Genomic DNA, 1,153,433 nt, shown 5'->3' on the forward strand with positions numbered 1-1,153,433 from the left:
AATGAAAGCCACTGACTACACTATGTCTACAAGTTACGTGGATCTTTCCTGAACCAGAATTAACTTTCATCGGCTGCGTCGAGCTGCGTCTGCGGAAATGCAACGCAAAAAACCAAAACAACTCAGGGTAAAATATACCAAAATACCGACACAATTTCATACATTTCTAGAAATATACTAACTGTAGCGCGTGGCGGTTACACTTCGAATTAAAAAAAAATTTTGTTTTTCAAATTATTTTTATTTGAGCAAATACATAAAAATAAACATAAAAAATTAAATAAAAATTTTTGTTTAAAAATTGTTTTCATTGAAAAAAAATTATTTTTTCACTTTGATACCCTTTAAAAAGGCGTATTTGTGGGCGTGGTACTTTATGCAGTACATATATATATTTTACAACAATTACCTGTCCAATGCCGTTTAAATTATTCGATTATCTTATTTGGTTCAAAAGATATGATTTTTGCAACGCTAATGCCCATATGATACACTAATGCAGTTTTCATTAATTAGCTACTTCATTAGAACCTTGAAAGAGACCACTATATGTGTAATTTTGTGTAATTTGGCTTGAATTTTGCTTGGATTATTTTGGTAATACGACTACGGTCACATCGTCCGTAAAAGGTAAACATAAAAACGGCCGCCATTCGCGGCGTATTACTATGAATTTCTGAATTCCTCGTCGAAGTATTCTTGCATAAATAAATGCAGAATCCTTTAAATTTATGTTTTTAACCTATAATGCTTAAAATTTTTTTAATTATTACCAAAAAAAAAATTTTAAATTAAATTTACAGCGCAAGAACCTTGCCACCGCAAAACATATTATTTTTCCTAATTTTCTAATATTTTTTCAGTTAAAAAAACCAGCGAAATTATATAAAAATAAATATCTCATTGTGAGACCATACTGTCAATGAGCTGGCTAATACATTTTTCAATTACAATTTTCTTCATTAAACCCGTATTTTGTTATCGAGTATCTAGTATATAATATGTAGATCTATCGATTATCGCTCCAATGAAGTAGCTAATGCATTATTCTAATGCATTAGAGCGCCATATAGTCGTCTTGCTCGCACTTGTGTAAAACGCTATAGCGCTGTCAAATCTTTAATGAAGTCTCTAATTAATGCGGCTGTGTCATATCAGCATAAATGAGAAAAGGCGCTACTGTGCGTCGCACCCACGCGACACACAGAATGTGCGAGCCGAGAAAATACACTGACAAAAACTTTTTGAGTAGATCAATATCTTCAGCAATTTTTGCGTGCATTTATGTCCGCCTAAGAAAAACGACTGCAAAAAAAATCCAAACTTTTTTCTTTAGTGCAGAAGTCAACGCTAGCCGCACAGTTCCCTTTAAAATTGTTCTTGTTTTTGGGACGATGTGCGAGTTCGGGTCGCTTGTGTTTTGTTGTTGCAAACTCGGGATCGCGGCGATGGGCTCGCTACCTGCGCCAAAGGTCAGTGTGGTTGTTTTTGTAAAATTTACAATGTAAATCTTCACGGTTCGCTGATCGCGAGCACTGCACTTGTGCGTCTGCAATTGTGCGACATGCTGGCGCCTCCGAAAAAAGATAACGGTTTGAGCAGCGTGAGCAAATTGAGCCACGGCGTGCCCATCGCTGGTCTATACCATATCCTTCAAAATGTTGTTATTATTTTTCTATACCAAGGATCGTAAATAAGAGTTGCTTGAGAGCGGGTATAATATTTGTATTTTAAGTTCGAGGATTTCTATTCACATTTTAAATTAAAAACAGTCTATTATGTCTCAAATGGCCCTTATTTGCTGTTAATGGTTGATGAAATCAAATATAACGATTTTTAGGCTCAAAATTTAACCAAATTTTCAGAAACAAGAAATTTTATCAATTTTAATTTTAAAAAATACCAAAAAAATCGATATATCGATATTTTTTTATGATATTTTTTAATATCATCGAGTTATATTTTTTTAACAGCAAATATCATCAATACGATATTTTTTTTAAAAACCAACAACCCTAAAGTGTTATTAATCCTAATGGCCCTATGATACTCTAATGCAGTTCTCATTAATCAGCTAGTTCATTATTTAAGAAGTGAATAGAAATCATCGAACTTAAAAAAACAAATATTATACCTGCTCTCAAGCAACTCTTATTTACGATCCTTGGTATAGAACAATAATAACAACATTATGAAGGATATGGTATAGACCAGTGAGTGGTTTTATTTAATACAAATCTATTTATAATGATTATAGAAAAACTCGTTCGGTTACATCCTGGTCTGTCATACGACTACGGGATTCACAAACAACACACTTTATAGCAGAAGCAAACACTTCAGATGAAACCGAACTACCAGGCGTGATCAGGCAACTTAATGCCACCTTCGCTAGCATGGGCATAGTTGACATTTGGGAGATCCAGAATTTCATAGGGCTTGTCTCGCAACTACAAAATGACATTTTAAAGAAAAGCTGCATTTCCTTTCTTTCGGAACTCTTGACTTCGAAGTTCTATAGTCTTGTTGTGCAGATATAGAAAACTTTCCTGTATGCTTAATGCGACCATGTCCTCTTCTCAGCTATCTATTTCTAGTTCAGACGAAGGCAGTGTTTCTGTTTGTTTATTTTCAACCATCTGCTTAATGATTTCATCGGAGACAATTTTCACGAGAAGAGACATATCGAAGTATTTTTTTTTTGAAACGATCAAGCATAGTAGCTTTCAACAGTAAGTTATTCTGCAGCAAACTGTTGGGATTTTCCCCCCAACGCAGGTGCATGAGTATCCGGATTAAATAAGTAGACTTTAGCCGTTTCGGATTAATACATATACATAAGTTTATTATATATTAAATGGAGAACAAAAGAATGGCACGCAAGATCGACTGCTCTTGAAACCACGCCGCGAAAGACTGAAATCAAAAGTGTGGCCAGTTGAGAATAATATGCTGGCCAAAACGGTCCTCAGATGGAGTTACCAGATTGGTACTTTGGATGAGGCGCTTAATTCGAACACATCCCCTCAAAGTAGCAATCCTATACTATATATTAGTTATGCCCAAAGAAAGAATACAATTATTATGCTTGCTACTGCATAATCCTTTGGTGAGGACATCAGCGGGCATCTTCTCAGTCGGCATGTACGCCACCGTGATATCCCCACTCTTCTCCTTCTCTTGTATAAAGTGGTGTCGGACATCAATGTGTTTAGTCCGAGGATGGAAGCCGAACCCCTTCACCAGTTGTTGTGCGCTCTGGTTGTCGTTAAAAATTCGGACAAAATCACAGGTCGATCCGATCCGGTTAAGGAGAGCCTTCAAATACAGCGCCTCCTTAACGGCTTCCGACATCGCCAAGTACTCTGACTCAGTACTCGACAAAGCCACGGTACGCTGCTTACGCGCCTCCCAGGATATGGAAGCGCCTGCCAGGATGAACGCTTGCCCTGAATAAGAGCGACGGTCGGATAGGTTGGACCCCCAATCCGCATCCACGAGGCCGTAAAGGTCATCTCCAGTCTTCTTGAAGAGTAACCCAAGCATCTTCGTACCCTTTAAGTATCGTAGGATACGCTTCGACGCCTTCCAGTGCTCGGCTGAGTAGTTGGAGTTGAACTGACTCAGGAAATTCACTGCGAACGCGATATCTGGTCGCGTAGAAACTGCAAGAAACATAAGAGAACCAATTAAGCTTTGATAAGGATACCGTTTCATCTCCTCCTCGTCTGGGTTCTCTGGTCGCTTCAGTGCTGATTTGGACTCGATCGGGGTGATAGCCGGCTTGCAGTCTTCCATGCCGTATTTTCGAAGGATAGCGTCGATGTACTTCTCTTGGCTCATGAAGACTGTCTGCTGCCTCGCATTATGTTTGAACTCGATGCCCAAGCACGTTTTGACTGGTCCAAAATCCTTCATCTTGAATGATGCTCCGAAGTGAGCTTTGGTTTCAAGCAGCCAATTAGGATAATTTGATGCCAAAAGCAAATCATCAACATATATGGTGACAAGTAGAAACTTTCCGTCTCTTGGATCTTGCTCAGTTGGGTTAAGTCCGATTTCCTTAAGCTTCTCTGTAAGCTTGCAATACCAACTGTTTAGGAGTGGGGTGGCTGCTCAATCCTCCGCAAAAGGATCAATAAAAGGTTATCCCACGAAGTAGAAAAAACGCAGAAAATTCGGGGGTCGAAAAGTGACAACGGCGGAGTGCCCGTAGCATACATATATTTTCGCATTCGATTCGGTACTGAACTTAGCTTAGCCTAAGGGCCCGCTGCCGGCCGAGAAGCCCAGCTTAACGGCGCGAGAGCGGGAGAACCGTGAACTAGAGCGGCGTAGCCGTCCCTAGAAGCGAGCGACGATCGGGAACACGGAGCGTGCGATCGGTAATACCGAGGAGCGGAGAGCGGGCGAGCTTTGCTAAGCTGGGAACGCTTAAGCTTTTGGACGCTCGGTGGCCAGAGGGGGAGCAGGGGCCTCCTGGCGTAAACACCAACGAAGTCCTGATTGACGAAGTCCGTAGAGTACCTTTCGTAGTAAACAAACTGGATCTCTCATTTGTTTTAAGGATTTTCTCCAAAAACATGCTGCCTTTCTAAAATCTGTCGATGCTAACTCCTGCTTTGATCCGATTTTCGCGTCTGATTCCAGCTGCTCCATGAACTCGCTGAAACCCTCAGGTATATCCATGAATACCTGCTCCTCTAGCTCACCGTTGAGGTAGGCAGTGACGACGTCCATTTGGTGAATTTCCATCTGAAATTCTGCTGATAGAGCAACCAATAGTCGCACTGATGTAAATCGCGCTACAGGTGAGTAGGACTCAAAGAAATCTTCTCCAGGTTTCTGAGCATATCCCTTGGCAACTAAACGGGCTTTCTTTCTTCCCAAAATGCTACCGTCGTCCTTGGTTTGGAAAACCATCTTGTTTCCAATCACTTTCCGATTGTTTGGGCGTTGTGTTATCTCCCAAGTTTTGTTGAGGACTTGGGCCATAAACTCGTCTTCCACTGCGCGCTTCCAATGAGCTGCCTCTTTGGATTTGAACGCTTCTTCCAGTGTCAAAGGATCCCCTGTTACTGCTAAGAATGCCAATTCGCAATCCTCAAATTCGTCATCAATCGATGTGTCATTTTCTGCGGGATCATTGTTGGGAGTTTCATCTTCCTGCCTCTGCTGATACAGTTTATGTGGCCTCCACGCTGTCCGGTTCTCAGCAATTTTGGGCGTCCTCTACACCGTCTCTCCACAACAGTCTCTTCTTCTACGTCGCTGCTGCTAGAAACTTCTACTTGTTCGTCCGGTAAATTATTTGTCATTTCAATAGACAATTCTCTCTCAGCTTCGTTCTCGTAAAATTCTTCATATTTACTCTTAAACCCTGATGTATTCATAAACTTTACATCATTGCTCACCACGATGGATCTTCTCTGAGGAGAATAAAGGCGATACGCTTTCGATTCTGCAGCGTATCCTACCAGTATGCATTCCTCAGATCGTGACTCAAACTTTCCCTTATTCGTGCCTTCTATTAATGCATACGCCTTTGTTCCAAATGTACGTAAATACATTACCGTGGGAACTTTACCTGTCCAATAGGTGTAGGGTAGCTCCCCAAATAGAGCCTTCGTTGGGCACCGGTTACGGAGATAGGAAGCCGTGCTAATAGCTTCTGCCCAAAATGACGGAGGAGCCCCCGCTTGCTTCATCATTCACCTGGCCATTTCTACCAAAGTGCGGTTCTGCCGCTCTGCCACGCCGTTTTGTTGAGGAGTATGTGGCGCTGACAGACGTCCACCAATTCCGCTTTGCCGCAGGAATTCGTCGGATTCCTTATTCAGGAATTCGGTTCCATTATCGCTCTGTAATTGTTTAATTTTGTTACCTGTTACATTTTCTGCTAAGGCTTTGAACGATTTAAACGCGTTTAATACGTCCGACTTTTGCTTTAAGAAATATACCGAGCTATATCGCGAATAGTAATCGATAAATGTAACGAAGTACTTGCATCCGCTTTTTGACTGTGTACGCATCGGTCCACACACGTCACTGTGCACAATTTCTAGAGTTTTCTGCGATCTCTTTTCCGTAGCACTTTTATACGTATTTACCGTTTGCTTTTCGCTGATGCAAATTTCACACTGCGGTAGTTTGTCATTTTCTTTTAGCTTCATTCCGTGAACTTTTCCATACAACGCCATTCTCTTTAAGGGGGGGGTAAGGTTAATTCGGTGCAAAAAAGGCCACTTTTCAAAAAATTATTGTGGCGGAACGGCTAAAGTTAGCTTAATGACTTAAATACTATATAATAACACAACATTTTAGTAATTTTTGATAAATTTTGTATTGAAAAATATTTAGAGGTATAGAAGTTATAGGGAATCTCCAGAGTCGCCTCCAAAAAAAGTTGTTTTGCGGTGTACATCCTAACAGTCCACAGGATCATCCGATCTAAAAAAATTATACCTCATTCGTTAAAGGATAAGTGTCCCGAGGTATTCACGAAGCGTTTTTTTTTTTTTAGTTTTTTTGTGATTTTTTAGGAAATTTGAAAGTCAAAAACCCGATTTTTGACTAAAAAAAAAACGTTATTTCTTAATTTAAAAATATATAAAAATTAAAAATTAAAAAAAGGCCGACGTGAATACCTGAGGAATTAGTTAAAGAATGTGTGTGCCAAATTTCAAATCGATCGGTCCAGTAGTTTTTCTGTAATCGTGTACACCGATTTGAAAAATTGAATTTTTCAGGAGAGCGCTTTAAACTTTGTGATTCTCATGCATTGAACACCAACCGACCTTCGTTCAGCTCCGCATAACTTCGTCAATTTCACTCTGATCGATGTAAAACTTGGACACAATATTCTTAAATTGTTAAACTTTAAAAATAAAAAATAAAAAAAAATTTACGAAAAAAAAAATTAAATACCTTACCCCCCCCTTAAGGGGGGACATCTGAGTAACTTTTTTTAAAAATCGAAAAATTTTTTTTTTGCTTAAAAAATACTTTAGGGTCTTAAAAATAACATATCAAAAGATAGAGTCCGGCAAAAGTTTCTAAGTGACATTTTCCATTCTGCGGCGATGCCTCACATGTAATCATATACGATTTTAAAACTTTAAACGCGTTTTTCTCAAAACCACTTTTTTTGAGTTGGCCGAAAACACAACTCGAACAAATCTTAACCGATTGTTCAAACATGAACACGGTTTTAGATAAGAAGCATCTGTTAGCGATTAAGTCCCAGCAGCAGAGCACGGCCTAGCACTTGTATGTGCATATCGATCTATTAATACAACCGCCACTTGAGCCTATGTAACAAGTAACCCGAAATATGACCTCCTGCGAGCGGTCTGGGTTTGTTTAAGATATGTTCTTTCGGGGTGACTGTTTGCACCCTTATCGTACTTAAAATATTTCTCACGATCGGGAACTGTCCGATGCGTGGGTCTAAAACTAAGATCTACAATGTACATTCTCATGTTAGCTATATAAGCTAGGGTTTGAATGGAATAAAATCAGTTTCTTACAAAAACTCAGCATATGAAGACTTCTAATTTATTTGGGGTTTTCATTTTGGTCCTTCGACCGCTCTGCAACTTTCCCCCCTGTGGTAAGAGGTTCAGAGTTATAAATCAGCACCTTAAAATATTAAGGCTGCAAAAATAATTATCTCTTGTTTCCCCCCACCCGTGGTAAGGAACAGAGAATAATATTATAAAACAAAAAGACACAAAAGAGTCTTTTATGTTTAAATTGAAGCACCATTTAGGCTTGACATAGCTAAAGGTTGCTGTAATACCATTGAAATATATGGTTTGGAGGCGTACTGAGGCCTTTTTATGAAAAAAATATAAAAAAACATCAGTACCATTGAAATATATGGTTTGGAGGCGTACTGAGGCCTTCTTTTCAAAAAAATAAAAGAAAACATCAGAAGTGAATAAAATACCATGGAAATATATGGTTTGGAGGCGTACTGAGGCCTTTTTTTCAAAAAAAAAATAAAAGAAAACATCAGTAGTGAATGTGCTAAGGAAAGAAAAGTGCATTAAATTGGAAAATAATAAATTAAATTATTTTGTGGCATTTGAAATTGCCAAAAGCAAAAGGATAAAAAAGAGTCCTTTTTGTTAAAAAAAAAAAAACAAAAAATTGTTCCACCTCCATTGGTTGGTTTTTTAAGAGAATAAAAATGAAAATTTTTTTATTGTCGAGTAATCGACAAAATACAAACAAATTTTGTGTGGAAGTTACCCAGCCCTTGACGGAGAATAAGGAGAAGGAGGGACGACCGCACGGCAGCAACTACAAATAAGTCTGCAACAACCACTACAGCCGCAGCGACGACAAGGCGGCAGCGACGACAGCAGAAGCGACGACAGCAGAAGCGACGACAGCAGCAGCGAGGATTCAGGCGGCACATCAACGCATCCAACGCTGACTGCAGCAGCATTCAGAAGGTTTGTCGCAAGAAAAGGAAAATGCGCTACTAATTATTCCGATAAGCGGAACAAATTTTGTAGGCGCAGCTAGAAAGTTGGCAAAGGCCATTAAAAGATAGAATTGAGTGCCATTTTATTCCGCCTATTCCGCCGGCAGGACCTCACTTTGGAGGTATCTGGGAGTACTAAAGGCACTACGCTAATAATAATAAAAAATTATTATAATTTCGTAAGCAGGCAATTACAAGCTGATGCTTTCGATGTCCATAAACAAAATCTTAAAATTTGTAATTCGTAAAAAATCGTTTTGAATTGTATTGTATTTGTTTGAGAAATTGATAAGCTAAAATTCTACAACTTGCTGGCCCTTAGCAGAATGTTCACACAGGAACATGAATTAAAAATTAAAATGAAATTGTAATTGTTTATCAAGCCATGATACAGAGGCGTTGTAAAATATTAGTTGCAAAATGAATTATATCGAATTAAACAAAATAAATACAGTCCACTTATTTTTAATTGCAACTAATTTAAATATACACCCACACCTTGCTGGCCCTTGGCAGAATGTTCAAACATGAACACGGTTTTAGATAAGAAGCATCTGTTAGCGATTAAGTCCCAGCAGCAGAGCACGGCCTAGCACTTGTATGTGCATATCGATCTATTAATACAACCGCCACTTGAGCCTATGTAACAAGTAACCCGAAATATGACCTCCTGCGAGCGGTCTGGGTTTGTTTAAGATATGTTCTTTCGGGGTGACTGTTTGCACCCTTATCGTACTTAAAATATTTCTCACGATCGGGAACTGTCCGATGCGTGGGTCTAAAACTAAGATCTACAATGTACATTCTCATGTTAGCTATATAAGCTAGGGTTTGAATGGAATAAAATCAGTTTCTTACAAAAACTCAGCATATGAAGACTTCTAATTTATTTGGGGTTTTCACCGATCGATCTGAAATTTTGACAGTACAATCCAGATACAGAAACTAACAAAATTTGATTTTTTGTTCTAGATCAAAAACTAAGGACGTTAGGTTTTCGGCCATGGACCCCTTTCAAAAAAATAGGGCCTACGAAGACAAGCTGCACAGCCGCCATTTTGTTTTCGATTTATAAAAAAAAAATTATTTTGTAGTTCACATCTAACATTATCAAACTTACTTTAAAATTTTTCGATTGGCTTTTTCATTTGGCCAAAAAAAATTCTAGAAAATGGGCTTTTTTTTTTGCCAGTTACTCAGATGTCCCCCCTTAAGTCTTTTTCGTTTAGATGGCCCAACCGGCGATGCCATGTTTCTATTTCGCTTTGTTCTTCGTTCACTTTGTTTGCTTCATTCTTTTCGGTATTCAAATAATAGAAATTTCCGTATTTCTTCGCTCGAAGCCAAACTTGATTTTTATTTTTCATAATTATCGCTTCTTCCTTACGAAAACGCACTTCGTAACCTTTTTCAGTTTATTTAGAAACAGAAAGCAAATTCTGACGAAGATCCGACACAAATAGCACTTCTTTAAGGGTGATCTTCTCATTCCCCTTTCCTTTAATGTCTATTAGAGGTCTGCATGGCCGCATTCAAGCATAAGCTTCACTGAGTACTTCTGAATGTTGTACTCATTTTTGAGTACAACGCATTCAGCTGATCGAGTTCGCATCTCATTTTGTACTCAATTCTGCGAAATTTTGAGTATTCATAACGCACTGAATTGAGTGAATGCGTGTGCAAAACAGAATGAATGAATGAAGGCAGCAAAGAATTCTTAGAATACTCAGAATACAACGACTGCGCAGTCATATTATTATTATAATATTATAATATATATAAGTACATAAGTAAGTTATAATATAAATAAACAAATACAAACACTAAAGAAAAAAGTTTAAATTAATGAAGTCAATTATATATCATCAAATTATGTTTCCCACTGGAAGCGCACGTAAACGAATACTCATTCTCTGTATTCGGCTCTGTCGGCATTCAATTCGCTCTCCCTATGTGTGAGTGTGTGTTGTGAGTACAACGACGGCGCACGCATTCACTCAAATTCAGTGGAATTCGCAGCCGAATTCATTCAATTCACTGAGATATGAATGTCTCATATGCCGTTTTGAATTAATTCATGCAGACCTCTAATGCGTACTAAGTAGGTTAAGATTGAAGTTTTTCAATGAAGGCAATATTTTTAAAATATTTTTTATTTAATTTTTTATCTTTATTTTTATGTATTTGCTCATATAAAAATAATTTTAAAACTGAAAAAAAAAATTTTTATTTCAAAGTGTAACCAGCCTGGTAAACCGGAGAACCTTGTTGAGTCATACCGACCGATAAGCTTACTACCCACCTTCTCTAAGATTTTCGAGAGAATATTCCTTACTAGAATAATGGGAGTAAGAAGCGTTCAGGAAGCCATTCCCGACCACCAGTTTGGTTTTAGGCAGCATCATGGGACCCCAGAGCAAGCACATCGAGTCGTCCAGCACATTTTAAATGCTTTTGAAAACAAGCAATACAGCTCTGCTATTTTTCTTGATGTCAAGGAAGCTTTTGATCGCGTGTGGCATGATGGCTTACTTTATAAGTTGAAGTCTCTACTACCGACTGGCCAATTCCTGCTTTTAAAGTCATACCTGCACGATCGTAGTTTTATGGTTGAGGTGAGAGGGGAAAGAGCAAGCATTCGTATGGTTCGTGCTGGCGTTCCGCAGGGAAGTGTCCTGGGCCCAGTACTGTACACTCTGTTCACTTCAGACCTACCAAGCCCTAATGGACCGGGCACACTTCTGGCCACCTATGCTGACGACACCGCGTTCCTTGTTAACTCCCCTTGTCGAAACGAAGCTTCAAGGATCACCCAGGAATTTCTGGACTCATACGGCAAGTGGACCAACAGGTGGAATATTTCTATAAATAATAGAAAGTCGCAGCACTGCAACTTCACCCTTAATGGAAAGATCCTCCCTAGGGTTGATCTCCATCACATCGCCATCCCACAAGCACCTCAGGCGCAGTACTTGGGTCTGATCCTGGACAAGCGGCTCACCTGGAAGCAACACACAACGAAGGTAGCAGCTTCCTGTCGTGCTAAACTTAAAAAGCTCAACTGGATGCTTAGACCAACGAGCAAGCTCAGCCTTGGCAACAAAATGTTGCTATTTAAGTCAATTGTTGTGCCTTCGATGACTTACTGCATCCAATTGTGGGGCATGGCTTCTGACTCGAACGTCATGAAGGTGCAAAGAGTCCAAAACCGGGCGCTGCGCTTGATTGCTAATGCCCCCTGGTACGTTAGAAATAAAGCCTTGGCAAGTGACCTCCACATTCCCTCTATCAGGGAGCAGATCAACCGGCATTCAAGTCGGTATAACGAACGTCTCACGGCTCACACCAATCGCCTAGCGGCTTCATTGGCCAACACGTCAGTCAGAAGAAGGCTCAAACGTAGACATCCCGCCGATCTCTGGACAAGAGGAAGACATATCTCGCGATATCTCTTAAAGCAGTAACTAGCATTTTCCACTTGTCATTAAAAATTTGTTAATTTGTTTCCGTTTCTGTTAAGTGCCATGTTATTGTTTTGTTCATATTTATAACCAACGTTTTATAGCCATTAGGTTGGTTGATCAACGTTAATAAAATTTTGTTTAATGTTATGCCAAAAAAAAAAAAAAAAAAAAAACATACCTTAAGCTTTAAGAAAATGGAGAACTTGTTTCAAAAAAGGTGAAATCTAATAAAATGTCGCAAATATAAAATAGAGTGCAGCAACCGAGGTATAAGCTCTGAAAAATAGTGTGCTACCATATGTTGACTTTGATTGTTAACAGCTGATCTATTTAATCGCTATGATCGGTTTAAGTATTTTTTTTTTGTATATATGATTATATTACTATCGATTGAAAATAAAACTTTTATTAATTTTAACAGTTGAAAATATTCTTAATCTGCCGCTAGAACTGCAAAATCGGCCACTGTGTACCGTGTTGAACATGGCGTAGAAATCCGGCCAATCGATGTATGCTCCGCCAAATCGCGGAAGTTGAAACTCCGGTAGCCTGGTGGGCCGCAAATTGCACTTGAAGGCGGCTGCGTGTCCACCGAGGATGCCATGCAACTCAGTTGAATTTGCCAACGACTTTCTCTTCTCACTATTGAGATGGCGGCAGATTTTTTCTTTCGTATCACAATATGCCGTGGTAAAGGTTAAGCGCGCATCTGACTCCAGCTCCTCAATTACAAGCTGTTCGAGGTTAAGTCGAGAGCTATCGAAGTCAGAGTACATGCGCTCGATTAAATCTAACCACACCTGCAACTCACTTTCGTCGAATTTGGACAACTGCTCCTCTGTCAGGAATAAATTTAAGGCCGCCAGCTGGCGTACCATAGAATCTGCCTTTGCCCGATACAACTTCTCACTGTTTGGTGCGTGAAGCGCGAGCTCAAGCTTTTTCGTATGTTTGGCTAGCATTTTTTAATTTTAATTTGCCGTTTGTAGGGTATACGAAAGTTACCGCACGAAATTTCCGCTGGACCTGCACTTGGGCCAGCGAAAACCAAAGAACGAATTTGAGGGTGATGAAGGAGCCGAAAACAAAGGGCAACGATCTCTGCCTGGCGAGCGAAGTTGTGTAACACCTTCCGGTATGCAAAAAGTTTAGACTGTACAGCAGCCGATTCTAACTGTACAATGTATGTATGTATGTAGGTATATGCGAATACCGTGCGAAGCGATGCGAAAAGGGTTTGTGTGAGTGTGGCCCTGCAGCGACACGTGCAAGGGTGCCTAAAATTATTAAAACGATATTTAATAATAATTGCTTAACTTTAACACACGTTCACGATCACTTCGGGGTCACCAAATGTTTAGAGGAGGCATTAATTTATGCCACATTTTTTTGCGAATGTTTAACGAGACAGAATTATGCGTGTGTCGGAACGGTGTTAAAAGAAAAGCCGAGAATGTGGTTCAATTTCAAATGATTTTATTGTGGTAGCGAGAGCCAGCGATCAAAAGCGAAAAGCGAAAAATTCTGGAATAATATAAGATGGCCATATCTCAAATTATGCAAAAATTTTGAAAAACAGACAAGTTAGAATTTTTTTTCTAAAAATGTATCGAGCATTTGTATGGCAACTATATGATATATTCGTCCGATCCGGCCCGTTCCGACATATATAGCTGTGATATAGGCTGTTGATGCTTATCAAGAATATCAACTTTATAGGGTCGGAAAGGTCTCCTTCACTGCTTTGCAAACTTCTGACTGAAAGTATAATACCCTGCAACTGTATAATAATTTCATGAAAATGATTAAACATCAAATTTTCCCCGAACATGAGAAATATCTGGAGGAGTCGCTCAAATATTTTTATAAAATGATGGCTGATACAGCGCTGGTTTCCAATATTCATGGACAACATTTCACATCTTGTTGTTGGGCACACGATAATGTCGAGAATGGAGTAGATACATGTGCTTGCCATTTCTTTACTGTACGTTCACAAAAATCATTAAAAATTATGTAAATGTATGTTAATTTGGAACATCACTTCTGATCATTATACTTGAAAAATAAAATTATATTTACGCAAAAATAAATATACATCATTTTTTAATGGTGGAAATGGGATATGTCTTTTGCAGCCTTCACTTTTTCAGATTGGGTGGATGGGGTGTTTCACTTTGCCCAGACTGTTGAGAAACCGTTACAAGTGCATCCTTCACCCATCCAGATTTTGGTGAGCTAATTTCTCACACAAATTCGAGGTGGAGTGGGTGAAGGAAAATCAGAGTCTGTCCTTACGAATGTACTTTGGCTTTTCCGTTATTGGCTTCTTCAATTGCATCCCCATACCGTTTTTAATTTGAAGGTCGTTGGTGAGCATCCTTTATCCGTATGTGCTTTGGATTTTCCGTTATGAGGCCTTCTTCAATTGCATTCCCATCCCTTTTTAAGTTTAAGGGTCGTGGGTGAACGTACATGTGTGGGTCAGGATCACTCCGGGCGAAGCAGGATCGCCGCCGTGCGCCCTTCATTGGGAAAACAAGTGACCTTTTTTCAAGTGAGGTATCTTACAGTGAAAATCACAGTCCAGGGTCGTGGGTGGGAACATGTTTCGACTCTGGCCCCCTTCTTCACTTACACCCCGTCCCTTTTTTAAGCGAGCATCGTGGGTGAACGTACATGTGATGCTCAGGATCATTCCGGTCGGAGCAGCATCGCCGCGGTGCGCCCTTTTTCAATTGCTTAACCCTCTCTTTTTTTAAGTAAGGGGTCGTCGGTGCACGTGCAACGCTCTGGAATCGCTACCGGGATCGCTCCGTTGCATTCGCACTCGTATCCATATCCCTGTGGGAACCCTTGAACACATGATCTCAAGTGTCCTTTTACATGCACTGACCTTAATTTATTCCATCTTTATTACCTCCTCTATTGACAGGTTGATATCTTCCCCTAATTAAGTGGATTTTTATTACGTAAACCACACAAATTTTGACAGCTAACCCATTAATTGCATTTTTATTACCCTTTTTACCGACATCAACCCGTTAGTCGGCTATTATAACTACTGCTAGTTTTCTTTAAAAAACTCTTCGACTTGTAATTTGTGTGTTAATTTTTCTTCTTTAAGACTGTTAACGTATTATAAATTTATTTTCATAATTACATAATATCAAAAATAAAATCTGTGTTCACAAGTAGTAATTACAAAGTACAATTTTTATTAAGCAAAATAAAATTTTAGAAATGGCATATATATGACCGTAAACGTAACTTTTTATTTGAATCGTTTTTGGTTGTTGCAGTCCTTCTCGTCGGCGGTTGGTCTCTTCAAAATGGTTTTACTAAAAAAAAAAAAAAAAACGATTAAAAATTTCTGAAAAAACGTGTTTTTTATTTAAATAAGATTATTGATTAAACAGAATAGAAGGTAACCTCATAATACCAAAGCTTGCCGGTTTACCCAACAAAAGTAGCTTATTGCACTATGCATGTACATATGTGTACCGTACATTTCAAGTGGAACTTGCGACACAAAGCACGTGCTTGTTCTGTTAGCAGTTAGTAGAAATAAATAGAAAAGGGTGCGATAAAACTACTACTGGCGTGCTGCCGGATTGGTTGCTTGCATGCGTACTAAGTGGGTTAAGTTTAAAGTTTTTAGTTTAGGGAGGCTATCAACATTAGATGTTATGGTGTACAAATCATTATAGTTTTGCACAGAGGACTCTAAAGAGTTTATGGAGTTTAAAGGATGTTCTACAGTGGGGCAATACTAATGGTAAAAAGGCTCCAGTGTTTCTTATTGGTACGTGAAAATTAAGATGACCCAGCAGTCAGCACTTTCCACGTCACCACGGATTAAGTTATATAAGAATGTAATACCTAGCATGGTCCTACAATTAGATAAAGAGGGTAAGTAAATTAGTAAGAGTCTAGTAGAATAAGACGGTAACCCAGTTTAAACCGCGTAAATGGGAGAGTAAAAAGTTCTTTTGAACCGATTCTAGGCGTTTACTGTGGGCTCCAAACGCAGGATCCATATTCTAAGTTGGATGAAAAAGTGAAGTATATAAAGAATTTGCAACATAGGGGTCATTGAATTCCTTCGACCACCATTTAATGAAACCAAGCACACCCCTGGCTTTATTCACCATGCACGAAATATGATCGATAAAGTCAAGTTTAGGATCTAGACGGACACCCAAATCATCAACTATATTAATTTTTTCCAAAGAGCAGCAGTTCAGCGTATAACTTTTAGGCTTTTAGTTTAATAAGTTCACGCGGCACCATGTTTAAAAATTGTTAAGATCTGTCTGTTAGTCTGACTGGCAAGAAGCGTCGACATGAGAATCGCTCGCCGCGGCGCTCGACTTGAAACACACGTTCACTAGTTTTATTATTATTTTTTTAATTGTATTGTTCGGCTAAAGGTTGAGGATACCAATTAGCACTCTAAGTAAATGACCAACCAACTCGCGGAGTAATGCGCGCCGATTTACATATGTATGTATTTATGTATGTCAAGACAGTTTTATTCTTTGATGTACGGCCGAATATAGGGACATATGTATGTATGTACGGAGAAATGCACAACGGGTCCGAAGAAGTGGAAGAAAAAACCCAAAAGAAACGGAGATAATTATGGTGCAGGAAAATAGATGTGGAGAAAATCGGATTTGGATATATGTAGATTTTTACGTTGTATAATTGCCGTGGTGTCGGAAATCTCGGTTGTCAAAAAATCGTACGCAGGTTGAGCGAAATTTAAATTTTGGACGACTACCGGCAATTAGACGGGAGGAAACGTTTTACTTTTTTTTTTTGCGGTAGCACCACCAAAGCTGCTGGGAAAAAAGGATTCCAGGACAATATCTTTATCCGGCGAAGGACTATGTTCAGGAGCGGGGTGGCCAGGAAATCCTCCGCAAAATGATTCAGTAGAAAATTTATCCCACAAAGCAGAAAAACCAGAAAATTCGGGGGTCAAAATTGACATTGGCATGGAGCGCCCGTTGCATATGTATTTACATTCGTTTTAGTACTAAACTTAACTTAGCCTAAGGGCCCTCTGCCGACCGAGAAGCCCAGTTTAACAGCGCGAGAGCGGGAGAACCGTGAATTGGAGCGGTGTAGCCGTCCCTAAGCTCGTCTAGGAGCGAGCGACGATCGGGAACACGGGTGCGTGCGATCATGAATTCCGAGGAACGGAGAGCGGGCGAGCGTTGCTAAGCTGGGAGCGCTTGAGCCTTTGGAAGCTTGGTGGGCAGAGGGGGGACAGAGACCTCCTGGCGTGAACATATTGCTCACAAACTTTGACGTCATCAGCGTACATAAGAACTCTGGAGCTGGTGAAAACTTCGGGCAGATCGTTGATAAATAATGTAATACCTTACTGAAATATATGTAGTATAGATTACATCTGTCTGAAAGTTATTTCGGTAGCCCTTTATAATAAAGGAAGTGCGCTCCAAAAGATTGGTTGTAATTGATCTTCGCTTAATAAAACCATGTTGACATGGAGAAATTATTGACCTACACAGGTGCTGCAAATGACATTTTAGAACAGTTTAGGGATGGCCCAAAACTTAGAGATTTCTCTGTAGTTGTTTGCCTCCAGTTTGCTACCTTTTTTTTTTGAGAGGAATAACGAATGATTCCTTTCAGATAAGGGTAAATTCGTAATTCGACGAGCTTTGAGTTGGACGTGCTTTACATCGCTCTACATTTATTCAAAGTTTTCTTAGTGAAATCCTATTTATAAAAGCCCAAATTTTCGGCAAGTGGTCGGTGTTTCCGTGAACTTCTTAATCAGTAAACAACCGGACCTTTTTAAATAAAGTCTGTGACTTTATCGTCGTAAAACAATTTCGGTTTTACAATTGCCTTGCCTTTCTATTCTTGTGCATTGTGTTTACCGCTTATCGCTGCATCGCCTTGTGTTGTTGTTGGCGCTAGCTAAATCAATAACACAAATTTCTTATTTTTCGGCGCTTAGACAAAAGCTTTTATTTTTGCGCTCTTCGCTTTTTGTTTTGATCGGTCTGTTCGCCGCGAAACTTAAACAATTTTTTTTTTCAAATAAACAATAGTATAATTTGTTTTGATCGGCCATTTCGTCGCGCATATAAATTAATCCAATTCGTGATTTACTTGGATAAAGTATTTTTTTATTCCAAAAATGGCTACGTGTTGTTTCTCTAAGTGCCCGAACGGCCAAAAAATTTTTTCGCGGCATGTCACTGTCTACTGCTGGCTCTGCGATAATATCGCTCACATTGGATGCGCCGATCTGGGGCAAAATGGATCGCGTATCACCGATCGCATTCGTGAAAATCCTGGATTGGACTGGACGTGCCCGAGCTGCCTGCATATCAAATCCGATATGCGGGTCTTCATGAGGCAGACTCACCTGGAGTTTCAGTCGTTGGCGGCCGGCTTTAAGGAGTTGTCAACTCGCTTCCAGAAGGCGGAACACCATTTCAAGTCGCTAAAACTGCTAAGTGACCCCGCAAACAAAAACAGGAGCAACCTGTCTGAAAAGTTCTTATCTCTTCCAGACCCTGAATGCCCCCTTATGCAGTTCACCCCACGTGCCAAGCCTGCAGCCGTGGATAACGGCTCTGGTGATGATGCAGCATCGATCAAAACTTCTATGGTTGAAGATCTTGTCAGGCCGTTGGCTCAGCAGCCTGTCAACGTTGTCCAGGCGTCCACGTTGCACGCTGCAGCCTCTGCTGAAGTTGCTGCACCAGTCCCCATTCTCGGAGGGGGCGAAGCCACCATGCTCCCGGTTCAGCAGCCTGTCTACACCGATCAGGCATCCACGTCGCGTGCTGCTGCCATCAACGACGCGTCGGTGGTATCAAATCCCAACCCAGTGGCTCCCCCGGTGGTCACTATCTCGGTGCCGGCCGTTACCAGAAGCGGCCCCCAACAGTCGACAATTTCTGGCGTTGCCAAACGCGGACCGGTGCCTTTGGCTGGTGTTGCTCCGAAAAAACAGATTTTTGTTTCCCGCCTCAATCCAGATGCTTCTGAGGGCGACGTTAAAACCCACTTGAGCAGCAAATTGAATGTTTCTGTTACTGAATTTAGTGTCTCCAAATTCAATTTTAAGGAAAGACGTGATATATCTTCGTTTAAAATTACAATTTCTGACCTACTATTTTCTAAGGCTCTTGATCCTTCTGTGTGGCCTAAGCATGCAATTGTTCATGAATTCGAACACAAAAGTACTCCTCGTGCTCGCGGGCCTCAAACTCCTTCAACTAGGCCTCCAAAAAACTAATAGACTCTTTTGTTCTTCACTATCAGAATGTTCGTAGTTTACTTGGCAAGCTCAGTAGGCTACACGTCAATAGTGTCTCTTTCGATGCCAATGTTATTGTCTTTACAGAAACATGGCTCAACTCCTCTGTGTCTGACTCTGAGATTTTTTCAGGGAACTATACCATCTTTAGACGTGATCGTCCTATACGGACAGGCGGTGGTGTTCTCATTGCGGTTAAATCCGATCTGGTTTCCAATATCATTTCTAAAACTGACACTGATATAGAGTTTGTGGCGGTTCGCATACAGGTTTACGATTATTCTATATACGTTTCATGCTCGTATATTCCACCTAGGTCTGACACTGATATTTATATGCAGCATTTATCCTTAATTCAAGAAATTCATTCTTCCCTTGGTATTAATGACCACCTTATCGTCACGGGTGATTTTAATCTACCCTCCATTTCCTGGATGCCCTTACCTGATTCAAATGTTCTTGTTCCCACCTCACCCCACGATTTAATTCATGGTCTCGTTGACCATTCATTGGGACAATTAAATTTTGTTAGGAACTGCAGTAATAACGTCTTAGACCTCATCTTTGTCTCTGAGTTTGCCAATGCCTACGTCACTAGAATTGACCCTCTTTCTAGTCCTGAGGACGCTTATCATCCCACTTTGGAGCTAACCCTCGAAGCCTCCACACCATTATTATTGTGTCCGGAAGCTGAGTCTGCAACGTTTCGTTGCTTTCGAAAAGCTAAGTTTACAGAAATGAACCACCACTTATCCTTAACGGATTGGACTTTCTTGAACTCCACAGAGGATCCCTCAGACATTGTTAAGCGTTTCTATGAAATAATGTACTCAGTTTTCGACATGTACATATGTCCCTTCATTTCCCTCACCAGAAGTTTCTCATAAGCCCCCTTGGTTTTCTCGTCGGCTTTCATATCTAAAAAATCTGAAATCCAGACTGTTTAAAAAGTACAGCAAATCTGGTCTTCAAGTCGACCATTCGAGATATTTAACTGCTCGTACAAATTTCCTAGCACACAATTCTGAATGCTACAGAAACCACTTAAATCGGTGCAAAATTGAGTTTCAGGCTAACCCGAAGCAATTTTACGCTTTTGTAAACTCGAAACGGAAATCTCAACAATTTCCTTCATGTCTTCATTTCGATAATGCCTCCGCTTCCAATGAGCCTGATATCGCGAACCTGTTCGCAAAGTTCTTCCAGACTACATACTCACAAACTAATTTCGATAATAACTCAGAGTATTCTTTTCCACTCCCGCATTCCAATTGCATTTTTATGCCTGTAATCAGCGAAGATGATGTTCTTCATAATCTTAGAACAATCAAACTTTCCTTTTCCTCTGGTCCAGATCTTGTACCTAGCTGTGTTCTGAGAAATTGTGCCAGCTCATTATGTAGACCATTGTCTAGACTTTTTCAGTTATCACTTCAGCATTCGTTTTTCCCCAAAGTTTGGAAAGAATCGTTTATCATTCCGCTTCATAAAAAGGGCAGTAAATCTAATATTGAACACTATAGAGGTATAGCAAAACTTAGTGCGATTCCCAAATTATTCGAATTTCTAATTACTACTCAGCTTCAGCACCAATGTAGCTCAATAATGTCCCCCTCACAGCATGGCTTCATGAAACGTAAATCAACGTCTACAAATCTCCTTGAGTTTGTTGCTGTCATTAGAAACGCATTTAAAAATAACACCCAAACCGATGTTATCTTTACAGATTTCAGCAAAGCTTTCGATTCGGTGAATCATCAAATACTGCTGAAGAAACTTTGTCTGTTGGGTTTTCCGGTTACGTTGATCAAGTGGATTTCTACTTATTTGTCGAACCGTACTCAAAGAGTTGCATTCAAGGGTTCATTCTCAAACCTTGTTCACGTGACTTCTGGTGGTCCTCAAGGGAGCCACCTCGGTCCTCTTCTATTTGGCATTTTTATAAATGATATGCCCCAAGTTATTCTCCACTCTTACGTCTTGATGTATGCTGATGACGTAAAACTATGTTTGCCTCTTGTGAATCCTGACTCTGCTCAGCTTTTGCAAGCTGATTTAAACATCATGATGTCCTGGTGCACTCACAATTTATTGTTTCTTAACAACTCCAAATGTAAATACGTCGTTTTACCGCAGAAATTGTTTCCAGGCTAACTATTCCTTAGGCACGAGTGTTCTTGAACGTATCCACTCTGTAACGGATCTTGGTGTTCTATTTACCCACAACTTGAGCTTCACCGATCACATCGGTATAATTGTTGGTAAAGCAAAGGGTGTTTTTGCTTTCGTAAAACGAAGGTCTAAGGGGATCGATGATTCCTACACTACAAAACTTTTATATATATCCCTGGTTCGGCCCATACTCGAATATTGTTCGTGCGTATGGTCCCCTCAATATGCAAAGTATCAGGATCTTATCGAATCGGTACAGAAACAATTCCTTTTGTTCGCTCTTCGGGGTTTAGACTGGGACCCACATCGCCACCTTCCTCCGTATGCCGACAGACTACGCCTTCTGGACCTGCCCTCTCTTAAGGATCGTCGGACCTGCCATGGCGTGATGTTCCTGCATAAATTAATAAATGGATATATTTTTTCCAGTAATCTTCTTAAACAAATACGCTTTTCAGTTCCTTCTAGGCCATCACGTTACTTTCGGCCTATAGCTTTGGATATTTGTAAAACTAATTTCGAGGCACACGATCCTTTTCGCGTTTTATGTTCGCTTTACAACGACATGTACTCTCTGTTATATTTTGAAATGTCATTAGACTTTAACAAAAATAATATCTTAAGACACCTATCCTTGCCTCTGACCACCTGATGTGAGTCGGAGCATATCATTAAAAAACACTCCTTATCCGGTCTGAGGTAAGGATATGGATTTAAAATGGCAAATATTTGCTATTCTTAATAAATAAATAAGGTAAACAATTTGGGGTTTTTTTTAAATTATTTTATTCTCGCCGGAAACGTTCAATGCCATTTGAACTTTACCTGGCGCTTAAAAGGTTTGGTAAATATGGTACAAATAGGTATGGGCCTAGACTATATACAGTTGTTTACAAAATTTTTACATATTTACAAAAAGTTTACAGTTACATATTAATGAACAAAACGGGAAGACAGATCGCTGGGGTGTAGTCTTTTAAGTCTCTTAAGAGATTGCGGGTCGGCCAGCCTTCTAGCCAGTGGATTTGGGTAAGCCATTAGCCTGTCCGTGTAGTGTCTGCTGTGATCGTTTAGGAGGTCGCCCACCGGAACAAGGCGTAGATCGTTCTGGATGGCCTGGTTTGTGACGTACCAGGGAAGCCCGGATGGCCGTGCACGTGCTTGAATGCAGTACCCCATATTTCGATCGCATACGTGCAGGTTGGCGTAAGGATTGCCTTGAGCAGCAAAACCTTCGTTGAAAGCTGGAGACTCTTGGAGCTCAGGATCCAATCGAGCTTCTTTAGTTTGCGAATGCACTTGGCTTTGATTGCCGTGATGTGGGTGTTCCAAATGAGGCGGTGATCCAAGTGTACACCAAAGTGGCAGTGAGGGTTGGCGTTTTTGATTGTGTCTCCATTGAAAATGTAGACGATGTCGATCACAAGCCTTAGAGAGAAAAAGACGCAAGCCGACTTGCTGCAGTTTATGGCAATGTTCCACTGCTTGGTCCAGTGCTCCATCGCACGCAGCCAGTCCTGAACTGCAGCCGAGGCTGCCAGCTGAGACGTGTGGGACGCAAGCAAGGCCGTGTCGTCAGCGTATGTAGCCAGAAGCATGCAAGCGTTTGTGGTGGGCGACGAAACTGTCATATCACTTGTGTACATGGTGTATAGGAACGGACCAAGTACACTTCCTTGGGGCACTCCTGCGTGAATGTGTGCCAAGCTGGATCGTGATTCCCTTACTGCTACCTCGAAGGTTCAATCGGCAATAAAAGACCTCAGGATGGCAAAATAGGGTGCAGGGAGAAGTTCCTTGATTTTGTAGAGGAAGCCCGCGTACTACACCTTGTCAAAGGCTTGTTTTACGTCCAGGAAGACACCTACAGTGTGCAGTTTGTGCTCGAGTCCGTGGGTGATGTGGTTGACCAGGCGATGGACTTGTTCTGGGCAGCCATGGGATTTTCTGAAGTCGAACTGGTGTTGAGCTATATGGCCTTCTACTTGGGGCAGTACCAACAGTCGACTGAGAAGAATCCGCTCGAACACTTTCGACAACGTAGATAGCAGGCTGATTGGGCGGTAGGAGTCTAATTGAGCTGGTGGCTTGTTTGGCTTTGGGATCATGATAATCCGGGCTTGCTTCCACTGTCTTGGAAAATGTCCCAGGCTTAGCATGGCGTTGAAAATTGTCACCAACGCTAGCACTCCTTTGGGTGGAAGAGCCTTTGCCTTTCGATTGTCGATGACATCGGGTCCAGGAGTCTTTTTTAGATTAAGCGCCTTTAATTGCAACGTGACTTCTTGCGGCGTGGTGTGTCTAATGGGGCGCGCTGACTGAATGGGAGCGCTTAAGAAGTTCGCAACCTCGTCGCGGTGTGAAGCGTCAGGAAGTTCAAGAGTGAAGGTAGCAGACATATGTTCAGCAAAAGCGTTAGCTTTGTCGGAGTTTTTTTTAAGCCATTGCCCACTGTGGTTCTGTATTGGGGATTGGACAACTGGCTGTCTTTTAATTCCTCTCGTTAGCTTCCATATCGAAAAATCGCTTGTTTTCGCTTGCAACCTGAGCAGCCTGTTAGTAACGCTGGATAGTAGCTGCTTAGTTGATCAAGCAGTGCCCTTGCCTCCGGAGTTAGTAAGGGCGCCCTAGTAGGTGGGACACCATATTGGCGCTGAGGTGGCGTAGCTCTCTGGGCGGCTTCAGTGAAAGGAAAGAGCGAGAGCCAAGAAGTACCGAAACTTCGAGAAGCGAAAAACGGTGTTACAAAACTTGCAAAGGCGAGTGCCAATTTTTCACTCTTGCGGACGTGACGAACTCGATCAGAAGTGCGAGTGGAAAAATATGTAAAACTTCGAGCCAGATTTTTGCGATTGCTGAGTGCGGTTTACAGTGAGCATCGAGTGATCCAACCCGAGACCAGCAGGCGGGTTCCCGACTAGGAAGTCCCAAGTGACCAAGGAGACCACCAGGAGGGATTCGCTGCAGCCAGTGGCCAGCGAGAGCCTTCGACGAGGGGGGCCAACAGCGGCGGAGAGCCCGCAAGCCAATTCCAGCCACCGGCTGACGACTTTTTGGAGGAGATCAACCAGGCGATCTCGGAGAGCGTGTGCCCGGCCCAGGACCAGCGGCGGAGCACCAGGAGATCACGCGTGTGTGTGTGCGTGAGAGCGAGATGGGAGAGTGATTAGAGTGAACGGCATTTTGGTCAGCGAGAATCACGTGCAATGAGAAATTTCTCGAAGGCCTCGATGCGGTGTCACCCAGAGTAGGCTAGATTTAAACCATTGAATAACCATGACCTAACCTAACATAACACTGCGAGAAACTTGAACCAAGAAATAAAATGAACAAAACGTAACCCAAAGCAAACTGAAAAACTTAATAAAACTATTTGTACATACATATCTGAACACAAACCTGCCGCTGCCATGTTTTTTTCCTTTGACTTCTTGGATTTTGAGAAAGGGGTGGACCAAATTCTTACGAAAACTATTGCTAATTAGGAAATAAATATTTTCTCACATGATTAAAAACACAACGCGCCATGTCTCCGCCCCAAATAAATTCGGGAAATATTTTACGGAAAATTTAGATCTTTTCTGCCACTGTCTGCCTAATCTGGGAAAAATAAAGCGCGTGCGAGAATGAAATAAATCAATAAAAATGCTCCAATAAATATATTTCTCGACTATTTTACTACAACTCATAGGAAAAGAATACAATCAAGCTGGCCACGCATAAATATAAATATTTCCAAAATGCCTAGATTTTAGGCCATAAATTCTGCCCTAGAAAAATGTGTTTCCCATAATCGATCCCCTCTCTCGGTCTCCTCGTAGCGAATGCTATGAGCCAGGCCCAATACGCGTTACCGCTAACCTTTTCCGCTCTTCTGCCAATACCGAATCAATCGCTTTTCTTACTCAGTATCCCGGTGGCTGACACCTTACATCTTCTCGTCAGCCTACCGAGCGTCAAAAGCCTTCTGTCCCAGATATTTTCGGTAAAGAGACCCTGGACGTGACTGAGTATATCCCAGCCGTCGAAACTTCTTTACACCCTTTAGATACTCTACTGTAAAAGTATATTCCTCTAGTTCAAGTCTCATTCGTGTAAGTTTGGAACTGGGGTTCACCATTGAAAATAGGTAGGTAAGTGCTCTGTGATCTGTTTTGACAGTGAAGTGTCTACCATAAATATATGGTCTGAAATGTGTTATTGCCTAATGAATAGCTGCTAGCTCTTGTTCTGTTGCGCTCTTGTTGCTTTCGCCTTTTGTAAAAGATCTTGATGCCACAGGAAGCTGTAGTCCATTTTTGTTTTGTGTAACGACTGCTCCACAAGCATGTTTGCTGGCATCTGTAAATATGCAAAATTCTTTGCTAAAGTCTGGATATTGTAACAGAGTTGGGTTTATTAACGCTGATTTCAGATGTTCGAAGACTTTTTGGCATTCTGTTGTCCATTCGAATTTTACATCTTTCTTGCATAATCTTGTTATGTGACGGGAATAATCAGCAAAGTTTCTTATAAACCGTCTGTAATAATTACAAAATGCAACAAATCTTCTAGCGCTGTCCGCGTCGTGCGTGACTGGATAATTTTGAAGAACGTCGTATTTTTTGTCGTCGGGAAAGATTCCTTTGTCTGTGTACTTATGCCCTAGAAAAGTGACTTCGTCCACAACAATTTCAGAAGCCAATTCGAAGTATTTTCGAAGATAGAGATGAAAGCAAAGGAGCGCCGAGCAGGTTTGCGAGCGTTTGGGCGAACTTTGAAGCGCGTTTTCTCCACTTTTCATTTTTACGATTCTTTTGAATTGGCGGGAAAGATAACAAAAAAACTTATTGACCGATTGAAACGAATAAAGGCTTATTCTCTTTAGAATTAACTTCTCTTCTAAATGAACTAAAACGGTTGTTGAAAACCACTTTTTTATATTTTTTACAGCATGTTAAAGTCAATATTATATCCCGAAAAATGCATTTTTTTTTTTAAACCTGAATAAAAGTTCCGATTTCACGATTTTCTCCGGATTTTCTTAGTTCAAATAGAAAATGCACTTATAAAAATTTAAAATTTTTTTGAATTTTTTGTTTCAGACAAGAATTACGAGCTGCACATTTCCCGCCAATTAGGGACTGCTGTGACGAGGCGCTTCAGTGAACTACATATAAGTCCGCCATTTTGAAATATTTTTTTTTTGTTTTAATTTATTTAAGCACTTTAAATATGTATAAAAATATACCAAAAATTGCAAAAAGCTTGGTCGTTTCTTTACCTTCCAAAACAAATCGCGAAAAACAACTAATTTTTGGCCTCCTAATTCAGGATACCCCCTTAAGTCATCCATATAAAGAAATGGTTGCGAAGGTTCTAATCGAGAAAAACCCATAGTCATAATTCTCTAAAAAGAATTTAGCGCTATTTTTAAGCCAAATGGTAATTGCGTGAAGCGATATGAACCATTGTTCATTGAAAGGGATGTGATATCCCGTGAACTTTTTTCGAGTTCAATTTGGTGAAAACCTGACATTAAATCAAGGCATGAAAAATATTTGGCTCTACCTAGTTGATCATGAATTCTAGTGAGTGGAAATTTATCAGACAAGAGTTTTTTATTGATTTGATGATAGTCAATTACTAATCTATATTTTTTCTTTTCCGAATTTGGAAGTGACTTTTTGGGTACTAGCAAAAGTTGGCTATTATAAGGCGATACAGAGGGTTCCACTATTTTATCATTGAGCTTTTGGACTTGTTTTTGGATCTCGTCTTGGTGACTATGAGGATTTCTATAATTTTTTATATATACCGGTTCGTCATCATTCAATCTCACTTTATGTTTATAAAAATTATTAGTAGTGATTGATTCGGTTTCTAGTCCGAATACATCGCTGTACTTGGTGCATAGTGTTGGTAATTGTTTATTAAATTGTAGCGGAAAGTTTTTTGAAAGTTGGGTTAATATTGTTGTTTCTCGGGTTTTTTAGTCTGTTTGAACTACATCATAGTTTGAAAGTGATTCATGTTGAATGTTTTTAATGTAAACTACCTGATCTGTTTTTGTTGTATTTAATAGTCTTATGCATTTTGGACTGTTGCTATGGGATTTGCAATATAAATACCTTGCTGGATTTTCTGATTCGGAATTAATATGTTGTTGGAATTATGGAATTATGGAGTTGTTGCCAGAACTGTATGTTATTGGAAAATAAATCGGATATTTTGATTATTTGGTCTAATTATAAGCCAGTCTTCAGACGGCTTGAAATCTAATTGACAGTTGTATTTTTTAATAAAGTTGATTCCTAGTATTCCATCACAAGGAATAGCGAATTGTAAATTTACGATATGGTTTGCATTTTAATGGAAGTTAATCCTTCGGATTTGGTAACCTCCTGACTGATACCCGGTATATTGATAATATCATTATTTTGGATGTTTTGGAAAATGTCGGAATTTTCCTTTAATAGGGATATTTCCGCACCTGTGTCTAGTAGAAAAACTACTTATTTTCCTGTTGCTACATTTATAAAAGTGACGAATGTGCTTTGACTGAGATTGATGGTGTGAATTTTAATGTTTTCTACTGCTGTGTATCTAAAGGTGCTTGGGAGTTTCCGGAAGGGGTCTGGGCTACTCTAACATTGTTGTTGGGATTATTGTTGTTGTTATTGTTTCCCCAGTGGTTGTTTCCAGCACGGTTGTTTCCAGTATAATTATTGTTGTTTGATCATTATAGTTTCGGTTGTAACCGTTATTTTGGTTATAGCCATTGTTTCGGTAGTTACCTCAGTTATTACCCCTACCGCGATAATTGTTTCTGTAGTTGTTACTGCGATAGTTGTTTAGTTAGCATTGCCCGTCATTTCAGTATTACATTGTATGGACTTAGTGACGGCTTCATTCATAGTTGAGAAATTGCCTGCTTCCAACCATGTTTCGCCGACTATAGTGTCTTGCAATTTCTTTATTATTGCATCTATAGTTATTTCGTTCTGCACTCTGTATAGTGTCGATCCTATAATTTTAGATTTAATGACATCTACAGCAATGTTTTCGAATGTGCCTTGCCTTTTGTCATGTTGACCAACCTCAAATCTGTTTTGAATCTTTGAAGGTGAAGTTTTTGCCCATTAAACTCCGGGATGGGATTCGAGATTTCTTTTATGGACTGAAAATTTGGTTCGATTTCGGGATGATGTAAGAATAAGTCCGATTTAAGTCTATTAAGTTGGAATAAGTAGGTTAAACAAGAAAGGAAGCTTACTTCGGCACGCCGAAGTTTGTATACCCTTGAAGATATTATTTCATTACATTTTACCTATATTATTATGTTAACAGTTTGACAGTTACAGTTTTGCATTCCCAGCTTTACATATTTTATACATTTACCGATCGCTTCTATGGCAGCTATATGATATAGTTGTCCGATTTTTATGAAATTTATACCAAAATTCTAGAATAATAAAAAAAGCGTATATCTCAGAGTAAATAAAAATACGCTGAAAAACAACGCAGCTATAATTTTTTTTCTATTAATTTCCCGATCGTTCCTATGGCAGCTATATCATATAGTCGTCCGATTTTTATAAAATTTTTACCAAAATTCAGAATTAATATAAAATGGCCATATCTTAAAAATGGTGTAAAAATGTTGAAAAACAGCAAAGTTATCATTTTTTTTCTAAAATTTATCGAACATTTGTATGGCAGCTATATGATATAGTCGTCCGATCCGGCCGACATATATAGCAGTGAGAATATATAGAAGACTATATACAAAGTTTTATTCAGATAGCTTTAAAACTGAGGGACTAGTTTGCGTAGAAACGGACAGACGGACAGACGGACATGGCTAGATCGACTCGGCTGTTGATGCTGATCAAGAATATATACTTTATAGGGTCGGAAACGTCTCCTTCACTGCGTTGCAAACTTCTGACTGAAATTATAATACCCTGCAAGGGTATAAAAAAACTGAGCAAATAGAGCGGCTATTGCCTGATCATTATCTGCTGTTGGAATTTTAAAAGAGAGCAAGGAAGGATGAGTAATGGCTTTACGTTTAGTCTTAACAAAATTATAAAACTGTTTTGGGTACTCAGAAAACTGGGACCTGCAACGAGTTAAATAATTGTTGTAACACTACGCGTTCTACAAAAAGACAAAAAGAAGTTGACCGAGCCTATAAATAGCTAGATAGGAAAGTATGAAAACTGGTGCTTATGTATACATACATATTAGATTTTTTATTTTGAGGCGGGTCAACTCTTTGGTAAGCCAAGGAGGCATTTGATGTTGACGAATAGTATAACGGAACACATTCAGTAAAAAATTAATTCCAAGCACTCCAAAAAATATCGACGGCGTCAGCGATGTCAGTGCATGTGTATAGGTCGGACCATTCATAACCTAATATATATAAATCACGTGTCATGATGTTTGTCCGCGATAAACTCCTAAACTATTTAACCGATTTTTAATTAAATTGGCACACCGTGTGCAGTTTGATGAAATTTAAATGATAGGATAGCTTACATCTTAATTTATTGGCGCATTATTATTTGATTGTAAATTATTTGACTATTTCGAATCGCTGTTATAACTTGACAACGGCTTTACCGAATTGGATGTTTTTTTTTAGTTAAATCTCAGAGCAGAGAAAAGTTACAGGCGCCATATGGGCGTAATCGTGTCTTATATCGCGAATAAAATTGTTTTTATAAATTGAGCTGCATCTCCAAAGAGTAAGTATAAGCAAAGAGTATAGAACTATAGTGAAAAGCCAATTTCCTTGACCTCCAATATTATGGAGTATTGGGAGGAAAAGAAATTGTAGTATCCAAACCTCTATCAGCTGGCCAAGGTGGTGCACTCGGTTCCTGCAACATAAGTGAGCGGTGAAAGGGCGTTTTCGAATTGGCAAATTACAGACGAACATTTTTCAGAATTAGTAGCGATTTCGGTTCGTTAATTTTGATTTTTTTTTATGACTAGAGTTATTATATGCAAGGATAAATATTGGAAAAAATATAAAAATGACTAAAAATTTCGAAATGCTGTAGGGTAGCTTTGCGGTCATTATACAAGAATATAAAATAATATCGCCGAAAAGTCTAACACGGAACCCGTGAAGTACGGTTGAGTTTTATTTTGATAAAAAGAACATAAAAATCATCAATAATCATTATTTTTGAAATTTATTTTTTTGATAAAAAAAAATTTTTATGAAATATTTTATTTTGACCTCTGCAACTCTTGTATGAGCTGCATTTTACAACGTTACCTGTAAAAAATTTCACAGCACTGCCTAAGAACAGCTGACCAGCACACGCAATTTAAATATCAACCATGTAAATAAAAATAACGCTCAAAAGTTTATTTAATTAACAATTTATTTTAGGAGGAATAACTGTCATCTCTTTATTTCGTTAGTCGCCAATATGTGCAGAGATATTTTTGTAAAATTGTAACGTGAAAATCTTTGAATTGGGACGGGCAAAACAGCTGACATCCGCATGAGTTTTCCAATACATTTTCTTATCGAACATTTTTAGTACTGCGCCAAAAACTGATGATTGAAATTTCCAATATTTCAAATTAACATTTAACGGCCAAAAATGCTTGTACCTTTATTTTTGCTGTAATCAACTAGTAACCCATTAACGTACTTAGGTTGGACACAAGAGCGGGCCAAAATCTAATTAGCCCTCTATTAACAAAACTCAGCCAAAAGTAAAGCGTTTGTGTATACCGGCCAGCTGATATTCCTTGGCAACAAATGGGACCAAAGGAAAAGTTAACAAACAGTTATAAATCAACAAGGAAAATTCTCTTATCTTAAAAGGGAATCCGCAAATATTATCAAATTCACTTCCGAGTGGCAACTAGAACAGGCCTGATAATGAATCAATAGTTCTATGTCGCCCCTTACAAAAATAGTATCAGACGCCAAGTCATCAAAAATCATAGTGGAATTGTTTTTAGCTTCCTGCTGTTGTCACAGCGTCACAGCGGTGTCATTTTCTGAATATGTATGATATCCCATTCCTCGTATCGACTTAAGAACTTTTTCCAAATACTCATATTTCGGTTGTCATAAACTCTTTGAAAACACATAAATATTTTTAATTTTAAGACCGTTTAGGTCCTCGATTAAGGTTATCATAACATTCGGCTTTCCAACAATTAATGCGCTAATTGTGTTTGGTAACATAGACCTGTGTCGCGGGTGTGTACTCTCACCATGACCGCCACTTTTAATGTTCTTTACTATGATCTTTTTATATACTTGAATACACTTACTGCGGACCTGGTACAAAGCTAGAGAAACGACCAGCACGCGGTAATCGGGGGATCAACGGTTTAGACGAAGCTTGTAGGGAATACGATATAGCATATTCAAATACAAAGGATTTGGGGGAGCGACATAAAGCAGGCTCGATTTCAATTGATAGGGCTTTGAATCGGGTGAAAGCAGCGAATAGCAGCAAGAGTGAGATAGCTGCATTATATTTTGCAGTGTTGGCAACTTTTCCTTAAAATAAAACGGTTTTTGACTGGAAGAACGATTAAAAAAAGAAAAAAAATTGGAAAAAGCTAAAAAATCTGTTTTTGAAAACTCTTATTTGTTGGTTTTAGTTCAACTAATTTTATTATATTTGTTTGATTATTGTATTATATCAATAATGTCATCGATTTGTGCTGTTTGTTCCCGGCTTTCATATCATAATCCTGTTTCAATCATTCGCAAATACTTGTTAGGTATAGGTGTAGCAGCACTTCTGCAGTCTGCTCAAGCCATATCTGTAAGTTCGCAATAAAACTTGATATTTATATTTAAAGTAAAAGTTAAGGCAATTACTTATATACAGTACACTATTAAGTGTAGAGAATTTCAATTTGTTTCGCACTTTTGACTTTACAAGATTAACTTGGCTAAATATGCGCTCCACTTCGGCGTTAGACCAAGGCAATGACAGAATATCCAACGCAACGTTGGCCAGCTTTGCAAATGTGTGGTTGCCTCCGGAGTCCTTATAGGTATTTACCTCAGTCCAGAATTTGGAAGTGCTTTCTATATTTTCCCATTTTACCAGTTTCTATTTTCTTGAATTGATTATCTATTTGGCCTATATTTTGGTAGTTGAGACCTTCCAATAAAGGTATGATGTCTTGTAGTAGCGAAAAGGCAGGTGCTCATTAGATACTGTGGGTTTTCTAGCGTAAAATTGGAGTGGTATTTCTGCACTTCTTGCTATGCTCGGTACAACGCTCGTCGGATATGGCGTGGGCTTTCCTCACCGATTTTATGTCACACCTTTACACTACAATAATAAAAGTTTAAGTGCACATTCTGAAAACTAAATGATTGGTGAACGGTTAAATTATTCGGACGCTCGGACGGACCCTAAAGAGTAGGTAATAGAGAGGAACGCGTCGTTCGCCCCCACGTCTTTACCCTGCCGTAGTAACTTCAGATAATTGGTCGTTATCCCTGTGACGGTCTGTCTGTCCTCGGGTAGCTTAGCGGGACGTCCAGGGTCCGATTCAGGAAATATTTATTTGATTCAGGTGTGGTTGCTGTAAGAGATTCCGACCCAGTAGAACGCTAGAGTATGCCCTAAAAATGTATCTTAATGTTTATTTACTTAAAAGGTACAATTCTTAATAATTTTATGCTGGGTCTCGATTCTGGGGTACTCTGCGGTTCCGATTCGTCCTCCTCTTCCCGATTGCGGCTGTCCGGTAGGGAGATGCCGATAGTTCCGCCACAGTATGGGTTATTTGGCCTTGAAAGCCACCCACAAGAGAATGCGTTCGGACTCGAAAGTCATCCACGAGAGAAGGCGTTCGGACTCGAAAGTCAGCTCAGAGAAGTTCGGACTCGAAATTCAGCAGAGATTCGGACTCGAAACTCAGCAGAGAGAATCGGACTCGGAAGTCGGCAGAGGTTCGGACTCGAAAGTCAACTAACTCAGAGAATCGGAATCGAAAGTCAACAGAGATTCCGACTCGAAAGTCGGCAGAGAGAATCGTTGTCGGACTTGAAAATCAGCAGAGATTCGGACTCGAAAGTCAACTCAGAGAATCGGACTCGAAAGTCAACAGAGATTCGGACTCGAAAGTCAGCAGAGAGAATCGTTGTCGGACTCGAAAGTCAACTCAGAGATTCGGACTCGAAAGTCAGCAGAGAGAATTGTCGGACTCGAAAGTCAACTCACGCCTCCATACGTAAAAGCTTTAAAGCTTGGCTTATGGCAAGTCTGAGAGACTTGCATGCCAAACGACTGGTTAAAAACCAGAAACAGAACTATTGCCGATTTTCAGGGTTTGCTTTTGCCTTTACATCGAAACTTACGATTCCCAACGAGTCTTAGCGAAGATTGAAGGTAAAGTACCAAGAAAATTAGCAATAGTCAGCAAGTGGTCTGATGAGTTTGGGTAGCTCCAACGAAACGATCGTCACCACAGCTGCTGCTTGTCTATTGACAAGTTCTTTTTGTTGTTTTTAACAAAAGCCGAGTCTTTGATTTTTATAAAATCGAAGCCGGCTATGACCTCAAGTCCTGCAATTACGAATGCATATCTGAAATAAATATTTTAAAACTAAAACCAAAAAGAACAAGAAAACTGCCTGAAACTTGAGATCTCGAAACTGAAAAAGAAGTGTCCGAATGACTACGAGGGACCAATGTGCTTACCTTACTGTGAATACACCTGTGCAGCCAGCACCGGTGCCCCAACATAGAAATAAACCTGTGCGATGACCGGCACTGGTCATAGCCCATAGGCCCAGGACATCAGCAGCTGAATCAACAAGTGTGAGGGGCAGGCCGTCCCTTATGCCAACGAAGGAGCGTCAGCAAAGCCAAGACCGGCGACGACCAGCTGACGCAAAAGATACTTACTACAATATATCCCATTAAAAATTGCACTTCGCTGCACATTTTTTTAATTGCATTGCATATTTTTATACCCTTGCAGGGTATTATAATTTCAGTCAGAAGTTTGCAACGCAGTGAAGGAGACCTTTGCGACCCTATAAAGTATATATATTCTTGATCAGCATCAACAGCCGAGTCGATCTAGCCGTGTCCGTCTGTCCGTCCGTCCGTCTGTCCGTCCGCCTGTCTGTCCGTCCGTCCGTCTGTCCGTCCGTTTCTACGCAAATTAGCCCCTCAGTTTTAAAGCTATCTGAATGAAACTTTGCATATAGTCTTATATATACCTACTCTCACTGCCATATATGTCGGAACGGACCGGATCGATTATATCATATAGCTCCCATACAAATGATCGATAAATTTTAAGAAAAAAAAATTATAACTTTGGTGTGTTTCAAAATTTTTGCACCATTTTGCACCAGAGGGTTCCACTATTTTATCATTGAGCTTTTTGACTTGTTTTTGGATCTCGTCTTGGTGACTATGAGGATTTCTATAATTTTTTATATATACCGGTTCGTCATCATTCAATCTCACTTTATGTTTATAAAAATTATTAGTAGTGATTGATTCGGTTTCTAGTCCGAATACATCGCTGTACTTGGTGCATAGTGTTGGTAATTGTTTATTAAATTGTAGCGGAAAGTTTTTTGAAAGTTGGGTTAATATTGTTGTTTCTCGGGTTTTTTAGTCTGTTTGAACTACATCATAGTTTGAAAGTGATTCATGTTGAATGTTTTTAATGTAAACTACCTGATCTGTTTTTGTTGTATTTAATAGTCTTATGCATTTTGGACTGTTGCTATGGGATTTGCAATATAAATACCTTGCTGGATTTTCTGATTCGGAATTAATATGTTGTTGGAATTATGGAATTATGGAGTTGTTGCCAGAACTGTATGTTATTGGAAAATAAATCGGATATTTTGATTATTTGGTCTAATTATAAGCCAGTCTTCAGACGGCTTGAAATCTAATTGACAGTTGTATTTTTTAATAAAGTTGATTCCTAGTATTCCATCACAAGGAATAGCGAATTGTAAATTTACGATATGGTTTGCATTTTAATGGAAGTTAATCCTTCGGATTTGGTAACCTCCTGACTGATACCCGGTATATTGATAATATCATTATTTTGGATGTTTTGGAAAATGTCGGAATTTTCCTTTAATAGGGATATTTCCGCACCTGTGTCTAGTAGAAAAACTACTTATTTTCCTGTTGCTACATTTATAAAAGTGACGAATGTGCTTTGACTGAGATTGATGGTGTGAATTTTAATGTTTTCTACTGCTGTGTATCTAAAGGTGCTTGGGAGTTTCCGGAAGGGGTCTGGGCTACTCTAACATTGTTGTTGGGATTATTGTTGTTGTTATTGTTTCCCCAGTGGTTGTTTCCAGCACGGTTGTTTCCAGTATAATTATTGTTGTTTGATCATTATAGTTTCGGTTGTAACCGTTCTTTTGGTTATAGCCATTGTTTCGGTAGTTACCTCAGTTATTACCCCTACCGCGATAATTGTTTCTGTAGTTGTTACTGCGATAGTTGTTTAGTTAGCATTGCCCGTCATTTCAGTATTACATTGTATGGACTTAGTGACGGCTTCATTCATAGTTGAGAAATTGCCTGCTTCCAACCATGTTTCGCCGACTATAGTGTCTTGCAATTTCTTTATTATTGCATCTATAGTTATTTCGTTCTGCACTCTGTATAGTGTCGATCCTATAATTTTAGATTTAATGACATCTACAGCAATGTTTTCGAATGTGCCTTGCCTTTTGTCATGTTGACCAACCTCAAATCTGTTTTGAATCTTTGAAGGTGAAGTTTTTGCCCATTAAACTCCGGGATGGGATTCGAGATTTCTTTTATGGACTGAAAATTTGGTTCGATTTCGGGATGATGTAAGAATAAGTCCGATTTAAGTCTATTAAGTTGGAATAAGTAGGTTAAACAAGAAAGGAAGCTAACTTCGGCACGCCGAAGTTTGTATACCCTTGAAGATATTATTTCATTACATTTTACCTATATTATTATGTTAACAGTTTGACAGTTACAGTTTTGCATTCCCAGCTTTACATATTTTATACATTTACCGATCGCTTCTATGGCAGCTATATGATATAGTTGTCCGATTTTTATGAAATTTATACCAAAATTCTAGAATAATAAAAAAAGCGTATATCTCAGAGTAAATAAAAATACGCTGAAAAACAACGCAGCTATAATTTTTTTTCTATTAATTTCCCGATCGTTCCTATGGCAGCTATATCATATAGTCGTCCGATTTTTATAAAATTTTTACCAAAATTCAGAATTAATATAAAATGGCCATATCTTAAAAATGGTGTAAAAATGTTGAAAAACAGCAAAGTTATCATTTTTTTTCTAAAATTTATCGAACATTTGTATGGCAGCTATATGATATAGTCGTCCGATCCGGCCGACATATATAGCAGTGAGAATATATAGAAGACTATATACAAAGTTTTATTCAGATAGCTTTAAAACTGAGGGACTAGTTTGGGTAGAAACGGACAGACGGACAGACGGACATGGCTAGATCGACTCGGCTGTTGATGCTGATCAAGAATATATACTTTATAGGGTCGGAAACGTCTCCTTCACTGCGTTGCAAACTTCTGACTGAAATTATAATACCCTGCAAGGGTATAAAAAAACTGAGCAAATAGAGCGGCTATTGCCTGATCATTATCTGCTGTTGGAATTTTAAAAGAGAGCAAGGAAGGATGAGTAATGGCTTTACGTTTAGTCTTAACAAAATTATAAAACTGTTTTGGGTACTCAGAAAACTGGGACCTGCAACGAGTTAAATAATTGTTGTAACACTACGCGTTCTACAAAAAGACAAAAAGAAGTTGACCGAGCCTATAAATAGCTAGATAGGAAAGTATGAAAACTGGTGCTTATGTATACATACATATTAGATTTTTTATTTTGAGGCGGGTCAACTCTTTGGTAAGCCAAGGAGGCATTTGATGTTGACGAATAGTATAACGGAACACATTCAGTAAAAAATTAATTCCAAGCACTCCAAAAAATATCGACGGCGTCAGCGATGTCAGTGCATGTGTATAGGTCGGACCATTCATAACCTAATATATATAAATCACGTGTCATGATGTTTGTCCGCGATAAACTCCTAAACTATTTAACCGATTTTTAATTAAATTGGCACACCGTGTGCAGTTTGATGAAATTTAAATGATAGGATAGCTTACATCTTAATTTATTGGCGCATTATTATTTGATTGTAAATTATTTGACTATTTCGAATCGCTGTTATAACTTGACAACGGCTTTACCGAATTGGATGTTTTTTTTTAGTTAAATCTCAGAGCAGAGAAAAGTTACAGGCGCCATATGGGCGTAATCGTGTCTTATATCGCGAATAAAATTGTTTTTATAAATTGAGCTGCATCTCCAAAGAGTAAGTATAAGCAAAGAGTATAGAACTATAGTGAAAAGCCAATTTCCTTGACCTCCAATATTATGGAGTATTGGGAGGAAAAGAAATTGTAGTATCCAAACCTCTATCAGCTGGCCAAGGTGGTGCACTCGGTTCCTGCAACATAAGTGAGCGGTGAAAGGGCGTTTTCGAATTGGCAAATTACAGACGAACATTTTTCAGAATTAGTAGCGATTTCGGTTCGTTAATTTTGATTTTTTTTTATGACTAGAGTTATTATATGCAAGGATAAATATTGGAAAAAATATAAAAATGACTAAAAATTTCGAAATGCTGTAGGGTAGCTTTGCGGTCATTATACAAGAATATAAAATAATATCGCCGAAAAGTCTAACACGGAACCCGTGAAGTACGGTTGAGTTTTATTTTGATAAAAAGAACATAAAAATCATCAATAATCATTATTTTTGAAATTTATTTTTTTGATAAAAAAAAATTTTTATGAAATATTTTATTTTGACCTCTGCAACTCTTGTATGAGCTGCATTTTACAACGTTACCTGTAAAAAATTTCACAGCACTGCCTAAGAACAGCTGACCAGCACACGCAATTTAAATATCAACCATGTAAATAAAAATAACGCTCAAAAGTTTATTTAATTAACAATTTATTTTAGGAGGAATAACTGTCATCTCTTTATTTCGTTAGTCGCCAATATGTGCAGAGATATTTTTGTAAAATTGTAACGTGAAAATCTTTGAATTGGGACGGGCAAAACAGCTGACATCCGCATGAGTTTTCCAATACATTTTCTTATCGAACATTTTTAGTACTGCGCCAAAAACTGATGATTGAAATTTCCAATATTTCAAATTAACATTTAACGGCCAAAAATGCTTGTACCTTTATTTTTGCTGTAATCAACTAGTAACCCATTAACGTACTTAGGTTGGACACAAGAGCGGGCCAAAATCTAATTAGCCCTCTATTAACAAAACTCAGCCAAAAGTAAAGCGTTTGTGTATACCGGCCAGCTGATATTCCTTGGCAACAAATGGGACCAAAGGAAAAGTTAACAAACAGTTATAAATCAACAAGGAAAATTCTCTTATCTTAAAAGGGAATCCGCAAATATTATCAAATTCACTTCCGAGTGGCAACTAGAACAGGCCTGATAATGAATCAATAGTTCTATGTCGCCCCTTACAAAAATAGTATCAGACGCCAAGTCATCAAAAATCATAGTGGAATTGTTTTTAGCTTCCTGCTGTTGTCACAGCGTCACAGCGGTGTCATTTTCTGAATATGTATGATATCCCATTCCTCGTATCGACTTAAGAACTTTTTCCAAATACTCATATTTCGGTTGTCATAAACTCTTTGAAAACACATAAATATTTTTAATTTTAAGACCGTTTAGGTCCTCGATTAAGGTTATCATAACATTCGGCTTTCCAACAATTAATGCGCTAATTGTGTTTGGTAACATAGACCTGTGTCGCGGGTGTGTACTCTCACCATGACCGCCACTTTTAATGTTCTTTACTATGATCTTTTTATATACTTGAATACACTTACTGCGGACCTGGTACAAAGCTAGAGAAACGACCAGCACGCGGTAATCGGGGGATCAACGGTTTAGACGAAGCTTGTAGGGAATACGATATAGCATATTCAAATACAAAGGATTTGGGGGAGCGACATAAAGCAGGCTCGATTTCAATTGATAGGGCTTTGAATCGGGTGAAAGCAGCGAATAGCAGCAAGAGTGAGATAGCTGCATTATATTTTGCAGTGTTGGCAACTTTTCCTTAAAATAAAACGGTTTTTGACTGGAAGAACGATTAAAAAAAGAAAAAAAATTGGAAAAAGCTAAAAAATCTGTTTTTGAAAACTCTTATTTGTTGGTTTTAGTTCAACTAATTTTATTATATTTGTTTGATTATTGTATTATATCAATAATGTCATCGATTTGTGCTGTTTGTTCCCGGCTTTCATATCATAATCCTGTTTCAATCATTCGCAAATACTTGTTAGGTATAGGTGTAGCAGCACTTCTGCAGTCTGCTCAAGCCATATCTGTAAGTTCGCAATAAAACTTGATATTTATATTTAAAGTAAAAGTTAAGGCAATTACTTATATACAGTACACTATTAAGTGTAGAGAATTTCAATTTGTTTCGCACTTTTGACTTTACAAGATTAACTTGGCTAAATATGCGCTCCACTTCGGCGTTAGACCAAGGCAATGACAGAATATCCAACGCAACGTTGGCCAGCTTTGCAAATGTGTGGTTGCCTCCGGAGTCCTTATAGGTATTTACCTCAGTCCAGAATTTGGAAGTGCTTTCTATATTTTCCCATTTTACCAGTTTCTATTTTCTTGAATTGATTATCTATTTGGCCTATATTTTGGTAGTTGAGACCTTCCAATAAAGGTATGATGTCTTGTAGTAGCGAAAAGGCAGGTGCTCATTAGATACTGTGGGTTTTCTAGCGTAAAATTGGAGTGGTATTTCTGCACTTCTTGCTATGCTCGGTACAACGCTCGTCGGATATGGCGTGGGCTTTCCTCACCGATTTTATGTCACACCTTTACACTACAATAATAAAAGTTTAAGTGCACATTCTGAAAACTAAATGATTGGTGAACGGTTAAATTATTCGGACGCTCGGACGGACCCTAAAGAGTAGGTAATAGAGAGGAACGCGTCGTTCGCCCCCACGTCTTTACCCTGCCGTAGTAACTTCAGATAATTGGTCGTTATCCCTGTGACGGTCTGTCTGTCCTCGGGTAGCTTAGCGGGACGTCCAGGGTCCGATTCAGGAAATATTTATTTGATTCAGGTGTGGTTGCTGTAAGAGATTCCGACCCAGTAGAACGCTAGAGTATGCCCTAAAAATGTATCTTAATGTTTATTTACTTAAAAGGTACAATTCTTAATAATTTTATGCTGGGTCTCGATTCTGGGGTACTCTGCGGTTCCGATTCGTCCTCCTCTTCCCGATTGCGGCTGTCCGGTAGGGAGATGCCGATAGTTCCGCCACAGTATGGGTTATTTGGCCTTGAAAGCCACCCACAAGAGAATGCGTTCGGACTCGAAAGTCATCCACGAGAGAAGGCGTTCGGACTCGAAAGTCAGCTCAGAGAAGTTCGGACTCGAAATTCAGCAGAGATTCGGACTCGAAACTCAGCAGAGAGAATCGGACTCGGAAGTCGGCAGAGGTTCGGACTCGAAAGTCAACTAACTCAGAGAATCGGAATCGAAAGTCAACAGAGATTCCGACTCGAAAGTCGGCAGAGAGAATCGTTGTCGGACTTGAAAATCAGCAGAGATTCGGACTCGAAAGTCAACTCAGAGAATCGGACTCGAAAGTCAACAGAGATTCGGACTCGAAAGTCAGCAGAGAGAATCGTTGTCGGACTCGAAAGTCAACTCAGAGATTCGGACTCGAAAGTCAGCAGAGAGAATTGTCGGACTCGAAAGTCAACTCACGCCTCCATACGTAAAAGCTTTAAAGCTTGGCTTATGGCAAGTCTGAGAGACTTGCATGCCAAACGACTGGTTAAAAACCAGAAACAGAACTATTGCCGATTTTCAGGGTTTGCTTTTGCCTTTACATCGAAACTTACGATTCCCAACGAGTCTAAGCGAAGATTGAAGGTAAAGTACCAAGAAAATTAGCAATAGTCAGCAAGTGGTCTGATGAGTTTGGGTAGCTCCAACGAAACGATCGTCACCACAGCTGCTGCTTGTCTATTGACAAGTTCTTTTTGTTGCTTTTAACAAAAAACCGAGTCTTTGATTTTTATAAAATCGAAGCCGGCTATGACCTCAAGTCCTGCAATTACGAATGCTAAACAAAAATAGGTCGATGTTACAAAACAAACTAAACCAAAGGGGAGATTCGCCCCAAAAAAGCCCACGTCACCATACGTAAAAGCTTTAAAGCTTGGCTTATGGCAAGTCTGATAGACTTGCATGCCAAACAACTGGTTAAAAACAACAAAAGGAACTATTGCCGATTTTCAGGGTTTGCTTTTGCCTTTACATCGAAACTTACGATTCCCAACGAGTCTTAGCGAAGATTGAAGGTAAAGTACCAAGAAAATTAGCAATAGTCAGCAAGTGGTCTGATGAGTTTGGGTAGCTCCAACGAAACGATCGTCACCACAGCTGCTGCTTGTCTATTGACAAGTTCTTTTTGTTGTTTTTAACAAAAGCCGAGTCTTTGATTTTTATAAAATCGAAGCCGGCTATGACCTCAAGTCCTGCAATTACGAATGCATATCTGAAATAAATATTTTAAAACTAAAACCAAAAAGAACAAGAAAACTGCCTGAAACTTGAGATCTCGAAACTGAAAAAGAAGTGTCCGAACGACTACGAGGGACCAATGTGCTTACCTTACTGTGAATACACCTGTGCAGCCAGCACCGGTGCCCCAACATAGAAATAAACCTGTGCGATGACCGGCACTGGTCATAGCCCATAGGCCCAGGACATCAGCAGCTGAATCAACAAGTGTGAGGGGCAGGCCGTCCCTTATGCCAACGAAGGAGCGTCAGCAAAGCCAAGACCGGCGACGACCAGCTGACGCAAAAGATACTTACTACAATATATCCCATTAAAAATTGCACTTCGCTGCACATTTTTTTAATTGCATTGCATATTTTTATACCCTTGCAGGGTATTATAATTTCAGTCAGAAGTTTGCAACGCAGTGAAGGAGACCTTTGCGACCCTATAAAGTATATATATTCTTGATCAGCATCAACAGCCGAGTCGATCTAGCCGTGTCCGTCTGTCCGTCCGTCCGTCTGTCCGTCCGCCTGTCTGTCCGTCCGTCCGTCTGTCCGTCCGTTTCTACGCAAATTAGCCCCTCAGTTTTAAAGCTATCTGAATGAAACTTTGCATATAGTCTTATATATACCTACTCTCACTGCCATATATGTCGGAACGGACCGGATCGACTATATCATATAGCTCCCATACAAATGATCGATAAATTTTAAGAAAAAAAAATTATAACTTTGGTGTGTTTCAAAATTTTTGCACCATTTTTTAGATATGGTATTTAGATATGATATTATATTTCAGAATTTCGATAAAAATTTCATGAAAATCGGACGACTATATCTTATAGCTGCCATAGGAATGATCGGGTAGATAATAGAAAACAAATTATAACTTCATTGTTTTTCAGCGTATTTTCATCTACAAAAAAACATTTTCGACCGTGAATCAATCTGTGAATCTTTGTTGCACCTTAATAAACTCGACTCATTTCTGGATCGGTTAGTAACTGGTGATGAAAAATGGATCACATATGACAACATAAAGCGTAAAAGATCCTGGTCGAAGCACGGTGAGTCGTCTCAAACGGTGGCAAAGCCAGGACTGACGGCTCAGAAGGTGTTGCTGAGTGTATGGTGGGAGTGTATGGTGCTGAGTGTATCGTGGGATTCACCAGCCATGGTTAATCGTAAGGGCGTTGTGTTCCATCATGACAACGACAGGCCCCATATATCTTTGGTGACGCGTCACAAGCTACGGGAAGTGTTAATGCATCCACCTTATAGTCCGGACATTGCCCCAAGCGATTACCATCTGTTTTTGGCCATACAACATTTTTTCAATGGACAAAAATTGAGTTCAGGGGAGGATCGCGAAAATCGAATCGCCGAGTTTTTTGCCAGTAGGGACAATGACTTCTTTAGGAGAGGCATATATAAGTTACCATCAAAATGGCAGAAAATCATCGAAGACAACGGTACATATAGCACTTAAATCGGACAATGCTAACTATGTTAAAATCATCGTCAAAAATCAATAAAGAAACCGGTATGTCATTACCAAACAACCTGATATTATAACATAAATTGTAAAATTGAGCGACATTAAAGTTGCCCAATTAGATTGTGGCCTGACAACCATACAAAAACTAGGCAGGTTATGATGTAATAACTTCTTTATATAAATATTTCACGACCCTTTATAGGCCACTAGGGCAAATTTATTAACGTATGAGCCAAACGGAATGGGAAATAAATATAAAATTAAAATACGAAATTAACGTAAATAAACACACGTATGAGAAAACACCCAAAATGGGTTTGTGGATGTCAAAGAAGTGGACTCTACTGCCAATGTCATAAACAAAATTGAATCTAAAAATATTAATAATGATTTAACAAACATCTTATTATCAATAATTGTTTGTATCATGAGCGCATTCATTTTGTATAAATTTTGTATGTTCCACAATAGGTGCATATCAAAGAGGGCTATAAATTAAGCTAGGCTAACGACATGGATAAAATATAAAAGCGCTAACAATAATTGTAAAAAGATGTTTTAAAATATTTTTTTTAAATACAAATATGTATATCAATACAAAAATGTATTAAGAACTAAAATGTAAAAAAAAAATAAAAATAAAAATTACCTATTATTATACGGGCTGACACTGCCGCATTAATTAGAGACTTCATTAAAGATTTGACAGCGCTATAGCGTTTTACACAAGTGCGAGCAAGACGACTATATGGCGCTCTAATGCATTAGAATAATGCATTAGCTACTTCATTGGCGCGATAATCGATAGATCTACATAAAAATACTAGATACTCGATAACAAAATACGGGTTTAATGAAGAAAATTGTAATTGAAAAATGTATTAGCCAGCTCATTGACAGTATGGTCTCACAGTGAGAATTTTATTTTTATAAAATTTCGCTGGTTTTTTTAACTGAAAAAATATTAGAAAATTAGGAAAAATAATATGTTTTGCGGTGGCAAGGTTCTTGCGGTGTAAAATTAATTAAAATTTTTTTTTGGTAATAATTTAAAAAAATTTAAGCATCATAGGTTAAAAACATAAATTTAAAGGATTCTGCATTTATTTATGCAAGAATACTTCGACGAGGAATTCAGAAATTCATAGTACAGTAGAGTCCGGTTATAGCGACTTTTAAGGGACCGACGATTTTACGTCGTTATACCCGGAAGACGCACTAACCGAAAGTAGCAAAAACAATTTTTTTGATTTTTTATTTTTGGTTGATATGATTGTAATAGGTTTCATCGAGTTCTTCCTTCGAAATCGGTAGCTGTTTTTTAGAGCTCTTGCCCAAACCGATAGAGGAATGTCATCCTCGATGTCAATATCGTTTGAGAATGAGCTGCTGGGACCATCTAAATTATCTCCGGCAAGCCCAGAATGCTTAAAGCAATTCGCAATTGTTAATGGCGAAAGTTGTTGCCAAGCATTATTTATCATTAAAATGGCATCAAGGACGGTAATATTCGGGTAATTTTCATCTTTGTTTTCATCCATATTGCTTTAAATTAAATTAAATTAAAAATTAAATTATTTCGCTGTATTTTTTTTTTTCGTCACGTCGCAAATCCGGTTGAATTGTGAAAAATTTCGTCGGTATAAGCGGCTTGTCGTTAAAAGCGAAGACGTTTTAAGCGGAGGCCCTTTCATATAAGTTTATATGGGGACCAACCAAGCCATCGAGTTTTCGTCGTAATAACCGGACGGACGCTATAAGCGAAGTCGTTATAGCCGGATTCTACTGTAATACGCCGCGAATGGAGGCCGTTTTTTTTTGTTTAACTTTTACGGTCGGTGTGACCGTAGTCGTATTACTAAAATAATCCAAGCAAAATCCAAGCCAAATTACACAAAATTACACATATAGTGGTCTCTTTCAAGGTTCTAATGAAGTAGCTAATTAATGGAAACTGCATTATCATATGGGCATTAGAAATAAAATAAATATAATAAAAAAAAACAAAAAACATTTGGAGCATGAATGCATAGTTAGGTGGAATTTAGTTTTTCTAACAGAACAGACAAAAATCAGCAAAATGTCTAATAGCGAGGCCGAGATTAAGAGTACCGACATGAGCGAGGAGATGCAGAAAAGCGCCATTGACTGCGCAACACAGTCAACAACAACATTGAACGGGATATTGCCAAATATGTATATTAAGACAGAGTTCGACACAAAATTTAAACTCAAATGGCACTGCATTGTCGGCAGTGACTTCGGATCGTACATATGTGTCACACGAACCGAACCATTTCATCTATTTCTATTTGGGCCAGTTAGCCATTTTATTGTTTAAGAGAGGTTAACAAAAATAACAATCCCACTTGCTTAATTTTTAAATATCTGAGATTGATTCTAGCGATGTTCTCAATAATATTCCATTAAATAATGGAACGGGATGAGTTAAATAAAGAATTACATAACTTAAAAGTTGATTTTGACAAATCCTATAAGTCATAAAGAACCCGGCTAGCACAGCAAAATACTGTAAATAAGCATGCCGAAATATTAGACAAAGCCCATTGGTCTCGAGTATCTAAGTTCTTGAACAAATTACGAGAGAACTTAATATACATAAAACAAAGGTATAATTTAGCCATTTCAGTGCCAACTATATTAAATACCCCATTGACAATCGAAACTAGCAACGAGTCAGAATTGTCAGATCTACCTGCACTTGAGCAGGGTGAGACAGATGATAAGGAAATAAAGGAAAAAGACATTAATAACCTCACTATTCCCGCAGTCCTTACTCAATCTGAATTGTCAGATCAGGACTTAACCGACTGTGATACATACGACAGCATTGTAGAACTAAAACCTACCACAATGGCTGACGAAACCATTGCCCAAAGGGCATACATAAAAGAAATCTCGAATGCCATCCCGGAGTTTAATGGGCAAAAACTTCACCTTCAAAGATTCAAAACAGCTTTGAGGTTGGTCAACATGACAAAAGGCACATTCGAAAACATTGCTGTAGATGTCATCTATTATATAAATAAGTCGAGTTTTCTGCGGGGATCCTATAACTCCTGAACGCACGAACCGATTTCCACGGTTTTGCATTCGTTGGAAAGGTCTCGGAATTTGTGATTTTTTGCAGTAAAGAAAATTCAGGAAAAATTGCAACAGAAAAGCGGGAAAGTCATTTTTGCATAAAGCGCCAACACTGACACATAACATGCCATAATTCTCTACTCAGTTTATTTTATGATAAACCGAAATTGTGTTCCATTTTGAGAAAAATAAGTTATTCGTTTCATATCAGTGCAATTGGAAACCAGCATTTGTATTTAGGGTGGTAAGTTGAACTGTGTAAATTATGTGGATTAGAGGTTAAATTAACCGCTCTGCCTATAGTCGAAAATGCCTAGAGCACGACGTGTGAACATCGGTCTCCGCACAAGGCATGCAATCCAGCAACAAGTGTATTCACAGAACTTAAGCGAGGAAAGACGAAATGAAAGAAGAGAATATGACCGATTAAGACGAAGCGTGAGCACACGAAGATTATTGGCATCATACAATCGCTTGGCATTTCAATATGATCCCTCTGCGAACTACAGAGATGATAGAAAATTAGATATTGGACCTATGACGACTATATGCCGATATTGCAATGCGTTAAAGTTTAAAAGAGAAACTGCTGGATTGTGCTGCGCAAGTGGAAAAGTCAAACTGGATCCATTACTTACACCACCACAGCCATTGAAAGCATTGTTCGATGGAAGTGATCCAGATTCCAGCCATTTTCTTCAACACATCCTTGAATACAATAACTGCTTTCGCATGACTTCCTTTGGTGCTAATATCATTCGAGAAGGCCTCATGCCGACTTGCAAGGTAAAAGTTACAATCCCTTACACAAATACAAAGAATTGCAACACATAATAACAACATATTCTCTTCGGACTACACCATCACACGATTCTTCAACAAATGATTGTTTGCAATTACAGATACAAGGGCAAATATATCATTTGCATGGTTCATTGGTACCAACAACAGAGGAACCGCATCAATTTCTGCAAATATATTTCATTTCGTCGATGGTGGATCAGCTGAATGTGCGTTGCAACATTCAGGGAACAGGACAGTTAAAGAGACGAATTATAGAACAGTTGCAAGCATTTTTTCACGCTAATAATGGTGTGGTTAATATGTTTAAATCGGCATTGGAACGAATGCCATCGGATACGCACAAATTTATCATAAGAGCGGATTGTACCCCAGCAGGTGAACATGTGCGAAGATTCAATGCACCCACCGTTAATGATGTTGCTGCAATTATTGTTGGCGATCCAACTAAATCGCGAGACATTATAATTCAGCGAAGAAGCAATATCATGCATCGAGTAAACGAGACACACCGTTTGTACGATGCGTTACAATATCCAATCATTTATTGGCAAGGGCAAGAAGGATACGACATCACGTTGAAGATGGTCGATCCAATTACAGGTACAATATTCTACTAATTATTTAAATTATTGTTATTGGTTTCCATTAACAATTCATTTAATTGTGCATTTTCAGGCGTATCAACGAATAAAAAAATAAGCGCAATGAATTACTATGCGTATCGTATGATGATTCGTACAAATGAGGAGAATGTCATTCTAAAGTGGCGTCGGCTGTTTCAGCAATTCGCTGTCGACATGTATGTCAAAGTCGAGACCGAACGTTTAGCGTTCATCCGATTCAATCAGGCAAAGTTACGATCTGAGGACTATATACACTTGCGTGATGCTATTCATTCAGATGGTGATGTTCAGTATATTGGACGCCTGACGATTCTTCCATCATCTTATATCGGAAGCCCACGCCACATGCAAGACGCTATGACGTACGTGCGAAATTATGGAACTCCAGATTTATTTATTACGTTTACATGCAATCCGAAGTGGACGGAAATTGAACGTGAGTTGGAACCGGGCCAAAAACCGCAGGATCGCCATGACATAATCGCCAGAGTATTTCACCAAAAACTCAAGGTTATGATGGATGTGCTTACTAAGTATCGAGTTTTTAGTGACACACGTTGTTTTATGTACTCGGTGAAATGGCATCTACACGACATTGTGACGACACAGATGGTGCATGGACCCTGCGGTGCATTAAATCCATTATCGCCTTGCATGGCTGATGGAAAATGCACAAAACGATATCCGCGACCGTTAGTTACTGCAACAGTCACAGGGAACGATGGATATCCAGTTTATCGTCGGCGTTCAAAAGAGGAAAATGGTCGAACTATCATAGTTAAAGTTCAAAATCAAGAGATTGAGATCGGAAATGAATTTATTGTACCATATTGCCCGCTGCTATCACGAATTTTCGAAACACATGCAAATGTTGAGAGTTGTCATTCGGCCAAATCAATCAAATATTTGTGCAAGTACGTCACCATATTTCCGCTATTCAGTTGGTCTCTAAAAGAATTTCGGATAGGGACCACTTAATTAGTAGTTCTTGGTGATTTTAACATCCCAGGGGCTATTTGGTCCCTAGATAATTCCAAAGAGCACCTTAATTAAACGGATAATTTGCCGAAGGTGGCGTAACGGAGTTCGCCGGGCTTACTAGTTAAATCTAAAATTATAGGATCGACACTATACAGAGTGCAGAACGAAACAACTATAGATGCAATAATAAAGAAATTGCAAGACACTATAGTCGGCGAAACATCCGACGTAGTTAAAGCCAAAATGGCAAAAACAATCCAGAATGGCAAAACAGGCGAAAAATTCACAACGGAAATAGATAACAAATTCAGCACAAAGGAAGCCATCACCACAATGGTTAAAAATTGTGAGCATGGCCGCCTTAAAACAATATTGGAAGAAGGCAATTTCTCAACTATGAATGAAGCCGTCACTAAGTCCATACAATGTAATACTGAAATGACGGGCAATGCTAAGTCAATATTGTACGCCCACAGAGGAAACAACTATCGCGGAAACAACTACAGAAACAATTATCGCGGTAGGGGTAATAACTGAGGTAACTACCGAAACAATGGCTATAACCAAAATAACGGTTATAACCGAAACTAGAATGATCAAAACAACAATAATTATACTGGAAACAACCGTGGTGGAAACAACCACTGGGGAAACAATAACAAAAACAATAATCCCAACAACAATGTTAGAGTAGACCCGGCCCCTTCCGGAAACTCCCAAGCACCTTTAGATACACAGCAGTAGAAAACATTAAAATTCACACCATCAATCTCAGTCAAAGCACATTCGTCACTTTTATAAATGTAGCAACAGGAAAATAAGTAGTTTTTCTACTAGACACAGGTGCGGAAATATCCCTATTAAAGGAAAATTTCGACATTTTCCAAAACATCCAAAATAATGATTGTTTAGGAGTGGGGTGGCTGCTAAATCCTCCGCAAAAGGATCAATAAAAGTTTATCCCACGAAGTAGCAAAACGTAGAAAAAAAGTCCAGAAAGTCGGGGGTCGAAAAATGACGTTGGCATGGAGCGCCCTTTGCATGCATTTATTGACATTCGTATTGGAACTAAACTTAGCTTAGCCTAAGGGCCCGCTGCCGGCCGAGAAGCCCCGCTTAACAGCGCGAGAGCGGGAGAGCGGGAGAACCGTGAATTGAAGCGGCTCGTCTAGAAGCGAGCGACGATCGGGAGCACGGGAGCGTGCGATCGGGAATACCGAGGAGCGGAGAGCGGGCGAGCGTTGCCAGAGGGGGAGCAGGGGCCTCCTGCCGTAAACATTCTCCCCCCCCTTGCAATCACTCGGGTTGCAATAAACCCGTACAGGACAATGGTATGGAGGGGCGTCAGAGCGCCGCGGAGATCGTTGATGCTGGAGCGACGAGTAGCGATGAAGGACGGATGAGTGCCAAGGAGAGGCGGATGATTGCCATGGAGAGGCGAAAACTTGTCGTAAGGAGCTTGCTGAACAAGGTGGAGGCGTCGAATGCCGTGAACAGGACGCATCACTGTGCGCTAGAAGACGTCGGACTTTCCGTAGCGGATGAACGTTGGCAGACTCGGCTACAGTAGGGTTACGTACCTCGGGTACGTCTGCTTTCCAGAGCGATCGCGGTGTATAGAAATGAAGCCTTCGTATGTGATCTGGATGAAAGAAAATGACATGGAGATGAGTGATGGTCAAGTAAATGCGAACTAGAAGTATGGGGGTGACCGATGCTGCGAGCGGAGTGGATGCTCTGGACGGTCATGCGGATGCAGGAGAGTGTGGTGGTGCTGATTGCACGTCTTGCATCGGTCACCGCTGCGGCAGGTTCCCTCGGAATGTTCGTGGGCCAAACAGTTAGAACAATAGCGGTGGTCGAGAACCGCACGGAGCCTCTTCTCAGCGCAGAGTTTCAGGAACTGTTGGCATTTCCGGAGCGGGTGGAATCCGCCGCAGACTCGGCAACGATAGGACTGCGTACCTTGGGTACGTCTGCTCTCCAGGCCAGCAGCACTGCGAGCGGCAAGGAATTTTTCCGGTGAACTTTTTGACGAAACGGAAATTCGTGTCGAGAAGACAGACACGCCGCCTGTAGCGGTTGTAGACACTGGGCCTGTGAGAACCCACCCGAAGACCGTCTCTTGGGCCAGGAGACAGCCGAAGATGTTATTTTTGGAACCGCCCAGAAGCACAGACGGAAGTATGTCAGCTCCAATTAGGACGTCGATATCAGAACTCTCGAAGAACGCTGGATCCGCTAAGGGGAGATCAGGAAGCTGCTTTAGGAAATTTCTCGGAACTGGATATGAGGGAAGTTTTCCAGCGAGTTGAGGAAGAACATAAGCTGTCGTTTGTAACTGCAGCCCGGGTCTGGAGGGAGCGCGAATTGAAAATTGCAGAGCTTTGTGGCTTGAGCGGCAACTGTATCGTTGAGACCGGAAACTTGGGTCTGCGTTGGCTGGGATGGAAGTTTTACGATATTGAGAAGCCTCTCAGTAATAAAGGTCGCTTCAGAACCTGAATCGATCAGGGCTCGCGCTTGGAAGGTGCGGCCAAGATGGCAGATGTCAATAATCGCCGTACCGAGCAGGACAGCCTTTGACCCTGACGCAAAGCAGACTTGCACATTAGAGTGGTCGTCGGAGGCTGCAGCGCTTCTCGCAATGGGTGCGGGTCGTGGACTAGATGGAGCGGAGGGTCTTGAAACGGTAGCCGCAGGGTTGTCGCGGTGCAGCAGAGTATGATGCCGGCTGTGGCACGTAAAGCAGGAATGGGCACTAGTACAGTCCCGTTGCTGGTGCCCTCGCGAAAAACAATTCAAGCAGAGTTGCTTTCTTCGGATGAAGTCCGTCCGCTCATTGACATTCATGTCTAGGAAACGCGGACATATACGGATAGAGTGGTTTTCCCTGGAGCAAAGATCGCACCCTCTTGGGGCTGGAGTCACTCGGGCCTCATACGAGTTGAGCCGGCGCGCAGGGGCGCTTGCAGGGGTCGATCGGGGGGGAACCTGCCCAGAACTGCTAGGCCTGATATCATCGATCGCCTCTAGAGTACGGTGACGCTCGGTCAAAAACGAGTTCAGCTCGTTCCAGGTCGGAATTTCGGCCTTGTTGTGGACGGATTGCTCCCACATGGACAGTGTGGTTTTGGGAAGTTTTGTGGAAACCATGTATACCAGGAGACAATCCCAGGCTTCGACTTGGATGGAGGACATAGATAAGGCTGTTAGGCAACTCTGGATAGTGCCTTGCAGCTCTTTCAGAGCGGCTCCTGACTCTTGGGGGACAGTGATGTCATTTTTTTTTAGCAAAAAAAGCTGGATTAACAAAAAAAAAAGCTGAAAAAAGCGGAATTCGATAAAGAAAAAACTAAGAAAAAAGCTGATTTTTTAAAAACCATTTTTTGTTTGTTTAGGCCTAATCTGACGACGAAAATCCGCTGTAACAATTGTGATAGCGGCCAAACACCATATAAAAAAACTCTGTGAAAAAAGGAAGAAAAAAAACTTTTTGCCTCGTCGATTTTGCCGGTACTCTGATGACGAAAATGATACCTGCGAAAATTGAATGGCGTTGCTAGATCAAGAGAGTAAACTGCTGATATGGTGCTATTGCAATAATTCATTTTATTTATTCTTACACTCCTAATGGAGGGAAAGTTCAAGGAAAAAAGTGGCATTGATAAGGGCTGTCAAGGCGAAGACCATTATATGGGATTTAACCCACAAAGGGCATTTTAATGCCATATTAATTAACAAATTCGTTTACAAACAGCTGTCCAGTGTGACCAAAGAAAAGTCCTAAACGGCATAAAAGGTACATTTTCATGACGTTTCATGGCCTTTCCTTAATTTTTTTGGTCACACTGGTTACAGAGCAAAATATTCAGCGATTCTGCTATAACACATGTTACAGCGGATTTTCGTCGTCAGAGTACTAGCCTAGTACTACAAGGCTTTAATTTGGCTGAAAACCCGAAAAACCTCGGCATTTGACCAGGGAAGGGTCAGCGTTTCTAACGCAACTAATGCCTGTCCCTTAAAACGTTTCCGCCACTGTCCTTGTAAGTTAGCACTTCATTCCAAAAGCTAACAGTGTCGTCGACATTTTGCATTGGGATTAGTTTTATGTCATCATAATGCCGTAACGGCATCATGGAAGACGCGCCAAATATAGGTGTGGACTTTTGGATGATGTTATTCGATATAAGTATATATAGATACTGTTGCAATATAAATTAAAAACAATAAACACATTTAAAACAGCACTTAAAATGTATTAAAATTAAAATTAAGAAAAAAGCATCTCAATTTTCTAAAAAAGCTGGAATTCCCGCTACCCGCTGTTTTACAAATTTTCCCGCAATCACACTTCAAAAACAGCTGAATTTGACGGGAAAAAAGCGGAAATGACATCACTGTTGGGGGACTGCTGGAAGGTTGAATAGGATCTTCAACTGGCTGTTGACGAGCAACCGCCGATTTTCGAACCGTTCGGTGAGGCTCTGCCATGCGGAGATGAACCCTTCGTTTGTAAGAGGGGCCTTTGACACAATGGCATGTGGTCGGAGGTCGGAGGTCGGAGCAGCTTTCATATCTTTTCTCCACCTTTTCCCACAGGGCCCGAATTTGGTCCCGGTGGATTTGGCACATGCCAGGGGGCAATCTGTCCGTGTCAGGGGCAGCCGGAGTGTGCAGGCTAGCCTCGAAGTGGCTAACACGGTCTGTTGTGGCAATAAATTTCTTGAGGGCAATATCTATCGCCTTTTGAGCCATCTTGGACACGGATCGAGTAACCTTTGGCGCTGGACCGGGGCAAAGGTTCACTGAATTGTCGCTTTTTGCCCTTGGGATGGCAATGGCTGCCTTCGACCTTAGAGAAGTTGAGCGCGGAGACGGGCGCGGAGATGCGGATCGGGATCTCTCCAAACGGATTGACGGGAGCACACGGAGCTTCTTGTCGTCACCTGTGGGCATTCTCGGACTCACAGACGGTCAAATTAATGCGCTCGGCACAATCTGGGTAGCTAACAACGTTATTTGTCGCCCAAGAAATACACACGAATTGCGAAGGAAAGACGACTCAACTCTGGTTCGCGTAACGCCAGTGGACACAGCAACAGCGACAAAAAAAATGTCAGCGGCAAGCGAAGAGAAAACCGGAGCAAATCCTCAGCGGAGAAGTTCGGCCACGAAACACAAATGATGGATGGGAAACGATTGCAGCGATTGCTGCTGCTGGCCGAATTAGTGCTGAATGTCGGACCCGGGCTCTGGATATTAGGAGCCAGTTGTATATTTATATATGTATATTCCGTAGTTCGGACGTGGAGCTTGTATGTATGAATTGGAAACTTTCTTTATTAATTATATTCCGTAATAAAGAGAAAAAAAATAATTAATTTTTAGTGTCGGAAAGAATGGATAAGAAGTATTTGATTATCGAAACGTAATTACAACGGCGCCGAAAAGGCTGAATTAAAAAAATAACCCTTGGCGATGACGTGGAAACCTCACTGTATTATGCCGTCGGCAAAGCAGTGCGCAAGCGAGGCGCTTACGAGAGATAAAGGCACAGAAAACCGAAACAACAACAACACCGGAAATCCGAAACTAACCGTAAATCGCAGTTTGGTTTTGCCGTCGGCAAAACACCGTATAAGCGAAGAGTTCAGGAGCGAGAACAAGGCGGAACACAAAAAACACAACAACAACACGTCTGCTGCGGCGGTTGTGCGGATCTTGGAGAAATAAACACTTGCACTTGAGTTTCTTATTTCGGTTATTTTCGTTTGTTGGTTTTATTGTAATTTAATTCCGGTATGGGCGGGCAGAAAAATATAATGACATATGTATGGAGTTGGATACGTCTGCAAAAATATATGTATGGTTATTTCCCGATATCGGGAACTGCAGCGACGTACAAAAATATATATTTGAGGCAGAAAATATTTACATATGGGCAATCAGAACGGGTTTGTGTGGGGGTATGTGTTGGATGTTTCGCCTTATGGTACAGTGGGAACACGAAGAGTGGACTGTATTTTGGAATTTGGCAGATAAATATGTGAAGGCCTGTGAACCTTGCGTGGAGAAAAAAAAACAAATGGCACACAACAAAAATATATATGTTGACACCGGCGTATATTAATTGAGCCCTTTTGTTTTATTTATTTAATTTGAGTTATTTATTTCACCACACAATTTCACTGTATTTCGGAGGTGACGGACTTGCACGGAAAATGTATGTGCATAAGTTATCACACGTATGTAGGTATGTATGTTGATGTACATATGCCTTGACCGTTGGCGAGTGGAGCGGAGAAGCGAAAGAACAAAAAAACGGCAGGCAATATGGCGATCACACAAAACGGAGACCGACTGAAAAAAACTGGGCGATGGAATTAGGGAGAAATGGATTTTTCCTTCAAACTGCCGTTGTGTCGGAAAACTCGGATCGGGAGTTGACACAAAAAATCGTACGTAGGTTGACCGAAATTTAAATTTCGGACAACTATTAACGACCGGCAATTAGAGACGGGAGGACACTTTTTACTTATCTTTTCTGCGGCGGCACCACCAAAGCTGCTGGGAGAAAAGGATTCCAGGACGATATCCTTATCCGGCTCGAAGGACCATGTTTAGGAGTGGGGTGGCTGGTAAATCCTCCGCAAAAGGATCAATAAAAGTTTATCCCACGAAGTAGAAAAACGTAGAAAAAAGGTCCAGAAATTCGGGGGTCGAAAATGACGTTGGCATGGAGCGCCCTTTGCATGCATTTATTGACATTCGTATTGGAACTAAACTTAGCTTAGCCTAAGGGCCCGCTGCCGGCCGAGAAGCCCCGCTTAACAGCGCGAGAGCGGGAGAACCGTGAATTGAAGCGGCTCGTCTAGAAGCGAGCGACGATCGGGAGCACGGGAGCACGGGAGCGTGCGATCGGGAATACCGAGGAGCGGAGAGCGGGCGAGCGTTGCTACGCTGGAAGCGCTTGAGCTTTTGGCACGCTCGGTGGGCAGAGGGGGAGCAGGGGCCTCCTGGCGTAAACAATGATATTATCAATATACCGGGTATCAGTCAGGAGGTTACCAAATTAGAAGGATTAACTTCCATTGAAATGCAAACCATATAGTAAATTTACAATTCGCTATTCCTTGTGATGGAATACTAGGAATCGACTTTATTAAAAAATACAACTGTCAATTAGATTTCAAGCCGTCTGAAGACTGGCTTATAATTAGACCAAATAATCAAAATTCCAACTCTATAATTCAGCCAGCAAGATCCCAAGTCGTCCGAAAAATTGAAATAAACTCAGAAGAAGACAGTGTATTAATTCCGAATCAGAAAATCCAGCATGGTATTTATATTGCAAATACCATAGCAACAGTCCAAAATGCATAAGACTATTAAATACAACAAAAACAGATCAGGTAGTTTACATTAACAACATTCAACATGAATCACTTTCAAACTATGATGTAGTTCAAACAGACTAAAAAACCCGAGAAACAACAATATTAACCCAACTTTCAAAAAACTTTCCGCTACAATTCAATAAACAATTACCAACACTATGCACCAAGTACAGCGATGTATTCGGACTAGAAACCGAATCAATCACTACTAATAATTTTTATAAACATAAAGTGAGATTGAATGATGATGAACCGGTATATATAAAAAATTATAGAAATCCTCATAGTCACCAAGACGAGATCCAAAAACAAGTCAAAAAGATCAATGATAAAATAGTGGAACCCTCTGTATCGCCTTATAATAGCCAACTTTTGCTAGTACCCAAAAAGTCACTTCCAAATTCGGAAAAGAAAAAATATAGATTAGTAATTGACTATCATCAAATCAATAAAAAACTATTGTCTGATAAATTTCCACTCACTAGAATTCATGATTAACTAGGTAGAGCCAAATATTTTTCATGCCTTAATTTAATGTCAGGTTTTCACCAAATTGAACTCGAAAAAAGTTCACGGGATATCACATCCCTTTCAATGAACAATGGTTCATATCGCTTCACGCAATTACCATTTGGCTTAAAAATAGCGCTAAATTCTTTTTAGAGAATTATGACTATGGGTTTTTCTCGATTAGAACCTTCGCAACCATTTCTTTATATGGATGACTTAAAGGAGTATCCTGAATTAGGAGGCCAAAAATTAGTTGTTTTTCGCGATTTGTTTTGGAAGGTAAAGAAACGACCAAGCTTCTTGCAATTTTTGGTATATTTTTATACATATTTAAAGTGCTTAAGGGGGGGGTAAGGTATTTAATTTTTTTTTTCGTAAATTTTTTTTTATTTTTTATTTTGAAAGTTCAACATCTTAAGAATATTATGTCCAAGTTTTACATCGATCATAGGAATATTGACAAAGTTATGCGGAGTTGAACGAAGGTCGGTTGGTGTTCAATGCATGAGAATCGCAAAGTTTAAAGCGCTCTCCTGAAAAATGCCATTTTGAAAATCGGTGTACACGATAACTCAAAATCTACTGAACCAATCGGTTTGAAATTTGGAACATAACTTCTTTGGATAATTCTACAGGTATTCACGTGGAGCTTTTTTTAATTTTTAATTTTCTTATATTTTTTATTTAACAAATTAACTTAATTTTTTTGTCAAAAATCGGGGTTTTGACTTCAAATTTTGATAAAAAATAGGGAAAAAATTTTAAAAATAAAAACCCTTCGTGAATACCTCGGGACACTTATCCTTTAACGAATGAGGTATAATTTTTTTAGATCGGATGATCCTGTGGACTGTTAGGATGTACACCGCAAAACAACTTTTTTTGGAGGCGACTCGGGAGATTCCCTATAACTTCTCTACCTCTAAATATTTTTCAATACAAAATTTATTAAAAATTATTCAAATGTTGTGTTATTATATGGTATTTAATTCATTAAGCTAACGTTAGCCATTCCGCCACAATAACTTTTTGAAAAGTGGCCTTTTTTGCACCGAATTAACCTTACCCCCCCCTTAAATAAATTAAAACAAAAAAAAAATATTTCAAAATGGCGGACTTATAAGTAGTTCACTGAAGCGCCTCGTCACAGCAGTCCCTAATTGGCAGGAAATGTGCAGCTCGTAATTCTTGTCTGAAACAAAAAATTCAAAAAAATTTTCAATTTTTATAAGTGTAAGTGTAAGTAAATAGAAAACTATTTGAACTAATAAAATCCGGAGAAAATCGTGAAATCGGAACTTTTATTCAGGTTTAAAAAAAAAAATGCATTTTTCGGGATATAATATTGACTTTAACATGCTGTAAAAAATATAAAAAAGTGGTTTACAACAACCGTTTTAGTTCATTTAGAAGAGAAGTTAATTCTAAAGAGAATAAGCCTTTATTCGTTTCAATCGGTCAATAAGTTTTTTTGTTATCTTTCCCGCCAATTCAAAAGAATCGTAAAAATGAAAAGTGGAGAAAACGCGCTTCAAAGTTCGCCCAAGCGCTCGCAAACCTGCTCGGCGCTCCTTTGCTTTCATCTCTATCTTCGAAAATACTTCGAATTGGCTTCTGAAATTGTTGTGGTATATTAGATAGTTTATCTATCGATTTAAGCAATAAAAAAAATCTATTTTTTTGACCTTTTAATTCAGGATACCCCCTTAATAGTCATAGTATGTTCCGAAAAACATATGCTCAAGAACTTAACTGAGAAATGTAGGCAACTTAACTTCGAGAAATGTAGGCAACATAACCTAAAGTTGCATCCTGAAAAATGTTCATTTTTTATGCACGAAGTCACTTTTCTAGGGCATAAGTACACAGACAAAGGAATCTTTCCCGACGACAAAAAATACGACGTTCTTCAAAATTATCCAGTCACGCACGACGCGGACAGCGCTAGAAGATTTGTTGCATTTTGTAATTATTACAGACGGTTTATAAGAAACTTTGCTGATTATTCCCGTCACATAACAAGATTATGCAAGAAAGATGTAAAATTCGAATGGACAACAGAATGCCAAAAAGTCTTCGAACATCTGAAATAAGCGTTAATAAACCCAACTCTGTTACAATATCCAGACTTTAGCAAAGAATTTTGCATATTTACAGATGCCAGCAAACATGCTTGTGGAGCAGTCGTTACACAAAACAAAAATGGACTACAGCTTCCAGTGGCTTACGCATCAAGATCTTTTACAAAAGGCGAAAGCAACAAGAGCGCAACAGAACAAGAGCTAGCAGCTATTCATTAGGCAATAACACATTTCAGACCATATATTTATGGTAGACACTTCACTGTCAAAACAGATCACAGAGCACTTACCTACCTATTTTCAATGGTGAACCCCAGTTCCAAACTTACACGAATGAGACTTGAACTAGAGGAATATACTTTTACAGTAGAGTATCTAAAGGGTGTAAAGAAGTTTCGACGGCTGGGATATACTCAGTCACGTCCAGGGTCTCTTTACCGAAAATATTTGTAAAGATCTGGGACAGAAGGCTTTTGACGCTCGGTAGGCTGACGAGAAGATGTAAGGTGTCAGCCACCGGGATACTGAGTAAGAAAAGCGATTGATTCGGTATTGGCAGACGAGCGGAAAAGGTTAGCGGTAACGCGTATTGGGCCTGGCTCATAGCATTCGCTACGAGGAGACCGAGAGAGGGGATCGATTATGGGAAACACATTTTTCTAGGGCAGAATTTATGGCCTAAAATCTAGGCATTTTGGAAAAATTTATATTTATGCGTGGCCAGCTTGATTGTATTCTTTTCCTATGAGTTGTAGTAAAATAGTCGAGAAATATATTTATTGGAGCATTTTTATTGATTTATTTCGTTCTCGCACGCGCTTTATTTTTCCCAGATTAGGCAGACAGTGGCAGAAAAGATCTAAATTTTCCGTAAAATATTTCCCGAATTTATTTGGGGCGGAGACATGGCGCGTTGTGTTTTTAATCATGTGAGAAAATATTTATTTCCTAATTAGCAATAGTTTTCGTAAGAATTTGGTCCACCCCTTTCTCAAAATCCAAGAAGTCAAAGGAAAAAAACATGGCAGCGGCAGGTTTGTGTTCAGATATGTATGTACAAATAGTTTTATTAAGTTTTTCAGTTTGCTTTGGGTTACGTTTTGTTCATTTTATTTCTTGGTTCAAGTTTCTCGCAGTGTTATGTTAGGTTAGGTCATGGTTATTCAATGGTTTAAATCTAGCCTACTCTGGGTGAAACCGCATCGAGGCCTTCGAGAAATTTCTCATTGCACGTGATTCTCGCTGACCAAAATGCCGTTCACTCTAATCACTCTCCCATCTCGCTCTCACGCACACACACACGCGTGATCTCCTGGTGCTCCGCCGCTGGTCCTGGGCCGGGCACACGCTCTCCGAGATCGCCTGGTTGATCTCCTCCAAAAAGTCGTCAGCCGGTGGCTGGAATTGGCTTGCGGGCTCTCCGCCGCTGTTGGCCCCCCTCGTCGAAGGCTCTCGCTGGCCACTGGCTGCAGCGAATCCCTCCTGGTGGTCTCCTTGGTCACTTGGGACTTCCTAGTCGGGAACCCGCCTGCTGGTCTCGGGTTGGATCACTCGATGCTCACTGTAAACCGCACTCAGCAATCGCAAAAATCTGGCTCGAAGTTTTACATATTTTTCCGCTCGCACTTCTGATCGAGTTCGTCACGTCCGCAAGAGTGAAAAATTGGCACTCGCCTTTGCAAGTTTTGTAACACCGTTTTTCGCTTCTCGAAGTTTCGGTACTTCTTGGCTCTCGCTCTTTCCTTTGGCGCGCGCCTATTTTCGGGGGTTGTTCCCTCTCGCTCGCACGTATGCGGCGTTGGGTCACGTGACCACTTTCTCGTGGTGAGTTTGTCGTCGCTGCGCTGGTGTGTGTGTGTGTGGCTGCTGGTGATGCGAGAACAGTGGGTGAAAGGTAAACAAAGACTAGCGCTTAAGCTAAGATAATTATTACTTCTAGCGCTTACATATAATTCTTACATCGCGTGACTAAGCTTACATATTAATGGAAATACAGAAATTTACTTTAGTTATTCGCGCGAGCTTTGCTTGGTTTCGGCTCTTGGCCGGCGCCGGTCGGTTTTGGTTTTGCGTTTTTCTGCTGCTGTTGTTGTTGTTCGGCTGCTGCTGTGGTTGTTGTGGCTTTCCATGAGCGTTGGCGGCGGTTGTTGTTGTTGCTTGGCCGCTGTTGTTGTTGGCTGGCGCTTATTTGTGGGGAGTCAAACGACTCCTCACAAGGGTAAAGATAATTACGTAGCTGATGCGTTATCAAGAATAACCATCAAGGAATTACAAAATATTACTGGAAATATAAATAAAGTCACTAAAAGATATCAAAGCTATACGAAATTGACATCCTCTTGTTGTCAGAAGTCCGGCTCTGCTCGCGGTCAACCTTCAGGATTCCTGGCTTCACCTTGCACAAAGCCGATCATTCGGACGACCGGAGACATGGGGGTGCAGCGATCCACGTCAAGTCGGGCATATCCCATCAACTCTCTCTCACTCTTTCGGAAGAGCACATTCAAGCCGTCTCAATTGAGATATCTTTAAGAAGAGGTAGGTTCAACATTGCTTCGGTGTATTGCCCTCCTGCTGTCAGGTGGACAGAAGCAGATTTCACGACGCTCCTCTCCAATCTCGGAGATTTCTTGCTGCAGGTGATTGGAACCCCAAACATAGATGGTGGGGCAACTACAGAATGTGTGCCAGGGGCCGGACCCTCAGCTTTGTCCTGGCCAATGTCAATGTTGATATTGTATTGCTACCCCTATCGTGCATACGCCACCCTCAGTTCAATAGACTTTGGCATCTCAAAAGGTTTCACCGAGCTATGTTCTGACCACCTTCCGTTGCTCTTGCTGTTAAATGAAGAAGCACAATTCCATAAAGGAGCCTCTAGAATCCTGCCGGCACATTCATACGTTGCCACTTTTAAGCCCTTCATCGATGCTCACACCGTGCTCAACACACCAATTACAACCAGCAGGCATCCGAATACATACGTTGATTCCTTCACTTCCACAATCACTGAAGCCGCCCAGAGAGCTACGCCACCTCAGCGCCAATATGGTGTCCCACCTACTAGGGCGCCCTTACTAACTCCGGAGGCAAGGGCACTGCTTGATCAACTAAGCAGCTACTATCCAGCGTTACTAACAGGCTGCTCAGGTTGCAAGCGAAAACAAGCGATTTTTCGATATGGAAGCTAACGAGAGGAATTAAAAGACAGCCAGTTGTCCAATCCCCAATACAGAACCACAGTGGGCAATGGCTTAAAAAAAACTCCCACAAAGCTAACGCTTTTGCTGAACATATGTCTGCTACCTTCACTCTTGAACTTCCTGACGCTTCACACCGCGACGAGGTTGCGAACTTCTTAAGCGCTCCCATTCAGTCAGCGCGCCCCATTAGACACACCACGCCGCAAGAAGTCACGTTGCAATTAAAGGCGCTTAATCTAAAAAAGACTCCTGGACCCGATGTCATCGACAATCGAGAGGCAAAGGCTCTTCCACCCAAAGGAGTGCTAGCGTTGGTGACAATTTTCAACGCCATGCTAAGCCTGGGACATGTTCCAAGACAGTGGAAGCAAGCCCGGATTATCATGATCCCAAAGCCAAACAAGCCACCAGCTCAAATAGACTCCTAGCGCCCAATCAGCCTGCTATCTACGTTGTCGAAAGTGTTCGAGCGGATTCTTCTCAGTCGACTGTTGGTACTGCCCCAAGTAAAGGCCATATACCTCAACACCAGTTCGACTTCAGAAAATCCCATGGCTGCCCAGAACAAGTCCATCGCCTGGTCAACCACATCACCCACGGACTCGAGCACAAACTGCACACTGTAGGTGTCTTCCTGGACGTAAAACAAGCCTTTGACAAGGTGTGGCACGAGGGCTTCCTCTACAAAATCAAGGAACTTCTCCCTGCACCCTATTTTGCCATCCTGAGGTCTTTTATTGCCGATTGAACCTTCGAGGTAGCAGTAAGGGAATCACGATCCAGCTTGGCACACATTCACGCAGGAGTGCCCCAAGGAAGTGTACTTGGTCCGTTCCTATACACCATGTACACAAGTGATATGCCAGTTTCGTCGCCCACCACAAACGCTTGCATGCTTCTGGCTACATACGCTGACGACACGGCCTTGCTTGCGTCCCACACGTCTCAGCTGGCAGCGTGCGATGGAGCACTGGACCAATCAGTGGAACATTGCCATTAACTGCAGCAAGTCGGCTTGCGTCACTTTCTCTCTAAGGCTTGTGATCGACATCGTCTACATTTTCAATGGAGACACAATCAAAAACGCCAACCCTCACTGCCACTTTGGTGTACACTTGGATCACCGCCTCATTTGGAACACCCACATCACGGCAATCAAAGCCAAGTGCATTCGCAAACTAAAGAAGCTCGATTGGCTCCTGAGCTCCAAGAGTCTCCAGCTTTCAACGAAGGTTTTGCTGCTCAAGGCAATCCTTACGCCAACCTGCACGTATGCGATCGAAATATGGGGTACTTCATTCAAGCACGTGCACGGTCTTCCGGGCTTCCCTGGTACGTCACAAACCAGGCCATCCAGAACGACCTACGCCTTGTTCCGGTGGGCGACCTCCTAAACGATCACAGCAGACACTACACGGACAGGCTAATGGCACACCCAAATCCACTGGCTAGAAGGCTGGCCGACCCGCAATCTCTTAAGAGACTTAAAAGACTACACCCCAGCGATCTGTCTTCCCGTTTTGTTCATTAATATGTAACTGTAAACTTTTTGTAAATATGTACCATATTTACCAAACCTTTTAAGCGCCAGGTAAAGTTCAAATGGCATTGAACGTTTCCGGCGAAAATAAAATAATTAAAAAAAACCCCAAATTGTTTACCTTATCCTTAGAAACCTCCCACTTTACCCTTATCTGAAAGGAATCATTCGTTATTCCACTCAAAAAAAAGGTAGCAAATTGGAGGCAAACAACTACAGAGGAATCTCTAAGTTTTGGGCCATCCCTAAACTTTTCTAAAATGTCAGTACTCTTCATTTGCAGCACCTGTGTAGGTCAATAATTTCTCCATGTCAACATGGTTTTATTAAGCGAAGATCAATTACAACCAATCTTTTGGAGCGCACTTCCTTTATTATAAAGGGCTACCGAAATAACTTTCAGACAGATGTAATCTATACTACATATATTTCAGTAAGGTATTACATTATTTATCAACGATCTGCCCGAAGTTTTCACCAGCTCCAGAGTTCTTATGTACGCTGATGACGTCAAAGTTTGTGTGCAATATGTTCACGCCAGGAGGCCTCTGTCCCCCCTCTGCCCACCAAGCTTCCAAAAGCTCAAGCGCTCCCAGCTTAGCAACGCTCTCCCGCTCTCCGTTCCTCGGAATTCATGATCGCACGCACCCGTGTTCCCGATCGTCGCTCGCTCCTAGACGAGCTTAGGGACGGCTACACCGCTCCAATTCACGGTTCTCCCGCTCTCGCGCCGTTAAACTGGGCTTCTCGGTCGGCAGAGGGCCCTTAGGCTAAGTTAAGTTTAGTACTAAAACGAATGTAAATACATATGCAACGGGCCCTCCATGCCAATGTCAATTTTGACCCCCGAATTTTCTGGTTTTTCTGCTTTGTGGGATAAAATTTCTACTGAATCCTTTTGCGGAGGATTTCCTGGCCACCCCGCTCCTGAACATGGTCCGCCGGATAAAGATATTGTCCTGGAATCCTTTTTTCCCAGCAGCTTTGGTGGTGCTACCGCAAAAAAAAAAGTATAACGTTTCCTCCCGTCTAATTGCCGGTAGTCGTCCAAAATTTAAATTTCGCTCAACCTGCGTACGATTTTTTGACAACCGAGATTTCCGACACCACGGCAATTATACAACGTAAAAATCTACATATATCCAAATCCGATTTTCTCCACATCTATTTTCCTGCACCATAATTATATCCGTTTCTTTTGGGTTTTTTCTTCCACTTCTTCGGACCCGTTGTGCATTTCTCCGTACATACATACATATGTCCCTATATTCGGCCGTACATCAAGGAATAAAACTGTCTTGACATACATAAATACATACATATGTAAATCGGCGCGCATTACTCCGCGAGTTGGTTGGTCATTTACTTAGAGTGCTAATTGGTATCCTCAACCTTTAGCCGAACAATTCAATTAAAAAAATAATAATAAAACTAGTGAACGTGTGTTTCAAGTCGAGCGCCGCGGCGAGCGATTTTCTTCTCATATCGACGCTTCTTGCCAGTCAGACTTACAGATAGATCTTAACAATTTTTAAACATGGTGCCGCATGAACTATTTAAACTTCAATGGCTCTAAATGCAAGCTAATGACATTCTCCCGTGTCGTTCCTAAGCTTGCTAATTATACGCTAAGCTGATGATCTTTAAAAAAAATTAATATAGTTGATGGACTTTAAACTTGACTTTATTGATAATATTTTGTGCATAATGAATAAAGCTAGGGGTGTGCTTGGTTTCATTAAACGGTGATCGAAGGAATTCAATGACCCCTATGTTACAAAATCCCTATATACTTCACTTGTTTGTCCTTATCTTATAATATGGGTCTTGCGTTTGGAGCCCTCAATATGGCGTCCATATTAGTTTTGCCCCACTGTAGGACATTCTTTGAACTTCATTGTCCTTTGTGCAAATTACAATGATTTGTAGACCATTACATCTAATGTAGATAACCTTCCTCTACTATAAACTATAATCTTAACCCACTTAGTACGCATGCAAGCAACCAATACGGCAGCACGCCTGTAGTAGTTTCCTAGCATCCTTTTCTGTTTATTTCCTTCACGAACAAACACGTTCTTGGCCGCAGCATTCATTTTTATACTTATAATAAAGATATGTTTTAAACTTTTATCTTACCGAATAAAGCGGGCATTCGATTCGTCAAAGCCTTGATGAAGATGTTCTGAGTGTTGGTTACTTTTGTTCTGTATTGCCTTTTCCTCATAATATTTGACTGGATCTGAGTCTCTACTTTTCTTTAGTAATGAATTAATAAATTCGTTCATATTTGGTTTGTCATTTTTTTTCCAACCTCCTGTAAGCGAAGACTTTTTTATAACAGTGGCTTTTGAGGGTACATTTTGGCGACATTCCATAGTGTGCAATTCTGAATGAGATGTTTCTTGATTTACGTTCTTAGAGATAGCTGAAGAAATCGACGTCAAAAATTCAAATTGACGGGAATCTTTCTGTATTTTAGTTAATTTTGTAGACGTTAATTTAGGACCAATAGATTTCTTAACCATCCTTTTAAGATGCATATTTTTTTCTGGGATTCGCGATTCAGTTTCAATTTGAACATTATTTGTATTATTATGATTAATAGTATCGATTGAAATAAGAGATATACTAGGTGTCCCATATAACTGCTTAGGAGTACTATTAGACACCGGTAGACGACTTTCCTTTGAAATAATGTTAGTACTAAAATATTTTTGTGTACTTATGTTTTCAGTAAGGGAATTATTATTTTCAACCGATAAGGTATTGTTTTCCTTTAGTTTACAAGTTTTATTTGTTATAGCCTTGTTAGTTAATTGAGCAGTTTCATTAGTTTCTTTACTTTGAATAGGCCGTTTTGAATCTGAAAATGAATGACAATCAACGGAATTTATAGATTGACTGACATTTGGTTGAGGATGTGCGACTACGTTTTGATTAAAGTAGTCGTCGCAAATATTAATATTGTGTTTTTCAATAGATGAACTTTCAATCTGTTTTTGTGATATCCCTTTTTTAGATACGTCGCTTTGATTTGGATAGTTAATAGTTGAATTGGATAGTTGATAGTTAAGCGAATTTCCCAACAAGAGCTGGTAATGTTCAAGTGTCGAAAGTGAATTGCCAGGGAAAGAAACACTGACTCCTGTCGATGAACTTATATTATGCAGGTTGTTTGTACGTAAATTTGATATCATTGAAGAGCTTGAATTATCAGGTAAGCTTTGGGTATTCGTAAAAATTGGATTTCCATAGGATGATGAATTAAGTATTTGATCCTTTAAATATAAGTCAATTTGATGGGGTGAGTATTTTTGGTAATATTTAAGGCCATCATAATAGTTTTGATTTAGAGAATAGTTGAATGAAGGCCCCAGGCTGTAGTTTAACAGAGTTTGCATCTGAAAAAAAAAATCATTAGAAGAAAAAATACTTATTTTTTGTTGACAGATTACTACATTACTTAAATTAAAATCCGTTTTTTCCATAGTTTGAAGCTCATCTCTGAGGGAAATATATGGTGGGAGTTTAAACTAATAGAATTAAAATGGAAGATGTCCGACAGCACACGGCAGGCTATGGCCGACTATATTGCGCTTTAGCAGTGACTTCTTTTGAGAACACTGTACAGTTAAGGCAATGGTTTTTTTTTTTATGTTTTTTGTACGGCTGGCAAAAATCCTCCTTCACGAGGGCGCCGGGCTGGGCAATACAGACCACTCTATTAAGCCGGTCACGCTCCTTGCTCTGTCCGCGATGAACCATTAGCAACGCTACTGTCACAATAACGATGCAGGGGAAGCTAAGCCCCTCACGTGCCATAGTTGATACAGACTCGGACCTTGAGAGCGTGCCGCTCTCCAAAAAGGAGGAGGAAGGCCTTCTCCGCTCGCCGAAACCAGGCACCAGCGTAGGGACGGGCTAAAAAAGAAAAAAGACGCCCTATCCCCAGCTGAGAAGGTAAAGCTCGCTAAACTCCCCTACTTAAACTCAACAGGCGGATTAACTAACAAGGTGGACGAGACGCTTGCCAACAAAAGGCAACGCTCAGCCGAGAGCGCTAGTAAGGACGCACCGGGGAGAAAGCGGCAATGCGGGCCTAAGGAGGCAGGCCCTCCTTAAAAAAGCGAAAAAGCCACACAAGACAGGAAAAGTCAGCGAGGTGACCAAACGACATTTGATCTTGGCACTCATTGACAGAAGCGATAAAGCCGGCAAGATGACCGAGGTGTGGTGGAAGTTGGTGCATACGCGGCTCGTTGAGTCATTGTTTGCACGGATGGAGGAAGATCCCGCCTTTGATGGTGCTGAGTGGATAAATGGGATAAAAATCCTGAAGTGCATGGATGACCCGACGAGAAAGTGGATGACGCAAGCGGTCGCCAGTTGGAGTTACTATGGGAGGGGGCTAAGCTGGAGGTGGTGGACAGGGAGCTAATCCCATTCATACCCAAGGCGAAGGTACTCTCCCCATAGCAATCCTAGGGGACCGGGCGCTGAAGCTGCTGCAGCGTCAGAATCCAGACATCCCAACCGTGGACTGAAAGGTTCTGTACGATGGACCCCATTACCCAAGTGCAGTCCTCCAGATAAACAAGGAGGCACAGCACATCCTCTATCCCAGATACGGGAAGATGGGTATTGGGTAGTGTATACCTGCGCCTCAAAAAATGTCATTCCGGGGATAAGAATGCTCACATCCTGAAGGAAGGCGAGGTGGAGAAGGACCTAGGTCTGGAAACCATCGTTGATACCCCCAGGGATTGACGCTGGACGAGTCCGACGAAGAAGCTCTCTTACAGCTCTGATGACCTAACTGTAGTGATGTAAGAGAGCGGAAAGAAGCGCCTCTTGGAAGCTTCCCGCAATATGGCAAACAACAGGAGGGCCTCACCAGAAGAACGTAGGAGCTTGGTAGAAGGAAGCCCAAAGGACCAGCAACTGCTTGAGGGTGCTGACGCCAACGAGCACCACAGGAAAAGTCCCTAGAGAACCTCTTCAAAAAACCTCACATCATGTCCAATATCGGACACGATAAAGGGACTCAGGCCACCCTGGCGGAAAAAGGATCTTTCACTTCAACGAAACAAATTCAAAGAATTCTTCAAATCGCCAAGCAGGCGAAAGATGATATCATCAATGAGGAATACAAAGTCCTGCAAAGGGGCTACAAGGCGGAAATAGCTACTATCGAAGCAGCCAACCATACAGAGTCAGCTCAAACGTGACGACGGACAGTGGACTGAGGGCAGCGAAGAGGCCCTAAGAGCACTAATGCAAGCTCATTTCCCAGGCTCCACTGAGGTATCCAATGTAAATAAGGACATACCTCAGGAACGATGAAGGGTTGGTACTGTCGACCAACCAGCATGCCTACACGAAGGAGAAATCAGTGAAGACGGCACTACATTCTTTGGTAGCCACCATTGAGAGAGCCTTAAACAATAAGTAATATGCACTCGTGGTGTTCGTGGACATATCCGAGGCATTCAACAACGTTAGCACGGACGCAATAATGGCCTAGATGCGCCCAACACGCCCCCCGCTATTAACTTGTGGATAAAAAATCTTTTAAGTTACCGGCGGGTTCAATCAGATTGGGGCACCGCTTCTATGGTGGAGAAGGAGCGAACCTATGGTGGCAGACGACCTAATCAAGAGAGTCGAGAGGAAAGCACCAAAGATAACAGCTTAAGCGAATGATATAAGCTTAATTATTACGGGAGTCTGTCCATCGACGCTCAGCTCGATCGTGGAAACAACGCTCAGGGAGATATGTGAGTCGGCGGAGAAGGTAGGACTCAATATTAATGCGGATAAGTCGGACCTCAATCTCTTCACCAAGAGATACAAGGTGCCGCAATGGATCCCCCAAAAATTAACAAAACTAGGCTGACCCCGAAAACACAATTCAAATACCTCGGCATTGTACTTGACAGCAAGCTGACGTGGAAGGCCAATGTAGTAGAGAGGGTGAAAAAGGCCACCATAGCGCTATATGCATCCAAGAAGATGCTTAACAGCACATGGGGCCTCTCACCCGCTCTAATGCATTGGGTCTACCTATCGGTGGTGCGTCCGACTCTGCTGTATGGAGTTTTAGTGTGGTGGCAAGCCATGAAGAAGAAAGTGTATAATAAGCTTATGGAGAGAACCCAGCGGCAGGCACTGCTCTGCATATCAGGGGCGCTAGGATCAACCCCTACCAAAGCCCCCCTAGATATCCAAGCGCAACTGACAGCAGGAAAGGCGGCACAACGTCAGGTTGCATCACGAAACTGGTCGCTACAAGGTTTCGGGCACAGTTCAATTGGTCGATATATGATCAGTACATCTGACTGCGTGATACCCAGAACGTGCCCGGGTGTAAACACAACAGTATTCATGGGACCAAATGACTGGAAGTCAGGCCAGGACCATGCTTAATACCTCAATATATACACCGACGGCTCCAAGATGGATGGAGGAGTTGGAGCGGGCATATACTTTTCAGACCCTGAAATAAGGCGGTCGTATAAGATACCAAGCCACTGCAGTATATTACAGGCGGAAGTATTCGCCATCAGGAAAAGCGACAGAGCCACTAGGGCATAGACAGTGAAGATATTGAGGACAAATTTGCAAAGGAAGGTGTCGGACTGGCGAGTGAAAGATCAGAAAACTTTCCTGTATTCCTAAAAACGCTCCAAAGGGAGCTAGAGAGAAGGGCTGAAGCAAGCGCAATAAGCAGGTGCAGAAGTAATTCCACAACCTGCAGAATATCAAAAATCAAGTGCAAAGAGCGCAACGAGAAACTCACTCACTATTTTAAAAGATCACTGCCTGTCCGCTGCACATGCAGTCAAGCTGGATATCACTGACAATGCAAAATGCCGGAAATGGGATGAATCCGAGACAACCGAAACCTTGGAGTATCTCATTTGCAAATGTCCGGCCCTAACGAGGGCAAGGATAAGATACCTAGGCTCTCTGGTTCTGGCATCGCTAAAAGATGCGTCAAGGAGGAAGCCAGGCGAACTCCTTGATCTTCAAGGACCTCGAAACCCAGAAATTTTCCAGAAAACTAAGGGCCACATTGCGCTATGCGTGGCCCCGTGAGGGCTGGCCGGTTTAACCTAACCCAACACCAGGAAGACGCGTCGGCACCAGGAAGGTCAGCTTCAGATGTTGTTGATTTTTAAGCGGTATCAAGCTTAATCAAATTTATATTTTGCAGCTCCATTAAAATTTGCTTAGAATTAGATCCTCTATAGTTAAGCGCAGTGAGTTTCGGGGTGTATGTCGTACTCCAGGTGCACCTGCCCTGCCCTACTGCTCCCTTATGTTGTAACCGAGCTATAGCTTTCAATTAACAACTCTACTTGCATCACTATAACCACCGACCTTTTTAAATAATTATATTCGAGCAAAAAAATTTTTCAGACGCGCAGCACATACCACTTTATCATTTCAAAGAATGTCTTCGTTTTTATTCTTTGTTTTTATACCCTTGCAGGGTATTATAATTTCAGTCAGAAGTTTGCGACGCAGTGAAGAAGACGTTTCCGACCCTATAAAGTATATATATTCTTGAACAGCATCAACAGCCGAGTCGATCTAGCCATGTCCGTCTGTCCGTCTGTCCGTCCGTCTGTTCGTTTCTACGCAAACTAGTCCCTCAGTTTTAAAGCTATCTGAATGAAACTTTGCATATAGTCTTCTATATACTTTCACTGCTATATATGTTGGAACGGGCCGGATCGGACGACTATATAATATAGCTTCCATACAAATGTTCAATAAATTTTTAGAAAAAAATATTATAACTTGGCTGTTTTTCAAAATTTTTTTATTTTTTAGATATGGCCATTTTATATTATTTCAGAATTTCGATAAAAATTTCATGAAAATCGGACAACTATATCATATAGCTACCATAGGAACAAATGGGAAATTAATAGGAAAAAAATTATAACGTCGTTGTTTTTCAACGTATTTTCATCTACTTTGAGACATGAGCTTTTGGTATTATTTCAGAATTTTGGTAACAATATTATGAAAATCGGACAACTATATCATACAGCTGCCATAGAAGCGATCCGTAGAGAAAATGTAAAGCTGGGAGTGTAAAACTGTAACTGTCAAACAGTAAACATAATAAGTATAGGTAAAATGTTATGAAACTCTGTTTAGTGTCTGTTTTCGGCATTATAATTTATAATATATATATATCAAAACCAATCTGCAAGGGTATACAAACTTCGGCGTGCCGCGCGTTTCCCCGAAGCTGGAAGCCATACGTCCATATCGGCTTTAGAGTGGAGTTGTAGAGCAGGACCTTGTAGTCCTAACACAGAGGCGATCGGGCGTTTAAAATCCAGTAAAAACTGCTGACTTTTAGGTATAGGTGACAAATTAAAATCTAAATCTAATAAATTTATTCAATGCTTGGGGCATGGATGCTATGATGATATAATATATGTGGAATTTAATAATGCCAATATTTTAGTATAAGTTAAAATTGCATTACCCCTCCTAGGTGTCAGCGACTTTTGTCGCTACTAGAGTTCGTTTCAGTTGGAATAATTTTTCATTTAATTCTGACAAGCGAAGCGAATGTCCGGCGCCAGATGTTTCTAGATTTGTTTGCGATTTTGAATTTTCAGAAGGAAAGTTAAGATGTGTTATTCTAATGCATATTGCTGATTTTCGTTAGGAAATCCATTCTGGGGCCAGAGATTTCGACGCATACACGATCTGATTTGCGAGACGAACTGAATTTTCAGAAGATGATTTTCCAAAACTTAGTCTTTTTACTGGTCTCGCATGCGTGAATCTTGTAGAAGGTTGAGATCTATTTATTATATGAATATTTTTTATATACGTTCAGTGATTGATTCTGTGCCGACGAAGGAAAGTTAAATCTGTTTCTTTTATGCGTCATTTTTACGACATTGATTTTGGGACCGCGATTGCGACGTATACGCTCTATGTTTTGCATTTTCAGAAGAGGATTCTCCATTACGTCGTACTTATTCTTATGTATAGGTGGTTGTTCTGCGCTGCTCGCGTATATTTATATTAACTATTGATGTAGTTGCCTCAGACAAAGGAGCATTGAACTGCCGCGCTTAAATGCTTTATTAGGCATTAAAAAAAAATAGTCAGGCCTGTTCTAGTTTCCACTTCCGCAAAATTTATTCGGATTTGGATTTCCCTGACCTGTTCTAGTGCTCACTTCCGAAAAATTTTTACGGATTCGTATTTCCCTCTGTTAAGTCTCTGTTAATTTGCAGACGAAACGCACGGAAACTTTCCGTGTGCCATTTGGCCGACGGATTCAAATCCGCAAAATCTGAAATTAATTATTTTAAAATACAATGCGATTATGTATATTACAAATGTTAATTGTAATCTATTCCTAGAGGTTTTGGGAACATTATTGCATAATTGAATTAGCTAATACTAAAGTACTTGATTTATAAATAATTTTTTTGTGGGTGCACCTTAAAATCGGTTCGATTCTAACCTTCAGCATTATTGCAAATCCGCTGCCGCTGTGTCGTATTTGAGAGGGACCATTTAAGGGTTGTCAGCATTTCAAAAAAAACGGCATATATTTAAGATTAATTTCGAACAATTACTTTTTATGTTGTTTTACAATTAAAATATCTGCACTTAGGTAAAGTATATGAAAAAGTGTTTTTCTTTAAAATACCAGCCAATTCAATCCACAAACTGAACTAAATTTTATGCGAAGGGAATTTTTGCTAAACCCTCGGCAACTCTACTTTCCAGCATTTTGCCACCAGAACAGCTGATTGCAATTACAAATATTTCTAAATGTTTATTTCCTGTCTTAATGCGTATTCCTTAGATTTTATTATTTAAATTAGTGCTTCATTACTATCTATGAGTTGGAGACTACAGCGGGCCAAAATTTGATCAGCCCCTTTTAGCAAATCTTAGACAAGGGAATCTCTTTTGTTGAAAGCGACCAGCTGATTTTGTTAGGGAATTTAAGGGAAATTAAAAAAAATTTCCTTAAATCACCAAGGGAAATTCGCTTATGTTAAAGGGAAATCCGCAAATGTTATCAAATTCACTTCCGAGTGGAAACTAGAACAGGCCTGAGTGAATTGTTGAAGTATCAGTATTTCACACATCAGGGGAGAGGGTAAAAGGGGAAGCGAGAGAAAGATGAAAGCGAGAAACAGTTTGTTTCGAATTTGAGCAACTCGCTGCGCATTTAATAATATAAACAATGCACTCAGTTGGACAAAGAGGGAAAGACTTCATCCACGGGAATACCTTAAAGTCTAGTTCATATTATACAAAGTGGTAAATAAATGTATGTCCTAAATTAAAAACATTAATTCGAACCCACTTAGTACGAATGCATTGATAATTTCGTAGCATTCTTTACATATATTTCTAATTATCGATCCCACTATCACATAACCCGAAAAGTAAAAAAAAGAAACAACGTACTAGTTCGATAACCAAAGAGGTCAATCTTCGCTCATTCTTGTATGTTTTTTAACATAATAACTCTACGCCACGATTAATTAAGGCGATATTAGGTAATATAACGTAAGATGTATGTAAAATATCTTACATACACCACTTTTTATACTTACACTAAAATTAGGAAAATTTGATGAGTATGATGACAATCCGGAAATCGAAATATTATTTTCCAACCTAGAAAAAAAAAATCTTACGATTATTTTTCAACTTTATTGCAACAACCTACTAACTTTTCCATATCCATGTTTCCCTTTTGTTCTGAAAGGAGAAAACAAAATATTTTAATAAAATATTATTTAAAAAAATAACATTATAAAAAGAAAAGACATAACTAGACTACACTATGGAATTTTAAGATAAATAAAAACGTATATAGCTTATTTAGGTGATTATTATTGTTCAGGTCAGGAGCTTTGGTTTCCCCCCCGCGCGACTCCGAAGCGCTCCCGCTTCTTCAAAGCTCCTCAGCGCGCTCTCGCTCTCAGCTTGCGCTCTCGCTCTCAGCTTGCGCTCTTGCACAGCTTGCGCTCTCGCTCTTCTAGCGGACGCTTTCGACTCTGGGCGATCGGCGGTTCTGATCTCTCACTCCCGCTTGTACATTTTTAAATACTATTATGAAATCGAATAAAGCGGACCAAGTCCTCGTTACCATTGAAACTAACCACGCCCCCCCCCCCCGGCCTACTACTTTTTCTTGCGGTATTCATTTTGGTGGTGATTTTTTCTTTGGTGTTCCGTGACTGCGGCGCGGGAAGTGTTTTTTTTTCCTACTTATTCTACGGAAGTGAATCGAGAAGTTTCCCCCCAGCCAAACATTTGGTCCTTCGAGCCGAATTTTGGATTTTTTGGATTTTTGGATTCCGGATTTTTCAACTCCACACCAGCAGTTCTCGGCGTTTCTTATTTCCCAAGATAAGTACGAACTATTCCGTCGCCCCCTCACTGCCGGTCTTCAGCAGTAGTCCGAACAATTAATTTCGGTCACTCTGCTGCAAGATTAATTTTCCGTGTCGACTCCAAGAGCGAGTTTTCCTGACAACGGCATTTTCCATTTCTTATTTTCCATTTCCTAAAACTTGCAAATTTTTTTTCAATCCGTCTCCGTTTTAAACGTCGCCATATTCTTTTTCGTCCGCTTTCCTCTATACATATTGGGATTTATCCGTACATCAATGTACAAAACGGTTCCGACACAAGAATAAAATTCATACATACATATGTCCATACATCGGTCTACATAAAGACATTGATTTTATTTCGCACAATAAAAAAAAAAATAATATGATTCCGATAATAAAAAATTACAAATAATAAATAATACAGTCCGCTGCTAACATATACATATATATATATATATGTATATATTATTATAATAAATCCATATATCATATTTCCGCCATATAAAACACATATTATTCCATATTATATTTTTTTCCCCATACACATACATTTACATACGACATTGAAAAAAAATATATATTAAACAAGAAAATCAAAATATAATATAATAAAGAACAAAATATTGAAACAAAACTTTGTAAGCCAGTGTCCGTCTTTTTTTCTGCATTTTATTGGTGCGCCTTACATAGTTCCGCTGCCGCCGCGACATCTACATACATACATAACCAAGAGCTTTTACATTGCCGGCAGCGCATCCCAACGAACATTGAGTTGAGAAGAAAGGTGTCAGGTGTTCCGATCCCACCATTCCGATATATTTTTTCCTTATACTTAATATTTTTGTTAATTAATAATTGATCATTAAATACTTTTTAAAGTTTTGCACTCGATTAAATATCCGCAATTGTCAAGGGTACTCCATATATATATTTTTTTTTCATTTATTGGTTTACTATTAAATACGAAAATAATAAACAACTCGGCATTTCCGTCCAGCAATTAGTTATTTGGTCAAATAAATTTAAATTCTCGTCGCATTTGCTCCAATTAATATTGGTTCCACTACAAATTTTTTCGATTCTCGTCGCATCTGCTCCAATTAATATTGAGTCCTCTACACATATTTTCGATTATCGTCGCTTCTACTTCAAGTAAATTTTTTCCAGTTTATTTACTTGCAATTCTGAGATTGGTTAATTCCACCATCCACCATCTACCATCCGAGTTCTACGGCATATTCTTGCCATCCATATCGTTTCGTTTTTACCGTCTCACATTTCTACTTCGTCGATTTAGTTGACGGTATTGGGAGCAAATAAGTCTAACATTCGAATTCTACGGCATATTCTTGCCAATCCAATCCAAAAAAAATGTCGGAAGGACAAGAATCAATTCCGCAAGACGCGAGTCAGAAGAGGGAGGGAGCGCAGTTAGCGCCTACAATAGATGGAAGTCAAAGGCGGGAACCGAGTCCGAGAAACACGGGCGCGGGACCGTCAAGTAATTTGAGATCCAAAGCCAAGAGCACTTTAGACGGTATTTTGCTTGAGTTCATAGCAACTAGCGACCGTCTTAGCAATTTTGAAAGCCAGATATTTACGGCATCCCCTTCCGAGCCTAGTTCATTTACCTTAAAGATCCGTCTGGATCAGATACAATCCTTATGGGAAAAGGTTGAACGGGAGTATGAAACCGCTTCCAAAGCAGCTCTTCGCGAGGGAGGTAGCGGAAATCTTCCGCTACTTCAAAATAAATATGAGCACTGCTATGCGGTGTACGAAAGATGTGCTTCGAAGCTAGATGAAGACATCGACCGTATGTCCGCCCCCACTTCACCGCCAAGAACAGCTCCGCCGACAGAGACATTCTCGAGGGGTTGCAGTCTCCCGCCATGCGATACAGAGATCTTTGACGGAGATTATCTGCGCTGGCCCACTTTTCGTGACCTGTTTACGGCCATTTATGTAAATAATTCCAGGTTAACTCCAGTGGAAAAGCTTTTCCACTTAAACGCCAAAACTAGCGGCGAAGCTCACGCCATTGTGGCCAAGTCTCCGCTGACTAATGATGGGTTCCAATCCGCGTGGTCAGCGCTTCAGAATCGCTTTGAAAATAAGCGATTGTTGGTAAACAGCCAACTAAAAATCCTGTTTAGTCTTCCGACCCTAAGCAGTGAATCAGGCACGGCCTTGAAAGATCTGCAGAGCACAATTCAAGGGTGCTTGATAGCCCTCGAGCATTCACAAATTTCCACGGAAAATTGGGACTGCCTTCTAATTTTTCTAATGTCCTCCAAGTTGCCGAAGGTCACTCTCTCGTTATGGGAGCAGTCCTTGACCAATAAGTCCGCGATCCCAGCCTGGGAAGAAATGAATTCCTTTCTCGAGGAGAGATATCGCACGTTGGAAGCAATTGAGGATGTTCGACCCAATTCTTCCAGCACACAGCATTCAAGGGAGCCCAGAAGTGCACAACCAAGGAGGGTAAATACCTTGGAGACACAAGTCGGGCCACGCGCACGATTTTGTGATCTCTGCTCCAGAGAGCCTCATCCAGTTCGGCTTTGTCCTCGTTTTCTCCAGATGACTCAACTACAAAGAGCATCATATATTAAACAAATGAGATTGTGCCTTAATTGCTTTGCAAGGGGACATAATCTTCGTGAATGCACGAGCAGGCATAGTTGCTTCACATGCAGGGGACGGCATAATACGCTCTTGCACAAAGATAATCCGTCTAATGCTGTTAGCACAGCGCCGGCTCACCCTCCTGAGCAGCCAATCTCAAACACGTCAGTTCATTTCGCCTCCAACCAACAAGGAGTACTTCTAGGTACGGCCATAGTTCATGTGTGCCACCGAGGAGAGAATTTTCCAGCACGTGCCCTGATAGATTCAGGCTCCGAAGGCACTGTCATTTCTGAGAGGCTTGCCAACCGGATTAGACTTCCATTTCAAGCCGTAACGACAAGAGTCACAGGGCTCAACCAAGCCAATTCCGGTGTCTCACAAAAAATGTGTCATTTCCAGATGGTCACTCCGGCCAAATCTATGCTCAAGATCGACACGACGGCGTTTGTGCTGCCGAACCTGTCCGTCAATCTTCCGACAAGCACAATTGATCGAAGCATTTTTGATAGGCTGCCCAATATGCCATTGGCAGATCCGTCGTTTTTCCAGCCGTCTCAGATAGACCTTCTTCTAGGTGCGGATATTCTTCCGTCTGTCCTGCTATCAGGCTGGAGGCCAAACGTATGGGGGTCTTTATTAGCGCAAGAGACCATTTTCGGGTGGATTTTGACCGGCCCAGTGTCTTCAACCACTAGTAGGGTTTCGTCTTTTACCACACAAATATCCATAGAGTCCGAAGCAACATGGAAACACTTCTCACAAAATTTTGGGAGGTGGAGGACCTTCCATGTAGACTGGTAAAGGAGACGGACAAGTTGTGTGAAGACTTTTTCGTCCGAACAACTACCAGATCCTGCGACGGGAAATATATAGTATCCCTGCCCTTCAAAGATTCAGAGCACATTGACTTGGGGCATTCGAGGAGTTCCGCACTCGCACAGTTTCTGAGGAATGAGACTCGCTTGAAGAAGGAGCCCGCTCTCAAAGACACTTATGACTCAGTGATCCAAGAATATATCGATCTTGGCCATATGAAGCCGGTGCCTCCGAATACCGACAAGATAAATTTCTATCTACCCCATCACGCAGTATTCAAGCCCGAAAGTGCGATCACGAAAGTTCGTGTAGTTTTCAACGCATCCAGTCCTTCTTCCAATGGGAACAGCCTTAATGACATTCTGTATCCAGGGCCAGTACTGCAGTCCGATCACTCTTCAAATCCTGAAGTGGCGGACGTTTAAATTCGTTTTCAATGCCGACATCACCAAGATGTATCGGCAAATTCTCCTAAACCAAGAGCACACTCCGTTTTAGAGGATTCTCTTTTGAAATGGCCAAGGGGATATATCCGACTTCGAGCTTCAGACGGTCACGTTTGGAGTGAATTGTGCCCCTTTCCTGGCCCTACGAACACTGCAACAATTGTCCGACGATGTCAACGCCCAATATCCACGGGCGTCGCATATAATCTCAAATTATATGTATGTCGACGATGTGCTAGCAGGAGCCCATACAGAAGCTGAAGCTATTTTAGCCATTCAGGAGCTGCAAGCAGCTCTGAACTCAGCTGGATTCCCTCTCCGCAAGTGGACATCGACTGAACGTGCACCCCTAAAGAGCATCTACTTTCGACTGATTTTCTTGATCTCGAAGAGGTCAGCACCACTAAGACATTGGGAGTACGGTGGAACGCTACGACGGATGAGTTCTACTTTGTCCCAACAGAGGTCACCATTCAGGCAAACTATTCGAAACGCGACATCTTATCCCAAATCGCGAAATTGTTCGACCCAGCTGGGTGGCTCTCCCCATTTGTGGTTCAGGCCAAAATCCTGATGCAGGATATCTGGTTAGCCAGCGTCGAATGGGATGAGTTTCTTCCTGCAGAACTACTACATCGCTGGCATGATTTCCTTCGGAGCTACAGTTTCCTCCACCAAGTTCGCATCCCGCGTTGGGTACATTTTCAACCAGGTGTACAAGTCCAAATCCATGGTTTCTGCGATGCTTCCCAAAAGGCTTATGGCGCAGCGATTTACGTTTGCATCCAGCGTGATGAAATCATTTCATCAAATCTTCTAACGTCAAAGACCAAAGTCGCTCCGGTAAAAACCGTCTCGCTCCCGCGTCTAGAACTGTGTGGAGCCGTCCTTCTGGCAGACTTGTGGACTGCAATTCTGCCTCAGATTCCTTTCGGTCGTATAGAATCTTTTCTATGGACTGATTCCACTATTGTGCTAGCATGGTTGAACAAGCCACCATGTCAGTGGACGACCTTCGTCGCAAATAGAGTCACTAAAATCGCTCAAAATACTGATGCCAGCCAGTGGTCTCACGTGCGTTCCGAGCACAACCTAGCAGATCTAGCCAGTCGTGGAGTAGCGGCTGAAGAGTTGGCTACCAGTGAGCTATGGTGGCATGGGCCTTCCTGGCTAGCTCAGCCACAAGACTCCTGGCCTGCACCTTATGAATCAGTTTCCGACATCGACATCGAGAAGCGACCCATACGTTGCCATTTAGCATGCCCGGAGCAGGACATCAGTGATGTCATTTCCGCTTTTTTCCCGTCAAATTCAGATGTTTTTGAAGTGTGATTGCGGGAAAATTTGTAAAACAGCGGGTAGCGGGAATTCCAGCTTTTTTAGAAAATTGAGATGCTTTTTTCTTAATTTTAATTTTAATACATTTTAAGTGCTGTTTTAAATGTGTTTATTGTTTTTAATTTATATTGCAACAGTATCTATATATACTTATATCGAAGACCATCATCCAAAAGTCCACACCTATATTTGGCGCGTCTTCCATGATGCCGTTACGGCATTATGATGACATAAAACTAATCCCAATGCAAAATGTCGACGACACTGTTAGCTTTTGGAATGAAGTGCTAACTTACAAGGACAGTGACGGAAACGTTTTAAGGGACAGGCATTAGTTGCGTTAGAAACGCTGACCCTTCCCTGGTCAAATGCCGAGGTTTTTCGGGTTTTCAGCCAAATTAAAGCCTTGTAGTACTAGGCTAGTACTCTGACGACGAAAATCCGCTGTAACATGTGTTATAGCAGAATCGCTGAATATTTTGCTCTGTAACCAGTGTGACCAAAAAAATTAAGGAAAGGCCATGAAACGTCATGAAAATGTACCTTTTATGGCGTTTAGGACTTTTCTTTGGTCACACTGGACAGCTGTTTGTAAACGAATTTGTTAATTAATATGGCATTAAAATGCCCTTTGTGGGTTAAATCCCATATAATGGTCTTCGCCTTGACAGCCCTTATCAATGCCACTTTTTTCCTTGAACTTTCCCTCCATTAGGAGTGTAAGAATAAATAAAATGAATTATTGCAATAGCACCATATCAGCTGTTTACTCTCTTGATCTAGCAACGCCATTCAATTTTCGCAGGTATCATTTTCGTCATTAGAGTCCCGCAAAATCGACGAGGCAAAAAGTTTTTTTTTCTTCCTTTTTTCACAGAGTTTTTTTATATGGTGTTTGGCCGCTATCACAATTGTTACAGCGGATTTTCGTCGTCAGATTAGGCCTAAACAAACAAAAAATGGTTTTTAAAAAATCAGCTTTTTTCTTAGTTTTTTCTTTATTGAATTCCGCTTTTTTCAGCTTTTTTTTTTGTTAATCCAGCTTTTTTTGCTAAAAAAAAAATGACATCACTGCAGGACATGCTTGAGCGGTTCTCCAAGCTCGACAAGGCACTACGAGTTTTCGAGTTCAGCGCTTCATCCAGCGCGCGCAAAAACGACCTATTCCAGGTGAGCTGCAGCTATCCAATACAGAGATTTCCACAGCTGAGCGACTCCTAATTTTCATGACCCAGCGCAGACACTTTGCGCTTGAATATGCCTGCCTGAGCCAAAAGCGGCCAATTCCAGCGTCCAGTTCTATTAAGAACATGAATCCTTTCCTTGATCCTCACGGCCTCATCAGGGCGTGTGGTCGGGTGACGACCTCCGAAGTCCTCTAATATGATGAACGGCATCCGATCTTTCTTCCATACAACTGTCAGTTGGCGCGTCTCCTTGTATCCTTTACGCATCGCATATCCTTGCACGGCGGTAATCAGCTAATGGTACGCCTGATCCGCTCAAAATTCTGGATACCAAGGGTCAAGAACTTAGTCAAGTCAGTAATTTTCTCCTGCAAAATATGTGTGATCCACAAAAAGAAGTTGCAGACTCAACTGATGGGCGAATTACCGAAGGAAAGAACGTCCTTTTCGCGGCCCTTTACGTACACAGGCATGGATTATGCCGGACCGTTTGACATAAAGAACTACACCGGGAGAGCCTGCCTGATTACCAAGGGCTATGTGCTGGTGTTTGTATGTTTCTCCACGAAGGCCATCCATTTAGAGCCTACTTCGGACCTCACAACAGAGAAATTTCTCGCAGCATTCGCCCGATTCGTTTCGCGAAGAGGGTGCCCTCGACAAGTTCAGTCGGACAATGGGAAGACCTTTGTTGGTGCAGCCGCAGTGCTGTCGCGTGAATTTCTGCAAGCTGTCAAGGAGTCCGTGACGAATGCTTATAGTCACCAGCAGGGATCGTAACAGTTATAATTTTTATAATACAAATTATGAAATAAGAGTTATTTTACAATTATATAGAAAAAATAGGAAATTAATTCTTATTATTCAAGTTTTATAAAAAAGTTGTAGAATAATTATTATTTTTCAATTTGTATATAAAAGTTGAGTTATAACAATTATTTGCAATTTTTAAAATAATAATTGAAAATTAAAATTATTTTCCAATTTTTATTTTAAAAATTGAAAATAATAATTATTCTCCAATTTTTATTTTAAAAATTGAAAATAAAAATTGAATCGCAATAACTTTCGAACGGAGCGGTATATCTTAAAGATTGGCATATATAATGATTCTACGCTTCAATACCTTTCGTTTGCTGTATATATTGTGGTTATTGCATGTGCACAAATATGTACATGAACATAAGTGCATATAATAAAAAATTCACCGTTTCACAAACAAACATGAATACTGAGATAATTACCCAGGAATTTCTTGACAGTTGGTCTTTAATCAATATGGGGTCGTAAACGATGAAGATGGTTATGAAGACCAACAAAATTATGACATTTTAAAAGGTCTAAAAGTATTCTCCATATGGCTAGAAACAAAACTCACTATACAAGCTAGGCATAAGCAATAACCACAATATATACATCAAACGAAAGGTATTGAAGCGTAGATTAATTATATATATAAATCTTTAAGATATACCGCTCCGTTGGAAAGTTATTGCGATTCAATTTTTATTTTCAATTTTTAAAATAAAAATTGGAGAATAATTATTATTTTCAATTTTTTTAAATAAAAATTGGAGAATAATTTTAATTTTCAATTATTATTTTAAAAATTGCAAATAATTGTTATAACTCAACTTTTATATACAAATTGAAAAATAATAATTATTCTACAACTTTATTCTTAATATTTAAAAATAAAAGTTAAAGCGCAATTAAAAAATAAAAGTTGGTTATAAAAGTTTATTTTATTTTTGATAACTCCTTCAAAAATTATGGTATACCTAAAAATTTCATCTTTCCAGCTCAATTTTTTGGTAGTAACTTTTATTTTACTCATAACTCTTATTTGCAATCCCTGGTCACCAGGAACTCCTGTGGCAATTCATACCCCCAGGAGCCCCGCACATGGGAGGATTGTGGGAAGCTGGACGCTGTTTTATAAATCCACAGCACACTCGAAAGTATACGTTCGAAGAACTTTCCACATTGCTGGCCAAGATTGAGGCCTGTCTAAACTCGCTTCCAATCGCCCCGATGCCCGAAGACCTCACAGACTTGTTAGCACTCACGCCAGGTCATTTTCTCGTAGGTGGACCCCTTCTCGCCACCGTCGAACCCGAAATTAAGGGTGCGTCCACTTCTATTATCAACCGGTGGCAGCACCTTAAGGCCCTTCATCAGCAATTCCGCCTGAGATGGAAGGTAGAGTACCTCAAGGAGCTCCACAAGCGAACAAAGTGGCAAGTCCCCACAAGAAATCTCGAGGTGGGCGAGATGGTTATAATCAAGGACGATAATCTGCCATCCAATGAGTGGCGGCTCGGCAGGATTGATTCCGTGTTTCCCGGACCCGATGGTCATGTCCGAGTAGTGAATATTTGTACTGCTCGGGGAATCGTTAAGCGCCCTGTCGCAAAAGTCGTATTGCTTCGGGGGGCGACCTCCGAAAAATCTCAATAACTAGCCGTATCCTTACTCCGTAGTTTGCTTCTTTCGCTAGTTCTAAGTCATATTTTCGACTCCATACTAATTCTTTCTTTTGTACCTACTCCAGATTATAACCAATGTTCCCACGTCTACGTAGCGCCGTCGAAATGGAGAGCAGAAGTACACGAGGTATAAATTCCTACCGTTGCCGAGTCTGCCACGGAGTCCACCCTCTACGGAAGTGCCGCAGATTCTTGCGGCTGAGCATCGAAAAGAGGCTCCGCGCGGTCCTCGCGAATCGCTATTGCGCCAACTGCTTGGCTCACGAGCATTCGGATGGAGCGTGCCACCGTGGCGATAGGTGCAAGATCTGCAACGGAGAGCACCACACACTGCTGCATATGCAGGAGCAGCCGCTGTATTTACGCCGTTCGCGTCAGTTGACGCCGCCCTCTCGTCGCGCTCCAGCTTCTGCTCACCACGCTTCGACCTCTCTTCACCACGCTTCGACCTCTCCTCGGCGCTCGGCGGCCTCTCTTCAACTCTCTTCGGCCTCTCCTCGGCATTCTTCGGCCTCTCCTCGGCATTCTTCGGCCTCTCCACGGCATTCGTCGGCCTCTCCACGAACCGCGGCATTCCATTCGCCACGCAGGGAGTTTCGACAGGGCCTTCACTGGTCACTTTGCTTCAGCGACACAGCGTGAACCTCCTCCCGACCGCGCTGGTGCGGATTGTCACCGGGATGCGAGTGTTCGACACAGCGGCGCTTATCGACCCATGCACGCCGATGAGCTGCATTGACGCGTCGCTGGCGACTTCTTTGCGACTTTGCAGTGATGCAGCCTGGGTTCCTGAAAATACAGGATGGATTGCCGGTGGCCCAAAGCACCGTATTTGGATGGGTCCTGTCCGGGGCCTGTCACACGCCGTAATGAGGAGCAGACTATGTTGCTACCCTAGTGATTGCAAGGGGGGCGGAATGTTCAGGTCAGGAGCTTTCCTTTCCCCCCAGCGCGACTCCTAAGCGCTCCCGCTTCTTCAAAGTTCCTCAGCGCGCTCTCGCTCTCAGCTTGCGCTCTCGCGCTTCTAGCGGACGCTTTCGACTCTGGGCGATCGGCGGTTCTGATCTCTCACTCCCGCTTGTACATTTTTAAATACTATTATGAAATCGAATAAAGCGGATCAAGTCCTCGTTACCATTGAAACTAACCACGCCCCCCCGGCCTACTACTTTTTCTTGCGGTATTCATTTTGGTGGTGATTTTTTCTTTGGTGTTCCGTGACTGCGGCGCGGGAAGTGTTTTTTTTTTCCTACTTATTCTACGGAAGTGAATCGAGAAGTTTCCCCCCAGCCGAACAATTATGTTAAAAAGTACAAAATGTATTACAATGACTATGTACTATGACATTTGAAGAAGATATGTAAATAATTTTTAAAAAGGTAACTGTAGGCAATTTTCGCAACATTGACAACTGATATCCGACTTTAGACGTCTTTCGTAGCTTTCGTTGACAATTATATAAAACCACTCCAGAAAATAGGAATGTAGGCGACTTTCGCAACTGATATTCAAATTTAGACGACTTTCGTAGCTTTCTTTGACAATTATATTAAACAACTCATGAAAATATGAATGTTTCGGTGAACTCTTTTTTCGACTTCCTTTCTTCTACAGCATCTCTTCGACCTTCGACCTTCATCGAGTGCAGACGTGCCTACGGACGACCGCTACGCGGGGTTTATTCTCGTAGTGTGTTTTCATGGTGAAAAAGTAAATTCGGAACTCTAAACTACGTACTGATAGTTAGGCCAAGCTGCAGAGTTCATTTAAATGGTGCCGCGCGTAACAAGCTCAAAAGAATGAGCGTATATGTTCTGTAAACCAAAGAAACGGTTGTTTCGCTTATTTCTCAACTCGCGATATCGAAGCAGAAAAAACGTCTACCAAGACCAACCCGGCTCTACTGACCGCCGATGGCAAGAGAGCGCACTCTTGCTCACCCGCCCACTCACTCCAACTCCTACATCTTGGAGCTATCATTGCCAAACCCAACCACCACCGGCTTCGATGGAACACTTCCGGACCGTGTCTAAATACCTGAAAGAATCAAAAAAGAACCTTTACACCTACCAACTAAAAAGCAGCACGGGACTGCAAGTAGTGCTAAAAGGAATTGAACCATAAGTCGCCCCCTCTTAGATACTAGAAGCCCTGAAAGGCAAGGGTTTCTTTGCCAAGAATGTTAGCAACATTATAAACAAAAACCACTTTTCAAAGTCCAACTTGAGCCAGATAGTAAAACCCTAAAGAAGAATGAAGTTCACCCGATCTACAAGTTGAAGTTCCTACTGCATCGTAGAATCACCGTTGAAGAACCGCACAAACGCAACGGTCCTGTGCAATGCACGAATTGCCATGAGTATGGACATACAAGGACATACTGCACCCTTCGGTCAGTCTGTGTAGTCTGTGGAGACTTCCACAACTCCGCACACTGCCCTGCGAACAAAGAAGACCCCAACACGAAAAAATGTGGAAACTGTGGAGGAAACCATACAGCTAACTACCGAGGCTGTGTGGTGTACAAGGAGCAGAAGAGTCACATGCGACGAGTGACAGCTACACGCCAACAAAATATACAAAATGTGTATTATTATTCAAAAACTACTCCACATGTATTTTTTGCCAAAGCAGCCAGATCTTCTTTTGGTCCGCTAAATGCCCCCACGGGCATCTCTTACGCCGAAGCTCTGCGGACAGATATGCAAAATCCACTCCCCTCAAACTCAGTAAATGCTCAGCAGGCCCCAGGGCAGCCACAAAACAACCTGGAATCCATGATGGTGACCAAGCAACAAGTATGAAAGTATGCGCCCGTAGCACAGTGGCCGATTTTGCTGTTCTAGCGGCAGATTAAGAATATTTTCAACTGTTAAAATTAATAAAAGTTTTATTTTCTATCGATAGTAATATAATCATATATACCACAAAAAATACTAAAACTGATCATAGCGATTAAATAGATCAGCTGTTAACAATCAAAGTCAACATATGGTAGCACACTATTTTTCAGAGCTTATACCTCGGTTGCTGCACTCTATTTTATATTTGCGACATTTTATTAGATTTCACCTTTTTTGAAACAAGTTCTCCATTTTCTTAAAGCTTAAGGTATGTAGAATAAGAAAATTAATGTTTTGTGACCTGTGAGTAGATGTTGTATTTGTAGTTTATGTTTAAAACCATCACTGTTTGTAGCCCCCTTTTTAAAAGCATGTTTCAGCTTCTGTAGACTAAATCTTTGTGAAGCTCGTCCCGGCCCGCAAAAACTGTATAATTTTGCTAAACTATGGTTCGTCTAGTGTGTAAATTAACCAAGATCAGCTGCCCTTACTTGCCCCTGCTAAAGTTTAGGATATTTTCAGCAAACATTACTTAAGAAATTTTTGGTTGAACCATACTCTCAAAAACTCTCGGTCTAACACAATGAAGGATCTTTTGCACTTATTGTTGGTATCGTCGGATCCACTAATAACAAGTTTAAACAAAAGTGCGGCTAATAGTTCGAGCAAAGCAGTTTATTTGACATTAAAGGTCAAAATCTACTTGTAGACTACATATGCAAGAAGAAAATTCCGATTCAGACTCGGAAAATTGAAATATATTTGTTTGTGGCTTTCTTTTAAATGACATCTTTGAAAACAAAATACAAACTCATTCAATATTTAAAAAAAGAAATAAAAAATAAAAAAAAAATTTTTAAGTTAAAAAAAAAATTTTAAATAAAAAATTATTTTAAATTAAAGGTGAAAAGTTTAATTTCTTTTTAGGTAAAGATTTGATAAAAATTTCATACTTGGTAAATTTATCGTTACTTTTTATGAAATTCCATTTCTGTCGCTAGAACAGCCAAATCGGCCACTGTGAGTAGGCCATAAATCGAAAAATTGACTTGAAAATAATTAGTCAAAATGTAAAGAATTTGTCTCTAAATTGTCTACATTTTGTTATTGCAAACTAGTTTTTTCTGGAATTCTAACGAGACATTCTAAAAATAGAATGCAAAGTGTGATCACGTGTTCAATTTTGCTGCTGCAGCTGCGTTTAGTGAGCTTTTCGTCAAAACAAAAGCGAAGTTCAAAGTGGTCGGACGTTCGAAAAAATTCTCCAAATTTAATTATTTAAAATGCATTTTAAAGTTGAAGGTATTAACTTTAATAAATTGGTTTTATGAAAGTTATCTGACTAATTAAATATTATTTGTGTATTTTATAGCGATTAACCCATTTTTGTCTATTTTGTTAACGTACTTTTTCATGTTTAGTTAAAGTTTTAGTTGTGATGCCACGAAATGCCACAAATAATATGTATGTTAATGTGTTCGTCTGACTTTTAGGGTACTGTGTGCCTAAAATCAGATGCAGAAATTTGCAGAGGTTAATATAATCGGAAAAATACTAACACAGGTGAGGGTAAGGTTTTAACTTTAAAATTTAATTTTACAGGTACTCACGTCAAGCTTTTTTAAATTTTAATGTTAATATATTTTTTTAACAAATTAACTTAGTTTTTTAGTCGAAAATCCGGCTTTTGACTTCCAATTTTGATAAAAAATCGGGAAAAAATTTTAAAAATAAAAACGTCTGCTAAGTACCTTGGGGCAATTATTCTTTAAGGAATACATTACATTTTTTTTATATCGGACGTTTTTGTGGACAGTTAGGTCAGGATGTACACCGAAAACCAACTTTTAGCAATATCGCGTAGGCCTGTAAATATTTTTTAATACAAAAATTAAAAAATAATTGTTCAAATATTTTGTTAATTGTATTTAATTCATTAAGCTAACTTTAGCCGTTTCGCCAAAACATTTTTTGAACAGTGGGCAGTTTTGCACCGAATTAACCTTACCCCCCTTAAGCTGTGTGCATTTGTTGCTAAATAAATAAAATACCCAATATATAAGTTAATAATTCTTTTTTTAATTTTTGGGCACTTATATTTCACCAACATTCTCATTGAGAGATCAAAAATTAATTTTAGCCCTTGAAAAAAATCATTTTATAAAAATGTTGTATGGGAGCTATAAGATAAAGATATCCGATTTTAACCAAACTTGGTAGGAATATATAAACCTGTACCAAACATATAATCTGTAAAATTGGTTACGATATTTTGAAAAACAAAAAAGTTTTTCATACTAAATATTGATTTTTAACAGATTGTTCCTATGGCAGCTATATGATATCGACGTGCTATAGGGCCAATTTTTTGTGCATATACTTAGAACATTTTTCTTGATTTTTGGTATTCATTTCGTAACGATACATCAACTAGAAGTATTTTTGGCCGCGGCTCCATACAAGCCCAACCACTGTGCACTGGCCGAAACCAGAATTTTCTATCAGAAAAAAAAAAAATTTTTTTTCTAGAAGGCAAAAGTAGGAAAAATTTTGTTTTCTAGAGGACAAGAATAGAAAAAATTTAATCTCAGGAAATATAGTTTATATATATATTTTTGGTCACATTCGTTTTTGCGAGTGTAGAATTTGTGTATAGAAACAAAAGGGGAAAGGGAATAGATAAATACTCGTAGAAAATTTTCCATTGGTGCATACGGCGCGTCGTCGCAAAAGCAAGCAGCAAAGTTACCGCCAAAAATCATAGTCAACGTCACTGCCAGCGTCAACGCCGGCAGAGGGACGCATCCAGAAACACACACACACACGTGGCCAACACACATCTCCAGTTCTGCTCTGCCCGTGGCAGCAGCGTCGGCTAGCTTAAGCATTAATATAAAACCGGGGACCCTCGCTAAGAGGAACACACTTCGGAAGATCAGCTCATTAAATACACATCGCTCTCAGACTTTACACTTTAAAAATGAACTCATCAAACTTATCGTCGTATCCTTGCCCACATCGGGAAGATTTTCAATAGCCTTCAACCACGTTAAGGACACCCGCGAACCCTCAAAGGACCCTGCGAGACCCTGCCGCCGAGAATAAAATAAAATAAAAATTATAAAATAATAAGGATTCAAATAAATAAATAATTCAAATAATAAACCGAAATAATAATTAATTAATAATTAAATAAGCCCAAATAAAATATCAGGTTGTTTGGTAATGACATACCGGTTTCTTTATTGATTTTTGACGACGATATTAACATAGTTAGCATTGTCCGATTTTAGTGCTTTATGTACCGTTGTCTTCGATGATTTTCTGCCATTTTGATGGTAACTTGTATATGCCTCTCCTAAAGAAGTCCTTGTCTTTACTGTCAAAAAACTCAGCGATTCGATTTTCACAATCCTCCCTTGAACTCAATTTTTGTCCATCGAAAAATTTTGCATGGCCAAAAACAGATGGTAATCGCTTGGGGTAATGTCCAGAATATAAGGTGGATGCATTAACACTTCCCAATCAAGCTCCCGTAGCTTGTGACGCGACACCAAAGATGTATGGGGCCTGGCGTTGTCATGATTGAACACAACGCCCTTACGATTCACCATGGCTGGCCGCTTCTGTTCAAGTGCAATCTTCAATCTCTCTAGTTGTTCACAGTACAGGTCAGAATTGATGGTTTGGCCATAGGGCAACACTTCATAATGGATAATTCCTCTGATATCCCACCATACACTCTGAGCCGTCAGTCCTGGCTTTGCCCCCGTTTGAGACGACTCACCGTGCTTCGACCAAGATTTTTTATGCTTTATGTTGTCATATGTGATCCATTTTTCATCACCAGTGACTAACCGATCCAGAAATGAGTCGACTTTATTACGGTGCAACAAAGATTCTCAGATTGATACACGGTTGAAAAAGGGTTTTTTGGGATAACTTATGAGGCATCTTTACATCGAGCTTTTTGTTAAATTTTTTGACTTTAAATGCCTATGGACTGTTTCTGTGCTTAGTTGCAGCTCCTCTGCGATGGTTCTAATAGTCACATGACGATCTCGATCCACTATTTCCATGATTTTATCCGTATCAACGGTCACTGGTCGTGGGTGTTTCGGTATCAAAATTGCCCCTATGGAATCGCCTAAACAACTGTTTGTTATCTCCTAAGACAGCAATAATCTGTCGGCGAGATTCCGCAGCAGTTTTTCCCTGTGCGAAATAAATTTTCAAAACTGCCCAAATTTCTGCGTTTGTGAACTCCATTTCAATCGATTGTAACTTTTTAACGTAGAAGCTCATGTAAACAATATATATATATCATTTTAAAGGTGATACCAATACCTTTCAAACGAGATACATTGCCATGTACGATTATATTTGACTTCACAAGCGAAGTGCGAAATTTGAATGTAAAAACTGGTATGTCATTACCAAACAACCTAATAATAAATTAAAGAAATCCAGATAACCTAAAACAATAAATTCGAGGAAAGGAATAATAGGATTTGAATAAAAGGAAATAACCGCCGAAGAAACGAATATACCAAGCGAATAAAATAAATACTAAAATCGAATAAATAATAATCGAAGAATAAATACATTAATTAAAGACTTTATTAAAGATTTGACAGCGCTACAGCGTTTTACACAAGTGCGAGCAAGACGACTATATGGCGCTCTAATGCATTAGAATAATGCATTAGCTACTTCATTGGCGCGATAATCGATAGATCTACATAAAAATACTAGATACTCGATAACAAAATACGGGTTTAATGAAGAAAATTGTAATTGAAAAATGTATTAGCCAGCTCATTGACAGTATGGTCTCACAATGAGAATTTTATTTTTATATCATTTCGCTGGTTTTTTGAACTGAAAAAATATTAGAAAATTAGGAAAAATAATGTTTTGCGGGGGCAAGGTTCTTGCGCTGTAAAATTAATTAAAATTTATAATAATAATAATAATTAAATAATTAAAAAAATTGTAAGCATCATAGGTTAAAAACATAAATTTAAAGGATTCTGCATTTATTTATGCAAGAATACTTCGACGAGGAATTCAGAAATTCATAGTAATACGCCGCGAATGGAGGCCGTTTTTTTTGTTTACCTTTTACGGTCGGTGTGACCGTAGTCGTATTACCAAAATAATCCAAGCAAAATCCAAGCCAAATTACAGATATAGTGGTTACTTTCAAGGTTCTAATGAAGTATCCCGCCATTTCCACTCACTCGAGCCCGTTTGTTATTTCTGATTCTTGTTCTCCGCGTATCCTGTGAACCATGGGCGTCACTTGGATAAGTTATCGTAAAAAGATGGAGGCGAGGATTGCTTCTAATCCTCGGCGAGTTCGGACTCGAACGAAGCGGCACTGTGGACGAGCAACGTGCGCGGTTCATAGCATTTTCGCGGCAGCCTAGCAATTCCGAGGAAATTCAGGATCGACTCGAGGAACTGGAACGCCGGTTCGGAAACGCACCCACGGGTGAAATGAAGTCGCCTATCCCGCTGGACCCGTCCCTCATATCGCCAGAACCGACCACGTTGGCATCGTTGGTACCACCTTCGCTTTTTCTACCACGTGGTACGTCACCAGCCACCGGGCGACGCCGGCTTGGGAGCAATCATGATCGACAGGATGACAAAGTGGGGCCTTTCGTTCGATGGAACGACGGATCCACTTGGGTTCATAGAACACATCGAGGAGCGTGCTGATACCTGCCGGATCGACCGGAGATATCTGGCTCAAGCCCTGGTGGTGCTGTTGACCGGCCGGGCCGAAAGTTGGTTCCGCACGAGCGGACTCCAACAAGCCAGCTGGGTCGAGGTTCGCCGACAATTCCTCGATTTCTTCTTGCCACTGCGATACTATCAGCGGTTGGAGGATGAGATAAGGACGCATTTCCAGAAGCCCAACGAACCATTTAAGGAATACCTTATCGACATTCGTTTGCAGATGCGCCGGGCCGGATTCTCCTCGGACAAGGAACTGGAGAGGATTTATGAGAACATGCTACCGGAATATCAACTCTACACACGGAGGCAGAATTTCCGTACGCTGACCGAACTAACGCAACTCGTGACCAACTACGAGGAGACACGCAGCCGAGGCGGGCGAACGCCCGAGAACCGTATCCCGACTCAACGCCAGGCCACAGGAGCCAGCTACGCAGCAGACGGGGACAGGATGCCCACTCGACGAGCTCAACAGGCGCCCTCTTCAGGCAACGCCCTCAACGGTTCCCTTAGCCGGAACGCTTGTACCAGCCAGAGCGTGGTATCACCACGACCGGAAGCAGTCAACGTTCGCGACGCCTGCCGGAATTGCGGCCAATCCGGACACTTCGAAGCCGAGTGTAGGAATCCACGGATTCTATTCTGCTGGGATTGCGGTCAACGAGGTCGCAGGACGATCGACTGTTTCCGCCAGCCATCGTCGGGAAACGGGCAAGGGCCTCGTGTGACCGGGAATCACCCGAGGAACCCTCCGTACCCACGAAGCCAAAAGGAGACACTCTCCATCAGTACCAGGGACGCATCCGCGCTACCATCCACATGGAGGGGCGACGGTTTATAGCTACCCTGGACACCGGAGCTACACATAGCTTCATCAGTGAAGGTCTGGCACAAATGCTGGACAACGGAAGGAACACACGGGACATCCGTACCCAGGTGAAACTCGCCGACGGAACATGCCGCGAGCTGACTAGAGCCCTGGCGGCAAATATCTACCTGGGGAGTTAACGGACTCCCACCATTCTCCTTGTGATGTCGGACGCACTGGACGACATACTCCTAGGATTGGATTTCCTCTGCGGGATCGGAGCAACTCTGCTGTGCGGCGGGCAGACCCTCCGACTACGACCGAACGACCACACCAAGCCACCCTGGGCTGCGGTAACCCGGAACGCTCTGACCAGCGGAGACCAACAACAGAGCCACGCTCTGATCACTGAAGGGAGCCACGCTCCAACCCACGGGACCAGCCCGCAGAGCCACGCTCTGACCAGCGAAGAACGACAAGGGAGCCACGCTCCAACCACGAACAGCCATCCAGGGCACATCACTCAGTGCCACGCTCTGATCAGCGAAACACGACAACGGAGTCACACTCCATCCACTTGGAACCACCGACGGCAGCCCAGGGAGAGCCACGCTCTACCCATCGAGGGCAATCAAGGGAGCCACGCTCCGAACACGAAGAGCAGCTAAGTACCTCGCCTCCAGCACAGTTTCGAGACACAGCTTCACCAGCTACGGAGAACCAGCCGCCCTTTTGGAGACAGGCTTTGCCCGTGGCAGACGCCACAGCCGCGCAACGGAATCCCTTCCGTGCCTCCATGAAACGTGTCCGCTTCCAGGATCACGTCGAGGAAACGCCGGAGCAGAGCCCGCCCCTATGCGGAACCGTCAATTCGGTGAGTCATCCCACAGAGGATCAAGTCTCATTCTAGACAGAGGAATCCGAGACGTAGGATTACCCCGAGCCTTGGGTGAAGGAGTTCCTGGACCAGGAACTGGCCAAGTTTGATACTCTTTCGGGGGTATCACACATCGCGGAGCATCGCATCTTCATGCGCACCGATCGACCCCTTAAACAGCGGTACTTTCCAAGGAATCCAGCCATGAGGGCCGTCATTGACAAGCAGATCAATGAACTCCTCCGAGACGGACGCATTGAACCCTCCAAAAGTCCGCACAGCGCGCCTATCGTAATCGCGGCCAAAAAGAATGGCGAAGTCCGCATGTGCGTGGACTATCGCCAACTCAACGAGAACTCCGTTCCGGACGCATATCCGCTTCCGAGGATCCATCAGATCTTGGAACGATTCCGGAACGCGAAGTTCATTTCGACATTGGACCTCGCCTCCAGCACAGTATTTGCCAATACCTCCCGGGTATTGGCAAATACTAGTGGCCCCGGACAGTCGGGATTGCACGGCATTTACCGTTCCTGGTAGAGGATTGTTTCATTGGCGAGTCATGCCTTTCGGTCTTCACTCCGCCCCCCGCCACGTTTCAACGATTCTTAGACACGGTCATCGGTCCGGATATGGAACCTCACGCGTTTGCATATCTAGACGACATCATTGTCATCGGTTCCACACTGGAGGAGCATGTCGTCAACCTAGGAGAGGTTTTCAGACGTCTCCGCCGCGCAAACCTGCGCCTCAACAGAGGGAAGTGCCATTTCTTTCAGTGTTACATCATGTACTTGGGCCATGTGATCAGCGAAGCCGGAATCCATACGGATCCGGACAAGGTCGCTGCGATCCGGGGACTCGCGCCACCGACGAACCTGAAGGAGCTGCGAAGGTGCCTGGGAATCGCTTCCTGGTACCGCCGCTTCGTGCCGAACTTCGCCGATGTTGTGGCACCCATGACATCGCTGCTGAAGAAGGGCCACAAGTGGGAATGGACGCAGAGACAAGACCACGCTTTCCAGGAGTTGAAGACGCTGCTGACCGAAGCTCCCATTCTAGCTTGCCCGGATTTTGGGGAGAAGTTTGTGCTGTAGACCGACGCCAGCGAGTACGGACAGACCATCGAGGGAAGCGAGAGGGTGATAGCGTACGCCAGCCGCCGGCTCAACACCGCTGAGAGGAACTTCTCGGTGACTGAGAAGGAGTGTCTTGCCATCGTCTGGGCAATTCGGAAGATGCGGTGTTACATCGAGGGATACCGCTTCGAAGTCCTCACCGATCACCACTCCCTGAGGTGGTTGAACTCCATCGACAATCCAACAGGCAGGATTGCCCGTTGGGCACTGGAGTTCCAACAATATCAGTATGATGTCCATTACCGGAAGGGGGCCCAGAACTTAGTGGCCGATGCTCATTCTCGCCAACCGTTGCCCATCGTGCAGCAAGCGGAGGTACAAGGAGTCAACAGTAAGTGGATTACGAGGATGCTTCAGAGGATTCGAGCTGAACCAGCAAAGTTCCCGGATTACCGAGAGGAGAGTGGTCAATTATATCGTCGAATTGGACTCCGACCTGAGGAGGAAGAGTACACGCCCTGGAAGCTGTGCGTAGGGTCAGACTATCGCCAGCGAGTACTCGAAGAATGCCACGATCACCCCACCGCCGGTCATCTAGGAGTCAGGAAAACCAGCATTCGTGTGGCCCAGCGCTATTACTGGCCTGGACTGTTTCGCGAAGTGGCTCGGTACGTTCGCCGTTGTCCCACTTGTCAGCGATACAAGGTGAGCCAAGAGAAACCTGCGGGTCAGATGTTTACTCGACAGGTCGAGGAACCGTTCCACATCCTCTGCGCAGATTTCGTCGGCTCACTTCCGCGGTCAAAAGAGGGCAATACGATGCTTCTGGTATTCTTGGACGCCTTCAGCAAGTGGGTAGAGCTAGTGTCACTTCAAAAAGCTGCCGCAACTCATCTGGAGCGATCCTTCAGAGAGCGGATTTTTAGCCGATTCGGCGTTCCCCAGACATTTGTCTGAGACAACGGTACACAGTTTACCGGTCGCTCGTTCCAGAAGTTCTGCCAGTCCCTGGGAATGGAGCTGCAGCACACGGCGCCCTACACTCCGAGGCAGAATCCCACTGAAAGGGCAAACCGAACGATCAAGACGATGATCGCCCAGTTCTTGGATGGAGGCCAGCAGAACGAATGGGACCAACTCCTGCCAGAGATATCACTGGCCATCAACAGTAGTGTCTCTGAAACTACCGGATTCAGCCCAGCATTCTTGGTACAAGGCCGAGAACCGCGACTGCCGAAGACGTTGTACGACGAGGTCACCCCCGGACGAGGCACCCCAGAGGTTACCCCGACAGAGCGAAGCGATCAACATTTTCGACGTCGTCCGAAACAACGCTGACCGCGCCGCCGCCGAACAGAGCCGTCACTACAACCTGAGCCGGAGAACATGGAGACCACCAGTCGGATTCATGGTACTGGTACGCCGACACGCCCTGTCCCACGCGGCCGAGGGTTTCGCTGCGAATCTAGCAGCAAAATACGAAGGACCCTTCCGGGTAGCAAAGTTCCCATCACCGAACATCGTGCAACTGCACGTGCCAGGAAGCCGACGCCGGCGGACCGCCAGCCTGAACCAGCTGTAGCCGTACCACCACGAAGAGGATGCCGACACCGAAGCCGGAACCCACCAGGGAGACACCGACGCCGAAGACACAACGCCCGAAGACGCCGATGACACCATCCTGGACGCACAGCCAGCAGCCAAGACCGAACGGCGCAGGGGACCCATCCCGCGCCGCCAACACTAGCGACGAGCGCCCATGTATGGGGAGATGACCATGTTTCGCAGGGGCCACTTGTTGACAGGCGCGCCTGTCCAACGTCCCAAACCCCCTAGTGGGGTGAACATGCGTCTCTTCCCAAAAGCCGTAGCCGTAGCCAGCCAACCCTAGCCCACTCCGTTAGGTAGGGCCCAGGGCAACTCACTAATGCAATCTCATCTGTCCTTACAGCAACAGTCCTCAGCCAGCCTACCGAGAGGCACGACGAGCCACGCGCCCCGCAGGCAAAGCACGCCTGACGACCTCATCTTCGCCAGACCCCTATCGCCACAAGGACGATAACTAGCCACTCAGGGTCATGGACGAGCTTGGTCGCCCATTGATCCCTGCTCCGTCACCGGAGGCCTCCCATTGGATGCACGGCGCGGCCGATGGCCGTGAGCTATCCGTGGAAATATCATAATTTGCGTCTACTTACGATAAAATACAATTTTATGAAGTTCAATGCCACTGGCGAAGCATGATAAAATTTTTCCAAGAAAACGTTAGGTCACAATTGAAGCTGCAAACGGCGAATACAAACTTCGATTAGCGATAAAAAACGACAACAATCGTTTGACGCGACTGTGAGCGGGTGTGAGGTTAGGATATCGACTAAGTAAGCAACACACATATAGATAGCACACAAAATCATGACAGAAGATGAAATATTTGTTGTGGTTCATCTATCCCCGTGGTTCACCTATCCCCACTCTCCCCTACGTGCCAATAGATTATAGGGAACGAGCAATTGAGTTGATAAGGAGACGCTAACAATACGCACAGGAACCCGCAAAAGACTACGTAAGGGAACTAAGGAAGATTATGTCTCACACCACACTTAGCGAAGAACAGAAGCTAGAGTGGACATATAGAAACAGCACCATGGAGTTCTAGAGATATGCCAAGCGTAGCGAAATACAATCGCTACAGGACTATCTGAGACTAACGGAAGAGTTCGAAGCCCTAGGAACACAATACCCACAACAGACACAAGCAAGAATGGCAGGAATAACCAACACGAGTAAACTGTGCCGACGGTGCAAACAACCAGGACACAGAGCACACCAGTGCAACCATCCGATGAGGCTGTTTTGCTGGGTATGTGGACGGGACAACATAAGAACAATCGACTGCTGCAGAAGGTACGAGGGAAACGGAAGAGGCGCTGGGAGGCAGGTGGGACAGCCAGTGACAACCCAGACATACCAGCAGAGACGATGATCAAGTTCGACGGCCTAAAGATCATCGCACAGTGTGACACGGCACTGCAATGCGGAGGTTTGACCACACAGATCAAGCCACAGATGGGAAAACGAAAGAAACGCCAGAGAGTAAGAATAGCGTCAGCAGAACCGACAGAGGCAGAAATCGAGGAGTTCCTCAGCAGGCAGCTAAAGCTGATGGGTGAAATTCACGGAACAAGTCACATTGCTAAGCACAAAATATATATGAAACATGACAGACCGCTTAAGCAAAGGTACTATCCAAAAAACCCAGCAATGCTAAAGATAATCCACGAACAGATTGAGGAACTCTTACAGCAAGACCTGATAGAACCTTCACACTCAGCCAGTAGTTCTCGTAAAAAAGAAGATCAATCAGTGGAGACTATGCATCGACTACCGACAGTTGAACACGCACTCGGAACGAGATGCACACCCGGTACCACGGATGGATCACATCCTGAACCAACTGAGAAAGGCAAGATACATCAGCACGCTGGATTTGAAGAACGGCTACTGGCAAATACCCATGGAAGAGCAAAGCAAGCAGTACACGGCATTTACAGTACCGGGACGAGGATTATTCCAATGGAAGGTCATGGCATTTGGTCTAGACACCGCGCCAGCAACGTTCCAAAGGGCACTAGATTAGGTTATAGGCCCAGAAATGGAACCATTCGCATTCGCCTACCTCGACGACATAGTAGTCATAGGCAGGAAAAGAAAGAACACCTGGAGGAACTCCAAGAGGTACTGGCAAGACTACGCAGAGCAAACCCACGAATCAACACGTAGAAATGCCAATTCTACCAAGACAAACTGAAATATCTGGGACACGTGGTGAGCGCACGAGGAATACACACAGACCCTGACAAAATAGCCGCGATCAGGGACCTGACAACCACGAAACAAGTTCACAGCTTCCTTGGAGTCGCCTTATGGTACCGAAGATTCGTACCCGGATTCACCGAAATCGCGAAGCCATTGTTTGATCCGATAAAGAAAAACGGGAAGTTCGAGTGGAAAGAAGAACACGAGAAAGCAGCAGAAGAACTAAAAAAAGCACTAACAGAAGCACCGGTACTCGCATGCCCGGACTTCACGAAGACATTTATACTCCTGACAGATGCAAACAACTGTGGATTGAGGGCTGTGCTCACCCAAGAAGTCGACGACGGAGAACACGTCATCTCATATGCGAGTCGCAAACTACGAAAAGAAAAAGAGTGCCTCGCGATACACTGGAGAATACACAAGATGAGGATGTATCTGGAAGGATACCACTTCGTGGTAATAACGGATCATCTAGCGCTAAAGTGGCTCAATTCTATAGAAAGTCCATCAGGACGAGTGGCAGATGGGCATCGAAAGGATAAGCTGAATGTAGTAGCCGACACACTGTCAAGACAACCCACCGAGGAAGTTCAAAGTGCCGAGGTAGCAGAAGACAAATGAATCAGGGAAAAATTGATAGACATTGAAAAGAACCCGAGTCGTTGGCCAGACTACTGCGTCGAAAACAATAAACTATATAGACACCTACCATCATGGGCAGCGGACGAAGACATTCAACGCTGGAAACTCTGCTTAGGCAAACACCAACGAGCGGGAGTACTAGAATCACAAAGCGGCAACTGCAGGACATCTGGGAATAAGAAAAACCAAGCACAGGATTGCTACCCGATACTACTGGCCAGGAATGCATCGGGAAGTCAAGAATTACATTGACCGATGCATAACGCCAACAGTTTAAGGTGTCACAACAGCAGGCGTCCGGAAGAATGCTCACGAAGATAGCGGAGGCACCAGGAAAGACACTATGCGTCGACTTCGTTGGTCCATTGCCAAGATCAAGCCACGGCAACAACATGTTGTTGGTATTCATTGAGAAGTTCTCAAAATGGGTAGAGCTGACCGCGATACGAAAAGTGACCACGGAAGCAGCCCTCAAACCTTATCGAGAAAAGATCTTGGCACTCACCGGCGCCCCGAAGGTGTTAATTTCCGACAACGGAGTCCAATTCACGAGCCACAAGTTCAGGATGCAGATGTCAAAGTGGGGAGTACACCAACTGTTCACGGCTCCATATACACCGCAAGAAAACCCGACGGAACGTGCGAACCGAACAATTAAAACGATGATCGCACAGTTCACGGGAGAAAAAAAACGACCGATGGGATGAAGTACTCCCAGAGCTGACACTAGCCTTCAACAGCGGCCGCTCAGAGTCAACTGGATACAGTCCGGCATACCTCACATACTAAAGGCTCGGCAATAAACGAAGAGACCTTGGCAGAACGAATAACGCGAATCAAGGAAACGTGCAAGCTAGCAAGAAAGAATATGAAAAAAGCAGAACAAATAACCTGAGGAGACGTGAATGGAAGACGAAAAAAGGGGATATGGTGTGGGTTCGACAACAGCCACAGTCAAAAGCATCCGACAAGTTCTCAGCCAAGCTCGCACCAAAGTTTGAGGGTCCATTCAGGGTTATAAAGCTAGAATAGGGTCCGGCAAGACACAAAGGGCGTATGTAAACAATATGAAAAAATACCTAGGAGAACAGGGAATAACACTCGACAACACCAAACCCAATGACACAAATTTACTCACACAGGAACACGAACATGGAAAAGTTCAAGACAACCTGCGAGAGGTTCCGGAAAAGAATGAAGGAACAGCGGAAAACTACGGCGATGATAGCGGCGCCACCGCTGCAGGCAAGGAGAACCACACGGGCAATGCCAGTAGCACGACAGACGCCGAGGCGCCCCGCGGAAGCAAAACCAATCCAGGCGGCACCGAAGCAACGAGCGGATGCAGACTGACGACGACACAAGCACGAACAAGGAACACGGAACGAGTAGACGTAGGAATGGCACATACACAGGAAAAGAGGATGGATAATCAGATTAATCTGATGAGATAAAACAGCCCCAATGTCGATGGTTACATCGAAAGTAGGATGATAGTGATCTTCGGGATGCGTCAGGGGCGCCACCCTAGCTAATCTAGCTCTTGCCGAATCAGAGACAAAACAAAGATCTAGCAAGCGCTCTAAGGAATTTCATACATGGTTGACCTGGGACAGCAAAATGTCAAACAAACCAGCATGATGTGCTGTTGTAAGAAGTGTATTAGTGAATTTATCTAGGGACCAGATAGCCCCTTGGATGTTAAAATAACCAAGAATAGAATTTAGGAAGCTTACTGCGTAAGCTTCTTGCATTCTGATAGGAGATACCGAGGGAGTTGGCTAGTTTTTTGGGACGGAATTGGAAGACGTAGAAGGCGCAGTTGTCAATAGGGCCTCTTTTTCTTATTCTTTGCTTCGAAACTCTTGACAATCACATGCCTTGGGCAGGTTTGGGGAGAGCATAGTTTGTCAAAGAATTCGTCAGGAACATTTATTTTGAAAGCCAAACTAAAATGTTAATTAAATTGGATTAGAAAACACAAATAGAAAATTTGGATGCACACGCGAAAATGAACGGGAACTATTAAAAACACTAAATATGAAATGTAATAAACCCCGGTGGTTTTTAAGCCAAATTCCACACAAATCGAGAGCGCAAGAAAAAAACACGTGCGTTTACTTTGATGGATGAATAGGTAAGGTGGTCTTTGTGTAGTAGTAGTGGGTAGTAGTAGGTGGTGCGACTCTGCAACGAGTGTGCAGTGCGTTGACTTGATGTTGCCCTGTTCGGGTGATGCGACTGTCTGTAGTCGGCTTATCGATGCGGTGAGTCGGCTTGATGCTACCCTGTTCGTGTGATGCGACTGTTTGTAGTGGGCTTGATAATACCCTGTTCGGGTGATGCGACTGTCTGTAGTCGGCTTGACTGCACTCTGGGTGAGTGATGCGACTCCACTACGAGTGTGCGGTGAGTCGGCTTGATGATACCCTGTTCGGGTGATGCGACTGTCTGTAGTCGGCTTGACTGTACTCTGGGTGAGTGATGCGACTCCGCTACGAGTGTGCGGTGAGTCGGCTTGACGATACCCTGTTCGGGTGATGCGACTGTCTGTAGTCGGCTTGACTGCACTCTGGGTGAGTGATGCGACTCCACTACGAGTGTGCGGTGAGTCGGTTGATGATACCCTGTTCGGGTGATGCGCGTAGGGTGCGTGACCGGTTGCGGGCTGGCCGCTGTCGTGGTCACGGTAGGTGGGTCCGGGTGACGTCCCTCGAAGTGAGCGACCGTCGTTGCCTAAGCTCGCACCGTCTCTAACGCTTTACTGCTATCCTGTAATTGTCAAGATCCGCCAGCAAGCGCCACCCTTGTCCCCTCTAATGCTTGCTTTGCGAATGTGGCGAACCTCACACTATTCGTGATCCGAAATCCAAGGGCCAGACCAGGACACAAGTCTTTACTACCTGTACGGCGTGGTCATACGGACCGCACTCGATACCCTGTTTCCGCGAGATCCGCCATCCAGAGCCAAACCTCGTCCCACACCTAACTAGCTATACGAAGCCCGTCAACCAGGGCCAAACTCCGCTTCTCCCGTCTACTTCGCTAGATCCGCCGACAAGGGCCAGACCTAGTCCTACTGCTACCTATACCTTTTCCTATATCTCTTTGCCGTTAGAGTTCGATGCCAGGGCCAAACCTTATTCTATTGCCTGATCTAGGGTTAGTATTATTTATTCACTCACCAGTTGTCTCCTCGGCTGCTCCGCAAAAGTGAAGTTGCACTGGTCGGTGCGTCGCTTTATATAGCCGGCCGCCAGCTGTTTTCCCCCGATCGATAATCGATAATTCTCCGATGGTTGATAGGCGGGGTGTTGCCAGATCGACCATATCTATTCGATTGTCGTCAGCTGTTCGGGATTGGACGCGCTATGTTTTTGCTGGCGTTGCCACCCGGTGACAGTGTGCCCGTACTTCCTATCTTTCCCGCGCCCGCCATAATTTGAATCTTGCCGTTGGTGTTTGTGTTTTTCTTTGTTTTTATTCTTAACCCTACGTTTTCATCTATATCTATATATATAAAAATGGAGACAAAAAATGTTAGCAATCACATCACAAGAGAACGGATGGGCCGATTTGGCGCAATTTTTTTTTCAGTTGTTTGTAATTGCCAGAAGAAGGTTATAGGATAAGAAAATTTTGGGAAAACCTTCTGAAAAAGTCCCTAGCGGCTCAACAGATATAAAATTCTGAAACACCCTACAAAGATCATAGCTGCATTGAGATTCTGTATCGATGAAATCGGTAAAAAAAAATATTGAAACAAAAAAATCGAGTTAACGAAGCATTACCAAAGTGAGCTTAAACAATTGGAAATAATGCCAGCTGTTAGACGATCAAGACTTGCAATAAGTAGTCAGAATTTCCGTAATAGCCGGACGCAAGAGGAACGTACAGAAAGAAACGCATCGATACGTGCCCAGATGGCACAGCATTGCGCTGCTCAAAGACCACCTCAATCCCGACAAAATAATAGAGGAAGACGAACTGCAAATGAAAACTTGAATCGCGCTGCATTCGCATACAATTCTGAAACACCCTACAAAGATCTTAGCTGCGTTGTTATTGATTCATTGTCTGTCGTATTTCAGCATTACAATGCACTGAAGTTTCGGTTGGATACCCCCGGCTTATGCTGTGCAGGTGGCAAAATTAAATTGCCCGTTTTGACTCATCCACCAGAGCCATTATATTCGCTACTATATGGATATTTCAGCCCAATCAAACAGTTTCCTAAAGCTTGCACAAAAATATAACAGATGCTTTCCAATTACGTCATTTGGAGTCGAGGTTGTTGATCAATCAGGCTACAATCCAAGTTATAAGGTAATGGCGTCTCTTTATTATCAAAATGAACAACTCACATTTTTTCGAAATTGCATTCCAACATTCAGATTCAAGGGCAAATTCACCACCGAGCGGTCGCTTTGTTATCACCACAAAACAAAGATCATAAATTCCTTCAGATCTATTTCATTGGTGATTCGGCAGTTGAACTAAATCACCGCTGTTCAATTTTTCCTGCAACTAAACGTAAAATTATCGAACAATTGCAAAATCTTCTCCATGAGCATAATGAATTGGTCAGATTGTTCAAAACCGCAGGCATTATGACGAACACAAAATTATTATCAGCGCTGACAAACCCACTGGTAGCCATGGAAGACAATTTAATGTTCCCACTATCAATGAAGTCACAGTGGTGATTGTTGGCGAAAATGTGGAATCACGCGATATTGTTCTTAAGCGTCGGGATAACGGCCAATTGCAGCCAGTTTATGAGACTCATCGGTCTTCAATACCCGTTGATGTGCTGTCGTGGAGAAGATGGGTATCACTTCAACATAAAGATGGTCAATCCAACGACAGGTTTGTTTACAAGCCATCACTTCTTTTTGAGTCATCAACTAAGTTTGAATGTTTTAACAGTACTATTTCGACATGTACGTCAAAGTAGAAACGGAACGTCTCAATTTCATTTGTTTTAATCAGTCGAATTTGGGGCGAGATAAAGTTCGCCGGGTCTGCTAGTTTATAATAACAAAGGAATGTATCTTCATGTTTTTTTGGTGTTGTTTACTAATAATAACAAAGGAATGTATTTCATGACGTGGGTCGTCGCACTCCCCCCTCCTTTGCCAGTCTTAATTTTTCGTTGTCGTGAACACTTCCTTTTGTCGTGATCCGTGCTTCGTGTATCGTCCCGTTAATTGTCATCCTTTTGGTCGTTTGTCCAATTTCCTTTTATCTCTGCCGCTAGTTCCGGCGGTATTTCGCTGTTGTCTGTTCCGGGGTCTGTTATATTATCGTCGTCGTCCGCGTGAATTACCAGTATATCCTCATTTACTGGTTCCCAATCTGTGATCTTTTGTGGCGTCTTCCATTGTGTTTGCTCGGTCTGTTCATCCCATAGATTTTCTCGTTTTGTCGTGCTCTTTTCCGTGTGTTTCGTAATGGTGTCTTTCTTTTGTTCTTTTGTTGTTGTCGCCGTGTTCCGTGGACTTTCCGTTGTGGTTTCGAGTTCCTTTATCAGATTCATTATTGGTGTTTGTCGTATGTCCTTTGTCGTTCCTCGTGTTGGTTCCCGGTTGTTTGTTGTCCGCGGGGCGCCCCGCGGAAGCAAAACCAATCCAGGCGGCACCGAAGCAACGAGCGGATGCAGACTGACGACGACACAAGCACGAACAAGGAACACGGAACGAGTAGACGTAGGAATGGCACATACACAGGAAAAGACCCAAGGACCGGCAATAACGAAGGACAAAGTAACAAAAACGGCGGCGACCAAGGAAGGAACGAAGAATGCTAAATAGACAACAAACAACCGGGAACCAACACGAGGAACGACAAAGGACATACGACAAACACCAATAATGAATCTGATAAAGGAACTCGAAACCACAACGGAAAGTCCACGGAACACGGCGACAACAACAAAAGAAAGACACCATTACGAAACACACGGAAAAGAGCACGAAAAAACGAGAAAATCTATGGGATGAACAGACCGAGCAAACACAATGGAAGACGCCACAAAAGATCACAGATTGGGAATCAGTAAATGAGGATATACTGGTAATTCACGCGGACGACGACGATAATATAACAGACCCCTGAACAGACAACAGCGAAATACCGCCGGAACTAGCGGCAGAGATAAAAGGAACGGATCACGACAAAAGGAAGTGTTCACGACAACGAAAAATTAAGACTGGCAAAGGAGGGGGGAGTGCGACGACCCACGTCATGAAATACATTCCTTTGTTATTATTAGTAAACAACACCAAAAAAACATGAAGATACATTCCTTTGTTATTATAAACTAGCAGACCCGGCGAACTTTATCTCGCCCCAAATTCGACTGATTAAAACAAATGAAATTGAGACGTTCCGTTTCTACTTTGACGTACATGTCGAAATAGTACTGTTAAAACATTCAAACTTAGTTGATGACTCAAAAAGAAGTGATGGCTTGTAAACAAACCTGTCGTTGGATTGACCATCTTTATGTTGAAGTGATACCCATCTTCTCCACGACAGCACATCAACGGGTATTGAAGACCGATGAGTCTCATAAACTGGCTGCAATTGGCCGTTATCCCGACGCTTAAGAACAATATCGCGTGATTCCACATTTTCGCCAACAATCACCACTGTGACTTCATTGATAGTGGGAACATTAAATTGTCTTCCATGGCTACCAGTGGGTTTGTCAGCGCTGATAATAATTTTGTGTTCGTCATAATGCCTGCGGTTTTGAACAATCTGACCAATTCATTATGCTCATGGAGAAGATTTTGCAATTGTTCGATAATTTTACGTTTAGTTGCAGGAAAAATTGAACAGCGGTGATTTAGTTCAACTGCCGAATCACCAATGAAATAGATCTGAAGGAATTTATGATCTTTGTTTTGTGGTGATAACAAAGCGACCGCTCGGTGGTGAATTTGCCCTTGAATCTGAATGTTGGAATGCAATTTCGAAAAAATGTGAGTTGTTCATTTTGATAATAAAGAGACGCCATTACCTTATAACTTGGATTGTAGCCTGATTGATCAACAACCTCGACTCCAAATGACGTAATTGGAAAGCATCTGTTATATTTTTGTGCAAGCTTTAGGAAACTGTTTGATTGGGCTGAAATATCCATATAGTAGCGAATATAATGGCTCTGGTGGATGAGTCAAAACGGGCAATTTAATTTTGCCACCTGCACAGCATAAGCCGGGGGTATCCAACCGAAACTTCAGTGCATTGTAATGCTGAAATACGACAGACAATGAATCAATAACAACGCAGCTAAGATCTTTGTAGGGTGTTTCAGAATTGTATGCGAATGCAGCGCGATTCAAGTTTTCATTTGCAGTTCGTCTTCCTCTATTATTTTGTCGGGATTGAGGTGGTCTTTGAGCAGCGCAATGCTGTGCCATCTGGGCACGTATCGATGCGTTTCTTTCTGTACGTTCCTCTTGCGTCCGGCTATTACGGAAATTCTGACTACTTATTGCAAGTCTTGATCGTCTAACAGCTGGCATTATTTCCAATTGTTTAAGCTCACTTTGGTAATGCTTCGTTAACTCGATTTTTTTGTTTCAATATTTTTTTTTACCGATTTCATCGATACAGAATCTCAATGCAGCTATGATCTTTGTAGGGTGTTTCAGAATTTTATATCTGTTGAGCCGCTAGGGACTTTTTCAGAAGGTTTTCCCAAAATTTTCTTATCCTATAACCTTCTTCTGGCAATTACAAACAACTGAAAAAAAAATTGCGCCAAATCGGCCCATCCGTTCTCTTGTGATGTGATTGCTAACATTTTTTGTCTCCATTTTTATATATATAGATATAGATGAAAACGTAGGGTTAAGAATAAAAACAAAGAAAAACACAAACACCAACGGCAAGATTCAAATTATGGCGGGCGCGGGAAAGATAGGAAGTACGGGCACACTGTCACCGGGTGGCAACGCCAGCAAAAACATAGCGCGTCCAATCCCGAACAGCTGACGACAATCGAATAGATATGGTCGATCTGGCAACACCCCGCCTATCAACCATCGGAGAATTATCGATTATCGATCGGGGGAAAACAGCTGGCGGCCGGCTATATAAAGCGACGCACCGACCAGTGCAACTTCACTTTTGCGGAGCAGCCGAGGAGACAACTGGTGAGTGAATAAATAATACTAACCCTAGATCAGGCAATAGAATAAGGTTTGGCCCTGGCATCGAACTCTAACGGCAAAGAGATATAGGAAAAGGTATAGGTAGCAGTAGGACTAGGTCTGGCCCTTGTCGGCGGATCTAGCGAAGTAGACGGGAGAAGCGGAGTTTGGCCCTGGTTGACGGGCTTCGTATAGCTAGTTAGGTGTGGGACGAGGTTTGGCTCTGGATGGCGGATCTCGCGGAAACAGGGTATCGAGTGCGGTCCGTATGACCACGCCGTACAGGTAGTAAAGACTTGTGTCCTGGTCTGGCCCTTGGATTTCGGATCACGAATAGTGTGAGGTTCGCCACATTCGCAAAGCAAGCATTAGAGGGGACAAGGGTGGCCCTTGCTGGCGGATCTTGACAATTACAGGATAGCAGTAAAGCGTTAGGGACGGTGCGAGCTTAGGCAACGACGGTCGCTCACTTCGAGGGACGTCACCCGGACCCACCTACCGTGACCACGACAGCGGCCAGCCCGCAACCGGTCACGCACCCTACGCGCATCACCCGAACAGGGTATCATCAACCGACTCACCGCACACTCGTAGTGGAGTCGCATCACTCACCCAGAGTGCAGTCAAGCCGACTACAGACAGTCGCATCACCCGAACAGGGTATCGTCAAGCCGACTCACCGCACACTCGTAGCGGAGTCGCATCACTCACCCAGAGTACAGTCAAGCCGACTACAGACAGTCGCATCACCCGAACAGGGTATCATCAAGCCGACTCACCGCACACTCGTAGCGGAGTCGCATCACTCACCCAGAGTGCAGTCAAGCCGACTACAGACAGTCGCATCACCCGAACAGGGTATTATCAAGCCCACTACAAACAGTCGCATCACACGAACAGGGTAGCATCAAGCCGACTCACCGCATCGATAAGCCGACTACAGACAGTCGCATCACCCGAACAGGGCAACATCAAGTCAACGCACTGCACACTCGTTGCAGAGTCGCACCACCTACTACTACCCACTACTACTACACAAAGACCACCTTACCTATTCATCCATCAAAGTAAACGCACGTGTTTTTTTCTTGCGCTCTCGATTTGTGTGGAATTTGGCTTAAAAACCACCGGGGTTTATTACATTTCATATTTAGTGTTTTTAATAGTTCCCGTTCATTTTCGCGTGTGCATCCAAATTTTCTATTTGTGTTTTCTAATCCAATTTAATTAACATTTTAGTTTGGCTTTCAAAATAAATGTTCCTGACGAATTCTTTGACAAACTATGCTCTCCCCAAACCTGCCCAAGGCATGTGATTGTCAAGAGTTTCGAAGCAAAGAATAAGAAAAAGAGGCCCTATTGACAACTGCGCCTTCTACGTCTTCCAATTCCGTCCCAAAAAACTAGCCAACTCCCTCGGTATCTCCTATCAGAATGCAAGAAGCTTACGCAGTAAGCTTCCTAAATTCTATTCTTGGTTATTTTAACATCCAAGGGGCTATCTGGTCCCTAGATAAATTCACTAATACACTTCTTACAACAGCACATCATGCTGGTTTGTTTGACATTTTGCTGTCCCAGGTCAACCATGTATGAAATTCCTTAGAGCGCTTGCTAGATCTTTGTTTTGTCTCTGATTCGGCAAGAGCTAGATTAGCTAGGGTGGCGCCCCTGACGCATCCCGAAGATCACTATCATCCTACTTTCGATGTAACCATCGACATTGGGGCTGTTTTATCTGATCAGATTAATCTGATTATCCATCCTCTGCTTCGGCAAGACGGACTTCGTAGGGCCGAATAATTTTATAATTGATTATGATTGGTCCGATCTATACATATGCACTGAAATGGCTGATACCGTGGATATTTTTTACAATGCTATGAACTCGTTTTTTAATGAATGCTTTCCGTTATACTATCCGTCAACATCAAATAAGCTTGCTAGGTTAACCAAAAAGTTGATGCACCTCAAAAACAAACAAGAAATGAAACAAACTCGGAAGTTTGTATACACTTGCAGATTGGTTGTTGATGTTTATATTATAAATTGAAATGGTGAAAATACACACAAAACAGAGTTTTATTACATTTTACCTATACTTATTATGTTTACAGTTTGGCAGTTATAGTTTTACATTCCCAGCCTTACATTTCCTCTACATTTACCGATCGCTTGTATGGAAGCTATATGATATAGTTGTCCGATTTTTATGAAATTTTTACCAAAATTCTATAATAATAAAATAAGCTCATATCTCAGAGTAGATGAAAATACATTGAAAAACAACGACGTTATCATTTTTTTTCTATTAATTTCCCGATTGTTCCTATGGTAGCTATATGATATAGTCGTCCGATTTTCATAAAATTAAAAAAAAAAATTCTAAAATAAAATAAAATGGCCATATTTCAAAAATGATGTAAAAATGTTGAAAAACAGCCAAGTTATGATTTTTTTTTCTAAAAATTTATCGAACATTTACATGGCAGCTATATGATTTAGTTTGATCCGGTCTGAGATATATAGCAGTGAGAGTATATAGAAAATTATTTTGTCATATATACCTAAATTCATTATTATTAAATGTAAATCATAAGTATATAAGCTTTCCTACCTATTGTAAGCTTTCTAAAAAAAACATAAGCTTGATCTGCGCTCAGTCGGATCACGGCTCAAGAACGACATATTACGAATGTATGTATACTTTGGAAATAACTTTATTCTATATAAATAAAGAACAAATAAATAAAAGTTGTAACTATAGTTATTCCCACAGGCGATAGCATAATTATATGCAAAGTTTCTTTCAGATAGCTTTAAAACGGAGGGACTAGTTTGCGTAGAAACGGACAGGCAGACATGGATAGATCGACCCGGCTGTTGATACTGATCAAGAATATATATACTTTATAGGGTCGGAAAGGTCTCCTTCACTGCGTTGCAAACTTCTGACTGAAATTATAATACTTTGCAAGGGTATAAAAATCTAATCAGGCAATTGCCGATCTATTTGCTCAGTTTTTTCAAACTACTTACTCCAACTTAATAGACTCATATCAGACTGACTTTTACATCATCCCCAAATCGAACCAAATTTTCAGTCCTACCTTAAACGAAAGCTCTCATCTTTTAGATCTTCATCGTGTTAAGCCAGTCTTTGTCCCGAAAAGGACGCAAAAGGTCCTCTTTTAAAAATGAACTTTCTTATGTTCTTAGGGTTACATCTGGAATCCCGCAAGGGACTCATTTGGATCCCCTGTTTTTTACCTTATTTATAAATGATCTGCCCAAAGTTTTGACTAACTCCAGAGTACTTATGTACGCTGACAATGTCTAACTTTGTGTGCAATATAAGAACGCTTCTTAAAAGTCAGATATACAGACAGATCTTAACAATTTTCAAACATGGTGCCGCGTGAACTTATTAAACTTAAATAGCTCTAAATGCAAGCTTATGTCATTCTCCCGTGTCTGAACTGCTCCTCTTTGAAAAGAATTAATATAGTTGATTATATGGGTGACCGACAGGACTCTAAACTTGACTTTATCGATCATATTTCGTGCATGGTGAACAAAGCCAGGGGTGTGCTTGGTTTCATTAAAAGGTGGTCGAAGGAATTCAATGTCCCCTATGTTAAAAAATCTTTATATACTACACTTGTTCGTCCTATTTTAGAATATGGATCCTGCGTTTGGAGCCCCCAGTACGGCGTCCACAGTAAACTCATAGAATCGGTTCAAAAGAACTTTTCGCTTTACGCGGCTTAAACTGGTATGCAAACCAGAGGTTACCGTAGTTTCCTCGCATTCTTTTCTATTAATTTCCCTCCCGCCTACTAACTGCTAACATTAACAATCACGTGCTTGGTGTCGCAAGTTCCACTTGTTATGTACTGTACATAGTGCTTCAACGTCTTGCAATACAATTAGCTTTGTCCCATTGTAGAACATCCTTTTGAATTCCATAAACCCCTTAGGAGTCCTCTGTGAAAATTATAATGATTTGTACATTATAACATATAATGTAGACAGCCTTCCTAAACTAAAAATTTTTATCTTAACCCACTTAGTACGCATGGAAGCAACCAATTTGTTAGCACGTCAGTAGTAGTTTCCTCGCATCCTTTTATATTTATTTCCTTCGCGTCTACTAGCACCTAACACGATCAAGCACATGTTTGGTGTTGCAAGTTCCACTTGATATGTACTGTACAAGTTAAGAACTAATTCCAAGCTTGGGATGAGCAGGCCAATTCATATTCTTTTTATTAATATTAATCATTTTATTATTAATCACTATTATTGGAGGGGGGCGGTTTTAACCTGAAATGCACTCGGATAAATAATAACACGTAAAACTTTCGGGTTTTTGCGCGACGTGGGTCGGATGTCTTTATTGAATAAGGAGTAAATTGGTACTACACAAAGAACAAAACTAAAGCTAGTGAGAGCGGATTAGAAGCTCTAGGACTGGAAGTCCGGAGGAGGAGGGAGAGAAAAGGAGAGCGTCCGGGATCACACTGCCTCCCGAAATTAAACGCCTTTCTGGCGTGAACAACTATTTTATTTTTTCTATCACTCATGCATGGTTCACCCCAATATTGGACCATCCTTATGGAAGAATAGAAGTTTTGCACCGAAAAACTATCACCTAACTATCCCCAATAGAAGGGTGTACAATGTAGATGCACAACGGATGCGGATACGGTATGGACCGGTTGTTCAACAGACGGGGGATATGTATCTGTATGAAGACCCCATTAAGGATAGAATCTGAAAGTTTGGTTAACATATGTATGTATCTTGAAAAACAAGAAAGTTACTCATATTAAATTCTTTTGTCCAGCCGATCGATTGTATGGCAGCTATATGATTTATTTTTCCGAGTTGAACTAGGTTTGGTAGACATACAAATGTCGCAGATTATTTTGTTAATTCAAATTATAACGATTTTTGTGGGTACACACTTTTTTAATTTATTATTGTTTCTCTGTTCTTTCGTGCGAGCCATACACCGTTTTGCCAACGTAGTATGGGCGTGGGTATGAAAGGGACGGATATTGTTTTCTGAGAACTCACCACACCTGCGTATGTGTTGGAAGGTAAAAAAGAATTAAAAAGGAATGACCCAGCGTTTTTGAGTCGCAAACAGGTTGGTTGTGAAATCCAGGAATCATGCCACGTGCCAGAAAACGATTCGCCGAAAGTCCAGTTGAGAACTCCGATGCTGGATCGTCGTCTTCTAACAATTCTGGAGCTGCAAAACCATAATTTCGTCGAGTTAATAAAACAAGTACAGTGCTCTCAAAATGAACCAAAAGACGCAAAAACCATTGTGCTGCCAAAATTCAACCCTGATCGCGCAGGATCAGACGCGCTGTCCTGGTGTTCAACAGTCAACTACATATTGTCTGAAAACCAGCTCATCGGCAGCGCTCTTGTAATGGCCCTCAGCAAATCATTGGAGGGCACCGCATCTCACTGGCTCTTGCAGACATGTTTTCCCGGCATTACATGAATCCAGTTTCGAGAATTATGAACTGTTATGAATTTGCTAAACGCACGCCCAAATGAAGGAGAGTGCTTGTCGTTATATGGGAGCAGAATGGTCACCTCACTAATGGCCCGCTGGAAGTCGCTCAGCGTCGAGCAGATTGCAGTATCCGTCACGTTGGCACATGCAGCTGGCATAGATAAACGGTTGCGCCGTTTGGTTTTTACGACGGAAATCAAAAGCCGTGTTTACGCCAGGAGGCCCCTGTTCCCCCTCTGCCCACCGAGCGTCTGAGCGTCCAAAAGCTCAAGCGCTCCCAGCGTAGCAACGCTCGCCCGCTCTCGCCCTCTTGATCTCCCGCGCTCGCTCTCCCGCAGCGCTAAGCGCTTTCGCACTCTCGAGCGCGGGCCTCGGGCTTCGTTGCCGAACACTCGGATCGGCCGCTGCCGCTCTCTCGCTCTCGCTTAGCGGAGTAAGCGGGCCGTTTGCTTAAGCTTAGAGTTAGTTCCATGTATGCAGCGAAATAAAGCTGATCTTGAATTTACCCACGACGCCCCCGCTACTTTTCATTTCGTCTCCGGAATATTTTTCGCTTGCGCCGTGGGAGTTCTTTTCATCATCATCCAGCCCATTTTTCCGAAGGAAGGAAGCGCCGCCCCCAACATTTTGGTCCTTCGAGCCGGATTTGTATTCCGGATTATTTTCAACTCCGCCCCACCAGCAGTCATCGGCGTTTTTTTCCAAAGATAAGTACGAGCATTCCGTCTCCCCTCTCTCTGCCGATCTTCAGCAGTGGTCCGAACATTGAATTTCGTTCACTCTGCTGCAAGATTTTCCGTGTCGACTCCAAGTCCGAGTTTTCCTGACACAACGGCAGTTGAGAAATTTCCATTCCTCCATTCTCGTCGTTTCGTGGAAATTTTCTATCCGCCTCCGCTTTGTGTGTGTCGCCATATTCCTGGCTTTTTTCGATTCTCCGTTCCTCCGTTGCTCCGGTGTACATACACACATACTCGCGCGCCAAATATCGGCAGCTCCGCGAAAATCAAAAGGCAAAGTGAAATTGTGTGGTGAAGAAAAAAAAGGCATAATTAATATTAGGCAGCCGGAAAGTAATTGTTTCGGGAGTTCCCTGTTCGCCGAACAGTTCGCCGCTGCCGCGATATTTTTTTTTGTGTGCAATTTTTTTTCTCCACATAATTTGTGCTATTCCGCCAATCCAAATACAGTCCACTTCTCGAAGCTCCACTGTGAAACACAAGCCTTACACATACACATATATTTCCATATGCATGCATGCCCATACAATATATTTTCCGCCTCCTACACAGGAACGACCAATAAATAAACATTTCAAAATTCAAATAAAATAAATTAAAATAAAATATAAAATATATTAAAATATATATATAAACCGCGACAAAACAACAAACGTTTAGGACAAAACGGCAAATCAATTCACGGGTGCGATTACGACTGTGTTTTTTTTCCGCCTTTTCCAAATTAACCTGTGTTTTTTATTGGGGTTGTTTTTGCCGGCGGCAGAACCCAGTGCCCGTGTTCTTCCAAACAAAAGCCAAGGTTTTAATTCCACCTTTCCGGCTCCGTAATAATTTTCCGAATTATTAATTAGTTATTTGCGGCCAATAATTTTTCGAATTCTTAGTGGAGTTTTTGCGGCCAATAATTTTCCGAATTATTAACTAATTATTTGCGGCCAATAATTTTTTTCGAATTATTGGTGGATTAATTCATTTATTGCGGGAAGAAACCAAACATTCGTGGGTCGCTGTTTAGTCCTGTTCTGAGCCGACCAAAGCCGGATACAACTTTCTCATCCGAGACACCTAAATATAGAATTTTTGTTCCTCGACATTCCGGTCGACGTTCGTTGTTTTATTTATTTCTGGTCCAAGTCGGCGCCCGACGCCCTTACTCGAGTGATTTCCGCCTTCCCGAGTTTTCGCCAATTCTTTTCTCGGTGGTGCCCGAGGCTCTCAGAACCTGAGCCCGGCATTTAATTCGTGAATTCACCCGCAGCATCCACTGGCAGTGTGACCGTAAGCGAGCACATGTCCTCCTCTCCGAGTGCGGAGAATTTTCTGGGATATTTTGTACTGCATAAGTTATACAATTCCGCGGCTTCTGGCAGTTCCTATTGCGCCCCTTTGCCAAAGTGACCCCAAGTCCCATTCCAAAACTTGTTTTCCGTCACGTTTTCGAACCATTGAGTTCGGGACTTGTCCGTTTCCTGCGGCGACCAACTGATTCGCGACCTTTCGACGTCAAGGATGCCCACGGGAGACGAGGAACAGACTCCCCTGATTCCGGCAATTACTCTGGAGGGGTCCCAGTCCGTATCTCCTCGGCCTGATCAAGTAAAGCCAAAGGCGACCACTGCCACTCCAAGGGCAAAAGGTCAAGAGGTACTCGACACTTCCCCCAGTACCTCATCCAGATCCACTCGGTCGGTAGCCAAGATGGCTCAATCCGCACTCGATATCGCCCTCCGCAAGTTCATTTCCACAACGGACCGTGTGAGCCATTTCGAGGCTGACATCAACACTCCGAGCGCCCCTGAAACCGATCGATTTCCCCCGCCATGTGCAAGGTTCATCGGGATCAGATTCGGGCCCTGTGGGATAAGGTGGAGCAGAGCTATGAAAACTGCTCCGACCTACTTTCCGTGTCCGCTGACAGCGCTGCCACCTCAGATGTGCTTGAATCCAAGTACAGTTATTGCTATTCCGTTTATTCGAGGTGTGTGGTCCTGTTACAAGAAATAATCGAAAAGGCCGCCGCCCAGTCCACTCCGGCTTCCGCCCCTATGCCCACACCCCCGTCCATGGGTTGTCGATTGCCACCAGTGGACACAGAAATTTTCGCTGGCGATTATCTGCGGTGGCCCACCTTCAGAGACCTTTTCACCGCGATATATATTCACAACTCGCGCCTCACACCGGTGGAAAAGTTGTTCCACTTGTTATCCAAAACAAGTGGCGATGCGCACGCCATCGTATCCAAAGCCCCTCTGACAAATGATGGCTTCATCTCCGCATGGCAAAGCCCCCCCGAGAATCGGCGGTTACTTGTCAACAGCCAGTTGAAAATCCTTTTCAACATTCAGGCTGTCCCCCAAGAGTCCGGAGCAGCTCTAAAAGAACTGCAAAGCACCGTCCAAAGTTGTCTGACAGCCTTAGAGATGTCCTCCATTCAAATCGAGGCGTGGGATTGTCTCTTAGTGTATATGGTTTCCTTAAAGCTTCCCAAAATCACACTTTCGATGTGGGAGCAATCCATACACAACAAGGCTGAAATTCCGACCTGGAACGAGTTAGATTCGTTCCTGACAGAGCGGCATCGCACTCTGGAAGCGATCGACGACATCAGGCCTAGCAATTCAGGGCAAGTTCCGCCAAGACCGACGGCTGCGAGCGCCCCAGTGCGCAGGCTGAATTCCTACGAGGCCAGAGTGGCTCCGGCCCCAAGAGGGTGCGATCTCTGTTCGAGGGAGAGCCATCCGATTCGCGTGTGCCCACGGTTCCTCGAGATGGACGTAAATAGTCGCTCCAGAAGAAAGCAGTTTTGCCTGAATTGCTTTGCAAGAGGGCACCAGCAGCGGGATTGCACTAGTGCCCATAGCTGCTTTACGTGCCGCAGTCGTCATCACACCCTTCTGCACCGCGATAATCCCTCCGCGACCGCACCAAGTCCGACGGCGCCACCCAGGCCTCGATCGGCGCCTACTCCACAGGGCACGAGCGCCGCTCAAGATCACACTGATGTGCAAGTGTGCTTCGCTTCCGGCTCAAGAGCCGTTCTACTGGGCACAGCCCTCATTAACATTTGCCATTTAGGCCGAGCCTTAATCGACTCTGGTTCCGAGGCAACCTTCATCACGGAGAGGTTGTTCCGTCAAATTAGCCCACCATTTACGCCAGTTCAGACCAGAGTGTCTGGGCTCAACGAGACAGTTGCCGCCCAATCCACCAAGCTCTGCACTCTCGCCATCCGAGCGCCTTCCAGACCCGGGCTGCAGCTGGAAACTGCAGCTTATGTTCTTCCGCAGTTAGCTGGGAAGCTCCCCTCGTATCCGATTCCACGAGACCTACTGAAGGAACTTCCTGACGTCCCGCTTGCTGATCCAACGTTCTCCGAGAGCTCCGAAATCGACGTCCTGATTGGAGCTGACATTCTTCCGTCCGTGCTTCTAGGCGGCTCCAAGAATAACATTTTCGGCTCTCTCCTGGCGCAAGAGACGATTTTCGGATGGGTGCTCTCAGGCCCAGTGTCTTCAGAGGCCACGAGCGGCGTGTCTGTGTTCTCGACACGAATTTCCGTCCAGTCAAACCGCTCGGTGGACAAATTCCGTCCCATTCGCAGTGCCGCTGTCTTGGAAAGCAGGCGTACCCAAAGCGCGCAGTCCTACCGTTGCCGAATCTGCAACGGGTTCCACCCGCTCAGGAAATGCCAACAGTTCCTGAAGCTCAGCGCTCATAAGAGGCTCCGTGCGGTTCTCGACAACCGCTATTGTTCAAACTGCTTGGCCCACGAACATTCTGAGGGAACCTGCCGCAGTGGTGACCAATGCAAGACGTGCAATCAGCACCACCACACACTCCTGCATAAGCATGACCATCCAGGGCATGCACCCCGTTCGCAGCAGCGGGCACCTTCATATGTCAAATTCGCACACCAACGACCATAGCGAAGGTCGTCCCTTTCCCGATGGAAGCGCCCGTCTGCCCGCAATTACCAGTCGCCTGTCACTCCGATGTTATATGTAACTGTGGTGTTGTAGCTCTATTCCGTGTTCCCAATCGCAAGGGTTCTATTACTAATTCCGATTTTTATCTCCGTCCTATTCCGCCAGTAATAGCCAATCACATACGAGGGCTTCATTTCCATACACCGCGATCGCTCTGGAAGGCAGATGTACCCGAGGTACTTAATCCTACCGTAGCCGAGTCTGCCAACGTTCATCCGCTACGGAAAGTTCAACGTCTTCTAGCGCGTCCTGTTCACGGCATTCGACGCCTCCGCCTTGTTCAGCAAGCTCCTTACGACAAGTTTTCGCCTCTCCATGGCAATCATCCGCCTCTCCTTGGCACTCATCCGTCCTTCATCGCTACTCGTCGCTCCAGCATCAACGATCTACGCAGCGCTCTGACGCCCCTCCATACCATCGTCCTGTACGGGTTTATTGCAACCCGAGTGATTGCAAGGGGGGGGAGAATGTTTACGCCAGGAGGCCCCTGTTCCCCCTCTGCCCACCGAGCGTCTGAGCGTCCAAAAGCTCAAGCGCTCCCAGCGTAGCAACGCTCGCCCGCTCTCGCCCTCTTGATCTCCCGCGCTCGCTCTCCCGCAGCGCTAAGCGCTTTCGCACTCTCGAGCGCGGGCCTCGGGCTTCGTTGCCGAACACTCGGATCGGCCGCTGCCGCTCTCTCGCTCTCGCTTAGCGGAGTAAGCGGGCCGTTTGCTTAAGCTTAGAGTTAGTTCCATGTATACAGCGAAATAAAGCTGATCTTGAATTTACCCACGACGCCCCCGCTACTTTTCATTTCGTCTCCGGAATATTTCATATGTAGTTCTACGTAGTTCATATCAAATACGACGCTCCGATTGGTTGCGAAATTTTGAGTAGGGGCATCGGCGTAACAATTAAATCAAGCGCACTTATGTTTAATGATAAATAGGAAGAGGACCGTTTTAAGTGACCGAAATATTAGGAGATTGTTATAGACTTGAGGAATTAAATAATAATTATTGAGACGTATGCCTGAGAAGAGGATTACCACGGTATTGGATGATGAAGGTGTTGATGAAGAGACCACGGAATTGGATGATGAAGGTGTTGATGAAGAGACCACGGAATTGGATGATGAAGGTGGTGATAAAGAGACCACGTGTGCATGCTACTTGTCTTTATTGTGTTATTTAATTTAATTTATTTGCATTTTAGTTTGGGCTGCTGCTCTTTGACCCCCCCCCCCGCTCTTCTAGTGCCCCTGCACTTATTCCCTTGCGTCCTCTCTTAAATAGTGACGGTACAGTGGTAAGTCCTCATAATGTCTCTTAACATGGTCTGCTTCTCTAAGAATTGTAAGAAAAATTGTGGTTTTAAAGAGCTATTATTGAGTTTTCGCAAAACTCAAGATATGTTCTTGGCGCTGGATACTCAATTTAATAGCCTCAAGCTGTTAAATGAGTCTCCTAGGCGCAAAAAAACCGCAACTGGTGTGCAGCATCTAGGCGGATCCCAGCCACCACTGATAGGCTCTTAACAGCAACCTCCCTCGACTCTGCCCCCGACCCCGGGACAAATTCCAAGAATCCTGAGATCGAGCGCTACAAAAGATTCGGTATCCGAATGCGTCGCGGGTGCGACCGTGTCCCCGGTGTTGCCCAGTTCCGTTTTGTCCACTGGGGGTCCCAACTGTTGTCTCAGCCCTCTCAGAGCCCTAATCCAAGTCCCTGCCAGGGTATCAGGCCCGGACTACCGGCCGAAAGTGGTATGGTGGGTCAGTCTGCCGTGCCAAAACCCCTTACGGCAATTCCACCAACAAAACAGTTATTTGTTTCGCGGCTTTCCCCTGATCAGACATCGGAAGATGTCATAGCTTTTATCCAAGGCAAAGTAAAAGTCGATAGAGAAAAAATTAAGGTGAACAAATTTTAATTTTCTTACCCTAGGAACATTTTGTCTTTCAAGATAAATGTTCCTGACGAAGTCTTTGGCACTCTATGCTCTGCCCAAACCTGGCCACAGTATGTGGTTGTCAAAGAGTTTGAAGGTACGAAAAAGAAAAAGCGGCCTGTAGGAATTACTCTTCCTAGGCCAGATTTGCCCAATGCTCCGTCTATGTCTTTCAATTCCGTCCCAAAAAACTAACCAGTTCCCTTGGTATTTCCTATCAGAATGCAAGAGGCTTACGCAGTAAGCTTCCTAAATTGTATTCCGACAGCGTCGCATTTGCTTCCCAAGTTATTGTGTTCACAGAAACCTGGTTAAAGCCGGAGATTCTGAACTCCGAAGTTTTTCCAGCTGCGTTCACAGTATACAGGCTAGATCGGCCTATCAGACGTGGGGGAGGTGTCCTTATAGCGGTCGACTCCACTCTCACGTCCGAATTAATAACTTTCGAGGAATCCAACAATGTTGAATTCTTTTGCGTGAAGCTATCAGTTAATGGTAGTTCCATTTTCGTTACATGTTCCTACATTCCTCCATTGTCGGAACTTCCTATTTATTGGAACCATCTTTTCGTTATATAGTTGGTTTCCAAAAGACTTTCGGATAGGGACCACTTAGTAGTTCTTGGTTATTTTAACATCCAAGGGGCTATTTGGTCCCTAGATAAATTCACTAATACACTTCTTACAACAACAGATCATGATTTTATTGCTGGCTTGTTTGACATTTCGCTGTCCCAAGTCAACCATGTACGAAATTGCTTAGAGCGCTTGCTTGATGTTTGTTTTGTCTCATATCCGGAAAGAGTTAGCTTAGCTAAGGTGGCGCCCCTGACGCAACCCGAAGATCTCTATCATCCCACTTTACCCCCCTACTGTTTACATTATTTATCAACGATCTGCCCTGCAACTTATACGCTATACGGCTGCTCTTCGGAAAAAATTAATATAATTGATGATTTAGATGTCCTAAACTCGACTTTATCGATCATATTTCGTGCATGGTGAATAAAGCCAGGGGTGTGCTTGGTTTCATTAAACGGTGGTCGAAGGAATTCAATGACCGCTATGTTACAAAAACTTTATATACTTTACTTGTTCGTCCTATCTTAGAATATGGATCCTGCGTTTGGAGCCCTCAGTTTGGCGTCCATAGTAAACGCATAGAATCGGTTCAAAAGAACTTCTTACTTTTCGCTTTACGCGGTTTAAACTGGGATGCAAACCAGAGGTTACCGTCTTATTCTAGTAGACTCTTACTAATTAACTTACCCTCCTTATCTAATCGTAGAACCATGCTAGGTATTACATTCATATACAACTTAATCCGTGGTGACGTGGAAAGTACTGACTTGGTCGGTCAGCTAAATTTTCACGTACCAATAAGAAACACTAGATCATTTTTACCATTAGTTTTGCCCCACTGTAGAACATTCTTTGAACTGCATGAACCCTTTTGTAGTGGCGCTTGGGTATGCAATAAACCACCCTTAGCCTAAAAGTCGACACTAAACTTTTATTTATGTTGCGATCGGCGAACAGCATAAATGTTCCCCGAAATGGTTGCAGCCTACTTTTGGTGTAACACAGCGCTTCCAGTAGCGATGCTCTGAAGATATCTGAAGATATCGGGAAGGATCGCTCCCGATATTGGAATACGCTTATGTCAAAAAGACTCGCTGTCCAGATTTCCGGGGCTAGGTTAACTATTTCCGCCCAAATCTAAGTTAACCCTTTTCGATCTGACCCCCGAACGAAGCGGACGTGCTCTGGAGAGCTTGGATTCAACATAAATTTTGGTTCCTTTTAAGCACTTTAAATATCAGTGCATAAATAAGAAAAAAATATTATTTGTATTTTTCTTATACTCCAGTCAGTCAGAATATATCTGCATAAAATCCCAAAACAATTAAATTGGTGCCAAGGTAATTATGCCAAAAGCTTCGGCACATAAGTGGCCCCATTAACCAATTTAATTCTCTCCATAGAATTGGCACCAAGTGCCAAACCAAGTGCTCATTGGTTTTCTTTTCCCGTAAAATTCGGTGGCCTACAAGCAATTTTCGTAGCCCGAATAAGCAGACGCATACACCCCCCTCTCGCCTCGAGACGCCCGAAGGCAGCAGCTTTTCTCAGCGATTGATCGTCGCCAAGCTCCAGCAACAACCCCAAAGCGTGCAGAGCGCAGAGAGAGTTAAGCCAGTGCAGTGCATATAATTGTGTTTTTTTTGGTCGGCTACCCATAACCTCTCGCCGAGCATCGAGAATAGAAAAATAATAACTAATAGTGTGTTAAATCGACCTAGAGCAGGCACCAGGAAAAAAAAAAAAAAAAACAGAATTTTTTTATGTGTTTTTAAAGGCCTCAGTCGACCTTAACCCCCCTCCGCGAGTGCTCACGTGCCCACGTGCAACAACAAAAACGACTACCATACGTTGATAATATAAATTAATTAGAGGCACAGCAGAGCACCTGTAAACCACCCCCAAAATGTAGCGAAAACGCTATATAATGTGTAATTTGTCATAATAGGCATAGGTTAAATTGTTTTTCTCTTAAGTTCAAGCAGATATAAAAGCTTTTCTTGTTTCGGTAAAAATTATTCGAAAATGTAAATTGGCAAAAATAAAAGACAAGAAAGAATAATCAGAAACCTGCAAAGAAAAGTGAAAAAGTGCATAAAAATATACCTAAATGAGCAAAAATAATTGAGAAAAAAAAAAAAAAAAAACAAGTGCATATAAATGAATAAATAAAACCCTGCCTTCAATAAAAACACATACACCCCCCCCTCGCCAAGAAATTGTTTCCAGCAACTCGCCGTCCAAAGATCTTTCGACGATGGAGCTGCAGAAAACCATGTAAGTGAAACAACATGCATTTTAATTAATTTTCTTCTTGTTTTGCTCGCGGCTAAGCTTTTTGCGCATTATTAATAAATACGTCACTGATAACGAAAATATGCAAAAGCTTAGCAAACATAAATGCATTTTTGCTCCGCTGCTTGATCGCTACACTGAGCGAAGAATTTTTGTGAAGTAACCTAAAAATAATATAATTTTTGATTTCTTTTATTTAATTTAATTACTTAATTTGCTCGGAATAAATATTATACCGTAAATATTAAAATCTAAATTTAAAATATTAAGTTCCTTAATTTCCCAGCTTATGTTCTGGCAGTGTATACCCATGATTAGAAAAAGCTCTCTTGTTAGAGTAAACTTTCCGTATGACAGTATACACTGTAAGAATTTTTTTTGTGTAACTAAAACATGGAAAATAATGGAATTAATTTAAATAAATTTTTTTTTCGATCATAATTTTGCTAATATTTTGCAAAGCTTTTAGCTGCTCTAAATAAAAGCCTTAATTAATAAATAATGGCAAAATTCTCTACTTTTAATTTATTAAATTAATTTATCATTTATTATTCGTTATAGTTTTTTTTTTCTCTTATTTTTCTCATTTATTAAAATATATTTTATTATGTAATATACGATATGAAGTACTATATTTTATACATTTAAATTCTTATATTTCTAATCCCTTTACTTTACAGCAGAGTTTTTCGTGAATTATTCTTTTCTTTGAAAAAGTCAAGCCAATTAGAATTAATGTAAAATAAATGAAGTTTTCTTAGATTTACTTTTGTTTTATCTACTGCGTTTAAAATTAGTTTAGTACAGAACAATTATGAATTTTAGAAATAAATTTGTTAATATGTTGGAAGTCGAGTAGAGTTTATTTTTTGTGGAAACCATGCCCTAGCCAAGGGATGTCCAGTGCCTTCTCTTTCCTTTCCCTTTCCTTTTTTTTTTTTCTTCGTTTCCCCTCCTTTCCTTCCCCAAGTACGCGAAAAATAAATAATTATTGTACGTAGAGAGCGTGTGAGTCCAGTACACCCCCCTTCCATACCCACTCCCTACTGCCGAACTAATTGTGAGCCGGATCCAGCGCGTACGTCCCACTGCCACTCACTCCCAACATCAGCTCTCCCCCAAAACCGTTACATGTTACACTTTAGAGTCCTCTGTGCAAATTATAACGATTTGTACACAATAATATCTAACGTTGATAGCCTCCCAAAACTAAAAACTTCAATCTTAACCTACTTACGCATGCAAGCAACCAATCCGGTAGTACGCCAGTAGTAGTCTCCCCGCATTCTTTCATATTTAATTCCTTCGCGCCTACTAACTGCTAACAGAACAAGCACGTGCTTGGTGTGGCAAGTTCCACTTGATACATACAAGTTCCACTGTATATAGTGCATCAACGTCTTGCAAAAAAAAAAAAAAAAAAAAAAAAGGTTGTGATGGAGAGACCACGGAATTGGATGATGAAGGTGCCACAGATCAAGCCGGTGAGGGCTGTGATTTGAAGTAGAATGAAGACGTGTCATGACACGCCCGAATCAGTTCCACGTTTCATGACTTTCTGTGCAGGTGGGTGCCCGAGTTATATGGTTCGCCATTTGCTGCAGGAAGGCTGAAACTTTGGTAACGTTCGATGAATTGTTATTTGGCCGGCCTGTGAACTAAATTGCGAGCTATTTAAGATGGCCGGTTTGTCTAGACATAAGCTGTGGTCTAAACTAACTCAATTATTGACTGGCCAGGTTATCTTGTGTATGACTGTGTGCTAGTGGTTGGCATGATGTTTAAAACGAATGAATTGTTTGGACTTAAGTTGGTGGTAATCCGGATCTCATGGCATAAGTTGTTTAAAAGTAAGAAATAAGAAGTCTAAGAGAAAACTTTGAAATAATTTTGTTCGATTCTGATTCTGAAATGATCTAAGAAAATTAAATGAAGAAAGAAGGTATTTTGCGAAACCCGCTTGAACTTGAATCTCTATAGAAAATAAGAGAATGAATTAAACCGTTATGTTATAGAATCACGAGGACTCGAGATACGTCAGGAAGGCCGTGTCGCAGATTATTTTGTTAATTCAAATTATAACGATTTTTGTACACACTTGTTTAATTTATTATTGCTTCACTGTTCTTTCGTGCGAGGCATACACCGTTTTACCAACGTAGTCTGGGCGTGTGTATGAAAGGGACGGATATTGTTTTCTGAGAACTCACCACACCTGCGTGTGTGTTGGAAGGCAAAAAGGAATTGAAAAGGAATGACACAGCGTTAGGTAAGGTATTTAATTTTTTTATTTCCGTAAATTTTTTTTATTTTTTACTTTAATGGCTCAATATCTTTTGTGTCCATTGTTTTACATCGATTATAGGAAAATTGACAAAGTTATGCAGAGTTGAACGAAGGCCGGTTAGTGTTCAATGCATGAGCATCACAAAGTTTAAAGCGCTCTCCTAAAAAATGCCATTTTGAAAATCGGTGTGCACGATAACTCAAAATCTACTGAACCGATCGCGATCGGTTTGAAATTTGGAACATAACTTCGTTAAGTAATTCTACAGGCACTAACGTTGAGCTTTTTTAAATATTTAATTTTATAACATTTATATTTAACAAATTAACTTAATTTTTTAGTCAAAAATCGGGGTTTTGACTTTCAATTTTGTTAGAAAATCGGGAAAAAAAATTTTTAAATAAAAACGCTTTGTGAATACCTCGGGACACTTATCCTTTAACGAATGAAATATAATTTTTTTAGATCAGATGATTCTGTGGACAGTCAGGATGTACACCGCAAACCAATTTTTCTTGGAGGCGACTCGGGAGATTCCCTGTAACTCCTCTACCTCTAAATATTTTTCAATACAAAATTTATCAAAAATTGTTCAAATATTGTGTTATTATATGGTTTTTATTTAAATAAAAAAACTTTACTAGACAACAATAATGCCGAGAGAAGACGAGCAATATTTAGCGAGTGAATACGACTACTCAACCAAAGACGAGATGACGACTTGAATTTTAACTTAATATTACTTTATTAATAAAATTTAAAACTATTAACCAATAAATATAAAATCCCCTTATAATAAATCATGCAAAATCATACCAAAATTTAAATGCAACTCCTTCTCGTATGTATCCCACGCATCCGATTTTTCTTGTTCACTTAACTCTTGCTCTACTTTATTTTCTAAAAGACTGTCATGCTCATGGTACTTGTAAACTAGGTCTGATTGCCGTAATAAATCAGCTAGTATGGTATCCTTTGGTAGCACAGGCACAGTTCTTTCAATCTTTTGAGGAATCGTTAATCTGAAAAAAAAATTGTTATTTGATATAAAGTTTTATAATTATACAAATATTTCAAATAAATATTAAACAATTTAATATTATAACAAAACGAGAAAGGGAGCTAACTTCGGCACGCCGAAGTTTGTATACCCTTGCAGATATTATTTCATTATATTTTACCTATACTTATTATGTTTACAGTTTGACAGTTACAGTTTTGCATTCCCAGCTTTACATTTTTACTACATTTACCGATCGTTTCTATGGCAGCTATATGATAGAGTTGTCCGATTTTTATGAAATTTATACCAAAATTCTAGAATAATAAAATAAGCTTATATCTCCGAGTAGATGAAAATACGTTGAAAAACAACGAAGTTATACAATTTTTTCCTATTAATTTCCCGATCGTTCCTATGGCAGCTATAAGATATAGTCGTCCGATTTTCATTTCACTGTTGAAAAACAGTCAAGTTATAATTTTTTTTCTAAAAATTTATCGATCATTTGTATGGGCGCTATATGATATAGTCGTCCGATCCGGCCCGTTCCGACATATATAGCAGTGAGAGTAGACTATATGCAAAGTTTCATTCAGTTTTCGTTCATTTTATTTTACCTATACTTATCAGAGAACGGCAAGGGTGCCTGTTTCGACAACTCTATTCACACTTGTCAAAATTTTGGTGCCGGTGTTTCTTACCACCGGCAAATAAAGTAAACGAGTCGCACACACATAAACTTGCACGAGTATAACTTATAAAAAGGTGGTGAAGCGCGTGAACGCCGGCAGCAAAGCCCCCTCGGACCCGGAGACCCTTGAAGGAATAGTCAGGGTGCTTTTCCCAACTGGACAGCCGCTGCACTATCCGGTGAGCAGTGACTCTTGGGAGATATGCCCGGTCTCGGAACAGGAGATTCTAGAGTCTGCGAGGACCCTGAATAATAAGAAGGCACCAGGTCCCGACTCGATACCTAACAGGGCGACCAAGATGCTGCTCTCCCTGCACCCCAATGTGATCGCCGAGATCTTCAACAAGTGCCTCTCGGAAGGCACGTTCCCAGAGCGATGGAAGCGGCAGAAGCTCCTTCTCCTGCCGAAGCCGGGGAAGCCCGCGGGGGAAGCGTCGTCGTACAGACCCATCTGCCTGCTGGACACGATCGGAAAAGTCTTTGAGAAGGTTATCGTGGCGAGGCTGGAGGCTGCTATAGAGCGCGCTGGTGGACTCTCGGAAAACCAGTTCGGCTTCCGGAAACGGAAATCTGCCCTGGACGCCATCGAAGTGGTCACCAACTTGGCCGCGAATGCCATCGCAGGCACTAGATGGAAAAACGGCGCTAAGGAGTACTGCCTAGTGGTAACGCTGGACATCCGGAACGCGTTCAACTCTGCGGACTGGAGGCGGACACTGGAGGCCCTCGAAGCCTTTAACATCCCCGGTTACTTACTAAGGATTATCCGCAGCTACTTCAGCGAGAGGACACTCATCCTGGAAACCACCATTGGCACCAGATCGCACGAGGTCTCAGCCGGAGTCCCGCAGGGCTCCGTCTTGGGGCCTCTGCTCTGGAATACTATGTATAACGGAGTACTAAACCTCCCGCTATCCGAAAATACCACCATAGTCGGCTTTGCCGACGACGTGGCGCTGGTGGTCGTAGCGAAGGAGCTGGCAGAGGCAGAGTCAATGGCAAACAGCGCAATCCGAGCGGTTGAGTCCTGGTTGGCAGTCGCTGGCCTTGAACTGGCCTCACAAAAGACGGAAGCAGTGCTGATATCTAGCAGAAAGCGCGTGGAAACGGCCGAGATTCGGGTTGGCGGCCTGCCAATTACCTCGCAGCGCGCGATAAGGTATCTGGGCGTCTACCTGGATACCCGCCTCTGCTATAGAGAACACTTGGAATATATCCACGGTAAGGCTAGCGGAACAGTAAAAGCCCTCTCCAGAATCCTGCTGAACACCAGAGGCCCCAAGCAGTGCAAGAGGAAGTTGCTCACGAGTGTCGTCACTTCCCAACTCCTCTATGCAGCCCCGGTTTGGGCGGAGGCCGCGAATGTTAAAAGCTACGTGAGGGGTGCGGAAGGTACCTACCGCCTGTGCGCCCTGAGAGTAGCGTGCGCCTTCAGGACGGTTTCCGACGAAGCGGCCCTGGTCATTGCAGGGCTGGTGCCGCTGGGAGAGCTAGTGCGAGAAGCTCAGGAAGCCCGTCTCTCACGCGAGCCGGACAACCCGTCGGAAAGGCGCGAGGCCAGGGTCAGTGCCAGGCGCAGGAGCATCGCCCGGTGGCAGTCCAGGTGGGACAATTCTACTAAGGGCCGATGGACTCACCGCCTGATTCCGGACGTCCAAAGCTGGGTAGGCCGAAAACACGGCGAGGTAGACTTCTACCTAACACAGGCACTTAGTGGACACGGTTGCTTTCGAAGCTACCTCAAAAGATTCGGCCACGACACAGAGGACCACTGCCCTGAATGCGGGACTGGAGTGGAGGAGAACGTGCACCACGTTCTCTTCGATTGCCATCGATTTCACCACGAGCGGCTAGCACTGGAGGAAGTCGTGGGCGCCGCCATCGGAGCTGATAACCTGGTCCCCATCATGCTTGCCAGCCAGAAGGCCTGGGACGCGACAGCCACGTTCGTGGCTAGCGTTATGAAAACGCAGAGGACCCTGGAGACGGAAAGAAGGATGCGAGCGGAGTAGGCGGCCTGTACCTCGCGCGAAGCAATGCTTAGCGGCGGTACCGCGCGACCATGGCCATCTACACCGTTAATATAGCACCCTTCTACCCAACAACCCGCAGTCTTCGCTCTTTTGTTGTTATTTGTTTATTTGTTGTTTAGTCAAATGTATGTATGTCTTAATAAATGGAATATAAAAAAAAAAAAAAACGAGTATAACGAGTGGCATGTCTACCGAGCACCCGATTACGTTTTCAGCGATTGTTTTTATTCATTTTACACCCGGTACTTTTCGTTGCTCGGTGCCGGTGGCACCCACACACATAACTAAACGAGCGAGTAGTTGAAGCACACATAAGTAAACGAGCGAGTGGGTAAAGCACACAAAAAATACTCGGGTGTTTTGAAGTCACCCGAGTAGTTTTTGTGTGCTTTACCCACTCGCTCGATTAGCATTCGGTTTTTTTACTATGTGTCAACGAAATATAGAATGAACTATGTACCATATATATGTTATTATTTTTGGTTAATTAAAAGAACAAGAAATCATGCTGATATGACACAGCCGCATTAATTAGAGACTTCATTAAAGATTTGACAGCGCTATAGCGTTTTACACAAGGGCGAGCAGGACGACTATATGGCGCTCTAATGCATTAGAATAATGCATTAGCTACTTCATTGCCGCGATAATCGATAGATCTACATAAAATATACTAGATACTCGATAACAAAATACGGGTTTAATGAAGAAAATTGTAATTGAAAAATGTATTAGCCAGCTCATTGACAGTATGGTCTCACAATGAGAATTTTATTTTTATATCATTTCGCTGGTTTTTTTAACCTGAAAAAATATTAGAAAATTAGGAAAAATAATATGTTTTGCGAGGGCAAGGTTCTTACGCTGTAAAATTAATTGAAAAATTTTTTTTGGTAATAATTTAAAAAAATTTAAGCATTATAGGTTAAAAACATAAATTTAAAGGATTCTGCATTTATTTATGCAAGAATACTTCGACGAGGAATTCAGAAATTCATAGTAATACGCCTGGAATGGCGGCCGTTTTTTTTGTTTACCTTTTACGGTCGGTGTGACCGTAGTCGTATTACCAAAATAATCCAAGCAAAATTCAAGCCAAATTACACAAAATTACACATATAGTGGTCTCTTTCAAGGTTCTAATGAAGTAGCTAATTAATGAAAACTGCATTAGTGTATCATATGGGCATCAGGAAATGTATACTGTTCTTTTAATTTACTTAAATGAATTTTGGTTGTACCAGATTGCAAAAGGAATCACAAAAATAAACGAGAGCATCTAGTCACCGGGTGTTGTTTTAGGCTCGAGTATTGTGTTCTCGCTTTTACTCACTTCTCTTTCGAGCATTTCTCGCTCAACTTCAACACACACACCGAATCAAAATAAGACTCGTAGACGAACTACGCTTGTGTGCACAAATATACGAGAATTATTGTCGAGTGTTTACTCGCACCCTATTCTCGTTGCCGAAAAATAACTCGGGTGTCAAAAATACTCGGTGTTTATCCGGTGGTCCGGTTGATCCGGCTGCCGCTCTCTGATACTTTTTATGTTTACAGTTTGACAGTTACAGATTTACATTCCTAGCTTTACATTTTCTCTTCATTTACCGATCGGCTCTATGGCAGCTATAAGATATAGCTGTCCGATTTTCATAAAATTTATACCAACATTCTGAATTAATAACAAAAGCTCATTTGTTAGCAGGTCAGTAGTAGTTTCCTCGCATCCTCGCACCTAACACGATCAAGCACATGTTTGGTGTCGCAAATTTCACTTGATATGTACAAGTTAAGAACTAATTCCAAGCTTGGGCTGAGCAGGCCAATTCATATTCTTTTTATTAATATTAATCATTTTATTATTAATCACTATTATTGGAGGGGAGTAAATTGGTACTAAACAAAGAACAAAACTAAAGGTAGTGAGAGCGGATTAGAAGCTCTATGACTGGGAGCCCGGAGGAAGAGGGAGAGAAAAGGAGAGCTTCCGGGATCACAATGCCTTCCGAAATTAAACGCCTTTCTGGCGTGAACAACTATTTTATTTTTTCTATCACTCATGCATGGTTCACCCCAATATTGGACCATCCTTATGGAAGAATAGAAGTTTTGCACCGAAAAACTATCACCTAACTATCCCCAACAGAAGGGTGTACAATTTAGATGCACAACGGATGCGGATACGGTATGTACCGGTTGTTCAACAGACGGGGGATACAGCTGCAAGCTCTGTATGAAGACCCCATTAAGGATAGAATCTGAAAGTTTGGTTAACATATGTATGTATTTTGAAAAACAAGAAAGTTACTCATATTAAATTCTTTTGTCCAGCCGATCGATTGTATGGCAGCTATATGACTTATTTTTCCGAGTTGAACTAGGTTTGGGTAGACATACATGTGAGATGGGTATTTACCCTCTTATGTTACGTTTTATTATGATAATTTTCGGATATTATATATGTTTCTAAAATTTGCGAATTTTTTTTCCTATTATCTGCTTTTTACGTTTTCTTTTCAACTTTAGTTACTTTCTCTGCTTCTATATCTGCTGAATTTCAACCGAACTGCTGAACTCTCCCTATTTGCTGCCGTCACTTCGAAGCTCTCCGCCTGCTTCGATCACTTCCCTTTTGACATTCGGCCATTCCTGACTACTCATCTGTACCAGATGACCACTCATCCTCGTTGTCCTGCACATATCGCCACAGCTTCATGTAGTCACAACTGGCCTTCCGAACTTCGTACCTGCCGTTCCTCTTCACTTTTGCAACCTCGTACGGTCCCATGTACTCTCCTGCCAACTTCTTTCCAGCTACAAACTGCGTCCGGCGTATAGCGACTAAGTCTCCAACTTTATAATCAACTTCCGGTTTTCGTTTTCGATCAAAGTTTCCCTTATACAATTCCTGTTCTCATTGAATCTCTATCTTTGTATCTTATCTTCGACTTTCCTGCTTCTTTTTTCAAAATTCTGCGGTCCTCTATGGCTGACTTTTGGGACTCACGCATCTTCATGTAGGCCAACTCCTGGCAGCGGGCGAAGATCTCATCGTGGGTCGACTTCTTCTGCAGCAGCTGGTACTTCTTTTTAGTCAGCGACTTCTCCTTCTTGGTGCCACCAATCTGGGCTTTGCGCAACTCAAGCAGTTTGTGGTTGCTGGCCAGATCTGATGTTATGCTTGCTCTTCTTCTATTTCGATCCGTTGGCGGCTTCTTCAGCACCTTCATCCGCATCTTGACTGGGACTTCTACGACTGTATTCACGGCCTTGTAGTTCTTGATCAGCTGCGACACTTCTTTATCATACTGATTTGACTTCTCACAAGCCTTCTCCTCCAGCTGGGAAGAAAACTTGTATCCATCGGCTGACATCGAAAATTCGAACTTCGAGATGAAATCGAAACCCAGCAGCGCATCATACTCAATGTCCGCATCCTCCACTACAACAAAGTTGTGTGTCGTCAACTCCTGATCTACTTCAACTTCAGCCAAAAAGTAGCCAACTGGGCACGTCATCCTCTTTTCAAGCCCACGCAGCTTTGACGCACATCTCCTCAAGATGATATTGGGTATTTTTTCAAAGACATACTACTTGCGCAAAATAGATACGTCGGCTCCCGTATCTACCAGACACTCCACTTCCACGTCGTTGATGGTAACCTTTTTAATGCGATTTGCACTGCGTACAACTTGAACATCTGCAGTTGATTCAGGGCAATCCCTCGACATGTGGCCCTCCTCGTTACATCTGAAGCATTTCACGGCAGCCTTGCAATCCTTGCGAAAATGATCTACAGATCTACAATTGAAGCAGTAACTCCTCCTGTGGTTGAACTCGCGCTGCATCCTATTGTCCGGCGTCGACCTCGGCATAGCGACATAAGTCCGCCGCCATAAGTTCGCCCAGTACATTTGGTCCGCGAAATTATGGCGTCTTTTTCCGGCGATCTTATGTCGCCGAAAAGCGTCATAAGTTCGCGCGAAATTATGGCGTTCAAAAATTACTTGCGGCGGACTTATGACGCTTCAAAGCGCCATAAGTTCGCCACAGAAAAAATGACTTCATTTCGCGGCTTGGATGTACGTATGTATGTATGTACGCTTTTCGGCGACATAAGATCGCGGCTGGCGAAATAATGTCGTTTTTCCTGCGGCGAACTTATGGCGTCCCCAAGCGTCATAAGATCGCGCGAATTTATGTCGTTTTAAAACGGCGAACTTATGGCGGCGGACTTATGTCGTTACCCCGTCGACCTCTCGTTGTTCGGCTTGAACGGCTTCTCGCCCAAGCGTTCGTACACCTCATACTGCTCCTGTAGCTCTTTGTACGTTTTGTCACATTAGAGAGAGTATCTAAAGTCACTCCTCATGCTTAGGCCGTCAAGAACATAACGGATTACTGAACGTACATCGATGTTGCCAAGTGACGCAATCTTTTTCATCTGCAGTAGGTATATATGAAATGATTCGTCCTTGCGTTTCTTCCGAGTACGGAGCTGCTCATGGACATCAGCACTGCACACATATTGACGACTAAACTCTGTCTCCATCAGCATACGCATTTCTGAGTATTGATGAACAAACGTAGACTCCAAAAATAATTTTGCAGTGTTCACCATTTTCGCCCTAGCCTGGACATACATTTGTTTTATGTTCAGCCCGTAGGCTACAGCATTCTGCTCAAAATTGTCAAACCAGTACTTTACTGGAATGGATTCTCCGTCAAACTCTGGAATAATTTTCGCGAAGCTTTCCGCTGTAATCGAGCATCCACTGTTTTGCTCCTCCGCTCCAAACTTTATGGCAAGCAGCTGCACAAGGTCTTTCAGCGTTCTTGTGTTTTCGTCGATCGAGCTGCTCTCAACTGCTATAACTGTATCATTCTGCCTTCCACTTGTTCCGACACGATTTTGCATGCTTCTTCTTGCAGCCTTTTGTTCTCCTCTTGATTCGGAAAGTTCATGCATGCTGTGGGAACCGGTGCGAGAGAGCGCCTCTGACTCCCCCACGAAGAGAGATGATGGTCCGTGCTCTGATGCAGATCACGCGGGAGAGCAGTGAGGAAGAAACAACAGCCGAGAGCGGACTTAATCGGATATTCTAATTTGTACAATAAGTTGAAAATACATAAATAAATATCGAAAGCAAAACTACAATTATACTGAGAGTTACTGGCGGATTAATACATTGGCGACGAGGTAAAAAAAAAATAAATAAAACTATAGCAAATAAAAACAAAAAGTGTTGTGCTAAAGAAAATTTTCTGCAGTAAAGCCTAAAGACACGCGGAGTGAACAGTTAACAGTTCCGTTAGTTTTGTTTCACATTCACTTTCGTCTGAAAAGAACGTAGAGAGCAACTCATTTGCAAATCAAAGAGAACGGAGTAACTGTTCTTGCCATCATTTTGTTGTTGCAGTTTGATGCTGTCTCAAAAAAAAAAAAAAAAGAAAAGAAGAAGAAGAGAGAAAAGGAAAAGAGCACTTCAAGTGTTTTAAGAGAAAATAAGCAACCAGAGTGTTGGGGCAGTACTAAGAGTACGTGCCGAAATAAATACATATGCATGTATGCATGAAGCTGACTTTGAGTCAGGGGCAGTACCAAGAGTACGTGTCGGAATAAAACGAGTGAAACTGGCTCTAAGTCAGAGGCTATACAAAGTATGAGCCGCAAGAGTTATTAAAGCTGACCGCGGGTCAGGAATTGTACACTAAAAACAATTGAATATTTAAAGCGATCTGACTGAGTCAGTGGCAGTTTGCCAAATAAAAAAAAAAATTATTTTCTCATTTCAGACATAACGAACGATAGTAATGGAAACCGTAATTAAGCCATTTCTCTGCGAAGCCATGGATAAGTCTCTTTTGCGCGTCGAGTGGGAGAAGTGGCTGAGAGCTTTTGAAATTTACCTTATAGCGGAAGAAATTGATACTCCCATACGGAAGAGAAGTAAATTATTACATTTCGGTGGGCCACAGCTCCAAACTGTGGCATTCTCCTTACCTGACGCTATTATAGATAATGTGGGGGATACAGATTTAGATATATATAAGGTACTGGTCGACAAATTAAATGTATATTTTTCACCAAAACAGAACTCAAGTTTTGAGAGGCATCTGTTCAAGAATATCTATCTAATAAGGAAAATCTCAGGAGGGCACGTGAACCCAAATAAGCCATTTGAATGTGGGAGATGTGGTCGTAAAGGCCACAATAACAACAGCCCATCATGTCCAGCCATAAATCAAAAGTGCAATAAGTGCACACGGATTGGCCATTTTGCAATTAAAGGCAGAACCAACCTAAAACGACAGCGACCCTTTAATCAACATGATACAGGAAAACGTCAACGCAGCGATGTACGTCTGGTAGAACGTTTGGTAGAAGAAGGGACTGAACGAAAACCTAAATTAAATTGTTTTAAAATCCAAAGCGATGATGAGGATGAGTTGATTCAATGTCGAGTTGGGGGGCGCGAACAGTCACTAGTAATTGACTCGGGATCTCGTTATAGGAGGACTGGTCATACCTCCAGTTGGGTAACGCAACTGTATTCAACGTTCGGCCAAATTCATCGAATCAGTTCAGAGGATATGCTTCACGCGAATTGCTGCAAGTAATTTGTGTTTTCGAAGCGCCTATATCAATTAATCAGAATCCTGAGGTGTTTGCTTCATTTTTCGTAATAAAAAACGGAACGCAATCACTACTCGGAAAGGACACAGCACTCAAACTAAAAGTTTTACGCCGCGGCCTCGAAGTCAAGCAAATAAATAAAGTAACGCCATTTCCAAAGTGGAAAGGATTACCAGTGAAGTTATCCATAAATCCAGACGTTAAACCAATTCAACAACCATTGAGGCGAATACCAATTGCACTGGAGGATAAAGTAACATCAAAATTGGAAGAAGCTCTGGCCCTTGATATCATTGAACGAGTAATAGGCCATTCTCCCTGGATATCACCCATGGTCATTGCTTTTAACCCTAGACGGTCATGCTTATTTTTCCTACGTTCAGGTTATGCTTCGTCGAATCGACGACGCCAATTTTAAAATAAGTATAATTGTTAAAAAACAAACAAATATTGTAAAAAAAAATTTTACATCGTTTAATTCAACATTTTAACTGTTCAAAATTAGAAATAATAATTCATTCTCATATTAAGAATATACTTAAAAATAAAAATAAAAAACGACCTTTTTTCCATTTTTCGATCTTTTGTGATTTTGCGTCGTCGAATCGACGAAGCATGACCGTCTAGGGTTAAAGAAAATGGCGACATCAAAATATGCATAGATATGAGGCTGGCAAATAAAGCAATTTTGAGGGAGAATTACCCACTACCAGTATTTGACACTTTTATGACCAAATTGAAGGGCGCAAAATATTTCACACGACTAGACCTAATGAGTGCATATCACCAGTTAGAGTTAGATGAGACCAGCAGGAGCATAACCACTTTCATTACCCCACTCGGGCTATTCAGATACAAACGACTTATGTTTGGCGTTAACTCTGCACCTGAAATTTTTCAACGAAGGCTTGAGGAACTTTTAGCGTCATGCAAGAATGTGATGAACTACATCGACGATATCATTATTTTCGGAACAAGTGAGAAGGACCACGACGAAGCAGTCCAGAAAGCCAAAGAGGTTGTTTGTATGAGTGTTTGTTAGTGTGAGTAGGCTTCGATGCCTGGCAAAATAGCACATAAACTAATTGCCTTGTTTGTGTCGCACCCAGCACTTGAACTAGGTGGACTGCAGTTGGCGGAGTAAAGATCTCTTTGAATTGCAGATGATTACTGACTTTATTGATTCAAACTTAACGATATTTATAGCTAACAAATGTGATTGCATTTACGAATATTAATGATAAAGAATAATGTAGGTTGCTAGTGCATGCGGAAACGAATATGCTTCTGGTTACAAATGTTGATGTGCAAGAATAATGTAGGTTGTAATGGTATATGCAGAATGAGGCTATTGCTCCATTCCACTTCATCGTCGTCAGCAGAATCTACATATGCGCTTGACCTGGTAATCTATACTTTATTTTGGCTGCATATGAGAGTGCTGTGACTGACGAATTACAGATTATGTAATGTTATGATTATGAATTATATATATATTGCAGCGACTGAACATTCTCCCGGCCGTTGAATGGGTGTTCAACCTTCAGTAATGTCGAACGAAAAACTCCGTGGGGTAGGTTCGGGTGCTGGCTGGTCACTTGTTGTCCGGGGATTGGGGCCGCATTGTGGTGTTCTCCAATTGCCTCGTCGATATCGTAGACTCAGGGTCACGATCAGTAGTATTGATATTGATAGTGCCACATAGGCGGCTACTTGATGATGGTGTACAATGCTGACTTGATTTTCGTACTTCGCATCCTTTAGTTTGGCCAGTTGTTGTTGTAGGGCATCTAATTCGCGTAATTCGGCGTCGGCTGTCTTGGTCGTCGATTCTACGCCTGGTTTCGGTGTCTCTTCTATGTTTATCTTGGTGATGTTGCCAAAACGAACATATGCTGCTTTTGTCTCGCTGCGGCTTGTGCTAAATGTACTAACACTGATTTTTGAGTTGCGTGCCGTGCAACCTGCGGCGAGTGATAGTAAGCCTGTTCCTTCCATTTGTACTGTGGAGGGAACTCCCTTGCATACAGCCTGCAGTTCGATCGGACTGTGGGTTGCAAACATCCATCTGTTTCGTTGATGTGTTGCTGACCATATTAAATCGGACTTCGATTTAGCAGTCTCACATTCCGTTTCAGTCTTGTTATTGAACAACTGAAATTCACATCGATTATCTACGCTAAACGTAGCTTGATGATTGACGCATATGTGTTCATCCTTTGGCAATTGTAGACATTGATCAAACTCGTCAGTAGTTAGTCCCATGAATTGATCTCTATGGGCATTGACAGTTATGATCCTTGTTTTGAGCTTGAATTCATGCCAGCTTCCTGCCTTCCATGCAGGGATGGGGATGACGCTGAAAACTTCTTGCTGCGCTGTGGATACTAATGGCAGCGTTATTTTGAAGATAACATGGTCAGTGGTTGTTGTTCCCTCGGCATGCGTGATTCGATAGAGTTGTATTACGTCATTTGAAGAGACTGGCAGCAGTGATGTCATTTCCGCTTTTTTCCCGTCAAATTCAGCTGTTTTTGAAGTGTGATTGCGGGAAAATTTTTAAAACAGCGGGCAGCGGGAATTCCAGCTTTTTTAGAAAATTGAGATGCTTTTTTCTTAATTTTAATTGTAATGCATTCTAAGTTCTGATTTAAATGTGTTTATTGTTTTTAATTTATATCGCAACAGTATCGATATATACTTATATCGAATAACATCATCCAAAAGTCCATACCTAAATTTGACGCGTCTTCCATCGCTAATATTGTGAAATTCGATTGTGGAGTTCAAAGAAATCACATAAATTAACGATGCCAAAAGAAAGTTATAAGCAAAAGGTCCGAGATGCCTGGCTTCAAAACACCGAATTTAAGGATTGGATTAGGAAGGATCCCACCGACTTGACCAGAGTGTTTTGCAGTTATTGCAAATGCAATATAACTGCTAAACTTTGCGATGTACGTGCACATGGTGCTACAAAAAAGCATACCAGTGCAATGGCGGGCTTTGTACAAAAAAATAAAATAAATTTTGTTCAATTGCCTACTAAAACATTTGAACAGGAGGCAGCGCTTTGCTTATTTGTTGCGCAGCATAGCGCAATCGTTTCTGTCAACCATTTAAGTGACCTTTGTCAAAAAAAAGTTTGACGACAGCAACAACGCGTCGAAAATTAGGCTGCACCGTACTAAATGCACTTATATTATTAAAAATGCATTGGCTCCCCATTTTAACGAGGAGCTATTTAAGGACATTGGCGGCTCAAAATTTAGCTTACTTTTGGACGAATCTACAGACGTAAGCGTCACAAAATTACTGGGTAAGATAATATACAGATTTTTATATATTATTTACAATAATTTTTATACATGTTCATTTATTCAAAATGTATGTTTAGGTGTTGTCATTAAATACTTTTCTGTAGAACGTGGAGTAGTAGTTTCTACTTTTTTAAGTTTAGTACAATTAGAAGGTGGGGATGCATTGTCCATCGCAGACGGTCTTAGACAAGAATTAAAACGTCTGAAACTCGACATCAACAAATTAATCGGCATTGGAACAGATAACGCAAGTGTGATGATTGGCTGCAAAAACAGCGTTTACACCCATTTGAAAAAGGATGCACCATCTCTTATACTTATCAAATGCGTTTGTCATTCAGTGCAATTAGCTGTAAATTACGCTTGTAAGCACTTCTTTCCAGACGATTTGGAGTTTTTAATTTACGAAACGTATAAATGGTTTTCAAAAAGCTCTATTCGGCAGTCGTTATATAAAAAAATGTATGAGTGTATTCATAACGAAAAGGTATATTGAGTACAAATATCTGTTTTATATGTGTATAGTCATTCCATTTATGTATTAATATTTTTAATAGTTTAGTTTCTACTAATGCCAAACTAATATTAACCTGTAGCAAGTGTTTAATGTATGTTGAAGTGATTGTCCCTAACATTGATTAATATTAAAAACATTAATTAGCTTATTTTTTACCATAAGGCTCCCCTTAAAATTCCAAGGGTATGTGACACTAGGTGGTTGTCCATCGAAATGGCAGTCACACGAATTTTAGATCAGTGGGATGAGCTGAAAACTCACTTCGGAATTGCTGCTCGGAATGAAAAATGCAAAACAGCTAACATTCTCTATGATTCGTTCTGTGACAAAAAAAAACACGCGTACCTGCTATTTTTGAAGCCCATATTGCAGGATATGCAAAAAATCAACAAATGTTTCCAGAGCGATTCGGCAAATGCGACTAAGCTTTTAAATGATCTTATATTCGCTATCAGCTCATTAAAACAACTAATTATTCCTCAAGATAGTGAGGTAGATATTATTAATGACGACGATTTTGAAAGACATGTCAAAAGCGATTTATATCTCGGGTATGACTTTGAGAAAGAAATAAAAGCCATGAAAATGAAGTCCTTAGAAGAAAAGCAAGTTAGAAAATGCTGTACAGGCTTTGTGGTAGAACTTGCAAAACAGCTAAAGCAAAGGTAAATATTTTCTTTTTTTATTTATTTGTCAAAATAAAACAATTTTTTAATTTTAATTTCAGGTTGCCAGACAATTTCAATATCTTAAAACAAATAGATGCTTTTTCTATAGAAAATATTTTGAATATTAAAAAAAAAAGCATTACTGAAGTCCTGGAGTATTTTGGTACACCCAATATTGACCAACTAGAACGCCAGTATAATGACATAAAATCAGTCCAATGGCAAAATGTCGACGACACCGTTAGCTTCTGGAATGAAGTGCTAACTTATAGGGACAGTGGCGGAAACTGCCGTTTTAGGGAACTGGCATTAGTTGCATTAGAAATGCTGACCCTTCCCTGGTCAAATGCCGAGGTTGAGCGGGTGTTCAGCCAAGTTAACTTAGTAAAAACAAAAATACGAAATAGACTAAGCGTCGAAACGTTAAACGCTATTCTAACCATAAGGTCCTTATTTAGATATATTTTTAAATTAGAAATTAATTTACTTAATATTTTAGGTATGGACTACGCCGAAGCAATAAATGCTGTTTTGACTACCAGCTACCAAGTAGCTGCGTTGAGAGACTCATCCAACGGGATTATTATCCGTCCGAAGATGATGAGCATTGCGATGATATATTAAATATAATTTAAATATAATTTCTTTATATATAATGTCAATGAAGTTCCTATAATTTTTGTTAATTAATTTTCCTTTTGTTAATATAAATTAAACAAACAAAAAGTGGTTTTTAAAAAATAAGCTTTTTTTTTAGCTTTTCCTTATGGAATTCCGCTTTTTTCAGCTTTTTTTTTTTGTTAATCCAGCTTTTTATGCTCAAAAAAAAATGACATCACTGACTGGCAGCTGTTGATCCGGTGGGATGTGCTCCCTAATCTGATCAAGTTGATCCCTTAATTGTTGGGGAGAAACTAGCATGGGGCTAATTGTTCGGTGGCGAATGTCGGTAAGAACGTTGGTTATCTCATTTTGCATTCGCTGCATTCCATTTGCCAGTAGAGTGAGCTGGGCTGTCAGGATCATGAATGCTTGTTGCAGATAGTTGCCTTGGTATTTTCCTCTGGTTCTCTGGTGAGAGCATCTATTTGTTGTTCTATGTTTCGTATGCGGTCGTTGGTAGCTGAATTGCTTTTCCTTACCACATTTATAGTTGAATCCAAGATTGATGTTTGGTTCTTCAATAGCATCATTAGTACGTCCTCGTTTGATTTGACATCGTTTATGACCTTGGACATATCTTCAGCATATTTGGAATCCAGCACGCCAAATAATGAGTTCGCCACATTACCGACTATATCTAGCGGTGATCTTCGCTGCCGTGAGTGGTTAATAAGCTCATTTCCGGCTTGCAATTCGGCATGTACGTGTTGAAAGTGTGCATATATAGAGTTACATGCATTGACGTTTTGTAATTCTGAACACTTGTGTTTGAGTTCAGTTATCCCGGCCGCCAATATTCTCATATCACTCCAGTAGGGTTGCAAGTCGTAGTATACGATGATGGTCCAATCTGAAATTGCCATTCTAGAGGTCCCGATTCTTTCATAGAATAGACCTGGCTGATTTGTGAAATGCGTGACCTTTGTCTGTTGTCCCATCGCTAGTGGCAGAATGAGCAACATTGCCAGCAATGTTAGAAGGATCGGGGTTGACACTTTCCTCCTCTGTGTTGGCATTTCATCCTTTGACGTTGTATCTTCGGTGGAACTGTGCGGACGTTTGATGGCTGTTTCTTCTTTTAACAGTGGCGCGAGACGAGTTACTGACCGTTTGAAGATCCCAGATGCAGTCTTTACATCTACTACTCGGACATGGTCGTCCTTACCGGGATATGTCTTCACTATTCGTCCCATTGGCCAACTCATCACAGGCACGTTGTCTTCCTTGACTAGCACAAGTAGTCCCTCCTTCACGTTTTGTGATGCGGTTTTCCACTTGTTGCGCATCTGAAGCTCTTGTAGATACTCCATAGACCATTGGTCCCAGAACATTTGCTTTAATCTGGACACTAACTCCCATCTTTTCAACAACGTTTTCCCTGGTGAGGCTAGATTTGCATCGGGAGCGGCGGTTAACGGTTCACCAATCAAAAAATGGCCAGAAGTCAGAGCTGATGTATCTGTTGGATCAGATGACATTGGTGTCAGTGGTCGGGAATTGAGGATTGCTTCGACTTCCACGATTACGGTATTAAGCTCCTCAAATGTTAATGAAGCTGTGGCTGTGACTGATATTAGCAGCCGCTTTGCAGATTTCACCGCAGCTTCCCAGAGTCCGCCAAACGATGGTGCTCGGGGCGGTATGAACTTAAACTCCACTTGCTTTTTATTGCAATGGTTTATAATCTGTTCTTGAGCTTTGTCGGTGAATATTGCTTCCTCTAAGGCCTTCAATTGATTGTTGGCACCGACAAAGTTTGTTGCGTTGTCACAGTGAATAGTCTGACATTTTCCGCGTCGACCCAAAAATCGTCGAAGAGCAGCTAAAAATGCATCTGTTGTCAAGTCACTTACTAACTCCAGATGAACTGCCTTTGTTGCAAAACAGCAGAAGACTGCAATGTATGCCTTATCAGGTCTTTTTCCACGTAGCTTGTGATGAATCCAAATCGGTCCACAGTAGTCAACACCAGAGTTAAAGAATGGCCGAGCTTGTGTTACTCGGTCAGCTGGTAGGTTGCCCATGATTTGTTGCATCAACTTGGGCCGTGCCTTTGTACATCTGACACAGCTGTGAATTATGCTTCTTGCCATTGTTTTATCATTGAGAATCCAATATTGTTGTCTGGCAATGGCTCTTAGAGCTTGAGCCGCGCAATGCATGTTCTCTTCATGCATCTCTCGCAGTAGCATTTTCACAAGTGGATCGTTGTATGGAAGCAAAATTTGATGCTTCGCGTTATATGGAAGGCTAGATTCTTCTAATCTACCTCCGACTCTGATCAGTCCGTCGTTCCGATTATAGGACATAGGGAGACAATCGAGCTCTTTTTGTCCAATGTTTTGTGGATTCGGAGTTGTTTGTATTCAGCACTAAAATCAATTTGCTGGATAGTTCGCAGGATGATGGTCCTTGCATTGGTTAACTCACCGACACACAATGTAGTTGTGGGTGATCTGTTTTTCTTGTTACAGAACCGCATCATATATGCTACAATACGTTGTAGCTTATTGAAGGAGTTGCTGTGGTTGCACTTGTAGAGTACACTGCCAATTTCATTTTGACATGTGGGCAAGCTTATGTGATTGAGCCTGCGTTCTAGATCGCTGGGGGTGGTAGTTGGTACCTGAGCCCACTTGTCGCGAGAGCCATGTAGAAATAGAGGTCCATATAGCCATAGATTGTGTTCTGCTAACCTGCTGGCGGCAATTCCTCTTGATAATACATCTGCTGGATTGTTAGCTGATGACACGTGACGCCACTGAGATTGGTCTGAAACAGCTTGGATTTTTGCGATTCGATTTGCCACAAACGTGTGATATGATGATGCTGATGCATTTATCCAGGACAGCACCACAGTCGAATCTGACCATAAGTATCCAGGTACCTTATCGGTTGGTGTACGTAAATCCTTCCTCACCCTGTGGGTTAGCTCTGCTCCCAAGACTGCGGCGCATAGTTCCAGGCGAGGCAGCGTCTCTTTTGCTGTCGGCGCTACTCTTGACTTTGAGCACAGTAGCCGAACAGACACTTGATTGTTCTTATATGTGGCTCGGACATAGATTGCTGCTCCGTATGCCCGCTCTGACGCATCGACAAACGTGTGAATTTCCTGATTAATGGGCACCTTTCCGTCAAAGATGTGCCGTGGAATTTGCAAATTGTTCAATGCTTGTAGATCAGCACGATAATTTTTCCACTCAGTTTGCAGAAGTTGAGGAAGCTCGTCGTCCCAGCCCATCTTCAGCTCCCACAGGCTTTGCATGAATATCTTAGCCTTTACCACAACAGGAGCGAATAGTCCTAGTGGATCGAAAATTTGTGATGCCTCCGAGCTCACCACTCGTTTGGTGATGGTTGACGCTTCACTTTTTTGGGATCGCCCACATAGCTGATCCTTATTTGGTACCCAGATCAAACCCAATGTTTTCACACTGTAGTGTTGAAGGGTTTCGTCTAATTTGACGTGGCTGACTACGTCTTCCTTTGGAATTTGTGCTAGAACTTCGTCATTGTTGGAGCACCACTTTCGGAGCTTGAATCCGGCTGGTAGCAGTATTTTGTTTAGCTCTTGTTGAATCTGAACTGCTTCTGGGATGCTATTTGCTCCTGTTAGACAGTCGTCTACATAAAAATCATGCTTGAGCACGGCTGCTCCAAGCGGTAAATTCTTTTTGGTTTTCTCAGCCAAGAAATCCAAGCATTTTGTAGCTAGGAATGGAGCTGATGTTGTACCGTATGTTACGGTTTTAAGTCGATAATACTTGAGTTCGTCTGATGGATTCTTTCGCCAGACGATTAATTGATAAAATTGATTATCAGGATGTATCCATACCTAGCGATACATTTTCTCTATATCGGCTGTGAACACGTATTTGTGAATGCGGAACCGTAGTAAAATTGCAAACAGTTCGCTCTGTACGGTGGGTCCAGCATACAATATATCATTTAACGACTTGTTGCTGGGGGTCTTGCAGGAAGCATCGAACACTACCTGAAGTTTTGTAGTGCTGCTCTCAGGTTTTAGCACACAGTGGTGCGGGATAAAGTAGTGATCCGTAGGTATCCTTGTGGGAGGCACTTCTTTCATGTGTCCAAGGCTTTCATACTCGTCCATAAAATCTACGAAACCTTTCCAGACTTCAGGTGATGTTCTGCGCTCTAGTGCCAGGAACCTGTTAGTTGCAGTTTTCTGCGATGCCCCCAGGGCTGATGATTGCTCAGAAAAGGGAAGCTTTACTATGAACCTTCCATCTGCTGCGAACTGGAGATTTCCTAGGAAGTGTCTTTCGCAATGAGCCTCTATCGGTGATTTTGGTTTCTCTTCCGTTTCTAGGTTTTCCAAAGTCCAGAAACGTTCCAAAAGCGTGTCGATTTGGTCCTCTGTGGTTACAGGCGCGCAAATTGCTGCTTGGTTGTTTTCTGCAGATACTTTCCCGGCGACAATCCAACCAAGTTTAGTATTCTGTAGGACCGGGCCGCCTGGTTTTAACATTATCTGGTTTGGCAGTAGTAACGAATAGTAGTGCTCAGCTCCGATAAGCATGTCAATTTTTCCTGGCTTATCAAAGTTTGCATCTGCCAGAGCGATGTTTTGAGGGAGTCGTAGATTTGTTGGATCTAGCTGATGAGCCGGTTGATCGGCTATAATTTGTGGTAACACGAAAGCCTCGACTTGCTGAGTAAAGTCGTTATGCATTGATTTCATTTGCACATTTACTCTAGCTCGACTAGTCTTAGGATTGCCTCCAATACCTTCGATACGTAATGAAGTACCGTGGAGCCTTAATGATAGCTTTGAAGCCATTCGTTCAGAGATCAAGTTTATTTGTGATCCTGAATCAAGCAGAGCTCTGAAAGTGGCCACCTGACCATTGCTTGCTTTTACTGATACCTTGACTGTGGCCAGCAGATTGTAACTCTTGTTACTTGCTGCCCCTACAGAAGGTGATTGTGGTTCAGTTGCTGCACCTGATGACGTTTCAAGATGCAGCAGTGTATGGTGTTTTTTATCGCATTTAAAACACAAACGGCCTCGGCATTCCTTTGCCTTGTGGTCGCTGCTGAAGCAGTTGACACACATTCGTTGTTTTTGTACCCAATTGAGTCGATCGGGTATTGGAATTGAATAAATCAAAAAACTGCGTCCATTTGAGTAGATCCCCATCGAATTTGGGGATGCTAACTCTGGGCAAGTGTACATCTTCATTGCTCGATGCATTAGTTTTTGCCCCTAACACCCTTTGGATATCCCTTTCCAGTCGGAGAAATGACTGCATGTCGTATCCTCCCCTGACCGGGTCTTCGTGTTCTTCATGAACAGCGAAGTGGATCTCCTGAACTTGTGACCATAGTGATTTTATCAAATCACTTGTAATGGTTTTTCCAGTCTCTGAAAATTCTTTCAGAGCCCGATGGATAGAGTCTGATATGGCTCTTTGTCGGCGACATGCCGACATGAGTTTGCCCACAGGCTGCTGTATGCTTGCAGCGTCTGCGTTTCCTTGGGCATGGCTCGTAGTTTGAGCCATTGCGTCAGTTATGGCGCTTCGATACTTGTCGCATGAGTCACGACAGTCTTTGTAAAAGTTTAGATATTCCGAGGTTCTATATTTCTCCAGAACATTACGGTCATTTTCCGCAAATCGATTCCACGCTTCATCGATTGCGGCCAACTTAGATTGAAAGTATGTTGGGTTTTGTTTCCTCTCCGCAGAATCTTTCTTGAAATTGCGGATCAGTTTTGAGATCTCTTGACTGATCTCTTCCTGCAAGTCTAACGCCTCTGTGGCTGCTCGCTCCTCCATACTAGTCATGTTGAAAAGTGCTATATTCTTGACCTGTTGGGAGTGTTTTATTCTCTTTTTAAGCTGGATACGCTCCTATTCGCAACCGTTTAGCGGTCTAAAAAATTAGCACTTGTTCAATTGACTTGGAGAACACACTAGACTCTAAGTTCTAGTGGAAGGATTTTCTCAAAGGATGCCCAGGATTGTTCCAAGAGTTGGGGAACTTGACTCGTGGGACTTGAATTGTCCTTAGGATTCGATCGTTAGGACGTTAGGCAGGACGTCGGGACGTGAATTGTCGGCAGGACGTGAACTGTCGGGGTCACCAAAATGTTTATATGAGTGTTTGTTAGTGTGAGTAGGCTTCGATGCCTGGCAAAATAGCACATAAACTAATTGCCTTGTTTGTGTCGCACCCAGCACTTGAACTAGGTGAACTGCAGTTGGAGGAGTAAAGATATCTTTGAGTTAAAGATGATTACTGACTTTATTGATTCAAACTTAACGATATTTATAGCTAACAAATGTGCTTGCATTTACGAATATTAATGATAAAGAATAATGTAGGTTGCTAGTGCATGCGGAAACAAATATGCTTACAAATGTTGATGTGCAAGAATAATGTAGGTTGTAATGGTATATGCAGAATGGGGCTATTGCTCCATCCAACTTCATCGCGTCAGCAGAATCTACATATGCGCTTGACCTGGTAATCTATACTTTATTTTGGCTGCATATGAGAGTGCTGTGACTGACGAATTACAGATTATGTAATGTTATGATTATGAATTATATATATATTGCAGCGACTGAACAGAGGTATTAAGGGAAAATAATGTTTTGTTGAACGAGGGAAAATGTGTTTGGAAAACACAAGAAGTCAAATTCTTAGGACATATATTGTCGCATAGAGGCATTGAAGTGGATCCTGAAAAGGTCCAAACGATCCTGTCATTCAGAAACCCCAAAAACAAGGAGGAGACCCGAAGTTTCTTAGGGCTTGTTACTTATGTTGGCAAATTTATTCCCGACCTGGCGAATTGCACGGAGCCGTTGAGACAACTGCTAAAAAAAGAGAGCAAATTCAATTGGGGCGAAATAGAAAACAAAGCTTTTGAAAATCTAAAACTACATTTGGCTAAAATACCCAGCTTTTCATATTTCGACCCAAACAATAAGACACGTTTGATAGCAGATGCCAGCCCTATTGCTCTGGGAGCAGTACTAATTCAATTCACCACATTCGGTGAACCAAAAATCATTTAATTTGCAAGTCGAAGCTTATCCGATGTAGAAAAACGGTACTCACAGACTGAAAAAGAAAGTCTCGCTTTAGTATGGGCGGTTGAAAAGTTCTATTTTTGTTTAGCCGGACTAGAATTCGAATTGGTGACTGATCACAAACCGTTAGAAACTATTTTTAAACCAACCTCAAAACCACCGGCACGAATTGAACGTTGGCTTTTACGCTTGCAAGCGTTCAAGTTTAAAGTGATTTATAAAACAGGCAAGGAAAATATTTCAGACAGCCTATCTCGATTATGCGAATTACCAGAAACAAATTCCAGCTGGAAAATAACGGAAAGCAACATATTTCAAGTTATTGAATATACCGTCCCTACGTCATTAAACATTTCGGAAATAGCACGGGAGAGCGGGGTTGATGAGGAAATTGTCGACGCGATGACCTGTTTGGATGCCAACTCGTGGGATAGCGCGTTATCCAACAGTTTTTATCCATTTCGGTACGAAATCTCGATGTTAGGAAAGATCCTGTTACGAGGAACACGACTGATTATTCCGAAAAGCCTGCGGAATAGAGTGCTAGAACTAGCTCACGAAGGGCACCCTGGTGAGTCGGCCATGAAGCGTCGATTAAGAGTAAAAATCTGGTGGCCACGCATCGATCGAGATGTGGAAAATTTTGTAAAGGCATGCAAGGATTGTATGCTAGTGTCTCAACCATCAAGGCCGGCCCCCATGCAGAGAACTGTTTTTCCAACAAGCCCGTGGAGCTCTATAGCGAGCGACCTTCTAGGCCCACTCCCAAACGGCAAATACGTCCTCGTGTTTATCGATTATTATTCCAGATATATGGAAATAAAATTTTTGCAGTCCATAGCATCGGAGGCAATTATAGGGGCCATGAAGGAAATATTTTGTTGATTGGGTTTCCCGAGATACTTACAAACGGATAACGGAAGACAATATGTAAGTTCGATATTCGAAAAATATTGCAATACAAATGGGATCACTTTAATAAGGACCCCACCATATTGGCCTCAGGCGAATGGTGAAGTCGAGAATATGAATCGGTCACTGATGAAGAGACTAAAAATAGCTCATCTGAACAAAGCTAAGTTTCAAGAAGACATTCAGGAATTTATTCTGATGCATAATGTTACCCCGCATAGTACAACTGGAACCTCCCCTTCGGAACTCATGTTTAATCGAATGATTAGGGACAAAATTCCAAACGTGCAAGACGTATTGGGTGAGATTCATGACTCTCAAGAGAAAGACAATGATTGCATACAAAAACATATAGGAAAAGTAGATGCAGATAGGAAAAGAGGGGCGAAAGAGATTAGCATTCAGGTGGGCGATCAGGTTCTTATGAAGAACGTAGTATTCCCCAACAAGCTGACACCAAACTTCGATACTACAACATATAAAGTTTTAGAGCGCGAAGGTAATATTGTAAAGCTGTCAGGGGGGGGAAAAACATTTATTAGGGATGCTAGCCATTTAAAAAGAATTCCAGCCGCTAGTACAGAAATGGACTCACTGGATCTAGGATCGACACCAGCGGATTCAGAGGAGAGACGTCAACACTCGTCGGTGGACACTCCCGAGCAGAGCAACACATCATCTGGGCTTGGTTTAAAACTCAAGCTGGTAAACAAAGGAGGGATGTGGGAACCGGTGCGAGAGAGCGCCTCTGACTCCCCCACGAAGAGAGATGATGGTCCGTGCTCTGATGCAGATCACGCGGGAGAGCAGTGAGGAAGAAACAACAGCCGAGAGCGGACGTAATCGGATATTCTAATTTGTACAATAAGTTGAAAATACATAAATAAATATCGAAAGCAAAACTACAATTATACTGAGAGTTACTGGCGGATTAATACACATGCTTTTAATTTCATCGTCATTCTCCTGTTCACCAGCTTTACCAAAGTTATCCATTCTGATACTTTTATCCGCTGCGACAGATCTAGTGTAATATGGCTTCACACTCATTCCCTTCCGCTATCCGCCTTTCAGACTTCTCAGGACTTGCAATTTAGGTTTGGACGAGCCCCCAAATGTGAGATGGGTGTTTACCCTCTTATGTTACGTTTTATTATGATAATTTTCGGATATTATATATGTTTCTAAAATTTGCGATTTTTTTTTCCTATTATCTGCTTCTTCCGTTTTCTTTTCAACTTTAGTTACTTTCTCTGCTTTTGTATCTGCTGAATTTCAACCGAACTGCTGAACTCCAAAAAACTCCATGAATCTTATTCTCCCTGTTCCTACTCTGCTGCCGTCACTTCGAAGCTATCCGCCTGCTTCGATCACTTCCCTTTTTACATACATATGTCACAGATTATTTTGTTAATGCAAATTATAACGATTTTTGTGGGTACACACTAGATATCTGCATGAATGGCAAAACAATCGCATTGAAATGCACAAAGCTCAAAATGAATTGAGTGAATATGAAGCAAATGCCAAACTGAATTGAATGAGTTGACTCGCTTACGTACGACTCAGCCGCACAAAGAAGAAACGAATGGAATAAAATGAGAACTCAGAAAACTGAGACGCTGTATTCGAATGATTCGAGTTGCAACTGTAAATAACACTACAGTACCAAATGTTTCAGAAAAAAAAGGTTTGGTATACCGCCACGTTTGGCTGTTGCCTAGTCTAAATTGAAACATAAGTAATTGATATGCGTTTTTACATTAATGTTTTTTTTTATTTAGCTTATTTCTAAAAAACAAGGCTTTTAAAATATAAAAAATTCATAATTTTATGGTTTTCTCTTGAAGTAATTTCTAAATTAACAATAACAAAAATAAATTAAAACATAAATTCACAGTTTTTTCTTAAACTAAAAAATTAAAAATTAATTAATTAAAAATTGCCTAACTTCGCTTCTTCCTCTCTTTTCTACCAAGGTGTACATGCCACTTTTAATCTCCTCTTTAACATCCGCATGTTAATATCTAAGCACGAAAAACAAACAAATTGTTATAATTATATTAAAATTAAGTTTAATTTAAAACAACAACATTAAACTAAAAACAATATACAAATACATACAGATTCGTCGGCTTCTTTTCCCGTCTTGGGTTCTTCCATGCTTCTCTGTCTTTCACCCGCGATCTCTGAAAATTCGAATCCGTGCACAACAACTCGAATCATTCGAATGTAACGCGCATTGCCAAATTGGTGGTTTCTTTTTTCGCGTCATTCGTTCTCTTTCATTTCGTTCAACGTCCCAAGCTATGAAGCAAAGCGAGAACGCATACCTCATACAATGTCGTTTCATTTCATGCATTCCACTTATTCCATTCTATTTCATTCGAATGTATTCAATGAAGCGTATTTTGTGAATGGTTTCATGCAGACGTCTAGTATACACTTGTTTAATTTATTATTGTTTCCCTGTTCTTTCGTGCGAGGCATACACCGTTTTGCCAACGTAGTCTGGGCGTGGCACAGTGGCCGTTTTTATCTGGAGAGAAGGGAAAAAAAGCTCAAAATCTTTTTAATTTTGTTATTAATAGGATATTTTGCAATTCGTCCAATTCATCGCGAGTATCATTAGTTTCGCTATCGTAACTCATGTTAGTTCAGATCATTCGAAGATAATTTAATGGCACTTCGTAGTCATAGCAGCATTTTCCCAGTCTTCGTAAACCATACCTGTATATTAAAATAAAATATATAAAAATTGGTTTCATCTTTTTACTTACAATAAAACATTACCTTATGCTAAGAATGCTATTAGTCGTGCTTACGCTGCAATAAACTCTGTTCTCGTCCGTATCATCCCTGCGAAGCCACTCCTTAAATTCGTAGCTCTTTAACCACACATCACGGCACTTTTGCTTGTATTCCTTGGCCATTTTTCACAATTTTGTGTAATTCACCACATACGCGAACTTTTTAAATTGTGATGGTAGTTTACATTAAATAGCGATGGTAGTATTGGAAAATATCGACAAGAACACATGATTATGTTGCCGCTTTTTCGTGTAGCCTTAAGAAAAAGCATCTTAAAAAATCCAGAATTCCCGCTTCCCGCAGTTCTCTAATTTCTCCCGCATCCGATCTTCCAATAAAGCCAGATTTGACGGGAAAAAAGCAAAGTTGGCAGCACTGAGGGGAGCACTCTGTCGCAGGGCATATGGCCCACCGGAGCACCCTTTCATAGGGCAGGCGTCCAGAGGAGCACCCTCGCACACACGGCAGAGGAGCACCTTCGCACACCTGGCAGAGGAGCATCCTTGCACCTTGGCCAGAGGAGCATCCTCGCACACACGGCTCAGGAGCACTCCGACACCTTGGCCATAGGAGCCACATAGCGGCCGCAGCAGCTCCCTCATCACAGATATATATATTTTTTTGTTTAATTAAAAGCATAGTCGAGTGATTAAATAAGTGCTAAATTTCGATGAGCCGTTAATTCAAGACAAGCGATAGGAAAACCCTAAACCACGTTGGGTTAGGTTAGGTTAGACCGGACGGCCCTTGAGGGGCCACACATAGGCCAATATGGCCCATAGCTATCCGGGGAAACTGCTTGATGGACCTAGAGACTATTTATGCGGGTTTCGAGATCCTTGAATATCAAGGTGTTTTTCGCAAAGGCAAGGAGTTCGCCTGGCTTTCTCCTGGAGGCATCTTCTAGCAATGCCAGAACTGGAGAGCCTAGGTATCTCATTCTTGCCCTCGTTAGGGCCGGACATTTGCAAATGAGATACTCCAAGGTTTCGATTGCCTCGGATTCATCACATTTCCGGCATTTGGCGTTGTCGGTAATACCCAGCTTGACTGCATGTGCAGCAGACAGGCAGCGACCTGTTAGAATACCCACTAACATTCTGCAGTCCTTCCGCGGAAGATGCAGCACGTAGTGGGTGAGTTTCTCGTTGTGCTTTTTACAAATGATTTTTGATATTCTGCAGGTTGCGGAATTACTCCTCCACCTGCTTTTTGCGCTTGCGTCAGCCCGTCTCTCTAGCTCGCTTTGGAGCGTTTTTAGGGAGATAGGGACGTTTTCTGTTCTTTCACTCGCCAGTCCAACGCCTTCCTTTGCAAGTTCGTCCGCGGTTTCGTTACCGTCTATGCCTTGGTGGCTGGGAACTCAGTAGATCCTCACTGACTTAGTTGTTCTCAGGCTATCTAGTTACTCCTTGCTTGCCGGTACATTTTTGAAACTGACCGCTGATGATTGCATGGATCCTATCGCCGCTTGACTGTCCACCCATCTTGGTCCTGGCCTGACTTCCAGTCATTTGGTCCCATTAATACTGTTGTGTTTACACCCGGGCACGTTCTGGGTATCACGCAGTCAGATGTACTGATCATATATCGACCAATTGAACTGTGCCCGAAACCTTGTAGCGACCTGTTTCCTGATGCAACCAGACGTTGTGCCGCCTTTCCTGCTGTCAGTTGCGCTTGGATATCTAGGGGATATATACCGATTATGGTTTCGAGTGCTTTGGTAGGGGTTGATCCTAGCGCCCCTGATATGCAGAGCAGTGCCTGCCGCTGGGTTCTCTCCATAAGCTTATTATACACTTTCTTCTTCATGGCTTGCCACCACACTAAAACTCCATACAGCAGAGTCGGACGCACCACCGATATGTAGACCCAATGCATTAGAGCGGTTGAGAGGCCCTATGTGCTGCTAAGCATCTTCTTGGATGCATATAGCGCTATGGTGGCATTTTTTACCCTCTCTACTACATTGGCCTTCCACGTCAGCTTGCTGTCAAGTACAATGCCGAGGTATTTGACTTGTGTTTTCGGGGTCAGCCTGGTTTTGTTAATTTTCGGGGGGATTCATTGCGACACCTTGCATCTCTTTGTGAAGAGAATAAGGTCCGTCTTATCCGCATTGATATTGAGTCCTACCTTCTCCGCCCACTCACATAACTTCCTGAGCGTTGTTTCCATGATCGAGCTGAGGGTCGATGCGTCCATTATTGCGTCCGTGCTAATGTTGTTGAATGCCCCGGATATGTCCACGAACACTCTAAGTGCATATTCCTTATTGTTTAGGGCTTTCTCAATGGTGGCTACCAACGAATGTAGTGCCGTCTCCACTGATTTCCCCTACGTCTAGGCGTACTGGTTGGTCGACAGTTGTCTCCCTACATCGTTCCTGATGTATAGGTCCAGCAGCTTTTCCAGCGTTTTAAGTAGGAATGAGGTGAGGCTTATCGGTCTGTAATCCTTGGGGCTCACGTGGCTGCACTTTCCTGCTTTGGGCAGGAAGACAATCCGAGAGGTCCTCCATTGGATAGGGATATAGCCCGTGCTTAAGGGGTTTCCTGAATTAGGAGGCAAAAAAAAAAAGATTTTTTTTTGTTGCTTAAATCGATAGATAAACTATCTAAGAATATTCCACAAAAATTTCAGAAGCCAATTCGAAGTATTTTCGAAGATACAGAGATGAAAGCAAAGGAGCGCCGAGCAGGGTTGCAGGCGCTTGGCGAACTTTGAAGCGCGTTTTCTCCACTTTTCATTTTTACGATTCTTTCGAATTGGCGGGAAAGATAACAAAAAAACGTATTGACCGATTGAAACGAATAAAGGCTTATTCTCTTTAGAATTAAATTCTCTTCTAAATGAACTAAGAAAAACCGGAAAAAATCGTGAAATCGGAACTTTTATTCAGGTTTAAAAACAAAAATGCATTTTTTGGGATAAAATATTGACTTTAACATGCTGTAAAAAATATAAAAAGCGGTTTTCAACAACCGTTTTAGTTCATTTAGAAGAGAAGTTAATTCTAAAGAGAATAAGCCTTTATTCGTTTCAATCGGTCAATAAGTTTTTTGGTTATCTTTCCCGACAATTCGAAAGAATCGTAAAAATGAAAAGTGGAGAAAACGCGCTTCAAAGTTCGCCAAGCGCCTGCAAACCTGCTCGGCGCTCCTTTGCTTTCATCTCTGTATCTTCGAAAATACTTCGAATTGGCTTCTGAAATTTTTGTGGTATATTCTTAGATAGTTTATCTATCGATTTAAGGGGGGACATCTGAGTAACTTTTTTTAAAAATCGAAAAAAATTTTTTTTGCTTAAAAAATTCTTTAGGGTCTTAAAAATAACATACCAAAAGATAGAGTCCGGCAAATGTGTCTAAGTATCGAAATTTTCCATTCTGCGGCGATGCCTCTCATGTAAATATATACGATTTTAAAACTTTAAACGCGTTTTTCTCAAAACCACTTTTTTTGAGTTGGCCGGAAACCTAACTCGAACAAATCTTAACCGATCGATCTGAAATTTTGACAGTATATTCCAAATACCTATGGCTATCGACACACGTAGGATTTTTTTTTTGTTTTTGCTTACTTTTTTTTTTATCAACAAATATGTGACGTTTTTTTTTCATGAAAATTGAACATTTTATTTAATCACTCACCATTTTGCTAAAAATCAAAATATCGAAAAAATCCTACGTGTGTCGATAGCTGTTGAGATACAGAAACTAACAAAATTTAATTTTTTGTTCTAGATCAAAAATTAAGGACGTTAGGTTTCCGGCCATGGACCCCTTTCAAAAAAATAGGGCCTACGAAGAAATGCTGCACAGCCGCCATTTTGTTTTCGATTAATTAAAAAAAAAATTATTTTGTAGTTCACATCTAACATTATAAAACATACTTTAAAATTTTTCGATTTGCTTTTTTATTTGGCCAAAAAAAAATTCTTGAAAATCGGCTTTACTCAGATGTCCCCCCTTAAGCAATAAAAAAAAAATCGATTTTTTTTTGCCTTCTAATTCAGGAAACCCCCTTAACCCTCTAATACCCAAGAGTGCCTCAAGGCACTTATTATATAATTTGTATTATCTAAAAAACGAGGAGCCTTTTAAATTTTTTAATTACACTAGTCAATTCACAATAAACATGTGAACTTATGACTAGAAGGTTTCAAAGCTCTCTTAAGCTTTATAACGGGACTTTTTTCGTGTTATTTACATGCATCATGCATTCGCGCGCAAAAATTTTTGTGTGCTTCATTTAGTGTTTTTTTGTCTATCAATAAAAATCTTCAAAATCAGCCAAATAAAAATTATTGTTCTAGAAGGTAAGATATTATATAATCCAAATCAAGTTGCATATTTGCAATTTTATAGAAATAGTGCGTTGCAACAGTGATTTACCTTATTTACCCCTGTTCGATTTACAGGTAAACTACAATTAGTACACACTTTTTGAGGTCATTTTTGAAATGAAAAGCTACCATTTACCCCAAAAAATATAATTCAACTTCGTTTTTTTTAATATTTCTCCGCTTGGGGCTTAGAGGGTTAAAAAAGCTGTATATATTGCGTAGAGCCATGGAGTGATCACTTCCCAGTACATCTAAAGCATGGCTGGGAATATTCCATATAGTCCTGGTGCTTTTATCCTCGCAAAGGAGTCTATGGCCCAGTGGATTCTACTAGAGAATATTAGATTTTTTTGGAGATGCTCTTCTCCAGTTGCTAGGTCCTGGCGCTTATTTGCATCGGGTACCTCAGTGCATCCTGGAAAATGCGCATGCATTAGTGCTGTTAGGGCCTCTTCGCTGCCCTCAGTCCACTGTCCGTCGTCGCGTTTGAGCTGACTCTGTATGGTTGGCTGCTTCGATAGCAGCTTCCGGAGTCTAGCCGTTTCCGGGGCAGTCTCTATATTGGAGAAGAAGTATCTCCATGAGTTTCTCTGCGCCTTGCGTATTTCCTTCTTGTAGTCCCTAAGTAGGACTTTTTATTCCTCATTGATGATGTCATCTTTCGCCTGCTTGGCGATTTTGAAGAATTCTTTGAGTTTGTTGCGTCGGAGTGAAAGGTCCTTATTCCACCAGGGTGGCCAGGTCCTCTTTCTCGTGTCCGATATAGGGCATGATGCGTGGTACGCTTGGTCTTCCGCGGATTCTACTATGCCCGGAGAGATCGCGCGCCGTGTCGCGATAGTCTCCTTGAACTTTCCCCAGTTAGTATTCCGGGGGTTCCTGAAGACCGATTGTTTTGGAGAGTGTTCGAATGCGTATTGGAACCGTATGTACTTATGATCTGAGAAGGATGGTCTCTCAAGGACTCTCCATTCTGATACCAAAGTGCCTTGTCCCCTTACATGAGTAAGATCAAGCACGTTTGAGGAGGTGGGACCTATAAAGGTGTGTTCCTCCCCCACGTTTGCTATACTCAGGTTGGTTGAGAGTATAAAGTCTAAGAGGGACTCACCTCTGTCCTTTATGTCGGGGCTTCCCCATACGCAGTGGTGCGCGTTGGCGTCTGCACCCACGAGCAGTTGCTGGTCCTTCGGGCTGGCTTCTACCAAGCTCATGAGTTCTTCTGGTGGGGCCGTCCTGTCGTGTGCCATGTAGCAGGAAGCTACCAAAAGTCGCTTTTTCCCGCTCTCTAGCATCACCACGGTCAGGTCATCAGAGCTGTAGTGAGACATAAGGTTAGCGTGTAGACACTTCCGTACAAGTACGGCGGTTCTATTCCTGCTTACCGTTGGTGGATGGAGCAAATTGTAATTTGCGGACTTCAGTCCGGCGATGGCATTGCCTGAGGCGATCCATGGCTCCTGGACCAAAGCTTTGTCGGCGGAGGAGTTCCGCCGACGCGACCTTGCTCTTATGGAGGTTGAGCTGCAGCTCCCTGAGTGTCATGGGTACTGGCCTCTACTCCATACGACGGGTTGACTGCTACGGTCAAGTCACCGTCCTCTCCATCGTCGGACTCATCCAGCGTCATTTCCCGGTCGGCATCCACGATGGTTTCCAGACCTAGGTCCTTCTCCACCACATCTGCCTTCAGGGTGTGAGCATCCTTATCCCCGAGGTGGCGCTTTTTGAGGCGCAGGTATACGCTACCCATGCCCCACGTCATCTTCCCGTATCTGGGATAAAGGATGTCCTCTGTCTCCTTGTTTATCTGGAGGACTGCACTTTGCCCCCCCTCCTTGGGTCATGGGGCCGCAACGTGCAGAACCTTCCAATCCGCGGTTGGGATATCAGGGTTCTGACGTTGCAGCAGCTTCAGCGCCCGGTCCGCTTAGATTGCGAAGGGGAAGAGTGCCTTCGCTTTTGGAGTGGATGGGATTAGCTCCCGGTCCACCACCTCTAGCTTGGCTCCCTCCCACAGCGCCTCCAACTGGCAGATACCTAAAAAATAATCTTTGTTTTGTTTTGTAGCATCGACCTGTTTTTTGTAAGTAAGTAGTCTGATGAGTTGGGTAGCGTCAACGAATCGATCGTCACCACAGCTGCTACTTGTCTATTGACAAGTTCTTTTTGTTGTTTTTAGCTAAAGACGAGAATTTGATTTTTATAAAATCGAAGCCGGCTATGACCTCAAGTCTGCAATTACGAATGCTTAAAAAATAATCTACAACCAAGAAGTGGAATACTCTTCGGATCTGTTTAAGGATTTCTGTAGGCAGTACGAAGTGGAACTGCATACAACTTTCTTTCAACAGTCATCAAGTAATTCCACGGCCGAAAGGCGGAATTTCACTATAACACAGATGGTATATATATTCTATATTTTATTAAGGACAATAAAATAAAACAAACTTCTATAACAAATGTTTATTTTTTTATAAGCGTTTTATAGTATATTTACACCGACCTGAGTTACCTATCGAAATCGAAATTAACGCAATAACGCAAGACGCTAGTTTATACTAGAAAACTTGCGTTATTGTGTTAGTTTTTGACAGCTTGTTTGAAATTATTTGAAACAAAAAAATATTACGAAAATAAACAACGACGAAAGCTTGATAATATCAGCAATAGAGCAACATAAAGATGAAGTTCATGGAATTGGCTCGGATGTCTCCAGCAACCTTCGAGGAGCTTCAAAATTCAGGGATTGCCCTGAACACCTTGGGATCCTCTGCGGAATACCCCACTATAGCGAGGTCCCTTGCAATATCCAGAGCAAAAGTGTGCAATAAGGGATGGACAACCCGATCAAGAAACTTGTATAGGAAATGCAAGCGAAAATGCTAAACGCATTAGGGAAGCGTTGGGCGTACATTTCCAAAAAATAATTTGCATATATGTACATTTTAAATTTATAAATTATTATTTTAATTGTTTATTTTAAGCTTGTTTCGTTTTTCATGATGAAGCAGAGTCCGCTTCTTTCCTTTTCTACCAGTTCTTCCAATTGGTCCCGAAAATTCTTTCGCTGGCCAGTCTCAGGAATGGACTACTGGCTAAGACATTTTCCGCCCAATCCCCTAGAAGTGCCCCCAACGGCAGCTCTTCTTCTTCAGACATTATGTACCGCACAAATCCATTTTCGGCCTTTTTTGAAATCAGATTGAATTATTTGAATTATCAATCGTCAGCTGCTTAATTTGATTTTCGATTTGGTGGTGGAACTTGTTCGATAGTCCGAATATCGAGTAGAAATCTAACAAATTTCTTGTAATCGACACGACAATCGAACAAATCTGTTGTTATCGATATGAACGCAACTTGGACGCAACTTAGACGCAACTTTTTCCCATCACTTAAAACTACTAGTAAAAAAAACTACGTTTACTGAGTTAACGCAATAACGCAGCCTGGTGTAAATAGGATTTTAACCTGGTTACGGGCTGCTTGCTCCGTTCGCGATTACACAGTGTCTAGCAAAGGGTACGGTTCAATTCCTTCTGCTCAAAAAGCCGGAAACAATGAACCATTAGCCATGGCTGCTGGAAGGCCTGACGGCTATCACCGGCGGGCACAGGGGGAGGAATCTCTCTGCGGGTCGCCTGCGTTATACCTCTGATATGACGGGAGCAGGTCATGTCAGTTGCAACGCTACTGCCACAAAAACGACGCAGGGGAAGCCGCTCAGGTGCCAAAGTCGATACAAACTAGGACCTTGAGAGCGTGCAGCTCTCCGCTCGCCGAAACCAGGCACCAGCTCCCACCGCAGCGACGGGCCAAAACGTCAAAGCAAAGGGATAAAAGCTAAGGCGCAGTACAAGGCTGGCCTCCCCATCCGGAGTCGGCTTCAGAAAAAACCGCAGTATCACCAGAGAAGAATGTAAAGCTTACCTGGGCCGAGGAGAGGATCGCTGAGGGCAAGCTTCTCTTCGGCAATCTTCCCCATATGATCTCAACGGGCGGATTCGCCAACAAGGTGGAGCAGGCGCTTGCCAAAAAGAGGCAACGCTGAGCCGAGAGCGCTTGTAAGGACTCACCGGGGAGCAAGCGGCAACGCGGGCCTAAGAAGACAGGCCCCTCCCCAAAAAAAAGACGAAGAAGCGAAGAACCAACAAGACCGCAAAAGTCAGTGAGGTGACCAAACGACATTTAATCGTGGCACTTATTGACCGCAGCGATGAAGCCGGCGAGATGACCGAGGAGCGGTGGAAGACGGTGCATGCGCGGCTCGTTGAGTCATTGTTTGCACAGATGGAGGAGACCTCGAAGCTCCATTGCCCACCTTTGATGGTGCTGGATGACCCAACGCGAAAGTGGCTTCCGAAAGCGGTCTGCCAGTTGGAGGCGTTGTGGGAGCCACTCTGGAGGTGGTGGTCAGGGAGCTAATCCCATCCATTCCTAAGGTGAAGGTACTCTTTCCCATCGCAATCCAAGAGGACCGTGCGCTGAAGCTGCTGCGGATCAACCCCCATAAGAGCAAGGTCGTGTCGGCGGAACTCCTCATAGCCATGAAGCAAGGATCCGCCGACATAGTTTTGGTCCAGGAGCCATGGATCGCTTCAGGCAATGCCATCGGACTAAAGTCCGCAAATTACAATTTGCTCCATCCACCAATGGTAAGCTGGAATAGAACCGCCGTACTTGTACGGAAGGGTCTACACGCTAACCTTATGTCTCATTACAGCTCTGATGACCTGACCGTGGTAATGCTGGAAAGCATGAAAAAGCGCAATCTGGCAGCTTCCTGCTGCATAGCTCACGACAGGACAGCCCCACCGAAGGTATTCGGGAGCATGATGGAAGCCGGCCTTGAAGAACAATAACTATTCATGGGTGCAGATGCCAACGCACACCGCAGCGTGGGCTGGGAACCCCGACATTAACGAAAGAGTCACTTTTAGACTTCATACTATGTAGTAACCTATACCTAACAAACGTGGGGACGGAGCACACCTTCGTAGAACCCATCTCATCAGTCCGGAAAAAGCCCCCCAGAGACCCAATCCAAGGAATAACTGGATGCACACTCTGAATCATGGCCGATATTCAAAACCAGGCCCACCTTGGTGGAATAAGGACCTCACGCTTCAACGCAAAAACCTCTGAGAATTTTAAAAAATCGCCAAGCAGGGAACAGATAATATCCTTGTTCGGAGCAGACCGCCAGCACCTAGTCACGCGCGCATAGGTGTACCACTGCAACTGCAGCGCTCTTTTGGTTTCTCTATCTACTCTTCCTTATCTCGCCTAAGCTGTCGCGTTATCTATCAGCCAAGCTACATTTGTACGCTCATAAACATGTATTTATTCCAAAGCCAAGCTTACATACACAGTCTGCAGCTCCGATTAAAAAGAGACACGAAAATTAAACACGGCTTATATTAAAATCCTATCGTGCGTTTTTATTATAAACTAAAGGGTGGCAAATTCGTTGTCTTCCCCACAAACAATCCTTAATGAGGAATATAAAATCCAGCTCAGGGACTGCAAGAAGGAAATGAGCAGGGCACAAAGAAGCTCAAGGAGAAACTTCTGCTCCAATATTGAGCACGACTAAATCAGTGAGGAACTTCTGGGTTCCCAGCCACCAAGGCATAGACGGTAACGAAACCGCGGACGAACTTGCAAAGGAAGGCGTCGGACTGGCGAGTGAAAGAACAGAAAACGTCCCTATCTCCCTAAGAACGCTCCAAAGCGAGCTAGAGAGACGGGCTGACGCAAGCGCAAAAAGCAGGTGAAGGAGTAATTCCGCAACCTGCAGAATATCAAAAATCATTTGTAAAAAGCGCAACGAGAAACTCACTCACTACGTGCTGCATCTTCCGCGGAAGGACTGCAGAATGTTAGTGGGTATTCTAACAGTTCACTGCCTGTCTGCTGCAAATGCATTCAAGCTGAGTATTACCGACAACGCCAAATGCCGGAAATGTGATGAATCCGAGGCAACCGAAACCTTGGAGCATCTCATTTGCAACTGTCCGGCCCTAACGAGGGCAAGGATGAGATACCTAGGCTCTCTGGTTCTGGCACCGCTGGAAGATTGCCTTTGCGAAAAACACCTTGATCTTCAAGGACCTCGAAACGCACATAGATAATCTCTGGGTCCATCCAGAAATGTCCCGGACAACTCAAGGCCATATTGTCCTATGCGTGGCCCCATAAGGGCCGTCCGGTTTAAAGTAACCTAATCTAACATATGTTTTTTTTATATTGATAAAAAAAAATGTAAAATATTTATTTCTTTAAATTTTAATATACAAGATGAGTTAAAACTGAAATATTAAATTTTTAAAATAATAATTGCAAAAAAAATTATTCTCCAATTTTTATTTAAGGGGTTATCCGGGTTTTGAAACTTCAAAAAATTCATTTTTTTCAAACATTTTTATATAATAGTACAAAGTGTCAGGAATCTTGTCCGAAAATTTCAAGCCGATCAAAGCAAAACTGTAGGAATGGGAGAAATTTAAAGCCCAGCGCGTCGTATGAGTCACAACTGGCAATTAAAACTTTAAACGCGTTTTTCTCAAAACTACTTTCTTGAAGTCGGTAGTCACGATTTCTCGAAAACTATTGCACCAAACTACTTCTACTTTTGCACACTTCTTCTATACATGTTTTTGTTGTCGTTGAACGAATGATTTTTTATATCTTCAATTAGAACAGATTTTATAACCAAAAATATGGCCAAAATTGACGTAAAATGTGACATTTTCATGAAAAACGCTACCAAATTTTTTTTTTTTTACAAAATCCTTCGTTCAAAGACAAGCCAGACACATAAGCTAACAGAAAAATTTTGGCTTTTTGAATTCCTATAAACATTGACGGAGATATCCTGCCTACCGCAAGGACATATTTTTTTGGGGTTAAGTTTAACGGCAGACAACGGCCCATTTTTTAATATTTGTTGTTTAAATTTTTACACAATTTAGTTCAAACCTTATACATTAATGTAGAATAAATGAAATTTGCAAAATTGTCATAGGATCTTTTAAAAAAATTCGGGAAAATAGACCTTTTTTGTGGTTTTAAACCCGGATAACACCTTAAAAAATTGAAAATAACATTTATTTGTCAATTATTATTTTGAAATTTGAAAATAAAAATTGAATAGTTGTGAGGAGTCAACCGACTCCCCACAAAGAAATATTAAAATAAGTATAGAATAAGCCGTATATGTATATGTCGGAGAAAACCGTTATTTCGTTCACCTGTAGTCGAGCCAGCGAATTCTGTTCGCCTTCGCTGTCTAATCCAATCTGTCCTCACGCCATTTTTGCTGTGGCCCTTTCACCTTTTCTTACTTTTCACTCAGACGTCAATCCTAGACAATCTCAAGCTGTCTCTCTCACTCTCTCCTATTGTTGCGACAGACGAACAGACCTCACTCAGTAACAGACAGTCTTCTGTCCTTGTCCTGTTACCGACTCAACTGTCATTGCGCCTGCGCGCCAGCGACACCTACAGGGCTACCAATACCTGAGCTGACAACAAGCATTCCAAATTTGCACTTAGCAACCAACTTTCCGACATATATTTAAGTTAGACATTCGATATTACCATTACCCACCCGTTCTCACATCACCAGCAGCTACGCACACACACACAGACCAGCAGAGCAACGAAATATTCACCACGAAAAGTGGTCACGTGACCGAGTAAGAGCGAGCGAGAGAGTACACGATCGTGCATACAAGCATCTCCCGCAAATTGGCACGCGCCCAATAGGAAGAGCGAGAGGAGGTGAGGACAGAAACTTCGAGAAGCCGAAAAACGGAGCAGCGAAAACTTCATAAAGCGCGTGACAAATTCACTTTCTGTGACGTGTGATTCTCGTGTGAGCAAAGGCGTTCACTCCACGTGCCGGTGTGAGGAACCAGAGGAACATCGGATTTTGGCCAAGAGATGCCATTCAAAGTGCCAGGAAAACTAGTGCAACGAAAGCCCAGACGAAACTCGAGGATTGTCTTGGCCCAAAGTGCCGACGTGTGGACCACATGACCCAGCGCCGCATAAGAGCGAGCGATAGGGAACATACAATCAAGCGGAGAAATAACCCCCGAAAATCGGCACGCGCCAAAGGAAAGAGCGAGAGCAAACGATTGCAGAAACTTCGAGAAGCGAAAAAACGGAGCTACAAAAACCTCAAAAAGCGCGTGACTTTTTCACTCTTGCGGACGTGGCGAAATTGAACGGAGGTGCGAGCGGAGTGTTTATTTTTTTGAGAAGACGTTTTTGCGATTAAAAGTACCAGAAAATCGAGTGAACAAAACCCGAGACCAACAGCCGGATCTCGACCATGATTGTTTTTGACCCAAAATACCAAGTGAGACGCGACGCAGCCCACCAGCGGCCGTCGAGAACCAGCAGTCGACGCGAGGCAAACTCGCAGCGGCGATCACCCGACCAGATTCCCAGCCGCCGGCTGACGCTAGACGCCAGTCAACCAGGAGACAAGAAGCAGCGTGTGCCGGCCCAGGACCAGCGGCGGAGCACCCTACGGATTCACGTGTGTGTGTGCGTGAGAGCGAGACGGGTGAGTGTACAGAGTGAAACCGCATTTTGGCCAGCGAGAATATCACGTTCACAGAGAAATTTCTCGAAGGCCTCGATGCTGCGTCACCAAAGAGTAGGCTAGACTTGAAACCTTAACCTGATCTAACCTGTTAACCACCTGAACACTGAGAGAAAACGCCTGAAATAAAATGAAAACAAAAACGATACAAATGAATTAAATAAAAGAATATTTTCTAAAACCATATGAACACAAATTCCGCCGCCATGATTCTTTTGATTTCTCTGCCGAGACACTGGGAGAAATGGGTGCTCCGAACTTTATGAAACACATTGCTAGTTAGGAAATAAATATTTCTCAAATATCAAAACGCAGTATTACTCGATGTTTTCTCCCCGGATATAATTCTGGAAATATTTTTATGGGAAAATACCAGATATTTTTCTGCCACTTCTAGCCGTATTAAGAAACTCGAGCCTGTCTACACTGAGAGAAAATAAAATAAACTCGGCTCCAAATAAAATAAATATATTTATGGAAAAATCCCTACATAAAATGCTAAAATAACTATTTCTCGGCTATTTTAACGCACCCATAGGAAAATATGACAAAAGCTGGCCGCGCATAAATCTATGTATTTCGAAAACCGACACTTGTTCAGGGCCAGGCTTAGCCGGCCGAATACTGCAGTGCTCTAGATTCTGCCTTAGATCCCCTCTCTCGGTCTCCTCGTGGCGAGTTCCATGAGCCAGGCCCAATACGCGTTACCGCTGACCCTTTTCGCTCTTCTGCAAATACCGAATCAATTACTTTTCTTACTCAGTTGTAACGACCCTCTTTTGGGGTGCTCGGCCTAGCTCGCCGGAGTCGGGGTTCGTACAGAAAATTTGTAATGTCCGAGTCCGAGGCAAGAGGAGAGAGGTAATTTTAATACTATCTTTATTGATCAAGATATAGTGAAACCTGTGGAAAGAATACAGTGGGGTTGCTGCTGTGGTGATGTCTTGTTGATACCCTGGTTGCGGGTAGATCCGTGTCCCGGTCTTCGATGGTGATCAGCCAGCTGGCTGACGATGATACCCGGGGGCGGGTGATGCGACACTGCGACTAGGGTCCAGTGGGTCGACTTGTTGTTACCCTTCTCGGGCGATGCGACTGCTGCTTGTCGGCGTGGCGATACCCTGTACCGGCGATGCGATCGTCGGTGATCGGCTTGTGAGTACCCTGTTCGGGTGATGCGACTGTCTCGTAGTCGGCTTGTGAATACCCTGTTCGGGAGATGCGACTGTATCGTAGTCGGCTTGTAAATACCCTGTCCGGGCGATGCGACTGTCTTGTAGTTGGCTTGTGAATACCCCGTTCGGGCGATGCGACTGTATCGTAGTCGGCTTGTAAATACCCTGTTCGGGCTATGCGACTGTATCGTAGTCGGCTTGTAAATACCCTGTTCGGGCGATGCGACTGTATCGTAGTCGGCTTGTAAATACCCTGTTCGGGCTATGCGACTGTATCGTAGTCGGCTTGTAAATACCCTGTTCGGGCGATGCGACTGTATCGTAGTCGGCTTGTAAATACCCTGTTCGGGCGACGCGATTAGGGTGCGTGACCGTTGCGGCTGGCCGCTGTCGTGGTCACGGTAGGTGGGTCCGGGTGAGATTCACTCTAGGTGAGCGATCGTTGTGCCTAAGCTCGCACCGTCCCTAACGCCTTTCTGCTACCCTGTAGCTATCAAGATCCGCCGGCAAGGGCCAGATCTTCTCCCCTCCTATGCTTGCTTGGCGAATGTGGCGAACCTCATTCGACGCCCTCCCCTATTCCTGATCTGCCATCCAAGGGTCAGGTCAGAACCCCAAGTCTATACTACCTGTACGGCGTGGTCATACGGACCGCGCTCGATACCCTGTTTCCGCGAGATCTGCCATGCAAGGGCCCGACCTCGTCCCACACCTGACTATCTGTGCGAAGTCCGCCAACAAGGGCCAAACTCCGCTCCTCCCAGCTACTTCGTTAGATCCGCCTGCAGGGGGCCAGATCTAGACCTAACGCTACCTTCACCTTTCCTACCTTCTTTTCTATTAAGGTCCGCCGCCAGGGCCAAACCTTATTCTAAGTCTAGGATTAGTACTACTTGTTAACTCACCAGTTGACTGCTCGGCTGCTCTGCAAAAGTGAAGCTGCACTGGCCGGTGCGCCGCTTTATATAGCCGGCTGACAGCTGTTCTCCCTTGATCGATAATCGATAATTCCCCGATGGCCGATAGGCAGGGCGTTGCCAGATCGATCGTATCCATTCGATTATCGTCAGCTGTTCAGGGCTGGACGCGCTATTCCTTGGCCGGCGTTGCCACTACTATTCTTAATCTTATTCGAAAGCTTAGTTCTACTTATGGATTATATTTGTTGTTGCGACGTGGGTCGTCGCACAGTATTCCGGTGGCTGACACTCTACATCTCACGTCAGCCCACCGTTTTCGTCAAAGACCTTTTTGTCCCAGATCTTTATAAATTTTGTCTGTAAAGAGACCCTAGCGTGACTGAGTATATCCTAGCCGTCGAAACTACTTTACATCGTAATAACTTTTCATCGGAGCCATATATAATACGCTTTAATACCTTTCGTTTGATGTATATATTGTGCAGCGCCCTTTGTTCGATTTGGTGGGAGGTGGGCGTAGGATTGCGCTCAAAAAAAATTAATTAATTAAAAAAATCGCACTATTAGATATAGACCAGGTGTGCCCAAACGTTGCTTATGGCAGAGCAACTCACCAATACACATAAACACAAATACATTTACGCAAACGTTTTTTTCTACTTCAAATTTCTGCACTGAAAAAAATGAAAGTAAATGATATGTTGTGAAATGCCTTTGAAAATTAAACTTCCTTTTATTTACTAATTCGTTAAAGCAAACAATGCATTGGGGCTCACCAAAGCAATTTTCATAAAAAAAGAAATTAGTTTCTGCAATATCAAACATCTTGCCTGCAACGCAAAATACAACTGATTTTTCGCGATGTACATTTTTCGATGATCCAACGGTAACGGTGAAGCCTATGAAAAGTCTTTTTGCCGAGATCAACGAAGACGCTGAGAATGAAGAGAATTCGCTAGTGTAATCTGCTTTGCTTATGGAGTGAGTCGTGCATGTATACGGCGATTGCTTTGCCTATGCCTAAGAGCAATTACAAAAACAATGCGAGCGGCAAGAGCTATGGGCTGGGCATGACTGATATAGACACTTAAAATATAAAGGTAAAGACGGGTAACACTGGACAGCGGAAGGCGCACTCTTGCAGTGTGACCAGGGTTTACAAAACCATTAAACGACACTGAACAGAGAGAGCGAGAGATGAGATGGCAGCGTAAAAGAAATGTTGGTCTCTCTAAGTCGTCGATCGTGAGAAGTTGCAGCAGAAACTTGGAAATTAAGTCGTCGCAGTTGTCTGCTTTTAAATATAATTTTCAATCATTGTGTAATATAATATAACTGAAAATATTTTTACTAATAAATACTGTACAAAAATATATAAGCTATTTCCTACGTTTTCTTAGCTTTTGTTTGCTTTGACGTAGCTATAATTAACGTAAATATATTATGATAAAGTTTGTTTACAAATAAAGTGGTGATAATAATTACGTGTAAAGTTCTGCTAACTCCGCCATATTGTAATGTCTGTCAATTTGTTGCTCATCAACAACTCGGAAGCTCATTGCTTGCTTTGTAACGGATCGGGAGTACACCTTTTCTTCCATTGTACCCTGAAAATGTTAAATATGTTATTATATGTATGGGAAATACGAATTTTCTTGAGTTTTGCAATTTAACTATTCGATTGTAATGGAAATCGACCAAAGAAACTTTAAATTATTAAGGACAAGAAAGAAAGTTTTTTAACACGCCGAAGTTTGTATACCCTTGCAGTTTTCAATTAGATCATTATTATATATTTATATTTTTACAGGTAAACAGTTACAATTGTGAATGTCTTACGGATTAAAATTTTTTTGTACATTTGCCGATCGTCCTTATGCTAATTATCCGACTAAAAAAAAAATTAAATTAAATTCTTAAATAATACAAAATGATCATATCTGAAGATAGATCTAAATATTTTGGAAAAAACTGTGAAGCTATAATTTTGTTCTACAAATTTTCAGATTTTTTTATGACAGCTATATAATATAGTTTTCGGATCTTATCCGTCCGACATACATATGTAAATAGCAGCAAAAATAGTAGCTTCGAAACTGAGGGTCTAGCTTGCATAGAATTTGACAGTTTTATAGACGGACATGGCTAAATAGGCTGTTGATGCTGAACCGTCGCACAGTAGCGCCTCTCGAAAAAAAGCCGTTGCAAAAATAGGAAAATTCATTATCGCAAAATCGTTTTTAACCATACAAGTCCGCCGGAGGCTTAGCCAAGGATTTTTGTGGAAGATATGAGCCTTCACAGTTGAAATGGTTTTCGGTGTAGGCGTCATACAACAAAAAAGGGAAAATTAGGTAGCTTCAGGTAATAGTACACAAAAACAACATAACTCAGGTACATTCATTAAGGGGAGGCTTTACTTCGCCAAACTTCCCCACATGAGATCACCGGGCAGATTCGCAAGCAAGGTGACGGAGACGCTTGGCAACAAAAGGCAACGCTCAGTCGATAGCGCCTGTAAGGCCTCACCGGGGAGCAAGCGGCAGAGCGTGCGTAAGAAGGAGGCCCCCCACCCAAAAAAAAAAGACGAAGAAGCGAAGAACCAACAAGACCGCAAAAGTCAGGGAGGTGACCAAACGACATTTAATCGTGGCACTCATTGACCGCAGCGATGAAGCCGGCGAGATGACCGAGGAGCGGTGGAAGACGGTGCATGCGCGGCTCGTTGAGTCATTGTTTGCACAGATGGAGGAGACCCCGAAGCTCCATTGCCCACCTTTGATGGTGCTGGATGACCCAACGAGAAAGTGGTTTCCGCAAGCGGTCTGTCAGTTGGAGGCGTTGTGGGAGCCAATCTGAAGGTGGTGGACAGGGAGCTAATCCCATCCATTCCTAAGGTAAAGGAAATCTTTCCCATCGCAATCCAAGAGGACCGTGCGCTAAAGCTGCTGCGGATCAACCTCCATAAGAGCAAGGTCGTGTCGGCGGAACTCCTCATAGCCATGGAGCAAGGATCCGCCGACAAAGCTTTGGTCCAGGAGCCATGGATCGCCTCAGGCAATGCCATCGCCGGACTAAAGTCCGCAAATTACAATTTGCTCCATCCACCAATGGTAAGCTGGAATAGAACCGCCGTACTTGTACGGAAGGGTCTACACGGTAACCTTATGTCTCACTACAGCTCTGATGACCTCACAGTAGTGATGTAAGAGAGCGGAAAGAAGCGCCTCTTGGAAGCTTCCTGCAATATGGCACACAGCAGGAGGGCCTCACCAGAAGAACGTAGGAGCTTGGTAGAAGGAAGCCCAAAGACGAGCTGCTTAAGGGTGCAGACGCCAACGCGCATCACTGCGTATGGTGGAGCCGCGACATAAGCGACAGAGGTGAGTCACTCTTAGACTCTCAACCAACCTAAGTATACCAAACGTGGGGAACCTTTGTAGTTTCTACCTGCTATAACGTGCTAAATCTTACTCTTGTAAGGGGACAAGGTACTTTGGAATCAATGGAGAGTCCTTGGGAGACCATCCTTCTCAGATCATAAGTACATACGGTTCCAATACGCATTCGAACACTCTCCAAAACAATCGGTCTTCAGGAATTCCCGGAATACTAGCTCGGGAAAGTTCGAGGAGACTATCGCGACACGGCTTGCGACCCCTTCGGGCATAGTAGAATCCACGGAAGACATAGAAAAGTCCCTAGACACCCTCTCCAAAGAACTGCTAGATGCATCATACCCAATATCGGACATGAGAAAGAGATCCAGGCCACGCTGATTGAATAAGGACCTTTCACTCCGACGAAACAAACTCAAAGAATTCTGCCAAAGCGCCAAGCAGGCGAAAAATGATATCATCAATGAGGAATATAAAGTCCTACTAAGGGACTACTAGAAGGAAATACGCAAGGCGCTGAGAAACTCGTGGAGAAACTTCTTCTGCAATATAGAGTCACCTTAAACGCCACCGCGGACAGTGTACTGAGGACAACTAAGAGGCCCTAACAGCACTAATGCATACGCATTTCCCAGGATGCACTGAGGTACCCGATGCAAATAAGTACCAGGACTTAGCAACTGGAGAAGAGCATCTCACAAAAGATCTTATATCCTCTTGTAGAATCTAATGGGCTATAGACTCCTTTGCGAGGATAAAAGCACAAGGACTAGATGGAATATTTCCAGCCATGCTGCAGATGACCAAGCAAGTGATCACCCAAGGGCTCTACGCAATATATACAGCAGTATATAGTGCAGCCATTTGAGCCCCAACGATTACAGACCGATAAGCTTCACCTCATTTCTACTTAAAACGCTGGAAAAGCTGCTGGACCTATACATCACGAAAGATGTCGGGAGACTACTGTCGACCAACCAGCACGCCTACACAAAGGGGAAATCAGTGGAGACGGCACTATATTCGTCGCTAGCTACTATTGAGAGAGCCCTTCACAATTAGGAATATGAGGTCGTAGTGTTCGTCGGTGGCCGTAGTGTTGGCCGGAGAAGGTGGGACTTAATATCAATGCGGATAAGACGGACCTCATTCTCTTCACCAAGAGATACAAGGTGCCGCAATGGATGCCCCCGAAAATTAACAGAACAGGCTGACCCCAAAAACACAAGTCAAATACCTCGGCATTGCTCTTGACAGCAAGCTGAAGTGGATGGCCAATGTAGAAGAGAGGGTGAAAAAGGCCACCATAGCGCTATATGCATCCAAAAAGATGCTTAACAGCACTTGGGTCTCTCACCCGCTCTAATGCATTGCTGTATGGAGTCTTAGTTTGCTGGCAAGCCATGGAGAAGAAAGCGTATAATAACCTTATGGAGAGAACCCAGCAGCAGGCACTGCTCTGCATATCAGGAGCGCTGAGGTCAACCCCCACCAAAGCACTCGAAAGCATAATATCATATATCCCCTAGATATCCAAGCGCAACTGACAGCAGGAAAGGCGGCACAACGTCTGGCTGCATAAGGAAACTGGTCGCTACAAGGGTTCGGGCACAGTTCAATTGGTCGAGACATGAGCAGTACATCTGACTACATGATACCCAGAACGTGCCCGAATATAAACACAACAGTATTAATGGGACCAAATGACTGGAAGTCAGGCCAGGACCATGCTCAAAACCTCAATATATACACCGATGGCTCCAAGATGAATGGAGGAGTGGGAGCGGGCATATACTGTTCAGACTCTGAATTGAGGCTGTCATATAAGTTACCAAGCTACTGCAGTATATTCCAGGCGGAAGTATTCGCCATCAGGAAAGTAGCAGAGCTTGCGCAGAGCATAGACCGTCCACATAAGGCGGTCAATTTGTTCGGAGACAGTCAAGCGACAATAAAATCCATTCAATCATCAGCGATCAGTTCCAAAAATGTACTGGCAAGCAGGGAGTCACTAGATAGCCCTAGCACGACTAAGTCAGTGAGGATCTACTGGGTTTCCAGCCACCAAGGCATAGACGGTAACGAGACCGCGGACGAACTTGCAAAGGAAGGCGTCGGACTGGCGAGTGAAAGAACAGAAAACGTCCCTATCTCCCTAAGAACGCTCCAAAGCGAGCTGGAGAGACGGGCTGACGCAAGCGCAAAAAGCAGGATTCGAGGTCGAGGGCTGTGTCGAGAGAGGCTGCTGTTGAGAGCCTGCCACTGGTGTTTGGGATCCTCCTAGATTCTGCACACCAGTTGCGGTTTTTATGCGCCTAGGAGACTCATTTAATGCCTAAGGCTATTAAATTATCCAGCGCCAAGAGCATATCTTGAATCTTTAAGACCGCCTTTGGTCTGCCGCATGAACGACATCATTTCCCTTTCCACGTAAGCCGATGTTTTTGGCCACGTCGTCGACTGTCCGTGCAACAACACCAATGCACTTGGCGTGCACTATGTAGTTTAATTCTGTTTTGAATAATAAACACTAAACATGTGTGATATATGATGGTGGGTGGCGATTGCTAATTCACCAATGACAATATGAGTTTCAACACAATTTTATTATACAAGCGGGGGACACTAGTTGCTTATTTCGGCGGTCCACCGTTGTTGATGTACTCCGCCTCCTCCGGGTCGATGGGCTTGCGTGCAAAGTGGGCCGGCAATTAGTAATCCTCGATGGCGGGACCGCCAACCAACTTTTTGCCTCCCGCTGGCTTGGAACTTGCCTGCTGGTTTGCGGACTGGGCGCCAGGCGCCGCTCCACCGCCGCCCTTGCGGAAGTGGATGAGGGGCACTCGCTTGGCCATATGCACGACGAGAGAGGGTCGAACCATTTCTTTAAAGCACAATTTAGTTACGATTCCAGTAAAAGTAAAAGTTACGTGAATAAAACAGCTGACTATAAACGTTGTCACACATTGTTTCTTATGTACCAAAAGGCATTAGCAATCATGAGCAGAGCTTGGTTTTGAAATCTTTTGACCTTCAAGACGTTCGAGTCAGAATCCATGCCCCACAATTGGAGTCAGTAAGTCATCGAAGGCACAACAGTTGACTTAAACAGCAACATTGCCAAGGCTGAGCTTGCTCGTTGGTCTAAGCAACCAGATAGCTTTTTAAGCTTAGCACGACAGGAAGCTGCTACCTTCGGTGTGTGTTGCTTCCAGGTGAGCCGCTCTTTCGCTCTTAATCAATTTTATCTTTTTCTCTTAGTTAAGTTATCATTAGAATTTTTTTATCGTTTGTTGTTTGTTTATACTTCTATGTTCCTAAATTGCTTTGCAGATATTGAGCTTGCATTCCAAACTTTAGCCAAATTTTCCAGTGCAGGATGAAGTAAGGCGTTCCATAACTAAAAGCCTGATAAAAGTTATTAGTAAACATAAAATCGGGCTCAAAGTTGTTCATCTAAATGCGCAAAGTCTATTGCGAAAAATGGATGAATTCCGGTTTCTTTTTACTAATTCCGATGTAGATGTAATTTGTGTGTCTGAGACGTGGTTCTCACTTAATGTTTGTGATGTACTATTGTCGTGTGATGGATATGCTGTGTATCGTTCGAATCGCGTCGGTCATGCGGGAGGGGTAGCTATTTTTGTTAAAACAACTCTTAAATGTACTGTTAAATGTAGACAGCCCAGTGATTGTCCATTAGAGTACTTGTTCTTGGATATATGTTGAAAAAATAATATAAATACGCTGATTGGCTGTATCTACCGACCCAACTCCACGACTAAATACGAGCCACTACTGACAACGATTGCCGACTTATCTATGGCGTACACAGACGTCATCTTAGCAGGGGACTTTAACAGTAATCTGTTAAAGGAAAGACACCTTATAGATAATTTTGAGTCCTTCGGCTTCTATCCAGTTAATGATACGACGCCAACGCATTTCAGCGGCACCTGTGATACCCTACTTGACCTATTTTTTATAAATGACCCCCCGATTTTAACTAATTTAATATTGGGCACTTTCGAATGGTTTACTAATACAAATTGTGCATCTGAGCCTTGGGAATTTGTAGCATTTGAGGCAAGCTTAGTGTCCTCTTCTTCTTCCTCATATATTTCAGCGTCTTTTTCAAGAATAATTGCAACAGAAAAGGTGGTGAGTTGAACTGTGTAAATTATGCGGATTTGAGGTTTAATTAACCACTCTGCCTATAGACCCATATCATATACATAACTCCAGAACGCAACAACCGATTTCCATGGTTTTGCAAAAAAAAAAAGTTATTCGTTTCCTAACATTTCAATTGAACACCAGCATTTGTCTTTAAGCTGGTAAGTTGAACTGTGAAAATTATGTGGATTTAAGGTTAAATTAACCACTTTGCCTATAGTTCAAAATGCCAAAAGCACGACGTTTGAACATCGGTCTCCGCACAAGGCATGCATGCCAGCAACAAGTGTGTTCACATAACTTAAGCGAGGAGAGACGAAATGTATTAAGGAAAAATGCCCGATTGAGACAACGCGTGAGCACACGAAGATCAACTGGTGTGCAGCATCTAAGAGGATCCCAAGCAGCATGGCAGGCTCCTAACAGCAGCCTCCCTAGACATAGCCATCGACCTCAGTACAAATTTCAAGAATCCTGAGATAGAGTGCTAGAAAAGATTCGTTATCCGAAGGTGTCGCAGGTGAGACCGTGCCCCCGGTGTTGCCCATATCCGTGTTGTCCACTGGAGGGCCCCAACAGTTGTCCTCTCAGAGCCCCAGTTCCCTACCCGGGTGTCAGGCCCGGACTACCGGCCGAAATTGGTAAGGCGGATAATCAGCCTGCCTTGAAAAAACCCCTTATGGCAATACCACCAACGAGACAGTTTCATCTTTTAAAATATATGTTCCTGAGGAATTCTTTGACAAACTATGCTCTGTCCAAAACTGACCAAAGCATGTGATTGTCAAGGAATTCGAAGCAAAGAAAGAGAAAAAAATGACAGTTGGAATTACTTTTCCTAGGCCCGATTTGACCAATGCGCCTTCAACGTCTTCCAATTCCGTCCCAAGAAACTAACAAACTTCTTTGGTATCTCCTATCAGAATGCTAGAGGCTTACTCAGTAAGCTTCCTAAATTGTACTCTAATAGTGTCACATTTGCTTCCCAAGTGTTGTGTTTACAAAAACCTGGTTAAAGCCGGAGATTCTGAGCTCCGAAGTTTTTCAAGCTGTGTTCACAGTATACCGGCTAGATCGGACTATCACACATGTTCCTACATTCCTCCATTGTCGGAACTTCCTATTTATTGAAACCATACTTCCGCTATTCAGTTGGTCTCTAAAAGAATTTCGGATAGGGACTACTTAGTTAGTAGTTCTTGGTGTTTTTAACATCCCAGAGGCTATTTGGTGCCTAGATAATTCCATTAACCACAACACATTACAAAAAATGTGGTTTTCCAAAGAGCACTTCAATTAAACGGATAATTTGCCGAAGGTGGCGTAACGGAGTTCGCCGGGCTTACTAGTTAGTTTATATATAAATTAAATGTACTAGGTATTAAGTAGAAATCCTGTCTAATTTTAACCCAAGTGACCAGGGCATTAATAATACGTATTGTATACTTGTAGCACTGGGCTAATAAATAAATGAAAATGAATGACTGCGCCTGGGGTGCTTGTGGGGTGGCGATGTCATGGAGATCAACCCTAGGGAGAATCTTTCCATTAAGAGTGAAGTTGCAGTGCAGGGCTTTCTATTATTTATAGCAATATTCCACCTGTTGGTCCACTTGCCGTATAAGTCCAGAAATTACTGGGTAATCCTTGAAGCTTCATTTCGACAGGAGGAGTTAACAAGAAATGCAGTGTCGTCAGAATAGGTGCCTAGAAGTGTGCCCGGTTCATTAGGACATGGTAGGTCTGAAGTGAACAGGGTGTACAGTACTGGACCCAGGACGCTTGCCTGCAGAACGCCAGCACGAACAATACGAATGCTTGATCTTTCCCCTCTTACCTCGACCATAAAACTACGATCGTGCAGATATGACTTTAATAGAAGGAATTGGGCAGTCGGGAGTAGGGACTTCAACTTATAAAGTTAGGCATCATGCCACACGCGGTCAAAAGCTTCCTTGACATCAAGGAAAATAGCAGAGCTGTATTGCTTGTTTTCGAAAGCATTTAAAATGTGCTGGACGACTCGATGTGCTTGCTCTGGGCCCTTGATGCTGCCTAAAACCAAATTGGTGGTCGGGTATGGCTTCTTACTCTCATTATTCTACTAAGGTATACCTATTCTCTCGAGTATTTTAGAGAAAGTGGGTAGTAAGCTTATCGGTCGGTATGAGTCAACAAGGCTCTCCGTTTTTCCTGGCTTTGGTATCATCGTTATCACAGCACACTTCCATTGAGAGGGGAAGTGGTGGATACGAAGCATGGAGTTAAAAAGGAGAACAAGGAACAAGATTCCCTTTTTAGGCAAAGCCTTGGCAATTCTGCTGTCAATGCCATCGAATCCCGTCGCTTTACTGGGATGTAGCTTTCAGATATTGCAAGACGTTGATGCACTATGTACAGTACATATCAAGTGGAACTTGCGACACCAAGCACGTGCTTGTTCTGTTAGTAATTAGTAAAACGCGAAGGACTAAAAAAAAAAAAGGATGCGGGGAGACTACTACTGGCGTACTGCCGGATTGGTTGCTTGCATGCGTAAGTAGGTTAAGATTGAAGTTTTTAGTTTTCGGAGGCTATCAACGTTAGATACTATTGTGTACAAATCGTTATAATTTGCACAGAGGACTCTAAAGGGTTCATGCAGTTGAAAGAATGTTCTACAGTGGGGCAAAACTAATGGTAAAAAGGATCTAGTGTTTCTTATTGGTACGTGAAAATTTAGCTGACCGAGCAAGTCAGTACTTTCCACGTCACCACGGATTAAGTTGTATATGAATGTAATACCTAGCATGGTTCTACGATTAGATAAGGAGGGTAAGTTAATTAGTAAGAGTCTACTAGAATAAGACGGTAACCTCTGGTTTGCATCCCAGTTTAAACCGCGTAAAGCGAAAAGTAAGAAGTTCTTTTGAGGGCTCCAAACGCAGGATCCATATTCTAAGATAGGACGAACAAGTGAAGTATATAACGTTTTTGTAACATAGGGGTCATTGAATTCCTTCGACCACCGTTTAATGAAACCAAGCACACCCCTGGCTTTATTCACCATGCACGAAATATGATCGATTAAGTCGAGTTTAGGATCCAGCCGGACACCTAAATCATCAACTATATTAATTTTTTCCAAAGAGCAGCCGTTTAGCGTATAAGTTGCAGGCTTAGGAGTGACACGGGAGAATGTCATTAGCTTGCACTTAGAGCCGTTTAAGTTTAATAGGTGCACGCAGCACCATGTTTGAAAATTGTTAAGATCTGTCTGTAAGTCTGATTGGCAAGTAGCATCATTATATTGCACACAAAGCTTGACGTCATCAGCATACATAAGTACTCTGGAGTTGGTCAAAACTTCGGGCAGATCGTTGATAAATAATGTAAACAGTAGGGGACCCAAATGACTCCCTTGTGGGACGCCAGATGTAACCCTAAGAACATTAGATAGTTTATTTTCGAAAAGGACCTTCTGCGTCCTGCCATTTAGATAACCTGAGATCCAATTAAGAAGATCAGTCGGGAATCCCATTAAATCGAGTTTCCGAACAAGAAGGGAATGGTTAACAGAGTCAAATGCTTTACTGAAATCAGTAAAGATTACATCTGTCTGAAAGTTATTTCGGTATCCCTTTATAATAAAGGAAGTAAGCTCCAACAGATTCGTTGTAATTGATCTTCGCCTAATAAAACCATGTTGACATGGAGAAATAATTGACCTACACAGGTGCTGCAGATGAGGAGTAATAACATTTTCGAACAGTTTAGGGATGGCCGACAACTTAGAGATACCTCTGTAATTGTTGGCATCCAATTTGCTACCTTTTTTGTGGAGAGGAATAACGAATGATTCCTTCCAAATAAGGGGAAAGTGGGAGGTTTCTAAGGATAAGGTAAACAATTTGAGAAGTGGATTGCACAGGGCTTCGGCACAATTCCTAAGCACACAGCCTGGTATTCCGTCGGGACCTGGTAAAAAAACTGGCTTAACACGATGAAGATCCCTAAGAAGAGAGCTTTCGTTAATGGTAGGACTGAAGATTTGGTTCGATTTGGGGATGATGTAAGGATAAGCCTGATTTGGGTCTATTGAGTTGGAGTAAGTGGTTTCAAAAAACTGAGCAAAAAGATCGGCTATTGCCTGATCATTATCTGCTGTTGAATTACCAAAAGAGAGCGAGGACGGACGAGTAATGGATTTACGTTTGGATTTAACAAAATTATAAAACTGTTTTGGGTCCTCAGAAAACTGGGACCTGCAACGAGTCAAATAATTATTGTAGCACTGCGCGTTACACACAGTAAAAGTGGATCGAGCTGATAAATAACTAGATAGGGCAATCGGAGAACGAGTACGTTGATATTTAGCATATAGATTTGATTTTCTAATTTTGAGGCGGGTCAACTCTTTGGTAAACCAAGGAGGCTTGTTTGATGTAGACGGACAGTATAACGGAACACAGTCAATAAAAAATGAGTTCATAGTGCGATAAAAAATACCCACGGCTTCCGCCATGTCAGTGCATGTGTATAGATCGGACCAGTTGTAATTAATTATGAAATTATTCAGCCGTACGAAATCTGTCTTGCTAAAGCAGAAGACTTCTTGGGCTGGACTATCAGATTTATTCCGTGAAACAGTCCCCATGTCGATAGTCACATTGAAAGTGGGATGATAGGGATCTTCGGGTTGCGTCAGGGGCGCCACCCTAGCTAAACTAACTCTTTCAGGATCTGAGACAAAACAAAGATCAAGCAAGCGCTCTAATTAATTTCGAACATGATTGACTTGGGACAGCGAAATGTCAAACAAGCCAGCAATAAAATCATGATGTGTTGTCGTAAGAAGTGTTAGTGGAATTATCTAGGGTCCAAATAGCCCCTGGGATGTTAAAATCACCAAGAACTACTAAATGGTCCCTATCCGAAAGTCTTTTGGAGACCAACTGAATAGCGGAAAGATGGTTCCAATAAATAGGAAGCTCCGACAATGGAGGAATGTAGGAACATGTAACAAAAATGGAACTACCATTAACTGATAGCTTCACGCAAAGGAATTCAACTTTGTTGGATTCCTCGAAAATTATTAATTCGGACGTAAGAGTGGAGTCGACCGCTATAAGGACACCTCCCCCACGTCTGATAGGCCGGTATACTGTGAACTCAGCTGGAAAAACTTCGGAGCTCAGAATCTCCGGCTTTAACCAGGTTTCTGTGAACACAATAACTTGGGAAGCAAATGCGACGCTGTCGGAATACAATTTAGGAAGCTTACTGCGTAAGCCTCTTGCATTCTGATAGGAAATACCAAGGGAACTGGTTAGTTTTTTGGGACGGAATTGGAAGACGTAGACGGAGCATTGGGCAAATCTGGCCTAGGAAGAGTAATTCCTACAGGCCGCTTTTTCTTTTTCGTACCTTCAAACTCTTTGACAACCACATACTGTGGCCAGGTTTCGGCAGAGCATAGAGTGCCAAAGACTTCGTCAGGAACATTTATCTTGAAAGACGAAATGTTCCTGGGGTAAGAAAATTTAAATTTTTCCACCTTAATTTTTCCTCTATCGACTTTTACTTTGCCTTGGATAAAAGCTATGACATCTTCCGATGTCTGATCAGGGGAAAGCCGAGAAACAAATAACTGTTTTGTTGGTGGAATTGCCGTAAGGGGTTTTGGCACGGCAGACTGAGCCGCCATACCACTTTCGGCCGGTAGTCCGGGCCTGATACCCTGGCAGGGACTGGGATTAGGGCTCTGAGAGGGCTGAGACAACAGTTGGGACCCCCCAGTGGACAAAACGGAACTGGGCAACACCGGGGGCACGGTCGCACCCGCGACGCATTCGGATACCGAATCTTTTTTAGCGCTCGATCTCAGGATTCTTGGAATTTGTCCCGGGGTCGGGGGCAGAGTCGAGGGAGGATGCTGAGCAGTGCCTATCACTGGTGGCTGAGATCCGCCAATATGCTGCCCACCAGTTGCGGTTTTTTTGCGCCTAGGAGCCTCATTTAACAGCTTGAGGCTATTAAATTGAGTATCAAGCGCCAAGAGCATATCTTGAGTTTTGCGAAAACTCAATAATAGCTCTTTAAAACCACCCCTGGTTTGCCGCATAAAAGACATCATTTCCCTCTCCACCTCGCGGCAGGCCGCACAGCAGTAACGTACGCCGATATTTTTGGCCACGTCATCTACTGTCCGTGCAACAACGCCAATGCACTTGGCATGTACTATGTTGTCACACAGCCAACAGGTTATGGTGAGTTCACCGTAAGTAATATTTTTCTTACAGTTTTTGGCGAAGCAGACCATATTATGGGACATTATAACGACTTACCACTGTACTTCGCTATTTAAGAGAGGGCGCAAGTGATTAAATGCAGCGGCACTTGATGAGCGGGGGGGCAACGAGCAGGAGAGTGAGAGATAAGCGCTGAGTAGAACCGTTTATAGCTGTCGCGGCAACGCAAACAACAACAAACGCTAAAGGCACAAAAGGGAATGCAAAAAGAGCAAAATGCAAAGCAACCGCAGCAGCCCAAACTAAAATGCAATTTAAATTGAATTAAATAGCACAAATTAAACAAGTAGCATGCACACGCGAAGTGAACGGGAATTATTTGAAACACCAAATATTAATTGTTAGTAAACCCCGGAGGTTTTTAGACAAATTCTACACAAATCGGGAGCGCAAGAAAAAAACACGTCCGTTCACTTTGAAGGAAGAATAAGGAAGATAAAAGATAAAAGGAAGAATAAAGAAGATAAACTTCTTCTGGGTTTACATGTTGGATCGGAACCGCTTCAGGGGAGGGGGCATTTATGAAGGCTAGTGTTTCTTCAATATCCTCGGGGTTCGCGAGGTCAACAGGCTGAAAGCGTTTCTCTAGTTCGTCCACAAAAGCTAGTGAAATCTCTGAATCAGACCTGAACCATGTATCGTCAGATTTCTTTGTGGTGATCTTTCGGATGGGCTGTCGTTTAATATTCCGATTACATTTCCAGAGGTTGAAGCCGTTCGATTTGGTGGGGTCAGCGTTGAGGAGCATCTCATCAAAATATTCGCGCTTTGTCTCATACAAAAGCTTTTTGAGATTGTTTTCAGCGTGCGATACGCAGCTTTGTCGAATGGGTCTTGGGGTCTCATATACCTGCGCCAAAGAGATCCTTTTTACCTTACTAATTCCATAACATCACGTTTTAAAAGACCCTGAGGTGGGTTAGATTGGTTTGGTACTTGTTAAGGAAACGGCAGGTTGAGGACTCGGCAGTGTAAAAATATTTCAGATAAGCATCTCGACAGCGTCGTTGATATTGACCGGAGAGTTAAACGCTTGGAAGCGTGGAAGATTCAAAAAGTTTTTCGAAGTCGATTGAAGCACATTGGAAGCTTGGTGGACAATATATGGACGCAATAGCTGTTTCGCCATGATCAGTTTTGACTTTAACTGCTACACATTGTAGGGTAAGGTGGGGTAAAGAAGACCTAGTAAATGGTTTTGGCTATAAAATGCTTATTTTACATCGGATCAAGTCGTTATATATACCAAATTAAAGGTTAGACTTTTGCGCAACTTTCTATGCATAGCATTTTATTCATACCTTTAAAAAGTTTTGAGATACAAGCGTTTTACAAAAAACTTTATTTTTGCTATGTTCAAAAATGATGGGGTAAACCCGACCGCCTATGTTTTTGGTTGATTTAGTACAGATATAACCTAAATATAGGTTTTGCAATGATAAATCAATGAATGTTATGTTATATAATGGTAATAAAAAAAGATAATAGAATTAAAAAAATGAAAATAGCAATAGTTTTTTGGTTCGAGTTGAACGTCTGGTTGGCTGCGATGTTGATGGTTTTGGTGTGATTGTTGTTTTTTTTTTTGCTTTTTTTTGCGACAGGATTTACCCCACTATTTAGAGGTCGGATTTGCCCCACCACGTAATTTTTCATAAAAACGCAATTAAAAAAAAGATATTATGAAACAAATGAACCAAACTTATATGCACTTTGTAGGACTTTATTCAAAGAATCTAAATCCACTTACCTTTTCATGCGATAACTTTGACAAAAAGAAATATCCTGCAGTTAATTATGCACAAAAATGAAAGTCAAAATTGTGAAAACAAACTTGTTGTCGTTTGACCATCTCAATGTTTACTAATAAAATGGTGTCATACCACCATTTTCAATGTATATAGTTTTCGTAGTGCTTCCGATTTTCGAAAACAGAGGGAGGTCGGGTTTACCCACACTGTCGGCTTTACCCCACCTTACCCTACATTTGGACTTTGCAGACTAAAGAACTGGTAACATTGAAGACAGGATTTTATAATAATTGCTGAGCCACCGCGTTTTCGATCGGCAGGATGAGTAGCTTGATGGATATCGTACCCGTGCAATTTGTAGAACGACCTTGAGCAAAAGTGTGTTTCAAACAAGCATCAATTCCCAGGTCCCAAGACAGAGCCATTTGGAGCCACGGCTGAGACACCGAGTACCTTGTCGCTAATATAACTGTGCGCTATGTTCAGCAGATACCCCGTTATGTCAAAGTTCTTCAGGGACTCGAGTGTAGGAGTCCAGTCTGCCGAGTTGAGGGCGTTCCTAATGTTCAGGGTAACCAACAGACACTGGAACTTTGTTCCCCTTTTTCATTTGGATGCGGAGGTAGCCTCTGCTGCCACATTAACGACCCAAATAATGGCATCCAGTGTTGATCTGCCCTTCCAGAAACCTTATTGCATTAATCGCTTCGCTCAGTCTTGGTGATATGACCCTCTAAAAACATTACCAATCGTGTCTAACAAGCAGATTGGCATGTTTGAGGAGTCATCACCTGGTGGTTTGCCAGGCTAGGCCAGCAGTAACAGCCACCAGTCGGGGAAATTACCCTCCTGTAGGCTTTTGTTAACCAGGCCGGCCAGTTCCGTTGGCTGCTACGCTAGTATCAGCTTCATTGCTCTATTCGGTATCGCATCCGGTTTTAGGTTTAAGTTTCCTGTTTGCCTGCAAAACCTCTGATTTGGTGTCCCAACTGATGTCACCAATCTAAGCGCTGACTATTCCTGTCACTGTGTTAGTTGGGGTCTTTTTGCTAACGTTAAGCCTTTTCACCACCATTTTGTAGGCTCCTCCCCAGGGATAGTCATCTGCGGCTTTGCACAGTTTGAGCAAACCTTTAGGCTTGATGTCATTGCGGTCTTAAGCTCCTTTTTAGCTACTTTATAGCGCTCGTTGCACGCAACTTGACGCGGAATGCCTCTGGTCCTCTGCAGCAGCCTTCTGGCGCGGTGGCATATGCGGCGTAACTCTACTATCTCGTGGCACTACTGCAAATCCGGGGAATGGTGCTTCCGCAACGTTCTTCTCTGGAGAATGCTCAGGTCGCATGCGGCCGCAAGCTTATTGCCATCCCGCTGGCTCCGTGTACCTCTCCTGCTGTAAAGCCCTCGACGGCATTGGCGAAGACCTTTGGCCACAAGGTGTCCTGTCGAAACGCCTTCCTGAGCATGTTGTTGGGGGCCTTTCGTATGGGTAACTGTGCCTATCGAATACTCTATTGCCTTGTGATCGCGGGCTAACGCGCTTCTGACGAATGTAACCGATCCCGCTGGCCCTGGCAAATGTTTGCCGGGAGCTCCTTATTAATGCCTCGCAGGTCGCAGCACACCTCGTCCATTATCACGGGCGTAGAATCATTAAATACTGCACATGTAAAATTTTACAATTTAAGTTGTAATGTTTTTAATAATTACCACAAAAAGTGATCGTTCTACAAACCTGGTTTCTACACCAAAGAACGAACATAAATAAACTACGCTACAACAGAGAAATGGTTATTACAGGTAGTCTAAGCTACAAAATAATAATCAAATATTCTGCTTCCTGGAAATGATTAAAAAGGAATTTTATTTCACTAATCGTGGTGCAAAATCAATTTTTTTCTTTGTATCTATTTTAATAAAAATTTCAATGAAAATTTAATTTAATTTCATTGGTGGCAACCATCCCAGCGAGATCCACACCTGTGTGAAAACGGAGCGCTTACCGCGCGCAGCGGGAAGCTGTGATTTCCCCTTTCTGCTGCTGAAAAAGTGCAGATCCCAGGGCAGCCCTATTTGGTGACCTCTTTTTCTCCTTCTTCGCTGCAAGCAATGACAAATTCATCGTGCATCCGATTCTTCTTTTTCTTTGCGCACATTTCGAATTGGAGATTTGTTTTTAATTCCTTTGTTCATGCCACCCACGCTTACGCTCCCGCTCTCTTGTTTTTTTTCGGTACTGCGCACAGTGGTTAAAGGTTTGTGAAAATGGTTTCAAATTTTATTTGCGATATTAAAGGCTGCCAAAAAGAGGTTTTGGCAGATCAGCCCAGCCTTCACTGCTGGCTTTGCGATGCGGTCGTTCACGCTAAGTGTCTAAGCTTAACGGGCCGTATCGCTGACGCAATTTCTGCCAAAAATGGCTTGCGCTATTGTTGCCATGCCTGTCGTGAGGTTGAGAAGGATATGTTATCCTTCATGCGGCAACCCAAAAGTGGATTTAATGAACTTAGGGTCAATTTTCGTAAAACAAACACACTCCCTCGGCACAGCCCCCGACACCGACACCAACTCCTATGGTGTTAAGATCGGGAACGGCTAAAGATTCGGCATTCGAAGGTGCCGGGGCAGAAATGGCAGCAGCTCCGCCAGTGTTAACAGTTGAGTCCGCTGCGGGGTCTCAATCTCTGACTCCGCAGACTTCAAAAAAAATCTCAGCTATCCCAAAGGGCAAAAATAGGGCTGAACCACTAGCAGAAGTCGGTAATGCTGCGTTACCAAAGACCCTCACCGCTATTCCACCATTAAAAACAATATTTGTTTCCCGACTTGCCCCTGATCTCGCATCGGAAGATGTACTAGCTCATATACGGAGCAAAACACAAGCCAAAAATGTGAAAGCGGAAAAATTCAATTTCTCATAACCCAGAGATATCTCATCTTTCAAGATAAGTGTCTCCCTCGATCTTTTTGACACAATTTGTTCTGGTGACTTCTGGCCCGAGCACGCTGTAGTCAAGGAGTACGAGGTAAAAATAAAGAAAAAACGGACTTCACGGCCGGCACAAACCACAGTGACTGCGGGCGTCACGGCAGTGCCAAAAAACTAAATACCTCCCTCCTACTTTCCTATCAGAATACTAGAGGCTTACGCAGCAAGCTCTCTAAATTATATTCTGATAGTTTTTCGTTTGCATCCCAGGTGATTGTGTTTACAGAAACCTGGTTAAAGCCGGAGATTCTCAGCTCCGAAATTTTCCCAGGTAAGTACACAACATATAGATTAGACCGTCTTTCCCAGCGAGGAGGTGGAGTTTTAATCGCCGTTGACTCCACCCTTAGTTCCGAACTGGTTCAAATTGACGATCTCACAGGTATTGAATTTATCTGTGTAAAACTATTATTTCCAGGTAGTTTTATCTATATAACTTGTTCTTACGTTCCTCCATCTGCTGAAGAGCCTATTTATTGGAAACACCTTTCGGCAATTCAGGCTGTTTCCAACATGCTTTCAGATAGAGACCAACTAATAACTCTAGGAGACTTCAATATACCTGGAGCTCGTTGGTCATCAGATGTACGTCTAATGTCCTCCAAACTGCGGCACAGCATGGCCTCATAGATGGATTTCTTGACATTTCGTTGTCCCAAGTTAACCATGTCGTAAATTCTTTAAATCGCCTACTAGATCTGTGTTTCGTCTCTGATCCTGTAGGTGTAAACAAGAGTCGATCCATTGACGCTTCCCGAAGACCCTTACCACACTACTTTCGAAGTGACCGTCGATTTGGGAACTGTCGTAAAGACCAAACCTGATCTGAGTCGCTCAGCCACTAAAGTTCGCTGCTTTCGTAAAGCAAACTTTCAAGGGATGGATATCTTGATTTCTGAGTTTAATTGGTCTGAACTTTACAGGTGCACTGACATGGCGTCCGCCGTGGATATTTTTTACAGTGCCATGAATGCATTCTTCGCATCGTGTGTTCCGTTAACCTATCCGTCGGTTTCCAGTAAACCACCTTGGTTCACTAAAGAGCTGACACGCCTAAAAAACGTTAAGTCTAGGCTTTATAATCGCTATAAACGCACCGGATCTCTCACTGTTCATTCAAGATATCTTAGTGCTCGGTCGGATTTCACCGTGCTTAACGCGCAGTGTTACAAAAGTTATTTAACTCGTTGTAGGGTTGAGTTCACGCAGGACCCGAAACAGTTTTATAACTTTGTTAACACTAAGCGAAAACCCAATTTACATCCTTCATCGCTTTCGTTCAACAACGCTACATCAAACTCTGATCAGGCCATTGCCGATCTCTTTGCCGAGTTTTTCAAAACTACGTATTGTTCCTCAAATAGCTTAGATCAGACTTACTCTTTTGATTTGCCCAAGTCGAACCTAATTTTCAGTCCTATTTTAACCGAAAGCTCCCTTAGTTCGGATCTTCATCGTGTAAAACCAGTTTACTCACCGAGTCCCGATGGAATACCAGGCTGCGTGCTCAGGTATTGTGCCGGAGCTCTGTGCAATCCCCTTCTGAAATTGCTTACCTTATCTTTAGAAACCTCAGAATTTCCCCTTATTTGGAAGGAATCATTTATCATTCCTCTCCACAAAAAAGGTAGCAAACCGGACGCCAGCAACTATAGAGGAATCTCTAAGTTGTCTGCAATTCCAAAGTTTTCGAGAATGTAATTACTCCCCACTTGCAGCATTTATGCAGATCCGTAATTTCACCATGTCAGCATGGTTTTATGAGGCGAAGATCGACCACTACAAATCTCCTGGAACTCACCTCTTTCGTTATTAGAGGTTTCCAACGTAACTTTTAAACCGACGTAATTTACACAGACTTCAGTAAAGCTTTTGACTCGGTTAATCACTCTCTTCTTGTAAGGAAGCTTGACTTAATCGGGTTTCCTGTCGATCTTCTAAAATGTATTTTGAGCTATTTGAGTGACAGAACTCAAAAGGTTCTCTTTAAAAATGCTCTATCCAAATTCCTCAGAGTCACTTCTGGCGTCCCACAGGGTAGCCACCTCGGCCCGCTGCTATTTACATTGTTTATCAATGACCTCCCGCTGGTTCTAACGAATTCTGGAGTACTTATGTACGCTGATGACGTTAAGCTATGCTTGCAGTATAAGGACAGCTCTTGCCAGTCAGAGCTGCAATCGGATCTAAATAACTTTCAAGCATGGTGTCGTTCTAATTTATTACAACAGCTCTAAATGCAAGCTGATGACATTTTCACATGTCACTCCCCAGTTTGCCACTTATATGCTAAAAGATTGCGCTCTTGAAAGAATATCTCTTGTTGATGATTTAGGCGTTCGCTTAGACCCTAAACTTTCGTTCTCTGAACATATTTCGTGCATGGTTAATAAAGCCAAGGGCATGCTCGGTTTTATTAAGAGGTGGTCGAAGGAATTCGATTCCCCTTATATAACGAAGACTCTTTTTACTTCGTTAGTTCGCCCTATATTGGAGTATGGTTCATGCGTCTGGAGTCCTCAATTCGGAGTCCATATTAACCGTATAGAATCTGTACAAAAGAACTTTTTACTTTTCGCCCTCCGTGGCCTACCTTGGGATGCTGATGAGAGGCTACCGTCCTATTCAAGTAGACTCCTATTAATTAACTTACCCTCCCTAGCTAACCGTAGAACGATGCTTGGTGTCGTATTCCTTCATAACCTAATAAACGGTGTTGTTGAGAGCCCCTTTCTTTTAGGGCAGCTTAACTTCCACGTTCCCCGACTAACATCTAGAACCCTTATCCCTTTAGTAGTAAATCACGGGGGCGGGAGTTTGAAGTACATGAACCCTTTAGGGTTTTATGTACGGATTACAACCGCCTCTCTGACATTATAATTCGTAGCGATAACCCTTCTATATTAAAAACTTTAATACTTGTAGAGTTAGCTCGTAGTGTAGCACCGTAGTCTAATTTTGCATGCGTTTTTACTTTTTATTTTACCTATTTATTTATTTTTGCATGACTTGTAGTAGTTATATCGTAGAGTAGCACTAATTTTGCATGCGTTTTTATTTTTTATATTTTGTTTATTTATTTATTTATTTATATGGTTATATATTTTTATTATAATTTCATTATTTTGCATGCGTTTTTATTTATTTATATATTTATAGTTTATTATATTTATATTATATTATATTTTGTACTCTCCTAATGTTTCCTCGTTCATTTCGTCTTTCCTTCTAATGCGTTTATCTAGTTCGCGATTCGTGCCGTACGTCACACGGCTGCGCCCCTCGGTCGGTTGGGCGGGAGGTGGAAGCGGGACCCCGCGCGAAAGGCGCTTAATTTTGGGAGGCAGTGCGATCCCGCTACCAAGTTCTAATGATCCCGAACGCTCTCTCTTTCTCTCCCTCTCCCTTCGGACTTCCAGTACACTCATAAAAATATTTTTCTAGATTTAAGAAAAATCGCCATAAAAAAAAATCGCCCTTAAACTGAGAAAATTTTTCTGGAATTAAGAAAAGGTTTTCATAAATTTAAGACAGGGCACCGTAAAATTAAGAAAGGCCGCCATAAATACACCTTTTTAGGGTTAATTTACATATTTTCCTCAAATGTAGGGCAAAATTTTCGGATTTGCTTCGTTCATTTTCTTTCTTTAATTACGGGCGAATTTTCTTAGATTACGGGAGAATTTTCTTTGTTTTGCTGGTCAACTTTTCGTAAAACTATGGCGAATTCTTTTGGCAAATTCCACACGCGTGCACATACAATTCCCAACTGGATCAAACGTCTCTGGCATGAGGTGACGGTGGCCGGCCAACACTTAGTAAGAGCAAGTCTCTTTTGCAACACCAAAATTGTTAGCATTTGGCCGCCTTTGTTAATAAACAATAATAACATTGTTTTTGTTGTAATACAACAACAAAAAATATTATTATTAATATTTATTAACAACATTTTTACAACAAAAATAATATTTTTGCTTATTTATTAACAATATTTTTTACAACGAAAATAATATTATTGCTTATTTACAAATACAGCAGCAGCAACAACAAACAATTGCAACTTACCTTCAATTTTTCTACATTCAAGAAAAATCTTTCTAAATGTAAGAAAAAATTCACCTTCAATTTGAGGAAAATTTTTCCCATATTTAGGACAAATCACCTTATAAACAAGACAATGTTTCTTCATTTAAGAAAAATCGCCCTAGATTTAGGAAAGATTCTTTCCTCAAATTTAGGGCAAATTTTCTCAAATCTAGAGCGACTCGCCTTTGGAACCGTTTCTATGGCGAATTTCTAAATACACGGGCGAAAAGCGGCTTTTCTAGGGCGATTTTAGGCAAACATTTTTATGAGTGTATATAGAGCTTTGACGTACATGTACTGTTGAAACATCATACATCGATACGCATAAAAATTCATAGAGCTGATTGATAGTGGGAGCATTAAATTGTCTTGCATGACTACCAGTGGGTCTTTTGTCAGCGCTGATAATGATTTTGTGGTCGTCATAATGCATTATATCCAATGCGGTTTTGAACAATCTGACCAATTCATTATGCTCATGGAGAAAATTTTGCAATTGTTCGATAATTTTACGTTTTGTTGCAAGAAAAATTGAACAGCGGTGATTTAGTTCAACTGCCGAATCACCAATGAAATAGATCTGAAGGAATATATGATCTTTGGTTTATGGTGGAATCTGAATGTTGGGATGCAATTTCAAAAAAAATGTGAGTTGTTCATTTTGATAATAAAGAGACGCCATTATCTTATAACTTAGATTATAACCTGATTGATCAGCAACCTCGGCTCCAAATGAGGTCTGTTCAGTTTTGCTGCGTGTCCCACTGTGCGGGAGAGTGACGATCAGCCGATCGCTCGCTCGTCGCTGGACAGTGCATACGATGCGGGAAGAAGAGAATGGAAGAGAGGGGAAAAATCAGTCTGATTTTGCAAACGCCGCTAAACGCACGCCGCCGGTCTGACGTCTGATCTATTGCGAATGCACACCCATCTATACATATATGTATATACATATAGTTTAAAGTAAAGCAGTGAATAATAATTATAACGTTGAAAATTGACCCGATTGGTGTTTGCTCTTGTCTGGGAACCCCTCCTACAATGACCTCTTGTTAGTGACACACATACAAGGGGACACAACTATACAAGATCATTTGAAAGCATCCGTTATATTTTTGTGCAAGCTTTAGGAAACTGTTTTATTGGGCTGAATTTCCATATAGTAGCGAATACAATGGCTCTGGTGGATAAGCCGGGGGTTTCCAACCGAGACTTCAGTGCATTGCAATACTGACATACGTCAGACAATGAACCAATAACAACGCAGCTAAGATCTTTGTAGGGTGTTTCAGAATTGTGTGCGAATGCAGCGCGATTCAAGTCTTCATTTGCGGTTCGTCTTCCTGTATTATGCATGCATTTCTTTCTGTAAATTCCTCTTGCGTCCGACTATTACGAAAATTATGACTACTTATTGCATTGCTTGAACGCCGTCCAAGTCTTGATCGTCTAACAGCAGGCATTATTTCCAATTGTTTAAGCTCACTTTGGTAATGCTTCGTTAACTCGATTCTTTTGTTTCAATATTTTTCCCAAAATTTGCTTAAGCTATAACCATCTTCTGGCCATTACAAACAACTGAAAAAAAATTGAGACAAATCGGCCAAGCCGTTCTCTTGTGATGTGATTGCTAACATTTTTTGTCTCCACTTATATATATATATATAGATAAGGGTTACAAATTATACAAAATTATGGGGCAACATATTACATTTCTGGAGTTGAATTCCGCTAACATATATTACGAAGCACTTTTTAAATGAGATTGCATCAAAAAATTTGCATTTTATTTAGATTTTTTACATTTTTGTAGCATTTAAAATCTGCAGAATAAAGACGCGATTTAACAGCGATCGCTTCTCGTTGCATTAACAGCTAACTTTAACAGCGAATAACTTAACATAGCGCGTCAATGTTAAACTTTTCTGTATGTAACATTTCAGATTAATGTTATAAGAATACATTCCGGTTAAAAAAAAGTATTTTAACAACTTTTAAAAAATGGGTTTATGCCAGAAAAGGTGGTCGTTCGCCCCATAGTGCGCTATTGCTGCCGGTCATACAGTTAGGTTTTGCAATTGATTCCACACTTCGGCAGCATAATAACTCTCGAATCCAATTTTAAGCGTGTGTTAGGCATAAATGCCTAAGCCACAGTGAAACTTTCAGTTTCGAATTTCTCTTCGTTCATTGTGTTCTGCATGCATTTATTTACAAAAACATATTCATACATATCACGCGTTGTCTGATTTGGTTATTTCCCTTAGGGTAAGGTGGGGTAAAGCCGACCTAGTAAATGGTTTTGGCTATAAAATGCTTATTTTACATCGGATCAAGTCGTTATAAATACCAAATTAAAGGTTAGACTTTTGCGCAACTTTCTATGCATAGCATTTTATTCATACCGTTGAAAAGTTTTGAGATACAAGCGTTTTACGAAAAAGTTCATTTTTGCTATGTTCAAAAATGATGGGGTAAACCCGACCGCCTATGTTTTTGGTTGATTTAGTACAGATATAACCTAAATATAGGTTTTGCAATGATAAATCAATCAATGTTATGTTATATAATGGTAATAAAAGATAAAAGAATTAAAAAAATTAAAATAGCAAAATAATTAATCTGTATCATCTGATTCGCTGCTCAAATAGCTTGCTGGCGTTTTTTGGTTCGAGTTGAACGTCTGGTTGGCTGCGATGTTGATGGTTTTGGTGTGATTGTTGTTTTTTTTGGATTTTTTACGGCAGGATTTACCCCACTATTTAGAGGTCGGATTTGCCCCACCACGTAATTTTTCATAAAAACGCAATTAAAAAAGAAATTATGAAAAAAAATGAACCATACTTATATGCACTTTATAGGACTTTATTCAAAGAATCTAAATCCACTTACCTTTTCATGCGATAACTTTGACAAAAAGAAATATCCTGCAGTTAATTATGCACAAAAATGAAATTCAAAAATGTGAAAACTAACTTGTTGTCGTTTGACCATCTCAATGTTGACTAATAAAATGCTGTCATACCACCATTTACATTGTTTTCGATGCTCTACACGACAACACTAATATTATTTTGCGTAGTGCTTCCGATTTTCGAAAACAGAGGGAGGTTGGGTTTACCCACACTGTCGGCTTTACCCCACCTTACCCTACTATATTTTGTTTTTCCTCACTTAAGTTTTGTGAATACTGTAATGTGTAACGTCGGGCTGCGGTGCTGTGACTCCGAGAATCGATACTTGCGGGGGGCACGCTTTAGAATCCGGCCTTGCTCGTCGGCTTGGGGGGTGTTGTTCTTTCTTGTATCGACTCCAGCAATGGCTACCCTTTTATTAATAAAAAGATCGAATTGAGCGACGACGGCGAAAGAAATGAGCAAAACAGAACCGGTGTAGAGAATAGAAAATCGCGGAGAAAAAATAAAAACAGAAGAGATGTCGAGATATTCAGGATGCGAACCCACGGCGTTTATTGTGGTCGCGACTCGCCCTTTGAAATTTCCTACGCACGCGCACACATCAGCAGAGTTCAGTTAAGTTCCAATTCAGAAATACATGGTTTTATTGCCCTTATTTATCGATTTTTCAATATTTAGTATTGCTTAAAAATATTAACAACGAGAGAGAGAAGGGTAACTTAAGCCTAGACATTTCAAATTGATCCAACTTAATATAATATGGAGATAAATTTTGTTCATTTTATAGGAATACTTCAATTTCTTTTCATTCACGGTTACTTTTAGACTAAATTGGCTAATGACTAGGAACCTTAAACAAACAAAAAATTCAATTAAATGGTATGAACTTCATTAAATTTCTTCAAGTGTGACGAGAATCTTAAGCATATTTGGTTTACTGTAGACAATGGAATTAAGCTTTACTTTACTTTTATCAACCTCTCGAGAAATACGAATGAAAACTTTTACCAGTTGTTTATAACTCACTTAATGTTTCCTCCCGCGATGAAGATCGATCTTCCGAAGGGGTTATCTGTAAAGAAAATCAAGCGAGGCATCTTCTCGGCTTAAGGAGTCAAATTTTGAGGAAATCTCACTAGTAAATCTCGCTGGTGCAGTCGCATGTTCTTATCTTCCGTTTTCCTACAGCTCACTGACTTTCTGAGTTAAGCTCTAACCTTAAGCCAATTTTAACTAAATTTTACAATAAAATTTATACTTTAAATTAAATTCGGCCCTTTAGCCTTAATATTCAATACTGTAGATCAATTCCTATTAGACATCCTTTAAGGCTTCGGCTCAATAGCAATAATCTTCGAGATTGGCATGCCTAAGGCGTTGGCAGTCCTTGGAGAGGCAACAACGATCCTCCAAAAGCGCTAGGATCAGCGAGCGAAGAGTGAGGTTACAGAAGCAGGCCGTACGCCATGAGGACTAGCCTCTGAGTAGACTGAAGTGAGGTTATGGCACTGTGCCGAGGCTAACAAACGAAGGTTAACCCAAAAATCAATCACTTTTGACCTGCAAACAGTTAAACATTAAACTCATTTCCCAGACTGTCTTGCCAATTGTTATTTTAGGCTTTGACTATCCAATTTTCACTCCGACTACGAGAGCTTCCGCCGCTGCTGCTCGCGAACAAACTTTGGCGATCACGCGGACTCGGGGCAAAACCCAGTCAAGGCGAGACGTTCTCCAAAGCACAAAGTTCCCTTTTTGAGTCGGGATTATTTGCTCCTTAAGCACACGCACGTCTAGCTGCCTGTCTGTCGCTCGAAAAATAGGCCGAGAAAAAAAATTATGGCTGAAATTGGCCACTGACGTTTGACAGGAGTGGCGATTAGCAACTCTATTTGCTATCAGCTGAGTCTCGATAACTAACTACACTAGGTGGCAACGTTATCACGAACTCCCCTAGTTTTTTTATCGATCTCCGTTGGCGGGCAATTAAAATGTTCGCTTCAGGCCGTTACAATACACTTGTTGCTGGCTTGCATGCCTTATGCGGCGGCCGATGTTCGAAGGTCATTGGCATGATCCCACTGCAAACTACAGTGATTATAAAAATTTAGATATTAGACATATGACGACTATATGCCGATATTGGAATGCGTTAAAGTTCAAAAGATTGATCAACAGCCGAAGCGTTGATGATTCATCGATGAATCGCCATACAAATTATTGATGAATTTAACATGGGCATGTCATAGGCTGTCAACAGCAATTCATCAACATTTCATCATCATTTCATTGATGAACTGTTGATGAAAGGCTGATGAAATGTTGATGAATTGTTGATGAAATGTTGATGATTCATGGATGAACATTTCATCAGCCTTTCATCAACAATTCATCATCATTTCATCAACATTTCATCCACATTTCATCAACAATTCATCAACATTTCATAAACATTTGATCGATGAAATGATGATGATTCATCGATGAATTGTAGATGATTTTTTTTTTTCATATATAAAATTAAATTCTTGAAATTTTATTAATATTATTTATTCTTACTAATTCTATACCAACACAATAACACATAAATATAAACAATTAACATTAAAATTATATATTGAAAGGCCTCAAGGTCTGTTTGCTCCTCGGTTTTCCGCTTTTAATTGACGTAGGCCAAGCGTCATAAGATCGCGCGAAATTATGTCGTTTTAAAACGCCGAAATTATGGCGGCGGACTTATGTCGTCCGCTCTTATGACAAATTTGTAGGTATTCGATGGCATTCGTTTGCTGTTTTGAACATATTAACCACAGCATTATTATCGTGAAAAAATGCTTGAACTTTTCAGTAATTTGTCTCTTTAACTGTTGTGCACCGCAGATTGAGTTGATCCACCATCGACGAAATGAAATTTATTTGCAGAAATAGATGCGGGTTATCTGGTGTTGGCACCATTGAACCATGCAAATTATATATTTGTCCTTGTATCTGTAATTGCAAACAATCATTTGTTGAAGAATCGTGTGATGGTGTAGTCCGCGGTGTATATGTTGTTATTATGTGTTGCAATTCTTTGTATTTGTGTAAGTGATTGTAACTTTTACCTTGCAAGTCGGCATGAGGCCTTCTCGAATGATATTAGCACCAAAGGAAGTCATGCGAAAGCAGTTATTGTATTTGTTTACGCCAGGAGGCCCCTGATCCCCCTCTGCCCACCGAGCGTCCAAAAGCTTAAGCGCTTCCAGCTTAGCAACGCTCGCCCGCTCTCCGCTCCTCGGTATTCCCGATCGCACGCTCCCGTGTTCCCGATCGTCGCTCGCTTCTAGGGATGGCTACGCCGCTCCCATTCCCGGTTCTCCCGCTCTCCCGCTCTCGCGCCGTTAAGCTGGGCTTCTCGGCCGGCAGCGGGCCCTTAGGCTAAGCTAAGTTTAGTTCCAATACGACTGTCAAGAAATGCATGCAAAGGGCGCTCCATGCCAACGTCATTTTTCGACCCCCTAATTTCTGAACTTTTTTCTGCGTTTCTTCTTCGTGGGACGGATTTCTCTACTGATCCTTTTGCGAAGAATATCCTAGCCACCCCACTCCTAAACATGGTCCTTCGAGCCGGATAAGGATAACGTCCTGGAATCCTTTTTTCCCAGCAGCTTTGGTGGTGCCGCCGCAGAAAAGATAAGTAAAAAGTTTCCTCCCGTCTCTAATTGCCGGTCGTCAACAGTTGTCCGAAATTTAAATTTCGCTCAACCTGCGGACGATTTTTTGTCAACTCCTCGTCCGAGTTTTCCGACACCACGGCAATTAGACAACTTAAAAATCATTTCCAAAGCCAATTTTTTCCACTTCCATTTGCCTGCACTTCGTTCTGCAACGGCATAATTATCGCCGCTTTTTTCTTCCACTTCTTCGGACCCGTTGTACATTTCTCCGTACATACATACATACGTATGTAAATCGGCGCGCATTACTCCGCGAGTTGGTTGGTCAGTTACTTAGAGTGGTAATTGACATCCTCAACCTTCAACCGGACAATATATTTAAAAAAAATATATATATAATAATCAAACCAGTAAAAGTGTGGTTCATGTCGAACGCCGTCACAGTGAAAAGTGTACAGTGAACAGTTCGTGTTGCCGCATTCGGCCCCCTACCCGAGATCTCCTTCTCATATTTTCGTTCACTGTATTTTTCCCGCGGCCTCGATATGCTTCTGTGAAACAATTCCTTCAACTTCAAGAAAATACAGTCCAGTCCTCTACGCTCTACTGTACGTATTATACATGCCAATATATGAATATATTTTCGGCCTCTAATATTTTTTTTGTACGCCCTCACAACTCCAGTCCAGTTATCGGGTTTCCACTGTACAAAATATATTTTCTGCCTCCAATACTTTTCGTACGCCCTTACAACCACAGTCCGGCTATCGGGTTTCCACTGTCCAAAATAAAGACAACTCATCCATACATATTTTGCATGCTTATCCAACTACATACATATGTATTTATATTCGCTGGCCGTCCATACAGGAATTAAATTACAACCAAACAATAACAAACAAAATAACCAAGATTAAATATTCAAGTGCAAGTGTTTATTTCTCCAAATCTGCACAACCGCCGCAGCAGACGTGTTGTTTGTGTCGCAGTTCCTTGGGTTACGCTTTGTTCTTTCTCCTGAGCTCTTCACTTATGCACTGCTTTGCCGACGGTATAGCCCAGTGAGTTTTTCCCAAGTCAAAGCCAAGGTTTATTTTTAATTCCGCCTTTCCGGCTCCCTATTAATTACGTGCAAATACTTAAATAAGCTACATTGATTATTTCCGACATTAATAATTAATTAATAATTTTTGTTATCACGGATTATAATTAATAAATTAATTTTCCAATTTAGACAAGCTCCACTTCCGAGCCACGGAATATATATAGACAACTCTGCTTTCCACTTCGAATCAGGCATCCTTCGCTCAGGTCAGTCGACAACCGCTGATCCGCCGAGTCCCAAATTGAGTTTGTCTACGGGGAACAACAAAAAGCCACTGCCAACCCAAGGGCAAAAAGCGACAAGTCCGTCGATTCTGGTCCCGTTCCTTCGCCAAGACTCACTCAGTCGGTTTCCAAAATGGCTCAAAATGCCCTAGACATCGCCCTGCGAAAGTTCATTTCGACGACAGCCCGTGTTAGCCAATTCGAAGCTAACATCCACATTCCGAGCGCTCCTGACACGGAGAGGTTTTCCCCCGCCATGTGCCGGGTCCATCGGGACCAAATTCGGGCCCTGTGGGACAAGGTGGAGAAAAGCTATGAAAGCTGCTCCGATCTTCTTTCCGTGTCCTCCGACAGTACAGCCACCGCCACTGAGCTTGAATCCAAGTACAGTGAGTGCTACTCCGTATATTCGAGGTGTCTTGTACAGCTGCAGGAAATTATCGACAAGGCAGCCTCCCAGTCCACTCAGGCTTCCGTCAGTGTCCAACCACTTCTTTCTACGGGGTGTCGCCTGCCACCAGTGGACACCGAGGTCTTCACAGGCGATTATCTTCGGTGGCCCACCTTCCGGGACCTCTTCACGGCGATTTACATTAATAATTCCCGACTTACGCCTGTGGCGATGCGCATGCAATCGTTTCAAAGGCCCCTCTGACCAACGAGGGTTTTGTCTCAGCATGGAGAAGCCTTTCCGACCGCTTTGAAAATAAGCGATTGTTAGTCAACAGTCAGTTAAAGATTCTTTTTAACATCCAGGCTATTCCTCAAGAATCCGGAGTCGCTCTAAGAGAGCTGCAAGGCACAATTCAAAGTTGTTTGACCGCCTTACAAATGTCCTCCATTGAAGTCGAGGCGTGGGACTGCCTTCTTGTGTTTATGGTCTCCTCAAAGCTTCCCAAAATTACGCTTTCCTTGTGGGAGCAATTAATTCGCAATAAAGCCGAAATTCCAACCTGGAAGGAGTTGGACGCATTTCTGACTGAGCGCCATCGCACTTTGGAGGCCATCGACGACGTCAGGCCTAGCGGCTCTGGGCATCTTCCGCCAAAGTCAACAAATGCCAATCCCCCGGTGCGCAGGCTCAATTCATACGAAGATAGGGTGGCTCCAACACCGAGACGGTGTAATCTATGTTCCAGAGAGGACCACCCTATCCGTATATGTCCGTTTTTCCTGGACATGAATGTCAATGAGCGGACAGACTTCATCCGAAGAAAGCAACTCTGCTTAAATTGTTTTTCGCGAGGGCACCAGCAACGGGACTGTACTAGTGCCCATTCCTGCTTTACGTGCCACAGCCGGCATCACACTCTGCTGCACCGCGACAATCCTACTACTAATGTTCCAAGACCCTCCGCTCCATCTAGTCCTCGACCTGCACCCATTCAAAGAATTTCCTCGTTCTCCACACGAGTGACCACTTCTGCCGATTCCTCCAATTACTGGGTTCCGTACGACGACAGCAAGAGCAGACGTTCCCGAGGTATTTTATCCTACCAATGCCGAGTCTGCCCAGGGAACCATCCGCTCCGGAAGTGCCAACAGTTCCTCAAACTCTGCGCTGAGAAGAGGCTCCGAGCGGTTCTCGACCACCGTTATTGTTCCAACTGTTTGGCCCACGAGCATTCCGAGGGAACCTGCCTCAGCGGTGACCGATGCAAGACGTGCAATCAGCACCACCACACTCTCCTGCATCCGCATGACCGTCCAGAGCATCCACTCCGCTCGCAGCATCGGTCACCCCCATACTTCTAGTTCGCATTTACGACCATTACTCATCTCTATGTCATCTTCTTTCATCCAGATCACATACGAGGGTTTCATTTCCATACACCGCGATCGCTCTGGAAAGCAGACGTACCCGAGGTACTTAGTCCCACCGTAGCCGAGTCTGCCAACGTTCATCCGCTACGGAAAGTTCGACGTCTTCTAGCGCACAGTGATGCGTCCTGTTCACGGCATTCGACGCCTCCGCCTTGTTCAGCAAGCTCCTTACGACAAGCTTTCGCCTCTCCTTGGCACTCATCCGTCCTTCATCGCTACTCGTCGCTCCAGCATCAACGATCTACGCAGCGCTCTGACGCCCCTCCATACCATCGTCCTGTACGGGTTTATTGCAACCCGAGTGATTGCAAGGGGGGGAGAATGTTTACGCCAGGAGGCCCCTGATCCCCCTCTGCCCACCGAGCGTCCAAAAGCTTAAGCGCTTCCAGCTTAGCAACGCTCGCCCGCTCTCCGCTCCTCGGTATTCCCGATCGCACGCTCCCGTGTTCCCGATCGCCGCTCCCATTCCCGGTTCTCCCGCTCTCCCGCTCTCCCGCTCTCGCGCCGTTAAGCTGGGCTTCTCGGCCGGCAGCGGGCCCTTAGGCTAAGCTAAGTTTAGTTCCAATACGACTGTCAAGAAATGCATGCAAAGGGCGCTCCATGCCAACGTCATTTTTCGACCCCCTAATTTCTGGACTTTTTTCTGCGTTTCTTCTTCGTGGGACGGATTTCTCTACTGATCCTTTTGCGGAGGATATCCTAGCCACCCCACTCCTAAACATAGTCGGCTCGAAGGACCATGTTTAGGAGTGAACATTACACAGTTCAACTTACCACCCTAAATACAAATGCTGGTTTTCAATTGAAATGTTAGGAAACGAAACTTATATTGAACAAAATTTCGGTTTGTCTCATGAAATAAACTGAGGAATTATGGCATGCTATGTATCAGTGATGGCGCTTTATGCAAAAAAGACTTTCCCGCTTTTCTGTTGCAATTTTTTCTGAATTTTCTTTACTGCATACCTATACAATGAATTCCGTGACCTTTCCAACGAATGGAAAACCGTGGAAATCGGTTCGTGCGTTCTGGAGTAGTATGATCAGGATGGAAAACCCGACTTATTTTTATATAATAGATCTTATTTGCTTCAAAAGTTATAATATATGCAACGCAAAATAAGAAAAGGAGCTACTGTGCCTAGGGCTGGCGAGTAACAGAACGGAAAACGAGCCTATACCTCTTACGTTTGACAGCAAGCTACAGTAACAAGCAGACGCACGAGCAAAAAGCAAATGGAAGAGAAAATCCATGACGTTCAAGATTTAAAAAATCATGTACCCTACACGCAATGGCAGACTCAGCCACTACGTGCTGCAGCTACCACGGAAAGACTGCAGGCTGTTAGTGGGAAATCTCTTAAATCTCTCTAGCTGCGACGCACAGTAGCGCCTCTCGAACAATTAGCGTTGCAAAAATAGAATATATCATGCAATAAAATCTATTTTAAGATTTTTTTTTTTAAGATATGAGCATTCAAATTTGAACTTTCTTTCGTTTTTTGCATCATACCAAAAAATGAGTAAATTTGCCGACTTTCAGGTAATATTACACAAAAACCATAAAACCAATGGTTATGGTTTTTACTTTAAATGATAGATACATTCATAAACTATTAAAGAACCGAAAAAAACGGCACTTTGGTTTGGGCTTGTATAGGTATCCATTATTTCCACAATTTTCTGCCTAAAGTAGTCTATAACTACTGAAGCCGATGAAAGCCATCGACTACAATATGCCTATAAATTACGTGGATCTTTCCTGGATCAGGGTTAACTTTCATCGTCTGCATCTGCGGAAATGCAACGGCATAAACCAAAACTACTCAGGGTTAAATATACCAAAATACCGGCACAATTTCATACATTCCAAGAAATATACTAACTGTAGCGCGTGGCGGTTACACTTTGAATTAAAAAAAATATATTTTGTTCAGTTTTTCAATTATTATTATTATTTGAGCAAATACATAAAAATAACCATAAAAAATTAAATAAAAGATATTTTAAAAAAATTGTTTTCATTACTTTGATACCCTTTGTGGGCGTGGTACATTATGTTGTAGATATATACATTTTACAACAATTACCTGTCCAAGGCCGTTTAAATTATTCGATTACCTTATTTGGTTCAAAAGATATGATTTTTGCAACGCTTAATGAGAAAAGGCGCTACTGTGCGACGCATGCACTCAAACTAGGCATCATCTTTATTCTTTGATGTCGATAATTATTTCTATTATTTATCTTACCCCTTATAAATATATATATTTTTTTTTTGCGCGGTACAAATGTTTTCCTCTTATTTCTCATGGACAACTTTTGATAGAAAGCTATTCGCAGTTTTATTTAAAGAGCTCTGAAATTGAGGATCTAGCTGTGTAGAAATGTAGACATGTTTTGATCGAATCTGATGTTAATGCTAATCAGATATATAATTGCATTAAATATAAAATTATAGTATACTTCATAAAATTATAATAACCTGCAAGACTATCAAAATTATTATTGAAATTTTGTCATTGAAGTACTTACCATCGCAATTAGGCGGTATACATAACAATTTTTTTTTTGACCTAAACGAAAAATCCGAAAAATGTTTTGTTGATCATTAGAAGGATTCCAAGAAGTATCTAAAATTATGACTCTGTTTGCTCCTATTAAATTAATGCCTTGACCTCCAGCCCTAGATGATATTAAAAATACACGAGCTCGTCTGTTGGTTTCACAGTTGAATCGCTTTATCATTTCATGTCGAATATTTTTTGGGGTTTTTCCATCTAATCTGTAGTAATCTTGACCACTAATCCATTTATTTGAAGTTTTATGATTTGCTGATGTATCTAGAAATAAAAAAAAGTACGATTTATGGTGACTAATAATATAAATGTAAGTAACAAATTGATTGCGGCAGGGTGGCAATGCCCTCTTCTATATCCGATTCATTGAAGTGCTCTTTGGTAAACTACATGGTACATTGTTTGTGATGTGTTGTGGTAAGAAGTGTATTAGTGGAATTATCTAGGGACGAAATAGCCCCTGGGATGTTAAAAACACCAAGAACTACTTACTAAGTGGACCCTATCAGAAAGTCTTTTAGAGGTTTCTGTGAACACAATACTGGGGAAGCAAATGTGACACTATTAGAGTACAATTTAGGTTAGGTTTAGTTGGGTATTTTTTTTTTTTTTTTTGAATGAACTGGAAGACGTAGAAGGCGCAGAAATGGTCAAATCAAGCCTAGGAAGAGTAATTCCTACTGTCCTCTTTTTCTCCTGCATCGAACTACTTGACAATCACATGCTTTGACCAGGGGGGACAGATTTTTTGATTTGCAATTTTTTTTTTAACCGCTGAAATATATGAGGTTAAGTCCGAAGAAGAGGACACTAAGCTTGCCTCAAATGCTACAAATTCCCAAGGCTCAGATTCACCATTTGCTTTACTAAACCATTCGAAAGTGCCCAATATTATATTAATTAAATAAAAAATTCACACAGCTTACCATCTTAACTTAATTCCAATTGAAATGTTAGGAAACAAATAATACATTTTTTTTACTTTTTTCACAATTTCACAATATTGAACAAAAGTTCGGTTTGTCTCATGAAATAAACTGAGGAATTATGGCATGCTATGTATCAGTGATGGCGATGTATGCAAAAATGACTTTCCCGCTTTTCTGTTGCAATTTTTCCTGCATTTTCTTTGCTGCATATATCACGAAGCCCGAGACATTTCCACGAATGCAAAACCGTCGAAATTGGTTCGTGCGTTCTGGAGTTATAGGATCAGGAAGGAAAGCCCGACATATTATAATAGATAAAAGATTATTAACAAGAAAGGAAGCTAACTTCGGCACGCCGAAGTTTGTATACCCTTGCAGATATTATTTCATTACATTTTACCTATATTATTATGTTTACAGTTTGACAGTTACAGTTTTCCATTCTCAGCTTTACATTTTCTCTACAACTACCGATCGGTTTATATGGCAGCTATATGATATAGTTGTTTTTATGAAATTTATACCAAAATAGAATAATAAAATAGGCTTATATCCCGGAGTAGATGAAAAAACGTTAAAAAACAACGAAGTTATATATCGTTCCTATGGCAGCTATATGATGTAGTCGTCCGATTTTCAAAAAATTAAAACCGAAATTCTGAAATAATGGCCATATCTCAAAAATTATGCAAAAATGTTGTTTTTTCTACAAATTTATCCAACATTTGTATGGCAGCTATATGATATAGTCGTCCGATCCGGCCCGTTCCGACATATATAGCAGTGAGAGTATATAGAAGACTATATGCAAAGTTTCATTCAGATAGCTTTAAAACTGAGGGACTAGTTTGCGTAGAAATGGAGAGACGGACGGACAGACGGACGGACAGACGGACATGGCTAGATCGACTCGGCTGTTGATGCTGATCAAGAATATATATACTTTATAGGGTCGGAAACGTCTCCTTCACTGCGTTGCAAACTTCTGACTGAAATTATAATACCCTGCAAGGGTATAAAAAGACGGGAGAAGAATTGGAATAAGTAGCCAAAAAGAGACGAGCTGCTGGAAAAACTTCGAGAGCACTTTGTGACTGTTTGTCGTTTCCGGTGGCTCAGGAATGGCCAGGGCATGATACAATTATACAATTGTATCATGGGCCACGGTTCGTCTTAGAAATTTGTATATTTAGCCAGACGTGGTTGCTAAAAGAGATGTCGACTGGGTCCCAGAGTAGAACGTCAAAAAATATGCAGTAACTATAATTATCAGGCCTGCTCCGGTAATCGTAAAATTTTTTCGTTTTCGTTTTGGGCGAAAACGAACCGTTTTCGTTTTTAGCTGCTCCGGTTTTCGAAAAATTTTTGGTATCGGAATGTTTCGTTTTTCATCGTTTCTTATTTCTCAAGCACTTGACTTGTTCTTTTGGTAAAAAGCAAACAACGTGAAGAACTGCCTTTTATATTTATAATTGCTTATTTTGAAGCCGGGAAAAGGCAAAACATTATGGAGTTAAAGAAATCTAGGCATTTAAGATGCTGCCACATTTTTCACAGTTTTAATTCCGGTGGTCTCAATTAATTATTTGGTCAACTTTGACAATTAAGCAATTAAATTAAATAGCATTATTTATAAAGAACAATTTTGGCTCTCCTTATAGTTATTAATGTATTCATTTATATTTTATAAGTATTTTGAACTGGCTGTTTCGTTCCACCAACAATATGGCAACCTTGGCGATAACTTTTTGAGGTGAACTTTTCGAACTATCGCAAAAACGAGAAAACTGGTTGAACACGACAAAAATTTTGTTGTCAAATCTGAGGTGGGGTCAGAAATAATTTTTTTTTAAATAACTACCTGCCAGAATGATCTTATAGTGGTGTGGAATAAACATCAATAGACCACTGAGTAAACTATTTTTTTCCTTTTGTAAATAAGATCTGATTTCATATAAAAAAAGCCATTTACTTTTCATTCCGGCCAGAAAAAGGTTCCCGTTTTTCAAATCAAAAAAATCTTTCGTTTTCGATTACCGGAGCACCAATTTCTCATTTTCAAAAACGAAAACGAAACAAAACTTGCCGTTTTCGATTACCGGAGCAGGCCTGTATATGTTTATTGTCTCGAATATTCCAACTGTTTAGAAAGATTTGGTTTAGTCTGCTGCCGCCGGTAGACGCTCTGGAAGGCTGCACTCCAGTATCAGGTACATCCTTCTCGCTCGGGTCGACAGTGTCGGTGAAACGACCCTGCGCAGAAGCCGCTCAGATCTCGTAGATTGAGAACGACTTGTGGAGGCCCTGAGGTCTACCAGCTAGCGGAGACCCTGAGATCTACCAGTAAGTGGAGGTCCTCAGGTCTGCCAGTTAGTGGAGGCCTTAAGGTCTACCAATATAGAGAAGTTTGTGGAGGCCCTAAGGTCTTCCAATATCGAGAAGTTTGTGGACGCCCTAAGGCCCTACAAAAATTGTTAAATTGGTCAACTTTCATGTAATATTAAACAAAATCCATATATTATTACACAAAAACCATATAACCAATGGTCATGGTTTTTGCTTTAAATGATAAATACATTCATAAACTGTTAACGAAACTAGTTAACAGATTGGTTTGGGCTTGTTTAGGTAAATCGCTACCTGTCAGGTGTACATTTCTAACAGCCCGTTCTGGCTAATGTAGTCTATTCAACATGCTATCTGCATCATCTGACCCGTATTGTATATAATCGTGAGTATAGTCCGGGAACGATGGCTCTTGCCTCACCGCTGATGAAACAGCTTCTCCACCGGTGTCCCCCTGGGGTTGTTGACATATACTGCTATGAATAGGCCTCGAAAAATGGGTCATCGAAGATAGTCTCCATCGAAAAATTCCTTATCGCAAGGAGATGAGCGCAACCGGGCGAAATTAACGGCTGCGCTGAAGCCTAAACGGATTGAGTCATGCGCATGACTCGTATACGGAAAAGCAGTAGTCGTATTTTTTGAACTAAAGCATAGGTAATCTGCTAAGGGATCCTTCTACGGCAATTATATCGGAGCACGTTTCATACTTTTTTCCACTTTGTCCCATAAGGCTCGCACTTGTTGCAGACGGACTTGCAGCTTATGTAGGGACGGAGAAGCTTGGCCAGGAGTGGGCCATAAGCAATACGGGATACAAACCTACGGGATACAAAACTGTAGCTGGCTACCACTTTCAATGCTGCAAGGAAGAGTGCTGGAGTTGAATACCAAGGCCTGATAGGTTCGCTCATGTATTTGGCGATAGCAACCAGGCCAGATATACTCCATTCTGTGGCGAAGCTTGCTCAACGGTACAAAGACATTCCAGGTAAACTATCAGCGAACATAATAGGTTGCCTGTTGTTATATGGACGGCGACTGGACTGGAGACGACAGCGAGATCCGTCACCGGCTGGATATTTTGGTAGCAAATGCAGCGATCAGCTGGGAGCCCAAAAAACAAGCCGTGGTAGCTCTCAGCACAACAGAAGCCGGGTATATAGCACATTCTTCAGCTGCAGAGGAGGCAGCTTTGGAGCGAGATGGGTCTTGGTAAAGTCCCACCGATTATAACACACCGCGTTAATCAAAGCTCGCAGAAATTAGTAAAGAATCCTGTAAAATGACAAACACTGTTGAGAAGGAGTGTTAGAAATCAATCATCATCATTATAATCATCATCAATCGTCTTTGACTTTTAGCGAATGGTCGTGTTTTTGCTTTGCGCTCCGAATTTTTGTATTTACTTTGTTCTTAAAACCACCGGGGTCCAGCATTTTCTTGTCCCCTTTTTTTGTTGTCGCGTTTATTTTTCACCGTTACTTACAGCTGGACTTAAGTGGTTCTAAGCTTTCCTTGTTTTCTGCTCTCCCATACTTATTTTCCCGCTCTTCCATCATGGTCGAAAGTTTGTTGACAATGAGGTCATAGTGCTTGTTCAGGTCAAGAGCTTATGTTCCCGCCCCCCGCGACTCCGAAGCGCTCCCGCTTCTTCAAAGCTCCTCAGCTCGCTCTCTCGCTCCCGCTCTTCTAGCGGATGCTTCGGCTCTGGCCGATCGTCGCATCGCTGAGCGGCCGCTCCCGCTCTCCTAGTTGTTTGAACCCCCACTCCAGCTTGTATTTTTAATTCCTATACTAAAGCCAAATAAAGAGGACCACGTCCACGGTCGTTAACATTAGAAAATAACCACGCCCCCGGGCCTCCTACTTTCTTACTTCTATTCATTTTGGTGGTGACTTTTCTTTGGTGTTTACGACTGCGGCGCGGGAGTGAATTCTGTAATAATAATTCGTGCTCATCCTACGGAACGAAACCAGCAATTTTCCCCCCAGCCGAACATTTTGGTCCTTCAGAGCCGGATTTGTGGATTTTGGATTTCCGGATTTTATTGGATTTTGGATTTTGGATTCCGGATTTTTTCTACAACTCCGCTTCACCAGCAGTTCTCGGCGTTTCTCTGCTTCCAAGATAAGTACTCCGAATTCCGTCGCCCCCCTCTCTGCCGATCTTCAGCAGTAGTCCGAACAATTAATTTCGGTCACTCTGCTGCAAGATTAATTTTCCGTGTCGACTCCAAGTGCGAGTTTTCCTGACAACGGCAGTTGAGGAATTTTCCATTTCCTACAATTTGCAAATTTTTAATCCGTCTCCGTTTTGAACGTCGCCATATTCTTGTTATTCCGCTTTCCTCTAAACATATTGGCATTTATCCGTACATCAATGTACAAAACGGTTCCTACATAAGAATAAAATTAAATACATACGTCCATACATATCGGCTTACATAAAGACATTGATTTTTATGAAGCACGATAGAAAATAAAAATCCAATAATAAAAAATTAATCGAAATACAGTCCGCTAACATCCATATATATACATATACATATATTATTATATTATAAATCCATATATTTTCTCCATATAAAACATATATGGAGTTAAAGAAATCTAGGCATTTAAGATGCTGCCACATTTTTCACAGTTTTAATTCCGGTGGTCTCAATTAATTATTTGGTCAACTTTGACCATTAAGCAATTAAATTAAATAGCATTATTTATAAAGAACAATTTTGGCTCTCCTTATAGTTATTAATGTATTCATTTATATTTTATAAGTATTTTGAACTGGCTGTTTCGTTCCACCAACAATATGGCAACCTTGGCGATAAATTTTGAGGTGAACTTTTCGAACTATCGCAAAAACGAGAAAACTGGTTGAACACGACAAAAATTTTGTTGTCAAATCTGAGGTGGGGTCAGAAATAATTTTTTTTTAAATAACTACCTGCCAGAATGATCTTATAGTGGTGTGGAATAAACATCAATAGACCACTGAGTAAACTATTTTTTTCCTTTTGTAAATAAGATCTGATTTCAATTAAAAAATGCCATTTACTTTTCATTCCGGCCAGAAAAAGGTTCCCGTTTTTCAAATCAAAAAAATCTTTCGTTTTCGATTACCGGAGCACCAATTTCTCATTTTCAAAAACGAAAACGAAAAAAAACTTGCCGTTTTCGATTACCGGAGCAGGCCTGTATATGTTTATTGTCTCGAATATTCCAACTGTTTAGAAAGATTTGGTTTAGTCTGCTGCCGCCGGTAGACGCTCTGGAAGGCTGCACTCCAGTATCAGGTACATCCTTCTCGCTCGGGTCGACAGTGTCGGTGAAACGACCCTGCGCAGAAGCCGCTCAGATCTCGTAGATTGAGAACGACTTGTGGAGGCCCTGAGGTCTACCAGCTAGCGGAGACCCTGAGATCTACCAGTAAGTGGAGGTCCTCAGGTCTGCCAGTTAGTGGAGGCCTTAAGGTCTACCAATATAGAGAAGTTTGTGGAGGCCCTAAGGTCTTCCAATATCGAGAAGTTTGTGGACGCCCTAAGGCCCTACAAAAATTGTTAAATTGGTCAACTTTCATGTAATATTAAACAAAATCCATATATTATTACACAAAAACCATATAACCAATGGTCATGGTTTTTGCTTTAAATGATAAATACATTCATAAACTGTTAACGAAACTAGTTAACAGATTGGTTTGGGCTTGTTTAGGTAAATCGCTACCTGTCAGGTGTACATTTCTAACAGCCCGTTCTGGCTAATGTAGTCTATTCAACATGCTATCTGCATCATCTGACCCGTATTGTATATAATCGTGAGTATAGTCCGGGAACGATGGCTCTTGCCTCACCGCTGATGAAAAAGCTTCTCAACCGGTGTCCCCCTGGGGTTGTTGACATATACTGCTATGAATAGGCCTCGAAAAATGGGTCATCGAAGATAGTCTCCATCGAAAAATTCCTTATCGCAAGGAGATGAGCGCAACCGGGCGAAATTAACGGCTGCGCTGAAGCCTAAACGGATTGAGTCATGCGCATGACTCGTATACGGAAAAGCAGTAGTCGTATTTTTTGAACTAAAGCATAGGTAATCTGCTAAGGGATCCTTCTACGGCAATTATATCGGAGCACGTTTCATACTTTTTTCCACTTTGTCCCATAAGGCTCGCACTTGTTGCAGACGGACTTGCAGCTTATGTAGGGACGGAGAAGCTTGGCCAGGAGTGGGCCATAAGCAATACGGGATACAAACCTACGGGATACAAAACTGTAGCTGGCTACCACTTTCAATGCTGCAAGGAAGAGTGCTGGAGTTGAATACCAAGGCCTGATAGGTTCGCTCATGTATTTGGCGATAGCAACCAGGCCAGATATACTCCATTCTGTGGCGAAGCTTGCTCAACGGTACAAAGACATTCCAGGTAAACTATCAGCGAACATAATAGGTTGCCTGTTGTTATATGGACGGCGACTGGACTGGAGACGACAGCGAGATCCGTCACCGGCTGGATATTTTGGTAGCAAATGCAGCGATCAGCTGGGAGCCCAAAAAACAAGCCGTGGTAGCTCTCAGCACAACAGAAGCCGGGTATATAGCACATTCTTCAGCTGCAAAGGAGGCAGCTTTGGAGCGAGATGGGTCTTGGTAAAGTCCCACCGATTATAACACACCGCGTTAATCAAAGCTCGCAGAAATTAGTAAAGAATCCTGTAAAATGACAAACACTGTTGAGAAGGAGTGTTAGAAATCAATCATCATCATTATAATCATCATCAATCGTCTTTGACTTTTAGCGAATGGTCGTGTTTTTGCTTTGCGCTCCGAATTTTTGTATTTACTTTGTTCTTAAAACCACCGGGGTCCAGCATTTTCTTGTCCCCTTTTTTTGTTGTCGCGTTTATTTTTCACCGTTACTTACAGCTGGACTTAAGTGGTTCTAAGCTTTCCTTGTTTTCTGCTCTCCCATACTTATTTTCCCGCTCTTCCATCATGGTCGAAAGTTTGTTGACAATGAGGTCATAGTGCTTGTTCAGGTCAGGAGCTTATGTTCCCGCCCCCCGCGACTCCGAAGCGCTCCCGCTTCTTCAAAGCTCCTCAGCTCGCTCTCTCGCTCCCGCTCTTCTAGCGGATGCTTCGGCTCTGGCCGATCGTCGCATCGCTGAGCGGCCGCTCCCGCTCTCCTAGTTGTTTGATCTCCCACTCCAGCTTGTATTTTTAATTCCTATACTAAAGCCAAATAAAGAGGACCACGTCCACGGTCGTTAACATTAGAAAATAACCACGCCTCCGGGCCTCCTACTTTCTTACTTCTATTCATTTTGGTGGTGACTTTTCTTTGGTGTTTACGACTGCGGCGCGGGAGTGAATTCTGTAATAATAATTCGTGCTCATCCTACGGAACGAAACCAGCAAGTTTTCCCCCAGCCGAACAGTGCTGACAATATGCGCTATCAAACGCTGCAAAAAAAAAATGTTTTGGGAGATCAGCGTATCCTTTATTACTGGCTCCGCGATGCGGTCGTACACGCCAAGTGTCTCGACTTAATGGGCCGTATCGCTGATGTAATCTCCAGTAAAAATGGAAAAAAGTTGTATCACTGCACAGGGTAAAAAAGGGCCGGAGCACCGGCTGAAGTTGGTAATGCTGCGTTACCAAAGACCCTTTCCGCTGTTCCTCAACTAAAAACAAAATATGTTTCGGAGACGTACTTATTATAACATTCTTATTTTTATCATTAACCATATTCACTATTGCCCATATTGTTAGGGTACCTAGCGCGAGAAGTAGCAAAAGACCAAATATTCTTGCTGGGCCGAAATGAAATGATCGCACACATGTACCCGTGTACGTGAATGCATGAACACGCATACATATAAAGAAGAATTCAATCGCACCTTCTGAAGATGCGCCACTCTGCGACTGAACTCTCGCAACCAGTGTGCGAGCATAAGAATGAGAGAGCGAAAAACCCGAGCGCACACGAAGCTACAGGGCCTGTCGCTTCGGGCGCACACGAAATCTCGGGGCCCGTCGCGAACAGCTCTGGGGCCTGTCGCTAAGAAATTTTTGGTTCCATTTTCGTTGTATGAAATGACCAGTCATATCAATTCTTCCATCAAAATGAACGGACGTGTTTTTTTCTTGCGCTCCCGATTTGTGTAAAAACCTCCGGGGTTTATTAATGTTGAAAATAAATATTTTCCCTAAGCAATGCATGTTCGTTCTCTAACCCATACTTGCGTTTGTGCATATATCTATGATCGCGAGTCAGTCGCAAATAAACTCTCAAGCTGAGCAGACCACTTCGTGCCTATTCTCTTCCTGTGCGGGTAACGGTTTTCCCCCTCAATAGGTTATGGGCCCAGACCCCGCCTAAAACCATTGTGCGGCTTCAAGAAATAATTGCGCGGATAAGTAAAAGACTTAAATGTAGCTTGAGTGTTCGGCTCGTTTGTTTTTCTAACTCCGGAGATCGACAGCAGCGATATGAGCGGGATGTACCAAATCGAGAAGCTCGATGAAAGGAATTACGATTCGTGGTGTGTCCAAATGCGTAGCGTTTTGGTGCACGCAGAGCTGTGGAAAGTCGCATCAGGGGAGCTAAAACAAGAGGCAGTTCCAGAAGGAGTGGACTGGACAGGATTGGACCAGAAGGCCTTGGCAACGATCATCCTAAGCATAAAACCCTCACAGTTGGGATATGTCAAGCACTGTGGACACGCGTTTGAAGCGTGGACGAAACTTAAAGAAGTTCACCAACCCAGCGGACCGGTACGCAAAGTTTCGCTTTACAAAAGATTATTGAGCCTTAGGATGGCGGACGGCCAGAGCATGACCAGTTACATCAATATGTTTGTCGAAATTTTGGATCAGCTTGCAAGTGTTGGAATCGATTTAAATGAAGAGCTAAGAGCAATCATTCTACTCTCCAGCCTTCCAAAAGATTACGAAAGCTTTGTTGTTGCTATTGAAACGCGTGACAATTTACCGGCATTCGAGAATCTGTGCATAAATTTGAAGGAAGAAGGAGAAAGGAGAGACGGCGAGAACACGACGAGCGAGCAAGCGTTGGTTGCTAGGCAACGGCCGAGAAAAGGCAAAGGAACGGTAAAGTGCTACAGATGTGGTGAATTCGGCCACATACAGAAAAACTGTCGAAGTAACGGACGGACAGTCGAGAGCAAAGAGCGAGCAAAAACTATGAACTGTTCTCTCTTAGGCGCGCTAAACAGTGTTTCTCTTGATCTAGGGACTTGGTGTCTCGACAGCGGCGCGACCAGCCACATGTGCTGCAACAAAAACAAATTTGCGAAATTTGAAGACCACACCAAAATGATCGGACTCGCAGACGACGGCCTGTTAAGAGCGGAAGGAAAGGGTGAAGTCAACCTGAAAATCGGAATGTGTGAGCTGAAGTTGAACAATGTTCTTTATGTGCCGAAATTAAAGAGTAATTTTATGTCCGTGAGCCACGCGGTAAACAAAGACTGTGTGGTCACTTTTGGAAAAAAAAAGCGCGAGCGTCGTGCAGAACGGTGACGGCCGGATAACTGTAAACAGAGTTGGCAATTTGTATTTGTTTACCGAATCGCAGAACAAATGTTATGCTGCACATGAGTCTGAAGCTGTTTTGTGGCATAAAAGATTTGGTCATCTGAATTACGCAAGTCTCATGGAAATCGCCAAACGACAAATGGTGAGCGGTCTGGAAAAGGCTGATTTTTCGAGGAAGTCTCCGTGCAATACGTGCATGGTGAGCAAAGTGCATGGAAAGTCTTTCCCATCTCAGACGGAGAATCGATCGGAGGAGCTGTTGCAGTTGGTGCATTCAGATGTGTGCGGACCGTTTGGAACAAGTTCGATTGGAGGATCGAAGTATTTCCTTACATTTGTTGACGACAAATCCAGACGTGTGTTCGTCTATTTTCTGAAGCGCAAAGATGAAGTTTTTGATAAATTTGTGGAGTTCAAAAACATGGCCGAGCGACAAACTGGGAAGAAATTAATTTGCTTGCGGAGCGATAACGGTCGCGAGTATGTGAACCGAGCATTTTATGCATTTCTACGAGCAAATGGAATTACGAGGCAGCTCATAGTTGCCTACACACCGCAACAAAATGGTGTTGCAGAGCGTTTCAATCGGACATTGGTTGAGATGTCAAGATGTTTACTCGTGCAGTCTGGACTTTGTGAAGCATTGTGGGCAGAGGCGGTATATACGGCAGTGTATCTACGAAATCCATCACCTACAGGTGCATTGAGCCCTCGATCAGTCATCTCAAAGTTTTTGGTTCCATTGCAGTGGCGCTTGACAAAGGTGTCCAGAGTAGTAAATTCCAACCAAAGGGCACAGAATACCGAATGGTAGGGTATTCGAGGACAGCTAAAGCTTACCGGCTGTATGATTCTAAGAAGCGGCAAGTGGTCGAGAAGAGAGACGTCCTTTTCGATGAGAGGGAAAGCGAAGCGAAACATGCTGGAAACGAGACTATTTCGTTTGAATGGCAGTCGACCGAGGAAACAAGCGAAGATGATCAGAAAAAATTTTCCGAACTGGCTGATGGCATCGTTGATGGAGACGGCATCAAGGATGAAAGCGGCAGCGAAAGTGAGGAGAAGGACAGCGACGGCGTGGACACCGAATGTGAGGACGACGTGAAGGAGCAGCGTGTTGGCCCCGGCAGACCCAGAATTTTACGTACGGGCAGACCCGGTCGCCCAAAGAAGCAGTTCAATATACTTGGAACTTTGGCTGGAAGAGATGTACAAATTCTTTCGACGTACGGTGAGGCGATCAGTGGCGAGTTTTCTACACAATGGCGAGAAGCGATGCGTTCTGAATATGATGCCTTGATTACGAATCAGACATGGGAAGTCACAGATTTACCTAGCAGCCAGAAGCCCATCGGCTGTAAGTGGGTATACAGTGTGAAGCGTGATGAAAACGGAAAGGTGGAGAGGTTTAAGGCTCGACTTGTGGCGAAAGGATGTTCTCAACGTTACGGCGTAAACTACAGCGAAACGTTTGCACCAGTTTGCCGATTGGAGAGCATGCGTTTATTATTGGCCATGGCGGCAGAAATGGAACTCTACTTACACCAGATGGACGTATGTACGGCATACCTCAACAGCGACTTGGAGGACACCGTGTACATGCACCAACCCGAAGGTTATGCAGAAGGTGACAAAGCAGGAAGAGTGCTTTTACTGAAGAAGGCCATGTATGGATTGAAGCAGGCTGGTAGACAGTGGAACATCAAACTGGATGGTGTTCTGAAGGGCATTGGCTTCCATCCGTTGCAGAATGAGCCGTGCTTGTATAAGCGTGCGGATGATGGTAATATAGCATTAATCCTTGTTTATGTTGATGATCTCATTATAGCATGCCAGAAGAAAACAGACTTACTCAACATTAAGACATCGATGTCAGCGGCGTTCGAATGTGTTGATAAAGGATCGTTACGGCTGTTTCTAGGCATGGAGATAGAGCGCAAGGGTGAACTTGGAGAGATAACCCTAGCGCAGACCCAGTATATCCAGGACCTGCTGCATCGACATCAAGTCGAGAGTTGCAGACCTGCGTCTACACCTTTGGATCCAGGGTATCAGGTTGCGTGTAATGAGCAATGCGCAAAGGTGGACGAGACGGAATACCGGACAGTAGTTGGCGAGCTGATGTGGTTGGCGTTTACGACCCGACCGGATATTCTTCATTCCGTTGCGAAATTGGCACAGCGGAATAAGGAACCGCATAGCGAGCATCTAGCAGGCGTTAAGCATGTAATGCGTTACCTGGCGTCTACATTGGAATACAAGCTGCACTACAAGAAGACGGGACAGGCGTTTGCTGGCTACGTCGACGCCGATTGGGGTGGCGCGACAGGCTTGATCGAAAATCGTATACAGGATACGTGTTCTTTTTGGCTGGTGGTCCGACATCGTGGAAGTCGGAGAAGCAGCACAGCGTAGCACTCAGCAGTACCGAGGCTGAGTACATGGCGTTGTCGACGGCGTGCAAGGAGGCAGTTGCTATGAGGCGGCTGATCATCGAACTTGGCTGCGGGGACGCAGAAACCCCGACGATCGTTTTTGGAGACAACTTGTGACGCGCAGACGCGCACAAAGATATATATAAAATATAAAATAAGGATGATAATGGATTATACAATAGAAAACTATGAAATGGAATATGGAATAAATTTGAATTAAATACGCGCGCGCGCCATGATCGGGCGCAAAGGGTCACACTGGCCCAAATGAGGATCTGGCCACACTCTTAATGGCAAATTTCTCCGGGCGCGTCGGTCACAATCGGCCGTACCGAAGCCCTATATAAGGCGAGCTTCAGCCCTTGGAAGGATTCAGTTTTCGGCCAGCGATCGGCCAAGTCCTCTAACAGGAGCTAAGGGGAAGCCAGCAGCAAGGAGTCACCCAAGGGGCACGGTTAAGTAAGGTATAGTGGTAAGCGGTAACCCATAGTCGGGATCCCGACCATATCTTACGTCTATAACTTGTGGAAGACCTTAGGGCCTCTCTGTACGTCTCAATATTGGAAGACCTAAGGGCCTCCCTATAAGTCTCTATATATCTCGGTAGACCTTAGGGCCTCCGTGCACGTCTCAAACTTAGAAGACCTGAGGGCCTCTAACAACTTCTCAATCTTAGAAGACCTAAGGGCCTCTAACAACTTCTCAAACTTAGAACACCTGAGGGCCTCTAACAACTTCTCAATCTTAGAAGACCTAAGGGCCTCTAACAACTTCTCAATCTTAGAAGACCTAAGGGCCTCTAACAACTTCTCAATCTTAGAAGACCTGAGGGCCTCTAACCACTTCTCTCATTTAGAAGACCTTAGGGCCTCTACAAACTTAGAAGACCTTAGGGCCTCTACAAACTTAGAAGACCTTAGGGCCTCTACAAACTTCTCATCTTAGAAGACCTTAGGGCCTCTACAAACTTCTCATCTTAGAAGACCTTAGGGCCTCTACAAAATTCTCCATCTTAGAAGACCTTAGGGCCTCTACAAACTTCTAAAGATTGGAAGACCTTATGGACTCCACAAATCTGCTCGCTAACTGGAAGATCTCAGGGTCTCCGCTAACAAGTTAGTCCACTAACTGGCAGACCTGAGGGCCTCCACCAGCTTATTCTCACTCTAGGAGATCTGAGGGGCATCCGCGCATCGGCGTTTCACCGACACTGTCGACCCGAGCGGGAGGGATGTACCTGACCCTGAAGTGCGGCGTTCCAGAGCGACTACCCACGGCAGCAGACTAAATCCAATCTTTTAAACAGTTGTAATGTTCGAGGCAATAAACAAATAATAATAGTTACGGCATATTTCTCGGCGTTCTCCTCTGGGACCGGGTCGGCATCTCTTTCAGCAACCACCTCAGACAACAAATAAATTTCTGAGACGAACCCTGGCCATCCTTGAGCCCCGAGGAATGACCTAACCGTCACAAACTTAAGTGCACAACAACTAGCCAAGAACCCAGTGCATCATGCTAGGACAAAGCATGTAGATATAAGATATCACTTCATTCGTCAGATTGTAAATGATGGTCAGATAGTTTTGAAATATGCTTCTACAAATGTAATGATTGCAGATATACTGACAAAGAACCTGGCGAAAAAGAAACACAATGAATTTGTTAAAATGTTAAACTTGTATTAGTAACATTAATAACGTACTTGCATTGAGGAAGGGTGTTGAAGATAAATATTTTCCCTAAGCAATGCATGTTCGTTCTCTAACCCATACTTGCGTTTGTGCATATACCTATGAACGCGAGTCAGTCGCAAATAAACTCTCAAGCTAAGCAGATCACTTCCTGCCTATTCTCTTCTTGTGCGGGTAACAGTTTTCCCCCTCAATAATTAACATTTATTATTTGGTGTTTCTAATAATTCCCCTTCACTTCGCGTGTGCATGCTACTTGTCTATTTTGTGCTATTTAAATCAATTTAAATTGCATTTTAGTTTGGGCTGCTGCGGTTGCTTTGCATTTTGCTCTTTTTGCATTCCCTTTTGTGCCTTTTGCGTTTGTTGTTGTTTGCGTCGTCGCGACAGCTATAAACGGTTTTAGTCAGTGCTTATCTCACGCTCTCCCGCTCTTTGCCCTTCCGTTCTTCCAGTGTCGCTGCATTTCATCCCTTGCGCCCTCTCTTAAATAGCGAAGGTACAGTGGTAAGTCTTTAAAATGTCTCTTAATATGGTCTGCTTCTCAAAAAATTGTAAAAACAAGAAAAGAAGCTAACTTCGGCACGCCGAAGTGTGTATACCCTTGCAGATTGGTTTCGATGTTTATATTATAGATTTAAATGCTGAAAACACTCACAAAACAGAGTTTCATTACATTTTACCTTTACTTATTATGTTTACAGTTTGACAGTTACAGTTTTACAATCCCAGCCTCACATATTCTCTACATCTACTGATCGCTACTATGGCAGCTATATGATATAGTTGTCCGATTTTTATGAAATTTATACCATAATTCTAGAATAATAAAAAAATCTTATATCTCAGAGTAGATAAACATACGTTAAAAAACAACGAAGCTATAATTTTTTTTCCTATTTATTTCTCGATCGTTCCTAGGGCAGCTATATCATATAGTCGTCCGATTTTCAAAAATTTTTACCAAAATTCTGAAATAATATAAAATGGCCATATCTAAAAAATGGTACAAAAATGTTGAAAAACTGCAAAGTTATAATTTTTTTTTACAAATATATGGAACATTTGTATGGCAGCTATATGATATATCCGTCCGATCTGGCCCGTTCCGACATATATAGCAGTGAGAGCATATAGAAGACTACATGCAAAGTTTCATTCAGATAGCTTTAAAACTGAGGGACTAGATTGCGTAGAAACAGACAGACAGACAGACGGACAGACAGACAGACGGACAGACGGACAGACGGACATGGCTAGATCGACTCGGCTTTTGATGCTGATCAAGAATATATACTTCTGACTGAAATTATAATACCCTGCAAGGGTATAAAAATCTTACTTACGGTGATCTCACCATCACCTGCTGGCTGTGTGATCACATAGTGCATGCCAAGTGCATTGGTGTTGTTGCACGGACAGTAGACGACGTGGCCAAAAATAATGCTGTGAGGCCTGCCGCGAGGTGGAGAGGGTAGTGATGTCTTTCATGCGGCAAACCACGGGCGGTTTTAAAGAGCTGTTATTGAGTTGTCGCAAAACTCAAGATATGCTCTTGGCGCTGGACACTCAGTTTAATAGTCTCAAGCTATTAAACGAGTCTCCTAGGCGCAAAAAAAACCGCAACTGGTGTACAGCATCCAAGCGGATCCCAACCACCAGTGACAGGCCCTCAACAGCAGCCTTCCTCGACACAACCCTCGACCTCTGGACGAACTCCAAGAATCCTGAGATCAAGTGCTAGAAAAGACTCGGTATCCGAATGTGTCGCGGGTGAGACCGTGCCCCATTTCCGTGTTGTCCCCTGGGGGGTCCCAACAGTTGTCCTCTCAGAGCCCTAGTCTAAATCCCTGCCAGGGTGTCAGGCCCGGGCTATCGGCCGAAATTGGTAAGGTGGGTCAGTCTGCCTTGCCAAAACCCCTTATGGCAATTTCACCAACGAAACAGTTATTTGTTTCGCGGTTTTCCCCTGATCAGACATCGGAAGATGTCAAAGCTTTTATCCAGAGCAAAGTAAAAGCCGATAGAGAAAAAATTAAGGTGGAAAAATTTAAATTTTCTTATCCTAGGAACATTTCTTCTTTCAAGATAAATGTTCCTGACGAACTAAGAGTCAACCGGCTAAGAGAATTAAGCCAGCGACATGCAAGAAACAAAGACAGCCCCGTGGTCGAGGTGAATTGGGATGTGATCACAGCAATGCTGCAAGCGGAAATAGAGAAGAAACCGCCAAAGAACGCAGAAACTGAAAGAGACTGGGAGGAAACAAGCTCCGAAAGAACTCGAGAGCTCCCCAAAGCCAGAACGCAAAAAGAACGGCCAATAAACACAATTCGAGGATGATGAGGTGAAACGTTCGACGGGACAGGAGACGCGTTGGAATTCGTAACACGAATGGAAGAACTAGCAGCGGCCTACGACATAGGGTTGGAACACATAACAGCAGCAGCGGTAGACATACTGAAAGGTGCAGCCCTAGACTGGTGACGGACAAACCCGGAAAAAGAGCACGATTGGGCAGACTTCAAGGAACAAGTCGCGCGTTATTAGGGGAGAGTGGGGATATGTGAACGACTTTTTTTATTAACATTATTATGTCTGAACAATTCGACGTAAGGGTCTGCTGTATATATAAATCTAAAAGAGCCCACATTTCTTGGAATATTAAGTATTATGCAAAAATACTATATTTTGTTTTGTAAAGTTTATTTGCTTTCCAAATTTTTGTCTCAAATGGTTTCGGTATCCCCACCCGTGGGGATAGTTGAACCACCTATCAGGATAGCACAAAAACTACAATTGTATAAAAAAAAGTGTAATTTATTTCTTTGTGCATGCCTTCTTTCAGTTCGAATATAAACATTGCACCTTTACAGCATGAAATCAAACATTACAATATTGCTATTTATTCTAATTTTTGTTTTTATTCTTTCTTATTTCGAAGGTTTCTTGAGTTTTCTGATTGTGTTTTTCCTTGATCAATTTTTCTGCGGTGAGTCTGTAGCAACGATACTCCTTCCTCGTTTTCTTCCCCGAGTCGTCTGTTTTCGTGGCTTAGCCTTTGGGTACCTTCGTAAGTCCTGGTGGTTCATGTATCCCCACAAGTCATTAGCCAATTAGAAGTGATTTGAAGAAAACATGAAATATTTAAACTGCGTGAGCTATCCGTGGAAATATCATAATACGAAATACGATAAAATATAATTTTATGAAGTTCAATGCCACTGGCGAAGCACGATAAAATTTTTCCAGGAAAACGTTAGGTCACAATTGAAGCTGCAAACGGCGAATACAAACTTCGATTAGCGATAAAAACGACAACAATCGTTTGACGCGACTGTACGCGGGTGTAAGGTTAGGATATCGACTAAGTAAGCAACACACATATAGATGGCACACAAAATCATGACAGAAGGTGAAATATTTGTAGTGGTTCATCTATCCCCGTGGTTCACCTATCCCCAGTCTCCCCTACGTGCCAATAGATTATAGGGAACGAGCAATTGAGTTGATAAAGAGACGCCAACAATACGCACAGGAACCCGCAAAAGACTACGTAAGGGAACTAAGGAAGATTATGTCTCACACCACACTTAGCGAAGAACAGAAGCTAGAGTGGACATATAGAAACAGCACCATGGAGTTCTAGAGATATGCCAAGCGTAGCGAAATACAATCGCTACAGGACTATCTGAGACTAACGGAAGAGTTCGAAGCCCTAGGAACACAATACCCACTACAGACACAAGCAAGAATGGCAGGAATAACCAACACGAGTAAACTGTGCCGACGGTGCAAACAACCAGGACACAGAGCACACCAGTGCAACCACCCGATGAGGCTGTTTTGCTGGGTATGTGGACGGGACAACATAAGAACAATCGACTGCTGCAGAAGGTACGAGGGAAACGGAAGAGGCGCTGGGAGGCAGGTGGGACAGCCAGTGACAACCCAGACATACCAGCAGAGACGATGATCAAGTTCGACGGCCTAAAGATCATCGCCCAAGTCAGAGTGGCAGACAAAACTGGCAGACAAACTCCGAAAATATGGCGAAATCCAACCAACAGACGAGGTGATCAATCTAGCGGAAGAAACTACAACGGTGGCCACAGAAGAATTACGTCTACAGATTGAACTCGGGAAAGGCAAAGCAGATATAACGCTGCTAATACTAGACGAAGTCATCGGAGGTGCACTACTGGGGATAGATTTCTTGGCACAGTGTGACACGACACTGCAATGCGGAGGTTTGACCACACAGATCAAGCCACAGATGGGAAAACGAAAGAAAAGCCAGAGAGTAAGAATAGCGTCAGCAGAACCGACAGAGGCAGAAATCGAGGAGTTCCTCAGCAGGCAGCTAAAGCTGATGGGTGAAATTCACGGAACAAGTCACATTGCTAAGCACAAAATATATATGAAACATGACAGACCGCTTAAGCAAAGGTACTATCAAAAAAACCCAGCAATGCTAAAGATAACCCACGAACAGATTGAGGAACTCCTACAGCAAGACCTGATAGAACCTTCACACTCAGACTACAGTTCGCCAGTAGTTCTCGTAAAAAAGAAGATCAATCAGTGGAGACTATGCATCGACTACCGACAGTTGAACACGCACTCGGAACGAGATGCACACCCGGTACCACGGATGGATCACATCCTGAACCAACTGAGAAAGGCAAGATACATCAGCACGCTGGATTTGAAGAACGGCTACTGGCAAATACCCATGGAAGAGCAAAGCAAGCAGTACACGGCATTTACAGTACCGGGACGAGGATTATTCCAATGGAAGGTCATGACATTTGGTCTAGACACCGCGGCAGCAACTTTCCAAAGGGCACTAGATTAGGTTATAGGCCCAGAAATGGAACCATTCGCATTCGCCTACCTCGACGACATAGTAGTCATAGGCAGGAAAAGAAAGAACACCTGGAGGAACTCCAAGAGGTACTGGCAAGACTACGCAGAGCAAACCCACGAATCAACCCGTAGAAATGCCAATTCTACCAAGACAAACTGAAATATCTGGGACACGTGGTGAGCGCACGAGGAATACACACAGACCCTGACAAAATAGCCGCGATCAGGGACCTGACAACCACGAAACAAGTTCACAGCTTCCTTGGAGTCGCCTTATGGTACCGAAGATTCGTACCCGGATTCACCGAAATCGGAAAGAAGAACACGAGAAAGCAGCAGAAGAACTAAAAAAAGCACTAACAGAAGCACCGGTACTCGCATGCCCGGACTTCACAAACACATTTATACTCCAGACAGATGCAAACAACTGTGGATTAAGGGCTGTGCTCACCCAAGAAGTGGACGACGGGGAACACGTCATCTCATATGCGAGTCACAAACTACGAAAAGAAAAAGAGTGCCTCGCGATACACTGGGGAATACACAAGATGAGGATGTATCTGGAAGGATACCACTTCGTGGTAATAACGGATCATCTAGCGCTAAAGTGGCTCAATTCTATAGAAAGTCCATCAGGACGAGTGGCGAGATGGGCATCGAAAGGATAAGCTGAATGTAGTAGCCGACACACTGTCAAGACAACCCACCGAGGAAGTTCAAAGTGCCGAGGTAGCAGAAGACAAATGAATCAGAGAAAAATTGATAGACATTGAAAAAAACCCGAGTCGTTGGCCAGACTACTGCGTTGAAAACAACAAACTATATAGACACCTACCATCATGGGCAGCGGACGAAGACATTCAACGCTGGAAACTCTGCGTAGGCAAACACCAACGAGCGGGAGTACTAGAATCACAAAGCGGCAACTGCAGGACATCTGGGAGTAAGAAAAACCAAGCACAGGATTGCTAACCGATACTACTGGCCAGGAATGCATCGGGAAGTCAAGAATTACATTGACCGATGCATAACATGCCAACAGTTTAAGGTGTCACAACAGCAGGCGTCCGGAAGAATGCTCACGAAGATAGCGGAGGCACCAGGAAAGACACTATGCGTCGACTTCGTTGGTCCATTGCCAAGATCAAGCCACGGCAACAACATGTTGTTGGTATTCATTGAGAAGTTCTCAAAATGGGTAGAGCTGACCGCGATACGAAAAGTGACCACGGAAGCAGCCCTCAAACCTTATCGAGAAAAGATCTTGGCACTCACCGGCGCCCCGAAGGTGTTAATTTCCGACAACGGAGTCCAATTCACGAGCCACAAGTTCAGGATGCAGATGTCAAAGTGGGGAGTACACCAACAGTTCACGGCTCCATATACACCGCAAGAAAACCCGACGGAACGCGCGAACCGAACAATAAAAACGATGATCGAACAGTTCACGGGAGAAAAAAAACGACCGATGGGATGAAGTACTCCCAGAGCTGACACTAGCCTTTAACAGCGGCCGTTCAGAATCAACTGGATACAGTCCGGCATACCTCACATACGGGAGAGAGCCGACTAGCGGGAAGTCTGTTTGATGAAGCAACTAAAGGCTCGGCAATAAACGAAGAGACCTTGGTAGAACGAATAACGCGAATCAAGGAAACGTGCGAGCTAGCAAGAAAGAATATGGAAAAAGCAGCACAAGACCAAGCCAGAACATATAACCTGAGGAGACGTGAATGGAAGACGAAAAAAGGGGATATGGTGTGGGTTCGACAACAGCCACTGTCAAAGGCATCCGACAAGTTCTCAGCCAAGCTCGCACCAAAGTTTGAGGGTCCATTCAGGGTTATACAGCTAGAATCGCCAGTAATAGCGGTAGTAAACGATATAGAGTCCGGCAAGACGCAAAGGGCGTATGTAAACAATATGAAAAAATACATAGGCGACCAGGGAATAACACTCGACAACACCGAACCTAATGACACAAATTTACTCACACAGGAACAAGAACAACATGGATAAGTTCAAGACAACCTGCGAGAGGTTCTGTCCAAACCGACAAAATCCATCGTGGCACCGCGAGTACTAAAGTCCTTTAGTACGCGGATTGTTCGCATCCAAAAGATGCGATTTCTGTTCTGCAGAGAACCATCCAGTGCGTTTGTTTCCACGCTTCCTTCAGATGACGATAGTCGATCGATCATCCTACATCCAAAAAAAGCAGTTGTGCTTAAATTGCTTTGCAAGTGGTCATCCACTCCGTAATTGCACAAGCGCTCACAACTGTCTTACTTGCCTCGGTCGGCATCACACATTGTTCATCCAGTGTTCCGAATCCTCGGGATGACGCACCACAAATTCCTGCACCCATCCAAAGGATTTCCTCGTTCTCCACACGACTGACCACTTCTGCCGATTCCTCCAATTACTGGGTTCCGTACGACGACAGCAAGAGCAGACGTTCCCGAGGTATTTTGTCCTACCAATGCCGAGTCTGCCAAGGGAACCGTGCCACCGTTTTCTCCTGCTTGATGCGAAAAAACGGCTCCTGGCAGTCATTGAAAAGCAATACTGCGTCAACTGCCTGGCCCACCACCATTCCAAAGGAACTTGTCGAAGTAACGACCGATGCCAGTCGTGTGGACAGGATCACCACATTCTTCTCCATACCAACGAGTGCTCAGCGTTATCCTACGCTTTCCTTCCTGGTACTTTTGCTGCGTATCCTCGCAAGGGGGGGGGGGGGGGGGGGGGGAATGAATTAGTAGATCTTGGCTTGAGTACTCGACGAACGGAGATAATAATAATTTAAGTGACCATGTTTATGTTCATGAGAGTACAAATAGGCTTTATTTTACTGTCATAGTACCTTCACTGACAACTAACAGCTGTATTTACATTAAACATTAATTCAATAAGAAGTAATTTTTGGCATGGAATCAATTTTGTCAATAACTAAGTACGAGTATGTAATTAATTGGGCGGAATATCTCGTCTCAAATCATCTTATATAAGTTAACACAATTGTTTAAAAAATATAAAATACAGTCGTAAGATCGGAGCTTTGAGATAAGAACATCATTGGTAGTTGATAGAGCTTTTAATATAAGAAACCTTGCTGTACTTAGACCAGACGATTTTTGGATATTATACGCGTCGGTCATCACCACGCTCATTTAAGACACACGTCACAACTCAATCCATGTTTCAATTATATAGTAAGCCAAACCTGCTAGACAGCGGTCGAAATAAATAATTATAATATAATAAATACTATTACGCAATTACAAACCAAAAACTTTTAATTTATATACATATTATAATCATATACGCATATAAACACTTATACCCACAGTAGCTATTACTCTCACCGATGTATCATTGGGCCCAAGATGACTCCGATGTAGTCACTGAATAATTAGGAATTTAGGTTATATATATATAGAGAGAAAGATATTTCAAAACTTCCCAATTTCATATTGCTTAGTCTTACATATTAATTTTCTTTAAGTAATTTATGCATTAGTTCATAGTTAAGGAAAAGAAACAAATTTTGATACAAAACAGAATCTTCTAATTAATCTTCTTAGGATTTCATATTGAATCTAACAAGAACAAAACAAAAAGAATATATATAATTAAATACTTGGACATTCATAAGTTAAAAAAAATACAAACTTTATTTAACTGAATATTGGTTATACAAGTTATTTATGTGAAGAACACCGACCGAATAGTTTCAAGTTTTAAACTGCACTCAGCTTATTGATCTGGATTGATTGACGTCTTAAGTTTTCAAATATTGAGTTAAACTTTAGAAGTTCTGAAGAAAATTTGAAGAGAGCTTGGAGTTAATGATTAATCTTCTCTAGGATTCAAGTGCATTCGCTCTTTTGATTTTACGATCTTGTTATCGAAATCTAATATCTTGTTTTCGTCTTGGCGAGTCCGAACTTTGAACGTGGGGACGTGACAATTGGGTGATGGCTTGAGTCATAGATGTTTAGTCTACTTGGAGGGACTGTCTGGAGTTTCAGATTGCATCCTTTGTGGAGCCTGGGTTTATTCCACTGGCCTTGGCTAACGGATTCATGTAGCCGCCTGGTTGCTATCTGGTGTGTACTGGATGACTATGGGTAGCAAAGGTGTATTGGGCATGTGTGGTTGTGTTACAGAGTATTACAATAATGTGTGTTTGTGTACGGACTTATTGTATGTACTTATAGTAGGCTTAGTCAGAGTTCGTAGGACAATGGGTATGTCACTATATATATTTAATTCACGTGGTCGAAGCAATCACATGGCACGTCCGCCGTAGTGCGTTTTACTCACTCATTTGTTCTTTCTTCAGCTCTTATGCCTCCAAAACTCCTTCACAATTATTTGACTGGTGCAATATGAATGGGTTTTTGGGGTTAGTTACGTAACACTGGGGCATCTGCTCGCCGTTTAAGCTGGTATCGTGGTCTAAATTCCATTTGAGCTGAATCCCACCGATCTTTTCAGCCTCCCAGACCCTTTTTTCAAGGGGTAGGTTAGGAGCGGCTGCCTCGGCTCTTTGAGCGAGATCTTGGTTACGTAAGTGTCGGCACCCCCTTTTTGTCAGAGTTGACAGAGAGCGCTGTTTAAGCCCTTTGGCCTAAACTAACGGCCGATGCCTGCATAAAATCAGATTAGAATTCGAACTGCACCTGTTTCGGAGACATAGCTTCGGCGCAGCAACTAACACTTTTCACTTTGATAGTTCTAATATGTAGTTCCTTTTATTTATCAGCTTATGGTATATACTTTCATATAATATACCTAATATAATTAAAAGTCAGTCACACGTGTAAGTAAGGTGGAAAACACTCCACGCACGTGAGTGCACGTGAACTTTTTATTTTATGCCTAAACTCCCTAAAAATGCGGTCTTAACTAAAAGCTTTAACATAGCGATGAAATCGGGTGATCTTCTTGCATTCTTTCATTCCACCAGTTACAAGTGCATGTGCCTTTGCGAGGGCGGTTATCAATAACCGCTACCTAAATTTTTGTTTTTCCGAAAGGGTGGATACTACAAGTTTCAGTTGTTGGCGGCCGACTTCAAGCAGTTGTCAACTCGTTTCCAGAAGGCGGAACACCACTTTAAGTCGCTAAAACTGCTAAGTGACTCCGCAAACAAAAATATGAGCAACCTGTCTGATAAGTTCTTTTCTCTTTCAGACCCTGCAAGCCCCCTTATGCAGTTCAGCCCACGTGCCAAGCCCGTAGCCGTAGATAACGGCTCTGGTGAAGATGCTGCAGCGGTCCCAACTTCTGTGCTTGAAGATCTCGCCATGCTGTTGGATCAGCAGCCTGTCAACGTTGACCAGGCATCCACGTTACATGCTGCTGCCTCTGCTGAAGTTGTTGCACCGGTCCCCATTTTAGGACTGGGCGACTTAGCTATGCCCCCGGTTCAGCAGTCCGTCTACACCGACCAGGCATCCACGTCGCATGCTGCTGCCATCAACGACGCGTCGGTGGTGTCGAATGCCCACCCAGTGGTTCCCCCGGTGGTCACTATCTTAGCGCCGGCCGTTACCAGAAATGGCCCCCAACAGTCGACAATTTCTGGCGTTGCCAAACGTGGACCGGTGCCTTTGGCTGGTGTTGCTCCGAAAAACCAGATTTTTGTTTCCCGCCTCAATCCAGATGCTTCTGAGGGCGACGTTAAGACCCACTTGAGCAGCAAATTGAATGTTTCTGTTACTGAGTTTAGTGTCTCCAAGTTCAATTTTAAGCAATGACGTGATATATCTTCGTTTAAAATTTCACTTTCTGACCTACTATTTTCTAAGGCTCTTGATCCTTCTGTGTGGCCTGAGCATGCAATTGTTCACGAACTCCAAAACAAAAGTAATCCTCGTGCTCGCGGGCCTCAAACTCCTTTAACTAGGCCTCCAAAAAACTAATTGATTCTTTTGTTCTCCACTATCAGAATGTTCGTAGTTTACTTGGCAAGCTCAGTAGGCTGCACGTCAATAATGTCTCTTTCGATGCCAATTTTATTGTCTTTACAGAAACATGGCTCAACTACTCTGTGTCTGACTTTGAAATTTTTTTAGGGAACTATACCATCTTTAGACGTGAACGTCCAATAAGGACAGGCGGTGGTGTTCTCATCGTGGTTAAATCCGATCTGGTTTCTAAAATCATTTCTAAAACTGACACTGATCTAGAGTTTGTGGCGGTTCGTATTACGATTATTTACGATTATTCTATCTACGTTTTGTGGCCGTATGTTATTTTAATTAATCTCTTTTATTTATTCTTATATTATAGTATTATATGTTGCTTATATTATTTTACACGTTTCTTTCTTGTCTTTTTGTTCACCAACTACGTCTTCTCTTTTTAACTTCTCCAAAAACAGTGATCTCTCACTCTCAGGCCGCGTGCCTTCCAACCCCCGAAATCCATAAGCAGCGTTCTCTGAGAGAGAGAGTAACCTCTCTCTCAGAGAGCGTAGCCCAACAATCGTGTGACCAGATCATAATACAATCAACTGGCCTGCTACAGTTTCATGTTCGTATATTCCAGACCCAGGTCCGATACTGATATATATATGCAGCATTTATCCTTAATTCAAGAAATTCATTCTTCCCTTGGGGTTAATGACCACCTTATCGTCACGGGTGATTTCAATCTGCCTTCCATTTCCTGGATGCCTTTACCTGATTCAAATGTTCTTATTTCCACCTCACCCCACGATTTAATTCATGGTCTCATTGACCACTCATTATATTGCAATACGTTGATGCACTATGTACAGTACATATCAAGTGGAACTTGCGACACCAAGCACGTACTTGTTCTGTTAGTAATTAGTAAAACGCGAAGGACTAAAAAAAAAAAAGGATGCGGGGAGACTACTACTGGCGTACTGTCGGATTGGTTGCTTGCATGCGTAAGTAGGTTAAGATTGAAGTTTTTAGTTTTGGGAGGCTATCAACGATAGATATTATTATGTACAAATCGTTATAATTTGCACAGAGGACTCTAAAGGGTTCATGCAGTTCAAAGGATGTTCTACAGTGGGGCAAAACTAATGGTAAAAAGGATCTAGTGTTTCTTATTGGTACGTGAAAATTTAGCTGACCGAGCAAGTCAGTACTTTCCACGTCACCACGGATTAAGTTGTATATGAATGTAATACCTAGCATGGTGCTACGATTAGATAAGGAGGGTAAGTTAATTAGTAAGAGTCTACTAGAATAAGACGGTAACCTCTGGTTTGCATCCCAGTTTAAACCGCGTAAAGCGAAAAGTAAGAAGTTCTTTTGAACCGATTCTATGCGTTTACTATGGACGCCATACTGAGGGCTCCAAACGCAGGATCCATATTCTAAGATAGGACGAACAAGTGAAGTATATAACGTTTTTGTAACATAGGGGTCATTGAATTCCTTCGACCACCGTTTAATGAAACCAAGCACACCCCTGGCTTTATTCACCATGCACGAAATATGATCGATAAAGTCGAGTTTAGGATCCAGCCGGACACCTAAATCATCAACTATATTAATTTTTTCCAAAGAGCAGCCGTTTAGCGTATAAGTTGCAGGCTTAGGAGTGACACGGGAGAATGTCATTAGCTTGCACTTAGAGCCGTTTAAGTTTAATAGGTTCACGCAGCACCATGTTTGAAAATTGTTAAGATCTGTCTGTAAGTCTGATTGGCAAGTAGCATCATTATATTGCACACAAAGCTTGACGTCATCAGCATACATAAGTACTCTGGAGTTGGTCAAAACTTCGGGCAGATCGTTGATAAATAATGTAAACAGTAGGGGACCCAAATGACTCCCTTGCGGGACGCCAGATGTAACCCTAAGAACATTAGATAGTTTATTTTCGAAAAGGACCTTCTGCGTCCTGCCATTTAGATAACCTGAGATCCAATTAAGAAGATCAGTCGGGAATCCCATTAAATCGAGTTTCCGAACAAGAAGGGAATGGTTAACAGAGTCAAATGCTTTACTGAAATCAGTATAGATTACATCTGTCTGAAAGTTATTTCGGTATCCCTTTATAATAAAGGAAGTAAGCTCCAACAGATTCGTTGTAATTGATCTTCGCCTAATAAAACCATGTTGACATGGAGAAATAATTGACCTACACAGGTGCTGCAGATGAGGAGTAATAACATTTTCGAACAGTTTAGGGATGGCCGACAACTTAGAGATACCTCTGTAATTGTTGGCATCCAATTTGCTACCTTTTTTGTGGAGAGGAATAACGAATGATTCCTTCCAAATAAGGGGAAAGTGGGAGGTTTCTAAGGATAAGGTAAACAATTTGAGAAGTGGATTGCACAGGGCTTCGGCACAATTCCTAAGCACACAGCCTGGTATTCCGTCGGGACCTGGTAAAAAAACTGGCTTAACACGATGAAGATCCCTAAGAAGAGAGCTTTTGTTAATGGTAGGACTGAAGATTTGGTTCGATTTGGGGATGATGTAAGGATAAGCCTGATTTGGGTCTATTGAGTTGGAGTAAGTGGTTTCAAAAAACTGAGCAAAAAGATCGGCTATTGCCTGATCATTATCTGCTGTTGAATTACGAAAAGAGAGCGAGGACGGACGAGTAATGGATTTACGCTTGGATTTAACAAAATTATAAAACTGTTTTGGGTCCTCAGAAAACTGGGACCTGCAACGAGTCAAATAATTATTGTAGCACTGTGCGTTACACACAGTAAAAGTGGATCGAGCTGATAAATAACTAGATAGGGCAATCGGAGAACGAGTACGTTGATATTTAGCATATAGATTTGATTTTCTATTTTTGAGGCGGGTCAACTCTTTGGTAAACCAAGGAGGCTTGTTTGATGTAGACGGACAGTATAACGGAACACAGTCAATAAAAAATGAGTTCATAACGCGATAAAAAATACCCACGGCTTCCGCCATGTCAGTGCATGTGTATAGATCGGACCAGTTGTAATTAATTATGAAATTATTCAGCCGTACGAAATCTGTCTTGCTAAAGCAGAAGACTTCTTGGGCTGGACTATCAGATTTATTCCGTGAAACAGTCCCCATGTCGATAGTCACATCGAAAGTGGGATGATAGGGATCTTCGGGTTGCGTCAGGGGCGCCACCCTAGCTAAACTAACTCTTTCAGGATCTGAGACAAAACAAAGATCAAGCAAGCGCTCTAAGGAATTTCGAACATGATTGACTTGGGACAGCGAAATGTCAAACAAGCCAGCAATAAAATCATGATGTGTTGTCGTAAGAAGTGTTAGTGGAATTATCTAGGGTCCAAATAGCCCCTGGGATGTTGAAATCACCAAGAACTACTAAATGGTCCCTATCCGAAAGTCTTTTGGAGACCAACTGAATAGCGGAAAGATGGTTCCAATAGGAAGTTCCGACAATGGAGGAATGTAGGAACATGTAACAAAAATGGAACTACCATTAACTGATAGCTTCACGCAAAGGAATTCAACATTGTTGGATTCCTCGAAAATTATTAATTCGGACGTAAGAGTGGAGTCGACCGCTATAAGGACACCTCCCCCACGTCTGATAGGCCGATCTAGCCGGTATACTGTGAACGCAGCTGGAAAAACTTCGGAGCTCAGAATCTCCGGCTTTAACCAGGTTTCTGTGAACACAATAACTTGGGAAGCAAATGCGACGCTGTCGGAATACAATTTAGGAAGCTTACTGCGTAAGCCTCTTGCATTCTGATAGGAAATACCAAGGGAACTGGTTAGTTTTTTGGGACGGAATTGGAAGACGTAGACGGAGCATTGGGCAAATCTGGCCTAGGAAGAGTAATTCCTACAGGCCGCTTTTTCTTTTTCGTACCTTCAAACTCTTTGACAACCACATACTGTGGCCAGGTTTCGGCAGAGCATAGAGTGCCAAAGACTTCGTCAGGAACATTTATCTTGAAAGACGAAATGTTCCTGGGGTAAGAAAATTTAAATTTTTCCACCTTAATTTTTCCTCTATCGACTTTTACTTTGCCTTGGATAAAAGCTATGACATCTTCCGATGTCTGATCAGGGGAAAGCCGAGAAACAAATAACTGTTTTGTTGGTGGAATTGCCGTAAGGGGTTTTGGCACGGCAGACTGAGCCGCCATACCACTTTCGGCCGGTAGTCCGGGCCTGATACCCTGGCAGGGACTGGGATTAGGGCTCTGAGAGGGCTGAGACAACAGTTGGGACCCCCCAGTGGACAAAACGGAACTGGGCAACACCGGGGGCACGGTCGCACCCGCGACGCATTCGGATACCGAATCTTTTTTAGCGCTCGATCTCAGGATTCTTGGAATTTGTCCCGGGGTCGGGGGCAGAGTCGAGGGAGGCTGCTGTGCAGTGCCTATCACTGGTGGCTGAGATCCGTCAATATGCTGCCCACCAGTTGCGGATTTTTTGCGCCTAGGAGATTCATTTAACAGCTTGAGGCTATTAAATTGAGTATCCAGCGCCAAGAGCATATCTTGAGTTTTGCGAAAACTCAATAATAGCTCTTTAAAACTGGTTTGCCGCATAAAAGACATCATTTCCCTCTCCACCTCGCGGCAGGCCTCACAGCAGTAACGTACGCCGATATTTTTGGCCACGTCATCTACTGTCCGTGCAACAACGCCAATGCACTTGGCATGTACTATGTTGTCACACAGCCAACAGGTGATGGTGAGTTCACCGTAAGTAATATTTTTCTTACAGTTTTTGGCAAAGCAGACCATATTATGGGACATTATAACGACTTACCACTGTACTTCGCTATTTAAGAGAGGGCGCAAGGGATTAAATGCAGCGGCACTTGATGAGCGGGGGGGCAACGAGCAGGAGAGTGAGAGATAAGCGCTGAGTAGAACCGTTTATAGCTGTCGCGGCAACGCAAACAACAACAAACGCTAAAGGCACAAAAGGGAATGCAAAAAGAGAAAAATGCAAAGCAACCGCAGCAGCCCAAACTAAAATGCAATTTACACGCGAAGTGAACGGGCATTATTTGAAACACCAAATATTAATTGTTAGTAAACCCCGGAGGTTTTTAGACAAATTCTACACAAATCGGGAGCGCAAGAAAAAAACACGCCCGTTAACTTTGAAGGAAGAATAAGAATTGAATTAGGACAATTAAATTTCGTTAGGAACTGCAGTAATAACGTCTTAGACCTCATTCCTGTCTCTGAGTTTGGTCTGACACTGATATTTATATGCAGTATTTTATCCTTAATTCAAGAAATTCATTCTTCTTTTGGTGTTAATGACCACCTTATCGTCACGGGTGATTTCAATCTGCCCTCCATTTCCTGGATGCCCTTACCTGATTCAAATGTTCTTGTTCCCACCTCACCCCACGATTTAATTCATGGTTCCATTGACCACTCATTGGGACAATTAAACTTCGTACGTCACTAGAATTGACCCTCTTTCTAGTCCCGAGGACGCTTATCATCCCACTTTGGAGCTAACCTTTGAAGGCTCCACTCCATTACTATTGTGTCCGGAAGCTGAGCCTGCAACGTTTCGTTGCTTTCGAAAAGCTAAGTTTACAGAAATGAACCACCACTTATCCTTAACGGATTGGACTTTCTTGAACTCTACAGAGGATACCTCAGACATTGTTAAGCGTTTCTATGAAATAATGTACGTAGTTTTCGAAATGTATGTCCCTTCATTTCCCTCACCAGAAGTTTCTCATAAGCCCCATTGGTTTTCTCGTCGGCTTTCTTATCTAATAAATCTGAAATCCAGACTGTTAAAAAGGATAGCAAATCTGGTCTCCAAGTCGACCATTCGAGATTTAACTGCTCGTACAAATTTCCTAGCACGAAATTCTGAATGCTACAGAAACCACTTAAATCGGTGCAAAATCGAGTTTCAGGCTAACCCTAATAAATTTTACGCTTTCCTAAACTCGAAACGGAAATCTCAACAATTAGTTTCGAAAATAACTCAGAGTATTCTTTTCCACTTCCGCACTCCAATTGCATTTGTATGCCAGTAATCAGCGAAGATGATGTTCTTCATAATCTCAGAACAATCAAACTTTCCTTCTCCTCTGGTCCAGATCTTGTACCTAGCTGCGTTCTGAGAAATTGTGCCAGCTCATTATGTAGACCACTGTCTAAACTTTTTCAGTTATCACTTCAGCATTCGTTTTTCCCCGAAGTTTGGAAAGAATCTTTTATCATTCCGCTTCATAAAAAGGGCAATAAATCAAATATTGAACACTTCATATTAGGGATGTCGGAAATATATCAAAATATCGATATTTTTTCTCTTAAAAAAAATATTATCATCGCGATATTTTTTGGGCAAAAATAGGCGATAATGATATTTTTTTGAGATGATATTTCCGATATTTTTATATTTGGTCACTCTTAAGCCAAACATGAAAAAAGAGACGCGTGTGATTATGAGTGCGGCAAAAGAATTTTATTCTGAATTCAATGGAATTACAGCGAAATGCACATTGTGCTTAAAGAGGGAATTCTTCGCACTTACTTTCCCACCTGAAAAACAAGCACCAAGATGCTTTTTTAAAATGCTCAAAATGCAATGTGCTGGGATGTACATACATATGTACATAAATTTCTGTGCGTGTGCGTTCTTTTCCGCGAAATTTACCGGTGTATGTCGTTTTACACATGTATGTATGCAAGGTTGTGCGTTTTTCAGAATTTTTAAAATCAAAATGCGCAGGCATATGGACATACATACATACATACATACAGCGTGTGCGTTCTTTTCCGCGAAATTTACCGGTGTATTTACAGATGTATGTATGCAAGTTTGTGCGTGTTTTCCAGATCTTTTAAAATCAAAATGCGCAGGCATATAGACATGTCTATACACGCACAAACTTGCATACATAAATGTGTAAACAGACATATAATGTACATTTTCGCGGGAAAGAATGCACACACACAGAAATTTATGTATGTACATCCTAGTTTATACATACATTAGTTACAACTTAATTTTTGTTATGACAGACCAGCATGTAACCGAACAAGTTTTTCTTAAATCATTAAAAACAGATTTGTATTAAATAAAACCACTCAATGGTCTATACCATATCCTTCAAAATGTTGTTATTATTTTTCTATACCAAGGATCGTAAATAAGAGTTGCTTGAGAGCGGGTATAATATTTGTATTTTAAGTTCCAGGATTTTTATTCACAATTTAAATTAAAAACAGTCTATTATGTCTCAAATGGCCCTTATTTTATGTTAATGGTTGATGAAATCAAATATAACGATTTTTAGGCTCAAAATCTACCCAAATTTTCAGAAATAGGAGATCTTTATCCAAGTTTTGCTAAAAATTAAAAAATATCAAAAAAATCAATATATCGATATTTTTTTATGATATTTTCAAATATCATCGAGTGATATTTTTTTAACAGCAAATATCATCAATACGATATTTTTTTAAAAAACAACAACCCTACTTCATATAGAGGTGTAGCAAAACTTAGTGCGTTCTCAAACCTTGTTCACGTGACTTCTGGTGTTCCTCAAGGGAGCCACCTCGGTCCTCTTGTATTTGGAATTTTTATAAATGATCTGCCCCAAGTTATTTTCCACTCTTACGTCATGATGTACGCTGATGACGTTAAACTATGTTTGCCTCTTGTGAATCCTAACTCTCCTCAGCTTTTGCAAGCTGATTTAAACAACATTTTGTCCTTGTGCACTCACAATTTGTTGTTGTTTTTTAACAACTCTAAATGTAAATACATGTCGTTTTACCCGAGAAATTGTTTGCATGTTAACTATTCGTTCGGCACGAGTGTTCTTGAACGTATCCATTCTGTAACGGATCTTGGAGTTCTATTTACCACAACTTAAGCTTCACAGATCACATCGGAATAATTGGTAAAGCAAAAGGTTTTCTTTGCTTTCGTAAAACGATGGTCTAAGGAATTCCATGATCTCTACACCACAAAACTTTTATATATATCTCTGGTTCGGTACATTCTCGAATATTGTTCGTGTGTATGGTCCCCTCAATATACAAAGTATCAGGACCTTATCGAATCGGTACAGAAACAATTCCTTTTGGTTGCTCTTTGCGGCTTAGACTCGGACCCACTTCGTCGCCTTCCTTCTTATGCCGATAGACTACGCCCTTAGGATCTGCCCTCTCTTTAGGATCGTCGGACCTGCCATTGCGTGATTCATAAACTTCATAAACTAATCAATGGACATATTTTTTCCAGTCAGCTTCTGAGTCAAATTCGTTTCTCAGTTCCTTCAAGGCCATCACGTTACTTTCGGCCATATCATATGCAGTAACAACAGATACACCTGGCCCTCGCTTAACACGGGGGTTACGTTCGTAAAAAACCTCGTGTTAAGCGAGGTTTTTAGCGTGTTAAAAGAGGTCTGGGAGCAAATTTGAAACCGTGTAAGACCGAGTCGTGCTAAAAGAGGCCGTGTTAAGCGAGGGCCACGTGTACTAATAATTTTAAATATCCTACCCCCATACTCATCAGTACTTTCAGCTGAAATAATAGCCATCCTAATAGCGATCGACCAAGTCAAAAGCACAAGGGGAAAATTCATGATCTGCTCTGACTCTCTCTCAGCACTTGACGCCATAACAAACACTAATAACAACTTTTACTCTAACATAATCAGATCACTTCTAACAAAACTAGCCCCAAAAATCAAAATATTGTGGATCCCTGGTCATGTCACCCCGCAAAATTAACAAGCAATATGCCCCTTATTTACACCCCAAACATTAATTTATAAAACATTAACAAACACTTTAAACTAGTATTTCTCACAAGAAAAAGACTAAACATAGAACACCGTAATCATTGGTTTAAAACCATTAACCAAGACAGACAAAAATCAACAAATATTGCAAATCCTTCCATCCCAAATCAAGCAGACTCGATCAAATTAAAATAATACGCCTTAGAAAGGCCACACAAAACTTACACACGAGCACTACTTTAATCAAAACCAAACTTCACTTTGCCCCTTGCCAAGGCGACAATACCATACCCAACCTATTAAACTCATGCCCATCACTCTTCCCCACAAAACTATTCTTTTCAAAAACACAAACCCAATAAACCTCCTCAGCGAACTCAACCCAGATAATTTAGAAAAAATCTTAATGTTCTTAAGAGCTTTAAATATATACCACAAAATATAAAACATACCCAAAATGTACATAAATAAAAAGTACCAACTAAGTAGCCAACTACAACGTACAATATGTAATTAAATTAATAAACCGTATTATAAACCTTAAAAGCCGAAGGCCTTGTTGCCAGCGCTTTACCAACTTAGTTAATCTAGTTTTGTAAACTTCTCTATCTTCAATAATCTATTATATAAAAATAAGTCGGGTGTTCCTTCCTAATCCTACTACTCCAGAACGCACGAACCAATTTCCACGATTTTGCATTCGTTGAAAAGGTCTCGGGCTTTGTGAGATTTGCAGCAAAGAAAATTCTGGAATGCTATTATTCTGTGCTTAGTTTATTTCATATGACACCGAAATTGTGTTCAATTGTGTGAAATTGTGAAAATGAGTCAAAAAACAAGAAAAGAAGCTAACTTCGGCACGCCGAAGTGTGTATACCCTTGCAGATTGGTTTCGATGTTATATTATAGATTTAAATGCTGAAAACACTCACAAAACAGAGTTTCAATACATTTTACCTTTACTTATTATGTTTACAGTTTGACAGTTACAGTTTTACAATCCCAGCCTTACATTTTCTCTACATCTACTGATCGCTAATATGGCAGCTATATGATATAGTTGTCCGATTTTTATGAAATTTATACCATAATTCTAGAATAATAAAAAAAGCTTATATCTCAGAGTAGATAAACATACGTTGAAAAACAACGAAGCTATAATTTTTTTCCTATTTATTTCTCGATCGTTCCTATGGCAGCTATATCATATAGTCGTCCGATTTTCATAAAATTTTTACCAAAATTCTAAAATAATATAAAATGGCCATATCTAAAAAATGGTGCAAAAATGTTGAAAAACAGAAAATTTAATTTTTTTTTAAAAAAAATATATCGAACATTTGTATGGCAGCTATATGATATAGTCGTCCGATCCGGCCCGTTCCGGCATATATAGCAGTGAGAGCATATAGAAGACTACATGCAAAGTTTCATTCAGATAGCTTTAAAACTGAGGGACTAGTTTGCGTAGAAACAGACAGACAGACAGACGGACAGACAGACAGACGGACAGACGGACATGGCTAGATCGACTCGGCTGTTGATGCTGATCAAGAATATATATACTTTATAGGGTCGGAAACGTCTCCTTCACTGCGTTGCAAACTTCTGACTGAAATTATAATACCCTGCAAGGGTATAAAAATATGTTTCGCTCTGCCTATAGTCCAAAATGCCTAGAGCACGACGTTCAAACATCGGCCGCCGCACAAGGCATGCAAGCCAGCAACAAGTGTACAAGAATTTAAGCGATGAAAGACAAGATGTAGTAAGGGAATATAACCAATTGAGGCAACACGTAAGCACACGAAGATCATTGGCATCATACAATCGCTTGGCTTTTCTATATTACCCCAATGCAAAGTAGAGTGATGATGAAAATTTAGATATTGGACCTATGACGACTATACCCCCATATGGCAATGCGTTAAAGTTCTAAAAAGAAACTGCTAGACTGTGCTGCGCAAGTGGTAAAATCAAACTGGATCCATTACTTACACCACCACAGTCACTGAAACCATTGTTCGATGGAAGTGATCCAGACTCCAGCCATTTTCAACACATCCTTTAATACATACGCATGACTTCCTTTGAAACTAATATCATTCGAGAAGGCGGCTTCATGCTAGAGGTTTACGCCGATGGTTAAAGGCATCGGCGGCGGCGTAGAGGTCAAAATGACTCGGCGGCGGCGGCGTAGTAGTCAGAAAGAACCGGCGGCGGCGGCGCGTCAAATAAGGCAAAAAGGCCATTTTAATGAGTTATTTTTTTTTTTTTAAGTTTTATAAAGAACAATGACACTGAAGGCCGCGCTGAAGCTGCGCCGATGCCGCACCAGCGGCGCGCCGCGGCGCGCCGTTATTTTCATAATTTGGCGGCGGCGCGTCAAATAAGGCAAAAATCGGCGGCGGCGGCGGCGTGGCGCGGCGGCGTATATGTCTACTTCATGCCGACTTGCAAGGTAAAAGATACAACAGACATAACCAATCACAATAAATTGCAACACATAACAAGAAAGGAAGCTAACTTCGGCACGCCGAAGTTTGTATACCCTTGCAGATATTATTTCATTAAATTTTACCTATACTTATTGTTTAGAGTTTGACAGTTACAGTTTTACATTCCCAGCTTTACATTTTCTCTACATCTACCGATCGGTTTATATGGCAGCTATATGATATAGTTGTCCGATTTTCATAAAATTTATACCAACATTTTAAACTAATAAAATAAGCTTATATCTCAGAGTAGATAAAAATAGGTTGAAAAACAACGAAGTTATAATGTTTTTTCTATTAATTTCCCGATCGTTTCTATAGCAGCTATAAGATATAGTCGTTCGATTTTCATGAAATTTTTACGGAAATTCTGAAATAATAATATAATAATAAAAATTTATCGAACATTTGTATGACAGCTATATGATATAGTCGTCCGATCCGGCCCGTTCCGACATATATAGCAGTGAGAGTATATAGAAGACTATATGCAAAGTTTCATTCAGATAGCTTCAAAACTGAGGGACTAGTTTGCGTAGAAACGGACAGACGGACAGACGGACGGACAGACGGACAGGCGGACGGACGGACAGACGGACATGGCTAGATCGACTCGGCTGTTGATGCTGATCAAGAATATATATACTTTATAAGGTCGGAAAGGTCTCCTTCACTGCGTTGCAAACTTCTGACTGAAATTATAATACCCTGCAAGGGTATAACAACTACATATACATCACACGATCCTTCAACAAATGATTGTTTGCAATTACAGATACAACGACAAATATATCTTTTGCGTGGTTCAATAATGCCAAGACCAGATGAGCCGCATAAATTTCTGCAAATATATTTATTTGGTTTAATTTGTTAAATGCGATTTCAAAAAGTAACACGAACAATGGAGATATTTGTGGTATTCCCTTATATACTTGTTAAAAGTTGGAGAACGATCTGATACCTAAGACTGTGATTTTTATACTGGTGAGGAAGTCTATTATGTAATTTGAGATCAGTGAGCCTTTTTTTCAAGCATTAAGTGCGTCTATGATACAGTGGATGCCTATCCTGTGTAGAGAAATTTTAACAACGGTCTATATAGACAATCCGGCGCTGACCCCTGTTGACAAACTGTTCTACCAAAATGCAAAGACAAGTGGTGAAACTCATTCAATTGTTTCCAAATCGCCACTCACTAACGATGGTTTTCGCTCAGCTTGGAAAAATCTAACTGAGCGTTCCGAAACGATCGCTGGTGAAATGCCAACAAAATTACTGAACATGCAATCCATCGTACACGAATCTTCGGCGGCCTTGAAAGCAGCTGCAAAATACAATTCAAAATGGCCGCATGTCACGCCTTTCCACTGAGAATTGGGACTGCCCCCTCGGAGTAACCCATTCCAAATAAAACCGAAATTCCTACGTGGCTAGACCTGAATTCTTTCCTGACGGAGAGCCATAGAACTCTAAAGTCTGTAGATTCTATCCAACAGCCTACGTTACGACTCCGTTCGTCAAAACCGACGATTTCCAAAGTGTCACCACGAGTACTAAAATCCTTAAAAAGATATTCGTTCAGGGGAGAACCATCCAGCGCGATCCATCCACGATTGTACCTTTTACATTTTTTTTTTTTTTTTTTTTTTTTTTAGGCTTTGCTTTTATTTATTGAATCTTCTCATTTATGAGACTAACAATAAGTGTATCAAATCTTACAATACTACCTAACTAGCAGTCATGAGACTGGTACAGAGTAAATGGCCCTGAATAATTATGGCTGGGTTGGATGGTCGTTACGTAGTAGGCGGCTTCTTCTGGAAACTTTTATCAAGTCCCTTGCTAAAGGATTTGGATGGGTGGAGAGTTTTTCCTTGTAGGACGCTTTTTGTTTTTCTATTTCGTTCTTAACTGCAGGAATGCCGAGATCCCTGTGGATGTTTTCGTTGCGAATATACCATGGTGCCCCAGTGATAGTTCTCAGGATTTTTGATTGGGCGCGCTGTATGATGTCTAGATTGGTACTGCACGCGTTCCCCCAGAGCTGGGAGCCATACGTCCATTTTGGCTTTAGTGTGGAGTTGTAGAGCAGGACCTTGTAGTCCAGACACAGGGGCGATCGGGAGTTTATGAGCCAGTGGAGGCTGCTGGCTTTTAGTTTTAGATGAAGTTTCTTGCATTCAATATGTCTTCGCCATGTTAGGCGTCTGTCCAGGTGGACGCCCAGGTACGTTACCACGTTGACTTCGGGGATCAGTGTGCTGTTCAGGTTATGTTAGCTGGTCGCTTGTGGGGATATCCGCTGTGTATAGAACAAATAGGGTAGGCCCAAGTGCACTTCCTTGTGGGACTCCAGCTTCGATTGAATAGGTGCCGGATGTTGTTGCGTTGCACCTCACTGCGAAGACTCTGTTGTAGAGATACGACTCAAGTAATTTGTGTGTGTATACCGGCAAGAGTGTTTTTATTTTGTGCATGAGGCCGTTGAGCCAGACGCGGTTGAATGCTTGAGAAACGTCGAGAAATATCGCGCTGCAATATTCTCGATGCTCGAAGGCTGTGCGAATTTCTGATGTTATTCTGTTAACTTGCTCGATAGTTCCATGTTTTTCTCTGAAGCCAAATTGGTGAGCTGGGATAATGTTGTGAGCTCCCAGATAAGGGATTATGCGCTTTAGTACGCATTTTTCAAATAATTTGGACAAGCATGATAGTAGACTTATTGGTCGGTAAGATGACGGAATCGTGTGGTCTTTTCCTGGCTTCGGTATCATTATAATTATAGATTTTTTCCATTTTGTTGGGTAATGGCCGAGACTTATGATCCCATTGAAGATTTTACAGATGACCTCAATAGCACAATTCGGAAGTTCAATTATCATTTTTTGAGTTATTAGGTCAACGCCGGGAGCCTTTTTCGGCTTCAGTTCCCTGATGACCTTCGTTATCTCGTTCGGACGAAATGATGCTGGAGTAGATTCCGTTTCAGTGTGGATTTGCGGTAGATCAAATGGATTTGCAGCAGGGTTCGGCTGGAAAACGCCCTGGAGATGTGAGGCAAAAGTTTCGGCTCTGTCTTTGTCGCTGCGGGCCCAGCAACCAGATGACATTCTTATCGGGGTGATGGTTTCAGCCGGTGAGCTTAAATTTGGGTGAGCTCTCCATAAGGGATGCTTTGTGCTGGTTGGCGAGAGTTTTTCAATATATCTTAATTGTGCTTTTTCGGCATCTTGCTTCAGGGCCCGGCTTAGTTTGCGTGTGGCTTCATTTAGACGTTGCTTTGTGCATGGCGATCTATTGGTTTGCCACGCCCGTCGCAGACGCCTCTTTTCTTGGATAAGCTGTTCAATTTGCTGGTTCGTTTTGAATTTGATTTTTTGCACATCCGTCTGTTGTGGTGTTGAGATTCTGGCTGCAGTCACAAGTACCTCTTCCAGTGCGGAGGTGGAGGAGTCGATGTCGGTTTCAGTATTGAGCTGGGGGGCTAGCTCAATGTGGGAACTCACATACTTTTTGTATTTCATCCAATTGGTTCTGTGCGACGTCAGCCTATAGGGGCGATCCGTAGTTTCTGGGCTTTGAAGGAGGGTTATCAACAGCGGCGAGTGATCTGAAGAAAGGTCTGGAAGGGCCTTGGCGTTTATTAAATTTCGTGGGATGTTTTTTGTCACCGCGAAGTCAATTAGGTCGGGTATCTTTTTGGGGTCTGCTGGCCAATATGTGGGGCTACCAGGGGAAACGTCGTCCAGCTTATTTCTCACATTGATGAGAGCGTTGTACAGTTATCTTCCCTTGGGGGTCACGAGGCGGGATCCCCAATGCGTATGCTTGGCGTTGTAATCTCCTGCAGCTATGAATCGATCTCCAAGTGAGTTGTAAAAATCCATGAATTGACCTTCAGAGATTGCAAAGCGAGGTGGGCAGTAGACAGCAGCAATGCAAAGGTTGCCGTTACCTGACTGCACTTTTATGGACGTAGCTTGCAGGTAATTTGTTGCAAACCTTTGGTGGAAGTGGTGTTTGATGCGTTCTCTGATAAGGATGCCGGTCCCGCCGTGGGCTTTACCATCTGGATGATCTGTGCGGTAGAAGGTATAACCTCTTATATGAAAGTTGTATCTGCTTGTGAGGTGCGTTTCAACCAGTAGCATGGCGTCGATGTGGTTTTCGTTTGGAAATTGTGTTAGTTCAAGTTTATGCCGTGAGACGCCATTGGCATTCCACGTGGATATACGTAGATTGGACATTGATTACACAGGTACACAGCCAAAAATTTCCACGAACCATTTCAAGTTTTCCATGATATTTGGGTGCTCCTGAGTAAAAGTCCCATACAAAATTATTTTCCATCACCTACAGGTTCCGCGGTATACCTAAAAATACAAAAAACCTATGTTTGCCGACATTTTGAATTACGTGGCCTATATAATTGGACTTACCTTTATTATTTTTGGTAGGACCTACTCTCAATACATCACGGCACTACTAAAAAATAGTCCCAATCGTGAACCATTGCCCATGTCTTTGGAATTCGACGCCAAAGTTGAAACTCCCAAAATTTTCAGCATTTCTGTGATGAAAAATCAATTCTGAGAATTAAATCTTATATGGAACTAATTTTAAATATTCATTGAATCTATTGTTCATTGTATTCTTTAATTTCGGTTTAATGCGTTTTCATGAGGACATTTTATTGGATTTATTAAACGAATAAAACAGCTTTTTTGGTTTTATTATCTACTCCTATTTGCTGTCAAATTTTAAATAAGTCAAGGCAACCTATAAAATAGTAGTAGATATGTTTCTTTTTATATATAATATACATTTTTTCTTTTTGACTAAACTTAAATATGTAAGGATTATCGCTGGCTACTAAGCTGTCTTAAAAATGTTATGTTCGGAATACATTTTTATTTAATATAAAACTAAATTTATATTATATATAAAAAGAAACATATCTACTACTATTTTATAGGTTGCCTTGACTTATTTAAAATTTGACAGCAAATAGGAGTAGATAATAAAACCAAAAAAGCTGTTTTATTCGTTTATAAATCCAATAAAATGTCCTCATGAAAACGCTTTAAACCGAAATTAAAGAATACAATGAACAATAGATTCAATGAATATTTAAAATTAGTTCCATATAAGATTTTATTCTCAGAATTGATTTTTCATCACAGAAATGCTGAAAATTTTGGGAGTTTCAACTTTGGCGTCGAATTCCAAAGACATGGGCAATGGTTCACGATTGGGACTATTTTTTAGTAGTGCCGTGATGTATTGAGAGTAGGTCCTACCAAAAATAATAAAGGTAAGTCCAATTATATAGGCCACGTAATTCAAAATGTCGGCAAACATAGGTTTTTTGTATTTTTAGGTATACCGCGGAACCTGTAGGTGATGGAAAATAATTTTGTATGGGACTTTTACTCAGGAGCACCCAAATATCATGGAAAACTTGAAATGGTTCGTGGAAATTTCACAAAGTTTAATTTTGTGTTCCTGTGTTATTTTGACTGTTGTGCTACGAGCAGCTGTATCACCATATTCTGATTCTGGACGAGCGTTTGCATGGTCGTTTTCATAAATGACATGAGTTCCATCATGCTTTGTTGCATGGTCACCATCATAGATTCCATGTTGTTTCGTGGCTGCTCTGGGGCCTGCTGAGCATTTACTGAGTTTGAGGGGAGTGGATTTTGCATACCTGTCCGTAGAGCTTCGGCGTAGGAGATGCCCGTGGGGGCATTTAGCGGACCAAAAGAAGATCTGGCTGCTTTGGCAAAAAATACATCTGGAGTAGTTTTTGAATTAAAATACATATTTTGTGTATTTTGTTGGCGTGTAGCTGTCGCCCTTCGCATGCGACTCTTCAGCTCCTTGTAGACCTCACAGCCTCTGTAGTTAGCTGTATGGTTTCCTCCGCAGTTTCCACATTTTTTCGTGTTGGGGTCTTCTTTGTTCGCAGGGCAGTGTGCGGAGTTGTGGAAGTCTCCACAGACTACGCAGACTGACCGAAGGGTGCAGTATGTCGTTGTATGACCATACTCCTGGCAATTTGTGCATTGCACAGGACCGTTGCGTTTGTGAGGTTCTTCCACGGTGATTCTTCGATGCAGTAGGAACTGCAACTTGTAGATCGGGTGAACTTCATTCTTCTTTAGGGCTTTACTGTCTGGCTCAAGTTCGACTTTGAAAAGAGGTTGCGGCTTTTTGTTTTTGTTGATAATGTTGCTAACATTCTTGGCAAAGAAACCCTTGCCTTTCAGGGCTTCTAGTATCTCGGAGGGGGCGACATCTGATTCAATTCCTTTCAGCACTACTTGCAGTCCCTTGCTGCTTTTTAGTTGGTAGGTGTAAAAGCTCTTTTTTGCTTCCTGCAGGTAATTAGACACAGCTCGAAAGTGTTCTTCTGTTTTGGTTTGAACTTTGGTTTCGCAGATGTTCCCTTTAATAATTGGAACAACATGAAAGTTTCCGTCCCCGACCGCCGCAACAATTTTGTTGACCAGGGCGTTTGAACTTTTCTCCCTTATATATATAGGTGGGGGCTTTGGCTGTTTTTGAGTCTCCTGCTCCAGCTCTGCTTCATTATTCTCACCAGCTGCTAGCGGAGAAAATTTGTTGGTGTTGTTTGGGTCGTAGCTTTTGGTGACACGGTTGATCTTTGGCTTGTTACCAACCGTGTTATGGGGGCTAAGCTTACGCTTAATTTGGATGTAGCGATCCATGCCAGTCTGTATGGCCGGAAACGCTTGTTGCTTATCGGAGCTCACGGTTTTTGTTACCATTGTATTTTGCGCTGCGGCCGTTGGCACCAATTTCGCAATATTGGTATTTGGTTTAGTTGTTGCTGTTGCTTTTGATGCGTTTGCAGAAATGGCAGCTCTGCTTGTTGTTGGTGCGTCTTCCATCGAAGCCGCTGGTGGTGGGGTTTGGCATTGGGAGCTCCAAGATGTAGGAGCTGGAATAAGTAGGGCGGGAGAGCAAGAGCGCGCTCTCGTGCCGTCGGCGGTCAGTAGAGTCGGGTTGGGCTTGGTAGACGTTTTTTCTGCTTCGATATCGCGAGTTGAGAAATAAGAGAAAACACCGTTTCTTTGGTTTACAGAGGTTCTACGCTCATTCTTTTGATCGCCGCTCATTATTTTGAGCTTGTTACGCGTGGCACCATATAAATGAACTTTGCAGCTCAAAAACACGTCTCACGCACTAGTGTCCGTATGTCATACGCACTGTAGGGCTTGGCCTAGCTGACAGTACGTAGTTTAGAGTTCCGAAATTACTTTTTCACCATGAAAAAACACTTCGAGAATAAACCCCGCGTAGCGGTCGTCCGTTAGCACGTCTGCACTCGATGAAGGTCGAATGCGGTATGCATTTTACATAAAGAAAAGCAATTGCGCTCAAATTGCTCAGTCAGTTTCACTCCGTGATTACACAAGTTCCAACAGCTGTTACACCTCCAGTGTTTCGATTTCTCGTGAGACTGTTATCTCCGCCGCACTATGGTCCAGCCGACCACTTTTTTTGTCTAAAATTAATACCTCCATCAATTTAAGATATATCAACTTGAAACTTTACCAATCGTTATATTATACTTATATGATTATACTGAATCAAAATTATACGGATCAGGAAACTATATCCTATAGCTTTCATACGAACGACTTAGAAATTTTTAATAAAAATTTATAAAACTTCTTTTACTTTAAGATTAAGTCATTTTAACTAAATTTTAAAGATTTTATAGGAATCGGATGACAAATTCCTATAGTTTACATAGAAAGAATCGGAAAATAGTGCTGTTTTCCTAATAATTGCATGAAAAGTTTTTTTACATTGTATTTTATTACAATAACTATATTTGATCAATTTTATTGGATACTTATTAGTTTGCATGAGTATAAAGGCGTTACTTCAGCGTTTTAATTGGCATTTTCATACAAAATATAGGCATATTTTATTGCACATTTAAAGAAATGTGGTCAAATGTGTAATTTCTCACTATATGCAATTAAACAAAAATTAATTACTTTACAACACACCATTGGTTTCAAGGTTGGACTAGGTTGGACTCATATATACCTTTTATATACCTTTTTATAAATTACATTTGAAATAAAATGTTAATATTTTAGACGATAGACTTTAACACCAAACTAAAAAGACATCACAACGACTTAAAACATTTCATTATATAAAACATTTAGTACAAATCCCACTGATTCAAATTCAAGTTTAACAATTTAACAATTTAACAAGTCTTGTTTTTTCCATTACTTTTCTTAATTTAAAACTTGTATTAATTTTCTCGCTTTAAGTCTGGCCGTTCGCTCGTGTGCAATCAGCTGATTTTGGAAGACTCTTGTGCGAGAGTGGCGCTACCTGGGAAGATTTCGAGAATGGCACGTTGATGGTCACTCTATTTCTAACTAATCGAGACCAAATTAACTTTATTTGGTAAACTTTCAAAAAATGGGTTTTGGCCAAATAAAAAGGTCGACTGGACCATAGTGCACCGGTCTAAAGGATTTCCTCGTTCTCCACACAAGTGACAACTTCTCCAGATTCCTTCAATTACTGGGTTCCCTAGTAGAGGTCTGCATGAATTAATTCAAAACGGCATATGAGACATTCATATCTCAGTGAATTGAATGAATTCGGCTGCGAATTCCACTGAATTTGAGTGAATGCGTGCGCCGTCGTTGTACTCACAACACACACTCACACATAGGGAGAGCGAATTGAATGCCGACAGAGCCGAATACAGAGAATGAGTATTCGTTTACGTGCGCTTCCAGTGGGAAACATAATTTGATGACATATAATTGACTTCATTAATTTAAACTTTTTTCTTTAGTGTTTGTATTTGTTTATTTATATTATAACTTACTTATGTACTTATATATATTATAATATTATAATAATAATATGACTGCGCAGTCGTTGTATTCTGAGTATTCTAAGAATTCTTTGCTGCCTTCATTCATTCATTCTGTTTTGCACACGCATTCACTCAATTCAGTGCGTTATGAATACTCAAAATTTCGCAGAATTGAGTACAAAATGAGATGCGAACTCGATCAGCTGAATGCGTTGTACTCAAAAATGAGTACAACATTCAGAAGTACTCAGTGAAGCTTATGCTTGAATGCGGCCATGCACACTGTGGACAGGATCACCACACACTTCTACATGACCCCGAGCGTTAAGCGTATCCATCCAACGCTTTCCCTAGCTATAGGTAAAATTACATGTAATCAGTACCAATTTATATTTGCAGAAATACTGCTTTTATTCCACTTATTTCGAGTGTATTTCAGGCTAAATCCCCACCACTCCAAACAGTAACCTTTTAATTCACATAAATAGTATGATTAACACTTAAAAAAATAATTTTAGTTAAAGCGCAATCTAATTTGGCTTAAACCAAATACTAATTGATGTAAGCCAGTGATATGTTTTTCAAAGCCGAAAAGCTTAATTTTAGACACAAACAAAGACAATGTGCCTAAGTTAAGAGCTTTTAAATCTAAACCGAAGTTGCCTAATATATTTAATGTTTTTAGCCATTTGTGGGACTAGGATAAACAGATTTTTTGGATAGACAAAATGAATTAGTAGTTCTAGTTCTGTAGTTCTGTATTTCATCACAAATGAAGAGTATTGTTGAAGGCCGATGCGTAGATTGTTGCCATCTCATTCCAAATCGATTTCTGCTGCCATTTCTATTTTTTCCATGATCATTCAAACTATTTTAAAAGTCGCTGCATAAATTTGAACGAAGTCGGTCGTGTGTTAACATTTAGTGCAAAAGTTGTCATATAATAAAAAAATCTATTGAGCATTACGCAAATTCAATATACATCCCACTGTAGAACATCCTTTGAACTGTATAAACCTTTAAGAGTCCTTTGTGCAAATTACAATAACTTCTAATGTTGATAGCCTTCCAAAACTAAAAACTTTAATTTAAACTATTTTTCTATTTATTTCCTTGACGCCTAATAACACCTAACACGAGCTTGTATTATACAGTCCATAAGTGCATCAACGTCTTGCAATAAATTTGTATCATCCCTACACATATGTATATATAACAGACTTACGAGCAAGGTGGACCATTTCAGCATTAGACTCCGAAACTTTTTTGAAGAAGTATTCCACAACATTAAGCACAGCTACAAACGCAGAGAAAATTAAGCTGAAAATATACAATAAAATTTTATTATAACATGTTTTTCAATTTAAATATATTTCTAAGGGTATAAGGGACAATATAAGTTGAAAAAACAAGGGACCTAACTTTGACACGCCGAAGTTTGTATACCATTGCCTTTAGGTCAACTGAAAAAAAAAAAACAAGGAAGGAAGCTAACTTCGGCACGCCGAAGTTTGTATACCCTTGCAGATATTATTTCATTACAATTTACCTATACTTATTATGTTTACAGTTTGACAGTTACAGTTATACATTCCCAGCTTTACATTTTCTCTACATCTGCGGATCGCTTCTATGGCAGCTATATGATATAGTTGTCCGATTTTCATGAAATTTTTATCGAAAATCGGAAATAATATAGAATGGCCTAATATCTAAAAAATTTTTTTCAAGTCCCGCAATTACGAATGCTAAACAAAAATAGGTCGATGTTACAAAACAAACTAAATTTTTTTCCGTCCGATCCGTCCTGTTCCGACATATATAGGAGTGAGAGTATATAGAAGACTATATGCAAAGTTTCATTCAGATAGCTTTAAAACTGAGGGACTAGTTTGCGTAGAAACGGACAGACGGACGGACAGACGGACGGACAGACGGACATGGTTAGATCAACTCGGCTGTTGATGCTGATCAAGAATATATCTACTTTATAGGGTCGGAAAGGTCTCCTTCACTGCGTTGCAAACTTCTGACTGAAATGATAATACCCTGCAAAGGTATAAAAAAGATGATATTCGCTGCTAAGATTGAAGGTAAAGTACCAAGAAAATTAGCAATAGTCAGCAAGTGGTATGATGAGTTGGGTAGCGCCAACGAAACGATCGTCACCACAGCTTCTGCTTGTCTATTGACAAGTTCTTTTTGTTGTTTTTAGCTAAAGCCGAGTCTTTGATTTTTATAAAATCGAAGCCGGCTATGACCTCAAGTCTGCAATTACGAATGCTAACTGTTTACGCCAGGAGGCCCCTGCTTCCCCTCTGCCCACCGAGCGTCCAAAAGCTCAAGCGCTTCCAGCTTAGCAACGCTCGCCCGCTCTCCGCTCCTCGGTATTCCCGATCGCACGCTCCCGTGTTCCCGATCGTCGCTCGCTTCTAGGGACGGCTGCGCCGCTCCAATTCCCAGTTCTCCCGCTCTCGCGCCGTTAAGCTGGGCTTCTCGGTCGACAGCGGGCCTTAGGCTAAGCTCAAGTTTTAGTTCCAAAACGAATGTCAATAAATGCATGCAAAGGGCGCTCCATGCCAACGTCATTTTTTCGACCCCCGAATTTCTGGACCTTTTTACTACGTTTCTTCTTCGTGGGACGGATTTTTCTACTAATCCTTTTGCGGAGGATTTACCAGCCACCCCACTCCTAAACATGGTCCTTCGAACCGGATAAGGATATCGTCCTGGAATCCTTTTCTACCAGCAGCTTTGGTGGTGCCGCCGCAGAAAAGATAAGTAAAAAGTGTCCTCCCGTCTCTAAGTGCCGGTCGTTAATAGTTGTTCGAAATTTAAATTTCGGTCAACCTACGTACGATTTTTTGTGTCAACTCCCGATCCGAGTTTTCCGACACAACGGCAGTTTGAAGGAAAAATCCATTTCTCCCTAATTCCATCGCCCAGTTTCTTCAATCCATCTCCGTTTCGTGTGATCGCCATATTGCCTGCCGTTTTTTTGTTCTTTCGCTTCTCCGCTCCACTCGCCAACGGTCAAGGCATATGTACATCAACATACATACCTACATACGTATGATAACTTATGCACATACATTTTCCGTGCAAGTCCGCCTCCGCCGAAATACAGTGAAATTGTGTGGTGAAATAAATAACTCAAATTAAATAAATAAAACAAAAGGGCTCAATTAATATACGCCGGTGTCAACATATATATTTTTGTTGTGTGCCATTTGTTTTTTTTCTCCACGCAAGGTTCACAGGCCTTCACAGATTTATCTGCCAAATTCCAAAATACAGTCCACTCTTCGTGTTCCCACTGTACCATAAGGCGAAAACATCCAACACATACCCCCAGACAAACCCGTTCTGATTGCCCATATGTAAATATTTTCTGCCTCAAATATATATTTTTGTACGTCGCTGCAGTTCCCGATATCGGTGTTCCACTGTGCAAATAACCATACATATATTTTTGCAGGCGTATCCAACTCCATACATATGTCATTATATTTTTCTGCCCGCCCATACAGGAATTAAATTACAATAAAACCAACAAACGAAAATAACCGAAATAAGAAACTCAAGTGCAAGTGTTTATTTCTCCAAGATCCGCACAACCGCCGCAGCAGACGTGTTGTTGTTGTGTTTTTTGTGTTCCGCCTTGTTCTCGCTCCTGAACTCTTCGCTTATACGGTGTTTTGCCGACGGCAAAACCAAACTGCGATTTACGTTTAGTTTCGGATTCCCGCGCTGACCGCCGCATCAGCCGCGCTGGTGTTGTTGTTGTTTCGGTTTTCTGGGCCTTTATCTCTCGTAAGCGCCTCGCTTGCGCACTGCTTTGCCGACGGCATAATACAGTGAGGTTTCCACGTCATCGCCAAGGGTTATTTTTTTTAATTCAGCCTTTTCGGCGCCGTGGTAATTACGTGTCGATAATTAAATACTTCTTATCCATTATTTCCGACACTAAAAATTATTTTTTTTTTTTTCTCTTCATTACGGAATATAATTAATAAAGAAAGTTTCCAATTCATACATACAAGCTCCACGTCCGAACCACGGAATATACATATATAAATATACAATGGGCTCCTAATATCCAGAGCCCGGGTTCGACATTCAGCACTAATACGGCCAGCAGCAGCAATCGCTGCAATCGCTTCCCATCCATCATTTGTGTTTCGTGGCCGAACTTCTCCGCTGAGGATTTGCTCCGGTTTTCTCTTCGCTTGCCGCTGACATTTTTTTTTGTCGCTGGTGCTGTGTCCACTGGCGTTACGCGAACCAGAATTGAGTCGTCTTTCCTTCGCAATTCGTGTGTATTTCTTGGGCGACAAGTAACGTTGTTAGCGACCCAGATTGTGCCGAGCGCATTAATTTGACCGTCTGTGAGTCCGAGAATGCCCACAGGTGACGACAAGAAGCTCCGTGTGCTCCCGTCAATCCGTTTGGAGAGATCCCGATCCGCATCTCCGCGCCCGTCTCCGCGCTCAACTCCTCTAAGGTCGAAGGCAGCCATTGCCATCCCAAGGGCAAAAAGCGACAATTCAGTGAACCTTTGCCCCGGTCCAGCGCCAAAGGTTACGCGATCCGTGTCCAACATGGCTTAAAAGGCGATAGATATCGCCCTCAAAAAATTCATTGCCGCAACAGACCGTGTTACCCAATTCGAGGCTAACCTGCACACTCCGGCTGCCCCTGACACGGACAGATTGCCCCCTGGCATGTGCCAAATCCATCGGGACCAAATTAGGGCCCTGTGGGAAAAGGTGGAGAAAAGCTATGAAAGCTGCTCCGACCTCCTTGCCGAAGCCGACGATCCTCCGACCATTGCATTAGAGCTAGAATCGAAGTATAGTTACTGCTATTCTGTGTTTTCGAAGTGTGTGTTTCAGCTGCAGGGCGTAATTGACAGGGCCGCCTTCCAACCCACACAGGCTTCCGCCAGTAGTCAACCACCCCCTTCTACGGGTTGTCGTCTGCCACCAGTGGACACAGAAGTCTTCACTGGGGACTATATTCGGTGGCCAACGTTCCGAGACCTTTTTACGGCGATCTATATCCAGAATTCGCGTCTCACACCGGTGGAAAAGCTGTTCCACCTGTTGTCAAAGACAAGTGGCGATGCACATGCCATTGTGTCGAAGGCCCCTCTTACAAACGAAGGGTTCATCTCCGCATGGCAGAGCCTCACCGAACGGTTCGAAAATCGGCGGTTGCTCGTCAACAGCCAGTTGAAGATCCTATTCAACCTTCCAGCAGTCCCCCAAGAGTCAGGAGCCGCTCTGAAAGAGCTGCAAGGCACTATCCAGAGTTGCCTAACAGCCTTATCTATGTCCTCCATCCAAGTCGAAGCCTGGGATTGTCTCCTGGTATACATGGTTTCCACAAAACTTCCCAAAACCACACTGTCCATGTGGGAGCAATCCGTCCACAACAAGGCCGAAATTCCGACCTGGAACGAGCTGAACTCGTTTTTGACCGAGCGTCACCGTACTCTAGAGGCGATCGATGATATCAGGCCTAGCAGTTCTGGGCAGTTTCCCCCCCGATCGACCCCTGCAAGCGCCCCTGCGCGCCGGCTCAACTCGTATGAGGCCCGAGAGACTCCAGCCCCAAGAGGGTGCGATCTTTGCTCCAGGGAAAACCACCCTATCCGAATATGTCCGCGTTTCCTAGACATGAATGTCAATGAGCGGACAGACTTCATCCGAAGAAAGCAACTCTGCTTGAATTGTTTTTCGCGAGGGCACCAGCAACGGGACTGTACTAGTGCCCATTCCTGCTTTACGTGCCACAGCCGGCATCATACTCTGCTGCACCGCGACAACCCTGCGGCTACCGTTTCAAGACCCTCCGCTCCATCTAGTCCACGACCCGCACCCATGGCGAGAAGCGCTGCAGCCTCCGACGACCACTCTAATGTGCAAGTCTGCTTTGCGTCAGGATCAAAGGCTGTCCTGCTCGGTACGGCGATTATTGACATCTGCCATCTTGGCCGCACCTTCCAAGCGCGAGCCCTGATCGATTCAGGTTCTGAAGCGACCTTTATTACTGAGAGGCTTCTCAATATCGTAAAACTTCCATCCCAGCCAACGCAGACCCAAGTTTCCGGTCTCAACGATACAGTTGCCGCTCAAGCCACAAAGCTCTGCAAATTTTCAATTCGCGCTCCCTCCAGACCCGGGCTGCAGTTACAAACGACAGCTTATGTTCTTCCTCAACTCGCTGGAAAACTTCCCTCATATCCAGTTCCGAGAGATTTCCTAAAGCAGCTTCATGATCTCCCCTTAGCGGATCCAGCGTTCTTCGAGAGTTCTGATATCGACGTCCTAATTGGAGCTGACATACTTCCGTCTGTGCTTCTGGGCGGTTCCAAAAATAACATCTTCGGCTCTCTCCTGGCCCAAGAGACGATCTTCGGCTGGGTTCTCACAGGCCCAGTGTCTACAACCGCTACCGGCGGCGTGTCTGTCTTCTCGACACGAATTTCCGTTTCGTCAAAAAGTTCACCGGTAAAATTCCTTGCCGCTCGCAGTGCTGCTGGCCTGGAGAGCAGACGTACCCGAGGTACGCAGTCCTACCGTTGCCGAGTCTGCAGCGGATTCCACCCGCTCCGGAAATGCCAACAGTTCCTGAAACTCTGCGCTGAGAAGAGGCTCCGTGCGGTTCTCGACCACCGCTATTGTTCTAACTGTTTGGCCCACGAACATTCCGAGGGAACCTGCCGCAGCGGTGACCGATGCAAGACGTGCAATCAGCACCACCACACTCTCCTGCATCCGCATGACCGTCCAGAGCATCCACTCCGCTCGCAGCGTCGGTCACCCCCATACTTCCAGTTCGCACATTATTGACCATTACTCATCTCCATGTCATCCCTTTTCATCCAGGTCACTTACGAGGGCTTCACTTCCACACACCGCGATCGCTCGATCTCAGCAAGCTCCTTGCGACAAGCTCCCGCCTCTCCATGGCAATCAGCCGCCTCTCCTTGGCACTCATCCGTCCTTCATCGCTACTCGTCGCTCCAGGATCAACGATCTACGCAGCGCTCTGACGCCCCTCCATACCATCGTCCTGTACGGGTTTATTGCAACCCGAGTGATTGCAAGGGGGGGGAGAATGTTTACGCCAGGAGGCCCCTGCTTCCCCTCTGCCCACCGAGCGTCCAAAAGCTCAAGCGCTTCCAGCTTAGCAACGCACAGTGGTTGGGCTTGTATGGAGACGCGGCCAAAAATAGTTCTAGTTGATGTATCGTTACGAAATTAATACCAAAAATCAAGAAAAATGTTTTAAGTATGTGTTCAAAAAATTGGCCATGTAGCACGTCTATATCATATAGGTGCCATAGGAACAATCTGTTAAAAATCAACATTTAGTATGAAAAACTTTTTTGTTTTTCAAAATATCTTAACCAATTTCACAGATAATATGTTTGAAACAGGTTTATGCATTCTTACCAAATTTGGTTAAAATCGGATGTCTATATCTTATAGCTCCCATACAAAATTTTTATAAAATTATTTTTTTTCCAAGAGCTAAAATTAATTTTTTATCTCTTAATGAGAATGTTGGTGAAATATAAGTGTCCAAAAGTAAAAAAAAAATTATTAACTTATATATTGTGTATTTTATTTGTTTAGCAACAAATGCACACAGCTTAAGGGGGGTAAGGCTAATTTGGTGCAAAACTGCCCACTGTTCAAAAAAATGTTTTGGCGAAACGTCTAAAGTTAACTTAATGATTTAAATACCATAAATTAACAAAACATTTGAGCTTTTTTTTTTTTTAATTTTTGTATTAAAAAATATTTACAGGCCTACGCTATATTGCTAATCTCCTGAGTCCCCACAGATAAAAGTTGGTTTCCGGTGTACATCCTAACTGTCCACAAAAACGTCCGATATCAAAAAAATGTATTGCATTCCTTAAAGAATTAGTGCCCCAAGGTACTTAATAGACGTTTTTATTTTAAAAAATTTTTCCCGATTTTTTATCAAAATTGGAAGTCAAAACCCCGATTTTCGACTAAAAAAATAAGTTAATTTAAAAAAATATATATATTAACATTAAAAATTTAAAAAAGCTTTACGTGAGTACATGTACAATTAAATTTCAAAGTTATGTTCAAAATTTCAAACCGATTGGTTAAGTAGTTTTTGAGTTATAGAGTACACCGATTTTCAAAATGGCATTTTTCAGGAGAACGCTTTAAACTTTGTGATTTTCATACATCGAACACCAAACGACTTCCGTTCAACTACCCATAACTTCGTCAATGTTGTAATAATCGATGTAAAACTTTTACACAATATTTTAAGGATATTAAACCTTTATTTAACAAAAAAAAAAAAAAAATACCAAAAAAAAATTTAAAAGCCTTACCCTAACCTGTGTTAATATTTTTAAGATTATAGGCACATAGGCAAATTTCGGCAAAATTTTTTTTACGATTTGTCATCTTAAAAGCGCGACAAACACATTGGCATACATATGAACTGTAGATTATTGTGGGGTCACAACTCTAACTTTAGCTAAACATAAAAAATACGTTTAAAATATAGGCCAGAAACATGATTATTTCACATGAATATAATGAAAACAATAATTATTTTTAATATATTAAATTATATCTCATTTTATAGAAAATACCTTGAACTTCAAAATCCATTACAAAAAATATTAATTTGGACACGTAATATTAATTCGGACCACTTCAAAGTTCGGTTTGGTTGTGAAACACTCGCGATGCGCGTAGCTACGCCTTGCAAATGAATACATCTTCACATCTTTAATTTAATTTTTAGAAAGTCCTGTTAGATTTAAAAAAAATCTGGTATGCCACAAAGAAGTTTGGATATTTAAGAGACGATCTGTTTACTTTTCGTACATTTTTGTTGTAATAAATTTTTTTATTTTTGGCCTATGGGCGCAACCACTGTGCAACGCTCGCCCGCTCTCCGCTCCTCGGTATTCCCGATCGCACGCTCCCGTGTTCCCGATCGTCGCTCGCTTCTAGGGACGGCTGTGCCGCTCCAATTCCCGGTTCTCCCGCTCTCCCGCTCTCGCGCCGTTAAGCTGGGCTTCTCGGTCGACAGCGGGCCTTAGGCTAAGCTCAAGTTTTAGTTCCAAAACGAATGTCAATAAATGCATGCAAAGGGCGCTCCATGCCAACGTCATTTTTTCGACCCCCGAATTTCTGGACCTTTTTACTACGTTTCTTCTTCGTGGGACGGATTTTTCTACTAATCCTTTTGCGGAGGATTTACCAGCCACCCCACTCCTAAACACTAACAAATATAGGTCGATGCTAATAAAAACAAACTAAACCAAAGGGGAGATTCGCCCCAAAAAAGCCCACGTCACCATACGTAAAAGCTTTAAAGCTTGGCTTATGACAAGTCTGATAGACTTGAATGCCAAACAACTGGTTAAAAACAACAAAAAGAACTATTGCCGATTTTCAGGGTTTGCTTTTGCCTTTACATCGAAACTTACGATTCCCAACGGGTCTAAGCGAAGATTGAAGGTAAAGTACCAAGAAAATTAGCAATAGTCAGCAAGTGGTCTGATGAGTTTGGGTAGCTCCAACGAAACGATCGTCACCACAGCTGCTGTCTATTGACAAGTTCTTTTTGTTGTTTTTAACAAAAGCCGAGTCTTTGATTTTTATAAAATCGAAGCCGGCTATGACCTCAAGTCCTGCAATTACGAATGCATATCTGAAATAAATATTTTAAAACTAAAACCAAAAAGAACAAGAAAACTGCCTGAAACTTGAAATCTCGAAACTGAAAAAGAAGTGTCCGAACGACTACGAGGGACCAATGTGCTTACCTTACTGTGAATACACCTGTGCAGCCAGCACCGGTGCCCCAACATAGAAATAAACCTGTGCGATGACCGGCACTGGTCATAGCCCATAGGCCCAGGACATCAGCAGCTGAATCAACAAGTGTGAGGGGCAGGCCGTCCCTTATGCCAACGAAGGAGCGTCAGCAAAGCCAAGACCGGCGACGACCAGGTGACGCAAAAGATACTTACTACAATATATCCCATTAAAAATTGCACTTCGCTGCACATTTTTCTAATTGCATTGCGATGCATATTTTTATACCCTTGCAGGGTATTATAATTTCAGTCAGAAGTTTGCAACGCAGTGAAGGAGACCTTTGCGACCCTATAAAGTATATATATTCTTGATCAGCATCAACAGCCGAGTCGATCTAGCCATGTCCGTCTGTCCGTCCGTCCGTCCGCCTGTCTGTCCGTCCGTCCGTCTGTCCGTCCGTCCGTCCGTTTGTCCGTTTCTACGCAAATTAGCCCCTCAGTTTTAAAGCTATCTGAATGAAACTTTGCATATAGTATTATATATACCTACTCTCACTGCCATATATGTCGGAACGGACCGGATCGACTATATCATATAGCTCCCATACAAATGATCGATAAATTTTTAGAAAAAAAAATTATAACTTTGGTGTTTTTCAAAATTTTTGCACCATTTTTTAGATATGGTATTTAGATATGATATTATATTATTTCAGAATTTCGATAAAAATTTCATGAAAATCGGACGACTATATCTTATAGCTGCCATAGGAATGATCGGGTAGATAATAGAAAACAAATTATAACTTCATTGTTTTTCAGCGTATTTTCATCTACAAAAAAACATTTTCGACCGTGAATCAATCTGTGAATCTTTGTTGCACCTTAATAAACTCGACTCATTTCTGGATCGTTTAGTAACTGGTGATGAAAAATGGATCACATATGACAACATAAAGCGTAAAAGATCCTGGTCGAAGCACGGTGAGTCGTCTCAAATGGTGGCAAAGCCAGGACTGACGGCTCAGAAGGTGTTGCTGAGTGTATGGTGGGAGTGTATGGTGCTGAGTGTATCGTGGGATTCACCAGCCATGGTGAATCGTAAGGGCGTTGTGTTCCATCATGACAACGACAGGCCCCATACATCTTTGGTGACGCGTCACAAGCTACGGGAAGTGTTAATGCATCCACCTTATAGTCCGGACATTGCCCCAAGCGATTACCATCTGTTTTTGGCCATACAAAATTTTTTCAATGGACAAAAATTGAGTTCAGGGGAGGATCGCGAAAATCGAATCGCCGAGTTTTTTGCCAGTATGGACAATGACTTCTTTAGGAGAGGCATATATAAGTTACCATCAAAATGGCAGAAAATCATCGAAGACAACGGTACATATAGCACTTAAATCGGACAATGCTAACTATGTTAAAATCATCGTCAAAAATCAATAAAGAAACCGGTATGTCGTTACCAAACAACCAGATATTATAACATAAATTGTAAAATTGAGCGACATTAAAGTTGCCCAATTAGATTGTGGCCTGACAACCATACAAAAACTAGGCAGGTTATGATGTAATAACTTCTTTATATAAATATTTCACGACCCTTTATAGGCCACTAGGGCAAATTTATTAACGTATGAGCCAAACGGAATGGGAAATAAATATAAAATTAAAATACGAAATTAACGTAAATAAACACACGTATGAGAAAACACCCAAAATGGATTTGTGGATGTCAAAGAAGTGGACTCTACTGCCAATGTCATAAACAAAATTAAATCTAAAACAAGAAAGGAAGCTAACTTCGGCACGCCGAAGTTTGTATACCCTTGCAGATATTATTTCATTGCATTTTACCTATACTTATTATGTTGAGAGTTTGACAGTTACAGTTTTACATTTCCAGTTTTACATTTTCCGTACACCTACCGATCGGTTTATATGGCAGCTATATTATATAGTTGTCCGATTTTCATAAAATTTATACCAAAATTCTGAACTAATAAAATAAGCTTATACCTCAGAGTAGATAAAAATAGTTTGAAAAACAACGAAGTTATAATTTTTTTTTCTATTAATTTCCTGATCGTTCCTATGACAGCTATATGATATAGTCGTCCGATTTTCATAAAATTTTTACCAAAACTCAGAAATAATATAAAATGGTCATATGTAAAAAATAGTGCACATATGTTGAAAAACAGCTAAGTTATACTTTTTTTTCTAAAAATTTATCGAACATTTGTATGGCAGCTATATGATATAGTCGTCCGATCCGGCCCGTTCCGACATATATAGCAGTGAGAGCATATAGAAGACTATATGCAAAGTTTCATTCAGATAGCTTTAAAACTGAGGGACTAGTTTGCGTAGAAACAGACAGACAGACAGACAGACAGACGGACATACGGACAGACGGACAGACAGACAGACGGACAGACGGACATGGCTAGATCGACTCGGCTGTTGATGCTGATCAAGAATATATATACTTTATAGGGTCGGAAACGCCTCCTTCACTGCGTTGCAAACTTCTGACTGAAATTATAATACCCTGCAAGGGTATAAATATTAATAATGATTTAACAAACATCTTATTATCAATAATTGTTTGTATCATGAGCGCATTCATTTTGTATAAATTTTGTATGTTCCACAATAGGTGCATATCAAAGAGGGCTATAAATTAAGCTAGGCTAACGACATGGATAAAATATAAAAGCGCTAACAATAATTGTAAAAAGATGTTTTAAAATATTTTTTTAAATACAAATATGTATATCAATACAAAAATGTATTAAGAACTAAAATGTAAAAAAAAAATAAAAATAAAAATTACCTATTATTATACGGGCTGACACTGCCGCATTAATTAGAGACTTCATTAAAGATTTGACAGCGCTATAGCGTTTTACACAAGTGCGAGCAAGACGACTATATGGCGCTCTAATGCATTAGAATAATGCATTAGCTACTTCATTGGCGCGATAATCGATAGATCTACATAAAAATACTAGATACTCGATAACAAAATACGGGTTTAATGAAGAAAATTGTAATTGAAAAATGTATTAGCCAGCTCATTGACAGTATGGTCTCACAGTGAGAATTTTATTTTTATAAAATTTCGCTGGTTTTTTTAACTGAAAAAATATTAGAAAATTAGGAAAAATAATATGTTTTGCGGTGGCAAGGTTCTTGCGGTGTAAAATTAATTAAAATTTTTTTTTTGGTAATAATTTAAAAAAATTTAAGCATCATAGGTTAAAAACATAAATTTAAAGGATTCTGCATTTATTTATGCAAGAATACTTCGACGAGGAATTCAGAAATTCATAGTACAGTAGAGTCCGGTTATAGCGACTTTTAAGGGACCGACGATTTTACGTCGTTATACCCGGAAGACGCACTAACCGAAAGTAGCAAAAACAATTTTTTTGTTTTTTATTTTTGGTTGATATGATTGTAATAGGTTTTTAAAATAAAACAAATTAATTTTTTAAATCAAAACAAAACAAATTTAATTCCATAACATAAACTTCAAAATAAGTCGTATACAGACATAATGCATATTCATAGACATAAAGTATTAATCTTATTTCTATATTATTATCTATTTCTTTTTATACCCTTGCAGGGTATTATAATTTCAGTCAGAAGTTTGCAACGCAGTGAAGGAGACCTTTCCGACCCTATAAAGTATATATATTCTTGATCAGCATCAACAGCCGAGTCGATCTAGCCATGTCCGTCTGTCCGTCTGTCCGTCTGTCCGTCTGTCCATCTGTCCGTCTGTCTGTTTCTACGCAAACTAGTCCCTCAGTTTTAAAGCTATCTGAATGAAACTTTGCATATAGTCTTCTATATGCTCTCACTGCTATATATGTCGGAACGGGCCGGATCGGACGACTATATCATATAGCTGCCATACAAATGTTCGATATATTTTTAGAAAAAAAATTATAACTTTGCTGTTTTTCAACATTTTTGCACCATTTTTTAGATATGGCCACTCTATATTATTTAAGAATTTTGGTAAAAATTTTATGAAAATCGGACGACTATATCTTATAGCTGCCATAGGAACGATCAGGAAATTAATTGAAAAAAAATTATAACTTCGTTGTTTTTCAACGTATTTTCATCTACTTTAAGTTATAAGCTTTTTTTATTATTCTAGAATTTTGGTATAAATTTTATAAAAATCGGACAACTATATCATATAGCTGCCATAGAAGCGATCGGCAAATGTATAAAATATGTAAAGCTGGGAATGTAAAACTGTAACTGTCAAACTGTAAACATAATAAGTATAGGTAAAATGTAATGAAACTCTGTTTTGTGAGTGTTTTCAGCATTTAAATCTATAATATAAACATCGAAACCAATCTGCAAGGGTATAAAAACTTCGGCGTGCCGAAGTTAGCATCCTTTCTTGTTATACTTAATTTAAATAATCAGTGATTTTTGATTGTGTTGTTTTTGACTTATAAAAAGAGTCGCGCACAGCATTATTTAGGCGAGAAATGCTGTGAGTTAACGTCTCGTCATTAAAATTGGAATGGACAAATTTATTCAAAATTTCAGCGGCCTTGAGTGCCTCCAAAACGCTAGGCGCTGACACATCTTCATTTTGGTCTTCCACGTTGTCGTCGCTGTCCTGTTCGTCATCTAATGTTCTTAACAATACTCTCTTCAGATGGTTTCTTGCAAATCGCCACACCATTGTCTATAAGAACAAATTCATCGAGTTCTTCCTTCGAAATCGGTAGCTGTTTTTTAGAGCTCTTGCCCAAACCGATAGAGGAATGTCATCCTCGATGTCAATATCGTTTGAGAATGAGCTGCTGGGACCATCTAAATTATCTCCGGCAAGCCCAGAATGCTTAAAGCAATTCGCAATTGTTAATGGCGAAAGTTGTTGCCATGCATTATTTATCATTAAAATGGCATCAAGGACGGTAATATTCGGGTAATTTTCATCTTTGTTTTCATCCATATTGCTTTAAATTAAATTAAATTAAAAATTAAATTATTTCGCTGTATTTTTTTTTTCGTCACGTCGCAAATCCGGTTGAATTGTGAAAAATTTCGTCGGTATAAGCGGCTTGTCGTTAAAAGCGAAGACGTTTTAAGCGGAGGCCCTTTCATATAAGTTTATATGGGGACCAACCAAGCCATCGAGTTTTCGTCGTAATAACCGGACGGACGCTATAAGCGAAGTCGTTATAGCCGGATTCTACTGTAATACGCCGCGAATGGAGGCCGTTTTTTTTTGTTTAACTTTTACGGTCGGTGTGACCGTAGTCGTATTACCAAAATAATCCAAGCAAAATCCAAGCCAAATTACACAAAATTACACATATAGTGGTCTCTTTCAAGGTTCTAATGAAGTAGCTAATTAATGAAAACTGCATTATCATATGGGCATTAGAAATAAAATAAATATAATAAAAAAAAACAAAAAACATTTGGAGCATGAATGCATAGTTAGGTGGAATTTAGTTTTTCTAACAGAACAGACAAAAATCAGCAAAATGTCTAATAGCGAGGCCGAGATTAAGAGTACCGACATGAGCGAGGAGATGCAGAAAAGCGCCATTGACTGCGCAACACAGTCAACAACAACATTGAACGGGATATTGCCAAATATGTATATTAAGACAGAGTTCGACACAAAATTTAAACTCAAATGGCACTGCATTGTCGGCAGTGACTTCGGATCGTACATATGTGTCACACGAACCGAACCATTTCATCTATTTCTATTTGGGCCAGTTAGCCATTTTATTGTTTAAGAGAGGTTAACAAAAATAACAATCCCACTTGCTTAATTTTTTAATATCTGAGATTGATTCTAGCGATGTTCTCAATAATATTCCATTAAATAATGGAACGGGATGAGTTAAATAAAGAATTACATAACTTAAAAGTTGATTTTGACAAATCCTATAAGTCATAAAGAACCCGGCTAGCACAGCAAAATACTGTAAATAAGCATGCCGAAATATTAGACAAAGCCCATTGGTCTCGAGTATCTAAGTTCTTGAACAAATTACGAGAGATTTTAATATACATAAAACAAAGGTATAATTTAGCCATTTCAGTGCCAACTATATTAAATACCCCATTGACAATCGAAACTAGCAACGAGTCAGAATTGTCAGATCTACCTGCACTTGAGCAGGGTGAGACAGATGATAAGGAAATAAAGGAAAAAGACATTAATAACCTCACTATTCCCGCAGTCCTTACTCAATCTGAATTGTCAGATCAGGACTTAACCGACTGTGATACATACGACAGCATTGTAGAACTAAAACCTACCACAATGGCTGACGAAACCATTGCCCAAAGGGCATTCATAAAAGAAATCTCGAATGCCATCCCGGAGTTTAATGGGCAAAAACTTCACCTTCAAAGATTCAAAACAGCTTTGAGGTTGGTCAACATGACAAAAGGCACATTCGAAAACATTGCTGTAGATGTCATCTATTATATAAATAAGTCGAGTTTTCTGCCGGGATCCTATAACTCCTGAACGCACGAACCGATTTCCACGGTTTTGCATTCGTTGGAAAGGTCTCGGAATTTGTGATTTTTTGCAGTAAAGAAAATTCAGGAAAAATTGCAACAGAAAAGCGGGAAAGTCATTTTTGCATAAAGCGCCAACACTGACACATAACATGCCATAATTCTCTACTCAGTTTATTTTATGATAAACCGAAATTGTGTTCCATTTTGAGAAAAATAAGTTATTCGTTTCATATCAGTGCAATTGGAAACCAGCATTTGTATTTAGGGTGGTAAGTTGAACTGTGTAAATTATGTGGATTAGAGGTTAAATTAACCGCTCTGCCTATAGTCGAAAATGCCTAGAGCATGACGTGTGAACATCGGTCTCCGCACAAGGCATGCAATCCAGCAACAAGTGTATTCACAGAACTTAAGCGAGGAAAGACGAAATGAAAGAAGAGAATATGACCGATTAAGACGAAGCGTGAGCACACGAAGATTATTGGCATCATACAATCGCTTGGCATTTCAATATGATCCCTCTGCGAACTACAGAGATGATAGAAAATTAGATATTGGACCTATGACGACTATATGCCGATATTGCAATGCGTTAAAGTTTAAAAGAGAAACTGCTGGATTGTGCTGCGCAAGTGGAAAAGTCAAACTGGATCCATTACTTACACCACCACAGCCACTGAAAGCATTGTTCGATGGAAGTGATCCAGATTCCAGCCATTTTCTTCAACACATCCTTGAATACAATAACTGCTTTCGCATGACTTCCTTTGGTGCTAATATCATTCGAGAAGGCCTCATGCCGACTTGCAAGGTAAAAGTTACAATCACTTACACAAATACAAATAATTGCAACACATAATAACAACATATACACCGCGGACTACACCATCACACGATTCTTCAACAAATGATTGTTTGCAATTACAGATACAAGGACAAATATATAATTTGCATGGTTCAATGGTGCCAACACCAGATAACCCGCATCTATTTCTGCAAATATATTTCATTTCGTCGATGGTGGATCAACTGAATGTGCGGTGCACAACAGTTAAAGAGACAAATTACTGAAAAGTTCAAGCATTTTTTCACGCTAATAATGCTGTGGTTAATATGTTCAAAACAGCAAACGAATGCCATCGGATACCTACAAATTTGTCATAAGAGCGGATTGTACCCCAGCAGGTGAAGGGGTAACGACATAAGTCCGCCGCCATAATTTCGGCGTTTTAAAACGACATAATTTCGCGCGATCTTATGACGCTTGGCCTACGTCAATAAAAAGCGGAAAACCGAGGAGCAAACAGACCTTGAGGCCTTTCAATATATAATTTTAATGTTAATTGTTTATATTTATGTGTTATAGTGTTGGTATAGAATTAGTAAGAATAAATAATATTAATAAAATTTCAAGAATTTAATTTTATATATGAAAAAAAAAAATCATCTACAATTCATCGATGAATCATCATCATTTCATCGATCAAATGTTTATGAAATGTTGATGAATTGTTGATGAAATTTGGATGAAATGATGAAATGATGATGAATTGTTGATGAAAGGCTGATGAAATTTTGATGATTCGTCGATGAAATGTTCATCGATGAATCATCAACATTTCATCAACAATTCATCAACATTTCATCAGCCTTTCATCAACAGTTCATCAATGAAATGATGATGAAATGTTGATGAATTGCTGTTGACAGCCTATGACATGCCCATGTTAAATTCATCAATGATTTGTATGGCGATTCATCGATGAATCATCAACGCTTCGGCTGTTGATCAATCTTTTGAACTTTAACGCATTCCAATATCGGCATATAGTCGTCATATGTCTAATATCTAAATTTTCATAATCAATGTAGTTTCCAGTGGGATCATATTGGAAAGCCAATGATCTTCGAACATCGGCTGCCGCACAAGGCATGCAAGCCAGCAACAAGTGTATTGTAACGGCCTGAAGCGAACATTTTAATTGCCCGCCAACGGAGATCGATAAAAAAACTAGGGGAGTTAGTGATAACGTTGCCACCTAGTGTAGTTAGTTATCGAGACTCAGCTGATAGCAAATATAGTTGCTAATCGCCACTCCTGTCAAACGTCAGTGGCCAATTTCAGCCATATTTTTTTTCTCGGCCTATTTTTCGAGCGACAGACCGGCAGCTAGACGTGCGTGTGCTTAAGGAGCAAATAATCCCGACTCAAAAAGGGAACTTTGTGCTTTGGAGAACGTCTCGCCTTGACTGGGTTTTGCCCCGAGTCCGCGTGATCGCCAAAGTTTGTTCGCGAGCAGCAGCGGCGGAAGCTCTCGTAGTCGGAGTGAAAATTGGATAGTCAAAGCCTAAAATAACAATTGGCAAGACAGTCTGGGAAATGAGTTTAATGTTTAACTGTTTGCAGGTCAAAAGTCATTGATTTTTGGGTTGACCTTCGTTTGTTAGCCTCGGCACAGTGCCATAACCTCACTTCAGTCTACTCAGAGGCTAGTCCTCATGGCGTACGGCCTGCTTCTGTAACCTCACTCTTCGCTCGCTGATCCTAGCGCTTTTGGAGGATCGTTGTTGCCTCTCCAAGGACTGCCAACGCCTTAGGCATGCCAATCTCGAAGATTATTGCTATTGAGCCGAAGCCTTAAAGGATGTCTAATAGGAATTGATCTACAGTATTGAATATTAAGGCTAAAGGGCCGAATTTAATTTAAAGTATAAATTTTATTGTAAAATTTAGTTAAAATTGGCTTAAGGTTAGAGCTTAACTCAGAAAGTCAGTGAGCTGTAGGAAAACGGAAGATAAGAACATGCGACTGCACCAGCGAGATTTACTAGTGAGATTTCCTCAAAATTTGACTCCTTAAGCCGAGAAGATGCCTCGCTTGATTTTCTTTACAGATAACCCCTTCGGAAGATCGATCTTCATCGCGGGAGGAAACATTAAGTGAGTTATAAACAACTGGTAAAAGTTTTCATTCGTATTTCTCGAGAGGTTGATAAAAGTAAAGTAAAGCTTAATTCCATTGTCTACAGTAAACCAAATATGCTTAAGATTCTCGTCACACTTGAAGAAATTTAATGAAGTTCATACCATTTAATTGAATTTTTTGTTTGTTTAAGGTTCCTAGTCATTAGCCAATTTAGTCTAAAAGTAACCGTGAATGAAAAGAAATTGAAGTATTCGTATAAAATGAACAAAATTTATCTCCATATTATATTAAGTTGGATCAATTTGAAATGTCTAGGCTTAAGTTAAATGATCGATTGAGACACTGCGTGAGCACACGAAGATCATTGGCATCATACAATCGCTTGGTATTATGATAAAATTTTATATTGGACCAAAGACGACTGTATGCCGATATTGCAATACGTTAAAGTTCAAAAAAGAAACTGCTTCCATTGTTCGATGGAAGTGATGCAGATTCCAGCCATTTTCTTCAACACATGCTTAAATACATACGCATGATTTCCTTTAGAGCAAATATCATTCGATAGGCGGCTTCATGCCGATTTTCAAGGTAAAAGATAAAAAATCGTGTAAACGAGACACATCGTTTGTACGATGCGTGACAATATCCAATCTTTATAGTTTGTGTTAACGTCAGACCAAAAAAACAAAAAATGTGGCTTACCTATAAGAACTTCAAAGAAACGGATAATTTGCCGAAGGTGGCAAAACGGAGATCGCTGGGGTCGCTAGATATATGTCGGAGAAACCGTCATTTCATTCAGCCGTGGTCAAGCTAGCAAGTTCTGTTCGCCTGCGCAGTCTTAAATTGAATGCAGCATCTCCCCACTTTTCCTTTCACCCCTTTTTCACTTTCACTCAAACGACAATCCTAGACAATATCAAGCTGTCTCTGTTTCTGTTTCCTATTGTTGCGACAGACGAACAGTCCTCACTCGGTAACAGACTGTCTTCTGTCCACGTCCTGATACCCGTTCAACCCGTTCAAAGCGACACCTCAAGGCTACAGATACCTGGGCATGCCGAATAATTCTGTTGCCTTGGCAACAAGCATATACATATGTCGGCGAGTTGATTGCTAAGTGCAAATTTGGAAAGCTTGTTGCTATGGCAACAGAATTATTCGGCATGTTCAGGTATTGGTAGCCTGCAGGTGTCGCTGGCGCGCAGGCGCAATGACAGTTGAGTCGGTAACAGGAAAAGGACAGTAGACTGTCTGTTACTGAGTGAGGTCTGTTCGTCTGTCGCAACAATAGGAAAGAGTGAGAGAGACAGCTAGAGATTGTCTAGGATTGACGTTTGAGTGAAAAGTAAGAAAATGTGGAAAGGGTAATGGAAAAGTGACGTGATGACAGATACGTTTTGAGTGCGCAGGCGGACAGAACTCGCTGGCTCGACTACGGTTAAATTAAATAACGGTTATCTCCGAGATCAGAAGTGGGATTCACCATAGCCTCGCGGGCATTCTGATAAAGTGATTTTCGGTCGATATTAAATTCAGTAGCGCATCGAAAGCTTGCGCAGCCGCGTGGTGCGAGACACCGGAGTCGTGATAGGCAGTCAAATGCACTGGTCGCGTGTTGAGCCGGACGGTTGCAAGTGTCATCATTGTCGGCCAGAAAATTTGGGGAAGAATGGAAGACAACAACAACAGCACACTGGCGGAACTGCGGCTGAAGTGCGGAGAGCTGGAGTGACGCACTTCAGGCGTGATAACGGTGGTCACATTGCATCTGTGTGCACGAGATGGGTATCAGCGGCTGCGAGCGGCAGCGGCAGCTGCATGTAGAAGCGAGTTGATTTGTGTGATTCAACAGTGACAGTATCGGGTGAGCCCTTTCCAATTATTCTTTGATTTGGGAGCTGAATTGGCTAAAAGATGGGAATAGAGATGTGTTTGATTGCAGTGTTGTTTGCCCATCTGCCTTCCCATTGGCGAGCCCTGTGCTACGATAGGTTGTGCTTAGACTATCGGAAGCAATATTCGAAAATGGTTTCGGACAGTGGCCTTTGCCGCTTATGTCAGACCCTGTGAAGGAAAAATGTTTCTGTTGAAAAATAATTAATTAAAGAATTACGAGTTGCCGTCTGTTTGGTCTGCCGTGCCGTTTGGTTTGTAGAGTGCATCTTCTACCTTCATCATGCAATTGTTAAGGCGTTTGGAATTTATCATGATTATTTGCGATAGTTTACATAGATGACGTGTTAATCATGGCAAACTCGGAAGAAAAGGCTTTCCGAAGGCTGAAGGTTGTATTAAATGTGTTGACTGTACCAGGGTTGCCATTTAACGTTACCAAATGTGGGTTTCTTGAACCTACTACGCAGTATCTGAGCTATGAGGTGTGCGGTGGAGAAATCAGACCCAATTCCTAGAAAATCCTTACGTTAAAGGTCCGTCCTTTTAATCGGTGCAATTAAGAGACCGTCGTAAGACCATTTATTGAATTGGTGCCTTATTTTCAAAAACGTGTGCCTCGATTTTCTCAGATCATGAGACATATTCTTCGGCTTCAAGTATCTTTAAGTGAAATGACGATATTCAGAAATTGGAACGAACGCTTTTAATATTATTACAAGTGAGCCTGTAATCGTTATTTGTTGGTTCGCAACATCCGATAAAATTTGAAACAGATATAAGCTCTTGTGGATATATTGGTAGAATTATGTGTCTTGATATCTATCTCTATATGAATTGGAAATATTGGTTGGCGTGCAATTATTCTGATATTTTTGGCATTATTTGCTCAGATGATTGCAAATGTAATCATTTCAAAAAAAAAAAATTAACTGAAGTGCATCATAGAGTAGAGGAAGAGAAAGCGCAAGGCAAATGTGGAGTTCTTTTTGTGTCCAGAATTCACATGACTGATTTCAACTCCGATAAATAAAAATAAATTGACAGAAAAACGTCTGAACTTAGAATGGAAATCTAATAACTGAATGATCAGAGTCAGGATTCAGGATTGATTGATATAGTTTATAAACAACTCAAAATAATTGAAATTAAATTGAGCTATGAAGGGGGGTTCTTAAAAATACACAGAGGTGTGAGGTAATGTTGTCTGCCAGTAGTGTCCCTTAAATTTTGTTGGATAGTTATTAATCAAGGTTATAAATCCGTTATGTATTTGGGTTGGAAAAAATAGACTCAGCAATATTTATCAGAATTGTTGGAAATGACTAAGTTTAAAGATTGTTGAAAATTGTATCATGTGTAAAGCTGTAAAGTAGTCATCTGGCTGGATACCAGGACCGCAGAGGTGATGGCAAGATGCTCTTGGCGGGGTGCAACTTGCGGCGAACTGCACAGTTAGTAGTGCAACCAATGCGAGCCCTTAAGAGATGCCAATCGGACCCACCCTTTGGGCTTGATACCACCACATGACACAGAGAAAAGTATAAAGAAAGAGAAGTTTAAAGTTACGTTATGCTGGTTCGGAAGAGCACTAATTTTGATAAGGCAAGATTAATTTAAAATGAAAAATGAAAATGGAAAATATGTTAAGAATGAGAGAGAAAAGAGAAGAACGGCACCAAACAGAGTTTATAGAAAAGCTTGATGGTGGCTGATATGTTTTGAGATATCTGTCAAGTAAGCGAACTTTTATAAGTATGCGCATGAGTTTTTGAGGGCATAGCCAAATAGACAAAATAAGCAATGACGTTGATTGATTAAAGATTAAAGTTGATTAAAGATTTAGACGACTCAAGTGGAGATGCGTCTGATTCCCATGTGGGGAATGATGATATGGATGGCACGGTTGATGCCTTGGAATCCCAAGAGGGGATATAATGACCGCACCATAACAGAAGAAATTGTTATGGCGGGGGTCAGTGGAGACCGCACCATAACAGAAGGAATTGTTATGGCGGGGGTCAGTGGAGACCGCACCATAACAGAAGGAATTGTTATGGCGGGGGTCAGTATGTGGGTGTAAAAGGAAATACACCAGTTGATAAAGCTATGTAATTAGAGAAGTCTGAATTGTAAATTATGATTAAAATGAAGATGTAATTTGTTATGTTATCATGTTATCATGAAACCAAGATGCTTATTTTGTCTAAATGCCTCAATACTTATGTTTAGAAAATTAATGAAATGTTTGTTAACAATAAAATGTAACGAGTACTGAAATTTGAGAATACTGTGATTTAAAGTTAACACACGAGGACGTGTTATTTGTCAGGAAGGCCGTGTCGGATCACATGAAACAGGGCCTACTTTATTCCTATGGTCAGAATATGTGAAGCAGGGCCTTTTGAAATATGGAGCAGGGCCTTTCTGAATTGGTAAGAATTGAGTGAAACAATTAAAATGAAATGTTAAGTTGAGACAAAAGAGAGAAACAAGAGAGAAAAATAAATGAAAATTACTGTTATGTTTAGAGCTATTAGAAGACACGTAACGCGAGGACGCGTGAAATGTCAGGATGGCCGTGTCGGCGAGTTGGTTGCTAAGTGCAAATTTGGAAAGCTTGTTGCTATGGCAACAGAATTATTCGGCATGCTCAGGTATTGGTAGCCTGTATGTGTCGCTGGCGCGCAGGCGCAATGACAGTTGAGTCGGTAACAGGAAAAGGACAGTAGACTGTCTGTTACTGAGTGAGGTCTGTTCGTCTGTCGCAACAATAGGAAAGAGTGAGAGAGACAGCTAGAGATTGTCAAGGATTGACGTTTGAGCGAAAAGTAAGAAAATGTGGAAGGCTAAAGGAAAAGTGACGTGATGACAGATACGTTTTGAGTGCGCAGGCGGACAGAACTCGCTGGCTCGACTACGGTTAAATTAAATAACGGTTATCTCCGACATATATATAATAATATATATATAAAACTGTACAGTTACGAGTGTTGTTGTTTCAGACCAAGGCAAGATTAGTATAGTTTTTCTATTCCCTGACTTTACTAGTGCACCAAGTCGACTCGTAGGAAAATCATCAATTTGATACACCACTATCTCTTCAAAGTGAAACCTCCGCGTGGTACCCCTTGTACCCCCGTACCCCCTGTACAGCGAACGACAGTTTCACGAGACTTGGCAGGTCCATTAAGCGACCAGTGCCCTCTGATTATACGGCTCGCAACTGAGGGGTTAACCCAGCTTCGTTCTTACTGAGCTCTCCCAGGGCTGGGCAACCATGGGTCGGACGTTGCCTTGCCGTGTCTTTGAGGCGAAGTCATGGTCAACCTTCTTCAATGCCCCAAACCCCTCGGCCCCACCGCGCTCGCCTCGTCAAGCGACGCATATGAAAGGATAAGCAGTAAGCTCGTTGAAAGACCGCCCGAATTAGAGGACGTCTTCATTTGTTGAGTTTTTGTAAGAAACTGATTTTATTCCATTCAAACCCTAGCTTATATAGCTAACATGAGAATGTACATTTAGATATTAGTTCTAGACCCACGCAGCGGACAGTTCCCGATCGTGGGAAATATTTTAAGTACGATAAGGGTGCACATGTCAACCCGATCGTAAATATCCTAAACAAACCCAGACCGCTCACAGGAGGTCATATTTCGGGTTACTTGTTACCTAGGCTCAAGTGGCGGTTTCAAATAGCTATGCACACAAGTGCTAGACAGTGCACTGTGGCCGGGACTTAATCGCTAACAGATGCGTTCTTATTTATAACCGTGTTCATGTTTGAACATTCTGCCAAGGGCCAGCAAGGTGTGGGTGTATATTTAAATTAGTTGCAATTAAAAATAAGTGGACTTTATTTTTTTTGTTTAACTCGATATAATTCATTTTGCAACTAATATTTTACAACGCCTCTGTATCATGGCTTAATAAACAATTACAATTTCATTTTAATTTTTAATTCATGTTCCTGTGTGAACATTCTGCTAAGGGCCAGCAAGCTGTAGAATTTTAGCTTATCAATTTCTCAAACAAATACAATACAATTCAAAACGATTTTTTACGAATTACAAATTTTAAGATTTTGTTTACGGACATCGAAAGCATCAGCTTGTAATTGCCTGCTTACGAAATTATAATAACTTTTTATTATTATTAGCGGAGTGCCTTTAGTACTCCCAGATACCTCCAAAGTGAGGTCCTGATAGCGGAATAGGTGGAATAAAATGCCACTCAATTCCTTCTTTTAATGGCATTTGCCAACTTTCTAGCTGCGCCTACAAAATTTGTTCCGTTTATCGGAATAAATAGTAGCGCATTTTCCTCTTCTTGCGACAAACCTTCTGAGTGCTGCTGCAGTCAGTGTTGGATGCGTTGAGGTGCCGCCTGAATCCTCGCTGCTGCTGTCGTCGCTGCTGCTGTCGTCGCTGCTGCTGTCGTCGCTGCTGCTGTCGTCGCTGCTGCTGTCGTCGCTGCCGCCTTGTCGTCGCTGCGGCTGTAGTGGTTGTTGCAGACTTATTTGTAGTTGCTGCCGTGCGGTCGTCCCTCCTTCTCCTTATTCTCCGTCAAGGGCTGGGTAACTTCCACACAAAATTTGTTTATATTTTGTCGATTACTCGACAATAAAAAATTTTTCATTTTTATTCTCTTAAAAAACCAACCAATGGAGGTGGAACAATTTTTTGTTTTTTTTTTTTTTTAACAAAAAGGACTCTTTTTTATCCTTTTGCTTTTGGCAATTTCAAATGCCACAAAATAATTTAATTTATTATTTTCCAATTTAATGCACTTTTCTTTCCTTAGCACATTCACTACTGATGTTTTCTTTTATTTTTTTCAAAAGAAGGCCTCAGTACGCCTCCAAACCATATATTTCCATGGTATCTTATTCACTTCTGATGTTTTTTTATATTTTTTTCATAAAAAGGCCTCAGTACGCCTCCAAACCATATATTTCAATGGTATTACAGCAACCTTTAGCTATGTCAAGCCTAAATGGTGCTTCAATTTAAACATAAAAGACTCTTTTGTGTCTTTTTGTTTTATAATATTATTCTCTGTTCCTTACCACGGGTGGGGGGAAACAAGAGATAATTATTTTTGCAGCCTTAACATTTTAAGGTGCTGATTTAAAACTCTGAACCTCTTACCACAAGGGGGAAGTTACAGAGCGGTCGAAGGACCAAAATGAAAGACCGCCCGAATTAGAGGACGTCTTCATACGGAGTTATTGTTTCAAACTGATTTTATTCCATTCAAACCCTAGCTTATATAGCTAACATGAGAATGTACATTTAGATATTAGTTCTAGACCCACGCATCGGACAGTTCCCGATCGTGGGAAATATTTTAAGTACGATAAGGGTGCACATGTCAACCCGATCGTAAATATCCTAAACAAACCCAGACCGCTCACTGGAGGTCATATTTCGGGTTACTTGTTACCTAGGCTCAAGTGGCGGTTTCAAATAGCTATGCACACAAGTGCTAGACAGTGCACTGTGGCCGGGACTTAATCGCTAACAGATGCGTTCTTATTTATAACCGTGTTCATGTTTAAACACACGTCTTCGCTAAGGAAATGTCGGGAAGGTCCAGATCTCGCATTTGGTTACCCAAGAGGCATGTCAGGGTGCTGAAGACTCTGCGAGTTCAGTACCAATGTGTTAATATGGACAGGGCCATTCTAAAGACAAAACAGGAGATAAGAACAAAAGAACCATTTTTGCGCGTCATCAACCAGCGATGCCTAGGACAAATAAAAAAATCCGACCAAAAGGTCCGGAAGGGCAACAGGAAGGCCAAGATTAAGGTCTTTCTAGCCGAGTCGGACGATGTCGACGACACCAATAAGCTGTTAGACGACTTAGTCATTGACGACGACACTATCCCGCGATATTGCTTAACGTCATGGAGAGGGCGTTTCTGCCTTATCGACCAGCCTGTTGAAAGCTAGCGGCTCAGACACGCGGTCTGCTGGAATCGGCGAACTGCCTTACCGGGATGGAGCGGCCGGGGCAGCCCAGGTTATAAGTATGGCAGACGACTATGCGGGACCGGCTGCGTGTTGCGGATGCCCGGGAAAGGAACAGCCCCGGTCACGTACTCCTAGCGACGCACAGTAGCTCCTTTTCTCATTTAGCGTTGCAAAAATCATATCTTTTGAACCAAATAAGATAAAAGAATAATTTTAACAGCATTTAACGACAGGTAATTGTTATAAAACTACATAATGTACCACGGCTAAAAATTTACAGGGTATCAAATTGAAAAAACAATTTCTTTTTTCAAGGAAAACAAATTATTAACAAGAAAGGAAGCTAACTTCGGCACGCCGAAGTTTGTATACCCTTGCAGATTGGTTTCGATGTTTATATTATAGATTTAAATGCTGAAAACACTCACAAAACAGAGTTTCATTAAATTTTACCTATACTTATTATGTTTAAAGTTTGACAGTTACAGTTTTACATTCCCAGTTTTACATTTTCTCCACATCTACCGATCGGTTTATATGGCAGCTATATGATATAGTTGTCCGATTTTTATGAAATTTATACCATAATTCAAAAATAATAAAAAAAGCTTATATCTCAGAGTAGATAAACATACGTTGAAAAACAACGAAACTATAATTTTTTTTCCTATTTATTTCTCGACCGTTCCTATGGCAGCTATATCATATAGTCGTCCGATTTTGATAAAATGTATACCAAAATTCTAAAATAATATAGAATGGCCATATCTAAAAAATGGTGCAAAAATGTTGAAAAACATCAAAGTTCTAATTTTTTTTCTACAAATATATCGAACATTTGTATGGCAGCTATATGATATAGTCGTCCGATCCGGCCCGTTCCGACATATATAGCAGTGAGAGCATATAGAAGACTATATGCAAAGTTTCATTCAGATAGCTTTAAAACTGAGGGACTAGTTTGCGTAGAAACAGACAGACAGACAGACGGACAGACGGACAGACGGACAGACGGACAGACAGACGGACAGACAGACAGACGGACATACGGACATGGCTAGATCGACTCGGCTATTGATGCTGATCAGGAATATATATACTTTATAGGGTCGGAAACGTCTCCTTACCTGCGTTGCAAACTTCTGACTGAAATTATAATACCCTGCAAGGGTATAAAAATATGTTTTATTTAAATTTTGGACTCTATTATACTGCTATTATGTCGGAACGAGCAGGATCTGACGACTTGTGGGGTTGAAATGCAGTTTATGTTAAAATATTCAACAGTTCCATATTATTCATTCGCGGTCCATACCAACAAAATTGGACGCGACTGTAAACTGTAAGTAAAAGCTTAAATTAAGAGCTTAGCTTAGATAAAGCTCATTATCTATGCAATATATATCGATGCTCATAGATAGCAGCTGATCGATGCATCTAGTTGACAACTCTAATTAGCTGTCATCTAGCTGTCATGCACTTGTCATGCACCTGTCAAATCGAGCTTAGTTTTTATGCCCTCGTTTCCGTTTTGGCCCTTCTCTCGTTCTCTTGAGATCTGTGCCCAGCGAAACATCGTGATTACTATATCACAGAAAATATATATATTCACGTGCAGGAAAATTCATTTCAACCTTGCCGAACTATTAATTGTGCTTCGCCACACAAGTCAGCGATCAACGTTTTCCGCCCCGTTCCGCCTTCTGGCCGGCCACGGCCGCTGGCCCACCTTACGCCGTTTATATATATATTTGGAGGCTAAAGGAGACATTAAGACACCAAGAAGGGGGTCGTTTTTTTTTGTTGTGGATCTACCCCTCAGCTTTTCACCAGCTATATCGGCGGACCCCCCCCCCCAAAAGGGCGCTGCGCCATCTATTTCTGTGCACTTAATCAACTGCAGGATTATTTGTATCGCCTGCGTTATATTATTTTGTTAATTTTAGTTTATATTTTTTAAAGAGAATTTGTACTTATATCTGAATTTGATTTCATGTGCTGCTGACGAGTTTGGTTTTTCATATATGACTTTAATTTCCACATTTATCAGCCAAGGTCACCGTGAGGTCAACGGGCCCGTCGACATCGAGGGACTGGGCCGTAAGTACGGCATAGCCGATATAAAAATTTATGAGAAGCCAAGACCAGCACACAGGTTCTTCAGATCGCTCTAAATAGCGTTTTTTTTTTTTTCTTTGTTAAATATTAGGACCTAAGTATGAAAACGACTCTTTTTGAATTTTTATATACCATTATAGAATTAATTGCACATTATATTTTGAGTATAAACTTTATGAAACTATAACGAAATTGAAATTATGAATTATTAGAGTTTTATTTAGGCACCTTAAGGGTTAACACCTCAGAGGAATTCAATTCGCTAGGAGATAAATAACACCTCACTTCTCTTACAAAAATAGTTCAAGTCGTAGTTACAAGTTTTTCGGGTTTCCGTATTTCCTCCCGATACTCTGTCTACATTTAATTCGAGTAATGGGAATGTCCCAAGAGGAACAAGAACCACGCCATTTTCCCTGAGCACGGCCGGTCCCCTTTTCGTAGACAGAGCGTTCCTCGAAGGACATATACCGTCCGTCACAGAATTTGGCGCCCAACGTGGGGCACGATTAGGTTTTAATGTAAAACCATATGGAAAACTTAAATATACACATTGCTTAATGTATTTAGGTTCCAGTACCCTGCTTTCCAAAATACTTCCCTAAAATCCCCCCGTTAACCTAAATCCATCCAAACATTTTGTAGTAAATTCCGAAATAATTGCAGTCTATAAATCTAGGAATTGTCATTAAATTAAAACGTCAACCAGAAATATAAACTGTAAGAAATGACATATTTATATTTAAATTTGAATCTGGTTAGAATGAAGTGTTTGTCATCGAGCAGACAGCACACCACCAAGAAACAGTTTAATAGCGTATTTAATCTGTGTAAAATTGAGAAGTTCATGCTAGATTACCTTGTAGGGCATGATCCTCTTTTACTATGATTAGAATTCCCTTTAATTTTGTATTTAAATCAGATTTGCGACATGAACTAAACAGAAGAAAACATATATAAAATATAGAATACTCTGAGGTGAAGATACTTAAGGATAAGTCCTAATTCAGTCATATATAAAAAAAATATACATATACATTTCATATACATACCCTTATTTGATTTAATTCTAAAAAAAAATATAACTCAGTAAGGAAACCACCTTCTTCTTCTTTAAACCAATAGTTATAAAATAAATAAAACATAGTTAAATTGATAAATATTCAAATGATGAAAACCTTGCAGCCATACCACCTGCCGGTGAAGGTTTCTTTTGTACAATTTGTAATGTAGTCACTGAGGGCGAAATACTTACCACACCTTGTAGACATCAATTTCATAGAGAGTGTCTATTAACTTGGTTAGACAGCAATGAGACTTGTCCTTTGTGCCGACAGCACCTAACTCGATCAGATATAAATCTAGAATCGGTGGAAGCAAGAGCTCAGGCTTTGCAGGCACCAAGCGCAGCAACAGCAGCCAGTTCAAGATCTGGAGCAATACCCAGAACTCGACTCGAATTTGGAATTTCAGTTTCGATTACAAGTCATATTAATGAACTTCAGGTAGATCCGTTAGAACATTCCGATAAATTGAACCTTAGTAAATCGGAATTAACGAGATTGAAGTCTACTATTAATCTGTTTCCTTCCTTTGAAAAAGACGGACTTGGAAAAACACTGTTAGTCGAACATTCGATCGATACGGCAAATGCTAAACCTATAAAACAGAGATTTTATCCCTTATCTCCGGCGAGAGAAAAATTACTTTGCAACGATATCGACCAAATGATATCCCAAGATGTCATAGAAGAAGCTCCAGCTTCACCATGGTCCTCTCCAGTGACCCTAATTTTAAAACCCGGACGCACGAAAGTTAAACTCAGTCACAATAAAAGACGCTTACCCAATGCCATTATAAGATGGATTAATAAGTCGTCTCCCTCCTGTTCACTGTATTTCAAAAATTGATTTAAAAGATGCATTTTGGCAAATCGCTTTAGATCAGCAATCGCAGGCCAAAACCGCATTCACGGTACCCAACCGCCCACTGTATCAATTTAAGAGGATGCCGTTTGGGTTAACCAATGCTCCACAAACCTTATGTCGTCTTATGGACTTAGTATTTCCATTTAAGCTCAAATCTCATGTTTAAGTATATCTGGATGACTTGTTAGTCTTGTCCTCCAGTTTCGAAGATCATTTATTGCATCTTGCAGAGGTAGCAACTCAGCTTCGAAAAGCTGGGCTGACTATAAATGTATCCAAAAGCCAATTTTGTTTGAAGCAGGTCGAATCTTGGATATATAGTTGGAGAAGGAACCCTGCAAATAAATCCCGAAAAAGTTCGAGCAGTATCCGAATTTCCAGCTCCGAAAACCCAACGACAACTTCGAAGGTTTTTAGGAATGACGGGCTGGTATCAGCGATATATAGCACAGTATTCCACAGTGATCTTTCACTTGACAGAACTCCTAGGAAAGAAACCATTCGAGTGGAATGAGGACGCTGAAGCAGCATTTCAAGAAATAAAGTCAAGACTTTGCTCAGCTCCTTTACTGGTACATCCTAATTATACCAAAGCGTTTATCATACAATGCGACGCCTCTCTACATGGAGTTGGTGTCGTTTTATCGCAGTGTGACGAATCAGGGATTGAAAGACCCATTGCATACATGTCAAAGAAATTAAATTAAGCGCAAAGAAACTACACAGTAACAGAACTAGAATGCCTTGCCGTTATTTTAGCTGTGAAAGAGTTTCGAATGTATGTAGAGGGTCACCCGTTTAAGATCGTAACTGATCATGCGAGCCTTCGCTGGTTGATGAACCAATCGGACCTCAGTGGCCGACTGGCCAGATGGGCCATCAAGCTCCAAAGATTTACGTTTGACATAGAGCATCGCAAAGGATGTGAAAACGTAGTTCCAGACGCATTATCGCGATCCTTTGAAGACGAAGAGCCTATCGCCTCGATAGAATTCGAAACCCTGCCTAGAATTGATTTAGAATCCAAAGCTTTTCAATCCGATGAGTATTCTTCACTCAAAGAAAAGTTTAAGGTTGCGAATTTACCAGATTTTCAAGTAATTGACAACTATCTATACCATCGGACTTGTTTTCCCTCTTTAGAAAACCAAGATGAGGATTGGAAATTATTCGTCCCATCAGAGCTTAGGGATGAAGTGATTCGCTCCAATCATGACCAACCATCGTCTGCTCATTGTGGAGTCGCTAAGTGCTTAGAAAGAATTCGACGTAGCTTCTACTGGCCACGACTGGCTACAGACGTGCGGGAATATATAGCTCGATGTGAATTATGTCGAACTTCTAAACATCCGACAGTTGGCCTCAAACCGCCAATGGGAAGCCAAGCGACTAGCGAAAGACCATTCCAGCGTCTTTATGTCGATTTCTTAGGACCCTTTCCACGAACCAAGAAAGGCAACATCGGCATCTTTATTATACTAGACCATTTTTCAAAGTTTACGTTTTTAAAACCAGTGCGGAAGTTTACTTTCAATGTCATAATCGAGTACTTGAGAGAAGAACTTTTCCCTTCCTATGGCGTTCCGGAAACCATTGTTAGCGACAATGGAAAACAATTTAAGAGCCACGACTTTGAAGAATTTATTTCTAAATACGGAGTTAAACATTTGTGTACAGGTGCCTATGCTCCCCAATCAAATGCTGCCGAAAGAGTTAACCGCTCCATTAATGCTGCTCTTCGATCATATGTGCGGAAAGATCAGCGGGAATGGGACACCTATCTTAGTGCAATCAATTGTGCCCTTCGGAACTCTATCCACCAGTTAGTTGGAGCTGTTCCTTATTTGGTTGTGTTTGGACAACACATGATTACTCACGGCGAAGACTATAAGCTGCTTAAAAATCTTGAATTACTAACAGAAAGCAGTGCCAGAATAACTCGCGAAGACGAATTTTCAAGAAGTAGGTCAGATATATGCAAGAATTTGGAGAAAGCATATACTAAAAATCAACGAGCGTATAATTTGAGAAAACAACCGCGCTCCTTTGAAATAGGTGATAAAGTTATTAAAAGGAATTTTCAACTTAGTAATATGGCTTCTCATTTTAACGCTAAACTAGCACCCGTAGGAATAAAAGCTAGAATTAGACAAAAATTAGGTACAAATATATATAAGTTAGAAGTGGCTATCTGACTGGCGTATCAAAATAAATGAACAAAAGTGTAAGCACATAACGTTTACTTTCAACAGACAAACATGCCCTACGTAGCACGCAGATCCCAGAAGTCAACGTGGTAACGTTTCTGGGCGTCCACCTGGATAGACGCCTAACATGGCGAAGACATATTGAATGCAAGAAACTTCATCTAAAACTAAAAGACAGCTGCCTCCACTGGCTCATAAACTCCCGATCGCCACTGTGTCTGGACTACAAGGTCCTGCTCTACAACTCCACACTAAAGCCTATATGGACGTATGGCTCCCAGCTTTGGGGGAACGCGTGCAGCACCAATCTAGACATCATACAGCGCGCCCAATCAAAAATCCTAAGAACTATCACTGACAGAAGCCGTCTACTATGTAACGACCTTCCAACCCAGCCAAGGCCATTTACTCTGTACCAGTCTACATGACTGCTAGTTAGGTAGTATTGTAAGATTTAATACACTTATTGTTAGTCTAATAAATGAGAAGATTCAATAAATAAAATAAAAGCCAACCCTAAAAAAAAAACAAGCGCAGAAGATATTGCTGCCATATTCGCTAGACATTGGTCATCTCGTTCAGAGGCAATTTATTCCAGGCGTTCTTAGATGCCAAACAAAAAATTTACAGACAAGACAATAATGAATACACACATAAGGCAGCTGATTTTATGAAAAAACAAATTGAATATCTACAATTCTGCCTAGCTCTAAACTGCCTAAAAGGACACAGCCCTGGAAATGACAAAATCAACGACAACACCAACAGCAGCGGTCAACGACAACAACTACAGCAGCGGCCAACGGCAACAATAACAACAGCCGCCAACGCTCATGGAGAGCCACAATAACAACAGCCGCCAACGCTCATGGAGAGTCACAACCACTAACGCTAACGGATAGCGAACAACAGCAGCAGCACCAGAAACAAAAACAAAAACAAACGGCGGCGGCCAAGAGCCGAAATAAAAACAAAACTCGCGCGAATAACTATTGTAAATTTCTTTATTTCCATTAATATGTAAGCTTAGCCACTCGATGTAAGAATTATATTTAAGCTTAAGAAATAATAATTATCTTAGCTTAAGCTTAAGCGAAAGTCGTTGTTTATCTTTTCCCCTCCATTCTCGCATCACCAGCAGCCACATACCAACACAGCGGCCGACACCTGAATCACTGCAGAGCCGCGCAGGATCTTCTGACGCAGACGGTGCGCGAACGCGGCTCAGAGGTAGACTTCCTCAGCGAGTGATACAGGATAGGAAACAGTCGAGACTGGGCCACGGACCGTACTGGCAAAGCGGCCCTGTGGAGGAGTGGGCGCGCAGCAGATGTGCGACATCAAGCGGCTGACGGCTTCGTCAGAGCAAATGTTGGCGGTACGTGGCTATACAGCTGCTACCTGGCGCCCAGCCTTTCGCTGGAGTCCTTTGGTCGAATCCTGGATGAGTTGAGCATCGACTTCCGGGGACATAGCAACGCCGTGGTCGGTGGCGACTTTAACGCCTGGGCTATCGAATGGGGATCTTCCCGGACAAACGCAAGAGGCCGCGCGGTGCTGAAAACCTAGCGTTGCTGACGGAGCAAGTGGCCGGGCTTTTTAACAAATACTTCCAGGAAGGTACGTTCCCCGTAAGGTAGAAACGGCAACGGCTGTTAGTGTTGGCCAAGCCAGAAAAGCCGCCAGGAGAAGCATCCTCCTACAGGCCAATCTGCCTGCTGGACATAATAGGCAAAGTCTTCGAGATGGTGATCGCAACCAGGATGACAGAAGCCATCGAAGCAGCGGGCAGCCTATCCCCTGAGCAATACGGCTTCAGGAAGGGAAGGTCTACCATTGACGCCATCGTGAAGGTGGTTAAGGTGGCTAGGGAAGCCATCGCTGGTTCCAGGTGAAGAGGAGGAACGAAATCCTACTGTCTAGTGGTTACCCTGGACATTAGAAACGCGTTCAACACGGCTGACTGGGGGCGGACACTGGAGTCCCTGAGGATGTTTAACATCCCTAGCTACCTGCTGAATATAGCGCTAAGCTACTTTAGCAACAGAGTGCTCACGATGGACACATGCCTGGGTTCCAGAGCATACAAAGTCTCAGCCAGAGAGCCCTGCGGGAGGCTCCGTTTTGGGACCCCTGCTCTGGAACGCCATGTACGACGGAGTTCTGAGAATTCCAATGCCAGTGGACACCAGCCTGGTTGGTTTTGCCGATGACGTCGCCATAGTGGTGGTAGCCAAGGAGCTAGCTACGGTTGAGGCCCACGCCGACGCAGCGGTGCAGGTTGTTGAGTCTTGGCTAGCGAACGCAGGACTGCAGCTGGCGGCCCACAAGACGGAGGCGGTGCTTGTCTCAAGTCGGAAAGCGGTGGAGACAGCTAGCGTGAGCGTCGGTGGAACCATGATACGGTCCCAAAGGGCAATCCAGTACCTTGGCGTCCTTCTCGACACGCGCCTGTGTTTCAAGGAGCACCTGGACTTTGTCCACAAGAAGGCCAGCGGAACGGCAGGAGCGCTATCCAGGATGCTTCTAAACACTAGAGGGCCGAAGCAGGCAACCAGGAAATTGCTCACGACTGTTGTGACGTCGCAGATGCTGTATGCAGCGCCAGTGTGGGCGGAAGCCGCTAAGGCATCGTGCGCCGTCAGCATCGCGTGCGCCTTCATCGCCGGACAAGTCCCGGAGCTCATTCAGGAGAGGGCGGAGAACTACGCAGTCGCGCAGGACAGGGAAGCAACCCTGCAGACTAGAGCAGAGTCGAAGGTTACCGCCAAAAGGAGGAGCTTCGAGAACTGGCAAAATCGCTGGGACTCCTCGCAAAAGGACGCTGGACGCACACGCTCATCCCGAACCTATCGAGCTCGGTAGAGAGGTCGCATGGGCAGGTAGATTTCTACCTCACCCAGGTGATTAGCGGACATGGCTGTTTCCGCAGCTACTTAAAGCGATTCGGCCACGAGACGGAGGACTGTTGCCCAGAGTTTGGCTCCGGCGTCGTCGAGGACGCTCAGCACGTGCTGTTCGAGTGCCACCGATTTGACCACGAGCGACATGAGCTGGAGGCGGTAGCAGGGTCCAGAATCTTGGTTGTGCTGATGATGCTGGCAGACCAGCGAGTGTGGGAGGCTCCAGCGACATTCGCCGCGGAAGTTATGAAGTCTCTCAGGGAGTTGGAGCGAAGGCGAAAGGAGCAGACGGAGTAGGAGTCACCGCGCCCGCGAAGCAATGCCAAGCGGCGGTACCGCTGGGCGTCCGATTCGTATTCTTCTGTTAACTGTTAAGCCATCCATGTGTATGTGTAGTGTATGTACCCGGACAAATTTTGAAGCAATCGATTATAAATGTGTTATGATGCAGCCGTTAAATAAATGCATTTATAGATAGCTTGTACTTTTCTGAAACAAATTGTTCAGTCGCTGCAATATATATAATTCATAATCATAACATTACATAATCTGTAATTCGTCAGTCGCAGCACTCTCATATGCGGCCAAAATAAAGTATAGATTACCAGGTCAAGCGCATATGTAGATTCTGCTGACGCGATGAAGTTGGATGGAGCAATAGCCCCATTCTGCATATACCATTACAACCTACATTATTCTTGCACATCAACATTTGTAAGCATATTTGTTTCCGCATGCACTAGCAACCTACATTATTCTTTATCATTAATATTCGTAAATGCAAGCACATTTGTTAGCTATAAATATCGTTAAGTTTGAATCAATAAAGTCAGGAATCATCTTTAACTCAAAGAGATCTTTACTCCTCCAACTGCAGTTCACCTAGTTCAAGTGCTGGGTGCGACACAAACAAGGCAATTAGTTTATGTGCTATTTTGCCAGGCATCGAAGCCTACTCACACAAACAAACACTCATATAAACATTTTGGTGACCCCGACAGTTCACGTCCTGCCGACAATTCACGTCCTGACGTCCTGCCTAACGTCCTAACGATCGAATCCTAAGGAAAATTCAGGTCCTGACGATCAAGTCCTGACGACAATTCAGGCCTGACGATCAAGTCCTAAGGACAATTCAAGTGCCACGAGTCAAGTTCCCCAACTCTTGGAACAATCCTGGGCATCCTTTGAAAAAATCCTTCCACTAGAACTTAGAATCTAGTGTGTTCTCCAAGTCAAGTGAACAAGTGCTAATTCTTTAGACCGCTAAACGGTTGCGAATAGGAGCGTATCCAGCTTAAAAAGCGAATAAAACAATCCCAACGGGTCAAGAATATAGCACTTTTCAACATGACTACCATGGAGGAGCGAGCAGCCACAGAGGCGTTAGACTTGCAGGAAGAGATCAGTCAAGAGATCTCAAAACTGATCCGCAATTTCAAGAAAGATTCTGCGAGCAGGAAACAAAACCCAACATACTTTCAATCTAAGTTGGCCGCAATCGATGAAGCGTGGAATCGATTTGCGGAAAATGACCGTAATGTTCTGGAGAAATATAGAACCTCGGAATATGTAAGGTTTTACAAAGACTGTCGTGACTCATACGACAAGTATCGAAGCGCCATAACTGACGCAATGGCTCAAACTACGAGCCATGCCCAAGGAAACGCAGACGCTGCAAGCATACAGCAGCCTGTGGGCAAACTCATGTCAACATGCCGACAGTACGGAAAATGTGGTATCTAAAAACCACCGTAACTGGAGAGGCAGAGAGATTGATAAGACACATCGATCTAAAAGAAGAAAATTACACAAGCGCATGGGGCATATTGGTTGACGAATACAACAATCCCCGACACGTAGCCGACACGATTCTTAATCGTCTCTTGCAATACCACACAAGGAGCATCATCGTCCTCGCCCCCTTCATCGTCGTTCTCGTCATCATCATCATCAGCCGCAGCAGAGATTTTTCTTTTGGTTGGAATTAACGCTTAGCCGCAGCCGCAGAGTTTTTTTTTTGTTTTTTTTTAGGGATCGTAACAGTTATAATTTTTATAATACAAATTATGAAATAAGAGTTATTTTACAATTATATAGAAAAAATAGGAAATTAATTCTTATTATTCAAGTTTTATAAAAAAGTTGTAGAATAATTATTATTTTTCAATTTGTATATAAAAGTTGAGTTATAACAGTTATTTTCAATTTTTAAAATAATAATTGAAAATTAAAATTATTTTCCAATTTTTATTTTAAAAATTGAAAATAATAATTATTCTCCAATTTTTATTTTAAAAATTGAAAATAAAAATTGAATCGCAATTGATGTATATATTGTGGTTATTGCTTATGCATAAAAATATGCGTATACGTAATGCTTATTACATTCCCCAAACAAACAAGGATACTAAAATACCTTTTACAAATGGCAAGCCCAAAATGCAGATAACGAAAATATATATAATAAATTGTCACCTTTTTATTTAAATATTATTACCTGTAGCTGGGTAATTATCTCAGTATTCATGTTTGTTTGTGAAACGGTGAATTTTTTATTATATGCACTTATGTTCATGTACATATTTGTGTACATGCAATAACCACAATATATACATCAAACGAAAGGTATTGAAGCGTAGAATCATTATATATGCCAATCTTTAAGATATACCGCTCCGTTGGAAAGTTATTGCGATTCAATTTTTATTTTCAATTTTTAAAATAAAAATTGGAGAATAATTATTATTTTGAATTTTTAAAATAAAAATTGGAGAATAATTATTATTTTGAATTTTTAAAATAAAAATTGGAAAATAATTTTAATTTTTAATTTTTTAAAATAAAAATTGGAAAATAATTTTAAATTTCAATTATTATTTTAAAAATTGAAAATAACTGTTATAACTCAACTTTTATATACAAATTGAAAAATAATAATTATTCTACAACTTTTTTATTAATATTTAAAAATAAGAGTTAAAGCGCAATTAAAAAATAAAAATTGGTTATAAAAGTTTATTTTATTTTTGAGAACTCCTTCAAAAATTATGGTATACCTAAATATTTCATCTTTCCAGCTCAATTTTTTGGTAATAACTTTTATTTTACTCATAACTCTTATTTGCAATCCCTGGTTTTTTTTTGTGCGAGAAATGTGCGTGTACACGGGAAATAAATTACTACCGAGTACTCGGCCATACAAACGCGAGAAATTTAATGCTCATGCCCTGAGCGCTGTGAACTTTCGTGGTGGTGAAAATTCCTAGTGACGTCAGAGAAATTGCCTAATTAATAAAGTGACAAGAAAAATGAGAAATAGGAAATTGAGTGAAGTTAAGAAAATAATACAGAATGGCCGAAACGGAAATTTAACGCCAGCAATCTAGTTTGCTATTTTTACTATAACATTTCCTATGGGAATCTCAACTATAGATTTTTTTTAAGTGCTGAAAATTAGCCCAGTAAAAGAAATTAAATCATAAATGGAGTTTATGTACTGAAATCTTGATTTGAAGTCTGCAGATTACCTGCAAAGAAACTATCTAATATATATACCTCTAATTTTAATTTATTTCGAAAATTAATGAAAAATAATTGTTCGAAGTGTACCGAGTGAAAAATATGAAGACAGTGCGAATGATCATAATCAAAACAAAACCCGAAAACCGCAATCAAGCAGAGTAAAAGCTTTAGTGTTTTCGTTACCGACGTTTAGATTTCTTTTCAGCAAACATAAACGCCTCTTGCAGCTCTCGGCGAAAGATCTTTCTACGTGGGAATTGCAGAAATGTGAGTTAATTGGTTGTCCAAATGCAAGATTTTCTTTTGGTGTAAGATCAAAAACGAAAGCTTTTCGTAATGCCAAGCTTTAAAGTTCGAGTGAATAAGAATTAGAAGCTCGGTAATGCAGACATTGCGATCCGTTAATTATTTTTTAATTTTACATTACACTGCCTACCAAGTATTTTCGTATGCCTATATTATGAGCTCTAGTATTACACTTTAAATTTCTTTATATTGTATAGTATAACTACCTTTTTTGAAAAATGAATAGGTTAAAGCTATATTTGTTAAAACTATATTGTTAATATCTTATGCCATATAAAACAGCACAAATTTATGGAAATGAAGCTGAACCAATTTTTGATTATTTTTATTTATAGAATAAATATTATTTACTTGAAGATGCACTAAATGAATATAATGTTTGAATCCAGTCGTGTTGGAATGTCATGGCCCAGTAGAGGTTAACCTTTCAAGGGATTTCTGATTAATTTCGGTCGATTCAGAGATCAAGGTAGGGTGGGCGATTTTCGCAGCTATGTGAAAACCAGTAGGAAGGTTTCCCATTGCTGTTTACTTTTTGTTCCCTTATAGCGCCGGTCCTTCATGAAGCTGACGAGAATAGTAGTGACGACACTCCTCCTTTATAATCCTTTTTGTACGCGAATTCATTTTAAATAATTATTGCTAACGCAGGAGAGCAGAGCTAAGCGGAAACCTATCTTACCCCCCCCCCCCCCCCAGCCGGAAATGCAAGCGCGTACTCTGCCTTAGTTTAAACCACCATCCGCTCTCTCTATCACCACAGCAACGTTATATGTTACAAAATTTAAAAAAAACAGTCAAGTTATAATTTTTTTCCTAAAAATTTATCGAACATTTGTATGGCAGCTATATGATATAGTCGTCCGATCCGGCCTGTTCCGACATATATAGCAGTGAGAGTATATAGAAGACTATATGCAAAGTTTCATTTAGATAGCTTTAAAACTGAGGGACTAGTTTGCGTAGAAACGGACAGTCGGACGGACAGACGGACGGACGGACAGACGGACAGACGGACAGACGGACGGAGTGACAGACGGACTCGGCTGTTGATGCTGATCAAGAATATATATACTTTATAGGGTCGGAAAGGTCTCCTTCACTGCGTTGCAAACTTCTGACTGAAATTATAATACCCTGCAAGGGTATAAAAAGGTGAAAAAAATGGAAACCTGGCAGGTAGCGATTTAGTTGTACAAGCACAAACCAATGTTCCGTTTTTTTAGGTTCTTTAACAGTTTATGAATGTATCTATCATTTAAAGTAAAAACCATGAGCATTGGTTTTATATTTTTTGTCTACAATGACTTGAAAGTCGACCAATTTACCCATTTTGTTTTGTATGATGCAAAAAGCGAAAAAAAGTTAAACTTCGAATGCTTATATCTTCAACAAAAAAATCTTAAAATTGATTTTAGTGCAGACTCTAAGACCTTGAAAAACTTTCGGTCGAATAAGTATGGTTAGAATCGTTTTTGCGATCATGTCTTTTTCGATTTTTTGAACGCTAATTGTTTAAGAGGCGCTCCTGTGCGGCGGCTCAAAGTGTGGTGAGACTTAATGCAAGTAATTGGAAAACACAGCTAGTGGGCAGAATGAAAGGATGCCTTACATAAATTATAACTAGGAAACAAAACAGCTCTATGGCCCAAGGGAGGGAAAGGGCCTCTCCACCTATGCCTACCTACAATTTGAAAATTCTAAGCTGATTTTGTATTCTAGTTGGTTGCCTTGCGCTCACTTATGGTCACTACCGAAAAGGTGCGATACACACAGTTGGTTGAGGTTGTGTTTCTGGCCACGCTCCGTCTGATATTATTTTTTTTTTTTTGGTCGGTGCCGGTGTGTATTTAGCCTGAAAGTAGTCGAAAGTGCAGTGCGACACTTCTTGTACCCTGGTACGTACCTTGTACTGCTCCTGGATCGGCCCCTGCAGTTTTCCCCAGTTGCCCAATCAACATGGGCACTTGATCCACCGGAGGGACCCGAGGTAAGGGGAGGGGGTGACTCTCACCTCTTCTCCGCACAAACGCTTTTCTGCTCTCACTTTTACTTTTTTCCACACACCACAATCCATTTCCCCCGCGTTTTCTTCCAAAACGTAAACACAGCTGATCGCTTCTGGACCCTAGTGTTGTAAAACGTCAGTGGAGGAGCTTTTACAGCCGTACTTAAGGAGCAGCAAGCTCTCCCGATCGCCCATTGCGCCGGAAACTCTAGAAGCTCTACGCTGCCCCCCAAGAGGACGCGGTATCCTGCGAGCCCGACCAGCTCGCACAGAACTACGCCGGCGAAGAGGAGCAAGGCGTCAGAGGAGGCAGCCAGTCTGCAGGATCTCCAGGAGCTGGGGAAACTACTGCAGGAAGTCTCCACGAAAATGATGGACAAGACGACGCGTCACATCACTGTCTCCACGAGGGAGCTGTTTGTCAAAATGACGCCTGTCCCTACACCAACCAGCGCAGCGCAACAGGGAAGCGTGAAGGGGCCCAGGACACCCCGAAGAAAGACTCAAGGAGCCCATTCGGAACCCGCAAAACCACTGGCGAATGGATGGTAGTCGCTAAGAAGCCGAGGGCAGCGCTGTCATCGTGCAAGCAAACGGCAAGTCCTACAGCGAGGTACTAGCCATGGTTTCCTGGAGGGACGACAAGCAGTTGTCGGACCTGGGTGCTTGTATCTCCAAGGTTCGGCGCACCAACAACGGCAACCTGCTCCTAAAGGTGGCCAAAGGGAGCGGTGAGAGCGCCGAGACCATGAAGGAGAGTTCTGGAGGTACGGAACATCGACTCCATCACCTCGAAGAAGGAAGTCTGCGCCGCCAATTTAATTTCTAGGCAGAACGGGTAAGAGTCCGGAGCATGCGCCGTGGCGGCTCAGAGACGCAGCTGGTGGTAGTCAGCCTTTCCGTTCCACTGGGCAAGGCAATTCTGCAGCGTGGAGAGGTGCGAATCGGATGGTCAACCTGTAGGATCAGGGAAAGATCCGGTGCTTCAGATGCCTAGAAACCGGGCCCATTGCGATTCACTGCAAGAACCCGGTGGATAGGAATGCCTACTGCTTCAAATGCGGAGAGTCGGGACACAAGGAAGCCGGATGTTCCAAGCAGCCAATATGTTTCCTTTGCAAGGCGGCTGGTAGCAAGGAGACGAGGCACGATGGCGGCATGGGCTGCCCAGCCTCGAACAGCGGGAACGGGAACCGTATGCCTGCATGCAGTTGATTCAACTTAATTTGGCGCAGGACCTGCTACTGCAAACAGTAAGTGAGGTAAGCGGCGGACGTTGCTATACTTAGGCGAGGGAGGGAGGAGCATGGGCGAAGGCCCGCTCCGGCAAGGCGGCCTTTTGGCTCTGTGGCGACGGACAGCGGCGGATGTCCAACATCCTGGCAGCCGATGGATTTGTGCATGCGGAAGTCAGCGGCTTTTGCATATACAGCTGCTACTTGGCCCCCAGTCTCCCGCTGGAGGCATTCAGCAGGATCCTTGACAACCTATGCAGCGATATGCGTGGCAGGGCCAAGGTTGTAGTCGGAGGCGATCTCAACTCCTGGGCCCTCGAGTGGGGATCCGTCTCCACTAACGCCAGGGGATGCGCGGTGCTGGAGGCATTTGCCTCGACGGACGTAGGTATCCTCAACGACGGGGTGAGGCACACGTTTGCTAGAACAGGAGCCGCCTCAATAATAGCTGGAGAGTCAGCGACGCTTACACTGGTAGCGACTACGAGGCGATTCTGTGTACTGGGTGTACCGGAGTGGAACACCCGCACGCTGCCGCGGCCCAGAAAAGCCTACCGGCCGGACACGCTGTGCACCCAGCCATTAGCTATCGCGCTGGACGGCATGTCAGCCGAGGCGCTGGAAGAAGCGGTGAAAAGGCGGCTGGAAAAATTACTGCCTAGTGGTAACGCTGGACGTAAGGAACGCCTTAAACACTGCCGACTGGAACCGGAAGCTGGAGTCCCTTGCTGGCCTGAACATCCCAGGGTACCTACTGGAGATAGCGAGGAGCTACTTCAGCGAGAGGGTGCTTATTGTGGACACGGATGTGGGTTCCAGAGTATACGAAGAGTAGTTGCAAAGGAGCGCACGGCTGCAGAAGATAAGGCGAATGCTGCTATCAAGGCGATCGAATCGTGGCTCTCGAGCTCTGGTCTGGAGCAAGCGGCGCACACGACTGAGGCGGTCCTTATTTCGAGCCGGAAAAAAGTGGAAACGACCGAGATCCAGGTCGGCCGTAATCCAGTCGCAGAGGGCAGTAAAGTACCTTGGTGTTCTTCTCGACACTAGGCTATGCTTCAAGGAGCAACTCCAGTACGCTCAGAAGAAGGCCAGTGGAACAGCAGGCGCACTCGCCCGGATGCTGCTAAACACACGAGGACCCAAGCAGAACACCAGAAGGCTGCTGGTAAGCCTTGTCACCTCCCAACTTCTGTATGCGGCGCTGGTGTGGGCTGAGGCGGCAAACAAGAAGTCCTAAATGCGGGGAGTCGAGTCAACCTATAGACTCTGTGCCATCCGAGTGTCGTACGATTTCGGACGACGCGGTTCTGGTGCTAGCCGGCCTAGTTCCACTGAAGGAGCTGGTCCGCGAGAAGGCGGACATTCGTGCTACGTTGCATAGTCAGCATGGACCCGACAGAGCCACGACTGCCGAGCTGAAAAGCGCGGCCAGGGCAAGGAGCTATAGGAACTGGCAGGCCAGGTGGGATGCCTCGCCTAAGGGACGATGGACGCATAGGCTCATCCCCAGCATCAAGGCCTGAATGGAGCGGAATCATGGGAAGGTAGATTTTTACCTAACCCAGGTTCTAAGCGGGCATGGCTGCTTCCGCAGCTACTTGAAAAGGTTCGACCACGAGACGGAGGACGGATGACCGGAGTGCCGTTCCGGAATAATCAAGGATGCGGGCCACATCATCTTCGAATGTCGCCGATTCGACGAGGAGGGGAACGAGCTTGAGGCGGTAGCAGGGTCAGTGATCAGGGTTGACACGCTGATGTCGTTGATGCTGTCAGACCAAAGGACGTGGGATGCGGTGGCGGAATTCTCCGCTAAGTTGATGAAATCCATCAAGTCGCTGGAAAGAGGGAGGAACGAGCATTGCTTTGCGGCCGCACAATGCGGACCCTTTGCCCCGTCAATGTCGTACATATGTATGTGGTTGTTTTATAGTATTGTTAAGTGTAGATAATAATAATAATAAGAATAAGAATATGAGTATAAAGAAAACAGAGATAAAAGGTATTCAAAGTTGGTTCTCGATGCAGTACTTACCATTTTTCTCCTTTTTCTGCACACATATGAAGAATTGAAAACATCACACGCAGTTTATTACTTGGAACGATAGTTTCCAAGTCTTGTTTCACAAGATATTTTCGCCACCAATCATTAGTTACAGACATTACACCTGTTTGACTGTCATAAATGTCATCTGGCTGATCTTCATCGGAATTGGGACAAGATATTTTTAGTTTATCCTTTTTACCTTTTTGCTGAAAGAAAAGTGGTTAAAACGTTAAAATAAATAGTTAATCATTTTTAACCAAACTTATGTACATATATTATTAAGAAACACAACTTGTTCAATTTGAGTGACAAGAAATATTTTCTTCCTTATACATTCGGAGTAGTATGAGAACTTAATTACCAGGCCATCTTATCGCTAATTATGGTTTATTAATTAGATAAATAGGGTCACCTGTCACACCTTAAAAGGTTTTGGTACAACAAATTAATTAGGTTCATTGATTGAGTGGTGTGAGGACACGTAAGAAAGCGGTACCGCCACGCAGGCGTACTTGTTTTTGTAATATTTTTTTTTTATCATAAGAATATTGTGTCCAAGTTTTACATCGATCATAGCAAAAGTAACGAAGTTATGTCATCCATAGTTTAACGGAGGTCGTTAGGTATTCAACATAGCTCGCAAATAACGGTTGACAGATTCGAGCGATCTCAAAAAAACTGTTTTTTTCCTAGCATTAGAGCGAAGATCCTAAGAGCAACCAATCGAATTGGTTTTATACAAAGTTTGCTCACGATCAGCTGACCAACAGTTTTTTCTGTTCTCTTTTGCTGTGCCCATTCACGGTACGTTTGCTCTTGAGCGAAGAGTCAAAAAGCCTTTTGCGCATGTATGTGTGTATGAAAAGTTTCATTCGAAAGCGCACATGCGTATGCGAAGTTTTATAGATTCTTCGCGTCACTTTGATTTATAAATTTATAAATTAAGTGAAAGACGTAGTTCAATTAATTCTGACAACCTAAACGCATTGTTAATTTTTCAACTTAATTCTGAATAAATGAATTAAAAGAACACTTAATAAATTTTTTTTATTCTGGTTAAAAATTTCAAGAAGATCTAACGTCAAAAAAAAACATATTCCCGTAAAAGATCATTTGCGCCGACCTTTTCAGTGAATCGGTCTTTTAAAAATCGCTCTGAGTGAGCGTCAGTCGCATCAGTCCTCGGTAAAAGAGCGGTAGAAGAGCGCGCCATACGAACAGCTAACGTAAAGCAATAAACTGAAAACCAAAGCAAAGAGAGACGACGTCGGCTGTTAAGAGCGAGAGTGAAGATTCATAATTTTTTCTGTTTTTCGCATGAGTAGAGCGTAGGGGAAAAAACTGTTAACAATTATTTGCAAGCTATGGTATTCAATGTATGAGTATCTCAATTTTTAATGCGCTCTCCTAAAAAAACGTCATTTTGAAATTCGGTGTCTAATTAACAAACCGGTTTGAAATTTGAAACATAACTTCTTTAACTAATTTAATTTTAAATTTTATTATATTTTTTATTAAACAAATTAATTTAATTGTTATTCAAAAATCGTGGTTTTGAATTGTCAATTTTGGTTAAAAAAATAGTAAAAAATTGTACAAATAAAAACGCCACATGAGTACCTCGGGACACTTATCCTTTAACTAATAAACTCTAGTTTTTTGATGTCGGATGTTTTTGTGGACAGTTAGAATGTACTCGGTGTACCAACCAATTTTTTTTTTATGGGACTCAGGAGATTTCCTATTACTTGTAGAATATACTTATTCTATTCCTCTATTCTGTAGTTGCTTTGTTTCGGTAATTTAGCATCTGGTTTGAGCTTCCTGCCCAGCTCCATTCTGACAGTGCAGCCTTTGAAACTAGATATATGGTAATTTTAAGTGCTTCAACGACAATTCGAAACGCTCCATCCTCCCTCAATTGGTGATGCCAAAACTCGCACTTTTGTTCTGTGAGCAGTTTTACTATTTGTCGAAATGCAGTTGAATTTTTTGCGCAGATTCTCGATACTCCAAATCTTGAAGTGCGTATGTCAAAATCGTCATCTTTAACAATAGTATATAGCGGGTCTTCCAGCTTGCGCATTTTGGCAACATACGGCACGCAGATAGCTGGTGGCTTACATAGGTGTTGTTTTACCAGGTTGTTCGCTGACAGCTAAACTTTTATGAGGCGCATTTTTTATGCGCGGCTTTAACTTGGTCATCCAGATCCATTATTGCATCAACTTCTTCAGCAAACTCGGCGAAGCGATTATTTTGAAGTGCAGCTAAGGAGGTAGTAGCTGATGAACTGTTTTGGCGTCCCTTGGTTTGGTCATATGGTATATATTTTTTTTTTTTTCGCGCGGGGTCCCGCTTCCACCTCCCGCCCAACCGACCGAGGGGCGCAGCCGTGTGACGTACGGCACGAATCGCGAACTAGATAGACGCGTTAGAAGGACAGACGAAATGTACGAGGAAACATTAGGAGATAATATAATAAACTATAAATATATAAATAAATAAAAACACATGCAAAATAATGATCTAATAATAAAAATATATAACCATAACCATAATTTAATAAATAAACAAAATATAAAAAATAAAAAAAAAATAAAATAAATAAAAAGAAAAACGCATGCAAAATAAGTGCTACTCTACGAGATAACTACTACAAGTCATGCAAGAATAAATAAATAGGTAAAATAAAAAGAAACGCATGCAAAATTAGACTACGGTGCTACACTACGAGCTAACTCTACAAGTATTAAGGTTTTTAATATAGAAGGGTTATCGCTACGAATTATAATATCAGAGAGGCGGTTGTAATCCGTACATAAAACCCTAAAGGGTTCATGTACTTCAAACTCCCGCCTACAGTGATTTACTACTAAAGGGATAAGGGTTCTAGATGTTAGTCGGGGAACGTGGAAGTTAAGCTGCCCTAAAAGAAAGGGGCTCTCAACCACACCATTTATAAGGTTATGAAGGAATACGACACCAAGCATTGTTCTACGGTTAGCTAGGGAGGGTAAGTTAATTAATAGGAGTCTACTTGTATAGGACGGTAGCCTCTCATCAGCATCCCAAGGTAGGCCACGGAGGGCGAAAAGTAAAAAGTTCTTTTGTACAGATTCAATACGGTTAATATGGATTCCGAATTGAGGACTCCAGACGCATGAACCATACTCCAATATAGGGCGAACTAATGAAGTAAAAAGGGTCTTCGTTATATAAGGGGAATCGAATTCCTTCGACCACCTCTTAATAAAACCTAGCATGCCTCTGGCCTTATTAACCGTGCACGAAATATGTTCAGAGAACGAAAGTTTAGGGTCTAAGCGAACGCCTAAATCATCAACAAGAGATATTCTTTCAAGAGCACAATCATTTAGCATATAAGTGGCAAACTGGGGAGTGACACGTGAAAATGTCATCAGCTTGCATTTAGAGCTGTTGAGATGTAATAAATTAGCACGACACCATGCTTGAAAGTTATTAAGATCCGATTGCAGGTCTGACTGGCAAGAGCTGTCCTTATACTGCAAGCATAGCTTAACGTCATCAGCGTACATAAGTACTCTAGAATTCGTTAGAACCAGCGGGAGGTCATTGATAAACAATGTAAATAGCAGCGGGCCGAGGTGGCTACCCTGCGGGACGCCAGAAGTGACTCTGAGGAATTTGGATAGAGCATTTTTAAACAGAACCTTTTGAGTTCTGTCACTCAAATAGCTCAAAATCCATTTAAGTAGATCGACAGGAAACCCGATTAAGTCAAGCTTCCTTACAAGAAGAGAGTGATTAACCGAGTCAAAGGCTTTACTGAAGTCTGTGTAAATCACGTCGGTTTGAAAGTTACGTTGGAAACCTCTAATAACGAAAGAGGTGAGTTCCAGAAGATTTGTAGTGGTCGATCTTCGCCTCATAAAACCATGCTGACATGGTGAAATTACGGATCTGCATAAATGCTGCAAGTGGGGAGTAATTACATTCTCGAAAAGTTTTGGAATTGCCGACAACTTAGAGATTCCTCTATAGTTGCTGGCGTCCGATTTGCTACCTTTTTTGTGGAGAGGAATGATAAATGATTCCTTCCAAATAAGGGGAAATTCTGAGGTTTCTAAAGATAAGGTAAACAATTTCAAAAGGGGATTGCACAGAGCTCCGGCACAATACTTGAGCACGCAGCCTGGTATTCCATCGGGACCCGGTGAGTAAACTGGTTTTACACGATGAAGATCCGAACTAAGGGAGCTTTCGGTTAAAATGGGACTGAAAATTAGGTTCGACTTGGGCAAATCAAAAGAGTAAGTCGGATCTGAGCTATTCGAGGAACAATACGTAGTTTTGAAAAACTCGGCAAAGAGATCGGCGATGGCCTGATCAGAGTTTGCTGTAGCGTTTCTGAACGAAAGCGATGAAGGATGTAAATTGGGTTTTCGCTTAGTGTTAACAAAGTTATAAAACTGTTTCGGGTCCTGCGTGAACTGAACCCTACAGCGAGTTAAATAACTTTTATAACATTGCGCATTTAGCACGGTGAAATTCGACCGAGCACTAAGATATCTTGAATGAACAGTGGGAGATCCGGTGCGTTTATAGCGATTATAAAGCCTAGACTTAACGTTTTTTAGGCGTGTCAGCTCTTTGGTGAACCAAGGTGGTTTACTAGAAACCGACGGATAGGCTAAAGGAACACACAATGCAAAGAACGAATTCATGGCACTGTAAAAAATATCCACGGCGGACGCCATGTCAGTACATCTGTAAAGTTCAGACCAATTAAATTGGGAAATCAAGATATCTAGCCTTTGAAAATTTGCTTTACGGAAGCAGCGAACTTTAGTTGCTGAGCAACTCAAATCAGGTTTAGTCTTTACGACAGTCCCCAAATCGATGGTCACTTCGAAAGTAGGATGGTAAGGGTCTTCGGGAAGCGTCAATGGATCGACTCTTGTTAAGTTTACACCTACAGGATCAGAGACGAAACACAGATCTAGTAGGCGATTTAAAGAATTTACGACATGGTTAACTTGGGACAACGAAATGTCAAGCAAACCATCTATGAGGTCATGCTGCACCGCAGTTTGGAGGACATTTGACGTACCATCTGATGACCAACGAGCTCCAGGTATATTGAAGTCTCCTAGAGTTATTAGTTGGTCTCTATCTGAAAGCCTGTTGGCAACAGCCTGAATTGCCGAAAGGTGTTTCCAATAAATGGGCTCTTCAGCAGATGGAGGAACGTAAGAACAGGTTATATAGATAAAACTACCTGGAAATGATAGTTTTACACAGATAAATTCAATACCTGTGAGATCATCTATTTGAACCAGTTCGGAACTAAGGGTGGAGTCAACGGCGATCAAAACTCCACCTCCTCGCTGGGAAAGACGGTCTACTCTATAAGTTGTGTACTTACCTGGGAAAATTTCGGAGCTGAAAATCTCCGGCTTTAACCAGGTTTCGGTAAACACAATCACCTGGGATGCAAACGAAAGACTATCAGAATACAATTTAGAGAGCTTGCTGCGTAAGCCTCTAGTATTCTGATAGGAAAGTAGGAGGGAGGTATTTAGTTTTTTGGCACTGCCGTGACGCCCGCGGTCGCTGTGGTTTGTGCCGGCCGTGAAGGCCGTTTTTTCTTTATTTTTACCTCGTACTCCTTGACTACAGCGTGCTCAGGCCAGAAGTCACCCGAACAAATTGTGTCAAAAAGATCGAAGGAGACACTTATCTTGAAAGATGAGATGTCTCTGGGGTATGAAAAGTTGAATTTTTCTATTTTCACATTATTGGCTTGTATTTTGCTCTGTATATGAGCTTGTACATCTTCAGATGCGAGGTCAGGGGCAAGCCGAGAAACAAATATTGTTTTTAATGGTGGAATAGCGGTGAGGGTTTTTGGTAAAGGAACATTACCGACTTCAGCCATTTGAACGGCTCTTTTTTTGCCCTGTGGGATAGCTGAGATTTTTTTTGAAGTCTGCGGTGTCAGTGATTGAGACTCCGCAGCGGACTCAACTAATAAAACGGGCGGAGCTGCTGCCATTTCATTCCCGGCACGTTCGATTGCCGAATCTTTCGCCGTTCCCGATCTCAACACCATTGGAGTTGGTGTCGGTGCCGGGGGCTGGGCCGAGGGGGTATGCCAGATCGTAGGTTGCTGGGGCTCACCCAATTGCTGCCGACCAGAAGCTGATTTTTTGCGCTTTGGCGACTCACTTAACAGCTTCATCCCGTTAAATTGAGCGTCCAGCGCTGTGAACAGGTCGTTCGCTTTGCGAAAATTGACCCTAAGTTCATTAAATCCGCCCCTGGTCTGCCGCATGAAGGATAACATTTCCTTCTCAACCTCCCGGCAGGCATGGCAACAGTAACGTATGCCTTTATTGGCAGAAATTACGTCGGCGATACGGCCCGTTAAGTCGAGACACTTAGCGTGTACGACCGCATCGCAAAGCCAGCAAAAAAGGCTGGGCTGTTCTGCCAAAACTTCTTTTTGGCAGCCTTTAATAGCACAAACAGTATTCGACACCATTTTACACAACCTACAACCACGGTGCACCGATAAGCAGAGCCGAAACGAGAACAAAAAAACAAGAGAGCGGGAGCGTAAGCGTGGGTGAGCAGAGACACAACGAAAGCTTCGAACCGCCTAAGTGCAGCTAGACGCAGATAAACGGGACTACACAAAGAGGAGGCAGGAAAACGCAAAAAACTAAAAGTGATTAAATGAGATATATGTATATATTAAATAAACACTTAAAGACACATGCACATGCACTCGCGTAGCAAAACGGCAAAGTTATATATTGTAATTTAACAAGTTAAAATCTGGACCCCGGTGGTTTTAAATGCAAAACAACACAAAAGTTCGGAGCGCAAAACAAAAACACGACCGTTCGCTATGAAAGTTCACGACTATTGATGATTTGTCTACTCTCTTTTTATTTTTTAGGAGGGAGATCCTTGGCATTTGGAATGAGCAATTCATATCCTGCATTAAATTTTCAGCTTCGCATTCTTTACTAGCTATTGGGCTGCTTGTTATGGAGGATACACTATTAGTTAACGTCGCCGCAACTGTGTTAAATATATTGCTTTTCCATGAGTAAATGACAAGGTGCTCGTCATAGTTGAAGTTATCTTTGCAATATAGCTTTTAATATAACTGCTAGAATTAATAGCATTTGTATCGAATCTCTCCGGCCGGGTTAGATCCCAGTCGTGACCAGGGATCCTCTACAAGAAATTTGTATAGAGGGGACGGGAATATTGGTAGGAAATTATTATAAGCAGCGTATGGGGCCCGGGACGCTAGCTTGCGCACCCCTATTGTTGTGGTTATTGGCGGATGGCCGACAGTAGCCGACCCGGTCGACCGCGTGGTCAGGATTCTGGCGCGGCACGCTCTCTGCTGGCTGCAGACTACTCTGGTAAACTGCTTGTGCGCACTGCTTTGGTACCCTGCTTTTGCGCACTGCTTCTGCGCCCTGCTTGTGCACACTTGTGCGTACTGCTTGTTATGTTGACCGAGTGGCAACTCTGTCGGGTTCCTGGCGGAATTTGTAGATGTAGGCCAAGGGGGTCAGAGAGGCGTCGCCTAACTATGACTCGACTCCGGTTGGTCGCGGAGGCGGGCTGCGGGTCGGGAGAAGGACGCACTCGCAGTCGCGGCGATGCAAGGTGCACGGAAGAGCCAGTGCAGGTGGGTCGCTGCGGCTGTAGGTGCCGAAGAGTCCCTAATCTCGCAGTGGACAATGGAGCGGATGTACTCTCGGTCCCAGCGACGCGCCGTGCACGGGAAGCCAGTGCGGTCGGGTCGCTGCGGCGGCTGGTGTAGAAAAATTCTTACGACGGGCTTGGGCAGAGGAGTGGGTGTGCTCTTAGTCGCGGCGGCACGCTGTGCGCGGAAAAGGCAGTGCTGGCGTGAAGCTGCGGCTGCGGGCACGGAAAGGATCCCTAATCTGGGCGTGGACGGAGGAGTAGGTGTACTCCCAGTCGTGGCGGCGCGCTGTGCATGGAAAAACCTGTGCTAGCGTGACGCTGCGGCTGCGGGCACAAAAGGGGGCACGTAGGAACGAAGGAAGACTGGACGACAGCAAATACGTGCGGATGGAAGTTCCGAAACGCAATATTTGTGGCGTCAGCGTGGCAGGGAACAGGGGAACCTGAAACAGGGTCCAGACTACACGAGGAATACGACCAAGGGCGGATTTGGTTGTTAGTTTTATTACTTGTTTGGTTATTCTGAGCCCTACTACTGCCTTACAGAAAGTGAGAAGCCTGCAACTTACGGTTATGGCCCACGTGTCGAGGGGCGTGAAGCGTCGGATGGCGTTTCTTTGCTTCCAAAAATCAGCGCGTGGGTTCGGGATTTCTTGTCGCTAGCTCAAAGGGATCGGCGCGATCGTTGGCGTGGGTGCGTTGTCAAACTTATTCGCGGAGCACGGCGTTGGGCACGTCTAACAGAGACGAAAGTTGCAAGCGGTAGAGATCGAGTCCCGGAAAACGCGTGCTGTCATAGCTTTCGTGAACTTTGGTTCGAACCAGTTCACCGCGATCCGAACTAGTTCGGACTAGTTCGACTATTCGATTGTTTTCCCGGTTCGGCGAATTCTAGGGTGCCGAACTTAGCTTATGGTTTTAAATTATTTATTTTTACATTAAGGATACTACAAATCTTCGTCTGGTAAGGCTTCATTGCCGACTTAGTTTTAATTTATTAAAATATCTACACGGCTCCAGTGCCGACTTAACTCTACTGCTTAGTCTATAATGTAGTGATAATGGACTTATTATTTTAGTTCTTAATTTTAAGTAGATGTTGTGCGCCTTTCCGAATAAAGGCGTCACACATTACTTAAATCTTTTTCAAGGTTGGCACGCAGCTCTGCCGGTGTACGAGCGATTTTTTTCATCATACCATAAGAACGCCGCTCGTTACCAAGCTGGCTTTGATCAAATGAGTCCATCCATCCATTCTTCAGCAAGTATCTGCTTACGTAGATTTAAATGGTAACACGCTTTTGGTTACGCGATTAGTTTTGATTAATAACGCTTTATTAGTTATCCGATGATGCGTTATTGAAACGCGTTATTTGGGATTTTCACAGCACAATAATGAAGTTTTTCATTTCTGCACAATGTTTACAAATAGTTCTGCAGCTATTGAGCCACTATGAAGATCCAATGTGATCAGCGGAGCACAGGAGATTTGTTTTTTACCTGAACTTGCAGGACTTGTCCAATTCTAACACGCGAACTGTGACCTGCCACCTGCCCTGCAACTTTTGCCGGGGCACGTAAGAGCAGCTGATCTTGGTTAATTTACACACTAGACGAACCAGAGTTTACCACAGTTATACACTTTTTGCGGCCGGAACGAGCTTCACAAAGATTTACTCTAAAGAAGCTGAAACATGCTTTCAAAAAGGGGGCTACAAACATTTATGGTTTTGCACATATATTACAAATACAACATCTACTCACAGGTCCTTAAAGTGGTCAACTCCACTCTCAAGTCCGAATTAATAACTGTCGAGGAGTGCTTGAGTGTCCTTGAGTGTGGAAGTCCTTTGCGTAAAGCTACCAGTTAATGGTAGTTCCATTTTTATTACATATTCCTACATTCTTCTATTGTCGGAATTTCCTATTTATTGAAACCATCTTTCTAAAAGACTTTCGGAAAGGGACCACTTAGTTAGAAGTTCTTGATGATCTTGATTCGGTCACTAGATAAGCCCACTAATACACTTCTTACCCCAACACATCACAAAAAATGTCGTTTACCAAAGAGCACTTCAATGAAACGGATATATTGCCGAAGGTAGCGAAACGGAGTTCGCCGGGCCTACTAGTTTGAATATATTACTATCGATAGAAAACAACAGTTGAAAATATTCTTAATTTGCAGCAACGTTTTGTTGCTTTCGAAAAGCTTTACAGAAATGAACCACCAATTATCTTTAACGGATTGGACTTTCTTGACCTCCACAAAGGATCCCTCAGATATCGTTAAGCGTTAATACGACATAATGTACACAGTTTTCAACATGTATGTCCCTTCATTTCCCTCACCAGAAGTTTCTCATAAGCCCCATTGGTTTTCTCGTCGGCTTTTTTTATTCAAAAAATCTGAAGTCCAGACTGGTCTTACAAGTCGACCATTCGAGATATTTAACTGCTCGTACAAATTTCCTAGCACACAATTCTGAATGCTACAGAAACCACTTATATCGGTGCAAAATGGAGTTTCAGGCTAACCCGAAGCAATTTTACGCTTTCGTAAACTCGAAACGGAAATCTCAACAATTTCCATCATGTCTTCATTTCGATAATTCCTCCGCTTCCAATGAGCCTGATATCGCGAACCTGTTCGCAAAATTCTTCCAGACTACATACTCACAAATTAATTTCGATAATAACTCAGAGTATTCTTTTCCACTCCCCCACTCCAATTGCATTTTTATACCCTTGCAGGGTATTATAATTTCAGTCAGAAGTTTGCAACGCAGGACGCGTTTCCGACCCTATAAAGTATATATATTCTCGATCAGCACCAATAGCCGAATCGATCTAGCCATGTCCGTCTGTCCGTCCGTCTGTCCGTCTGTCCGTTTCTACGCAAACTAGTCCCTCAGTTTTAAAGCTATCTAAATGAAACTTTGCATATAGTCTTCTATATACTCTCACTGCTATATATGTCGGATCGGACGACTATATCATATAGCTGCCATACAAATGTTCGATACAACGGGCCGAATCGGACGACTATATAATATAGCTGCCATACAAATGTTCGATACATTTTTAGAAAAAAAATTATAAATTAGCTGTTTTTTAATATTATTACATACTTTTTGAGATATAGCCATTTTATATTATTCCAGAATTTTGGTAAAAATTTTATGAAAATCGGACCACTATATATTATAGGTGCCATAGGAACGATCGGGAAATTTATCGAAAAAAAATTATAACTTCGTTGTTTTTCAACGTATTTTCATCTACTCTGAGATATGAGCTTTACTTATTATTATAGAATTTTGGTATAAATTTTATGAAAATCGGACAACTATATCATATAGCTGCCATAAAAGCGATCCGTAGATGTAGGAGAAAATGTAAAGCTGGGAATGTATAACTGTAACTGTCAAACTGTAAACATAATAAGTATAGTTAAAATGTTATGAAACTCTGTTAATTGTCTGTTTTCGGCATTATAATTTATAATATAAATATGAAAACCAATCTGCAAGGGTATACAAACTTCGGCGTGCTGAAGTTAGCTTCCTTTCTTGTTATGCCTGTAATCAGCGAAGATGATGTTATTCATAATCTCAGAACAATCAAACTTTCCTTCTCCTCTGGTCCAGATCTTGTACCTAGCTGCGTTCTGAGAAATTGTGCCAGCTCATTATGTAGACCACTGTCTAAACTTTTTCAGTTATCACTTCAGCATTAGTTTTTCCCCGAAGTTTGAAAAGAATCTTATATCATTCCGCTTCATAAAAAGGGAAGTAAATCTAATATTGAACACTAGAGAGGAATAGCAAAACTTAGTGCGATTCCCAAATTATTCGAATTTCTAATTACTACTCAGCTTCAGCACCAATGTAGCTCAATAATGTCCCCCTCACAGCATGGCTTCATGAAACGTAAATCAACGTCTACAAATCTCCTTGAGTTTGTTGCTGTCATTAGAAACGCGTTTAAAAATAACACCCAAACCAATGTTATCTTCACAGATTTCAGCAAAGCCTTCGATTTGGTGAATCATCAGTTACTGCTGAAGAAACTTTGTCTTTTGGGTTTTCCGGTTACGTTGATCAAGTGGATTTCTACTTATTTGTCGAACCGTACTCAAAGAGTTGCATTCAAGGGTTCATTCTCAAACCTTGTTCACGTGACTTCTGGTGTTCCTCAAGGGAGCCACCTCGGTCCTCTTCTATTTGGCATTTTTATAAATGATCTGCCCCAAGTTATTCTCCACTCTTACGTGATGATGTACGCTGATGACGTTAAACTATGTTTGCCTCTTGTAAATCTTGACTCTTCTCAGCTTTTGCAAGCTGATTTAAACAACATGTTGTCCTGGTGCACTCACAATTTGTTGTTTCTTAACAACTCTAAATGTAAATACATGTCGTTTTACCGCAGAAATTGTTTCCATGCTATTTCTTAGGCACGAGTGTTCTTGAACGTATCCACTCTGTAACGGATCTTGGTGTTCTATTTACCCACGACTTGAGCTTCACCGATCACATCGGTATAATTGTTGGTAAAGCATAGAGTGACTTTGCTTTCGCAAAACGATGGTCTAAGGAATTCGATGATCCCTACACTACAAAACTCTTATATATATCTGGTTCGGCACATACTTGAATATTGTTCATGTGTATGGTCCCCTCAATATACAAAGTATCAGGACCTTATTGAATCGGTACAGAAACAATTCCTTTTATTCGCTCTTCGGGGTTTAGACTGGGACCCACATCGCCGCCTTCCCCCTTATGCTGACAGACTACGCCTTCTGGACTTGCCCTCTCTTAAGGATCGTCGGACCTGCCACGGCGTGATGTTCCTTTATAAATTAATAAATGGACATATTTTTTCCAGTAAGCTTCTTAATCAAATACGTTTTTCAGTTCCTTCTAGGCCATCACGTTACTTTCGGCCTATAACTTTGGATATTTGTAAAACTAATTTCGAGGCACACGATCCTGTTCGCGTTTTATGTTCGCTTTACAACGACTTGTACTCTTTGTTATTTTTTGAAATGTCATTAGACTTTAACAAAAATAATATTTTAAGACACCTCTCCTTGCCTCTGACCACCTGATGTGGATCGGAGCATATCATTAAAAAACACTCCTTATCCGGTCTGAGGTAAGGATATGGATTTAAAATGACAGATATTTGCTATTCTTAATAAATAAGTAAATAAAAAATAATAAATAAAAAAGCGCCAACCCGGGAATAAGGATGCTCACACCCTGAAGGCAGGCGTGGTGGAGAAGGACCAAGGTCTGGAAACCATCGTGGATGCCGTGCAGGACCTAGCAACTGGAGCAGAGCATCTCCCAAAAGATCTAATATCCTCTAGAAGAATCCACAGGGCTATAGACTCCTTTGCGAGGATATAAGCACCAGGACCAGAAGGAATATTTCCAGCCATGCTGCAGGTGACCAAGGAAGGGATCACCCCATGGCTCTACGCAATATAAAGAGCTTGTTTAAGCACGGGCTATATATCTAACCAATGGAGGATCGTCCTCCTGCCCAAAGAAGGAAAGTGCAGCCATGTGAGTCCTAAGGATTGCAGACCGGTAAGTCTCACCTCATTTTTTACTTAAAATGCTGGAAAAGCTGCTGGACTTATACATCAGAAGGTAGAACTCAATATCAATGCAGATAAGACGGACCTCATTCTCTTCACCAAGAGATACAAGGTGCCACAATTGATCCTCAAAAAATTAAAAAAAAACAAGCTGACCCCGAAAACACAATTCTAATACCTCGGCGTTGTTCTTGACATCAAGCTGACGTAATAAGCTTATGGAGAGATCCCAGCGGCAGGCACTGCTCTGCATATCAGGGGCGCTGAGGTCAACCCCCACCAAAGCACTCGAAACCATAATCGGTATATATCCCCTAGATATCCAAGCGCAACTGACAGCAGGAAAGGCGGCACAACGTCTGGTTGCATCAGGAAACTGGTCGCTACAAGGTTTCGGGCACAGTTCAATTGGTCGAGACATGAGCAGTACATCTGACTACATGATACCCAGAACGTGCCCGGATAAAAACACAACAGTATTCATGGGACCAAATGACTGGAAGTCAGGCCAGAACCATGCTCAATACTTCAATGTATACACCGATGGCTCCAAGATGGGTGGACAGTCAAGCGGCGATAAGATCCATCATCAGCGGTCAGTTTCAAAAATGTACCGGCAAGCAAGGAGTAACTAGATAGCCTGAGAACAACTAAGTAAGTGAGGATCTACTCAATTCGCATTCTACCTTCATCGAGTGCACACGTGCTTACGGACGACCGCTACGCGGGGTTTATTCTCGAAGTGTTTTTTCATGGTGAAAAAGTAATTTCGGAACTCTAAACTACGTACTGTCAGCTAGGCCAAGCCCTGCAGTGCGTATGACATACGGACACTAGTGCGTGAGACGTGTTTTTGAGCTGCAAAGTTCATTTATATGGTGCCACGCGTAACAAGCTCAAAATAATGAGCGGCGATCAAAAGAATGAGCGTAGAACCTCTGTAAACCAAAGAAACGGCTGTTTCACTTTTTTCTCAACTCGCGATATCGAAGCAGAAAAAACGTCTACAAAGCCCAACCCGGCTCTACTGACCGCCGACGGCACGAGAGCGCGCTCTTGCTCACCCGCCCTACTCATTCCAGCTCCTACATCTTGGAGCTCCCAATGCTAAACCCCACCACCACCGGCTTCGATGGAAGACGCACCAACAACAAGCAGAGCTGCAATTTCTGCAAACGTAGCAAAAGCAACAGCAACAACTAAATCAACGACCAATATTGCGAAATCGGTGCCAACGGCCGCATCGCCAAATTCAATGGTAACAAAAACCGTGAACTCCGAAAAGCAACAAGCGGTTCCGGCCATACAGACTGGCATGGATCGCTACATCCAAATTAAGCGTAAGCTTAGCCCACATAACACGGTTGGTAACAAGCCTAAGATCAACCGTGTCACCAAAAGCTACGACCCAAACAACTCCAACAAATTTTCTCCGCTAGCAGCTGATGAGAATAACCAAGCAGAGCCGGAGCAGGAGACCCAAAAACAGCCAAAGCCCCCACCCATTTATATTAGGGAGAAAAGCTCAAACTCCCTGGTCAACAAAATTGTTGCGCTGGTCGGGGACGGAAACTTTCATGTTGTTCCGCTTATTAAAGGGAACATTTGCGAAACAAAAATTCAAACCAAAACAGAAGAACACTTCCGGGCTGTGTCTAAATACCTGGAAGAATCCAAAAAGAATTTTTACACCTACCAACTAAAAAGCAGCAAGGGACTGCAAGTCGTGTTAAAAGGAATTGAACCAGACGTCGCCCCCTCTGAGATAGTGGAAGCCCTGAAAGGCAAGGGTTTCCTTGCCAAGAATGTCAGCAACATTATAAATAAAAACAAAAAGCCGCAACCACTCTTCAAAGTCGAACTGGAGCCAGAAAGTAAAACCATGAAGAAGAATGAAGTTCACCCGATCTACAAGTTGCAGTTCCTATTGCATCGAAGAATCACCGTGGAAGAACCGCACAAACGCAACGGTCCTGTGCAATGCACAAATTGCCAGGAGTATGGACATACAAGGACATACTGCACCCTTCGGTCAGTCTGCGTAGTCTGTGGAGACTTCCACAATTCCGCACACTGCCCTGCGAACAAAGAAGACCCAAACAAGAAAAAATGCGGAAACTGTGGAGGAAATCACACAGCTGACTACAGAGGCTGCGTGGTCTACAAGGAGCTGAAGAGTCGCATGCGACGAGCAACAGCTACACGCCAACAAAATACACAAAATGTGTATTATAATTCAAAAACTACTCCAGAAGTATTTTTTGCCAAAGCAGCCAGATCCTCTTTTGGTCCGCTAAGTGCCCCCACGGGCATCTCCTACGCTGAAGCTCTTCGAACAGGTATGCAAAACCCTCCCCCCTCAAACTCGGTAAACGCTCAGCAGGCCCCAGGGCAGTCACAAAACAACCTGGAATCCATGATGGTGACCATGCAACAAAGTATGATGGAACTCATGTCATTTATGAAAACGACCATGCAAACGCTTGTCCAGAATCAGAATATGGTGATACAGTTGCTTGTAGCACAACAGTCGAAATAATCAATGTCTAATCTACGTATATCCACGTGGAATGCCAATGGCGTCTCACGGCATAAACTTGAACTAACACAATTCCTAAATCAAAATCACATCGACGCCATGCTACTGGTTGAAACGCACCTCACAAGCAGATACAACTTTCATATAAGAGGTTATACCTTCCACCGCACAGATCATCCAGATGGTAAAGCCCACGGCGGGACCGGCATCCTCATCAGAGAACGCATCAAACACCATTTTCACCAAAGGTTTGCAACAAATTACTTGCAAGCTACGTCCATAAAAGTGCAGTCAGGTAACGGCAACCTTTGCATTGCTGCTGTCTACTGCCCACCTCGCTTTACAATATCTGAAGGTCAATTCTTGGATTTTTACAACTCTCTTGGAGATCGATTTATAGCTGCAGGAGATTAGAACGCCAAGCACACGCATTGGGGATCCCGCCTCGTGACCCCCAAGGGAAGACAACTGTATAACGCTCTCATCAATGTGAGAAATAAGCTGGACTACGTTTCCCCTGGTAGCCCCACTTATTGGCCCGCAGACCCCAGAAAGATACCCGATCTAATTGAATTCGCGGTGAAAAAAAACATCCCACGCAATTTAATAAACGCCAAGGCCCTTCCAGACCTTTCTTCAGATCACTCGCCGCTGTTGACAACCCTCCTTCAAAGCCCAGAAACTACGGATCGCCCCGATAGGCTGACGTCGCACAAAACCAATTGGATGAAATACAAAAAGTATGTGAGTTCCCACATTGAGCTAGCCCCCCAGCTCAATACTGAAACCGACATCGACTCCTCCACCTCCGCACTGGAAAAGGTACTTGTGACTGCAGCCAGAATCTCAACACCACAACAGACGGATGTGCAAAAAAACAAATTCAAAACGAACCAGCAAATTGAACAGCTTATCCAAGAAAAGAGGCGTCTGCGACGGGCAAACCAATAGATCGCCATGCTCAAAGCAACGTCTAAATGAAGCCACACGCAAACTAAGCCGGGCCCTGAAGCAAGATGCCGAAAAAGCACAATTAAGATATATTGAAAAACTCTCGCCAACCAGCACAAAACATCCCTTATGGAGAGCTCACCCAAATTTAAGCTCACCGGCTGAAACCATCACCCCGATAAGAAAGTCATCTGGTTGCTGGGCCCGCAGCGACAAAGACAGAGCCGAAACTTTTGCCTCACATCTCCAGGGCGTTTTCCAGCCGAACCCTGCTGCAAATCCATTTGAACTGCCGCAAATCCACACCGAAACGGAATCTACTCCAGCATCATTTCGTCCGAACCAAATAACGAAGGTCATCAGGGAACTGAAGCCGAAAAAGGCTCCCGGCGATGACCTAATAACTCAAAAAATGATAATTGAACTTCCGAATTGTGCTATTGAGGTTATCTGTAAAATCTTCAATGGGATCATAAGACTCGGCCATTACCCAACAAAATGGAAAAAATCTATAATTATAATGATACCGAAGCCCGGAAAATACCACACGATTCCGTCATCTTACCGACCAATAAGTCTATTATCATGCTTGTCCAAGTTATTTGAAAAATGCCTACTAAAGCGCATAATTCCTTATCTGGGAGCTCACAACATCATCCCAGCCCATCAATTTGGCTTCAGAGAAAAACATGGAACTATCGAGCAAGTTAACAGAATAACATCAGAAATTCGCACAGCCTTCGAGAATCTAGAATATTGCAGCGCGATATTTCTCGACGTTTCTCAAGCATTCGACCGCGTCTGGCTCAACGGCCTCATGCACAAAATAAAAACACTTTTGCCGGTATACACACACAAATTACTTGAGTCGTATCTCTACAACAGAGTCTTCGCAGTGAGGTGCAACGCAACAACATCCGGCACCTATGCAATCGAAGCTGGAGTTCCACAAGGAAGCGCACTTGGGCCAACCCTATTTGTCCTATACACAGCGGATATCCCCACAAGCGACCAGCTAACACTATCCACTTTCGCTGACGACACTGCGATCCTCAGCCGTTCCAGATGTCCAGTCCGGGCAACAACCCAGCTCGCCAACCACCTCAAGGTAGTCGAGAAGTGGCTATCTGACTGGCGTATTAAAATAAATGAACAAAAGTGTAAGCACATAACGTTCACTCTCAACAGACAAACATGCCCCCCGCTCTACCTGAACAGCACACTGATCCCCGAAGTCAACGTGGTAACGTACCTGGGCGTCCACCTGGACAGACGCCTAACATGGCGAAGACATATTGAATGCAAGAAACTTCATCTAAAACTAAAAGCCAGCAGCCTCCACTGGCTCATAAACTCCCGATCGCCACTGTGTCTGGACTACAAGGTCCTGCTCTACAACTCCACACTAAAGCCAATATGGACGTATGGCTCCCAGCTCTGGGGGAACGCGTGCAGTACCAATCTAGACATTATACAGCTCGCCCAATCAAAAATCCTGAGAACCATCACTGGGGCACCATGGTATATTCGCAACGAACACATCCACAGGGATCTCGGCATTCCTGCAGTTAAGAACGAAATATAAAAACAAAAAGCGTCCTACAAGGAAAAACTCTCCACCCATCCAAATCCTTTAGCAAGGGACTTGATAGGAGTTTCCAGAAGAAGCCGCCTACTATGTAACGACCATCCAACCCAGCCATAATTAGTCAGGGCCATTTACTCTGTACCAGTCTCATGACTGCTAGTTAGGTAGTATTGTAAGATTTGATACACTTATTGTTAGTCTCATAAATGAGAAGATTCAATAAATAAAAGCAAAGCCTAAAAAAAAAAAAAAAAAAAAAAAAAAAAAAAAAAAAAAAAAAAAGTGAGGATCTATTGAGTTTCCAGCCACCAAGGCATAGACGGTAACGTGACCGGGGACGAACTTGTAAAGGAAGGCGTTGGACTGGCGACTGAAAGAGCAGAAAATGTCCCTGTCTCCCTAAGAACGCTCCAAAGCGAGCTGGAGAGACGGGCTGACGCAAGGGCAAAGAGCAGGTGGAAGAGTAATTCCGCAACCTGCAGAATATCGAAAATCATGTACAAAAAGCACAACTCACCCACTACGCTCTGCATCTTCCGTGAAAGGACTGCAGAATGTTAGTGGGTATTCTAACAGATCGCTGCACATGCAGTCAAGCTGGGTATTACCGACAACGCCAAATGCCGGAAATGTGAGAGAATGTATATTTAGTACCGATTTACTTCTTAAATAAACATCCCGACGCACGTCGCGTAAAAACCCGAAAGTCCACGTGTCTTTTCTTATCGAGTGCATTTCAGCTTAAAGCTACCTTCTTCAAACAGCCTATAATTACTATTCTTTATAATACATAAATAAATAACTTACTATTTATTAACACCCAACGATGTATAAATAAATATACCAGAAATTAAATAAATATATGTGCAACAATTTGTTAAATAAATATGATCGTGAATAAATATATAAATATGCAATAAATAAATAAATACGCAACAAATAAATAATTAAATAAATATACCATACATGCTACAGATAAATAAACAATTTTCCATACATAACTAAATATTCAGTTAATTTATTACTTTATTTTCTGTCTAATTTTCAGAGGGAGATGGTGTGACCCATGCCGCGCAAAATAGGAATAAAAATAGAAATAAGGAGTAGAAACCACGCGAAATAAATGAAGAAAACAAGGGATAAGGGAAAATAGACTACGATAATGGATAAGGATAAACAAGGAAAGGTAATGAACAAACAAAAGAAGAGAAGCGAACGATTAAATTCAAATTCAAAAGTCCGCGCGCGCGCTCCATCTCGCACGGGCATACTGGACCGCGCCAGAGCCGGCCACAATAAGCCGGGCAAATCCAGCATAGGCGATTGGACGCACTGGACCACGCCACGGCCTATATAAAGCGGGTCACAGCCCAGAGAAATCACTTAGCAGTCGATTGCGTTCGGGTCGAGTTAAGCCCTCCAGTAATCAACCGCAAAGTCACTTTTTCGCGAACAAGTTAACCCAGGTACATTGTAGTTAGTCCCCGTAGTTTCCCCGCTAACACCTCTAACCATAAACCGATAACCCTGAATGTAACCATTACGTTGAATAAAGGATTTCGCCTCCAAGATGATTCCAAAAGCCACCTTCACCAGGAAAACCCAATGATCTGCACAAAACTACTTTGACAACATGAAAACGACAGACTATTTTAATAAAATTTGTATTTCCATGTGTTCTTCTTGTAATCCTTGCACGGATTGGTGACTAAAATGGTGCCAATCCGCCATTTCCACAACCAGATGCCACCACCTCGCCACCGCAGAACCACTGTGAAATGTGTTCGGCAGCCATTGTTCGCCTTCCTGCGGAACAAGCCTCCCATCATGACAAAAAAACCAATATACAACAAATACCTATGCCTTGACCAACCCCCAGGTCATAGGTGGAGTTGCAGACCGTACAATAGGCCTCGCAAGCCACCGTTCGTGGGGGCTGGATGGCCTGACAAGCCGTTGTTTTCCCTCTAGTCTTATTTGTTTTGTTGGGCGCCATATTGTAACGGAACTACATTCTACTCCTGGGCAACGCTGGGCTAGCTCAGGATGCCCAGGGCGGGTTCGACCCGATGCCCACAGTCCGCACAATTTGATACCGAAAATATTGGACGTCTCGGAACTATCACCACTATCAAAAACTCACATCACTAAGAAGCAAAACAAAAATAAACAATCAAAACGATTTTGAGAAAACATTTTTGGGACGGAATTGTTGGCTTTGATGGATCCGCCATGACGCACCAACCCCCAAGTACCCCTTTCCTACCTCGGGTCCCTGCTGGAGCTCCAATATGTTAGAAACCACATGGGTGGGTCAATTCGATGTTTTAATCTTGTTCGGAAAATTTACAGCACTTGTGTTGTTCTAATCTCGGACCTGTTTTCGGATACGCGGAAGACAAGACTTACTTGCAGGAGAAGCGGCGCTGTTTTGATCGCGGCCAGTATGGGCGACAGCGCGGCGGCTGACTGCTACAGCCAGTTTTAGGTGGCTGCTGGCTTTTGTGCCTACCAAGGCGGCGGCGAGTGCCAAGGAAATAAAATAATGGTCACTTAGGTTAAGGCCGGCCGGTTTACGGCGGCGGTCTCCCGGAACGGACTCGCCAGCTTTCCGTAGTCCTCCCGGTAGATATCAGCCCGTTGGCGGCTGGCGACGGCACGGTGGCTTCCAGATTGAGTTAAAACACCTATACAACAATAATATATATATATATATTGTGTCCAATGATTATGTCCCGGTCACGCAGGAAGGAAACTTTCTTGAGCAACTTTTTTTTCTTGTTTTATTTTACTTCTCAGGTTTTTCTTTCTTTTTTCCTTTCCCAGATTTTTTGTGCTGCTGACCGCCTTGCTTCTCGCTAACCTTTTGCCATGCCTCCCTTCTGCCTCCCTGTACAATCTCGGTCCGTTGCCCGAGTTCCCACTTCGGTAAGCCGTTCTTTGGCGCTCAGGGCAACAGTCGAGTCCAACGGTAAAAACCCTGTTTCCTGTTCGCTTAATTTAAAACGGCAGTGAAGTTAGCAAAAGTTTAAATATTTTGGCTTTTTACAACTTAAACTTCGAACGACTTTTTGAAAAGAACAATGGATTCCGCATTTCCTTCTAAACAAATCAGAAGTCGCAGTCAACCATATTCTTAAATCAAAAAGTAAAAAAATTAAAAATAAATTAGTCGCCTTTTTTCCATTTTTTGTCATGCAGAAAATTGTGGAAAAAATGGATACCTGACAGCGATTTACCTATACAAGCCCAAACCAAAGTGCCGTTTTTTTCGGTTCTTTAATAGTTTATGAATGTATCTGTAGCAAGCAGCCCCACTAACCATATTCTTAAATCAAAAAGTAAAAAAATTAAAAATAAATTAGTCGCCTTTTTTCCATTTTTTGTCATGCAGAAAATTGTGGAAAAAATGGATACCTGACAGCAATTTACCTATACAAGCCCAAACCAAAGTGCCGTTTTTTTCGGTTCTTTAATTGTTTATGAATGTATCTGTAGCAAGCAGCCACACTAACCGATGTAGCAAGCAGCCACACTAACCGATTGTAGAAGACAGTCACACTACCCTATACATTGACACATTTATTGTACACATACACACTTAGTTATAAGCATACACCAATACACTCAAGAAATAGGCCAAGGAGAGAATGGAAGACTGAATAAAGAACACTTCGTTTGCGACCACTGAAGAGAACAGTAACGTGCCTCCTACATAGTATCTATCATTTAAAGTAAAAACCATGACCATTGGTTTTATGGTTTTTGTGTAATATTACCTGAAAGTCGGCAAATTTACTCATTTTTTGGTATGATGCAAAAAACGAAAGAAAGTTCAACTTTGAATGCTCATATCTTCTACAAAAAAATCTTAAAATTGATTTTATTGCAGATTTTAAATCCTTGGGAAGTTTCCTGTCGAATAAGTAAGGTTAAATTTGCGTCGTTGCGAACATGACTTTTTCGATTTACGTAACGCTAATTGTTCGAGAGGCGCTACTGTGCGCCGTAGAAACTTCGTTAAGGACCATATGTCAAGTCCATCAGGATCTGATCCGGCCGTTTTGGGGAAAAGAGGAAGAACAGAATACGAAAGCTGTTCCAAACTTCTTTCCGCGTCAGTTAACAGTGCCACTACCTCGGAAGAGCTCGAGTCCAAACCAGGTACCGTAAAAAATGATTTTTTTTATTATTCAAATGTAAAAATCGACACAATTTATGATTTTTTTCTACTATCATCAAAGATAATCATTATTTTATGTTAGCATCGACCTATATTTGTAAGCATTCGTAATTGCAGACTTGAGGTCTCAGTCGGCTTCGATTTTATAAAAATCAAAGGCTCGACTGCAGCTAAAAACAACAAAAAGAACTTGTCAATAGACAAGAAGCAGCTGTGGTGACGTTTCGTTGGCGCTACCCAACTCATCAGATTTTTTTTTTGTTTTTTATAAAAAAAAAAACTCAACCGTAGTTCTCGGGTTCCGTGTTAGATTTTTCGCCGTTATTATTCATAATCTTGTATAATGAACGCAAAGCTACCCTACAGTACAAATTTTGTAATTTTTAGTAATTTTTCTATTTTTTCGAATATTTCTTGTAAAAAAAATAAAAAAAATTATCGAACAGAAAACGCCACTATTTCTGAAAAATCTTCGTCTGTAATTTTTTACTTTCTGTTTTCCCATTACCACCGAAAACGTATTTTTCTGTTCAGACTCTTCGAATTAATTATTTTCGGTCGCTTCCATATATTTATTTCGCTTCATTTCACTTCTAAGTGGCGTTTCAAATTACACACGTAGTTGCCATGGAACATTAAATGACAAATTTTACACTCCGAAACATTACATTCCACGTTGAATGTAAAGAAATTACGATGAATATATCTGAAAATTAGCAACTGAAGTTTTCACTAATTTGATGTTGTTTTTGTTTTTTGATTTCGAATACTATTACGCATATACGTAAAAAAAATTTTTTTTTTCTTTTCATATTTTATTTACAATCTGTCTTGTGACAATTGAAATATCTTCGTCCTTATATTGTCCACAATCCCCAAGGATAAGATTTTGGGTTTAAGTTTTATTATTTAGTTTTATTAAATTGAAGCAGCCATGGTGCCGCTTCAATGTTCCCAGAGTATCTTTTAATATATTTTGAGTATCTATTTGGAGCAGCGATGGTACCGCTCCAATGCTCAAATAGTTAATGATTTATACAAAGTTCCTTAAGTTATAATGTAAGCTAAGTCTCGTAGCTGCGCTGCCCGCAGGCGGCGGCAGAGAGACGGCTGTGTATATATATTCTTATGTATAAGGAAATGTACTTATGTACATTGGCTATGCGCTCACAAGTGGAGGCGATACAAATATGTCGACACTAGCACTTTTTGAGTGCAGGCTAAGCCTTAGCGATCGGTTCATATATCGGCCACTCATGGTTTATGACCGGGACTTTGAATTGTGTAAACACTGCAACATTGTATTACAGTGCGCACTCTTTAAGTACTCTGGGTACAGTGCGTATTCGATATGTGCGCATACTACACAATAGGTAAATTTTATAACTAGTATTTACATAGCAGGAATAGTAATTAATCTATTTTATCGTTTATGGTACATATGTTTACCTATCAGGGAGATCAAGAATTTGAAATCTTTTGAGTCTTTTTACTGTTAGGCTATTGTCTACTAGACCTAGGGCTAAATTATTTTCGCGATTGTGAAGTCTGTCTGTATATTTCTTACTATATTTTTTAATTTCTTCCCTTATTGTTGGAATATATAGATCTTTGCGAATGTTTGCATTTGATACATAAAATGGAGCGTTAACAATTTGACGCAATGTTTTTGATTAGTAGCGCTGCAGAATTTCAATGTTTGAATTGCTAGCTGTACCCCAGAGCTGTATAGCGTAGGTCCAAATAGGCTTCAAAATAGCTTTGTAGAGGAGAACATTGTTTTCCAAAGTGGCTGATGATTTTCGACTTAGCAACCAGGACATTTTTAGTGTTTTCAGTCTGAGATGTTGACTTTTCGCTTTTATGTGGTGTTTCCATGTTAATCTGCGGTCGAGGTGCATGCCAAGATACTTCACACAGGTATCTTGTGGAATTGCCGAGCCGTTCAGTGTGGCAGTTTCCTGGCCTTAGTGCAAATGTTATTTGAACAGATTTTGAGAAGGTGATTTTAATTTTCCAGCGAAGAAACCAGGCTTCAATCAGATTGAGCTCACATTGTAAGAGGTTAGATGCTTCATCTCTAGATGAGCTTGTTGCCAGAATGGCTGTATCGTCAGCGTATGTTGCAACGGTGCAGTGGTTGGTTACTGGCATATCTGCCGTATATAAAGTGTAAAGGACTGGTCTCAGTACACTCCCTTAAGGAACGCCTGCGTTTATGAGAAGTAGTGATGACGTGTCACTTCTCTGCTGAACGTAGAAGCATCTTTTGGACAAATAGGATCTCAGTAATAAATAGTATGGTGCAGGTAGCCATTCCTTTATCTTATAGAGTAATCCATTGTGCCAAACCCGATCAAACCAAACACACCAAACAAGACTGTTGAACATCAAGAAATGTGGCTGTACAGTATTTTTTTGTCTCAAATGCGGTAACAATTCATTGATAACCCTATGACATTGCTTAGTAGTCCCGTGGCCTCTGAATCCGAATTGATATTCAGAATGATGGCAAATTCGTCCAAAATTGGCAACATCCTCTTCAGTAGTATTTTTTCACATACTTTCTAGAATATTGTCAACAGACTAATGGGACAGTAAGATTATAGTTCAGTTTCTGTCTTGTTTGGCTTCAGGATCATAATTATTTCTGGACATTTCCATTGACTTGGGAAGTGGTCTAGCCTGAGAATAGCGTTGAATACCAGAGTGGGAAACCATATGCATTTTGGTGGAAGAGTTTTTAGAGTGATGCCGGGCCTGGTGATTTTTTATTGTTTAAGCATTTAATGACTTCGTCAAACTGAATCCTTTTAATAGGCAAGCTCATTTGACAGGGTGACCCAAGAAAGTTTTCTACTTTAGACTCTGTTATAGGATTGTTTATGTCGTTTGGCTGGACACAGAGTGCTGATGATGCTGATGTGAGACTACCATCCTATTCTAGTAGACTTCTATTAATTAACTTACCCTCGCTAGCTAACCGTAGAACGATGCTTGGCGTCGTATTTCTTAACAACTTAATAAACGGTGATGTTGAGAGCCCCTATCTCTTAGGGCAGCTCAATTTTCACGTTCCTCGACTAACATCCAGAACCCTTATCTCTTTAGTAGTAAATCACTGTAGGCGGGAGTTTGAAGTACATAAACCCTTTAGGGTTCTGTGTACGGATTACAACCGCCTCTCTGATATTATTATTCGTAGTGATAACCCTTCTATTTTGAAAACTTTAATACTATTAGTATCGGCTCGTAGTGTAACACCGTAGTCTAATTTTGCATGCGTTTTATATTAATTATATTATACTGTATGTTTTTTGGGTTCTTTCCTAGTTTTGCATGGGTTTTTTATTTATTTATATGTTTATGTTATATTATATTTTTTTTTTTTGTTCTCTTCTAATGTTTCCTCGTTCCTTTTCTTCTTTAATTCTTTAGTTCGCGATTAGTGCCGTACGTCACACGGCTGCGCCCATCGGTCTGTTGGGCGGGAGGTGGAAACGGGGGAAAAAAAAAGTGTTCTGCAAATGCTTCAGCTTGTTTATCATCAGATCTACACCAAGTTCCATTGCTTTTGCGGGTGACTATGTTTCTTTTTGCTGGTCTCTTTACATATTTAGTTGCTCTCCACAGGTTATATTCCATGTTGCAAGAATTAGGGTCTAAGTTTCTCAGATATGCAGCTAGAGATTTATTTCTTAAGTTTGACAGCACACTATGGTTTTTTCCCGTTTTTTTGGCATAAAGTCAAATTTGTTTTGTTAATATTAAATTTTTTTTATTTTTAATTTTTAAACACCCTAGACAGATAAAAAAAATATTTAACATTAACATGTGGAGCAATACTGTTCTGCTTTCGCGCTGTTAAAGTCAGATAATTATGTACCACCTGTTTTGTATAAAATTGGGGGCAAACATTTTGCGACTTTGATTATTTGTTTTGGCAAAAGCTTACACAAAAGTGAATTTAAAAAATATGGAAAATGATTGTCCAGGTATATAAAACTAAAGTTTACCGATTTTTGTGTCGTTAATATTTGTTTTTGACCAATTGTACCGTGTTTTTTTATGTGTATTTTTAGAACGATCTTAAAAAGTGTAGTTGTGTTTCGTGGATCAGTACTTTTGCATGGCAAAGCGTTGCAAAAAGTTATAAACGGGAAACTATTAAGCAAAGTGTGCAGATTAATGAGTAACTAATCCTTTTTGTCCGAATCCACACGTATTCGATAAAATCAAATTTTTCTAGTACCATATCAGTATGGTTTTTTTCCGTTTTTTTTTTTTGCTATAAACTCCAATTTTGGACCTATTGTATTGAAATTTCGTTTGAATAATTTTTTAAGCTCCCAGGAAGACCTATCAAGTTTCAAATGATTTGGGACGCCGTCGTCTTTAATGTTGATGTTGTTGTTTCTGCTGCTGCTGTCGTCGCTGCCACCGTTGTTGGTTGTAGGATGTTTTCCTGATGCCGCCTGCATCTGTATCGTCGCTGCGGCTGTCGTTGTTGTTGCAGAATTATTTGTAGTTGCTGCCGTAAGGTCGTCCATTCTTCTCCTTCTCTCCGTCAAGAGCTGGGTAACTTCCACACAATATTTTGTCAATTTCTCGACTACAGAAAATTTTTTATTTCTTATTTTCTGGTTGTCATCTCTTGCACTTATAAAAAAACCAACATATGGAGTTGGAAAAAAATTTGTTTGTTTTAAAAAACAATAATAATACGGACTCTTATTGTCCTTTTTCTTTAAAAACCAACCAATGGGGTTGGAAAAAATTATTATTTTTTCTTAAAAAAACCAACCAATGTTGGATAAAAAAATTCTTGTTTAAAAACAATAACGACCCTTTTTTGACAAAAAAATTTTTTATTGTGTGTTTTTTTTTTATTATTTGTCACTACCGCGACTTTTTAATGTTTAGGGCCTCGAAAAAACGCCCACAATAAATATTACCGATATTTATTTGTATTATGCCGATTTCTCGACCACAATTTTTTTTTTTTAACAATAGGGATTTTTTGTTCTCCTTTTGCTTTGATCATGTTGGCAATTTCAAATACCACAATATAATTTTTCAATTTAATGCACTTTTTACATTTTCTTTAAGCACATTTTCTACTGATATTAATGGCTTCAGCACGCCTTACCATATCTTCCATGGTATTACAGCAACCTATAGCTATGTCAAGATTAAATGGTGCTTCAATTTAAAACATACAAGACTCTTTTGTGTCTTTTTGTTTATATATTCATTCTCTGGTGGCGGTTGTACTTATAAGATAGACAAGTGCATCATCAATATGCATCTTGTTTGTAGATAAGTGTAGATACGTGTTCATGTGTGAACAGGTACAATTGGTTTGGTTGATGATTTCTGTGGGTGTGATTTGTATTTATTTATTTATTTATTAATTAAGAATAGCAAATATCTGTCATTTTAAATCCATACCCTTACATCAGACCGGATAAGGAGTGTTTTTTAATGATATGCTTAATTTAATTTATTGGTAAATAAATTCCTAACGCTACAAGTTAAAAACTTATAAATTAGTGCGATAGTCACAACGGGTCAATTTTAAAATTTTCATATCTGTCTTAAAACTACACAAGATTGAAATACATGTATATCTTATTCTAACAATTTGAATGTCCTTATTTATTATTTATTATTATTAGTCCAATTATATAGGCCATGTAATTCAAAATGTCGGCAAACATCGGTTTTTGGTATTCTTAGGAATACCGCGGAACCTGTAGGTGATGGAAAATAATTTTGTATGGGACTTTTACTCAGGAGCACCCAAATATCATGGAAAACTTGAAATGGTTCGTGGAAATTTTGGCTGTGTACCTGTGTTACAGGCATAAAAATGCAATTGGAGTGCGGGAGTGGAAAAGAAAACTCTGAGTTATAATCGAAATTAATTTGTGAGTATGTAGTCTGGAAGAATTTTGCGAACAGGTTCGCGATATCAGGCTCATTAGAAGCGGAGGCATTATCAAAATGAAGACATGATGGAAATTGTTGAGATTTCCGTTTCGAGATTACGAAAGCGTAAAATTGCTTCGGGTTAGCCTGAAACTCAATTTTGCACCGATATAAGTGGTTTCTGTAGCATTCAGAATTGTGTGCTAGGAAATTTGTACGAGCAGTTAAATATCTCGAATGGTCGACTTGGAGACCAGGTTTTCTATACTTTTTAAACAGTCTGGATTTCAGATTTTTTAGATAAGAAAGCCGACGAGAAAACCAATGGGGCTTATGAGAAACTTCTGGTGAGGGAAATGAAGGAACATACATTTCGAAAACTACGTACATTATTTCATGGAAACGCAACGAAACGTTGCAGGCTCAGCTTCCGGACACAATAGTAATGGAGTGGAGCCTTCAAAGGTTAGCTCCAAAGTGGGATGATAAGCGTCCTCGGGACTAGAAAGAGGGTCAATTCTAGGGACGTACGAAGTTTAATTGTCCCAATGAGTGGTCAATGGAACCATGAATTAAATCGTGGGGTGAGGTGGGAACAAGAACATTTGAATCAGGTAAGGGCATCCAGGAAATGGAGGGCAGATTGAAATCACCCGTGACGATAAGGTGGTCATTAACACCAAGGGAAGAATGAATTTCTTGAATTAAGGATACATTCTGCATATAAATATCAGTGTCAGACCTAGGTGGAATATACGAACATGAAACGTAGGTAGAATAATCGTAAACCTGGATACGAACCGCCACAAACTCTAGATCAGTGTCAATTTTAGGAATGATATTAGAAACCAGATCGGATTTAACCGCAATGAGAACACCACCGCCTGTCCGTATAGGACGATCACTTCTAAAGATGGTATAGTTCCCTGAAAAAATCTAAGAGTCAGAAACAGAGGAGTTAAGCCATGTTTCTGTAAAGACAATAACATTGTCATCGAAAGAGACACTATTGACGTGCAGTCTACTGAGCTGGCCAAGTAAACTACGAACATTCTGATAGTGAAGAACAAAAGAGTCAATTAATTTTTTGAAGGCCTAGTTGAAGGAGTTTGAGGCCCGCGAGCACGAGGATTACTTTTGTTTTCGAGTTCGTGAACAATTGCATGCTCAGGCCACACAGAAGGATCAAGAGCCTTAGAAAATAGTAGGTCAGAAAGTGAAATTTTAAACGAAGATATATCACGTCATTGCTTAAAATTGAACTTGGAGACACTAAACTCAGTAACAGAAACATTCAATTTGCTGCTCAAGTGGGTCTTAACGTCGCCCTCAGAAGCATCTGGATTGAGGCGGGAAACAAAAATCTGGTTTTTCGGAGCAACACCAGCCAAAGGCACCGGTCCACGTTTGGCAACGCCAGAAATTGTCGACTGTTGGGGGCCACTTCTGGTAACGGCCGGCGCTAATATAGGGACCACCGGGGGAACCACGGGGTGGGCATTCGACACCACCGACGCGTCGTTGATGGCAGCAGCACGCGACGTGAATGCCTGGTCGGTGTAGACAGGTTGCTGAACCCGGAGTATGGCGAATTCGCCCAGTCCGAGAATGGGGACCGGTGCAACAACTTCAGCAGAGGCTGCAGCATGCAACGTGGATGCCTGGACAACGTTGACACGCTGCTGATCCAACGGCCTGACCAGATCTTCAAGAACAGAAGTTTGGACCGATGCAGCATCTTGCTCATATTTTTGTTTGCGGGGTCACTTAGCAGTTTTAGCGACTTAAAGTGGTGTTCCGCCTTCTGGAAACGAGTTGACAACTCCTTAAAGCCGGCCGCCAACGACTGAAATTCTAGGTGAGTTTGCCTCATGAAGACCCGCATATCGATTTGATATGCAGGCAGCTCGAGCAGGTCGAGTCCAATCCAGCATTTTCTCGAATACTATCGGAGATACGCGATCCAATTTGCCCCAGATCGGCACATCCAACGTGAGCGATATTTTCGCAGAGCCAGCAGTAAACATTGATCTGCCGCGAAGAAATTTTTTGTAAATTGTAAATTGTAAATTGTTTTAATTTATTTGCGCGCCGAAAGAGCCGATCAAAACAAAATTATACATTATGTTAAAACAAAAAAAAATTTTTAAGTTTCGCGGCGAACAGACCGATCAAAACAGAAAGCGAAGAGCGCACAAATAAAAGCTTTTATCTAAGCGCCGAAAAATAAGAAATTTGTGTTATTGATTTAGCTAGCGCCAACAACACAAGGCGATGCAGCGATAAGCGGTAAACACAATGCACAAGAATAGAAAGGCAAGGCAATTGTAAAACCGAAATTGTTTTGCGACGATAAAGTCAAAGACTTTATTTACAAAGGTCTGGTTGTTTATTGATTATGAAGTTCACGGAAACACCGACCACTTGCTAAAAATTTGGGCTTTGATAAATATAATTTCACTAAGAAAACTTTGAATAAATAGAGCGATGTAAAGCACGTCAACTCAAAGTTTGGCGTACACCGTATGTAGCTTGCTTTGCGAATTGTATTTGTAAAAAGCTCCACAGCATAGTCTAGTTCCTCTCCTGTTTTTAACGAAATATCTAGGCTTATGGCTTCTTCTAGGTAGCTTTTAAACGCGTTAATATCTGTGGAAGCAGAGATTATTTTATAGGGCTTGTCAAGCATATGAGCTATTGTGCTATAGGTAGCTATTATCGGAGAGTGATCTGAGTTAAGATCGAAACTTTCCATTAAGCGCATGTGGGATTGTGGGATACCAGAGAATGCTACGAAGCCCACCAAGGGTGTTTGGTATTGAAGTCGCCTCCAACAATAAACTTTGTTCCCAGTCCTTGAAAAAAGTTCTTAAAATCGAGCTCTTTTATTGTGAATCTCGGTGGGAGATATATTGCTGTGATTGAGACATCTGCGTGCATGCATTTAATCTCAATTGTGGCAGCCTGTATATAATTTTCTATAGTACTATCCTAATTTTAAATTTCAGACCATTTTTAACAAGAATTGCTGCGCCTCCATGGGCTCTATCTTATTGTGTCATATCCAACTACTTTAAAAAAAGATTTACTGGTGAAGTGTGTTTCTGAAACAAGCATGATGTCGATTGCATTTGTTTTTAACAATAGAGATATTTCATTGACATGGTTGGAAAGCCCATTGGCATTCCATATTCCTAAGATTAGGCTTATTTGCATAATTTATTGACCAGTAACATTATCATGTTAAGCAGGTTATTGATGAGTTCAAATTGTTTTTCTTAAAGATGTTCTATTCTTTCTAGAGAAGAATTCGAATTACTATTTCCTTAAGCAACTTGAGTGTATGATTGATAATCTTTTGGTTGTTGAATTGGCTTATCAGGCAGAATAGGGAATTGGTATTTTGCAAAATCATTTTGATTATGGTTTTTGTTAGGTGGTAAGGGTGCGACAATCCAAGGCAAAGTGAACAGGGCAACTGTTGATGAATATTCCTTGGCTCAAATGGAACACCAAGTCGACTCGCAGGTGAATATCAGTCTGATATACACCACCTTCTCCTCAGAGAAGGTCCTCCGCGTGGTACCTCCTGGAAACGTACTATGGTACGTCCTATGCGAGCAGCACCTCCTGTGAATCCCGCACCCAATAATCCTCTGACTCCCAATCCCTACCAAGACATGGGCAAGTCTTGAAACTGCCTCCCCTCAAGTCAGGTGTGTAAAGCGACCCGTGCCCACTGACTATAAAGTTCGCAGCTGAGGGGGCAAACCAGCTGTGTCAGAACGGAGCCTTCCCAGGGCCGGGCAACCCTGGGTCGGAACGAGCCTTGCCGTGGCTTAGGGGCGAAGCCACGGTCGACCTTACTTCAATGCCCCAAACCCCTCGGGCCCGCCGCGCTCGCCATGTCGAGCAACGCGGGCGTTTATGAACATGAACTCAACCAAAAAATCCGCTTCGGACCTCGCGGGTGAGGTAAAACCCCAACAACCGGCGACTGAGAGTGAATTGGACGAGGAGGAGCTTCTGCGCTCAGATGATGAGACTCCGGCTCCGTCCATTTCAGAGGGAAGTGCTAAGACCAGCACACCTCAAGCGATACAACCAACGACAAGCAAAGCAGCGGCAAGCCAAGCCAAAGCGACGGGCGAACACGGGAAGTCAAAACCGTGGACCAACCAGCAACGAAAGGCGCAAGCAAGCAAGGCCCATTTCATCCTCGCCAAAATATCAAGGAATGAAAAGGAGGGCAAAGCCGATCCGCGCGACCTAGCAGACAAAACTAGGTACCTCGCAGTGATCGAGGAGTATTAGCGATACGAAAAGGAGCACCCACAAACGCTTTTGCCTCCCCAAACGAAGCGCAACCGCTCACAAGAAGTGAGCGAGAGCGCTCCGAAGAGAGCCAAAGACGCGAAGGGCGCCCCGACCACCTTTGTCAAGACGGTGAAAAAATTCAGCGAGGTGGCCAGAGACAGACTCGCTATGGCACTTGTTGATGAGCTCAACGACGATGGGCGCCTTCTAATGGAGAAATGGGAGGAGGTCGAGACCCAGTTGGCAGAGATGGTGGCAGACAAACTACTGTCCGAGCCAACGGGCCAGTCACCCTCCTTTGACTCCTCGGACATGGTTAGGGGGCACCGGGTGATCAGGTGCGACGATGAGTTCTCGCGGGACTTCCTGGCGGATTGCGTTGCCAGACTAGGCAAGGCATGGAAGGGGATTAGTATTAAGCTGGTCCCCGCCAAGGACATCCCAAGGAGACCCAGAGCTCGCATCTGGTTACCCAAGGGGCTGTCTAGCCATTAAAGGGTGCTCAAGACTCTGCGAGCGATGAACAAGGGAGTCGATATGGAGGACTGGGCTATTCTCAAAGCTGAACGAGAAATGAAGTCCAGCCAGCCATACCTGTTCTTGATCAACCAGCGCTGCCTAGAACAGCTGAAGGCAGCAGAAAACAAAGTCCGGTACGGCATCAGGAAAGCCAAGGTGAAGGTCTTCCTAGACGAACCGGACGATATTCTGGAAGACGAAGTCGAAGACGCCAATAAGCTGCTGGACGATTTGGCGATCGACGATAGCACCCCAACACCACCCCAATCTAATGCCTACGGTCGTTCAGATAAACCTGAAGCGCAGCTCCCACGCTTCAGCTAATCTGGGGGTCCTTCTCCGGGAGAACGACATCGACATCGGCCTTATACAAGAGCCATGGACAAGAGACGGACGAATCTCAGGCATGGCCATAAAGGGATACACAACATTATACACAAACTCGACAGGTAGGCCGAGGGCGGGTATAATCATTAAAAACAACCTTAATGCTCTTCTCTACCCCAATCTCAGCAACTTAGATCTAGCAGTGGCAAGATTCAAGGCGGCGGATGGGACAGCCATACTAATAGCCTCCGGATATATGGCCCACGACGAACCTGCACCACCTGAAGCGTTTAATAGGGTGATGCAGTGGGCCGAGGAGACTAAGACGCCGCTCATCCTCGGGTGCGATGCCAACGCAAGGCACACACTGTGGGGAAATAGGGAGAGAGTCTCTCTTCGATAGTATTATTTGTCGTGACGTCACTATTTGTAACAAGGGAAACACGCCCACCTTCATCTCTCCAAGTACGGAAGGATTACAGGGCTGGGAAGAAGTCCTAGACATAACCCTCCAAATGGAGCATAGCGATTATAAGGTAAGAAACTGGAGAGTCTCTACACAAGACTCGTTTTCAGACCATAGGTACATATTCTTCGAAATCGTGATGCCGATATGTGAAACGGCGCCGAAACGAAACCCTCGTAACACTGACTGGGACAAATACGGAAAGATTGTACAGTCAAAGGTCAAAGACAGAAGGATCAAGACTCGATCCACCCCGGAGAGAATAGATAAGGAAGTAGAGGACTTCACAAATATACTGAACAACGCCTACAAAGAGTCATGCAGACTAACATACTCTAAGAAGACATACCCACCATGGTGGAACAAAGAACTATGCGAGCTCAGAAAGAAAGTTCGAAAAGCCTTCAACACTAGTTACGGAACCAAAGACTGGCAGCCGTACAAAGCAATACACAAAGAATACAAAATGGCAATCTACGTAGCGAAGAAGGAATCTTGGAGCAGCTACTGTGAATCGCTTGAAGGAGTCAAAGACACGGCGAGGCTAAGTAAAATCCTATCGAGAGGACACACAAGCCCCACGCTCATAAATAAACCCGACGGGACAGGAAGTACGTCGGCTGAAGAGTCACTGGAAATCCTGCTGAATACGCACTTCCCAGAAAACCAAAAAGAAGAACCTAGAACAATGGAAAGCAGAGCAGGGGGCAGACCAGCAGTTACAAATAGAAGAGATCATCACCATGGAAAGAATCCATTGGGCGATAGATTCCTTCGACAAATACAAAAGCCCGGGTCCGGACGGAATCATACCAGCAATGATACAAACAACAAAAGCAAGCACGGGAAAATGGCTGCAAGCAATCTTTCAGGCATGCATTAAAACAGCACACATACCACTTCCATGAAAGGAAGCGAGGGTAGTCTTCATACCAAAACCAGGAAGAAGGGGACACATCCAAGCCAAGGATTATAGGCCGATAAGCCTTACCTCTTTTCTAATGAAAACACTGGAAAGGATCATTGATATCCACATCAGAGAAAGAACGGAGAAAAACCTTTCCAATGCGCAACATGCGTACAGGAAAGGCCGATCCACTGAAACAGCACTACACGAGGTAGTGCGATACATAGAAAAGACTCTACTTTTCAAAAACTACGCCATGGCCACCTTCCTGGACATAGAAGGAGCCTTCAATAACGTGAATGCGGATTCCATCCTAAGCTCATTCAACGGTATAGGAGTATAAGGAGGCATCAGGGCATGGATTGGCGCAATGCTGACTGAAGACAGTAGACACAGACTACATGACAACCGAACTGCGATTCGGTAACACATACACCACTATATACCCTACAAGGGTGTGTGGGCGAGTGTTACGCCCCATCTACTTTAACCCCCCCCCCCCCCCCTCTTTCCATTATGTACATGTTCCCCCCCCCCACCCCTTCTAACTCTAAATAAACGAATATATAATAAAATACAAGGGAAGACTGGCAGAGAGGGAGAGTAACCGAACCGGATGAGGTATCACTCTACACCGACGGCACAAAGATGAGCGGCGGGGTAGGGCCGGAATCTACGCCGAAAGCTGGAAGGTGGAGGAATACTTCCACCTCCCAGAGTCAGCGACGGTTTTCCAGGCGGAGGTTCTCGCGATACTGAAAGCTGCCGAACTTTCGCTAGACCGAGGCCTTCGGAATACCAAGGTAAGGATATACTCAGATAGCCAGGCGGCGATCAAATCCCTCGCACAAGCACGGACGACTTCAAAACTAGTGGCCAACTGTAAAGGGGCACTAAACAGACTCGCAGGGTACAACAACAGGGTACAAATAGCCTGGGTACCCGGACACAATGACATAGACGGAAACGAGAAAGCAGACGAGCTGGCCAGAAAAGGGTCAGAAGAACACTCAGCAACAACAGACATACAGATCTCCCTGAACTCGGTCCAGACGGAAATTCACGACCATTTCAAACAACTAGCCAGCAAGGAATGGTCGACGAAGGCAGAGCACAGAAGATCGAAACTATGCTGGCCAGAATTCAATTAGAAGCGAACCGCAGAACTGATCTCCAAGAGCAAAAAGGACATCAGGAGGGTAACAGCAACCATCACCGGCCACTGGCCAGTAGGCACGCAAGCCTGTAAGATGGGTCTACCCTACAACACACAATGCAGAAGCTGCAAAGAACCCAGCGAACAGGAGACACCAGAGCACCTGTTGTGCCACTGCCCGGCACTCAACAGACAAAGAGCCCGACACTTCGGAGCACACCAACTCGAGTCACTAGGGGAAGTTGGAAGGCAGCCAATAGCGGCCATCCTAGCTTACCTGAATGACAAGGGCTGGTACTAAGAAGGGCGCAGACAACAGCAAATCGAGGGTGTGGAACAAAACGGAGCTCAGCTCTAATTGGAGGCGGCCAGGGCTGCCTCACCACTTATACCTACCTACCTAACCATGGTTTTTGTTTTGCATTTGTTTGCGACCAGTAGCTAATTGTTTTGATATGAGCTCCTTATAGAGTCTACACCCTTTGTAGCTGGCAACGTGATCTTCGTTGCGATTCGCACATTTTGCTGGTTGTTTTTTATCTTTTGTACATAGGTTGCTGGGATGCCTACGAGAGCATTTTACGCAGCTGTGATTTTTGTTGCAATAAGATTTTGTGTGCCCGAATTCCTGACAACGGTGACACTGAAGAATGTCTTTTGCTTTCCGAGGGGGCTCTATTTTGACAATTGCGTTACCAATGTGCATTGCGGGCTCAATGTCAAGAAAGAACAGATTTAATGGCTCTTTGGCTCCACGGCTTTTAATGTTATTTATGCTCCTAACAGAATGACCTTTGGACTCCACATTTAGTTTAATTACATCAATATCCGTTGAGAAGTGCAAATTCTTTATTACGAACCTAAATGCTCTCTCATGTTTAAGTTGGTTTGTATGAAACTTGACAAAATCGTTAGCAAGACTTTTAACGAGGGACCTGAATTCATCAATTGACTTAACCATAACCCTTACTTGGCCATCTCGTTGAGATTGATAAAGAAAATTTTATTTTTTAATTTTGGTTTCGAGGTAGTTTAGCATACTTTTTATATCACTAACATCCGATAAGAAGATAGGTGGCGGCTTGGCAGGTTCATCAATGTTGTCCTCAGTTATCATATCCAGTGCTTCGGTTTCGTCTGCATCATTACCTTTCTCAATTGGCGAGCGTTCGGCTTAGATAGCGAATTTATTGTGGCTAGTGCTGGGTGCAGTGTCCAGGGCATGTTTTTTCTTTAGTAGAATCGGAAAAACTTGATTTGGTCTCTTCATTCCCTTTGGCTTAGGCTTAATTTTTTGCCAGCTCCAAACCGCTGTGTCGTCTACGTCGTCGCTCATGTTGACAACAACACTTTTTTAGTGCTTATCAGCAAAAACTGTTATGTTTGTGTTTTGTTTTGTTTTCACAATTCGAGCAACTGTCTTTAAGCGTAGCTTCCACGTAGAATATAGGCACGTCAATTTGTAACATATACATAGGTTTATTTCTGAAGTTGTTGTCCAAATATTCGGACATTTATATACATATTTAAGTTTTAGCCCAATTATATAAGTTATACGTTTTCAATAGATTCATCTGTGATTGATTTTGGTAAATCCCCTTGAAGCTCCAATAAGCTCGATGTTGTATTATCCAGAAAACGTTGCAATTATATTTCAGCATGAGATTCACCTATAAATCAGTATACTGGTATATTTTCTGGGTATCTATTTTTTTTTTGCACTTACAATGATGTGTTAGCTGGGAAATAAGTCAAATGATATTTTGCTATTAACAAAATTTCTTATGAGCAAATATTGGCTTTTGGACATGGCGGTCTGCACTATGAGGGAAATTACTTCATTGGGATCTGCTTGTATCGACGGCTGTTGCTGGGGTTCATTGCGCAAAGTAAAAACAGCGGACTCATTTATTCGCCGTCACTTAGTTCTAGCTGAAAACTCCCAAAAAATTAACCTTCGGACGACCAGGATGAGCACTTTCTCCTATTTGCTAACCTTTATTTTTGGTAGATTTAAGGACAATGGTCTCCATTACTTTCAGCTATTCATTTTCGTATTGTACAACTGAAGATTTTTTTCGCTCATAACGAGTCTAATAAACAAAAATTTTTTGTACATATGTAGGTCAGATCAAATATGCAGCTTTTTCTTGATATTATCGAACAACTTCGATCACTTCCTGTAATTTCGCTGCGTTGCTACATATTTAGTGCACTATTAATTTAAAATATACAGTCTTGAAAATACACACTGATACGAATTGAATAAATAAAAGTTATAAAATAAAACGAAAAAATAATTAGTATTGTTTTATGTATAACTAATTAAATGACAAATAAAAGATGTAAGCAATCATAAAAGAACACAAAAACACAAGAGAGACAGAGACAAAAAAGGCAACTCCCCGTTCTTGCTTACTATGAACCCCAAAAAGCTACGTGATGTGGAAGTTTTCGTCCTCTGAAAAGACGATAACATCATCAATATAAACGATCTGCTCTCGCAGTCGTCGTCTATAGTTCTTTGGAAAATGCTGGCAACATTTTTTAGTCGAAATGGCATTCTGCAAAACTAGTACTTTTCTCCATTAACGGAAAAGGAAGTTTTTACACGGCCAGCGTTGTAAAATACTTGGCCTTGTCTAAGCTTCCTAATATCAGCGAGATGTTTGGCATGGGGTAGCGGTCGGGTATTGTTCTCTCGTTCAATTTGCGAAAGTCCAACACTAAACGCATTTTCCGTTTGCCTGTTTCGTCGGTGCCTTTTTTGTGTACTACTACTATTGGGTTATTGTAGGGTGATTTCGACTTTTGGCTTATGCCATATTTTAGCAGATCTTGAATTTCGCCATTGACGAAATCAGCTGCTCCATTGGGTATAGGTTGGCATAAATTGGTGCCTCATCAACAGTTCTGATGATGGTACCACCGACGTGTTATAAGGTAGGGCCTCATTGAAAGGCGAAGGCTTTTATCCTGTCGCGGACCATTTTCAAAAATGTCTTTCTGACCAAAGGTGATGCACCTGCGCACTTCAGGTAAAATTGACATAGGGGCACGAAAGGAAATCAATTTTCTATACTTCGGTGAGGTGGCCGGAGGCTAGACAAAGTGATGCCAAAGTGACAAGTCAGGTAAGATGAAGCACGTGGCCTTTAAATTAAAAAAGTGACACGTTGCGTTTCTTCGTGATAGTGGTGACGCCGTGAATGTAATGAATGGAGATTCCACTGGGACGCTTTTTAATCTTGCGTATGGTCTGATGAAATTTTTAAGGCGCCCGTGTCAATAAGAAGTTTAATATTAATCCCCGCTACTATTTGTCTGATGACGGGTAGCATGGATTTTCCCCTAAAAAAATGGCATCGGAGTGAGAATCAAATGCTTGACTACGGCCAGGAAGGGTCAAAAATGTCACACAGTTATTGTCAAGTTTTTGTCGAATGTCTTCCACGATATTTGTTATTGCACTTACTCAACTTCTCTTTTCCGAAATCCCGACTGCTTTGGGGAAAGTAACGCATTCCTTTCAAGGAATTTTTGAATTTGTTGGGACATTAAATTTTCAAGCACTTTGGCTAGAAATGGAAGGATTGAAATTGGCCTATAGTCCTTATTCGGTTTTAGCACTAGGATTATTTTAACTATTTATCAAGATGATGAGAATGTGGACGTACATTCGTAGTAATTACAGAATTGTAAATATATGTAATATGTGGAAGTATAAAGTGCAATATTATTTTGATGCATTTTTTATTCACATTGTCTAATTTTTCCGCATTTGACTTTATTATGAGGATGCTCTCTAAGACATCAAATTGATCAATACACACAAAGCTAAAACTATTATCTCAGTAAATTATATTATTAAGGTACTGGTTAGATCTTGCTTCAGGTACATCAATTTGCGAAAACTATCGACACAATTCTTCAACATCGACGTTGCGATCAACGCCCTGCCTCCCCTCTCTATTCCTACTTTACCTAAATCTCGCTAAGTTTGTTTACCAGTAAGCTGAGTATTTTTTTAGTAACAAGTTATCTTACTTCCTTGTACTGCATACTAAAATGATGGGTCCTGTATCGCTTCCACTTAAAAAAAGCGACATCCCTCTTATTAAAAAGCTTTTTTATTTCATTGTTAAACCAAGGAATTTGCTTCGGTTTAATCACCCTAGACTTGATATAGTCTAAATTATTTTTTAAAACATTCAATTGAGACTCTACAGTAGAATATTGATTTATGGACACCAATCACATGCATTATATTAAAGCTGAAGGTCTGTATAATTAATATTCTTAAAGTCTCTATAGCTAAAATATTCTTCAGTATCGTTCAATTTTATATCAGAAGTTATAAAAATTAGGTCATGTCTGAAGAAAACTGGAAAGGAGACGAAATACGACACCAAGCATCGTTCTACGGTTAGCTAGGGAGGGTAAGTTAATTAATAGAAGTCTACTAGAATAGGACGGTAGCCTCTCATCAGCATCCCAAAATAGGCCACGAAGGGCGAAAAGTAAAAAGTTCTTTTGTACAGATTCAATACGGTTAATATGGACTCCAGACACATGAACCATACTCCAATATAGAGCGTACTAATGCAGTAAAAAGGGTCTTCGTTATATAAGGGGAATCGAATTCCTTCGACCACCTCTTAATAAAACCGAGCATGCCTCTGGCTTTATTAACCATGCACGAAATATGTTCAGAGAACGAAAGTTTAGGGTCTAAGCGAACACCCAAATCGTCAACAAGAGTTTTTCTTTCCAGAGCGCAATCATTAAGCGTATAAGTGGCAAACTGGGGAGTGACACGTGAAAATGTCATCAGCTTGCATTTGGAGCTATGGAAATGTATTAAATTAGCAAGGTACCATGCCTAAAAGTTATTAAGATCCGATTGCAGGTCTGACTGGCAAGAGCTGTCCTTATACTGAAAGCATAGTTTAACGTCATCAGCGTACAAAAGTACTCTAGAGTTCGTTAGAACTAGCGGGAGGTCATTGATAAACAATGTAAATAGCAGCGAGCCGAGGTGGCTACCTTGTGGGACGCCAGAAGTGACACTGAGGAATTTAGACAGAAAATTTTTAAACAAAACCTTTTGAGTTCTGTCGCTCAAATAACTCAAAATCCATTTAAGAAGATCGACAGGAAATCCGATTAAGTCAAGCTTCCTTACAAGAAGAGAGTGATTAACCGAGTCAAAAGCTTTACTGAAGTCTGTGTAAATTACGTCGGTTTGAAAGTTACGTTGGAAACCTATAATAACGAAAGAGGTGAGTTCCAGGAGATTGTAGTGGTCGATCTTCGCCTCATAAAACCATGCTGACATGGTGAAATTACGGATCTGCATAAATGCTGCAAGTGGGGAGTAATTACATTCTCGAAAAGTTTTGGAATTGCCGACAACTTAGAGATTCCTCTATAGTTGCTGGCGTCCGATTTGCTACCATTCTTGTGGAGAGGAATGATAAAAGATTCCTTCCAAATAAGGAGAAATTCTGAGATTTCTAAAGATAAGGTCAACAATTTCAGAAGGGGATTGCACAGAGCTCCAGCGCAATACCTGAGCACGCAGCCTGGTATTCCATCGGGACCCGGTAAATAAACTTGTTTTACACGATGAAGTTCCGAACTAAGGGAGCTTTCGTTTAAAATAGGACTGAAAATTAGGTTCGACCTGGGCAAATCAAAAGAGTAACTCTGATCTAAGCAAGAAGAAGAAGAATAAGTAGTTTTGAAAAAGTCGGCAAAGAGATCGGCGATGGCCTGGTCGGAGTTTACTGTAGTGTTATTAAAAGAAAGCGAGAAAGTTACAAAACTGTTTCGGGTCCTGCGTGAACTGAACCATACAGCGAGTTAAATAACTTTTATAACACTGCGCGTTTAGCACGGTGAAATTTGACCGAGCAATAAGGTAACTTGAATGAACAGTAGGAGATCCGGTACGTTAACGACTATAAAGCCTAGACTTAACGTTTTTTAGGCGTGTCAGCTCTTTAGTGAACCAAAATGGTTTACTAGACACCGACGGATAGATTAATGGAACACACGATGCAAAGAAGGCATTCATGGCTCTGTACAAAATATCCACGGCGGACGCCATGTCAGTGCACCTGTAAAGTTCAAACCAATTAAATTCAGAAATTAAGAAATCAAGCCTTTTAAAATTTGCTTTACGAAAGCAGGGAACTTTAGTGGCTGAGCGACTCAGATCAGGTTTGGTCTTTACGACAGTCCCCAAATCGATGGTCACTTCGAGAGTAGGATGGTAAGGGTCTTCAGGAAGCGTCAATGGCTAACGCTTGTTAAGTTTACACCTACAGGATCAGAGACGAAACACAGATCTAGTAAGCGATTTAAAGAATTTAATACATGGTTAACTTAGGACAAAGAAATGTCAATCAAGCCATATTTATATATATATATATATATATATATATATATATATAAACAATAAAGACATAAATAATGAAGACGAACCTATTTCTAAATAAATCCTAGAAACTAAGCTGACATAACATAAACAACTAAATTAAGGACCGAAAGCTCTTCGAAGTAGCAGGCTGGTCATCAGGGCACTCTTTCGGCTGAAGAGCGGGCGAAGAGGGGAGTGGAAGAGCAGAAAGAGATTCACTATTATTATTAGCAATTTCAAAACAACATGACTGTCTCACTCGCGTTTTCCATTTTATGATGATGATCGGGTCCACATTACTTTTCTGCGACTTACGGGCCCGGAAAATGTTCCGACCCCGAGGCGGGGTTAGTAATGTAAAATGAGAAGCATAGTTGATTAAATACAGTGCGTAAGTTTTCGCCTTCAACGTATGGCACGCCATTCAAATTTTATAAGTTTATTTTTGTGGTTTTGTAGTTTTTATTTTTCGTTTTTAAATAATAACAATCGTAGATTTTTTTATTTTTTTTTTTATTTTATTGAATGTTAGAATAGTTTATAAAACTAAGACTAACATGTAAATATATAGTGCGAGCTGCCAGGGCCATCGACTATATACGGGGCTATGGTGTATTATTTACAATATTTACAATTTGTGTATGTTAAATATTGTGATATAATGTTGTTTCTTTCAGAAATTTGGTTATTATTTTGATGTTTTCTGTGGAGGGGTTACTTAAATAGTGTGTGGCGTTTGTGTTTTTAAGGATATTTTGTTTCATTTGGGCTATTGTAGGGCAAAGGTTTAGGATGTGTTCTATAGTGACTGGAGTCAGACATTTTTGTATACCCTTGCAGGGTATTATAATTTTAGTCAGAAGTTTGCAACGCAGTGAAGGAGACCTTTCCGACCCTATAAAGTATATATATTCTTGATCAGCATCAACAGCCGAGTCAATCTAGCCATGTCCGTCTGTCCATCTGTCCGTCTGTCTGTTTCTACGCAAACTAGTCCCTCAGTTTTAAAGCTATCTGAATGAAACTTTGCATATAGTCTTCTATATACTCTCACTGCTATTTATGTCGGAACGGGCCGGATCGGACGACTATATCATATAGCTGCCATACAAATGTTCAATAAATTTGTAGAAAAAAAAATTATAACTTTGCTGTTTTTCAACATTTTAGCACCACCCACATTTTTTTCAGATATGGCCATTTTATATTTTTTCTGAATTTTGGTAAAAATTTTATGAAAATCGGACGACTATATGATATAGCTGCCATAGAAACGATCGGGAAATGAATAGGAAAAAAATTATAGCTTCGTTGTTTTTCAAAGTATTTTTATTTACTCTAAGATATAAGCTTTTTTTATTATTCTAGAATTTTGCTATAAATTTCATAAAAATCGGACAACTATATCATATAGTTGCCATAGAAGCGATCGGTAAATATATAGAATATGTAAAGCTGGGAATAAGTATAATAAGTATAGGTAAAATGTAATGAAACTCTGTATTGTGAGTGTTTTCAGCATTTAAATCTATAATATAAACATCAAAACCAATCTGCAAGGGTATACAAACTTAGGCGTGCCAAAGTTAGCTTCCTTTTTGTTTTTTTATAAAATAACTACCTGCCAGAATGATCTTGTGGTGGTGTGGAATAAACATCAATAGAACACTGAGGAAACTATTTTTTCCTTTTTTAAATAAGATCTGATTTCATATAAAAAAAGCCATTTACTTTTCATTCCGTTTTCGTTTTCGATTACCGGAGCAGGCTTGAGTATAGATTGTATATTTTTAAATGACCATTTTATTTTTTCGATAATCCACAATCACAAGGCTTAAAACAAAAAGTAATAAGCATTGCACAGTGGTTCCGTCAGAGGCCAAAAATCAAAAAAACGATTTGAAAATATTTCAATTAAATTTACACAGTTTGTCTCTAAAATGTCCAATCTACCAATTTGCAAACCGGTTTTCGCCGGAAACCCAACGGTACATTCTAAAAATAGAATCAAAAGCATGAAAACGTGTTCATTTCAACAGCGCATCGGAGCTGTGGTGAAATATTTCGAAGCAAAAGCGCACTTTAAATTTGACTGGTAACTGTTCAAGTTGATAAATTTATATTATTTAAAATGGATTTTGAAGCTCAAGGTATTTATTTTACTTTATGAAATTAATTTATACTAACTTGATATAAAATTAATAAAATCTAACTTGATATGTGAAACTTTTTTTTTTGTACCTGTTTTGTGTGTCTCAAATTTGTTTACCTAAAGTTTTAGTTGTGATCCCACACGATTCCAAATAAGGATTTTTTTTTTTTTTATTTATCAGAGTTTTAAGATTTTAAATCGTTAAAAGTTAGGTGCGGAATGTTGCGGATGTATTTGTAATCGTTAATATGCTAACACGACTTCTTATTTTTTCAAGGTCAAATTTTGCCAGCGCCAATAATCCGGGTTGTGATAAAAAATCGGGAAAAAATGTTAAAAATAAAAACGTCACCTGAGTACCTCGGGGAATGTACCCTTTAGTGAATGCAATAACTACCTGCCAGAATGATCTTGTGGTGGTGTGGAATAAACATCAATAGAACACTGAGGAAACTATTTTTTCCTTTTTTAAATAAGATCTGATTTCATGTTCAGTTTTGCTGCGTGTCCCACTGTGCGGGAGAGTGGCGATCAGCCGATCGCTCACTCGTCGCTGGACAGTGCATACGATGCGGGAAGAAGAGAATGGAAGAGAGGTGAAAAGTTAGTCTGATCTTGCAAACGCCGCTGAACGCACGCCGCCGGTCTAACGCCTTATCTATTGCGAATACACACCCATCTGTACATACATATATATATCTAGTCTAAAGTAAATCAGTGAATAATAATAATTATAACGTTGGAAATTATCCCACTCTTGCCTGGGAACCCCTCCTACAATGACCTCTTGTTAGTTGCAGACATACAAGGGGACACAACTATACATGGTGGCCCATGAGGGGAACCTTGCAATTGTGAAAATTTAAAGTCGATTATACTGGGTGTAAATAGATTCCGTTAGATCGCGCGGCCGCGTTAAGTTTGCAAGTCGGCTCGGCGAACTGCCTGAAAAGAAGACGGCGATACATAAGCGCATCAACGGCAGGTCAAGGAACGGAGGCGCTCTCTTCTTTTGGTTTCTTTGAGTGGCTTCGGGGTGAAATCTTGTGTGCAAAACGGAGTAAGTGACAAATTGTGTGCGAGACAAGAATTTACCAATATCTTCTTTACATGTTTATTTGGGGTGGTGAGTTGCGCTAAGTTTTGGTTTTACACTCGTCAGCATGGAAACTGTTTCGGATCCTCCAACTTTCGAGCAATTAGTTAACTTACAGGCAAATCGGGCCCAATCCCTTAAATCGACGCTGCTGAATTTTAAAAAGGATTCACAATCGAGGAAAACGAGAATTTATTTAAAGAAGCGGTTGCAACAAGTGGAAGAGCTAAGGAGCGCGTTCCAGGAGACTGATGCCGTGATCGTGAATCTAGAAGGGTTTGCGGAATCGAGCTATGCCGTGAAAAATTTCCAGTCGGAGTTCGAGGAGCGTTATATGGACGCCTATTGTGCCATCGCAGAGGATTTGGATAGACTTGAAGCCGAGACTCCTAAGCTGCAGCCACTGCCAAGTGGAGCCGCTGATCCGGAGGTGCGACTGAACATGCCACAGATGTCAGTTCCCAAGTTTTCCGGTGCGTGTGTGGACTGGCCAGGCTACTATGACGCTTTCACGAGCCTCATACATAACAACAATAATTTGAGTAACGTACAGCGGTTACATTTTCTGAAGGAATCGTTGCCGGTAGGGCGCGATAATGACATCCGTCAAATGCAGCTCACGGAGACGAACTACGCCGTGGCATGGGGAATGATGATTAAAAGGTACAACAATCCTCGTCTAGTGTTTTCCCACCACATGAACGCGATATACGCGTTGCCCAGGCTGCAAAAGGATAATACGGATTCCATACGGTCGATGCTGAGCACGGTCAATGTTTGCCTGGCTGCATTCCGCCGCGTCCAAGCCTTGGACGGGGAACGGCAGCACTGGTTGGCGCATTACATAGCAGCGAAGTTGCCCAAGGAGACCCACAACGCTTGGGAGCACCACCAAGGGAGCGGTGCCACCGTTCCCACTTATAAGGATTTAGAATCGTTTTTGAATGATCGGCTGGTCATAATGGATGCGATCGAGAACCGAAGCTCGTCGTACGACTCCAATAATGGCCCAGGATCTGCCGACCCAGGCAAGAGAGTGCGAGTGCATAATGCACAGGAGCACTCAAGGCGCCCGAATAGCTCCTGTTATCACTGTAGCGGTGACCATATCCTGCGTCGTTGTGCCGCCTTTCTGGCCTTGGACTGCTATAAGAGGAAGGACATAGTCACCAGGGCGAAATTATGTATTAATTGTCTGAGTAAAGCACATGCGCTTTCCCGCTGTACCAGCAATAAGAGCTGCCAAATTTGTGGCCAGCGCCATCATACGCTGTTGCATTTCCCAGCATTGGCTCAGGACCGATCGTCAAGCCATACACCGCTGCATCCAGTTCGGTCTGCCGCGACGCATCCTGATGCAGCTGGGGAGACCGTACCTCAGCAGGGCCTACAGTCAACGTCGGGCCAGAATCCGGACGCATCTTACAGATGCTATTCAGCAACTTCGGCGAATGGGTCCTCCCGAAATGTGCTCCTCGCCACTGCTCGTATTGCCGTACGAAACCCGGTCAACGGGCTACGAGCGGTCATAAATGCTCTCATCGATCAAGGATCTGAGGCAACCATAGTTTCGGAGCACGTCGTACAGTCCCTGCATCTGAGACGGTGCAATACCCGAGCATCGATTTTTGGGGTGGGCCCAGGGGGCGGTCGTCGTTGCAAGTATACAGTTAATTTCGAAGTTAATAGTATTATTAATCCAAATTTTTCTCTAGAGGTTGATTCAGCATATGTTCTCAATTCAGTTACTTCCTGTCTGCCTAGCCTTAGCTTCACGCCGCAGCGTTGGAATCATATTCGAGGGCTCCCTCTGGCGGATCCGAGCTACGCCCGGTCGAAGAGAGTCGATCTCATCTTAGGAGCGGACATGTTGGCGCAAATCATGCTGCCAGACACCAGGATTGGATTGCCCGGCGAGCCTATAGCGCAGAATACACGCTTCGGATGGATTCTATCGGGACGTGCCGAAGGAGTAAGAGAAGCAACACAATTGCGCTGTCATCGAGTGCTGCTGGACACGGAGGCATTGCTGAAGCGTTTCTGTGAAGTCGAGTCAGTTCCTGATCGCCCTATAGCGACAGAGGGGGACCTCTGGTGCGAGTCGTTTTTTCAGGAGACCCACGTGCGTCGACCGGATGGCCGCTATGTGGTCAGGTTGCCTTTTAAAACCTATCTCGATCCGACCATGGTCTTGGGAAAGTCTCATCAGATGGCGCTTAATCGGTTTCTCCAGATGGAAAGGCGTCTGTCCAACAATCCAGACCGTTGGAGCAAATATGTGGATGAGATTGAGGAATACTTCGCGCTCGAGCAAATAGCGCCGGCAATGGGCAGTGAAAGCAGCACAGTAAGGAGTACGGCCGCGAACAGGCATGTAGCCTCTTGTGTACTTCCGCATCACGCTGTCTTTAAGAAGGAAATTCAGTCAACCAAACAGCGAATCGTCTTCGATGCCTCCTCAAGGACTAGCAATGGAAGATCTTTAAATGACATTTTGTGGACTGGGCCTACTCTTCAAAACGACATGTCTGCAGTCATTCTCAACTGGCGGAAATATCGTTTTGTTTTCACGGCGGATATACAGAAAATGTATCGGTGTATCGATGTTCACCCGGAAGACGCCCAATATCAGCGGATTTTATGGCGGGCGGCGGATGGGTCCATCAACGTTTATGCGTTGACAACGCTAACCTTCGGAACGGCTTCGGCACCCTTCATGGCGATCAGAGTCATTCAACAATTAGCGAAGGATGAGCGGTGTTCGTTTCCTAAGGCGGAAGAAGTATTAAGGGACGAGATCTACGTGGACGACATTCTTTCCGGTGGGCATACGATAGAAGATGCGGAGGATAAACGGGCCCAGGTATCGGGTGCTATAAAATCCGCTTGCATGGAGTTGCGGAAATGGTCCAGCAACGAAGAGAGCCTTTTGCAATCGATTCCGCCAGAGCATCAATGCAGTCGGACACCTCTGAACTGGGACGCTGCGGATCCGATCAAGGCATTAGGAATGTATTGGCTCCCCAATAAGGACTGCTTCAAATTTCAGGTCAATTTTGAGATACCACCTACTTTCACTAAGAGGACGATCCTGTCGAGCATAGCGAGGCTGTTCGACCCGCTAGGTCTCATCGCGCCAGTCATCATCTCGGGAAAGTTAATATTGAAGGAGGTAACCATGGCTAAGAAAACGCAGGACAACGGCGCTAGGACGGCTCTGGATTGGGACGACGAGGTTCCTAAGGCTCTTGCGTTGTCAACGCATAAACGTTGATGGACCCATTTACTTTTCATTCCGTTTTCGTTTTCGATTACCGGAGCAGGCTTGAGTATAGATTGTATATTTTTAAATGACCATTTTATTTTTTCGATAATCCACAATCACAAGGCTTAAAACAAAAAGTAATAAGCATTGCACAGTGGTTCCGTCAGAGGCCAAAAATCAAAAAAACGATTTGAAAATATTTCAATTAAATTTACACAGTTTGTCTCTAAAATGTCCAATCTACCAATTTGCAAACCGGTTTTCGCCGGAAACCCAACGGTACATTCTAAAAATAGAATCAAAAGCATGAAAACGTGTTCATTTCAACAGCGCATCGGAGCTGTGGTGAAATATTTCGAAGCAAAAGCGCACTTTAAATTTGACTGGTAACTGTTCAAGTTGATAAATTTATATTATTTAAAATGGATTTTGAAGCTCAAGGTATTTATTTTACTTTATGAAATTAATTTATACTAACTTGATATAAAATTAATAAAATCTAACTTGATATGTGAAACTTTTTTTTTTGTACCTGTTTTGTGTGTCTCAAATTTGTTTACCTAAAGTTTTAGTTGTGATCCCACACGATTCCAAATAAGGATTTTTTTTTTTATTTATCAGAGTTTTAAGATTTTAAATCGTTAAAAGTTAGGTGCGGAATGTTGCGGATGTATTTGTAATCGTTAATATGCTAACACGACTTCTTATTTTTTCAAGGTCAAATTTTGCCAGCGCCAATAATCCGGGTTGTGATAAAAAATCGGGAAAAAATGTTAAAAATAAAAACGTCACCTGAGTACCTCGGGGAATGTACCCTTTAGTGAATGCAATAACTTTTTTTAATATCGGATGTTTTTGTGGACAGTTACGATAGGATGTACACCGAAAACAAACTTTTTTTGTGGGGACTTAGGAGATTCGCTATTACTCGTAAGCATGTAAATATTTTTTAAAACAAAAATTAAAAAAAAAAAAATTGTTTATATGTTGTGTTATTATTTGGTACACTTGGCCCTCGCTTAACACGAACTCGGTCTTACACGGCTTCAAATTTGCTCCCATCCCCCTTTTAACACGCTAAAAACCTTGTTCTTAAACGATTGCAAAATATCGAAACAATCAAAAATTACTGATTTTTACAAGGAGCCACCAAAAAAGAAACCATGTTAAAACAAACTGGCTTTAACTATAAATGCCACCAAATGCATTTCATATTATGAATTATGAATTTTTAGTTATCAACTATGAATTAAAATTATGAATTGAAATTATGAATTAAAATTATGAATTATGAATTAAAATTATAATTTAAGAATTAAAATTATGAATTATGAATTAAAATGATGAATTATGAATTTAAAATTATGAACTATGAATTCAAATTATGAATTATGATATGAATAAAACATATGATATCCTTACTTTTTAACATTTTTTAGTTTCTATAAAATTTAACCTATTAATTAATTATAAGAAGCTACTTTTTTAATAAAATACCAACTTTTAAGTTTAAAAATATGAATAGTATGCTTTTATTAAAGGCATATACATACATAATAACTTTTGGTTAATTTTGAACAAATGTATGAAACTTTAATAAAAACATACCAAATTTGAACAATAAAAAATTTTTTTTGTTGCCAATTTTGAATTTTTAGAACGTAACCCCTTATTTTGTACTGAATCCATGTTTCGCTTAACACGATTTCGCTTAACACGAGGTTTTCTAGGAACGTAACCCCCGTGTTAAGCGAGGGCCAGGTGTATTTAATTCAATACGCTAATTTTAGCCGTTTCGTCACAACATTTTTTTTAAAAGTAGGCAGTTTTGTACCGAATTAACCTTACCCCCCGTTAAGCTGTGTACGTTTGTTGTTGGACAAATTAAATACACAATATATAAGTGAATATCTTTTTTTTTACTTTTGGGCACTTATATTTTACCAACGTTCTCATTAAGAGATCAAAAATTAAAAAATTAAAGTTAGGTCTTGGAAAAAAAATAATTTAATAAAAATTTTGTATGGGAGCTATAAGATATAGAGATCTGATTTTAACCAAAGTTGGTAGGAATATATAAACCTGTACCAAACATATAATCTGTAAAATTGGTTAAGATATTTTGAAAAACAAAAAAGTTTTTCATACTAAATGTTGATTTTTAACAGATTGTTCCTATGGCAGCTATATGATATAGATGAGCAATATGGCCAATTTTTTGTGGATATACTTAAACCATTTTTTTAGATTTTTTGTGAAAGTTTCATAGCGATAGCACATCTAGAAGTAATTATGGCCGCAGCTCCATACAAGCCGAACCACTGTGCATTGGTGACACAAACTGCGATTCTCGAAAGCTACTTTGTACCATATCCAGCAATCATAAAGGCTCAAATGATTTGGCTCAAATTTTCGTTTCGTGTTTGTAAATGCCAGAAGAAGGTTATCACATAAGAAAATTTTGGGAAACCCTTCTGGAAAAGTCGCTAGCGGCTCAACAGATGTACACACTGTTGTATGTACAATTCTGAAACACCCTGCAATTGATATTGATATTGATATCGATGAAATCGGTAAAAAAAATATTTAAACAAAAAAAAACGAGTTAACGAAGCATTACCAAAGTAAGCTTAAACAATTGGAAATAATGTCTGATGTTAGACAATTAAGACTTGGACGGCGTTCACGCAATGCAATAAGCTGTCAGAATTTCAGTAATAGTCGGACGCAAGAGGAACGTTCAGAAATCGACATGTGCCCAAAAGGTACAGCTTCACGCTGCACAAAGACCAACTCAAGCCCGATAAAATAATAGAGGAAGACGAACCGCAAATGAAAACTTGAATCGCGCTGCATTCGCATACAATTCTGAAACACCCTACAAAGATCATAGCTGCGTTGTTATTGGTTCATTGTCTGTCGTATGTCAGCGTTTTAATGCACTGAAGTTTTTATTGAAAACTCCCGGCTTATGCTGTGCAGGTGGCAAAATTAAATTGCCCGTTTTGGCTCATTTACCAGAGCCATTGTATTCGCTACTATAAGGAAATTCAGACCAATCAAACAGTTTCTTAAAGCTTGCACAAAAATATAACAGATGATTTCAAATTACGTGATTTGGAGCCGAGGTTGTTCATCAACCAGGCTACAATCCAAGTAATAAGGTAATGGCGTCTCTTTATTATCAAAATAAACAACTCCCATTTTTTCGAAATTGCATCCCAACATTCAGATTCAAGGGCAATTTCACCACCAAGCAAAACAAAGATCATAAATTCCTTCAGATCTATTTCATTGGTGATTCGGCAGTTGAACTTAAAAAAAAAAAAAAAAAAAAGTGAAATTATTGAACAATGGCAAAATCTTTTCCATGAGCACAATGAATTGGTCAGATTGTTCAAAACCGCAGCGCTGACAAAAAAACCCACTGGTAGCCATGCAAGACAATTTAACACTCCCACTATCAATGAAGTCGCGGTGTAGATTGTTGGCGAGAATGTGGAATCACGCGATATTGTTGTTAAGCGTCGGGATAATGGCCAATTGCAGCGAGCTTATGAGACTCATCAGTCATATGAAGCTCTTCAATACCCGTTGATGTTCTGTCGTGGAGAAGATGGGTATCACTTCAACATAAAGATGGTCAATCCAACTTCAGGTTTGTTTACAAGTCATCACGTCTTTTTGATTCTACAGCTAAGTTTGAATTCATTTTCTAGGAGAAGAAACGAATAAGAAGGTCAACTCTATGAATTTTTATGCGTATCGATTGATGATTCGACTAGATGTTGACAATCATCTGTTAAGATACCGCAGATTGTTTCAACAGTACTGTGTCGACATGTACGTCAAAGTAAAAACGGAACGTCTCAATTTCATTCGTTTTAATGAGTCGAAGTTGCGCTCAGACGAGTACATCCACTTGAGTGACGCCATCGCTACTGAAGGACACGCGGCCAATATCGGTTGTTTGACCATTCTCCCAGCTACGTATGTTGGAAGCCCGCGCCATATGCATGAGTACGCTCAAGATGCGATGACGTATGTCCGGAATTACGGGCGGCCGGATTTATTCATCACGTTCACATGCAATCCGAAATGGCCCGAAATTACTAATTTGTTGCTTCCAGGACAAACATGCAGCGATCGACCTGACATCACTGCACAAGTATTCAAGCAAAAGATCACAGTACTTATGGATTACATTGTTAAGCGGAAGGTTTTTGGTGCAGTTCGTTGTTGGATGTACTCGGTTGAGTGGCAGAAGCGTGGCTTACCACATGCGCACATTCTGCTCTGGATGTTTGACAAGATCCGACCAGATCATATTGATTCGATTATTTCAGCCGAAATACCAGATAAACAAACTGATCCCGAGCTGCATTCCATTATGACAACGAGCATTATCCATGGCCCTTGCGGAGTCCACAACCCAGAATCAGTATCAGAATCAGCATGGAAAACGGAAACTGCACAAAACGATTTCCCAGTCCGGTCACGGCTGAAACAGTGGAATAGATGGATATCTATTGTATAGGCGTCGTTCTCCAGATGATAAAGGCAAATGGATCGAATTAATGGTGAAACGTAACGAAACAAACGTAACAGTAATCGTGGATAACCGCTGGACCGTTCCATATTTCCCGCTTTTGTCGAAAACGTTCTCAACGCATTGCAATGTTGAGTACTGCAACTCTATCAAATCCATCAAATACGTTTGTAAATATGTGAATAAAGGGAGCGATATGGTGGTGTTTGGCATTACTGATCCGAATGCAAATGGCGAGGTGACGAAATTTCAACGACGCTACGTTGATTGTAACGAGGCTATTTGGCGGCTATTTTCATTTTCGATTCATGAACGTCACCCGACTGTCGTGCACTTATTGTAAAGACTCAGGCGAGATGTTGCTGCAAAACTCCGGCGCACGCGGATTTGCTCGGCTTCGCTCGTCGGCTATGGTGGTGGTGGTCTTGCCGGAATTTCGCTTTTGCCTTTTGCTACCAGTAACTATTAATTTTTTTGCGTGCAGCGACGAGAAAGGGGAAAGGGAAATCAAATTGTCACAACATATTTAAGGACGGGCTACTCTTCTCTCATCACAACATATCGGGCTTTGGATCCTCGGCTGTTGTTGAGGTCCTTCATCTGCCCTCCCTGCCTTGGCCATCTCATCCACACCTAACCATCTTCTTTGATGACCCCTTTAACAAACAATCACAGGCCTTACGGGGGCGACATGCTGGTGGAGGCAATAAAATTAAGGATCTTTAGAACATTATAAAAAAATTATTTATTTCCTAAGTAAAAATTAAAAACATATAAACGAAACATCAAACGTAAATTAAATGATATAATGCTGGACAATAAAACTACAAAATTTCCTATTATTATATTTTGGACTTTTGAGCCTTTAACAGTATTTAATTACTTTTACTTTTCTTCTTTTATATATTTTTTCCTAGTGAAGCCACGAAAGAAAACAATGAAACTTTGATTTTAATAAATTTAGTTTGGTCATTGGTAGTTAAGCACAGTGGGTCAAATCGATAAAAATGGTGGCAATTGCCTTGATAAAAACATTATTTTTTTCTTCTTTTTATTTCCTCTTTAATTTTCTTTTTGATATGGGGAAGCATTTGGCATTTATGTTCTTTGAAGACAATCCAAACTTTACACTCACCCTTGGCGCAAATCCATCGGCGAAAGCGCTTCCGACGAGGCTAGCTGCAGAGGAGGGGGGGAAACTGAGGAAAGAAATAAATGCCCTAACACTTCCGACAATTCATATGCAAAGGCGATTGTGCCACAATTGTTTTTCTTCCTCACACTTCTTTAATTGGCTCACCAAAAAAAAACATAAAAAAACAAATATAACACTAATTTAAACTTTTCACTAAATATAAACTAAATTACATTAATTATTTCGCGACATATAAATTTTTTATTTTTGTTTTTGCTTTCTTTTAATATTCTATTTTTTCGTGATTGTTCCGCGCTCCCGGCAAAATTATTCCTCGCTTAATCGAGCGGTACATTCGAACTAACTGCTCTGGAAATGGGGAGCGGGAAGCGAGAAAAGAAATAGGCCACCGATCAAGAAAAGAGTCGCCGCTTGACGCTGTTCATCCCGCTCTACGTCTTGCGGCTATTTCCCTATCCTAGGTTGCCTTGCCTGTTCCGAAACCAAAAAGCGAATGTTAAAACTGGGCGAAGTTTGGGGCAAAGGGGGTTGAGGGGCTCTTCTGCTCTCTTGCGCCGGCGCGCCAATGCTGTGGCCGCTTGGCGGTAAGCTGTAGCGTCGTTTTAGGCGGTCCGCTAATCCCGCTATTCCTCCTCTTCTCGCACAATTAGTGTCCGCCGCAACCAAAAAGGAAAATCCGCTTTTTATAAAGCGCCGGGCCCTGTATAAATTTTCACCTTTTAGCAACGAGTCACTTTTCTTTTCTTCACAGAAAAACTCACCCTAGGGGAACTCAGCGCTTGTTTGAGATATGGGTATTAACCCGTTGGCCTTCTTTTAACTCTGGATCTCGGCCAGCGCCAATGCACAAAAAAACAACCAATATATTCCACTCGCGAAAACTGATTATTTGTTTTATTAATTTTTTCTCCGAGATCGATTTGGTCCGCTCTGCCGCCAAGAATTAAATGCAAGCGAATCCCGCCTCGAATCCAGCGGGAACCCTCTCACTAACTCTCCCCCCTCCTTCGGGTCGCAGCCGATCGCTGACATTTACCCCCCGTTAGAGGTGGATTTCGCCAATTAGCTCCGCTCTGCACCTTTCCCTCTGCCACACTTGGGCTGCGCTAATACCCCCTAGATGGCGCCAGGAAAGTATCTTTGAGGTTCTGCGTCAGGCGTTACATTATCTGTACAGAACAGAGTACGCAGGACAACTTCTAATTTCACTCTTTACATTAACGAAGATATGTACAACAAAGCATTAATACGGATCGAAGACATGAGCATGCTCATGTCCGGCAGTCTACTATCGACATTGGGAATGCCTGCGCCAAATCGTTCAGTGCACGATACTTTCAATCGCGAATTTCAACGGGAGCAACACTACAATCAGAATAACCTGGCCAAAGAATTCGATAATGAAGGTTGTTGACGATGAATCGGGAAGCTTATACTTTATCGATGCTCCTGGTGGGACAAGCAAGACATTCGTCATTTCATTGATTCTGGCAACGATTCGGTCAAGATCACAAATTGCGTTGGCTGTTGCATCATCTGGCATTGCGGCTTCATTGTTGGAAGGCGATCGAACTGCACATTCCGCTTTGAAGATACCCATGAATCTTCTGACGGTTGACCAGCCAACGTGCACGATGAGCAAGAATTCAGCGACAGCGAAATTGATGCGAGAATGCAAAATCATCATTTGAGATGAATGCACGATGGCGCATAAACGACCTTTGGAGGCAGTTGACCGAACGATGAAGGATTTACGAGGTAATTCGAAACTATTTGGTGGGGCTTTGATATTGCTGCCCGGAGATTTTCTTCAAACGCTTTCCGTCATCCCGAAATCTACGGCTGCCGATGAAGTAATTGAATGCCTAAAATCGCAGAATGACCCATCCGCTGCTGAATTCTCGAGACAACTGCTGGCGCTCGGTAATGGTGAAATTCCTGTTGATGTTTCGATTGGACTAATATCGATCCCAACAAATTTTTTGGGAGTTCACATTATTGAATGAGGAACTCATCACAAAAGTGTTTCCCGACATTGCACAAAATTATACAAATCTCGATTGGATTAGTGAACGGGCAATACTAGCAGCGAAGAATAAGGACGTAGATAGTTTTAATTTCGTTATTCAAAGTCAAATCGCTTGAGAACTGCATTCATACAGATCCGTTGACATCGTGTCCGACGAGGATGAAGCGACCAACTATCCGACAGACTTTTTGAACTCACTGGATGTGCCAGGAACTCCGTCGCATAATTTGCAACTAAAGGTGGGATCAATTATTATAATGCTGCGGAATCTAAATCATCCGAGATTATGCAACGGTACGCGGTTGTCCGTTAAGAAACTAAGGAACAACGTGAAACAAACGTAGCCTGTTCGCGTGTAGGAAAGCCGTCATCATTATTTATTTTTGCACCGGATAACAAAACAAAAAATATTGTTTATCACATCGCTCTCCACTGATTTCGAGTCAAAAAAATGTCACAACAAATTTAAATTAGCCGTGTTCTATTATTACTCTGGGGCTATATTAAGTCGTGAAATTGGGGAGAGACAAAGTTCGCCGGGTCCTCTAGTTTTAATATATTTTTTATTTAACAAATTAACTTAATTTTTTAGTCAAAAATCGGGATTTTGACTTTAAAGTTTGATAAAAAATCGGGAAAAAATTTTAAAAATAAAAACGCTTCGTGAATACCTCGCTACACTTATCCTTTAACGAATGAGGTATAATTTCTTTAAAGCGGATCTTCTGTGGACTGTTAGGATGTACACCGCAAACCAAGCGACTCCCTATACCTCCTCTACCTCTAAATATTTTTATCAAAAACTGTTCAAATGTTATGTTATTATATGGTATTTAATTCGTTAAGCTAACTTTAGCCGTTTCGCCACAACTTTTTTTTTGCAAAGTGGGAATTTTTGCACCAAATCAACCTTGTCCGGGGAATAGGCTACAATTACATTGATAGCTTATACATTGGATTTTAAATCAACAAAAAAGTGAAGAAAATTTTTACAAGAACGACAAAAAAGCGCTTTCATTTTGTTATTTTTGATTGAATTTTGATTAAAGTAGCCTAAGGGGTTCCTTTTTTGGGCATGGGCTTACGTCGCCCTGTGTCTTGCTTCAGGACATGCTCTAAAAATTTTGAAATTTTTGCTAAATCATCTTTAAATTATGACAAATATATGTGACAAGTTTGAACTTTCTATGTAATATTTTTTGTCCACAAAAACCCTACTAACCACAATGGACCCTTAATTTATATTTATTATTATAATTAATGAACTCAACTGTTCAGCTTCACATCCATCATCTGAGGAACTAAAACTTAAACTTCTACTGCACTCCCAAATTGTAACAAAAGCTTTTTAATTGATAGTAAAAGGTAATCGAAAAAAGTGGCTGATTGCACGTAGGCAAATCAGCGTTTATCAGTAGCTTGATATTCGGTTGCTAGGCCTGAGATAAGCGGTAGCTTTGCACAAACAAATAAGACCGAAAAAAAAACTAAGAGAAAAAGAATACACTGGGAAATATTATAGATACATAGCTTACATGCGTAAATCGAACGCATTGTTGACAAAAATTTCAGAAGCCAGCTTAGCCTCTACAATGTGGGCACAGTACTCTCTCTCATTGCGCATATCCGCGACCTCCCTGTGAAATGTTCTACACGCGCACACAGCTGTTCCCGTTGCGAGCGTAGATCAGTTATCTCCTGCTCCAGGTTGGAGATTAAATTTTAAGTCAAGAATAGTTTACATCACGATTAGCACAACAAAGTTAATAATAATAATAAATAAAGATCAACCAATTGCCACAAATGCATGTGCGGCAGTATCGGGTTTACAGCAGTGTAGTGAGGAGAATAAAAAGAAACGAGACCGCGAAGCTAATACCAAGAATTCAAGTTCAAGCTAAGAGACATATAAAATCTGAGTTCAATGTCCACAATTAAACAAAGCAGTAATACGGTGTTTTTATAAATTATGATCAATAGGTATTAGATCAGCTTCGGCTAAGATATATAAACCTTATACAATATTTATAGTTGCAATAAAATATTTATTCAAACAGAAAACAAATAATATTCCAACAACACCCAATAATAAATACCTCGTGACATTTAATTATATATTTTAATAATATATAATTATGTAATTTAATTATAATATTAATATAAAGTATTAATAATGGAGCTGTAGAAGTTTTTCTGACAGTGTATATGAATTAAAAAAAAAACAAATGCAGATGTAGGGAATGAATGTATCCGGCTTAGCTCACTTACATGGTTCCCTAACTTTACCGAGATAGGTATTTTTGAGCGCCAATAACATCATGTCGGCGATCCCGTGCCGTGGTCTGTGTCCCCAACCGTGTGACTGCCGCGGTTATTATATGGTATTTAATTCGTTAAGCTAACTTAAGCCGTTTCGCCACAACTTTTTTTTTGCAAAGTGGGAATTTTTGCACCAAATCAACCTTGTCCGGGGAATAGGCTACAATTACATTGATAGCTTATACATTGGATTTTAAATCAACAAAAAAGTGAAGAAAATTTTTACAAGAACGACAAAAAAGCGCTTTCATTTTGTTATTTTTGATTGAATTTTGATTAAAGTAGCCTAAGGGGTTCCTTTTTTGGGCATGGGCTTACGTCGCCCTGTGTCTTGCTTCAGGACATGCTCTAAAAATTTTGAAATTTTTGCTAAATCATCTTTAAATTATGACAAATATATGTGACAAGTTTGAACTTTCTATGTAATATTTTTTGTCCACAAAAACCCTACTAACCACAATGGACCCTTAATTTATATTTATTATTATAATTAATGAACTCAACTGTTCAGCTTCACATCCATCATCTGAGGAACTAAAACTTAAACTTCTACTGCACTCCCAAATTGTAACAAAAGCTTTTTAATTGATAGTAAAAGGTAATCGAAAAAAGTGGCTGATTGCACGTAGGCAAATCAGCGTTTATCAGTAGCTTGATATTCGGTTGCTAGGCCTGAGATAAGGGGTAGCTTTGCACAAACAAATAAGACCGAAAAAAAAAACTAAGAGAAAAAGAATACACTGGGAAATATTATAGATACATAGCTTACATGCGTAAATCGAACGCATTGTTGACAAAAATTTCAGAAGCCAGCTTAGCCTCTACAGTGTGGGCACATTACTCTCTCTCATTGCGCATATCCGCGACCTCCCTGTGCAAATGTTCTACACGCGCACACAGCTGTTCCCGTTGCGAGCGTAGATCAGTTATCTCCTGCTCCAGGTTGGAGATTAAATTTTAAGTCAAGAATAGTTTACATCACGATTAGCACAACAAAGTTAATAATAATAATAAATAAAGATCAACCAATTGCCACAAATGCATGTGCGGCAGTATCGGGTTTACAGCAGTGTAGTGAGGAGAATAAAAAGAAACGAGACCGCGAAGCTAATACCAAGAATTCAAGTTCAAGCTAAGAGACATATAAAATCTGAGTTCAATGTCCACAATTAAACAAAGCAGTAATACGGTGTTTTTATAAATTATGATCAATAGGTATTAGATCAGCTTCGGGCATGGGCTTACGTCGCCCTGTGTCTTGCTTCAGGACATGCTCTAAAAATTTTGAAATTTTTGCTAAATCATCTTTAAATTATGACAAATATATGTGACAAGTTTGAACTTTCTATGTAATATTTTTTGTCCACAAAAACCCTACTAACCACAATGGACCCTTAATTTATATTTATTATTATAATTAATGAACTCAACTGTTCAGCTTCACATCCATCATCTGAGGAACTAAAACTTAAACTTCTACTGCACTCCCAAATTGTAACAAAAGCTTTTTAATTGATAGTAAAAGGTAATCGAAAAAAGTGGCTGATTGCACGTAGGCAAATCAGCGTTTATCAGTAGCTTGATATTCGGTTGCTAGGCCTGAGATAAGGGGTAGCTTTGCACAAACAAATAAGACCGAAAAAAAAAACTAAGAGAAAAAGAATACACTGGGAAATATTATAGATACATAGCTTACATGCGTAAATCGAACGCATTGTTGACAAAAATTTCAGAAGCCAGCTTAGCCTCTACAGTGTGGGCACATTACTCTCTCTCATTGCGCATATCCGCGACCTCCCTGTGCAAATGTTCTACACGCGCACACAGCTGTTCCCGTTGCGAGCGTAGATCAGTTATCTCCTGCTCCAGGTTGGAGATTAAATTTTAAGTCAAGAATAGTTTACATCACGATTAGCACAACAAAGTTAATAATAATAATAAATAAAGATCAACCAATTGCCACAAATGCATGTGCGGCAGTATCGGGTTTACAGCAGTGTAGTGAGGAGAATAAAAAGAAACGAGACCGCGAAGCTAATACCAAGAATTCAAGTTCAAGCTAAGAGACATATAAAATCTGAGTTCAATGTCCACAATTAAACAAAGCAGTAATACGGTGTTTTTATAAATTATGATCAATAGGTATTAGATCAGCTTCGGCTAAGATATATAAACCTTATACAATATTTATAGTTGCAATAAAATATTTATTCAAACAGAAAACAAATAATATTCCAACAACACGCAATAATAAATACCTCGTGACATTTAATTATATATTTTAATAATATATAATTATGTAATTTAATTATAATATTAATATAAAGTATTAATAATGGAGCTGTAGAAGTTTTTCTGACAGTGTATATGAATTAAAAAAAAACAAATGCAGATGTAGGGAATGAATGTATTCGGCTTAGCTCACTTACATGGTTCCCTAACTTTACCGAGATAGGTATTTTTGAGCGCCAATAACATCATGTCGGCGATCCCGTGCCGTGGTCTGTGTCCCCAACCGTGCGACTGCCGCGGTTATTATATGGTATTTAATTCGTTAAGCTAACTTAAGCCGTTTCGCCACAACTTTTTTTTTGCAAAGTGGGAATTTTTGCACCAAATCAACCTTGTCCGGGGAATAGGCTACAATTACATTGATAGCTTATACATTGGATTTTAAATCAACAATAAAGTGAAGAAAATTTTTACAAGAACGACAAAAAAGCGCTTTCATTTTGTTATTTTTGATTGAATTTTGATTAAAGTAGCCTAAGGGGTTCCTTTTTTGGGCATGGGCTTACGTCGCCCTGTGTCTTGCTTCAGGACATGCTCTAAAAATTTTGAAATTTTTGCTAAATCATCTTTAAATTATGACAAATATATGTGACAAGTTTGAACTTTCTATGTAATATTTTTTGTCCACAAAAACCCTACTAACCACAATGGACCCTTAATTTATATTTATTATTATAATTAATGAACTCAACTGTTCAGCTTCACATCCATCATCTGAGGAACTAAAACTTAAACTTCTACTGCACTCCCAAATTGTAACAAAAGCTTTTTAATTGATAGTAAAAGGTAATCGAAAAAAGTGGCTGATTGCACGTAGGCAAATCAGCGTTTATCAGTAGCTTGATATTCGGTTGCTAGGCCTGAGATAAGCGGTAGCTTTGCACAAACAAATAAGACCGAAAAAAAAAACGAAGAGAAAAAGAATACACTGGGAAATATTATAGATACATAGCTTACATGCGTAAATCGAACGCATTGTTGACAAAAATTTCAGAAGCCAGCTTAGCCTCTACAGTGTGGGCACATTACTCTCTCTCATTGCGCATATCCGCGACCTCCCTGTGCAAATGTTCTACACGCGCACACAGCTGTTCCCGTTGCGAGCGTAGATCAGTTATCTCCTGCTCCAGGTTGGAGATTAAATTTTAAGTCAAGAATAGTTTACATCACGATTAGCACAACAAAGTTAATAATAATAATAAATAAAGATCAACCAATTGCCACAAATGCATGTGCGGCAGTATCGGGTTTACAGCAGTGTAGTGAGGAGAATAAAAAGAAACGAGACCGCGAAGCTAATACCAAGAATTCAAGTTCAAGCTAAGAGACATATAAAATCTGAGTTCAATGTCCACAATTAAACAAAGCAGTAATACGGTGTTTTTATAAATTATGATCAATAGGTATTAGATCAGCTTCGGGCATGGGCTTACGTCGCCCTGTGTCTTGCTTCAGGACATGCTCTAAAAATTTTGAAATTTTTGCTAAATCATCTTTAAATTATGACAAATATATGTGACAAGTTTGAACTTTCTATGTAATATTTTTTGTCCACAAAAACCCTACTAACCACAATGGACCCTTAATTTATATTTATTATTATAATTAATGAACTCAACTGTTCAGCTTCACATCCATCATCTGAGGAACTAAAACTTAAACTTCTACTGCACTCCCAAATTGTAACAAAAGCTTTTTAATTGATAGTAAAAGGTAATCGAAAAAAGTGGCTGATTGCACGTAGGCAAATCAGCGTTTATCAGTAGCTTGATATTCGGTTGCTAGGCCTGAGATAAGGGGTAGCTTTGCACAAACAAATAAGACCGAAAAAAAAAACTAAGAGAAAAAGAATACACTGGGAAATATTATAGATACATAGCTTACATGCGTAAATCGAACGCATTGTTGACAAAAATTTCAGAAGCCAGCTTAGCCTCTACAGTGTGGGCACATTACTCTCTCTCATTGCGCATATCCGCGACCTCCCTGTGCAAATGTTCTACACGCGCACACAGCTGTTCCCGTTGCGAGCGTAGATCAGTTATCTCCTGCTCCAGGTTGGAGATTAAATTTTAAGTCAAGAATAGTTTACATCACGATTAGCACAACAAAGTTAATAATAATAATAAATAAAGATCAACCAATTGCCACAAATGCATGTGCGGCAGTATCGGGTTTACAGCAGTGTAGTGAGGAGAATAAAAAGAAACGAGACCGCGAAGCTAATACCAAGAATTCAAGTTCAAGCTAAGAGACATATAAAATCTGAGTTCAATGTCCACAATTAAACAAAGCAGTAATACGGTGTTTTTATAAATTATGATCAATAGGTATTAGATCAGCTTCGGCTAAGATATATAAACCTTATACAATATTTATAGTTGCAATAAAATATTTATTCAAACAGAAAACAAATAATATTCCAACAACACGCAATAATAAATACCTCGTGACATTTAATTATATATTTTAATAATATATAATTATGTAATTTAATTATAATATTAATATAAAGTATTAATAATGGAGCTGTAGAAGTTTTTCTGACAGTGTATATGAATTAAAAAAAAACAAATGCAGATGTAGGGAATGAATGTATTCGGCTTAGCTCACTTACATGGTTCCCTAACTTTACCGAGATAGGTATTTTTGAGCGCCAATAACATCATGTCGGCGATCCCGTGCCGTGGTCTGTGTCCCCAACCGTGCGACTGCCGCGGTTATTATATGGTATTTAATTCGTTAAGCTAACTTAAGCCGTTTCGCCACAACTTTTTTTTTGCAAAGTGGGAATTTTTGCACCAAATCAACCTTGTCCGGGGAATAGGCTACAATTACATTGATAGCTTATACATTGGATTTTAAATCAACAAAAAAGTGAAGAAAATTTTTACAAGAACGACAAAAAAGCGCTTTCATTTTGTTATTTTTGATTGAATTTTGATTAAAGTAGCCTAAGGGGTTCCTTTTTTGGGCATGGGCTTACGTCGCCCTGTGTCTTGCTTCAGGACATGCTCTAAAAATTTTGAAATTTTTGCTAAATCATCTTTAAATTATGACAAATATATGTGACAAGTTTGAACTTTCTATGTAATATTTTTTGTCCACAAAAACCCTACTAACCACAATGGACCCTTAATTTATATTTATTATTATAATTAATGAACTCAACTGTTCAGCTTCACATCCATCATCTGAGGAACTAAAACTTAAACTTCTACTGCACTCCCAAATTGTAACAAAAGCTTTTTAATTGATAGTAAAAGGTAATCGAAAAAAGTGGCTGATTGCACGTAGGCAAATCAGCGTTTATCAGTAGCTTGATATTCGGTTGCTAGGCCTGAGATAAGCGGTAGCTTTGCACAAACAAATAAGACCGAAAAAAAAAACTAAGAGAAAAAGAATACACTGGGAAATATTATAGATACATAGCTTACATGCGTAAATCGAACGCATTGTTGACAAAAATTTCAGAAGCCAGCTTAGCCTCTACAGTGTGGGCACATTACTCTCTCTCATTGCGCATATCCGCGACCTCCCTGTGCAAATGTTCTACACGCGCACACAGCTGTTCCCGTTGCGAGCGTAGATCAGTTATCTCCTGCTCCAGGTTGGAGATTAAATTTTAAGTCAAGAATAGTTTACATCACGATTAGCACAACAAAGTTAATAATAATAATAAATAAAGATCAACCAATTGCCACAAATGCATGTGCGGCAGTATCGGGTTTACAGCAGTGTAGTGAGGAGAATAAAAAGAAACGAGACCGCGAAGCTAATACCAAGAATTCAAGTTCAAGCTAAGAGACATATAAAATCTGAGTTCAATGTCCACAATTAAACAAAGCAGTAATACGGTGTTTTTATAAATTATGATCAATAGGTATTAGATCAGCTTCGGCTAAGATATATAAACCTTATACAATATTTATAGTTGCAATAAAATATTTATTCAAACAGAAAACAAATAATATTCCAACAACACGCAATAATAAATACCTCGTGACATTTAATTATATATTTTAATTATATATAATTATGTAATTTAATTATAATATTAATATAAAGTATTAATAATGGAGCTGTAGAAGTTTTTCTGACAGTGTATATGAATTAAAAAAAAACAAATGCAGATGTAGGGAATGAATGTATTCGGCTTAGCTCACTTACATGGTTCCCTAACTTTACCGAGATAGGTATTTTTGAGCGCCAATAACATCATGTCGGCGATCCCGTGCCGTGGTCTGTGTCCCCAACCGTGCGACTGCCGCGGTTATCTCCTTCCGTGGAAAAGTGCCGAGAGATACTTGGCGGCTAGGTGCACCGGGCGATTGCCGAAGTGATTTCTTCTTGTAGAAAAATTTATGTTGGGAGGAACATCCTTCGTTATTATCGGCCCTTGAGGCGCGATAACCCAAATATGCAAAATAAATGGAATGGTTATCAGCAGTGCCGGAGTTGCAAATTGAATGTGTTCTTTATTATGAATATCAAAAACGTACTGACTTAAAGCTAACATACGGCCACGCAAATATGCTGTGTTTGCCGTCTCTGTCAGCAGTTTAGCCGGTATATTTAGACGCCCTGTTAAATTAGTTAACTTGTACACCAGCAAAAGTGTTTTAATGTTATGCATGAAGCCGTTGAGCGACGAATGCTTGAGGTACACGAGAAATATAAGGTTGCAATTTTCTCGATGCTCGAAGGCTGTTCGAATTTCTGATGTTATTCTGTTATCTTGCTCGATAGTTTCATGGGATGTGTAGTATAGTGCAGCGTATATTAGAGTATTATTCTCGGTCGGTGTATTTGTTTAGTGGCGATTTTATCGGAGTATAAAAAAATGTATATGATTCTTGCAGTTCGAATCTAAGCCCCATGCTAACTTTTTTCAAATTTAAAGTGCAGATCCTCATATGATATGGAGTACGCTGGTTTTCATGCCGTTAAAAATTGGCCAAACGAATTACACAGGAACACAAAATTAAACTTTGTGAAATTTCCACGGACCATTTCAAGTTTTCCATGATATTTGGGTGCTCCTGAGTAAAAGTCCCATACAAAATTATTTTCCATCACCTACAGGTTCCGCGGTATACCTAAGAATACAAAAAACCGATGTTTGCCGACATTTTGAATTACGTGGCCTATATAATTGGACTTACCTTTATTATTTTCGGTAGGACCTACTCTCAATACATCACGGCACTACTAAAAAATAGTCCCAATCGTGGACCATTGCCCATGTCTTTGGAATTCGACGCCAAAGTTGAAACTCCCAAAATTTTCAACATTTCTGTGATGAAAAAACAATTCTGAGAATTAAATCTTATATGGAACTAATTTTAAATATTCATTGAATCTATTGTTCATTTTCTGTCAAAATTCAAATAAGTCAAGGCAACCTATAGAATGCGAGTAAATATGTATCTTTTTATATATAACTAGCGGACCCGGCGAACTTTATCTCGCCCCAACTTCGACTGATTAAAACAAATTAAATTGAGACGTTCCGTTTCTACTTTGACGTACATTATTACCTTACCTTATTCCTATCTTCTCCTAAAATTTGAATTCAAAATTAGTTGATAATCAAAAAGAAGTGATGACTTTTAAACAAACCTTTCGTTGGATTGACAAATTTTTTTGACTTGAAATTAGTGGAGATCGGTTTGATAAACAATATTTTTTGTTTTGTTATCCGGTGCAAAAATAAATAATGATGACGGCTTTCCCACACGCAAACAGGCTACGTATAGCTGGCCATGTGAAAAACATGGATATTCCAAGTTGAAATTTCGTCACCTCGTCGTTTGCATTCGGATCAGCAATGCCAAACACTGCCATGTCGCTCCCTTTGTTCACATATTTGCAAACGTATTTGATGGATTTGATAGAGTTGCAGTACTCAACATTGCAATGCGTTGAGAACGTTTTCGACAAAAGCGGGCAATATGGAACGATCCAGCGGTTATCCACGATTACTGTTACGTTTGTTTCGTTACGTTTCACCATTAATTCGATCCATTTGCCGTTATCATCTGGAGAACGACGCCTATACAATGGATATCCATCGTTTCCACTGATTGTTTCAGCCGTCAACGGATGGGGAAATCGTTTTGTGCAGTTTCCGTTTTTCATGCATACTGACTCTGGGTTGTGGACTCCGCAAGGGCCATGGATCATGCTCGTTGTCACAATGGAATGCAGCTCGGGATCAGTTTGCTTATCTGGTATTTCGGCTGAAATAATCGAATCAATATGATCTGGTCGGATCTTGTCGAACATCCAGAGCAGAATGTGCGCATGTGGTAAGCCACGCTTTTGCCGCTCAACCGAGTACATCCAACAACGAACTGCGCCAAAAACCTTCTGCTTAACAATGTAATCCATAAGAACTGTGATCTTTTGCTTGAATACTCGTGCAGTGATGTCAGGTCGATCGCTGGATGTTTGTCCTGGAAGCAACAAATTGGTAATTTCGGGCCATTTCGGATTGCATGTGAAGGTGATGAATAAATCCGGGCGTCCGTAATTCCGGACATACATCATCGCATCTTGAGCATAGTCATGCATATGGCGCGGGCTTCCAACATAAGTAGCTGGGAGAATGGTCAAAAAACCTATGTTGGCCGCGTGTCCTTCAGTAGCGATGGCGTCACGCAAGTGGATGTACTCGTCTGAGCGCAACTTCGACTGATTAAAACGAATGAAATTGAGACGTTCCGTTTCTACTTTGACGTACATGTCGACACAGTACTGTTGAAACAAACGGCGGTATCTTAACAGATGATTGTCAACATCAAGTCGAATCATTAATCGATACGCATAAAAATTCATACAGCTAACCTTCTTATTCGTTTCTTCTCCTAAAATTTGAATTCGAACTCAGTTGTAGAATTAAAAAGACGTGATGACTTTTAAACAAACCTGTCGTTGGATTGACCATCTTTATGTTGAAGTGATACCCATCTTCTCCACGACAGAACATCAACGGGTATTGAAGAGCATCATATAACCGATGAGTCTCATAAACTCGCTGCACTTGGCCATTATTCCGACGCTTAAGAACAATATCGCGTGATTCAACATTCGCGCCAACAATCACCACTGCGACTTCATTGATAGTGGGAGCATTAAATTGTCTTGCATGGCTACCAGTGGGTCTTTTGTCAGCGCTGATAATGATTTTATGTTCGTCATAATGCATTATATCCAATGCGGTTTTAAACAATCTGACCAATTCATTATGCTCATGGAGAAGGTTTTGCAATTGTTGAATAATTTCACGTTTAGTTGCAGTAAAAATTGCCCAGCGGTGATTTAGTTCAACTTCCGAATCACCAATGAAATAGATCTGAAGGAATTTATGATCTTTGTTTTGTGGTGGTTGTTCAGGTCAGGAGCTTATGTTCCCGCCCCCCGCGACTCCGAAGCGCTCCCGCTTCTTCAAAGCTCCTCCGCTTGCTCTCGCTCTTCTAGCGGATGCTTCGGCTCTGGCCGATCGTCGCATCGCTGAGCGGCCGCTCCCGCTCTCCTAGTTGTTTGATCTCCCACTTGCGCTTGTAAATTTAATTCCTTTTATGCCAGCAAATAAAGCGGACCGAGTCCAGAACATTTTATATTGAAAATAACCACGCCCCCCGGCCTACTACTCTCATTTCGTTTGGTGGTGATTTTCTCTATCATGTGGTGATTTCTACGGTGTTTTCGGTGACTGCGGCGCGGGAGTGTTTTCTAATAAAAATTTTGTGCTCATCTTACGGAACGGACAACAAGTGTCCCCCCAGCCGAACAGTGGTAACAAAGCGCCCGCTCGGTGGTGAATTTGCCCTTGAATCTGAATGTTGGGATGCAATTTTGAAAAAATGTGAGTTGTTCATTTTGATAATAAAGAGACGCCATTACCTTATAACTTGGATTGTAGCCTGATTGTTGAACAACCTCGGCTCCAAAAGACGTCATTTGAAAGCATCCGTTACATTTTTGTGCAAGCTTTAGGAAACTGTTTGATTGGGCTGAGTTTCCATATAGTAGCGAGTACAATGGCTCTGGTGGATGAGCCAAAACGGGCAATTTAATTTTGCCACCTGCACAGCATAAGCCGGGGGTTTCCAACCGAAACTTCAATGCATTACAATGCTGACATACAACAGATAATGAACCAATAACAACGCACGTAAGATCCTTGTAGGATGTTTCAGGATTGTATGGGAATGCAGCGCGATTCAAGTTTTCATTTGCGGCTCGTCTTCCTCTATTATTTGGTCGGGCTTGAGGTGGTCTTTGTGCAGCGCGAAGCTGTGCCATTTGGGCACGTATCGATGCATTTATTTCTGTACGTTCCTCTTGCGTCCGACTATTACGGAAATTCTGATTACTTATTGCATTGCGTGAACGCCGCCCAAGACTTGATCGTCTAACAGCAGGCATTACTTCCAATTGTTTAAGCTTACTTTGGTAATGCTTCGTTAACTCGTTTTTTTTTGTTTAAATATTTTTTTTACCGATTTCATCGATATCAATATCAATATCAATTGCAGGGTGTTTCAGAATTGTACATACAACAGTGTGTACATCTGTTGAGCCGCTAGCGACTTTTCCAGAAGGGTTTCCCAAAATTTTCTTATGTGATAACCTTCTTCTGGCATTTACAAACACGAAACGAAAATTTGAGCCAAATCATTTGAGCCTTTATGATTGCTGGATATGGTACAAAGTAGCTTTCGAGAATCGCAGTTTGTGTCACCAATGCACAGTGGTTCGGCTTGTATGGAGCTGCGGCCATAATTACTTCTAGATGTGCTATCGCTATGAAACTTTCACAAAAAATCTAAAAAAATGGTTTAAGTATATCCACAAAAAATTGGCCATATTGCTCATCTATATCATATAGCTGCCATAGGAACAATCTGTTAAAAATCAACATTTAGTATGAAAAACTTTTTTGTTTTTCAAAATATCTTAACCAATTTTACAGATTATATGTTTGGTACAGGTTTATATATTCCTACCAACTTTGGTTAAAATCAGATCTCTATATCTTATAGCTCCCATACAAAATTTTTATTAAATTATTTTTTTTCCAAGACCTAACTTTAATTTTTTAATTTTTGATCTCTTAATGAGAACGTTGGTAAAATATAAGTGCCCAAAAGTAAAAAAAAAGATATTCACTTATATATTGTGTATTTAATTTGTCCAACAACAAACGTACACAGCTTAACGGGGGGTAAGGTTAATTCGGTACAAAACTGCCTACTTTTCAAAAAAATGTTGTGACGAAACGGCTAAAATTAGCGTATTGAATTAAATACACCTGGCCCTCGCTTAACACGGGGGTTACGTTCCTAGAAAATCTCGTGTTAAGCGAAATCGTGTTAAGCGAAACATGGATTCAGTACAAAATAAGGGGTTACGTTCTAAAAATTCAAAATTGGCAACAAAAAAAATTTTTTATTGTTCAAATTTGGTATGTTTTTATTAAAGTTTCATACATTTGTTCAAAATTAACCAAAAGTTATTATGTATGTATATGCCTTTAATAAAAGCATACTATTCATATTTTTAAACTTAAAAGTTGGTATTTTATTAAAAAAGTAGCTTCTTATAATTAATTAATAGGTTAAATTTTTTAGACTTGATCGTCTAACAGCAGGCATTACTTCCAATTGTTTAAGCTCACTTTGATAAAGCTTCGTTAGCTCGATTTTTTTGTTAAAATATTTTTTACCTAGTTCATTGATACACAATTTCAACGCAGCTATGATCTTTGTAGGGTGTTTCAGAATTTTACATACAACAGTGTGTCCATCTGTTGAGCCGCTAGCGACTTTTTTGGAAGGACTTCCCAAAATGTTCTTATTTAATAGCTTTCTTCTGGCAATTACAAACAACTGAAAAAAATTTGAGGCAAAACGGCCCAACCGTTCTTTTGTGATACCATTAGTAACATTTTTTGTCTCCATTTTTATATATATAGATATAAATTTAGATTTTTTACTCGCATTCTATAGGTTGCCTTGACTTATTTGAATTTTGACAGAAAATAGTAGTAGATAATCAAACCAAAAAAGCGGTTTTATTCGTTTAATAAATCCAATAAAATGTCCTCACGAAAACGCTTTAAACCGAAATTAAAGAATACAATGAACAATAGATTCAATGAATATTTAAAATTAGTTCCATATAAGATTTAATTCTCAGAATTGTTTTTTCATCACAGAAATGTTGAAAATTTTGGGAGTTTCAACTTTGGCGTCGTATTCCAAAGACATGGGCAATTGTCCACGATTGGGACTATTTTTTAGTAGTGCCGTGATGTATTGAAAGTAGGTCCTACCGAAAATAATAAAGGTAAGTCCAATTATATAGGCCACGTAATTCAAAATGTCGGCAAACATCGGTTTTTGGTATTCTTAGGTATACCGCGGAACCTGTAGGTGATGGAAAATAATTTTGTATGGGACTTTTACTCAGGAGCACCCAAATATCATGGAAAACTTGAAATGGTTCGAGGAAATTTTTGGCTGTGACCTGTGTTATTTTAAATGTTTTCTTTTTATTAAATTGATTCAAATGCGGTGCGATACGTAACATAACCGTTCGATGTTTTTGATTCCACAATGTTCCCCAAAGACAGCCATTTCAAATTACAAAATTTATCCTACTCCACTTGGAACGATTGCATTTTTATACCCTTGCAGGGTATAATAATTTCAGTCAGAAGTTTGCAACGCAGTGAAGGAGACCTCTCCGACCCTATAAAGTGTATATATTCTTGATCAGCATCAACAGCCGAGTCGATCTAGCCTTGTCCGTCTGTCCGTTTCTACGCAAACTAGTCCCTCAGTTTAAAATCTATCTGAACGAAACTTTGCATATAGTCTTCTATATGCTCTCACTGCTATATATGTTGGAACGGGCCGGATCGGACGACTATATAATATAGCTGCCATACAAATGTTCGATAAATTTTTAGAAAAAAAATTATAACTTTCAACATATTTGCATAGTTTTTGAGATATGGTAATTTTGTATAACTTCAGAATTTCGGTTTCAATTTTTTGAAAATCGGACGACTATATCTTATAGCTGCCATAGGAACGATCCGGAAATTAATAGGTAACAATTATAACTTTTTTGTTTTTCAGCGAATATTTATCTTCTTTGAGATATTGTCATGTTGTATTATTTTTTAATGTCGGATTTAATTTTATGAAAATCGGACGAAATCTGAAAATTTTTAGAAAAAAATTATCCCTTTTTTGTTTTTCAGCGAATATTTATCTTCTTTGAGATATGGTCATTTTGTATTATTTCAAAATTTCATATTTAATTTTACTAAAATCGGACGACTATCTCATAGGACCATAGGACCGATTGAAGAATTCCAAGAAAAAAGTCTAAATTCGACAATTTTTATTTATTTATTTATTTATTAAGAATAGCAAATATCTGCCATTTTAAATCCATATCCTTACCTCAGACCGGATAAGGAGTGTTTTTTAATGATATGCTCCGACTCACATCAGGTGGTCAGAGGCAAGGATAGGTGTCTTAAAATATTTATTTTGTTGAAGTTGTAAAGCGAACATAAAACGCGAAAAGGATCGTGTGCCTCGAAATTAGTTTTACAAATATCCAAAGCTATAGGCCGAAACTAACGTGATGGCCTGGAAGGAACTGAGAAACGTATTATATGATATATTATCAACATATTTTCACATTTTTCGAGTATGGCATTTTTACGATTCTACAATTTTAATATTGATATTTTGGAAATCCGACAATATTATTTTATAACTGTCAAATGAAATTGGGAATTGTTTTGAAAACATTTATTGTACACTTGCAAGGTATTATACTTACGCTTTGCGTTTTGATTTTTTATACCCTTGCTGGGTATTATAATTTCAGTCAGAAATTTGCAACGCAGTGAAGGTGACCTTTCCGACCCTATAAAGTATATATATTCTTGATCAGCATCAACAGCCGAGTCGATCTAGCCTTGTCCGTCTGTCCGTTTCTACGCAAGCTAGTCCCTCAGTTTAAAAGCTATCTGAATGAAACTTTGCATATAGTCTGCTATATGCTCTCACTGCTATATATGTCGGAACGGGCCGGATCGGACGATATAGCTGGCATACAAATGTTTGATAAATTTTTAGAAAGAAAATTTTAACTTGGGTGTTAATAATTAAAAATAGAAAATAACACTGTGCTAACTAAAAGGTTTTAAACGTATATGAAAATTATGTGTTCTTCGAATTATTTTTTTTAACAAAATTGGGATATTTTTATTTATATTTATATATATTTATGTGGACAAGATATAATGAGATAAGTTAGAATCTGCTTACCTTAGTGGCATTCTTCCATGCGTCTTCCAAGACTTTAGGGTGGGTCCAAATCTGTTATGATTGTTAAAAGTTAATATTAAGGCTATTAAATATTATTTTTTATTTTTACTTACTTTTCTTAATACTGTATAATCAGTAATTAAACTTTTTCCATGACTTTCTCCACGCCCTTCAATGGCTTCCAATATAGATTTATAGAGTGAAATCTTAAAATATATGTTTATGTATTTTCATAACATTAGTATTTATTTAATAAATATTTTATGTAATTGGTTTTAAAAACCTTAAAAAATAGGGGTCTTCAGAAACAAAGTTGTAACTCTCTCCACCTATCATAAAATATTTTTATACTTAATATTATATGTACATTTGTCGATCTGTTTTTGAATTTATGCTGTTTCCTAGGACTTAACATAAATTGACCGATGACAGCATATTATTATTTGATTTTTATAACACGATCAAATCCCCAAGCGACAGCTTATCAGCAAACAAATCTATATTTAGATCAATCAATTCGTGACTTATTCGCGCAAAGCGGTAAAAAACAACAAACACAAAGACTAAGTGAACCGAACCAATACTCTATAGGGCCCGAGCCCAACCATACCACGATGTCTCGACCACCCGACCGACCTCTGACAACGAACAACACGATAACAAATGAAGCAAAATACATAATAATTAGTAGAACTGACAAAAAAACATTCGAGAACATTAACCCATTTATAATAAAAAAAGTGGTAGACTTCACCTGTAATGGAACAGTCGAAACGTGCAAAAGGACAAGAGCAGGAACCCTCCTTATCAAAACAAAAAACATTCTACAAGCCCAGAAATTACTTAAATTAAAAATTTTCCATGACTTCCCAGTTAATGTTGAAGAACATAAAACACTTAATACCTCTAAAGGTGTCATCTACTCCAACGACCTGCGGAACATTGACGAAAAAGAAATATTAGAAGAAATGAAGCCACAAAATGTGATAGAAGTCCGTAAAATTCTAAAAAAAAACAACAACGAAACAACAGAAACTGGCTTAATTATTCTGACATTCTCCACAATTAACTTACCGGAAAAGATATGGATAGGTTATGAAGTCGTCCAAGTACGCCCATACATTCCACCACCAATGAGATGCTACAACTGTTTAAGATTTGGACACCCCACGACCTTTTGTAAAAGCGAACAAATTTGCGCCAACTGCTCCGAAAAAAAACACACGGACGAAAACAATATATGCACCAAAATAAAAACATGCATCAATTGCAAATACGAAGATGATGAAATTAAACACCATAACGCAATGGACAAATCCTGCCCTGCCTTCATCAAGCAAAAGGAGCTTACTGCCATAAAAACACTCCAAAAAGTCGATCACAAAACAGCCCGCTACATCTACAACACTCGCCACATCCACCCACCGATCCCCTTCTCTCTGAAAGCCGCACTGCCATCACAAAAACCATCTACAAAAGAAACAACAACACATACTACTAAAGCTTCAACTACTAGCTCATCAACACCGATCAACACTACCAGACAAATCATTAACTACGACAGCTCCCCAGAAGAAGCTATGGACACTACTGCATCAACATCGTTATACTCCACTCGCTCCGAAATCTCTGACGAACTAAAACTAAAGATATACACAGCTAAGTCCAATAAACTAGGTATTCCCCTGAAATCAAAAGAAAAAAACACCCAAAAGACGAAAACCGAAAAAAAAAATAATAAAAAAATAGCAGAACTAATGAGTACCGACGAGGAACTCGACCTATAATAATATTAAATAATAAATCTAACTTTAAGTAAACTCTCCTTATGCTAAATATACTACAACTTAATATTAATGGTTACCTAAATAATTACAATTACCTACAAATACTTATAAAGAACAAATACCCCAAAATCATATCTATTCAAGATACTCACCTCCAATCTACCAACAATATCCCGATCCCAATTAACTTCACTCTATACCACACAAATAACTCTAACAACCCCTACGGCGGAGTAGCACTTTTACTTCACAACTCTTTAGAACAACAACAAACTCAAATTAGCAACATTAGTTTTGATTCAATAGCCGTAACTGTAAACTCTAAGATTAAATTCACCATAATTTCTAGCTACATACCACCAAACAAAAAATTTACTTTACAAGATTTGCATGACACTTACAACTTTATCGACACTCCACTCTTAATAACAGGCGACTTTAACAGCTGGCACAAAAGCTGGGGCTCGCAAAACAATAACCCACGAGGCAACATACTATTTAAATTCATAAACCAGTCTGTATTAAACACACTTAATGACGGCTCACCCACCCACTTCACTACACACCACACATTCACCCACATCGACCTCTCGATCGCTTCTCCGGAAATAAAACTTCACTCCAAATGGTCAATTGACAGTCACCTCTCAGGAAGCGACCACTTCCCGATCTCGATTGTACTTTTTGAAAACGAAACAATTGACTCTTCCATAACCAAGCCAAAATTTAACATAGAAAAAGCTGATTGGCCTCTATACCAATCAGTAATCAAACAATTTTCCGACAACAGACCACCCAGCTTACAAATAAACAAAGAAGCAGCCAACCTCTGCTCTATAATACGGCACAGCGCGCACCTTTCTATTCCGCAATACCACCTAAAAACATCCAAGCAGGTCCCTTGGTGGGACAATGAGCTTAAAACATTAAAAAACAACAAAAGAAAAGCCTGGCAAACCATGTGCCAAAATATAAACACAGCAAATATTATTACATATAAAAGAGCGAATGCCAAACTAAAACGAGAAATAAAAATAAAAAAACGAAAAGCTTTATTTGAATTTACCTCCGACATAAATTCACAAACCCCAATACCAATATTATGGAAAAAAATCAATCGATTCTGTGGCCTCAAAACCCACTTACAAATTCACTGTCTTGCCAACCCCTGCAACCCATCTCAAACCTATACAAAACCAAAAGATATCTCTAAAGCATTATGCGAACAGTGGTCAAACGCTTCACTTAATAATAATTTTCATACCGAATTTAGGTCACACAAAGAAAACATTAACTTTAATATTACTCACGACACAACCCCCCTTACCCTACCATTGGAATCTGAAATATCTATCATTGAACTAAGAGCCGCCATTAATCAGCTTAAAGGTAAAACTCCCGGTAGAGACCGTATAAGCTATCAAATGATAAAGAATTTACCAGATATAGCCATGCATAGACTACTAAAATTCTATAACAACATCTTTAACACATACATTCCACAACAGTTCAAAGTAAGCATCATAATACCCATATTAAAACCCGCCTCAGACAAAACAGCAATATCATCTTATCGACCCATATCCCTGAATAGCTGCTTATCCAAAGTTATGGACAAAATAATTTCCAAAAGACTATGGTGGCTAGTCAACAACAGCCAGCTACTCGATAGTCGTCAAATGGGCTTTAGGAAGGGAAAGTCGGTATCAGATACCCTAGCCTCGCTAGACTACCTGACTACCGCAACCCTATCGAGAAAAAACCACCTATCCTTAATCTCGCTCGATTTCTTAAAAGCATTTGACAGAATTGGAATTCACACCATAATAGATGAACTTACAACCTGGAAATTAGGACAGAAAATGATGAACTACATAACAAACTTTTTAACAAATAGAAAAATTTCCGTTCAGATCCAAAATATTCAGTCACAGCCTCTACCACTGGAAAATGGAATCCCACAAGGATCTCCACTCTCCGTTATCCTATTTGCAATCGCTTACAACAAACTAAATAAAATAATAGGTCTTCACAAATCTTTCGAATTTACCGCATACGCCGACGACTATACAATATTAAAAAAACTAAAAAAAACAGAAAACACTTTAGATATAAACCCTCTGCTCACTGACATACAAGAATGGTGCAATTACTCCGGAGCAACTCTCTCTATACCGAAAACAAAACATTTACACATTTGTCGTAAAAAAAGGTGCAATTTTGAAATTATTAACAACCTTGACATAAAGACCGTAAAATCCTTAAAAATACTTGGTATTACCTTAACTAATAATTATAAATGGGACAAGCACATAGAACAACTAGTAATCCAAATAGCCAAAAGGCTAAATGTTATTAAATGTCTCTCTAGCAACAGTTTTAATTGTAATATTAATACTATTATTTATGTTATCAACACAATCATAATGTCAAAAATTGACTACGGTCTGTTTCTATATGGAAGAGCACCAAAATCAAAACTGAACAAAATAAAAACCATATACCACTCAGCTGTTAGAATAGCCTTCGGAGCCTTTCGCTCAACACCAATCAACAACCTACTCTATGAATCCAACATTAAGCCAATAGAACACAGAACTAAACACGCCTTACTAAAAAACTTTAAACTTATATCTTCAGCAAAAAAAACTCCGTTAGAACATATAATAAAAAAAATCTTGAAAGCAAAACGTACCCCTAAACTATTATCTTCTCTACAAGAAACCATAAATAGCTGCAAAACGATTCACCTAGATCCAACCCCCATTAAAATTAATAAACAAACAAAACCCACATGGCCCTATAACTACTACCCCAAAATAAATAAATCATTACAAACCTCAGTCAAATCTGACACACCACCAATTGTTTACTACCAAAAATTTCAAGAAATAAAACATAGCATTAAATACCACACCTTTCTGTACACAGACGGCTCTAAATCCGACCACGGGGTAACCTACAGTGTAACCTCCACACATTCCATCATAACCCAGCAAATGCTCCCACCTTACTCGTCGATTTTTACTGCCGAGATAGCAGCTATCCTCTGCGCATGTAGATACGCAGAAAAACAAAAGGGAAAATTCGCTATATGCACCGACTCTCTGTCTGTCCTTACAGCACTAGAGAATCCCAATAACTACAACTACTACACTCTTGAAATTAAAAAAATAATCTCTAAATATAAAAACAAATTTTCTTTGATATGGGTACCAGGACATTGCGGTATTAACGGAAATGAATTTGCAGACAAAGCGGCTAAGGAAGCAACGAAATTGCCATTAATATCCGAAAAAAATCATAACACACCTGACACTCTGAAATATATCAGTGAACATATGAGATCCCAATACGACCAAATCTGGAACCACACATCCCAGCACTACAAACTCATTAACCCAAAAAAACTAAACAATATTGAACTTCTAAGCAAAACATTCTCTCGATTAGACACTATCAAATTTATGAGACTTCGCCTCGGACACACTAAATTGACACACAGCTGCCTCTTTGACAAAACCTCACCGCCTACATGCCAACATTGTAACCAAACCTTAACCCTAATCCACATATTCCTAGAATGTCCTATTCACGATGAACCTAGAAAAAAATTCCTCCAAAATAACATAGAACAAATTCTAAACCCAATAAATGCTGTAACGACCATTAAATTCCTTAAATCAATCAACATCTACAACAATATATAATCCTAACATTATCAAAACACAATACACATAAATTTAATTTTATCAACATATTATGTACATACTAGCATACATACACAATCATACCCTTAGTATATAAAAATTATTAGTGTAAATACCTTATTCATTTAATCACTCAACTAATATTGTTAATTATAGCAAATGTATAACTTAAGCAGAAGGCCATTGTAGCTATTGCTTAACAAAAAAAAACAAAATTATCCACACTTTGAAATTGCGGATAATTTCTTTATAATAATAATAATAATAATAATATATACATATATATACCAGGGGTGTTAGTTGAAGTTTGCCGGTTTTACTGTTGATGCCGCTAGCAGTACTATATACATTTGTATCATTCGGAATATGTGTCATTTTTTTCTGTTGACATTAACCTTAAGAAATACACAAGTCGCATTCCGTCAAAATAAAAACATCATATTTTTTTACCTCAGTGAGTATGTCGAGTTTCGTTCCAAGTAAATCGAATTTGCGGGACCCATGTGGTGTCGTGTAATTCGAGTTATTAAAATCTTGGTCAAATTGTTAAAAAGTATCGCTACCGACGACAAATTATCAATTTGAATAATGCGTTGATCGAAAAACGGCCGAATGGGCCCGAAAACATGGCAAAGTTATCTTGCAACATGACAACGCTAAACTGACGAAGGACACACTGAAAGGACTTGATTGGGAAATATTATCGCCCCCGCTGTACTCTCCAGACCTCGCCCTGTCCGACTATCAATTTTGAAGAAGTCGAAAAATGGCTCGTCGAATGGTTTGCCTCGTAAGAAAAAAAGTTGTTTTAGAATGGTATCCATAATTATATATATATATATATATATATATATATGTATATATATATATATATATATATATAATATATATAATATATATAATATATATACCAGGTGTGTTAGTTGAAGTTTGCCGGTTTTTTCGATGAAGAAAACACTCAATTTTCAAGAGAATGTGAAAAATTTGTTATTTAAAGTATTGACCATTAGCTTCTACACATTTCGCCCATCTTTCAGGCAAATTATGGATACCATTCTAAAACAACTTTTATATATGTATATATATATATATATATATATATATGTATATGTATATATATATATATATATATATATATTATATATGTATATATATATTATATTAAAGAGTGTGGATCTGTGAAGACCATGAGGCAAATGGTCAAACTGGAAATCGGAGATATCGACAGCATCACACAAGAAGACGAAATAATATCATCAATTAGAGATAGCATAGGCGAAACAAGCCAGGATATAACAATTCACCTGCCGAGAGTAAATAGCTCAGAACAAAGACGAGCCTTCGTTACGCTACCAACGAAAGATGCGGCGAAGATATTGACGGAACAACGGATAAAAATAGGGTGGACCCGGTGCCGGGTGAAGCGTTGTATCGACATAAAGAGATGTTTCAAGTGTTTCGGGGCTAGACATTTGCAAAAGGACTACAAAGGACCGGATAGGAGAGACCTCTGTATCAGATGTGGTGACAATGGACACAAAATAAATACCTGCACCAAAGCTCTAAGATGCTCTATCTGCACAGCAGAGAACAGGAGCGATGTTGGACACCTCCCTGGGACAGCGCATTGCCCCAGCGTGACAAGAAAAGGAAAGCCATGAAGATCCTTCAAGCAAATATGCATAGAAGCAGAACGGCAAATGACCTGCACCAAATTGTGCTGAAAAACCAAATTGACGTTGTTATCATAAGCGAAGAATACAAGGAACGGGAGGAAGGATTCTAGCTGGAAGACGACACAAAGACGGCGGCCATATGGATTCCGGACCCCACCACGGCTCCACACACAAGTAAGAAAAAAGGAAGATGCCACGTCATTACACAAATTAGAAACTGGACGATATTCAGCTGCTATTTGACCCCAAGTGACGACATTCAGACTTTCCAGACGAAACTTGAAGATATTGAAGACAACGCAAGGCACATAGGTGAAAACCTTATAATAGCTGGGGACTTTAACTCAAGAGCTCAGGAATGGGGTATGCTATCAACTGACTCTCGAGGCCGTAGGGTCCTAAACATGGCCGCAAGAACCGGGATGCTAACAGCAAATGTAGGTGCAATACCCACATTCAATCGAGTAGGGAACGTGGGCACAATCCCCGACATAACACTAGTGACAGAAAACTGCGCGCACAAATTCGCCGAGTGGAAAGTCCTTGATACCTATAACGGAAGTGACCACTGCTATATTATGTTTGACATAGCAGAAAACGAAGTGACTACATTAGCACCAACGAGGAACGGATGGAACGCTAATCGACTGGAAAAAGAAAGGCTTATTCGAGAAATTGACGTAAGGCTGAACCGACAGAGAGGCGGTAACATAATCAACAACAACATGACAACCATAAGGCAGGCCTGCAACGCTGCAATGCCTAAAATGGGCAATCCTCGCAGACAAGGACAAGAAGCGAACTGGTGCCCCAAGAGATAAAAGTTCTCAGAGAAACGTGTATAAAAAACAGACGCCGCCTTACGAGGGCTAGACGGAGAGGGATCTTTACAGAAGAAGAGAGCCAATTTAAGAAATCCAAGAAGGATTTAAATATTGCCATCCGAAAAAGCAAAACGGAGAAATGGAAACGCCTCTGCAACGATGTCAATAGTGACCCATGGGAGCTCGGATATAAAATCGTGATGAAGAAGCTCAGAACAAGAAATCCAACACCGGATCTAGAGGAAGAGCAAATGGACCAAATAGTCAAAGCACTATTTCCCGCCCATACAAATAGCATAGCGAGGACTACTCCACCAATAGCTGAACACCAGATCGAGCTCTTCACTGAGGACGAGCTACTGAAATCGGCAAAAACCTTAAAAAGGAAGAAGGCCTCAGGGCCCGAAAACATTCCAGCAGAAGTCCTAATAACGATCGCGGAGAACCGACCCTATTTCCTATTGGATATGTATAACGAGTGCATTGCCAGCGGGAAATTCCCAGACATTTGGAAGGTGCAACGGTTGGTCCTGATAAGCAAGGGCAAGGGAGACCCCCAAACCCCGTCAGCTTATCGACCATTATGCATGCTTAACACAACCGGGAAGCTACTAGAGAAATTGGTCAAGCCACGACTAGCAGCAGCGATCGAAAGAGGAGGGGGTTTTCCCCGAGGCAGTATGGGTTTAGACCAGGAAGATCGACCATTGGAGCAATCCAAGAAGTTGTGAACCAAGCTCTCAGCAGCCAACAGGGCAACAACTTCTCGAGACCGGTAGTGCTCCTAGCCACTCTGGACGTTAAAAACGCCTTCGACAGCGTTAGAAGGGACAACATAATTGATGCTCTGAAAAGATTCCAAATCCCAGGATACCTAATGCGGATAATACAGGACTATCTTGACAACCGACGACTACTGTATCAAACAAAAGCAGGAGAGAAATGCATGCAGATAACTTCAGGAGCCGCACAAGGATCAATACTTGGACCAGAGCTATGGAACATCAGCTATGACGAAATTTTCTACCTAGACATCCCAGAGGACACGACTATCGTCGGATACGCAGACGACATAGTCGCAGTCATTACAGCTCGGAATACCGAGAATGCACAACGCAAGCTGACGCAAGTAATGATACGTGTAAAAAGATGGCTGAACTCACACGATCTAAAACTTGCGGACGAAAAAACGGAGCTATTGTTAGCTAACAGGAGAAGGATCCCCCTAGAAATAGATATGAGAGTAGGGGAAAACGTTATAAGGACGCAGAAGGTCATAAAGTACCTAGGAGTAAAACTTGACTCAAAACTAACATTTAGTGCACACATACAAGGGGCGAAGAAAAGAGCGACCGAGACTACAAAGGCGCTTAGCAGACTCATGGCCCAAGTGGGCGGCCCATTACCATCAAGACGAAAGCTTCTAATGGAGATAAACCACGCAATCATGCTGTACGGATGCGAGATCTGGGCAGGAACCCTTGAGACAGCCTGCAGGACCAAACCTCTACAGGAGGTGCAAAGAACGATGGCTTTACGAATCGCGAGCGCGTATCGAACGGTATCCGGTCCGGCTGCACTAGTAGTTGCAGGCACGATACCAATCGACCTTTTAGCCAAAGCGCGAAAAAGGATATACGAAAGACGACAAGATGGAGACACGACTAGGGCACTAATCGAGCGGACCAGAGAGGAAACCCTCCGATAATGGCAGAAAAGATGGACAGCAAAAGGGAGAGGCAGATGGACAGCTAGGCTGCTACCAAACCTGGTTGCATGGTCTGCAAGGAAACACGGAGACGTGGATTCCTACGTCACGCAGATGCTGACAGGCCATGGCTACTTTGCCGCGTTTCTACACACGATAGGAAAAAGAACAGATGCCAGATGCATATACGGAGATGCGGAGATCGACAGTGCTGAACACACCATCTTTCAATGCGCAAAATTCGGACCGGCGCGCAGGTCCTTGGAATAAGTGGTTGGGACAATAACCCCTGAAAATATTGTAACAAAAATGGTAGGCAGCGAAGCGGCATGGAAGCACATCGCAAGAATCGTGGAGAACATCCTTCGAGCAAAGAAGCCTGATCTGGATGAGACAGCTGGGTAATCTGGACGCAGTAAGAAGATGAGAGCGTATAGCGCTTAACTGGCGCCACCTGGAAGTAATGCGAAAGCTTTTCCGAGGTGGAAACACGGCCAACGACGAGGGGTGGGTTTAGTGGGTGCAAGTCCCACATACTCTGTTTTGCGACGGCAAATGGGAAGATGTGTGAGGCATTTCCCATCCTCAACCCAAAAAAAAAAAAAAAAGTATTAAAATATATATATTTTTTTTTTGGGTATTATTCTATAGCTATCTGGATTTATCGCTCCGTTTTCACTTTGACACCTTTTGAGCGATTACCTGTAAAAATTCTACACCTGTTGTAGCTTTACATTAAAGCATTGGTTATCGCAATCGCTCTTATACATATAAGCCAAACTTTATTAAACCCTTGTAGTGTATTATAATTTCACACAACGCTGTGAAGGAGTTGTTACCGACACTATCAGGCCTGTTCTAGTTTCCACTCGGAAGTGAATTTGTTAACATTTGCGGATTACCCTTTAACATAAGCGAATTTCCCTTGGTGATTTAAGGACATTTTTATACCCTTGCAGGGTATTATAATTTTAGTCAAAAATTTGCAACGCAGTAAAGGAGACGTTTCCGACCCTATAAAGTATATATATTCTTGATCAGCATCAACAGCCGAGTCAATCTAGCCATGTCCGTCTGTCCGTCTGTCCGTCTGTCCGTCTGTCCGTCCGTCTGTCCGTCTGTCCGTTTCTACGCAAACTAGTCCCTTAGTTTTAAAGCTATCTGAATGAAACTTTACATATAGTCTTCTATATACTCTCACTGCTATATATGTCGGAACGGGCCGGATCGGACGACTATATCATATAGCTGCCATACAAATGTTCGATAAATTTTTAGAAAAAAAATGTATAACTTGGGTGTTTTTCAAAATGTTTGAATCATTTTTGGGATTTGGCCTTTTTGTATTATTCCAGAATTTTGGTAAAAATTTTATGAAAATCGGATGACTATATCTTATAGCTGCCATAGGAACGATCGGGAAATTAATGGGGGAAAAACTATAAATTCGTTGTTTTTCAACATATTCTTAGCTACTTTTAGATATGAGCAGAGAGAATTGGACTCGAAAGTCAGCAGTGTTTTGGACTCGAAAGTCAGCCGAGAGAATTGGACTCGAAAGTCTGCAGTGTTTTGGACTCGAAAGTCAGCAGAGAGAATTGGACTCGAAAGTCTGCAGAGATCCTAACTACGATTTATAAATAGGAACCAGAGTTCCCAAAAAGTGACTTCGCTGCTAACTACTGGGGAGGTTAACTCGACCCGATCGCAGTCGGCTGCTAAGTGATTACTCCAGGGCCGTGGTCCGCTTTATATAGGCCCTGGCGAGGCTTCAGTGTGGCCAGAGTCCTGTGCGGGATTTTTGCCCGAATAGTGTGGCCAGTCGTTCGGTCTAGTGTGACCCTCCGCTCGCGATCAGTGGCGCGCGCGCGCATTCAATTCAAATTATCTCCATAATGTTGCCGATCCATTTCCTTATGTCGCTAATTGCTCCTATTTTGTTATATTTCTTACTATTAAGATATATTGTGCGCGTACAAGCGTCACAAACTCTACATTTGCGAGGCCTATATAAAGTTTAATTTTCGTTAAGTGTTTTAAGTCAGTTCACTTTGAGGATTAATACATTAAAGAGTTTAAGCTCTCATACAAATTATTTTAATATTATCTCATCTGACTAAGTCCCTAGGCAGCAGCTTATAAAGGGTAGTTTTCGATTTTCCTACCTCATCATAGGTGAACAACGGCCTACCGGTCAATTGCATCCTGCGACCTTTGCCCAGCACCCTTTGCCCAGCACCCTTTGCCCAGCACCCGACTGCAAGTGGATAACGGCCAACCGGCCTACAACCACCATTCGATCTATTGTCCAGAACGTCTTGAGGAGAATTACGTTATTCACACACATGATATATATGTGTTGCAACTCCAATGGCAAACAGTTCGAACGTTAAATAAGATGACCTCCTCAAAGGATCTACATTATAAATCGAAACATAATGAGGATAAAGTATTGTAAAGACATCCAGACCTCGATCGCCAAATTGTATTAGATTACTGTTCATTTAAAAACTTTTAGATATATTTCTTCTGGTAACCATTTTCTAAAGCACAAAAAACAAGAAAGGAAGCTAACTTCGGCACGCCGAAGTTTGTATACCCTTGCAGATAGGTTTTGATGTATATATTATAGATTGAAATGCTGAAAACACTCACAAAACAGAGTTTCATTACATTTTACCTATACTTATTATGTTTACAGTTTGACAGTTACAGTTTTACATTCCCAGCTTTACATATTTTATACATTTACCGATCGCTTATAAGGCAGCTATAAGATATAGTTGTCCGATTTTTATAAAATTTATACCAAAATTCTAGAATAATAAAATAAGCTTATATCTCAGAAAATACGTTGAAAACCAACTAAGCAATATTTTCTTTTCTATTACTTTGCCTATCGTTCCTATGGCAGCTATAAGATATAGTCGTCCGATTTTCATAAAATTTTTACCAAAATTCAGAAATAATATATAATGGCCATATCTAAAAAATTGTGCAAAAATGTTGAAAAACAGCAAAGTTATAATTTTTCTAAAAATTTATCGAACATTTGTATGGCAGCTATTTGATATAGTCGTCCGATCCGGCCCGTTCCGACATATATAGCAGTGAGAGTATATAGAAGACTATATGTAAAGTTTCATTCAGATAGCTTTAAAACTGAGGGACTAGTTTGCGTAGAAACGGACAGACGGACAGACGGACGGACAGACGGACATGGCTAGATCGACTCGGCTGTTGATGCTGATCAAGAATATATATACTTTATAGGGTCGGAAACGTCTCCTTCACTGCGTTGCAAACTTCTGACTGAAATTATAATACCCAGCAAGGGTATAAAAAAAGAAATGCTTCGAAAATTACAGCCCAATATATTGCTTATAGAGCCAAACTTTCCATGGACGAAAGACAGGATCAACGGGTATGCCAACGCCAGATGAACCGGCGCAACTGCGGAGCAACTGCAAGGAAACAATATCGACAAATCTAAAAGAGAGTCCAACTGCTGTGTCTGCTGTGGAGAAACATGGTGTTCACGCCAGGAGGCCCCTGTCCCCCCTCTGCCCACCGAGCGTCCAAAAGCTCAAACGCTCCCAGTGTAGCAACGCTCGCCCGCTCTCGCCCTCTTGCTCTCCCGCGCTCGCTCTCCCGCAGCGCTGAGCGCTGCCGAACACTTGGATCGGCCGCCGCCGCTCTCTCGCTCTCGCTTAGCGAAGTAAGCGGGCGGGAGCGCGGCCGTTTGCTTAAGCTTAGTTTAGTGTCATGTATGCAGCGAAATAAAGCTGATCGACTACGTGTGAAGTTCCCTACGACGCCCCCGTTTTTTTATTTCTACTTCGCCACTACTTCGCTTGCGCCGTGGAAGTTTTCCATCTTCTAAAACTCCACTTGTTCCGAAGGAAGGAAGCGCTGCCCCAACACATGGATTTCAACTAAGGTTAGTGGTTTCAACAAAATTTTAAAATTTGCCGTCTCCACATTTAAATGTAGATAATGCATTTTATTTAAATATGTCGTCACAGTGTTCGAAAAGGTGAGCTACCATACATTTGCCTTTCTAATGACTTTTAATATTAGATATTCCTGAGTGCTTAAAAATTTAACATATTTTAAGGTTCTCCCCATTTCACCACTAATTACTTAATTTTAAAAGTTGTTGGCATACTCTTACTGATTCAGAGTAAATCGAACAGCTCACACGCAAGTTCCCCGATACTCAAAAAAATCGGACAAAAGATGATTTACCGTATAGCTTTGGCCCATGGCCCTTCGCAACAATTGCTTCCGGTGCACTATTCAGAGAAAATCTGCTTATGCAAAATAATCAATACCGCAGATTCATTTTTACGACTGTTGTTGTGCAGTTGTAAAAAACAGGTGCGGTAACTACTGCCAATTTTATGGATAATTCGTTCGTTACTTCCAAATCGATTCGAGTTGTTGTTCACTTTAAATATAATTATTGCAATGGAGCGGCAGAATCTTACGCTTGCAGTAGCTCTTGCTAAAGTCAACGTCGTTAGCCCTTACATACTAGATCATGCAGACTTGGAAAATGTGTGGATGGAAGAGCCCACCGAGACCGCGGTTAAAGACGTATTTTCCGTAGCGGCCTACAGTCCGTTAACAATTTACACTTTATTATTAAATTTCCTACAATCATATCAGCCTATAATAAGATCACCATTTTTCCCGTGGCGGATCATGCACCCAATTCTAGGGCTGGGAGATAACGTAATAGCGGTATGTAAAAGGGGGGGGGGTTACATTTTGCCAGCTGGCGCTAAGAATATTGTGCGCCCAGGAGCTCCACGCTGGAGTCTCTGCACATTGTGAGACCCGTCACCTACGTTAACGATGGGATTACATTACTACCGAGTGTGCCACAGTCAACGAAACCTTATATGTCAACTATGATCCAGCCTAGAAACAAGCTCCAGGAGTAGCCAGCTCGCCTTCCCTAAACATCACAATGGAGAGCGACGTTCTCAGTCTTCCATACCTCCACCGTATCGGGTGAGCGCAATGGCCGGGAAATTAATAGAAAAAAATTATAAAATTATAACTTCGTTGTTTTTCCGCGTATTTTCATCTACTCTGAGATATAAGCTTTAATTATTTTTGGTATAAATTTTATAAAAATCGGACAACTAGATCATACAGCTGCTGTTCATGCTGAGCAAAGGGGCAATATCGCCAGGGGGCATCTCTATGGGCAAATGTACCTGTCGCCATGTTTCTTGTACATTTTTGGCACTCTAAAATAATACGGATTGACTGATCTCAACCCCAATCATCATCATCAAAGTCTGTATATTTTTCTCTGGGAAATTTGGGATCGCAACTGCCAGGCCCCGACATCATCATTTTGGTCCTTCGAGCCGGATATTCCAGCGCTTTTGGCAAGATGAGTACGGTGGCAAAATTCCCACCATATATGTATGTACATACATGCATATAAATGTAGATATATTGCTGCATCCAATATATTTACAATACCAACTTGTGCAGTAGTATATGTATGTATGCATGTGTTTACATAGCTATATGCCCCTCTCCTATACATGCTTTAACTCAGCCAATATCCAAGAAGGGTTACATCCAGGTTTTTTTTTCATACATAAAAAGCTATCCATCCACACCGATTTCCTCTGTGAACATATGCACGTACATACACAATTTGCATTAATATATATGTAACATACATTGTCGATTTATGAACTGTGACGACAGGACTGGTCGCCACAACCTTATATATATATATAAATATGTAAATAACCATACAATTTAAGCTTAGGACTAATTATGTACATACTAAGACTAAAACTAAGCACACACGCACACCCGGCATGAAGCCACACACGCCACACACGATTTATGAACTGTGGCGACAGGACTGGTCGCCACAACCTTATATATATATATAAATATGTAAATAACCATACAATTTAAGCTTAGGACTAATTATGTACATACTAAGACTAAAACTAAGCACACACACGCACACCCGGCATGAAGCCACACACGCAGGGTAGTTGTAGTACGCTGAACGGTGAGGTTGTGTTTTCCGGGGCGCTCCCCCAGGGAGGCGGAATAGAGGCCAATCCTAGTACGAATAAAAGTGTTAGTGATATGTGAAGTTGTAGGATGAACATGGGTCGGACCTACATGCCCGGTCCGCCGTTCCTAGGACCGTGGTGCTCTGCGCAAAGGGTCCACTCGATGGCCACAGCTCCGGCGGCAGGGGTAAGTGGGGGTGGCTCTTTCACCGAGAGCCTTTCTTCACTTTCTCTTCAACGCGTTGGTAATTGCTCTTACCAATGTGGCGGCCCGCACTAAGTGGCATATCATCCCAGCTGAGCGTTAGATCAGCTGTAGTAACAGTGTTGGAAAAGGCGAAAGTGCGTAAGCTTGTAGCCCGCGTAACTCGGCCCGTAACCAGTGGGCGCCAGAGGGCGCTTGGCCGGTAGGCGGCGCTGGCGATCAAACCAGTGCTGGCTGTTAAAAGCTGCCTGTTACGACGTTAACATGCGGGGAGGCCGACGAAACAGTAGCATACTGTTTCGGGCGGCGGCCACGATCCTTTGGCAGAGGGTCATGGCAGGGACTTGAATCTCCCTCTCAGCACAGCGGAGGCCTTCGAGGTGGTAAAGGTCATGGAACGGACCAACTGCCATCCCCTCCGCGACGCGGCACACCCTAAAACGGGGCTCTGGCGACCGAGGAGGGGCGGTATAACCCCCAGCGTTAATGTCGTGGAGAAATCCTCGGCCATCGTTGGATGCCCCGAATGGTGCAACCCACGCCCGTAACGCACTTAGCCTGCCCCAAATGGGGCGGCTGATCAGTCTGCGTCTGTGCCATAATGGCCGGCAGGCTCGAGCTGCGACGACTCCCCAAATCCATACCGCGTCTGAGCCATATTGGCCGGCGGTATGGTCTGCGTCTGCACCGTATCGGTCGGCAGCAATCTAAACCTGGCAGGAGGTATAAAATGCAACCTGGCAGGAGGTATAAAATGCAACCCAGCAGCAGGGTATATTGCTGCATTTAAATGAATAGGAATGCTTGGTATTAACAATAATACTCCAGGTGGCAGCCACTCAGGTGGAAATCCACCCGCGGTAAACTCCGCGGCTAGGGCACGGATTCTGGAGGCCCTAACTACCATTCCACCCACCACGGCGACGCCGGCGGCACACTTGGCCGACGTCAACCCGGATGCTACAAGTGTAGATGTAGATGAAGAACTGAGAGCGTTCCAGAAGGGCTCCCGCCTACGGCGCAGCCCGCCAGGAAATGCTGCTAAAGCGTCTGCTGTCCCAGCCCCAAGCGGGACCGCTGAAGGGGACAATTCGAGTACCCCACAAAGAGGCACAGATCCCCCCAGCCACAGCTAGTGGAGATGGGGGTGATCCTCGAAGACCTGCTCACGAAGGTCAACGAGCAGAAGGTGCGGAGTATCAACCAGGGTATGAAGAATGCCTTCGCCAGGCTCAAGGAGCTCCAAGAAGCATTAATGCGCAACCCGGAGGCAAGGCCCCCCCACACACGGAGTGAGGAAACTGCTGAACGCGGGTGCCAGACAGCTCAAGTCTGTATTCCGCGCCACGACAAGTCAGCCCAAACCTCTCCGAGCAGGCGTGTCCGCCCGGATAAACGGGATCAGGGAAGCGACCCTAAACGCCACTTGGTGAGGAGCTCGCAACCACCGAATCCTAGGAGAATTGCGGAGGGCACCAATGGAGGAGACGGAAAGGCGCCCATCGAGCAAACACGACGGGCTCATCCCGGAGCAGGCCGGCGCGAGAGGCCCAAAAGACGGGGTAAGGATGCGCTGATCATAAGCCCTCCTCCAGACATGTCTTATAGCGAAGTGCTCGGTCTGGTTACGCGAGCTAAGGACGCCAGGATGGAAGAAGTTGGCGATAGCGTCTCCAGAGTCAGAAAGACAGCTAAAGGAGAGTTGCTACTGGAGATTAAGCGCAACTCGCAGGCCCAAACCAGCGGCTTCAAGGAGCTGATTGGCAAAGCACTGGGAGCCAGAGCCACGATCCGCACAATGACGCCACAGGCCGTCTTCCGGATATGGGACCTGGACGAGCTGACCACAAAGGAGGAGCTAGTGAATGCGCTAGTCAAGCAGGCGGACCTCCCTACGAACTCGGTGACAATAAAAGGGATACGCGCCTTGGCCTCAGGAAGCCAGGCCGCAACCTTCACGGTTCCGGCGGGCGTGGCAGGCGCGCTCATCAAACTCGGCAAAATTAAGGTCGGATGGACCAGGTGCCGGATCAAGGAGCTGGAGCCCCAGCTCAAGTGCTACAGGTGTCTGGACACGGGGCACGTGGCCAGCAGATGCCGGAGCTCCGTAGACAGAAGCAAGGCCTGCTTTAAATGCGGGAAGGAAGGGCATAAGGCAGCAGACTGCCCTAATCCAGCAAACTGCTACAAGTGCGAGCAGCTCAAAAGGAAGGACACGAGTCACCAGGCCGGAAGCCGTTCCTGCCCACTGGTGGCGTCGTCCAGAGATGGCCTTAAGCAAAGGGCATGAAAGTGATTCAGATTAATCTGAATCACTGCGCGGCAGCGCAAGACCTGCTGTCGCAGACGGTCCGGGAACACGGAACCGATCTCGCAGTGCTAAGCGAGCCGTACAGAGGTGGTCGCAACCACAACTGGGCCGTGGATAGTTCCGGCAAGGCGGCCTTGTGGGTTTGCGGAACCGCGTCACTGCGTCTGGAAAACGTTCACGCGGACAATGGCTTCGTGCGTGCCAAAGCTGGAGGCTGGTGGGTTTACAGCACATACCTAGCCCCTAGCCTCACGATAGCAGAGTTTGCTGCCATCCTGGACAGGCTTGCTGCTGATGCAAGAGGCCGCTCTCCGACTCTGCTTGCTGGAGATTTCAACGCATGGGCGGTCGACTGGGGCAGCGTTACCCCAAACGCCCGTGGCAGAACACTCCTAGAAGCGCTATCAACGCTAGATGTGGCCTTACTCAACGTAGGGCAGGAGCACACGTTTAGCAGGGCGGGAGCAGGATCGGTGGTGGACCTCACATTCGCCAGTCGCTCGAGAGCTGGGCAGTGCAGGTGGATACTTAGCGGGGTGTACACGGCAAGTGACCACGCGGCTATTTTTACCACGCTGGATGTTCGCAGCACGCTCCCTCCACCTCCCCCCGCGCAGCAGCGCAAAAGCTTTAAGGCCGACTTGCTCGACACCCAAGCCTTTGCACTAAGGATGCAGAGTGTGGAAGCGTCAGGCGACTCCGATGTCATGGCCAATTCGGTGATGGGTCAGGTGCTATCGGCCTGTGAGGAGTGCATTCCATCCAGGTCCGCCCACTCTAGGCACCGCGCCTCCGTGTACTGGTGGAACCAGGAGATAGCAGAGGCACGAATGGAATGCGTGAGAGCCAGGCGACTTTACCAATGGTCGCGCGGATCCCAGTCACACCTGGTAAAGCGCGAGGCATACCATCGGTGCAGAAGAGCTCTCAAGGCGGCAATAAAGGGCAGCAAGAGAAAATGCTTTCTGGAGCTGTGCGAGGCAGCGGACCGAGACCCGTGGGGGAACGCTTACAAATTAATTGTAAAGAAAGTCGGCAGAGCGAACAACTGCGCCCCACTGGACGCGGAAAGCCTCGGGAAGATAGTTGCGCACCTATTCCCCAGGATGTCTAACCCTGAGCTTGCCACGGGGGCTGGCACCTACCCGATGCATGAGCTCGAGCCCGTCTCCGAAGAGGAGATGATGGCGATGGCGGGTAGGATCAAGGTGACGAAGGCGCCAGGCCCGGATTGCATTCCCAACAGGGCGCTCAAGCTAGCCATTTGTCTTCGCCCGGACATATTCGCGGTGCTGTTCGGGAAATGCATGCGGGAGGGGCTCTTCCCCTCAAGATGGAAAGCGCAGAGACTGGTTCTGCTGCCCAAGCCGGGTAAGCCGTTGGATGATCCAGCATCCTTCAGACCCATATGCTTGATAGACGGGGCCGGCAAGGTGCTGGAACACTTAATCAGCACGAGACTGGAGAGGGCTATCGTAGCGGCAGGAGGTCTCTCTGACTCCCAGTACGGGTTTAGAAAGGCCAAGTCTACCGTCGACGCCATCTCCAAGGTGGTGGACATTGCCTCCGCGGCGATCGCCGGACAGCGCTGGAAAGGGGGCTCTAAGGAATATTGCCTTATTGTCACCCTGGACATACGCAATGCGTTCAACACGGCGAGATGGGGACGGATAATGGATGCCTTGTCCAACTTCGGAGTTCCCACCTATCTGCTCAACCTGATGCGAAATTACTTTCACGACAGGGTGCTGCAGATAGACTCGGACAGCGGTGCATCGGTCAGATCTTCTAGAGCTATTAAATACCTAGGAGTGATGATCGACACCAGACTCTCCTTCAGGGAGCACCTGACTTACGCAAGCTCCAAGGCTGCCACGACAGTGAGAGCACTCTCAAGGATCATGCTGAACCATCACGGCCCAAGACAAGCGAGCAAGCTCCTCTTAGCGAGCGCAGCTAGAGCAACTATGCTATATGCAGCCCCCGTATGGAGCCACGCCATGGCGACGCCTTCTTACGGCCGCGGGCTGATGGCCGCACACCGTCTGGCCGCTCTTCGCATTTGCAGTGCGTTTAGGACGGTCTCTGATCAGGCAGCGCTAGTCATAGCTGGCACCCCGCCGATAGATCTGCTGGCCAAGGAGCAGGCCGATATCTTCAAGAAGGTCCACGGCCAAGCACTGTCGCCCCGTGAGAAGAAGGAGGCAAAAGCAGAGGCGAAAATGGCAACGCTAACCGCGTGGCAATCACGCTGGGATGCCTCCACAAAAGGCCGGTGGACGCACCGTCTAATCCCGTGCCTGGAGACGTGGACCAAGAGAAAACACGGACAGGTTAATTTCTTCCTGACGCAGGTACTTAGTGGCCACGGGTGCTTCAAGGGCTACCTACATAGGTTCGGCCACGAGGAGAGTGGAGGCTGCAGTCGATGCGGCCAGGACGTTGAGGAGACAGCTGAGCACGCGCTGTTCTCGTGTGTTAAATTCGAGAGCGAGCGGCGCGCGGTGGAGTCCCTTCTACATACCAGCATTAGCGTGGAAAACCTCGTTGCAGTGATGTTGAGGAGCGAGGTAAACTGGCAAGGAGTCTCCAGCTTCGCCGCCGCGATCATGGGTAAGCTCAGGATCGAGGAGAGGCGCAGGAACCAGGAGGAGTCATAGTCTGGGAGCGGCGCCCGCGCGAAGCAATGCTTCGCGGCCGTACCGCGCGAGTGAACTGCCCCCCTTCTAATGTTAAACCCCCCCCTTCCCTTATGTGCATGCCCCCCCCCCCACCCCTAATGTTAAATAAACGAATTTAAAAAAAAAACAAAAAAAAAAAAAAAAAAAAAAAGCCACACACGCACACTCACACACGCACACCCGGCATGAAGCCACACACACATTGCTTCGCGGCCGTACCGCGCGAGCAAACAGTCCCGATTTCTGTGTGACCCAAACCCCTCTATCCCCCACTCTTTTGTATATTTCTTTGCTTTATTAAACGAATTAAAAAAAAAAAAAAAAAAAAAAAAGCCACACACACACACATCACCCGGCATGAAGCCAAATAAACCCCGCGAAGGGAAATTCAAAACAAGCACTAAGCTTTAAAGTTACGCGCGCAAGTGGCAACGCTGTCGGCGATAGTGGCAGCGTCTGGCAACGCCAGGATTGATCGCGGCAGCGCTGCCGGCAGGAATTAGGTCACGGCCACACTCAGAAATTAGGTCAATTTAATTCCCGGCAAATTCTCGAGCTTACGAGTCGCGTCGCTCCGAAAAGTCCTAAAAGTGCAAAGTATAAGTGCCAAAACCGCGTGTCCGCGTCGAGACCAAAATTATCCTGCAGGACCTCGAAGGACATCCCGCCAGGGTGAGCATGACCGCCGGCCATTAAGTCTAAATATATTGGGGAATTTATCCCACTCCCGCCGCCAGGAGTTATTTTTATCAATAAAATACCTAATTAGAAAACATGTGCTTAGACCAAATTGTGCGTTTTCCCTGCCTTCGTTCGCGGGCCGGCGCCCCTCGCCGGCAGTGACCAATTCCCCTCCCGCTTTCCCCGTAGCATCGGAGTAATTCCGGGTGCGGGCGAAAGCCGGACGGGAACAGGAGCCCGCGGCTGCTGGATTTTTTCCGAGCCCGGACTTGCAGCGAGGCCGCCGGTCCCCCTTTCCCCCTTGCCCATCAGAGAGCCATCCCGCCGCTGGATTTTTCCGGGCGAGGATCTGGGGTTGGTCGCTGGATATTTTTTCCGATCCAACTGTCCCGCTGCTGGATTCTTCCGAGCGTGGACGCAGGCATCGGCTGCTGGATCCTTCCGAGCGTGGGCGTGGGCGTGGCTGCTGGATCATTCCGAGCCCTCTGAGCAATCCTGCCGCTGGATTCTTCCGGGCGAGGATTCGGGGCTGGCTGCTGGATTTCCTCCGAGTCACTGGTCCCGCTGCTGGATTCTTCCGAGCGTGGACACAGGCCTTGGCTGCTGGATTCCTCCGAGCCTTTGTCCTGCCCCGAAGGCGCCCCGCTGCTGGATCACTCCGAGCGTGGGCGTGGGCGTGGTCGCTGGATAATTCCGGGCCGCTCGTCCCGCCGCTGGATAATTCCGGGCGCGGACGCGGGCTTGACCGCTGGATTATTCCGGGTCGCCCAGCTTTTCCCTGGCCAAATAATCCCGTGCAAATATTTTCCTCCCCATTTTCCCCGCTAGCTGGCCAGAAATCGGCGCTTCTCCGTTCTGGGTGTCTCACAAATTATAAATTTTGTGAGGGGACTCTGGGCCGCTGAGGATCACCCCGGCTGCCCAGACGCTTCCTTACATGGCGCCCGAGCAGGGACAGCCCAGGACGGAAAAGTTGGTCATTTTGGTGGATTAAAGCCCCGCCAGCCGGTATTTTTTTTTTTGGTCAGAAAAATATATATACATAGAAAAAAAAATAAAAATATATATATAGGGAGAAAAAATATAATAATATATATACATGAAAAAATAATAATATATATATACATGGGAAAAAATATATAAAATTTCTATGGGGAGAATATTTGGCAACGGCCACGTTTTTTTCACAGTGCAAATAGGTCGCGCCAATTCGGCGACAGACGGCAGCGGCGAAGCATAATACAAAGAGAGACAATAAAATTTTCCACCAGCCACGCGGGATATTTGCGCCAAAAAATTGCTTCGCTGCACCGCTCGAAATTCGACGTCGCTGCCCGCGTCAACGCAGGCAGAGGGACGCTCTCTGCCGCTATCACTCTGTCGCTTTGCATGCATTCGCCCGAGAAATATTCCCGCCATAACTTAGCTTCGCTGCATCTCCGCCCGCGTCAACGCCGGCAGAGGGACGCTCTCTGCCGCTATCGATCTGTCACTTTGCTGCGCCGCTGCTACCGTGGGCAGCAATAAATAAAGCTACACTGGGCAACATAATTTAATCCCCGACGAACTATCCTAGTAAACACATCGCTCAAAGTTTTCCGCGGTCACAAAAATATTTTTTCTCGCAAAACGCCAGTGACTAAGATCCTTCCGCCGTGGTCAAGAACATCCTTCGAGGACAATTGAATATTTTTCCCGAAATTAATAATATCCCTCAAGGACAGTGCCGAGAAAAATTCTTTCGCCGTCGCATTCAAAGAACTCAACGGGAAGATCCTTTCATACGACAAAATACCACGGGTACCCAGAGGATCCTGTCGCCGATTCAAAACAAAGCGGATCCTGCGCGATCTCAAAAACGCAGAAATAAAATCGAATAAATAAATAATAAAATCAAGCAATAAATAATAAAATCAAATATAATAAAAAAGTTAAATAAAATCAAACGAAATAATCAAATATAATAAAAAAGTTAAATAAAAGCAAACGAAATAATTAAATATAATAAAAAAAAATTTTAAATAAACAATAAATAATAAAAAAAATAAATATAATAAAGTTAAATAAAACAAATAATAAAAATTATCGAAAATAAAATAATTGACAAAGCGAAATTAAATAAAATAATTAAAATAATTAAAGGAAAAAATAAATAATAAAAGAATTAAATAAAATAATAAATCAGATAAAACAGAATAATTAAATTTCGATTGTATACTCGATTCCGTGACCCGTGCCATTGCAAATTAATTCTCGGTCTCCGTATCCCTGATCATTTTCTTCGCAACGATGGGCGTCACATGGATTAGCTATCGTAAAAAGATGGAGCTGGAAACCATTCTCGGCGAGTTCGGGCTCGATCGAAGCGGCACCGTGGACGAGCAGCGTGCTCGACTCATCGCATTTTCACGACGAGCGGATAATTCCGAGGATATCCAAGATCGACTCGAGGAACTGGAACGCCGGTTCGGGAACGCACCCACGGGCGAAGTGAAGTCACCCATACCTTTGGATCCGGCCCTCATATCACCAGAACCGACCACGTCGGCATCGTTGGTACCACCTTCGCTTTACCTTCCGCGTAATACTTCCCCAGTCACAGGGCGACGCCCGAAGGCGGAAGAACTTCCGAGATCCGTGAATCACCCTAGCGACGCCGGCCTGGGAGCCATCCTGATCGACAGGATGACGAAGTGGGGTCTTTCGTTCGACGGAACGACGGATCCACTCGGGTTCATTGAGCACATCGAGGAGCGTGCCGATACCTGCCGGATCGACCGGAGATATCTGGCTCAAGCCCTGGTGGTGCTGCTGTCCGGCCGGGCTGAGAGTTGGTTCCGCACGAGCGGACTCCAACAAGCCAGCTGGGCCGAGGTTCGCCGTGAGTTTCTAGATTTTTTCCTGCCACCGCGGTATTATCAACGACTGGAGGACGAGATCCGGACGCACCTGCAGCGACCCAACGAGCCGTTCAAGGAATACTTAGTGGATCTTCGCTTGCAGATGCGCCGAGCTGGATTCTCTCCGGACCGAGAGCTGGAGCGCGTCTACGACAACATGCTGCCGGAGTACCAACTGTTCACCCGAAGACAGGATTTCCGCACCCTGGCGGAGCTGACCAACCTAGTAGTGGACTACGAGGTGACGCGCAGCCGGAATAGAGGCCAGGATCATCGCTCTCCGAGCCCTCGACAGGAAGCTAGACACAACTATGGGACGGAAGCCGGGCAGACGCCGCGCCGTGCCCCACCAGCAGCCCCATTGGGCAACCCTTTCAACGGAGGGACCAGCCGAAACGCGAACACGAGCCAGAGCACAGCCTCTCTCGTCACATCGGAGCCAGTCAACCTTCGCGACGCCTGCCGCAACTGCGGCCAACCGGGACACTTCTCAGCCGAGTGCCGGAACCCCCGCATCATTTTCTGCTGGGACTGCGGACGCAGAGGAACCCGGACTATCGATTGCTGTCGGCGTGCAGCATCGGGAAACGGGAACGGGCCCCGAGTGACCGGGAATCACCCGGGGAACCCGTCCAACCCACGCAGCCAGTAGGAGGAACCCTCGACCAACACCAGGGGCGGATTCGCGCCGCCATCACCATGGAAGGGCGAGGATTCGTGGCCACCCTGGACACTGGAGCTACCCACAGCTTCATCAGCGAGGACCTAGCCCGAGAGCTAGGCAACGCGGACAACACGCGAGATATTCGCACACAAGTCAAGTTGGCCGACGGGACATGCCGGGACCTGACCCGGGCCCTCGCCGCCAATATACACCTGGGGAGCAAACGCGCTCCAACCGTCCTGCTAGTGATGAGCGAAGTCCTTGACGACGTTCTCCTAGGCATGGACTTTCTTTACAGGATCGGAGCCACCATGCAGTGCGGGGGACAGACCCTCGACCTGATGCCTGACCAGTACACGGAGCCACCATGGGCTCAAGAACGAGCCAACGCAAGACGCCGGAGGGAAGAGCCACGCTCTGTCCGCTTCGAGGAGCCACGCTCCGTCCACTTTGAGGAGCCACACTCCAGCCACGCTCTCACCCACGAAGCCCGCCGGCCGAGTCACACTCTGCCCGCCGGGAACCAGCGACGACGGAGCCACGCTCCAGCAACACGGAACCAGCAACGGCCAGAGAACCACCGCAACCGGCGCCACGCGCCCGCCCTCGGGGCACAGCCCCCGAAACCAACCGGGAGACCGCCAGCACCACGCCTGCCGGAGAGGAGAGCACATCCTCCCGGAGGTCGACAGACCCGTCCACGACGGGAAACCAGCCGCCAAGTAGGAGCCATGTCTTGCCTGTGGCAGATGCCACCGCCGCGCAGCGAAATCCATTTCGCACCTCCATGAAGCGTGTCCGTTTCCAGGACCACGTCGAGGAAACGCCGGCGCAAGACTCGCCTCTCTGCGGAAACATTAACTCGGTGAGTCACCCCGCTGGGGATCCAGACTCAGCCGAGGCGGAAGAGCTCGAGACCCACAGCTACCCAGAGCCCTGGGTAGAGGAATTCCTGGAGAAGGAGTTGGCCTTGTTCGAGAATCTTTCAGGGGTGTCCCACATAGCGGAACACCACATCATCATGCGCAGCGATCGGCCACTGAAGCAGAGATACTTCCCGAGGAACCCGGCCATGAGGGCCATCATCGACAAACAGATCGACGAGCTTCTTCGAGACGGGCGGATCGAGCCCTCGAAGAGTCCGCACAGCGCGCCCATCGTGATTGCGGCGAAGAAAAACGGAGACGTACGCATGTGCGTTGACTACCGTCAACTCAACGAAAACTCGGTTCCCGATGCCTACCCGCTCCCGAGGATTCACCAGATTCTGGAACGCCTCCGGAACGCCAAGTTCATCTCGACGCTGGACTTGAAAAATGGATACTGGCAGATACCAGTAGCCCCGGGCAGCCGAGAGTGTACGGCTTTCACCGTTCCCGGCAGAGGATTATTCCACTGGCGGGTGATGCCGTTCGGCCTGCATTCCGCCCCTGCAACGTTCCAGCGCGCTTTGGATACAGTCATCGGGCCCGACATGGAGCCGCACGCATTCGCCTACCTGGACGATATCATCGTCATAGGCTCAACGCTGGAGGAACACGTCGCCAACCTTCAAGAGGTCTTCCGACGCCTGCGCAATGCAAACTTGCGCCTGAATCGAGGGAAGTGCCACTTCTTCCAGCGCCACATCGTCTACCTGGGACATGTGATCAGCGAGGCGGGTATCCATACAGATCCGGACAAAGTTGCCGCGATCCGCGAGATGAAGCCACCAACCTGCCTAAAGGAGCTCCGGAGGTGCCTTGGGATTTCATCCTGGTATCGCCGCTTTGTTCCAAACTTCGCCGACGTGGTCGAACCCATGACCGCGTTGCTGAAGAAAGGCCAAAAGTGGGAGTGGACATCGAGGCAGGATCACGCTATTCAGGAGCTGAAGGCGCTACTAACGAAGGCACCGGTCTTGGCCTGTCCGGATTTCGGCCAGAAGTTCGTTCTACCCAAAATCTTGTGGCCGACGCCCTTTCTCGCCAACCGCTGCCTACCGCGCAGCAAGCACAGGTACAAGGAGTCAACTGCCGATGGATCAAGAAGATGCTCCAGAAGATGCGGACAGAACCCGCCAAGTTCCCCGACTACAGGGAGGAGAACGGACAACTCTATCGCCGCATTGGTCTCCGGCCAGAAGAGGAGGAGTACACGCCATGGAAGCTGTGCGTTGGGTCGGAGTACCGCCAACGCGTCCTCGAGGAATGCCATGACCACCCAACCGCCGGACACTTGGGAATCCGGAAGACTAGTAATCGCGTGGCTCAGCGATACTACTGGCCGGGTTTATTCCGCGACGTTGCACGCTATGTTCGCCACTGCACAAGCTGCCAGAGGTTCAAGGTAAGCCAGGAGAAACCTGCGGGGATGATGTTCACCCGCCAGGTCGACGAGCCATTCCAGGTTCTCTGCGCGGACTTCGTCGGACCGCTTCCACGATCGAAGCAAGGCAACACCATGCTGTTGGTGTTTCTGGATGCCTTCAGCAAGTGGGTGGAGTTGGTGCCACTGCGGAAAGCCACTGGAGCACAGCTTGAACGCGCCTTCCGGGAACGGATCCTGAGCAGATTCGGAGTGCCGAGGACCTTCGTCTGCGACAACGGCACGCAGTTCACAGGTCGGTCTTTCCAGAACTTCTGCAAATCGCTGGGCATGGAGCTGCAGCACACGGCGCCGTATACGCCAAGGCAGAACCCGACGGAGAGAGCCAACAGGACGATCAAGACGATGATCGCCCAGTACCTGGATGGAGGCCCGCAGAATACATGGGACCAGTTGTTGCCGGAAATCTCCCTGGCCATTAACAGCAGTGTCTCCGACACAACAGGATTTAGCCCAGCTTTCCTGACGCAAGGGCGAGAACCGAGGCTGCCACGGACTCTATACGACGAGCTCACACCAGGACGAGGCACCCCAGAGGTGGCCCCAACGGACCGAAGCCAGCAGCTGAAGGACATCTTCCGAGTGGTGCGAGACAACGCTGAACGCGCTACGGCGGATCAGGGCCGACACTACAATCTGCGCCGACGGACTTGGAAGCCGCCTGTAGGATCTCTAGTGCTGGTGAGACGCCACGCACTCTCCAACGCGGCTGAAGGATTCGCCGCCAAACTGGCCGCGAGATACGAGGGACCCTTCCGAGTGGCGAAGTTCCCTTCACCCAACATCGTCCAGCTACACGTACCCGGCAGCCGCCGACGCCGTACTGCGAGTTTGGGACAGCTGAAACCCTACCGACAGGGAGAAGCTGATGACCACGTCGAAGGCGCGATCGATGACAGCGACTACGAGGAAGACCACGCCGAGGACACGCACAGCCCAAAGCAGCCAGACGCCACCGACACGAGCCCTGGGGAAAACCGCCCCACTCCACGCCGCCGCCACTAAGCCACGCCCAGATCGAAAGATGGCATGTTCAGAGGGGCCACTTGCTGACAGGCGCGCCTGTCCAACGCTCCTACCCCCCTAGGGGGGAAACATGTGCCCTCTCTTTCGCAAAAACTTAGAAATCGAGCAACTCTCGGTTGGGTAGGGTCCTTCGAAAGCACCCCCCTAACAACGCCGTCTCTTTTGCTCTTTTCTCTCCACAGACACATCGATCACCACGCTGCACGAACGCACACGGTGCACCAGACTGCGGCAGAGCAGCATCGCTAGCAACAGCAACGGAGACGCGACCCACCACCCACAGGCAACCGCCAGCGAGCACACGCCCGCATCCTCGAGGATCCAGCGCACGGCAGCGCTGAACACACGCGCTTCGCATCTCGCCCACGATCCCGAGCACGGCCGCATCGCCACCACCCGGACCAACGATCTCGCCACCATGTCATCACCCAGGGACGACGCCTGGATGGGGCTCGCCCTTGAGGAGCTGCTGGATGGTCTCCAGATGGGGCATCGGTCCCAACCTTCACTCCTCGCACCACTCAGTGTGGCCGGAGTTCGCAGACGAATCCCGTCCGCGGAGCAGCTGGACGTCCCGCCGGATCACCGATTCGGCCCAATACGGGTGGACACCACCCCGCCACGACCACGGCCAACCGAGGCCGCCCACACGCCTGCCGACCAGGGCAAACAGCCACTTACGGATCAGGGGCCGCCGCCTTTGGTCCCGCTACGCACGACCCGGGCTCCATCGACCCAGGCCACCCCAGGTCAAGCCCCAGGAGGGAAACCACCGCCACGGGAGGCACCACAGGCAGCCGGCCCGTCGACGCGTCCGCACACCGGCCAGGTGTCCTCGACGCCTGCCGGCAATCAGGGGCAGCCACCACAGGCAGCACCTCGAGCAGCCCGCCCGTCGACGCGCCCGCACACCGGCCGGGCCGCCACTACAACGTCTACCGGCCACGTAACCCCATCAACACGGGCGACGCCGCGCGTTGCCCTCACTTCGGCACGCTCACGCACCGGCCCGACTCCAACAACGCCTGGGACACGCGCAGTCCAGGCTGTAGCGGCACCAGACCCAGACGGCGAGGTGGAAGCGGCGCTACGAGAGTGCCTAGGCGACCTTCCACCCGACGTGCTGGAGGAGATGGCCCACGGGGCAGAAGGGTTGGATCTGGAGGACCTTTTCGGGGAGTCTCCCGACGAGGACGGAGTAGAGCTCCCAACGCGCCCCTCCGACCAATACGACGAGTCGCGGACACCGTCACCACAGTTCCTTCCGGACTACGAGGTGATCTCCAGCGACGAGGGAGTGGCGGCCGAGATCATCCAGATCTCCGACTTCGACGACGCCGAGCCACGTTTTAGACCGCCGGGCACCCCGCCGCCGGCGTACGAGGACATTTTCGAGCCGGGCCCATACGCCACCAGCTGCACGATATCCACTTGCGCGGCCTCATCACCGAGCCAGTCACCGCCGACCACGTCACGCGGATACCACGCCGCCGTCGCTCCACGCAAGGCAGATGGCCCATCGACAAGCCGACTCGTCGACTTGACGACCGACGAGGACTCCACCGACGAGAGGCCAGCCGTGGCCGCACCGAGCCGTTCCCCGCTACCAACACCCGGCGAATACGCCGCTGCAGTGGCCCGACGCAGGGCTGAGGACCTGAGCGACGAGCTGGGCTCGTCCTCCGCCGGGCCGGTTCGGCCGCCGACGGAGCGCGCCCTGGGCCGACAGCCCCAGCGGATCATCGTCCGAGGAGGAGTTGCCACGCGATCGCCAAGGTCACACCCGCTGGCTACCCGTTCCCGACGGCTGGAGCACGCCCAACGGCACGCTACCCGCCGGGCTCATCAGAAGGATCCAGCAGCGACTCCTAATAGCCAGACGAAGGGCCCGACGCTACCTGGAGGAGGAACAGGGTCAACGATTCCGGGTGCAGCTGAACCGGGACGACCACGTCCGGGTCTTCCTACACCCCATCCGGAAGTAAGAAGGGAGTGTGACGACACGACTGGTCGCCACAACCTTATATATATATATAAATATGTAAATAACCATACAATTTAAGCTTAGGACTAATTATGTACATACTAAGACTAAAACTAAGCACACACTCACACACGCACACCCGGCATGAAGCCACACACGCACACTCACACACGCACACCGCAAAAAACGGAAGCCGTGCTGGTAAGCAGCCGGAAGAAGGTGGAGGTCGCAACCATCCGAGTGTGCGGGGCCTCGATCAGATCGTCCAGAGCCATTAAGTACCTGGGCGTGATGATCGATACGAGGCTCTCCTTCCGCGAGCACTTAGCGTATGCTAGCACAAAGGCCGCCACAGCGGTGAGAGCAGTCGGCAGACTAATGCTGAACCACAGGGGCCCGAAGCAGGCGAGCAGGCTGCTACTGTCCAGCGTAGCCAGAGCCAGCATGCTCTATGCGGCACCAGTCTGGGGACACGCACTGGCGACCCCGGCCTATAGTCGCGGACTGTGCTCGGCCCACCGCCTCGCGGCACTACGTATATGCAGCGCCTTCAGGACGGTGTCCGACCAGGCCGCGTTTGTCCTAGCCGGGACTCCACCTCTAGATCTACTCGCAGTAGAGAGGGCCAGCATCCATGGCCAGACGAATGGTAGAACGCAGTCACCTCGCGACAAGCAGGTGATACGCGTAGCGGCGAAAGACGCCACCTTGGCAGCGTGGCAATTGCGGTGGGAGTCAGCGTCCAAGGGAAGATGGACGTTTCGGATGATTCCCCAGCTGGAGTGCTGGCTGAGGAGGAAGCACGGTCAGATAAACTTCCACCTGACCCAGATCCTCAGCGGCCACGGCTGTTTTCGGAGCTACCTGCGGAGATTCGGCCACGAGGAAGACGACTCCTGCACGCACTGTCTAGGACAGCTGGAGGAGACGGCAGAGCACACGGTTTTCAACTGTGCGAGGTTTGCCGGCGAGCGAGCATCGCTGGAGGCCAGGCTGGGCAACACCATCACAGCGGAAAACCTAGTTCCGTTGATGTTGTTGTCCGAAGCGAATTGGCAGGCCGTGTCGGACTTCGCAGCGAGGACTATGACGGAGCTCCGAGCAGAGGAGCGTCGCAGGAACCAGGAGGCAGCATAGATCGGGATCAGCGCCCGCGCGAAGCATTGCTTCGCGGCCGTACCGCGCGAGCAAACCGTCCCGAGTTGTGTGTGACCCAAACCCCTCTATCCCCCCACTCTTTTGTATATTTCTTTGCTTTATTAAACGAATTAAAAAAAAAAAAAAAAAAAACACACGCACACCCGGCATGAAGCCACACACACACACACACATCACCCGGCATGAAGCCAAATAAACCCCGCGAAGGGAAATTCAAAACAAGCACTAAGCTTTAAAGTTACGCGCGCAAGTGGCAACGCTGTCGGCGATAGTGGCAGCGTCTGGCAACGCCAGGATTGATCGCGGCAGCGCTGCCGGCAGGAATTAGGTCACGGCCACACTCAGAAATTAGGTCAATTTAATTCCCGGCAAATTCTCGAGCTTACGAGTCGCGTCGCTCCGAAAAGTCCTAAAAGTGCAAAGTATAAGTGCCAAAACCGCGTGTCCGCGTCGAGACCAAAATTATCCTGCAGGACCTCGAAGGACATCCCGCCAGGGTGAGCATGACCGCCGGCCATTAAGTCTAAATATATTGGGGAATTTATCCCACTCCCGCCGCCAGGAGTTATTTTTATCAATAAAATACCTAATTAGAAAACATGTGCTTAGACCAAATTATGCGTTTTCCCTGCCTTCGTTCGCGGGCCGGCGCCCCTCGCCGGCAGTGACCAATTCCCCTCCCGCTTTCCCCGTAGCATCGGAGTAATTCCGGGTGCGGGCGAAAGCCGGACGGGAACAGGAGCCCGCGGCTGCTGGATTTTTTCCGAGCCCGGACTTGCAGCGAGGCCGCCGGTCCCCCTTTCCCCCTTGCCCATCAGAGAGCCATCCCGCCGCTGGATTTTTCCGGGCGAGGATCTGGGGTTGGTCGCTGGATATTTTTTCCGATCCAACTGTCCCGCTGCTGGATTCTTCCGAGCGTGGACGCAGGCATCGGCTGCTGGATCTCTCCGAGCCTTTGTCCTGTCCCAACGGACGCCGCGCTGCTGGATCCTTCCGAGCGTGGGCGTGGGCGTGGCTGCTGGATCATTCCGAGCCCTCTGAGCAATCCTGCCGCTGGATTCTTCCGGGCGAGGATTCGGGGCTGGCTGCTGGATTTCCTCCGAGTCACTGGTCCCGCTGCTGGATTCTTCCGAGCGTGGACACAGGCCTTGGCTGCTGGATTCCTCCGAGCCTTTGTCCTGCCCCGAAGGCGCCCCGCTGCTGGATCACTCCGAGCGTGGGCGTGGGCGTGGTCGCTGGATAATTCCGGGCCGCTCGTCCCGCCGCTGGATAATTCCGGGCGCGGACGCGGGCTTGACCGCTGGATTATTCCGGGTCGCCCAGTTTTTCCCTGGCCAAATAATCCCGTGCAAATATTTTCCTCCCCATTTTCCCCGCTAGCTGGCCAGAAAGTTATCGGCGCTTCTCCGTTCTGGGTGTCTCACAAATTATAAATTTTGTGAGGGGACTCTGGGCCGCTGAGGATCACCCCGGCCGCCCAGACGCTTCCTTACAGAACATACATATGTACATTACCTTTGGGTCACAAATCGGCGGCATTTAATAGAAAAAAACACATCCCATCCACAACAAATATATTTACATATTTTCCATCCACTTAAAAATAACAAAAAAAATATAAAGTTAATTTCCTCCTCTAGCTGGCCGATCATACGTGCATATACATACATATACCAGCGGACCCGGCGAACTTTGTCTCGCCCCAATTTCACGACACCCGTTTCATCGTCAACAACCTTCATTATCGAATCGTACACTTTCTTCTACTCGGCATTCAAAAGCGGCACATTTGTTCGAAATCTTTCGGCCAGGTTATTCTGATTGTAGTGTTGCTCCCTGTTGGGACGCCCCTGGGTCCCGGGTTTCACCACGTACAACAAGCCTCTAGTTGCAGTATGTATACTGATAGCGACGGCGCTGAAATCTTTATTAATCTTGTTAAAAAATAAAGAAGTTTTACATTTTTTCTGATCTTACACTTATGGTTTGCAGCTCTTCAATTCACAAAGTGACGCTTACATATATAGCGGCCTCATTCTCGCAAAAAAGTGTTTTACAATACTAATTTGGTGTTGGTCAGAACAATTTCGGTGTTATACAACGTTAAACAAATTCAAATTACCGCCTTTTCAAATTTCAAATCTAGCGCGGACGGCGAACCATTAACCAGGCAACATTAACCAGGCCAGGAGTTCCGCTTGCTCGTCTCATCCACGACGATGACCACATCATTCACAGCAATTGGTTTTGGGTTCGGCTGGAACCATTTGGTCCGTCTCGTAAGTGTCGGTAGATACTCTCGAACCCATCTTTTCAAGAAGCGATCCGCTAATTGGCCAGCTATCCGTAAGTTTTTAGTCAATCCAAGTCCAGTGCTCTCCATCGTGCCTCGTTCGCGTAGCCCACTTGAATTTCCGACCAAGAAATGGTTTGGAGTCAGAGCTTCGGAGTTCTCAGATTCCAACGGAATATACATTAAAGGTCTGGAATTCAACGTACATTCGGCATCAGCCAGCGCCGCTCGTAATACTCCTTCTCGCAGTCCGGCATGCGCGAAAATTTCTGTCAGGATCGACTTTGTAGAACGCATGCGTTGGATGAATTTGGCGCGGATGTTAAAAAAGCCAAGTATCCCAAGCGGATCAAAGATGGGCATTACAATACTCAACACTCGACGCTTTGTGTGGGTTGCCGACCTCTGCAACAACTCGGGCCTGATGACGAACGTTAGCATGTCTGATTCCGGTAGCCACCACATGCCTAAAACTTTCTCCTGAAGTTCTTGCTCCACGCCAAGATATTTCGGTGACGCCTCCCGTGAGTTATTCAGGGATTAAAGGACGCTTTTGGAGTTTGAAAGCCAATTCCTCATTTAAAATCCACCTTTGGTGTTGATATTTTTCACATTTGTTGCCAGTTGAATCATCTGATCTTCCGTATCTACCGACTCCAGCCAGTCGTCAACAAAGGTGTTTCGGAAGATCGCCTTTATCGCGCTTGGGTGTTTCTCGCCGAATTGCTCCGCATTGCGCCTCAATACGAAGTTGGCAAGTGACGGCGAACAAGAAGCGCCAAAGGTCATCACTTGCATTACATATGTATCCGGCGGACGATCAATTTCTCCATTTCTCCATAAGAACTTCTGCAAAGATTGGTCGGAGGCGCGAACTTTAATCTGGTGAAACATCTCTCGTATGTCACCTGTTACAGCCACAGGTCGCTCTCGGAAGCGCAGCAGTACTCCCATCAACGATACCAACAAATCCGGCCCTTTTAAAAGTGTATCGTTCAAAGACACGCCATCGACCTGTACTGAGGTGTCCCAGACCAAACGTTTCTTTCTTTTGTTGGGATTTTCCACTACAAAGACAGGCAGATACCAAGAACGTTGATTATGAGTCAGCTCTCGTTTTTGCAGCTTTCGAATGTAACCCTTCTTCTCTTAGTTCCGCGTGGTATCAGTCAAAAACTCATTCAGCTCCGGACCCTTAAGCATTTTTGACTCGAGACATTTGAGACGTCTAAGAGCCATGTGATAGGAATCAGGCAGCTCAACATTCTCGTATCTCCATAATAATCCAGTTTCCCAGCGACTGTCACTGGAAATGTTCTTCGTAGTTTGGTTCATAATCTTCAGCGACTGCTCATCTTCCTTCGATCGCAGTGGTTTTGAGGGAACGCTCACACCAATAGCTTCCAACGAAAAGTGCGCCTTCACAGCCTCGTCGAGTGTTCGTGTAGCGCACGTACACTGGCAGACATGCAGCACACGTGGCAGCATGGCTTCCTCCAATCCATATCGGCCATAAATAGACCATCCCAATTGGCAACGAACCGCAATAAGATCGTCATTATCAGCTTCTTTTACCTCCAGTGGCACACAGATCTTAATGTGATCCAGTCCAATGATCATTTGGGCTCTAGCATTTGAGTACGTCGAGACAGGAACGGATCTTAAGCGATTGTGATCATCAAGCATTTGATCATCAATACTTTGCAATGGCAGATCCAATTTACTCACAGTGCGCACTTCTTTCATCACATATTTCACATCCAGACAACCGGCAGCGAAAACATTGATACAGACGAGCTTGGATTTGGCTTCAGTCTGCGTCATATCGCCGGTCCACTTCAAACAGAGCTCCTCTTTTGGTCCCTCTAAGCCCAGCTCATCAGCTAACTTGCGCTCCATTAGCGTACAGGATGATCCCTCGTCGATAAGGGCCAAGACATCTACGGCTCTTGATCCATTGTGCAAAGTTACCGGTATATATCGGAACAGTGCCTTCTTTGTCGATTTATCATGGAAGAAAACAGTTGACTCACTGGTTATTATATCGCTGGTTTTCTTCTCTGATTCAATCTCGTCCTCGTTCACAACTCGCTCAAAGTGTATAAGCTTATTGTGATGTAACTTGCATCCATTGACATTGCAAGTCTTCTTTACTTTACAGTTTCGAGCAAAATGCTTCCCAAAGCAACAGAAGCATAGTCGTTTTGCCTTGATTATGTCAAATCTAGACTTGATTGACATGGCCAAAAATACTTTGCATTTTACAAGTTCATGGTTACCGTCACATCCTGGGCACGATGATTGTACATCCTGCAGAATCCACCGTATTGTGGACTAATAGGCGTTCCTTCACGTGTCTGCCACCTTTTTCTTTCTCTGTTGGTTGATAATCATACGGTGTCACCATCGTAGCGCACATAGCTACGCCAAATAGCCAATTATCAAAGGCGGGCAAATTTCCGCCGCCTGCTGCCAAACGATGTCTGCCCCAATCTAGCTTCAAATCGCTCGACAGCTTAGCTACTAAATCACTTAGCAGGGCTGAATCGTTTAAGTAATCATGTAGACCCATCGACAACATGGTTGCGCAATAATTCTGCACCGCAAGTGCCAAACGAATTACGGACTCCAAATTGTTCGGTTTGATTGCTGGTTCCTCCTTTAGTTTACGCTGCAGACTAGCGTGAACTATTTCCGAATGTCCATATAGCATTCTCAACGTTCCAATCGCATATGAAACCATAGCTGGAACCATAAGCTTACCTCGTACAGCATCTAAAGCTGATCCTCTAAGGCACTTCTGAAGTCGGACGAGATTCTCCTCGTTGCTGAATCCGCATCATTCTGTTGACTGCTCATAGTTGCTTATGAATAACAGCCATTCCTCGGGCTTACCGAAGAAAACAGGTAATTCTCTCGATATGACTTGACGCGCAGCTATTTGAGTCGGCGTCAGCATAACTGCATTGTTCCCTGCCTGCTGGAACTGTGTGCTGGCAAACTGCGGCATATATCCACCTGCTCCACCGGCATTAACTCCAGAATTGTAGGGCTGGGAAAAGTTCGCCATGTTGAGGTTACATTGTGGCATGAAACCCACTCCACTGAATGGCGGGGCAAATCCCGCCGAACCGCCTTGGAATCCAAACATGGCTGCGTTATTCGCCATGAATCCAGCAGCATTTCCTGGCAGTACTGGTTGCTCTGCTCTATTTGGTATGAATCCTGCCGCGCCCATTGGTGGTGCGGCCTGTGCTCCATTATTTGCCATGAATCCAACTTCATTTCGTTGTGGAACCGGCCACGCACCGTGAGGCGGTGCGGCTTGGGCTACGTTGTTCCCTTGGACTCGTGCATAGGGAACAGACGTCAAGATTGGACCACGTGCAGCCCTTTGTTGCATATAGGGTGCCGTTGTCCATGGGGTATTTCCATTCACTGTGTTCATTTGCTGCGCAGAAAACTGTGTAGCAGCATTTGGTTGCAACATGTCGTGACTCGCTTGGTTCACACTGATCGGCATGCTCGCACTTTGAAGCGGCACACACCGATTCGACCCCATCACGGTCTGTGCAGTCGAGCTTCCATCGTAGAAGCCCGCAAATGGTCCTGTGAAACTACAATTAGAGCTTCCAACAGAACCGTCCTCAATGCCCATAGCTTCGGCATTCTGATCGCCACTCTCGCGATCCATTACGTCATCCATGACGTCACTCTCCACAGGCCAGAAAATCGCAACCCTTGTGCGATTCACTGGCTACAAACGTCCGAATCTAGACTCCAATTGAAGCTATCCTGTATACTCCTCCTCACTCCTTCACACCCTTGGTAAGGAGCGCTGTCCAGACGCTGTGCCAATTAAGTTAAGCCAATTACCTTATATCATATATAGTACAGTATTAAGTGTAGACAATTCTAATTTGTTTCGCAATTTTGACTTTACAAGATTAACTTGGCTAAATATGCGCTCCACTTCGGCGTTAGACCAAGGTAATGACAGTATATCCAACGCAACTGCCAGGTCTGCAAATGTGTTGTTGCCTTCGGAGTCCTTATAGGTATTTACCTCAGTACAGAATTTGGAAGTGTTTTCTATATTTTCCCATTTTACTAGGTAAATTTTCTTGTATTGATTCCCAATTTGCCCTATATTTTGGTAGTTAAGTTAAATCTAATTTTTTTGTTTGCTGAGGTCCTCCCGTTGCACTTTTGTGCTTTTTTGTTAAGGCATGGGCGCGCAAATCAGACAGTTTTGCAGTTATTCTGCATTTGCAATAACTGCATAAAACCCGCCTCACACATCCGTATCGTCCCTACGTACCCATTCCTTAAATTCGGAACTTTTAAGCCACGCATTGCGAACTTTTTGTTTGTATTTTTTTGCATCTTTTCAGCTTGAGAGTCGTTCTTGTAGTTTCCGTTTTTTGAAATTCGTTTTAATGTGACCAAAGTCATAAACAAGGTATTTCTTGTAATGCTATCCCTATAGGTATTCTTAAAAGTATTTTAAAAAGTATTCTTAAGAATATTCTTAAAAGTAGCTATTATTGCATTGATGGATCATGTTTTGCTAAACGTAACCAATGTAACGATCATACACAAAAAAATCGGAAAAAATCATTTAAACAAAATAAAAAACCAGAATTCCCGCTGCCCGCTGTTTGTAAATTTTTCTAGCAAATGGCATTCAGAAAAAGCCAGATTTGACGGGAAAAAAGCGACTCTGGCAACAGTGGATCTGATCCTCCTTCATAACTCGCTCCAAGTGTAGAAGCTTATTGTGCTGTAACATGCATCCATTGACATTGCAAGTCTTTTTTACTCTACAGTTCCGAGTAATATGCTTCCCAAAGCAACAGAAGCATAGTCGTTTTACCTTTATTATGTCCAATCTAGACTTGATTGACATGGCCAAAAATACTTTGCATTTTACAAGTTCATGGTCATTGTCACATTCTGGGCACGATGATTCTTGTACATCCTGCATATTCTTATTGTTCTTGTCATCGCCTTCCACCGTATTGTGGACTAATAGGCGTTCCATCACATGTCTGCCACCTTTTTCTTTCTCTGTTGGCTGATAATCATACGGCGTCACTATCGAAGCGCACATAGCTACGCCAAATAGCCAATTATCAAAGGCGGCTAAATTTCCGCCGCCTGCTGTCAAACGATGTCTGCCCCAATCTAGCTTCAAATCGCTCGACAGCTTAGCTACCACATCACTCAGCAGGGCTGAATCGTTTAGGTAATCACACATACCCATCAACAACATGGTCGCGCAATAATTCTGCACCGCGACTGCCAAACGTATTACGGACTCCAAATTGTTCCATTTGATTCCAGGTTTCTTCTTTAGTTTACGTTGCAAACTAGCGTGCACTACTTCCGAAGGTCCATATAGGTTTAGTTGGCAAATATTTAGGTAAAGGTGCACTAGCCTATAAAACTTCATTATTTTTTTCTTTTATTCAAAAAAAAAAAAAAAAAATGAATCCTGCCGCGCCCCTTGGTGGTGCGGCCTGTGCTCCATTATTTGCCATGAATCCAACCTCATTTCGTTGTGGAACCGGCCACGATGTACTGGTCGGTAAAGGCCCAGCAGCGCTGTGTGGCGGTGCGGCTTTGGCTACATTGTTCCCTTGGATTTCCGCATAGGGAACAGGCGTCAAGATTGGACGACGTGCAGCCCTCTGTTGCATATAGGGAACCGTTGTCCATGGGGTATTTTCATTTACTGCGTTCATTTGCTGCGCAGAAAACTGTGTAGCAGCATTTGGTTGCAACATGTCGTGACTTGCTTGATTCACACTGATCGGCGTGCTCGCACTTTGAAGCGGCACGCTCCGATTCGACCCCATCACGCTCTGTGCAGTCGAGCTTCCATCGTAGAAGCCTGCGAATGATCCTGCGAAGCTACAATTAGAGCTTCTAACAGAACCGTCCTCAATGCCCATGGCTTCAGCATTCTGATCGCCACTCTCGCGATCCATTACGTCATCCATGACGTCACTCTCCACAGGTCAGAAAATCGCAACCCTTGTGCGATTTTCTGGCTACAAACGTCCGAATCTGGATTCCAATTGAAGCTATCCTGTATACTCCTCCTCACTCCTTTACACCCTTGGTAAGGAGCGCTTTCCAGACGCTGTGCACCCTTGGCACAGAATTCCGGATGGAATTCAGAATTTTGGGACGCCCCTGGGTCCCGGGTTTCACCACGTACAACAAGCCTCTGCTTGCAGTATGTATACTGATAGCGACAGCGCTGAAATCTTTATTAATCTTGTTAAAAAATAAAGAAGTTTTACATTTTTTCTGATCTTACACTTTTGGTTTGCTGCTCTTCAATTCACAAAGTGTCGCTTACATACACTGCGCGTCACCAGGTTAGCGCCCCCTGTTACTCTTCTATTTGAATTCTCCTATCTCTTTTTGTATTGATCTTAAATTTGTAATTTGTTTTGCTTTATGTAAATAAAGGGTATCTCTCTCAATAAGAGTAAATGAAACATGTGAGATTAAGCGTTATATTTTTAATCTTTCTTTGTTCTATTTTCGCCGAAAAAGTCTGCACGTGTTTTGCGTCATCAGATTAGCCCCCTCCAAATAAAATTTTAAATATCTTTCTTAATTTGCTGAGCACTGCAACCATTTTTGTTTTGCTGTTAAATTAAACATTTTTCTTTAATTTGACATACAATATGAACAGAGGAACGATCTTCTCTTCGGAGGAAAAATCGAAAATCCTAGCGTTCAATGAATGCGGATTTTCCTTTCACAAAATCGCCGAAAAACGGGAAGACATCGCAAAACCATTGCAAATTTTTTTTCATAATATGGAAACTTTTGGAAAAAAATTACAAAGGAGGTAATAACAGTGTTATTAGTTCCGCAGATGGCAGGGCTATACTCCGAGAGGCGTGCAAGTCCCTCTACTCGACCGCCAAAATAATAGAAAAAACTGGTGTTAAGGCAAGCAAATCTACTTTTTTAAGGGTGATCAAGAAAGCTGACCATTTAAAGAGGCTAAAACTAAAAAAAAAACCATCCGTTAACCAAGTGTGACGCTTGTACGCGCACAATATATCTTAATAGTAGGAAATATAACAAAATAGGAGCAATTAGGGACATAAGGAAATGGATTGGCAACATTATGGAGATAATTTGAACTGAATGTGCGCGCGCGCCACCGATCTTGAAGGAGGGTCACACTGGACCGAACGGAGGCTGGCCACACTATTCGGGGAAAATCCCGCACAGGACTCTGGCCACACTAAAGCCTCGCCAGGGCCTATATAAAGCGGACCACGGCCCTGGATGAATCACTTAGCAGCCGACTGCGATTGGGTACCCCAGAATCGAGATCCGGCATGAAATTATTGAATTATTATTATTGTACCTTTTACGTAAATAAACATTAAGATACATTTACGGCATAATCCTCTAGCGTTCTACTCTGGGACGGGGTCGGAATCTCTTACAGCAACCACGCCTGAACCAAATAAATATATCTGCACAGACCCTGGACGTCCCGCTGACTACCCGTGGACGACAGGACGTTACACAAGTGCGAAAAGAAATCCGCATAAAGTTTGCTCACACGCATATGACATGGTCTAATGAAAGGCATAACTGTAATAATAGTGCGAACAAGGTATTTGGTATTAATATAGAATAAGAAGTATCGAAATGTATGCAAAAAAAAATACCATCCCTAAGAATAGACACTTCCGGATTGACTAGCAATAAAGGCAACACGCAAATAGATTCAATCTCAACGTCTTTACATTTAATAGCCCAATCAGGCTTATTACATGGTGTCAGAAGTTAAAATATCAAGCTTTGATTAACGTGGAACACAATGGAGCGTGTATTACCTGAAATCGACTGCGCAATGATGGCAAACGAGTGGCCAAAGTGGAAAAGATCATTCATCGTGTACATGATGGCGTCAGGCAAGGACGCTGACTTCCAGTCATTTGGTCCCATGCATACTGTTATGTTTACATCCGGGCACGTTCTTGGTATCATCACTAACCATACAACATATAGACTGGTCATTTCATACAACGAAAATGGACACAAAAATTTCTTAGCGTACGGTCCCATGTTAACTGTTTGCTGTTAGCGACAGACCGTCTGTTAGATTTGAGCTGTTAGCGACCCGTCCCATGTTAGCTGTCAGCTGTTAGCGTCAGGCCTTTACATGTATGCGTGTTCATGCATTCACGTACACGGGTGCATGTGTGCGACCATTTCGTTTCGGGCCAGCAAGAATATTTGGTCTTTTGCTACTTTTCGCGCTAGGTACCCTAACAATATGGGCATATTCGCTATTGGGTTAATGATACAAATAAGAATGTTATATGTTATAATATATTTCTTAATGTTTCAGCATTCATTTCATATATGTTTACAATTCAAATCAGTGGCAGCAGTGAAGTGTGTTGCATATATGTGCATATGTATTCGAATGAATAAACCTGAATACGAACCTGATGTATAAGTCCAGCAGCTTTTCCAGCATTTTAAGTAGAAATGAGATGAGGCTTACCGGTCTGCAATCACATGGCTGCACTTTCCTTCTTTGGGCAGGAGGACGATCCGAAAGGTCCTCCATTGGTTAGATATATAGCCCGTGCTTAAACAAGCTCTTTATATTGCGTAGAGCCATGGGGTGATCCCTTCCTCGGTCACCTGCAGCATGGCTCGAAATATTCCTTTTGGTCCTGGTGCTTATATCCTCGCAAAGGAGTCTATAGCCCTGTGGATTCTTCTAGAGGATATTAGATCTTTTGGGAGATGCTCTGCTCCAGTTGCTAGGTCCTGCACGACATCCACGATGGTTTCCAGACCTTGGTCCTTCTCCACCACGCCTGCCTTCAGGGTGTGAGCATCCTTATCCCCGGGTTGGCGCTTTTTTATTTAATATTTTTTATTTACTTATTTATTAAGAATAGCAAATATCTGTCATTTTAAATCCATATCCTTACCCCAGACCGGATAAGGAGTGTTTTTTAAGGATATGCTCCGATCCACATCAGGTGGTCAGAGGCAAGGAGAGGTGTCTTAAAATATTATTTTTGTTAAAGTCTAATGACATTTCAAAAAATAACAAAGAGTACAAGTCGTTGTAAAGCGAACATAAAACGCGAACAGGATCGTGTGCCTCGAAATTATTTTTACAAATATCCAAAGTTATAGGCCGAAAGTAACGTGATGGCCTAGAAGGAACTGAAAAACGTATTTGATTAAGAAGCTTAATGGAAAAAATATGTCCATTTATTAATTTATAAAGGAACATCACGCCGTGGCAGGTCCGACGATCCTTAAGAGAGGGCAGGTCCAAAAGGCGTAGTCTATCAACATAAGGAGGAAGGCGGCGATGTGGGTCCCAGTCTAAACCCGGAAGAGCAAACAAAAGGAATTGTTTCTGTACCGATTCGATAAGGTCCTGATACTTCGTATATTGGGGGGGACCATACACACGAACAATATTCGAGTATGGGCCGAACCAGGGATATATATAAGAGTTTTGTAGTGTAGGGATCATCGAATTCCTTAGACCATCGTTTTACGAATTTTGAATTGAATTTAAAAATTGATTTTACTGATGATTCTGAATCTATGGGAAATTTCCTGTCGAATAAGTATGGTTAAAATCGTTTTTGCGACAACGACTTTTTCGATTTTTGCAACGGCTTTTGCTCGAGAGGCGCTACTGTGCGCCGGCTTAGGGCAGATGTCGCTTACCTCAAGTCGAGTGCGAAGTTTTCAATGGTGACTATGTTCAATGGCCCACATTTCGGGACCTTTTTTCAGCCATCTATATACGCAATCCTCGGCATTAAGTGGTCGAAAAACTGTTCCATTCCAATGCGAAAACTAGCGGCGAAGCCAAATCCATTGTTGCCTTATCTCCGTTAACCAATGTACATTGGGCCAGCGAGCCGATAGTTCGACGAAAATTAAAGTTTTAAAGCTAGCTTCTTCAAATTTGGTACATATCGATTCACATAGAAACATATCTAAGTTTCAGACCGATCTGACCACGCCTTCCCTAGCCGCCCATATATGATAGGTTTCCTCTTATTGATATTTGTACGGAAATAAATAAATTAAATTCAACAAATGTTTTAAATTCATTTTTTTTAACACTTAACCTTAATATTAAGACGTAAAAAATAACAATGCATTCAAAATGAATATAAATAAGTATTTTTCATTTTAAAATGCTCCTAACAGTCGTCTTCTACGTCAAGTTTTATTGAAAACGGATTTTCAGAGTCAGAATCTAAATCACTATCACTATTGCTCCGTGCTTAAGTCGAGTTCTATCAGTTCATCATAAATCCAACTTGTTACGGCAGATGCTCTATGATTGTTTTCTATATAGACATCAAACAATTGCTCATAGGCGAACTCAACCACAGTTACGATATGTCGGATTTATATATATAGGTGCAAAAAGATGCAAAAAAGCTTAATAAAATTAGTTTATATACACTTTGAACTTTAATGACACATCGTTACTTTTTGGCACAAGTTGGCACAAAATTTGTTATAGTCTACAACAGATGGGTTACTAGGTTAGCTTTTTTCTACTTTTGGACAACACAAATAAACGCACACAAAGAGCACATTATCAAACATGAACAAAGTCTATTTTAATACAAATATTCTACATATCTTTGCCTTTCTTTTTCATAAATTTAGTGAAAATTGCTTAAACCACAACAATTTTGTCACGCTCGCAAGTAAACAAAATCTTTCTCTCGCTTTTGAGTTTCGCACGCACGCAATCAAAGAGCTGACTTTGAAGGGCTGCCAAAATTTCCGGGATGCATCAAAACAATTAAAATCTTTTGATTCATTTTAGTCAAAGTATATACTATTCAAATTTTATTATTTAAATAGGTTTACTTTCTATGAAAAATTGGAATTTTCGTCGATATATCGGCTTGCTGGCCCAATGTGCAATGATGGGTTTGAATCAGCATGGAGAAACTTGCAGAATCGGTTCGAGAATAAGAGGCTGCTGGTCAACAGCCAATTAAAGATTTTGTTCAATTTACCTTCTGTTGCCCAGAAATGCGGCCAATCATTGAATTATTTAGAGAGCACTATCCAAGGGTGTTTAACGGCCTTACAAATAGCAAAATCGAAACCACTAATTGTGATTGCCTGCTCTTTTTTCTGTGCTCTTCCAAATTGCCAAAGTTAACTTTGTCTCAATGGGAACAGTCCCTTCTCAGCAAGTCTGATATTCCACTCGGGGCTGAATTCAAGGCTTACTTACAGGATCGTCATCGAACGCTTGAGGCGATTGAAGAGTTTAAGCCAAACGTGAGTGCTCCATCCATGGCATTGAGGGCTGACAATAGCTCGCGGTCAATCCAGACCTTTGAAAACAGAGTTACGGTAAATCCACAGTCCTGTAAGTTCTGTGCACAAGCGAATCATCCAATCCGACTATGTCCTCTTTTCTTACGGATGTCAGTCGTAGACCGGGACCGTCCACTCCATCGCCATTTAGTAGATATCCTAGAGCGTTTTTCACCCTTCGACAGGGCGCTGCGGGTTCTAGCATACGTAATCCGTTTTGCAAAAAGGTGCCAAAAGAAAGATATAGCCCCATCGTCAGGACTCACTTCAGCGGAATTATCCGACGTGCAAGAGCGGTTAATCGTGTTCACTCAAAAGAATGAGTTTCCCGTCGAATATAAGGCCTTAAGTAACAAGCAGCAAATTCCATCCTCAAGCATAATTTCTTACCTAAACCCCTTTCTTGACACAAAGCGTGTCTTGAGGGCAAGCGGCGGTTTACATGCATCTGACATGCTCAGTTATGATGAGAAACATCCTTTCATCATCCCAGCGCGGTGTAGGTTCGCGAAACTACAAGCTCTGTTTACCCATGGCATGGGGGGAATTAGTTAATGGTAAGACTAATTCGGTCTAAATTCTGGATTCCTAAGCTTCAGAGGTTGGTGAAACACACAATTCACTCGTGCCGAGTTTGTGTCATCCACAAGAAGAACCTGCAGAAGCAGTTGATGGGGCATTTGGCCCGCTTGGTCCACTTTCTCCAGGCCATTCACTCATACGGGAATGGATTTCGCGGGACCATTTGACATTATGAGTTATGTCGGTCGAGCCTGCAAAATCACAAAAAATACATCTGCGTTTTTGTTTGTTTTAGTACCAGGGCCATCCATTTCGAAGCGACATCCGACTTGACGACAGATACATTTTTAGTTGCTTTCTCTCGATTTTCCGCTCGCACGAACTTGCATACATACATGTGTAAAAAGACATACACCGGTAAATTTCTCGGGAAAGAACGCACACACACAGAAATTTATGTACATATGTATGTACATCCCAGCATATTGCATTTACCACTTCTTTTGATTACTTTCAGGCACAATGTGCATTTCGCTGAAGTTTCATTTACATCGGAATAAAAATCTTTTGCCGCACTCATTTTATTCACACGCGTCGTTTTCAATTTCTGGCTTAAGAGTGACCAAATATAAAATATCGGAAATATCATCTCAAAACAATATCATAATCGCCTATTTTTGCCCAAAAAATATCGCGATGATAATATTTTTTTAAGAAAAAATATCGATGTATTGAGATTTTGATACATAAGTACATAAGTACTCCGAAGTTAGTCAAAACTTTGAACAGATCGTTGATAAATAATGTAAACAATAGGAGAACCAAATGACTCCCTTTCGGGACCCCAGATGTAACCATAAAAGAAAGTTTATTTTTAAAGGAGGGTATACATGTAAACCAAAATTATTTTGCCAAAAATTTTTTTTGTTTAAAAAATAGTTTTGTCATGTTGACCAACCTCAAAGCTGTTTTGAGTCTTTGAAGGTGAAGTTTTTGCCCATTAAACTCCGGGATGGCATTCGAGATTTCTTTTATGGAATAAAAAGAATGGCTTAACACGATGAAGATCTATAAGAAGAGAGCTTTCGTTTAAGGTAGGACTGAAGATTTGGTTCGATTTGGGGATGATGTAAGGATAAGCCTGATTTGGGTCTATTAAGTTGGAGTAAGTGGTTTAAAAAAACTGAGCAAAAAGATCGGCTATTGCCTGATCATTATCTGCTGTTTAATTACCAAAAGAGAGCGAGGACGGATGAGTAATGGGTTTACGCTTAGATTTAACAAAATTATAAAACTGTTTTGGATGCTCAGAAAACTGGGACCTGCAACGAGTCAAATAATTATTGTAGCACTGCGCGTTATACACGGTAAAAGTGGACCGAGCTGATAAATAACTAGATAGGACAATCGGAGACCCGGTACGTTGATATTTAGCATACAGATTTGATTTTCTATTTTTGAGGCGGGTCAACTCTTTGGTAAACCAAGGGGGATTGTTTGATGTAGACGGACAGTATAACGGAACACATTCAATAAAAAATGAATTCATAGCACGATATAAAATATCCACGGCTTCCACCATGTCAGTGCATGTGTATAGATCGGACCAGTTGTAATCAATTATGAAATTATTCAGCCGTACGAAATCTGTCTTGCTAAAGCAGAAGACTTCTTGGGCTGGACAGTCAGGTTTATTCCGTGAAACAATCCCCATGTCGATAGTCACATCGAAAGTGGGATGATACGGAACGCAGCTGGGAATCTGGGAATCAGAATCTCCGGCTTTATCCAGGTTTTGTGAACACAAAGACTTAAACAGCAAATAAGACACTATGCGAATACAATTTAGGAAGCTCACTACGTAAACCTCTTGCATTCTGATAGGAGATATCAAGCGAGTTAGTTAGTTTTTTGGGACAAAATTGGAAGACGTAGAAGGCGCAGTAGTGAGATCGGGCCTAGGAATAGTAATTCCTACTGGCCGCTTTTTCTTTTTCTTACCTTCGAACTCCTTGACAACCACATGCCAGTTTTGGGCAGAGCAGAGTATGTCAAAGAATTCGCCAGGAACATTTATTTTAAAAGACGAAATTTTTCTAGGATAAGAAAATTTAAATTTTTCCACCACAATTTTTTCTTTTACGGCTCTTGTTTTGCTTTGGATAAAAGATATTACATCATCCTATGTTTGATCAGGGGAGAGCCGCAAAACATATTACAGTTTCGTTGGTGGTATTGCCATAAGGGGTCTTGGCAAGGCAGACTGATTACCCGCCTTGCCAATTTCGGCCGGTACTCCAGGCCTGGCACTCTGGCAGGGAACTGAGTGGTCACTTTTTGGGACCCCCAGGAGACGAGACGGAAATGGGTAACACCGGGGGCGCGGTTACACCCGCGACATATCGAATCTTTTCTAGCACGCGATCTCAGGATTCTTGGAGTTTGTCCTGATGTCGAGGGCTGTGTCGAGGGAGGCTGCTGTTGAAAGCCTGTCACTGGTGGTTGGGATCCGCCTGAGTGCTGCACACCAGTTGCGGTTTTTTTGCGCCTAGGAGACTCATTTAATAGTTTTAGACTATTAAACTGAGTGTCCAGCCCCAAGAGCATATCTTGAGTTTTTCAAAAACTTAATAATAGCACTTTAAGACCGCCCTTAGTTTCCCTTTCCACCTCACGATAGGCCTCGCAGTAATAACGTACGCCGATATTTTTCTGTCCGGGTAGCGGACTTGGCGTGCACCATGTTGTCACACAGCCAACAGCAGATCGTGAGTTTGCCGTTGGTAATATTTTTCTTATATGTTTTTGAGAAGCAGACCATATGAAAAGACATTTTACGGACTTACCACTGTACCTTCGTTGTTTAAGAGAGGCCGTAAGGGGTTTAGTGGAGCAGCACTGGAAGAGCGGGAGAGCATTAGAGCAGGAGAGCGTGAGAATAAGCACTAACTTGAACCGTTTATAACAGGGGTGCCCAAACGTTGCTTATGGCAGAGCAACGCACCAATACACATAAATGAAAACACAAATACATTTACGCAAACGTTTTTTTTTTTTTACTTCAAATTTCTGCACTGAACAAAAAAAAAAAGTAAATTCAAATTAAGATATCGAAAGTAATAAAAATACATGAAAATACATTTTAACAATGCATTGGGGATCACAAAAACAATTTTCGCAAAAAAATAAATTAGTTTCCGCAATATCAATCATCTTGCCCGCAACGCAAAATACAACTGATTTTTCGCGATGTACTTTTTTTGACGATCCAACAACAATTTACATTCTGATAAGCGAATAACGGCGACGCCTTTGAAAGTGTTGTTGCCGAGATCAACGAAGACGCGGAGAATGAAGAGAACTCGCAAAATTGTTTGTGTAATCTGCTTTGCTTATTGAGTGAGTCGTGCATGTATACGGCGATTGCTTTGCCTATGCCTAAGAGCAATTACAAAAACAATGCGAGCCGCAAGATCTATGGGCTGGGCATGACTGGTTTATAACAAACACAAAAGGCACAAAAGGGAATAAAAAAAAATGAAAGCAACCGCAGTAGCCAAAACAAAAATTTTATTTAAACAGAATTAAAACACAAATATAAAATCTGCATGTACACGCGAAGTAAACGGGAACTATTAAAAATACCAAATAGAAAATATTAATAAACCCCGGTGTTGTTTTAGGCAAAATCTACACAAATCGAGAGCCCAAGAAAAAAAGAAGGAAGGAAGAACAAAAATAAGAAATCACCGCGGTAAACGCCAGGTGCACGTAGCTGCCGAGTATCTGTCGCCATATTTCCACGGAAGGAGATAACCGCGGCAGCCCCCCGGTACATCCAGCTGCTGTACGTTTATCTGCAACTCCCACAAGCTAGTTTGTGACACACACCGCGCAGGGATTAACCCAGAAGATATAATTTACACGCATAAATTACTTGAGTCGTATATCTACAATAGAGTCTTTTCAGTGAGATGCAACGCAACAACATCCGACACCTATTCAATCGAAGCCGCAGACCCACAATTAAGGCGCAGGAACTAGGAGTAGACATAGTTTGGGAGCGGTGCCCGCGAGTTATCAATATGTAGGTTCTTACACAGAAAGAAAAATCCGGGATAAAGTGCTCAAAATCAATCCCAAGTGGGCATGATTTGGACCCTAGGTCGGATTTTCTTAATATAAGAACGAGCATACGTAATTTTTTCAATCCCAATATTCTTGATTCAATCCCGCTAATCTTAAAATTTTCAATCGCAAGTTTTCTTAATTTAATCTCAAACATTCTTTATTTTAATTTAATCCAAAAGATTTCTCGATTTAATCCTCGAGATTCTTAATTATTTTAATCCCAAAAATCCTTGATTTAATCCCTAAAGTTCTTAGTGAGAAGTGAAAGAAGTTTTCATTTAAATCTGTAATTATAGAGCTACAAATGGTTATTAAATTACTTAAATTAATGTATAAATCTTATTAAAAGCCACTTAAACTTACTTTTCTTTGTTCCCGGTCGGGATTCGAACCCATGTCTCAGAAATCACAGTCCGTCCGCTTACCAACTGGGCCACTGAGTCAAATCAAACGCAAATGTCGGGAACGCGAATACATACAATTTCAAGAAAAGAGCAAAAATATATGTATCCCTTTATCTCTCCTTCTGAGGTAAAAATAAATTTGCTGCTCTCACAAAATTTTTAAGAATTTTTAGGCTTAATTCAAGAATTTTTAGGCTTAATATGCCTCTTTATTCCGGAAATGAGATTATTTCAAGAACTTTTACGCTTACTTTGTCAGTTTAATCCCGAAACGGGATTGATTCAAGCATTTTTAGGCTTAATTTGTCATTTAATCCCGAAACGGGATAAACTCGACCGTCTAACCCCGAATCGTACTTAAAAATTTTAAGTCACCGCATCGATAAAATCAAGAAAAATATTCTTGATTTGATAACGTGGGCGCATCAAACCCTTAATACGTATTTTTCTCAGTTTTTTATTTTTGCATCCTTACCTATGCTATGGACACGATTCACAAAAAACTACGTAACATATCGGAGTGAATCAAAAATTATTATGATCAGCATGAAATTATCTTTTATTTGAACCTAAATGGTTGTTATAAAACTGAGTATTACTATTTTTTAAAAGGGTGGGAAGTAAAAACTGATCACCAGAAAATGGCATTTTTTTCCTTGAAATCAAAATAAAATTTAAGTTTTTTTGTCTTGATTTCTTTTTGGTTTTTTAGGTTCAAATAGAAGAAACAGGTGTAATGAATACAACAAAATTTAGTTTACGGATTTCCGACACGAATTACTAGCTCTATCGTGTCCATAGCAGGGAAACTCAAAGCTCGAGGCGCTGCGGCATATGTTCCATAGGTCCGCCATTTTGTAAAATATTTTGTATAACTAATTTTTTTTACATCTCCGATTCTACTTTTAACTATCCCCAAAGTTTCACGACAATTGCTTGACTATTTCCTATAAAAAAAAATTCACAAAAAATGGCACAATTTTGACCGCTTACATGTATATCCCCCCTTAAGCGCACTTGGGTCAACTCTTTTCCTGTACACAGCGGATATTCAAAAGACCAGCTAACAACATCCGCCGCTCCAGATCCCCAGTCCGTACAACTCAACTCGCCAACCACCTCAAGGTAGTCGAAAAGTGGCTGTCAAAAGTGTAAGCACATAACTTGAACAGCACGCAGATCCCCGAAGTCAACGTGGTAACGTACTTTGGCGTCCACCTGGACAGACGCCAAACATGGCGAAGAAATGCAAGAAACTTTATCCGGCAGCCTCCACTGGCTCATAAACGCCCGATCCTGCTGTACAACTCCAGCCAAAAGCCAATATGGACAAACGGTTCCCAGCTTTGGGAATGCAGTCACCACCAATATAGACATCATCCAGCGCGCTCAATCAAAATTCCTGAGAACAAAACATCCACAGGGATCTTGGAATTTTCGCAGTAAAGAATGAAATTGAAAAACAAAAAGGAAAGATTCAATAAATACCAGCAACACCTAAAATTCGTAATTCCCCTGCATAAAAGGGTTAGTAAATTGAATATTGAAAACTACAGAGGTTTTTGAACTCTTAATTACTGCTAATTACGATTTTAAACTATGTTGGTGACGAATGTAGACTCTTTTATGCTTTGCAAGCTGACATACAATTTGCAGTACAGGTGCATTAACAATTTGCTGTTTCTTAAAACCTCTAAATGCAATTTTATGTTGTTCTTTTTACGAATTATTCTATAGGGACGAGTGATCTCAAACGAATCCATTCTTTCACAGATCTTTGAGTTCCGCATACGCACAACTTAATCTTTACCGACCATATTGGCTTTATTATTGGTAAAGCTAAAGGGGTGTTTGCCTTTGTCAAGGAGTTTGACTATCCCTACACCACAAAACTCCTTTATATCTCTCTTGTCCGCCCTATTCTCGAATATTGTTTGTATGTATGGTCACCTCAATATGCGAAGTATCAGGACCTTATTGAATCGGTCCAGAAACAATTCCTTTTGTTTGCTCTACGGGGATTCCACTGGGACCCACATCGTCGCCTCCCGTCTTATATCAAAAAGCTGCGCCTCCTAAGCCTGCCCTATCTTAAAGATTTGCCACGGAGTGACAAACAAATTGATTAATGGACATATTTCTTCTTCATATCTGTTAAGTCAATTGAAGTTTTCAGTCCATGCAAGACCTTCTCTTCACTTTCAACCGATCGCTCTTGATTTATATAAATTAGATTTCGAGGTGCATTACCCTTGCCGCATTTTATATTCGCTTTATAATGTATTATACTTTTTGTTGCATGTTATATTGTCCTAAAATGTTAACCTATAAATTGTATTAAGACATCTATCCTTGTCTTTGTCCACCTTATGTGAGTCGGAGCACTCCCTACCCGGTCAGAGGTAAGGACAAGGCTTTTAAATGGCAGAAATTTCCTATTCTTTGGAAATAAATAAAAAGATGGCTGTTGTTTCCGTCAAAACGCTGCAGACCAATTGCAATAACAAATCAAAAGTTGAACGAAAACTTGCCACAAAAAATCATCTTTCAACGTAGCACAGGAGCGCCTCTAAACCAATCAACAAGTTACAAAAAATAAAAAAAAGTCGTCGCAAAAACGATTTTAATCATACTTATTCGACAGAAAATGTCATAAGGATTCAGAATCTGCAATAAAATCAATTGTAGGATTTTTATAGAATATCAGGCCTGCTCCGGTAATCGAAAACGGCAAGATTTTTTCGTTTTCGTTTTTGAAAACGAGAAATTGGTGCTCCGGTAATCGAAAACGAAAGATTTTTTCGATTTGAAAAACGGGAACCTTTTTCTGGCCGGAATGAATGGCTTTATTTTATATGAAATCAGATCTTATTTACAAAAGGAAAAAAATAGTTTACTCAATGGTCTATTGATGTTTATTCTACACCACCACAAGATCATTCTGGCACGTAGTTATTTTTAAAAAAATTTATTTCTGACCCCAGCTCAGATTTGACAACAAAATTTTTGCCGTTTTCAACCAGTTTTCTCGTTTTGGCGATAGGTCGATAAGTTCACCACAAAAAGTTATCGCCAAGGTTGCCATATTGTTGGTGGAACGAAACAGCCAGTTAAAAATACTTATAAAATATAAATGAATACATTAATAACTTTAAAGGACCGTCAAAATGGTTGTTTATTATTAATGCTATTTAATGTAATTACTTAAATGGTCCAAATTAACCAAATAATTATTTGAGACCACCGGAATTAAAACTGTGAAAAGTATGGCAGCATCTTAGTGCCTAGATTTGCTTAACTCTAGCATTTTTGGCCTTTTTCTGGCTTATAAAAAGGGCAATTGTAAATATAATAGGCAGTACTTTACGTTGTTTGCCTATTACCAAAAACACAAGTTAGCTGCTTGAGCAGTGAGAAACGATGAGAAAACGAAACATTCCGATAGCAGAAATTTGCCGAAAACCGGAGCAGCTAAAAACGAAAACGGTTCGTTTTCGTCCAAAACGTAATCGAAAAAATTTTACGATTACCGGAGCAGGCCTGTATATGAGCCTTTTAAAGTTGAGAAAATTGGTTTTCTTACAGGTAATATTACACTAAAAAAATATCACCTTTAGTCATGTTTTTTGCTTTAAATAAATAGATAGATACATTCATAAACTGTAAACCAACCCAAAAAGAAAAGGAATGGGGTTTGGGCCCGCACTGGTATATTGCTACCTGACACGTGTTCATTTGTTTAACTTTTTTCTGGCTAAAGCAGTCTATAACTTTTTGGCTGAAGAGAGAGTCAGCGACTGCACTATAAATTTGACCTACGTGGATCTTTTCTGGACCAAAATTAAGTTTCAGCAGTTGCGCCACGCCGCATCTGCAGATATGCAACGGCATAAACCAAAACTACTTAAGGTTGACGGACACAACATAATACACACCAAAATATATACCAACTGTAGCGCTTACGGTTTTGTGACGGTACTTATGATCTGAGAAGGATGGTCTCTCAGAAACTCTCCATTCTGATACCAAAGTACCTTGACCCCTTACAAGAGTAAGATCTAGCACGTTTGAGGTGGTGGGACCTACAAAGGTGTGTTCCTCCCCCACATTTGGTATACTTAAATTGGTTGACAGTATAAAGTGACTCACCAGTTTCGTTTATGTCGGGGCTTCTACCAGGCTCATGAGTTCTTCTGGTGAGGCCGTCCTGTAGTGTGCGATGTAGCAGGAAGCTACCAAAAGACGCTTTTTTCTGCTCTCTAGCATCACCACAGTCAGGTCATCAGAGCTGTAATGGGACATAAGGTTAGCGTGTAGAACCTTCCGTACAATTACGACGGTTCTATTCCTGCCTGTTGGTGGATGGAGCAAATTCAGTCCGGCGATGGCATTGCCTGAGGCGATCCATGGCTCCTGGACCAAAGCTATATCGGCGGATCCTTGCTCTATGGCAATGAGGAGTTCCACCGACGCGACCTTGGTCTTATGGAGGTTGAGCTGCAGCACCCTGAGTGTCGTGGGTACTGGTACTCACCTCCATACGACGGGTTGACTACTACGGTCAGATTACCGTCCTCTCCTTCGGCGGACTCATCCAGCGTCATTCCCTAGCCGGCATCCACGATGGTTTCCAGACCTAGGTCCTTCTTCACCACGTCTGCCTTCAGGGTGTGAGCATCCGTATCCACGGGATGGCGCTTTTTGAGGCGCAGGCGCTACCCATGCCCCACGCCATCTTCCAGTATCTGGGATAGAGGATGTCTTCTGCTTCCTTGCTTATCTGGAGGACTGCACTTTGGCCCCCTTCTTGGGTAATGGGGTCCCAACGTGCAGAACTTTCCAGCCCGCGGTTGGTATGTCCGGATTCTGATGCTGCAGCAGCTTCAGCGCCCGGTCCCCTTGGATTGCGATGGGGAAGAGTATCTTCGCCATTGGAATGGATGGGATTAGCTCCCTGTCTACCACTTGAGTGCCACGATCAAATGTCGTTTGGTCACCTCACTGACATTTGCGGTCTTTTTGGGCTTTTTCGCCATTTGGAGAGGGCCTGGCTCTTTAGGCCCGCGTTGCCGCTTGCTCCCAGGTCCTTAAAGGCGCTCTCGGCTAAGCGCTGCCTATTATTGGCAAGCGTCTCCTCCACCTTGTTGGCGAATCTACCCGTCGAGTTCATGTGTGGGAGCCTGCCTGCAGCGATCCTCTCCTCTGCCCAGGTAAGCTTTATCTGCTCCTCTGGGGATAGGGGGGCTTTTTAGAGATAAAAACCTAATTTTTTTTTAGTTGTTTTCATTGAAAAATACTTATTTGTTCACTTTGATACCCTATAAAAAGACGGATGAGTGGGCGTGGCACATTTTCCAATACATATGTATATTTAACAGTCATTATCTTTCAATTGCCTGCTCACAACAACAACACTTATGTAATCTTTTGATTCAAGATTTGTAACTAAATATCTTAAACAGATCAAAATATATTATTGTTATTAAAATTCCAATGTTATTTAAAGTTTAATACGCACCTGTACCGAAGTCATTGGAATAAATAGAACATATTCAAATTTTTGTGGTAGAAACGATTTAAGTAATTGGGCTTCTTTTCTCTGTAATTATATAAAAGTAAAATATTATATCAATTTATTAGGAACCACATTAATATACCTCAGTATGGTATTACAATTTAAGTCAGATCTTTCCAACGCAATGAATTTGACATTTCTGACCCTATAAGGTATATTCTTGATCAGCATTAACAGCACCGTATTGTCCGGGCCTGATCAAATTTAAAGTTATCGTAAGCTTGCCTATCTATTGTAGGCTTTCTTAAAAACATAAGCTAGAACTCTAGTTATTTTTATTTATTTTTAAGATAACGAGTAAAGAACGACATACTACAAATGTACATATAATTTGGAAATTACTCTTTTTGACATTAATTAAAAACAAGAAAGGAAGCTAACTTCGACACACCGAAGTTTGTATACCCTTGCTGAAATTTTTTCATTACATTTTACCTATACTTAATATGCTTACAGTTTGACAGTTACAGTTTTACATTCCCAGCTTTACATTTTCTCTACGTCTACCAATCGTTTCTATGGCAGCTATATGATAAAGTTGTCCGATTTTCATAAAATTTATACCAAAATTGTAAAATAATGAAATAAGCTTATATCTCAGAGTAGATGAAAATACGTTGAAAAACGACGAAGTTATAATTTTTTCTATTTATTTCCTGATTGTTCCTATGGCAGCTATAAGCTTATACGACAGCCTCATTTCAGGGTCTGAACAGTATATGCCCGCTCCAACTCTTCCTTCCATCTTGGAGCCGTCGGTATATATATTGAGGTATTGAGCATGGTCCTGGCCTGACTTCCAGTCATTTGGTCCCATGAATACTGTTGTGTTTACATCCGGGCACGTTCTGGGTATCATGTAGTCAGATGTACTGCTCATGTCTCGACCAATTGAACTGTGCCCGAAACCTTGTAGCGACCAGTTTCCTGATGCAACCAGACGTTGTGCCGCCTTTCCTGCTGTCAGTTGCGCTTGGATATCTAGGGGATATATACCGATTATGGTTTCGAGTGCTTTGGTGGGGGTTGACCTCAGCGCCCCTGATATGCAGAGCAGTGCCTGCCGCTGGGTTCTCTCCTTAAGCTTATTATACGTTTTCTTCTCCATGGCTTGCCACCACATTAAGACTCCATACAGCAGAGTCGGGCGCACCACCGATATGTAGACCCAATGCATTAGAGCGGGTGAGAGGCCCCATGTGCTGCTAAGCATCTTCTTGGGTGCATATAGCGCTATGGTGGCCTTTTTTACCCTCTCTACTACATTGGCCTTCCACGTCAGCTTGCTGTCAAGTACAATGCCGAGGTATTTGACTTGTGTTTTCGGGGTCAGCCTGGTTTTGTTAATTTTCGGGGGGATCCATTGCGGCACCTTGTATCTCTTGGTGAAGAGAATAAGGTCCGTCTTATCCTCATTGATATTGAGTCCTACCTTCCCCGCCCACTCACATATCTCCCTGAGCAGTGTTTCCATGATCGAGCTGAGGGTCGATGGACAGACTCCCGTGATAATTATGCTTATGTCATCCGCATAAGCTGTTATCTTTGGTGCTTCCCTCTCAAATCTCTTGATTAGGTCGTCTACCAAGAGATTCCATAGGAGGGGCGACAGAACCCCCCTTGCGGCGTTCCTCTGTGCGCTCCTCTCACCATGGAAGCGGTGCCCCAATCTGATTGTACCCGCCGGCAACTTAGAAGACTCCTTACCCACAAGTTGATGGCGGGGGACGAGTTCGTCGCCCCGGATATGTCCACAAACACTCCAAGTGCATATTCCTTATTGTTTAGGGCTCTTTCAATGGTGGCTACCAACGAATGTAGTGCTGTCTCCACTGATTTCCCCTTTCGTATAGGCGAGCTGGTTGGTCGACAGTTGCCTCCCTACATCGTTCCTGATGTATAGGTCCAGCAGCTTTTCCAGCGTTTTAAGTAGGAATGAGGTGAGGCTTATCGGTCTGTAATCCTTGCGGCTCACGTGACTGCACTTTCCTGCTTTGGGCAGGAAGACAATCCGAGAGGTCCTCCATTAGATAGGGATATAGCCCGTGCTTAAACAAGCTGTATATATTGCGTAGAGCCATAGGGTGATCACTTCCTTGGTCGCCTGCAGCATGGCTGGGAATATTCCATCTAGTCCTGGTGCTTTATCCTCGCAAAGGAGTCTATAGCCCAGTTGATTCTACTAGAGGATATTAGATCTTTTGGGAGATGCTCTTCTCCAGTGGCTAGGTCCTGGTGATTATTTGCATCGGGTACCTCAGTGCATCCTGGGAAATGCGCATGCATTAGTGCTGTTAAGGCCTCTTCGCTGCCCTCAGTCCACTGTCCGTCGTCGCGTTTGAGCTGACTCTGTATGGTTGGCTGCTTCGATAGCAGCTTCCGGAGTCTAGCCGTTTCCGGGGCAGTCTCTATATTGGAGCAGAAGTTTCGCCATGAGTTTCTCTGCGCCTTGCGTATTTCCTTCTTGTAGTCCCTAAGTAGGACTTTGTATTCCTCATTGGTGATGTCATCTTTCGCCTGCTTGGCGATTTTGAAGAATTCTTTGAGGACTCTCCTCTGTCTCTCAAGGACTCTCCATTCTGATACCAAAGTACCTTGTCCCCTTACAAGAGTAAGATCAAGCACGTTTGAGGAGGTGGGACCTATAAAGGTGTGTTCCTCCCCCACGTTTGCTATACTCAGGTTGGTTGAGAGTATAAAATTTAAGAGGGACTCACCTCTGTCGTTTATGTCGGAGCTCCCCCATTCGCAGTGGTGCGCGTTGGCGTCTGCACCCACGAGCAGTTGCTGGTCCTTCGGGCTGGCTTCTACCAACCTCATGAGTTCTTCTGGTGGGGCCGTCCTGTCGTGTGCCATGTAGCAGGAAGCTACCAAAAGGCGCTTTTTCCCGCTCTCTAGCATCACCACGGTCAGGTCATCAGAGCTGTAATGAGACATAAGGTTAGCGTGTAGACCCTTCCGTACAAGTACGGCGGTTCTATTCCTGCTTACCGTTGGTGGATGGAGCAAATTGTAATTTGCGGACTTCAGTCCGGCGATGGCATTGCCTGAGGCGATCCATGGCTCCTGGACCAAAGCTCTGTCGGAGGATCCTTGCTCCATGGCTATGAGGAGTTCCGCCGACGCGACCTTGCTCTTATGGAGGTTGAGCTGCAGCACCCTGAGTGTCATGGGTACTGGGCTCACCTCCATACGACGGGTTGACTACTACTAGGTAGTATTATAAGATTTTATACACTTATTGTTAATCTCATAAATGAGAAGATTCAATAAATAAAGCAAAGCCTAAAAAAAAAAATAAATTGCAACCGTCCGTTTCATCACGCGACCAGTGTATTCGCCTGCTTAATACGGCTCTGATGTTTCCGATGCGCGTGGGTCAAACAGAGGCATCACGGTGTCAATGTTGAGCGCCGGTTGCACTGTTAATGCTTGCCACATTTTTAGCGTGTCCACAAACTTATCACTGCATTCAATATCAACTGTAAATCACTGAATCAGAATGTCCGCCAGGCTGTGGTGATCCCACTTCTAATGTCGGAGAATGAATATTCTTTTCAGCCATTGTTGAGCTAGTCAGTTCTGTTCACCTGCGCAGTCTCAAATTGAATGCTGTATCACGCCACTTTTTCTTTGGCCCTTTCACCCTCTCTCACTTTTTACTCAAACGACAATCCTAGACAATATCTAGCTGTCTCTCTCTTTCTCTTTCCTATTGCTGCGACAGACGAACAGACCTCACTCAGTAACAGACTGTCTTCTGTCCTTGTTCTGTTACCTGCTCAACTGTCATTGCGCCAACGCGCAACCTGCCAAGCTAAAGGGCTACAAATACCTGGGCAAGGCGAATAATTCCGACATGGCAACAAGCATTCCTGAGCACATTCCTTAGCGTGACTAGGAAATTTGCACTTAGCAAACAACTCGCAACATTGTATGGTTTTCTGTCCAGCTTCTTCAACTCGATTCTGTCTAATTGCAGCCTCGTGTTGCACAAATCCCGGACCCAGGGAACGATAACGCAAAGGACAAAGTTCGGCGAAACGTAGGTCTAACAAAAGTACAAACGTACACAACAACTATTAACGAAAAATATATATTACTAGCGGACCCGGCGAACTTTGTCTCGCCCCAATTTCACGACTTCATATAACGCCAGAGTAATAATAGAACAACGGCTAATTTAAATTTGTTGTGAAATTTTTTTGACTCGAAATCAGTGAAGAGCGATGTGATAAACAATATATTTTGTTTTGTTATCCGGTGCAAAAATAAATAATGATGGCGGCTTTCCTACACGCGAACAGGCTACGTATAACTGTCCATGTGAAAAACATGGATATTCCAGATTTATCCCGCAGACTTCCAACGATTGGCTTGCGATTTATTGATTGTCATCGCAAATGCCAATCGAACTGGGAACTGAATCCTCTTGAATTGGAATGGAAGATCTGTTGTCCGGCGGAGTTCCTGGCACATCCAGTGAGTTCAAAAATTCTGTCGGATAGTTGGTCGCTTCATCCTCGTCGGTCACGCTGTCAACGGATCTATATGAATGCAGTTCTCCAGCGATTTGACTTTGAATAACGATATTCAAACTATCTACGTCCTTATTCTTCGCTGCTAGTATTGCCCGTTCACTAATCCAATCGAGATTTGTATAATTTTGTGAAATGTCGGGAAACATTTGTGATGAGTTCCTCTTTCGATGATGATTTTGCATTCTCTCATCGTGGACGTTGGCTGGTCAACCGTCAGAAGATTCATTGGTGCAGTTCCAACAATGTAGCAGCAATGCCAAAGCCAACACAATTTGAGATTTTGACAGAATTGTTGCCAGAATCAACAAAATGACGAATATCTTGCCTGTCCCACGAGGAGCATCGATAAAGTATAAGCCTCCGGTTTCATCGTCAACAACCGTCATTATCGAATCGTACACTTCCTTCTACTCGGCATTCTAAAACGGCACATTTGTTCGAACTCTTTCGGCCAGGTTATCCTGATTGTAGTGTTGCTCCCGTTGAAATTCGCGATTGAAAGTATCGTGCAATGAACGATTTGGCGGATGACATGTAGCTGTGATAATTGCGAATAATGTATTGGTTTGATTCATTAACGCAGAAAGTGGCATCGGCGAGCGTTGAGTCCCAATGAGTATAGATTTTTTTGTTTAAATATTTCATCGATACACAATATCAACGCAGCTATGATCTATGTGAGGTGTTTCAGAATTTTACATACAACTGTGTGTACATCTGTTGAGCTGCTAGCGACTTTTCCCGAAGGTTTTCGCAAAATTTTCTTATGTAATAACCTTCTACCGGCAATTACAAACAACTGAAAAAAATGAAGCTAAACGGCCCAGCCGTTTTCTTGTGATGCGATTGCTAACATTTTTTGTCTCCATTTTTATACCCTTGCAGGATTTCAGTCAGAAGTTTGCAACGCATTGATGGAGACCTTTCCGACCCTATAAAGTATATATATTCTTGATCAGCATCAACAGCCGGGTCGATCTAGCCATGTCCGTCTGTCTGTCCGTCTGTCCGTTTCTACGCAAACTAGTCCCTCAGTTTTAAAGCTATCTAAATGAAACTTTGCATATAGTCTTCTATATACTCTCACTGCTATATATGTCGGAACGGGCCGGATCGGACGACTATATCATATAGCTGCCATACAAATGATCGATAAATGTTTAGAAAAAATATTATAACTTGGCTGTTTATCAACATTTTTGCACACTTTTTCAGATATGGCCATTTTATGTTATTTCAGAATTTCGGTAAAAATTTCTTGAAAATCGGACGACTATATCTTATAGCTGCCATAGGAACGATCGGAAAATTAATAGAAAAAAAAATGTATAACTTCGTTGTTTTTCAACCTATTTCCATCTACTCTGAGATATAAGCTTTTTTTTGTTATTTTAGAATTTTGTTATAAATTTTATGAAAATCGGACAACTATATCATATAGCTGCCATAGAAACGATCGGTAGATGTAGAGAAAATATAAAGCTGTGAATGTAAAACTGTAATTGTCAAACTGTAAGTATAGGTAAAATGTAATAAAACTCTGTTTTGTGTGTGTTTTCAATATTTAAATTTATAATATAAACATCAAAACCAATCTGCAAGGGTATACAAACTTCGGCGTGCCGAAGTTAGCTTCCTTTCTTGTTATATATATATATGTGCTATATTGTCGGAGACGGCGCTATATAGAGCGCGGGTTCAAATGGCGGCAACGCGACGGTTGGCTGCATCGGCCAGTAACGGCGGCAAAAACGGTCAGGATTGGCGCAGAAATATCCAATCTAGGCAGCAGGAAACGGCCACTGTAGGCGACAGTGAAAGGGCCACTTAGGTTATGGCCGGTCAGTTTAAGGCGCAGGTCTCACCAGTCTCCGTAGTCCTCCATATAGGGTTTGGCCCGTAGGCAGCTTGGTGGCGCGCAGGTAGCTTCCGACTGGAGCCTGATGGCGGCTTGTTGACGCGCGGGTGGCTTCCAGATGGAGGGGCTCTCCCAGTAGAAATCGCCGGCAACGGCTTGGAGACACGGCACACACCAAAACAAAAAAAAACTGTGGGCCGTGCATCTTGTTACGGTGACGCTGGAAGGAAACTTCCTTTTATTCAATTTCAATTTATTTTATTGGTTTCTTTTCTAAGCCCTGTCTGTCCTTGTCGCACTCATTATGCTTCTGTTTTCCGAAGACAGTGTCCCGGTGTTCATTGTTCTGCTTTTCGATGTTCCTCAACGCCGCACAGTAGCGCCTCTCGAACAATTAGCGTTGCAAAAATCGAAAAAGTCATGTTTTCAAAAAACGATTTTAACCATACTTATTCGACAGAAAATTTCCCAAGGATTCAGATTTTTTGTAGAAGATATGAGCATTCAAAGTTGAACTTTTTTCGTTTTTTGCATCATACCAAAAAAATGGGTAAAATGGTCGACTTTCAGGTAATATTACACAAAACCCATAAAACCAATGGACATAGTTTTTACTTTAAATCAGCGATGGGCACGCCGTGGCTCAATTTGCTCACACTGCTCAAACCGTTATCTTTTTTCGGAGGCGCCAGCAAGTCGCACATTTCAGTCGTTCCTCGCGATCAGCGAACCGTGAATATTTATAAAAACAACCACACTGACCTTTGGCGCAGGTAGCGAGCACATCCCCGCGATCCCGAGTTTGCAACCAAAAAAAACCAACGCGACCGACTCGCACATCGTCCCATAAACAAGAACAATTTTAAAGGGAACTGCGCGGCTGGCGTTGACTTCTGCACTAAAGAAAAAAGTTTGGATTTCTTTTGCAGTCGTTTTTCTTAGGCGGACATAAATGCACTCACAAATGGCTGAAGATATTGATATATTCAAAAAGTTTTTGTCAGTGTATTTTCTCGGCTCGCACATTCTGTGTGGCGCGTGGCTGCAACGCGTCGCAACGCTGGGGGTTGTTGTTGTTAGCTGCTATCAAACCGTTAGATCTCGTGCCCATCTCTGCTTTAAATGATAGATACATTCATAAACTGTTAATTAACCCAAAAAAACGGCACTTTGGTTTGGGCTTGTAATGGTAAATCGCTACCTGCCAGGTGTCCATTTTTTTCACCTTTTTCTGCCTAAAGTAGTCTAAAACTTCTGAAGCCGATGAAAGCCAACAACTACACTATGTCTACAAGTTACGTCGATCTTTCCTGGACCAGAATTAACTTTCATCGGCTGCGTTGAGCTGCGTCTGAGAAAATGCAACGACCAAAACTACTCAGGGTTAAATATACCAAAATACCGACAAAATTTCATACATTCCAAGAAATATACTAACTATACTAACTAAAAAAATTTGTTTTTCAGTTTTTAAATTATTTTTATTTGAGTAGGGTGAGGTGGGGTAAAGCCGACCTAGTAAATGGTTTTGGCTATAAAATTCTTATTTTACATCGGATCAAGTCGTTATATATACCAAATTAAAGTTTAGACTTTTGCGCAACTTTGTGACCATCGCAGCGGACACGTCCCCTGCGCCCTGTGAATCATCTGCCGTAACTTACCTTGGAGAAGCCTTAGGCCAACCGGCCTGCAACAGAGCGGCGAATATTATCACCCGCTCCCGATTTATATCTGCAACTGCGAGAAGTCTTAGGCCAACCGGCCTGCAACAGAGCGGCGAATATTATCATCCGCTCCCGATCTATATCTGCAACTGCGAGGGGCCGTCTGAGGAATCTCTATTGCCGTCGGCAATACACAGTTGAGAAATAATATTTACTAATTGGCGCCCACGTTAAATTACCCACCTAAGTCGGGAAAATCATGTAAGTGAGCACTTCTGTTCTAAATATTTTCCGGCATCTGCATTAGCAAAATATTTAAATACGCTATATTTTCTGCAACTCTGTATTAGAGTTTCGTGTTAACATTTTTATAAATAAACATACTCATTAATTGCTTGACAATTTAATTGGTGTTATCACAGGTGATATTATTAATGTTTATCATTGTTTGCATTTTTTAAATTTGTTCAATAAATATCTTGTGCCGAATATTATCGCCAATATTACTACCAGACGACATATCTAATACCCCAGCCTAGGCGCAAGGGCGCCGCCGGGAAATAAATTAATTAATTGTGCATTTATTATACCCTTGCAGGGTATTATAATTTCAGTCAGAAGTTTGCAACGCAGTGAAGGAGACGTTTCCGACCCTATAAAGTATATATATTCTTGATCAGCATCAACAGCCGAGTCGATCTAGCCATGTCCGTCTGTCCGTCTGTCCGTCCGTCTGTCCGTCTGTCCGTCCGTCTGTCCGTTTCTACGCAAACTAGTCCCTCAGTTTTAAAACTATCTAAATGAAACTTTGAATATAGTCTTTTATATACTCTCACTGCTATATATGTCGGAACGGGCCGGATCGGACGACTATATCATATAGCTGCCATACAAATGTTCGATAAATTTTTAGAAAAAAAATTATAACTTGGCTGTTTTTCAATATTATTCCATCATTTTTGAGATATAGCCATTTTATATTATTCCAGAATTTTGATAAAAATTTTATGAAAATCGGACCACTATATCTTATAGCTGCCATAGGAACGATCGGGAAATTAATCGAAAAAAATTAGAACTTCGTTGTTTTTCAACGTATTTTAATCTACTTTGGTACATAAGCTTTTTTTATTATTTCAGAATTTTGGTATAAATTTCATGAAAATCGAACGACTATATCTTATAGCTGCCATAGGAACGATAGGGAAAGTAATAGAAAAAATTATAACTTCGTTGTTATACCCTTGCAGGGTATTATAATTTCAGTCAGAAGTTTGCAACGCAGTGAAGGAGACCTTTCCGACCCTATAAAGTATATATATTCTTGAACAGCATCAACAGCCGAGTCGATCTAGCCATGTCCGTCTGTCCGTCTGTCCGTCTGTCCGTTTCTACGCAAACTAGTCCCTCAGTTTTAAAGCTATCTGAATGAAACTTTGCATATAGTCTTCTATATACTCTCACTGCTATATATGTCGGAACGGGCCGGATCGGACGACTATATCATATAGCTGCCATACAAATGTTCGATAAATTTTTAGAAAAATAATTATAACTTGGCTGTTTTTCAACATTTTTGCATCATTTTTGGAATATGGCCATTTTATATTATTCCAGAATTTTGGTAAAAATTTTATGAAAATCGGACGACTATATCTTATAGCTGCCATAGGAACAATCGAGCAATTAACAGAAAAAAATGTATAACTTCTTTGTTTTTCAACGTATTTTTATCTTCTTTGAGATATAGCCATTTTTTATAATTTCAGAATTTCGTATTCAATTTTATGAAAATCGGGCGACTATATCTTATAGCTGCCATAGGAACGATCGGGGAACTGCAGAAAAAATCTAATTTCGGTGTTTTTATTCTTTTATATTATTTCCCATTTTCGGATTTAATTTTATTAAAATCGAACGACTATATCCTATAGCTGCTATAGGAACGATCTGAAAATGTTTAGGAAAAAAATAAAAGTTCGTTGCTATTACTTATATGTTTCTGTTTTAGAATTATATACATATATAGCTCATGTAAAATATTTTTGGCCAATTCTGTAATTGGCAATTGGCAATCTGTACTCATAGCCTCTACTAAACAAATGATCAATCTTGCACAGTTGCATAATTAACCTTATTACCTGACATCTACCTGTAGTAGAGTCAAAAGGGTTAACCTTAAAGGTTGACAACAGGGAAGGTAAGGTGCTTTTTTATTGACGCACATGTATAATCCGCGGACTAGTATTTTTACAAAATCTCGCGCCATATATGAAGATTTTCGAGTATGACCTGTGGTGGTCACTCTATTTCTAACCGACCGAAAACTTAAACTTAATTGGTAAACTTCAAAACATATTTGCCATTTTTTAAGTGGAAGGCTAGACCATAGACCTACAGGGACCGAGTGACAACATATTTCAGTACTTCTCAGTGCTTCCAGTAGTTTTCTACTGTGTGAATTTGTGTTTATCTCAGTGAAAACAGTGAAAAGACAATTAATAGTGTTTGTGTGTGTGTGCATAGGTATAGAAAATTTTGAGTAAGTTTAGTGTTAGTTATACATTTTGGCTAGATTTTGTTTGGGTACGTTTTTAAACATTTGCCTCTATATATTTCGATCTCCTGTGGAGACCATCGTTAGGCGAATTAGCTTTTTCAAGCGCCCTTTTTTTAAACAGGAACAATAAGAAAATGCCGCGCACATCTTTTTTGTCCCAAGAACAGCGCCGCCAAGCCGCACTTAGGCGAAGTCGCGCTCAATACGCTAGGAATGCTTCACAAATTAGAGCCCGAAATGCCGAGCACAATGCCCTTGTCCGCTCAGCAATTTCGGAGGTTGCAGAGGAGACTCGCGCTCGAAATACCGAAGCACGCTCTCAGAGAAGGCGTAGTGAACGAGTTCGAGCGCGGGAACGAGTGAATGATGCAGCATCTCATGCACTCGCCAGACTGGACTGCGGATCACGCTGCTTGGAGATCGCTCGAAGAAAACCGCAGGCCAGAACGTGCTCGAGATGCTGCAGCGCATGCACTCGCCAGGGGCAACTCCGAGGAGCGTCGACGACAGCAGTTGCAAAATACTGCGGATCACGCTGCTTGGAGATCGCTCGAGGAAAACCGTAGGAGGGAACGTGCTCGAGATGCTGCAGCGCATGCACTCGCCAGGGGCAACTCCGAGGAGCGTCGACGACAGCAGTTGCAAAATACTGCGGATCACGCTGCTTGGAGATCGCTCGAGGAAAACCGTAGGCCAGAACGTGCTCGGGATGCTGCAGCTCATGCACTTGCCAGGAGCAACTCCGAGGAGCGTCGACGACAGCAGTTGCAAAATACTGCTGATCACGCTGCTTGGAGATCGCTCGCGGAAAACCGCAGGCCAGAACGTGCCCGAGATGCTGCAGCGCATGCACTCGCCAGGCAGAACTCGGAGGAGCGACGACGACAGCAGTTGCAAAATACTGCAGCGCACGCACTTGCCAGGAGAAACTCCGAGGAGCGGCGACGAGAGCAGGTGCAAAACACCCTCTCTCGCTCTAACCGAAGAGCACAAGAGGAAATTAGGAGGACTGAGCGAGCACGAGATGCCGAAGTCCGCAGAATTGCTAGGAACAACCCAATAATTAGGGCACGAGAACAAGATAGGAACACAATCCATCATCGGAACACTAGGCTTCAGAGGAGACTTCGGGAGCAGCGAATTCAGGAAATGGCTGAGGAGCGGCTCCTAACATACAGGTCCATTTCTCAAAATCGCCAGGCTGAATCTGCAAGGCAGTCACAGCGTAATATAGCTTCTAGAGCAGAACTATCCCCAGATGAAAGACATGATCATCGGGAACGCCAACGCCAAAGAAACCGAGCCTCTGCTAGGGAACAATATCGACGGAATATAAAAGATGGACCAACTCAATGCTGTGTGTGCTGTGGAGGAACATGGTTTCCATCGCAGATAAATGGTTTAAAGAAAAATTCCATATCTGCAAAGTATCCAAATTTAAATGTAGACAATGCATTTTATTTAAGTAGGAAATTCCCGAGTCCGTCAGGCAAATATCAGTTTTGCAGCACATGTCGTCAGAGTGTTTCAAAGGGTAAATTACCATCCCTTTGCCTCTCTAATGGCTTTGACTTCCCAGATATCCCTGAGTGCCTTAAAAATTTAACATGCCTTGAGGAGCGCCTTATTTCTCCACGAATTCCTTTTATGCGTATTATCTCCCTAGGCTATGAAAGGCAATGCGGAATTAGAGGTGCAGTAGTTAATGTTCCGATTTCGGTACCTGATACTGTAAACGCACTTCCCCGTTCCTTTGATGCGACTCATGTCATACAGGTGCACCTTAAAAGGAAGCTAGAGTATTCCCACAATTTCATGACTGAAACAATTCGACCCGCTCGGGTCCTTGAAGCTGTTCGTTATTTAGTTAACACTGAGCTTTACAGAAAGCACAATATTGCTTTTAATGGGAGTTGGCTTACTCAAATGGGAGATCGAGAAGAAATCCCTTTTATCGCAGATGAAGCCGACCGAGAGGAGGTGGAACAGCTCTTACGCCAACTACCCAATTCTCAATTAAATCGACCAGAAGAAGATTTAAATCCAGGCGGTCATGAAACCCTCTTAGAAAAAATGACACTGCTCTTCAACGTATAGCTTTGGCCCCCGGAGAAGGGCGCCTTCCAACTAATTTAACCCTCGATGAAGATGCAGAAGAACTTTCGTTCCCAACAATCTCTTGCGGTGCTGTTTTCAAAGCAAAAACCACCTACGCAAAAAAAGCAAGATCGCAAATTCGTTTTTACGATCGTCGTTGTGCAGTAGTACCTAAAGTACTTTATATGTACAAATTTTACGAAATGCAGCGAATTCAAAATTCAATCTCCATTGCCCTTCGTAAAAAATCAGGTTCGGTAACTGCTGCCAATGTGATGGATAATTCGTTTGTTGACAACCTTGTACAGCATGACGACGGATATCACATTCTTAAAGGTCTTCGATCCGCTCCAGCTCATTGGGAAGCTGAGAAAAAAAAGGTCATAGCTATGATAAGGCAATTTGGGCTGCCTACTTTTTTTATAACTTTTTCCGCTGCGGAATCCAAATGGAATGAACTTTTGGTTATTCTTTCTCGTCTATTGGATAATAGAAATATTACAGAAGACGAAGCGGCAACTCTTTCTACCGCCGAAAAGGCTAGATTAATTAGATCTGACCCAGTAACATGCTCCCGATACTTCGACTTTAGGTTTCGACAATTAATTAAATTATTCAAAAGCTCCGAAATTTTTGCCGAGTTTACTCTGGTCCATTATTATTGGAGGATAGAATTCCAGCACAGGGGATCGCCCCATTCTCATGGAATGTACTGGTTCTCTGGCGCTCCAAAGCTAGAAGGACCAGAAAATTCCGATCAAGTGGTGAGTTTCATTGATCGTTTCATTACCACCACAGGGGACGATCCTGAATTGCAAGAAGTAATTCAATATCAGCGGCATAAACATAGTTCTTCGTGTTTAAGAGAACTGCGTGGCCAGGAATTCTGCAGGTTTCAAATGCCATACCCTCCAATGCCTGAAACAATGGTTTTGTTTCCGTTAGAAGACAACGAACCCAATGTTGAACATTTTAAAGAAATTTTAAAAAAAATTAAAGAGGTTTTAAAGTCTACTTCCGATGAAGAAGAAGCCGTTTTTAATAACTTTGAAAATTTTCTTACTCATCTACAGATAAGTCTTGATGAGTACAAGTTCGCCATCCGATCAAGCTTAAAAAAGCCTCAGGTATTTCTCCGCCGCAAATTTTCCGATAGGTTAGTAAACGCTTATAATAGGGATATCCTTGGCCTACATAGGGCAAACATGGATATACAGTTTATCTTAGATGCATTTGCCTGTTGTAGTTATATAATTAACTACATAAACAAATCCAACCGTGGGGTGTCGCAACTGCTTAGAGAAGCCATGACTGAAATAAGCCATGAAAATATATTACAGTTAAAAGAAAATTGCAGCATCTCGGCAGCAAATTCATTAATGCTACCGAAATATCAGCCCAAGAAGCAGCCTACAACATTTTAGGATTGCACATGTCTGAGGCAAGTGAAGGAAACATTTTTGTAAACACTTGCCATCCAGATAAAAGAGTTCGGATAGTGCGATCTAATAGAGAATTAGAGCAGCTTCCAGAGAACTCAACTGATATTTTTGAGCAAAACTTGCTTGATCGGTACGTGCAGAGGAGACTTAGAATCGATATGCCTTGCAGAATTTGCAGCTTGGTACAAGTTTTCCAAAATAAACGCACCAAGAGAACCGTCCAACGAAGATTATGATGAAGCGATCGACTTGGATCAAAATGAAGAAAATCCCATTTCTGGCCAAAGCTACCAACTGCTAGATGGAACTGGGAGCGTCAAAAGACGTAGGCATGCCTTAATTCTTAGATGGGTTCGCTTTAGCATAAACTCTTCCCCGTCGGATTACTTTAGAGAGCACGTAATGCTCTTCTTCCCATGGAGAAATGAAGAGACTGAACTTATTTCGAATGACAATGAAATGACATTCAGAAATAATCATGAAATCATTAAGCGCAACAAAGAGCAATATGATGTGTTTGATGATATGGAACTAGAGAGAGTTCTTCAAGATTTTGAAAATTTTGACAGAGAAGATAATGGGCTTCCTCCTCAGGAACCTGCCTCTCAATATCTAGATGAAGAATTTAGAGCCTTGGCGGTACCAAATGTCGAACGAAACGTAAATGTACTCCAAGATGACAATGCTGTAAATAACACAGAAGTTGGCGAACTTCAACTAATTAGACTTCCCCCGTTAGTATCTGATGATAACCTTTGCTCGCTGTCCAGGTCACTTAACGCTAAGCAACGTCTGTATTATGCCCACGTAATGCATAATATAGCAGCCAAAAAAATATTTTATGAATATGTTGGCGGAGGTGCTGGAGTAGGCAAAAGCAGACTGATTTCAACGATATATCAGTCTATAACTTGGAGAGCTAATAAGCTACCGGGAGCAACTGATTCTGCAAAGGTCTTACTTTGTGCTCCCACTGGAAAAGCAGCTTTTGGAATTGGAGGACTTACACTTCATTCCGTTTTCTCACTTCCAGTGAATCAAACATCAGGTCCTTTAAGACATTTAAGCAATGACTCCATAAACACGATGCATTGCAAGCTAATAGACCTCCAATTAATTATTATCGATGAAATCTCGATGGTCGGATCTAAAACGCTAGGATATTTAGATCAAAGACTTCGACAAATTTTTAGAAGCCAAGACGTAATTTTTGGGGGTAAGTCTATTATAGTGTTTGGAGATCTGAAGCAGCTGTGCCCAGTAGGAGATCGGTGGATATTCCTAGAGAATATCTCAAATCCGTATAATATTCTGGCTGGCACAAACCTCTGGAGTAATTTTAGGTTTTTCGAGCTAACAGAATAATGAGGCAACGGGACGATCATGCATTTGCTTTGGCTTTGAATAACATGTCAGAAGCTAACATGACAGATGCAGATGTGGTGCTTTTTAGGCAAAGAGTTGTCACGCCAACCGACGTTCCGGATGAAGCAATCCACTTATTTGCTTCCAATGATGAGGTTAATCAGTACAACGCCTTAAAGCTCGCTCAAATCCCCACAGAAGAGTTCGTTTCAACTGCCATAGATACTGTGAAATCAGCTAATATGTCAGTACGAAATAAAGAAACAACTCTCAGAAATGCCCAAAATATGAAAACGTCCGAAACCCAGGGTCTGCCATATATTCTGCGTCTTAAAACAACAGCAAAGTATATGGTTACCGTCAATATAGATACAAATGATGGACTGGTAAACGGGGCAACAGGCCAATTAATGCAGATTGACAACTGCATGGTAAACAACGTTGGATTGGTAAGAAAACTTTGGATTAAGTTTTCAGATCCTACAGTTGGTGCCATGGCCAAGTCAAAAGTTAGGAGAAATGATCACCCAGATTGGACTCCTATTGAAAAAACAGCTCGAGTCTTCCAATGCGGAAGCTCAGGACATTCTTCTGTTGATCGAAAGCAATTCCCTGTTGTTCCTGCTGAGGCTATATCTATACATAAAAGCCAAGGAGCCACCTACAGCAAAGTCGCTGTGCACCTTAAAAGGGGCATTAAGCGAGCTTCGCTTTACGTAGGCTGCAGCAGAGCAACAAGCGCATCGGGTCTCTTCCTTTTAGGAGACTTTGTTCCTCCAACTAGATTTGGAGCTACAAATGTCCAAGCAGAGCTAGAAAGCTTGAGAGGAGAAATGGCCTTGACTACGCAGTATGAATTCTTGGTCAATGGGGATAATACCATCTCAATGTATTATCACAATATTGAGTCCCTTCGCGCTCATCGCGAAGACATTGCCAATGACCAAATTATTTGTTCTGCGAACTTTCTGTGTTTTGTTGAAACCTGGACTCTTCCCCACGAAGAGTACAACTTAAGGGATTTCGACATTATCAGAAGAATTGATAGCAATCGGTTAAATGGTATTGGGAAAAACGGAATACTTATTTATGCCAAACAAAGTATTTCGTCAAATGTGCAGTTTCTTTTTGAGACAAAGAAATCGCCAACACCCAGAGCAACCTATCAATCGATTGCTTTTAAATATCTTGACACGTCATTTATAATTGTTTATAGGAGTCCCGGATATCCTATTGAAAGATTTCGTAATGAAATTAAATCAGACGTTGAAAGAGTTCGAAGAATGGATATTAATAAAATTGTTTTATTAGGAGACTTTAATATCTGCAGATCCTCAGCGGGTGATGTTTTGGAGGAATTTTTGAATGGACATAATCTTTTGCCATTAAATAATTCTGAAACAACGAAACAGCAAACTCAAATTGATTGGATATTTTCTGACTCCCGAGTTCCAGAAGCTGTTGCCCTGACATATAAAACACCCTATAGCCATCATGATGGAATTTTTTTTAAATATAGCTTTTAGGAGAGTATTCTTAAGTTATTTGATTAGGTATACGTAGAATTTTTTTTTTCCCCCTCGTGGATTGAGACCTTGTCGTGGTGAGGGGGCTTAGTACGTGAATTTTAAACAAAATATATCACTGAAACTAACCGCAATCCTTATATAAATAATTTTTTATTTTTTTACTTACTGCAAGGGTATTTAAACTTCGGTAAGCCGAAGTTAGCTTCCTTTCTTGTTTTGGTTGGTGATAGCGGGAACTGCTGATAGGGAGTCGGTGCAAATGGCATATTTGCCTGGCAACTTGGTGTAAATTTGCATGGCTTCCTGGATTGCTATTATCTCGCTCAAAAGTACTGAGGAGTAAATAGGTAGAAGTCCGATTTTAATTATTTCGCTTTCACTTGTGATGCTGTAGGTTATTATAGTTTCCTCGTTCTTTTCTTCTTTCGTTTTAACGCGTCTATCTAGTTCGCGATTCGTGCCGTACGTCACACGGCTGCGCCCCTCGGTCGGTTGGGTGGGAGGTAGAAGCGGGACCCCGCTCAAAAAAAAAAAAAATAAAAATTTTGTCGGAGGATTTGGAACCGTCTGTATAGATAAAGGTGTGGTTAGGGTACGAGAGTTTTAGAGAGAAAGAAGCCGTCTTTAATAACTTTGAAAATTTTCTTAGTCATCTACAGATAAGTCTTGATGAGTACAAGTTCGCCATCCGATCAAGCTTAAAAAAGCCTCAGGTATTTCTCCGCCGCAAATTTTCCGATAGGTTAGTAAATGCTTATAATAGGGATATCCTTGGCCTACATAGGGCAAACATGGATATACAGTTTATCTTAGATGCATTTGCCTGTTGTAGTTATATAATTAACTACAATAAACAAATCCAACCGTGGGGTGTCGCAACTGCTTAGAGAAGCCATGACTGAAATAAGCCATGGAAATATTTCAGTTAAAAGAAAATTGCAGCATCTCGGGAGCAAATTCATCAATGCTACCGAAATATCAGCCCAAGAAGCAGCCTACAACATTTTAGGATTGCACATGTCTGAGGCAAGTGAAGGAAACATTTTTGTAAACACTTGCCATCCAGATAAAAGAGTTCGGATAGTGCGATCTAATAGAGAATTGCTTGATCGGTACGTGCAGAGGCATGGAGACTTAGAATCGATATGCCTTGCAGAATTTGCAGCTTGGTAAAAATTTTCCAAGGTATACGCAGCTTCAGTACCGTCCAACGAAGATTATGATGAAGCGATCGCCTTGGAACTAAATGAAGAAAATCCCATTTCTAACCAAAGCTACCAACTGCTAGATGGAATTGGGAGTGTCAAAAGACGTAAGCATGCCTTAATTCTTAGATGTGTTCACTTTAGCATAAACTCTTCCCCTTCTGATTATTTCAGAGAGCACGTAATGCTTTTCTTCCCCTTAGCTCCTGGTTGAGGACTTGGCCGATCGCTGGCCGAAAACTCAATCCCTCCCAAGGGCTGGAGCTCGCCTTATATAGGGCTCCGGTGCGGCCGAGTGTGACCGACGCGCCCGGAGAAATTTGCCATTAAGAGTGTGGCCAGATCCTCATTTGGGCCAGTGTGACCCTTTGCGCCTAATCATGGCGCGCGCGCGCATTTAATTCAAATCTATTCCATATTCATAGTTTTCTATTGTATAATCCATTATCATCCTTATTTTATATTTTATATATATATTTGAGCGCGTCTGCGCGTCACACTCCCCCCTCGCTTCGGAGGCGGTGTGATACCGCCTCCTCTGTCGAATACGCTTCTCCAGGATCCGGTGGTGCCCTCCGATTGTACCATCTGCCCTTGTATATTCCATTTGCCTCTCGGTTCATCTTCTTGAGTAAGTCCCGCGCCGTATGACCTTAGTTCTCCTGATGAATTTATCCGTTGCCATTTCCTCTTGCCCCTTTCCGTTGTCTGTATCGCCGTGCCCTCGTTGCAGTTTTGCCCCTGCCTCTACTTCTGCCATCATCTGCTCCTTTATGTCTTGCCCTTCATGCTCCACTCCGTAACTTTCCTGCTCTCGCCGTCTTTTTCGCTCCTGTTCCTCCGCCCATATCGCAACCTCCTCTGATTGGTCCATGATTCCCGTGCCCATACCATCTTGATTGACCTCCATTTCGGCTTCCTCTGGTTGTTCTGTGTCCCCTTACCCATCGGTTGACCGCATATACAACTCGCTCTTTCGAATTCCGAGTGTGTTATACGAGTCCTGAATCTCCTGGCCTGTCTGCTCTGGTGTAATCGTCGCAGTTCCACAGCACTCCTTATATCCCTCGCTGATCTCCAAGGTGAGTCTTTGCTGTTGCCTGGTCGAAAACCGATTCCGATTCTATTATCTCGACTATTTCCGCCAGTTTGAGGAATTCGCGAAGTGTCTTAAAATCCGATCTTCTCGCATAAAACTTTATCTCGCTTTTACAATTTACGTAGATACGGTCCAGTTTTTCCTCCTCTGTCAAATCTGCAAATCTCATCATTTGCCTTAAGCTCATTGTGTATTCCCTCGCCGACTCCCACTCTTCTTGCTTACGCTGCGCAATTTTCTCCCTCCATTGCTCCTTGTACCTTCGTGGTAAGAAGTAATCAACTAGCTCTGATGTCAGCTTTGCCCAACTGTCTGTTTTGAAAGCAAGCAGATCCACCAGTCGATTGCTGCGTCTTCCAAAATGAATGGCATCGTTTGCACCAATTGATCGTGCTGGATGCCGTATCCCGTCGCCCAATCCTCCATTTTCTTAATGAACTCCAGTGGATTAGTCATCCCATCGTACCGAATTCCCCAGCTTCGTATCCGGTCCAGGATCTCGACGTCTATCTTTCGCTCCATCTTCAGATCTGTCTGCTCTGATCTCGACTCAATGCAACAATCTTGTCTTGAGCCTTTACGTGTAGATGCGTTCTTCGACCCTAAATATACTTAGGTCGACATAACTCTACCGGTCTGTCGGTCTATCTCTTGCAACCACTCAATCTGTTCGGGCGCCACTGTGACGGTTTGGTCATTCCGGTGGCTCAAGGATGGCCAGGGTTCGTCTCAGAAATTTATTTGTTGTCTGAGGTGGTTGCTGAAAGAGAGGCCGACCCGGTCCCAGAGTAGAACGCCGAGAAATATGCCGTAACTATAAGTATCTGTTTATTGCCTCCAACATTACAAGTGTTAAAAAGATTGGGTTTAGTCTGCTGCCGCGGGTAGTCGCTCTGGAACGCCGCACTTCAGGGTCAGGTACATCCTTCCCGCTCGGGTCGACAGTGTCGGTGAAACGCCGATGCGCAGATGCTCCTCAGATCTCCTAGAGTGAGAATAACTGGTGGAGGCCCTCAGGTCTGCCAGTTAGTGGAATAACTTGTTAGCGGAGACCCTGAGATCTTCCAGTTAGCGAGCAGATTTGTGGAGTCCCAAAGGTCTTCCAATCTTTAGAATTTTGTAGAGGCCCTAAGGTCTTCTAAGATGGAGAAGTTTGTAGAGGCCCTAAGGTCTTCTAATATGAGAAGTTTGTAGAGGCCCTAAGGTCTTCTAAGATGGAGAAGTTGTGACGCGCAGACGCGCACAAAGATACCTATATATAAAATATAAAATAAGGATGATAATGGATTATACAATAGAAAACTATGAAATGGAATATGGAATAAATTTGAATTAAATACGTGCGCGCGCCATGATCGGGCGCAAAGGGTCACACTGGCCCAAATGAGGATCTGGCCACACTCTTAATGGCAAATTTCTCCGGGCGCGTCGGTCACACTCGGCCGCACCGGAGCCCTATATAAGGCGGGCTCCAGCCCTTGGGAGGCATTCAGTTTTCGGCCAGCGATCGGCCAAGTCCTCCACCAGGAGCTAAGGGGAAGCCAGCAGGAAGGAGTTGGTAAGTTGGTAAGTTGGTAAGTTGGTAAGCTGGTAAGTTGGTAGAGGCCCTAAGGTCTTCTAAAAGAGAGAAGTTGTTAGAGGCCCTAAGGTCTTCTAAGATTGAGAAGTTTGTAGAGGCCCTAAGGTCTTCTAAGTTTGAGAAGTGGTTAGAGGCCCTGAGGTCTTCTAAAAGAGAGAAGTTTTTAGAGGCCCTAAGGTCTTCTAAGTTTGAGACGTGCACGGAGGCCCTAAGGTCTACCGAGATATATAGACTTATATGGAGGCCCTTAGGTCTTCCAATATTGAGACGTGCACGGAGGCCCTAAGGTCTACCGAGATATATAGAGACTTATATGGAGGCCCTTAGGTCTTCCAATATTGAGACGTGCACGGAGGCCCTAAGGTCTACCGAGATATATAGAGACTTATAGGGAGGCCCTTAGGTCTTCCAATATTGAGACGTACAGAGAGGCCCTAAGGTCTTCCACAAGTTATAGACGTAAGATATGGTCGGGGTCCGACTATGGGTTACCGCTTACCAATATACCTTACTTAACCGTGCTCCTTGGGTGACTCCTTGCTGCTGGCTTCCCCTTAGCTCCTGGTTGAGGACTTGGCCGATCGCTGACCGAATACTCAATCCCTCCCAAGGGCTGGAGCTCGCCTTATATAGGGCTCCGGTGCGGCCGAGTGTGACCGACGCGCCCGGAGAAATTTGCCATTAAGAGTGTGGCCAGATCCTCATTTGGGCCAGTGTGACCCTTTGCGCCTAATCATGGCGCGCGCGCGCATTTAATTCAAATCTATTCCATATTCATAGTTTTCTATTGTATAATCCATTATCATCCTTATTTTATATTTTATATATATATTTGAGCGCGTCTGCGCGTCACACTCCCCCCTCGCTTCGGAGGCGGTGTGATACCGCACCGTAATCATTTTCCTCTGTCGAATACGCTTCTCCAGGATCCGGTGGTGCCCTCCGATTGTACCATCTGCCCTTGTATATTCCATTTGCCTCTCGGTTCATCTTCTTGAGTAAGTCCCGCGCCGTATGACCTTAGTTCTCCTGATGAATTTATCCGTTGCCATTTCCTCTTGCCCCTTTCCGTTGTCTGTATCGCCGTGCCCTCGTTGCCTGGGGTTGCTCGTTGCAGTTTTGCCCCTGCCTCTACTTCTGCCATCATCTGCTCCTTTATGTCTTGCCCTTCATGCTCCACTCCGTAACTTTCCTGCTCTCGCCGTCTATTTCGCTCCTGTTCCTCCGCCCATATCGCAACCTCCTCTGATTGGTCCATGATTCCCGTGCCCATACCATCTTGATTGACCTCCATTTCGGCTTCCTCTGGTTGTTCTGTGTCCCCTTGCCCATCGGTTGACCGCATATACAACTCGCTCTTTCGAATTCCGAGTGTGTTATACGGGTTTTGAATCTCCTGGCCTGTCTGCTCTGGTGTAATCGTCGCAGTTCCACAGCACTCCTTATATCCCTCGCTGATCTCCAAGGTGAGTCTTTGCTGTGCCTGGTCGAAAACCGATTCCGATTCTATTATCTCGACTATTTCCGCCAGTTTGAGGAATTCGCGAAGTATCTTAAAATCCTATCTTCTCGCATAAAACTTTATCTCGCTTTTACAATTTACGTAGATACGGTCCAGTTTTTCCTCCTCTGTCAAATCTGCAAATCTCATCATTTGCCTTAAGCTCATTGTGTATTCCCTCGCCGACTCCCACTCTTCTTGCTTACGCTGCGCAATTTTCTCCCTCCATTGCTCCTTGTACCTTCGTGGTAAGAAGTAATCAACTAGCTCTGATGTCAGCTTTGCCCAACTGTCTGTTTTGACAGCAAGCAGATCCACCAGTCGATTGCTGCGTCTTCCAAAATGAATGGCATCGTTTGCACCAATTGATCGTGCTGGATGCCGTATCCCGTCGCCCAATCCTCCATTTTCTTAATGAACTCCAGTGGATTAGTCATCCCATCGTACCGGATTCCCCAGCTTCGTATCCGGTCCAGGATCTCGACGTCTATCTTTCGCTCCATCTTCAGATCTGTCTGCTCTGATCTCGACTCAATGCAACAATCTTGTCTTGAGCCTTTACGTGTAGGTGCGTTCTTCGACCCTAAATATACTTAGGTCGACATAACTCTACCGGTCTGTCGGTCTATCTCTTGCAACCACTCAATCTGTTCGGGCGCCACTGTGACGGTTTGGTCATTCCGGTGGCTCAAGGATGGCCAGGGTTCGTCTCAGAAATTTATTTGTTGTCTGAGGTGGTTGCTGAAAGAGAGGCCGACCCGGTCCCAGAGTAGAACGCCGAGAAATATGCCGTAACTATAAGTATCTTTATTGCCTCCAACATTACAAGTGTTAAAAAGATTGGGTTTAGTCTGCTGCCGCGGGTAGTCGCTCTGGAACGCCGCACTTCAGGGTCAGGTACATCCTTCCCGCTCGGTTCGACAGTGTCGGTGAAACGCCGATGCGCAGATGCTCCTCAGATCTCCTAGAGTGAGAATAACTGGTGGAGGCCCTCAGGTCTGCCAGTTAGTGGAATAACTTGTTAGCGGAGACCCTGAGATCTTCCAGTTAGCGAGCAGATTTGTGGAGTCCCTAAGGTCTTCCAATCTTTAGAAGTTTGTAGAGGCCCTAAGGTCTTCTAAGATAAGAAGTTTGTAGAGGCCCTAAGGTCTTCTAAGATGAGAAGTTTGTAGAGGCCCTAAGGTCTTCTAAGTTGGTAGGGGCCCTAAGGTCTTCTAAAAGAGAGAAGTTGTTAGAAGCCCTAAGGTCTTCTAAGATTGAGAAGTTTGTAGAGGCCCTAAGGTCTTCTAAGTTTGAGAAGTGGTTAGAGGCCCTAAGGTCTTCTAAAAGAGAGAAGTTTTTAGAGGCCCTAAGGTCTTCTAAGTTTGAGACGTGCACGGAGGCCCTAAGGTCTACCGAGATATATAGACTTATATGGAGGCCCTTAGGTCTTCCAATATTGAGACGTGCACGGAGGCCCTAAGGTCTACCGAGATATATAGAGACTTATATGGAGGCCCTTAGGTCTTCCAATATTGAGACGTGCACGGAGGCCCTAAGGTCTACCGAGATATATAGAGACTTATAGGGAGGCCCTTAGGTCTTCCAATATTGAGACGTACAGAGAGGCCCTAAGGTCTTCCACAAGTTATAGACGTAAGATATGGTCGGGGTCCGACTATGGGTTACCGCTTACCAATATAACTTACTTAACCGTGCTCCTTGGGTGACTCCTTGCTGCTGGCTTCCCCTTAGCTCCTGGTTGAGGACTTGGCCGATCGCTGGCCGAAAACTCAATCCCTCCCAAGGGCTGGAGCTCGCCTTATATAGGGCTCCGGTGCGGCCGAGTGTGACCGACGCGCCCGGAGAAATTTGCCATTAAGAGTGTGGCCAGATCCTCATTTGGGCCAGTGTGACCCTTTGCGCCTAATTATGGCGCGCGCGCGCATTTAATTCAAATCTATTCCATATTCATAGTTTTCTATTGTATAATCCATTATCATCCTTATTTTATATTTTATATATATATTTGTGCGCGTCTGCGCGTCACACTCCCCCCTCGCTTCGGAGGCGGTGTGATACCGCACCGTAATCATTTTCCTCTGTCGAATACGCTTCTCCAGGATCCGGTGGTGCCTTCCGATTGTACCATCAGCCCTTGTATCTTCCACTTTTCTCCCGGTTCATCTTCTTGAGCAAATCCCGCGCCGTATGACCTTAGTTCTCCTGATGAATTTATCCGTTGCCATTTCCTCTTGCCCCTTTCCGTTGTCTGGATCGCCGTGCCATCGTTATCTGGGGTTGCTCGTTGCAGTTTTGCCCCTGCCTCTACTTCTGCCATCATCTGCTCCTTTATGTCTTGCCCTTCCTGCTCCACTCCGTAACTTTCCTGCTCTCGCCGTCTTTTTCGCTCCAGTTCCTCTGCCCACATCGCAACCTCCTTTGATTGGTCCATGATTCCCGTGTCCATACCGTCTTGATCGACCTCCCTTTCTGCTTCCTCTGGTTGTTCTGTGTCTCCTTGCCCATCGTTTGACCGCATATACAACTCGCTCTTTCGACTTCCGAGTGTGTTATACGGGTCTTGAATCTCCTGGCCTGTCTGCTCTGGTGTAATCGTCGCAGTTCCACAGCACTCCTTGTATCCCTCGCTGATCTCCGGGATGAGTCTTTGCTGTGCCTGTTCGAAAACCGATTCCGATTCGATTATCTCGACTATTTGCGCCAGTTTGAGGAATTCGAGAAGTGTCTTAAATTCCGATCTTCTCGTATACAACTTTATCTCGCTTTTACAATTTACGTAGATACGGTCCAATTTTTCCTCCTCCGTCAAATCTGCAAATCTCATCATTTGCCTTAAGCTCATTGCCTTAAGCTCATCAGTCGATTGCTGCGTCTTCCAAAATGAATGGCATCGTTTGCACCAATTGATCGTGCTGGATGCCGTATCCCGTCGCCCAATCCTCTATTTTCTTAATGAACTCCAGTGGATTAGTCATCCCATCGTACCGGATTCCCCAGCTTCGTATCCGGTCCAAGATCTCGACGTCTATCTTTCGCTCCATCTTCAGATCTGTCTGCTCTGATCTCGACTCAATGCAACAATCTTGTCTTGAGCCTTTACGTGTAGGTGCGTTCTTCGACCCTAAATATACCTAGGTCGACATAACTTTCAAAACCAGATAACTCTGGAGGAAGCACGCTTTCCGTCCAAGCGCAGCTTCGTACTCTTCGGAAACGACAGACGGCACGACATCAACTTCGTATGCAAGGAGTCGTTGCTGGAAGAACTCGCAGACATTATTGTCCCTAAAGGGGTAAACGCCATTCATTGCGATTTGCACACGCTAGCGATGATACAGGATGAATTGGTTCGGGAATTCCCAGCCACCAGATCGGCCCAGGAAAATGTTAAGCAAGTACTCTCAGAGTACTACTTTCCAAAAATGACTAAGTTGGCGAACGAAATCGTCATCAACTGCAGGACATGCGCTAAGGCAAAGTATGACAAACACCCAAAGAAACAAGAACTCGGCGAAACGCCAGTCCCGTCGCGGGTAGGAGAAATGCTACATATAGACATTTTCTTCACAGATAAGAAATACTTCCTTACGTGCATTGACAAATTTTCAAAGTTTGCCATGGTCCAGCCAATTCCCTCTAGAACCATAGAGGATCTTAAGCCGGCCCTATTGCAACTCTTGAACATTTTCCCCAAAGCTAAAGTCATCTATTGCGACAATGAGCCATCATTGAACTCGCACACTATTTTGACCATGCTGGAAAACCACTTCGGCGTTAGCATCTCGAATGCTCCGCCCCTCCACAGGGTCTCAAACGGAAAAGTGGAACGTTTCCACAGCACTTTAGTAGAGCTTGCCAGATGCCTTAAAATCGACAAAGGCATTAGCGACACCGTTGAGCTAATCTTCCTGGCCACTGCCAGATACAACAAATCTATCCATTCGGTCATCGACAAGAGGCCAGCACAATCAAGTGACCCACAGTACGAAATACAGGATAAGATAAAGCAGGCCCAAGACAAGCTTAGAGCCAGGGAAAACTCTTCCCGGCAAAATAGGGTGTTTAAGGTTGGAGACAAAGTCCTAGTTAAATCCAACAGGAGACTAGGCAACAAGCTTTCACCGTTATGCGGAGAGCAAACGGTGGAAGCGGACATGGGGACCAAAGTCCTCATCAAGGGGAGGGTGGTCCACAAGGACAACCTTAGGTAGGCGAAGCATTACCATATTGTCGTTCGTCTTATAATTTTTTATTATTTTTTCTATCTTTACACCTAGCCACTTGGCATAAGTTTTTTTCTATATTTTTGCACCCCTATCCGCTTGGTATAAGTTTTGGTTATAATTATGATTTATTCTTTACGCTTTGGTGGTGGGCTACCCCGTTTTAATCAAACACTACAATACATCCAATATTACAGGTTCGCATTCATATCCCTGTTAGTCCTGCTTACCCTAACATCGGGGCACGTCACCGACTACTCGCAGGCCAAGTATATTCCCATCATTGATGGTAGAATTCTAGTTTGGGAAGAATTCGCGTTCGTCACACACTCGGCGAATCTCTCGGAGTATAGGCGCGTGGTGGAAGAGACGGGTGGCATGATCAGCATGTTTCCCCAGTCACATATGCAGAAACTTTTGAGTGTCGATGTAGCTCATCTGCGTGACCTGCTCGATTCGTTGAGCATCCATCATAGAGTAGCTAGGAGCTTAGATTTCCTAGGGGCAGCATTAAAGGTTGTGGCGGGAACGCCAGATGCAGAGGATTTTGAAAAAGTTAAACTTAATGAATTTCAATTAATAAATGCAAACAATAGGCAGATAAATATAAATAATAAAGTACAAGATCAGATTAATAATATTACTAACACCGTCATCCAAATTCTGAGGTCGGCCAAGGGAGCCCAAATCGACTCGGAGCATCTTTATGAGATGCTATTATCCCGAAATAGAATGATTAGTATGGAGCTGCAGAACTTATTACTAGCAATAGCTCTTGCTAAAGCCAACATCGTTAGCCCCAGTATACTAGATCATGCAGACCTAGAAGATATATGGATAGAAGAGCCCACAGAAACCCCCATCAAAGACTTATTGTCCGTTGCTTCCGTTAAGATATTACAATCCGTTAACCTTTTGCATTTTGTTATTAAATTCCCTATTATAAAATCGTCATGCGTTAAAATCACAATCTTAGATTTAACCAACAACACCGTTTGTAATGAGCCACTAGACGCCGTCAAATGCCTGCCCGAATTTTCGGGGGCCCAGGAAACATACGTCTCCTGGCGGCAGGCGGTGGTAGGAGCATACTATATTTTTAGGAAATTCGAGGGAACGCCATTATCAGGCGGTCATTATAATTAGGAGAAAAATAAGGGGATCAGCCGATTCCGTGCTATCTTCATTTGGCACAGTGCTTAACTTCGACGCGATTATAGATCGACTTCACGTATAGTGACAAGCGGACAATGCATGTCATAGGAGACGGGTACCCTTAGACAATGGAATCTCTCGCTTCTACAGTATTATGACGAGGTTGAAAGGAAGCTCACCCTCCTTACCAACAAGGTGACCATGTCATACGAAGCCACGGCTGCACAAGTTTTATGCGAAAAATTCCGGGATGACGCCCTTCGCGTATTTATCTCTGGATTAAGACGCAGTCTCACTGATGTCCTCTTCGCGGCTAAGCCCAAGGACATGCCAACACCACTTGCATTGGCTCAAGAGGTGGAGGCGAACCATGATAGGTACACCTTTGCATCATCATTTGCCAAAAGCCAGGAAGATAAAGAGAAAAAGCAATTTCCGAAGGCACAGGAGCGTCATCAAGCCGCCCCTCATGCCAATTCCCAACCTAGTGGCGGTAAAAATCCCCACTATTCCAAACAACACAAAGTTCAAGTACACTCTGCTCCGCACAGTGATAGGCTTCATAGAAATACGCCCGAACCCATGGATATTGACCCGTCGCTGTCCAAAATGCTTAGGCCATCGCAGGCCCCGGCATACCAAAATAGGAAGCCGACCGCGTCTGACCGATCCGGCCCACCAAAAAGGCAGCGAGTAAACCACATTGCGCAAAGCGCCGATACTACGGCTGACACCTACACCACCGCAGCTTCCAGCGCGGCAGTAGAAATAGAGGAAGACGCCATCTGCGGTATGACTCGGATGCGATTAATTTTTTAGGCGAAAATCCCTGCTACCCGTCATCAGACGAAGAGTAGCAGGGATCGATTTGAGGCTCCTCATAGACACGGGCGCGGCCAAGAATTTCATCCGACCGTACGAAGGATTGAAAGGCGTCCGCCCAGTAGAATCTCCTTTCAAAATTCATTCTATTCATGGTGTCACCACCATCACAAAAAAATGCTTCATGTCCATTTTCAATTTGAAGGCTACGTTCTTTATCTTACCGGATCTTTCCTCCTTCGATGCTATTATCGGCCTCGACCTGTTAAAACAGGCGGGGGCATCGCTTTGTCTAGCTTCCGGCCACCTTAAATGGGGCACTGAGGAAGAAAAAATTGACTTCCATACATGCCCTGAGGTAAATTTTACCGAGGTGGACTGCTCTGACGCACCACCTCTGGTCAGGAAAGCTTTTCTAAAAATGCTCAGCAACAGGCAGAAAGCCTTCGCTGACCCCAACGAGGCATTACCTTACAACACGTCGGTGGTAGCCACCATCAGAACTGTTGATGAGGAGCCAAACTTTACCCATATCCAATGGGAGCAGCCGATTTCGTCAATAACGAGATTCAAGATCTGCTAAGTAACGGCATCATACAAAAGTCGAAGTCCCCCTACAATAACCCAATATGGGTAGTAGACAAGAAGGGCACCGACAAGGCTGGAAAACGAAAAATGCGGTTGGTATTGGACTTTCGTAAATTAAACGAGAGGACGATACCCGATCGCTATCCAATGCCGAACATATCTAGATACTTAGTAACCTAGGCAAGGCCAGGTACTTCACTACGCTAGACTTAAAGTCTGGCTACCACCAAATTATACTAGCAGAGCGCGACCGCGGAAAACTTCCTTTTCCGTTAACGGAGGGAAATATGAATTTCGCCGGCTGCCATTTGGATTGAAGAATGCTGCCAGCATCTTCCAGAGAACAATAGATGACATTCTGCGAGAGCAGATCGGCAAATTCTGCTACGTTTATGTGGATGACGTCATCGTTTTTTCAGAAGACGAAAACGCCCACATCCAGCACGTAGATTGGGTTCTTAAGAACCTACACGATGCTAACATGAGGGTTTCAACACAGAAGTCTAAATTTTTCAAAAAAAGCGTTAGCTTTCTCGGGTTTATTGTCACCAACAACGGTGCCACTACTGACCCGGATAAAATTAAGGCTATTCAGGAATTCCCTGAGCCTATTTGAAGTCAGGTCGTTCTTAGGCTTGGCCAGCTACTACCGATGCTTCCTAAGAGGATTTTGCGTCAGTAGCTAGACCTGTGTCTGACATTCTTAAAGGGGATAACGGAAGTGTCAGTAGGCACAAATCCAAGAACATCCCGGTACAATTTGATGAGCAACAACGGTTCGTTTTTCAAAAATTGCGTAACATTCTGGCTTCCGAGGATGTCATCCTCAGATACCCAGACTATAAAAAGGCATTCGATCTAACGACGGATGCCTCAGCATACGGCATTGGCGCAGTGCTATCCCAAGAGGGACGACCTATCACTATGATCTCGAGGACCCTTAAGGACAGAGAAGTTAATTACGCTACCAACGAAAGGGAGCTATTAGCCATAGTTTGGGCACTGGCCGAGTTGCGCCACTATTTGTACGCAGTCAAAGATATAAACATCTTTACTGATTACCAGCTATTGACCTTTGCAGTGTCGGAATCCAATCCGAACGCAAAAATCAAAAGGTGGAAAGCTCGCATCGACGAGTCCGGTGCTAAAATTTTTTACAAGCCCGGCAAAGATAATCTCGTCGCAGATGCCCTCTCCAGACAGCAACTTAACGTTGTGGAGGAGGAAGAAGCTTATTCGTGTGGCGCCACTATTCACAGTGAAGTGTCGCTAACGCACACAATTGAAACTACAGACAAGCCTCTTAATTGCTTTCAAAACCAGATAACTCTGGAGGAAGCACGCTTTCCGTCCAAGCGCAGCTTCGTACTCTTCGGAAACGAGAGACGGCACGACATCAACTTCGTATGCAAGGAGTCGTTGCTAGAAGAACTCGCAGACATTATTGTCCCTAAAGGCGTAAACGCCATTCATTGCGATTTGCACACGCTAGCGATGATACAGGATGAATTGGTTCGGGAATTCCCAGACACCAGATCGGCCCAGGAAAATGTTAAACAAGTACTCTCAGAGTACTACTTTCTAAAAATGACTAAGTTGGCGAACGAAATCGTCATCAACTGCAGGACATGCGCTAAGGCAAAGTATGACAAACACCCAAAGAAACAAGAACTCGGCGAAACGCCAGTCCCGTCGCGGGTAGGAGAAATGCTACATATAGACATTTTCTTCACAGATAAGAAATACTTCCTTACGTGCATTGACAAATTTTCAAAGTTTGCCATGGTCCAGCCAATTCCCTCTAGAACCATAGAGGATCTTAAGCCGGCCCTATTGCAACTCTTGAACATTTTCCCCAAAGCTAAAGTCATCTATTGCGACAATGAGCCATCATTGAACTCGCACACTATTTTGACCATGCTGGAAAACCACTTCGGCGTTAGCATCTCGAATGCTCCGCCCCTCCACAGGGTCTCAAACGGACAAGTGGAACGTTTCCACAGCACTTTAGTAGAGCTTGCCAGATGCCTTAAAATCGACAAAGGCATTAGCGACACCGTTGAGCTAATCTTCCTGGCCACTGCCAGATACAACAAATCTATCCATTCGGTCATCGACAAGAGGCCAGCACAATCAAGTGACCCACAGTACGAAATACAGGATAAGATAAAGCAGGCCCAAGACAAGCTTAGAGCCAGGGAAAACTCTTCCCGGCAAAATAGGGTGTTTAAGGTTGGAGACAAAGCCCTAGTTAAATCCAACAGGAGACTAGGCAACAAGCTTTCACCGTTATGCGGAGAGCAAACGGTGGAAGCGGACATGGGGACCAAAGTCCTCATCAAGGGGAGGGTGGTCCACAAGGACAACCTTAGGTAGGCGATGCATTACCATATTGTCGTTCGTCTTATAATTTTTTATTATTTTTTCTATCTTTACACCTAGCCACTTGGCATAAGTTTTTTTTTCTATATTTTTGCACCCCTATCCGCTTGGTATAAGTTTTGGTTATAATTATGATTTATTCTTTACGCTTTGGTGGTGGGCTACCCCGTTTTAATCAAACACTACAATACATCCAATATTACAGGTTCGCATTCATATCTCTGTTAGTCCTGCTTACCCTAACATCGGGGCACGTCACCGACTACTCGCAGGCCAAGTATATTCCCATCATTGATGGTAGAATTCTAGTTTGGGAAGAATTCGCGTTCGTCACACACTCGGCGAATCTCTCGGAGTATAGGCGCGTGGTGGAAGAGACGGGTGGCATGATCAGCATGTTTCCCCAGTCACATATGCAGAAACTTTTGAGTGTCGATGTAGCTCATCTGCGTGACTTGCTCGATTCGTTGAGCATCCATCATAGAGTAGCTAGGAGCTTAGATTTCCTAGGGGCAGCATTAAAGGTTGTGGCGGGAACGCCAGATGCAGAGGATTTTGAAAAAGTTAAACTTAATGAATTTCAATTAATAAATGCAAACAATAGGCAGATAAATATAAATAATAAAGTACAAGATCAGATTAATAATATTACTAACACCGTCATCCAAATTCTGAGGTCGGCCAAGGGAGCCCAAATCGACTCGGAGCATCTTTATGAGATGCAATTATCCCGAAATAGAATGATTAGTATGGAGCTGCAGAACTTATTACTAGCAATAGCTCTTGCTAAAGCCAACATCGTTAGCCCCAGTATACTAGATCATGCAGACCTAGAAGATATATGGATAGAAGAGCCCACAGAAACCCCCATCAAAGACTTATTGTCCGTTGCTTCCGTTAAGATATTACAATCCGTTAACCTTTTGCATTTTGTTATTAAATTCCCTATTATAAAATCGTCATGCGTTAAAATCACAATCTTAGATTTAACCAACAACACCGTTTGTAATGAGCCACTAGACGCCGTCAAATGCCTGCCCGAATTTTCGGGGGCCCAGGAAACATACGTCTCCTGGCGGCAGGCGGTGGTAGGAGCATACTATATTTTTAGGAAATTCGAGGGAACGCCATTATCAGGCGGTCATTATAATTAGGAGAAAAATAAGGGGATCAGCCGATTCCGTGCTATCTTCATTTGGCACAGTGCTTAACTTCGACGCGATTATAGATCGACTTCACGTATAGTGACAAGCGGACAATGCATGTCATAGGAGACGGGTACCCTTAGACAATGGAATCTCTCGCTTCTACAGTATTATGACGAGGTTGAAAGGAAGCTCACCCTCCTTACCAACAAGGTGACCATGTCATACGAAGCCACGGCTGCACAAGTTTTATGCGAAAAATTCCGGGATGACGCCCTTCCCGTATTTATCTCTGGATTAAGACGCAGTCTCACTGATGTCCTCTTCGCGGCTAAGCCCAAGGACATGCCAACAGCACTTGCATTGGCTCAAGAGGTGGAGGCGAACCATGATAGGTACACCTTTGCATCATCATTTGCCAAAAGCCAGGAAGATAAAGAGAAAAAGCAATTTCCGAAGGCACAGGAGCGTCATCAAGCCGCCCCTCATGCCAATTCCCAACCTAGTGGCGGTAAAAATCCCCACTATTCCAAACAACACAAAGTTCAAGTACACTCTGCTCCGCACAGTGATAGGCTTCATAGAAATACGCCCGAACCCATGGATATTGACCCGTCGCTGTCCAAAATGCTTAGGCAATCGCAGGCCCCGGCATACCAAAATAGGAAGCCGACCGCGTCTGACCGATCCGGCCCACCAAAAAGGCAGCGAGTAAACCACATTGCGCAAAGCGCCGATACTACGGCTGACACCTACACCACCGCAGCTTCCAGCGCGGCAGTAGAAATAGAGGAAGACGCCATCTGCGGTATGACTCGAATGCGATTAATTTTTTAGGCGAAAATCCCTGCTACCCGTCATCAGACGAAGAGTAGCAGGGATCGATTTGAGGCTTCTCATAGACACGGGCGCGGCCAAGAATTTCATCCGACCGTACGAAGGATTGAAAGGCGTCCGCCCAGTAGAATCTCCTTTCAAAATTCATTCTATTCATGGTGTCACCACCATCACAAAAAAATGCTTCATGTCCATTTTCAATTTGAAGGCTACGTTCTTTATCTTACCGGATCTTTCCTCCTTCGATGCTATTATCGGCCTCGACCTGTTAAAACAGGCGGGGGCATCGCTTTGTCTAGCTTCCGGCCACCTTAAATGGGGCACTGAGGAAGAAAAAATTGACTTCCATACATGCCCTGAGGTAAATTTTACCGAGGTGGACTGCTCTGACGCACCACCTCTGGTCAGGAAAGCTTTTCTAAAAATGCTCAGCAACAGGCAGAAAGCCTTCGCTGACCCCAACGAGGCATTACCTTACAACACGTCGGTGGTAGCCACCATCAGAACTGTTGATGAGGAGCCCATCTATGCCAAACTTTACCCATATCCAATGGGAGCAGCCGATTTCGTCAATAACGAGATTCAAGATCTGCTAAGTAACGGCATCATACAAAAGTCGAAGTCCCCCTACAATAACCCAATATGGGTAGTAGACAAGAAGGGCTGGAAAACGAAAAATGCGGTTGGTATTGGACTTTCGTAAATTAAACGAGAGGACGATACCCGATCGCTATCCAATGCCGAACATATCTAGATACTTAGTAACCTAGGCAAGGCCAGGTACTTCACTACGCTAGACTTAAAGTCTGGCTACCACCAAATTATACTAGCAGAGCGCGACCGCGGAAAACTTCCTTTTCCGTTAACGGAGGGAAATATGAATTTCGCCGGCTGCCATTTGGATTGAAGAATGCTGCCAGCATCTTCCAGAGAACAATAGATGACATTCTGCGAGAGCAGATCGGCAAGTTCTGCTACGTTTATGTGGATGACGTCATCGTTTTTTCAGAAGACGAAAACGCCCACATCCAGCACGTAGATTGGGTTCTTAAGAACCTACACGATGCTAACATGAGGGTTTCAACACAGAAGTCTAAATTTTTCAAAAAAAGCGTTAGCTTTCTCGGGTTTATTGTCACCAACAACGGTGCCACTACTGACCCGGATAAAATTAAGGCTATTCAGGAATTCCCTGAGCCTATTTGAAGTCAGGTCGTTCTTAGGCTTGGCCAGCTACTACCGATGCTTCCTAAAAGGATTTTGCGTCAGTAGCTAGCTGTGTCTGACATTCTTAAAGGGGATAACGGAAGTGTCAGTAGGCACAAATCCAAGAACATCCCGGTACAATTTGATGAGCAACAACGGTTCGTTTTTCAAAAATTGCGTAACATTCTGGCTTCCGAGGATGTCATCCTCAGATACCCAGACTATAAAAAGGCATTCGATCTAACGACGGATGCCTCAGCATACGGCATTGGCGCAGTGCTATCCCAAGAGGGACGACCTATCACTATGATCTCGAGGACCCTTAAGGACAGAGAAGTTAATTACGCTACCAACGAAAGGGAGCTATTAGCCATAGTTTGGGCACTGGCCGAGTTGCGCCACTATTTGTACGCAGTCAAAGATATAAACATCTTTACTGATCACCAGCCATTGACCTTTGCAGTGTCGGAATCCAATCCGAACGCAAAAATCAAAAGGTGGAAAGCTCGCATCGACGAGTCCGGTGCTAAAATTTTTTACAAGCCCGGCAAAGATAATCTCGTCGCAGATGCCCTCTCCAGACAGCAACTTAACGTTGTGGAGGAGAAAGAAGCTTATTCGTGTGCGGCCACTATTCACAGTGAAGTGTCGCTAACGCACACAATTGAAACTACGGACAAGCCTGTGACGGTTTGGTCATTCCGGTGGCTCAAGGATGGCCAGGGTTCGTCTCAGAAATTTATTTGTTGTCTGAGGTGGTTGCTGAAAGAGAGGCCGACCCGGTCCCAGAGTAGAACGCCGAGAAATATGCCGTAACTATAAGTATCTTTATTGCCTCCAACATTACAAGTGTTAAAAAGATTGGGTTTAGTCTGCTGCCGCGGGTAGTCGCTCTGGAACGCCGCACTTCAGGGTCAGGTACATCCTTCCCGCTCGGGTCGACAGTGTCGGTGAAACGCCGATGCGCAGATGCTCCTCAGATCTCCTAGAGTGAAAATAACTGGTGGAAGCCCTCAGGTCTGCCAGTTAGTGGAATAACTTGTTAGCGGAGACCCTGAGATCTTCCAGTTAGTGAGCAGATTTGTGGAGTCCCTAAGGTCTGCCAATCTTTAGAAGTTTGTAGAGGCCCTAAGGTCTTCTAAGATAAGAAGTTTGTAGAGGCCCTAAGGTCTTCTAAGATGAGAAGTTTGTAGAGGCCCTAAGGTCTTCTAAGTTGGTAGGGGCCCTAAGGTCTTCTAAAAGAGAGAAGTTGTTAGAAGCCCTAAGGTCTTCTAAGATTGAGAAGTTTGTAGAGGCCCTAAGGTCTTCTAAGTTTGAGAAGTGGTTAGAGGCCCTAAGGTCTTCTAAAAGAGAGAAGTTTTTAGAGGCCCTAAGGTCTTCTAAGTTTGAGACGTGCACGGAGGCCCTAAGGTCTACCGAGATATATAGACTTATATGGAGGCCCTTAGGTCTTCCAATATTGAGACGTGCACGAAGGCCCTAAGGTCTACCGAGATATATAGAGACTTATATGGAGGCCCTTAGGTCTTCCAATATTGAGACGTGCACGGAGGCCCTAAGGTCTACCGAGATATATAGAGACTTATAGGGAGGCCCTTAGGTCTTCCAATATTGAGACGTACAGAGAGGCCCTAAGGTCTTCCACAAGTTATAGACGTAAGATATGGTCGGGGTCCGACTATGGGTTACCGCTTACCAATATACCTTACTTAACCGTGCTCCTTGGGTGACTCCTTGCTGCTGGCTTCCCCTTAGCTCCTGGTTGAGGACTTGGCCGATCGCTGACCGAAAACTCAATCCCTCCCAAGGGCTGGAGCTCGCCTTATATAGGGCTCCGGTGCGGCCGAGTGTGACCGACGCGCCCGGAGAAATTTGCCATTAAGAGTGTGGCCAGATCCTCATTTGGGCCAGTGTGACCCTTTGCGCCTAATCATGGCGCGCGCGCGCATTTAATTCAAATCTATTCCATATTCATAGTTTTCTATTGTATAATCCATTATCATCCTTATTTTATATTTTATATATATATTTGAGCGCGTCTGCGCGTCACACTCCCCTCTCGCTTCGGAGGCGGTGTGATACCGCACCGTAATCATTTTCCTCTGTCGAATACGCTTCTCCAGGATCCGGTGGTGCCCTCCGATTGTACCATCTGCCCTTGTATATTCCATTTGCCTCTCGGTTCATCTTCTTGAGTAAGTCCCGCGCCGTATGACCTTAGTTCTCCTGATGAATTTATCCGTTGCCATTTCCTCTTGCCCCTTTCCGTTGTCTGTATCGCCGTGCCCTCGTTGCCTGGGGTTGCTCGTTGCAGTTTTGCCCCTGCCTCTACTTCTGCCATCATCTGCTCCTTTATGTCTTGCCCTTCATGCTCCACTCCGTAACTTTCCTGCTCTCGCCGTCTTTTTCGCTCCTGTTCCTCCGCCCATATCGCAACCTCCTCTGATTGGTCCATGATTCCCGTGCCCATACCATCTTGATTGACCTCCATTTCGGCTTCCTCTGGTTGTTCTGTGTCCCCTTGCCCATCGGTTGACCGCATATACAACTCGCTCTTTCGAATTCCGAGTGTGTTATACGGGTTTTGAATCTCCTGGCCTGTCTGCTCTGGTGTAATCGTCGCAGTTCCACAGCACTCCTTATATCCCTCGCTGATCTCCAAGGTGAGTCTTTGCTGTGCCTGGTCGAAAACCGATTCCGATTCTATTATCTCGACTATTTCCGCCAGTTTGAGGAATTCGCGAAGTGTCTTAAAATCCTATCTTCTCGCATAAAACTTTATCTCGCTTTTACAATTTACGTAGATACGGTCCAGTTTTTCCTCCTCTGTCAAATCTGCAAATCTCATCATTTGCCTTAAGCTCATTGTGTATTCCCTCGCCGACTCCCACTCTTCTTGCTTACGCTGCGCAATTTTCTCCCTCCATTGCTCCTTGTACCTTCGTGGTAAGAAGTAATCAACTAGCTCTGATGTCAGCTTTGCCCTACTGTCTGTTTTGACAGCAAGCAGATCCACCAGTCGATTGCTGCGTCTTCCAAAATGAATGGCATCGTTTGCACCAATTGATCGTGCTGGATGCCGTATCCCGTCGCCCAATCCTCCATTTTCTTAATGAACTCCAGTGGATTAGTCATCCCATCGTACCGGATTCCCCAGCTTCGTATCCGGTCCAGGATCTCGACGTCTATCTTTCGCTCCATCTTCAGATCTGTCTGCTCTGATCTCGACTCAATGCAACAATCTTGTCTTGAGCCTTTACGTGTAGGTGCGTTCTTCGACCCTAAATATACTTAGGTCGACATAACTCTACCGGTCTGTCGGTCTATCTCTTGCAACCACTCAATCTGTTCGGGCGCCACTGTGACGGTTTGGTCATTCCGGTGGCTCAAGGATGGCCAGGGTTCGTCTCAGAAATTTATTTGTTGTCTGAGGTGGTTGCTGAAAGAGAGGCCGACCCGGTCCCAGAGTAGAACGCCGAGAAATATGCCGTAACTATAAGTATCTGTTTATTGCCTCCAACATTACAAGTGTTAAAAAGATTGGGGTTAGTCTGCTGCCGCAGGTAGTCGCTCTGGAACGCCGCACTTCAGGGTCAGGTACATCCTTCCCGCTCGGGTCGACAGTGTCGGTGAAACGCCGATGCGCAGATGCTCCTCAGATCTCCTAGAGTGAGAATAACTGGTGGAGGCCCTCAGGTCTGCCAGTTAGTGGAATAACTTGTTAGCGGAGACCCTGAGATCTTCCAGTTAGCGAGCAGATTTGTGGAGTCCCTAAGGTCTGCCAATCTTTAGAATTTTGTAGAGGCCCTAAGGTCTTCTAAGATGGAGAAGTTTGTAGAGGCCCTAAGGTCTTTTAATATGAGAAGTTTGTAGAGGCCCTAAGGTCTTCTAAGATGGAGAAGTTGTGACGCGCAGACGCGCACAAAGATACCTATATATAAAATATAAAATAAGGATGATAATGGATTATACAATAGAAAACTATGAAATGAAATATGGAATAAATTTGAATTAAATACGTGCGCGCGCCATGATCGGGCGCAAAGGGTCACACTACCCAAATGAGGATCTGGCCACACTCTTAATATCAAATTTCTCCGGGCGCGTCGGTCACACTCGGCCGCACCGGAGCCCTATAAGAAGACCTTAGGGCCTCTACAAACTTCTCAATCTTAGAAGACCTTAGGGCCTCTACCAACTTACCAACTCCTTCCTGCTGGCTTCCCCTTAGCTCCTGGTTGAGGACTTGGCCGATCGCTGGCCGAAAACTCAATCCCTCCCAAGGGCTGGAGCTCGCCTTATATAGGGCTCCGGTGCGGCCGAGTGTGACCGACGCGCCCGGAGAAATTTGCCATTAAGAGTGTGGCCAGATCCTCATTTGGGCCAGTGTGACCCTTTGCGCCTAATCATGGCGCGCGCGCGCATTTAATTCAAATCTATTCCATATTCATAGTTTTCTATTGTATAATCCATTATCATCCTTATTTTATATTTTATATATATATTTGTGCGCGTCTGCGCGTCACACTCCCCCTTGCTTCGGAGGCGGTGTGATACCGCACCGTAATCATTTTCCTCTGTCGAATACGCTTCTCCAGGATCCGGTGGTGCCTTCCGATTGTACCATCAGCCCTTGTATCTTCCACTTTTCTCTCGGTTCATCTTCTTGAGCAAGTCCCGCGCCGTATGACCTTAGTTCTCCTGATGAATTTATCCGTTGCCATTTCCTCTTGCCCCTTTCCGTTGTCTGGATCGCCGTGCCATCGTTATCTGGGGTTGCTCGTTGCAGTTTTGCCTCTGCCTCTACTTCTGCCATCATCTGCTCCTTTATGTCTTGCCCTTCCTGCTCCACTCCGTAACTTTCCTGCTCTCGCCGTCTTTTTCGCTCCAGTTCCTCTGCCCACATCGCAACCTCCTTTGATTGGTCCATGATTCCCGTGTCCATACCGTCTTGATCGACCTCCCTTTCTGCTTCCTCTGGTTGTTCTGTGTCTCCTTGCCCATCGTTTGACCGCATATACAACTCGCTCTTTCGACTTCCGAGTGTGTTATACGGGTCTTGAATCTCCTGGCCTGTCTGCTCTGGTGTAATCGTCGCAGTTCCACAGCACTCCTTGTATCCCTCGCTGATCTCCGGGATGAGTCTTTGCTGTGCCTGTTCGAAAACCGATTCCGATTCGATTATCTCGACTATTTGCGCCAGTTTGAGGAATTCGAGAAGTGTCTTAAATTCCGATCTTCTCGTATACAACTTTATCTCGCTTTTACAATTTACGTAGATACGGTCCAATTTTTCCTCCTCCGTCAAATCTGCAAATCTCATCATTTGCCTTAAGCTCATTGCGTATTCCCTCGCCGACTCCCACTCTTCTTGCTTACGCTGCGCAATTTTCTCCCTCAATTGCTCCTTGTACCTTCGTGGTAAGAAGTAATCAACTAGTTCTGATGTCAGCTTTGCCCAACTGTCTTTTTTGACAGGGATGCAGATCCACCAGTCGATTGCTGCGTCTTCCAAAATGAATGGCATCGTTTGCACCAATTGATCGTGCTGGATGCCGTATCCCGTCGCCCAATCCTCTATTTTCTTAATGAACTCCAGTGGATTAGTCATCCCATCGTACCGGATTCCCCAGCTTCGTATCCGGTCCAAGATCTCGACGTCTATCTTTCGCTCCATCTTCAGATCTGTCTGCTCTGATCTCGACTCAATGCAACAATCTTGTCTTGAGCCTTTACGTGTAGGTGCGTTCTTCGACCCTAAATATACCTAGGTCGACATAACTTTCAAAACCAGATAACTCTGGAGGAAGCACGCTTTCCGTCCAAGCGCAGCTTCGTACTCTTCGGAAACGAGAGACGGCACGACATCAACTTCGTATGCAAGGAGTCGTTGCTGGAAGAACTCGCAGACATTATTGTCCCTAAAGGCGTAAACGCCATTCATTGCGATTTGCACACGCTTGCGATGATACAGGATGAATTGGTTCGGGAATTCCCAGCCACCAGATCGGCCCAGGAAAATGTTAAGCAAGTACTCTCAGAGTACTACTTTCCAAAAATGACTAAGTTGGCGAACGAAATCGTCATCAACTGCAGGACATGCGCTAAGGCAAAGTATGACAAACACCCAAAGAAACAAGAACTCGGCGAAACGCCAGTCCCGTCGCGGGTAGGAGAAATGCTACATATAGACATTTTCTTCACAGATAAGAAATACTTCCTTACGTGCATTGACAAATTTTCAAAGTTTGCCATGGTCCAGCCAATTCCCTCTAGAACCATAGAGGATCTTAAGCCGGCCCTATTGCAACTCTTGAACATTTTCCCCAAAGCTAAAGTCATCTATTGCGACAATGAGCCATCATTGAACTCGCACACTATTTTGACCATGCTGGAAAACCACTTCGGCGTTAGCATCTCGAATGCTCCGCCCCTCCACAGGGTCTCAAACGGAAAAGTGGAACGTTTCCACAGCACTTTAGTAGAGCTTGCCAGATGCCTTAAAATCGACAAAGGCATTAGCGACACCGTTGAGCTAATCTTCCTGGCCACTGCCAGATACAACAAATCTATCCATTCGGTCATCGACAAGAGGCCAGCACAATCAAGTGACCCACAGTACGAAATACAGGATAAGATAAAGCAGGCCCAAGACAAGCTTAGAGCCAGGGAAAACTCTTCCCGGCAAAATAGGGTGTTTAAGGTTGGAGACAAAGTCCTAGTTAAATCCAACAGGAGACTAGGCAACAAGCTTTCACCGTTATGCGGAGAGCAAACGGTGGAAGCGGACATGGGGACCAAAGTCCTCATCAAGGGGAGGGTGGTCCACAAGGACAACCTTAGGTAGGCGAAGCATTACCATATTGTCGTTCGTCTTATAATTTTTTATTATTTTTTCTATCTTTACACCTAGCCACTTGGCATAAGTTTTTTTCTATATTTTTGCACCCCTATCCGCTTGGTATAAGTTTTGGTTATAATTATGATTTATTCTTTACGCTTTGGTGGTGGGCTACCCCGTTTTAATCAAACACTACAATACATCCAATATTACAGGTTCGCATTCATATCCCTGTTAGTCCTGCTTACCCTAACATCGGGGCACGTCACCGACTACTCGCAGGCCAAGTATATTCCCATCATTGATGGTAGAATTCTAGTTTGGGAAGAATTCGCGTTCGTCACACACTCGGCGAATCTCTCGGAGTATAGGCGCGTGGTGGAAGAGACGGGTGGCATGATCAGCATGTTTCCCCAGTCACATATGCAGAAACTTTTGAGTGTCGATGTAGCTCATCTGCGTGACCTGCTCGATTCGTTGAGCATCCATCATAGAGTAGCTAGGAGCTTAGATTTCCTAGGGGCAGCATTAAAGGTTGTGGCGGGAACGCCAGATGCAGAGGATTTTGAAAAAGTTAAACTTAATGAAGTTCAATTAATAAATGCAAACAATAGGCAGATAAATATAAATAATAAAGTACAAGATCAGATTAATAATATTACTAACACCGTCATCCAAATTCTGAGGTCGGCCAAGGGAGCCCAAATCGACTCGGAGCATCTTTATGAGATGCTATTATCCCGAAATAGAATGATTAGTATGGAGCTGCAGAACTTATTACTAGCAATAGCTCTTGCTAAAGCCAACATCGTTAGCCCCAGTATACTAGATCATGCAGACCTAGAAGATATATGGATAGAAGAGCCCACAGAAACCCCCATCAAAGACTTATTGTCCGTTGCTTCCGTTAAGATATTACAATCCGTTAACCCTTTGCATTTTGTTATTAAATTCCCTATTATAAAATCGTCATGCGTTAAAATCACAATCTTAGATTTAACCAACAACACCGTTTGTAATGAGCCACTAGACGCCGTCAAATGCCTGCCCGAATTTTCGGGGGCCCAGGAAACATACGTCTCCTGGCGGCAGGCGGTGGTAGGAGCATACTATATTTTTAGGAAATTCGAGGGAACGCCATTATCAGGCGGTCATTATAATTAGGAGAAAAATAAGGGGATCAGCCGATTCCGTGCTATCTTCATTTGGCACAGTGCTTAACTTCGACGCGATTATAGATCGACTTCACGTATAGTGACAAGCGGACAATGCATGTCATAGGAGATGGGTACCCTTAGACAATGGAATCTCTCGCTTCTACAGTATTATGACGAGGTTGAAAGGAAGCTCACCCTCCTTACCAACAAGGTGACCATGTCATACGAAGCCACGGCTGCACAAGTTTTATGCGAAAAATTCCGGGATGACGCCCTTCGCGTATTTATCTCTGGATTAAGACGCAGTCTCACTGAAGTCCTCTTCGCGGCTATGCCCAAGGACATGCCAACAGCACTTGCATTGGCTCAAGAGGTGGAGGCGAACCATGATAGGTACACCTTTGCATCATCATTTGCCAAAAGCCAGGAAGATAAAGAGAAAAAGCAATTTCCGAAGGCACAGGAGCGTCATCAAGCCGCCCCTCATGCCAATTCCCAACCTAGTGGCGGTAAAAATCCCCACTATTCCAAACAACACAAAGTTCAAGTACACTCTGCTCCGCACAGTGATAGGCTTCATAGAAATACGCCCGAACCCATGGATATTGACCCGTCGCTGTCCAAAATGCTTAGGCCATCGCAGGCCCCGGCATACCAAAATAGGAAGCCGACCGCGTCTGACCGATCCGGCCCACCAAAAAGGCAGCGAGTAAACCACATTGCGCAAAGCGCCGATACTACGGCTGACACCTACACCACCGCAGCTTCCAGCGCGGCAGTAGAAATAGAGGAAGACGCCATCTGCGGTATGACTCGGATGCGATTAATTTTTTAGGCGAAAATCCCTGCTACCCGTCATCAGACGAAGAGTAGCAGGGATCGATTTGAGGCTCCTCATAGACACGGGCGCGGCCAAGAATTTCATCCGACCGTACGAAGGATTGAAAGGCGTCCGCCCAGTAGAATCTCCTTTCAAAATTCATTCTATTCATGGTGTCACCACCATCACAAAAAAATGCTTCATGTCCATTTTCAATTTGAAGGCTACGTTCTTTATCTTACCGGATCTTTCCTCCTTCGATGCTATTATCGGCCTCGACCTGTTCCGGCCACCTTAAATGGGGCACTGAAGAAGAAAAAATTGACTTCCATACATGCCCTGAGGTAAATTTTACCGAGGTGGACTGCTCTGACGCACCACCTCTGGTCAGGAAAGCTTTTCTAAAAATGCTCAGCAACAGGCAGAAAGCCTTCGCTGACCCCAACGAGGCATTACCTTACAACACGTCGGTGGTAGCCACCATCAGAACTGTTGATGAGGAGCCCATCTATGCCAAACTTTACCCATATCCAATGGGAGCAGCCGATTTCGTCAATAACGAGATTCAAGATCTGCTAAGTAACGGCATCATACAAAAGTCGAAGTCCCCCTACAATAACCCAATATGGGTAGTAGACAAGAAGGGCACCGACAAGGCTGGAAAACGAAAAATGCGGTTGGTATTGGACTTTCGTAAATTAAACGAGAGGACGATACCCGATCGCTATCCAATGCCGAACATATCTAGATACTTAGTAACCTAGGCAAGGCCAGGTACTTCACTACGCTAGACTTAAAGTCTGGCTACCACCAAATTATACTAGCAGAGCGCGACCGCGGAAAACTTCCTTTTCCGTTAACGGAGGGAAATATGAATTTCGCCGGCTGCCATTTGGATTGAAGAATGCTGCCAGCATCTTCCAGAGAACAATAGATGACATTCTGCGAGAGCAGATCGGCAAATTCTGCTACGTTTATGTGGATGACGTCATCGTTTTTTCAGAAGACGAAAACGCCCACATCCAGCACGTAGATTGGGTTCTTAAGAACCTACACGATGCTAATATGAGGGTTTCAACACAGAAGTCTAAATTTTTCAAAAAAAGCGTTAGCTTTCTCGGGTTTATTGTCACCAACAACGGTGCCACTACTGACCCGGATAAAATTAAGGCTATTCAGGAATTCCCTGAGCCTATTTGAAGTCAGGTCGTTCTTAGGCTTGGCCAGCTACTACCGATGCTTCCTAAAAGGATTTTGCGTCAGTAGCTAGACCTGTGTCTGACATTCTTAAAGGGGATAACGGAAGTGTCAGTAGGCACAAATCCAAGAACATCCCGGTACAATTTGATGAGCAACAACGGTTCGTTTTTCAAAAATTGCGTAACATTCTGGCTTCCGAGGATGTCATCCTCAGATACCCAGACTATAAAAAGGCATTCGATCTAACGACGGATGCCTCAGCATACGGCATTGGCGCAGTGCTATCCCAAGAGGGACGACCTATCACTATGATCTCGAGGACCCTTAAGGACAGAGAAGTTAATTACGCTACCAACGAAAGGGAGCTATTAGCCATAGTTTGGGCACTGGCCGAGTTGCGCCACTATTTGTACGCAGTCAAAGATATAAACATCTTTACTGATCACCAGCTATTGACCTTTGCAGTGTCGGAATCCAATCCGAACGCAAAAATCAAAAGGTGGAAAGCTCGCATCGACGAGTCCGGTGCTAAAATTTTTTACAAGCCCGGCAAAGATAATCTCGTCGCAGATGCCCTCTCCAGACAGCAACTTAACGTTGTGGAGGAGGAAGAAGCTTATTCGTGTGGCGCCACTATTCACAGTGAAGTGTCGCTAACGCACACAATTGAAACTACGGACAAGCCTCTTAATTGCTTTCAAAACCAGATAACTCTGGAGGAAGCACGCTTTCCGTCCAAGCGCAGCTTCGTACTCTTCGGAAACGAGAGACGGCACGACATCAACTTCGTATGCAAGGAGTCGTTGCTAGAAGAACTCGCAGACATTATTGTCCCTAAAGGCGTAAACGCCATTCATTGCGATTTGCACACGCTAGCGATGATACAGGATGAATTGGTTCGGGAATTCCCAGCCACCAGATCGGCCCAGGAAAATGTTAAGCAAGTACTCTCAGAGTACTACTTTCCAAAAATGACTAAGTTGGCGAACGAAATCGTCATCAACTGCAGGACATGCGCTAAGGCAAAGTATGACAAACACCCAAAGAAACAAGAACTCGGCGAAACGCCAGTCCCGTCGCGGGTAGGAGAAATGCTACATATAGACATTTTCTTCACAGATAAGAAATACTTCCTTACGTGCATTGACAAATTTTCAAAGTTTGCCATGGTCCAGCCAATTCCCTCTAGAACCATAGAGGATCTTAAGCCGGCCCTATTGCAACTCTTAAACATTTTCCCCAAAGCTAAAGTCATCTATTGCGACAATGAGCCATCATTGAACTCGCACACTATTTTGACCATGCTGGAAAACCACTTCGGCGTTAGCATCTCGAATGCTCCGCCCCTCCACAGGGTCTCAAACGGACAAGGGGAACGTTTCCACAGCATTTTAGTAGAGCTTGCCAGATGCCTTAAAATCGACAAAGGCATTAGCGACACCGTTGAGCTAATCTTCCTGGCCACTGCCAGATACAACAAATCTATCCATTCGGTCATCGACAACAGGCCAGCCGATGTGGTTGTAGCACAATCAAGTGACCCACAGTACGAAATACAGGATAAGATAAAGCAGGCCCAAGACAAGCTTAGAGCCAGGGAAAACTCTTCCCGGCAAAATAGGGTGTTTAAGGTTGGAGACAAAGTCCTAGTTAAATCCAACAGGAGACTAGGCAACAAGCTTTCACCGTTATGCGGAGAGCAAACGGTGGAAGCGGACATGGGGACCAAAGTCCTCATCAAGGGGAGGGTGGTCCACAAGGACAACCTTAGGTAGGCGATGCATTACCATATTGTCGTTCGTCTTATAATTTTTTATTATTTTTTCTATCTTTACACCTAGCCACTTGGTATAAGTTTTGGTTATAATTATGATTTATTCTTTACGCTTTGGTGGTGGGCTACCCCGTTTTAATCAAACACTACAATACATCCAATATTACAGGATCGCATTCATATCCCTGTTAGTCCTGCTTACCCTAACATCGGGGCACGTCACCGACTACTCGCAGGCCAAGTATATTCCCATCATTGATGGTAGAATTCTAGTTTGGGAAGAATTCGCGTTCGTCACACACTCGGCGAATCTCTCGGAGTATAGGCGCGTGGTGGAAGAGACGGGTGGCATGATCAGCATGTTTCCCCAGTCACATATGCAGAAACTTTTGAGTGTCGATGTAGCTCATCTGCGTGACCTGCTCGATTCGTTGAGCATCCATCATAGAGTAGCTAGGAGCTTAGATTTCCTAGGGGCAGCATTAAAGGTTGTGGCGGGAACGCCAGATGCAGAGGATTTTGAAAAAGTTAAACTTAATGAAGTTCAATTAATAAATGCAAACAATAGGCAGATAAATATAAATAATAAAGTACAAGATCAGATTAATAATATTACTAACACCGTCATCCAAATTCTGAGGTCGGCCAAGGGAGCCCAAATCGACTCGGAGCATCTTTATGAGATGCTATTATCCCGAAATAGAATGATTAGTATGGAGCTGCAGAACTTATTACTAGCAATAGCTCTTGCTAAAGCCAACATCGTTAGCCCCAGTATACTAGATCATGCAGACCTAGAAGATATATGGATAGAAGAGCTCACAGAAACCCCCATCAAAGACTTATTGTCCGTTGCTTCCGTTAAGATATTACAATCCGTTAACCTTTTGCATTTTGTTATTAAATTCCCTATTATAAAATCGTCATGCGTTAAAATCACAATCTTTCCCGTGTCCCATCGTGACACAATGCTCAGGCTGGAGGACAGAAACATAGCCGATTGCAACGGAGAAATCCACACGGTCAACAATTGCTCCACAACACCTGGGGCCACGTTTTGCCAGCTGGCGCTAAGAAGGTCGTGCGCACAAGAGCTCCATGCTGGGGGCATAGCGCACTGTGACATCCAGCACAGCGATCTACACCCAGTCACTCGCGTAGATGAAGGCATCATAATTGTAAATGATCGTCCGGCACGTATAAGTGTGGTTAATGGCACCTACATCCATATACGAGGCACGCATCTCATTACATTCACCGAGAGTGCCACTGTAAATGAAACCCGTTATGTCAACTACGACAACGCCCAGAAAAGGGTCCCAGGAGTAGCCAGCTCGCCCTCCTTGAATATTACGATGGAGCACAACATCCTCAGTCTTCCTTACCTTCACCGCTTGAGTGAGCGTAACCTGGAGCATATTAAGAGATTCGGGGAGAATATCAACGACTATCGTTCACATCAGATAGTACTAGTGGCAGGAGCCATATGCTGCGCGTTGATCTGCGTCGGCTTGACCTATCGGCGAGTCATCCAGGCCAGGAGATCTGCGGCCCAGATAACAGAGATGATTGCCCAAATAGGGTCGGCCGAGGGCGGCCTTGTTCCTGAGGGGGGAGTAGTTAACTAACTCAGCCGGGCAACGGCAATGACCGTCCGCCCGAAAGCTCGCTCCGGCCAAACTGCTGACACAGCGTCTGGCCGGAAGCTCATGCATAGCCGGCAAGCACTACCCATTGGAGTGGCCGCTATGATATTCACTTTTGTTAGCTTTTAAGTTCAGTTCTGATTTTATATGCATACAATAAAGAGCTGCTGCTCGATTTATCATGCTCCGACTACCGTCGTTAAAGATTTATCATTTGAAAACTTTCTGAGTCTCTAGGCCAGTAGTTAAAGAAGGGTAGTCCCCCATCCACCGTAATCTTCATAACTTGTTTGGGAGATTCATCAGCCAACCGGCTAGTGACCATCGCAGCGGACACGTCCCCTGCGCCCTGTGGATCATCTGCCGTAACTTACCTTGGAGAAGCCTTAGGCCAACCGGCCTACAACAGAGCGGCGAATATTATCACCCGCTCCCGATTTATATCTGCAACTGCGAGAAGTCTTAGGCCAACCGGCCTGCAACAGAGCGGCGAATATTATCACCCGCTCCCGATCTATATCTGCAACTGCGAGGGACCGTCTGAGGAATCTCTATTGCCGCCGGCAATACACAGTTGAGAAATAATATTTACCAATTTATAGATACAAACCAAAACTATTTACAGTAAGATATATATGTATATATAGAAAAATGTGAGTCTTCACAGTGTAAAATATCTGTTTCTCAGGAAATATATATCTATATACATATATAAAAATGAAACCCGTTTCCCGTTGAGAACAGAAGTCGTCCGATTTTCATAATATTAAAAATGAAATCCTTAAATAATAGAAAATGCTCATGCCTTAAATAGTTTCAAATACGGCGAAAATTAGAAAAGTTCAAATTATTTAGAGCGAAATTCTATACTATGGTCATGTATCGAAGTTGATAAAAATTAATTGAAAAACGGAAAAGTTATAATTTTTTCTACAACTTTTTCTGTCGGCCCGTTCCGACCTGTATACTATAGAAATAGAAAAAATACAATTACAAAGTTTCATTCAGATAACTTCAAAACAGATGTGGATTGATCGACTCGGCTGTTAATGCTCATGAAGAATATGTATACCTTATAAACTTGGAAATGACTCCTGAACTGCGTCGCAAACGTCCGAAATAAAAAATTATAATAGCCTCAATTTGCCTCGGTATAAAGCCCTTCATACAACTTTAATTAATCTATGTCATTTTTCTTTAACTTTAAACCGAAATTCGACAAGTTTGATCGCTCTAGCTCTTTTTGTCTTCAATACCTGTAGTTTTACATGGAATGATAGACGGAGGGACAAACATGGCTTAATCGACTTGGGTGGTGATGCTGATCAAAAATATTTATGCTTTTTGGGGTCTCCCTTTGCCTGTTGCAACAAAGCTACAATTTAATACTCTATTAATACCGGGTAGAAGGTATGTCAATAAATTTTGAAATTCGATAAATATAATAATACTAATAAGCCCGGCGAACTCCGTTCCGCCACCTTCGGCAAATTATCCGTTTCATTGAAGTGCTCTTTGGTAAACTACATTTTTTGTGATGTGTTGTGGTAAGATGTGTATTAGTGGAATTATCTAGGGACCAAATAGCCCCTGGGAATGGTAAAATCACCAAGAACTACTAACTAAGTGGTTCCTATCCGAAAGTCTTTTAGAGACCAAATGAATAGCGGAAAGATGGTTTCAATAAATAGAACATTTCGACAATGGGAAATGTAATAAAAATGGTACTACCTTCACGCAAAGGACTTCAACATCATTACTCTCCTCGACAGTTATTAATTCGGACGTGAGAATGGAGTTGACCGCTATAAGGACACCCCCCCCCCCCCACACACACACACAGCCAACTTCGGAAGTTGGTTAGTTTTTTGGGAATTAATTGCAAACGTAGAAGGCGCAGTGCTCAAATCGAGCCTAGGAAAAGTAGTTCCTACTGTCTACTTTTTCTCTTTCTTTGCTTCGAATTCTTGACAGTCACATGCTTTGGCCAGGTTTGGGCAGAGCATAGTTTGTCGAAGAATTCCTCAGGAACATTTATTTTGAAAGATGAAATGTTCCTATCATGAGCAAATTAAAAATTTTCCACCTTAATTTTTTCTTTTTTGGCTATTATTTTGCTTTGGATAAAAGCTATAACATCTTCCGATGTTTGGTCAGGGGGAAGCGCGAAACAACTAACTGTCTCGTTGGTAGTATTGCCATAAGGGGTTTTGGCAAGGCAGGCTGATTATCCGCCTTACCAATTTCGGCCGGTAATCCGGAAAGGGAACTGGACTGGGGCTCTGAGAGGAATCCGCCTAGATGCTACACACCAGTTGAGGTTTTTCAGGAGCCTTATTTAATAGCTTAAGGCTATTAAATTGAGTGTCTAGCGCCAAGAGCATATCTTGAGTCAATAACAGCTCTTTAAAGCCGCTCAAGCAAATAAGTATAACCGTTTCTAGCTGTTGCGACAGCGCAAACAACAACAAACGGAGAAGACACAAATGAAAATACAAGAAAATGTAAAGCAACCGCAGCATCCAAAACTAAAATGTAATTAAATTAAATTAAACAACACAAATAGAATAGTGAACAGGAACTATTAAAAACACCAAATATGAAATGTTAAAAAACCCCGGTGGTTTTTAAGGCAAATTCGGAAGAAAATATTACGTCCGTTCACTTTAAAGGAAGAATAAGAACCTTCGCACATGTTCACCTACTGGGGTACTATCCGCTCTTATAACAAATTTGTGCGTATCCTATGACATTCGTTCCAATGCTGTGTTGAACATATTAACTACAGCATTATTAGCGTGATAAAATGCTTGCAACTGTTCAATAATTCGTCTCTTTAACTGTTGTGTTCCCTGAATATTGCACCGCACATTCAGCTGATCCACCATGGACGAAATAAAATATATTTGCAGAAATCATCCGGTGTTGGCACTATTGAAGCACGCAAATGATATATTAGTCGTTGTATCTGTAATTGTTCATCATCATTTGTTGAAGAATCGTGTGATGTGTGGTGTATATGTAGTTTTTATGTGTTGCAATTCATTGTGATTGGTTATGTCTGTTGTATCTTTTGCAAGTCGGCATGAAGCCACCTTCTCGAATGATATTAGCTCCTAAGGAAGTCATGCGTATGTTTTGAAGTAAATGGCTGGAGTCTGAATCACTTCCATCGAACAATGGTTTCAGTGACTGTGGTGGTTTAAGTAATGGTTTCAGTTTGATTTTACCACTTGCGCAGCACAATCCAGCTGTTTTTTTTTTAACTTTATGCAATATATGCAATATGGGCATATAGTCGTCATATGTCCAATATCTAAATTTTCATCATCACTGTACTTCGCAGTGGGATAATATAGGAAAGCCAAACGATTGTATGATGATATTTGTGTGCTTACGCGTTGTCTTAATCGGTTATATTCCCTTACTATATTTTGTCTTTCATCGCATAATTCTTGTACACTTGTTGCTGGTTGCGTGCCTTGAGCGGCTGCCGATGTTCGAACGTCGTGCTCTGGGCATTTTGGACTATAGACAGAGCGGTTAATTTAACCTCAAATCCACATAATTTACACAGTTCAACTTACCACCTTAAAGACAAATGCTGGTTTCCAATTGAAATGTTATGAAACGAAACTTATATTGAACAGAATTTCGGTTTGTCACATGAAATAAACTGAGCAATGAATAGTGGAATGATACCATATGTATCAGAGATGGCGCTGTATGCGAAAAATGATTTTCCCGCTTTTCTGTTGAAATTTTTCCTGAATTTTCTTTGCTGCAAAACTCACGAAGCCCGTAACCTTTCCAACGAATGCAATAGGATCAGGAAGGAAAACCCGACTTATTTGTATATAATAGATTGAACTATAAATGCGTTACCTGAACAAATTTGGATAGTTTTTTGTGAAGCACATACGATCGTTGTTTCATAATTGTAATATCTTTTTTACTTGAGTCTTTATGCTGACCGTTTTTTATAGGATTTGCGTATAAATTAGCAAACTCTCGTTCTGTTCCAAGATACAATGGTTTTATAAAGTTCACCATGCTGTAGTCTGTAAAAATATAAGAGTATTATTAGTTTGTTAATTCCATTGACGTTAATTCAGCCATAACATTTACTCGATCTCTTATGGCAGATTGATAAAAAAAAACAGTCATTTGATTTTGTTAAAACTAAATGCATGCCTCTTTTGTATGTTTTTATAATTTATTTGAATTTATTGTTATAGTAATTATATAAAAATAAGAAAAAACAAGAAAGGAAGCTAACTTCGCCATGCCGAAGTTTGTATACCCTTGCAGATTGGTTTTGATATTTACATTATAAATTATAATGCTGAAAACACACACAAAACAGAGTTTCATTACAATTTATACCAAAATTCTGAAATAATAAAATAAACCTATATCTTAGAGTAGATGAAAATACATTGAAAAACAACGAAGTTATAATTTTTTTCGTATTAATTTCCCGATCGTTCGTATGGCAGCTATGAGATATAGTCGTCCGATTAACACAGAAAATCTGAAATACTATAAAATGGCCATTTCTCATTTTTTTTCTAAAAATTTATCGAACATTTGTATGGCAGCTATATGATATAGTCGTCCGATCCTGCCCGTTCCGACATATATAGCAGTGAGAGTATATAGAAGACTAAATGCAAAGTTTCATTCAGATAGCTTTAAAACTGAGGGACTAGTTTGCGTAGAAACGGACAGACGGGCAGACGGACGGACAGACGGACGGACAGACAGACATGGCTAGATCAACTCGGCTGTTGATGCTGATCAAGAATATATATACTTTATAGGGTCGGAAAGGTCTCCTTCACTGCGTTGCAAACTTCTGAATAAAATTATAATACCCTGCAAGGGTATAAAAAAGGAAGCTAACTTCGGCACACCGAAGTTTGTATGTCCTTGGAATCGGAAATTAAAATAAGTTGAAAAACAAAAAAGTTATCATTTCTTTTAATTTTCCGATCGACCCGATGGCCGCTATATTGAGAAGGAAAACCGTAGAAGCATATTTCAAAACAATCTGACCGTCATTTACAATCTGACGAATGAAGTGGTATCTTATCTCTACATTAGGGATGTCGGAAATATATCAATATATAGATATTTTTTCTCTTAAAAAAAATATTATCATCGCGATATTTTTTGGGCAAAAATAGGCGATAATGATATTTTTTTGAGATGATATTTCCGATTTTTTTTTTATATTTGGTCACTCTTATGCCCGAAATTGAAAACGACGCGAATAAAATGAGTGCGGCAAAAGATTTTTATTCCGATGTAAATGCAAGATCTGAAAAACACGCACAAACTTGCATACATACATGTGTAAACAAACATACACTGTAAATTTCGCGGGAAAGAACGCACACACACAGAAATTTATGTACATCCTAGCTAATACATATGTGACAACTTAATTTTTGTTATGACAGACAAGCATGTAACCGAACAAGTTTTTCTTAAATCATTAAAAACAGATTTGTATTAAATAAAACCACTCAATGGTCTATACCAGCGATGGGCACGAGATCTAACGGTTTGAGCAGCAGCTCGCTCAAAAAAAAAAACAACAACAACCCCCAGCGTTGCGAACCGTCGCACAGTAGCGCCTCTCGAACAATTAGCGTTGCAAAAATCGAAAAAGTCATGTTCGCAAAAACGATTATAACCATACTTATTCGACAGGAAATTTAACAAGGATTCAGAATCTGCAATAAAATCAATTTTAAGATTTTTTTTTGTAGAAGTTATGAGCATTTAAAGTTGAACTTTGTTTCGTTTTTTGCATCATACAAAAAAATGTGTAAATTGGTCGACTTTCAGGTAATATTACAAAAAAACCATAAAACCAATGGTCATGGTTTTTACTTTAAATGATAGATACATTCATAAACTATTAAAGAACCTAAAAAAACGACACTTTGATTTGGGCTTCTACAGGTAAATCGCTACCTGCCAGGTTTCCATTTTTTTCACCTTTTTCTGCCTAAAGTAGTCTATATCTTCTGACGCCAATGAAAGCCACTGACTACACTATGTCTACAAGTTACGTGGATCTTTCCTGAACCAGAATTAACTTTCATCGGCTGCGTCGAGCTGCGTCTGCGGAAATGCAACACAAAAAACCAAAACAACTCAGGGTAAAATATACCAAAATACCGACACAATTTTATACATTTCAAGAAATATACTAACTGTAGCGCGTGGCGGTTACACTTCGAATTAAAAAAAAATTTTTGTTTTTCAAATTATTTTTATTTGAGCAAGTACATAAAAATAAACATAAAAAATTAAATAAAAATGTTTGTTTAAAAATTGTTTTCATTGAAAAAAAATTATTTTTTCACTTTGATACCCTTTAAAAAGGCGTATTTGTGGGCGTGGTACTTTATGCAGTATATATATATATTTTACAACAATTACCTGTCCAATGCCGTTTAAATTATTCGATTATCTTATTTGGTTCAAAAGATATGATTTTTGCAACGCTAATGCCCATATGATACACTAATGCAGTTTTCATTAATTAGCTACTTCATTAGAACCTTGAAAGAGACCACTATATGTGTAATTTTGTGTAATTTGGCTTGAATTTTGCTTGGATTATTTTGGTAATACGACTACGGTCACATCGTCCGTAAAAGGTAAACATAAAAACGGCCGCCATTCGCGGCGTATTACTATGAATTTCTGAATTCCTCGTCGAAGTATTCTTGCATAAATAAATGCAGAATCCTTTAAATTTATGTTTTTAACCTATAATGCTTAAAATTTTTTTAATTATTACCAAAAAAAAATTTTTAAATTAAATTCACAGCGCAAGAACCTTGCCACCGCAAAACATATTATTTTTCCTAATTTTCTAATATTTTTTCAGTTAAAAAAACCAGCGAAATTATATAAAAATAAATATCTCATTGTGAGACCATACTGTCAATGAGCTGGCTAATACATTTTTCAATTACAATTTTCTTCATTAAACCCGTATTTTGTTATCGAGTATCTAGTATATAATATGTAGATCTATCGATTATCGCTCCAATGAAGTAGCTATTAGAATAATGCATTAGAGCGCCATATAGTCGTCTTGCTCGCACTTGTGTAAAACGCTATAGCGCTGTCAAATCTTTAATGAAGTCTCTAATTAATGCGGCTGTGTCATATCAGCATAAATGAGAAAAGGCGCTACTGTGCGTCGCACCCACGCGACACACAGAATGTGCGAGCCGAGAAAATACACTGACAAAAACTTTTTGAGTAGATCAATATCTTCAGCAATTTTTGCGTGCATTTATGTCCGCCTAAGAAAAACGACTGCAAAAAAAATCCAAACTTTTTTCTTTAGTGCAGAAGTCAACGCTAGCCGCACAGTTCCCTTTAAAATTGTTCTTGTTTTTGGGACGATGTGCGAGTTCGGGTCGCTTGTGTTTTGTTGTTGCAAACTCGGGATCGCGGCGATGGGCTCGCTACCTGCGCCAAAGGTCAGTGTGGTTGTTTTTGTAAATCTTCACGGTTCGCTGATCGCGAGCACTGCACTTGTGCGTCTGTAATTGTGCGACATGCTGGCGCCTCCGAAAAAAGATAACGGTTTGAGCAGCGTGAGCAAATTGAGCCACGGCGTGCCCATCGCTGGTCTATACCATATCCTTCAAAATGTTGTTATTATTTTTCTATACCAAGGATCGTAAATAAGAGTTGCTTGAGAGCGGGTATAATATTTGTATTTTAAGTTCGAGGATTTCTATTCACATTTTAAATTAAAAACAGTCTATTATGTCTCAAATGGCCCTTATTTGCTGTTAATGGTTGATGAAATCAAATATAACGATTTTTAGGCTCAAAATTTAACCAAATTTTCAGAAACAAGAATTTTTTATCAATTTTAATTTTAAAAAATACCAAAAAAATCGATATATCGATATTTTTTTATGATATTTTTTAATATCATCGAGTTATATTTTTTTAACAGCAAATATCATCAATACGATATTTTTTTTAAAAACCAACAACCCTAAAGTGTTATTAATCCTAATGGCCCTATGATACTCTAATGCAGTTCTCATTAATCAGCTAGTTCATTATTTAAGAAGTGAATAGAAATCATCGAACTTAAAAAAACAAATATTATACCTGCTCTCAAGCAACTCTTATTTACGATCCTTGGTATAGAACAATAATAAAACATTATGAAGGATATGGTATAGACCAGTGAGTGGTTTTATTTAATACAAATCTATTTATAATGATTATAGAAAAACTCGTTCGGTTACATCCTGGTCTGTCATACGACTACGGGATTCACAAACAACACACTTTATAGCAGAAGCAAACACTTCAGATGAAACCGAACTACCAGGCGTGATCAGGCAACTTAATGCCACCTTCGCTAGCATGGGCATAGTTGACATTTGGGAGATCCAGAATTTCATAGGGCTTGTCTCGCAACTACAAAATGACATTTTAAAGAAAAGCTGCATTTCCTTTCTTTCGGAACTCTTGACTTCGAAGTTTTATAGTCTTGTTGTGCAGATATAGAAAACTTTCCTGTATGCTTAATGCGACCATGTCCTCTTCTCAGCTATCTATTTCTAGTTCAGACGAAGGCAGTGTTTCTGTTTGTTTATTTTCAACCATCTGCTTAATGATTTCATCGGAGACAATTTTCACGAGAAGAGACATATCGAAGTATTTTTTTTTTGAAACGATCAAGCATAGTAGCTTTCAACAGTAAGTTATTCTGCAGCAAACTGTTGGGATTTTCCCCCCAACGCAGGTGCATGAGTATCCGGATTAAATAAGTAGACTTTAGCCGTTTCGGATTAATACATATACATAAGTTTATTATATATTAAATGGAGAACAAAAGAATGGCTCGCATGATCGACTGCTCTTGAAACCACGCCGCGAAAGACTGAAATCAAAAGTGTGGCCAGTTGAGAATAATATGCTGGCCAAAACGGTCCTCAGATGGAGTTACCAGATTGGTACTTTGGATGAGGCGCTTAATTCGACAACAAACCACTCAATCGGTTTTCTGATATTTCTAGAAGCGTATCTTTTGTTAGGATGCCCTCAGCGGTAACCATAGTAGCTTCTTTTAATTTTGTGTTAATCATAGAAATCATAGGAATCACTAAACTGACGGTCACGTAAGAATCTCCGCTCACGTTATCAGTGGCTTCTTTAAAAGGTTTGAAAACATGGCCAAAAAAACGCGACAAATATTCAGCTCCTCCACTGAGATCATTTCTGGTAAGTTGCCTGAGGTTCGCCTACTTAAAATAACAAATGCCACTTCGTCAGCTATCGCAAGGAAGGCGTTAAGCATATACAAGCACGAGTTCCACCGAGTGTCCATCTTGGTGCTTACTTTTTAAATGTGATAGTAAAGATTTCTATACAGTGATAAAATTAACTTCAGCGAAATGCACATTGTGCCTGAAAGTTATTAAAACTAGTGAAAACTATAGTAAGTTTTCACTAGTTTTAATAACTTTCAGGCACAATGTGCATTTCGCTGAAGTTAATTTTATAGTGAAAACTATAGTAAGTTTTCACTAGTTTTAATAACTTTCAGGCACAATGTGCATTTCGCTGAAGTTAATTTTATCACTGTATAGAAAACTTACTATAGTTTTCACTAGTTTTAATAACTTTCAGGCACAATGTGCATTTCGCTGAAGTAACTTTCAGGCACAATGTGCATTTCGCTGAAGTTAATTTTATCACTGTATAGAAATCTTGTGCCGAACTCATTTTATGCACATCCATCATTTTCACTTTCTGGCTTAAGAGTGACAAAACATAAAATATCGGAAATATCATATCAAAAAACTATAATTATCGCCTATTTTTGCCAAAAAAATATTGCGATGATAATATTTGTTTTAAGAGAAACAATATCGATATATTGATATTTTGATATATTTCTGACATCCCTAATTAATAGTATTAAAACACTACCGCATTAATTACAGATTTTATAGAATATTTGACAGCTTCATAGGGGTTTTACAAGTGCAACCAAGACGACTTTATGGCACTTCTAATGTGTTCACGCCAGGAGGCCCCCTGTTCCCCCTCTGCCCACCGAGCGTCCAAAAGCTCAAGCGCTTCCAGCTTAGCAACGCTCACCCGCTCTCCGCTCCTCGGTATTCCCGATCGCACGCTCCCGTGTTCCCGATCGTCGCTCGCCTCTAGGGACGGCTACGCCGCTCTAATTCACGGTTCTCCCGCTCTTCCGCTCTCGCGCCGTTAAGCTGGGCTTCTCGGCCGGCAGCGGGCCCTTAGGCTAAGCTAAGTTTAGTTCCAAATTGAATGCGAAAATATATGTATGCTACGGGCACTCCGCCGATGTCATTTTTCGACCCCCGAATTTCTGGACCTTTTTTCTGCGTTTTTGTGCTTCGTGGGATACTTTTATTGATCCCTTTGCGGAGGATTTACCAGCCACCCCACTCCTAAACATGGTCCTTCGAGCCGGATAAGGATATCGTCCTGGAATCCTTTTTTTCCAGCAGCTTGGTGGTGCCGCCGCAGAAAAGATAAGTAAAAAGTTTCCTCCCGTCTCTAATTGCCGGTCGTCAACAGTTGTCCGAAATTTAAATTTCACTCAACCTGCAGACGATATTTTTGTCAACTCCTAGTCCGAGTTTTCCGACACCACGGCAATTAGACAACTTAAAAATCATTTCCAAAGCCAATTTTCCCCACTTCCATTTGCCTGCACTTCGTTCTGCAACGGCATAATTATCGCCGTTTTTCTTCCACTTCTTCGGACCCGTTGTACATTTCTCCGTACATACATATGTTACATACATCCCAATACTCGGCCGTACATTAACGGATAAAACGGTCTTGACATACATACATGTAATGTAAATCGGCGCGCATTACTCCGCGAGTTGGTTGGTCACTTACTTAGAGTGGTAATTGACATCCTCAACCTTCAGCCGAACAATATATAAAAAATTATAATAATAAAATAAGTGAAAGTGTGTTTCAAGTCGAGCGCCGCGGCAGTGAAAATTCTACAGTGAATATTTCGTGTTGCCGAATTCGGCCACCTACCCGAGATTTTATTCTCATATGTATATTCGGTCACTGTGTGTTTCCCGCCGCCTCGATATTTTCTTGAACACAATTCCTTCAACTTCAAATAATACAGTCCACTTCTCGACGCTCTACTGTACTTATGCCAATATATAAATATATTTTCGGCCTCCAATATTTTTTGTACGCCCTCACAACTCCAGTCCAGTTCTCGGGTTTCCACTGTACAAAATATATTTTCTGCCTTCAATATTTTTTTGCACGCCCTCAGCAGTTCCGTTATCGGGTTTCCACTGTACAAATTAAAGACAACTTTTCCATACATATTTTGCATGCTCATACAATTGCATACGTATTTATATTTTCTGCCTTACATACAGGAATTAAATAACCATCAAACAATAACAAAAATAACCAAGATTTTGTCTCCACATCCACACAACCGCCGCAGCAAACGTGTTGTTATTGTTGTTGTTCCTCAAGTTCCGTTTTGGTCTCTCTCCTGAGCTCTTCACTTAGGCTGTGTTTTGCCGACGGCTTTTCTTAAACCAAACTTCGATTTATGGTTGTTTTCGGACCCCCGCACTAACCGCCGCATCAGCCGTGCTGTTGTTGTTGTTGTTTCGGTTTCTGTTCCTTTCGTCTCTCATAGGCGCCTCACTTATGCACTGCTTTGCCGACGGCATAGCCCAGTGAGTTTTCCCCGAGTCAAAGCCAAGGTTTATATTTTAATTCCGCCTTTCCGGCTCCGTATTAATTACGTGCAAATATGTAAATAATTCACATTAATTATTTCCGACATTAATAATTAATTAATTTTTTTTTGTTATCACGGACTATAATTAATAAATTAATTTTCCAATTTAGACAAACTCCCCTTCCGAGCCACGAAATATATATAGACATCTCTGCTTCCTACTCCACCACGATCACGGACAGTACGGTCTACGTTCTGGTTGCCGACTCTGCTTTCCACTTCGAATCAGGCATCCTTCGCTCAGGTCAGTCGACAACCGCTGATCCGCCGAGTCCCAAATTGAGTTTGTCTACTGGAAACAACAAAAAACCACTGCCAACCCAAGGGCAAAAAGCGACAAGTCCGTCGATTCTGGTCCCGTTCCTTCGCCAAGACTCACTCAGTCGGTTTCCAAAATGGCTCAAAATGCCCTAGACATCGCCCTGCGAAAGTTCATTTCGACGACAGCCCGTGTTAGCCAATTCGAAGCTAACATCCACATTCCGAGCGCTCCTGACACGGAGAGGTTTTCCCCCGCCATGTGCCGGATCCATCGGGACCAAATTCGGGCCCTGTGGGACAAGGTGGAGAAAAGCTATGAAAGCTGCTCCGATCTTCTTTCCGTGTCCTCCGACAGTACAGCCACCGCCACTGAGCTTGAATCCAAGTACAGTGAGTGCTACTCCGTATATTCGAGGTGTCTTGTACAGCTGCAGGAAATTATCGACAAGGCCGCCTCCCAGTCTATTCAGGCTTCCGCCCCTGCGCCCACACCCCCGTCCATGGGTTGTCGATTGCCACCAGTGGACACCGAGGTCTTCACAGGCGATTATCTTCGGTGGCCCACCTTCCGGGACCTCTTCACGGCGATTTACATTAATAATTCCCGACTTACGCCTGTGGAGAGGTTATTCCACCTACTTTCGAAGACAAGCGGCGATGCTCATGCCATCGTTTCAAAGGCCCCTCTGACCAACGAGGGTTTCGTCTCAGCATGGAGCAGCCTTTCCGACCGCTTCGAAAATAAGCGCTTGTTAGTCAACAGTCAGTTAAAGATTCTTTTTAACATCCAGGCTGTTCCTCAAGAATCCGGAGTTGCTCTAAGAGAGCTGCAAGGCACAGTTCAAACTTGTTTGACCGCCTTACAAATATCCTCCATTGAAGTCGAGGCGTGGGACTGCCTTCTTGTGTATATGGTCTCCTCGAAGCTTCCCGAAATTACGCTTTCCTTGTGGGAGCAATCAATTCGCAATAAAGCCGAAATTCCGACCTGGAAGGCGTTGGACGCATTTCTGACTGAGCGCCATCGCACTTTAGAGGCCATCGACGACGTCAGGCCTAGCGGCTCTGGGTATCTTCCGCCAAGGTCATCAAATGCTAATCCACCGGTGCGTAGGCTCGATTCACGCGAAGTTAGGGTGGCTCCAACACCGAGAAGGTGTAATCTATGTTCCAGAGAGGACCACCCTATCCGTATATGCCCGTTTTTCCTGGACATGAATGTCAATGAGCGGACAGACTTCATCCGAAAAAAGCAACTCTGCTTAAATTGTTTTTCGCGAGGGCACCAGCAACGGGACTGTACTAGTGCCCATTCCTGCTTTACGTGCCACAGCCGGCATCACTCTCTGCTGCACCGCGACAATCCAACTACTAGCGTTCCAAGACCCTCCGCTCCATCTAGTCCTCGACCTGCACCCATCCAAAGGGTTTCCTCGTTCTCCACACGAGTGACCACTTCTGCCGATTCCTCCAATTACTGGGTTCCGTACCACGACAGCAAGAGCAGACGTTCACGGGGTATTTTTTCCTACCAATGCCGAGTCTGCCAAGGGAACCATCCGCTCCGGAAATGCCAACAGTTCCTCAAACTCAGCGCTGAGAAGAGGCTTCGTGCGGTTCTCGACCACCGCTATTGTTCTAACTGTTTGGCCCACGAACATTCCGAGGGAACCTGCCGCAGTGGTGACCGATGCAAGACGTGCAATCAGCACCATCACACTCTCCTGCATCCGCATGACCGTCCAGAGCATCCACTCCGCTCGCAGCATCGGTCTCCCCCATACTTGTAGTTCTACTTCATTTCTTCATGTTTTGACCATTACTCATCTCCATGTCATCCTCTTTCATCCAGATCACTTACGAGGGCTTCCACACACCGCGATCGCTCTGGAAGGCAGACGTACTCGAGGTTCTTAGTCCTACCGTTGCCGAGTCTGCCATCCTGGTTCATCCGCTACGGAAAGGTCGACGTCTTCTAGCGCTCAGTACCGATCAGCTTCGATGCGTCCTGTTCACGGCCTCCGACGCCTCCTAATCATCATCCGCCTCTCCATGGCAATCATCCGCCTCTCCATGGTACTCGTCCTTCGCCCCACTCGTCGCTCCGGCATCAGCGTCCTACGGTGCGATCTGATGCGACTTCACGCTCCTCCACACCATAGTGCTGCACGGGTTTATTGCAACCCGAGTGATTGCAAGGGGGGGGAGAATGTTCACGCCAGGAGGCCCCCTGTTCCCCCTCTGCCCACCGAGCGTCCAAAAGCTCAAGCGCTTCCAGCTTAGCAACGCTCACCCGCTCTCCGCTCCTCGGTATTCCCGATCGCACGCTCCCGTGTTCCCGATCGTCGCTCGCCTCTAGGGACGGCTACGCCGCTCTAATTCACGGTTCTCCCGCTCTTCCGCTCTCGCGCCGTTAAGCTGGGCTTCTCGGCCGGCAGCGGGCCCTTAGGCTAAGCTAAGTTTAGTTCCAAATTGAATGCGAAAATATATGTATGCTACGGGCACTCCGCCGATGTCATTTTTCGACCCCCGAATTTCTGGACCTTTTTTCTGCGTTTTTGTGCTTCGTGGGATACTTTTATTGATCCCTTTGCGGAGGATTTACCAGCCACCCCACTCCTAAACATAATGCAAGTTTTAATGCATTGGCAATGTATTAGCCACAAAAACCTATATTTTTACATAAAACATATACTAGATTACAATTTTGGACCAAAAACAAAATGCTGCTCTAATTAAGAAAATTTTAATTGAAAAGTATATTAGCCAGTTCATTAAAAGTCCTTAAAAAAATATTGAGAGATAAAATCCGCTTCATGGAGAGGATTCAGAGTATTGAAATTGGGGGAAAATTGGATGAAACACAATTTATATGATACTTAAGATTTATATCGAAACTTACATTCTTTTAGATTATTTTGGATGGGAGTTCCTGTTAATATGATACGTTTTGGAGTGTTAATTTTTGCAACGGCAAGACTAACAGCAGACTTGCTGTTTTTTATAATGTGGCCTTCATCACAAACTACTATATCGGCACCTAAAAAATAAAAAATTTAAGATAAAGATTAGATATACAAAATATATATATACTTAATACAAATAAATCTTACCAGGCTGTAGGAGATATTTTTTCACTTTATCACGAATGTTTTCCAATTTGGAAGTCGTTCCGCACCCTTTATATTTATATGAGTGATAAAATACTAGGGCCCGAAAAGCTTCATAACCCATGAGCAAGCAGCCAGCCTTTCCTTTCGTAGACAATGACCATTCCTTAAGAACCAGCAACTTTTCCGAAACATCACTAAAAATAAGGGCAAGTAAACATAAAGTATTAAACCAAAAACCATAACGGCCCCCTCCTTAATCTATTTTACGATCAAATCAAATTATAATGCTGTGGAAAATAACACACTTGAAATATTTTAAAATCAATGGGTAACACAGGAACACAAAATTAAACTTTGTGAAATTTCCACGAACCATTTCAAGTTTTCCATGATATTTAGGTGCTCCTAAGTAAAAGTCCCATACAAAATTATTTTCCATCACCTACAGGTTCCGTGGTATACCTAAGAATACAAAAAACCTATGTTTGCCGACATTTGGAATTACGTGGCCTATATAATTGGAATTACCTATATTACTTTCGGTAAGACCTACTCTCAATACATCACGGCACTACTAAAAAATAGTCCCAATTGTGAACCATTGACCATGTCTTTGGAATTCGACGCCAAAGTTGAAAGTATACCATCACCTGTAGGTGATGGAAAATAATTTTGTATGGGACTTTTACTTAGGAGCACCCAAATATCATGGAAAACTTGAAATCCTTAGCGATGCGCTTACAGACTCATGTTATTTTACATAGGCTTAACAGAATAATCATCGGTATCTTACAAGTATCGGCATTAGTGTTAAGTTATCGGTATAGCCGTTAAAGTATCGGTATAGCCTACTACAATTCGGCCATCCTGACGATACGGATCCCCTGATCCTGGTTTCTTATGAACTAGACATTATTTGTATCAATTTGTTCAACAACTTATCCAATAACAATATTTTAGTATACATTATTATTTTAATTATTATTATCTTTTTCTTTTTTTTCAAGTTTTTGTCTGTTTTCCTATCCAAGGTCTTATGTTTTGAACACTCCATACACCCTTGTATGGATTTCGAGAAACTTGGAAATCTTCAACATCTTTTAGCAAGAACCTATCATTACGCAGTATTTTAGCAATCACGTATGGGCCTTTGTTCTTCGGGATCAACTTCCTAGCAACTCCCGCAGTGCTGTCGAAATTTTTGACCATTACGTAATCTCCTTTAGCATAATCCTTTGGCTTTTTCTTTGTTTTATCATAATATGTTTCGTTATATGCCTGTGCTCGATTTTGATTTTCACTTGCCAGTTTTCGAATTTCCTCTAAACTTTCTACTTGGGCTGTGTCGTTAATTTCTTCTAATTTCTCCCTAAACTCATCAATTATTTGACCTTTCTGCTCTACACCAAAGAGCATCTTACTAGGAACTTGTTTGATACTTCTGTGTACGGTGTTGTTAAGTGCATATTCTACTTGTTCGATTACATTATCCCAGTGTATACCATTTTCAGGTTCAGTTAACTTTGCTATCATTGGTCCAATTATCCTGTTAATCCGTTCCACTTGTCCATTTGCTTGCGGAGAACCTGTCACTATTTTAAGATGTTTAATGTTTGCTTCTGTTAGAAATTGTGCGAATTCGTTAGATGTGAAACAACTGCCTCTATCAGAAACTATACATTTTGTTCTAAAGCTTTTAGAAGTCCTAAAGCTTTTAGAACTTCTTTTGTGCTTGTTGTCTTGGTTGGATATAATCTAACGAATTTCGTAAATCCATCTACTATAAGAAATATGTGTTTATTTGCCCTTCCTGCAGCCACTGGTACGTAATGGTCGATATGCAATAATTCAAATGGTTTATCGCCTTTAGGAATGCTGTGAAGGAAACCTTCCGATTTTCCTGTGTTTGGAGAAAAAGCTACACATTTTAGGCAATTCTCAATGTGATTCTTACATTTGCCTTTGATATTTTTAAACCAATAGCTCCTCGAAATAGCGTCTACCATCTTATCTCTACCAATGTGACCAAGTTCATTATGATATTTGTGCAAAACGGGACCTTCCATGTCCTCAGGGACATAAAATAATAAACGATCGTCATCTGTTTTTCTGTACACAACGCCATTTCTCATTTCAAACAGTTTGTGCTGATTCTTTTCTAACTCTTCTTTAATTTGCTGTATTTTAATATCTTTTGATTGACAGATTAAAAGGTTGTCTTAAAAACTAGTGGTTTCTACAATCAAAATATTTCATCTGCTCAGAGCATCTACGTGTTGCATTTTTGTTCCGGATCTATGAATTAGTTCATAATCATAATTTTGAAGTTCAAGTGCCCATCGGGCGATTCTAGGATTCAGTTCGACTCTGTTTAATGTCAACGTTAAAGAATTGCAATCTGTTAATATTTTAAAATGCCTCCCTTGCAAGGGTACAAGGCCTTGTAAATAGATCCGAAACCTACGCAGTGCGTAGATAATAGCCAGAGTTTCTAGCTCAAAGCTGTGATACTTTGCTTCAGTCTCAGTACTTCGTTTCGAAAAATAGAAATTTTCTTCAAAAGAAAATTCTTTGTCTTTCTTTAAAATGTCATACAGAGGCTTAGCTAATGTAGAAAAATCTTTTATGAACCTTCTAAAATAAGAACATAGTCCTAAAAAAATTTGAACGTTGTGCACTTTTTCAGGAATTGGAAAGTTTGTGATTGCATCGATACCTCTATCATCTGCTCTGATTCCCTCTTTAGTAATAAGGAATCCAAAGTACTTAATGCTGGATTGCATGAAATCGCATTTGTTCATACGAAGCTTTAACTTGTTACTAATCAGTCTTTTAAACACTTCTTTTAATGTTTCTAAATGTTCTTCTAAATCTGCACTGGCTATCATTATGTCGTCCATGTATACTATGACCTTGTTTTCTCGTATTAAATCAGCAAAAATTTTGTTTACAAAGCGCTGAAATACTGCTGATGTATTCTTGATGCCCATAGGCATCCTTAAAAATTCAAATTGCCCTAATGGAGTTACGAATGATGTATATTTAACTGAATCATCGCCAACGAACACTTTTTTATTCACTAACTTGTCTAAAAGATTGTCTGTTAAAGGTAACGGATAATTGTCCTTTATTAAAACTTTGTTCAATTTCCGATAGTCTATGCATAAACGCAAATCTCCTGTTTTATTCTTTACCAGTACAATGGGAGAGGCATATTCTGAATCACTGTTTCGTATTATGCCTTTGTCTAAATATTCGTCTAATATTCTCTGAAGCTGTTCCTTTTCACTAAAAGAAAGTCGCCTAGGTGAGCAACTGAAAGGTTTGGATTTTTCTAAACAAATTTTCATCTCGCATCTGGTAAACGGAGTATCTGGTCTCTTTGCGTTAACATATGATTCTTGAAACATCTTAATAAATTTGCACTTCGTTTTATAGCTTACATCGCACCCACAGTTGTAGTCTGAAAATTGATCATCAACTACGTTAATGTTTAGCATCTCAGTTTCAAAATCGTCTGCTAAAATTTCTGTTTTTTCATTAATAGTATCGCTCTCTACACTTTTTCCGTTATGTGTTTCCTGTTCTCTAAAATTTCTTTCAACATTTACACCTCCTAGTAATTTTCCTATAATAGTTGACTTTTCTAATAATATTTCCTCAAGAGATTCATTTTCTAAAAATTGTTCCTTAACAGTTGCATTTTCTAAACATTTTTCCGTAACAGTTGCATTTTCTAAAAATTTTTCCGTAACATTTTCTAAAGCTTTTTCCCTAACAGTTTCATTTTCTAAAGATTTTTCCCAAACAGTTTCATTTTCTAAAGATTTTTCCCTAATAGTTTCATTTTTCATAACAGTTGAATTTCCTAACAGTTTTTTCATAACAATTTCATTTTCTAAAACAGTTTCGCTGGAGTCGCAATTGGCTACTACGGCAGTTGCTAGTTGCTGATCCTTTTCCCCATGTGCTTTAATCGAATTATTAATATCTCTATTAATGTTGAGGGTGTCTATATTCATGCTCAGACCATATTGATTCATAAAATCCCTTCCCAGAACTACATCGTGTCTCATAGATTCATTAGCGACGACAATCATCTCAAATTTAATCTTTATTTTTCCTTTTAAAATGAAACAAAACGTTTTTCCAAAAACTTTAAGTTGGCTTTTGTTTAGCCCATGATACACTTGATCAACTGCTTTTAATGCTACTTTAAATGGAATTCTTGACTGCTTAATGAATGAGATCGCGCTTCCTGAATCAATGAGACATTCTGCAACAATAGGTAAATTATTGAAAGAAACGAAAAAAATTTGTAACCGTCTTACATAGTCGTTAACGTTGCTGCTGTTGTTGCTATTCCTCAGACGGCATTCTCCCACAAAATGGCCTATTTCTCCACAAGCGAAACACGAACCAGGTGCCCTTGCTGGCTTGCGGCAGTCCTTGGCGAAATGGCCCTTACGTCCGCCGCCGCCGACATTGACTTCTTCGGTGCGTAGACTCCGGCTTGTTGCGGAAGGCGTACATTGGCGAATGCTAGTAGCATTTGCTCCGGATTGGCGAACCTTTGGATGCGAGCTTGATCACGCAAGCTCGCCGACGGGATTCCCTCGATGAGTTGCTCCAGCAGTTCCTCCATATCCATGTTGATGGTTTGGGACATCATTACCTTCTCTTCGAAATACATTGTAAAACGCTCGTTCCTTTGCCATTTGCGTTGCTCAAACTTTCGACGCAGCTCTGATTTGGACGCTGTTTCTCCAAATGCAAAGATTAGTTGCTCGCGCAGCCTGTCGAAAGACTCCAGTATTCGAGTTGGGTTGGCGTGTAGCCAACGCTGTGCATTGCCTTTTAATTTGGTAACGAGCAACATTCGTAGGCAGTCATCATTTAGATGGTAGATCTGTCCTATGTTTTTAATGTGATCCACCCAGTTGCATGCGCAAATATTTCCTTCAAAGTCGATGGCAGCTTCCTTGGCATAAGAGAGTGATGCCGCTGGTCCAGCCCTGGTAAATGGTCTCTCTCCCTGGTTGTCGTCGGCGTTGCCACATAGTCCGTTTCTGATGGTGAATTCTGGGACGTTCACATTGCCGGCGTTGCCACTCAGTAAAGTTCCAATTGGGTTCGCAGGGACGCTCAAATTTCCGCTGTTGCCGACTGCCTGATCTTGTTGTATTTGTATGGCGTCGCGCGTCTCTTTTTGCTGTTGTGTGTGTGGCGATGCGTGTCTCTTCTTGCTGATGTTGGTCTGTGGCGACGCTTGTCTCTTCTAGCTGTTGCATTTGTATTTGTTGGATGGCGTTGAGCTCCTCGATTTGTTGTTGCTGTATGGCACCGCGCTCTTCTGCTCGGTGCAACGCATTTTGCTGCGCAATAAGTGCTGTCCGCAGCTGCGTGATGATTCCAAGAAGTTCGTCATGCTCTGGAACATTCTCGGAAGCGCCTTCCTGCGACGTCGCATGCCCTGGATTTTTAGGATCGGTGTTGACCAACTGGAGTCCAGTGCCGGCGGCGCCAGGCTCATCTTCTCCGAAATTCTGGCCGGTTTCTTCGTCTGGTACTTGGCCTCGAATTTCAAGCGGTATTTGCCCTAGACGAGCCATCAACTCGGCTTTTGCACCTTGGGTTGACAAACCCAACGCTGAAAGCCATCTTTTTAGCTGGACGACCGAAAATGCGTTTAAATTAGCTTCATTCATGGCGTAGATTTGACCACTTCTGAATTTGTGGTAGACAGAATATACTTTCACGATGGTTTCTTTATTTCACGACATCTTACTTTTACGCCGACACACAGAATGCCTGCCTTAGCGATGCGCTTACAGACTCATGTTATTTTACATAGGCTTCACAGAATAATCATCGGTATCTTACAAGTATCGGTATTAGTGTTAAGTTATCTGTATAGCCGTTAAAGTATCGGTATAGCCTACTACAACATTAATTTAAGTAATTTAAATTCTTCAAAAGGCCAGAATTTCTTCCTCACCCGAGCAGCGACGGATTTTTCGTACAACCAATTTTTTATACTCTCTTGGGAGGGGAAATTCCGTAAACGATCAGATTTTTATACGCTCTGGGCGCGACGGCGGATGCCAAAATACACGCATTACCCCGGCCACCCATGTATAAAAGCGAATTAGACTTTTACAGAAACGGGTAGTGAATCCCTCCGTCCCGTTTCTATGAGAAAATAGTACTCCTTTCTTAGGGAAAAGTCGGACTGGGATGTACAGTTTGACAGTTACAGTTTTGCATTCCCAGCTTTACATTTTCTCTACATCTACCGAACGTTTATATTGCAGCTATATGATATAGTTGTCTGATTTTTATGAAATTTATACCAAAATTCTAGAATAATAAAATAAGCTTACATCCTGCAGTAAATGAAAAAACGTTGAAAAACAACGAAGTTATAGTTTTTTTCCTATTAATTTCCCGATCGTTCCTATGGCAGCTATAAGATATAGTTGTCCGATTTTCATGAAATTTTTACCGAAATTCTGAAAAAATATAAAATAGCTATATCTAAAAAATTGTGAAAATTGTGAAAAACAGCCAATTAATAATAATAATTTTTTTTCTAAAAATTTATCGAACATTTGTATGGCAGCTACATGATATAGTCGTACGATCCGGCCCATTCCGACATATATAGCAGTGAGAGTATATAGAAAACTATATGCAAAGTTTCATTCAGATAGCTTTAAAACTGAGGGACTAGTTTGCGTAGAAACAGACAGACGGACGGAGGGACGGACAGACGGACGGAGGGACGGACAGACGGACATGGCTAGATCAACTCGGCTGTTGATGCTGATCAAGAATATATATACTTTATAGGGTCGGAAAGGTCTCCTTCACTGCGTTGCAAACTTCTGACTGAAATTATAATACCCTGCAAGGATATAAAAAACACACACACACACACACACACACACCCACACACGCCATCGAAGTGGTCACCAACTTGGCCGCGAATGCCATCGCAGGCACTAGATGGAAAAACGGCGCTAAGGAGTACTGCCTAGTGGTAACGCTGGACATCCGGAACGCGTTCAACTCTGCGGATTGGAGGCGGACACTGGAGGCCCTCGAAGCCTTCAACATCCCCGGTTACTTACTAAGGATTATCCGCAGCTACTTCAGCGAGAGGACACTCATCCTGGATACTACCATTGGCACCAGATCGCACGAGGTCTCAGCCGGAGTCCCGCAGGGCTCCGTCTTGGGGCCTCTGCTCTGGAATACTATGTATAACGGAGTACTAAACCTCCCGCTATCCGAAAACACCACCATAGTCGGCTTTGCCGACGACGTGGCGCTGGTGGTCGTAGCGAAGGAGCTAGCAGAGGCAGAGTCAATGGCAAACAGCGCAATCCGAGCGGTTGAGTCCTGGTTGGCAGTCGCTGGCCTTGAACTGGCCTCACAAAAGACGGAAGCAGTGCTGATATCTAGCAGAAAGCGCGTGGAAACGGCCGAGATTCGGGTTGGCGGCCTGCCAATTACCTCGCAGCGCGCGATAAGGTATCTGGGCGTCTACCTGGATACCCGCCTCTGCTATAGAGAGCACTTGGAATATATCCACGGAAAGGCTAGCGGAACAGTAAGAGCCCTCTCTAGAATCCTGCTGAACACAAGAGGCCCCAAGCAGTGCAAGAGGAAGTTGCTCACGAGTGTCGTCACTTCCCAACTCCTCTATGCAGCCCCGGTCTGGGCGGAGGCCGCAAATGTTAAAAGCTACGTGAGGGGTGCGGAAGGTACCTACCGCCTGTGCGCCCTGAGAGTAGCGTGCGCCTTCAGGACGGTTTCCGACGAAGCGGCCCTGGTCATTGCAGGGCTGGTGCCGCTGGGAGAGCTAGTGCGAGAAGCCCAGGAAGCCCGTCTCTCACGTGAGCCGGACAACCCTTCGGAAAGGCGCGAGGCCAGGGTCAGTGCCAGGCGCAGGAGCATCGCCCGGTGGCAGTCCAGGTGGGACAATTCTACAAAGGGCCGATGGACTCACCGCCTGATTCCGGACGTCCAAAGCTGGGTAGGCCGAAAACACGGCGAGGTAGACTTCTACCTGACACAGGCACTTAGTGGACACGGTTGCTTTCGAAGCTACCTTAAAAGATTCGGCCACGACACAGAGGACCACTGCCCTGAATGCGGGACTGGAGTGGAGGAGAACGTGCACCACGTTCTCTTCGATTGCCATCGATTTCACCACGAGCGGCTAGCACTGGAGGAAGTCGTGGGCGCCGCCATCGGAGCTGATAACCTGGTCCCCATCATGCTTGCCAGCCAGAAGGCCTGGGACGCGACAGCCACGTTCGTGGCTAGCGTTATGAAAACGCAGAGGACCCTGGAGACGGAAAGAAGGATGCGAGCGGAGTAGGTGGCCTGTACCTCGCGCGAAGCAATGCTTAGCGGCGGTACCGCGCGACCATGGCCATCTACACCGTTAATATAGCACCATTCTACCCAACAACCCGCAGTTTTCGCTCTTTATGTTGTTATTTGTTTATTTGTTGTTTAGCAAAATGTATGTTTTAATAAATGGAATAAAAAAAAAAAAAACCCACACACACACAGGGACAATGTTTGTTTACTCACAGTGATTAGACGTGTTTTTCCGAGCTCCAAAAGAAAAATATTGTAGACAGCTCGAAAGACATTAAAAGGTGACATTACTATTTGTGAGACAACTTAATAGTACTCCTTTCTTAGGGAAAAGTCGGACTGGGATGTACAGTTTGACAGTTACAGTTTTGCATTCCCAGCTTTACATTTTCTCTACATCTACCGAACGTTTATATTGCAGCTATATGATATAGTTGTCTGATTTTTATGAAATTTATACCAAAATTCTAGAATAATAAAATAAGCTTACATCCTGCAGTAAATGAAAAAACGTTGAAAAACAACGAAGTTATAGTTTTTTTCCTATTAATTTCCCGATCGTTCCTATGGCAGCTATAAGATATAGTTGTCCGATTTTCATGAAATTTTTACCGAAATTCTGAAAAAATATAAAATAGCTATATCTAAAAAATTGTGAAAATTGTGAAAAACAGCCAATTAATAATAATAATTTTTTTTCTAAAAATTTATCGAACATTTGTATGGCAGCTACATGATATAGTCGTACGATCCGGCCCATTCCGACATATATAGCAGTGAGAGTATATAGAAAACTATATGCAAAGTTTCATTCAGATAGCTTTAAAACTGAGGGACTAGTTTGCGTAGAAACAGACAGACGGACGGAGGGACGGACAGACGGACATGGCTAGATCAACTCGGCTGTTGATGCTGATCAAGAATATATATACTTTATAGGGTCGGAAAGGTCTCCTTCACTGCGTTGCAAACTTCTGACTGAAATTATAATACCCTGCAAGGATATAAAAAACACACACACACACACACACACACACACACCCACACACGCCATCGAAGTGGTCACCAACTTGGCCGCGAATGCCATCGCAGGCACTAGATGGAAAAACGGCGCTAAGGAGTACTGCCTAGTGGTAACGCTGGACATCCGGAACGCGTTCAACTCTGCGGATTGGAGGCGGACACTGGAGGCCCTCGAAGCCTTCAACATCCCCGGTTACTTACTAAGGATTATCCGCAGCTACTTCAGCGAGAGGACACTCATCCTGGATACTACCATTGGCACCAGATCGCACGAGGTCTCAGCCGGAGTCCCGCAGGGCTCCGTCTTGGGGCCTCTGCTCTGGAATACTATGTATAACGGAGTACTAAACCTCCCGCTATCCGAAAACACCACCATAGTCGGCTTTGCCGACGACGTGGCGCTGGTGGTCGTAGCGAAGGAGCTAGCAGAGGCAGAGTCAATGGCAAACAGCGCAATCCGAGCGGTTGAGTCCTGGTTGGCAGTCGCTGGCCTTGAACTGGCCTCACAAAAGACGGAAGCAGTGCTGATATCTAGCAGAAAGCGCGTGGAAACGGCCGAGATTCGGGTTGGCGGCCTGCCAATTACCTCGCAGCGCGCGATAAGGTATCTGGGCGTCTACCTGGATACCCGCCTCTGCTATAGAGAGCACTTGGAATATATCCACGGAAAGGCTAGCGGAACAGTAAGAGCCCTCTCTAGAATCCTGCTGAACACAAGAGGCCCCAAGCAGTGCAAGAGGAAGTTGCTCACGAGTGTCGTCACTTCCCAACTCCTCTATGCAGCCCCGGTCTGGGCGGAGGCCGCAAATGTTAAAAGCTACGTGAGGGGTGCGGAAGGTACCTACCGCCTGTGCGCCCTGAGAGTAGCGTGCGCCTTCAGGACGGTTTCCGACGAAGCGGCCCTGGTCATTGCAGGGCTGGTGCCGCTGGGAGAGCTAGTGCGAGAAGCCCAGGAAGCCCGTCTCTCACGTGAGCCGGACAACCCTTCGGAAAGGCGCGAGGCCAGGGTCAGTGCCAGGCGCAGGAGCATCGCCCGGTGGCAGTCCAGGTGGGACAATTCTACAAAGGGCCGATGGACTCACCGCCTGATTCCGGACGTCCAAAGCTGGGTAGGCCGAAAACACGGCGAGGTAGACTTCTACCTGACACAGGCACTTAGTGGACACGGTTGCTTTCGAAGCTACCTTAAAAGATTCGGCCACGACACAGAGGACCACTGCCCTGAATGCGGGACTGGAGTGGAGGAGAACGTGCACCACGTTCTCTTCGATTGCCATCGATTTCACCACGAGCGGCTAGCACTGGAGGAAGTCGTGGGCGCCGCCATCGGAGCTGATAACCTGGTCCCCATCATGCTTGCCAGCCAGAAGGCCTGGGACGCGACAGCCACGTTCGTGGCTAGCGTTATGAAAACGCAGAGGACCCTGGAGATGGAAAGAAGGATGCGAGCGGAGTAGGTGGCCTGTACCTCGCGCGAAGCAATGCTTAGCGGCGGTACCGCGCGACCATGGCCATCTACACCGTTAATATAGCACCATTCTACCCAACAACCCGCAGTTTTCGCTCTTTATGTTGTTATTTGTTTATTTGTTGTTTAGCAAAATGTATGTTTTAATAAATGGAATAAAAAAAAAAAAAAACCCACACACACACAGGGACAATGTTTGTTTACTCACAGTGATTAGACGTGTTTTTCCGAGCTCCAAAAGAAAAATATTGTAGACAGCTCGAAAGACATTAAAAGGTGACATTACTATTTGTGAGACAACTTAATAGTACTCCTTTCTTAGGGAAAAGTCGGACTGGGATGTACAGTTTGACAGTTACAGTTTTGCATTCCCAGCTTTACATTTTCTCTACATCTACCGAACGTTTATATTGCAGCTATATGATATAGTTGTCTGATTTTTATGAAATTTATACCAAAATTCTAGAATAATAAAATAAGCTTACATCCTGCAGTAAATGAAAAAACGTTGAAAAACAACGAAGTTATAGTTTTTTTCCTATTAATTTCCCGATCGTTCCTATGGCAGCTATAAGATATAGTTGTCCGATTTTCATGAAATTTTTACCGAAATTCTGAAAAAATATAAAATAGCTATATCTAAAAAATTGTGAAAATTGTGAAAAACAGCCAATTAATAATAATAATTTTTTTTCTAAAAATTTATCGAACATTTGTATGGCAGCTACATGATATAGTCGTACGATCCGGCCCATTCCGACATATATAGCAGTGAGAGTATATAGAAAACTATATGCAAAGTTTCATTCAGATAGCTTTAAAACTGAGGGACTAGTTTGCGTAGAAACAGACAGACGGACGGAGGGACGGACAGACGGACATGGCTAGATCAACTCGGCTGTTGATGCTGATCAAGAATATATATACTTTATAGGGTCGGAAAGGTCTCCTTCACTGCGTTGCAAACTTCTGACTGAAATTATAATACCCTGCAAGGATATAAAAAACACACACACACACACACACACACACCCACAGTACGCTGAACGGTGAGGTTGTGTTTTCCGGCGCTCCCCCAGGGAGGCGGAATAGAGGCCAAACCTAGTACGAATAAAAGTGTTAGTGCCACGAGAAGTTGCAGGATGACCATGGGTCGGACCTACATGCCCGGTCCACCGTTCCTGGGACCGTGGTGCGCTGCGCAGAGGGTCCACTCGATGGCCACAGCTCCGTCGGCAGGGGTAAGTGGGGGCGGCTCTTTCACCGAGAGCCTTTCTTCACTTTCTCTTTAACGCGTTGGTAATTGCTCTTACCAATGTGGCGGCCCGCACTAAGTGGCATATCATCCCAGCTGAGCGTTAGATCAGCTGTAGTAACAGTGTTGGAGAAGGCGAAAGCGCGTAAGCTTGTAGCTCGCGTAACTCGGCCCGTAACCAGTGTGCGCCAGAGGGCGCTTGGCCCGGTAGGCGGCGCTGGCGATCAAACCTGTGCTGGCTGTTAAAAGCTGCCTGTTACGACATTTACATGCGGGGAGGCCGACGAAACAGTAGCATACTGTTTCGGGTGGCGGCCACGATCCTTTGGCAGAGGGTCATGGCAGGGACTTGAAACTCCCTCTCAGCACAGCGGAGGCCGTCGAGGTGGTAAAGGTCATGGAACAGACCAACTGCCATCCCCTCCGCGACGCGGTACACCCTAAAACGGGGCTCTGGCGACCGAGAAGGTGCGGTATAACCCCCAGCGTTAATGTCGTGGAGAAATCCTCGGCCATCGTTGGATGCTCCGAATAGTGCAACCCACGCCCGTAACGCACTTAGCCTGTCCCTAATGGGGCGGCTGATCGGTCTGCGTCTGTGCCATAATGGCCGGCAGGCTCGAGCTGCGACGACTCCCCAAATCCATACCGCGTCTGAGCCATATTGGCCGGCGGTATGGTCTGCGTCTGCACCGTATCGGTCGGCAGCAATCTAAACCTGGCAGGAGGTATAAAATGCAACCTGGCAGGAGGTATAAAATGCAACCCATCAGCAGGGTATATTGCTGCATGTTAAGGAAAAGGAATGCTTGGTATCAACAATAATACTCCAGGTGGCAGCCACTCAGGTGGAAATCCACCCGCGGTAAACTCCGCGGCTAGGGCACGGATTCTGGAGGCCCTAACTACCATTCCACCCACCACGGCGACGCCGGCGGCACACTTGGCCGACGTCAACCCGGATGCTACAAGTGTAGAGGAAGAACTGAGTGCGTTTCAGAAGGGCTCCCGCATACGGCGCAGCCCGCCAGGAAATGCTGCTAAAGCGTCTGTTGTCTCAGCCCCAAGCGTGACCGCGGAAGGGGACAATTCGTGTACCCCACAAGCGAAACGCAACAGGGACTCCCCGAGTCCACCAGGGACGGAGCAGCCTACTAAGAGGCACAGAGCCCCCCAGCCACAGCTAGTGGAGATGGGGGTGATCCTCGAAGACCTGCTTACGAAGGTCAACGAGCAGAAGGTGCGGAGTATCAACCAGGGTATGAAGAATGCCTTCGCCAGGCTCAAGGAGCTCCAAGAAGCATTAATGCGCAACCCGGAGGCAAGGCCCCCCCACACACGGAGCGAGGAAACTGCGGAACGCGGGTGCCAGACAGCCCAAGTCTGTATTCCGCGCCACGACAAGTCAGCACAAACCTCGCCGAACAGGCGTGTCCGTCCGGATAAAAGAGACCAGGGAAGCGACCCTAAACGCCACATGGCGAGGAGCTCGCAACCACCGATTCCTAAGAGGATTGCGGAGGGCATCAATGGAGGAGACGGAAAGGCGCCCATCGAGCAAACTCGACGAGCTCATCCCGGAGCAGGCCGGCGTGATAGGCCCAAAAGACGTGGGAAGGATGCGCTGATCATAAGCCCTCCTCCAGACATGTCTTACAGCGACGTGCTCGGTCTGGTTACGCGAGCTAAGGACGCCAGGATGGATGAAGTTGGCGATAGCGTCTCCAGAGTCAGAAAGACAGCTAAAGGAGAATTGCTACTGGAGATCAAGCGCAACTCGCAGGCCCAAACCAGCGGCTTTAAGGAGCTGATTGGCAAAGCACTGGGAGCCGGAGCCACGATCCGCACAATGACGCCCCAGGCCGTTTTCCGGATATCGGACCTGGACGAGCTGACCACAAAGGAGGAGCTAGCGAATGCGCTAGTCAAGCAGGCGGACCTCCCTCCGAACTCGGTGACAATAAAAGGGATACGCGCCTTGGCCTCAGGAAGCCAGACCGCAACCTTCACGGTTCCGGCGGGCGTGGCAGGCGCGCTCATCAAACTTGGCAAAGTCAAGGTCGGATGGACCAGGTGCCGGATCAAGGAGCTGGAGCCCCAGCTTAAGTGCTACAGGTGTCTGGACACGGGGCACGTGGCTAGCAGATGCCGGAGCTCCGTAGATAGAAGCAAGGCCTGCTTTAAATGCGGGAAGGAAGGGCATAAGGCAGCAGACTGCCCTAATCCAGCGAACTGCTTCAAGTGCGAGCAGCTCAAAAGGAAGGACACGAGTCACCAGGCCGGAAGCCGCTCCTGCCCACTGGTGGCGTCGTCCAGAGATGGCCTTAAACACAGGGTATGAAAGTGATTCAGATTAATCTGAATCACTGCGCGGCAGCGCAAGACCTGTTGTCGCAGACGGTTCGAGAATACGGAACCGATCTCGCAGTGCTAAGCGAGCCGTACAGAGGTGGTCGCAACCACAACTGGGCCGTGGATAGCTCCGGCAAGGCGGCCTTGTGGGTCTGCGGAACCACGTCACTGCGTTTGGAAAACGTCCACGCGGACAATGGCTTCGTGCGTGCCAAAGTTGGAGGCTGGTGGGTCTACAGCACATACCTCGCCCCTAGCCTCACGCTAGCTGAGTTCGCTGTCATCCTGGACAGGCTCGCCGCTGACGCAAGAGGCCGCTCTCCGACTCTGCTTGCGGGAGATTTCAACGCCTGGGCGGTCGACTGGGGAAGCGCTACCACAAACGCCCGTGGCAGAACACTCCTAGAAGTGCTCTCAACGCTAGATGTGGCCTTACTCAACGTAGGACAGGAGCACACTTTTAGCAGGGCGGGAGCAGGATCGGTGGTGGACCTCACCTTCGCCAGTCGCTCGAGAGCTGGACAGTGCAGGTGGATACTTAGCGGGGTGTACACGGCAAGTGACCACGCGGCAATTTTCACCACGCTGGATGTTCGCAGTACGCTTCCTCCACCTCCCCCCGCGCAGCAGCGCAAAAGCTTCAAGGCCGACTTGCTCGACACCCAAGCCTTTGCACTAAGGATGCAGAGAGTGGAAGCGTCAGGCGACACCGATGACATGGCCAATTCAGTGATGAGTCAGGTGCTATCAGCCTGTGAGGAGTGCATTCCATCCAGGTCCGCCCACTCTAGGCACCGCGACTCCGTGTACTGGTGGAACCAGAAGATAGCAGAGGCACGAAAGGACTGCGTGAGAGCCAGGCGTCTTTACCAACGGTCGCACGGATCCCAGACACACCTGGTAAAGCGCGAGGCATACCATCGGTGCAGACGAGCTCTCAAGGCGGCAATAAAGGACAGCAAGAGAAAATGCTTCCTGGAGCTGTGCGAGGCAGCGGACCGAGACCCGTGGGGGAACGCTTACAAGTTAATTGTAAAGAAAGTCGGCAGAACGACCAACTGCGCCCCACTGGACGCGGAAAGCCTCGGGAAGATAGTTGCGCATCTATTCCCCAGGATGTCTAACCCTGAGCTTGCCACGGGGGCTGGCAACTACCCGATGCATGAGCTCGAGCCCGTCTCCGAAGAGGAGATGTTGGCGATGGCGGGTAGGATCAAGGTGACGAAGGCGCCAGGCCCGGATTGCATTCCCAACAGGGCGCTCAAGCTAGCCATTTGTCTTCGCCCGGACATATTCGCGGTGCTGTTCGGGGAATGCATGCGGGAGGGACTCTTCCCCTCAAGATGGAAAGCGCAGAGACTGGTTCTGCTGCCCAAGCCGGGAAAGCCGTTAGATGATCCAGCATCCTTCAGACCCATTTGCCTGATAGACGGGGCCGGCAAGGTGCTGGAACACCTAATCAGCACGAGACTGGAGAGGGCAATCGTAGCGGCAGGAGGTCTCTCTGACTCCCAGTACGGGTTCAGAAAGGCCAAGTCTACCGTCGACGCCATCTCCAAGGTGGTGGACATTGCCTCCGCGGCGTTCGCCGGACAGCGATGGAAAGGGGGCTCTAAGGAGTATTGCCTTATTGTCACCCTGGACATACGCAATGCATTCAACACGGCGAGATGGGGCCGAATAATGGATGCCTTGTCCAACTTCGGAGTTCCCACCTATCTGCTTAACCTGATGCGAAATTACTTTCACGACAGGGTGCTGCAGATAGACTCGGACAGCGGTACTCAAACGGTCGAGCTGTCGTGCGGTGTTCCACAAGGGTCCGTGCTTGCGCCACTTTTGTGGAATGCAATGTACGACGGCGTCCTCCGGCTTCCACTACCAGGGAGAACGGAGATTGTGGGCTTCGCAGACGACATAGCGGTGGTCACCGTCGCTAAGGAGATCGCAGGAGCAGAGGAGACCAGCAGCCGGAGCATAGCCATAATCAACGAGTGGCTGTCGAACGCCGGACTGCAGCTAGCGCCGCAGAAAACCGAAGCCGTCCTGGTGAGCAGCAGGAAGAAGGTGGAGGTGGCTAGCGTGCGGGTCTGCGATGCATCGGTCAGATCTTCTAGAGCTATTAAATACCTAGGAGTGATGATCGACACCAGACTCTCCTTCAGGGAACACCTGACTTACGCAAGCTCCAAGGCTGCCACGACAGTAAGAGCACTCTCAAGGATCATGCTGAACCATCACGGCCCAAGACAAGCGAGCAAGCTCCTCTTAGCGAGCGCAGCTAGAGCAACTATGCTATATGCAGCCCCCGTATGGAGTCACGCCATGGCGACGCCTTCTTACGGCCGCGGGCTGATGGCCGCACACCGTCTGGCCGCTCTTCGCATTTGCAGTGCGTTCCGGACGGTCTCCGATCAGGCGGCGCTAGTCATAGCGGGCACCCCGCCGATAGATCTGCTTGCCAAGGAACAGGCCGACGTCTTCAAAAAGGTCCACGGGCAAGCCCTGTCGCCCCGCGAGAAGAAGGAGGCAAAAGCAGAGGCGAAAATGGCAACGCTAACCGCGTGGCAATCACGTTGGGATGCCTCCACAAAAGGCCGGTGGACGCACCGCCTAATCCCGTGCCTGGAGACGTGGACCATGAGAAAACACGGACAGGTAAATTTCTTCCTGACCCAGGTACTTAGTGGCCACGGGTGCTTTAAGGGCTACCTACATAGGTTCGGCCACGAGGAGAGTGGAGGCTGCAGTCGATGCGGCCAGGACGTGGAGGAGACAGCTGAGCACGCGCTGTTCTCGTGTGCTAAATTCGAGAGCGAGCGGCGCGCGGTGGAGTCCCTTCTACATACCAGCATTAGCGTTGAAAACCTCGTTGCAGTGATGTTGAGGAGCGAAGAAAACTGGCAAGAAGTCTCCAGCTTTGCCGCCGCGATCATGGGCAAGCTCAGGATCGAGGAGAGGCGCAGGAATCAGGAGGAGTCTTAGTCTGGGAGCGGCGCCCGCGCGAAGCAATGCTTCGCGGCCGTACCGCGCGAGTGAACTGCCCCCTTCTAATGTTAACCCACACCCTTCCCTTATGTACATGCCCCCCCCCCCCATAATGCTAAATAAACGAATTTAAAAAAAAAAAAAAAAAACACGCCATCGAAGTGGTCACCAACTTGGCCGCGAATGCCATCGCAGGCACTAGATGGAAAAACGGCGCTAAGGAGTACTGCCTAGTGGTAACGCTGGACATCCGGAACGCGTTCAACTCTGCGGATTGGAGGCGGACACTGGAGGCCCTCGAAGCCTTCAACATCCCCGGTTACTTACTAAGGATTATCCGCAGCTACTTCAGCGAGAGGACACTCATCCTGGATACTACCATTGGCACCAGATCGCACGAGGTCTCAGCCGGAGTCCCGCAGGGCTCCGTCTTGGGGCCTCTGCTCTGGAATACTATGTATAACGGAGTACTAAACCTCCCGCTATCCGAAAACACCACCATAGTCGGCTTTGCCGACGACGTGGCGCTGGTGGTCGTAGCGAAGGAGCTAGCAGAGGCAGAGTCAATGGCAAACAGCGCAATCCGAGCGGTTGAGTCCTGGTTGGCAGTCGCTGGCCTTGAACTGGCCTCACAAAAGACGGAAGCAGTGCTGATATCTAGCAGAAAGCGCGTGGAAACGGCCGAGATTCGGGTTGGCGGCCTGCCAATTACCTCGCAGCGCGCGATAAGGTATCTGGGCGTCTACCTGGATACCCGCCTCTGCTATAGAGAGCACTTGGAATATATCCACGGAAAGGCTAGCGGAACAGTAAGAGCCCTCTCTAGAATCCTGCTGAACACAAGAGGCCCCAAGCAGTGCAAGAGGAAGTTGCTCACGAGTGTCGTCACTTCCCAACTCCTCTATGCAGCCCCGGTCTGGGCGGAGGCCGCAAATGTTAAAAGCTACGTGAGGGGTGCGGAAGGTACCTACCGCCTGTGCGCCCTGAGAGTAGCGTGCGCCTTCAGGACGGTTTCCGGCGAAGCGGCCCTGGTCATTGCAGGGCTGGTGCCGCTGGGAGAGCTAGTGCGAGAAGCCCAGGAAGCCCGTCTCTCACGTGAGCCGGACAACCCTTCGGAAAGGCGCGAGGCCAGGGTCAGTGCCAGGCGCAGGAGCATCGCCCGGTGGCAGTCCAGGTGGGACAATTCTACAAAGGGCCGATGGACTCACCGCCTGATTCCGGACGTCCAAAGCTGGGTAGGCCGAAAACACGGCGAGGTAGACTTCTACCTGACACAGGCACTTAGTGGACACGGTTGCTTTCATAGCTACCTTAAAAGATTCGGCCACGACACAGAGGACCACTGCCCTGAATGCGGGACTGGAGTGGAGGAGAACGTGCACCACGTTCTCTTCGATTGCCATCGATTTCACCACGAGCGGCTAGCACTGGAGGAAGTCGTGGGCGCCGCCATCGGAGCTGATAACCTGGTCCCCATCATGCTTGCCAGCCAGAAGGCCTGGGACGCGACAGCCACGTTCGTGGCTAGCGTTATGAAAACGCAGAGGACCCTGGAGACGGAAAGAAGGATGCGAGCGGAGTAGGTGGCCTGTACCTCGCGCGAAGCAATGCTTAGCGGCGGTACCGCGCGACCATGGCCATCTACACCGTTAATATAGCACCATTCTACCCAACAACCCGCAGTTTTCGCTCTTTATGTTGTTATTTGTTTATTTGTTGTTTAGCAAAATGTATGTTTTAATAAATGGAATAAAAAAAAAAAAAAAACACCCACACACACAGGGACAATGTTTGTTTACTCACAGTGATTAGACGTGTTTTTCCGAGCTCCAAAAGAAAAATATTGTAGACAGCTCGAAAGACCTTAAAAGGTGACATTACTATTTGTGAGACAACTGGGGAAAGGTACGTACCAGAATCGACCCCGGCTGGCTATCCGGGCTCCTCGAATCTAGGCACTTGGAACCGCCATTGGAACCCGTGGGCAAGGGGGGGACTCTCTCCTGTCCAGCGAGCGGCTCTATTTCCCACGAACGCTCTCACAGCTTGGAATAGTTTCCACACGCCACTTTTTCCCTCGCGTTTTTTCCTTTTAGGCGCAACACACGATCATAGTGTTGTGCAGCGCATGCGCAGCGAGCTTTCGCACCCGCGCAGTATTGGGAAACGCGAGCAGACAAATTCCCGCCATAGCCAGAACTTAAATTTAGATTTGGATTTGGATTTGAATTTGGATCTGAATTTGAACTTGAATTTGAATTTGGATTTTAAATTTTGAATTTTGAATTTTGAGTTTTGAATTTGGATCTTGAATTTTAAATTTTATACTTTAAATTTTGAATTTTAGATTTTAAATTTTGAATTTTAAGTTTTAAATTTTGAATTTTGAATTTTAGGTTTTAAACTTTGAATTTTGAATCGGTATTCGTGTTAAGTTATCTGTATAGCCGTTAAAGTATCGGTATAGCCTACTACAACATTAATTTAAGTAATTTAAATTCTTCAAAAGGCCAGAATTTCTTCCTCACCCGAGCAGCGACGGATTTTTCGTACATCCAATTTTTTATACTCTCTTGGGAGGGGAAATTCCGTAAACGATCAGATTTTTATACGCTCTGGGCGCGACGGCGGATGCCAAAATACACGCATTACCCCGGCCACCCATGTATAAAAGCGAATTAGACTTTTACAGAAACGGGTAGTGAATCCCTCCGTCCCGTTTCTATGAGAAAATAGTACTCCTTTCTTAGGGAAAAGTCGGACTGGGATGTACAGTTTGACAGTTACAGTTTTGCATTCCCAGCTTTACATTTTCTCTACATCTACCGAACGTTTATATTGCAGCTATATGATATAGTTGTCTGATTTTTATGAAGTTTATACCAAAATTCTAGAATAATAAAATAAGCTTACATCCTGCAGTAAATGAAAAAACGTTGAAAAACAACGAAGTTATAGTTTTTTTCCTATTAATTTCCCGATCGTTCCTATGGCAGCTATAAGATATAGTTGTCCGATTTTCATGAAATTTTTACCGAAATTCTGAAAAAATATAAAATAGCTATATCTAAAAAATTGTGAAAATTGTGAAAAACAGCCAATTAATAATAATAATTTTTTTTCTAAAAATTTATCGAACATTTGTATGGCAGCTACATGATATAGTCGTACGATCCGGCCCATTCCGACATATATAGCAGTGAGAGTATATAGAAAACTATATGCAAAGTTTCATTCAGATAGCTTTAAAACTGAGGGACTAGTTTGCGTAGAAACAGACAGACGGACGGAGGGACGGACAGACGGACATGGCTAGATCAACTCGGCTGTTGATGCTGATCAAGAATATATATACTTTATAGGGTCGGAAAGGTCTCCTTCACTGCGTTGCAAACTTCTGACTGAAATTATAATACCCTGCAAGGATATAAAAAACACACACACACACACACACACACACACACCCACACACGCCATCGAAGTGGTCACCAACTTGGCCGCGAATGCCATCGCAGGCACTAGATGGAAAAACGGCGCTAAGGAGTACTGCCTAGTGGTAACGCTGGACATCCGGAACGCGTTCAACTCTGCGGATTGGAGGCGGACACTGGAGGCCCTCGAAGCCTTCAACATCCCCGGTTACTTACTAAGGATTATCCGCAGCTACTTCAGCGAGAGGACACTCATCCTGGATACTACCATTGGCACCAGATCGCACGAGGTCTCAGCCGGAGTCCCGCAGGGCTCCGTCTTGGGGCCTCTGCTCTGGAATACTATGTATAACGGAGTACTAAACCTCCCGCTATCCGAAAACACCACCATAGTCGGCTTTGCCGACGACGTGGCGCTGGTGGTCGTAGCGAAGGAGCTAGCAGAGGCAGAGTCAATGGCAAACAGCGCAATCCGAGCGGTTGAGTCCTGGTTGGCAGTCGCTGGCCTTGAACTGGCCTCACAAAAGACGGAAGCAGTGCTGATATCTAGCAGAAAGCGCGTGGAAACGGCCGAGATTCGGGTTGGCGGCCTGCCAATTACCTCGCAGCGCGCGATAAGGTATCTGGGCGTCTACCTGGATACCCGCCTCTGCTATAGAGAGCACTTGGAATATATCCACGGAAAGGCTAGCGGAACAGTAAGAGCCCTCTCTAGAATCCTGCTGAACACAAGAGGCCCCAAGCAGTGCAAGAGGAAGTTGCTCACGAGTGTCGTCACTTCCCAACTCCTCTATGCAGCCCCGGTCTGGGCGGAGGCCGCAAATGTTAAAAGCTACGTGAGGGGTGCGGAAGGTACCTACCGCCTGTGCGCCCTGAGAGTAGCGTGCGCCTTCAGGACGGTTTCCGAAGAAGCGGCCCTGGTCATTGCAGGGCTGGTGCCGCTGGGAGAGCTAGTGCGAGAAGCCCAGGAAGCCCGTCTCTCACGTGAGCCGGACAACCCTTCGGAAAGGCGCGAGGCCAGGGTCAGTGCCAGGCGCAGGAGCATCGCCCGGTGGCAGTCCAGGTGGGACAATTCTACAAAGGGCCGATGGACTCACCGCCTGATTCCGGACGTCCAAAGCTGGGTAGGCCGAAAACACGGCGAGGTAGACTTCTACCTGACACAGGCACTTAGTGGACACGGTTGCTTTCGAAGCTACCTTAAAAGATTCGGCCACGACACAGAGGACCACTGCCCTGAATGCGGGACTGGAGTGGAGGAGAACGTGCACCACGTTCTCTTCGATTGCCATCGATTTCACCACGAGCGGCTAGCACTGGAGGAAGTCGTGGGCGCCGCCATCGGAGCTGATAACCTGGTCCCCATCATGCTTGCCAGCCAGAAGGCCTGGGACGCGACAGCCACGTTCGTGGCTAGCGTTATGAAAACGCAGAGGACCCTGGAGACGGAAAGAAGGATGCGAGCGGAGTAGGTGGCCTGTACCTCGCGCGAAGCAATGCTTAGCGGCGGTACCGCGCGACCATGGCCATCTACACCGTTAATATAGCACCATTCTACCCAACAACCCGCAGTTTTCGCTCTTTATGTTGTTATTTGTTTATTTGTTGTTTAGCAAAATGTATGTTTTAATAAATGGAATAAAAAAAAAAAAAAACACCCACACACACAGGGACAATGTTTGTTTACTCACAGTGATTAGACGTGTTTTTCCGAGCTCCAAAAGAAAAATATTGTAGACAGCTCGAAAGACATTAAAAGGTGACATTACTATTTGTGAGACAACTTAATAGTACTCCTTTCTTAGGGAAAAGTCGGACTGGGATGTACAGTTTGACAGTTACAGTTTTGCATTCCCAGCTTTACATTTTCTCTACATCTACCGAACGTTTATATTGCAGCTATATGATATAGTTGTCTGATTTTTATGAAATTTATACCAAAATTCTAGAATAATAAAATAAGCTTACATCCTGCAGTAAATGAAAAAACGTTGAAAAACAACGAAGTTATAGTTTTTTTCCTATTAATTTCCCGATCGTTCCTATGGCAGCTATAAGATATAGTTGTCCGATTTTCATGAAATTTTTACCGAAATTCTGAAAAAATATAAAATAGCTATATCTAAAAAATTGTGAAAAACAGCCAATTAATAATAATAATTTTTTTTCTAAAAATTTATCGAACATTTGTATGGCAGCTACATGATATAGTCGTACGATCCGGCCCATTCCGACATATATAGCAGTGAGAGTATATAGAAAACTATATGCAAAGTTTCATTCAGATAGCTTTAAAACTGAGGGACTAGTTTGCGTAGAAACAGACAGACGGACGGAGGGACGGAGGGACGGACAGACGGACATGGCTAGATCAACTCGGCTGTTGATGCTGATCAAGAATATATATACTTTATAGGGTCGGAAAGGTCTCCTTCACTGCGTTGCAAACTTCTGACTGAAATTATAATACCCCGCAAGGATATAAAAAACACACACACACACACACACACACACACACCCACACACGCCATCGAAGTGGTCACCAACTTGGCCGCGAATGCCATCGCAGGCACTAGATGGAAAAACGGCGCTAAGGAGTACTGCCTAGTGGTAACGCTGGACATCCGGAACGCGTTCAACTCTGCGGATTGGAGGCGGACACTGGAGGCCCTCGAAGCCTTCAACATCCCCGGTTACTTACTAAGGATTATCCGCAGCTACTTCAGCGAGAGGACACTCATCCTGGATACTACCATTGGCACCAGATCGCACGAGGTCTCAGCCGGAGTCCCGCAGGGCTCCGTCTTGGGGCCTCTGCTCTGGAATACTATGTATAACGGAGTACTAAACCTCCCGCTATCCGAAAACACCACCATAGTCGGCTTTGCCGACGACGTGGCGCTGGTGGTCGTAGCGAAGGAGCTAGCAGAGGCAGAGTCAATGGCAAACAGCGCAATCCGAGCGGTTGAGTCCTGGTTGGCAGTCGCTGGCCTTGAACTGGCCTCACAAAAGACGGAAGCAGTGCTGATATCTAGCAGAAAGCGCGTGGAAACGGCCGAGATTCGGGTTGGCGGCCTGCCAATTACCTCGCAGCGCGCGATAAGGTATCTGGGCGTCTACCTGGATACCCGCCTCTGCTATAGAGAGCACTTGGAATATATCCACGGAAAGGCTAGCGGAACAGTAAGAGCCCTCTCTAGAATCCTGCTGAACACAAGAGGCCCCAAGCAGTGCAAGAGGAAGTTGCTCACGAGTGTCGTCACTTCCCAACTCCTCTATGCAGCCCCGGTCTGGGCGGAGGCCGCAAATGTTAAAAGCTACGTGAGGGGTGCGGAAGGTACCTACCGCCTGTGCGCCCTGAGAGTAGCGTGCGCCTTCAGGACGGTTTCCGACGAAGCGGCCCTGGTCATTGCAGGGCTGGTGCCGCTGGGAGAGCTAGTGCGAGAAGCCCAGGAAGCCCGTCTCTCACGTGAGCCGGACAACCCTTCGGAAAGGCGCGAGGCCAGGGTCAGTGCCAGGCGCAGGAGCATCGCCCGGTGGCAGTCCAGGTGGGACAATTCTACAAAGGGCCGATGGACTCACCGCCTGATTCCGGACGTCCAAAGCTGGGTAGGCCGAAAACACGGCGAGGTAGACTTCTACCTGACACAGGCACTTAGTGGACACGGTTGCTTTCGAAGCTACCTTAAAAGATTCGGCCACGACACAGAGGACCACTGCCCTGAATGCGGGACTGGAGTGGAGGAGAACGTGCACCACGTTCTCTTCGATTGCCATCGATTTCACCACGAGCGGCTAGCACTGGAGGAAGTCGTGGGCGCCGCCATCGGAGCTGATAACCTGGTCCCCATCATGCTTGCCAGCCAGAAGGCCTGGGACGCGACAGCCACGTTCGTGGCTAGCGTTATGAAAACGCAGAGGACCCTGGAGACGGAAAGAAGGATGCGAGCGGAGTAGGTGGCCTGTACCTCGCGCGAAGCAATGCTTAGCGGCGGTACCGCGCGACCATGGCCATCTACACCGTTAATATAGCACCATTCTACCCAACAACCCGCAGTTTTCGCTCTTTATGTTGTTATTTGTTTATTTGTTGTTTAGCAAAATGTATGTTTTAATAAATGGAATAAAAAAAAAAAAAAACACCCACACACACAGGGACAATGTTTGTTTACTCACAGTGATTAGACGTGTTTTTCCGAGCTCCAAAAGAAAAATATTGTAGACAGCTCGAAAGACATTAAAAGGTGACATTACTATTTGTGAGACAACTTAATAGTACTCCTTTCTTAGGGAAAAGTCGGACTGGGATGTACAGTTTGACAGTTACAGTTTTGCATTCCCAGCTTTACATTTTCTCTACATCTACCGAACGTTTATATTGCAGCTATATGATATAGTTGTCTGATTTTTATGAAATTTATACCAAAATTCTAGAATAATAAAATAAGCTTACATCCTGCAGTAAATGAAAAAACGTTGAAAAACAACGAAGTTATAGTTTTTTTCCTATTAATTTCCCGATCGTTCCTATGGCAGCTATAAGATATAGTTGTCCGATTTTCATGAAATTTTTACCGAAATTCTGAAAAAATATAAAATAGCTATATCTAAAAAATTGTGAAAATTGTGAAAAACAGCCAATTAATAATAATAATTTTTTTTCTAAAAATTTATCGAACATTTGTATGGCAGCTACATGATATAGTCGTACGATCCGGCCCATTCCGACATATATAGCAGTGAGAGTATATAGAAAACTATATGCAAAGTTTCATTCAGATAGCTTTAAAACTGAGGGACTAGTTTGCGTAGAAACAGACAGACGGACGGAGGGACGGACAGACGGACATGGCTAGATCAACTCGGCTGTTGATGCTGATCAAGAATATATATACTTTATAGGGTCGGAAAGGTCTCCTTCACTGCGTTGCAAACTTCTGACTGAAATTATAATACCCTGCAAGGATATAAAAAACACACACACACACACACACACACACACCCACACACGCCATCGAAGTGGTCACCAACTTGGCCGCGAATGCCATCGCAGGCACTAGATGGAAAAACGGCGCTAAGGAGTACTGCCTAGTGGTAACGCTGGACATCCGGAACGCGTTCAACTCTGCGGATTGGAGGCGGACACTGGAGGCCCTCGAAGCCTTCAACATCCCCGGTTACTTACTAAGGATTATCCGCAGCTACTTCAGCGAGAGGACACTCATCCTGGATACTACCATTGGCACCAGATCGCACGAGGTCTCAGCCGGAGTCCCGCAGGGCTCCGTCTTGGGGCCTCTGCTCTGGAATACTATGTATAACGGAGTACTAAACCTCCCGCTATCCGAAAACACCACCATAGTCGGCTTTGCCGACGACGTGGCGCTGGTGGTCGTAGCGAAGGAGCTAGCAGAGGCAGAGTCAATGGCAAACAGCGCAATCCGAGCGGTTGAGTCCTGGTTGGCAGTCGCTGGCCTTGAACTGGCCTCACAAAAGACGGAAGCAGTGCTGATATCTAGCAGAAAGCGCGTGGAAACGGCCGAGATTCGGGTTGGCGGCCTGCCAATTACCTCGCAGCGCGCGATAAGGTATCTGGGCGTCTACCTGGATACCCGCCTCTGCTATAGAGAGCACTTGGAATATATCCACGGAAAGGCTAGCGGAACAGTAAGAGCCCTCTCTAGAATCCTGCTGAACACAAGAGGCCCCAAGCAGTGCAAGAGGAACTTGCTCACGAGTGTCGTCACTTCCCAACTCCTCTATGCAGCCCCGGTCTGGGCGGAGGCCGCAAATGTTAAAAGCTACGTGAGGGGTGCGGAAGGTACCTACCGCCTGTGCGCCCTGAGAGTAGCGTGCGCCTTCAGGACGGTTTCCGACGAAGCGGCCCTGGTCATTGCAGGGCTGGTGCCGCTGGGAGAGCTAGTGCGAGAAGCCCAGGAAGCCCGTCTCTCACGTGAGCCGGACAACCCTTCGGAAAGGCGCGAGGCCAGGGTCAGTGCCAGGCGCAGGAGCATCGCCCGGTGGCAGTCCAGGTGGGACAATTCTACAAAGGGCCGATGGACTCACCGCCTGATTCCGGACGTCCAAAGCTGGGTAGGCCGAAAACACGGCGAGGTAGACTTCTACCTGACACAGGCACTTAGTGGACACGGTTGCTTTCGAAGCTACCTTAAAAGATTCGGCCACGACACAGAGGACCACTGCCCTGAATGCGGGACTGGAGTGGAGGAGAACGTGCACCACGTTCTCTTCGATTGCCATCGATTTCACCACGAGCGGCTAGCACTGGAGGAAGTCGTGGGCGCCGCCATCGGAGCTGATAACCTGGTCCCCATCATGCTTGCCAGCCAGAAGGCCTGGGACGCGACAGCCACGTTCGTGGCTAGCGTTATGAAAACGCAGAGGACCCTGGAGACGGAAAGAAGGATGCGAGCGGAGTAGGTGGCCTGTACCTCGCGCGAAGCAATGCTTAGCGGCGGTACCGCGCGACCATGGCCATCTACACCGTTAATATAGCACCATTCTACCCAACAACCCGCAGTCTTCGCTCTTTATGTTGTTATTTGTTTATTTGTTGTTTAGCAAAATGTATGTTTTAATAAATGGAATATAAAAAAAAAAAAAACACCCACACACACAGGGACAATGTTTGTTTACTCACAGTGATTAGACGTGTTTTTCCGAGCTCCAAAAGAAAAATATTGTAGACAGCTCGAAAGACCTTAAAAGGTGACATTACTATTTGTGAGACAACTGGGGAAAGGTACGTACCAGAATCGACCCCGGCTGGCTATCCGGGCTCCTCGAATCTAGGCACTTGGAACCGCCATTGGAACCCGTGGGCAAGGGGGGGACTCTCTCCTGTCCAGCGAGCGGCTCTATTTCCCACGAACGCTCTCACAGCTTGGAATAGTTTCCACACGCCACTTTTTCCCTCGCGTTTTTTCCTTTTAGGCGCAACACACGATCATAGTGTTGTGCAGCGCATGCGCAGCGAGCTTTCGCACCCGCGCAGTATTGGGAAACGCGAGCAGACAAATTCCCGCCATAGCCAGAACTTAAATTTAGATTTGGATTTGGATTTGAATTTGGATCTGAATTTGAACTTGAATTTGAATTTGGATTTTAAATTTTGAATTTTGAATTTTGAGTTTTGAATTTGGATCTTGAATTTTAAATTTTATACTTTAAATTTTGAATTTTAGATTTTAAATTTTGAATTTTAAGTTTTAAATTTTGAATTTTGAATTTTAGGTTTTAAACTTTGAATTTTGAATTTTAAATTATAAATTTTGAATTTTAGGTTTTGAATTTTGAATTTTAGATTTTGAATTTTGAATTTTAGATTTAAAATTTTAAATTTTGGATTTTGAATTTTAAATTTTGAGTTTTAAATTTTAAATTTTGGATTTTAAATTTTGAATTTAAAATTTTAAATTTTGAATTTTAGGTTTTAAATTTCGAATTTTGAATTTTAAATTATAAATTTTGAATTTTCGAATTTCGAGTTTTGAATTTTGAATTTTAAGTTTGAATTTGAGTTTAGGTTTGAATTTGGGTTTAGGTTTGGGTTTGGATTTGAATTCAAATTTAAATCTAAATTTAAGACTTGATTTGATTTGGATCCAAGGTTTAAATCAAGCTCGGATTTGTGTTTAAATTAGGGCTTAGGAATTGTCATCCACATTCCGCAGTTGGCTCCGGTGGGGCTAAGAGCACAAGGCCAAGGATCTCGCCATTTTCCAACCCACCCGCTGAGGCGGCGCCAACCAAAAGGGGCTCTGGGGACCGAGAAGGAGCGGTATAACTCCCATCAGGCATTCGCAGGGGGAAATCCCCGCGCACCGAGGGACCCCGCTAGGAGCAGGTGCGATGAGTGAGGAGAAGCTGCGATCAGGCCGGGACGACGAGACCCAGGCACTAGCAGTAATGAGAGCTGAGCAGGAGCTGATGCGGGACTTCCAGCGACTCAAGCAGAAGGTCCAGCACTCGCCTCCGGCCAGCGCGCCGGATATCCACCCGGTGTCAGCGCCGCCGAAAGTGCATCTGCCGGTTTTATGCTTTAGCGACATAATCGAAGAGCAGGCAACCCCGAAGCGAAGCTGGGACGCGGTAAGCCCTGACGGGAAGCAGGCCGAAGCCCACAAGAGGCAAAAGGTCGAAGCTAATGCCCCAGCGCTAGTCGAGAAGCTAGGAGCAATGCTCGACGAAATGATTGCGAAGTTTACCGACACTAAGAGCAACAACAAGAAGGTAGTACGGCACGTCACGCAGGGGACGATCGATTCGATGCAAGCTATGAAGAAGCTGCAGCTCGAAATCATTGCCGCACTCGCTGACGGCCACATCAAGGGATCCACTACGAGTGCAAGCCAGCAGACCACCCCCACGCTGGCTACCATGAACCCTAGTGCTGTGCCTGAAAACAGACCGCGAAATGCGGTATGGCAGCAGGTCAAGGCTAAACCCAGACCTAAGAATGCAGAAGCCAAAGCTACGAGCGGCGATAACAATGGGAGCCGTGCAACTCACCCTGCAATGCCCAGGAAGCAGCGCGCCGACGCAATTATAATCAAATGTAGCGCAGGAACATACGCAGACATGCTCAAGATTGTCAAAACTGAGCCCTCTCTACAGGGACTCAAGGACAATGTGCAAGGATTGCGGAGGACAGCGAACGGTGGACTCCTCCTAAGAATGCAGAAAAACCTGGACCCATCCACGCAGCAGCTGCAAGCAGCCCTAAAGACTGCCATCTCCGGTAAAGCAGAGGTGGCGGTTATGCAGGAGACGGTCCAAGTGGAGATCCGCGACCTAGACGACATGACCAGCGCGGAGGAGGTCACCATGGCCCTGTTTGCAGGAGAAGAGTGCGACATATCACGAGACGCCTCACCCAGGATGAGAAAAGGGTTCGGCGGAACGCAAATAGCGACGGTCAACCTCAGACCCGAGCATGCGCGGAGGTTGCTCGAAAAGGGCAGAATCCGGATAGGATGGGTCGTATGCCGTATCCGAGAAAAAACTGAGCCAAAGCGATGCTACAAATGCATGGGCTTCGGACACACCTCGGCACGATGCCGAGCCTCCGACGCAACAGCTAAAGCCACACAGGAGTCATGCTTCAAATGTGGTGGCATGGGCCACAAGCACAACACGTGCCAAAACAAGCCCAAGTGCATCCTATGCACCCGAGGAGGCAAGCACGCGAAGGAGGCAGAGCACGCTACAATAAGCAGGACCTGCCCAGAATACCAGAGAGCCGCCAAGTATATGCAGAATGGTTAAGTTTCTCCAGCTTAACCTAAACCACTGCAGAGCAGCCCAAGACTTACTGTCGCAGACGGCGATCGAGCAGAGAATCGACATCGCCATACTGAGTGAACCCTACAAGGTAAAACCAGAAGGAGTATGGCAGCAAAGCGCGGATGGCGGGGCTGCCATCTGGAGCTGTGGACAGCCTCCGGAACACCTATCGCAGAGAGCTTCGAGACCTGGCTACGCCAGGGCCAAGTGCCAGGCGACTACAATATACAGCTGCTACCTTCCGCCAAGTATGCACATAGATGCATTCAAGGATGTAATCCAGGAGATTGCCCAAGACGCTCGGAGACGATCCCCGGTAATAATTGCCGGGGACTTCAACGCGTGGTCCACCACGTGGGGGAGCACGGCAACAACTCAGAGGGGAACCGCCTTACTAGATGCCCTGGCGACCCTGGATGTCTGCCTTCTCAACGACGGAGGCAAATGCACATACAGCAAGGCAGGCCGAGAATCAATTATCGACCTAACCTTCGCCAGCCCGGAGCTCACTAGGAACGTCTACTGGGAAGTCACTGACCTCCTCACCTACAGCGACCACGCAGCGATAGTGATAAAGACGAGTCACTCCCTGCCGAGCCTTCCGAATCGGCAACCTGCCTACAAAGTAGGCACTCTAAATGTCGAGGAACTCCTAGAAAACATGGATGGCAATACCATTTCTGGCGACGCAAACACTTGCGCAGACGAGATATCTGCGAGGATCAAGACAGCTTGCGATGCGGCAATGGAGAGCTCGACTAGAGGACAAGGAAGGCGACCAGTCCCCTGGTGGAACCAAGAGATAGCCACAGCCAGGAAAGAGTGCATCTCTGCGAGGCGCAGGTGCCAACGAAGCCGTGGACGGCCCATGCAGGAGCTATTTGAGGCTCGCTACAGGGAAAGGAAAAAAGCCTTAAAGGTGGCCATTAGAGCAAGCAAGCGGGAGTGCTTCCAGCAGCTGTGCGACGAGGCGGACCAGGAACCTTTTGGATCTGCCTACAATCTCGTCATGGGTAAGCTCAACAGACAGCCGACCCCAATAGCTCAGGAGCAGCTTGGAGCGATAATCTCCACCCTCTTCCCTGCACAGCCGCCCCTAATGCCACCCAGTATAGCGGCGAGCGAAGCTATCACCATCAGCGAAGAGGAAGTCATGAGCGCGGTGGCCAGTAGCAAAATATCCAAGGCCCCGGGACCAGATGGCATCCCAAACGCGGCACTGCACGCCGTAATCAGAGCAAATACGAGCCTATTCACAGAGCTGTACAACGAGTGCATCGGCGAGCGTACCTTCCCGAGAGTTTGGAAGCAGCAAAGACTTGCGCTTATCCCGAAGCCTGGTAAACTGAACGACGATCCCTCCTCATACCGACCCCTCTGTATGCTAAACACATTGGGGAAGATATTTGAGCGCATCATCTGCAGCAGACTGGAGAGAGAAATCGAGGAACGCGGAGCACTCTCGGGCCACCAGCATGGGTTCCGAAAGAAGAGAAGCACAATCGACGCGATCCGAGAAGTGACCCAGCTTGCAGCAAATGCGATCGAAGGCGAAAGATGGCAGGGTGGCACTAAGCAATACTGCCTTGTATGTACCCTCGACGTCAAAAATGCATTTAATTCGGCAAACTGGAGCCTAGTCCTGCAGGCATTGCAGCGCGCTGGCATATCTGGATACCTGATTAAGTTAATTGCCGACTATTTCAAAGACCGAGTGCTCCTATATGAATCTGATGCCGGCCACCAACAGCACCAAGTCACAGGAGGCGTACCGCAAGGCTCAGTTCTTGGGCCTATCCTGTGGAACGTCATGTATGACGGGGTTCTCAGGCTCCCATTACCACCTGGCTGCGCGGTAGTGGGGTTCGCTGACGACATCGCACTGGTCACGGTGGAGAAGCACCTAACCGAAGTCTCTACAAAATGCAGCCGCGCCATCGACATACTGATGTCCTGGCTCGCAGACAACGGGCTCTCGCTGGCCGAGAACAAAACGGAAGCAGTGCTCATAAGCAGCAGAAAAATAGTAGAGAAGGTGAGCTTCAGGGTCGGCTCGACTACCATTGAGTCCACCCCGGTGATCAAGTACCTGGGAGTCATGATCGACCACAGGCTGAACTTCAAGACCCATCTGGAATATGCTGCGGCCAAGGCATCCAAAGCTACCGCTGCCATTTCGAGGATGATGGCCAACAACCGTGGCCCCAAGCAGCACAGCAGGCGACTGATAGCGACAGTGGTGACCTCGACCATCCTGTATGCCGCGCCTATATGGGCTGATGCCATGAAGACCGTTAGCTACAGCCGGCAATGCAAGTCTGTTTACAGACGTTGTGCACTGCGAATTTCCAGTTGCTTTTGCACGGTCTCGGAAGAGGCGGCGCTAGTGGTATCGGGAACCGTACCGATCGAACTTCTGGCAGAAGAGCGAAGGACCGGAAACTCAGGCAGCAGAACCCAACGGAGTGACACTATCGCACGGTGGCAAGTGAGATGGAACAACGCGAGCACAGGCCGATGGACCCATAGGCTCATCCCTGACCTGGTACCCTGGATCCAGCGTCGCACTGGGCAGTTGGATTTTCACACCACGCAGATCATAACTGGCCATGGATGCTTTAAGGCTTACCTGCACAGGTTCAAGCACGAAGCCAATCCATACTGCGACTACTGCGGGAGCGCAGTTATCGAGGATGCGGAGCATGTCTTTTTCGCGTGCCCTCTATTCTCGGCAGAACGAGCTGCGCTGGAAGCAGCCACGAATCGTCGCCTTACACCAGAAAATCTAATCAGATGTATGCTAGAGATGCCCTCCAATTGGGATGCGGTTGCGGAAATGGCAGCCACCGTGATGCGAGAGATGAGACGCCGGGAGCAGATCCGACGCACTGAAGACACCTGAAGGAAACCGGAAGAGCGGAGCCCTGAAGAGCGGCAACTGACCGCCAGCCGCCCCGTGAAGTATAGCTTTGCGGCAGTCCCGCGGGAGCGGACACTTCTCTTTCTTACTCTACTACCTATGTATTATACTTATATCTTTTAAAAAAAAAAAAAAAAAAAAAAAAAAAACACCCACACACACACACAAACGGCAAATGAATTCTTGGAAAATTCTCAAGCCCTCAAGTCGCGCCGCTACGAAAGTAAACTGCAAACAAGAAAGGAAGCTAACTTCGGCACGCCAAAGTTGGTATACCCTTGCAGATTGGTTTTCATTTTTATATTATAAATTATAATGCCGAAAACAGACACTAAACAGAGTTTCATAACATTTTAACTATACTTATTATGTTTACAGTTAGGCAGTTACAGTTTGACATTCCTAGCTTTACATTTTCTCTACATCTACCGTTCGCTCCTATGGCAGCTATATGATATAGTTGTCCGATTTTCATAAAATGTATACCAAAATTCTGAAATAATAATAATAAAATAGAAAAACAACGAAGCAATAATTTTTTTTTCTAAAAATGTATGCCAATTATTATATTTTATTATATCCTTATCCTTTTCAGCAATCTCAAAGACGACAACAACTACAGATAATGGAACAAGACCTATTCGCAGGGGCATTATCTGAAAATTTGAAAACTCTTGAAAGACCGCCCGAATTAGAGGACGTCTTCATATGCTGAGTTTTTGTAAGAAACTGATTTTATTCCATTCAAACCCTAGCTTATATAGCTAACATGAGAATGTACATTGTAGATCTTAGTTCTAGACCCACGCATCGGACAGTTCCCGATCGTGGGAAATATTTTAAGTACGATAAGGGTGCAAACAGTCACCCCGAAAGAACATATCTTAAACAAACCCAGACCGCTCGCAGGAGGTCATATTTCGGGTTACTTGTTACATAGGCTCAAGTGGCGGTTGTATTAATAGATAGATATGGTGCTAGGCCGTGCTCTGCTGCTGGGACTTTATCGCTAACAGATGCTTCTTATCTAAAACCGTGTTCATGTTTGAACAACTCTAATTGTTTGTTTTCCTGGTTTGCATATCTTTAAGATGGTAAACACCCAACTTTTTGCCTTCCACGTCAACCAATTCATAATAAAACGGACTTCTCTTCTTTTGAACTTTAGCTGGTATAAAAACTGGAGCTAACTTTGAGCTAAATTTCTTACTGGCATTGCTTTGTGTAAAGTTCCTGGCAAAGACGTCATCGCCTTCTCAGTTATTTGGGGGTCTTTCATTTTGGTCCTTCGAGCCGCATCTGCAACTTTCCCCCCTATGGTAAGAGGTTCAGAGTTTTAAATCAGCACCTTAAAAGATTAAGGCTGCAAAAATAATTATCTCTTGTTTCCCCCCACCCGTGTTAAGGAACACAGAATAATATTATAAAACAAAAAGACACAAAAGAGTCTTTTATGTTTAAATTGAAGCAGTTTTTCTAGTGAGTGGTTGTGGTGTTGCGCTTGAAAAGAATAAAACAATAAATCTAAATATATCCTATCAATCCTTTTCCTTTCGTGAGTTTTTATTTAAGTTTTCAATAGGTTATGGGCCCAGGCTACGCCTATTATAATTAGATCCATGAAATTTTCTTTTGATTTGTGAAATTTCTTTGGTTTGCGCCACGTTTTGAAATTCTTGTGAAATTGTAGGATTCTGTTTTACTTACACACATACGCACATACATATAGCTGTATGTACGTTTGCGAAGAATAGTATGGAAAAAGCAAAACGCAACATTAAGCCTTTCGACGGCGAAAAGTACTCGGTGTGGAAATTCAGAATAAGAGCCCTTTTCGCAGAATTAGATGTCTTAAAAGTAATTGACGAGAATATTCCTGATAACATCGACGATTCCTGGAAAAAGGCAGAGCGTTGTGCAAAGATCACTCTGATAGAATATCTTAGTGACTCTTTTCTCAACTTTGCGACAAGCGACAACACGGCGCGACAAATTCTCTGGAATTTGGACGCGATCTATGAGCGCAGGAGCCTCGTGTCAATAAAGTCAGTCACACGTGTAGGTAAGGTTGAAAACACTCCACGCACGTGAGTGCACGTGAACTTTTTATTTTATGCCTAAACTCCCTAAAAATGCGGTCTTAACTAAAAGCTTTGACATAGCGATGAAATCGGGTGATCTTCTTGCATTCTTTCATTCCACCAGTTACAAGTGCATGTGCCTTAGCGAGGGCGGTTATCAATAACCGCTACCTAAATTTTTGTTTTTCCGAAAGGGTGGATACTACAAGTTTCAGTTGTTGGCGGCCGACTTCAAGCAGTTGTCAACTCGTTTCCAGAAGGCGGAACACCACTTTAAGTTGCTAAAACTGCTAAGTGACTCCGCAAACAAAAATATGAGCAACCTGTCTGATAATTTCTTATCTCTTTCAGACCCTGCAAGCCCCCTTATGCAGTTCAGCCCACGTGCCAAGCCCGTAGCCGTAGATAACGGCTCTGGTGAAGATGCTGCAGCGGTCCCAACTTCTGTGCTTGAAGATCTCGCCATGCTGTTAGATCAGCAGCCTGTCAACGTTGACCAGGCATCCACGTTACATGCTGCTGCCTCTGCTGAAGTTGTTGCACCGGTCCCCATTTTAGGACTGGGCGACTTCGCTATGCCCCCGGTTCAGCAGCCCGTCTACACCGACCAGGCATCCACGTCGCATGCTGCTGCCATCAACGACGCGTCGGTGGTGTCGAATGCCCACTCAGTGGTTCCCCCGGTGGTCACTATCTTAGCGCCGGCCGTTACAAGAAATGGCCCCCAACAGTCGACAATTTCTGGCTTTGCCAAACGTCGACCGGTGCAAGCTCAGTAGGCTGCACGTCAATAATGTCTCTTTCGATGCCAATTTTATTGTCTTTACAGAAACATGGCTCAACTCCTCTGTGTCTGACTTTGAGATTTTTTCAGGGAACTATACCATCTTTAGACGTGAACGTCCAATAAGGACAGGCGGTGGTGTTCTCATCGTGTTTAAATCCGATCTGGTTTCTAAAATCATTTCTAAAACTGACACTGATCTAGAGTTTGTGGCGGTTCGTATTACGATTATTTACGATTATTCTATCTACGTTTCATGTTCGTATATTCCAGACCCAGGTCCGATACTGATATATATATGCAGCGTTTATCCTTAATTCAAGAAATTCATTCTTCCCTTGGGGTTAATGACCACCTTATCGTCACGGGTGATTTCAATCTGCCCTCCATTTCCTGGATGCCTTTACCTGATTCAAATGTTCTTATTTCCACCTCACCCCACGATTTAATTCATGGTCTCATTGACCACTCATTAGGACAATTAAATTTCGTTAGGAACTGCAGTAATATTGTCTTAGACCTCATTCCTGTCTCTGAGTTTGCCAATGCCTACGCCACTAGAATTGACCCTCTTTCTAGTCTTGAAGACGCTTTTCATCCCACTTTGGAGCTAACCCTTGAAGCCTCCACCCCATTACTATTGTGTCCGGAAGCTGAGCCTGTAACGTTTCGTTGCTTTCGAAAAGCTCAGTTTACAGAAATGAACCACCACTTATCCTTAACAGATTGAACTTTCTTGAACTCCACAGAGGATCTCTCAGACATCGTTAAGCGTGTCTATGACATAATGTACGCAGTTTTCGACATGTCTGTCCCTTCATTTCCCTCACCAGAAGTTTCTCATAAGCCCCATTGGTTTTCTCGTCGGCTTTCTTATCTAAAAAATCTGAAATCCAGACTGTTAAAAAGGATAGCAAATCTGGTCTCCAAGTCGACCATTAGAGATATTTAACTGCTCGTACAAATTTCCTAGCACGAAATTCTGAATGCTACAGAAACCACTTAAATCGGTGCAAAATCGAGTTTCAGGCTAACCCTAATAAATTTTACGCTTTCCTAAACTCGAAACGGAAATCTCAACAATTAGTTTCGAAAATAACTCAGAGTATTCTTCTCCACTTCCGCACTCCAATTGCATTTTTATGCCAGTAATCAGCGAAGATGATGTTCTTCATAATCTCAGAACAATCAAACTTTCCTACTCCTCTGGTCCAGATCTTGTACCTAGCTGCGTTCTGAGAAATTGTGCCAGCTCATTATGTAGACCACTGTCTAAACTTTTTCAGTTATCACTTCAGCATTCGGTTTTCCCCGAAGTTTGGAAAGAATCTTTTATCATTCCGCTTCATAAAAAGGGCAGTAAATCAAATATTGAACACTTCATATTAGGGATGTCGGAAATATATCAAAATATCGATATTTTTTCTCTTAAAAAAATATTATCATCGCGATATTTTTTGGGCAAAAATAGGCGATAATGATATTTTTTTGAGATGATATTTCCGATATTTTTATATTTGGTCACTCTTAAGCCAAACATGAAAAAAGAGACGCGTGTGATTATGAGTGCGGCAAAAGAATTTTATTCTGAATTCAATGGAATTACAGCGAAATGCACATTGTGCTTAAAGATAATTAAAAGTAGAGGGAATTCTTCGCACTTACTTTCCCACCTGAAAAACAAGCACCAAGATGCTTTTTAAAAATGCTCAAAATGCAATGTGCTGGGATGTACATACATATGTACATAAATTTCTGTGCGTGTGCGTTCTTTTCCGCGAAATTTACCGGTGTATGTCGTTTTACACATGTATGTATGCAAGGTTGTGCGTGTTTTCCAGAATTTGTAAAATCAAAATGCGCAGGCATATGGACATACATACATACAGCGTGTGCGTTCTTTTCCGCGAAATTTACCGGTGTATTTACAGATGTATGTATGCAAGTTTGTGCGTGTTTTCCAGATCTTTTAAAATCAAAATGCGCAGGCATATAGACATGTCTATACACGCACAAACACAGGGCATGAAAGTGATTCAGATTAATCTGAATCACTGCGCGGCAGCGCAAGACCTGCTGTCGCAGACGGTCCGAGAATACGGAACCGACCTCGCAGTGCTAAGCGAGCCGTACAGAGGTGGTCGCAATCACAACTGGGCCGTGGATAGCTCCGGCAAGGCGGCCTTGTGGGTCTGCGGAACCACGTCACTGCGTTTGGAAAACGTCCACGCGGACAATGGCTTCGTGCATGCCAAAGTTGGAGGCTGGTAGGTCTACAGCACATACCTCGCCCCTAGCCTCACGCTAGCTGAGTTCGCTGTCATCCTGGACAGGCTTGCCGCTGACGCAAGAGGCCGCTCTCCGACTCTGCTTGCGGGAGATTTCAACGCCTGGGCGGTCGACTGGGGTAGCGCTACCACAAACGCCCGTGGCAGAACACTCCTAGAAGTGCTCTCAACGCTAGATGTGGCCTTACTCAACGTAGGTCAGGAGCACACTTTTAGCAGGGCGGGAGCAGGATCGGTGGTGGACCTCACCTTCGCCAGTCGCTCGAGAGCTGGGCAGTGTAGGTGGATACTTAGCGGGGTGTACACGGCAAGTGACCACGCGGCAATTTTCACCACGCTGGATGTTCGCAGTACGCTTCCTCCACCTCCCCCCGCGCAGCAGCGCAAAAGCTTCAAGGCCGACTTGCTCGACACCCAAGCCTTTGCACTAAGGATGCAGAGAGTGGAAGCGTCAGGCGACACCGATGACATGGCCAATTCGGTGATGAGTCAGGTGCTATCGGCCTGCGAGGAGTGCATTCCATCCAGGTCAGCCCACTCTAGGCACCGCGACTCCGTGTACTGGTGGAACCAGGAGATAGCAGAGGCACGAAAGGACTGCGTGAGAGCCAGGCGACTCTACCAACGGTCGCGCGGATCCCAGACACACCTGGTAAAGCGCGAGGCATACCATCGGTGCAGAAGAGCTCTCAAGGCGGCAATAAAGGGCAGCAAGAGAAAATGCTTTCTGGAGCTGTGCGAGGCAGCGGACCGAAACCCGTGGGGGAACGCTTACAAATTAATTGTAAAGAAAGTCGGCAGAGCGAACAACTGCGCCCCACTGGACGCGGAAAGCCTCGGGAAGATAGTTGCGCATCTATTCCCCAGGATGTCTAACCCTGAGCTTGCCACGGGGGCTGGCAACTACCCGATGCATGAGCTCGAGCCCGTCTCCGAAGAGGAGATGTTGGCGATGGTGGGTAGGATTAAGGCGACGAAGGCGCCATGCCCGGATTGCATTCCCAACAGGGCGCTCAAGCTAGCCATTTGTCTTCGCCCGGACATATTCGCGGTGCTGTTCGGGGAATGCATGCGGGAGGGACTCTTCCCCTCAAGATGGAAAGCGCAGAGACTGGTTCTGCTGCCCAAGCCGGGAAAGCCGTTGGATGATCCAGCATCCTTCAGACCCATTTGCCTGATAGACGGGGCCGGTAAGGTGCTGGAACACCTAATCAGCACGAGACTGGAGAGGGCTATCGTAGCGGCAGGAGGTCTCTCTGACTCCCAGTACGTGTTCAGAAAGGCCAAGTCTACCGTCGCACAGTAGCGCCTCTCGAACAATTAGCGTTGCAAAAATCAAAAAAGTCATGTTCGCAAAAACGATTTTAACCAGGAAATTTAACAAGGATTCAGAATCTGCAATAAAATCAATTTTAAGATTTTGTTTGTAGAAGTTATGAGCATTTAAAGTTGAGTTTTGTTTCGTTTTTTGCATCATACAAAAAAAAATGTGTAAATTGGTCGACTTTCAGGTAATATTACAAAAAAACCATAAAACCAATGGTCATGGTTTTTACTTTAAATGATAGATACATTCATAAACTATTAAAGAACCTAAAAAAACGACACTTTGATTTGGGCTATTACAGGTAAATCGCTACCTGCCAGGTGTCCATTTTTTTCACCTTTTTCTGCCTAAAGTAGTCTATATCTTCTGACGCCAATGAAAGCCACTGACTACACTATGACTACAAGTTCCGTGGATCTTTCCTGGATCAGAATTAACTTTCATCGGCTGCGTCGAGCTGCGTCTGCGAAAATGCAACGACATAAACCAAAACAACTCAGGGTAAAATATACCAAAATACCGACACAATTTCATACATTTCAAGAAATATACTAACTGTAGCGCGTGGCGGTTACACTTCGAATTAAAAAAAATTTTTTTTTTCAGTTTTCAAAAAATTTTTTTATTTGAGCAAATACATAAAAATAAACATAAAAAATTAAATAAAAATGTTTGTTTAAAAATTGTTTTCATTGAAAAAAAATTATTTTTTCACTTTGATACCCTTTAAAAAGGCGTATTTGTGGGCGTGGTACTTTATGCAGTACATATATATATTTTGCAACAATTACCTGTCCAATGCCGTTTAAATTATTCGATTACCTTATTTGGTTCAAAAGATATGATTTTTGCAACGCTAAATGAGAAAAGGCGCTACTGTGCGTCGACGCCATCTCCAAGGTGGTGGACATTGCCTCCGCGGCGATCGCCGGACAGCGATGGAAAGGGGGCTCTAAGGAGTATTGCCTTATTGTCACCCTGGACATACGCAATGCATTCAACACGGCGAGATGGGGCCGGATAATGGATGCCTTGTCCAACTTCGGAGTTCCCACCTATCTGCTTAACCTGATGCGAAATTACTTTCACGACAGGGTGCTGCAGATAGACTCGGACAGCGGTACTCAAGCGGTCGAGCTGTCGTGCGGTGTTCCACAAGGGTCCGTGCTTGCGCCACTTTTGTGGAATGCAATGTACGACGGCGTCCTCCGGCTTCCACTACCAGGGAGAACGGAGATTGTGGGCTTCGTAGACGACATAGCGGTGGTCACCGTCGCAAAGGAGATCGCAGGAGCAGAGGAGACCAGCAGCCTGAGCATAGCCATAATCAACGAGTGGCTGTCGAACGCCGGACTGCAGCTAGCGCCGCAGAAAACCGAAGCCGTCCTGGTGAGCAGCAGGAAGAAGGTGGAGGTGGCAAGCGTGCGGGTCTGCGATGCATCCGTCAGATCTTCTAGAGCTATTAAATACCTAGGAGTGATGACCGACACCAGACTCTCCTTCAGGGAACACCTGACTTACGCAAGCTCCAAGGCTGCCACGACAGTGAGAGCACTCCCAAGGATCATGCTGAACCATCACGGCCCAAGACAAGCGAGCAAGCTCCTCTTAGCGAGCGCAGCTAGAGCAACTATGCTATATGCAGCCCCCGTATGGAGTCACGCCATGGTGACGCCTTCTTACGGCCGCGCGCTGATGGCCGCACACCGTCTGGCCGCTCTTCGCATTTGCAGTGCGTTTCGGACGGTCTCTGATCAGGCGGCGCTAGTCATAGCTGGCACCCCGCCGATAGATCTGCTTGCCAAGGAACAGGCCGACGTCTTCAAGAAGGTCCACGGGCAAGCCCTGTCGCCCCGCGAGAAGAAGGAGACAAAAGCAGAGGCGAAAATGGCAACGCTAACAGCGTGGCAATCACGTTGGGATGCCTCCACAAAAGGCCGGTGGACGCACCGTCTAATCCCGTGCCTGGAGACGTGGACCATGAGAAAACACGGACAGGTTAATTTCTTCCTGACCCAGGTACTTAGTGGCCACGGGTGCTTTAAGGGCTACCTACATAGGTTCGGCCACGAGGAGAGTGGAGGCTGCAGTCGATGCGGCCAGGACGTTGAGGAGACAGCTGAGCACGCGCTGTTCTCGTGTGTTAAATTCGAGAGCGAGCGGCGCGCGGTGGAGTCCCTTCTACATACCAGCATTAGCGTGGAAAACCTCGTTGCAGTGATGTTGAGGAGCGAGGAAAACTGGCAAGGAGTCTCCAGCTTTGCCGCCGCGATCATGGGTAAGCTCAGGATCGAGGAGAGGCGCAGGAATCAGGAGGAGTCTTAGTCTGGGAGCGGCGCCCGCGCGAAGCAATGCTTCGCGGCCGTACCGCGCGAGTGAACTGCCCCCTTCTAATGTTAACCCACACCCTTCCCTTATGTACATGCCCCCCCCCCCCTAATGCTAAATATTAAAAATTAAATTAATTAATTAAATTTAAAAAAAAAAAAAAAAAAAAAAAAACACGCACAAACTTGCATACATACATGTGTAAACAGACATATAATGTAAATTTTCGCGGAAAAGAATGCACACACACACAGAAATTTATGTATGTACATCCTAGTTTATACATACATTAGTGACAACTTAATTTTTGATATAAAAGACCAGCATGTAACCGAACGAGTTTTTCTTAAATCATTAAAAACAGATTTGTATTAAATAAAACCACTCAATAGTCTATACCATATCCTTCAAAATGTTATTATTTTTCTATACCAGGGATCGTAAATAAGAGTTGCTTTAGAGCGGGTATAATATTTGTATTTTAAGTTCGACGATTTTTATTCACATTTTAAATTAAAAACAGTCTATTATGTCTCAAATGACCCTTATTCGATGTTAATGGTTGATGAAATCAAATATAACGATTTTTAGGCTCAAAATCTACCCAAATTTTCAGAAATAGGAGATCTTTATCCAAGTTTTGCTCAAAATTAAAAAATATCAAAAAAATCAATATATCGATATTTTTTTATGATATTTTCAAATATCATCGAGTGATATTTTTTTAACAGCAAATATCATCTGTGGGAACCGGCAGCGAAGAGCGAGGCCGATAACGGCAGCAGCGAAGTCAGCGCTGACGTCAACGATTGATCTCTTCTGCATAACCTTTTGTATAATTAGTAGACTACGAGCAATTGACGGACAAGCATTGCAGGTCCGCAAATAAAGTGTAAAATCGACCCGAAAGTGAATAGTATTTCTGTCGTGGTGGGAAGTGACTAATGGGTCATTACATTGGCGACGAGGTAAAAAAAAAAAAAAAAAGAACAGTAATAACAAATATTCAAATTGAATGCATATATTTGCAACAATAATTTCGTGATATTGCGGTACTTGGTAAAAACACATGTGTCGCGGGTTTTTTTTTTTTCTTTTTCTTTCATTCTCTCCTCTGGAGTTCCATTAGTTCTTCGGTTTTTATTGTGCCCTACCACCGCCAACATACGGTAAATGCTCTCGTTGATAGTGGAAAACTAAGCGTTGATGAAAAAAAAAGAGATCAAGATAGTGGGCGGAATCAATTTCTAAGAGAGAGAGAGTGCAAGGAGGAAAAAAAAAGCAAAGAGAGATGACCACGATTCAAAATAGCATAAGCTTAATTAAGAGAGTGACTGAGTAACAGTTGGTTGCAAGTCAAGAGAATCATGATGATTCAAGAAAAGAGACACATCTGCTTGCCAAGGAACAGGCCGACGTCTTCAAGAAGGTCCACGGGCAAGCCCTGTCGCCCCGCGAGAAGAAGGAGACAAAAGCAGAGGCGAAAATGGCAACGCTAACAGCGTGGCAATCACGTTGGGATGCCTCCACAAAAGGCCGGTGGACGCACCGTCTAATCCCGTGCCTGGAGACGTGGACCATGAGAAAACACGGACAGGTTAATTTCTTCCTGACCCAGGTACTTAGTGGCCACGGGTGCTTTAAGGGCTACCTACATAGGTTCGGCCACGAGGAGAGTGGAGGCTGCAGTCGATGCGGCCAGGACGTTGAGGAGACAGCTGAGCACGCGCTGTTCTCGTGTGTTAAATTCGAGAGCGAGCGGCGCGCGGTGGAGTCCCTTCTACATACCAGCATTAGCGTGGAAAACCTCGTTGCAGTGATGTTGAGGAGCGAGGAAAACTGGCAAGGAGTCTCCAGCTTTGCCGCCGCGATCATGGGTAAGCTCAGGATCGAGGAGAGGCGCAGGAATCAGGAGGAGTCTTAGTCTGGGAGCGGCGCCCGCGCGAAGCAATGCTTCGCGGCCGTACCGCGCGAGTGAACTGCCCCCTTCTAATGTTAACCCACACCCTTCCCTTATGTACATGCCTCCCCCCCCCCCAAGGCTAAATATTAAAATTTAAATTAATAATTAAATTTTAAAAAAAAAAAAGAAAAAAAAAAACACGCACAAACTTGCATACATACATGTGTAAACAGACATATAATGTAAATTTTCGCGGAAAAGAATGCACACACACACAGAAATTTATGTATGTACATCCTAGTTTATACATACATAGTGACAACTTAATTTTTGATATAAAAGACCAGCATGTAACCGAACGAGTTTTTCTTAAATCATTAAAAACAGATTTGTATTAAATAAAACCACTCAATAGTCTATACCATATCCTTCAAAATGTTATTATTTTTCTATACCAGGGATCGTAAATAAGAGTTGCTTTAGAGCGGGTATAATATTTGTATTTTAAGTTCGACGATTTTTATTCACAATTTAAATTAAAAACAGTCTATTATGTCTCAAATGACCCTTATTCGATGTTAATGGTTGATGAAATCAAATATAACGATTTTTAGGCTCAAAATCTACCCAAATTTTCAGAAATAGGAGATCTTTATCCAAGTTTTGCTCAAAATTAAAAAATATCAAAAAAATCAATATATCGATATTTTTTTATGATATTTTCAAATATCATCGAGTGATATTTTTTTAACAGCAAATATCATCTGTGGGAACCGGCAGCGAAGAGCGAGGCCGATAACGGCAGCAGCGAAGTCAGCGCTGACGTCAACGATTGATCTCTTCTGCATAACCTTTTGTATAATTAGTAGACTACGAGCAATTGACGGACAAGCATTGCAGGTCCGCAAATAAAGTGTAAAATCAACCCGAAAGTGAATAGTATTTCTGTCGTGGTGGGAAGTGACTAATGGGTCATTACATCATCAATACGATATTTTTTTAAAAAACAACAACCCTACTTCATATAGAGGTATAGCAAAACTTAGTGCGTTCTCAAACCTTGTTCACGTGACTTCTGGTGTTCCTCAAGGGAGCCACCTCGGTCCTCTTGTATTTGGAATTTTTATAAATGATCTGCCCCAAGTTATTTTCCACTCTTACGTCATGATGTACGCTGATGACGTTAAACTATGTTTGCCTCTTGTGAATCCTAACTCTCCTCAGCTTTTGCAAGCTGATTTAAACAACATTTTGTCCTTGTGCACTCACAATTTGTTGTTGTTTTTTAACAACTCTAAATGTAAATACATGTCGTTTTACCCCAGAAATTGTTTGCATGTTAACTATTCCTTCGGCACGAGTGTTCTTGAACGTATCCATTCTGTAACGGATCTTGGAGTTCTATTTACCACAACTTAAGCTTCACAGATCACATCGGTATAATTGTTGGTAAAGCAAAGGGTGTCTTTGCTTTCGTAAAACGATGGTCTAAGGAATTCCATGATCTCTACACCACAAAACTTTTATATATATCTCTGGTTCGGTACATTCTCGAATATTGTTCGTGTGTATGGTCCCCTCAATATACAAAGTATCAGGACCTTATCGAATCGGTACAGAAACAATTCCTTTTGGTTGCTCTTTGCGGCTTAGACTCGGACCCACTTCGTCGCCTTCCTTCTTATGCCGATAGACTACGCCCTTAGGATCTGCCCTCTCTTTAGGATCGTCGGACCTGCCACTGCGTGATTCATAAACTTCATAAACTAATCAATGGACATATTTTTTCCAGTCAGCTTCTGAGTCAAATTCGTTTCTCAGTTCCTTCAAGGCCATCACGTTACTTTCGGCCATATCATATGCAGTAACAACAGATACACCTGGCCCTCGCTTAACACGGGGGTTACGATCCTAAAAAACCTCGTGTTAAGCGAGGTTTTTAGCGTGTTAAAAGAGGTCTGGGAGCAAATTTGAAACCGTGTAAGACCGAGTCGTGCTAAAAGAGGCCGTGTTAAGCGAGGGCCAGGTGTACTAATAATTTTAAATATCCTACCCCCATACTCATCAGTACTTTCAGCTGAAATAATAGCCATCCTAATAGCGATCGACCAAGTCAAAAGCACAAGAGGAAAGTTCATGATCTGCTCTGACTCTCTCTCAGCAGTTGACGCCATAACAAACACTAATAACAACTTTTACTCTAACATAATCAGATCACTTCTAACAAAACTAGCCCCAAAAATCAAAATATTGTGGATCCCTGGTCATGTCACCCCGCAAAATTAACAAGCAATATGCCCCTTATTTACACCCCAAACATTCATTTAAAAAACATTAACGAACACTTTAAACTAGTATTTCTCACAAGAAAAAGACTAAACATAGAACACCGTAATCAATGGTATAAAACAATTAACCAAGACAGACAAAAATCAACAAATATTGCAAATCCTTCCATCCCAAATCAAGCAGACTCGATCAAATTAAAATAATACGCCTTAGAAAGGCCAAACAAAACTTACACACGAGCACTACTTTAATCAAAACCAAACTTCACTTTGCCCCTTGCCAAGGCGACAATACCATACCCAACCTATTAAACTCATGCCCATCACTCCTCCCCACAAAACTATTCTTTTCAAAAACACAAACCCAATAAACCTCCTGAGCGAACTCAACCCAGATAATTTAGAAAAAATCTTAATGTTCTTAAGAGCTTTAAATATATACCACAAAATATAAAACATACCCAAAATGTACATAAATAAAAAGTACCAACTAAGTAGCCAACTACAACGTACAATATGTAATTAAATTAATAAACCGTATTATAAACCTTAAAAGCCGAAGGCCTTGTTGCCAGCGCTTTACCAACTTAGTTAATCTAGTTTTGTAAACTTCTCTATCTTCAATAATCTATTATATAAAAATAAGTCGGGTGTTCCTTCCTAATCCTACTACTCCAGAACGCACGAACCAATTTCCACGATTTTGCATTCGTTGAAAAGGTCTCGGGCTTTGTGAGATTTGCAGCAAAGAAAATTCTGGAATGCTATTATTCTGTGCTTAGTTTATTTCATATGACACCGAAATTGTGTTCAATTGTGTGAAATTGTGAAAATGAGTCAAAAAACAAGAAAAGAAGCTAACTTCGGCACGCCGAAGTGTGTATACCCTTGCAGATTGGTTTCGATGTTATATTATAGATTTAAATGCTGAAAACACTCACAAAACAGAGTTTCAATACATTTTACCTTTACTTATTATGTTTACAGTTTGACAGTTACAGTTTTACAATCCCAGCCTTACATTTTCTCTACATCTACTGATCGCTAATATGGCAGCTATATGATATAGTTGTCCGATTTTTATGAAATTTATACCATAATTCTAGAATAATAAAAAAAGCTTATATCTCAGAGTAGATAAACATACGTTGAAAAACAACGAAGCTATAATTTTTTTTCCTATTTATTTCTCGATCGTTCCTATGGCAGCTATATCATATAGTCGTCCGATTTTCATAAAATTTTTACCAAAATTCTAAAATAATATAAAATGGCCATATCTAAAAAATGGTGCAAAAATGTTGAAAAACAGCAAAGTTAAATTTAAAAAAAAAAAAATATATCGAACATTTGTATGGCAGCTATATGATATAGTCGTCCGATCCGGCCCGTTCCGGCATATATAGCAGTGAGAGCATATAGAAGACTACATGCAAAGTTTCATTCAGATAGCTTTAAAACTGAGGGACTAGTTTGCGTAGAAACAGACAGACAGACAGACGGACAGACAGACAGACGGACAGACGGACATGGCTAGATCGACTCGGCTGTTGATGCTGATCAAGAATTTATATACTTTATAGGGTCGGAAACGTCTCCTTCACTGCGTTGCAAACTTCTGACTGAAATTATAATACCCTGCAAGGGTATAAAAATATGTTTCGCTCTGCCTATAGTCCAAAATGCCTAGAGCACGACGTTCAAACATCGGCCGCCGCACAAGGCATGCAAGCCAGCCATCAGACGAACTCAAGTATTATCGACTTAAAACCGTAACATACGGTACAACATCAGCTCCATTCCTAGCTACAAAATGCTTGGATTACTTGGCTGAAAAAAACTAAAAAGAATTTACCGCTTGGAGCATCCGTGCTCAAGCATGATTTTTATGTCGACGACTGTCTAACAGGAGCAAATAGCATCCCAGAAGCAGTTCAGATTCAACACGAGCTAAACAAAATACTGCTACCATCCGGATTCAAGCTCCGAAAGTGGTGCTCCAACAATGACGAAGTTCTCGCACAAATTCCAAAGGAAGACATTGTCAACCACGTCAAATTAGACGAAACCCTGTGGTGGCCAGTCGCAAACCGAAAATAAAATATATGAGAAATTAATTTGTAAACATTGCGAAAATGCAAATCACATTTGAATTCGCATATGCTCACAAGCAAAACGTAGAGTATAGCGGAGAGCGTCGACAGAAGCTTATCTGGTCTGCTCTCGCATACAGCCTACCTGCATAGCGCTAACCCTTTCTCGTGTGCACCGAATGCGTGCGAAGACGGAAAAGGCGAAGAGCGACTGGAAGCACTCCGTTAGGTGAAGTTTGGCAACGCTGCAATTGCGTACAGCTAACTTCTCGAGTCAGAGTTCTCGCTCATTTCATTTTTGGCACTGATAACGTTCGCATGCAAACCGCTGCTGATCGTTGTAATAATAGTGGAAAATTTTCAACCGCGTGGCCGAAAATTGTAAAGTGTTTTCTGGCCAAGGAAAAGGAGTTCACCAGTGCAGAAGAAGTTTCGAAGAAACGAACCCAGCACAAGGGGAGAGAGACGGAAGATATGTCGGCCGGCAACTTCAGCGCCAGAGCGGCAGCATTACGCCAGTTCTGGGGTGTTGGTCACCGGCTGGTGGACCGTTTTGGAGGCTGCTGGCCAAGATCAGTGCGACAACCGCCGTATTCTTTTGGACGTGCCGCGTGTTGATTGCCACGTTTCAGGTTGGAATCGACCTGCGCGTGAGCACGCCCAACACCAATCGGACTTAACCTCAAATTTTGAGAGACACTTCGGCCGCGACAACCGTGTGCCACATGGAGGTTCGGATTTAACCTTGATCCGACCTGCCGTTCCCAATCAGCCAATCCATCCCAGGCGTGGTGTCAGAGTACCCAGAGTACCCTAAGGAACGCGAGGAGGAGGAGGAGGAGCTACGGGCTCCCGCAGAAGCAACGACGATCGGTTGACCGTTGGTTTTGCTGCCGAAATCAGGAGGAGGAGACGAATGTGAGGCGACGCTAGCCTACACTTTACGCACACGTGCCACGTGCGGCACCATATCCCAGAGCGGGATGAAATAAGGAGAACAGACCTTTCGTCTGGCATGCGAAGATGCCAAACCCTTCGTATGCGGTGAATCGAACAGGAGACCTGGAGGAGAATGCCGCAAGGAGGCATCGCCATGTGCAGAGCTGCAGCCAATCAACGTTGACGTGTGCTGCAGATCATTTTCTTTGATTAGGGACTTAAAGCCAATGTGCTGAATTTGTAGAATTAATTCTTTGATAATTGCGTATACAATATACTGTTTGTATCCAAGTAATGTAAATTTAGGGTCGTTTGAGCAACACAAAAATAATATTTGTCAGAAGTTAACAACATTTCTTGATTAAATCTAGCACAGCGTCTTCGATGGGCCCACCGAACCTGCTTCAACCGGATTTGTGAGTAAGTGAGATCTCTCCTCATAAAAACATATTGATTTCTGACTTTACGAATATATTATATTTTTGTGTGTGCATTTAAATAACGAAACGCCATATAATTAGTCGAATGATATTTAAATATTTTTACAATTCGATTAAAAGTAAATTTTAGTAGCATTATGATTAGGAGTTAAATACATCGTAAGCAACAATAAGATTTTAGGAGCGAATAAGATTTTTGTAGATGATAAGATGATGCGATTGGATAACATTTTGTTATTGTTTTGGGCATTTGGCCAACATGAATGAATTTATGCAGTTCTTTGTTTTGATTGATTGATTCTTTTTCCAATATGTTGGAGTAATTTGAATTAGTTTTCGTGGATCGATTTTGATGCTGCCGCAATGTGAATTAGAATTATAATATAATAATAAACTTTAATTAAGGGATAACCGCAAACCTAATCTCTCGAGTTATCATGGCAGGGAGGGTACAGAAAGGGATGGCGAATAACAGCTAGTCACCCCTACTCCTGGTGTTCTCTTGATTAGCTTACTGGTCCGTCCAGAATCCGAATATATCCTTTGTTGTTTTGAACTGTAGATTACAGTTAGTGCACTTAAAACTTTTCTTTTGCGTAGTGCAGTGTGTATATAGGGAAGATGAGGAAAACCCACGACAATCCGACGAGCTTAGCAAAGAGCAATGCTAGAAGTACACGAAACCGAATCTCCTTATACACTAGGTTACCCTTAACCCGGTGAACACAGGCCAGGGAGCCCTGACGGGCAACCGACGATCCTAGTCTGGCTGACATAGAAAGACAAGGGAGGACCGACTAGCTGGCTGGCTACTACATAGAAGAAAATGGCGCCGAAACGTGGGGCTAGATAGCTGTTTGAGTACTACATAGAAGAAAATGGCGCCCAAACGTGGGGCTAGATAGCTGTTTGAGTACTACATAGAAGAAAATGGCGCCCAAACGTGGGGCCGATAGCCGTATACCTATCGCTGTATGTTGACTACATTAGAAGAAAATTACACCAACGTGTGGGGCCGAGTGTTATAGATCTGTTTGGCAACTACATAAAGAAAATGCCACAACCAACTTGGGGCAGGCAACAGTGATACTTCTAGACACCGAAACCGACTAGAGATTGCCAGATTTCTAAGTGCAGGAAACTAGAATGAAACTCAGCTCCACGATTTTGCTCTAATAGTTACCAATAATTGTATTAGTGTCTGCTGAAGTTTAGTTTCAGGTCTTTTCAGTTTATGTAATGATCACTAAGAATTCGAGGCCGGAATCGCGATCTTGATTCGAGTAATCTACGGATTAGGTCGACCACTCAGTTTGAAGTATTCATGTAATCTTGGAGGGATTGAAAGTAACAATAAGTAGAACTATTTGCGGATTTGGATGAATTTGAATTAGGTCTCTAGGAATTGCGATTGTATTTCGAGTAATCTACGGAATAGTCGACCAGAACCAACAGTTCACTTGATATCTCATTTCCAGGAATGTTCTTTAAACTTGCTTTTAGACTACGGGAGTTTGTTCAATGGAATTGCAAAGTATTGGAGGTACTTCGATCTTTGACCGGTTCAGATAAAGTAACTCGAGAAGCAAGCACTCAAACTATATTTTTTTTTATTAATTTTGCTTTGAAATTCAACTTTTTGTAAGCTATCAAGAAACATCAGGAGTTTAATTCACATAGCGAGCATGCAGTCATTATAAGATCAACCACGAAACTATTGAATTTATTTGTATATAACCAAAGTATTTAGCGATATGTCAGTACGTCACAGCAACGTCGATTTATCTGCCGCAGCAGGCGGCGAAATTACATCTTGTACAATTTGTACGCAACCACTGAGCGCAAGCGATTTAACAGCAAATACTCCTTGCGGTCATGCATTCCACCATCAGTGTATCAGGGATCATATGATTGATTCCAATGGATGTCCAAGGTGCAATCGAGAGTGCGCCGCACAACAATTGTTCTTGTCTTGCCACACGTCGAATCCGCGGCAGTAAATTCTGATAGGGTACACTAACAGAACCTTTAGTAAAAAAAAAAAAAAAAAAAAAAAAAAAAAAAAAAAAAAAAACAGACGAGTCAAATAACAAACCGGACGAACCTAAACCAATTAATGTCAATCATCACCAGCCATACCATGTTAGAGTAGCGAATTACGCAGCCGCAAGACAGCGAATTTTCGAAGAAGTCCTTGCTCCTGCATTTGCAAAACAAGACGTTCAACCAAGCGTCTGCGAAGTTTTTGGAAAGAAGTTCGAGGCAGTCGCCAGAAACTAATTTCCGCAATCTTTATGAAGTCTGATAATCGTGTTTATACAGATGTCAATATTTCAGATCATTTCTAACCAAGCTCGGAATTAAACAGATATGTACAGCAATTTGTTCGCCGCAAGCGAATGCAAGCGAGCGTGTAAATAGGTCGATCCTAGCCGCGATCAGAGCTTATATCGGATCGGACCACACGAATTGGGACTTAAATATCGATGCGATAAGTGCATCACTAAGATCAAGTATTCATAGGAGTACAGGGTTTTCCCCGTATTTTCTTTGTTTTGGACAGAACATGATAGCCAATGGACAGGATTATGAGTTGCTTCGAAATCTGAATTCATTATCTGACGATGTAGCTATAAAAACAGCCGATATGTTACCGGTAGCGAGACAGCAAGCTAAGAAGAAGATTTCGGAATCACATGCAGCAAATGCTAGGGTATACAATTTGCGTAGTCGAGTCGTGCAGTTGAAAGTAGGAGACACCGTATTCGCTCGCAGTTTTGCTCAAAGCAATGCTGGCAAGAAGTTCAGTAGCAAGCTAGCACCCGTTTTCGTCAAAGCATCAATAACGAAGAAAATCAGCCCGACGTATTACGAACTAGCTAACGAATCGAACAAGTCCTTGGGCGTATATCACCTGAAAGATATCAGAACATGACACAGATAAGGAATTTGCAACTGACCTTTGTTTTTGTCAGTTAACCCTTCTGCGAGTTATACCTCTTGCAAAGTTAACTGTGGTGTGGTGGCCAGTCGCAAACCGAAAATAAAATATATGAGAAATTAATTTGTAAACATTGCGAAAATGCAAATCACATTTGAATTCGCATATGCTCACAAGCAAAACGTAGAGTATAGCGGAGAGCGTCGACAGAAGCTTATCTGGTCTGCTCTCTCATACAGCCTACCTGCATAGCGCTAACCCTTTCTCGTGTGCACCGAATGCGTGCGAAGACGGAAAAGGCGAAGAGCGACTGGAAGCACTCCGTTAGGTGAAGTTTGGCAACGCTGCAATTGCGTACAACTAACTTCTCGAGTCAGAGTTCTCGCTCATTTCATTTTTGGCACTGATAACGTTCGCATGCAAACCGCTGCTGATCGTTGTAATAATAGTGGAAAATTTTCAACCGCGTGGCCGAAAATTGTAAAGTGTTTTCTGGCCAAGGAAAAGGAGTTCACCAGTGCAGAAGAAGTTTCGAAGAAACGAACCCAGCACAAGGGGAGAGAGACGGAAGATACGTCGGCCGGCAACTTCAGCGCCAGAGCGGCAGCATTACGCCAGTTCTCGGGTGTTGGTCACCGGCTGGTGGACCGTTTTGGAGGCTACTGGCCAAGATCAGTGCGACAACCGCCGTATTCTTTTGGACGTGCCGCGTGTTGATTGCCACGTTTGAGGTTGGAATCGACCTGCGCGTGAGCACGCCCAACACCAATCGGACTTAACCTCAAATTTTGAGAGACACTTCGGCCGCGACAACCGTGTGCCACATGGAGGTTCGGATTTAACCTTGATCCGACCTGCCGTTCCCAATCAGCCAATCCATCCCAGGCGTGGTGTCAGAGTACCCAGAGTACCCTAAGGAACGCGAGGAGGAGGAGCTACGAGCTCCCGCAGAAGCAACGACGATCGGTTGACCGTTGGTTTTGCTGCCGAAATTAGGAGGAGGAGACGAATGTGAGGCGACGCTAGTCTACACTTTACGCGCACGTGCCACGTGCGGCACCATATCCCAGAGCGGGATGAAATAAGGAGAACAGACCTTTCGTCTGGCATGCGAAGATGCCAAACCCTTCGTATGCGGTGAATCGAACAGGAGACCTGGAGGAGAATGCCGCAAGGAGGCATCGCCATGTGCAGAGCTGCAGCCAATCAACGTTGACGTGTGCTGCAGATCATTTTCTTTGATTAGGGACTTAAAGCCAATGTGCTGAATTTGTAGAATTAATTCTTTGATAATTGCGTATACAATATACTGTTTGTATCCAAGTAATGTAAATTTAGGGTCGTTTGAGCAACACAAAAATAATATTTGTCAGAAGTTAACAACATTTCTTGATTAAATCTAGCACAGCGTCTTCGATGGGCCCACCGAACCTGCTTCAACCGGATTTGTGAGTAAGTGAGAACTCTCCTCATAAAAACATATTGATTTCTGACTTTACGAATATATTATATTTTTGTGTGTGCATTTAAATAACGAAACGCCATATAATTAGTCGAATGATATTTAAATATTTTTACAATTCGATTAAAAGTAAATTTTAGTAGCATTATGATTAGGAGTTAAATACATCGTAAGCAACAATAAGATTTTAGGAGCGAATAAGATTTTTGTAGATGATAAGATGATGCGATTGGATAACGTTTTGTTATTGTTTTGGGCATTTGGCCAACATGAATGAATTTATGCAGTTCTTTGTTTTGATTGATTGATTCTTTTTCCAATATGTTGGAGTAATTTGAATTAGTTTTCGTGGATCGATTTTGATGCTGCCGCAATGTGAATTAGAATTATAATATAATAATAAACTTTAATTAAGGGATAACCGCAAACCTAATCTCTCGAGTTATCATGGCAGGGAGGGTACAGAAAGGGATGGCGAATAACAGCTAGTCACCCCTACTCCTGGTGTTCTCTTGATTAGCTTACTGGTCCGTCCAGAATCCGAATATATCCTTTGTTGTTTTGAACTGTAGATTACAGTTAGTGCACTTAAAACTTTTCTTTTGCGTAGTGCAGTGTGTATATAGGGAAGATGAGGAAAACCCACGACAATCCGACGAGCTTAGCAAAGAGCAATGCTAGAAGTGCACGAAACCGAATCTCCTTATACACTAGGTTACCCTTAACCCGGTGAACACAGGCCAGGGAGCCCTGACGGGCAACCGACGATCCTAGTCTGGCTGACATAGAAAGACAAGGGAGAACCGACTAGCTGGCTGGCCACTACAACCCTTCAACACTACAGTGTGAAAACATTGGGTTTGATCTGGGTACCACATAAGGATCAGCTATGTGGGCGATCCCAAAAAAGTGAATCGTCAACCATCACCAAACGAGTGGTGAGCTCAGAGGCGTCACAAATTTTCGATCCACTAGGACTATTCGCTCCTGTTGTGGTAAAGGCAAAGATATTCATGCAAAGCCTGTGGGAACTGAAGATGGGCTAGGACGACGAGCTTCCTCAACTTCCGTCTGTCTGTCCGTCTGCCCGTCCGTCCGTCCGTCTGTCCGTTTCTACGCAAACTAGTCCCTCAGTTTTAAAGCTATCTGAATGAAACTTGGATAATATGGTCTTCTATGTATTTTCACTGCTATATGTGTCGGAACGGGCCGGATCGGACGACTATATCATATAGCTGCCATACAAATGTTCGATAAATTTTTAGAAAAAAAATTATAGCTTGGCTGTTTTTCAATATCTTTGCATCATTTTTGATAATATTATTCTAGAATTTTGGTAAGAATTTTATGAAAATCGGACGACTATATCTTATAGCTGCAATAGGAACGATCGGGATATTAATAGGAAAGTATGTTAACTTCGGTGCTTTTCAACGTATTTTCATCTACTCTGAGATATGTTTTTTTTTATTATTTTAGAATTTTGGTATAAATTTCATAAAAATCTGACAACTATATTATATAGCTGCCATAGGAGCGATCGGTAGAAGTAGATGTTCACGCCAGATAGGCGTTTAATTTCGGGAGGCAGTGTGATCCCGTACGCTCTCCTTTTCTCTCCCTCTTCCTCCGGACTTCCAGTCCAAAGAGCTTTCAATCCGCTCTCCCTAGCTTTAGTTTCTTTTGTATAGTTAGTACCAATTTACATCTTACCAAATAAACATCCCGACGTCCAGCACGTCCCGTAAAACCCCGACAAGTCTCCGTGTTCTTATTTCTTTTTTTTTTGTTTTTTTAGGCTTTGCTTATATTTATTGAATCTTCCTATTTATGAGACTAACAATAAGTGTATCAAATCTTACAATACTACCTACCTAGCAGTCATGAGACTGGTACAGAGTAAATGGCCCTGACTAATTATGGCTGGGTTGGATGGTCGTTACGAAGTAGGCGGCTTCTTCTGGAAACTCGTATCAAGTCCCTTGCTAGAGGATTTGGATGGGTGGAGAGTTTTTCCTTGTAGGACGCTTTTTGTTTTTCTATTTCGTTCTTAACTGCAAGAATGCCAAGATCCCTGTGGATGTGTTCGTTGCGAATATACCATGGTGCCCCAGTGATAGTTCTCAGGATTTTTGATTGGGCGCGCTGTATGATGTCTAGATTGGTACTGCACCCCAGAGCTGGGAGCCATACGTCCATATTGGCTTTAGTGTGGAGTTGTAGAGCAGGACCTTGTAGTCCAGACTCAGGAGCGATCGGGAGTTTATGAGCCAGTGGAGGCTGCTGGCTTTTAGTTTTAGATGAATTTTCTTGCATTCAATGTGTCTTCGCCATGTTAGGCGTCTGTCCAGGTGGACGCCCAGGTACGTTACCACTTTGACTTCGGGGATCTGCGTGCTGTTCAGGTAGAGCGGAGAGTCTGTTGAGAGTGAACGTTATGTGCTTACACTTTTGTTCATTTATTTTAATACGCCAATCAGATAGCCACTTCTCGACTACCTCGAGGTGGTTGGCGAGCTGGGTTGTTGCCCGGAATACACATCTGGAACGGCTGAGGATCGCAGTGTCGTCACCGAAAGTGGATAGTGTTAGCTGGTCGCTTGTGGGGATATCCGCTATGTATAGGACAAATAGGGTAGGCCCAAGTGCGCTTCCTTGTGGAACTCCAGCTTCGATTGCATAGGTGCCGGATGTTGTTGCGTTGCACCTCACTGCGAAGACTCTGTTGTAGAGATACGACTCAAGTAATTTGTGTGTGTATGCCGGCATAAGTGTTTTAATTTTGTGCATGAGGGCGTTGAGCCAGACGCGGTCGAATTGTTGAGAAACATTGAGAAATATCGCGCTGCAATATTCTCGATGCTCGAAGGCTGTGCGAATTTCTGATGTTATTCTGTTAACTTGCTCGGTAGTTCCATGTTTTTCTCTGAAGCCAAATTGATGAGCTGGGATGATGTTGTGAGCTCCCAGATAAGGAATTATGCGCTCTAGTAGGCATTTTTCAAATACCTTGGACAAGCATGATAGTAGACTTATTGGTCGGTAGGATGATGGAATCGTGTGGTCTTTTCCGGGCTTCGGTATCATTATAATTACAGATTTTTTCCATTTTGTTGGGTAATGGCCGAGACTTATGATCCCATTGAAGATTTCACAGATGACCTCAATAGCACAATTCGGAAGTTCAATTATCGTTTTTTGAGTTATTAGATCATCGCCGGGAGTCTTTTTCGGTTTCAGTTCCCTGATGACTTTTGTGATCTAGATCGGACGAAATGATGCTGGAGTAGATTCCATTTCAGTTTGGATTTGTGGTAGTTCAAAAGGATTTGCAGCAGGGTTAGGCTGGAAAACGCCTCGGAGATGTGAGGCAAAAGTTTTGGCTCTGTCTTTCTCGCTGCGGGCCCGCCTTAGTTTGCGTGTGGATTCGTTTATTGGTCTATTGGTTTGCCACACCCGTCACAGACGCCTCTTTTCTTGGATAAGCTGTTCAATTTGTTGGTTCGTTTTGAATTTGATTTTTTGCACATCCTTCTGTTGTGGTGTTGAGATCCTGGCTGCAGTCACAAGTACCTCTTCCAGTGCGGAGGTGGAGGAGTCAATGTCGGCTTCAGTATTGAGCTGCGGGGCTGGTTCAATGTGGGAACTCACATATTTTTTATATTTCATCCAATTGGTTCTAAGTGACGTCAGCGTGTAGGGGCGATCCGTAGTTTCTGGGCTTTGAAGGAGGGTTATCAACAGCGGCGAGTGATCTGGAGAAAGGTCCGGAAGGGCCTTGGCGGTTATTAAATTTCGTGGGATGTTTTTGTCCCCGCGAAGTCAATTAGATCAGGTATCTTTCTGGGGTCGGCTGGCCTATTTGTGGGGCTACCAGGGGAAACGTAGTCCAGTTTATTTCTCACATTGATGAGAGCGTTATACAGTTGTCTTAACTTGGGGGTCACTAGGCGGGATCCCCAATGCGTATGCTTGTCGTTGTAATCTCCTGCAGCTATAAAACGATCTCCAAAACAGTTGTAAAAGTCCATGAATTGGCTTTTAGAGATTGTAAAGCGAGGTGGGCAGTAGACAGCAGCAATGCAAAGGTTGCCGTTACCTGACTGCACTTTTATGGACGTAGCTTGCAAGTAGTTTATTGCAAACCTTTGGTGGAAGTGGTGTTTGATGCGTTCTTTGATAAGGATGCCGGTCCCGCCGTGGGCTTTACCATCTGGATGATCTGTGCGGTAGAAGGTATAACCTCTTATATGAAAGTTGTATCTGCTTGTGAGGTGCGTTTCAACCAGTAGCATGGCGTCGATGTGATTTTGATTTAGGAATTGTGTTAGTTCAAGTTTATGCCGTGAGACGCCATTGGCATTCCACGTGGATATACGTAGATTAGACATTGATTATTTCGACTGTTGTGCTACAAGCAACTGTATCACCATATTCTGATTGTGGACGAGCGTTTGCATGGTCGTTTTCATAAATGACATGAGTTCCATCATACTTTGTTGCATGGTCACCATCATGGATTCCATGTTGTTTTGTGGCTGCCCTTGGGCCTGCTGAGCGTTTACTGAGTTTGAGGGGAGTGGATTTTGCATACCTTTTCGTAGAGCTTCGGTGTAGCAGTGGGGGCATTTAGCGGACCTAAAGAGGATCTGGCTGCTTTGGCAAAAAATACATCTGCAGTAGTTTTTGAATTATGATACCCATTTTGTGTATTTTGCGTGTAGCGTGTAGCTGTTGCTCGCGCATGCGACTCTTCAGCTCCTTGTAGACCACGCAGCCTCTGTAGTTAGCTATATGATTTCCTCCACAGTTTCCAAATTTTTTCGTATTGGGGTCTTCTTTGTTTGCAGGGCAGTGTGCGGAACTGTGGAAGTGTGCAGTATGTCCTTGTATGTCCATACTCTTGGCAATTTGTGAATTGAGACTGGTACAGAGTAAATGGCCCTGACTAATTATGGCTGGGTTGGATGGTCGTTACGAAGTAGGCGGCTTCTTCTGGAAACTCGTATCAAGTCCCTTGCTAGAGGATTTGGATGGGTGGAGAGTTTTTCCTTGTAGGACGCTTTTTGTTTTTCTATTTCGTTCTTAACTGCAAGAATGCTAAGATCCCTGTGGATGTGTTCGTTGCGAATATACCATGGTGCCCCAGTGATAGTTCTCAGGATTTTTGATTGGGCGCGCTGTATGATGTCTAGATTGGTACTGCACGCCTTCCCCCAGAGCTGGGAGCCATACGTCCATATTGGCTTTAGTGTGGAGTTGTAGAGCAGGACCTTGTAGTCCAGACTCAGGAGCGATCGGGAGTTTATGAGCCAGTGGAGGCTGCTGGCTTTTAGTTTTAGATGAATTTTCTTGCATTCAATGTGTCTTCGCCATGTTAGGCGTCTGTCCAGGTGGACGCCCAGGTACGTTACCACTTTGACTTCGGGGATCTGCGTGCTGTTCAGGTAGAGCGGAGGGTCTGTTGAGAGTGAACGTTATGTGCTTACACTTTTGTTCATTTATTTTAATACGCCAATCAGATAGCCACTTCTCGACTACCTCGAGGTGGTTGGCGAGCTGGGTTGTTGCCCGGAATACACATCTGGAACGGCTGAGGATCGCAGTGTCGTCACCGAAAGTGGATAGTGTTAGCTGGTCGCTTGTGGGGATATCCGCTATGTATAGGACAAATAGGGTAGGCCCAAGTGCGCTTCCTTGTGGAACTCCAGCTTCGATTGCATAGGTGCCGGATGTTGTTGCGTTGCACCTCACTGCGAAGACTCTGTTGTAGAGATACGACTCAAGTAATTTGTGTGTGTATGCCGGCATAAGTGTTTTAATTTTGTGCATGAGGGCGTTGAGCCAGACGCGGTCGAATTGTTGAGAAACATTGAGAAATATCGCGCTGCAATATTCTCGATGCTCGAAGGCTGTGCGAATTTCTGATGTTATTCTGTTAACTTGCTCGGTAGTTCCATGTTTTTCTCTGAAGCCAAATTGATGAGCTGGGATGATGTTGTGAGCTCCCAGATAAGGAATTATGCGCTCTAGTAGGCATTTTTCAAATACCTTGGACAAGCATGATAGTAGACTTATTGGTCGGTAGGATGATGGAATCGTGTGGTCTTTTCCGGGCTTCGGTATCATTATAATTACAGATTTTTTCCATTTTGTTGGGTAATGGCCGAGACTTATGATCCCATTGAAGATTTCACAGATGACCTCAATAGCACAATTCGGAAGTTCAATTATCGTTTTTTGAGTTATTAGATCATCGCCGGGAGTCTTTTTCGGTTTCAGTTCCCTGATGACTTTTGTGATCTAGATCGGACGAAATGATGCTGGAGTAGATTCCATTTCAGTTTGGATTTGTGGTAGTTCAAAAGGATTTGCAGCAGGGTTAGGCTGGAAAACGCCTCGGAGATGTGAGGCAAAAGTTTTGGCTCTGTCTTTCTCGCTGCGGGCCCGCCTTAGTTTGCGTGTGGATTCGTTTATTGGTCTATTGGTTTGCCACACCCGTCACAGACGCCTCTTTTCTTGGATAAGCTGTTCAATTTGTTGGTTCGTTTTGAATTTGATTTTTTGCACATCCTTCTGTTGTGGTGTTGAGATCCTGGCTGCAGTCACAAGTACCTCTTCCAGTGCGGAGGTGGAGGAGTCAATGTCGGCTTCAGTATTGAGCTGCGGGGCTGGTTCAATGTGGGAACTCACATATTTTTTATATTTCATCCAATTGGTTCTAAGTGACGTCAGCGTGTAGGGGCGATCCGTAGTTTCTGGGCTTTGAAGGAGGGTTATCAACAGCGGCGAGTGATCTGGAGAAAGGTCCGGAAGGGCCTTGGCGGTTATTAAATTTCGTGGGATGTTTTTGTCCCCGCGAAGTCAATTAGATCAGGTATCTTTCTGGGGTCGGCTGGCCTATTTGTGGGGCTACCAGGGGAAACGTAGTCCAGTTTATTTCTCACATTGATGAGAGCGTTATACAGTTGTCTTAACTTGGGGGTCACTAGGCGGGATCCCCAATGCGTATGCTTGTCGTTGTAATCTCCTGCAGCTATAAAACGATCTCCAAAACAGTTGTAAAAGTCCATGAATTGGCTTTTAGAGATTGTAAAGCGAGGTGGGCAGTAGACAGCAGCAATGCAAAGGTTGCCGTTACCTGACTGCACTTTTATGGACGTAGCTTGCAAGTAGTTTATTGCAAACCTTTGGTGGAAGTGGTGTTTGATGCGTTCTTTGATAAGGATGCCGGTCCCGCCGTGGGCTTTACCATCTGGATGATCTGTGCGGTAGAAGGTATAACCTCTTATATGAAAGTTGTATCTGCTTGTGAGGTGCGTTTCAACCAGTAGCATGGCGTCGATGTGATTTTGATTTAGGAATTGTGTTAGTTCAAGTTTATGCCGTGAGACGCCATTGGCATTCCACGTGGATATACGTAGATTAGACATTGATTATTTCGACTGTTGTGCTACAAGCAACTGTATCACCATATTCTGATTGTGGACGAGCGTTTGCATGGTCGTTTTCATAAATGACATGAGTTCCATCATACTTTGTTGCATGGTCACCATCATGGATTCCATGTTGTTTTGTGGCTGCCCTTGGGCCTGCTGAGCGTTTACTGAGTTTGAGGGGAGTGGATTTTGCATACCTTTTCGTAGAGCTTCGGTGTATCAGTGGGGGCATTTAGCGGACCTAAAGAGGATCTGGCTGCTTTGGCAAAAAATACATCTGCAGTAGTTTTTGAATTATGATACCCATTTTGTGTATTTTGCGTGTAGCGTGTAGCTGTTGCTTGTCGCATGCGACTCTTCAGCTCCTTGTAGACCACGCAGCCTCTGTAGTTAGCTATATGATTTCCTCCACAGTTTCCAAATTTTTTCGTATTGGGGTCTTCTTTGTTTGCAGGGCAGTGTGCGGAACTGTGGAAGTGTGCAGTATGTCCTTGTATGTCCATACTCTTGGCAATTTGTGAATTGCACAGGACCGTTGCGTTTGTGCGGTTCTTCCACGGTGATTCTTCGATGCAATAAAAACTGCAACTTGTAGATCGGGTGAACTTCATTCTTCTTTAGGGTTTTACTATTTGGCTCAAGTTCGACTTTGAAAAGTGGTTGCGGCTTTTTGATTTTGTTGATAATGTTGTTAACATTCTTGGCAAAGAAACCTTCCTTTAAGGGCTTCTATTATCTCAGAGGGGGCGACGTCTGGTTCAATTCCTTTTAGCAGTCCCTTGCTGCTTTTTAGTTGCTAGGTGTAAAAGTTCTTTTTTGATTCTTCCAGGTATTTAGACTGGGGGGGTGAAAGGCAGTTGATGTTGATATTATGATCTATATCATTCATACGCGGTCCATATCAACAAAATTCGACGCGACTGTAAACTGCGAGTAAAAGCTTAAATTAAGAGCTTAGCTTAGATAAAGCTTTTCTATGCAATATATATCGATGTCAATAGATAGCAGCTGATCGATGCATCTTGCTAACAGCTCTAGTTAGCCGTCATGCACCTGTTAAATCGAGCTTAATTTTTTTACACCTGTTTCCTTTTTACCCTTCTCTCATTCTCTTGAGATCGATGTACACCGAAACATCTTGATTACTACAACTAATTCGAGTAATGGGAATGTCCCAAGAGGAACAAGAACAACGCCATTTTCCCTGAGCACGGCTGGACCCCTTTTTGTAGACAGAGCGTTCCTCGAAGGCCATATATAGTCCGTTACAAGACACAGCCCGGAAGTGTTCTTCTGATTTGATTTGAACTTTGGTTTCGCAAATGTTCCCTTTAACAAGCGGAACAACATGAAAGTTTTTGTCCCCGACCACAGCAACAATTTTGTTGACCAGGGCGTTTGAACTTTTCTCCCTATTATAAATAGGTGGGGGCTTTGGCTGTTTTTGAGTCTCCTGCTCCGGCTCTGCTTTGGTATTCTCATCAGCTGCTAGCGCAGAAAATCAGTTGGAGTTGGTTGGGTCGTAGATTTTGGTGACACGGTTGATCTTAGGTTTGTTGCCAACCGTGTTATGTGGGCTGAGCTTACGCTTCATTTGAAAGTAGCGATCCATGCCAGTCTGTATGGCCGGAACCGCGTGTGCTTATCGGAGCTCATGGTTTTTGTTACCATTGAATTCGGCGCTGCGGCCGTTGGTACCGATTTCGCAATATTGGTCGTTGGTTTAGTTGTTGCTGTTTCTTTTGCTCCGTTTGCAGCACTGCTTGTTGTTGGTGCGTCTTCCATCGAAGCCGGTGATGGTGTGGTTTGGCATTAATAGCTCCAAGATGTAGGAGGTGGAGTGAGTGAGCAAGAGAGCGGCATCTTGCCATCGGCAGTCAGTAGAACCGGGTTGGGCTTGGTAGATGATATCGAGAGTTGAGAATTACGCGAAACAACCATTTCTTTGGTTTACAGAGCTTCTACGATAATTCTTTTGATCGCCGCACATTATTTTGAGCTTGTTACGCGTGGCACCATATAAATGATTTTTGCAGCTCAAAAACACGTTTCACGCACTACTATCCGTATGTCATACGTACTGTAGGGCTTGGCCTAACTATCAGTACGTAGTTTAGAGTTCAGAATTTACTTTTTCACCATGAAAAAACACTTCGAGAGTAAACACCGCGTAGCGGTCGTCCGTAGGCACGTCTGCACTCGATGCAGGTCGAATGCATGATAAGGTCGATAGAATGATAAAAGGCAAATATGCGAAGACGGAATTCCAACAAAAGCAATATGACTCAATAAGTCGAGCTGCAGTACCAGAGAAATTGAAGAGATTTTTTAATTTAGAACAGAGAATAGAGTGGTTCACCGTGTTAAATGCTTTACTGTGTTCCAATAGAGTTGAAAGCGTCACACAATTATTGTCCAGTTGTCCAGAGTTATCTTCGAGATACCTCAACATCTGCTACGCAATTAAATTTTTAAGCATCTTAGCAAGAAAGGCTACTATTGAAAAAGGTCTGTATTCCTTATTTGGCTTTAGAACTGGAATAATTTTCGCCTTTTTCCAAGATGTGGGTATAGTCAATTATCATTTTTGCAGTTTGATGTGTACGATGTGTGGAAAAAGTACCGGTATAATAATTTTAAAGAATTTGGGACTAACATTATCTAAACCTTCAGCATTCGATTTAACTCCGAGGATTCCATTTAAGACATCACATTGATTGCCGCACATAAAGCTAAAACTATTATCACAGCGAGATATATTGTTCAGGTACCGGTTATGGGTTGCTTCAGCTACATCGATTTGCAACATCAACATAGTTATAGCTTGTTTGCCTACACTTTCCGATTCCCAATTTTTTGAGTTCAGTTGAGCCGCGCATTTACCATCTTCCACCGCGCGCCGGTCTCATCGTTTCTGTCAATGATTCCAAGATCAAATGTCGTTTGGTCACCTCACTGACTTTTGCGGCCTTGTTGGGCTTCTTGACTTTTTGGCCCGCTTGCTTCCCGATGCGTCCTTACAGGCGTTTTCGGTTGAGCGTTGCCTTTTGTTGGAAAGCGTCTCCTCCACCTAGTTCGCGGGGGAACCTCCAACGTGCGATTTATGCCTGCCGCCAGGGATCGTCAGCTATGTCTAATTCAGTTCCTCCGGCTTTTTAGGGCAGAAGGAATTGCGTTGTTCAAGTGGATTTCTACTTATTCGTCGAACCGTACTCAAAGAGTTGAATTCAGGGGTTCATTCTCAAACCTTGTTCACGTGACTTCTGGTGTTCCTCAAGGGAGCCACCTCGGTCCTCTTCTATTTGGCATTTTTATAAATGATCTGCCCCAAGTTATTCTCCACTCTTACGTCATGATGTACGCTGATGACATTAAACTATGTTTGCCTCTTGTGAATCCTGACTCTCCTCAGCTTTTGCAAGCTGATTTAAACAACATGTTGTCCTGGTGCACTCATAATTTATTGTTTCTTAACAACTCTAAATGTAAATACATGTCGTTTTACCGCAGAAATTGTTTCCATGCTAACTATTTCTTAGGCACAAGTGTTCTTGAACGTATCCAATCTGTAACGGATCTTGGTGTTCTATTTACCCATAATTTTAGCTTCACCGATCACATCGGTATACTTGTTGGTAAAGCAAAGAGTGTCTTTGCTTTCGTAAAACGATGGTCTAAGGAATTCGATGATCCCTACACAACAAAACTCATATATATCTCTGGTTCGGCCCATACTCCAATATTGTTCGTGTGTCTGTCCGTCCGTCTGCCCGTCCGTCTGTCCGTCCGTCTGTCCGTCCGTCTGTCCGTCCGTCTGTCCGTCCGTCTGTCCGTCCGTCTGTCCGTCCGTCTGTCCGTCTGTCCGTTTCTACGCAAACTAGTCCCTCAGTTTTAAAGCTATCTGAATGAAACTTTGCATATAGTCTTCTATGTACTCTCACTGCTATATATGGCGGAACGGGCCGGATCGGACGACTATATCATATAGCTGCCATACAAATGTTCGATGGCTGTTTTTCAAAATTTTTGCACCATTTTTAAGATATGGCCTTTTTTTATTATTTCAGATTTTCTTTGTTAATTTTATAAAAATCGGTATATGTTGAGAAAATCGGTATATGTTGAGAAAATCGGTATATGTTGAGATCGGTATATGTTGAGAAAATGTAAAGCTGGGAATGCAAAACTGTAACTGTCAAACTGTAAACATAATAAGTATAGGTAAAATGAAATAAAACTCTGTTTTGTGTGTGTTTTCAGCATTATAATTTATAATGTAAATGTCAAAACCAATCTGAAAGGGTATACAAACTTCGGCATGCCGAAGTTAGTTTCCTTTCTTGTTTAAAATGTCATTAGACTTTAACACAAATAATATTTTAAGACACCTATCCTTGCCTCTGACCACCTGATGTGAGTCGGAGCGTATCATTAAAAAACTCTCCTTATCCGGTCTGAGGTAAGGATCTGGAATTAAAATGGCAGATATTTGCTATTCTTAATAAATAAATAAATAAATAAATAAATAAATAAAAATTGTCGAATTTAGACTTTTGTAAATAAATAAATTTGTTTGGAAAGATAAAAAAAAAATAAGGTTAATTCGGTGCAAAAATGCCCACTTTTCAATACAATGTTGTGGCGAAACGGCTAAAGTTAGCTTAACGAATTAAATACCATATAATAACACAACATTTGAACAGTTTTTGATAAATTTTGTATTGAAAAATATTTAGAGGTAGAGGAGTTACAGGGAATCTCCCGAGTCGCCTCCAAAACAAAGTTGGTTTGCGGTGTACATCCTAACTGTCCACAGAATCATCCGATCTAAAAAAATTATACCTCATTCGTTAAAGGATAAGTGTCCCGAGGTATTCACGAAGCGTTTTTATTTTTAAAATCTTTTCCCGATTTTTTATAAAAATTGGAAGTCAAAACTGTGATTTTTGACTCCAAAAATTAATTAATTTGTTAAATAAAAATTATAATAAAATTAAAACTCGACGTGAGTACCTGTAGATTTATCTTAAGTTATGTTCCAAAATTCAACCCGATTGGTTCAGTTATGAGTTATCGTGTACACCGATTTTCAAAATGGCATTTTTCAAGAGAGCGCTTTAAACTTTGTGATTCTCATGCATTGAACACCAACCGACCTTCGTTCAACTCCGCATAACTTCGTCAATTTTACTATGATCGATGTAAAACTTGGACACAATATTCTTAAGATGTTGAACTTTCGAAATAAAAAATAAAAAAAATTTACGAAAAAAAAAATTAAATAAAATTTTTTTACCTTTTTCTGCCCAAAGCAGTCTATAAAAGCTGAAGCAGATAAAATCATATTTTATTGATTGTACAACAATTACCAGTCAAATGCCAATTATCTTATTTGGATCAAAAGATATCATTTTTGAAATGAAATATGAAAAAAGGCGCTACTGTGCGCTAAGATGTTGCAATTCAAAAAATTATATTAACTTACGATGAATCCGGAAGTAAAAATACTTTTATAGTGTTTTTACTTTTCAATGGACTTAGCCAGTGGTGAAATTCATCAGCCCAATTCATGACTGTACTCTTTGGACAAAGTACCAACATTTTGTACGTATTTAATTCTTCATAAGATATCACCGTATGCAGCAAAGCAATTAACTAGGATTACAAAATATTTAAACATATATATATTTTTTTAATGAGTTTTAGTATTTATTTTACCTGAAGGGTCTTTCCCAGACCCATGCAGTGGGCCAATATACATCCAGAACCTGAATTTGTATTAGACAGATCTGTGCCACCATAACAAGAATCGTACATAAATTTAACACCATCTTTTTGATGAGGCTTTAATTGCTTGACTATATCTTTGTCAACTGCAATAAAAGTTTTGGTGCTTTCAATGTAATCAAGTATTAAATCAGTTTTTATTGTAAATGTAGTGCGGTTCTTAAGAGCTTTTGATAATTCAAAACTTTTTTTTTCCAACCTTCGAATTCTTTCATTTTCATCTTTTTGAGCTGCTCGTGTTTCAATAGCCAGTTGGTCGATTCGCAGCATCGGTTTAATAAACCTGGATTGTTGAACTTTATGTTCCATATCTGAATCATCACTTTCGGAACTGAGTAAAATTGATGATGGGTGTTTCAGTTCAGAATCAGAGTATAACTTTGACGTCTTCGGTGTGTTTATTATAGAATCATTTGCATTTGAATTAAATCTAAATTCAGTTGTAATTTCTTTGATTGTATTCTTATTTTTATTTTTTTGAGTAGAAAATAAAAGATTGCTATCAGATTCAAAAGCATGGAGAAACTTGTCAACAGTATTAGTCGTAAAGTCTGGTGCCGAATCTTTTGAATTTCCGTAGTTGCTTTGATTTGATAACCCAGAGTCACTATTTGAGTCATTTAAAAGTTGATGCTTAATTTGTTCATTGTAGCGTGATATAAATTCGACTTCTGTTATACTATTTTTTTTATTCTAGAATTAAGTAAAAATAATAATTATTAATTTTAATAATAATTATATGAATTTATTACAATGAATGTTAACTGAAAATTATTGAATTATATATTTCCGGATCTGGAAGACAACTTACATGATAGATTGGTTCACTTTCGTTCATATCCAATTCATCTTCCAAGTAAAGAGTTGATTTGAGTTCACGCTTCTCCATTAATTTTTCGATATCCTTCTTTCTATGGTGAATTTGAGTTTTTTGCTGTTTGTGTATGCTTAGCACATTTAAATTTATCAATCTATATTTAAAAAAAATGAGTGGATAGTAAAAATTTTGTATTTTATTGCAGAGAAATAAAAGTTTATTTTCTTATTGCTAAAAATGTATTCATTTGTAGATCTAATCTCCATTTGTTAATATGTCTTGAAGCCGAACTAAACCACGAGTTCAGTTAAGGGGGGGGTAAGGTTAATTCGGTGCAAAAAAGGCCACTTTTCAAAAAGTTATTGTGGCGGAATGGCTAACGTTAGCTTAATGAATTAAATACCATATAATAACACAACATTTGAATAATTTTTAATAAATTTTGTATTGAAAAATATTTAGAGGTAGAGAAGTTATAGGGAATCTCCCGAGTCGCCTCCAAAAAAAGTTGTTTTGCGGTGTACATCCTAACAGTCCACAGGATCATCCGATCTAAAAAAATTATACCTCATTCGTTAAAGGATAAGTGTCCCGAGGTATTCACGAAGAGTTTTTATTTTTAAAATTTTTTCCCTATTTTTTATCAAAATTTGAAGTCAAAACCCCGATTTTTGACAAAAAAATTAAGTTAATTTGTTAAATAAAAAATATAAGAAAATTAAAAATTAAAAAAAGCTCCACGTGAATACCTGTAGAATTATCCAAAGAAGTTATGTTCCAAATTTCAAACCGATTGGTTCAGTAGATTTTGAGTTATCGTGTACACCGATTTTCAAAATGGCATTTTTCAGGAGAGCGCTTTAAACTTTGCGATTCTCATGCACTGAACACCAACCGACCTTCGTTCAACTCCGCATAACTTTGTCAATATTCCTATGATCGATGTAAAACTTGGACATAATATTCTTAAGATGTTGAACTTTCAAAATAAAAAATAAAAAAAAATTTACGAAAAAAAAAATTAAATACCTTACCCCCCCCTTAAGGGGGTCTTCTCATTCAAAAGCCGTTTTTTGGACCCTTTTTAAAAAAATTCTTATTTGAAAACGCAAAGAATAATTGAAAACTTTTTTTATTTATTGTATTCAAAAATATTCAAAGTAACTAAAAAAGTTGTTCTTGCCTCGATACGAGGGTTGTTCAAAGAGTAATGAGACTTCAAACTTGGTGGTCGAAAAAAAAGGTGTCGTCCTGGCGGCCACGATTCAGGGTCTCCAGAGCGTCCGAAATGAAAAATAAAAACGGGGTTATAATCAGAATAGATGTCATTTTCGGCTGACGGAACAGATTTTTTTAAAAAATTTTTAAAACAAAATGGCGGCCATTCAAAAAAAAAAAATTGATTTCGGACGGTTTTTTTTTGTAGTTTAGTGTAAAAAAAAATAGAAAAAAAAATTTAAAAAAAAATCTGTTCTGTCAGCCGAAAATGGTGACAATTCTGCGTCGATTCCACTTTGTTTCATGAAAATCGGTTCAGTTGAACTGGAGATATCATGGCCGCCAGTTCGAAAAACGTGGTTTCGAGATAAACGCGTTTGAAGTTGGAAAAAAGCTCATTTTGCATAGATCTTGCTTCACAAAAAAGGCTGTATCTTCTAAAGTATTTCGAATTTCTAAAAATCCTTTTGGGGACATATACACACCATCCCAAGCTATAAATAAATGCAAAAAAAAAATCGAAAAAAAAGATGCCCAATGAGAAGACCCCCTTAAGGGGGGATATACATGTAAACGGTCAAAATTTAGACATTTTTCGTGGTTTGTATGAAATTGTGTCGGAATTTTGGTATATTTAACCCTGAGTAGTTTTGGTTTATGCTGTTGCATTTCCGCAGACGCAGCTCGACGCAGCAGATGTAAGTTGATTTTGTCTAGAATAGATCCACAAAGGTCGTAGTAATAGTGTAGTAGGTGGCTCAGCCCATCCAAAAAGATATAGACTACTTTAGCCAGAAAAAAGTGAAAAAAATTGAACACCTGGCAGGTAGCGATTTACATATGCAAGCACAAACCAAATTCTCTTTTTGTTTGGATTGGCTTACAGTTTATGAATGTGTCTATTATTTAAAGCAAAAATCATGACGGTAGGTAATCTATTTTTGTGTAATATTACGACTTTTTCGATTTTTGCAACGGCTTTTGTTCGAGAGGCGCTACTGTGCGACGTTTTGTTTTATATTTTCTTTCAAAAGGCCAACTTATGAAAAATCGTCAATATTTGCATCGCAAAGTTCATACATTTTGGAAATGGAGGGTATCACGAAACACAGTGACAGCAAGCTGCATGTTTGTAGTTCTTTAAAAACCCGCTCAAAAAGGCTGCAGCAACTCCACCAACGGCTTCAATATGGATATGTTGACGTCCAGAAGTCTTTGTGCTCCTGGAGACTCTCTGAACAGCTGTGTTATTGTCAGCCTATTATCGACAATAGACTTCATCATGGTATAATTAGAATTCCAGCGAGTTGGACATGCCGGTTTCACTGTGGTGTTAAGCCGGTGTTGCAAGTTCGCCTTCTTGATATATTTTACAATTTTCTTGCAAGCGTGCACGGTTTCATCCAATTCGGTTGTTTGCTCAAAAGATTTTTGTAAAACATTGGCGAAAAGATGGCTGCTGCAATTTAAACGTATATTGTTTTCCAACGCCTTTTTAATATTCACTCCTCTATCCGTAACAATTGTTATGTTTTTTATGTTTTCAACAATATATTCTAAAAACAAGATTTTTATTTTTTCCAAAATATTTTCACCTGTAGATAATCCATAGATTTGATTCCCAGAATGATGTCATGAAGTTTATAATTTTTTTTAGGTAGTATAATATGACACCCAAAAAATTCCATTGGACGTATTGGTCTGTCCACATATCTAGCGTGGCTGCCACTCCTCCGCTTTCCATTACATCTTTAACATCCTCAGCAACTATTTTCCTTTTTTCCATGGCTAGTTTTTCCGCATTCCGGCTTAATGTTATCTCATCGGGTATTAGGTCGTCCACGTCCACGTTTTCGACATAGGTGGCACCGATTTTGATGAAAAAGTTGACCAAGTTTTTGAATCCCGATCCGGAAACTGCAGAAAATGGACAGTGTCGCACAACCCACTCCGTGCACTTTATAGAGGCTTGTTTTTTGTCACTCTCTGACACTTTTTTAACTTCTTTGGGTTGCTTCAATTCTACACAACATTTGTGGCGAGATAGGAATTACTCCTCCTAGGCCCGATTTGCCCAGTGCGCTTTCTCCGTCTGTCAATTCCGTCCCAAAAAACTAACCAACTCCCTTGGTATCTCCTATCAGAATGCAAGAGGCTTACGCAGCAAGCTTCCAAAATTGCATTCTGACAGTGTCACATTTGCTTCCCAAGTTATTGTGTTCACAGAAACCTGGTTAAAGCCGGAGATTTTGAGATCCGAAGTTTTTCCAGCTGCGTTTACCGGATAGATCGGCCTATCAGACGTGCGGGAGGTGTCCTTATAGCGGTCGACTCCACTCTCACGTCCGATTTAATAACTTTCGAGGAATGCAACGATGTTGAATTCCTTTGCGTGAAGCTATTAGTTAATGGTAGTTTTTGTTACATGTTTCTTCATTCCTCCACTCTCGGAACTTCCTATTTATTAGAACCATCTTTCCGGTATTCAGTTGGTCTCCAAAAGACTTTCGGATAGGGACCATTTAGTAGTTCTTGGTGATTTTAACATCCCAGGGGCTATTTGGTTCCTAGATAATTTCACTAATACACTTTTTACCACAACACATCATGATTTTATTGCTGGCTTGTTTGACATTTCGCTGTCCCAAGTCAATCATGTACGAAATTCCTTAGAGCGCTTGCTTGATCTTTGTTTTGTCTCTGATCCGGCAAGAGTTAGTTTAGCTAGGGTGGCGCCCCTGACGCAACCCGAAGATCCCTATCATCCCACTTTCGATGTGACTATCGACATGGGGAGTTTCACGGAATAAAACTGACTGTCCAGCCCAAGAAGTCTTCTGCTTTAGCAAGACGGATTTCGTACGGCTGAATAATTTTATAATTGATTACAACTGGTTCGATCTATACACATGCACTGACATGGCGGAAGCCGTGGATATTTTTTATAGTGCTATGAATTCATTTTTTATTGAATGTGTTCCGTTATACTGTCCGTCTACATCAAATAAGCCTCCTTGGTTTAACAAAGAGTTGACCCGCCTTAAAAATAGAAAATCAAATCTTTATGCTAAATATCAACGTACCGGTTCTCCAACTGTCCTATCTAGTTATTTATCAACTCGATCCACTTTTACCGTCCATAACGCGCAGTGCTACAAAAATTATTTGACTCGTTGCAGGTCCCAGTTTTCTGAAGACCCAAAACAGTTCTATAATTTTGTTAAATCTAAGAGTAAACCCATTATTCATCCGTCCTCGCTCTCTTTTGATAATACAACAGCAGATCTTCATCGTATTAAACCAGTTTTTTTAGCAGGTCCCGATGGAATACCAGGCTGTGTGCTTAGGAATTGTGCCGAAGCCCTGTGCAATCCCCTTCTCAAATTGTTTACCTTATCCTTAGAAACCTCCCACTTTCCCCTTATTTGGAAGGAGTCATTCGTTATTTCTCCCCCCCACAAAAAAGGTAGCAAATTGGAGGCCAACAATTACAGAGGTATCTCCAAGTGGTCGGCAATCCCTAAACTGTTCGAAAATGTTATTACTCCTCATCTGCAGCACCTGTGTAGGTCAATTATTTCTCCATGTCAACATGGTTTTATTAGGCGAAGATCAATTACAACCAATCTTTTGGAGCACACTTCCTTTATTAAAAAGGGCTACCGAAATAACTTTCAGACAGATGTAATCAATACTGATATCAGTAAAGAATTTGACTCTGTTAACCATTCTCTTCTTGTTCGGAAACTCGATCTAATGGGATTTTTGATTGATCTTCTTAATTGGATTTCATGTTATCTAAATGGCAGGACGCAAAAGGTCCTTTTTAAAAATAAACTATCTAATGTTCTTAGGGTTATATCTGGCGTCCCGCAAGGGAGTCATTTGGGTCCCCTACTGTTTACATTATTTATCAACGATCTGCCCGAAGTTTTGACCAACTCCAGAGTACTTATGTATGCTGATGACGTCAAGCTTTGTGTTCAATATAACGATGCTACTAGCCAATCAGACTTACAGACAGATCTCAACAATTTTCAAACATGGTGCTGCGTGAACTTATTAAACTTAAACGGCTCTAAGTGCAAGCTAATGACATTCTCCCGTGTCACTCCGAAGCCTGCAACTTATACGCTAAACGGCTGCTCTTTGGAAAAAATTAATATAGTTGATGATTTAGGTGTCCGTCTGGATCCTAAACTCGACTTTATCGATCATATTTCGTGCATGGTGAATACAGCCAGGGGTGTGCTTGGTTTCATTAAACGGTGGTCGAAGGAATTCAATGACCCCTATGTTACAAAATCTTTATATACTTTACTTGTTCGTCCTATCTTAGAATATGGATCCAGCGTTTGGATCCCCCAGTACGGCATCCACAGTAAACGTATAGGATCCCCCAGTACGGCATCCACAGTAAACGTATAGAATCAAAAGAACTTCTTACTTTTCGCTTTACGCGGCTTAAACTGGAATGCAAACCAGAGGTTACAGTCTTATTCTAGTAGACTCTTACTAATTAACTTATCCTCTTTATCTAATCGTAGAACCGTGCTAGGTATTACATGTGGTGATGTGGAAAGTGCTGACTTGCTGGGTCAGCTTAATTTTCACGTACCAATAAGAAACACTAGATCCTTTTTCCATTAGTTTTGCCCCACTGTAGAACTTCCTTTGAAATGCATGAACCCTTTAGAGTCCTTTGTGCAAATTACAATGATTTGTACACCTTAACATCTAATGTTGATAGCCTCCCAAAACTAAAAACTTTCATCTTAACACTCTTAGTACGCATACAAGCAACCAACCCGCCAGCACGCCAGTAGTAGTTTCCTCGCATCCTTTTCTATTTATTTCCTTCGCGCCCACTAACTGCTAACAGAACAAGCACGTGCTTGGTGTCGCAAGTTCCACTTGATATGTACTGCACATAGTGCATCTATATACGTCTTGCAAAAAAAAAAAAATATAGGGGAGAGTGGGGATAGGTGAACCACTACACTAAATTTGAAAAGCAAATAAACTTTACAAAACAAAAGATAGTGTTTTTGCATAATACTTTATATTCCAAGGAATGTGTCGATCATACACACATTCATATGGTTTTATTACACACCTGCAGTTGCGTAAGTTGACATTGTCTATATAAGTAATTTTATAAGGGTCATTCGGAATTTATACTTTGACCGCAATTTTTTTTCAAAATTTTTACGCGATGGAAACATTTCGTTTTTGAATTAGCAATATTCAGACAAAGAACTTTCACAAGCAGTCGCCATTAGTCACCGTGCAACAAAAGGTTAGAATTTTGTCGATCTGTTTTACCAAGCTAACTTAGCCATTATATGAGAACATATATATTGATATATTATATATTGATATATTTATATGGTATTATCTCTAATCCTTCCACAGTTAGCTAATTCAACAAAAAAAAAATGATGACAGTGAATATGACTTGGTACCACCTGATGGCGGCTGGGGTTGGTTAGTGCTTTTAGGATCGTGTTTGACAAATATCCTCATTCCTGACACGTTTAAAAGTTTCGGTGTTCTATTCGTTGAATTCACTGAAGTCTTCAATTCATCGCCTACAAAGGCTTCATGGATACCAGCGTTGTGATACTTTCTCTACAGTTCATTGGAAATTTTAAAGCTTGTTCTAGACTAGTCAAATCTTACGTTTTGAAATTTTAATTAACAGGTCCTGTGTCAAGTATCCTTTCCGTTAAATATTCATATCGAACCGTCACCCTTCTGGGCGGAGCGTCCGCATCATTAGGTATGATACTCTCATTCTGGGAATCATCGGTACCTGTATATATGGTAATTATACCATAGAAGTAAGGGCTTTAATGTTATTTATGACCCTTTGTTTTTCAGTTACGGCGTGCTTGTAGGAATTGGTGCTGGTCTTTCCTTCTCACCAACAGTGTATATTGTGACTTCATACTTTACAAACTTACGCGGATTGGCCAATGGTCTGTGCATCTCAGGCAGTACTCTTGGCAGCATTATTCTCTCTATGAAATTCCTCAAAGTCGAGATTATCTAAGCTAAGGAGGCGTGGCAGGAGACTCAACTAGTCCAGAAACATCCAGGGCCACTGATGAAGCTCGAGGCAAGGCTCAAGCACCACAACGCTCCAAGTTTTTTGATCTGAGCCTGCTAAGGGACCCGATGTACTTAGAAATACTTATCTGTAATTCGACAACTGCCATCAGCTACACGAATTTTATCATATTGCTTCCAAGTTTTGGTGAACCCAAAGGTTTTAACAAATCATCAGCGTACCTGCTATCAGTTGTTTCCGCCAAGGATCTTATTGGTCGTATTGGAGACTCAGCACTTTCTGACATGGGCTACATACCAAAGACGTGGTACTTTGTCGGAGGCTTGTCTATATCGTGTCTTTCCCTTGCATTTTTACCATTTCCATGGTCTTACGGCTCAGTTTGTTTCTGAGGCGGTCAATGATTATAATCCGCTCTTCCATGCTTTAGGACTGACATTGTTGGCTGGGTCCAGCCTTTGGAGCTTTATGCCCTGAATAAATCGCCGAAAGGCTAAACAAGAAAGGAAACTCGATACTGTGCAGATCGATGAAAAGGCTGTCGATAGCTACTAAATAAAGATCAGGCAAAAAACAGTAACTGTATCAAAAAAACGTACAACTACAATTAGTTATTAGGCTTCAAATGGCATACAAACAGTGATGAAGATACATACATACGTGTATATGTGTTTACCGGCGAGAACTATAAAAAAAAAAACGTTTTGACCGCTGTTTAATTGTTACTTCCAGTAGCTTTGTCTTACTGTTAAGTAGTAGATATAACATTGTATAATTACTACACCTATTGTTTACTTAATACTAATAATATAATAGTTTCGACAGTATAAAAATCAATAATGTGTAACACTCCAGGGCTTTCAGTTTAAAATAATAATAAAAGATGGCTCTTATTTAATTAAATTAGTTTTTCGCGATCTCAAAAAACGTGTTGATCGGTCCTTTCACAAAACCAAAGTGACCATATCTTCTTTTCTTAAAATCTAGCTTATTTCTATGCGATAGGACTCTCATCGATAACATATTAGCAAACTGGACACATTAGGGCGCGCAATACAAAATGAGGGGTTTACATTCGGGCAACCTGACACTTGATCGACCTCGATCATACACACATTCCTATGGTTTTATCACACACTTGCTACCACGCTTTTAGCCTAGTAGCCTCAAGGATTCCCTTATATGGGAGTTGCGTAAGCTGACAATTGTCTATATCTGTAATCTCATAACGGTCATTCGGAAAAACACGGTTTACTCTATATGGGCCACGATACTTGGGTGCAAACTTCTTACAATGCCCTGAAGTAACATCAACATTACGAATAGCAACAAAATCATCGACATTATACAACGGAGGTGCCCTATGCCTTACGCCGTATGCGGTTTCATATCAGACCTGTGTATATTCTCGTTTGCTTCGTCCCTTACGGTATCCAAACATCGCAGTTTATCTTGATCAAATTTTTCTTCCAAATACTCAGTGAGCTCATCCACCACTGGACCACGCTGCTCACAACCAAATAAAATCGTACTAGAGGTCTTTCCGGTACTACACTGAACGGTGTTGTTTATAGCGAATTTAACACGTTTAAGCAATTTATACCAATCGGCTTGATTCAGGGACTCTGATAGCTTTCCCAAGTGAAACATGTGCCTCTATCGGAAATGATTCTGCGAGGCCGGCTATAATATTCGAAATATTTTTCTAAAGAGCAGTTGACTTCCCTAGTACTGGTGCAATTGACAGGATATTTTTTTTTTTACATATTTTATTTACAATCTGTCTAGTGACAATAGGTAAATTTTATAACTAATATTTACATAACAGGAGTAGTAGATGTCCAGTGAAACCTACTACTAAATCTAGTTTATTGTTTACATGTCTTTACCTATCAGGGAGATCAAGAATGTGAAATCTTTTGAGTCTTCTTACTGTTAGGCTATTGTCTACGAGACCTAGGGCTAAATTATTTTCGTGATTGTGAAGTCTTGCTGTATATTTCGTACTATATTTTTTAATTTCTTCTCTTATTGTTGGAATATTTAGATCTTTGTGAATGTTTGCGTTTGATACGTAAAATGGAGCGTTAACAATTTGACGCAATGTTTTTGATTGATAGCGCTGCAGGATTTCAATGTTAGGCTACAAACATAGTGCACGCTGAGACGAAGCTGAAAATTAAGACGAAGCTGAAGACGAAAAACAGTGCAGAACAATTCATATGAATTCGCTCGCCCGCAAACATAGTGCGCGCTGAGACGAAGACGAAGATGAAGACGAAACGCAAGCGATCAGCTTCAAACGGAGCAGTACTGTTTTTAAAGACGAATCGCTTGCTATTTTGAGTTGTTCTTCTTCTTTTTTTTACATTTTAGGGGAAAAACTGGAATTTTTAGGGGAAAATTTCAACTTTTTGAGATAGGGGGAGAGCCAAATTTTCATTTGGCAACACTGCAATTTACTTGTGACTTGCGATTTTCCTGAAGCACATGTTTTGTATAAATGTCTATAATAAATGATGAATTCATTGCAGCCGTTTTTAAAAAACAATGTTTATGGGACCAGCAGAATAAACTATACTACAATAGGCATATTGTGGACCAGAATTGGAATGATATTTCAAAGGAATTGGATGTTGATGAGAAATCCATAGCGACTAACATCACAAAATCGCAACAAATTCGTCTTCCACTATGCAACCTATTAGCTTACTCGCATCGCAAGCAATTCGTCTTCAGCTTCGTCTTAATTTTCAGCTTCGTCTCAGCGTGCACTATGTTTGTAGCCTTAGAATTGCTAGCTGTTCCCCAGAGCTGTATACCGTAGGTCCAAACAGGTTTCAAAATAGCTTTGTAGAGGAGAACTTTGTTTTCTAAAGTAGCTGATGATTTTCGACTTAGCAGCCAGGACATTTTTAGTGCTTTCAGTTTGAGCTGTTGACTTTTCGCTTTTATGTGGTGTTTCCATGTTAATCTGCGGTCGAGGTGCATGCCAAGATACTTCACACAGGTATCTTGTGGAATTGCTGAGCCGTTCAGTGTGACATTTGGACAGTTTCCTGGTCTTAGTGCAAATGTTATTTGGACAGATTTCGAAGAGTTGATTTTAATTTCCAGCGAAGAAACCAGGCTTCAATCAGATTGAGCTCACATTGTAAGAGGTTAGATGCTTCATCTCTAGATGAGCTTGTTGCCAGAATGGCTGTATCGTCAGCGTATGTTGCAACGGTGCAGTGGTTGGTTACTGGCATATCTGCCGTATATAAAGTGTAAAGGACTGGTCCCAGTACACTTCCTTGAGGGACGCCTGCGTTTATGAGAAGTAGCGATAATGCGTCACCTCTCTGCTGAACGTAGAAGCATCTTTTAGACAAATAGGATCTCAGTAATAAATAGTATGGTGCAGGTAGCCATTTCTTTATCTTGTAGAGTAATCCATTGCACATTGGGCCAGCGAGCCGATATATCGACGAAAATTCAAATTTTTCATGGAAAGTAAACCTTTTTTAATAAAAATATTTGAATAGTATATACTTTGACTAAAATGAATCAAAAGATTTTAAATGTTTTGATGCATCCCTGAATTTTTGGCAGCCCTTCAAAGTCAGCTGTATGATTGCATGCTTGCAAAACTAAAAAGCGCGGGTAAGATTTTGTTTACTGGCGAGCGTGCCAAAATTGTTGTGGCTTAACCAATTTTCACAAAAATTATGGAAAACGAAGGCAAAGGTATGTAGAATATTTGTATTAAAATAGACTTTGTTCATGTTAGATAATGTGTTCTTTGTGTGCGTTTATTTGTGTTGTCCAAAAGCAGAAAAAAGCTAACCTGGTAACCCATGTGTTGTAGACTATAACTAATTTTGTGCCAACTTGTGCCAAAAAGTAACTATGTGTCATTAAAGTACAAAGTGTATATAAACTAATTTTATTAAGCTTTTTTGCGTCTTTTTGCACCTTTATATATAAATCCGACATATCGTAGCTGTGGTTGAGTTCGCCTATGAGGAACTGCTGGATGTTTATATAGCAAACAATCGTAGAGAATCTGCCGTAACGAGTTGGATCTACGATAAACTGAAGGAATTCGACTTAAGCACGGAGAAAAAGGATGAAATTAACACCAAAGTGAGAAGCTTTCACCTATACATACATAAGAACTTGGCAAAATGTAGCAGAAATATGACCAAATTTAAGACAAAGCATACCGAATGGCTTCTGTCCAATATGGCTATAACAGTAAGTTCATTCTTGTCTTCAAATCCAAAGACGTCAACATTAAGACCAGTTGGACGCCCACCCATTGAATATGTTGACGCCGGTCCCCGTCAGAAGAGAAAATTGGCATCCGATTTAGCTGTTAATCAGGGTCACAACACATCTCTTCTTGTGCATGCCGCCGCAGTTTCGGCCGAAAAAACGAACGAGAAACATGCAGCCCTTGTGTTAAAAAATACATTTCTCACTTCGAGTGACCCTAATAGAGCTAGAAACAATTTTTGTACGCAGAAAATTGACTCGGTTCGACTGACGGAGGATGAAGCTTTAGCATATCTGCTTGAAAATTCATTATCATCATCAGTACAACAACTTTCGTGAGCTTAGTATTTCCCGATCTTGTGAACTTTTTCCTACTTACAACAAAGTCAGAGAAGCTAAGTCAAAATGTAGACCTTTTAATATTAATATAACCGAGTCAGTTGCTGAAGTTCCCCTGCAAAGTCTTCTAGACCACACTAGTTGCCGTATAATTCAAATGCAAGCAGATATATTTAAGCAGCTTGGCAATACTTTAAGTCTGACCCTTATTGCAAGCTATGGATTTGACGGAACAACCGGACAAAGCAGCTATAAGCAACACTTTTTGGGATGCGATTCATTGCTTTCTGACGACTCGCTTTTTGCGACAACGATAATCCCCCTAAAATTAATGGACCATATTGGAAATGTATTTTGGATGAATCGTACTCCTCAGTCGATTAGATTTTGTAGACCAGTCAAGCTTGAGTTTGTAAAAGAGACAAAGGACCATATTCTTGCGGAGAAAAAAAATTTGGATAGTCAAATAAAAGATTTGTCTTCATATGCCTGCTCCGTTGTAAATGGAGTTTCAATTTCAGTTAAATATGATCTTCAAATGACACTTTTAGATGGGAAGGTTTTAAACATTTTGACTGAAACCAAATCTTGCCAATTGTGTCCGATATGTGGAGCGAGTCCAAAAATCTTCATGGAAAATGCTAAAATAGACTCACCAAAATTTAAGCCAAGACATGAAGCATTAAAATATGGCATAAGTCCTCTACATGGTTGGATTCGATTTTTTGAATTCGTTCTTAAAATTGCATATAGACTGAAACTTAAAAAATGGCAAGTGAGAGATGAAGATGGAAAAAAAGAAATGGCGAAACAAAAAAAGACTATTCAGAAGCAGATGTGGAGTGCTATGGCTTTACATGTAGATAAGCCTAAGCAGAATGGCAATGGAAATACCAACGACGGCAATACAGCAAGGAGGGCGTTTGCACAACCTAAGCTACTAGCTGAAATCTTAGGTCTTGATGAAATTCTCATTACATATTTTAACAATATTTTAATTGCTATTTCTTGCCACCTACCAATTGATCCAACAAAATTTAAAAAATATTGTCAAACAACCATAACACTATATATGTCCTTGTATCCATGGTTTCCAATGTCGGCAACAGTCCATAAAGTGTTAATGCACGGCTACCAAATAATAGAAGCATCAATCCTTCCATTAGGTGTTCTCGGCGAGAACGCCTCAGAGGCTCGAAACAAATACTATAAGAGTGACAGGAGGTTACATGCTCGAAAGAGTACACGGCAGAACAACATGGCAGACGTTTTCCACAGAGCGATGGATTCCTCAGATCCTCTTGTGTCGAGCATCTATCTAACAAAAAGATTGGGTCAGCAAAATAAACTACCCCTACCAGCAGACGTAATCGAACTTTTGGAATCACCAAACTTGCTATATTCTTGTAACACGAACAATCTGAACAATGTTCCCGATTTTGATGCTAGCAATAGCGATAGTGATTCAGATTCTGATTTTGAAAATCCGTTTTCAATAGAAGTTGATGTAGAAGATGACAGTTAGGAACATTTTTAAATTAAAAATACCTATTTATAATAATTTTGAATGCATTTTTATTTTTTACTTTTTAATATTAATGTTAAATATTAATAAATGAATTAAAAACAATTGTTGAATTTAACGAGGGCTGGCATTATTTATTATCGTACAAGTATCAATAAGAGGAAACCTATCATATATGGGCGGCTAGGGAAGGCGTGGTCAAATCGGTCTGAAATTTAGATATGTTTTTATGTGAATCGGTACTAATATATGTACCAAATTTGAAAAACCTAGCTTTAAAACTTTAATTTTCGTCGAACTATCGGCTCGCTGGCCCAATGTGCATTGTGCCAAACACGATCAAACGCTTGTTGAATATCAAGAAATGTGGCAGTACAGTATTTTTTATTCTCAAATGCGGTAACAATTTCATTGATAACCCTATGACATTGCTCAGTAGTCCCATGGCCTCTTCTGAATCCGAATTGAAATTCAGGAATGATGGCAAGTTCGTCCAAAATTGGTAACATCCTCTTCAGAAGAATTTTTTCAAATACTTTCGAGAATATTGTCAACAGACTAATGGGGCGGTAAGATGATAGTTCAGTTTCTGTCTTGTTTGGCTTCAGGATCATAATTATTTCTGCACATTTCCATTGACTTGGGAAGTTGTCTAGCCTGAGAATAGCGTTGAATACCAGAGTGAGAAACCGTATGCATTTTGGTGGAAGAGTTTTAAGAGTGATGCCGGGCCTGGTGATTTTTTATTGTTTAAGCATTTAATGACTTCGTCAAACTGAATCCTTTTAATAGGCAAGCTCATTTGACAGGGTGACCCAAGAAAGTTTTCTACTTTAGACTCTGTTATAGGATTGTTTATGTCGTTTGGCTGGACACAGAGTGCTGATGATGCTGATGTGAGACTACCATCCTATTCTAGTAGACTTCTATTAATTAACTTACCCTCGCTAGCTAACCGTAGAACGATGCTTGGCGTCGTATTTCTTAACAACTTAATAAACGGTGATGTTGAGAGCCCCTATCTCTTAGGGCAGCTCAATTTTCACGTTCCTCGACTAACATCCAGAACCCTTATCTCTTTAGTAGTAAATCACTGTAGGCGGGAGTTTGAAGTACATAAACCCTTTAGGGTTCTGTGTACGGATTACAACCGCCTCTCTGATATTATTATTCGTAGTGATTTGATTTTGAAAACTTTAATACTATTAGTATCGGCTCGTAGTGTAACACCGTAGTCTAATTTTGCATGCGTTTTATATTAATTATATTATACTGTATGTTTTTTGGGTTCTTTCCTAGTTTTGCATGGGTTTTTTATTTATTTATATGTTTATGTTATATTATATTTTTTTTTTTTGTTCTCTTCTAATGTTTCCTCGTTCCTTTTCTTCTTTAATTCTTTAGTTCGCGATTAGTGCCGTACGTCACACGGCTGCGCCCATCGGTCTGTTGGGCGGGAGGTGGAAACGGGGGAAAAAAAAAGTGTTCTGCAAATGCTTCAGCTTGTTTATCATCAGATCTACACCAAGTTCCATTGCTTTTGCGGGTGACTATGTTTCTTTTTGCTGGTCTCTTTACATATTTAGTTGCTCTCCACAGGTTATATTCCATGTTGCAAGAATTAGGGTCTAAGTTTCTCAGATATGCAGCTAGAGATTTATTTCTTAAGTTTGACAGCACACTATGGTTTTTTCCCGTTTTTTTTTTGCATAAAGTCAAATTTGTTTTGTTAATATTAAATTTTTTTTTATTTTTAATTTTTAAACACCCTAGACAGATAAAAAAAATATTTAACATTAACATGTGGAGCAATACTGTTCTGCTTTCGCGCTGTTAAAGTCAGATAATTATGTACCACCTGTTTTGTATAAAATTGGGGGCAAACATTTTGCGACTTTGATTATTTGTTTTGGCAAAAGCTTACACAAAAGTGAATTTAAAAAATATGGAAAATGATTGTCCAGGTATATAAAACTAAAGTTTACCGATTTTTGTGTCGTTAATATTTGTTTTTGACCAATTGTACCGTGTTTTTTTATGTGTATTGTTAGAACGATCTTAAAAAGTGTAGTTGTGTTTCGTGGATCAGTACTTTTGCATGGCAAAGCGTTGCAAAAAGTTATAAAAGGGAAACTATTAAGCAAAGTGTGCAGATTAATGAGTAACTAATCCTTTTTGTCCGAATCCACACGTATTCGATAAAATCAAATTTTTCTAGTACCATATCAGTATGGTTTTTTTCCGTTTTTTTTTTTTGCTATAAACTCCAATTTTGGACCTATTGTATTGAAATTTCGTTTGAATAATTTTTTAAGCTCCCAGGAAGACCTATCAAGTTTCAAATGATTTGGGACGCCGTCGTCTTTAATGTTGATGTTGTTGTTTCTGCTGCTGCTGTCGTCGCTGCCACCGTTGTTGGTTGTAGGATGTTTTCCTGATGCCGCCTGCATCTGTATCGTCGCTGCGGCTGTCGTTGTTGTTGCAGAATTATTTGTAGTTGCTGCCGTAAGGTCGTCCATTCTTCTCCTTCTCTCCGTCAAGAGCTGGGTAACTTCCACACAATATTTTGTCAATTTCTCGACTACAGAAAATTTTTTATTTCTTATTTTCTGGTTGTCATCTCTTGCACTTATAAAAAAACCAAAATATGGAGTTGGAAAAAAATTTGTTTGTTTTAAAAAACAATAATAATACGGACTCTAATTGTCCTTTTTCTTAAAAAACCAACCAATGGGGTTGGAAAAAATTATTATTTTTTCTTAAAAAAACCAACCAATGTTGGATAAAAAAATTCTTGTTTAAAAACAATAACGACCCTTTTTTGACAAAAAAATTTTTTATTGTGTTTTTTTTTTTATTATTTGTCACTACCGCGACTTTTTAATGTTTAGGGCCTCGAAAAAACGCCCACAATAAATATTACCGATATTTATTTTTATTATGCCGATTTCTCGACCACAATTTTTTTTTTTAACAATAGGGATTTTTTTTCTCCTTTTGCTTTGATCATGTTGGCAATTTCAAATACCACAATATAATTTTTCAATTTAATGCACTTTTTACATTTTCTTTAAGCACATTTTCTACTGATATTAATGGCTTCAGCACGCCTTACCATATCTTCCATGGTATTACAGCAACCTATAGCTATGTCAAGATTAAATGGTGCTTCAATTTAAAACATACAAGACTCTTTTGTGTCTTTTTGTTTATATATTCATTCTCTGGTGGCGGTTGTACTTATAAGATAGACAAGTGCATCATCAATATGCATCTTGTTTGTAGATAAGTGTAGATACGTGTTCATGTGTGAACAGGTACAATTGGTTTGGTTGATGATTTCTGTGGGTGTGATTTGTATTTATTTATTTATTTATTAATTAAGAATAGCAAATATCTGTCATTTTAAATCCATACCCTTACATCAGACCGGATAAGGAGTGTTTTTTAATGATATGCTTAATTTAATTTATTGGTAAATAAATTCCTAACGCTACAAGTTAAAAACTTATAAATTAGTGCGATAGTCACAACGGGTCAATTTTAAATTTTCATATCTGTCTTAAAACTACACAAGATTGAAATACATGTATATCTTATTCTAACAATTTGAATGTCCTTATTTATTATTTATTATTATTAGTCCAATTATATAGGCCATGTAATTCAAAATGTCGGCAAACATCGGTTTTTTGTATTCTTAGGAATACCGCGGAACCTGTAGGTGATGGAAAATTATTTTGTATGGGACTTTTACTCAGGAGCACCCAAATATCATGGAAAACTTGAAATGGTTCGTGGAAATTTTGGCTGTGTACCTGTGTTACAGGCATAAAAATGTAATTGGAGTGCGGGAGTGGAAAAGAATACTCTGAGTTATTATCGAAATTAATTTGTGAGTATGTAGTCTGGAAGAATTTTGCGAACAGGTTCGCGATATCAGGCTCATTAGAAGCGGAGGCATTATCGAAATGAAGACATGATGGAAATTGTTGAGATTTCCGTTTCGAGATTACGAAAGCGTAAAATTGCTTCGGGTTAGCCTGAAACTCAATTTTGCACCGATATAAGTGGTTTCTGTAGCATTCAGAATTGTGTGCTAGGAAATTTGTACGAGCAGTTAAATATCTCGAATGGTCGACTTGGAGACCAGATTTTCTATACTTTTTAAACAGTCTGGATTTCAGATTTTTTAGATAAGAAAGCCGACGAGAAAACGAATGGGGCTTATGAGAAACTTCTGGTGAGGGAAATGAAGGGACATACATTTCGAAAACTACGTACATTATTTCATAGAAACGCTTAACAATGTCTGAGGTATCCTCTGTAGAGTTCAAGAAAGTCCAATCCGTTAAGGATAAGTGGTGGTTCATTTCTGTAAACTTAGCTTTTCGAAAGCAACGAAACGTTGCAGGCTCAGCTTCCGGACACAATAGTAATGGAGTGGAGCCTTCAAAGGTTAGCTCCAAAGTGGGATGATAAGCGTCCTCGGGACTAGAAAGAGGGTCAATTCTAGTGGCAGGATATAATTTAACAAACTTTTTGAACGCATCAATAATAACCATCAAGTACTTTCTCTTTGACTTTATAGACGGAAGGGGACCTAGGTGGTCAATATGGATTGTATCAAACAGAACCGGTGCTTTAGGTATACTATGAAGCGTTCTATTGTGAATACTTTTCGGAACTGAATGTAGAATGCACGATTAAAAGTTATTATAAATAGATCGACCTTACTTTTCATACCAGGAAACCAATATTTTTCTTTCAGTTTATTTACACACTTAGCTGTCGCAAAATGGCCCAACTTTTCACGGAATTTTCTAATTAAATCTTTTTGCATTCGACTCGCCACATACATACACAGTTTCTCACTATCCTTCGCTCTATACACTATCACATCTAGCAACACAAACTTTTAAATTTCACCAATCTCCAAATTTTCTTGCACACGACGGATTTCCGGATCTCTTATTTGTTCGGTCTTCAAAAGTAAATCAATATCATAAGGGGATGCACCTACAATTCCAACAATCTCTTCAACCTCAGGGGCAAACCTAACGGACTTAATACGTTTCTCAGGACCACAAGGTACATTATGTTTCCTAGGTGCACAAGAATCCGAAGATCTACAAGGTTTAGAAGTCTCACATGGCTTGACGGAATCGAACACGGATCAGAAATTCCTTCCACTTCTCTCAGCAGCTCTGTTTGCCTACTAAGCGCATCTACATGGGCCATGTTTGACCCCGGCCTATGGGCTATCGAATAATTAAAACTGCAGTCGGTTACTATCAGAAAGGGTTTATGCTCCAAGTATGTATATTCGGAAACGGTGCAAGGAGTATATGTGAAAGACCCCAAAATAATTGAGAAGTCTTCATTCGTTGAGTTTTTGTAAGAAACTGGTTTATTTCATTCCAATCCTAGCTTATATAACTAACATGAGAATGTACATTTAGATATTAGTTCTAGACCCACGCATCGGACAGTTCCCGATCGTGGGAAATGTTTTAAGTGAGATAAGGGTGCATACACATATCTTGAACAAACCCAGACCGCTCACAGGAGGTCATATTTCGGGTTGCTTGTATTACACAGGCCCAAGTGGCGGGTTTACTTAAAGATAGACAAGTACAGTGCGCTGCGGCAGAGATTTATTTAATGCTTAACAGATGCATCTTATCTATATTTGTGTTCATGCGTGAACAATATGATTGCCAAGTTAAAAACTGTGATAGCGAGATTCGGCTGCAGTGGCCTTTCTCGAGTAGAAGAAAACAGGGTGTAGTTTATTATCCGGCTGTCGCTGCATCAAAACAGCTCCAAGCCCGTGGGAACTTGCGTCAGTGTGGAATTCGGTTTCATACTGCGGATTAAAGATTGATAGGATGGGAGGACTCGATAGCGCTGTAGTTAGCTGAAGGAATGCTCTTTTTTCGGAATCCGACATGGGAAACGGTCCCCCTTTTTTAAGAAGGTCGGTCAAAGGCTTTGTTACACGCGAAAAGTTTGGAACGAACTTTCTAAAATAAGAAAATAAACCGAGACAGGAATGAAACGTCTTGTTATTAATTGGTTCCGGATATGGTTTTATAGCAGTTAAGTGTGTATCGTTAGACAGAATTCCTTGAACACTATCATCTTTTCGCTTCTGCAGGAAACTACTTTTTTTTTAATTTATCTCAAAGTTAAATTCAACGAGTCAATCTAACAGCCTAGCTAATATCTTTTTATGCTCTTCTACGGAGTATGATGCTAAAATAATATCATCTATATAAACAGCAATCTGTCGGTTTCTTACAAAGTCTCTCAAGGCTTCGAAAATAAATCTTTGGAAAACAGCGGGACCATTTTTAAGCCCAAAAGGCATCCTTAAATATCCAAACTGCCCGTCCGGGCCACTTTTAAGGTCTATAACGGAGAACACGGATTTACCTCCAAGGTATTCTAAACAGTTCAATAAGGGGTAGCGGAAAATAATATCTAGCGGTCTTCTTATTCAATCCACGGTAATCAACACACCTTACATTTCCATCTTTTTTTATTTATAGTTGCTTCTTTTAATATATAAAATAATAATTTAATTTATTTATTATATTATACTAGCGCAGCAAGTTTTCACTTATAATTGTAGCACTAGTCACATATTTCTTAACTAAAACCACGGCTGAGGCATACGGCGAATTACTAGGTCGGATGATTCTATTAGTTAAAAGATCATTAACGGTTTCGGAAACTATTTGTCTCTCACGATATGACAACCTTATAGGGGTACAATAAAATTATGTAGAATCAGTAAGACAAATGGACATTTTATATTTTGGCACACCATAACTTTTAGAAAACCTATCAGAGTATTGGTTATCTATTATTTCACGACACTCTCGCTTTGAGGCACCACAAAACTCACTGTCTACCTTAACTACGTCATCTTCATAAAAAAAAATGCTCTTCTTGGAAGAAAAGGACGATCTTAAAATTTCCAAATGTAAAAATACTTTGGCCGCTTAGGCCGCGAAAACTACTCTTTACTAGATGTTCATTCCAAATAGTACTTAACGTCTTTGTCTGTAAAATACGAGTTCACGAAAGAGATTGCCTTCTCATTTGACGAAAATCTCTGACCGCCGAGCGCAGTTTTAAGTTGAGGAAACAAAGAAAAGTTGCTTGGTGCTAGATCCGATGAATAAGGTGGATGGTCAAGCAGTTCGAACCTCAATTCGAACCTCAGTTCGCCATAGCGACTGTTGGGGTGTGAGATGGTGCGTTGTCTTGGTGGAACAAGACTTTCTTTTTTTGCAAATGTGGCCGATTTTTCGAAATTTCTTCCTTTAGCTTGTCCAATAATGATGCGTAGTATGCTCCTGTTATAGTTTTCCCTTTTTCAAGATAGTCGATAAAAGTAATTCCATGGCTGTCCCAAAAAACACTCGCCATCACTTTCCCAGCCGATTACACAGCTTTAGGTTTTTCAATCCACTGTTTAATGATGAATCCAAGTTTCGTCTACAGTTATCAATCGGCGCCAAAACTCGGTCATACTGCCTCTAAACTGAGCCAACAGAGCGCTGGAAATGTTCACGCGCGCACATTTGTGGTCTAGCGTAAGCAAACGCGGCACCCAACGCGCGGACAGCTTTCTCATGCCCAAATCTTGGTTTAATATGTGACAAACACGTTGTTTTGACATCTTCATAATCTCAGCTATTTTCCTAACTTTAATTCGGCGGTCGTCTAGTACCAATTTATGAACTTTAGCGATGTTATCGTAAGTGGTTACAGTTTTTGGACGCCCAGGACGTTCATCATCTTCCAAGCTCCTGCGACCACGTTTAAATTCAGCTGCCCAAAATTTTACGGTGGTAAACGATGGTGCAGAGTCACCATACACAGAGTCCAACTCATCTTTGATTTGTGAAGGCGTATTGCCTTTCAAAAATAAAAATTTAATTACAGCTCGATATTCAATTTTTTCCATTTTGGGGAAATCACCGAAATAGACTCACAAAAACGACTGTCAACAGATAAATTTCTGAAATATTGGCGAGTAGCTATTATAATATGCACAATTTGAAGTAGAAACTTTTTTTTCAGATGTGCCGCTAGCTTCAAAAATCCGGTGCTCCTTTGACTTAACTCCTGCACTTGGAGAGGGAAACGCCCTCTCCGACTCGCAAAATTTCCTTCAGCGTCAATCGACAACGTCTTGGAAACTAAAATCCAAATTGACTTCAAAAGTTTTCTCGGTTCGGTGCCAATTTTAGGGGGTTGTTTCCTAGCACGACCGTATGCTCTTATGCATCGCTTGGTCATATGACCACTTTTCGAGGTGAATTTCTCGTCGTTGTGCTGGTGTTTTTTTTTTATTAAAAAGGAAATAAAATGTGGAAAGAGTCGAAGAGTCCGCACCCGCGGGACTACCGCAAAGCTATACTTCACGAGGGCGGCCGGCGGTCCTGTTGCCGCTCATCGGTCGCCTTCAGTGCCATTTTGTAGTAGGTACCCTATGGAATCCCTATGGAATTCTGGATCTCATAAATGTCAACTATGCCCATGCTAGCGAAGGTGGCATTAAGTTGCCTTATCACGCCTGGTAGTTCGGTTTCATCTAAACGGTTTGCTTCTGCCATAAAGTGTGTTGTTTGTGACTCCCGTAGTCGTATGGCAGATCAGCATGTAACCGAATGAGTTTTTCTAAAATCATTAAAAACAGATTTCTATTAAATAAAACCACTCAGTCTATACCATATCCCTCATAATGTTGTTATAATTGTTCTATACCAAGGATCGTAAATAAGAGTTGCTTGAGAGCAGGTATAATATTTGTTTTTTTAAGTTCGATGATTTCTATTCACTTTTTAAATTAAAAACTGTCTATTATGTCTTAAATAGCTCTAATTTGCTGTTAATGGTTAATGAAATCAAATATTATAAAGATTTTTAGGCTCAAAATTTACCCAAATTTTCAGAAACAGAAAATCGTTATCAAAGTTTTGATAAACATTAAAAAATATAAAAAGTCGATAGATCGATATTTATAAATATCATCGAGTGATATTTTTGTAACAGCAAATACAGAGTTCAATGCGATATTTTTTTAAAAACCAACAACCCTAGTTGGATGCACACCCTTATCCCACACATATCGAGTTTGGTGCAAAGGCCTCAGGGGGGCTTCGATTTCTACTTCACTTAGGCCCTAAGCGGTCATGGCTGCTTGCGCTTTGGCCATATGACGGAGGACTGAAACGCTGCCCGTTGAGTGTACCTACGTTTTGCCCGCTCTTCGCTCCTCGTGTTTCTCGACCGCATGCACACCCTAACCTAAATTAGTTCCGAAATTGAAGTCAATAAATCGATACGGGCGCTCCAGCCAATTTTCAACATCGACTTTGCCCGCATATTTTTATTTTTCTGGCATTTCTTCTTTGTGGGATATGTTAATTTTTTACTGGATTTTTAGAGAAAGACTCAAGCTATCCACCTACTGAACAATGAAAGTTTTCGATTTGGGATCGCTACTCATCAGACCCCTAAGAACATATTTTGGTATTTTACAAATATATATATATATGCAACGTGTTAACAATTAGATATTTTTAGTAGTTTATTATATAACGTTCATCCCATACCTGAAATTAATTGAAATCTTATTTAGAAACATACCTTTCGATTTCTTTATCAGTGTCGTTGTCCGTCAAACAAGAATATTTATTTTCAGAGTGCTCGTCAAGTGCGTTGCTAAGTGTCTTACCAATTATATCTAGTTTTATATAGTTGGAGAGATCAATATTATCAGAAAAATTATGCTGCAGATTTAGAATTTTACTAGATGTACATTCATACGGTTCTGTGAGTAGCCTCATACTTTTTTCACTACGTGACTCTATTTTCAGTTCGTCGCAGGTACTTTCGAGGTCTATATCGGTATGCGAAGATTCAGATGTTTCCCAAAGAAGATTCATTTTGGCTTCAAAATTGCTTTGATATTTGTTCATTGAATGTTCTGAATTGATATCTGTCGATTCATTTATAGCTGCGCATCCAACCATAGCTATTTCCTTGAATTTTTTTAATTTTTCTATTATGAAGGTTTTTAATTCATCTTCAGTTTTTAACGCAAAAGTCATACTTTCATAGTATAATTGTTTTGCAAAATGTATTGTGCTTATTAATAATGGATTTAAAGCATGTTGATTTTCAAAGTCATTATGCATATTAGTAAGATAATTCTCATTTACATTAAACGAATCTGAAAAGTTTTCCCTAATACCTTCTGTATTGCGTGATTGAGAACTATCACTGATAGAATATGTTTGACTTTGGTTTAAATGTGTATTTTTATCATCCGTTGACTTTATCTTGTAAAAGTTTGAGTTATGTATGGTATTTTTAAAAAAGTTCCATATATGTGTTTCAATATTTTTCTTCATGGAGCTACTAGGTACAATTACTTTAAGTATGTCTCGAACCATTCTTAAGTTATGTTGACTCATAATTAACTTTTGTGAAGTATAGTTATGATCGCTCAGAGCATCAGAAAATGTCGTGTCACATTTTTGATAATTGTTATATTCTTTTGGAAATTGATTTTTACATGGAAGTTTTAATAAGTCTTCAATACTTATATTATCATCAGGGCCCGTGTCTATTTCAATTTGATTAGTATCTTCATTTGGAAATTCTGCGTAAGCAGTTACTGTTATTTGTTCTTGCTCAAAAGAAATTTCGCTTTTAACAAGCATTTCGCAAGTGGTATTTTCCGAGTCCTTTTGTTCGGTATGAAATGTTGATAATTCTTTCATTTTAACCTCTGGAAAAAAGAAAAAAATGTCTATATATTTATAATAATTTAAATATATTTTATAGAGTATAAGAATTCGTAATAAAAAATCAATCTGGTCGTTTCCGACCAGTCATATATAGATCAACGCTGACCCCACCAAATCGAACGGCTAACCTCTTGAAGTGTAATCGGAATATTAAAGTACAGCCCATCCGAACGATCTCCATTAAGAAATCTGACGATACATGGTGCAGGTCTGATTCAGAGATTTCACTAGCTTTTGCGGACGAACTAGAGAAACGCTTTCAGACTTTTGTCCTCGCGAACCCCGAGGATGTTGAAGAAACACTTGTCTTCATAAATGCACCCTCCCCTGAAGCGGTTCCGATCCAACATGTAAGCCCAAAAGAAGTTTGTCTTCATATCCGAAAGCTACATCCCAGTAAAGCGACGGGAATCGATGTCATTGACAGCAGAATTGCCAAGGCTTTGCCTAAAAGGGGAATCCTGTTCATTGTTCTCCCTTTTAACTTCATGCTTCGTATCAATCATACCTTAATACCACCATATCTTAATATAAGTCTGCTGTGATAATGATGATACCTAAGCCAGGAAAAACAGAGCCTTGTTGAGTCATACCGACCGATAAGCTTACTACCCACTTTCTCTAAAATAATCGAGAGAATATTCCTTAGTAGAATAATGGGAGTAAGAAGCGTCCAGGTAGCCATTCCCGATCACCAGTTTGGTTTTAGGCATCATCAGTCCAGAGCAAACACATCGAGTCGTCCAGCACATTTTAAATGATTCCGAAAACAAGCAATACAGCTCTGCTATTTTTTTTATTATGTCAAGGAAGCTTTTGACCGCGTGTGGCACGATGCCTAACTTTATAAGTTGAAGTCCCTACTCCCGACCCAATTCCTTCTATTAAAGTCATACCTTCACGATCGTAGTTTTATGGTCTAGGTAAGAGGGGAAAGATCAAGCATTCATATTGTTCGTGCTGGCGTTCTGCAGGGAAGCGTCCTGGGTCCAGTACTGAACACCGTGTTCACTTCAGACCTACCATGTCCTAATGAACCGGGCACACTTCTTGCCACCTATTCTGACGACACTGCATTCCTTGTTAACTCCTCCTATCGAAATGAGGCACTATTGCTCATTAGCCGAATTCAGTCGGCGACTTGCCTCCTCCTCCTTCTTTAACAAGATCAAACATTGATGTAGAACCAGACCTAGCAGTCATAAATGGTGACGGTGAAGACTGGTGGACCCCTAGATCGGCAAACAACAAACGCCGTCTTGTCTCCGGACTATCAGCAGCTCTATCAACAATACCGGAAGCAACAACGACAATCTCAGCCAGCCTGGTAGTCAGGAGCATATATCCACCCACAAACCACCCCCGATTGTAGATGATCACTGTGAGAATCTGAACAGACTTATCAAATCAAATACTTCCTAAAATGTCATTCCAACATCTTAGGTGCTGATTCAGATCCATATAGAGCTTTAACCAAATCCCTGACTCTTTAAAAATTGCCTTTCCACTCTTGGCAGTTAAAAGAAGAAAGGTTCTATCAAGTTGTTATCCGTGGTGTCCATCATTCTGTCCCGGATGAAAACATTAAGGAAAGCCATACATTGTTGAACTGGAACCAGCAACAAATAATAAAGATATACATGATATTAAAACGCTTTGTCGGCAACGAGTTCAAGATAAACTCACCTATAACAAGAAAGGAAGCTAAGTTCGGCACGCCGAAGTTTGTATACCCTTGCAGATTGGTTTCGATGTTTATATTATAGATTTAAATGCTGAAAAGACTCACAAAACAGTGTTTCATTACATTTTACCTATACTTTTTATGTTTACAGTTTGACAGTTACAGTTTTACATTCCCAGCTTTACATATTTTATACATTTACCGATCGCTTCTATGGCAGCTATATGATATAGTTGTCCGATTTTTATAAAATTTATACCAAAATTCTAGAATAATAAAAAAAAGCTTATATCTCAGAGAAGATAAACATACGTTGAAAAACAACGAAGCTATAATTTTTTTCCTATTAATTTCCCGATCGTTCCTATGGCAGCTATATCATATAGTCGTCCGATTTTTATAAAATTTTTACCAAAAATAATATAGAATGGCCATATCTAAAAAATGGTGCAAAAATATTGAAAAACAGCAAAGTTATAATTTTTTTTCGAAAAATATATCGAACGTTTGTATGACAGCTATATGATATAGTCGTCCGATCCGGCCTGTTCCGACATATATAGCAGTGAGAGCATATAGAAGACTATATGCAAAGTTTCATTCAGATAGCTTCAAAACTGAGGGACTAGTTTGCGTAGAAACAGACAGACAGACGGACAGACGGACATGGCTAGATCGACTCGGCTGTTGATGCTGATCAAGAATATATAAACTTTATAGGGTCGGAAACGTCTCCTTCACTGCGTTGCAAACTTCTGACTGAAATTATAATACCCTGCAAGGGTATAAAAAGGATGATGTTGTTCAATGCCACTAGTGTCAATCTTTGGGACACACAAAAAATAATTGCCAAAAGCTTTTCAACTGCGTCAGATGCGGCCTGCAATACGGTGTGGAGGCCTGCTTAAGGGGGGACATCTGAGTAACTTTTTTTCAAAATCGAAAAATTTTTTTTTTGCTTAAAAAATACTTTAGGGTCTTAAAAATAACATATCAAAAGATAGAGTCCGGCAAAAGTTTCTAAGTATCGAAATTTTCCATTCTGCGGCGATGCCTCTCATGTAAATATATACGATCTTAAAACTTTAAACGCGTTTTTCTCAAAACCATTTTTTTGAGTTGGCCGAAAACATAACTCGAACAAATCTTAACCGATCGATCTGAAATTTTGACAGTATATCCAAAATACTTATGGCTATCGACACACGTAGGATTTTTTTTTTATTTTTGCTTACTTTTTTTTATCAACAATTTTTTGACGTTTTTTTCGCATGAAAATTGAACATTTTTTTAATCACTCACCATTTTGCTAAAAATCAAAATATCGAAAAAATCCTACGTGTGTCGATAGCGGTTGAGATACAAAAACTAACAAAATTTGATTTTTTGTTCTAGATCAAAAATTAAGGACGTTAGGTTTTCGGCCATGGACCCCTTTCAAAAAAATAGGGTCTACGAAGGCATGCTGCACAGCCGCCATTTTGTTTTCGATTTATAAAAAAAAAATTTATTTTGTAGTTCACATCTAACATTATCAAACCTACTTTAAAATTTTTCGATTGGCTTTTTCATTTGGCCAGAAAAAATTCTAGAAAATGGGCTTTTTTTTTTGCCAGTTACTCAGATGTCCCCCCTTAAGGGATCTTCACCTATTGAAGTGTGTAAACTGTGGCGGAGACCATACAGCTAAGGCTGCGTCGTTTATCAGCAGGTTGCTAATCGACGGAAAAGTGTCACAACCCATCGCAGCACCGTTCCCCAACAGCCAGCTCATCCAATAGTTTGGTCTAACTAAGTGACTCCAAGCTCCTACGCTAACGCTGTTCGCCGGCAAGTTAGTTGCTCCCAGCACCATGCTCCTATAAATGTCCTGCAGAGTCAACAGTTTCCCCCATTGGCCAGCAACAAAGTAAGAAAAGTCAGCTACTCCACTAAAAGGTACCGCCTCGACAGCAGCAGCAGCAGCAGCAAAAGCAGCAGCAAAAGCAGCAGCAAAAGCAGCAGCAACAGCAGCAGCAACAACAGCAGCAGCAACAACAGCAGCAGCAGAACCGACAGCAGCAGCAGCATTCACAACAACAACAAAAGCCTCAACAACTACAGCAGCGGTCTTTCCCTCAACAACAGCAACGTTGAACGACCACCAGTGGCAGCGCCAAGAGCAAATGTTCTTGCAATCGGACGAAAGAATTTCGGTCCTTGTTGCCCAGTTTGACAAGTTATTCCAAATGATGGTGTCGATGATGGGTCTTGTCTCTAGACTCCTACCACAAACTTCTCCAGGAACTGCACAAGCAGTTGCTGGATTTTTCCCAGCTAATATAGTCCAACAATGAGTCAAATTGGGCTTAACATTGGTGTGTGGAACGCCGACGGACTTGCCAACAAAGCCCTTGAGCTGGAGCTCTTTGTGCAAAGTCATAATATTCATATTATGCTGGTCAGTGAAACACACTTTTGCTCAAGGTCGTTCTACAAATTGAACAGGTACGATATCCATCAAGCTACTCATCCTGCCGATCGAAAACGCGGTGGCTTAGCAATTATTATAAAATCCTGTCTTCAATATTACCAGTTCTATAGTATGCAAAGTCCAAATGTACAATGAGTAGCAGTTAAAGTCAAAACTGATCATGGCGAAACAGCTATTGCGTCCATCTATTGTCCACCAAACTTCCAATGTTCTGCTATCGACTTTAAAAAACATTTTGACGATCTTGAAAGAAACTTCATCGTCGCAGGTGACTGGAATGCTCATCGCCTTTGGGGGTTTAGAAACTCAACCACCCGCGGAAGAGCACTCGCCGACATAGTTCAAAGGTCTAATGTCCAGGTCCTTGCAACTGGGGGGCCTACGCACTATCCTCATAGCCAAAGAACTCCAACAGCCATTGACTTTACTGTCTACAGAGGGATACGACCTGCATCTCATCCATCCTTTACTTAATGAGCCAATATAAATGGCAAATTAACAAGCAAATTACCTACACACTAAACGTAAGACCTTATATACACAGTTCTAAAAAAAACACCCAAAATGGGTCTAGTAGATGTAAAAGAAGCGGGCTCCACTGCTAACGTGATCAATAAAATTGAATCAAAAACAAGAAAGGAAGCTAACTTCGGCACGCCGAAGTTTGTATACCCTTGCAGATTGGTTTTGATGTTTATATTATAGACTTAAATGCTGAAAACACTCACAATACAGAGTTTCATTACATTTTACCTATACTTATTATGTTTACAGTTTGACAGTTACAGTTTTACATACCCAGCTTTACATTTTCTCTACATTTACCGATCGCTTCTATGGCAGCTATAAGATATAGTTGTCCGATTTTTATGAAATTTATACCAAAGTTCTAGAATAATAAAAAAAGCTTATATCTCAGAGTAGATCAAAATACGTTGAAAAACAACGAAGCTATAATTTTATTTGTATTAATTTCCCGATCGTTCCTATGGCAGCTATATCATATAGTCGTCCGATTTTCATCAAATTTTTACCAAAATTCTGAAATAATATAAAATGGACATATCTAAAAAATTATGCAAAAATGTTTAAAAACAGCAAAGTTATAATTATTTTTCTATAAATTTATCGAACATTTGTATGGCAGCTATATGTTATAGTCGTCCGATCCGGCCCGTTCCGACATATATAGCAGTGAGAGTATTTAGAAGACTATCTATATGCAAAGTTTCATTTAGATAGCTTTAAAACTGAAGGACTAGTTTGCGTAGAAACAGACAGACGGACAGACGGACAGACGGACAGACAGACAGACAGACAGACGGACAGACGGACAGGCGGACATGGCTAGATCGACTCGGCTGTTGATGCTGATCAAGAATATATATACTTTATAGGGTCGGAAACGTCTCCTTCACTGCGTTGCAAACTTCTGACTGAAATTATAATACCCTGCAAGGGTATAAATATAGATACCGATTTCACAAACATCTTATTATCAATGATTGTTTTCATTATGAGCGCATTCATTTTGTATAAAGCCTATTTGTACCACAATAAGTGAATATCAAAAAGAGCTGTAAACAGAAGCCAGGCTAACGATCTGGATAAGATATAAATTAATAAAGCGCAAACAATTGTTATAAAAGTTGTTTTAAAAATACAAATTAAATACAAATATGTATATTACACAGTGACATATTAAAAAAAAGAACTAAATGTTATAAAAAAAAAAGACCTTATTTTGGAAATGAAATAAAAATAATTAAAAAGTAAAAAAGGAATACACAGGATTGCATTTAAATTACTTTCGATAAGGAACTACATTTTGAGAATAGGGTATTGTCACAGTTAGAAACGAAGCAGAGCCTCTATTAATTTCAGATGTCAAATATAATATATAAATAGGTACAATCTAGCCCATTCTCCACTAATATATGTATTGCTCAAATACACAAAAAGCAGTAGTATTGAGCACTATTTCAGGTGTACAAGTAAGATCCGTTATAAACGACAATAAAAGACTTTCAAGAAGTCTTTTAATGATGGTTTCAAAGAAATAAATCATATTCCATTAAGGGGGGATATACATGTAAGCGGTCAAAATTTGGCAATTTTTCGTGCATTTTTTTTTATAAGAAATAGTCAAGCAATCGTCATGAAACTTTGGATACAGTTAAAAGTAGAATCAAAGATGATAAAAAAAATTAGTTTTAAACAATATTTTACAAAATGGCGGATTTATGGAACATATGCCGTAGCGCCTCGAGCTTTGAGTTGCCGTGCTATGGACACGATAGAGCTCGTAATTCCTGTCCGAAATCCGTAAACTAAATTTGTTTGTATTCATTACACCTTTATCTTCTATTTGAACCTAAAAAACCAAAAAGAAATCAATACAAAAAAATTAAATTTTGAATTGAAGGAAAAAATGCCATTTTCACGTGATCAGTTTTCACTTCCCACCCTCTTAAAAAATAGTAATACTCAGTTTTATAACAACCATTTAGGTTCAAATAGAAGATAATTTCATGCTGATCATAATAAAATTTGATTCACTCTGATATGTTACGTAGTTTTTTGTGAATCGTGTCCATAGCATATGTAGAAATGCAAAAATTAGAAGCTGAGAAAAAGACGTTTAAAGTTTTTGATGCGCCCACGTTAACACTTGTATATTTTGCTTGCATACTTAATTTCAGGCACTTAAAGTTGGAATTCGATGAAACTTACACAGTATATTCTTTAAGTAATAAACTATTTTTTAAACAAAAAAAAAATTTGCCAAAAAAAAATTTGGTTTACATGTATATACCCCTTAAATAATGGAATAATGAGTTAGGGGAGAGTGGGGATAGGTGAACCATGGGGATAGATGAACCACTACAAATATTTCACCTTCTGTCATGATTTTGTGAGCCATCTATATGTGTGTTGCTTACTTAGTAGCTTTACACACCGACGTGAACGAATGTGCATACGTACGGGAAAAATCGGCTAAATCGCATTTATCCCCATATAGACAAGTCCACAATGGTGGCATAAATACCTGTGCTAGCCCAGATGGCAAATCCGAAGTGCAAGTGCTTGTGGTGACCAAGAAAATTGACAAAGTTCGTTTACGCACACGTGCGACTGGCCGGCCAGCGACTGGTGACAGGCCACAGTTCGCGAGTTACAATTGGACAAATCCTGCAAGTCCAGGTATAAAACAAATCTTCCGTGCTCCGCTGATCATATCGAATCCTCATAGTGACTCTAATAGCTGCACAACGATTTTTAACATTGTGCAAAAATTATAACCTCAATTATTTGTTTTTGTAAAAATCCCAAAAACGAGCTGTCAATAACGCATCATCGGATACAATGGATACACCTCTTCAACAACAATCCATCAATTTGAAATCGATGAGGGAGATTGCTGAAACAACTCCTGCCAAACTACGAGCTAGTCTGCGAGAGAGTTTAACGGAAAGCTGCGTAATTGCTGGCAGTACAACCAGATGGGCTCCTACAAGCTGCATCACAACTTGTACCGTAACATCCTCGATCTCATCTCCACTGACGTACACAACAAGCTCGAATGGCAGTTTGTGTTCCGCTGCAACTAGAACGAGGCAAGATCCTGCTTCTACTAGCGCATCATCATGCAACTCCACCCCAGGGTGGCAGCAAGTCACCGCAAAACCTAACAAAGGAGCAGCAAAGAAGAGAGCAGGTACCGTTCTCTCTCCCAAGGTAAGCCACAAGAAGACAAGCTATACCGCCAATTCTGGAAACCGCTTCATACCCCTAAGCGACGAGGAAGATATGGACGTCGAGCCTTCCACTTCGCAAGCCGCGAAAAACCGCGCCGCAGAAGAGAGCGACGCAACTTTGCAGCCAGCAAATTCCAATAGCTCAGGACAAGTCCAAACAGCCACACCGCAAGCGGCTCGATCTCCCAAGGTCCCAAGGTCCCAAGGATTATGGTTCCCGGTGTGGTCAGCTTCTCTGCTTTCCGCAGTGAGCTGGATGCTCTTATTGGAGACGCTTACTCCATCAAAGCGCTGAACTCAGGCGACTGCGCCGTTCAGTGCAACTCCTCCGATGCCTACAGGCTCGTGGCCAGACACTTCCGCGAAAAAGGAACTGTTTTCCACCACCACCAGCTGCCAGAAGACCGACCCTTTCGCATGGTAATGAGGAACATTCACCATGACATTCCATCGGAGGACATCATTGAGTGCCTGCAGGAAAAGGGTCATTGCGTTTGGCGCATCTATACCCCTCGTAACAAGGCAACACAACTTCCGCTCAACATGAGGTTTGTGGATGTTAAGAAGGCTGACAACAACAAGCTTCTTAAAAACATCTCTGCTGTTTGCAAACACATAGTGACCTGGGAGAAGCCACGCAAGCAATCCTGTCCTGTACAATGCCATAGATGTCAGGAATACGGACACACCAAATCATACTGCACACGGCATCATATCTGCAGGGAATGCGGAGAAAACCACCCTACCCTGGAGTGCAAGCTTGGAAAAGACTACCCTAGGTGCTGCTTTCACTGCGGCAACTCTCACGCGGCAAACTTCAGAGGCTGTCGTAAATACCTGCAAGTAGCATTCAAGCAAAATCATCAATTGAAGACCACAGCAGCCACAGATTCGAACACGATTCCTCCAACCCATCTCTCACCCAACGTTGGTAACGAATCATTTGCTAGTGTAGCTAGAAGGAACCTACTCGTCGCACAACGCAGCCACCCTCGCCAAGAGATGGAAAATACTCCGCCTCCAACACATTCCACCGCAAATGCAGCTCTAGAAGCCAAACTAGAACAACTTTTTACGAGGCTCGACAGGATGATGTCTCTGGTAGAAACACTAATGCAAGCAATCTTGCAGACGCGTCCTTCCTCCTCTACTCTTCACAATGGGTGTGCTTATAATAGCCTGCTGGAACCCCAATAGGCTAAGCTCAAAAGCAAATGAGAGCATTGCTTTCATAGAGCTCTACGAAATTGACATCCTCTTGTTGTCAGAAGTCCGCCTCTGCTCGCGGTCCACCTTCAGGATCCCTGGCTTTACCTTGCACAAAGCCGATCATCCGGACGACCGGAGACATGGGGGCGCAGCGATCCTCGTCAAGTCGGGCATATCCCATCAACTCTCTCTCACTATTTCGGAAGAGCACATTCAAGCCGTCTCCATTGAGATATCTTCAAGAAGAGGTAGGTTCAACGTTGCCTCGGTGTATTGCCCTCCTGCTGTCAGGTGGACAGAAGCAGATTTCACGACGCTCCTCTCCAATCTCGGAGATAAGTTTCTTGCTGCAGGTGATTGGAACGCCAAACACAGGTGGTGGGCAACTACAGAATGTGTGGCAGGGACCGGACCTTCAGCTCTCTCCAGGCCAACGTCAATGTGGATATTGTAGCAACTGGAGAAGCCACCTGCTACCCATATCGTGCAAACGCCACCCCCAGTGCAATTGACTTTGGCATCTCAAAAGGCTTCAGGCAACAGCAAGTCTCCGTTAGAGTACTCACCGAGCTATCTTCTGACCACCTCCCGTTGCTTTTCCTGTTAAATGAAGAAGCTCAATTCCATAAAGGAGTCCCTAGAATGCTGCCGGCACATGCAGACGTTGCCACTTTTAAGTCCTTCATCGATGCTCACACCGTACTCAACACACCAATTGCAACCAGCAGCGATCTGGAGGCATACGTTGATAGCTTCACTTCCACAATTGCTGAAGCCGCCCAGAGAGCTACGCCACCTCAGCGCGAGGAGGAGGAGGCAAGGGCACTGCTGGATCAAAAAAGGCACCTCAGAAGGCAATTTATTGTGTCTGGCGATCCTGCAACTAAGCAACTACTATCTAGCGTTACCAACAGGCTGCGCAGGTTGCTAGCGAAAACCCGCCAAAAGAACATCGATACTTTGCTGGAGGGAGCTGGCCCGGACAATTGCAGCGATTTTTTGATATGGAAGCTTACGAGAGGAATTAAAAGACAGCCGCTTGTCCAATCCCCAATACAGAGCCAAAGTGGCCAATGGCTTAAAAGCGACTCTGACAAAGCTAACGCTTTTGCTGTACATCTGTCTGCTACCTTCACTCCTTTTGATCTTCCTGATCCTGCGAACTTCTTAAGCGCTCCCATTCAGCCAGCGCGCCCTATTAGACACACCACGCCGCAAGAAGTCACGCAGCAATTAAAGGCGCTTAACCTAAAAAAGACTCTTGGACCCGATGGCATCGACAATCGAGCGGCAAAGGCTCTCCCACCTAAAGGAGTGCTAGCGCTGGTGACAATTTTCAACGCCATGCTAAGCCTGGGACATTTTCCAAGACAGTGGAAGCAAGCCCGGATTATCATGATCCCAAAGCCAAACAAGCCACCAGCTCAATTAGACTCCTAGCGCCCAATCAGCCTGCTATCTACGTTGTCGAAAGTGTTCGAGCGGATTCTTCTCAGTCGACTGTTGGTACTGCCACAAGTAGAAGGCCATATTCCTCAACACCAGTTCGGCTTCAGAAAATCCCATGGCTGCCCTGAACAAGTCCATCGTCTGGTCAACCACATCACCCACGGACTCGAGCACAAACTGCACACTGTAGGTGTCTTCCTGGACGTAAAACAAGCCTTTGACAAGGTGTGGCACGAGGGCCTCCTCTACAAAATCAAGGAACTTCTCCCTGCACCCTATTTTGCCATCCTGAGGTCTTTTATTGCCGATCGAACCTTCGAGGTAGCAGTAAAGGAATCACGATCCAGCTTGGCACATATTCACGCAGGAGTGCCCCAAGGAAGTGTACTTGGTCCGTTCCTATACACCATGTACACAAGTGACATGCCAGTTCCGTCGCCCAGCACAGACGCTCGCATGCTTCTGGCTACATACGCAGACGACACGGCCTTGCTTGCGTCCCACACGTCTCAGCTGGCAGCCTCGGCTGCAGTTCAGGACTGGCTGCGTGCGATGGAGCGCTGGACCAAGCAGTGGAACATTGCCATAAACTGCAGTAAGTCGGCTCGCGTCACTTTCTCTTTAAGGCTTGTGATCGACATCGTCCACATTTTCAATGGAGACACTATCAGGAACGCCCCCTCGCACTGCTACTTGGGTGTACACCTAGATCACCGTCTCATATGGAACACCCACATCACGGAAATCAGAGCGAAGTGCATTCGTAAATTGAAAAAGCTCGATTGGCTCCTGAGTTCCAAAAGCCTCCAGCTTTCGTCTAAGGTTTTGCTGCTCAAGACAATTCTGACACCAACGTGGACGTATGCTATTGAGGTATGGGGTACTGCATCCAAGCGCCAGCTAAACAGGCTGAGGGTGGTACAGGCACGTGCTGCTCGACGAGCATCCGGGCTTCCCTGGGCTATCCAGAACGACCTACGCCTTTTTCCGGTGGGTGATCTCATAAATAATCATAGCAGTCGCTATATGGACAGGCTTCAGGCGCACCCAAATCCGCTGGCTAGCAGGCTGGCTGACCCGCAATCTCTTAGAAGGCTCAAGAGATTCCACCCCGGCGATTTGTCTTCCCGTGTTGTTCGTTAATCTTTGTAAATATGTAAAAAGTTTGTAAATATCTGTAAATAATCTAGGTCCATAGGAATATGTACCATATTTTACCAAACCTCTTAAACGCCAGGTAAAGTTCAAATGGCATTGAACGTTTCCGGCGAAAAAAAAAAAAGCTTACTTAATCGATATCCTAACCTCACACCCACGCACAGTCGCGTCAAACGATTGTTGTCGTTTTTATCGCTAATCGAAGTTTGTATTCGCCGTTTGCAGCTTCAATTGTGACCTAACGTTTTCTTGGAAAAATTTTATCCTGCTTCGCCACTTCATAAAATTGTATTTTATCGTAAGAGGACGCAAATTATGATATTTCCACGGATAGCTCACGCAGTTTAAATATTTCATGTTTTCTTCAAATCACTTCTAATTGGCTAATGACTTGTGGGGATACATGAACCAGTACTTGTGGGGATACATGAACCACCTTTCCAAATTTGATTTTCTAAATTTTCCATCGCAGGCTGCCAAAATGGTGAGAAACTACAAACAAAATATCAAATCAGGTTTTGAAAAGAGTGGAATTTTTCCCTTCAACCCACAAAAGTTTTCTGCATCTGACTTTCTTGGGAGTGATTACACTAACAGAGACATGAACACAGAAAACACTCACAATCAAAATTCTCAACAAATGGCAATCGTACAAGATGAAAATGTGCGAGGAAAAATACCTCAGTCGAGTCCGCAATGTCTCCCAATATTGACCTGGATGATGTTCCTTTGACGATCAGAATGCGTGGGTTCTTGCCAGGAAAATCGCCAGAGGACTTACGAGGGTACCCAAAGGAGTATCATTGCTACGGACTCACCGCAGAAAAATTTATCGCGGAAAAACACAAAGAAAAAACTCAAGAAAACCTTCGAAAAAAGAAAGAATAAAAACAAAAATAAGAATAAATAGCAAAATTGTAATGTTTGATTTCATGCTGTAAAGGTGCAATGTTTATATTCGAACAGAAAGAAGGCACGCACAAAGAAAAAAATTACACTTTTTTTATACAATTGTAGTTTTTGTGTTATCCTGATAGGTGGTTCAACTATCCCCATTCGAGACAAAAATTTGGAAAGCAAATAAACTTAACAAAACAAAAGATAGTATTTTTGCATAATACTCAATATTCCAAGGAATGTGGGCTCTTTTAGATTTCTATATAGGCAGACCCTTACGTCGAATAGTTCAGTCATAATAATGTTTAGGGTAAGGTGGGGTAAAGCCGACCTAGTAAATGGTTTTGGCTATAAAATGCTTATTTTACATCGGATAAAGTCGTTATATATACCAAATTAAAGGTTAGACTTTTGCGCAACGTTCTATGCATAGAATTTTATTCATACCTTTGAAAAGTTTTGAGATTCAAGCGTTTTACGAAAAAGTTCATTTTTGCTATGTTCAAAAATGATGGGGTAAACCCGACCGCCTATGTTTATGGTTGATTTAGTACAGATATAACCTAAATATAGGTTTTGCTATGATAAATCAATCAATGTTATGTTATTTAATGGTAATAAAAGATAAAAGAATTAAAAAAATTAAAATAGCAAAATAATTAATCAGTATCATCTGATTCGCTGCTCAAATAGCTTGCTGGCGTTTTTTGGTTCGAGTTGAACGTCTGGTTGGCTGCGATGTTGATGGTTTTGGTGTGATTGTTGTTTTTTTTTTTATTTTTTGCGGCAGGATTTACCCCACTATTTAGAGGTCGGATTTGCCCACCACGTAATTTTTCATAAAAACGCAATTAAAAAAGAAATTATGAAAAAAAATGAACCAAACTTATATGCACTTTGTAGGACTTTATTCAAAGAATCTAAATCCACTTACCTTTTCATGCGATAACTTTGACAAAAAGAAATATCCTGCAGTTAATTATGCACAAAAATGAAATTCAAAATTGTGAAAACAAACTTGTTGTCGTTTGACCATCTCAATGTTGACTAATAAAAGGCTGTCATACCACCATTTACATTGTTTTCGGTGCTCTACACGACAACACTAATATTATTTTGCGTAGTGCTTCCGATTTTCGAAAACAGAGGGAGGTCGGGTTTACCCACACTGTCGGCTTTACCCCACCTTACCCTATAAAAAAAAATGGTTCACCTATCCACACTCTCCCCTACAATCGGAAATAATTAATATATTAACCAATATTCGCCTACTAAGATCAGTCCAATGTTGATATCACCACGACAGCTAAATGAACTACTCTAACATAAGACACCTTAAGATAGGACAAATTCTTCCAGTATCTCCAAGTAACATTATCATGGCATACAAGATGATGAAGGGATAAGAAGCTATTGTAATGCTCACGTCATCATTAAAGTCAAGTTTCCGTTGATTTCGTCAAAATATGCTAGACATCTATTATATCACATATCTTATTAAAACAAGAGCACCATATCTGGCCATCAACAGTCATCGTGATCAGTTCGTAGAAATGTCTAAGGTTGACTTTAAGACTTGCTAAGAAAGGGCTAAAAATGATTTCATCTGCTACAATAAGCAATAACTACAAAAGGAGCATTTCTTTGGTTTGGAACGTATGCCGAAAATCAATCAACACAAAGCTATCTGCTGTGTGTGTAGATGGAGCATCGGACATAGAATTACAAGGTTCTGGATGTTTAACTGCCAGATATGCATGTACAGTTCGGAACACATTAATGACAATCACGATACGAAAAGTCTCTGAAACCAAATCAAGCATCATATCGATTTGGAAACATCGATTTAACAGAAATTATGACAATGAGTTCCAATAGCAACAAAGAAATATTGAACTGTTTTCGAAGGACACATTTAGGCTATCACACCGTCTTTCAACTATTGAGCATCATCATATCGCCATTTATGTGGGACTAATATTCATAATGATTATTAGTTTCATTCATCTCGTTTAAAAATGGTATGTAACTCAACAAAATCATTGAGGCCATACCGCGTCTGCAAACAAGGCTACTCCCTCAACTCAACCGTTTACAATCAAAATTAATGATTGTTGAACATCCGTTCAAGTCTATCTAAGTAGTTTACATAGCTGTATCCATGATACAACTATACAAGGTAGTCCACTCGGCAAAATCATAGTCCCCTGATATAAGTGCGAGTGAAATAGCATTCAATAGTTAGTGTGAGTGAAATGGCAACATAATGCTTCGATTAACCAGTGCACGGTGCATGGGTCTAAAAGTTTCCTTAGTTATGACAAGAGTTGTATTGTTTATTATTTTTTTTATAAGTTTTGAATTTGACATAATCATTTGTTTCTGTTGTTTAACAGCCATTCTCTTGTCTAAGCTCTTAATTCTAAAGTATATGCGTATCTTAAAATAAAATTTATTTTTATTTTTACACTAATATATACCTGCTCTGCGGCGTTTACCAATGTCTGTTTTAAATTTGTTGTTATTTTAAATGTGTCTTTACCAATATTTAAAAATATAAATAAAAAATAAATATTTGTATTGTACCTATTGTGGGGACTATTGTCACTTGTATTGTACTTGAGGCACGCAAAAAAACATTTTCAGCATTAGGATTTAATTTGAATCCGCAGACGACGCAATGAAAAACGTGTATGCCGATTCGAATTTTAGTTTGCGGATGCACACGTTGAATCAACAGGATGTTGATCGGACTGCATCGACATGGAGAACTTTGATGTGAAGCTCGCGCCACAGGCAGGCGCCACACAAAGGAGAAAATGGGGCGTCGCCACCAGACGGGATTGTTCTGGAAGGATGACAAATGAGACGCCGTACAAGCGGCTGGTCAACATCAAGAAGAAAATGAAAATGAAATAAAGCGCAACGGGCTGTTGGCGCTGGAGTATTGTCAAGGATTGCGTGTCTAAAGGATACGTGAGGCGGTTACAGCTGGAGGAGGTCGCGGTGAACAGTGACTAACCACACTTTGGCCCGGTAAGGTTCGGCTTGGGTTCGATGCTGCAGCCAAAGTAGGAGGAACATAGTTAAGTTCGACGCTGGATAAAGACCCTCAGTATTCCAAGCCTTACCCAGCCGATCTCTTTCATTTCGGAGAGGGAGCAGTCGAAGTTTGCGGCGACATCAAATGTTCCATAAAGTGATAATGACGTTTGGAGCAGTCTGTTTGCAGAGCGCTGCGCATTACGTAAAGTATGTAAATGCCATGTAGTTTCGGAATTCGGATCCGAGCAGTCAAGGCCATGACTATGACTTTGTGTAGAGTCTTGCATGGTTTTCGTTATGTGTGGGGCTGTCAGTGTATCCACCCGAGTGAACGAGTTACATGCGGAAACTGGATTCGAGTTATAGCAGTTTTTATCCAGCTCGCCGACCGACATAGTGGTGAGGCTGAGCAGAAGATCCGTGGATGACTTCGGGTTCAACGTGGAGTATCACGGAGTGCCAAGCAGCGTTCTAAATAGAGATCGGGTGCCTACAAAGATCTAGAGGTAGAAGATCGAGTGGGACGAGCTACTATCGGAGCCGATAAGTAAAGCCTTTGTGACTTGGCGCAAAGAAATGGACGCCGTGGGACAGTTGGGATGTCTTCGTGAATATTTTCGGTGTGGAGTAGTTCGAACCATCGAAATGAACGTGTTGGTGCTAAGATAAAGTGCGCCCCGATGAGAACGATGTCGATCCCACTGATGGAACCATTCGATTGGAAGCAGACTAATGAACACTGTCAAGGAGGAGCACAGCGTGGACATCAGTGGCCTGGTGTTATGGACGGACTCAATAATGGTGGTTAGATGGATCGACAGCACCCACCGCCGTTGGCAACCGAGTGGCGGATATATTGGAATTATCGAAGGTTTCCCACTGGCGATGGGTACCTACAGCTTTATTACGGGCTTCCCCGCATGAAATATACTAGGTACCGATTTTGGACCGATAACATAATACTGCTTTAATGAAGAAGATTGTAATTGAAAAGTATATTATCCAATTCATAAGAAATCGAAACTCGCAATAAGAATTTCATTTTCCTGGTTTCTTAAACTGAAAAATATTGGTGGCGAGTTTCTTGGGTTGCAAAATTATTTTAAATAAATTTTTGTTTGTAATAATTATAAAATTTGTATGCACTAGAGGGTAAAGTTCGGTTGCTTAAGCTCTCTGCTCTCCAACTCTTAGTTGTTTTTACGGCACGCTTATTTGTGCAAATTGGTAAAAAGTTTAGAATATGTCGTCAAATATTGTCTGTGCAATTAAAAGCTGCCAAAAAAAATTACCTTTTAAATGAGTCGCCAAAGCATAAACAATCGGCTACTGGTCGACACCAACTCGTCAAGCCCAACACCAACTCCAATGGTGTTGAGATCGGGAGCGGTTAAAGATTCGGCAATCTAATGTGCCGGGATGGAAATGGCAGCTTCTCCGTCAGTTTTATCCGTTGAGTCCGCTGAAGTGTCTCAATCTCTGACACCGCAGACTTCAAAAAAATTGCATCTATTCCACAGGGTAAAAAAAAGGCCGGACCACCGGCTGAAGTTGGTAATGCTGCATTACCAAAGACCCTTACCGCTGTTCCACCACTAAAAACAATATTTGTTTCCCGGCTTGCCCCTGACCCCGCATCAGAAGATGTACTTGCCCATATACTGAGCAAAATACAAGCCGACACACTATAGGGCGACCGACCTCTTTTTGCTATTTTGTATGTATAATGAATAAGTATTGCATAAGTAAACAAATATGTAAAAATTGTCTTCTAAATATTTTTTTTGTAGTCAAATCACATAATTTTTTTTTTTGCTTGGTGCAGGCGATCAAGCATATGCAGTACTCTAAGATTTTCCACCCTCTTTTCCAAAAAAAAACTTAAATGAAACAACCTAGTTTTCTGTAATAAGACTTGAATGTATACCGATTTATTAAAACATGAATAAAAATTTTAATATCTTTACCAATTTTGGTCGTTTAAACGTTCTAAAGGTTAAAAAACTCGAAATTTTTCAGATGTAAGGTTATCACCTTAAAATTTAAATTTCAGAGAAAGTGCGCAAAAATGCACATTGATACTCACAGAATATAACAAGAATTACCAAATCTACAATATATATCCAATTTTAGAGCTGGACTGTGATGGACTCACTTTATAACTCAATTTTAATATTAGAGTACACTTAAATTTTATATAATGTATAAGGGTTAAAAAATGTACAAGATTATGGGGGCATCATATTACATTTCTGGAGTTAAATTCCGCTAAAATATATTACAAAGCACTATAAATGAGATAGCATAAAAATATTTACATTTTATTAAGAGTTCTTAAATTTTTATAGCATTTAAAATCTGCAGAATAAAAAAGTGATTTAACAGCGCTCGCTTCTCGTTCCATTAACAGCTAACTTTAACAGCGAATAAGTTAACAGAGCGCGTCAATTTTAAACTTTTCTGCTTGTAACATTTCAAATTAATGTTATGAAAATACGTTCCGGTTAATAAAAAAATATTTAAACAACTTATAAAAGTGGGTTTATGCCAGAAAAGGTGGTCGTTAGCGCCATAGTGCGACAATGTAAAAGTGGAAAAATTCAATTTATCATACCCCAGAGAAATCTCATCGTTTAAGGGGGTTTCCTGAATTAGGAGGCCAAAAAAATCGATTTTTTTTTATTGCTTAAATCGATAGATAAACTATCTAAGAATATACCACAAAAATTTCAGAAGCCAATTCGAAGTATTTTCGAAGATACAGAGATGAAAGCAAAGGAGCGCCGGGTAGGTTTGCAGGCGCTTGGCGAACTTTGAGGCCCGTTTTCTCACTTTTCATTTTTACGATTCTTTCGAATTGGCGGGAAAGATAACAAAAAAACGAATTGACCGATTGAAACGAATAAAGGCTTATTCTCTTTAGAATTAAATTCTCTTCTAAATAGACTAAAACGGTTGTTGAAAACCGCTTTTTATATTTTTTACAGCATGTTAAAGTCAATATTGCATTTTTCGGGATAAAATATTGACTTTAACATGCTGTAAAAAATATAAAAAGCGGTTTTCAACAACCGTTTTAGTCTATTTAGAAGAGAATTTAATTCTAAAGAGAATAAGCCTTTATTCGTTTCAATCGGTCAATTCGTTTTTTTGTTATCTTTCCCGCCAATTCGAAAGAATCGTAAAAATGAAAAGTGGAGAAAACGCGCTTCAAAGTTCGCCAAGCGCCTGCAAACCTGCTGGGCGCTCCTTTGCTTTCATCTCTGTATCTTCGAAAATACTTCGAATTGGCTTCTGAAACTTTTGTGGTATATTCTTAGATAGTTTATCTATCGATATAAGCAATAAAAAAAAAATCGATTTTTTTTGCCTTCTAATTCAGGAAACCCCCTTAAGATCTCTTGATCTTTTTGACACAATTTGTTCTGTTGACTTCTGGCTCGAACACACTGTTGTTAGGGAGTACGAGGTGAAAATAAGTTGCAGGCGTCCGATTTTCTACCTTTTTTTTTATAGAAATGATAAATGATTCTTACAAAAAAAGGGGAAATTCTGAGGTTTCTAAAGAAAAGGTAAACAATTTTAGAAGGGGGTTGCGCAGAGCTCCAGCACAATACCTGAGCACGCAGCAAGGTCAACCCGGTGAATAAACCGGCTTTACACGATGAAGATCCAAAATAAGGAAGCTTTCGTTTAAAATAGGACTGAAGATTAGGTTGGAGTTAGGTTAAAAGAGTAAGTCTGCTTAAACCTTTAGGGTTTTAATTTCCCTGATATTATTGTTTGTAATGATAACCTTCCCAAATTTAAAACAATAATACTTATAGTATTAGCTGGTAGTGTAGTACCTTAACTAATTTTTAAAATTTCCAAGCTCTTTATATTCTATCTAGTTCGCAATTCATGACGTATGTCACATGGCTGCACCACTCGGTCGGTTGAACGGGAGGTGGAAACTGGTGGAAAGACTAAAAATTCTGCCTATTTTCACGTCACAGCATTATACATCATAGATTTATTATTTTATGGTTCATTTTATTTTATCTAATAACTATATTGAATGACAACAGCTACGATTCGGCTCATTTTGAAAGGAGGATGTTGACAAAAATTCAGACGAATTTTTTAGGAAAAGTTTATTTGTGAATAGAAGCATATCCTGGTTATACAGCTTTCCAATCTTCGCGATTTCCATCTATTTGTTTTTCGGCTTTCATAAAATTTAAAAAAAAGTTTAATCGTATAAAATTACCAATATATATTATGCTGAAAAACCTCTCTCTCTCTCTCTCCGTAAGCTGTGGATATTACTAATTTTTTCTTTTTAAAACTCAAAAATTAATATTTTTAAGGGGGTTTCCTGAATTAGGAGGCAAACAAAATCGATTTTTTTTTTATTGCTTAAATCGATAGATAAACTATCTAAGAATATACCACAAAAATTTCAGAAGCCAATTCGAAGTATTTTCGAAGATACAGAGATGAAGGCAAAGGAGCGCCGAGCAGGTTTGCAGGCGCTTGTCGAACTTTGAAGCGCGTTTTCTCCACTTTCATTTTTACGATTCTTTCGAATTGGCGGGAAAGATAACAAAAAAACTTATTGACCGATTGAAACGAATAAAGTCTTATTCTCTTTAGAATTAAATTCTCTTCTAAATGAACTAAGAAAAACCGGAAAAAATCGTGAAATCGGAACTTTTATTCAGGTTTAAAAACAAAAATGCATTTTTCGGGATAAAATATTGACTTTAACATGCTGTAAAAAATATAAAAAGCGGTTTTCAACAACCGTTTTTGTTCATTTAGAAGAGAAGTTAATTCTAAAGAGAATAAGCCTTTATTCGTTCCAATCGGTCAATAAGTTTTTTGGTTATCTTTCCCGCCAATTCGAAAGAATCGTAAAAATGAAAAGTGGAGAAAACGCGCTTCAAAGTTCGCCAAGCGCCTGCAAACCTGCTCGGCGCTCCTTTGCTTTCATCTGTGTATCTTCGAAAATACTTCGAATTGGCTTCTGAAATTTTTGTGGTATATTCTTAGATAGTTTATCTATCGATTTAAGCAATAAAAAAAAATCGATTTTTTTTGCCTCCTAATTCAGGAAACCCCCTTAAGTTAGATAAAACCTAACAATAAAATGAAATTGAAGTATTTTAAAAAACACACACAAGTATACTTCGTCAAAGTCCCTGCCGATGGGATATGGAAAATGGAAGGGGGTGTCATCATACATCTATTTTGTAACGAAAGCCGTCAAACTTAAAGGACTTTTGATCTGCAAGCCAGTTGGCGTCAATTGTCGAAAAATAAAGAAAAGTTTACGCGCATTCTATAATTAGGACTTAGCCGGAGAAGTCAGCACGGGCAGATTCTTTGCAGCCACACCTATTAAAAGGTTCCGCTCGGCTTAAAAAAATAAACCCATTAAATCTATGAATCAGTGCAGAGCTTAATCCTCTTTAGTGACCTTATTCAAATTTCTTAGCATTCAAAATAAGGATTAATTTTAGTTTCGGTAAAATACATAAAGTGTAGAGAAAGTAAATCTCAATAACACAAAATTATATAGTTAATACTGACAAGGTTATAGCAAATAAGTTGTGGTGGTTTGTCTAAATAATAATCAAATTGGTTTTAAAAGAGGCGGATCAGTTCAGACAGTCTACTGTATGTGGACCACTTTGCAACAAGATCCTTGTCTTTAAAAAAAATTATATTATCTCACTCGACTTTGCAAAGCCTTTTGACAAATTAGGCATTCACTCTCTTATTCACCAACTCGAAAAATGAAAACTTGGTCCCCGAATTATAAAATACGTTTGGAATTTATAGTAAAAAACTGCACATCTCTCTCTATAAGCTTCCCACTAGACAACGGTATTCCTCAAGGTTACCCTATATCAGTTATTCTTTTCCTTATCGCCTACAACTCCCTAACTAATATTATCTCCATTCCAAATGAACTTAATTTTACAGCTTTCGCAGACGACTTCCACCTAATAATACAACATAATCGTACCAACAATCCTCAAGTTAACCTCACATCTCTTTTTCATCAAATCCGAGAATGGTGCTCTTACTCAGGTTCGTCACTCTCCATTGATAAATGTCAACTACTCCACATAAATTACAGATATCCCAGCACATTAGACAGAATCATCGACTTCTGCAAATCCTTTTCTTTTTATACCCTTGCAGGGTATTATAATTTCAGTCAGAAGTTTGCAACGCAGTGAAGGAGACGTTTCCGACCCTATAAAGTATATATATTCTTGCTCAGCATCAACAGCCGAGTCGATCTAGCCATGTCCGTCTGTCCGTCTGTCCGTCTGTCCACCTGTCCGTTTCTACGCAAACTAGTCCCTCAGTTTTAAAGCTATCTAAATGAAACTTTGCATATAGTTTTCTATATACTCTCACTGCTATGTATGTCGGAACGGGCCGGATCGGACGATTATATCATATAGCTGCCATACAAATGTTCGATAAATTTTTAGAAAAAAAATTATAACTTTGCTGTTTTTCAATATTTTTGCACCATTTTTTAGATATGGCCATTCTATATAATTTTTGTAAAAAATTTTATGAAAATCGGACGACTATATGATATAGCTGCCATAGGAACGATCGGGAAATTAATAGGAAAAAAATTATAGCTTTGTTGTTTTTCAACGTATTTTAATCTACTCTGAGATATAAGCTTTTTTTATTGTTCTAGAATTTTGGTATAAATTTCATAAAAATCGGACAAATATATCATATAGCTGCCATAGAAGCGATCGGTAATTGTATCAAATATGTAAAGCTGGGAAGCTGTCAAACTGTAAACATAATAGGTATAGGTAAACTGTAATGAAACTTTGTTTTGTAAGTGTATTCAACAATTATATCTATAATATAAACATCAAAACCAATCTGCAAGGGTATACGAACTTCGGCGTGCCGAAGTTAGCTTCCTTTCTTGTTTTCCTTTTAACAATTCTCTTAACTGTTGAATCTCTGAATCGTTGAAAAATTGTCAGCTGTTGAACCGCTGTTCCATACATATTCAACTTTCTGACGTTTCAACGAAACTTTTTGTTGAATCGCTGAAAACCAGGGTTTTGTTTTAAATAACACTACTCCTCATATAACCTACCACAAACTGTTCCACTCTATAAAAAGCTCCCTACCCAATCACAAGTTCATTTACACAGACGGCTAAAAGCCAACGATACTGTGGGCTTCAGTGTAACCAATAATACTGAATTAATTAAATTTGGACTCCTTTCCCATTACTCCTCCGTCCTCTCTAGTGGATTGATAGCAATTCATGAAGCTGTCAAAATTTGCTCAGGATCACCTGGCAAATATGCTATTTGCTCGGACTCCCTATCCTCCATTAAATCCATATCAAGCTTAAACAACTACTCCTACTAGCCCAATACTATAAGATCCCTTATCACCAAAATCTTTCCCGAAATCAGACTAATTTGGATCCCCACCCATATCGGTGTAAAAGGCAATGAGAGAGCGGACACAGCAGCAAAAGAAACACACAAATACCCTCTAATATTCACTGACAACTTCAACACGAAAGACATCATAAAACACCTTAACAAACATTCCAAACACTGACAAACTATATAATCTTCAAAGACAAACTAGCCAATCGTACAAACAGATCTTACTAAACATTCCAAAAAACTTCTCTTTTAAAATCACAAACCTCAACAGAAAACAACAAATAATTATTAATAGGCTTCGACTAGACACACATAAGTCACAAACGCCCATTACATGAATAGTTCCCTAACAAGTATCTGCCCCTTTTGCAACACCTCAGCGATAGACATCCAGCACATTTTAATAGACTGCACTGCACTTTCCCATATTATAATATTTCCCATATTAGAACCTTTTGCTTTTCCCACGAAAACCCAATCCATCTCCTAGCGAATCCAACAGCAGCAAGCTCCAACAAATCATATACTTTCTACAAAAACCAATCTCATACATAACATTTAATTTATAACTTTAACATATAACATAAACACCTTAATACACAGTAGAGCGGTAGGCCACAGCAGCCAATGCTTGTTAATATTTGTTAACTTTTAGTTTTAACTATTAGTTAGCATTATATAAATAAATAAATAGTTTATACTGTAGAAGTTCTACACAAGAATTCCAGCTTTCAGATATACGCATATTAATAGGTATCCGCCAAATATACGGATATATCTACATGTCAAAATATCTGCCGCAAGAAATGCTGCGGGGACCATGTTAGTAAATATACAAATTAAAATTTAAATATATGTAGATACATAAATATTATATAGTAAAATATTAAAATCTATATATTATTTCCCAGCAGTACCACATGTCATCAATAGGCTTCTGTCTTCAACAATTCATCAACGTGCAGACTACGACGTCGACAGAATCGACGATCTGCCGACTACGACGTCGACAGAATCGACGATCTGCCGACTACGACGTCGACAGAATCGACGATCTGCCGACTACGACGTCGACAGAATCGACGATCTGCCGACTACGACGTCGACAGAATCGACGCTCTGCGGACTACGTCGTTGACAGAATCGACGCTCTCCCGACTGCGACGTCGACAGAATCGAAGCTCTGCCGACCATGATAGAATTAATTGTATCAGGTTTTTTGGTAATGACATACCGGTTTCTTTATTGATTTTTGACGACGATATTAACATAGTTAGCATTGTCTGATTTTAGTGCTTTATGTACCGTTGTCTTCGATGATTTTCTGCCATTTTGATGGTAACTTGTACACTGCTGGTCTTGGGTTAGACGCACTCATATTTTCAAACCAATTTGTTTTATATTTTTTATTTTAATGATTATTGAAAAAAAGTTAATATGCAAAAACCTTGCTTATTTAATGGTACTTCAATTATAATATTCAAAATATTATAAAAATATAACATAAGTCGTGTTTTTAAACATTTTCTTCAAACAACTTAAAAAAAGGCACATTTTTCTTGGTCAATAGAATAGACGCACTTAGACATAATATTTTTTCTTCAAAAAGTAACTTATTTTTAACTTAAATTGGTAATTGGTTTTAATATTTGCTTTATAAGAAATAAAAAAAAAATAGTTTAGTAATGAGTACTGCCTCCTTTGTTAGTAATAACTTTATATATCCGGTCCTTCATAGAATAATACAGGGAATCTATGTATTTCAACGAAATCTCGCTCCAAGCACGTTTAATATCTGCAATTAATGTTTCCTTATCTTCGTATTGCTTTCCTCCTTCGGATACCTTCCATGTTAGCCAGCCCCAAACATTTTCAATTACGTTAAGATCTGGAGAATATGGTGGCCAGGTCATGATATTAACGTTTTGGCTCGAAATAAACGACTTTACTACTCGAGCGTAATGAATAGGAGCATTGTCTTGTTGAAAAATCCAAGAAATTGTTTCAAAGAGATTATTTAATTTTGAAAATACGGACTCCAACAATGTTTTGAAGCGATCGCCGTTCATCTTCTGATCGAACCAAATCAAGTCAATTGTTCCATAAAACGTGATGACACCCCACATCATTACTCAACCTTATCCGCTGTGTTGGCGACTTAAATATATTTTATCTTTTCGCAAATCGTGATAATAATATTGAAAGCCATCGGGGACATCTAAATAAAAATGTTTTTCATCAGTATAAACAACAGAACGCCAATCATTAAGACGAGTGTCAATTTGAACATTCCACGTCATGTATTCTTTCGCGAATTGAGGCCGTCTTTCTTTGCGTATTGCATTCAGAGGAGGTTTTTTCTTGTTTTTTAGACGCTTTAGGTGTTTTGCATTTCTGATTGTACGCTGAACAGTTGAAAGGCTTGCTTTTACTCCGGCTAATTCCTTAATCTTAGCTGCGGTCTTAGTCGAATTTGATGCAATTCTAACAATTTTGCGCACTGCTTGTTCACATAGTGCTCTTTTTTTTCCTTTGAAGTTTTTTCCGTATTCCTCTGGATCTTTTAAATATCTATCAACAGTCCTGGAGGTGCGATTTATCTTTTTGGCAATGTTTTGATTGGACAGTCCTTGCGAGTGAAAAAAGTCAACTTTTTGACGTTCTAATAAGCTCATAACATTAGCTTTCCCCATTTTTACTTTAAATATAGCTCTTAAACAATTTATTTGTTTATTTTTAATATTTTTCCAATACAAAAAACTGCACTTGTTTACGCAAGACAAAGAAATCTAAAGTGCGTCTATTCTATTGACCAAGAAAAATGTGCCTTATTTTAAGTTGCTTGAAGAAAATGTTTAAAAACACAACTTATGTTATATTTTTATAAAATGTTGAATATTATACTTGAAGTATTATTAAATAAGCAAGGTTTTTGCATATTAACTTTTTTTCAATAATCATTAAAATAAAAAATATAAAACAAATTTGTTTGGAAATCTGAGTGCGTCTAACCCAAGACCAGCAGTGTATATGCCTCTCATAAAGAAGTCCTTGTCCTTACTGTCAAAAAACTCAGCGATTCGATTTTCACAATCCTCCCTTGAACTCAATTTTTGTCCATCGAAATAATTTTGCATGGCCAAAAACAGATGGTAATCGCTTGGGGCAATGTCCGGACTATAAGGTGGATGCATTAACACTTCCCAACCAAGCTCCCGTAGCTTGTGACGCGACATATCATGATTGAACACAACGCCCTTACGATTCACCATGGCTGGCCGCTTCTGTTCAAGTGCAATCTTCAATCTCTCCAGTTGTTCACAGTAGAGGTCAGAATTGATGGTTTGGCCATAGGGCAACACTTCATAATGGATAATTCCTCTGATATCCCACCCATACACTCAGCAACACCTTCTGAGCCATCAGTCCTGGCTTTGCCACCGTTTGAGACGACTCACCGTGCTTCGACCAGGATCTTTTACGCTTTATGTTGTCATATGTGATCCATTTTTCATCACCAGTGACTAACCGATCCAGAAATGAGTCGAATTTGTTACGGTGCAACAAAGATTCGCAGATTGATACACGATTGAAAAGGGTTTTTTGGGATAACTTATGAGGCACCCTTACATCGAGCTTTTTATTAAATTTTTTGACTTTAAATGCCTATGGACTGTTTCCGTGCTTAGTTGCAGCTCCTCTGCGATGGTTCTAATAGTCACATGGCGATCTCGATCCACTATTTCCATGATTTTATCCGTATCAACGGTCACTGGTCGTCAAGAAAGCTTGGGTGTTTCGGTATCAAAATTGCCACTTCGGAATCGCCTAAACAACTGTTCGGCGATTTGAATCGAATGTTTCTTATCTCCTAAGACAGCAATAATCTGTCGGCGAGATTCCGCAGCAGTTTTTCCCTGTGTGAAATAAATTTTCAAAACTGCCCGAATTTCTGCGTTTGTGAACTCCATTTCAATCGATTGTAACTTTTTAACGTGGAAGCTCATGTAAACAATCTATATATCATTTTAAAGGTGATACCAATACCTTTCAAACGAGATACTACATTGCCATGTACGATTATATTTCACTTCACAAGCGAAGTGCAAAATTTGAATGTAAAAACCGGTATGTCATTACCAAACAACCTAATATCATGCTGCCGACTGCTACTTAAACCCGAACTCCCTTCGAGATCGATTCGTCGCACAGTAGCGCCTTTTCTCATTTTACTTTGCAAAAATCATAACTTTTGAACAAAACAAGATAACTACATAATTTAAATGCCATTTGACAGGTAATTGTTGTAAAATTTACATAAGTACTGGAAAATGTGCCACGCCCACTTACTCCCCTTTTTATAGGGTGTCAAAGTGAAAAAATATTTTTTTTTTAATGAAGGCAATTTTTTAAAAATATTTTTTATTTAATTTTTTATCTTTATTTTTATGTATTTGCTCAGATAAAAATAATTTGAAAACTGAAAAAAAAAATTGTTTTTTATTTCAAAGTGTAACCGCCACGCGCTACAGTTAGTATATTTTTTGGTTAGTATGAAGCTGAGTCGGTATTTTGGTATATTTAACCCCGAGTAGTTTTGGTTTATGCTGTTGCATTTCCGGGACGCAGCAGATGTAAGTTGATTTTGGTCCAGAATAGATCCACAAAGGTCGTAGTTATAGTGTGTATAGTGGCTCAGCCCATCCAAAAAAGATATAGACTACTTTAGCCAGAAAAAAGTGAAAAAAATGGACACCTGGCAGGTAGCGATTTACCTGTGCAAGCCCTAACCCAATTCCCCATTTTTTTGGATTGGGTGACAGTTTATGAATGTGTCTATTATTTAAAGCAAAAATCATGGCGATAGGTAATATAGTTTTTGTGTAATATTACCTGAAAGTCAACAAATTTTCCCTTTTTTTTTTCTTATGATGCATAAATGGAAACAACGTTCAACTTTGAATGCTCATATCTTCTACAAAAAAAAATCCGAAAATTGATTTTACAGCAGATTCTGAATTCATCGGAAATTTCCTGTCGAATAAGTATGGTTAAAATCGTTTTTGCGACAACGACTTTTTCGATTTTTGCAACGGCTTTTGTTCGAGAGGCGTTACTGTGCGTCGGTGCATGTATAAAAAAAATAAAACAAAAACAATTTGCATGGGCTTCGTTTAAATTGATGGCAGCCTAGGACATGCCCATGTTGAATTCATCAACAGTTTGTGTGGTAGATCATCGATGAATCATCAACAACATCCTTCGGCTATTGATGAAACGTAGATGAATGGTACTGCAGGGATGTTTGTGCAAATACACATACTTATGTATTAAACCTGGACTACGCGATGTTACCTCGTCATCTCCCTCCATTAGGGTTGTCGAAATATTTAAAAATATCGTATCGATGATATTTTTTTTTTGAAAAAAATATCAAAATAATATTTGATATATCAAAAAAAAAATCGATATATCAAATATTTTTGATATTTTTGTTTTATTATTATTTTTTTTAATTTCAATAACCACTAAACATTAACTCACATACGATCTTAAATTATATTTTTCGATTTTTATTTTATATTTATTAATAAATGAAAGAAAACAATATTTATTTTTACTTTCTTTTGCTTTTATTTATATTAAAATCAAATCAGAACAAAAATTTATCTTATATGAAAGATAATAAAAACATGCTTAAATAATAATAAAGCAAACGTTTTCATTATACCCTTGCAGGGTATTATAATTTCATTCAGAAGTTTTGCAACGCAAGGAAGGAGACCTTTCCGAGCCTATAAAGTATATACATATATTCTTGATCAGCATCAACAGCCGAGTCGATCGAGCCATGTCCGTCTGTCCGTTTCTACGCAAACTAGTCCCTCAGTTTAAAAGCTATCTGAATGAAACTCCGCATAAAGTCTTCTATATACTCGAAACGGGCCGGATCGGACGACTATATCATATAGCTGCCATACAAATGTTCGCTACATTTTTAGAAAAAAAAATTCTAACTTGACTGTTTTTCAACATTTTTGCATCATTTTTGAAATATGGCCATTTTATATTTCAGAATTTTGGTATGTTTTATGAAAACAACTTCGTTGTTTTTCAACGTTTTTTCATCTACTCTGAGATATAGGCTTATTTTATTATTTCAGAATTTTGGTATACATTTTATGAAAATCGGACAACTGCCATATATCTGCCATAGAAACGATCAATAGACGTAGAGAAAATGTAAAGCTGGGAATGAAAAACTGTAACTGTAAAACTGTAAACATAATAGGAATAGGTAACATGTAATGAACTAATATCTGCAAGAGTTTACAAACTTCGTGGTGCCGAAGTTAGCTTCCTTTCTTGTTTTAGGTTTAGTTTCATTTTTTCCGCCGAACTAAGGCTTTAACAGTATCTTATATGAAAGATAACAAATACATGTTTTCTTTCCTTGTCCCGATAAAAAGTGTAACCGCCTTAAATATCAAAAAATATCTCAAAAAAATATCGATAAAATATGATAATTTTTCAAAAAAAATATCACGATAAAAATATTTATTTTTTTCGCAAAAAATATCGATATATTGATATTTTGATATATTTTCGACATCCCTACCCTCCATCAAGTGGTCACAAGTAGGGTTGTCAAAAATTTTAAAAAAATATCGTATCGATGATAGTTTTTTTTATCAAAAATTATGATGATAATATTTAAAATATCACTGCAAAATATCAATATATATGATATATTTTTTTTTTGTTTATAGGGTCTTCCCACACACCGTCAAATAGAGCTGTAAAAACATCGATACTTTCGATATTGATATTTCAAAACATCGATATATCGCGATATATCGTTTTTTTTAGGTAATACCAAAAAAAAACCATAAAAGGTTTGTTTTTTTTTTTATTTTTTGTATATTCCAAGAATATACTTTTATTTTTACATAAATTGAAGCGATATGGGAGATCAATATTATATTATTATATATCACATATTATAATTTTTGTTAATAAAGAGGAGCTTATCAACTATTTTTGGTTTAAGACAGCTCCTTCTATCGCACAATATTTATCCAGCCTTACTAAAAGTCCTCTCCGATTCACACGAGAAGCTTGAACGCTTAATTAACGTTTAGCAAGTTTTTGTAAATCTGCCATACTTTCATTCTGCATCTAAATATATTTTTTTTATTAACGTCTAGTTAATTAAAATTGCAAAACACTTACTTTCCAATATGGAAGAGGTTCCTTATCTTCCGAAAGGTTTTGGCGCTCGTTATATTGCCTTAAAAGCAAAATTGCGTCAACTCGACTTGATCGAATTTTAAAGTCTGACTTATTTTGTAGAAATGAATATTTCATTTTTTTGTTGATGGTGGTTCAACTGGTGGAGCTGGATGATCTTTTATTTTTTTTATTTTGCACAAAACACAGCATACTTCATTTTCTAAAGCTATGGCTATGACCCGATATATCGATACTCCAAAATATAAATCGATACTAACGCAAAAAATAGAAACATCGATATATCGATATTACTATCGATGCTTTTACAGCTCTAACGTCAAAGCGCATCTACCGTCCGTTGAACAAACGGTCCATAAGGTTTTGCCGTTCCAAATTTTCTCAATTGGACCTGCATCAAAACGCATCAAAATGTAACGACCGTTTGTTTGGCGATAGTTAGGCGATAGTTTTTCGGTGCAACTCTGAAAATATGACCATCACTACGAAAGTGTATACACACTTGGCGAGAAACAAATGAGATTTGGAATTTAAAATGTGGCGCCAAAGCTACAAGCATGCCCAAAATAGTTCTTGGCGTTTTTTCTGTATATTCTTGCCCCAATATGTCCCCAATTGTTACTATTTAATATAAACCGCCTGCCTCTACCTTATTTTGAAGATTTTGGATGCCTATACCACCTATAGACACTCTTCGGGGAATTTGCTCTTTGTTAGAGAAAAATCATTAGAAAAACTAAAATTCCTTGTCATTTAATTCATTTAAATTTAGTGTGGATAAATTCTGACGCAATCTGTACCTTTTCCTGTTGTACAACAGCCAAAATAGTTGGTAAATGTTCCATTTCAAATTTGCAACTGCCAATTCGACAGTCTTTGTTTACGTTTTCATGAGCCACAGCTGATCGATCAGCTGTTCGGATGCCACTTCGACGCTCTGTGGGAACACGAGTTTCGCATCTGCGAAAAATCCCAAACGTTCCTCACAGATGCGCTGTGTGGGAAGACCGTATTAATAAAAATTTTTTTTATGCTATCCTCTTAACTGTTGAATCTCTGAATCGTTGAAAAATTGTCAGTTGTTGAACCGCTGTACCATATATATTCAACTTTCTGAAGTTTCAACGAAACATTTTGTTGAATCGCTGAAAACCAGGGTTCTATTTTTCTGATAAAAGTGAGAGGCAACTCAGAGTTTTGTTAAAAAAGCCGATTGAATCAGTCAATATATGCAAATATATATAACTTTGTTATATTAATATAATTCGATTTTTAATTCATATTGTTTATTGTTATCATTTTTTACATAAATTCAGAAGTTCAATCTATGTACATATGTACGTTGCTTTGAAATTTAGTGACCAAGGAAAAAATATCAAATAAAAGTATCGCGAGATATTTGGACAAAAAAAATATCACGATATAAGTATATAATTTTTAGAAAAAATATCGATATATTATCAACAACTCTAGGCTCAAGCCGGCGTGCCGGTTCCTGAACATATTGATATACATACAAGTGTTACAACTTACATACATACATACATACGATATTTTTATTTGATATTACCATATGTAGACAATCTGCTACAGTAGAGCCTTGTTTAAAATATTGCAATTTCCTGATATTTTAGTTAAAGAGGCATGTAAATAAACATATAACGTATAAACATAAAAATTGATATTCATGTACATTACTATGTACATATGAATGTATGTATCTTTGAGTATACGACTGAAACTGTAAAAAAACTTGTTCTTCAAGCTTATTTACATATGTATGTACATTATATGCCATACAAATACAATGCAAATACGTATTCATCGAAGAGGCTGATTAAATGCAAGCACACAAGGGTTCTTATACATATGTACATATGAATGTATGTACATAGCAACACAAATGCGTTACAAAGGTAAACAACTGAAAATGCCAAAACACAATAAAATGTCGTTGGAGCCAATTGCAATGCAACCAAGTCTTACGAACATATGTACATATGTATGTACATTTTAATATAGTCGGTCACTTACAATATTATTATTCAACTATAAAATCTAAAGTCAATAGCAGCAAATAGTTTAATTGACTTGACTTAGTTGGTTATTTGAATAAGCACGCTCTATTAAGTTTGGAAACTAACTACACACTATTAATGCAAACTTAAGGGAGCGTTTCCGCTAGTCTTGTAATAGGTTATTCACATTGTTATCATTGAGAAATATTTTTTTTAAACTTGTGTACATATGTCAAAATTTGTATAGTTATTAATTCTCAATTTTAATTATTTCGCTATTCATTTTTTTTATTTATTCTCAAAATGTATCTATTAGATTATTTTAAATTATTTTTATTTAATATATATATTGTCACTGTGTTTTATTTATTACTCCATATTTAAACGCTTCAAAATTGTCAGTGGAACCTTATTATTTTTTTTTTTTATTTTATGAGTCAAAAAGTCCCCAACGAAATGAAACTGGTATGAAAGAATTCGTTAGTTGTCTGTGAAAAATTGATTGTCATCATTTTCTTTGTTGTTCTGAGTTAAATAACGATTTCAGAAAAAACGGGTTTATATTGTTATTGTAAATTGAAAACCTAAAAAAAATAAACAAGAGAGGAACCTAATTTTGGCACGCCAAAGTTTGTATATTCTTGCAGTTTGCATATATAATAATTTGGTTTTAATAATATTTAAAATTGTTCACGCCAGAAGGGCGCAAGTTTATGAGCGGCAAAGAGCGCTTGTGATCAAGCTTTTGCTCCCGCTCGCTGGCTCCTCTTTTCTTCTCGTCTCCCTCTCTATTGCTACTCTCCAGCCACACCACTCTGCTGTCCCTGCAGCCATTTCTATGTAGATATAAGCACTAACCATACAACATATAGACTGGTCATTTCATACAACGAAAATGGACACAAAAATTTCTTATCGAGCAATCCCATGTTAACTGTTTGCTGTTAGCGACTGTTAGATTTTAGCTGTTAGCGACCCGTCCCATGTTAGCTGTCAGCTGTTAGCGTCAGGCCTTTACATGTATGCGTGTTCATGCATTCACGTACACGGGTGCATGTGTGCGACCATTTTATTTCGGGCCAGCAAGAATGTTTGGTCTTTTGCTACTTTTCGCGCTAGGTACCCTAACAATATGGGCATATTCGCTATTGGGTTAATGATACAAATAAGAGTGTTATATGTTATAATATTTCTTAATGTTTCAGCATTCATTTCATATTTGTTTACAATTCAATTCAGTGGCAGCATTGAAATGTGTTGCATGTATGTGCATATGTATTCGAAAGTCTTTTGGAGACCAACTGAATAGCGGAAAGATGGTTCCAATAAATAGGAAGTTCTGACAATGGAGGAATGCAGGAACATGTAACAAAAATGGAACTACCATTAACTGATAGCTTCACGCAAAGGAATTCAACATTGTTGGATTCCTCGAAAGTTATTAATTCGGACGTGAGAGTGGAGTCGACCGCTATGAGGACACCTCCCCCACGTCTGATAGGCCGGTCTAGCCGGTAAAAATTTTCCGAAAATCGGACGACTATATGATATAGGTGCCATAGGAACGATCAGGAAATTATTGGGAAAAAAATTATTGCTTCCTTGTTTTTCAACGTTTTTTCATCTACTCCGGGATATAAGCTTATTTTATTATTCTAGAATTTTGGTATAAATATTATAAAAATCGGACAACTATATCTTATAGCTGCCATAGGAACGATAGGGCAAGTAATAGAAAAAATTATAACTTCGTTGTTTTTCAACGTATTTTAATCTAAATTGAGACATGAGCTTCTGGTATTATTTCAGAATTTTGGTATACATTTTATGGAAATCGGACGACTATATCTTATAGCTGCCATAGCAACGATAGGCAAAGTAATAGAAAAAATTATAACTTCGTTGTTTTTCAACGTATTTTCATCTACTTTGAGACATGAGCTTTTAGTATTATTTCAGAATTTTGGTAACAATATTATGAAAATCGGACAACTATATCATATAGCTGCCATATAAACAATCGCAAGATGTAGAGAAAATGTAAAGCTGGGAATGCAAAACTGTAACTGTCAAACTGTAAACATAATAAGTATAGGTAAAATGTAATGAAATAATATCTGCAAGGGTATACAAACTTCGGCGTGCCGAAGTTAGCTTTCTTTCTTGTTTTATTATACATTCATTATTTTGCATGCGTTTTTATTTATTTATATATTACTATATATATTATATTTATATTATATTACAGAGTGGTTGTTAAGGGAATCCATGCTAATGTTCCTAGTCCTCAGATTGAGAAAGCTTTTAGTGATCTTGGCTTTGAAGTCCTTAACATATATTGTCCGAAAAAGCCAGACTGGAAGAGTATTAAAGTTAACGAGGATGATAATGAAACTACTATTAATTTCAAGACAAGGCAAAATATTTTTTTTTGTCAATCTCAAGCAGCTCCGAACGTTTCAAAGTCTCTAAAAATTACAAAGCTGGGTTGTTACAGAGTTACAGTTGAGCGTGCTGCTCGTAGAAAAGAGTTGCTACAGTGCCAAAGATGTCAATTATTTGGACACTCTAAGAACTATTGCGTCCAGGATCCTATTTGTGGTAAATATAGTGGTCCTCATATGACTGGATCTGCCTTATGCACTAGTAACGTAAGTTTATGTATTAACTGCGGTGGCGACCATGTTTCGTTTGACAAAAGCTGCCCTGTCAGACTGGAAAAAATGAAGATCCTTAAACCAATACCCAGGCTTCTGTTGACTAGTTTTCTTGTCTCAAGAAAACAGGCTCATAGTTCTCCACGAGAATTTATTTCAGCTGAGGCGTTAAGAACTAATATTTCTTATGCAGATATTGCTCGTTCTAACACTCTTTATAGCAGGGCACGTGATACTGTTGGTATATCAACATCGGATCAATGCCTTAATAACAAATTCTTGGCGCTGGACGACTCCATTCGGGCCATTAATAACAGAATGGACCAACTTTTCAAGCTTGTACAAGAAACCGTAGAAGCCAACAAAGCATTTAGAGAACTTGTTCAGGTTCTTATTTCACGTATTCCGAAATGACCTTATCAAGCTTAAAAATCGGATTGTGGAATGCTCGTGGTTTAATGAGAGGCTCTGAGGAGCTTCGAATATTCCTCGGTATTTATGATATAGACATAATGCTAGTCACTGAAACACTTATGCGTGTGGAAAGGCGCATTTTCCTTCCTGGATATCTCACATATTTTGCCATTCACCCCAGTGGCAACAACAGAGGTGGCTCTGCAATCATCATTAAATCTAGTTTAAGTCATAGTCCTCTGCCTCCTACCTCTAGCAATGATAGACAGATAGCGAGTGTGCTTCTGCACACTTCTGATGGAACAGTCACTGTAGCTGCTATATATCTTCTACCAGCAGAAAGTTGGACGCAATCTAGCTTTATATCCATGTTCGCCACCTTGGGTAATAAATTTATTGCTGGTGGCGATTTTAATGCCAAGCATGCATGGTGGGGCAACTCAAGAGCCTGTACTAGAGGTAAACGCTTGCAAGAAGTCATCGCAAATGGGCATTACCAGGTTCTGGCTACGGGCGAACCTACGTTCTACTCCTACAATTCCCTATTAATTCCATCAGATCTTGACTTTTTCGTTACCAATGGATTTGCTTCAGGCAGACTTCACGTACGTACTCTACATGAACTCTCGTCGGATCATGTACCTATCTTGGCTGAACTGTACTCCACGCCGTTGTGGAAACTTCATCGCCCACGACTACTTTCCCATAATGCTAACATCAACATTTTTAAATCCCATCTTGAACAGCTGTAAATTTAGAAATTCTGGAGGAGGTGGATATTGATAATGCAATCAGTCTTTGTATGACGAAATTATCTGAGGCTGCTCAGCTTGCTGCCCCCAGAAATCGACATGAAGTAGTGGGCCCTAGACCTCCCCAACTTCCTCCCAGAATTTTAGCACTGCTTAGACTTAAGCGAAGAGTTCGTAGTGAATATGCTAGAACAGGAGATCCTCATATACAACAGAAGACTTGCCAATCGCTTGCATAAGGTTCTTGCTCGTAGAAAACAGACTCAAATGGACAACGTTTTGGAAGACCTGGGTCCTGACATGAGTGCAAATTACTCGCTTTGGCGTGTCACGAAACGATTCAATACTCAGTCCTAGTGCGTGAGACGTGTTTTTGAGCTGCAAAGTTCATTTATATGGTGTCACGCGTAACCAGCTCAAAATAATGAGCGGCGATCAAAAGAATGAGCGTAGAACCTCTGTAAACCAATGAAACGGCTGTTTCACTTTTTTCTCAACTCGCGATATCGAAGCAGAAAAAACGAATGAGCGTAGAACCTCTGTAAACCAATGAAACGGCTGTTTCACTTTTTTCTCAACTCGCGATATCGAAGCAGAAAGCCCAACCCGGCTCTACTGACCGCCGACGGCACGAGAGCGCGCTCTTGCTCACCCGCCCTACTCATTCCAGCTCCTACATCTTGGAGCTCCCAATGCCAAACCCCACCACCACCGGTTTCGATGGAAGACGCACCAACAACAAGCAGAGCTGCAATTTCTGCAAACGTAGCAAAAGCAACAGCAACAACTAAATCAACGACCAATATTGTGAAATCGGTGCCAACGGCCGCATCGCCAAATTCAATGGTAACAAAAACCGTGAACTCCGAAAAGCAACAAGCGGTTCCGGCCATACAGACTGGCATGGATCGCTACATCCAAATTAAGCGTAAGCTTAGCCCACATAACACGGTTGGTAACAAGCCTAAGATCAACCGTGTCACCAAAAGCTATGACCCAAACAACTCCAACAAATTTTCTCCGCTAGCAGCTGATGAGAATAACCAAGCAGAAGACCCAAAAACAGCCAAAGCCCCCACCCATTTATATTAGGGAGAAAAGCTCAAACGCCCTGGTCAACAAAATCGTTGCGCTGGTCGGGGACGGAAGGTTTCATGTTGTTCCGCTTATTAAAGGGAACATTTGCGAAACAAAAATCCAAACCAAAACAGAAGAACACTTCCGGGCTGTGTCTAAATACCTGGAAGAATCCAAAAAGAATTTTTACACCTACCAACTAAAAAGCAGCAAGGGACTGCAAGTCGTGTTAAAAGGAATTGAACCAGACGTCGCCCCCTCTGAGATAGTGGAAGCCCTGAAAGGCAAGCGGTTCCGGCCATACAGACTGGCATGGATCGCTACATCCAAATTAAGCGTAAGCTTAGCCCACATAACACGGTTGGTAACAAGCCTAAGATCAACCGTGTCACCAAAAGCTACGACCCAAACAACTCCAACAAATTTTCTCCGCTAGCAGCTGATGAGAATAACCAAGCAGAAGACCCAAAAACAGCCAAAGCCCCCACCCATTTATATTAGGGAGAAAAGCTCAAACGCCCTGGTCAACAAAATCGTTGCGCTGGTCGGGGACGGAAGGTTTCATGTTGTTCCGCTTATTAAAGGGAACATTTGCGAAACAAAAATCCAAACCAAAACAGAAGAACACTTCCGGGCTGTGTCTAAATACCTGGAAGAATCCAAAAAGAATTTTTACACCTACCAACTAAAAAGCAGCAAGGGACTGCAAGTCGTGTTAAAAGGAATTGAACCAGACGTCGCCCCCTCTGAGATAGTGGAAGCCCTGAAAGGCAAGGGTTTCCTTGCCAAGAATGTCAGCAACATTATAAATAAAAACAAAAAGCCGCAACCACTCTTCAAAGTCGAACTGGAGCCAGAAAGTAAAACCCTGAAGAAGAATGAAGTTCACCCGATCTACAAGTTGCAGTTCCTATTGCATCGAAGAATCACCGTGGAAGACCCCACACAAACGCAACGGTCCTGTGCAATGCAGAAATTGCCAGGAGTATGGACATACAAGAACATACTGCACCCTTCGGTCAGTCTGCGTAGTCTGTGGAGACTTCCACAATTCCGCACACTGCCCTGCGAACAAAGAAGACCCAAAAACGAAAAAATGCGAAAACTGTGGAGAAAATCACACAGCTAACTACAGAGGCTGCGTGGTCTACAAGGAGCTGAAGAGTCGCATGCGACGAGCAACAGCTACACGCCAACAAAATACACAAAATGTGTATTATAATTCAAAAACTACTCCAGAAGTATTTTTTGCCAAAGCAGCCAGATCCTCTTTTGGTCCGCTAAGTGCCCCCACGGGCATCTCCTACGCTGAAGCTCTTCGAACAGGTATGCAAAATCCTCCCCCCTCAAACTCGGTAAACGCTCAGCAGGCCCCAGGGCAGTCACAAAACAACCTGGAATCCATGATGGTGACCATGCAACAAAGTATGATGGAACTCATGTCATTTATGAAAACGACCATGCAAACGCTTGTCCAGAATCAGAATATGGTGATACAGTTGCTTGTAGCACAACAGTCGAAATAATCAATGTCTAATCTACGTATATCCACGTGGAATGCCAACGGCGTCTCACGGCATAAACTTGAACTAACACAATTCCTAAATCAAAATCACATCGACGCCATGCTACTGGTTGAAACGCACCTCACAAGCAGATACAACTTTCATATAAGAGGTTATACCTTCCACCGCACAGATCATCCAGATGGTAAACCCCACGGCGGGACCGGCATCCTCATCAGAGAACGCATCAAACACCATTTTCACCAAAGGTTTGCAACAAATTACTTGCAAGCTACGTCCATAAAAGTGCAGTCAGGTAACGGCAACCTTTGCATTGCTGCTGTCTACTGCCCACCTCGCTTTACAATCTCTGAAGGTCAATTCATGGATTTTTACAACTCTCTTGGAGATCGATTTATAGCTGCAGGAGATTACAACGCCAAGCATACGCATTGGGGATCCCGCCTCGTGACCCCCAAGGGAAGACAACTGTATAACGCTCTCATCAATGTGAGAAATAAGCTGGACTACGTTTCCCCTGGTAGCCCCACATATTGTCCCGCAGACCCCAGAAAGATACCCGATCTAATTGACTTCGCGGTGACAAAAAACATCCCACGCAATTTAATAAACGCCAAGGCCCTTCCAGACCTTTCTTCAGATCACTCGCCGCTGTTGATAACCCTCCTTCAAAGCCCAGAAACTACGGATCGCCCCGATAGGCTGACGTCGCACAGAACCAATTGGATGAAATACAAAAAGTATGTGAGTTCCCACATTGAGCTAGCCCCCCAGCTCAATACTGAAACCGACATCGACTCCTCCACCTCCGCACTGGAAAAGGTACTTGTGACTGCAGCCAGAATCTCAACACCACAACAGACGGATGTGCAAAAAAACAAATTCAAAACGAACCAGCAAATTGAACAGCTTATCCAAGAAAAGAGGCGTCTGCGACGGGCGTGGCAAACCAATAGATCGCCATGCTCAAAGCAACGTCTAAATGAAGCCACACGCAAACTAAGCCGGGCCCTGAAGCAAGATGCCGAAAAAGCACAATTAAGATATATTGAAAAACTCTCGCCAACCAGCACAAAGCATCCCTTATGGAGAGCTCACCCAAATTTAAGCTCACCGGCTGAAACCATCACCCCGATAAGAAAGTCATCTGGTTGCTGGGCCCGAAGCGACAAAGACAGAGCCGAAACTTTTGCCTCACATCTCCAGGGCGTTTTCCAGCCGAACCCTGCTGCAAATCCATTTGAATTACCGCAAATCCACACTGAAACGGAATCTACTCCAGCTTCATTTCGTCCGAACGAAATAACGAAGGTCATCAGGGAACTGAAGCCGAAAAAGGCTCCCGGCGATGACCTAATAACTCAAAAAATGATAATTGAACTTCCGAATTGTGCTATTGAGGTCATCTGTAAAATCTTCAATGGGATCATAAGTCTCGGCCATTACCCAACAAAATGGAAAAAATCTATAATTATAATGATACCGAAGCCCGGAAAAGACCACACGATTCCGTCATCTTACCGACCAATAAGTCTACTATCATGCTTGTCCAAGTTATTTGAAAAATGCCTACTAAAGCGCATAATTCCGTATCTGGGAGCTCACAACATCATCCCAGCCCATCAATTTGGCTTCAGAGAAAAACATGGAACTATCGAGCAAGTTAACAGAATAACATCAGAAATTCGCACAGCCTTCGAGCATCGAGAATATTGCAGCGCGATATTTCTCGACGTTTCTCAAGCATTCGACCGCGTCTGGCTCAACGGCCTCATGCACAAAATAAAAACACTTTTGCCGGTATACACACACAAATTACTTGAGTCGTATCTCTACAACAGAGTCTTCGCAGTGAGGTGCAACGCAACAACATCCGGCACCTATTCAATCGAAGCTGGAGTCCCACAAGGAAGCGCACTTGGGCCTACCCTATTTGTTCTATACACAGCGGATATCCCCACAAGCGACCAGCTAACATTATCCACTTTCGCTGATGACACTGCGATCCTCAGCCGCTCCAGATGCCCAGTCCGTGCAACAGCCCAGCTCGCCAACCACCTCAAGGTAGTCGAGAAATGGCTATCTGACTGGCGTATCAAAATAAATGAACAAAAGTGTAAGCACATAACGTTCACTCTCAACAGACAAACATGCCCCCCGCTCTACCTGCACAGCACACTGATCCCCGAAGTCAACGTGGTAACGTACCTGGGCGTCCACCTGGACAGACGCCTAACATGGCGAAGACATATTGAATGCAAGAAACTTAATCTAACACTAAAGGCCAGCAGCCTCCACTGGCTCATAAACTCCCGATCGCCCCTGTGTCTGGACTACAAGGTCCTGCTCTACAACTCGACACTGAAGCCAACATGGACGTATGGCTCCCAGCTCTGGGGGAAGGCGTGCAGTACCAATCTAGACATCATACAGCGCGCCCAATCAAAAATCCTGAGAACTATCACTGGGGCACCATGGTATATTCGCAACGAACACATCCACAGGGATCTCGGCATTCCTGCAGTTAAGAACGAAATAGAAAAACAAAAAGCGTCCTACAAGGAAAAACTCTCCACCCATCCAAATCCTTTAGCAAGGGACTTGATACGAGTTTCCAGAAGAAGCCGCCTACTACGTAACGACCATCCAACCCAGCCATAATTAGTCAGGGCCATTTACTCTGTACCAGTCTCATGACTGCTAGTTAGGTAGTATTGTAAGATTTGATACACTTATTGTTAGTCTCATAAATGAGAAGATTCAATAAATAAAAGCAAAGCCTAAAAAAAAAAAATACTCAGTCCTCCCCAAAGTCAGCAATCAGAAATCAGGCGGGGGCTGGTGTCGCACTAGCTTAGAAAAAGCTAAAGTGTTTGCTGATAACCTTGAGCAACGTTTTAAGCCCTTTGATTATACCCCTGATAGTTTGTGTCTTCAAGTGGAAGAGTATTTGGAGTCGCCGTTTCAAATGTGTGAAAGTTCTGGTAGCCAAGTTGTCTCCCAAAAAAACCCCCGGTGAGGATCTTCTTGACAATAGAACCATTCGTTTATTAACTGATGAAGCCCTGCAATTCCTTGAGTCTGTTTTCAACGGCGTTTTAGAAGTTGGATACTTTCAGAAATTTTGGAAATCGGCCAGCATAATCATGGTTCTCAAGCCTGGAAAACCGCCGTCAGAAGTGGATTCATACAGGCCTATCAGCCTTCTCCCATCTCTGGGTAAAATTATAGACACGCTGGTTCTAAACAGGAAGTTTCTAGTGCGATCCCAAAATTTCAATTTGGTTTCCGCCTGCAGCACGGTACTCCTGAGCAACTGCATAGAGTGGTTAACTTTGCCTTATAAGCCTCGGAGAAGAAGGAGTATGCTGTAGCTGCCTTCCTGGACATTCAACAGGCATTTGACAGAGTCTGGCACCCTGGGCTGCTGTACAAAGCGAAGCGACTCTTTCCGCCTCAACTGTACATGGTTGTGAAAAGTTTTCTGCATAATCGCACATTCCGTGTATCGGCTGATGGGTATAAATCAAGAGTCAAGACAATTGAAGCTGGAGTTCCGCAAGGAAGTGTTCTAGGTCCTACTCTGTATTCGGTCTTTGCTTCGGACATGCCTAGTCACTCACCAGTAACTGAAGTCGCGGAAGAAGATTTACTAATAGCTACTTACGCTGATGACACTGCTGTGCTAGCGAAAAGTAAAAGTATTTTGGCTGCTTCCTTTGGTTTACAGGAGTGTCTAAATGCCTACCAGGAATGGGCTATGAACTGGAATGTGCGCATCAATGCGGACAAATGTGCGAATGTGACTTTCACCAACCGTGCAGCTAGCTGTCCTGGGGTCAATTTTAATGGTAGAGTCATTGGCCACCATAGAGCCTAAAAATACCTTGGCGTTACCTTGTACCGTAAACTTACATTTGGCAGGCATGTTCCGAATATTCAGCATGCTTTTAAGGCTAAGGTTTCCCGGATGGCATGGCTCCTTACACCCCGCAACAAACTATCGCTTTACTCCAAGGTCATGATATATAAGTCAATTCTAGCCCCCTCCCTGTTTTATGGCCTTCAAGTTTATGGAATTGCTGCAAGATGTCATTTGAACAAGATTCGGATTCTTCAAGCAAAAACGTTAAGGAGGATCTCTGGAGCTCCTTGGTACATGAGGACTAGAGACATTCAACGAGACCTGAAGGTGTCCAAGCTTGGAGATAAACTTCACACTATTTCAACTAAGTACATGGAAAAATTAAACAATCACCCTAATAGTCTGGCCAGAAGATTAACCACCTCTGAACACAGAACACGAGTCAGGAGAAGACTTAAACGTCACCACCCTCAAGACCTCCCCGATCGGGACTTGACATAATATATCAGACAAAACATGAAAATCATTTCAAATTATGTAAACATAACTTAACTTAATACTCCTCCATAACTCAGCATTGTAAACATAGAATTAACTTCGAATTAGGTTTAGTTGCCAAATTTTTAGGTAACGGTGCACGTGCACATATGTGTGTTTGGGATTTCTTGCAGTGCTTGCACCATCTTTTGCCACTGTCTCGGCTCATCCAAACAGGAAAATGATTGAGTTCATCAAACCGTATATCTGAAATTGGATGCTTTGATTTTTCACCAACTGTGAGCGAAGATCTCGGCGTGGATGGAGATTGCATTTTCCAACCTGGTTGTACAGTTTGCTGGGATGATGGTGACGGAAATTTCCGATCATTATCACGAAATGGTCGACCGCGTTTATGCTTGCTTTGACATGCAACTAAACCAGCAGCAATTGATTCCCGAAACTCCGGAAGCTCCAACAATTTGACTGTGCTCTTGTTTTCCTTGTTGATGCGCCTGTATAAAACATACGCATTTGTCGCTGCCATATCAACCAAATGGTAAAAAATACGTGTCATGGCATCTTGTGTTTTTGCTCGAATATGGTAACGAATTATGAGTCCATCCATGAGATCAACACCGACCATGTGGGCATTATATTCCCGAATAATTTGGGGACAAACAACCTCAATTTGTCTTTTAGATTTCCTGTCATAACGAGCTATCTTTGCTTTTTCTTCATTTGCATTTAATTTTAAAAATGGCTTAACACCCACATAAGTGGATAGCAAACAGACGGCTTTATTGTCTTTCCACAATACTTTTGTTATATCGATGCCATATGACGAACCGACATACTCAGTCGAAAAGCCCCTCGGCTGTTTCCTGATCATAATGTCATTCGGTAGCTTGCAATTTGGAATGCGATTAACACGCACTGTTTTTAGGCTATATATCCCTTTAGCACGCAGGTGAACTATTAAAGGTAAAAACGTATAAAAGTTGTCGAAATAAACTATGTGGTTTTTGAAACTTTCTACCGTTTTTGTTAGGCGAACAACAGTGTTGGCCGCAGCTCCAAGATTTGGATGAGCAGGCAAGATAACGTTGTCACCTGCATCGGTATAGATTTCAAATCGGTAAGCATAACCAAAAGAATCGCACAACACAAACAGCTTTATTCCCCACTTATGAGGCTTATTGGACATATACTGCCGAAGGTGGTGTCTCATTTTTGTGCTGCACATTTGTTCATCGACACAGTCGTGCTTGCTTTGGCACAGAATCAAACCTATGATTCAGGTGATCTAAAAATGTGGGCTTGCTATACAGTGAATCGTATCCTGGCTCGCCTTTCTTTTCTCGCTTACTCTCATCCCGCACTGAGAAGAATTTTTTGATTTCTTCAAACTTGTTTCGCGACATGGAGTGTTTTACAGGTCCTAATGCATTTATACCCCAGTAGCTTTTTATATTCGGGTACCGATAAGTTGACATGTAGATCAAAATTCAAATGTAGTGATGGATATCGTCAATGCTGACCGAATGGTTTATTCATCAATCATATTCATAATCTCTGAATCGAAGAAGTAACAGAAAATCTGCATCGGTGTTTAAGTTCCTTTATACAATCTGGGAGTGAAGAATTCCCCGAAAAGCTATATCGTTTACATGCACCTGTATCGATTGCTGCCGCCATGTTACCTTTGTCGGCACCTTGTTTATTGATTCAACATCTGTTAATAAATTAATTAGTTATTTGAGTACCATTATATAATTTAGTTTTCTTACCGGCACAATTGAAACCACCAGAAAAAGGCTCAGATGTACACACTGAATATTCCTTTATCGGCAGTGGTGAACGAGGTCTCTTTGCAGGATTTTTGGTAATTTCCAGCTCCTGTACATTATCTTTGACATTATCAGCGTTATTGTCGATAAATGAAATAGTTTCGGCGTCCTCCAATGCCGTGTTAATGATTCTTCCAAATCCAAGCTGTCTTCATCGTCATCACTAGAGTTATTCAAGAGTTTCTCGTCCGTCTCAACATCATTGAACAAGTCAAGCAATTGTTCATCGGTCAACTCGGACAATTTAAAACGTCTACGCATTCGCTCTGCCATTTCGATCGAAAGTCTTAAAACAAAACCATATAATAAACAGAAACAAACATAACAATTGCATGCAGCTGTGAAAAAGGCGCTGCTTGTAAAAGTTTGCGTGGATTCCCAACAGTGCCTCAAGACACAATTTCACCGCCGCAACGCACTATTTGTATAAAGTTGCAAATATGCAACTTAATTTGGATTATATAATATCTTACCTTCAAGAACAATAAATTTTATTTGGCTGATTTTGAAGTTATTTCACTTTTATTGATAACCAAATTGCAACACGAAGCACACCAAAATTATTACGCGCGAATGCATGATGCATGTAAACAACACGAAAAAAGTCCCGTTATAAAGCTTAAGACAGCTGTGAAAGCTTTCACTCATAAGTTCACATGTTTATTGTGAATTGACAAGTATAATTCAAATAATTAAAAGGCTCCTCGATTTTTAGATAATACAAATTATATAATAAGTGCGTTGAGGCACTCTTGGGTATTAAAGGCTCCCATAATGAGAGAGTCAGCTTTGGAAGCTTCGTGGAGCACAAATAAACCAGGAGGCAGTTCTAATTATCCGTAGGAAGGCCGGACAGGCATTTAAATAGAACAACTTTTCTAAATGGGTCAGCGTAGGATTGTCGATATAGACCGCTGTGAAAAGGTCTCGGAAAGTCGGCCAGCGAAGATAATCGCCCGAAAAAACTTCCGTTTCGCACCAGCAAGACGAAAAGGAATTTTGGGGCGCAGGGCATTGGACTTGAGCTGCTATAGCAGAGATCGTATCGATCTGTTCCATGAACTTGGCGGCACACCGTTCATAAATGAAATAGGTGTCGTCGTATTTTGCCTTAAGTGTAGGCAAGGTGTCTGCCGCGCCCTCTAAGCCAACTGAAATTAGCTCTGAACAAGCTTCGTACTCTGTCTCGACCTTATCTCATAGCGCTGGGACTTGGTCGAGATGGATTAGGCAAGAGTTCTAGGATGGAGTGGGTGCTGCTGGATTGCAGACTCTGGAGTCGAAGTGCCTCAGACGGTCACAAATCAAAGTAAATTTGTCTAAAATTAAAGAAGCCACTCTGGATATATTGTAAACAAATGTACTTGTCGAGAAATAGATAGGTCATTTTCATCGCTTCTTTACTTGTTCTTAATTTCATATAATTGCACCTTGTTAATTGCGCATCACTGTATTGTTTACTTTATGAAAGCTTAAAGCTCACATGCATAGCCGAAAATGCAGCTTTTTGTCTATGTGTTAGCGCATCACGCGATCATTTGCATTATTCTTTTTCTGCACGCTGTTCGCCGCCAGTTCTATTGCTTCTGTATTCTTGACCGCAACCGCACGCAAAATCGCTTATTAAGCTTTGTACAGTAACGCAACCGCTCACCGCCCGCAACCTGCTTATAAATCATAATAGAACTTACAAAACTAAGAAAATACACAATACAGTCCACTCATTCATCGCCATACAAATTTTGGTCCGTTCGAGTAGCCGGATACCCGCGTTTATTTGTGAGTTTTCTTCGCGCATAAAAAGAGAAAAATTTTCGCCATGAACTCGATAATGCATCGGAAAATTCAACAACGTGGTGCCTGTAAGGGGCAACTAACTCGCACCCTGAACAGCGCCACGGACTTTGCACAGAGATGTGATTGTGTGCAGACATTGCAACATAAACTGGAGCGTTTAGTTGCTACTTTCAACCACTTCATGGAGCTTTCCGATGACTTAGTGGAATTCAACCTGGAGGAGGGGTACGAGGACCCTGGTTTGGATATACCGGAATACGAAGAGAAGTTCTACAGTGCCCACGCTATTTTTAGTAAAGCCATAAAAAAAATGGGAGGTCAAGATTATGGCCAGGACCAGTCTGACCTTTTGCTCTAAAGTACAGTGGAACGTTTATTTGAGGGACAGAATCAGCTTGTGGAACAAATTCATACCTCTTCAAGTGCAACTGATTTAAGGTTCGAGAAAATTCGGATTCCCACATTTTCTGGTAAATATGAAGACTGGAGCCAGTTTAGCGATTTGTTTTTGAGTTCAGTGAATAACAACGAGAAGCTTTCTAAGTGCCAAAAATTCCATTACCTGAAATCTTATCTGGATGGTGAAGCTCTGTCGTTAATTAAACATATCGCCGTTTGTAACGATAATTACCAAGATGCATGGGAGAAATTGGAAAATCGTTATAATAAAAAATCGCTTATTGCTCGATCTTTTGTGCAGAATTTTCTGTCGCTACCAACCGCTAATAATTTGAATATCGCTGAGTTACGCAAAATTGTGGATTCTGCCGACGAATGTATACGAGGCCTACACGCGCTTAACTGTGACAGCCGCGATGTATGGCTAATTCATATTCTGCTACCAAAATTAGGTTCTGAAATCAAGCAAGTATGTCGTAGAAGGAAGACGTCACCATATATGAATTATTCACTTTTCTCTTCGCTCATCGTGATACTTTGGAGTCTTGTCAGGATTTACACGCATTGCAGCCGTCAAGACCAGCTCAGAGTAGACGCCGCCAAGTCGCCTATCACGCAAGTGGATCAAATCAACCTTCCCGCGAGTGTATATATTGTCAAGGACAGCACAATACATGAATATATATTGTATATATTCATATATATATTGTATATATTCATGTATTGAATTCAAAGCCTTGGATGTCAGGGATACTAAGTTATGCTTCAATTGCCCCAGTAGATCGCTCAAGTTACGGATTGTAATTCTTTAAACACTTGCCGTCTGTGCAACGCGAGACATCATACTCTAGTACATCCGGAGGAGTCAAGATCGATTCCTTTGGCTTCCGCCCAGATATCTGCCGCTGAATTAAAGGCAACTCCTTCCTTTGATCATGCTGCTGACATGAATACTGCCGCTATTAGCCATCATACTGTGGAGATGGCTAACAATCAAGCCCTACTGCCAACCATTCTGGCCAATGTTATTGACGCATGTGGCAACACCACCTCATGTAGGCTGTTGCTCGATACTGGATCAACAATAACCATGGTATCCGAGTCCTTTATCCAAAGGATCGGAATTTCTCGCACGCATGCTCACATTTCGGTAGTTGGTTTAGGTGCTAGCCCGGCTGGCGTGAGCCGAGGTCGCGCTACCTTCACCCTGCTTTCAAGGACCACTACTGCATCAGTGGAGGTCACCGGTTTAATTATGACTGACCCGACGTTTGGAGCTCCTGCAAACATCGACGTAATCTTAGGCGCTGATCAGCTGTGGAACATATATACTGGACATCGCCGAGAGTTTGGTATCGAATACCCCATTGCACTACATACTAATTTTGGTTGGGTAATTACTGGCAGTTATACTGATTGCAACGAAGCATCTACGCAAGCCCAAGTCTACCACGCGTACGAAGACTTGGACTCCTTGGTCCGATCATTCATGGACATGGAACAAGTGCATCCGACCAAAGCAACGATTGACGCTAGTGATCCTGCAGAACATTTTCTTAAAACGCATGCTCGTACAGAATATGGTATCTACTTTGTTCAGTACCCATTTAAGGAGCCCATCATTCCAATTGGATCTACGTTGCCGCAAGCTTATATCGCTTCGCCGCATTAGAAAGGATATTTCGAAAATTCCCTGCACTAAAACAACAATATGTTGATTTCATGGAGGATTACCTGAGACGAGGGCACATGGAATTGATACCTGCAGCTGCAGTTGGTGAGGATCCAGCACGCTACAATTATTTGGCACACCACGCAGTGTTTAAGCCAGATAGCACTACCACCCGTTGTCGAGTCGTATTTGATGGCTCAGGAAAGGACTCCAAGGGTCATTCGCTTAACTCCCGACTGCACATAGGCCCACTTATTCAACGGGATCTACTTGGAGTACGCCTTCGCTTCCGTCAGCATCGTTACGTATTTTGCGCTGATATCGAGAAGATGTTTAGAGGCATTTTGGTAGCAGACGAACATACGCATTATCAACGAATAGTTTGGAGAAAGGAGGAAACCGCCACGCTAGATCATTATCGATTGCTGACAGCCACATATGGATTAGCTTCATCGCCGTTTATAGCTGTTCGAGTTCTGAAGCAGCTTGCCACCGACTATGCCGGAATGTGTCCGCTCGCTGCTGTCGTTCTTAATAGAGACGCTTACGTTGATGATATTCCTACGGGATGCGACAAAGTTGAGAATCTCATTGCACTTCGAAAATGGAGTTCAAACTGTTGCGGCTTATTAAAGTCTTTGCCAAAGGAGATTTGTGAGTATCCACCAAACGCTTAAGAGAACGACAGTCCTTTTCGATTTGTTAAAGTTCTGGGAGTATGTTGGGAACCTAAAACTGACTATATCTTTTTCAAGCTAGTATCCCCTGGAACTACAACTGCTCTTACGAAACGCACTTTGCTATCGGAGCTAGCCAAGATTTACGATCCGCTGGGTTTGCTTGCGCCCACCACTGTTTTTCTAAAGATTCTATTTCAAGATAGTTGGCTCAGCTCTGTCGAATGGAGTGAGGTATTACACCCCCATTTATGTATCCGATGGCAGCAATTCGTATCTGAAATGCATTTATTGGAAACTTGTCGAGTTCCTCGCTACATTTCAACACCAAGTCAAGCAATTGAGCTGCACGGATTTGCGGATGCTTCATCTCAGGCATATTGTGGTGGCCAGTCGCAAACCGAAAATAAAATATATGAGAAATACGGAAATTAATTTGTGAACATTGCGAAAATGCAAATCACATTTGAATTCGCATATGCCCACAAGCAAAACGTAGAGTATAGCGGAGAGCGTCGATAGAAGTTTATCTGGCCTGCTCTCGCATACAGCCTACCGGCATAGCGCTAACCCTTTCTCGTGTGCACCGAATGCGTGTGAAGACAGAAAAGGCGAAGAGCGACTGGAAGCACTCCGTTAGGTGAAGTTTGGCAACGCTGCAATTGCGTACAGCTAACTTCTCGAGTCAGAGTTCTCGCTCATTTCATTTTTGGCACTAATAACGTTCGCATGCAAACCGCTGCTGATCGTTGTAATAATAGTGGAAAATTTTCAACCGCGTGGCCGAAAATTTTAAAGTGTTTTCTGGCCAAGGAAAAGGAGTTCACCAGTGCAGAAGGAGTTTCGGAGAAACGAACCCAGCACAAGGGGTAAATATTTCCGTGAAAAGTGCAAATGAAAGGCAGTGTTTAAGTGCATATTTTTGTGTAGGAAAGAGACGGAAGATACGTCGGCCGGCAACTTCAGCGCCAGAGCGGCGGCATTACGCCTGTTCTCGGGCGTTGGTCACCGGCTGGTAGACCGTTTTGGAGGCCGCTGGCCGAGATCAGTGCGACAACCGCCTTACTCTTTTGGACGTGCCACGCGCTGACTGCCACGTTTGAGGTTGGAATCGACCTGCGAGCGAGCACGCCCAACCCCCATCGGCCTTAACCTCAAATTTTGAGCGACACTTCGGCCGCGACACCGTGTGCCACATGAAGGTTCGGATTTAACCTTAATCCGACCTGCCGTTCCCAATCAGCCAATCCATCCCAGGCGTGGTGTCGGAGTACCCATGCGGGTTAGGCTACCCTAAGGAACGCGAGGAGGAGGAGAAGGAGCTACGAGCTCCTGCAGAAGCAACGACGATCGGTTGACCGTTGGTTTTGCTGCCGTAACTAGAAGGAGGAGACGAATGTGAGGCGACGCTAGCCTACACTTTACGCGCACGTGCCACGTGCGGCACCATATCCCAGAGCGGGATGAAATAAGGAGAACAGACCTCTCGTCTGGCATGCGAAGACGCCAAACCCTTCGTATGCGGTGAATCGAACAGGAGATCTGGAGGAGAATGCCGCAAGGAGGCATCGCCATGTGCAGAGCTGCAGCCAATCAACGTTGACGTGTGCTGCAGATAATTTTCTTTGTTTAGGGATTCAGAGCCAATGTGCTGAAATTGTAGATCTAATTTTTTGATAATAATACTGTTTGTATTCAAGTAATGTAAATTTAGGGTCGTTTGAGCAACACAAAAATAATATTTGTCAGAAGTTAACAACATTTCTTGATTAAATCTAGCACAGCGTCTTCGATGGGCCCACCGAACCTGCTTCAACCGGATTTGTGAGTAAGTGAGATCTCTCCTTATAAAAAAAAAAAAAAAAAAAAAACATATTGATTTCTGACTTTAAAAATATATTACATTTTTGTGTGTGCATTTAAATAACGAAACGCTATATAATTAGTCGATTGATATTTACATATTTTTTCTACAATTCAATTAAAGTAAATTTTCGTAGCATTATGATTAGAAGTAAATACACCGTAAGCAGCGATAAGAATTTTTGGAGCGAATAAGATTTTGTAGATGATAAGAAGATGCGATTGGATAACGCTTTGTTATTGTTTTGGGCATTAGGCCAATATGATTGAATTTATGCGATACTTTGTTTTGATTGATTGATTCTTTTTCCAATATGTTGGAGTAATTTGAATTAGTTTTCGTGGATCGATCTTGATGCTGCCGCAATGTGAATTAGAATTATAATATAATAATAAACTTTGATTAAGGGATAACCGCAAACATAATCTCTCGAGTTATCATGGCAGGGAGGGTACAGAAAGGGATGGCGAATAACAGCTAGCCACCCCTACTCCTGGTGTTCTCTTGATTAGCTTACTGGTCCGTCCGCGCATTCCAGAATCCGAATATATCCTTTGTTGTTTTGAACTGTAGATTACAGTTAGTGCACTTAAAACTTTTCTTTTGCGTAGTGCAGTGTGTATATAGGGAAGATGAGGAAAACCCACGACAATCCGACGAGCTTAGCAAAGAGCAATGCTAGAAGTGCACGAAACCGAATCTCCTTATACACTAGGTTACCCTTAACCCGGTGAACACAGGCCAGGGAGCCCTGACGGGCAACCGACGAACCTAGTCTGGCTGACATAGAAAGACAAGGGGGAACCGACTAGCTGGCTGGCTACTACATAGAAAGAAAATGGCGCCCAACGTGGGGCTAGATAGCTGTTTGGCTACTACATAGAAAGAAAATGACGCCCCAACGTGGGGCGGATAGCCGTATACCTATCGCTGTATGTTGACTACATAAGAAGAAAATGCCACAACCAATTTGGGGCAAGCAACAGTGATACTTCTAGACACCGAAACCGACTAGAGATTGCCAGATTTCTAAGTGCAGGAAACTAGAATGAAACTCAGCTCCACGATTTTGCTCTAGTAGTTACCAATAATTGTATTAGTGTCTGCTGAAGTTTAGTTTCAGGTCTTTTCAGTTTATGTAATGATCTCTAAGAATTCGAGGCCGGAATCGCGATCTTGATTCGAGTAATCTACGGATTAGGTCGACCACTCAGTTTGAAGTATTCATGTAATCTTGGAAGGATTGAAAGTAACAATAAGTAGAACTTATTTGCGGATTTGGATGAATTTGAATTAGGTCTCTAGGAATTGCGATTGTATTTCGAGTAATCTACGGAATAGTCGACCAGAACCAACAGTTCACTTGATATCTCATTTCCATGAATGTTCTTTAAACTTGCTTTTAGACTACGGGAGTCTGTTCAATGGAATTGCAAAGTATTGGAGATACTTCGATCTTTGACCGGTTCAGATAAAGTAACTCGAGAAGCAAGCACTCAAACTATATTTTTTTTTATTAATTTTGCTTTGAAATTTAACTTTTTGTAAGCTATCAAGAAACATAAGGAGTTTAATTCACATAGCGAGCATGCAGTCATTATAAGATCAATCACGAAACTATTGAATTTATTTGTATATAACCAAAGTATTTTTGCGATATGTCAGTACGTCACAGCAACGTCGATTTATCTGCCGCAGCAGGCGGCGAAATTACATCGTGTACAATTTGTACGCAACCATTGAGCGCAAGCGATTTAACAGCAACTACTCCTTGCGGTCATACATTCCACCATCAGTGTATCAGGGATCATATGATTGATTCCAATGGATGTCCAATGTGCAATCGAGAATGCACAGCACAACAATTGTCCTTGTCGAACAACAATCTTTTAGCGGAATTGTCAGCTGCTGATCGAAGATTAGGAGGTACTAATACTGTCAACAACGATTTACCGGCTTGCAGCGTGTCGATTGAGCATACGAACAGAGGTAGAGCAGGCGGAAGAAGAGGCAGGAATACAGGTCAACGCCGAGGCGGCGGACAACGAACAGGAATGACGCTGAGGTCAGGTCGCAATAATCCAGCGAACCACCTCGAGCAAAGTCTTGACACAGATTCTGTAAGAGATATTTCTAGGGCAGACAATTTAGAGGACATAGAGAGAGTAGTACAGACAGCCATGCAGGCACAGCAACAAGTCATTAGGCAAGAACTTTCAGAGTTTATACGAGCGCAAGTAGCGAACCTACAGCTTGGTGGTTCTGCTCAAACTCCGAATAGGAGAATGAACGATAGACGAGATCAACCAAGGGAAGCTCATTCAGCAGAAACGGTTTACCATGATATTCATCTAAACACTCAGCGCGTCGATAGATCGGGTTCTACAGTTCAGCCAGAAAAGGTGCCGAGCATCATTCAGAGTTGGCACATCAAGTTTGATGGATTAAAGGACGGGTTACAGACAGAAGAGTTCCTTTATCGCATACAGGCATTAGCACAGCAAAATTTAAATGGGAATCGTCAGCTTCTATGTGACCATCTCCATTTATTTTTCGCTGGCAAAGCGAGCGAATGGTACTGGAAATTCCACCGTTCGTTTCCTCAGTTTAACTGGATTCTATTTTGCAGAGAATTTCGGAATAAGTTCAAGGAGAGTGACTCGGACATGGACATTTGGGAGTTCATAAACAGTAGGCGTCAAGCTGAAAAAGAACCTTTTGAAGACTACCAATTCCAAGTAGAGAAACTTGTGTCTCGCTTGAGCACGCCGATCTCAGAAGAATCGTTAGTGAGGCTTCTTATTCGACAAGCGAAACCTTCACTACGATATGAACTTATGCATTTGCGTATAGACACGTTAGCTCATCTCAGGGAGGAAGTCCGTACGCACGAACAATTTTGTAGGCAAATGAAAGCTCAATCAGTCAGAGGTGGTTTTCAGCAACGATCTTTTGTGTCTCAAATAGAACAAGAGTTTGATGATAGTGAAACAGCTGAAGTTGCGGCTATACAGCGAAAGCAACTTAAGTGTTGGAATTGCGACAAACTTGGACATCATTTTGATGATTGTCTTGAAGTTCGCACCATCTTTTGCTACGGGTGCGGAGCAAAGAATACGTTCAAGCCCAGGTGTCAAAAATGCAACCCTTCGGAAAACTATCCGATGGATGCGCCGGTCAAATCTTGCCACACGTCGCATCCGAGACAGTAAATTCTGATAGTGGTACACAGACAGAACCATTAGTAATAATAAACCCAGACGAGTCAAATAACAAACCGGACGAACCTAAACCGATTAATGTCAATCATTACCAGCCATTTCATGTCAGAGTAGCGAATTACGCAGCCGCAAGACAGCGAATCTTCGGAGAAGTCAGTTCTTGCTCCTGCGTTTGCAAAACAAGACGTTCAACCAAGCGTCTGCGAAGTTTTTGGAAAGCAGTTCGAGGCAGTCGCCAGAAACTAATTTCCGCAATCTTTATGAAGTCTGATAATCGTGTTTATACAGATATCAACATTGACGAGCATAAATACCTAGCTTTGTTGGATTCAGGTGCATCCATAAGTTGCATCGGTGGAACAGCAGCCAAGGAGCTAGAACACCATCCTAGAATGCGTAAATGCTCAGGCAGAATTCGAACAGCAAACAACTCGAAAAGTACAGTAGATGGAAGACTCGAGTTAGAAATTGTCTATCGGGGAGTTAAGAAGCCGATACAGTTTTTTGTAATTCCGGAGCTTGATCAAGATGTTTATCTTGGCATAGACTTCTGGCGCGATTTTGGATTGCTCAGTAAGATTATGGATGATAAAATCTCTATAGCAGAGTTAGACATAGGTCGAGAAGACGAAGCTACGGAGAATCCGGATATTCACGTGCTGTCAGCACAACAAAAAGTAAGACTAGACTCAGTTATCGACAAATTGCCTTCTTACGAAAAGAATGGTCTTGGTCGAACACATTTGATGGAACATTGTATTGATGTAGCAGAGGCGAAACCAGTTAAGCAGCGTCATTGGCCAATATCGCCAGCAAAAGAAAATCTCATGTTTTCCGAATTAGAGAACATGCTAGCGCTAGGCGTAATAGAAGAATCCAAAAGTCCATGGAGCAGCAACTGTGTTCTCGTGAGGAAAGGACCTAAAGTTCGCTTATGTCTAGATTCTAGGGAAGTGAATAAGCTGACTGTTAAGGATGCATATCCACTACCGCACATAGACGGTATACTTAGTCGTTTACCTCCCGCACGCTTCATCACAGGCCTTGATATGAAACACGCGTTTTGGCAAATACCTCTCGAGGAGAAGTCCAGACAATATACCGCATTTACGATACCGAACCGGCCGTTATACCAATATAAGGTTATGCCTTTTGGTCTCTGTAATGCGGCCCAAACTTTGTGTAGATTGATGGATTTGGCTATCCCAGCGAAATTGCGTACGAGAGTATTTGTCTACTTAGACGATCTTTTGGTGCTTTCTGACGATTTCGAATCCCATATGAAACTGTTAGAGGAAATAGCAGGTTATCTCCGTGACGCGAATCTAACGATAAACATAGCCAAGTCAAAGTTCTGCATGACCCAAATCAGATATTTAGGCTTTGTCATTGGTGATGGTGAGCTGAAAGTCGATCCAGAGAAAGTAAGCGCGATCGAAAATTTTCCTGTACCTACTACGGTCAAACAGTTGCGCAGATTTCTAGGGTTAGCCGGTTGGTACCGACGTTTTGTGGACAACTATGCCGCAATAGCCGTACCACTGACAGATTTGCTTAAGAAGAACAAAGTTCTTACATGGACTCAAGAAGCAGAGGACGCATTTGTTCAACTCAAGTCCAAGTTAATCTCATCTCCAGTTTTGAGAACACCAGATTTCAAGAAGCCGTTTATACTGCTTTGCGATGCAAGTTTATATGGTCTCGGGTGTGTCTTAGTTCAAGAAAACGAGGAGGGAGTCGAACTACCGATAGCATATATGTCTGAAAAACTGTCTAAAGCACAGCGAAATTATTCGGTTACCGAGTTAGAGTGCTTAGCTGTAATCAAGGGCATCAATAAGTTCAGAGCATACATTGAAGGTCAAGAGTTCTGTGTGATTACCGATCATGCTTCACTTCAATGGCTAATGCGACAGAAGGATTTATCAGGACGTCTAGCCAGATGGGCCATTCGTCTGCAAGAATTTTCGTTTACGATTAAACATCGAAAGGGATCTGAAAATGTCGTAGCTGACGCGCTTTCGCGACGCGAAGAGGCAGAAGTGTCGAGCATAACGGATCTTGGACCAATTATCGACTTGAATTCGGTTGATTTCAATTCAGAACAGTACGTCGAACTGAGAAAAAGGATTCAGGACAACCAGTCACGTCTTCCTGATCTCAGGGTCGTGGACAAATTTGTGTATAAGAGAACTGAACCAGCTAAGGGAGAAGTGTTGCAAGACGAGTCATGGAAGCTGTGGATTCCAATAAACCTCATCGACCAAGTACTAGCGCGAGCACATGATTCACCCGATGCTGCTCACATCGGCATGAACAAGATGATCGAAAAGATCAGACGTCATCTATTCTGGCCAGGAATGGTTACTCAAATTCGTAATTATGTCTCAGATTGTAGTGTTTGTAAATCAACAAAGAGCCCTAACAAAGTTCTTAGACCACCTATGGGTAAACCCGTTACATCTGATCGTCCATTTCAGCGACTATACATGGATCTTCTCGGTCCATATCCAAGGTCAAAGAAAGGGAACATAGGACTTTTAATTGTAGTTGATCACTGCACTAAATTCCATTTCTTGCAGCCACTTCGGAAGTTTACATCTGAAAGGATTTGTGAGTATCTCGAGAAACACGTATTTTACACCTTCGGTACTCCAGAATCGATACTGACCGATAACGGATCACAATTTAAATCGGGTCATTTCAGATCATTTCTAACCAAGTTCGGAATTAAACAGATATGTACAGCAATTTATTCGCCGCAAGCGAATGCAAGCGAGCGTGTAAATAGGTCGATCCTAGCCGCGATCAGAGCTTATATCGGATCGGACCACACGAATTGGGACTTAAATATCGATGCGATAAGTGCATCACTAAGATCAAGTATTCATAGGAGTACAGGGTTTTCCCCGTATTTTCTTTGTTTTGGACAGAACATGATAGCCAATGGACAGGATTATGAGTTGCTTCGAAATCTGAATTCATTATCTGACGATGTAGCTATTAAAACAGCCGACATGTTACAGGTAGCGAGACAGCAAGCTAGAAAGAAGATTTCGGAATCACATGCAGCAAATGCTAGGGTATACAATTTGCGTAGTCGAGTCGTGCATTTGAAAGTGGGAGACACCGTATTCGCTCGCAGTTTTGCTCAAAGCAATGCTGGCAAGAAGTTCAGTAGCAAGCTAGCACCCGTTTTCGTCAAAGCATCAATAACGAAGAAAATCAGCCCGACGTATTACGAACTAGCTAACGAATCGAACAAGTCCTTGGGCGTATATCACCTGAAAGATATCAGAACATGACACAGATAAGGAATTTGCAACTGACCTTTGTTTTTGTCAGTTAACCCTTCTGCGAGTTAAACCTCTTGCAAAGTTAACTGTGGTGTGGTGGCCAGTCGCAAACCGAAAATAAAATATATGAGAAATACGGAAATTAATTTGTGAACATTGCGAAAATGCAAATCACATTTGAATTCGCATATGCCCACAAGCAAAACGTAGAGTATAGCGGAGAGCGTCGATAGAAGTTTATCTGGCCTGCTCTCGCATACAGCCTACCGGCATAGCGCTAACCCTTTCTCGTGTGCACCGAATGCGTGTGAAGACAGAAAAGGCGAAGAGCGACTGGAAGCACTCCGTTAGGTGAAGTTTGGCAACGCTGCAATTGCGTACAGCTAACTTCTCGAGTCAGAGTTCTCGCTCATTTCATTTTTGGCACTAATAACGTTCGCATGCAAACCGCTGCTGATCGTTGTAATAATAGTGGAAAATTTTCAACCGCGTGGCCGAAAATTTTAAAGTGTTTTCTGGCCAAGGAAAAGGAGTTCACCAGTGCAGAAGGAGTTTCGGAGAAACGAACCCAGCACAAGGGGTAAATATTTCCGTGAAAAGTGCAAATGAAAGGCAGTGTTTAAGTGCATATTTTTGTGTAGGAAAGAGACGGAAGATACGTCGGCCGGCAACTTCAGCGCCAGAGCGGCGGCATTACGCCTGTTCTCGGGCGTTGGTCACCGGCTGGTAGACCGTTTTGGAGGCCGCTGGCCGAGATCAGTGCGACAACCGCCTTACTCTTTTGGACGTGCCACGCGCTGACTGCCACGTTTGAGGTTGGAATCGACCTGCGAGCGAGCACGCCCAACCCCCATCGGCCTTAACCTCAAATTTTGAGCGACACTTCGGCCGCGACACCGTGTGCCACATGAAGGTTCGGATTTAACCTTAATCCGACCTGCCGTTCCCAATCAGCCAATCCATCCCAGGCGTGGTGTCGGAGTACCCATGCGGGTTAGGCTACCCTAAGGAACGCGAGGAGGAGGAGAAGGAGCTACGAGCTCCTGCAGAAGCAACGACGATCGGTTGACCGTTGGTTTCGCTGCCGTAACTAGAAGGAGGAGACGAATGTGAGGCGACGCTAGCCTACACTTTACGCGCACGTGCCACGTGCGGCACCATATCCCAGAGCGGGATGAAATAAGGAGAACAGACCTCTCGTCTGGCATGCGAAGACGCCAAACCCTTCGTATGCGGTGAATCGAACAGGAGATCTGGAGGAGAATGCCGCAAGGAGGCATCGCCATGTGCAGAGCTGCAGCCAATCAACGTTGACGTGTGCTGCAGATAATTTTCTTTGTTTAGGGATTCAGAGCCAATGTGCTGAAATTGTAGATCTAATTTTTTGATAATAATACTGTTTGTATTCAAGTAATGTAAATTTAGGGTCGTTTGAGCAACACAAAAATAATATTTGTCAGAAGTTAACAACATTTCTTGATTAAATCTAGCACAGCGTCTTCGATGGGCCCACCGAACCTGCTTCAACCGGATTTGTGAGTAAGTGAGATCTCTCCTTATAAAAAAAAAAAAAAAAAAAAAAAAATATTGATTTCTGACTTTAAAAATATATTACATTTTTGTGTGTGCATTTAAATAACGAAACGCTATATAATTAGTCGATTGATATTTACATATTTTTTCTACAATTCAATTAAAGTAAATTTTCGTAGCATTATGATTAGAAGTAAATACACCGTAAGCAGCGATAAGAATTTTTGGAGCGAATAAGATTTTGTAGATGATAAGAAGATGCGATTGGATAACGCTTTGTTATTGTTTTGGGCATTAGGCCAATATGATTGAATTTATGCGATACTTTGTTTTGATTGATTGATTCTTTTTCCAATATGTTGGAGTAATTTGAATTAGTTTTCGTGGATCGATCTTGATGCTGCCGCAATGTGAATTAGAATTATAATATAATAATAAACTTTGATTAAGGGATAACCGCAAACATAATCTCTCGAGTTATCATGGCAGGGAGGGTACAGAAAGGGATGGCGAATAACAGCTAGCCACCCCTACTCCTGGTGTTCTCTTGATTAGCTTACTGGTCCGTCCGCGCATTCCAGAATCCGAATATATCCTTTGTTGTTTTGAACTGTAGATTACAGTTAGTGCACTTAAAACTTTTCTTTTGCGTAGTGCAGTGTGTATATAGGGAAGATGAGGAAAACCCACGACAATCCGACGAGCTTAGCAAAGAGCAATGCTAGAAGTGCACGAAACCGAATCTCCTTATACACTAGGTTACCCTTAACCCGGTGAACACAGGCCAGGGAGCCCTGACGGGCAACCGACGAACCTAGTCTGGCTGACATAGAAAGACAAGGGGGAACAGACTAGCTGGCTGGCTACTACAATATGCGGCCGTCATCTATAGTCGTTTCAAAGTCAACGCTGTCAACTTGATAATGGCCAAAACTCGAGTCGCACCTATTAAGCCCATATCCATTCCTCGACTTGAGTTAAACGCTTTCTAAATTGATTTCCCTGGTCAAGCAATCATTAACTATTCCTATTTCCAGAATCAATTGTTGGTCAGACTCCGAAATAGTCCTGCATTGGCTATCATCTCCTCCTCGGACATGGAATACATATGTTTGCAATCGCACTGCTGAGATTTTAGAAGTTTGTCCAAGAAGCTGCTGGCAACATATTCGAAGTGACGATAATCCTGCAGATTGCGCTTCCCGAGGTATACTACCAAAGGACCTCGTCGATCATCAAATTTGGTGGAATGGACCAGCTTGGCTATCTCAGTCACGCTCAACTTGGCCACCCGCTAAGGCTAAGTTTGCTTTGTCGACAGAAGAAGAGGCCTGCTTGGAGGTAAAGGCCGAACCCAAAGTTAATCTACATATTTCCGACGACGGAAATTTACTCAACTGTATGATCAACAAAATCTCCTCATGGTCTCGCTTACTGAGGATACTCAGTTACTGCTTTCGCTTCGTTCATCGTTTTCGTGGAAGGACTCCACTCCAACCGTTCCTAGCAGCGTGGGAGCTACCATATGCACGATCTAGGATATTTGCGCACGTTTAGAAAGAGTTCTTTAGCATGGACTACACTCAGTTGAGCACCGGACAACAATTATCAAAGAAGCCCAAGTTAATCCGCTACACGCCCTTCTTAGACAAGCAAGGAATAATGCGTGTTGGTGGTCGCATAGACAATTCTCTGGCTAATTATGACGCAAAACATCCCATAATTCTGCCTAAGGAATCTCCAATCGCTGCTTCACTGATTCTATATCAACACTCTGCCTTGCTACACGCTGGTGTCGAATACACATTTCATAGTTTACGACAACGATATTGGATTCTAGGAGCTAGAAACCTCGTCCGCAAAACTGTCTTCAATTGCGAACTTGCTTCTTGCAGCGAAGACACATGGCCTCTCAACTGATGGCAGATTTACTAGAGTTTCGACTCCAACCTGCCCGCTGTTTTCTTCACACTGGTTTGGATTATGCTGGACCTGTATCGAAGAGATTTCGAGTTTCTTGTCGACTCACGAAGTTAATTGGCACTTCATCCCGCCCTCTGCACCCCATTTCGGAGGCATTTGGGAGACTGGTGTGCGATCTATTAAGCTGCATCTGAAACGAGTTGTTGGCAGCAGTGCACTAACATTCGAGGTATATTTGACCCTGCTCATACAGATTGAAGGACTTCTGAACTCTCGTCCTTTGGGCGCACCCACCGACCACAGCCTTAATCCGCTAACCCCTTCTCATTTTCTAACAGGTCAGCCTCTCACTTCGGTACCAGAGCCATCTCTCCTGGATGTAAACATCAACAGACTGCAGCGATGGAGGCAATTGCAGGCCAAGGTCCAAGGGTTCTGGAAACGCTGGAGTATCTCAACACACTTCAAGCTCGCACGAAAGGGCAACAAGAAGCTCAAGACATTGCCATGGACACGCTGGTTGTGCTTAAGGAGCCAAATCAACCGCCAAGCAAGTGGTTGTTGGGACGAGTAGTAGAGGTGCATCCTGGCCAGGATCAGAGAGTCCGTGTCGTCACAGTGAAAACCGCTAGAGGAACCTACAAGCGGTCTATTACGAAAATTGCTGTGCTTCCTTTGAACTGAACAGTCGTTTAGGGGGGCCGGTATGTTGAGAAATAGATAGGTCATTTTCATTGCTTCTTTACTTGTTCTTAATTTCATATAATTGCACCTAGTTAATTGCGCATCACTGTATTGTTTACTTTATGAAAGCTTAAAGCTCACATGCATAGCCGAAAATGCAGCTTTTTGTCTATGTGTTAGCGCATCACGCGATCATTTGCATTATTCTTTTTCTGCACGCTGTTCGCCGCCAGTTCTATTGCTTCTGTATACTTGACCGCAACCGCACGCAAAATCGCTTATTAAGCTTTGTACAGTAACGCAACCGCTCACCGCCCGCAACCCGCTTATAACTTTGTAAACCCGCTAAATCATAATAAAACTTACAAAACTAAGAAAATACATAATACAGTCCACTCATTCATCGCCAGTACTAAAAATATATATTTCAAAATAATTTATAGGTCTAAGTTGGATTGGGAATTTAGGAACCAACCGGACTAGTGGAAAATTGTAGTTTTTCCGTATGGATTTTAAATCGGGAATGTTTGAATTAATTTAATAAAACCGATCAGCAGCGAAAATACGGTCACACTAATGCGGATATGGCGGCATATTTGGATTTCTAACCGAATTTGTTAGTTGGAATTTTATAAAAAATAATTTAGAAATTATTTTCTTTGTCTGGTCTTATTTGATTGACCGGTGCCGTATTTTGGAACCAATACGTGTGTGTGTATATTTGTGCACCTGCCGTATGCAAGTGCAAAATAGCGGAGATAAGGTTGGGTTAGATTAGGTTACACCGGACGGCCCTCGAGGGGCCACACATAGGCCAATATGGCCCATAGTTATCCGGGGAACCTCCTGGATGGACCCAGAGACTATATAGGCGGGTTTCGAGATCCTTGAATATCAGGTGTTTTTTGCAAAGGCAAGTAGTTCGCATGGCTTCCTTCTGGAGGCATCTTCTAGCGATGCCAGAACTGGAGAGCCTAGGTATCTTATTCATGCCCTCTTTAGGGCCGGACATTTGCAAATGAGATGCTCCAAGGTTTCGATTGCCTCGGATTCATCACATTTCCGGGGTGAGTTTCTCGTTGTGCTATTTGCACATGATTTTTGATATTCTGCAGGTTGCGGAATTACTCCTACACCTACTTTTTGCTTTTGCGTCAGCCCGTCTCTCTAGCTCGGTTTGGAGCGTTCTTAGGGAGATAGGGACGTTTTCTGTTCTCTCACTCGCCAGTTCAACGCTTTCCTTTGCAAGTTCGTCCGCGGTTTCGTTACCGTCTATGCCTTGGTGGCTGGGAACCCAGTAGATCCACACTGACTTAGTCGTGCTTAGGCTATCTAGTGACTTCCTGCTAGCCAGTACATTTTTGGAACTGACCAATGATGATTGCATGGATCTTATCGCCGCTTGACTGTCTACGAACAAATTGACCGCCTCATGTGGACGGTTTATGCTCTGCGCAAGCTCTGCTGCTTTCGTGATGGCGAATACTTCCGCCTGGAATATACTGCAGTAACTTGGTAGCTTAAACGACAGCCTCATTTCAGGGTCTGAACAGTATATGCCCGCTCCTACTACTCCATCCATCTTGGAGCCGATGGTGTATATATTGAGGTATTGAGCATGGTCCTGGCCTGATTTCCATTCATTTGGTCCCATGAATACTGTTGTGGCGCGTTCTGGGTATCATGTAGTCAGATGTACTCCTCATGTCTCAACCAATTGAACTGTGCCCGAATCCTTATAGCGACCAGTTTCCTCAGTTTCCCACATGGCCGATGTCAACCCGAAAGCAACAAGTGTCGACGAAGAACTGAGAGCGTTTCAGAAGGGCTCCCGCTTACAGCGTAGCCCGCCAGGAAATGTCGCTAAAACCTCAGTTGCCCCAGCCCTTGGCGGGACCGCTGAAGGGGATAGTTCGTGTACCCCTTTAGCGAAACGCAACAGGGACTCCCCGAGTCCGCCAGGGCCTGAGCCACAGCTAGTGGAGATGGGGGTGATCCTCGAAGACCTGCTTACGAAGGTTAACGAGCAGAAGGTGCGGAGCATTAATCAGGTTATGAAGAATGCCTTCGCTAGGCTCAAGGAGCTTTAAGAAGCATTGATGCGCCGCACGGAGGTGGGGGGCCTTACCGGAGTGAGGATACTGCGGAACGCGGGTGCCAGACAGCTCAATTCTGTATTCCGCGCTTCGCAAAATTAGCTCAAACCTCTCCGAGCAGGCGTGTTCGACCGGATAAGCGAGGCCATGGTAGTGACCCTTTACGCCCCATGGCTCGTAGCTCACAACCACCGAACCCTAGGAGGATTGCGGAGAGCACCAATGGAGGAGACGGAAAGGCGCCCAACGAGCATCCAGGGAGTGTTCTTCCCGGAGCAGGCCGGCGTGAGAGGTCCAAAAGACGTTGAAAGGATGCACTGATTATAAGCCCTCCTCCTGAGATGTCTTACAGCGACGTGCTCGGTCTGGTTACGCGTGCTAAGGACGCCTGGAAGAAGTTGGCGACAGCGTCTCCAGAGTCAGAAAGACAGCTAAAGGAGAGTTGTTACTGGAGATTAAGCGCAACTCGCAGGCCCAAACCAGTGGGATCAATGAACTGATTGCAAAGCCCTGGGAGCTGGAGCTACGATCCGCACAATGACGCCCCAGGTCTCCTACCGCATATGGGACCTGGACGATCTAACCACAAAGGAAAAGCTAGACAATGCGCTAGTCAAGCAGGCGAACCTCCCGCCGAGCTCGGTGACCGTTAAAGGTATATGTGCCTTGGCCTCAGGAAGCCAGGCCGCAACCTTCACGGTTTCGGCGGGGTTGGCAGGCGCTCTCAACAATCTCGGCAAAGTAAAGGTTGGATGGACTAGGTGCCGGATTAAGGAGCTGGAGCCTCAACTCAGGTGCTGCAGGACACGGGCCACATGGCCAGCAGGTGTCGGAGCGCCGTGGACAGAAGCAAGGCCAGCTTTAATTGCGGGAAAGAAGGGCATAAGGCAGCAGATTGCCAGCAAACTTCTTTAAGTGCGAGCAGCTTAAAATGAAGGACACGAGACAGGCCGGTAGCCGCTCCTCCCCACTGTCGGCGTCATCCAGAGAAGGCCATAAGCACATAACATGAAAGTGATTCAGATTAATCTGAATCACTGCGCGGCAGCGCAAGATCTGCTGTCGCAAACGGTCCAGAAAGCGGTACCGATCTCGCAGTGCTAAGCGAGCCGTATAGAGGTGGTCGCAACCATGACTGGGCGGTGGATAGTTCCGGCAAGACGGCCTTGCGGGTTTACGGAAACACGTCCCTCCGGTTGGAAAACGTCCTCACGGACCAAGGTTTCGTGCGTGCCAAAGCTGGAGGCTGGTGGATCTACAGCATATACCTCGCCCCTAGCCTCACGCTGGCCGAGTTTGCTGTCATCCTGGACAGGCTCGCTGCTGATGCAAGAGGCCGCTCTCCGACTCTGCTTGCGGGAGATTTCAACGCCTGGGCGGTTGACTGGGGTAGCGCTACCACAAACGCCCGTGGCAGAACACTCCTAGAAGTGCTCTCAACGCTAGATGTGGCCTTACTCAACGTAGGTCAGGAGCACACTTTTAGCAGGGCGGGAGCAGGACCTCCTCCCGCGCAGCAGCGCAAACGCTTCAAGGTCGACTCGCGGCAAGGATGCAGAGAGCGGAAGCGACGGGCGACACCGAAGATATGGCCAACTCGGTGATGAGCCAGGTGCTAGCGCCCTACGAGGAGTGCATTCCTTCCAGGACCATCCACTCTAGGCACCGCGACTCGGTGTATTGGTGGAATCAAGAGATAGCAGAGGCACGCAAGGACTGCGTAAGATCCAGGCGTCAATATCAACGGTCGCATGGATTCCAGACACACCTGGTAAAGCGTGAGACATACCATCGGTGCAGAAGGGCTCTCAGGGCGGCAATAAAGGGCAGCAAGAGAAAATGCTTCCTTGATCTGTGCGAGGCAGCGGACCCTTGGGGAAACGCATATAAAATAATTGTGAAGAAGGTCGGCAGAGCAAACAACCGCGCCCCACTGGACGCGGAAAGCCTTGAGAAGATAGTCGCGCATATATTCCCCAGGATGACTAAAGCGGAGCTTGCCACAGAGGCTGGCACCTACCCGCTGCATGAGCTCGAGCCCGTCTCCGAGGAAGAGATGTTGGCGGTGACGGCAAGGATCAAGGTGACGAAGGCGCCAGGCCCGTATTGCGTTCCCAAAAGGGCGCTTAAGCTAGCAATTTGTCTTCGCCCGGACATATTCGCGGTGCTGTTCGGGAAATGCATGCGGGAGGGGCTCTTTTCCTCAAGGTGGAAAGCGCAGAGACTCGTCCCGCTGCCCAAGCCGGGAAAACCGTGGGATGATCCAGCATCCTTCAGACCCATATGTCTGATAGACGGGGCCGGCAAGGTGCTGGAATACCTGATTAGCTCGAGGCTGGAGGGAGCCATCGTAGCGTCAGGCGGCCTTTCAGACTCCCAGTACGAGTTAATGAAGGCCATGTCAACTGTCGACGCTATCACCAAGGTGGTGGACATTGCCTCCACGGCTATCGCAGGACAGCGCTGGAAAGGTTTTTTTTTATTTTAGGTTTTGCTTTTATGTATTGAATCTTCTCATTTATGAGACGAACAATAAGTGTATCAAATCTTACAATACTACCTAACTAGCAGTCATGAGACTGGTACAGGGTAAATGGCCCTGACTAATGGCTGGGTTGGATGGTCGTTACGTAGTAGACGGCTTCTTCTGGAAATTCTTATCAAGTCCCTTACTAAAGGATTTGGATGGGCGGAGAGTTTTTCCTTGTACGAGGCTTTTTGTTTTTCTATTTTGTTCTTAACTGGAATGCCGAGATCCCTGTGGATGTGTTCATTGCGAATATACCATGGTGCCCCAGTGATAGTTCTCAGGATTTTTGATTGGGCGCGTTGTATGATGTCTAGATTGGTGCTGCACGCGTTCTCCCAGAGCTGGGAGCCATACGTCCATATTGGCTTTAGTGTGGAGTGGAGACACAGGGGCGATCGGGAGTTTATGAGCCAGTGGAGGCTGCTGGCTTTTAGTGTTAGATGAAGTTTCTTGCATTCAATATGTCTTCGCCATGTTAGGCGTCTGTCCAGGTGGACGCCCAGGTACGTTACCACGTTGACTTCGGGGATCAGTGTGCTGTTCAGATAGCCACTTCTCGACTACCTTGAGGTTGTAGGCGAGCTGGGCTGTTGCACGGACTGGGCATCTGGAACGGCTGAGGATCGCAGTGTCATCAGCGAAAGTGGATAATGTTAGCTGGTCGCTGGTGGGGATATCCGCTGTGTATAGGACAAATAGGGTAGCCCCAAGTGCGCTTCCTTGTGGGACTCCAGCTTCGATTGAATAGGTGCCGGATGTTGTTGCGTTGCACCTCACTGCGAAGACTCTGTTGTAGAGATACGACTCAAGTAATTTGTGTGTGTATACCGGCAAAAGTGTTTTTATTTTGTGCATGAGGCCGTTGAGCCAGACGCGGTCGAATGCTTGAGAAACGTCGAGAAATATCGCGCTGCAATATTCTCGATGCTCGAAGGCTGTGCGAATTTCTGATGTTATTCTGTTAACTTGCTCGATAGTTCCATGTTTTTCTCTGAAGCCAAATTGATGGGCTGGGATGATGTTGTGAGCTCCCAGATACGGAATTATGCGCTTTAGTAGGCATTTTTCAAATAACTTGGACAAGCATGATAGTAGACTTATTGGTCGGTAAGATGACGGAATCGTGTGGTCTTTTCCGGGCTTCGGTATCATTATAATTATAGATTTTTTCCATTTTGTTGGGTAATGGCCGAGACTTATGATCCCATTGAAGATTTTACAGATGACCTCAATAGCACAATTCGGAAGTTCAATTATCATTTTTTGAGTTATTAGGTCATCGCCGGGAGCCTTTTTCGGCTTCAGTTCCCTGATGACCTTCGTTATCTCGTTCGGACGAAATGATGCTGGAGTAGATTCCGTTTCAGTGTGGATTTGCGGTAGTTCAAATGGATTTGCAGCAGGGTTCGGCTGGAAAACGCCTTGGAGGTGTGAGGCAAAAGTTTCGGCTCTGTCTTTGTCGCTGCGGGCCCAGCAACCAGGTGACTTTCTTATCGGGGTGATGGTTTCAGCCGGTGGCTCTCCATAAGGGATGCTTTGTGCTGGTTGGCGATAGTTTTTCAATATATCTTAATTGTGCTTTTTCGGCATCTTGCTTCAGGGCCCGGCTTAGTTTTCGTGTGGCTTCATTTAGACGTTGCTTTGAGCATGGCGATCTATTGGTTTGCCACGCCCGTCGCAGACGCCTCTTTTCTTGGATAAGCTGTTCAATTTGCTGGTTCGTTTTGAATTTGATTTTTTGCACATCCTTCTGTTGTGGTGTTGAGATCCTGGCTGCAGTCACAAGTACCTCTTCCAGTGCGGAGGTGGAGGAGTCGATGTCGGCTTCAGTATTGAGCTGGGGGGTTAGCTCAATGTGGGAAGTCACATACTTTTTGTATTTCATCCAATTGGTTCTGTGCGACGTCAGCCTGTAGGGGCGATCCGTAGTTTCTGGGCTTTGAAGGAGGGTAATCAACAGCGGCGAGTGATCTGAAGAAAGGTCCGGAAGGGCCTTGGCGTTTCTTAAATTGCGTGGGATGTTTTTTGTCACCGCGAAGTCAATTAGATCGGGTATCTTTCTGGGGTCTGCTGGCCAATATGTGGGGCTACCAGGGGAAACGTAGTCCAGCTTATTTCTCACATTGATGAGAGCGTTATACAGTTGTCTTCCCTTGGGGGTCACGAGGCGGGATCCCCAATGCGTATGCTTGGCGTTGTAATCTCCTGCAGCTTTAAATCGATCTCCAAGAGAGTTGTAAAAATCCATGAATTGACCTTCAGAGATTGTAAAGAGAGGTGGGCAGTAGACAGCAGCAATGCAAAGGTTGCCGTTACCTGACTGCACTTTTATGGACGTAGCTTGCAAGTAATTTGTTGCAAACCTTTGGTGGAAGTGGTGTTTGATGCGTTCTCTGATAAGGATGCCGGTTCCGCCGTGGGCGGAAACTTGTATCTGCTTGTGAGGTGCGTTTCAACCAGTAGCATGGCGTCGATGTGGTTTTCATTTAGCAATTTTGTTAGTTCAAGTTTATGCCGTGAGACGCCGTTGGCATTCCACGTGGATATACATAGATTAGACATTGATTATTTCGACTGTTGTGCTACAAGCACCTGTATCACCATATTCTGATTCTGGACGAGCGTTGTCATGGTCTAGCATTAGCGTGGGAAACTTCGTTCTAGAGATGATGCTGAGGAGCGAGGAAAACTGGCAGGGAGTCTCCAGCTTTGCCGCCACGATCTTGGCCAAGCTCAGGATCGAGGAGAGGCGCAGAAACCAGGAGCAGACATAGTTGGAAGCGGCGCCCGCGCGAAGCATTGCTTCGCGGCCGTACCGCGCCAGTGTTATGCCCCCATCTACTGTAACCCCCCCCCCTTCCCTTATGTATAAGTTCCCCCCGGCCACGCTGCCCGAATAATGCAAATTGAATTCTGGGAAAACTTCTAAACGAGAGAGACGCATCGCTCCGAAAAAGTTTGTGAAAAAGTGCAAGTGTTCAACCGCGTGACCGGGTCAAAAAATATCCTGACAGCATCCTTCGAGGACATCGGCATCAAGTCGGAGGTGAGCATGGCCGCCGGCCATTAATCAGAATCGGGATCTTGCCCGCCCCCCGTCGCTAGTATTTTTTTACGAGAAAATAAAACATAATTAAAAATGTGCAACCGATTCGTGATTTCGTCTTTCTCCACCCGTCTTCTCTCGCGGGCCGGTGCCCCTCGCCGGCAGTAGCCAATCCCCGCCTGCTTTCCCCGTAGCACCGGAAAAATTCCGGGTGCGGACGACGGCCGGACGGGAACACGAGCCCGTGGCCGCTGGATTATTCCGAGCCCGGACTTGCTGCGCGAGGTCGCCGGTTCCCCCTTCCCCCTTGCCCGTCTCAGAGAGCCATCCCTCCGCTGGAGTATTCCGGGCGCGGATCTGGGGTCGGTTGCTAGATTCTTCCGAGCCAACTGTCCCGCCGCCGGAATTCTTCGGGCGCAGACGCAGACATCGGCTGCTGGATTCTTTCGAGCCTTTGTCCTGCTCCCAACAGGCGCCCCACCGCTGGATTCTTCCGGGTGTGGGCGTGGCTGCTGGAGTATTCCGAGCCCTCTGAACCATGCCGCCGCTGGAGTATTCCGGGCGAGGATTCGGGGCTGGCCGCATGATTTTTCCGATCCAGTGGTCCCGCCACTGGATTATTCCGGGCGTGGACACAAGCATTGGCTGCTGGAGAATTTCGAGCCCTTGTCCAGCCCCGAAGGCCCCCCGCTGCGTGGTCGATGGATTGTTCCAGGCCATTAGTCCCGCCGCTGGAGAATTCCGGGCGCGGACACGGGCTTGACTGCTGGATCGTTCCGGATCACCCGCTTTCTAGGCAGAATCGCCGCAGCTGGGCAAATTCCGCGCGACCGGCACTCATCCCCATATAGTTTCCCCCTTCGCCGCCCTCTACCTAATTAATTAAATATTGGCGCTTTATTTTCTGGGTGTCTCACGATATATATTTTGTGGGGGGAACTCTGGGCCGTTGAGGTTTTACCCCGGTCACAGAGACGCTTCCTTACAAAATAAAAAGGTAGATGAACTATATGGACGAACGGAATAATATATATGTGAATAAATAAATAAATAATTTTAAATATATAAGTTCATGGTTTAAATAAATAAATAAATAATGGCCATAATATATTTATGGTATATGTTCGCGCAATTACGAACTGGCCGGTACGGCAAACGCTTTCGATTTCAGATTGCGAGTGATTTCACATTTATTAAAGCTCCATCTTGGGCTGTTTGATGTACAAAATAATGGGTTCTTGAGTGAGTGAGAGAGAGAGAGCTTTTCGCTATATGAGCATGCAAGCACAGTTTTATGATCTTAGGTACTAAATGTGAACATTGGGTTTCAAAGATAAGTATATATATATAGTTTTAATAATTAAAGGACAGCCAGTAACATTGGGAGGTGGTTGCCCAGATTTGAAGGTGGAGTTTTGGGTCGGTCAAAGGAATTTGGAGATCCCGGGCTGGGGACGTTTCCTTTCCTCTCCTCCGGGTCGCGCCGCAAATATGCAGTCGAGATCCTGTGAACCGTCAATTTTTTTTAATTCTACCTTTCTTCTATTCGGAACGAACTCACGTTTTTTTTTCTGTCTCCCAAATTTCATTTTTTTTCTGTCTCACAAAAAATTCACAAAATCCTTCCTGGGCATACTTGTCTCCTGGTGTCTGGTGCCTTCCGTCTTTATTTAATTTTCGCACTCCCGTTTTAGTTATACTCTTAAAATGCTCTTTTTAATTTTTATTACTTTTCGGTTTTTGACCAGCGGGAAGCTATTTTAAACTCTGGCTCCGTTTTTTTCACTAGCCGCCATTAGTGGTCACCTTGCCCTATATAGGCTCGTTTCCCACGTTCCCCTTTTCCCACGTTCTCGCCTCTCTCGAGCGGGGTCGAGAACAGTGTTCAGGACCTTTAGGTGCCTTGGTATGCATATAGGCGTTTCTCTCGCGATCGTCACATACCCTCCCCACTTTCCCTTTGGTGTGGATAGTAGGAGGTGCTCTACATAGGTTACACCTATACTCATCATGGACCTGCCAACCTACTGTCGGTGCTCATCCCAAGCGATATTGGTTTTGCCTGCGGCTATCGTTCACCGCCCAAATGCAACACCACGCAAAAATTTGTCAATCGCAGAGGACGCAAATATTCGCGAGCATTCTTACACCAAAACATAAAGAAAACAAACAAAAAGCGACAACAATTCTCAAAACCGTTCCGCGGTTTCCAACCGGCGGCTGACCCTTGCCACATGACTTTCGGGCTGCCGAAACGTAGGCCACACCCACGGTCAATATCTTGCTCTCTACCCACATATTGTCAGGGTGTCGTTCTTTACTTATAGCCGCAAGTCTTTCGCATGGTAGATGCCAATAGGCTTCCCCGCCAAGTCCTCCAGTTCGAACATGCTAGATGTGTATGCGGATGATGTTACGCTTATCTTGGCAGTTAAATGTGGTTATCTCGTGGTCCGTCATCGACTGCAGCTTCCTGGTCAACTTGTAGCAGTTGCCGTGAAGGTACATTTGCTGCCCGAACACTGCGAAAAAGGGGGTCACGCCATTGGCCTCGTGGACTGAATTTCGCGACTTCGATCTCCGGCAGAAATGCGTCCCAGTCACGATGGTCTTGCTCAAGATATGTCCGAATCGCGGCCAGCACTGTCCGGTTCACCCTCTCTGCAGTGTTGTTTTGCGGAGAATACACCGCTGTCCGCATATATTGGATCCCATATGCCTCCTACGTCTCCTGGAACGCCTTCGAGATGAACTGTTTGCCATTGTCGGAGTGTATAACTTCCGGTGTTCCGAACCTGAAAAACACATCGTGCACCAGGCAATCAACGACGTTGGTGGCGCTGGCTTTCTTCATCGATTTCAAGAAGGTGAACTTCGAGAAGTGATCCACGACCACAAATATGCAGGCCTTACCTTGCTTCGACCGTGGATATTTTCCCAGAAAATCTATATACAGCTTCTGTAATGGCCCCTCCGTCACCACTTCCTGCCCTATTCTGACCTGCGTGCGGTAATTCAGGGCCTTCGCCTCCTTGCACTGAATGCATCGTCCCACGAAGTCTCGGACTTGCGTCGTCTTCCCTGGCCAGTAATATTGCCGTTAGATTTCTTGCAGCGTCTTCTTTACTCCTCCGTGACTCGACGTCGGTTCCTCGTAAGTCGTCGCGATCATCCCGGCTGTCAGCGATGCAGAAATAATTATTTGCATTACGCGCGCAGGAAAGGCCGATCATCGGCGATAGTGGCAGCGTCTGGCAACGCTGCGATCGATCGCAGCAGCGCTGCCGGCAGAAGTGGGTCATGGCCACACTACAGAATTAGGTCAATTTTAATTCCCGGAAAATTCTCGAGCTTACAAGTCGCGTCGCTCCGCAAAGGTCCTAAAAGTGCACGTGTGAATACCGCATGTCCGCGTCGAGAAAACATCCTGCAGGTCCTTCGAGGACATCCGCGTCCAGTCGTAGGTGAGCATGGCCGCCGGCCATTAAGTTTATTCGGGATTTATCCCACACCCGCCGCCAGAAGTTATTTTCCTGAATAAAAGTACCAATTAGAAAAACAAATCAAAAGTGCGCGTTTTCCTTGTCTTCGTTCGCGGGCCGGCGCCCCTCGCCGGCAGTGACCCATTCCCCTCCTGCTTTCCCCGTGGCACCGGAGTAATTCCGGGTGGGGGCGAAAGCCGGACGGGAACAGGAGCCGGTGGCTGCTGGATTTTACCGAGCCCGGACTTGCAGCGCGAGGTCGCCGGTCCCCCTTTCCCCTTTTCGCCTTGCCCATCAGAGAGCCATCCCGCCGCTGGATTTTTCCGGGCGAGGATCTGGGGTTGGTCGCTGGATTTTCTCCGAGCCAGTGGTCCCGCTGCTGGATTCTTCCGAGCGTGGGCACAGGCCTTGGCTGCAGGATTCCTCCGAGCCTTTGTCCTGCCCCGAAGGCGCCCCGCTGCTGGATCACTCCGAGCGTGGGCGTGGCCGCTGGATAATTCCGTGCCGCTCGTCCCGCCGCTGGATAGTTCCGGGCGCGGACGCGGGCTTGACCGCTGGATTATTCCGGGTCGCCCAGTTTCCTGGCCAATAATCACGTGTGAATATTTTCTTCCCCATTTCCCCCGCTAGCTGGCCAGAAAATTATCGGCGTTACCGTTCTGGGTGTCTCACAAATTATAAATTTTGTGAGGGGACTCTGGGCCGCTGAGGATCACCCCGGCCGCCCAGACGCTTCTTTACATGGCGCCCGAGCAGGGACAGCAGGGACAGATTAAAGCCCCGCCAGCCGATATTTTTTTTTTGGTCAGAGAAAAAAAAATAGATATATTGGGAGAATATTTGGCAACGGCCACGTTTTTTTTCACAGTGCAAACATGTCGCGCCAGCCAGCAACAACGAAGCAAAACTCAAAGAGAAATAGACAATAAAATTTTCCATTCGCCACGAGGAATATTCCGCCAAAAGTTAGCATCGCTGCACCGCTAAAAATTCGCATCGACGTCGCTGCCCGCGTTAACGCCGGCAGTGCGACTCCCTCTGCCGCCGTAGATCTCTTGTTTTTTTGCGCCGCTGCCGCCGTAAGCACGCGTAATAGAAGCTACACTAGCCAACATAAAATTAATTCTCGATACGCGCTCTTGGTAAACACTTCAATCATTCCGCCGTCGCATAAAAAAAAAAATCCTGAACAATATTTTTCGCAAACGCCTGTCGCTAAGATCTTTCCGCCGTGATCAAGAATATCCTTCGAGAAAATCGTTTAATATTTTTTTTCACTGTCGCATTCGAAATTTACTAATATTCTTCGAGGACATCGTTTTGAAAAGTTCCTTTCACCGTCGCATTCGAGGAATCAACGGGAAGATCCTTCGATACGGGAAAAATTCCACGGGTACACAGAGGATCCCGCGTGATCCTGTCGCAAATTCTAACTACAAAGCGGATCCTGCGCGATCTTAAAAACGCAATCCGAATACACACGCCGAAATAAAAACAAATAAAATAAATCCAATAAAATAAAATACGAAATATAAATTAAATAATAAAATAAATAAAGCAATTAAATAAATAATAATAAAAATAAATTAATAATCAAATAAAATAAATAATAAAATAATGCAATAAAAATAAATAAAAACAAGAGGCAAATTTCATTATTTCCAAACACAATAAATAATTAAAATTCCGAATTTTTATTCAGAGCAACCACGCCCCGAGTCCTTGACCTGTGCCTTCGCTATCTAACTCTCTAACGCCGTATCCTTGGCCATTGTTTGCAACGAAGCTTAACCATGGGCGTCACGTGGATCAGCTACCGTAAAAAGCAGGAGCTGGAAGCCATCCTCGGCGAGTTCGGTCTCGACCAGGCCGGCACGGTCGATGAGCAGCGCGCCCGTTTGATCTCTTTCACACGGGATCCCGAGAACTCCGAGGCCAACCTGGTCCGTCTTGGCGAGCTGGAGCGGACATTTGGGAACGCACCCACCGGGGACCCCAGGATGCTCTCGCCGACTCCGTTCGATTCGCTCCTGCTTTCACCAACGCCGACCACGTCAGCGCAGCCGACGCTGCCCACTCTTCTCCTGCCACGGGGCACTTCTCCGGCTACGGGAAGACGAGCCACTCCGAAGACGGACGTTGCCACCCACCACGCCGACTCCGGCATGGTAGGCACTCTACTTGACAGGATGACCAAGTGGGGACTCTCGTTCGGCGGGACGACGGACCCTTTAAGCTTCATCGAGCACATCGAGGAGCGCGCCGATACCTGCCGGATCGACCGGAAGCACCTGGCCCAAGCCCTGGTGGTGCTCCTGACCGGCCGAGCCAAGAGTTGGTTCCGGATCAGCGGGCTACAGGAAGCCAGCTGGGCCGAAATCCGACACGAGTTCCTAGATTTTTTCCTGCCACCGCGCAACTGCGGCCAACCGGGACACTTCTCGACGGAGTGTCGGAATCCACGCGTCATCTTCTGTTGGGATTGCGGCCGCTGAGGAATTCGGACTATCGATTGCTGTCGGCGCTCAGCATCGGGAAACGAAGACGGGCCCCGTGTGACCGGGAATCACCCGGGGAACCCGTTCGACCCACGCAGCCAGTAGGAGAAACCCTCCACCAACACCAGGGACGCATCCGCGCCGCCATCACTATGGAGGGGCGAGGATTCGTAGCCACCCTGGACACCGGAGCTGCACACAGCTTCATCAGCGAGGACCTAGCCCGGGAACTAGGAAACGCGAGCAACATGCGGGACACCAGGACCCAAGTCAAGTTGGCCGACGGGACATGCCGAGAACTCACTCGGGCCCTCGCCGCCGACATCCACCTCGGGAATCAGCGCGCTCCAACCATCCTTCTAGTGATGAGCGAAGTCCTCGACGACATTCTCCTAGGCATGGATTTTCTTTGCAGGATTGGAGCCATCATGCAGTGCGGGGGACAGACCCTCAGCCTGCTGCCCGACAGTCACAGGGAGCCACCATGGGCTCGAGCACAAGCCAACGCAATACACCAGAAGGAAGAGCCACGCTCTGTCCACTTCGAGGAGCCACGCTCCACATCTCACGATGGGCCACGCCCTACGCCACTGCCGAGAGAGCCACGCTCTCAACCCCGAAGCCCGCCGGCGGAGGCCCGCCGAGAACATACGACGATAGAACCACGCTCCAACTACGAGGAGCAGCCACAGACGACAGCCCGAGAACCGCCGCATCCGGCGCCGCGCGCCCCTCCTCGGGGCACAGCCCTCGAGACCAGCCGGGAGACCGCCAGCACTACGCCTGCCGGAAGGGACAGCACGACGGTCATCCCGGACGCAGACCCGTTCACGACTGGGAACCAACCGCCAAGCTGGAGCCACGTCTTGCCCGTGGCCGATGCCACCGCCGCGCAGCGCAACCCTTTCCGCACCTCAAAGAAGCGTGTCCACTTCCAGGACCGCGCTGAGGAAACGCCGGCGCAATTAACTCGACACACATCTCGAGCACCCCACCACATCGACGCTACGTCCAGCAGGCACGCACACGGTGCAGCACAAATCCGTCACCACGACCGGTCCTTGCGCCAGTTCTACGGCCGCAACACCACTGTCCAAGGGCGAACCACCCGCAAGCGCACGTCCGCGCCCTCGAGGATCCCGAGCACGGTCGCGCCACACGCCGCGACATCACCGAGCCGGTCATTCCGTCACAATGGCCGACAACCACTCGCCGCAGCGCGCCAACGCCGCCGCTTCCGTGACCCTCCCAGGCCACCCTAGCGCCTGCCGACGACAAGAAACAGCCACCTTTGGGCCAGAGCCCACCACCAGTAGTCCCGCTTCGGTAACACAGACGACCACGTACGGGTGTTCCTTCACCCCATCCGGAAGTAAGGAGGGGTTTAGAATTAATTGTACAATTAGGATATCCCACGAAGGGAATTATTTGAATTACGCGCGCAGGAAAGGCCGATCATCGGCGATAGTGGCAGCGTCTGGCAACGCTGCGATCCATCGCAGCAGCGCTGCCGGTAGAAGTGGATCATGGCCACACTACAGAATTAGGTCAATTTTAATTCCCGGAAAATTCTCGAGCTTACAAGTCGCGTCGCTCCGCAAAGGTCCTAAAAGTGCACGTGTGAATACCGCGTGTCCGCGTCGAGAAAACATCCTGCAGGTCCTTCGAGGACATCCGCGTCCAGTCGTAGGTGAGCATGGCCGCCGGCCATTAAGTTTATTCGGGATTTATCCCACACCCGCCGCCAGAAGTTATTTTCCTGAATAAAAGTACCAATTAGAAAAACATGTGCCTAAATCAAAGTGCGCGTTTTCCCTGTCTTCGTTCGCGGGCCGGCGCCCCTCGCCGGCAGTGACCAATTCCCCTCCTGCTTTCCCCGTAGCACCGGAGTAATTCCGGGTGCGGGCGAAAGCCGGACGGGAACAGGAGCCCGTGGCTGCTGGATTTTTCCCATCCCGGACTTGCAGCGCGAGGTCGCCGGTCCCCCTTTCCCCTTTTCCCCTTGCCCATCACAGAGCCATCCCGCCGCTGGATTTTTCCGGGCGAGGATCTGGGGTTGGTCGCTGGATTTTCTCCGAGCCAACTGTCCCGCTGCTGGATTTTTCCGAGCGCGGACGCAGGCATCGGCTGCTGGATTCCTCCGAGCCGTTGTCCTGTCCCAACGGACTCCGCGCTGCTGGATTTTTCCGAGCGTGAGCGTGGGCGTGGCTGCTGGATTATTCCGAGCCCCCTGAGAAATCCTGCCGCTGGATTCTTCCGGGCGAGGATTCGGGGCTGTCTGCTGGATTTTCTCCGAGCCAGTGGTCCCGCTGCTGTATTCTTCCGAGCGTGGGCACAGGCCTTGGCTGCTGGATTCCTCCGAGCCTTTGTCCTGCCCCGAAGGCGCCCCGCAGCTGGATCACTCCGAGCCGCTCGTCCCGCCGCTGGATAATTCCGGGCGCGGACGCGGGCTTGACCGCTGGATTATTCCGGGTCGCCCAGTTTCCTGGCCAATAATCACGTGTGAATATTTTCTTCCCCATTTCCCCCGCTAGCTGGCCAGAAAATTATCGGCGTTACCGTTCTGGGTGTCTCACAAATTATAAATTTTGTGAGGGGACTCTGGGCCGCTGAGGATCACCCCGGCCGCCCAGACGCTTCTTTACAGTGTTCAGGGGTTAGGCAGGTTAGGTTATCGGGTTTACAAGGTTTTCTACACTTACACTTTGGTGACACCGCATCGAGGCCTTCGAGAAATTTCTCTGTGCACGTGATACTCTGGCTGGCCAAAATGCGGTTTCACTTTGTACACTCACCCGTCTCGCTCTCACGCACACACACACGTGAATCCGTAGGTGCTCCGTAGAGTTTGTTTACTCACAGTGATTGGACGTGTTTTTCCGAGCTCCAAAAGAAAAGTAGTGTAGACAGTTCGGAGGGCACTAAAAAAGGAGATTTTACTGAGTAGTGAGACAACTGGGAGAGGTACGTACCAAAATCGGCCCCGGCTGGCTATCCGGGCTCCCCGAATCTAGGCACTTGGAACCGCCACAGGAACTCGATGGCAAGGGGGGGGGACTCTCTCCTGTCCAACAAGTGGCTTATTTCCCGCGAACTCTCTCACGGCTTGGAATAGTTTCCACACGCCACTTTTTCCCTCGCGTTTTCCCTTCATGGCGCAACACACGACCAGCTGATCGTAGTGTTGTGCATCGCATGCGCAGCGAGCTTTCGAGTAGTGTTGGAAAACGCGTAGTATTGGAAAACGCGATTAGACAAGTTCCCGCCACAGCCAAAATTTAAATTTAAATCTAAACGGCTTAGGAATCGTCACTCACATCCCGCATTTGGCTCTAGTGGGGCTAAGAGCACAAGGCCAAGGAACTCGCCATTTTCCAACCCCTCCGCTGAGGCGGCGCCAATTAAAAAGGGGCTCTGGGGACCGAGAAGGAGTGGTATAACTCCCATCAGGCATCCGCAGGGGGAAATTCCCGCGCACCGAGGGACCCCACCAAGAGCAGGTGCGATGAGCAAGGAGAAGCTGCCAGCAGGCCGGGATGACGAGACCCAAGCACTGGCGGTAGCGAGAGCAGAGGAGGAGCTGTTGCGTAACTTTCAGCGTGCAAAGCAGAAGGTACAACACTCGCCTCCAATGACCACGACCGAGACGCACCCGATGTCAGCACCACCGGATGTGCATGGCCCGGTGTTCGTATTTGGCGATAATGAAGAGGAGTCGGCCACCCCAAAAAGAAGCCGCGATGCTGTGAGCCCAGACGGAAAATCCGACGGAGCCAAAAAGCAGAAGGTCGAAGCTAGCGCACAAGCCCTAGTTGAGAAGCTTGGAACGATGCTGGATGACATGATCGCGAAGTTCACGGACACCAAAGCAACAACAAAAAGGTAGTCCGTCACGTCACGCAAAGCACAATAGACTCGATGCTGGCTATGAAAAAGCTACAGCTCGAAATTGCAGAAGCGATTCCCGACGCCCACCCCGAGCGCACCACCCTATGCGCAAGCCGGCAGACAACCCCGACGCTGACTGGCACGAAGCATACAGATGCACCCGCAGGCAGGCCAGGAAAGCCAGCTTGGCAACTTGTTAAGGCCAAGCCCAAGCCAAACAACCCTCAGACCAGAGCTGAGACCAGCGCGCGGGAGGAAGATCGCGCACCACGCACTCCGATGCCAAGGAAACAGCGCTCTGACGCTATTCTAATCAAATGCAACGAAGGATCCTACGCAGACATGCTGAAGATCGTAAAAACCGAGCCCTCCCTACAGGGACTCAAGAATAGCGTGCAAGGTGTGCGAAGGACAGCTAATGGCGGGCTCCTGCTTAGGATGCAAAAGCCCCTCGATCCAGCTACGCAACAGCTACAAGCTGCCATAAAGACAGCCATCTCCAGCAAAGCGGAAGTGACTGTCATGCATGAAACAGTCCAGGTGGAGATTCGCGACCTGGACGACATGACCAGCGGAGAGGAGGTCACCATGGCCCTTTTCGCTGGCGAAGAATGCGACATTCCAGGCGACGCTGCACCCAGGATGCGGCGGGACGCAGATCGCTATGGTCAACCTTAGACCTGAGCATGCGCGGAGGCTGCTGGAGAAGGGCAAAATCCGGATCGGATGGGTCGTCTGCCGCATTAGGCAGAAGACAGAACCGAAGCGCTGCTTTAAGTGCATGGGCTTCGGACATAATGCAGTGAGATGCCGATCCTCGGAAGCAACAGCCAAGACCACGCAGGACTCCTGCTTCAAATGCGGGGGCGCTGGCCATAAGCACAAAACCTGCCATGGCAAGCCTAGGTGCATCTTATGCACCCGAGCGGGCAGGACCACGAGGGATGCGGAGCACGCGACTCTGAGCAGGTCCTGCCCAGAGTACCAGAAGGCCGCCAAACACATGCAGAATGGTTAACAACAATCCTGGTCGAGATCCGTCTGCTAGTCTCGAGTTTTGTCTGGGTTTTAACACGCGTTTCTCACACTTTGAATCGCAAAACGTTTTCTCGAAAGAATAAATACTACGCTCGCACCTCCGTTCAATTTCGCCACGTCCGCAAGAGTGAAAAAATCATGCGCTTTCCGAAGTTTCTGCAGCTCCGTTTTTCGCTTCTCGAAGTTTCTGCTCTCGTTTGCTTTCGCTCTTTCATTTGGCGCGTGCCAATTTCGGGGGTTGTTTTCTCGCTCGATCGTAGGTTCCCTCTCGCTCGCTCTTATGCGGCGTTGGGTCATGTGACCACTTTTCGTGGTGAGTTTGTCGCCGCTGCGCCGTCTGCTGGTGATGTGAGAACGGGGGGAAGGGCAAACAAAAGAACTATCGCTAGGCTTAAGTTATAATATTACCATATTTCTAAACTTACATCTACTGGCTAGGCTTAAATATTAAGTGAATAGTGAATACTATTATTATTATTAGGCTAAAAAAACTACGCTTTAAATATTATTCTTATTATATATTATATTTTGTATTAAACAAGAAAGGAAACTAAGTTTGTATACTCTTGCAAATTGGTTTTGATGTGTAAGCATAGTACTCTGACGACGAAAATCCGCTGTATAAATTTATACAGCGGCAAACTCCATATAAAAAAGCGGTGTGTAAAAAGGAAGAAGAAGAACTTTTAGCCTCGTCGTTTTTGCTAGTACTCTGACGACGAAAACGATGCCTGCGAAAATTGAATGGTGTTGCCAGATCAAGAGAGTAAACAGCTGATATCGTGCTGTATAAAGAATTCATTTGATTTATTTAGATTTGTGTGAAAATAGATTTGTGTGATTCACAATGTGTGAAGAAGAAGGGCTGTTGTTGGGGGACCTTCTAGGGGATTGGATTGTGTACAATATAACGACACTACTTGCCAGTCAGACTTACAGACAGATCTTAACAATTTTCAAACGTGGTGCCGCGTGAACTTATTAAACTTAAATGGCTCTAAATGCAAGCTGATGACATTTTCACGTGTCACTCCCCAGTTTGCCACTTATACGCTTAATGAATGCGCTCTGGAAAGAATAACTCTTGTTGACGATTGTAATGGTCGCTTTAGTTGCCAGAATATTTTCTTCCCTATACGAACGTTGGGAAAGAAAAGTTTTTTTTTATTTGACTTAGATATTTTAAATCTCGTCATATCCCGCCATAGTAGGACCCACTATTCACCAAATTCGACAACTACCTGTGAATGACAAAAAAGTGATTAATCTGAATGCACCCCTTCGTCGGCTTGAGAACCAATAAAAAGCTCCTAAGCCCAGAAATTGGTCTTTCCGTTTTAAGTCGTGCCTACGAGCAGTTCAGATCCCTCTTATTTTAATTATTATGCCAAGAAAATTGGACTTTAAAGTTCAAAGTCCAGGCATTCAAATCTGCTCGCATCTCGTGATACGGAAAGTGCTCCGCTGTTCTGTCAGCTTTATTTTATCTTTCAGCGGCTGATTAAACCTGTACGGTAAATATTTTGTGCAAATTTTAGAAAATATAAATTCTAACCTTTGCCCCTCTACTAGCCACTGGATCCACCAATACCAACATTTCTTGTGATCGTGGCTGTAGCCAAACTCTGCTTGCCAACCTGTGTTGCGCAAACCCTTGTTATTTGGCAGACCCGAAAGATCGACTTACGTAAGTCCTACCATAACCTGTCGCTTATATTCTTTTAAATGGGAAAATTTCTTTAGTTTCTCGCAACAACGTTTTTGCCATCGGAAAAGGAAAAGCCTTTAGAAATCAAGGAGAAAAAAGCAAAATTGTAGCAGAAAAACTGGCCACGTGGGATTGTTAAAAAATTACAACGATACAACAAACACCTTAAAATAATAAAATCCTAAATTACCTATATATATATATGTCGGCGAGTTGGTTGCTAAGTGCAAATTTGGAAAGCTTGTTGCTATGGCAACAGAATTATTCGGCATGCTCAGGTATTGGTAGCCTGTAGGTGTCGCTGGCGCGCAGGCGCAATGACAGTTGAGTCGGTAACAGGAAAAGGACAGTAGACTGTCTGTTACTGAGTTAGGTCTGTTCGTCTGTCGCAACAATAGGAAAGAGTGAGACAGACAGCTAGAGATTGTCTAGAATTGACGTTTGAGTGAAAAGTAAGAAAATGTGAAAAGGCTAAAGGAAAAGTGACGTGATGACAGATACGTTTTGAGTGCGCAGGCGGACAGAACTCGCTGGCTCGACTACGGTTAAATTAAATAACGGTTATCTCCGACATATATATAAAAAGACAAAACCGATTAAAACTTAAAACTAAATTAAAAAAAAAAAAAAACGATAATTATGAAATACTTAAATTAATTAATTTAATTCCGCCATCACAACACGTCGACCAACATTTCTCTAAGTGTACCTCTTATGGAGAACTTTAATCATATAATTTGAAAGCTTCTAAGCCCACAGCTTTTTAACCATCTCCTCTGGAGCAACATGAAGGCCTTCATCAAGCGACAAGAGTGGGTGAGTTTTTATTCGGCAACATATTAAAAGTGGGAGTGATCGAGCAAACCAATGAACATGCAAATCAAACAATTAAAATTTAGTGCAAACTGATAATCCAAACCAATTTAATTGTGACCGTTTTAAGTCGAGAAAAAAAGAATATATAAGAATTTAAATGCAGCAGTAAGCGCAGCTTTTGTTTTGATTATCCAGATTCGGTGTGAGTTAAACTGAGCTCGTGTACATTGGTTTGGCCGATAGCAAATATATATGATTTGATGTTCTCGCATAATTTGAAATTCTAAATATTGAAACATAAATTAAAGCACGGCCTGTTGATGTGATTGTGAGAATAGAAGAAAAAACTTAAAATAGAGAAAAAAAAATGAAGATAAACAAAATACACTGAGAAAACAAAGATTTACAATTATTTCTTACACTTTAAAATTTAATTCTTAATTTTAATTTAATTAATTAAAAGCCAACATGTAGATATAAAAAATTATTTGACAATTTAAAACTTAAATACGACATGTAAATTTGGAAATTATTGCAACCTAATGAATACAAACAAAAACCTTTAATTGTAAAAATGGATGTTTAGGAAAAGATGAATTAAAACAAAAAAAAAAAATATATATATATATGATGAAAATGAATATAACAAAAAATTATAGTATGGAATTAACAATGAATTTCTAAGTTTATTTTAGACATGGGGGGTATAAATTAAATAAAAAGAAGGGACATCAACATTTGGGTTTCCACAGTTCGGGAGAGACATCCCCTTACAGTTCGTTGACGACCTTACCCATACATCCATAGAAGTAATTTGATTTTGATTCCACCTTTTCGCCTATGAGTAGGCTTATTGTTTTGTTAAGGGACTCTCAAATTTAAAGTTCGTAGTGTCAAGTTTAGACGTCAGCAAGAACCTACCCCACCCGGAATGAGCTACCGTTTTATGGGTCCCGCCGCCGCTGATCAGTCGAAAACTACCAATATGTTGTCGTAGACCATGCAACACGCTACAAATTTTTGGCGCCCAAAGTATGGGGCATGTAGACGAAAAAACACTCATCCATTGGTGATGTTTTGGTTTACAAATCCCGCCATTAAGAGTTGTTGTAATTTTGTTTTTTTTTTTTTTAGGGCAGGCTTTTATTTAGTGGAGGGGACAAGATAGAGTCGCAGTTCGGATACGTTTTTTGGAATTCGAAGATTTAGGCATTTGAATCTTTTCGACCTTAACATCGGTGCACGATCGAGACCGATGTTTTACTCTTGCAAATAAATAACCTGGCTTTATTAAGGGGGTTTCCTGAATTAGGAGGCAAAAAAAATCGATTTTTTTATTGCTTAAATCTATAGATAAACTATCTAAGAATATACCACAAAAATTTCAGAAGCCAATTCGAAGTATTTTCGAAGATAGAGATGAAAGCAAAGGAGCGCCGAGCAGGTTTGCGAGCGCTTGGGCGAACTTTGAAGCGCGTTTTCTCCACTTTTCATTTTTACGATTCTTTCGAATTGGCGGGAAAGATAACAAAAAAAACTTATTGACCGATTGAAACGAATAAAGGCTTATTCTCTTTAGAATTAAATTCTCTTCTAAATGAACAAAAACGGTTGTTGAAAACCGCTTTTTATATTTTTTACAGCATGTTAAAGTCAATATTTTATCCCGAAAAATGCATTTTTGTTTTTAAACCTGAATAAAAGTTCCGATTTCACGATTTTCTCCTGTTTTTCTTAGTTCATGTAGAAAATGCCCTTATAAAAATTGAAAATTTTTTTGAATTTTTTGTTTCAGACAAGAATTACGAGCTGCACATTTCCCGCCAATTAGGGACTGCTGTGACGAGGCGCTTCAGTGAACTACTTATAAGTCCGCCATTTTGAAATATATATACAGTAGAGTCCGGTTATAGCGACTTTCAAGGGACCGACGATTTTACGTCGTTATACCTGGAAGACGCACTAACCGAAAGGAGCAAAAACAATTTTTTTTTGTTTATTTTTGGTTGATATGATTGTAATAGGTTTTTAAAATAAAACAAATTAATTTTTTAAATCAAAACAAAACAAATTTAATTCAATAACATAAACTTCATAATAAGTCGTATACAGACATAATGCATATTCATAGGCATAATAAAGTATTAATCTTATTTATATATTATTATTTCTTTTTATCCTTAATTTAAATAATCAGTGATTTTTGATTGTGTTGTTTTTGACTTATAAAAAGAGTCGCGCACAGCATTATTTAGGCGAGAAATGCTGTGAGTTAATCTTTCGTCATTAAAATTGGAATGGACAAATTTATTCAAAATTTCGGCCTTGAGCGCCTCCAAAACGCTAGGCGCTGACACATCTTCATTTTGGTCTTCCACGTTGTCGTCGCTGTCCTGTTTGTCATCTAATATGTTCTTAACAATAAGAACAAATTCATCGAGTTCTTCCTTCGAAATCGGTAGCTGATTTTTTAGAGCTCTTGCCCAAACCGATAGAAGAATGTCATCCTCGATGTCAATATCGTTTGAGAATGAGCTGCTGGGACCATCTAAATTTTCTCCGGCAAGCCCAGAATGCTTAAAGCAATTCGCAATTGTTAATGGCGAAAGTTGTTGCCGTGCATCATTTATCATTAAAATGGCATCAAGGACGGTAATTTTCGGGTAATTTTCATCTTTACTTTCATCCATATAGCTTTAAATTAAATTAAAAATTAAATTATTTCGCTGTATTTTTTTTTCGTTACGTCGCAATATCCGGTTGAATTGTGAACAATTTCGTCGGTATAAGCGGCTTGTCGTTAAAAGCGAAGACGTTTTAAGCGGAGGCCCTTTTATATAAGTTTGTATGGGGACCAACCAAGCCATTGAGTTTTCGTCGTAATAACCGGACGGACGCTATAAGCGAAGTCGTTATAGCCGGATTCTACTGTATATTTTTTTAAATTTATTTAAGCACTTAAAATATGTATAAAAATATACCAAAAATTGGTGCTCCAGAATCAATAGTTCAATAGCACAATCATAAAAAACATTCTTCGTCGATCAGAAAGCATAGAAAAAATTCATCTACCAACGATTCTTAAGAACCATTGCTTAGCTTATCACGAGCGTTTGAAAAACTATCTAGATGTATAGAAAAGAATATTTGGTGAACAGAAAAGAATATCAAAAAGAAATACACGTAGAATGTGAAACTACTATAGGAATGTGAAATTAAGAAAAAAAATTAGTCGTAGCTACAATAATTCACAAAAACGATAATATGCGAAGTTATACAAAAGTAAAATTATTGGAGTTTGAAGAACACGGATTACTAGATACAGGTGCCAACATTTCCTGTATAGGTTCCACATTAGCTAAAGAACATTTTAGTCAGTATCCAGAATTTAAAAACATAAAATCTTACGTGAAAACGGCTGATGAAAAAGCTCACGATGTCGATGGCTTATAAAGATATGGATATACAAATTTATATTATTCCTTCTATAAGTCAAAGGCTTATTTTAGGCATAGACTTTTGGAGAATCTTTAAGCTAGCACCTGGAGTTATTAGCTCCCAAAGTACTAAGAAATCTACTAGCGAGTCAGAAAATTACCCTCTTTCAGAATTGGAATTAAGCCAACTTGAGGCGGTAAAAAAATTATTTCCGGATTTTCAAAAGCAAGGTCTAGGTCGTACGTCGCTTTTCAACATGATATAGATATTGGGGAAGCTAAAGCTGTAAAACAACGATATTATCCCGCAATGCTGCAATGCCCCATCGACAATGTGTAGGCTAATGGATTCTCTTATTGTGTTTTTTCTGGGCATTTGGCCATTCTCGTTCGTATTGCGAAACAGTTCAGGAAAGCAAATTTAACTCTGAATATCGACAAAAGCAATTTCTGCGTAACTCGAATTAATTACTTAGTATATATTATTGGAAGCGGAGGTATATCAACCGATCCGTCGAAAATATCGTGTATCTTAAACTGGCCCAGTCCCAAAACCCTAAAGCAAGTTCGACGTTTCTTAGGAGTCTGTGGATGGTATCGTAGATTTATACATAACTTTGCAGAGATCAGTTACCCTATAACTGAAACCTTGAAATCTAAAAAGACCTTCAAGTGGACTGAAGAGGCTCAACAAGCCATGGAGTCGTTGAAAAAACTTTTGACAACTGCACCAGTTTTGCAAAATCCCGACTTTAGTCAAAAATTTTTCTTACACTGCGATGCAAGCGATTATGGTGTAGGAGCAGATCTCGTGCAATTATCGGAAGGTATGGAGGAAAGGCCAATAGCTTCTTTTTCCAAGAAACTCAGCAAAAGCCAACAAAATTAAAGCGTAACCGAGCGAGAATGTTTAGCAGTAATATTGGCAGTAGAAAAATTTCGATGTTATTTAGAGATGCAGGAATTCGAAGTCATAACAGATCATTCTAGCCTGTTATGGCTAATGCGGCAACAAAATGTTTGTGGTCGTTTGGCAAGGTGGATTTTTCGTCTACAATCCTTTAAGTTCTCTATCTCGCACAGAAAGGGAAAAGATCATATAGTCTCTGACGCCCTTTCTCGCATTTGCGAAGGACAATTGGATGCAGTAACATCATGCGGTCCGGAAATTGATTTAGATTCGATGGAATTTTTAAGTGATGAATATGTAAGTCTCAAAAACAAAGTTTTGGGAAAGGCAGATTCATTTCCAGACTTACAAGTCGTCGATAAGTTTGTATATATTCGTACAGAACATTCGACAGGAGATCCCTTGAATGATGAAAATAACTGGCGATTATGGGTTCCTGAAAAGTTCCAGAGTAATGCGGCTGAGCATGGGAACAGATCTTTGCTATCTGCTGTCTGTGCGTACATCAAACAAGACCAGAGAGAATGGGATCAGTATATCCTGTGCTCTTCGATCAGCAATACATTAAGGTATTCATATAAATGGCAAACTGGGGAGTGACACGTGAAAATGTCATCTGCTTGCATTTGGAGCTACGGAAATGTAATAAATTAGCAAGGCACCATGCCTAAAAGTTATTAAGATCCGATTGCAGGTCTGACTGGCAAGAGCTGTCCTTATACTGCAAGCATAGCTTAACGTCATCAGCGTACATAAGTACTCCAGCGGGAGGTCATTGATAAACAATGTAAATAGCAGCGGGCCGAGGTGGCTACACTGTGGGACGCCAGAAGTGACTCTGAGGAATTTGAATAGAGCATTTTTAAACAAAACCTTTTGAGTTCTGTCACTCAAATAACTCAAAATCCATTTCAGAAGATCGACGGGAAACCCGATTAAGTCAAGCTTCCTTACAAGAAGAGAGTGATTAACCGAGTCAAAAGTTTTACTAAAGGCTTTGTAAATTACGTCGGTTTAAAAGTTACGTTGCAAAGCCCGAATAACGAAAGAGGTGAGTTCGATCTTCGCCTCATAAATCCATGCTTACATGGAGAAATTACGGATCTGCATAAATGCTGCAAGTGAGGAGTAATTTAATTTAAAAATTCCTCTATAGTTGCAGCATTTAATGCATGTAAGGAGTAACTACATTGCGCAGAGCCCCAGCATAATACCTGAGCACGCAGCCACATATTCCATCGGGAGCCGGTGAATAAATCGGTTTTACACCATGAAGATCCAAACTAAGGGAGCTTTCGTTTAAAATATGACTGAAGATTAGGTTTGACCTGGGCATATCAAAAGAGTAAGTCCGATCTAAGCTATTTAAGGAAGAATAAGTAGTTTTAAAAAATTAAAAAATGAAAGGGAGGAAGGATTTAGATTGGGTTTACGTTAAGTGTTAATGAAGTTATAAAACGGTTTCAGATCCTGCGTGAACTGAACCCTACAGCTAGTTAAATAATTTTTATAACATTGCGCGTTAAGCACGGTGAAATTCGACCGAGCACTAAGATATCTTGAAAGAACAGTAGGATAACTGGTTAACGTTTTTTAGGCGTGTCAGCTCTTTAGTGAACCGAGATGGTTTACTAGAAACCGACGGATAGGTTAACGGAACACACGATGCAAAGAACGCATTTATGGCACTGTAAAAAATATTCACGGCGGACGCCATGTCAGTGCACCTGTAAAGTTCAGACTAATTAAATTCAGAAATTAAGAAATCTAGCCTTTGAAAGTTTGCTTTACAAAAGCAGAGAACTTTAGTGGCTGAACGATCAAATTTATTCTTTACGACAGTCCCCAGTCTTCAGGAAGCGTCAACTCTTGTTAAGTTTACACCTAGAGGATCGGAGACGAAGCATAGATCAAGATCAAGTAAGCAGTTTAAAGAATTTAAGACATGCCTTGAACTTGAACTTGAGATAAAGAAATGTCAAGCAAGCCATCTATGAGGTCATGCTGTGCCGCAGTTTGGAGGACATAGGACGTACCATCTGATGACCAACGAGCTCCAGGTATATTGAAGTCTCTTAGAGTTAGAGTTGGTATCTATCTGAAAGCATGTTGGAAATGGCCTGAAACAGTTCGGAAATAAGGCTGCAGTCAACGACAATTAAAGCTCCACCACTCCTCGCTGGGAAAGATGATCTGTTCAATGAACTTGGCGGCACACCGTTCATAAATGAAATAGGTGTCGTCGTATTTTGCCTTAAGGGTAGGCAAGGTGTCTGCAGCGCCCTCGAAGCCAACTGAAATTAGCTCTGAACAAGCTTCGTACTCTGTCTCGACCTTATCCTATAGCGCTCGGACATGGTCGAGATGAATTTGGCAGGTGTATTTGGATGGAGTGGGTGCTGCAGGATTGCAGACTCTAAAGTCGAAGTGCCTCAGACGGTCACAAATCAAAGTAAATTTGTTCAAACTAGTAGAAGTCATGCTGGATATTTTTTTTACAAATATGTAATATAAATATACACTGCGTTTCACTTGAATAGCACACTTTTTTATGCACTTTCAAATCTTGAAATCTTTTAATCAAAAAGAAAACTCGCTGATGTTTAGGTTTCTATTTATAGTGTAATCAATTTTAAATATAAGAAAAGTAACAAAACTTAAATTAAATTAACTATTAATAAATATTAACAAAAAAACATAAAAACTTAAAAAATTGCACAACAATTTTGTTTCACATGAATAGCACTTTTTTGTTTTAAAGTATATTTAACGAACTTAAATATTAGGAAATGTGTTTTTATTCAATAGTGATTATTAATACATATATATTTGTTAATTTAGTAATGGGTTGAGCCTCCTTTATTCAATATAACCTCGTAGATCCTGTTGGGCATCGAATCATATAGACTTTTAATGTAGTCTAAGGATATTGTAGCCCAGGCCCTCTGAATGGCCTCAATTAGTTCTTCTTTTGTTGAAAATTGTTTGCCAGACTCATAAACCTTTCTGACCAGCCATCCCCAAACATTTTCAATTATTTTCAGATAAGGCAAGTATGGTGGCCAGCTCAGAGTTTCAACATTTTTATCTTTTAAAAAGATTTTACAATACCTGCAGTATGTATTGGCGCATTGTCGTGCTGGAATGTCCAAGGCAAATTATTGAAAAAATTTTCCAATGGTGGAAAAGCCTTTTCAAGGACGTTTAGATACGCTTTTGCGTTCATGTTTGAGGATAAGAATTGGAGCTCACAAGTCCCATAGTAAGATATGGCCCCCAAACCATAACTCCGCCTACTCGACTATGTAAACGCTCCAATTGATGCGTCTCTTTCCTCAGATCATGAAAATAATAATTGCAGCCATCTGGCGCCTCCAAATTGAACTTTTTTCATCAGAAAACACTACGCGCTTCCACTCGTTACACCATGACATATTGACGCGGCAAAAGGTCAACCGTGCTTCCTTTCGTTTGGGGTTTAGCGGTGGTTTTTTTTTAAGTTTCAAACGTTTTAGATGTTTAGCTTTCGAATTAACTCGCCAAACAGTTGTTTTGCTCGCGTCAATACCTGCTTTTGCCCTTATTTTGCTCACAGAGTCATAGAAATTTGAGGCTTCCCACAGAATCGCACGCTTATCTGTGTCGCTAAGAACACAACTTTTGCGACCTTTCATAATTTTTCCAAAGTTTTGTTTGTTCTTTATAAAATTATATACGACTTTTCTGCTTCTTTCAATTTTTTTCGCTATATTAGCTACAGAAAGGTCACAATCAATATAGCTTTGTATTTAGATCTGTTCTTTGTGACTTAGTGACGTTCCAAGATCCATAATTGCACAAAATGATTAAACTATGTTTAACATTCATAAATTAATCAAAAAAAGTGTTTGATTCAATCTCCTTGGCTGCTGAAATGACACGTAATCTAAAATGTGCTATTCAAGTGAAACAAAAAATGTGCAAGTTATTGAAGCAATTTGAAAAGAAAATTACGGTACATTTAAACGGTAAATTTTCAGACTACCAATTTTTGTTGGAAGAGAGTATATAATATGACGAAAATAAAACAGCAACAATTATTGCATTAGATCAAGCAGTTGCTGAGATATGAACAAGTAATTATGAAAATTTTTGTGTGCTATTCAAGTGAAACGGAGTGTATATTACGGATTTATTTATGGGTAGAAGCTGGATTGGGAATTTAGGAACCAATCGGACTCGTAATAATTATTTTGTGAAAAATTAAATTTTTCCCTTTGGAATTTAAAACGGAAATATGCAAATTAATACAATAATTCCTGTCAGCAGCGAATAAAATATGGTATATATATACGGTAATAATTTACAAATTATTTTATTTATCTGGACTTATGTGATTAACCGGTGCTGTATTTTGGAACCAATACGTGTGTGTGTCTATTTGTGCACTTGCCGTATGCAAGTGCAAAATAGCAGAGGTAACGAGTGGCGGAAAAAATTGCCAAATATTGGAGCGTCGACTTGCAGACGATTATGTATGTATGTACATATTTAATTGCAATTACTTAGGTGGAGTTCAGCTCAGCTCATAACCAGGAAGAACCACGGGATGATGCCGCCGCGATGGACGCCGTAGATCGAGCCGTCGACCGCTCCGTCCGGCTCCGTCCGGAAAATGGAGGCCCTGGATCAGTCGTTCAACCTAAAGCTGGAGCAGAAGATCGAGCAGATGTGGGCGTCCTTCGAGAGGACTATGCTGAGCGACCGCTCCGGAAACAACGGAGCGCAGCCCGTAGCTGGGGGCGACTTGCATTCTGCCAGCACCCCGCGCTTCGCGGAAGCAGCCAACCCCGACTCTGCACCGGCGCGGCAAATGTATTCCCGGAGGATGGACCCCGGACCTGGAGCCGCGCCAACTACTGCGCCGCCACCAGCGTGCGACCTAACCTCACATTTGGGAATTCTCGAGGTGTCGGACGCGGAGCTGCCGCCCACATTCGACGGCACCCGTCCCTGGCCGGAGTTCCAGCGCCTGCTGGACGTCTTGGCCAAGGAGTACCACTGGTCAGAAAGGAAGAAGTGCAGGAAATTGTACACGAGTCTTCGAGCTCGTCAGCTGCTGCGAGTATTTCGCGGTCAGTAAGCATGCTATCACGCTTTCACGGCTATCACGCCTTTCACAATCGCATGCAGGGACCGCGATAGTAGCTCGAGGACTTCGCCATGGAGCTGGAACGCCTGTGCAGATGCGTGCTCCGCGAGTTGCCAGCTGCGACGTACGACAGCATCATCGTGCAGCGTTTCGTCGATGGGATCCGAGAGACCGGATATCAAGTCCCGATCATCAGCAGCAATCCGCGCTCGCTGACAGATGCCCTCGACATGGCCTGTCGCATCGACGCATAGTGCCGACGACGTTCAACCGCTGCCGTGATGACCGTCGCTGCCGTGGACCCAGACGATCCCGTCGGCGCACCCCGGAGAGTAAACCCCTTCCGGAATTCCGTGTCGTCCTCGGGAAACGAGCTGCCGTCAACCTATCGGGGCGGAGGTTCTCAGCCCGCCATTCCTCATCGGCGGCCAAACAACCGCCGCACATCTCCAGCTCGCCCTCAATCCCGGATTACTGGAGCGGGTCCCCATCCCTGCGACTCTGCGCCACCCCTCGCCGCCGCCCACCGAGCAACCTGGTGCCCGACAGAGTCTTCCTCCCAGTCGAGTCGAAGCCGTCCTGTCCCTTGCTCTCGCCGCCGCCGCTCGAGCAGAGCGACCAGCAGCCACGGGACATTGAGATCGCCGCAGCCCTGAACGCCTCGCATCACCTCGACGAGAAGCCGCCGCCCACCGAGCAACCGGGCGCCGGACAGAGCCTTCCTCCTAGTGGAGTCGAAGCCGTCCTGGCCCCCTTGTTCCCAGAGCCGCCGCCCGAAGAGAGTGCCGAGTCGTCTCAGGAGTTAGAGTTTGCCGCAATCCGGGACGCCGCCACAGTGCCCCGACCGAGGGGCCTTTCGAGCACCCCCACCCAAGAAGCTGCCGGAACGAAACCCCTGCAAGGGAAGTGCCGTCCGCCAGCGCACATCCGTTCCAGGAGCCGCCGTTCATCGAGATCGTCTCTGGACCGCCGCCCTCCGCCAATAGTGAGATCCCAAATGCCGCCGCCGCCGAGTCCTACGGGACCACACCGCCGCCGCATGCAGAAGGAGAGGAATCGGACGTGCAGCCAGTGGACTCCGCCTTGAGCCGATTATTCGCCGAATACTCATCCAGAGACCCACCGCCAATCCCCCTAACTACGGGAAAACAACGGGAGACTGGAAATCCTAAAGCTGAACGTTGCGGGATTCAGTCTCCGCCCGCCCAAGCTACGTATACCTGTCTTGCCGTGGGTGGCCCTCACTTACACTGCTTAATCTTTTTACAGAAGCAGCCTTTACGCCTGATCATCGACACTGGGGCCGCCGTCTCCCTACTAAATGACAGGGATCTGCAAAAACGACTGCCGACCACCCCGTGCCGAGTGACACTTCAGTTACCATCAGCGGAACAATTCGTGGCCACTGCTCGAGTCAACTCCAGACTCGAAATCGCTGAAAGGTCGGTTACTCACGAGTTCTTGCTGGTGGAGGGCAGCACTCCTAGCCATCTGGGCATGGACTTTCTGCTGCGATACGAAGTAACCGTCGATCTGAAAGACCTTCAGCTGCGGTTTCCGTGGGGATATCTATATGCCCCGAATACACAGCAGCGAAATTCGTTTGATTCGGCTGCACCCACCAGTATCCTGCCATATAGCGACACCCACTTAACAGTTCGATGCATGTCTGAAGAACAGCTGCCGTTGGCCCTGTTAGAACGTGGAACACGGAACATTGAGATCGCCGCAGCCACGAACGCCTCGCAGCGCCCCGAACCGAAGCCACCACCAGAAGAGAGTGCGACCCGAACTGCCGCCGCCGCCGAGTCTTACGAGACCACGCCGCCGCCGCATGCAGAAGAAGAAGAACCGGACGTGCGCCCAGTGGACTCCGCCTTGAACCGTCCATGTCGACCGCTTGGCGCCATACCGAGACCCAAGTCCACCAATACTCGGCCAGGAGGCTCGAGTGTGAGGAGGGGGTAATGTAACGAAAGCCGCCCAAAAGAGCTTTCGATCCTCGAGCCAGTACGGCAACGCGAGAAGCTGCGCGATATTGAGTTTTGAGAGCACGGATCTCAAAACGAGCTAAGCTGCGCAATTATGAGAATCTGACAGCCAGGATGTCTTGTCTCTCTCTTATCTCTCTTGTTCTTTTTCTTGTTCGAAAAATAAAGAAAAGCTACAGAATACACCCGAAATACGCGTGTGTTCATTGGATGGCTTAGACGGGGAAGTTGGCAGAGGAGAGTTCTTGGCAGCCACACCTTCAAATAAAAGTTCCGCTCGGCTTTCCGTAGTGATCTCGGTCGGCACCTGCTACGCTCGGTCGAGATTCGTTACAATATGTTTCGGAGTGAAGTGGACTGTATATTTGTAGTATGTATGTAATGTAAATAAATGCTAGCGGGAACACAGTAAGCGAGAAGGAATTAAGAATAATTCGAAATTGGAAAGTTTTACTGTAGCTTAGGCATTTATTTAAACAAACACTTTATGAATTTTGGAACAAGTAGATCTTGTATAGAAATTATTTGGATATAATTTCTCGAATTGGGGAAATGTCAATGTTGACAGCGATTGTAATCTTGTGGAGTGGACTGTATTAAATATGTATGTAAATGTAAATAAATGCTAGCGGGAACACAGTTAATGAAAAGGAATTGAATTCTCACTGTGGCTATTGCATTTATTTAAACACCCAATTTGGATTTCGGCACAGAAATTTGAAACAAATGTAGAAAATTTGGAAATCGAATTATTTTGGATTTGGAATTGGAAGTTATTATGCTGCCATAGTGTCGGATTAATCGGACTTGGACTTAGACAATAATCATACCGAAAAGTTAGACAAATTGAATATCGCAAAACCTAACTTTATGACCGGCAACAATAATGTAATGAACTTATCTGGTGCGGTGTTAAAGCCACCGGCCAAGCTCTGATGGACAAAATGTTGGAGGGGGGCGGCTTTAAGCTGAAATGCACTCGGATAAATAATAACACGTAGGACTTTCGGGTTGTTGCGCGACGTGCGTCGGATGTCTTTATTGTAGTAGGAGTAAATTGGTAATAACAAAGAACAAAACTAAAGCTAGGGAGAGCGGATTAGAAGCTCTAGGACTGGAAGTCCGGAGGAAGAGGGAGAGAAAAGGTGAGCGTACGGGATCACACTGCCTCCCGAAATTAAACGCCTCTCTGGCGTGAACACAATCTATATGTTGTGTACTTACCTGCGCAGATTCTCTGCGCCTTTAACCATGTTTCAGTTCCAAAAGCCTCCATCTTTCAACAAAGGTTTTGCTGCTCAAGGCAATCCTTACGCCAACCTGGACGTATGCGATCGAAATATGGGGTACTCCAAGCACCAGCTAAACAGGCTGAGGGTAGTGCAGGCACGTGCTGCTCGACGGGCATCCAGGCTTCCCTGGTAGGTCACAAACCATCCAGAACGACCTATGCATTGTTCCGGTGGGCGACCTCCTAAGCCATCACAGCAAACGCTACACGGACAGGCTAATGGCACACCCAAATCCACTGGCTAGCAGGCTGACCGACCCGCAATCTCTCAGGAGACTTAAGAGACTACACCCCAACGATCTGTCTTCCCGTTGTGTACATTAATATTGTAACTGTAAACATTTCATAAATATGTAAATATTTGCAAATAATTGTATATAGTCCAGGTCCATATTCCAATTTGTACCATATTTACCCCACCTTCCAAACGCCCGGTTAAGTTCAATTGGCTTTGAACGATGCCGGCGATAATAAAAAAAAAAAAACAGGTTTCAGTAAACACAATCTCCTGAGGTGCAAACGAAAAACTATCAGAATACAATTTCGAGAGCTTGCTGCGTACGCCTCTAGTATTCTGATAGGAATGTAGAAGGGAGGTATTTAGTTTTTTGGCTCTGCCGTGGCACCCGCGGTTGATGGTCTTAGTGCCGGCCTTGAAGGTTTTTTCTTTATTTTCACCTCGTACTCCTTTACTACAGCGTTGTCGGATCAGAAGTCACCCGAACAAATTGTGTAAAATAGATCGAGGGAGACACTTATCTTAAAAGATGAGATGTCTCTGGGGTACGAAAAATTTAAAACACTTAGAAACTGGAGAAAAGCATCTCCCGAAATATCTGATATCCTCTAGTCGAATCCACTGGGCTATAGACTCCTTTGCGAGGATAAAAGCACCAGGACTATATGGAATATTCCCAGCCATGCATTAGATGACCAGGGAAGTGATCACTCCATGGCTCTACGCAATATATACAGCTTGTTTAAGCACGGTATATTTCCCTATCCAATGCAGGACCTCTCGGATTGTCTTCCTGCCCAAAGCAGGAAACTGCAGTCATGTGAGCTCCATGGATTACAGACCGATAAGCCTCACCTCATTTCTACTTAAAACGCTAGAAAAGCTGCTGGACTTATACATCAGGAACGTGTAGGGAGACTACTGTCGACCAACCAGCATGCCTACACGAAGAAGAAATAAGTGGAGACTGCACTACATTCGTTGGTAGCCACCATTGAGAGAGCCCTACACAATAAGGAATATGCACTCAGAGTGTTCGTGGACATATCGGGGGCATTCAACAACGTTAGCACGGACGCAATAATGGATCGCCTAGAAGCGACCAAGGTTACAAACATAGTGCGTGCTGAGACGAAGCTGAAAATGAAGACGAAGCTGAAGACGAAAAACAGTGCAGAACAATTCATATGAATTCGCTCGCCCGCAAACATAGTGCGCGCTGAGACGAAGATGAAGACGAAACGGAAGCGATCAGCTTCAAACGGAGCAGTACTGTTTTTGAAGACGAATCGCTTGCTATTTTGAGTTGTTCTTCTTCTTTTTTTTACATTTTAGGGGAAAAACTGGAATTTTTGGGGGAAAATTTCAACTTTTTGAGATTTTTTTTTGGGGAGAGCCAAATTTTCATTAGGCAACACTGCAATTTACTTGTGACTTGCGATTTTCCTGAAGCACATGTTTTGTAAAAATATCTATAATAAATGAAGAATTAATTGCAGCCGTTTTTAAAAAACAATGTTTATGGGACCTGCAGAATAAAGTATACCACAATTGGCATATTGTGGACCAGAATTGGTATGATATTTCAAAGGAATTGAATGTTGAGAAATCCATAGCGACCAACATCACAAAATCGTAACAAATTCGTCTTCCACTATGCAACCTATTAGCTTACTCGCATCGCAAGCAATTCGTCTTCAGCTTCGTCTTCATTTTCAGCTTCGTCTCAGCGCGCACTATGTTTGTAGCCCAACACGTCCCCCGCTATCAACTTTTGGATAAGAAATCTTCTAATTTGCGGGCGGGTACAATCAGATTGGGGCAGCGCTTCCATGGTGAGAGGAGCGCACAGAGGCACTCCGCAAGGTGGGGTTCTGCCACCCCTCCTATGGAACCTGGTGGTGGACGACCTAAGCAAGAGATTCGAGAGAAAAGCACCAAAGATAACAGCTTATGCGGATGACATAAGCATAATTATCACGGGAGTCTGTCCATCGACCGTCAGCTCGATCATGGAAACAACGCTCAGGGAGATATGTGAGTGGGCGGAGAAGGTAGGACTCAATATCAATGCGGGTTAGACGGACCTCATTATCTTCACCAAGAGATACAAGGTGCGGCAATGGATCCTCCTGAAAATGAACAAAACCAGGCTGACCCCAAAAACACAAGTCAAATACCTCGGCATTGTACTTGACAGCAAGCTGACGTGGAAGGCCAATGTAGTAGAGAGGGTAAAAAAGGCCACCATAGCGCTATATGCACCCAAGAAGATGCTTAGCAGCACATGGGGCCTCTCACCCGCTCTAATGCATTGGGTCTACATATCGGTGGTGCTTCCGACTCTGCTCTATGTAGTCTTAGTGTTGTGGCAAGCTATGGAGAAGAAAACGTATAATAAGCTTATGGAGAGAACCCAGCGGCAGGCACTGCTCTGCGTATCAGGGGCGCTTAGGTCAACGCCCACCAAAGCACTCGAAACCATAATCGGTATATATCCCATAGATATCCAAGCGCAACTGACAGCAGGAAAGGCGGCACAACGTCTGGTTGCATCAGGAAACTGGTCGATACAAGGTTTCGGGCACAGTTCAATTGGTCGACACATGAGCAGTACATCTGACTACATGATACCCAGAACGTGCCCGGATGTAAACACAACAGTATTCATGGGACCAAATGACTGGAAGTCAGGCCAGGACCATGCTCAATACCTCAATATATACACCAACGGCATATACTGTTAAGACTCTGAAATGAGGCTGTCATATAAGCTACCAAGCCACTGCAATATACTCCAGGCGGAAGTATTCGCCATCAGGAAAGCAGTTCGTAGACAGTCAAGCGGCGATAAGATCCATGCAATCATCAGCGGTCAGTTCCAAAAATGTACTGGCAAGCAGGGAGTCACTAGATAGCCTAAGCACCACTAAGTCAGTGAGGATCTACTGGGTTCCCAGCCACCAAGGCATAGACGGTAACGAAACCGCGGACGAACTTGCAAAGGAAAGCGTTGGACTGGTGAGTGAGAGAACAGAAAACGTCCCTATCTCCCTAAGAACGCTCCAAAGCGAACTAGGGAGACTGGCTGACGCAAGCGCAAAAAGCAGGTGGAGGAGTAATTCCGCAACCTGCAGAATATCAAAAATCATGTGCAAAGAGCACAACGAGAAACTCACCCACTACGTGCTGCATCTTCCTCGGAAGACGTGCAGAATGTGAGTGGGTATTCTTACAGGTCACTGCCTGTCTGCTGCACATGCAGTCAAGCTGGTTATTACCGACAACGCCAAATGCCGGAAATGTGATGAATCCGAGGCAACCAAAACATTGAAGCATCTCAAATGTCCGGTCCTAACGAGGGCAAGAATGAGATACCTTGGCTCTCCAGTTCTGGCATCGCTAGAAGATGCCTCCAGGAGAAAGCCAGGCGAACTCCTTACCTTTGCGAAAAACACCTTGATATTCAAGGATCTCGAAACACTCATGAATAGTCTCTAGGTCCATCCAGGATTTTCCCCGGATAGCTAGGGGCCATATGCGTGGCCCCACGAGGGCCGTCCGAATAAACCTAACCTACACTCTTTTTTATAACAAATATATTATAAAGTAAATAAACATAAAACATTGTTAATGCACTCTTAACAATGTTTTATGTTTGTTGCTTCCGAACATCTTTCCGTGTCCTTCTTAAATTTCTATCAGATTGACCTTTTTGCCTGTGGTTGCATCGACCGCTTATTGCATTCACATAACTCAAATCACTTGCAACATACCTGAGATTAATTCATTTTCCTTCCTTACCAAACAATAATAGTTAAATTAATTTTATGGATTTGATATTTCTGTCGATATAAAGTTGATGGTCTTATACCCATATTATTATTATTGTAATTTGATTAAGAAGTTTGTAGCGCAATAGTATACATCAGGGAAAACAAATAAGTGTTAAGAGTAAAATAAAATTAATTAAAATTGACTGTTAACGCCAGGAGGCCCCTGCTCCCCCTCTGCCCACCGAGCGTTCAAAAGCTTAAGCGCTCCCAGCTTAGCAACGCTCGACCGCGCTGCGCTCCTCGGTATTACCGATCGCACGCTCCCGTGTTCCCGATCGTCGCTCGCTTCTAGGGACGGCTACGCCGCTCTAGTTCACGGTTCTCCCGCTCTCCCGCTCTCGCGCCGTTAAGCTGGGCTTCTCGGCCGGCAGCGGGCCCTTAGGCTAAGCTAAGTTTAGTACCAAATTGAATGCGAAAATATATGTATGCTACGGGCACTCCGCCGGTGACAATTTCGACCCCCGAATTTTCTGCGTTTTTCTACTTCGTGGGATAAACTTTTATTGATCCTTTTGCGGAGGATTTACCAGCCACCCCCCTCCTGAGCATGGTTCTTCGAGCCGGATAAGGATATCGTCCTGGAATCCTTTTTTTTCCAGCAGCTTTGGTGGTGCCGCCGCAGAAAAGATAAGTAAAAAGTTTCCTTCGGTCTCTAATTGCCGGTCGTTAATAGTTGTCCGAAATTTAAATTTCGGTCCACCTACATACGATTTTTTGTCAACTCCTAGTCCGAGTTTTCCGACACAACGGCAATTAAACAACGTAAAAATCTACATACATATATCAAGTCCAATTTTCCCCACTTCCATTTGCCTGCACTTCGTTCTGCAACGGCATAATTATCGCCGTTTTTTTCTTCCACTTCTTCGGCCCGTTGTGCATTTCTCCGTACATACATACATACGTCCTTATATTCGCCCGTACATCAACGACTAAAACGGTCTTGATATACGCACATACATACGGCGCGCATTACTCCGCGAGTTGGTTGGTCATTTACTTACAGTGGTAATTGACATCCGCAACCTGCAGCCGAACAATATATTAAAAAAAAGAATATACATAACTAGTGAACGTGTGTTTCAAGTCGAGCGCCACGGCAGTGAAAATTCTACAGTGAATATTTCGTGTTGCCGCATTCGGCCCCCTACCCGAGATTTTATTCTCATATGTATATTCGGTCACTGTGTGTTTCTCGCCGCATCGATATTTTCTTGAACACAATTCCTTCAACTTCAAATAATACAGTCCACTTCTCGACGCTCTACTGTACTTATGCCAATATATAAATATATTTTCGGCCTCCAATATTTTTGTACGCCCTCACAACTCCAGTCCAGTTATCGGGTTTCCACTGTACAAAATAAAGACAACTTTTCCATACATATTTTGCATGCTTATACAATCAAATACGTATTTATATTTTCTGCCCTTACATACAGGAATTAAATAACCATCAACAATAACAAATAACCAAAATTTTATTTCTCCACATCCGCACAACCGCCGCAGCAGGCGTGTTGTTATTGTTGTTGTTCCTTGAGTTCCGTTTTGTTCTCTCTCCTGAGCTCTTCACTTAGGCTGTGTTTTGCCGACTGCTTTTCTTAAACCAAACTTCGATTTATGGTTGTTTTCGGACCCCCGCACTAACCGCCGCATCAGCCGTGCTGTTGCTGTTGTTGTTTCGGTTTCTGTGCCTTTGCGCCTCATTTATGCACTGTTTTGCCGACGGCATAGCCCAGTGAGTTTTCCCCAAGTCAAAGCCAAGGTTTATTTTTTAATTCCGCCTTTCCGGCTCCGTAATAATTACTTGCAAGTACTTAATGAATTCACAGTAATTATTTCCGACATTAATGATTAATTAATTTTTTTGTTAATACGGATTATAATTAATAAATTAATTTTCCAATTTAGACAAGCTCCACTTCCGAGCCACGGAATATATATAGACATCTCTGCTTACTACTGTTTAGTGCCACGATAGCCCGTGTTAGCCAATTCGAAGCTAACATTCACACTCCGAGCGGTCCTGACACTGAGAGATTTTCCCCTGCCATGTGCCGAGTTCATCGGGACCAAATCCGGGCCCTGTGGGAAAAGGTGGAGAACAGCTATGAAAGCTGCTCCGATCTTCTTTCCGTGTCCGCCGACAATACCGCCGCCTCGACAGTCCTCGAATCAAAATATAGCAACTGTTACTCCATCTATTCGAGGTGTGTTGTCCAACTTCAGGACGTACTTGACAAGGCCGCCTCCCAGGCCAATCAGGCTTCCGTCAGTGTCCAACCAATTCCTTCTACGGGTTGTCGCCTGCCACCAGTGGACACCGAGGTCTTCGGTGACCCACCTTCCGGGACCTCTTCACGGCGATTTACATTAATAATTCCCGACTCACGCCTGTGGAGAGGTTGTTCCACCTACTTTCGAAGACAAGCGGCGATGCGCATGCAATCGTTTCAAAGGCCCCTCTGACCAACGAGGGTTTCGTCTCAGCATGGAGAAGCCTTTCCGACCGCTTTGAAAATAAGCGATTGTTAGTCAACAGTCAGTTAAAGATTCTTTTTAACATCCAGGCAGTTCCTCAAGAATCCGGAGTCGCTCTAAGAGAGCTGCAAGGCACAATTCAAAGTTGTTTGACCGCCTTACAAATGTCCTCCATTGAAGTCGAGGCGTGGGACTGTCTTCTTGTGTTTATGGTCTCCTCAAAGCTTCCCAAAATTACGCTTTCCTTGTGGGAGCAATCAATTCGCAATAAAGCCGAAATTCCAATCTGGAAGGAGTTGGACGCATTTCTGACTGAGCGCCATCGCACTTTGGAGGCCATCGACGACGTCAGGCCTAGCGGCTCTGGGCATCTTCCGCCAAGGTCATCAAATGCTAATCCACTGGGGCGTAGGCTCAATTCACACGAAGTTAGGGTGGCTCCAACACCGAGAAGGTGTAATCTATGTTACAGAGAAGACCACCCTATCCGTATATGTCCGCTTTTCCTAGACATGAATGTCAATGAGCGGACAGACTTCATCCGAAGAAAGCAACCCTGCTTAAATTATTTTTCGCGAGGGCACCAGCAACGGGACTGTACTAGTGCCCATTCCTGCTTTACGTGCCACAGCCGGCATCACACTCTGCTGCACCGCGACAATCCTACTACTAATGTTCCAAGACCCTCCGCTCCATCTAGTCCTCGACCTGCACCCACCCAAGGAATTTCCTCGTTCTCCACACGAGTGACCACTTCTGCCGATTCCTCCAAGTACTGGGTTCCGTACGACGACAGCAAGAGCAGACGTGCCCGAGGTATTTTATCCTACCAATGCCGAGTCTGCCAAGGGAACCATCCGCTCCGGAAGTGCCAACAGTTCTTCAAACTCTGCGCTGAGAAGAGGCTCCGAGCGGTTCCCGAGCGCCGATATTGTTCCAACCGCTCGCTGCATCGGTCACCCCCATACTTCTAGTTCGCATTTACTTGACCATTACTCATCTCCATGTCATCTTCTTTCATCCAGATCCTGTTCACGGCATTCGACGCCTCCGCCTTGTGCATCAAGCTCCTTACGACAAGTTTTCGCCTCTCCATGGCAATCACCCGCCTCTCCTTGGCACTCATCCGTCCTTCATCGCTCCTCGTCGCTCCAGCATCAACGATCTACGCGGCGCTCTGACGCCCCTCCATACCATCGTCCTGCACGGGTTTATTGCAACCCGAGCGATTGCAAGGGGGGGGGAGAAATGTTTACGCCAGGAGGCCCCTGCTCCCCCTCTGCCCACCGAGTGTTCAAAAGCTTAAGCGCTCCCAGCTTAGCAACGCTCGCCCGCTCTCCGCTCCTCGGTATTACCGATCGCACGCTCCCGTGTTCCCAATCGTCGCTTGCTTCTAGGGACGGCTACGCCGCTCTAGTTCACGGTTCTCCCGCTCTCCCGCTCTCGCGCCGTTAAGCTGGGCTTCTCGGCCGGCAGCGGGCCCTTAGGCTAAGCTAAGTTTAGTACCAAATTGAATGCGAAAATATATGTATGCTACGGGCACTCCGCCGGTGACAATATCGACCCCCGAATTTTCTGCGTTTTTCTACTTCGTGGGATAAACTTTTATTGATCCTTTTGCGGAGGATTTACCAGCCACCCCCCTCCTGAACATTGACTAATAACTTTTATTTTAATTGACTTTAAACTTGGCGGTCTATTAAAAGATTGGCATATGTAATTAATTTTTAAAACCATTCGTGTGGTGTACGTTGTGCCTTTTGAAATTGGAATATTTTTAAAGGATCAATATATTTCAATATATTCTTCACCCTATAAATCGCTTTTATTAAAAAATTGTGATATGTTTATTTTACATATTTTCATATTTTTGGCATATTTTTATGTAAATCCAAAATGCACAAAGTGAGCGCTGAAATGGGCGAGCCCATATTTTAAAACATGATCAGCGTGCATATTTGGTAGCTCTAGCTGTTATAGTCACTGAGATCTGTCTAATCGTACGCTCGAAGAAAGGGACATGTCTAATTCGACTCGTCTTGTAATGCTGATCTAAAATATATTGTAACGAAAGCCGCCCAATAGAGCTTTCGATCCTCAAGCCAGTTGGCAACGCGAGCAGCTGCGCGATAATGAGTTTGGACAGCACGCATCTCCAAACGAGCTAAGCTGCGCAATTATGCCTGGTCTCTCTGATTCTCTTGTTCTTAAGCCCGGTTTCCTGAAACAACAAGCCGACTTGGCGAAAATAAAGAAAAGCTACGAAATAATCCCGAAATAAGCGTGTGCTCTTTAGGAGGCTAGACGGGGAAATTGGCAATGCCGAGTTCTTGGCAGCCATACCTTAAAACAAAAGTTCCGCTCAGCTTTTCGTAGTGAACTCGGCCGGCACCTCCTACGCCCGGCCGAGATTCGTTACATTGGTGTCAGGTGTGGGGTCCTAGGGTTTGCGAAAACCCTGACCTACGAAAATGCACACATTTGGGAATTTTCGAGGTGTCGGACGCGAAGCTGCTGCCCACCTTCGACGGCTCCCGTCCCTGGCCGGAGTTTCAGCGCCTGCTGGACGACATGGCCGAGGAGTACCATTGGTCAGAAAGGAAGAAGTGCAGGAAATTGTACACAAGTCTTCGGGGGCGTGCCCAGCGATTTCACGCCACCCTCCCCGAAGCCACCCTCCACTCGTATGAGGCCATAACGGCTGCTATGCGCGAGTATTTCACGGTCAATAAGCATGCCGGCTATCACGCTTTTCACAATCGCATGCAGGGACCCTGCGAGTGACTCGAGGACTTCGCCTGCGACTTACAACAGCATCATCGTGCAGCGCTTCGTCGACGGAATCCGAGAGACCGGATATCAAGTCCCGATCATAAGCAGCAATCCGCGCTCGCAGACAGATGCCCTCGACATGGCCTGCCGCATCGACGCCCAGTGCCGACGACGCTCAACCGCTGCCGTGATGACCCAGACGATCCCGTCGGCGCACCTCCCCATTCCTTATCGGCGGCCAAACAACCGCCGCACATATCCAGCTCGCCCTCAATCCCGGATTACTGAAGCGGGTCCCCATCCCTGCGACCCTGCGCCACCCCTCGAAGCGAAGCCGCCGCCCACCGAGCAACCTGGTGCCCGACAGAGTCTTCCTCCCAGTCGAGTCGAAGCCGTCCTGGCCCTCTTGTTCTCGCCGCCGCTGCTCGAGGAGAGTGCCCAGACGCCACGGGACATTGGGATCGCCGCAGCCCCGAACTCCTCGCAGCACCTCGACGAGAAGCCGCCGCCAACCGAGCAACCGGGCGCCCGACAGAGTCTTCCTCCCAGTGGAGTCGAAGCCGTCCTGGCCCCCTTGTTCTCAGAGCCGCCGCCCGAAGAGAGTGCCGATCCGTCTCATGAGTAAGAGTTTGCCGCGATCTGGGACACCGCCACAGTGCCCCGGCCGAGTGGCCTTTCGAGCACTCCCACCCAAGAAGCTGCCGGAACGGGAACCCCTGCAAGGGAAGTGCCGTCCGCCAGCGCACATCCGTTCCAGGAGCCGCCGTCCATCGAGATCGTCTCTGCACCGCCGCCCTCCGCAAATAGTGCGATCCGAACTTCCGCCGCCGCCGAGTCCTACGGGACCACACCACCGCCGCCAGCAGAAGGAGAGAAATCGGACGTGCACGCAGTGGACTCCGCCTTGAACCGATTATTCGCCGAATACTCATCCGGAGACCCACCGCCAATCCCCCCAACTACGGGAAAACAACGGGATACTGGAAATCCTAAAGCTGAACGTTGCGGGATTCAGTCTCCGCCCGCCCAAGCTACGTATACCTGTCTTGCCGTGGGTGGCCCTCACTTACACTGCTTAATCTTTTTACAGAAGCAGCCTTTACGCCTAATCATCGACACCGGGGCCGCCGCAAAGTAGCGCCTTTTCTCATTTTACTTTGCAAAAATCATAACTTTTGAACAAAACAAGATAACTACATAATTTAAACGCCATTTGACAGGTAATTGTTGTAAAATTTACATATGTACTGGAAAATGTGCCACGCCCACTTACTCGCCTTTTTATAGGGTGTCAAAGTGAAAAAATATTTTTTTCAATGAAGGCAATATTTTTAAAATATTTTTTATTTAATTTTTTATCTTTATTTTTATGTATTTGCTCAGATAAAAATAATTTTAAAACTGAAAAAAAAAAATTTTTATTTCAAAGTGTAACCAGCCTGGTAAACCGGAGAACCTTGTTGAGTCATACCGACCGATAAGCTTACTACCCACCTTCTCTAAGATTTTCGAGAGAATATTCCTTACTAGAATAATGGGAGTAAGAAGCGTTCAGGAAGCCATTCCCGACCACCAGTTTGGTTTTAGGCAGCATCATGGGACCCCAGAGCAAGCACATCGAGTCGTCCAGCACATTTTAAATGCTTTTGAAAACAAGCAATACAGCTCTGCTATTTTTCTTGATGTCAAGGAAGCTTTTGATCGCGTGTGGCATGATGGCTTACTTTATAAGTTGAAGTCTCTACTACCGACTGGCCAATTCCTGCTTTTAAAGTCATACCTGCACGATCGTAGTTTTATGGTTGAGGTGAGAGGGGAAAGAGCAAGCATTCGTATGGTTCGTGCTGGCGTTCCGCAGGGAAGTGTCCTGGGCCCAGTACTGTACACTCTGTTCACTTCAGACCTACCAAGCCCTAATGGACCGGGCACACTTCTGGCCACCTATGCTGACGACACCGCGTTCCTTGTTAACTCCCCTTGTCGAAACGAAGCTTCAAGGATCACCCAGGAATTTCTGGACTCATACGGCAAGTGGACCAACAGGTGGAATATTTCTATAAATAATAGAAAGTCGCAGCACTGCAACTTCACCCTTAATGGAAAGATCCTCCCTAGGGTTGATCTCCATCACATCGCCATCCCACAAGCACCTCAGGCGCAGTACTTGGGTCTGATCCTGGACAAGCGGCTCACCTGGAAGCAACACACAACGAAGGTAGCAGCTTCCTGTCGTGCTAAACTTAAAAAGCTCAACTGGATGCTTAGACCAACGAGCAAGCTCAGCCTTGGCAACAAAATGTTGCTATTTAAGTCAATTGTTGTGCCTTCGATGACTTACTGCATCCAATTGTGGGGCATGGCTTCTGACTCGAACGTCATGAAGGTGCAAAGAGTCCAAAACCGGGCGCTGCGCTTGATTGCTAATGCCCCCTGGTACGTTAGAAATAAAGCCTTGGCAAGTGACCTCCACATTCCCTCTATCAGGGAGCAGATCAACCGGCATTCAAGTCGGTATAACGAACGTCTCACGGCTCACACCAATCGCCTAGCGGCTTCATTGGCCAACACGTCAGTCAGAAGAAGGCTCAAACGTAGACATCCCGCCGATCTCTGGACAAGAGGAAGACATATCTCGCGATATCTCTTAAAGCAGTAACTAGCATTTTCCACTTGTCATTAAAAATTTGTTAATTTGTTTCCGTTTCTGTTAAGTGCCATGTTATTGTTTTGTTCATATTTATAACCAACGTTTTATAGCCATTAGGTTGGTTGATCAACGTTAATAAAATTTTGTTTAATGTTATGCCAAAAAAAAAAAAAAAAAACAAAGTGTAACCGCCACGCGCTACAGTTAGTATATTTTTTTGGTTAGTATGAAGCTGAATCGGTATTTTGGTATATTTAACCCTGAGTAGTTTTGGTCCAGAATAGATCCACAAAGGTCGTAGTTATAGTGTGTATACTGACTCAGCCCATCCAAGAAGATATAGACTACTTTACCCAGAAAAAAGTGAAAAAATGGACAACTGGCAGGTAGCGATTTACCTGTGCAAGCCCTAACCCAATTCCCCATTTTTTTGGACAATTCCCAATTCCCCATTTTGGTGACAGTTTTTGAATGTGTCTATTATTTAAAGCAAAAATCATGGCGATAGGTAATATAGTTTTTGTGTAATATTACCTGAAAGTCAACCAATTTTCCCTTTTTTTTTCTTATGATGCAAAAATGGAAACAAAGTTCAACTTTGAATGCTCATATCTTCTACAAAAAAAATCTGAAAATTGATTTTACAGCAGATTCTGAATCCATGGGAAATTTCCTGTCGTTTGTGCGACGACTTTTTCGATTTTTGCAACGGCTTTTGTTTGAGAGGCGCTACTGTGCGCCGTCTCCCTACTAAATGACGGAGTTGCAAAAACGACTGCCGACCACCCAGTGCCGAGTGACACTTCAGTTACCATCAGCGGAACAATTCGTGGCCACTGCTCGAGTCAACTCCAGACTCGAAATCGCTGAAAGGTCGGTTACTCACGAGTTCTTGCTGGTGGAGGGCAGCACTCCTAGCCATCTGGGCATGGACTTTCTGCTGCGATACGAAGTAACCGTCGATCTGAAAGACCTTCAGCTGCGGTTTCCGTGGGGATATCTATATGCCCCGAATACACAGCAGCGAAATTCGTTTGATTCGGCTGCACCCACCAGTATCCTGCCATATAGCGACACCCACTTAACATTTCGATGCACGTCTGAATAACAGCTGCCGTTGGCCCTGTTAGAACGTAGAACACGGAACATTGAGATCGCCGCAGCCACGAACGCCCCGCAGCGCCCCGAACCGAAGCCGCCGCCCACCGAGCAACCGGGCGCCCGACAGAGTCTTCCTCACAGTGGAGTCGAAGCCGTCCTGGCCCCCTTGTTCTCAGAGCCGCCGCCCGAAGAGAGTGCGACCCGAACTGCCGCCGCCCCTGAGTCTTACGAGCCCACGACGCCACCGCATTCAGAAGGAGAAGAATCGGACGTGCGCCCAGTGGACTCCGCCTTGAACCGTCCATGTCGACCGCCTAGCGCCATACCGAGACCCAAATCCACCAATACTCGGCCAGGAGGCTTGAGTCTGAGGAGGGGGTAATGTAACGAAAGCCGCCCAATAGAGCTTTCGATCCTCAAGCCAGTTGGCAACGCGAGCAGCTGCGCGATAATGAGTTTGGACTGCACGGATCTCCAAACGAGCTAAGCTGCGTAATTATGAGAATCTGACAGCCAGGATGCCTGGTCTCTCTGATTCTCTTGTTCTTAAGCCCGGTTTCCTGAAACAACAAGCCGACTTGGCGAAAATAAAGAAAAGCTACGAAATAATCCCGAAATAAGCGTGTGCTCTTTAGGAGGCTAGACGGGGAAATTGGCAATGCCGAGTTCTTGGCAGCCATGCCTTAAAACAAAAGTTCTGCTCGGCTTTCCGTAGTGAACTCGGCCGGCACCTCCTACGCCCGGCCGAGATTCGTTACATTGGTGTCAGGTGTGGGGTCCTAGGGTTTGCGAAAACCCTGACCTACGAAAATGCACACATTTGGGAATTTTCGAGGTGTCGGACGCGAAGCTGCTGCCCACCTTCGACGGCTCCCGTCCCTGGCCGGAGTTTCAGCGCCTGCTGGACGACATGGCCGAGGAGTACCATTGGTCAGAAAGGAAGAAGTGCAGGAAATTGTACACAAGTCTTCGGGGACGTGCCCAGCGATTTCACGCCACCCTCCCCGAAGCCACCCTCCACTCGTATGAGGCCATAACGGCTGCTATGCGCGAGTATTTCACGGTCAATAAGCATGCCGGCTATCACGCTTTTCACAATCGCATGCAGGGACCCTGCGAGTGACTCGAGGACTTCGCCTGCGACTTACAACAGCATCATCGTGCAGCGCTTCGTCGACGGAATCCGAGAGACCGGATATCAAGTCCCTATCATAAGCAGCAATCCGCGCTCGCAGACAGATGCCCTCGACATGGCCTGCCGCATCGACGCCCAGTGCCGACGACGCTCAACCGCTGCCGTGATGACCCAGACGATCCCGTCGGCGCACCTCCCCATTCCTTATCGGCGGCCAAACAACCGCCGCACATATCCAGCTCGCCCTCAATCCCGGATTACTGGAGCGGGTCCCCATCCCTGCGACCCTGCGCCACCCCTCGAAGCGAAGCCGCCGCCCACCGAGCAACCTGGTGCCCGACAGAGTCTTCCTCCCAGTCGAGTCGAAGCCGTCCTGGCCCCCTTGTTCTCGCCGCCGCTGCTCGAGGAGAGTGCCCAGACGCCACGGGACATTGGGATCGCCGCAGCCCCGAACTCCTCGCAGCACCTCGACGAGAAGCCGCCGCCAACCGAGCAACCGGGCGCCCGACAGAGTCTTCCTCCCAGTGGAGTCGAAGCCGTCCTGGCCCCCTTGTTCTCAGAGCCGCCGCCCGAAGAGAGTGCCGATCCGTCTCATGAGTAAGAGTTTGCCGCGATCTGGGACACCGCCACAGTGCCCCGGCCGAGTGGCCTTTCGAGCACTCCCACCCAAGAAGCTGCCGGAACGGGAACCCCTGCAAGGGAAGTGCCGTCCGCCAGCGCACATCCGTTCCAGGAGCCGCCGTCCATCGAGATCGTCTCTGCACCGCCGCCCTCCGCAAATAGTGCGATCCGAACTTCCGCCGCCGCCGAGTCCTACGGGACCACACCACCGCCGCCAGCAGAAGGAGAGAAATCGGACGTGCACGCAGTGGACTCCGCCTTGAACCGATTATTCGCCGAATACTCATCCGGAGACCCACCGCCAATCCCCCCAACTACGGGAAAACAACGGGATACTGGAAATCCTAAAGCTGAACGTTGCGGGATTCAGTCTCCGCCCGCCCAAGCTACGTATACCTGTCTTGCCGTGGGTGGCCCTCACTTACACTGCTTAATCTTTTTACAGAAGCAGCCTTTACGCCTAATCATCGACACCGGGGCCGCCGCAAAGTAGCGCCTTTTCTCATTTTACTTTGCAAAAATCATAACTTTTGAACAAAACAAGATAACTACATAATTTAAACGCCATTTGACAGGTAATTGTTGTAAAATTTACATATGTACTGGAAAATGTGCCACGCCCACTTACTCGCCTTTTTATAGGGTGTCAAAGTGAAAAAATATTTTTTTCAATGAAGGCAATATTTTTAAAATATTTTTTATTTAATTTTTTATCTTTATTTTTATGTATTTGCTCATATAAAAATAATTTTAAAACTGAAAAAAAAAATTTTTATTTCAAAGTGTAACCAGCCTGGTAAACCGGAGAACCTTGTTGAGTCATACCGACCGATAAGCTTACTACCCACCTTCTCTAAGATTTTCGAGAGAATATTCCTTACTAGAATAATGGGAGTAAGAAGCGTTCAGGAAGCCATTCCCGACCACCAGTTTGGTTTTAGGCAGCATCATGGGACCCCAGAGCAAGCACATCGAGTCGTCCAGCACATTTTAAATGCTTTTGAAAACAAGCAATACAGCTCTGCTATTTTTCTTGATGTCAAGGAAGCTTTTGATCGCGTGTGGCATGATGGCTTACTTTATAAGTTGAAGTCTCTACTACCGACTGGCCAATTCCTGCTTTTAAAGTCATACCTGCACGATCGTAGTTTTATGGTTGAGGTGAGAGGGGAAAGAGCAAGCATTCGTATGGTTCTGCTGGCGTTCCGCAGGGAAGTGTCCTGGGCCCAGTACTGTACACTCTGTTCACTTCAGACCTACCAAGCCCTAATGGACCGGGCACACTTCTGGCCACCTATGCTGACGACACCGCGTTCCTTGTTAACTCCCCTTGTCGAAACGAAGCTTCAAGGATCACCCAGGAATTTCTGGACTCATACGGCAAGTGGACCAACAGGTGGAATATTTCTATAAATAATAGAAAGTCGCAGCACTGCAACTTCACCCTTAATGGAAAGATCCTCCCTAGGGTTGATCTCCATCACATCGCCATCCCACAAGCACCTCAGGCGCAGTACTTGGGTCTGATCCTGGACAAGCGGCTCACCTGGAAGCAACACACAACGAAGGTAGCAGCTTCCTGTCGTGCTAAACTTAAAAAGCTCAACTGGATGCTTAGACCAACGAGCAAGCTCAGCCTTGGCAACAAAATGTTGCTATTTAAGTCAATTGTTGTGCCTTCGATGACTTACTGCATCCAATTGTGGGGCATGGCTTCTGACTCGAACGTCATGAAGGTGCAAAGAGTCCAAAACCGGGCGCTGCGCTTGATTGCTAATGCCCCCTGGTACGTTAGAAATAAAGCCTTGGCAAGTGACCTCCACATTCCCTCTATCAGGGAGCAGATCAACCGGCATTCAAGTCGGTATAACGAACGTCTCACGGCTCACACCAATCGCCTAGCGGCTTCATTGGCCAACACGTCAGTCAGAAGAAGGCTCAAACGTAGACATCCCGCCGATCTCTGGACAAGAGGAAGACATATCTCGCGATATCTCTTAAAGCAGTAACTAGCATTTTCCACTTGTCATTAAAAATTTGTTAATTTGTTTCCGTTTCTGTTAAGTGCCATGTTATTGTTTTGTTCATATTTATAACCAACGTTTTATAGCCATTAGGTTGGTTGATCAACGTTAATAAAATTTTGTTTAATGTTATGCCAAAAAAAAAAAAAAAAAAAAACAAAGTGTAACCGCCACGCGCTACAGTTAGTATATTTTTTTGGTTAGTATGAAGCTGAATCGGTATTTTGGTATATTTAACCCTGAGTAGTTTTGGTCCAGAATAGATCCACAAAGGTCGTAGTTATAGTGTGTATACTGACTCAGCCCATCCAAGAAGATATAGACTACTTTACCCAGAAAAAAGTGAAAAAAATGGACAACTGGCAGGTAGCGATTTACCTGTGCAAGCCCTAACCCAATTCCCCATTTTTTTGGACAATTCCCAATTCCCCATTTTGGTGACAGTTTATGAATGTGTCTATTATTTAAAGCAAAAATCATGGCGATAGGTAATATAGTTTTTGTGTAATATTACCTGAAAGTCAACCAATTTTCCCTTTTTTTTTCTTATGATGCAAAAATGGAAACAAAGTTCAACTTTGAATGCTCATATCTTCTACAAAAAAAATCTGAAAATTGATTTTACAGCAGATTCTGAATCCATGGGAAATTTCCTGTCGTTTGTGCGACGACTTTTTCGATTTTTGCAACGGCTTTTGTTTGAGAGGCGCTACTGTGCGCCGTCTCCCTACTAAATGACGGAGTTGCAAAAACGACTGCCGACCACCCAGTGCCGAGTGACACTTCAGTTACCATCAGCGGAACAATTCGTGGCCACTGCTCGAGTCAACTCCAGACTCGAAATCGCTGAAAGGTCGGTTACTCACGAGTTCTTGCTGGTGGAGGGCAGCACTCCTAGCCATCTGGGCATGGACTTTCTGCTGCGATACGAAGTAACCGTCGATCTGAAAGACCTTCAGCTGCGGTTTCCGTGGGGATATCTATATGCCCCGAATACACAGCAGCGAAATTCGTTTGATTCGGCTGCACCCACCAGTATCCTGCCATATAGCGACACCCACTTAACATTTCGATGCACGTCTGAATAACAGCTGCCGTTGGCCCTGTTAGAACGTAGAACACGGAACATTGAGATCGCCGCAGCCACGAACGCCCCGCAGCGCCCCGAACCGAAGCCGCCGCCCACCGAGCAACCGGGCGCCCGACAGAGTCTTCCTCACAGTGGAGTCGAAGCCGTCCTGGCCCCCTTGTTCTCAGAGCCGCCGCCCGAAGAGAGTGCGACCCGAACTGCCGCCGCCCCTGAGTCTTACGAGCCCACGACGCCACCGCATTCAGAAGGAGAAGAATCGGACGTGCGCCCAGTGGACTCCGCCTTGAACCGTCCATGTCGACCGCCTAGCGCCATACCGAGACCCAAATCCACCAATACTCGGCCAGGAGGCTTGAGTCTGAGGAGGGGGTAATGTAACGAAAGCCGCCCAATAGAGCTTTCGATCCTCAAGCCAGTTGGCAACGCGAGCAGCTGCGCGATAATGAGTTTGGACTGCACGGATCTCCAAACGAGCTAAGCTGCGTAATTATGAGAATCTGACAGCCAGGATGCCTGGTCTCTCTGATTCTCTTGTTCTTAAGCCCGGTTTCCTGAAACAACAAGCCGACTTGGCGAAAATAAAGAAAAGCTACGAAATAATCCCGAAATAAGCGTGTGCTCTTTAGGAGGCTAGACGGGGAAATTGGCAATGCCGAGTTCTTGGCAGCCATGCCTTAAAACAAAAGTTCTGCTCGGCTTTCCGTAGTGAACTCGGCCGGCACCTCCTACGCCCGGCCAAGATTCGTTACAATATATTGTTTACAGAGTTGGAGATGCCTCCTTCTGACAGATAAAAAACATTTCAACATATTTCTCCTGGACTATGCAGTTTCAATTCTGGTGGACGACAGTCAAGGGTTTATTAATGAGACCCTGTCGGAAATCAGAATTCACAAAATCTGCCAATTTTTTCTTAATTTTATAATATATCTTATGGAAAACGTTCACTTGAACCGTTTATTTCTTTAAACACCCGGAACATAAATTAATAATAAAAAGACAACCGTTCTTTCTTAATATGCAGCATTTTATATACAGTGCATACAGTGTCGATTCACTTAATATTGAAACAAAAGAACACCATAAACTTATAAAGTACATTTGATAAACAAAGTTTGGTCTTTAAAAAGTTAAATATTACTTTATTTCTTATGCAGAAAAAAGGTATTCATGTATGTATTTTTTAAGCATTTTACTCGAGTTTCACCATGGCGTGTCTAATTTTTAGTAAAGTATATTTAAAATTTTTTTTTATGCAGAAATGTGGTCAGGAAGTTCACCATTTTTGAATCTTTCCCACATTCGTAAAAACAACACTTCTAGACCTTTGGCATACTGTAAGCAATCAAATAATGGACTTTCCACTCGTGCTTTCCATACTTTGGCTCGTACAGCTTTTAAATATTCCCTTTTTGTTCCGAGACGTATAGCAATATCTTGGTATTCTTCCCTTGTATGCGCTATTAGTTCTGGACATCCAAGGGTTGCAAGCTGTGAAGCAGCAACTCTGAAAAACAAAAAATAAAATTAAAGTTAATTAATTTTATTTTATTTCTGTCGATATAAAGTTGATGTTATTATACCCATACAATGATTATTATAATTCGATTAATAAGTTTCCGTCATGGATCACAAATAAGAGTTATGAGTAAAATAAAAATTAATTAAAATTTTCTAATAACTTTTATTTTAAATTGACTTTAAACTTGGCGGTCTATTAAAATGATGTATGTAGCGCTTCTTGCAATTTTAAAGGATCAATATATTTCAATATATTCTTCACCCTATAAATCGCTTTTATTTAAAATTTGTGATATGTTTATTTTACATATTTTCATATATTTTGCATATTTTATGCATATGCACTTTATGCAAATGCTAATTCCGATGTCATAGGTCATAGCCATAAGTTAATACATACATAATATCAACGTAAACATTTCTGAAAAATGTAAGTTTTTATTTTACTCAGAACTTTTGTTTCTGTCCATGGTATATATCAGTTTAAAATGAAGTATGTAAGGTACAGTCGAGTGTGACCGTCTGTAACTGAAACCTTAAAGCTATCTGGGTAAAATTAAAAATAAATTGAATAGAGCTTAGTGGCTTCAAGAGAAATATTGCTGAAAACATTTTGCGAAACACTTAAATATGCAAATATTGCTAAGGGGAAGTTGAGCAACACCCATTTGAGCTGCCAACATAATTTTAGATGTTGCAGAAGTTCAACACACAAAATATTCATTGTCTAATAACTCTAATATTTTATAACCGATTTTACGATCGTTTCGGATGTATTTTTTATACCAATTTTTATGTAAAACCAAAATGCACAAAGTGAGGGCTGAAATGTGCGGGCCCATATTTTAAAACAAACATATTTGGTAGCTCTAGCTGTTAAGATCTGTCTTATCATACGGACAGAGAAACAGACATGTCTAATTCGACTAGGTTGGTAATGCTGATCTAAAATTCAAATTTCATATTTCAACATATTTCTTCTCCAATATTTCTTTCTTTTACGCTTTCTCAGATTTTACTACCGGCACACTCCAATAGTTATTTATTAATTCATATTTATAATTTTAAAGGACTATGCAATTCCGGTGGTATATTTAATTTTGAACTGCACTTTAACATAGAATTAATAAAATTAAAAAAATTTATTTATATGGGAATTTTTCATTAAAATAATAGTGCTCATATATGGTGGTTTCTTCCTTCCAAGTGAATGGACGTGTTTTTCGATATGTACAGAATTTTCCTTAAAAACCACCGGGGTTTATTAATATATTCCTTTGTGTATTTCTTTTCTGTTTATCCTTTTTATTATTTTAAATAGCATTTTAGTTTAGGCTGCTGCGGTTGCTTTGCATTTTTTTTTTTTGCATTCCCTTTAGTGCCTATTTCGTATGTTTTTGTTTGCGTCGCACAGTAGCGGCTTTTCTCATGTTACGTTGCAAAAACCATAACTTTTGAACAAAACAAAATAACTAAATAATTTAAACGCCATTTGACAGTACCACTTCAACCTCCAGACTCATAATAATTACATTTGAAACTCATCAACTCCCTGAATTACTACGAATTGGCTACGACACTGTCCGCGTACGCAACTACATCCCTCTCCCAAAGGGTTGCAGAAAGTGCCTCCGTTTCGGACACCCGGCACCTATATGCAAGAGCACAGAGAAATGCTTAAATTGCTCAGTGGAAAAACACAACAACGAAGGAGAACTCTGCAAAAACGACAAAAAATGTCTTAACTGTGTCAACAATCCCGAACTTGACACAGTCCTTTGGCCCGCAAATGCCCCACATTCCTCAAACAACAAGGCCATAAAGACCACCGAAAAAGTCGACCATAAAACTGCTCTGGGTATATACTTTGAGCGACACGGATACAAAACAAAAAATTCTCATGCAAATGTACTCACAAATACCACAACCACAATAAACCCCCGATCTCCAAATACTCGGACATCAACATCTTTAAATGCACAAACTACACCCACATCCTGCGATCACAACGAACCAAACAGAGCTACAATATCAACTGCACCAATCAAAAGAACACTGGCACCGAAAGAAACCCTGCAAACCCACAACCAACACGACCAAGACGACACCGAAGCCATGGAAACGGACAACCCCAACCCCACCAGAATAACGACACAATACGGATCACAACTCACACAGGACCTTAAAATAAAAATTTTCCTTAAAGATAAGTCAAACCCTCTTTCCACTAACTTTAAACCAGATATAAAAATCATAAATCTTCCAACAAAAACAAACGCACCAATAACAGCGACAGCGAATCGGTTTAAAAGCCACAGATCTCCTCTACTCTAAGGTTCACCCTCAGATCTCTTTTCACCCCCAAAATGTCACTAATTTTAATTCAATGGAACATTCAAGGATACACAAATAATTATAATAACCTCCTAATCCTGATTAAAAAATACTCCCCAAATATCATTTCCCTACAAGAAACACATATACAATACTATAACAATATACCAACTACATGTTACTAACAAACACAGCCACCAACAGATTTGGCGGCGTGTCGCTATTAGTACACAAGTCAATTCAATATTCCATAGTTAACATTCCAAACGACCTTGAAGCTCTAGCAATACATATAAAATCCAAGAAAAACATTCACATAAAGACAGCATACATTGCCCCAAACAAAACCGTCACAAACCAAATGCTTGAAGACATTTTGCACAACAATCAAACACCCTCACTAGTTGTAGGAGACTTTAATGGGTGGCACAACGCCTGGGGTTCCCCGAAAACAAATTCTCGAGGAAAAACAATACAAAAATTCATTGACAATTGTCAATGTTGTCAATTGTTGCCACACACCTAATCTTACTAAATGACAAATCCCCCACACACTTTTCAACGCACAATACATACCCACATATCGACCTTACATTTTGCTCAGCAACACTAGCCCCACACGCCAAGTGGGAAATACTTGATGATCTCCACGGTAGCGACCATTTTCCAATAGTCGTCTCCCTATTCCCTCCAAACAAAATAAACAAATTTTCAAAACCCTTTTTCAAATTAAAAAAAGCCAACTGGGTTCAATATGAGACACAGTTCACACTTCAACTAATGTCAATAAAGAAGCCGCACAAATTAACAAAATTATTTTACATAGCGCCCCAACATTTCAATCCCACAAACCTCAGCAAATACAAAACCCTACAAGGTCCCCTGGTGGAACAAACAACTAGCCCAATTAAAAAAAGAAAAACAATTAGCTTGGAAAGCACTTAAGCGCAATATTAATTTCACAAATATTATAAACTTGTAACGTCCTGTCGTCCGTGGATAGCTAGCGGGACGTCCAGGGTTCGTGCAGGAATATTTGTTTGATTGAGGCGTGGTTGCTGTAAGAGATTCCGACCGCGTCCCAGAGTAGAACGCTAGAGGATTATGCCGTTAAATGTATCTTAATCTTTATTTACTTAAAAGGTACAATTCTTCGGACTCGAAAGTCAGCTCAGCGACGTTTTTTGGACTCGAAAGTCAGCTCGGCGAAGTTCGGACTCGAAATTCTGCAGATTCGGACTCGAAAGTCAGCAGCCAGACGTTATGATCGGACTCGAAAGTCAGCTTAGCGACGTTTGGTGGACTCGAAAGTCAGCTTTGAGAAGTTCGGACTCGAAAGTCTGCAGTCTGTTGGACTCGCAAGTCAGCAGAGATTGGACTCGCAAGTCAGCAGAGATCGGACTCGAAAGTCAGCAGAGATCGGACTCGAAAGTCAGCCGAGATCGGACTCGAAAGTCAGCCGAGATTGGACTCGAAAGTCAGCAGAGATTGGACTCGAAAGTCAGCAGAGATCCTAACTACGATTTATAAATAGGAACCTGAGTTCCCAAAAAGTGACTTCGCTGTTAAATACTGGGGAGGTTACCTCGACCCGATCGCAGTCGGCTGCTAAGTGATTCCTCCAGGGCCGTGGTCCGCTTTATATAGGCCCTGGCGAGGCTTCAGTGTGGCCAGAGTCCTGTGCGGGATTTTCCCGAATAGTGTGGCCAGCCTCCGTTCGGTCCAGTGTGACCCTCCTTCACTATAAGTGGCGCGCGCGCGCATTCAACTCAAATTATATTTATAATGTCGCCAATCCATTTCTTATGTCCCTAAGTGTTTATATTTTATTCCATTTCTTCCTAATAAGATATATTGTGCGCGTACAAGCGTCACAAACTACAGACGCTTAAATCTAAATACAGGTTCGAAATAAAAACAAGTAAAAGCGAAGCTTCCAGCTCCTTTACATCCACCATACAGCCAGAAACCCGCTCATCTAAAATATGGAGCAACGGTCTTAACCCAGCGAAACAAATTCACGCCATACTTAATCCAAAAAACAACTCAGCAACAACAGATACCCTCGAAATAGCCAATTCCTTCTCCCAACACTTCTCAGAACTGTCAAACAATTTAAACTTCTCAGACGAATTCCGAAATAACAAATATAAAATTACAACAGCCAATTACACACCCACATCAACAGCCAAAACTAACGAGGAAAACATAACCTACCTTGAACTGATTGCAGCACTAGAAACTCTTAAAGGATCCATCCCCGGATTAAATAGAATCTCTTACGAAATGATTAGTAACATACCACAAAAAACAGAATAAAAAACCTCTTCAACCAAAATTTTCGACAACCACATACCTCAAGCCTACAAAATAAGTTTAGTTATACCGATCCTCAAGCCAAAGACTGACAAAACAAACATCTCTTCATACAGACCCATTTCCCTCTACTGCTGTCTAGCAAAAACACTAGACAAAATAATAGCAAAAAAACTATTTGGGTTCGTGACCCACAATAAACTTCTAAACGCAAGCCAATTCGGCTTTAAAAAAGGCAAATCGACTTCGAAAAGTCTACTATACGTAGACCATCTTATAACGAAGTCAAAAATGCACACCTCCCTGTTCACTCTTGACTTTTCAAGAGCTTTTGATCGAGTAGGTGTGTATACCATGATCCATCAACTCCAGGAATGGAAAACAGGCCCAAAAATAATAAACTACGCCAAAAACTTCATGCTCAAAAGGAAAATAATTGTCAGAGTAGGCCCGCACATGTCCAATTCACTTCCATTATCCAACGGTATCCCACAAGGATCACCTATATCGGTTATCATATTTCTCATTGCATACAACAAGCTCTCAAACATAATATCTATACACAAAGAAATTAAATTTTACGCATACGCTGATGATTTCTTCCTCATCATAAATTTTAACAAAAACAAAAGCCTTAATTTCAATATGGACAACTTATTACATAATATAAACAGTTGGTGCTCATACTCAGGACCTTCCCTATCCTTAGCTAAATGCCAACACCTCCATATTTGTCGAAAACACAATTGCACTAGCACCATAAGCTGTAGCAATACGCAAATACAAGTTTCTGCACTCAGAATCTTAGGGATAACCATAAACACTAAAATACAAATGGGACACACACATAAAATCACTACTTCCATCTCTACACCAAAAGCTAAATATGATTAAATGCCTCTCCAACCAAAAATTCAACTGCAATACACAAACACTACTTCACGTTGCGAAAGCAACAGTAATAGCAAAAATTAAGTACGGCTTGTTTCTATACGGACACGCTCCCAAAAGCGTATTAAACAAAATGAAAACACCGTTTAACACTACAATTCGGCTAGCCCTTGGCGCCTTCCGAACCACGCCCATTAATAACTTGCTATACGAAGCCAACATCCTTCCATTAGAGCAAAAACGAGACCTCCAAACAGCCAAACTCACGAAAAACCTAATATTTTAAAAAGATACTACAATACAAAAAACTCGTCAAAGAAAATAAAAAAAAAAACCCCATCAACCATAGACCGCACAATAAATCTTTGCCAAGCACTTAATCTACCCTACGATCCAGTAAAACTACACAAATACAAGCCACCTTGGGATCACCCAAATCTCATAGATACAACATTCAGAGCACACAAGAAACAAACTACACCACCAGATACTTACAGGAAACTATACCAACATACCAAAGACAGCTATAAAACACAAAATTTCAGTTTTACGTACGGATCAAAAATAAACTCCACTATATTATATGCAGTCACAATAGATACCAATATTATTAAATATGGTATCCTACCATACTCATCAGTTCTTTCCGCTGAAATAATAGCCATCCTAGTAGCGCTCGACCAAGTCAAAAGCACAAGGGGGAAGTTCATGATCTGCTCTGACTCTCTCTCAGCAATTGTCGCCATAAAAAACACTAACAACAACAACTTTTTCTCAAACAAAATCAGATCACTTATAACAAAACTAGCCCCGAAAATCAAAATATTGTGGATCCCTGGTCATGTAGGCATAGCAAGCAACGAGCTAGCCGACCATACCGCAAAATCAACAAGCAACATGCCCCTTATTTACACCCCAAACATTAACTTAACAGACATTAACAGAAACTTAAAACTAGAATTTCTCACAAGAAATAAACTTAGTTCAGAACACTGTAATCAATGGTATAAAACCATAAACAAAAACAATTCAAACATCGACAACTACTGCAGATCCTTTCATCCCAAATCAAGCAGACTCGATCAAACTAAAATAATACGCCTTAGACTAGGCCACACAAAACTTACACACGAGCACTCCTTCAACCAAAACCAAACTCCAACCTGCCCTTTTTGCCAAGGCGACAATACCATATCCCACCTTTTAAACTCCTGCCCATCACTTCTCCCCACCAAACTATCAATATTCAAAAACACAGACCCAATAAATCTCCTCGGCGAACTCAACCCAGATAATATAGAAAAAATCTTAATTTTCTTAAGAGCTTCCAATCTTTACCACAAAATATAAAAACATACCCAAAATGTAGGGTAAGGTGGGGTAAAGCCGACAGTGTGGGTAAACTCGACCTCCCTCTGTTTTCGAAAATCGGAAGCACTACGCAAACTTATATTAGTGTTGTCGTGTAGAGCATCGAAAACAATGAAAATGGTGGTATGACAGCATTTTATTAGTCAACATTGAGATGGTCAAACGACAACAAGTTTGTTTTCACAATTTTGACTTTCATTTTTGTGCATAATTAACTGCAGGATATTTCTTTTTGTCAAAGTTATCTCATGAAAAGGTAAGTGGATTTAGATTCTTTGAATAAAGTCCTACAAAGTGCATATAAGCTTGGTTCATTTTTTTTCATAATTTCTTTTTTAATTGTGTTTTTATGAAAAATTACGTGGTGGGGCAAATCCGACCTCTAAATAGTGGGGTAAATCCTGCCGCAAAAAAAGCCAAAAAAACAACAATCACACCAAAAACCATCAACATCGCAGCCAACCAGACATTCAACTCGAACCAAAAAACGCCAGCAAGCTATTTGAGAAGCGAATCAGATGATACTGATGAATTATTTTGCTATTCTCATTTTTTTAATTCTATTATCTTTTATTACCATTATATAACACAACATTGATTGTCTTATCATTGCAAAACCTATATTTAGGTTATATCTGTACTAAATCAATCAAAAACATAGGCGGTCGAGTTTACCCCATCATTTTTGAACATAGTAAAAATGAACTTTTTCGTAAAACGCTTGTATCTCAAAACTTTTCAAAGGTATGCATAAAATGCTATGCATAGAAAGTTGCGCAAAAGTCTAACCTTTAATTTGGTATATATAACGACTTGATCCGATGTAAAATAAGCATGTTATAGCCAAAACCATTTACTAGGTCGGCTTTACCCCACCTTACCCTACATAAATAAAAATTACCAACTAAGTAGCCAAACTATAATGTAAAATATATAATTAAAACAAAATATATTATATCATGAACCTTAAAAGCCGAAGGCCCTGTTGCCAGCGCTTTACCAACTAAGTTAGTATAGTTTTGTAAACTTATCTATCTTTAATAATAAATAAATAAATAAAAAAAAAACGCCATTTGACAGGTAATTGTTGTAAAATTTACATATGTATTGGAAAATGTGCCACGTCCACTCATTCGCCTTTTTATAGGGTATCAAAGTGAAATTTTTTTTTTTTCAATGAAGACAATTTTTTTTAAATATATTTTATTTAATTTTTTATCTTTATTTTAATGTATTTTCTCAAATAAAAATAATTTGAAATAATTTGATTTCAAAGTGTAACCGTCACAAAACCGTGTAGCAAAACTGTAGCAGTTTGGGTTTGTATGAAATTGTGTCGGTATTTTAGTATATTTAGCCCTGAGTAGTTTTGGTTTATGCGGTTGCATTTCCGCAGACGCAGCTCGGCGTAGCAGATGTAAGTTGATGTTGGTCCAGAATAGATCCACAAAGGTTGTAGTTATAGTGGAGTAGGTGGTTAGGTGGTTCAGCCCATCCAAAAAAGATATAGACTACTTCAGGCAGAAAAAGGTAAAAAAAATTGGACACCTGGCAGGTAGCAATTTACCTGTACAAGCCAAACCAAAGTGCCGTTTTTTTGGGGTTCTTTAATAGTTTATGAATGTATCTATCATTTAAAGTAAAAACCATGACCATTGGTTTTATGGTTTTTGTGTAATATTACCTGAAAGTCGAAAAATTTACCCTTTCTTTATACCCTTGCAGGGTATTATAATTTCAGTCAGAAGTTTGCAACGCAGTGAAGGACACGTTTCCGACCCTTTAAAGTATATATATTCTTGATCAGCATCAACAGCCGAGTCGATCTAGCCATGTCCGTCTGTCCGTCTGTCCGTCTGTCTGTCTGTCTGTCTGTCTGTTTCTACGCAAACTAGTCCCTCAGTTTTAAAGCTATCTGAATGAAACTTTGCATATAGTCTTCTATATGCTCTCACTGCTATATATGTCGGAACGGGCCGGATCGGACGACTATATCATAAAGCTGTCATACAAATGTTCGATAAATTTTTAGAAAAAAAATTATATCTTGGCTGTTTTTCAATATTTTTGCATCATTTTTGAGATATTGCCATTTTACTAACCAGAATGGGCCCTTAATCAGGAGTAATTTGAACTTTTTTTGAAATATGTTTTCAAGCTTTGCCGTTTTCGCCTTGTAGTAATTTTGTGAGAGGCTTTGCGATAGCCGCGTAGTTACGGACAAACAGTTTTAATGGTTTCATTGGAGACAATGTAGCCTAAAAATTAGGTTTCTTTTTTAAAGAACTTTGATTTTTCGAGTTAAGATCTTTTAAATGTTGTTCGGCTGTGTCGGAAAAAACAATTATATCGTCCATGTAAATATGGCAGGTTCGGCCGACTTTTTGTCTGAGATTATTATCCATGGCCCTTTGAAATATTCATGGTGCATTCGCAAGGCCGAAGGGTAACCGAAGAAATTCATATTTCCCGTTATTTATTGAAAATTCCGTTCTTTCTATGTCCTCTTCTTTCATGAGGATCTGATGAAATCCAGATTCCAGATCTATGGTTGAGAAGTAACGCCTAAAGCCTTACCCAGGTTAGATAAAATAACAGAGGGGTCTGGCATTGGGTACTTATCTGGGACAGTGTTTTCGTTCAGTTTTTTAAAGTCTATTACTAAACGATGTTTGGGAGTGCCGACTGGGTTGACTCCCTACTACCCGTACTGGTGAGTTATACGGACTTTTACTCGGACGTATAATGCCATCCTTCATAAGACGTTCTATTTCCTGATTAACGAAGGCGTTAACCGAATGAGGATATGGGTACTGTTTACTGTAAACAGCGTTTTCATTCGTAATGCGAATTTCCGCTTTTATATCCGTTCTGAACGGTAAATTAATGGGAATATTGGCATGTTTCTCTATAATTCCTTGACAAATTTGTTCTTCAAGATCTTTTGTGTTTTCTACGAAATCAGTAGAATTGTTGATTTCGAGGTTTTTCCGTGAGCTAACGGCTTTCCGTTTTTTATGCTCTGTTTTTTATGCGATTTTTTAGTTTAGTTTAGTCTATATCCGAAACGTGCAACTTTGAAAGGTTGTTTTTGGGTTGATCATTAGAATCGTAATCGTGTGAAGAACTGCTTTCTGAAGTGCTTCGTGTTTTACTTGAGCTATCGCAACTAATGTTGTGTTTGTATATCCTTTCACTCTTGTTGTAGTGTGAAAAAATGCCTCTCCTCAGGTCTATTACTGCGTTTATTCTTTTTAGTAGATTGTAACCGACCAGTAGATCTTCATCTACATTTTCTACTTCGTAAAACACATGGGAAATGCCAAAAATATTTATATTGGAAAACTTCATTATAGTGCTATAACCATTTACTGTTCTAATCCTTTTTTAGATTGCTAGATCTTTTGTGTCGTCATATATTCTCCCAACACCCCGTTGCACCAGTGTCTAGCAATATTTTCAATGACCTTCTTAATTTGAGGTCCTCCCTGAATATGTAGGGGAGTCCTCCTCCTGCTCGCCTAAAAAATTATCCTCATTAAGGGGTTATATACAGTTGTGATAGTCGAAAAAATCGATTTTTTTTATTCCATATTCTTAAAGTATATACTGTTGAAATACTCTCACAAAAATTCATAACGATCGGAGCATTAGAACCGAAGTTGTAGCTATTTATAGCGCACTACCTGCACATCGGCCGGAACAAACTTGAAACTTTAAACGCGATTATCTCAGAATCTTGTTTTTTCGAAATTACCTTTTCGGTGGACACGATTACTAATAAACTATTAATCCGATCAACACCAAATTTTGACCACTCATTTATTATAATAAAAACTAGTCCGTGAACGAAGGATTTTCAATTTTTTTGAAAACTTCCTTTTTTATAGCATAAAAACCGAAAATTGTACCCCTTAAAAAGGACATTTTTTGTTAAATCGTCACTTTTTTTTTATTTTAAATCAAAATTTTTACAAATCCTTCGTTCACGGACTAGGCAATACAATATACTAACGAAATTTTTTTGAACTTTTGATTTCTGATGAACCGTTCTCGGGATATGATGTCCACCTCAAGTCACTATCGGAAAAAGAGGGTACTTGAATTCGGGCATAACTTTTTTATTAGTTAATATTTTTTTATAAAAAAAATTTCAGTAAGTACCCAGAAAGTTGTACTAAACAAGGCCGGCAAAACATTTTTAATAAATATTCTTTATGATGTCAAAAAAAAATCGTCAAAATTGAATTTTTTTGCGCGGTACAACTGTATATAACCCCTTAAACATCAAAACCAATTTGCAAGGGTATACAAAAGTTGTGCCGTTTTGTACCGAATAAACGTTACCCCCCTTAACGAAAAAATCAATTATTTAGAAATAATGAAATATTCCCATATGTCGGAGTATATAAAAATATGATAAAAAAAAAAACAAACCTATCATTTTGTTCTAAATACATTCAAACCAATTTTATGGCAGCAATAGGGTAAAATGATTGTTATTCTTGTTCAAGACTAAACTTCTAACTAATATCATGGTAGGAAGTTATGGTTAATTGGTGAGGTAACCTCCAATTGCAGCTTGCGTTTTGGTAAGGTATATTGTAGTTGGCGAATCACAGTTCGGTTTTCATATAGTCTGTATCTCCTGTTACCCTATAGTTTAATTCGTCCAGGATTCTACACAAACCGGTTTGGAAGTTCTTCCAGTTATGTCTTGCCTTTAGTCCTACCGCGTTTTGGCTGCTGAGCTCCTAATGAAATGCTCTATTAGGATTATGTTTAGAATGGCATTCGGAGCTGCTGCGTGGCATGATCTTAATGCTCCCGAAGCATCTGCATATGGCGATCTTTGTATTCTTTTGAGTTCCTGAATTCTAGTGCTGTGTAGAGCCAAATTATTATCTGGGAGTGATTGCCCCAGTTTTTTCCGAAAATTTTCCATGAATATAATGATATGCTTGTTTTTCAATATCACAAATACCACAATATCCTAAAAATATAAATTTTGTCGCAATCGAAAATGCTCATATACAAACCTTGAGGCCAATGTCTCCCCCGGTAAAGTTACCACCGGGGTTCCTGTCCACAAGACGTCCATAGATGTAGTATGCCCATTGCATAATGGAGTGTCAAGACATATATCGGCTAATTGACCCCGACGCACGTGTTCTTCTTTTGCCGCTACATTTGAAAATATTACTCTTTCCGGAGATATACCTATAAATTAAAAATTTTAGTATAATTATAAAATAAATATTACAATTTGAAATTACCAAAGCCACTGACAGTTTTTTTAATATTTTGTTCGCCGACTGCTGGGAACCTAAGAAGCCATAAAACTGACTTGGGAACATTTTTTAAAATTTCGACCCATGATTCAAGAGTTTGGGGATCAATTTTATATAATTGATTAAAGTTGCAAAAAACAATAGCGTCATCTGGTAACATATATTGACGACGTGTTGTTATAACGATATTTTGGGGAACCTCTTCCCCGGTTGCGGCCTTGTTGTTTGTTTGAGTAGTAGCTAATCCGTTTTGAACAACAACTCCATTCAGAGAAGTTTGTACTTGGCCAGACGCTATCATTGATACTATCTGCGTAGTGCTTGGCAGCTCTGCAACTTTATGAGTTATTTCAAGCGGCTTTTGAGCGTTGACGACTTCTTTAATTTCTTTAACATCTGTATTTTCTACTAGGGGAGATAAATCTGTCGCATTTATAACGGTTACATTATCTACAAGTGAAGATTGTTGTTTGTCACAAACAATAAGACGCTCCTTTAAATGTGGAAACATCTGCTTATGATCGCCAATAAAATATGTGTGCGGCATATAAGATAACTTTTCGCTATATTGATAAGCCAATTCCATTGGACTAGTTATTGCATCAGTTATAATATAATCCATAAAACTAGCTCCACTTGTACCTGGATAACCTAACCACATTACTTGAATCGGGGCAGGACGAAGAGCAAATATTTCATTTCTTGCGCCTTTTGTGTAGCCATTCATATTTACAAGAATATTTATACCATCATTATGGATCTTATCAGCAGCTTTACCATTGCAGGGTATTTGCGAAAGATCAACAAAATGTTCAGCTTCTCTGCTGATTTTGTACCGAAATGTCGTCCCATCATCTGGACTTAGGGCATAACAGAAGATCTCAACCTTTGAACGGTCATGCAGACCTGGAACTGACTGCATCAAATGTGAAGTAGGATGATTTCCAAAGTCCGAGCTTAGATAACCAATACGTAGTCTCCCATTAATAGGTAATTCCTTTGGAAAATTATAAGGTTTTTTGTGGAGCACATGAATTTTTTCTAAACATAAATTTGCGTGTCTTGCTGCAATGGCTTTCCGATAGTCATGTGTCAAAGGATACAGCATAGAATGATGAGGATGTACTGATGGTAAACGGTTCTTGTCAAGCTGCTCAGCAACTATACTAACCAATTTCTTCATTCGGATTTCATAGTCGGTCCAGTCACAAACAATTTGTAAGCAATGTGCTAAATTACAATATGCATCTGGAAAATCTGGCTTTAACTTCAGGGCAGTACGGTAAGACTGAATTGCCTCTGGAATATTTCCAGAATCCTTATGAATACTAGCTAAATTGCTGTGGGCATCGGCAAAGGCTGGGTTTATTTGAATTGCTCGAGTGTAGCACTGAAGGGCTCCACTGACATCCTGTAACTCTTTAAGAGTATTTCCCATATTTGAATAGGCATCTGCAAATGTGGGCTGTATTCTGATAGCTTCTTTATAATGCATTAATGCTTCCTTTAATTTTCCTTGTTGTTGCAAAACGGATGCCAAATTTGAGTGAGCAGCAGCAAAATCTGGAAATACTTCCAATGCTTTAAGATAAAGTCGAGTAGCCTCTTCAATATATCCTTGTTCTCTTTTTATATTTGCTAAATTGTTCAGGGAATCGGCGTGATTAGAACACAGTCTTAGCGCAGTGTTATAGCAATCTTCAGCTTCTTTCACCTAAAGAAACATTAACTAATTAAGTCGACACTAATACAAAAAAAAAACCAACATACCTGCCCTTTCTCTTTAAGAGCATTCGCAAGATTGCAATATGCATCAGGAAAATTAGGCTGTAGATCGATTGCCCGTCTATATGTGTCGATAGCTAAGTCAATCAGGCCTTGTTCATAGTAGACGCATGCTAAATTTCCATGAACTACGGCATTGTTCGCAGACAGATTTAGCGCACGTAAGTAGGCGGCCACGGCTCTAAAAATAAAAGGTTTACATATAAATAAAACAACGAAAAATTAATGAATAAAAATTGTCTTTTCAAAACATACTTGAAAATATGAACATTCAAGAGTATCTTAATTTACCTTTTCCATAAATACCGGAATTTATTTAATATTAAACAAACATGCCATATTTTTCTGGTATGTAAATTCTGATAATTTGCATATTTTTTATCCTGAGTCCTTATGTTAACTATTGTATAAATAATAACGTTTTGATAGTCCATTTTTCATGAGCTATACAGAATATGGAGTAAAACAATGATACGTGCGCATTCTATTTGTATTATTTTTTGTGTACATGTAAACATACACATATAGACATAGATAGCCTTCAATGACGTAAATAAACACAATTACACAAATGTAATTAAGAGATTAAGAGAGGTACAAAAATGTGTTTAGCAAAACCAAAACGTTTTATCTATATATGCAATGATTAAGTCTGAAAATACGCTTCTTGCTTAAACACTGAGATAACTCATACTGCCTGCTAAAAATATTTTAGATACATACCGAAACAATTGTATATTTTGACAAAAAATCATGAACTATTTATAAACATAGAAAATAAGGTAACGACAAATTCCGAACGCCGCAATCCTATTTTTTTTTTACCACAGAAATATTAAAAAATGAATTCAACTTTTAACGTAATATTGGTTGGCATGAAAAAAATAACTTTTTGGCAAAGGTTAAATAGTTGAAGAATTTACGTAATTAAACAAACAAGTGAACCGGAAAAATGGCACCTCACTCCAACAATTTTTTAAATAAAATTCCGTTTTCATTCATAGTAAAAATAAATAATTTAACAATAAGCCTTGTATTCCGGAGATAGTGAAGAAAATGCAATAACGTTCAAAACCTCCAAATAAATATTGTCCTTATCAAAACGGTTATGAGAACCTACTGAATGCAACGTACATACATATATCCACAGCCTGACCTTCATGGATCACTTTTTGACAAACCGGCCGTGTTTTTTGAATTTATACGTTTAAAAATATTGTTTTTTTTTTGACAAGTTGTACACAAAAGAGCCACATCTATCCATAAAACAATTCTATATATTTTTTTGGATTGTTAAACCTTTTAAGTTATTTTGCTTGTGAAATATGTTACACATCCTTAGCTCTTAGTTTCTTAAGTACCGTTTCCTTTAAGCGTCGATGAACTTTGGGACCACTATGCACAGTGGTGGCGCCCATTAGCCAAAAATAAAAAAAAAATCATTACAACAAATATGTACGAATAGTAGAAAAATCGTCTCTTAAATGTCCAAACTTCTTTCAGGCATACCAGATTTTTTTGAAAATCGAACAGGACTTTCTAAAAATAGAATTAAAGATGTGAAGACGCGTTCATTTGCAAAGCGCAGCTACGCGCATCGCGAATGTTTCACAATCTAACCGAACTTTAAAGTGGTTCGATCGTTTATTATGTGTCTAAATTAATATTTTTTGTAATGGATTTTGAAGTTCAAGGAATTTTCTAAAAAATGAGATAAAATTGTATAAATTAATAATAATTATTATTTTCATTATATTAATGTGAAATAATCATGTTTTTTGCCAATATTTTGAACGTATTTTTAATGTTTAGCTAAAGTTATAGTTGTGGCCCCACAAAAATCTACAGTTCATACTGTATGTCAATGTGTTTGTCGAGCTTTTAAGGTGACAAATTTGAAAACAAATTTAGCCGAAATTGGCCTATGTGCCTATAATCTTAAAAATACTAACACAGGTGAGGGTAAGGTTTTAATTTTTATTTAACAAATTAAGTTAATTTTGTATTCAAAAATCCGGGTTTTGATTTCCAATTTTGATAAAAAATCGGGGAAAAATTTTAAAAATAAAAACGTCACCTGGGTACCTTGGGGCACGTAATATTGGTTGGCATGAAAAAATAACTTTTTGGCAAAGGTTAAATAGTTGAAGAATTTACGTAATTACACAAACAAGAGAACCGGAAAAATGGCACCTCACACCAACAATTTTTTAAATAAAATTCCGTTTTCATTCATAGTAAAAATAAATAATTTAACAATAAGCCATGACTTATTCTTTAACGAATGCAATAAATTATTTTGATATCGGATGTTTGTGAACAGTTAGGATGTACACCGAGAACAAAATTTTTTTGTTGAGACTCGGGGGATTCGCTATTACTCGTAGGCCTGTAAATATTTTTTAATACACAAATTAAAAAAAAAATTTCAAATGTGTTATTATATGGTATTTAATTCATTAAGCTAAGTTTAGCCGTTTCGTCACAACATTTTTTTGAAAAGTGGGCACCGAATTAACCTTACCCCCCTTAAGGGGGGATATACATGTAAACCAAAATTTTTTTTGGACAAATTAACTTTTTGCATTTTTACCTATGCTATGGACACGATTCACAAAAAAATACGTAACATATCGGAGTGAATCAAAAATTATTATGATCAGAATGAAATTATCTTCTATTTGAACCTAAATAGGGGTAATAGAAATTAGTATAACTATTTTTTAAGAGGGTGGGAATTGAAATCTGATTACCTAAAAATGGAATTTTTTCATTCAAAACAATATTTAATTTTTTTGTCACAATTTCTTTTTGGTTTTTTAGGTTCAAATAGAAGGTAAAGGTGTCATGAATGCAAAAAAATTTTTATTTGCGGATTTCCGAAACCGCGGACGAACTTGCAAAGGAAGGCGTTGGTCTGGAGAGTAAAAGAACAGAAAACGTCCCTATCTCCCTAAGAACGCTCCAAAGCGAGCTAGAGAGACGGGCTGACGCAAGCGCAAAAAGCAGGTGGAGGAGTAATTCCGCAACCTGCAGAATATCAAAAATCATGTGCAAAGAGCACAACGAGAAACTCACTCACTAAGTGCTGCATCTTCCTCGGAAAGACTGCAGAATGTTAGTGGGTATTCTTACAGGTCACTGCCTGTCTGCTGCACATGCAGTCAAGCTGGGTATTACCGACAACGCCAAATGTCGGAAATGTGATGAATCCGAGGCAATCGAAACCTTGGAGCATCTCATTTGCAAATGTCCGGCCCTAACGAGGGCAAGAATGAGATACCTAGGCTCTCCAGTTCTGGCATCGCTAGAAGATGCCTCCAGGAGGAAGCCAGGCGAACTCCTTGCCTTTGCGAAAAACACCCTGATATTCAAGGATCTCGAAACCCGCATAAACAGTCTCTAGGTCCATCCAGGAGTTTCCCCGGATAGCTATGGGCCATATTGGCCTATGTGTGGCCCCTCGAGGGCCGTCCGGTCCAACCTAACCTAACCTAACCTAACCTTCCGACAGGAATTACGAGCTCTATAGTGTCCATAGCAGGGCAACTCAAAGCTCGATGCGCTGCGGCATATGTTCCATAGGTCCGCCATTTTGTAAAATATTGTTTATAACTATTTTTTTTATCATCTCCGATTCTACTTTTAACTATCCCCAAAGTTTCACGACGATTGCTTGAATATTTCCTATAACAAAAAAATTCACGAAAAATGGCAAAATTTTTGCCGCTTACATGTTTATCCCCCCTTAAGCTGTGTACGTTTGTTGCTAGACAAATAAAATACACAATATATAATTTTATAATTTCTTTTTACTTCTGGGCACTTACATATATTTCACCAATGTTCTCATTAAGAGTTCAAAAATTAAATTTAAGTCTTGGAAAACAATGATTTTATTAAAAATTTGTATGGAAGCTATAAGATATAGATATCCGATTTTAACCAAATTTGGTAAGAATGCATAAACTTGTACCAAACATATAATCTGTGAGTTTGATTAAGATATTTTGAAAAACAAACAAGTTTTTCATACTAAATGTTGATTTTTAACATATTGTTTTTATGGGAGCTATTGATATAGACGTGCTATATGGCCAATTCTTTTTAGATATACTTGATTTTTGGTATTAATTTCGTAACGATTAATCAACTAGAAGTATTTTTGGCCGCGTCTCCATACAAGCCAAACCACTGTGCTATGGTATCGCCGCTGCTTGCTGAGCTTTCCGCTCTCATCCTTTTGCTTTTCCGCGCACGCTATTTCACAGCTTCTGCGCTCCGAAGCGCGAGTCTCTGCCAATCTCCCATTCTCGCTTTAGCGGAGTAAAGCTGGCGGAAGCGCGGTCTTATGTTTAACACAACCAAATTTTTTTATTAATATTAAATACTTAAATTATTAAATTTAAACGTCTTTTTATTTGCACGTGCTTAATAGCTTCAGAACATTTCCTCAATAGTTTTGTCAAAATACGAATGCCCCGCATAAATTTGATGTTTGAATTTCCCATCAGGAGAAAGTTATTGCTAACGGTAAACAACATAATATTTGGCAGCATAGAGCTAAACATACATATGTAGCATGTCACCAACGACATGCACAAAGTTCGGACGGCGCACAGTAGCGCCTTTTCTCATTTAGCGGTGCAAAAATCATATCTTTTAAACCAAATAAGGTAATCGAATAAATTAACCGGCATTGGACAGGTAATTGTTGTAAAATGCATGTATGTACTGTATAATGTACCACGCCCACAAAATCGCCTTTTTAAAGGGTATTAAAATGAAAAAATATTTTTTTTTAATGAAAACAATTTAAAAAAAATATTCTTTAATTAAGTTTTTATGTTTATTTTTATGTATTTGTTCAAATAAAAATAATTTGAAAACTGAAAAACAATTTTTTTTTAATTCAAAGTGTAACCGCCACGCGCTACATTTAGTATATTTCTTGGAATGTATGAAATTGTGTCGGTATTTTGGTATATTTAACCCTGAGTAGTTTTGGTTTATGTTGTTGCATTATCGCAGACGCAGCTCGACGCAGCCGATGAAAGTTAATTCTGGTCGAGAAAAGATCCACAAAACTTGTAGACATAGTGTAGTCGGTGGCTTTCATCGGCTTCAGAAGTTATAGAAAGTTATAGTTTAGGCAGAAAAAGGTGAAAAAAATGGACACCTGGCAGGTAGCGATTTACCTGTACAAGCCCAAACCAAAGTGCCCTTTTGTTTTGGGTTATTTTATAGTTTATAAATGTATCTATAATTTAAAGTAGAAACCATGACCATTGGTTTTATGGTTTTTGTATAATAACCTGAAAGTCGACCAATTTACCCATTTTTTTTTTGTATGATGCAAAAAACGAAAGAAAGTTCAACTTTGAATGCTCATAACTTCTACAAAAAAAATCGTATGATTAGATTTTATTGCAGACTCGGAATCCTTGGGAAATTTTCTGTCGAATAGGTATGGTTAAATCGTTTTTGCGAACATACTTTTTCGATTTTTGCAACGCTAATTGTTCGAGAGGCGCTACTGTGCGGCGATGACCTAATAACTCAAAAAATAATAATTGAACGTCCGAACTGTGCTATTGAGGTCATCTGTAAAATCTTCAATGGGATCATAAGTCTCGGCCATTAACCAACTAAATGGAAAAAATCTATAATTATAATTATACCGAAGCCCGGAAAAGACCACACGATTCCATCATTTTACCGACCAATAAGTCTACTATCATGCCTATCATTGGCTTCAAAGAAATGTATGGAACTATCGAGCAAGTTAACAGAATAACATCTGAAATTCACACAGCCTTCGAGCATCGAGAATATTGCAGCGCGATATGCACAAAATTAAAACACTTTTGCCGGCATACACACACAAATTACTTTAGTCGTATCTCTACAACAGAGTCTTCGCAGTGACGTGCAACGCAAAAACATCCGGCACCTATTCAATCGAAGCTGGAGTCCCACAAGGAAGCGCACTGGACCTACCATATTTGTCCTATACACATCGGATATCCCCACAAGCGACCAGCTAATACGATCCACTTTTGCTGATGTCTCTGCGATCCTCAGCCGCTCCAGATGCCCAGTCCGTGCAACAACCCAGCTCGCCAACCACCTCAAGGTAGTCGAGAAGTGGCTATCTGACTGGCGTATTAATCAACCAGAGCTGCCTAGAACAGATGAAGGCAGCAGACAACAAGGTCCGGTACGGCATTAGGAAAGCCAAGGTGAAGGTCTTCCTAGACGAACCGGACGACATCCTGGAAGATGAAGTCGAGGACGCCAATAAGCTGCTGGACGATTTGGTGATCGACGACAGCACCCCCAACACCACCCCGATCTAATGCCGACGGTCGTTCAGATAAACCTGAAGCGCAGCTCCCACACTTCAGCTAATCTGGGGGTCCTTCTCCGCGAGAAGGACATCGACATCGGCCTTATACAAGAGCCATGGACAAGGGACGGACAAATCTCTGGCATGGCCATAAAGGGATACACAACATTGTACACAAACTCGACAGGTAGGCCGAGGGCGGGTATAATCATTAAAAACAACCTTAATGCTCTTCTCTACCCCACTCTCAGCAACTTAGATCTAGCAGTGGCAAGATTCAAGGCGGAGGATGGGACAGCCATACTAATAGCCTCCGGTTATATGGCCCACGACGAACCTGCACCACCTGAAGCGGTTAATAGGGTGATGCAGTGGGCCGAGGAGACTAAGACGACGCTCATCCTCGGGTGCGATGCCAACGCAAGGGAAAGTAAGGAGACAAACGAAAGGGGTGAGTCTCTCTTCGATAGTATTATATGTCGTGACGTCAATATTTGTAACAAGGGAAACACGCCCACCTTCATCTTTCCAAGCACGGAAGGATTTCAGGGCTGGGAGGAAGTCCTAGACATAACCCTCCAAATGGAGCATAGTGATTATAAGGTAAGAAATTGGAGAGTCTCTACACAAGACTCGTTTTCAGACCACAGGTACATATTCTTCGAAATCGTGATGCCGGTATGTGAAACGGCGCCGAAGCGAAACCCTCGAAAAACTGACTGGGACAAATACGGAAAGATTGTACAGTCAAAGGTCAAAGACAGAAGGATCAAGACTCGATCCACCCCGGAGAGAATAGATAAGGAAGTAGAGGACTTCACAAATATACTGAACAACGCCTACAAAGAGTCATGCAGACTAACATACTCTAAGAAGACATACCCACCATGGTGGAACAAAGAACTATGCGAGCTCAGAAAGAAAGTTCGAAAAGCCTTCAACACTAGTTACGGAACCAAAGACTGGCAGCCGTACAAAGCAATACACAAAGAATACAAAAAGGCAATCTACGTAGCGAAGAAGGAATCTTGGAGCAGTTACTGTGAATCGCTTGAAGGAGTCAAAGACACGGCGAGGTTAAGTAAAATCCTATCGAGAGGACACACAAGCCCCACGCTCATAAACAAACCCGACGGGACAGGAAGTACGTCGGCTGAAGAGTCACTGGAAATCCTGCTGAATACGCACATCCCAGGAAACCAAAAAGAAGAAGCTAGAATAACGGAAAGCCAGGGGGCAGACCAGCAGCTACAAGTAGAAGAGATCATCACCATGGAAAGAATCCATTGGGCGATAGATTCCTTCGACAAATACAAAAGCCCGGGTCCGGACGGAATCATACCAGCAATGCTACAAACAACAAAAGCAAGCACGGGAAAATGGCTGCAAGCAATCTTTCAGGCATGCATTAAAACAGCACACATACCACTTCCATGAAAGGAAGCGAGGGTAGTCTTCATACCAAAACCAGGAAGAAGGGGACACATCCAAGCCAAGGATTATAGGCCGATAAGCCTTACCTCTTTTCTAATGAAAACACTGGAAAGGATCATTGATATCCACATCAGAGAAAGAACGGAGAAAAACCTTTCCAATGCGCAACATGCGTACAGGAAAGGCCGATCCACTGAAACAGCACTACACGAGGTAGTGCGATACATAGAAAAGACTCTACTTTTCAAAAATTACGCCATGGCCACCTTCCTGGACATAGAAGGAGCCTTTAATAACGTGAATGCGGATTCCATCCTAAGCTCCCTCAACGGTATAGGAGTATAAGGAGGCATCAGGGCATGGATTGGCGCAATGCTGACTGAAGACAGTAGACACAGACTACATGACAACCGAACTGCGATTCGGTAACACATACACCACTATATACCCTACAAGGGTGTGTGGGCGAGTGTTACGCCCCATCTACTTTAACCCCCCCCCCCTCTTTCCATTATGTACATGTTCCCCCCCCCCCCCCCCCCCCCCCCACCCCTTTTAACTCTAAATAAACGAATATATAATACAATACAAGGGAAGACTGGCAGAGAGGGAGAGTAACCGAACCGGATGAGGTATCACTCTACACCGACGGCACAAAGATGAGCAGCGGGGTAGGGGCCGGAATCTACGCCGAAAGCTGGAAGGTGGAAGAATACTTCCACCTCCCAGAGTCAGCGACGGTTTTCCAGGCGGAGGTTCTCGCGATACTGAAAGCTGCCGAACTTTCGCTAGACCGAGGCCTTCGGAATACCAAGGTAAGGATATACTCAGATAGCCAGGCGGCGATCAAATCCCTCGCACAAGCACGGACGACTTCAAAACTAGTGGCCAACTGTAAAGGGGCACTAAACAGACTCGCAGGGTACAACAACAGGGTACAACAACAGGGTACAAATAGCCTGGGTACCCGGACACAATGACATAGACGGAAACGAAAAAGCAGACGAGCTGGCCAGAAAAGGGTCAGAAGAACACTCAGCAACAACAGACATACAGATCTCCTTGAACTCAGTCCAGACGGAAATTCATGACCATTTCAAACAATTAGCCAGCAAGGAATTGTCGACGAAGGCAGAGCACAGAAGATCGAAACTATGCTGGCCAGAATTCAATAGGAAGCGAACCGCAGAACTGATCTCCAAGAGCAAAAAGGACATCAGGAGGACCATCACCGGCCACTGGCCAATAGGCACGCAAGCCTGTAAGATACCCTACAACCCACAATGCAGAAGCTGTAAGGAACCAAGCGAGCAGGAGACACCAGAGCATCTGTTGTGCCACTGTCCGGCACTCAACAAAAAAAGAGCCCTACCCTTCGGAGCACACCAACTCGAGTCACTAGGGGAAGTTGGAAGGCAGCCAGTAGCGGCCATCCTAGCTTACCTGAATGTCACGGGCTGGTACTAAGAAGGGCGCAGACAACAGCAAATCGAGGGTGTGGAACAAAACGGAGCTCAGCTCTAATTGGAGGCGGCCAGGGCTGCCCCACCACTTATACCTACCTACCTAGCTAAGGCTCAAGAATTAGAAGCAAACCATCAGTGGGCAACATTTGCCAGCAACTATTCCTACAATATTCAGACTAATTCACCAAACTCGATAAATAGATCAAACAACAGCGGAAATCGAACGGTCAAACCTTTGCGTCGCAGAATAACTCTCAGTGTCAGCCTAGTTCGCAAAATTGGGCTCAACCCCAAAATCAAAACCAACCTGAACCGATGGATATTGACCCTTCAATACAGCGTCAATCATCAATTCCAATCTAACCAGAATTCGACCCCATTTAATTCTCAAGCGGTTAAACGCGACCGCAGTGGTCAAACCCAACATCAGCCACAGAAAAACATGAGAATTAAAAACATTAATGAGGATCATTTTTTAGGCGAGCAGGCGGAGGACTCCCCTACATATTCAGGGGGGACCTCAAATTAAGAAGGTCATTGAAAATATTGCTAGACACTGGTGCAACGGGGTGTTGGGAGAATATATGACGACCCTTATGAAGGATGGCATTATACGTCCGAGTAAAAGTCCGTATAACTCACCAGTACGGGTAGTAGGGAATCAACCCAGACGGCACTCCCAAACATCGTTTAGTAATAGACTTTAAAAAACTGAACGAAAACACTGTCCCAGATAGGTACCCAATGCCAGACCCCTCTGTTATTTTATCTAACCTGGGTAAGGCTTTAGGCGTTACTTCTCAACCATAGATCTGGAATCTGGATTTCATCAGATCCTCATGAAAGAAGAGGACATAGAAAAAACGGAATTTTCAATAAATAACGGGAAATATGAATTTCTTCGGTTACCCTTCGGCCTTGCGAATGCACCATGAATATTCCAAAGGGCCATGGATAATATCCTCAGACAAAAAGGCCGAACCTGCCATATTTACATGGACGATATAATTGTTTTTTCCGACACAGCCGAACAACATTTAAAAGATCTTAACTCGAAAAATCAAAGTTCTTTAAAAAAGAAACCTAATTTTTAGGCTACATTGTCTCCAATGAAACCATTAAAACTGTTTGTCCGTAACTACGCGGCTATTACTACAAGGCGAAAACGGCAAAGCTTGAAAACATATTTCAAAAAAAGTTCAAATTACTCTTGATCAAGGGTCCATTCTGGTTAGTTGAAAAAAAAAATCGATTTTTTTTTTTTGCATTTTTCGATAGCTTTAAGTGTCTAGAATATCGTAATAGTTTAAAAGTTATGAGCTTCCGAACCGGCCGACTGAAAGGAGCTACAGAGCAAATATAAAACTTTAAACGCGTTTTCTGGAAAACTACATTTTTCGGGCTGGCGACCATAATATCTCAGTCAATTTTTAACGAATCTTAATGATTTTTTTTTTTAAATACGCGTAATAAACGTGTCCATGGAATAGGATACAATTATATTGATAGCATAAACATTGGATTTTTTATCAACAAAAAAGTGAAGAAAATTTTCACAAAAACGAAAATAAATTTTAAAAGTGCCGCCATTTTGTTATTATACCCTTGCAGGGTATTATAATTTCAGTCAGAAGTTTGCAACGCAGTGACAGAGACGTTTCCGACCCTATAAAGTATATATATTCTTGATCAGCATCAACAGCCGAGTTGATCTAGCCATGTCCGTCTGTCCGTCTGTCCGTCTGTCTGTCTGTCTGTTTCTACGCAAACTAGTCCCTCAGTTTTAAAGCTATCTGAAGGAAACTTTGCATATAGTCTTCTATATACTCTCACTCTCACTCTCATATAGCTGCCATACAAATGTTCGATAAATTTTTAGAAAAAAAATTATAACTTTGCTGTTTTTCAACATTTGCACCATTTTTTAGATATAGTCATATTATATTATTTCTGAATTTTGGTAAAAATTTTATGAAAATCGGACGACTATATCTTATAGCTGCCATAGGAACGATCAGGAAATTAATAGGAGAAAAATTATAACTTCGTTGTTTTTCAACGTATTTTTATCTTCTTTGAGATATAAGCTTTTTTTTATTATTCTAGAATTTTGGTATAAATTTCATCTAAATCGGACAACTATAGCAACTCTTATAGCTGCCATTGAAGCGATCGGTAAATGTATAAAATATATAAAGCTGGGAATGTAAAACTGTAACTGTCAAACTGTAAACATAATAAGTATAGGTAAAATGTAATGAAACTCTGTTTTGTGAGTGTTTTCAGCATTTAAATCTATAATATAAACATCGAAACCATTCTGCAAGGGTATACAAACTTCGGCGTGCCGAAGTTAGCTTCCTTTCTTGTTTTTTATTCAATTTAATAAAGTAGCCTATTCCATAACCACATTCATACTAAACAAGAACATATTTGAATTTTTTGTTTCAGTCGATTTTTACGTCCTGCAGAATGGTCGCCAGAGAGGTGCCTTTTTTGGGCATGGGCTTACGTCGCCCTGTGTCCTGCTTCAGGACATGCTCTAAAATTTTTTGAAAATTTGGCTAAATAATCTTTAAACTATGATAAATATGTGTGACAAGTTTGAACTTTCTATCTCTTTTCCTTTGTCCACAAAAAATTTCTGAAAATGGCCTATTTTTTGGACCAACTAACCAGAATGGACCCTTAAGGGGGTTTCCTGAATTAGGAGGCCAAGGCCAAAAAAAGGGATTTTTTTTATTGCTTAAATCGATAGATAAACTATCTAAGAATATACCACAAAAATTTCAGAAGCCAATTCGAAGTATTTTCGAAGATACAGAGATGAAAGCAAAGGAGCGCCGAGCAGGTTTGCAGGCGCTTGGCGAACTTTGAAGCGCGTTTTCTCCACTTTTCATTTTTACGATTCTTTCGAATTGGCGGGAAAGATAACAAAAAACTTATTGACCGATTGAAACGAATAAAGGCTTATTCTGTTTAGAATTAAATTCTCTTCTATTTGAACTAAAACGGTTGTTGAAAACCGCTTTTTATATTTTTTACAGCATGTTAAAGTCAATATTTTATCCCGAAAAATGCAATATTGACTTTAACATGCTGTAAATCTCTGTATCTCTGTATCTTCGAAAATACTTCGAATTGGCTTCTGAAATTTTTGTGGTATATTCTTAAATAGTTTATCTATCGATTTAAGCAATAAAAAAAAAAACGATTTTTTTTGCCTCCTAATTCAGGAAACCCCCTTAAGTTGAAATGCACTCGAAATAAGAACACGTAGAATTTTCGGGGTGTTTTTTATTGTTTATTGTCGAAGGTAAATTGGTACCAAAATACAAAGAAGAAACTAAAGCTAGGGAGAGCGGATTAAAAGCTCTAGGGACTGGATGTCCGGAGGAAGAGGGAGAGAAAAGGAGAGCGTACGGGATCACACTGCCTCCCGAAATTAAACGCCTTTCTGGCGTAAACTTTCTACTGGCAGACTCGGCATTGGTAGGATAAAATACCTCGGGAACGTCTGCTCTTGCTGTCGTCGTATGGAACCCAGTAGTTGGAGGAATCGACAGAAGGTTGTTGGAGGAATCGATAGAAGTGGTCACTCGTGTGGAGAACGAGGAAATCCTTCGGATGGGTGGAGGAATTTGTGGTGTGTCATCACGAGGAATCGGAACACTGGAAGAAGAGTTGCTTGAATGCAACAATGTGTGATGCCGACCGTGACAAGTAAGACAGTTGTGGGCGCTTGTGCAAATTCGGAGTGGATGATCGCTTGCAAAGCAATTTAAGCACAACTGCTTTTTCCTAATGTATGTATGAAGTACGATCTTTTATCGTCATTTGGAGGAAGCGTGGACATTTACGCACTGGATGGTTCTCTGCAGAACACAAATCGCATCTTTTGGAAATGTGAACAAACCGCGTACTAAAGGATTGTAGTACTCGTGGCGACTGGTTGGAGATTGTCGGTTTAGATGAACGGAGGCATATGGTAGGAGGCTAGAGAGATTCGATGGTTTCAAGTAGGGTTGTCGAAATATTTAAAAATATCGTATCGATGATATTTTTTTTTCCGACCCTATAAAGTATATATATTCTTGATCAGCATCAACAGCCGAGTCGACCTAGCCATGTCCGTCTGTCCGTCCATCTGTCCGTTTCTACGCAAACTAGTCCCTCAGTTTAAAAGCTATCTGAATGAAACTCCGCATAAAGTCTTCTATATACTCGAAACGGGCAGGATCGGAGGACTATATCATATAGCTGCCATACAAATGTACGATAAATTTTTAGAAAAAAAATTCTAACTTGACTTTTGGCCATTTTATAATATTTCAGAATTTTGGTATGTTGTATAAAAACAACTTCGTTGTTTTTCAAGGTTTTTTCATCTACTCTGAGATATAGGCTTATTTTATTATTTCAGAATTTTAGTATACATTTTATGAAAATCGGACAACTGCCATATATCTGCCATAGAAACGATCAGTAGACGTAGAGAAAATGTAAAGCTGGGAATGCAAAACTGTAACTGTCAAACTGTAAACATAATAAGTGTAGGTAAAATGTAATGAACTAATATCTGCAAGAGTATACAAACTTCGGCGTGCCGAAGTTAGATTCCTTTCTTGTTTTAGGTTCAGTTTCATTTTTTCCGCCGAACTAAGGCTTTAACAGTATCTTATATGAAAGATAATAAAAACATGTTTTCTTTCCTTGTCCCAATAAAAAGTTTAACCGACTTAAATATAAAAAAATATCGAAAAAATATGATAATTTTTCAAAAAAAATATCACGATAAAAATATTTATTTTTTCGCAAAAAATATCGATATATTGATATTTAGATATATTTTCGACATCCCTAGTTTCAAGAGTTCTGTGGCGCTCAGTAAGGAAAGAATGGAGTTCTAGCCACGACGGAATATCGGTTTTATTTGTTAAGGATTGCTCCCATAATGAGAGCGCCAGCTTTGGAAGCTTCGTAGAGCACAAATAAACCAGGAGAGTCCCAATTATCCGTAGAAAGGCCGGACAGAGCTAGGTATGTGAGGCAATTTTGAATTGTATTTTGCAGCTCCTTCAAGGCTGCCGAGGATTCCCATTCATTGGACTCCATGTTCAATAATTTTTTCAGTTGGCTGTTTACCAACGCGCGTTTATTTTCGAAACGCTCAGATAGGTTTCTTCATGTTGAGCGGAAACCGTCGTTGGTGAGTGGCGAATTGGAAACTATGGAATGAGCTTCTCCACTACTCTTGACATTTAAGTAGAACAACTTTTCTACAGGGGTCAGCGTAGGATTGTCAATATAGACCGCTGCGAAAAGGTCTTGGCAGGTTATGGGTGTCCGGTAGGGAACATACCGATAGCTCCGCGCCAGAAGATAGATTCGGATACAAGAGTCAGTCATGCGTTCAGACTCGAAAGTCAACGGACTCCCGTTGTTGTTGGGCTCGTAAGTCAACACAGAGAATTGTTGTTGGACTCGCGAGTCAGAACAGGGAGGTTGTTGTTGGACTCAAAAGTCAGCGCAGAGATGTTGTTATTGGACTCGAAAGTCGGCACTTGGACTCAAAAGTCGGCAGAGGGGGGTTGGACTCGAAAGTCAGCAGAGATTCTAACAACAATATATTTAGAGGAACCTGGGATACCAGGTTCACAAAAAGTGACTTCGCTGCTAACTACTAGAGAGCTTAACTCGACCCAATCGCAGTCGGCTGCTAAGTGATTTTCTCAGAGCTTTATATGATCCACTGTGATCGTTCGCATATGCTGGATTTGCCCGTAATAGTGTGACCTGCCTCCTTTCGGTCCAGTGTGACCATCCGCTCGCAATATGTGGCGCGCGTGCGCATTCAATTCAAATCTTTTCACGATATTGCTAATCCATTTTCCTTTGTCGCTAAAAGTTACCATATGTTTTAGAGGGGGTGGCTATGTTCTGAAATACACTCGATAAATGATAATACGGAGACTATTCGCGATTTATTTATAGAGAAGCTGGTACCGGGATCACACTGCATCCCGAAATTAAGCGCCTTTCTGTCGTGAACATTCAGAAGTGATAAATCGGGTGGAGAACGAGCAAATTTCTGGGATCGATGCGGATTTTATCCTTGAAGCATCAGGAGGAATCTTAACACTGAAGGTGGAGTTGTTTGGATGCAATAACGTGTGATGTCGCTTGTGGCACGTGGAACAGCTGTGGGAGCTTGTGCAATCACGAAATTAATGACCTCTGGCAAAGCAATTTGGGCACAACTGACTTTTCTGAATGTAAGACGATCGATCATCTGAAGGAAGCGTGGACACAAACGCACTGGATGGTTCTCTGCTAAACACAAATCAAATTTTTTTGGTATTGGACAGATTTTCGTAGTATAGGAATGTAGTACTCGTGGCGACTGGTTGGAGATTGTCGGTTAAAGTTTAAACGAACGGAGGCATATCATAGGAGTCTGTAGAGAATCTATGGATTCCAGAGTTCTCCACGTAGGAATTTTGGTTTTATGTTGGATGGATCTCAGTAGAAAGGCCGAAAATTTTCAGCGATGTTAGACAATTTTGAATGGTATTATGCATCTCCTTTAAAGCTGACGAGGATTCGCGTGCGATGGTTTGTATGTTAAGTAATTTTTTCAATTGGCTGTTCACCAACGCGCGTTTATTTTCGAAACGCTCAGTTAGGTTTCTCCATGCTGAGTGGAAACTGTCGTTGATGAGAGGCGAATTGGAAACTAAGGAATGAGCTTAGCCACTAGTCTTGGCATTTACGTAGAACAACTTTTCTACAGGGGTCAGCGCAGGATTGTCGATATAGACCGCTGCGAAAAGGTCTTAGAAAGTCGGCCAGCGAAAATAATCGCCCAAGAATATTTTCGTATCGCACGGAGGAAGCCGACACCCAGACGGAACGAAATTTTGGGGCGCAGGGGGTTGGACTTGAGTTGCTTTGGAGGATATCGTATCGATCTGTTCAATGAGCTGGGCGGCACACCATTCGTAAATGAAACATAAGTAGTCATAGAGAGAGAGTAGAGTAGGCAAGGGGTTCATCAACTGAAATTAGCTCTGAACAAGCTTCGTAAATAAGTAGTCATAGAGAGAGTAGAGTAGGCAAGGTGTCCATCAACTGAAATTAGGTCTGAACAAGCTTCGTACTCTTTCTCGACCTTATCCAATAACGCTCGGGCTTGGACGAGATGGATTTGGGAAGTGTAATTGCACGTAGTGGGTGCATAGTGGATTGCAGACTCTGGAGTCGAAGTGACTCAGACGGTCCAAATAGTATAAGTCATTTTCTAAATATTTTACGACAATTTACTGTAAATATATATTACTGGTTCGATGCTGGATTGGGAATTTAGGAACCAATCGGACTCGTAATAATTACTTTTGAAATAAAACTAGCTTCGTAGAAAAAATATATTATTTTTCCCAAATGGATTTACGACGGAAATGTTTGAATTAATTTAATTCTGGTCAGCAGCGAATAATGTACGATCACACTAATGCGAATATGGAAGCGCAAATTAAAAAAATTAAAATTATTTTATTTGGACTTATTTGATTGGACGGTGCTGTATTTCGGAAGCGATGCGTGCGTGACTACGTTTGTGCATTAGCCGTATGCCAATGCAGAATAGAGGAGATAACGAGAGGCGGAAAAAAATTCCAAATATAGGAGCGTCGACTTGCAGACGATTATGTATGTATGTATGTATGTATGTATATGTAATTGCAATGTGCATATGTTTACTTAGGTGGAGCTCAGCTCAGGATAAAGCAAGGCATGATAAAATTATACACCCTTTGATAAGCCGAACTAGGGCTTATTTTTCCGACGGGACTACCTTGTATAATTTTATCATGGAGCAAGGGAGTAAATAAATAAATATATGTATGTACGAATCAAGTTGGCGTTGCGGTGCCGTGGAATTTGGGCTAAACTGTGAACATTTTTTAACAATCACTCAATACTTGCATTCAAAATTGTTAAACTGTTTCCAGAAGATGGCTAGATAGTGATGTTTCACTTTTAAATAGATATTGTGGGAGTCTGTACCTCCGATGACCTCTGGCTTGGAGAGAGCGAATCAAGATGACTCTCATTGACATTCTGTTGTGACTCTTATTAACATTCTGTTGTGACTCTCATTTTAATGTTATGTCAGTCTTATTCGACGAGCCAGAGTGTGCAGAACAAAGCGAGAAAATATATGTATAAAACGAACTCAATTACTTGTATTATTGGTACAATTACCGGGTTAATACAAATATTTTAATTCAAAGTAAAGCTGTTTTCTACTTGTACAACTAATACAATAAAATTTTTTTGTTTTAAAGTTAAGATTATAAAAAATTCATTCTGTTAAAAATAGTTTTTATGTGTAATGTACTTTATTATTGAAAATATCATTAGTTATACGAGTAAAAAGCTTGTAATAGTAGTCGGGGCTCGTATAGCTGTCGCTACGGCGCAAACAACAAGAAACGGAGAAGGCACATAAAGAAATGTTAAAAAAATGCCAAGCAAACGCAGCAGCCCAAACTAAAATGGTTTAATTAATTAAAAACAAATACACAAATAGAAAAGCTGCATGCACACGCAAAATAAACGGGAACTATTAAAACACCAAATAGAAAGTATTTATAAACCCCGGTGGTTTTTAGGCAAATTCTACACAAATCGCGACCACAAAAATAAAACACGTCCGTTCATTTGGAATGAACGTTCCTTCCTTTCAGTAAACACAATCAAAACATATACTATTAGAAAACAATTTCGACAGCTTGCTGCGGTAAGGCTCAGGTATTCTGATAGGAAAGTTGTAGGGAAGTTGTTAGTTTTTTAAAGCTTGTGAGGAGTCGTCTGACTCCCCACCAATACTGGCGGCGGCACCAACAACAGCCCTAACACCGGCCGACCGCGCCAGCAACGACGGCAACAACAACAGCCTTAACACCGGCCATCCGCGCCGGCAACGACGTCAACAACACCGGCCAGAACAACGGCCACGTCAACAACAGCGACGTCAGCAACAGCGACGTCAGCAACAGCGACGTCAGCAACAGCGGCCAGCGGCCTCAACACCGGCCCGAGCAGCGGCCACAACAACAGCTCGCTCTCACAGTCAACAACAACGACGGCCGTCACGTCATCAACAGTGACGTCATTAACGCCGGCCAGAGCAACGGCCAGAACAACGGCCAACAGCAGCGGCAATAGCAACGGCCAGCGCGACCAGCGAACACAATAGCTCGCGCCCGTAGCCAGCAACAACAACCGCAGCTACGTCATCAACAGCGACAGCGGCAGCGCGCAGCAGCAGCTCTCAAAGCCAACAACAATGGCGGTCAGGAGCCGGCAGCGACAACAACAGCAGCCGACGGCAATAACAACAGCCGCCAACGCTCATGGAGAGCTATAGCCAACGGCAATAACAACTGCCGTCAACGCTCATGGAGAGCCGCCGCAGCTAGCAGCAAAATCAAAACAAACCGGCAAACGCCCAAATTACTCTCGCTTTGTAAACTAAGATTTTGTAAATAATTTTGTAGAATACTTTAAGCACTTCTCACTTAGTAAATATAAGCTTTGTATATATAATCATTTTTCCCATTTCTGTATAAAATAAGCCATGTATATTTAATCCGCCAATTCATAATACAGTCATTTATTAGCTGTACAAAAGTTAAACATAGACAAGAGTTTGTAGTTATCTTTGGTTCCCCGTTCTCACATCTCTAGATCCCGCACACACACACACACACACACCTACACCTGCCGCACTCGCTGACGGCCACATCAAGGGATCCACTACGAGTGCAAGCCAGCAGACCACCCCCACGCTGGCTACCATGAACCCTAGTGCTGTGCCTGAAAACAGACCGCGAAATGCGGCATGGCAGCAGGTCAAGGCTAAACCCAGACCTAAGAAAGCAGAAGTCAAAGATACGAGCGGCGATAACAATGGGAGCCGTGCAACCCACCCTGCAATGCCCAGGAAGCAGCGCGCCGACGCAATTATAATCAAATGCAGCGCAGGAACATACGCAGACATGCTCAAGATTGTCAAAACTGAGCCCTCTCTACAGGGACTCAAGGACAATGTGCAAGGATTGCGGAGGACAGCGAACGGTGGACTCCTCCTAAGAATGCAGAAAAACCTGGACCCATCCACGCAGCAGCTGCAAGCAGCCCTAAAGACTGCCATCTCCGGTAAAGCAGAGGTGGCGGTTATGCAGGAGACGGTCCAAGTGGAGATCCGCGACCTAGACGACATGACCAGCGCGGAGGAGGTCACCATGGCCCTGTTTGCGGGAGAAGAGGGCGACGTACCACGAGACGCCTCACCCAGGATGAGAAAAGGGTTCGGCGGAACGCAAATAGCGACGGTCAACCTCAGACCCGAGCATGCGCGGAGGTTGCTCGAAAAGGGCAGAATCCGGATAGGATGGGTCGTATGCCGTATCCGAGAAAAAACTGAGCCAAAGCGATGCTACAAATGCATGGGCTTCGGACACACCTCGGCACGATGCCGAGCCTCCGACGCAACAGCTAAAGCCACACAGGAGTCATGCTTCAAATGTGGTGGCATGGGCCACAAGCACAATACGTGCCAAAACAAGCCCAAGTGCATCCTATGCACCCGAGGAGGCAAGCACGCGAAGGAGGCAGAGCACGCTACAATAAGCAGGACCTGCCCAGAATACCAGAGAGCCGTCAAGTATATGCAGAATGGTTAAGTTTCTCCAGCTTAAGCTAAACCACTGCAGAGCAGCCCAAGACTTACTGTCGCAGACGGCGATTGAGCAGAGAATCGACATCGCTATACTGAGTGAACCCTACAAGGCAAAACCAGAAGGAGTATGACAGCAAAGCGCGGATGGCGGGGCTGCCATCTGGAGCTGTGGACAGCCTCCGGAACACCTATCGCAGAGAGCTTCGAGACCTGGCTACGCCAGGGCCAAGTGCCAGGCGACTACAATATACAGCTGCTACCTTCCGCTAAGTATGCACATAGATGCATTCAAAGATGTAATTCAGGAGATTGCCCAAGACGCTCGGGGACGATCCCCGGTAATAATTGCCGGGGACTTCAACGCATGGTCCACCACGTGGGGGAGCACGGCAACAACTCAGAGGGGAACCGCCTTACTAGATGCCCTGGCGACCCTGGATGTCTGCCTTCTCAACGACGGAGGCAAATGCACATACAGCAAGGCAGGCTGAGAATCAATTATCGACCTAACCTTCGCCAGCCCGGAGCTCACTAGGAGCGTCTACTGGGAAGTCACTGACCTCCTCACCTACAGCGACCACGCAGCGATAGTGATAAAGACGAGTCACTCCCTGCCGAGCCTTCCGAATCGGCAACCTGCCTACAAAGTAGGCACTCTAAATGTCGAGGAACTCCTAGAAAACATGGATGGCAATACCATTTCTGGCGACGCAAACACTTGCGCAGACGAGATAACTGCGAGGATCAAGACAGCTTGCGATGCGGCAATGGAGAGCTCGACTAGAGGACAAGGAAGGCGACCAGTCCCCTGGTGGAACCAAGAGATAGCCACAGCCAGGAAAGAGTGCATCTCTGCGAGGCGCAGGTGCCAACGAAGCCGTGGACGGCCCATGCAGGAGCTATTTGAGGCTCGCTACAGGGAAAGGAAAAAAGCCTTAAAGGTGGCCATTAGAGCAAGCAAGCGGGAGTGCTTCCAGCAGCTGTGCGACGAGGCGGACCTCTTCCCTGCACAGCCGCCCCTAATGCCACCCAGCATAACGGCGAGCGAAGCTATCACCATCAGCGAAGAGGAAGTCATGAGCGCGGTGGCCAGTAGCAAAATATCCAAGGCCCCGGGACCAGATGGCATCCCAAACGTGGCACTGCACGCCGTAATCAGAGCAAATACGAGCCTATTCACAGAGCTGTACAACAAGTGCATCGGCGAGCGTACCTTCCCGAGAATTTGGAAGCAGCAAAGACTTGTGCTTATCCCGAAGCCTGGTAAACTGAACGACGATCCTTCCTCATACCGACCCCTCTGTATGCTAAACACATTGGGGAAGATATTTGAGCGCATCATCTGCAGCAGACTGGAGAGAGAAATCGAGGAACGCGGAGCACTCTCGGGCCACCAGCATGGGTTCCGAAAGAAGAGAAGCACAATCGACGCGATCCGAGAAGTGACCCAGCTTGCAGCAAATGCGATCGAAGGCGAAAGATGGCAGGGTGGCACTAAGCAATACTGCCTTGTATGTACCCTCGACGTCAAAAATGCATTTAATTCGGCAAACTGGAGCCTAGTCCTGCAGGCATTGCAGCGGGCTGGCATATCTGGATACCTGATTAAGTTAATAGCCGACTATTTCAAAGACCGAGTGCTCCTATATGAATCTGATGCCGGCCACCAACAGCACCAAGTCACAGGAGGCGTACCGAAAGGCTCAGTTCTTGGGCCTATCCTGTGGAACGTCATGTATGACGGGGTTCTCAGGCTCCCATTACCACCTGGCTGCGCGGTAGTGGGGTTCGCTGACGACATCGCACTGGTCACGGTGGAGAAGCACCTAACCGAAGTCTCTACAAAATGCAGCCGCGCCATCGACATACTGATGTCCTGGCTCGCAGACAACGGGCTCTCGCTGGCCGAGCACAAAACGGAAGCAGTGCTCATAAGCAGCAGAAAAATAGTAGAGAAGGTGAGCTTCAGGGTCGGCTCGACTACCATTGAGTCCACCCCGGTGATCAAGTACCTGGGAGTCATGATCGACCACAGGCTGAACTTCAAGACCCATCTGGAATATGCTGCGGCCAAGGCATCCAAAGCTACCGCTGCCATTTCGAGGATGATGGCCAACAACCGTGGCCCCAAGCACAGCAGGCGACTGATAGCGATAGTGGTGACCTCGACCATCCTGTATGCCGCGCATATATGGGCTGATGCCATGAAGACCGTTAGCTACAGCCGGCAATGCAAGTCTGTTTACAGACGTCGTGCACTGCGAATTTCCAGTTGCTTTTGCACGGTCTCGGAAGAGGCGGCGCTAGTGGTATCGGGAACCGTACCGATCGAACTTCTGGCAGAAGAGCGAAGGACCGGAAACTCAGGCAGCAGAACCCAACGGAGTGACACTATCGCACGGTGGCAAGTGAGATGGAACAACGCGAGCACAGGCCGATGGACCCATAGGCTCATCCCTGACCTGGTACCCTGGATCCAGCGTCGCACTGGGCAGTTGGATTTTCACACCACGCAGATCATAACTGGCCATGGATGCTTTAAGGCTTACCTGCACAGGTTCAAGCACGAAGCCAATCCATACTGCGACTACTGCGGGAGCGCAGTTATCGAGGATGCGGAGCATGTCTTTTTCGCGTGCCCTCTATTCTCGGCAGAACGAGCTGCGCTGGAAGCAGCCACGAATCGTCGCCTTACACCAGAAAATCTAATCAGATGCATGCTAGAGATGCCCTCCAATTGGGATGCGGTTGCGGAAATGGCAGCCACCGTGATGCGAGAGATGAGACGCCGGGAGCAGATCCGACGCACTGAAGACACCTGAAGGAAACCGGAAGAGCGGAGCCCTGAAGAGCGGCAACTGACCGCCAGCCGCCCCGTGAAGTATAGCTTTGCGGCTGATGCACCGAAATGCAAGAGCAATGGAAAATTACCAGCGCGGCCGAAAATTTGGCAAAGCCGCGTGGCTGGATTTACTTTTGCGGAGGCGACGAAAACGGACAGACGTGCGAGCGGTCGACGTAGTTTTTTCAACGGAGCCAAACGGGAGTGTTTTCACGCGACGGAGTTTTTTTTTCTGCGACCAGACGAGTGCCGAAAAAGTGTATATTGACAGTGACAATTTCTTTTCTACCCGAGACCAACCAGGAGGTGGTGCTCGAAGTGCCCAGTGATCGTGAGGCAGCCAGTGGAGTGCGGAGAAGTTTTCTCGACGGCCAAGGAGGCAAATTCTTTTGGAAACGGAGGCGAGGACGTGGCGGAAGCAGCAGCCACAGGCACGTGTGTGTGTGCGGGAAAACCGGAGACGGGTGAGTGTATAGGGAGGATCGCATTTTGGCCAGCGGGTACATGTGTAAATAGAAATTTCTCGACGGCCAAGATGCGGTTTTCGCTAGAGTAGGCTAGAAATAATGCCCCAAAAATCTAACCCTTAAAAATCCCTGCAAACTTTATTAAATAAAACCAAACGAAAGCCAAAAGGAAAATTTTGCAAAGAAAACTTGTTCAAATAAATAATGAGAATTAGAATCTATTTAAATACAAACGAAAAACTAAAATTTATTTAAATACAAACGAAAGTTAAAATTATTAAATAAAGATGGAAAAAACCTGAAAATAATCAAATAAAACTTGGACATATATATATATAATAAAACTCCCCTCGCCGTCTCTATATCATTTTCCCTGACCTACGCCAAGCTTTTTGCCAAACGAGACATGCATAGGGAAAAAAAGGGGTGGACCCAAACTTTTGCTAAAACTTCACTGAAATTGATAAATTAAAAATATTTCGCTCCTCGCCGTTTCTCCTCGTAGAAAAATCAGTTGGGAATTTAATAAGGAAATACTTTATTACAAAGTCAAAGCCCGGAAAAGGGGTTGACCTTATCTTCGCGGAAAATGTATTCCGGCAAATTAAATTAAATATTTCTCCGGATATTTAGCGCTGTGTGATGGCCATGCGTTTGCGGTGAGGGGGAAATTTCCGGCATCGTCTTGCGGAGAACGGCTGAGTTTTCGCCTACACTGGCAGAAATGAAACTCCAAACTTTGATTATAAAAATTTAAGTAAATTTTATTTAAATATATTTTTTTTGCTTTCTCGTGGCGAGCATAACTCCTGCCCCACACTTCCGAGAGGCCGTACGCTGCCCACACTGGGAAAATAAATGCAGAGGAATTTAAAAATGAGGGAAAATTAAATAAATTCAAGAAAAGCTCTCTTAAGTATAATTTTCGGCTCAAATCGAGGCCAGCTCGCGAGGGAACGACCCACAATCACGCTGGCCATGACTCACGTAGAATATTTTCCCAAAATGCCTAGATTTTAGGCCATAAACTCTGCCCTAGGAAGCGGTGGTCCCCATAATCGACCCCCTCTCGGTCTCCTTATAGCGTCTGCTATGGGCCCGACCCAAAACGCGCTCCGCCGAGTATTTCGCTCTATTGCAGAGACCGAATCAGCCATTTTTCTGGCTGCGTATCCCGGTAACTGACCACTACCATCTCATGTCAGTTTGCCGTCCGTCAAAACACTTTGTCCCACATCTTTATAAATTTTTCTGATAAAGAGGACCTTGGACGTGACTGAGACTTACCCCAGCCGTCGAACTTCCTTACAGAATGGCGCCCGAGCAGGGACAAGGGGTTTACGAACTTTAGACGTCGAAAATATGGCCTAAAGACCCATTCGGATACGTCAAGTTTGAAAAATTTTCGGTTCCGCCACTTAGAGAAAATTTTCTAAGTCGGAACGTATGGAGAGTCAGATGTCGAGGGACACCGAAATTTCTAGGGCAGAAAACTACAGGAAAATATATATATTTTGATCATAATATATACAGAGCATTGTATATAACCTCAAAGTTGGGGGAAAAAAAAACTTTGAAATTTTTTCAAGGCACATGGCAAAAATCGGGAGAACTTAACCAAAAAGTATACCCACTCTAATGAACTCGTGGCACACGCAGCGAAAATTTTATGTCTCAGCCGCGAAAAGATCATAACCTAAAACGAGAGGTTATCAGATCACGTGACTAAGAAAAACCCACACGTGAAGAAACACACGTGGGCCAAGAAAACGAAACGAGCAGAGAAAGGGAAAAGAGAGAGAGAGAGAGCGAAAAGCCCTCTAGGTAGCCAAGTCAGGTCGCGAGAATTTCAAAAGCACGAGGTAGGGAAAAGCTAATACAAATTCCCCACAGCGCAGCCATTTTGTGTTCGCCCTTCACTCTCATCGTCGTCTCCCTCACACCAGCAGCGATCGAGTACAGCCAGCAGCAAACGCATCGGTGGGGCTCTTCTCTTTTCAACCGTCGTCGAGTCTACACGTACAGTCGCAGTTTTTTCAACGGAAATAAAAGCCATCGTCGTACAAATTTTACCAAGCCGCGATCACCGTCGAATAAAATTTAAAACATCGTGGAATAAAACTTTGAATCATCGTCGAATTAAATTTACGTCGCCATCGAATAATTTAACTCATCGTCGTGGAAATTTTTACAAGCTTTACAGCGTCGTCGAATAAATTTAATCCCCGTCGAGGAGAGCTGCCGAATTAAATCGCCGTTTTACATCGAATTCGAGTTTAACCTAGTTGCACGTGGGCATTGAGTGTTTTTTTATTTTGTGTGGCAAATAAAAATCAAATATTTCACTGAAGTTTAATCAACTCAAACATCGCTGACCCTCGCTTGAAATATTTCTCTCGACCCATCGAAATTTTTCTCGTTGCTTGCCACTTGACTAATTATTTCACAGCATTATGGCCGCACGCTGGATCTCGTATCTGCGGAAGCGGGAATTGGAGGCGATTTTGAAGGAGTTTTCCTTGGAAGCAACCGGAACCGTGGAGGAAATGCGGAGCCGGCTGGCTGCCTTCAACAATCGAGATGATCATGTGCTGGAAGTCACCGAACGACTACAGGAATGTGAGGCAGAAATCAACGCCACTCTATCGGATAGGAAACAGCGTTCACCGAGTCCACACCCACACCCACCGGGGCCCGCGCAACTGCAAGTACCAGTACTGGAGGGCAGAACTACCGCCGACGTGGAGACCCTCCCGGCCAGGCGAGAGATTCTTCCGAAGAAGGCGGAGATGTCAGCAGCCACACTGTCGGAGAAACTCAAGAACTGGGGGATTACTTTCGATGGCACCACGGATCCCATCACCTTCATCCAGAATCTCGAGGAGCGAGTAACTGCCTACGAAGTCGACGTGGAGAAGATGCCGCAGGCCATCCCTGGTCTTTTGACGGACACGGCCGAACACTGGTTCCGGACGAGCCAGCTGCTAGGAGAATCATGGACGAAGTTCAAAAAGGCGTTTTTGGATTTCTTCTTGCCGCCGAGGTATTTCCAGCGACTCGAGGATGAGATCCGCACTAGGGATCAGCGTCGAGGGGAGACGTTCAAGCAATATCTCGTCAACATCAGACTGTTGATGCACCGAGCGGGATACAACGCGGAACAGGAGTTAGAGCGCATCTACGAGAACCTCCAACCGGAGTACCAGATGTACGCCAGGAGGCACGACTTTACTACATTGCAATGTATTGGAGCAACTCACCAGTTTGGCGGTCAATTTCGAGGTCACCCGGGACCGGAGCACTGGAAGCCATGCCAGGATGGTAGCCGAACCACAACCCGCGCCAAGGAGGGGCGGATACGAGCCACCAGCAGGTCAACAAAATTTCTCGCGAACAGCCGGGCGACCATCCATCCCAGCTACGGTTCCCCCACAGGGTCCTCGAGTAGGGAATCTGTCAACGATCACAAATTTCAGGTTTGCTTGTAGGAATTGCGCTCAAGAGGGCCACCAGCAGGCAACGTGCCGCAATCCCAGAGTCCTTTTCTGTTGGGATTGTGGGCGCCGGGGAATACGCACGGTGGAGTGTTGCAGACGCACACAGCCGGGAAACGAGAGGAGTCTTCGCCCACTCGGGGAGCGGACGGAGACTGCCTTCAGGAATCCCGGAATTAGGAGAGATATTACAGGTGCAGGCTAGTCGGATCATCGCGCAGGTGCAGATCGAGGGGCAGAAGTTCAGCGCGACTATAGATACCGGAGCCAGTAGGAGCTTTGTGAGTGAACGAGTGGTTCAGCTCGTAGGGACAGCACATAACGTACGGTCGGTACGCACTCACGTCAGCCTGGCTGAAGGCTCCCGCAAAGAGATCACAACGTCTCTAGTCGCCAAAGTCCAGCTGGACCAACGTAGGGTAACTTTTCCTCTACTAGTTCTGCCGTCGATCATGGAAGACGTGCTCTTAGGCATGGACTTCCTCTGTGGCGTATCTGCCACTATTCAATGTGGCCGCGCATCACTGCAGCTAAGCCCTTTCTTGTTAACCAGCCCCACCTATAATTTAGCTACGCCGTCGGTATTGACAAACGCGTTCACTCCGAAAACAACAGACCCCATCGAAGCCGGAGAATCCACGCCAGCCAACAACGAGACAGAGCATGAGACGCAAGATACCCCGACCAGTAGCATTTTAGGGCCTCGTGATGACAACGCCGTGCGAAACAATCCGTTTCGACGAAGACAAGCCACCAGGCCAGTGGAGCCAGCAGTGGAACCCGTAGCGGAAAGGCGAGCCCCTTCACCAGCCATCCCAGAGCCTAGATCTGACGCTGGAGGCGCGCTAGCTGTCATCACCGAAAACACGGAGCACGCAGACTTGGAGCCATGGGTGAACCAGTTTCTACAGGAGGAATTGGCTAAATTCGACGGATTGACAGGAGTGTCGAATATCGCGGAGCACACGATCACGATGCGGGATGACAAGCCCATCAAACAGAGATACTTTCCGAAGAATCCCGCGATGCAGAGGATTATTGATGAGCAGATCGACGAGCTGCTGCGCAACGACTGTATAGAGCCTTCACGGAGTCCCCACAGTGCCCCGATCGTACTCGTGGGCAAGAAGTCTGGAGAGATGCGACTTTGCGTGGATTTTCGGCAATTAAATGCTCACTCCATTCCAGATGCATACCCGCTGCCAAGGATAACACACATCTTGGAACGCCTGCGCCATGCCAAATACATATCGACGCTCGATCTGAAGAGCGGATATTGGCAAATTCCTGTAGCCGAGTCTAGTCGCGAATGCACTGCCTTTACAGTCCCCGGGAGGGGTCTGTACCACTGGAAAGTGATGCCGTTTGGCCTCCACTCAGCACCAGCCACATTCCAGCGGGCGCTCGACAGCGTCATAGGACCGGACATGGAGCCCAACGCGTTTGCGTACTTAGATGATATCATCATCATCGGACGCACTCTGGAAGAGCATGTACAGCATCTGCAGGAAGTATTCCGGCGGCTACGGAAGGCGAACCTTCGCCTCAACGCAAAGAAGTGCAGCTTCTTTAAGCGCAGCCTGGTATACTTGGGACATGTTATCAGCGAGGAGGGAATTCACACCGACCCCGAGAAGATCTCAGCAGTACGGCAACTGAGTCCGCCGACCACGTGCAAGGAGCTAAGGAGATGTCTGGGTATCGCGTCTTGGTACCGGCGATTTGTACCAAACTTTGCTAGCGTCGTACAGCCCATGTCTCTACTGCTCAAGAAGGGCAAGAAGTGGCAATGGGAGAAGGAGCAGCAGGATGCGTTCGACGACCTGAAGGGCAAACTGACGGAGGCACCGGTTCTTGCCTGCCCGGATTTCAACGAGAAGTTCGTGTTACAAACGGACGCCAGCGACATCGGCCTCGGAGCAGTGTTAACCCAGACAATCCAAGGAGAAGAACGAGTCATCGCATTTGCCAGCAGACGCCTCATCGCTGCAGAGGAGAACTATTCCGCCACGGAAAAGGAGTGTCTGGCTATCATATGGGCCATCAGGAAGCTCAAATGTTACTTGGAAGGATATCGATTTGAGGTGATAACCGATCATCTCGCTCTGAAGTGGCTCAACTCGATTGAGAATCCCACCGGCCGTGTAGCGCGCTGGGCGCTAGAGCTTCAGCAGTATCAGTTCGATGTCACCTATAGACGCGGGAGCCAGAACGTCGTCGCTGACGCACTTTCTCGACAGCCTTTAGAAGTACTTCAGATGATCCAGGAGGATAAGCCGGAGAGTACATGGTACCAACGGATGGTGAAGCTTGTTCAGGACAGACCTGAGGATTATCCGGACTACGTGTACGAGAACCAGCAGCTATATAGACACATCGGATCACGACCCGACGACGAAGACTCCGTGCCATGGAAACTGTGTGTGGCCAAGGAACACCGGCAGCGAGTACTGGCGGAATGCCATGACCAGCCCACGGCAGGACACCTCGGAATCAGGAAGACAACCGCCCGGATCGTCCACGGATACTACTGGCCGGGCCTCTTTCGCGATATTTCCCGGTATGTTCGCAGGTGCGACACTTGTCAACGGTTCAAAGTAAGTCAAGCCAAGCCAGCGGGGAAAATGTTCACCAGGCAGGTGAGTGAGCCATTCGATACTGTCTGCGCCGATTTTATTGGGCCTCTTCCGCGATCAAAAAGTGGGAATACAATGTTGCTCGTGTTTTTCGACGCGTTCTCGAAGTGGGTCGAGCTGGTCCCACTTAGAAAAGCCACCTCAGCACATCTCGAAAAATCCTTTAGGGAGAGGATTTTAAATCACTTCGGAGTTCCTCGCACTTTTGTCTGTGACAATGGGACACAGTTTACGAGTCGTTCGTTTAAATCCTTTTGTAAGCAGGCAGGGATGGAGATCCAATATACAGCGCCCTATACCCCGCAGCAGAACCCGACAGAGAGGGCCAATCGAACCATTAAAACAATGGTCGCCCAGTATATCGAGGACAAGCAGACGACTTGGGACGAACTCCTGCCCGAATTGAACCTGGCGATAAATAGCAGCGTCTCAGACTCAACCGGATTTAGTCCGGCGTTCATCGTTCAAGGCCGAGAGCCACGACTCCCAGGAGCCTTGTATGATGAAGTGACTCCAGGGCCAAGCCAAGCGCCACATTCACCAGAAGCAAAGGCGGAATTGCTACGGGATATTTTCAAGGTGGTTCGAGAGAACACTCAACGGGCGTCGTTGGAACAGCGCAAGCATTATGATCTCAGACGACGATCATGGAGGCCAACCATAGGATCACTGGTCTTTGTAAAGCAGCATCATTTGTCTAAGGCGGCGGATAACTTTGCCGCCAAGCTCGCTCCCAAATATGAAGGCCCTTACAAAGTAATCAAATTTTTCTCTCCCACCATAGTGCGCTTGCAGCATCTTCACAGCCGGCAACGTCGAACAGCAGCCCTTGGAGACTTGAAGGAAGCAGTCAACGAGCCAGAAACACAGAATCTGGTGCCCAGCCGACTGGATCACGTAGAAGACACACAGATTACGGAGCAAGTTTAGCGATCGAGGAGCGCTAAACCCCTGAGCAGCGGAGCAGCAGCAGCAGAGACGCAGAAGACAAGGATACCCGCAGACGGCGGGAGAACACACGGCGATAGCCACGCAGCAGCAACCCCGGAAGTCCGTATGAAGACGGCACAACAGCAAATAAACTTGCTCAAAAAAAGGCGACGAGCGACGCTCGATCTGGCCGAGGCAAGAGCCACCTAGGAACACTGATACAGGAGCCAACAATTGAGTCAGTGGGGTCACTTGCTGGAGGGTGCGCCTTCCCAACGTCCCACTTTCCCTAGTGGAAACTCAACGCTCCCAGTGCCATCGCAGCGAACCTTTTGCCCTTATTACTAACTTTCCTTAAAACCTTAGTTAGTAATCATCACAACCACGAGCTAATAAACCTTTGTTTTTCTCCCTCTACAGAGACAATGGCGTCGTACAATCCGAGCCGTTTGTGGCGCGCGGCAATATCAGCCGCGGCCACCGTGGAAGTCTCCCGCACGGATGACGTGGTGCTGGGATATCCAGCCGAGGGAGAGCCGAGCCCCGGGAAGACCGGACCCCAGGCGGGAGTCCTGCCCGAGGACATCGATTGGGAGGCCTTCAGCGAGGCGCTGGAGCACGCCGACGAGATCCTAGTGGGCCGTAGACCGCTGCCCGATCTTCATCGAGCAGTTAGCCACGCTGGCGCAGCCGCGGCGGTGCCCAACCGGGTGCCAGTCGCACGTCGCCGGGTGGTGTTCGCGTCGGCCGTGGGGACCCCGAGGTCGCCGACACCCGAGGAGTGCCGCCACGGTCGACCGAACGGGAGCAGCGACAGCAACGACGTAGTCGCCACAGGCCCTAGCAGCAAGGACAGCAACGGGGGCGCAGCCGTCGACGACGGCAGCCCAGAGGACGACGACGTGGTCCCCATCCGCGTGAGACACCGGCGGGCCAGCAGCATGTCGGACTTCGACGCGGCCGACGTTGCCCGACGCACCATATTCTCCGCGTCCGGGGTGATATGCGGCCTGAAGCCGAAGCCGAAGCCCAAACGCAGCGCGAGCGAGCTGCCCCCCGATCCCTGGATGGTGCAGTACGACAAGGACTGCCTCGCCAAGGCCCGCCTCGCGCGAGCTGAGCAGGGCAACCGCCCTACACCGGTGCCGATCAAGGGTCCGCCTGCCACCCCCGCAGCCGAGGAGAAGGAGGAGTATCCCACTGCCGATCAGGACTGGGTCCTGCCGCCTGCACACTGGCGTATCCGGATCGCGGGAGGACGGATCCCACGCTCTGTGGTCGAGCGAGTCCAACCGCAGGAGGCCGCGAACAGGCGAGTAAACAGGAAATTCCTGTTCTACGCGGGCCCAGAGGAGTTCAGGGTCCACTTCAGCAAGGCGAACAGGATCACCATCTCGCAGCGCACCCCGAAGTAAGGGGAGGATGTGAGGAGTCGTCTGACTCCCCACCAATACTGGCGGCGGCACCAACAACAGCCCTAACACCGGCCGACCGCGCCAGCAACGACGGCAACAACAACAGCCTTAACACCGGCCATCCGCGCCGGCAACGACGTCAACAACACCGGCCAGAACAACGGCCACGTCATCAACAGCGACGTCAGCAACAGCGACGTCAGCAACAGCGACGTCAGCAACAGCGGCCAGCGGCCTCAACACCGGCCCGAGCAGCGGCCACAACAACAGCTCGCTCTCACAGTCAACAACAACGACGGCCGTCACGTCATCAACAGTGACGTCATTAACGCCGGCCAGAACAACGGCCAGAACAACGGCCAACAGCAGCGGCAATAGCAACGGCCAGCGCGACCAGCGAACACAATAGCTCGCGCCCGTAGCCAGCAACAACAACCGCAGCTACGTCATCAACAGCGACAGCGGCAGCGCGCAGCAGCAGCTCTCAAAGCCAACAACAACGGCGGTCAGGAGCCGGCAGCGACAACAACAGCAGCCGACGGCAATAACAACAGCCGCCAACGCTCATGGAGAGCTATAGCCAACGGCAATAACAACTGCCGTCAACGCTCATGGAGAGCCGCCGCAGCTAGCAGCAAAATCAAAACAAACCGGCAAACGCCCAAATTACTCTCGCTTTGTAAACTAAGATTTTGTAAATAATTTTGTAGAATACTTTAAGCACTTCTCACTTAGTAAATATAAGCTTTGTATATATAATCATTTTTCCCATTTCTGTATAAAATAAGCCATGTATATTTAATCCGCCAATTCATAATACAGTCATTTATTAGCTGTACAAAAGTTAAACATAGACAAGAGTTTGTAGTTATCTTTGGTTCCCCGTTCTCACATCTCTAGATCCCGCACACACACACACACACACACCTACACTCGGTGGAACCAGGAAATAGCTTCAGCCAGAAGCAAATGTCTCGCTGCAAGGCGGAAATGCCAAAGAAGCCGAGGACGCACCACGCAGGAGCTGTACGAGTCACGGTACAGGGAAATGAAAAAGGCCCTCAAGGTGGCGATCAGGACCAGCAAGCACAAGTGTTTCCAGGAGCTTTGCGATGCGGCTGACAAAGAACCGTTTGGCTCAGCCTACAAAATGGTTACGGGTAAGCTAACCAGGCAGCCGACTCCAACCTCCCAGCAGCATCTGGGAACAATAGTTGACACGCTGTTCCCGCCACAGCCGCCACTAAGACTACCCAGCGTGGCTGCGGGCGAACCGATCCCCACCTGCGAAGAGGAAGTCCTTAGCGCGCTGACAAGCTGCCAAGCATCTAAGGCCCCCGGACCAGATGGCATTCCCAATGCAGCTCTGCATGCCATAGTGAAGGCTTACCCGAAGCTATTTGTGCAGCTGTATAACACATGCATTGCTGAGAAAACCTTCCCAAGAGCTTGGAAGCAGCAGAGACTCGTGCTCATCCCGAAGCCTGGCAAGCTGAACGACGACCCGTCCTCATTTCGGCCCCTATGCATGCTGAATACGATTGGCAAAATATTCGAGCGCATCATAGGCAACAAACTAGAGAGGGAAATCGAGGAGCGCGGTGCCCTATCAACCCATCAGCACGGTTTCCGCAAGAAGCGAAGCACCATTGATGCGATCCGCGAGGTAACACAGCTTGCGGAAAAGGCCATTGAAGGCGAAAGATGGCAAGGAGGCTCCAAGAAGTACTGCCTCGTATGCACCTTGGACGTCAAAAACGCGTTCAACTCTGCAAATTGGAGTCTAATCCTCCAAGCACTCCAGCGTGGCGGCATATCTGGCTACATTATCCAGCTGATTGCCGATTACTTCAAGGACCGCGTCCTGCTATACAGCTCCGACGCCGGAAAACAGATACATCACGTGACAGGAGGCGTACCCCAAGGCTCAGTCCTCGGGCCACTTCTGTGGAACGTCATGTATGACGACATACTGAGGCTGCCACTACCCGAAGGTTGCTCTGTAATTGGCTTTGCAGACGATATCGCGCTTGTCACGGTGGAGAAACACCTATCAGACGTCTCTACTAAATGTAGCCATGCGATAGACATTCTGATGTCGTGGCTAGCAGACAACGGTCTCTCCCTTGCCGAGCAGAAAACGGAGGCCGTACTTATCAGTAGCCGAAAGATTGTCGAGAAGGTGAACTTCCGGGTCGGCTCGACCACCATCGAGTCAAGCCCGACGGTTAAATACCTTGGGGTCCTGATCGACCACAGGCTCAACTACAAGTGTCACTTGGAGTACGCAGCGGCCAAGGCGTCCAAGGCCACTGCCGCCATCTCGAGGATGATGGCCAACACGCGCGGTCCTAGGCAGCACAGTAGACGGCTGATATCAACAGTCGTGACGTCAACCCTACTCTACGCCGCACCGATATGGTCGGAGGCCATGCTGGTTGCGAGCTACAGCCGCCAATGCAGGACGGTGTATCGACGCTGCGCGCTGCGCATCTCCAGCTGCTTCTGCACGGTCTCTGAAGAAGCTGCGCTGGTGGTAGCCGGATCGATCCCTATCGACCTGCTGGCAGCGGAACGCAGGACCGGTAACTCGGGCAGCAGAACCCAGAGGAGCACCACTGTCGCAAGGTGGCAGGCGAGGTGGGATAACGCGAGCACTGGACGCTGGACACATCGGCTCATCCCCGATCTGGATCAGTGGATACACAGACGTCACGGGCAAGTAGACTTCTACACAACGCAGCTGATCACGGGCCACGGATGCTTCAAGGCCTATCTTCACAGATTCAAGCACGAGGCCGACCCATCCTGCGACTATTGCGGCGGTGCATCCGTTGCGGATGCAGAACACGCCTTCTTCGAGTGTCCGCTTTTCCGCGCGGAAAGAGAGGCAGCAGAGGCAACAACCAACCGTCGCCTTACACCCGAGACCATAATTGGGTGTATGCTGGAGACCCCATCCAACTGGGATGCGGTTACGGACATGGCAGCAACCGTCATGAGGGAGCTAAGGCGCCGGGAGCAGACCCGACGCACTGAGGGCCTTAGATGAGCGGCAACCTGACCGCCAGCCACCCCGCGAAGTATAGCTTCGCGGCAGTCCCGCGGGAGTGGACTCCTTCTTCAAAACTTCCACTATCCAAATTTTTTGTAAAAATACTTCCTGTTCATCTTTAAATAAAAAAAAAAAAAACACTCGGAGAGCAGAGAGGGTTATTCACCACGAACAAGTGGCCACGGAGTTAGCGCAGTATGAGAGCAACGGAGAGCGAGCATACGATCGAGCGCAAAGCAACCCCCGAAAATTGGCACGCGCCTACGGGAGAGAGCGAGAGGGAAGCTGATGCACCGAAATGCAAGAGCAATGGAAAATTACCAGCGCGGCCGAAAATTTGGCAAAGCCGCGTGGCTGGATTTACTTTTGCGGAGGCGACGAAAACGGACAGACGTGCGAGCGGTCGACGTAGTTTTTTCAACGGAGCCAAACGGGAGTGTTTTCACGCGACGGAGTTTTTTTTCTGCGACCAGACGAGTGCCGAAAAAGTGTATATTGACAGTGACAATTGCTTTTCTACCCGAGACCAACCAGGAGGTGGTGCTCGAAGTGCCCAGTGATCGTGAGGCAGCCAGTGGAGTGCGGAGAAGTTTTCTCGACGGCCAAGGAGGCAAATTCTTTTGGAAGCGGAGGCGAGGACGTGGCGGAAGCAGCAGCCACAGGCACGTGTGTGTGTGCGGGAAAACCGGAGACGGGTGAGTGTATAGGGAGGATCGCATTTTGGCCAGCGGGTACATGTGTAAATAGAAATTTCTCGACGGCCAAGATGCGGTTTTCGCTAGAGTAGGCTAGAAATAATGCCCCAAAAATCTAACCCTTAAAAATCCCTGCAAACTTTATTAAATAAAACCAAACGAAAGCCAAAAGGAAAATTTTGCAAAGAAAACTTGTTCAAATAAATAATGAGAATTAGAATCTATTTAAATACAAACGAAAAACTAAAATTTATTTAAATACAAACGAAAGTTAAAATTATTAAATAAAGATGGAAAAAACCTGAAAATAATCAAATAAAACTTGGACATATATATATAAAATAAAACTCCCCTCGCCGTCTCTATATCATTTTCCCTGACCTACGCCAAGCTTTTTGCCAAACGAGACATGCATAGGGAAAAAAAGGGGTGGACCCAAACTTTTGCTAAAACTTCACTGAAATTGATAAATTAAAAATATTTCGCTCCTCGCCGTTTCTCCTCGTAGAAAAATCAGTTGGGAATTTAATAAGGAAATACTTTATTACAAAGTCAAAGCCCGGCAAAAGGGTGGACCTTATCTTCGCGGAAAATGTATTCCGGCAAATTAAATTAAATATTTCTCCGGATATTTAGCGCTGTGTGATGGCCATGCGTTTGCGGTGAGGGGAAAATTTCCGGCATCGTCTTGCGGAGAACGGCTGAGTTTTCGCCTACACTGGGAGAAATGAAACTCCAAACTTTGATTATAAAAATTTAAGTAAATTTTATTTAAATATATTTTTTTTGCTTTCTCGTGGCGAGCATAACTCCTGCCCCACACTTCCGAGAGGCCGTACGCTGCCCACACTGGGAAAATAAATGCAGAGGAATTTAAAAATGAGGGAAAATTAAATAAATTCAAGAAAAGCTCTCTTAAGTATAATTTTCGGCTCAAATCGAGGCCAGCTCGCGAGGGAACGACCCACAATCACGCTGGCCATGACTCACGTAGAATATTTTCCCAAAATGCCTAGATTTTAGGCCATAAACTCTGCCCTAGGAAGCGGTGGTCCCCATAATCGACCCCCTCTCGGTCTCCTTATAGCGTCTGCTATGGGCCCGACCCAAAACGCGCTCCGCCGAGTATTTCGCTCTATTGCAGAGACCGAATCAGCCATTTTTCTGGCTGCGTATCCCGGTAACTGACCACTACCATCTCATGTCAGTTTGCCGTCCGTCAAAACACTTTGTCCCACATCTTTATAAATTTTTCTGATAAAGAGGACCTTGGACGTGACTGAGACTTACCACAGCCGTCGAACTTCCTTACAAGCTGCAGTAATATCTGTGGTTGATGTGGTTTGAGCCGGCATGGGTTTTCTCCTGTATATGTGCAAGTTCATTTTTCGATCCGAGATCAGTTTTTAAAAGTGGAATAGCGGTAAGGGTCTTTTGTAACGGAGCATTACCAACTTAGGCCCTTTTTTTGACCCAGTGTAGTTGTTTTTGAAAGTCTGCGGTGTCAGAGATTGAGACACCGCAGCGGAAATAGCTGCCGGAGCTGTTGACAATTCCATCCCAACACATTCGGTTGCCGAATCTTTAACTGCTCCCGATCCCAAAACCTTTGGAGTTGGTGTTGGGGTCGGTGGCCAGATCTTGAGTTTGCTGGTGTTCTAGTTGCTGCTGACCAGAATTTTATTTTTTGCGCTTTGGCGACTCATTTAACAGTTGCCTTATGGTAAATTAAGTGTCCAGCGCTAAGAATATTTCTTCGATTTGCGAAAATTGGCCATAAGCTCATTAAATCTGCTTCTGCTCTGGCGCATGACGGCAGGCAACCTCATTGCAGGCATGGCAAGAGTAATGTAATTTTTACCGGAATTTACATTCGCGATACGGTCTTTCGCTTGAAGTTTGATTACCCTTGCAGATTGGTTTTGACATTTATATTATAAATTAAAATGCTGAAAACAGACACTAAACAGAGTTTCATAACATTTTACCTATACTTATTATGTTTACAGTTTGACAGTTACAGCTTTACATTCCCAGCTTTACCACTTTCTCTACATCTACAGATCGCTTCTATGGCAGCCATATGATATAGTTGTCCGATTTTCATAGTATGGTTACCAAAATTCTGAAATATTACCAAAAGCTCATGTCTCAAAGTAGATGAAAATACGTTGAAAAACAATGAAGTTATAATTTTTTCTATTACTTTCCCTATCGTTCCTATGGCAGCTATAAGAAATTTATACCAAAATTCTGAAATAATACCAGAAGCTCAGATAGATGAAAATAAGTTGAAAAACAACGAAGTTATAGTTTTTTTTCGATTAATTTCCCGATCGTTCCTATGGCAGCTTTAAGATATAGTGTGTGGTAGGCTAGATACACATAAGGCCCACTGTACTTTGTATTAGCATAGAATCAGGATAAAGCCCATTGTATTGAAGAGGCATACAAGATAAAAGCCCCGTTAGAATTAAGTAGAAGACTGTCATCTCGCACACTAGCATTAAGGGATAAATATGTATGTATACCTATCTCGCTTACGCATCGAAAGGTATAAGTAGAGGAAAAGAAACGACGCCGCGTCATTCGGTGGCGTGCGTTAATTGAGAGAAGTCAAAAGTGTGTTAAAATAATAAAGATCATATTATACCGGATTAATTTTATCGTTTACAACATCAGAAGTGGTCATAACTCTTTATGCCTGACATGGAATTAAAGCAGTTCTCGGTGCTCCAACTTAAAAACTGGTTGGGAGCCCTCGGACGCCCGACTTCCGGCACTAAAGCGGTGTTAATAGCGCGTCTGCAAGCTATTTCTCCGGAGACACGTGGCGACCCGCCAGCCAAAACATCGAGCAGCCAGGACGATCAGCCACCATTCATCCAACCAACAGCAGAACCAGTAGTCGAGACGGATGGAGCTGCATCTTTGCTGGTACTGCAGGAACCACGCGGTGGAGGCCTGCAAGAAATCTCAGGCGACGCGCAGTCAATGGCGTCGCAAATTTCGGAAAATTTTGAGTTTGAGCAACTATCGCTAGTGGATGCCGAAAAAGCCACCCTACAGAAGATTCGTGATGAAATAGACGTAAGCATGGTCGTTTTGCAGAGGATTCACACAGAGATCGACGACGCAAGCAAGAACAAATCCGTTCATGTTCATCAAATCCATGACGTCATCGCAAATACCATGGAAAATTCTAGCAATGCTAACATTGGCGCTAACAGCGACGCTGTTAAAATTAACAGCACCAAAGTGACCATCACCGCCGATAACATCGGTCCGGACAATACCCGTGTTGGAAAACAGTTCGCTAGCAGTGATGATTAACGTATGAACACAAATGTAAACAAACTATTAGAGTCTCACAATGGAATACGACGGCAGCGTGTGTGCGCGCAATTGGGTCACACAGCTTCAGAACATTGGCAAGGTGTATAATTTGGACGACGGCTGCATGCATATGCTTCTGATTGCCAAGCTGAAGGGAAACGCAAAACGCTGGCTGCACGCAAACGCCACGCGCATTCTGGAGTCAGCCGATCACCTTTGCGAGCAGTTAATCGTAACATTCGGCGTAAAAATGTCCAAAGGAGAGCTGAGTAGCGCATTCCAAAGACGTCAATGGCGCCCAGAAGAGAAGTTTGCTGCTTATTTCGAGGACAAAGTTATGCTAGCTAACGACATCAACATCGATTTGGAGGAGCTCCTGGAGAACATCATAAAAGGCATTCCAGCACCAGCGCTGCGTAACCAGGCACGCATACAGTGCTTTTCCGAGCCGATGCAGATTCTGCGGGCCTTCGCGGGAATCCGTTTACCAGAGCGCAAAACAGGAGGCAGTTCGACAAAGCAGCTAGCTGGAAGAGTTGCATCCAATAAGGACTTGCATTGCGCCAACTGCAACTCTAAAGGGCACTTCGCCAAGGAGTGCCTCAAACCGAAAAGGGAGCCCGCTTCCTGCATTATGATCTCAGACGACGATCATGGAGGCCAACCATAGGATCACTGGTCTTTGTAAAGCAGCATCATTTGTCTAAGGCGGCGGATAACTTTGCCGCCAAGCTCGCTCCCAAATATGAAGGCCCTTACAAAGTAATCAAATTTTTCTCTCCCACCATAGTGCGCTTGCAGCATCTTCACAGCCGGCAACGTCGAACAGCAGCCCTTGGAGACTTGAAGGAAGCAGTCAACGAGCCAGAAACACAGAATCTGGCCGAGGCAAGAGCCACCTAGGAACACTGATACAGGAGCCAACAATTGAGTCAGTGGGGCCACTTGCTGGAGGGTGCGCCTTCCCAACGTCCCACTTTCCCTAGTGGAAACTCAACGCTCCCAGTGCCATCGCAGCGAACCTTTTGCCCTTATTACTAACTTTCCTTAAAACCTTAGTTAGTAATCATCACAACCACGAGCTAATAAACCTTTGTTTTTCTCCCTCTACAGAGACAATGGCGTCGTACAATCCGAGCCGTTTGTGGCGCGCGGCAATATCAGCCGCGGCCACCGTGGAAGTCTCCCGCACGGATGACGTGGTGCTGGGATATCCAGCCGAGGGAGAGCCGAGCCCCGGGAAGACCGGACCCCAGGCGGGAGTCCTGCCCGAGGACATCGATTGGGAGGCCTTCAGCGAGGCGCTGGAGCACGCCGACGAGATCCTAGCGGACCGTAGACCGCTGCCCGATCTTCATCGAGCAGTTAGCCACGCCGGCGCAGCCGCGGCGGTGCCCAACCGGGTGCCAGTCGCACGTCGCCGGGTGGTGTTCGCGTCGGCCGTGGGGACCCCGAGGTCGCCGACACCCGAGGAGTGCCGCCACGGTCGACCGAACGGGAGCAGCGACAGCAACGACGTAGTCGCCACAGGCCCTAGCAGCAAGGACAGCAACGGGGGCGCAGCCGACGACGACGGCAGCCCAGAGGACGACGACGTGGTCCCCATCCGCGTGAGACACCGGCGGGCCAGCAGCATGTCGGACTTCGACGCGGCCGACGTTGCCCGACGCACCATATTCTCCGCGTCCGGGGTGATATGCGGCCTGAAGCCGAAGCCGAAGCCCAAACGCAGCGCGAGCGAGCTGCCCCCCGATCCCTGGATGGTGCAGTACGACAAGGACTGCCTCGCCAAGGCCCGCCTCGCGCGAGCTGAGCAGGGCAACCGCCCTACACCGGTGCCGATCAAGGGTCCGCCTGCCACCCCCGCAGCCGAGGAGAAGGAGGAGTATCCCACTGCCGATCAGGACTGGGTCCTGCCGCCTGCACACTGGCGTATCCGGATCGCGGGAGGACGGATCCCACGCTCTGTGGTCGAGCGAGTCCAACCGCAGGAGGCCGCGAACAGGCGAGTAAACAGGAAATTCCTGTTCTACGCGGGCCCAGAGGAGTTCAGGGTCCACTTCAGCAAGGCGAACAGGATCACCATCTCGCAGCGCACCCCGAAGTAAGGGGGGGATGTGAGGAGTCGTCTGACTCCCCACCAATACTGGCGGCGGCACCAACAACAGCCCTAACACCGGCCGACCGTGCCAGCAACGACGGCAACAACAACAGCCTTAACACCGGCCATCCGCGCCGGCAACGACGTCAACAACACCGGCCAGAACAACGGCCACGTCATCAACAGCGACGTCAGCAACAGCGACGTCAGCAACAGCGACGTCAGCAACAGCGGCCAGCGGCCTCAACACCGGCCCGAGCAGCGGCCACAACAACAGCTCGCTCTCACAGTCAACAACAACGACGGCCGTCACGTCATCAACAGTGACGTCATTAACGCCGGCCAGAACAACGGCCAGAACAACGGCCAACAGCAGCGGCAATAGCAACGGCCAGCGCGACCAGCGAACACAATAGCTCGCGCCCGTAGCCAGCAACAACAACCGCAGCTACGTCATCAACAGCGACAGCGGCAGCGCGCAGCAGCAGCTCTCAAAGCCAACAACAACGGCGGTCAGGAGCCGGCAGCGACAACAACAGCAGCCGACGGCAATAACAACAGCCGCCAACGCTCATGGAGAGCTATAGCCAACGGCAATAACAACTGCCGTCAACGCTCATGGAGAGCCGCCGCAGCTAGCAGCAAAATCAAAACAAACCGGCAAACGCCCAAATTACTCTCGCTTTGTAAACTAAGATTTTGTAAATAATTTTGTAGAATACTTTAAGCACTTCTCACTTAGTAAATATAAGCTTTGTATATATAATCATTTTTCCCATTTCTGTATAAAATAAGCCATGTATATTTAATCCGCCAATTCATAATACAGTCATTTATTAGCTGTACAAAAGTTAAACATAGACAAGAGTTTGTAGTTATCTTTGGTTCCCCGTTCTCACATCTCTAGATCCCGCACACACACACACACACACACCTACACTCGGAGAGCAGAGAGGGTTATTCACCACGAACAAGTGGCCACGGAGTTAGCGCCGTATGAGAGCAACGGAGAGCGAGCATACGATCGAGCGCAAAGCAACCCCCGAAAATTGGCACGCGCCAACGGGAGAGAGCGAGAGGGAAGCTGATGCACCGAAATGCAAGAGCAATGGAAAATTACCAGCGCGGCCGAAAATTTGGCAAAGCCGCGTGGCTGGATTTACTTTTGCGGAGGCGACGAAAACGGACAGACGTGCGAGCGGTCGACGTAGTTTTTTCAACGGAGCCAAACGGGAGTGTTTTCACGCGACGGAGTTTTTTTTCTGCGACCAGACGAGTGCCGAAAAAGTGTATATTGACAGTGACAATTTCTTTTCTACCCGAGACCAACCAGGAGGTGGTGCTCGAAGTGCCCAGTGATCGTGAGGCAGCCAGTGGAGTGCGGAGAAGTTTTCTCGACGGCCAAGGAGGCAAATTCTTTTGGAAGCGGAGGCGAGGACGTGGCGGAAGCAGCAGCCACAGGCACGTGTGTGTGTGCGGGAAAACCGGAGACGGGTGAGTGTATAGGGAGGATCGCATTTTGGCCAGCGGGTACATGTGTAAATAGAAATTTCTCGGCGGCCAAGATGCGGTTTTCGCTAGAGTAGGCTAGAAATAATGCCCCAAAAATCTAACCCTTAAAAATCCCTGCAAACTTTATTAAATAAAACCAAACGAAAGCCAAAAGGAAAATTTTGCAAAGAAAACTTGTTCAAATAAATAATGAGAATTAGAATCTATTTAAATACAAACGAAAAACTAAAATTTATTTAAATACAAACGAAAGTTAAAATTATTAAATAAAGATGGAAAAAACCTGAAAATAATCAAATAAAACTTGGACATATATATATAAAATAAAACTCCCCTCGCCGTCTCTATATCATTTTCCCTGACCTACGCCAAGCTTTTTGCCAAACGAGACATGCATAGGGAAAAAAGGGGTGGACCCAAACTTTTGCTAAAACTTCACTGAAATTGATAAATTAAAAATATTTCGCTCCTCGCCGTTTCTCCTCGTAGAAAAATCAGTTGGGAATTTAAAAAGGAAATACTTTATTACAAAGTCAAAGCCCGGCAAAAGGGTGGACCTTATCTTCGCGGAAAATGTATTCCGGCAAATTAAATTAAATATTTCTCCGGATATTTAGCGCTGTGTGATGGCCATGCGTTTGCGGTGAGGGGGAAATTTCCGGCATCGTCTTGCGGAGAACGGCTGAGTTTTCGCCTACACTGGGAGAAATGAAACTCCAAACTTTGATTATAAAAATTTAAGTAAATTTTATTTAAATATATTTTTTTTGCTTTCTCGTGGCGAGCATAAATCCTGCCCCTAGTTATGAAGAAGCTGGTAAAGAAATCTTTAGTATTGATTATATGAGAGATGAGCAAATGAGTTATATATGCGGCACAAATAACGACCGCGGCTTAAACTGCCGATTAGAAGAGATTATTAAATGCAATTACTTAAGTGTAGAAAAGCCTGCAGAACCTTTCGTCAAATGTGAAATAAAACTGAATTTGAAAACTTCAAAACCATTTAGCTGCGCCCCAAGGCGACTAGCTTATTCGGAAAAAGAGAAATTAGAAAAATTATTAGACGAATATTTAAAAGACGGAATTATACAACCCAGCGAATCCGAATTATCTTCACCCATAGTTTTAGTCAAAAAGAAAACAGGAGACATAAGATTATGCATAGACTTTAGAAAACTGAACAACATTTTTCAACATTGGCGAAATCATTACACGATCTTTTGAGAAAGATGAAAAATTTAAGTTTGGAGAGAAAGAAATGAACTGTTTCTCAACTCTTAAGGAAAAGCTAGTGCAGGCACCGGTTTTAGCCACTTACAATTACAAAGACGAAGTAGAGCTGCACTGTGATGCAAGCGCTCTTGGTTTTGGTGCTGTGCTATGTCAAAGGAAAGAAGACAGAAAATTACATCACATATTTTACTTTTCGAAGCGCACAACTGTCGCTGAGGCAAAATATCACAGTTTCGAACTGGAGACAATGGCGATTATTCACGCACTGCGAAGATTTAGAATATATTTATATGGAAAACGCTTTAAAATTATTACTGACTGCAATTCGCTTACTTTAACCCTGAATAAGATTGAACTTAATCCGCGAATAGCTAGATGGGCGCTAGAGCTCCAAAACTACGACTATGAGCTCATACATAGAGCAGGAAAAAAAAAGCAGCATGTTGATGCTCTTAGTAGATGCACAAATATTCTGATTGTAGAATCGAATACGTTTGAAGATAATTTAGTAATCTGCCAGGCCAAAGATCCAAAAGTTCAAGAAATTAAAAAACGGTTAGAAAAAGACGAACATAAGTTATTTGAAATGAGAAACGGAATTATTTATAGAAAATGCAACGATGGCAGACTATTATTTTATGTTCCTACGGACATGGAAGAGCATGTTCTATATAAATATCACAATGAGATCGGAAATGTAGGTAGAGACAAAATGTTGGATAGTATTTTGAAATCTTATTGGTTTCCCAGTGCCAAGGAAAAATGCCTAAGCCATATAGAAAATTGTTTAAAATGCGTTGCGTTCTCCCCTAAAACAGGCAAGGAAGGATTTCTGCATTGCATTCCGAAAGGTAGCAAACCGTTCGAACTAATACACATCGATCATTATGGTCCAGTCGACTCAGGTAGATCGAAAAAACATATTTTTGTCGTGATCGACGGTTTTACAAAGTTTGTACGTCTATATGCCACAAAAACTACTAATACAAGGGAAGTCATCACCGCCCTGAAGGACTATTTTAGAGCATATAGCAAGCCTAAATGCATCATCTCAGACAGGGGAAGTTGTTTTACATTCAAAGAGTTCGATGATTTTGTATCAGAGTTTGATATAAAGCATATGAAGATTGCAACTGGATCACCTCATGCTAACGGACAGGTGGAAAGAGTCAATAGAAGTTTAGGTCCAATGAAGCGAAGCTAATAGAACCAGAGAAAGGTATATATTGGGACACAGTAATAGATAAGGTTGAACACGTGTTAAATAATACGCAACACCGTAGTATCAAGCAAACCCCAAGCAAAGTGCTTTTTGGTTAAAAGAAAAACTAGAAGAATTAGATAATACTCCAGAAGAAAGGGACTTGAAGAAGATTAGAACCGAAGCATAAACAAATCAAGGAAAAGGTCAAGCGTATAACAAAAAGCATTATGATAAGACCGCAAGAAAACCATCTGAATACAAAAAAAAAAAGATTATGTAATGGTGAAAAATTTCGATTGCACAGCAGGTGTCTCTAGAAAGTTGATTCCAAAACATAAGGGTCCATATGTAATTTTAAAAGTATTAAGAAACGACCGGTTTTTGTTAAAGGACGTAGAAGGTTTTCAGGTATCTCGTAACCCTTACCAAGGTGTCTGGAGCATTCAAAATATTAAGCATTGGGTAGGCAAAAAGAAAAAGCACGATTAAGCAATAATAATTACGACAAACTGCAATAATATGTAAATATGTATAAATATAAGAAAAATTTTAATTCATTGTAAATATACAAATAAGTAATATAAACCATGATCAGGGGATCAGCTAGTCAGGACGGCCGAGTTGTGGTAGGCTAGATACACATAAGGCCCACTGTACTTTGCATTAGCATAGAATCAGGATAAAGCCCATTGTATTGAAGAGGCATACAAGATAAAAGCCCCGTTAGAATTAAGTAGAAGACTGTCATCTTGCACACTAGCATTAAGGGATAAATATGTATGTATACCTATCTCGCTTACGCATCGAAAGGTATAAGTAGGGGAAAAGAAACGACGCCGCGTCATTCGGTGGCGTGCGTTAATTGAGAGAAGTCGAAAGTGTGTTAAAATAATAAAGATCATATTATACCGGATTCATTTTGGCGTTTACAACAGGTCCGATTTTCATAAAATTAAAACCGAAAATCTGAAATAATATAAATTGACCATATCTCAAAAATGGTGCAAAAATGTTGAAAAACAGCCAAGTTATAATTTTTTATTTTTTTTTAAATTATCAAACATTTGTATGGCAACTATATGATGTAGTCGTCCGATCCGGCCTGTTTCGACATATATCTGCTATATATATGAGAGTATATAAAAGACTATATGCAAAGTTTCATTCAGATAGCTTTAAAACTGAGGGACTAGTTTTCGTAGAAACGGACGGACGGACGGACAGCCGGACGGACAGACGGACATGGCTAGATCGACTCGGCTGTTAATGCTGATCAAGAATATATATACTTTATAGGGTCGGAAATGTCTCTGTCACTGAATGGCAAACTTCTGACTGAAATTCTAATACCCTGCAAGGGTATAAAAATTTGGCGAGCAAAAAAAAACACACAAACGGCGCTATAAAAGTGAAAAGACGATTAAACAATGTAATTAAAGCAGCGATCAGCAAAGACAAATTCAAAGGAGAGAAAGTCCCTTTCCCACGAATTGCAATAATTGCAAATAATCTTTCACTTGAATATTAGCGGGCTCACTTACACGATCGGTTGGCTTTTGCATTGACAATCAATAAATCGTAAGGCCTGTTTTCTCATGGTCAGTCAGCTTCAAGTTTTAAATTAACTTGTTTCGCCATTTCACCCACTTTTCTTTTTAAACAACAAGTTGTTTAAAAGTACAAGTATGCACAACATTTTTTTATTTTATTGTTTTTGGCTTAACATTAAAAATTATAAGCATTCGTAATTGCAGACTTGAGGTCATAGCCGGCTTCGATTTTATAAAAATCAAAGGCTCGACTTTAGCTAAAAACAACAAAAAGAACTTGTCAATAGACAAGTACCAGCTGTGGTGACGATCGTTTCGTTGGCGCTACCCAACTCATCAGACCACTTGCTAACTATTGCTGATTTTCTTGGTACTTTACCTTCAATCTTAGCTTTTAGCTAAATTCGAGCCTTTGATTTTTATAAAATCGAAGCCGGCTATGACCTCAAGTCTGCAATTACGATTGCTTACAAAAAACAGGTCGATGCTACAAAACAAATTAAAAATTATATTAACGTTGATCAACCAACTTAATGGCTATAAAATGTTGGTTATGCTGATATGACACAGCCGCATTAATTAGAGACTTCATTAAAGATTTGACAGCGCTATAGCGTTTTACACAAGTGCGAGCAAGACTATATGGCGCTCTAATGCATTAGAATAATGCATTAGCTACTTCATTGGAGCGATAATCGATAGATCTACATATTATATACTAGATACTCGATAACAAAATACGGGTTTAATGAAGAAAATTGTAATTGAAAAATGTATTAGCCAGCTCATTGACAGTATGGTCTCACAATGAGATATTTATTTTTATATAATTTCGCTGGTTTTTTTAACTGAAAAAATATTAGAAAATTAGGAAAAATAATATGTTTTGCGGTGGCAAGGTTCTTGCGCTGTAAATTTAATTTAAAATTTTTTTTTGGTAATAATTAAAAAAATTTTAAGCATCATAGGTTAAAAACATAAATTTAAAGGATTCTGCATTTATTTATGCAAGAATACTTCGACGAGGAATTCAGAAATTCATAATAATACGCCGCGAATGGCGGCCGTTTTTTTTGTTTACCTTTTACGGTCGGTGTGACCGCAGTCGTATTACCAAAATAATCCAAGCAAAATTCAAGCCAAATTACACAAAATTACACATATAGTGGTCTCTTTCAAGGTTCTAATGAAGTAGCTAATTAATGAAAACTGCATTAGTGTATCATATGGGCATTATGATGATGAACAAAAATAACATGGCACATAACAGAAATGGAACACGGTTCGATGCTTTTTACTATCTGACAATTGTATACTGATTTTCCATTGTTTGGATGGGATAGACCTATATGTATTAAAAAATTGTAATAAGCTTCATTGTAGTTTTAGAAAGAAGGTAAAAATGAAGAATCATTACGTGAAATGGCTTATGCGCAACCGCTCAAATTGCTATAATTTCGAAACATTTTTGAATAAGTAAATTGTAAAACGCTTAAACTACTTGTTAAAGAAAACAATAAGTTTTTTTTAATAAAGCATCAGGTGTACACAACAAAAACAATCTTTTCTTTAATCTTTATTTATTAATTAACAACAATATGGGTTTTTATAAACGCACTAACCTGTCAAATATTCTGGCCTCCTTAAGAACATTTCCTAAATTTATGTAAGCGTCTAAAAAGTTCGGATCAAGGGTTACAGCTTTTTCAAAGTGATGTATTGCTAACCAAATCTCTCCCTGAGCGTTAAAGACACACCCTAAGTTACTCCAAGCGACTGCGAATCCAGGACATGTCTCAATTGCTTTTAAGTAACAAGCCTGTATATAAAAAAGAAATTATGAATTTTAAAAATTTGTTTCTTTTTGACAAGTTTTGACACTATAAATTTACATAGCAAATCTTAACGAACTAAATAAATATTAACAATTAAAACTTATTATAAAATTTTTTAAGGTTTTTTCTATGCATAATAATAGTGAGTGATCATTTCTAAATCGAATATATGTATATAAATCACGTGTCACGATATTTGTCCGCAATGAACTCCTAAACTAGTTAACCGATTTTCAATACCTTTCTTTATTCTTAAATTCGTACGCTTTTTACGAGTTATAAATTTTTACCAAACTAATCATGTCTACTTGTTGTGCCACTGATTGGCCAAACGGCCGCAAAATTACCCAGCGGCAGGCCACTGTTTATTGTTGGCTCTGCGACAATATCGCCCACCCTGGCTGCACCGAAAATTTAAATAAGTCAAGGCAACCTATAGAATGCGAGTAAAAAATCTAAAATTTATATTATATATAAAAAGAAACAAATCTACTACTATTTTATAGGTTGCCTTGACTTATTTGAATTTTGACAGAAAATAGTAGTAGATAATCAAACCAAAAAAGCGGTTTTATTCGTTTAATAAATCCAATAAAATGTCCTCATGAAAACGCTTTAAACCGAAATTAAAGAATACAATGAACAATAGATTCAATGAATATTTAAAATTAGTTCCATATAAGATTTAATTCTCAGAATTGTTTTTTCATCACAGAAATGTTGAAAATTTTGGGAGTTTCAACTTTGGCGTCGAATTCCAAAGACATGGGCACGGGTCCACGATTAGGACTATTTTTTAGTAGTGCCGTGATGTATTGAGAGTAGGTCCTACCGAAAATAATAAAGGTAAGTCCAATTATATAGGCCACGTAATTCAAAATGTCGGCAAACATCGGTTTTTTGTATTCTTAGGTATACCGCGGAACCTGTAGGTGATGGAATATAATTTTGTATGGGACTTTTACTCAGGAGCACCCAAATATCATGGAAAACTTGAAATGGTTCGTGGAAATTTTTGGCTGTGTACCTGTGTAATTTCCCAAGGAGTCCGAATCTTTAATCAAATAAAATCCACGGATTTTTCACAGTAAATTAGTCGGCTTTCAGGTTATACATATTACACTAAAACTACATAACCAATGGTCATGATTTTTTTAATGACAAGTTTATTCATTAAGGGGGGACATCTGAGTAACTTTTTTTAAAAATCGAAAAATTTTTTTTTTGCTTAAAAAATTCTTTAGGGTCTTAAAAATAACATACCAAAAGATAGAGTCCGGCAAATGTGTCTAAGTGTCGAAATTTTCCATTTTGCGGCGATGCCTCACATGTAATCATATACGATTTTAAAACTTTAAACGCGTTTTTCTCAAAATCACTTTTTTTGAATTGGCCGAAAACATAACTCGAACAAATCTTAACCGATCGATCTGAAATTTTGACAGTATATCCAGAATACCTATGGCTATCGACACACGTAGGATTTTTTTTTTTTTTTGCTTACTTTTTTTTTGACAACAATTTTGTGACGTTTTTTTTTCATGAAAGTTTACTAAAAATCAAAATATCGAAAAAATCCTACGTGTGTCGATAGCGTTTGAGATACAGAAACTAACAAAATTTAATTTGTTGTTCTAGCTTAAAAATTACGGACGTTAGGTTTCCGGCCATGGACCCCTTTTAAAAGAAATAGAGCCTACAAAAAAATGCTGCACAGCCGCCATTTTGTTTTCGAATAATTAAAAAAAAAAATTATTTTGTAGTTCACATCTAACATTATAAAACCTACTTTAAAATTTTTCGATTGGTTACTCAGTTACTCAGATGTCCCCCCTTAACTCTTATCCAATTAAAAAAAAAAAAAATTCAGTGTTCAAAATAGTTTTATGTGATCAAATAAACAAAAATAACGAAAAAAATATAAACTTTTGTTTTTAAAAATTCATTTTTATATATATTATATAAGAAAAATTATATTTTTCAATTTTATATTTTTCCGACCCTATAAAGTATATATATTCTTGATCAGCATCAACAGCCGAGTCGATCTAGCCATGTCCGTCTGTCCGTCTGTCTGTCTGTCCGTCTGTCCGTCTGTCTGTCTGTCTGTTTCTACGCAAACTAGTCCCTCAGTTTTAAAGCTATCTGAATGAAACTTTGCATATAGTCATCTATATGCTCTCACTGCTATATATGTCGGAACGGGCCGGATCGGACGACTATATCATATAGCTGCCATACAAATGTTCGATATATTTGTAGAAAAAAAATTATAACTTTGCTGTTTTTCAACATTTTTGCACCATTTGATATGGCTATTTTATATTATTTCAGAATTTAGGTAAAAATTTTATGAAAATCGGACGACTATATGATATAGCTGCCATAGGAACGGTCGAGAAATAAATAGGAAAAAAAATTATAGTTTCGTTGTTTTTCAACGTATGTTTATCTACTCTGAGATATAAGCTTTTATTATTATTCTAGAATTATGGTATAAATTTCATAAAAATCGGACAACTATATCATATAGCTGCCATATAAACCGATCGGTAGATGTAGAGAAAATGTAAAACTGGGAATGTAAAACTGTAACTGTCAAACTGTAAACATAATAAGTATAGGTAACATGTAATGAAACTCTGTTTTGTGAGTGTTTTCAGCATTTAAATCTATAATATAAACCTCAAAACCAATCTGCAAGGGTATACAAACTTCGGCGTGCCGAAGTTAGCTTCCTTTCTTGTTTCCTATTAATTTCCCGATCGTTCCTATGGCAGCTATATGATATAGTCGTCCGATTTTCATACAATTTTTACCAAAATTCTGGAATAATATAAAATGGCTATATATCAAAAATGATGCAAAAATATTGATATTGAATTAAAAATATTGATTAACAGCCCAGATATAATTTTTTTTATAAAAATTTATCGAACATTTGTATTGCAGCTATATGATATAGTCGTACGATCCGGCCCGTTCCGACATATATAGCAGTGAGAGTATATAGAAGACTATATGCAAAGTTTCATTCAGATAGCTTTAAAACTGAGGGACTAGTTTGCGTAGAAACGGACAGACGGACGGGCAGACGGACATGGCTAGATCGACTCGGCTGTTAATGCTGATCAAGAATATATATACTTTATAGGGTCGGAAAGGTCTCCTTCACTGCGTTGCAAACTTCTGACTGAAATTATAATACCCTGCAAGGGTATAAAAAAAACAAGAAAGGAAGCTAACTTCGGCACACCGAAGTTTTTATACCCTTGCAGATTGGTTTTGATATATATTTATATTATAAATTTAAATGTTGAAAACACACAAAACAGAGTTTCATTACATTTTACCTATACTTATTATGTTTACAGTTTGACAGTTACAGTTTTACATTCACAGCTTTACATTTTCTCTACATCTACCGATCGCTCCTATGGCAGCTATATGATATAGTTGTCCGATTTTTATGAAATTTATACCAAAATTCTAAAATAATAAAAAAACGCATATCTCAGAGTAGATGAAAATACGTTGAAAAGCACCGAAGTTAAAATTTTTTCCTATTAATATCCCGATCGTTCCTATGGCAGCTATAAGATATAGTCGTCCGATTTTCATAAAATTCTTACCAAAATTCTGAAATAATATAATCAAAAATGACGCAAAGATATTGAAAAACAGCCAAGTTATAATTTTTTTTCTAAAAATTTATCGAACATTTGTATGGCAGCTATATGATATAGTCGTCCGATCCGGCCCGTTCAGACACATATAGCAGTGAGAATATATAGAAGACCATATGCAAAGTTTCATTCAGATAGTTTTAAAACTGAGGGACTAGTTTGCGTAGAAACGGACAGACGGACGGACGGACAGACGGACATGGCTAGATCAACAGGGCTGTTGATGCTGATCAAGAATATATATACCATATAGGGATGGAAATGTCTCCTTCACTGAGTGGCAAACTTCTGACTGAAATTATAAAACCCTGCAAAGGGTATAATAAAAAATGCACTTTCTGACGGTCTCTTAGACAGGGTTCTTGATGGCCTGAACATGTCATAGCTCATGAATTCATTAACAATAATAATCCTCGTGCTCGAGCGCTTTAGACACTTAATTTTGCCTTTAAAAAACTAATTGATTCGTTTTTCATCCCCTATCAGAACGTTCGTAGTTTACTAGGGAAACTTAACAAACTACACGTTAATAGTGTTTTTTTCTGCTTTCGCAAAACCAATTTCACTAACATGAACACACACTTCTCCACAATCGACTGCACCTTTTTGAACAATACTGACGAGCCCTCTAACTTGGTTGAACGTTTCTATGACATTTTATATGATATTATTATTGTTACAATTTGTTCGTCCCATTATTTCCCTCTCCTGTTATTTCACATAAGCTCCCCTGGTTTTCCCGTGGTTTTTCGTATCTAAAAAATTTGAAGTCCAAACTCTTTAAAAAATTCAGCCGAACCGGACTACAAGCCGACCGTGCTAGATATTTAGCAGCTCGCTCCGATTTCTTGTCTCAAAAAAATCTAAATTTTGTTGTTGCATTTTTTAATAGCTACAAGTGTCTAGAATATCATATTAAAAGAGCAAATCGTAATACGTAATAGTTTAAAAGTTATAAGCCTCCGAGTCGGCAGACTCAAGCAAGTAGAGAGCGTACATAAAACTTTAAGCGCGATTTCTGGAAAACTAAATTTTTCGAGCTGGCGACCGTCAAATCTCAGTAAATTTTTAAAGAATCTTAATGTTTTTTTTTTTAATACGCGTAATTAAGTTGTCCATGGAATAAGCTACAATTACGTAGATAGCTATACATTAGATTTTTGGTCAACAAATAGTGAAGAAAACTTTCGGAAAAACGAAAGTGGCGAAAGCGCCGCCTTATTCGTATTTTTTATTAAATTTCCATGACCAAATTCCATAACCAAATTCATACTAAACAAGAACATTTTTGATGGTTTTGTTTCAGACTATTTTTACGACCTTTAGAAGAGTCGCCACATTGGTTCCTTTTTCGTGCGTTAGCTTACGTCGCCCCTGTGTCCTGCTTCAGGATATGCTTCAAAATTTTCGAAATTTGTACAAAATCACCTTGAAATTATTAGAAATATTCGTTAAAAGTTTGAAGTGCCCATGTTATTTTGTTTGTCCAAAACAAATTCCTGAAGATTGTCTATTTTTTTTGACACAACCAACCAGAATGGATCCTTAAATCGATGCAAAAGTGAGTTTCAGACAAATCCGCAACTTTTCCCTTCCCGTCTTCATCTTAAAACTGAGTCTGCTTCCTCTGAGCTTTAATCGCGAACTTATTCGCATGATTTTTACAGTCTAAATATTCTTCTACTACTTTTGATACAACGTCTTTGTATAAGGACTCTCTTCCGCACTCCAACTACATTTTTATGCCCACAATCGGCGAGGACGATGTTCTTCGGAACTTAAAATCGATCAAGTCATCCTGCTTTTCTGGTCCCGATCTTGTGCCTAGTTGTGAATTGATATATTGTGCCAATGCGTTATGTAGTCCTTTGTCAAATCTATTTCAGGTGTCCCTTAATTTGTCGTTCTTTCCCGATAGTTGGAAGGTTTCTTTTATAATTCCCCTTTATAAAATGGGTAGAAAGTCGGATATCGAGAATTTTATAGGTATTGCTAAACTTAGCGCGATTCACAAGCTTTTTGAACTACTGATTACGCTCAACTACAGCACCAAAGTAGCTCACTTATGTATGTCCTCCTCGCATCAACAAAGATCTACGTCAACAAAACTTCTTGAGTTGTGTGCTGTCATAGGAAATACTTTTAAATACAGTATCCAGACTGGCTTTATTGTTACAGATTTTAGCAAAGCGTTTAACTCAGTAAATCACGAACTTTTGCTGAAAAAACTTTCACTAGTGGGTTTCCGTCTTTTGCTGACTAACTGGATTACAACAAATTTATCTGACCATACTCAGAGAGTTGCTTCCAATGGTTCATTCTCAGACCTAGTTTACGTAACTTCAGGTGTTGCGTAAGGGAGCCATCTCGCACCTCTTCTATTTGGCATTTTTAAAAATGACCCGCCCCAAGTTATTCTACATTCTTACGTCATGATGTAGGCTGATGACGTTAAACTGTGTTTGCCTCTTGCGAATCCTGACTCTCCTAAGCTTTTGCAAGCTGATTTCAACAACATGTTGTCCTGGTGAACTCATAATTTGTTGTTTCATAACAACTCTAAAGACTAGCAATCCTCTCTGCGTATCGCCAGCAGTTACACCTCTGATGTGACGGGAGCAGGACATGTCAGTTGCAATGCTACTGCCGAAAAAACGACGGGGAAGTTAAGAGAAGGAAGAAAGCCTTCTCCACTCTTAGGGGAGGCTTCACTTTGCCAAACTACCCCACATAAGATCGACGGGCGGATTCGCCAATAAGGTGGGGGAGACGCTTGCCTACAAAAGGCAACGCTCAACCGAGAGTGCCTGTATAGACGCACCGGAGAGATCGTGGCACTCATTGACAGAAGCGATGAAGCCGGCAAGATAAATGGTGCGCGGTGGAAGGTGCATGCGCGGCTCGTGGAGTCATTGTACGCACGGATGGAGGATGATCCCGAAGCTCCCATGCCCAACATCGATGGTGCTGGGTGGCTAAATGGGGTCAAAATCCTGAAGTGCATGGATGACCCGATGAGAAAGTGGCTGACGCAAGCGGTCTGCCAATTTGAAGCGCAGTGGTGGAGGTGGTGGACCGGGAGCTAAGTCCATCTATTCCAAAGGCTACGGTACTCTTCCCCATCGCAATACAAGCGGACCGAGCGCTGAAGCTGCTGCAGCGTCAGAATCCGGATATACCAAGAAGGGAGGCAAAGTGCCTTCAGATAAACAAGGAGGCAGAGGACATCCTTTATCCCAGATACGGGAAGATGGCGCCAAAAAGCGCTCACACCCTGAAGGTAAGCGTTGTGGAGAAGGACCTAGGTCTGGAAACCATTGTGGATGCCGCCCAGGGAATGACGCCGGATGAGTCCGACGAAGGAGGGGACGGGGACCTGACCGTAGTAGTCAACCCGTCGTATGGACGTGAGCCCAGTACCCATGACACTGAGAGTGCTGCAGCTCAACCTCCATAAGAGCAAGGTCGCGTCATCGGAACTCCTCATAGCCATGGAGCAAGAATCCGCCGACATAGCTTTGGTCCAGGAGCCATGGATCGCCTCAGGCAATGCCATCGCTGGACTGAAGTCCGCAAACTAATTTGCTCCATCTACCAACGGTAAGCAGGAATAGAACCGCCGTACTTGTACGGAAGGGTCTACACGCTAACCTTATGTCTCATTAAAGCTCTGATGACCTGACTGTGATGTAGCTTCCTGCTGCATGGTACACGACAGGACGGTCCCACCATAAGAACACATGAGCCTGGTAGACGCCAGCTCGACAACGTTAGCACGGACGCTATAATGGATCGCCTAGAAGCGACCAACACGCACCCCGCTATCAACTTATGGATAAGAAATCTTCTGAGTTGCCGGCGGGTACAATCAGATTGGGGCACCGCTTCCATGGTGAAAGGAGCGCACAGATGCACGCCGCAAGGAGGGGTCCTATCACCCCTCCTATGGAATCTGGTGGTAGACGACCTAATCACGAGATTCGAGAGGAAAGCACCAAACATAACAGCTTATGCGGATGACATAAGCATAATTATCACGGAAGTCTGTCCATCGACCCTCAGCTCGGTCATGGAAACAACGCTCAGGGTGATATGTGAGTGGGCGGAGAGATACAAGGTGCCGCAATGGATCCCCCGAAAATAACAAAACCAGGCTGACCCCGAAAACACAAGTCAAATACCTCGGCATTGTACTTGACAGCAAGCTGACGTGGAAGGCCAATGTAGTAGAGAGTGTGAAGAAGGCCACCATAGCGCTACATGCATCCAAAAAGATGCTTAGCAGCACATGGGGCCTCTCACCCGCTCTAATGCATTGGGTCTACATATCGGTGGTGCGTCCAACTCTGCTGTATGGAGTCTTAGTCTGGTGGCAAGTAATGGAGAAGAAAACGTATAATAAGCTTAAGGAGAGAACCCAGCGGCAGGCACTGCTCTGCATTTTAAGGGCGCTGAGGTCAACCATAATCGGTATATATCCCCTAGATATCCAAGCGCAACTGACAGCAGAAAAGGCGGCACAACGTCTGGTTGCATCAGGAAACTGGTCGCTATAAGATTCGGGCACAGTTCAATTGGTTGAGACATGAGCAGTACATCTGACTACATGATACCCAGAACGTTCCACAACAGTATTGATGGAAGTCAGACCAGGACCATGCTCAATACCTCAATATATACACCATCGGCTCCAAGATGGATGGAGTAGTAGGAGCGGGCATATACTGTTCAGACTCTGAAATGATTCTGCCGTATAGCCTCCAAGCCACTGCAGTATATTCCAGGCGAAAGTATTTGCCATCAGGAAAGCAACAGAGCTTTCGCAGAGCATAAACCGTCCACATGAGACGGTCAATTTGTTCGTAGAAAGTCAAGGGGCGATAAGATCCATGCAATCATCAGCGATCAGTTCAAAATATGTTTTGGCAAGGGAGTCACCAGATAGCCCGAGCACGACTAAGTCAGTGAGGATCTACTGGGTTCCCAGCCATCAAGGCATAGACCGTAACGAGAGCGCGGACGAACTTGCAAAGGAAGGCGTCGGACTGGCGAGTGAAAGAGCAGAAAGCATTCCTGTCTCCCTAAGAACGCTCCAAAGCGATCTAGAGAGACGGACCGACGCAAGCGCAAAAAGCAGATCGAGGAGTAATTCCGCACCCTGCAGAATATCAAAAATCATGTGCAAAGAGCGCAACGAGAAACTCACTCACTAAGTGCTGCATCTTTCGCGGAAGGATTGCATAATGTTAATGGGTATTTTAACAGGTCACTGCCTTTCTGCTCCACATTCAGTCAAGCTGGTTATTACCGACAACGCCAAATGCCGGAAATGTGATGAATCCGAGGCAACCGAAACCTTGAAGCATCTCATTTGCAAATGTCCGGCCCTAACGAGGGCAGGAATGACATACCTAGGCTCTCCAGTTCCGGCATCGCTAGAAGATGCCTCCAGGAGGAAGCCAGGCGAACTCCTTGCCTTTGCAAAAAACCCCTTGATATTCAAGGATCTCGAAACCCGCATAAATAGTCTCTAGGTCCGTCCAGGAATTTTCCCGGATAGCTAGGGGCCATATTGGTCTATGCGTGGACCTACGAGGGTTGTCCGGATAAACCTAACCTTGTGTTTTTTTTCGTTGCTGGTTTGGAAGGTCGTTTCATTGTAGACGGGTTTTACTGGAAACTACAGTCATTGAGAGAGGATTTGAGTGCACAAAATATCTGATTATGTTTTTGTAGGACATATATCTACTGCTCGCGGGCCTTAAGGGTCCATTCTGGTTAGTTGGGCCAAAAAATAGGCAATTTTCAGAAATTTTTTGTGGACAAAGGAAAAGACATCGAAATTTCAAACTTGTCACATATATTTATCACAGTTTAAAGATGATTTAGCAAAAATTTCAAAATTTTTAGAGCATGTCCTGAAGCAGGACACAGGACGACGTAGGCCAATGCTCAAAAATCGACAGAAACAAAAAATTCAAAAAAGTTATTGTTTAGTATGAATGTGGTTATGGAATAGGGTACTTTTATCAAAATTCAATAAAAAATAACAAAATGGCGGCGCTTCAAAATTTTTTTTACGATTTTGTGAAAATTTTCTTCACTTTTTTGTTGATTAAATTCCCAATGTATAAGCTATTTATGTAATTGTAGCCTATTTCATGGACAATTCAATTACGCGTATTTTACAAAAAAATTATTAAGATTCGTTAAAAATTGACTGAGATATGATGGTCGCCAGCTCGAAAAATGTAGTTTTCCAGAAATCACGTTTAAAGTTTTATGTTTGCTCTGTAGCTGCTTTGAGTCGGCCGGTTCGGAGGCTCATAACTTTTAAACTTTTACGTATTTCGGTTTGCCCTTTTAGTATGATGTTCTACACACTTAAAGCTATCGAAAAATGAAAACAAAAAAATCGATTTTTTTGTTCAACTAACCAGAATGGACCCTTAAGTCTAAAATGTATATTATTGTATTCGAATCGAAGCGCAATCAAGGGAGCACGATTATCTGTAACAAGAAAGGAAGCTAACTTCGGCACGCAGAAGTTTGTATACCCTTGCAGATTGGTTTTGATATTTATATTATAAATTCTAATGCTGAAGACACACACAAAACAGAGTTTCATTACATTTTACCTATACTTATTATGTTTACAGTTTGACAGTTACAGTTTTACATTCCCAGCTTTACATTTTTTCTACATTTACCGATCGGGTCTATGGCAGCTATATGATATAGTTGTCCGATTTTCATAATATTTATACCAAAATTCTGAAATATTAACAGAAGCTCATATCTCAGAGTAGATGAAAATACGTTGAAAAGAAACGATTTTATAATTTTTTTCCTATTAATTTCCCGATCGTTCCTATGGCAGCTATATGATATAGTCGTCCGATTTTCATACAATTTTTACCAAAATTCTGGAATAATATAAAATGGCCATGTCTCAAAAATGATGCAAAAATGTTTAAAAACAGCCAAGTTATAATTTTTATACCCTTGCAGGGTATTATAATTTCAGTCTGAAGATTGCAACGCAGTGAAGGAGACGTTTCCGACCCTATAAAGTATATATATATTCTTGATCAGCATCAACAGCCGAGTCGACCTAGCCATGTCCGTCTGTCCGTCTGTCTGTCTGTCTGTTTCTACGCAAACTAGTCCCTCAGTTTTAAAGCTATCTAAATGAAACTTTGCATATAGTCTTCAATATACTCTCACTGCTATATATGTCGGAACAAACCGGATCGGACGACTATATCATATAGCTGCCATACAAATGTTCGATAAATATTTGGAAAAAATTATAATTTGGCTGTTTTTCAACATTTTTGCACCATTTTTAAGATAAGGGAGAGTGCTTACTTAGTCGATATCCTAACCACACACCCACGCACAGTCGCGTCAAACGATTGTTGTCGTTTTTATCGCTAATCGAAGTTTGTATTCGCCGTTGGCAGCTTCAATTGTGACCTAACGTTTTATCGTGCTTCGCAAGTGGCATTAAACTTCATAAAATTGTATTTTATCGTAAGAGGACGCAAATTATGATATTTCCACGGATAGATCACGCAGTTTAAATATTTCATGTTTTCTTCAAATCACTTCTAATTGGCTAATGACTTGTGGGGATACATGAACCAGTACTTGTGGGGATACATGAACCACCTTTCCAAATTTGATTTTCTAAATTTTCCATCGCAGGCTGCCAAAATGAGTTTCTCACCAAAATATCAAATCAGGTTTTGAAAAGAGTGGAATTTTTCCCTTCAACCCACAAAAGTTTTCTGCATCTGACTTTCTTGGGAGTGATTACACTAACAGAGACATGAACACAGAAAACACTCACAATCAAAATTCTCAACAAATGGCAATCGTACAAGATGAAAATGTGCGAGGAAAAATACCTCAGTCGAGTCCGCAATGTCTCCCAATATTGACCTGGATGATGTTCCTTTGACGATCAGAATGCGTGGGTTCTTGCCAGGAAAATCGCCAGAGGACTTACGAGGGTACCCAAAGGCTAAACCACGAAAACAGACAACTCGGGGAAGAAAACGAGGAAGGAGTATCATTGCTACGGACTCACCGCAGAAAAATTTATCGCGGAAAAACACAAAGAAAAAACTCAAGAAAACCTTCGAAAAAAGAAAGAATAAAAACAAAAATAAGAATAAATAGCAAAAATAGTATCCCCACCCGTGGGGATACCTGAACCATTCGAGACAAAAATTTGGAAAGCAAATAAACTTTACAAAACAAAAGATAGTATTTTTGCATAATACTCAATATTCCAAGGAATGTGGGCTCTTTTAGATTTCTATATAGGCAGACCCTTACGTCGAATAGTTCAGTCATAATAATGTTTATAAAAAAAAGTGGTTCACCTAACCCCACTCTCCCCTATTTATAATAGTTAGTTTTGTAGCATCGACCTGTTTTTGTTTAGCATTCGTAATTCGATCGTCACCACAGCTGCTGCTGCTCTTCCTAAGCCAGATTTGCCCAATCCGCCTTCTACGTCTTCCAATTCCGTCCCAAAAAACTAACCAACTCCCTTGGTATTTCCTATCAGAATGAAAGAGGCTTACGCAGTAAGCTTCCTTAATTGTATTCTGATAGTGTCACATTTGCGTCCCAAGTTATTGTGTCCACAGAAACCTGGTTAAAGCCGGAGATTCTAAGCTCCGAAGTTTTTCCAGCTGCGTTCACAGTATACCGGCTAGATCGGCCTAGCAGACGTGGGGGAGGTGTCCTTATAGCGGTCGACTCCACTCTCACGTCCGAATTAATAACTTACGAGGAGTACAACGATGTTGAAGTCCTTTGCCTGAAGCTTCCAGTTAATGGTAGCTCCATTTTTATTACATGTTCTTACATTCCTCCATTGTCGAAACTTCCTGTTTATTGGAACCATCTTTCCGCTATCTAGTTGGTCTCCAAAAGACTTTCGGATAGTAGTTCTTGGTGATTTTAACATCCCAGGTGCCTAGATAATTGTACTAATACACTATTAATAATTCCACAACATACTACAAAAAATGTGGTTTACCAAAGATCACTTCAATGAAACGGATAATTTACCGAAGGTGGAGAAACGGAGTTCGCCGGGCTTACTAGTGTAATATAAAAAAACCTTAGCCACAGCAACGCGCGGCCGGGTCTTCTAGTGCAGTATAAAACATTACATAAGACATGAGCTCTTCTATTAAAATTGAAAGTCAAACCCCCAATTTTTCTCTACAAAATTAAGTTAATTTGTTAAAAAGTAAAAACCAATATTAAATATGTCGGAGATAACCGTTATTTAATTTAACCGTAGTCGAGCCAGCGAGTTCTGTCCGCCTGCGCACTCCAAACGTATCTCTCATCACGCCACTTTTCCTTTAGCCCTTTTCATTTTTCTGACTTTTCACTCAAACGTCAATCCTAGACAATCTCTAGCTCTCTCACTCTTTCCTATTGTTGCGACAGACGAACAGACCTCACTCAGTAACCTTTTCCTGTTACCGACTCAACTGCATTGCGCCTGCGCGCCAGCGACACCTACAGGCTACCAATACCTGAGCATGCCGAATAATTCTGTTGCCATAGCAACAAGCTTTCCAAATTTGCACTTAGCAACCAACTCGCCGACACGGCCATCCTGACATTTCACGCGTCCTCGCGTGACGTGTCTTCTAATAGCTCTAAACATAACAGTAATTTTCATTTATTTTTCTCTCTTGTTTCTCTCTTTTGTCTCAACTTAACATTTCATTTTAATTGTTTCACTCAATTCTTACCAATTCAGAAAGGCCCTGCTCCATATTTCAAAAGGCCCTGCTTCACATATTCTAACCATAGGAATAAAGTAGGCCCTGTTTCATGTGATCCGACACGGCCTTCCTGACAAATCACACGTCCTCGTGTGTTAACTTTATATCACAGTATTCTCAAATTTCAGTACTCGTTACATTTTATTGTTAACAAACATTTCATTAATTTTCTAAACATGAGTATTGAGGCATTTAGACAAAATAAGCATCTTGGTTTCATGATAACATGATAACATAACAAATTACATCTTCATTTTAATCATAATTTACAATTCAGACTTCTCTAATTACATAGCTTTATCAACTGGTGTATTTCCTTTTACACCCACATACTGACCCCCGCCATAACAATTCCTTCTGTTATGGTGCGGTCTCCACTGACCCCCGCCATAACAATTCCTTCTGTTATGGTGCGGTCTCCACTGACCCCCGCCATAACAATTCCTTCTGTTATGGTGCGGTCTTCACTGACCCCCGCCATAACAATTCCTTCTGTTATGGTGCGGTCTCCACTGACCCCCGCCATAACAATTCCTTTTGTTATGGTGCGGTCTCCACTGACCCCCGCCATAACAATTCCTTCTGTTATGGTGCGGTCTCCACTGACCCCCGCCATAACAATTCCTTCTGTTATGGTGCGGTCATTATATCCCCTCTTGGGATTCCAAGGCATCAACCGTGCCATCCATATCATCATTCCCCACATGGGAATCAGACGCATCTCCACTTGAGTCGTCTAAATCTTTAATCAACTTTAATCTTTAATCAATCAACGTCATTGCTTATTTTGTCTATTTGGCTATGCCCTCAAAAACTCATGCGCATACTTATAAAAGTTCGCTTACTTGACATATATCTCAAAACATATCAGCCACCATCAAGCTTTTCTATAAACTCTGTTTGGTGCCGATCTTCATTTTCATTTTCCATCTTCATTTCTTTCTCTTTTCTCTCTCATTCTTAACATATTTTCCATTTTCATTTTTCATTTTAAATTAATCTTGCCTTATCAAAATTAGTGCTTTTCCGAACCAGCATAACGTAGCTTTAAATTTCTCTTTCTTTATACTTTTCTCTGTGTCATGTGGTGGTATCAAGCCCAAAGGGTGGGTCCGATTGGCATCTCTTAAGGGCTTGCATTGGTTGCACTACTAACTGTGCAGTTCGCCGCAAGTTGCACCCCGCCAAGAGCATCTTGCCATCACCTCTGCGGTCCTGGTATCCAGCCAGATGACTACTTTACAGCTTTACACATGATACAATTTTCAACAATCTTTAAACTTAGTCATTTCCAACAATTCTGATAAATATTGCTGAGTCTATTTTTTCCAACCCAAATACATAACGGATTTATAACCTTGATTAATAACTATCCAACAAAATTTAAGGGACACTACTGGCAGACAACATTACCTCACACCTCTGTGTATTTTTAAGAACCCCCCTTCATAGCTCAATTTAATTTCAATTATTTTGAGTTGTTTATAAACTATATCAATCAATCCTGAATCCTGACTCTGATCATTCAGTTATTAGATTTCCATTCTAAGTTCAGACGTTTTTCTGTCAATTTATTTTTATTTATCGGAGTTGAAATCAGTCATGTGAATTCTGGACACAAAAAGAATTCCACATTTGCCTTGCGCTTTCTCTTCCTCTACTCTATGATGCACTTCAGTTAATTTTTTTTTTTTTTGAAATGATTACATTTGCAATAAGTAGAGACTAAAAACTCTCATCTGAGCAAATAATGCCAAAAATATCAGAATAATTGCACGCCAACCAATATTTCCAATTTATACAGAGATAGATATCAAGACACATAATTCTACCAATATATCCACAAGAGCTTATATCTGTTTCAAATTTTATCGGATGTTGCGAACCAACAAATAACGATTACAGGCTCACTTGTAATAATATTAAAAGCGTTCGTTCCAATTTCTGAATATCGTCATTTCACTTAAAGATACTTGAAGCCGAAGAATATGTCTCATGATCTGAGAAAATCGAGGCACACGTTTTTGAAAATAAGGCACCAATTCAATAAATGGTCTTACGACGGTCTCTTAATTGCACCGATTAAAAGGACGGACCTTTAACGTAAGGATTTTCTAGGAATTGGGTCTGATTTCTCCACCGCACACCTCATAGCTCAGATACTGCGTAGTAGGTTCAAGAAACCCACATTTGGTAACGTTAAATGGCAACCCTGGTACAGTCAACACATTTAATACAACCTTCAGCCTTCGGAAAGCCTTTTCTTCCGAGTTTGCCATGATTAACACGTCATCTATGTAAACTATCGCAAATAATCATGATAATGAAGGTAGAAGATGCACTCTACAAACCAAACGGCACGGCAGATCAGACAGACGGCAACTCGTAATGGTACTCCAGGATAGCACAAATTATTATTTTTCAACAGAAACATTTTCCCTCACAGGGTCTGACATAAGCGGCAAAGGCCACTGTCCGAAACCATTTTCGAATATTGCTTCCGATAGTCTAAGCACAACCTATCGTAGCACAGGGCTCGCCAATGGGAAAGCAGATGGGCAAACAACACTGCAATCAAACACATCTCTATTCCCATCTTTTAGCCAATTCAGCTCCCAAATCAAAGAATAATTGGAAAGGGCTCACCCGATACTGTCACTGTTGAATCACACAAATCAACTCGCTTCTACATGCAGCGGCCGCTGCCGCTCGCAGCCGCTGATACCCATCTCGTGCACACAGATGCAATGTGACCACCGTTCTCACGCCTGAAGTGCGTCACTCCAGCTCTCCGCACTTCAGCCGCAGTTTCGCCAGTGTGCTGTTGTTGTTATCTTCCATTCTTCCCCAAATTTTCTGGCCGACAATGATGACACTTGCAACCGTCCGGCTCAACACGCGACCAGTGCATTTGACTGCCTCTCACGACTCCGGTGTCTCGCACCACGCGGCTGCGCAAGCTTTCGATGCGCTACTGAATTTAATATCGACCGAAAATCACTTTATCAGAATGCCCGCGAGGCTATGGTGAATCCCACTTCTGATGTCGGAGATAACCGTTATTTAATTTAACCGTAGTCGAGCCAGCGAGTTCTGTCCGCCTGCGCACTCCAAACGTATCTCTCATCACGCCACTTTTCCTTTAGCCCTTTTCATTTTTCTGACTTTTCACTCAAACGTCAATCCTAGACAATCTCTAGCTCTCTCACTCTTTCCTATTGTTGCGACAGACGAACAGACCTCACTCAGTAACCTTTTCCTGTTACCGACTCAACTGCATTGCGCCTGCGCGCCAGCGACACCTACAGGCTACCAATACCTGAGCATGCCGAATAATTCTGTTGCCATAGCAACAAGCTTTCCAAATTTGCACTTAGCAACCAACTCGCCGACAAATATAAAAATAACTAAGCCTATAAAACCTATAATTAGTTAAAGAAGTTACATTGTTCCAAATTCTAAAATATTTTTAGTTATTGTGTACACCGGCTTTCAAACCACCGTTATTAAAAAAAATAAATAAATAAAAACAAAAAATAAACATTAAATAAAAAAAAAAAAAATAAAATAAAACAAAACAACAAACTGCAAAACATCCAACCTAAGCAGAAAGAAAATAATTCTGGTGGCCTACAGACCAAACTAACTACAACTAATTAAGGCTAAAACTATACGTCAATCAGTACAGACGTGTAAAAAATGGTCGAAATATATCGGGAAAAACAAAATAAAAATTTTATCGCTTTCGCCAAGTTTGAGTTGGTCGTGCTTTTTTAACGCTCTATCTTTATTCAAAGTTTTCATAGTGAAAATTTATTTAACTAAGCCAATATTTTTGGCAAGTGGTCGATGTTCTGTGATCTTTATAAAAACTGGACTTTATAAACAACTGGACCACGTGCGCTCTTCGCTTTCTGTTTTGATCGGTCTGTTCGCCACGAAACTTAAACAATTTAAAAAAAAAAAACAATTGGATCATTTGTTTTGATCGGCTCTATCGTCGCGCAAATAAATTAAAACAATTTGTAATTTACTTGGATAAAGTATTTTTTTAATCCATAAATGGCTACGTGTTGTTTCCCTAAGTGCCCGAACGGCCAAAAAATTTCTTCGCGGCTGGCTCTGCGAAAACATCGCTCACCCTGGATGTGCCGATCTGGGGTAAAATGGATCACGTATCTCCGATCGCATTCGTGAAAATGCTAGATTGTACTGGACGTGCCCGAGCTGCCTGCATATTAAATTCGATATGCGGGTCTTCATGATGCAAACTCACCTGGAGTTTCAGTCGTTGGCGGTCGGCTTTAAGGAGTTGTCAACTCGTTTCCAGAAGGCGGAACACCACTTTAAGTCGCTAAAACTGCTAAGTGACCCCGCAAACAAAAACAAAAACATGAGCAACCTGTCTGATAAGTTCTTATCTCTTCCAGACCCTGCAAGCCCCCTTATGATGTTCAGCCCAAGTGCCAAGCCCGTAGCCGTGGATAACGGCTCTGGTGAAGATGCTGCATCGATCCCAACTTCTGTGCTTGAAGATCTCGTCAGTTGGATCGGCAGCCTGTCAACGTTGTCCATGAGTCCACGTTGCATGCTGCAGCCTCTGCTGAAGTTGTTGCACCGGTCCCCATTCTCGGACGGGGTGAAGTCGCCATACTCCCGGTTCAGCAGCCTGTCTACACCGATCAGGCATCCACGTCGCGTGCTGCTGCCATCAACGACGCGTCGGTGGTGTCAAATGCCCACCCAGTGGTTACCCCGGTGGTCACTATCTCGGCGCCGGCCATTACCAGAAGTGGCCCCCAACAGTCGACAATGTCTGGCTTTGCCAAACGTCGACCGGTGCCTTTGGCTGGTGTTGCTCCGAAAAAACAGATTTTTGTTTCCCGCCTTAATCTAGGTGCTTCTGAGGGTGACGTTAAGACCCACTTGAGCAGCAAATTGAATGTTTCTGTCACTGAGTTTAGTGTCTCCAAGTTCAATTTTAAGCAAAGACGTGATATATCTTCGTTTAAAATTTCACTTTCTGACCTACTATTTTCTAAGGCTCTTGATCCTTCTGTGTGGCCTGAGCATGCAATTGTTCATGAATTCGAACACAAAAGTACTCCTCGTGCTCGCGGGCCTCAAACTTCTTCAACTAGGCCTCCTAAAAACTAATTGACTCTTTTGTTCTTCACTATCAAAACGTTCGTAGTTTACTTGGCAAGCTCAGTAGGCTGCACGTCAATAGTGTCTCTTTCGATGCCAATGTTTTTGTCTTTACAGAAACATGGCACAACTCCTCTGTGTCTGACTCTGAGATTTTTTCAGGGAACTATACCATCTTTAGACGTGATCGTCCTATACGGACAGGCGGTGGTGTTCTCATTGCGGTTAAATCCGATCTGGTTTCTAATATCATTTCTAAAACTGACACTGATCTAGAGTTTGTGGCGGTTCGTATCAAGGTTTACGATTATTCTATCTACGTTTCATGTTCGTATATTCCACCTAGGTCTGACACTGATATTTATATGCAGCATTTATCCTTATCGTCACGGGTGATATCAATCTGCCCTCCATTTCCTGGATGCCCTCACCTGATTCTAATGTTCTTGTTCCCACCTCACCCCACGATTTAATTCATGGTCTCATTGACCACTCATTGGGACAATTAAACTTTCGTTAGGAATTGCAGTAATAACGTCTTAGACCTCATCTTTGTCTCTGAGTTAGGGTTGTCGAAATATTTAAAAATATCGTATCGATGATATTTTTTATTGAAACAAAATATAACAAGAAAGGAAGCTAACTTCGGCACGCCGAAGTTTGTATACCCTTGCAGATTGGTTTCGATGTTTATATTATAGATTTAAATGCTGAAAACACTCACAAAACAGAGTTTCATTACATTTTACCTATACAGTTTACAGTTTGAAAGTTACAGTTTTACATTCCCAGTTTAACATTTTCTCTACATCTACCGATCGGTTTATATGGCAGCTATATGATATAGTTGTCCGATTTTTATAAAACTTATACCATAATTCTAGAATAATAAAAAAAAGCTTATCAGGCCTGCTCCGGTAATCGTAAAATTTTTTCGATTTCGTTTTGGGCGAAAACGAACCGTTTTCGTTTTTAGCTGCTCCGGTTTTCGGCAAATTTCTGCTATCGGATGTTTCGTTTTCTCATCGTTTCTCACTGCTCAAGCAGCTAACTTGTGTTGTTGGTAATAAGCAAACAACGTAAAGTACTGCCTATTATATTTACAATTGCCCTTTTTCTAAGCCAGAAAAAGGCAAAAAATGGTAGAATTAAGCAAATCCAGGCACCTAAGATGCTGCCACACTTTTCACAGTTTTAATTCCGGTGGTCTCAAATAATTATTTGGTTAATTTGGACCATTTAAGTAATCACATTAAATAGCATTATTTATAAACAACCATTTTGGCGGTCCTTTAAAGTTATTAATGTATTCATTTATATTTTATAAGTATTTTTAACTGGATGTTTCGTTCCACCAACAATATGGCAACCTTGGCGATAACTTTTTGCGGTGAACTTATCAACCTATCGCCAAAACGAGAAAACTGGTTGAACACGGCAAAAATTTTGTTGTCAAATCTGAGGAGGGGTCAGAAATAAATTTTTTATAAAATAACTACCTGCCAGAATGATCTTGTGGTGGTGTGGAATAAACATCAATAGACCACCGAGTAAACTATTTTTTTCCTTTTGTAAATAAGATCTGATTTCATATAAAAAAAGCCATTTACTTTTCATTCCGGCCAGAAAAAGGTGCCCGTTTTTCAAATCGAAAAAATCTTTCGTTTTCGATTACCGGAGCACCAATTTCTCGTTTTCAAAAACGAAAACGAAAAAATCTTGCCGTTTGCGATTACCGGAGCAGGCCTGTATATCTCAGAGTAGATAAACATACGTTGAAAAACAACGAAACCATAATTTTTTTTCCTATTTATTTCTCGACCGTTCCTATGGCAGCTATATCATATAGTCGACCGATTTTCATAAAATTTTTACCAAAATTTTGAAATAATATAAAATGGTCATATCTAAAAAATGGTGCAAAAATGTTGAAAAACAGCAAAGTTATAATTTTTTTTCTACAAATATATCGAACATTTGTATGGCAGCTATATGATTTAGTCGTCCGATCTGGCCCGTTCCGACATATATAGCAGTGAGAGCATATAGAAGACTATATGCAAAGTTTCATTCAGATAGCTTTAAAACTGAGGGACTAGTTTGCGTAGAAACAGACAGACGGACAGACGGACAGATGGACAGACGGACAGACGGACAGATGGACAGACGGACATGACTAGATCGACTCGGCTGTTGATGCTGATCAAGAATATATATACTTTATAGGGTCGGAAAGGTCTCCTTCACTGCGTTGCAAACTTCTGACTGAAATTATAATACCCTGCAAGGGTATAAAGAAAGGGTAAATTGTTCGACTTTCAGGTAATATTACACAAAACCATAAAACCAATGGTCATGGTTTTTACTTTAAATGATAGATACATTCATAAACTATTAAAGAACCCCAAAAAAACGGCACTTTGGTTTGGCTTGTACAGGTAAATTGGGTATAAAAATGATATTTGATATATCAGAAAAATATCGATATATCATATATTTTTGATATTTTTGTTTTATTATTATTTTTTTTTTTAATTTCAATAACCAAACATTAACTCACATACGATCTTAAATAATATTTTTAGATTTTTATTTTATATTTATTAATAAGTGAAAGAAAACAATATTTGTTTTTACTTTCTTTTGCTTTTATTTATATTAAAATCAAATCAGAACAAAAATTTATCTTATATGAAAGATAACAAAAACATGCTTAAATAATAATAAAGCAAACGTTTTCATTATACCCTTGCAGGGTATTATGATTTCAGTCAGAAGTTTGCCCCGCAGTGAAGGAGACATTTCCGACCCTATAAAGTATATATATTCTTGATCAGCATCAACAGCCGAGTCGATCTAGCCATGTCTGTCTGTCCGTCCGTCTGTCGGTTTCTACGCAAACTAGTCCCTCAGTTTAAAAGCTATCTAAATTTAACTTTTGCATGAAGTCTTCTATATACTCTCACTGCCATCGGAACGGGCCGGATCGGACGACTATATCATATAGCTGCCATTCAAATGTTCAATAAATTATTAGAAAAAAATTATAACTTGGCTGTTTTTCAACATTTCTGCATCATTTTTAAGATATGGATATTTTATAATATATTTTAGAATTTTGGTATACGTTTTATGAAAATCGGTCAGCTATATCTTATAGCTGCCATAGGAACGATCGGGTAATTAATAAAAAATAATTTATAACTTCGTTGTTTTTCAACCTTTTTTTCATCTACTCTGAGATATAGGCTTATTTTTTTATTTCAGAATTTTGGTATAAATTTTATGAAAATCGGACAACTATATCATATATCTGCCATAGAAACGATCGGTAGACGTAGAGAAAATTTAAAGCTGGGAATGCAAAACTGTAACTGACAAACTGTAAACATAATAAGAATAGGTAAAATGTAATGAACTAATATCTGCGGCGTGCCGAAGTTAGCTTCCTTTCTTGTTTTAGTTTTAGTTTCAATTTTTCCGCCGAACTAAGGCTTTAACAGTAGCTTATATGAAAGATAACAAAAGCATGTTTTCTTTCCTTGTCCCGATTAAAAGTGTGACTGCTTAAAATATCAAAAAAAAAAATCTTTAAAAAATATCGATAAAAAATGATAATTATTAATAAAAATATCACGATAAAAATATGAAATTTTTCGCAAAAAATATCGATATATTGATATTTTGATATATTTTCGACATCCCTACTCTGAGTTTGCCAATGCCTACGTCACTAGAATTGACCCTCTTTCTAGTCCTGAGGGCGCTTATCATCCCACTTTGGAGCTAACCCTTGAAGCCTCCACTCCATTACTATTGTGTCTGGAAGCTGAGCCTGCAACGTTTCGTTGCTTTCGAAAAGCTAAGTTTACAGAAATGAACCACCACTTATCCTTAACGGATTGGACTTTCTGGAACTCCACAGAGGATCCCTCAGACATTGTTAAGCGTTTCTATGAAATAATGTACGCAGTTTTCGACATGTATTTCCCTGAACAGAAGTTTCTCATAAGCCCCCTTGGTTTTCTCGTCGGCTTTCTTATCTAAATAATCTGAAATCCAGACTGTTTAAAAACAACAAATCTGGTCTCCAAGTTAACCATTCAAGATACTTAACTGTTCGTACAAATTTCCTAGCACACAATTCTGAATGCTACAGAAACCACTTAAATCGGTTGAGTTTCAGGCTAACCCGAAGCAATTTTACGCTTTCGTAAACTCGAAACAGAAATCTCAACAATTTCCATCATGTCTTCATTTCGATAATGCCTCCGCTTCCAATGAGCCTGATATCGCGAACCTGTTCGCAAAATTCTTCCAGACTACATACTCACAAATTAATTTCGATAATAGCTCAGAGTATTCTTTTCCACTCCCGCACTCCAATTGCATTTTTATGCCTGTAACACAGGTACACAGCCAAAATTTCCACGAACCATTTCAAGTTTTCCATGATATTTGGGTGCTCCTGAGTAAAAGTCCCATACAAAATTATTTTCCATCACCTACAGGTTCCGCGGTATACCTAAGAATACAAAAAACCGATGTTTGCCGACATTTTGAATTACATGGCCTATATAATTGGACTTACCTTTATTATTTTCGGTAAAACCTACTCTCAATACATCACGGAACTACTAAAAAATAGTTCCAATCGTGAACCATTGCCCATGTCTTTGGAATTCGACGCCAAAGTTGAAACTCCCAAAATTTTCAACATTTCTGTGATGAAAAAACAATTCTGAGAATTAAATCTTATATGGAACAATTTTAAATATTCATTGAATCTATTGTTCATTGTATTCTTTAATTTCGGTTTAAAGCGTTTTCATGAGGACATTTTATTGGATTTATTAAACGAATAAAACCGCTTTTTTGGTTTTATTATCTACTCAAAAATGTCAAAATTCAAATAAGTCAAGGCAACCTATAGAATGCGAGTAAACCTATAGAATGCGAGTAAACCGGTTTTCCGGTTACGTTGATCAAGTGGATTTCTACTTATTTGTCGAACCGTACTCAAAGAGTTGCATTCAAGGGTTCATTCTCAAACCTTGTTCACGTGACTTCTGGTGTTCCTCAAGGGAGCCACCTCGGTCCTCTTCTATTTGGCATTTTTATACCCTTGCAGGGTATTATAATTTCAGTCAGAAGTTTGCAACGCAGTGAAGGAGACCTTTCCGACCCTATAAAGTATATATATTATTGATCAGAATCAACAGCCGAGTCGATCTAGCCATGTCCGTCTGTCCGTCTGTCCGTCCGTCTGTCCGTCTGTCCGTCTGTCCGTCCGTCTGTCCGTTTCTACGCAAACTAGTCCCTCAGTTTTAAAGCTATCTGAATGAAACTTTGCATATAGTCTTCTATATACTCTCACTGCTATATATGTCGGAACGGGCCGGATCGGACAACTATATCATATAGCTGCCATACAAATGTTCGATAAATTTTTAGAAAAAAAATTATAACTTTGCTGTTTTTCAACATTTTTGCACCATTTTTTAGATGTGGTCATTTTATATTATTCCAGAATTTTGGTAAAAATTTTATGAAAATCGGATGACTATATCATATAGCTGCCATAGGAACGATCAGGAAATTAATAGGAAAAAAATTATAACTTGGCTGTTTTTTAACATTTTTGCACCAATGGCCAATTTATATTATTTCAGAATTTCTATTTTAATTTTATGAAAATCGGACGACTATATCTTATAGCTGCCATAGGAACGATCGGAAAAAGAATAGGAAAAAAATTATAACTTTGTTGTTTTTCAACATATTCTTATCTACTTTTAGATATAAGCTTCTTTTATTATTTCAGAATTTTGGTAAAATTTTTATGAAAATCGGACAACTATATCATATAGCTGTCATATAAACGATCTGTAAATGTGGAGAAAATGTAAAGCTGGGAATGTAAAACCTTAACTGTCAAACTGTAAACATAATAAGTAAAAGTAAAATGTAATGAAACTCTGTTTTGTGAGTGTTTTCAGCATTTAAATTTATAATATAAACATCAAAACCAATCTGCAAGGGTATACAAACTTCGGTGTGCCGAAGTTAGCTTCCCTTCTTGTTATAAATGATCTGCCCCAAGTTATTCTCCACTCTTACGTCATGATGTACGCTGATGACATTAAACTATGTTTGCCTCTTGTGAATCCTGACTCTCCTCAGCTTTTGCAAACTGATTTAAACAACATGTTGTCCTGGTGCACTCATAATTTATTGTTTCTTAACAACTCTAAATGTAAATACATGTCGTTTTACCGCAGAAATTGTTCCCAAGCTAACTATTTCTTAGGCACGAGTGTTCTTGATCGTATCCATTCTGTAACGGATCTCGGTGTTTTATTTACCCATAATTTGAGCTTCACCGATCACATCGGTATAATTGTTGGTAAAGCAAAGGGTGTCTTTGCTTTCGTAAAACGATAGTCTAAGGAATACGATGATCCGTATACTACAAAACTCTTATATATATCTCTGGTTCGGCCCATACTCGAATATTGTTCGTGTGTATCGTCCCCTCAATATACAAATGTATCCGGAGCCGTAGCATATTTGACGAAATTCCTTTTGCTCTGCTCTCATCTCGCTCTCAATTTTTTGCTACGGCTACGGCTACGCAGAGCACTGCTATTTATTTTTTGCTATAGCTATAGCTGTAGTTTTTGAAGCGAGAAAACTACGAGCAGAGCAGAGCTTAGGCTTTGCCGTTCTTCTGCTACAGCTCCCGTCAAAGTGAGAGCGGTAGCAATAGCAAAATGAAATACTACGGGAGTATCGTAGCTTTTCAAACGCTGGCGCTTGCAATGACACCTAGCGGAAATACCTTTTTTGACAACCTTATATGTAGTGGGCATGCTTTGTAGCAGTAAAGTAGTGATAGGCACCTATTCAATTTTTTTTTACCTTACAAGTAAACGACAGGTTATAAGTTCATTTTAATAGCATATTTGAGTTTAGAAGGCACAAATCACTCTGAAAAAATTATTTCATTTAACTACTGCATTATTTTGGTAAGTGGCACTACAGGGTTAAAAAGTCGGAGATGACTCCCTCCCTGCGTTGCAAACTTCAGACTAAAATTATAATATCCTGCAAGTGTATAAAAAGGGCAATTTGATGGATTCCTCTAAAAGTATCGCATAATATAGTAAAATATATTAAATACTAAAATCAGATAATATCAACTTTGTTAAACTTTATACGACATTACACTGTATGTATGGAGCAAAAATGAATTTTTCACAGAAACAAAAAAATATTGGGGTAAAATATTAACTAAGATTATTCTTTGATTTGTACATACTTTAGCTTCTTCTAAACGTCCAAGGGCCTTAAGCAGATTTCCGAGATCGCTGCGTACGCAATACAAATCCTACATGTGGAAAAGTTAAAATATGAAAATCAGTAACCCAATTAAAACGAAAAACAACCAGAAAGGAAGCTAACTTCGGCACGCCGAAGTTTGGATCATTAAGAAACGAGCCATTCTAGTGAAATTAATAGAAAACAAGAAAAGAAGCTAACTTCGAAGTTTGTATACCCTTGCAGATTGCAATTGGATCATTAACAAGAAAGGAAGCTAACTTCGGCACGTCGAAGTTTGTATACCCTTGCAGATTGGTTTCGATGTTTATATTATAGATTTAAATGCTGAAAACACTCACAAAACAGAGTTTCATTACATTTTACCTATACTTATTATGTTTACAGTTTGACAGTTACAGTTTTACATTCCCAGCTTTACATATTTTATCCATTTACTGATCGCTCTATGGCAGCTGTATGATATAGTTGTCCCGATTTACATAAAATTTTTACCAAAATTTAGAAATAATAAAAGAAGCTCATATCTAAAAGTAGATAAGAATATGTTGAAAAACAACGAAGTTATAGTTTTTTCCCCATTAATTTCTCGATCGTTCCTATGGCAGCTATAAGATATAGTCATCCGATTTTCATAAAATTTTTACCAAAATTCTGGAATAATACAAAAAGGCCAAATCCCAAAAATGATGCAAACATTTTGAAAAACACCCGTTATAATTTTTTTTTCTACAAATTTATCGAACATTTGTATGGCAGCTATATGATATAGTCGTCCGATCCGTTCCGACATATATAGCAGTGAGAGCATATAGAAGACTATATGCAAAGTTTCATTCAGATAGCTTTAAAACTGAGGGACTAGTTTGCGTAGAAACAGACAGACGGACAGACGGACATGGTGGACATGATCAAGAATATATATACTTTATAGGGTCGAAAACGTCTCCTTCACTGCGTTGCAAACTTCTGACTGAAATTATAATACCCTGCAAGGGTATAAAAATCGAGCCATTCTGGTTAAATAATAAAAAAAACAAGAAAGGAAGCAAACTTCGGCACGCCGAAGTTTGTATACCCTTGCAGATTGGTTTATATATTTATATTATATTATAAATTAAAACAGACACTAAAAAGAGTTTCATAACATTTTACCTATACTTATACAGTTATACATTCCCAGCTTTACATTTTCTCTGCATCTACGGATCGCTTCTATGGCAGCTATATGATATAGTTGTCCGATTTTCATAAAATGTATACCAAAATTCTATATTAATAATTAAAGCTCATATCTCAGAGTAGATTAAAATACGTTGAAAAACAACGAAGTTATAATTTTATTCCCATTAATTTCCCAATCATAGCTATCCGGGGAAACTCCTGGATGGACCTAGAGACTATTTATGCGGATTTCAAGATCCTTGAATATCAAGGTGTTTTTCGCAAAGGCAAGGAGTTCACCTGGCTTTCTCCTGGAGGCATCTTCTAGCGATGCCAGAACTGGAGAGCCTAGGTATCTCATTCTTGCCCTCGTTAGGGCCGGACATTTGCAAATGAGATGCTCCAAGGTTACGATTGCCTCGGATTCATCACATTTCCGGCATTTGGCGTTGTCGGTAATACCCAGCTTGACTGCATGTGCAGCAGACAGGCAGTGACCTGTAAGAATACCCACTAACATTCTGCAGTCCTTCCGCGGAAGATGCAGCACGTAGTGTGTGAGTTTCTTGTTGTGTTCTTTGCACATGATTTTTGATATTCTGCAGGTTGCGGAATTACTCCTCCACCTGCTTTTTACGCTTGCGTCAGCCCGTCTCTCTAGCTCGGTTTGGAGCGTTCTTAGGGACGTTTTCTGTTCTTTCACTCGCCAGTCCAACGCCTTCCTTTGCAGGTTCGTCCGCGGTTTCGTTACCGTCTATGCCTTGGTGGCTGGGAACCCAGTAGATCCTCACTGACTTAGTCGTGCTTAGGCTATCTAGTGACTCCCTGCTTGCCAGTACATTTTTGGAACTGACCGCTGATAATTGCATGGATCTTATCGCCGCTTGACTGTCTACGAACAAATTGACCGCCTCATGTGGACGGTTTATGCTCTGCGCAAGCTCTGCTGCTTTCCTGATGGCGAATACTTCCGCCTGGAATATACTGCAGTAGCTTGGTAGCTTATACGACAGCCTCCTCCTTCCATCTTGGAGCCGTAGGTGTATATATTGAGGTATTGAGCATGGTCCTGGCTTGACTTCCAGTCATTTGGTCCCATGAATACTGTTGTGTTTACATCCGGGCACGTTCTGGGTATCATGTAGTCAGATGTACTGCTCATGTCTCGACCAATTGAACTGTGCCCGAAACCTTGTAGCGACCAGTTTCCTGATGCAACCAGACGTTGTGCCGCCTTTCCTGCTGTCAGTTGCGCTTGGATATCTATGGGATATATACCGATTATGGTTTCGAGTGCTTTGGTGGGGTTTGACCTCAGCGCCCCTGATATGCAGAGCAGTGCCTGCCGCTGGGTTCTCTCCATAAGCTTATTATACGTTTTCTTCTCCGTGGCTTGCCACCACACTAAGACTCCATACAGCAGAGTCGGACGCACCACCGATATGTAGACCCAATGCATTAGAGCGGGTGAGAGGCCCCATGTGCTGCTAAGCATCTTCTTGGATGCGTATAGCGCTATGGTGGCCTTTTTTATCCTCTCTAATACATTTGCTCTCCACGTCAGCTTGCTGTCAAGTACAATGCCGAGGTATTTGATTTGTGTTTTTGGACTTTTTTCTGAAGCCGATCCTGGATGCGGAGGACAGCCTTGTACATCGCCTTGGCCTTCATTCCCTCGCTTGACCGCTTTGGCCCGTCCCTGCGCTGGGAGCTGGTGCCTGGTTTCGGTGAGTGGAGAAGCTGTACGCTCTCAAGGTCCGAGTCTGTATCGACTATGGCACTTGAGCGGCTCAACTTCCCCTGCGTAGTTTTTTCGGCAGTAGCGTTGCAACTGACATGACCTGCTCCCGTCACATCAGAGGTGTAACGCAGGATTGCTCCCCCCCGTGCCCGCCAGTGGTAGCGGTCACGCCTTCCACCGACGTTTATGCTGACATCCCAGCCTTGGTTTCATCCTTTAAACCCTCCAGAGTGGTATCTTTTATGGGGGTACCGCCCACTTGCGTTTTATGCCTTCCGCCAGGCACCTCCACCCATGGCTAACGGCTCACTTCCTTAGGCTTTTTAGGGCAGAAGGAGTTGAACCGTGGCCTTAGCTAGACACTGTATTATCGCAGACGGGGCAAGCAGCAATGCATCGCCCCTGTCCGGGCTAATATAGAGCCCATTGCCCAGCCGGCACCCTCGGGGAGGGTTCAGATGGAGAATTTTTGCCAGAAAATGTATTAGAGAGGATAAAAAAGGCCACCATGGCGCTATATGCATCCAAGAAGATGCTTAGCAGCACATGGGGCCCCTCACCCGCTCTAATGCATTGGGTCTACATATCGGTGGTGCGTCCTACTTTGCTGTATGGAGTCTTAGTGTGGTGGCAAGCCACGGAGAAGAAAACGTATAATAAGCTTATGGAGAGAACCCAGCGGAAGGCACTGCTCTGCATATCAGGGGCGCTGTGGTCAACCCCCACCAAACATGGCCATTGGCTGCGCTGCACCTGCTTAGTTCGCTGGTCTTAGAGATCACCAAGACCTCGGCGGTATGTCCGTGGGCAGGGACTCTAATCTGGTGCATTTACTCATGACCTAAAACCCCCACAGTTTATGCACATCCTGGCATTGTTAATCCTTGTCGGTGCCTACCAGTTCATGGCCTTCATGTCCCGGCCGAAATACTCCGAGAGCGGGGCTCTTGTGGACTCGGGTAATGATCTAAACATGGAAGGCGGCATTGCGGAGTAAGTAAACTCTAAGGCCCAGACTTTTGTCCATTTTGCTGATTTTCGCTTGGTTACCCACAGAAATGTCAAGGATCTGATAATCCTGACTTCCGGCACGCTTCTGCTTGCCTTGATCTCCAACTACTTTTGGCTGGTGCTGCTGGTGGATGGATGCTCTGGGGTACGGTCATCCAACCTTGGCTGTCCCAGCGAAACGCCCAGGACGAGAGTCCCGAAGTGGACGAAAAGAAGCAGAAGAAAATGGAGCGCAAGATGCGGCGTATGAGATAGGAGTCGTCCAACACCACCAGCCAAGGGGCTGCTCGCCTTAGTGGTTAGGGGTAAAGGTTGGTTCCTGGTTCCAATGAGATTCTCCGCTTAGTTGTGTGTGCGTTTCCAAATTGTTAATGTTCGTTCGGCAAATTAAACTCGTCGGAGACAAAAAAGCATTTCCCGGTGTTGTTAAAACGTTTGTCCGAAACCATAATCGGTATATATCCCATAGATATCCAAGCGCAACTGACAGCAGGAAAGGCGGCACAACGTCTGGTTGCATCAGGAAACTGGACGCTACAAGGTTTCGGGCACAGTTCAATTGGTCGAGACATGAGCAGTACATCTGACTACATGATACCCAGAACGTGCCCGGATGTAAACACAACAGTATTCATGGGACCAAATGACTGGAAGTCAAGCCAGGACCATGCTCAATACCTCAATATATACACCTACGGCTCCAAGATGGAAGGAGGAGTATATACTGTTCAGACCCTGAAATGAGGCTGTCGTATAAGCTACCAAGCTACTGCAGTATATTCCAGGCGGAAGAATTCGCCATCAGGAAAGCAGCAGAGCTTGCGCAGAGCATAAACCGTCCACATGAGGCGGTCAATTTGTTCGTAGACAGTCAAGCGGCGATAAGATCCCTGCAATCATCAGCGGTCAGTTCCAAAAATGTACTGGCAAGCAGGGAGTCACTAGATAGCCTAAGCACGACTAAGTCAGTGAGGATCTACTGGGTTCCCAGCCACCAAGGCATAGACGGTAACGAAACCGCGGACGAACCTGCAAAGGAAGGCGTTGGATTGGCGAGTGAAAGAACAGAAAAGGTCCCTAAGAACGCTCCAAACCGAGCTAGAGAGACGGGCTGACGCAAGCGTAAAAAGCAGGTGGAGGAGTAATTCCGCAACCTGCAGAATATCAAAAATCATGTGCAAAGAACACAACGAGAAACTCACACACTACGTGCTGCATCTTCCGCGGAAGGACTGCAGAATGTTAGTGGGTATTCTTACAGGTCACTGCCTGTCTGCTGCACATGCAGTCAAGCTGGGTATTTCCGACAACGCCAAATGCCGGAAATGTGATGAATCCGAGGCAATCGAAACCTTGGAGCATCTCATTTGCAAATGTCCGGCCCTAACGAGGGCAAGAATGAGATACCTAGGCTCTCCAGTTCTGGCATCGCTAGAAGATGCCTCCAGGAGAAAGCCAGGTGAACTCCTTGCCTTTGCGAAAAACACCTTGATATTCAAGGATCTCGAAACCCGCATAAATAGTCTCTAGGTCCATCCAGGAGTTTCCCCGGATAGCTATGGGCCATATTGGCCTATGTGTGGCCCCTCGAGGGCCGTCCGGTCTAACCTAACCTAACCTAACCTAACAAAAAACACATCTCTAGCACAAAAATGTAAACAATACAATGACGACTTTTCGTGGAATGGAAATGGTGGCATTGATGGAGTCGCCACGACGCTCCCGCCGAACCTGTGGTGCCTCCGGTGTGTCTTGGGGCACCACCCATCCGGCGGACCGGAGTCTAATCCAGGCGGCCTGACGGCCGGCCCATCTCCCCAGGTAAATACTTTTACTCAACGTTCATCTTTGTTGCTTTAATTCGTTATAAACAGGTACTTATTGCTAACATTGGCAGGCATGTTTGAGTTCCAATGGGACTCACTCCCGGTGAAACGTTACCCTAGCCCGGGATGCGCTTGCGCCAAGACTGCGGCAGCGGAGAAGAAGCGGCGGTCCGCTAGAGAAAATAGCCACAAACTGGCTCTTAGGATTCCTTTTATTTTCCTGCCTATTATCCCTGCTGGCCAAGGCGATGTACAAGGCTGTCCTCCGCATCCAGGATCGGCTTCAGAAAAAAGCCCAAAAACACAAATCAAATACCTCGGCATTGTACTTGACAGCAAGCTGACGTGGAGAGCAAATGTATTAGAGAGGATAAAAAAGGCCACCATAGCGCTATACGCATCCAAGAAGATGCTTAGCAGCACATGGGGCCTCTCACCCGCTCTAATGCATTGGGTCTACATATCGGTGGTGCGTCCGACTCTGCTGTATGGAGTCTTAGTGTGGTGGCAAGCCACGGAGAAGAAAACGTATAATAAGCTTATGGAGAGAACCCAGCGGCAGGCACTGCTCTGCATATCAGGGGCGCTGAGGTCAAACCCCACCAAAGCACTCGAAACCATAATCGGTATATATCCCATAGATATCCAAGCGCAACTGACAGCAGGAAAGGCGGCACAACGTCTGGTTGCATCAGGAAACTGGTCGCTACAAGGTTTCGGGCACAGTTCAATTGGTCGAGACATGAGCAGTACATCTGACTACATGATACCCAGAACGTGCCCGGATGTAAACACAACAGTATTCATGGGACCAAATGACTGGAAGTCAAGCCAGGACCATGCTCAATACCTCAATATATACACCTACGGCTCCAAGATGGAAGGAGGAGGCTGTCGTATAAGCTACCAAGCTACTGCAGTATATTCCAGGCGGAAGAATTCGCCATCAGGAAAGCAGCAGAGCTTGCGCAGAGCATAAACCGTCCACATGAGGCGGTCAATTTGTTCGTAGACAGTCAAGCGGCGATAAGATCCCTGCAATCATCAGCGGTCAGTTCCAAAAATGTACTGGCAAGCAGGGAGTCACTAGATAGCCTAAGCACGACTAAGTCAGTGAGGATCTACTGGGTTCCCAGCCACCAAGGCATAGACGGTAACGAAACCGCGGACGAACCTGCAAAGGAAGGCGTTGGATTGGCGAGTGAAAGAACAGAAAAGGTCCCTAAGAACGCTCCAAACCGAGCTAGAGAGACGGGCTGACGCAAGCGTAAAAAGCAGGTGGAGGAGTAATTCCGCAACCTGCAGAATATCAAAAATCATGTGCAAAGAACACAACGAGAAACTCACACACTACGTGCTGCATCTTCCGCGGAAGGACTGCAGAATGTTAGTGGGTATTCTTACAGGTCACTGCCTGTCTGCTGCACATGCAGTCAAGCTGGGTATTTCCGACAACGCCAAATGCCGGAAATGTGATGAATCCGAGGCAATCGAAACCTTGGAGCATCTCATTTGCAAATGTCCGGCCCTAACGAGGGCAAGAATGAGATACCTAGGCTCTCCAGTTCTGGCATCGCTAGAAGATGCCTCCAGGAGAAAGCCAGGTGAACTCCTTGCCTTTGCGAAAAACACCTTGATATTCAAGGATCTCGAAACCCGCATAAATAGTCTCTAGGTCCATCCAGGAGTTTCCCCGGATAGCTATGGGCCATATTGGCCTATGTGTGGCCCCTCGAGGGCCGTCCGGTCTAACCTAACCTAACCTAACCTAACAAAAAACACATCTCTAGCACAAAAATGTAAACAATACAATGACGACTTTTCGTGGAATGGAAATGGTGGCATTGATGGAGTCGCCACGACGCTCCCGCCGAACCTGTGGTGCCTCCGGTGTGTCTTGGGGCACCACCCATCCGGCGGACCGGAGTCTAATCCAGGCGGCCTGACGGCCGGCCCATCTCCCCAGGTAAATACTTTTACTCAACGTTCATCTTTGTTGCTTTAATTCGTTATAAACAGGTACTTATTGCTAACATTGGCAGGCATGTTTGAGTTCCAATGGGACTCACTCCCGGTGAAACGTTACCCTAGCCCGGGATGCGCTTGCGCCAAGACTGCGGCAGCGGAGAAGAAGCGGCGGTCCGCTAGAGAAAATAGCCACAAACTGGCTCTAAGGATTCCTTTTATTTTCCTGCCTATTATCCCTGCTGGAGCTCCAAAAGAAATAATGGGGACGGGTAAGTATGCTTTCATCAAAATCCAACTTCTTCTACGCAGACTCTTTAATTGTGCAGAGCTTGTGTTGCACAAATCCCTGACGCAAGTTAGGAGACGCGGAGAACAAGGACATTAAACAAATACGAGTAAGAGAAATAAATAAGCCTAACAAAAACAACAGCACAATAATTAATTTAATCTATTGCAGCAACGATAAGGCGAGATCGGCGACCCGCAATGGCGATGAGGCTTCGCCGCAGCACCTAATGGCGGCGGCGTGCCTGATGAAAGTGGGACGTACGAGGCCACGACCACGTCGTTTCGGGGAACAGCAGTGCCAATAAATGTCCCAAATATTTGTATAAAACCTGCCGGTTCCGGACGGCGTTTCACGGAACGGACTCACCGGAATCCAGGTTGGCTAGATGGATGGCTCAGGTGACTGATGAGTGCTGGCTGCTTAGTGGCTCGTTTCTTCAGGAATATTCGCCCAACAACGTCGGCGGCGGGTAAGCTTCACAATGTAATTCCGAAATAAAGGAAGCAGTGGCCAGCGATTTTATCACTGCCACGGTTCTTCGAATAATTCCTATTCCTCTCGTTGATACTGCCATTTCCATGCTGCCCTCCCTATATAACCTTCGGTCTGTCACCCGAGTTCGGACTTAGGATCCGTTCTTTCCTCAGTGCAACGGCCGAGGCCAAGGGTAAAAACCCTTTCTCTTAATTCCCTTAACCTAAGCCCGTTACCTATTCCCGGTTCGCTCTTTCATATCCCTGCCCCCCCCCCCCCCTGGTCCTAAAGATCCTACCTCTTTCGATCTATCGATAGTCCTCCAGCCCATTCCGATTGAAAATGAAACAAATTGGATCACTAAGAATCGATCTGTTCTGGTCAAATTCATATAAAAACTAGCACGAGATACAGTATGTCAACAAAGTGTTTTGACAATGAAAAGTGTTTTTATTTTTTATGTTTGCATGCCAAAAAAAGGAAGTAATCAGCGTTTTTAAATATTTTAAAAATTGTATTTCGATTCTGTGGGTAAGTAAGTACTAATTTATGAGAAAAAATAACAACATTTCATTTGGTAACTGTCTTAAAAAAAAATAAAAACAAATAACATTCAGATTTCATACAGCTCCCATTGGAATTGAGCTTTGGTTTTTTTTTTCTCCTCTTAGCCTTTGCGTTCCTATTCATTTGTCAATCAATTTCGGCGCGACAAGTTCTATCAAGATTAAAAAAAAAGGCCTGGAAAGAGAACTTCGCACGATGTTGCACAACTGGTTTATTATAACCACCAGATCGGGGATAAACGCCCAGGAACTGTCTGAAATGTTCTCCGTATTACGGCAGACAATATACAGATAGGATGCTGTATATTCTTTTTTGCGACGAAACAAAGATGATGTTGTACTACAATATATAACATTTCTGGGCAAACCAAAGTCGCTTTTCGATGTTTACTTTCGAGAGAAATAATTTTTGGGATGTGTACTCGGTCCGTTTTAGCAGCTTTCGGACGGTTTCGTGAGAAACATTTAGATTACTTGTGTTCTTAATATCGCTTGCTATGGATCTGAGCGAAACATGAGGTATTTTGGCCAGTTCCCTTAGCAATTTTCGCTCATCTCTCTCTGGAATTTTGCTAGGCCGTCCTGTTCCAGGCTTGGGACCCAGTCGATTCTCCTTGTTTGGTCTATTTACGATGCTGTATATTGTCTGTCGTAATACGGAGAACATTTCAGACAGTTCCTGGGCGTTTTTTCCCGATCTGGTGGTTATAATAAACCAGTTGTGCAACATCGTGCGAAGTTCTCTTTCCAGGCATTTTTTTTAATCTTGATAGAACTTGTCGCGCCGAAATTGATTGACAAATGATTAGGAGCGCAAAGGCTAAGAGGAGAAAAAAAAAACCAAAGCTCAATTCCAATGGGAGCTGTCCTAAAACTGCATAAGGCTTTATTTGCCGCTGATGTCAAAACACTTTCTTGACAGTATGAAATCTGAATGTTATTTGTTTTTATTTTTTTTAAGACAGTTACCAAATGAAATGTTGTTATTTTTTCTCATAAATTATTACTTACTTACCCACAGAATCGAAATACAATTTTTAAAATATTTAAAAACGCTGATTACTTCCTTTTTTTGGCATGCAAACATAAAAAATCAAAACACTTTTCATTGTCAAAACACTTTGTTGACATACTGTATATAAAAGTTGAATACTTATACATAGTATATTGCAATTTGGTTTTGATAATATTTTAAAGCCATTTTTCCATTTAACTTTTGATTCCTATGCTGCAAAATTAACTTTTACCAAATTACACAAATATTGAGGTCATATTGTGTTCTGTTGTCTAGGAGTGTTCTCATTTACTGACAAATCTGGCAAAGCAGGTTCGGTATTTAAGATAACGAAAACACTAAGCCAAAATGTCCTACGTGTCAGCAAATCGTGGACGAGGCAATTTGTAACGTGTTCATATATGAATGTTTCTAATTTTAATTTAAAAATCTTGAAAAAACAAAGTTTAAAAGAATACATTTTGTTTATTGGTGTTGATTATTTATTTTTTACGAACTGATAAATTTAAAAAATCTATAAATACTTTTTTTGTAATCTCTTTTTGAGCAAAATTATGTACATTTGACGGTGCGGAGTTATGTCGCTTTAAAACGCTAAACTACAAACGACATAACTCTGCGCGGAGATATGTCGTTTGTACTTCGGCGGAGATATCGCGCGGACTTATGGCGCTATGCCGCTGACTAGCTGAATGGTTACTACAACTTGTCGTTTCTTGGTATATTCCAGTATAATATTCTTCATTTTAATTCGTAAGTTAGACTTTCTGCCCCTTCAATATTTTTAGGTTTAGGTTTTTTCTTCTACTTTAGGGTCGCGTTATTGCTCAGAAGCTAGCCAATTGTCAGTTACTTCAATCAAGTTTAATCTCCTCTCAACTTTATTATTCCACACTTGTTCTTCTTCTCATCAGCGGGTTCCTACGATTGTCATTCGCTCGCTTTTCATATGTTTTGTATGAAAAGTAAACGACTGCAAAAAAAACACTATTAATGTACCCTTGGGAATAGGTCAGATTTTATACGATTAGTTCTAAGCGATTCGCATTTAATCAATACTACACTTTTTCATCCTTTTAAATAATGATGAAAGTGTTCAGTATACTTCTTTTAATTCTATGTACCTGTACGGTAAAACTTGACCAAACCGATAAATAGCTGGATGGGACAAATTAAGAACCGGTACGTATACATATTTTCTGTATATCAGTCCCAACGTCGATCATATTATATATATATATCTATTGTTTTTTTGTGTTTTAATAAAATATAAATCCACCTTTCAGTTTGGGCTGCCTTTCCTTTTTTTCAGTCTCCGTTTCTTGTTTTTTTTATTGAGCGGCAAAATTTAAAGCGAGAAATCAGAACACCGTGTGTATGCTGCGGAATTTTATTTGCGACTGAATTTGAAGTTGAAGAAGAAACAAAAGTAGGTATACATATTTTCTTATTCTCTATTCCTTAGAGCGAGACAAATATAGATACTTCGAGATCTCTTTCCTTTACCTATACAAGCGTGCATTGTAATAGAGAGAAATATACAGGGTCCTCTATTTTCTACAATTTTTCCCAGACTGCTTTAAGGGGGTCTTCTCATTGGGTAACTTTTTTTTTTCGATTTTTTTTTTTTTGCATTTATTTATAGCTTGGAAGATACAGCCTTTTTTGTGAAGCAAGGTCTTCGCATAATGAGCTTTTTTCAAACTTCAAACGCGTTTATCTCGAAACCACGTTTTTCGAACTGGCGGCCATGATATCTCCAGTTCAACTGAACCGATTTTCATGAAACAAAGTGGAATCGACGCAGAATTGTCACCATTCTCGGGTGACGGAACAGATTTTTTTAAAAATTTTTTTTCTATTTTTTTTTTGTACACTAAACTACAAAAAAAAGCCCGAAATCGAAATTTTTTTTTTTAATGGCCGCCATTTTGTTTAAAAAAATTTTAAAAAAAATCTGTTCCGTCACCCGAAAATGACGTCTATTCTGATTATAACCCCGTTTTTTTTTTCATTTCGGACGCTCTGGAGACCCTGAATCGTGGCCGCCAGGACGACACCTTTTTTTTTCCACCACCAAGTTTAAAGTCTCATTACTCTTTGATCAACCCTCGTAACGAGGCAAAAACAACTTTTTTAGTTACTTTGAACATTTTTGAATACAATAAATAAAAAAAGTTTTCAATTACTCTTTGCGTTTTCAAATAAGAATTTTTTTAAAAAGGGTCAAAAAAACGGGTTTTGAATGAGAAGACCCCTTAAAAGACTCTAGTATTTGATTTATACTACGCTCTCCAGTTCTATTGCTCTCCCGTTCTCCAGGATGAAGTGGCCAAAAATATCGACGTACATTATTGCTGTGATGCCTGCCCCGAGGCTGAAAGGGAGATGATGTCGTTTTTACGGCAAGGGCTGTCTTAAAGAGCATAACCTTAGACCTTAGGACCAATTCCAAGAATCTGAGATCGAGTTCTAAAAAAGATTCTGTATCGCGGGAGTGACCGTGCCACCGGTGACTTCGGTTTCGTTTCCTGGGGGGTCCCAAATAGTGAGCTCTCAGAGCCCCAGTCCTGTTGCCGTCCAGGGTGTCAGGTCCGGACTAACGGCCAAATTTGGTAAGGCAGATAAAAGCAGAACCACCAACGAAACAGTTATTTATTTTGCAGCTTTTCTCTGATCAAACATCGGAAGATGTAATCGCCTTTATCCAAGGCAAAACAGGAGCTGATGGGCCAAAAATTAAATTTTCTAATGCTTGGAACTTTTCTTCTTTGAAAATATTCTCTGACAAACTATGCTCTGTCGTAACCTAACCACAGCATATGGTAGTCAAGAAGTTCGAAGCTAAGAAAAAAAAATTGGACAGTAGGAATTATTCTTCCTTAGCCCGATCTGACCACTGCACCTTCTAGGTCTTCCAATTTCGTCCCAAAAAAAAACTAATCCACTCCCTTTGTATCTCCTATCAGAATGCAAGAGGCTTACGCAGTAGGCTTCCTAAATTGTATTCTGATTCTGATAGTCTCTCATTTGCTTCCCAAGTTATTGTGTTCACAGGCTGGCAAAAATCTTCCATCTGAACTCTCCCCGAGTGTGCCGGCTGGGCAATGGGCACTGTATTAGGCCGGACACGTGTAATGCATCGCTGCTTGCCCCTTCCGCGATAATACAATGTCTAGCAAAGACCACGTTTCAACTCCTTGTGCCCTAAAAAGCCTAAGGACGTGAGCCGTTAGCTATGGCTGGAGGTGCCTGGCGGAAGGCATAAAACGCAAGTGGGCGGTACCCCCATAAAAGATACCACTCTGGAGGGTTTAAAGGATGAAACCAAGGCTGGGATGTCAGCTTAAACGTCGGTGGAAGGCGTGACCGCTACCACTGGCGGGCACGGGGGGGAGCAATCCTGCGTTACACCTCTGATGTGACGGGAGCAGGTCATGTCAGTTGCGACACTACTTCCGAAAAAACAACGCAGGGGAAGTTAAGCCGCTCAAGTGCCATAGTCGATACAGACTCGGACCTTGAGAGCGTGCAGCTCTCCAAAGAGAAGAAAGAAAGCCAAGGCGCTGTACAAGACTGCCCTCCGCATCCAGGATCGGCTCCAGGAAAAAGGCGCCCTATCCCCAGAGAAAAAGGTAAAGCTTACCTGGGCTGAGGAGAAAATCGCTGAGGAGAAAATCGCTGAGGGGAGGATTCCCCCACATGAGATCGACTGGAGAATTCGCCAACAAGGTGGAGGAGACGCTTGCCAACAAAAGGCAACGCTCAACCGAAAGCGCCTCCATGTACGTACCGGGGAGCAAGCGGCAACGCGGGCCTAAGGAGGCAAGCCCTCTCCAAATGGCGAAAAAGCCCAAAAGAAAAACCTCGAAAGTCAGTGAGGTGACCAAACGACACTTGATCGTGGCCCTCATTGACAGAAGGGATTAAGCCGGCAAAATGACCGAGGCGCAGTGGAAGATGGTGCATGCGCGGCTCGTTGAGTCATTGTACGCACGGATGGAGGAAGATCCCGAAGCTCCCATGCCCACCTTCGATGGCGCTGGGTGGCTAAATGGGGTCAAAATCCTGAAGTGCATGAATGAAGGCAGCTACAAGAAGAAATGTTCATGCAATCTGATGAAAAAATGTCAGTTCTCGTAACACAGCTAGAAAAGTTGTTCCAGATGATGATGTCAATGATGACGCTCGTCACTAGCCTTTTAACACAAAACGCGTCAGGATCTGCTCAACCAAGCTCTGAACGTCTCCCAGTTTATCCAACCCAACCATAAGTCAAATTGGACTCAAAATTGGTGAGTGGAACGCCAACAATGCACTGCACTGTGGTGGCGTCCATAGGCCAAAAATCAAAAAATCCATCTAAAAATATTAAGTCAAAATATAAGCAAATCAGCTCTAAATTGTCCAAATTTTGCATTGGCAAACCAGTTTTTCCCGGAATTCTAATACTGTTTTCCCAAACAGCGCATCTGTGAGGAACGGTTGGGATTTTTCGCAGATGCGAAACTCGTGTTGCCACAGAGCTGCGTCAAAGTGCATCTGCATCCGAACAGCTGATCGATCAGCTGTGGCTCATGAAAACGTAAAGAAAGGCTGTAAAGGAGCATTTACCAACAATTTTGGCTTTTGTACAAAAGCAAAATCAGGTTTAATATCTTAATATCTTTTACATCGATTATTACAAAATTAACGAAGTTATGGGTAGTTGAACGGAGGTCGTTTGGTGTTCGATGTATGAGTATTACAAAGTTTAAAGCGCTCTCCTGAAAAATGCCATTTTTAAAAATCGGTGCACACGATAATTCGAAAACTACATAACCAATCGATTTGAAATTTAGAACATAAGTTCTTTAACTAATTCTACTACTAATTCTTCAGGTGAAGCTTTTTTTAAATTGATATTTTTATTCTATTTTTTTAAACAAATTAACTTAATTTCTTAGTCAAAAATCGGGGTTGGGGACTCAGGAGATTCGCTTTTTCTCGTAAGCCTGTAAATATTTTTTAATACAAAAAAAAAAAATAAAGTCCAAATGTTGTGTCATTATATGGTATTTAATTCATTAAGTTAACTCTAATCGTTTCGCCAAAATATTTTTTTTTTTTTTAAAGTGGGCAGTTTTGCACCGAATTCATATACTGCTCACGGTCACCTATCTAGTCCTCATAAAGACTTGTCTCAATCACTATTAATTTTTAACAATGGAACATCAAAGTATATATATGGACCAAGTGGAAATTGCTATTGAGTCTATTTATTGTCCTCAAAACTTCTAGCGCTCTTATAAGGACTTCAGAATACTTTTTGAGGAACTGGGACCCAAATTCCTAATTGCCGGAGACTGGAATGCACACCATCGACTATGGAGTTGTCGAAATTACACAGTCAGTGGGAGAGTATTAGCAGACTGTATCCTAAGTTTTAACATCCAAGTCCTTGCAACCGGAAGTCCCACGCACTACTCGTACAGTCAGCGTACGCCGACTGCTATCGATTTCGCCTGAGCTCATATCCATCTCGGAGAGCTTGGAACTTTGTTCGAATCACATCGGCTTGGTAATCGAGCTAAGTTCTGAGCTAAGGTCTTTGTGCAAAACATCCACATTGCTGCCGAATCTTCAATCTGTGGACAAAGTTCAATAAACCCAACAGATCCACCTCATTCTCTTTTAAAACCTGAGGTCCTGAATTTGGTGAGGTCGAAAAGAGCCTTGCGTCGCAGATTCATGCGGTCGCGAGATCCGGCTGACAAAAGACCATATCGTCGCGCTGAGGACGATCTAAAGAAGTTGCTGCATAAGACGAAAAACGATTATTTCTCAGATCTACTACGCAATGCAGACCCCACAACCTCTAGAAAGCAGCAAGGTCAGTAAAACGGCAGCCCCCACGCAGAATCCTTATAAAGCGTGCTGACAACACTTGGTGCAGATCGGATGCAGAAATTTCTCTGGCATTTGATGACGAGCTGGAAGGTCGATTTCAGTCATTTGACCTTGATAAGAGTAAGGACGTGGAAGCAACATTGGCTTTTCTTAATACTTCCTGCCCAGATGTAGAGCCCATTCGTCATGTAAGTCCGGAAGAAGTTTGTCTCCAAATTAAAAAACTGCACGCCAGTAAGGCTCAAAATTTGACGGAATCGAATTTTATTCCTTGTTCTCCTGTTCAACACCATGTAATGTATCTACCACCTCCTCACACAATGGAAGTGCGCAGTGATATCGATGATACCAAAGCCAGGCAAACCGGATAACCTTGTTGCGTCTTATCGGACAATAAGCTTGCTGCCAACTTTCTCTAAAATATTCAAGAGCATATTTCTTAGCAAAATGATGGCAGTAAGAAGTGTTCAGGATGTTATTCCAGATCAGCACTTCGACATTCGGAATCACCATGGTACCCCAGAACAGGCTCATCGAGTAACGCAGCATATCTTAGATGCTTTCGAAAACGGTCAGTACAGCTCTGCTATCTTCCTTGACATAAAGGAAGCCTTCGTTAGAGTGTGGCACAATGAATTGCTTTTTAAGCTAAAAACAGTTGCTCAATATCTTCTTCTGAAATCGTACCTGCTGGAGCGAAAATTCATGGTTGATGTGAGATGTTAAAGATCATCCATTAGAAGCAGTCGAGCTGGCGTACCGCAAGGTAGTGTTTTGGGTCCTGTGTTATACACCCTTTACACCTCTGACTTGGCAAATCCCAGAGAACCGGGGACACTCCTAGCAATGTATGCTGATGACACAGCCTTCATTGCAAATTCAGCGTGTCGAATCGAGGCTTCTAGAAAAACGCAAAGCTTTTTGGACATATATAGCGAGTGGACGAAGCGGTCGAACATATCCATAATAGAAATAGGTCGCACCACTGCAATTTTTCCCTGAGACACAAAATCCTCCCTAGGGTTAAACTGCAGGACATGCTAAATCCTCAATCTCCTCAGGCCCAATACCTGGGATTGATCCTGGATAAGCGGCTCACGTGAAGGCAGCACACCACCAAAATATCAGCAGCTTGCCGTTGAAAATTCAAAAGTTAAACTGGATGCTAAAGTCCACAGGCAAGCTCATGAAAGTGCAATGGGTCCAAAACCGGGCGCTGCGCACGATCACAAATGCACCCTGGTTTGCTAGAAATTCAGACATAGCTAACAACCTCCACATGGTAACAATTCAATATAATGAACGGCTTCTGGCCCACTCCAACCACCTAGCGGCATCATTAGCCATCCTCATGACCGGCCGAATGCTGAAGAGACGGCATCCAGGGGGCTTTTGGTTAAGAGGGAGGCAAAGATCACGAGTCCTAGACCAATAACTTAAATGTTCTCTTTGTAAATTAAAATTTCTTGTAAATTAAAATAATGTTTATCTCGTTATCTCAATCTCTCAACGCAACACTGAGCCACACTGACGACGGAATATATACTCGTCCCACTCTTTGAGTGCTGACCAATTCCAAAATGATTCTCCTTTTGTAAAACTTAACCATTCGCTTCAATAGTTGAGCGCGCAATTTAAATAATTAACTATGCTCGGACAAGCATTTTTTATATTTAAGAATTTCGGTTTTAAATTTATGAAAATCGGACAACTATATCATATAGCTGCCATAGAAACGATCGGTAGATGTAGAGAAAATGTAAAGCTGCAAATATAAAACTGTAACTGTCTGTCAATATAATAAATATTGTTAAATGTAATGAAAATTGACATTACTCTTTTTGCCAAAGTTAGCTTCATTTCTTGTTTTTTTTATGGGGTAATATAATTAATATGAAAAGTAGAGAAAAACCAAGCTCAAACCTGTCCTTTTTCAAAGCATAGAGGTCGGATATAAGGACAACATTCATATATGATATATCATATATACATAGATAGATTATTCGAAACACAACTAAATACTTACAGGGTTGTATTGTAATGCCGTAATATATGCTTGAACAGCAGATTCCATATCACGTGCAGCTACTAATGCAGCTGCTAAGTTTATGTATCCATCGATAAAGTCCGGTTTCAGGCGAACAGCTCTTCGATAGTTATCTAATGCTTCCTGCAATTGCCCACGCTCTTTATAGACGTTTCCTAAATTGCTAAAAAAAAAGATTAAAACAAAGAGATATTTCGTTATAAATTTGGAAATGATTTAGATAATCAGTGCAGTACATTTCATGAAATAATGTATATAAAGTTTCGTGTCTAACGTACGGCGGACGACTATAGCATTTAGGAACATAGGAACAATTTAATCTTCGCGGGCTTTTTTTTTCTTGGCTTAGCAGCACTATTAATGACATCTAAGAGATATTTCGTCAATGCCATTATCAGTAATATATTTACCCAAGTGTTTGCTTATACCGATTCTATTCTATCGAAAACCCAAGTCTACGACTTGTAAAAGTCTTTAAGGATGCTTGAAAAACTGTGACGTGCTTAGTTCCAATCGTCCTTCACCGTCTACCACTGACGATAATATCAAGTTCGGCACGCCGAACTTCGGGAACGCAGTGAATGAGTCGTTTCCGACCCTATGAAGTAGCCTCGTCTTGCTGATCTTGCTCGGACATATTCATCTGCTTTTTCGTTACTTGGAATGTCATTATGTCATTATTGTACATCATTACTTTCAGCAAGTCTGTTAAGGGCCCTCTCGCATTCTGCCAATAGCCGTTTGTCGGTATGTTAAAGCTTTCAAGTATTAGTATTGCTCCCGCTTTCGCTGCTCAATGTAAGGGTGTTAATTTTGAAATGTTATACGCCCTCGTTAGTTCTGGGTACCATAATGGGTCCGTATGTTAATATTGGCCGTACCACCGCAGATTAAGAACATTATATAAGACAGAAACCATTTGGAGTTGGGAGCTGCACCTGTCCCCACCAATAAACAAAAACCTACAAGTGTTGGGAGAAGCACCATTGTTGCCCCATAAAAATCCAATAAAATAAACGCACTCAAAATGGAAGTCGATTCTGATTGTTTTACAACCAAAGTTAGCGCTTAACTTCAGTGGATCGTTTTCAATTTTATTAATATACTCGGTACTTATGTAACTTGTTTTAGCCATCTAAAAATTTTCATATACAAAATATTCACGTTCGCGGAAGTACGCCACTTTGAAAATCAATATAAATAAATTGGTTAGAAGTAGCCCTATGTTTTTACGTATATCAATTATTAAGTTTCATACACTTGCTTGCACTTTATGCTAAGCAACTATATTAGATAAGAAACAAGATACAAATTACCATTCAATTTAATTAATTTAATTTTTTCGCTCTCCTTAGATTTTTCTCTTCTTAAAAGATTGCAATAAAGAGATTTGGTACCACAAGTGCAAACATATCATATGTTTTTCTTGGAAAATAATTAAACATAAAAATGCCTTCAAAAAAAGCTTAAAAAAATATATAATCAGGCCTGCTCCGGTAATCGTAAAATTTTTTCGATTTCGTTTTGGGCGAAAACGAACCGTTTTGGTTTTTAGCTGCTCCGGTTTTCGGCAAATTTCTGCTATCGGATGTTTCGATTTCTCATCGTTTCTCACTGCTCAAGCAGCTAACTTGTGTTGTTGGTAATAAGCAAACAACGTAAAGTACTGCCTATTATATTTACAATTGCCCTTTTTCTAAGCCAGAAAAAGGCAAAAAATGGTAGAATTAAGCAAATCCAGGCACCTAAGATGCTGCCACACTTTTCACAGCTTTAATTCCGGTGGTCTCAAATAATTATTTGGTTAATTTGGACCATTTATGTAATCACATTAAATAGCATTATTTATAAACAACCATTTTGGCGGTCCTTTAAAGTTATTAATGTATTCATTTATATTTTATAAGTATTTTTAACTGGCTGTTTCGTTCCACCAACAATATGGCAACCTTGGCGATAACTATTTGCGGTGAACTTATCGACCTATCGCCAAAACGAGAAAACTGGTTGAACACGGCAAAAATTTTGTTGTCAAATCTGAGGTGGGGTCAGAAATAAATTTTTTATAAAATAACTACCTGCCAGAATGATCTTATGGTGGTGTGGAATAAACATCAATATACCACTGAGTAAACTTTTTTTGTAAATAAGATCTGATTTCATATAAAAAAAGCCATTTACTTTTCATTCCGGCAAGAAAAAGGTGCCCGTTTTTCAAATCGAAAAAATCTTTCGTTTTCGATTACCGGAGCACCAACTTCTCGTTTTCAAAAACGAAAACGAAAAAATCTAGCCGTTTTCGATTACCGGAGCAGGTCTGATTATTGTTGATGAAAAACTTTTAACAGTTATATTGCTAAATAGACTGCTGAAATCTTATGAAAGTTTTGTAGTTGCGATTGAGACGATGGGTGAGTTGCCAAACATAAGAATGTTAAAAATTGAAATTTCTAAAGACGCAAATAGGCACTTCTTGTTACTAGTTATGACAACAAAAACGATTAAAATAATTTAAAAACAAGAAAGGAAGCTAACTTCGGGACGCCGAAATTTGTATACCCTTGCAGATTGGTTTTGATGTTTATATTATAAATTTAAATGCTGAAAACACTCACAAAATAGAGTTTTAATAGATTTTACCTATTACATTACAGTTTGACAGTTACAGTTCTACATTCCCAGCTTTACATATTTTATACATTTACCGATCGCTTTTATGGCAGCTATAAGATATATATATACCAAAATTCTAGAATAATAAAAAAAGCTTATATGTCAGAGTAGATAAAAAAAAGTTGAAAAACAACGAAGCAATAATTTTTTTCCTAATAATTTCCCGATTGTTCCTATGGCAGCTATAAGATATAGTGGTCCCATTTTCATAAAATTTATACCAACATTCTAAAATAATGCCAAAAGCTGATATCTCAAAGTAGATGAAAATACGTTGAAAAACAACAAAGTTAATTTTTTTTATTGTTTCTATCGCAGCTATATGATATGGTTGTCCGATTTTCATAAAATTTATACCAAAATTCTGAAATAATAAAATAAGCCTATATCTTATAGTAGATGAAAATACGTTAAAAAACAACGAATTTATAATTTTTTCTATTAATTTCCCGATCGTTCCTATGACAGCTATAAGATATAGTCATCCGATTTCCTAAAAATTAAAATCGAAAATCTGAAATAATATAAAGCCCATATCTCAAAAATGGTGCAAAAATGTTGAAAACAGCCAAGTATGGCAGCTATATGATAAGTGGTCCGATCCGGCCCGTTCCGACATATATAGCAGTGAGAGTATATAGAAGACTATATGCAAAGTTTCATTCAGATAGCTTTAAAACTGAGGGACTAGTTTGCGTAGAAACGGACAGACAGACGGACAGACGGACATGGCTAGATCGACTCGGCTGTTGATGCTACTCAAGAATATATATACTTTATAGGGTTGGAAAGGTCTCCTTCACAGCGTTGCAAAAGGATACTACACTAAATACTAAACATAGCTAATATATGAAAATCACGTGTCACGATGTTTCTTGGCGATGAACTCCTAAACTACTTAACCGATTTTAAATTTAATTGACACACCGTGGGCAGTTTGATCCAACATAAAAGATAGGCTAGCTTACATCTTAATTTATTGGCGCAATATTATTTTATTGCAAATTATTTGTCTATTTCGAATCGCGGTTATAACTTGAGAACGGCTATACCGAATTGGCTGATTTGAGTATGGAGGCGCCATGTACCTGTATGACGTAACCGTGTCTTATATCGCGAATAAAATTGTTTTTTATAAATTAGCTGCATCTCCAAAAAGTAAGTATAAGTTACATGTTATTTATATGTCAGTCACAAAGGAAATAAAACCTCCCAAAAAATGGAATATGGGTCGTCGTTTCGAATAGGACTGAGGAAGCGCAGTAATTGGTGCGAGAGACGGATCGGTTAAGACAAAGGCAAAGGAATATTTTTCATTTTGTTTTCCCAATATTTAGACGATTAAATGATTATTTTCAGTCAAATGCCACCAAAAAAAAATTTGTTTGTTGTTTTAGCAATAGTAGCAAGTGGTCTGATCGCGCCAATGAAACGATCGCAACCATAGCTGCTACTTGTCTATTGACAAGTTCTTTTTGTTGTTTTTGGTCAAAGTTGCGCCTTTGATTTTTAGACTTGAGACCTCGAGTCTGTAGAACTTTACATATTAATGTAAATTTTATGTACGAAATAAGTCCAAAAAATACAAATAAAAAAAAAAAAAAAGTGCGAAAAATGAATAACATCATAAGTTCCAAAATAACACCCGAATTTGAAAAATTAAATAACTATCAATTTTAAAAAATGTTTGTAAAACGGTCTTTATTCATTTAAAAAAAAAAAAAACTGCATCGATCTTTTAACCGGTCTCGTGCTATAAGGCATTGTATTGATCTGAATTATAATCAAATGGATTTGCCTTTAGTTATAGCTTTGCAGGGTCAGAAGTCAGCACACAGCCGAGCATCAACAGCCGAGACCCTAAGTTTTAAAGCTACCCGAATGAAACTTTGCAGATAGTTTTCTGACTATTCTCACTACATATGTTTTGGAACGGGCTGAATCGTCCGACTATATCATATACACAGTTATAGGAACAATCTTTAAATTTTTAGAGAAAAATTTATAACTTAGCTGTTTTTATACCCTTGCAGGGTATTATAATTTTAGTCAGAAGTTTGCAACGCAGTGAAGGAGACGTTTCCGACCCTATAAAGTATATATATTCTTGATCAGCATCAACAACCGAGTCGATCTAGCCATGTCCGTCTGTCCGTCTCAGTTTTAAAGCTAGTCCCTCAGTTTTAAAGCTATCTGAATGAAACTTTGCATATAGTCTTCTATATGCTCTTACTGCTATATATGTCGGAACGGGCCGGATCGGACGACTATATCATATAGCTCCCATACAAATGTTCGATAAATTTTTAGAAAAAAAATTATAACTTGGCTTTTTTTTTAACATTTTTGTATTTTTTGAGATATGGTCATTTTTTATTATTTCAGATTTTTGGTGTTAATTTCATGAAAATCGGACGACTATATCTTATAGCTGCCATAGGAACGATCGGGAAATTAATAGCAAAGAATTATAACTTCGTTGTTTTTCAACATATTCTTATCTACTTTTAGATATGAGCTTATTTTATTATTTCAGAATTTTGGTAAAAATTTTATAAAAATCGGACAACTATATCATACAGCTGCCATATAAACGATCGGTAAATGTAGAGAAAATGTAAAGCTGGAAATGTAAAACTGTATCAGTCAAACTGTAAACATAATAAGTATAGGTAAAATGTAATGAAACTCTGTTTTGTGAGTGTTTTCAGTATTATAATCTATAATATAAATATCAAAACCAATCTGCAAGGGTATACAAACTTCGGCGTGCCGAAGTTAGCTTCCTTTCTTGTTCAACATATTTTCATCTACTCTAAGACATGGTCATTTTGCATTATGTCAGAATTTTAAATTACAAAAAAAAATAATAATAACTTTGCTGTTTTGCAATATATTTTCTTTTTTTTTTTTTTTTGAGATATGGCTATTTTGTATTATTTCAGAATTTCCCATGGGGAAAAATAAAATATTTAAAACAGAGCCCCAAGAAATATTAAATTTGCGATCGTCTGTATTTTGTATGGAATTGTTAACTATCTCTTTATTCAAATTTTTGTCACAGCTATTGTCATCTTCTTCATCAGAAATGTTTTCTGATAGCACCATGTTGGTGAAAATGTCATTGTCTTCTTCATATGCCATACTAGAAAAAAAGCTGCACTTTACGTTCCTTGCTCTAGTGGTTGTTGTTTCTTCAATCATTTTTTTTTTTTTTTTCAATGTTTGAATTTTAATGCAGACGAAAATGAGGATTTTTAGTAAATTGCATTAGCATTGAAAATGTAAATTAAAAAAAAATATTATTATTAACATTTTTTTTCCCCCAGTTGACGCAGTATTTCTTTTCGATGACTGCCTGGAGCCGTGTCTCAACGCTAAGGCAAAGAAACCGGTGGCATTTCCGAAGAGGATGCTTCCCTTGGCAGACTCGGCATGGGTAGGATAAAATACCTGAGGAACGTCTGCTCTTGCTGTCGTCGTATGGAACCCAGTAATTGAATGAAGTGAGAAGTGGTCACTCGTGTGTAGAACGAGGAAAACCTTTGGATGGGTGAAGGAATTTGTGGTGAGGCATGACGAGGTATCGGAACACCGGAGGAAGAGTTGCTTGGATGCAACAAAGTATGATGCCGACCGTGACAAGTAAGAAAGCTGTGGGCGCTTGTGCAATTGCGGAGTGGATGACTGCACAACTGCTTTTTTTCAATATATGAAGTATGATTTTCTATCGTTATTTGGAGGAAGCGTGGACATTTACGCACTGGATGGTTCTCTGCAGAACACAAATTGCATCTTTTGGATATGTGAACAATCCGTGTACTAAAGGATTTTAGTACTCGTGGCGAGAGATTGTCGGTTTAGACGAACGGAGGCATATCGAAGGAGACTAGACAGAATATATGGCTTCCAGAGTTCTATGGCGCTCCGTTAGGAATGAATCAAGTTCCAGCCACGTAGGAATTTCGGTTTCATGTTGGATGGATTGATCCCATAATGAAAGCGTCAGCTTTGGAAGTTTTGTGTCGCACAAATGAACCAGGAGGCCCAATTCTCAGTAGAAAGGCCGGAAATTTTCAGCGATGTTACACAACTTTGGATGGTACTATGCAGCTCCTTTAAGGCTGCCGAGGATTCGCGTGCGATGAATTGTATGTTCAGTAATTTTTTCAATTGGCAGTTCACCAACGCGCGTTTATTTTCGAAACGCTCAGTTAGGTTTTCCCATGCTGAGCGGAAACCATCATTGGTGAGTGGCGAATTGGAAACTATGGAATGAGCTTACCACTATTCTTGGCATTTATTCCTTAGACCATCGTTTTTCGAAAGCAAAGACACCCTTTGCTTTACCAACAATCATACCGATTTGATCGGTGAAGCTCAAATTATGGGTAAATAGAACACCAAGATCCGTTACAGAATGGATACGATCAAGAACACTCGTGCCTAAGAAATAGTTAGCTTGGGAACAATTTCTGCGGTAAAACGACATGTATTTACATTTAGAGTTGTTAAGAAACAATAAATTATGAGTGCACCAGTACAACATGTTGTTTAAATCAGCTTGCAAAAGCTGAGGAGAGTCAGGATTCACAAGAGGCAAACATAGGTTAATGTCATCAGCGTACATCATGACGTAAGAGTTGAGAATAACTAGGGGCGGATCATTTATAACAAGAAAGGAAGCTAACTTCGGCACGCCGAAGTTTGTATACCCTTGCAGATTGGTTTTCATATTTATATCACAAATTATAATGCCGAAAACAGACACTAAACAGAGTTTCATAACATATTACCATACTTATTATGTTTACAGTTTGACAGTTACAGTTATACATTCCCAGCTTTACATTTTCTCTACATCTGCGGATCGCTTCTATGGCAGCTATATGATATAGTTGTCCGAATTTCATAATATTGTTACCAAAATTCTAAAATAATACTAAAAGCTCATGTCTCAAAGTAGATGATAATACGTTGAAAAACAACGAAGTTATAATTTTTTCGATTAATTTCTCGATCGTTCCTATGGCAGCTATAAGATATAGTGGTCCGATTTTCATAAACTTTTTAGCAAAATTCTGGAATAGTATAAAATGGCCATATCTCAAAAATGATGGAATAATATTGAAAAACAGCCAAGTAATAATTTTTTTCTAAAAATTTATCGAACATTTGTATGGCAGCTATATGATAGCTTTAAAACTGAGGGACTAGTTAGAAACGGACAGACGGACGGACAGACGGGCAGACGGACGGGCAGACGGACAGACGGACAGACGGACGGACAGACGGACAGACGGACATGGCTAGATCGACTCGGCTGTTGATGCTGATCAAGAATATATATACTTTATAGGGTCGGAAACGTCTCCTTTACTGCGTTGCAAACTTCTGACTGAAATTATAATACCCAGCAAGGGTATAAAAATGCCAAATAGAAGAGGGCCGAGGTGGCTCCCTCGAGGAACACCAGAAGTCACGTGACGACACTAAAGAAGAGGACAGCCAGTAGCCCGGCAGCTCAGGAGATGAGCAAGAAGGTGAGAAGCAAACAGGCAAATGACGGATTTCAGACGGTCACATACAAGAAGGGAAAAAAAGAAAACAAAACTAAAGACGGACATATAAGGAACAATGGAGCTGAGGGAAATAAAGAGAAACCTAGCACAAGAATGCGTTCTCGCCCAGAAGCCGTGCTAATCAGACCGGCAGAGGGTAAGAGCTATGCTGAGGTGCTGGGCAACCTGCGGAAGACTCTTAAACCAGAGGACTCAGGCAGTAATATAGTATCGGTCAGAAAAACGAAGGCAGGCGACATGCTCCTGGAACTTGCCAAAGGAAGCCAAATGGACGAATTATGTGAAAGTATCAAAGATACCCTTAAAGAGTGTGGATCGGTGAAGACCATGAGGCAAATGGTCAAACTAGAAATTAGAGATATTGATAGCATCACACAAGAAGACGAAATAATCTCATCAATCAGAGAAAGTATAGGCGATACAAGGCAGGAAATAACACTTGACGGGAGTAAACAGCTCAGAACAAAGACGAGCCTTTGTTACGCTACCAATGAAAGACGCGACGAAGATATTGACGGAACAACGGATAAAAATAGGGTGGACCCGGTGCCGGGTGAAGCGTTGTCCCGACATAAAGAGATGCTTCAAGTGTTTTGGGGCTGGACATTTGCAAGAGGACTGCAAAGGACCGGATAGGAGAGACCTTTGCATCAGATGTGGTGAAAGTGGTCACAAAATAAAGACCTGCACCAAAGCTATAAGATGCTGTATCTGTACAGCAGAGAACAGGAGCGATGTTGGACACCTCCCTGGGACAGCGCATTGCCCCAGCGTGACAAGAAAAGGAAAGCCATGAAGATCCTTCAAGCAAATATGCATAGAAGCAGAACGGCAAATGACCTACTGCACCAAATCGTGCTGGAAAACCAAATTGACGTTGTTATCATAAGCGAACAATACAAGAAACGGGAGGAAGGATTCTGGCTGGAAGACGACACAAAGACGGCGGCCATATGGATTCCGGACCCCACCACGGCTCCACACAGAAGTGACAAAAAAGGAAGATGCCACGTCATTACACAAATTAGAAACTGGACGATATTCAGCTGCTATTTGACCCCAAGTGACGACATTCAGACCTTCCAGACGAAACTTGAAGATATTGAAGACAACGCAAGGCATATAAGTGGAAACCTTATAATAGCTGGGGACTTTAACTCAAGAGCCCAGGAATGGGGTATGCCATCAACTGACCCTCGAGGCCGTAGAGTCCTAAACATGGCCGCAAGAACCGGGACGCTAATAGCAAATGTAGGTGCAATACCCACATTCAATCGAGTAGGGAACGTCTAAAATGGGCAATCGTCGCAGACAAGGACAAGAAGCGTACTGGTGGACCCAAGAGATTAAAGCTCTCAGAGAAACGTGTATAAAAAACAGACGCCGCCTTACGAGGGCTAGACGGAGAGGGATCTTTACAGAAGAAGAGAGCCAATTTAAGAAATCCAAGAACGATTTAAATATTGCCATCCGAAAAAGCAAAACGGAGAAATGGAAACGCCTCTGCAACGATGTCAATAGTGACCCATGGGAGCTCGGATATAAAATCGTGATGAAGAAGCTCAGAACAAGAAATCCAACACCGGATCTAGAGGAAGAGCAAATGGACCAAATAGTCAAAGCACTATTTCCCGCCCATACAAATAGCATAGCAAGGACTACTCCACCAATAGCCGAACACCAGATCGAGCTCTTTACTGAGGACGAGCTACTGAAAGCGACAAAAACCTTAAAAAGGAAGAAGGCCCCAGGGCCCGACAACATTCCAGCAGAAATCGTAATAGTGATCGCGGAGAACCGACCCCATATCCTATTGGATATGTATAACGAGTGCATTACCAGCGGGAAATTCCCAGACATTTGGAAGGTGCAACGGTTGGTCCTGATAAGCAAGGGCAAGGGAGACCCCCTAACCCCGTCAGCTTATCGGCCATTATGCATGCTTAACACAACCGGGAAGCTACTAGAGAAATTGGTCAAGCCACGACTAGCAGCAGCGATCGAAAGAGGAGGGGGTCTTTCCCCGAGGCAGTATGGGTTTAGACCAGGAAGATCGACCATTGGAGCAATCCAAGAAGTCGTGAACCAAGCTCTCAGCAGCCAACAGGGCAACAACTACTCGAGACCGGTAGTGCTCCTGGCCACTCTGGACGTTAAAAACGCATTCAACAGCGTTAGATGGGACAACATAATTGAGGCTCTGAAAAGACGATTCCAAATCCCAGGATACCTGATACGGATAATACAGGACTATCTTGACAACCGACGACTACTGTATCAAACAAAAGCAGGGGAGAAAAGCATGCAGATAACTTCAGGAGCCGCACAAGGATCAATACTTGGACCAGAGCTATGGAACATCAGCTATGACGAAATTTTCCACCAAGACATCCCAGAGGACACGACTATCGTGGGATACGCAGACGACATAGTCGCAGTCATTACAGCGCGCAATACCGAGTATGCACAACGCAAGCTGACGCAAGTAATGATACGTGTAAAAAGATGGCTGAACTTACACGATCTAAAACTTGCGGATGAAAAAACGGAGCTACTATTAGCTACCAGGAGAAGGATCCCCCTAGAACTAGATATGAGAGTAGGGGAAAACGTTATAAGGACGCAGAAGGTCATAAAGTACCTAGGAGTAAAACTTGACTCAAAACTAACATTTAGTGCACACATACAAGGGGCGAAGAAAAGAGCGACCGAGACTACAAAGGCGCTTAGCAGACTCATGGCCAACGTGGGCGGCCCATTACCATCAAGACGAAAGCTTCTAATGGAGATAAACCACGCAATCATGCTGTACGGATGCGAGATCTGGGCAGGGACCCTTGAGACAGCCTGCAGGACAAAACCTCTACAGGAGGTGCAAAGAACGATGGCTTTACGAATCGCGAGCGCGTATCGAACGGTATCCGGTCCGGCGGCACTAGTAGTTGCAGGCACGATACCAATCGACCTTTTAGCCAAAGCGCGAAAAAGGATATACGAAAGACGAAAAGATGGAGACACGACGAGGACACTAATCGAGCGGACCAGAGAGGAAACCCTCCGACAATGGCAGGAAAGATGGACAGCAGAAGGGAGAGGCAGATGGACAGCTAGGCTACTACCAAACCTGGTAGCATGGTCCGCAAGGAAACACGGAGACGTGGATTACTACGTCACGCAGATGCTGACAGGCCATGGCTACTTTGCCGCCTTTCTACACAAGATAGGGAAAACAACAGATGCCAGATGCATATACGGAGATGCGGAGATCGACAGTGCTGAACACACCATCTTCCAATGCGCAAAATTCGGACCGGCGCGCAGGTCCTTGGAAGAAGTGGTTGGGACAATAACCCCTGAAAGTATTGTGACAAAAATGGTAGACAGCGAAGCGGCATGGAAGCACATCGCAAGATTCGTGGAGAACATCCTTCGAGCAAAGAAGCCTGATCTGGATGAGACAGCTGGGTAACCTGGACGCAGTAAGAAGATGAGAGCGCATAGCGCTTAACTGGCGCCACCTCGAAGTAATGCGAAAGCTTTTCCGAGGTGGAAACACGGCCAACGACGAGGGGGGGGGTTTAGTGGGTGCAAGTCCCACATACTCTTTTTTGCGACGGCAAAGGGGAAGATGCGTGAGGCATTCCCCTCCTCAACCGCGAGGCGATTTAGATAAAGTTTAATAACTGTTTTATTTAACATAAGCGTGACATCGTTTTGAGTCGTTTGGAAGTTAACACAAGAAGAAGGAAGTTTCCAGAAAAACAAAAAAGACTTATTCAGATCAGTGTGACCAACTTTCAGTATATGGTTGTTGCCAAATTAACATACATAATATTTTAGTATTTCAATAGGGTAAGGTGGGGTAAAGCCGACAGTGTGGGTAAACCCGACCTCCCTCTGTTTTCGAAAATCGGAAGCACTACGCAAAATAATATTAGTGTTGTCGTGTAGAGCACCGAAAACAATGTAAATGGTGGTATGACAGCATTTTATTAGTCAACATTGAGATGGTCAAACGACAACAAGTTTGTTTTCACAATTTTGAATTTCATTTTTGTGCATAATTAACTGCAGGATATTTCTTGTTGTCAAAGTTATCGCATGAAAAGGTAAGTGGATTTAGATTCTTTGAATAAAGTCCTACAAAGTGCATATAAGTTTGGTTCATTTTTTTTCATAATTTCTTTTTTAATTGCGTTTTTATGAAAAATTACGTGGTGGGGCAAATCCGACCTCTAAATAGTAGGGTAAATCCTGCCGCAAAAAATCCAAAAAAAACAATAATCACACCAAAACCATCAACATCGCAGCCAACCAGACGTTCAACTCGAACCAAAAAACGCCAGCAAGCTATTTGAGCAGCGAATCAGATGATACTGATTAATTATTTTGCTATTTTAATTTTTTTAATTCTTTTATCTTTTATTACCATTAAATAACATAACATTGATTGATTTATCATTGCAAAACCTATATTTAGGTTATATCTGTCGGTCGGGTTTACCCCATCATTTTTGAACATAGCAAAAATGAACTTTTTCGTAAAACGCTTGTATCTCAAAACTTTTCAAAGGTATGAATAAAATGCTATGCATAGAACGTTGCGCAAAAGTCTAACCTTTAATTTGGTATATATAACGACTTTATCCGATGTAAAATAAGCATTTTATAGCCAAAACCATTTACTAGGTCGGCTTTACCCCACCTTACCCTACTCCTTCTCAACAACATATTCAGAAACAATTCATTTCAGTTATACATTTTAAATGCTTGTTTTTCTGTAGGTTTTTTTTTTAAATATCTGATAACATGTCATTTGTACATATATATTTTACATCAATTTCTTTTTTGGAATAAAGTTCCCTAACATAGTGGTACTTTATGTCGATATGCTTACTTCTATTATGTAATACTGGATTTTTAGCTAAACATAAAGCACTCTGATTATCGCAAAAAATTAAAATTGAGTGATCTATCAAAAAACCCATTTCCTTCAGAACCTTTTTTATAAATACGGCTTCTCTTGCTGCAATGGACAATGCAACATATTCGGCCTCCGTGCTGGATAATGCCACCAGACTTTGCTTCTTGGACTCCCAGGATATTGGACCAGCTGCGTTTATGAAGACATATCCACTGTAGGATTTACGATCCGATGTGTCATTTGCCCAATCTGCGTCGACGTAACCATGAATCGGTTTACCTGTTGCGTGATAATGAAGTTTTAAGTTTGAGGTGCCCTTCAAATACCTTAGTATACGCTTGGCAGCGACTTCATGCTCCTTATGTGGGTTCACAATTCTTTGGGCCAGTTTTGCAACTGAATGCATTATATCTGGCCTGGTTGTAATTGCCAAATACATTAGTGATCCTATAAGTGACTGGTAGTTCTTTTCGTTAATAGGCTTGCAGTTAGGATCGGTACACTTAACTTGAAAATTTGCCTCCAAAGGCGTTGTTACCGATTTGCAATCTGACATGCCCCAGGTGTGTAGCATACTCTCGATATATGTCTTGTGACCTATGGATATGGCTCCAGTTTCACCTTCTCGCTCAACTTCGATGCCCAAAAAATGATTAAGCTGTCCGCTATCTACTACTTTAAACTCTTTGGCGATTGACTTTACATGAGCTTGCAATAAGAAGATCGTCGACATATACTGCAATTATATTAATATTGTCCTTCTCATTGCGTGTGTACACACACGGCTCGCTGGCACAGGGAACAAAATGCAGTTTTTGCAAGACTTCATTGAGCTTGGCGTTCCACTCTCTACCGCTCTGTTTTAATCCGTAAAGTGACTTCTTTAGTCTCAAAACTTTTCCATCATGTTTATTATCAAATCCATCGGGTTGCTTCATATAGACTTCTTCGCTCAATTCGCTATTTAAGTAAGCTGTCGATACATCCATCTGATGTAGAAATAAGTTATGCTCAACAGCTAGATATATAATAAGTCTCACCGACGAATATCTGACAACTGGTGAAAACGTTTCAAAAAAAATCGATACCAAATTGTTGTGCACATCCTTTAGCCACCAACCTCGATTTAAATCGCAACACATTGCCCTCCTTATCTCCTTTGATGCCAAAAACCCACTTACTACCGATGGCTTTCTTTCCTTCTGGTAAGTCCTGTAGCTCCCATGTCTGATTAGCTTCGAGGGCGTCAATCTCCTTCTGAATTGATGCTACCCACTTGACTCATTTCAGACTGTGTCGCTTCAGCAAACGTAACAGGTACCTTGACATCTTGAACCTTCATCATGTTCAACAAGTTGTATTGTTTTCGTGGACGCCCGGGCTTTCCAGTTTTTATCTTCTTAGGACGACCAGGACCACGAATTTCCCGTTCTTCGGTATCATCGCTCTTCGCACTCTCGTAAACATCAGAACTATCGGCTTCATCAATCTCGCTGTCAATTTGCTCTTCCTCTAGTACCTCAGCATCTTCTTTGTTATTGTCCACTGCCAAAATCTGCGAACAATCAACTCCAATTTCGTCAATAAGTGCCGTCTCGTTCTCGCTGTTTCCATTCTTCGGATACCCTATAGTTTCCTCTAGAAAAACGACGTCCCTACTTTCGATTACCTGGTTCGATCCAATGCGCATTAATCTGTATGCCTTCGCTGTTGTTGAATACCCTATCATTATGCATTCAATGCCTTTTGGCTTAAACTTTCCTACATGTTTCTTATTTAATGCAATCGCTTTGCATCCAAAGATTTTTAAATGCGATATCGAAGGCTTTTTACCTGTCCACAGTTCGAATGGTGTTTGACTCTTCAACGACCTTGTCTCCGATCTGTTGCGTAGATATGCTGCAGTCCTAACTGCCTCTCCCCACAGGGACTCATTCACTCCTGAATATATAATCATGCTCCTTGCCATTTCCACGAGCGTCCGGTTAGCGCGCTCAGCAACCCCGTTTTGCTGCGGAGTGTACGGTACTGTCAATTGCCGCTTGATACCGTTTTCAGATAGGAACTTCTGAAACTCGTGGCTTATATATTCGCGACCGTTATCGCTGCGAATTGCTTTAAGTTTTTCACAGGTCTGTTTTTCTGCAAACGCGACAAAGTTTTTAAACGTGGGAAGCAATTCATCACGGGTCTTCAAAAAATATACGAACATATAACGCGAATAGTCATCAATAAATGTTACGAAATATCTTGCTCCACCGGCAGATACTTTGTTCATTGGCCCGCAAATGTCCGAATGCACTAGCCCTAGCACTTTGTCCGCACGATTTTCTGCCATTTTTGGGAATGGTTTCACACAGATTTTACCTTTAGCACAGGTTTCACATGCAATTCGGTCTATGTCCACAACATTTTTGATTGACTTTAAGCCATTGACCATATTGTCACTTGCCATCTTTTTTAGGCTCGCCATGTTCAAATGACCATAACGATAATGCCACTTCCACAATTCATCATTTGCACACAAGTACATGCACCGATTGTTCGAAGTATCAACAACAAAAAGATTTCCAGCTTTTCTTGCCTGTAACACTTCTTCATTTCGACCGTCCTTTATATACGCACTTTGCTTGTGAAAAATCACTTTATACCCTTTTTCAACGGCTTTCGCTACCGATATAAAATTACTTTGCAAGCTTTTTACGTAAAGCACATTTTTCAAATTAACGGAACCATTCTTTGTTTTAACGGCCACCGTACCGACGCCATCCGAAAATATATAGTTTTCTCCTGCAAGTAATATTTTCTCTTTATGCTCTTTAATGTCCGCGAACCACGACCTTTCACAACACATGTGAGCAGTTGCTCCACTGTCCAAGCACCACATCGATTTCGTTAAAACGTCATTTTTATTTACACTTGCCAGCATAGTAAACGACTTCTCTTTTGCAGATGTTTCTATTTAATCATTTTTGTCTTTCACTTTGCACTGCGCAATAAAGTGGCCCTCGCGACCACATCGAAAGCATTTTTTATTCTTCTTTGCATCACTGTTCTTTTGCGCCGATCTATTTTTCTTGTCTCCCTTTCCACTGGGACGCGACACAAACGCTTGCTGCACACAAAGTTCTGTTTCGTCCGAACTCACTCTTTGCCTCTCTCCCTCTTCTAAAATTTTCACTTTTAAATCAGAGAGAGTCGGTAACTGTTCGCGCGTTTCGATCGCGACCACGAAATTTTCAAATTTCTTACCGAGTCCCGACAGCATCAAAATAGTAAGAATATCTTCAGAAATGTCCATATCAATTTCTTTCAGTTTTTCGACTATATCCACAAAATCATTTATGTAATTTTGTACGCACGCACTTTCCGACAAACTCAACCGGAGTAATTTCCTGAACAAGGTAATTTTCCTGGCGGGACCACGAGGCTTGTACACAGCTGCAAGCTTGTCCCAAGCTTCTTTAGAACTAGCGCAGTTTTTAATCAAATTAATTTCTGAAGCACAGCAATATTGTTGCTAGTGCTTTTTCGTCTAGTTCGTCGAATTGGGCTACTTGCTCAACTGTATCACCCTCCTTCTTCACGCGTCTTCCGCACACCAACGACCACATACCCGAGTGCACCAATACACTCTTCATTTGCACCGACCATACTGCGTAATTTTCGCCGTCCAATTTGTCGATCGCACACAGCCCTTGTCCGCTCATGTTTATAAAAAATGTTCAAGCTAATTATATACAATAATTATTCTCCTCTTGATCACACACAATTATTAAAGTCTTTTCTACTCCTGGGCCCATAACCTATTGGAAATGGTGGAGTAAAACGCGAGGCGATTTAGATAAAGTTTAATAACTGTTTTATTTAACATAAGCGTGACATCGTTGTGAGTCGTTTGGAAGTTAACACAAGAAGAAGGAAGTTTCCAGAAAAACAACTTTCAGTATATGGTTGTTGCCAAATTTACATACATAATATTTTAGTATTTCAATATTATTATTATTATTATTATTATTATTATTATTATTTTTATTATTATTATTATAATTATAATTATTATTATTATTATTATTATTATTATTATTATTATTATTATTATTATTATTATTATTATTATTATTATTATTATTATTATTATTATTATTATTATTATTATTATTATTATTATTATTATTATTATTATTATTATTATTATTATTATTATTATTATTATTATTATTATTATTATTATTATTATTATTATTATTATTATTATTATTATTATTATTATTATTATTATTATTATTATTATTATTATTATTATTATTATTATTACTATTATTATTATTATTATAATTATTATTATTATTATTATTATTATTATTATTATTATTATTATTATTATTATTATTATTATTATTATTATTATTATTATTATTATTATTATTATTATTTATTTGAAGATTTCTTCCTAACGCTACAAGAACAAAATACTTATAAGTTAATGCGCTAGTCACACAGTGAAAGAGCTCCAAAATAAATAAGAAGTCTTCATGTGTGTCACACACAGGACAAGTTCCTTATCAGATCACATCTATATGTTATACAATTTTTAATTATTCTTATACTAAAATTAAAAACTACGGTCGCTTTGTTTTATTTTATGTCACATTTTGTTCTTGAAAGTGTGCAATAAGTTTTGCCTTAAACTGTGCGGCACTGCTAATATTTCTTAGATAGCTTGGTAATTGGTTCCATAATCTTATAGCATAGATAAAGTACTGTCGTTCAGAAAACAGGGATCTGTGCCTTATTTGTATAATAATATTTGACCTTCGTGAAGTGGAGAATCTAAGTGTTTCATACAAATAAATTGGTAATTTGGAAAAAAAAATTTTTTTTGTAAGTAAACTAACACTCTCATTTTTATCCAATCTGCCAAGTGGAGTTCAAATATATTGTATGATAGTCTAGTTACGTGATCAAATCGTCGCAAATTAAATACGAATCTTGTAATGCTATTGAAGGCCATTTTTGTGCTGGCTGTTTGAGTCGCAATTAGCAAATAATTCGCTCCCATAGAATAATGTTGGGATCAGGCAAGATTTCGCAAGCAACATTCTTACATTTAGGGTTAGAAAGTTTCTAACCAAATAAAGCGACCTTAGCAATCCATACGTTTTCCCAACCACGGTGTTAATGTGATCACTCCAGTTTAGCGTATTATTAAAAATAAAACCCAAATTGGTCGCTCTTTCTACGTGTTCAATAGGACTGTCATATAAAAGTAAGGGCCCAATGTTAAGACTGAGTTTTTTTTATAAATAATTATGTACTTGGATTTTGACGGATTCAGTCCTAGTCCGTTTTCTTTTGCCCAGTTGCTTATTTTGACCAGTTCATTATTACATATGTCTACACACTCATTTATTCTATGTAGGGGACGGCTCACATACATTTGGACGTCATCTGCATACATATGGACATCACAACTTGATAACATGGAGGGAAGATCATTTACATAAAGGGTGAACAAAAGCGGACCAAATACAGAACCTTGCGGCACACCGCGTTTTGTAAACACAAAAGACGACGACACATTTGACACTACGACAAATTGACGACGGTTTTGTAAATATGATGTCATTAGTTTGAGAGCAGTTTTTGAGAATTTGAACTGATTTACTAATTTTGCACATAGGACATTATGATTAACGGTGTCAAAGGCTTTACTATAGTCAAGTAGTACAAGAAGCGTCACATTGGAGTTGTCAGCATATTCTCGTATATCATTTGCTATTTTTAAAATTGCCGAAGTGCAGCAGCGGTGTTTCCTAAATTCTGATTGGTTATTATTCAGTAAAGCGTTATCATGGATGAACGAGTTAATTTGAGATGCCATTATATTCTCAAAGGCCTTTGATAGATACGGGAAGAATAGAAATGGGCCTATATTCTTTGTTTGCCTTCGGAACAGGGATAATTTTTGCGATTTTCCAACGGTCTGGAAACGTGGAAGTTGTAAAGGCCGTGTTGAATATATATGTTATGTATATTAGGATATTTGGTAACAATACTTTTATAAATTAAAGATTCATATCGTCAAGTCCAACTGCGTCTGATTTGATTTTAAGAATATTGACGAGCACTTCACACTGATTGACACAAACAAATCTAAATCTACTATCACAGAGGTTTCGAGGTACTGATCTCAGGTACATATTGTTTTCGCAGATTTCAGGTACATTACATTTCGACAGACTTGTGTCAAAAACCTGTTCCGGCGCTGCTGGTTTCCTGCCTATTCCTAATGCTTTTATTTCTTTCCAAGTGTGTGAGGTGGATGCTGTTGTTTGGAATCTACTGCTATAAAAGTTAGTCTTTGCATAGTCAATTAGTTTGGTCACCGTTTTTCTACGTCCTATACCTTTCCCACTTTTGGTAGGCGTCATTTCGGGATTTTATTGCTAGCTTAATGTCATTATTAAACCAAGATTTGACGGAATGTTTAATCACTTTTGTTTTGACCGGAACAAAGTTTTCGTATAAATAGCTGATGTTGTTTTGAAACTGTGCAAGTTGCTGGTCTACTGTTGGAGATACGAAAATATTATTCCAGTTGCACTTATTAAATTCAGTCATAAGCAAGCCATAGTCAAGGTTCTTAAAGTCTCTAAATACTATCGATTCGTCATTGTATTGGAGGTCAAAGTTGTAGGTCAAATATATAAGGTCATGTTTTGAGAACGAAGGCACGATGAGTTGGTCAAACAGATATACTTTATATATATATACGATCCCCACGGTAAACATAATAACCATCACATGAAATTAACGAGTCACGGAAATCTTGTACAAACCACGTTTCAGATACGCATATGACATCTAACCCAGAATTGACAAACATATATCTGAACTCCTCAATTTTTTTCGGCAGACTTTGAGCGTTTATGTGGCAAATTTTAAGGCCAGATTTCAGCTTTGCAAGGTATGGCTATGGGATACATCTACACTGCCTTCCATTTTAAGTATATAAGAAGAATTACCTGTTGCACAGATATTATGCATAAATTAAGGCATTGGAAACATACTGAAAAGGACATAAAGAAAACATAGCGACCTACATTAATTTTAAATCTAATAAATATTATAGTTATGTGTAAACCTAGGAGATACAAAATTGAGTGAAGCTTCTTAATCTCGAAATGTGCTCTTATCGGCGCCGCCATCATCGTTGATCAGCTCAGAAAGCTCATGTGAGCTTTGCACATATCGAGGTTCCCCTCCGTCGCACAGTAGCGCCTCTCGAACAATTAGCGTTGCAAAAATCAAAAAAGTCATGTTCGCAAAAACGATTTTAACCATACTTATTCGACAGGAAATTTAACAAGGATTCAGAATCTGCAATAAAATCAATTTTAAGATTTTTTTTTGTAGAAGTTATGAGCATTTAAAGTTGAACTTTGTTTCGTTTTTTGCATCATACAAAAAAAAATGTGTAAATTGGTCGACTTTCAGGTAATATTACAAAAAAACCATAAAACCAATGGTCATGGTTTTTACTTTAAATGATAGATACATTCATAAACTATTAAAGAACCTAAAAAAAACGACACTTTGGTTTGGGCTTCTACAGGTAAATCGCTACCTGCCAGGTGTCAATTTTTTTCACCTTTTTCTGCCTAAAGTAGTCTATATCTTCTGACGCCAATGAAGGCCACTGACTACACTATGACTACAAGTTCCGTGGATCTTTCCTGGATCAGAATTAACTTTCATCGGCTGCGTCGAGCTGCGTCTGCGGAAATGTAACGCAAAAAACTAAAACAACTCAGAGTAAAATATACCAAAATACCGACACAATTTCATACATTTCAAGAAATATACTAACTGTAGCGCGTGGCGGTTACACTTTGAATTAAAAAAAAAAATTTTCAGTTTTTAAATTATTTTTATTTGAGCAAATACATAAAAATAAACATAAAAAATTAAATAAAAATTTGTTTAAAAATTGTTTTCATTGAAAAAAAATTATTTTTTCACTTTGATACCCTTTAAAAAGGCGTATTTGTGGGCGTGGTACTTCATGCAGTACATATATATATTTTACAACAATTACCTGTCCAATGCCGTTTAAATTATTCGATTACCTTATTTGGTTCAAAAGATATGATTTTTGCAACGCTAAATGAGAAAAGGCGCTACTGTGCGTCGCTCAGCTTCACTGTGAGCTGGTTGTGCTTTTTGCATCGCATGGCCTCATTGAATATATCGTAGTTGTGCTTTGTCAGCTGCTCATTTAGATATATTAGAGCTGGCGACTCAAACCCGATCAGCTGCAGGCTTAGTTGTTTTTTATTATTTCGCCGGTATGCCCCTATTGCTCGCAGTAGCTCCGCCTTGGCGAGCACGTGCTCGAATTTTATAATTATGACCGGGTCTACAAATGTTTGACCCGATCTACGTGTGCGGAAAACGGTCCTTACAGGAGGAGGCGGTGTTAAGTTCAGCGAGAAGCACAGCTTGTGGTATAGCGTCTTTAAGTTTTCGCCCTCGACCTGTGGGACACCATGCCAACGCAAATTGGTTGCGACCGCAGCTTCCTCTTCTGCGTTGCATTTGGCTGCCAGCCTTGCGTCCAAGTCCACGACTTGCTGCTTCAACTGTCCTACAAGGCCACTGGCAGAGCCCTTTGCTGACAATTGGCTCCCCAATTCCTGGACCCTTTGCTGCAGCTCTACCTTCTTTACCTCATTCTCCAGTTGAGTGACTCTTTGAGTGAGGTTGGATATCTCTGCTGCCATCGCCTGGAACTTCTCCTGAAGGTTGCAGAGAACGCGCGCCTCACTTTCCCACAGCTCCTTGGAAAGGATATCCTTCTGCTCATCAAACCTCGCATTGATGAGTTGAAGCATTTGAGTCGATGTGGCATCGGGCTCTTTCAACTCCGTGTTGGAACGCTCTCGCAGTCTCTTAGCAGCAGACATGTTGTTGTTGTTTTGTAGATTGAGTGCTTTTGTTGAATTGAGTGATTTTATAGTGTTTCGGATTCGCGTTTATTGCTTTGTGTTTTGGTTGAGTGTTTTAAGGGGGTCTTTCTCATTCAAAAGCCGTTTTTTGGACCCTTTTTAAAAAAATTCTTACTTGAAAACGCAAAGAATAATTGAAAACTTTTTTTATTTATTGTATTCAAAAATGTTCAAAGTAACTAAAAAAGTTGTTCTTGCCTCGATACGAGGGTTGTTCAAAGAGTAATGAGACTTCAAACTTGGTGGTCGAAAAAAAAGGTGTCGTCCTGGCGGCCACGATTCAGGGTCTCCAGAGCGTCCGAAATGAAAAATAAGAACGGGGTTATAATCAGAATAGATGTCATTTTAGGGTGACGGAACAGATTTTTTTTAAATTTTTTTAAACAAAATGGCGGCCATTCAAAAAAAAAAAATTCGATTTCGGGCTTTTTTTTGTATTTTAGTGTAAAAAAAAAATATAAAAAAAATCTGTTCCGTCACCCGAGAATGGTGACAATTCTGCGTCGATTCCACTTTGTTTCATAAAAATCGGTTCAGTTGAACTGGAGATATCATGGCCGCCAGTTCGAAAAACGTGGTTTCGAGATAAACGCGTTTGAAGTTTGAAAAAAGCTCATTTTGCAAAGACCTTGCTTCACAAAAAAGGCTGTATCTTCTAAAGTAATTCGAATTTCTAAAAATCCTTTTAAGGACATATACAGACCATCTCAAGCTATGAATAAATGCAAAAAAAAAAAAAAATCGAAAAAAAAAAGTTGCCCAATGAGAAGACCCCCTTAATAGTTTTGTTTTTGTAAAGTGCCGGTGTAGTTTGTTTTCTACTCTTTAACGTTTGTGTTATTGATTTGGTTTGGTTTTAAAGAAATTAAGTTTTGTCAGCTTTTAAGATGGCACACTGTCTTAAATGCACAAAATACTTATATTTCACGACTTTATGGAGCTATGTGCTGGAATTTATATATATATATATTTATATATATTGATATTTTAAGTTTTGTGCGGAGGTCGAAATTTCACGTCTTTCTCTTTGCTTTCTCTTTTGTTTTTATCATCGATATTTTTTAAAGATTAAAGCCTTAGTTCGGCGAAAAAATTGAAACTAAAACTAAAACAAGAAAGGAAGCTAACTTCGGCCCGCGGCAGATATTAGTTCATTACATTTTACCTATTCTTATTATTTTTACAGTTTGTCAGTTACAGTTTTGCATTCCCAGCTTTACATTTTCTCTACGTCTACCGATCGTTTCTATGGCAGATATATGATATAGTTGTCCGATTTTCATAAAATTTATACCAAAAATCTGAAATAAAACAAGAAAGGAAGCTAACTTCGGCACGCCGAAGTTTGTATACCCTTGCAGATTGGTTTTGAGGTTTATATTATAGATTTAAATGCTGAAAACACTCACAAAACAGAGTTTCATTACATTTTACCTATACTTATTATGTTTACAGTTTGACAGTTACAGTTTTACATTCCCAGTTTTACATTTTCTCTACATCTACCGATCGGTTTATATGGCAGCTATATGATATAGTTGTCCGATTTTTATGAAATTTATACCTTAATTCTAGAATAATAAAAAAAGCTTATATCTCAGAGTAGATAAACATACGTTGGAAAACAACGAAACTATAATTTTTTTTCCTATTTATTTCTCGACCGTACCTATGGCAGCTATATCATATAGTCGTCCGATTTTGATAAAATTTTTACCAAAATTCTGAAATAATATAGAATGGCGATATCTAAAAAATGGTGCAAAAATGTTGAAAAACAGCCAAGTTCTATTTTTTTTTCTACAAATATATCGAACATTTGTATGGCAGCTATATGATATAGTCTTCCGATCCGGCCCGTTCCGACATATATAGCAGTGAGAGCATATAGAAGACTATATGCAAAGTTTCATTCAGATAGCTTTAAAACTGAGGGACTAGTTTGCGTAGAAACAGACAGACGGACAGACGGACAGACAGACAGACGGACATGGCTAGATCGACTCGGCTGTTGATGCTGATCAAGAATATATATAGATTATAGGGTCGGAAACGTCTCCTTCACTGCGTTGCAAACTTCTGACTGAAATTATAATACCCTGCAAGGGTATAAAAATTGGCCTATATCTCAGAGTAGATGAAAATAGGTTGAAAAACAACGAAGTTATAAATTATTTTCAAATAATTACCCGATTGTTCCTATGGCAGCTATAAGATATAGCTGTCCGATTTTCATAAAACTTATACCAAAATTCTAAAATATATAATAAAAAAAATCCATATATCAAAAATGATGCAGAAATGTTGAAAAAAAAGCCAAGTTATAATTTTTTCCTAATAATTTATTGAACATTTGTATGGCAGCTATATGATATAGTCGTCCGATCCGGCCCGTTCCGACGGCAGTGAGAGTATATATAAGACTTCATGCAAAAGTGAAATTCAGATAGCTTTTAAACTGAGGGACTAGTTTGCGTAGAAATGGACAGACGGACGGAGAGACGGACGGAGAGACGGACGGAGAGACGGACATGGCTAGATCGACTCGGCTGTTGATGCTGATCAAGAATATATATACTTTATAGGGTCGGAAATGCCTCCTTCACTGCGGTGCAAACTTCTGACTGAAATTATAATACCCTGCAAGGGTATAATGAAAACGTTTGCTTTATTATTATTTAAGCATGTTTTTGTTATCTTTCATATAAGATAAATTTTTGTTCTGATTTGATTTTAATATAAATAAAAGCAAAAGAAAGTAAAAACAAATATTGTTTTCTTTCACTTATTAATAAATATAAAATAAAAATCTAAAAATATTATTTAAGATCGTATGTGAGTTAATGTTTGGTTATTGAAATTAAAAAAAAAAAAATAATAAAACAAAAATATCAAAAATATATGATATATCGATATTTTTCCGATATATCAAATATCATTTTTATATTTTGTTTCAATAAAAAATATCATCGATACGATATTTTTAAATATTTCGACAACCCTAACTCAGAGACAAAGATGAGGTCTAAGACGTTATTACTGCAATTCCTAACGAAAGTTTAATTGTCCCAATGAGTGGTCAATGAGACCATGAATTAAATCGTGGGGTGAGGTGGGAACAAGAACATTAGAATCAGGTGAGGGCATCCAGGAAATGGAGGGCAGATTGATATCACTCGTGACGATAAGGATAAATGCTGCATATAAATATCAGTGTCAGACCTAGGTGGAATATACGAACATGAAACGTAGATAGAATAATCGTAAACCTTGATACGAACCGCCACAAACTCTAGATCAGTGTCAGTTTTAGAAATGATATTAGAAGCCAGATCGGATTTAACCGCAATGAGAACACCACCGCCTGTCCGTATAGGACGATCACGTCTAAAGATGGTATAGTTCCCTGAAAAAATCTCAGAGTCAGACACAGAGGAGTTGAGCCATGTTTCTGTAAAGACAAAAACATTGGCATCGAAAGAGACACTATTGAAGTGCAGCCTACTGAGCTTGCCAAGTAAACTACGAACATTTTGATAGTGAAGAACAAAAGAGTCAATTAGTTTTTAGGAGGCCTAGTTGAAGAAGTTTGAGGTCCGCGATCACGAGGAGTACTTTTGTGTTCGAATTCATGAACAATTGCATGCTCAGGCCACACAGAAGGATCAAGAGCTTTAGAAAATAGTAGGTCAGAAAGTGAAATTTTAAACGAAGATATATTACGTCTTTGCTTAAAATTGAACTTGGAGACACTAAACTCAGTAACAGAAACATTCAATTTGTTGCTCAAGTGGGTCTTAACGTCGCCCTCAGAAGCACCTGGATTGAGGCGGGAAACAAAAATCTGTTTTTTCGGAGCAACGCCCGAGAAAACTTCCGTCTCAGCGCGCACTATATTTGCGGGTGAGCGAATTCATATGAATTGTTCTGCACTGCTTTGCTTAATCTTCATCTTCTTCTCAGCGCGCACTATATTTGCAACCTAAGTGTCGAAATTTTCCATTCTGCGGCGATGCCTCACATGTATCTACATACGATTTTAAAACTTTAAACGCGTTTTTCTCAAAACCACTTTTTTGAGTCGGCCGGAAACCTAACTCGAACAAATCTTAACCGATCGATCTGAAATTTTGACAGTATATTCAAAATAGTACGCGGCCCATCGTACCGCCGCTGCTAGCTGGGCTTTCCGCTCTCGCCCCTCTTGCTCTCCCGCGCTCGCTCTCTCGCAGCGCTAAGCGCTTTCGCACTCTCGAGCGCGGGCCTCGGGCCTCGTTGACGACTACTCCGATCGGCCGCTGCCGCTCTCACGCTCTCGCTTAGCGAAGTAAAGCGGACGGAAGCGCGTTCTTATGCTTAAGAAAAATCAGTACCATGTATGCAGCGAAATAAAGCTGACCTCTATGCTGAACTTACCCACGACGCCCCCGCTGTTTTCATTTTCTACTTCACCGATAATTCCGCTTGCGCCGTGGGAATATTTTCCATCCACTCAACCTCCACTTATCAGGAAGGAAGCGCCGCCCCCAACACCGTTGTCTTTTTTTTTTTTTGCTTACTTTTTTTTTTATCAACAATTTTGTGACGTTTTTTTTTCATGATAATTGAAAATCTTTTCTAATCACTCACCATTTTGCAAAAAATCAAAATATTGAAAAAATCCTACGTGTGTCGATAGCGGTTGAGATATAGAAACTAATAAAATTTGATTTTTTGTTCTAGATCAATAATTAAGGACGTTAGGTGTCCGGCCATGGACCCCCTTCAACAAAAAAGGGAAGAATTGCTGCACAGCCGCCATTTTGTTTTCGATTTATCAAGAAAAATGTATTTTATACTTCACATATAACATTATAAAACCTACTTTAAAATTTTTGGCTTTTTCATTTGACCAAAAAAAATTCTAGAAAATCGTTTTTTTTTTTTGCCAGTTACTCAGATGTCTCCCCTTAAGGGGGGATATACATGTAAGCGGTCAAAATTTGGCCATTTTTCGTGAATTTTTTTTTATAAGAAATAGTCAAGCAATCGTCGTGAAACTTTGGATATAGTTAAAAGTAAAATCAGAGATGATAAAAAAAATTAGTTATAAACAATATTTTACAAAATGGCGGATTTATGGAACATATGCCGTAGCGCCTCGAGCTTTGAGTTGCCGTGCTATGGACACGATAGAGCTCGTAATTCCTGTCCAAAATCCGTGAACTAATTTTTTTTGTATTCATTACACCTGTATATTCTATTTGAACCTAAAAAACCAAAAAGAAATCAAGACAAAAAAATTAAATTTTGATTTGAAGGAAAAAATGCCATTTTCAGGTGATCAGTTTTCACTTCCCACGCTCTTAAAAAATAGTAATACCCAGTTATATAACAACCATTTAGGTTCAAATAGAAGATAATTTCATGCTGATCATAATAAAATTTTAATCACTCCGATATGTTACGAAGTTTTTTGTGAATCGTGTCCATAGCATAGGTAGAAATGCAAGAATTTAAAGCTGAGAAAAAGATGTTTAAAGTTTTTGATGCGCCCACGTTTACACTTGTATACCTTGCGTTCATACTTGATTTGAGGCACTTAAAGTTGAAATTCGATGATGAAACTTACACAGTATATTCTTTAAGTAATAAACTTTTTTTTAAACAAAAAAAAAATTTTCCCAAACAAATTTTGGTTTACATGTATATCCCCCCTTAAGAGTAGGCAAGGTGTCCTCGGCGCCTTATAAGTCAACTGAAATTAGCTCTAAACAAGCTTCGTACTCTTTCTCGACCTTATCCCATAGCGCTCGGACTTGTTCGAGATGGAGTTGGCAAGTGTACTTGGATGGAGTGGGTGCTGCTGGATTGCAGACTCTGGACTCAAAGTGACTCAGACGGTCACAAATCAAAGTAAATTTGTTAAAAATAGTAGAAGTCATTTTGGATATTTTTTTTACAAAAATGTACTATAAATATATATTCCAAAATAATTGATAGGTCGAAGTTAGATTGGGAATTTAGGAAACAATCGGACTCGTAATAATTATTTTTGAAATAATTATAACTTTGTGGACAATGGTATTTTTTCCTACGGAATATAAACGGAAATGTTTGAATCAATTTAATAATTCCGGTCAGCAGCGAAAATACGGTCACACCAATGTAAAATGGAAAATGTAATGTATAAATACATATGTTTCGGAGTGAAGAAGACTGTATTTGTAGTTTTTTTTTATTTGTTATAAATATGTGGACATATTTATTTAAGTTTGTGACGGTTTGGTCATTGGTGGCTCAAGGATGGCCAGGGTTCGTCTCAGAAATTTATTTGTTGTATGAGGTGGTTGCTGAAAGAAATGCCGAACCGGTCCCAGAGTAGAACGTCGAGGAATATGCCGTAACTATAATTATATGTTTATGTTCTACCAGTTGGTGGAATAACTTGAGATCTTCCAGTTAGCGAGCAGATTTGTGGAGTCCCTAAGGTCTTCCAATCTTGAGAAGTTTGTGGAGGCCCTGAGGTCTTCCAAAAATAGAGAAGTGTGTAGAGGCCCTAAGGTCTTCTAAGGTTGAGAAGTTTGGGGAGGCCCTAAGGTCTTCCAAGTTCGAGAAGTTTGGGGAGGCCCAAAGGTCTTCCAAGCTCGAGAAGTTTGTAGAGGCCCTAAGGTCTTCTAAAAGAGAGAAGTTTGTAGAGGCCCTCAGGTCTTCTAACAATAGAGAAGTGTGTAGAGGCCCTAAGGACTTCTAGGATTGAGAAGTTTTGTAGGGGCCCTAAGGTCTTCTAAGATTGAGAAGTTTTTAGAGGCCCTAAGGACTTTTAAGATTGAGAAGTTTGTAGAGGCCCTAAGGTCTTCTAAAAGAGAGAAGTTTGTAGAGGCCCTAAGGTCTTCGAAAAGAGAGAAGTTTTTAGAGGCCCTAAGGTCTACTAAGATTGAGAAGTTTGTAGAGGCCCTGTGGTCTTCTAAGATTGAGACGTGCACGGAGGCCCTAAGGTCTACCAATATTGAGACGTAAAGAGAGGCCCTAAGGTCTTCCACAAGTTATAGACGTAAGATATGGTCGGGGTCCGACTATGAGTTACCACTTTACCAGTATACCTTACTTGTCCTTGCTCCTTAGGCCTTCCTGCTGGCTTACCCTTGTTTCCTGTAGAGGACTTGGCCGATCGCTGGCCGAAAACTGAATGCCTCCCAAGGGCTGGAGCTCGCCTTATATAGCGCTCCGGTGCGGCCGAGTGTGACCGACGCGCCCGGAGAAATTTGCCATTAAGAGTGTGGCTAGATCCTCATTTGGGCCAGTGTGACCCTTTGCATTTAACTCAAGCCTATTCCATATTCCATATTCATAGTTTTCTATTGTATAATCTATTATCATCCTTATTTTATATCTTTCGTATATATTTGTGCGCGTCACACTCCCCCCTCGCTTCGGAGGCGGTGTGATACCGCACCGTAATCCTTTTCCCCTATCGAGAAGTGTCTTATATTCCGATCTTCTCGTATAAAACTTTATCTCGCTTTTGCAATTTACGTAGATACGGTCCAATTTTTCCTCCTCTGTAAAATCTGCAAATCTCATCATTTGCCTTAAGCTCATTGCGTATTCCCTCGCCGACTCCCACTCTTCTTGCTTACGCTGTGCAATTTTCTCCCTCAATTGCTCCTTGTACCTTCGTGGTAAGAATTACTCCACTAGCTCTGATGTCAGCTTTGCCCAACTGCCTTTTTTGACAGGGAAGCAGATCCACCAGTCGATTTCTGCGTCTTCCAAAATGAATGGCATCGTTTGCACCAATTTATCGTGCTGGATGCCGTATCCCGTAGCCCAATCCTCCATTTTCTTAATGAACTCCAGTGGATTAGTCATCCCATCGTACCGGATTCCCCAGTTTCGTATCCGGTCCAGGATCTCCACGTCTATCTTTCGCTCCATCTTCGGATCCGTCTGCTCTGATCCCGACTCAATGCAACAATCTTGTCTTAATCCTTTCCGTGTATTCCGCAGATGCGTTCTTCGACCTTAAATCTATTTAGGTCGACATAACTCTACCGGTCTATCGGTTTATCTCTTGCAACCACTTCAATCTGCTCGGGCGCCACTGTGACGGAGGTGGTTGCTGAAAGAAATGCCGACCCGGTCCCAGAGTAGAACGCCGAGGAATATGCCGTAACTATAATTATATGTTTATTGCCTCGAATATTACAACTGTTAAAAAGATTGGATTTTGTCTGCTGCCGCGGGTAGCCGCTCTGGAACGCCGCACTTAAGGGTCAGGTACATCCTTCCCGCTCGGGTCGACAGTGTCGGTGAGACGCCGATGCGCGGATGCCCCTCAGATATCCTAGAGTGAGAATAACTGGTGGAGGCCCTCAGGTCTACCAGTTAGTGGAATAACTTGTTAGCGGAGACCCTGAGATCTTCCAGTTAGCGAGCAGATTTGTGGAGTCTCTAAGGTCTTCCAATCTTGAGAAGTTTGTGGAGGCCCTGAGGTCTTCCAAAAATAGAGAAGTGTGTAGAGGCCCTAAGGTCTTCTAAGGTTGAGGAGTTTGGGGAGGCCCTAAGGTCTTCCAAGTTCGAGAAGTTTGTAGAGGCCCTAAGGTCTTCTAAAAGAGAGAAGTTTTTAGAGGCCCTCAGGTCTTCTAACAATAGAGAAGTGTGTAGAGGCCCTAAGGACTTCTAGGATTGAGAAGTTTTGTAGGGGCCCTAAGGTCTTCTAAGATTGAGAAGTTTTTAGAGGCCCTAAGGTCTTTTAAGATTGAGAAGTTTGTAGAGGCCCTAAGGTCTTCTAAAAGAGAGAAGTTTGTAGAGGCCCTAAGGTCTTCCAAAAGAGAGAAGTTTTTAGAGGCCCTAAGGTGTTCTAAGATTGAGAAGATTGTAGAGGCCCTGTGGTCTTCTAAGATTGAGACGTGCACGGAGGCCCTAAGGTCTACCGAGATATATAGAGACTTATAGGAGGCCCTTAGGTGTTCCAATATTGAGACGTAAAGAGAGGCCCTAAGGTCTTCCACAAGTTATAGACGTAAGATATGGTCGGGGTCCGACTATGAGTTACCACTTTACCAGTATACCTTACTTGTCCTTGCTCCGTAGGTGGCTCCTTTCTGCTGGCTTACCCTTGTTTCCTGTAGAGGACTTGGCCGATCGCTGGCCGAAAACTGAATGCCTCCCAAGGGCTGGAGCTCGCCTTATATAGCGCTCCGGTGCGGCCGAGTGTGACCGACGCGCCCGGAGAAATTTGCCATTAAGAGTGTGGCCAGATCCTCATTTGGGCCAGTGTGACCCTTTGCGCCTGATCATGGCGCGTGCGCGCATTCAACTCAAGTCTATTCCATATTAAACTGGGATGCAAACCAGAGGTTGCCGTCTTATTCTAGTAGACTCTTACTAATTAACTTACCCTCCTTATCTAATCGTAGAACCATGCTAGGTATTACATTCTTATACAACTTAATCCGTGGTGACGTGGAAAGTACTGACTTGCTCGGTCAGCTAAATTTTCACGTACCAATAAGAAACACTAGATCCTTTTTACCATTAGTTTTGCCCCACTGTAGAACATAATTTGAACTGCATGAACCCTTTAGAGTCCTCTGTGCAAATTATAACGATTTGTACACAATAATATTTAATGTTGATAACATCCCATAACTAAAAACTTCAATCTTAACCTACTTAGTACGCATGCAAGCAACCAATCCGGCAGTACGCCAGTAGTAGTTTCCCCGCATCTTTTTTTTTTAATTCCTTCGCGTTTACTAACTGCTAACAGAACAAGCACGTGCTTGGTGTCGAAAGTTCCACTTAATATGTACTGTACATAGTGCATCAACGTCTTGCATATTCCATATTCATAGTTTTCTATTGTATAATCTATTATCATCCTTATTTTATATCTTACGTATATATTTGTGCGCATCTGCGCGTCACAAGTTCTGAGGAGCAATTTTTATGGCAGCGATTGTAGAATAGTGGAGTAGACTGTATATGTATGTAAATGTAAATAAATGCTAGCGGGAAAACAGTAAACGAAAAGGAATTATGAATTATTTGGAATTAAATTCTGACTGTGGCTATGGCATTTATTTAAACACACAATTTGGATTTCGGCACAGATATTGAAAATGTAGAAAACGAATATTTAAGATTTGGAATTGGAACTTATTATGCTGCCGTAGTGTCGGATCCATCGGACTTAGGATTTAGACAATAATCATACAGAGAAGTTAAGACGAATTGAGCTTCGCAAAACCTCACTGTATGACCGGCAGCAATAATGTATTGGAATTTATCTTGTGCGGTGTTAAAGCCACCGGAGCTGCTGATGGAGACTATAAAATCCGGGTCTGATGGACCAAATATTTACAAATGTAAAAGGGAGAGCGGACTAGAAGCTCTATGGACTGGAAGTCCGGAGGGAGAGAAAGAGAGCGCTTACGGGATCATTGGAGGTTGGTAGCGGGATCCCACTGCCTCCAGAAATTAAGCGCTTTTCTGGCGTGAGCAATATCCTCTGCATCGATTAAATTGAATTTTAATTTCTTAAATAACAATTTGTAAAGTATAAATATTTTTTAAATGTATTTTCCATAAAAACAGAAATGAAATAATCCCCAAATGTTTTGTTTGGGAACTTGCTTCATATCTGCTTTTGAGAACTCATTTCATTAATTTCTCAGAAAATGAAATATCTACCCAAAAATCGTTGTTGTTGTATTTCAGTTTTACTTTTTAAATTTGTTGATTAATTAATTTTTTTAGCATTCGTATTTATTTTTTTATTTTTGGACTTTGTTTAGAGGAGGCATTAATTTATGTCACCTTTTTTGCGAATGTTTAATGAGAGAGAATTATGCGGTGTCGGAACGGTGTTAAAAGAAAAGCCGAGAATGTGGTTCGATTTCAAAATGTGTTTATTGCTGTAGCGATAGCGAACGAACTGCTTCGTACCACCGATCAAAAGTGAATGTAATGATGAGAGTGCGTAGGTCCGAGAGAACAGCGAGCGCAGTCGCTTATCTCGGCTTATCTTATGCAAAATAGAAATTTGGGAAGCTTTTGTTTACATTGTTGTTGTCAGTGATGCTGACCAAATGGAAAACAATAAATGGTTTTAAAATGATTTTAAATTGATTTCTGCGGCTGCTCCCGACAGACTTATTTCTTTCGAAGCACAAATTTTATATAAATTAATTGGAAGAATTAATTGGATTTGGAATCAGGAAATATTAGTAGCTGCCGTAGGGTCGGATCAATCTGTCTCTATATTTAGAAAATACAGAGAGAGTTGGACGAACCGAGCCTCCTAGAGCCTAGCAGTATGACCGGCAGCAACAATAAAATTGTAACTAATAGAAGCTGCCACCCTTTTTACATAAAAAATATATTATACAATTTTTATTTTAAAACTTACCTATATGCTTCCGCCAGTACAGGGTTTTGTTTTATTGCCAAAGTAGAAAACTGTGCCGACTTATCGAGCCTTCTGCATTGAAAATGAATAGATGACAACAGTAATAAAACTCCCGTGTTTGTACTGTCCTGTCGCCATAGTTGCATACAATGTTTTTCTGCACTTTCGTAGTCCACTGCTTGGTACTCTCTATGAGCTAACTCTAGTAAGCCTTAAACGAAAAATATGTATGTTTAATGGTGAATAGTAATTTTAAGGGTAATTAATTTTCACTAGAGTGAAAGACATATAATCGGCAAACTAGGGTGCGACACATAAAAATTTTATCAGTATGCATTTGGACCTATTGAGATGTAAGAAGTTAGCACCACACCACTCAAAGCACTGGGTTGCGTCCATAGCCAAAAAAAGAACAATAAATGAAGTCTCCAAATATTTGCGAAAAGTAATCAAATTGTTTCTAAAATGTCCACATTTCTTTATGGTAAACCAGGTTTGTCTTAAAATCTAATATAACATATGGACTGCAAAGAGAGAGCACGTGTTCGTTTTTTGCAGTGTTCGTAACTTTTCGTTTGCGTTTCGTTCGTTTGATCTGTCCGATTTCAATTATTTACTTTACTGAACCCTTCACGAGGGCGACAGCTGGGTAATGGGGACTGCATTATCCTGGACAACGGCCAATGCATTACTGCTTGCTCTATCCGCGGTAATACAGTGTCTAAGACAGCGGTTCAGTTACTTCCTCCAAAAATGAACTATTAGCCATGATTGGAGGAGTCTGGCGGGAGGCCTAAAACGAAAGTGGAATGTTCCCGTTAAAACACACTAGTATTAGCGGAGCAGAGAACTGGGAGGCGTTAATGCTACCATCTCTCATTTCTGTGTGTCGCCAGTGCCACACCACTGGTATAACGGGAGCAAGTTTCATCATTTATTTATTTATTTATTTATTTCGCCAATGGTAAACCTTATCTGGCTACTTAACTAACTTAACCGACTTAACTAATTAACATAATTTGAAGATAAAAACCTAAGAAATTCCTTCTTAATTAAAGCCCTTGGTAGGCAAGGGTCCAGTCGCATATTTGGCGGTAGATTATTGTAAGAGGATAAGGCCCTGAAAATAGGCTCATTTAAAGCATAACTGGTTCGACAAATAGGCAAGAAAAATGGCTCAAATGTTCTTAAGTGCCTACTAGGAACAGACAAATTTATACAACTAAGCAACAATCGATTCTGCACGAAATAATGTCGAAAATTACAAGTAAGCTAGTAAAGATTCTTCTATCGTGTAGAGATGACAAGTGCACAAGACGACATTTAGCGGAATAGGAGGGAATTGGTTCATTGGTTTAGGGAATTAAGGGCAAAACACAGAAACTTTTTCTTAATACGTTCTAGACGGTTGGAATGTACCGATCCAGTCGGGTTCCAAATGAACGAAGCGTACTCAAGCTTGGACCTTATAAAAGAAAAAAATAAGCTGAGCTTGGTGTAAGGGTCAGTGAATTGAGCCGCATTACGCTTTATAAACCCATACATAGCATACGCTTTTGGAACTATATAGTTTATATGGTCAATGAAGAGGAATTTAGCATCAAACATAACTCTCAAGTCAAGTACTTCAGTCTTGCATGCAAGGAGGCAGGAATCAATCGAGTACGGAAAAAACGAATTGCTGAACCTTTTGCTGTACGTGACAGTGAAACATTTGGACAGGTTTAAGGGCAGCTTATTCCGAGAGCACCACTCTCCAACTCTGGCCAAATCATCCTGAAGCATATTACTATCCAGGAACGAACTTACCGACTTGAAAATTTTCAGGTCATCGGCAAACAATAAAAATTCGCTAGATACGGACTCGAAGAGTGATCATTGCACACCACTCTATACCACCGGCCATCTAAGTAAAATCTTATCCAATTCAGCATTGATGAATGGAAGGCAATTCTTTCGAGCTTAGCCAACAGTGCACTATGGCAAACCTTATCAAATGCTTTGGCAAAGTCAGTGTATACCACATCCACTTGCTTTTGTCTCGAAAAAGCATTAATGCAAAAGTGGTTAAAAACAGCTAAGTTCGTGGTAGTCGACCGTCCTGACATAAAGCCGTGCTGATTAGGGCTGATGGTGCTACCAGTGAGAAAGGCGAGCTGCTTAGCAACAATTCGCTCAAACATCTTAGATATATTGCTAAGCTTTGCAATTGGCCTATAGTTGGAGATTATATTTTTACCGCCAGACTTGAAAATGAGAGTAACTGTTGCCAGCTTCCATCTCTGAGTAAAAACACCGCTGGAGAGGGATTTGTTAAAGATTATTATAAGTGGCTCTGAAAGAACGCCAATACAATTTTTCAGTATAAAAGGTGATAGTCCATCACAGTCAAATTTTTCAAAGTCATTAAGGCTCTCCGCAGCGAGTTGGCAATCGGACTCAGTGATATATAAGTTCCCAATATTGGAGCTTGGAGCAATGGAACGAAGTGTGAACTCATCATTCCATGAAGAAAATCTGGCAAACAGATTTGCCACTTCGATATGCTAAAGAGGATGCTAATGAGTTATCTAATGACATGTGGGAAGGATATATGATGTTTTTCTTTTCGAGTTAACGAAGTGCAAGAAAGATTTTGGATTACTGATTAGTCTCATTCCCACATCTGCTATGTATTGGTTATATAAGAACTTATTTAAGAATTCGAATTCGCGCTTATGCTGTTTGTATCTATCGAAGTCTGCCGAATTACCGCTTTCGACGTATCTCTTGTAAAATTTATTTCTGAGATTCTTGTATTTTTTAAGCCCTGGCGTATACCATGGTAAATTATACGAACAAAAGAACCTTTTTTTCGCGTATTTTTTAATGATTGTTTCAATAGTTTTTAAAAAGTTTTCATAGCAAGTGTCCAAATTAACATGCGAAAGGACCTCAACCCAATAAACAAGCTTAAAATCATTTCGAATTAAATTTAAATTGCTGATATTAAGGGGGGACATCTGAGTAACTTTTTTTAAAAATCGAAAAATTTTTTTTTTGCTTAAAAAATACTTTAGGGTCTTTAAAATAACATATCAAAAGATAGAGTCCGGCAGAAGTTTCTAACTGTCGAAATTTTCCATTCTGCGGCGATGCCTCACATGTAATCATATACGATTTTAAAACTTTAAACGCGTTTTTCTCAAAACCACTTTTTTTGAATTGGCCGAAAACATAACTCAAACAAATCTTAACCGATCGATCTGAAATTTTGACAGTATATCCAAAATACCTATGGCTATCGACGTACGTAGGATTTTTTTTTTATCAACAATTTTGTGACGTTTTTTTTTCATGAAAATTGAAAATTTTTTTTAATCACTCACCATTTTCCTAAAAATCAAAATATTGAAAAAATCCTACGTACGTCGATAGCGGTTGAGATATAGAAACTAACAAAATTTGATTTTTTGTTCTAGATCAAAAACTAAGGACGTTAGGTTTTCGGCCATGGACCCCTTTCAAAAAAATAGGGTCTACGAAGGCATGCTGCACAGCCGCCATTTTGTTTTCGATTTATTAACAAAAAAATTTATTTTGTAGTTCACATCTAACATTATCAAACCTACTTTAAAATTTTTCGATTGGCTTTTTCATTTGGCCAAAAAAAATTCTAGAAAATGGGCTTTTTTTTTGCCAGTTACTCAGATGTCCCCCCTTAATGTACAATGAAGATGTGATTGGTTTATAAGGAGAAAATATATAAATATATAATGAAATAAGTAAGGGCTGGTGGTGAGCATCACACTCGGAAATAGGATTATTACAGCATACTAGATTTAAATTCAGATCTTGACTTACAAAAATTAGATCTAGAAGGTTATTTAATTTATTATATACGTGATTTATCTGGACCAGTCCCAGACTAAGGAGATCATCTATGACCAAGATTTCCTGGGGCAGATGCAGATTACTGGGAATCATTGCTGATGAGTCTACTCCATGCACCCACACCAGCGAGGAAAGATTAAAGTCTCCAAAAACACAGATAGTCTGCGAATTCTGTAGATCTTGGCTTATACGGGCGATATTATCTACATGGGCCTTATACAAATCGAAACTGCTACATGGGGGAATATATGATACCACCAGAAGAATAGTTTCCGCTGGTCCGGCGAGAGACACACAAAGTTGATCAAGAAGTGAGTCATCATTCCAAAGCCGGATAGAAGTGCACCTCAGAGTACGGCGCACAGCAATAAGAACTCCTCCACCTCTGGAACACTGCGTCTTAGCTGCATCTCGGTCTTTGCGGAATACTTGGTAGAGATTGGCGTCAAAAAATTCATTATCGAAGAAGTCCTAGTTGAGCCAAGTTTCAACTAGAATAATGACATCATAATCGCAGGACGATGTGGCCAAATAGACAGCGCCAGTCTTTGTACGCATGCCTGACATATTTTGAAAATATATTTTCAGGCTGGGAGAATCGCTATTGATGGGGGATGGAGAGGGTTGCGCAGTTTCTGAATAAGCGTGGGGCACCACCAGATCATCTATTGCAGAGTTAGGTGAGCCTCGGTAGAGGCAGCCTTAAATAGCGACATAGTTCCAACCTTAATTGGTGTAATAAAATCCAAGTGCGCCGAAGCAAATTGAAAAGAGCGAATATAATCTCTTAAGAGAGCCAGGCATACAGAGAGCTGCAATCCAGCAGCAAAGACATCAGCCTGCATCAGCTGTTGTTGTTGATGGGCGAATACATAAAGAGCATCAAGTGAGCGCCCCCAGCCAGCACACAGCATCCAAAGAAGACGGAGAAGATCCAACGGCGAACCCAAGCAAAGAGCGGCATCTACATGCAGAGCAGACGACGAAAACCACAACTCCAGCCAAAGTTGTTGTAGCAGCGGGGGCGTTGAGAGCGTGGACGAAAGCGCCAAGCCAAGGCGAATATCGCATAAAAGAGACGGCAAAAGCACCGGCTGATGTTGTTGTTGTAGCATAGATAACGATGATGACGAGCGCATGCGCGGAGAAAGATGAAGATGCTGCGAGCGCTGTGGGCTTAGCCCGAGCATATGATTACGGGGGGAATGAGCAAGAAGAGTATGATCCACAAAAGCGTCGACACCAGCGGCGTCGATCATTGGGGGTTTTTTGACGAATGAGTGGGGGTTGACGTTCTTGCAGGTCCACCCAGCTCAATAATGGTATCCTCTTTATTTGTCCTCTCCCTATGGACAAACCTTTTGACCTTAACAGAGCAAGGCCAAAACTCATTACTGAAGACATCATTAGAATGTTGGTCAGGAACGCCGAGTTTGAAGTTGACGAATTTTAAAGTTGATATGTCCACATCTTTTTTTTATAAGTTTGATGCAGGAAAACATTTTGGTATCAACATTTAATTTGGAAGAGACATAATTTAAAACAGCCTCGGGCTCCGTAGCCGCAGTAAACTTGCCGGCATATAGATATTTGATGATTGGAAAGACTTGGAGAGTATCCGAAACAGATGCAACTCCAACGACAGTTTTTTGTTATTGTTTTTATTCTTCCTCTTCCTGTGTAGAACTTTTACAAACTCGTCTCTCTCAGCATTCGGGGGTCATAGACCTTGGCTCTGGATCGACGATAAAGAAGCGGCAGCAGCATACGATTGAGGAGCTACTGCTGCATTAGCGGCTTGCCTATGGCGAGGCCTAACGGTGACGTTGTTGGTATGTTCAATTGAGTCCCCTTTGGTAGGAAAAGCTTCAGAGAGTTTAGAATTTAGAAGCTGGTACAAACACTCTAGATTTTTGATTTTAGCATCGAGTTCGTCAATTTTTGAGTGCGAATCATTGGCTACAACACAGCCATCGCACTGCCACATTATATTGGGATTTAGTAAGAGTTTAATTGCATCAGCAGGCAAATCAACACAAGCTGTATGAAATACCCGACGGCAAAGAGAAGCGCAGCGCACCGCCTCTGTGGATCGAAGCTGGGATGCCGAAACTTCTAAATTACACTCAGCACACAACATAACGATAGCGATAATGGCACGTCCGAACGCTTTGAAAGCTAGTCAACGACTGACAGTTTTACAAAATACATAGAAAAATAAACAATAAAGACATAAATAATGAAGACGATTTCCTATTTATAATTTTTTTTTATAAATTTTTTTTTTTTATTATTAATTTATTTCTAAATAAATCCTAGAAACTAAGCTGACAACTAAATTCAAGAGCGAAAGCTCTCCGAAGTAGCAGGCTGGTCATCAGGGCACTCATTCGGCTGAAGAGCGGGCGAAGAGGGAAGTGGAACAGCAGAAAGAGATTCACTTTTATTATTAGCAATTTCAAAAGCTCATCCATTTGTTCACTCTCACTCCCTTTGCATCGGACATGTACCAGTCCACGGCGAGTAAATACGGCGTTTAAGACCTTGTGCTTTTTCAGCCTCATTGCCTCCTTAAATATTTGGTAGTGTTCTCTTTGACGTGGCTCGTTTATGTAAATTGGCGCATCAGAATTCAAACCCACAAACTTTAAGCTCAATTGTGATTATGATTCACGCCGATAAGCTGCAGTTAATCGTAGCAACATGACTTTATGATTATGATCGGGTCCACATTACTTTTCTGCGACTTACTGACCCGGAAAATTTTCCGAACTCGAGGCGGGGGTGTAATGTGAAGTGAGAAGCATAGTTGACCAAATATAGTGCGTAAGTTCTCGCCTTCAACGTATTGCACGCCATGCATGTGTAAATCGAACGCATTGTTGGCAAAATTTTCAGAAGCTTAGCCTCTACAGTGTGGGCACATTACTCTCTCTCATTGCACGCACGGAGGTAGATCCGCTACCTCCCGCTCCAGGTTAGAGACCCGCACGCCCGTTTGCTTGACCTCACCCGCCATGGAATCCAAACGTTCCGAGAGACTACTGAGGATGCGCATCTCTGCTTCCCTCGCTAGACCAGCAATTGCTTCGGTTTCCTCATAGAACCGGATCTTGATGAGCTCCAGCACCTGAGGTGAGGGGGCATCGGAAAGACGTTTAGCAGCTCCAGTGTCTTTCCGCAGGCATTTGTTGGACGTCGACGACACCTATTTGTAAGTGTCTGAAGTTTTTTCAGTGTAGCGTTTTCAGTGTATTGGAGTAGTGTGTTTATCAGTGTTAGTGTATTAGTGGTGTGGGCAGCAAAACGACAAAAAAACTTTGCAACTTGTTTCCGTGTATTGGAGTAGTGTGATTATCAGTGTTAGTGTATAGTGGTGTGGGCAGCAAAACGACAAAAAACTTTGCAGCTAGTCTGCTGTTGGAGACTTTCACACACACACAGGCACAACGTTGTTTGCTGGCGTTATTTAATTTGGCAATAAAACACAAAATTTTGTGTTGGGATACAATTGCAGATTAAATTTTAGGTCCAGAATAGTTTTTGTCACGATTAGCACAACAAAAATATTTATTTGTATACTAAGCAAGTATATTTGTATACTATGCAAGCTTTTGACTTTCATAGCGAACGGTCGTGTTTTTGTTTTGCGCTCCGAATTTTTTGTGTTTCTTAGACATTTAAAACCACCGGGGTTCTGTTTATATTGTTAAACTACAATTTTTAAACTTTGCCGTTCTGCTACGCGAGTGCATGTGCATGTGTCTTTAAGTGTTTAATTAATATATATATATATATATATCTAATTAATTCACTTTTAGTTTTTGCGTTTTCTTATCCCCTCTTTGTGTTGTCCCGTTTATTTGCTTCTAGCGGCACTTAAGCGGCTCAAGCTTTCGTTTGTTTTCTCTGCTCACCCACGCTTACGCTCCCGCTCTCTTGTTTTTTTTCGGTACTGCTTATCAGCGCACAGTGGTTAAAGGTTTGAGAAAATGATTTCAAATTTTATTTGTGATATTAAAGGCTGCCAAAAAGAGGTTTTGGCAGATCAGGCCAGCCTTCACTGCTGGCTTTGCGATGCGGTCGTTCACGCTAAGTGTCTAAGCTTAACGGGCCGTATCGCTGACGCAATTTCTGCCAAAAATGGCTTGCGCTATTGTTGCCATGCCTGTCGTGAGGTTGAGAAGGATATGTTATCCTTCATGCGGCAAAACAAAAGTGGATTTAGTGAACTTAGGGTCAATTTTCGCAAAACAAACGACCTGTTCACAGCGCTGGACGCTCAATTTAGCGGCATGAAGCTGTTAAGCGAGTCGCCAAAGCGCAAAAAATCTGCTGCTGGTCGGCTGCAATTGGGCGAACCCCAGCCACCAAAGATTTGGCACACTCCCTCGGCACAGCCCCCGACACCGACACCAACTTCAATGGTGTTGAGATCGGGAACGGCTAAAGATTCGGCATTCGAAGGTGCCGGGGCAGAAGCTCCGTTAACACTGACAGTTGAGTGCGCTGCGGGGACAAAACGGCCTTCACGGCCGGCACAAATCACAGCGACAGCGGGCGTCACGGCAGTGCCAAAAAACTAAATATTTCCCTCCTACTTTCCTATCAGAATCATAGAGGCTTACGCAGCAAGCTCCTAAATTGTATTCTGATAGTTTTTCGTTTGCATCCTAGGTGATTGTGTTTACCGAAACCTGGTTAAAGCCGGAGATTCTCAACTCCGAAATTTTTCCGGGTAAGTACACAACTTATAGATTGGACCGTCTTTCCCAGCGAGGAGGTGGAGTTTTAATCGCCGTTGACTCCACCCTTATTTCCGAAGTGGTGCAAATTGACGATCTCACAGGCATTGAATTTATCTGTGTAAAACTATCATTTCCAGGTAGTTTTATCTATATAACCTGTTCTTACGTTCCTCCATCTGCTGAAGAGCCTATTTACACCTTTCGGCAATTCAGGCCGTTTCCAACATGCTTTCGGATAGAGACCATCTAGTAAATCTAGGTGACTTCAATATACCTGGAGCTCGTTGGTCATCAGATGGTACGTCCAATATCCTCCAAACTGCGGCACAGCGTGACCTCATAGATGGCTTGCTTGACATTTCGTCCCAAGTCAACCATGTTGTAAATTCTTTAAATCGCCTACTAGATCTGTGTTTCGTCTCTGATCCTGTGATCTTAACAAGAGTCGATCCATTGACGCTTCCCGAAGATCCTTACCATCCTACTCTCGAAGTGCCCATCGATTTGGGAATTGTCGTAAAGACCAAACCTGATCTGAGTCGCTCAGCCACTAAAGTTCGCTGCTTTCGTAAAGCAAACGTTCATAGGCTAGATATCTTGATTTCTGAATTTAATTTGTCTGAACTTTACAGGTGCACTGACATGGCGTCCGCCGTGGATATTTTTTACAGTGCCATGCATGCGTTCTTTGCATCGTGTGTTCCGTTGACCTATCCGTCGGTGTCTAGTAAACCACCTTGGTTCACTAAAGAGCTGACACGCCTAAAAAACGTTAAGTCTAGACTTTATAATCGTTATAAACGTACCGGTTCTCCTACTGTTCATTCAAGTTATCTTATTGCTCGTTCGAATTTCACCGTGCTAAACGCGCAGTGTTATAAGAGTTATTTAACTCGCTGTAGAGTTCAGTTCACGCAGGACCCGTAATTTCTCCATGTCAGCATGGTTTTATGAGGCGAAGATCGACCACTACAAATCTCCTGGAACTCACCTCTTTCGTTATTAGAGGTTTCCAACGTAACTTTCAAACCGACGTGATTTACACAGACTTCAGTAAAGCTTTTGACTCGGTTAATCACTCTCCTCTTGTAAGGAAGCTTGACTTAATCGGGTTTCCTGTCGATCTTCTTAAATGGATTTTGAGTTATTTGAGTGACAGAACTCAAAAGGTTCTGTTTAAAAATGCTCTATCCAAATTCCTCAGAGTCACTTCTGGCGTCCCACAGGGTAGCCACCTCGGCCCGCTGCTATTTACATTGTTTATCAATGACCTCCCGCTGGTTCTAACGAATTCTAGAGTACTTATGTACGCTGATGACGTTAAGCTATGCTTGCAGTATAAGGACAGCTCTTGCCAGTCAGACCTGCAATCGGATCTTAATGACTTTCAAGCATGGTGTCGTGCTAATTTATTACATCTCAATAGCTCTAAATGCAAGCTGATGACATTTTCACGTGTCACTCCCCAGTGTGCCACTTATGGGGTTATATACAGTTGTGATAGTCGAAAAAATCGATTTTTTTTATTGCATATTCTTAAAGTATATACTGTTGAGAATACTCTCACTTCAATTCATAACGATCGGAGCATTAGAACCGAAGTTGTAGCTGTTTATAGCGCACGACCTGCACGTCGGCCGGAACAAACTTGAAACTTTAAACGCGATTATCTCAGAATCGTTTTTTTTTCGAAAGTGCCTTTGCGGTGGACACAATTACTAAAAAACTATTAATCCGATCGACACCAAATTTTGACCACTTATTTATTAACACAAAAACTAGTCCGTGAACGAAGAATTTTCATTTTTTTTTTTAAACTTCCTTTTTTAGAGCATAAAAACGGAAAATTTTACCCCTTAAAATTGTTTGTTAAAATCGTCGCCATTTTTTTTTTAACCAAAATTTTTACAAATCCTTCGTTCACGGACTAGACAATACAATATACTAACGAAATTTTTTTGAATTTTTGATTTCTGATGAACCGTTCTCGGGATATGATGTCCACCGCAAGTCACTATCGGAAAAAGAGGGTATTTGAATTCGGCCATAACTTTTTTATTAGTTAATATTTTTTTATAAAAAAATTTTAATAATTACCCAGAAAGATGTACTTAACAACGCCGGTAAAACATTTTTAATAAATATTCTTTATGGTGTCAAAAAAAAAATCGACAAAACTTCATATTTTTGCGCGGTACAACTGTATATAACCCCTTAAATATCGTTATATTTAATAGAGCAAAACTGTGTAAGTCAGACATGCCAACTGTGCCAATAATTATTTTAGTCACTATAAGTATGGTTAAATAATTTTTGAGACGACTTTTTTTTAGTTTTTGCAACGGTTTTTGTTCTAGAGGCGCTACTGTGCGGCGGAGTAAAATAAACTCTTACATTATTCTTTATTTTTCTGAATTATTGGTTTGTATTTATTTTTTTCCTAATATAAACTTTGTTGATTAATAATGTTGATACTATAATTTTAAATTCTGCCTTTTATTTATTTTTGTCTATTTACCACACAAAATAAGCTGCGGGCTGTTTATATTTTTGTACTTAATTAAATTCTTTTTATTATATTTGTAAATTAGTTTTCACTTAATATAAAACCAAATAAATTTCAAACTACAGTGGCTCACAGCTTATTTCAACCAGACCCAATCAAAAACTTTAAATGCCTGTAAAACATAAACCAAAGGGTTTTTCCAAAAAAATTAAACGCACAATGATAGATTTATATTTAAACTTAATATTTGTTAACTTTGTGTATTTTTATATATTTTTTTTAATATTTTTTTTTTTAATTAACAACAAAAAACAACTAAAAACAAGGCCACAGCTTATTTCAACCAGGTCGCTACTTCTATGTATTTTTAATGCTTAAAGATAACCAAAACTTGTTTTAATATTTGGTAATGCCACCTTTGCTATCCATAACCATTTTAAGCCTTTTTGGCATGGAATCCACCAACTTTTGGGTTGTTTCTTGGGCTATTTTTGCCCACTCCTCCATCAACGCCTCTTTCAGGTCCGATTTATTCGAAATCTTTCGTTTTCGAATATTTGTGTCCAAAATTGCCCACAAATTTTCAATCACATTCATGTCGGGCGACTGTGCTGGCGGCTGCATAACGTGCGGGCAGTTCCAGTAAGGCCAAGCCTGAACAATGCCCGACTTATGTTTCGGATCGTTGTCTTGGTAGAAACGAAAATCTTCCCGAATACCAAGTCTCTCGGCGCTTTCGATGAATTTTTATACCCTTGCAGGGTATTATAATTTCAGTCAGAAGTTTGCAACGCAGTGAAGGAGACGTTTCCGACCCTTTAAAGTATATATATTCTTGATCGGCATCAACAGCCGAGTCGATCTAGCCATGTCCGTCTGTCCGTCCGTCTGTCCGTTTCTACGCAAACTAGTCCCTCAGTTTTAAAGCTATCTCAATGAAACTTTGCATATAGTCTTCTATATGCTCTCACTGCTATATATGTCGGAACGGGCCGGATCGGACGACTATATCATATAGCTGCCATACAAATGTTCGATATATTTTTAGAAAAAAAATTATAACTTTGTTGTTTTTCAACATTTTGGCACCATTTTTTAGATATGACCATTTTATATTATTTCTGAATTTTGGTAAAAATTTTATGAAAATCGGACGACTATATCTGATAGCTTCCATAGGAACGATCGGGAAATTAATAGAAAAAAATTATAGATTCGTTGTTTTTCAACGTATTTGCTTCTACTCCGGGATATAAGCTTATTTTATTATTCTAGAATTTTGGTATAAATTTCAAAAAAATCGGACAACTATATCATATAGCTGCCATATAAACCGATCGGTAGATGTATACAAAATGTAAAGCTGGGAATGCAAAACTGTAACTGTCAAACTGTAAACATAATAAGTATAGGTAAAATGTAATGAAATAATATCTGCAAGGGTATACAAACTTCGGCGTGCCGAAGTTAGCTTCCTTTCTTGTTTTTTTTTTAATCTCAAGATATTGAGTTTTTTCCATTGTGGTATCAATAAACTCGAGATTTCCAACACCTGCTGCCGACATACAGGCCCATACCATAACGCTTCCCCCGCCATGCTTAACTGTCGCTTTTAGATTATTTGTTTGCAGCTCAGTATTCGGCTTTCGCCACAGATAGGATGCACCATCTGAGCCAAATATATTGAACTTTGACTCGTCCGCAAATATGACTGTATTCCAGAATGAAGAATCCTTTCCTAAGTGATCTTTTGCAAAATTTAAGCGTCTCTTGATATTCTTGGCACTAATTATCGGCTTCTTCCGTGCTATTCTGCCATTTAGTCATGCTCTCGGAGCACACGACGAATTGTTTCTGGGTGGCAGGACTTGCCCAACTCGGTCTCCACCTCACTTGCAATTTTCGGTGCCGATAATTTGGGATTTTCCCGAATTTTCCGGACTATATGGAGCTCGTCTGTTGGGTTCAAAATTTTGTTGGGCGCCGTTCTTCCCTTATCGTGCACCCTATTCTCACGGACAAAACGGTATATGATACTTCGGAGCAGTGGAATCACTTAGACCAACCATTTCGGCAATTTTCATACGCGAATTTCCATTTTTAAAATGTTTTATCACGAGTTCTCTCTGTTCGATTGTTGTACGTGGTCCCATTTTTCTTACCGAATTTTCGCGCACTAAATTCTTGCCAAATTTTCCAAGAATAAGCTTGAACCAACTCCGAATAGATTGACCAAAGCACAGAAAAAATTAGAACCCCTACTTTTTTAAGTAACAGTGTATAGCAAAACTGCAAACTTTTTGGTTGAAATAAGCTGTGGCCTTGTTTTTCGTTGTTTTTTTGTTCTTAATTTAAAAAGAAATATTAAAAAAATATATAAAAATACATGAAGTTAACAAATATTAAGTTTAAACATAAATCTATCATTGTGCGTTTAAATTTTTTGGAAAAACCCTTTGGTTTCTGTTTTACAGGCATTTAAAGTGATTGGGTCTGGTTGAAATAAGCTGTGAGCCACTGTACATATAAAAAACAGATACTTTCAATCATTGGAAACATTTTTCTTTTCTTTAGACTAGACAAGTGTATTTATGTAAATAAACTTTTATGTACATTCCTGTACACATCATGTATGAACACATATGTACATATATGTATATATGTACCTATGTCATTTGTTAGTCGGCTTACCAACAGATGAATGAGATTGAGATTCACCCTGCTTTCCCAATACGTTGTTTCCTGTTGTATTTGTCTGCTGTTGCAATAATAAATGCGGCGAAGATTGGAGCTGCGATTGTTGTTGTCCCTGTCCTTGAGATTGCATTTTTGTTAAGAAATCTGCTCAGCTCTACATACATTTAAATCCAACGATGAATAAAATGTGATCTAAAACACGCAATGCGAAATTATTTGTATATTTTTAAGCTCAAATAATAATAGAAAATATTAGACTAGTAATTGTATTCCTATTAATAAATAAAGCGATAGTTTACTTTTGAGACATTTACACAGCTGTTTAAAAGAACTTCAATAACTAAATTTCAATATAAGTGGTAATAATAGTGGAAAGAAACAATCGATGCCTCAGTGTTGTTATCTATACGCCTAATAGCTAGTGCTGGCAAGACATCGGTGCACTATCGATACTATCTACACTTGACTTATTTTTTCAGAACATAGATTTTTTTTAAGCCTAGTACTCTGACAACGAAAATCCGCTGTCTAAATTAAGACAGCGGCCAAACTCCATATAAAAAAAACGGTGTGAAAAAAGGAAGAAGAAGAAATTTGTGCATCGTCGATTTTGCCGGTACTCTGACGAAAATGATAAATGGCGTTGCCAGATGAAGAGAGTAAACAGCTGGTCTTGGATGTAACAATAATAAATTTGATTTATTCTTACACCCCTAATGGAGGGAAAGTTGAAGGAAAAAAGTGGCATTGATAGGAGCTGTCAAGGCGAAGCCCATAATATGGAATTTAACCCACAAAGGACATTTTAATGCCATATTTATTACTATTTTAAATATTTTTTTTTGACTATTTTTTTATAAACAGCTATCCAGTGTGACCAAAGAAAAGCCTTAAACGCCATAAAAGGTACATGTTCATGGCGTTTCATTGCTTTTCCTTAATTTTTTTGGTTACAACAAGCAAAGGGTAATAATATATTATTACTACAACCTGCATATTTACTTTTGTGAATGTATGTGTAGTTTTTTACGCCAATTCGGACAAAGAGTGCGGCCTTCGAATAGTAAAAAAATTGCGATATTGATAATATTTTAGCAAACTCGAGCTCTTTATCATTAAATTGATTAACTATGTCATATGATTTATTGGCATTTAATAAAAAATTAAAGTTTTAAAATTATTTACCATATATTTTGTCAAAAAAAATCGATACTATTGATGTTTCGTCCATAAAAACATCGAAAAATCTATAGTGGAAAACATCGATTTTTTGCCAGCCCTACTAATATCTGATTTTTACACTCGCATATAAAAACATTAACATTTTCGATTCTGTAGTTGTTATCATGGTAGATACGAACACTTAGAAAAGGGCATTAAGAACAAAGCCAACGCATATGAGATAAAAAAAACTGCCTTCCCACTCAGTGCATCTCTGTGAAACAGATGGTATTTTTCGGAGATATAAAATTCATGTTTCCACAGAGCTACATCGGAATCCAGCTTTCGAATACAGCTGATCGGCTATTAAATTAAGAAAAAAAAAAATTAATATTAAAACGTAAACAAAAATGGATGACGCGACTAATGTGGGAGTAAACTAAATAGTTTATCAACTATTTAGGCTTTTTAACAACAGCATAACCACATTTTGCTTCAGGTTTTTTCCATACTAAATAAAATAAATTAGAGGACTAGGAGTTTAAAATTCTTAAACGATTTTTCTAACCAGGAGCGAATGTTTCGAAGGCTAACAACAGCTAATTAAGATAGAAGTAGCCGTTTGATATTAAATAGTATAATTAATAAAGTTGCTTCGAAAAACTTTCGCCTAAATAAATAATAATCAAATAAATGGTGAACTCTGTATTTTTTTCTTCCACAAGTTTTAACTTGTTTGATAATATCGATTCTAATAATTTATATCGATGTATCGCATATTTTATAAAATTGATTAACCTATAATAGATATTCGATTTTTTTCCAGCTCTAAAAGAGCTTTAAATAAATCGATTTAATCGATCTTTAAAAATTCTCAAAGTAAATCGACTTAAATCGAAAATTGAAATACTTACAATTATCAGGCCTGCACCGGTAATCGTATACGAAAATATTTTTCCTATTCGTTATTGAAAACCAAATATATCGGTGCTCCGGTTTTCGAAATCGAAAGATTTTGTCGATTTGTTTAACGGGCACGCCGGAATATCAAGATAAGATTTTCTTATAAGTGTGAACTCCTGGGTTCTTTTTAAATAATATTTTCAACGGATGGCTTTTATTTTTAACAATTTTTCTCTTCTCGATCCGATTCACGTTGTTTTCGCTTTTTTGTTAAGATCCAAAGTGACCGTCCCTTCGGTTTTACAAAATCCAACTTAAATCTACGATCGGTCTCCTATCGATAACTCTACAATAGTTGGTCACACTAAGGCGCACAATATGAAAATTGAGGGGCTTACATTTGGGCAACCTGACATTTGATCGATCTCGATCATATACACATTCCTATGGTTTTATTACACACCTGCAACCACGGTTTTAGCCTAGCAGCCTCAAGGATTCCCTTATATGAGAGTTGCGTATGCTGACAATTGTCTATATCTGTAATCTCATAACGGCCCTGAAGTCACATCAACGTTACGAATAGCAACAAAATCATCGACCTGGTACAACGTAGGTACCTTATGCCTTAAGCCGTTTGCGGTTTCATTTCGGACCTGTGATTGACATATTTTCTCAAGTTCTTCGTCCCTTACTGTATCCAAACATCGCGGTTTCCCCTGATCAAATTTTTCTTCCAAATACTCGATGAGCTCATCCACCACTGGACCACGTTGTTCACAACCAAATAACAAGGAACTAATGGTCTTTCCGGTACTACACTGAACGGAGTTGTTTATAGCGAATTCAACACGGTTAAGCATTTTATACCAATCGGCCTGTTTCAAAGGCTCTGATAGCTTTCTCAACATCGGTGTCAGAACACGGTGCACACGCTCGACTTGTCCATTTGCTTGCGGGGCTGCCGTGGCTACTTTAATATGATCAATATTTCTACACTCAAGGAATTCTTTAAACTCAAAAGAAGTAAAACAGGTGCCTCTATCGGAGATGATTCTGCGAGGTCGGCTATAATATTCGAAATATTTTTCTAAAGAGCAATTAACTTCCTTAGTACTGGTGGAATTGACGGGGTATAATTTAACGAATTTGGTGAACGCATCAATGACCACCAACAAGTGCTTCCTCTTTGAGCTAATAGACGGAAGGGGACCTAGGTGGTCGATATGGATTGTATCAAACGGGACCGGGGCTTTAGGGATACTATGAAGCGTCCTATTGTGAATACTTCTCGGGACTGAATGTAGGATGCACGGTAAGCAGTTCTTTATAAATAGATCGACCTTACTCCTCATACCAGGAAACCAATATTTTTCTCTCAGTTTATTCACACACTTATCTGTCGCAAAATGGCCCAACTTCTCATGGACTTTTCTAATTAGATCTTCTTGCTTTCGGCTCGGGACATACATACACAGTTTCTCACCATCCTTCGCTCTATACACTATCCCATCTAACAACACGAAATTTTTAATTTCACCAATCTCTAACTTCTCGCGCACTCGACGGATTGCCGGATCTCTTATCTGTTCGGTCTGCCAAAGTAAATCAATATCATATGGGGATGCACCCACAATTCCAACAATCTCTTCAACCTCAGGGGAAAACCTAACGGATTTAACTCGTTTCTCAGGACCACAAGGTACATCATGTTTCCTAGGTTCACAAGAATCAGTAGATCGACAAGGTTTAAAAGTTTCACGCGGCTCACAAGATTCAATAGGCTCACAAGATTTTACGGGTTCAGAAACTACACAAGGTGCAGTAGGATCACAAGACTCAATGGAAACACAAGGTTGAATAGGGCTGCAAGGTCTAAGAGGTGCAACATCACTTGACGGAATAGGACACGGATCAGAAATTCCCTCCACTTCTCTCAGCATCTCTGTTTGCCTACTAAGCCCATCTACATGGGCCATGTTTGACCCTGGCCTATGGGCTATCGAATAATTAAAACTTTCTAACTCAAGGGACCAACGGGCAATACGGGGACTTATAGACTTTTTACTTAAGGTTTGAAGGAATTACAGTCGGTTACTATTAAAAAGGGTTTATGCTCTCTCTCAGTATATTCGGAAACGGCGCAAGGCGTATATGATTGCCAAGGTTTCGAGTTCAAAACTGTGATAGCGAGACTCGGCTGCAGTGGCCTTTCTCGGATAGAAAAAAACAGGGTGTAGTTTCTTATCCGGCTGTCGCTGCATCAAAACAGCACCAAACCCGTGGGAACTTGCGTCCTTGTGCAATTCGGTTTCATACTGCGGATTGAAGATTGATAGCACAGGAGGACTCGACAACGCTGTCCTTAGCTGCAGGAATGCTCTTTTTTCGGAATCCGACATGGGAAATGGTCCCCCTTTTTTAAGAAGGTCGGTCAAAGGCTTTGCTACACGCGAAAAATTGGGAACGAACTTCCTAAAATAAGAGAATAAACCAAGACAGGAATGTAACGTCTGCCGTGGCTACTTTAATATGATCAATATTTCTACACTCAAGGAATTCTTTAAACTCAAAAGAAGTAAAACAGGTGCCTCTATCGGAGATGAGGCAATTCGGTTTCATACTGCGGATTGAAGATTGATAGCACAGGAGGACTCGACAACGCTGTCCTTAGCTGCAGGAATGCTCTTTTTTCGGAATCCGACATGGGAAATGGTCCCCCTTTTTTAAGAAGGTCGGTCAAAGGCTTTGCTACACGCGAAAAATTGGGAACGAACTTCCTAAAATAAGAGAATAAACCAAGACAGGAATGTAACGTCTTGCTATTAATTGGTTCCGGGTATTGTTTTATAGCAGTTAAGTGTGTATCATTAGGCAGAATTCCTTGAACACTAACATCATAACCTAGGTAATCTATTCGCTTCTGCAGGAAACTACTTTTCTTAAAATTTATCTCAAGGTTAAACTCCACGAGTCGATCAAACAACCTAGCTAATATCTTTTTATGCTCTTCTACGAAATACGATGCTAAAGTAATATCGTCCATATAAACAACAATCTGTCGGTTTCTTACAAAGTCTCTCAAAGCGTCGGAAATAAATCTTTGGAAAACAGCGGGACCATTTTTAAGTCCAAAAGGCATCCTCAAGTATTCGAACTGCCCGTCTGGAGTCACGAAGGCGGAATATTTTACAGATTCTTCTTCAACACCTATGTGGTGAAAGCCACTCTTAAGGTCAATAACGGAGAACACGGATTTACCTTCAAGGTATTCTAAACAGTCTTCAATGAGGGGTAACGGAAAATTATCTCTAGCGGTCTTCTTATTCAATCCACGGTAATCAACACACATTCTCACATTTCCATCTTTTTTTTAACTAAAACCACGGCTGAAGCATATGGCGAATTACTAGGTCGGATGATTCTATTGGCTAAAAGATCACTAACGGTTTCGGAAACTATTTCTCTCTCACGATATGACAATCTTCTAGGGGCACAATAAAATGGTGTAGAATCAGTAAGACGAATGCACATTTTGCATTTTGGCACACCATAACTTTTAGAAAACCTATCAATGTATTGTTTATATATTATTTCACGACACTCTCGCATTGAGGCACCACCAGACTCACTGCCTACTTTAACTACGTCATCTTCATTCGATACCCTACAATTCGCGAAATCTTGCATCCATTCTTGAAAGATCTGAGGCTTTGCCGGGGTTGCAGGTGCGTTCACACTTAAATAATTTTCTCTACTTGTCATTATGATGTTATCTAACTTATTTGTACTAGTAAATAGGGAAGCACAAATTAAATCGGTAGATAATGCAATAGTTTTGTTTAATAATAACTTATTAAGATCTGTTTTTATAACATTTTTGCGTTTGACTAATTTAAGCTATAAGAGTTTTAGTACATCTCTGCCTAGAAGTATTGGCGTAGGTAGAATAAAATTAGGAATAACAAAAGCTTCAATACTGTAATATTCTTCTTGAAACAAAAGGACTATCTTAATTTTTCCAAATGTCAAAATATTTTGGCAGCTTAGGCCGCGAAATCTGCTCTTTACTAGGTGTTCATTCTTTACTGCTTGTGGAATAACTCCTCTACTAACTTATTAAGATCTGTTTTTATAACATTTTTGCGTTTGACTAATTTAAGCGATAAGAGTTTTAGTACATCTCTGCCTAGAAGTATAGGCGTAGGTAGAATAAAATTAGGAATAACAAAAGCTTCAATACTGTAATATTCTTCTTGAAACAAAAGGACTATCTTAATTTTTCCAAATGTCAAAATATTTTGGCCGCTTAGGCCGCGAAATCTGCTCTTTACTAGGTGTTCATTCTTTACTGCTTGTGGAATAACTCCTCTACTAACAAAACTCACGGGGCTTCCGGTATCTAGTAACGCAAAAATGTTATCAACATCAATGCATCCCTCTTCACTAAGTATTCTTATGCTTACTAATTGAATGTATGGATTTCCATCAAATTCGTTGAAGACGGAAAAATATTTTCAAAAGTTAGCGTCGAAAATAACGTATGGGGCGCGCCATGTGGTGAGAAGGTCGATATGCGCCAGTGTTAATTAATTGGGGTCGGAAATATAAACACATGATTTTCTCAAAATCTGCCGGGTAGAATTCAATAAGACTTAATTCGAAATTAGAGAAAAATGTCCCCTTTCGTTTGATATACCGTGCATGTTGGCACAAATTCGTTGAGGACTGCAAAATATTTTCAAAAGTTAGCGTCGAAAATATCGAATGGGGCGCTCCACGTGGTGAGAAGGTCGATATGCGCCAGTGTTAATTAATTGGGGTCGGAAATATAAACACATGATTTTCTCAAAATCTGCCGGGTAGAATTCAATAAGACTTAATTCGAAATTAGAGAAAAATGTCCCCTTTCGTTTGATATACCGTGCATGTTGGCACAAATTCGTTGAGGACTGCAAAATATTTTCAAAAGTTAGCGTCGAAAATAACGTATGGGGCGCGCCACGTGGTGAGAAGGTCGATATGCGCCAGTGTTAATTAATTGGGGTCGGAAATATAAACACCTGATTTTCTCAAAATCTGCCGGGTAGAATTCAATAAGACTTAATTCGAAATTAGAGAAAAATGTCCCCTTTCGTTTGATATACCGTGCATGTTGGCACAAATTCGTTGAGGACTGCAAAATATTTTCAAAAGTTAGCGTCGAAAATAACGTATGGGGCGCGCCACGTGGTGAGAAGGTCGATATGCGCCAGTGTTAATTAATTGGGGTCGGAAATATAAACACCTGATTTTCTCAAAATCTGCCGGGTAGAATTCAATAAGACTTAATTCGAAATTAGAGCAAAATTTTCCCCTTCGTTTGATATACCGTGCATGTTGGCACAAATTCGTTGAGCATTGCACAATTTTTTTTTTAAATTTAGCGCCGAATTTAGATGGTGTTTGTTACCAGGGGTGCATAGTGATACCGAGGTATTTACAACAATAATTACAAATTCGGGTAATAGCTTATTTCTCCCAAAAGACTGGACGAATTTTGATGAAACACCTACCAAATTTCTTAGAATGGCGGTATCGTTAATTGGGCAGTTAATTTATTTAATATTAAGTTCCATAAATTGCTTATGTTCTTAAATCTAGTATTTCTTTAACATGGTTCCGCTGTCTGGTTCGGCAACTGGTTCTCTGCAGGTTCACAGCTGGTTCCATTTTCAAAGTTAGCGCCTCTGTTATCAGCTCACCTACACCACCCACTGCTATGCGATTTTCTCAAAAACTGACGGATAGAATCTTATGAAACTTTTACCAAATATTCTTTAAACTTCCCTTAATAAGCCAGTATACCGTGCATATTGGCACAAATTCGTTAACTGGAGTTATAGGAGTTACAATTTTTTCTGCCCCATTTTGTATGGAGCGAAACCCGAGGTTAGTTTACTGTTACGCAATTTTCTCAAAAACTTATAGATAGATTTTAATGAAACTTTGCAGGATGAAACTACAATAAATGTCCTTTATCCTGGCATACCGGGTATATCTGCACAAATTCGTTGAGCCGAGATATAAACAAAATTGCGAAAACACGATTTTTCGAATGCTTTTTTTTAATAGACCGAAAGGTCAAATCCCCTCAAACCCAGTAAAAATCAATAGTAAATTCATTTTTAAGCATTTATAAACTTTATTTTGTTCAAATTAGTGCCTTATTAACGAAATAAATAAAAAATAAAAAATCCCTCAGTGTTCCATTTTCCCACCGTTCCGTTTCGACGCTAACTCACCGACGCTAATTTGACGGACATATTGAAAAATGTATTAGCCAGCTCATTGACAGTATGGTCTTACAATGAGAATTTTATTTTTATATAATTTCGCTGGTTTTTTGAACTGAAAAAATATTAGAAAATTAGGAAAAATAATATGTTTTGCGGTGGCAAGGTTCTTTTTTGGTAATAATTAAAAAAAATTTAAGCATCATAGGTTAAAAACATAAATTTAAACGATTCTGCATTTATTTATGCAAGAATACTTCGACGAGGAATTCAGAAATCCATAGTAATACGCCGCGAATGGCGGCCGTTTTTTTTGTTTACCTTTTACGGTCGGTGTGACCGTAGTCGTATTACCAAAATAATCCAAGCAAAATCCAAGCCAAATTACACAAAATTACACATATAGTGGTCTCTTTCAAGGTTCTAATGAAGTAGCTAATTAATGAAAACTGCATTAGTGTATCATATGGGCATGAGGGCGGCTGTTCGCACACGCTTAGGGCACCGCCGATATTGGTGTCCAGTCTCGAAGCAATGAAAACAAGCTCCCTCCGGTCGCTTCGGTTTTTCGCACTGGCTGCTGAAGTGCCCCATCGCTCGGCAATTAAAGCACCTTACGTTTTCGACATCTCCTCCGGCATGTGTAGGTTTTGTTGCAGGCACCAGCCGCAAAGGTGCAACTGGACGTACCACTCCCGATGTCTTCCGCTTGTCCTCAGGCTGTACCATCTGGTAACGCATCATCTTCTCGCGAAGCTCATCTAGGGAAGCGCAATAATACAATGGCGCTGCGCATCCGGAATGATCCTGCAGACCATCAACAATGTATTTTATGATGTCTGTTTCCTCAAAGGTTCCTTGTTCCGCAATGTGACGCATCGCGATAAAATACTACAACAACGATTCGTTCTCCAGAATTGAACGACTCTGTAACTGCTTTGCCACCTGGTGATTGGTCATCCGGAATCCGAAGGTTTTTAGTAGGCTTTCGCTTAGCTCCTTCCAAGTAGCGGGTTTCTCGAACATCACGTATGAGCGGGCCGAACCCTCCAGCATTCGATTGCCCAACAGCCAACGTTGAGAGCTGCTTAATCCGTGCGCAACTGCAGCAAGCTCGAAGTCACGAATCCAAACGTGCACAGACATGTTATCGTCTCCAGAAAATTTTCTTAAACTAGCCTCAAGGTCCCTGACATCAACAACGGACTTGCAGTCCAGCGAATTGCCTTCCAAGGCGGCAACCTTCGCCTTCAACTCCACGAGATCCTTTCGTGCTGTATATAGCGTCATCTGCTTCATGATTTCGGCCATCTCGTTTGGCCCTCGATCCTCCTGCTCGCACTCCCTTCCCACGACGCTCTCCGCTCTGCTCTCTGCCACGCTATTCACAACGCTCTCCGCCACGCCAATGTCGTCGTTCAGCTCTCCGGCTTCCATCAAGGCGGCATCATCCTGGTCGACAACCATAGCCTTTACCATTCCCCGCAACTGGTGAATGTTCTCCTTCCCGGTCAACGGCACGTGATTCTCAGAAAGCCTTTTAGATAACTTCTCCATCGTCAGGTTGAGTATGCCGGCGTATTTCATATCTAAGAAATTAAAAAGAAGTATTTAAAAATAAAACAATTTTTTTTAGCAAATATAACATACCTTATGCTTAATATTGCATTTAACGTTTTTAAATGCATTTTGTTCCGCAATTTGGTTTTCACAATATTCATTTGGCTAAAGGCATTGGACCACGGTAACGAAAGCATTTGGATTGCAAATAAGGAAAGGGACCCGAATGGTTGACTTCCTGCAGCATCCTTGTAGTCCATTGCCTCTCCCTAAATTTCTCTGTATCATTAATATTATCCCATTTAATGAGATGAATTTTGTCAATTTGGGATTTCAGTTCCTCAATATTTGTTATATTAAAATATTTTAATGAATTCCAAAACATTTTTTTGGGATCGCAAAATATTATCAACTGAAAATATGTTAACCGTTTTTAATATTTCGAAGTTTTCGATGACACTATCGATTAGAAATAAATTCATGATCACATGAAATGCACATAACCATCGGCAAAAAATAAACAAGCGCCGATATTTTTATGCCATAAAGAATATGTTTCTTACAAATCAAACCGTTGATGTCGCAAATACATTTAGAGCTAGAATATGCTATATTTATTATAAAATAAGCTATATTTCAAGCTATAAGCTAGATGCAAATTTTACAATCTTTTCCAGTTTCAAAAATGCTAGAACTAGCTTACAATAAGCTAAAGTGGCAACACTGCAACTATCTACGTTATATATCTTGGATTATATGGGTCTACGACTACGACTACGGTAAACAATCAGGCCTGCTCCGGTAATCGTAAAATTTTTTCGATTTCGTTTTGGACGAAAACGAACCGTTTTTGTTTTTAGCTGCTCCGGTTTTCGGCAAATTTCTGTTATCGGAATGTTTCGTTTTCTCATCGTTTATCACTGCTCAAGCAGCTAACTTGTGTTTTTGGTAATAAGCAAACAACGTAAAGTACTGCCTATTATATTTACAATTGCCCTTTTTATAAGCCAGAAAAAGGCAAAAAATGCTAGAGTTAAGCAAATCTAGGCATCTAAGATGCTGCCACACTTTTCACAGTTTTAATTCCGGTGGTCTCAAATAATTATTTGGTTAATTTGGACCATTTAAGTAATCACATTAAATAGCATTATTTATAAACAACCATTTTGGCGGTCCTTTAAAGTTATTAATGTATTCATTTATATTTTATAAGTAACTGGCTGTTTCGTTCCACCAACAATATGGCAAACTTTGCGATAACTTTTTGCGGTGAACTTATCGACCTATCGCCAAAACGAGAAAACTGGTTGAACACGGCAACAATTTTGTTGTAAAATCTGAGGTGGGGTCAGAAATAAATTATTTATAAAATAACTACGTGCCAGAATGATCTTGTGGTGGTGTGGAATAAACATCAACAGACCACTGAATAAACTATTTTTTTCTTTTTTTAAATAAGATCTGATTTCATATAAAAAAGCCATTTACTTTTCATTCCGGCAAGAAAAAGGTGCCCGTTTTTCAAATCGAAAAAATCTTTCGTTTTCGATTACCGGAGCACCAATTTCTCGTTTTCAAAAACGAAAACGAAAAAATCTTGCCGTTTTCGATTACCGGAGCAGGCCTGAATGAAAACGGCCGACATACGCTGCATATTACTATGAATTTCTGAATTCCTCGTCGAAGTATTCTCGCATTAATATATGCGGAAACCTTTTAATTTATGTTTTTAACCTATAATGCCTCCAACTTTTTTTAATTATTGCCAAAAAAAAATATTTAAATTAATTTTACAGCGCAAGAACCTTGCCACAGAAGACATAATATTTTTTCTAGTTTTCAAATATTTTTTTTATCAGTTCAGAAATCAGCAAAATAAAATTCAAATAAGATTCTCATTTCGAGACACTTTGAGTTTCGCGCTCTAATAAACTGGCTAATACAATTTCCAATTACTATTTTCACAATTCATTTATAGGGTCTTCCCACACACCCTCAAAGCGCATCCACCGTCGGTTGAACAAACGGTCGATAAGGTTTTGCCGTTTCGAATTTTCCCAAATGGACCGGCATCAAAGCGCATCTAAATCTTAAGACTGTTTGTTTGGCGACAGTTAGGCGAAAATTGAAAAATGAAATTTAAAATGTGGCGCCAAAAACCACAAACATACCCAAAATAGTTGTTGGTCTTTTTCTGTATATTCTTGTCCCTAAATGTCACCAATTGTTACCATTTAATATAAACCGCCTACCTGTACTTTTTTAAAAGATTTTGGATGCCTATACCATCTATAGACACTCTTCGGGGAATTTGCTCTTTGTTAGAGAAAAATCATTAGAGAAACTAAAATTCCATTTCATTTAATTCATTTAAATTTAGTGCGGATAAATTCTGACGCAATCTGTTCTTTTGCGGTTGTACAACAGCCAAAATAGTTGGTAAATGCTCCATTTCAATTTGCAACTGCCAATTCGACAGCCTTTGTTTACGTTTTCATGAGCCACAGCTGATCGATCAGCTGTTCGGATGCATATGCACTTTGCTCTGTGGGAACATGAGTTTCGCATCTGCGATAAAACCCAACCGTTCTTCACAGATGCGCTGTGTGGGAAGACCGTATTAAACCGTTCTTTGTTATCGTTCCAAATCTAGTATCTAGTATATTTTATGTAGATCTATCGATTTACGCGGAAATGAAGTAGCTAATGCATTATTCTTATGCATTAAAGAGACATATGTATAGTCGCCTTGCTCGTACTTGTGTAAAACGCTATAGCGCTGCCAAATCTTTAATGAAATCTCTAATTAATCCGCTAATGTCATAAAAGTATAAAGGAAATAAATAGTTTACTCAGTGGTCTATTGATGTTTATTCCACACCACCACAAGGTCGTTCTGGCACGTAGTTTTTTTTATAAAAAATGTATTTTTGACAACTCCGGCTGCGGAAAATCCTTTATCTGAACTCTCCTCGTGGGTGCCGGCTGGGCAATGGACACTGTATTAACCCGGATACGGGTAATGCATCGCTGCCTGCTCCGTCCGCGATAATACAATGTCTAGCAAAGGCTACGGTTCAATTCATTCTGTCCAAAAAGCCGAAAGAAATGAACCATTAGCAATGGCTGGAGATGCCTGGCTGCAGGCATAAAACGCAAGTGAAGAATAAACCATTCTGGAGGGTTTAAAAGATGAAACCGGGGCTGGGATATCAGCCCAAACGTCATTGGAAGGCGTGACCGCTACCACCGGCGGACACGGGGGGAGCAATCCTCTCGCCAGCGGTTACACCTCTGATGTGACTATAGGAGGTCATGTCAGTTGCAACGCTACTGCCGAAAAAACGACGCAGGGGAAGTTAAGCTGCTCACGTGCCATAGTCGATACAGACTCGGACCTTGAGAGCATGCAGCTTTCTTCACTCGCCGAAACCAGGCACCAGCTCCCAGCGCAGGGACGGGCCAAAGCGGTCAAGCGAGGGAATGAAGGCTAAGGCGCAGTACAAGGCTGCTCTCCGCATCCAGAATTGGCTCCAGGAAATAGCCTTCCAATCTCCAGAGGAGAAGGTAAATTTTACCTGGGTCGAGGAGAGGTTCGCTGAAGGGAGGCTTCACTTCGCCAAAAAAGGTGGAGGAGACGCTTGCCAACAAGCAGCGACGCTCAGCCGAGAGCACCTGTATGGACGCACCGGGGAGCAAGCGGCAACGCGGGCCTAAGGAGGCAGTCCCTCCCCAAATGGCGAAAAAGCCCAAAAAGATCGCATAAGTCAGTGAGGTGACCAAACGACATTTGATCGTGGCAGTCATTGACAGAAGCGATGAAGCCGGCAAGATGACCGAGACGCGGTGGAAGATGGTAAATACGCGGCTCGTTAAGTCATGGTATGCACGGATGGAGGAAGCTCCGGAGTTTCCATGCCCACCTTTGATGGTGCTGCGTGGCTATGTGGGGACAATATCCTGAAGTGCATGGATGACTCGACGAGAAAGTGGCTGACGCAATCGGTCTGCCAGTTGAAGACGCTGTGGGAGTGAGCCAAGCTGGAGGTGGTGGACCGGGAGCTAATCCCATCCATTCCAAAGGCGAAGGTACTCTTCCCCATCGCAATCCAAGTGGACCGGGCGCTGACGCTGCTGCAGCGTCAGAATCCAGATATATCAAATGCGGACTGGAAGGTTCTGCACGTTGCGACCGCATCATCCAACATTCTCTATCCCAGATACGGGAAGATGGCGTGGGGCATGGGTAGCGTATACCTGGATGATTCTATTGGCTAAAAGATCACTAACGGTTTCGGAAACTATTTCTCTCTCACGATATGACAATCTTCTAGGGGCACAATAAAATGGTGTAGAATCAGTAAGACGAATGCACATTTTGCATTTTGGCACACCATAACTTTTAGAAAACCTATCAATGTATTGTTTATATATTATTTCACGACACTCTCGCATTGAGGCACCACCAGACTCACTGCCTACTTTAACTACGTCATCTTCATTCGATACCCTACAATTCGCGAAATCTTGCATCCATTCTTGAAAGATCTGAGGCTTTGCCGGGGTTGCAGGTGCGTTCACACTTAAATAATTTTCTCTACTTGTCATTATGATGTTATCTAACTTATTTGTACTAGTAAATAGGGAAGCACAAATTAAATCGGTAGATAATGCAATAGTTTTGTTTAATAATAACTTATTAAGATCTGTTTTTATAACATTTTTGCGTTTGACTAATTTAAGCTATAAGAGTTTTAGTACATCTCTGCCTAGAAGTATTGGCGTAGGTAGAATAAAATTAGGAATAACAAAAGCTTCAATACTGTAATATTCTTCTTGAAACAAAAGGACTATCTTAATTTTTCCAAATGTCAAAATATTTTGGCAGCTTAGGCCGCGAAATCTGCTCTTTACTAGGTGTTCATTCTTTACTGCTTGTGGAATAACTCCTCTACTAACTTATTAAGATCTGTTTTTATAACATTTTTGCGTTTGACTAATTTAAGCGATAAGAGTTTTAGTACATCTCTGCCTAGAAGTATAGGCGTAGGTAGAATAAAATTAGGAATAACAAAAGCTTCAATACTGTAATATTCTTCTTGAAACAAAAGGACTATCTTAATTTTTCCAAATGTCAAAATATTTTGGCCGCTTAGGCCGCGAAATCTGCTCTTTACTAGGTGTTCATTCTTTACTGCTTGTGGAATAACTCCTCTACTAACAAAACTCACGGGGCTTCCGGTATCTAGTAACGCAAAAATGTTATCAACATCAATGCATCCCTCTTCACTAAGTATTCTTATGCTTACTAATTGAATGTATGGATTTCCATCAAATTCGTTGAAGACGGAAAAATATTTTCAAAAGTTAGCGTCGAAAATAACGTATGGGGCGCGCCATGTGGTGAGAAGGTCGATATGCGCCAGTGTTAATTAATTGGGGTCGGAAATATAAACACATGATTTTCTCAAAATCTGCCGGGTAGAATTCAATAAGACTTAATTCGAAATTAGAGAAAAATGTCCCCTTTCGTTTGATATACCGTGCATGTTGGCACAAATTCGTTGAGGACTGCAAAATATTTTCAAAAGTTAGCGTCGAAAATATCGAATGGGGCGCTCCACGTGGTGAGAAGGTCGATATGCGCCAGTGTTAATTAATTGGGGTCGGAAATATAAACACATGATTTTCTCAAAATCTGCCGGGTAGAATTCAATAAGACTTAATTCGAAATTAGAGAAAAATGTCCCCTTTCGTTTGATATACCGTGCATGTTGGCACAAATTCGTTGAGGACTGCAAAATATTTTCAAAAGTTAGCGTCGAAAATAACGTATGGGGCGCGCCACGTGGTGAGAAGGTCGATATGCGCCAGTGTTAATTAATTGGGGTCGGAAATATAAACACCTGATTTTCTCAAAATCTGCCGGGTAGAATTCAATAAGACTTAATTCGAAATTAGAGAAAAATGTCCCCTTTCGTTTGATATACCGTGCATGTTGGCACAAATTCGTTGAGGACTGCAAAATATTTTCAAAAGTTAGCGTCGAAAATAACGTATGGGGCGCGCCACGTGGTGAGAAGGTCGATATGCGCCAGTGTTAATTAATTGGGGTCGGAAATATAAACACCTGATTTTCTCAAAATCTGCCGGGTAGAATTCAATAAGACTTAATTCGAAATTAGAGCAAAATTTTCCCCTTCGTTTGATATACCGTGCATGTTGGCACAAATTCGTTGAGCATTGCACAATTTTTTTTTTAAATTTAGCGCCGAATTTAGATGGTGTTTGTTACCAGGGGTGCATAGTGATACCGAGGTATTTACAACAATAATTACAAATTCGGGTAATAGCTTATTTCTCCCAAAAGACTGGACGAATTTTGATGAAACACCTACCAAATTTCTTAGAATGGCGGTATCGTTAATTGGGCAGTTAATTTATTTAATATTAAGTTCCATAAATTGCTTATGTTCTTAAATCTAGTATTTCTTTAACATGGTTCCGCTGTCTGGTTCGGCAACTGGTTCTCTGCAGGTTCACAGCTGGTTCCATTTTCAAAGTTAGCGCCTCTGTTATCAGCTCACCTACACCACCCACTGCTATGCGATTTTCTCAAAAACTGACGGATAGAATCTTATGAAACTTTTACCAAATATTCTTTAAACTTCCCTTAATAAGCCAGTATACCGTGCATATTGGCACAAATTCGTTAACTGGAGTTATAGGAGTTACAATTTTTTCTGCCCCATTTTGTATGGAGCGAAACCCGAGGTTAGTTTACTGTTACGCAATTTTCTCAAAAACTTATAGATAGATTTTAATGAAACTTTGCAGGATGAAACTACAATAAATGTCCTTTATCCTGGCATACCGGGTATATCTGCACAAATTCGTTGAGCCGAGATATAAACAAAATTGCGAAAACACGATTTTTCGAATGCTTTTTTTTAATAGACCGAAAGGTCAAATCCCCTCAAACCCAGTAAAAATCAATAGTAAATTCATTTTTAAGCATTTATAAACTTTATTTTGTTCAAATTAGTGCCTTATTAACGAAATAAATAAAAAATAAAAAATCCCTCAGTGTTCCATTTTCCCACCGTTCCGTTTCGACGCTAACTCACCGACGCTAATTTGACGGACATATTGAAAAATGTATTAGCCAGCTCATTGACAGTATGGTCTTACAATGAGAATTTTATTTTTATATAATTTCGCTGGTTTTTTGAACTGAAAAAAATATTAGAAAATTAGGAAAAATAATATGTTTTGCGGTGGCAAGGTTCTTTTTTGGTAATAATTAAAAAAAATTTAAGCATCATAGGTTAAAAACATAAATTTAAACGATTCTGCATTTATTTATGCAAGAATACTTCGACGAGGAATTCAGAAATCCATAGTAATACGCCGCGAATGGCGGCCGTTTTTTTTGTTTACCTTTTACGGTCGGTGTGACCGTAGTCGTATTACCAAAATAATCCAAGCAAAATCCAAGCCAAATTACACAAAATTACACATATAGTGGTCTCTTTCAAGGTTCTAATGAAGTAGCTAATTAATGAAAACTGCATTAGTGTATCATATGGGCATGAGGGCGGCTGTTCGCACACGCTTAGGGCACCGCCGATATTGGTGTCCAGTCTCGAAGCAATGAAAACAAGCTCCCTCCGGTCGCTTCGGTTTTTCGCACTGGCTGCTGAAGTGCCCCATCGCTCGGCAATTAAAGCACCTTACGTTTTCGACATCTCCTCCGGCATGTGTAGGTTTTGTTGCAGGCACCAGCCGCAAAGGTGCAACTGGACGTACCACTCCCGATGTCTTCCGCTTGTCCTCAGGCTGTACCATCTGGTAACGCATCATCTTCTCGCGAAGCTCATCTAGGGAAGCGCAATAATACAATGGCGCTGCGCATCCGGAATGATCCTGCAGACCATCAACAATGTATTTTATGATGTCTGTTTCCTCAAAGGTTCCTTGTTCCGCAATGTGACGCATCGCGATAAAATACTACAACAACGATTCGTTCTCCAGAATTGAACGACTCTGTAACTGCTTTGCCACCTGGTGATTGGTCATCCGGAATCCGAAGGTTTTTAGTAGGCTTTCGCTTAGCTCCTTCCAAGTAGCGGGTTTCTCGAACATCACGTATGAGCGGGCCGAACCCTCCAGCATTCGATTGCCCAACAGCCAACGTTGAGAGCTGCTTAATCCGTGCGCAACTGCAGCAAGCTCGAAGTCACGAATCCAAACGTGCACAGACATGTTATCGTCTCCAGAAAATTTTCTTAAACTAGCCTCAAGGTCCCTGACATCAACAACGGACTTGCAGTCCAGCGAATTGCCTTCCAAGGCGGCAACCTTCGCCTTCAACTCCACGAGATCCTTTCGTGCTGTATATAGCGTCATCTGCTTCATGATTTCGGCCATCTCGTTTGGCCCTCGATCCTCCTGCTCGCACTCCCTTCCCACGACGCTCTCCGCTCTGCTCTCTGCCACGCTATTCACAACGCTCTCCGCCACGCCAATGTCGTCGTTCAGCTCTCCGGCTTCCATCAAGGCGGCATCATCCTGGTCGACAACCATAGCCTTTACCATTCCCCGCAACTGGTGAATGTTCTCCTTCCCGGTCAACGGCACGTGATTCTCAGAAAGCCTTTTAGATAACTTCTCCATCGTCAGGTTGAGTATGCCGGCGTATTTCATATCTAAGAAATTAAAAAGAAGTATTTAAAAATAAAACAATTTTTTTTAGCAAATATAACATACCTTATGCTTAATATTGCATTTAACGTTTTTAAATGCATTTTGTTCCGCAATTTGGTTTTCACAATATTCATTTGGCTAAAGGCATTGGACCACGGTAACGAAAGCATTTGGATTGCAAATAAGGAAAGGGACCCGAATGGTTGACTTCCTGCAGCATCCTTGTAGTCCATTGCCTCTCCCTAAATTTCTCTGTATCATTAATATTATCCCATTTAATGAGATGAATTTTGTCAATTTGGGATTTCAGTTCCTCAATATTTGTTATATTAAAATATTTTAATGAATTCCAAAACATTTTTTTGGGATCGCAAAATATTATCAACTGAAAATATGTTAACCGTTTTTAATATTTCGAAGTTTTCGATGACACTATCGATTAGAAATAAATTCATGATCACATGAAATGCACATAACCATCGGCAAAAAATAAACAAGCGCCGATATTTTTATGCCATAAAGAATATGTTTCTTACAAATCAAACCGTTGATGTCGCAAATACATTTAGAGCTAGAATATGCTATATTTATTATAAAATAAGCTATATTTCAAGCTATAAGCTAGATGCAAATTTTACAATCTTTTCCAGTTTCAAAAATGCTAGAACTAGCTTACAATAAGCTAAAGTGGCAACACTGCAACTATCTACGTTATATATCTTGGATTATATGGGTCTACGACTACGACTACGGTAAACAATCAGGCCTGCTCCGGTAATCGTAAAATTTTTTCGATTTCGTTTTGGACGAAAACGAACCGTTTTTGTTTTTAGCTGCTCCGGTTTTCGGCAAATTTCTGTTATCGGAATGTTTCGTTTTCTCATCGTTTATCACTGCTCAAGCAGCTAACTTGTGTTTTTGGTAATAAGCAAACAACGTAAAGTACTGCCTATTATATTTACAATTGCCCTTTTTATAAGCCAGAAAAAGGCAAAAAATGCTAGAGTTAAGCAAATCTAGGCATCTAAGATGCTGCCACACTTTTCACAGTTTTAATTCCGGTGGTCTCAAATAATTATTTGGTTAATTTGGACCATTTAAGTAATCACATTAAATAGCATTATTTATAAACAACCATTTTGGCGGTCCTTTAAAGTTATTAATGTATTCATTTATATTTTATAAGTAACTGGCTGTTTCGTTCCACCAACAATATGGCAAACTTTGCGATAACTTTTTGCGGTGAACTTATCGACCTATCGCCAAAACGAGAAAACTGGTTGAACACGGCAACAATTTTGTTGTAAAATCTGAGGTGGGGTCAGAAATAAATTATTTATAAAATAACTACGTGCCAGAATGATCTTGTGGTGGTGTGGAATAAACATCAACAGACCACTGAATAAACTATTTTTTTCTTTTTTTAAATAAGCAGGCCTGCTCCGGTAATCGTAAAATTTTTTCGATTTCGTTTTGGGCGAAAACGAACCGTTTTCGTTTTTAGCTGCTCCGGTTTTCGGCAAATTTCTGCTATCGGATGTTTCGATTTCTCATCGTTTCTCACTGCTCAAGCAGCTAACTTGTGTTGTTGGTAATAAGCAAACAACGTAAAGTACTGCCTATTATATTTACAATTGCCCTTTTTCTAAGCCAGAAAAAGGCAAAAAATTGTAGAATTAAGCAAATCCAGGCACCTAAGATGCTGCCACACTTTTCACAGTTTTAATTCCGGTGGTCTCAAATAATTATTTGGTTAATTTGGACCATTTAAGTAATCACATTAAATAGTATTAATTATAAACAACCATTTTGGCGGTCCTTTAAAGTTATTAATGTATTCATTTATATTTTATAAGTATTTTTAACTGGCTGTTTCGTTCCACCAACAGTATGGCAACCTTAGCGATAACTTTTTGCGGTGAACTTATCGACCTATCGCCAAAACGAGAAAGCTGGTTGAACACGGCAAAAATTTTGTTGTCAAATCTGAGGAGGGGTCAGAAATAAATTTTTTATAAAATAACTAAGTGCCAGAATGATCTTGTGGTGGTGTGGAATAAACATCAATAGACCACCGAGTAAACTATTTTTTTCCTTTTGTAAATAAGATCTGATTTCATATAGAAAAAGCCATTTACTTTTCATTCCGGCCAGAAAAAGGTGCCCGTTTTTCAAATCGAAAAAATCTTTCGATTTCGATTACCGGAGCACCAATTTCTCGTTTTCAAAAACGAAAACGAAAAATTCTTGCCGTTTTCGATTACCGGAGCAGGCCTGAAGATCTGATTTCATATAAAAAAGCCATTTACTTTTCATTCCGGCAAGAAAAAGGTGCCCGTTTTTCAAATCGAAAAAATCTTTCGTTTTCGATTACCGGAGCACCAATTTCTCGTTTTCAAAAACGAAAACGAAAAAATCTTGCCGTTTTCGATTACCGGAGCAGGCCTGAATGAAAACGGCCGACATACGCTGCATATTACTATGAATTTCTGAATTCCTCGTCGAAGTATTCTCGCATTAATATATGCGGAAACCTTTTAATTTATGTTTTTAACCTATAATGCCTCCAACTTTTTTTAATTATTGCCAAAAAAAAATATTTAAATTAATTTTACAGCGCAAGAACCTTGCCACAGAAGACATAATATTTTTTCTAGTTTTCAAATATTTTTTTTATCAGTTCAGAAATCAGCAAAATAAAATTCAAATAAGATTCTCATTTCGAGACACTTTGAGTTTCGCGCTCTAATAAACTGGCTAATACAATTTCCAATTACTATTTTCACAATTCATTTATAGGGTCTTCCCACACACCCTCAAAGCGCATCCACCGTCGGTTGAACAAACGGTCGATAAGGTTTTGCCGTTTCGAATTTTCCCAAATGGACCGGCATCAAAGCGCATCTAAATCTTAAGACTGTTTGTTTGGCGACAGTTAGGCGAAAATTGAAAAATGAAATTTAAAATGTGGCGCCAAAAACCACAAACATACCCAAAATAGTTGTTGGTCTTTTTCTGTATATTCTTGTCCCTAAATGTCACCAATTGTTACCATTTAATATAAACCGCCTACCTGTACTTTTTTAAAAGATTTTGGATGCCTATACCATCTATAGACACTCTTCGGGGAATTTGCTCTTTGTTAGAGAAAAATCATTAGAGAAACTAAAATTCCATTTCATTTAATTCATTTAAATTTAGTGCGGATAAATTCTGACGCAATCTGTTCTTTTGCGGTTGTACAACAGCCAAAATAGTTGGTAAATGCTCCATTTCAATTTGCAACTGCCAATTCGACAGCCTTTGTTTACGTTTTCATGAGCCACAGCTGATCGATCAGCTGTTCGGATGCATATGCACTTTGCTCTGTGGGAACATGAGTTTCGCATCTGCGATAAAACCCAACCGTTCTTCACAGATGCGCTGTGTGGGAAGACCGTATTAAACCGTTCTTTGTTATCGTTCCAAATCTAGTATCTAGTATATTTTATGTAGATCTATCGATTTACGCGGAAATGAAGTAGCTAATGCATTATTCTTATGCATTAAAGAGACATATGTATAGTCGCCTTGCTCGTACTTGTGTAAAACGCTATAGCGCTGCCAAATCTTTAATGAAATCTCTAATTAATCCGCTAATGTCATAAAAGTATAAAGGAAATAAATAGTTTACTCAGTGGTCTATTGATGTTTATTCCACACCACCACAAGGTCGTTCTGGCACGTAGTTTTTTTTATAAAAAATGTATTTTTGACAACTCCGGCTGCGGAAAATCCTTTATCTGAACTCTCCTCGTGGGTGCCGGCTGGGCAATGGACACTGTATTAACCCGGATACGGGTAATGCATCGCTGCCTGCTCCGTCCGCGATAATACAATGTCTAGCAAAGGCTACGGTTCAATTCATTCTGTCCAAAAAGCCGAAAGAAATGAACCATTAGCAATGGCTGGAGATGCCTGGCTGCAGGCATAAAACGCAAGTGAAGAATAAACCATTCTGGAGGGTTTAAAAGATGAAACCGGGGCTGGGATATCAGCCCAAACGTCATTGGAAGGCGTGACCGCTACCACCGGCGGACACGGGGGGAGCAATCCTCTCGCCAGCGGTTACACCTCTGATGTGACTATAGGAGGTCATGTCAGTTGCAACGCTACTGCCGAAAAAACGACGCAGGGGAAGTTAAGCTGCTCACGTGCCATAGTCGATACAGACTCGGACCTTGAGAGCATGCAGCTTTCTTCACTCGCCGAAACCAGGCACCAGCTCCCAGCGCAGGGACGGGCCAAAGCGGTCAAGCGAGGGAATGAAGGCTAAGGCGCAGTACAAGGCTGCTCTCCGCATCCAGAATTGGCTCCAGGAAATAGCCTTCCAATCTCCAGAGGAGAAGGTAAATTTTACCTGGGCCGAGGAGAGGTTCGCTGAAGGGAGGCTTCACTTCGCCAAAAAAGGTGGAGGAGACGCTTGCCAACAAGCAGCGACGCTCAGCCGAGAGCACCTGTATGGACGCACCGGGGAGCAAGCGGCAACGCGGGCCTAAGGAGGCAGTCCCTCCCCAAATGGCGAAAAAGCCCAAAAAGATCGCATAAGTCAGTGAGGTGACCAAACGACATTTGATCGTGGCAGTCATTGACAGAAGCGATGAAGCCGGCAAGATGACCGAGACGCGGTGGAAGATGGTAAATACGCGGCTCGTTAAGTCATGGTATGCACGGATGGAGGAAGCTCCGGAGTTTCCATGCCCACCTTTGATGGTGCTGCGTGGCTATGTGGGGACAATATCCTGAAGTGCATGGATGACTCGACGAGAAAGTGGCTGACGCAATCGGTCTGCCAGTTGAAGACGCTGTGGGAGTGAGCCAAGCTGGAGGTGGTGGACCGGGAGCTAATCCCATCCATTCCAAAGGCGAAGGTACTCTTCCCCATCGCAATCCAAGTGGACCGGGCGCTGACGCTGCTGCAGCGTCAGAATCCAGATATATCAAATGCGGACTGGAAGGTTCTGCACGTTGCGACCGCATCATCCAACATTCTCTATCCCAGATACGGGAAGATGGCGTGGGGCATGGGTAGCGTATACCTGCGCCTCAAAAAGAGCCATCCTGGGGATAAGGATGCTCACACCATGAAGGCAGGTGTGGTGGAGAAGGACCTAGGTCTGAAAACCATCGATGCCGCCCAGGGAGTGACGGTGGATGAGTCCGTCGAAGTAGAACACGGTGACCTGACCGTAGTAGTCAACCCGTCGTATGGAGGTGACACTCAGGGTGCTGCGGCTCAACCTCCATAAGAGCAGGGTCGCGTCGGCGGAACTCCTCATTATAAATACATATGTGGCATCACGCCACTTTTTCTTTGGCACTTTCATCCTTTCTCCCTTTTCACTCAGAAAACAATCCTAGACAATAGACCTCACTCTGTAACAGGCTATCTTCTGCCCTGGTCCTTTTACCTGCTCAACTGTCATTGCGCCTTTGATCTTAACTTAACATTTAATTTAAACTATACTTTTTTTTTTGCTGTATCATCATTCTCTTTTTGTACCATAAATCTTACTCAACATTTCTTCATCAATTTATACTCTTGCTGCACACTTTGCAACGCTCACACGCATCTCTTGCATCATGGTCTCCCTGGACCAACCAATTAGTGCTCTTCCTTTTGCACCGTAGCATGTCTTTAAATTTCTCATTGTCTGTGACATGTGGTTGTACCAAGTCCAATGGATGGGTCTCTTTACCGATTGACATCTCTTAAGGTCTTGCATTGGTTGCACTATTAACTGTGCTATTCGACGCAAGCACCTTGCCAAAAACATACTGCCATCACCGGTTATCCTAGTCTACTGCGGTCCTGGTATCCACCCAGGTGGCTCCATTACAGTTTTACACGGGATACAACTGCCGACAATCTCCAAACATATTTTGTCATTTTGAAAGACCAACCATATTGATAAATCTTGTTTTTTTTCTTTAGCCCAAACACATAACGGATTCGCAACCTTCATTTATTTCCGACCAAAGAAATGTAGTAAAACAACTGGCAGACAACATTACCTCACATTACTTTGTATCTTTCAAAACCCCTTTTCTTAGCTCAATTTAGTAGCAATTATATTGAGTTGTTTATAAACGATATCAATAAATCCTGAATCCTAAGCTCAGATTTTTTTCTGTCACCTTATTCGAGAAACGTTGGACGAGAAATTATTTGCGTTCACCAAGATGTGAGCGCGATCAGACAGCGCTGAACGTAATGAGCTAAGTATTTACAACATTGTTGAGACCGAAATTGAAATAAGCGTTTCTCAGCAGTTCAAGCCAATAATACAGTCGTTGGTCGACAATTACAAGCCAGCAGAGTCTCTAGTGGAATGTCCTGTGCAAATGAAAATCGTACCGGATGAGCAGATGAAACCCTTTCGTCACCATCCCAGTCGATATTCAGCAATCGAAGCTGCTGCCGTAAAAGTGAAAGAGGAAACAGTAGTCAACGTCAAACTTCAAAAGTCGAGTAGTCATTGTTAAGAAGAAAGACGGGTCTAACAGAATTAGTATAGACTTTTGCCAACTGAACAGAATGGAGACAGTTTTCCTGTACCCTTGATGGATGAGGTACTAGAAAAGCTTCAATCTGCGAAGGTGTTCACTGTCATGGATCTCGAAAAGAGTTTCCTACATGTACCGATCGAAGAGTCTAGTCGTCGCTTTACTGCTTTTATCACCAAAGAGGATCTGTTTGTGTTTTGCATAGCACCGTTTGGATTTTGCAACTCGCCCGCCGTTTTCAACCGTTTTGTCAATGTCAATTTTTAAGATTAAGATAATCATATTTGCGCAAACAAACGAGAAGTGCATAAACAAGTTGAAGAAAGTCCTGCAAGAGGCGGCTAAGTATGGTTTGCGTATTAATAGATGAAATGCTAATTTTTAGAAAAAAGGAACAGATTTTTGGGTCATACAGTGGAGGACGGCAAAATCTGGCCAGGAAAGGCATAGGCAGTTCAGAAGTTTACTCGCCCTCAGAACATAAAAGATGTCCAATCGTTCCTAGAATTGACAGGATTTTTCCGGAAGTTTGTTCGAGGGTACGCAGTAATAACTCGACCGCTAACAAATTTACTAAAGAAAGACGCCGAGTTTATTTTTGAAGCCGAGCAGATAAGCGCAATGAACCAGATAAAGGATATCCTGACGAACGAACCAGTCCTTCACCTGTATAGCAGAGAAGCACCAACAGAACTACACACGGATGATGAATGGGTTTGGTGGCATATAAATGCAGAGATTTGAAGGCGAACTTAATCCAGTTGTATATTGGAGCAAGAAAACCTCAACAGCTGACTCAAAGCGCCACAGTTAATATCTTGAAGTAAAAGCTGTCTATTTAGCCGTCAAAACGTTCCGCCATTACCTGTTGGGAATCAAGTTCACAATGCTCACCGATTGTGCAGCGTTTTCTGTGACTGTGAAGAAGAAAGATATACCCAGAGAAGTAGCTGAATGGATTCTGTATCTCGAAGATTTTACATTCCAAGTTGAGCATCGAGCAGGAGATAAAATGAAACACGTCGGCAGTTTAAGCCGCTATCCAGTAGATGTATTCATAGTAACTTCAGAGATGTCAGTTCAGATAAAAGCAGCCCAGCAGAAAGATAAGTATTCTCGAAATTCTTAAAACCCAGCCCTACAAGGATTTCCAGCTAAAGGGAGGAATACTGTTTAAAGTTATGGATGGAAATGATGGTCATACCTAAATCAATGGAGAATGAGTTAATAAAGGATAAAATGTTCGAACCATCTTGGAACACGGACGTGTTTACTTTTACTCCGCATTAAATCCATTTTATAAATCGAAATAATCGTCAAAATCTCATAACTTTGCTTTTTTCCTGCAAAACAAACATAGTTCTGCAGCGATTATATCGAAGTAAACAATAATTTGCACTATTTACATTGTTTTTTAACAACTAAAAAGCTTGTTAAACGCTGTGCATTTTGTTATTGTCGTGCGAATCGAACATAGAACATTTACATCGAACCGAAGCAAACCGCTTGTGCACTCGCCTACACATAAACACATACACAAAACATAAAACACAAAGCGCGCGCACAAAACACTCAAAACAACAACACAATGAGTTCGATGGCAAAGCGATCCAGGAAGGAGACTCAGCTCGACCAGGACGGATCCCGGCCCTCAGATGCCCAGTTGCTGCAGAAATTCAACCTGAAATTCGCAGACCTAAAGGAGAGTCTGACTGGCTTCCTGGAGAAGAAACTTCAACCGATGACCGAGAAATACGACCAGCTATGCCAGCTGGTGGCCAAACTGGAGAACGAGGTGAGAGAGATGGGCGCGTTGAAGCAGCGGGTCTCGGAGCTGGAGAAGAAGCTAGCGGATACCCAAAGCGATAAACGCGTCGAGGCGCTCGAGGCCAGGCTAGTGGCAACTTGTAATGCGCAGGCAGAGGCAGAAATCGCATGCGACTTGCGCTGGCATGGAGTCCCACAAACGGATGGGGAGAACCTGAGGGCACTTTTCCACGCACTCTGCTTCTCACTTGAGCTAACTCCTCCGCCCAAAATACGAAATATTTTTCGCGTGCGACCAAAACAACCCGCACATTCTATAGTTGATCCGATCATAATTATAAAGTTGGACCACGTGAGCGATAAAGCGATGCTCTTACGTGCAGTGGCTGCATTCCGGCGAAATAATAAAACGCAACTAAGCTTAAAGCTTATAGGCCTAGACTCGCCAGCGTTTATCTACATAAACGAGCAGCTGACGAAACCGAAATATGAAATATTCAAACGAGCAATGCATCTCAAACGGATAAAGCGCTTATCAGCTGTTTTCACTCGGCGAGGGGAGATATTCGTGAAGGAACGAGTAGGTGCAGAGGCTAGGTGCTTGCAGAGCTTTGGCGATCTGGATCATCTGGAGTTGGAGATGGGGCTCGGTAATGAGTCCCTTACTTTAGAAGTTTCAAGTGTTGGAGCTTTACAAAATAGTTCTTTTCGCGCCTAAACGTAGTTTAAAATGCATTTTTTATTTAAAAAGTTTAGTAATATTTAAAAACAGTCGCTGTAATAGGAAGCTTATATTTATTGTGGGAGTCTTTAAATTTAGAATAATTCTTGATAAAATGCTAATAATTTTAAAATTTATTAATATAACATGGAAGACAACATAAATCAAAATAGTCAAAATAGCCGCGCGTTACTGCGCATTCTTGGAAAGCAGAGATCTGGTCTAAAAATTTGTCATATAAATGCTCAAAGCCTGACTAAAAAAATTGAAGAATTTAGGTATCTCTTTATCGACTCAGAAATAGATGTTATATGTATATCTGAAACATGGTTTGTCCCGAATATTTGTGATGTCTTAGTTGAATGTGACGGCTTTAACTTGTATCGTTCTGATCGTGAAAGTCATGGTGGAGGGGTTGCAATGTATGTGAACAAAAAATTGAAGTCCAAATTTGTATGTAAACATCCTGCTTGTAGTTCTGTGGAATATTTATTTGTAGAAATTAAATATAAGTTACAACACACTGCAAAAATGCTGATTGGGTGCGCCTATCGGCCTAATTGTCGGACCAACTATGACAACATTACAAGTATCCTAGCTGATTTGTCAACAAAATATGCAGATGTTATTCTTGCAGGTGACTTTAATAGTGATTTAATAAGAGAATCACATCTTACAAATAATATGGAGTCGCTAGGGTTAAATGTAGTAAACACTACTTCCCCTACGCATTTTTGCAACACTCGCAGCTCATTACTAGATGTGTTCTTTGTGACTAATACTGACAAAGTAGCTTTATATGACCAGCTAATCGTCCCGTCTTTTTCGAAACATGACCTCATCTTTCTGACATACGCAATTGACCTTCTATATCATGACAATACCATAGTCTTTAGGGACTTTAGAAATATAAATTATGAACATTTAAATGAAACCTTTAACTGCTGTAATTGGGATGGCCTATATTTACTCGCAGAAGTTGACGATCAAGTAAAGTACTTTCAGGATAATATACTTAACTTGTATAACAGCTGCGTTCCGGTTCGTAGAAAAATAATTCGTGCAACGGAGAAACCATGGTTTCATAATGGCATTCGGAATGCGATCAATGAACGCGACAAAGCTTTCAAAAAGTGGAAGAGGTATAGGACATCACATGAATACAGGAAATTTAGTTTGCTGAGACAATCTGTAACTAAGCTCATTGACATTGCTAAAAGCAGCTACTATTCCCGTAAATTTGAAAGAACATCTTCTACTCAAGAAACATGGAAAACAATAAAAAGTTTGGGAATAGGAAAATCCAAAGGGAGGGTGGAACAGGACATAGATGTGAATGAACTAAATAAACAATTTATAAAATGCTCAGTACCTGAAGTTCTTGAAAATCAATACTTACAACTTGCACCTGAAATCGTCTGTGATAATAGGTTTAGGTTTGTGACTGTTAATCAATGTGATATTCTACAGACTATACTTGACATTAAGAGTGATGCGACTGGACTTGACGACATTAATCCGAAATTTATCAAAATTTTGTTACCTAGGATTCTGCCTTATTTAACTCATATATTAAATAAAGCATTAACAACCTCGACTTTTCCTGACTGCTGGAAAACGGCCAAGATTATTCCGATTCCAAAATCAAATACTGACTACAGACCTATATCGATCCTGCCGTACCTTTCTAAAATATTAGAAAATATAATGGCAAAACAAATAAATAAATTTCTCACTGAGAATGAAATGCTAAATAATAATCAGTCAGGATTTAGGAAAGGTCGAAGCTGTACTACAGCTATATTAAAGATTACTGACGACATAAGGAAACAAATGGACGATAACAATGTCACATTTTTAGTTTTACTGGACTATAGCAAGGCTTTTGACACTGTAAACCATAATATTCTATGTTCAAAGTTACGTAATATGTTCCATTTTTCAAAAACTTCTGTTAAGCTTGTGTCTTCGTACTTAAATAATCGTCGTCAATCAGTTGTTCTATCTAATGTATCGTCGGAATTTGGAAATGTCACTCGTGGTGTCCCCCAAGGTTCAGTACTTGGTCCACTGTTGTTTACACTGTATGCTAATGACCTACCATCTGTATTGTCAGAATGTAATGTGCATCTGTATGCCGATGATGTCCAAATGTATGTGAGTCGTCCTTTAAATAGAATAAGTGAATGTATTGATGTATGTATCCGTGAACTTGCTCGAGTAAATGAATGGGCAATCAAAAATGGACTAGGCATTAACCCAAATAAATCTAAGTGCCTCGTAATAAGCAGAAAAAAAATAAAGCTAGACAATATCGAACCTCTTCACATTAATAACAGTCCATTAGAGTATGTCGAAAAAGCCGTAAATCTTGGATTTACATTCAACAGGACTCTTACATGGAACGATCACATCGCAAAGGCAATAGGAAAAGTATTTGGAATGCTGAGAGCATTGTCTGTGACTAAGGGTTGCCTGCCTATAAATGTTCGTATGTTAGTAGCAAAAACATGTTTAGTTCCGTGTTTATTTTATGGTGTAGAAGTTTTTTCAAATTGTGACTCGATTAGCCAAAATAAAATAAAAATAGTATATAATAGCATCGCAAGATATATATTTAATTTGGCACGAATGGAACATGTGTCGGCTTATGCCTATAAAATTTTTGACGTAGAACTTAGCGGATGGATAAAGATGAGAATATTGACATTTCTTCACAAATTAATATATAAGAAAGAACCAGCATACCTATTTGAAAAATTAACATTTACTGCGTCTAGAAGACTAAACAATCTAATTTGTATAAGGCCCAGATCCCTGACATCCGAGAGACAATTTTTTATTAATGCTATTAGATTATGGAATCAGCTACCCAACAACATTAAAAACATTAGCAATGCTACGCAATTCAAAGAAAAGGTACTCTCACAGTTTAAATAAGTCCCATAAATTAAATTAAATTACAGCGACTTAGGAATAGGATTAGGATTAAGTTAAATTAACTACAAAATATACTAAATAATAATAATAATAATAAACTTTAAATTGTTAGATTAAGAATATCATATGCACAAATTTTGTTTAGATTTAAGCTTTATGACAGTATGTATTGTAACCCTTTGTGACTAGCGCTCTAATTTATAAGTTTTACACTTGTAGCGTTAGGAAGGCAAATAAAATCAAATCAAAATAAAAAAAAAAAAAAAAAAAAAAGGAAGCACATGATGTTGATCACTTTGCCCTGCAGAAAAAGGTGAAGAAGTTGCAGGAATGGTCTGCAGTTTTTGGCCACCCAATACGTATCATAAGCGATAGAGGTGTCGCCTTTACTTCCAATCAATTTCAAGGACACGAGACAAAAAATCGAATTGAACATGTGTGGACTACAACAGGAGTTGCAAGAGAAAATTGACAAATTGAACGTGTAAACAGATGCATTATTTCAATAATGGCTAAACTGTCCGCTGAAGATCCATCCAAGTGGTATAAGCTTGTAGCGCAAGTTCAAGCAGCTATCAACACGCATATCCACTGCTCTACAAAGAAGACACCGTTTCAATTATTATTCGGAGTACAAATGCACAACAAAGTTAGCGATAATATGTTGTCGGTGTTGAAAGAGGAATTGTCCTCTGATTTTAATCAAGAAAGAAACCAGATGCGAATAGAAGCAAGGAAGCAGATTCAGGACGCCCAAGAAGCGTACAAGAGAAATTACGACAAGAATCGAGTCATGGAAAGCTCTACAAAGAAGGTGACCTGGTTGCTATAAAGCGGACACCATTTGTGGCTGGGAAAAAGTTAGCAAGCTCATACCTCGGCCCATACACAATAACCTGTTGAAGATAAATATTTTCCCTAAGCAATGCATGTTCGTTCGCTAACCCATACTTGCGTTTGTGCATATACCTATGAACGCGAGTCAGTCGCAAATAAACTCTCAAGCTAAGCAGATCACTTCGTGCCTATTCTCTTCTTGTGCGGGTAACGGTTTTCCCCCTCAATAGGTTATGGGCCCAGACCCCGCCTAAAACCATTGTGCGTCTTCAAGAAATAATTGCGCGGATAAGTAAAAGACTTAAATGTAGCTTGAGTGTTCGGCTCGTTTGTTTTTCTCCGGAGATCGACAGCAGCGATATGAGCGGGATGTTCCAAATCGAAAAGCTCGATGAAAGGAATTACGATTCGTGGTGTGTCCAAATGCGTAGCGTTTTGGTGCACGCAGAGCTGTAGAAAGTCGCATCAGGGGAGCTAAAACAAGAGGCAGTTCCAGAAGGAGTGGACTGGACAGGATTGGACCAGAAGGCCTTGGCAACGATCATCCTAAGCATAAAACCCTCACAGTTGGGATATGTCAAGCACTGTGGACACGCGTTTGAAGCGTGGACGAAACTTAAAGAAGTTCACCAACCCAGCGGACCGGTACGCAAAGTTTCGCTTTACAAAAGATTATTGAGCCTTAGGATGGCGGACGGCCAGAGCATGACCAGTTACATCAATATGTTTGTCGAATTTTTGGATCAGCTTGCAAGTGTTGGAATCGATTTAAATGAAGAGCTAAGAGCAATCATTCTACTCTCCAGCCTTCCAAAAGATTACGAAAGGTTTGTTGTTGCTATTGAAACGCGTGACAATTTACCGGCATTCGAGAATCTGTGCATAAAGTTGAAGGAAGAAGGAGAAAGGAGAGACGGCGAGAACACGACGAGCGAGCAAGCGTTGGTTGCTAGGCAACGGCCGAGAAAAGGCAAAGGAACGGTAAAGTGGTGAATTCGGCCACATACAGAAAAACTGTCGAAGTAATGGACGGACAGTCGAGAGCAAAGAGCGAGCAAAAACTATGAACTGTTCTCTCTTAAGGGGCCCATCCACAGTAGAACATGTTGGCCGAGCCGCTCGTCGAGCAAAAATTTCATTTGCCACCAACTAGTGCCAACATGCTTCCAAACATCATTTGCTGGGAAATCTTTGAGAAGTGAACATGGCAACGGACGACGCATATATCTTTTGAACCAAATAAGATAATAAAATAATTTAAACGCCATTTGACAGCAAATTGTTGTAAAATTTACATATTTATTGGAAAATATGCCACGCCCACTCATTCCCTTTTTTACAGGGTATCAAAGTGAAAAATTAGGTTTTTTTCAATGAAAACAATTTTTTTTAAATATTTTTTATTTATGTTTTTATCTTTACTTTTATGTATTTGCTCAAATAAAAATAATTTTAAAAAAGCAAAAAAATCATGGCGATAGATAATATATTTTTTGTGCACTTTTGCCAGCTTCGTCCCTCGGTTTCTTGGCGTTCATGATGTCCAAATGAGGTACTGCCTTCTGCAGGAACTCGGATCCTTTTTGTGTGCCACAAAGATTGCTCATTTTGCAAGCAATAAATAAATTCTTGCATAATATGTTTTGAGATTTTAGAGCTCCGCTACTACGTGTTGTCGCTACAAACTTTTGCTTCAAGTGATGTTCGTGCCAACATTGCCATCCATTGACGAGCATGTTGTTGCGAACACAAGCTACATAGAATGATTTGTATTTCGTTCGAGCGGCTCGACCAACACGAAATTTGTACGCGAGCACTACCACTAACGATGAAAATTTCGTCGAGCTCAACATGCTCGGCCAACATGTTCTACTGTGGATGGGCCCCTTTAGGCGCGCTGAACAGTGTTTCTCTTGATCAAGGGACTTGGTGTCTCGACAGCGGCGCGACCAGCCATATGTGCTGCAACAAAAACAAATTTGCGAAATTTGAAGACCACACCGAAATGATCGGACTCGCAGACGACGGCCTGTTAAGAGCGGAAGGAAAGGGTGAAGTCAACCTGAAAATCGGAATGTGTGAGCTGAAGTTGAACAATGTTCTTTATGTGCCGAAATTAAAGAGTAATTTTATGTCCGTGAGCCAAGCGGTAAACAAAGACTGTGTGGTCACATTTGGAAAAAATAGCGCGAGCGTCGTGCAGAACGGTGACGGCCGGATAACTGTAAACAGAGTTGGCAATTTGTATTTGTTTACCGAATCGCAGAACAAATGTTATGCTGCACATGAGTCTGAAGCTGTTTTGTGGCATAAAAGATTTGGTCATCTGAATTACGCAAGTCTCATGGAAATCGCCAAACGACAAATGGTGAGCGGTCTGGAAAAGGCTGATTTTTCGAGGGAGTCTCCGTGCAATACGTGCATGGTGAGCAAAGTGCATGTAAAGCCTTTCCCATCTCAGACGGAGAATCGATCGGAGGAGCTGTTGCAGTTGGTGCATTCAGATGTGTGCGGATCGTTTGGAACAAGTTCGATTGGAGGATCGAAGTATTTCTTAACATTTGTTGACGACAAATCCAGACGTGTGTTCGTCTATTTTCTGAAACGCAAAGATGAAGTTTTTGATAAATTTGTGGAGTTCAAAAACAAGGCCGAGCGACAAACTGGGAAGAAATTAATGCAGTCTGGACTTTGTGAAGCATTGTGGGCAGAGGCGGTATATACGGCAGTGTATCTACGAAATCGATCACCTACAAGTGCATTGAGCCACATGACACCAATGGAAGCGTGGACTGGTAAGAAGCCCTCGATCAGTCATCTCAAAGTTTTTGGTTCCATTGCAGTGGCGCTTGACAAAGGTGTCCAGAGAAGTAAATTCCAACCAAAGGGCACAGAATACCGAATGGTAGGGTATTCGAGGACAGCTAAAGCTTACAGGCTGTATGATCCTAAGAAGCGGCAAGTGGTCGAGAAGAGAGACGTCCTTTTCGATGAGAGGGAAAGCGGAGCGAAGCATGCTGGAAACGAGACTATTTCGTTTGAATGGCAGTCGACCGAGGAAACAAGCGGAGATGATCAGAAAAAATTTTCCGAACTGGCTGATGGCATCGTTGATGGAGGCATGGAGATAGAGCGCAAGGGTGAACTTGGAGAGATAACCCTAGCGCAGACCCAGTATATCCAGGACCTGCTGCATCGACATCAAGTCGAGAGCTGCAGACCTGCGTCTACACCTTTGGATCCAGGCTATCAGGTTGCGTGTAATGAGCAATGCGCAAAGGTGGACGAGACGAAATACCAGACACTAGTTGGCGAGATGATGTGTTTGACGCTTACGACCCGACCGGATATTCTTCATTCCGTTGCGAAATTGGCACAGCGGAATAAGGAAACGCATAGCGAGCATCTAGCAGGCGTTAAGCATGTAATGTGTTACCTGGCGTCTACATTGGAATACAAGCTGCACTACAAGAAGACGGGACAGGCGTTTGCTGGCTACGTCGACTCCGATTGGGGTGGCGACAGGCTTGATCGAAAATCGTATACAATCGGATACGTGTTCTTTTTGGCTGGTGGTCCGACATCGTGGAAGTCGAGGCTGAGTACATGGCGTTGTCGACGGCGTGCAAGGAGGCAGTTGCTATGAGGCGGCTAATCATCGAACTTGGCTGCGGGGACGCAGAAACCCCGACGATCGTTTTTGGAGACAACTTTAGTGCACAACAACTAGCCAAGAACCCAGTGCATCATGCTAGGACAAAGCATGTAGATATAAGATATCACTTCATTTGTCAGATTGTAAATGATGGTCAGATAGTTTTGAAATATGCTTCTACAAATGTAATGATTGCAGATATACTGACAAAGAACTTTGCGAAAAAGAAACACAATGAATTTGTTAAAATGTTAAACTTGTATTAGTAACATTAATACGTACTTGCATTGAGGAAGGGTGTTGAAAATAAATATTTTCCCTAAGCAATGCATGTTCGTTCTCTAACCCATACTTTCGTTTGTGTATATACCTATGAACGCGAGTCAGTCGCAAATAAACTCTCAAGCTAAGCAGATCACTTCGTGCTTATTCTCTTCTTGTGCGGGTAACGGTTTTCCCCCTCATTATAACCAAAGTCAAGCGAAATGGGCGTTACGATGTAAAGAAAACTGCGTTTGTGGAAGGACCAACTTACATTTCGACTTGCGTGGATAATATTAAACTTTGGAAGTATGCTGTGGAAAACGAGGATGAAGAATCGTCTGGGTCAGACTCAGAGTATCAGGACGGCCGAATGTAAGTACACTCAGGGTTATCGATGATCGATTGTCAACGTGCCTGCCAGCGGATATGGAGGCTATACTTTTAGCGGTACATCTCTAGAGTAAATCTCTAGCGTCGGAGAAGAAAATAGTGAAAATAAAATAAACGGAAGGCAGCCGGGAAGCCACGAGGGTGACCAGGAGCCGGTCACCAGGCAACCAAAGGAAAGAAGGGAAACAGCTAGGCAGGAAAAAAGTGAGTCCGTTCCAAATGGAACCAAAAAATGAGAAATAAAACCATGGATACGTTTACAGGACCCTAGCTGCCTCCTGGAGGCGAAAGTTCTGGGCGGGAATAAAGAGAAAAAACGGCCCCAACCCCAAAGTCGATCAGGTCCCAAATTCCGGAACTCCAAGGCCGAGGTGCCATCGTCTCAGCTGAGACAGAGAGACGGAAGCCCCGAAAAAACCCACGGCCAGAATATAATTTATTTATTTAATTATTTATTGAATATGAGGTTAAATTATTTATTTAATTCCACAATATTTATTTATTTATTTAATGTATTCATCCCATACATATTCCCTAATTATTTATTTATTAAATTTAAATTCACGTTATTTATCCTAAAGTGCCCGAGCTAATTGATATTGTTTATTTGTGTGTCGGTGCGTAAAAATGTGTATGTAAATATGCTAATACAATTATTTCTCAATGTAAACACGCCATAACTTAAAAAGACACCAGATACATTAAAATTAAAAAGAAAAAGCATGTAGAAATCAAATCAAAATAGACGTCCATGAGCACAAACAAATTCAGAAAAAATTATCATCAAATCTTAAACCAAAAAAAAGGATATTTGTTGCGGCTGCGCTGCGAAGGCCGGTTGGTCTTGTAAGGGTATTGTTGAGATTAAAATTCGAAAGTCCCGTCTCAGTCCCTTCCCCTGATTGGAGCTCCAAGTAGGTAGGATGCAGTGCTGAAAGAAATGAGGGTACATTTAAATAATTGTTGACAGTCATATACGTTTATACCCGTACAAATTGATCGTGGTCCTTCTCCGTTGTTCGCCACTCTACTTTATTCATCGTCACTTAAATAATTTCCGTATTTTCCTGTATTGTTATGGCCCATGTGATGTGCTGAAAAAGGAGAAATAGCCAGGAGTAGGCCGGCGAAGTCCGCCTGCAAAGGGGAGATCCGCCAGAGATGAAGTTCCGGATCTCTGGAAGGGAGGGGCGTCCAGGGCGATTCCAGCCAAGCCCGAGTCTACGTTCCGAGAGAGAAAGAGAGAGAGGAATTAGTCCTGCCGTAATTGTAGTATAGAAATGTAGTTTGTTTACCTTCCATCTCGTTTCTTTGTTTTTTTTTTGTTATTTATTTTTGCGGATTCCAGATCAGCTGGAATTTATGGTGCGACCTGCGGGCGAATGGGAAGAAATCCCCCCTGAGAGAAGACTGGCTAGCCGGCCTTGTCCCATCGAGGAAACAACAGGTCGTAACATAATGGCGCCCAACCATTAATAGGTAGCGAGCGTCCTTCCGAAAAGGACAATCGCACCCACAATGCTGATGTAGAAACAAAAAAATATTTTCCTGCCGAGGGCTGAAATCCAGGTGGTCCGGCTGTCTAGGTTGGAGCGATGCGATGGCTTATGTCGGTGGTTCCGAATGCCGTGCATAATAGCTCCCCGCAGGAAAACCTGGGCTGCTGGAAGAGAATAATAAACAAATAAGAAGTTTTGTTAGTAGTAAACTCACCTAAAATTGGGGATTTCCCAGATGAAAGGGATGGCACTAGCGGCGACAAACGTCAGCTAGGAGGCTCCCTATCATGGTGGACGTGGGAGGATCTCCAAACAGAGGATGAAGTATGCAATAGGCTCCTGCCGGTTGCGACGCGGAGGTGTGCGAGGAAATGGCTGTTCTCCGGGTGGCCCATGGGAACACAGGGTTCACTATGCGATGCATCCGGAACGGCCAAAGAACTCGCAAACACATCCGCGGCACAATTGGACAGGAAGCCGACAGAGAAGTGAGCGCCCTCGATGCTCTATCTTCCGAGCAGAAGATAGTGGATCCGACGGAGCTCGCTGGAAATAGCAATCGATCTCGGAGTAGGCAAGAGACGCGAAAAAGCAGGAGGTAGTTGGCTCCGGCATGGAGTCACTTTTTTTTCCCCCCTTTGTTGTCCAGTTTGAGTTTTTTGTTTGTGTGTTATCCGTCTAGAAAGAAAAGCGTGTTAAGTATTAGGCAATAAATAGGAGTGATAGGTACAGAGTAGGTGAATGGTCCAACAATACAACTTGCGGTCCAGAGCTGGGAACATGACCACTAGAACTCCCCCGCCGGATGGTCAGCAGGGCCGAGAGGATGAAGGCGCAGTAGGCGGTGCAGTAGGCGGTGCAGTAGGCGGTGCAGCAGGGGACAGCTGGGAGTTGTCTCCCCCACGCCGCGGAATCCCGAGTGAGATCGCATCTTCGGTGAATGCCGCGGTGGCCCAGGCGTACGAGACACACCGGGCGGCGGCGTCAGATAACATCAGCCGGACGCTGCAGGAGGAAATCCGAAATGGGTTCCTAGAGATGATGACAAGATCAATCAGGTGATCCAGCCGTTAAAGGAAACGGCAGCCGTAGTCCGGACGCTGCAGCAGCAGGCGTCAAAGCCGATGGCGGATACTGACCTAGACCCAGACGCCAGGAGGCGGGAGCCGCCGCGGGAGCGTATCCAAAGTCCCAGCGGGAGGAGGAGGATCCGAGGATATCACTACCGAAACCTCCGAGGCGACACAGCGGCCACGCTGGCTGGGACGTCGGCGCCGGATGGTTTCCAGGCGGGCAGCAGCAGACAACCGGCGGACAGCGATCCAGATGTCAGACGGCGGACGACGCCAGAAGAAACAGCGCCGAGGGCCCTCGGGGTCCTGAAAGAAGAGAGGAGGCGGTGAGAGGTGTGCGAATCGAGAAGTGGGAGATCTTCTTCGACGGCGCACAGTAGCGCCTCTCGAACAATTAGCGTTGCAAAAATCGAAAAAGTCATGTTCGCAAAAACGATTTTAATCATACTTTTCGACTGAAAATTTCCCAAGGATTCAGAATCTGCAATAAAATCTATTTTAAGATTTTTTTTGTAGACGATATGAGCATTCAAAGTTGAACTTTCTTTCGTTTCTTGCATCATACCAAAAAAATTTGTAAATTTGTCGACTTTGAGGTAATATTACATAAAAACCATACAGCCAATGGTCATGGTTTTTACTTTAAATGATAGATAACATACATTCATAAACTTTTAATGAACCTAATAAAAAACGACACTTTGGTTTGGGCTTGTACAGGTAAATCGCTACCTGCCAGGTGTCAATTTTTTCACCTTCTGCCTTAAGTAGTCTATAACTTCTGAAGCCGATAAAAGCCACCGACTACACTATGTCTTTCCTGAACCAGAATTAACTTTCATCTGCTGCGTCGAGCTGCGTCTGCGAAAATGCAACGACATAAACCAAAACCACTCAGGGTTAAATATACCAAAATACCGACACAATTTCATACATTCCAAGAAATACTAATAATAACTAATACTAACTGTAGCGCGTGGCGGTTACACTTTGAATTAAAAAAATATTTCTTTTTTCAGTTTTCAAATTATTTTTATTTGAGCATTTATCCATTATGTGGAATACCTACAACGGTAGTCTCGGTGTTCCTGGGACCATGTGCTGAGTAGCTTCTACCAGCTGATGCGAGGCCAGGGCGCCGAATGGTATTGGCAGCATGTAAAGGAGAATACACCGCAGACCAGGGACGACTTAAGGAGAGCCTGGTGGCCAGATTCCCTGGCATAGGCGGCGAGTTCGAGCGGCGGCGAGCGCTCCAGGACCGACGGCAACAGCAGGGCGAATCTGTGGAGGAGTATTTCTGAGCGATGCGGCGGCTGGGTAACCGACTGATGGCACCCATACCGGAGTCGGAGATGATACGAATAGTCAAGAAGGGACTTACCGCCGAGATTCGTGTATGCCCTGAGGGTATACAGCGTGGAGCATCTGCGTGAATAGTGCCTGGAGGTGGAAGAGGCCTTCATGAAGCGGGAGGTCAGACCCACCTATCGTGGGCCGTCCAAGTTTCAGCCAGGCGGACGCCAGGTTGAAGAGGTGGCAATCGACGGACCCGAGGTCGAAGCGGGAATGGAGGATCCGGTCGTCCAGGAGATCAAGACCGAGATTGGCCGTCGCCAGAGCGGAAGATTTTCTGCTACCGCTGCGGGAAACCGGAGGTAGTCACTCCGAACTGCTCGGTGTGCGCGGGAAACGCAAGGATGAGCGCAGGGAAGGTTGGAGACCCGCGCTCGAGATTCAGGCCCAGCCGAAATTGAGTTATTTGCGGACCCCAAATATTAATTCACCTACAAATAAAGTTAGCGATTTAGCCATTAGGAGAAATAACAGTAGGACAAATAATTTAAGGTATTCAGCGGTACTTTGAGGCCCGAAACCGCATATTTAGCAGTCACCAACTGGATGGGATGCGAACTGTCAGCAGAAGGCTCCTGAAGGCGGGGAAACAATTTCGGCAGAGGCACCAAACTCGACGAGCCGTGATGGAAACCGTGTGCCGAGGAATGGGAAGCGATCCCCGAGTCTTTGCTGAGGTCCTCATCCAGGGCAAGCGAGTGTCCGGATTGCTGGACACAAGCGCGTCCGTCAATGTCCTCGGGAGAGGCAGCCGTGAGTTGCTGGAAGAGATTGGCGTGAGGATGGAGAAATACCTGTCCATAGTAAAGACTGCTGCGGGAGAAGATAGATCGAACATCGGGCGAGTACACGTGCCGGTATAGTTCAAGGGAGTGGAAAAGGTGCTCACCTTCTACGTGTGCCCGTATTTGAAGCAGGCCATGTACCTTGGGATCGATCTCCGGTTGGTGGCGGAATGTCTGAGGAAGGCAAATTTGAAGATAGGGCTAAAAAAGTCGAAATTTTGCTTCAAAACGCTGAAGTACCTGGGGTTCATCATCGGCGGAGGGACACTCCGAATGAATCCGGAAAGGATCGTCGCGATCCAAAAGATTTCCGAGCCGAAATCGGTGAAGGAACGGCGGAGCTTTTTGGGCACAGCGGGGTGATACCGGCGGTTCATCAAGGACTTCGCAGCCATGGCGACACCGCTCACGGACGCCCTAAAAAAGGGAAGAACCACGCGGTTAGTGCTGGGCGAAGAGGCCAAGAGCGCGATACAGGCGCTGAAGAACGCTCTTACTTCGGCCCCGGTTCTGGTCCAAGCTGAGTTTAAGCAGCCGTTTAATGTCCAGTGCGACGCGTCAGATCTTGGGGTGGGAGCAGTCCTGTTCCAATATGACGAGGATAAGAACGAGCGTCCGATAGCCTTCTTCTCTGCAAAACTGAACAAACACCAGGTAAATTATTCGGTGACAGAGAAGGAGTGCTTGGCAGCAGTACTTGCCATAGAAAGATTTCGCCCTTATGTGGAACTGATGCCGTTCACGGTAATCACCGACCATGCGAGTTTGAAGTGGTTGTTGACCATGAAGGACCTCAGCGGACGCCTAGCACGATGGTCCCTCAGGCTGCAAGGCATCGACTTCGAGATTTCGCACCGGAAGGGAGCCGACAACGTGCTGGCCGATACGCTGTCCAGATGCGTGGAGGAGCTGAAGCTGGATGCCTCCGACCCCCTGGGATTTGCCACGACGGAGTTCCAATCTGCCGAATAAAAAATCAGGCTCGCCTACCGGACGTTCGCGTGGAAGGCGACCTCATCTTTAAACGCCTGGGATTCGGGAGATTGGAAGATGAAGTCGAGGGTGGGCCGTGGAAACTATGGATTCCGGCATCGCTGACAGCCGGGATGATCGCGACGGCTCACAAGGAACCGACGTCGGGACACGGAGGAGTAAAGAAGACCCTGCAGAAACTCCAACGGCAATATTACTGGCCAGGGATGACGACGCAAGTTCGAGACTTCGTGGGACGATGCAGTCAGTGCAAGGAGGCAAAGCCCCCAAATTACCGCACGCAGCACAGTGACCGATTTGGCTGTTCTAGCGGCAGAAATGGAATTTCATAAAAAGTAACGATAAATTTACCAAGTTTGAAATTTTTATCAAATCTTAACCTAAAAAGAAATTAAACTTTACACCTTTAATTTAATTTAATTTTTTATTTTTTACTTAAAAAATTTTTTTAACTTAAAATTTTTTTTTATAATTTTTAAATCCTTTTTTTTAATATTGAATGAGTTTGTATTTTGTTTTTAAAGATGTTATTTAAAAAAAAAGCCACAAACAAATATATTTCAATTTTCCGAGTCTGAATCGGAATTTTCTTCTTGCATATGTAGTCTACAAGTAGATTTTGACCTTTAATGTCAAATGAAACTGCTTTGCTCGAACTATTAGCCGCACTTTTGTTTAAACTTGTTATTAGTGGATCCGACGATACCAACAATAAGTGCAAAAGATCCTTCATTGTGTTAGACCGAGAGTTTTTGCGAGTATGGTTCAACCAAAAATTTCTTAAGTAATGTTTGCTGAAAATATCCTAAACTTTAGCAGGGGCAAGTAAGGGCAGCTGATCTTGGTTAATTTACACACTAGACGAACCATAGTTTAGCAAAGTTATACAGTTTTTGCGGGCCGGGACGAGCTTCACAAAGATTTAGTCTACAGAAGCTGAAACATGCTTTTAAAAAGGGGGCTACAAACAGTGATGGTTTTAAACATAAACTACAAATACAACATCTACTCACAGGTCACAAAACATTAATTTTCTTATTCTACATACCTTAAGCTTTAAGAAAATGGAGAACTTGTTTCAAAAAAGGTGAAATCTAATAAAATGTCGCAAATATAAAATAGAGTGCAGCAACCGAGGTATAAGCTCTGAAAAATAGTGTGCTACCATATGTTGACTTTGATTGTTAACAGCTGATCTATTTAATCGCTATGATCGGTTTCAGTATTTTTTTGTTTGTATATATGATTATATTACTATCGATAGAAAATAAAACTTTTATTAATTTTAACAGTTGAAAATATTCTTAATCTGCCGCTAGAACAGCAAAATCGGCCACTGTGCGCAGGTCGAGATAGGGCAGGATGTGGTGACGGAAAGCCCATTCCAGAAACTATATATAAATTTTCTGGGCAAATATCGACGGTCGAAGCAAGGGAAAGCCTGGATATTTGTGGTCGTGGATCACTTCTCAAAGTTCATATTCCTATTAGCAATGAAGGAAGCCACAGCCACCAGCGTCGTCGAGTTCCTGGTGCACGAAGTATTCTTCAAGTTCGGCGTGCCGGAAGTGATACACTCCGACAATGCACAGTGGTTCGGCTTGTATGGAGCTGCGGCCATAATTACTTCTAGATGTGCTATCGCTATGAAACTTTCACCAAAAATCTAGAAAAATGTTTTAAGTATATCCACAAAAAATTGGCCATATTGCTCGACTATATCATATAGCTGCCATAGAAACAATCTGTTAAAAATCAACATTTAGTATGAAAAACTTTTTTGTTTTTCAAAATATCTTAACCAATTTTACAGATTATATGTTTGGTACAGGTTTATATATTCCTACCAACTTTGGTTAAAATCAGATCTCTATATCGTATAGCTCCCATACAAAATTTTTATTAAATTATTTTTTTTCCAAGACCTAACTTTAATTTTTAAGTTTTTGTTCTCTTAATGAGAACGTTAGTGAAATATAAGTTCCCAAAAGTAAAAAAAAAATATTCACTTATATATTGTGTGTTTAATTTGTTCAGCAACAATCGTACGCAGCTTAAGGGGGGGTAAGGTTAATTGGGTGCAAAACTCACTACTTTTCAAAAAAATGTTGTGACGAAACGGCTAAAATTAGCTTAATGAATTAAATACCATATAATAACACAACATTTGAACAATTTTTTTTTTTAATTTTTGTATTAAAAAATATTTTCATGCTTACGAGTAATAGCGAATCTCCTGAGTCCCCACAAAAAAAGTTTATTTTCGGTGTACATCCTATCCTAACTGTCCACAAAAACATCCGATATCAAAAAAATATATTGTATTCACTAAAGGATACGTGCCCCGAGGTACTCAGATGACGTTTTTATTTTTAACATTTTTTCCCAATTTTTTATCAACCCGGATTATTGGCGCTGGCAAAATTTGACCTTGAAAAAAATAAATATTAAAATATTAACGATTACAACTACATCCGCAACTTTCCGCACCTAACTTTAACGAATTTAACATCATAAAACTCTAATAAATTAAAAAAAATAAAATCCTTTCTGGGAATCGTGGGGGATCACAACTAAAACTTTAGGTAAACAAATTTAAGACACACAAAACAGGTACAAACAAATAGGTTTCACATATCAAGTTAGATTTTGTTAATTTCATATCAAGTTAGTATAAATTAATTTCATAAAGTAAAATAAATACCTTGACCGAAAACCGGTAACCGGAAACGGCAAGATTTTTTCGTTTTAGAAAACGAGAAACGGGCACCTTTTTCTGGCCGGAATGAAAAGTAAATGGCTTTTTTATATGAAATCAGATCTTATTTACAAAAGGAAAAAATACTTTACTCAGTGGTATATTGACCTTTATTCCACACCACCACAAGATCATTCTGGCATGTAGTTATTTTATAAAAAATTTATTTCTGACCCCACCTTATAATTGACAACAAAATTTTGGCCGTGTTCAACAAGTTTTCTCGTTTTGGCGATAGGTCGATAGGTTCACCGCAAAAAATTATCGCCAAGGCTGCCATATTGTTGGTGGAACGAAACAGCCAGTTAAAAATACTTATAAAATATAAATAAATACATTAATAACTTTAAAGGACCGCCAAAATGGTTGTTTATAAATAATGATATTTAATTTGATTACTTAAATGGTCAAAAATAATCAAATAATTAATTGAGACCACCGGAATTAAGCGCTTAATTTCGGGAGGCAATGCGACCCCGCTACCAGCCTCTAATTATCCCGAACGCTCTCTCTTTCTCTCCCTCCGGACTTCCAGTCCATAGGGCTTCCAATCCGCTCTCCCATGCTAGGTTTAAGTCTTCTTTGTATAGTTAGTACCAATTTGCTTCTCTATAAATAAAAATACCGACGCATGACGCGTAAAACCCCGAATAGTCTCAGTGTTCTTTTCTTCTTATCGAGTGCATTTCAGATTAAAGCCGCCCCTCCAAAAACAATATAATAGATGAAAAACTACAAAAATATATTATTTAGTTTTTAATTTAATAGTAATATCGTTAGATAAAACGAATTGAACAGTAAAATTACATATCTACCATTAATATAATAATATATTAAAAAATTTCGATTTATTTTTAGAATCTTAAGCCCGTCAGAGTAGTCGACAAAAATCCGCTGTCTAAATTTAGACAGCGGCCAAACTCCATATAAAAAAACGGTGTCGAAAAAGGAAGAAGAAGAAATTGAGGTATGGAATTTAAAATGTGGCGCCAAAGCTACAAGCAAGCCCAAAATAGTTGTTGCCGTTTTTTCTGTATATTCTTGCCCCAATATGTCCCCAATTTTTACTTTTTAATATAAACCGCCTGCCTCTACCTTATTTTAAAGATTTTGGATGCCTATACCACCTATAGACACTCCGGGGAATTGGCTCTTTGTTAGAGAAAAATCATTAGAAAAACTAAAATTCCTTGTCATTTATTATATGTTTGGTACAGGTTTATATATTCCTACCAACTTTGGTTAAAATCAGATCTCTATATCGTATAGCTCCCATACAACATTTTTATTAAATTATTTTTTTTCCAAGACCTAACTTTAATTTTTAAGTTTTTGTTCTCTTAATGAGAACGTTAGTGAAATATAAGTTCCCAAAAGTAAAAAAAAAATATTCACTTATATATTGTGTGTTTAATTTGTTCAGCAACAATCGTACGCAGCTTAAGGGGGGGTAAGGTTAATTGGGTGCAAAACTCACTACTTTTCAAAAAAATGTTGTGACGAAACGGCTAAAATTAGCTTAATGAATTAAATACCATATAATAACACAACATTTGAACAATTTTTTTTTTTAATTTTTGTATTAAAAAATATTTTCATGCTTACGAGTAATAGCGAATCTCCTGAGTCCCCACAAAAAAAGTTTATTTTCGGTGTACATCCTATCCTAACTGTCCACAAAAACATCCGATATCAAAAAAATATATTGTATTCACTAAAGGATACGTGCCCCGAGGTACTCAGATGACGTTTTTATTTTTAACATTTTTTCCCAATTTTTTATCAACCCGGATTATTGGCGCTGGCAAAATTTGACCTTGAAAAAAATAAATATTAAAATATTAACGATTACAACTACATCCGCAACTTTCCGCACCTAACTTTAACGAATTTAACATCATAAAACTCTAATAAATTAAAAAAAATAAAATCCTTTCTGGGAATCGTGGGGGATCACAACTAAAACTTTAGGTAAACAAATTTAAGACACACAAAACAGGTACAAACAAATAGGTTTCACATATCAAGTTAGATTTTGTTAATTTCATATCAAGTTAGTATAAATTAATTTCATAAAGTAAAATAAATACCTTGAGCTTCAAAATCCATTTTAAATAATATTAATTTAACGACTTGAACAGTTACCAGACAGATTTAAAGTGCGCTTTTGCTTCGAAATATTTCACCACAGCTCCGATGCGCTGTTGAAATGAACACGTGTTCATGCTTTTGATTCTATTTTTAGAATGTACCGTTGGGTTTCCAGCGAAAAGCGGTTTGCAACTTGGTAGATTGGACATTTTAGAGACAAACTGTGTAAATTTAATTGTAATATTTTCAAATTGGTTTTTTTGATTTTTGGCCTCTGACGGAACCACTGTGCAATGGTAAGCAATTCGTCTCGAAGGCGTTCCAAGACATGATGGAGGCATATGGGGTACAACATAGGCGGACGGCGGTGTATTCCCCGCAGAGTAACGCTGCAGAGAGGGTCAACCGGACGGTGCTGGCCGCGATTCGGACGTATCTCGAGGAAGACCATCGGAACTGGGACGCATTTCTGCCGGAGACCGAAGTCGCGATCCGGAATGCAGTGCACGAGGCGACGGGCGTGACTCCTTTCTTTGCAGTGTTCGGGTAGCACATGTACCTGCACGGCAGCTGCTACAAGTTGGCCAGGAAGCTGCAGTCATTGACAGACCACGAAGTGGCCACCTTAAGCTGCCAGGACAAGCGCAACATTATACACGAACGTATCAAGCAACACCTGCATCAGGCGTACTAGCGGAGCAGCCGGCAGTACAACAAACGCGCACGGGAGTTTCACGTTAAACCAGGCCACAAAGTCTTCCGTAGGAATTTCACCCTGAGCGATTTCGGGAAGAACTACAACGCCAAGTTCGCCCGGAAATTCGACAGGTGCCGATTCGTGAAGCCCGTAGGGAACAATATGTTCGAGCTGGAGGACCTGGCGGGGATGCCTATCGGCATCTACCATGCAAAAGACTTGCGGCTGTAAAGTGTTGCATTCGGGCGGTAAGCCTTAGGCGAAACAAATATCGTCCGGGATGCGCACCGAGATAAGTTGGCAGGTCCAGGAAGAGGGGAAGTGGATCCCACCTAGAGCGTCTCATACGATCCACACCGGAGGGGAAGGTGGAAGGTATGTGCCGATCGCGAGAGAGGCTAGCTACACCAACACCAAGGCACCAAAAAGCACTGGCCTTAGAAGCGGTTCTCGACCCCGGGTGAGAGAGGCGAGAAAAGTGAGTAAAGGAATTGGTGGGAACCGAGCCTATATAGGGCAATGTGACCGCTAATGGCGGCCAGTAAGAAAAAAACGGAGCCGGAATGAAAACCGTTTCCCACTAAACCGCCAAACAAAAAATCCGCCAAACCGAAAAAAACCGAAAAAGTCAGTAAAATTACGGAAAGTAAAGAATATAAATTCGGACGGGACTGCGAGAGAAGAAAATAGTGAAAATAAAATAAATAAATTAATAAATACAAAGTTTAACTTGTTATCTTATTATAATATAAATATATTTATACATATTTATATACTGGTCTACTCCGGTAACCGAAAACGGCAAGATTTTTTCGTTTTAGAAAACGAGAAACGGGCACCTTTTTCTGGCCGGAATGAAAAGTAAATGGCTTTTTTATATGAAATCAGATCTTATTTACAAAAGGAAAAAATACTTTACTCAGTGGTATATTGACCTTTATTCCACACCACCACAAGATCATTCTGGCATGTAGTTATTTTATAAAAAATTTATTTCTGACCCCACCTTATAATTGACAACAAAATTTTGGCCGTGTTCAACAAGTTTTCTCGTTTTGGCGATAGGTCGATAGGTTCACCGCAAAAAATTATCGCCAAGGCTGCCATATTGTTGGTGGAACGAAACAGCCAGTTAAAAATACTTATAAAATATAAATAAATACATTAATAACTTTAAAGGACCGCCAAAATGGTTGTTTATAAATAATGATATTTAATTTGATTACTTAAATGGTCAAAAATAATCAAATAATTAATTGAGACCACCGGAATTAAGCGCTTAATTTCGGGAGGCAATGCGACCCCGCTACCAGCCTCTAATTATCCCGAACGCTCTCTCTTTCTCTCCCTCCGGACTTCCAGTCCATAGGGCTTCCAATCCGCTCTCCCATGCTAGGTTTAAGTCTTCTTTGTATAGTTAGTACCAATTTGCTTCTCTATAAATAAAAATACCGACGCATGACGCGTAAAACCCCGAATAGTCTCAGTGTTCTTTTCTTCTTATCGAGTGCATTTCAGATTAAAGCCGCCCCTCCAAAAACAATATAATAGATGAAAAACTACAAAAATATATTATTTAGTTTTTAATTTAATAGTAATATCGTTAGATAAAACGAATTGAACAGTAAAATTACATATCTACCATTAATATAATAATATATTAAAAAATTTCGATTTATTTTTAGAATCTTAAGCCCGTCAGAGTAGTCGACAAAAATCCGCTGTCTAAATTTAGACAGCGGCCAAACTCCATATAAAAAAACGGTGTCGAAAAAGGAAGAAGAAGAAATTGAGGTATGGAATTTAAAATGTGGCGCCAAAGCTACAAGCAAGCCCAAAATAGTTGTTGCCGTTTTTTCTGTATATTCTTGCCCCAATATGTCCCCAATTTTTACTTTTTAATATAAACCGCCTGCCTCTACCTTATTTTAAAGATTTTGGATGCCTATACCACCTATAGACACTCCGGGGAATTGGCTCTTTGTTAGAGAAAAATCATTAGAAAAACTAAAATTCCTTGTCATTTAATTCATTTAAATTTAGTGCGGATAAATTCTGACGCAATCTGTGCCTTTTGCTGTTGTACAACAGCCAAAATAGTTGGTAAATGCTCCATTTCAAATTTGCAACTGCCAATTCGACAGTCTTTGTTTACGTTTTCATGAGCCACAGCTGATCGATCAGATGTTCGGATGGTGAATGTGCTTTGACGGTGTGTGGGAACACGAGCTTCACTTTTTTTAAAAATCCCAAACGTTCCTCACAAATGCGCTGTGTGGGAAGACAGTATTAACCTGCAATACAGTTTTCCTTAGCTTACATACCGCAGTTTCTCTTCCCTCTCTCTGTGATGGCGCAAATCGGTGTAATTCGATCCGCCAAATCTAAGGTTGCCTTTGCCTAAATCAGTGTGCCCTAATACATTTACTCCGAAATCCTGACACAATAAATACTGACTCCTTGCGGCTCTAACTGAAACTTGACTAACTGTCGATAGCCCTAATCCGTTCCGCGACATCCCCGCCCCCGTGAAGCGAAGCATTCACCACGTCCAGGACAGCTACCTTCGAAGCGGGACGCATTGTCGTCTTGGCTAGATTGTTAGGTACTCCATCTCTTCTGATGAACACCTCTTCCACGACGCCTCGTTTCCACTCTATTCGTGGTAATGCCGGATCACATATGTACACCAGATCTCCTCGACGAATGGGCTCGACGTGCTGGCACCATCTCTCCCTGCGCACAAGCGTCGGCAGGTACATAAGCGGACCTCAAAACGGCCATCTCCGGTAAGGCGGAGGTGACCGTCATGCAGGAGACGGTCCAGGTGGAGATCCGTGATCTTGATGACTTGACCAGCGGGGAGGAGGTCACAATGGCACTATTTGCGGGAGAGGACTGCGACGCTGCGCCCAGAATGCGGAAAGCGTTTGGAGGAACGCAAATTGCGACGGTAAGCCTGAGACCCGAGCACGCGCGGAGACTGCTCGAGAAGGGCAAGATCCGAATTGGATGGGTAGTATGCCGCATCCGGGAGAAATTGGAGCCGAGGCGCTGCTATAAATGCATGGGCTTCGGTCACACCTCGGCAAGATGCCGCGCTTCTGAAGCTACGGCCAAAGCCACACAGGAAGCATGCTTCAAATGTGGAGGCACCGGCCACAAGCACTATATGTGCATCAGGGCAAGCCCAGATGCATTATATGCACGCGAGGTGGCAAGACCGCGAGAGACGCAGAGCACGCGACCCTGAGCAGGATCTGCCCCGAGTACGTGAAGGCGGTCAAAAGCAATATCAATGGTTAAGGTTCTTCAACCTAACCTTAACCATTGTAGATCAGCACAAGATCTACTGTCCCAGACGGTCAGCGAGCAGAACATCGACGTCGCTATACTGAGCGAGCCCTACCGGCCAAAACCAGAAGGAGTCTGGCAGCAAAGCACCAATGGCGGCGCAGCCGCCCCCGGGCCACCTAGCAGAGGGCGACGAGGCCTGGCTACGCCATGGCTAAGTTTCAAGGGACAACCATATACAGTTGCTACTTAGTCCCGAGCTTGCACACAGACGAGTTCAGGGAGATAGTGCAGGAGACCGCTCAAAATGCTCGCGGACAGTCACCGGTGATAATCGCTGGATTCTTTAATGCATGGTCCACAGCCTGGGGGAGTACGAGAACGACCCAGCGGGGAACTATCATCCTTGACGCCTTTTCCACCCTGGATGTCTGCCTACTAAATGATGGAAGAAGATGCACATTTAGCAAGCCAGGCCATGATTCATACATTGACCTGACCTTCGCCAGTCCGAAGCTCACCAGAAACAGCTACTGGGAAGTCACCCACCTGCTCACCTATAGCGACCACGCGGCAATCGTCTTCCACACAAGACACAATCAGCCACACCAAACCAACCGGGAAACTGCCTACAGGGTACACACCCTAAACCCCGAGGTGCTCCTAAGCAGCATGGATGCCAACACCATTACAGGCGAGGCAAACACCTGCGCGGATGTGATATCCGCCAGGATCAAGGCAGCCTGCGACGCGGCAATGGAGAAATCCACTAAGGGCGGCGGAAGGCGACCAGTCCCCTGGTGGAACCAGGAAATAGCAAGGCAGAGATGCCAAAGAAGCCGAGGACGCACCACGCGGGGAGGCTTCAAGAAGTACTGCCTCGTATGCACCTTGGACGTCAAAAATGCATTCAACTCTGCAAACTGGAGTCTAATCCTGCAAGCACTCCAGCGTGGCGGCATATCTGGCTATATTATCCAGCTGATTGCCGACTACTTCAAGGACCGCGTCCTGCTGTACAGCTCTGACGCCGGAAACCAGAGACATCACGTGACAGGAGGCGTACCCCAGACTCAGTCCTCGGGCCACTTCTGTGGAACGTCATGTATGACAATATACTGAGGCTGTCACTACCTGAAGGTTGCTCTGTAATTGGCTTTGCAGACGACATCGCACTTGTCACGGTGGAGGAACACCTATCAGACGTCTCTACTAAATGTAGCCATGCGATAGACATTCTGATGTCGTGGATAGCATACAACGGTCTCTCCCTTGCCGAGCAGAAAACGGAGGCCGTACTTATCAGTAGCCGAAAGGTTGTCGAGAAGGTGAACTTCCGGGTCGGCTCGTTAAATACCTTGGGGTCCTGATCGACCATAGGCTCAACTACAAGTGTCACCTGGAGTACGCAGCGGCCAAGGCTTCCAAGGCCACTGCCGCCATCTCGAGGATGATGGCCAACACGCGCGGTCCTAGGCAGCACAGTAGACGGCTGATATCAACAGTTGTGACGTCAACCCTACTCTACGCCGCACCGATATGGGCGGAGGCCATGCTGGTTGCGAGCTACAGCCGCCAATGCAGGACGGTGTATCGCCGCTGCGCGCTGTGCATTTCCAGCTGCTTCTGCACGGTCTCTGAAGAAGCTGCGCTGGTGGTAGCCGGATCGATCCCTACCGACCTGCTGGCAGCGGAACGCAGGACCGGTAACTCGGGCATCAGAATCCAGAGGAGCATCTCTGTCGCAAGGTGGCAGGCGAGATGGGATAACGCACTGGACGCTGGACACATCGGCTTATCCCCGATCTGGACCAGTGGATACACAGACGTCACGGGCAAGTAGACTTCTACACAACGCAGCTGATCATGGGCCACGGATGCTTCAAGGCCTATCTTCACAGATTCAAGCACGAGGCCGACCCATCCTGCGACTATTGCGGCGGTGCATCCGTTGAGGATGCAGAACACACCTTCTTCGAGTGTCCGCTTTTCCGCGCGGAAAGAGAGGCAGCAGAGGCAACAACCAACCGTCGCCTTACACCCGAGACCATGATTGGGTGTATGCTGGAGACCCCATCCAACTGGGATGCGGTTACGGACATGGCAGCAACCGTCATGAGGAAGCTGTTTGTATGAGTGTTTGTTAGTGTGAGTAGGCTTCGATGCCTGGCAAAATAGCACATAAACTAATTGCCTTGTTTGTGTCGCACCCAGCACTTGAACTAGGTGGACTGCAGTTGGAGGAGTAAAGATCTCTTTGAATTGCAGATGATTACTGACTTTATTGATTCAAACTTAACGATATTTATAGCTAACAAAGTGCTTGCATTTACGAATATTAATAATAAAGAATAATGTAGGTTGCTAGTGCATGCGGAAACAAATATGCTTCTGGTTACAAATATTGATGTGCAAGAATAATGTAGGTTGTAATGGTATATGCAGAATGAGGCTATTGCTCCATCCCACTTCATCGCGTCAGCAGAATCTACATATGCGCTTGACCTGGTAATCGATACTTTATTTTGGCAGCATATGAGAGTGCTGCGACTGACGAATTACATATTATGTATTGTTATGATTATGAATTATATATATATTGCAGCGACTGAACATTCTCCCGGCCGTTGAACGGGTGTTCAACCTTCAGTAATGTCGAACGAAAAGCTCCGTGGGGTAGGTTCGGGTGCTGGCTGGTCACTTGTTGTCCGGGGATTGGGGCCGCATTGTGGTGTTCTCCAATTGCCTCGTCGATATCGTAGACTCAGGGTCACGATCAGTAGTATTGATATTGATAGTGCCACATAGGCGGCTACTTGATGATGGTGTACAACGCTGACTTGATTTTCGTACTTCGCATCTTTTAGTTTGGCCAGTTGTTGTTGTAGGGCATCTAGTTCGCGTAATTCGGCGTCGGCTGTCTTGGTCGTCGATTCTACGCCTGGTTTCGGTGTCTCTTCTATGTTTATCTTGGTGATGTTGCCAAAACGAACATATGCTGCTTTTGTCTCGCTGCGGCTTGTGCTAAATGTACTAACGCTGATTTTTGAGTTGCGTGCCGTACAACCTGCGGCGAGTGATAGTAAGCCTGTTCCTTCCATTTGTACTGTGGAGGGAACTCCCGTGCACACCGCCTGCAGTTCGATCGGACTGTGGGTTGCAAACATCCATCTGTTTCGTTGATGTGTTGCTGACCATATTAAATCGGACTTCGAGTTAGCAGTCTCACATTCCGTTTCAGTCTTGTTATTGAACAACTGAAATTCACATCGATTATCTACGCTAAACGTAGCTTGATGATTGACGCATATGTGTTCATCCTTTGGCAATTGTAGACATTGATCAAACTCGTCAGTAGTTAGTCCCATGAATTGATCTCTATGGGCATTGACAGTTATGATCCTTGTTTTGAGCTTGAATTCATGCCAGCTTCCTGCCTTCCATGCAGGGATGGGGATGACGCTGAAAACTTCTTGCTGCGCTGTGGATACTAATGGCAGCGTTATTTTGAAGATGACATGGTCAGTGGTTGTTGTTCCCTCGGCATGCATGATTCGATAGAGTTGTATTACGTCATTTGAAGAGACTGGCAGCTGTTGATCCGGTGGGATGTGCTCCCTAATCTGATCAAGTTGATCCCTTAATTGTTGGGGAGAAACTAGCATGGGGCTAATTGTTCGGTGGCGAATGTCGGTAAGAACGTTGGTTATCTCATTTTGCATTCGCTGCATTCCATTTGCCAGTAGAGTGAGCTGGGCTGTCAGGATCATGAATGCTTGTTGCAGATAGTTGCCTTGATATTTTCCTCGTTCTCTGGTGAGAGCATCTATTTGTCGTTCTATGTTTCGTATGCGGTCGTTGATAGCTGAATTGCCTTTCCTTACCACATTTATAGTGGAATCCAAGATTGATGTTTGGTTCTTCAGTAGCATCATTAAGACGTCCTCGTTTGATTTGACATCGTTTATGACCTTGGACATATCTTCAGCATATTTGGAATCCAGCACGCCAAATAATGAGTTCGCCACATTTCCGACTATATCTAGCGGTGATCTTCGCTGCCGTGAGTGATTAATAAGCTCATTTCCGGCTTGTAATTCGGCATGTACGTGTTGAAAGTGCGCGTATATAGAGTTACATGCATTGACATTCTGTAATTCTGAACACTTGTGCTTGAGTTCAGTTATCCCGGCAGCCAATACTCTCATGTCACTCCAATATGGTTGCAAGTCGTAATATACAATGATGGTCCAGTCTGAAATAGCCATTCTAGAGGTCCCGATTCTTTCATAGAACAGTCCTGGCTGATTTGTGAAATGCGTGACCTTTGTTTGTTGTCCCAACGCTAGTGGCAGAATGAGTAACATTGCCAGCAGGGTTGGAAGGATCGAAGGTGATATCTTCCTCCTCTGTGTAGGCATTTCATCCTTTGCCGTTGTATCTTCGATGGAACTGCGCGGACGTTTAACGGCTGTTTCTTCTTTTAACAGTGGCGCGAGACGAGTTACTGACCGTTTGAAGATCCCAGATGCAGTCTTTACATCTACTACTCGGACATGGTCGTCCTTACCGGGATATGTCTTCACTATTCGTCCCATTGGCCAACTCATCACAGGCACGTTGTCTTCCTTGACTAGCACAAGTAGTCCCTCTTTCACGTTTTGTGATGCGGTTTTCCACTTGTTGCGCATTTGAAGCTCTTGTAGATACTCCATAGACCATTGGTCCCAGAACATTTGTTTTAATCTGGACACTAATTCCCATCTTTTCACCAACGTTTTCCCTGGTGAGGCTAGATTTGCATCGGGAGCGGCGGTCAACGGTTCACCAATCAAAAAATGGCCAGGAGTCAGAGCTGATGTATCTGTTGGATCAGATGACATTGGTGTCAGCGGTCGGGAATTGAGGATTGCTTCGACTTCCACGATTACGGTGTTAAGCTCCTCAAATGTTAATGACGCTGTGGCTGTGACTGATACTAGAAGCCGCTTCGCAGATTTCACCGCAGCTTCCCAAAGCCCGCCAAATGATGGTGCTCGGGGCGGTATGAACTTAAACTCCACTTGCTTTTTATTGCAATGGTTTATAATCTGTTCTTGAGCCTTGTCGGTGAATATAGCTCCCTCTAGGGCCTTCAATTGATTATTGGCACCGACAAAGTTTGTTGCGTTGTCACAGTGAATAGTCTGACATTTTCCGCGTCGACCCAAAAATCGTCGAAGAGCAGCTAAAAATGCATCTGTTGTCAAGTCACTTACTAACTCCAGATGAACTGCCTTTGTTGCAAAACAGCAGAAGACTGCAATGTATGCCTTATCAGGTCTTTTTCCACGTAGTTTGTGATGAATCCAAATCGGTCCACAGTAGTCAACACCAGAGTTAAAGAATGGCCGAGCTTGTGTTACTCGGTCAGCTGGTAGGTTGCCCATGATTTGTTGCATCAACTTGGGCCGTGCCTTTGTACATCTGACACAGCTGTGAATTATGCTTCTTGCCATTGTTTTATCATTGAGAATCCAATATTGTTGTCTGGCAATGGCTCTTAGAGCTTGAGCCCCGCAATGCATGTTCTCTTCATGCATCTCTCGCAGTAGCATTTTCACCAGTGGATCGTTGTATGGAAGCAAAATTTGATGCTTCGCGCTATATGGAAGGCTAGATTCTTCTAATCTACCTCCGACTCTGATCAGTCCGTCGTTTCCGATTATAGGACATAGGGAGACAATCGAGCTCTTTTTGTCCAATGTTTTGTGGATTCGGAGTTGTTTGTATTCAGCACTAAAATCAATTTGCTGGATAGTTCGCAGGATGATGGTCCTTGCATTGGTTAACTCACCGACACACAATGTAGTTGTGGGTGATCTGTTTTTTTTGTTACAGAACCGCATCATATATGCTACAATACGTTGTAGCTTATTGAAGGAGTTGCTGTGGTTGCACTTGTAGAGTACACTGCCAATTTCATTTTGACATGTGGGCACGCTTATGTGATTGAGCCTGCGTTCTAGATCGCTGGGGGTGGTAGTTGGTACCTGAGCCCACTTGTCGCGAGAGCCATGTAGAAATAGAGGTCCATATAGCCATAGATTGTGTTCTGCTAACTTGCTGGCGGCAATTCCTCTTGATAGTACATCTGCTGGGTTGTTAGCTGATGACACGTGACGCCACTGAGATTGGTCTGAAACAGCTTGGATTTTTGCGATTCGATTTGCCACAAACGTGTGATATGATGATGCTGATGCGTTTATCCAGGACAGCACCACAGTCGAATCTGACCATAAGTATCCAGGTACCTTATCGTTTGGTATGCGTAAATCCTTCCTCACCCTGTGGGTTAGCTCTGCTCCCAATACTGCGGCGCATAGTTCCAGGCGAGGCAGCGTCTCTTTTGCTGTCGGCGCTACTCTTGACTTTGAGCACAGTAGCCGAACAGACACTTGATTGTTCTTATATGTGGCTCGGACATAGATTTCTGCTCCGTATGCCCGCTCTGACGCATCGACAAACGTGTGAATTTCCTGATTAATGGGCACCTTTCCGTCAAAGATGTGCCGTGGAATTTGCAAATTGTTCAATGCTTGTAGATCAGCACGATAATTTTTCCACTCAGTTTGCAGCAGTTGAGGAAGCTCGTCGTCCCAGCCCATCTTCAGCTCCCACAGGCCTTGCATGAATATCTTAGCCTTTACCACAACAGGAGCGAATAGTCCTAGTGGATCGAAAATTTGTGATGCCTCCGAGCTCACCACTCGTTTGGTGATGGTTGACGCTTCACTTTTTTGGGATCGCCCACATAGCTGATCCTTATTTGGTACCCAGATCAAACCCAATGTTTTCACACTGTAGTGTTGAAGGGTTTCGTCTAATTTGACGTGGTTGACTATGTCTTCCTTTGGAATTTGTGCAAGAACTTCGTCATTGTTGGAGCACCACTTTCGGAGCTTGAATCCGGCTGGTAGCAGTATTTTGTTTAGCTCTTGTTGAATCTGAACTGCTTCTGGGATGCTATTTGCTCCTGTTAGACAGTCGTCTACATAAAAATCATGCTTGAGCACGGCTGCTCCAAGCGGTAAATTCCTTTTGGTTTTCTCAGCCAAGTAATCCAAGCATTTTGTAGCTAGGAATGGAGCTGATGTTGTACCGTATGTTACGGTTTTAAGTCGATAATACTTGAGTTCGTCTGATGGATTCTTTCGCCAGACGATTAATTGATAAAATTGATTATCAGGATGTATCCATACCTGGCGATACATTTTCTCTATATCGGCTGTGAACACGTACTTGTGAGTGCGGAACCGCAGTAAAATTGCAAACAGTTCGCTCTGTACGGTGGGTCCAGCATACAAAATATCATTTAACGACTTGTTGCTGGTGGTCTTGCAGGAAGCATCGAACACTACCCGTAGTTTTGTAGTGCTGCTTTCGGGTTTTAGCACACAGTGGTGCGGAATAAAGTAGTGATCCGTAGGTATTCTTGTGGGAGGCACTTCTTTCATGTGTCCAAGGCTTTCATACTCGTCCATAAACTCTACGTAACCCTTCCAGACTTCAGGTGTTGTTCTGCGCTCTAGTGCCAGAAACCTGTTAGTTGCAGTTTTCTGCGATGCCCCCAGGGTTGATGATTGCTCCGAAAAGGGCAGCTTTACTATGAACCTTCCATCTGCTGCGAATTGGAGATTTCCTAGGAAGTGTCTTTCGCAATGAGCCTCTATCGGTGATTTTGGTTTCTCTTCCGTTTCTAGGTTTTCCAAAGTCCAGAAACGTTCCAAAAGCGTGTCGATTTGGTCCTCTGTGGTTACAGGCGCGCAAATTGCTGCTTGGTTGTTTTCTGCAGATACTTTCCCGGCGACAATCCAACCAAGTTTAGTATTCTGTAGGACCGGGCCGCCTGGTTTTAACATCATCTGGTTTGGCAGTAGTAACGAATAGTAGTGCTCAGCTCCGATAAGCATGTCAATTTTTCCTGGCTTATCAAAGTTTGCATCTGCCAAAGCGATGTTTTGAGGGAGTCGTAGATTTGTTGGATCTAGCTGATGAGCCGGTTGATCGGCTATAATGTGTGGTAACACGAAAGCCTCGACTTGCTGAGTAAAGTCGTTATGCATTGATTTCATTTGCACATTTACTCTAGCTCGACTAGTCTTAGGATTGCCTCCAATACCTTCGATACGTAATGAAGTACCGTGGAGCCTTAATGATAGCTTTGAAGCCATTCGTTCAGAGATCAAGTTTATTTGTGATCCTGAATCAAGCAGAGCTCTGAAAGTGGCCACCTGACCATTGCTTGCTTTTACTGATACCTTGACTGTGGCCAGCAGATTGTAACTCTTGTTACTTGCTGCCCCTACAGAAGGTGATTGTGGTTCAGTTGCTGCACCTGATGACGTTTCAAGATGCAGCAGTGTATGGTGTTTTTTATCGCATTTAAAACACAAACGGCCTCGGCATTCCTTTGCCTTGTGGTCGCTGCTGAAGCAGTTGACACACATTCGTTGTTTTTGTACCCAATTGAGTCGTTCGGGTATTGGTTTATTGCGGAAGTCATCACATTTGTATAGCCAATGATTCCGTTTGCAAAATGGGCAGCTTGGTAATTTTCCAGCGCTGGCAGAAGTGCATGTTGGCCCCTTCTGATCCCTTTTTGCTTGTTGACTTCTTTTTCCTGTTCCCAGTACGCGAATTCTCTGGTCGAGGAAGTTAAGTATTGTGTCGAGACCTTGCAGTTGTCGAGAACCATCCAACGACTGTTCGTACAAGGCTCTATTTGTAATATCCAATTTTTGCTTGATGATAGCAATCAATATTGTATCCCAGCTGGATACATCGATTCCTAGTCCCCTTAATGATGCCAGGGACTCGATAGTTGTTATATACAACTCTTTCAGTGATTTCGGATCGTCACTATTTGTGTGGTGTTGCAAGAGCCGATTAAGAATCGTGTCGGCTACGTGTCGGGGATTGTTGTATTCATCAACCAATATGCCCCATGCGCTTGCGTAATTTTCTTCTTTTAGATCGATGTGTCTTATCAATCTCTCTGCCTCTCCAGTTACGGTGGTTTTTAGATACCACATTTTCCGTACTGTCGGCATGTTGGTGTCATGGACCATGCATTTGAATAAATCAAAAAACTGCGTCCATTTGAGTAGATCCCCATCGAATTTGGGGATGCTAACTCTGGGTAAGTGTACATCTTCATTGCTCGATGCATTGGTTTTTGCCCCTAACACCTTTTGGATATCCCTTTCCAGTCGGAGAAATGACTGCATGTCGTATCCTCCCCTGACCGGGTCTTCGTGTTCTTCATGAACAGCGAAGTGGATCTCCTGAACTTGTGACCATAGTGATTTTATCAAATCACTTGTAATGGTTTTTCCAGTCTCTGAAAATTCTTTCAGAGCCCGATGGATAGAGTCTGATATGGCTCTTTGTCGGCGACATGCCGACATGAGTTTGCCCACAGGCTGCTGTATGCTTGCAGCGTCTGCGTTTCTTTGGGCATGGCTCGTAGTTTGAGCCATTGCGTCAGTTATGGCGCTTCGATACTTGTCGCATGAGTCACGACAGTCTTTGTAAAAATTTAGATATTCCGAGGTTCTATATTTCTCCAGAACATTACGGTCATTTTCCGCAAATCGATTCCACGCTTCATCGATTGCGGCCAACTTAGATTGAAAGTATGTTGGGTTTTGTTTCCTCTCCGCAGAATCTTTCTTGAAATTGCGGATCAGTTTTGAGATCTCTTGACTGATCTCTTCCTGCAAGTCTAACGCCTCTGTGGCTGCTCGCTCCTCCATGCTAGTCATGTTGAAAAGTGCTATATTCTTGACCCGTTGGGAGTGTTTTATTCGCTTTTTAAGCTGGATACGCTCCTTTTCGCAACCGTTTGTGGTCTAAAAAATTAGCACTTGTTCAATTGACTTGGAGAACACACTAGACTCTGAGTTCTAGTGGAAGGATTCAAAGGATGCCCAGGATTGTTCCAAGAGTTGGGGAACTTGACTCGTGGGACTTGAATTGTCCTTAGGACTTGATCGTCAGGACCTGAATTGTCCTTAGGATTTGATTGTTAAGATGTGAATTGTCGTCAGGACGTGAATTGTCGTCAGGACGTGAATTTTCGGCAGGACGTCAGGACGTGAATTGTCGGCAGGACGTGAACTGTCGGGGTCACCAAATGTTTGTATGAGTGTTTGTTAGTGTGAGTAGGCTTCGATGCCTGGCAAAATAGCACATAAACTAATTGCCTTGTTTGTGTCGCACCCAGCACTTGAACTAGGTGGACTGCAGTTGGAGGAGTAAAGATCTCTTTGAATTGCAGATGATTACTGACTTTATTGATTCAAACTTAACGATATTTATAGCTAACAAAGTGCTTGCATTTACGAATATTAATAATAAAGAATAATGTAGGTTGCTAGTGCATGCGGAAACAAATATGCTTCTGGTTACAAATATTGATGTGCAAGAATAATGTAGGTTGTAATGGTATATGCAGAATGAGGCTATTGCTCCATCCCACTTCATCGCGTCAGCAGAATCTACATATGCGCTTGACCTGGTAATCGATACTTTATTTTGGCAGCATATGAGAGTGCTGCGACTGACGAATTACATATTATGTATTGTTATGATTATGAATTATATATATATTGCAGCGACTGAACAGAAGCTAAGGTGCCGGAAGCTATGCGCCACTGCTTCCTGGTAGCGTATCTCTCTGACTCCTCTCCGTTTTCCTTGGGTAGATCTGGAACATCGGGCACTCCCTTTAGCAGATCGTTGGGTGTCAGTGGTGCCTCCTGGTCCAACGTCACTGGTAGATGAGTGAGCGGACGAGAGTTCACTATGCTACTCACACTGCACTATCCTTTCCCAGGCACCACCCTCAGCTGGGTTCGCCGGGCAATTGAAGATCCATTCGACTCCTTTGGATGACAGCTCGCCCTGGATCTTCGCAGGCTCAAATACTTCGCTGAATCTCTGGGCCCCAACAAAGTTCTTCCAGTTGTCGCTCCTTATCCTGACCACCGGTCCACGCCGGCTCATAAAATTCCTCATAGCGATTATACAGGAATCTGTAAATAAATCGTGGGCCATCTCCAAGTGGATAGCCCTTGTGGTTAGACATGTAAACAATGCCACCCACCTTTTCTGAGTGCAACGTCCTATAGTCACAAATAGCGGTCCAAAATAATCCAAGCCGGTATACTTAAACGGCCATCCCATGGCCTCCAGCCGGTCCTCTGGCAGGGGACCCATCACAGGTTGCGCTGGGCGCGCCTTCCGTAGCGACGTTGCAGTTGCTCACCACCTTGCGGAGCAGCCTCCGTAAGTTCGTAATCCACAACTTCTGCGGGTCGCTCCGATAGTTGCCTCCGTGTTTTGGTGGCACATCCTCTCGTGGTGATGCCGCACAATCATTTTCGCCAGTGCCTTTGTGTGAGACAGTATGATCGGCCGTCGCGCGCTGTATGGCACACACGCCGCGTCGTCGATCCTTCCGCTGGCTCGCATTACTCCGTTCTCGTCGAAGTATGGGGACAACCCGCACAGTCGGCTGCCCTTGGCGGCCTTTCCTTGGTTGTCCGCAGCAAACGCTTCTCGCTGCGACTGTCTTATTAGTGCGCGCTCTGCCTCGGCGCACTCCATCGACTCAGCCCGTGATCCTCGCCGTAGTCCACGGCATCGTCGAATAAATCTGAGCACCCATGCGGTGCTCCTCACCAGTCGGTTATAGCTCGAGAATCTCCGCACAGACTTAAAATTTGTCATGACCAGAGCAAACTCACATTTCATTTCTTCTTCATCTGGCGTCGGGGGAATCCAATCCCCGCCCGATCTCGGCCAGCATCTGCCACGTTTTCGGCAGACGGGATCCATCTCCATTGGGACATCTCTGTGGATTCTAAGATTTCCGCCACCCGGTTTCCGACGAATTGCTTGTATCTCCGGTGGGTGCTACTTATCCAATGCAGCACAGTCTTAGACTCTGTCCATAGTACGCAGCCGCTAATCGCCACACCGTGCTCCTGCTTGACGGTGTCCATCAGTCTCGTACCCAATACTGCTCCTTGAAGTTCCAGACGGGAAATCGACATTGTCCTTATCGGGGCGCATTGCACGTCTCCGCTCTCGTATGAGGCCCGCCCATAGGCCACTGCTGCAAACGCCGACTGACAGGAATCAACGAAGATGTGCAGCTGTAGTGCCCGCACTCGTTCAGCGCCGAAATAGTAGCGTGGACATCGGAATTCTTCAATCTTGCTCATTCCTTGCCGCCAGCTCTCAAAGGCTGCGGCCAACTCTTTTGGTAACTGCTCGTCCCAGCCGACTCCTCGCCGCCAAATCTCTCGCATCAATATCTTGGCGGTGACCATATAGCAGCTCAAAAACCCAATCGGGTCGAACGTGGACATGACCAGGCTCAGGAACTCCCTCTTCATGGGGACGCGTTCCCCTGTCATCACGTTCCTTGGGACTCGATGGTATTTGACGACGAACTTGAAGTCATCTGTGGCTGGTTGCCAGTACATTGCAAGTACTTTCTCCTCAGCTTCGGTCCATCTGAGGCTAGCGATGGTTTCAAGTGGGTTCAACGCACTGACCACACTTGCCGAACTGGAAGTTAATCGACACAAATAAAAACCAGCATTTGCGTGTATTTCTCTCACCTGAGTCGAGACGGCGATAGTTTCTGCTTCACTGGCAAAACTGTCGACGTAGTCGTCTACGTAGTGATACTAATTGATCGCCAGGACCGCTTGCGGATCCGTGCTGCTGTACTGCAATGCATTTCTCCACAGGAACCTCTGGGCGCATCTGTCATCAAGACCTGATGAAATATCTCCTTGATGTCTGCAAAAACCCCAGCTGCTCTTTCCCGGAAATGGAAGAGCACCGCTGGGAGGGGCTTGTAGCGCTGTGGGCCTTTCATCAGCGCTGAATTTAGTGACACGCCGTTCACCTTGCCGGCCCCCCGAAGGTCGGCAGGTACCATACCTTGCCTTCCTGGGACCTCTGGACTTCCTGGGGCTACAGTCGTCGTGCGTAACCTTTCTTTACATATTCATCCATGATTCCATTGTAGGCCAGCGCGAAATCCACATCGCGCTTCGTTTTCCGTTCAATGTTGGCGAGTCTCTTGAGTGCCAAACTATAGCTCTCTGGCAGTCTCACCTCGTCGTCTCTACTACTCGTCTACTCGCGTAGTCGTCTCCTCTAGGATATTCAGGGCCCGTGCGACGCCGCCATCTGCGACTGGCTGTGCCGGCTTCACTCCGAAATTCTCGATCTCGAAATAATCGCTGACCATCTTCTCCAGAAGATTATCCTGGGGCACGGCTAGGAGGCACGAATCGGTCCATATACCACCCATCCAAGTGCGGTGGCTGCTGCGTATGGCCCTCCAGATCCGTAGCTTCTGGTTCTGAGAGGTATTCCAAGATGCGCATGATCCAATCCAATTAGGATCCTTGGCGCCGCATTGCTGTACGGCCTTACAGGCAGGCGCGCATTCGCCTTCACTGCCTTCACATCTTCCCGACGCAAGCTATGCATCGGAAGGTTCAAATTGGCTACTCTGTAAACGTTCTTTAACCCATGTCTCTTGGGTTTGCCCGCTGCACTGATCTGCAGGCTAACCATCCTTGTGCGCTCTTTGGCGGACTTTCCGCCAAAACACTGCACGTTCAGTTGTAGACTCTCACCTTTCAGGTTCAGGCTACGGATGAGTTCGTCGTCGATGAGCGTGACAGACGACCCTTCATCCAGCAGTGCGTAGGTGTCTTCCTGCGTATTCTCCCCGTATAACGTCACGGGAAATACGGAATAGCAGGTGACCTCCATCCGAATCTACACAACGCAAGTTCCGGTGCGATAATTCCTGGAGATCGCATGTCGAACGCCTCTCATCCTCCTCATGTCTGCGGCTGGCGTGGGCCGGGTATTCTCGTTGAAATCCACTGACTGTGGCATTCGTATCCGTCGGCTGCTGTCTCTGTACAGCTGCCGGTCTTGACTGCTTTGCTGATCCCTTCTGCAGCCTCCATCTGCGACTGGCGGCCGTCTGGGGTGTCCAGCTGGTTCATGGAGTAGGTAGTGATGCCTCATCCGGCATCCGTAGACGTAGACGAACCGGGCTATGTGTCCATACTCCAGACACGAAAAACAGAACCTCAACTTCCTCGCGGACTCGATCCGCATCGTCGAAGAAGAGCGTGGTTGAACTCCTTGCAATCTTTGATATCGTGTTGTCCTTCACACATGGGGCAACGTTGGGGGCGGTCTGCATACCGCTCCTCCTCGGGCACATTATTCGCGTGCAACACCCTTCGCTTTGGGTGCTCCTTGATTCCGACGTCCGTGACAGTGCACACCAATTTAGCGAATTCATGAAGCCACTCGCTCAGGTGCACCACTGTCGGGTATGGCTGTATCGTAGCCGCGTGCTTTGCCCAGTCTAGCCTTTTGCTCACAGGCAACTTGGCGACCAGCTCCTCCATCAGGGTTGGGTTACCCAAGTGCTGGTTGCCGGTCGTGATGGACTGCAGGAACGCTGCCAGGTTACTCACCCTTGTGGCGAACGGCACGATCCTTGCGATGTTAGCCTCCATGAATGGCTGCACATCGCGCACGCTCTCCTATTGGCTACGGATCAGTAGCTCTGGACGTCCATACCGGAATCGTAGCTGCTCCATAACAGCTTGCACATTTCTGGGGTGGATAAGCAGCGACTTCACTGCTGCTCTGGCTTCACCCTTCAGGGCTTTCACTAGCCTCTGATTATTCTCCAATTCTGTACACTGGTAAGCTGCCGTTGTCTCCGTGAACGCACACAGGAATATTGGCTATTCCTCTGGCTGACCTTCAAACTCGGGAAGATCAGGCAATCTACGTGGCGTCCACCCAGGTATGCTCGTTGTCGCCACTCCATATGATAGAGGCGATGTCATAGATACCTTCAAATTGTGTGTTGTCTCCCGTGGCGGCTGAACATAACCTAGTTCAGGCTGCTCCGTGGCGGTAACACAAAATGGCAGAGAATAGCTCACTGTTGTTGTTGTACAGTTCCGTGTAACAGGTTACCCGTTTGCCCAATGGCCGCCGAGCGTCGGCGCCAAATTTCCACTCAATTGTGGCGGTAAATTTGCACTCACTTGTGCCAGCAACTGCTCATCCAAAGATGGCGTCACTCTAAGCTCCGGCCGCGTGTCCCGATTCTAACCGGATCCCTGGCGGCCTCTGCTTGTCCTTCATTTGCCCTTGCCTTCACCAGCTCCGACTCTAGATGTGCGATCCTTTCTATTAGGGCCGCCACTTGTACAGTCGTGGAGTCCGTAATCTGCCCCTTAGCTGTGGGCTGCAGATTACTTGCCGCTTCACTGGCAGCTTTTCCACTTTCCTTCGGAGTCTGTGGCAGCTGTCGATCACCAGCCAAACTCGCAGAGCTGGCCGCTTTGCCAGTTGCTGTGGTCGTGGATGTCGCAGTTGCGGGAACACACGAGACTTCCAGCCTGGGGCTCCGCCGGGGCGAATGAATAGAGTACGAATAAAAGAAAATGACTCCGCTTGCCCGATCACGGGGATATGCCTTCTCAACACTCCGTTAACCACCTCTCAAATAGCGATAACAAAGGACAACGTTGGTTGTAAATGTGTTCAAGTGTGTTTTATTCTGAAGGGTACATAAGTTAACTTATAGGGTCTTCCCACACACCGTCAAAGCACATTCACCGTCCGTTGAACAAACGGTCCATAAGGTTTTGCCGTTCCGAATTTTCCCAAATGGACCGCCGTTAGAACACATTAAAATCTAACCACGGTTTGTTTGGCGATAGTTAGGCGATAGTTTTTCGGTGCAACTCTGAAAATTAGACCATCAGTACGAAAGTGTATACACACTTGGCAAGGAACAAATGAGGTATGGAATTTAAAATGTGGCGCCAAAGCTACAAGCATGCCCAAAATAGTTGTTCCTTGTCATTTAATTCATTTAAATTTAGTGCGGATAAATTCTGACGCAATCTGTGCTTTTTGCTGTTGTACAACAGCCAAAATAGTTGGTAAATGCTCCATTTCAAATTTGCAACTGCCAATTCGACAGTCTTTGTTTACGTTTTCATGAGCCACAGCTGATCGATCAGATGTTCGGATTTTGAATGTGCTTTGACGGTGTGTGGGAACACGAGCTTCACTTTTTTTAAAAATCCCAAACGTTCCTCACAAATGCGCTGTGTGTATTAACCTGCAATACAGTTTTCCTTAGCTTACATACCGCTCTCTGTGATGGCGCAAATCGGTGTAAATTCATCCGCCAATTGCGGATTTTTATACCCTTGCAGGGTATTATAATTTCAGTCAGAAGTTTGCAACGCAGTGAAGGAGACGTTTCCGACCCTATAAAGTATATATATTCTTGATCAGCATCAACAGCCGAGTCGATCTAGCCATGTCCGTCTGTCCGTCTGTCCGTCTGTCTGTCTGTCCGTCTGTCTGTCTGTCCGTCTGTCTGTTTCTACGCAAACTAGTCCCTCAGTTTTAAAGCTATCTGAATGAAACTTTGCATATAGTCTTCTATATGCTCTCACTGCTATATATGTCGGGACGGGCCGGATCGGACGACTATATCATATAGCTGCCATACAAATGTTCGATATATTTTTAGAAAAAAAATTATAACTTTGCTGTTTTTCAACATTTTTGCACAATTTTTTAGATATTGCCATTTTATATTATTTCAGAATTTTTGTAAAAATTTTATGAAAATCGGACGACTATATGATATAGCTGCCATAGGAACGATCAAGAAATAAATAGGAAAAAAATTATAGCTTCGTTGTTTTTCAACGTATGTTTATCTACTCTGAGATATAAGCTTTTTTTATTATTCTAGAATTTTGGTATAAATTTCATAAAAATCGGACAACTATATCTTATAGCTGCCATAGAAGCGATCGGTAAATGTATAAAATATATAAAGTTGGGAATGTAAAACTGTAACTGTCAAACTATAAACATAATAAGTATAGGTAAAATGTAATGAAACTCTGTTTTGTGAGCGTTTTCAGCATTTAAATCTATAATATAAACATCGAAACCATTCTGCAAGGGTATACAAACTTCGGCGTGCCGAAGTTAGCTTCCTTTCTTGTTGCAAATGCAATAGCTTGCATTTGCCTAAATTAGTGTGCCCGATTACTTTCATTCCGAAATCCTGACACAATAAATACTGACTCCTTTACGGCCCTACTGAAACCTGGCGAACCATCGATAGCCCTAATTCGTTCCGCGACATTTTTCAATGCTTCCATCAGCATTTCGTTTCGTGGAAAAAACTTGGGTCAACTAGCCAAAAAATATGTCCAAACATATTTTGTATAATCGTCGATAAACGTTATTACATAGATCGCAATATCCGTATGTATTAGTTCCAGTTTCCATCGAACCGATCGAATGGTTTCCTCGTTATCTTACATGTTACACAATCAAAGTCTCTTGTTGCATTTTCAATCGGAATGGGCTGGAGGACTGTCGATAGATCGATAGAGGTAGGATCTTATGACCAGGGGGGGGGGGGGGGGGGAGGGGGGGGTAGGGCAGGGATTTGAAAGAGCGAACCGGGAATAGGTAACGGGCTTAGGTTAAGGGAATTAAGAGAAAGGGTTTTTACCCTTGGCCTCGGCCGTTGCACTGAAGAAAGAACGGTTCCTAGGTCCGAACTCGGGTGACAGGCCGAAGCCTATATAGGGAGGGATAGGCAACATGGAAGCCGGCAGTAGCAACGAAAAGTCGATGTAAAAGCAGCTAATCTCCTGGGCGGCTAGGAAAAACCTGTAGAACCGTGGCAGTGAATGAATCGCTGGCCACGGCCATCTTTATTGAAAAATTGTGGAATTATATGTTGAATCTTACCCGCCGCCGACGTTCTGGGGAGGATATATTCTGGAGAAGAGTGAGGGAAATTTTCAAACGAGCCTCTTAGCAGCCGTTGACGGAGCCATCTATCAAGCTAAACAGGAATCCGGTGAGTCCGTTCCGTTAAGCGCCGTCCGGAACCGGCAGGTTTTCGTACCCATATTTGGGACGTTGATTGGCTCTGCCCCTTCTCCAAAACGACGTGGCCGTGGCTCCGACGGTCCCTACTTTCCTCGGGCTTGCCGTCGCCATCAGTTGCCGCGATTTCTGGCCACTCACGCCACTGAAACCATTTGCGGGTCGCCGATAGTGACTTCTAGTTGCTGAAATAGAATTAATTATTTATTGTGCTGTTGTTTTTGTTAGGCTAATTTATTTGTCTTACTCTAATTAGTTCCATGTGCTTGTTTCTCCGCGTCTCTTAACTTGGGTCAGGGATTTGTGCAACACGAGTTCTGCAGAATTAAGGAACGGCTTAGAAGAAGTTGGATATTCACTGAAGACATTTTATACATATTTACCCATCCCCTTTATTTCTCTTGGAGCTCCAGAAGGGATAGTAGGTAGGAAAAAGGGAACCTAGAGAACCTCTCCAGCCAGTTTGTGGCTTTTTCCTTAAGCGGACCGCCGCTTCTTCTCCGCTGCCGCAGTCTTCGCGCGAGCGCATCCCGGGCTAAGGTGACGTTTCGCCGGGAATGAGTCCCATAGGAACTCTATTGTACTCTGCCAATGTTAGCCTTAAGTACCTAAAATTTATAAAGTATTAAACACAATGAACAGTGAGTAAAAAGTATTTACCTGGGGAGATGGGCCGGCCGTCAAGCCGCCTGGATTAGACTCCGGTCCGCCGGAGATGGGTGGTGCCCCTAGACACACCGGAGGCACCACAGGTTGGGCGGGAGCGTCGTGGCGACTCCATCTATGCCACCATTCCGCAAAAGTCGTCATTTTTGGTTTGTTTACTTTTATTTGTTAGAGATGTGTTATTTGTTAGTGAGGAGTTTTATTTGAGACGTCCGATTAATCGGGGTTTCGTTGTACGGACTGCGGGCATAGGTTCCTACCCCCCCTGGGCATCCACTGAGCTAGTCCGGCATTGCCCAGGGAATATGCAGTTCCGTAACACTCTTGAACTTTTAAATTCCAATCCGCGAACTATACTTTTGCTTGAGATTTCTCGTAAATCTCCAAATCTGCCGTGCCAAATTTCAAATTTTGACGTTTCTTATGCCTGCACACTGTAAATATTTTGTTAACATTTGCTCGACACTCTGGCCATGAAAATACCGGCATCCAACTTCGCTGTAAACAATTTCTCATTTTTGTCTTTAATAACACAAGCCATTTTATTTGTAAATTTTACTGAGCATAACTAATTATTTTACCAACAGATAAAAAATTGCGGTTTAATTCCGGAAGATGTCACTGCAAAATTGTGATTTTATTTTTACGTCTCCTACGCCTTGTGCTTTAACCTTATCGCCTGATGCCATCGTAATGCTATCATTGCTCTCTCTTAGATTTTCGAAATATGATCTCTCTCTGCACATGTGAGAAGAAGCTACACTGTCCAAAATCCAATCCAATATACGCACTCATTGCTGCGTTTGCCTCTCTCTCTCTTTTGCATTGAGATTTCCTGTGACCACGTTTACCGCATGCATAACATTTTACCTTTTGCCTTCGATCGTAATCCGTTGTCTTCTTTGCGCCCTTTGCCGAAAACACTTGCTCAGTTCCGCTAGGATTTCCAGTCTCTCTATCATCTCTTCGTGATACCTCTTCCAATATTCTGAGCTTCAGCTGACTTAGGGTAGGTAGCTGATCTCTGCATTCCATTGCAACAACAAAAACAAAATTTTCCATGTCGTCCGGCAAACTACATAGCAGTAAAATGGAGCGTAACTCTTCTGGAACTTGTACATCAATTTCGTTGAGATTCTGAGCGATCGAACAAAATTTGGTGACTTGCGGAGACATCCCATCAGTGCGTTTAATTTGAAACTTTATCAACTGCTTAAACAGACTGACTTTCCTGGCTGGTCCATGGGCAAAATATATTTCGTGCAATTTGTTCATGCTCCTTGTGCGGTTTTACAGGTTCTGATATGAATGAGTTCACTTGGCTTTACGCACATGATTATCGTCGCTAAAGCCTTCTCATCATCTCGGCCATAACAATTTTTCTGTAGCCGTCATTTTGGGCTCCATACTTCCTATAACATACTTTCACATCTCGGAGGTAACTAGAAGACTTTTCATTTGAAGTGACCAACTCTCGTAGTTGTCGCCCGACAATTTTTCAATGTTCATCATTCCGTGAGACATTGTTCCGTAGTTAACACGAACTGGGCCCATAACTTGTTTAAGAGTTACCGCGCGTTGGTTGTAGGGACCGAAATAAGAGACCAACGTCTATTCAGGTTAGAGTAATTTAATGTAGTGAATCAAGTAAAGCTTAGAACTAATACAGAAGAGTAATATAGAAAAAGCTCTATCAGCTGCTATACATACAAGTTGTCATAAAGCTAAACATGGCAATGTTCCAACAATTTACATAATCGTATTGTATTTTAAAATAATTAATTTCTGATTTTGCGGATTTGAATCCGCCGGCCAAATGGCACACGAAAAGATTCCGAACGTTTCGCCTGCAAATTATAAGAGACTTAACAGAGGGAAATACGAATCCGTTAGAATTTTTCGGAAGTGAACACTAGAACAGGTCAGGGAAATCCGAATAAATTTTGCGGAAGTGGAAACTAGAAAGTCCCTAATAAATATCATCGTGATTTTTGGTTTGTTTTGATGTATAATGGTATTACGACACTACCGCATTAATTAGAGATTTCATTAAAGATTTGACAGCTGCATAGAGTTTCCTAAAGTACGAGCAAGACGACTATATGGCATTTCTAATGCAAGTTTTAATGCATTGGCTAATGCATTAGCTGCAAAAATTGAAAGATCTACTAATATTGTATTAGAAGATTTATTATCTGAGACGTCAACTGAACTTACGGCGAACAGATTTCTGGTGCGTGGTGTGATGATTGGATTTCACAACAAGACTGCCCCAACAACTCATGTCGCTCCCTTTTCAATTCCTCTTCATCTTCCAGTACACACGCACAGTGGTGAATTAATACGAACAGTATTGTTTGATTCAAAAGCTTGTTCTTGAATATTTATTTATTATTATTAGGAGGTGACATTAATTTATATTTCATTAATCAGTTCAGTTCAGTTATTTTGACAAGAGTTAATTACAAGAGTGGCCAGAGCCAAGATAAAAATCGAATCATAAAAAAAAGCCTCTCCAGCGCAGCCAGAGAGATCAGCTGCATTCGCTCGCAAATGTGCCTAAACGTAAGATAAGCTGGGTTGTGTCTTGGCTATTTAATCCAATTGGGTTTGACCCAACATCCCGGCCCCATTGAAAGTCTGAAGCCAACTTTCAAGAGACAGGTAGGAGAGCGAGTTTATGTATGGGGCGTCGGTAGACTCCCTTAGCGGTGCGCACGTCAGCGACGCGCACGCGTTGAAATACGATTTCCGACAAACGTAGAAAGTGTAGCCGAATGTTGTTGAATCCAGTGAAGAACAATCTGAGAATCACTCCATAAGAATACCGTTGGTTGGTAGTCTGCAAATATCTTCTGTGTCTTGCGTAATAGGTTTGATAACAAGTGCGCTCCACATAACTCCAACTTTGGTAGCGACAATTTCCTAGTGGGAGCGACTCTGGATTTCGATGTTATGAGTCGTATCTTAATGCTGTCATCTGCCCCAACTGTACGTGCATATATACAGCAGCCATAGGCTCTGATCGAGGCGTCGCAGAATCCATGTAACTGTAGACTCCGGAGACTCGGCTGTAAGCAAAGGCGTGGTATTGACAGCGATTCCAACGACGAAAGTGATGAGAGAAACGATGTCCATGCTGCATGAAGATTTTCCGGCACCGATTCATCCCAGTCTAACTTGAGCAGCCATAGTTCCTGCAGAATGATTTTAGCAACTATTATTATTCGCGTGACTAAGCCCAATGGGTCAAATAATGATGAGGCTATCGAGAGTATTGTCCGTTTTGAGACGGTTTCCGATGTGTGTTTTGGTACAAATGCGAATTTGAATATATCGTATCGTTGATCCCATTTCAAACCTAACGTGCTGGTCACTGAATCTTCTTCTAAATTCAAATCCTTAATAGTGCGATCGTCGACGAACTTAGTGTAATTTGAGTGCCATTTTGCAATCTCAAATTCGCCACTACTAAGAATTTCGGAGACCTCTGCCTTGATTCGAGCGAGACCGTCCACTGTGTCCGCTCCGCAAAGGAAATCATCAACATAAAACGAGGTTTTAATGGCATCAGCACCGACCTTGAACTTGTTCGAATATTGATCCGCCAGATATATCATGTTTCGTATGGCTAGGTATGGTGCCGTTGCGGTCCCATAAGTTACAGTGTTAAGTTCGAAGGTGCGTACTGGCTCTACGGGGTTGCTCCTCCAGAGAATGTACTGAAACTTACGGTCATCCGCGTCGACGAGGACTTGTCTAAACATCTTAACCACGTCAGCCGTGATCACGTAGCGATATGTGCGGAAGCGTAAAAGCAGCGTATATAGATCGGGTTGAATTGTTGGCCCGACCATGAGCAAATCACTTATCGATTTCTGACTCGTTGTCTGACAGGATGCGTCGAAGACAACTCTTAGTTTCGTTGACGTACTCGTTGGCTTGAGCACACAATGATGAGATATATAAAAGTGTGGCACATTGAGTTGAGGCATCTCTACTAAACTCATATGTCCCAGAGTTTGAAATTCCTGCATGAAGTCTATGTATTTCGACCTTATATCCGCTGAGCGACTGAGTCGGCGTTCAAGCGCTTGAAATCGTCTTCGTGCAGTTTCATACGAGTTGCCAAGCAAGCTGGGATCCGTTTTAAATGGCAGCCGAACCCCTATGTGGCCATCATCGTCACGGCGAACAGAGTCGACGAATTTCTCCTCACATTTGCGCTGCTCTGGTGTGTATATGTCAGCCGACTTGCTAACATCTTCAACTTTCCACAATCGCTCGACGTTTCGGTTAACAGATAGCATCCTCCAGAGTTAATGAGTAGCTGTGAACTATAGTGGGCTTGGTTTGGCAACGACCAGAGATTATCCATCCTAACAACGTTTTTTGGAGAATTGGCAGGTGGGGACCGAGCTTAATTTGACCAACAGATACGATTTCGAAGAATGTTTCTGTTCCAAGTAGCAAATCAATTCGACGAGACTTATTGAATTTATCGTCAGCGAGGGGCGTGTTTTGAGGTAACTGCCATGATGATATGTCTATATCTGAATCTGGGTTGTATGCGATATGCGATGTGATGCAAAAATCTAGCGACAATTCTAATGCGTTAAAGCGTGATTTGATTGTGGTAGATGCGCGATGCTTTATCTGCGTTTGAGATTCTCCAATGCTGCGTATTTCCATGTGGCGCTTGATACGTGGTATGCGAAGCGCTTGAGCAAACTCATCAGACATAAAGTTAACTTGTGAGCACGAGTCTAGCAGAGCGCGACCTATCTTGTAACAACCTGAGGCATCCTTAACCAGAACCAATGCCGTGGCCAATATTACACGATTCACTTGAGTCTCCCTGTGAGTGTGAATAACTGCATTCGATATCTGCGGAGCATTTGACTGAGGTTGAGAAGGCAATGGTGGCGAAGGAGTGGCTCGAACGACTTCTCGATGCAACATAGTGTGATGGGATTGGGAACAGATTCGGCACTTCTGTGTCGACGGGCATTTGGCCACGTGGTGACCTTTGCCGAAACAATTAATACAGAGACCCAATTTTTTTATGATTTGAAAGCGATGATCGACAGAAGTGTTACTAAGTTGGGAACATATAAATGTTTTGTGTTCGCTACTGGAACAAACATGGCATATTGGTGTGGAGCAAGAAAAAGTAAACCCAGGATGCTGCTGTGGAGGACGTTGTTTAGTGGCAATCTGCTGGGTCGCATTAGGATCACCGTTAGCATTGCTAAGAGCTTCTAGATATTGGCAGTGACGCTCTACGACCTCAACGCATTTGGGCCAGGACGGCAGAGTTCCGTAATCTAAAGATTCATTCCACTTTCTCTTCGTCTCCTGATCGACTTCATTCATTACGATTGAGATGAACATCGCCTGAACAATTTGGGTTTCACTTCCGAGAGATAACAACGAGTTAAACAATGAAGTTGCATTGTCAATAAGGCTGCGCAACGTTTGGCTATTGGATTTCGCAACCTTTGGCAAATTGAATAGCGACGATATATTGTCCAGAAAAACCAGGGTTGGGTTGTCATAACGACTCCTTAGACGCTCGAGAGCATTTGCGTAGTTTTCAGGTGTAACTTGGAACGCCTTAACCGTTTCAAGAGCTGATCCACGTAGACAATTTAGCAACTGATTAAATTTCTCGATTGGGGATAACAAAGCATGAGCATCTACAACTTGTTTAAATGACGTAAAAAAGTTTTGATATTCCGAGTACTTGCCATCAAATGTAGGTAATGCGAGTCTGGGTAGTTTGATAGATGACGTGTTGAACACACTGAGAGTCGTATCATTTCCAGATGTATTGTGAACATCAGGGCCGAGTTGCTCCTTGATGCTGACAAACATGTCTTCCAACTCTCCACGAACATCTCGTTGCTGCTCTTCCACATCTTGCTGCTCGATGTCGTTTTGTACCGACAAGACTTATTTGAAATACGCCTCCAATATTGACAATCGGCAATTCAGTTCCGCTGACAAAAGTCCAAGGCGTGGAGAAATATAATAAATAAAACAAGTGTGTACAATCAAAGAATTGTTATAATTTGAATTATCAAAATAATCTGCGGCACATACTATTTACCATTTTTGGAACGGTAACAAAATACTGCTTTATATGATCTTCTCACACACCGTCAAAGCGCATCCACCGTCCGTTAAACAAACGGTCCATAAGGTTTTGCCGTTTCGAATTTTCTCAAATGGACCGGCATCAAAGCGCATCTAAATTTAACGACCATTTGTTTGGGGATAGTTAGGCGATAGTTTTTCGGTGCAACTCTGATATCTTCTTCTTAACAGTTAAAATTTGACCAGCACTACGAAAAATGTAAACGAAGTTGGCGAGGAATAATTTAAAAATGAAATTTAAAATGTGGCGCCAAAGCTACAAACATGCCCAAAGTAGTTGTTGGTGTTTTTCTGTATATTTTTGCCCCAATATGTCCCTAATTGTTACTATTTAATATAAACCGCCTACCTCTACCCTATTTTGGATGCCTATACCAACTATACACACTTTTTGGGGAACTTGCTCTTTGTTAGAAAAAAATCATTAGAAAAACTAAAAATGGGTTAGTTGGCACAGCTTCGCGATGCACAAAGACCACATCAAGCCCGACAAAATAATAGAGGAAGACGAACCGCAAATAAAAACCTGAATCGCTCTGCATTTGCATACAATTCTGAAACACACTACAAAGATCTTAGCTGCGTTGTTATTGGTTCATTGTCTGTCGTATATCAGTATTGCAATGCACTGAAACCCCCAGCTTATGCTGTGCAAGTGGCAAAATTAAATTGCCCGTTTTGGCTCATCCACCAGAGCCATTGTATTCGCTACTATATGGAAGTTCAGCTCAATCAAACAGCTTCCTAATAGGATCTTCCCACACACCGTCAAAGCACATTCACCGTCCGTTGAACAAACTGTCCATAAGGTTTTGCCGTTTCAAACACATTAAAATCTAACCACGGTTTGTTTGGCGATAGTTAGGCGATAGTTTTTCGGTGCAACTCTGAAAATTTGACCATCACTACGAAAGTGAATACACACTTGGCGAGGAACAAATGAGAATGGAATTTAAAATGTGGCGCCAAAGCTACAAGCATGCCCAAAATAGTTGTTGGCGTTTTTTCTGTATATTCTTGCCCCAAGATGTCCCCAATTGTTACTATTTAATATAAACCGCCTGCCTCTACCTTATTTTGAAGATTTTGGATGCCCAAACCACCTATAGACACTCTTCGGGGAACTTGCTCTTTGTTAGAGAAAAATCATTAGAAAACTAAAATTCCTTGTCATTTAATTCATTTAAATTTAGTGCGGATAAATTCGGTCGCAATCTGTGCCTTTTGCTTTTGTACAACAGCCAAAATTGTTGGTAAATGCTCCATTTCAAATTTGCAACTGCCAATTCGACAGTCTTTGTTTACGTTTTCATGAGCCACAGCTGATCGATCAGATGTTCGGATGGTGAATGTGCTTTGACGGTGTGTGGGAACATGAGTTTCACTTTTTTTAAAAATCCCAAACGTTCCTTACAAATGCGCTGTGTGGAAAGACAGTATAAAGCTTGCACAAAAATATAACGGATGCTTTCAAATGACGTCATTTGGAGCCAAGGTTGTTTACCAATCAGGCTACAATCCAAGTTATAAGGTAATGACGTCTCTGTATTATCAAAATGAACAAGTCACATTTTTTCGAAATTGCATCCCAAAATTCAGGTTCAAGGGCAAATTTACCACCGATCGGGCGCTTTGTTACCACCACAAAACAAAGATCATAAATTCCTTCAGATCTATTTCATTGGTGATTCAGCAGTTGAATTAAATCACCACTGTGCAATTTTTACTGTAACTAAACGTCATTATCAGGGCTGGCAAAAGACCCATTGGTAGTCATGAAAAACAATTTAATGTTCCCACTATGGTGATTGTTGGCGAGAATGTGGAATCAGGCGATATTGTTCTTAAGCGTCGGGATAACGGCCAATTGCAGCGAGTTTATGAGACTCATCGGTCATATGATCCTCTTCAATACCCGTTGATGTTCTGTCGTGGAGAAGATGGGTAGCACTTCAACATAAAGATGGTCAATCCAACGACAGGTTTGTTTACAATCATCACTTCTTTTTGATTAATCAACTAAGTTTGAATTCAAATTTTAGGAGAAGATAGGAATAAGATGGTGAGTTCTATGAATTTTTATGCGTATCGATTGATGATGTTTCAACAGTACTGTTTCGACATGTACGTCAAAGTAGAAACGGAACGTCTCAATTTCATTTGTTTTAATCAGTCGAAGTTGGGGCGATTTTTTATAAAAATATTTGAGTTTCTCTAATGATTTTTCTTTAACAAATGCAAAGACTTCCAAAATCTATAAAATGAGGTAGTGGTAGTTTTTATTTTCATTAAATAGTAGCAATTGGGGATACTTTGGGGCAACAACTATTTTGGGCATGCTTGTAGCTTTGGCGCCACATTTTAAATTCCATTTTTCATTTGTTCCTCGCTTAGTTTGTTTACATTTTCGTAGTGAATGGTCAAATTTTCACTGTAAAGAAGATGAAATCAGAGTTGCACCGAAAAACTATCACCTCACTACCGCCAACAAACGGTCGTTAAATTTAGATACACTCTGATGCCGGTCCATTTGAGAAATTTCGGAACGGCAAAACTAATGGACTGCTTGTTCAACGGACTGTGGATGCGCTTTGACGGTGTGTGGGAAGACCCATTATTATGTCAATATTTTTCAAAAATGCCAAACTACTTGGTAATACATCACATCAGAAGAATAAATCCTTCTGTGTCCTAAACCAGTTTTACCCTCTCCGTACCGTACTTTATTATTGACATACTCGATGCACCTCAACAACTGACTGTATAATTGTTTATGTAGAAATGTAAAAAAAACTGTGTTTCTTTTCTTGTTGTTTCGATTGCGACAGTAAACTAATATAACAACAAATCTGGAATCTAAAAGTACTGTTTTACATCTGTGAGTCTTTGTGAACTGAAGTGGGCCGTATAATATGCTTTTAGTGGAAATTGCGAGGCTTATTAGGCTTCCGTAGATAAAAGAACGTTTAAATATATAAATGCTTTCACATAATAAAAAGTATTCATACATATGTACGTTGGAATTGTCAACAAACATTGCATTAGGAAACAAACAAGACTACATAGGAAGATAGGATTGGTAAACGTCAAATGTTATGATAATTTAATTTTTTAATGTATGTATATGTACATATTATTCTGATTCAGTTTTGAAACAGTTAAAGTTTTTTTTCTAGAAATGTTGAATAAATAGAAAAACATATTTACATATGTACACATAGTTCAAAACGTACATATAAAGATGTGCATACACTTGTCTATATATTGTAAACTTTTGAACTTGTTGGATAAGTACGACAGTGTTTTCATATCTTAAACAATAATAAAATTGCGGTATCAATAAAATTTTCATTGACTATCGATTTGGTCTATCAATTAAGATGGGAGACCGCGACATGCCTAGCGTGCCTGTGACGACGCTAGCTGGTTTAACCAGCACTTCTGATTGTAAGTAGTGCATGAAAAACATTAAATACCAGTTATGATCGTTAATATTTTCATTTTATATCCAAGTGCTTAGCGAATTACCAGTCTCGGATTCACTTCAAAGTGCCGCTTCCTTAAATAAGTCCCTTCTATTTCATGCTTTAGTGGCCAATGAATCCAGCAACTTGCTGTCAGTACGTGATGAAAATCTCGTACGACAATTAGTAAATGCCATTGAAAAAACAAACTCCGACAATATGTAAGTTTTTTTTAACAGTTAATTGTTGTTATTATAGCAATCTGTTGCAGTGAACTAAAATCACATTACACTATTCAGTCATCTGGAACTAACATTAGTGCTTACCCTGAGTTACTGCAGGGAATTTACAGTTTCCGACCAACAGTTTTCAATACGCCACAAAAGATAGGTAAGTTTTAACAATATGCTTTATTTTTAAAGCAAAATGTATTTTTAATTTGTCAATGCATTCAAAATAAAGTAGTTAATACCTACTGTTATGAGCTGGTTAAGGGGGGATATACATGTAAGCGGTCAAAATTTGGCCATTTTTCGTGAATTTTGTTTTTATAAGAAATAGTCAAGCAATCGTCGTGAAACTTTGGATATAGTTAAAAGTAGAATCAGAGATGATTAAAAAAATTAGTTATAAACAATATTTTACAAAATGGCGGACTTATGGAACATATGCCGTAGCGCCTCGAGCTTTAAGTTGCCGTGCTATGGACACGATAGAGCTCGTAATTCCTGTCCGAAATCCGTAAACTAAATTTTTTTGTATTCATTACACCTTTATCTTCTATTTGAACCTAAAAAACCAAAAAGAAATCAAGACAAAAAAAATACATTTTGATTTGAAGGAAAAAATGTCATTTTCAGGTGATCAGTTTTCACTTCCCACCATCTTAAAAAATAGTAATACTCAGTTTTATAACAACCATGTAGGTTCAAATAGAAGATAATTTTATGCTGATCATAATAATTTTTGATTCACTCCGATATGTTACGTAGTTTTTTGTGAATCGTGTCCATAGCATAGGTAGAAATGCAAAAATTAGAAGCTGAGTAAAAGACGTTTAAAGTTTTTGATGCGCCCACGTTAACACTTGTGAACCTTGCGTGTATACTTGATTTGAGGCACTTAGAGTTGGAATTCGATAATGAAACTTACACACTATATTCTTTAAATAATAAACTATTTTTTAAACCAAAAAAAAAATTTGCCCAAAAAATTTTGGTTTACATGTATATCCCCCCCTTAAGTCAGTCTCCTATTCTAAACCTAACCTAAACTTTGTGGGGAAACTTAAAACGTCGAATTATAACCAACGAATTATAAAATTTTAAAGCTGAAGAAACCTCGTCTGAGTTTGCATGATGGAATGCCAAATCGAAAAGCGAAAGTTGTTCACAGTAAAGGAGGTTATGTCGGATACTAATAAGAAAAATATTCAATACCTTAATTTAACAAAATGATGGCTCTTGTTAAGCACATAATTGGTGCTAAGATCGATTTTGGACAATTGTTAGTTTTCAAGAAAATTTTAAAAATGTTAGGCATTTGCACGCGAAATGCATGCGAAACATGAAAGATTTTAATCCAATGTATTATTCAAGTGTCTAGATTCTAGACTCTAGAATATCATACTCAATTGGTAAATCGAAATACGTAATAGTTAAAAATATGTTGATAAACAGCCAGGTCAGAATTTTTTTTATAAAATTTGTCGATTATGACGGACTAGATTGCGTAGAAACAGACAGACGGGCGGACGGACAGACGAACATGGCTAGATCGACTCGGCTGTTGATGCTGGTAAAGAATATATATACTTTATAAGGTCGGCAAGGTCTCCTTCACTGCGTTGCAAAATTCTGACTGAAATTAGAATACCCTGCAAAAGTATAAAAAAGCTCGATTTCTCGAATTCTCATTAACATATTTCGAGGTATGTATGTTTTAGAATATGCTAAATTCTGTCAATGTTGATCAATTGGACTACTTCCTGATATGACTATATTGAAAATAAAGAATTTAGAGAAGTTTTACCGTTTTGGCCGAGGCTGCTGTTTTTGGAGAGTTATGTATGTGTATAAATTATGTCGATCTATCGATTTTTATGTCTAATACATTGACCAAGCATTAAAGCGTTGCATTAGAAGTGCCATATAGTCGTCTTTTGCTCTCACTTGTGTAAATCTTTAATGCATTGCTGCTTTCTAGTCAGTAAACTGGGATGCAAACCAGAGGTTAATGACGTATACTAGACTCCTACTAATTAACTTAGCCTCTTTATCTAATCGTAGAACGATGCTAGGTATTACATTAATTTACAACCTAATCTGCGGTGACGTGGAAAGTGCTGACTTGCTGGACCATTTTTTCCGCATTATGTCTTTGAGTTCATTTTTCGGAAGAAATCCGATGTTCCTGGAAGTTTAGCTTAAGATGGTGTTCGAGATTTTCAGTAGGGCTAACGTCTGGGCTCTGTGAAGGAGTTTAAGTCTGGTTTCAATAGTACAACGCCCACAACTTGACTTTCAAAGTCGTTTGTTTGGCGCTATTGTACTGGTGGAAATCGAACTTGTCGCGTTGTGGAGCCATTAGGGTGGCACTGGAGAGTAAATTACACCTAAATATATTTAAATATATCAGCAATTATTATCCTGTCTAAAAATACCATATTTCCAACTCCTGGGGCGGACAGATATCCCTAACTAGACCAGAACCTCTAACGGGCTTTACTGTTGTTGAATCATTTTTTAACTTGAGGGCTTTTCCGGGCTTGCGGAAAACTATTCCTTCTCCATCCGACCCCAAAACATTGAAAAATCTTCTTTACTCAATATTACTTGCTCATAATACATACTCTAAAGTTGGGTACAAATACGTTTTATCAAAGAAAATAGCTCCGACAATTTTATAGGTGAAAGCACGGATATTATTTTTAGGCTTCTACCATAAAAATCATGGCTTCTAGGACCTGTTCCGATAGTTTAAGTGGATACATTTGTTCCTTAGGATGTGGTCATGGCGGTGTTAATTTCTGCAGCCTATAAATGTATGTTTTACCTGTTTTTTTTAAGAATTGTCTTATCTTCTCCGATTGTCAATTACTGTATTCGGCCAAAGCGCGGCTAATTTTCCACGGAATTCCTTGATTTCAGTAGAAAAACTACGCTTATTATGGTAAAAGGACTATTATCAAACATACCAGAAATATATTTAAAGGATCAACCCTCATTGTGTGGGTGTAAAATATTTTTCTTCTGTTTTGACTCCGTACCTTTCGGCATTTTGTATTTAATTACGACCCACAATGACGCTTAAATGTTGTGCTTATCCATGAACTTAATTTTAAAATGTAATCTCAACCAGAATCCTGACAAAAAAATTCACTAACCCATAAAAAAACGAAAGAATACAAAAAAAAAGAAATTATTAAAAACTAATTCTTTTGTGAGCATCAAATTTGTTTTAGTTGTATATATTTGACTGTAGCTTGTTATTGAAAACGTTTTCTGTACGTTTTTTTTTCGTCATATGCTCAACTAAATATACATATATCTTTGGGATAGTAATCCAGTTTTTCACATTTTTAAGCTGTTAGTTAATATTGACATTTTCCCCATAACCTCCTTTGCAACGAATGCTTTTGTGACTCAGTGTATGTATTAGGTTGTTTGGTAATGACATACCGGTTTTTACATTCAAATTTCGCACTTCGCTTGTGAAGTCAAATATAATCGTACATGGCAATGTAGTATCTCGTTTGAAAGGTATTGGTATACCTTTAAAATGATATATAGATTGTTTACATGAGCTTCCACGTTAAAAAGTTACAATCGATTGAAATGGAGTTCACAAACGCAGAAATTCGAGCAGTTTTTAACATTTATTTCGCACAGGGGAAAACTGCTGCGGAATCTCGCCGACAGATTTTTGCTGTCTTTGGAGATAACAAACTTTCGATTCAAATCGCCGTACAGTTGTTTAGGCGATTCCGAAGTGGCAATTTTGATACCGAAACACCCAAGCCTTCCTGACGACCAGTGACCGTTGATACGGATAAAATCATGGAAATAGTGGATCGAGATCGTCATGTGACTATTAGAACCATCGCAGAGGAGCTGCAACTAAGCACGAAAACAGTCCATGGGCATTTAAAGTCGAAAACTTTAACAAAAAAGCTCGATGAAAGGGTGCTTCATAAGTTATCCCAAAAAACCCTTTTCAACCGTGTATTAATCTGCGAATCTTTGTTGCACCGTAACAAATTCGACTCATTTCTGGATCGGTTAGTCACTGGTGATGAAAAATGGATCACATATGACAACATAAAGCGTAAAAGATCCTGGTCGAAGCACGGTGAGTCGTCTCAAACGGTGGCAAAGCCAGGACTGACGGCTCAGGGTGTATGGTGGGATATCAGAGGAATTATCCATTATGAAGTGTTGCCCTATGGCCAAACCATCAATTCTGACCTCTACTGTGAACAACTAGAGAGATTGAAGATTGCACTTGAACAGAAGCGGCCAGCCATGGTGAATCGTAAGGGCGTTGACAACGCCAGGCCCCATACATTTTTGGTGTCGCGTCACAAGCTACGGGAGCTTGGTTGGGAAGTGTTAATGCATCCACCTTATAGTCCGGACATTGCCCCAAGCGATTACCATCTGTTTTTGGCCATGCAAAATATTTCCGTTGGACAAAAATTGAGTTCAAGGGAGGATTGTGAAAATCGAATTGCCGAGTTTTTTGCCAGTAGGGACAAGGAATTCTTTAGGAGAGGCATATACAAGTTACCATCAAAATGGCAGAAAATCATCGAAGACAACGGTACATAAAGCACTAAAATCGGACAATGCTAACTATGTTAATATCGTCGTCAAAAATCAATAAAGAAACCGGTATGTCATTACCAAACAACCTGATATTATTTCAGAATTTTGGTTTTTGTTGAGCTACTGAGCTTTTTCAATAGCTGTCGAATTGTCCAATTTCTTTTTGACCCAAAAAATACGCACTTGGTGTAAACGTTATAAATTAAATGCAATATTTATTAAGCCACGAAGTTCTCTATTATTTATCAGCGCAAGCGAGCCGAATTGCCGCTACGGATATTTATGACCCGAATTGGTCCGAAAATAGTTACATGCAAATAATATTTGAGTTGATCGCTTTCAAGCATAGGCGAAGACAAACGAAGACGAACTGACTAAAGAATTTTTGCTGCAGTTAGCGGACGGCCAAGGGCAGCTGTGCAAAATAGAGCGAGAGAGTGATAAAGGTTATGTTATGCAGAAGGCAGGCGGAGAGGCAAAGCTTTGCTACGCAGAGCAAATTTATTGTTGTTGTTTGGCCGCTGGGTCATCAGGTGCGGGCTGCATAACCAGACAGTTTTATTTTATAAAAATCTGACATATATAATATATGTAGAAAAAACTTTTTTTTTTTTTTTTTTTTTTTTTGTTTAATTGTGGTTTTTATTGAAGTTTTGCTGCTTATGCCCATATGATACACTAATGCAGTTTTCATTAATTAGCTACTTCATTAGAACCTTGAAAGAGACCACTATATGTGTAATTTTGTGTAATTTGGCTTGAATTTTTCTTGGATTATTTTGGTAATACGACTACGGTCACACCGACCGTAAAAGGTAAACAAAACAAACGGCCGCCATTCGAGGCGTATTACTATGAATTTCTGAATTCCTCGTCGAAGTATTCTTGCATAAATAAATGCAGAATCCTTTAAATGTATGTTTTTAACCTATAATGCTTAAATTTTTTTTAATTATTACCAAAAAAAATTTTAAATTAATTTTACAGCGTAAGAACCTTGCCCTCGCAAAACATATTATTTTTTCCTAATTTTCTAATATTTTTTCAGTTCAAAAAACCAGCGAAATTATATAAAAATAAAATTCTCATTGTGAGACCATACTGTCAATGAGCTGGCTAATACATTTTTCAATTACAATTTTCTTCATTAAACCCGTATTTTGTTATCGAGTATCTAGTATATTTTATGTAGATCTATCGATTATCGCGGCAATGAAGTAGCTAATGCATTATTCTAATGCATTAGAGCGCCATATAGTCGTCTTGCTCGCACTTGTGTAAAACGCTATAGCGCTGTCAAATCTTTAATGAAGTCTCTAATTAATGCGGCAGTGTCATGCCAGTATTACAACTTATTCTCTATCTTCATATTATTTAACATAATCTTAAACAGAGGTGTAGAATATAAATGAAATTTTAAATTGTTACAGTCGTCGGGTGGGCAGCTCCCGAATAGTTATCCTACGCAGGCGTCGTCTCGTCAGGTTCATGGTCAGTGCTCTGGCCAGCGGGTTAGGATGCGTGAGCAGCCTTGCACGGTGTCTAGCCGCCATGTCGTTAATCTGGTCACCAACTGCAGGTACTTGCAGATCTCTCCTTATGTTTAGGTTCCTTATGTACCACTCGGCGTTAGTGATATGTCTAAGGAACCTAGACTGGAATGCATGAATCCTTCGCAGGTCTGTCACGGCCGCTGTGCCATATATAGTCACTCCGTATTTCCATATCGGAGCTATCAGGGATTGGTAAAGGCGAGTCTTGCACTTGAGGCTCAGCTTGGACTTCGGGCCTGTTAGCCAGCTTATTTGCCTGGCTGCGTTTTGGAGCTTGGCCCTAGTCTGTTTCACATGCGAGCTGAACGTCAGCCTCTTGTCCAGGACCAATCCCAGATATGTGTACTCCACATGCAGTGGCAGGAGCTGACCATGTAGGAAGACACCTGGACATGTGCCTTTCCTCAGGGTGAATGTGACCACCGCACACTTGTTTGTGTTGTGGCCACATTCCATCTACAGGCCCAGTTTTCAAGATGCAGCTAGACCTGGCCAGTACTGCAGTGTCGTCTGCGTACGTGGCAGCACATGTGCTCTCAGAGCTTAGATGAAGCGGCGCATCGTGGGCAAAAAGGTTGTAAAGCGTCCCAGCACGCTTCCTTGAGGAACACCAGTTCGTATCCTCCTGGTGGTAGAGGCAACTCCATCCTGGACCACTTGGAAGCTCCTGTCCTTGAGGTAGCTGCAAATGAACTCGTAGAGCTGTGGTGGCAGGAGCTTTTTGACCTTGGACAGGAGCCCTTCGTGCCAGACCCTATCAAAAGGCCTGTTGTATGTCGAGGAAAGCAGCCACAACATACTGCTTCCTCTGGTACCCCTCAACAATAAAGTCAACAACACAGTGGAGTTGTTCTTGGGTACCATGGCCTTTTAGAAATCCGAGCTGGTGTCTTGGGATCGCCTCGATGATCTCAGGTAGTCTCTGGATCCTGTCCATTTGGTGTCACGGAGGCACGGACCTTTTCTTTCCTTTCCTTGGAGGATGTCGCGAAAGGAGTAAATCGCTCCTCCAGGCTTTCCGCAAAGGCTTCCACTCGCTCCTGCGGAGATTTTGCCCAATTTCCGTCAGGTTTTTTGACTGGAAACTTGGGAGAGACTTGCCTTTTGCTCTGCCCAGCAAGCTTCCAGAGCGCGTAGTCCGTGACCCTGTCTGGTGTTGCACCCTCGAGCTCCTTCTCCAAGCGCTCCTTCTGGAGTACTCCCTCCTGAGCCTGTGTTTGGTGTCGATCATTGCCCTGATGTCCGGTGGAAGAGGAGGGCGGGGCATAGTGTGGCGGCTTCTATTCGGGGGCGTTGCGAGCTCTGCTGCAGCCTTGATTTTATCCTCCAGAAGTATGGCAGCGTCATCTACGTCCTCGGCAGAGTTAATCTCTATATGCAGGTAGATGGAGGCCTCCAGGGTTCTTCTAAACATCCTGACGTCAGATCCGGGGGGCAGGAACGTCCTTCTTGGCACATAAGCGCTTCCTGGAAGGTGTAGGTTGACTATGAGTGGGATATGATTCGAGCTAAGCTCAAAGGATTCATTAATAGTCAGCCGACGTCCATGGAGTCCTTTAAGCAGGGCGAAATGCCGTTGCAGGGAAAGCACGTAGGTCTGCCAGTGGCCAGGATTTGTGCGTTCGTGTTATCCAGGGCCTCAACCAGCATTGTGCCTCGCCTGTCAGCTCGGAAGTTGCCCCAGTTTCAGTGTTTGGCGTTGAAGTCTCCTCCTAAGATGGTTTTATCTCCACAAAGGTTAAGCAGAGCCTCAAATCCATCACATGTCCAGGTGGGGCGAGGGGGAAGGTAGACCGCTGCCACATCCAGATCTCCAAAAGGAGAGTTGAGAGTGATCATCGCCATCTGTGCCAATCCCAGGCTTATCGGGTTGTGCTGAAGTACCCAGGAATGTTGAAGAATACTCCGCGTTTAGGGAAGCATGGTCACTACCCTCGTCATGTCCCTATCAGAGTCTGGGTTGGGTGGCGCTGTAGTATACCTGCCTCGGATTCCTAGCACTGGGAATATCTCTCTAATTGAAGTAGTTTGAGTTTAATATTCAGATATATTTGAGCCAAATATACTTCGTAATTCTCAAAAACTACAACCTTCGGTGTCCTAATGCCTTTCTTGAGTTTCACGTACAATTGGCTTAATAAACTGATGCAATGTAAATGCTGATGTCTGCCTGCAGCCACTCATAATGAGCAACCTCATAATGATGGTCATCATAAAGCTGTAAATGTAAAACTTACTGTAAAAACTGTAAATATAGTATGTATAGCTGAAAAAAATGAAAGATGTTATTACTTTTTTTTTTTTTTTTTTTTTTTTTTTTTTACTTTACTTGTGTTCAACATACATGCATTTATAATTTACAATTTCAGGACTTCATATAACCCCAGAGTAATAATAGAACACTGGTAATTTAAATTTGTTGTGCAATTTTTTTGACTCAAAATCAGTGGAGAGCGATGTGATAAACAATATTTTTTGTTTTGTTATCCGGTGAAAACATAAATAATGATGACGGCTTTCCCACGCGCGAACAGGCTACGTATAACTGCCCATGTGAAAAACATTGATATTCCAGATTTGTCGCGCAGACTTCCAACGATTGGCCATGCGATTTATTGAAGATCTGTTAGAATAATCGGAATTTGTTACATTGTCAAGGTGGCTTTCTTGTAGTGCTATGATTTGGGGGTGGTATTGCTCAATAAGAATTTGTAGTTTTCGGTAGTTGTTTTTATTGCATTGGATAAATTCTTAAGATAGTTCAAATTAAAGATATAACCTGAGTTGGATGTTGATTACGAAATGTCCATCCCTCCTGAATTGCGTTGTTTTTATGGCTTGGAGTTCTTGTTAACTGAGGAAGACAGGACATTTCTTGCTTGCGGGTTGTGTTGGCTTGCTCGACGTTGCAGTTAATGCATTTCTGGGGTCTATTGCATTTGTCATTGGAGGTTGGGTCGATATGTTGTTCTCCGCAATTGTAGCATACACTTGCTCTCATATCTCTGCGTACAGGACAATAAAAAATCATAACATTGACTTTAATGTCAAATAACTCTGCAAATATTTTGCACTGCGAATCAAAAATTGGTTCAATCTATTAGTCATTCAATTGACGTCGCCTCTTTGTTTTTGCAGAATTATGAGCCTAGCGGTTTTCTTATAATGACCATTTTACCCAAACCCCTTTAAAAATAGCAGTCTCAAAAGTTTGCGTACAGCAAAGAAGATCGTCATTTAATGTCAAATGCAATTCTATTTTTGTTTAAAGTTCGCTTTGATTCTTTGATTAATCAATTTTTAATGGGTAATATATGCACTTGTCACTATGGTGTCTAAGGGAAAGCAGATATGCGCTTACGAAAGAAAAATCTTACTTAAACTGCATCTTAAAGGCAAAAGCTACAGGAAGATTGGAAAAACCATTGGCAGATCGCAGTCATCTGCTCAAAGAGTTATTACCAATTACGCAAAGTCGGGATCTATCTTATCAGCGCCCAGATCTGGCCGTCCAAGCAAGTTAAGGGGGTCTTCTCATTCAAAACCCGTTTTTTGGACCCTTTTTAAAAAAATTCTTATTTGAAAACGCAAAGAATAATTGAAAACTTTTTTTATTTTTTGTATTAAAAAATGTTCAAAGTAAAAAAAAAAATTGTTTTTGTCTCGATACGAGGGTTGTCTCCAGAGCGTCCGAAATGAAAAAAAAATAACGGGGTTATAATCAGAATAGATGTCATTTTCGGGTGACGGAACAGATTTTTTTTTAAATTTTTTTAAACAAAATGGCGGCCATTCAAAAAAAATTTCGATTTCGGGCTTTTTGCCCAATGAGAAGACCCCCTTAATGAAAAGAGAAAAATCCAAAATTCTCCAACTAGTCCAGAATAATCCAAAATTAACAGCGCACAAGCTTAAACTGGAAGGTGAGGAATGGTTTTCCAAAACCGTATCAGATAATACCATACGATGGGCAAGAAAAAAATGTGGATATAAAAGCCGCGTGGCCAGAAGGAAACCATTTATTTCCAAAACTAATAAGAAAAAGCGATTGGATTTTGCTAATGACCACATAACGAAGCCATCTGAGTTGGGAATAAAGTCATTTTTTCGGACAAAAGCAAGCAAAAAATTTGTGTGGCGGAAGAGTGCCTTGGAAAAGCAAACTTTAATGCCTACCGTAAAACATGGAGGAGGCGGAGTTATGATATGGGGATGTATGGCGGCCAACGGCGTGGAAAATCTTTCCTTTATAGACTCAATTATGGACTATATTGACATACTGAAGGCTAATTTGGTTGAAAGTGATAGACGGTTAGGTCTGGAAGGGAACTTTATTTTTCAACAAGATAATGACCCGAAACACACTGCCCAGAATGTCAAGCTTTAGCTTCTGTATAATACAAAAAAAAAAAAACAGTTGCGAACTCCTCCATAATCACCAGACTTGAATCCAATCGAACATTTGTGGGATCTTTTGGAGCGTCTTATACGGAAACGCATCATTACATCCACACCCATGCTAAAGGCTGTAATCTTAGAGGAATGGCAGAAAATAACAGCAGAGGATACAAGAAAACTAGTGGAATCGATGCCTAAACGTCTGAGGGAAGTTTTGAAGACTAAGGGCTACCCGACAAGTTACTAATCTGTAAATAAAAGACGATCTTCTTTGCTGTACGCACACTTTTGAGAATGCTATTTTTAAAGGGGTTTGGGTAAAATGGTCATTATAAGAAAACCGCTAGGCTCATAATTCTGCAAAAATAAAGAGGCGAAGTCAATTGAATGACTAATAGATTGAACCAATTTTTGATTCGCAGTGCAAAATATTTGCAGTTATTTGACATTAAAGTCAATGTTATGATTTTTTATTGTCCTGTACGCAGAGATATGAGAGCAAGTGTATAAGCAAATCAATAAGTATTTATTCAGCGTTCAGCATTTTCGCTTGCATTTCCTATACAAGTTTCTTGATCAGGTTGTCCCTCTACTCCCTTATTGCACACTTTTGCTCTGGATACGGCAAGAGACCTCGCTATTGAGGATCCCAAGGCGTTCAGGGCAATCCCTGAATTTTGAAGCTCCTTGAAGTTTGCTGAATACATTGCAGCCAAATCCATGAACTTCATCTTTATGTTGGTCCATTGATGATATTATCAGGCTCTCGTCGTTGTTCATCTTCGTAATTTTTGTTGTTTCAAATTATTTCAAACAAGCTGTCAAAAACTAACGCAAGTTTTGTAGAATGAACATGCGCCTTGCGTTAATTTAGATTTCGATAGGTAACTTAGGTTGGTGTAAATATATGTCATTTCGTTCACCCGTAGTCAAGCTAGCAAGTTCTGTTCACCTGCGCAGTCTCTAATTATATGTGGCATCACACCACTTTTCCTTTGGCCCTTTCTCACTTTTCACTCAGCCGAAAATCCTAGACAATATCTAGCTGTCTCTCTTTCCTATTGTTGCGACAGACGAACAGACCTCACTCGGTAACAGACTGTCTTCTGTCCTTGTCCTGCTACCCGCTGTCATTGCGCCAGCGACACCTACAGGGCTACAAATACCTGAGCATGCCGAATAATTCTGTTGCGATGGCAACAAGCATTCCAATTTTGCACTTGGCAACCAACTCGCCGACATATACTATTAGGTTAGTATCAAGTATATCCACCCATATTCTAGGCTACTTTCGCTATTATTTTTGGCACCGGTTTCTTCAGCAAATCTTCACGAATCTTAAAAATTTTGGAATATGTTGACTTGAAGTGTATATGATTCTTTTTAATATTTGTATGGAAGCTTGTGGGACATAACTAATAAAATTTAAAAGATTTACTTAAAATAGGTTTAAAACTGTTAGTTTAAAGTTTCATTAAAATATCTAATCATGTTCTCGAAATATTAATAAAAATCTGCTACCAGGGCTACTAGACCCACTCTTCGTCTGCCCTCTTCTACGCAAACTGGTCCCTCAGTTTTAAAGCTAAATAAAACTTTGCAGATAGTTTTCTAACTACTTTCACTAGTCTATAAGTTTTCAGCATATATGTATGTAAGATGAGTAGATAACTCCGCTTAGCTGATTTTTTATTATTGTAAGTTTTTTAAATTATATTTTTTTTTGATTATTGCAAGATTTGCGTCTTTTCTGCGTCTTCCCTGTCAACTCCTAGCTCCCAGCCTGCTCCGTTCAATACCCCTTTCACATGTATATATTTATAATTGCAAACTTAAAGGGGGTATACAAACATTGGCGTTCCGATGTATTCATCTTTTCTGGTTTTCGTTAGATATCGATATAGACCCCAAAAATATATAAGGAAATTAAACTTTTTTGATAAGATTCGGCGGTTACCCAAAGTTTATATTCTTTCTGGTAAAATTTATTAGCGAATATGCCCATATTATTAGGGTACCTAGCGCGAAAAGTAGCAAAAGACCAAATATTCTTCCTGGGCCGAAATGAAATGATCGCACACATGCACCCGTGTACGTGAATGCATGAATACGCATACATGTAAAGGCCTGACGCTAACAGCTAACATGGGACGGGTCGCTAACAGCTAAAATCTAACAGACGGTCTGTCGCTAACAGCAAACAGTTAACATGGGACCGCTCGCTAAGAAATTTTTGTGTCCATTTTCGTTGTATGAAATGACCAGTCTATATGTTGTATGGTTAGTGCTTAAACTTATGAATGAGGGGTAAGGCAGATAGTCTTAAATCTTTAACAGTAATATTTATTATTATTATTTTAATCGGTGCACAATATTTTTGGTTAACCTGTCTTTAGCTAACACAAATAGATTCGACGGTTTTCCTACACGTGAACATGCAACATATAGTTGTTGAGAAAAACATGGATTTTCCAAATGTACACCACAAATGGACATTTGTCCTTGAGACTTATTTATAGACATGGCAAAAGCTAAACGAATTGGAAACTGTAGCCTTTTGATGGGTATAGTGGAATCTGACGGTATCATTGGAATACGTGGCAACAGGACCACTGTTCCTTTAAACTTCCCAGTCAAAATGTTTGCGTCAAGTATATTTTCGGTGATCTCTTTGATGACCAAACGCGTACCGTTGCATAGTTGAGGGGGATTATGGGTTATCGAAGATTATGTGGTGGCATTCCCAGTATATCTAGTGAATTTAAAAATTCAGTTGGAAAATTTAGACTTTTATTTTTATCAACAACAGTAAAGATTGACTGTGGTATCTGGAAGTTAATTTCGTCAACATCAACATTTTTGGCTGCCAAAATAGCCCAATGAATAAGCCAGTGATTATTCAAGTAATTATTCTGTATGTCCGGAAAAATACTCTCAATCAATTCATATTTATCCTGAAGAACAGTGCAAAAATTGTCTTGCAACAGTCTACCTGCATGTTCACCTAATGGTACTTTATTGGCTTTTATGACGATATACTTGATAGTTGTCATTTTGCAATTGTGGCGAAACTCTTTTAATCAATCGAATTAGTTGATTCTGACCTTTAAACAAAATTTCCGGTAACATCACAATTGCTCTTTCCTCTGCTGCTTCTTCTATGAAATTATACTATCACCCAGTCGTCCGCGCTCTTTACATTTTTTTTTTTTTCGGTAATAGTCGAGCCATATCATAGTAAAGCGGCCCATCCACAGTAGAACATGTTAACCGAGCCCGAGCATGTTGAGCTCGACGCAATTTTCGTTAGTGGTAGTGCTCACTTGTGCTCCCAACAACATGCTCGACAATGGATGGCAACGTTAGCACGAACATCATTTGTGTACTAGAGAGAACACGTGCAAGAATTAATTTTTTGCGCTTTCTCTTTTATTTTTATTTTTTCTAAGCAAATGCCATCAGTGCAACTACAGTGCCGCTGTCGTTATCCGTTGACATGTTGACTGCTTGAAAATTTGGCACTAGTTGGTGGGCAAATGAAATTCAAGTTGGCGAGCATGTTCGCCAACATGATCGCCTGTGGATGGCCTGCTTAAACCAGGGCAAAAAGTTTTACTCGTTAAATTTCTGTTATATAACCTTTACATTTAATTTATATACAGTGTCTGGTGACCATCATCTCGTGAAAAGGCGATACTACCAAAACGAAAGAACCGAACATAATTTTGATTGCTATTTAACGCCGATAGAATGCAGTTCCAATATACCTATACCGATTCTAGACGACCACTCGCACATGCCCCCGTCGCAAATATATATTGATCAGTAAGAACTATAATTAATTAATTAAATATAAATTCTAAGATATCATTTTAATTTCAGAATGACTTCAACGAATATTTCACCGGAATATCCACAACTAAAGGTCAAAGAACATTCAATTGAAAACAGTCAAGTTAAAACTAAAACTATAAACTCGCTTAAAAATGTGGACAACATATTTCCGGAAAATCTTGAAAAAGAAATAGTGTTTAATACAAATGAAACAAAAGAGAAAATGGAATCATTTCAATCTCATGAAGATGATTTTCGTAAGCAACAGGCACTCAACTATAATTCATTTTGTGATATTATACATCCGGCAGAAAAACCCTTTCAAAATATAGCTGAAGACTTACCGCAAGATTTGGGGTCTTTAACTTTTAATTTAGAATCAGTAAATGTTCAAAATGTGTCTTTTACAAATGATCAGCCACATAAGGCAATTACAACAAGTCAAATCGAAAACCCTTCAATACCACATCCAAAAAATAAGGCAACACAAGCTATTGAAGAACTCGAGGCAAATCACCAAGAAACGCAACCAAGTGCGAACTCAATTTTAAATAGTAACAGACTTTCATATAGCTCTGACCTCCAACCGAATTTACATGTGGCTTCAACCACTACATCGACGTCTACGTCATCAAGTGGCAAGTCTCAGGTCCGGGTATGTATAAATCGCCTTAAAATTGAGGATACCTGTCTTATGCAGCACAGTATTAAAAAGTTTGTACAAAAGTCACCAGAATTGGCTAGAAGTTTGGGGTTACTACAAGAATCAACTCATCAACCACTTGAAACCTTGAAAATGCTGCCTAAATTTCTGGACCCGGTAACTTCGAGCGGTGGAACGACTGTTATATCTTCAATTGATTCGTTTTCGAGTATAAAAGCTGATGAAAGGAATATATCTGGTAAACGAAAGCAGGCGATATCCATTGGTGATATCCCACCGGAACAAATTTGTAAGCATATTTATTTTAATGATTTCTTATTTCTTATAAATATAAATTTTTTACTTTTATATAATCTATAGTCTCTAAACCCAAAGTTCGCCGCGTTGAAAGAATATTGCCTATGTCAAATCAACAATTTCTGAAGGATGAAGTAATTCGCTCCCAAACATATCAACAATTTATTCGGAATATGGAACAAATAATTGAAATTTTGGACGATACTGAGTCTCCGAATTTTGATTCAGGTATGCAACATAAAAAGTTTAATCTTAATGTAGTAACGCTTGCAAAACATATGGCGCTAGAAAACATACATTAATAATAGGAAAAAAGCACCTTATGCTATTATGACAGCACTGCATTAATTATAGGTTTTATTAAAGATTTGACAGCATTGACATACGAAATTTACATAAGTTCAAGCAAGATGAATATAGGGCCCTTTAAATGAAGCATTTAATGGATTGAGAAAATCGATACATCTAAAAAAAATACTAGATGGCATATGAGAGCGATAGCAAATATACTGCTCTATAAAACAAACATTTTATCATAAAAGTGTATTATTATTGTTTATTCAATTATCTGTTTGTCTGTGCACCGTGGTCGAAGGTTTGTGATAATGGTGTCAAATATTGTCTGCGCAATTAAAGGCTGCCAAAAAGATGTTTTGGCAGATCAGCCCAGCCTTTATTGCTGGCTTTGCGATGCGGTCGTACACGCTAAGTGTCTTGACTTAACGGGCCGTATAGCAAATTTAATTTCGGGGGAAAAAAAAAATGGTTTTCATTACTTTTGCCATGCCTGCAGTGATGATGAGAAGGAAAAGTTATCCTTCATGCGCCGGACCTGAAGCGGATTTAATGAACTTGGTGTCAATTTTCGCAAAGCGAATAAACTGTTCTCAGAGCTGGACAATCAATTTAACAGGTCAAAGCTTGTTGGGTCAAACCCAATTGTATTAAAAACAGCCAAGACTCAGCTAATATTACGTTGTCACATTTGACTGCAGCTGAGCTCTCCGGCTCCGCTACAGAGGCTTTTTTTATGATTACAACTTTACTTTGTTCTGGGCACTCTTGTCGACATCAAGCTGAGCTGAACTGATTACTGAATATAATTTAATGTCACATCCTATTAATTAATTAAATAAATCAATAATAAGCTTTTAATTAAACAAAGCTGTTAAATGAGTCGCCAAAGCCTAAAAAATCAGCTTCTGGTCGGCACACCTCCTCGGTCCAGCCGCCGACCCCAAGACCAGCTGCAAAGGTGTTGAGTTCGGGAGCGGTTAAAGATTCGGCAACCGAAGGTGCCGGGATGGAATTGGCAGCAGCTCCGCCAGTTATATCCCTCAAGTCTGCTGCGGTGTCTTAATCTCTAATACCGCAGACTTCAAAAAAATTGTCATCTATTCCACAGGGTAAAAGTCTCGGACCACCAGCTGAAGTTGGTAATGCTGCATTACCAAAGACCCTTACCGCTGTTCCACCACTAAAAACAATATTTGCTTCCCGGCTTGCCCCTGACCCCGCATCGGAAGATGTACTTGCCCATATACTGAGCAAAAAACCAGCCGAAAATGTGAAAGTGGAAAAACTCAATTTGTCATACCCCGAGACATCACATCGTTAAGGGGTTATATAAAGTTGTACCGCGCAAAAAATGAAATTTTATAGATTTTTTTTTTGACACCATAACAAATATTTATTAAAAATGTTTTGCCGACGTTTAGTACATGTTTCTGGGTACTTATTAAAATTTTTTCATAAAAAAATATTAAATAATAAAAATGTTATGGCCGAATTCCAAGATCGTTTTTTTTCGATGGTGACTTGCGGTGGACATCATATCCCGAGAACGGTTCATCAGAAATCAAAGATTCAAAAAAATTTCGTTAGTCCCTGAACGAAGGATTTGTAAAAATTTTGATAAAAAAAATGTCGATGGTTTAAACAAAAAATGTACTATGTCAAGGTATACGATTTTTCGTTCGCTATAAATAGCTACAACTTCGGTGCTAATGCTCCGATCGTTATGAATTTTTGTGAGAGTATTCTGAACAGTATATACTTTCATACCTGTATATAACCCCTTAAAGATAAGTGTCTTCCTCGATCTCGATTTGTGGCCTGAACACGCTGTAGTTAAGGGGGGATATACATGAAAACGGTCAAAATGTTGGCATTTTTCGTGAATTTTTTAATGTAGGAAATTGCGAAGCAATCTTCGTCAAACTTTTGAAATAGTTAAAAGTGGCATAGGAGATAATACAAAAATGTTGTTATAAACAATATTTTACAAAATGGCGGACTTATGGAAAATATTCCGCAAAGCCTCGAACTTTGAGTTTCCCGGCTATGGACACGATAGAGCGCGTAATTTGTGTCGGAAATCCTCAAACAAAAATGTTTTGTATTCATTATACCTTCACCTTCTATTTGAACCTAAAAAACCAAAAAGAAATTGTGACAAAAAAAATTAAATTTTGGTTTGAAGGGAAAAATGTCATTCTCAGATTTCACTTCCCATCCTCTTAAAAAATAGTAATTCTCATTTTTATTACTCCGATTTAGGTATAGAAGATAATTTCTTGCTGATCATAATAATTTTTGATTCACTCTGATATGTTATATTGTTTTTTGTGTGTCGTGTCGTAGCATAGGTAAAAATGCAGAAATTTAAAGCTGAGAAAAAAAAAAATTGGTCAAAAAATTTTGGTTTACACATATATCCCCCCTTAAGGGGTTATATACAGCTGTGATAGTCGAAAAAATCGATTTTTTTTATTATTGCATATTCTTAAAGTATATACTGTTGAGAATACTCTCACCAAAATTCATAGCGATCGGAGCATTAGAACCGAAGTTGTGGCTATTTATAGCGCACGACCTGCACGTCGCACTATGGTTTTTTTCGCGTTTTTTTTTGCATAAACTCTAATTTTAAACCTATTGATCTGAAATTTGGTATGTATACATTTTTTAAGCTTCTATGATGGCCTACCAAATTTCAAATGATTTGGGGCACTATTTCATATAGCTGCCATATAACCGATCTGGCCGATTTGCACCAACTTTTTTGTTTTTCAAGCTATTGCTTTGAAATTTGGTTTGTATAAATTTTTTAAGCTCCCAAGATGACCTACCAAGTTTCAAATGATTTGGTTATATTTAAAAAAAAAAATTTTTTTTGGGCGAATGGGCCAGATCTGTTATATGGCAGCTATATGAAATAGTGCCCCAAATCATTTGAAACTTGGTAGGTCTTCTTGAAAGCTTAAAAAAGGTATTCAAACGAAATTTCAATACAATAGACCTAAAATTGGAGTTTATAGAAAAAAAAAACGGAAAAAAACCATACTGATATGGTACTAGAAAATGTTGATTTTTTCGAAAACGTGTGGATTCGGACAAAAACGGTTAGTTTCTCATTAATCTGCACACTTTGGTTAATAGTTTCTCATTTACAACTTTTTGCAACTCTTTGCCATGCAAAAGTACTGATCCACGAAACACAGCTACACTTGTTAAGCTCGCTCTAAAAATACACGTAAACAAAAGACGGTACAATTGGACAAAAACACATAACAACGACAGAAACATTGGTAAACTTTAGTTTTATATACCTGGACAGTCGTTTTCCATATTTATTCATTTAACTTCTTCGTAAACTTTTGCCACAACAAACTATCAAAGTCGCACAATTTTTCGCGCCAATTTCATACAAAACAGCTGCTACATAATCAGCTGACTTTAACAGCTGGCCAGCAGAACAGTGTTGCTCCATATGTTAAAGTTACATATTTTTTTATTTGTCTAGGGTATTTAAAAATTAAAAATAAAAAAAATTTTAAGATACATAAAAATAAAAAAATTGACTTTATGCCAAAAAAAAACGCGAAAAAAACCATAGTGCGTCGGTCGAAACAAACTTGAAACTTTAAACGCGATTATCTCAGAATCGTTTTTTTTCGAAGTTACCTTTGCGGTGGACACGATTACTCAAAAACTATTAATTCGATCAACACCAAATTTTGACTACTTATTTATTATAATAAAAACTAGTCCGTGAACGAAGGATTTTCAATTTTTTTGAAAACTTCCTTTTTAGAGCATAAAAACGGAAAATTTTACCCCTTAAAAAGGACATTTTTTGTTAAAATCGTCGCCATTTTTTTAAGTCAAAATTTTTACAAATCCTTCGTTCACGGACTAGACAATACAATATACTAACGAAATTTTTTTGAATTTTTGATTTCTGATGAACCGTTCTCTGGATATGATGTCCACCGCAAGTCACTATCGGAAAAAGAGGGTATTTGAATTCGGCAATAACTTTTTTATTAGTTAATATTTTTTTATAAAAAAAATTTTAATAAGTACCCAGAAAAATGTACTAAACAACGTCGGTAAAACATTTTTAATGAATATTCTTTATGGTGTCAAAAAAAATCGACAAAACTTCATATTTTTGCGCGGTACAACTGTATATAACCCCTTAAGGAGTACGAGAAGGAAATAAAGAAAAAACGGCCTGTGGGAGTAAGACCTCCAAGGCCGTCACAAACCACATCGACCATAGGTGCCATAAAACTAATTACCTCCCTCCTAAAGGGTGCGCCATCTTTTATGTCGGTAAACATTGTAAACATTGAATATCTTTGAAAATAAACAACCGATTTTCAAGTATGAGATATTTTTATTTAATGTGGTTTCCTCGTTTTTTTTTTTAATGTAATTTCATTCTAACTCGTCTATATAGTTAGCGATTCGTGTCGTACGTCACACGGCTGTGCCCCTCGGTGGGTTGGCCGGTGGATGGAAGCGGTAGTGCCATATCTGATAATGAAAATATGTAAAAAAACAGCCAAGTTATAATATTTTTTTCTGAAAAATTTGTCGAACATTTGTATGGCATCTATATGATATAGTCGTCCGATCCGGCTCGTTCGGACATATATAAGAGTAAGAGTATTTAGAAGACTATATACAAAGTTTCATCCAGATAGCTTTAAAACTGAGGGACTAGTTTGAGTAGAAATGGACAAATGAACAGATGGACATGGCTAGATCGACCCGACTGTTGATGCTGATCAAGAATATATTATATATTAAAGATAATGATTTATACATATACAACTAGATTGGTTTTATTAAAATTCGGAAAACCTACTTCTTAAATCGTGTAAATAACAATATTTAAAATTTGAAATAATTAATATAATTTGGAGCCTAGGTATCTCATCCTTGCCCTCGTTAGGGCCGGACATGAGATGCTTCAGGGTTCCGGTTGCCTCGGATTCATCACATTTCCGGGATTTGGCGTTGTCGGTAATCCCCAGCTTGACTGCATGTGCAGCAGGCAGTGACCTGTTAGAATACCCACTAACATTCTGCAGTCCTTCCGCGGAAGATTCAGCACGTAGCGAGTGAGTTTCTCGTTGTGCTCTTTCTACATGATTTTTGATTTTCTGTTGGTTGTGAAATTACTCCTCCACCTGCTCAGCTCGTCTCTTTAGCTCACTTTGAAGCGTTCTTAGGGAGACAGGAACATTTTCTGCTCTTTCCGACGCCTTCATTTGCAAGTTCGTCCGCGGTCTTGTTACCGTCTTTGCCTTAGTAGCTGGGAACCCCGTAAATCCTCACTGACTTAGTCGTGCTCAGGCTATCTAGTGACACCCTGCTTGCCAGTACATTTTTGGAACTAACCGCTGATGATTGCATGGATCTTATCGCCGCTTGACTGTCTACGAACAAATTGACCGCCTCATGTGGACGGTTTAAGCCCTGCGCAAGCTCTGCTGCTTTCCTGATGGCGAATACTTCTGCCTGGAAAATACTGCAGTGGCTTGGTGGCTTATATGACAGCCTCATTTCAGGGTCGGAATATACCCTGATACAGAGTACTGTTGTGTTTACATCCAAGCACGTTCTGGGCATCATGTAGGCAGATGTACCACTCATGTAGGCAGATGTACCACTCATGTTTTGGGAGACGAGATGTGTGTGAAGTCGCGGTGAACGGACGCCCGCGCGGGCGCTCCGGCTAAGTCTCGTGCTGTGGCAGTGCCCCTAGGGGGAAAAAGTGGTAGCAGTGCGCGGGATGCAGGATGAGGGCTGTCTCCAGACTTACCTGTCGAGGCACGGCTCCTGCGGTCCGCGGAGGGCACTTTCTGTGCCCCTATGCTCCGGTGAGATGGTCGACGGCCAGGGGGAAGGGGGATCTTTTCTTCCGAAACTTTCTCTTTTATCTCTTTAGTTGCCGCCCTCTCTTTGTGGGCCAAAATGTGGATGCCTCCACATATTTGTGCTGGTCACGCCAGCTGACTGCTCGATCAGCTGGCGTGCAGTGTAGTGAAGCGAGCGCAATGCAGCTGTGTGGCAGCACTGCAGCGCCGATGCACTATACATGCGCACATTAGCGCCACCTATGGTGTAAAAAACCCCGGCACGTGACAGAAGCTGCTTGCTACAAGCTTCAGCTAACGATCGCTGCGGAATCCGTAGCATATATTCCCGGGCTGCTGCCCGAAGTCCTTGGCAAGGAGTCGGAATTTGGCCATGTTCCGTCGGAATTGAGGTTCGCACACGTTGCCAAATGGTGGAAAAGGTCACGGATCCGACCGACTGCCATCCCCTCCGCCCTGGCGGTACACCCAAAAAGGGGCTCTGGCGACCGAGGCGGGGCGGTATAACCCCCATCAGTTAGAAGTCGGAGGGAAATATTCGACCAGCGAGGGAGGCTCCGTGTCGTCCTGACCTGGTGGAAGTGACCGCCACACCCAATCGACTTAATCCACGCAGCGTCTGCCCATACTGGGCGGCTGCGTGATCTGCGTCTGCGCCATAGTGGCCGGCAGTGGAACTAACCTGGCAGCAGGTATCAGCTGCACACTAACCCAAACCCAGGTAGCGTCTGACCCACATTGGGCGGCTACTTGGTCTGCGTCTGTGCCATAGTGGCCGGCAGTTTATTACCCACCTGGCAGAAGGTATAAAATGCAGCCCCCGCATTGGGCAATAATGCGCAAAAAAGGAATGTCGAGTAATAACAATACTACTCCAGGTGGCAGCCACAAATGGCTGGTCCTGCTCCCGAAACCAGGAAAGCCACCTGAAGACCCATCCGCCTACAGACCAATCTGTCTGATTGATGGGGCAGGCAAGGTTCTGGAGCAATTGATCCGGACGAGACTTGAGAAGGCCATTGCCGCATCCGGCGATCTATCTGACTCCCAGTTCGGATTTAGGAAGGCTAAGTCGACGGTGGATGCCATTTCCAAAGTGGTGGGCATCGCAAAAGCAGCCATTGCGGGGCATCGGTGGAAAGGAGGCGCGAAGGAGTACTGCCTGATAGCCACGCTCGACATCCGTAACGCCTTCAACACGGCGAGATGGGGATGTATACTGGATGCTCTATCCAGCTTCGGGGTACCCCTGTACCTCCTGGAGTTGCTGAAGAGCTACTTTAGAGGCAGAACCCTGGTGTACGACTCCGATGGCGGTGTCAGATCCACAGAGCTTTCCTGCGGAGTTCCGCAAGGGTCGGTCCTGGCACCGCTGTTGTGGAACGCCATGTACGATGGTGTTCTGCGTCTCCCGCTCCCAGGTCGGACCGAGCTGGTGGGCTTCGCCGACGATATAGCTGTAGTCGCAGTCGACAAATATCTCGCAGGGGCCGAAGAGCTGTGCGACAGGAGCATCAGCCGCATAAATTCGTGGCTGTCTAGTGTTGGCCTACAACTAGCGCCACAGAAAACGGAAGCCGTGCTGGTGAGCAGCCGGAAGAAGGTGGAGGTCGCAACCATCCGGGTGTGCGGGGCCCCGATCAGATCGGCCAGAGCCATTAAATATCTGGGCGTTATGATCGATACGAGGCTATCCTTCCGCGAGCACCTAACTTTTGCTAGCACGAAGGCCACCACAGCGGTGAGAGCAGTCGGCAGATTAATGCTGAACCACAGGGGCCCGAAGCAGGCGAGCAGGCTGCTACTGTCCAGCGTAGCTAGAGCCAGCATGCTCTATGCGGCACCAGTTTGGGGGCATGCACTAACGACCCCGGCCTATAGTCGTGGTCTGAACTCAGCTCATCGCCTCGCGGCACTTCGAATCTGCAGCGCCTTTAGGACGGTGTCCGACCAGGCTGCGCTGGTCCTAGCTGGGACTCCTCCGCTGGACCTGCTGGCAACGGAGAGGGCCAGTATCTACGGCCAGTCAAACGGCAGGACGCTGACGCCTCGCGAGAAACAGGTGTTTCGCTCCGCGGCGAAAGACGCCACATCTGCAGCGTGGCAAACGCGATGGGAGTCTACGACCAAGGGAAGATGGACGTATCGCCTGATTCCCCACCTGGACAGCTGGCTGAAGAGGAAGCACGGCCAGGTAAACTTTCACCTGACTCAGATCCTCAGCGGCCACGGCTGCTTCCGGAGCTACTTGCGGAGATTCGGCCACGAGGAATCTGATATCTGCACGCACTGTCAGGGACAGCTGGAGGAGACGGCAGAACACTTAGTTTTCAGCTGCGTGAGATTTGCCGGTGAGCGAGATACGCTGGAGGCCAGGCTGAGAAGCACCATCTCAGTGGAAACGTTGGTTCCTCTGATGCTAATGTCCGATGAGAACTGGCAGGCCGTGTCGGACTACGCAGCGATAGTTACGACGGAGCTCCGAGCGGAGGAGCGACGTAGGAACAGCGAGGCAGCATAGGTCGGGATCGGCGCCCGCGCGAAGCATTGCTTCGCGGCCGTACCGCGCGAGCAAAACGTCCCGATACTTGTGTGACCCAACCCTCTATCCCCCACTATTGTATTTAGTCTTTCCCTTAATAAACGAATTAAAAAAAAAAAAAAAAAAAAAAAAAAAAAAAAAAAACTCATGTTTTGACGAATTTAACTGTGGCCAAATCCTTGTAGCGACCAGTTTCCTGATTCAACCAGACGTTGTGCCGCCTTTCCTGCTGTCAGTTGCGCTTGGATATCTAGGCGATATATATCCATTATGGTTTCGAGTGCTTTGGTAGGGGTTGACCTCAGCACCCCTGATACTCATAGCAGTGGCTGCCGCTGGGTTCTCTCCATAAGTTTATTATACGTTTTCTTTTTTATCGCTTATCACCACACTAAGACACCATATAGCAGAGTCAGAGGCACCACCGATATGTAGACCCAATGCATTAGAGCGAGTGAGAGGACCCATGTGCTGCTAAGCATCTTCTTGGATGCACGAAGCGCTTTGGTGGCCTTTTTCGCCCTCTCTTCTACATTGGCCTTCCACATCAGCTTGCGGTCAAGTACAATCCGAGGAATTTGACTTGTGTTTTCGGGGTCAGCCTGGTTTTGTTATTTTTGGGGGGATCCATTGCGGAACCTTGTATGAGGGCTGCCTTCTTAGGCCCGCGTCGCCGTTTGCTCCCATGTGCGTCCATACAGGCGCACTCTGCTGAGCGTTGCCTTTTGTTGGCAAGCGTCTCCTCCACCTTGTGGGCGAATCCGCCCGTTTATCTCATGTGGGGAAGTTTGGATGCGGAGGGAGGCCTTGTACTGTGCCTAAGCCTTCATCCCCTCGCTTGACCGTCTTGGCCCGTCCCTGCGCTGGGAGCTGGTGGTGGTGAGAGCTGGTGGTTTTGGCGAGTGGAGAAGGCTTTCTTCCTTCTCTTTGGAGAGCTGCACGCTCTCAAGGTCCGAGTCTGTATTGACTATGACACGTGAGCGGCTTAACTTCCCCTGCGTTATTTTTTTTTTAATTCTTAGGTCTTCTAAAAAAAAATTGTAATATTATTTTGGGTTCAGATTTGGAGTCCTTTAAAAATTTCCTTTTGGATACGTATGCTTTGGGAGTTGGAAAGACTTATCCGCAGTTCTCGGCGAAGATTCCCACGATTCTACAGTGGTTGTTCTTTGAGCAATGGCTTGCCTTCAGTCGTACCGCGCTTTGAGCTCCTTTGTTCCTGATCAGATATTCTATTGGGATTATGTTTAAAACGTATAATGAGTATAGGTCCTACAAGTGCTTTGTAAAGCCAAATTATTATCCTGGTGTAATAGGAATCCAGTAATACTGCTATATACTTTGCCTGCTGTGATAGTCCCAGTTCTATACCATCTATACCGTTTTACATGGGTTAACATCCATGAATTGAGTTAGCAAGCGCCCTCGTCTTTAATTTGCTGATGAAGTCTTATGTGGTGTCAGTTCGGCTGTTATACTTCTGTTCGTTAGCGTTGCGCCGATTCATGCTTTAATGCCTTCTTCAAGTGATATCTTGTTAAGGGAGCTTACGATCGAGTGTACGTTTACGGTGTTAAAGGCGCCTTCTATGTTTAAGAAGGTGGCCATTGTGTAATTTATTTAAAAAGCAGCCCCTTTTCTATGTATCTTACCACTTTAAACAGCGCTATTTCTGTGGAAATGGCTTTCCTTTACGTGTGCTATGCTTCAGAAATGCTTTTCCCCGTTTTTCCTCTCATGTGCACATCTAGTGTCTGTTCAGTATTTTCATTATGGAATGGTAGTGTCGTTTGGGGAATGCTCGACTTGCCATTCATCACCGACCTCGACGGAGTTAGTGCCTCTTCATCTGACCGCACCAACATATCTTCGTCCTGCGCATTCAATAAAGTCGACCGTGGCTTCGCCCCTAAGCCTTGTCAAGTCAACTACCGACCCAGGGTTACCCGGCCCTGAGAGAGCTTAATCTGAACACATCGGGATTAACCATTGAGTTGCGAAACTTATAGTTAGCTACGCCTAATTTGAGGGGAGGCCATTTCAAGACTTGTCGCGCTAAGGAGTGGGAGTCATAGGATTTTCGGGTGTGGAATCTGTTGATCTCATTCCGTGGTGAAGGTGGTAGATTGATATTCACCTACGAGTCGCCTAGATACACCAGTAAAGCCAAGGAATATCAGCAGCAAAAGTTTTGCTGATCTTGTCTTGGTCTTACCACCCAGTTAACGGTAAAGATGCGAGCAAATAAAATCAAAGTCCACGAACAACGTTCTGTTAAATATTTTAAGACCTAATTTGAGGTGGAGAAACGATTGGAAAGAAAAAATATTTGTTTTCTTGATTTTGGGAGAAAAATGATTTGTTTTAGCGGAGTCGCTTGGCCGCAATATCAATACAGACACAGTGGATCACATCGTATAAAATTTGAGAAGAAAAGCGAGCGTAATTTCTCTGAAGACGTCACCTTGAATATAAAATGTTAAATTATCCCAACAAAAAATTAGAGATACGAAACCACTGGATAGCGAGACAATGTACTTTGGTGAATTTACTTGGTTGCAATATTTATTAACACAGATACACTGGATTTATTCCGTACAAAAAATTTAACATCAACACAGGCAAAGTGGATCAATTCGTAAAAAATAAAGAAGAAAATCTAGGGGCATATATGTTCATACGTGTAAAAGAGAATACTCAGAATATAAAAAAGTGTGCGTAATTTAAGTCATTTAAGTCAGATGTTACCGTAATTTAAGTCACTATATTATTTTCATAAAAAAAGCCTATTCACTAGATATAGCAACATTAAACTCGTGCTGTGGCAGTGCCCCTAGGATTAAAAGGTGGTATCTGTATGTAGAATGCAGATTGAGTGGAGTCCCCGGTCTTACCCGTCGAGGCACGGCTCCTGCGGCCCGCGGAGGGACGAGGGGTAGGAGTAAAGGGGATTCTTCTTCTTTGTGGGTCAAACGTGGATGCCCCCACATATTGTGCCGGTTGATTGCTCGATTAGCTGACGACCAGTGTAAAGTAAACGGTCGCTGCGAAAGTCGTAGCATACATACTCGGACTGCTGTTCCGTCGAAATCTATGTCTGCAACCGTGGCCAAACGGTGAAAAAGGTCATGGACTGGACCGACTGCCATCCCCACCGCCCTGGCGGTACATCCAAAAGGGGCTCTTGCAATCGCGGCGGGGTGGTATAACCCCCAACATAATGAAGTCGGTGGGAAATATTCTATCAGCGACAAATACCTGGTTTAATTCAGTCTTGCTTCCAAGCTGAATATAACTAGCAAATCCACGTAGCGTCTGCTCACACTGGTCGGCTGCGTGTTCTGCGTCTGAGCCATAGTGGCCGGCAGCTACAGCACCTGGCAGAACGTATATAATACGCCGAGCATTGGGCTACAATGCAATAAAATCTGGAATGTCTGTGAATAAAGATTCTAATCCAGATGGCAGCAAAAAAAATGGAAATCCACCCGTGGGAAAATCCACGATTAGGGCAAGGATTCTGGAGGCCGCCACGTTAGGTAATGCACCAAGCCAGGAGGAACGATCGGGCAATGGGAGATGCAGCTGCTTTCAGAAAGAGCAAGGTGATAGCCCGCTCCCGTGGAAGCGGCGGAGACTCAGTTAGCCAGACGGCACCGCCCCCAGCCCCCTCAGGCAGGCGCGACGCCCGAGAATCCAGCCCGCAGCCCACGCAGCGCCGATGAACGGTACTAGAAAGACTCTGACAGCGCGCCCAGCGAGGCTCCGAGTGCCAGAGAACCGGCAAGGGAGTTCGGGAAAACCCGCTAACCGAGCCCAATCTCCAGAATGCCGGAAACTCCTGGAGTACCGTGGTCAGAAGGAAAAGGATAACCCGCAGAACACGCTCTGAGGGAGTGATAGTTGAAGCAGCGGGGAAAACCTACAGCGAGATTTTAGCACTGGTCACACGAAGGGAAGATAGCTAGCTGACCGACCTCGGAGAGGCAGTCAACAAAGTGCGTAGGACCGCTAGAGGAAATCTGCTCTTGGAGGTAGCCAAAGGTGGCTCAGAGAGCGCCGAATCCATGAGGAACAGCATCTCTTGGGTTCTTGGAGACACGACGGTGGTCAGAGCCGTTACAGAGGATTCGAAAGTCAGCGTCTTCGAAATCCGGAACCTCATGACAGAGAGCGAGATCCGCACATTGCCATAAGGTGCAAGAGCCTGGTCGACAGGAGCGGCTGCTGCATCAAGTGTGGCGAATCAGGGCACAAAGCAGCCGTCTGCTATACTTACCGAACCCTACAAGGTGAGGGAGGGAGGAGCATGGCCGAAGGACCGCTCTGGCAAGGCGGCCTTTTAGTTCTGTGGCGACGGACAGCGGCGAATGTCCAATATCATGGCAGCTGATGGATTCGTGCGATCGGAAGTCACCGGCTACTGCATATATAGCTGCTACTTGGTCCCCAGTCTCCCGCTGGAGGCGTTCAGTAGGATCCTGGACAACCTGTGCTGCGATCTGCGTCTCAGGGTCAATGTTGTAGTCGGAGGCGATTTTCTCGCCCTGGACACTCTCTCTTTGCCGCGGCCCATAAAGGCGTACCGGCCGGACACGCTATGCACCCAGGCATTCGCCAATGCGCTGACTGATTGTCAGCCGAGGCGCTGGGTGGAGCTAACGAGACTGCAAACCAGACGCAGCAGCCCTGGAGCATGCCTGCGACAACGTTCCGTAGCCGATCTCCAAGCGCCTTCATGCTTAGAGGCAAATGAACTGGGCACGCGTCTCCTCTCGAGTTGTCGAGTGCAGCGAAGACTTCAAATCGGCGAGGAAAATTATTAAATTAACTGTAAGGGAGGCGCTGAGGGACTGGGGCGAATGTCGCCGATTCGATGAGGAGAGAGACGCGCAGGAGGCGGTAGCTGGGTCAGCGATCAGGGTTGACACGCTGGTGCCGCTGATGCTGGCGGACCCAAGGATATGGGATGCGGTGGCAGAGTTCTCAGCCAAGCTGATGAGATCCCTTAGGACACTGGAGAGAGGGAGGAACGAGCGGACTGACTGTGGGTAGCATTGCTTTGCGGCCGTACCGCTCAATACGGAGCCTTTGCAACGTTAATGTCGATATATATGTCGTTATTGTTATTGTTATGTGTAAATACATATAAAAATATATGAACATGTCGGAGAATTCAAGTCATCTCCAAGCAGGTCGTCAATATTGGTCGCTTGTTGGCTCGTCTTTAGTTATTCCGCACTCAGTTCTGGCGAACTAGACTAGACCTAGCAACGCAAATGAAGCCACACACAGTCTCAGTTCGCAACCTGAGTCCCCATACTACCAGAACTAGTACCTATTACTAGCTTAGTAACCAGCTCAACCCATGGTCACACCTTAAAGTCTCATGGCCTCTTCTGGCCTCCTCTCCGACATAAATATATACCTACATTTTTCAAGTGGGTGGGGTGGAGTTCGAAATATTAGTAATATTTAATATTATTCCGTTATTTGGGCACCATTGTCCCGCGCCGCTGTCGGTGTCTTATATCTGGGGAAGGGTTTGCTAGCAATCGGTTTGCCAGGCGTCTGCCGGTTGCTTTCTTCCTTCTTTGCAAGAAGTCTAGCTTGGGTGATACTATCTTCGTGCGTATCGGTCCTAAAGGGTGTTGACCCAAAAAATCGAAATTTTTTGCATAAATCGCTTTTTTAACTTATGTGAAATAAGTGTTTAATTAGATTTTTCGGTATTCACTGTAGTTACAAAGTAACAACTGAGAAGACATGCTCCTCAGAACAGCTTACTCCTGCAATGATTATTTCTTTTGTGTTTTTCTCGAAACCACGTTTTTCCAACTGGTCAACACGATTTATAACAAGAAAGGAAGCTAACTTCGGCACGCCGAAGTTTGTATACCCTTGCAGATTGGTTTTGATGTTTATATTATAGATTTAAATGCTGAAAACACACACAAAACAGAGTTTCATTACATTTTACCTATACTTATTATGTTTACATTTTGACAGTTACAGTTTTACATTCCCAGCTTTACATTTTCTCTACATTTACCGATCGTTTATATGGCAGCTATATGATATAGTTGTCCGATTTTCATAAAATTTATACCAAAATTCTAGAATAATAAAATAAGCTTATATCTAAAAGTAGATAAGAATATGTTGAAAAACAACGAAGTTATAATTTTTTTCCTATTCATTTGCCGATCGTTCCTATGGCAGCTATAAGATATAGTCGTCCGATTTTCATAAAATTTTTACCAAAATTCTGAAATAATATAAAATGGCTATGTCTCAAAAATGATTCATTGAAAAACAGCCAAGTTATAATTTTTTTTCTAAAAATTTATCGAACATTTGTATGGGAGCTATATGATATAGTCGTCCGATCCGGCCCGTTCCGACATATATAGCAGTGAGAGTATATAGAAGACTATATGCAAAGTTTCATTCAGATAGCTTTAAAACTGAGGGACTAGTTTGCGTAGAAACGGACAGACGGACGGACGGACAGACGGACAGACGGACATGGCTAGATCGACTCGGCTGTTGATGCTGATCAAGAATATATATACTTTATAGGGTCGGAAACATCTCATTCACTGCGTTGCAAACTTCTGACTGAAATTATAATACCCTGCAAGGGTATAAAAAAATCAAAACGCAAAGCGTAAATAAGTATAATATAATTTAAATTCCCAATTTCCTTTGAAAGTTATAAAATATAGTTGTGGAATTTTCATAATATCAATATTAAAATTTTAGAATCGTAAAAATGCCATACTCGAAGAATGTGAAAATATGTTGATAATTGTCGAAGTTAGACTTTTTTCTTGTAATTCTTCGATCGTTCCTATGGCAGCTATAATATATAGTCATCCGATTTTCATAAAACTAAATATTACATTTTGAAATAATACAAAATGGCTACAAAAGAAAATAAATATTCGTTGAAAAAAAAAAAGTTATAATTTTTTTTCTAAAATTTTTCAGATAGTTCCTATGGCAGCTATAGGATATAGTCATTTGATTTTCATTAAATTAAATACGAAATTAGAAATTAATACAAGATGACCATATCTCAAAAAAGATAAAAATTCGTTATAAAACAAAGAAGTTGTAATTTTTTTCTATTAATTTCCGGATCGTTCCTATGGCAGCTATATGATATAGTCGTCCGATTTTCATAAAATTTTTACCAAAATTCAAAAATAATATAAAATGGTCATATCTAAAAAATGGTGCAAAACTATTGAAAAACAAAAGTTATAATTTTTTTTCTAAAAATTTATTGAACATTTGTATGGCAGCTATATGATATAGTCGTCCGATCCGGCCCGTTCCGACATATATAGCAGTGAGAGTATATAGAAGACTATATGCAAAGTTTTAACCAGATAGCTTTAAAACTGAGGGACTAGTTTGCGTAGAAACGGACAGACGGACGGACGGACGGATAGACGGACGGACAGACGGACAGACGGACATGGCTAGATCGACTCGGCTGTTGATACTGATCAAGAATATATATACTTTATAGGGTCGGAAAGGTCTCCTTCACTGCGTTGTAAACTTCTGACTGAAATTATAATACCCTGCAAGGGTATAAAAAGCAACTTAACCGATTTTCCTGAAATTTTCAGAATATGTTCAGCATACATGCGGACATCGCCTAGACTAGAATCTTTTGGAAAGCACTTCGGCACCCTGTACTTCGAAAATTGTACAATTTAAAAATAAAAAAAAAAAATAACAAAACTCTACTTAATAACACATGGGCTGGAAAGTCCCGGGTCTAAAAAAGAAAAAAATTTAAATTTAATATGGTATTTGCTTTATATATCAGCTTAATCTTTATCAAGAGCAACGCAATCATTCCAGCGCTGGTCTAACATTTCTATACCACTTTAGTAGAACGATTTATCTTTTGTTTCAAAATGGGCCTCAGTTTCAGCGATACCTTCTTCATTCGTTAACATTTTTTACCGGCGAGCATTTTTCCAGGTCTGCGAACAGCCAGTACACAGTGGTTGCGCCCATAGGCCATAAATCGAAAAATCGACTTGAAAATAATTACTCAAAATGTTAAGAATTTGTCTCTAAATTGTCTATATTTTGTCATTGCAAACTAGTTTTCCCGGAATTCTAACGGGACATTCTAAAAAAAGAATGCAAAGTGTGAACACGTGTTCAAGTTTGCTGCTGCAGCTGCGTTTAGTGAGCTTTTCGTCAAAACAAAAGTGAAGTTCAAAGTGGTCGGACGTTCGCAAAAATGCTCCAAATTGAATTATTTAAAATGCATTTTAAAGTTTAAGGTATTAACTTTAATAAATTGGTTTTATGAAAATTATCTGACTAATTAAATATTATTTGTGTATTCTATAGCGATTAACCCTTTTTTGTCTATTTTGTTAACGTCTTTTTCATGTTTAGTTAAAGTTTTAGTTGTGATGCCGCAAAATGCCACATATAATATGTATGTTAATGTGTTCGTCTGACTTTTAGGGTACTGTGTGCCAAAAATCAGCTGCAGAAATTTGCAGATGTTAATATAATCTTAAAAATACTAACACAGGTGAGGGTAAGATTTTAAATTTTTTTTTCGTAATTTTTTTTTTTTTTTTTTAAATAAAGGTTTAAAATATTAAAAATATTGTATCAAAGTTTTACATCGATTATTACAAAACTGACGAAGTTATGGGTAGTTGAACGGAGGTCGTTTGGTGTTCGATGTATGAGTATCATAAAGTTTAAAGCGTTCTCCTGAAAAATGCCATTTTGAAAATCGGTGTACTCTATAACTCAAAAACTACTTAACCAATCGGTTTGAAATTTTGAACATAACTTTGAAATTTAATTGTACAGGTACTCACGTAAAGCTTTTTTAAATTGTTAATGTTAATATATATATTTTTTTTAAATTAACTTAATTTTTGAGTCGAAAATAGGGGTTTTGACTTCCAATTTTGATAAAAAATCGGGAAAAATTTTTTAAAATAAAAACGTCTCTTAAGTACCTTGGGGCACTAATTCTTTAAGGAATGCAATACATTTTTTTGATATCGGACCTTTTTGTGGACAGTTAGGATGTACACCGAAAACCAACTTTTATTTGTGGGGACTTAGGAGATTAGCAATATAGCGTAGGCCTGTAAATATTTTTTAATACAAAAATTAAAAAAAAAAAAATGGTTCAAATGTTTTATTAATTTATGGTATTTAAATCATTAAGCTAACTTTAGCCGTTTCGCCAAAACATTTTTTTGAACAGTGGGCAGTTTTGCACCGAATTAGCCTTACCCCCCTTAAGCTGTGTGCATTTGTTGCTAAACAAATAAAATACACAATATATAAGTTAATAATTTTTTTTTACTTTTGGACACTTATATTTCACCAACATTCTCATTAAGAGATAAAAAATTAATTTTAGCTCTTGGAAAAAAATAATTTTATAAAAATTTTGAATGGGAGCTATAAGATATAGACATCCGATTTTAACCAAATTTGGTAAGAATGCATAAACCTGTTCCAAACATATTATCTGTGAAATTGGTTAAGATATTTTGAAAAACAAAAAAGTTTTTCATACTAAATGTTGATTTTTAACAGATTGTTCCTATGGCAGCTATATGATATAGACGTGGTATAGGGCCAATTTTTTGTGCATATACTTAGAACATTTTTCTTGATTTTTGGTATTAATTTCGTAACGATACATCAACTATAAGTATTTTTGGCCGCGTCTCCATACAAGCCCAACCACTGTGCAGTAGTCACTGGGAGCCAAATCTGGCAAATTCGGTGACTTGGGAGCAATTCAAAGTTCAATTCATTTAGCTTTGACATTATTTTGATTGACTCAACATGTTCTTGTTTTTGGTCAACTATGAGCCAACGCGGCAGCTTTCTCATAGTCAAATGCTCATGCAATATAAAGCCAACACATTCTTTTGATATATTTACGATGTCAGCTAACTCACAAAAGTTCACTTTTTGATCATTCAAAACGATTTTGTGGATTTTTTTTTATTTTTTCTTGTGTTACCGCCTAATTTGGACGTCCACTTTAACTGAAAAAAAAAAAGATGGCTCCTATAAAACTAGCGCCATTAATGTGTTAGGCCCGGGACTTTTCAGCCCATGTGTTAACTGGTAAAAGCCGGGGTTTTGTATTCAAACTATGCGTTCTTTTGTTGAATATCAACACTTAAATATCACTTGAATATCACTTGAATATCACTTAAAAGCTAACAGTAAGAAAAACGCATCACTCAATGCCCTTGGCAGACCGCTGATGAAGCACAAGTTGCAAAAGTCGTACGATCCCTGACCACCATCAGGACAAAGGCAGGGCCCATAGCGGTGCACTTTTCTGGCTCAGCTCTCAGAAACTGCGCTGTTAAACAACAAAGTTTATTAGGTGATACCTTGGCTTAAAATAATTTATTTACATTAAAGAACCCATTTTTATTTTAATTGCTTTAAAATATTTTACTTTTCAAGAAAACCTATGAAAGATATTAATAAAATATATCATTACTTTTTCATTGCAGAAGACGTCGACGAGAATATTGAGTGTATATCTCCAAAACTTCTAAATATAATGAGCACTGATGTTGCCAAACTAAAAGCTAAACAGGCACTGGATACGATACCGAAAAATAAACTAACCCTTCTCATTAATTATGCAATGCGCAACATTTATTTAGCCAGAAACTATTTTGCTGGGCCGGTAAATATTGTGTTTATTTACATATTTGACTAAAGATAATATTATTATTCCTTGTATTATCATATTGAAAAATCTAACTAGCTTGTTGTTGGGGAACCTCTTATTCATATCCATCGGTCTGTCTGCGTAAAAAAGAGGCTAAGAGCAGTACTACCAAATATGGTAATATCATTCTTCCTTACCCATGCCCATTACTGCCTTGTTATTTATAATAAACGTATACGTGAGCTATTCTCTTGCATTATGGATTAGGTAAATTGAGCTCGAATAAATAGGAGAAATCACTAAATTCACTCTATATAAGAGCCATTAAAAAATCATAATAATTTCTGTGTTTTTACTAAGCTTTTTAATAATTTTATTCAAAAAATTGCAACGCAGTGAAGGATTATTTCCGACCGCAGACCAGTCTTTCCGCTTAGACGCCAAGAAGGCTTTTTCCTATTTACATTAGAATATCAGTCGAAACGGAAGAGTTCGGACCAATATAATAGTTGAGATAGTTTTTCAATTTACCTTTTATTATACCCTTGCAGGGTATTATAATTTCAGTCAGAAGTTTGCAACGCAGTGAAGGAGACGTTTCCGACCCTATAAAGTATATATATTCTTGATCAGCGTCAACAGCCGAGTCGATCTAGCCATGTCCGTCTGTCCGTCTGTCTGTCCGTCTGTCTGTCTGTCCGTCTGTCTGTCTGTCTGTTTCTACGCAAACTAGTCCCTCAGTTTTAAAGCTATATGAATGAAACTTTGCATATAGTCTTCTATGCTCTCACTGCTATATATGTCGGAACGGGCCGGATCGGACGAATATATCATATAGCTGCCATACAAATGTTCGATAAATTTTAAAAAAAATAATTATAACTTTGCTGTTTTTTAACATTTTTGCATAATTTTTTAGATATGGCCATTTTATATTATTTTAGAATTTTGGTAAAAATTTTATGAAAATCGGACGACTATATGATATAGCTGCCATAGGAACTTTCGGAAAATTAATATTAATAACATTATAGCTTCGTTGTTTTTCAACGCATTTTTATTTACTCTGAGATATAAGCTTATTTTATTATTCTAGAATTTTGGTATAAATTTTATGAAAATCGGACAACTATATCATATAGCTGCCATATAAACGATCGGTAAATGTAGAGAAAATGTAAAGCTGGGAATGTAAAACAGTAACTGTCAAACTGTAAACATAATAAGTATAGGCAAAATGTAATGAAACTCTGTTTTGTGAGTGTTTTCAGCATTTAAATCTATAATATAAACATCAAAACCAATCTGCAAGGGTATACAAACATCGGCGTGCCGAAGTTAGCTTCCTTTCTTGTTTTTAAATCCTTATTAATCTTAAGTGGGGAGTAAGGATAATTCGCTGCAAAACGGGCCACTTTTCTAACAAATCATTTTGGCGAAACAGTGAAACTTAGCTTAAGGGGGGACATCTGAGTAACTGGCAAAAAAAAAGCCCATTTTCTAGAATTTTTTTTGGCCAAATGAAAAAGCCAATCGAAAAATTTTAAAGTAGGTTTGATAATGTTAGATGTGAACTACGAAATAATTTTTTTTTTATAAATCGAAAACAAAATGGCAGCTGTGCAGCATGTCTCCGTAGGCCCTATTTTTTTGAAAGGGGTCCATGGCCGAAAACCTAACGTCCTTAATATTTGATCTAGAACAAAAAATCAAATTTTGTTAGTTTTTGTATCTCAACCGCTATCGACACCACACGTAGGATTTTTTCGATATTTTGATTTTTAGCAAAATGGTGAGTGATTAAATAAAATGTTCAATTTTCATGAAAAAAAAACGTCACAAAATTGTTGAAAAAAAAGTAAGCAAAAAAAAAAAATCCTACGTGTGTCGATAGCCATAGGTATTTTGGATATACTGTCAAAATTTCAGATCGATCGGTTAAGATTTGTTCGAGTTATGTTTTCGGCCAACTCAAAAAAAGTGGTTTTGAGAAAAACGAGTTTAAAGTTTTAAAATCGTATATGATTACATGGGAGGCATCGCCGCAGAATGGAGAATTTCGACACTTATACACATTTGCCGGACTCTATCTTTTGGTATGTTATTTTTAAGACCCTAAAGAATTTTTTAAGCAAAAAAAAATTTTTTCGATTTTTAAAAAAAGTTACTCAGATGTCCCCCCTTAATAAATTAAATACCATATACTAGTACAACATTTGAATAATTTTTGATAAATTTTGTATTGAAAAATATTTAGAGATAGAGGAGTTCTAGGGAATCTCCCGAGTCGCCTCAAAAAAGTTTGTTTGCGGTGTACATCCTAACGGTCCACAGAATCATCCGATCTAAAAAAATTATACCTCATTCGTTAAAAGATAAAAAATTTTCCCGATTTTTTATAAAAAATTGAAATCAAAACACCGATTTTTGACTAAAAAATTAAGTTAATTTGTTAAATAAAAAATATAATAAAATTAAAAATTTAAACAAGCTCGACGTGAGTACCTGTAGAATTACCTAAACTAGTAGATTTTGAGTTATCGTATGCACCGATATTCGAAATGGCATTTTCAGAAGATTACTTTAAGGGTCCATTCTGGTTAGTTAAAAAAAAAATCGATTTTTTGTAGTTTTCATTTTTTGATAGTTATAAAAAAACATAATACTTTAAACGCGTTTTCTGGAAAACTACATTTTTCGAGCTGGCGACCGTCCTATCTCAGCCAATTTTTAACGAATAGACTAGAATTATATTAATAGCTTATACATTGGACTTTTAATCAACAAAAAAGTGAAGAAAATTTTAACGAAAACGGAATAAAAAATTTTGAATCGCCGCAATTTTTTTAAATTTTTTATTAAATTTTGATAATTCTAGTCTATTCCATAACCACATTCATACTAAACAAGAACATCTTTGAATTTTTTGTTTCAGTCGATTTGTACGTCCTGCAGGACGGTCGCCAGAGGGGTTCCTTTTTTGGGCAAGGGCTTACGTCGCCCTGTGTCCTGAAATTTTTGCTTAATCATCTTTAAACTATGATAAATATATGTGACAAGTTTTAACTTTCTATGTCTTTTCTTTTGTCCACAAAAAATTCTTGAAAATTTCCTATTTTTTGGCCCAATTAACCAGAATGGACCCTTAAACTTTGTGATGCTCATGCATTGAACACCAACAAATTTTCCTATAATCGATGTAAAACTTGGATACAATATTCTTAAGATATTGAGCCTTTAAGAAAATAAATAAAAACAAGAAAGGAAGCTTACTTCGACACGCCAAAGTTTGTATACCCTTGCAGATTGCAATCGTATCATTAAGAATCGAGCCATTCTGGTTAAATAATTAGAAAAAAAATTAAAGGAAAAATTTAAAAGTTGTATATTAATTCATTATACATAGTTTCATAACATTTTACCTATACATATTATGTTTACAGTTTAACAGTTACAGTTTTACATTCCACAGTGGTCGATGCCATAGGCCAAAAATAAGAAAATTGATTTTGAGCTATTCAAGCGAAACCTGGTTTTTCTATCAGCTGATTGTCCAAAGTTTACCATGCAATACGGTCTGCTTGGAATTTCTAACGGGACTTTCTGAAAATAGATTGACAAAAGCGTACTTTATTTTGTTTCATTCGATATAATTAATTTTGCAACTAACATTTTGCAACGGCCTCTGTTTACAATTTTATTTCTTTTAATTTTTAATTTGTTTATAAATGAATCCGCCCTAGTGTATACTGTTTAATATAATTTTATTTATTTCCGAACAATTACATTTAATATTGTCGACCGCGCTGCGTTTGATTGCATTGAAAGCAAAAATGTGACTGATTAAGCTTTGGCTATGCACGTCATTCGATTATGCTAGTCGAAGACGTAAACAAGTTACAGTTAGGAGTTAGAAATGAATGGAAAATTACAGGGCAGAAGCTCGCGCGCATTTGCATCGATGCGCTGCTCGCTTAGCGACCGCTGATAAGGCCGCCGGCAGCGGCGATCAAAAACAAAGAGAGCGAAACCCAATACAGGGTGTCTCGTTCCCAAACATAATTCATTTTACTTATCAAAATTTGTTTATCCGCTTGTATTTCTTTTTAACTTTTTGTTTTGTATTATTTTTCTTAATTTTTGAACAATTTTCTTTAAATTAAACAATCGGTATTGAAACTATTTGTTTTACATGAATTTAACTCCAGCTTTCCAAATACCTCCGAAGTGAGGTCCTGCCGGGGGAATATTGCGTTAAATAACTCCTGATCTAACTTTGTTCCTGCCTCTTATGAGTGCAATATTTATAAATTCTTTTTTTTTTTTTTCAAAAACAAAATTATTATATTTCTAATAAAAAAAGAATTTTAATTAAGTCGACTTAGCTGCTGCTTCTTCCGCTTCTGCTGCGCCGCAGTCGTCTTTAGTGTTGATGTTTTTGTTTCTGCTGCTGCTGTCGTCGCTGCCGCCGTTGTTGGTTGTAGGATGATTTCCTGATGCCGCCTGTATCGTCGCTGCGGCTGTAGTTGTTGTTGCAGACTTATTTGTATTTGCTGCCGTGCGGTCGTCCATCCTTCTCCCTCTCTCCGTCACAACTTCCACACAATATTTTTAGTCGTTTTCTCGACTACAGAAAATTTGTATTTCTTATTTCCTGGTTGCCATTTCTGGCACCTATATAAAAAACCAACCAATAAAGTTGGAAAAAATTTTGTTTGTTTAAAAACAATAAGACTCTTTTTTGTCTATTTGAATTGACGTTTTCACGACCACCAAAAAAAATTTGTATTGTGCTTTTTTTAATATTTGTCACTACCGCCACTTTTCGATGTTTCGGTCCTCGAAAAAACGCCCACAATAAATATTTTAGATATTTATTTTTATTTTGCCGATTTCTCGACCACCATTTGTTTTTCTTTTCTTTAAGCACATTTACTGATATTAATGGCTTCATCACGCCTTACCATATCTTCCATGGTATTGCAGCAACCTAAATGGTGCTTGTATTTAAAAAATAAAAGACTCTTTTGTGTCTTTTTGTTTATGTATTTATTCTCTGTTCCTTAACACGGGTGCGGGGAAACAAGAGATATTTATTTTTGCAGCCTTAATATTTTAAGGTGCTGGTTTAAAACTCTGAACCTCTTACCACAAGGGGGAAAGATGCATCCGGCTCGAAGGACCAAAATGAAAGAGCCTCTAAATAAGAAGTCATCATCGTGAGTTTTTGTAAGAAACTGATTTTATTTCATTCAAACCCTAGCTTAAATAGCTAACATGAGAATGTACATTTTTGATCTTAGTTCTAGACCCACGTATCGGACAGTTCCCGATCGTGGGAAATACCCGATAGCATTTATCTTAAACAAACCCAGACCGCTCACAGGAGGTCATATTTCGGGATATGGATAGTTATATATAAATAAATGCCAGTGTAGTTCCGAAGAATATATCAATATCTTATTTTAAATGAAAATATAGGTTAAGGAAGGGTATTCACAGGCATATCTAGAGCAAAGTTCGCCTCATATCTTTAGTCGATCGGATTTAATCAAAACTAGAAATAAATTTTCAATGCTTCATTTCAATATTTTTCTTTTCTTCAATTAACTTTCAATTAATGTTCAATTAATCATTTTCAATTTATGGTCAACAATTCTTCATTTTAATTTCAATTTATATCCGACAAGATCGTGTTCAATTAATTTTACGTTCAATCAAATTTCTTTCAATTTCATTTTTCGTTCAATCCGTCTCGGTGCCTTTTTCTACTTAAAACTAAGTTGAATAGATATCAGGTTGTTTGGTAATGACATACCGGTTTCTTTATTGATTTTTGACGACGATTTTAACATAGTTAGCATTGTCCGATTTAAGTGCTTTATGTACCGTTGTCTTCGATGATTTTCTGTCATTTTGATGGTAACTTATATATGCCTCTCCTAAAGAAGTCCTTGTCCCTACTGGCAAAAAACTCGGCGATTCGATTTTCACAATCCTCCCTTGAACTCAATTTTTGTCCATGGAAAGAATATTGCATGGCCAAAAACAGATAATAATCGCTTGGGGCAATGTCCGAACTATAAGGTGTATGCATTAACACTTCCCAACCAAGCTCCCGTAGCTTGTGACGCGGCACCTAAACAACTGTTCGGCGATTTGAATCGAAAGTTTGTTATCTCCAAAGACAGCAATAATCTGTCGGCGAGATTCCGCAGCAGTTTTTCCCTGTGCAAAATAAATTTTCAAAACTGCCCGAATTTCTGCGTTTGTGAACTCCATTTCAATCGATTGAAACTTTTTAACGTGGAAGCTCATGTAAACAACCTATATATCATTTTAAAGGTGATACCAATACCTTTCAAACGATATACAACATTGCCATGTACGATTATATTTGACTTCACAAGCGTGTTCTTCCTTCTCTGTATGTTTTTTTTTTTTTTTTTTTTTCGCGGGGTCCCGCTTCCACTTCCCGCCCAACCGACCGAGGGGCGCAGCCGTGTGACGTACGACACGAATCGCGAACTAGATAGACGCGGTGAATGAAGAAAGAAAAGAACGAGGAAACGTTACAAGAGAACAAAATTTAATAAGGGGAACAAAAATATATTATAATAAAAATAGTAATAATTAAGTAAAAACGCATGCAAAATAAATATACAATAATATAAAATAATGTAACTAAATAATAACTACGATAAATAAATAAAAACACATGCAAAGTAAATTTAAAAAAAAATAATATAATGTAACTAAATAATAACTACGATAAATAAATAAGAACGCATGCAACATTAGACTACGGTGATACACTACGAGCTAACTCAACAAGTATTAAAGTTTTTAGTACAGAAGGGCTATCGCTACGAATTATAATGTCAGAGAGGCGGTTGTAATCCGTACATAAAACCCTAAAGGGTTCATGCACTTCAAACTCCCGCCTACAGTGATTTATTACTAAAGGGATAAGGGTTCTAGATGTTAGTCGGGGAACGTGGAAATTGAGCTGCCCTAAGAGAAAGGGGCTCTCAACATCACCGCTTATTAGGTTATGGAGGAATACGACACCAAGCATCGTTCAACGGTTAGCTAGGGAGGGTAAGTTAATTAATAGGAGTCTACTTGAATACGACGGTAGCCTCTCATCAGCATCCCAAGGTAGGCCACGGAGGGCGAAAAGTAAAAAGTTCTTTTGTACAGATTCAATACGGTTAATATGGATTCCGAATTGAGGACTCCAGACGCATGAACCATACTCCAATATAGGGCGAACTAACGAAGTAAAAAGGGTCTTCGTTATATAAGGGGAATCGAATTCCTTCGACCACCTCTTAATAAAACCGAGCATGCCCTTGGCTTTATTAACCATGCACGAAATATGTTCAGAGAACGAAAGTTTAGGGTCTAAGCGAACGCCTAAATCATCAACAAGAGATATTCTTTCAAGAGCGCAATCATTTAGCGTATAAGTGGCAACTGGGGAGTGACACGTGAAAATGTCATCAGCTTGCATTTAGAGCTATTGAGATGTAATAAATTAGCACGACACCATGCTTGAAAGTTATTAAGATCCGATTGCAGGTCTGACTGGCAAGAGTTGTCCTTATACTGCAAGCATAGCTTAACGTCATCAGCGTACATAAGTACTCTAGAATTCGTTAGAACCAGCGGGAGGTCATTGATAAACAATGTAAATAGCAGCGGGCCGAGGTGGCTACCCTGTGGGACGCCAGAAGTGACTCTGAGGAATTTGGATAGAGCATTTTTAAACAGAACCTTTTGAGTTCTGTTACTCAAATAGCTCAAAATCCATTTAAGAAGATCAACAGGAAACCCGATTAAGTCAAGCTTCCTTACAAGAAGAGAGTGATTAACCGAGTCAAAAGCTTTACTGAAGTCTGTGTAAATCACGTCGGTTTGAAAGTTACGTTGGAAACCTCTAATAACGAAGGAGGTGAGTTCCAGGAGATTTGTAGTGGTCGATCTTCGCCTCATAAAACCATGCTGACATGGTGAAATTACGGATCTGCATAAATGCTGCAAGTGGGGAGTAATTACATTCTCGAAAAGTTTTGGAATTGCCGACAACTTAGAGATTCCTCTATAGTTGCTGGCGTCCGGTGAGTAAACTGGTTTTACACGATGAAGATCCGAACTAAGGGAGCTTTCGGTTAAAATAGGACTGAAAATTAGGTTCGACTTGGGCAAATCAAAAGAGTAAGTCTGATCTAAGCTATTCGAGGAACAATACGTAGTTTTGAAAAACTCGGCAAAGAGATCGGCGATGGCCTGATCAGAGTTTGCTGTAGCGTTCTTGAACGAAAGCGATAAAGGATGTAAATTGGGTTTTCGCTTAGTGTTAACAAAGTTATAAAACTGTTTCGGGTCCTGCGTGAACTGAACCCTACAGCGAGTTAAATAACTTTTATAACATTGCGCGTTAAGCACGGTGAAATTCGACCGAGCACTAAGATACCTTGAATGAACAGTAGGAGATCCGGTGCGTTTATAGCGATTATAAAGCCTAGACTTAAAGTTTTTTAGGCGTGTCAGCTCTTTGGTGAACCAAGGTGGTTTACTAGAAACCGACGGATAGGCTAAAGGAACAATGCAAGGAACGAATTCATGGCACTGTAAAAAATATCCACGGCGGACGCCATGTCAGTACATCTGTAAAGTTCAGACCAATTAAATTGGGAAATCAAGGTATCTAGCCTTTGAAAATTTGCTTTACGGAAGCAGCGAACTTTAGTTGCTGAGCAACTCAAATCAGGTTTGGTCTTTACGACAGTCCCCAAATCGATGGTCACTTCGAAAGTAGGATGGTAAGGGTCTTCGGGAAGCGTCAATGGATCGACTCTTGTTAAGTTTACACCTACAGGATCAGAGACGAAACACAGATCTAGTAGGCGATTTAAAGAATTTACGACATGGTTAACTTGGGACAACGAAATGTCAAGCAAACCATCTATGAGGTCATGCTGTACCGCAGTTTGGAGGACATTGGACGTACCATCTGATGACCAACGAGCTCCAGGTATATTGAAGTCTCCTAGAGTTATTAGTTGGTCTCTATCTGAAAGCCTGTTGGAAACAGCCTGAATTGCCGAAAGGTGTTTCCAATAAATGGGCTTTTCAGCAGATGGAGGAACGTAAGAACAGGTTATATAGATAAAACTACCTGGAAATGATAGTTTTACACAGATAAATTCAATACCTGTGAGATCGTCAATTTGAACCAGTTCGAAACTAAGGGTGGAGTCAACGGCGATCAAAACTCCACCTCCTCGCTGGGAAAGACGGTCTAATCTATAAGTTGTGTACTTACCTGGGAAAATTTCGGAGCTGAAAATCTCCGGCTTTAACCAGGTTTCGGTAAACACAATCACCTGGGATGCAAACGAAAAACTATCAGAATACAATTTAGAGAGCTTGCTGCGAAAGCCTCTAGTATTCTGATAGGAAAGTAGGAGGGAGGTATTTAGTTTTTTGGCACTGCCGTGACGCCCGCGGTCGCTGTGGTTTGTGCTGGCCGTGAAGGCCGTTTTTTCTTTATTTTTACCTCGTACTCCTTGACTACAGCGTGCTCAGGCCAGAAGTCACCAGAACAAATTGTGTCAAAAAGATCGAGGGAGACACTTATCTTGAAAGATGAGATGTCTCTGGGGTATGAAAAGTTGAATTTTTCTATTTTTACATTATTGGAATGTTTTTTGCTCTGTATATGAGCTTGTACATCTTCAGATGCGAGGTCAGGGGCAAGCCGAGAAACAAATATTGTTTTTAATGGTGGAATAGCGGTGAGGGTTTTTGGTAAAGCAACATTACCGACTTCAGCCATTGGAACGGCCCTTTTTTTGCCCTGTGGGATAGCTGAGATTTTTTTTTGAAGTCTGCGGTGTCAGAGATTGAGACTCCGCAGCGGACTCAACTAATAAAACGGGCGGTGCTGCTGTCATTTCTTTCCCGGCACGTTCGATTGCCGAATCTTTCGCCGTTCCCGATCTCAACACCATTGGAGTTGGTGTCGGTGCCGGGGGCTGGGCCGAGGGGGTATGCCAGGTTGCTGGGGCTCGCCCAATTGCTGCCGACCAGAAGGTGATTTTTCGCGCTTTGGCGACTCACTTAACAGCTTCATCCCGTTAAATTGAGCGTCCAGCGCTGTGAACAGGTCATTCGCTTTGCGAAAATTGACCCTAAGTTCATTAAATCCGCCTCTGGTCTGCCGCATGAAGGATAACATTTCCTTCTCAACCTCCCGGCAGGCATGGCAATAGTAACGTATGCCTTTATTGGCAGAAATTACGTCAGCGATACGGCCCGTTAAGTCGAGACACTTAGCGTGTACGACCGCATTGCAAAGCCAGCAATATAGGCTGGGCTGTTCTGCCAAAACTTCTTTTTGGCAGCCTTTAATAGCGCAAACAGTATTCGACACCATTTTACACAACCTACAACCACGGTGCACCGATAAGCAGAGCCGAAACGAAAAAAAGAAAAAACAAGAGAGCGGGAGCGTAAGCGTGGGTGAGCAGAGACACAACGAAAGCTTGGAACCGCCTAAGTGCAGCTTGTTCAGGTCAGGAGCTTATGTTCCCGCCCCCCGCGACTCCGAAGCGCTCCCGCTTCTTCAAAGCTCCTCAGCTCGCTCTCTCGCTCCCGCTCTTCTAGCGGATGCTTCGGCTCTGGCCGATCGTCGCATCGCTGAGCGGCCGCTCCCGCTCTCCTAGTTGTTTGATCTCCCACTCCAGCTTGTATTTTTAATTCCTAATTAGAACTCCAATAAAGCGGACCAAGTCCACGAGATTTTACATTGAAATTACCACGCCCCCCCCCCGGCCTCCTATTTCTTTTCGTTGGTGGTGATTTTCTTGTGTGCGGTGATTTCTACGGTTACGTTGACTGCGGCGCGGGAGTGCTATTAAATACCTTTGTGCTTATCTGGAGATTCGTGGAAATTGAATTTCCCCCCCCTCGAGCCGAACATTTTGGTCCTACAGAGCCGGATTTTGGATTCCGGATTTTTTCTACAACTCCGCTTCACCAGCAGTTCTCGGCGTTTCTCTGCTTCCAAGATAAGTACTCCGTATTCCGTCGCCCCCCTCGCTGCCGATCTTCAGCAGTAGTCCGAACAATTAATTTCGGTCACTCTGCTGCAAGATTAATTTTCCGTGTCGACTCCAAGAGCGAGTTTTCCTGACAACGGCAGTTGAGGAATTTTCCATTTCCTATTTTCCACTTCATAAAATTGGCAAATTGTTTCAATCCGTCTCCGTTTTAAACGTCGCCATATTCTTTTCGTCCGCTTTCCTCTACATATTGGCATTTATCCGTACATCAATGTACAAAACGGTTCCTACATGAGAACACAAATTCATACATATGTACATACATATCGGCTTACATAAAGCATCGATTTTTATTTCGTACAATAGAAAATAAAATTCCAATAATAAAAATTTAATAACAATCCAATACAGTCCGCTGCCTACGAATAGCTATCCAGTGCTATAATAAATCCATATATTTATATTATTTTTTCTCCATATAAAACATATATATTACATATTATATTTTCTTCCCCATACGCATACAAAAACCATTACATACATTAAAAAAAATATATAGATATAAAACAAGAAAATCAAAATATAATAAATAAAGAATAAAATATTGTGAAAATTGCAAAAAAATTTGTAAACCAGTGTCCGTATTTTTTGTGCATTTTATTGCTGCGCCTTGCATAGTTCCGCTGCCGCCGCGACATATAATTGTCTACGTACATACATATGTATACATATTCAAGAGCTTTTACATTGCCGGCAGCGCATCCCAACGAACATTAAGTTGAGAAGAAAAGTGTCAGGTGTTCCAATCCCACCATTCCGATTTAATTATTTTTTCTTTACAATTAATATATTTTCTTTAAATTAATTAATAATTAATCAATCACTTAATCACAATTACTTTTAAAGTTTTGCACTCGATTAAATATCCGCAATCGCATAATAATAATAATCTACATCCTTCCTGCATTTATTTTAAATACGAAAATAATAAAAAACTCTGCATTTCCATTCCGCAATTATTTATAAATACAAATAAATTTAAATTCTCGTCGCATCTGCTCCAATTAATATTGGTTCCACTACATATATTTTCGATTCTCGTCGCTTCTACTTCAAGTAAATTTTTTCCACTGTATTTACTTGCAATTCTGAGATTGTATATTTCCACCATCTACCATCCGAATTCTACGGCATATTCTTGCAATCCATATTTGTTTCGATTTTACCGTCTCACATTGCTACTCCTTCGATTTAGTTGACGGTACTGGGAGCAAATAATTCTACCATTCGAATTCTATTGATTAATTCTGAGATCCATCCTATTTTGGGAATTCTGCTCAATCCAGCAGCTTCATTTACCTAGTTAGTCGGTCACTCCTATCAAGTCTCAAACCAATCCAAAATGTCGGAAGGACAAGAATCAATTCCCCAAGACGCGAGTCAGAAGAGGGAGAGATCCAGAGCCAACGGCCCTCTAGATGTTGCTATGCTTGAGTTTATAGCAACTAGCAACCGTCTTATCCAATTTGAAAGCCAGATCTTTGCGGCATCCACTTCCAAGCCCAATTCATTCACATTAAAGATCCGTCTAGATCAGATCCAGTCCTTATGGGAAAAGGTTGAACGGGAGTATGAGACCGTTTCCAGAGCAGCTCTTCACGAGGGAAGTAGCGGAAATCTTCCGCTACTTCAAAATAAATACGAACACTATTATGCGGTGTACGAAAGATGTGCTTCCAAGCTGAACGAAGACATCGACCGTGTGTCCGCCTCCACTTCACAGGCAAGAACAGCTCCAGAGACATTCTCGAGGGGTTGCAGTTTTCCGCCATGCGACACAGAAATCTTTGACGGAGATTATCTGCTCTGGCCCACTTTTCGTGACCTGTTTACGGCCATTTATGTAAATAATTCAAGGTTAACTCCAGTGGAAAAGCTTTTCCACTTAAACGCAAAAACTAGCGGCGAAGCTCACGCCATTGTTTCGAAATCTCCACTGACCAATGATGGCTTCCAATCCGCGTGGTCAGCGCTTCACGATCGTTTCGAAAATAAACGCGCGTTAGTAAACAATCAACTTAAGAAATTATTTAACATGGTGTCCATTGAACGCGAATCCTCGGCAGCCTTGAAGGAGCTGCAAAATACAATCCAAAATTGTCTAACATCGCTGAGAATTTCCGGCCTTTCTACCGAGAATTGGGATTGCCTCCTTGTCTATTTGTGCTCCACAAAACTTCCGAAGCTGACGCTTTCATTATGGGAGCAATCCATCGAACAAAAAACCGAAATTCCTACGTGGCCGGAACTTGATTCATTCCTAACAGAGCGCTATAGAACTCTGGAAGCCATAGATTCTCTCCAGCCTACTGTGACACGCTTTCGTTCATCTAAACCGACTATTTCCAACCCATCGCCACGAGTACTACAATCCTTTAGTACGAGGATTCTTCATACGTCCAAAAGATGCGATTTGTGTTCTGCAGAGAACCATCCAGTGCGTTTGTGTCCACGCTTCCTTCAGATGACGATAGTCGATCGATCATCTTATATCCAGAAAAAGCAGTTGTGCTTAAATTGCTTTGCAAGCGGTCATCCACTCCGTAATTGCACAAGCGCCCACAATTGTCTTACTTGTCACGGTCGGCATCACACTTTGTTGCATCCAAGCGACTCATCTTCCAGTGTTCCGATTCCTCGTGATGACACCCGACAAATATCTCCACCTATCCAACGGATTTCGTCGTTCTCTACACGAGTGACCAATGCGGCCGACTCCTTCAACTACTGGGTTCCATACAACGACAACAAAAGCAGACGTTCCCGAGGTATTTCATCCTACCAATGCCGAGTCTGTCAAGGGAACCATCCTCTTCGGAAGTGCCACCGTTTTCTTCGGCTTGATGCGAAGAAACGGCTCCAGGCAGTCATCGACAGGAAATACTGCGTCAACTGCTTGGCCCACCACCATTCTGGAGGATCTTGCCGTAGTAACGACCGATGCCAGTCGTGTGGACAGGATCATCACACACTTCTACATGCCGACGACCGCTCAGCGACTCCAACACTTTCTCGAGCGAAGGACTTCTGATATTTTGCTGCGTATCCTCGCAAGGGGGGGAGAATGTTCAGGTCAGGAGCTTATGTTCCCGCCCCCCGCGACTCCGAAGCGCTCCCGCTTCTTCAAAGCTCCTCAGCTCGCTCTCTCGCTCCCGCTCTTCTAGCGGATGCTTCGGCTCTGGCCGATCGTCGCATCGCTGAGCGGCCGCTCCCGCTCTCCTAGTTGTTTGATCTCCCACTCCAGCTTGTATTTTTAATTCCTAATTAGAACTCCAATAAAGCGGACCAAGTCCACGAGATTTTACATTGAAATTACCACGCCCCCCCCCCGGCCTCCTATTTCTTTTCGTTGGTGGTGATTTTCTTGTGTGCGGTAATTTCTACGGTTACGTTGACTGCGGCGCGGGAGTGCTATTAAATACCTTTGTGCTTATCTGGAGATTCGTGGAAATTGAATTTCCCCCCCCTCGAGCCGAACACAGCTAAAGGCAAATAAACGGGACAATACAAAGAGGAGACAGGAAAACGCAAAAACTAAAAGTGATTAAATTAGATATATGTATATATTAAATAAACACTTAAAGACACATGCACATGCACTCGCGTAGCAAAACGGCAAAGTTATATTTTGTATTTTAACAAGTTAAAATCTGGACCGCGGTGGCTTTAAATGCAAAACAACACAAAAGTTCGGAGCGCAAAACAAAAACACGACCGTTCGCTATGAAAGTTCAAGTTTTCCCGATTGATATATACGTTTGTGCGCCGGTACACTGAAGAAAACTCGTGGCAAACTGCAGTCAGCGGTCCCAATCGCATTGCCTATGCATACGTATATGCATATGTATGCACGTAGCGAAATACCTATGCCGCAGGTGTGTTTGTATGTAGGTGTACACACCGCGTGGCGTGACTGTACTTAGGCGAGCGAAGGGAACCAATAGTACCTTGAATTTGGGTAAAAACTAGAGGTCAGTTGCTGCCTAAACAAGCACTTTTCTGGGTTTTAGTTACCTTGTTCTGAATTTTGCTCAAATTAATATATATTTTTCCGACGATCCCAGAGCTGCGGTTTTCGCACTCTCTCGCTCCTTCGACGTACTCGCAACACACAGCCACTGACCTATCTCAACCCTCGTATTCGATTAGTTTGTTTTAGAATACACTTTTGTTGGTCTGAGAAGGTTTTATAATTGTTTAAACACTGCACTTGGGTTTCTTTTTTATCTTTTCGCTGGATTTAGAGCAATTACGTCTGTCGTCTCGGAGTGGAAAAATTTGAATGATCGCGTGGTCGCTGAAAATTTTGCCAAGGCGCAAGTCGAGCGAGCTTTAACGGGACCTTTCCAGGCAAAGAATGCGACAACTGAGGTGCGAAGGGGACCACTAGATTCCGTAGCGTCTCTTTCTGAAAGTTTGTACGAGTGTTCAATGCATGAGAATCACAAAGTTTAAAGCGCTCTCCTGAAAAATGCCATTTTGAAAATCTGTGTACACGGTAACTCCAAATCTACTGAACAAATCGGTTTGAAATTTTGAACATAACTTCTTCAGATAATTCTACAGGTACTCACGTCGAGCTTTTTTTAATTTTTAATTTTATTATATTTTTTATTTAACAAATTAACTTAATATTTTAGTCAAAAATCGGGGTTTTGACTTCAAATTTTGATAAAAAAAATCGGGAAAAAATTGCTTTTGTCTGTATCTTTGTGCTTTGTTCTATCATATATCTTGCTGTGCAGACTATTACTTTCCCTCAGTCTTACGCGGCAATGCCCTTTACAAAAAATTTTATCGGCATTATATCCAGGATAGAGCATTTGGCCACCATACAAGGGCGCCTTTTGTTAAAAGTGTCCGTACCACCGCTGTGTAAAGCTTTTTTTTTTTAATTTTGGGTGTAGTCCCCAGTTACTTCCAAACATTTTTTTGCAAGAATAGAATGCTATGTTTGCCTTCCTGATTCTTTCCGAAACGTTGTTCTTCCATTCTTCGGATCCAGTATCGCTTCGAAATTCTTCGCTTGCTCTGATAATTTTAGCTCAATACCGTCTATGCTGGATATGTTGTATGTGGGTAATGTATTTCTTCTTTTTTATTGTGATTGAACCGCAAAATCTGGCCCTTTTGTGGTGATAAAACCCCGCCCTGAGGTGTATCCCTCATCACTGCCCGCGTGAGGTAAATAACTCTCAGTTCGGCTGTGATCGTCCTGCTCGTAAGCATAGCCCCGATCCACTCTCTGATGTCTCCCTCAATGCTAAACGAGTTGATAGAGCTCAAGATGGAATCGGCATTCACGTTATTAAACGCACTTTTGATGTCTAGGAAGGCGACTATCGTGTATTGCTTTTTTGTAGTGTGTTCTCGACGTGCCCTACAACTTCGTAGAGCTGTTTCTGTCAAACGCCCTATTCATTATGCATGCTGCGTGTCCGATAAGTGATGTGTCTCTAGTCTCTCACGACTGTGAACATCTAGTAGTCTTTCTAGGATCTTCAGGACGAAGGTGCTAAGGCATATCGGCCTATAATCCGCAGCTAGGATGTGCCAACTTTTTACTGGAGCGGGATGTGTGTCAGTCTAATATAAGCCCGTCTATGGCTTTTAGCCATCTACAGATGCTTTTTTTTAGCTGTTTGTAATATTGCCGGAATTATGCCGTCCGGACCCAGACTTTTGGATTCGCTCCGTGATAATAATGTTGGTTTATCTACCTGTGTATTTCCGCCTTCCTCGTTTCCCGCATCCTCTCGTAGGTTCCTTGGGAAGTGGGTGTCCCCTGGGAAGTGGGTACCTTTAGTGATAGTGATTCAACTGTTTTTATGGCTGTGTCGGTTGGTCTGTTGATTAGTCTGGAGCTTACGTTCCTTTTGGCAATCTTGCCGTATCTTTAATGCCTTCTAGTGTTTCGCAGTAGTTTTCCAAGATTCCTTCTTATATCCTTTTTATTCTTCCTTATATGGTGCTCCTTTCTTGGTTAATAGAAGTCCTCGTGTTAATAGACGTCCGCGCTTTCTTCCTTATATGTATCTTGAAAGCCGTTGTTTACGTTGGCGTGAACTAGCCTTATCTTACGGCCAGCCCATGTGTCGCTAAGGAAACTCCTGAAAAACCCATCGTTGCACCTGATCACCTTGTTTTCCCTGACCACTTCTGAAGAGTTGATGGACGGAATGGAGCCGATCGGTATGATAACCAACGGGCACAAGTTGCATAATACGCCTTACTTGTAGGGGGGCATTTTAAAGACGTCCAGTTCCGCTCGACCGAGGACCTGGGCCCAGCCGCCCTCACTTGGATCACACTACCGATGGTATATTTTTGAGAGATATTATTACTCCATTTGTATCTGGTAGTAGTACTAGTATATATAGTATATAGTATATATAGTATAGTATAGTATATAACACTGAATTATATCAAAACCAAATTATTATATGCTATAATCAAATATATAACTTTTATATATTTCCTTGTATTTTTTCTATTAAATTGACCAGAATGGATCGATTCTTAACGACCCAATTGCAAATTGCATACAATACAATTCAAACTTCAGTGTGCCGAAGTTAGCTTCCTTTCTTGTTTAATTTGGACTTTGGAATCAACTTCCGCACGACATAAAATCGATCATACAGATTTACAACAAAAAATAACCTGACAAACGTAAAGAAACTAAAAATTAAATAATGTTTATATTAACTAAATATATACAGGCGAGTTCTAGTTTCCACTTCCGCAAAATTTATTCGGATTCGGATTTCCCTGCCCTGTTCTAGTATTCACTTCCGAAAAATTCTTACGGATTCGTATTTCCCTCTGTTAAGTCTATGTTAATTTGCAGGCGAAACGCTTGGACACTTTCCGTGTGCCATTGGGCCGGCGGATTCAAATCCGCAAAAAATTAATTATTTTAAAGTACAATGCGATTATGTAAAATTACAAATGGTAATTGTTTTTTATTCGTTGAGGTTTTGGTAACATTATTGCATAATTGAATTAGCTAATACTAACATACTTAATTTATAAATATTTATTTTGTGGGTGCACCTTAAAATCGGTTCGATTCATTTTGAAATATTTGTTATTGCAATTAGCTGTTCTGGTGGCAAAATGCTTGAGAGTAGAGTTGCCGAGGGTTTAGAAAAAATTCCCTTCGCATAACACTTAGTTCAGTTTGTAGATTAAATTGGCTGGTATTTTAAACAAAAACACTTTTTCATGTACTTTACCCTAATAGCAAATCTTTTAATTGTAAAACAACATAAAAAGTAATTATTCAATATTAATCTTAAATATATACAGATGTGTTCACTGAAATAGCAGTGCGACAGAGGAACAACTTCAAAACGTTTTTTTGTACATATTCCTTTTTGCTAGCTGATCTATTGCACATTGTTTTTGTAAAATGGAACATAAAGATAATAATCGAGAAAAAATTCCGTTAGATTTGCTCTATTTTAAAGTTTTATTGATATTTTTCACATATGCAGCTCGTTTTGGCCGATCACTGAAATAGCAGTTTTTTATTTTCTTTCGCAAAAAGTGCCGAAATTTCTTTTAATTTTGTAAAAAATGAGTTAAATTAAGGTCGTTATTATAGTTTATACTATAATACACCTTTACAACGCAAAAAAAATTATTTTAGTGGGCGCAGGACCTCACTGCTCCATGAGAGAAAGATATCAGATAACTTAGCCTAGAAAGAAGGGCAAAACATGTAAAGAGACTCCAAATCTTTCAAATTGTTCTTTTAAAATAGTTTATAAGTCATAAAATATGAACCGAACCCAAAAAAACCGAGGTACGATTCGCAAAACCACAATTGTACAGGCTGGACGCGTACTTCGCTTCAGCAAAGCTCGTCCTTTGGCATCCTTTTTTTTTTTTTTTTTTTTTTTTTTTTATATTCCATTTATTAACAACATTAAATCCTTAGTAATATACAAATAACAACAAACAGAAAAGAACGAAGACTGCAAATTTTTTTGATTGAAGGCTGCTTTGTTTTACGGTGTAGGGGGCCTTGGTCGCGCGGTACCGCCGCTAGGCATTGCTTCGCGCGAAGTACGGGCCACCTACTCTGCACGCATCCTTCTCTCCGTCTCCAGAGTTCTCAGCGTTTTCATGACGCTTGCCACAAAAGTGGCAGTCGCGTCCCAGGCCTTCTGGCTGCCAAGCATAGTGGGGACCAGATTGTCAGCTCCGATGGCAGCGCCTACAACTTCCTCCAGTGCCAGCCGCTCGTGGTGAAAACGATGGCATTCGAAAAGAACGTGGTGCGCGTTCTCTTCGACACCGGTCCCGCATTCCGGGCAGTGGTCCTCTGGGTCGTGGCCGAAACGTTTTAGGTAGCTCCGAAAACAACCGTGCCCACTGAGCGCCTGTGTCAGGTAGAAGTCTACCTCGCCGTGCTTTCGGGTGATCCAGCTTTGGATATCAGGGATCAAGCGGTGAGTCCAACGGCCCTTTGTGGAACTGTCCCACCGGGACTGCCACCGGGCGATACTACTGCTTCTGGCGCTGCTCCTGGCCTCACGCCTCGCCGAAGAGTTTCCCGGCTCGCGTGAGAGGCGGGCTTCCTGGGCTTCTCGAACCAGCTCACATATCGGCACCTGCCCCGCTATGACTAGGGCCGCGTCGTCGGAGACAGTCCGGAAGGCGCACGCTACTCTTAGAGCGCATAGGCGGTACACCCCTTCTACACCCCTCACATAGCTCCTGACTTTCACAGCCTCCGCCCAGGCTGGGGCTGCATAGAGGAGTTGCGACGTGACGACGCTCATGAGCAGCTTCCTCTTGCACTGCTTGGGCCCCCTGGTGTTCAGCAGGATCCTGGAGAGGGACCTTGCGGTTTCGCTGGCCTTTTTATGAACATACTCTAGGTGTTCTCTGTAGCAGAGGCGTGTGTCCAGGATGACGCCCAGGTACCTCAGTGCGCGCTGGGAGGTGATTGGAAGTCCACCTACCCGGATCTCCGCCGTTTCCACTCGCTTCCTGCTGGAGATCAGGACTGCCTCGGTCTTGTGCGAGGCCAGTTCGAGGCCGGCGACTGCAAGCCAGGACTCGACCGCACGGATTGCGCTATTTGCCGCCATCTCCGCATCTGCCAGCTCCTTCGCCACTACCACCAGCGCCACGTCGTCGGCAAAGCCAACGATAGTGGTGTTCGAGGATAGCGGGAGGTTTAGCACCCCGTTATACATCGTGTTCCAGAGCAGCGGTCCCAGAACGGAGCCCTGCGGGACTCCGGCTGAGACCTCGTGCGTTCTGGTACCCTGGGACGTGTCCACGATGAGACTCCTCTCGCTGAGGTAGCTGCGGACTATCCTCAGCAGGTAGCCCGGGATGCTGAAGGCTTCCAGAGCCTCCAGTGTCCGCCTCCAGTCCGCAGAGTTGAATGCGTTCCGGATGTCAAGAGTAACAACCAGGCAGTATTCCTTGGCGCCTTTTTTCCATCTCGCGCCAGCGATAGCGTTCGCGGCCAGGTTTGTGACCGTTTCAATGGCATCCAGGGTCGATATCCTCTTCCGGAAGCCGAACTGGTTTGGCGCGAGCCCACCAGCGCGCTCTATCGCTGCCTCCAGCCTTAAAACAATCATCTTCTCAAATACCTTCCCAATCGTATCCAGCAGACAGATGGGTCTGTACGAAGATGCCTCGCCCGCTGGCTTCCCCGGTTTCGGGAGAAGAAGAAGCTTCTGGCGCTTCCATCTCACTGGGAACGAGCCTTCCGCCAGGCACTTGTTGAACAAATCGGCGATCGCTTTGGCGTGCAGTGTGAGCAGCAGTTTGGTCGCCCTGTTAGGGATTGAATCAGGGCCTGGCGCCTTCTTGTTTTTGAGCGTCCTCGCTGACACTAGGATCTCCTGCTCCGAGACCGGGCATATCTCCATGGGCTCCCTGCTTACATGGAAGTTGAGCGGTTGCCCAGTCGGAAATAGCACCCGGACTATGCCTTCGAGAGCCTCAGGGTCCGTTGGCGCCTTGCTGCCAGCGCTCACTCGCTTTACGACTTTCTGGTAGGCCCCGCCCCATGGGTCCTTCTCAACGTCGTCGCATAGCTTAAGAAAGCACTCTCTCTTACTGGACTTTATCGCCTTCTTTAGGGCCGCCCTTGCGGTCCTGTAAGCCTCGCTGCGGGCTGGTAAGTTCGGAGAGCCGCGCGCTCTCTGGACTTTCCTCCTGGCTCGGAGGCAAGAGGAGCAGAGGTTTGCGATGTCATCGCTCCACCAGTACACCGGTGCGTGATGCTTCCGGAAAGATTTCCGCTTCTGCATACTTGCATTGCATGCACGCTCGACCGCGGCCGCCAGTTTGAGCGCAGCATCGTTAGCGCTGTCCGTTTCGTCTGTGGCTAGGCCCGCTAAGGCGCTCGAGAACGCTTGGGCGTTGAGCGTGTCTTGCCGATATGCCTTATTTGCGCTGGGCGGGATCGTCCTGCTCGGTGAGTTCTCGCCGAGGGAGACGAGGATGGCCTCATGATCGCTGGCTGTATAGATCTCGCTGATCCTCCACCTGGCTAGGCAGGCTAGTGCACTGCTAGCGTAAGTGAGGTCTATAACGGACCCTGCTCCCGCTCTGTTGAAGGTATGCTGGGTACCCTCATTCAGCAGAGCAATATCCAGGGAGGCGAAGGCCTCCAGGATGATGCGGCCTCTGGCGTTGGTTGAGGGCGCCCCCCAATCCTGGGCCCAAGCGTTGAAGTCGCCGCCCACTAGTGTGTTGCTCCGTCCGCGGATGTCATCGCTGAGCTCGTCGATGATGCTGCTGAAGGCCTCCAGGGTGAGGCTTGGTGCCAGGTAGCAGCTGTACACCCACACCCCGCCTACTCTACCGCGAACGAAGCCATCCGCCGATCTGACGTCGGACATGTGAGCGGGTTCCCGCCCGCACATCCACAGCGCAGCTTTGCCAGTCCGGTCCATGGCCTAACCATGTGTGCTTGCAGCCTTGTATGGCTCGCTGAGCACCGCCACATCCACGTCCAGGTCGCGCACCGTCTGCATTAGCAGATCATGCGCTGCCCTGCAGTGATTCAGGTTCAGCTGAATCAACTGCATGGCGCGTTACGGGGGAAGGCGCCACTGCTACTGGAGCTCCTGGTCGGGCAGCTTTTGCTGCCTGCCTGGTGCCTCGTCTCCTTCTTGCCGGAAGCAGCGCAGAGGAAGCATTTCGCCTCGTTGGGGCACTTAGCGGCTTTGTGTCCCCTCTCCCCGCATTTTATGCAGCAGCCGCTCCGGTCGGTCGCGCTTCTGCAGTTTGCGGCCAGGTGGCCAGCCTCGAGACACCGGTAGCATCTTGGGGGGCCTGTCCTCTCCCTGATCGTGCAGGAAGTCCAGCCTATGCGTAGAGAACCTCTCTTTAGCACCGCCTTTGCCAGGGGGCACGGGAGGCTAATTACTGCCGTCTGTGACTCGGCATAGCCAGGGCGGAGGCTTCGCACTTTGACCTTGGCCCCATCCAAGCTGAATTGCTCCGCGATCGCGGCCACAATCTCGGGCTCTTTGGCTAGGGCGTCCAGCTCTCGGATCTCGAGCACAGAGACCTTTGAGTCCTCTGACATCGCCCGAACCTCCGCCGTTTCACCAAGCACCTGCGCTATGCTCGTTCGCATTGACGCTGCGCTCTCAGCGCTATTCTTCGCCACCTCTAGCAGAAGGTTTCCGTTGGTGGTTCGTCTAAACTTTTTGACGCTATTACCCAGGCCTGCAAGCTGGCTGTCGTCCCTTCTGGTGACCATGGCCAGGATTTCACTGTATGTCTTCCCTTTAGCAGCTATAATGACTGCGTCCGGGCGGGATCGATGAGGAGCCTCGAGTTTCTTGCGCCGCTTTTTCCTCGTGTAGGTTTTCCAGGCGCCTCCCTCGGCTTCTGGGCCTTCAGTCGCTGGGCCGGTTGGCTGCGGCGGGTTGGGTTCCCTGGATTTGGGCGCGCTGGCCGCGGGTGTCCCTCTTGCGGAAGTTTTCCCCTGCTTAGCAGCTTCAGCCGGCGTGGGGGCGCGCCGCAGGTTCTTCGCGCTCGAGTTGGCCGCCGTTACTTGCGATTTCTCTGTAGTGGTGGTCGGGGCTCGCCGCGCCTCCGTCTGTGTCGCGTCGTCCTTGCTCCAGACCTTGGGCGTCTGCTGTGCTGCGTCCCGCCTCTGAGTGCTCTCAATCTTGTTCCCGCCCTGGGAACAGTTGTGGCATGCTACTGCAGTTTCGGGTCGGTCCGTCTCCTCAGGTTTCCGAGCAGAGTTGAGCCACTCCCCTATGTCGGCTTGCAGGTCCTTCACCCTCGCCAGCTTGGTCTTCATAACCAAGGTTATGTGTCGGACCTTCTTGTTATTGATGTCGTCGAGGACATCATCCAGGATCTTTCCCAGCTCCGCAATGTTTTTGAGACACTGGGATTCCCTGCATCTCTTAGGTGGCGTATCTCGCTGAGAGCCTGCTGGGCTGGCGGCGTCCCGTGCCCTTTTGGGAGTTTGGGAGTCCGCATTCTCTCCTGCTGTCGGTACCGGAGCCTTGCTCGCTGGGAGGAGCGGGGATCTTAGAACCCTGCTGCTCCTTCTAAAGGCCATTGGACCGTCATCTTTCTCGTCGTCTTGGCTTGGCGTATTAACTACCGTGGCGGCCAAGTCAGCCACCGCCACGTCAGTGCTTGGGGGAATGTTTTTTTTGGCATCCTCTGGGGATATATGAGCGGGAATTGGCATGGGAATCAGCCATGGGACCATTCGCCGGGGACTTATTGAATAAATTTTAGATTCGCGAAGTCCATGGAAAATGTCACTGCTTGGTTAAAGGCATATCAAGGCCAGTTTGGAGTTCGCCAATAGCCCCTTGAACTGGCACTATTCAAATGGCGTAATGTCCTTTGGACAAATGACTCCAAACTGGTTTTATTTGGTGGAATAGGACAAGACAATATGTCCGTCGACCTCCAAATACATAGTACCCTCCAAACCATACGCTGAAGACAGTAAAACACGGTGGCCCAAAAATCATGGTATGGGTATACTTTTCATACAACGTTGTAGGTCCCGTATATATGATCTGTGGGATCAAAGACCATTATGTTTATGTCCAAATATTAAAAACTGTCTTGCAGCCGTATACTGAGGAAAATATGCCATTAATTTGGACATTTCAGCAGTACAGTGACCCTAATCATACCATCAAGGTGGCCAAGGAGTGGGTTTTTAATGAAAAAGTGGATGCAATGCCATGGCCTGCACAGTCCCCGGATATAAATCCGATCGAAAACTTATGGGGGACATCAAGGGCTACGTATTAAAGAAGTTCCCGACTTCTAAGCCACAGCTTTGGCAATTTGTGCAGGAGGAATGAGGCCATATTCCCCTCAAGCGTTGCTAAGACTTGGTGGACTCCTTGCCACCCAGGTATGAGGCTATGATAGCTTCTAAATGCTATTTAACAAAATATTAGATCATAGTCAATTAGAATTTGAGAAGAAATAGGTGTCTTATACGATATTTTTAAATTTATGAGGAATTTTAGTTTTTCACTGCTATTTCAATGATCGGCATAATATAGACCTTTTTTATTGTTATTAGCTATATCTTCTATTAGGTTTATGTTACCTAAATTAAATGATTGTGGTATGACTACACTAAGCCTTTATGAAAAAAAATTTTATGAAAATAGTGTTTGTAATAGTATTTTCCAATCTTAAACGTGCAGGTCTTGGGGCACTGCTATTTCCGTGAACACAGCTGTACCAATTTTTTTGAAATGCTGACAACCCTTAAATGGTCCCTCTCAAATACGAAACAGCGGCGGCGGATTTGCAATAATGTTGAAGGCTAGAATCGAACCGATTTTAAGGTGCACCCACAAAATAATTATTTATAAATCATGTACTTTAGTATTAGCTAATTCAATTATGCAATAATGTTCCCAAAACCTAAACGAATATAATACAATTAACATTTGTAACTTACATAATCGCATTGTATTTTAACATAATTAATTTCTGATTTTGCGGATTTGAATCCGCCGGCCCAATGGCAAACGGAAAGTTTCCGAGCGTTTGGCCTGCAAATTAACAGAGACTTACCAGAGGGGAAATGCGAATCCGTAAGACTTTTTCGGAAGTGAACAGGTCAGGGAAATCCAAATCCGAATAAATTTTGCGGAAGTGGAAACTAGAACAGGCCTGATAGTTGTTTTATGCGATTTCAATAAAAATGTTTAAAATGTTATATACTCCAAAATTCGAAATATTTTTAGGTATTCCCCATAAAAATTGCCAAACGCTGCTCAATCTCTAGGCTAATAAATAAATGGGTTACTCTATCAACTATCTCTTACCCTTCTCCCTTTTACCTTCTCCCTCTCCGATTCTCAAATAAAATGTATTTTAGGTATATTTTTCACCTAAACAAAAATGTACCCGCTTGATCGGGAAATTATCACATAACATTAATATTTATTATGTAAACAGAGTAAGCTTTGACTATTGCCATATAAACTTTTACTGTTGGTTTATTTAAGGAAAACATTTATTTTTCTTGCAGGAAGACGAAGACGAAATCGTAGATGATGAAGTAATAGAAAAAATACTAAATGCTATGGATGCGTGCTTACTTATATGTAATATATATTCAACAGTAACGGATCTTAAGTTCTTACAGGAGGATAATATTTCACACATTATAAAGTTCGCACAATTTCAATTACGTGAGACAATATTTCCTCTCCACGATCCTGTTTATACAGTAAAGAGTGTAAAAAAAAGCAATCAACGCAAAAAATTGAAGTCAAATCAAGCCCATAATAGGAGTCTGCAACTCTTCTACTCAAAAACCGTCGAGCTTTTAAAGGTTTTTGTAACACTTTTTGATAAGTGTATTTTTGTTGACACAATAGTGTTGCCATTATCCTCACTAGCAATTGAACCTTTTTTTGTCGACAATATAGAGACAGTTCAATTTGTTTGTTTGGAACTTGTAACCACAGTAAGTAAAATTTACTTATGTACATTTTTTTTAAATAATTATATATATATATTATTTCTGTTTCCGTTTTTGTTAAAGATATAAATAATAATAAAATTTATATACTATTTTTATTTTCCTGATCATGAGGATTAGTGATTTCAGTTAGCCATATTTTTCAGCGGAAAAGTTTGTATGTCACTTTCGAAGAAATAGTTGTTATAGGACTCTTCTATTATTTTAAAAATATCGTCCGGTGCCAATATTGCGAATGTTTTATGTTATGCCTGTTGGGACGCCCCTGGGTCCCGGGTTTCACCACGTACAACAAGCGCCTGGTTGTAGTATACTGATAGCAACAGCGCTGAAATCTTTATTTAATCTTGTTAAAAAATAAAGAAGTTTTACATTTTCTCTGATCTTACACTTGTGGTTTGCCGCTCTTCAATTCACAAAGTGACGCTTACATATAAAGCGGTCTCATTCTCGCAAAAAAGGGTGTTTTAAAATACTAATCGCAACAATGCCTATCGCATAATTACTTGCGTCTGTGATCAACGTGAACGGCTTGTTGAAATCGGGGTATATGAGTATATATATATATGTTTAAATTCATCGTCTATTATTATAGAATTATTTCCTTTTAACTGTCTTGTTATGGGTTTAGTTATTTTCGCGAAGTCCTTTATGAATTTCCTTTAGTACCCTAATAGTCATAAAAATGACTTAATTTCTCTAGTTGTTTTTGGGCAGGGGAAGTCCTTGATGGCTTGAATTTTAAGTGGGTTTGGTTTCACTCTTTCCTGAGTGACGATGTGTCCCAAGAAGTCGATTTCCTTCCTTAAAAAGCTACACTTGCACGGTTGGATTTTTAGATTTGCGTTTTGTAGTTTTGTGAATACGGATTTATGTTTTTGGAGTGAGGGTGAGAATACTATTATGTCGTCGAGATATACCAGGCAGGCGTTAGCGACTAAGTCACCTAAGACGTTGTCCATAACGCGTTGGAACGTAGCAGGAGCGTTCTAAAGACCGAAGGACATTCTCGTGAACTCGAATGTGAATGCCGTCTTGTTTGCGTCGCGTGGGTTCATTTGAATTTGGTGAAAGCGACTTGCTAAGTCTATTGTTGTGAAATACATGGTCTTTCCTTTGCTGTGTAGTATATCTGCAATGTTTGGAATAGGATATCTATCAGAAACAGTTTTCTCATTTAGTTTCCGAAAATCGATTACTTTTTTTTCGCCTGCGATATTACTTTTCTTAGGAACGACCCAAACGGGTGCACTCCAAGGGGAATGACTACTTTTTATGATATTTTGTTCGAGCATTTTTGAAATTTACTTTCGAACTTTTCGTCTTTTATGTTCAAATGGGTAACTGTAAGATTTTGCGTGAATCGGTGTATTATCTGTTGGTATAGAGCAGGGGTGCCCAAACGTTGCTTATGGCAGAGCAACACACCAATACACATAAATGAAAACACAAATAAATTTACGCAAACGTTTTTTCTACTTCAAATTTCTGCACTGAAAAAAATGAAAGTAAATGATATGTTGTGAAATGCCTTTGAAAATTAAACTTCCTTTTATTTACTAATTCGTTAAAGCAAACAATGCATTGGGGCTCACTAAAGCAATTTTCACAAAAAAAGAAATTAGTTTCTGCAATATCAAACATCTTGCCTGCAACGCAAAATACAACTGATTTTTCGCGATGTACATTTTTCGACGATCCAACAACAACTTACATTCGGACAAGCGAGATAACTGTGAAGCCTATTAAAGTGTTGTTGCCGAGATCAACGAAGACGCGGAGAATGAAGAGAATGCGCAAAATTGTTAGTGTAATCTGCTTTGCTTATGCAGTGAGTCGTGCATGTAAATGGCGATTGCTTTGCCTATGCCTAAGAGCAATTACAAAAACAATGCAAGCGGAAAGAGCTATGGGCTGGGCATAACTGGTATAAAGTGTTTGACGGCGTTAGAGAACGTTAGTTGACGGTTTTCGTCGTGGAGACGTGGAGAGAACTCTTCTGCCTGTAACGGTTCTTCGAGGTAAAGTGTTTGGATCTGGTCTGAGTTATTGCAGACTTCGAAATAGGCAGATCCTGCGACTGTTATGGATATTTGATTACCCAAATTCGTGCTTTCATATATAGAGTCTCCTTGCATGAAGTTTACTGGGAGCGGTAGCCGCATTTTGGTATTTTGTGGTAGAGTATGTAATGTGTCTACAGGGTTTGATCTTGTGAGGATTGGTATTGCGGTTTCTGGTGTTTCTAGTATGGACTAGACTTAATTTCTTTTCCTTCCTTGAGGATGGCCCTCTAGGGAGCTCCTTAAGAACCCGTCGTCGCACCTAATGACACTGTGCCTTCTCACCACGTCCGAAGAGTCGAATGAAGGGATAGCACCGCCCGGCATGGCAACCAACCAGTTGGTTACCATGTCGGCCAACTTGGTCTTTATCTCCTCCCATCTCTCTGCCAGCAGCCGCCCGTCGTCATTGAGCTCATTCCCCAGCGTTATAACCAGACTGTCTCTGGCCCTCTGAGGTTCGCTTTCGCTTACATCGCCTTCGAGATAGGAACGCCTCTGTGTTGGCCTACGGTGGTCCCCAACTGGGCCACACCTGTGTGCGCTTTGACTTGGGGAGTGCTGGTACTAGAGCGACTTGGCATCAGCAACTCATCTTCGTCCAAATTAAACGATCGGTAGATGTAGAGAAAAATTTTAAGCTGTGAAAACCAAAATTTTATATTGTAACGAAAGCCGCCAAACCCAAACGGGCTTTTGATTTGAAAGCCAGTTGGCAACGCCAAAAGCTGTTCATTATTGAGGGTTTTTATTGATCCCTGAATGAGCTAAACGGCGAAATCTGACAGCCAGGATGGCTGGTCTTTCCATTTTGTTTCTTGCTTCTTCTTATGACCGTTACCAGAGAAAAACGCCAATTGGCGAAAAATTAAGAAAATTTGCTAAATAATCTAAAATACGGGTGCCAAGGCCGGATTCTTGGCAGCCATACATATCTATCTATCCATCCGTCCGTCTGTTCGTTTCTACGCAAACTAGTCCCTCAGTTTTGAAGCTATCTGAATGAAACTTTGCATATGGGCATTTCCATGGTGTCGCACGCGACATTCGTACGCATTCAAAGCAAAAAAAAAGTATTCTACATTTTATTTTTATTTCTTTTAAATATATTAACTTATAGCTCTTGCCTAGGGCTATAATTGGTGTTAGTGTTGATTTTGAGTGTATGCTCAAATTTAAGAAATTTAAAAAAAATTGAAGGGTTCGCACGCGACAAAAACAGAGTCACTTTACGCGGCGAGCTGTTTAAACACTGATTTCAGCGAAACGGCTGGGAATATTTTAATGAAACAAATTTTAAAATTTTAATAATGTCATTTTCATCTGCTTTTATTTACAATCAGAAATTTAGCGTAGTTTATTTTTTATTTAATTTTAATAAGGTGTCGCACGCGACAGTTTTTATCATCATACTTTGCATGTAATTTTTTACTATTTAAGGGGTTATCCGGGTTTTAAAGCACTAAAAAAGGCCTATTTCCGTGGATTTTTTTTAAAGAGCATACGAAAATTTTAGAAATTTAATTTATTGTACATTTAAATATAAGTTTTTGAACTACATTGTGTAAAAATTTGAACAACAAATATTAAAAAATGAGCCGTTGAGGCAGGCTTGAACTTAACCCCACAAGAAAGTATGTCCTTGCGGTAGGCAGGATATCTCCGTCAATGTTCATAGGAAATCAAAAAACCAAAGTTTTTCTGTTAGTGTATATGTCTGGCTTGTCTTTGAACGAAGGATTTTTCTTTTAATTAAAAAGTTGAATTTTTGGTAGCCCTTTTTATAAAAAATTTCATATTTTACGTCATTTTTGGACATATTTTGGCTTATAAAATGAGTTGTAATTGAAGATAAAAAAAAAATCTTTCGTTCAACGACAACAAAAACATGTCTAGAAGAAGTGTGCAAAATTAGAAGTCGATCGGTGCAATAGTTTTCGAGAAATCGTGACTACCGACTTCATAAAAGTGGTTTAGAGAAAAACGACGCAAAAGTTCGAATTGCCAGTTGTGACTCATACGACGCGCTAGACTTTAAATTTCTCCCATTCCTACAGTTTTGCTTCGATCGACTTGAAAGTAAGTAAGTAAGTAAGTAAGTAAGTAAATTAGAAGAGCATACATATATCCATTTTATTTCGACTTTTTGCATTCTTCTTGTGGTGTTAGTAAACAACAGTCAAAGCATAATGCCTCGGTTTGGATGTAATTATCAAAAGAAAACAGGCCCATTTTTATGATGTTTTTCATCAAAATAATGAAAAATCGTGTTTGCGCGAATATGCATTCGAATATTTCGAAATTTGTTTTAGAATATGATTAACCCTTCAAATTTAATCAATTGACCTTTTCATATTGTTACTATGTTGGAAACAAAACATTTTAGAGAAGTTTAAATTTTTTGGCCGCGGTTGACATTTCTTTGGAAATATCCATATAGTCTTCTATATACTCTCACTGCTATATACACTACTGGCCAAAATACTAGGTACATACATAGGTACATACGTTTGTTTCAAGTCCTATAAAATTTTTTTAATAAACCTAATGAAAAAACCCTCTTTATTTTTAGTTTCCGTACTTATTCCAGATAATAAGAATAACTGTCAAAAGGATTTTTCATTTCAAATTTAGATACAGGGATCAATTTTATCCAAAAAGCATGAAAATGGGTTGGCCGAAATAATAGGTACACACATTCTTCTAAGTCTAGAACTCGAAACGTATTAGATATTTTGCACTTTTTTCTTCTTATAAGTAAATTTAGATAAGTATCTAATAAAACCACACTAGTTTTAGGTAACTTTCGCTATTATTTTTGGTATTCTAGCAAGAAGACTATATCATATAGCTCCCATACAAATGATCGATACATTTAAAAAAAAAAAATTATAACTTTGCTGTTTTTCAACATTTTTGCACCATTTTTTAGATATGGCCATTTTATATTAAATTCTAATTTCGATAAAAATTTTATGAAAATCGGACGACTATACCTTATAGCTGACATAGGAACGATCGGGAAATTAATAGAAAAAAATTATAACGTCATTGTTTTTCAACGTATTTTCATCTACTCTGAGATATAAGCTTATTTTATTATTTCAGAATTTTGTTATAAATTTTATGAAAATCGGTAAACTATATCATATAGCTGCCATAGGAAAGATCGGTAGATGTTGAGAAAATGTAAAGCTGGGAATGCAAAACTGTAACTTGCAAACTGTAAACTTAATAAGTATAGGTAAATTGTAATGAAATAATATCTGCAAGGGTATAAAAACTTCGGCGTTAGCTTCCTTTCTTGTTTTGTCTTAAAATATATTCTATTACTTAAAGAATATACTATGGAAGTTTCATTATCGAATTCCAATTATAAGTGCCTCAAATCTAGTACACACGCAAGGTATACAAGTGTAAACGTGGGCGCATCAAAAACTTTAAACGCAATTTTCTCAGCTTTAAATTTTTGCATTTTTACCTATGCTATGGACACGATTCAGTAATTGCAAGTAATTTTTAAACGCCATAATTTCGCGCGAACTTATGACGCTTTTCGGCGACATAAGATCGCGGCTGGCGAAATAATGTCGTTTTTTCTGCGGCGAACTTATGGCGTCCTCAAGCGTCATAAGATCGCGCGAAATTATGTCGTTTTAAAACGGCGAACTTATGGCGGCGGACTTATGTCGTTACCCCCCAAGGGCGTGGAAAATCGTTCCTTTATAGACTTAATTATGGACCATAGGGCCCATATTGACCTACTGAAGGCTAATTTGGTTGAAAGTGATAGACGGTTAGGTCTGGAAGGGGACTTTATTTTTCAACAAGATAATGACCCGAAACACACTGCCCAGAATGTCAAGCTTTAGCTTCTGTATAATACAAAAAAAAAAAAAACAGTTGCGAACTCCTCCATAATCACCAGACTTGAATTCAATCAAACATTTGCGGAATCTTTTGGAGCGTCGTATACGGAAGCGCATCATTACATCCAAACCTATGCTAAAGGCTTTAATCTTAAAGGAATGACAGAAAATAACAGCAGAGGATACAAGAAAACTAGTGGAATCGATGCCTAAACGTCTGAAAGAAGTTTTGAAGACTAAGGGCTACCCGACAAGTTACTAATCTGTAAATAAATGGCGAACTTCTTTGCTGAACGCAAACTTTTGAGACTGCTATTTTTAAAGGGGTTTGAGTAAAATTGTCATTATAAGAAAAGCGCTAGGCTCATAATTCTGCAAAAATAAACAGGCGACGTCAATTGAATAACTAATATATTGAAACAATTTTTGATTCGCAGTGCAAAATATTTGCAGCTATTTGACATTAAAGTCAATGTTATGATTTTTTATTGTCCTGTTCGCAGAGATATGAGAGCAAGTGTATAAATTTAAAAGCAATTACCTGTCAAATGTTTAAATTTTTTGATTATCTTATTTGGTTTAAAAGTTATGATTTTTGCAACGTAAAATGAGAAAAGGAGCCCGAGAGTCATTTGACCATTTTGCCGTGGAGCTGTAGCGCCTGGGCAGAGGCGGGATAGGCGATTTGCCGCCCGCCACTCTTAGTGCAACGCTTCATCGATGGGATCCGAGAGACCGGATACCAAGTACCTATCATCAGCAGTAATCTGCGATCACTGCCCTCGACATGGCGTGCTGCATCAAAGCCCAATTCCGACGGCGCACAGTAGCGCCTTTTCTCATTTTACGTTGCAAAAATCATAACTTTTGAACAAAATAAGATAACTAAATAATTTAAACGCCATTTGATAGGTAATTGTTGTGAAATTTACATATGTATTGGAAAATCTGCCACGCCCACTCATTCGCCTTTTTAAAGGGTATCAAAGTAAAGAAATATTTTTTTCTCAATGAAGACAATTTTTTAAAAATATTTTTTATCTTTATTTTTATGTATTTGCTCAGATAACAATAATTTGAAAACTGAAAAAAAATTTTTTTTTTGTTTCAACGTGTAACCGCCACGCGCTACAGTTAGTATATTTTTTGGTTAGTATGAAGCTGAGTCGGTATTTTAATATATATATAACCCTGAGTAGTTTTGGTTTATGCTGTTGCATTTCCGGGGACGCAGCTCGACGCAGCAGATGTAAGTTGATTTTGGTTCAGAATAGATCCACAAAGGTCGTAGTTATAGTGTGTATAGTGGCTCAGCCCATCCAAAAAAGGTATACACTACTTTAGACAGAAAAAATGAAAAAAATGGACACCTGGCAGGTAGCGATTTACCTGTGCAAGCCCTAACCCAATTCCCCTTTTTTTTTGGATTGGGTTACAGTTTATGAATGTGTCTATTATTTAAAGCATTTTCTTATGATGCAGAAATGGAAACAAAGTTCAACTTTGAAGGCTCATACAGCAGATTCTGAATCCATGGGAAATTTCCTGTCGAATAAGTATGGTTAAAATCATTTTTGCGAAAACGACTTTTTCGATTTTTGCAACGGCTTTTGTTCGAGAGGCGCTACTGTGCGGCGTCCTGCACCTCTCAACGTGGAAAAGACTCTTATCACGCCGCTACACCCTCAATCTGACGGAATAGAAAAATAGGAAAAATTATGTTCGCATAAAGGTTTTAAACCATACAAAGTTGCGAATTTGTAATCAAAATAGTTTTAGGTTTTTTTTTGTAAAATATATGAGCATTCAAAGTTGAAATTTATTTCTTTTTTAAATCAAACAAAAAAATATGGGTAATTAAGTCAATTTTCAGGAAATTTAAAAAACCATATAACCAGTGGTCATGATTTTTGCTTTAAATTATGGATGCATTTATAAACTGTTAACAAAACAAAAAAAATCCTCCGTTTGGCTTGGGCTTGTACAGTTGAATCGTTACCTGCCAGGTGTCAATTTTTTTCACCTTTTTCTGCCTAAAGTAGTCTATAAAAGCTGAAGCCGATGAAAGCCACCGACAACACTATGCCTATAAGGTGCTTGGAACTTTCCTTTCATCGGCTGCGCCGAGCTGCGTCTGCGGAAATGAGAAGCAAAAACCAAAACAACTCAGGGTAAAATAAACCAGAACCTACCAAAAAATATAGCATCATCTGAACCGTTTATTCCGTCTCTAAAGAATGTAAAGTCACGAAAATATATATAAGGTTGTCAAAAAAGTCCTGCGGTATTTTCGCTAGGTGTTCTAGTTTTATTCGTCGCATCGGTTTACATTAGACCTTTTTTGTTTGATTTATGGTTGTTTGTTTTTAGTCGTTCGTGAGTTATAGCGCCGCAAACATGGAGCAAAATAAAGAGAAAATAGGCATATTTTACAGTACTACTACGATAAAGGCAAAAATGCGTCTCCATTTCCACCGCACAACGATGGTTTCAACGTTTTCGTTCTGGTGCAGAGCTGGTCGAAGTTGCGCCACGCTCCGGAAGCCCTGTCGTCGAAAATTGCGATAAAATCGCTGAATTGATCGAAAGAGACCGGCATTGTAGCAGCCGTAGCATAGGCCAAGAGCTGGGCATGAGTTATCAAACCGTTATAAACCATTTGAAGAAGCTTGGATTCAAAAAGAAGCTAGACATATGGGTGCCACACGACTCGACGCAAAAAAACATTTTTGACCGTATGGATGCATGCGAATCGCTTTTGAATCGCAACAAAATCGACCCTTTTTGAAGCGGATAGTGACTGGCGATGTGGGTCCCTTACGACAACGTGAAGCACAAACAGACGTGGTCGAAAAGCGGTGAAGCTGCCCAGACGGTTGCCAAGCCTGGATTGACGGCCAGGAGGGTTCTTTTGTGTGTTTGGTAGAATTGGCAGGGAATCATCCACTATGAGCTGCTCCCCTATGGTCAAACGCTCAATCCGGACCTGTACTACCAACTGGACCGCTTGAATGCAGCACTCATGCAAAAGAGGCCATCTTTGATCAACAGAAGCCGAATTGTCTTCCATCAGGACAACGCCAGGCTACACACGTCTTTGGTGACGCGCCAGAAGCTTCCGAAGCTCGGGTGGGAGGTTCTTTTGCATCCACCGTATAGTCCGGATCTTGCACCAAGTGATTACCACCTATTTCGGTCCATGGCGAACGAGCTTGGTAGTCGGAAGTTGGACACAAGAGAGTCCTTTGAAAATTGGCTCTTCGAGATTTTTGCCAATAGGAAGGCGAGCTTCTATAAGAGGGGCGTTATTAAGTTGGCATCTCGTTGGGAATTCGTCATCGAACAAAACGGCGCGACTTAAATCGCACTATTATAACCAATTTTATGAACAATTGAAAATTCAATCAAAATACCGCAAGACTTTTTTGACAACCTTATATATTCAAGTGATTATAATCCAGAAATGCTAAGTCTATTAGTCTATTCTCCAAAAATAGGCATATACATATTTGGTAATAATTGGTCAAAATGACCATTCAGTGTTTAAAATATTTTTGTTTTATCAAATCAACAAAAATCCAAATACAAAATTAATAAACTTATTTTTAAAAGATCGTTTTCATTAGAAAAAAAATCATTTTTTCACTTTGATTCACTATAAAAAGGCGAATTGGTGGGTGCGATTATCTTATTTCGTTCAATTTCGCAGGATATTGGAAGGCAACACCTAATTGCAGCCGCCAAAGTTAATATATCACGCTGTGACATTAGATCACATTCAGTAGAGTTCGTCGATGAAGAAGAAGTATGGCTCTACTCCCCAGAGTGGAGAGTGGGACAATGTCCTAAGCGGCAGTCGGATTGGATAGGACCTGTCACCGTCATCCGCCGTCACTCTGACCTAGTGTACGAGATTCGATCAAGATATCGTTCATATTAACTGCCTGGCTCCCTACCGGGACCATATCCAAAAGTCCTCAGCCAGGAATCTAGAGTCTGAAAAGGGCTTTCTATCTGCAAGTCAGTAGGCAACGCGAGAAGCTGTGCAATAATAAAACACACGTGCTCTCTAACTAGGACTTAGCCGAAAAGTCGGACCGGCCTGAATCTTGGCAGCCACACCTAGTGCGGCCTAATGAAATCTGCACGCTGCACGTTCCCCCTTTCGCGGCAGAAATTCTTTACAATATGCAATTTATAAATATTCAACTTTTATATATTTTCCGTTAGTTTTTCTATTCATTTTTTTTTTATATACAAACTTAGCAGTTTTAAAATGTTGAGAATTATTTCGTTATGGTGGTGTTTTTGTTCTTTCGACTTTTTGCCCTAAGGGTGGTAAGGGTTCATCATACCAAGGCAAGATACACGGCGCTTCCCGTGACTCCCATACCCAAATCCTATGACTCGCACTTCTTACCGAGACCCGGGCCTCAAGTCAGGCGTGTAATGCGACCTGTGTCATCTAACTATAAGGTTTGCAGCTAAATAGTTATTCCAGCTGTTTTAAAACGTAGCCTTTTAAATAAATAAACACTTAAAGACACATGTACATGCACTCGCGTAGCAAAACGGCAAAGTTATATATTGTATTTTAAAAAATTAACAAAATCTGAAAGTAGCCTTCCCAGGGCCAAGCAACTCTGGGTCGGAAGTTGCCATGTCGTGGCTTTGCAACCAGTGCAACCTGGTCGGTCACCGTTCTACAAGCACTGCATATGCGTAGAGCAGTGAGCCGACTCACAGTAGCGCAAGGAATTAGCCTTGCAAAAATCGAAAAAGTCATGTTCGCAAACGATTTTAACCATACTTATTCGACAGGGCATTTCCCAAGGATTCAGAATCTGCAATAAAATCAATTTTAAGATATCTTTTCTACAAAATATGTCCATTCAAAGTTGAACTTTCTTTCGTTTCTTGCATCATACCAAAAAAATTTGTAAATTTGTCGACTTTGAGGTAATATTACATAAAAACCATACAGCCAATGGTCATGGTTTTTACTTTAAATGATAGATAACATACATTCATAAACTGTTAATGAACCTAATGTTATGTGCAAACTCTAAAAAAAGGAGAAATATAAAAAAAAATTGTTTACTAAAAGCCAGAAGATGATCGGTATGTCCGATAACCGGTCATCGACGACTCGTGATTCCAGGGAGTCGGGTAACTGAGTCCAATACGGAACTGGTTCCTTAAACCGGATGACTCCAAAAAGGAACCAAAGTTTGAACCCGAGAAATTTTGAGTGGTTTTTGGGATTAAGAGAGGCTTAGGAAAAAGGCAAAGGTGAAGTAAAGGGCGAAGATCCGTGGCAGCAGGCGGTTCGAGTAGCCGAAAAATTACGCAATTAAAAAAAAAAAAAAAGAAAAACGAGTTTCTACCAGTGAGTTGTGACAAGATATCCTAGTGAGAACCAAAAATCCTAGTCTAATTAATTATAGCATATTCCGGAGTGAATAATCCTGGACCAGGAACGATATTTGGGAAAAAACAGGAAGATCAGCCACCAGGAAGAAGACGACTTTTCGAGGAGAAAAATTGGCCACTCCTTCCTGGGTGGCCACAGGTTTTTATCCCTAAATATAATTATCAAAAAAACACATACAACCGCCAGCAAAAAAACAAAGGAAATGTAGCTCACAGAAAAATATAAAGTAATTTAAGTCATATTTATTCAACATATCTGTTAATTCATCTAAAACATTAATCGTCACATGGTTGTTAATTCGTATTTATTAAATTATTTATTTATGTATTTATTTATAAATGTTCCTTGTATGAAGTCCTTCGGTACCGTGGGTAGGATATTTCTATGTTAGAACTTAAGACAAAAAATGAAAATATAGTGAAGTGATCGAAATGAAGTTCGAGTAGACATTCGTGTTGGGGGGGATGTGATGATTTGAGCAGATGCGATCCACTATAACAATTTGGGAGATGTGTCGGAGGATACACTCATGGTTGGGAGGGACTCCAAGGACTACGGATGAGCCAGGTAGTCCAATCCAGAAGTTACAAAAATCCGTTGCCAAAATGTTAGCCGTTGTCCAAGTTTGAAATTCCGTTTTGTTTTTGTTGTTGTGTCTGCTGCGTGATATATTTGTGGTCGTTCCCCTCCTTGAGAGAGACTTTGCCTAGCCGGCAACGAACGCGCGAAAAGCAGAACATAACAAATGGCGCCCAATGAAAATATAAGAAAAATTAATGAAATGGAATCAAAAAAAATTAAAGTCAAAAGTAACGTAAATAAATAAGTGAATACACACCAGGATTATGTGCCGGGAGAAGTAGAAATCGGAACCCCGCTGTTTGGACCATGAGCAGGCCAAAAGGTCAAACTCAGCGTAGCCACAGTGCGGAATATTCCGAGAATTTATTTTTCTGCAGAGCACAGTCCGTTGAACCACTAGAAGTGGACCCATGACCGATTAAGCACGGTTCATGCGAAGCCAGACTAGAAGGTGCACCGAGCTTAAATGAAAAGAAACAATCATCATTTTTAATATGTTGTCTGTCAAAAAGTAAATTTGTAATAACTTATCTAAGTCTGTTGTCTGTGTTTGGAATTGTTGTGGTCCATGTACACGGGCAAGAAGGTGTGACATCGATGCCCAACAGTTGCAAGCGTAGGCTGAAAAAAAAGGAGAAGTAAATTAAATTAATAAAGTTTGAAAAAAAAGATAAATATATTTACAACGGATTAGGAACTGAAGGAAAGGAGAGAAAAGTTAGTGGGTAGTAAAAATAGCGACGTCTCATCCCCCCCCCCATAGTAGAAAATTGTGAAGGAAGCTGAAAGAATAAAATATAAATAGAAAAGAAGTTAGGGTATGCAAAAGAGTGAAAGGGAGAGAATACAAATCGGAAGAAAACTGAGGAGAAGTTTGGAGTTCATCCGGAATAGGGTACCAGCAAGTATGACCCCGGCAAAAACGCGATCACAAAGCAACCAAGAGGAGAAATTGGAGAACGTATCGGCACCCGAAGGTATGGAATCGATAAGGGATCAGACTCAGGAAGGAATGGGAAGTGGAAGTCCTGGAGAAGCAAGCGGTCACCAATCGGTAGGCGGAACCGGGGCCATACCGAAGGCTCTCCCCTCGGAGATAACGTCAGGAGTCAATGCAGCATTGTTTCAGGCACATCAGACGTACCAGGTGGGAATGTCATCAGAGTACGATGCGTTCAAACGGCAGATGCAGCAGGATATGATGCAGTTCATGAAGGACATCAACGACTGCATGGCGGAGTTTCGCCGAGATGTCTTGAAACAGAACGCAGCGGTGCAGGCATCTACGCAGGTTCGGCAGGCTCAACTGCAACAAGTCGCACAGGGACAATGTCAAGTTTCGGGTACGCAGATGCAGCCACTGTTAGGGGTAGCAACACAGACGCTGTTAAATCCATTGCCACCTTTCGACCCGAGGATGCTACAGCAACCTCCACCAAACATGGTGCCGGGGTTACGACACCAAATGGGATTCTCGCCGCCAAACTCTGGGGCGTTATCCGAAAAGCAGGAGGTGAATCGGCACGCTTCAGAAGGGTTTCGGCAAACCGCCTGGTCGACGGAGCGTGAGCAAAGAAGAGGGAATGGGTCTCACCCGACACCGCCAGAATATCCTAGTGGAAACGGGGGGACACAGCAAAACGCCAATCCAGGACAGGATCCGCGACGAACAAGCGGGGCAACAGGTGATTCCGTGTTTCATGTAGGTCAGCTGCGTAAGTGGGGGCTTAGTTTCGACGGAAGTCCAAGGAGTATGCCAGTGTCCGAATTTATTTTCCGCCTCGAGCATCTCCAGCGATCGTATCAGGTGCCGTGGAAGGAAGTCCTAAGGGAATTTCACGTATTAGTGGAAGGACAAGCCAAGGAATGGTACTGGATGTACGTGAGATCGACGGAGAAGCAAGAGTGGCCTTACCTGAGATATGCACTACAGCAGCAGTTCCAGAGTCACCGATCCAATTTCGAGCGAGAGTACGAGCTAAGAGAACGGAAGCAGAAGCCAGGAGAAACCATAGAAGTATACATCCAGACCATGCTCGCTCTCCGATCGCGACTAGAGATGCCGTTTTCCGATTTTGATCTAATAAAGGTGATAAAGATGAACATTAGGGATCAAATTTCGAAAATCATATACCCGATTTATATTACCAACCTGGATCAACTCCGACACGAATGCCACGACGCGGAAAGAATCCTGGCAACTCGATGGACCAGACAGCCAAGCAACTTCGAAGCTCACCGGGGATATAAGGATCGTCCGAGGGTAGATGAGCTTTGTCCAGAACCAATCGGAGACGAAAGTGAACCTGTGGATCAGGAGGAAGTGGAAGCCTTAACGAGACACTGGGAGAACCTCAGAGAACGACCGCCACTTACCTGCTGGAATTGTGGAACCGTTGGACATGCATTCAATGCGTGTGAATCGGAGGTGTTGAAGGTTTTCTGCTTCAAGTGTGGACTCCCAGGAGTGAGGACTCCCAGATGCACGCGATGCCAAACGGGAAACGGTGGGAGGAGAGTGGTCAAGAACGAGGAACCACGCTCCAATCCGTTTGCAATGAACAAATGAAATCCTCGTCAAATTGCATGCCTAAGGATAAGAATAGCTGTAAGGAAAATAAAATTAGTAGGATTCTATTAAATATAAATAAACCAAGCCATAGCATGAAATGGTCGAAACGTGAACCTATAGCAGTACGAGAAGCAACTTACCAAGAGGTCCGAAAACGGATATGGGGAACACACAGCTCAGGACAGCACATTTCTCCGAAAGTCGCAAGAGCCCGCAGAAGAGGTCAGCAGCGGAAAGCGGAAAGAAGGATGGTGTGTTCGGCCATCAGAGCTGCGGTGGAAGGCGATAATAGACCATTCGCCCAGGTCAGGATAGAAGACCTGGAGATCGTGGGGCTTTTGGATTCCGGGGCATCAGTCAGCTTGCTCGGGGAAGGTTGCCTAGAAATAGTGGAAAGGATAGGACTGAGATTAGAGAAAGCGCGATCGATAATGAAATCAGCAGGAGGTACGCAGCATCGGGTAGTGGGAAAAATTCAACCCAACATCTCGTACAATGGGATAACACATCGATTGCCGATACTCCTTTGTCCTTCCTTGAAGCAAAAATTGTATCTTGGGATAGATTTCTGGAGGAAATTCCAACTGGCACCAGAGGTAGTGGGTGTAGAATCCTTACACCAGGTGGAAGCCGAAGTCATGGCGAAAGGAGAACCGATAGAGGCACATGTTCTAACCCCGAAACAAGCTGAGCAGCTGGAAGAAGCAAAAGGACAGTTTCTGACATACGAAAGTCAAGGATTAGGACTCACCAAAGTGGAAGAGCACTCGATCCAGTTAGTTGAAGGAGCCGTACCCATCAAGGAGAGAGTCTTTCCAGTTTCTCCGGCAAAACAGCAACTACTGTTCACGGAAATCGATGAGATGCTGCGACTAGGAGTCATCGAGTTAAGTGAAAGTCCCTGGAATAACCGAACGACACTGGTACAGAAACCTGGGAAGAATAGACTGTGTTTAGACGCGAGAAAATTAAATACACTTACAGTGAAGGATGCTTACCCATTGCAGAACATTGAGTCGATCTTGAGCCGGGTAGATGAGACGATTTTCATCAGCAGCATCGACCTGAAGCACGCCTTCTGGCAAGTCGAACTCGATGAAAAAAGTCGTCCCTTAACTGCTTTCACAATACCCGGAAGGCCACTGTATCAGTTTCGACGGATGCCATTCGGCCTGTGTAATTCGGCTCAAAGGTTGTGCAGAGTAATGGATAAGGTAATCCCACAGCGTCTCCGCAGCCACGTCTTCGTTTACTTGGATGACTTGCTGATGATATCCAAAACTTTCGATGAACACTGCATTTTGCTAAAAGAAGTGGCCGAGTGTTTGAGTAAAGCAAATTTGACGATTGGCCTACACAAATCAAAATTTTGCTTCAAATACTTGCGATATTTAGGATACATCATCGGTGACGGGGCCTTGCGAACAGACCCGAAGAAAGTTGAAGCGATTTTGAAAATCGAAGTGCCCAAAAATGCGCGACAGCTACGCAGCTTCTTAGGAACCGCAGGATGGTATCGCAGGTTTATCCAGAATTTCTCCGGACTCAGTGCGCCGCTCACCGACTGCCTGAAAAATAAAACCAAATTTACTTGGACGGAGGAAGCGACTATGTCATTTGAAAAGCTAAAGAGAGCACTGACCTGTGCGCCCGTATTGGCTCATCCAGACTTCGGGAAACACTTCTGGATCCAGTGTGACGCCAGCCACGTAGGAATTGGGGCAGTGTTGTTCCAACAGGATAGAGAGGGATCGGACCGACCAATAGCTTTCTATTCGGCGAAGCTAAGAGGAGCACAACTTAATTACAGCGTGACAGAAAAAGAGTGCCTCGCAGCCGTAAAAGCAGTGGAAAGATTCCGGCCGTATGTGGAATTGATGCCGTTTACTATCGTGACCGATCATGCAAGCCTTCAATGGCTCATGACACTCAAAGATTTGAACGGAAGACTGGCGCGGTGGTCATTAGCATTGCAGGCATTTGATTTTAACATCGAGCACCGGAAAGGGAAAGACAACATCGTGGCGGACATGTTATCTCGACCGAACGAGGCCGCCGAATTGGAGTTCTTCGATTTTGAGACAACGGAGTTTGAGAGTCCTGAATATCTGGAAAGAATTCAATTAATTGAAGAACAGGGAAAAGATAAGTTTCCGGACTTACGTGTGGAAGAAGGACTTCTCTTCAAAAAGACCAATTTTTACAGAGAAGAAAGCGACGAGTTTGAATGGAAACTATGGATTCCGGAAGCTCTGACGACAACTCTAATCCAGCAGGCTCACTACGGCGATATGGCAATGCACGGAGGAATGGGAAAGACTTTAGCGAGACTCCAACAGATGTATTATTGGCCCAAAATGGTAGTTCAAGTCCGAGAATTCGTGGCAGCCTGTGAAAACTGCAAGGAGAACAAACACACAACGCAGATAAAACGGCCAATAATGGGAAAGGAAGTGCAGACGGATCGACCCATGCAAAAGTTGTACCTGGATTTCCTAGGAAAATATCCGCGATCCCGCCGAGGAAATACAATGCTGTTCATCGCACTAGACCATTTAACCAAGTTTGTGTGGCTGAAAGAGATGCCGAAAGCCACATCAACAGCGGTGATTCGATTCCTGCAGGAAAATATATTCACCCAATTCGGAGTTCCAGAAACAATACACACGGACAACGGTAGACAGTTTATCTCCAAGGAATTTGAGAATATGCTGCAAGAATACGGAATTACGCACTTGAAAACGGGGAGATACGCACCACAATCCAACGCTTCGGAGAGAGTGAATCAATCCGTGTTAGCAGCAATTCGAGTGAACGTTCAGGACGACCACACACGATGGGATGAACACCTGGCCGATATACAAGCGTCACTGAGGTCATCTGTACATAACAGCACCGGAACGTCTCCATACTTTGCCATGTTTGGACAGCATATGTTCACACATGGGAAAGATTACTCGCTTGCTCGCAAACTGAAGGCTCTCAATGAAGCGGAGATAACCCAATTGCCCAGATCTGAACGACAACAGCTGTATCGGGAGAAAATAAAGGAAAGAATACATCAGGCCTACGAGAAAGCTGCCAAGACCTACAATTTAAAAGCACGAGAAATTCGATACTCACCGGGACAAGAGATTTACAAGAGGAACTTTATACTGAGTGACTTTAGCAAGAATCGAAACTCCAAGTTTTGCCGAAAGTACACTAAATGCCGAGTAACTAAAGCGTTGGGAAATTCGTTGTACGCTTTGGAAAACTTGGACGGCAATCCTCTGGGAGTTTTCCACGCAAAGGACCTTAAGCAATAGTGCCCGGCTAGCAAATCACTCATCAGGCATGAATCTCAGGGATGTGGGCGATGGCCTACGTTGGGCAGTACAACGCATCACGGACGCACATCCTCCACTCCTGTTCCGAGACAAGCGTCGGAACCGTAGTGTGCTTGTTATGTGCGAACTCTAAAAAAAGGAGAAATATAAAAAAAAATTGTTTACTAAAAGCCAGAAGATGATCGGTATGTCCGATAACCGGTCATCGACGACTCGTGATTCCAGGGAGTCGGGTAACTGAGTCCAATACGGAACTGGTTCCTTAAACCGGATGACTCCAAAAAGGAACCAAAGTTTGAACCCGAGAAATTTTGAGTGGTTTTTGGGATTAAGAGAGGCTTAGGAAAAAGGCAAAGGTGAAGTAAAGGGCGAAGATCCGTGGCAGCAGGCGGTTCGAGTAGCCGAAAAATTACGCAATTAAAAAAAAAAAAAAAGAAAAACGAGTTTCTACCAGTGAGTTGTGACAAGATATCCTAGTGAGAACCAAAAATCCTAGTCTAATTAATTATAGCATATTCCGGAGTGAATAATCCTGGACCAGGAACGATATTTGGGAAAAAACAGGAAGATCAGCCACCAGGAAGAAGACGACTTTTCGAGGAGAAAAATTGGCCACTCCTTCCTGGGTGGCCACAGGTTTTTATCCCTAAATATAATTATCAAAAAAACACATACAACCGCCAGCAAAAAAACAAAGGAAATGTAGCTCACAGAAAAATATAAAGTAATTTAAGTCATATTTATTCAACATATCTGTTAATTCATCTAAAACATTAATCGTCACATGGTTGTTAATTCGTATTTATTAAATTATTTATTTATGTATTTATTTATAAATGTTCCTTGTATGAAGTCCTTCGGTACCGTGGGTAGGATATTTCTATGTTAGAACTTAAGACAAAAAATGAAAATATAGTGAAGTGATCGAAATGAAGTTCGAGTAGACATTCGTGTTGGGGGGGATGTGATGATTTGAGCAGATGCGATCCACTATAACAATTTGGGAGATGTGTCGGAGGATACACTCATGGTTGGGAGGGACTCCAAGGACTACGGATGAGCCAGGTAGTCCAATCCAGAAGTTACAAAAATCCGTTGCCAAAATGTTAGCCGTTGTCCAAGTTTGAAATTCCGTTTTGTTTTTGTTGTTGTGTCTGCTGCGTGATATATTTGTGGTCGTTCCCCTCCTTGAGAGAGACTTTGCCTAGCCGGCAACGAACGCGCGAAAAGCAGAACATAACACTAATAAAAAACGGCACTTTGGTTTGGACTTGAACAGTTAAATCGTTACCTGGCAGGTGTCCATTTTTTCACCTTTTTCTTCCTAAAGTATTCTATAATTTCTGAAGCCGATTAAAGCCATTGACCACACTATGTCTATAAGTTACGTGGATATTTCCTGGACCAGAATTAACTTACATCGGCTGCGTCGAGATGCGTCTGCAAAAATGCAACGACATAAACCAAATCTACTCAGGGTTAAATATACCAAAATACCGACACATTTTCATACATTCCAAAAAATATACTAACTGTAGCGCCTTGCGGTTACACTTTGAATTAAAAAGAAATGGTTTTTTTTAAGTTTCCAAATTATTTTTCTTTGAGCAAACATAAAAATAAAGATAAAAACTTTGTCCGGTTATGCAGCCCGCACCTGATGACCCAGCGGCCAAACAACAACAACAATAAATTTGCTCTGCGTAGCAAAGCTTTACCTCTCCTCCTGCCTTCTGCATAACATAAACTTTATCACTCTCTCGCTCTATTTGCACAGCTGCCCTTTAGCCGTCCGCTAACTGCAGCAAAAATTCTTTTCTCAGTTCGTCTTCGCCTACGCTTGAAAGCGATCAGCTCAAATATTTGCCTATAACTATTTTCGTAGCAATTCGGGTCATAAATATCCGCAGCGGCAATTCGGCTCGCCTGCGCCGATAAATAATAGAAACTTCGTGGCTTGATAAATATTGCATTTAATTTATAACGTTTAAAACAAGTGCGTATTTTTTGGGTCAAAAAGAAATTGGACACTTCGACAGCTATTGAAAAAGATCAGTAGCTCAACAAACTTAAATAAAATATATTTAAAAAAAATGGAAAAAAAAATTTTTTTTTCACTTTAATACTCTTTAAATAGGCGATTTTGTGGGCGTGGTACATTATGCAGTACATATGTATATCTATATTAGAAGAATTACCTGTACAATGCCGTTTAAATTATTCGATTACCTTATTTGTTCAAAAAGTTATGATTTTTGCAACGCTAAATAAGAAAAGGCGCTACTGTGCGACTGTAGGAGGGCGACGTCATTGCCGGAATTAGCATAATTCGAAATAGAGCCCGGATGTTGCAGCCTTGGAGCTCTCATACGCAATGTGCTCGCGTAAGTGAGTCTGCTGTCCAGCAAGGTGATGGCTCTGGTGGACCTAATTGATGCCAGATGTTCGTCCAGATCGCGCCGGCCCTTTTTTCGCCCGCTAATGTCGGACTGATTACTCCGCGCTGAGCCTGACCGGGCCAAAACTCGGGGTTGCCGCCGCTACGAGTAGTCTCTGGCTTAGGCTGCAAACATAGTGCGAGCTGAGACGATGATGAAGATAAAGACGATGCTGAAGACGAATTGCTTGCGATGCGAGTAAGCTAATAGGTTGCATAGTGCAAGACGAATTTGTTGCGATTTTGTGATGTTAGTCGCAATGGATTTCTCATCATATGATGACATGCTGTTAGAAAAAAGTTTATTTTTTGAATTAAAACGGAACAAAAAAGTGAACGGAAGATTTCACCCAATTAATTTGGAAAGAAATGAGGCAAATCACAACTAAATTGCAGTGTTGCCAGATGAAAAATTGACTCTCCCACTAAAAAATCTCAAAAGTTGAAATTTTCTTCTAAAAAATCCAAAATAGCAAGCGATTTGTCTTCAAAAACAGTACTGCACCGTTTGAAGCTGATCGCTTGCGTTTCGTCTTCATCTTCGTCTTCGTCTCAGCGCGCACTATGTTTGCGGGCGAGCGAATTCATATGAATTGTTCTGCACAGCTTTTCGTCTTCAGTTTCGTCTTCATCTTCATCTTATTCTCAGCGCGCATTATGTTTGCAACCTTAGAGCGATATGTCCCAGCTTTGCGCTCTTCACAGCTTCGTAGCTCTGGTCGTTGACCTTCCTTGGAAAATAAAAGTATTATCTCATACGCAGCTGCGTACAACCGAGCTTTCGATAGTGAACCCTAATATCAGGCGTCACGATAAGCGCGCTATGATCGGTTCGATTTTAACTTCCAACATTATTGCAAATCCGCGCGACATTTCTGAGTTTTCATCGTGCCAAAAAAAGTCGACATATTAAAAAGATTAATTTTAAACAATTACTTTATAGTTTGCTTTACAATTAAAAGATCGGCTATTAGATTAAAGTTTATGAAAAAAGGTTCTTGTTTAAAATACCAGCCAAATTTATCTACAAACTGAATTATGTATTATGCGAAGGAAACTTTTCTATAATCTCGGCAACTTTGTTCTCCAGCATTTTGCACAGCTGATATATATATATCTTATGCTTATTTGCGGCCGCAAATGCTTCTTCCTTCGGTTTCATGAATTAAATTAATGCTCCATTACTATCCATGAGTTGACTTCAGCGAAATTTGATCATCCCCTTATTAGGAAATCTCAGACAAAGCTACACTATTTGTTGAGAGCGGACAGCTAAAATTATTTGAGAATCTATGGGAAATTTAACCACATTTTCTTAAATCAACAAGGGAAATTCGCTTATGTTAAAGGGAAACCTGCAAATGTTATTAAATTCACTTCTAAGAGGAAATTAAACATAAGTTATGATGTGAAAATGAATAAAATGAGAGTTTGCATTACTTCATGGTTTAGCCACATATACTCTTAAACCCCGAGACGCAGTTACCCTAGCAGGTTATTATAAATGTAAACTCTTTAAAGTATATAAATTAGTAATTATCATCAACAGCCGAGTCGATCTGACCAAGACCAAGTTGGGGCCAAGGTGGCAATTTGAGTACGTAATGCTAACCATCGAATAGACAGATAAACGGATACAAATTTTGAAAAATTAGCAAATATTTTATAAGGGTAATGATTTTGAAATGATTTGTTTTCTATAATATGTATATTATTATATAAAGTACGCATAATAAAAAATAAAATAGTGTTTAGCCATTTACGTTTTTGTATCTACTGAAAAACAGTTCTTATATGCACTATAAATTATATTTCAGATATTTCGCAAGGAAAGATACGACAAAATAAGAAACAGTATCTTAGGAGATATATTATCTTCAATTGATCGTTTACCTTCATCGAAAAAAAATCTCCGACCATACAAACTTACAAATAATGGTGGAAATATTCAAATGGTTACTGCCCTTGTGCTTCAATTAATTCAATGTGCTACCATATTACCAGACTCACTTTGTGATAATGGAAAGCTAATTAATAAAACTCAAATGATTGTTAGTTTGGATGACAATCTCCCAAGCGGAGCTAAAAAAGTAGTAAAACCTAATAAGGATTTATTGATTTTAAAAAAGTATGATGTCGCTGTCAGTATTGGTGGAAATTTTTTAACTACTTTTTTAAACAAATGCAAATCCCGGTCAAATGAAACTGATTTCCGACCACTCTTTGAAAATTTCATTCATGATTTGCTTGCAACTGCCAACAAGCCCGAATGGCCCGCCTCTGAATTGTTACTTTCACTTCTCGGAACAATGCTAGTTCGCTATGTGTCTGATAAAAGTATAGAACAGAGTATTCGCTTGGTGTCTTTAGATTACCTTGGAATAGTAGCTGCACGACTTCGCAAGGACACAGTTGAATCTCGATGTAAGGTTAACATAATAGATTCAATGATAAAATCTATCAAAAAAGAACAAGAAAAGGAAGGCGATTTACCTTCAAGTATTGTAAGTAACACTATTTGTTATTTTTATTACAATAACCAAAATAAACCTTCCTCTCAGTCTCAAACAGAGTTACATGCCGAGGACCAACGAACGGAGTTCCTGCAAAAAATTCTTCTCGATTTTTTAGCTGTGAATGCTGAGGAAGACAATTTAATTTGGGATTATGCTCGACATTTTTACTTGGCACAATGGTATCGAGATATTATTTATCAGAGGCGAAGGATATCAAATGATAGCAAAGGACAGGTTATAAAAAAGTCAAAAAGGCGAGGAACTCGGAAAAGTGGTATGTATATTATAAATACGTATAGTAAAATTCCTGTCACCGAAAAACGCACTAACAAAAAAACCTTAAAATTTTCGTAAACACCGTCTAAGAGTTTTCTTTTGATGCCTTTATAAACAATCGATAGCAGAAGACCAATTTTGTATTTTTACACCCTTTCAGGGTATTATAATTTTAGTCAGAACTTCTGACTCAGAAGTTTGCAACGAAGGAGACCTTTTTCCGACCCTATATAAAGTATATATATTCTTGATCAACATCAACAGACGAGTCTATCTAACCGTCTATCCGTCCGTCTGTCCGTTTCTACGCAAACTAGTCCCTCAGTTTTAAAGCTATCTAAATGAAACTTTGCATATAGTCTTCTATATACTCTCACTGCTATATATGTCAGAACATGCCGAATCGGACGACTATATCAGGTCACCGTCTTCTCCTTCGTCGGACTCGTCCTGCGTCATTTCATAGGCGGCATCCATGGTTTCTAGAGCTAGGCCCCTCTTCACCCTCTCCTTCGTCGGACTCGTACTGCGTCATTTCATAGGCGGCATCCATGGTTTCTAGAGCTAGGCCCCTCTTCACCTCGCCTACCTCCACGTTGAGAGCATCCTTATTCAAGTGAGGACGCTTTATTAAGCGCTGGTCGGGAAATTATCAATCGAATTCTATTGACCGGACAATTTGTGAAAGTTGCGAAAAAATGTCGCAACCGAAGTTGGAAAGTTGGGTGCTGTTCCTGTCAATTTCATAATTATCAGAAAGGAGTACACAAATACATACATAGAAAAATCCCGATCGTCGTTTTGAAATTCGTTTGCGGGAAATAGACAATGAAATTCATCCGAGAAAGATTCACGGTTTGTGTTTATAAAAAAAGTCATGTCGCGAATAAGGCGAACACCAGCCAAGAACTATCACGTTAGAACTGGCGAAGAAGCGGAGAACCAATGTAGTTTGCTGGATATTGAAGTACCAGACGAAGAGAAAAGCAAAATAATGGCGGCAACCAAAATCAGTGAGGATAAAGTGGCAAATAAGAGCAACTGTGCGGTTGCAACAGCTAATCTAACTGTTGGCATTAAAGATCGAAGTAAATGAACGCGATCTTCCGAAAATTCCTGTGGATAGTTTCGAATAAATTATTAATGACTTTTACGGTTTTTTGGTTTCTCTTGATAAGTGTTTCGAGATTTTTGAGCGCTATGCGGATGCGTACAAGTTATCGGATAAACAAAAATATGTGCATGCCAGAGGAAAAATGCGCGGAGCTGTCAAACTTTTCCTAGAATCCGTATGCGTGTGCGATTTTGAGGAACTGAAGAACAAATTAAGCGTCGAGTTCAAATGCAGCCGAAACAGTGTTGTTGCGCGAACGAAAAAGAAAAAGTTGGAATCATTTCATGAGTATTTGCTTTAAATGAAGAAGATCGCAAACATCGGTAGCGTGGAAGAATCTGCTTTAATACGGCATGTTGTAAATGGGTTACAAATCAAAAACGAATATAAAATCACTATACCATATATCGTTGCCAAGCGTTGAAAGCGCTAAAAGAGAAGTACGACATTTTCGAGTTGGTGCAAGATTCCGAAGAAAAAAACAGTGAAATCAGCAAAGTTAGCAAAAGTGGACTTTTATTGTAATTTTGGCTCTGCGAAGCACAAAAGAAAAGCCTGTCACAAACAAAATGGTTTCGTTGAAACGAGTAGAACATATTCCACGGGGTTGTAACAAGCAGCAGCCGTCCCAAGAACATTATTATAAATGGCGTTAATGTTGAGTGCCTAGTCGACAAGGGCTCAGATGTCTAGATAGTCAGAAAAAGCTTGCTTCAGAGCTTAAAAACGTGAACATGTTGGAAAACAAATCGGTTTTACGAGGCCTGAATAACAAAAGCACAAAGCCAATCGAATTTTTCAACGCTAGCATAATCGTGGATCAGCTGCAGATAGGTCATAAGTTTTTGTTCGTAGACAACTTTACCATTGATTGTAATGCGCTTCTGGGCTACGATTTTCTCCAAAAGTTCAAGTTTTCGACTCCGAAGTCGTCGTTGTCAAGAAAAAGGATCAATAATTCAGAGTTTGCGTAGACTATAGAAAGCTGAAAAGTATGGTGCTTCCGGATTGTTTTCCAGTCCCCATGGTCGAGGAGGTTCTCGAAAAGCTTCAAGCAGCGAAGTTCTTTACAGTATTGGATTTGGAAAATGCATTCTTTCACGTGCCAGTTGAGAACAGTGGTCTTGCTTATACTGCATTCGTTACACGTGTACGGCTTTTTGAGCTTAATAGAGCTCCATTTGGGTTTTGAAACTCTCCAGCTGCTTTCATACGATTTGTATACCACATTTTCCAAAGCCTAATAAATTAATGATAAATGATAATTGTGTACACAGTCTCCGAAGAAGACTCTGCCGGTTTTGGAACCAGTGGTCAAATACCATCTAAAAAATAAGTTGGGAAAAATTGCATTTTCCTTCAACCCTGAATATTTTTCTTGGGTCATTTTGTCGAGAATGGTTCTTCTGTACTTCTGCAGTACAATCTTTTTTGGGTCTGACTGGATTTTTCAAAAAGTTTATGCCAAAGTAAGTCCAAATCGCTCGTCCACTTACGAACCTATTAAAAAAGTTGTCGAATTCAAGATCGGACCAGAAAAATTGCAGGCGATAGATCAGCTGAAAAGTTTGCTCGCAAGGGAACCAGTCCTTCATATATATTCACGAAGTGCCCCAACTGTATTGCCCACAGATGCGTCAAAGGACGATTATGGAGCCATATTGTTGCAGAGTATTTACTTCCGGAGCAATAAGACTTCGGCAGCAGAATCCAAGCAGCACATATTAGAAGTGAAAGATGCGTATCTGGCTTTGAAGAAGTTCCGTCACTATCTTCTTGGAGTTTTTATCGCATTTAAACAAACTACTACACAGCAAGATGTACCAAGAGAAGTTGCGCAGTGGGTCCATTATCTACAGGATTTCAGCATTGAAGTGGAACACCGAGCAGGAAGCAGTATCAAACACGTCGATCACCTAAGTTGTGTCAGAAATCACCACACGACTGATGAAAGCACAGCAAGCAGAACAGATTAAAGCAATTATAAGAGTTCTTAAAAATTCGCTTGTTAATTTAATACCTACAAGCTCAAAGGTGGTATGCTCTTCAAAGAAGCAGAAGGCAATGAACCGATAGTAGTCCCAAGATTGATCATCCAGCAGCTCGTAAGACTATGCATAACATTCAGCAGCAGTTTTACATTCCACACCTTGAAGGAAAGGTAGCCAGAGTAATTTTAAGCTGTATTATCCATAATAAAAAGTTGGGTAAGCAAGAAGGTTTACTGCATTGCATCGACAAAGGAGACGTTCCTCTGCACACGTTGGACATCGATCACCTTGGACCGATGAAAGCGTCAGCAAAGCAGTATAAATAATTTTCAGTTGCTGTAGATGCGTTCTCAAAGTTCGTCTGCCTGTTCCCAACGAAGACAACGGGCCATGAAGAAGTAATCAAAAAGCTGGGTAAATGGGTAGACATATTCGGTTATCCAAAGCGAATCATAAGTAACAGAGGTTCTGCGTCCACATCCTATTCTTTCGCGGACTTTGTGACAACAAATATGAACGAGCACGTATGGGTCATGACGGGTGTTCCAAGAGGCAATCTGCAAGTCGAGAGAGTGAATCGGTTGATAGAATCCATTCTGTCGAAATTGTCCTCATATGAGCCGAGTAAGTGGGAAATTGTGAAAAAAAAAGTTAAAAAAAAAGTTATCCGTTTCCAAAAATGTAAATTAGAAACCGGCATTTGTCTTTAAGGTGGTAAGTTTACCTGTGTAAATTATGTGGATTTGAGGTTAAATTAACCGCTCTGTCTATAGTCGAAAATGCCTAGAGTACGACGTTCGAACATCGGCCGCCGCACAAGGCATGCAAGCCAGCAAATAAGTGTATTTACAGAACTTAAGTGAGGAAAGACGAAATATAGTAAGGGAATATGATTGATATATTGGACCTATGACGACTATATGCCGATATTAGGTTAGGTTAGGTTTATCCGGACGGCCTTCGTGGGGCCACGCATAGGCCCCCATATGGCCTCTAGCTATACGGGGAAATTCCTGGATGGACCTAGAAACTATTTATGCGGGTTTCGAGATCCTTGAAGATCAAGGTGTTTTTCGCAAAGGCAAGGAGTTCGCCTGGCGTCCTCCTCGAGGCATCTTCTAGCGATGCCAGAACCGGAGAGCCTAGGTATCTCATCCTTGCCCTCATCCTTGCTCCAAGGTTTCGGTTGCCTCGGATTCATCACATTTCCGGCATTTGGCGTTGTCGGTAATACAGTAATAGCTTGACTGCATGTGCAGCAGACAGGCAGTGACCTGTTAGAATACCCACTAACATTCTGCAATCCTTTCGTGGTGTTTCTGATTTTCTCGTTGCGCTCTTTGCACATGATTTTTTTATATTCTGCAGGTTGTGGAATTACTCTCATCTCTTTTGAACCAAATAAGGTTATCGAATAATTTAAACGGCATTGGACATAACATACTGCATAATATACCAAGCCTTTTTAAAGGGTATCAAAGTGAAAAAATATTTTTTTGTCCATAAAAACAATTTAAAAAAAATATTTTTTATTTTTATGTTTTTATCTTTATTTTTATGTATTTGCTCAAAGAAAAATAATTTAAAAACTGAAAAAAGAAAATTTTAATTTTTAATTATTATACCATTGCAGGGTATTATAATTTCTGTCAGAAGTTTGCAACGCAGTGAAGGAGACATTACCGACCTTATAAAGTATATATATTCTTGATCAGCATCAACAGCCGAGTCGATCTAGCCTTGTCCGTCTGTCTGTTTCTACGCAAACTAGTCCCTCAGTTTTAAAGCTATCTGAATGAAACTTTGCATATAGTCTTCTATATGCTCTCACTGCTATATATGTCGGAACGGGCCGGATATATTATTTCTGAATTTTGGTAAATATTTTATAAAAATCGGACGACTATATCATATAGCTGCCATAGGAACGATCGAGAAATAAATAGGAAAAAAATTATAGTTTCGTTGTTTTTCAACGTATGTTTATCTACTTTTTTTATTATTCTAGAATTTTGGTATAAATTTTATAAAAATCGGACAACTATATCATATAGCTGCCATAGAAGCGATCGGTAAATGTATAAAATATGTAAAGCTGGGAATGTAAAACTGTAACTGTCAAACTGTAAACATAATAAGTATAGGTAAAATGCAGAGCTTGCAAATAACTGTTGACGGGGTTTTTCCTGTGCTCTCGTTGCGAGTAAAACCGAAAAAGATCATACTCTCTCGCTCTCGTTCAGAGCAAGGGAGTTTTGCTGTCTTCATTTCGGTTTTTTGTTGAACGCTTTTCGTTGAGCTCTTTTTGCTTCGGCCTTTCAATGAGCCGTGCGTAAAGAGCGGGACGAGAAACGTTCGCACACAGAGAGCCAGCAAAAGACCAAGGGACCGAACAGCTCAGCGCGAACGGTCTTCACCTTTGTTTGTTTTTTTTTTTTATTTATTTATTTTTGTGAACAAGTGTCCATATAACAAAATGCTATTAAAAAGAATAGAAAAGTTTTAGACAATTTTGTTTTTAAATCGCAACTAAACGTTTAAGGATTTGCTTGCCTATGCGTGTGAATGTATTCCAATACATACGCAAAAGACTTTTGTTCACTGACCACGGTTCATGGGACAACCAAAACAAAACAGAATAGAAAAAAACGAGTTCGCTCTGAACGCGCGCGAGCTGATTCCAAGAACTCATGAACGGGTGCTCTCTGAGTCTTTTCGTAAAGAGTGAGAGAGAGACAGATATATGCAGACAACTAGAAACGGTCGACAGTTTTTTGCAAGCTCTGGTAAAATGTAATGAAACTCTGTTTTGTGAGTGTTTTCAGCATTTAAATCTATAATATAAACATCGAAACCAATCTGCAAGGGTATACAAACTTCGGCGTGCAGAAGTTAGCTTCCTTTCTTGTTATACCTGTAATCAGCGAAGATGATGTTCTTCATAATCTTAAAACAATGAAACTTTCCTTCCCCTCTGGTCCAGATCTTGTACCTAGCTGCGTTCTGAGAAATTGTGCCAGCTCATTTTGTAGACCACTATCTAGACTTTTTCAGTTATCACTTCAGCATTCGTTTTTCCCGGAAGTTTGGAAAGAATCTCTTATCATTCCGCTTCATAAAAAGGGCAGTTAATCAAATATTGAACACTATAGAGGTATAGCAAAACTTAGTGCGATTCCCAAATTATTCGAAGTTCTAATTACTATTCAGCTTCAGCACCAATGTACCTCAATAATGTCCTCATCACAGTACGTCAGCACAGAAATTGTTTCCATGCCAACTATTCCATAGGGACGAATGTTCTTGAACGTATCCATTCTGTAACGGATCTTGGAGTTATATTTACCCACAATTTGAGATTCACCGATCACATCGGTATAATTGCGTGTAAAGCTAGAGGGGTTTTTGCCTTTGGAAAACGATTGTATACTTGTGGCCGAAATAATAAGTACATGCGTATGAAGTTTGTTTCAAGTCCTATAAAATTAGTTTAATAAACTTAATGAAAAAACCCAATTTTTTTTTTTTTTTTTATCGTACTTATTCCACAAAATAAAAATACCTGTTAAAAGGGTTTTACATTTCAAATTTAAAGACAGGGATCAATTTTCTTCGAAATGCATAAAAATGGGTTGGCCAAAATATAAGTACAGACATTCTTCTAAGTGTAGTACTCGGAACGTAATGAATATTTTTCACTTATTTGTTATTTTTACTAAATTTAGGTTAGTATCCAGTATATCCACCCATATTTTAGGCTACTTTCGCTATTATTTTTGGCATTCTAGCAATAAGTCTGTGGCAAGTCAGTACTAAAAACTTAGACTTTCTTCAGCAAATCTTCACAAATCTTAAAAATTATAATATTTTTTGATGCGTTAAAGTTCAAAAATAACAACAACATATACCCCACACACTACACCATCACACGATTTTTCAACAAATGATTGTTTGCAATTACAGATACAGGGACAAATATATCATTTAAATGGTTCAATGGTGTCAACACCAGATGAACCGCATCAATTTCTGTAAATAGGTAGTTCAGGGCCAGGAGACGGTCATAAGATACTTTGTATCCCGTTCGACAGCATTCCCTAGTGACTTGACATGAAACGTGGCCAGGCGTACCATAAAATAGGGTCATTATTGCCAACGCCTGATGATGATCCGAAATTTCTTCAAATTTATTTTATGGGGAATTGTGAAGATCGCGTGACGACTGGGTGTACCATTTGGTGAACATGCAGGTGACTGTTGCCAGACAATTTTTGCACTGTTCTTCAGGATAAAAATGAATTGATTCAGAGTATTTTTCAGGACATACAGAAAAATTACTTGAACAATAACTGGCTTAGTCATTGGGCTATTTTGGTAGCAAAAAATTTTGATGTTGACGAAATTAACTTCGAGATACAACAGTTGTTACCAGGAAATCTGAATTTTTAAATTCACTAGATATACTGGGAATGCCACCACATAATCTTCGATAACCCATAATCCACCTCAACTGTGCAACGGTACGCGTTTGGTCATCAAAAAGATCACCGAAAATATACTTAACGCAAACATTTTGACTTGGAAGTTTAAAGGAACAGTACTCCTGTTGCCATGTATTCCAATGATACCGCCACTATACCCATCAAAAGGCTACAGTTTCCAATTTGTTTAGCTTTTACCATGTCTATAAATAAGTCTCAAGGTCAAATGTCCATTTGTGGTTTACATTTGGAAAATCCATGTTTTTCTCAACAACTATATGTTGCATGTTCACGTGTAGGAAAACCGTCGAATCTATTTGTGTTAGCTAAAAACAGGTTAACCAAAAATATTGTGCACCGATTATAATAATAATAATAAATATTACTGTTAAAGATTTAAGAGATAGTCTTACCTTACCTACCTCATTCATAAGTTTAAGTGTCACATGTTATTTACTAAGAACTTTTTAATATACTAATTTGTTAGGCACAGCAAGGCGTGGCCGGGTTTTATAGTACATATTTAATAAAAACCATTATTTTATTTATTTTATAATTGAAAATTGAAAATTCGTATTGGGAATAAGGGAAAACGAAAATTTTAAAAGATTGTGTCAAAACGAAATAACAGGGTATTATACTAAAAAGATAAAATGTACCATCAAGTGAAATCATTCACATTTGCGAAACAACTATGTCATTCATATAAAATACTTTGGTCATATTTTATGTTTGTGGATTTTAATATTTTTATTCCACTGTCATTTTTTAAGGTGAATATTTGGATACATCCGACTCTGGATCTTGCGACGAAACCGATACAGAAGGATTACAAAAAAATGAAAATTTATCAAATATGGATTTGGAATTAAAAGTCGAGATGTTTAATACTTTGGAGGCCAGAAAGCAATATTTGATCAGTAAAATAAAGCCATACTCAATATCAGGCGATCAAAACCTAATATCTAATCAGCATATAAAAACATACATAGATTATAATAATGCACAGCTTATTGCGCAATATTTAGCTACTAAAAGGCCTTTCAGTCAATCGTTTGATGGATGCTTAAAAAAAATTATATTAGTCGTTAAGTAAGTATACAATTATATATGTTATTGTCTGCATTACAATCATTATAATTATACATTCCCTATTTATCACAGTGAACCGTCCATAGCAGTAAGGACCCGTGCAATGAAATGTCTTGCAAACATTGTGGAAGTTGATCCATTTGTCTTGAAACGAAAAGATATGCAAATGGGTGTAAACCAAAAATTTTTAGATACAGCTATTTCTGTTAGAGAAGCAGCTGTAGATTTGGTTGGAAAATTTGTACTAAGTAATCAAGAATTAATTGACCAATATTATGACATGCTCTCGACACGAATATTGGTGAGATATAAATATAAAATAATTTTGTAAATATATAAAAAAATAATTATATTATTTTTCTAGGATACCGGTGTCTCCGTACGAAAAAGAGTTATTAAAATTTTGAGAGATATTTGCATTGAGTATCCAGACTTCGGGAAAATTCCGGAAATTTGCGTTAAAATGATACGACGTGTTAACGATGAAGAAGGCATACAAAAACTTGTAACAGAAGTTTTTATGAAAATGTGGTTTACACCATGCATAAAAAATGACAAAGTTAGTAATACAAACTTTTTGGTATTTTATAGTAAGCAACTTTATCATTAAGCAAATTACGCATTTCTTTACACTTGCAAAAGATATTATTTTAGTCAGAAATTCGCCACGTAGTCAAAGAAAGTCGATTTAGTCTTGCCCATCTGTTGGTTTCTATTAACGGGAAATCCGTTAGCAACGTAAGATGTAAAAATTCACGAAATGATTCGATAATCCTGAGAGTTTATTTATGACTAACTGGCGTTCTTTCTTATTTTTTATTTACAACGCAACTATAAAAAACTTGGAACAAACATGCATTGCTTTGGTAAATATTCACCCTATAATGCAAGTAGGTTATCAACTAAAACAAGTTTAACATTTTAAGGATCTTCCTATTCGTCAGGTTTTTTGTCACATCTATCTACAAACATTTTTTTTTCCTTAAAAAAAATTTAGATTTTATTAGGATTAGTGTACTGCCATAAAACAGGGAGGGGGAATTGACTTATATATCATGACCTTGGAGTAAAGCGATAGTTTGTTGCGGGGAGCAAGGAGCCAAGACAGCCGGGAATTCTTAGACTTAAAAGCATGTTGAATGTTAAGTTTTCGGTCTAGGGTAACGCCAAGGTATTTATAGGCTCTATGGTGGCCAATGACTCTACCATTAAGACTGACCCCAGGACACCTAGCTGCTCGGTTGGTAAAAGTCACATTCGCGCATTTGTCAGCATTGATGCGCACATTCCAATTCACAGCCCATTCCTGAAAGGCATCCAGATATTCCTGCAATCCAAAGGAAGCAGCCAAGATACTTTTACTTTTCGCAAGCACGGCAGTGTCGTCAGCGTATGTAGCTATTAGTACATCTTCTTCCGAACTTCAGTGACTAGGCATGTCCGAAGCAAAGACCGAATAGAGAGTAGGTCCTAAAACACTTCCTTGCGGAACTTCAGCTTCAATTGTCTTGACGCTGGATTTATACCCATCAGCCGATACGTGGAACGTGCGTTCATGCAGAAAACTTTTTACAACTAGGTACAGTTAAGGCGGGAAGAGTCGCTTGGCTTTGTACAGCAGCCCAGGGTGCCGGAGCTACAGCATACTCCTTCTTCTCCAAGGCTTCTAAGGCAAAGTTAACCACTCTATGAAGTTGCTCAGGAGTACCGTGCTGCAGGCGGAAACCAAATTGAAATTTTGGGATCGCACTCGAAACTTCCTCGCAAGAGAGCAGCCTGTTTAGAACCAGCCTCTCCATAATTTTACCCAGAGATGGGAGACGGCGGTTTTCCAGGCTTGAGGACCATGATTATGCTGGCCGATTTCCAAACTTTCGGAAAGTATCCAACTTCTAAAACAGACACAAGAAATTGCAAGGCTTCATCAGGTAATAAACGAATGGTTCTATTGTCAAGAAGATCCTCACCTGGTGTTTTTTTGGGAGACAACTTGGCTACCAGAACTTTCAGTTCTTCCAAAGTGACAGCGCTAGCAGGAAAGCACATTTGAAATGGCGACTCCAAATACTCAAACTATCAGGGGCATAATCAAAGGGCTTAAAACGTTGCTCAACGTTATCAGCAAACATTTCAGCTTTTTCTAAGCTAGTGCGACACCAGCACCTAGTCTGATTTCTGATTGCTGACTTTGGGGTGGGCTGAGTTTTGTACCGTTTCGTGACATGGCAAAGAGAGTAATTTGCACACTCGTCAATACCCAAGTCTTCCACAAACTTCTCTATTTAAGTCTGTTTTCTACGAGTAAGAACCTTATGCAAGCGATTATCAGGTCTTCTGTGGATCTGTTGTATACGAGGATCTCCTTTTCTAGCATATTCACTACAAACTCTTCGTTTATGTCTAAGCAGCGCTAAAATTCTGGGAGGGAGTTGGGGAGGTCTAGGGCCCACTACAGCATGTTGATTTCTGGGGGCAGCAAGCTGAGAACTCTCAGATAATTTCGTCATAAAAAGACAGATGGCATTATCAATATCCACCTCCTCCAGAATTTCTAAATTAACATCGCTTAGCTGTTCAAGATGGGATTTGAAAATGTTGATGATAGCATTATGGACAAGTAGTCGTGGGCGATGAGGTATCCACAACAGCGTGGAGTACAGTTCTGCCAAGATAGGTACATGATCCGACGAGAGTTCATGCTGAGTTCGTACGTAAAGTCTGTTTAAAGCAAATCCATTGGCAACGAAAAAGTCAAGCGCTGATGAAATTAATAGGAAATTGAAGGAGTAGAACGTAGGTTCGCCCGTAGCCAGAACCTGGTAATGCCCATTTGCGATGACTTCTTGCAAGCGTTTACCCTAGTACAGGATCTTGAGTTGCCTCACCATGCATGCTTGGCATTAAAATCGCCACCAGCAATGAATTTGTTACCCAACGTGGCAAACATGGATACAAAGCTAGATTGCGTCCAATTTTGTGCTGGAGGTAGATACAATATAGCAACTACAGTGACTGTTTCGTCAGAAGTGTGCAGAAGCACACTCGCTATCTGCCTATCATTGCTAGAGGTTGGAGGCAGAGGAAAGTGTTCGAATGCGTATTGGAACCGTATGTACTTATGATCTGAGAAGGATGGTCTCTCAAGGACTCTCCATTCTGATACCAAAGTACCTTGTCCCCTTACAAGAGTAAGATCTAGCACGTTTGAGGAGGTGGGACCTACAAAGGTGTGTTCCTCCCCTAAGTATAAAGTCTTAGAGTGACTCACCTCTGTCGTTTTTGTCGGGGCTCCCCAAACGCAGTGGTGTGCGTCTGCACCCACGAGCAGTTGTTGGTCCTTCGGGCTTGCTTCTACCAGACTGAGTTCTTCTGGTGGGGCCGTCCTGTCGTGTGCCATGTAGCAGGAAGCAACCAAAGGGCGCTTTTTTCCGGTCCCTCGCATCACCACGGTCAGGTCATCAGAGCTGTAATAAAACATAAGGTTACCCACGATGGTTTCCAGACCTAGGTCCTTCTCCACCACGCCTGCCTTCAGGGTGTGAGCATCCCTCACCTTACCTTATTGGATTGCGATAGGGAAGAGTACCTTCGCCTTTGGAATGGATGGGATTAGCTGCCGGTCCACCACCTCTAGCTTGGCTCCCTCCCACAGCGTCTTCAATTTCTCGTCCGGTCATCCATGCACTTTAGGATTTTGACCCCATTTAGCCACCCAGCACCATCGATGGTGGGCATGGGAGCTTCGGGATCTTCCTCCATCTGTGCATACAATGACTCAACGAGCCGCGCATGCACCATCTTCCACCGCGCCTCAGTCATCTTGCCGGCTTCATCGCTTCTGTCAATGAGGGCCACGATGGCTTTTTCGCCATTTGGGGAGGGCCTGCCTCCTTAGGCCCGGGTTGCCACTTGCTCCACGGTGCGTCCATACTGACGCTTTCGGCTAAGCGTTGCCTTTCGCTGGCCAACGTCTCCTCCACCTTGTTGGCGAATTCGCCCGTCGATCTCATGTGGGGGAGTTTGGCGAAGTGAAGCCTCCCCTCAGCGATCTTCTCCTCAGCCCAGGTTAGCTTTACCTTCTCCTCTGGGGATAGGGCGGCTTTTTACTGGAGCCGATTCTGGATGCGGAGGGCAGCCTTGTACTGTGCCTTACCCTTCATCCCCTCGCTTGACCGCCTTGGCCCGTTCCTGCGCTGGGAGCTGATGCCTTGTTTCGGCTTTCTTCCATCTCTTTGTAGAGCTGCACGCTCTTAAGGTGCGAGTCTGTATCGACTATGGCACGTGAGCGGCTTAACTTGCCCTGCGTCGTTTTTTCGGCAGTAGCGTCGCAACTGACATGACCTGCTCCCGTCACATCAGAGGTGTAACCGCTGGCGACACCCAGGATTGCTCCCCTCGTGCCCGCCGGTGGTAGCGGTCACGCCTTCCACCGACGTTTAAGCTGACATCCCAGCCTTGGTTTCATCATTTAAACCCTCCAGAGTGGTATCTTTTATGGGGGTACCGCCCACTTGCGTTTTATGCCTTCCGCCAGACACCTCCACCCATGGCTAACGGCTCACTTCCTTAGGCTTTTTAGGGCACAAGGAGTTGAACTGTGGCCTTTGCTAGACACTGTATTATCGCGGACGGGGCAAGCAGCCCGTGTCCGGGCTAATATAGTGCCCATTGCCCAGCCGGCACCCTCGGGGAGGGTTCAGATGGAGGATTTTTGCCAGGCCAACGAAGTTATAAACTATAACGAAGATATAGTTTTTTTCCTGTTAATTTATCGATCGTTCCTATGGCAGCTATATGATATAGTCGTCCGATTTTCAAAAAATTTAAACCCAAATTCTGAAATAATATAAAAGGCCATATCTCAAAAATGATGCAAAAATGTTGAAAAACAGCTAATTTATAAATTTTTTTCTAAAAATTTATCGAACATTTCTATGGCAGCTATATGATATAGTCGTCTGATCCGGCCCGTTCCGAAATATATAGCAGTGTAAGTATATAGAAGACTATATGCAAAGTTTCATTCAGATTGCTTTAAAACTGAGGGACTAGTTTGCGTAGAAACGGACAAACGGACGGACGGACATTGCTAGATCGACTCGGCTGTTAATGCTGATCAAGAAAGGTCTCCTTTACTGCGTTGCAAACTTCTGACTATTATAATTTCATACCCTGCAAGGGTAAAAAAAAAACAGCATGAAGGTATTATTTAATTTGTTTGTTATAATGTTGTAAATGTCGTATTGCGTATCTTGTAGTTCTTTTTTGTCAGTTGATTTTGAGGTCAACTCTAGCTTATATGTACGTCTATTAGAAAAAATTGTAGCGCCCATTTTAATTCGGGCATGTGAGGGTTAAATATATATAAAAATCTGAACAAAAACTTGACCAGTTACATATAAACCTGCAACTATATAAACATTTTTGAAATATTTATTTCTATTTAGCATGGCATCCAGCGAAAAATTAATCAAATTATAGATGTGGTTAACACGGCGCATGATACTGGAACAACTTGGTTAGAAGGACTTCTAATGAGTGTAAGTTCAATCTTTTTTTCGTTATTACATAGTGAAGCCATTTTATATCTTTATATATCATATTCCATTATCATATAGATTTTTAGGCCAAAGGATAATATGCTGAAGTCTGATGGAACCGTTAACGATCCTATAAAAAAAAATACGGAACCTCCACAGGACATTATATTAGCTTGTCAACAATTAGCTGATGGATTGGTTGACAGACTGATAGAATTAGAGGACACTGATAATGCACAAATGTTGGGGTGTATAACTACACTGCATTTGCTAGCTAAAGTACGACCGCAATTGCTAGTTAGACATGCTATGACAATTGAGCCCTATCTGAATATAAAATGTCACTCTGCAACAGCCGCTAAATTTATATGTTCAGTGGCTGATATTCTGGAAAAAGTTGTACCTCTCGTTAACAATGCAAGCGAATCATTTTTGGCAGCATTGGAAGAGCACTTAATGCTACTGGTCGTTTCAAGAAACCAGGCAGAAGTAACCAGTTGTGTATCATGCCTAGGTGCGCTTGTGAATAAGATAACACAGAACTACAAGCTGATTCGCGACTGTTTTCAAAAGTACGTATTTATTTATAAGCTATATATGTATATATAAATATTACATTTAAGTTTCAAACAAACACCAAATTATATGAACAGTAGACATTTGCACATAATTTTGAAAGCCAATTAAGGAAAAAGGGTATTGTATTACTTTTTTCTTTTTTTTTTATTATTATTATATATGGACAATATCTTTAAAATGTTTTGCCAGAGTTTTTACAAGCATCATAGCAAAATTGAGGAAGTTTTGCGTAATTAAACGGAAATAGTTTGGTGTCCGATATATAAGCATCATATACATAGTTTTTTGTTTTTTTTTGATAAATTTTGTATTGAAAAATATTTAGAGGTAGAGTTATAGGGAATCTCCCGAGTCGCCTTCAAAAAAAGTTGGTTTGCGGTGTCCACAAAATCATCCGATCTACAAAAATTATACCTCATTCGGTAAAGGATAAGTGTACGGAGGTATTAGGTTAGGTTAGGTTAGACCGGACGGCCCTCGAGGGGCCACACATAGGCCAATATGGCCCATAGCTGTCCGGGGAAACTCCTGGATGGACCTAGAGACTATTTATGCGGGTTTCGAGATCCTTGAATATCAAGGTGTTTTTCGCAAAGGCAAGGAGTTCACCTGGCTTTCTCCTGGAGGCATCTTCTAGCGATGCCAGAACTGGAGAGCCTAGGTATCTCATTCTTGCCCTCGTTAGGGCCGGACATTTGCAAATGAGATGCTCCAAGGTTTCGATTGCCTTGGATTCATCACATTTCCGGCATTTGGCGTTGTCGGTAATACCCAGCTTGACTGCATGTGCAGCAGACAGGCAGTGACCTGTAAGAATACCCACTAACATTCTGCAGTCTTTCCGCGGAAGATGCAGCACGTAGTGGGTGAGTTTCTCGTTGTGTTCTTTACACATGATTTTAGATATTCTGCAGATTGCGGAATTACTCCTCCACCTGCTTTTTGCGCTTGCGTGAGCCCGTCTCTCTAGCTCGCTTTGGAGCGGCTGGGACTGCAGGTGAACCATATCCAGGAAGTATCAGTTTTTCCGAAGTGGAAGGGGGACAGAGTCAAATTGGCAATAAATCATAACATAAAGCCAGTACAACAACCCATGCGAAGGATACCAGTCGCGCTGGAAGACAAGGTTCGCGATAAAATCCAGGATGCACTGAAGCGAGATATCATTGAACCTGTAAATGGACCCAGTGCCTGGATTTCGCCAATGGTTCTGGTTTTTAAAGAGAATGGGGACATCCGATTATGCCTGGATATGCGGCGAGCAAACCAAGCCATTTTGAGGTAAAATTATCCTTTGCCGACATTTGAAGCGTTCATGACTCAACTTAAAGATGCTAGATATTTCTCAAGGCTGGACCTCAAGGATGCATACCACCAACTCGAGTTAGACGAGGAAAGTCGAGAAATAACAACGTTTATAACTCCTTTAGGACTATTTCGTTATAAGCGATTTCCAGAGGAGACTTGAGCAAATACTGTCAATATAAAAGCTAAGGCAGTATTATTCGGCGAAGCAAAGGTGTGAGAATAAAGCGAGAAAACATACGTAATAATTTGTGTTATTAGTGTGAAAAACCGTGTTAATACATTGTTAAGTGCCATGTTATTTTTGTTCATATTTATAACCAACGTTTTATAGCCATTAGGTTGGTTGATTAACGTTAATAAAATTTTGTTAAATGTTATGCCAAAAAAAAAAAAAAAAAAAAAAAAGTCCTATGAAAGCATCAATATTGATATAAGTTTTAATTATGTCATTTCATATCTAAAAAATAAGAACAATATATTTAATTACTACGATAGCTTGTTTGCAGTTTTTACTCACAAATATGATAATAGAAATAAGCCCTTTGTAATTTATTACAAAGTTCATCGATGCATCGAACATCGATGTTATTTTTAGCGCTATTTTCCGATGTTTTTTTTTTTGATACCGATGTTAAGTTATACATCGATGGTAGAGCTGGGAAAAAATCGATGTCAACATCGATTAAATCGATTCTTTCTTTTTGGTCGATGCATCGATTCGGTTAAGAAGGAATCGATTAATCGACAAGGTCCATGCTTTGCGCTATCTGTGCGTTTCAGCTAGCTTAACAGAAGCAGAGCGAGTATTTAGTAAGGCTGGATGTATTATAACCGATAGACGTGGAGTTTGGCCGCTGTCTAAATTTATACAGCGGTTTTTTCTCTTCAGAGTACTAGGCTTTAACTCAGCAAAAGAAGTTTTTCAGGGTTGGGAAAAAGTTGCGTCCAAATTGCGTTAATATCGATCTCAATAGATTTGTTCGATTTCTACTCAATATTCGGACTATCAAACAAGTTCCACCACCAAATCGAAAAAAAAAAACTAAGCAACTGACGATTGATAATTCAAATAATTCAATCTAATATAAAAAATGCCTGAAAACAGACTTGTGTGTCACACAATGTGTGGAGAAGAAGAGCTGTAGTTGGGGGCACTTCAAGGGGATTGGACGGAGAATGTCTTAGCCAGTCGTCCATTCCTGAGACTGGGCAGTGAAGAAATTGTCGGGACCACGTAGAAGAACTGGTAGATTACTCTGCTTCATTAGGAAGATAAAAACAAACATAAAACATACTGATAAAACAAAAATCTTTAAATTCAAAATGTATACATATGCAATAAGTATTTGTTGAAAATATAGACCCAACTCTTGCCTAAAGCGTTCAGCACTTCGCTTGCATTTCTTATACATACAAGTTTCAGGTTATCCATCTACTCTAATGGGGCATTGCACACTTTTGCCTTGGATACGGCAAGAGACTCGCTTTAGTAATTTTCGTAATTTTTTTTTGTTCCCAATAATTTTAAACAAGCTGTCAATAACTAACGCAATAACTCGAGTTATGTAGTATAAACATGCTTTCAGCGTTTTTGCGTTAATTTCGAAAGTTGATTCGCATTCAACCTTCGTCGATTTTATTGAATGTTTATTCTCGAAGTGTTTTTTCATGGTGAAAAAGTAAATTCTGAACTCTAAACTACGTACTGATAGTTAGGCCAAGCACTACAGTACGTATGACGTACGGACACTAGTGCGTGAGAAGTGTTTTTGAACTGCAAAGTTCATTCGCACTTCGCTTTCGTCAAGCTTTGAGTTGGACGTGCTTTACATAGTTCTACATTTATTCAAAGTTTTTATAGATAAATTCTATTTACCAAAGCCCAAATTTTTGGCAAGCCAATAAACAACTGGACCATTCCAAATAAAGTCTGTGACTTTATCGTCATAAAACATTTTCGGTTTTACATTTGCCTTGCCTTTCTGTTCTTGTGCATTGTGTTTCTAAAATGATTTCTAAAATTGACACTGATTGTACTTAAGGGTCCATTCTGGTTAGTTGGGCCAAAAAATAGACAATTTTCAAGAATTTTTTGTGGACATAGAAAGTTCAAACTTGTCACACATATTTATCATAGTTTAAAGATGATTAAGCAAACATTTTTAGAGCATGTCCTGAAGCAGGACACAGGGAGACGTAAGTCCATGCCCAAAAAAGGAACCCCTCTGGCGACCGTCCTGCAGGACGTACAAATCGACTGAAACAAAAAATTCAAAGATGTTCTTGTTTAGTATGAATGTGGTTATGGAATAGACTAGAATTATCAAAATTATTATTATTATTCAAAATTTTGTTTTTCGTTTTCGCGAAAATGTTCTTCACTTTTTTGTTGATTAAAAATCCAATGTATAAGCTATCAATATAATTCTAGTCTACACCTGGCCCTCGCTTAACACGGGGGTTACGTTCCTAGAAAACCTCGTGTTAAGCGAAATCGTGTTAAGCGAAACATGGATTCAGTACAAAATAAGGGGTTACGTTCTAAAAATTCAAAATTGACAGCAACAAAAATTTTGTATTGTTCAAATTTGGTATGTTTTTATTAAAGTTTCATACATTTGTTCAAAATTAACCAAAAGTTATTATTATTATTATTATTATTATTATTTTCAAACTTAAAAGTTGGTATTTAATTAAAAATGTTGCTTCTTATAATTAATTAATAGGTTAAACTTTATAGAAACTAAAAAATGTTAAAAAGTAAGGAGATCATATGTTTTATTCATATCATAATTTGAATTCATAATTTATAATTTTAATTCATAATTCATAATTTTAATTCATAATTCATATTTTTAATTCATAGTTGATAACTAAAAATTCATAATTGATAATATGAAATGCATTCGGTGGCATTTATAGTTAAAGCCAGAAACCATGTTAAAGGTTTCTTTTTTGGTGGCTCCTTGTAAAAATCAGTAATTTTTGATTTTTTCGATATTTTGCAATCGTTTAAGAACGAGGTTTTTAGCGTGTTAAAAGGGGGATGGGAGCAAATTTGAAACCGTGTAAGACCGAGTTCGTGCTAAAAGAGTCCGTGTTATGCGAGGGCCAGGTGTATTCCATTAATATTCGTTAAAAATTGACTGAGATAGGACGGTCGCCAGCTCGTTTTATGTTTGCTTTGTACCTCCTTTAAGTCGGCCGGCTCGGAGGCTCATAACTTTTAAACTATTACGTATTTCGATTTGCAATTTTAGAATGATATTCTAGATACTTATAACTAGAAAATGCAAAAAAAAAAATTATATTTTTTTTTTAACTAACCAGAATGCACCCTTAACAGTTTGTGGCGTTTCGTATCCAGGTTCACGATTATTATATCTATGTTACATGTTCGTATATTCCACCCAGGTCCGACACTGATATATATCTGAAGCATTTGTAGACCACTATCTAGACTTTTTCATTTATCACTTCAGCATTCGTTTTTCCCGGAAGTTTGGAAAGAATCTTTTATCATTCCGCTATATAAAAAGGGCAGTAAATCAAATATTGAACACTATAGAGGTATAGCAAAACTTAGTGCGATTCCCAAATTATTCGAATTTCTAATTACTCTTCAGCTTCAGCACCAATGTACCTCAATAATGTCCCCATCACAGTACGTCAGCACCGCAGAAATTGTTTCCATGCCAACTATTCCATAGGGACGAATGTTCTTGAACGTATCCATTCTGTAACGGATCTTGGAGTTCTATTTACCCACAACTTGAGCTTCACCAATCACATCGGTATAATTGCGTGTAAAGCTAGAGGGGTTTTTGCCTTTGGCTGAAATAATAAGTACATGCGTATGAAGTTTGTTTCAAGTCATATAAAATTAGTTTAATAAACTTAATGAAAAAACTCACTTTATTTTTAGTTTTCGTACTTATTCCACATAATAAAAATAACTGTCAAAAGGGTTTTACATTTCAAATTTAAAGACAGGGATGAATTTTTTCTCCAAAAAGCATGAAAATGCCAATGCCTGATGATAATCCGAAATTTGTCAAATTTATTGTATGGGGAATTGTGAAGAGCGCGTGACGGCTGGGTGCTAGTATAATTTCATTGAAGATTCAGCAGAGGAAAGAGCAATTGTGATGTTAACTAGTTCGATTGATTAAAAGAGTTTTGCCACCATTGCAAAACGACAAAGTACCTTTAGGTGAACATGCTGAGAGACTAAACGCAATGCATTAAACTGCCAGACAATTTTTGCACTGTTATTCAGGATATAAATTAATTGATTCAGAGTAATTTTCCGGACATACAGAATAATTATTTGAATAATAACTGGCTAAGTCATCGTGCGATTTTGGCAGCCAATAATGTTGATGTTGACGAAATTAACTTTCAGACACCACAGTCAATCTTTTCTGTTGTTGATGAAAATGAAAGTGTAAATTTTCCAGCTGAATTTTTAAATTCACTAGATATACTGGGAATGCCACCACATAATCTTCGATAACCCATAATCCCCCTCAACTATGCAACGGTACGCGTTTAGTCATCAAAAAGATCACCGGAAAATTACTTGAATCAACCATTTTAGCTGGGAAGTTTAAAGAAACAGTGGTCCTGTTGCCACGTATTCCAATGATACCGTCAGAATCTACCATACCCTTTAAAAAAGGCTACAGTTTCAATTCGTTTATCTTTTGCCGTGTCTATAAATAAGTCTCAAGGTGTGTTATATTTGTGTTAGCTAAAGACAAGTTATCCAAAAATATTGTGCACCGATTAGTGCTAAATCAAATAGAAATTTAAAGTACTTACAATTTAAAATAATAAATATTACTGTAAAAGATTTAAGACTATTTTCCTTATCTACCTTATTCATAAGTTTAAGAGTCACATGCTATTTACTATAACTTTGTAATATACTCATTTGTTAGCCACAGCAAGGCGTGGCCGGGTCTTCTAGTTTACAATATTTTTAATTATGATCTGTATATTTCTTTAAGGTTTTATCGAGTACTTGATGTTTCCCGAAGTCAAGTACTTCAAAAAAACTACAGTGTAGATAATATTTACACTCCCAGCTTCCGACGAAGCCTATTTACGATTGGAATTTTAATGCGCTATTTCGACTTTAAATCTCCCAGTGGCTTAGGTAAGTAAGACTAATGAGGTATACAGCAATAATTTGATTTTAATATTCTTAGGTGACAAGCATGGTGGACTTCCTGCGTCTATATGTGATGATGTATTTGAGTGCTTAATGTTTTTCTGTAGGTGTGCAAATCTAGAAATTCGAAAGCAAGCGCTGATCTCTCTTGGCTCATTTTGCGTTTTAAACGACGAATATCTTACTAGAATGGAGCTTAAAAATTTTTATTGCGATATATTAAGGTCATCAGCAAACGATTCCGGGTTCAAAATAATTTGCATGCGTAATATTTGGATATATTTAACTGAATCTGAAATGTTTATGCACAATAAAGAAAAAGAATGTAAGTATATTTAATATAGATGCCCTTCAGTTCCTGTCCTCAGTAATTTATTAACATACGGGTTGGTGTTGTTGATGAATCATCGATGACAGTCCCTACAAATTACTGATGAAATGACATGTTAGTCAAACAATAGGTCTAACAATTTTTTTATTGCTCCAATTATTTTTATTACTGAATACATTAGCTCGTTAGTTTTAGTTTTAACTTTTAGGTTTTTCTCTCTTAAAACAATTAATTCAATGTATTCATGTAATTTCGGCTTTCTTTTTTAAATATAATTTTAATGTCTTCAATATAATTTCACTGTTTTGAATATAAGTCCAATGTTTTCAATTTTCTTGTACTGACAGTGGAATTGCATTGATGATAGTGGCCTATTGGTGACATGTTGTGCTGCAGGTCGGGGACTAATTAAAGTTAAAATAGCTTTCACTTGGAAACGTGTGTAAAATACATAAAATGATTATGATTACTTTGTTTAAAGACAATCATTCAAGTGGTTATTTTATAGCAATACACTCAAAAAATGAAAGCAAATATAAGGCGATAATAAAAAATTATAAATATTTTGATATTTTCATTAAGAATTTTGCAATACAAAAAACACCTTACAATGAACAGATTTTAGCTTTCCCGTAATGTAATGCAGTTTTCATTAATTAGCCACTTTATCAGAACTTTAAAGAAACAAATACATTTTATTACAAAAAAAATTTGTAATACGACTACGGTCACATTGATCGAAAAATATTAAGAATAAAAAAGTAAATATATTATAATAATTACCACAAAAATTAATTTAAATTAACGTTGCAACGCAAAACCTCGCCACCATAAACATATTATATTTTTGCAATATTTTTTTAATTTCATTTTTTATTGCAAGACCATTAAGGGGGTCTTCTCATTGGGCAACTTTTTTTTTGATTTTTTTTTTTTTGCATTTATTTATAGCTTGGGATGTTGTGTATATGTCCCCAAAAGGATTTTTAGAAATTCGAAATACTTTAGAAGATACAACCTTTTTTGTGAAGCAAGTTCTTCGCAAAATGGGCTTTTTTCAAACTTCAAACGCGTTTATCTCGAAACCACGTTTTCCGAACTGGCGGCCATGATATCTCCAGTTCAACTGAACCGATTTTCATGAAACAAAGTGGAATCGACGCAGAATTGTCACCATTCTCGGGTGACGGAACAGATTTTTTTTAAACTTTTTTTCTATTTTTTTTTTACACTAAACTACAAAAAAAAAAAGCCCGAAATCGAAATTTTTTTTTGAATGGCCGCCATTTTGTTTAAAAAAATTAAAAAAATCTGTTCCGTCACCCGAAAATGACGTCTATTCTGATTATTTTTCATTTCGGACGCTCTGGAGACCCTGAATCGTGGCCGCCAGGACGACACCTTTTTTTTTCACCACCAAGTTTAAAGTCTCATTACTCTTTGAACAACCCTCGTATCGAGGAAAAACACAATTTTTTTTATTTACTTTGCACATTTTTGAATACAATAAATAAAAAAAGTTTTCAATTATTCTTTGCGTTTTCAAATAAGAATTTTTTTAAAAAGGGTCCAAAATGAAATGAGAAGACCCCCTTAAGGGGGCAACTTTTTTTTTCAATTTTTTTTTTGCATTTATTTATAGCTTGGGATGGTGTGTATATGTCCCCAAAAGGATTTTTAGAAATTCGAAATACTTTAGAAGATACAGCCTTTTTTGTGAAGCAAGATCTATGCAAAATGAGCTTTTTTCAAACTTCAAACGCGTTTATCTCGAAACCACGTTTTTCGAACTGGCGGCCATGATATCTCCAGTTCAACTGAACCGATTTTCATGAAACAAAGTGGAATCGACGCTGAATTGTCACCATTTTCGGCTGACGGAACAGATTTAAAAAACAAAATTTTTTCTATTTTTTTTTACACTAAACTACAAAAAAAAAGCCCGAAATCGAATTTTTTTTTTTGAATGGCCGCCATTTTGTTTTAAAAATTTAAAAAAAAATCTGTTCCGTCAGCCGAAAATGACATCTATTCTGATTATAACCCCGTTTTTATTTTTCATTTCGGACGCTCTGGAGACCCTGAATCGTGGCCGCCAGGACGACACCTTTTTTTTCGACCACCAAGTTTGCAGTCTCATTACTCTTTGAACAACCCTCGTATCGAGGCAAGAACAACTTTTTTAGTTACTTTGAACATTTTTGAATACAATAAATAAAAAAAGTTTTCAATTATTCTTTGCGTTTTCAAATAAGAATTTTTTTAAAAAGGGTCCAAAAAACGGCTTTTGAATGAGAAGACCCCCTTAAGTGTTTCGACCTTTAATGAACTGACTAATATACTTTTCAATTACAATGCAGCAATTAATCCAGCATTTTGTTATCGGCCCAAAATTAGTATCTCGTATATTTTTATCTATAATACAACGTTAATTTTCAGGGGAAAAGCTATCAAAGCACGAGGATCTCAAGGAAATGAACGATGTTTCATCTGGAATGGCAAGTCGAATTATTCAACTTTATTTGGAAGAAGTTCTGGAATGTTTTTTGAATCAGGATGACTCAGTACGTTTATGGGCTGTTAAAGTAATACAGATTGTTCTTCGTCAAGGATTAGTTCATCCTGTTAGAATGGTTCCATATTTAATATGCCTAAGCACTGATCCTAAACTAGAGGTTTGTTATATTCCTTCTTTTTTGAAGAAATGGAAATCTAAAACGGTTGTATTTTCTTAGTCCGCACACAGAGCTGATGCCCTTTTAAAAGATATCGACAAAACTTATTCTGGTTTTGTAAATATGAAAGTGCAATTTGGGTTGCAACTTTGCTTCAAGTTACAAAAAGTTCTCCAAATTAACAGCCAAGGAAAGCTCGAGATTATTCGAGGTTATACGTAAGTTACGACTAGTATTATTAAATATAATCTAATTTTTGTTTTTTTCTTTGAAGAAAACGCGGATCAGATCAGGTAACGACGTCTTTAAACGATTTCCTTTATACTCTATTGCGTACTACCAAGCCACAAAGACGTGCATTGGTGCAAACTGTTACAAAACAATTTGATGATCAAAAAACATCACTACAGCAAATGTTATATATTGCCGATAATCTGGCTTACTTCCCATATGTAGTTCAAGATGAGCCTCTATATCTGATACATCAAATAGATCTACTCATATCAATGGCAGGGACCCATTTGCTTGCGACCTTTAAAGAACACCTAAAACCAAGTGAAAAAGAAGGAGATGTTTTAGATGATGACGATGACGTGGAAGATCCACAAGTTTTGTTTAATCGCTTACCTGACGATATGAGCGAAGTAAAAAAATGTATTACATCTGCTCAAGCTTGTATGCTTCTACTAATACTTAAAGATCATTTAAAGAATATGTATGGAATTACCGATAGTAAGATTTCAAGATATTCTCCATCTGAACAAAAGATCTATGAAAAAGCAGTTACGCGTAGATGTGTTACTGACTTTAATCCAAAGACAACTATTGATGTCATTAAAAAACAAATGGCGCAACAGGTGTTAAGCCCAGAACTCAATTACTCTTCTAGATCTCTATGCTCCGAAGAAAAATTGGACCTGGTTGTAAAATACCTTGATGTATGTATTAACAAATAATTAATATTTTTTATTATACCATTTACCAATTATATTTATATAAATTTAAATTTATTAAATTTTCATTTAATTTTTAATATATACATATATGTATACATATATATAAAAAGTATATACATTAAAAAATTATATATATTAATAATTTAATGAAAATTTAATAATTTAAAATATATTTATATATATATATATAATATATATATATATATATAATATATATATATTCTTGATCAGCACCAACAGCCGAGTCAATCTAGATATATTTTATTATTTCAAAATAAGGTAACGTTATCACATAATTGTCTTAGGTACGACCTGTAGTGAAGAAAATTTATTTTACTTGGTTTTTTTTCAACAAATTTAAGGGGCGACATCTGAGTAACTTTTTTTAAAAATCGAAAAATTTTTTTTTTTTTGCTTTAGGGTCGTAAAAATAACATATCAAAAGTTTCTAAGTGTCGAAATTTTCCATTCTGCGGAGATGCCTCACATGTAATCATATACGATTTTAAAACTTTAAACGCGTTTTTCTCAAAACCACTTTTTTTGAGTTGGTCGAAAACATAACTTGAACAAATCTTAACCGATCGACACACGTAGGATTTTTTTTTTTTGCTTACTGTTTTTTATCAACAATTTTGTGACGTTTTTTTTTTTCATGAAAATTGAACATTTATTTAATCACTCACCATTTTGCAAAAAATTAAAATATCGAAAAAATCCTACGTGTGTCGATAGCGGTTGAGTTATAGAAACTAACAAAATTTGATTTTTTGGTTTAAATAAAAAATTAAGGACGTTAGGTTTTCGGCCATGGACCCCCTTTAAAAAAAAGGGGCCTACGAAGAAATGCTGCACAGCCGCCATTTTGTTTTCGATTTATTCCAAAAAAATATATTTTGTACTTCACATGTAACATTATAAAACCTTTTTTTAAAATTTTTCGATTGGCCTTTTCATTTGGCCAACAAAAATTCTAGAAAATGGGTTTTTTTTTTGCCAGTTACTCAGATGTCCCCCCTTAAATGGAAGGATTTTTATGATCCAATTGCAAACTGCAAGAGTATACAAACTTCGGTGTGCCAAAGTTAACTTGCTTTTATTATTACATTATATTTATTATATTATATTGAATTATATTATTTAATTTTTTTTATATTTGCACATAGTTTAAGAAACTTATGCTAAAACTGGATCCAGAAGATAGAGATTCTGAAGGTGAGGAGTTACGTGAAAAATCCATTTTAAATAATTCGGCTGGATCTGACAATATGGTGTACATCAATTCAACCAAAGGATCACTTATCTCATGCGATGATTTAAGCTTAAACTTAAGCCACATTCCCGCGTCTACTATTTCGGATACCTTAAAGGAAGTAAGTTCTGCGCCTATTCAATAATTTCATTTATTTAGGTTTTGACCAATATCTTCAATTATCTGCTTTCTTTCACAATTATAATTGTTCCACATACCCGTGTCCGCTTCCACACTCTTTAATTCATAAATGAGACATTGTCTGCGGAACATATAATCATAACATAAAAGCTAGCAACAAAATAAAAAAATTATTTATTAGCATTAGCTTCTGTGGTCTACATATTTACATATTTACATATTTACATATTTACATATTTACATATTTACATATTTACATATTTACATATTTACATATTTACATATTTACATATTTACATATTTACATATTTACATATTTACATATTTACATATTTACATATTTACATATTTACATATTTACATATTTACATATTTACATATTTACATATTTACATATTTACATATTTACATATTTACATATTTACATATTTACATATTTACATATTTACATATTTACATATTTACATATTTACATATTTACATATTTACATATTTACATATTTACATATTTACATATTTACATATTTACATATTTACATATTTACATATTTACATATTTACATATTTACATATTTACATATTTACATATTTACATATTTACATATTCTCGCACTCTCTAGTACATTGGTATTCGAATTGTGTTTTCAAGGCCTGGCTGTGTTAATTATTGAGGGTATCCATTGCGGCACCTTGTATCTCTTGGTGAAGAGAATGAGGTCCGTCTTATACGCATTGATATTGAGTCCTTCCTTCTCTGCCCAATCACATATCTCCCTGAGCGTTGTTTCCATGAGTGATAATTATGCTTATGTCATTCGCATAAGCTTTTATCTTTGGTGCTTTCTTCTCGAATCTCTTAATTAGGTCGTCTACCACCAGATTTCATAGGAGGGGCGATAGGACCCCACCTTGCGGTGTGCCTCTTTGCGCTCCTACAACCTCGAAGGTTTCTTATCTTGATGTTGATGGCGGGGTGAGTGTTGGTCGCTCTTAGCCGTTTCATTATTTACGTTTCTGAATGCTGCAGATATGTCCAAAAACACTCTGTGTTCTTTTTTGTGAAGGCTCTCTCTAATGTAGTGCCGTCTCCACTGATTTCCCTTCTGTTAAGGCTTTAGAGAACTTTTAAATGCATCAGATCGGCAACAGCAGCCCATTTGTATGGGGTATCTAATATGCTACCAATTAGGTTGTCGGGTGTAAAGGTGACAGTTCGTTACTGATTCCAACGCAGCTCTTGCCTCATGCTTGAACCTGTGCAGTTACGCCTTGAACCATCCATGGCCTGTGATGATCTGTGTGAAAGTCAAACTGCATTGGCGGTCGGCGGATCCAGGGGATCAAGTAGGGAATGAGTCTGTAAGTCCAAGGCCCAAGGCCTATCGCTTCTTCTGAGACCGTGGACTCGATGGTAATAGTACCGACCCGGAAGTTTATCTTCTCTACGGCCTTTCTGCTGCTCATAAGCACTGCTTCCGCTACCCTGCATTTCGTAGAAACGTCTGCCAGGTGCTTTTTTTTCACCGTGATAATTGCGATGTCGTCAGCGAACCCCACAGCCAGCCAGTATTGGAAGGCCTAGCAATCCCGTAGTTTCACAGAATTGATTTGTAGATTTGTAAAGTTGGACGCGGCCCTTAAAATAGTCGGCTGTCATCTGAATGAGGTATGGAAGGCATTTATAACATTGAGGGTGCATACAAGGCAGTATTGCTTGGAGCCGCCTTGCTATCTTCTGCCTTCGATCGCATTTCGTACAGGATTCCGGATTCCATACTGGTGGCCCTATAGTGGTCTGGGTTCTTCGATTTCTCTCTCTAGTTTTCTGTATATGATGCGCTTAAATATCTTCCCCAATGTGTTTAGCATACAGAGGGGCCGGTATGCGGGCGGATCTTCATTTAGTATTTAATAGTATATTTACACCGACCTGAGTTACATATCGAAATCGAAATTAACGCAATAACGCAAGACGCTAGTTGCGTTAGTTTTTGACAGCTTGTTTGAAATTATTTGAAACAAAAAAAATTACGAAAATGAACAACGACGTTAACTGGGACGTCTTCAGCAACCTTTGAGGAGCTTCAAAATTCAGGGATTGCCCTGAACACCTTAGGATCCTCTGCGGAATACCCCACTATAGCGAGGTTCCTTGCCGTATCCAGATCAAAAGTGTGCAATAAGGGGGGTATTTAATTTTTTTTTCGTAATTATACCCTTGCAGGGTATTATAATTTCAGTCAGAAGTTTGCCACGCAGTGAAGGAGACGTTTCCGACCCTATAAAGTATATATATTCTTGATCAGCATCAACAGCCGAGTCGATCTAGCCATGTCCGTCTGTCCGTCTGTCCGTCCGTCCGTCTGTCCGTTTCTACGCAAACTAGTCCCTCAGTTTTAAAGCTATCTGAATGAAACTTTGCATATAGTCTTCTATATACTCTCACTGCTATATATGTCGGAACGGGCCGGATCGGACGACTATATCATATAGCTCCCATACAAATGTTCGATAAATTTTTAGAAAAAACATTATAACTTGGCTGTTTTTCAACATTTTTGCATCATTTTTGAGACATAGCCATTTTATATTATTCCAGAATTTTGGTAAAAATTTTATGAAAATCGGGCGACTATATCTTATAGCTGCCATAGGAACGATCGGCAAATGAATAAAGAAAAATTATAACTTCGTTGTTTTTCAACATATTCTTATCTACTTAAATATATAAGCTTCTTTTATTATTTCAGAATTTTGGTAAAAATTTTATGAAAATCGGACAACTATATCATATAGCTGCCATATAAAAGATCGGTAAATGTAGAAAAAATGTAAAGCTGGGAATGTAAAACTGTAACTGTCAAACTGTAAACATAATAAGTATAGGCAAAATGTAATGAAACTCTGTTTTGTGTGTGTTTTCAGCATTATAATTTATAATATAAATATCAAAACCAATCTGCAAGGGTATACAAACTTCGGTGTGCCGAAGTTAGCTTCCTTTCTTGTTTTTTTTTTTTGTATTTTTTATTTTTAAGGCCTAATATCTTAAGAATATCGTGTCCAAGTTTTACATCGATCATGGGAAAATTGACGAAGTTATGCGGAGTTGAACGAAGGTCGGTTGGTGTTAAATGCATGAGAATCACAAAGTTTAAAGCGCTCTCCTGAATTTTGCTCTCCTGAAATTTGGCACACACATTCTTTAACTAATTCCTCAGGTATTCACGTAGGCTTTTTTTTTAATTTTTAATTTTTATATATTTTTAAATTTAGAAATAACGTTTTTTTTTTAGTAAAAAATCGGGTTTTTGAATTTCAAATTTCCTAAAAAATCACAAAAAAACTAAAAAAAAAAACGCTTCCTGAATACCTCGGGACACTTATCCTTTAACGAATGAGGTATAATTTTTTTAGATCGGATGACCCTGTGGACTGTTAGGATGTACACCGCAAAACAACTTTTTTTTGGAGGCGACTCGGGAGATTCCCTATAACTTCTCTACCTCTAAATATTTTTCAATACAAAATGTATCCAAACTTATTCAAATGTTGTGTTATTATATGGTGTTTAATTCATTAAGCTAACTTTAGCCGTTCCGCCACAATAAAAGTGGTATTTTTTGCACCGAATTAACCTTACTCCCCCCCATAAGGGATGGACAACCCGATCAAGAAACTTGTATAGGAAATGCAAGCGAAAATGCTAAACGCATTAGGGAAGCGTTGGGCGTACATTTCCAATAAATAATTTGCATATACATTTTAAATTTATAAATTATTATTTTAATTGTTTGTTTTAAGTTTGTTTCGTTTTTCCTGATGAAGCAGAGTCCGTTTTTTCCTTTTCTACCAGTTCTTCTAATTGGTCCCGACAATTCTTTCGATGCCCAGTCTCAGGCCATTTTTGAAATCAGATTGAATTATTTGAATTATCAATCGTCAGCTGCTTGGTTTTTTTTTCGATTTGGTGGTGGAACTTGTTCGATAGTCCGAATATCGAGTAGAAATCTAACAAATTTGTTGTAATCGATACGAAAATCGAACAAATCTGTTGTTATCGATATGAATGCAACTTTGACGCAACTTTTTCCCACCACTTAAAACTACTAGTAAAAAAAACTACGTTTACTGAGTTAACGCAATAACGCAGCCTGGTGTAAATAGGCTCTTAATGTGCCGTCCGTTTCCAAATCAAACACAGTGTAACCTTATCGGAAGACAATACAAACGTGAGCGAGAATATTCTGAAGGATTTATTCAAAAATGGTCAATTTTGTTATGCTATTTATGACAAAGATAATCAGGCCTGCTCCGGTAATCGTAAAATTTTTTCGTTTTCGTTTTGGGCGAAATCGTACGATTTCATTTTTAGCTGCTCCGGTTTTCGAAAAATGTTTGCTATTGGAATGTTTCGTTTTCTCGTTTCTTATTGCTCAAGAAGCTGACTTGATTTTTTGGCGAAAAGCAAATGACGTGAAGAGCTTCCTTTTACAGCTGTGTTCACGGAAATAGCAGTGCCCCACGACCTGCACGTTTAAGATTGGAAAATACTATTACAAACACTATTTTCATAAATTTTTTTTCATAAAGGCTTAGTGTATTTAATTATTAACAATACCACAATCATTTAATTTAGGTAACATAAACCTTATAGAAGATATAGCTAATAACAACAAAAAAGGTCTATATTATGCCGATCATTGAAATAGCAGTGGAAAACTAAAATTCTTCATAAATTTAAAAATATCGTATAAGAAACCTATTTCTTCTTAAATTCTAATTGACTATGATCTAATATTTTGTTAAATAGCCTTTAGAAGCTATCATAGCCTCATACCTGGGTGGCAAGGAGTCCACCAAGTCTTAGCAACGCTTGAGGGGAATATGGCCTCATTCCTCCTGCACAAATTGCCAAAGCTGTGGCCTAGAAGTCGGAAACTTCTTTAATACGTAGCCCTTGATGTCCCCCATAAGTTTTCGATCGGATTTATATCCGGGGACTGTGCAGGCAATGGCATTGCATCCACTTTTTCATTAAGAACCCACTCCTTGGCCACCTTGATGGTATGATTAGGGTCACTGTACTGCTAAAACGTCCAAATTAATGGCATATTTTCCTCAGTATACGGCTGCAAGACAGTTTTTAATATTTAGACATAAACATAATGGTTTTTGATCCCACCGATCATATATACGGGACCTACAACGTTGTATGAAAAGTATACCCAAACCATGATTTTTAGGCCACCATGTTTTACTGTCTTCAGCGTATGGTTTGGGTGGTACTTTGTATTTGGAGGTCGACGGACATATTGTCTTGTCCTATTCCACTAAATAAAACCAGTTTGGAGTCATTTGTCCAAAGGATATTACGCCATTTGAATAGTGGCAGTTCAAGTGGCTATTGGCGAACTCGGATCTGGCCTTGATATGCCTGTAACCAAGCAGTGACATTTTCCATGGACTTCGCGAATCTAAAATTTATTCAATAAGTCCCCGGCGAATGGTCCCATGACTGATTCCCATGCCAATTCCCGCTCATATATCCCTAGAGGATGCAAAAGGACGAGCTTTGCTGAAGCGAAGTACGCGTCGAGCCCGTACAACTGTGGTTTTGCGAATCGTACCTCGGTTTTTTTGGGTTCGGTTCATATTTTATGATTTATAAACTATTCTAAAATAACAATTTGAAAGATTTGGAGTCTCTTTACATGTTTTGCCCTTCTTTCTAGGCTAAGTAATCTGATACCTTTCTCTCATGGAGCAGTGAGGTCCTGCGCCCACGAAAATAATTTTTTTTGCGTTGTAAAGGTGTATTATAGTATAAACTATAATAACGACCGTAATTAAACTCATTTTTTACAAAATTAAAAGAAATTTCGGCACTTTTTGCGAAAGAAAATTAAATATTGCTATTTCAGTGATCGGCCCAAACGAGCTGCATATGTGAAAAAATATCAATAAAACATAAAAATAGAGCAAATCTAACGGAATTTTTTCTCGATTCTTATCTTTAGGTTCCATTTTACAAAAACAATGTGCAATAGATCAGCTTGCAAAAAGGAATATGTACAAAAAAACGTTTTGAAGTTGTTCCTCTGTCGCACTGCTATTTCAGTGAACACAGCTGTACATTTACAATTGCCTATTTTGAAGCCGGGAAAAGGCAAACAATAATGGAGTTAAGGAAATCTAGGCCTCTAAGATGCTGCCACATTTTTCACAGTTTTAATTCAGGTGGTCTCAATTAATTATTTGGTCAACTTTGACTATTTAAGCAATTAAATTAAATAGCATTATTTACAAACAACAATTTTGGCGCTCCTTTTAAGTTATTAATGTATTTATTTATATTTTATAAGTATTTTTAACTGGCTGTTTCGTTCCATCAACAATATGGCAACCTTGACGATAACTTTTTGCGATGTACTTATCGACCTATCGCCAAAACGAGAAAACTGGTTGAACACGGCAAAAATTTTGTAGTCAAATCTGAGGTGGGGTCAGAAATAAATTTTGTATAAAATAACTACCTCCCAGATTGATCTTGTGGTGGTGTGGAATAAACATCACTGAATAAACTATTTTTGTCCTTTGTAAATAAGACCTGATTTCATATAAAAAAAGCCGTTTACTTTTCATTCCGGCCAGAAAAAGGTGCCCGTTTTTTAAATTGAAAAAATCTTTCGTTTTCGAAAACTGGAACACCAAATATTTCGTTTTCAAAAACGAAAACGAAAAAATCTTGCTGTTTTTGATTACCGGAGCAGGCCTGAATATGGACCCATTTACAACATTTAGTTTGCCCGAGCTTTTTCTGCTTCCAGACTCTCGGAACGGTTGATTCGCTAATGCACTTATTTTATAACTTTGTGAATACGATCAGATAAGCCTTAATTATGGCGTGCAGTGCTGCATTTGGAATCCCATCTGGTCAAAGGCATTAGATATAATGCCCCTTGCCACCGCGCTCAGGGCTTCCTCCTCTCTGTTGAAAGTCGCTTCGCCGGTTGCCATGCCGATTGGCATTAGAGGCGGCTGGCCAGGGAACAGCGTGGAGATTATGGCTCCAAGCTGTTTCTGGGATGTTGGGATCGGCTGTCTGGCGAGCCTATTCATGACTAGCTTGTATGCTAAGTTAAAAGGTTTTTGGTCAGCCGCGTCGCAAAGCTCCTGAAGGCGAACCCCTTGGTTGCTCTAATGGCAACCTTCAAGGGTTTTTTTCCTTTCCCTGTAGTGAAACTTGCAGAAGTACACAGTTTCGATGACACCTCCGCCTCGCAGAGAGGCACTCGCTTATGGGTGCGACTATCTCTTGGTTCCACCAAGGGACTGGTCGCCTTCCGTCTAGTCATGCCGTCTAGTCGCTCCTCTTTTTCCGTCGCCGCATTGCAAGCTGCCTTGATTCTCGCAGATACATCATCCGCGCAGAAATGGTATGCATCGCCGGAAATGGTATTGCCATCCATGTTGGCTAGGAACACTTCAACATTTAGGGTGCCTACAGTTTGTCGGTCTCGTACCTATGACTATCACTACATCGTCGCTATAGGTAAGCAGATCAGTGGCTTCACATTAAATATTTTGCTTTTCTGCAGTGGTTTCTGTTAAGATGGAGAAACTTAACCAATTTACCCACTTCCTTTACGGGCTTGCCTCCACCGGTTCATAGAACGCACCTGAGCTTGGCTTGGCACGTGTTGTGCTTGTGGCCAGTGCCCCTACATTTAAATCATGACTCCTGCGTGGCTTTGTCTTTTGCGTCGGAGCAAAGAGTATAGAACTATAAAGAGGGGACATCTCATACAAAAAAATCTGTCGTATGGCGGGTTTCAGCGGTATACCAGGTGTGTTAGTTGAAGTTTGCCGGTTTTTTCGATAAAGAAAACACTCAATTCTCAAGAGAATGTGAAAAATTTGTTATTCAAAGTATTGACCGTTGGCTTCTACACATTTCGCCCATCTTTCAGGCAAATTATGGATACCATTCCAAAAGAACATTTTTTCTTACGAGGCAAACCATTCGACGAGCCATTTTTCGACTTCTTCAAAATTGGCAAAGAGCTGCTCTGCCAGTGAGTGTCCCATCGATGCAAAAAGGTGATAGTCGGACAGGGCGAGGTCTGGAGAGTACAGCGGGGGCGATAATATTTCCCAATCAAGTCCTTTCAATGTGTCCTTCGTCAGTTTAGCGGTATGAGAAGGCGCGTTGTCATGTTGCAAGATAACCATGCCATGTTTTCGGGCCCATTCCGGCCGATTTTTGATCAACGAATTATTCTAATTGATAATTTGTTGTTGGTAGCGATCCTTTTTAACAATTTTACCAAGGTTTGAATAACTTGAATTACACGACACCACATGGGTCCAGCAAATTCGATTTACTTGGAACGAAACTCGACATACTCACTGAGGAAAAAAAGTATGATGTTTTTATTTTGACGGAATGCGACTTGTGTATTTCTTGAGGTTAATGTCAACAGAAAAAAATGACATATATGTCGAATGATACAAATGTATATAGTACTGCCAGCGGCATCAACAGTAAAACCGGCAAACTTCAACTAACACCCCTGGTATAACGTGGAACCCGCAATGCTTCGATTCTACTTCGAATCTGGGCGCGCCGAGGCCTGCTTGCCGGTTGGTCTAGTGGCTAAGGCATCTGACTGTCAAACTAAGGTGCATGGGTTCAAATCCTGGTTAGACTAGATTTCCTTTTTTTTTTTTTAGTTTTTTTCTTTTTTTGTTTCTATACATATGTAAACACACGTACGTATTTGTTTTAATTATATAAAAATATTAAAAAAATTAAAAAAAAAAAAAGATTGAAAACAAATTTTAGTCGAATGAAAAGCTGTTTCATTATAAATCCTCTTATATATATTTTTAATATGTTTCTATTTTTTTCATGCCTGTTTTGATTTTATAAGTCCATACCCCGTTCTATTAGCGAATATAAGTTGTTAAGCTTCAATACGTTTTTAAATAACCTAATAAATAAAATAATATATAAAACAAATTTAAATTATTAAAAGAATAAAAAATAACACGATACTAAAAAAATCATTGCCATTGTCTGGGATCGATCCACTAATTACTATTGTCGACTAACGCTTTAACCAGCACGACCATAGCACCAGCTCAGAGTCTCGCTCTAGCAAAGCCAAATATGACATTTTGTCTCAAAATGTGTTGCCGCGTTCAGGCACACATACATACATAACCCACGTAATAAACGAGATCTAAAAATAGAAAGGCAAACCATTCCCCGTTTCCCGTCACCAACAAGCGTACGCAGACAAAGCATTGTAGATTCGCTCTCTTTATAGTTCTATATTCGTCTCCGATTTCTGTCTGATGCGACGGACCACTCATCCAACCCGAATTTTGCCCGTCTCGAGCAACGTCCGCGTAGGATGCGGAATGAGATTAACCGTTGCTGTAATAGCGCTACTTTCTGGGCATCGCTGGGTGAGGTGCGTTATTCCCTTTGTGCTCGCTGTTCACAGCTTTGCCTTGGGAATTCTTGGGTCTGGGTTTTGCCTTGACCTGCTCCTTTGTCTCTTTCCTGGTCTGTTTGCGGGTGCATCCTAAGGGAGAGTGGCGTGGGGGTGGTCTGCTGGCTTGTGCCTGAGGCGGAGCCCTTGGAGTAGCCATCGACCAGCACGGCACTGATTTTAAGCTGTAACTTCTTTATGACCAGCACCGATTCGATAGTCCCCTGCGCGTCATGACGTACCATTTTATTATTATTGCTCTGCGAACTTTTCGACTTTTTGACTCTGGTGGGCTCCGGCCTGCTTCCCGTTGGGACTCCTAGCGTCCCGCGTGCGTCACGACCATAATAGCCTGGGGCGAGAGTTGAACCTTCTGCTTCAATCGCTGAAATTCCTGCAGCAGCTCCTCCTCAGTTCTCGCTACCAGTTCCAGCTTCTCCTACTTAATCGCACCAGCTCCTAATGGGGTCCCTCGATGCTCGGGAATTTCCCACAGCATATGCCTGATGGGAGTTATACCGCTCCTTCTCGGTCCCCAGCAGTGTTGTCATTTTAGCAATTTTATTGCTAGAATTACCAATTTCTAAACTGGAAATGCTCTAAGATCTACTGAAATGCTATTAGTTAAAAATCTAGATTTTTTTTCTTGTAAGGATTCGGCTACTTCTGGCAATTTTTAAATAGTTCAATTTTCTTTCCCGATAACATGCTGGGCACGAACAACTCAGACGTTATCAATGTATTGAAATACTTCCATAAGAAAAATATTTAAGAAATTTGGTTGTGTTATGAGAAAATTCATTTTGTAAAATTGGAAAATACCGAAAAATCAGTAAAGGTTTCGAAATACAGAGATGCCGCAGGGGTCAACACATTAGCACACCTTACCACACGTTGCAATCAAACTAATGAGCCTACCTTGGTGAAATTCAGAAGTGGAACGTGTATTCAGCCGAATGCAGATTGGTAAAAGTAAAATGAGAAATAGAATGCATTTGAAAACTCTAAAAAATTTGTCGATCATTTGTATGGCAGCTATATGAATTGGTCGTCCGATCCAGCCCGTTCGACATATATAGCAGTGAGAGTAGTCAAAAACTATATGCAAAGTTTCGTCTAGAAAGCTTTAAAACAGATGGACAGATGAACAGACTGACATGGCTGGATTGGCTGTTGATGCTGATCAAGAATATATATACTTTATAGGGTCGGATATGTCTCCTTCACTACGTTGCAAACTGACTGAACCCTGCAAGGGTATAAAAAAGAATGTTAATTTTCAGATATGGACTCAAAAGAAGTGGGATGTGATAATTTAACTACACATTGCCAACAAAATATTTGAAAAGTATATCTGAATCAGGTAAAAACAAAGATTCAGTCGATGAGACCATCGGATATTGACAACATTTCTGTTTTACTTTAATAAAAAAATGGTTAGAAAATAGCAAAAAAAAAATTAGTAATTTTTTTTAGCAGTTAAAATTTTGTTTAGCTTTTTCTAACATATTCCATTCCTTGCTGGCCATTTGTTTGAAATGGTCTTGAATAACCGACTGAACTGATTTCAGCGAAACTAGAATATCTGCTGTATCTGAGCGTTTCTCTGACCTTTTACTTTCCAACTCGTCAGCTTTTTCGTTTCAGGGGGTGTCGTTGATTCCGGGTACCCATGCTATTGTCTATGCATTTGACCCCAATGTGGATGTAGTTCTTGCGCTCGCGAGAGATTAGTATTTTGGGAACAACGATTTAGTGAGAGTTCAATTGCTTTCAATGCTCCCGTAGCACCTGCGCATGCCGATCTTTGTATTCTTGTGAGTTGTTTATTTTGTTTGTTTATTTTGAAGGAGTCTACCGCCCGATGGATTCTTTCCATTTCTGCTCTCTGGTTTTCCGTTGTTCAGGGTTCCTTTGTCTGGTTCCTGGGAAGTGCGTATTTAGCAGGATCTTCAGTGACTCTTCGGCTGACGTAGTTCCTGTGACGTCGGGCCTGTAATTAGTGTGGGGATTGCTTGCTCTCTTGCCAGAATTTTGCTCAATCTAGCCCTTTATTTTATACCTTCTAGCGATTTTCAGTAACCTCCTAACTCAAAAAATTCTTTTCGGCCGCGTACATTGATTTTTTGTATCCTTTTTGTAGTTCCTTGTACGGTCTCCAGTCTTTGGTACCGTAACTGTTAAAAAGGTTTTCCTAACTGTTTGGGAACGAGACACCTTGTACTGCGTTTAATTCCTTTTGTTTTGATCGCCGCTACCGTCAGTTTTATCATCAAATCGCTGTACCTGCGCGCGAGCTTTCGCCCAGTACTATTCCATGCACTTCTAACTCCTAATTGTAACTGTAAAAGTTAACTAACCTAACTGTAACATGTTTACGTCTTCGACTAGCATAATCGAATGATATGTTGTGGGTATGCCTTGGAGTATGTGTATGGTAGCTCTAACCTTGATCCTCTTTGACTGTACAATTTCTCCATATATGTCCTAGTGTGTGTTGCAGTGTGTGCGTCGGCATCGAAATTTCAAAGAAAGTGTACTGGCCACTGCTAGTTTCGAGTTGTTTGTAAAAGAGCGTTAAGGTTGTTTTTGATGAATATACCCGCCCTGGGCATACCTGTCATCCAAAAAATTAAAAGTTCTTAAAAATTATTCATTTCAACACATTTCGTTTTCAAAATCTTGCAATTGCATATTCCAGAACAAACGCGATTTCTCATTATTTATAACCAAGGGCATGTTTTGTTTTGTTAATAACTTCTGAAACAGACCGCTGGCAGACCTGCTCAGAGAATGCAAAGAGTTACCAGAAAACGCGAAAGGAAATATTCGATTACCAACAACAGTATTTTGATTTACATTATCGCTCCTATGATTTAAATTTAAGTGATTTTTGAACAAATTTATAAGCATATTTAATTCGCATCAGAGCACAATAGTTTAAAATTAGTTGCATAAAAATATTGTCGTATGATTTACATAAATTTGCTATTGAATTGTTCGACCTTATAATTCACATCCGTTTTTTGTATCGTCCGAATCACTTAAGGGGGATATGGTATAAGTGGTGAGGCAGCCCTGGCCGCCTCCATTTCGAGCTGAGCTCCGTTTTGATCTAAGGGGGATATACATGAAAACCAAAATTATTTAGGCACATTTTTTTTTGGTTTAAAAAATAGTTTATTACTTAAAGAATATACTGTGTAAGTTTAATTATCAAATTCCAGCTTTAACTGCCTCAAATCAAGTATATACGCAAGGTATACAAGTGTCAACGTGGGCGCATCAAAAACTTTAAACGTATTTTTCTCAGCTTAAAATTTTTGCATATTTACCTATGCTATGGACACGATTCACAAAAAACTATGTAACATATCGGAGTGAATCAAAAACGATTATGATCAGAATGAAATTATCTTCTATTTGAACCTAAATGGTGGTTAAGAGGGCGAAAAGTGAAATTTGATTACCTGAAATTGGTATTTTCTCCTTCAAAACAAAATGTAATTTTTTTGTCACAATTTCTTTTTTGTTTTTTAGGTTCAAATAGAAGGTAAAGGTGTAATGAATACAAAAAAATTTTGTTTGAGGATTTCCGATACATATTACGTGGCTCTATCGTGTCCCCTTTTAAGCAGGGATGACCACGTAAACGGTTAAAATGTATAAATTTTTTGTGATTTCTTTAATGAAATTAAAGCATTTAAAGCAATCATTGTGCAAATGTTGAGATAGTTAAAAAGGGAATCTGAGATAATAAAAAAAGGGCAATATGGAATGTATCCCGCGGCGCCTCGAGCTTTGAGTTCTCGGCTATTGACACGATAGAAATTTTTATTTTCAGGAAACTATATTTCACTTCCCACCATCTTAACCCTCTAAGACCCAATCGAAGAAAAAAAAAAACGAAGATGAATATTTTTTGGGGTAAATGGTAGCTTTTAATTTCAACAAGAAAGGAAGCTAGCTTCGGCACGCCGAAGTTTGTATACCCTTGAAGATATTATATTTTTACATTTTTCCTATACTTATTATGTTTAAAGTTTGACAGTTACAGTTTTACATTCCCAGCTTTACATTTTCTCGACATCTACCGATCGTTTCTATGGCAGCTATATGATATAGTTGTCCGATTTTCATAAAATTTATACCAAAATTCTGAAATAATAACAAAAGCTCATATCTCAGAGTAGATGAAAATACGTTGAAAAACGACGAAGTTAAAATTTTTTATCTATTAATTTCTTGATCGTTCCTATGGCAGCTATAAGATATAGTCGTGCGATTTTTATAAAACTAAAATCGAAATATTGAAATAATATAAAATGGTCATATCTATAAAATTATGCAGAAATGTTGAAAAACAGCTAAGTTATAATTTTTTTCTAAAAATTTATCGAACATTTGTATGGCAGCTATATGATATAGTCGTCCGGTCCGGCCCGTTCCGACATATATAGCAGTGTATATATGCAGGGTATTTTAATTTCAGTCAGAAGTTTGCAACGCAGTGAAGGAGACGTTTCCAACCATATAAAGTAATTATATTCTTGATCAGCATCAACAGCCGAGTCGATCTAGCCATATCCGTCTGTCCGTCCGTCTGTCCGTTTCTACGCAAACTAGTACCTCAGTTTTAAAGCTATCTAAATGAAACTTTGCATATAGTATTCTATATACTCTCACTGCTATATACACTGCGTTTCACTTGAATAGCACACAAATATTTTCATAATTACTTGTTCATCTCTCAGCAACTGTTTGATCTAATGAAATGATTGTTGGTGTTTTATTTTCGTCATATTATATACTCTCTTCCAACAAAAATTGGAAGTCTGAAAATGTACCGTTTAAATGTACCGTAATTTTCTTTTCAAATTGCTTCAATAACCTGCACCTTTTTTGTTTCACTTGAATAGCACATTTTAGATTACGTGTCATTTCAGCAGCCAAGGAGATTGAATCAAAAACTTTTTTTGATTAATTTATGAATGTTAAACATAGTTTAATCATTTTGTGCAATTATGGGTCTTGGAACGTCACTAAGTACAAAGAACAGATCTAAATACAAAGCTATATTGCTTGTGACCTTTCTGTAGCTAATATAGCGAAAAAAATTGGAAGAAGCAGAAAAGTCGTTTATAATTTTATAAAGAACAAACAAAACTATGGAAAAAATATGAAAGGTCGCAAAAGTTGTGTTCTTAGCGACACAGATAAGCGTGCGATTCTGCGGGAAGCCTCAAATTTCTATGACTCTGTGAGCAAAATAAGGGCAAAAGCAGGTATTGACGCGAGCAAAACTACTGTTTGGCGAGTTAATTCGAAAGCTAAACATCTAAAACGTTTGAAACTTAAAAAAAAGCACCGCTTAACCCCAAACGAAAGGAAGCACGGTCAACCGTGCCGCGTCAATATGTCATGGTGTAACGAGTGGAAGCGCGTAGTGTTTTCTGATGAAAAAGTTCAATTTGGAGGGGCCAGATGGCTGCAATTATTATTTTCATGATCTGAGGAAAGAGACGCATCAAATAGAGCGTTTACATAGTCGAGTAGGCGGAGTTATGGTTTGGGGACCATATCTTACTATGGGACTTGTGAGCTCCAATTCTTATCCTCAAACATGAACGCAAAAGCGTATCTAAACGTCCTTGAAAATGCTTTTCCACCATTGGAAAATTTTTTCAATAATTTGCCTTGGACATTCCAGCACGACAATGCGCCAATACATACTGCAGGTATTGTAAAATCTTTTTTAAAAGATAAAAATGTTGAAACTCTGAGCTGGCCACCATACTTGCCTTATCTGAATATAATTGAAAATGTTTGGGGATGGCTGGCCAGAAAGGTTTATGAGTCTGGCAAACAATTTTCAACAAAAGAAGAACTAATTGAGGCCATTCAGAGGGCCTGAGCTACAATATCCTTAGACTACATTAAAAGTCTATATGATTTGATGCCCAACAGGATCTACGAGGTTATTAACAGAGTCAAAAGCTTTACTGAGGTCTGTGTTAATTACGTCGGTATGAAAGTTACGTTGAAAACCTCTAATAACGAAAGAGGTGAGTTCCAGGAGATTTGTAGTGGTCGATCTTATAAAACCATGCTGACATGGAGAAATTACGGATCTGCATAAATGCTGCACGTGAGGAGTAATTACATTCTCGAAAAGATTTGGAATTGCCGACAACTTAGAGATTCCTCTATAATTGCTGGCGTCCGATTTGCTACCTTTTTTGTGGACAGGAATGATAAATGATTCCTTCCAAATAAGGGGAAATTCTGAGGTTTCTAGAGATAAGGTAAACAATTTCAGAAGGGGATTGCAAAGAGCCCCGTGAGGAGCTCAGCGACTCAGATCAGGTTTGGTCTTTACGACAGTCCCCAAATCGATGGTCACTTCGAAAGTAGGATGGTTAGGGTCTTCAAGAAGCGTCAATGGATCAACTCTTGTTATGTTTACACCTTCAGGATCGGAGACGAAACACAGATCTAGTAAGCGATTTAAAGAATTTAAGACATGGTTAAGCCATCGATGAGGTCATGCTGTGCCCCAGTTTGGAGGACATTGGACGTACCATCTGATGACCAACGAGCTCCAGGTATATTGAAGTTTCCTAGAGTTATTAGTTGGTCTCTATCTGAAAGCATCTTGGAAACAGCCTGAATTGCCGTAAGGTGTTTTGAATAAATAGACTCTTCAGCAGATGGAGGAACATAAGAACAGGTTATATAGATATAACTACCTGGAAATGATAGATAAATTCAATACCTGTGAGATCGTCAATTTGAACCAGTTCGGAAATAAGGCTGGAGTCAACGGCAATTAAAACTCTACCTCCTCGCTGGGAAAGGCGGCCCAATCTATAGGTTGTGTAGTTACCTGGAAAAATTACGGAGCAGAGAATCTCCGGGTTTAACCAGGTTTCGGTAAACACAATCACCTGAGATGCAAACGAAAAACTATCAGAATACAATTGAGAGAGCTTGCTCCGCAAGCCTATAGTATTATCTTAAACGATGAGATGTCTCTGGGGTATGAAAAAATGAATTTCTCCATTTTCACATTTTTGGCTTGTTTTTTGCTCAGTATATGAGCTAGTACATCTTCCGATGCGAGGTCAGGGGCAAGCCGAGAAACAAATATTGTTTTTAATGGTGGAATAGCGGTGAGGGTCTTTGGTAACGTAGGATTATCGACTTCAGCCAGTGATCCGGCCCTTTTTTTGCCCTGTGGGATTGTTGAAAAATTTTTTTAAGTCTGCAGTGTCAGAGATTGGGACACCGCTGCGAACTCAACGGATAAAACTGGCGGAGCTGCTGCCCTTTTATCCCGGCACATTCGATTGCCGAATCTTTAGCCGTTCCCGATCTCAACACCATTGGAGTTGGTGTCGGTGTCGGTGTCGGGGGCTGGACCGAGGGGGTATGCCAAATCTTGGGTTGCTGGGGCTCGCCCAGTTGCTGTCGACCAGAAGCTGATTTTTTGCGCTTTGGCGACTCACTTAAAAACTTCATCCTGTTAAATTGAGTGACCTGAGAACAGGTCATTCGCTATGCGACAAATTGACCCTAAGCTCATTAAATCCGCTTCTGGTCTGCCGCATGAAGGATAACATTTCCTTCTCAACCTCCCGGCAGGCATGGCGATACGTCCCGTTAAGTCCAGACACTTAGCGTGTACGACCGCATCGCAAAGCCAGCAATAAAGGCTGGGCTGATTTGCCAAAACTTCTTGACACCATTTTACATAACCTTCAACCACGGTGCACAGATAAACAGGACAAACGAAAGCTTAGAACCGCTTAAGTGCAGCTACAAGCAAATAAACGGGACAGCACAAAGAGGGGACAAGAAAACGCAAAAACTAAAAGTGATTAATAAAATATATATATATTAATTCAACACTTAAAGACACATGCACTCGCGTAGCAGAACGGCAAAGTTTGGTATTGTATTTTAACAATTTAAACTGAACCCCGGTGGTTTTAAATGCCTAAAAATACACAAAAATTCGGAGCGCAAAACAAAAACACGACCGTTCGCTATGAAAGTCAAAATAAATAATGTATACATGATTTATACTATTTATATCTGGCCAACCTGACTACAGATCGACCACGATCTTATAACCCTACCCTTTGTTGTTTATAGTTTCGTTAACATAACAACAGGGATATCTTTACGGATCTAATATCATCGATACTACATTCACACATGTTGGCTCTACGGCTCTCTAACAAGTTGTCTCTATGGTTATATATCAGGTTGTCTCTATCGCCATGCCTGCAACTTCCATAACTTCTCCAGACGCCGGCACTCCTCCTCCATTTGTCGGTATACTATCGCTCCTTCTTGCCCATGTGCAATTGTCCACACCAATGTCGTCGCTTGATCTCGAATTTTCCACTACCCGACGCGAAGTTTCCTCCAGGTTCAGCTTCTTCAGCTCCCAATGCTCAAGGTTTGGCTCCTCCAGGTTTTGCTTCTCCGGTTCGATTGATTTTTTATCCTTCATTATGAAAAATTGTGGCTTCTCTGAAATACACGTTTTCTAGCTCTAGGATAGCTTTCAGTTCAGATTTCGACTTTCTCTATATATCACTGTATCTCATAGCGAATGTGTTATTTTATACGAGCCTTGACCCCACACCTGATATGTTTGTAAAACTTTATTTAATACTTCTTGTTAGAGATGTCAAACTACCGGTGGTACTATCGATAGTACCGATGGTTTGGATTCAGCTTCCACTATCGGTAGTTTGAAAACAATCGCGGTAGTATCGCCTCTATTTAATTTTTTTTTTTTTTTTTTGTTCCAGCGACGTCAACCGAGTCGGAAAGAATGTTTTCGAAGGCAGGAGAAATAATTTCCGATCGTAGATCCAATTTGAAACCAAAAATAGTTGATAAACTGTTGTTTAAAAACAAAAATTGGTGGATATCTGACTGTTAAACGTTAACTCTGATCTCATACAATGTTTTTGAATAGTGGCAGGACCGCTTTAATATTATTTCATTTTTAAGATATAAAATATGAATCTTTTGTTATTTTTTTATTTTTGTTATTATTAAGCTTGAAACCAAACAATGAAATACGGGAAGAAAAATATATATATCACAAGAAATTAAAACTGTCCGACTATTTTTATATATTTTAAGACTTTTACTATATTATATCTTTACTCTTAAAAATCTCTTTCAAATTAATAAGGTATACCCTCAACTTTTTTGAATTTTTTATTAGTGGAATATCCCCTTTTTTAAGAAATTTTTTAATGTCGGTACTATCGCGATAGTATCGATAGTTTGCAAAAAAAAACTCGAAACTACCGATGGTGCGAATACCGGTAGTTTGACATCTCTACTTCTTGTCTCGTTGACGCTCTCAAGGTTAGCGATCGCACCTCTTCGATCATGCACGGTCGATAACAATATCGAGTGCACAGTTTCTTATCGATATTTACATTACATAGTTTCTTAGTCGTCCGGGCCAGATCGGACGACTATATCATATAGCTCCCATACAAATGTTCGATATATTTTTAGAAAAAAAAAATTATAACTTTGCTGTTTTTCAACATTTTTGCACCATTTTTCAGATATGATTTTTATTTTATATTATTTCTGAACTTTGGTAAAAATTTTATGAAAATCGGACGACTATATCATATAGCTGCCATAGGAACGATCGGGAAATTAATGGAAAAAAATTTATAGATTCGTTGTTTTTCAACGTATATTCATCTACTCCGGGACATAAGCTTATTTTATTATTCTAGAATTTTTGTATAAATTTCATAAAAATCTGACAACTATATCATATAGCTGCCATAGAAGCGATCGGTAAATGTATAAAATATATAAAGCTGGGAATGTAAAACTGTAATTGTCAAACTGTAAACATAATAAGTATAGGTAAAATGTAATGAAACTCTGTTTTGTGAGTGTTTTCAGCATTTAAATCTATAATATAAACATAAAAACCAATCTGCAAGGGTATACAAACTTCGGCGTGCCGAAATTAGCTTCCTTTCTTGTTTAATCTATTTCCTTTATATTCTTGGATTCCACGCTTTTTTTACACACTGAATTTTTTGATTGTTGCTGCTCCAGAATGTGAAAAGTTCGTTGTGACTAAACTATGTATATTACCAAAATGTTAGAAAATGGTGACGAACGCGGATGAGTTTTTGGTTTGTGGTTAAAGACAACACCCACGAGTCCAATCTGGACCCATTAGTTGCTTTCAACATGGAATAGCTTATAAGTTATATTCCACGAAACACGGAAAACGCATGTTAGTTTTCTAAAAAAATACACCTCAATTGGAAATTACACAATACTAAAACCCTATAACTTCACCTACAATAACAATATTCATGAAATAGTGCATACCTTGAAGATTATTTTGCATATTTTGGTTGAATTTTTTAGACCTTTTTTAACGCGTGTGACACAACATAAAGCAACTAAATATTTTAGCACAAATTTCTATTGGAAAATAAGCTGATCGCAAACTCACTTATAAAATCTCTCAAAAAAATCGAACGACTATATCTTATAGCTGCCACAGGAACGATCGGGAATTAAGTGGAAAATATTATAACTTCGTAGCTTTTCATTGAGATATGGCCAGTTTTTATTATATCAGAATTTTGGTATACGTTTTATGAAAATCTGACTTTTTTTTTCTAAAAATTTGTCGATCATTTGTATGGCAGATATATGATATAGTCGTTCGAACCTGCCCGTTCCGACATATATACCAGTGAGAGTACTCGGAAGACTATAAGCAAAGTTTCATTCAGATAGCTTTAAAACTGAGAGACTAGTTAGCGTAGAAACGGAGAGACGGACTGACAGACGGACGGACACTGCGTCGTAAATTTCTATTTAAAAACAACTACGAATGAAAAAGTCAAAAGAAATACGTCGAGCACACTCGACTGTATCTTTCTTACTCGCTTGCTATGTATTAATATTATTGTATCAAAAATTATTTTTCGTAGGAAGCTCCTGATGTTCCCATACCTCAAATTGTGAAATCAACGAGTTCACTTGCGAAACCAAGTGTTCGCAAGCCATATCAAGTACGCGGTAAAAGGAAACGAAAGAAAATCGAATCATCTGATGATGAAAACAGCAATGAAGAATTTACGTGAGCGTATGTTTTCTAAATTATTTTATAAGATATGTACAAGTAAACGCCAAAATAGACAAATGGGCTAAAATATCACATTTATCCATTTACAAGATATATAATAAGAATTTGAAATTTAAATGTATTAGTCAATAATTTATTTTGATGTGAGGTTTACACTTACGCTGTGGATTTGTATTTTTTGTTTATATTTTAAAACTTAAAAAAATGGAGTTTAACTTAAGCTAAACCAGGTTATAAATACTAATCAAAAATTTAATAAATATGATATGTATAGAATATATTGTTTAAATACTTACATTAACATACAAAGTAAACATCTCCAGTTTATTGTTAAATATATTCGGTTAACATAAAAAAATATTTAATGTATGTACAAAAAATGCTTGCAACCTTTGCAAAGTCTATAATTTTACTATTACGACCGATTCCTTAAAACAACATATTATAAATTCTTGTAATCTATAGAAAACTTCTTTTGTTTAGTACGCATATATGTATATTTATGAATTTAAATAAAAATAAAATGTGAATATATATACTTACATATATATTAAGTTTATATTTTTTGTTTTATTAATTTTATAAAATATGATATATTGCCTCCCCCCGCCTATCTGATGACCTAAATTGGTTATCTGGTAGTGGATAGAAAACTGTTCTATCCCGCTAATCAACCACGTACTCCTTATACGTTTTTTACGCCTATATTATATAAAAGGCATTAATGCCTACATATACAAATTTCTTCCACTCCGATTTTTTCTCTAACATTAGTGATACAGTCGGAGCTTTAGATTCGGACTTATTGAATCTCAGGCAGTGGTTGCGCCCATAGACCAAAAATAAAAGAAATCATTACAACAACAAGAAAGAAAGCTAACTTCTGCACGCCGAAGTTTGTATACCCTTGCAGTTTGCAATTGTATCGTTAAGAATCGATCCATTCTGGTCAAATTAATACAACAAAATTAAAAGAAAGATATAAAAGTTGTATATTTATTCATAGCATATAATAATTTCGTTTTGAGAAAATTAAAAAAACAAGTTTAATCGTATAAAAAAACTATATTTTAGTTTTAAACATCTAATATAATACACATTAGAAATTTTAATACAAAAAAAACATACAAAACAAAGTTATATAGAGAGCGTATCTGCAATGCTTTGCTGCGCTACGCTTGTTGGCGAGGGGAAACGGGGAATGATTTTTCTTGTTTATTACGCACACAATGCATAAGTGTAAGTGGGTTTTGTGTGTATGTGTGCGTGAACGCGACGACACATTTTGATACGAAATTTTATATTTGGCTTTGCTAGAGCAAGAGTTAAAAAGCTTTCAAAGTCATAATGGTTTTTGTGCATCACGCCTTTAATCGGTGCTATGGTCGTGCTGGTTAAAGCGTTGGTCGGCAATAATAATGAGTGGATCGATCCCTGACAATGATGTTGTTTTTAGTATCGTGTTTTTTTTTTTCTTGTATTATGTAAACACCTGATTTTTATTTTGGCGCGCCTTAGTGTGACCAGCTATTGTAGAGCTATCGATAAGAGACCAATCGTAGACTGAAGTTAGATTTTGTAAAAATGTAGGGACGGTCACTTTGGATCTTGTTAAAAAGGAAGAAAAACGTGTTTTGGATCGCAGAAGAATTTGTGTTAAATAAAAGCCATCTGTTGGAAATATTAATAATAAAGAACCTGGGAGTTTACAATTAATAATACAAAATTTTTTGTATATATTATTTTATTTATTACAATATTGAAGAAAGTTTTGAAGCTTAAGAATTTTTACTGAATTAATATGTTTCTTCGCTCTGGGCTTATAAATTCAAAACATTTAAAATATTTGTAGTTATATTTTATTATCAGTTTATTCGACTATATTTAAATTAAAAACATTGATCTAACGCTATATTTAAAGACAAAACGAAAACAAATTCATACAACATGTACTATTTTAAAAACACAAACAAATATCGACAACTGGTAACACGAAAATGAAGTTTCTCCTTTTTCCTTTTGGTTTTTTATTCAGTGCGCGCTCGACTGCGGAAGATTTGACATCGATGCAAAAGAAGTAAAATCGACTGCAATAATGAGCTCCAAAGAGCGACAAAGAATTCGAATCTGGCATAAAATGTTGCATTTTAAAGTGCAAGAAATCTAGGCGGCATTTTCCTTATTTAAAATTTTGTTGATTTTCGTCTTCAGATTTAATTTTGGGATAGATATGGAGGAAAAAATGCAATATTGGGCATAAAGATTATGACAACCAACCATTCTTCAGATCCATTCATTGGAGAGCGATACTTAAAAAAGGAAGCCATTCCAAACTTGAAATTGGAATAGTGTTCCCAAGATGAACCAAACAATTTTGATAAACCTGTGGATATACCACATATTACAGATTTAAGGGGGATATACATTATAAAAATGTTTTGGGCAAATTTTTTTTAAGTTTAAAAAATAGTTTATTACTTAAAGAATATACTGTGTAAGTTTCATTATCGAATTCAAATTTTAAGTGCCTCAAATCAAGTTTGCAAGCAAGGTGTACAAGTGTAAACGTGGGCGCATCAAAAACTTTAAACGTCGTTTTCTCAGCTTCTAATTTTTGCATTTCTACCTATGCTATGGACACGATTCACAAAAAACTATGTAACATATCGGAGTGAATCAAAAATTATTATGATCACCATGAAATTGTCTTCTATTTGAACCTAAATGGGGGTAATAAAAATTAGTGTTCAGGAGGGGGATGGCTGGAAAATCCTCCGCAAAAGGATCAATAAAAGTTTATCCCACGAAGTAGAAAAACGCAGAAAAATCGGTAGTCGAAAATGTCATCGGCGGAGTGCCCGAAGCAACATATATTTTCGCATTCGATTTGGTACTAAAACTTGAGCTTAGCCTAAGGCCCGCTGCCGACCGAGAAGCCCAGCTTAACGGCGGTCCCTAGAAGCGAGCGACGATCGGGAACACGGGAGCGTGCGATCGGGAGTACCGAGGAGCGGAGAGCGGGCGAGCGCTGCTAAGCTGGGAGCGCTTGAGCTTTTGGACGCTCGGTGGGCAGAGGGGGAGCAGGGGCCTTCTGGCGTAAACATTCCCCCCCCCCCCCCCTTGCAATCACTCGGGTTGCAAAAACACCGTACAGGACGATGGTATGGAGGGGCGTCAGAGCGCTGCGTAGATCGTTGATGCTGGAGCGACGAGTAGCGATGAAGGACGGATGAGTGCCAAGGAAAGGCGGCTGATTGCCATGGAGAGGCGGGAGCTTGTCGCAAGGAGTTTGCTGAACAAGGCGGAGGCGTCGAATGCCGTGACCAGGATGCATCACTGTGCGCTAGAAGACGTCGAACTTTCCGTAGCGGACGAACGTTGGCAGACTCGGCAATGGTAGGACTAAGAACCTCGAGTACGTCTGCCTTCCAGAGCGATCGCGGTGTGTGGAAGTGAAGCCCTCGTAAGTGATCTGGATGACATGGAGATGAGTAATGGTCAATAATGTGCGAACTAGAAGTATGGGGGTGACCGATGCTGCGAGCGGAGCGGATGCTCTGGACGGTCATGAGGATGCAGGAGAGTGTGGTGGTGCTGATTGCACGTCTTGCATCGGTCACCGCTGCGGCAGGTTCCCTCGGAATGTTCGTGGGCCAAACAGTTGGAACAATAGCGGTGGTCGAGAACCGCTCGGAGCCTCTTCTCAGAGCAGAGTTTGAGGAACTGTTGGCATTTCCGGAGCGGATGGTTCCCTTGGCAGACTCGTAATTGGTAGGATAAAATACCGCGGGAACGTCTGCTCTTGCTGTCGTCGTACGGAACCCAGTAATTGGAGGAATCGGCAGAAGTGGTCACTCTTGTGGAGAACGAGGAAATCCGTTGGATGGGTGCAGGTCGAGGACTAAATGGAGCGGAGGGTCTTGGAACGCTAGTAGTAGGATTGTCGCGGTGCAGCAGAGTGTGATGCCGGCTGTGGCACGTAAAGCAGGAATGGGCACTAGTACAGTCCCGTTGCTGGTGCCCTCGCGAAAAACAATTTAAGCAGAGTTGCTTTCTTGGGATGAGGTCTGTCCGCTCATTGACATTCATGTCCAGGAAAAACGGACATATACGGATAGGGTGGTCCTCTCTGGCACATGGATTACACCTTCTCGGTGTTGGAGCCACCCTAACTTCGTGTGAATTGAGCCTACGCACCGGTGGATTAGCATTTGATGACTTTGGCTGAAGATGCCCAGAGCCGCTAGGCCTGACGTCGTCGATGGCCTCCAAAGTGATATGGCGCTCAGTTAGAAATGCGTCCAACTCCTTCCAGGTTGGAATTTCGGCTTTATTGCGAATTGATTGCTCCCACAAGGAAAGCGTAATTTTGGGAAGCTTTGAGGAGACCATAAACACAAGATGGCAGTCCCACGCCTCGACTTCAATGGAGGACATTTGTAAGGCGGTCAATCAACTTCGAATTGTGCCTTGCAGTTCTCTTAGAGCGACTCCGGATTCTTGAGGAACAGCCTGGATGTTAAAAAGAATCATTAACTGACTGTTGACTAACAATCGCTTATTTTCAAAGCGGTCGGAAAGGCTTCTCCATGCTGAGACGAAACCCTCGTTGGTCAGAGGGGCCTTTGAAACGATTGCATGCGCATCGCCGCTTGTCTTCGAAAGTAGGTGGAACAACCTCTCCACTGGCGTAAGTCGGGAATTATTAATGTAAATCGCCGTGAAGAGGTCCCGGAAGGTGGGCCATTGAAGATATTCGCCTGTGAAGACCTCGGTGTCCACTGGTGGCAGGCGACAACCCGTAGAAAGAAGTGGTTGGACACTGACGGAAGCCTGATTAGCCTGGGAGGCGGCCTTGTCAAGTATGTCCTGAAGTTGGACAACACACCTCGAATAGATGGAGTAGCAGTCGTTGTACTTGGATTCGAGGACTGACGAGGTGGCGGTACTGTCGGCGGACACGGAAAGAAGATCGGAGCAGCTTTCATAGCTCTTCTCCACCTTTTACCAAATCTCTCAATGTCAGGACCGCTCGGAGTGTGAATGTTACCTTTGAATTGGCTAACACGGGCTGTCGTTGCAATAAACTTTCTTAAGGCGATGTCCACTGCATTTTGAGCCATTTTGGAAACGCACAGCGTGAGTCGGGAGGCGCAAAGAAAACTCAATAAGGACGGAAAAGAGACACGGCGACAGCTGCTGCAGGCGAAGGATGCCTGATTCGAAGTGGAAAGCAGAGTCGGGAACCAGAACGTAGACCGGAATGTCCGTGATCGTGGTGGAGTAGGAAGCAGAGATGTCTATATATATATTCCGTGGCTCGGAAGTGGAGCTTGTCTAAATTGGAAGATTAATTTATTAATTATAATACGTAATAACAAAAAAAATTATTAATTATTAATGTCGGAAATAATTAATGTAAATTATTTAAGTATTTGCACGTAATTATTACGGAGCCGGAAAGGCGGAATTAAAAAATAAACCTTGGCTTTGACTTGGGAAAAACTCACTGGGCTATGCCGTCGGCAAAGCAGGCGCCTATGAGAGACGAAAGGCACAGAAACCGAAACAACAACAACAACAGCACGGCTGATGCGGAGGTTAGCGCGGGGGTCCGAAAAACAACCATAAATCGGAGTTTGGTTTAAGGAAATATTGTTTGATGGTTATTTAATGCCTGTATGTAAGGCAGAAAATATAAATACGTATGTAATTGTATGAGCATGCAAAATATGTATGCAAAAGTTGTCTTTATTTTGTACAGTGGAAACCCGATAACGGAACTGCGGAGGGCGTACAAAAAATATTGAAGGCAGAAAATATATTTTGTACAGTGGAAGCCAGAGAACTGGACTGGAGTTGTGAGGGCGTACAAAAATATTGGAGGCCGAAAATATATTTATATATGGGCATAAGTACAGTAGAGCGTCGAGAAGTGGGCTGTATTATTTGAAGTTGAAGGAATTGTGTTTAAGAAAATATCGAGGCGGCGGGAACCACACAGTGACCGAATATACATACATATGAGAATAAAATCTCGGGTAGGGTGCCGAATTCGGCAACACGAAATATTCACTGTAGAATTTTCACTGCCGCGGCGCTCGACTTGAAACACACGTTCACTTGTTATACCCTTGCAGGGTATTATAATTTCAGTCAGAAGTTTGCAACGCAGTGAAGGAGACGTTTCCGACCCTATAAAGTATATATATTCTTGATCAGCATCAACAGCCGAGTCGATCTAGCCATGTCCGTCTGTCCGTCTGTCCGTCTGTCCGTCCGTCTGTCCGTCTGTCCGTCTGTCCGTCCGTCTGTCCGTTTCTACGCAAACTAGTCCCTCAGTTTTAAAGCTATCTGAATGAAACTTTGCATATAGTCTTCTATATACTCTCACTGCTATATATGTCGGAACGGGCCGGATCGGACGACTATATCATATACAGTGGTGCTCATAGACTTAAGCCACAAGACTTCAACCAAGAATTTTAACGAAAATTAAGAAAAGTTTTTATTCCACAGCTCCAATTATTTGTGTCACATTAGTTCTATATATCAGTGTTCTAATAAAAGAATAACCAAGTTATAAAAATATATATTCAACGAAAAATTAAAAAAATCTGAGACCAACCCCAAAATGTCCTGCTCACATACTTAAGCCACCTGGAAGAAAATGATCCAAAAAGTTAAAATTTGCCCAATATTCCTTATAATTTTAATAAATTTAGTTTAATATTAAGTGGGATGACCTTTCTGATTAAGAACAGCGGAGCAACGCTTTGGCATTAAGCCCACAAGACGTGCGCACTGTTGAGGGGTGATTTTCTTCAACTCTTCCTGCAAAATATGCCAAAATCGTTTTTTTTTTTGCTGTTTTTTTTGGCCAACGACTTGTTTAAGAATACCCCACAAGTTCTCTATAGGGTTCAAGTCGGGGATCTGCGGTAGCCACTGCAAAACATTGATTGTCTCTTGGGTAAGCCACGACTTGACTATCTTGCTGGTGTGTTTCGGGTCGTTGTCCTGTTGAAATATCCAGGCAAGTGGCAAATTATCGGCATATTCTCCAGATAAATTGTTAATAAGGATGTCCCTGTACATTTCGCCGTTCATAATGCCTTCTATCTTCTTTTGGAGACCTACGCCCGATGCGGTGAAACAGCCCCAGACCATAATCGAAGCGCCACCATGTTTAACGATCTTTTTCGTGTATGTTTGATTGTTTGGAGCGACGAATCCAAGTTTAATGTCTTTGGGAGTGATGGTAAACCATATGTACAACGTCCTCCCAACAAACAATTGTACCCCAAATACACGAGAAAGACCGTTAAACATGGTGGCGCTTCGATTATGGTCTGGGGCTGTTTCACCGCATCGGGCGTAGGTCTCCAAAAGAAGATAGAAGGCATTATGAACGGCGAAATGTACAGGGACATCCTTATTAACAATTTATCTGGAGAATATGCCGATAATTTGCCACTTGCCTGGATATTTCAACAGGACAACGACCCGAAACACACCAGCAAGATAGTCAAGTCGTGGCTTAGCCAAGAGACAATCAATGTTTTGCAGTGGCTACCGCAGATCCCCGACTTGAACCCTATAGAGAACTTGTGGGGTATTCTTAAACAAGTCGTTGGCCAAAAAAAACAGCAAAAAAAAAAACGATTTTGGCATATTTTGCAGGAAGAGTTGAAGAAAATCACCCCTCAACAGTGCGCACGTCTTGTGGGCTTAATGCCAAAGCGTTGCTCCGCTGTTCTTAATCAGAAAGGTCATCCCACTTAATATTAAACTAAATTTATTAAAATTATAAGGAATATTGGGCAAATTTTAACTTTTTGGATCATTTTCTTCCAGGTGGCTTAAGTATGTGAGCAGGACATTTTGGGGTTGGTCTCAGATTTTTTTAATTTTTCGTTGAATATATATTTTTATAACTTGGTTATTCTTTTATTAGAACACTGATATATAGAACTAATGTGACACAAATAATTGGAGCTGTGGAATAAAAACTTTTCTTAATTTTCGTTAAAATTCTTGGTTGAAGTCTTGTGGCTTAAGTCTATGAGCACCACTGTAGCTGCCATACAAATGTTCAATAAATTTTTAGAAAAATAATTTTAACTTGGCTGTTTTTCAATATTATTCCATCATTTTTGAGATATAGCCTTTTTATATTATTCCAGAATTTTGGTAAAAATTTTATGAAAATCGGACCACTATATCTTATAGCTGCCATAGGAACGATCGGGAAATTAATCAAAAAAATTATAACTTCGTTGTTTTTCAACGTATTTTAATCTACTTTGACACATGAGCTTCTGGTATTATTTCAAAATTTTGGTAAAAATTTTATGACAATCGGACGACTATATCTTATAGCTGCCATAGGAACGATAGGGAAAGTAATAGAAAAAATTATAACTTCGTTGTTTTTCAATGTATTTTCATCTACTCTGAGATATGAGCTTTACTTATTATTATAGAATTTTGGTATACATTTTATGAAAGTCGGACAACTATATCATATAGCAGCCATAGAAGCGATCAGATGTAGAGAAAATGTAAAGCTGGGAATGTATAACTGTAACTGTCAAACTGCAAACATAATAAGTATAGGTAAAATGGTATGTAACTCAGTTTAGTGTCTGTTTTCGGCATTATAATTTATGACATAAATATGAAAACCAATCTGCAAGGGTATACAAACTTCGGCGTGCCGAAGTTAGCTTTCTTTCTTGTTTTATTATTATAATTTTCTTTATATATTGTTCGGCTGAAGGTTGAGGATGTCAATTACCACTCTAAGTGACCAACCAACTCGCGGAGTAATGCGCGCCGATTTACATACGTATGTATGTCCGTATGTCAAGACCGTTTTATTCGTTGATGTGCGGCCGAATATAGGGACGTATGTATGTATGTACGGAGAAATGTACAACGGGTCCGAAGAAGTGGAAGAAAAAAACGGCGATAATTATTCCGTTGCAGAACGAAGTGCAGACAAATAGAAGTGGGGAAAATTGGATTTTGATATGTATGTAGATTTTTACGTTGTCTAATTGCCGTGGTGTCGGAAAACTCGGACTAGGAGTTGACAAAAAATCGTAAATTTCGGACAACTATTGACGACCGGCAATTAGAGACGGGAGGAAACTTTTTACTTATCTTTTCTGCGGCGGCACCACCAAAACTGCTGGGAAAAAAGGATTCCAGAACGATATCCTTATCCGGCACGAAGGACCATGTTCAGGAGGGGGATGGCTGGAAAATCCTCCGCAAAAGGATCAATAAAAGTTTATCCCACGAAGTAGAAAAACGCAGAAAAATCGGTGGTCGAAAATGTCATCGGCGGAGTGCCCGTAGCATTCGATTTGGTACTAAAACTTGAGCTTAGCCTAAGGCCCGCTGCCGACCGAGAAGCCCAGCTTAACGGAGCGAGAGCGGGAGAGCGGGAGAACCGGGAATGGGAGCGGCGTAGCCGTCCCTAGAAGCGAGCGACGATTGGGAACACGGGAGCGTGCGATCGGGAGTACCGAGGAGCGGAGAGCGTGCGAGCGTTGCTAAGCTGGGAGCGCTTGAGCTTTTGGACGCTCGGTGGGCAGAGGGGGAGCAGGGGCCTCCTGGCGTAAACAATTAGTATTACTATATTTTAAGATGGTGGGAAGTGAAATCTGATTCCCTGAAAATAGCATTTTTCACTTCAAAACTTAATTTAATTTTTTATCATAATTTCTTTTTGGTTTTTTAGGTTCAAATAGAAGATAAAGATGTATTGAATACAAAAAAATTTTGTTTACGGATTTCCGACACAAATTACGAGCTCTATCGTGTCCATAGCCGAGAAACTCAAAGCTCGAGGCGCTGCGGTATATTTTCCATAGGTCCGCCATTTTGTAAAATATTGTTTATAACAAAATGTTGTTCTCATCTCCGATGCTACTTTTAACTATTTCAAAAGTTTTACGAAGATTTCTTCACAATTTCTTACATTAAAAAATCACGAAAAATGCCTTAAAAGTGACCGTTTATATGTATATTCCCCCTTAATGTACACCAACAAAAAATTAATTTAATAAATCGTTTTTATCGTTTAAATCAAAACATCATCATAAACGTTCGGTTAAGAACCTGAAGAATGAGAAAAGCCTTAAACGCTTGGTAGATGCAATTGATTTTTATATATATATATAAACGTTTTGCAAAATTACTTATAATAGCCGACCAATAGAATATTCGTCCGATGTAAAAACCGGGAATCGTTGGGCTCCATTTAAGTTTCTTCAGCCTGTATTTAAAATAACGCTTACTTATAATAAAGAAAATGTGTTTTGATTTAAAAAAAATAAAGGTGAAACCGATGTTGTTATTTTAATTGATGAAATGGCACTACGAAAGGAATTGTGATATAACCAGAGTTTAGATTTAATTGATGGATTTGAATGCAATGGTTTTGGAAGAAGTAAAAATATTCGTGTTTTTGATAAAATCTATCTTTTCAAATTGGTTTACGATTTTGAATTATTTTGTTTCAGAAAATGGGTTGAATGCTAATATACTTTACATTATTAAAGAAAATGTTTCTATTCTAAATAGCTTTGATATCAATGTAAAAGCCATTGTATGTCAAAGTTCTTCTAACCGCTGTTGTTTCACAAAACTTGGAGCAACAAGTAAAACCCCATTTTTTTTAAATAGAAAACCGGAATTTGTTGCATTTATGATTTTCCACACTTAATTTAATAACTACGAAATGGTTTTCTAACTTGTGAACATTATACCCCAGACAGGCAGGGGGCGGCGATTCTTTCCTGGGAAGTCATGGTGGTTAGTAGACGGAGGAAAAATTCCAAGACAATGGAGATCGTCGCGGGGAGGTAGAGTCGCTCGTCAGCCAGCGTAATATCCCGGAAGTGGGTCCGCACAGCGTCGCTCAGCTCCCGGATTGGCGTGCGGATGCGCACGTGAAGCTCGACCTTGAAGACGACGTCTAGCCGGACAGTGCTGTCGGTCTTAGGCCACGCGCACACTGGCAGCGGAAAGCGGAGCTGAGAGCGGAGCTGATAAGCGAGCTGATAATTTCAGTGAAAATTTCTCTGCTCAGCTCCGCTTTCAGTGTGCGCGCTCTCATACAAGTAGTGTGTTTATTTCAGAGAGCTGATAAGCCGTCAGCCATCAGCTCCGCTTTCCGCTGCCAGTGTGCGCCTGGCCTTAGAGCTGACGGTGCCGGAACAAATCTGTTCGCCTCCCACTTTGGTAGTCGACAGGCGAAAACACGCCGCTACCGATGCGTCAACACAGCTCATAGGCATACAAGGGTGGATGAGCGCCGCAGAGTCGAAGACTTGGGTCTCGGTGCCGCTGGAGTTGCGACGGAACGGTGGCTGCGGAGAGGGCGGCGGAAAATTGCCTAGGTGCGGTGGACGCGGGCTGAGGAGCGGTTGAGGAACGCCGTGGAGAGGCGGACGAGGGCCGAGGAGCTGCTGATGAGTTCCGTAAATTATCCATAAACTTTCTCTTATCGGCACTCAGTCGGAGGAATCGACGACACATTCTGAGCGAATGGATTCCGCTGTAAACTCGGTAACGGTATGATTGTCAACCTCGAGTACATCTGCGCTCCAGTGCGATGACGCGAACGTGATGACATCATGCTTGACATGACTGACGGAATATGGCGGAGAGAACAAATCGGCATCAGTAATATGCTATGGTCGATAGTGTGCGAACTGGAAATATCGAAGTGCCCGATGCTGCGAGCGGGGTGCCAGCACTGGACGACCATCATATGCAGGAGAGTGTGGTGGTGCTGATGCATCTCCAGCTCCAATCAGCTCTCGAAGAACGCTGGATCAGCTAGGGGGATGTCAGGAAAGTTCCCTAAGCAGGTCTCGTGGAATCGGAGAGTGTCGAGCCAAAGACAATAGTGTCTATAAGATAAGTAACGCCATACGATTTTTTTGCACGCGATTTTTTCGTGCTGGCTTTTGAACTGGCTCTGGGCTCTCTTAAATTTTGTTCAAAAGCCAGCGAAGAGAGCGCTCTAGAGCACGCATTCAGAGACGCCGCCGGATGTTTGTGTGCAAACGTCCGGCCTCAAGAAGGCCAATTTCGTTATTAAATTTATTTTTTATTTTAACATCTGTTTAATTTTATATACTAATGGATTTATAAATAAATTTTTTATAATGTTGTGATGCTCCGCTCACAAAGATAAAATAATAAGAATAAATATAATAAGAAAAATGTGAAAACTAAAAATTCAGCTAAACATAAGTAAAACAAAAAATGAAAATAAAAGAAACAAGCAAGAAACTGAAGTATCAACAAGAACTGAAATATGTAAAACTTAAGTACTTAAATAAAACAAAGTACAAACTCAAAAAGAAAACAAAAAGAACTGAAATATGTAAAACTGAAGTAATTAAATAAAACAAAGTAAAAACTCAAAAGGAGGAAAAAGGAAGGACACACTTTAATTTGATTCAAAGGCACGCGCGCGCGCACTATCCACGAACGGCCACACTGGCCAAGCGACGGCTGGGCACACTGGCGGAGGCCAAAAATTTGGCAAGGGAGCTGGCCACACTAGGGCCTCGCCGAGACCTATATAAAGCGGGCCACGGCACTGGAGAAATCACTCAGCCGCTGATTGCGATCGTAATCACCCAAGCAGCCAAGTCACTTTTTCTGGAACCAGGTAACCCCAGGTTCCACCCAATACATTGTAGTTAGTCGCCGTAGTTCTTCCCCGATAACCTTTTCCCCCTTTCTGCTGACTTTCGAGACCAATCTCAGGACTAAAACTCGCAGAACTTACGGAAACGTATATGAAGGAAAAGAGTCCGACAAGAAGCCCAGCACCGGCAATCGTGATGACAAGCGGAGAAGAGCGGCGCACCGAAGAACGACCGACAACGAGTGCGGCAGCGAGGTCATAGCTGCTAAGAAAGAAGAGCAAAGGAACGAACACCGGAGAACGGGTACGACTAAAATGGAGGAAGGCAAAGAAAGAAAAGTAGAGCGGAGAATGGAGACAGAAATTGTCGACCGAGTAAGAAGTTGGGGCATCCGGTACCAAGGAACAACAAACCCATTAGAATTCCTGAGCAAGATGGAACAATGGGCAGATGGGTACGGAATACAGAAGGACCAACTGATACAGACCATGCCATTTATACTGGAAGGGATCGTGTACGACTGGTGGAACACCGCACCAACCAGGATAACGACATGGCGACAGCTAACAACGGAACTGCTGGAACATTTCTTACCGCCAAGATACGGGGAACAACTGGATACCCAGATCGTACAGCTGAAACAGCGGGAATCGGAGCCCGTAAGAGAGTACGCAATGAGCTTGAGGAAGCTGATGCGGTTCACGAAACTAACGGAAGAAGAGAAACTCGACCGAGTGTATAAGAACTGTAGAAGCAAAATAAAGCCTTATACACGGAGGACGGGGTTCAACACCCTGACAGAGTTCCTCAAGCTGGCGGAAGAAGTGGAGAAAATAGAGGCGGCAGAAAACCTCACACAACAACTCCAACAGCCATATCAGCTCAGACCGGACATATGCATGCGCTGTGGAAGAAGCGGACACGCAGCGAGAACATGCACGAATCCGCCGAGATTGTTCTGTTGGGTCTATGGGAGAAACGGCATCCGGACAACAGAATGCTGCAGAGCTGGGCCGGGAAACGACAGAGGCCTGAGCAGATGAAGCTGGCAGCTCAGGCGACAAAGAATCCAGCTATAGAGGACGACCTAAGCTGCGACGGATTTCAGATCATAGCACGGATCGGAATCGGGAGGAGAACGGCACGAGGAGTGGTCGATACGGGGGGAACAAGGAGTGCGATCAGCAAAAACATGTACCAGGATCTGAGGGACCACGGAAAATGGTGGGGTACACGTGCGGAGATCACACTCGCTAACGGAGCCCGACAAAGAGCCATAGGGAATTTCACAGCGTAGGTTAGCTTCGGAGGAAGATCGTTCACGATAACGTTCATGATACTAAGGAACGTGTCTGGAGGGATACTGTTGGGTATGGACTTTCTGGCGGGTGCAAACAGCATGTTAAGGTGCGGCGACCTAGAGCTGGATCTGGTATCAGCCGTGGACGAAACACTGGCAAGGGAAGAAAAGGACACGATAGCAGAGAAGGCAGAGGAACCGTCAGAAGAGGAAGTGCAGCAGTTCCTGAACAAAAACAGGCAAGTATTCGAAGACATGAAGGGGGTAAGCAACGTCACAGAACACAAAATATACCTGAACGCTGACAGACCGAGAGCGAAATCCGAAGCAACAGGCAATCATCAACGAACAGGTAGACGAACTACTGACTCTGGGACTGATAGAACGATCACAGAGCCCGTATAGCGCACCAGTCGTGCTAGTAAGGAAAAAGAACAACGAATGGAGAATGTGCATCGACCACAGGCAGTTGAATGAAAAAACGGAGAAAGATGCATATCCGGCGCCCCGAATGAACTTCATCCTGGAGCAATTAAGGGATGCCAAATTTATAAGCACCATAGCCACTGTTATTAGTTGAGTCCGCTGCGGGGTCTCAATCTCTGACACCGCAGACTTCAAAAAAAATCTCAGCTATCCCAAAGGGCAAAAATAGGGCTGAACCACTAGTAGAAGTCGGTAATGCTGCGTTACCAAAGACCATCACCGCTATTCCACCACTAAAAACAATATTTGTTTCTCGGCTTGCCCCTGATCTCGCATCGGAAGATGTACTAGCTCATATACTGAGCAAAACACAAGCCAAAAATGTGAAAGTGGAAAAATTCAATTTTTCATACCCCAGAGATATCTCATCTTTTAAAATAAGTGTCTCCCTTGAGCTTTTTGACTCAATTTGTTCGGGTGACTTCTGGCCCGAGCACGCGGTAGTTAAGGAGTTCGAGGTGAAAATAAAGAAAAAACGGCCTTCACGGCCGGCACAAACCACAGTGACTGCGGGCGTCACGGCAGTGCCAAAAAACTAAATACCTCCCTCCTACTTTCCTATCAGAACACTAGAGGCTTACGCAGCAAGCTCTCTAAATTGTATTCTGATAGTCTTTCGTTTGCATCCCAGGTGATTGTGTTTACCGAAACCTGGTTAAAGCCGGAGATTTTCAGCTCCGAAATTTTTCCGGGTAAGTACACAACTTATAGATTGGACCGTCTTTCCCAGCGAGGTGGTGGAGTTTTAATTGCCGTTGACTCCACCCTTAGTTCCGAACTGGTTCAAATTGACGATCTCACAGGTATTGAATTTATCTGTGTAAAACTATCATTTCCAGGTAGTTTTATCTATATAACCTGTTCTTACGTTCCTCCATCTGCTGAAGAGCCTATTTATTGGAAACACCTTTCGGCAATTCAGGTCGTTTCCAACATGCTTTCGGATAGAGACCAACTAATAACTCTAGGAGACTTCAATATACCTGAAGCTCGTTGGTCATCAGATGGTACGTCCAATGTCCTCCAAACTGCGGCACAGCATGACCTGATAGATGGCTTGCTTGACATTTCTTTGTCCCAAGTTAACCATGTCTTAAATTCTTTAAATCGCTTACTAGATCTGTGTTTCGTCTCTGATCCTGTAGGTGTAAACTTAACAAGAGTCGATCCATTGACGCTTCCCGAAGACCCTTACCATCCTACTTTCGAAGTGACCATCGATTTGGGGACTGTCGCAAAGACAAAACCTGATTTGAGTTGCTCAGCGACTAAAGTTCGCTGCTTCCGTAAAGCAAATTTTCAAACGCTAGATATCTTGATTTCCCAATTTAATTGGTCTGAACTTTACAGATGTACTGACATGGCGTCCGCCGTGGATATTTTTTACAGTGCCATGAATTCGTTCTTTGCATTGTGTGTTCCTTTAGCCTATCCGTCGGTTTCTAGTAAACCACCTTGGTTCACCAAAGAGCTGACACGCCTAAAAAACGTTAAGTCTAGGCTTTATAATCGCTATAAACGCACCGGATCTCCTACTGTTCATTCAAGGTATCTTAGTGCTCGGTCGAATTTCACCGTGCTTAACGCGCAATGTTATAAAAGTTATTTAACTCGCTGTAGGGTTCAGTTCACGCAGGACCCGAAACAGTTTTATAACTTTGTTAATACTAAGCGGAAACCCAATTTACATCCTTCATCGCTTTCGTTCAAGAACGCTACAGCAAACTCTGATCAGGCCATCGCCGATCTCTTTGCCGAGTTTTTCAAAACTACGTATTGTTCCTTAAATTGCTTAGATCAGACTTACTCTTTTGATTTGCCCAAGTCGAACCTAATTTTCAGTCCTATTTTAACCGAAAGCTCCCTTAGTTCGGATCTTCATCGTGTAAAACCAGTTTACTCACCGGGTCCCGATGGAATACCAGGCTGCGTGCTCAGGTATTGTGCCGGAGCTCTGTGCAATCCCCTTCTGAAATTGTTTACCTTATCTTTAGAAACCTCAGAATTTCCCCTTATTTGGAAGGAATCATTTATCATTCCTCTCCACAAAAAAGGTAGCAAATCGGACGCCAGCAACTATAGAGGAATCTCTAAGTTGTCGGCAATTCCAAAACTTTTCGAGAATGTAATTACTCCCCACTTGCAGCATTTATGCAGATCCGTAATTTCACCATGTCAGCATGGTTTTATGAGGCGAAGATCGACCACTACAAATCTTCTGGAACTCACCTCCTTCATTATTAGAGGTTTCCAACGTAACTTACAAACCGACGTGATTTACACAGACTTCAGTAAAGCTTTTGACTCGGTTAATCACTCTCTTCTTGTAAGGAAGCTTGACTTAATCGGGTTTCCTGTCGATCTTCTTAAATGGATTTTGAGCTATTTGAGTGACAGAACTCAAAAGGTTCTGTTTAAAAATGCTCTATCCAAATTCCTCAGAGTCACTTCTGGCGTCCCACAGGGTAGCCACCTCGGCCCGCTGCTATTTACATTGTTTATCAATGACCTCCCGCTGGTTCTAACGAATTCTAGAGTACTTATGTACGCTGATGACGTTAAACTATGCTTGCAGTATACGGACAGCTCTTGCCAGTCAGACCTGCAATCGGATCTTAATAACTTTCAAGCATGGTGTCGTGCTAATTTATTACATCTCAATAGCTCTAAATGCAAGCTGATGACATTTTCACGTGTCACTCCACAGTTTGCAACTTATATGCTAAATGATTGCGCTCTTGAAAGAATATCTCTTGTTGATGATTTAGGCGTTCGCTTAGACCCTAAACTTTCGTTCTCTGAACATATTTCGTGCATGGTTAATAAAGCCAAAGGCATGCTCGGTTTTATTAAGAGGTGGTCGAAGGAATTCGATTCCCCTTATATAACGAAGACCCTTTTTACTTCGTTAGTTCGCCCTATATTGGAGTATGGTTCATGCGTCTGGAGTCCTCAATTCGGAATCCATATTAACCGTATTGAATCTGTACAAAAGAACTTTTTACTTTTCGCCCTCCGTGGCCTACCTTGGGATGCTGATGAGAGGCTACCGTCCTATTCAAGTAGACTCCTATTAATTAACTTACCCTCCCTAGCTAACCGTAGAACGATGCTTGGTGTCGTATTCCTTCATAACCTAATAAACGGTGATGTTGAGAGCCCCTTTCTTTTAGGGCAGCTTAACTTCCACGTTCCCCGACTAACATCTAGAACCCTAATCCCTTTATTTGTAAATCACTGTAGGCGGGAGTTTGAAGTACATGAACCCTTTAGGGTTTTATGTACGGATTACAACCGCCTCTCTGACATTATAATTCGTAGTGACAGCCCTTCCGTACTAAAAACTTTAATACTTGTTGAGTTAGCTCGTAATGTATCACCTTAGTCTGATTTTGCATGCGTTTTTTATTTATTTATCGTAGTATTTAGTTACATTATATTAATTTTTTTAATATTTATTTTGCATGCGTTTTTATTTATTTATCGTAGTTATTAGTTAGTTACATAATATTATATTTTTTTATATTTATTTTGCATGCGTTTTTACTTATTATATTTATTTTGCATGCGTTTTTACTTTTATTTTACTTATATATATATATTAATAAATTTTATTTTTTTTCTTAGTAAATTTTACTCTCGTATCGTAACTCTCGTAACGTTTCCTCGTTCTTTTCTTCTTTCATTTACCGCGTCTATCTAGTTCGCGATTCGTGCCGTACGTCACGCGGCTGCGCCCCTCGGTCGGTTGGGCGGGAGGTGGAAGCGGGACCCCGCGCGAAAAAAAAAAAAAAAAAAAAAAAAAAAAAAAAATAGACCTAAAGTCAGGCTATTGGCAAATCCCGATGGAGCAGGGAAGTAGGCAGTACACGGCATTCACGGTACCAGGACGAGGATTGTTCCAGTGGACGGTAATGCCATTCGGGCTGACCACCGCCCCTGCAACGTTCCAGAGGGCATTGGACACGATAATTGGGCCAGAGATGGAGCCGTTCGCATTCGCGTATTTGGATGACATTATCGTGATAGGCCGGAATAAGAGGGAGCATCTGGAGAAGCTCCAGGAAGTATTCTGAAGGCTGCAGCAAGCGAACTTGAGAATAAATCCAGACAAGTGCCATTTTTTCCAAAAGGAGCTAAAGTACTTGGGACATGTAGTGAGCGAGCACGGGATCCGGACAGACCCGGAAAAGGTGGCTGCAATTCGGGACTTACCGACACCCAAGATCACGAAAGAAGTGCACGGCTTTTTGGGAATGGTCTCGTGGTACCGAAGATTTATCCCAAACTCTATGGAGCAGGCAGGGGCACAGCAGGAGCTTACGAGGAAGGGCCAAAAATTCGAATGGAACCAATGCCACCAGAACTCGTTCGAGCAGCTAAAGGAAAACTTGATGCTAGCCCCAGTACTGGCATGTCCGGACTTCACGAAGCGGTTCAAACTTCAAACCGATGCCAGCGACTTCGGGGTGGGGGCAGTACTCACGCAAGACACCGAGGACGGCGAACACGTAATTTCCTTCGCAAGCAGGAAGCTGAGCAAGGTAGAGCAGAAGTACAGCGCAACGGAGAAGGAATGTTTAGCTATCTACTGGGGCATCGAGAAATATAAGATGTACCTGGAGGGCTACCCGTTCACAGTAGTAACGGACCATATGGCATTCAAGTGGCTGAACTCGATAAAGAGTCCCTCGGGAAGGATAGCAAGGTGGGCATTAGGATTGCAACAGTACAAGTTCGAGATTCAGTACAGGAAGGGAAAGCTAAATGTGGTAGCGGACAACGCGTCACGGGGTTTCACATAGAAGGCGATACAAGCTGAACCAAAACCGGAGGGATCAGCAGCCATGGAAGTTGTGCATACCGGAAGATAAAGTACACCAGATACTAACAGAAAACCACTGCACACCAGAGGCAGGGCATCTGGGAATGTAAAAAACGAAGAAACGGATACGGAATAGGTACTTCTGGCCAGGGCTGGCAAAAGATGTGGAGGAATTTATCAATAATTGTGAGAGCTGCCAGCGATATAAGGTATCGCAACAGAAAACAGCGGGAAAAATGCTAACAAGGGTAGCAGAGGCACCATGGGAAACGATGTGTGTGGACTTCGTCGGGCCGCTACCACGAACAACCCATGGAAACACAATACTAGTAGTAATAGTAGACAAGTTTTCCAAGTGGGTGGAGCTAGCAGCAATCCGGCAGGCAACAGCGGAAGCATTCTTAAAAATCTTCCGCGAGCGAGTGATATCACGAGTCGGCGCGCCAAAGATCCTGATATCCGATAACGGGGTACAGTTCACAGGACGCAAGACCAGGAGCGCGATGGAAAGGTGGGGAATACGGCAACAATTTACCGCACCCTACACGCCACAGGAGAATCCGACGGAGCGAACAAACAGGACGATAAAGACAATGATAGCTCAGATGACGGGATCAGAACAAACAAAGTGGGACGAACACATCCCGGAACTGATGCTAGCATTCAACAGCAGCACGTCGGAATCAACAAAGTATAGCCCAGCACAGTTGGTTTTCGGCAAGGAGTTAAGGTTGCCAGACATAACCTTTGATAAAGTAACGAAGGGGTCGGGAGTGAAGGAGGAGAGCATATCGGCGAGATGGAAGCGCATGGAAAACGCGCGAAAGGAAGCAACGGGAAGCATGGAGAAATCAGCTGAGCAACAGAAGCGGCATTATGACTTGCGGAAGCGGGAATGGAGACCAATGATCGGGGAGCGGGTTTGGTGTAGGACACATCAGCTCTCGAACGCGGTGAACAAATTCAACGCAAAACTGGCACCACGGTATGACGGGCTCTGGAAAGTAATAGGGTTTATATTCCCAGTGATAGTGTCACTAAGGGACCCGAAGACTCGGAAAACAAAACGAGCATATATCGGGGATACTAAGCCTCATAGAGGTGCAGAGACAGTGCAGAGATCAAAGCAGGTGGCAGAGACAAGTCAAGAGATCGATATAGCACAGGAGCAGAGTCAGGAATCGATAACAAGCACAGACCAGAACCTAACCCGACAACCCGAACGTAACGTTACACAACACTATAACACCGTAGGACGCAACCTAACACTAGAAAAAAAGCTAATCAGCTGGCCGAAAACTAACATGGATTCATTCGATATTTTTCCAGCAGAGACGATGCACCGGTTCCAAGCAAGCGCGAAGAAGTTCAAGGAGAACCTCGACAAGGCGGCACGTGGTGTCTCGCGGGCGCAACTGATCGAACCGCACGTGGCACCGGGGACGATCAGGAAGCGGACGACACCAGCCAGGATGGGCGGCAGGAGCACGCAGGCACCAGGGAGTGGGGGCGAACAGCTTGCTGGGCCGCCGATGACACCCGTCCGCCCGGGAAGGAGCAGAGTCGCACATACTCCCAAGGAGCGGAACAACGCAGAGGCACCTGGATGCAGCAGTGGGCAACAACAACAACAACAATGACCGACCGGATGGGCGACGACCCGACAATCTGGAGTGTGACGCTCCGCGCACAAAGATAAAATAATAAGAATAAATATAATAAGAAAAATGTGAAAACTAAAAATTCCGCTGAACATAAGTAAAACAAAAAAATGTAAATAAAAGAAACAAGCAAGAAACTGAAGTATCAACAAGAACTGAAATATGTAAAACTTAAGTACTTAAATAAAACAAACTACAAACTCAAAAAGAAAACAAAAAGAACTGAAATATGTAAAACTGAAGTAATTAAATAAAACAAAGTAAAAACTCAAAAGGAGGAAAAAGGAAGGATACACTTTAATTTGATTCAAAAGCGCGCGCGCGCACTATTCAAGAACGGCCACACTGGCCACGCGACGGCTGGGCACACTGGCGGAGGCCAAAATCCGGAAGGGAGCTGGCCACACTAGGGCCTCGCCGAGACCTATATAAAGAAGAAATCACTCAGCCGCTGATTGCGATTGTAATCACCCAAGCAGCCAAGTCACTTTTTCTGGAACCAGGTAACCCCAGGTTCCACCCAATACATTGTAGTTAGTCGCCGTAGTTCTTCCCCGCTAACCTTTTCTCCCTCTCTGCTGACTTTCGAGTCCAATCTCTGCCGATTTTCGGGTCCGATCTCTGCTGACTTTCGAGTCCAATCTCTGCTGACTTTCGGGTCCGATCTCTGCTGACTTGCGAGGCCACCCTCTGCTGACTTTCGAGTCCAATCTTTGCCGACTTTCGGGTCCAATCTCTGAGCAGACTTTCGAGTCCAACCACACCTTCTCCGAGCAGACTTTTGAGTCCAACAGCAACTTCTCCGAGCAGACTTTCGAGTCCAACAACAACTTCTCCGAGCCGACTTTCGAGTCCAACAACAACTTCTCCGAGCAGACTTTCGAGTCCAACAGCGACTTCTCCGAGCAGACTTTCGAGTCCAACAGCAACTTCTCCGAGCAGACTTTCGAGTCCAACAACAACCTCTCTGAGCAGACTTTCGAGTCCAACAACAACACTTCTCCGAGCCGACCTTCGAGTCCAACAATAACCTCTCTAAGCAGACTTTCGAGTCCACACCAACAACTCTCTGAGCAGACTTGCGAATCCAACAGCAACGCTTCTCCAAGTAGACTTTCGAGTCCCTCAACCATCCTCCGAGCAGACTTGCGAGCCCCCCGAGCGACTGACGGCACACGGACCTGCGCGCCCACCAACAACCCCGACCGGAGCCGACAACCTCTCTTCTCTCTCTTTCCCAGGCACGAGCTGCAACCTGCGACCTCCAGACGCGAGAAGACCCACCTAGACGCGAGAAGACCCACCTAGACGCGAGAAGCCAACACCCACCGTCACCCGGGACGCGCGGAACTGATCTTCTCCGGCAACCCGAGCCATCAGTTGGTCGCCAGCGCAGCCCCAAATCCAGTTCAAATCACCTAACTGTAATATTCCGTCAATAAGCCGTACTCTTACTCTTTACTGTCTTTACCTCTCGAGTTCTCCCTGGGGGGTAACGGATCGGGGAAAAATCTTTACAGCAACCACGCCTGAATCAAATAAATATTCCTGCACGAACCCTGGACGTCCCGCTGACTACCCGTGGATGACAGGACGTTACAATGTATGAATCATAATAATATATAATTAATTTATTAGTCAATTGAATTAGGTAATTGTAAATACATATGTAATTATGTATGTATTTAAATAAATTATTTGTATTATTTTGCATATTTATTTAATAATAAAATTATAAAATACTAGAGGACCCGGCGAACTTTATCTCGCCCCAACTTCGACTGATTAAAACAAATTAAATTGAGACGTTCCGTTTCTACTTTGACGTACATGTCGAAACACTACTGTTGAAAAATCATCATTCGATACGCATAAAAATTCATATAGCTGACCTTATTCCTATCTTCTCCTAAAAATTGTAGGCTAAAATTTGAATTCAAAATTAGTTGAGAATCAAAAAGAAGTGATGATTTTTAAACAAACCTGTCGTTGGATTGACAAATTTTTTTGACTTGAAATCAGTGATAAACAATATTTTTTGTTTTGTTATCCGGTGCAAAAATAAATAATGATGACGGCTTTCCCACACGCGAACAGGCTACGTATAGCTGGCCATGTGAAAAACATGGATATTCCAGATTTATCCCGCAGACTTCCAACGATTGGCCTTGCGGTTTATTGATTGTCATCGCAATCGCCAATCAAACTGGGAACTGAATCTTCTTGAATTGGAATGGAAGATCTGTTGGAATAATCGGAATTCGTGGGATAAGAACTTCCTCTCCTTTAAATTGGCCCTTGCATATGGCGCGGACTTCCAACGTAAGTAGCTGGGAGATTGGTCAAACAACCTATGTTGGCCGCGTGTCCTTCAGTAGCGTCACGCAAGTGAATGTACTCGTCTGACCGCAACTTCGACTGATTAAAACGAATGAAATTGAGACGTTCCGTTTTTACTTTGACGTACATGTCGACGCAGTACTGTTGAAACAAACGGCGGTATCTTAACAGATGATTGTCAACATCTAGTCAAATCATCAATCGATACGCATAAAAATTCATAGAGTTGACCTTCTTATTCGTTTCTTCTCCTGGAATTTGAATTCAAACTTAGTTGTAGAATCAAAGAGAAGTGATGACTTGTAAACAAACCTGATGTTGGATTGACCATCTTTATGTTGAAGTGATACCCATCTTCTCCACGACAGAACATCAACGGGTATTGAAGAGCATTATATGACCGATGAGTCTCATAAACTCGCTGCAATTGGCCATTATCCCGACGCTTCAAAACAATATTGCGTCATTCCACATTCTCGACTTCATTGATGGTGGGAGCATTAAATTGTCTTGCATGGCTACCAGTGGGTCTTTCTTGTCAGCGCTGATAATGATTTTGTGTTCGTCATAATGCATTATATTCAATGCAGTTCATGCTCATGGAGAAGATTTTGCAATTGTTCGATAATTTCACGTTTAGTTGCAGTAAAAATTGCACAGCGGTGATTTAGTTCAACTGCCGAATCACCAATGAAATAGAACTGAAGGAATTTATGATCTTTGTTTTGTGGTGGTAACAAAGCGCCCGCTCGTTGGTCAATTTGCCCTTGAATCTGAATGTTGGGATGCAATTTCAAAAAAATGGGAGTAGTTCATTTTAATAATAAAGAGACGCCATTACCTTATAACTTGGATTGTAGCCTGATTGATGAAAAACCTCGACTCCAAATGACGTAATTGGAAAGCATCCGTTATATTTTTGTGCATGCTTTAGGAAACTGTTTGATTGGGCTGAATTTCCATATAGTAGCGAATACAATAGCCCTGGTGGGTGAGTCAAAACGGGCAATTTAATTTTGCCACCTGCACAGCATAAGCCGGGGGTTTTCAACCGAAACTTCGGTGCATTGCAGTGCTGACATACAACAGACAATGACCCAATAACAACGCAGGTAAGATCCTTGTAGGATGTTTCAGGATTGTATGCGAATGCAGCGCGATTCAAGTTTTCATTTGCGGCTCGACTTTCTCTATTATTTTGTCGGGCTTGAGGTGATCTTTGTGGAGCGCGAAGCTGTGCCATTTGGGCACGTATCGATGCATTTATTTCTGTACGTTCCTCTTGCGTCCGACTATTACGGGAACTCTGAATACCTATTGTATTGCGTGAACGCCGTCCAAAACTTGATCGTCTAACAGCAGGCATTACTTCCAATTGGTAATGCTTCGTTAGCTCGATTTTTTTGTTTAAATATTTTTTTACCGAGTTCATTGATGCACAATTTTAACGCAGCTATGATCTTTGTAGGGTGTTTCAGAATTTTACAAACAACAGTGTGTCCATCTGTTGAGCCGCTAGCGACTTTTCCGGAAGGACTTCCCAAAATGTTCTTATTTAATAACCTTTCTTCTGGCAATTACAAACAACTGAAAAAAATTTGAGCCAAATCGGCCCAGCCGTTCTCTTGTGATGCCATTAGTAACATTTTTTGTCTCCATTTTTATATATATAGATACATACATACAGATGAACATAAATTTTAGTTAACTGACTTTCTGGATTGAACTTGTATACAAATACAATCCATATTTGAGATCAGCTGTTTTTTCTGCCGCTACTATCGCACAGTAGCGCCTTTTCTTATTTAGCGTTGTAAAAATCATATATTTTGAACCAAATAAGATAACCTAATAATTTTAACGGACAGATAATTGTTGTAAAATATGTATATGTACTGCATAATAATACAAAAATATACTAACTGTAGCGCTCACGGTTCTGTGGCGGTTACACTTAGAATTAAAAAAAAATTTTTTTAATTGACTCCTCCTCTCCTCTCCTCAGCACAAGCGCCTTTCTTGCTCTCACTTTTCAACTTTTTCCTTACACCTTCCACAAGCCACTTTCCCCGCGTTTCTTCAGAACGTAACAGCACAACATCTCCAGTGTTGGTAAACACGCGTGGTTTAAGCTTTTCCTGCCGTACAAAATTTTCAAACGTTGGCACATATATTTATTTATTTAACTAGATAAATATAGTTTATTCCCTGAAGCCGTGCTCGGCTGCGCAGTTGGCAGGTGGGAAAGGTCACGGAGCCTACCAAAGTCCGATCCCCCGCGTAAGCGGTGTCCCAAACAGGGGACGTCGGGGACCGAGAAGGGGCGGTATAACCCCCGTTGTAGCGCTAGGGGGAAATCCTTGGCCAGCGTGGGAGCCCTGCGCGGGCCGACAAGCCGGCCATGGAGAAGGATGAAAATCCCTTTGTTTGCGGCTCGGATCTAGCGAGGACGCCATGCCAAGAGAGGGAAGGGGATGAAGCAGAGGCTTTCAGGAGGAGCTTGTAACGGCCAGGAGTTCGAATATCTAAAAGGTTCAAACGTTTTTTTATAGCTGATTTAAAAAAAAAAATTAGCTATATTAAAATCGGGCATCGCTGAAAAAAAATGGCTTATCTTAAGCTTGCTCTCTTAATGCAGGTGCATTGATAAGCGCAGCCAACTTTGGTCCAGATAAAGCTTTCTGAGCTTAGCTATATAAACCACCCACGCGGCTATATTCGATCTTTTCCGACCACTATAATAAAACTCCGCAGACATCGATCTTGTGTTTTGTGCAGTGAAAAATAAAAGTCAAGGTTAAATCCGTTGTGCGCACATTTTTTTATAAACAATTATTATTGCGCCCAAGCGCTTTATTGAATAAATTGTGCCAACGGTTGGAAAAGTGCTTTCAGTTTTCGGGAGAAAAATTTTCTTCTTGGCTTCAACTTCGAGTTGGCCAAAGAAAACTCCCGGGCGAACGGTCTGGAAAACTGCAAATAACCCTTGCAGCCTTTTCTGAAAGGTATGTGTTTTTTTAAACGGCAGAATTAAATTGCGTTTTTCTAACGCCAAATTTATTTCATATTAGTGTTGCCTTTGGAAGCTGAAAAACCCTCCCGACTACGGGAAATAGAGAGAACTACATTAGAAAAATCTAAAGTGAGGAAAACCGTCCATTTGGATCCCGGTTTGAGGAAAAGTCAACCCGAAATCCTCACCTGGCCAGCCCCTAAATCCGCACCTGTACCCAGCAGCGAAAAGCACAGGGCAGCGGTAGCGCTTGGTCCAGCGACGCCGGCAGAGGCAGAGCAGAGGAATGATAAGGCGGAGGCAGCGATCGCACCACGCGTTTTAGGAAAAGGGTTTTGTTGTAAAAAAATGGTTGTTGTTTTTCTAAGCTCGTTTTGCATTTGATTTTCTTTTGTTCTCTTTTGCTCGGCAAATGCATAAAAAGTAAAGAGTGTTGCGACGTAGAAATGACCTACAATTAAATTAAATTAAAATGCCAAATTAAATTCGATAGCAATTTTTTTTCCGTTCTTACGCTAACTTAAAGTTTTAGTAATTAAAAAAAAAAATATTACATATGAGAAGTTAAATTCAATTTTTAAAAGCTTTTGCCCCCCTTAAGCCTTATGATCATCATGTAACCCCGCTGGAAGGCCTTTCAACGATGGAAAAGTAAACGTGTGAGTACTGCCTTGAACAAAGAAAATATATATATATATATATGCTAGCTTTAAGTTGAAATTATCTTCTCCAAAATATTGCGTGAATTAAGTATTAATAATAAATAATGAAATAATTGTTTTGATACACAGAAAAAAAAAGAACCGCAATGAATTTATGCAATTAAATTTAGAATTGATAATTGATCTACACTGGAAAAAAAATTTTATATTAATTAATTAAAATGTAGTCTATATAAAAAAAAAAAAATATATAAATATATATATAACAAAATTATTAGAGATAGGGTAAGGTGGGGTAAAGCCGACAGTGTGGGTAAACCCGACCTCCCTCTGTTTTCGAAAATCGGAAGCACTACGCAAAATAATATTAGTGTTGTCGTGTAGAGCATCGAAAACAATGAAAATGGTGGTATGACACCATTTTATTAGTCAACATTGAGATGGTCAAACGACGACAAGTTTGTTTTCACAATTTTGACTTTCATTTTTGTGCATAATTAACTGCAGGATATTTCTTTTTGTCAAAGTTATCGCATGAAAAGGTAAGTGGATTTAGATTCTTTGAATAAAGTCCTACAAAGTGCATATAAGTTTGGTTCATTTTTTTTCATAATTTCTTTTTTAAGCGTTTTTATGAAAAATTACGTCGTGGGGCAAATCCGACCTCTAAATAGTGGGGTAAATCCTGCCGCAAAAAAAGCCAAAAAAACAACAATCACACAAAAACCATCAACATCGCAGCCAACCCGACGTTCAACTCGAACCAAAAAACGCCAGCAAGCGATTTGAGCAGCGAATCAGATGATACTGATTAATTATTTTGCTATTTTCATTTTTTTAATTCTATTATCTTTTATTACCATTATATAACATAACTTTGATTGATATATCATTGCAAAACCTATATTTAGGTTATATCTGTACTAAATCAACCAAAAACATAGGCGGTCGGGTTTACCCCATCATTTTTGAACATAGCAAAAATGAACTTTTTCGTAAAACGCTTGTATCTCAAAACTTTTCAAAGGTATGAATAAAATGCTATGCATAGAAAGTTGCGCAAAGGTCTAACCTTTAATTTGGTATATATAACGACTTGATCCGATGTAAAATAAGCATTTTATAGCCAAAACCATTTACTAGGTCGGCTTTACCCCACCTTACCCTACATATTGAAACAATTAAAGTAAGGAAATAAAATAATAGTAATATAGTCAACCAATTTAAAATGCCATAGATAATTTTTGTAATTAACATTATTATTCGTTTTTTTAAAATGTAGCCTTTAAAATTGTTCTACTTTATCTCGCACCTTTCGCTCATACCCAGCTGTCCTTTTATAAACAATAATGATCCTACACTGGAGAAAAATAGACAAAAAAAAAAATCTATAGATATAAACTAAATAAATAACAAAATAAAATCACAATCAATATGCAAAGCTAAAGCAAAAATTATTATAGGTAAATAAATAATTTAACAACAACCTTTAAAAATGTAAACTACGCTAAAAGAAAAAGAATCTTCGTAAATTAATAATTCCCTTTATTTTCAATAATCTTATACAACAAAACAACATGAATTAAAAATTTATTATGTATTAACAATTTTTCGTTTAGGTTTAATTTAGTAGCTTTAGGGACTACACTGTAAGAATAAAAGGGATAAAACTTTAGAATTCGATCATTTTTGTAATTATTTCCGGATAATGGATTTGTTCATTTATTCAGACTTGAGTTTTGTTGTGTTTAGGAAATGGAATATATTGTTAACGATTACGAATTAAAGTATTGAGAATTGAAATCATGACGAGCTAATTTTTATTATTTTCTGGATTGACATGGCAACTTAAAACTCGTCGGAGGAATGTTTTGGGATCTTCCGTAATTTTTTTCCGCTTTGAAGATCATGGTTGGGTAGGGTACAGACAGCGAGAGTCAAATATCACCTAAGACCTTGCTAACCGTCTATAGTTCGCAGTCCGATCCTAGTTTCTTTTCAATGTGTTTGCTTTTAGTATTGGTTGATTTGGTTTAATTCAGGGAGTTGAGCTCCTTTTTATAGTGTCAGTAGGAATCCTAAAAATTAAAGGTTATGTGAATGTGGAATGGAAATGGCAAAAACCCACCCCAAACGCCCAAGAGCTAAGGCACAAGAGGATTCCGCCCGTCATTCTTCCGGACCCGAAGAGAGTGAGAAAGAGAGAGAAGCCCCGAAGAACAGTGATATCTTTTCTTCCTTTGTCACACCTCACCCGCACGTTACAAGCTGTAAGGTCTCCCGATCGCCCACAGTGCTGGAACCCCTAGAAGATGGGCGGAGCCCTGGGTCAAGCTCTACGCCGCCCCCCAAGAGGACGCGGGATCCTGCGAGCCCGACCAGTTCGCATAGAACTACGCCGGCCAAGAGGAGCAAGACGTCAGAGGAGGCAGCCAGCCTGCAGGATCTCCAGGAGCTGGGGAAGTTGCTGCAGGAAGTCTCCACCAAGATGATGGATAAGACGACGCGCCACATTACCGAGGGAGCTTTTTGCCAAAATGAAGGCGCTTCATGCGAGCATTCTTGCGGCGAGCAGAGCGGCAGCCGCGGGTGCCAAAGAAAAGCAGGAGAGCGAGGTCGGTACCAGTCTGTGCCCAAAATGCGCCCAGAGCACACGCAGAGCCGACAAGGAGCAGCAGACAGCGACCGTCGGGATGAAGGAGGCTACAGCCCAAACAGAGCCCTGGCGTAGGCTTAGTCAGCCAAACTGGCCGGAACTACCCGCGCCTGTGCCTGCCCCTAAACCAGCCGGCGCAACGCAGCAGGGAAGCGAGAAGGGGCCCAGGAAGCCCCGAAAAAAGACTCAAGGAGCCCACTCAGAGCCCGCCGAGGCCGAGGGCAGCGCCAAGAAGCCGAGGGCAGCGCGCCGTGGACGACCCGATGCTGTCATCGTGCAAGCAAACGGCAAGTCTTACAGCGTGGTACTAGCCATGGTGACCAGGAGGGACGACAAGCAGTTGTCGGATCTGGGCGCCTGTGTCTCAAAGGTTCGGCGCACCAACAACGGCAACCTGCTCCTAGAGGCGGCAAAAGGGAGTGCTGAGAGCGCCGGGGAGATGAAGGAGAGCATTGAGAGGGTGCTCGGTGACTCCGCGACCGTGCGTGCGTCGACGGAGGATACGAAAGTGCTGGTTCTGGAGGTACGGAACGTCGACTCTATCACCTCGAAGAAGGAGGTCTGCGCCGCTATTGCCGGCCAGTTTAACTTCGAGGCGGAACGGGTGAGAGTCCGGAGCATGCGCCGTGGCCGCTCAGAGACGCAGCTGGCGGTGGTCAGTCTGCCCGTCCCACTGGGCAAGGCAGTCCTTCAGCGTGGAGAGGTGCGAATCGGATGGTCAACATGTAGGATCCGTGAACGGTCCGGCCCACCGAGGTGCTTCAGGTGCCTGGAAACCGGTGGATAGGAGTGCCTGTTGCATCAAATGCGGAGAGTCGGGTCACAAGGCAGCCGATTGCTCCAAGGAGCCATTATGTTTCCTGTGCACGGCGGCTGGTAGCAAGGAGACGAGGCACCAGGCAGGCGGCATGGGCTGCCCAGCCTCGAACAGAGGGAAAGGGAACCATATGCCTGCATGCAGTTGATCCAAATTAATTTGAATCACTGCAGAGCGGCGCAGGATCTGCTTCTGCAGACGGTGAGCGAGGTAGCGGCGGACGTCGCTATACTTAGCGAACCATACAAGGCGAGGGAGGGAGGAGCATGGGCGAAGGACCGGCAAGGCGGCCCTTTGGCTCAGTGGCGACGGACAGCGGCGGATGTCCAACATCCTTTCAGCCGACGGATTTGTGCGGGCGGAAGTCAGCGGCTTTTGCATTTACAGCTGCTACTTGGTCCCCAGTCTTCCGCTGGATGCATTCAGCAGGATAATGGACAACCTATGCAGCGACATGCGTGGCAGGGCCAAGGTTGTAGTCGGAGGCGATTTTAACGCCTGGGCCCTCGAGTGGGGATCCGTCTCCACTAACGCCAGGGGACCCGCGGTGCTGGAGGCATTTGCCTCGACGGACGTAGTCCTCCTCAACGACGGGATGAGGCACACGTTTGCCAGAGCAGGAGCCGCCTCAATAATCGACCTGAGCAGCGCAATTTCCCATGACGCCAGCTGGGGGGTCAGCGACGCTTACACCGGGAGCGACCACGAGGCGATCCTATGCACCGTGGGTGCGCCGGAGGGGACCACCCGCACACTGCTGCGGCCCAGGAAAGCCTACCGGCCGGACACGCTGCGCACCCAGGCATTCGCCAACGCGCTGGACGGCATGTCAGCCGAGGCGCTGGGTGAAGCCAACGAGGCTGCAAACCATATCGCAGCAGCCCTGGAGCACGCCTGCGACCAGAGCATGCGGCTGAGAGGGACATGTCGGAGGAATCAAAGGCCAACATTCTGGTGGAGCGACGAGATAGCCGATCTCCGGTCAAAGTGCCTCCATGCTCGGAGGCAAATGACCCGGGCACGTGGCTCCTCTCGACTGGTCGAGTGCTGCGAAGTCTACAAGTCGGCCAGGAGGGCCCTAAAATTGGCCATAAGGGAAGCAAAGAGAGAGTGCTTTCTACGGCTCTGCGACGAGGCGGAAAACGACCCCTGCGGCGGTGCCTACAGATTGGTGGTCAAAGTGCTGAAAGCAGGCAGCACGGCTCCTTCGGACCCGGAAGCCCTGGACTCCATAGTGCAGGCACTGTTCCCGAGGGGAGCCCCGGTGGTGATGACGCAGCCCAGTGCGGAGCGGCACCCCAACGTCGACTGTGAGGACGAGGTGATCCGGACGAGAAGGAGCGTTCGCACCAAAAAGGCGCCTGGGCCGGACGCAGTACCTAACAGGGCCCTGAAGCTGACTATCGCGCTTCACCCAAAGGAGTTCGCCACCCTATACGCCAGATGCCTCCAGGAGGGTACATTTCCGGAGAGATGGAAGAGGCAAAAGCTCCTGCTGCTGGCTAAGCCAGGCAAACCGCCTGGGGAGCCATCCTCCTACAGGCCTATCTGCCTTACCGACACCACTGGCAAGGTGTTCGAAAGGGTGATAGCAGCAAAGCTGAATGACGCCATCGAGAGGGCAGGGGGCCTCTCTCTTAGCCAGTTTGGCTTTAGAAAGGGGAGGTCAACGCTGGACGCGATCGAGATGGTGAAGGAGATAGCGGAAACGGCGATCGCAGGAACAAGGTGGAAAGGCGGCTCCAAGAATTACTGCTTAGTAGTCACGCTGGACGTAAGGAACGCCTTCAACACTGCCGACTGGAACCGGACGCTGGAGTCCCTCGCTGCGCTGAACATCCCAGGGTACCTACTGTAGATAGCTAGGAGCTATTTCAGTCAGAGGGTGCTCATTGTGGACACGGATGTGGGTTCCAGAGTATACGAAGTCTCAGCCGGAGTCCCTCAGGGCTCCGTGTTGGGACCCCTGCTCTGGAATACCATGTACGATGGGGTTCTACGACTCCCGATGCCCAGCGACACCACTATCGTAGGCTTCGCCGACGACGTAGCGGTGGTGGTAGTTGCGAAGGAGCGCACGGCTGCAGAGATTAAGGCGAATGCTGCGATCAAGGCGATCGAATCGTGGCTCTCGAGCGCTGGTCTGGAGCTAGCGGCGCACAAGACGGAGGCGGTCCTTATTTCGAGCCGCAAAAAGGTGGAAACGGCCGAGATCCAGGTTGGCGGAGCCGTGATCGAGTCGCAGAGGGCTGTGAAGTACCTTGGAGTTCTCCTAGACACCAGGCTTTGCTTCAAGGAGCATCTCCAGTACGCCCAGAAGAAGGCCAGTGGGACAGCAGGAGCACTCGCGCGGATGTTGCTAAATACACGAGGACCCAAGCAGAACGCCAGAAGGCTGCTGGTAAGCGTTGTCACCTCCCAACTGCTCTATGCGGCGCCGGTGTGGGCTGAGGCGGCGAAGAAGAAGTCCTTCATGCGGGGAGTCGAGTCAACATATAGACTCTGTGCCACCCGAGTGGCGAGCGCCTTCCGTACGATTTCGGACGACGCGGTACTGGTGCTAGCCGGCCTAGTCCCACTGAAGGAGTTGGTCCGCGAGAAGTCGGACATTCGCGCTGCGTTGCACAGCCAACAAGGACCCGAAAGAGCCACGACTGCCGAGCTGAAAAGCGAGGCCAGGGCAAGGAGCTATGGGAGCTGGCAGGCCAGGTGGGATGCCTCGATGGACGATGGACGCATAGGCTCATCCCCAACATCGAGGCCTGGATGGAGCGGAAGCACGGGGAGGTAGACTTTTACCTAACCCAGGTGCTGAGCGGGCATGGCTGCTTCCGCAGCTATTTGAAAAGGTTCGACCACGACACGGAGGATGGATGCCCGGAGTGCGGATCCGGGATAATCGAGGATGCGGGACACGTCTTCTTCGAATGCCGCCGATTCGACGAGGAGAGGGATGAGCTGGAGGCGGTAGCGGGGTCAGCGATCAGGGTGGACACGCTGGTGCCGTTGATGCTGTCGGATCAAAGGACGTGGGATGCGGTGGCGGAATTCTCAGCTAAGCTGATGAAATCCCTCAGGTCGCTGGAGAGAGTACGAAACGAGCGGACTGGCTGAGCGGCCTTCCATTGTGCGAAGCATTGCTTTGCGGCCGTACCGCACAATTCGGGCCCTTGGCCCCGTCAATGCCTAGTTTGTTGTATAGTATTTGTTAAGTGTAGTTAATAAATAATAAACGTATATAAAAAAAAAAAAAACACATACATACGCACTGTGAGGAGTCGTTTGACTCCCCACAAATACGGGCAACAACAACAGCCATCAGACGCCGGCCACAACAACGGCCATCAGCTGCCACGTCATGAACAACGGCCATCAGACGCCGGCCACAACAACGGCCATCAGCTGCCACGTCATCAACAACGGCCAGCCGCACCGCCGACAACAACAGCAGCCGAGTCATCAGCAACAACAACAGTGACGACGGCCACAACACCGGCCAACAGCTCGCGCCAGCAGCCCACAACAACAACAGCTCCCGCAGCCAATAACAACGGCGGTCAGAGCTAAACAGCAGCCAACAACAAGCGCAGCCAACGGCAATAACGACAGCGGCCAGTAGCCGGCAGCAACAACAACAGCAGCCAACGCTTATGGAGAGCCGCAACAGCAGCTAGCAGCGAAATCAAAACCAAAACAAACCGGCGTCGGCCAAGAGCCAGCGGCCAAACTTGTAAACTAAGTTTTGTATATAATCATTTCTAACTTTGTAAAATAAACTTTGTATATTAATAGGCTACGATTTGTAATATATCCATTTACTATTTGTACAAAGTTAAGCTTAGACGATAATTTGTAGTTATCTTTTGGTTTCCCGTTCTCACATCACTAGATCACACACACACACACACACCCGGTTTCGGCTCCAAAAGTTTTTCGGCAATCCAAGCCGCCTCATGAACCGGTGGACAAGGGGGAGGGGGAACTCCAGCCTCTCTTCCCAGCAGACGCCTTCCACTCTTACTTTTGCGCGTTTTCTTTTGGCACACAAACACAGCTGATCGCAGCTGATCCAGTGTTGTGTAACGCTATCGCGGGAGCTTGTACAGCCGCGCTTAACAGCACACTTTAGTGTTGGAAAGTGCTTGCGGTTAAGCCTTCCCGCCCTGTGCCGTTTTAAATTTAAAATTTAAATCGGCATATTAATTAATTTTTTTATTAATTATCAACCCGGAACCGTGCAAGGTTGCGCAGCTGGCAGGCGGAAAAAGGTCTCGGATCTGACCAATTCCCGATTCCCCGCCTAGGCGGTGTCCCGAGCAACGGGCTTCGGGTACCGAGTTGAGGCGGTATATCCCCCGTCGTAGAGCCAGGGGGAAATTCTTGGCCAGCGTGGGAGCCCTGCGCGGACTGACTAGCCGGATATGGAGGAGGAAAACCCCTTCGCGGGCAGGTCTGCAAGCGAGTTCGCCATGTGCACCGAGGGATGAGGTCATCCCAGACCTAGCGCGGTGGGTAGAGAGGGCGCATGGCCAGGTGAGCTTTTACCTTAGCCAGATGCTTAGCGGCCACGGATGCTTCCGCCAGTACCTGAAGCGCTTTGGCCACGAGGCGGAAGACTGGTGCCCGGAGTGCGGCTCTGGCATAGTGGAGGATGCGCACCACGTTCTCTTCGAGTGCCACAGGTTCGGCCTCAAGAGACAGGAACTGGAGAAAGCAGCGGGATCCTCGATTAGCGCCGAAACTTTGGTGCCGAGGATGCTGGAAGACCCAAAATTTTGGGAAGCGGCAGAAACATTTGCCACTCACGCCATGAAGACCTTCAGGGCGATAGAGCGAAGGCGGAAGGAGCGGCCGGAGTAGGGGCCTCCACGCCCGCGAAGCAATGCCAGGCGGCGGTACCGCACAGCGTGAGCTTCTATTCCCATGTACCTGTTCCGTCTTGTCCTAGTTGTAACTTTAAGTGTATTATAGTTTATTAGTTATTGTAAGATGGAATAAAATATTTAGAATACAAAAAAAAAAAACCCCGGAGAGCAGAGAGTTATTCACCACGAACAAGTGGCCACGGACCCAGCGCCGTGCAAGAGCGAGGGAGAGAGGACATACGATCATGCACAAAACAACCCCCGAAAATTGGCACGCGCCAACGAGAGAGAGCGAGAGCGAAGCCAATGCACCGCAATGTCAAGGAATGGAAAATTACCAGCGCGGCCGAAATTTGCCAAAACCGCATGGCATTTTTTCACTCTGGCGAAGGCGTGGAAATAACGTAGACGTGCGAGCGGACGAATTGCGAAGTTTGACAAAACGGGATTTTTGCGCGACGGAGTTTGTGCGGCAAAAGTGTGATATTAATTGACAGTGACAATTTTTCTGGAAGATCTTACCCGAGGCCAGCCAGGAGGTAGTTCTCGACGGAGATCAGACGAGTGCGAGTGAGTCAGCCAACAGGAGTTGCGACAACTTGTGGTCAGCAAGGGCACCTTTGGGACGGACGGAGTCAACGGCGGCGGACCATCAGCCACGTGTGTGTGTGTGTGCGGACGATTGAGACGGGTGAGTGATTAGGGTGAACCGCATTCTGGCCAGCGAGAACTACGTGCAATGAGAAATTTCTCAAAGGCCTCGATGCGGTGTCACTTAGAGTAGGCGAGGAAATCTAAATACTAACGGCACAAATACTGACCTGCCCAAACTTAACCTCGAACACTGCGGAAAATTTTGTATAAATTAAGACAAGACCAAAATGAAATGAAAAACATGAAAACCAAAGCGCAGAAATTCAAATAATAAAAATTTAAACACTTCTTGAAATCCGATTCTAATAAATAAAAATTATATTCCTCTTGAAATCTGAAATTCCACTTGCTATCGCAATGTTTCATTTTCTTGACTTATACCAATTTCGCCAAGCGAGTCACACCGAGAGAAAGGGGTGGACCCTAACTGCTGGGAATATATTATTGTCGACTGAATAAAATTTACTCTCCGCTTGATTAAACGCAGTGTCTTTCTTTTTTGCCATGCGTTCCCCACGAGAAAATCTCAGACATAGCTTTGCAGGAAAAGGCCCGAGTTTTGGCCTACAATGGGAGAAATAGAGATCGAAACTCAGGATTTGAAAATTAAATTAAAATTTTATTAAATATATGGTCGTTTCTCTCGGAGATCATAGACATTTGCTACCCCTTTGGGAGCCCGTGAACCGCCCACACCGAGAGAAAACAATGAGAAGAAAAAAAAGCATTCTGTAAAGAAATGGGACTAAGGCGTTTGACGCGCGGTGAGCTGACATGAGGTGTTGATTGTCAGCCACCGGGATACGGAGCCAGAGAAGTCGATATTTCTTAAGAAATATTTATTTTATTATTTATATTTCTGCGTTGGTTTCATTTTGCTCTGCGTTGACTTAATTTATACTTTTCTTTATTTCTTCATACATGTGTTCTTGCTCAGCGTTAAAGTTTGGTTAAGGCAGGTCATGGTTATGGCGGTTTAGGTTTTTTCTAGCCTACTCTAACTGTCACCGCATCGAGGCCTTTGAGAGATTTTTCATTGCACGTATTCTCGCTGGGCAGAATGCGGTTCACCGTAATCACTCACCCGTCTCAAACTCCACGCACACACACACGCGCGATGTCTCCAAGTGCTCCGCCGCAGGTCCTGGGCCGGGCACACGCTCTCCGAGATCGCCTAGTTGATCTCCTCCTAGGTTGGCAGCCGGTGCACATTGGGATGAAATGCCTTTATTTTGGCCACAACCGTAATTTTAAAGCTAGAAATTTGAAACTTTGAGAATTTGTTGCTTATATTATTTGTGAATTTCGGTTTTTTTTTACACTGCCACCTTTCCTTCCCTGCCGCCCACATAATAGAACTGCAGTATATTCATATAAAATTCATATTACTGTTATATATATTTTTTTTTTTTCATTTTTTTATCCATAATTGATAGAACATTTTTTTATTTTAATATTTTTGCATACTATAACATAATTTGATAAACTTGTATTAATATAAACGTTCTTCTTCTAAATCAAAATCTAAATATGGTATACTTGTAAGGTCGTCTTTAATATTATATACTTGAGCTGCATCTTCTGGTTTTGGAGAGGCTAAAAGTGCAATAACTTCACTTGGCAATGAGTGTGATTTTGAACTCTTTTTTTGAGCGATGCTTGATAAGTAAGGATCAGAAGAATCCAAAGCTCGATGAAATACGTCAGTTAAATTGTTCACTCGACTATTTTTCCTCGCATGCAAATCAAAAAGTAGCGATGACATTGCGATTATTATCCAGCCAAACTTCCTGTAAGTCACCTCGACGAATTCCAACCTTGCTCGCATCTGTTGAAATATCAAACCCCCCGCAAGTTCTCGCAAATTATTTAAATGCTATCTGAATATACACATAATAACACATACTACCACATAAGCTGTAATTTGAATCCTGTTGTATCTTGCTAGATATGCTCCACGAAACACAAATATTTTAAGGTTAGAATCAACAAAACTAGTGTTTACGTATTTCATTAAAAGCATGACAAAACAAAAGCACATATAATTAAACACTTATACAGATATTTTCTACATACCATGTGAAACATTTTCCATTTTAAGGTATTTTAATTGGCCAAACTGTTTAAGAATACGAGAACGTCAAAGTTAAGAAACTTGTCTAATCAGTAAACTTGCACGTACTACGTGGCAAGAACAGTTGACTTTCAAGGGCTGGTGGAAGACAACGGCCGGACAATAAAATACCAATTAAATATTTTTGACATCTAGGGACATTTCTTAGCTTAAAATAATTGTAACAATATTGATATATTAACACGAATTTTTTAGGTTTTGGCCAAAATAAAGGCATTTCATCCCAATGTGCGGTGGCTGAAATTGGGCGCTCCTGATCGCCGCCGCTGTTGGCCTCGCGCGTCGAGACTGGCTCTTGCTGGCCACTGGCTGCAGCGCATTCCCCCTGGTGGTCTCCTTGGTCACTTGGGACTTCCTCGTCGTCACTCGATGCTCACTGTAAACCGCACTTAGCAAACGCAAAAATCTGGCTCGAAGTTTTACATATTTTCCGCTCGCACTTCTGATCGAGTTCGCCACGTCCGCAAGAGTGAAAAAAATATGCCATGCGTTTTGAAAGTTTCGGCCGCGCTGGTAATTTTCCATTCCTCGACATTGCGGTGCATTGTCTTCGCTCTCGCTCTCTCTCGTTGGCGCGTGCCAATTTTCGGGGGTTGTTTTATGCATGATCGTATGTCCTCTCTCCCTTGCTCTTGCACGGCGCTGGCTCCGTGGCCACTTGTTCGTGGTGAATAACTCTTTGCTCTCCGGGTGTGTGTGTGTGTGTGTGCTAGTGGTGTGGGAACGGGGAACAAAAGATAACTACGGATTATCGTCTAAGCTTAAATTCATAGAAATTATTAATTAGCTATAATACAAATCGTAAACTAGAAACATACAAAGTTTATTTTACAAATTCAGAAATGATTCTAGGGCGTTTTGTTTGAAGCCGGGTCTTGGCCGACGCCGGTTTGTTTTGGTTTTTTTTGTCTTGCTGCTAGCTGTTGTTGTGGCTCTCCATGAGCGTTGGCGGCTGTTGTTGCCTTCGTTGTAGCTCTCCATGAGCGTTGGTGGCTGTTGTTATTGCCGCTGGCGCGGTTGCCGTTGTTGTTGGTCGCCAGTATTTGTGGGGAGTCAAACGACTCTTCACATCCCCCTCTTTCTTCGGGGGCGCGAAAAAATGGAAATCTCGTTCTCCGTGGTGATGTGGACGCGGCGGATGTGATGGCCGCGGCCAGTGCTGGCGTCTCCTTCTCCTTGCCCGGGGAAGAATTTCCCGGGATGACGGTGGCCGGGTCATCGTCGTCGTTGCTTGTGGTGGCGGCCGTGGCCAACGCCGGCATCCTCTCTCTCGGAACTCGCGGCCAGGCTTGGCACCACTGCTGCTGTCCAGGCGTGTATGGCCTCTTGGCCCAGGCCTGAGATGAGCTTTCTTGCGTCGAGCTGGTCTGTGTCAAATCGACAGCTGGGGTATGACGCGCTGTAAGAAAACAAAGTTTTATTAGCCTTTCATGTTTACTAATATGACTAACTAGTGGTTTTAGTTGGGGGTTAGTTATTAGTGAGGGGGAACGTGGGCTAATGCGGGTTCTGGGAGCGTTGAGTCTCCCCCTTAGGGGAGTGGGAACGTTGGGAAGGCGCACCCTCCAGCAAGTGGCACCCACTGACTCAAGCATTGGCTCCTGTCGCAGTGTTCCTGGTTGGCTCTTGCCTTGGCTAGGATCGAGCGTCTCTCGACGGCTTGTTTGGAGCAAACTCTTTGCTACTGTGCCGTCTTCATACGGACTTCTGGAGCTGCTGCTGCGCTGCTGTTCTCCGTGTGTGCTTCCGCCGTCTGCGTGTATCCTTGAATGCTTCTCCGTTGCTTCCGTCTTGATGCGGGTATTCCTGTGTGATGATGCTCTGCTTCTCTGCTGCTGCTGTTGCTCTGCTATTTCCGCCTTGGTGCGAGATTCGTGCGGCTGTGTCCGCCGTGTGCGGGTCTTCTCGCTGATGTGCCCGCCGTGTGCGGTCTTCTCGATGATGTGTCCGCTGTGTGCAAACTCCTGATGCTGATGCCGCCTTGAGCGGGGTTCTCGCTGAATTGCCGCCGTGTGCGGGCTCCTTCTGCTATGCCGCCTGGGTGAGGGCTTTCTGGATTCTGCTCCTGTAGTGGCAGATACGCCACAGAGGAAATCGATGCCCAACAGCACGTCTTCCACCATTGAAGGTAAAACTAACAGTGGAAAGGTGACCCATCGTTGGTCCAACTGGACTTTGGCTACCAGTGACTTATTTATTTCCTTGCGCGAGCCTTCCGCCAGGCTGACATGGGTGCGTACCGACCGTACGTTCTGTGGTATCCCTACACGTTGAACAACTCGTTCGCTCACGAAGCTTCTGGTTTCTAGGTTATGTTGGTTGCTCTGGCTTAGAAATGTATGCGTTTGTCTACGTGTGCTAAGAGTTTACTGGTGTGGGTATACTTTTGATCAAGTTCTCCCGATTTTACCATGTGCTTCGCTTAAATTCTAAGTTTCTCGACTTTGAGGTTAGGCCCGATGCTCTGGATATATTGTATCAAAATATATATATATTTCCCTATTTTTCTGCCCTAGAAATTTTGGTATCACTCGATATAGGTCTCTCCTACGTTCCGACTTAAAATTTCGCCTCTAAGTGGCGGAACCGAACATTTTTCGAACTCTATGTATCCTAATGGGTCTTTATGCCATATTTTCGTCGTCTAAAATTCGTAAACCCCATGTCCCTGCTCGGGCGCCATTCTGTAAAGAAGTCTCGACGGTTGGGATAGGACTCAGTCACGTCCAGGGCCTCTTTACGGAAAAATTTGTAGAGAATGGGGACAAAAGGTTGTGACGAAAATCGGTGGGCTGACGAAAGCTGTAAGTTGTCAGCCACCGGGATACAGAGCTAGAGAAATGGCTGTTTAAGTGCTTGCAGAAGAGCACAAGAATCTGCGGAAACGCGCTTTGGGTCGGGTTTATAGCAGTCGCTATAAGGAGACCGAGAGATGGGATCGATCAAGGAGACACCTTTCCCTAGGGCAGAATGGGAAGCCTAAAACCTAGGCATTTGGTCGGAAATATTTATTTATATTTTTCAGCAATATATTTCCTGAAGTTAGGGTCCACCCTTTTTGCTGGGTTTAAATATTTTTGAGAAAAATATTTTTTTATAAATTTACAAAGTATATTAAAAGAATCGAGGGAGTCGAGGGAAAGCAATGTGAGCGAAATATTTATTTATACATTTTGCAACATATTTTGAGAAATTTGGGTCCACCCTTTTTGCTCTGTGTAGTCAGGCTTGGCGCAAAGTTGAAAATAAACATGGTGGTGACAACGTGGTGTTTAGCTTTTTAAGAAATATTTATTTTATTATTTGTATTTCTGCGTTGGTTTCATTTTGCTCTGCGTTGACTTAATTTTAGGTCATGGTTATGGCGGTTTAGGTTTTCTCTAGCCTACTCTAAGTGTCACCGCATCGAGGCCTTTGAGAGATTTTTCATTGCACGTATTCTCGCTGGCCAGAATGCGGTTCACCGTAATCACTCACCCGTCTCAAACTCCACGCACACACACACGCGCGATGTCTCCAAGTGCTACGCCGCTGGTCCTGGGCCGGGCACACGCTCTCCGAGATCGCCTAGTTGATCTCCTCCTAGGTTGGCAGCCGGTGGCTGAAATTGGGCGCTCCTGATCGCCGCCGCTGTTGGCCTCGCGCGTCGAAGCTGGCTCTCGCTGGCCACTGGCTGCAGCGCATCCCTCCTGGTGGTCTCCTTGGTCACTTGGGACTTCCTCGTCGTCACTCGATGCTCACTGTCAACCGCACTTAGCTATCGCAAAATCTGGTTCGAAGTTTTACATATTTTTCCGCTCGCACTTCTGATCAAGTTCGCCACCTCCGCAAGAGTGAAAAATATGCCATGCGTTTTGCAAATTTCGGCCGGGCTGGTAATTTTTCATTCCTCGACATTGCGGTGCATTGTCTTCGCTCTCGCTCTCTCTCGTTGGCGCGTGCCAATTTTCGGGGGTTGTTTTATGCATGATCGTATGTCCTCTCTCCCTTGCTCTTGCACGGCGCTGGCTCCGTGGCCACTTGTTCGTGGTGAATACTTCTCTGCTCTCCGGGTGTGTGTGTGTGTGAGAACGGGGAACAAAAGATAACTACGGATTATTGTTTAAGCTTAGATCTATACAAATTATTAATTAGCTATAATACAAATCGTAAACTAGAAATATACAAAGTTTATTTTACAAATTCAGAAATGATTCTAGGGCGTTTTGTTTGAAGCCGGGTCTTGGCCGACGCCGGTTTGTTTTGGTTTTTGTCTTGCTGCTAGCTGTTGTTGTGGCTCTCCATGAGCGTTGGCGGCTGTTGTTGTTGCCTTTGTTGTAGCTCTCCATGAGCGTTGGCGGCTGTTGTTATCGCCGCTGGCTGCCGTTGTTGTTGGCTGCCGTTGACTCTGACCGCTGTTGTTGTTGGCTGCGGGAGCTGTTTTTGTTGTCGGCGGCTGGCGCTGTTTTTGTCGCTGGCTGCTGGCGCGGTTGCCGTTGTTGTTGACCGCCAGTATTTGTGGGGAGTCAAACGACTCCTCACCTTGAAGTGGCTCAACTCGATTGATAATCCCACAGGTCGTGTAGCGCGCTGGGCGTTGGAACTGCAGCAGTACCAATTCGACGTCACCTATCGACGCGGGAGCCAGAACATTGTCGCAGATACACTTTCTCGATAACTCTTGGAAGTACTGCAGATGATCCAGGAGGATAAGCCGGAAAGTACATGGTACCGACGGATGCTGAAGCTTGTTCAGGATAGGCCTGAGGATTACCCGGACTACGCGTATGAGAACCAACAACTGTATCGACACATCGGATCTCGACCCGACGACGAAGACTTCGTACCATGGAAACTGTGTGTGGCCAAGGAACACCGGCAGCGAGTACTGGCGGAATGTCACGACCAGCCCACGGCAGGACACCTCGGAATCAGGAAGACAACCGCCCGGATCGCCCAGAGATACTACTGGCCGGTCCTCTTTCGCGATATTTCCAGGTATGTTCGCAAGTGTGACACTTGCCAACGGTTCAAAGTTAGTCAAGCCAAGCCAGCGGGGAAAATGTTCACCAGGCAGGTTAGCGAGCCATTCGATACTGTCTGCGCCGATTTTATTGGGCCTCTTCCACGATCCAAAAGTGGGAATACAATGTTGCTCGTGTTTTTCGACGCTTTCTCGAAATGGGTCGAGTTGGTTCCATTGAGAAAAGCCACCTCAGCACACCTAGAAAAGTCCTTTAGGGAGAGGATTCTAAATCACTTCGGGGTCCCTCGCACTTTTGTCTGTGACAATGGGACGCAGTTTACGAGTCGTTCCTTCAAAGCCTTCTGTAAGCAGGCGGGCATGGAGGTCCAATACACCGCACCGTACACCCCGCAGCAAAACCTGACGGAAAGGGCCATCGAGAATAAGCAGACGACGTGCGATGAGCTTCTGCCCGAGCTGAACTTGGCTATAAATAGCATCTCAGACACAACCGGATTCAGTCCGGCGTTCATCGTTCAAGGCCGAGAGCCAAGACTCCCAGGGGCCTTGTATGATGAAGTGACTCCAGGGCCAAGCCAAGCGCCACATTCACCGGAAGCGAAAGCGGAATTGCTACGGGATATTTTCAAGGTGGTTCGAGAGAACACTCAACGAGCGTCAGTGGAACAACGTAAACATTACGATCTCAGGCGACGTTTATGGAGGCCAACCATAGGATCGCTGGTCTTTGTGAAGCAGCATCACTTGTCTAAGGCGGCGGACAACTTTGCCGCTAAGCTCGCACCCAAGTACGAAGGCCCGTACAAAGTAATAAAGTTCTTTTCTCCCACCATAGAGCGCTTGCAGCATCTTCACAGCCGGCAACGCCGATAAGCATCCCTAGGGGATCTGAAATAAGCAGTCAACGAGCCTAAAACCCAGAATCTGGTGCCCAGCCGACTAGGCCAAACAGAGGACGCGCAGACGACGGAACAAGTTTTGCGATCGAGGAGAGCTAAACCCCTGAGCAGAGGAGCAGCAGCCGCAGAGACACAGCAGACAAGTATACCCGCGGACGGCGGAAGAACACACGACGATAACAACGCAGCAGCAGTCCCGGAAGTCCGTATGAAGACGGCACGACAGCAACAAACTTGCTCAAAATAAGCCGACGAGCGACGCTAGATCTGGCCGAGGCGAGAGCCACCTAGGAACACTGATACAGGAGCCAATAATTGAGTCAGTGGGGCCACTTGCTGGAGGGCGCGCCTTCCCAACGTCCCACTCCTCCTAGTGGGAACTCAAGGCTCCCAGTGCCAGCTTAGCGAATCCGTTACCATAATTACTAACTGCCCTTAAGACTTAGTTAGTAATAGTCAAAAAAACGCTCTAATAAACCTTTGTCTTTCCTCCACAGAACAATGGCATCGGACGATTCGGGCCATTTGTGGCGCGTGGCGACCCAAGCCACGGCCACCCTATAAGTCTCCCGCACGGAGGGAGAGGTACTTGAGTATCCAGCCGAGGGAGATGTCGGTTCCCTGAAGACCGAACCCCAGGCGTGTACCCTACCCGAGGAGGTCGATTGGGTCGCCTTCAACGACGCCATGGACAACTGCGAGGAGATCCTGTCGGGGAGGAAGCCGGTGCCCGATCTGTACCGAGCGACCAGCCACGCCGGCGCAGCTGCGGCGGTGCCCAGCCGGGTGCCAGTCGCCCGTCGCCGGGTGACATTCCGGTCGGCCGTAGAGATACCAGCTGTCCGCCGCTGGTCCCGATAACAGCAGCAACGACGACTTGGCCGCCGAAAGTAGCGGAGAGGACGGCGCTTCGGCCACCACCGGCCCCGACAACAACAGCAGCGACGACTTGGCCGCCGATCTACACCAGCTGCCACGTCATCAACAACGGCCATCAGACGCCGGCCACAACAACGGCCATCAGCTGCCACGTCATCAACAACGGCCAGCCGCACCGCCGACAACCACAGCAGCCGCGTCATCAGCAACAACAACAGTGACGACGGCCACAACACCGGCCAACAGCTCCCGCAGCCAACAACAACGGCGATCAGAGCCAAACAGCAGCCAATAACAAGCGCAGCCAACGGCAATAACGACAGCGGCCAGTAGCCGGCAGCAACAACAACAGCAGCCAGCGGCAATAACAACTGCCGCCAACACTCATGGAGAGCTATAACAAAGGCAACAACAACAGCCGCCAACGCTCATGGAGAACCGCAACAGCAGCTAGCAGCGAAATCAGAACCAAAACAAACCGGCGTCGGCCAAGAGCCAGCGACCAACAAGAACGCCCACAAATTATTTCTCACGTTGTAAACTAAGTTTTGTATATAATCATTTCTAACTTTGTAAAATAAGCTTTGTATATTAAAAGGCTACGATTTGTAATATATCCATTTACTATTTGTACAAAGTTAAGCTTAGACGATAATTTGTAGTTATCTTTTGGTTTCCCGTTCTCACATCACTAGATCACACACACACCCGGTCTGCGTCTGAGTCATAGTGGCCGGCAGTGACAGCACCTGGCAGAAGGTATAAAATGCAGCCGAGCATGGGCAACAATGCAACAAATTTGGAATGTCAGTATATAACGACACTACTCCAGGTGGCAGCCACAAAAGTGGAAATCCACCTGCGGGAAGTCCCGCGGCCAGGGCAAGGATTCTGGAGGCCCTAACTAACCTTCCAACACCCCCTAACGTGGCGGTGGCCAAGTCGGCCGCCACGGTAGGTACTGCATCAAGCCAGGAGAAGATCCCGGACATGGGATGCGCAGCTGCTTTTGGGAAAAGCAGCCGGATGGTCCGAACCACACCCCCCGCGCCATCACAGGCGTCAGAGAGGAGTGGAAGCGGCGATCCCCCTGATCCAGCCGATTCGGCAAAAAGGGGAAGAGACCCGGCCAGCCCGGCAAGCGGTCCCAGGGGTACGCTTCCGAAAAGGAGCAAAGCTACCCAGGAGGAGCCCAAATCCGACGCCGATTATGAGGAAGAGGAGGAGCTGAAGCTCACGCGGGCTGAGTGCGACGCGAAGCTTGGCATTCTGCTGGAGAAACTGCACAAGCAGATGCAGGATAAGCAGGTCCGCCATATCAACAACCGCATGCGGGAAATGGTCACCGAGATGAGGAGACTCAAATCCTGCATCGAGCAGTCGGGCGAGAAGGCTGTGGTCTCGGAGAGCGTTTGCAGTAAATGCGCCCAGGTCTCACCGGATGGGAAGTGCAGCGTGAACAAGGGGCAGCAGACGACTGCATTGAGGACGAAGAAGCAGGCTGTCCAGACGGACCCTTACCCGAGGCCAGCCAGGAGGTGGTTCTCGACGGAGATCAGACGAGTGCGAGTGAGTCAGCCAACAGGAGTTGCGACAACTTGTGGTCAGCAAGGGCACCTTTGGGACGGACGGAGTCAACGGCGGCGGACCATCAGCCACGTGTGTGTGTGTGTGCGGACGATTGAGACGGGTGAGTGATTAGGGTGAACCGCATTCTGGCCAGCGAGAACTACGTGCAATGAGAAATTTCTCAAAGGCCTCGATGCGGTGTCACTTAGAGTAGGCGAGGAAATCTAAATACTAACGGCACAAATACTGACCTGCCCAAACTTAACCTCGAACACTGCGGAAAATTTTGTATAAATTAAGACAAGACCAAAATGAAATGAAAAACATGAAAACCAAAGCGCAGAAATTCAAATAATAAAAATTTAAACACTTCTTGAAATCCGATTCTAATAAATAAAAATTATATTCCTCTTGAAATCTGAAATTCCACTTGCTATCGCAATGTTTCATTTTCTTGACTTATACCAATTTCGCCAAGCGAGTCACACCGAGAGAAAGGGGTGGACCCTAACTGCTGGGAATATATTATTGTCGACTGAATAAAATTTACTCTCCGCTTGATTAAACGCAGTGTCTTTCTTTTTTGCCATGCGTTCCCCACGAGAAAATCTCAGACATAGCTTTGCAGGAAAAGGCCCGAGTTTTGGCCTACAATGGGAGAAATAGAGATCGAAACTCAGGATTTGAAAATTAAATTAAAATTTTATTAAATATATGGTCGTTTCTCTCGGAGATCATAGACATTTGCTACCCCTTTGGGAGCCCGTGAACCGCCCACACCGAGAGAAAACAATGAAAAGAAAAAAAAGCATTCTGTAAAGAAATGGGACTAAGGCGTTTGACGCGCGGTGAGCTGACATGAGGTGTTGATTGTCAGCCACCGGGATACGGAGCCAGAGAAGTCGATATTTCTTAAGAAATATTTATTTTATTATTTATATTTCTGCGTTGGTTTCATTTTGCTCTGCGTTGACTTAATTTATACTTTTCTTTATTTCTTCATACATGTGTTCTTGCTCAGCGTTAAAGTTTGGTTAAGGCAGGTCATGGTTATGGCGGTTTAGGTTTTTTCTAGCCTACTCTAACTGTCACCGCATCGAGGCCTTTGAGAGATTTTTCATTGCACGTATTCTCGCTGGGCAGAATGCGGTTCACCGTAATCACTCACCCGTCTCAAACTCCACGCACACACACACGCGCGATGTCTCCAAGTGCTCCGCCGCAGGTCCTGGGCCGGGCACACGCTCTCCGAGATCGCCTAGTTGATCTCCTCCTAGGTTGGCAGCCGGTGCACATTGGGATGAAATGCCTTTATTTTGGCCACAACCGTAATTTTAAAGCTAGAAATTTGAAACTTTGAGAATTTGTTGCTTATATTATTTGTGAATTTCGGTTTTTTTTTTACACTGCCACCTTTCCTTCCCTGCCGCCCACATAATAGAACTGCAGTATATTCATATAAAATTCATATTACTGTTATATATTTTTTTTTTTCATTTTTTTATCCATAATTGATAGAACATTTTTTTATTTTAATATTTTTGCATACTATAACATAATTTGATAAACTTGTATTAATATAAACGTTCTTCTTCTAAATCAAAATCTAAATATGGTATACTTGTAAGGTCGTCTTTAATATTATATACTTGAGCTGCATCTTCTGGTTTTGAAGAGGCTAAAAGTGCAATAACTTCACTTGGCAATGAGTGTGATTTTGAACTCTTTTTTTGAGCGATGCTTGATAAGTAAGGATCAGAAGAATCCAAAGCTCGATGAAATACGTCAGTTAAATTGTTCACTCGACTATTTTTCCTCGCATGCAAATCAAAAAGTAGCGATGACATTGCGATTATTATCCAGCCAAACTTCCTGTAAGTCACCTCGACGAATTCCAACCTTGCTCGCATCTGTTGAAATATCAAACCCCCCGCAAGTTCTCGCAAATTATTTAAATGCTATCTGAATATACACATAATAACACATACTACCACATAAGCTGTAATTTGAATCCTGTTGTATCTTGCTAGATATGCTCCACGAAACACAAATATTTTAAGGTTAGAATCAACAAAACTAGTGTTTACGTATTTCATTAAAAGCATGACAAAACAAAAGCACATATAATTAAACACTTATACAGATATTTTCTACATACCATGTGAAACATTTTCCATTTTAAGGTATTTTAATTGGCCAAACTGTTTAAGAATACGAGAACGTCAAAGTTAAGAAACTTGTCTAATCAGTAAACTTGCACGTACTACGTGGCAAGAACAGTTGACTTTCAAGGGCTGGTGGAAGACAACGGCCGGACAATAAAATACCAATTAAATATTTTTGACATCTAGGGACATTTCTTAGCTTAAAATAATTGTAACAATATTGATATATTAACACGAATTTTTTAGGTTTTGGCCAAAATAAAGGCATTTCATCCCAATGTTGGCCTCGCGCGTCGAGACTGGCTCTTGCTGGCCACTGGCTGCAGCGCATTCCCCCTGGTGGTCTCCTTGGTCACTTGGGACTTCCTCGTCGTCACTCGATGCTCACTGTAAACCGCACTTAGCAAACGCAAAAATCTGGCTCGAAGTTTTACATATTTTCCGCTCGCACTTCTGATCGAGTTCGCCACGTCCGCAAGAGTGAAAAAAATATGCCATGCGTTTTGAAAGTTTCGGCCGCGCTGGTAATTTTCCATTCCTCGACATTGCGGTGCATTGTCTTCGCTCTCGCTCTCTCTCGTTGGCGCGTGCCAATTTTCGGGGGTTGTTTTATGCATGATCGTATGTCCTCTCTCCCTTGCTCTTGCACGGCGCTGGCTCCGTGGCCACTTGTTCGTGGTGAATAACTCTTTGCTCTCCGGGTGTGTGTGTGTGTGTGTGCTAGTGGTGTGGGAACGGGGAACAAAAGATAACTACGGATTATCGTCTAAGCTTAAATTCATAGAAATTATTAATTAGCTATAATACAAATCGTAAACTAGAAACATACAAAGTTTATTTTACAAATTCAGAAATGATTCTAGGGCGTTTTGTTTGAAGCCGGGTCTTGGCCGACGCCGGTTTGTTTTGGTTTTTTTTTGTCTTGCTGCTAGCTGTTGTTGTGGCTCTCCATGAGCGTTGGCGGCTGTTGTTGCCTTCGTTGTAGCTCTCCATGAGCGTTGGTGGCTGTTGTTATTGCCGCTGGCGCGGTTGCCGTTGTTGTTGGTCGCCAGTATTTGTGGGGAGTCAAACGACTCTTCACATCCCCCTCTTTCTTCGGGGGCGCGAAAAAATGGAAATCTCGTTCTCCGTGGTGATGTGGACGCGGCGGATGTGATGGCCGCGGCCAGTGCTGGCGTCTCCTTCTCCTTGCCCGGGGAAGAATTTCCCGGGATGACGGTGGCCGGGTCATCGTCGTCGTTGCTTGTGGTGGCGGCCGTGGCCAACGCCGGCATCCTCTCTCTCGGAACTCGCGGCCAGGCTTGGCACCACTGCTGCTGTCCAGGCGTGTATGGCCTCTTGGCCCAGGCCTGAGATGAGCTTTCTTGCGTCGAGCTGGTCTGTGTCAAATCGACAGCTGGGGTATGACGCGCTGTAAGAAAACAAAGTTTTATTAGCCTTTCATGTTTACTAATATGACTAACTAGTGGTTTTAGTTGGGGGTTAGTTATTAGTGAGGGGGAACGTGGCCTAATGCGGGTTCTGGGAGCGTTGAGTCTCCCCCTTAGGGGAGTGGGAACGTTGGGAAGGCGCACCCTCCAGCAAGTGGCACCCACTGACTCAAGCATTGGCTCCTGTCGCAGTGTTCCTGGTTGGCTCTTGCCTTGGCTAGGATCGAGCGTCTCTCGACGGCTTGTTTGGAGCAAACTCTTTGCTACTGTGCCGTCTTCATACGGACTTCTGGAGCTGCTGCTGCGCTGCTGTTCTCCGTGTGTGCTTCCGCCGTCTGCGTGTATCCTTGAATGCTTCTCCGTTGCTTCCGTCTTGATGCGGGTATTCCTGTGTGATGATGCTCTGCTTCTCTGCTGCTGCTGTTGCTCTGCTATTTCCGCCTTGGTGCGAGATTCGTGCGGCTGTGTCCGCCGTGTGCGGGTCTTCTCGCTGATGTGCCCGCCGTGTGCGGTCTTCTCGATGATGTGTCCGCTGTGTGCAAACTCCTGATGCTGATGCCGCCTTGAGCGGGGTTCTCGCTGAATTGCCGCCGTGTGCGGGCTCCTTCTGCTATGCCGCCTGGGTGAGGGCTTTCTGGATTCTGCTCCTGTAGTGGCAGATACGCCACAGAGGAAATCGATGCCCAACAGCACGTCTTCCACCATTGAAGGTAAAACTAACAGTGGAAAGGTGACCCATCGTTGGTCCAACTGGACTTTGGCTACCAGTGACTTATTTATTTCCTTGCGCGAGCCTTCCGCCAGGCTGACATGGGTGCGTACCGACCGTACATTCTGTGGTGTCCCTACACGTTGAACAACTCGTTCGCTCACGAAGCTTCTGGTTTCTAGGTTATGTTGGTTGCTCTGGCTTAGAAATGTATGCGTTTGTCTACGTGTGCTAAGAGTTTACTGGTGTGGGTATACTTTTGATCAAGTTCTCCCGATTTTACCATGTGCTTCGCTTAAATTCTAAGTTTCTCGACTTTGAGGTTAGGCCCGATGCTCTGGATATATTGTATCAAAATATATATATATTTCCCTATTTTTCTGCCCTAGAAATTTTGGTATCACTCGATATAGGTCTCTCCTACGTTCCGACTTAAAATTTCGCCTCTAAGTGGCGGAACCGAACATTTTTCGAACTCTATGTATCCTAATGGGTCTTTATGCCATATTTTCGTCGTCTAAAATTCGTAAACCCCATGTCCCTGCTCGGGCGCCATTCTGTAAAGAAGTCTCGACGGTTGGGATAGGACTCAGTCACGTCCAGGGCCTCTTTACGGAAAAATTTGTAGAGAATGGGGACAAAAGGTTGTGACGAAAATCGGTGGGCTGACGAAAGCTGTAAGTTGTCAGCCACCGGGATACAGAGCTAGAGAAATGGCTGTTTCAGTGCTTGCAGAAGAGCACAAGAATCTGCGGAAACGCGCTTTGGGTCGGGTTTATAGCAGTCGCTATAAGGAGACCGAGAGATGGGATCGATCAAGGAGACACCTTTCCCTAGGGCAGAATGGGAAGCCTAAAACCTAGGCATTTGGTCGGAAATATTTATTTATATTTTTCAGCAATATATTTCCTGAAGTTAGGGTCCACCCTTTTTGCTGGGTTTAAATATTTTTGAGAAAAATATTTTTTTATAAATTTACAAAGTATATTAAAAGAATCGAGGGAGTCGAGGGAAAGCAATGTGAGCGAAATATTTATTTATACATTTTGCAACATATTTTGAGAAATTTGGGTCCACCCTTTTTGCTCTGTGTAGTCAGGCTTGGCGCAAAGTTGAAAATAAACATGGTGGTGACAACGTGGTGTTTAGCTTTTTAAGAAATATTTATTTTATTATTTGTATTTCTGCGTTGGTTTCATTTTGCTCTGCGTTGACTTAATTTTAGGTCATGGTTATGGCGGTTTAGGTTTTCTCTAGCCTACTCTAAGTGTCACCGCATCGAGGCCTTTGAGAGATTTTTCATTGCACGTATTCTCGCTGGCCAGAATGCGGTTCACCGTAATCACTCACCCGTCTCAAACTCCACGCACACACACACGCGCGATGTCTCCAAGTGCTACGCCGCTGGTCCTGGGCCGGGCACACGCTCTCCGAGATCGCCTAGTTGATCTCCTCCTAGGTTGGCAGCCGGTGGCTGAAATTGGGCGCTCCTGATCGCCGCCGCTGTTGGCCTCGCGCGTCGAAGCTGGCTCTCGCTGGCCACTGGCTGCAGCGCATCCCTCCTGGTGGTCTCCTTGGTCACTTGGGACTTCCTCGTCGTCACTCGATGCTCACTGTCAACCGCACTTAGCTATCGCAAAATCTGGTTCGAAGTTTTACATATTTTTCCGCTCGCACTTCTGATCAAGTTCGCCACCTCCGCAAGAGTGAAAAATATGCCATGCGTTTTGCAAATTTCGGCCGGGCTGGTAATTTTCCATTCCTCGACATTGCGTTGCATTGTCTTCGCTCTCGCTCTCTCTCGTTGGCGCGTGCCAATTTTCGGGGGTTGTTTTATGCATGATCGTATGTCCTCTCTCCCTTGCTCTTGCACGGCGCTGGCTCCGTGGCCACTTGTTCGTGGTGAATACCTCTCTGCTCTCCGGGTGTGTGTGTGTGTGTGTGCTAGTGGTGTGGGAACGGGGAACAAAAGATAACTACGGATTATCGTCTAAGCTTAAATTCATAGAAATTATTAATTAGCTATATTACAAATCGTAAACTAGAAACATACAAAGTTTATTTTACAAATTCAGAAATGATTCTAGGGCGTTTTGTTTGAAGCCGGGTCTTGGCCGACGCCGGTTTGTTTTGGTTTTTGTCTTGCTGCTAGCTGTTGTTGTGGCTCTCCATGAGCGTTGGCGGCTGTTGTTGTTGCCTTTGTTGTAGCTCTCCATGAGCGTTGGCGGCTGTTGTTATCGCCGCTGGCTGCTGTTGTTGTTGCTGATGGCTACTGGCTGCCGTTGTTGTTGGCTGCCGTTGACTCTGACCGCTGTTGTTGTTGGCTGCGGGAGCTGTTTTTGTTGTCGGCGGCTGGCGCTGTTTTTGTCGCTGGCTGCTGGCGCGGTTGCCGTTGTTGTTGACCGCCAGTATTTGTGGGGAGTCAAACGACTCCTCACCTTGAAGTGGCTCAACTCGATTGATAATCCCACAGGTCGTGTAGCGCGCTGGGCGTTGGAACTGCAGCAGTACCAATTCGACGTCACCTATCGACGCGGGAGCCAGAACATTGTCGCAGATACACTTTCTCGATAACTCTTGGAAGTACTGCAGATGATCCAGGAGGATAAGCCGGAAAGTACATGGTACCGACGGATGCTGAAGCTTGTTCAGGATAGGCCTGAGGATTACCCGGACTACGCGTATGAGAACCAACAACTGTATCGACACATCGGATCTCGACCCGACGACGAAGACTCCGTACCATGGAAACTGTGTGTGGCCAAGGAACACCGGCAGCGAGTACTGGCGGAATGTCACGACCAGCCCACGGCAGGACACCTCGGAATCAGGAAGACAACCGCCCGGATCGCCCAGAGATACTACTGGCCGGTCCTCTTTCGCGATATTTCCAGGTATGTTCGCAAGTGTGACACTTGCCAACGGTTCAAAGTTAGTCAAGCCAAGCCAGCGGGGAAAATGTTCACCAGGCAGGTTAGCGAGCCATTCGATACTGTCTGCGCCGATTTTATTGGGCCTCTTCCACGATCCAAAAGTGGGAATACAATGTTGCTCGTGTTTTTCGACGCTTTCTCGAAATGGGTCGAGTTGGTTCCATTGAGAAAAGCCACCTCAGCACACCTAGAAAAGTCCTTTAGGGAGAGGATTCTAAATCACTTCGGGGTCCCTCGCACTTTTGTCTGTGACAATGGGACGCAGTTTACGAGTCGTTCCTTCAAAGCCTTCTGTAAGCAGGCGGGCATGGAGGTCCAATACACCGCACCGTACACCCCGCAGCAAAACCTGACGGAAAGGGCCATCGAGAATAAGCAGACGACGTGCGATGAGCTTCTGCCCGAGCTGAACTTGGCTATAAATAGCATCTCAGACACAACCGGATTCAGTCCGGCGTTCATCGTTCAAGGCCGAGAGCCAAGACTCCCAGGGGCCTTGTATGATGAAGTGACTCCAGGGCCAAGCCAAGCGCCACATTCACCGGAAGCGAAAGCGGAATTGCTACGGGATATTTTCAAGGTGGTTCGAGAGAACACTCAACGAGCGTCAGTGGAACAACGTAAACATTACGATCTCAGGCGACGTTTATGGAGGCCAACCATAGGATCGCTGGTCTTTGTGAAGCAGCATCACTTGTCTAAGGCGGCGGACAACTTTGCCGCTAAGCTCGCACCCAAGTACGAAGGCCCGTACAAAGTAATAAAGTTCTTTTCTCCCACCATAGAGCGCTTGCAGCATCTTCACAGCCGGCAACGCCGATAAGCATCCCTAGGGGATCTGAAATAAGCAGTCAACGAGCCTAAAACCCAGAATCTGGTGCCCAGCCGACTAGGCCAAACAGAGGACGCGCAGACGACGGAACAAGTTTTGCGATCGAGGAGAGCTAAACCCCTGAGCAGAGGAGCAGCAGCCGCAGAGACACAGCAGACAAGTATACCCGCGGACGGCGGAAGAACACACGACGATAACAACGCAGCAGCAGTCCCGGAAGTCCGTATGAAGACGGCACGACAGCAACAAACTTGCTCAAAATAAGCCGACGAGCGACGCTAGATCTGGCCGAGGCGAGAGCCACCTAGGAACACTGATACAGGAGCCAATAATTGAGTCAGTGGGGCCACTTGCTGGAGGGCGCGCCTTCCCAACGTCCCACTCCTCCTAGTGGGAACTCAACGCTCCCAGTGCCAGCTTAGCGAATCCGTTACCATAATTACTAACTGCCCTTAAGACTTTGTTAGTAATAGTCAAAAAAACGCTCTAATAAACCTTTGTCTTTCCTCCACAGAACAATGGCATCGGACGATTCGGGCCATTTGTGGCGCGTGGCGACCCAAGCCACGGCCACCCTATAAGTCTCCCGCACGGAGGGAGAGGTACTTCAGTATCCAGCCGAGGGAGATGTCGGTTCCCTGAAGACCGAACCCCAGGCGTGTACCCTACCCGAGGAGGTCGATTGGGTCGCCTTCAACGACGCCATGGACAACTGCGAGGAGATCCTGTCGGGGAGGAAGCCGGTGCCCGATCTGTACCGAGCGACCAGCCACGCCGGCGCAGCTGCGGCGGTGCCCAGCCGGGTGCCAGTCGCCCGTCGCCGGGTGACATTCCGGTCGGCCGTAGAGATACCAGCTGTCCGCCGCTGGTCCCGATAACAGCAGCAACGACGACTTGGCCGCCGAAAGTAGCGGAGAGGACGGCGCTTCGGCCACCACCGGCCCCGACAACAACAGCAGCGACGACTTGGCCGCCGATCTACACCAGCTGCCACGTCATCAACAACGGCCATCAGACGCCGGCCACAACAACGGCCATCAGCTGCCACGTCATCAACAACGGCCAGCCGCACCGCCGACAACCACAGCAGCCGCGTCATCAGCAACAACAACAGTGACGACGGCCACAACAGCCAACAGCTCCCGCAGCCAACAACAACGGCGATCAGAGCCAAACAGCAGCCAATAACAAGCGCAGCCAACGGCAATAACGACAGCGGCCAGTAGCCGGCAGCAACAACAACAGCAGCCAGCGGCAATAACAACTGCCGCCAACACTCATGGAGAGCTATAACAAAGGCAACAACAACAGCCGCCAACGCTCATGGAGAGCCGCAACAGCAGCTAGCAGCGAAATCAGAACCAAAACAAACCGGCGTCGGCCAAGAGCCAGCGACCAACAAGAACGCCCACAAATTATTTCTCACGTTGTAAACTAAGTTTTGTATATAATCATTTCTAACTTTGTAAAATAAGCTTTGTATATTAAAAGGCTACGATTTGTAATATATCCATTTACTATTTGTACAAAGTTAAGCTTAGACGATAATTTGTAGTTATCTTTTGGTTTCCCGTTCTCACATCACTAGATCACACACACACCCGGTCTGCGTCTGAGTCATAGTGGCCGGCAGTGACAGCACCTGGCAGAAGGTATAAAATGCAGCCGAGCATGGGCAGCAATGCAACAAATTTGGAATGTCAGTATATAACGACACTACTCCAGGTGGCAGCCACAAAAGTGGAAATCCACCTGCGGGAAGTCCCGCGGCCAGGGCAAGGATTCTGGAGGCCCTAACTAACCTTCCAACACCCCCTAACGTGGCGGTGGCCAAGTCGGCCGCCACGGTAGGTACTGCATCAAGCCAGGAGAAGATCCCGGACATGGGATGCGCAGCTGCTTTTGGGAAAAGCAGCCGGATGGTCCGAACCACACCCCCCGCGCCATCACAGGCGTCAGAGAGGAGTGGAAGCGGCGATCCCCCTGATCCAGCCGATTCGGCAAAAAGGGGAAGAGACCCGGCCAGCCCGGCAAGCGGTCCCAGGGGTACGCTTCCGAAAAGGAGCAAAGCTACCCAGGAGGAGCCCAAATCCGACGCCGAGGATGAGGAAGAGGAGGAGCTGAAGCTCACGCGGGCTGAGTGCGACGCGAAGCTTGGCATTCTGCTGGAGAAACTGCACAAGCAGATGCAGGATAAGCAGGTCCGCCATATCAACAACCGCATGCGGGAAATGGTCACCGAGATGAGGAGACTCAAATCCTGCATCGAGCAGTCGGGCGAGAAGGCTGTGGTCTCGGAGAGCGTTTGCAGTAAATGCGCCCAGGCCTCACCGGATGGGAAGTGCAGCGTGAACAAGGGGCAGCAGACGACTGCATTGAGGACGAAGAACCAGGCTGTCCAGACGGACCCACGGCGGGGACAAAGCCAACCCGAGGGTGCGGTCGAAACCCGGGATCGCCCCGGGCAGGCCCAGCAACCAGCTCGTCAACCGCCAGCCCGGACCACCGCCCGTGCAGCAGCGCGCATGGAGCCGGAACATCGGCAAGAAGGCACGGCGAAGACCGCAGGGCCTGTTTCCGCTGTTTCCGCTGTGACTTCGTGGAGCACGGTAGTAAAGAAGAAGAAGCCGACTCGCAGAACACGACCCGACGCAGTGGTAGTGGAGGCAGCAGGGAAGACCTACAACGAGGTCTTGGCAATGGTCACGAGAAGAGGCGACAACCAACTGTCTGACCTGGGAAGCGCCGTAAACAGGGTTCGCCGTACGGCAAAAGGAAACCTACTCCTGGAGGTGTCAAAAGGCAGCAAGGGAAGCGCCGAGTCCATGAGAGACAGCATCTCCCGAGTCCTTGGGGACGCGGCGGAAGTTCGGGCGCTGACCGAGGATTCGAAGGTCTGTGTCTTCGTAATAAGGGACCTCGACGCGATTACGTCGGAAAGCGAGATCCGAAACGCCTTCACAAAGCAGTACCAGCTTAGTGAAGGGGCAGTTAAGGTCCGAAGCCTCCGCCCCGGATACGGAGACTCAAAAACAGCGGTGATCAGCCTGCCTTGCTCTATGGCCAGAGAGGTAAGGAAAAGAGGCGAGATCCGAATAGGATGGACGCAGTGCAGACTGCGTGAGCGCGAGGGCCCTCCTCGATGCTTTAGATGCCTGGAACTGGGCCAGCAGATGTAAGAGCCATGTGGATAGGAGCGGCTGTTGCATCAGGTGCGGCGAAGCAGGACACTTGGCAGCCACGTGCAAGAAGGAGCCGGTGCAACCCCCCGGTAAGAGTGCTGGCGGCAGCGAGACCAACGGTCGATCCGGCAGCAGAAGCAGCCCGGTTGGAACTGGCGGTGAGGGCCCCCAAGGATGTCATGCAATTGATTCAGCTCAACCTGAATCATTGCAGGGCGGCGCAGGATTTGCTGCAGCAGACGGTCCGCGAGGTATCAGCTGATGTTGCTTTTCTGAGCGAACCCTACAGGGAGAGGGAAGGAGCGGAGTGGGCCAGCGACCGCACTGGCAAGGCGGCCCTTTGGCTATGCGGCGACTTCGGATGTCCTGCATCCGGGAAGCCGATGACTTCGTGCGTGCAGAAGTCGGTGGCTTTTGGATGTACAGTTGCTACCTTGCGCCTAGCCTGCCGTTGGAGGCGTTTAGCAGGATTCTCGACGAACTTTGCTACGACTTGCGCGGTAGGGCGAACGTAATAGTTGGAGGCGACTTCAATGCCTGGGCCCAGGAGTGGGGATCCACAGCGACCAACGCCAGAGGACGGGTGGTGCTAGAGGCGTTCGCCTCGACGGACGTTGTCCTCCTGAACCACGGAGAGCGGCACACGTTTGTCAGAGCGGGAGCTGCCTCGATCATTGACCTCACGTTTGCGAGCAGTGCAATCTCCCATAATGTCAAATGGGAGATCAGCGACGCATATACGGGGAGCGATCACGAGGCTATCCTCTGTTCGGTAGGGGAGTCCTCGCGCCGTGTTGAGACCCAACAAGGCATACCGACCGGACACGCTTTGCACACAGAAATTCACGGACGCACTGGAGGGCATGTCAGCTGATGAATCAGTTGGAGCGAACGAGTTGGCGAACCAGACCGCTGCACTTATGGAACGTGCCTGCGACAGGAGCATGCGGCTGAGAGGGGAGTTTCGGAGGAACAAGAGGCCTATGTTCTGGTGGAGCGACACGATAGCCGACCTCCGGTCCACTTGCCTTCGCGCGCGAAGACGTATGACGCGGGCTCGAGGCTCGTCCAGAGTCACCGAGTGCAGCGAGGCATATAAAATGGCACGGAAAACTCTCAAAATTGCCATAAGGGACGCGAAGAGGGACAGCTTCCTGCGGCTCTGCGACGAAGCGGAAAAACGACCCCTGGGGCGGAACCTATAGACTGGTGGTCAAAGGGCTGAAAGCTGGTAGCACGGCCCCTTCTGATCCGGATACACTGGACGGAATAGTGCAAGCCCTATTCCCGAGGGGAGCACCGGTGACCCGGCAGAGCAGCGCTGTGAGTCATTCCAGCGACGCCTGGGCGGTTTCGGACGAAGAGGTGACTAAGATAGGACGGAGCGTGCGCCCCAAAAAGGCGCCGGGGCCGGATGCAGTGCCTAACCGTGCGCTGAAGCTGGCCATCGCGTTGCACCCAACGGAGTTCGCCGGCCTATACTCAAGGTGCCTTGAGGAGGGTACCTTTCCAGAGAGGTGGAAGAGGCAAAGGCTTCTGCTGTTGGCCAAACCGGGCAAACCGCCTGGAGAGCCATCATCGTATAGGCCAATCTGTCTCACCGACACCACGGGCAAGGTGCTCGAGAAGATAATAGCCGCAAGGCTACATGCCGCCATCGAGTGGGCCGGAGGCCTCTCGCCGAGCCAGTTCGGCTTCAGAAAAGGGAAGTCAACGCTGGACGCAATCGAGGCGGTGAAGGAGACGGCGGGATCTGCGATCGCGGGAAAGAGGTGGGAAGGCGGTTCCAAGAAATACTGTCTGGTGGTCACGCTGGACATTAGGAACGCCTTCAACACAGCGGACTGGAATCGGACGCTGGAGTCTCTTGCAGCCCTCAACATTCCAGGATATCTGCTGGAGATTGTGAGAAGTTTCTTCAGTGAGAGGACTCTCGTCGTGGACACGAGCACGGGGTCCAGAGCATACGAAGTCTCAGCCGGAGTCCCGCAGGGCTCCGGTCTGGGACCCCTGCTCTGGAACACCATGTACGACGGGGTCCTGCGACTCCCGATGCCCAGCGACACCAAGATAGTTGGCTTCGCGGACGACATAGCCGTGGTTGTAGTCGCGAAGGAGCGGGCGGCTGCGGAGGAAAAAGCGAAAAGTGCCAGAAATCCTGAAAAAGTGTGCAAGTGTAGTGCGAGACTCCTAGGGTCATAGTTACGTACCCGGATCGTGCCTGGATTTCGGCTTTCACTGGGCTCCAGACGCCCATAAGTCCCGGCAGCCAACCCGCCGCAGGAACTTGGAGGTAAGGGGAGGGGGGAATCTCTCACCTCTCTTCCCAGCAAAACGCCTTCCACTTTCACTACTCTCTCGCGGTTTCCACTTTACACGAGCCTTTTTTCCCCCGCGTTTTCTTTTGGCACACACACACAGCTGATCGCAGCTGATCGTAGTGTTGCGCAACGCCAACGCAGGAGCTTTTACAGCCGCGCTTAACAGCACGACACATTTAGTGTTGAAAAGCGCTCGCGGCCAAGCTTCCCGCCCTACCTCTAGTTAAATATAAATCAAAATAAATAAATAATTCAAAAATTAATTTATAATTTTATTAGTTTGATTAGCCTGACTGGTTTAATTGATTTGATTGGTTTGACTGACTTAATTGATTGATCTGTTTGGGTTGATTGACCTAATTATTATTGATTTAATTACGCGGATTGATCTGACTGGTTTGATTAATTTAATTGATTTAGTTGACTTAATGGACTAATTGCTTGGTTTGATTTAATTGATTTGATTTGTTTGGTCAATTTGATTAATTTAATTAAATTAATTTGATTGACTTGATTGATCTGATTGATTTTATTGAGCTGGTCAATTGGCTTGATTTAAGTAATTTAATTGATTTAATTAAGCTAAATTTGTTGGATTGGTTTGGCTAGTTTGATTGATTTAACTGGTTAATTGATTTAGTTGGCTTAGTTGATTGGCTGGTCTGATTAATTAGATCTGTTTTATTAGTTTGGTTGGTTTGCCTGATCTAATTGACTAAATAATTAATTAAATTAATTAATTAATTAAATAATTATTAACCCGAGGCCGCGTAAGTTCGCGCTGCTGGCAGGCGGAAAAAGGTCTCTGATCTGACCAAGCTCCGATTCCCCGCCTAGGCGGTGTCCCGATCAAGCGACTTCGGGGACCGAGTTGGGGCGGTATATCCCCCGTCGTAGAGCCAGGGGGAAATGCCTAGCCAGCGTGGGAGCCCGGCGCTGACCGACAAGTCTGCTATGGAGGAAGAAGACCCCTTCGTGGGCAAAACAGCGCTGGCGAGGATGCCAAGTGCATCGAGGGACGAGGAGGAAGCAGCGGCGTTCAGCAGGAGCAGCAAGCTCTCCCGATCGCCACAGCTGCACAAGCTCCAAGAAGAAGGGCGGGGTTCGGACGCTACGCCGCCCCCCAAGAGGTTACGGGACCCTGCTAGCCCGGCTGGTTCACCGAGAACTACGCCGGCCAAGAAGAGCAAGGCGTCTGAGGAGGCAGCCTGCCTGCAGGATCTCCAGGAGATGGGCAAACTCTTGCAGGAGGTCTCTGCCAGAATGATGGACAAGTCGACGCGGCATATTACCGTGCCGCTGAGGGACATGATTGCTAGAGTGACGACCCTGCACTCGAGCATCCTAGTGGCAAGCAGAGCGGCCGCGGCAGGTGTCAGCGACAGGCAGGAGTCGCAAGTAACCTGTGCCTAAAATGCGCTCAGAACACACGGAGCGTCGATAAGGAGCAGCAAACGATGTCCGCCTGGAAGAAGGAGGCATCAGTCCAAACCGAGCCATGGAGAAGGCTAAGCCAGACTGATGCGCCGGGACTTCCCGCACCAGTGCTGGCCCCGCACCCCACTCGTATAGCGCAGCAGGAAAGCGCAAAGGCGCCCAAGAAGCCCCGAGCGAATCCGCCACTGGCTGCCCACGGTGCTGCGGTTCAGCAGTTGACGTCTCGGAAGCCTGAGAGCCAGGCGAACCGCGATAACGGCTGGGAGGTCGTGACGAGGAAGCCAAGGACAGCGCGCCGCACTCGCCCGTCATTGTACACGCGAGCGGCAAATCCTACAGCGAGGTGCTCGCTATGGTGACGAGGAGAGAGGACAAGCAGCTGTCGGACCTGGGACGCTGTGTGGCAAAGGTTCGCCGGACCAACAACGGCAACCTGCTCCTGGAGGTGGCGAAAGGGAGCGCCGAGAGCGCCTCGGCAATGAAGGAAAGCATCGAGAAGGTGCTCGGGGACTCAGCGTCAGTTCGCGCAACGACCGAGGAAAGTCATTGTCTTGGAGGTACGAAATATAGACCCGATCACGACGAAGCAGGAGGTCTGCGCCGCCCTCGCGGGGCAATTCAACTTCGAGGCGGAGAGAGTAAAAGTGCGCAGTATGCGCCGCGGCTTCGCGGAAACCCAAGCTGCGGTGGTCAGCTTGCCCGTCTCCCTTACCAAAACCGTCCTCCATCGGGGTGAAGTCCGGATTGGATGGACCATTTGCAGGATCCAGGAACGACTTGGCCCCGTAAGGTGTTTCAGGTGCCTCGAACCTGGGCATATTGCGATCCACTGCAAGGGCCCTGTGGACAGAAGCGGATGCTGCATAAACTGTGGCGGGCCGGGACACAAGGCTGCTTCGTGCAGCAAGGAGCCGTCATGCTTCATGTGCTCTGCGGCTGGAAGAAAGGAGACGAGGCACAAGGCAGGAGGCAGGGGATGTCCAGCCTCAAACAGTGGGAACACGAATCCTAAGCCTGCATGCAGTTGATTCAACTCAATCTGAATCACTGCAGGGCTGCGCAGGATCTCCTGTCGCAGACGGTACATGAGCTTGGCTCGGAGGTCGCAGTCCTGAGAGAACCCTACAGAGTTGGTAGCAGCCGCGACTGGGCCACTGACCGCTCTGGCAAGGCGGCCCTGTGGCTCTGCGGAGAGAATGCGCCGGAGCTGCGCGACACCAAAGCAGCGGAAGGATTCGTCCGAGCGAACATTGGCGGCATTTGGCTGTACAGCTGCTACTTGGCACCCAGTCTCTCACTGGAGGCGTTCGGCAGGATTCTGGACGAGCTGAGCAGCGATCTGCGTGGACGGAGCAACGTTGGGGTGGGCGGCGACTTCAACGCCTGGGCCATGGAGTGGGGGTCCTCCCGGACCAACGCCAGAGGCCGAGCGGTGCTGGAGACTTTCGCCTCCCTGGACGTAGTCCTTCTGAATGAAGGCTCTAGGCAGACCTTTAGCAGGGCAGGGGTGGGCTCGGTAATTGACCTCACCTTCGCCAGTAGTGCGCTTGCCAGCCGAGCCCGCTGGAGGATCAGCGATGCCTACACCGCTAGCGAGCACGAGGCTATTGAGTGTTCGTTAGGTACCGCTCACCGCACAAGAGGGCCCCTACTCCCAGATAGGCGTTCAGGCAAGACACCTTCAGGCCGCGGGCATTTGCAAGCGCCCTTGAAGGCTTCACGGCATGCGAGGACGATGGAGCCAGCGAGATGGCCAACAAACTAGCGGCTGCGGTTGATGGCGCGTGCAACCAAAGCATGCTGGCAAAGCCGTTTAGGAAGCATCACTCCCCGGTGTTCTGGTGGAGCGAGGAGATCGCTGACCTTCGCCGAAAATGCCTCCGAAGCAGAAGGCTGCTGCAGCGAGCTAGATGCACCTCGCGCCTTCCTGCGTGCAACGACCGCTACAAGGTGGCAAGGCAGGAGCTGAAGACTGCCATCAGGAACAGTAAACGCGAGTGCTTCCTCAAGCTGTGCGACGCCGCCGATGAGGATCCCTGGGGAGGAGCCTACAAAATGGTGGCGAAAAGGCTCAATGCGGGCGGCAGTGCCCCAACTGACCCGGCGACTCTGGAAAGCATAGTCGGCACGTTGTTTCCTAACGGACGGCAGGTCGCGATATGCCCCAGTACCGAGTTGGGCGACATCCGCTGCGTTTCGGAAGCTGAGGTTCTACAGGCCGGCAGAAGCCTGAAGCTTAAGAAGGCGCCGGGGCCGGACGCCATTCCGAGCAGAGCAACCAAACTTTCTCTATCGCTGCTGTCGTCCGAGGTGGCCTGCTTGTTCAACAAGTGCCTCCTGGAGGGGACGTGCCCCGACAGATGGAAAAGGCAGCGGCTTTTGCTGCTGCCCAAGCCAGGCAAGCCACCTGGTGAGGCATCGTCCTATAGGCCAATCTGTCTGCTGGACACGATTGGCAAGGTCTTCGAAAGAGTGATCTCAACTCGGTTGGGCGAAGCCATCGAAGCCGCTGGTGGTCTCTCCCCTGAACAATACGGATTCACGAAGGGACGGTCTACGCTGGACGCCATTGAGAGGGTCGTCAAGATCGCGGAGGATGCCATTGCAGGAACCAGATGGAAAGGTGGATCCAAATCCTATTGCCTGGTCGTCACCCTCGACATCAGGAATGCCTTCAATTCTGCAGACTGGAGCCGAACGCTAGAGTCCCTGAGGAAATTCAACATTTCGGGGTACCTACTGAATGTAGCGCTCAGCTACTTCAGCAACAGAGTTCTCACGTTGGACACGAGCATGGGTTCCAGAGAGTATAATATCTCAGCCGGAGTCCCTCAAGGCTCCGTCCTGGGACCTCTTCTATGGAACGCCATGTATGACGGCGTACTGAGGCTTCCGATGCCTGCCTGCACCAGCCTGGTTGGCTTTGCGGACGACGTCGCTATCGTCGTGGCAGCGAAGGAGATAGCTTCCGTGGAGGCGCGAGCGGACACGGCCATCCAAGCCGTAGAGGCGCGGCTGGCTCTCGCGGGGCTAGAGTTGGCGGCTCACAAGACGGAGGCTGTCCTCATCTCGAGCCGGAAAGCTGTGGAGACGGCCAGCGTTCTTGTTGGAGGGACGAGGATCCGGTCGCACCGGGCGATAAAATACCTGGGCGTCCTCATCGACACTCGACTATCCTTTAAGGAGCACCTGGAGTACGTCCAGAAAAAGGCAAGTGGGACGGTAGGAGCGCTCTCCAGAATGCTGCCGAACACGAGAGGGCCGAAGCAATGTTCAAGGAAACTGCTATCGTCAGTTGTGACCGCGCAGCTCTTGTACGCGGCACCAGTATGGGCCAAAGCTGCTGCTGTCAAAAGCTACATGCGAGGAGTGGAGGCGACCTACCGTCTATGTGCCATCAGGATCGCATGCGCGTTCCTCACAATCTCGGAGGACGCGGCTCTTGTTATCGCAAGGCAGGTCCCATTGACGGAACTCATCCGGGAGAGGAAGGAGATCTCCGAATCCCTACAGGACAGGCGGTCACCGCTGTCCAGAGCCGAGGTGAAGCTTGCAGCCAGAAGAACGAGCATGGTGAATTGGCAAGCTCGATGGGACTCCTCTTCGAAGGGCCGTTGGACGCACAGGCTCATCCCAGACCTAGCGCGATTGGTTGAGAGGGCGCATGGGCAGGTGAGCTTTTACCTTAGCCAGATGCTTAGCGGCCACGGATGCTTCCGCCAGTACTTGAAGCGCTTTGGCCATGAGACGGAAGACTGGTGCCGGGAGTGCGGCACTGGCATTTTGGAGGAAGCGCATCACGTTCTCTTCGAGTGCCGCAGGTTCGGCCTCGAGAGACACGAACTGGAGAAAGCAGCGGGATCCTCGATTAGCGCCGAAACTTTGGTGCCGAGGATGCTGGAAGACCCAAAATTTTGGGAAGCGGCAGAAACATTTGCCGCTCACGCCATGAAGACCTTCAGGGCGATAGAGCGAAGGCGGAAGGAGCGGCCGGAGTAGGGGCCTCCACGCCCGCGAAGCAATGCCAGGCGGCGGTACCGCACAGCGTGAGCTTCTATTCCCATGTACCTGTTCCGTCTTGTCCTAGTTGTAACTTTAAGTGTATTATAGTTTATTAGTTATTGTAAGATGGAATAAAATATTTAGAATACAAAAAAAAAAAAAAAAACCCGGAGAGCAGAGAGTTATTCACCACGAACAAGTGGCCACGGACCCAGCGCCGTGCAAGAGCGAGGGAGAGAGGACATACGATCATGCACAAAACAACCCCCGAAAATTGGCACGCGCCAACGAGAGAGAGCGAGAGCGAAGCCAATGCACCGCAATGTCAAGGAATGGAAAATTACCAGCGCGGCCGAAATTTGCCAAAACCGCATGGCATTTTTTCACTCTGGCGAAGGCGTGGAAATAACGTAGACGTGCGAGCGGACGAATTGCGAAGTTTGACAAAACGGGATTTTTGCACGACGGAGTTTGTGCGGCAAACGTGTAATATTAATTGACAGTGACAATTTTTCTGAGGCCAGTCAGGAGGTGGTTCTCGACGGAGATCAGACGAGTGCGAGTGAGTCGGCCAACAGGAGTTGCGACAACTTGTGGCCAGCAAGGGCACCTTTGGGACGGACGGAGTCAACGGCGGCGGACCATCAGCCACGTGTGTGTGTGTGTGTGCAGACGATTGAGACGGGTTAGTGATTAGGGTGAACCGCATTCTGGCCATCGAGAACTACGTGCAATGAAAAATCTCTCAAAGGCCTCGATGCGGTGACAGTTAGAGTAGGCTAGAAAAAATCTAAACCGCCATAACCATGACCTGCCTTAACCAAACTTTAACGCTGAGCAGGAACACATGTATGAAGAAATAAAGAAAAGTATAAATTAAGTCAACGCAGAGCAAAATGAAACCAACGCAGAAATACAAATAATAAAATAAATATTTCTTAAGAAATATCGACTTCTCTGGCTCCGTATCCCGGTGGCTGACAATCAACACCTCATGTCAGCTCACCGCGCGTCAAACGCCTTAGTCCCATTTCTTTATAAATTTTTCTGATAAAGAGACCCTGGACGTGACTGAGATCTATCCCAGCCGTCGAGACTTCATTACAGAACTTGTTTTGTTTACTCACAGTGGTTGGACGCGTTTTTGCGAGCTCAGAAAGTGAACCGTCTAGGAGCCAGTGTAAACACTTCGAAAGCCGCTGAAAAGGAGTATTAGTGCAGAGTGAGACACCTCGGGACAAGGGTACGCACCAGAACCGGCCCCGGCAGGATATCCGAATCTTGGCACTTGCGACCGCCATCGATCTCCAGGGCAAGGGGGGGACCTCTCTCTCGTCCAGTGAGCGCCTCTATCGCACACAAACGCCGCGCACTCTCACGGATTTGAACAGTTTCCACAACCCACTTTTTTTTCCACTTTCCCTCGTTTTTTCCTCATCGCACGCAGCACAACAAGATCAGCTGATCACTGTGTTGCGCAACGCACACGTAGGGAGCTTTCGCACTTGCGTAGTGTTGGAAAACGCATCCGCTAGGGGAAATCCTTGTGCACCGAGGGATCCCAAATAGGTGCAGGTGCGATGAGCAAGATTAAGCCAACAAGCCGGGACGATGAGACCCAGGCCTTAGCGATTGCGAGAGCCGAGGAGGAGCTTCTGTTAAGCTTCCAACGGACTAAACAAAAGGTCCAACGCTCGCCACCTGCGAGCAGCATTGAGATGCACCCGATGTCAGCGCCACCGAAAGTGCACGCGCCGATATTCACATTCGACGAAGACGAGGAAGAGATGGCCACTCCTAAGAGATGCCGGAGTGCAGCGAGTCCTGATGGAAAGCAAGCGGGGGCCAACAAGAAGCAACGGGTCGAAGTAAACACGGCCGCTTCAGTTGAAAGACTGGGCGAAGTCACGAAGGTCAACAACAAGGACTCGACTCGATGATCGCTATGAAGAAGCTGCAGCTTGATTAATGCGTCATTGGCCGGCGGCCATACCAAGGGCTCCACGTCTTGCGCAAGCCAGCAGACCACCCCCACGCTGTCTGGCACGGCCCCTAGTGCCACACCCGCGAGCAGCCGTGGAACTGCGGCATGGCAGCAGGTCAAGCACAGACCAAAGCCCAAAGCCCCCCACGCCAAGGCGGAGAGCAGAAAGAGGAACACGCCCCTGGCACCATGAAGCCCAGGAAGCAGCGTTCCGATGCTATCCTGATTAAGTGCAGCGAAGGATCCTACGCTGACATGCTGAGGATTGTTAAGTCGGAGCCCTCACTCCAAGGACTCAAGGAAGGAGTGCAAGGCCTGCGAAGGACTGCCAATGGCGGACTCCTTGTACGGATGCAGAAGTCCCTCGACCCATCCCAGCAGCAACTGCAAGCGTCCTTAAAAACGGCCATCTCCGGCAAGGCGGAGGCGGATCTTGACGATTTGACCAGCGGGGAGGAGGTCACAATGGCACTATTTGCGGGAGAGGACTGCGACATCCCAAGCGACGCTGCGCCCAAAATGCGGAAAGCGTTTGGGGCAACGCAAATTGCGACGCAGCATCCACTGGTGAATGGAGGGTAGTCGCCAAGAAGCCGAGGGCAGCGCGCCGTGGACGACCCGATGCTGTCATCGTGCAAGCAAACGGCAAGTCCTACAGCGTGGTACTAGCCATGGTGACCAGGAGGGACGACAAGCAGTTGTCGGATCTGGGCGCCTGTGTCTCAAAGGTTCGGCGCACCAACAACGGCAACCTGCTCCTAGAGGCGGCAAAAGGGAGTGCTGAGAGCGCCGCACAGTAGCGCCTCTCGAACAAAAGCCGTTGCAAAAATCGAAAAAGTCGTTGTCGCAAAAACGATTTTAACCATACTTATTCGACAGGAAATTTCCCATGGATTCAGAATCTGCTGTAAAATCAATTTTCGGATTTTTTTTGTAGAAGATATGAGCATTCAAAGTTGAACTTTGTTTCCATTTTTGCATCATAAGAAAAAAAAAGGAAAAATTTGTTGACTTTCAGGTAATATTACACAAAAACTATATTACCTATCGCCATGATTTTTGCTTTAAATAATAGACACATTCATAAACTGTAACCCAATCCAAAAAAAGAGGAATTGGGTTAGGGCTTGCACAGGTAAATCGCTACCTGCCAGGTGTCCATTTTTTTCACTTTTTTCTGGCTAAAGTAGTCTATATCTTTTTTGGATGGGCTGAGCCACTATACACACTATAACTACGACCTTTGTGGATCTATTCTGGACCAAAATCAACTTACATCTGCTGCGTCGAGCTGCGTCCCCGGAAATGCAACAGCATAAACCAAAACTACTCAGGGTTAAATATACCAAAATACCGACTCAGCTTCATACTAACCAAAAAATATACTAACTGTAGCGCGTGGCGGTTACACGTTGAAATAAAAAAAAAAATTTTTTTTCAGTTTTCAAATTATTTTTATCTGAGCAAATACATAAAATTAAAGATAAAAAATTAAATAAAAAATATTTTTAAAAAATTGTCTTCATTGAGAAAAAAATATTTTTTTACTTTGATACCCTTTAAAAAGGCGAATGCGTGGGCGTGGCTGATTTTCCAATACATATGTAAATTTTACAACAATTACCTATCAAATGGCGTTTAAATTATTTAGTTATCTTATTTTGTTCAAAAGTTATGATTTTTGCAACGTAAAATGAGAAAAGGCGCTACTGTGCGCCGGGGAGATGAAGGAGAGCATTGAGAGGGTGCTCGGTGACTCCGCGACCGTGCGTGCGTCGACGGAGGATACGAAAGTGCTGGTTCTGGAGGTACGGAACGTCGACTCTATCACCTCGAAGAAGGAGGTCTGCGCCGCTATTGCCGGCCAGTTTAACTTCGAGGCGGAACGGGTGAGAGTCCGGAGCATGCGCCGTGGCCGCTCAGAGACGCAGCTGGCGGTGGTCAGTCTGCCCGTCCCACTGGGCAAGGCAGTCCTTCAGCGTGGAGAGGTGCGAATCGGATGGTCAACATGTAGGATCCGTGAACGGTCCGGCCCACCGAGGTGCTTCAGGTGCCTGGAAACCGGTGGATAGGAGTGCCTGTTGCATCAAATGCGGAGAGTCGGGTCACAAGGCAGCCGATTGCTCCAAGGAGCCATTATGTTTCCTGTGCACGGCGGCTGGTAGCAAGGAGACGAGGCACCAGGCAGGCGGCATGGGCTGCCCAGCCTCGAACAGAGGGAAAGGGAACCATATGCCTGCATGCAGTTGATCCAAATTAATTTGAATCACTGCAGAGCGGCGCAGGATCTGCTTCTGCAGACGGTGAGCGAGGTAGCGGCGGACGTCGCTATACTTAGCGAACCATACAAGGCGAGGGAGGGAGGAGCATGGGCGAAGGACCGGCAAGGCGGCCCTTTGGCTCAGTGGCGACGGACAGCGGCGGATGTCCAACATCCTTTCAGCCGACGGATTTGTGCGGGCGGAAGTCAGCGGCTTTTGCATTTACAGCTGCTACTTGGTCCCCAGTCTTCCGCTGGATGCATTCAGCAGGATAATGGACAACCTATGCAGCGACATGCGTGGCAGGGCCAAGGTTGTAGTCGGAGGCGATTTTAACGCCTGGGCCCTCGAGTGGGGATCCGTCTCCACTAACGCCAGGGGACCCGCGGTGCTGGAGGCATTTGCCTCGACGGACGTAGTCCTCCTCAACGACGGGATGAGGCACACGTTTGCCAGAGCAGGAGCCGCCTCAATAATCGACCTGAGCAGCGCAATTTCCCATGACGCCAGCTGGGGGGTCAGCGACGCTTACACCGGGAGCGACCACGAGGCGATCCTATGCACCGTGGGTGCGCCGGAGGGGACCACCCGCACACTGCTGCGGCCCAGGAAAGCCTACCGGCCGGACACGCTGCGCACCCAGGCATTCGCCAACGCGCTGGACGGCATGTCAGCCGAGGCGCTGGGTGAAGCCAACGAGGCTGCAAACCATATCGCAGCAGCCCTGGAGCACGCCTGCGACCAGAGCATGCGGCTGAGAGGGACATGTCGGAGGAATCAAAGGCCAACATTCTGGTGGAGCGACGAGATAGCCGATCTCCGGTCAAAGTGCCTCCATGCTCGGAGGCAAATGACCCGGGCACGTGGCTCCTCTCGACTGGTCGAGTGCTGCGAAGTCTACAAGTCGGCCAGGAGGGCCCTAAAATTGGCCATAAGGGAAGCAAAGAGAGAGTGCTTTCTACGGCTCTGCGACGAGGCGGAAAACGACCCCTGCGGCGGTGCCTACAGATTGGTGGTCAAAGTGCTGAAAGCAGGCAGCACGGCTCCTTCGGACCCGGAAGCCCTGGACTCCATAGTGCAGGCACTGTTCCCGAGGGGAGCCCCGGTGGTGATGACGCAGCCCAGTGCGGAGCGGCACCCCAACGTCGACTGTGAGGACGAGGTGATCCGGACGAGAAGGAGCGTTCGCACCAAAAAGGCGCCTGGGCCGGACGCAGTACCTAACAGGGCCCTGAAGCTGACTATCGCGCTTCACCCAAAGGAGTTCGCCACCCTATACGCCAGATGCCTCCAGGAGGGTACATTTCCGGAGAGATGGAAGAGGCAAAAGCTCCTGCTGCTGGCTAAGCCAGGCAAACCGCCTGGGGAGCCATCCTCCTACAGGCCTATCTGCCTTACCGACACCACTGGCAAGGTGTTCGAAAGGGTGATAGCAGCAAAGCTGAATGACGCCATCGAGAGGGCAGGGGGCCTCTCTCTTAGCCAGTTTGGCTTTAGAAAGGGGAGGTCAACGCTGGACGCGATCGAGATGGTGAAAGGCGGCTCCAAGAATTACTGCTTAGTAGTCACGCTGGACGTAAGGAACGCCTTCAACACTGCCGACTGGAACCGGACGCTGGAGTCCCTCGCTGCGCTGAACATCCCAGGGTACCTACTGTAGATAGCTAGGAGCTATTTCAGTCAGAGGGTGCTCATTGTGGACACGGATGTGGGTTCCAGAGTATACGAAGTCTCAGCCGGAGTCCCTCAGGGCTCCGTGTTGGGACCCCTGCTCTGGAATACCATGTACGATGGGGTTCTACGACTCCCGATGCCCAGCGACACCACTATCGTAGGCTTCGCCGACGACGTAGCGGTGGTGGTAGTTGCGAAGGAGCGCACGGCTGCAGAGATTAAGGCGAATGCTGCGATCAAGGCGATCGAATCGTGGCTCTCGAGCGCTGGTCTGGAGCTAGCGGCGCACAAGACGGAGGCGGTCCTTATTTCGAGCCGCAAAAAGGTGGAAACGGCCGAGATCCAGGTTGGCGGAGCCGTGATCGAGTCGCAGAGGGCTGTGAAGTACCTTGGAGTTCTCCTAGACACCAGGCTTTGCTTCAAGGAGCATCTCCAGTACGCCCAGAAGAAGGCCAGTGGGACAGCAGGAGCACTCGCGCGGATGTTGCTAAATACACGAGGACCCAAGCAGAACGCCAGAAGGCTGCTGGTAAGCGTTGTCACCTCCCAACTGCTCTATGCGGCGCCGGTGTGGGCTGAGGCGGCGAAGAAGAAGTCCTTCATGCGGGGAGTCGAGTCAACATATAGACTCTGTGCCACCCGAGTGGCGAGCGCCTTCCGTACGATTTCGGACGACGCGGTACTGGTGCTAGCCGGCCTAGTCCCACTGAAGGAGTTGGTCCGCGAGAAGTCGGACATTCGCGCTGCGTTGCACAGCCAACAAGGACCCGAAAGAGCCACGACTGCCGAGCTGAAAAGCGAGGCCAGGGCAAGGAGCTATGGGAGCTGGCAGGCCAGGTGGGATGCCTCGATGGACGATGGACGCATAGGCTCATCCCCAACATCGAGGCCTGGATGGAGCGGAAGCACGGGGAGGTAGACTTTTACCTAACCCAGGTGCTGAGCGGGCATGGCTGCTTCCGCAGCTATTTGAAAAGGTTCGACCACGACACGGAGGATGGATGCCCGGAGTGCGGATCCGGGATAATCGAGGATGCGGGACACGTCTTCTTCGAATGCCGCCGATTCGACGAGGAGAGGGATGAGCTGGAGGCGGTAGCGGGGTCAGCGATCAGGGTGGACACGCTGGTGCCGTTGATGCTGTCGGATCAAAGGACGTGGGATGCGGTGGCGGAATTCTCAGCTAAGCTGATGAAATCCCTCAGGTCGCTGGAGAGAGTACGAAACGAGCGGACTGGCTGAGCGGCCTTCCATTGTACCGCACAATTCGGGCCCTTGGCCCCGTCAATGCCTAGTTTGTTGTATAGTATTTGTTAAGTGTAGTTAATAAATAATAAACGTATATAAAAAAAAAAAAACACATACATACGCACTGTGAGGAGTCGTTTGACTCCCCACAAATACGGGCAACAACAACAGCCATCAGACGCCGGCCACAACAACGGCCATCAGCTGCCACGTCATGAACAACGGCCATCAGACGCCGGCCACAACAACGGCCATCAGCTGCCACGTCATCAACAACGGCCAGCCGCACCGCCGACAACAACAGCAGCCGAGTCATCAGCAACAACAACAGTGACGACGGCCACAACACCGGCCAACAGCTCGCGCCAGCAGCCCACAACAACAACAGCTCCCGCAGCCAATAACAACGGCGGTCAGAGCTAAACAGCAGCCAACAACAAGCGCAGCCAACGGCAATAACGACAGCGGCCAGTAGCCGGCAGCAACAACAACAGCAGCCAACGCTTATGGAGAGCCGCAACAGCAGCTAGCAGCGAAATCAAAACCAAAACAAACCGGCGTCGGCCAAGAGCCAGCGGCCAAACTTGTAAACTAAGTTTTGTATATAATCATTTCTAACTTTGTAAAATAAACTTTGTATATTAATAGGCTACGATTTGTAATATATCCATTTACTATTTGTACAAAGTTAAGCTTAGACGATAATTTGTAGTTATCTTTTGGTTTCCCGTTCTCACATCACTAGATCACACACACACACACACACCCGGTTTCGGCTCCAAAAGTTTTTCGGCAATCCAAGCCGCCTCATGAACCGGTGGACAAGGGGGAGGGGGAACTCCAGCCTCTCTTCCCAGCAGACGCCTTCCACTCTTACTTTTGCGCGTTTTCTTTTGGCACACAAACACAGCTGATCGCAGCTGATCCAGTGTTGTGTAACGCTATCGCGGGAGCTTGTACAGCCGCGCTTAACAGCACACTTTAGTGTTGGAAAGTGCTTGCGGTTAAGCCTTCCCGCCCTGTGCCGTTTTAAATTTAAAATTTAAATCGGCATATTAATTAATTTTTTTATTAATTATCAACCCGGAACCGTGCAAGGTTGCGCAGCTGGCAGGCGGAAAAAGGTCTCGGATCTGACCAATTCCCGATTCCCCGCCTAGGCGGTGTCCCGAGCAACGGGCTTCGGGTACCGAGTTGAGGCGGTATATCCCCCGTCGTAGAGCCAGGGGGAAATTCTTGGCCAGCGTGGGAGCCCTGCGCGGACTGACTAGCCGGATATGGAGGAGGAAAACCCCTTCGCGGGCAGGTCTGCAAGCGAGTTCGCCATGTGCACCGAGGGATGAGGTCATCCCAGACCTAGCGCGGTGGGTAGAGAGGGCGCATGGCCAGGTGAGCTTTTACCTTAGCCAGATGCTTAGCGGCCACGGATGCTTCCGCCAGTACCTGAAGCGCTTTGGCCACGAGGCGGAAGACTGGTGCCCGGAGTGCGGCTCTGGCATAGTGGAGGATGCGCACCACGTTCTCTTCGAGTGCCGCAGGTTCGGCCTCAAGAGACAGGAACTGGAGAAAGCAGCGGGATCCTCGATTAGCGCCGAAACTTTGGTGCCGAGGATGCTGGAAGACCCAAAATTTTGGGAAGCGGCAGAAACATTTGCCACTCACGCCATGAAGACCTTCAGGGCGATAGAGCGAAGGCGGAAGGAGCGGCCGGAGTAGGGGCCTCCACGCCCGCGAAGCAATGCCAGGCGGCGGTACCGCACAGCGTGAGCTTCTATTCCCATGTACCTGTTCCGTCTTGTCCTAGTTGTAACTTTAAGTGTATTATAGTTTATTAGTTATTGTAAGATGGAATAAAATATTTAGAATACAAAAAAAAAAAACCCCGGAGAGCAGAGAGTTATTCACCACGAACAAGTGGCCACGGACCCAGCGCCGTGCAAGAGCGAGGGAGAGAGGACATACGATCATGCACAAAACAACCCCCGAAAATTGGCACGCGCCAACGAGAGAGAGCGAGAGCGAAGCCAATGCACCGCAATGTCAAGGAATGGAAAATTACCAGCGCGGCCGAAATTTGCCAAAACCGCATGGCATTTTTTCACTCTGGCGAAGGCGTGGAAATAACGTAGACGTGCGAGCGGACGAATTGCGAAGTTTGACAAAACGGGATTTTTGCGCGACGGAGTTTGTGCGGCAAAAGTGTGATATTAATTGACAGTGACAATTTTTCTGGAAGATCTTACCCGAGGCCAGCCAGGAGGTGGTTCTCGACGGAGATCAGACGAGTGCGAGTGAGTCAGCCAACAGGAGTTGCGACAACTTGTGGTCAGCAAGGGCACCTTTGGGACGGACGGAGTCAACGGCGGCGGACCATCAGCCACGTGTGTGTGTGTGTGCGGACGATTGAGACGGGTGAGTGATTAGGGTGAACCGCATTCTGGCCAGCGAGAACTACGTGCAATGAGAAATTTCTCAAAGGCCTCGATGCGGTGTCACTTAGAGTAGGCGAGGAAATCTAAATACTAACGGCACAAATACTGACCTGCCCAAACTTAACCTCGAACACTGCGGAAAATTTTGTATAAATTAAGACAAGACCAAAATGAAATGAAAAACATGAAAACCAAAGCGCAGAAATTCAAATAATAAAAATTTAAACACTTCTTGAAATCCGATTCTAATAAATAAAAATTATATTCCTCTTGAAATCTGAAATTCCACTTGCTATCGCAATGTTTCATTTTCTTGACTTATACCAATTTCGCCAAGCGAGTCACACCGAGAGAAAGGGGTGGACCCTAACTGCTGGGAATATATTATTGTCGACTGAATAAAATTTACTCTCCGCTTGATTAAACGCAGTGTCTTTCTTTTTTGCCATGCGTTCCCCACGAGAAAATCTCAGACATAGCTTTGCAGGAAAAGGCCCGAGTTTTGGCCTACAATGGGAGAAATAGAGATCGAAACTCAGGATTTGAAAATTAAATTAAAATTTTATTAAATATATGGTCGTTTCTCTCGGAGATCATAGACATTTGCTACCCCTTTGGGAGCCCGTGAACCGCCCACACCGAGAGAAAACAATGAGAAGAAAAAAAAGCATTCTGTAAAGAAATGGGACTAAGGCGTTTGACGCGCGGTGAGCTGACATGAGGTGTTGATTGTCAGCCACCGGGATACGGAGCCAGAGAAGTCGATATTTCTTAAGAAATATTTATTTTATTATTTATATTTCTGCGTTGGTTTCATTTTGCTCTGCGTTGACTTAATTTATACTTTTCTTTATTTCTTCATACATGTGTTCTTGCTCAGCGTTAAAGTTTGGTTAAGGCAGGTCATGGTTATGGCGGTTTAGGTTTTTTCTAGCCTACTCTAACTGTCACCGCATCGAGGCCTTTGAGAGATTTTTCATTGCACGTATTCTCGCTGGGCAGAATGCGGTTCACCGTAATCACTCACCCGTCTCAAACTCCACGCACACACACACGCGCGATGTCTCCAAGTGCTCCGCCGCAGGTCCTGGGCCGGGCACACGCTCTCCGAGATCGCCTAGTTGATCTCCTCCTAGGTTGGCAGCCGGTGCACATTGGGATGAAATGCCTTTATTTTGGCCACAACCGTAATTTTAAAGCTAGAAATTTGAAACTTTGAGAATTTGTTGCTTATATTATTTGTGAATTTCGGTTTTTTTTTACACTGCCACCTTTCCTTCCCTGCCGCCCACATAATAGAACTGCAGTATATTCATATAAAATTCATATTACTGTTATATATATTTTTTTTTTTTCATTTTTTTATCCATAATTGATAGAACATTTTTTTATTTTAATATTTTTGCATACTATAACATAATTTGATAAACTTGTATTAATATAAACGTTCTTCTTCTAAATCAAAATCTAAATATGGTATACTTGTAAGGTCGTCTTTAATATTATATACTTGAGCTGCATCTTCTGGTTTTGGAGAGGCTAAAAGTGCAATAACTTCACTTGGCAATGAGTGTGATTTTGAACTCTTTTTTTGAGCGATGCTTGATAAGTAAGGATCAGAAGAATCCAAAGCTCGATGAAATACGTCAGTTAAATTGTTCACTCGACTATTTTTCCTCGCATGCAAATCAAAAAGTAGCGATGACATTGCGATTATTATCCAGCCAAACTTCCTGTAAGTCACCTCGACGAATTCCAACCTTGCTCGCATCTGTTGAAATATCAAACCCCCCGCAAGTTCTCGCAAATTATTTAAATGCTATCTGAATATACACATAATAACACATACTACCACATAAGCTGTAATTTGAATCCTGTTGTATCTTGCTAGATATGCTCCACGAAACACAAATATTTTAAGGTTAGAATCAACAAAACTAGTGTTTACGTATTTCATTAAAAGCATGACAAAACAAAAGCACATATAATTAAACACTTATACAGATATTTTCTACATACCATGTGAAACAATTTCCATTTTAAGGTATTTTAATTGGCCAAACTGTTTAAGAATACGAGAACGTCAAAGTTAAGAAACTTGTCTAATCAGTAAACTTGCACGTACTACGTGGCAAGAACAGTTGACTTTCAAGGGCTGGTGGAAGACAACGGCCGGACAATAAAATACCAATTAAATATTTTTGACATCTAGGGACATTTCTTAGCTTAAAATAATTGTAACAATATTGATATATTAACACGAATTTTTTAGGTTTTGGCCAAAATAAAGGCATTTCATCCCAATGTGCGGTGGCTGAAATTGGGCGCTCCTGATCGCCGCCGCTGTTGGCCTCGCGCGTCGAGACTGGCTCTTGCTGGCCACTGGCTGCAGCGCATTCCCCCTGGTGGTCTCCTTGGTCACTTGGGACTTCCTCGTCGTCACTCGATGCTCACTGTAAACCGCACTTAGCAAACGCAAAAATCTGGCTCGAAGTTTTACATATTTTCCGCTCGCACTTCTGATCGAGTTCGCCACGTCCGCAAGAGTGAAAAAAATATGCCATGCGTTTTGAAAGTTTCGGCCGCGCTGGTAATTTTCCATTCCTCGACATTGCGGTGCATTGTCTTCGCTCTCGCTCTCTCTCGTTGGCGCGTGCCAATTTTCGGGGGTTGTTTTATGCATGATCGTATGTCCTCTCTCCCTTGCTCTTGCACGGCGCTGGCTCCGTGGCCACTTGTTCGTGGTGAATAACTCTTTGCTCTCCGGGTGTGTGTGTGTGTGTGTGCTAGTGGTGTGGGAACGGGGAACAAAAGATAACTACGGATTATCGTCTAAGCTTAAATTCATAGAAATTATTAATTAGCTATAATACAAATCGTAAACTAGAAACATACAAAGTTTATTTTACAAATTCAGAAATGATTCTAGGGCGTTTTGTTTGAAGCCGGGTCTTGGCCGACGCCGGTTTGTTTTGGTTTTTTTTGTCTTGCTGCTAGCTGTTGTTGTGGCTCTCCATGAGCGTTGGCTGTTGTTGCCTTCGTTGTAGCTCTCCATGAGCGTTGGTGGCTGTTGTTATTGCCGCTGGCGCGGTTGCCGTTGTTGTTGGTCGCCAGTATTTGTGGGGAGTCAAACGACTCTTCACATCCCCCTCTTTCTTCGGGGGCGCGAAAAAATGGAAATCTCGTTCTCCGTGGTGATGTGGACGCGGCGGATGTGATGGCCGCGGCCAGTGCTGGCGTCTCCTTCTCCTTGCCCGGGGAAGAATTTCCCGGGATGACGGTGGCCGGGTCATCGTCGTCGTTGCTTGTGGTGGCGGCCGTGGCCAACGCCGGCATCCTCTCTCTCGGAACTCGCGGCCAGGCTTGGCACCACTGCTGCTGTCCAGGCGTGTATGGCCTCTTGGCCCAGGCCTGAGATGAGCTTTCTTGCGTCAAGCTGGTCTGTGTCAAATCGACAGCTGGGGTATGACGCGCTGTAAGAAAACAAAGTTTTATTAGCCTTTCATGTTTACTAATATGACTAACTAGTGGTTTTAGTTGGGGGTTAGTTATTAGTGAGGGGGAACGTGGGCTAATGCGGGTTCTGGGAGCGTTGAGTCTCCCCCTTAGGGGAGTGGGAACGTTGGGAAGGCGCACCCTCCAGCAAGTGGCACCCACTGACTCAAGCATTGGCTCCTGTCGCAGTGTTCCTGGTTGGCTCTTGCCTTGGCTAGGATCGAGCGTCTCTCGACGGCTTGTTTGGAGCAAACTCTTTGCTACTGTGCCGTCTTCATACGGACTTCTGGAGCTGCTGCTGCGCTGCTGTTCTCCGTGTGTGCTTCCGCCGTCTGCGTGTATCCTTGAATGCTTCTCCGTTGCTTCCGTCTTGATGCGGGTATTCCTGTGTGATGATGCTCTGCTTCTCTGCTGCTGCTGTTGCTCTGCTATTTCCGCCTTGGTGCGAGATTCGTGCGGCTGTGTCCGCCGTGTGCGGGTCTTCTCGCTGATGTGCCCGCCGTGTGCGGTCTTCTCGATGATGTGTCCGCTGTGTGCAAACTCCTGATGCTGATGCCGCCTTGAGCGGGGTTCTCGCTGAATTGCCGCCGTGTGCGGGCTCCTTCTGCTATGCCGCCTGGGTGAGGGCTTTCTGGATTCTGCTCCTGTAGTGGCAGATACGCCACAGAGGAAATCGATGCCCAACAGCACGTCTTCCACCATTGAAGGTAAAACTAACAGTGGAAAGGTGACCCATCGTTGGTCCAACTGGACTTTGGCTACCAGTGACTTATTTATTTCCTTGCGCGAGCCTTCCGCCAGGCTGACATGGGTGCGTACCGACCGTACGTTCTGTGGTGTCCCTACACGTTGAACAACTCGTTCGCTCACGAAGCTTCTGGTTTCTAGGTTATGTTGGTTGCTCTGGCTTAGAAATGTATGCGTTTGTCTACGTGTGCTAAGAGTTTACTGGTGTGGGTATACTTTTGATCAAGTTCTCCCGATTTTACCATGTGCTTCGCTTAAATTCTAAGTTTCTCGACTTTGAGGTTAGGCCCGATGCTCTGGATATATTGTATCAAAATATATATATATTTCCCTATTTTTCTGCCCTAGAAATTTTGGTATCACTCGATATAGGTCTCTCCTACGTTCCGACTTAAAATTTCGCCTCTAAGTGGCGGAACCGAACATTTTTCGAACTCTATGTATCCTAATGGGTCTTTATGCCATATTTTCGTCGTCTAAAATTCGTAAACCCCATGTCCCTGCTCGGGCGCCATTCTGTAAAGAAGTCTCGACGGTTGGGATAGGACTCAGTCACGTCCAGGGCCTCTTTACGGAAAAATTTGTAGAGAATGGGGACAAAAGGTTGTGACGAAAATCGGTGGGCTGACGAAAGCTGTAAGTTGTCAGCCACCGGGATACAGAGCTAGAGAAATGGCTGTTTAAGTGCTTGCAGAAGAGCACAAGAATCTGCGGAAACGCGCTTTGGGTCGGGTTTATAGCAGTCGCTATAAGGAGACCGAGAGATGGGATCGATCAAGGAGACACCTTTCCCTAGGGCAGAATGGGAAGCCTAAAACCTAGGCATTTGGTCGGAAATATTTATTTATATTTTTCAGCAATATATTTCCTGAAGTTAGGGTCCACCCTTTTTGCTGGGTTTAAATATTTTTGAGAAAAATATTTTTTTATAAATTTACAAAGTATATTAAAAGAATCGATGGAGTCGAGGGAAAGCAATGTGAGCGAAATATTTATTTATACATTTTGCAACATATTTTGAGAAATTTGGGTCCACCCTTTTTGCTCTGTGTAGTCAGGCTTGGCGCAAAGTTGAAATGGTCGGGAAAATAAACATGGTGGTGACAACGTGGTGTTTAGCTTTTTAAGAAATATTTATTTTATTATTTGTATTTCTGCGTTGGTTTCATTTTGCTCTGCGTTGACTTAATTTTAGGTCATGGTTATGGCGGTTTAGGTTTTCTCTAGCCTACTCTAAGTGTCACCGCATCGAGGCCTTTGAGAGATTTTTCATTGCACGTATTCTCGCTGGCCAGAATGCGGTTCACCGTAATCACTCACCCGTCTCAAACTCCACGCACACACACACGCGCGATGTCTCCAAGTGCTACGCCGCTGGTCCTGGGCCGGGCACACGCTCTCCGAGATCGCCTAGTTGATCTCCTCCTAGGTTGGCAGCCGGTGGCTGAAATTGGGCGCTCCTGATCGCCGCCGCTGTTGGCCTCGCGCGTCGAAGCTGGCTCTCGCTGGCCACTGGCTGCAGCGCATCCCTCCTGGTGGTCTCCTTGGTCACTTGGGACTTCCTCGTCGTCACTCGATGCTCACTGTCAACCGCACTTAGCTATCGCAAAATCTGGTTCGAAGTTTTACATATTTTTCCGCTCGCACTTCTGATCAAGTTCGCCACCTCCGCAAGAGTGAAAAATATGCCATGCGTTTTGCAAATTTCGGCCGGGCTGGTAATTTTTCATTCCTCGACATTGCGGTGCATTGTCTTCGCTCTCGCTCTCTCTCGTTGGCGCGTGCCAATTTTCGGGGGTTGTTTTATGCATGATCGTATGTCCTCTCTCCCTTGCTCTTGCACGGCGCTGGCTCCGTGGCCACTTGTTCGTGGTGAATACTTCTCTGCTCTCCGGGTGTGTGTGTGTGTGAGAACGGGGAACAAAAGATAACTACGGATTATTGTTTAAGCTTAGATCTATACAAATTATTAATTAGCTATAATACAAATCGTAAACTAGAAATATACAAAGTTTATTTTACAAATTCAGAAATGATTCTAGGGCGTTTTGTTTGAAGCCGGGTCTTGGCCGACGCCGGTTTGTTTTGGTTTTTGTCTTGCTGCTAGCTGTTGTTGTGGCTCTCCATGAGCGTTGGCGGCTGTTGTTGTTGCCTTTGTTGTAGCTCTCCATGAGCGTTGGCGGCTGTTGTTATCGCCGCTGGCTGCTGTTGTTGTTGCTGATGGCTACTGGCTGCCGTTGTTGTTGGCTGCCGTTGACTCTGACCGCTGTTGTTGTTGGCTGCGGGAGCTGTTTTTGTTGTCGGCGGCTGGCGCTGTTTTTGTCGCTGGCTGCTGGCGCGGTTGCCGTTGTTGTTGACCGCCAGTATTTGTGGGGAGTCAAACGACTCCTCACCTTGAAGTGGCTCAACTCGATTGATAATCCCACAGGTCGTGTAGCGCGCTGGGCGTTGGAACTGCAGCAGTACCAATTCGACGTCACCTATCGACGCGGGAGCCAGAACATTGTCGCAGATACACTTTCTCGATAACTCTTGGAAGTACTGCAGATGATCCAGGAGGATAAGCCGGAAAGTACATGGTACCGACGGATGCTGAAGCTTGTTCAGGATAGGCCTGAGGATTACCCGGACTACGCGTATGAGAACCAACAACTGTATCGACACATCGGATCTCGACCCGACGACGAAGACTCCGTACCATGGAAACTGTGTGTGGCCAAGGAACACCGGCAGCGAGTACTGGCGGAATGTCACGACCAGCCCACGGCAGGACACCTCGGAATCAGGAAGACAACCGCCCGGATCGCCCAGAGATACTACTGGCCGGTCCTCTTTCGCGATATTTCCAGGTATGTTCGCAAGTGTGACACTTGCCAACGGTTCAAAGTTAGTCAAGCCAAGCCAGCGGGGAAAATGTTCACCAGGCAGGTTAGCGAGCCATTCGATACTGTCTGCGCCGATTTTATTGGGCCTCTTCCACGATCCAAAAGTGGGAATACAATGTTGCTCGTGTTTTTCGACGCTTTCTCGAAATGGGTCGAGTTGGTTCCATTGAGAAAAGCCACCTCAGCACACCTAGAAAAGTCCTTTAGGGAGAGGATTCTAAATCACTTCGGGGTCCCTCGCACTTTTGTCTGTGACAATGGGACGCAGTTTACGAGTCGTTCCTTCAAAGCCTTCTGTAAGCAGGCGGGCATGGAGGTCCAATACACCGCACCGTACACCCCGCAGCAAAACCTGACGGAAAGGGCCATCGAGAATAAGCAGACGACGTGCGATGAGCTTCTGCCCGAGCTGAACTTGGCTATAAATAGCATCTCAGACACAACCGGATTCAGTCCGGCGTTCATCGTTCAAGGCCGAGAGCCAAGACTCCCAGGGGCCTTGTATGATGAAGTGACTCCAGGGCCAAGCCAAGCGCCACATTCACCGGAAGCGAAAGCGGAATTGCTACGGGATATTTTCAAGGTGGTTCGAGAGAACACTCAACGAGCGTCAGTGGAACAACGTAAACATTACGATCTCAGGCGACGTTTATGGAGGCCAACCATAGGATCGCTGGTCTTTGTGAAGCAGCATCACTTGTCTAAGGCGGCGGACAACTTTGCCGCTAAGCTCGCACCCAAGTACGAAGGCCCGTACAAAGTAATAAAGTTCTTTTCTCCCACCATAGAGCGCTTGCAGCATCTTCACAGCCGGCAACGCCGATAAGCATCCCTAGGGGATCTGAAATAAGCAGTCAACGAGCCTAAAACCCAGAATCTGGTGCCCAGCCGACTAGGCCAAACAGAGGACGCGCAGACGACGGAACAAGTTTTGCGATCGAGGAGAGCTAAACCCCTGAGCAGAGGAGCAGCAGCCGCAGAGACACAGCAGACAAGTATACCCGCGGACGGCGGAAGAACACACGACGATAACAACGCAGCAGCAGTCCCGGAAGTCCGTATGAAGACGGCACGACAGCAACAAACTTGCTCAAAATAAGCCGACGAGCGACGCTAGATCTGGCCGAGGCGAGAGCCACCTAGGAACACTGATACAGGAGCCAATAATTGAGTCAGTGGGGCCACTTGCTGGAGGGCGCGCCTTCCCAACGTCCCACTCCTCCTAGTGGGAACTCAACGCTCCCAGTGCCAGCTTAGCGAATCCGTTACCATAATTACTAACTGCCCTTAAGACTTAGTTAGTAATAGTCAAAAAAACGCTCTAATAAACCTTTGTCTTTCCTCCACAGAACAATGGCATCGGACGATTCGGGCCATTTGTGGCGCGTGGCGACCCAAGCCACGGCCACCCTATAAGTCTCCCGCACGGAGGGAGAGGTACTTGAGTATCCAGCCGAGGGAGATGTCGGTTCCCTGAAGACCGAACCCCAGGCGTGTACCCTACCCGAGGAGGTCGATTGGGTCGCCTTCAACGACGCCATGGACAACTGCGAGGAGATCCTGTCGGGGAGGAAGCCGGTGCCCGATCTGTACCGAGCGACCAGCCACGCCGGCGCAGCTGCGGCGGTGCCCAGCCGGGTGCCAGTCGCCCGTCGCCGGGTGACATTCCGGTCGGCCGTAGAGATACCAGCTGTCCGCCGCTGGTCCCGATAACAGCAGCAACGACGACTTGGCCGCCGAAAGTAGCGGAGAGGACGGCGCTTCGGCCACCACCGGCCCCGACAACAACAGCAGCGACGACTTGGCCGCCGATCTACACCAGCTGCCACGTCATCAACAACGGCCATCAGACGCCGGCCACAACAACGGCCATCAGCTGCCACGTCATCAACAACGGCCAGCCGCACCGCCGACAACCACAGCAGCCGCGTCATCAGCAACAACAACAGTGACGACGGCCACAACACCGGCCAACAGCTCCCGCAGCCAACAACAACGGCGATCAGAGCCAAACAGCAGCCAATAACAAGCGCAGCCAACGGCAATAACGACAGCGGCCAGTAGCCGGCAGCAACAACAACAGCAGCCAGCGGCAATAACAACTGCCGCCAACACTCATGGAGAGCTATAACAAAGGCAACAACAACAGCCGCCAACGCTCATGGAGAGCCGCAACAGCAGCTAGCAGCGAAATCAGAACCAAAACAAACCGGCGTCGGCCAAGAGCCAGCGACCAACAAGAACGCCCACAAATTATTTCTCACGTTGTAAACTAAGTTTTGTATATAATCATTTCTAACTTTGTAAAATAAGCTTTGTATATTAAAAGGCTACGATTTGTAATATATCCATTTACTATTTGTACAAAGTTAAGCTTAGACGATAATTTGTAGTTATCTTTTGGTTTCCCGTTCTCACATCACTAGATCACACACACACCCGGTCTGCGTCTGAGTCATAGTGGCCGGCAGTGACAGCACCTGGCAGAAGGTATAAAATGCAGCCGAGCATGGGCAACAATGCAACAAATTTGGAATGTCAGTATATAACGACACTACTCCAGGTGGCAGCCACAAAAGTGGAAATCCACCTGCGGGAAGTCCCGCGGCCAGGGCAAGGATTCTGGAGGCCCTAACTAACCTTCCAACACCCCCTAACGTGGCGGTGGCCAAGTCGGCCGCCACGGTAGGTACTGCATCAAGCCAGGAGAAGATCCCGGACATGGGATGCGCAGCTGCTTTTGGGAAAAGCAGCCGGATGGTCCGAACCACACCCCCCGCGCCATCACAGGCGTCAGAGAGGAGTGGAAGCGGCGATCCCCCTGATCCAGCCGATTCGGCAAAAAGGGGAAGAGACCCGGCCAGCCCGGCAAGCGGTCCCAGGGGTACGCTTCCGAAAAGGAGCAAAGCTACCCAGGAGGAGCCCAAATCCGACGCCGATTATGAGGAAGAGGAGGAGCTGAAGCTCACGCGGGCTGAGTGCGACGCGAAGCTTGGCATTCTGCTGGAGAAACTGCACAAGCAGATGCAGGATAAGCAGGTCCGCCATATCAACAACCGCATGCGGGAAATGGTCACCGAGATGAGGAGACTCAAATCCTGCATCGAGCAGTCGGGCGAGAAGGCTGTGGTCTCGGAGAGCGTTTGCAGTAAATGCGCCCAGGTCTCACCGGATGGGAAGTGCAGCGTGAACAAGGGGCAGCAGACGACTGCATTGAGGACGAAGAAGCAGGCTGTCCAGACGGACCCTTACCCGAGGCCAGCCAGGAGGTGGTTCTCGACGGAGATCAGACGAGTGCGAGTGAGTCAGCCAACAGGAGTTGCGACAACTTGTGGTCAGCAAGGGCACCTTTGGGACGGACGGAGTCAACGGCGGCGGACCATCAGCCACGTGTGTGTGTGTGTGCGGACGATTGAGACGGGTGAGTGATTAGGGTGAACCGCATTCTGGCCAGCGAGAACTACGTGCAATGAGAAATTTCTCAAAGGCCTCGATGCGGTGTCACTTAGAGTAGGCGAGGAAATCTAAATACTAACGGCACAAATACTGACCTGCCCAAACTTAACCTCGAACACTGCGGAAAATTTTGTATAAATTAAGACAAGACCAAAATGAAATGAAAAACATGAAAACCAAAGCGCAGAAATTCAAATAATAAAAATTTAAACACTTCTTGAAATCCGATTCTAATAAATAAAAATTATATTCCTCTTGAAATCTGAAATTCCACTTGCTATCGCAATGTTTCATTTTCTTGACTTATACCAATTTCGCCAAGCGAGTCACACCGAGAGAAAGGGGTGGACCCTAACTGCTGGGAATATATTATTGTCGACTGAATAAAATGTACTCTCCGCTTGATTAAACGCAGTGTCTTTCTTTTTTGCCATGCGTTCCCCACGAGAAAATCTCAGACATAGCTTTGCAGGAAAAGGCCCGAGTTTTGGCCTACAATGGGAGAAATAGAGATCGAAACTCAGGATTTGAAAATTAAATTAAAATTTTATTAAATATATGGTCGTTTCTCTCGGAGATCATAGACATTTGCTACCCCTTTGGGAGCCCGTGAACCGCCCACACCGAGAGAAAACAATGAAAAGAAAAAAAAGCATTCTGTAAAGAAATGGGACTAAGGCGTTTGACGCGCGGTGAGCTGACATGAGGTGTTGATTGTCAGCCACCGGGATACGGAGCCAGAGAAGTCGATATTTCTTAAGAAATATTTATTTTATTATTTATATTTCTGCGTTGGTTTCATTTTGCTCTGCGTTGACTTAATTTATACTTTTCTTTATTTCTTCATACATGTGTTCTTGCTCAGCGTTAAAGTTTGGTTAAGGCAGGTCATGGTTATGGCGGTTTAGGTTTTTTCTAGCCTACTCTAACTGTCACCGCATCGAGGCCTTTGAGAGATTTTTCATTGCACGTATTCTCGCTGGGCAGAATGCGGTTCACCGTAATCACTCACCCGTCTCAAACTCCACGCACACACACACGCGCGATGTCTCCAAGTGCTCCGCCGCAGGTCCTGGGCCGGGCACACGCTCTCCGAGATCGCCTAGTTGATCTCCTCCTAGGTTGGCAGCCGGTGCACATTGGGATGAAATGCCTTTATTTTGGCCACAACCGTAATTTTAAAGCTAGAAATTTGAAACTTTGAGAATTTGTTGCTTATATTATTTGTGAATTTCGGTTTTTTTTTTACACTGCCACCTTTCCTTCCCTGCCGCCCACATAATAGAACTGCAGTATATTCATATAAAATTCATATTACTGTTATATATATATATATTTTTTTTTTTTCATTTTTTTATCCATAATTGATAGAACATTTTTTTATTTTAATATTTTTGCATACTATAACATAATTTGATAAACTTGTATTAATATAAACGTTCTTCTTCTAAATCAAAATCTAAATATGGTATACTTGTAAGGTCGTCTTTAATATTATATACTTGAGCTGCATCTTCTGGTTTTGAAGAGGCTAAAAGTGCAATAACTTCACTTGGCAATGAGTGTGATTTTGAACTCTTTTTTTGAGCGATGCTTGATAAGTAAGGATCAGAAGAATCCAAAGCTCGATGAAATACGTCAGTTAAATTGTTCACTCGACTATTTTTCCTCGCATGCAAATCAAAAAGTAGCGATGACATTGCGATTATTATCCAGCCAAACTTCCTGTAAGTCACCTCGACGAATTCCAACCTTGCTCGCATCTGTTGAAATATCAAACCCCCCGCAAGTTCTCGCAAATTATTTAAATGCTATCTGAATATACACATAATAACACATACTACCACATAAGCTGTAATTTGAATCCTGTTGTATCTTGCTAGATATGCTCCACGAAACACAAATATTTTAAGGTTAGAATCAACAAAACTAGTGTTTACGTATTTCATTAAAAGCATGACAAAACAAAAGCACATATAATTAAACACTTATACAGATATTTTCTACATACCATGTGAAACATTTTCCATTTTAAGGTATTTTAATTGGCCAAACTGTTTAAGAATACGAGAACGTCAAAGTTAAGAAACTTGTCTAATCAGTAAACTTGCACGCACTACGTGGCAAGAACAGTTGACTTTCAAGGGCTGGTGGAAGACAACGGCCGGACAATAAAATACCAATTAAATATTTTTGACATCTAGGGACATTTCTTAGCTTAAAATAATTGTAACAATATTGATATATTAACACGAATTTTTTAGGTTTTGGCCAAAATAAAGGCATTTCATCCCAATGTGCGGTGGCTGAAATTGGGCGCTCCTGATCGCCGCCGCTGTTGGCCTCGCGCGTCGAGACTGGCTCTTGCTGGCCACTGGCTGCAGCGCATTCCCCCTGGTGGTCTCCTTGGTCACTTGGGACTTCCTCGTCGTCACTCGATGCTCACTGTAAACCGCACTTAGCAAACGCAAAAATCTGGCTCGAAGTTTTACATATTTTCCGCTCGCACTTCTGATCGAGTTCGCCACGTCCGCAAGAGTGAAAAAAATATGCCATGCGTTTTGAAAGTTTCGGCCGCGCTGGTAATTTTCCATTCCTCGACATTGCGGTGCATTGTCTTCGCTCTCGCTCTCTCTCGTTGGCGCGTGCCAATTTTCGGGGGTTGTTTTATGCATGATCGTATGTCCTCTCTCCCTTGCTCTTGCACGGCGCTGGCTCCGTGGCCACTTGTTCGTGGTGAATAACTCTTTGCTCTCCGGGTGTGTGTGTGTGTGTGTGCTAGTGGTGTGGGAACGGGGAACAAAAGATAACTACGGATTATCGTCTAAGCTTAAATTCATAGAAATTATTAATTAGCTATAATACAAATCGTAAACTAGAAACATACAAAGTTTATTTTACAAATTCAGAAATGATTCTAGGGCGTTTTGTTTGAAGCCGGGTCTTGGCCGACGCCGGTTTGTTTTGGTTTTTTTTTGTCTTGCTGCTAGCTGTTGTTGTGGCTCTCCATGAGCGTTGGCGGCTGTTGTTGCCTTCGTTGTAGCTCTCCATGAGCGTTGGTGGCTGTTGTTATTGCCGCTGGCGCGGTTGCCGTTGTTGTTGGTCGCCAGTATTTGTGGGGAGTCAAACGACTCTTCACATCCCCCTCTTTCTTCGGGGGCGCGAAAAAATGGAAATCTCGTTCTCCGTGGTGATGTGGACGCGGCGGATGTGATGGCCGCGGCCAGTGCTGGCGTCTCCTTCTCCTTGCCCGGGGAAGAATTTCCCGGGATGACGGTGGCCGGGTCATCGTCGTCGTTGCTTGTGGTGGCGGCCGTGGCCAACGCCGGCATCCTCTCTCTCGGAACTCGCGGCCAGGCTTGGCACCACTGCTGCTGTCCAGGCGTGTATGGCCTCTTGGCCCAGGCCTGAGATGAGCTTTCTTGCGTCGAGCTGGTCTGTGTCAAATCGACAGCTGGGGTATGACGCGCTGTAAGAAAACAAAGTTTTATTAGCCTTTCATGTTTACTAATATGACTAACTAGTGGTTTTAGTTGGGGGTTAGTTATTAGTGAGGGGGAACGTGGCCTAATGCGGGTTCTGGGAGCGTTGAGTCTCCCCCTTAGGGGAGTGGGAACGTTGGGAAGGCGCACCCTCCAGCAAGTGGCACCCACTGACTCAAGCATTGGCTCCTGTCGCAGTGTTCCTGGTTGGCTCTTGCCTTGGCTAGGATCGAGCGTCTCTCGACGGCTTGTTTGGAGCAAACTCTTTGCTACTGTGCCGTCTTCATACGGACTTCTGGAGCTGCTGCTGCGCTGCTGTTCTCCGTGTGTGCTTCCGCCGTCTGCGTGTATCCTTGAATGCTTCTCCGTTGCTTCCGTCTTGATGCGGGTATTCCTGTGTGATGATGCTCTGCTTCTCTGCTGCTGCTGTTGCTCTGCTATTTCCGCCTTGGTGCGAGATTCGTGCGGCTGTGTCCGCCGTGTGCGGGTCTTCTCGCTGATGTGCCCGCCGTGTGCGGTCTTCTCGATGATGTGTCCGCTGTGTGCAAACTCCTGATGCTGATGCCGCCTTGAGCGGGGTTCTCGCTGAATTGCCGCCGTGTGCGGGCTCCTTCTGCTATGCCGCCTGGGTGAGGGCTTTCTGGATTCTGCTCCTGTAGTGGCAGATACGCCACAGAGGAAATCGATGCCCAACAGCACGTCTTCCACCATTGAAGGTAAAACTAACAGTGGAAAGGTGACCCATCGTTGGTCCAACTGGACTTTGGCTACCAGTGACTTATTTATTTCCTTGCGCGAGCCTTCCGCCAGGCTGACATGGGTGCGTACCGACCGTACGTTCTGTGGTGTCCCTACACGTTGAACAACTCGTTCGCTCACGAAGCTTCTGGTTTCTAGGTTATGTTGGTTGCTCTGGCTTAGAAATGTATGCGTTTGTCTACGTGTGCTAAGAGTTTACTGGTGTGGGTATACTTTTGATCAAGTTCTCCCGATGCTCTGGATATATTGTATCAAAATATATATATATTTCCCTATTTTTCTGCCCTAGAAATTTTGGTATCACTCGATATAGGTCTCTCCTACGTTCCGACTTAAAATTTCGCCTCTAAGTGGCGGAACCGAACATTTTTCGAACTCTATGTATCCTAATGGGTCTTTATGCCATATTTTCGTCGTCTAAAATTCGTAAACCCCATGTCCCTGCTCGGGCGCCATTCTGTAAAGAAGTCTCGACGGTTGGGATAGGACTCAGTCACGTCCAGGGCCTCTTTACGGAAAAATTTGTAGAGAATGGGGACAAAAGGTTGTGACGAAAATCGGTGGGCTGACGAAAGCTGTAAGTTGTCAGCCACCGGGATACAGAGCTAGAGAAATGGCTGTTTCAGTGCTTGCAGAAGAGCACAAGAATCTGCGGAAACGCGCTTTGGGTCGGGTTTATAGCAGTCGCTATAAGGAGACCGAGAGATGGGATCGATCAAGGAGACACCTTTCCCTAGGGCAGAATGGGAAGCCTAAAACCTAGGCATTTGGTCGGAAATATTTATTTATATTTTTCAGCAATATATTTCCTGAAGTTAGGGTCCACCCTTTTTGCTGGGTTTAAATATTTTTGAGAAAAATATTTTTTTATAAATTTACAAAGTATATTAAAAGAATCGAGGGAGTCGAGGGAAAGCAATGTGAGCGAAATATTTATTTATACATTTTGCAACATATTTTGAGAAATTTGGGTCCACCCTTTTTGCTCTGTGTAGTCAGGCTTGGCGCAAAGTTGAAAATAAACATGGTGGTGACAACGTGGTGTTTAGCTTTTTAAGAAATATTTATTTTATTATTTGTATTTCTGCGTTGGTTTCATTTTGCTCTGCGTTGACTTAATTTTAGGTCATGGTTATGGCGGTTTAGGTTTTCTCTAGCCTACTCTAAGTGTCACCGCATCGAGGCCTTTGAGAGATTTTTCATTGCACGTATTCTCGCTGGCCAGAATGCGGTTCACCGTAATCACTCACCCGTCTCAAACTCCACGCACACACACACGCGCGATGTCTCCAAGTGCTACGCCGCTGGTCCTGGGCCGGGCACACGCTCTCCGAGATCGCCTAGTTGATCTCCTCCTAGGTTGGCAGCCGGTGGCTGAAATTGGGCGCTCCTGATCGCCGCCGCTGTTGGCCTCGCGCGTCGAAGCTGGCTCTCGCTGGCCACTGGCTGCAGCGCATCCCTCCTGGTGGTCTCCTTGGTCACTTGGGACTTCCTCGTCGTCACTCGATGCTCACTGTCAACCGCACTTAGCTATCGCAAAATCTGGTTCGAAGTTTTACATATTTTTCCGCTCGCACTTCTGATCAAGTTCGCCACCTCCGCAAGAGTGAAAAATATGCCATGCGTTTTGCAAATTTCGGCCGGGCTGGTAATTTTCCATTCCTCGACATTGCGTTGCATTGTCTTCGCTCTCGCTCTCTCTCGTTGGCGCGTGCCAATTTTCGGGGGTTGTTTTATGCATGATCGTATGTCCTCTCTCCCTTGCTCTTGCACGGCGCTGGCTCCGTGGCCACTTGTTCGTGGTGAATACCTCTCTGCTCTCCGGGTGTGTGTGTGTGTGTGTGCTAGTGGTGTGGGAACGGGGAACAAAAGATAACTACGGATTATCGTCTAAGCTTAAATTCATAGAAATTATTAATTAGCTATATTACAAATCGTAAACTAGAAACATACAAAGTTTATTTTACAAATTCAGAAATGATTCTAGGGCGTTTTGTTTGAAGCCGGGTCTTGGCCGACGCCGGTTTGTTTTGGTTTTTGTCTTGCTGCTAGCTGTTGTTGTGGCTCTCCATGAGCGTTGGCGGCTGTTGTTGTTGCCTTTGTTGTAGCTCTCCATGAGCGTTGGCGGCTGTTGTTATCGCCGCTGGCTGCTGTTGTTGTTGCTGATGGCTACTGGCTGCCGTTGTTGTTGGCTGCCGTTGACTCTGACCGCTGTTGTTGTTGGCTGCGGGAGCTGTTTTTGTTGTCGGCGGCTGGCGCTGTTTTTGTCGCTGGCTGCTGGCGCGGTTGCCGTTGTTGTTGACCGCCAGTATTTGTGGGGAGTCAAACGACTCCTCACCTTGAAGTGGCTCAACTCGATTGATAATCCCACAGGTCGTGTAGCGCGCTGGGCGTTGGAACTGCAGCAGTACCAATTCGACGTCACCTATCGACGCGGGAGCCAGAACATTGTCGCAGATACACTTTCTTGATAACTCTTGGAAGTACTGCAGATGATCCAGGAGGATAAGCCGGAAAGTACATGGTACCGACGGATGCTGAAGCTTGTTCAGGATAGGCCTGAGGATTACCCGGACTACGCGTATGAGAACCAACAACTGTATCGACACATCGGATCTCGACCCGACGACGAAGACTCCGTACCATGGAAACTGTGTGTGGCCAAGGAACACCGGCAGCGAGTACTGGCGGAATGTCACGACCAGCCCACGGCAGGACACCTCGGAATCAGGAAGACAACCGCCCGGATCGCCCAGAGATACTACTGGCCGGTCCTCTTTCGCGATATTTCCAGGTATGTTCGCAAGTGTGACACTTGCCAACGGTTCAAAGTTAGTCAAGCCAAGCCAGCGGGGAAAATGTTCACCAGGCAGGTTAGCGAGCCATTCGATACTGTCTGCGCCGATTTTATTGGGCCTCTTCCACGATCCAAAAGTGGGAATACAATGTTGCTCGTGTTTTTCGACGCTTTCTCGAAATGGGTCGAGTTGGTTCCATTGAGAAAAGCCACCTCAGCACACCTAGAAAAGTCCTTTAGGGAGAGGATTCTAAATCACTTCGGGGTCCCTCGCACTTTTGTCTGTGACAATGGGACGCAGTTTACGAGTCGTTCCTTCAAAGCCTTCTGTAAGCAGGCGGGCATGGAGGTCCAATACACCGCACCGTACACCCCGCAGCAAAACCTGACGGAAAGGGCCATCGAGAATAAGCAGACGACGTGCGATGAGCTTCTGCCCGAGCTGAACTTGGCTATAAATAGCATCTCAGACACAACCGGATTCAGTCCGGCGTTCATCGTTCAAGGCCGAGAGCCAAGACTCCCAGGGGCCTTGTATGATGAAGTGACTCCAGGGCCAAGCCAAGCGCCACATTCACCGGAAGCGAAAGCGGAATTGCTACGGGATATTTTCAAGGTGGTTCGAGAGAACACTCAACGAGCGTCAGTGGAACAACGTAAACATTACGATCTCAGGCGACGTTTATGGAGGCCAACCATAGGATCGCTGGTCTTTGTGAAGCAGCATCACTTGTCTAAGGCGGCGGACAACTTTGCCGCTAAGCTCGCACCCAAGTACGAAGGCCCGTACAAAGTAATAAAGTTCTTTTCTCCCACCATAGAGCGCTTGCAGCATCTTCACAGCCGGCAACGCCGATAAGCATCCCTAGGGGATCTGAAATAAGCAGTCAACGAGCCTAAAACCCAGAATCTGGTGCCCAGCCGACTAGGCCAAACAGAGGACGCGCAGACGACGGAACAAGTTTTGCGATCGAGGAGAGCTAAACCCCTGAGCAGAGGAGCAGCAGCCGCAGAGACACAGCAGACAAGTATACCCGCGGACGGCGGAAGAACACACGACGATAACAACGCAGCAGCAGTCCCGGAAGTCCGTATGAAGACGGCACGACAGCAACAAACTTGCTCAAAATAAGCCGACGAGCGACGCTAGATCTGGCCGAGGCGAGAGCCACCTAGGAACACTGATACAGGAGCCAATAATTGAGTCAGTGGGGCCACTTGCTGGAGGGCGCGCCTTCCCAACGTCCCACTCCTCCTAGTGGGAACTCAACGCTCCCAGTGCCAGCTTAGCGAATCCGTTACCATAATTACTAACTGCCCTTAAGACTTTGTTAGTAATAGTCAAAAAAACGCTCTAATAAACCTTTGTCTTTCCTCCACAGAACAATGGCATCGGACGATTCGGGCCATTTGTGGCGCGTGGCGACCCAAGCCACGGCCACCCTATAAGTCTCCCGCACGGAGGGAGAGGTACTTCAGTATCCAGCCGAGGGAGATGTCGGTTCCCTGAAGACCGAACCCCAGGCGTGTACCCTACCCGAGGAGGTCGATTGGGTCGCCTTCAACGACGCCATGGACAACTGCGAGGAGATCCTGTCGGGGAGGAAGCCGGTGCCCGATCTGTACCGAGCGACCAGCCACGCCGGCGCAGCTGCGGCGGTGCCCAGCCGGGTGCCAGTCGCCCGTCGCCGGGTGACATTCCGGTCGGCCGTAGAGATACCAGCTGTCCGCCGCTGGTCCCGATAACAGCAGCAACGACGACTTGGCCGCCGAAAGTAGCGGAGAGGACGGCGCTTCGGCCACCACCGGCCCCGACAACAACAGCAGCGACGACTTGGCCGCCGATCTACACCAGCTGCCACGTCATCAACAACGGCCATCAGACGCCGGCCACAACAACGGCCATCAGCTGCCACGTCATCAACAACGGCCAGCCGCACCGCCGACAACCACAGCAGCCGCGTCATCAGCAACAACAACAGTGACGACGGCCACAACAGCCAACAGCTCCCGCAGCCAACAACAACGGCGATCAGAGCCAAACAGCAGCCAATAACAAGCGCAGCCAACGGCAATAACGACAGCGGCCAGTAGCCGGCAGCAACAACAACAGCAGCCAGCGGCAATAACAACTGCCGCCAACACTCATGGAGAGCTATAACAAAGGCAACAACAACAGCCGCCAACGCTCATGGAGAGCCGCAACAGCAGCTAGCAGCGAAATCAGAACCAAAACAAACCGGCGTCGGCCAAGAGCCAGCGACCAACAAGAACGCCCACAAATTATTTCTCACGTTGTAAACTAAGTTTTGTATATAATCATTTCTAACTTTGTAAAATAAGCTTTGTATATTAAAAGGCTACGATTTGTAATATATCCATTTACTATTTGTACAAAGTTAAGCTTAGACGATAATTTGTAGTTATCTTTTGGTTTCCCGTTCTCACATCACTAGATCACACACACACCCGGTCTGCGTCTGAGTCATAGTGGCCGGCAGTGACAGCACCTGGCAGAAGGTATAAAATGCAGCCGAGCATGGGCAGCAATGCAACAAATTTGGAATGTCAGTATATAACGACACTACTCCAGGTGGCA

The 1,153,433-nt window shown here is 42.4% G+C and overlaps 12 protein-coding genes, 2 long non-coding RNA genes and 4 pseudogenes across 45 annotated transcripts; 10 read left to right on the plus strand and 8 right to left on the minus strand.

Moving 5' to 3' along the window:
• Positions 1 to 15,153: 15,153 nt before the first annotated feature.
• On the minus strand, positions 15,154 to 611,501 carry LOC108081755 (transcriptional regulator ATRX homolog). Of its 21 annotated transcripts, XM_070283628.1 has the most exons (20): positions 611,392 to 611,501; positions 577,826 to 578,972; positions 554,736 to 554,895; positions 553,856 to 554,617; positions 553,623 to 553,792; positions 486,688 to 486,881; positions 486,477 to 486,614; positions 475,357 to 475,532; positions 423,173 to 423,253; positions 367,286 to 367,378; positions 367,173 to 367,223; positions 293,300 to 293,517; positions 249,076 to 249,170; positions 201,861 to 202,168; positions 168,394 to 168,515; positions 126,332 to 126,537; positions 74,602 to 74,629; positions 74,482 to 74,545; positions 65,999 to 67,263; positions 15,154 to 15,299 (listed from the first exon to the last, which is right to left on the minus strand). In XM_070283628.1, the coding sequence occupies exons 2-20, from the start codon at positions 578,962 to 578,964 to the stop codon at positions 15,233 to 15,235; spliced, it is 5,337 nt and encodes a 1,778-aa protein (XP_070139729.1). In that variant the 5' UTR covers positions 578,965 to 578,972; positions 611,392 to 611,501; the 3' UTR covers positions 15,154 to 15,232. The 21 variants fall into 21 exon arrangements, 16 of the variants coding, with proteins under 16 accessions (XP_070139729.1, XP_070139730.1, XP_070139733.1 ...); XM_070283629.1 differs by lacking the exon at positions 423,173 to 423,253; XM_070283632.1 differs by lacking the exon at positions 65,999 to 67,263.
• On the plus strand, positions 45,690 to 45,960 carry LOC121501995 (dynein light chain 1, cytoplasmic-like; annotated as a pseudogene).
• LOC108085803 (uncharacterized) lies at positions 172,894 to 173,255 on the minus strand (annotated as a pseudogene).
• Positions 263,229 to 263,499, plus strand: LOC121501996 (dynein light chain 1, cytoplasmic-like; annotated as a pseudogene).
• LOC138927962 (uncharacterized) lies at positions 315,415 to 380,649 on the plus strand. 2 transcript variants are annotated; one of them, XM_070283647.1, is made up of 3 exons: positions 315,415 to 315,456; positions 315,615 to 315,886; positions 380,265 to 380,649. In XM_070283647.1, the coding sequence occupies exons 2-3, from the start codon at positions 315,677 to 315,679 to the stop codon at positions 380,538 to 380,540; spliced, it is 486 nt and encodes a 161-aa protein (XP_070139748.1). In that variant the 5' UTR covers positions 315,415 to 315,456; positions 315,615 to 315,676; the 3' UTR covers positions 380,541 to 380,649. The 2 variants fall into 2 exon arrangements, 1 of the variants encoding a protein (XP_070139748.1); XR_011444426.1 differs by lacking the exons at positions 315,415 to 315,456; positions 315,615 to 315,886 and adding an exon at positions 358,476 to 358,693.
• Positions 611,502 to 623,656: 12,155 nt separating the features above from the next.
• On the minus strand, positions 623,657 to 624,665 carry LOC108079962 (uncharacterized). The gene is made up of 3 exons (XR_001770891.3): positions 624,467 to 624,665; positions 623,934 to 624,279; positions 623,657 to 623,878 (listed from the first exon to the last, which is right to left on the minus strand). It is a non-coding gene; the product is annotated as an uncharacterized lncRNA (long non-coding RNA).
• A 2,470-nt stretch (positions 624,666 to 627,135) lies between these two features.
• On the plus strand, positions 627,136 to 627,861 carry LOC138928005 (uncharacterized). Its single transcript, XM_070283900.1, has one exon. The coding sequence runs from the start codon at positions 627,136 to 627,138 to the stop codon at positions 627,859 to 627,861; it is 726 nt and encodes a 241-aa protein (XP_070140001.1).
• Positions 627,862 to 643,692: 15,831 nt separating this feature from the next.
• Positions 643,693 to 648,459, plus strand: LOC138928007 (uncharacterized). The gene is made up of 4 exons (XM_070283904.1): positions 643,693 to 643,949; positions 644,204 to 644,618; positions 644,714 to 645,626; positions 648,350 to 648,459. Exons 1-4 carry the CDS (start codon positions 643,693 to 643,695, stop codon positions 648,457 to 648,459), a joined length of 1,695 nt encoding a protein of 564 aa, XP_070140005.1.
• Positions 648,460 to 693,875: 45,416 nt separating this feature from the next.
• Positions 693,876 to 848,511, minus strand: sxc (O-linked N-acetylglucosamine (GlcNAc) transferase sxc). 3 transcript variants are annotated; one of them, XM_041776558.2, is made up of 10 exons: positions 848,377 to 848,511; positions 848,072 to 848,269; positions 834,254 to 834,464; positions 800,648 to 800,831; positions 782,659 to 782,727; positions 756,467 to 756,663; positions 708,364 to 708,559; positions 706,579 to 708,307; positions 706,342 to 706,522; positions 693,876 to 694,376 (listed from the first exon to the last, which is right to left on the minus strand). In XM_041776558.2, exons 2-10 carry the CDS (start codon positions 848,205 to 848,207, stop codon positions 694,121 to 694,123), a joined length of 3,159 nt encoding a protein of 1,052 aa, XP_041632492.1. In that variant the 5' UTR covers positions 848,208 to 848,269; positions 848,377 to 848,511; the 3' UTR covers positions 693,876 to 694,120. The 3 variants fall into 3 exon arrangements, with proteins under 3 accessions (XP_041632492.1, XP_041632493.1, XP_070140122.1); XM_041776559.2 differs by lacking the exon at positions 782,659 to 782,727; XM_070284021.1 differs by lacking the exons at positions 693,876 to 694,376; positions 706,342 to 706,522; positions 706,579 to 708,307; positions 756,467 to 756,663 and having other exon boundaries at positions 708,434 to 708,559.
• LOC108075365 (transmembrane protein 208-like) lies at positions 785,477 to 787,007 on the plus strand (annotated as a pseudogene).
• Positions 806,572 to 807,873, plus strand: LOC138928043 (uncharacterized). Its single transcript, XR_011444513.1, has 3 exons — positions 806,572 to 806,601; positions 806,671 to 807,590; positions 807,653 to 807,873. It is a non-coding gene; the product is annotated as an uncharacterized lncRNA (long non-coding RNA).
• A 36,635-nt stretch (positions 848,512 to 885,146) lies between the features above and the next one.
• On the minus strand, positions 885,147 to 888,269 carry LOC138928104 (uncharacterized). Its single transcript, XM_070284425.1, has 6 exons — positions 888,237 to 888,269; positions 887,759 to 888,161; positions 887,444 to 887,658; positions 886,441 to 886,680; positions 885,516 to 886,333; positions 885,147 to 885,465 (listed from the first exon to the last, which is right to left on the minus strand). The coding sequence occupies exons 2-4, from the start codon at positions 887,838 to 887,840 to the stop codon at positions 886,441 to 886,443; spliced, it is 537 nt and encodes a 178-aa protein (XP_070140526.1). The 5' UTR covers positions 887,841 to 888,161; positions 888,237 to 888,269; the 3' UTR covers positions 885,147 to 885,465; positions 885,516 to 886,333.
• A 237-nt stretch (positions 888,270 to 888,506) lies between these two features.
• LOC108083839 (uncharacterized) lies at positions 888,507 to 924,946 on the minus strand. Of its 9 annotated transcripts, XM_070284837.1 has the most exons (8): positions 917,063 to 924,279; positions 916,786 to 917,010; positions 916,650 to 916,719; positions 916,262 to 916,587; positions 889,213 to 889,814; positions 888,756 to 889,154; positions 888,620 to 888,689; positions 888,507 to 888,543 (listed from the first exon to the last, which is right to left on the minus strand). In XM_070284837.1, the coding sequence occupies exons 5-7, from the start codon at positions 889,272 to 889,274 to the stop codon at positions 888,623 to 888,625; spliced, it is 528 nt and encodes a 175-aa protein (XP_070140938.1). In that variant the 5' UTR covers positions 889,275 to 889,814; positions 916,262 to 916,587; positions 916,650 to 916,719; positions 916,786 to 917,010; positions 917,063 to 924,279; the 3' UTR covers positions 888,507 to 888,543; positions 888,620 to 888,622. The 9 variants fall into 9 exon arrangements, 2 of the variants coding, with proteins under 2 accessions (XP_070140938.1, XP_070140939.1); XR_011444663.1 differs by lacking the exons at positions 888,507 to 888,543; positions 888,620 to 888,689; positions 888,756 to 889,154; positions 889,213 to 889,814 and adding an exon at positions 924,845 to 924,946 and having other exon boundaries at positions 915,949 to 916,587; positions 917,063 to 923,070; XR_011444665.1 differs by lacking the exons at positions 888,507 to 888,543; positions 888,620 to 888,689; positions 888,756 to 889,154; positions 889,213 to 889,814 and adding an exon at positions 915,949 to 916,180 and having other exon boundaries at positions 917,063 to 924,280.
• Positions 889,299 to 891,178, plus strand: LOC138928008 (uncharacterized). Its single transcript, XM_070283905.1, has 3 exons — positions 889,299 to 889,415; positions 889,496 to 889,751; positions 891,000 to 891,178. The coding sequence occupies exons 1-3, from the start codon at positions 889,299 to 889,301 to the stop codon at positions 891,176 to 891,178; spliced, it is 552 nt and encodes a 183-aa protein (XP_070140006.1).
• Positions 898,559 to 900,484, plus strand: LOC138928009 (uncharacterized). The gene is made up of 4 exons (XM_070283907.1): positions 898,559 to 899,453; positions 899,513 to 899,688; positions 899,742 to 900,187; positions 900,250 to 900,484. Exons 1-4 carry the CDS (start codon positions 898,559 to 898,561, stop codon positions 900,482 to 900,484), a joined length of 1,752 nt encoding a protein of 583 aa, XP_070140008.1.
• LOC138928010 (uncharacterized) lies at positions 910,144 to 910,884 on the minus strand. Its single transcript, XM_070283908.1, has one exon. The coding sequence runs from the start codon at positions 910,882 to 910,884 to the stop codon at positions 910,144 to 910,146; it is 741 nt and encodes a 246-aa protein (XP_070140009.1).
• A 229-nt stretch (positions 924,947 to 925,175) lies between the features above and the next one.
• Nipped-B (Nipped-B cohesin loading factor) lies at positions 925,176 to 1,058,702 on the plus strand. The gene is made up of 24 exons (XM_070284836.1): positions 925,176 to 925,209; positions 925,270 to 925,289; positions 926,608 to 926,674; positions 926,741 to 926,912; positions 926,963 to 927,081; positions 941,131 to 941,293; positions 941,351 to 942,255; positions 942,327 to 942,491; positions 961,532 to 961,710; positions 987,355 to 987,795; positions 1,009,914 to 1,010,600; positions 1,010,658 to 1,010,886; positions 1,019,248 to 1,019,566; positions 1,019,639 to 1,019,867; positions 1,019,931 to 1,020,125; positions 1,025,014 to 1,025,106; positions 1,025,185 to 1,025,678; positions 1,032,006 to 1,032,154; positions 1,032,207 to 1,032,494; positions 1,034,940 to 1,035,175; positions 1,035,236 to 1,035,393; positions 1,035,450 to 1,036,113; positions 1,037,298 to 1,037,504; positions 1,058,043 to 1,058,702. The coding sequence occupies exons 1-24, from the start codon at positions 925,191 to 925,193 to the stop codon at positions 1,058,193 to 1,058,195; spliced, it is 6,351 nt and encodes a 2,116-aa protein (XP_070140937.1). The 5' UTR covers positions 925,176 to 925,190; the 3' UTR covers positions 1,058,196 to 1,058,702.
• On the minus strand, positions 1,000,317 to 1,002,424 carry LOC138927976 (uncharacterized). The gene is made up of 6 exons (XM_070283830.1): positions 1,002,412 to 1,002,424; positions 1,002,135 to 1,002,331; positions 1,001,911 to 1,002,064; positions 1,001,674 to 1,001,838; positions 1,001,353 to 1,001,583; positions 1,000,317 to 1,000,379 (listed from the first exon to the last, which is right to left on the minus strand). The coding sequence occupies exons 1-5, from the start codon at positions 1,002,422 to 1,002,424 to the stop codon at positions 1,001,528 to 1,001,530; spliced, it is 585 nt and encodes a 194-aa protein (XP_070139931.1). The 3' UTR covers positions 1,000,317 to 1,000,379; positions 1,001,353 to 1,001,527.
• Positions 1,058,703 to 1,153,433: the final 94,731 nt, after the last annotated feature.

Source organism: Drosophila kikkawai, chromosome 2R (genome assembly GCF_030179895.1).
Source record: "Drosophila kikkawai strain 14028-0561.14 chromosome 2R, DkikHiC1v2, whole genome shotgun sequence".
NCBI classification, from domain to species: Eukaryota; Metazoa; Arthropoda; class Insecta; order Diptera; family Drosophilidae; genus Drosophila; species Drosophila kikkawai.

Coding starts and splice junctions, on each gene's coding strand:
- LOC138927962 (XM_070283647.1), top strand. CDS start 315,677: ATGACTTTTTCGATTTACGTAACGCTAATTGTTCGAGAGGCGCTACTG. Junction 315,887..380,264: donor AGAGCTCGAGTCCAAACCAG/GTACCGTAAAAA, acceptor TATTGCTTATAG/AGCCAAACTTTCCATGGACG.
- LOC108081755 (XM_070283628.1), bottom strand. CDS start 578,964: ATGAAAGAATTATCAACATTTCATACCGAACAAAAGGACTCGGAAAAT. Junction 367,224..367,285: donor ATTATACAGTATTAAGAAAA/GTAAGTAAAAAT, acceptor CAATCATAACAG/ATTTGGACCCACCCTAAAGT. Junction 293,518..367,172: donor CATGGAAGAATGCCACTAAG/GTAAGCAGATTC, acceptor CTTTTCTTTCAG/CAAAAAGGTAAAAAGGATAA.
- LOC138928005 (XM_070283900.1), top strand. CDS start 627,136: ATGAATACTGCCGCTATTAGCCATCATACTGTGGAGATGGCTAACAAT.
- LOC138928007 (XM_070283904.1), top strand. CDS start 643,693: ATGACGCCCCAGGTCTCCTACCGCATATGGGACCTGGACGATCTAACC. Junction 643,950..644,203: donor GAGCTGGAGCCTCAACTCAG/GTGCTGCAGGAC, acceptor ACTGCGCGGCAG/CGCAAGATCTGCTGTCGCAA. Junction 644,619..644,713: donor TAGATGTGGCCTTACTCAAC/GTAGGTCAGGAG, acceptor GCAAGGATGCAG/AGAGCGGAAGCGACGGGCGA.
- sxc (XM_041776558.2), bottom strand. CDS start 848,207: ATGCAATCTCAAGGACAGGGACAACAACAATCGCAGCTCCAATCTTCG. Junction 756,664..782,658: donor GACGTTTAGAAGAAGCTAAA/GTATGTACAAAT, acceptor TTTTATATACAG/GCTTGTTACTTAAAAGCAAT. Junction 708,308..708,363: donor CTCTTAAAGAGAAAGGGCAG/GTATGTTGGTTT, acceptor ATGTTTCTTTAG/GTGAAAGAAGCTGAAGATTG.
- LOC138928104 (XM_070284425.1), bottom strand. CDS start 887,840: ATGAAGGCCTCTTCCACCTCCAGGCACTATTCACGCAGATGCTCCACG. Junction 887,659..887,758: donor GGCATACACGAATCTCGGCG/GTAAGTCCCTTC, acceptor ACTCCTCCACAG/ATTCGCCCTGCTGTTGCCGT. Junction 886,681..887,443: donor GGAACACCGAGACTACCGTT/GTAGGTATTCCA, acceptor CTCTTCTTTCAG/GACCCCGAGGGCCCTCGGCG.
- LOC108083839 (XM_070284837.1), bottom strand. CDS start 889,274: ATGGTCGGTGATTACCGTGAACGGCATCAGTTCCACATAAGGGCGAAA. Junction 889,155..889,212: donor GCGAAATCTTTCTATGGCAA/GTACTGCTGCCA, acceptor GTGTTTGTTCAG/TTTTGCAGAGAAGAAGGCTA. Junction 888,690..888,755: donor CCGCCGATGATGAACCCCAG/GTACTTCAGCGT, acceptor TGCCTTCCTCAG/ACATTCCGCCACCAACCGGA.
- LOC138928008 (XM_070283905.1), top strand. CDS start 889,299: ATGAAGGACCTCAGCGGACGCCTAGCACGATGGTCCCTCAGGCTGCAA. Junction 889,416..889,495: donor CCGATACGCTGTCCAGATGC/GTGGAGGAGCTG, acceptor ATAAAAAATCAG/GCTCGCCTACCGGACGTTCG. Junction 889,752..890,999: donor AGACTTCGTGGGACGATGCA/GTCAGTGCAAGG, acceptor TATTCCTATTAG/CAATGAAGGAAGCCACAGCC.
- LOC138928009 (XM_070283907.1), top strand. CDS start 898,559: ATGGCTAAGTTTCAAGGGACAACCATATACAGTTGCTACTTAGTCCCG. Junction 899,454..899,512: donor CCACTTCTGTGGAACGTCAT/GTATGACAATAT, acceptor TTGGCTTTGCAG/ACGACATCGCACTTGTCACG. Junction 900,188..900,249: donor TACACAGACGTCACGGGCAA/GTAGACTTCTAC, acceptor CTATCTTCACAG/ATTCAAGCACGAGGCCGACC.
- LOC138928010 (XM_070283908.1), bottom strand. CDS start 910,884: ATGTACTGGCAACCAGCCACAGATGACTTCAAGTTCGTCGTCAAATAC.
- Nipped-B (XM_070284836.1), top strand. Junction 1,032,155..1,032,206: donor TAAATCTCCCAGTGGCTTAG/GTAAGTAAGACT, acceptor TAATATTCTTAG/GTGACAAGCATGGTGGACTT. Junction 1,036,114..1,037,297: donor TGGTTGTAAAATACCTTGAT/GTATGTATTAAC, acceptor ATTTGCACATAG/TTTAAGAAACTTATGCTAAA.
- LOC138927976 (XM_070283830.1), bottom strand. Junction 1,002,065..1,002,134: donor CGGTTCCACAATTCCAGCAG/GTAAGTGGCGGT, acceptor CCTGATCCACAG/GTTCACTTTCGTCTCCGATT. Junction 1,001,839..1,001,910: donor TCGTGTCGGAGTTGATCCAG/GTTGGTAATATA, acceptor CACCTTTATTAG/ATCAAAATCGGAAAACGGCA.